At 39.2% G+C, this 1,153,433-nt stretch overlaps 23 protein-coding genes and 11 long non-coding RNA genes across 93 annotated transcripts in view; 19 read left to right on the plus strand and 15 right to left on the minus strand.

Annotated features, from left to right (window-relative positions):
• Positions 1-5,759: 5,759 nt before the first annotated feature.
• Positions 5,760-11,797, plus strand: HRH1 (histamine receptor H1). The gene is made up of 3 exons (XM_015874835.2): positions 5,760-5,869; positions 6,268-6,318; positions 7,627-11,797. Exon 3 carries the CDS (start codon positions 7,749-7,751, stop codon positions 9,147-9,149), a length of 1,401 nt encoding a protein of 466 aa, XP_015730321.1. The 5' UTR covers positions 5,760-5,869; positions 6,268-6,318; positions 7,627-7,748; the 3' UTR covers positions 9,150-11,797.
• A 1,425-nt stretch (positions 11,798-13,222) lies between these two features.
• On the plus strand, positions 13,223-86,399 carry ATG7 (autophagy related 7). Of its 5 annotated transcripts, none has more exons than XM_015874778.1 (19): positions 13,223-13,343; positions 13,991-14,180; positions 14,412-14,466; positions 15,100-15,217; positions 16,792-16,869; positions 17,212-17,328; positions 19,079-19,228; positions 20,065-20,153; positions 20,656-20,777; positions 21,372-21,462; positions 22,278-22,422; positions 22,931-23,089; positions 24,079-24,273; positions 25,268-25,471; positions 25,735-25,850; positions 26,575-26,650; positions 27,209-27,289; positions 39,850-39,972; positions 80,809-86,399. In XM_015874778.1, the coding sequence occupies exons 2-19, from the start codon at positions 14,003-14,005 to the stop codon at positions 80,839-80,841; spliced, it is 2,130 nt and encodes a 709-aa protein (XP_015730264.1). In that variant the 5' UTR covers positions 13,223-13,343; positions 13,991-14,002; the 3' UTR covers positions 80,842-86,399. The 5 variants fall into 5 exon arrangements, with proteins under 5 accessions (XP_015730264.1, XP_015730267.1, XP_015730265.1 ...); XM_015874781.1 differs by lacking the exon at positions 80,809-86,399 and adding an exon at positions 58,106-59,142; XM_015874779.2 differs by having other exon boundaries at positions 13,246-13,343; positions 13,964-14,180.
• A 9,238-nt stretch (positions 86,400-95,637) lies between these two features.
• VGLL4 (vestigial like family member 4) lies at positions 95,638-165,116 on the minus strand. Of its 6 annotated transcripts, none has more exons than XM_015874785.2 (6): positions 163,890-163,911; positions 160,501-160,577; positions 116,736-116,925; positions 101,522-101,744; positions 99,816-99,936; positions 95,638-98,280 (listed from the first exon to the last, which is right to left on the minus strand). In XM_015874785.2, exons 2-6 carry the CDS (start codon positions 160,562-160,564, stop codon positions 98,012-98,014), a joined length of 867 nt encoding a protein of 288 aa, XP_015730271.1. In that variant the 5' UTR covers positions 160,565-160,577; positions 163,890-163,911; the 3' UTR covers positions 95,638-98,011. The 6 variants fall into 6 exon arrangements, with proteins under 6 accessions (XP_015730271.1, XP_032303180.1, XP_015730272.1 ...); XM_015874787.2 differs by lacking the exon at positions 163,890-163,911 and adding an exon at positions 165,002-165,116 and having other exon boundaries at positions 95,786-98,280; XM_032447289.1 differs by lacking the exons at positions 160,501-160,577; positions 163,890-163,911 and adding an exon at positions 148,104-148,199.
• On the plus strand, positions 99,918-100,475 carry LOC116654018. The gene is made up of 2 exons (XR_004308827.1): positions 99,918-100,015; positions 100,102-100,475. It is a non-coding gene; the product is annotated as an uncharacterized LOC116654018 (long non-coding RNA).
• LOC107319704 lies at positions 165,107-168,907 on the plus strand. Of its 2 annotated transcripts, XR_004308826.1 has the most exons (3): positions 165,107-165,216; positions 165,307-165,404; positions 168,142-168,907. It is a non-coding gene; the product is annotated as an uncharacterized LOC107319704 (long non-coding RNA). The 2 variants fall into 2 exon arrangements; XR_001557891.2 differs by lacking the exon at positions 168,142-168,907 and having other exon boundaries at positions 165,307-166,507.
• A 7,229-nt stretch (positions 168,908-176,136) lies between these two features.
• Positions 176,137-193,608, minus strand: TAMM41 (TAM41 mitochondrial translocator assembly and maintenance homolog). 2 transcript variants are annotated; one of them, XR_004308825.1, is made up of 9 exons: positions 193,418-193,608; positions 193,031-193,210; positions 192,025-192,117; positions 188,350-188,500; positions 187,224-187,369; positions 185,011-185,176; positions 183,894-183,956; positions 176,838-177,142; positions 176,137-176,803 (listed from the first exon to the last, which is right to left on the minus strand). XR_004308825.1 is itself a non-coding variant. In XM_015874784.2 (8 exons), exons 1-8 carry the CDS (start codon positions 193,553-193,555, stop codon positions 177,066-177,068), a joined length of 1,014 nt encoding a protein of 337 aa, XP_015730270.1. In that variant the 5' UTR covers positions 193,556-193,608; the 3' UTR covers positions 176,137-177,065. The 2 variants fall into 2 exon arrangements, 1 of the variants encoding a protein (XP_015730270.1); XM_015874784.2 differs by having other exon boundaries at positions 176,137-177,142.
• A 38,432-nt stretch (positions 193,609-232,040) lies between these two features.
• SYN2 (synapsin II) lies at positions 232,041-335,341 on the plus strand. The gene is made up of 13 exons (XM_015874777.2): positions 232,041-232,586; positions 267,367-267,424; positions 269,684-269,775; positions 270,888-271,044; positions 277,824-277,913; positions 303,547-303,609; positions 305,867-306,009; positions 308,278-308,352; positions 312,207-312,309; positions 316,903-317,052; positions 328,028-328,088; positions 331,776-332,073; positions 334,436-335,341. The coding sequence occupies exons 1-13, from the start codon at positions 232,222-232,224 to the stop codon at positions 334,569-334,571; spliced, it is 1,791 nt and encodes a 596-aa protein (XP_015730263.1). The 5' UTR covers positions 232,041-232,221; the 3' UTR covers positions 334,572-335,341.
• TIMP4 (TIMP metallopeptidase inhibitor 4) lies at positions 278,748-334,499 on the minus strand. Of its 3 annotated transcripts, XM_015874776.2 has the most exons (7): positions 334,409-334,499; positions 332,820-332,913; positions 295,601-295,696; positions 285,545-285,642; positions 282,917-283,031; positions 282,462-282,586; positions 278,748-282,319 (listed from the first exon to the last, which is right to left on the minus strand). In XM_015874776.2, coding segments are annotated over exons 2-7 (633 nt in total). In that variant the 5' UTR covers positions 332,821-332,913; positions 334,409-334,499; the 3' UTR covers positions 278,748-282,121. The 3 variants fall into 3 exon arrangements, with proteins under 3 accessions (XP_015730262.1, XP_015730261.1, XP_015730260.1); XM_015874775.1 differs by lacking the exons at positions 332,820-332,913; positions 334,409-334,499 and adding an exon at positions 312,181-312,263; XM_015874774.2 differs by lacking the exons at positions 332,820-332,913; positions 334,409-334,499 and having other exon boundaries at positions 295,601-296,004.
• An 8,326-nt stretch (positions 335,342-343,667) lies between the features above and the next one.
• On the plus strand, positions 343,668-344,780 carry LOC116654017. Its single transcript, XR_004308824.1, has 2 exons — positions 343,668-343,803; positions 344,697-344,780. It is a non-coding gene; the product is annotated as an uncharacterized LOC116654017 (long non-coding RNA).
• Positions 344,781-359,910: 15,130 nt separating this feature from the next.
• On the minus strand, positions 359,911-362,730 carry LOC116654016. The gene is made up of 2 exons (XR_004308823.1): positions 362,328-362,730; positions 359,911-360,569 (listed from the first exon to the last, which is right to left on the minus strand). It is a non-coding gene; the product is annotated as an uncharacterized LOC116654016 (long non-coding RNA).
• A 93-nt stretch (positions 362,731-362,823) lies between these two features.
• PPARG (peroxisome proliferator activated receptor gamma) lies at positions 362,824-407,605 on the plus strand. 3 transcript variants are annotated; one of them, XM_015874772.2, is made up of 7 exons: positions 362,824-362,935; positions 387,650-387,877; positions 389,445-389,614; positions 390,351-390,489; positions 396,005-396,204; positions 397,683-398,133; positions 404,661-407,346. In XM_015874772.2, exons 2-7 carry the CDS (start codon positions 387,658-387,660, stop codon positions 404,906-404,908), a joined length of 1,428 nt encoding a protein of 475 aa, XP_015730258.1. In that variant the 5' UTR covers positions 362,824-362,935; positions 387,650-387,657; the 3' UTR covers positions 404,909-407,346. The 3 variants fall into 3 exon arrangements, with proteins under 3 accessions (XP_015730258.1, XP_015730259.1, XP_032303177.1); XM_015874773.2 differs by lacking the exon at positions 362,824-362,935 and adding an exon at positions 379,055-379,131 and having other exon boundaries at positions 404,661-407,605; XM_032447286.1 differs by lacking the exon at positions 362,824-362,935 and adding an exon at positions 379,115-379,136 and having other exon boundaries at positions 404,661-407,605.
• Positions 407,606-412,350: 4,745 nt separating this feature from the next.
• On the plus strand, positions 412,351-434,409 carry LOC116654030. The gene is made up of 4 exons (XR_004308853.1): positions 412,351-412,825; positions 416,296-416,383; positions 430,691-430,773; positions 432,853-434,409. It is a non-coding gene; the product is annotated as an uncharacterized LOC116654030 (long non-coding RNA).
• A 1,391-nt stretch (positions 434,410-435,800) lies between these two features.
• On the minus strand, positions 435,801-437,959 carry LOC107319688. Of its 2 annotated transcripts, XR_004308852.1 has the most exons (4): positions 437,195-437,959; positions 437,021-437,095; positions 436,822-436,939; positions 435,801-436,188 (listed from the first exon to the last, which is right to left on the minus strand). It is a non-coding gene; the product is annotated as an uncharacterized LOC107319688 (long non-coding RNA). The 2 variants fall into 2 exon arrangements; XR_004308851.1 differs by having other exon boundaries at positions 437,021-437,959.
• A 305-nt stretch (positions 437,960-438,264) lies between these two features.
• TSEN2 (tRNA splicing endonuclease subunit 2) lies at positions 438,265-445,796 on the plus strand. The gene is given in 12 exon segments (XM_015874731.2): positions 438,265-438,463; positions 438,561-438,753; positions 439,437-439,518; positions 440,217-440,253; positions 440,671-441,220; positions 441,331-441,408; positions 441,702-441,752; positions 442,363-442,501; positions 443,538-443,574; positions 444,007-444,118; positions 444,715-444,804; positions 445,339-445,796. Coding segments are annotated over 12 exon segments (1,608 nt in total). The 5' UTR covers positions 438,265-438,284; the 3' UTR covers positions 445,399-445,796.
• A 667-nt stretch (positions 445,797-446,463) lies between these two features.
• Positions 446,464-449,834, minus strand: MKRN2OS (MKRN2 opposite strand). The gene is made up of 4 exons (XM_015874740.2): positions 449,383-449,834; positions 449,261-449,310; positions 448,297-448,459; positions 446,464-447,181 (listed from the first exon to the last, which is right to left on the minus strand). Exons 1-4 carry the CDS (start codon positions 449,817-449,819, stop codon positions 446,962-446,964), a joined length of 870 nt encoding a protein of 289 aa, XP_015730226.2. The 5' UTR covers positions 449,820-449,834; the 3' UTR covers positions 446,464-446,961.
• On the plus strand, positions 449,629-477,059 carry MKRN2 (makorin ring finger protein 2). Of its 2 annotated transcripts, XM_015874733.2 has the most exons (9): positions 449,629-449,740; positions 449,912-450,040; positions 451,310-451,488; positions 451,759-452,063; positions 452,816-453,030; positions 454,566-454,676; positions 456,839-456,983; positions 457,580-457,735; positions 476,411-477,059. In XM_015874733.2, exons 1-8 carry the CDS (start codon positions 449,715-449,717, stop codon positions 457,721-457,723), a joined length of 1,254 nt encoding a protein of 417 aa, XP_015730219.1. In that variant the 5' UTR covers positions 449,629-449,714; the 3' UTR covers positions 457,724-457,735; positions 476,411-477,059. The 2 variants fall into 2 exon arrangements, with proteins under 2 accessions (XP_015730219.1, XP_015730218.1); XM_015874732.2 differs by lacking the exon at positions 476,411-477,059 and having other exon boundaries at positions 457,580-457,751.
• RAF1 (Raf-1 proto-oncogene, serine/threonine kinase) lies at positions 460,895-520,422 on the minus strand. 6 transcript variants are annotated; one of them, XM_015874718.2, is made up of 19 exons: positions 520,222-520,422; positions 485,296-485,351; positions 480,565-480,780; positions 479,606-479,718; positions 478,487-478,589; positions 476,804-476,961; positions 475,743-475,841; positions 474,175-474,328; positions 472,640-472,699; positions 470,734-470,761; positions 470,517-470,644; positions 469,679-469,796; positions 466,565-466,649; positions 465,647-465,823; positions 465,146-465,192; positions 464,339-464,457; positions 463,381-463,512; positions 462,882-463,016; positions 460,895-462,043 (listed from the first exon to the last, which is right to left on the minus strand). In XM_015874718.2, the coding sequence occupies exons 3-19, from the start codon at positions 480,769-480,771 to the stop codon at positions 461,903-461,905; spliced, it is 2,004 nt and encodes a 667-aa protein (XP_015730204.1). In that variant the 5' UTR covers positions 480,772-480,780; positions 485,296-485,351; positions 520,222-520,422; the 3' UTR covers positions 460,895-461,902. The 6 variants fall into 6 exon arrangements, with proteins under 6 accessions (XP_015730204.1, XP_015730203.1, XP_015730205.1 ...); XM_015874717.2 differs by lacking the exon at positions 520,222-520,422 and adding an exon at positions 493,818-494,010; XM_015874719.2 differs by lacking the exons at positions 485,296-485,351; positions 520,222-520,422 and adding an exon at positions 493,818-494,010.
• On the plus strand, positions 492,307-528,643 carry LOC107319686. Its single transcript, XR_004308850.1, has 3 exons — positions 492,307-493,769; positions 498,267-498,345; positions 528,561-528,643. It is a non-coding gene; the product is annotated as an uncharacterized LOC107319686 (long non-coding RNA).
• Positions 528,644-543,013: 14,370 nt separating this feature from the next.
• CNBP (CCHC-type zinc finger nucleic acid binding protein) lies at positions 543,014-552,405 on the plus strand. Of its 6 annotated transcripts, none has more exons than XM_032447352.1 (5): positions 543,014-543,034; positions 550,089-550,208; positions 550,496-550,591; positions 550,773-550,974; positions 551,343-552,405. In XM_032447352.1, the coding sequence occupies exons 2-5, from the start codon at positions 550,106-550,108 to the stop codon at positions 551,458-551,460; spliced, it is 519 nt and encodes a 172-aa protein (XP_032303243.1). In that variant the 5' UTR covers positions 543,014-543,034; positions 550,089-550,105; the 3' UTR covers positions 551,461-552,405. The 6 variants fall into 6 exon arrangements, with proteins under 6 accessions (XP_032303243.1, XP_015730228.1, XP_015730230.1 ...); XM_015874742.2 differs by lacking the exon at positions 543,014-543,034 and adding an exon at positions 543,315-543,431; XM_015874744.2 differs by lacking the exon at positions 543,014-543,034 and adding an exon at positions 543,315-543,431 and having other exon boundaries at positions 550,776-550,974.
• A 482-nt stretch (positions 552,406-552,887) lies between these two features.
• Positions 552,888-559,339, plus strand: ISY1 (ISY1 splicing factor homolog). Its single transcript, XM_015874736.2, has 12 exons — positions 552,888-553,098; positions 553,205-553,227; positions 554,025-554,076; positions 555,328-555,393; positions 556,107-556,149; positions 556,316-556,428; positions 556,982-557,099; positions 557,282-557,404; positions 558,280-558,386; positions 558,531-558,617; positions 558,800-558,917; positions 559,073-559,339. Exons 1-11 carry the CDS (start codon positions 553,096-553,098, stop codon positions 558,905-558,907), a joined length of 843 nt encoding a protein of 280 aa, XP_015730222.1. The 5' UTR covers positions 552,888-553,095; the 3' UTR covers positions 558,908-558,917; positions 559,073-559,339.
• A 49-nt stretch (positions 559,340-559,388) lies between these two features.
• LOC107319677 (haloacid dehalogenase-like hydrolase domain-containing 5) lies at positions 559,389-572,555 on the plus strand. Of its 3 annotated transcripts, none has more exons than XM_015874729.2 (9): positions 559,389-559,471; positions 560,208-560,339; positions 560,621-560,830; positions 561,251-561,363; positions 562,012-562,105; positions 562,667-562,700; positions 563,418-563,592; positions 563,752-563,940; positions 564,696-566,951. In XM_015874729.2, exons 2-9 carry the CDS (start codon positions 560,337-560,339, stop codon positions 565,093-565,095), a joined length of 1,218 nt encoding a protein of 405 aa, XP_015730215.1. In that variant the 5' UTR covers positions 559,389-559,471; positions 560,208-560,336; the 3' UTR covers positions 565,096-566,951. The 3 variants fall into 3 exon arrangements, with proteins under 3 accessions (XP_015730215.1, XP_015730214.1, XP_015730213.2); XM_015874728.2 differs by lacking the exons at positions 559,389-559,471; positions 560,208-560,339 and adding an exon at positions 559,492-560,001 and having other exon boundaries at positions 564,696-564,805; positions 565,683-566,954; XM_015874727.2 differs by lacking the exons at positions 559,389-559,471; positions 560,208-560,339 and adding an exon at positions 559,494-560,001 and having other exon boundaries at positions 564,696-572,555.
• CFAP92 (cilia and flagella associated protein 92 (putative)) lies at positions 567,240-643,654 on the plus strand. 7 transcript variants are annotated; one of them, XM_015874714.2, is made up of 21 exons: positions 567,240-567,329; positions 575,934-576,049; positions 586,561-586,673; positions 625,119-625,425; positions 626,109-626,226; positions 627,865-628,049; positions 629,322-629,526; positions 629,879-630,010; positions 630,707-630,785; positions 631,212-631,393; positions 632,552-632,641; positions 633,305-633,489; positions 634,488-635,365; positions 635,899-636,093; positions 637,212-637,503; positions 638,617-638,781; positions 639,508-639,717; positions 640,200-640,329; positions 641,158-641,273; positions 642,469-642,655; positions 643,405-643,654. In XM_015874714.2, exons 6-20 carry the CDS (start codon positions 627,993-627,995, stop codon positions 642,619-642,621), a joined length of 3,069 nt encoding a protein of 1,022 aa, XP_015730200.1. In that variant the 5' UTR covers positions 567,240-567,329; positions 575,934-576,049; positions 586,561-586,673; positions 625,119-625,425; positions 626,109-626,226; positions 627,865-627,992; the 3' UTR covers positions 642,622-642,655; positions 643,405-643,654. The 7 variants fall into 7 exon arrangements, with proteins under 7 accessions (XP_015730200.1, XP_015730195.1, XP_015730196.1 ...); XM_015874709.2 differs by lacking the exons at positions 567,240-567,329; positions 575,934-576,049; positions 586,561-586,673; positions 625,119-625,425; positions 626,109-626,226 and adding an exon at positions 626,860-627,111; XM_015874710.2 differs by lacking the exons at positions 567,240-567,329; positions 575,934-576,049; positions 586,561-586,673; positions 625,119-625,425; positions 626,109-626,226 and adding an exon at positions 626,860-627,111 and having other exon boundaries at positions 641,161-641,273.
• RAB43 (RAB43, member RAS oncogene family) lies at positions 572,630-580,443 on the minus strand. Of its 2 annotated transcripts, none has more exons than XM_015874739.2 (3): positions 580,155-580,443; positions 575,406-575,583; positions 572,630-574,590 (listed from the first exon to the last, which is right to left on the minus strand). In XM_015874739.2, exons 1-3 carry the CDS (start codon positions 580,356-580,358, stop codon positions 574,337-574,339), a joined length of 636 nt encoding a protein of 211 aa, XP_015730225.1. In that variant the 5' UTR covers positions 580,359-580,443; the 3' UTR covers positions 572,630-574,336. The 2 variants fall into 2 exon arrangements, with proteins under 2 accessions (XP_015730225.1, XP_015730224.1); XM_015874738.2 differs by having other exon boundaries at positions 575,406-575,589; positions 580,155-580,441.
• GP9 (glycoprotein IX platelet) lies at positions 583,874-584,500 on the minus strand. The gene has a single exon (XM_032447295.1). The coding sequence runs from the start codon at positions 584,498-584,500 to the stop codon at positions 583,874-583,876; it is 627 nt and encodes a 208-aa protein (XP_032303186.1).
• On the minus strand, positions 590,996-622,484 carry EFCC1 (EF-hand and coiled-coil domain containing 1). 5 transcript variants are annotated; one of them, XR_001557880.2, is made up of 8 exons: positions 621,762-622,484; positions 620,235-620,641; positions 600,056-600,198; positions 598,430-598,565; positions 597,931-598,100; positions 596,322-596,480; positions 594,934-595,003; positions 590,996-593,496 (listed from the first exon to the last, which is right to left on the minus strand). XR_001557880.2 is itself a non-coding variant. In XM_015874723.2 (8 exons), the coding sequence occupies exons 1-8, from the start codon at positions 622,425-622,427 to the stop codon at positions 593,363-593,365; spliced, it is 1,875 nt and encodes a 624-aa protein (XP_015730209.1). In that variant the 5' UTR covers positions 622,428-622,481; the 3' UTR covers positions 590,996-593,362. The 5 variants fall into 5 exon arrangements, 4 of the variants coding, with proteins under 4 accessions (XP_015730209.1, XP_015730208.1, XP_015730210.1 ...); XM_015874723.2 differs by having other exon boundaries at positions 597,938-598,100; positions 598,430-598,562; positions 621,762-622,481; XM_015874722.2 differs by having other exon boundaries at positions 597,938-598,100; positions 621,762-622,481.
• Positions 643,655-643,848: 194 nt separating the features above from the next.
• Positions 643,849-660,149, minus strand: ACAD9 (acyl-CoA dehydrogenase family member 9). The gene is made up of 18 exons (XM_015874726.2): positions 659,905-660,149; positions 658,764-658,857; positions 656,636-656,737; positions 653,814-653,920; positions 653,173-653,273; positions 652,069-652,147; positions 651,257-651,431; positions 650,725-650,798; positions 649,818-649,893; positions 649,188-649,258; positions 648,743-648,862; positions 647,727-647,855; positions 647,214-647,293; positions 646,579-646,708; positions 645,973-646,050; positions 645,732-645,860; positions 644,631-644,703; positions 643,849-644,200 (listed from the first exon to the last, which is right to left on the minus strand). Exons 1-18 carry the CDS (start codon positions 660,028-660,030, stop codon positions 644,100-644,102), a joined length of 1,845 nt encoding a protein of 614 aa, XP_015730212.1. The 5' UTR covers positions 660,031-660,149; the 3' UTR covers positions 643,849-644,099.
• A 104-nt stretch (positions 660,150-660,253) lies between these two features.
• On the plus strand, positions 660,254-666,211 carry LOC116654031. The gene is made up of 2 exons (XR_004308854.1): positions 660,254-660,506; positions 660,617-666,211. It is a non-coding gene; the product is annotated as an uncharacterized LOC116654031 (long non-coding RNA).
• On the minus strand, positions 663,955-912,290 carry IQSEC1 (IQ motif and Sec7 domain ArfGEF 1). 15 transcript variants are annotated; one of them, XM_015874690.2, is made up of 17 exons: positions 911,895-912,290; positions 871,343-871,372; positions 809,948-810,034; positions 789,949-789,993; positions 701,165-701,447; positions 696,832-698,093; positions 688,260-688,421; positions 686,071-686,193; positions 685,182-685,348; positions 684,071-684,210; positions 683,287-683,316; positions 682,340-682,465; positions 680,764-680,863; positions 678,207-678,368; positions 676,805-676,981; positions 669,938-669,987; positions 663,955-668,618 (listed from the first exon to the last, which is right to left on the minus strand). In XM_015874690.2, exons 1-17 carry the CDS (start codon positions 912,158-912,160, stop codon positions 668,013-668,015), a joined length of 3,816 nt encoding a protein of 1,271 aa, XP_015730176.1. In that variant the 5' UTR covers positions 912,161-912,290; the 3' UTR covers positions 663,955-668,012. The 15 variants fall into 15 exon arrangements, with proteins under 15 accessions (XP_015730176.1, XP_015730191.1, XP_015730175.1 ...); XM_015874705.2 differs by having other exon boundaries at positions 663,955-666,519; positions 678,195-678,368; XM_015874689.1 differs by having other exon boundaries at positions 678,195-678,368; positions 911,895-912,160.
• Positions 803,125-805,352, minus strand: LOC107319687. Its single transcript, XR_001557883.1, has 2 exons — positions 804,118-805,352; positions 803,125-803,495 (listed from the first exon to the last, which is right to left on the minus strand). It is a non-coding gene; the product is annotated as an uncharacterized LOC107319687 (long non-coding RNA).
• Positions 912,291-948,474: 36,184 nt separating the features above from the next.
• On the minus strand, positions 948,475-1,000,125 carry NUP210 (nucleoporin 210). Its single transcript, XM_015874797.2, has 40 exons — positions 999,907-1,000,125; positions 995,316-995,452; positions 994,606-994,737; positions 992,697-992,793; positions 990,657-990,807; positions 987,934-988,066; positions 986,929-987,087; positions 986,409-986,477; positions 986,011-986,117; positions 984,951-985,091; positions 983,609-983,746; positions 982,092-982,247; positions 979,485-979,683; positions 978,161-978,306; positions 976,937-977,158; positions 975,493-975,666; positions 974,294-974,486; positions 973,892-973,998; positions 972,656-972,760; positions 972,410-972,511; positions 969,349-969,477; positions 968,506-968,633; positions 967,700-967,835; positions 967,312-967,374; positions 966,774-966,953; positions 966,173-966,253; positions 965,705-965,836; positions 965,352-965,510; positions 964,407-964,498; positions 962,963-963,137; positions 959,029-959,204; positions 957,451-957,668; positions 956,830-956,966; positions 956,071-956,194; positions 954,911-955,057; positions 953,081-953,331; positions 952,291-952,510; positions 951,677-951,772; positions 951,464-951,547; positions 948,475-950,423 (listed from the first exon to the last, which is right to left on the minus strand). Exons 1-40 carry the CDS (start codon positions 1,000,065-1,000,067, stop codon positions 950,323-950,325), a joined length of 5,658 nt encoding a protein of 1,885 aa, XP_015730283.1. The 5' UTR covers positions 1,000,068-1,000,125; the 3' UTR covers positions 948,475-950,322.
• Positions 1,000,126-1,000,581: 456 nt separating this feature from the next.
• On the plus strand, positions 1,000,582-1,033,176 carry HDAC11 (histone deacetylase 11). Of its 2 annotated transcripts, none has more exons than XM_015874799.1 (10): positions 1,000,582-1,000,716; positions 1,014,565-1,014,713; positions 1,017,687-1,017,787; positions 1,020,052-1,020,168; positions 1,022,909-1,022,951; positions 1,023,967-1,024,043; positions 1,025,378-1,025,440; positions 1,027,548-1,027,644; positions 1,028,648-1,028,826; positions 1,031,242-1,033,176. In XM_015874799.1, exons 2-10 carry the CDS (start codon positions 1,014,647-1,014,649, stop codon positions 1,031,482-1,031,484), a joined length of 987 nt encoding a protein of 328 aa, XP_015730285.1. In that variant the 5' UTR covers positions 1,000,582-1,000,716; positions 1,014,565-1,014,646; the 3' UTR covers positions 1,031,485-1,033,176. The 2 variants fall into 2 exon arrangements, with proteins under 2 accessions (XP_015730285.1, XP_015730284.1); XM_015874798.1 differs by lacking the exon at positions 1,000,582-1,000,716 and adding an exon at positions 1,013,777-1,013,926.
• Positions 1,033,177-1,041,512: 8,336 nt separating this feature from the next.
• On the plus strand, positions 1,041,513-1,060,102 carry LOC107319728. Its single transcript, XR_004308769.1, has 4 exons — positions 1,041,513-1,043,111; positions 1,050,535-1,050,740; positions 1,057,785-1,057,846; positions 1,058,460-1,060,102. It is a non-coding gene; the product is annotated as an uncharacterized LOC107319728 (long non-coding RNA).
• A 13,482-nt stretch (positions 1,060,103-1,073,584) lies between these two features.
• On the minus strand, positions 1,073,585-1,078,533 carry LOC116654011. Its single transcript, XR_004308770.1, has 2 exons — positions 1,078,445-1,078,533; positions 1,073,585-1,073,920 (listed from the first exon to the last, which is right to left on the minus strand). It is a non-coding gene; the product is annotated as an uncharacterized LOC116654011 (long non-coding RNA).
• Positions 1,078,534-1,083,765: 5,232 nt separating this feature from the next.
• Positions 1,083,766-1,153,433, plus strand: part of FBLN2 (fibulin 2) — a 77,119-nt gene continuing 7,451 nt past the window's right edge. The window contains exons 1-13 of one of the 5 annotated variants that reach the window (XM_015874804.2): positions 1,083,766-1,083,920; positions 1,102,057-1,103,522; positions 1,133,301-1,133,412; positions 1,135,468-1,135,597; positions 1,139,044-1,139,230; positions 1,140,773-1,140,979; positions 1,143,225-1,143,341; positions 1,143,788-1,143,889; positions 1,148,454-1,148,588; positions 1,150,272-1,150,409; positions 1,150,738-1,150,881; positions 1,152,523-1,152,651; positions 1,153,172-1,153,297. In XM_015874804.2, coding sequence (XP_015730290.1) covers positions 1,102,184-1,103,522; positions 1,133,301-1,133,412; positions 1,135,468-1,135,597; positions 1,139,044-1,139,230; positions 1,140,773-1,140,979; positions 1,143,225-1,143,341; positions 1,143,788-1,143,889; positions 1,148,454-1,148,588; positions 1,150,272-1,150,409; positions 1,150,738-1,150,881; positions 1,152,523-1,152,651; positions 1,153,172-1,153,297 — 2,866 coding nt within the window. In that variant the 5' untranslated portion in view covers positions 1,083,766-1,083,920; positions 1,102,057-1,102,183. Of the gene's footprint in view, positions 1,083,921-1,088,477; positions 1,088,691-1,089,422; positions 1,089,447-1,097,187; positions 1,097,445-1,099,650; positions 1,099,676-1,102,056; positions 1,103,523-1,133,300; positions 1,133,413-1,135,467; positions 1,135,598-1,139,043; positions 1,139,231-1,140,772; positions 1,140,980-1,143,224; positions 1,143,342-1,143,787; positions 1,143,890-1,148,453; positions 1,148,589-1,150,271; positions 1,150,410-1,150,737; positions 1,150,882-1,152,522; positions 1,152,652-1,153,171; positions 1,153,298-1,153,433 lie in introns of those variants that run through there. The other 4 variants (XM_015874801.2, XM_015874803.2, XM_015874805.2 and 1 more) reach the window with 4 other exon arrangements.

Genomic DNA, 1,153,433 nt, shown 5'->3' on the forward strand with positions numbered 1-1,153,433 from the left:
GCAACTGGCAAGTGTTCTTAAAACTTACCTAGTATTACCTCTTTTTAATAAAAGCTACAGTACAGAAATGAGAATAAAATGTATGTGGCCAGTTATGCAAATGTGAAAACAACATTCAATTGATATTCATCAGAAATAAAAAAATACATTAGGAAACCGTGTTTGAAGCCGAGCACAGAATTTCTGGCCCCTGCAGAGCCATCAGCTCAAAGCTCAAAAGCAGAGATACAAATTGCTTCCTGCCAATATGCTGAAACTGTTCTTAGAAGAAGCATTTAAGACTAATTTATCCATAGGAACATCAGAAAGCACAAAAAGAAGAAATCTAACATTCTCTGATTAAAAAAAAAAAAGAGAGAGAGAGAGAGCTAAGATACAAATGGAATAGTTGCAGACTTAAACACATAAAGGAACACTAACATCAGCATCTCACTTTGTATTTTCTCCTTTCAAAAACTTCCAGAATGCTGATTCAGTCTGAAAAATAAATAATGTTTTCTCTATTGCAGAAATTTTAATACAAATATGTGTACATCTATGCATACATTTCTGGAAAAAAAGGAAATACTTCAATTAGGAATTATCATCAGAAATTGTGTTAGAAAATTGTATTGTGGTTAATTTCTTCATAATTAATTATAGATGTTATCTTTTAGTTTGTTGTTTCTTAACCATCAAGATAATGGATCTGGAAGTAGGATTTTCTTCTGCACTACAGATTGATTCTATATTTTATATCCTTAAGTGTTCCTTGTGGCAAAGTTAAGATTGACTTGAAAGACAGTCAAAGTAATGACAGTAAAATTTCATTCCTTATTCTAAAACTGGTTTGCTCCTTATTCAATTACAAATCAACACAGCATCACAACATATAAGATAACAATGTTTCCTCGCTCACAGTTGCCCCTAAACTGCAATACTGATTCTCAATCAGTCTAACAGAAGTATAACTTACTTGCCACACAAAAACTCAGTTATTCATATTTCAATTTAATAGCATTAATATATTTTAAAGCAATATGAAATGACACTTATCCGTTTCCGTGTGGTAAAATACGCATGTCTTGTTAAATACATACATTGCTTTTCAGACTTGGCTAACAAAGCCATGACCCAACACACCAAGGACTGGAATTAGCCCCACTCTGATCAGAAAGCTTGACTATGTGACCTCCCTGGGCTCTTTCCATTGCAACTGTGCAGAGCACAGAAAGCAAGCTTGATGCTACCAGTCTGATTCTTACTAGCAAAAGTTGCTATTGAGACTAGGGTGCAATATCATACTTCAGTCAACTTCTACTATCACTTGAAGATGAATGATGGAGTAAAGGGTACAGACTTTTGTGCCTCTAGAATGCTTTGGATTCCTGTAACTATTCTTGCTGGATGATTTCTTGTAACCTTTGCCTTCAATAGCATCTTCCCCTATTCCAGACTTCAAAGATCATTGGAGTCCCGCCCCCTTTCCCCCCCCCCTTTTTTTTTTCTGTTTATGTCTGACATTTATTCAACTCCTTTGACATAATATAGCCTTTTCTAGGACTAGAAGCCTGTCTTTAATCTAGATTGATTTATCTCTACTGCACAGTTTCTTTAACAACTTTGTTTTATCCAGATCCAGAACAAATCATCCATCATAAACATGAAGGAAAATTGAACTTATTTATAGAACAGAACTCATTTGCCCCATCATGAGATGCGTATTTTAAAGATACTGAATCTACAAGTGATAAATCAAGCAGTTTCGAGGATCTGCCAAGTTCTCAAGTGCTTTACGAAGAAGACTATTTTGAGATTTCCAGGGAAATGTCTTCACTACAAAGCTTGAAGACTGTAAACATCACTATTAGAATTATTTTTCAGGTACTTGAAACTGTCTTTCTGATGAAAATGTGCTTGGCCTATGGATGAAATAAGCTGATCATCCAAATGGACAGGTAGGACTTGCTTTGCCTATATCATTTTCCCTCAGCAATGAGCAAGTGATGGAAAACAGATATGAGTAGACCCACAAGTTTTCATGGAGAAGCATCTGTAGCTCCAATACAGGCCACACAGATGTTTCTGAAACTCAGATTTCTCTTGTTTCAGAGATGACTAGCAAATAAATGGAACTAAACAAAAACAGCCCATGCAAGTGTCTCGAATTTTTCCAAGACACATTTACACCTCTGCTTTGCTATGCAACAGATGCTGCATTTAAATCTAGGAAATACAGGCTTAATTGTCCATACCTGGAATGGAAACTCACTGCACAGGCACAGTGATTCATGTTTATTGTGCTTTGTGAGGAGTAGCTTCACAACATAGAATCTTAAACATAACCCATTTGGTTTACTTGAAATTCTATCCATTTATTTGAAAGGCTGCCTCTAAAAAGTCTTTGACCAAAGTACTCTGAGAAGTGTGTAATAATAGGAAGCTGGAAAAGCCTGCCAATCTTTGTAAATTGTAGAGTCTTTACATATATTTTATGAAATTCTTCTTTTAAATATCCTTTCACTCCTGCCAACTTATTGGTAGACATATATTACTTATAGCTTTTCCTAGCAAGAGAAGAGTTACAGTTTCAAAAGAAGTACAGAAATATGTAGCATAATGCAGTCAGTACTTTAAGGCTCCCCCAGGTTATCTGTGTAGGGGGAAAATAATGTATAGCAGAGGTCAAAAGTATAATAATCACAGAGAAGAAGTGCAACTGGATATTAAAAGGAATTATAAACATTTCTGACTTTTAGTGTTTTTCCAAAGGGAACAGCATAAAACCTATTTGCATATAGCAGATTGATCAAAACAACAGCAACGGGGAATGCATGTGAATTGCTGCAGAAGGAAAACTAAATAGGTTATGTGTAGCACATAAGTTGGTAGTGCGGAAACTGCTCTTTAACTGCAGTTTATGAATATGAAATATTCATAATATCCAGAATATGAAAGGGCCTTTGTCTCCTGAATTTTTTTTTCCAATGGCTGGCCTCTCAGAATGTTCAGGTGCTGTCTGACACTAATGAGACAATTCTTGCACAGGATTGCTCTGACCACTTGAAGGACTAAATTTCTACATGAGAGGAAAAGGCATAAGGATACACTTGTCAGGAAATTGTTTTTATTGTAATGGGATTGGAAAAAGATTCCTTTAGTAGCATCAAAAGGTAACTTACGCTTTGCCTCTCACTGAGGTGTGCTTTTTATCCTCCTAGACTTTGCACAGGAACATGGGTATTTCTTGCTGTTTTACTGGTAGTTGGTGGGGACTGCAAAATTTACAGCAGTTGTCAACAGTTCTACAGACAAAACAGTTACTAAGTGCCTAACAATGCTGTTTGCAAAAACATCATTGCATGAATTCTTTATGCCTTACACAAGATATAACAAAATATTCCTTTTGAATAGTTGTGAGTTTTTTGGGTTTTTGTGTGTGTGTGTGTGTGTGTGTGTGTGTGCAATGCAATCCTAAAGAGGAAAATAAAAAAGTGAGGAAAAATAGCACATTTTTAGAGAAGACTGGAAATGGATAAGTTGCCTTCCCTGAGTTGAGAGTGCGGAAAAAAAGAAAGATGATGTGTATTATTAATACAAAACAGATGTAGTAGACACATGAAAGTCGCAAAAAAGTCAGTTCAGCTATGATATGCAATAATGTGTTCTAAATTTGAGATTTTTCAGGTCTTCAACTGTTCCAACTGTTCCACTCCCAGCAGACTATCCCATAGTGAGATGCTTAACACACACTCATTCTCAGAGGGGGAGCGATGGCTTAATCAAGCACGAGGGTGACTGCAAAGATTTCTGTTGCTCCAGTGCTGGCTTTACTTCAGATAAATGAATCTCTTCACCTCCAAGAGCAGCTTTTCTTCCCACTGTAGACCACCGTAGACAACATGCCTCTCAATCTCCGCTTGTACTTTGGGATTCACACCTACCAGCAAGGATCTTCTGAGACTAACATCTCCAGAGCAGCTTCGTCTGCCCCTTCTCGGATGGGGTACACCGATCCCACCGAGGTCCCGCTGTCCGCCTTGAGCAAGGCTTTCCTCGTATTTTCATCGTCCAGAAAGACACGGTGAACTAGAATCAATTTGCTCTCGGTATGGTGCGAATTCCTGGTAACGACGCCTCACCGCCCGCTCCCGGCTGGGCGGACCCTACGCCGGGCTATTTCTCGGGGTACCAGCGCCCTCGGCCGGCACTGATCCGTGGAGGTAAATGTAGCGAGCAGAGTTGCAGCGCTGGAGCGCGACCCTTCGCAGAGGGGGCGGGCAGAACCAAGCTCTTCCTCGGGATGGACCGGTACTGAGTAAGGGCGAACCTCGCTCCGCAGTAGGAAGGACTGCTGCCAGCTCCGCAGCTCCGAGGAGGGACAGAGCATCCCACCCAAGGGGTGCAGCAAGGAAAAAGAGGGTCCCTCTCCCCGTATCGTCCTGCGGTGAGTGAACCAGGGCAGGGCGGCGGGCGGGGGAGAAGGGAGCGGCTGCACTTTGAGCTCGGGGGGCCGAGAGGAAGGCATTGCAAAGTCCCGGGTCCTCAGCCACCAAAGCACTGTATCTTTAACTACCCTTCTCGAGGCACTTCGGCTACTCCTTATCCGAGCATCCCAGCCGGCAGCTGATTGCATTCCCCCCTCAGCACTGCAGCCTAGACAGCCCAGAGTCCCCAAGCAGCGGAGGGCTTCCCGTACGAGCAAATATTCATGGCTTTTCGTTTGCCATCAGCTGCCAGCCAGATGAAGAGCAGTTTGTTCCTGAGTGTTAACATCCCACAACTTTCTAACAGAAATCAAACTTTTTCAGGGAAAAAAAATCTAGATACATAATTCTGTGATTCTGTGATTTTGTAACCAGAGCATCCTGGGGAGGACAGTTGAGAGGGGGTTGGGGGGGTATATTGGGGCCATAACTTACTCCAAAACTGTACTGTAAGCAGTTGTTCATTTTGTTTCCCCAGCCCTTCTTGTGCAGACACTGAGCGGGAATGATGAAGAGGAATTGGGCTTCTTAATTGAGCTGCTCCTCATTTATTACGTTTATTTGCAAGACGCCAGGCTCTCTAGCATTAAGAGACACTGATCTCTGCCAGTTCATTTTAACTGTGTGAGATCTAACAAGCAAATTATGACTGGAGAAGAGTGGGAGGTAGCTTAAAGGATCTGGTTCCAGTAAATATCTCCTTGTTGCTTTAGTGGCTTCCTCTGTAAAACAGTAAGTTTTCCCCTCCTTTCCCGCATTTCCTCTGAACTCAGAGAAATTATTCATAGATGTCTATCAGTCTTCACAAGAGGCTGACATTCTGTATCAGACAGTAAAGCTTCCTTTATACAAACCCAATTCAGTTAATTGAGTTAGCTCTTCTGGTTTCAATGTTCACAATGAAATATAGGCCCACTGCTAAAGAGGATTGATCAAGAATGCTGTAAGTACATAAGTAGTTGAGTAGACTACTGAATGCATGTATACTGTGACAAATTCTATTTAGGAAAGTTCAGTTTTAGTACATAAAAATGAATGGTTAGTCATCAGAAGACGGCAGCATTATGGAGCTGGGAGTGGTATAAAATAATAAGACTTCCAATGGGTTTCCAAGTCTTACTTCATGCAACCAGCATTTGAAAGACACTGAAGTTACATGTTCATAATATCTGCATTTAGGTTGCACTGGTAGCAATTCAGAATGGGATGTCTGAGATCCTCATTTAATAATATTGACTGTGCTGAGTATATTGTACATAAAAAATTACTTCAGTTCTGTATTCTTCAGAACAGATTTCAGCTGTCCATGACAAACATTAATGAAGACCCTAAATAAAAGAAAGAAAGAAGGAAATGCACTGACAAGTGGATAGGACTACACAGTTTTGCTGAGGACTCTCCAGGTGGGCTTCATTTTAAACTTAATATGTCAAAGACAAAAATGTTGACTTCTGCCTTTGGTTGAAGACTCCAGTAGTAACCTAGCTGCACATAGCAAGATATTGATTGATATCAGGTTAGATGAGATTTTTAGGCTGCTGACTGGGTGTTTGCTCATATGCTTAACTTACTGCATCAGAGGACATGAATATTTTAGATGTTTGATTATAATATTTTTTTAAAAAACTGATTTCTTTCAATTTTATATGCTATGCACAGAATTCACCATTTCATTTGTCAATTCAGGAGCCATTCTCTGAAAAACAATAGCGGTGTGCTTGAGTTTCCCCACTTCCTTTTGTTCAGTTAAGCATCTCCAAGGTTGATTTCTTTGTTTTTTTCTTTTTTAAATTGTTTTCAGAATGTTCCTATGTCAACAGCACAGAAGCCACTGCATTCACTGGTTCTGCTGGTAAGTAATGAGCCTGCAACTGTTTTCCTGCAAATTAAGGGTCTCCAGATTATGAACCACATCCAGACATTTTTTCTCTTTGAATAAGTAATGTTTCCCTAGCCAAGTTTCTGTCAGTAATTGAATGCCAGGAGATGTTTAGCAATTAGTTCCTGATACTATTCCTGTAGCTCTCATTAATTGTGTAGGCCAGTATTACTTATTTTCCCTTCCCCTAAAAAGCAAGTGAGGATTGGGAAAGACTACTGAAGCTCAGGGAAGCTATGGTGAAAAAGGAGAATATAGTGGCTTTGTCACTAAGGTGTATAGAAATGCACAGAAAAATACACTCCTGAACATGTCCTTTGTTTTCAACTATTAAAATATATTTCTAGGCATTACAATATATGGTTTTATATGCATCAGTACTGAACAAAATGAGAATTCAGATAAGCAGAATGTATTTTGGAGTATACCAACTCCAGAGATAGCAAAGACATATATGCTCTGTCCTTAATTATGCATGGAGAAATAATGCTTTCAGAAAGTCAATCCTAAGTTAAATCAAAGAATCCAAAACAAAGTTAAGAGCCCAGAACAAGGTAATGAATTAAAAGACACTGGGTAAGCCTCTGTAAAAACTGTAATAATTCATGTGGGCTTTCAACACTCTGAATTTTTAAGAGAAAGAAAAGATGTGAGTTGCAATTAAGTATATACCATGAGTACACCAGGGAAAAAATTTAAGGGCCTTATACATGAATAGTGTGTGAAAGCCACTATAAGCCATTTATAGACATGAGTATTTACAGAATAAGACTTGTATGCTAGAAATTGTAACCATTCTTTACAGAATAAACTACTGTTTACAAAAAAAAATCTTTGTCCCTTCACTATTACTCATTAACTTTTGAGCAGCTATAGAAGTTTAGAAGAGCATTTTGAGCCATTCTATATAAGCCAAACCAGACTTCACAGGTCTGGATTTGGTTTTGTTTTCTAGTTTCTATTCTGGTATGGTCTCCTCATATTTCAGGTACTGATTAGTATAAAATTATATGCTCATCTATGGAAATTAGTTAGGAAATACATCCATTTTATGTGTGTACAACTGAATACAACTTTTATCAGTATTTTCTGTTCACACCAGGATTTCTCCACACAAGAAAGCTTTTTAGATGTACGCTAAGCTTCAGTAGTTTTCATAGGAAATTAACATCTTAAGTTACTCATTACGTAAAATATTGTAGAAACATGTTGTGTAGGGAAGACCTAAAAAGGAAAATGACAAGAACTACAGAGATTGAGCATATTTCTTTTCTTTTCCAGAGTTCCAGAATTAAAAATTACAAAGCAGTCCAACACATTTTCATCCAGGAGTGTAAATCAAGATTGAATTTCCAAGTCTGGGTCATCTTCTCTGATTTTCATTCTCTGTTCTTGTATAAAAGATGTCAAAAAACACAACAGAGAATTCAAATTACACTCACTCAGCTCTTCTAGGTTTTTTCCTGTCTAGCATTTCACTGATCACTGTTGTAATGAATATATTAGTATTATGTGCTGTGAAAACTGAAAAGAAGCTACAAACAGTTGGCAATTTATACATTGTTAGCCTCTCTATTGCAGATCTTATAGTTGGTGCAGCTGTTATGCCCCTTAATATTGTTTATCTCTTAAACCATGCGTGGACTCTGGGCTTAACAGCATGTTTGTTTTGGCTGTCAATGGATTACGTGGCCAGTACTGCATCTATTTTCAGTCTCTTCATTTTATGCTTAGACCGTTATCGTTCAGTTCAACAACCGCTGAAATATCTCCAGTATAGAACAAAAATGAGAGCATCGCTGGTGATTTTGGGAGCGTGGTTGCTCTCTTCCTTGTGGGTCATCCCAATCCTATGGTGGCGTGATTCTGCTAATGATGAGAAAAGTAAAGGAAAAGCAAACTGTGAAACTGAATTCTCTCATGTCACTTGGTTCAAAGTGTTGACAGCCATTGTCAATTTCTATCTGCCTTCTATCATAATGTTATGGCTTTACTATAAAATATTCAGGGCTGTTCGAAAGCACTACCAACAACGAGAAGTTGTCAATGGATCACACTGCTCTTTCTCTGAAAACAAAAATGTAATTCACAGAAAGACAAAGGACACAAAAATCTTACATGAAAATGCACCTCATAAAGACAAGCAAATGTCTGAGTGTGAAAGTACAGCAGCAAAACTTCAGTTGACTAATTCTGGCAAGTCTTCAGTGGCTTTTGTTAGCAGCAGTGACAGCAAAGTGTTTAAATGTAGTTGTTTGCCTCTCACCACTGCCCAGTCTGAGCCAGATCTGGATAAAACAGGAAAGAAGAGTGTGTGTGTAAAAAAGGACAATAACGATGAAGAGGACCCTCACTCACAGGACAGTGACTTAAGTGCAGCATCAGACAGTGACACTTTCTCAGAGAACACACCCTCTGGAGAGCAATCCAATCCTAATCCTGATAGAGAGTGCATTCCTCAGGAAAATACAGAGAACAGGGATTTCAGAGGACTGACTTGCCTGAGGAAAACCTGGCAAACTCTGCATACTCGTTCCAAAAGTCATCTTCGAAAACAGCATGTGAGCAGGGAGTGGAAAGCAGCCAAGCAGTTAGGGGTCATAATGGCAGCCTTTATCCTGTGCTGGATTCCCTATTTTGTGTTATACATGGTAACTGTTTTCCAGCACCGTGAACAATTTTACAAATTACATATGTTCACCATATGGCTTGGCTATCTGAATTCCACCTTAAATCCATTCCTGTATCCTCTTTGTAATGAGAATTTCAAGAAGACATTCAAAAAGATCCTTCACATTCAGTAATATCAGACTGGCTTTTTTCTGAGCTAAAAGGCAACACATAAAAATCAATCAAAGGAAATGTTCCAGTTTCGAAGGCGAATATTATGGATAAATTAGAAGGCTTTGGAAAACTACTTATAAACAAGTGTTAGTAACAGTGGGATGTGTGCATACAACAGCTTCAACATGTTTGAAGAACTAATTCTTATCAGGAATCTAAAAAGCTCAGTAGACAGTCTCAGAACTATTACACTGTTGCAAATATTTTATGATTTGAGATTCTCTCTTTCATCATATAGAAGAAAACTGAATGTACGAAAAGAGATCATCAGGGATTATAAGTTATTCAGCTATAGAAAAGGCAGAAAGGAAGTACTGTTTCTGTGACCAGTCGAATGTCTTTTTCTCTTTTAACTTACTGCTTTAAACAGGGAACACACTGCTTGTGAAGAGAGATCTTCTGCAGAAGGAGGTACTTAGCATAGTTAAAGAAGAAGCTTCTACTGTTTGAAAAAAAATCTACCCCATCTATTTATAACTTTGTCCAAATCATACACTTTTTTGAAAGTCATATTTTAACCGACAGTATCTAGTTAATATCATGCCTTCTTCATTTGTGCCAGTACATTTTAACTTCACTGAAAAAAGTAGTATTGTTATGTTGTACACATTTTGCTAAGACATTCAGAACTCAAGATAGGGTTTCTGAACTTAGAGAATGTAGCTGATTGTGGCCTATATGTAATTTATTCTTCCTATGACTTGGCGAACAGCCTAAGCGTGCAGCAGCAATGCTAATGCATATCTTTATGACAGGCAAACTCTTCTTGCTACAGTGAGACAAAATGCTAAGCAGTAACTCAAGCTTCTAAAATAGGAAATAAAATACACAAAGTATTTTTACCTTTCCTGTCCTTTACTTATATAAGTTGTGCTTTAAACTGTTAAATATTTAAGAAGAAACAGAATGATAGAATACTTATGGTTGGAAGGGGTCTCTAGAAGCCACTTAAATACAGCCTATAACTCAAAGCTGTGCTTTCACAGTATCCTCATGGACTCATTTAGAATTTCACCAATATACACGTGGAAAAAGGCTTCCTTTGAAAAAGCTAGAAGTCAGCTTTGACAGGGAGATTTGCAGGTAAGTTTCACCCTAGGAGCTCAAGTCATTCCCTTGTTAAGCCATCAATTTGACTGTTTCTAAGTATGAACAGTGCAGTGAAGTAAACCTTACTTTCCAATCAAAGGAAGAAAACAATTCCTTAGCAAGAGAGTGCATAGTCACCTACATTACATGAGCTAACTTACCAGGCAGCTGATGATTAACAGCACAGTAACATCAACATAAACCAAAGTCTGCAGATTGGGAAGGAAGATGGAGAATTTAGACCAAGGAGATCTCTGGTCCCGTGTGATCCAAATATGTCAAGACAGTACATTTGTGGTACACAAGTGAAACATCCATTTCTAGACTGTGATGGAACCAAGTGAAAGAAACATTTTGAGCAAACACTAAATCTGACCTCTGGTGCAGAATTGCTATGGGACTGCCATTACACTGTCAGTTTTAAGAAGACCAGAACAAGATAACTTTGCCTGTTGCAGGGGCCTGCTTTGCAGGGGGACTGGATTCAATGATCTCTAGAGGTCCCTTCCAGCCCCTACAATTCTGTGATTCTGAGATTCTGTGATATCTTTAGCAGCAGACGTTGTATTTGTATATAATGACGAACTTCATTTATTGGTAAATTTTCCATATGTTTTAGGAAGGGTGACTAGTGAAGCATCCTGAAAGTTCAGTGTGGAAAGAATATATTCTCATTGTCATTTTGCTGTGTTGATGAATTTACCACTTTTAGAATGTTTGTTTGCTTCTGAAATAGCCGCTAGTTAACTTAACAACAAAGGTCTGACAGAACTGGAGCTGTTTTACCAGAGTGCTGTCATGAGTTTGGTGGGTAAAGTTAAATGGATTTTATGGATGATATCTTTATTACATCAAAAGAGAAAAATTGTGATAGTTGCAGGAGTAATTATCAATGTCTGTGTTTCACTGATCTTGAGATACTTAGAGTCTTTCTAAGTCTTTCTTTTTCGCCCATTTTGTAAGTGAGCGTGACAAGACTTAGAAGAACAATTAACACCAAAGACATTTGCATCATGCTTATTCTTTTTTGATACAATACACTAAATAAATGCAAAGTATTATTATCCTTTCTGTTTTATATCTGTTAATTAAATGCCTGAATGTCAATAGGTGTTTTAAAAGTAAATGAAGGCCTAGTATCTCTGTAGTTTTCTAAGTGGTTAGCTTGGTATTTGGAAAAATGCACTAAATTAATTAGCATAGTCTAGTGTATCAAACAAGGTTCAGAGATTGGTTAAATTTGATCTTAAGTAGTATTTAGGAATGGCTGCAATCAGACAACCCCACTGTAGAAAAAAAACTATGCCAAAATATACAGATAGATAGAATATACAACTAGTAACATTCATTCAGAAATTATGGCAATGTTTGCACTGCAGGAACAGTGTCTGTGCAAGTAACAAAACAAACCTTCTTTTAGACTGCAGAGCAGCAAATATTGAAACACACAGTTATTCTGGTATGATTAAAAACTATTCAAGTACAAAAGAGCTGAAAATAAATAAATAACCTGCCTGGATGTGTTGGTTTTGTTTTGTTTTGTTTCTATGTCCTGTCAGTTTTATCCATAACCTAAATGTGACAATTACAAAGATGGGGAAAGTTGTCATAATAGACCTGTGTGATGTGGTAAATAGAATCGGTAATAACAAAACAGGAAAATTGGAGACTTCCTGTCTTAAGCTTCCAGTTAGCAAAGTACGTGGCAGGATTTATCGGTTTCTTCTACTAAGAAGCAGAGAATAGCAAATCAGGGTAAGGAATGAAGAAACCTACTGCCATGTGGGGCCAAGCCCTCAGGCGTGGTTTCCTGCAAACATGTTCAACATTTCCCAGTTAATAAACAAGGTCAGAGGACTCACACTTTTAAGTGAACATAATGAATTTCTTGGACTGAAATTCGACTTTGTTGAGGATGTGGTTAGAGCAGCCAACTTTAAGAAGCAGAAAAGTGTACTCACCCTTCCATGTTTCTTTGTGCCAATAAGGACATCTAGTGGGAAATGAGAAGAATTGTGGGATCCTGTATTGAGTATGATATAGCTTGCAAGTTTATTAAAGAAGGGCTGCAGTTTGGAAGTGGATTGTGCCATTTGGTCTATGTTTCATTCTCATATTATTTAACCCCTGCAGAGCTGCCATCCAGGGAGTCCCCAGCCTACAGTGATGCAGCAGGTGACGTGCAGGGTGTCTTCCAGGTACAGCTTTCCCATTTGATGTGGCTTTGCTGGCCTTGGTGAGGCTCCTCTCAGACACAGCCGGGTGTTGAGGCTCCTTATGGAGCACAGTCCTGCCCATTTCAGCTGCTGTGGTGTCATCCAGAGGTCTGAGCAGGGTTCCCTCATCCAGCCCGGTGATAGGGGTATTAAACATTACCAGCACAGGTCTCAGCCTGCTTGGAAAACTCCCATAACGTGCTGGTGGCTGTTTTTTTGTTTTTTGTTTTTTTTTCACCTGTTGAGCATGGCTTTCTGTGCCCAAAAGCTGGGTTTTAAAACATCCTGCTGACCGCCCATTAAATCCACGTCTTGTTCAGATTACTTCTCATGCCAGGTCACACTGAAGGTAAAGAAATATTGTGTTAGGGACTGCATATATTGGCAGCAGCTGTGGTACCAAGTGTCATGGGGAAGCATAAACAGGCCGAGGACATTTGCTGACATAAAGATAGGAATGTCTCCAGCATTCAGCCACCGTGCATTTATATGATCACCCGCAGAGTTTTAGCTCACTAAACATGCTTGATCAACCTATAACACTTTGCTATAGCACCATACTCAACGCAGAGCATCCTCGCGCAGGTTCGATCTAGCAGCCACAACCACAGAGAAGGAGAGGCTGGTTTTTAGTCCTCATTACTTCGCGAGTAATGCCGTAAGATGAGTGTACTTCACTCAGGACGGCACAGAAAAGAACCACAAGGGGGCAATGCGCTGACTGACGTTCCCTCTCCTCAGGCGGAGCCAAAGGACGGGCGTGTGAGTGCACTCCCCTTCCCGCCCTCCTCGGTCAAGTGACCGCGTCACGTCAGCCGGCAATGGCGGAAGTGCTGCGCGGTGGAGCCGGTGAGCGGCCGTGGGCGGTCGGGGGCTGAGGGGCATGAAGGGCGTCTGCTGTGGTGGTGTCCCCATTGCGGGGCTGTGCGGTGCTGGCTGTGCTGCCCAGAGCTGTGAGTGCCATCCCTGGAGCTGCCCCAGGCTCTGGACGGGCCCTGAGCAGTCTGAGCTGGGGGCAGCCAGCCCACAGATGGGGGCTGCGAGGTCACTTCCATCCCAACACTGCTGTGATCCCTAGAAATAAGGAGAGGTTTCTTTATGTTGGTAGAAGTGATACAAGGTGTTTTTAAGCTGTGGAAAAAAATTATGATACTGCAGATTCCTGTTATTAAAAATTAAAAAGGAAGGAAAAATAAAGTGAAGTTAAGCAGGATGTAATATCATGTGTGCCAGTTAAAGCAAGACATTGTGACAGAACCTTATATTTGTCATTGATGGAAAACAAACCTATCCAAAATCTCGTAGAAAATCCGTGAAAAGTGTTTTCATTGCATTAAGTTCCTTAAATTTTCAGAGGAATGAGGTTTTCTGTACTTCACATAACAAGACGTATTTAAAAGAAACTTTAAGTAGTTATGTATAATGTGGTCATTGGGGTGTGTACTTATACAGCTCATCTGCTTTTATAGAATTCTCTTTGCTTGTGTGTTTAATAGTGAACTACAATCATGGCAGCAGTCAGTAATGAGCCCCACCATGCTGTGGATCCTGGAAGTTCGAAGCTGCAGTTTGCTCCCTTCAGTAGTGCCTTGAACGTAGGGTTCTGGCATGAACTAACCCAGAAGAAGCTCAATGAGTACCGACTAGATGAGACTCCAAAAGTTATCAAAGGATACTACTACAATGGTAGGTAGAAACTGAACATCTTTCTTTGCACTTTGGCTTGTTCCTCTAAATATTCATTTAACATGTTTCAGGTATTTTGCTGAAACATTGCTAGGATTAGGAGCGCTGCTGAATGAGATGGGAATTCTGGTGTGTCTGTGGGTGTCTTATAACCCTAGATTAGTTTCTCTAATTTTAGAATACATGTATTGTAGTTTAAAAGATGCATGTTGCTTTTTGTTTTTTGGCCAGGCGATCCATCAGGTTTCCCAGCTCGTTTGACGTTGGAATTTAGTGCTTTTGATATGTAAGTATGTATTATGGTTTACCTTAATTTATATATGGAGAAACTTTCCTTGCATAACAGTAACTTGGTGAGAGAGTATCACTTGGAAAAAATCTGTGAAAGATCAATTCACATTCTCATGAACTTTATAACTGCAGTGAGTGTTTTGTGACTCAGTACTAACCTGTTTTTGAAGCAGCGTATTCATCTGAAGGGCCAAGCTTAAAATACACTGACAAGTCTCAGTTTCACTTACTGTTTATATGTGTTTATATAATACTCTTTTCTCACATTTCATAGGCTCTTTTGTATAAATAATTATTTCAGTTATTATTTCTGATTAAAGCTTTCTTAATATCTTTATAAACTAAATATTCTTCCTTAGAATGAAGATCTCAAAATAGCTTTTACAACCTCTGGTTGTTACGTTGCAATATTTTTGAAAGTAGTATTTAACCTTTGACTGAAATTTTTTAATAAAGCAGTATGATCATGTTTTCAGGATAGCTCTCACTAGCTTCTATTACTATGCCTCATTGTTTTTCAGTTTCTGGACAATTTTACCCCATAGGAGAGCAATTGCTGCTAGTACTGATCCTGTTGAAGATGTTAGTACACAATTCCCAGTGTTCTCTTGTTTTTTTCTTAATTCAGGAATGCTTCAATACCAGCACGTTGCTGTCCTGCTTTTGGAACGTTGCATAATACCAACACTTTTGAGACTTTCAAGTCCTGTGATAAAAAATCACTTTTGGAAAAAGAAGCAAATGAGGTAAGGTTTAAAATCAAATCAGCTGGTTGAATGGTAACTGTTCAGTCATGGCCTGAACCACTAATTGAGCACCTGGGGAAAGGATCTGATCAGCCCTGGGAGCACAGGTGAAGGCAATTCAGCTGTGTGATAGGAAGAGCCAGGTGGAGCCTGGCTGCACCTATTTAAGACCTTGTTGAACGGCTGACTGCCCATGGGCAAGAATCTCTGGTTGGAGATCCTTTCCTTGTGAGCCCAGATCTTCAGAGATGGGTGAGCACTTTTCCTTTGTAATGCATTGCTATTCATGCTGGTCCCTTTGTCATTACACCTGCTGTATCAGTATTCCACTGTGCTGATCTGTTTGATCACTTTTAAAGAGATGGTTTGAAAATAGCCAGCAGATTGTTTTATAGTCTCTGATCCAAATATTAGTGACTGCCCAAACTCGCCCATACAGTTTTATTTAACTTATTATGGTGAGGGAAGTTTAATATTTGCTTTTTTATTGCTCTTTGCAAGAGATTAGCAAGTTGATGATTATGCTTGGGGATCTTTTTTTTCAGGGTGCTACAAAGCCATGTTTTAAATTCAGTGGTTACTGGAGCTGCCAGTGACTTGCATCCTATAGATCATGTTTATAATTTGATACAACATCCAGAAATCAGGAAGTGTTTATTTTAAACTGAATTACTGCAGTCCATCTATCCATGTGACAAAGTGATGGGAAACAGAAATTTGAGATAAAGCAAGAGAAAAGTGGCAGCCAAAGGAAGGGGCTTATCTGCTTGTACTGTAACCAACTAATTTAAATGTCATGGTTTAGGGAGAAAGGCAAGTCTAACAAAGGCAGCCTTTTTATTTTTGAGATCTTACACTTTGACCAGTGTTTGATTCCTTCAGTTAGCTTTATTGGCTGCCTGCTGTCTGTAGGTAACAGGGTTTTCATGTGTATCTTCTTTCGAGGCCTGTTGTGGCATAGTACTTCCAGTAAATGACAGACACAGTGTAGTTAAATTAAGTTCAGAGGGTTGAGGTAGGTCAGAAAGCTTTATTTGCTCTTGCAGGTTGTTTATTTGTTTATTGTTTTCTTAAGACAAAGAACACACACTTCTTCCTTATATGTATTTTAGCTTCTTGTCTCACAAGTGTGTGCAGTGCATTGCCTTCTTGAATGTCTCAACTGTTTTAGTCAAATTTCATAGTAGTTTATTCAAATATCTACTATGTGTAGCTCTTGTAAGTGGAAAAGAAGAGAGAATAATAACAGGCTATATTAGTAATATAGTATGTTCTGTACTGTGATAGTAGTTCACATGACTGCTGAAGTTGTTTTTGTTGCATTTAATGTTCCCCAGCATTTGTAGCTGCTGTGTTAGTGCATGTCTGTATTGCCTTTTGTTCTTTTAGTATTGGTAATGGTTTGGATGAGATTAGACATGAAAAGATCACAGTGGATTCCTGCGAACGTTGATGTCGATATTTCTTCTATAGCTGGAAGAGCTAAAAATTTGTATAGCTGTTCTTATACTTAATTTTTTTTCTTTTGTTTCTCAGTTCTTTCTCTTCTTTCTTGCCTCAACTGTCAATTACAGATATGGGAATCAATAAAATCTGGAGCTGCACTTGAAAACCCTATGCTCTTGAACAGGTTCCTGCTGTTGACATTTGCAGTGAGTAAAGATAATGTATCTTAGAGCATTGAAATGTAGTAGTAGTTTCTCCTGAGGAGAACTCGTGTATCTGTATTACCATATTCATGTTATGAGGATCATTCTCAGTCATAACAGACTGAAGTATTGTATGCACCTTACTTGCTGAACTCTGGATTAGAAGTCTATATAGAGAAAAGAAGTCATCTAGTATGTTTAGTTTATTTACAACTCAGGACTGTGACTTGTCAAATAAGAACTATAGTAAGTATAAACTGAAATTGTCTTCAATTTATATATTTAATGTCTAATCTTGGTTGTTTGTTTGCTATTTTTTTGTTGTGTTTTTTTTTTTTCCCCCAGGATTTGAAAAAATATCATTTCTATTATTGGTTTTGCTACCCTGCTCTCTGCTTCCCTGATGGAATACATATAATTCAGAAACCAGTCTGTCTTAGTGACAGGTTCTCTTTAAATCAGGTATTCTAAATTACCAAATATTATGAACTACATAGCACTGAATAGATTTATTGTCATAAAGCTTAACATTTTTGTTAGCATATACTGGATTTTCAAGTCTAACTCCTTTTACAATTTTCACTTTTCTATTCTCATTTTTTTTGGGGGGGGGGAGGAGGGGTTTACCCCCTTTTACTTCTGTACAAAATCTCTCACCTTAACATCACTTCAGCTTTAAGTTAGATGCAGGCATGGCAGCCAGTTCTTGAAGGGAGGTCGTTAATAGCTGTGTGCATGGGAACTGCTGCATCATGGCCTGAACCACTGATTGAGCACCTGGGCAAAAGGCCCTGGTAGCACAGGTGAAGGTAATTCAGCTATGTGACTGGAGGGGATGGAGCCTGGCTGCACCTCTCTTAGACCTCATTGAAGGGCTAACTGCCATTGGGAAAGGATCTCCTCCTGGAGATCCCTCGTTGGTGAAGCTTTTCCCTGTGAACCTGGAATCTTCTGATATGGGGCGAGCAATCTTCTTCCCATCCTTCATAGGAATACCTTTCTATTACACTGGTCCTTTGGACATTGTACTTTTGTTGTAGTGCCTTTCCCATCGTATTGATCTGTCCAATTGACCTAGGGGTCCTGATAGATGAGAAACTTAACATGAGCCAGCAGTGCGCTCTGGCAGCCCGGAAAGCAAATGGGATCCTGGGCTCCATCAGGAGAGGGGTGGTCAGCAGGGATAGGGAGGTGATCGTCCCTCTCTACTCTGCTCTTGTGAGGCCCCATCTGGAGTACTGTGTCCAGGTGTGGAGCCCTCAGTACAAAAAAGATATGGAGATTTTGGAAAGGGTCCAGAGGAGGGCCACAAAGATGATCAGGGGGCTGGAGCACCTCCCCTATGAGGACAGGCTGAGGGAGTTGGGTTTGTTCAGCCTGGAGAAGAGAAGGTTGCGAGGTGACCTCATTGCAGCCTTTCAATACCTGAAGGGAACTTACTCCCAGGAGGGGAGTAAACTCTTTGAAAGGGCTGATAATAGCAGGACTAGGGGAAATGGTTTTAAGTTGAAGGAGGGAAGATTTAGGTTGGATGTTAGGGGAAAGTTCTTTACTAGAAGGGTGGTTAGGTCCTGTAACAGGCTGCCCAGTGAGGTTGTGGATGCCCCGTCCTTGGAGGTGTTCAAGACCAGGTTGGATGGGGCCCTGGGCAACCTGATCTAGTAAATGTGTATGTTTGGTGGCCCTGCTAGGCAGGGGGGTTGGAACTACATGATCCTTGAGGTCTCTTCCAACCCGGGTAATTCTGTGATTCTGTGATTGCTATGCAGTGTTTTTGAAGCTTACAATTATTTAATGAAAGGTTTTAAAAGGAACATACCCTGTGAGTGATCAGGAGAAATGACAAAATTCTTAATAAAATGTATGATTTGACAAGAAAAATGTTAATAGGGAGTAATTTTTTAGAGCATCTGACAATGTTTTGTAGTTTGTTTCCTATTCCAATGTGCAAGGACAAAAAGACAAGTTTTCTGGGCACCTTTTTTCACAGTGACAGAAGCTGATGTGGAACTTGGAGTAGTTTTTTGATGTTCTTGAGAAACAGTATCCTACAGTAGCTTGAGTGAGATAGCATCCCTAAATTCTGAAATGATTTCACAGAATCATAGAATGCTCCAGCCTGGCCTGAATTCTTCTAGGGAGGAAGCATAAGGATACATTGCAGTATTTCTTTATAGGTGCATTACAGTTTCAATTGTCTTTACCCTTTCAGATTCAAGCACTTCAGAAAGCCTATGATGAACTTTGCCAGACAGAAGGGGTTACAGCCCTTCCTTATTTTTTAATCAAGTATCACGACAATTCTGTGGTTGTATCTCCACTCAAAAAGTGGGATGGTTTCTTCCAAGACCAAGGGGGAAAGGTAATGAGTATTTTACATCTTTTTGTAACTTGCACATACTTAATTCACAAGTGATTTGAAACATGTATGTAGTACTGAATTGGGCACGTTTGTTGGCCAATAAATAGACTGGGTAAATAACTGATGACAGGTATCTTGGATTGACACCCGTGACAAGAGTTTGGTGTCTACATCCTTATCCAGAAGCCAAGTTGCATCAGATTAATAGGCAGTCTTAAATTTGAGTTCTGCATGCTCTTTTTTATTTTTTTAGAATCTCAGTTTTTAGTAAAGTAGTATAAATGCAGTAGTGGGTCTCAGGCAAGAGAGCATTAATTAACATAGGGATATTTTAATGCAAGAGGAATCTTATCATTTGGAATAAGTTTCTTTGTTAATGTTCTTTTTTGAAGGGATCTGCCAAAGAGCTGTCAGATGCAGTTTCTTGAATGAGCTGACTCTGAAACTTGTTTCAGTATTTCCAGGAGGCAGTTGAAATTCTTCCAGTAGAAGAAAATTGTATTTGGTGTTCGTATTTCATTTTTGGATCATCTCAAAATCAATGCAGAATTTTGCTTAAAGAACAAGGCTTCTGTTTTTGGGCTTTCCTCACAATGCCTTGTTTAAAGAAAGCAAGGAAGGCTCATATACTATAGTGAAATGTGAATGCCCTTGAAGCTGAAGTAAAAGCTCTGAAAGCTTAGCAAATGTTTTACTAAAATTTAGTGTGACCATGCAGAAAATGTATGTAAAAATGTCAACTATGTATGTGGTCATTTTGTGTCCAAATATTTTACATTAAAAATGATATCAGTTAAAATTTGATAGATGACTTCTCAGAGCAATTTTATTTGCAGGTGACAGTTGGAGTTTATGATCCGTGTAATTTATCTCACTATCCAGGATGGCCACTACGAAATTTCCTGATATTGGCATCGCATAAATGGTATCTCTTTTATTATTTCCCACAGAGAAATATGCTATTGATTGGTATCAAATAAAGCATTTTTTCATCCATGGCAATTTGCTTTTATTATGTACCTGAAGCTTAACTTCTTGGAAATATGAAAAAAAATATATATATATGTAAAAGGAAAAAAAAAAAAGGATATTACATCAAAAAATATAAAAATCTTACTTGTGCTCTGGGGAAGTGCAGGTGTATGTCATGTCACAATATATTTTCTGATACAGTTTGTTCAGCAGCACTGAATAAATGACAGAGGACATACTGTTAGTGTTATTTCATTGGAGTTGTCTCAGCCAAGTGCTAAACAACTATGTTTATAGCCAGTGAGAGCAATAGTGTTCCACTGCTAACAGAAAAAAATTGTTTTCAGAATCTATAAAAGACTGAAACTGTGTAGTACTGTTAAAATAAGTTCCTTTTACAGAAAAGAAAGAAAAAAGATGCATGTCTCTATGTATGTTTTCTTTTTAATTGCCAGGGGCAATATTATCCAGTCCATTGAAGTGCTCTGCTTCAGAGACAGGACCATGCAAGGGGTGAGAGACATAACGCACAGCATTATCTTTGAAATAAAACTTCCACAAGGAGCACTTGGCCCAGGTAATCCATTTAAAAGAAGAAAATAAATGCCTTTTCTGTTTCTTCTTCCTCAATCACTGTAAAGATAGGAAAAATAACACCAAAATCACTGCTATCACTGCTTACGTGAGTTATTTCAAATGAATTGAAAATTATTTGAATGTTCTTTTAAAAAAGTAGGCTTTCTCAATTACTAACGTAATTTGCAGGGTTTAAGGAGAACATCTGAAGAACAGGTTACTGTGGAGATACAGAAATCAGGTAGCAGATGATTGAACTTGGCAAAACTTAGTAGTGAATTCTGAATTTACTGCCTGCTAAGTACACTGATCTGTTTGATGTTCAGGATCACTGGGCTTGGTGAGGAGTGATGATATTTCCACCTTAGCTGCTTTATACCTAAGCAGGCAAAAGCAGCACACCAGGCATCCAGTATGAAAAGCAGCAAAACTCATGTAGCTGCATAAACTAGATTAAGATGCAGCTTGTTTGCTTGCCGGTTTTTTTTGTTTTTTTTTTTTCCCAGTGAGCTTAAATTGAACAGTACTTTCTTTTCCTGTGATATTGAGTCTTTCATTTTTTCTTTTTTTTTTCCCTTCTTTCTTCGTGAAACAGATTGTCCAAAAGCTGTTGGATGGGAGAAAAACCAAAAGGGCGGCATGGGTCCAAGGATGGTCAATCTCAGTGAGTGTATGGATCCAAAAAGGTTTGGTTTTCATCTTCCAAATTTCTGTCGTTTCTTTTTTTGGGTTTTAGTAATATGTTGAAATATGAAATGCAACGATTCTGTCTCAATCAAGGCAGTAGCACATACACTAAATGTCTTGAAGATTGTGCAGTAATATCATTACTGTGTAGTCTTTGGTCCTATTGTGGATATGCACCTTATTAGAGCAGAGTGCACTGTTAACAGCAGATGTTTCTGCAGTTTGTGACTCTAGCATAAAATATCAAAAACTTATTTAAAATTTAATGCAGTGTTATAGGCCTGTTTTCATTGAATTCAGTTCTGTGACTAGTGGTGTGGGGGGTGCACACATCCCATGAATGGGAGAAAGGGGTAAAAAAAAAAGGGTAGGGAGATGGGCCTAAAAAGCAGCAGCAATGAACTGAGGAGAAACAAAATAATTTACTAAAGTATATGAATATTATATTATATGAATGCCTTCATATAATGGGAAGATTGGTAGAACAGTAGATCCCAGACCTACTGAGTTTGACCTGAATAAGAAAGAGAGATCCAGAATAATAATTTAGGAGACCAAATGAAATCAGGAACAACAAAACTGTGAGAGAGGCAAAAGGCAGCTGAGATCAAGGTGAGAAGGAAAAGGTGTTATGAGAACTACTGGCACATGCCTTGAGGGAGACATAAGGAGTTGTCTATTCCAATTCTTTCTCTCTCTTGGGGAAAAAAAAAAACCCAAGCAGTTGAAATAAGTCTTTGTTTTGTTTGGAAAAAAGCAAAAACAAAACAAACCCAGAATATTCATCAGTGTTACCATTTATTTTGTGGTATAGGTTAGCAGAATCGTCAGTGGATCTTAATTTGAAATTGATGTGCTGGCGGTTGGTCCCTACTCTTGATTTGGAAAAAATTGTGTCTGCCAAGTGTCTGCTGCTGGGAGCTGGTACTCTGGGCTGTAGTGTGGCAAGGACTTTGATGGTAAGTCAAAGTTAATTATAAAAATCTGCTGTTTCTCAATAATTCTACCACTTTTTTTTTTTTTTTTTTTTTTTGAGCAGCTGCTGTGGTACATAAGGAAGAAGTTGTATTCCTCTATTAACGTATGCATTATAATTTACATTATAAATTGCAGGGAAGAGATGAGATCTGTAGGGAATGGAAATGACTTGGGAGTCATAAGCGTGATAAGGATAGTTGTTGAATTTACATTAAAGGACTGGAAAACTCTGGAGCAAATTAACAAGCTTATAAATTCAAATTCACAATGAAGTTTTGAGGGGGTTACTGCTGAAAAATAAATGTGGACAGGTGAAGGAAGTTACCTGTTCTCTTAAGTGCAAGTACGGAGCTATTGCTGTGAATAGCTTCAAAAGCTGACTTTTCTAGAAAAACTGAGCTAAGTGCCTCTTAAGTTTCTGTCACTGGAGAGTTGAAATTGTTTGTCTAAGCCCATTGTATTGAATATATTAATTACATTGTTGCTTAGGGCTGGGGAGTCAGGAAGATTACATTTGTTGACAATGCAAAGATTTCATACTCCAACCCAGTAAGACAGCCCCTGTATGAATTTGAAGACTGTCTCAGTGGTGGGAAGCCTAAGGCTCTTGCAGCAGCGGAGAGACTTCAGAAAATCTTTCCAGGAGTGGTAAGATCTTTGTTTAAAACCTTCTAATAAATCACTTAAGAGAGTAATAATGACTTTAAATAAGTATGTAGAGCTCTAGTGTCTTTTATTCATTATTAAAACCTTCATCTTGATGTGGTAGAAGACCTATCAGCTGTTCATATTTATTTATTTTTGCTTTGGAATTGAGATTGCCTTTCTGTGCTATTGTTACTTGGTGATACTCAGTTATGGAAATATTTAATGGGGGAACAAGTATGGAATAGTGTGCATCTGTACAGTGTCAAATTGTGCACTAAGATAAAGCTCTGATTGAATTGTCATATGATTTTTTGTTTTTTCTAAATGGAGAAGAAAATTGAAAAAATAAAAACGGGTGTATTAGGAAAGACTAATGGAATTAGAAGAAATAAAGCTTGTTTGTGAAATCCCAAATAATAATATAGAAAGCATGATTTTGCACATCAGAAACATCGGAAACTTGTATTGTGAGTTTTCTTGTTTGAAAACAAACAGGAAAGCAAAATACCAGGCTAAGCTGTGGAGTTGTGAGGTTGTGATGAGGCTCACAAAAGCGTAAGTGTCGACTGGAGAGTTACTTGTAGTAATAAGAAGTAACAGTTGTCATTGCATTGGTTCCCTTTGGGACTAGAAACGGTTCAGCTGTCCTCTGGAGCTGCTTTGCTAGACCTAATAAGCCTTCTGAGAGAGCTGGGCTGTTTAGTTGAGGCACAAAGCTACTTGAATGTTTTTTGTCTGCTCTTGTAATCCAAACCAGTGTGTTTGCATTGAGCTGTTCTGTTCTGGATAAATGCAGCCTCTGAGACTGCCATTCACTCAAACTTTTGCACTGTACTTTAGTTTACATTACCTGTATACAAAGGGATGATAAGAGTTCAGTTGCCTTTCTGCCAAGCAGCAGCCCTACAATTTGTGTTGCACTTCAGAATAATTCTATTAACCCAAAAGTTTGTTTCTATATGCTGTTGTTTTTCTCTACCTCCATGCAGAATTCAGAAGGCTATAACATGAGCATCCCTATGCCAGGCCATCCAGTGAATTTTTCAGAAGTAACAATGGCACAGGCTCGGAAGGATGTGGCTACACTTGAAGAGCTTATTGATGCTCATGATGTTGTTTTCCTACTAATGGACACTAGAGAGAGTCGATGGCTTCCTGCTGTTATTGCAGCCAGCAAGAGGAAGGTATTGTAGTGCATCTTGTTAATAATCCCGTTACTGCATTTCAGCTTTTGCATATATCATAAAGTCATCCTTAAACAAAACTTTCTCTATCTGCTTATTTTTCATATGGAACTTCAGATTACTCTCAACACTTGTCACACTGAAAAGAGAAGGGGAAATGATGACAAAGTAATTTTGTATCATAGCTGCTTTTAGTCCGCATGTGACTAAACAGATGCATATGAAGACCATAAGTAATAATTACATGCTTTCCTCACTGAGAAAATATATATATTTTATTTTTGGATAGCAGATGTGCTGTGCTTTGTCACATAGGAGTTATTTCAGACAGTTAAAAGAATACTTTTGGTATCTCAAATGACATGAAAAGTTATTCTTGATCACCACTGTTGTACTTAAGTGGTATTTGGTGTATTTTAACACTCGAAGTTTCAATGTTTGGTTCAGAATATGTAGCAAACTTAAGAATAAACTCCGAGGTGGAACTAACATAAATTATTCCAATAGCAGTACTAATTACTATATGAGTATTAGGCCATAATATGGGGATGTTGATCCATATCAGCACATAGCAATTCCAGTCACTTCAGTGAGATGCAGTGTATTGGTTTGAAGTTGTCTTCAAATGCAAACTAGAATGTGCTTATGGACTTTGCGTTGCAGGGTTGTCTACAAGTGTGCCTAAATTTCTGCAACAAAAAAAAGTCGTTTTTTGTATCAAACTTCCCAGAAAGTCAAAGGAAAAAGATGTTTTCAGGACTTCTGAAACATTTTTGTATTTCTTTTGATGTTTGGCAGCTAGGAATTAGCACATATTAGAAAATCTGAGTTTTTTTATGGCTAGGATGTTAAATAGGTAGGTGTTAGGTTATCATCTGATTAGAGATTGTGTAGGTTTTTTTGTTTGATACATACAGTGAATGAAACCTGGAGGTCTTTTTTACCCTCCCCTTTTGGCTCACTTCAGGTTTGTTGTTCTCTCTGTTGTTTGTAGCTGGTCATCAATGCTGCCCTGGGGTTTGACACGTTTGTTGTTATGAGACATGGACTAAAGAAACCCAAACAGCAAGAAACTGGCAATGCATGTTTCAACACAGCCCCTGGTCCTTCTGACCTTTTGGGTTCATCGCTCTTTTCAAATATCCCTGGCTACAAACTGGGTTGCTATTTCTGCAATGACGTCGTGGCACCAGGGGATGTGAGTACAGTGTTATGCAAATGGTGACAAATATGTATCTCTCCTGTTGAACTGAATTTTTATTTCCTTTAAATGGGATTTCATTAGGGATTCCTCTTATATTGATATTCATTGGATTAAGAAACAGTTTGTCTTTTACTTGGATGATTGGTGGGGGGGAAAATGAATTGCAAGTCACTGAAGATATATTGTTTAGAAGAACAACTAAATTACTTTTGCATTACTTTTTTTTTTTTTTTTTTTTAATTTATCTATCATTCTAGTCTACCAGGGATAGGACATTGGATCAGCAGTGTACAGTGAGTCGACCTGGATTAGCCATGATAGCTGGAGCTCTTGCAGTGGAATTAATGGTTTCTGTTTTACAGCATCCAGAAGGGTGAGTCATTTCTGAGAGGAGTGGTGTTTAAAGAGATGTTCCCTGAGAAATCAGAGTTATTATATATAATCTACTGGGAGAAGGAGGAGGAGGTACACATTAAGAAGGGAAGTTCTGTAATGCATTATGTTGCCTACAAAATTAATATAAAGTATGGATCATGTAATATCTGTGTTACTGTAGTGTACCATTATTTCACAGAGAACCAAATGATCAAAGCAAAGTTTTGTCTTGGAGTTTGGCAATTTTTTTTCTGTGACTTTAAAAGTATCAAAGTACTGAGAACATTTCAAAAGAGAAAGTGATTTCTGTTAATAGATCCTTTACACAAGAGAGCTTTTGAGTGTAATGATGAGCTGACATAACTACTTTTGTCACAAGAAAGGCTTTAAGATAAGCCGAATGCTTCAAAATCCTAATTAAAATTAACTGCATGTGAGACACAAATGTCTCTGGAATTTTCTAATGTGACATTTAGGTTTATTTTCTCTTTAAAATCCGTGAAAGGAGTTGTAGGTTCCTTGCATTCGAATTCTAAGTCTCTGGTTCTGAAGATTTTGGTATTCCCATGCTAGAGCTTAGTTACTATGAAGCAAACTTTCCAGATAACTTACTTTCCAGATTCTAAACTGCAGGCTGCAGTTAAGTGCCTTGTAGCTTACTGGAAACTTTGACTGTTCAGTATGTTGTCTTGTTCTAACTTTCCTTCTTGGTTTTTTGTCAGTGGTTATGCTGTGGCCAGCAGTAGTGATGATAGAATGAATGAGCCACCTACTTCTCTTGGACTTGTTCCTCATCAGGTAAGAAATCTGTGAGAAAATGCTTTCATTTAAAACCTTGGTACTGATGTACCTCCTTAAAATGTACTCTATGCTGATCCGATTCCATTCCCAGAAGGGACTGAGTCTCCATGTTTGGATTAAAAAATAATTAAGTAAGGATAATGCAAGCCAAGGCTATAGTGTTGGCTGGCAGTACTTCTATCCCAACACTACCTGTAGTGTATAGTACGTATACTTACCAGGAACTTATTTGGAGATAGAGTCACTAGTGGGCAGCATGAAAATAATGTTGTTAACTTAGTTTTGCAATCTGATAGCTCAAACTCCAGGTGGTGCTGTGCCACTATCTTTAAATAATCTGGTGCTCTGATAGTTGTGTTGTTATTTGTATATAGAAATGACTGTAATATATGCAGGTATAAATTTAATACAGCTCTTAATGGTGGTCATCACTGTATTAAACTGTATTAGACTAGCTATAGCTGTTCTTTATTTTTTTTTCTACTTTATGTGTATGTCCAACTCTTGATATTTTGGAAACCTGTTTCTTATAGTTGTAATTTTTTCATCTTCCAGATCCGTGGTTTTTTATCAAGATTTGATAATGTTCTTCCAGTCAGTTTGGCGTTTGATAAATGCACAGCCTGTTCCCCCAAAGTAAGTCGGAGTTCTTGTTGTATTTCCTTTTCTTAAGACTTGGAATCTGTGTTCTCACTTTAGTTTAAGTTCTGTTACCCTTGTATTCTTTTTTAGCTGCTTTCTGATTATTTTGTTTGACATGACCTATTAGCATGTTATCTCAATGAAGATTTTGCTCACAACTGGAAAAAAAAAATCAACAAAATAACCACCTGACAGATTAGGGGCAACACATTTCTGAAATGTTTTGTTGTGCAAATACTGGTAGATGTTTCTGGTTTCATAGCAGGGAATAAAATTGGTATTGTTGTTTTTTTTTAAGAAGTTATTTTTTGTGCCAGTGAATAAACTTAAATTTACCTGTCTTGAATTTAATATCATTACAAATATATTGTCTAAATTTGTATTTTGTGGTATGAAGCAATGTATAAAGAAAATAAAGAACAACCTCAGTTACATTTCTTTGAGAAAACTGCTTCATTTTGATACTAGTGTTGACAGTCCTTAGTCACCTAATGGATTTACAGCTGTTGCTTGAATCTGACCTATGTCTTGCCAGAACACTAGGGCAGCTCACTAAATGTGTCTGTGTGAGGCCTCCTCTTCAGTCCTGGATTGTTTTCCTCTATTGTGGCCTTGAGAAGTTTTTCTGGCAAGTTTTCTATGGCCATGTAGCGCAAGGCTCGAGAAGCTTTGGGATAACTCAATATGAAGATTCAGAAGTTTTGACTCATTATTTGGCCTGCTTGCGAGTGCCATTAATTTAGTTAGTTTTTATGCACCTAGAGACATAATGCAATAATTTCTTTTCATTGTTTCCACTGTGCTTATCCTTCCTGTTTCAAACAGCTATCAAAAACTCGAGGGACTGTATTTTTATTTTTTTTTCAAGATCTTAAGATGTTTTGCAGAAACTATTTTTGTACAGTATTCCTGTTATTCCTCCAGGCTCTCTTGGTATGTTTGACAAGTTTTGATGGAATCTGGGTCCATTTTCTCCTCAAAAGTTCAAGCACAAAACTTAAAACTGCTGTTATTTTTAGGAACGTGTTTACTGTCTTAAGTAGTTGAAAGCATAGCGGTAGTTAGAAATGAGTATTTTCTCTCTCTTTTTTTTTTCATCAGAAGTTTGATTGGCAGAATTTCTGTTGCTTTTAGTATTTTTCATTAAAAAAGTATTTATATGTAGAAATGGGAAAAAACGTGTGATGTTGGAGCCCGTGAAGATTAAGTTCTAGAAAAAGCTTTCTCTTTTTTTCCTCTTTATCTCTGACCCAGGACATTGATTTATCATAACATACATTGATGTAGATAAATTAAATGCAGGTATCAATTTTTTTTGTTAGCAAATCATTTCCTCTTGGAGGTCATTTTAAGAGAGCTCTGTTTTACATAAACAGACTTGATGATTTAATAAAAACTGACTTGGATTTTAGCAGCTGTGCTATTCCCAGAGAGATCACTTTTCATGTGGTTTGAGTATTAAATTACTTTTGTGCTGAAAAAGTTGCTTCATTGGCGCACGTATTTCCTTACAGTAGAAACACAGCATTTGTTTACTTTGCTAACTTTCTATTTATTAGTATAAGCGTATGTCACCCTGTATTATCTGGACATCTGATGCTAATACTTAGAAATGCCAAATCCAGTTTAATTATAGCCTGTATGTTGTTTTTTGTTTGTTTAAATGTGTTTATGCCAGTTTTACTGTAAATTCAAATTTTGAGTATGGAGCTTGGTTCCTTTCTGATGCAATTGATTATGCTGGTAACTCATTTATTTTATTCATTCTTATCTCAGCTTTCTTATTCTCGAGGACTTATCACTCTTCAAACACAAACCTAATGACTAAGGAGCTCTTAATAAAAAAAATAAAATGTAGTAGTACAGGTGGATGACTTAGGAGAAGCTGCTAATGATCTGCATGTTTAGAGATTACATTCCACTTCGTTTGGACGCGCAGTTATGACTTAGTTTTTCTGTTTCTGAAACTGAAGAACTCAGACACCCTAGCAGCCAGCAGTTCTTTACCCAGAATTGTCCTAACCAGGCTGCATGCCAGAGGAGCTTCCCACAGGCGATTGTTGAGGAATTTTGGGATGGTCACAGCATCTGGGCCACATTTTCTGTGTATGATTTTTCCCCTCTCTTTTTTTCTTGCTTCTGCACAATTGTGTTCTTGAAAGTATCTTCTTTCAAACTAACAGCACTGCAATTAGCCTGTTTAGTAGTAGGTCTGGGGAGTAGTGTAAGCTTTCCTATTGCACTTCACTCTGGTTAACTTGTTATTTCTTTTAGGGGAGAGAATCCAATATTCTTTGGTTATATTCTTGAGTTTACTAATGGCTCTCTTAAACAATGAAGATCTTTGACTTATTAGTTAATGTGCTAATTAAGCTGCCCCTTTACCCATTGGGAGCAAAATAAGGTTACTTTCTCATAATATTATGGTGAAAAGCATTACAATTCCATATGAAAATATGATCCTTGCAGGCATCTGGCTAATGCCTTGAAACATGGATGTTAAAATATTTATTTTACTTTACTAACATTAGCAGCTTATTTTTTTTATTGAGGATGATGAAAATTTGCCTGTTTGTGCTCCTCCTTGTGCATCCTGGAATGAGCCATAGATTCACAAGTTTTCTTCACGAATTCACAGAGTTTAATGTCAGAAAAGAATGTTCATGCTGTCCGATTTGGATATACTTATCGCCTCTGTTCTCTTGTGTAGCTTACAGATATCATTTCCTCTCAAGTTCAGATTTATAGTCCATGTTTTGAAAAGCGTTCTAATTTTCCTCAGTTATTTTTCTCATTCACTTACTGATTTTTAGCCGCTCAGCAATGTTACTGACTCTACCTTTATGGGATTTCCCAGTTTCATGCATTTCATGAAGGGATAGGCACCAGGATCAGCGATGGCATACCAGGCACTGGTACTGTTTGTTTTCAATCAAGATGCTTCCCTGCCCTTGCAGATGTTTTCCTTTTTTAACATCCTCTGCATAGATTAAATGCTATTGCTGTGACATTTACTTAGCGCTTGCATTGCGTAAGTTATTTATGTGTGTCTCAGTTTTGAAAGCCACTCTGATGTAGACATAATAATGTGTTTGTTTTCATCTAACTGCTTTGCATGCATTTTAACTTCACAAGGTTCAGATCAGTTATGGCAGTAACCTGCATCTTCAGAGACTGTTCTTTGAATTGACCTAATTTTCATTTCAGCAATGCCATTGATACTTGCTCTAACTGCTTTCAGAAGATTTTTTTTCTTTCTCCCAGTAATAACCTATGTATTTTTCAATTAAAGGATTGCTTTGATGTGTAAGTCCCAGGGGGGAAAAAAGGTTTTCTTTTTTCTTAAAAAAAAGCCAGCTCTTGCATGGCTTGCAGAAATGATGGAGGAAGCAGGGAGAAATTCTTGTCATTCAAGAATGAACACTGCAAAAACTTATAAGAATGTAAGGAGTTATTTCTATCACTGTGCTGTAACACTGTAATTGAGTCTATTTATAACTTATTTCCTGAACTTACATATGTTAACATTTGACACTTCTACGTGTGGTGCAGCCTGAGTATTAATATTGGATAGATTACATTCAGACTTAAAGAATGCATCATTAATGTATCTACATGTGTTTTAGTATACTGATTTAAATGTAATACCTTTTTTACTCTTAAGGTAGCATAGAAAATTGCTATTTGATAGGTGACATACAGAAATGTATCAAGTCCTTTTATCCTGCTCCTCAAAAGAAGTCAGCAATAGACAGGAGCTGAAATGAGAAGGGTTGAGGAATCAGATGTGATCTTTTGTACATGGGGTGGGTGGGGGAGGTGTCTCTACAGATAGGATGGGTGAGAATTAAAAAATGGATCTTAGAGGAACACTGAGATCTGGTGGGTTTGGAGACTGAGCTCCTTATCTCTGTCATATACCTGAAACAATACATGATATTATGAAATGTGCAGGTCTACTTAATATATATGACCACAGTGCCAAAGAAACCTTGCACATAATGATGCCACAGTAAATGGCGTTGGGAAAGGCAGAAAATATTTCTGTTCAATCTTAAACCATACCATTTATAAAAGCTCAAAGCGGACTGAGATTCTCAAGTGTTATCGCTGTCATGGCTAGAATGTAAGAGTTAAAAGTGATTTATATTTTGTACTGTTTTTTGGAGTTTTGAGGCGCAGGCTGATAGGCATTTAGGGATAAGATAGATCTTGACACCCAAATGAGTGACTCCCAAAGTCAACAGAAGAGAAAGGATTGAAACAAAAATCTTGTTGATGTATGATGTGGTACTAAATAGAAAAGAGGCTGATTGAAAATTCAATCAGGTCACAGGAAGGATGGTTCAAACTTTAATGGATACTGCTGCTGGCAGCGGCTCACTTGTTGCCTTCTCCCTACCCCCAGGCACCATGATGCTAGTAGTCTTTAATGAGCCATTGCTCTTAGCCCTTCTGTTATGTCTTCCTTGTAACTTTTAGTATGTCTGCTAAAGAAAAAGTTTCCTTAATCAATTTGTTCCTGTATGTTTTCTTCAACTAAGACAAATATAACAAGCATATAATAACTGAGGAGATGTTTCAAATTAAAAGCTCTAGTTGGAGAGTTGTTTTTCAAAAGCTAACAATGTTTAGTAAAACTTGCTCACTTTTTTCTTCTGGATTTATCCTCTCATAGTCTGTTGTAACTAATTTAGAGTTACAGCAGAGACTGGTTTGTTTCTGTTATTACTTATATTTGGAGGAGAAACCTAGTGTCCCTCTTTACAAATCAGTAAGACATTATCTTAGCTTATGTTGTTAGGGTATTAAGAACTGTATTATGAACTGTATTAAGAACTGACATGGCTTATAGCAAGTTAAAATTGGTGTTTTGAGACTAAACCACTCATCCAAATATTTTCATGTGGGTGAGGGCTTGTTTTGGGCTCGGGCCTCTCAGTGCTGAGAGGAGGATGCATTTTCAAAACTTCTGACTTCAGGACAAGTAAATCTTAGTATCTCAGAGTCTAGAAGCTGTATGTGCAGTGCCAAAACGTTTGACATGTGTGTGGGTGTTTGCAACTGTGTTTAAATGTTGAGAACTGGAGATTTGCGACTTTTATGTTTGCTGAGTAGAAGCAGCTTTTATTGCCCAGTCCGCTGTCCTAAGTTGTGTTTTTTTTCATAGCAAGTCCATTTGTCTTCATCATACAAAACTTTTGCTCCCTGGGTGGCAGATGCAACCATTAGATAACTTAGGGAGTTTAAATGCAACATGGCATAAGATAAATGTTTAAACAACAACGTAAAACAACATTCCTTCCCACTTTATTATGGTTTGGGATCTTGTCTTCAGGGAACAAGGGAGAAAAGAGCTAAGGCCTATTGCAGACTGTGTTTAGGAGCTGCTCTCTTGTATTGTGTTCTTTGCAAACTGAAGTTTTGTTTGAATGATTATAATGGTTTCTCCAGGGAAAAGGAGAAAAAAGAACAAAAAGAGAACATAAAACTCGGACTTGTCTTATTCCCTCTTTCTTCTGCTCCAGGAAATCAGTAATTATACTGTTAGTACTATTAGTTTAGGAGGAGTAGAGCTGCTGGATTAAGAATCCCTTTCTAGCAATAAGTAACACACTTCTACTCTTCAGTGAAGAAAACAAATAATTATATTACCCTCTGTTTCTTTTATTTGGAGAATTTAAGTGGTTCCTGATGTTTAAGTGAAATAGCATGTTGATTGTATATGGACCTAGCAATGTAATACACTGGATAGAAGAAACAGTAGTGTTGCAAAGAAACACAGAATTTACCCTAAGAAGCGGCTGATGTGGTTGAATGTTTCATGGAGTTCACCAGCTTCTTTGTTTCCACCTTAAATAATATGATAATGTTATTTGAATAAATGTTTTCAGTGATCCAAAATGGATGCAAAATATCATTCTAAGCAGTCATAACTGGATTTCATTAACCATTTTCTCTGCTGTCAAAATAGGGATCTTTGTCATCTGAACTAAAGATAAAGATGAAGTTTTCCTTTTTAAATGTTAATTCACATTAAAATAGTGTCTTGAAGAGGAGGAAGAAACCTGTCAGTATTAAAATAATTGATTTCTGCTTCTGGCTGGTTGTTTCTGTTGTGTTCCAAGTAAATTCTGTGGGTCTTTAGGTGCTTCTCTAGCATCCTTCTTATACACTTTGACAGGAGGCTGTCTACATCTCTTCCTATTTTCTGTTGTTAAACAAGTCATGAGGCTCATTTTATAGGGCAACTGTTGCTTTGTTTGTGAATGCTCACTTAGGCATGTTTCAACAGTTTAAAATTATACCTTTATTAAGTTTTGCACACTTTTTTTTATCTTTGCTTCAATTTACGACTTTGCCAAAATACTTCCAAGGTGCATTTTTGTATTTTCTTTGGAACTGGAAAAGAGTGAAGAAAATTGAATTTTGAATAATGGTAGTAAAATGACTGAAACTGAAGAAATCCAGTGAGTTTGGTCTAAATGCTGTCCTTCTTCTGAGGCTGTGTTGGTTGTATAGGTATTGTCGCACATCCAGATTAAAAATAATAATAAATGTGTTCTTTATTAGTCTGTAAGATTCTGATTTTTAAGTTAGAGATCTGGTTTTAGAAGCCACTGAGAAGATGCAAGTTTTGCAAGTAACAGCTTTTGGTCCTTGGTGTCTGACAGGTCAGGCCTTACTACTGGGCTGCTGATGGCGAGGGAAAGCTGGATGAAATAACTTGATTTGTATGACCCAGTCAGCATTGACTTCTTGCTTGCTTTTGTAAACGCTTCTGAGATGAACTGTCTGATCTTTATAAGATGTTATTGTATGGAGAGCCAAAACAGTATTCAGTGGAAGTGAATTTGCTTTTCTGTCAGAATTTTTAGTCCATCTGGGGAAGTGCCCTTTTTTCAGTTCTAGCTTCAGGTCTTGTCTGAGGAAAATGGATACAATTTCAGAACTGTTTCTTAAAATTAACAATTAGAATTGTGCTATTCATGTCTCTTCTGACATATAGATGGCAAGAATACATTAACCTGCCATGGTTCGTCAGTAACCTCAGGTGTAACAGGGGAAAAATGAGGACATTGTGCAGTTTCTGTGCACAAGACAGTGACTAATGCTAGTATGGACTGGAACCAAACATGTTCTTAAGTGCGGATGAGCTGATCAGCATAAATTTTAAACAGGAAGCCGAATGGAGATAAATAAAACTGTAAGTATGCATCATCAAGTATAAAATGTGGAGGAAGCAGGAGGTACTTATTAGGTGACTGAGTAACATACACATTAATTTGAACAGATCAAGACAGGTGATCTAATTATATTGTCTACTTGAAAAAAATCTTGGTTTTGTTCTCATTCTCTAAATTGATAGTGTTTTCTTCTACTTTTCACCCCTACTACTGTCTTTTCACTTGCATTTGCTATTGCATCCAGACAGGAGATGTCTTAAATTTCTACATTATTCAGTAGAAAGGGTTTAGAAGGTGTCATTGTTTCAAACAGTTTGCAAGAAATATTTTAGAAAACAAAAGTAAATGGCTAGAATAAAATTCTAACTGTTTTTCTCAATTATATTAGTCTTTCAACTGGTGTCAGGAAAATGATATATGTATGTTGCTCTGAAAGTTATTCCTCCCATTTACATCTATGGAAACTATAACAGAGCACACTGACACTACTTGTTAGAGCTAATTCTCAGCTTAAAAACACTGTTTTTCAGCATAGATGCTACCGCTAGCTGTGCATTTTCACTAGCAATGAACAAGAGCCTGCATGCTTGTAAAATCTGCAGTAGCAGAGGTGATCACTGCTGGTGCTCCACTGAAATACACCATACACTGCCTCACTGTGCTCCACATCCAAGTTTGGTTGCCATAGAAACCTTCAGCAGGTGTGGGTTAATGTCAATGAGTGCCTTTTTTTTTTCCCCTCGAATGGAGAAATTGAAGGGCACCCCTTTGCTCTGTACACACTTCTGTGTCAGATACCATTCTGCCCCTCTGCTGCTGTCTGTCACGCAGCAACAGTACGTGACTATAGCGGTGGGAAGGTTCAACCTCTACTGCTATCCCACCAACATCTGCTTCTGTCATCGTGGGCTATCATAATAAAATAGGAAGCATTACTTTCAGATCAGCCCTTTTATAAAACATGACAAGGTTACTGCAGAAAATCTTGAAACACATGTAATTTCAGGTGTTTAATGTGGACAAAATTGAGTTTAAACTGAGATCCTATTGCATTTTAATGAAATCTTCTTTCTACTTCATCATTTGAAAGAATAAAGTGAAAATCCAAGGTTAGAAAATCCTGTCAAGGCCTTTTGGTTCTGCCTGTTTTTCAGTAAGTGAATGCTCCCATCTTCCATTAGTTGCAGTTCAAATCAGTGCAGGTTACAGCAATGGACAAAACACATCTGTGTCATTGTGTCTTAATTCTAACTTAAATCAGCAATTTCTTAAGTTTTCAACTTAAAATTGCACTTGAATTACTGCTAAGGTTTTCTACTGATATGCTTTCATTTTCAGTAGTGATTATGAGAAGGTAAGGGGAAAATTCTATATGCAGAAAGTGTTTTAATTACTTGAACATCAGCCAAAAATGATGTCATCTTTGCCTTGAGGTTTATAACCTTCCAGTATTTCCAGAATACCCTTCTTCAGCTTGCACCTGGAATAAAGCTTTTTCTCAGAACTTTGTTTTATGAGCTGGATTTTAAAAGTTGTTATTTTTGAGGTATGTTATCCATGTGTGTATGTATATTTGCTGTAAATATATTAGTCTGCAAATTCTTTTCTGGAAGCTAGACAACACTCGGGCTCTAGATATGCTCAATATTTAAATAATGGTTAAAAAAAAACTCTTAAATATTTGTGACAGAAATGAGTCATAAGGTGTGAGCCAGCATTACAGGAGTTGTTAAGCTGTTGTGATTGGGAGTTTTTGTATGCTTGTTTAGTTCTTTAGCTGTATAGTAATGTTCATCCTACAAAGCAATCCTGGAGCCAGATTCTCTTTTTTGAATGCCTTTTTACCGAGCAATTCTTTGTAAAGAATGCTATTAAAAAGAATATAACACCAAAGCTGTACATCTGTTTCTCATTTCTGAAGAAGTTCTTTTCCTCTCAGGCCTTCTGTTTCATTCTCCTTCCATGAGTTTCTCTTTTTTTCCTTTTCTTTCTTTCCCCTATTGATAAACAGACAAGAATAAAATGACTGCTAAGAAGATGTAAAGGATACACATCAACTCATGGGAAGTTGTTAGGAATGCACTGATTTGCCCATGTTGCAAAGAAATGTGTCCACACCTATTCCAGTGCCATTGCATATGAAATAATAATAATTGTAGGCCTGTTAAATGAATGGAGACTGGAACCAAGGCTGTGGTGTCAACACGGGAGGAGATTTGAATGTGTTAGAGAAGAATGTGAAGTTAACATTTGTTGGATTCTCTTGACAGTAGTTTTCACTGACGTAGCACGCATAAGGTTTGCTACTGTCTAATTCTCCTCTTGATCTCTGAAAAGTGACTTGCAAGTGAGAAAAAGATGAAGGTTCTGTAATAAATCTGTATTGCTCCAGCTGGCCTTGCTCAGCAGAAGAATTATTACTTCTGATTCTTTTTGTTGCTGCTTTGCAGTTTTTTCTGCTTGAGAAAATTTATTGTTCTATAGTGACACATCAGTGTTATGACAGGATAGTGGTATGTTTATTCCCAGAAAAAAAGTCCTGAGGGTTTATATATATATAAATATATATATCTGCTGTCAGAGAGTCACTACATTGAGATCAATAATAATAAAAATGACATCTCTCAGTACCTGTCCTTCTGCAAAGCAGTTATTCACAATGATCGTAACTTGTACTAAGTATGCTGTTAGCAGTGAAGAGAATTGTAGAGAACTGGAAAGCAAATTCATGCTAACCATGGGCCTTTGGGTTCCGCTGGACATGATTAAAGAGGAGAAATTTTCCTTTCCACACAGCACCAAATTGGGCAGCGATTAAGTCTGGAAATGCTTTAAAAAAAATTTTTTTTTGGCTACTTGATGTCTAGACTGGCTTTATTCCTGATGACCTGCAGAGTGTGCCTGTGTGGTCTTCTGGCACATGAATTTGAGTTTTATTTTACTTTTTTTTTTTGTTTGTTTCCTTTTGAGGTATGTTTCGTGACTATTGAACAAACCAGTGCTGTGTTACGTGTATTAGATGACAGGTGTCGCCCAACTTGTTTAGTAAAGGCTCGAGATGGGAAAGTTAATGGTATTTATTCCTTTTGTGATGTTTATTGTAAAGTTTTAATCATTTGATTTCAGAAATAAAGTCCCTGAAGGTGACAAAAATGTTGCTTCAATTGCTGCCTACATTAATACCACTCCATTACAGTGTATGCTACCTTTAGTAGTACCGCCCCTGTTCAGGTAACGCACTGAGTGATGCTGCCAGGTCATTCTTTGGCTCCCTGATAGCTTTTTCTCTGAGTCATGTGGCTGGAATTTTTATTTTAAAGCTAATTAGCTGTTGTTCAATTCAGCAGCAATTCACCATTCCCACTGTAAAAATGTTTAACAGCAAGTGCATTTTTTAATAAAGTTTTTCAGGCTTCTCCAGGTGCTAATAGAAGAAAAATGCTCTTTGTTATCATAGGCTTAGAGTTTTAAGATAGCATCTTTCCGTAGACAGTCTTGTTAGCTTAACCCAAATTTGCTGTCTTAATGCTATGGGAAGTCTAGAACGTGATATAGTGAAGGGGAGAGTAAGTAAATTTTCAAGTAAATTTGGGTGTAAAATGTAAATGTCAAATGTTTCTGTATAACTTCTTAAATAAACAAAACAAAACCATCCCAAAGCGTAGTCATGCAGCTTGCTTTATTTGAGTATGTGAGAATTCATCTACAGCTGTGACAAGGTATACAGAAAGGTTATGCATATTTATGCAATAAACCAGAGCAGTTTATATGGAGGACCCTGGCAGACTGAAGCAGTGTACTCACTGAGGAAGCAATACCTGGAAATTTGCGCTTCAGGCTTGAGTCACAGTTCTTTGGAATTGAGGATCAAGGCATGTTTAGCTGAGTAACAATAAACTAGATTTGAAGGCTACTCAATAGGCATGTTTAATTGTACGTTGTATGGTTGCGCTCAGTTTCCTGTTCCATTCCTTTTATTTGCATGTCACAGCAGTGTATGCACTTTGTAGGTTTTACCTCTGGGAAGAGCCAGTTATGTGCTATAATGTTTTAGAACATGACCATGACTTCATTGTCTGTAGGCTGTGTATTGTTTTAATATGCCGTTAACTGTAACCTGGCCAACATCACTAAAAAGATGTCTCATAAGTTCTGTATTCTGGTTCCAACAAATGCAAGTAATAGCAACACATTTGATAATGCTGATAGCTTCACAGATTACAAACAGGTAAGACTGTGAACATAAAGTTTTATGAGCTGAGGTGTGTGTGCGGTGTTTCACAAAGGGCCAGATGCAAGAGACCTCTGCACATCTGGTATTACAGAGTTTTGGAATGTGGAATAGTCATCAAAATGTATATACATACCTACACTGTAATTTCACAATGTGTATAATGGATAATATTAGGAGGACACATACCAAATGGATACCGAAGTGTTTCAGATCTTTGAATTGCATCATGCACAGTTTGTCTTACTGTGTTTGTCTCAGGAAAAAAAAAATGCAGTCCCATGAAATGCAGCTAAGTGATCTTTTCTCTGCTTATAATATTTTCACTTCTGGTCACATGTGTTGGTCGTTACACAAATGCACCAAAAAGCTGTCTAGATTGAAATGAATTCTTAAAGTATAAGGAGCAGTTTCTCCAGATGTGGTACAAGAACACGAAGTGCAGTTTTATTGTAATATTTTTTTCATATATGTATGTCTTGTTTAAGAACATGCCAAACATTTTCATAGTCACTTACCTCTGACTTCTTTCACTTTATACTCGTTTCTGTTGATTCTATTTGTGGATTTCAAAACCTAAGTATGGAGTAGGTATGGGACTGCTCTTAGGTGGACGTCTTGTGTGATTAATTGAATGTGGATCCCACTCTTTTTCACCAGTAGGATGAAAATTCTATCAGCTAGATAGAAATGTTTTTTTGAGAGAAGCCTGAATTCCTGTAGGACTTGGGGAAGAGCTCACTGGACCTGTTTTTCTGAGGAATGCTGTTGACTGTGCAAGTTCCCACAGTTTTAAGATTATCTGAGGCCTTCAGGAGTTGTTAAATTACAAAAGAGTGAGATAGTTGAGTGTAAGTTGTAATTTTGGTTGAGATAAATGAATACATACCAAAACAATTTTCTTGTCCTCCACCATCCCCCTCAATCTTTTTACTTATTGTCTGAAGAATAAATGATTTGGGGCCCAGGAGGACAGGGATTGCCTGTTTGTTTCAAACCTTGAAATAAAGCTTATTCGGTTGTGTGTTAGAATGAAACCGCAGTGATATATATTTTGTGATGAAAACAAGATGATTAATCATTTATTTTAAATCCTTTTCTGTTCGTCTATTTATTTATTTATTTATTTTTGACAGGTCCTCGATCAATATGAACGTGAAGGATTTAATTTCCTAGCTAAAGTTTTCAATTCCTCGCATTCCTTCTTGGAAGACTTGACGGGTCTTACTTTATTACATCAAGAGACACAAGCTGCTGAGGTAAGAAAATATGGTTTGGATATTAAAGGAAAATCAGGTGGTTATTTTCAGCTGTGTAACAATATGAGTAAATGAACCATTTGTAGCATCAAGCATTAGTGTTAGATTTACAGCATGATTTACGTGAGCCATGTGTGTATTCCATACAGTGTGCTAGGAAGCATCCTCTTACTGTTATGGAATAAGAAAATATAAAAAATCCTTTTTTTATTAGGGGCAGGTGATGTGCAGTATGGGGTGCATGTTAAGAGCCATTTAAAATGTGCAGTGCTGTTCATAAAGTATACAGGTACCAACAACAGGTAGCCACGATAGCACACTTTGAACTTACAGGCACCACATTTACACAAGGTGCCAGGTGGCTTTTGCTGCTGGTTATGACTGCAGATTAGACATTTTTGAAAAGTAATCATAGCTTTTTTATGTCAGAATTTATGTGTTTATTTTAAAGAAAAAAAAAAAAGATTTGTAGTATGTGGTGTAAGAAAATCAGTTATCATTTTAACTCAGTCTAAATTACAATACTTATGCTCCTTCATGGGTGGCAGTATGAGGAAAACAATGCTGTTCATTTATTCATTTAGGGGCAAAAGTTGTAATGTGGAATGAAATGTGTGTTTTGCTTTCATGAGAGATATGCCATGTCTAAAACATTGTGATATTGAGTCTGTTCAGTCAAAAAGTATCTGTCCTAAAGTTGTATTTAATAATGATTTATAATCCTTTCTCCATCTGCAAATGTCTGTACTTCTCAACATAATTTAATTGTGGTGCAACAGTATCACATGGATGTTTCCAAAGTTGGCTTTCATAAGTGATTATTTAGTTACTGTAGCCTGTGCAAATGGTATAGCTGTTTTTTCAGCTGCAATTGACTCAACACTTTTACTTAATAAGGTTTGCAGGAATAATAGTGACTTGACTCTCTGTTTCATGTTTTAACCTTTTTAAATAATTGGAGCAGATGCTGGAGACGTTAAACCATAAAATACTTGATGCACTCTTAAATCAGACTAGTGATGCCTACAAAAACTTAGCATATATGATGGGGATCCAGCAAAGCAAAACAAATACTCTTTACCAGGTGCTACCCATTAGCAATGAGAGTGATTGTAGTCTGATGGCCATACATGACTTTTAGGATGCTTAGAAGTCGTTAGTCAGCTAATGACAGCATTAGAAATAATTATTTCAGCCCTAGTTAGTAATAAATCGTTTTGCAGGTAAAGTTTTAGCCACTCTTTACAGAACGTAGAGTCCTTTGCAAGTTTGTTGATCCTGTGCTTCAGCAAATTGCATCTAAATTTATATCATTAGCATTTTATTTACCTAAGCAAAGCTGCTTTCATGATGTTGTTTTTGTATAAATGCTTTAATGCTTCAGGCTTCTGCTTTTTCCACGTCTGACTTTAATTGAGGTTCTGTGGAACATTTTTTATCTTTTCATGCCAGTTAGATATTTATGTACAGCTTCATCAAGAGATGCTGATGACACACATGGCCTTGAAAGCCAAAAGAAGCTGTGTGAAACCACATCAGCACTTAGGCCTTGTTTTCACAGAATGCAGTTCTTGATGGGAGCTACCCAAGCTCACTTAAAAATTGCACTCCTGCTTTCCAGATCACTTAGTTTCCTTGATTCAAACCTGAATTTGCAAATTTAAGTGTTAATACTTTGAGAGAGAGAAAAAAAAACTGACAAAGATCAGTAAAAGGAATGGAATAGCTGATGATTGACTCATACTGATATGTGGGTTAGCAACAGCTGGTAATTCATCTTGTTTACTCATGGATTTTACAATGTGAATTACTGTCATAGTGCCAAAACATTGATAGAGTTTAAATCTCTCTCTATATAAATTTTCACCATAAGTCTTGATTACCTATAAAATGGAAAATACTGTTCTGGGTAAACTTAGTCTCATTGGTTTTCATAAAAGGGGGAAGAGGCTATGCGACAAATAGCAGTCACTGCCTCATTTTATGAGGTGTAATAAAAATTAGCTGTTGTAATATAGCATCATTCAACGTGCTATGAAGCTGCCGTATTATTAGTATATAGTCTATGTTCCTCATAATACATGCATAGCTTTTGAGGACAAATGAGCATAAATAGCATTGATAAGTATGATAAATATCCCATCCCAGCTTTTCTTTGGCTTTGGACTAGAAGTGAAAAATAGATGTTACATAGAAAAAAACTTCTTTCTTTGAAAACTTGTAGTGCTTGACTGAATCAAAAATGTTGCACATCTCTGTTGCATGGTGTCTTGTTTCCATTTTCTTTATCAGTTTTACCTACCTGGTACTTCGTTGAGGAAATACTGACCTGCTTGTTTTGACTCCTTTTTAGCAGTTGTAGGAAAAAAAAAAAAAAAANAAAAAAAAAAAAAAAAAGAAATCTACAAATCCAGACATAAAATATAATCCCATAAAACAGGCAGGCGAAGGAATCAAAAACTCAACTAGATTTCCTGTAGAGGTAGACTTTGGAAAGTGCTTTTGCTCCGTATTCCTAGAGATTCTTAGGATAAAATGGTTATCAACACCATGCCTAAAAACTGGTATGGAATCATATCAGTGATGTCTCACTTCAAACATCAAGTTATGTGCATGAATTCTCTTTAAATTCTCATTTGCTACGTCTGGCAACTTGCAGTTTATGGGAAGTTGCACACTGAGATTGTAAAATCTTTCTCCTTAATTGAATCCAGATGTTTTTGGCTTATTCATTCTCTCCTTATACTGTTTCCACTTCTCCCTGTTGAGAAGAGCACTAGTGCCTCACAACAGTAATCGTGTTTGAGAGAGAAACTTATGTGGCTAGGAAGAGACACTGATAACTTTAAACTCGTGATAGATCTTATACTCTATCTTCTTATTCTGCTTAAAATGGTAAAATTCTGCATGTTGTCAGATTGCAAGTGTGCAAATCTACGTTTCCCTACTCGTTCAATACTCTGCATTTACAACAGAGAGTTTAGGCAATGACAAGCTGATGGACGTGTACATAATGTCATGTACCTAGACCTTTTGTGTTGTGTTTGCAAAGATTCAGTTAGCCTCTGATTCCTGTCAGTACTTGCTTTGCTAGATTTATAATGAAGATCTGACAGCAGTCCTGATGAGATTTAATGAAATTAAATGCCACTGAGGTCACACTGTTCAGTGAAGACAGTAACAACAACATAGAAATGAAAAATGAAAACCCAGGCAGCATCAAAGTAATCTTTGTGTCATGATAATTGGGTTCAGAAATCCCTGGCGTAATCTTTTAGGGAATAACCTTTTAACATGTTGATAATCTGCAGTAAATAGATGTTCATTTTGTGCTTTTACAATTACTATTTATTTTTTTCTACTACCCTAACTTTTCTTCCTGTCTTGCTATGAGGAAGCCCAGATGCCCCTCTTGAGTCCCAAGAGATAAATAGTGTTCATAATTCTTGAAGTAACCTCAGAAAGTTGTATCTGTTTTAAGAACACTGTTCCTCTGCTGGAATTCTAGTGAAGGTAGCATAGTCACAATGAGCAAGAAACTGAAGTAGTGAGACAGAAGTGAGTGTGTAACAGGATAGGTGGCCATGATCCTGTAGGTGCGGTGCTTTCAGCCTCCTTCCTTTCCCTTCTCAGGATGCTGACTTTTCTTGGCTCATGCTGAAATCAGCTTTCCTTCCTTGTGAGTTTGGGAATTAGATCTTGGCAATGACAAGAAAAATTGCATTTTCCAAAATATCCAGCCAGGTTTTTGCAGAGGTGGTTTTATGAAAACAACACTTTCTTTTGGGCTAGACTACAATTTTGAGCTAGGTATATCATTGCTAAAATAATAGTTGGCCAAAGAGAATTATAATCTGTTTGGTTCCTGTCTGGGGGGTGGAGGTGTAGGGAGTGGGGATGATTATCCCTGAAAGATTTTTTTAATTCTGTTGATTCCTTTTTCTCTACAAGAAAAATCTCCAGTAAATAAGGGAGAAGTGATATAATTTAGGAATTAAATATCTTCCATTCCAATATGTTTTGCTATAATGAGGAATGAATAGACTGTTCATGATGCATTCTGTTATTCTCATGCGAAGAATAAAAAATTACACAACACAGACAAACATGCTGATAAACTTTGTTTTATAATTAAGAACATAAATTATACAATGTGCATCTTAGTGCAAATGAACAGTTGCTGAGTATATGGGCCCCTCTAGATTACTTGAGTGAAAAACAGAAAAAAGTTTGCTGCTGGACAAATTACTACCAGATGCAGATTTCAATAAACACAGACTGTTGTAGACTTACCCAAAGGTGCTGTGAATTTCTTGAGGCAAGTTTGCCTCTGCATTCACTAAACTGTTGAATGTTTGAATGTTAATGGAGTTACTGAATTATATATGAATTCACCCATTCCCCAGTTTTTAATGTACTTTGTTTGTCTTGTAGACCTTTAAATTCCTGAAAGTATATAATCATTAACTATGTTTGCATTCTTTTGACAACGTATGTATTCTCTGTCTCTCAACCTTCTCTTATGACATTTGTTTTAAGAGAGTTGTTCAAGAGAAATCGTGCACTTACCTGTATACAAATTAATTGTACAAAATGCAAATTAACATATCACATATACAAAGTGCATTATTCACTTTGTGGCACACTTATTTTGTATTTATGGAGCTGGCTGGAGTCCCGGAGAGGCCATCTGATAGCTTTGTAGTGACAGCAGATGACCAATTTCATAGTTAGAACTCAGATTTAATTCCAAGGTTAGTCAATTTGTGCCTGCAAAGATATGGATCCACTTAAGTGATCATGTTTTTCTTAGCAGATTTTCTTAATCACTGTGCTTCAGTCAGCAATGAGTTGTAGCACTCCCTAGATTCTGAGTGAGCATTGGACACTGAAGGAGTTATATCAAGTAGACGCACTTGTCAGTGTTGTCTTCATTTAAAGCACTGTGTGCTGATTGATATTTCAGTCATTCTGTAAGCACAGGGGACTGGAAGGCTGTGCATAACTGATATCCTGAAGCCTTTCTTTATGAAGGTATATGTGCAGATCTTGTCTTAAATGTTGCAAAAACGTTATTGAAAGACTCATGGTTATTTTATAGTGAATTAAGATGACAAGTGAATTGATTTTGTTCCAGTTAATGCAAAAGCAGGCATAATAATAGTAGTCTGATTGGAATTTAATGAAAGCAATATGATTATAGAAATTGTTTTAGAGAAATATTCAAAGTTGCAAGCATATTAGCACTTTGTCATCTTACTATAATGAGCACTGTCTCAGGCTTGCCTGACAATGAATTTGATCCTCTGCTAATTGTGAAATCATGTAGATTAATCTGGAAACACAACAAATACATAATCAAGGAAATGATACAACCTGTTACTTAAAGATAACATCTAAGATACTTACTTACTTTGCTATAACTATTGCAACAAGTCACAGAAATAGAGAAGGGATGCACAAATAAACTTGTGAAGGATTTAATTGTTGTTTTCCAGCATGTCGAGGGATGGAAATTAAAGGATTCAGTTTTAAAAGGGTCTGTGTTGTTGAAAAATGTATTTAGCATCTACTGAAATAGTGTGCCAACAATAGCAAATCCAAAATGAAAGTTGAGAGAAAACCACTACTAGAAGAGAATATGAAGGCATAGCAGAGCTATTTAAAATTATTACAGTGCAACAGCTGTTTTTGCTAATGTTTCTTGGTTATTAAAAAAATATCTTGTAAGTTCTAATTCCCTTTGTCTTCTCACTTTGAGTAACTATAGTATACGAAGTTTGCTCTGACTCATTCTTCCCACAAATACTGCTTCTTTAAATAGCCCTTGTAAAAACATGCATTTCACATTAATTATCTTAGCTGGCAAATGCATAGCCTTCTTTTCTTCCTGGGTGAGTGATTTATATGTCCTAATCTGTGGATCTGCCTCTGCTACACATGGTGCATACCAAACTGGTGCTAATACTATGCTGTATGCTACCTATGATAACTGTACATATGTTATGGAAGAATGGAGTTGGCTGGTAGAGTATGTCAATCATTAGTTTCATCTCTTTCTCAACAGGCAAATAACTTTATATGTAATACATTTTTATTATTGTTAATGTTGTATTTATTTTTGGAGAATGACAGTCGTTACATTTAGGCTTCATTTTAATTCTAACTAATATTCACTAACATTCTCACAAAGATGGGGCAGCTGGAAAGTAAGATACTATTTCCAGTCTCCAAAAGAAACCCTAATTGCATGAGTTTTGCTCACTATAAGAAGTACTGAAAATATGTGGAAGTTAAGAGATGGAAGTTCAAATTGCTCATAGATTAGACTGCCTTTTTAGAAGGATAGTTTAAATCTGAAGGGATAAATTAGCAAAACAGTACCCAGAAAGTTACAATCTGATTCCAGTATCAAAAACAACTTGTCTAGATCATTGTATTTTCTTCTTAATTTTGTGTGAGGCTCTGATTAGCTGATCTGCTTCAGAAAAAGTATCAGGAGTACTCTAATTTCATGTTTCATATGGGATGTGATTAATACTTCAGGCATGCGAGGGAGCTATAACATGAATACCATTGCTACTATAATGAGATGCTATTACAGACATCACAGGACTTGTTATACTTGGAAACGTGATCACTTTGGATTAAAGAAGTTGGCAAAGTCTGGCGGGATCTTAGAGGTGTTGGTACTTTTAGTTGTATGTAGTTTCATTATTTTGTTCAAAACGTTTAAATCTAGAATTAATGAAGCATAATAAATGAATGAAATATGAAATGAATCAGTAGATTTGACAGACTTTAGCTGACGTTGAGCTGGTAATGAATTTTAGTGAGGTATTTTTAAGCCTCCAAATTACTGGGTACTTAAAGAAAGTAATAAATTAAGCATTTACATGGAGAAACCGGTATTCCTTATAGCTGGAATGATTGTCTGATAAGACACAAGGAGATGACCAGGGGGCATTTAGATTGGATATCAGTAAGAATTTCTTCATGGAGAGAGTGGTCAAGCATTGGAATGGGCTGCAAAGAGAGGTGATGGAATCCGCTTTGCTGGAGGTGTTCAAGGGACATGGCACCAAGGGACATGGCTGCATGGAAGACTTGGCAGTGCTTGGTTGTTGGTTGGACATGGTGATCTTAAAGGTCTTTTCTAGCCTAGATTCTATTTTTCTGTGACATAGGTGAGAATTAAAGCATATGTCATAAAGAATATATTGTTCCAATGTGTGTGAGGGAGGAACTCTCCTTCCTGGAGGAGGTGTCTGCAGTTTGAGTCTTGGAGGGCAAAGATGCAGAGAGCAGTCAGGAAGAAAAGTTATGAGAGGACAGTGTCAGTGCTTTGTGTGTCTAAGCAAGACAAGCATTGAGTGCCCTTGAAAATCTTGTCCTGGAGGCAGAGAAAGGAATTGGCCGCTGTTGTAGTTTGGAAGGAATCTGGAGCTTGTTGAAATACTAGGTAGGTCAAGTGAGTTAGCTATAAATGTTCTGCAATTAAGAAGGACACAAAGAGCATTAAATATAGTTTTCAAACATAAGGTAATAAGAAAGTAGGAAAACATGGGTTTAGAAACCAAAGAACTGAACTCTGACATTTTTCTGTATTATCTCTAAAATTTAGTCACAGCGTTAGTGTAATTAGGACGATGAAGCAGAAATTCCAAACAGCCGTGTGGTGTGTTGGATTGCTTTAAGGTCCTTTTTTTATGTGAATTAAGCATTCCTGTCAATTTAATCACTCCATTAATCTTAGCTGTATAAAATTTACTGTATTTTCAAACTGCTTCATTAACACAGCTTGGAGACTGGTGTGACATACAGTAACTTGCTGCAGAAAGTTGCATCCCATTGCATTATATGAAGCCTGTAGTACTGTGGAGATGTTACAAAACAATTATTGTTTTAACATCTGGTTGATTTCAGAATACTCATTGGGATATTGGATTTAGTTAAGCAGTCATCTTTTGCTCATTGCCATGATGCAGAATTAGTGTTGCATGTCTTAATGTCAGTGTTAAGTAAGTCTAAATGAGAAACTAGCAGTAACTGATGATGAAAGGGTTTTCAATTTTGAAATGGTCTTGCTGCTTTTGTTACAGGCTGGACTAGAAAAGCAAAATATTTAATGACAGAAATTGTTCTTTAGTTTCAGTTGACATTTGCTCTGTAATGTGAATCAGGAATTTACTTCTGTAAAAATATTACTAAATCCCTTTTGCCTTTGAGCTATAGACCTGGATGAAATCCAGTATGTGATTGGATTTCAGCAAATTGGAAAAGTCCTTTCTCAGTCCTTTTAATTTTGCACTTAGGTCAAAACTACATCAAAAATCAGAGTAGATATAGATATAACTGTTCCATGACCGAGTTGGGTTTTTTTTCCCCCCTTCATGCAGAGTCTCATTACTAAATTAAGCTTTCAGCATTAATATAATATTCCCCTGTAGAATAAAGCCTATAATTTTTCTTATATGTTATCATCTGTTCCTTTTGAAGTATTCAGTTTTATGGCATTGAAGTGCTTTGCTGGATAGATGCAGCAAAGAGGGAGGAAAAAAAAAAGAATCCAGGTGCATGTTGTAGAGCTTCTTAGGGTGACATGCTTAACATATTCCAGAGTGTTTGATAGTGATGCATCAACTCCTGCTTACAGTAGCTTATATGTGGGTGGGTTTTTTTAATGTTATGAACAGATAGTATGTTCTCTGTCATCATCTGCCCAAGTGACTGCTTTCAGAAGTCTAGTACAGCATGTGGTGTAATACATTTGAGACACACCAGTGCGTTGTGTGTTTTCATACTGACAGTAAGTAGGAAGAGAAGTGTGGAGAGGATCGTTCTGTACTACATGAGCTCTGTTCAAAGCAAACCAGCCAACTCGGCTGACTGGCCCTGACCACTTTGGCCTTATAACTTTGAGAATAAAGGAACATCTGTAGAGCCAGCCACGTGGAGAACATTTTCTGGAATGAAATTTTGTATACTCACTAGCAGAACCTATGTTCCATATTGCATTGGAATAAATTAACTTTTCATTTCTTACTTAATTCAGTACAAGATATCGTGGATTGAAAATCTCAAAGACATTCTGTTTTGTTTATATTTATTTAGAGATGGAGGCATAGAAATTGTCTCTTGCCAATGTTATATATGCTAGTGGCAAGCAGGAAAAATCTGTTAGTCCACAAAGAACAACAGCTGGAATTTATCTGGTCTTGCAAGCTTTCAGCTCATTTTTCTTAGAGTGTCCTGCCCAAAGGTATTTTTCAAACTGTTTGGACTAAACTTTTTCTCTCTTGTGCTTATATAGACATAGTCACACATTGTTACTATGCAAGCCACTATTATTATTTTTTTCTTAAATATTTTCCTTTTTTTTTTCTTAAATATTTTCTGATTTCCCTTTTACTGTGACAATTTTGTTGCTGTTGGGTGATGGAGCTGTTTCATTCATGGGCCACAAGTGTTTTAAGTATTCGGAGCGTCTCATCCTTTTGTTGTGTTTTTCCATTTTACTATGAAACACCAAAGTCTTACTCCAATACAGTTTTGTTGAAGCCTTCCATTCCATTTTTTCTGTATTGCTTTTAGTTTTTTGAGCTGTGTCTTCACTGTCGTTTTCGTGGTGAAATTCCACTTTCTCATTCACTTTAATCCCATCTGTTGCTAACTGTCTGACTGGCTCATATCACTTTTCCTCATGTCCTTTCATACATAATTTCTCTATTTACACTTCTCAGCATTATCTTCAAATTTCTGCTATATATCATCTGTATGTTTTATTTTAAGTAGTAGCTGCATGATTTGAAACTAAATTATAAATGTTTCAGCTTCCAGATTTACAGAATTGCTTGATGTACTTTATGGTAAACTCAGAAAAAAAACAATTCTAGACTTGTATTGTTATTACAATGCAGTGTATTGACACAGGAATGCTTCTCAATGGCAGATTTGATTTTCTGTTGGAATCACATACAGAAAATTTGTTCCAGTTCAATTTATGATCACGAATGTTTTGCATTTCAACAACTGCTTTATTAATTAAATGAATTGCATTAGTAGTGACTGTGAAGCTGTTGACTGGTTTATCATTAAATTTATTTCTATTTTCAATTTTGCTTTCTGAAGACAAATACTTAAGATTAGGATCAAGTACTATGTTGGTATTTCATGTATTTTCTTGATCTGCAGTGTTTGGGATGCCAAGTATGCTATTTTTTGGATTCACAGCAAACTTACCTTGCCTCATTATTATTATTATTATTATTTTACTTGAACCTATAAAGTCAATTTAGTGCTCTGAAACACAGATTGATTTCCCTTTCTTCTTGTACAAACATGCGTCTTCCAATAATTATATTCTCATTGAGCAATCAGAAATTGCAGGTACCAGTTTTTCATGTTTGTTAAGTATCAGGTATAACTCAATAGTCACTTTGGAGAAGTATTTGTCAAGCCCCTTGCTCCATGTCAGCAACCTTCCTCACCTGTGCAACAGCTTGTGCCTAGAGTAGTATTCTAATACCTATTGCTAAGACTTATTACTTCATAGGTTCAGACTTAAAAATTTACATTTTAAAGACTAATGTTCATAGAGAAAAAGCTTGAAGAAGCTTTCTTCCTCTTGCGTGTTTGTTTAATTAGCCAACCCTTGGTTCTCCCTTTCTGAGACTAGTTTTTGATCTAATGTAATCTCATGGGTTTCTAGAGGAAGAGGGTGGCTATATGTGTAAGGATGTGATGCTCCAGATGCAGAGCAACCTCTGTCTTTTCCATTAAGTGTTAAGTATGCATGGTCAGAAATACTTTGCCATCAAATTTGGACTAGTAGTGAGTTCTGACATGAGGCAGTCCTTCCATTTTGGCTCATACATTTTCTTTTAGTCTTTTCTAGTAGGATTCTCAATACTTTTTATTAGAATTTTTAAAATTATTTGTTATTTTTTATTTCTCTCACGCTTAATGATATAATTCCTCCAGAATCCTGGAAAAAGAGGGCAGGATTGAATCTGTTGTGTTGCTGTTACATGTTCTTTTTTATTGAAACTATTGTTGGCCTGGTAGGTCACATTTAGTTCATTTAGGAGCCTGAGGATGTTGAGTCTCCATAGAATTCCCATGTATGCTTTCACTTCCATACATACAAGCAGGAAAGAGGAGCCCCTTCTGTTATTGAATATTCACAAGTTCAACTGCGATCTCTGTGCATCTTTATTTACCGAACGGAATAGCCAAGTAAGTGAATTATGAGAGAGAAGTTTGTCAATGTTGTTCTCACCATTCATTTTAAGACTAGCTTTTATCTCTGGCAAGTGAGTGTCTATTCACAGAAGAATACTGGAAGTTCTTGGAATTACAGAGATACCGAGTTGCTAGCCAAATTTTCCCTGGCTAAGCAGTGACAAAAGCTGCCAGTTGATCTGAGTTTTATGTGCTGCTTTTTTTCTGTCAAGAACTACTGTTCTGTCTGAGATCATCAGTACCAGCATTCAATGTTGGGTTAGAATTGCTGTTTCCAGAGTTAGAATGTGAATTTACAGTTACGGAACAGCGATCAGATTATAACTGAAGTTGTTCTCCATAAAATTTTGTAATTAAATAAGATCTCAGTATATTAGTAATTTTAGCAGAATGTTCTAATCCAAAATGAAAATCAGATGTTCTTCATGGAAATAAGGAAGTCCAGACAATGGGCATTGTATTTAGGTTACAAGACTTGTGGTCTTTATTTTTTCTAATTTTCATTGTTTATGTTTGAGGCAAGTTTTTGCTCAGTTTAAGGAATAAAACTATTAATTTTAAATCTTTTTTTTTTTTTTTTAATTGTATCTGAAAATATTTCTCTTGAATTGCATAAAAAATCAGATCCTCTGGAAGTTCATTGCCCTCATGAATGGAGGCCTGGTGAGTGTGGAATTTTTATGACTCCCTTAAAAAACAATTGCAGGCATTCCACAAATAAACAATGCAGTGATTTGAGACAACATTTTAATGTTTATTTTACAATCATTTGTTCTCCAGTGTTTATTTCAGTATGGAATTTTTTAACTTGTAACTATACTAAGATTTCTTCTGTAGCAGTACAGAGAGAATAGGACTTTGGACATGAGTAAGTGCAGTTCCAACAGCAACTGCAGATGCAGAACCAAGTGTGCTATTGGTTCAAAGTTTCCACAGGTTCTGGAAGGAGAGCCAGAATAGTCCTGTTACACAGGCCAGCTGCTTTCTAGTTCTTTGTGCGTTTTGCAGTTATTTTAGCTAGTTTAATCCTTTGTTTCTCTCTGTTAGTTTTTCTTTCTGTATTTTGCATTAATAAATTTCACATGTGATTTTGTGGGATTTTTTTTCCCCCTCTTCTATCTGGGGTGTTTTTGTTAAATGGTTAACTGTAGTAATAGTTATGTCAGTGTTGGCTTTTCCAGCTCTCTGTATAAGCTCCTACAAGCTATAGTTAATATTTTACTGCCAAAATTAACGAGTGCACTATGTGCCAGAAGCAGTTCTTGGTATAGCAGAAATCCTGACATTGTTGGTGCTGCAGAAGAGTTTTATTTGAAAAATATTGGAGAGGCAGAGGAATCAACATCATTGGGTTGCTCATTGCCCGAGAGATAGCAGTCATGTGCCTTTAAAAGCTCTCATTGTTGCTTTTGGACAAGATTTACTTTCTACTGCACAATCTGCAAACAATCCAAAAGATTCCATTATCACCAGAAGTTCCATTTGAATTCAGAACATGTTCAGCTGCTGCAATATATTTTTCTGATTTTGATTCATGTCAATAACATTAGACTAACCCTGAGTGAGCTCACAGGGGAAATTACAGCATTTAGAAATGAGAAGATGTTATGCAGCCAGTATTAACCTGTTGCCTGGGGCTTCAGACAGACACTTCAGCCTTAATTTTCACTCTTCTGTCAAGCTTGTGTATCCCCTAAGTTCACAGCTCCTTTAACCTGTCAGGTAGGGGAGAAAACAAGTGGACATTGTTCTGTAGCTGGGAGCAGGAGATGAGTTAACTGAGATAACCAAAGCCCTCTGTATTGGCATTTGAACTACAAAACTGTAAAGCATAACTGTGGGGATCAATACAGCAGAGACTTAAATTGATCTGATTTGCAGGATCTTTTTCATTTAAGAGAGGCTGGCAGACTTTCAGAGGTTACTCCTGTCAGAAAATCATACAGTAGGAGAATACAAATCAAAGATGCAGTGATCTCCTTCCAACTAAAACTGTCTTAATTAAGAAAGTGCAAGAAGTCAGACTGTTGAAAACCAGATACTTTGTAGTTTTGCAGAATAGCACAGGGATAGTATCAGAGTGCAGCAGTGACAGCTTATGGTCTGCTGGTTGATGCTCACGGACTTAGGAAGGGAACAAGATGCTTTGAAGCAGTTTTACAATGTAGACTCTGGGATTTCCACAGTGCCTTATTTTCTTGTCTGAATCAGTATTCTTGACTTGTAACTGTGATGGACTAATTTACATCACTATCCCTGGAGACTTTCAAGGCGAGGCTGGATCAGGCTCTGGGCAACCTGATCTAGCTGTGGTGCCCCTGTTCTTTGCAGGGGAGTTGGACTAGATGACCTTCAGAGGTCCCTTCCAACTCTAAGAATTCTATGATATCATGGTTCAGCACTGGCTTGACCTCAGCAAAAATATGGAAGAAGTGTGTATAAGCTCCAAATATATGAACTGGGTTCTCAGCTGGGTGATGTTAGGTGGTAAAAATGTTGCTGGTTTTGTGTAACTTCAGGCTTGATTGGATTGTGTGATTTCTAGTTAATTAACAAATATGACAGATTTTCCTTCAACAGCATAAGAAGTCTTTGTGGAAGGTATGAATTTTTATTAGAGAGGATCTGTGAAATCATCTTCTGTGTTTAATTCTGTACTATGGTGTTGATATGGAACTCATAGAAGCTGAAAAAATGCCATTAAAAAAAAAATTCTTCTTGCTGTATTGCTGTGTAAGAAAGTGACATTTTTATTTCTTAGTTACTGAAGGATAGTTTTATCTGTAGGGATTTAGAAATGCTCAGCAACTCGCTGACTCTGAATGCTCTCAATCTTGAGTGATACCGTCCGACTCACAGAATGAATGGCCCTCAGCAGCCATATGGAAAGTGGCCTGTACAGACAGACAGTGACAAGTCTGTGATGATGAACATCCCTTTAGAGTGGGGTTTATGCAAAATAGGAAAATTCACATCCTCTCTGCTGACTGGAAGATGAGTCTGGGACATCTGATGTTACTATTGTGTCAGCAGTTACAGTCATCTGTAGTACTAGCGCAATAATGAAACTGTGTTTAAGCCAAAGAGCTCTTCAGGTTGCTTTTGCAGCAGCTTTAGCTTGCTCAGCAGTGCCTGTACATCTGAAATACTTTGTAATTCATCCTGCAGACTCCTTTAAAATTTTGTTATGAGGCTGCTCAATTAATTCCCCAAATCACAGATTCGTAGAAGCATAGAACCTTCCACCAAGGTTGGAAAAGGCCTCCAAGATCATCTAGTCCAACTGCCCACCTTACTGCCAATATTTCCACACTAAGCCATGTCCTTCAGTGCAGCATCTGATTGTTTCTTTAACACCTCCAGATTCAGTGTCTCAACCACCTCCCTAGGTAGCCCATTCCAGCATCCAGGGAGTGCAGGATAATGAATTATGTTGAAATAAATAGCAACAAGTAGATTTCATGGCAGTAGAAAGGTTAGTAGATAAGTGAATTATCACAGAGGAAGCAACACACTGATACTGTATTTTCCTCAAAATTCTTTACATGAAATGAATGTGCACCCTCTTACATAATTAGCAGTTGCTTACCAAGGGGAATTTTGGTACTTTCATGTGTTCTTGCTTTTGATCAAAATTTGCCTGCTCTGCCTTGTTCATTTCTGTTCTGTTCATGTGGATTAAAAGGCTCACTTAATCTTGAATACAGATTATAATTCTTTCTTTTTGAGTGTGCTGCCATAAAATTGTGGCAAGTTTCCAGATTTCTTTCATTAAAGCTTTCTTTATTATGGCTTTTTTGGCCATTAGATGGTTGTTATGTGCAATGGGTACTTGATTATAATTTGCTGAAACTGGGAATCAGTTACAACAGTAATCCAGTTCTGTAATTAAAAGAGAACATGTTTATACCTGCTAGGATCTTCAGAGAGCTACTGTGGGAGAGGAAAAAACAAATAGTTGAAAGGCAGCAATTTATGCTAACAAAACATCTATGCTTTTTCATCTGTCTGTATTTTGTACTGTGTTGTGGAAGTGTGACTGTTGGCATCACAATTAATTTTGAACCAATATCTGGGTTTGTGACAGAGATAAAATGACGGTTTCATTTGTCATAAGCCGCACATAATTCGTTTTTGTTTTGGATTTGGACTGGAATTGGCATTTCTAGCAGGAAAGGAGTGATTGCGGCAGTCCTTGAATCTAATCCAGGTTTTGTTTCTGCTCTTGTCTGCTTTTGTCAAGTAGTTCAACTTTGCTTTCTGTATTTCTCCACCTGTTAAGTTTTGAAAAATCATGAGAAAATGACCAACATTTTAAAATAGCATATTTCATAGATATATTCCTCTTTACTTTTGACTGTTGTGGAGCCAAAAAAAAAGGTTAACTTGTCTAAGCTGCATAGCTGAACTTCTGGATAAGGAATAGCACAAAATAGCTGATTGTGGAGTTATATCTGATTCTGAGTGCATTACAGATAAAGTATATGCATGATGAACATAATACATTTTAGAGAATATTTTTAAAAACACTGTAATTATGTAGCAGGTTTATATTACTTTTTCTCTTCAAACTGTGTCTGCATTCTCTCCTTGCACTCCATTGTTGATATCCCTTTGGAAAAGCTGCACATGGAGAACTTTTGTAGGATTTGAATCTGCAGAAGTTTTTTGAGGTGAAGCTACTGAATTCAATCATTGAATCTTAGAGTAGTTTAGGTAGGAAGGGACCTTTAAGATCATGTAGTTCCAACCCTCTGCTGTAGGCAGGGACACCTCCCTCTAGCCCAGGTTGCTCACAGTGCCCTCCAGCCATGTGTTGAGTGCTTCCAAAGAGGGGGAATTTGGCAGAAAACAAGTTTGTATCACAACTGACCAATGCGAGCACTGTATGTGCAACAAATTCTTCTCTTAAACTACCTATCAGTCTGTGGTGATCTCTCAAATTAAGGAAATACAATGTTCATTTTTGACTAAAATGGATTCTATTTTAGTCTACAGACAAAACAAGACATTAACAAAAGATGCAGATTTCAAGAGCTCATTCAACAAAAACTTAATGGAAATGTTGATGGTGTAATTAGAAGTTTACAGTCTTACCAAACAAGTGAGAATTAATGTGTTGAGTTTATCAAATGAGATTTGAATAAAAACGGTAATTGATAATTTTATGTCTTTATTCATTGTAGTCAACCATAGTGTTCTGGTCAAGATAAATGTGCGAGTCTTTTGAGGATAATTTAAATAACTTGGAAACAGAGTTACCTGAGAAATCCTTCCTCTTTCAAACAATCTTTTTATTCTCTTTTTGGCTTTTTTTTTTTTTTTAAACAATTTTGTTGGTTTTGGAAAAAGGAAAATGCGTTTCTTGTGAATCTGATCTTGTAGATGGCAAGTACTCGTACTTCCCTTGCCAATAATTTATTTCATATGTATTCAGTCCAGTTTTCTTTTCACATATGTGAAATAGCAGTTTGGCATATGGTAAACAAAATATATACGGTGAAGAAGAAATAATTGTTCAGTTTTTTTAATGAAAGTATTTATTTCATGAAATAATCCTTTCATTGAAGTAAATAATTAAAGTTAAAATAAATAAGATCTTATAAGAGATTGCACGGTAATTATATAACTTTCAAGAAACAAGAGTTCATGGTAATGAAATACTTTCATTTTACTAGGTTTTTCTTGGAAAAGTACATTATCATGTGATGATATACCACAGTGTGTGAGAGTAGTTTGCTGGTACAAAATCCAAACATCACAAAGTAATTTCCAAAGACCAGATGTTTATCAGTTCCCTTTTATGGAAGAGAACAGCAAGGTTCTTATTTAAAGTTTGTCTACTGGAACTTTCACAGTCAGCTTTCTTGCAGTGTGACTGAGCTCTCGTGTATGGTCCATAAACTGTGTACTTCAGAGGAAAGAAAATAGCTTTTATGGCCGCATCATCAATAACCAGAACATTAACTTTCATAAATGTGAGAAAAACTGGTTAGAGATATTTCTGTGTTAAGTAAATATTTGGCATGGCTTTGGTTCAGTGTGGCCCATGCAAGGCTTTTTCAGATCTCATAGAACGAGGATGAATTCGTTTCTCTCCTGACTTTGTGCACTTAAGAGAATTTTTAAGAGTAGTGGGATAAAGGACAGAGAGTGATTCTTTTAGTTTTAGGCAATTGCTAAAATACAGTAAAGACACATGAATTGTATTTTTCCAGGAAAAAAAGCACGTAGACAGCATAATCGTAGTTCTGCTTATGCTCTGACACTGGGCAAATTAACCTCTGTCTCTCATGCCTTCCTGCTTTGTGTCTGTGTGTCTGTTAGCTAAGTTCTTGGGCACAGCTGTTGTATTTCAGTTCATTTTTGTTCTGTGCAAGGAGGAGTGAGACTGGAGTCTTTCTAACGCAAGACTTAGGATGCAACCAAGCTGACTAAAAATACCACAGCTTCTTCTCAGTACTTATTCCCTTGAGTAAAACTCTGTAAGAAGCAAAAGATCTCACAGAATAACAAGGAAGCTGCTTGCTAGAAGGATGTAAAAACAGGCTGTTGTTGAGGAAAGAAAGCAGTTTCTGTGATGAACCTCAGCTAGCACAACCCTGAAAAACACAGCAGTGTGAAACAAGAATTGCTTTGAATTCAGGTTATGAGTACCTTTAATGAGAGTGCTTTGTTTCATGCATACACCATTTATTACAGGTAGGTATTGATTAAATGGCTTTGACATATAAACAAGCTGTTTTAGCATAAGTAATGAGCATCCATTTCATAATGCTTCTTTTTCTTTTTTTTTTTTTTTTTTTTTTTTTTTTCTTTCAATCCTAATTGTTTTTTTTTTTTTTTTTTTTTTTTTTTTTTCTTTCAATCCTAATTGATGCATGCACAGCCAGGAGTAAAGTGAAAAACAGCAATTCCCAATGTGAGATGAAGACATGAGAAACAAGTCAGCCATATTGTTGTGTTACAGCAAGTTTTTCAAATAGTCATTGTACGTAATCACTTCCACTTTACAGGGAGGTCACAAAGCTGTGTGTCCTGAAAGCAACATGTAAAGCTACAATTACCACTGGGAGCCAACCCTAAAGACTTGAGGAAAAAAAAATTCTTGGCTGCTGAATAACCAAGATCATGCAAGAGCAATTGTAGTTGGGAACTTAATCTTTAGCCTGCAAAACTGTAATAATATTTCCCCAAGCAACCCAGCTAGTCATCTTACCCAAAATAAGGTCTGTTGATTCAAGTTCTTCCCCGACTGAGCAGCATTACATTAATTGACTCTGGTTTATCTCTGAGTACCTGTTTTCTTTTTTCAATTACTGGCATTTATTTTTCATATGAGATGTAATTGAATGCTGTAAATATAAAGAAACAAAATTGACTGCCACATCTTAATATTCACTTGTTTAACCAGTTATAATATTTAATAATTTTTAATGCTTAATCATACAAAAAATTAAATTTAATTCACTTTTTTCCATTTCTTCTTTTTTTCCTGTGCATTGATTCTTGCATGCTCACTACTTACAAACAGCAAAGCAAGCATAAAGGATGCAGCTTAAACAGCTTAAAGCTTTGCTTTTATTTTTTTGATGGTTTTACTTCGTTTACATCTGCCTTTCTGATTGGCTGTCTAGAACTTAGAATGTGCATTTGTTCTTTTTGTTCTTCATTGTTCACTGTACATTATTCAGACTTTTCTACCCATATGCTTTTTGGCTATTCTTCAGTAGATTAGGATTTGAAAAATAAAATGTTTTGCTTGTCTTACCTAGTTCAGTAGCGTGATTAACAGGAATAAATGTAAAGTTCACTGCAGTGTTGAATTTTTTATCGTTTTGAGCCTCATTAGAATCTGACCCCACGCTCTGAAAACTCATTATTTTTTTTCCTATTATGTTCAACATAAACTGAATTAAATCGTAAGTAATGTATCCAGAGTAATTGTTTGACACCCACACATGTTCTCAGGTGGTGAATGTTACAGTAGGTATGGCTGTTATGTGCTATTGAGCAGTGACAACATGGTACTTGCCAACATTTTTGATGCAATGGCATTGCTCTTGTGCTTATTTTCATTAAGATTGCATTAGGACTCACTGAACCATGTCTGCCTGGAGTTCTGCATTAAGAATGATTTTAATCCAGCTCACACCAAAACTGTATTCTTACTAATTAGGAAATGGATTATGGCATAATTGAAGAGCAGTTTAAAGCAAAAAAAAATTGACTGAAGCTTATATCTCCTCATCCTGTTTGCATGCTGATGTCTGATTCTTTGCTGTCACACAGAGTTCTTTGATTCTCTGTTATGGTTTCCTAGGGTACCACAATATACTGCTGCAAAGATTAAATCACTTAGTCCTTCCTTTTAAACTGTTCTAACTAGAGGATATAGTTAAGAATACTTTAATCATGTATTGCCAGAGCACTGTCACAGAATATCTGATAGACTCATGTCTAGATAGCTAATGTTACCAGCTTATGTAGATAACTGGAGGCATAGAGAAGAAAGCTAGACAGAAAGCAGAACTGTCCTCTGATTGTTCTACTTAGAAAACAGAAAGCTTATGACATTAAAACTGCATATTTGTTGATAGGCATGCCTTCTTCTCTGATTTATTTGTGTAGTCCAACACAAAGAGATGTATTTTTCCAGTGAGTTTATTTTCTATTTCATCACTGATTATAAATGCATGTGAACTTGATTTAAAACAGTCTTGACAATAATGTTACAAAAAATATATAGTCAAATGATAATTTGGCTCTGAAATGTACATATCAATCCATAATTTTAGCAAAGTGAAGTCTTGTTACTAACCAAATAGTATTAACATCCCTGTTACACAGATGCCATGTGTTTTTATGAATATGAGTAGGTTACATCTGTAGTATTTCTATGCTGCCTACAACGCTACTGTGTGAAGCCCATGGGGAATTTCTCAGCAACTATCAGAATGTTCATGTGCAGTGATCTATTCTTGGGATCTTAAATTCCTTGAAGTTGCTCAATACCAGTCAACATCTTCAGGTTATAAATTGCTTTGTAATTAACATAATTGAATTTGAAAGAAGATCCCATATACCCTTCTTGAAAGCTGTTGCTTGCGTAGCAGATTTTTCTCAGGTATCCCAAGTAACTTTTCCTTGGGAAAACAAGAGAAAATATAATAAAAAGGAATGTGGGTTTAACAAAATTGAATTCCTAATTACGCTGTCTTACACTTGGCACTTCGTCAGTTAGCATGTCTCAAAGATTTTATAGTTCTCATGTGTTCCCCCCTTCACAGGTATAATAAACAATTAATTAAATTGTACCTTCAGCAAATGTGGCCCCTGTATTGCCACTTCACCTTTAGGCCACTGATTAATGCAGTTTGTTATGGAATGCTGACACATAGAGATGACTAGCAGAAAAAAAAGAAGAAGCTTAAGCAATGAAGATGTAGGTAATAAATTAGCTTTGTATTTATGCTTTGTTGTTTTATGTTGCTAAGGAAGGGATTTAAAAGATCAGAATATGAAAGTTGTATTGGAAGTAGCTTTGATTTATTTTTTTCCACAGTTCACCAGTCAAATTTTGTGCCAGTGTACTATAGTGCTCATCTACGGATACTTGAACTGAGGGATAAAAATAACACTAAGTGCAAATTTGGACAGTGGCTTTTGTATGCACTTAGCTCCTGCACTATGTGAATCTGTAGGGCCGCCTCTGACAGTTTTTGCTGGCAATTGCTTGAAAGGAGTTTCCATTGTTGATACTTCAGCCAAACTGGTATGACTTCATGTTTGTAGAGTGTTGCCTCATGATTTAAAGAATGTATTGTGATTCTTTGAATATGTTAGGCAGAAAAACAAAACCTGAAAGAAGCAGGTTATCTTGCCCTTTGAGTCATTAGCTGGTACTTTTTTTATGAGTACTGATAGTATTATTCATCAAATATTTGAATAAGAGAAAAAAGAGGAGGTCTTTGGCTTGAATTTCATATGTTTATGCCTTCACAAATGTCTTCCAGCTCTTCAAGAGAACAGTAGCCCTTGCTTGTCTTTATTTCTCTGGGTGTATCATAAGAAAGCAATTTTAAAAATTAAACAAATTAGGACATACACTTGCAAGTCGTATCATTGAGTGATGAAATTTTTTTTATGGATGTGTCTTACTTGTGTTCCCAGAGAAGCAGTGGTGTTGAAAAGACACCCCAGCCAATGCCTCCCTCCTTCCTCCACTTTCTTTTTCACAGTGTGTTTCTAGGCCTGCAATTTTACAGTTCCAGGATGTGACCAAGGCCTGCTCTGTTTTGGTTTTTGGTTAATTGGCTAACTGTTGGCTGTGGCACTATGGTCCTTCTGAAATGGGTGTAAAGATGGAATTATTTTTTGGAGAGTGTGGCTTTGTTTTGCATCCAGACAGCTGTGGAGGTACTTGCAATCCCTTCAGTTATGTAAGATGCTGACTGAAATCCAGCATAACAGACTATATTTGCATGTGCAATCTCACAACTCAGTTTTACATGCAGTGTTTTGAAAACTAAGAAAGAGGTAAAACCTTCTTTAAAAAGCCTCAGTAACTGCTTTGTTATTTGTTATATATTATTATTTGTGCTTTCATGCTGCTTTTGGTTCAATTGTCTTAAATATAAAAATATTTAGCAGCCAGGGTAGTTGTTGACTGTGTGCAGGTTGTCTTTTGGGGGATTTTTTTCTAATTAAATGTACAAAAAAATTAAGTGTTGTTTGGCTTTAAATGCACTTTCTCCTACTTGAAGGAAAATAACCTTAAATTGAACTTGTGTCTTTTCTTGTTTGGACATGGTCTTAACTAAATAAAACAAGTTCTTGAGTGCTTGTTTTGACTGATTTTACCCAGTAACCAAAAAGGTAATATTATACCTGTCCATTGTTCTGTTCACTGTCTATGAATAGATATTGAAAGCTGGTTTCTAACTGAGAGCAATGTTTACTTACAAAAAAGGGGAATGTTGTATAAGAGCTCTCATTACCTAAGTGATGCAGGATTCATTTGTATGAAGGGGAACAAAAATCCTGCTATTGAATACCTTTGGCTGCAAACATTTGTAATTTTACAGAAAAATAGTCCAGACTGTAGCCAGCAAAACAAAAACATGGTGAAGCATCAAGAGTTTTATATCAAAGTAACTATGCAAGTAGGAGCGATCTTCATTCTAGAAAAGGTTTTCATTGTATTTGGAGGAATTGGTTTTGTTTTACAAGTAGTTACTTTCCTTACTTTACACATATCTAATCCAATAGCTTGTGTAGATTTGCCCTTTTTTCTTTTTTTTTAATAATTCCTCAAACCTAATAAGGGCTCTACACTTGGAAAAAGATATTCTGTCTTCCAGAGCGTGTGATGCTGACAAATGTGGGAAGAAAAGGGGTGAATTTAAGCAGTGGGACAAATCATTAATTTCTGGCTTATAATTTATGCATATAATATTGAATTCCGCATTAGTAAAGTGGTCAGTCAGACTGCCAGGGGTGTGAAATGTTACAGCTAGCATCTGATTATTATCTTTTCTTTATTCTTGAGATGTGAGAGTCACACAGCTTGCAGCTGGTTCCTTACAAGTGGGAGCAATTCTCTGTGGAGTGAGGGCAGTGTCGTTACACACTGCAGCCTGAGGAGGAGGTATAAAAATGGCTTTCCTTTACAGTTGCTTGCAAACTATCTTTGCAGCACTGAAGTAAATGAGAGCCCAAGAGAAAATCTTATATTTCAGTAGACACCACTCAGATACTCAGGAGACTTGGTGCTGTTTGGGCCTGATTAGAGGAGAGTCAGGCCCAGTGCAGCAGAGGTTGTAGGGAGTATGACTGAGATATGCCATAACGGCTTGTGGGAAGAGGCATGTGGCATGTGAGATGTTGAAACAACTGGGTTGGTTCCGCTTTGCAAGCAGATGGGTGAGGGGAGATCCTTCTTCACTCTTCACATACCTGAGGGGAGTGTACAGAGAAACTCCTGGAAACACACAGTGACAGAACAGTTGCAGGATGAGGAATTCTCGCTTCATATAAGGAACAAGGTGGTTAATTTTGTTTGTTTTTATCGTGAGAGTGGTCAAATGCTGGACCAAGGATGGAGAGACATTGAGCATCTTAAAGATGCTCTGAATGTGACTGAACAAAGCCTGAGCAGCCTGATGTAGTTGGCTCTGCTTGGTATGGGGGTTACAGTAAATGGGCTCCAGATGTCCCTAAACTAATTTGTTACAGGAATCTCAGCAAAAGTATAGAAATTCTTAGAGAAGAACACACAGGCATTGTAATTCATGCATAAATCTATCGCTGTTTTTAGCTCTGGAGTTTCAGTGAGCAAGTTTTGTTCACTCCAAAACTTTAAGCTATGCTAAAATCTCATATTGAGGTTTCCTGTTTAATACCTAATACTGGTAATAATCCTTTGTTTAACCATGCCCCTTAGTTAGCACTGGTAAGAGCTGTCCTTAGTTGCATCAATTAATAAATATATATATATATTTTAAATATAATCTTCATCAAAATCATTTGAATGTAAGTTTTAATTCATGGGTTGTTCACAGTTGATGGCATGGAAACATAAATGGTTTTGCAGCAGTAGAAATACGTACTAATTTTCCAGATAGCTGCACATTCTCAGGAACTTTTCAGCTCGGTTGATATTAAATATAGGAGTTGCTGTTAGAGCCAAAGAACTACCATCCAAGGCAATTATTTATGAATACTAATTCTGAAATTGGGAAGTATGTTGACATACATGCAGAAAAAAAAAAAAAAGAGAGAGACTTCAGTTTTAAGTCTCTTGTGCTAGACTTCAGATTGATAGTAATTAAAGCTTTCTCTGGTGTAAAAGACTACTAATTTCCCCTTTAGCAAAGCTTCTGTTTCTGTTTAGTCGAAACAAACAGTTTGAGAAAGAATTGCTGTTCCAAATTAAAAAGGAGTATCCTACTAGACAGTGTTGTTTCCATCTCTGTCTTGCTTTCTTTAAGCAATGTATGCTCATAATTCTAGTGGTTTCTTCTGCTAGGAAGTGACCAAGATCTTTTATAACTCTTGCATATATAACTCTTTACTCACTGATATAGAATGTCATGTATTGCATTGAGGTCTGCATTTGGGCATGGTAGCACTACCCAGAGCATAAAACTCTGGAAGCAGAGTTGACTATGTCCCTTCTGTTTGTGCTTGCCATCAATTTTTATGTTAGTTAATAAGTATCTAGCGTAAGTCTTTTTCCTTTAAAAGTAATTCGGATAAATGATATTTGGATTTAGACAGTTTCTTCACTATACACTACACATGATCTTAGCCAAAAGGCCGAGAAGTCTTCACATGTCTTCTTTCTATAGTTGACACGGTGCATCTTTTAATTGTGAACATGTCTAAACTAAGTTGAAACTATGGTTAGTAATAAGCATACAAAACCAGTTTTGAAAAGGTGGAAATCTTTTAGGAGCCAAAATAAGTTTTGCTTTTGACTTATATAGAGAGAAATAAGCTTATTGCCTTCTGTGATCAGTTTGAAAACCAAGTAATTTCTGTGATTCATGGCGTAAATTAAGGAGAGTATCCAGACTGAGCACCCTGCTTTTCATACAAACCATGAACAAGAAAAAGTATCTACTTCAAAACAAGTCTTAAGCTGTTGTGAAACTTCTTAATTTAGTGTTTACAGCTACAGGAAAAAAAATCAGCAACTTACAGTATACACTTCTCTCTATTTTGTGAAAGGGCACTTGGTGTTCTAGTACAATATATTCTAAGAGTAGATTTCAAAGAGCGCATTTTTGAATTAGTAGTGATAGTTGGTGCACTGATTAAAAACAGGACAGTTTACATTTATTGCCTAAGTTGTTAATGTACAGCATCATTTGTTCAGTAAGAAGCTCTGCAGTATTGAACAATCAGTTTAGTTTATGAGTGCTTTGGGAACATTTTTGAGTTTCCATTTCTCAGTCTTACAATGTGAGTAAATGAAAATTGATTCTAGAAAAGGCTGCTGTAAATAGAATATAAATTGGATTAGTTGTTCTAGATAAACTGGGAGTAAGGTTTTAAAATTATAATTGGGAATAAAGTATGCAAAGCCTGTTTAAGTTGTAGTTCTCTGTGTAAAAAAGCAGTAACAAAAAGCATGGGTAATGTGTCTTACCACATTGGGTTTTTGTGTTTAAGTATGAAATGGCTTTCAGTTTACTTGCAGTCTGTGTATCTATATGTAGTATGCATATATATGCTAATTTAAGTCCTGTAGCTTTAAACACACAAAATGGTAGAAGAGTTTTAATTTCTGAAGTAATCTTCAGAAGGTTTTTGCAGTACTACACTGTGCACTCTTGCAATATCTAAATCTTAAAAGTCATCTAGGTTTTCTTTGCTCTTGCTTAGGTTAAGCAATGGACGTACTATTTTGTAGAAACAATTATAATTGACTTCAGCTACTTTTAACTATTTGCCTCAGGCTATTAACTTAACTTTTCCATTCTCTGAATAGTAACCCTGACAAGAAGTCTCTCTGTTTCCTGTTCTTAATTTCTGCCTGACTCTGTGGACTGAACTATGCGACTTAACTTTAAAATGAGGTGGTGTGTGTGTTCCTTCCCAGTCATAAGACGTATCGCCCTATTCCAGGAAACACCACCCACTATTGTTTCCAAGCTTTGCAGATCTTATGTACATTAGGTAATTTAATTGTGATACAGTAATTAAAACCAGAAGTTCTTTTGCTCCCCACAAAAATTGTATTATGTTTTTTCTAATGTATTTTTTTAAAGATTAAAGCATTCATATTTTTAGCATAATTAGAAGTAGACAGAAACATATTTAAAAGCTAAGTAGAACTTTTAATGCAACTATACTGTTGATACCTCAACACAGAATGCTTGGTTCTTCTAGCTGTACAACTGGCCATTGATAATATGTGTTCTTAGAATTAGCACACAGTTGTTATTTGAAGCTAGTAGTCTCTATCCCCTTTTTCAAGAGCCATCCCTGCCGTTGTTCAGAATGTTGACTGTTACTCACTGATTTCTTACTAACCATCAACTTACAGATGGTAAGACAACATTTTTTCACAATAGTTTATATCTCAGACAACTTTTTGGATTTCTCATTTGAAGCAAATTCAGAAAGCCCTGCCATAGTGGTAAGAAAATGTTAATACTGCTGTAATATTAAGAACGGAAAATATGTGCTAATCTTTGTTGTTGCAGAGACAACAAAACATGGAAGAATACATTTGTAAAGTACCCTCAGCATTCATAAGGCTGTTGAATGTTTAGAGAATCCATGCATGTAAATAGTCCAGCAAGATGTGAACAAGATTACTTCTATTAACCTTTTAAAAACATGTTCAGAATAGAACGAAACAGGAACTGTAAAGTGTTAGCACTGAGTCTGCTTTCAGTTGACCTGTGCGCTCTGGAAATGCATCCGACTAATTCTGTCTAATTCTGTCTGTCATTCTAAAAGATCTTTGAAAATAGCAAATTATAATACACTGTTATGTACTGCAAGAGTAAGAGCATGTTGATAATAAGCCACAATGGGGAAAAAAAAAAAGTCATATCTCCAGCTTTATTTTTTACTTAGTACTTTTAGATAGTAGTAAATAGTAATACACACAAGGGGTTTTTTTTGTTTGTTTGTTTTTTTGGTTTTTTTTATTTGATTCTCATTGAAACAATATAATTAATTTCTGTAAAAGAAATATTACAACTTATCTTAAAGTAGAAAAGGATTCTTTACTTAAGGGGAAAATCTTGGTGAGTTCATGAACTTTTTTCAACAGTAGGACTAAGGCCTTGATGTGCCAAACTTATCAAAGACATTATTCTGTTAGCAAAGATGAGAAAGAATAATGTGAGTGGTGTTTTAGTACTGCTAAGTCCTTACAAGCTTTTCATTCAAATGTTTGCATTAACAAGAGTATTGTATAATGAAATCTGTAGAACATGTTGCAGCATTGTATTACCTCCGCCAAGCAACATCAGTGTGCATTTCAGCTGAAGAGACATGCTGAACACTGAAACGAGTCTGAAGATAAATATTTTGATTGGCTGCATCTTTAAAATGTTTTAATTGATTTTATTAAGGCTGGCATTCTTCCAGAGCTGCTGCGCAAATACATTTGGATCTGATCCTTCGTCATTTAAATAAATGCCAAAATTCCCACTGACTTCAAAGGGACCAAAATTAAGATCTTAGTCACTGGAAGACATGTTCTGATTTTATCTCTTGAACAGAGGAGTCATGCATCATAGTTTTTTTTGAAAGACAGAAACAAGTATCTGAAGGGAAGTGGCGACTGAGTGAGTTGTCTTCATTTGAATTAACACTGAAAGTGTTTATTAGTTTACTCTCTGAAGACAGCCTAACATTAAAGATGTTGACTCTCATTAGATATACTGTTAAGCCATCAGATACCAGAAGTTTGCTCGTAACAAGCCAAGTTCTGTACGTGTTTCAGCTGTCCAAATTATCTCTTGACCAACCTTTAAAAATTGTCGCAGTGATGCTCTCTTAAGTTTGTTGCCTGGATCCATTAGCTATGGCTGTGGTAGTCTGAGGAATAAACTCAGAAATGCTTGTTGAGAATTTTGTTAGACTTACTAACACCACTGGAAAAGCAAGTTTCTCTGTTTCACTGTTACCATTTTCCCACTTTTTTTCTTTTTTTCTTTTTTCTTTCTTTCTTTTTTTTTTTAAATCTGTTTTGCTTCAAAGATAGGTCAGTTTCCTAAGTCATCTCACAGTGCAGATTCATGAAAGGTTGTATGGGCCATCCCCAAAAGTATGATAATCTGCAGCAGCATGCAAGAGTGAGCAAGCAGAAGGCTTGTTAGGCTGATTTCTCTGCCAGAGCTTACTGCTGGAGTCTTAATTGGTTGAATTTATCAGATGATTGGAGAGAATTAAAGAGGTCAGGACTAGATGTGGAATGTGTGCTCAGAGATTATTTGAGTTTATGGAATAAGATGGGTGAATTTATGAAAACTGTTTGGTTGTTGATAGCTGGATATCAACAAATAGTTTTGTTGTGCTTTTCACTGGAATATTGGCTCCAGAAAATTGTTTTCTGGAACTTTCTAACAGAAAAAAAACCTACCTGCTTAATTATAGCTCTTTGTTATCTTCCTCCCTCAGAATTCTGTGTCTGTCCCCATCACTCTCTGGATCCATGATGGCAGCAATATGCTCTTAGATTTTTTAGTTAAAACACAGTTCTCCTGCTCTATCCCAACTGCACTGGTTGGTTTATTTGTTTTGTTTTTATTTTCAGTTCTGCTGGTTTCTAGCATGATAATTTTTCTTCCTTTGTATCACTATTCACAAGTCAAGCTATTATATGGTATCCATAAGAAATAGTTAAGAATTTTGGCTTGAAGAGGAAATTGCAAGTAGTTGTCCCTTTATTGGTTGATACTTGATTCTGAATATTTTGAATGTAGAAATGCATTTATAAATAAGCCAGAATATCCTGCTTGCAGGAAGACAGTAACGGGCATGAGCAGTGATGAGATAGATGGTTTATGAGTCACACTGATCCCTGCAATGGGGTACAGTGGCCTTCAAGTAGCAACATTATGGTTAGTTAGAACTTGTCTTAGGGAATCACGACATCATGACAGGAGTCCTGGAGTGCTACTGTGACATGGTTACTTAATAGCAATGTGTTCTGAAGAAAAATAGTTACAAGTCATGCCAGCTTTAATTATTTGACTCTCCAGTGATGGTTCGTGTGGAGTTATTTAATGGTTAGATACAGCACTGAAGAGGGGAGTGGGAGCAGTGTGTTTTGAAGACAGTCCAATATTTGCAATAACATGTAACTTGAAACAGCCTGAAGTTTAAGGTTACGAGGTACTAATGAAGGCTGCACTCACAGTTGGCTACTGTGTTTCAGCTAACAGATGGTAAGGTCTCGCTGTGACAAGCAATAGTCAGGGTGTAAGAACATTTCTGCATTTTTTTCATTATTAATTTTTACAGAAACCTTGGCACAGATACTATTTGCATAACGGAAGTTAGCTCCGTTGTAACTAGCTCTTGTTGTTGCAAGATGTTTAGGAGGAGGCCCTCATGTTAGAAAGCACAGTTAAGACATATGAAAAACTTCATAATAGACATTTTTGTTTCCAAGTCAGGGTATACAAATTTGTGCGGGCAGAAGAATGTTCTTAGTATTCCAAAACCAGACTACAGGTAAGAATTTCTGTTGATGATGGGTTTCTTGCTGGTTAAACAGAAAAAGGTTTTCTCTTTGAGCCGGAGAAGGGAATTTCATTCAGCTGTGAAGACAGCTGATTTGCCTTGGGGAAAAATGTGTGAAGAAACAGATGTCCAAAAAAGGAGACGCACTAGGGAACAGAATAATAGGAACTGCCAAATAAGAGTTTATAAATGAAGCATGTGAAAGCTTACTGTACATAAAGTGCAATCGAATTTAAGATTACTACATGCCATGAAGTACCTTAATGGACTTATCAAACTAACATTACTTTTCTATTCACAGTATTTATTCAAGCTTTGATTGCTGAAAGTCTTTGTTGTTTTATCAGTAAGAGTACATGCATCATATAAATGTGAAGTTCAAATTCTTGTAATGAATGTTGCCTGGATAATTCTTTAGGATATTTTGACTATATTCCTTAGAACATGCTGTGTTCATTAAAAAATTAACAGCAGGAGTTCAAACATGAAAATTCAGACTGCAGCGTCATAAACTCGCATTTGTGTTTTGCATATTCCCAAAACATGCTCTCTATAGATCTCATAATGTCTTCAGTTGTAAATATTTCTTTTTCTTCAAGGTTTTAAGTAAATTACTATTTGGAGTTTCTGTTCTGGCTTTTTGTGAATATTTATGTGCATCTTGGCAATTATTTTACACATTTTATTTGAGAAGACATATTTGTGTGTAGTAAATGTATGAGACGTACTCTGATAAGCCACTTCAGCCTTTTGGAATTAGATAAAGTAAATCTGTTCCTATTTCACATTTGCATGTATTTGTATTCTGCTGCTGAAGCTGAACATTTGCTTGCTATAACTTTGCAGGGGGAAAAAATCTCATTACCATATATATGTAGGTCAGCATAAAACATAGGATTTGGATTTTGTCTCAAGAAATTCTCTTCATTTCTTTGTGGCTTGTTTGTTTTGACTGTTTCTGAAGAAAGGAAATGCTGTGATTAAATAAGCATGATTGTATATCAAAGACATAGAATTGTTTCCAGTGATGTTTCTTCATCTTTAAGTTGCAAGACCATTTTAATGAATTTGATTCATAATTACTGCCAGAGCAGCAATTCTGAGTCTTGTCACCATACAGAAGGTAAAAAAAAATACAGTAGGGTAAGTACAGGCTTCCACAGGAGAGAAAAAATTATGTTCCTGCTTGCCTAGTGTTAACTCCAGAGCCTTCCCCATTGCCCCCCCATTTCTGATTCCTCCCCCCCAACTCCTATAGCCATAAGCACTTTGTTGTGTTGACACTGGCAATCGAACTGTCTTATTTTGAGTATGAAAGAACTACTTTTATCATTTCTAATATGCAGCCTAGGGCCAAAACAGACAAAGCAATTTAAAAGGACTGGGTTCAGAAAGAGGCTGGAATTCCCGTTTTACAGCCCTTGAAAATATGAGTTCAGTAACCAATTCTAAAGCAGTTATTTATCGTAATGACAACTGCTGATCTGTCTGTACTTGGTCAGCTGAGTTTCACAGTTTGATTAGAACTAGCTCTTTGCCATCCTTCCGTTAAAAATAAAATAAAATTGAGATACCTGTATTGTTTAGTCCATTTTTTTTTTAACATTATAAAATCATTTTATTGTCTATTAATTGAAGAACTTAGACTAGAAGACACTTCCAAAGAATAACCTAGTTCTTGAGGCAAATATAATGTCAGTACTGAGGCCTGCTTGTTATCAGGGAGCATCTTAGTGTGGCACACACTTTTTCTGTCCAGGATAATCTCTTCTATTAAGTTCCTTGTGGTTCATTCCCTTCAGACTGTGTCCCCTTTTTACTGCCTTTTACCTGTGTCTTATCTATAGGAATTTTATGTTCTGGTAGCTCTTTGTTCTTTATTATTGTCAGGCTCTGTGTACTTTTTGATGTGCACCCAGCCATGCATCTTGTGACCTAACTTTCAGTTTGTTTTAAAAAACATTTCACTTTAGATCATTCCCCTTTTGATCTGTCATCACCACTGCTGTCAGCTGACACTTTTCTTCTACTGCAAAAGGCTCCCCATCTGAAGTGGTATTAAAGCCCTACATAATACCTTTTTAATCTCTGTTTCTATGAAGCACTTCTGATAATCTCCTAAAGCCAAGGAATGTAGCTGTATCACTGCTGCTACTTCAACCTGCTCATCTGATATTCTCTGAGTCTAGTTCAGGAGCATGGAGAAATGCAGTAGTTATCTAATTCCCCACTGACTCACCACATAATTTTCCATAAGTTTTTGTTGTCCTTCTAAATTTTGTGCATGAACTTTAATAGCTGGAATAACTAGTAAGCAAAGAAAACAATTTGAATTCATCTACCAGTTTCATTTGCTGCCTGTTTGTCACACTGTGGTTCACTGTGTATTTTAAATATATTGTTGCTGTCCTCAGTGGGCACCAAAACTTTGAACGTTTGTGTTTCGAAATTTCACCAGGACATACTTAGACTCTTACAAAATCCCTCACAGACATCAGTGTGTGTTGGCGCTGCGTGTCTGTTAGGACTCGGAGATTCCTTGATTGCTCATTCATGAGCTTCTATAAAAAGATTACTTGCCTTTTGGCCAGGTGTATGGCCAACCTGTGTTATGGCGTCTGAATGTATAGTGTACTTGCTGGCTTAAAAACAAGCTTCAAGAACTGATTGACCTATGTGGAAACAGACTGCACAGATGTGTTGTAATATCCTTCCCACTTCAGCAGACATGACTAAACAGACTTTGTCTGCTCTGAACAATTAAGATGTTTGCCAGTGTGAGCAGGGCCTCATGCAAGTTCCAGCTTGTTTCTGACTGGTAAGGAGTTTTTTGATTTGTGCAGAAATATTTCAGCTCTTTGTGCTCTCTCCATTTTGCAGTGTACTCGGTAACTTTTAACTTTGCAAGAAGCACCTTAGGCTCTGCGTAAATAAAAATACTTCCTCTCTTCTGACTTTTCTAGTTTCTCTCATTCCCTAGAAGCAGTAGTTACATGGCCATAAAAGCAAACCTTGCTTTGTATTAAAACAAAGCAATAAAACCCAGTGATGTTTATTGGTGACAACAGTTTTCCTGTCACTATGACTCAGAATGAATTTGAGAATCTCTGCTCAGAATTTTGCCTTGTTATGAAGGTTCTTGAGTGTAAGAGTAGAGCTGTTGCGTGATATCCACAGGATGCAAATGAAACAGAGCTGATGCTGTGTAACTGGTTTCAGTAGGAACGTTTTGCTGTCAAATAAGGCAAGGAGTATGAAACATACTTATCCAAACCTGGGGTTTGATTGTTAATGCATCAGTATTATTGGCTAATATTATGAAGCATTTTTTGTTCTTGAGATTTGATTTAGCTGTATTATTGCATAGGTAGATAGAAAAGTTTCTATGAGCAGCTACTTCCCTTACATCACCAAAATCACCCAGAGCAACAATACTTAAATATCAGACTGCCAAGAAATGACTATATCTGACTACAGGAGTTAATCGTTCCATCTCTTAGAAACCCTTTAAACTAGAAAATAATGACTTTCAAAAGAATAATTGCAAAGCATGTATTTGTTAATAAATATAGGTCTTTTATTCTGTATTAAAAAGAATAGACTGTATTTGGCTAAAGTTTCACTACCTAGAGTTTTCAGCCAAGAATAATTCCTCCACAATACACACTGAACAGCAAATGGAAGAGAAATACAATGCTAATCCCTTTCCCTGAACTACAGATAGACCTTTAAAGTAAGTAAGATGTAGTTAAGAGGCTAAACCCACTAGAGGATTTAATTAATCGTGGTGTATGTAACTTAGTCATCTGAGTAACATCATAATTGATACAACATAAATTGTAACACCTGACTACCAGTTATTCAATATTCTTGAATGTGTTGAATTTAATTTTGAGGATTATAAGTGAAGAAGTTATAAATGTGTTATCATACGATCATGGTTGAGGATGAATCCCTTGTGGATAGATCACTGTGGGAAAAAGTCTCATTATAACTGGTGAAAAAGATGAGTGACAACTGATGCACTTCTTAATGGCAGAATGATAGAATGACAGGTAGTCTGTAATTTAAGATAGGAGATGGCTTGGGCTATCCACGGAAATAACATACAGTCAAAGAAAAGGCATTTGTGATATGAGAATATAGTGCCAGTATAGAGCTAGAGAAGTTAAAAATATATGTATTTGTAGTTGGACTAACAGATCTGAATGATAGATCAGTGCTTTGAATTGGACAGAAGCCATCAGCATAGCCCACAGAACACTGAGAATATCACAGGGATTTAAACATAAGATGTTGTGAACTTTGCCAAGGACCTCTGGGCAGACAGGGCAATGATAAATGTGTTTTAAAATCATCAGGATGTATATCTCAAAGAAAGGTAGAATTTAATCTAATATCCAGGATGACTGGAATTAGTGAGAGGAAAAAAAAAGGAGAGGATTTCAAAGCATAATTGACTGCTTAATTAATACTTACAGTTAGGAAAAAAAAACATTTCTTTTGAAACTCCTTTGCTCCAATGTTGTTAATTTTGTAGATTTAGACCTATAACATGAATTAACATTCTGACAGTGTTCCTCAGAATTTTTTTCACTTTTAAAGAGGGTTTGCAAGTGATAGCTCAATGTTTTTCTAATCTGTAAGAGTAACTTTTGTCTGTTGGTTCGTGTCAAGTCATCTTTGGAGAATGAGGAGCAGCTGAGGGAGCTGGGATTGTTTAGTCTGGAAAAGAGGAGACTCAGGGGAGTCATAATTGCTCTCTGTAATTCCCTGGAAGGAGGTTGTTATGAGGTGGGGGTTGGTCTCTTCCAGGTAACTTGTGATAGGATGAGAGGAAATCATTGTAAGTTGAGCCAGGGGAGGTTCTGAGTAGATTTTAGGAAGAATTTATTCTCGAAAAGAGAGGGCAGGAATTGAAATTGGCTGCCTGGAGTGGTGGTGGAGTCGCTATCTCTGGTGTTCAAGAAACCATTTAGGGACATGGTTTGTGGGCATGGTAGTCATAGTTGGACTAGATAATCTTAGAGATCTTCTCCAGCCTTAATGATTTCTGTGATTCTGTTTACACCTGTGCAATATCTGTGATCATTTATGCCTTTTAATTCCTGCTTATTACGTTCTGTAAGGAATTTTAGAGCTTCATAAATTGAGCGAAAAATAAGGAACATTCACAACTTGAAAGATCTTTTTCCTTTGAACGTAACATGATCTTAAGTGTTTACAAATGAGTTTGACCTTGGTTTTGGATGTATATGAAGAGAAAGCACATTATCAAACTGTTGCTTGAGCCTGGTCTGCTTTACACGAAAGGAAAAGCATGGTCTGCTTTCAGCCGCAATTTGCTGTTCTGGAGATGTCTGAGCTGAATTCTATTGTAGCCAAACTTCCCTTGGCAGCTGGCTGGAAATCACAGCATGAGAATATCTCCCTGTAGGCCCTGCCATATTTAAAAATTTTTGTGTTTAAATTAAAACGATTAATTGTTCAAAGTTATGCAGACCAACCTCTTAAGGATATTCCAGTATTTTTCCTTGTGGGAGGAGGTGGTGTTGAAATGAAAAAAGAAAGAAAGAAAGAAAATGTTAATTTAGTGCCACAGAGAGGTAAAGTACACTTCTGTAGGGCAGGGGTGACCTGTTGTGTGCTTTAAGATGAATCTTCTAGAGAAATTCATTGAGCAGTCTTGGTTTGTATTCCCATTTTGAAAGCACACAAAATATATTTGCTGCCCCGAAAACAGACTTTTTAAAGTAACTTCTTATTCTTATCACTAGCAATTGGATTAACGCGTTCTTTCTGTGGTCCCTGTTGATCCAATAAACTCAGTGTAATTGCATTTATATAGTAGGCAAAAAGATCAAAGTCATCCCATATGGGGGGAAAAGACCATTTTAAGCCAAAACAAGCTGTTTGGCTTGCAAACAGTTGGAAACCTTTGCTATAGCACATCTGCAGTGTACTCTGCATTGCAGAACTCCATAGCGTGGTGTGCTGCATCATTCGACTTGCTGCGGTGAACAAGAGAACTTGTAACTAAGAGTTGTAGAATCCAAAGTCATGCAAGATTCTCCTAGCTAAAAAACTTGTAATCACTATAACCAAAATTCTTATGGGCATTTTTTTTTTTTCTTAGCTACCTTGTGGAAATGTACTGAGAAAACAGAGGTGCAGAATGAAAGGATGAGAGGCAATGGGCACAGGATGCAACATCACACATCCCAGTTAGATAGGAAGGGGGGAAAAAAAATCAGCATATTAAACATAGCTGGCCCAGACCCTGAGCCTCATCTAGTTGGTCGTGCTCTGAGTGGAGGACAGGACAGAATGATCTCCATGAGTATCCTCCAGCCTGTATTCCTGTGACGATATTGCGGCGCCGAGTGTACTTTAAGTATTATGTTTTATAACCTCTTTGTTGCTGTCTGGATTGTTTACCTCTGAGGGTCACTTGAATAGCTCTTATCATAAAACTGCTGCTCTTTTTTTAATCAGTAACTGTGAAATGTTTGATTTTGTGTGACCTGCAGACTCACTCACATGTCTTAATATCAGTTACACATTGCTGTGAATTCTACCGATTTACAGTAAAACAAAGTCTGTGTAGTGGGAATTGAATATTCAGATGTGTTGCTGCTGGAAATTATTTGGGCATCCATTTATGTGTATGATTGAGACCTCTTATACAAGATCACGAAACTTTAAAGTGAATTTGCATTTGCGTATTGTGAATTTTTTGCAGGATTCAGAAATTAAATGAGTATAAACTTACACATCTTTGTATATTAAAAAATATAACATCTTGGCTCATCAGAAAAGGGAGATGATAAAAAAATTTGAATGTATACTTTTATATACATCAGCATTTTTATCTTCATTTCAGTCCAAGGATTTATATCAGAGATAATAATTGCTGTGAAAATACTTAATTTACTCGTGGCTTCATTGAAACTCTTGTTGTGTTTGGATAGTTGCTTTTTGGTGGTAGTAAAATGATGTTTCAAATCCCACACCAAAATACACTAATGGAAATTATCACATCTTCTTGATGGGGGGTGGTCATTTATTTTGCTCTGCTTTGTTCTCGGACTTTAAGAGCCTGGGGAAAAGATTTCATTATAGAATATATCCTCATAGGTAGACATCATTCCAGCAGCTCAGGTGCTGTGCCCTGAACAATGGCCTTTGCAGCTCCAAAGCACTTGAAGAGGTTACCTTACTTTGGAGGAGGAAAGAAATCAGCTTTGTGTTTGTTTGCTTCTCTGCTTTGTTTCTTCCTGGAACAAAGGGAGACAATGGAAGGAAATGTGTCAAAGGCATTTTAACAGCAATGTTAAACAGTATGCTTTTTTTTTTTTTTTTTAATTGGATGGTTATAGAAAGTTTTAGTCATGTAAAGAGCAAACAAACAGATAGAATAGAGGGCATGAGAGAAAGTCAATCCTGAAAGGTGATCAGACGGCTCTTAAACAGATCACAGTTGCCAAGATGGAAATCAATGGGCTAATGTTTGCAGTTCATATGAAAAGTGGGGCCACGCATGCAAGAGAAACACAGAATAATTATTGGTGTTGGTTGTGATCAAAATGAGGACGCCTTGTGACCTTGAGCTAGATTTTAAGCTGTGTCTGTGAACTGAAAATACAGAATTTTGCAATGTCTGTGAAGGGAAAACACGTGTCAGACACCAACGACAAAAGCACAAAGTTGGTGTAGTTGAATATTATTGCGAGGTATGAAACCATCTGAACAGGAAAGACTGTGAAGTTTCTAGCCAAGACACAAAAAAGAAAACTTATGTTGTTAGCATGTGTGCCAGAAATTAGTCATCAGTGTGAACTAAGTAGCATTGTGAACAGGGATCTGAACGGTTCTTGTGGGGGAACCACTGCAAGTAATGCTGTTTCTACTGGGAGCACAGGGAATGCTTACTTAGGTGCATTGCCTTCGTTTCTTAGATAGCAAAGAAAACTATGTGGTGTGCTATGCAAGGTCTGTCATGCAGCTAGGTCTGAGTTCTGAGCAAAGCTGAACACTGTCCCTGCTGAAGAATGCTGTGTCTGTGTTGATAGTGCATTTATGTTGGTTTTTTTTCCCCCTCATGCAGAAGGGGATGGTTAAGGAATTGTTTAATATGCGGAATGCCTGAAGTTTGTTTTCAGTTTCAGTAAGATGAAGGGTAGTGCTTACTGTGCATCAGGTATCTGAGATGAAAGGAGAGTGCTGAACTTTATAATTAGCATCCCTCAGTCCATACCGAAAAGCTTGAAAAAGCTGCATGTCAGAACTTGTATCCATATAATGAATTTCAAGTTGCAGTTTTATTTCTGTTACTCCTGAAAGATGCAGTCTCTGAACCAGGAAGAATATTGAAGGAGTCACACAAGGACTGTTGATGTGGCCTGCTGTGCTTAGTTCATTGAATTATGCTGTATAGGTTCACAAATACTTTGCAGAAGTAGATTGTCAGAAGTTTGGATGTATTTTCTCTTTGGTTGAGCGTAGAATAAAAGCATCATCTTTAACCTAGGGCCTATGACGAAGATCGTGTTGAATAGACATAAAATAATTTACTTTCAAGTTAAACATAGGTTTGAATGTATTCTTTTGTCGTTTGTTTCACTTCCCTGAGTAAGGGTACATTTCTAAATCGAGATGTGAGATGTGATAAGATGCAATTGATGTGGGAAGCTGCATGTTCTCATATGATACCCAGGGGTGCTGTTTGTTACATGTAACATCTAATTTTCAGCTTCATCTCTGCCAGTAGAATTTTCCTTCCTCTAAACCATATTCGGAGCATTTATAGCACAGTAAATATTGAGGTTTGTATAAAGATATTCCAAGGTTTTCTAAGCAGTGTGTATTTGATGCACACGTATGTAAATTTATCTTAGTTCAGTGTGGAAAGCGGTGTGTGGGGGTGGTGTGTTTGTTTGCTTTGTCTCTCTTAATGAGGTGGACTTTCTGTGCTATTGCTGCTGGATCGCTGCTGGCAAGAAACTTAGAAATCTTCTCAGAATGCACTGATATTCTTGCAGGTTTGTTTATAAGATAAACAGAGGTTACCTATTTGAATGACTTATGTTAATTCTAGGATGCCAAGCCTTCTTTCCATGTGTGAATGCTAATTTTGGAACCATGGCCATGGAGGTTGAATTTCAGGTACCAGCTGTTATTGCTGCAGGAAGGAAATGCAAAACCCTTTCTCTGTGCAGTAGGATTATTGAAAATGCCACCTGGAACTGTGTACAGTCATTGGGAACTTACGAACAGTTGAATTAATGTACAGAGTTTTTTCCCCGTTCTTCCTATGATGTAAGATAATTATACTTGTCATTTTAAGAAAACTACTTCTGGAATTATTTTATCCTGAATAGACATAATTTGCATCTGACATTTAGGAACCTCTACGAAGAAGTTCAGATATGAAAACATGTGCTTGAAAAAAGCAGGTGCTTTGAGGTAGTCTGTCCAGGCTATTTATTTATTTATATAAGGGGTTGGATGGAGGTTGACTTTGACAGCTGGTTTATTATCTTCCTATTTTATGACTTCTCCTGTCATCACATGTAGCTGCATTTAGATTGACTAACCCAGGTGTGCTGTAGGACAGAAGAGAAGTGAAAACAAAATCCGAATTCGTGGCTTGAATTGGGGAATCAGATTCTTGGCACTACACTCATTTTAAACGTTATCTTTCATTGCTTTCTGTAATTCACCATTTCTGTTCTGCAGAAATTTCACTGTTTTGAAGTAACAGCCAAAATTTGCATAGCCATGTAGTCTCCTTATGATCCTGCTGTTATTAGTAATGCTGTATTTCAGGGGTCTTAGTTTTTCAATGTCCATGACTAGCTTATATTATTCAGGTAGCAGAATACATTTCATGGGTAAGGCTTCTCCCACAGCCCTGCATTACCTAGGAGGCACTGTTGGCTGTGCTGTGTGCTGGAGCTCAGGAGCTGAGCTTGGACTGTACGTCTTCAAGTTGTTAGAGGCCCTCACAAGAGTCCTTAGTATTAAGGACAAAAAAACATCAACAAACTGGCGTTCTTCCCCTTGGTTTCAACCAAGAGAAATGACTGTGTAGTCAGAACTGCTCTTTGTGCCTTATGGACTGTTGCAGTAATGCAGGCATTGCACATGACGTGCGTTGAGCCAAAAGGCTTTCTGAGCTTTATAGAAACTATGGAACAGCAAGAGAGTTTCAGGATGGAAGTATTTTCATATCACAAAATTACTCATGTCACTGGCACCCTTACCAGCCTTTCTTAGTGAAAAACAAACAAACCAGCGAGTACTTGCCTTCTCACCCACACTGTTCAGATCAGAACTGATGATGGGAAAGCACAGAGCAGAGAAGCTGGCACTGCTCCCAGTGCATCTGCTTAGTAGATAAAGACTTTTAGGGATCTCAGTCCGCTTTTTTTTCACTTTTGCCTTTGTTTCACCTCATGGTATTTATTAAAGTATTTATTGCCTTTCTTGGGGAGTGATTTTGAGAGTTAAAATATATGGGATTTGTTTTCAAAAATTAGGCTCAACAAAGATGGACTATCAGTCTGAACTTTGAATTTCTTACTTATTGCCAGTTTGAATCATACCATAAACACTATTTAAAGATTTTGTTTTTCATATTTCTTTTCCACATCCTTGACCCTGACTGGTAAGCTGGACATTTGTGTTTGCCTTGGCAAGCTGCGAGCTGCTCATCTAGGGCAGGATGAAAACTCTTTTTTCCTTTTGTAAACAAACTGTTCCTTCAGTATTTTCCATAAGGATTTACACCACCATTTTGCAACGCTTCTAGGAATTGAGAAAATCCTGCCATTCAGAGTTTTCATTTTATGGTTTGTAACATTGCAGAAAAGTATTTGAGCAATTGCTTTCTGGGGTTGGATTTTAAGAGTTTTTTTCAGAATGTTTTCAAATTCCAGAAACATTACATTTTGTTTTATTAAAATTATAGTTATTTTTTTCTGTTATTCAATATTGCTGTGTTGAACTCAGAATTTTTTAGAAGGATTTGAAAGATACTGAAGGAATATCTTCCTATTGGTGGCAGGTTTTGCTGGCAGAGGTCATTCTTTCTGTTCAAGTGATCAGAACCAAGTAGTTCAGATCCAGATCTAGCTCAGAGCTTTGTATCCATGTCCTTCCTGATCACAGGCTACTGCAAGCCTTTACCAAGCAGAAGGAGAATATTTGCCATGAACTAAACCTCCAAAAAATCTTTAAGAACATTGGTTCTAGTCAGTAGTCCATAAATGTTATTTACTCTTTCTTTTAAATAGTAATACTTGTTTTATAAAGGTATATTAAAAGTGTATTTGAACTCCACAAACTAAAATTACACTTCCTTTTTTGTTGCAGATCTGGGACATGAGCGATGATGAAACAGTCTGAAAATCAGCTGAATAAGGTGGAAGATGACCTACTTTGAATTGCATTGGCTGCCAAATCTGTTACTCGACAAGTTAATGATTGCTTACCCATTCTGACTGCAATGAATATGGACAATTGTAAACCACATACTGGCATGAATATCTTCACTGTAAAAGCAGTATTTTCTGGATAGAACTCTTCATATTTTCATTTTTATTATGTAAATAACAAAAGTAATGTGATTATGTTTAGATATTATTCCTTTTTTTTTTTTTCCTTCATCCATTTTCTTAATAAGACATATATAACATTTGCTGCTTTAGTAAACTTTGCTATTTCATTTGTTCCATCTTTTAATTTTGCTTGTCAGCAGACATGTCTAAGCAGCATGTCTGAATGTTTTTTCTTCATCTTTCCAACACTTGGGCACCTTTAATTGGAGTTTGTTATTAAGATTGAGAATATTCTGTTGGGAAATAAACTGCATCTTTATTTACAGAGGAGCAGGAGTAGGTTAAAAACCTACACTTGCAGTGTATTTCACATTGCTTTCTATTGCAAAGTAAATATTTATAGTGCAATTTGATTCCCTTTTCTTTATTGTAGTAGATTGTCATTACCTGTGTCAACAGAGAAGTTATTCTCTGTAAAGATTTCATTATTTCATACTATGGAAGAAATGTGGTTTGACTTATACAGGAAAGACTAAAATGGATCTGTATCATACTTATGCTTCTCTGAAGTTTAGAGAATGTTTTATTATGTAGTAAAAATTGCTTTCAGGATGAATCATTGATTCATTAAAAACTTGTAGTTAAATGTATTACTACAATAAGACATTGATTTTCTAACTGTGCCAGACATCTTTACAGGTGTTAAACAACAATTCTGGTCTTCATTTTGGCTGGAGTTTATTTCAGTTTCTGCAGCATCAGGAATGTCTTCAGATATTGTGGCTGATACTGTGAGAATCTTTGATGGGTTCTCAAGAATTTGTAAGAATGAATTTGTAAAATATCAAAGTAACTTACTACAAAACTGAAAGCCAATCTATTGGGTTTTATCTTGCAATAGGATTTAGAAGTATAATTGAAATTCATTTTAAGGCTTTATATTGTGGAGACTGTGGACTAACTTGCTCAGAAAAGAAGGCAGAACTGCTTTATGAGGCAAATGGTCTTTATTTCTATTATACATTATGAAAATTAATTGACCATCTAGTCAATCCAATTAATTTAGCTTGGTTTATGTCCTTTAACACAAGCTCTGAATATCTGGTGCAGATAATTTCACAGCTTCTGTCTTAGGCCACATCAGAGGATGTTCTGTCAAATTCACCAACAAAACAAGGACATCTGCAGCTCCTATATTCCCATGATAAAGGAAGACTCACAGAAACATGTTGAGGTTATCATTAGTTGTTACATGTATTTCTTTTTGTGATCACTAAAGTAGCTTTGAGCTCTAATGTCCTGTTTACCTAACTTCATTGTAATATATATATATATATACATATATATATATATCTGAATTAAATATATTTTTGATAGGAAACTGATCTTTTGGTGGTCAGGTAGTGATCAGTAAGATTGATAACATGTGATATGCATATTTAAGTAGTTGATCAACATACAGAATTACCTATGAGCTGTACGATTGGCATTCTGTAGTTCTGAAATCATGTATTGGTACTGGGTAGTTAAAAGGGAAAGACCTGCGTTTTTATCTTTTGGAATTGCTGAGTGTAAAAGTCTTAACTGCAGTCTTTGATTACCTGAAACTTTAAAACTGGACATCTTTCTAAGAATCTGATAAACATTAATAGTTACTTTAAATATCTAAAACTTTGATTACCTGTTAAAGTTACTTTCAATTTAAAGATGCAGTGTATCTGTTTAATTGCGACAGTATGCAAGATCTAAAGGTTTGGAATTCAGGGTTAATATGATGTTTCCTTACCTCTCTAACTTCAGTAACATGCAGTTCTGAGGCTGAGCTGCTTGTTGTACATATGCTCCCCAGATGTCCCTGATGTTCTGAAGCACTTCAGTGTGTCTCGGAATAACTTCCGTTGTCTAACTTGAATGTTGCCTTCTTCCCCCTTGTGGAACAAAATGGTTCTTATTCTGTTTTTATTCAATTTCTAGGCATTAATTGAGTGAGAAATCATAAGAATAAATAGAAATGAATTGCTGTTAACATTTCCATTACTGATCAAGTTCAAATAACATTATCAGATAAGCACATTTATTCACTGGCCTGTAGGTATTTAACGGAAGGTTTTTGGCACTGCCCTTTCAACTCATAGAATTGTTTTGGATATTCTTTGACAACACTGTCAGTGCTCCCAGCAACTGTTTGTCTGAGCTTCACGTACCAAGTGTATTTTAGTCTGTTTAGTCAGGCCAGGCCTCATCTGCAGTTGTACCTTCTTACAGGCACTTCCTTCAATTTGGGAATAGAAAGGGGCTGTCAAGATTTCTGAACGAGTTTCCTGGCTGGCAGGGAGTATACACTGTGTTAGCATTTGCTATAGAAGTCTAAATGCCTGCTCCAACTTGCTTTTTGAATAGATACTTAGATAGGATGTTGATATGAAGTACAATGGACTTTGCCTCTGTAACTGAAGGTCACATGCATAGAGTGTTTTACTGCTGCAGATAAAAAGTATGATTTTTTATTCAGTCATTCCGTTTAACTTCCCTGCTGTCCCATGCAGTTACTTTCTGCTGTTCTTCAGCAGCCTCGGAGCACCCAGTAATTCAGGCTTATTTGTTTTTCAGCATCAGACACTTGATTTTTGTATGATCTCACCAGAATAATTCCTTTTTCTTTTTTTTTTTCCTAATTTATTTGTGAAATGATTTTATCCACTACATAGAAAACAAACAGGAGGCGTTATTCTTTCTCACAGAGGAGGCCACTAATGTTTTCCTCACTTGGTTTTTTGGTGTAGTGCTTGTACTCTTAAAAACCTTCAGTTTGGCGTCCCTGCCGAGATGAGGCAGTGCTGAAGGAGGTTGGTGCATTTGAAATGAAAGCTGGCTTCTCATTTCTGGAATAATTCTACTTGCTAAATCAAACCAGTGTGGGCTAAAACTATGTGGAGAAATGCTGCTGAAATTGTTTCCATGTCTTGTCAAACATGGACCTGGAAGAACTGATGGGCACTGAAGGCTCCAAGTCTTCCTTGTCTTCTCTGAGTGTCTTTGGACCTCTGGTATTTGACAGCCAGGAAATCACTGTCTTCTTCCCACATCCTCCCAACCCCTGTGAATATCTCCTCCCCAGTCTTCCCCTCCCGGGTAGCAGAGGATGTGGATGGACAAGCAAATTAATTTCTAGTCACAGATTTCTTTGCAGTTTGTGTGAGAGTGAGAGAAAATCCGTAAAGCAGTTGTGATTTTGCTTGAGGGTTTTGCTTTGTCTTTAAATGTCTCTGTTTTCATTTCACGCTTGGAAGTCTGACTTTCATACAGCATTTCTGTAGGTGTTCCCACTTCCTCAGGAACCTGTGACTCAGGCAGCGTATAAATGAAATGACATCACTGGCAACTTTTGTTTGAATTGCCTATTTCCTAAATAGGGACTGTTGTGGGTTTTTTTTTTTTTTTCTTTTAATACTTGCATCATTGTTTTCTGTTTTGTTTTGTTTTATGAGAGAGGAAGGGGAAATGGGGGGGTTTTGATTGTCTAGGGCTATTACAAGTAACCAACTGAATGTGTTTTATCCTTCTGAATTGAAATCAACAGTGCTGAAGTTTACTTAAAGCAGGAGATTAGCATTTCTACGCATAGTATTTTATGAATGAAATCTTTGTAATTACTGTGTTAGCAGAGCTTCTGTTGGTAAAAAGCATTCTCAATTTACTGCTGATGTGCTGAGAGAGGGATAGGGGGCAAACAAGCAAAACCTGAGCATATTTCCCAAGTATTGTTTTGGAAGTAATGCAAACAAAGGAGCTGTTTTTGTACTACTGGTTAAGCTTCCATTTTAAGGACCTCCCTTGCTGCTCCCTCACTACTGTGTACGCTACAGGAGACTCTTGGTATGTTTCAGGCTTTCCTTCCCTGCAACAGATATTTTTCAATGATATCACTCTATAAATATGTAGTTAAAATGTGAAGACCTGGAGGAAAATGTACTTGTTAGCAGAGTGTCTCTGAAGCAGGCAGCAGTGTTGGATATAGCAGGCGTGGTACAGGGAAACCTTCAGCAGCTGTGTTTCTTCTTTGGACAAAATTCCCCATGACGTCACTTCAGGAGTTGGCTGTTAAACCGTGAAGAGTAATGTCAGGAATTATTGTCATCAGAGGAACGTGAAGAGTTGGATGTCTGTCTAGATCATTTATTCATAGTGCTGCGGGACAGGCTATAAAAGCATTGCATTCATTTATTATTGTCATGTGCAAAGGATCACTGTCCTTTTGTTTAAATAGCAACAGCTTTGGGACTTCATGAGACATGAATGTAACAGAACATTAAAAGCACAGCAGAGTCCTTTTGGCTATGCTTTGATTTTATCAGTTCTTACCAAGTGGACAGTCACTTTGTGGTTGTGCCTTAAGGGAAAACTGAGATAAGGTCTGTGTATTTGGGGAGGTGGAGTCAGTGGCTACTACCATAGGTTGTGGTTTTCCTTCTGACTGTGTGAGTTCAAGTCAAACTTCAGCATAATTAAGAGCCACATCATTAAAGTTATTGCACTAAAGGAAAGCACTAAACCAAAGACCTGGGAGGGGAGATAAGGGAGATGGGGGGGTGAAGGATGAGTTTTGTTTTTTTCTTAGTAATATAGATGGCCTGGTAATTTCTTGTGGGTTTTTTTTGTGTGTGTATGTACATGAGCTTTTTTCCTTCTTTACTTAATATTTCAGCCTTCCTTCCCAAAGTTTCTGTTCAGCCTCCTTTGCCCCCTTTATATTCTAAATGACCTTTGTGCAGGCATCCTGTATGCTACTAATGAAAACTCTTACTGAAGTTCCACCCGATGTCTATTGGAGCAATGATTACATGTTATTATTGATACTAAGTCAGAAACGCTTTGAGATGATAGATGCTCTAAATGTAACAGCATTCCAGTTATTTGGTCACATAGACAAAAAACTATACCTATTTTTTCCCCACTTTAATTAAAGTATTTACTGTTGAATGTCTCTTGCTTGCCAAATTAGGTAGTAGTTGTGGTTTTATCTGCTGCAGTAGTTTGGAATGAGTGAGCTATGCATACCCTGCCTTGTGACCCACGCAGGGTAGGAGCTGATGTATGGAACAATGTTGGACCAACATTTGAGTTAACTAGGCAATAGAACAGCAGGTGAGTAACAGATCATACAGGTAGATCTCTAACATTGTCTATGAATGCCTTTTAATTTAATCAGTTTGGTCATGGAGTTGGTGAAGTTCATTTGTCTCCATTTTTGGATGCCCAGAGCCAGACATCAGTGATGTCTTAAACTGGGTTGCAGAATTCTGAAGGGATTTCCCATGTAAAGGTAACCTTTCACTATTAAGCATGTATTTTGAAAATTTTATGTGTGTAGAGGAGAAATAAATAAACCAGTTGCTAACTTTTAAATGACTGCTCTGTCAGTTTTATTCTTTCTTGTGTAGATACTCTAAAAAAGGTGTTTACCAGAGCAAACATAATGTTTTGTGTAGCAACTAAAACATTGAGGAGTTGCAGTAGAATGTTTTTATTCTTGTGTAAAAGAAGAAAGGAAAAGGAAAAGGAAAAGGAAAAGGAAAAGGAAAAGGAAAAGGAAAAGGAAGAAGTAGCTGGGTGCGCTTTTTACAAATGAGTTTCTGGTTTTGAGGCCTGTGTTTTTTGTTGCTGGTCTGACTGCTAGAAGCTTTAACTGGCTGTTTTGCAGCAAGTGCATTCTGTTCGCAAATGGAATCAAATCCACATTATGCCTTGGTTGTTAGCATAGTTGGAAAGCAGAGTAACATAAATTAGCAATCCAGGCTAAGAGTGGTTAGAAATAACATCTGTTCTGTTTTCCTAGCTCTGCACTCCCATTTTAAGTTTCTGTGCCCTAGAATTAGAGGTTTGGGTTCTTTTGCAAAAGGAAGGTGCGGGTTGACTTTGGTAATGGAACAGAAGAATTAAGGAGCAAGAATAAGTTGTGAAATGGAAGACTGAGGTAAGAATTAAACCTGTTCTTTTTTATTATTATTTTCTGTTTTAACAAACATTTCTTGTTGAGTTTTGATCATTTATTTAGTGGAGAGGGAAACATTTTCATACATTTTCTGGGTGAAATACAGAGAACAACCATTCATGAACCAAGGACAAGGTGTGAGTAAGTAACCATCAACTGCAGACGGTTGGGCTGCCTCATGGTGTTAATGACATGTTTGCATTTTGCTAAATTTTCAGTGTAGACATTGGCTCTTTTCCCCAGATAGGCTTTTCACAAGTGAAGTTCAAAATATATCAAGCCTTACATATAAAATCACTTACTTCACAGAAGAGCAAATAAACTGAAATCCTTTGAGGTGGTTCCCCACTGCCCCACATCTCTGTTGTAATGAAGCTCCATGCATTCTTTTTGTCCTACTGTGTTAATATTTCCTTTTCCTCCCCTGTTTCCATTGTAGCTGGGAGATAGGAAGGGCAGAAGAAAAGCACAAGTGCCAGAAGAAGAGGAACCTGGAGGAGAGCCAGGAAACAGAGCTATAAAAAGATTTGCTATCTGTTTGAGGCTTTAGGAGCAATGGATCAAGGATGACCCAGTTTAGGAGCTTTCCCATCAGAGGTATTGTCATTGGCTTTGAGTAATTTACATTCCTCCCAAGAGTTTTAGTTCATTTTCTGGTCAGGGCCTGTCTATCGGAAATTCTCTAGGGGCTTAGCATCAATTTTCATCTATTTTGGGGCTTCCCCTTGGGTTGCACTAACTATAAGGTTTCAAAGATTTACAAGGAGCACAGGTTGGGCAGTCGTTTCTCTTTTGCTCTGTTACAAAAATGAAGTGCTACTTAAAAGTACCCTGGTTTTTCTAGAACTCTCAGGGACATTCTTAATTTGTGCCTTAAGATGTGCTCTAGAAAACTGCTTCCTAATACCCTAACAAAGGGTCTTTATGTCTGAAAGCTTCGTTTTACGATCCCACACCTTAATAAATGCTCCGTATGCTCTCTAAACACCATCCTATGTGGAAACTTTTGAAGTGTTTTGGTTTGAGGTTGTAGTGAGGCTCATTCACACGTCAGGCTTGCTAAGCTAAGCAGTGGAATTTTCCCAAGGAGAGAATCTCTACTTTTCGTCAGTCTGACAGGTTGGGTAGATGGGAGTTTTCTCAGCTCTCAAAATGTTGTTGCTGGTCTCCCAACCCTATTTCTGTTTCTGTTTTGTTTTTCCTGGGTGTGGGGCAGGGAAATTGTAGGAGGGTGATTTTTATATTCCTTCAAGTCCCGGGAATCTCTTTAATTTAAAAATGAACACATCTGTTTTGTGAGTGTGTAGAAAGACTTCAAAAGGTGGAACTGAATGGCTCAAGAATGGAATTAACTCCAAATGCATTTACTTATAATATCCTGATTTTTACTTTAATTTTACTTTTAACTGAAGTGTCCTCCCATGCAGTGATTTCAGTAAGTCCTATGAATAAATAACACAGTTGTGGTGAGATATCAGTGTTACTACATTACAGTTTCTCACTTAAGTTACATCCAAAGTAACTGCATGGCAAGAATGCTTTGTAGTCACTGAAATACCCGGATATTGCTCCGTTTGTTGTGCCTTGGTATCTGTGCAGGACAAACACCCCACAAAACAACTGAGATTTGTACAAGTAATACAAAAGCAATTATCTACCTGTATCTTTTCCTTTAATGTGTTAAAATAGAAAGCCATTTTTGTAACTGCTGTGGAGTAGTGTAAAGAAGTCCTGAAGTTTAAATCCTGCCAATTCTCTATAAGTAAGATCACATATTTGCTGATGTTTTATATTCCAAATGTTGAATTCTGCCAGCTAATCAAATTGGATACACTCGTTTTCTTTCTGGAGCTCTGGAGATCAGCACTCTGTGTATAGAGTGCTATTAATAGCCCACAGGAAGAAATTCTTATTTTATGGTTTAAAAAAGTCAGTTCAAAGAACTGCCTGCAGTGTCTGACTTTGAAGCCTTGGGCAGATTTTATATTCATGGTCATTGGCAAGTTAATATGGCTATTGTTGTAGATACCTATCTGTACCAGCCAGAAGAGCTGTATGTGGAAGGGAGTCCAGGGCCCCACCTGGGAGCTGTGCTTTCCCTGTTAGTGGAGTCAAGAGAAGCACAAGGTAGAATACACAAAGAGAGTGAGACAGTGGATTGATATGTGAGCTACAGTTACCTGTGCTGGTAGAATTACCTCTTTTCCTAGTGGAAAATGCATAAACTTTGCTCATCCTTGCCAAAGAAAGACAGAATGTTGAGAAGATGGGATCTGTCATTAAACAGCTGTTCAAAGGAACAAACCCTTCTTATAGAAAAAAAAGGAGCATATTTTCTTTCTTTCATTAGCTTCTCTTTCTCTAATGATGTATTGGGGTGGATGTGCTATTGACTTTAATCGGCCTTTGCCCAGGCATTTCCTGTGAGAATTGGTAGGACCAAAGCTGCCTCCAGAGTTCAGCTACAACAGGGCAGAGCAGGAGAATCCCACTCCTCTTTCCTGTATTTCCAGGCAGAAATTGTTTATTTGTCAGATTAATCTCTAAAGTTACAGACATGTCAGCAAAGTCACCCCTTGATTTATTACTGCTGATTTTGCATCATCCTGAAAGGTCACAGCCTGACTCACAGGGTGCGTTTGTGAGGCTGGAAACAACAAAAGCGGCGCTGCTTGTTGTGAGAAGAACCCATGGACGTTTTCAGGAGAGCCCCAGAACCTCGCCATGTTCCATGTGGGGATGGTTCTGCATGGCTGGTTTTGTTCTATTATTGTTTTCTTGTTCCAACAAATCAACGTCTGTAAACTGCATCACACTGCGTGCTGTGGGCAGTGCCAGAGGGGAGTGAATTTCTGACATGGCAGAGGAGTGGTTCAGAATGAAGGCATCTGAAATAGCATCTTTTAGATGACTGCAGTGCAGTCTTTAAAACTGGACGCTCGTTTGACATTTCTGTGGTTGATTATTCTGAACCCTGTTCTTAGCCTATATTCAGACAGCCACATCTGTATTACAGCAAAGGAAACTGCATGCTCTTCTGTGTTATTTTCCCCTGGACTATTCTGCTTTCTTGGTTTATGGGGAAGGTTTCCTCAAAGCAAAAGGGAAATTATGTATTTGAGTGTGTTGAAGGGCTCTGCTGGGGAATCTCCTGCCAGCAATGGGCGACCAGTGGCTGCTGAGTGTGCTGGCTTTGATGCTGAGCAGTGATGCTGGTGGCTGCTCCTGTGCCAGGAGATGATAAAAGTCCTACTTTACGTTTTCTTAGCTCTGTAGTTCTACTACTCTGGTTTTGTTTTCAAATTCAGTCTTTTAATGTCAGTGTATAAACAGAATAACAAGCCCCAGCAGCAAGAACAAGGAGCCCTTTTGGAAGGAAAAGGAAAAGGAAAAAGGCCCTTGCTTTAATCTCCAAGCATTGTTTGCTCTTTCCATTCTTCCCATCCTCACTGCTCGCTGTGCGCTCTGCCCACCGCCTCCGCTCCACCCCCACAGGAAGAAACGAGCAGTTTTGGATACTGCAGAGGATCGGTGGAGAACAAAGGTTTGACTTCAGGCTGAGAACTTTTTGACCACTCACTTAAAGCTTTTTCTTTTCTTTTTCTCAGAAAGCCAAAACCCTGTTTTTTTATATACTTTCTTTTAACGAATGAGAAGGATTAGAACTGGAATAGTTTCTCGTTGGTGTGTTTTAAATGTAACGCACAAACTGTATGTTGTTAACCCCTTATCTTAACGTCTCAGGAAGCAGGAGATTGGAGCTTTGTGTTTTCCTGCTTTAGAAAACGTGTCATTGATTCCACCTTGAATAGCAGGACACTATCAGCAGGACTCTGCTTGCACAGTATTTGCTCGAACTGAGTAAACAGTTTAAAGATAAGCAGCTTTTTGACTATTAGATGTAGCAGGCGCGTGGCTGACACAGCTTCATGCTGGCAGATGCCTTTGTAACAGAGCACACAGATGTTCTCCTTGACATTAAAAAAAAACCTGCTGCTTAGCGAAATAAGATGTAAAATTAGAAGGAAGGGTGCAGCAGCAAATGGTGTAACTGGTTACCCTACCCAGCAATAGGGCTGCCTCATGTCAGTGTAACCAAGTGTGTTCTTACTGGTACTCGGTCACTGCTTTGTCATTATTTAAAAATAGCCTATGGAAAAAGAAAGAAATTCTCCTTTTCTGCCTCTGTTACAATATAAATGGCTGCTAATCTGAATATCCATGTCTGGCTAATTCTGTGCCAACCATTTTTAGCAGGGAGCCACGTCGGTCAGATGTAAATGCTGAAGTGGTCCCCCAGTTCGCAGCTGTAAAAACTCCTAAGAGAGCGTTCTGCTGTCTCATGAACTGGGCTCCTTTGTGATTTCCTTTGTCACAAAGGAAAATATGAGAAATCCGTATTTAATGTTTCTTATAGATGCTGCTGTCACACGGATGGAGGCCGCCTGCACTGCAGTGTCCTCTGCTTCTGGCAGCAGAGTACAGAGCACATGGGAGGAGTTTGGACTGCAAATAGCTGGGCACTCCGGCACCGTGCCCTGGGCATCTCTTCAGGGTGTGTGTCCTGCTCTCAGCCAGCAGCAGATTAGCTGGAAAGCTGCTGCTCTTCTTTCCTTTAGAATGAGTGTTGTCCACATTAAGCACAAAGCTTGTAAAGAGGCCTCAACAAGAGACCAAAAGCATCATCCCAGGTGGGGGTGTTTCCCTGTCACAGCCCAGGGCAGCCTGCAGAATCAGCCTGCAGGGGTCCCAGCCTGGCACCAGCAGAAGTGTTGGGGGGCTGCTCTGCCTTTCTATACTGGTGAGATGACCACGTTTGCCAAGAATTAAACATTTCTGTAAGTGATAATGCAACCTGATATCAAACCAATCCATGGGCGAACACAAAGTCACTGTTTCTGCACTGGCTGTTCTACACTGGGCCTACCCTTTTGCACCTTCCTTTCAGCCTGTGCTGAGTTATTGTGAGACCTGAGTTTGCTGTAAACTGTTAAATGTTTCGGGGGAAACCTCAGATTAGAGCAGTGGAGAAAGGAGGGATGTCAGCGGCTTCAGATCCAGGACGACCAGATCTGCTGCTCTTTGTTTTTTCTACAGCAATGGACGGTAGTTGGGCAGGATTAAGCCTGAATACACTAAGGAAATTCGCTGCAACCAAGAGGCTGAAGGATGAGCAGCAGTGGGCAGGACTGTACTGAGATGAATCTGGAACTGGACTGATGCTCGTGGGACTGAGGCTACAATCCTTACAGAGGTAAGTCGTACAGATCCAGTTTTGCTGACTCCCTGGAACTTAGTCCTCCTCCATCATTAAAGTTCAGATAATTGAGTCTCTTTTCATTCAGGGCTTGTGCCCTGCTGAAAACACGTGCATTAAATGTCACTGTTGGTGTGTAGCACCACCCCTGTGAGCCTCCCAGCACCTCTCCCACAGGAGCAGAGCATACTGCACTGAGTGTGTGTTTGCAGCATCACTCCCCTTGTGCTGCCGGTGTCGTTGCCTTGTGAGGTGTCAGGAGAGGAGAGCACCGAGTGAAACCAGGACAGCTTTGCCTGAAGAACAAGGCAGCTGCTGTGGAGCTGACACATAGTTTCAAAATAAGCAAGTAAAGTACTTACCTTGACTGTCTTATCTCCAAGAAAAGCACTTGGGAATAGTTGTTCCTCAGAGAGGGGCAGAACGTTCCCATCACTGGAGAGGTTAAAAAGTTCTGTTATTATATTGGTGTGTTTTCTGGTGCAGGCCTTTAAGGGATAAAGTGTGCTTCAACCCATAATACGGTCCAGCTTTGCAGTAATTTTGTCTGCTATGGAAAATGAGATGGGGACATCCTTATGATGCTTGGATCTGTATCTGTGCCAGATGAAACGGGAGCTTCCGTGTATCAGGAAGATGCAGACAAGTTTCTTATTTCACCGTTCCTCAAGAAGGATCTAAAGATAGTGGTGAATGCTCTCAGCCAAGCAGCAGCGTGCCAGCTCTGGTGAGTAGAGCTCTTACACAGCATTTAAAATACTCCTCATCCTTTTGGCCAGGATCACATTAAGCAACGTTACATGTTGGTATGGTGTTTGGATACTGGAGACATCTTCATTCACGTGGCCATTGTGGCTCATCTGTTTTATAATGTAAGCAGTTGTTACAACGTGTGCAGTGGGTTCTAACCTGGCTGTTGCCCAGAGGCTTCTGAGAGAGCCTGAAAAACAATTTTGCATCTTTTCTCTCTTGACTGATTTGGCTTCTTAGGAACAGCTGGATTTGTTCCCACTCTTAGCGGTCCCCCGCACCCCTCTGCGAGCATTCAGCCCAGCTGCAATGGCAGTTCAGCTGCTTAGGAAGCAGCTTCTGAACTGGTGATTACAGCTCCAAGCACAGCGATGAACTGGTTACAATTTTGAGTTTTGTGCATGTGCCAGTTTTAAAGTCGAGCAGTTCAGTTACACTGCGTAGCAGCGGAGCTGCTTTATGAGCAGCTGAGCAGTTGCAGCAGTTCCCCGCTGAGCTCCCTGCAGCAGTGGCAGGAGTCTCTTCATCCATCTGACTCCAATCTGCCCGTATTCCGCACAAACCATGCAGGGATCAGCACTTGAGCTCGGTACTGTTTTTAAACTCCATTTGCTGCTTCACTTGTTCTTGGTTGTAAAAGAATAAACGTTCTGGTAGGTCCTTTCTGCCCTGCTGGCTAAGCACAATCTGCTGGATAGGCTCAGCTGTCATTTTCCAGTGACTGTTAGCACAGGTTTGTCAAGACAAGTTATACACACCTCTTTTACTGTTGTTGTGTCAAGCTATCCTTATCAATTGACTCTCATTTTCACAGCTAAGGCAGCTTGAGATGCATAGAAATTGTATTCCAGAAAGGTGACTGACCGAACTATATGGAAAGATCTGAGCTCAGTCCCTCGTGTATCTGTTTTGTGAGAGGAAAAGTCTGGATTCAGTTCAGGGCGGCAGCACAGCTGGACGCTGCTTTTCATTTTGCTCACAGAGAAAGATAAGCTGTTCCATATCATACAGGACGTGCTTCATACAAAGCATATATGAACAGACCAGATTTCTGGGCCGTGGAGCTTTGCTTTTGCATCAAATTACTACATGCTACTAATTAGAAAAATAACGTGATAAGGAAATGAATTAATCCGTTTTCCCTTTTGCTGTGTAGAAAATAGAACACACTTAAGCTACTGACCTGAAAGATATCAATGCTGCTTGTCCTGCTTCATGCAGTCCCCAAACTGTTGATGTAGGGATAAGTTCTTTCCTAAAAGGAAACCAGCTCCCTTCAGAACGCAGACTGAGAGGCGTATGAGGCCTGTTGTGGTTGGCCTCTCTCCCAACAACTCTTAACGCGTGTACTTAGGCTTCTTTCCATGGATATTTAGAGGGATGCTTTTTAGATGTGTTAAACTAAACTAATCATTCTTCATGTGTTCTTATGCAATCATCCCCCACTCCCCCAAAGTCATTTAGTTTAACACGGTGTACATCCACACAGTGGCCTGCTTTGCCTTTCAAGCCATTTAGACTTTTTGAATACAACAGACACTTTTTATCTCATCTCGTTATTTTTAGGGGATCCTTTTGGAAATTCAGTGGCACCTCTGCTACATTCAGAGCTGAGGGACCCCTGCCTGATTCACATCGTTCACCTGCACGTTCCCAAAGTCAGGTACGTAGAACGTTTTGCTTTTAAGGTTTGAGAGTCTCTTTTCAAATGAATGATCTTCTACTGAACTGTTGCTTATCCAGATGGGAGTTCATGGCTGTATCTGCATTTACAATACAGCTGTTGGCTTTAGGAAATCATTTCCACTGCTAAGATAAGGCCTGGATTTGAGACAAAACAAAATGAAAGGAAGACGTTGGTCTTTTCACAAACGGTACAGAAACGTTTGACCAGCTGCTGTTCTCTGAACCCTTCAGGAGCTGCTGCTGCTGCTGACCTACACAGGAACATGAGCAGCTACCTCAGCCCTGTAGGGAAAGCACTACTGGGCAACAGTCAAGGACGTGATCAGAGGGAACTGGGCCAGCCGTGCATTCAGTGCCGGAGCTGAGCTCCCACAAGCTGCTGGTATTCCTGTCCATCGCTGCAGAGGCAGCAGCAGGTTCTCTTTGTAACTGCAAGGAGCATTTCTAGGCAGACTCTGTAACTGGGGAGGGATAAAGAATGCAGCCCTCCTTCCATTGAACTGCAGGGCAAAAGGATCCCAAATGAGACGAGTTTCCTTAGGAGAAGAACAGCAGTTTGTTTCTGGTTCCAGCTCACGAAGTACAGAAATCAGTTTAGTTTCTTAGCAGACAATACAGGAGAGGAAGGTCTGTACACAGCTGTGATTTAAGAGCACTTTATTGTTCTTTAAGGCTACTTTTAAGTACAAAAAAAAAAAAAAAAAAAAAAAAAAGATGGCCTGCCAACCCTTTTTTTTTTTTTTTTTTTTCCTGCAGGTGAAACAAGGCCACAGAATGACAGAACGGTATCTTACACATTTACACACAGAGGATCTTCCAAATGAACTGTAGTTAACCTGACTCTGTGAAGAAACTTCACCACGTCACAGCGGTGAGTTCAGTTTAGTTTCCTTCCACCTCCCCCCAACCCTTTGGCTTTCATGGCGCTGTCGTCTTTAATACGTGTTTTACTGGACACATCGCATTAAATCTTTATTGCCCTCAAATCCATTTACCTATCTCAGATAAGTAAATGTAACCTTGTAAAACAGCTATTATTGAAAATATTAGCTTTAAAAACATTATTCGTGTTTACAAAGAAATATAGGAGTCACATTTTCCACAGAGTCCATCTACAGTATTAGTATTTTACTGTTATAATGCTCAGTAGCCTGTAGCAGTAACAAACTAGTGGCTATTAATGCTAATGCAGTGTTCTCATAGAATAACTGTGTTCCTGCACTTTTACCGTATTACAGACAAATCTACAACAACAAAAAAGATCAACTTTTTTCTCCAAACAAAACAGAACAAAAAAAAAAATATGAATGATTACAATAAAGGAAAGGGAAAAATTAAATAGCTACATATCATTAACAAATTAATTGTTCCTCAAAAAATACCTACAAATTTCTCTGTACATTCTTTACGCACAGCGTAACGATGGTCTTAAAGTTACCTATATAAAAAAGTGTTTTCAACAATCTTCCTACAGAGAGTAGGGTACTGAATGCCAAAGCAAGGAAGCGTTGACTACCCAGTAAGATGGAAGTGAAATGTGTAAAACTGGGGGCTTGGGGGGGTTGTGTTTTTTTTGTGGGGTTTTTTTTTTTTTTCCTTTTTTTTTATTTAAAAAAAACCTGTTTCAAAGAGAATTGAGCAGCCACCTCTCAACCAAATAAGAGCCCATCTCCACAGATAAGAGCCCATCTCTGCAGATAAGAGCCCATCTCTGCAGCGTCCCACCCTGCACCTCTTCCACGTTAAATAGCTTGACTTGAAAAAAAAACAACAAAGCCAAAAAACCAAACAACACCCGACATAAAGCCACGATGGACCCAATACTGTAACACAGTCCATAATACATCACGTGTAGTTCAACGTCCAACCAGTTCTAACTTTTTACACCGGACCAATCCTTTCAGGTCACCCGGTGTAAAAACGAAGGTCTAGTTGCAACTGTCCTGGGAAGATGGAATGTATGGGGAGAGAAGTTATACGTAACAAGGAGAAGCTTGTACTAGCACAGCTGTGGGATTTATGCCTGCCTCTATTGCCTAATTTCTAGTTAGTAGCTATTAATACAATAAATGCGGTAATACCTGTATAAAGTTTTCTAATGGAGGAATGTATGCTGCAACTTGGCATAGGTTTAGGAATAAGCTTACAACAATTAAAGATCATATTTCACAAACTGTAACAATCTGTTGTCCAGCCAAGATACGCAACGGTAGCAGTTTCTGCAGCTACTCAAAGGTGGATTACACAGACTTAGTTGTAGGAAGCAAGTTCTGCTAAGCAGACGGTGCTGCAGACAGAAACAACGACTCAGCCGTGCGCAAAGCTTTAGCATCCTGTACCACGCATCATTTATTTCTAACCTGCGTCGTTTTGAGGCCTGTCCTGAGGCTGTCCTCTTTTGCTGGCTGCTACTAAAGTGAATATCAAATACAAATATCATAAAGTACAACTGTACCAGCAGTAAGTATATCTAGGATTGTTACTGACAAAAATAAACTAATTCTGAAGAAAAGCTAATAAGTATTATGATTCTTACTGTCTATACATTAATAGATACCAGCTATTTTTCATAAAACATGCATCGTTAAGCACTATGGAACCCTCCAACCTCAGCTCTATTCTAACAAACTGCAGTGTTTAGGAAAAAATGCCCGTGTTCTGTAAATTATGCAGTCCAGTTGCAAGCACTAAAGCACCTGAAATCTAAAGAGAGAAAGACCTATAACCTGTATGAGACTTCCCCTTCCAAAGCTGTTTTGCTTTAAGAAAAATCAAACTGATAGAAATGTCAGCCTTAAACCTTTTCTTTTTTTTTTTCAGCAGTTTGCCCTCAAAATATTAGCATCTTTCCAGAAAGTTGCTATGCAACTTCAGTCCTCCTCCAATAGTGCAAATCATACATGACAGTTCTTTTCAAGTATATACATACAAAATTACTTCACAGAGGGAAAAAAAAAAAAATAATAAAAATAAAAGGTAATGTAAGCAAACCAGACAAATTCTAGTCTCAAGAAGCTGGTAAAAGCAAAAAGCATTTGGGTCAACCAACTACGTGTAATGGCTTCTGTGGATTAGCGTGCGTTTTTTTTTAAGGGGCAGCAGATTTGCATCAGAGGTTTCTTTGGTAATTGAGGCAGGAAAAAGGATGCTACATCATACGAATCTTTATGAAATAGTTCCTGCTATCATCTTTAAGGGCACCCTTTTACAAATAAAAAGTGAGTACACAAAACACGTGTGTTGAAAACTAATCTCCCCTCCCCCAACACTATTGTAAGCACTGTTCCAAGCTCAGTCAAACCATGCAAATTCACAAACGTAACGGTCCTCTCTTCACGAGACTACAGAGGGCGAGTGATTATGATTGACCATGTGGGAGGATGGGGAAGACTGGCCCCGCCGTGAAGCAGACTCGGGACTGCTCGACACTCCGTCCTTCGCAGCTTTAATCTGAAGCCATGTATCCCCAAGTGCTTTGGCAAAGTGGTCATCGACTGATCCTGTGATGGACACAGAGTTTGCCACCGGCTCAGGCTCCTTGTAATTCTTGCCAAGGCTTCGGCGGAAGTGCTCTTCCACCACTGGGTCACAGGCAGTGGTAGCTAGAGAGGGAAACAAGGCAGAAAATGCGTTGTGTCAGTGCAGAATGCTGGCACCCGTTACTGCATGCAGGATCCTTATTTTCTTCCCATTTTCACATTGTGTCAGCATAAAGCGAGAGCTCTTCACATCCTTACAGAACTGGTAATGAATGGAGCGGGACAGATGATGGAAGGATTTAAAATAGAAAAGAAGTGGAACAAAGTATTTTGCCTGTGACCCGCACTGTTTCTTTTCTATAGAATTACAGATTTCCCTTCAGTTAGAACTTCTACATAGCTACAGTTCTCATTCTGCTCTGGGAGAGGGCTTACACAGTGCCACATAGGCTTAAATGGAATTAAAGGTGAGAACAGTTAATTACAATCGGCTCCCAAATCCTCTAATGTCAGCCAGTTGTGCAGAGGACCCTGTTCTACATTACCATGGCATGGACTCTATGCCACAGTTCTTTGTGCTGCAGAACAGATTTTACTGATCCTATAGTAAAGGTGAGGGCTGTGCACAAAGACCTCTTCAATGACAGCTGAGAAAAATTGTTTGAAAACATGACTATTTCCAAACTGCTCCAAACCTGGTATCAATACAGCTGGGTTCCCAATGAAGCAGCCCTTCTAGAAAACCTCTTGACATCTTAGATCTCGTAATTACTGATTTCTTCAGGAACATGAAGTTCAGCCTCCAGGGTTTTACTTCAGCTTCCAATTCCAGATTTCAATAATACAGTTAAAAACAGAATAAGTCCTTCTGGGGCTTTTAGGTCGCCCCGTATATCAGACCAGTATCGTTACACTGACACTGGCTGATGGAACTGCCATGGACTTGAAACAAAACTCACTTTTTGAAATGCTGTGCACTCAATCAAGACATCAGCAGGTAAATGACGACATAGGAAAAAAGCTGTGCTTTCCCCAGCTACACAGTAAGAGAAAGCAAAGAGAAATAGCCCACGGTTTCTTAGTAATCACTGTATGAAAAGATTTCATGAAAAGTACTAATTGCACAGAGGGTAGAAAGCTCCTTCTCTGGGTTGCTATAGCAGCTGCCCTCCAAAGCTGCCCTTCACGCCATCCCTGCAGAGAAAGGTGGAGGGTTTGTGCTTTGGGAGAGGATTTGCATCTACAGCAAAAGATTTTGTTGCTGCAGCTGAATCATGGATGGTGACTGACGACTGAAAGGCTGGGAAGTACGGCACATGCAGTGAGAGCATGGCTGGATTTGCTGCTCACTTCTGCTTGCTGTTTGTTAGTTAGACTGCAATAAATGTAATGACTTACTTGTCAATACTTCTCAAAATAAGAGAAAAGGACAACTCTCTAGTTTTGAAGTGGTATCTTCTATCCTGGCACAGCACTGACAGTGAGAAGACGCGCAGTTGCATGTGTGCCTCTGGTAGAAAGGATACAGAATGGGGTGCCTGTTGTTTCACCTCACTTTATTCTTAGTAATACACCAAAGCCTACACAGCTGAAGTTAGTGAGGAAATGTTCTCCAGCTCTTATCAGGCAGTTAGTGAGAGTGCTGAGATGTGACTTACTGCTAGAGGGTCTTCTGTAGGCAGGCACTGCTGAACCGCAGCCACTGTGAGCAATGGGGCAGTGAGAGAGGTTGCAGTTCCGGTTGTTGGCAGACGCACACGTAATGACGGACGGTCGGTTCTAATGGGGAGAGAAAAGGCAGCCTTCAATCAGTCTGAATGCCATTCACATCCTACTGCATGGACAGCAAAGTCAAAAGGTAAATAAAGAAAAGGGGTTATTTATTTGCATTTTTCTGTAAGCAGTTCACATGTGGCACTTCTTAATTTTTTTAACTTCCTTAAGGGCAAACATTATGTGCATCTGTGGAGCAGTGCAAGGAATGTGTGCATGCTTCTTTAGACATGCAAGATATGAGAAGCAGAGAGAAGTAGTAGGAGAGCTGGTCTCAGGAATGTGTTCACCACTGCCAAAAACAAGAGGCGTCGCACAGATCCCGCTGGCATGATGCTGCCTGTGCAGGTGCACCGAGCAGACTGTGCCAATGTATATAAAAAACACTGGGATGAGGAGATGAGAATGTAAAAACAGCAGCTACTGCAACTGAATACCTGCACACCACCTAAAACAAAAGCTATTGTATTCTCCTCTCTGTCAGCAACATACAGTAAGATAAAATCCCATTCAATGTGCAACATGAAAAATAAATTGTGCTTTCATTCAATACGCTGTTTTTCCTTTGTACCATTTCTACTCTGCGATCTTAGCCACTTCTTACCTCAACATCCTATTTCCTCAAGAAAGAAGACTGCAATGTAGCTCAAAGTTATCAAAGATGATAAAATAGAAGGGAATCTGCTGATGGGTAATAGGAATCAGCCCAAGCCAAATGCTATAATAGAAGAGTGTCAGCGCTGTTAGCTGCCAAGCTGAGAAGCAGCAGTCATGCTATCAAAGGGCAGCAGTGGCGTCATTGGCAGCCTGTCCCTTCCTCCTCTGTCATCACTGAACGCTGAGGGCAAAGAAAAGCTGTTCTGCACAGAACGATAACTGTGTGAGCTGTGCTGAATGATGCAAGAGACTGACACTGGTGTAGAGCCAGGCATCTTGGCGTGGCAAAACGTAGACCAGTGTATGTAGCCAACTGTGGTAAAAATGTACACAGCAGGTAAAGCACACGCTCCAGGGGAAAAAAAGCTTTCAACAAATTGCATATAAAAAATCTGAGCCTCGGAGAGATCATCCATTCCAAGTGTTTACCCTTTGCAGTGCATCACTGGAGGGGCAAAAGGAAGGAAGGAAGGAAGAGCTTGGGTATACAGGCCAGTCTTAAGTTCTCAACACTGCAGTTCATCATAGTCCAAGCACTCACTGATTGCCAGTGGGAGCACATATAAATGCCCTCTACGTATGCACTGCATCAGTTACTGCCTGACAGGTACCAGAGCCTCACTTAGCTGCAGCAACACCGACTCTGTATTCCCAATTCAAACACGTGTTCACAAGCTTAGCAAAGCGTCAGAAGAAGCAGCATGGCTAAGAAGTCTGACAGATGCATCTGAACACCAGGAATTTAATTCACATTAAATACACTGCTCAGTGTGCTTAATTCATGCGTTTTTTAAAATACAATTTGCCTAAAGAATGGTATCGCCAACCTACTGTAACTCACAATATGTTCTGCTTATGTCTGGGAAGTCCTCACTGTGTCTACAGCAAGGATTTCTACAGCCCCCCACTTCCTTGTCGACCCAGAAGCCAATACCTGCTGCCGTTCCACAGAAGTCAGTGTAGGTGTGATGCCAACTGTTCGGGTTGCATCCATACTGTTTTTGGTCAGTGCGAGAGGTTGATCCATGGTCAGACTTGGGATTGAGGCATACATGTGATTGGCATGAAGGCTCATGGTTGGGGCAGCAGCCCTCTCTATCGGGCTGCGACTCCTCTCTCTGTGCTCCTTTCGATAATCTCCATTGGCAGTCTTGTTTCTAATAGAAGAAAAAGAAAAAAAGTTGAAGAACTTACTGGTTTTTAGAAGCTACAGTGAGATACGCTACATTCAATCCCTTTAAGAAATGTGAGGTGGTGCATTTTGCTTGGGAGGGGTACAGCATCCCTTGGTGAGGTACCCTGCTCTATCCAGCCACCTCCCAACAAAGGCAAGAAAATGATTCACACCTGCAAACTCTGGCAACCAACATTGATTTTCAGAACTCTTCAGAATTTCTGGAATGTCTTAAGAAGCTTTTCTAAATGCACTGAGTTAAAGTAACAACTGATAATAACTGGTCTCTGTTATGATCAGACACCTCCTTATTTGTTATACTATAAATGGGACTCTGCCCCCTGACACTGCAATATTCCCTAAGCACTGCTGAAGCCCAAAAATATATATAGCCAAAGGACAGGGGATGGTAACAGCAAAATTCAGTGATTCAGAGCAGGAAGCACAATTTTCAGAGCAGAAAATGAAAGAGAAGCAAACTACACATCTCAGAACCATTTAATTACCATGAATCTTCAAAAGAATGATTTCAAATCACTGCTGAACAGCAGCTCTCAGCGGACACGCTCACACAATCAAGTTTTCATTCACTGCAACTAAAGCAATGCTGATTTTGTACTCATGTATGAGATATTTCACTTTACACCACACTTGGTGTATGGGCAGTACTCACATCTTCATTACAGGAAGGCAGTGAAGCAAGCAAAGGAGCTTCACCCACACGTCACTCCCAGCCACCTGCCAACCACTGGCTCACAGTGAGCTGCACCACCAATTATTCTTGCTTCTCTCAACTATTTTTTCTCCAGGGAACTACTTAATTTTCCTCAGAACTCTTCCCATACCTGTGGTCCCTCTACACAAGAACCAGGAAAGCCATCACATGCTCAGAATGAGGGTTTAGATCTCTCCTGTATTCAGGAACAGAACCTTTGCTGGATAATTCCATCTTTAGCCCAATAGAAGGGAACAGCCAAGGGACAAATCGTACTATTTCTTAACTGTTCAGATCCCTGCCCTGCTGGAAAGCACGTATCCCTTCTAATTAATTACAAAGTAGTAGTTGTAGATGATTGAAATCAACCACAAAGCCTAACCTGTATGGTTCCACAGCCAGTGCTCAAGATGACCTCTGAAAACCAAGTGTTTCTTGAATACTCCTTTACAGGCCGGATTTAGATCTGACAAAGCAGCCACACACCACCAGGAAATACATTCTCCCAGTGTTACATCTCGGTCCCATGCCAGCTCTGCTACCATTTCAGCTCACAACCTACTCCACAGATTGGCATTCAGAAGGAAGCAAGTTTAGGATTGCACTGCTCTGAGCCAGTGACATGCAAATGTGTGACTTAATGGCTGTATAACAGATTCTATATTTAAAGCACAGTAGCCTCATCTTAAATTACAGTACAGAAAACATTAACTGAACATAAGCTTTTAAGCAAGTATGGAAGTTCATGAATAGCACACCTTGATGGGCTGCTTCTGTACCTGAACAAAATCTCACTGGTCAACTAAATATCCCTCGTCTATTGCAATTTAAACCATTTGGAGATTAAGAAAACGAACACAGCTGCAGTAGATTCCTACTTTTCACTACTGCTTCAAATTTAAACTAAATAAATAAATCCCTGTTCAGGAAAAAAATGCAGCTACACCAGGTTTGGGGGATTGGCTGCTTGTTCTGGTTTGTTGGGTTTTTTTCCTCTCTCTTAGAACTGGGATTTCAACTTCATGCTGCATTTGTGGTGGGGGGAGGGGAGAGCTGTCAGGTGCTGGTGATGAACAAACCTACTGGAATTTCCAAGCTTATTACATTGACCATTTTGCACAGATTTCACTCCCCGCATTACACAAGCAGTCACAATGGCCACACTAAATGTTGGCCAACGGGTAGTTTTGCCAAAAGAAATGAACCTTCCTGCAAAGATTTTTTAAAGAGGAAGGGATGAAGAAACTGGGAAAGGAGTCTGAAGGCAGGAAGTAGAGCACAGCTTCCCAAAGACACCTAAAACTACCGAGTTATCTCAGTACCCTCTGCAGACCCAGCCCTTTCTGTAGGCCAATAACTTCCTTTTCCTAAATTAGAACTAAAGCTCTTCCGACAGCAAACAATTTATATGCAGCACTTCAAAACTCCTCTCAATTCATCCACCTTAAAGCAAACAGTTCTGGCACACACAAAAAAAAGTGGAAAATAACTGCAGCATCGACTTTCACATCAGGCATTAATTTTTGTGAGCCTCACTCACCATTTTACAGCACTGCGCAGTAACTCGATAGCTCTGCCCTTGTGAAAATAGCCCAGCACTTCTGAGTCCCTCCTATTTCAATATAAATAGCAAATCCTGCAGACATCTGACTCCACTTGTAAAACAATTGTACATAAAAATACATACACACAGAGTATTCATTAATTCAACAGCTAGGTCATGCAAGTTTAAAATAAACTTTGTGTTAGAAATGCCTTCGTGCAATTGAAAGTTTTCCCTCTTTTTATTATGGAGGGAAGTAATCTGAAAAATGAACTTCAATTTGCACTTCCTATCTGTCCAAGACGCAGGCAATTTGTAAATTAGAAATAGTTCTGTTCTTGCTGTAAAGCCAGGCCACAGAGCAGTATGAACACTATTATTTTATTAACGTCTGTGAACACAGAACGCAATGTAAATATCTCATTAAGATATTTTGTCTATTTTCCTTCCAAGTACAGCAATGAAAATTCTGTTTTGGAAAACTGTTCTGTTCTTGTTCTGCTATTAGATGCTTTGTCTGAGGGGGCAATCCAAGCTGCATGCGCTTCAAGATGGTTATAAGAGTGAATCAGTTTAAAGATGCCACATGTGCTGAGCAAGTATAGAGATGCATCTCCTATTTGAAGGTAAGAATATAGAATTCCACAGGTGGATCCATGTTTTAATTATAAAGTATACGCTAGAAGCTAATCCAGCTGTCTAAACTGTGGTATCATCCCCCAAGTCCATTATGTCTTAAACACTGCCACAGGTAAAACTCTGCAGTCCATCTTTGGAGGAGAATAAACCAGAACATCTCCAATAGCTTAAAGAACAGCCACTGGCATCAGTGAGAGCCTGAGCACCCCCAGCCCTCTGCTGAGGCCTCACATCCCCCTTTGAACAGTTTTTCAAGCTACTTGCAGGTTTGTTTGAGCAAAATTATACATGACTCCAATCTTAAATTCATTTCTCCAGCACTTAAAAAACAGACATTGTTTTCCATGTTTCTCCCCAGTGAATCATAACCGAGGCTCCGGCACTTACCAAGCATCATGTGCTCAGATGGATGTCATACCAAAACCACACACATCCTGACTGTTAGCTGGAAGTCTGCTGCAGTTTGGTTCTCACTGTTTGTTAATTGAAAGCAATGTTTCAGCCTTCAGCAGGAAGTCGTTCAAAGGTAGCTAAAATGCGCCGTTCTTACAGTCTTTTGTACAACCTTTAAATGCAGCTGTTCTGTTCACTGGCACAAAGCGCTGGTAATTCACACTCATCCTACAGGAACCGTCTCACGCTGCCAATTGCTTCAGGAAAAGGAAAAAAAGAGGCCCACCGAAAGGGGACAGTTTTGCTTACACTCACTTCCAGCCCTTAGATTCTAAAGGAACGGATGCCAGAAGTATTACTGTACCTCCAAGTGAAGAAATCACAGACGTTTCACACTCCCTTTGGCAGCAGCAGAGCTCTAACTTGAAATGGTTGTACTGCAGGAGAGTTTTACTCGCAGAAAGAACAAGCGTCCACTTAGAGTGCACGTGAGATGGTTTTCCTTCCACTAACACAATGTATAATATTGGCGACTGTAAGTCATTTCATTTGTGTAACTGAGCTCTAACTAATATTTTCAGCATCCTTTATTATACTCATTTTTTGACATCTCCCATTGCACTCATTCACAAATACTTCAGCTTGAAAGTTGACAGCTGCTTTCCTTCAAGACTACTTCAGGATTTGTAACCCACTGACAGCAAGTGTCCTCTTCACACCACACGGATCACTCCCAATAAAGCTCTGTTTACATGCATTAACTCTGTTATTGTGAGGTAGCAACACAAGAATATAACAAGACTTTTGAAAGGCAATGAATGACCCTAAGTGGTCCTTACTTGGGATTTTAAAGCAATCTGAATCCCCTAAAAACAAATAAAACCTGAAGGTCTGAACTAGCAGTTTGCTCACTGAGCATCAGCCAATTATCTGAAGCATTCATAACATGAACAAATAGCCCACACAACCCAAAACGCTCTTCAAGACTACTGTGAAAGGCTGCCACCTAACCACATAGCCCGATTCCATCCCGTTCTCTCAGTAGCCTTTTCCTTTTATGGCTTAGCACTCCATCCCCAAAGGCATCCAAGTAGGCATTTTGCAAGAGATTATTGTTTTGCAAGAACCGTTTCCTCTGCAGAATCTGGATGGCTGATACAGTTTCCTGACAAAGATGGAGAACATTCCCTTTTTGGCCACTGCTGTTCTTTAAATGCTGTGTCTGTACAGTGTATCCCCAACTTCAGGGCTCCCTGAAAATCTTGTTCTGCCCAATGCACTGATAACGCAGACAGGCCTAGGACATCCTATTGTTGCCCTTCAAGTACCTGCAGCAGACCTGTAAGCAAGGCCTGCATCCAGCAAACCCTCAGCTCTTTCACTGTCCAGGTGTGTATAACCAAAGGAAGAAGCAGGTCACTGCAGGTCGCTACGTTTTCACCTTCTACCCCAGGCTACAAACAACTCAGCAAAGGCATCCAGGATTTCAAGCCTTGCCTCGAAGCTTCTCCATCCATCTATAATTTAACATCGCTCTTCAAAAACGAGAGCTTTTGTTGTGCTGAATTTTTCAACTTGAGCATCATGCTCAGTTTGGAGAGTTAAGCATCCCATTGACACAAGGTCTGTACGAGTATGAGAAGTATGCATGCACCAAGCCCAGCTGCCTTTCCCCTGCTCTCTCCACCTCCTGCAGTCAGCATTCTGCAGTTCCCTGCCATTAAAAAAAAAAATCAATTCACTGCTTTTTCCAGCTTAGTGCTGGAGCCAGTGGAAAACCCTCTGAGAATTTACAGTAAAACCACTGAAATCATATTCACGAGAAATAGGATAACCTCACATATAACAGATAGGTCATACTTTCTAAATTTATCCTTGCTAAAACAAGACTTTAAGAGTTAAAACTCTGGGCTGAATAGTTACTGCCAAGTGTAATCAACCAGGAGAAGAAATTTCAGAGTAAAAGAAAGAAATTAATAATAAGCCGTGCCGTTACCGCCTGCCTGCAGCATGCAAAGCATTCAGATACAGAAGAGCTTCCCTTCCTGATGGTTTAATGTTCACAAGGATGAAAGAATGCAGAACCGCATGATGTAAGACCTCAGTCAAAAGCCAAACCCACAGAACTGAAGCTGAGATCTAATGTACAGTACAATCAATTAAATACAACCTCAGATCCTATTTTTCTCACAGGATTATTTATTAGTTGGCATTTGGTCAGCGTTGCCCCATCACACAGACAGTCGCTGTGAAAGGTGCCGCTGCTTTACACTGCAAACCATTCCTTACATCCACAAGCCAAACTCTGGGATTTATTAAACAAAAAATGATGTCACTGAGTACATGTGTGCACATCCAAGGTTATCTGTTTCCTTAATTCAATACTTAGTTTCCTCACCTGCAAACCCTCAGCTCTGCCTGCACGTCTCCCCTCCCACACCCCTGACATAAGCTCCTGATGTCACACACAATTTCTAGTTTTGAAGAATCTCAGTTTTTGAAGAGGTTTTACGTGAGGTTTTACCTGCAATGCTATTAGCAAATTGTAATGCACAATAAATATCTGCTAAAGGTCTAAACTGGTGAGTGATCTCATTCATACTCTGAAGTAACAATAAGCATGAACTGCACTAATAGGAAAAAGAAAAAAAGAACACCACAAAACTGCCTGATAAAGTGGAACAATAGAAGAAACTTCCAGCATTTCATTATTACCACAATAACAAGTGTCCAAGTATAACAGAACACTGCAGTAATTGTAGAAACGTTTCCTAAAATGCACCATTGTGGCTCTGATTCCAGGAGTGCAAACATAAGCTCATTTCATCTCCTCAACATTCTGTTAAACTTTGGCATTTAGGTGGAAACCAACCGCTGATGAAAGCTCTTATCAGCTCTGAGTTTTTGGCGACTGGAGGCAAAGAGCATCCAGCCAACTCAACAGGCAGGAGAGAAAAAACATGCTGGTCCTTTAACCTGAGCAGCACATCCCTGTGCTCCTGTTCTGAGTGACAGCATCACAGGAACCACACGGTTCTTGGGAGGGAGAAAAAAAGGAACCAAAGCTTCAGGATTTACCTGATTCCACCACATTCCCACAGCTGACAGAACGGCAGAGCAGCTCCAACAAGCTGCACAAGGCTACCAGAAAAACGTGACGGGAAGAACTATTTCTGCCAACTGTGAAAGCCAAAAGGCAGAAGATGTGAATGATGCAGAAGCTGAAAAAGGCCCCGCTGAGGATCGGTCTGTGTTTAGAAGACACAGCTACTACAGAGCACTGGGTTTTTTTGTTTGTTTAAAGCTAGTTGCAGAAGAACTGCAAATCTCATACAGATCAATACTGAAGCTTAATGCTAGGGTTGCCAGTCACGTCCAAGAACTAAGGTTTCATTGCTGGCTCAAAAGCAAATGATGCAGAGGTACCGCAGTACGTGGGTGCTTGAAGGCACAATAATCACTTTCAAAGAGCCAAATGAAGCTGGTGAAAGAGAGGGGAGCCAAACACAGTTCACATCTGGAGTGCAAGCTGGGCTACTGCATATACAGAGATGAGTACACCATGAGCAAGAAAGGGAAGTCACTGCTGGAAGGAAAAGCAGAAGGATCTGCATAGAAGCCTGAATTGTTTTATGTTCATAAGGAACTCCAAATTGCTTGGAGAGGAAAAGCATCCAGAAAAGCAAAAGATAAAACACGAGGCTGTAGAGACACTCCAAATTTTCCTGAAGTTTCTAACAAGCAGGAAGGAATATCTGATAGGAAAAGGAAGAGTGAAAAGGCTTCCAGGAACACAGAGGGCTTGCTGCAACAAACTCAGAGAGAGCTATAAAACGATTAATTGGTACCCAACTGCAGTGCCCACCACCCAAGAACTTTTGGCAGGCAATTCCTCTTACATTCTACCCATTCATATGCTGGGTCACGTGCAGCTTTTACAATTCAGCCATGTTAACATCCTTTTGAAGTCAAACTTGGCACATGCAACAAACCTTTTGTACTGAGTCACTGGAAAATACTGTAAAAACTATTTATGATCACATAGAGAAAACCGTGGGCCAATGTCAGGAGAAAGCTTGCATATCAAATACACACGGCAGCGGGTCATGCCCTAGTGCAACAAGATTAGCCACATACATGTGTGCTCAGTGTTGCCAGGGTACATCAGTCTGTTCTGCAGGCTCTGGGAAAACTTGGTGGTGTTGAAACTCAATGGTGAAACTGCAGAACTGTTAGAGGAGATAAAAAAGGGCAGTTACATTTTCTTACGGCATTTTCTGGAAGTTCCTTACAATATTTTCTGCTTTTTGATTTGAACTTTCATTGCTTACCACGTGTCATGCAACTTTTTTTTGCTAAGGTTAGGAAAAAAACAGCTTAAATCAATCCAAGAACCCCAAATCTGCAGAAGTTGATGGGATATTATTTAGTTCAATCACATAAAAGACTGCAACAGGCATGATCAGCATAGAGGGACAGACATTAATCGTTTCCTTTAAGTAGATTCTCTGCAGAGTAAAAGATGTCAACAGCACGAGAACGGAAAATTTATTTAGGAAGAGCTTGAACAACAAAAGCCACTGTGGAAATAAAGTCACACTGCTGGAATTAACCGTGTCAGATCAGCAGGAGGTGGGATGACAGAGATTTGTTTCCCAGCTTTAACAACCCTGAAAGACAGAAAAAAAAGGGCCTGGGATCATTAACGCCTAGGAATGATGGTCCCTATCCATCAGATAGGCAATGTAATGTTAGCTGATGCAAAGCAGGGGAAGCTGGAAAAGTGCATTCATTCACTTTGAGAAACTAAAGAAATACTCACAGAACAGTCTTTGCACCCCTACAGTAAGAACAGTGTTTAGAATTATTATTTTTAAATGTTTTTCACTGGCTGTCTTATAAAAGCGACACACATACTGCATTAAAACTTTATTGAAACTGTTTATAATTGCTAATAAAATCTGAATTATGACAATCTCTAGAAGCACTATAAAGATGCCAGCAGCTTCATTGCTCACAGCAATACAGTAAGAGGCTGATAAGCAAACCAACACCTAGCAATGTCAGGTGCCCTGCAGTCGAGTTAAAGGCATCATAACCTACAATCAACAGCAACATCTAAAGCCTCCCTTAAGCCAGAATCGAGTTACAATGTAAATGTCAAGGAAATGCATTCAGGGTTTGTGTTCACACCCTGCTTACAAGACTGATTCACGGACTCGGGCTGGTGATGGCCAGACCAGGCTGCGATGGGAGCACAGGCACGACCTGCACTGAGCGATGGGACTGCAATATGATGTACAATGCCGGTACATCTGCACCACGTTACAGACTCCACGGAGCGGCAATTAGCGCTCTGAGGCTTCTCCCACATGTTTTGGAAAGTTTTTCTCATGGCTGCGGAGAGGCGCCCACCCCCAGCTCACAGTAGGGCCGGGAAACACAGCACAGCACAGCTCAGTGAGCAGCACGGCACTATTTACATCATGAATGAGAAATCCTGGAGAGCTCACCGCCTGTTTACAGCGCCGGATGGGTTATGTCAGAACCGTAAAGCACGGCTGCGAGCAGCGCTTTGCACATGGCCGAGCTTTCTCTCCTCTCCCTCCGTCTCCCCCTGACCGACGGGGGCCGCCACGGGGGCGGGAGGCGGCGGCTCGGGGCCGCCATGCGAGGCCCGCTACTAACCTCAGGGTAATCATTGCCAGGGAGAGCGAAGGCGGCCGCGTCCTCCCTCAGCCCGCCCGGGGCCTCACGAACTTGGCGAGCGGCTGCGGCGCCCCGTCACGATAAAAGTCCCCGCCGGGAGCCGGGACAGAGCGGCCGAACCGCACCGAGAGCTGCTCCGGAGCACGGGGGGGATGCGGGAGGGAGTCGGCAGCGCCGCGAGAACGGGTTAAAGCTGGGAGCGTCTTTTTGTGTAGTAAAGAAGAGGGAGAGAAAATGAAAGGAGACCGGCCGGGCCGCCGCTTTCAGTACGGGAAAAAAAGAAAAAAAAAAACACAAAAAACAAAAAAAACACGCACTTATTCAACTAGAAATTAATGTAACGTTCCAGTCCAAGTCTTACCCTTACAGAGTCATTGTCTATAGCAACTGTGTCCATAACACTCTAATTCTCAAGAGCGCAACTTTCTAGTAAATGGCACATCTGTCAAACTGCAGGAAACATCTGGGAAAATGGTTAAATAAAAGAGGTGAGATTAAGCCCTTGTTTCCATATGGGCTGGGATACACAGCTCGGGTATGTTTGTCAGTGGTACAGGCTCTTTTCTACCTCTTGTGGTATCGGGCTGTTGGACCAGCACTGATTTTCACCCCTGTGTAGTTATATAACTTCTGCAATGCAGAATTTCCCATCAGTGAGAATGAAGCAGGGCCCCCTGGGATGGCAGGGCAGCAGCAGGGCTCTGTGCTATGCACAGCACTGCACACCCAGCAGAAGGCTTCATGGCACATCCACATCCATGGAGGTTTTGTGCCACTTTACCAAAAGAAGGGAAGTCAGGAACAAGTCTGGACCTAGCTCACAAAACCTTCCTATTTGCAAGTGGACAGCCCTCACACTGCCTGGTTTTTCCAAGTACTTACACACACAACCAAATTTTGGCAGATCAGATCTTTCTGTGCACAATCCAAATGCCCTTAATCCAATTCCAAGCCCAAAACTGCCCATAACAAGCACTGCACGTGTGCTAGGCTATCGCCTCCTGGGCTGAACGGGATTTGACTCTTCTGAAATTCCCCCTTAAGAACGTTTGTGAACCTCAGTGTTAAATATTAACTCAGACCGAGACTCACTAAAGGCTCCATTTAATGTCCATTTGTTGGAAGCAATTTAATAAGCATGAATGGACTGATCTCCATTAGTAGTTAAGAAAAATCTGACTAATTTTGGTTTATTGTTCAAGGAGAAGAAGGAAAAAAAAAAAAAAAAAAAAAAGACAAAACCTGGAAAAGCAATTTGAAACCTGCTAAGCAATCCTTTGTCTGCTGTAACCAACCGGAGCCACAGTGTGCCAATGGCACGAGGAGTGCAGAGACCTTCAGCTTCAGCAGAATCTCTCGGCAAACACCAGGTTAACTGCAAATACTTCAAAGGCACATTCATGTTAGAAGAACTGCAAGCAAATGTGAGGCACTGGGTGTTCAGAGTTGTGTGTAGGTTGTTTCTTTCTATTCTCATTTGTCACAATACAATGACAGTGTAAGCACATGTCTTAATATCCCATAAAGCCCGTTATGGAAAAAGGCAGTTAAGAGCAAAAAACTTTTCTGAAACTCCCACTCTACCTCTACAGCCCAGTTCTAAATCTTTAAGCCTGGCTTGGATCCACAGCCAGCCTCTGCCACAACAGGGATCTGATTCTCTACACAGCATTTCAACCTTGTACCCTCTGCCCGAGGATGCCAGAGAATAGCAGGGAAGGAGGTGATGGGGCCCCTTCCTCTAATAATGAACATGGTTTATTGATTGCTTCAGATCTCACTCAATTCCTTGCCTTGAGCTACTGCAGGCTTGAAGAGGACACAGCTGACCCTGCCTGGAGCAGGGGGTCATTGAAATGATTTCCCTGGGCCTAATCTAAATTGTACTGGACTTTCAAATGCAGATAAAAAAGAGTCTTTAAAGAAGTAGCGCCAGTGTAACTCCTACTGCATCACTAACTAAAGCGAGCAAACTCCACTGGATAGCTCAGATAGATGGGAGTCTCAAAGATCATCAGAACCTCTGTTCTATCACTTTTTATCTATCATTTTTTTACTACAAGAGAAACCCGAACCATGTATCATGCAAACCAAGAGATCGTTATTCTTATACATCTACCTAACGTATGCTAATCTTTGTAGTGTAATAGTTTTCATACAGAAATTAACATTTGTTGCAATCCTGATGCCACCAAGCCATACGGGAATTGCTGCCAAGAGACAAAGAGGAAAGTGCTCCATTCACAGCACTGTATCTCTGTACAGCCTCAAACCACAATGCTGCCTTTCAGCCTGATACAGTCTACAAGCAAAGAGAAAATACCAGCTGTCTTCCAAAAGAAATCCAAACAGGCAGTTTCGTGTACCACTAACTCAAAATCTGAATGCTTTCGAAGATGTCCATGTCATAAATTCTCTCTAACTGTAAACACAGCGATGTGGCACCACCATTTGCTAGCATGCAAACTGCTTTTAAAATCACCACAGCTAGAAAGTATTACCCATAACTGCCCCATTCCAAACACAGTTTTGTTCCCTCTCATTCCTAGTAAAATCAGAGCAGCAGCAACAGCCCAGTGGCAATCCTCATAAAAAACAAACAAACAGTTAAAAAAAAAGAAGGAAAAAAAGGAGTATTTCTGTGCTCTTGGCATTTACGGATTTGATTTGCTCTTTGGCAAACAAAATGCCATGAGAAGAAACTGCTATCGGACTTCTCAGTTCCCTGCAAGGACTCTTAAGGCAGAAATGATGCCTGCTGGGAAAAGGCTGATGTCAGCTCTTAAGAGCTCCCTGCAAGGATAAGGAGGCCTTTGTTTTCAGCTGAACTGTGAAAATGAGAAAATGCCTCCAGCCTGACAAACAAGAAACCCACATAACATAGGTCAGGCCTGAGACCTTTACTTAAAGGTACAACACGCTTCATTCGCACTCCACCTACATAACAATGCCCAGATACAGATCATTTCATACAGGAATTGCCATGAAGTGCTAAATACACCTTGGAATGGCAATAAAGAGACCTCATTTGCTAAGAAAGCCTGCTATAGCTCCAACCCCTTACCAATCAAATTCCTAATGACTCTCCTCTAAATCGAGGTGAATTTAGAGAAGTCACAGGAGAACAAAGGCATGTTCCAACGTGAGGCTTAAAATAAACTCACTGCTGCTTTACAGAGCATCAGAAAACTCAGTACACAAAGCACATTTTACTTAAGTACGACTATGCTTCAGTGAGTGCATTTTGAGTAAAGCATTTGAGAGACGTACAAGGAAGCGTGAAATGCACACAAAGGGATTTTGTACCCCAGTGCCTAGGTTTTAACGGGAGGTGGAAGTATGGTTTTTATCAAGTGAGAAGTTTGTGGGTGTCATTTCCACAACAAAGCTGTACAAATACAGTCAGCAAGCTGCGATGAAGGACAGATCTAACAATCTTTCTGCAAGGTTTCAGGTATATTTTTCTTTTTATCCTTAAGCTGAGAATTATCTCCCCTGAAAAACAAAAGTCTTCCCTAAATTTCTTCTTGGCACAGGAATTTTAGAAGCACAATAGAATTGCCAGGGCATACAATTCACTGTACTTCAAGCTCTCTACTCCACTAGTTGTATTTTGTCACGATAAAAGAAAACATACCTGAGTACAGCCCGGAATGAACTTCATCTGAAAGATACATTTGGGAACTACAGCTGAGCAAGGATTATCTCCAAGCATTCTATTCCAGAACAAAAGGCTGGAATTGCTTAATTTTTAACAGAATATCCAAAGCACGGATGTGGATTCATTCCCATCGATGCACAGTGCTTCTAAGAGTTAACATCACACTGCTAACAAAAGTTCTGCTCTTTGTAATGAACCACAGTGCCCAATTCTCATCTTATTGAATTACATTTCCACTCACAATATGCTGCTGGTAAGAGGATGAATATTCAATTGCTTCACAGTTCTACCAAGATGATCACAAAGACCCAGATGTCTGAACAAGAGATGCTTGTGGTTGTAAACCTACTGCTTTCCAAGCACAGACTTCCAGATGAACAAGATCTGTCCGTTCTGGACAGTTAGAATAACTGAAGACATTTAGCCAGAGGAGCAGAGATTTAAACACTGCTGTGTGTCGAAGATGTGTGTGATATTGACTGAACAATTTCTGTATCACCAGCAACCTCCTCCCGTGTGTTCAGGGCACTGAAACCTGAAAAGCTCAAACTACAAACACTAAACCTCACCCTTATAGTCCAAGTCACAAGTATGTATTTGCTGTCACACTGTATCAGTAACAAGGACAATTCTCATGAATTTACTTCTTCAAATTGAATATTATCAAAACTGAACTTCTAGAAGCTCCAAGTCAGTACTAATGGAAACACCGTTACCATGCTCCATAAAATACTACTTCCTCCACATTTACTGCCTTTTCGTCAGTGCAAACAAATCAAGTTTCTACAGGTCGTTTCTCATACCCAAAATATTTTAGGACAGTTCTGTAAAGTTTGAATAATCCACTTGAACTGTTACATTAGAATGAAAAAGTATTATGTTAGATCATGATTCATATCCAGTAGAAACTTTAACTGAAACAGATTAAGTCCCTAAGTCTCTAGGCAGACACAACCAGTGATTTTCACTAGCAGAAGATTTGCCTTTCACATACAAAAAGAATGCATTGAATAAAAATGTACCATAATAGGAAAGACTGTATCTGTAGGATCACGTGGAGTAACTGCCTGCATCTTTCATTTTGAATGCTGGTTGCATATGAGCCTGTTGGTTCAGACTTCATTATTTTTATAGTCTCCACTGTATAAAGTGTTATAACGTACGTAACTGCCAGCTGTGTTTTATTTCATCACTAGCATATGAATTTTTACAAATCGCACCTTTTCCCACAAAGTTACATAATAATTCAAAAATGCCATAAAATTCTTCAGATGTGTCATGTATGTATGCCACAGAAGCAGAGCATGCAGTTCTTTCCAGTACCACCATTTTCAGCGCCAGGGAAAGGCTATAAATAGTTAAGTTTTTAGGAGTGAGAAGGTATGTTGTAAATGAGAAGTCTCCCTCTGCCTGTGAGCTTTTATTGTTTTGCATTACTTCAGTGCTGGATTCCTGATTCGTAACAAATTCCAAGACTGCAGACTACAGGCCCAGCCTCTGACTAACACTATGGTGATTTATTTGAGGATAAATACCTCAGTCCGCATCTTACGACTGAACACAACAGTCCACAGCAGAGTGGAATGCAAGGAATGCAGAGGCTGCAAGAGCTGAGGCAGCAGGGAACGGCACTCAGCTATCAGGCTGCCCTGGACTGCTGAACTGCTCCAAACACTTCCTCCAGTCAAGAATGAAAGGAATTCTCTAAGCCTGTACTTCATGCCAACCAGACCTGCATTGCTAGGAATGCACACAGCAAGAATGGCATTTGATAATTACCCAACACGTGCACCTAACTTATCAGCACCTTACCTGTATGAAAAATTCCACATCTGACTGTCAGAGCTGGAGTGCAATCACCCAAGTAATGTTTAGCAACAACTGCAGCTTGCCCAGTTGTCAAGGCAGACTACAGAGCAGCTGGCTCACAGTCTCCTGGCCTCTGAAAAATGCAAACCACTTCTGTTTCTCCTCCTCCTGCTACCCCACCCCCAGAGTACAGATAGCTCAGAATCCGGGGAAGTGAAACAGAGCAAATTACAAAGAACACATGAACAGTGCTTTAGAGACTGCAAGGTTAGTGTATGCATTTTGTTACAAAGTTAAGCTAATTCCTGTTGCTTTGTTGTACGCAAACCAAACAGGTCATCGCTCATCTAATCGCATCAGCTTTTGTGCAGAATTTCCATGCAATCTGGAACAAAGGCAAGATCTACCAGGAAGATTTAGACACAGTATGATTTTAGCACACATAGAGATGAAGAGGACAGCACTACATTCTGTGAAACAGGAATAATAAAAGCAAGACACTTACAGATGTGGATTGAACATTCGACTCATTTTAGAAACATGTTCATTTTCACAGTCTATCTCATCATCCCCTTGGTCCATGCTGAGCTTTCTCTTATTGGGGCTGATCGGAGGAGGGCCTGTCCGATGGTTGGTTAGAGCAGAGGATACTGGGAGAGACTGCATTCTGGGCTCACCTCTTAAAGCTGCTTCACCTATAGGAAAAAGACAAGTGATGAACACAACAGGGAAAATAAGATAGAACACAGTGTTTTTTAAAAAAAATAAAAAGCTTGCAAACAAAATTCCCAAACAGATGTCAGGTGTGCAAAGGCACATTTAAACATGGTTATAAGATAAACAAGGTATTAGAAGCCATACCTTAGTGTTTCATGCATGAACAAAGCAACAGTTGAGAAAAGGTAATATAAGAGGGGTCAGCTCACCCCAGATGATCTGAAAGGTTGAACTAACAAGTCTTTCTAACAGCATTTATATTCAGAAGCATTCCTTCGTACAAGCTGCCATTCCAGCATTGAACTTTCATTACCTCATCCTGCAAAGCATGACTATTTGCAATGGAATAGGCTTTGTTCCTTTCCTTATGGTTGTGGTATAAATTCCAGGTACACATTTATGCCAAATATTCAAGATGTAAAGCTGAATAAACATTGAAATTCTCAAGTTATTCTCTTTATGAAAAGCTGTCCAAAACAAGCTTGTCTGGTATATAACTATGTGAGGTAAAAATTAGGGACAACTATACTTTCAAACTACATTATACAACAGAACATACATTTTCAATGGAAGAATCATACAACTTCAATTCTAAGAAAGGCATTTTTTTCCCCACAATACAGACCGGTGGTACTCAGTACTTGGTAAATTCTATATATTTTCTGATAGCACAGAAAATGCCACTCAGAATGTGGCAGTTACGTATAAACAATTCCAGAAGCGATACAATCAGCTTGCATAGAAACACACTCATGCAATGTTACTATGCATACATTAAAATGTGACCACAGTGCTCTTCCCCTTTCAATTAACTGTCTCACTGAACACAGGGCCTGAAGCACAGCGCTGCATTCTGCCTACGGTTACAGACTGTACTGGAACTCACCATCCTTACAGCCATGGGTTGTATTTAGATCTCATAGGGACTTAAAGACATTTGAAAAAGCACTTGAGGCTTTGAAAGGGGTTTGAGGAGGAGCTAAATTAATCAGGGTCACCTATTCTGGCAATACCCCTATATACAGCTACTCTTGCTAGAGTTTCAAAGTTGTATTTTTCCTACACTGCCAGAAGTGTTTTGTTTTCTACGCGGCCGTAATTTCCAAAACTAAAATTAGGATAAAGTTAACTTCATCTGCAGTCCCAAAGTAGCTGAGAATAGAAATCTTTGTGTGCCACCACACATTTTCACATCATCGCTGAGGCAGACGATTTATAAAACGTTGACCTAATTCCACACAAAACAAACACTATTTTGTTGGAAAAAGGAGGAGTGAGGAGAAAACCTCCTGAATGTTTACCAGTAAAAATAAGCATTTTGCCAATTTTGTCAGCATAATATAAACTAGCAAATATACACTGACCTATAATACACCACAAGTCATGATTTCTATAAAAGACTCTGGCACCAGATTTAAATTGGAACTTTCCATCTCAGCTCTAAATAGTAAAAACTGTCCTACTGCAGATGCTCTGAGACAGAAATCCAAACCCCTCCTCTATGAAAGGACCAAAGCACCCTTTGGGAAGCACCCCTCCCCCTGCCACTGTAATGTCACACAGAGCTGTTATCAAAAGACCTCTCATCTGAAATAATCTTCCCCTCAGTTCCTGTATTTGCAGTTCAGCCCTTATGTTTTGAGTAGGTATCGATCATGTTCTGACACAAACTTTAGAAGTAAACCACATCATACTTGGTTTCTCTTAAAGAGGAATCTCTCACTTCTCTTTGATAAAAAGTTTTATACTACGTCAAAAGACAGATCTGATCAATTCAGTCACCTATGATCACCTTCAGTCTGCAGGACAGGTAGGAAGACACCAAGCATCTCCTCCAGGCTGAGCCACGTGGCCAGCACCCAACAGGCACAAGGCAAGCAGGGAACAATGCCAGGCAGAAGTCCAGATAGCAGGGTAAGATTAAGAGAAAAAATATCCCTCCATTGTATATAGGGATAAATTGCATGCTCATGGCTTATAATTTTGATTAGGGTTAAAACTGCTTTATATTTAAATAGAAGGTGTCTTCTTTCCCCACCACTTTACTCCTTCCCAAATCTGAATTTAAACCAGAGAGGGAGAAACCACAGCAGTGCCTATGACACAAGGCGCTGGTTTGCTGACTGCATTTGTCTCCCCCAGCTGACCACACTCCATGGTAACCAGACTCACACCACACAACTGGCAAGAAAACACTCTGATAAAACAACTCTGTTTTATAAAATTCCTCAAGAATAAGCTCCAGTCTTCAAAATTCATTACTGTGAAGGCTTGTGTCTGCACTGCGATTGAAAGCATGGACAGCAAACACATTTATTGTGCCTCCCATAATACTTCCCTTTGTTTCAGTAAGCAGCTGGTGCGAGACACTCTTGATCTGCTGCTTTCTGATAGATCTATGTACAACTGTTCATACCAGTCTTAGTCTTTTTTTTTTTTTTTTAATTAAAACTGTTAGGCAACACGATAAAACACAGACAAGCAAAACTCAGATAACAATGTGACGTAGCGTCTGCCTATATGCCAGCACTGCAGTAGCACACTCACTCAACAAAAGTTAATGCAGTCAGCAAGAACGTTCTTTATGTTAACCACTTAGCAGCCTAAACTGCAAGTGATTCAAACTAACACAAGCAAAGGAAACATTTGTAAAAACAGCATGTCTCTTTTTGGACATAAGCACCACCACGATCGTTGGATCTTTAACATGATTTTTGTTTCTCTTGCAGTTCAGTCAGCAGTATCTGAGTCCCTACCGAAACGCTCATGCAATACAAACATCACAACAGCAAAAGCCATGTTTTCACAAGTGTGGATTTGACAGCGAGACACCAGAGGAGTCTTAAAATATGCCTGAGAACTCCAGGAGTTACCAACGATTGGATAAAAACAAAAAGATATACCCTATTTTGGCAGCTAACTTCCTTCCTCTCTGACCTGGCAGCTCTGCACTAAGACATGGCTATCACATCCTATCCCCCCTCCCAGTTTCCTCTTCCCGCTGGCTACTGTTAATCCATAAAATCTGTGCATTAATTACGATCCAGAAATGAAAGGCTTCATCTCTCCAGCTGAAGACTGACATGACACAGACCTTACTCCTTGACAGAAAATCTAAGCGCTGCCTTTGCCCGTTTCACTTTTCTGTTCTGCATCTGAGACACAGATTTGTTCACAAGGATACATTGCTGACACACTTGCTAACTTCAGAAAAAAGCCTTCCGTTCTGTATCAACAAGTCTTCACCTTTAAGAGCTTGAACTGAATTACCATGACCTCAGGCCACTCTAGTAATTAATAAAATCATGGGCATGAGTGTTTAACAGACTTTAATTAACGTGCATTACACCTTTAATTAATTTTTCCAATATCTTCATGCAGACAAACTCATTAACAAAAGGAGCTGGTTCATGTTCCCAGGGTCAGACATTCCCAGGAATCAATACTACATGAAGGTCTTCAGGGCCAGTTTTACCTTCTGGTCCAAAATCTAGCCCTCATCACACATGAAATATTTCAGCTGAAGTGCCAGGACATTCACAAAAACTATGTGTATGTGAAGGCAAAGCTACAGAAGATGAAGTTTAAACTGAAAACCAACAGGAATGGATTTATAAACTGTCGCATGTTTCCTTCTACTACCTCTAACACAAATGTCCGTGTCAACATGAATTGAGACAAATGACATTACAATTCCAAACCGTGGCCAAAAACCACTGATTTGAGATACTAAATGTCAAGCGGTGAAGTCACTGCAGTATTGCTCAATTTAATCAGTTATCAAAACAAGTTATCAAAACCACTAAGAATCAACACGTTGTGCCAGCAAATTAACATGCTGATGCTGTCAAGTGCCTACATTAGGTATTACTTATACACTGCATACAATGTGGTATCTTTGAAATGATGAAGTTCCCCAAAAATTTAATCTGTGCAAAATATTCAGACTAAGCTCTTAAAAGATCATAACTTAAGGCAAAGTTCCTTCACATGCATGGCCACAGAAAAACCAATTAAAACATTCAGACATCTCAGCAGTAGATCTTTGTTTTATGATAGAAGATAATATCATTTGTGACTGCTTAGGTTATTTATTTAACCGCTGGACATTTCTACAACCTGATGTAAACAAGAAAGTCTTTGTATCACTACTTCTGGATGGCTAAGTCATAGCTTGATACAATGACTTAGCTTAAATAAGAATTAATAAGGAGAAGCACACTGTCAAAGGCTGCAAAAGAAGTTATAGTAGCATTCACTTGCTTTGCAGTATATAAAACCAGGCCCACCTGAGAGCACAATGAAATAACAAACTACAAGAACAACAAGAAAATTAAATATTAATGAGAACAACTGAATCATAAAACACTGTTATGAAGCCATATCTTGGAAATATTCCTTATTACAGCTGACAGATTTCTTTCAGCAGCAAACTTACTAATTCACATCTCTGACACACATTTTACTGACTTTCTTGCAGGATGACAAAAAGCTTATTTAGGAAACAAAAGAATCACATACACATTTACAGAAAAATTGGCAAAAGCCTGCGCTCATCAGCTTACAAAACATATGAAAAGCACTTACTCCTGGAACTGCGCTCTGGCTACCACTGTGCAGAGATACATATGCCAGAAAACCCATGGCCAAAAACAGAATACAGAGATTAAACTGACTGTTCTGTTCTGGCTCCTCTATCTGACCATGCCTGCCAATGAGGGACACGTTACATTTGACGTCGCAAGTAAGAACATAAAACAGTGACCTCTGCATTCAATCACCTCCACCCACTTTTTCCTCCTCTCTCATCCAAAAGACTGCACTGGGAAAGGAGCCAGAGTTCAGGTACAGCAAGATCACTTGTGGAGCACGGGAATGATTGCTTGAGGATCCTTTGTTCATCACAGCTGAGCAGCACAGGCTAACGCAGATTTCAACTTAACAGAGCTTCCAAATGCTGCACTATATAAAACAATAAATACAAAACAACCAGTTGTGCCAGAATGGCAGAACAGACCCCAAAACCTGTCGCTGTGCCTTCAAACATACTGTGAGAAACTGATTACACCAACTTACATTCTTGTGATACTGTAACAGCGCAGCTATATGAAATAGCACAGACATACTCTCTGCTCATAAAGACCTATATGGACAGTTGATTCAGTTCTACAAACTAATTCATAAATACAAGTAAAGAAAAAGCACTTTGCTGACCACAGAAACTAAGGCTGTAACATTCTCTTCGCTCTGCTAACCAGGTACTGACTGCGAGCAGCTCCTTCTAATACACTTCTAGTTGTAAGTAAAAACAAAAATTAACTGTAAAAATGTATCTTTGTAAGTCAGTAGTAAATTGATGGAATGGAAAAGGGGAAGGACAGCAGATAAGCCAGAAAGAAGGCAGGCTGGAGCAGATTTTAGTGCTTCAGTCTGGCAGAGCTCTGTAGTGTCATATCAGCAAACCTCAAGCATGCTATTTCCTCTGTCAAATTTCAATTTTCACACCTCAGCAACTGTGACTGTGGGACTGCATTGAGTTCCAACACAACAATGAATTCAGGTTTATATCTGATTGTAGAGCACAAGACTATTTGAGAACTCTGAAGATCTCCCTTTTGGATAATGGCCCAACAGTAAACTCCTGCAGCACCTCTCTCAGCTGGCTGCTTGTAAGATCTTCCTTTCCTCTGCTTGGAGTGCTCGAATTCATGTAAGCTATGGCTAAAAAAAGGATTTTAATTATCTGCTAGGCAAGATTTAAAGGAAATCAACGCATTACACCCATCTCCAAATAAACAGTACCAATAAGGTCTTGTTTCCATCAATGTCAAAATAAGATTTCCCTTGGTTTGACTCTTTTTTGTTGTTTTTATTTTTGAGCTCAGAAAGCAATGCTGATCCCAAAGAAAACTCCTTCCTTGGCTTTTCTGCCAGCTCTCCTGGGAAAAAGCTCTATCAAACATTTAAAGACAATTAGAGAGGCACTAAAAGTTAACACAAGTTATCATTTTATGTTTGCTCAATGCATTACAGGGGCTCATACATAAAAGAATGATAAGCTGCCTTGCTAACTAGAACCACCAAGTAAGACCAAGCTCATGCCTTTGCATGGCACTGTACTTGAGCCACCCGGCCGTACTGAACAGCACTGACCTCAGTATGAAAGCAAGAGCAAACAAGGGAGAGAATAAAAGAGAGAGGAAGACAAAAGGGAAATGCATCATTTAAATTTTCACCTCCTGTACACGTATAGAAAATGTTTAGTATTTACTGGTCAGCAGAAAGATGCACAATCCATTTAATTCCCCAGAAAAACACAGAGCATCATAAGCACTGTAAGAGGCTTTGGTGTATCCCTACAACACACTCATGTAAAATAATACTGAAATTCACTCATTCAGGTTACTTCCCATGCTTAACAATGTTTTCTCCTCCTGGAGTTTATAATTCTAATGATTACGGGTCAGGGAGGTGAACAGCCTTGGTGGCTGTAGGTAGGACACAGTTATTTTCACTGTGTACCCTCACTGCAGCACTTACTGGGGCAAATACACCTGTGAACATGAGAAACAGCCAGTCCTGACAGGCACAGTAATTCCTAACATAAAACAAGTCCAGATTATGAAATTAAAGCTACTACCACATACAGTTCAAATAGTAAACCAATCATCAGAATTCAGTTTCTTTTAGTTGGTTTGAAAAACTGTTACAGAGCATTCTCTCACATATTTTTGATACACATTTTAAAAGTTGCCTGATGAAAAGACTTTTGTTCAAGTATGATTTTAATAAAAGAGTAATGTAAAATACTGTCAGTAAAAAATTGTGAATGAAATAGAACCGTATATCAACATGTTGAAGACGCTGCTTGCCAATATAATGGTTAGCTTCCAGATCTAGGTGTTCTTTCTTTCGTCACTCAGCTCAATGACTTATTGTATAATATAAAAGACAGGAACGCTAAACAGATCAAAGACTAGTCTGTCTTTCAGCAGAAACAATCAAAGCTAAAAGATCTGCTATCTATTTCAAATGCAAATTGAAGTCACAGCAAGATCACAACAGAAAAAAAAAATGTTAGATCAGATACTTAAGCAGTATTTCAACATTCTAAATTATACCTCATAGCAATGTATTTGCACACACACTGGCAAAGAAAGATAAAGAAAGCACAGATTTAAATAGCTCTTCTTGAGCAGACAGAAAACATTTGTTAACCTCCCACCCCAGTGCACATCTTTTATTTTCTTAGATGCTGCCTATTCTAGCAGACAGCAAGATAGATACTCAGGTCTGAAGCAAAACAGTTTCCTCAGCATATTTCAGTCTGGCATAGCTAGGAGGGCTGCTCCAAAAGTGATGCCTCCTATTTTATGATGATGGCCCACAACAACCTCCCCCCCCCCAGTATTCCATGATATTTTGTTCCCATGAGACAGATAAAAACATAGAGCTAATGGTGATGACTATGTTCAAAACTGCAATTTGAAGCTGAGAATTTGCTTTATCAGATAGTGTTACTGTGCTCTTTGTAATCTCTGTGGAAATAAATAGGAGGCACAACTTTCAGGTAGACCTACAGATAGATAGACTCTGCTTGCACATACAAACTTTCCCACTATTCTGCCCTACTTAAAATATGTTGATTGACTGAATACATTTCAGAACAGAATACAAGAATTCGATATGGTTTCTCAACAGATTGTGCACTTTGGTTTTCACAAAACTCCTCAGCAATGCTAAGACAGACATGACCCTCTAACAAAAACTGAACTCCAGACTATTGGGCATCTCTTATGGATACAAACACAGTCAATATATTCCACAGCAAACATTTTGCAGGTATGAATGTTTACTTGTAACATAGGCATATTGCATCCAATAACTCATACACTGTTTCTTTCATGACTCTTTGAGACAAAAGCTATTCAGCAAAAGTAAAAAATATGAACATACTTCCCATGTATTAAAATTGAAGAGTAGATATACCCTCTAGGCACACTGCGAGATTGTGTAGTAGCTTATTACAAGCATACTCCAAACACATTTTCTCATGTTCTTCTTTGCTAACTGGAAGGTAGAATAACGTAAAAAAGAGGGCATATTGTATCTATACAATAAAAACACATGAGCAAATACATTCAAAATATGCTAATAAAAGGCATGCATCACGTATGGATGGCTCCCTCCAGAAAAAATTTAGAGAAAAGCAAGGTTACGGCTTATGTGCAACACCCTCAAGTGATAAGTTCCCAGACTGGATTCCCATTTGTAACATACAAGTGACCTTGGAATGGAAAGAAAAGAAAAAAAGCCATAAAAATCAAAGAAGTCTGGGCAACTGCATTTTTCTCATATGGCAAGTGGCCAAACAACCAAATGCCAGAAGCTGCTGCTGCCACAGGACAGGAGATGGGACTGGAGGAGATGCCATATTCACATGTATGTGGACAGACACATGACTAGGAGCTGCTTCTGCCCTCATGGTCACCAACAAGGTAATCCCTTCCTAACTAATGTGACACCCTTAGTGAGAGAAACTAAAACTTCAGTTTCTGTTTTGGTTTTCTGCTAGGTTATTGTAGCCTGTCTGAAACAGGCTTGCATATTCAAGGAACACAGAGCCCCTTCAAATAAGCTGGATAGAATACTGCAGACTGTAATCTACAGAATCAGAACAATTCCAACCCATCCCCACAAAGAATCCACTGTATGGAACAATATCTCTTTGTCTTTCAAAATGGACTCCAAAATCCCTTCTACAAAGGGAAAGAGAGAAAAGACAACTGGACTGGGCAGTTAAGCATTCTGAATCCAGCTGCAAACTATATGAGCCATTGGGATAAAAAAAGATACAGCCTTCTGATATGCTAAGAAAAAAAAAGAGGAACATGTCAGTTTGCCAGTTTCCTGTGTTCAGAGTTTTACTGCAATGAGTGGTAGTTGCTCAGTAGGCTGAGCTATGCCACAGCCAGCGTCTCTGCTGTTAGAAGACAAGGGATTTATCATATTCATCATAAGCTGACAAATATAGATCTTCAACTCATTGGCTTTGTGTTATTCTGAGACATAATGCAGTAGTTTTACTTAAATGTGGCTCATATGCAGTTTTAATAACTGAAGACTTGCAAAGGCTTCATCTTCTAGAGGAGCCTGGAGCGCAGAGTGACTCATGGGATGGAGAAAAAAGGATGCCATATAGTTTCTCTGAAAGTAGTCGAGCTGTTATAAAGAAAAGCTCATACAAAATCCCACCCATTACTGCTCTTTCTTTGCGGATATCCCTCTGAAACAAGCAAATCCACATGGTTCACTATTAGGGAAAATGATACAATATCTTCTGACAGAACAGTTTTTAATCTTGTGTCCATGACATGTAATTAAGGTAAGTAATTTAATGGAAAAATAAAACAAAACAAAACTGCACCCCAAAATGAAGAGCTCCACAGAAACATTTTAGGTAACCACAGAGTACCACAGCTTGAAAACTTTTCTTCCCATAGAAGAGTCAGTTGTTAAAAACGTGGTACCAGAGAACACAATTATTTCATTTACTTCTCAAAAGGACATAGGAAACAGGATCTGAAGCACTGCTCTGCTCCTACCCACTACAATAGTCAGTACTACTAGATGGTGACTGAGGTCAATAGAGGTGGTCATGCTCAGAGAGCCAAAAGGGAAGACAATCCTCTGACACCAAGGAACAGAAAGGAACACAATCTAAATCGGAGCTGACCTGTTTATTTCAAAAAAAGGATCATCGATGGAGCCGAGCTGCAGGGTTACTCATAATAAATGTTCTCTCCAAGGGAAAGCTAAGATGGAGGCAGGGATTGCATTTGCTGCCCAGCAATTACATGCTGACTGGACAGCCTTTCTCACAGACTTCTAGGCACTGAAGGCTGGTATTCCAGGACACTTGGAGCAGCAGGACATGCACAAAGTCATGTTTTTTAAGTTATCTTTACACTTGAGAGACTGGAATGGGTGGCAAGTACTGAAGTTACACACTACTTCACAAATATCTATAAGCAGGGCTTCATCTTTCTCTCTGTAAATGTACACATGTCTCTCTGAAGGTAATGCCTTCCATTCAATTCCATACACATTACAACAGATACAAAGAGCACAGTAACGCTATCTGTCAGAACAAAATCTCAGCTACAAAATGCCATTTTTCAATGCAGTCACCTTCCACATCAGATGTCAGTTTATCAGACTGCTCCTCTGCTCCATCTGTCTCACAGCAACAAAATGTTGTGGATTAGTGGCAGGAAGGCTCCCTCTCTACTGCTATCCAACATCCACCTGCACCAACATCCACCTTTGAAGTTGTGGGCCAGCATCATAAAATTGGAGTCATTACTTTTGGAGCAGCCCTTGTCTTTAGCTGAGTCTCCCTTTTGATTAATTTAACTACAGGCTCCTCATTTATTTATTTCAAGCTGCAGAAGGCAATTATAATTCCTGACAAAATACTGGAAAAAAAAATCACATAGATGGGCTGATAAAAAGAAGGTAACAAGACCATCAGTTGTCAAGTTTGCACCCCATCACTCATATGATGCTACCTACACCAGATCCAGACATTAAATTTCTCAGTATATTAATATGAGTATCATTCCCTAGTTAATTATCTAATAAATCCTTCCCTATTTACCTGAATTATGTACATGCTGAACATTTCCATACATCACTACCTTCCATCTCACATTAGAGAAGTCCTGCCCATAATTAAGTATACACTCTATTAAATGCAACGGTGACCATATTAAATGGAACCAAGCAGCCACTTCAGGGGTAGCAAGACAGTGTATTAATTTAAAGGTTTGGAAGGTCACAAATGGTCATCAGCCTGTCTTCTGCTGAGCCTTGTGTTGCATAGCCACAGTTAACTGAAGTTTCTTATCCCCTGCTCACCTTGTGAAGACGATATAAAACTGATATAATATAATCCAGCATCAGTGGAGCCATTACTAACAAGGAAGTATTTAGTATTGAAAGGAAGAGAACTTTATTTTTAACTGATAAGCTAAATTTGTTACAAAAAACACAGAAAATAGAAGCTTTTTTCTTAGAGACAGAAACGAGTCAATAATCAGGAAGTATCATTGCCAATGCTGGAATTCCTATTTTTGACACCTTTGGTAAATAGCTCAGTATGGTGCCTACAGCAAGACAAGAGCCAAGTGTTCACCTCTTTAACTGCAGCCACCAGTTTTAGAGCATTCAGCAGGAAAAGTGTGCACGTCAGCATCCTCCCAGCTGCCTCTGTGAGATTTAATTTATGCCGACCACAGAGTGACTGCGATAGCTCTCTGAGATGCCACAGCATGAAAACTGAAGGGTGGGGGTTAAACAAGCAGCAATGCACACCAGATGTCTGAGGAGGACATCTAAAAGATCTTGAGCACAAGGAAGAATATTAAAAAAAAAATAAATCCCCTTCAATGCCATAAATATTTATACTAAATCCAAGAAACTGGCTGAGTTTGAACTTGTCCTACATGAGTCACACTGCACTTCCCTTACCCCATCTCCATTTAATGCGTTCTGTATAAAACCACAATAAAGGAGGTGTCATAGTTATGTCAACTCTTTTTAGATATATATATATACACACACTAAGAGTAGTTTTTGCAAAGCTTCTGCTTTTGAACAGATTGCTTTCCAAAGCACATAAAAAGAACAACTAAATAGCCTTATTTTACTTGGCCAGCACTTGTGTGGTACTTACTGGTCCTCCTGGCTAATTTAGATTCATAGAAATAGTCTCCTTTTGACTAGACAACTCTAATTTTCTCCATATGGGCACATAATTGCAATTAGGAATACGACACACAGAAGGCAATTCCAACTAAGTAATCTGGAACCAAGAAACGATCGTTTTCTGAAAGGATGTGTCTTAAAAGTGTCAACATCTGCTTATTTAAACAAATGTCTAAATCTACTTTCAGAAGTGATATATCCTAAACATTAAGAACGAGGTAACCAAATGAGAAGTAATGGTATCATCTCTATAATGCACTAGTGTCATTTTAATATGAGTAGATACTCATTCCCAAAAACACATTGGTTATTTAAAAAACTCCAACAATTTAGCAGCTTCTATTATCACTTCTATTGCGCAAAGGATTGCTGGGCTGGACATTTAGTAGATGGTAACTACAAAGACTAAAACCTATCTGTGGTTCTGTGATTTCTGGTTAAATGAAGCAAAATTTCCATATGGGCTCGTATTCCACTACTTCAATACCATTTCAGTTCTGGTGGGCAAAAAGACTGATCTACTACTAAAGCCTCTCTTATTTCTAAACACACTTCAGACCAAAGACCAAAAAATCTATATTTTTGCATGCTGAAGAATAAATGTTAAGCCTTGTAAACCTGGGAAGTGGTTTCCATGCCTGCCTTGTCAGATGGGTTTCCAGGAAAAACTACTGTTTTCTAAACACAACTAGTTCCAAACTTTTCCTGGGAGAGCAGTGATATTTCCTGGAACATGCTCGTAATGTTTGGAAGAATAGGAGGAAAGTTACACACTGCAGTGCTCAGTTCTCACAGTTGACAAGGAATATGCCATCATGATGAGGAGTACAAATAATTATTTTAAAATAATCAAAGATAGGCTCTTGTAACAACAAGTTTCCTAATAGGCAGGAGTCACCTTTTCTGTGAAGGAACAGTCATTACTTATCTATTGCGAAAGAATAACTTTTCCCCTTCTACTCTGCCACAAAAGCTGTATCAACTTTATCCTGAATATTATCTACCACAATCACTGTGTACTACATTGTGGATGTTCTTGTCCCTCAGATACAAATTAGGCATCATCACATAAAATTTCTGGAGGGAACAGCTGTGCTTCATCATAAAATATGTTTAACAGGTTCTTTTCTCATACTAGAAATGACAAAAAGACATTAAAATCATCTGGAATTAACTTAAAAAATCTGATGCCAAACGGTACCATAAAATCAAGGTAGAGCAAGCGTTCTAAAATTCATTTCCCACTTTTCCCCACTGCACACTCATGTTACTCTTTACCACCAGATTTTCAGGAGCTAAATTCCTATTAAAATGAGATACCTCAATATCTCTTATGAAGACTCATCAGCTCATTAAAGTTTCTGGACAACTTTTCTTTAGCTAGAATCTGTACTGTTGTGGCCCCAGGAACACAACTGCTTTGACTTCACCAAAGCGATAAAAGAAATGCTGTATGGGGGTCTTTTCTAACAAATCAAATGCTTCAAGCTTGTCTCATCTTAGAATCAATGACAAACTATTACCAATGTTAAAAATAAAATTTGCCTAGTTCCATCCATCTGTAACATGAACTTGACAAGTTGACAGAGATATGCTTAATATACTTTAATTGCCTGTTCAAGATTGCACTTATACTAGTTGATCCATAGCCTCTTTCCTTCACACCAAGGCCAGGGATGTTCAGGTTGAAAATCAGGAAACATTTCTTCTCTGACAGAGTCAGAACAGGCTGCCCAGGGAAGTGGTGGAGTCACCATTCCTGCAAGTTTTCAAGAAAAGGGTAGATGTAGCACTTGGGGATATGGTTTGGTGGCCATAGTGGTGATAGGTTGATGGTTGGACTAGATGACCTTACTGTTTTTTTCCAGTTATTGATTCTATGACAAAATACATGCCACCACACCAAGCTATGCACACCGTTACACCAACTTGCAGTGACAGGCATGAGAACATTGGCTCGTTCTTTAAAAAAACTGTTAGATGAAGCACCAAGGGAAGTCTGCCTGCAGGAAATAAAAACTGCATCGTGGCACTTGTGGTGCGTATGCGTTACTGCACACACAATCTTGGCATAGTGCTTATGCAACAACATCTAGCAGCACTTTATCACACAGTCAATTATCTTCCAAAGTGCATGGCTTTTACTGAAAGGGAAAGGAAACAATGACTCTTTGTGTGTCAAGCAATGGTTCCATGCACAACTGCAAAGTAATTTTGAGGCAGATGATACAGACTGCACGACGATGAAAAAAAATGGCTGGCGTTAAGCGAATACTAAAAACAACGGCACTCTTTAACACTGAAAAAGTATAACACAATTTTTGTAAACACTCCTCCATAAACTTGTATTCATCGTTACCTTGTGCTATTATCAGTGAAGAATTACAGGCTCTGTCCTGCTGGATTACTGTTAGTGTAAACAACTTGGCTAAATAGCTTGGCACTCTGTCTGCATGCAGCATGTTAAAACTCTGTAGTCTATTCAGCCAAAATCAAATATAAAAGCCCATCTGTATTAATTCTAGGAAGAAATTAATAGACAACTATTTTCATGCAAATCAGAGATTTAAAAAAAGGCAAAACCAATACATATGGATGAACTTTTTCATTCATAATTTTAGATGCCACACAATGAAGACTGTTGTTTAAGCTTTTAGTTTTTCTCTAACAGTTCTCCATACAATACAGCGCGTTGTTCAAACTCTGGAGCAATTTAAGCTTTTTCAGTGTCTCCTGAAATCCCTGGATTTATTTCCAAAGAGACCTGGCGCTGTAACAAATTTGACTTGTGAGTAACAAGTTACAGCCTTTAAGCAAATTGCTCATTAACAGAGAAATTAACTTACTGCTACAAATTTCACTACCTTTTATCTCAGAAAGAAAAAAACCCAACAAACCCAAAAGGTACAAGCTGCCTATCTTAGCTGCTTGAAAGTTGTGGGATAAGGCTATTATTTGGTTTCCTAACTTCCTTGTTTGGATTATCGGTACACATGCTGAACTAGCGACAAGGATGAGGAGAACAATAGAATCCTAGGGATAAAAAAAAAATGAAATGCTTAAGTACAACTTAAATCTATCTTACCTTGGCTGAACAAGGAAAATAAACTGAATTTATATGTCAGTACTGAAAAGGATATTACCAACTTCATGTTCGAAGGAAATGAGTAAGAAAGGCCCAACTGTTAAGTCAGAGTTTTTTGGGTTTTCCTAAAGATAAAAGACACCAGGAAAGAAAACAACAAAAAAACCTCACAGGATGTTCCACAAACCCGGGACAGTTGGTAGGTGCATCTTAATTTACATGACTATGAACAGAAATTTTACAACTGATTACAAAAAATACCAACCCAAAAAACAAAGAACCAAAAAATCACTGAGAGAGAGCTTCCTAGCCCATTTATTGTTTTAGTAATCCTTAACAGAAGGATAGTATTAAAGTAATTTTATATATTTAGAAACTAAACCCAACTTTGGAGTTAATAGCAGAAACTGATGTTACAATACCAGGGTAAAATGCAAGGTCAGCAAAGAAAACTGATGGAAACTATTCTTTAGAACTTAAGAAAGCAGGTTATGTTTCATTAAAAAGCAAATGAAGCTAGCAGAAACCTTTTCAGGCTCCACACTGGGCATCAAACATCTACACGGACCCTTCTGGGAAGATGTACATATATCCAAAATGGCTTGCAGTGCCCTAAGACAATACATAGCTATGCAAGTTCAATGTTGTAGCCAACTAATGGTTCATTGTAACAGGAAGTCAGAGAAATAATTATGTAATACGCCACTAACTAATGTAAGCTGTCCTGAAACCAGAAAAGGGTGGGTTTTTTTGTTGTCTTTTTTTTGCTTTTTGTTTTTTTTTAAATAAATCTGGATCCAATTTTCTTCATTAAAAAACTCCAGTCTTCTGGACTGTCCAGAGAACCCTCTATAACTATTTCAAGTGCTCCAAGTCTCATAACATGCCTGGGGGATTTCTTAGCATCTTATTGCATTTCTTTATACCTTTCCCAGCACAGCCGTTCAAGCCTTGAGAATGTAGTAATAACACAAAGCATTTGAAAATGCAAGAGAGGAAGGAAGACAGAAATCTGCCTTCCAACATACAACCATCTGTACAGTCCCTCAGATAAACAACAAAATGAAACAAATCTTTTACTTGGAGACTGCACCTTCTCATACATACTCTATTTGAAACAGGGAGCCAGAACTGGCTACAGTGCCCCCGGATTAGTCAAAGAGCACAATCACCTGTGATTTGTTTTTGTTTAACCCAAAGCCCTCTTGCCATTACCTCACACACAAGGCTTTCAGAGAAAGAATATTAAGCTATAGTTAAGTGAGTTTCCATTGCAAAACAAGATACAGATGTTCTACCTCTGAATACATGCCCAGATCAAGTGCTTGTTATTCGATATGAAGCACTGGGAATGCCAGACTGGTACAGAACGGCTCTGCTTCATGGCCTCTTCACCTCAGCGAGGACAACAGTCTCCCAAGAGTTTTCTGATGTCTCTAAGCTCATTAGGAAGAAAACAGTGATCTGAAAGCACTACTCATTAAGCTGGTCATTGCTGGTAACTGGCAGCAAATGTTTCGGAGGATGTCAGATGTATTCCCACTAAAAATCAGAATTAAGACGCTGAGCCAACAAGCCTCTAATTATTTCTTCCTTTCTACTGCACAATTACAGTAAGTTTCTTGAAGTGCTAATAGTATTATCACCTTTCAATCATTGAAAACTAAACTGTCTCAACTGGAATTTTAGCTTTCACTGGTGAAAACTCAAAAGTTCATTTTGTTTTTTAATGCAACTCGTTAAAAAGGCCATGTCATTAAAATTGAGGCTTTTCTCCCAAAAGCATCACTTAAAATGAGACTTAATCACAGAACATCATAAGAACCTCAAAAGTAGTAATAATATTGAGAGAATGCCCAAAAGGACACAAGTTAGCAGCATGAAACTAACCACCCTGAGGAAAGGAAATGACTTATTCTGTGGTTCTAAGTTATGAACTCCTATTCAAAAACTCTCACCTCATCCTCTGTTATAATTTTTATGCTGGCTGGGATTGTCTTAATTACACACATGTGCAAAGCTTTCCATCATATTAGAGAATCAAAGAGAGCTGAGGCTGGAAGTCATGTCTGGAGATCATCAAGTCCAAACCTCCTGCACAAAACCAGGGTCAACTAGGACAGGTTGCTGAGGGCTGTGAACAGATGAGTTTGAGTTACCTCCAAAGAAAGACTGCACAACTCTCAGAACAACATGTGACAGTGTTTGAGCACTGTCACAGTTGGAAGAAATGTATTATAAATAAATAAACTTAAAAATATATCTTATGTTTGAAAAAACTGTCAACTCCAGCTAGGAGCACAAAATGCTCCTACCGAAACCTCATCTCCTTTGGGGCTAGCAGTAGAATTTCTAGATCTGCCATCTTCCCCCATCTCACAAAGCCAGCGTTCTGTCCATAAAGCAGATCCCATCAATATTAGTCATCATTATGCCCTCTTCCAGTAAGCCTCAACTGAGTAAGGCGAAATGAGAAATATCTTTTATGAACTGAATGGCACTCTGTGAATAAATGGTCTCATACTCACTGGAGTGTGATCATGACAATATTTCTTACCAGCATAACGAAACTGAGACAAATCTGAGGTTTCCTGTAGCTATCAAAGAAGACTGACCAAATGCTGACATTAATTCAGTAACCTAAAACTTGCAGGCTACATATTGCTATCTGCAACTCTTGCAGGACAAAACCAAGGAGGACTCCTCATGCAAACTACGCACTTCTATTCCATACTGAACTAAGGAACTGTCAAAGGCACCCAATGGAAGAACTTTTCCCATTCCTTAAACATCAGAACATTTCTTACGTACAAGCTACAGCTACAAATCAATGGCACATAGTTCCAATGGCTTGTGACTGGAGGTGGAAGTTTAAAATAGAGTAAACATTATAAAACGACAACAGTATGTTTCATCAACAAACATATTCTCTCAATAAGTAACAGTGAGAGCTGCAGGAAAGAATATAAAGGAATAAGGAAGTCATCTCACTTACTTCCTGTAGGATATAGGTCCATACATATAATATGAATCCAGATAAGACACATAATTCTTTCCACTGAAATTTCAATCCTATTTTCACAGAATATATTTGTGTCTACATCTGCAAAAGTACAAAGTACTTTTTAGGAAGACAACTACTTAGAAGTAGTTCAAGTATGACCTTCAATAAATCCTAATTAATTGAGTCTGAAAGGGCACTTTGTTCTCAGTCTACTTACTACTACAGCAGCGTCCTTGAAAAGACAAGATCCATCACAGCTGATACAGCTCTTAGAAAATAAATACTCCGGCAGAGGAAGATCTGTAGGCATCTCTAAAACACCCTTACAGTTCAGTGCAGATGTTGTCAGTGACTGTTTATACTTTTTAAACCACTGGGATATAAACACCTCACTATAAACACCACCGAATTTTTGCTTTTTTTTTTCTCATTTTTTTGTATGTTTACTTTAGTGTTAAAAATGTTAACTTCCATAATAAGGAAAATAGCAACAGATGTTTAAGCTAAACAAAGACTGCTATAGTAGAGTACTCTGAGCAGCTTTTAACTTCTAAAGCAAAGATCTATTCAAATAACAATTAATGGAGAAAAGGGTGGAAAAGGAGATCTGGAAAGAATCACCCATTAAAATTAGGCATAATTCTAATGAATTGAAGTAGTGAGCCAAAGCTACAGTTTTTCTGCTTCAGTCAACAAAACACTCATGAACATGTACTACGTAAGCAGAATTTTAAGCAAACTTCATGGTCTTCATCAGAAGTTGTTATTTGACTCCAAACAAAGCACTGCTTACTACGAGAGAAACAAAAAGTTAAAGGATCCTTCAAGTTGTCTTTTCTTAATTAGTCCTCTAGCTATAATGGAGAAAACACAGGTAGGAAAGAACCAGAAAATTCAACTAGTCTTGCACTATCTCAGTTCTGGATTACTCAGTCCTGATATGAAAACTCAAACTTCTTTAAAACAGCTTTATTCAAGCAAGTTATCTCCATATTTGAGCAGGAAAGGAAAAGAAAGAACAACGACAACAAAAGAATCAAATATTAACAGTTCTATAAGAAACTCCTCCATTTCCCAAAGGAAGGAAATGTGTCCATTCTGATTTAATGGTAGAAAAGATGTTATTTTCCAAAGAGAAGCTCAGCTCTGGCCTAGTCCTTTTTTTGAACATATGAATAGGCATTTTCTATTCCTATGTGTACTCCTTATTGTTTCTTCCCTAACAACTACAGCAAGTTTATTTTCCAAATGAACACGGAAAATGTTCCTGCTGAATCAGAAGAAAGATTTCTGCAAGGCTTGTGTGTGGCTACAGCAAAAACAGTTCTACTGCCAAGCCGAATTAGCTCTGTGGTGCCTTTCTTTCCAGTCAAAGCCAAGCCATAACCACTTCTTCAAACTGCACGTAGATAAAACTCCACTAAGATTAAGAAACTTATTTTACTCTATTACCTCAGGCAACTTCAAAACAGGACTATTAATGCTTACAAAATGGAGAGCAAATGCCAACCTACATTAGCTGGAGACAACATAGGTAAAATTCAGAGTCCAGCAGAGAGAAAAAATTACATTTTCCAACTAGTTGTGTAATTCTTTCCACAGGGGACGGGAGCGTGGGGTGGTTCTTGGGAAAGGAGGGGTGTGCGCGATGGAGGAGGGGGAGGCATCTCGCAGCCAGGGCTTTCTCTGAGCTGTGCAGGAAATGAGAAGTCAAACAATGGGCTACTCTGTGCTCTGCAGCACGGCGCCTCTGTGAGCCCCACGGCTGTGCACTCAAACTCTTCATTGTTCGCGACCCAACTGCTGAATTGATGTAAAAATTATTTCGAGCTACACTGTATAAAAGCGTCTCCCCCACCTAAAAGCGGCGGTGCCCGACTGCTAGGTACGGTTACAAGCAGAAATGTAAATTAATACCTACACCCATATTACAAACTATTTCCTTCACAGCTGCAGACATTACCAACAAACAATCTGCCTGGCAGACACAGAAGCAACACAGTCCTTTAAACAAATCTAACGTGAAAAAGAAAAAAAAAAAAATGTCCTTCCCTTAAACAAAGCCGTATTAACAACCCAGACTGTGAGCTATCTTAAAACCAACCATAGAGATCTTCTTTCAGGAAGAAAATCCACGCTTACAAATAACATAAAACACACCCGACAAAAGAGCTTTGTGAAATGAAAGCGTTACCTTCGTAGCACAGAATGCCAATATTGTTGTTCATCTTGTCCAAGTATTGGTAGTTCAACAGGTCCATCTTCATAAATAGCATTTATTGGGCTAGCAAAAAAGACCAGCTTGTTTGCTTTCACCCAGATTCAGGGAGATGGAAGCCAGGCGAATGGTGCTGAGGACGCTCCCGGCCCCCGAAACTTCACTAGCACAAGGCCCAGCCTTCACTAATCAAAACAAAGTATATTAAAGAAAAGTTGGAAGGATTAAAACACACACGACCCCTTCCAAACTTTTACAAACTAAAAGTATATTGCGTCCTTCAGTACAAAGAAAACTGTCTGAAAACTTTTCAAGTCTTTCTCCAAAAAAAAAAAAAAAAAAAAAGAAAGAAAGAAAGAAAGAAAAAGCAAACAGAAACAAGGGAAATTTCCTAGGACAAAGACACACTAGTTCTCCTCACAGCCCGCTGCAAGTTAACTGCACTGACATGCAGGCTATGCTTGGTATGACTCGTATGTAAACCAGCTTCCTCTCTCTATCAGGCGGGGAGGACTGAGCATGCTCAGTGAATCCCTGGAGCTCTTCAAATGTCAGGGATATTTTCTGTACAAGATCAGGCTCTAAATGCACTAAGTGTTTGAAAGAAAGAGCAGGAGGAGGTGGAGAGCCTGCACAGAAGGGGCCTGTGCAGCAGGGGCCATGTCAGAGCCGCCCTGACAGGAAGCAGCGCTGCCACCGCGAGCGGGAAGCGAAGGCGGCACGGCTGCTGGGAGGCCTCCATGCGGGCAGCGGCCTGACTGCTGCACCACCACAGCACGGCGCAGCCATCTCTGAACAGTCCTTAGCTCTGTTCTTTTGCTGTATTTCCCAGCACGACCTCAGGCACTGCCATGTACTATTGCAGTGATATAAGAGTGGCAGAGCAGAACAGCAGCTGGTTAGGGAAACGTGACACTGATGGTTTACCTCTGTGCATAGGTACTGTGCGCTCACACGCACTGCTGCCAATCAGTTCGTCACTACATTTGATTCTTTTCAGGTATATTAGTTAACAGAAATTCTGTTTGGATCGTTAGCAATTGGTACAGCTCCACATGAAGTGCCGCAGATGATGGAGGTTTCCACAGCAGTTGGTCTCATCCCAGGATGCGGTCAGCCCTTCTGCAGTTCAAGCCTTGACCACAAAGGCTGGCGCTGCTTGTACAGATGTGTGTGACTCATCTGGAGAGGGCAGAACATCTGTATAGAGGAAGGCATGTGCTAACCTAGCAGGCATCGGCTTGAACTTCCCGTGGCTAATCAACACCTGAAGGCTGATTTGACAGAAACAGAGAAATAAACCCCGGAGAACTTTGTTCTAGGACAAACAATAAGGCTAATGGAGTCCTAATCTTGCCTCTACCTCTCTTTCCTCTTCAAATTGGATGGCAATTCTTCCCTGTCTTCCTGGGAAGGAGAATTCTAATGGTACACAGGAGAGCAGATAGTCAGTGAGAATCAGTAAGAAATTTTAATTTCCACTTTGGGAATCCTTCTGCTTTGTTACTGCACTACTGAGGCACTTTGCCACAGCATTTTGAAAAGTACTACTTAAACTACCAACTAGTCTGTTCCATCTGCCGTTCTTCACACGCTTCACTAATCTGAGATACCTTCCACTGAGCTGAAATCAATCAGTGCATCAACAGGTTAGATGTGGCATGCATAGTTATTAACATCACCCCAGGATAGTTCTTACTTCTTTTTCCATACACTGATAGTTGCTACCACAACTAGTGGTGTGCCATACTATCTCTATGTTATCTCTGATATTATCTCAAGTACTTCTCTTAGCATTGCACACACTTTTCTTCCATAAGGCAGATATATATCCAAAGCTGTATATAATGTATTTAGTACACTGGAACTTTTAACACAACAGCATCCCCTAGAGGTAACTGAAAATCCACATAACATCTTTCTGAATCACTGTAGACTTCACATCTAAGTAAATCAAATTTGACTCTAATTAGCCCACTTAAACAGATGAGATAGTTCAACCTCTTTGTGATCTTCAAATTCACTTTTAATAGAGAAAGCAAAGACAGTCTTCACACAGGAATGCATTTCCATGGTAGTATTCTGAGGCAAGGAAAGCAAAACCAAAGCGGTTCTATTAATTAGATAAATCACAGTTGTCAAAACCGAGGGATCAAATACATACTTTGACAGCTAGCGTCCGCATTAAGGTGGAGTTAGACAAAATTGCCTTTTCTACAAGAAAACAAAACTTTCCCTCTTGCAGAATACAGTGTATATCCACAGAAGTTGTGAGAAGCAACTGGCACAGCAGACTTAGCATCTAAACTCCATATACCTTCTCGGGATTAGCTTATGTTTGGTTAAATGGACTGATGCCCCTTAGCAGCTGGAGATACTTTTTGAACCTCCATCAGCTTCTCATCTGAACAGAATCTAGTTTACAGCCAAGACCGCTCCAACACAGACCAAACGAGGACAATGAGAAGATACATTGTGAAAGCAAATGCTCGACCCAGCAAGAACACTGTTACTGTGATATAACCAGGGTGACTAATAGCTGAAGAGCAAAAGAGAGCATTTTTCAGATTTAACAAAAATCTTCTCAAACACGCCCTTTCAACAACATACACAGCACATAATATTATTGAGTCACTTAATGCTTCCTAAATACTGGTGGAACTCTTCTACTATAAAAAGATATAGAAGTCATTTATTTAAGTAATTAGGGGAATCTTATTAAAAACTTAAGCTATACTTGTGCATTGATTACCTGAACGTAGGAAAAGCTGGCAATTCCTGCATACGTCACATCCATAATAATAGATACTAGTAAGAGTTTATACTATTTTTACAGCATTTAAAAATATAGAGCTGCTTCAGAACAAACAGTTCCAAGAAGCTACCTACAATGGAGCATTCTCTCTGAAGACCAGTCTTCCACCTCTCTCCCATGGTTCTCTCACCCTGCCTGCCTCCTTACTCTCTTCTCTCATTCTTGCACAGTGGGGCCTGCAGAACAAGGAATGCTTGGGAGGCTCAGCCTCAGACGTGGTATTACCCCATTTGGCTCACTTCTGCACAGACAACAATAGATGTTACAGCTCCTGAGGCTGGGAAGGCTTTTATGATCTATCACCTGGTTGATATGTTAACATCCTTCATGAAAAAGGTTGGAGGAGTAAAACAAGTGTACTTCAGGTACAGGTTCTACCTTTTCCCTTCAACTAAAAGAGATTCTAGTTAGCAGCTAGGTGGCGATGTGCCTGAGGGAAAAAAATACTATTCTTTTTCCTGATATTCAGTTGCAGAGTTCCTGCGCTCATGATCAACATATTTTTTTAACTGTAGTTATGATATATTAAACGAAAAAATAAAAATTCTCCTCTAAGCAAGATGGAGTGTGTGCTTTTGAATACTCTCAGATACAATAATAAGATAGAGCTAACACACATGAAACATGCAGGAAATTTGGAGCTAGATGACAAGGAAGCTGCTTGCAGAAAGCATTATTTATCTCCTGCCCCGGGATAAACTCAGTTTACTGTTGTTACAGTGAAGTAAGGCAAAGGTTTGAGGACTGAAGTGGGGGGTAAATACAGGCAGGTGACCATTCATAACAAATCTCACTTTATTTCCTAGCAGCACATAGCTCTATGGATAAAATGGAAGATGGGCACAGGAGGCAGTACATGATGCCACTGGCAGCAGCTGCTGCTTCAGCAGGTACCTCTCATATCCAGAAAAAAGCAGTTAGCAATTCAGGAAACAACACACTTTGCTTCCATCAGTTGGATCACACCCACCCAGGACTTCAGCCAGCTACACTTCTGTGACCTGTTCTCTTACTGCAGCACAAAATCTATTTCTGCTTTTTTTCCAAAGCTTATAGTTTTGGTGTTTTTTCGCAGGGTTTCAGTGAATGGTAAGTAGCAGCACACTAAGTACACATTCTGCTGACCGTTCTAAAACCAAATATCTATTTTACAGTTGTAGAGAACTGCAGGGCAATGGAGCAATGAATTAGGTGATTGGTTCCATGGTCTGCATGGATTCACTACTACCTGACTTCATTCTTTGACTACTTGTTCTAACAGAACAGCAGAGATCAGATTTACCAAAAAATATTATTCTTTTCCACATGCTACCTTACCACTGACAATTTACTGGTGTTTTTCTTTAATTCTTCTAAACTGGATTAAAAATACTTTAAAATGCAGATAGAAAACATAACAGATAAATCTTGTTTATCTAGGTTGGAAAATTCTTAGTTGCTAATTAAAATCTTGATAATCTTTCCTGCTATTTGCATACTAATTTAAATTTCTGAAGGGTTGATGATAATCAGAAACATAATTTATCTTGAGCTACAAAGAATCTCATACGCCATCAGAGTCTCCAGATGCACATGAGTGTTAAATTTGCCATGCCCTAAAAGTTAAAACATAAATTGGTGGAGAGGAGAAGGAAAAAATTGGAACGAGTGCACTAAAGAAAAATGCCAGTCCTAAGTCAGCTTGATGTGAAATGCTCAGGCATCTAAAGCACTTTTTACTTAGGAAAGTTAGGAGCCAGACCATGTTTAAAGGCTAGATTTCAAAATTACTGTGCATAGCCCTCATCTTTGGGAAGAAGCAAATCCAGTTTCCAGAAACCACTAATTACAGGGTTTGAAATAAAGCAAAGGGCTCTAAGATTGCTACAGTCTTTGAAAAGATTTCCCCTTTATTGCTAGCTTGGCGAGAGATCAGATATACTCAGTGCTTAACTCAACTTACATGTCAATGTATGTAAATCTCCTTAAGTGTATGCAGTTGACCTTGTTTGCACAAAGACTGAATTTATTATAGGCAACACAGGTAATAATCTTATAAGTCACATTTTAGAAAATGAATTCCAGTGCTATCTTGTTAAGAACCGTGCAGGACAATCAATTACAACTTTTGTCACAAAACAAATTAATTTTGGCTTTTAAACATTCCAGTAATTACTTATCCTAGACATCAGAATGAGAATGTTAATAAGCATTTATTACAGGATCCAATTATATAACTCTCAAGCTATTGTTTCATTAAGTTAAAAAGAAATTTCATTCAACTTTTAAGACTACATTTTTCCATTTGATATATACCTAATTTAGTATGATATGCACCTAATTTATCCTCAAATTCACTTTTAATAGAGAAAGCTTGATATGGACATGGAAAATGTTGAAAAAAAAATGCATGGTCAGCATCTGCCTGTCACCAGACCAAGGTGTCATGGGCAGATGCAAAGCTGAAACTAAAAGATTGTGTTAACTCCAGTTCCCTTTCAAAAAGTGCTTTAAAATTGCAAATACCTTCTTCCCCCTTTCAGAAACAAAAGGTTTTGTTTCAGTGATTCTAATTCACACAGTTTCCCTCAAACTCACATCCACCACTCCTTCAATTCCTGAAATTCAGTGCTTTTCAAACAACAAAAATATTCCCAGATGTCCCCAAAATCTCCTCAGCTTCTGAAGCATTTCCCATCTTAACATCCCTTCTCACTTAACTCTCTTCCCTTCCAGCTCTTCTGAACACTCTCTCAGGCCATGCTCTCCAACTGCTCTGAGTTCCATCCCTTTATTCCTGCACTGAAGTACCTCCTTGTCTCATCAGCCTCAACTCTGCAGTTATCTCAGAGCCTCTTATCCTCACTCACATCTCAGCACATCTTAATCGAAGTGTCATATCCCAAATTAGGCCTTAAAATTCACTCTGACTTTTCACCTCTATAGCAGCTACAGCTGTGAGGCTTCACTAGTTTTGTGTGCTAACAACATGTATGTAGTGCAAGGCCAGGGCGCACACAGAGCCAAAAGACATACGAGGCACTAATATCCCAAAAATGAAATAGCAGATCCTGCTGTCAGTTTTGTACTGCCTTTTCTCTCTGTCTTGGTCAAAGGCCTCCTGACCTTTTGCTGCCTTTCTCTGAGCTACAGGTCCTGTCAGCTACAGCAATAGTCTTAAGATAGATAAAACTTGCTTCTGTTAACCTGGTAAAGCATCACCTTCTTCCCAGAGTGTTAGAGGCCTGCAGAGTCATCCTGAGCATAACAGAATCTACCTACTCCTCCTTCAAGAGGACAGGGTAATAGAAACATTATTTTGCAACAGGACTGATGGCTAAGAGGGAAGGAGCCCTAACAGGCTCAACATCTCCTAATAAGACTCCACTGTAGAGAAAATTTCCTTTTAAGATAGATCCTAGTTCTCAAGAAAGAAAAAAAACAACTGTAGAAATTGACCTGAGTGAGGCAGAGAACAACTGTCAATGAAGCCCATCAAGTCTTTGTGCATTTCTTGCACAGTAGTCTGAATATGACGATGTATGTTTTGGTTTGGGGATCATGAATCCAAACAGTTAAGTCCCAATCCTAAAAGAGGATCCTAATACCACTGATGCTGCTACACTGTATATTAGCAAAATGTAAAGAAGAGCATGAACTAATTAATTAAAAGCTAGGAAATTACCATATGATAGTACAGAGTTAGAATTAAATAGTCCAGATATCCACTGCAAAGAACTTTACTTCACTCTGTCCTTTCACCAACCTGGACTCTGGCAGAAGGAACACTACTTAACTCTTGAGTTTAGCCTTCCACCCACAGCATAAAATTATGGCTCGCACTTACTATATCAAGTTCCATTCAGGGACATTGTTAGAAACAAAAACAATCCAATCTCATTGTGAAATAAGGCAGTGGAGAATTACTAATCTTTAAAATAAGGCTGAACTATTGCAAGACTGTATTTCAGAAGACTCATCCTGCTAGTATGTTACCATTAAATACAGCAAGCATACGTAAGAATATGCGAACTAATTTACTATACAAAGTACAACCTCCTACAGTTATTGGAAAAAGAAAGCATAATAGCATCACAGAATACCTCAGGTTGGAAGGTACAAGCACTGTCGAGTCCTGGCTCCACACAAGATCACCCCAAATTAAACCATACTTCTGAGAGCACTGTTCAAATGCTCCTTGAACTCCAGCAGCTTGGGGCCATGACCACTGCCCTGGGGAGCCTCTGTCAGTACCCAGCCATCCTCTTCAGTAAAGAACCTTTTACTCATGTCCAGTTTCAAGCCAAGCTTTTTATCAACTCATCTAAAGATTTCCAATATTATAGTTCTCAACTTAAGAATGCCATTTACTTACCCTTAAATAATACAAAGAAAACCATCGGAAGGGCTTTGCACATCTAGAAGGACACAAGTCTTTTCCTGAACTGATTTTTATCCGGCAGGATAGAAAATCTCACTTAAGCAAGATTGGTGCAGCTTCAAGACAGACTACATTTCCAATTACGTACAAGTAGATTTTTTTCAGAGAGAAATGCCAGGGCAAAAACTTAATTACATAAGTCATATTATTGCCAAAAAGTCCGGGCTTGCTGCTAACAGAAGTCAGAGAAATTGAACAGTCACATGGAAACGATTGCTCAGGCTGGGTAAGAACAATTAAATAAGGAATCATTTCATTGGTCTGAATTACTGATTTGTTGAAACGATGACAAATCAAGAGATGAAGACACAACATGTACAAACGAAAGCATCTAAACCACGCATGAAAGTATGCTTTATATCCCCAAAATCAAAGGCCCTCAGTTTAGAACCTTAATATTCAGCATAACTGAGTTTATGTCAGCCTTGGTAATTGGTTTGGAAGTGGGAGTCCAGCAAGTGCAATCAGCCCTGACTAGAAGCTGCACTATGAGCTACATGGAACTGAAATGCATACATGCATACCAGAGCCAAGTCTGGTTTTGCCAGTATTGTTAGCTTTGCAGGTTTTCCCTGCTTTTGTTTTTAGAGACAGAAGTAATATAAAGGTTATTAAACATAATGAATAAAAAAGTAAAAAAAAACTCTGAGCTAGAGATGTTGTGTTCTTTCCATTGCGTATCTTAGAAAGCGGTTTTCGGGATAAATAATGTTATATATATTTTTAACACAGAGAACCATTTGAAGAGTCTTACGATGACTGAAAATCAAACACATGCAAGTTTTAAAAATGCCAAGAACAGGATTTTTGGGGGTAACCCCCATTTGCCAACCTTCCACAGTTTTACTGGATAATCACATCTGATGATCTCACTGGCTACTTATTTCCACAGGACCTCACTTTATTTTGTGTAAAGAAAGATTTGCTGGCTCCGGTCCTGAATAATGATTGAATTGAATCATATCAAAGGGGTGTTGTAAAGGTTAATTAAAGGTTTATGAAGCTTTGTGACTGTACAGCGGTAAGTGCCATACAAAAACCTACAAGGAATTGAATAATCCTGCCTGTTGAGCCTTGTTTGATTAGTGGGTAGAAAATAAAGTTTTGGCTCCACACCAAGCAATTCAGGAAAAAATACCAAATAGCTTTTGCAGTGGCACTGTTCCTCTCACGAAATGAGACCATGCTCTTTATATAAAAAGTAGCCTATGATACAGAGTGATCTGCAACATACATTCTGAAAATGGAAGCAGAATTGAACCGCCATCTTCAAAAGGTCCTTCCAACACAGGGCAAGCGAAAAACAAAATGGACCCCCACATCCTGTCCTCTTTTTTCCACAACATCAGAACCCACAAGAATCAACACAGAGGCTGAAATACTCAAATCTGCCAAACAGGCAAAATGCTTTTGTCTTATCCCCTTTCCATCTTACCATATGGCCTGGTACGTGACCTATGCCAGTCTCACTCTCCTTCTGTAGCTATTATCTGAGTCTCAGACTCCCATGTTCGTTCCCAACAATCCTTTCCTACCAGTACCTACTTGTCCCAAACGGTTGCCCAGCCAGTCCCAATTCCCATATTCTCCTGCCAAAATCCATTCCTGTTTTCCAAACCACGCCTTCCTTCTCAGACACCTTACCTCAGTCTGCTTTTTCCACTCTCTGCTTCAGCTCTCACACTTGAAGACTTTAGAACTGGAGACATCCAAGCCCGGCAGCTTCCTCTTCTGCATTGCCAGGGTCTGGGACTGAAGCAACACTGCCAGTCCTCCCCATGCCTTACACACCAGCAGATCAGACAGCTCCACTTACTACCATAAGTACTGTATTCAGCATAGGCAAAAAGCAGTGAAATACATAGGTGCTACATCTCTGAGTTTCTTGTTACCTTACTGTATAAGATCAAAACCTTCCTCTGGAAGAGCAGCTCAGCAGAACTGATGTTCTTCTCAACATATTGAGAAGGAAAAACATCAACTCATTCTCTTTTATTCTTCTTTTCCATTTCTGATCTAAATATCCATTAATCAAGTCCACCATTAAATGACGCTACAATCCTTTATCAAAGAAAGCAAAAGCAAACATTGCCACCAAAATTAATCCTACAGGCTACAGTGGGAGAGGATTAGGGAAACAATTCACTGCATCCCTTGTAAGTCAGGTTGCATTTGTCATGGCAGGTAATTAAACACTGTGGTGCCTGTGCCTACAAAGTACAATGACAGCTATGCACAAGAGAGAAATGCAACAAATCCAGTAAACACAGTTATTTCCCAGTATTCTGAGTCCTTCCTGGCTGTGCATTTACACATCTAAAGGGTGAAATGGTTTCTAGAAGGCAAAAAAGCAAAATAAAAACCTCTGTACAAACTGTGGTTCAGCTTTCCTCTGCTCAGATGCATAACCAGCCCAAACTTCAACTCCCAACACGTTTTCATCGGCTCGTATGTTGCTCTGCCAAGACTAATTGACAGCATGCACTTACCAAACAACCTTTAGGGCAGGGCGAGAGAGCTTCTCTACAGCTGGAGAAAGCAGTTAAACCGTTCTCCTCTAAGGTGATATCACACACTCTTGTTCACACTTGCAGTCACATGAAATGCAAATCACAAGATATGTGGATGCATAACTAACTATTTAAACCCACGGCACTGAAACTGAAGGATAGAGCCCAGAACAGAAAGCATTTCCAACTATTTAATATATGTCTCAAGAAAAAATTAATTATGGCAGAGAACAACAGCGCTGGAGTCAACACAACAAAATCCTGATGTGCTGCAACAGTATTTACGTTTTATATTTCCAACTATGATCACAGACTTCTTAAAGTAAATAAAATAAGGAGAGACTGGTTCTGAAAAATTAGAACTTAGCAGTGACCTTGCCCCTTTTCCCACATGTTCTTTATGTTGCAACTCCATCATGTCGCGAAGTTTTGCAATACTTGTATTTTTCTTAAGGCTCCATTTCTCCCCAGGGTATCTGGAGAAGTTACACACAACTTACTTTTTACCTTTTAAGCTCTTAATAAAATAAAAATTGGAAATTATATCTCAGAGTCCAATGGCTCAAAACCAGAAAGCAGTGAAAACTTTTCAGCTGAAAAATTGTGAAGGTCAGTCCTAAAGTTCTAAAACTTTTGGAGCACAAAACTTGGAAGAGAATTTATTCATCTGCGCTGCTTTTAAACTTTTTTTTTTATGTGTGTTATTCATCAAGTGCCCTCCATCTTTTAGGTATCATCTGCTGCGGGACAAGTTCACTATCTCAAGCTTTCTATGAAGTCAGATATACAGGAACCTCGTAACACAAAACTGAAGAAATTATCATATGGAAATACTTGCAGCAGACATCCGAAGAGGAAGTTTTCCAGTTATTTTCCACAAAGAGGAGAACTCAGCTCACCCAACCCGAAGCCGTGTGATCAGCGTTCTTATTAAAACGCTTATTAAAAATGCTTAATTTTCTGAAATGTTATGTGAGTAACAATTTCTGTCTCTAAGGAACCCAGCAAACAGGAATATATTCAGTTTCCTCCTAAGGCAAATATCACACCTATATCACAGCTGGAGAAATCAAGGCAGGAAGATGAGATTTACCTGGAGGCACAGAAGCTAGTCAATTCCTGACTCTCTGTGCTGGGCCAAAGACCACACCTTGCTTTCATCCACTCCAGTAATTAAAAATAAAAGAATTCTTGGTCTGTGTATTCTTTTCAGGCAGAACCTGTCTGACCTGCTAATTTACTGACAATGTATATGAAAAGTCACAGGACAGACAGCCAGTAGTGAATCCTGATTAAAAGAATCCTGGCCCTATACATTTCTTGTAGCATACCTACCTCCTTTTCCTTCCTTTGAACTGTGTTGGTTCTGCGTACCACCTTCTGCAAAACCTTCAGTTGTAGATGATGCAGGATATAAATTCTATCAAGATTCTAAGGAGGAAATGCCTTCTCATTAGTTAATTCAGTCATAAAGAAAAAGGCAAATAAATATGGTACTGTCTTCCTATTTTTTCAGATCAAGGCAGAGCAAAACATCTAAAAAGAAACTGCAAGCTGGTGGAGCTCAGATTCTTACAGGGACCATGAGAGAGATGAGCTGATATTCTCACAGGCACGTGCAGCATGCATTTATCCTCTGCAGTCAGCTGCTTTCATAAAAGGGAGCTAACTCTTGCCTGTAAATCCTACTTTGCAAGCCTAGCATTGCATTAACTGTAACGTTGCTGTGGACAGCCCTTGGGTAACTGGTTGAATTGCACATCATCCAACACACTTAGATTCTTCTTGCAAACTTATGCACATCCATGTGAGCACAACCTAATTCCTAACTTTAACTAAGAAAACACAGCTTTAGCTTTGGTGTGAGAAAGAATTCCTTTCAGAGCTTCCTTGCATTTAAATTAGAATATGATTGACTCCTCCAAATGCACAAAACCTACTCAAAATAAGGACTCAAAATAATATCCACATAAATTACAATGAATAGAATTTCACAATACTGTTCATGGAAACAAGTACTGGAAATATAGTCTTGGTAAAGAAAAAAAAATCTGCAGTACAGATGATCCCAAGATCAAAATACACTTTATGAACTTATCTGCAGAGTTCAGCTACAAAGGGAAACATACCTTCAGATTTATATCACATAGCCATACCAACACAGCTCTCCATGTGTACCCATCATTTCCTTAGGGAAAAGTACTTTGCTGGGATGGCCTGAAGAATGTGAACAGGTAAATTCCCTTAAATGAATAATCCTTCCCAACTCCAAAGCCAATAGGTCTTAATATTTTGTTCAACTGGAACAGTTATACAACAATTAAAAGAGCATCATGAATACCACAGTAGAGCAACTGAGCTGCCGGCATAAAACAACACATACATTATTCTCTGTCAAAAAAGGCTGTGTGACTTTTATTTCTATTGCAAACTATGCTGCCAAGAAAATCAAGTCTCAGAAGAGCCATATACCTTCGTTACACTTACCCATACACAAAACGTATACATGGATCGTGGAAGTTTAGCACAATTTTTACAGGCCAGTAATTACACCCTACTTGCACTGCAGTCACTAATCTCCTATCATTATTTACTGGTAGGTAGTAACACTTTCCTTTTACACACCACTTTCTCTTACCATATTCTGCACACTTACTGAAAACTTCTGTGACTTCAGAAGCTTCTGAACTACTTACGATGACTGAAATTTCTCTCCAGTTGGACTAACACCAGAGAAAGCCACCCCATTACACTTGAGTGTCAGCATTATGCAAGTTGTAATATCACTAGACAGGATAACCATCTTGGATTTAAAGCCTACCCGATTAAAGCTCTCTTTGCCTGCCAGAAGATAGAATTTTTGTCAGAAATGCGTGCAGAGGAGACAATCCTAGAGAAACCAATCAGCCACACCAGCAGTACAGCAATTGGCTTGGGATTAAATATAAAGAATGGTGTCTGGGGATGATTAGAGATTATTACATATTAGATAATTTGTTACACTTAGAATTAAAAATGACTATCAAAACAGAATGACACAATTCAGTGAAGTGTAATGCATGACAATCAAAGTTAACTCTGCATCTTTGGATGTCACGGCAAAAACTTGGGTAATATCATTTACCATAAACTCAGCAAGACAGTGATTGCAGATAAACAGCTGGAATTGCAGAATGTCAGTAGATGACAGCGAGACCTCCCAAGTGAAACAACCGCATGCAAAATTAATAGAAACATCAAGTTCTTGCCTTCACACACTGACATGTTCCCACCAATACACACATTCCAATTAAAAAGTCTGTTCTTTAACTTATTTGGTTGAGCTGCAGTAAACTCTGCAAAGACTTGAATCAATTTGAATGGTTGTAAATTGATGCAGTGTGTGTTAATTGTAAGAATAAACTCTGAACTGACACTATTTGGTCATCATGAAGGTTTGTAACAGTACCACTAAGGTTGGCCTTTGTGTTTGTTTCCAAGCTCACAAAACACAGGATAAACAAACAGTTCTGCGCATAAACTCTCACCTGAAACAAAATATCTTCACATTATTTCTTGCTATTTCAGCAAAAGGCTGAAGAAACTCACACTCTAAATAAATAAATAGAAAAAAAACCCCACGAGAGTGGCATATTACTTAATTATTGGGTAAAAGCATCTAATATTTAAAACATTAGACTGCGTTAGAACAAATAATTTCAGTGCAGTTTCTCAGAATTAAAACAATCTGTTATTTTACAAATGCTATTAAGTGGATTTACTCACATTTACACCAAAAGCACGAGGACACCAGTTCACAATTAACATTTAATTAAATAGTCATCCCATTAACTTAATTCCAACAATGTATGTTCATTTTGGGCCTGCAATCTATTGCCTGTATACACAAACCAAACAACTACAGAACAGTGACACAATGCTGCCTCCACAATGGCAGGTATAAAGCTAATTCAAGGAAAGACTTCAGAGAGTCTGAGAGAGACACACTTATCACAAGCACCAGAACTCATTTGCATGCTGTGGAGGGCATAAAAAAATTGTATGGATTAGGAATGAACGCAGATCTCACATGTGCCAACCTCATGTGGAGAATTATGCAAAAATTACCCAAATGCGTGCAACCTTTAACACGTGGCTGCCTTCTGCAGCTGCCAGGACACAGGGTTATCAGCAGCTGAGCTCATGTCCAGCTTGTGATCCTAAGGTATCTTATGGTAATTATATATATATATGTATATAGATAGATAGATATAGATATGTATACATATATATATCCATCCATCCTTTCAGGATTTAGACTGTTATAAGCCATTTATTAACACTGATTCATTCTTCTGTATTTGCAATGACTCCAATCTTATAACAGCAGCCAGTTGGCCCTAAATGCAAGGTTTCACCTATTAATTTTTCACAATCTCAGTCAATGCACTTGCACAGCTGACTCTATCATTTACACACAGACAAGTACTCAGTAAAAGCTGTTCATGGGTTATAAACAAGAAGCCTTTTTAGCTGTTTTATCTTTTCTTTGTTTTAAATGAATGCATGTGTGTAACTATTTTCCTTTGAAATCTTTGAAATCTTACCAGTACCACTGGACAACACGACCTCATGTGAGTGCATATGATTCTAACTCCACACTTACAGTTATTACAGAGGTTCATCACTGCGGCCTAACATCTACCACCTCATATCTTGCTGGCACATCACTTTCTGGCTTCTCATCACCATCAAAAACTAGCACAGGACAGCTAAATAAGATCCAAGTTATTACTTCAACATGACACTGTGGTTATCAAGTGGATACAGCAATTTGTTTGGTGCTCCTCTACCTAAAGAAATGGAGACGTTAAGATTTTAAGGGAGAACTATGCACAAGAAACGTAAGTTTTCCCTCTCCAGAATGCAGGAAAATTCCTGGAACCTTTCAGCAAAGCTGCTGGCTGAGAACCCAACACTGTGCATGATTATTAATGAAAAATATTTCATTAGTAGTGGTAAAATAATGGAATTTTCATACAACAGACTGACAAAACATACGCACGTATGCCAGACAATGTTGTAAGTTACATCACAGAGTAAAATGTTATGTTACTGAGCACCATAATAAGCACAGTAATAACTCACATATGTAAATCTGCTGCGTGTTCTTTCCCATAATCCACAGCCAGCCTATGAAATAAAGTCACAAAACACTTGCAGGAATCCCAACACAGACTCAACACCCATATTACATTCCAGCACAGTTACGTGAGGCAGGCTGAACTGACATGCTTCGGGTGCGAGCCAACATGTAACTGTCCATGGCTGAGAAACAACCTCCTTTCAATACCTGCTGCAGACTGTCACAGGATGTACAGCTCTCATATAGTAAAACATCACCTATTTGAACAGAGAAGCAAATTATGATTCTCCCTAAAAATATATTAGGATACAATTGCTTCTAATTTTAAAGGCTAGAAGTTTATTATACGTTCTCCCTGCTGAGAGCTTATAGCTCACTTAAACTTCATTCCTTTCTCCTACCTTCTGTGGGCCAGCTTCTTGCCACTTCCAATTTCAAGAAGATACCATTAATTGTCTGGGTTTCCATGGGTGGTTTTTGTTGTTATTGCTGTTGTTGTCCTGGGGTTTTAATTTTTTTTCTAGTATCATACATAAAGAAGCACAGCATATGTTTTAGATGGGAATTTAATTATACATACTTCTCGATACCCAGCACAACCATGCTGTAATACAAGTACACGTTATGAAAATACACTGCTTTGAACCTGAAAGATTCTGCATTAAGACTATGTAACAACTTGCTCTAATCATTCATAGAATCTTCTTCTGACACTATTCTCCTTCTGAAATACACTCGGTGGTTATTATAACAGGGGTTATCACGTGACATTTGGGTGAGTAACTAAAGAAGTTAAAAAAAAAAAAATTCAGGAAATTTCATTCCTGATGTCAAACTACATTCCAATTCTTAACTGCGCTGGCATGCTCTGGGAAGCAAGGAGCTGGTCTGTTCAGAAAGTTAGACTGACCTTTAAAGGCAAAACATCTGTTGGGAGTCATGAGAAGTTCAGTCCAAGGATTAAGGCAGCTGACGAGACATTAATGTAACCAGTTATTGCTGTTACACTGGATGGAGTCTACAGAGTGCTATAGCCAGGAAGCAGCAGATAGTTCAGAGGTTTCCATTGAGATTAGATAACTACCCACTTTAAAAAAAAAAAAAAGTAGATTTTTATTGAAAGGGTGGAATAAAAATTTGTAAATTGTTTCCTTTTTCTTTACACTGAAAAAGCAAAAAAAAATCCGTTACATTCTTTCATATTCCAACCGTGAAATAATTGACATTCTTTAGTGTTTTCTTTCCTAATTTATCAATTCAAAACAACTTTCTTAAGGAACACTATTGATGTTAATACAAGTTTAAAGCTGATTAACTATTCAACTACACTAATAACTGAGCTCACAATTTTGGTATATAGGAATAGTTGTTAGGCAGACATGGCCGAACAAAACAGTCTACATTGTGCCAGCATTATGCAACACGTGTTCTGAAATTGACTCAAAGACTGAGGGCTTCACACAGCAAGCTCAGGGATTTCAATCAGAAGGCCAAAATTGCTGAATTTTAACATATCTGAAATCTGGACCACTGTTGGAATGACACTGTCTACTGACAAGATAATTCTAAAGGCAACAACTGGAGAGGAGAACAGAGGTTCTCCATTTATATCATAATTAGGAGGTAAATTCAGATTTATTTTCTTTCCAGGTCAGGATAAGCATAATGGACATTAGTGTTTAAAATATATATATGTATACGTATATACATATAAGAGGGGAGACAGATGGAGCCATAGATGAACTGTTGCTCTTTTCCTATTACGGGCCAGATATATCCTGGTTCTGAGGAAAGCAAATAAAAGCCAGGGATTTATCACAGTAAAGTTACAGCTGTAATACACAGATGTTCCCACACGAACCAAACAGACAAAAGGGGCATAACCCAGAAAACAAAAGCCGTTACTACTGCCACAGTTACAGGAAAATTAAGCCTGGTGCATGGGATAAAATGAATCAGTTTTAAAATGAGAGCACAAGAACACACAAAAGCCTTTCTGTCCAGCTACCCATTAGAATTTCTCTTACAAAACAATAAATGCATGCAAAGCAAGTTTAATTCCTTCATTATCGAGGTATTATCATCAGATACAACACTGTCGTAGCAGATGGACAAGAATGCTTGGAAATACAGTTATGGATTTTATTTTATTTTTTTTTAGACAAATTTTAATTAATGTGTCATTAAGTTTAAAATCAGAGCAGATGTAAAAACAAAAACAACAACAAAGGGTAATAAATCACATCACAACTTGCTAAATCAGAATCATTTTTCCTTTCAGGATTATGGACGATAGACATTTCTGTAATGGCATTGTTTGTAACTACATTAAGGGTTTGTCCTAAGAATTATACAACTAAGTTCATCTTTGGTTTGACAGCAAAAAAGGGACATTTATAAGTAAATCATTTGGGGTTTGCTTCTTGGGGAGGAATACATTCTTTTTAGCCTGAAACAAAATTATCATTTTTTGGTGTTTTTTAATAACAACAAAAGAATCAGTAAAATATCCCACGGGCTCAATTCTCCTTTTATTTCATTAGCCATTAACTAGGACACTCATATGGGACTGGGAAAACCCATGTTCAGATCCCTCATCTTTCAAGTCAGAATCTCAATGGCAAACCATAAATAAAGTCCAGGTTATCAGCAAGGGAAGAGAAAATACCAAACATATGCTCATTAAGAACTTAGATCTTTATCTATTTACAACAGGACTCCAAACACTCTGCAATCATTTCACTGAAGATGCAGAACAGAAAAAGGAGTCGGTGACCTCAATTCTAACACCACAGTCCTTGTAAAGAAATTAACTTCACAACTGTAATGCTGTTTTCACATATTTTATGTATAAAGCCAAGTTATTTAAATAAAGTCATCCTTTGATTCAGCATAAGGTCTTTAAATCAAAAATGAACATAATGCTTTCCTCCTGTCTTAAACACAGGCTTTTAATTTGCTTACAGAAAAATGTACTTCCTTATTTGCCTGCTTGCGTAAACAACATGAAGAGCTGTTACAATGCACCAAAGACATTCTATTTCCCAAAAAGTCCTGCTTTGCCATCTGGAAAATGAGTAACAGTCACTCCAGAATGTATGGCATCTGGTGGATAGAACCTGAGCAACGGGAGGGACAGCATGCCTATTGGCAAGAGCCAACCAGGAAGTTGTAAAGCATTCCTACTTCTTACCTTTTCAGCCTCAAGGATGAGATGTTGCAATAACTACAAACACAAGTAAGAGAGAAAGGACAGACAACAGAAAACAGCCCAAATCTGAAGTATTTCTGAATCATTCTAACTCCTTTCTCTCTAATTCTGCCCTAAATGAGTGCGCTAGATTTTCATGTGTGACACAGCATGTGTCCAAGCACGCCCTGATTCTCTGTGTTCCTAAGGATGTGGAAAGAATATCCTGGGAAAGCAGCCCATACTTCACGAGTCAGCCTGCAGCACTCCCAGCTAAGAAACAACTTGGTTAGTTTCTTAATGAAATAAAACAATCCACTGCATTAAAAACGGCCAGGTTCTCACAAGCTACTGTATTCTGCCTAGTGTACAACCCCCCCCTTTGGGTATTCCCAATCACCCACCAAAAAACAGAAAAACCCCCCAATGACTGGATAATTTCCCCCATATTTTTCGCCAAATGCAGACAATAACAAATATTTAGCTCTGCAGAACAGTCCAAACCGAGCACAAAGTCCCAGATATCCTGTTTCAGACTACAATCATTTGAAGCATGTGCATTGACAAGTTCCACATGGTTGTGTATGTGCTATCATGCTTAACAATATGGTATTCACTCGGCTGCAGTTTTCAGAGCAGTGGTTGGTATCTGATGACAAATTCCATTCTAGCAAGAAGATTCTTTTCCCTCTCTGTGCCAGACAACATTTAAAGAGATAGTGTTTCAGCAAACATAATTTCCTTGGAGGTAATGCCACCAATCACTGCAAACACTGTATCACCAATTAGGTAGAAGGGATTGAGAAAGAAAAGACTTATTGTCTGGCTGACACGGCTCAGAACTCGGAGCAGCCGGTTTCTGCCCAAGCCACACTGGCTCAGAAAACATCTGCTATGCTGAAGGATGCTAGGGCATGTTTATCAACTGGAGCCAGATAACGCCTTCCAAATGTTTTAAAATTAATTTAAAAACATATTTAAACACTTTGTTCCTGAAGGCATTAACCATCACTCCACTGAGTATGCTAATGGTGTTCTACTGCCATTTAAATACATCTAGGCACCAAGCAGACAACAGCTCCATTTTCCAGCCTATTTAACAAGTTGAAAACGTAGCGCTACTCATTCTTTATTTCCTTGCCACAATAAACTTAGAGGGACAATAAAGGCTGAAGTTTGGTGGAGATAAGAGTGTGGGGGGTTGGAGGGAAGCACATCAAGGAACAAGTTCTCCTTTTTCATACTCCTTATTTCAACAATATCCTAAAACGGATGAGATGGCCCTGAGATCATTTCACACAGAGCTCCTCTCTGAACATATTAAGGTCGGCTATAAAGTGTTTTTGGAGAACAAAGAGCAGAAGGTCAGGGATTCAGCCATGAGTATTTTGTGGAAAAAAAAGGAAGAAAAAGAAAAAGAAAAAAAAAAAGATGAACTGATACTCAATATACAGAAATACTAACACTTCCCTAATCTGTGTGGTTCATAAACCTAAAAGCAGAATACTACGCATGTCATTACTCACAGCATTTTATTATTTAAGGCTTTTGGTATTCATGCAGCAACAACAGATGACTCAGGCTGCATTTCAATGATCGAACCACATATGTTTTTCCATCACACTGCTACCAAACAGAAACATCACACTTCCATACTTCTCTTCCTTTCAGTACTAACAGATGAGTTATGCCACAAATTCTGCTCCAAAACTAACAGGACTCCGTCTCTCCCCATCACTGATTAAATAAATGACTAACTGACAAATCTAGTTTTAACACCTTCAATAGCCACCAAGGGATTACAAACATAAATACTACTGCTTAGGAATCAGATTCTCCTCCAGAAAGCTTAAGTTTCTGTTTTGCTCAACACAACAGATAAGCTCTGACCATGAGAACAGTTTTAATTCATAAAACCTATCCATCTCTTCATTGCAAAATACATAAGGGCTGGGATTTTAAAGCATGATGTTTCTGTACTAGACATGCCAACTACACAGGCTAGCTTAAATATTTGAAATTGATTAAACTAAGCCACATAAAAGGAACTACTGCCAAAGAATAATAATCATCACAGGCAAGAAGTGCAGAATGGCAATTCCAGGCTTACATGTAGAAAAAGGATATCACATGCAACTCCTCCACATGTTCAAGAACAGCTTGATCAAAGATCATCCTTCTTTTAAATGAAGCCCACTGTAGCAGGGTTTCAAAATGCAAACCAAGACTCGGTTGTTATGGAATCGGTACAACGTACTAGAATGCAAAGCTTTACCCCAGACTTTCTTGTGCTGTTTATTAGCTGTTTCCCAATCTTTCATTTCCTTGTGGAAGTATATTGCCTTCTATTTGCCAAAAACAGACATTTCACTATGCTATCCTGAGAGAGTAAGAAACAGGATGGTTTTTCTCTCCTCCATTCCCATGAACTGGAATTGCTCCCTGGAAGGAGGTATAAACAACACGTTACAGGACAAATAGTGTTGGCAATGTGTTCTGTGTGTGCAAGCTCTCATTAGCTTCTTCCCTCAGTATTTTTTCTCAGTAACAACATTATGCTTTCATATCACTGCTTATAATTGAAAGACAAATTCTCAAAACCCTTATTTTTACACAAGGATAAATACAAAATAATATTTCCCAGTGTCTGAACATCTGCAGTCTGACACAGTTATGGGGGGAAAAACTGCATTTCCACTAATGAGTTACTAAAATATAACCATCTGAAAGCGTGGTCTTCTCAAATTAACCACCATGAGTACTGAAAATATGAAAGATCAATACAATTCCAGTAAGAGTGGTTTAGGGAAAGAAGAATAGCATCAAAAATCTCATAGTAAACTTGACTTTGCATCTCTGCAGTAATCAGTGTTTGGTCAGGTTCCTAGCTCTGATAACATTTAAAAGACAACATCCATACGTACACAGGCCTTAGAAATGTTGACTGATAAAGCCCACTGAACAAAGCTAGGAGGTGGAGGGGGGGTGAAAAGAACCACACAGCAACACCTTACAAATGCCACTTAAAGATGAAGAACTGGAAGAGCTGCTCATAAACAGTTCCAACTTCCTACATCCTCTCCCTCCTCTACTGGCAGTCCAGTGATTAGTGACAAGTCTTCAAGTGACAAATTAGCTCCGTGCAAATCTTATATTGTTTTTTAACTTACATGCCCATAAGCAGATTTACAAGAAGATTTACTGATCCATTGGAACCTAACCACTCGTCTCTTCAGAGTATCCTCACGTCAGGAAAGCACATCGCTTCAGTTGTTTGTTCTCCATTCAACAAACAAAACAGTGTCAAGTATGAAATGTATAAAGAACATCAGGAATTGTCTTTCAGACAAACTTCTGTTCCAGCACAAAAATAAAAGACTTTGGGTCAAACACAATGTTTCTGTTACTCCGTGCTGTGACTGGGATATTATCAACTATGTAGAATTCAAGATGGGATATAGAAATACAGAGAAGAACCACTGCTAAACCCGCAGGAGAGGAACGCTGGGCATTTCAGTGGAAAGCTCAAGGATGTCTGCCCAATTCAGGCCTAGGAATAACTTCAGCCTCTTTGTATCCAATCTGCAACACAAAGTGAGCAACACTTGCTGGTACAATTTCCACAGGCCAGCACACAAAAAAAGCTGAAGTTCAGCAACTGGTCCAGGCTATAATTTGTTCCTCTTAGCAGCTTTTCATACAATAGTACGATGGGTGCACAGTGCAGTGTGCACAACAGGACAAACTCAGAGACCATCTGAGTCAGAAGTTGCAGAGTGGTACAAATCTAATTAAGTCTAAGTAGTAAAACTAAAGGAATGTAAATTAGAACCAGACACACATCAGCTTCCTCACATGCAAGTTGCACTGAATCAGATTTCCTCTGGATTCTCTAAAGCCAGCCCAAAATTTGTACCCCATGGAACTCAAAATCAAATTCAAACTACATAGACAGCAGGCAACGACAACAAAAAAGCACCTCAAACTTAAGAAAAGTGATAACAAATGCTAAAAATATGTGAGGACTACTCCAAAAGTAATGCCTCTAATTTTATGTAGTAAAAAAATGTAGTCAAAGGAAAACAGGCCAAGCTTTTGTCCTCCCTGCAAACTTGCAAGTTAGTTTACAAGAGAAATTCCCCAAGCCAAAATCACAGAGAAATTTCCTTGAGGGCTTTTCAGTGCTGTTCATTTCACTCGTAACAGTCAACAACTGTGGCATTAAACTCAATCATCCCACTGCGGTAGGATCAGCACAGATTTGGTTCTTATCTAGCAGAGAGGTGAACATGAAAGAACAACAGCAATACTCATCATAAAGCTTAGAGACAATAACAGAGAAGAGTTCATGAGAGAATAAAGCCATCACTTCTCAGTGAGCTGCTGTTATCTTGAATATTTGAACAGACAAACATGATGAAACTTCATCTTCAAACACAGTGTTTGTTTACTACTGCAAGTCCTTCATAGGCTGATTAGCAGCAATAGCAAAGGAATTCTTTTATAAAACATTCGAGACTTTCAATTTTCAAAAAAAAATGTACATGGAATAAAAGAGCAAAGATTAAAAAGAAAAGCAGAATTCATCTTAAGAGGTGACAGTGTACAGGAGCTACACACAGAAGCAGTTTAAAAGCCAGAATACCATTTTTCTAGTTAGCATCACTTCAGGTTGATAGCCAAGAAACATAAGCCAATCCGAAATAAACCGAACAACGAAGTTATTGCTAATACTCCATTCTATAAGGCACAACTGCAATTTGCCAGAAATGAAAACGTTTTGCTGACATTGGCTAACACACCTTAGACATTCAATGGGAACGTGAAGAGAAGTGAAAATGTGACCCATATGATTGGCAGCACGTTCCTCCATTGCTGCAATTGACATTTACCAAGCTAACATCCTGTGCTCATCATTCATGAGCACTGAAAGGAAAATGAAACTCTCATTACTAATTCTAACAGTCTGTCTTCTAGTTTTTGTGAGCTGGCAAGGAATCTTTGCCCATCCATCCCCTCACACTCAGTTATGTGCTCTTACAAGAGAAAAGGCCTAACTGAAAACACTGAGGAGTGTGAGTTCTCAGATCCCTCTTAGTTGGACAGCAGCTCTGCTACACTTTTTTTTTGTCTATTAACAATGGGAAAGTAATTAAGAAAAGTTGGGCACCTTTCTAAAGATGGCTAAGCACATTTTAAAAATGACAGGAATTACTGTTTGCATACTAAGCAATTTACATGCAATAAAATTGTTCTTGCATTTGAGGAAGACCATGTTTTACGGGCTTCTGAAGACATCTTCCAACATATCAGACTGAAAAAGCTGCACAAATGAGCAAAGCCTGGTCCTAGGCTAACACCCACTGCAGACATGAATATCTGGATCCAACAAATAGAGAACTAAGTTTCAGACTTACGCTTCTCGTCATCAGCATGTACTAGAGAGGCTGCTCTTGATAAAACATCCAATGGAGTCTCCATTCCTCTCTGGATCCTGGAAAATTCAGAGAGGAGGTCTTACATTTTACAATGCTTTATCAGTACACAGTAATTTAGTACACTAAATTACAAGTGCTAGAAATCCTATCATCTTGCCTGCCACACATTTTAAGGTTTTCTTCCTTTCCACATGCCTTCCTTCCATGCAGCTACATGAGACAATATCCAAAGACATGACTCTCCTGAAGTGGACAGCTGGCCCAATAACCCACATCAGCTTAAGACTGCTTTAGACCCAGAATCTTCAATAGATTTACACCCCATATCCTCCTATGCCCAAAGTGAAATTATCTGAAGCTTGTAAGCTATTAAAGCCACTTTCTTACTCATGACTCTGTATACCACAGACAGCAAACTGTGAGTTATGTAATCATCATCACACCTCAGTAACTTCTTGCACCTGTTCTTTTCCTATACTGAAAAAATTAACCCCATCCCATAATAATGTGCATTTTAGGAGCTTACTAAGCCACTCTCTCACATACACACATGCACAAAGTTAACAAAGTTTATATAAGTGCCACATAAAACGGCTTCAAAACTGAAAAGTTTTCTATGTAAGTAGATATGAAAGTGAAAGTAAAGAGGAGAGCAGCACACTGACAAGATGCTTTCACTGAAAGGCCAGCAACTTGTATCTGCCTTAGAATAAGATAACAGCAGGCAGAGCTGTTAGGAAAACAGAGGAAGAGAGGCAGCCCTGGACTACTAACAACATCTTTGCTGGTTTTTAATTCCTTCCCAAAGCTTGTACGATAGATACTGTCATAAAAACTGCTGACTGTAATTTTCTCTTTTATTTCCAAATCACACTGAAAAGTAGGAAGAGGAAAGGAGGAAAGAAAGGAAACCTCCAACAGAGAAATCTCAAACACATGTATGTGGGTTTAACAACAAGCACATGTTTGAGAAGCCATTTCTTTGACCTTGCACTACGAAGAATAAACCTCCACTATCCTCTTCCTAAGTCAAAGACTCTAAAATTAATCAAAGATTTTAAAGCATAAAGGATTCTTAAGTACATTTAAGTTTCCACATATTTCTTCACAAAAAGAGCTAAAATCAGTCTTGTTTCCACAGAACTGCCAAGAAGAATGGAGTAACTTGCAATAACTAAGAACCACGCTCAAGGACTGAGATGTTCTTCCTTGCTGTCAGAAGCAGCTTCTGCTCGAGAGCGGTACATGAACTCAGACAGTCCGGCCAGCTCTTTTCTTTAAAGGCAACACAGGTAGGCAACACGTTTTAGAAAATAAGATCTTAGACTCTGATTTTACGTGGTCTGCCTTAACCAAATATTTCCTTGCATCACTTTCAACTTCTCCCCCATCCAAATGCAAACAGTGTTCATTCAGTAAGGAAACCTCCATCACTGCACTCTGGTCTCTCAGCCCCTGATGCTTGATTCTTTTCTCCCTTTTGTTTTCCGAGGACTTTAAAATAGCACCACTTTATTTCCCTATGGCCGTTGATTACTGACCTTCTCACACAGACTCTTCTAACAAAGCAAAAGCTCGGCTGGAAACAAAGATGACAACGCTTCTGATCAGATGAGGCAGCTACACCAAAGGGACGGCTATCTGGTGATTTAGCACTAACGTCTTTGTCCTAAATTACAAAAGAATGCTGAGGTTTTGGGTCAGTTCTTTAGAAAAACTCTTGGTAAAGAATAACGCAAAGGGTATTATCATGTCTTTGACTGAACACAAAATCTTTATTTGCTGCTTTCCTCGAGTGTTTCAGTAATTTTGGAAGGAGACACAGAACACACCCGTAGTAAGAGAGTGAGCTGGTGACACAAGTTTGCCCTGAGAGAAGGAAACAGGAACCAAGATGAATTCTGTGCAGGAAATCAGACACTTTAAGAACAACTTCAGCACAACTGTCCTCAATATGGTTTTGGAGCTTTGAATACCCTTGAAAGTTTACACCGTGGAGAGTTGCAGAAGTGTTTTGCTAACAGTTTATGCCCTATGAAGAATGTTGTGCCTGTTCCAGAGCTTCCCTGAAGGGATGCTGCCTATACACCTGCAAACGCCACAGTGTGATTCCACATATGCTGTGATTTATCAAAGATGCTACGCACAGTTACAGTTGAAGAAAGTTACCTTCAAGGAGCTAAAAACCCCCAGGCTATAATGCAAACTATACAAAATATCCCTATATATCCCTAATATTAGACAAAATCCTAAACCTGCCTGTTTGAAACTTAAATAAACAAGCAGTAGGGAAACCAAAGACAAACTGCAGGCTGGACAACATTCAATCCCACAGCAGTTATTATTCACAGCAGGGTATGCCAGGAAAGACTTCCAGTAAGAGACAAACTTCATATCTGATTAAACAAAAAGGGATAAACAAAAAAGAATAGCTGGACCGCAGGTCTGACTGACATACAGAACAGAGCAGTCGACGGCTCTTGCAAACAAGTTAATAAAAAACTTCTGAAAGCAGACAATGCTGTGAGGTCTCTTTCAAACTTGCTGAGTGCGAACTAGAGAAAGACATCTGCGTGGTGCCAAGGAGAGTGAAAGGCTGAACTTCTCAGTGATGGAGAGAAAAATCTGGGACTTCAATTCATGTGTCTGGGGAAATCACAGAGATGAAGTTGGATGAAGTGGATTAATAAATAAAGTTCTTTATGACAATGAAAATGTGAGACAAAAAATAAACACGACACTCCAGAAACAATGAGGGAGAGAGGATGAAAGCGAAGGAAGTGTAAATAATCACAAGTATAAGGAAAACACAATTAAATGAAGAGCGCAGGGAAACAGGGCAAAAATACCCAACACATAGAAAGATGCAGGCAAAGTGACTGCTAGTCAAGTGCCATGATCCCAAGCCAGTAGAGAAAGAGGGGTATTTCAGTTAGTTTCAATGGAAGAAAGTGCAATGGAAGAGGAAATCTGGACACAACTTGTCAGCACAAATGAAAAGACTGCAGAGGAAAGGAATATAATGAAATATGTTGCTGAAAACCAAGTCAAGAGCTTTTATTTTTTCAGCTAGGAGAGTGTAAAGCATATCTGCACTGAGGATGAGGCTAATGATAAGCATGCTGGAATCAACATGTGTCCTCAAAATGCTTAAATTCCTATGACTGCACCTACACCGCAGCTTCTATGGCAGGATATATAAATTCCATGTTGAGATACCACACAAAATGTTAAGTGTTCAGCTTAGATAGATCATATTTCTCATCTACAACAGTAAAACCTTCACAGTGAGTTTCAGCTACTTGATCAGAGGAATCATCAAAGTACCACTTATCTCTATGCGTTTGTTTAGTATCTTGGGTTCTTACCGTGCTTGTTTTGGTATGTGGAAAGCATGAAGAGCCACATCTCCAAACAGAAACAACTTAACTGAGCATGGATGAGGAAGGCCAGCAATGCAGCATCCTGCACCAAAACGCCCCATTCCCCACAGCTGAGCCATCCTGCCCAGCAGCTTGTTGAAAAACCCCAACCCAATACAGGTGTGGATGGGCCAAGATGGGCCTAATCCGATGGCCAGCTGTGACTTGCAGTCACAAATAAATACAATAAACAGTCTGACATCAAATACCACAATGGTAACTGTGATATCGACCAGAAGAAAGAGAAATATAAGGGACAAACCCAAAGCAAAATCTTGTGTCAGTGGAACCGGCTGTTAAACTCCCACTTTCAGAAGAGAGGTGCACAGGTGTCAGCCTGGCTCTGAAGATTAATTACTTCTGATTCTATCTGGGAAACATAAACTCAGCCTGACTGAGGAGACCGAATCTGCACCGCTAAGACTAAAAAACGCTCTATAAACAGAATATAGCAGAACTAGAGTGAAAAGGCTTTCACAGCGCCCTCAGGACTCATTCGACAAGATTTACACCGCAGGACCGTCTGTTGCTGCTGGGATTCCGACAGAAAAATACACTCATTTAAAACCAAGGTGTGAATTAAGATGGCAGTCGAAACGCTGCTTTGTCGGTCCCGCGGGCAGGCAGGGGGCAGCGTTACCGGGACACAACGTTACCGGGACACAGCGTTACCGGGACACAGCGTTACCGGGACACAGCGTTACCGGGACACAGCGTTACCGGGGCTCCTCGTCCCGCCGAGTCTCAGTGCCGCGGCCGCTCCTCACAGCCCTCAGCCCCGCCATCCCCTCGTGCTGCCCCGCCGCTCCCACACCCGCTCGGGCTCCCGGCCCAGCCCAGGAAAAGTCCCTTAGCGCCGGGATTTCCCCGCTCCGACACGGGCCGACAGGGCGGCGGCAGCTCCGCCTGGCAGCGGCCGCGGGGTCGCGCTCTCCGCCCGCCGGCGCTGCCCTTCCCTCCCCTTCTCTCCCCTTCCGTCCCCTCGTTGTCCCGGGGCCACCTGTCCCCCCTTCCTCCCGCCTCCCCTTCCGCCCCGCCGCGGCCCCGGGCTCACTCACCAGCGTTGCTCTCGGGCGGAGCGGGAGGCGGCGTGGCCGGGGGGAAGGAGGAGGGGAGGACGGCAGGACGAGGACAGGACGAGGCGGCTTGTTTACTCCCGGGCCGGGGCGGCGAGCCCGGGAGCGGAGCGGAGCAAGCGCCGCTGGCCCCGGCGCCGCTCACTGCACGGGCCCGGGGAGGAATCCCAGGAATGATGGAATTGCGCTGCTAGCAGGTGGGGAGAGCGGGGCGGCCCCATTGGCCGGGCCGGGCTATGAGGTCAGAATAATTAGGGTAATGAGGAGCTGACATCACATCCTCGCAGGTACGAGAACGCGGCGAGGAGGAAGCGGAGACGCGGACAAGCCCCGCCCGCCCGGAGCGCGGCTCGGCCCCCACGGGAGGAGCGGGGCGGGTTGGCAGGTAGTGAGGGATAGAGGGAGCACGGCACTGCTGTGGGGAAACGGCCTTACTACGGAGAACAAAGCAAAGCGATCTGAAAAGCAAACCCCTTTAGAATTAAAATTCCATCGCGGGAGGTTTGTTTGTAGGAGTTTGGTTTTGTTTCCAAAGTCCCTTCTTACAGTTGCTGTGACTCATTCAGCCCGCTGCGGAAGTAGCCAGAAATCAATGTATGAGATGAAAGCTGAGTGAGTGCCTCGGTCCACATGGAACTCTCCTACAGCTCCATGCTCCCAGAGCCAGATCCTCTTGAGTTCCATGAAGCCCACATTAGTCATGAACACCCCCCACCATCCACTCACAGCATTCCCACAAGGAACACTCATTCCAAACCCCAAGTTTTTAAGACCTGAGCCCTTCAGGAGCACACCACGTAACACACTGAGCCCACCTTAAGGCCTTGTACAAAATGAAGCTGTCGGACTCATACATGTGAAAGAACCATTTATCAGAAGCAAAGATCGTATGACTTACAAAGGATCACAGAGAGCATAAGCACACTAATGAGAGACCTTACCTGATAAAACAACAACTAAGATAAGGAAATCACCAGGAAGTACCCTCAGCCATCATCGTAGGACCCTACACAGCCACATCACACCAAACTGTGCTACAGAACTTTGCCACACAGTTTTCTTGCATATATAAATACACAGGGAAGAGACATGATAAAGGAATACACGTATGGTCCATGGTCTGTTGCCCATTGTGAGCATCAAACCTCTCTTCAGGAACTAGGTCCAATACTCTGCTACATCTTTTGCCTTTACAAATGCTGGGAGGAACTGAGGTTTCTTCAGAGGGCTCTTGGAGTCCAAAGCAAATGGAAACCAAAGGGCAACTAACCAACCCCAGTCCCATCACAGGAGTCAGGGCTGTAGAGATGTAGTGGGACCTCAAAAGGACACTGGGCAGCAGCAATACAAAACATCTCAGTACAGATATGCTCATATTTCTCTTGGTCAGCTCTCTCAATGTGACAGACATTTATTCCAACACATGCATAAACTGATTAAAAAAAAAACAGCACAGCACAGCTGCCTTCCTTCACTGAAGGAAAAAAAGCATCAAGACACAGGAAGGTTTATTTTAGCTTCTGAAAATGGGACTTACGTACAAAGGAGGGGAAGAAGCACAGCTCCCACGTTCACACCGCACAGCCACCAACACAGAAGCCCCACCAAGTGGTGCGGGGAGGCTGCATGGGAGGGAAGGGTCAGAGGCAAACCCTGCACCCTGATCCTGCAGGAGTCACAGTCTGTGATGGGTCTGTGCTCACCGACTGTAATTTTGAAATCTATCAAAATCATGCAACTGATACTGAAGTATTTTCGTATCCTTGCAAGGACAGGTCATGAGATCGCAGGGCCGTCAAAAGCTGGCCAGAAATGCATTCCAAACACGAAATGAACTCCAGATTCACACTCGACACTTAGCGGATCCAGTGGACTGATTTCAGTGGCTAAAAAAGTGAAAGGCAGGAAGATGTCTTTAAACTGCTAACCTATGACATTTATAACAATATAGGATAATAGTTACAGGTTGTTCCTTGTTGTTTTATTATTCTCATTTTTTTGTACTGGAAAGTATTTTCATCACCAGGAAAAACAGGAATTTGATGATTTATTTTTTGGGAAAATGGTAGTTAAAATAGCAATGTAGAAATTACCGGAGAAAAACAATCTTTAAAGTACCAAACAAGAAATAATACTTTGAATTAGAGAAAACAAAACCGCAAGCACTGGGAAAAGATCTCAGACACTGGTAAGTATCATGAGGATGAACTGCTGTAGACTAATTACAAACCTTTTGAATATGTATCTGCAAGGAAAAAAGTACAGCACCTCCTGTTTACAACTGCTGGAGGGGAAGAAGGAGGAAAGGTTTCTTCGTTAAGGAGACAGCCTTGGGATGAGGAGGAGACTGAAAGACAGAGGTCAAAACAGCTTTTGATCCTCGCATACGCTATTACAGCCCCCAGCAGAAGTTTTAGAAGAGTATTTATTAAACCATCTGAGGAGTCTGAGGAAACATCAGCCTCTGGGAAAGATGACCCTACGTGTTCCTGCACAAACACTGCTGGTACAGACAGACCTCACCACTGAAGTCAGGCAGCAGCATTTGTTGAAACAACAACAATTAAAAAAAAATCCTGTTAATTGTCAAGGCTGGAAATCACCAAAAACAAATCGTAACAGCTATCAAACTGTAAGAGAAGCTCGTTCAAGGCACTGAACTCAACACATGCTAATATTTAGCCAAGCTGTTTAAAGGCAAATTCACAGATTAGTAAAGCAAAAACAATCTTGTTTGATGAACGATATTTTGGCTTGCTTGGGTGTTACAATTTGTTTTTCATTTTGCACATACTTTGCAAGTGAATGGTATCAAAGACTCTTTGCTGACTGAATGCCAGGAGGAGCCATACTTTGCTGAAACACAAAAACTGACCGAGATAGTAGACTATTTGTATCTGAACTAAAACGAAAGATTTCAGCCCAAATTTGGGCACCCAACACAGAGCTTAAGGTGTGACTCAAATCCCAGAACAGACCACAGTTGAATGGACACCTGTTCTTCCATGTGTATTAATCACTGAAAAGTGATAAGTGGGAAGGGGGTGGGGTGAGGAGGGTAGTGAAATTCCAGTGGAATGACACACAGTGTTACTTCTACTCTCCATATGCCAACACAACAGAAGACTTATCCAGTACCTGAGGGATCCAGAACAGCAAATGAGGACTGGAAGCAGGCAGCTGAGGAACAACACTACAATACACCTGCGGACCAGGAGGAACCAGCAGACAAGAGTCAAGAGCTATAAGTGCGCATCCAGTTGCAGTAGTATTGCCTAGATTTTCTGCTAAGGAGAATGCTTGTCAGCCAAAGACTTGCTGCCCTGAACTTGTGTCAGCCCACTGAACAGGTAGAATCAGCTCCATTTGACAAGACACTACTATTTCATAACCTGCTTTCTATGTACACTAAGAAATTTCCTGGAACAGTTACCATTGCTTCATAGCTTGTTTTAAGGTTCCCTTCCTCCCCCCAAAAAAAAGCAGAGGAGAAAAAGGGAAATATATCAAACAGATGCAGTCATACACAGGGAGATGTGATGTCTTCCCTCTGCAGGCTCCACTCTTTCATTAATCTTGTAATTATTATTTAAATTAAGCATAACATCTGTTCCACAACCGACTGAGAAAATAAAACATTTCCACTGTAATAACAGTTGGTTAAAAATGCCTTGGGCAAGTACTTCCTTACATGTGGACCACAGCAGTGATACGCCTTACTGCAGTCAGCGACATTAGCGTTAACTAGACAGGGATACTCAGTGTGGAACCAGGCTCAAACCTGTTTTGTTAAACCATTTTCAAGTGATTTCAGCTTGTAATAGTACTAGCAGGGGGTACATGTTGTGTTGTTTACTGAAGTAACACCCAACTCTGAAGAGATGGAGCTTTTTCCTCTAGGTGCCTGTAGCATGCATTAATTTGCCAGCAGGCATTCACTGCATGCTAAAAAGGAATTACCTGACTTTTTCCAGCTCCTTGCCCCAATTTCAGTTTCGCTTTTTTGAGCAGCAGTAAGAGTACTTCTCTACCACATACAGAAATACATGAAGCTACCTCCAGTCTAAACAGAAGAGGAAGATGTACTTGTAGAAACACAGCACGAAGATAATTAAGTCTGTGCCCACCAAGCAAACACTTTTTCCAAAGCTATCACCAAACACCACTATACATAGATCTCTCTGAAATTACTTTCACCACCCATTAATTTCAATCAATAGATACAAAGAGTGTGTGTTACATGGTAACAAAACGTAATGAAACACAGGTGGGAAGGTTCAGCCTCTACTGCCAAATCACCATCATCCACCTCTGAAGTGGTGGGCCAACATAAAATGGAAGGTGCTACTTTCAGAGCAAGCCTATAGGTATCACAGGCTATATAAGGTATGTTAATCATTCATAGTATCTGTCAGTATGGTTATAATGCATGCATCTATTTATACCTTCTTTAAATAAAATATTTTTATGAATGACAGCATCCTTTAAAACCATGTCAAAATACATTTTTATCAAGACCAAATTACACAGCCTCACAAGCAAACAGACCTTCTTCAATGCCAGGACTGCTAAACTTTGAATCTGAAACTCTGCTCTGTAAAAATCCAGATTTGTTTGCGTTGCATCTCAAAGCCACCTTACATACAAACACATCCAAATTCAAAACACACCACATGAGATTTTAAAAGACGCTAATTTTTTTTTGAAGATAGTTTATTATTTCATTAGATCATAATGTGTTCATAATCTATGTGTTAAAGCAGTAATTCCAGACAGACAAGTCAATCCAAACTGCTAGCTGATGGAGTTGGTTATTTATTACCTGCTTCAAGACAAAGCTTGCCCTCTTCATTATTGTCTGCCCCATTATCCAAAGGAAGATTAAAAGAGACTCTATAATTTCAGTTGGAGCAGGGTCAGAACAGAAGCATAATCTCAAAGCAAACAGTAAAATACTTCCAGAACTGAAGTGAAATATGAACACCACTAACCCTGTTGTCTCAGAACATTTAACCACAGGTACTTTTGCTTGCTTTGTTCCAGGAAAGAAGATTGTACCCTATGGTGATTCCCATAAAATGAAAAAAAGATGAGATACCTCAGAAGAAATAGGAGTGTCAGATTAACAGATTAAAAGCACATTTCAGCATTAACCCACTGGTTTTAATTTGTAGAAGTTTTGTTCAAGTTCATTAACAATAATAAAATGGATGCAAACGGTTCACTGCAAAACCCTGAGTGATAAACTCAGTGTAAAAGAAGGGTCAGTATAATCAGTGATACACAGATATAGTTACATACTCAGAATAATGTTATATACATTTCCCCTTGATTTTACTCCCCTTCTCATGCAGTTATCGCATCCATCTAATAGATTTCACTTCCTATTAGGTTCTTACTTTAATTTCCTTGTGTGAAAAAGCGAGTTTTAGTGTAACTGGAATCGTTGAAATAACAAACAAGCTGTATTTGATGATCAGATGCAAAATTACTTTGAGTATACGTACCAAATCAGTGTAAACTACGTAGTTTACATACATGTCAAAGCTGCAAAGTTTTCAGTCAACAGAACTGTTTCTAAACCAAAGACACTACCAGTAAATTACTAGATAGAAATAACCTGCTATTGGAAAGATTCCTACTGAAATTACTAGAAAGGGAACAGAGGAGATGCATCTTTAAATGATTAAACCAAGGATGAGGGTAAGAGTTTGCCATGAGCATTCAGAACATCCTCATCTGTGTGTAAGCACCTCAACGCCAGACTTGTGAGGCAATTAAAGAAACAAGATTAAAGAGATCAACAGGACTTCAGTATGAAAATAGCTCAATTTTAAAAAGCCTTGCCTCAGAACGTAGTGCACTCAACAGGGTCACGAGATGAGACACTGGGAGAGATGAGACACTGGAAGGATTCTTTAATCAGCTCTTCCCCCCCCTCTCCTGCACCCCTTCTCAAGGCATTCAAAGCTGCTGACTTGTTGGCTCTCAGTCTTGTCTTCTACATGGACCGAGCCAGACATTTCATCACTGCTAAGAGCGAGATAATTTGAGGATGGCAGCATTAAGGAAAAAAAACCACCACCACACACTGAATGTCTCCTTCTCATGTTTCACTACTGATTTTAAAATAGGAGGTTTAGAGAAACTTTGGCAGGAGACAGATTTAAAAAAATCCACTCTGTGGGAACACAACCTTCCACATTTACCAAGTAAAACAGAGGAGCTAAATAGACTCAATGTAAGGAAAGTAACATAAATTAATTCGGTAAAACTAAAACGACACATTTAACTAAACAATTAACTCAGTTCAATGAATGGATGAGCTATTTTAAACATGAGATTCAAGTCTTTCAAAGAAGGCTTGATGGTACAAAAAAGGTAAGCGAGGGAAGCAGGAGACAGAATGTTGTGCACAACCCATGTATTTTTAACAACAACCCCTTATGGCTGCAGCTGCTAAGAACCAAATTCTATTCAAATTTAGAACCAGGAAGAAGCCTCGATAGCCATTAACATTTGCATGAAGTTTCAGACATATCAGAATATTGGTCCTTCCAGCTGCATGACCTTCATTTTCTCACAAAAATATGCATAACTGCCAAAATAGCTATCTACCACTGATGGAAAGGTCATGGCCGAGCACTGGATCGTGAAGGTAAAAGGGACACCCAGTTCTTAAACGATGCAACTGAAATATTTCTTTAGACATCAACAAAGTAACAGTGTAACTTCACCCATTTCTTTTCTAATTTAAGAAGTCTGAATAAGATGTTGAAACATGCAGGAATAAAACACAGACTCTTCCCTAAAGCAGCCACGATCAGTTAACAGCCGTGCTGTAGATTTTTATCTAGGGGAAAAAAAAGGTAAATGAGGTCACTCAATACTTTGGTTTCATACCAAAAAGAAGGATCAGCTGTTTACCCAAACTAGAAAGATACCAAAAAACTGCTACACAAAGGTAATGTCTCTTCTTCCTGCAGTCGATAATACAATTAATTGTCCACACACACACACAATATATATGGCCAACAGAAGTGACATCAAAAAATGAAGAATGTTTTGTTCTCTGTAAACACCTTACCCATTAAAAACTATCAGACGTACGCTGACCTGACATTCTGACCTTTAGAGCATATTTCAATTTCAATTCTATTTTTAAATTAATTGCTGGGAAAAGGCATGAGTCATAACCCTGGTTGGATCCCCCTCTACTGGATACTCACCAAGTGCTATGTTTGTTCTAAAGTTTCCCGAGGCAGAACAGGCTCCAGCGTTATCTCTTCAACCAATTTAAAAAAGACCTTAGGGTTCAGCTCCCTAAACCACCTGGGAATACTGGCCTCCGTATCCACCTGCATCTTCCCAGTTGGACAAAGATGTTTGCTGCAAACATCAGAAAGCTATGGGATACTACAGAGGTCAGGTCTCTAAAAGAAAGAAGTCACACTTGTTCAGCTGTGTGTCACCTACAGGCACCTTGTTTATGATAAGGCTGCAGCTGTTGAACTCCATCTGTCAGTCAGGTTAGCCAACAAGCAAGCTGAACCAAATGTAAAGAGATCACCCTGAAGTGCAGATAAGAAATATAGCATCTACAGTATTGAAACAAAGTTAAATGCATTCAATATAGCCAACATTTGAAGGGTCATACAGCCAGCCTCACTACTTAAATGCTTGGGAAAAGGAGAAATAAATTGATTGAGAACACCTCTTATAAACACTTAGAGAAGAAATCAGCACCTTGTGTGGCACAGTTTTAAGCACTCATCAGATAAGGAACAGCCAAACATCACAGTGCTAGTCAAATGGGTAGCTCAGAACTAAAGACAATAAAAAGGCTCAACATCAAGATGAAAGACTGTAAGAAGTAGAAACAAATCTATGGATTATGTATATTTTTATTCCCCATTCATCCTAAGTCGCGTAGTTTATTTCCTCTGAAGCATGAGATGAGGTTACACTCCACTGGCACTGTCTATCTCAGAGCCAGGCAGCCCCCAGTGCTGACTCACCTACGGAAATCCTTACTACTTTGATTGGGCCCAGGCTCTTCAGTACAAAGAAGCCTTTTAAACACCAAGAAATAAATCATGTCCTCGGTTGCCTTTAATAAAAGCACTGTTACACAGAAAAAAAAAGAAGATGGAGCATGAAACAACATCCACAGCAGAATGGCCAAACCAGAAAAGAGGGGCGCCTGAAGAACAGAACAAAAGACTTGTGAATTAATTCAAGAAGAGGAAAAAATAAAGCAATATGGAAATAGAGCAGGGAGGTACAAACAGGAAAGTTACAAATGGAACGAAAAGCTGGTGTGACTATTTTCACACAAGAACAAACACACTTCACTGCGACAGAGTCGGTGACATTCTCATGCACTAACTTCCCATGCAACTAGTTATTTTAGTGAATTACAGCTGTATGACCATAAGAAATCATTTCCACATACTGCTGGGAAACTTCAAAAGCAACTGGCATGTCTGAAATCAATCTCTCTTCTCTTAAAAGTTTTACATAGCATAACGTTGTAACAACCGCACGAAGCATTTTATATTAACAATAGAGAGGAGTTCAGACTGTGAGCTGCTCTGGGCTATGATTCATTCGTGGCTCTCTGCCAAAAAAATAAATACATTCAAGACCAATGGCCTCAAGGGGAAAGGTAGGCCACTTCTTAAAAAGCACACAGATAAATGATTTACAGAACAGAATACAGTTTAAGATTTCAGCCTATATGGATTATGAGGAAGAACTTCAAGTTTCCCAAAGATTTACTACACAGAGTTGAATACTGGCAGTGTATCAACAGATGGAGTAAACTAGGAACTATTAAACTGGGATTTGCAAAACTCTCCCTAAAGAGCATGAAATGACCAATTATATTGCCGTACACAAAGCAAGTTCACAAAGCCAAATCAAGATAGGCAATGGGTATTTCGTCCATGCAAGACAAACACAGCCAGTTCAGATTACAGGCAAACTCTGCAGTAAAGAGACACCTGTACAGTGAAAGACCAATCCACCAGCCACACAACAAACAGTTTAAAGGCTGTAAGCTATACAACATCTGCTGCATACAATGTTTAATTAGCTGCTAACAGCAAGCAGTACATTCCTACTTTTATCAAAAGAGCATCATTACTTGACTAAGTGCCCTTGTTAGCTAGCAATGTTCAGAATTAAGATACCTCTGCTGTACAACAGGAGCTAAGGTCAATTCATTCTTACATGTCAGACTGACGTGTAATTGATGTGTAATTTTCAGTACCACCACTTTGTTAGCGAGCATCTTCTAAGACATCAAAACAACTTATAAATTTCTTACTTCAATATGCAGAACTTCATGTTTCACTGGTTAATTTTAATTACAATATATTTATATGTATTAATATAATAATCATATTTAATTGGCCACAAGCTCAAGGTAACAAGTAAAATAAAATAAGAGCACCAAAGAGAACAACTTATTACTATCCAGCCATCTCCCAATGGATCCTGAACGTCCAACAACATTCATACAGCACACATTTTATTTTACATTTTTAGACTCCTGTAAATTCAAGCCCAATCCATACATCTGTTAGTCCCAGAAGGGAATTAAATACTTATTTAAGCAATGGTAAGTATGCATGCACTTCAAGTCAGGCGTGTGACTAAATGCTCTGCTTGTAAGAATTCTCAACCAGATGTTGAGCAATCTTATGACACATGATCTCTTTCAACCAGAGCTTGAAGCAACAGTAATTTACGAGCTAGTGGTTTTGCATCCCATGGTACTGTTATTTAACCAAGCTTTAAAAGCCCCATCTTTACCTTAACACAAGAAAAAGGTATAAAAGTAAAGATGCAGGTTGTCAGGAAGGTTTTGTCCTATGATATTACTTCCTAGTATGGCTCAAGACCTAAAACTTCACATAACTGCATTACTACAGGGAAGGGAGCTCTTTAAAATGGAAGGGCATTTAGTTTTGCCACTGATAACTTCTTAATTGGGCCATACTGCTTGTTCACTCTGTGGGTCAGTTACTGCTTCACCTGTGGACTACAGATGATTTTTTTTCCTCCTTCAGTTTGTAGGTTTTTGTATTGCACCACGAAAATTTGGGATTCTAGGTGGAATAATAATTACAGAAATGTAACAGTTACATTTTCAGTTATAAAGGAGATAAATGAGGCAGAACTTTAGCTTTTAGCCTTAATTATCTAGGCACCGAATAAATTCCTAGCAATTGCAGTAACTGGAATGTCTAGAAACAAAGTTAACTGTTATTCAACTTCTAGCCATTTTTTTCAAAAGCTGACTACAAGAACAGAATTCATACACACAGGAGAACACAATGTCACTAGAAGTCATCTCATCGAGTCTGTCAGGGACAATGGTGAGAAGATGATGTATTAAACACTATTAAATGCAGGTTTTATTTCCATGGGTTTTTTGCTTACTAAGCCCTCCAAGTAGATGGTGGCTCTCTTCCCCCTAATAATAGAGAGGGCCATATTAAAAATCCACAAACTGCTGGTGTAAAATCTGGTCTTGGCTCACAGACCTTCCCATACACAATTTTCCCTATTGCATACTTCCTTTGGAACAAAAAATAAAAAGCTGTTACTTCATTAGATGAATGTATCAGGCAGTTTTGACAACGCTGCACTTCTCACTTGGCAACCAGCTCATTCAAAAAGCCATGGCTCCCTTCTGAATTCTTTCTCGCACTGTTCCTATATCCAAAAGCCTCCTATCTGTCAGGGTGCATTTCTACCAGCAGTATCCATATTCGTTGTTCTTAAGAATTCTCCAACATACACCTAAGTAAGTCATTATCTGATTTCAGATTTCTTTTAACTATGGCTTATGTGAGAAGTACAAGAAATTGTTTGACAATTCACGGCATATGAGTTCCCCCACAACTGATGCAAGACTTAGTCAGTCATATTAAATAAAATAGTGCAGTTTTTCCACATTTTCTGTACATTTCTGCATTGAACTGATCCCTGAAAACTGCAGTCAACTTCATTCCCACAATGTTTTTTAAAGATCATTAAATCAAGCATACCTTGAGAGATGGCCCTACCACACATATGATACACAAGAAAGAAGAACAACCACATGCTAAGAAGGTAAGATATTTACACTTTTTACTTAAAAAATAAAAAAGCCATTTTCACAATCAGAATGAAAATGTTGAAGTTATTCTTATATAACACCCGAAGTTTGCAAACCCACCTAAATCAGTGCCAAAGAGATTCCATTTACAACAGATGCTTCAGATTTATCACGTCACATGTGAACACTGCCATAAACTTCAATTCTTTAATGTGACATAAGAATTCATGTGATGGTCCAACTTCTTCAACACAGCTCATTTAATTAAGCAAATGTGAACAAGTTTTTATCTTCACGGCCATGACTTTCAAGAACCAAAAAAAAAGCCAATAAATTATACAATAGGTACTTTTTTTCCCCGTAAAATTCATGACTTTCAAGCATTTTGATAAAATCTCTTGCTAAAAACATTCCATAAATGTACAAGTAAATGCTGAAAGTCAACAAAACTATGGCCTTCCTTACAACCATGACACCTCTAACAATGCTTAGCTATGAGTTTGGCAGTTGTCACCTGAACAACACAGATATACCTACCTAGTATGGCTTTACGGGCTCTTCAGTTGTCTCTGAAAGAACTAAAATCAAGACCCTTGGTGACATTTTCAAAAATAGAACTATCAAAACATACAAAATAAATGGCTTTGGTTTTTATTCTATGTACAATTCACCACCTTCACTCAAGGTTTCTGAAAATTCTTTGAAAACCCAATGCATATAGGCAGTAAAATTTATTTCAGTATTTACACAGTAAATCCTCTGCCCTACTGCCATCAAATCTTCCCCTCTAATAAAAAGTTCCACTGCAGTAGTAAAAATGGACAGGAAAGGTATTCAAACTGGCTTCTTATGTAGACTTTCATCTTTGCAAGTAGGCCCAGAAACACCTGCAAAACATCTGGAGAAAAGGTACCACTTGTTTACCCATGTCAAGACTCAAGATGTCGTCTTTAACCATCCTTTCGTCATCTTATACAATTTCTTCATACTGTAAGTTACAGATTTCTTTGCCCCTTAAAAAAGAAAAAAAAAAAAAAGGAAAAGACATCAGAAGATATCAAAACTCTGGAAAGTTAAAACACATAACAGATATTCAGTAAATTAACTAAAATATAGAGGATGACAATAACCTAAAACATCATGCCAACATGCAATAACCTTGCAATAAACCTGTCAGTCATAACATGGTAAATAACAGCACAAAAAACCCACTTTAATACCATCAAAGCATGCAAAAACTAGGATCGTTCTGAAGGCCTGAAAACATTGCTAAAAAACACATACAACGAACAGGTGTAGCATCTGTATAGATACGTTACAGAACTCCCAACTCTATCTGTACTGATGCAAACTTCTAAAACACAACAATGATCTAAAACGTTCAACACCTAAAGGCTTTTAAACCATCTTTTCCTGCTGCACACCCTCACCAGCACGTCATACTTTTCAAGCCCTCCCTAATCTATTACCAGATAACACATCCAGCTGAATAAGATCATATTCCAGACTAGTAACAGACACCAGCAACTCGGTAGCCTTCAATTATGCAGCTGGACACAGAAGCAGGACTATTTTAAAGGCATCCAGACCATTATGCATGCAGGTTAATTAGCAGAGCACATCTGTGATAGACATTTATTCATTGAAGCATGTCACTGGAGACCACCACCACACTCTGCAGATCAGATTAGGGCTAATCCTCAAGAACCAGAGCTATACCCAAAGCTGAGCAGCCAAAGGTGTGCTGAAGAGGTAATGAGAAAGAAGAGGACAAGAGGTGAACCAGAAGTTAGGCAGGACAAAAGAACAGTCTAATCAAGCAAGACAAGAGCACACAACTGGCTGACAACAAGTTTCATGCATCTAAATGCTATTTCACCAGTTTTTCTAACAAGATTTCAGTTAGCCTTGCCTGATGCTGCACTCCAAGACTGAGAGGCTCTCCGTTCTCATGCTGTAACGTTTTAAGTACAACCTCATAACCCTGCAGCTAGAATTTAGTAGCATCACACTGATGCCCATCTTGATTAGACAAACCGTGCACACCACACAAAGCTTCCCGAACGTCATTTCAGCCCCTAAGGTGAAGCAGCCCCAGAGCACTGCTACTGAGAGCCTTGCAAACAAGTGGAAAAGAATATTGTTTCTTCATAGGAAATGTGCTTCCAACTTTTGGGGTGGAAATCTGTTCTGGTTTCAACAAGTTGTAAAGTACACGATAACTTTCTTGAATATTTTGTTATTGCTTCATCCTAAGTAATGGCAGCTACCATTGCATAACTGAGGGAATAATGCATCTGCAAGAAATCAAATCTACTCAGCTTGCACAATGAAGGACACATCTGTGTCCTTAGGTAAAAGCAACAACCCTGAAATGATGATGGCTCTGGAAAACCAGGTTAATAAGGCACGTACCCAGATGAACTGAAGTCTCATAAAATGAAAAGCAAAAATAACTGTAAGATGATGACAGATGGCAACAATTTAGCAACACTGCACATACCTACAGTGCTATGGACTTCAATACGGGCAGTCTGGCACAGGGATCTTATCTGGAACAACTTTGCTTCAGAGTAACTTGCCTAACACTTGTTTATAATACCTCATATTAAGCCAGTGTATCTGTAACATTCTAATATCAGCCTGCAGTTCCCCACAAACTTTGGTAAACAACATGCCCTTACTCTAGGCCTACAAAGGCCTTTCTCAATTTCCTCAATGCATTGCATTCTGCATTTTAGGTGAAAGATGCTTTCATTATCAATAGTCTAGAGTCCCAAAAACCAAATGAGCACACAGGAATACAGAAAAACACTAGCTCTACTCCAGAACAACTCCTTTAAAAGCCCATCATAAATCATTCTGTATATTCTGTGTATAATCAATTGTACTTTCAGTTTATCTAAGTGCAATTTAAACAAACTCAAGTCGAGCTTCTGCAAAAAGTCATCCATAAGTATATTTCAATTTACACATGGGATGCACATAATTCTGTAAGCTCAAGTTTTTCTACTTTAAATAGGCTTTCATTAAAAGTAAATGCACCAATGAAGTCAATGTTATTCCTTTGCAGCATCCCAAATAACAAAAAAATAATCTTCTGAGTTCCACAACACCTCACACATCTGCATTAAAGCTGCATGCAGTGTAAGAATTCCAGCTGCAGAACAAGGCCAGACTTGAGTTCAGGCATAGCATATAAATGAAGTAAGTGGCTCCCATCTCAAAAGTTTAAACTACGTCACTGCATAGCTCTGACAGTTACTGTCCAACCTCCTTGGTACTACACTCCCAGCACACAACCCCTCCAAAGTTGAAACTGCTTTGCCAGGATTGATGTTCTGTGATTCCAAAGAAGTCAGTGTAGTTCTGGAAGCACAGTATAGCATGTGGCAAACCAAGAGTAACGCAGCTGCTCCAGCCCTGCAGGACTGTAATTAACTGAGCTGGCACAGCAGCCTGTAAGTCAGCTTGCTCTATCAGCTTGCCAACCTATTCTGCCTCTTGCAGCAGCTCAGCATTAAGAGCTTTTTCTTCATATTTTCCCCCTGCAGGGAGAACTCTGCTGAACTCCACCCACTCCAGCCATGAACCCAGCATCTTATGTAGTAAGATGCTTACATTTCTGCCCCAGCACATCACGCTACAAAGCGAAATACAGGTTTATACATACAGCTGGTTTCTTAAAGCAGCCCTCAGGGTGATGAGTCACATCTGTAGTAAAAGTTAATGGCTGTAATTATGGCTCAGTCTCCGAATCCAAAGCAGTTGGACCACATGAAAATGTCTTTCTGCTTTAGCTATGAACCTACAACTTGGCGGTTCCACACCCCCTTTAGATTTTTCCACTACATGATAGAGAACAAAGACCTTACGCACATGGAATCAAGACCACAAAACTTCAGTGTAAACATAAGCTGTATCTGGTTTTGCTTAACAGTCCCATGGAAGTGTTACTGTTACATTATAGCCAAATTACTATCTTACAGGTCCCCTAAAGTTTCCCCATAGATATAACTGTATGCTGCATTCTTTATTTCCTTTTGAAATAAAGGATTACTGAATATACTGTCATGCTATACAGGGAATGTGAACATTTGTTAGCACACGGGCACATACAACTTTACACAAATATACAGTGAATTGCAGTGTAATGCAGTATTTGCTCAGGCAGTTACTATGAAACTACGGAACATTTATATAGGCTGTTCCCTCGAGTTCACAGCAAATATTTCCATGCAGACATAGTACACTAACAGCACAAATCTAAGGAAAATGTTATTCAGAGCATCTAACAAGCATTTGTGTTAACTTTAAAGGATCTTCAACAATTGATTCTTGAACAATTCACCCACTATGTATCCCCAACATTTTATTTATAAGACATTTCCAAGGCTTGCAGCATTCCTCTATTAAGACATAAAGAAGAAATTTAAGCTAAGTCTCAGCGTCTCTTTCAGAGGAGCAAAACAACAACAAAAAAACCCCTTCAGAGTTATTTCCCAAAGACTTTGCAGACTCTGACTATGTGGGAAAATCAATCTAATGATGGTGCCATCTCTAATGGGAAACAGAGAGGCAATCTCACCACAGACGCAGAAAAAAAATACACAGGCACATTTTCAAGAACTAAACAGGGCACTTAAAAACAAACAAAACCAGCGCTTGAGCTCAACTTCAAAACCACACTGGCAGAGAAAGATAAAAATTCTCTTAAATGGGCTGAAATCCTTTATTTTGCCCATGCTGTTTGCCAGCACTGTTAATACACAGCATGCCATCCCAGCAATGACTATTCCCAGTTTAACATTTAATTCAGAAGCACGCCCTACACTGCACTACCCTGTCACAGATCAGCACGCGGGCATTTCGTATTTTGCTATTATTATTAAGATAAAAGAATCAACTACAGACATCACTTTGTGTCCCTCATTACAAAGTGATGGTCACGCAATGAGAATTAATTCTTTCATAAGCAGACATGGGACAGAAGTACTTATACTGTTACCAGGGACAGGATGGAAAAAGCCAGAGCTTATTTAATAGGGTTATTGATTTCAGGATCCTTCCATCATTTTCTTATACCTCCACTAGTATTCTTACTGTAAGCACTGCAGAAGAACAGAGTAGATGAAAAAGAATTGGAGAACCATCACACTTGTCTTAAAGTCTCTACTAGGATGTGTAAAAATAGTTCTTAGGGGAACAGAGCATTACACAAAGTTTGGTTAAAGAACTAAGAAAGAAATGCAGCATCCCTAAAGATTAAATCTAACAGCTGAAGACCTTCCTGTAACACACATTTATTCCATGAGTCAAATAGATCCTTTCTATGTAGAAGCAACAATGTTTTGTCTGTGTACTGTAGCACCCTATAGAAGTCCTGGCTGATAAAGCCCTGATAAGCAGCAAAGCAATGTGACCAGCATTAACGCCTGCCCCCTAGTGACAACTGTTTCAAATTAAGAAACAATGGTTGGGAGATCTTTGTTAGAAGGCAGAAAAAGCCTTCAGACAAACTGAATTACAATAAATAATAAAAAATAAAACAAAAAAACACCACAACAAACAAAAAAGCACTTAAAGGCAAAAGGCTCATAAAAAAAAAATACTTAAATCAGAAAATGTGGGCTTGCATCCCTGGCCAGGCAAAATTAATTCTTCATTAACACTCACTGAAATTTCAGTGTTTATTTACACAATTACTGCTTCTGTCCACCTTCAGTGGGTGAAACTGCTGGGGTCCTGTAAAGTCAGCAGGAGGTGAGTGAGGAAGCAGCACCAGGCAGTGGGCAAGGAAAGCCATGCATTTCCAACATTAAAAATAGTGGAAGAAAATACATAGAATTAATGCTTAGATTTCTAAAATATAACTAGATGGTCAGAAGACAACTAAAGTCTATTTTAAAGAAAAGACAAATCACCACAGGAATCAAGAAGTTGTTAAGAGAAAGGGTAAATGGAAAGCACAAAAATTAAAAGTCCTACTAAGACTTGCATTAGGACCTCCCAGCAGCCTCAGTACGAACACTGGCTGAGAGCGATTTGCTGAATGACACAAAAGCAGCTCACAAATCCCAGAGGTGATTTTGTCTATCAGGATTTCAGCAGTGGAGAATAAAAACAATCTGACAAAGCTTAACCGCTTTTACTCCTATTCTTGAAGCTGCACACAACAACTGTGTCCACAGCTCAGTCAGGCTGCTAACTTTCACAAGTGCTGCATTCACACACAATAGCTCTACCTTATGTACCTCTTCCCTCTGAATATTTTGCTCTACAAAATCACTGTGTATTTAGAACAAGAGAGGTTACAAGTTGCTATTTCTAAAAGGGACACGTTGTGACCCAAGGCTTGACCATTAGCAAGTCACTTTAACAACAAACCCTAAAAGGAATGCTTCACTTTTTAATTGGAAACCTTCCATTAGAAACCAGCACATGCAGTACGTCTAGCTTATAAAATACAAGTGAAGTTTCTCAGATGCAGTTAAGGTTCTTACTCTCCTTGAGCTACTAAAGAAAGCTTGGCAAAAAATTAGAAGTACAACAAAACCACTAACGAAAGTATATAAAAAGATGTAAAACAAGCACAACTATCCCTGTTTACTTTCCTCAGCAAACCACTAATGGTTCTGAACACTGCAACCTGCGTTTTCTCACAAGGAGGCATGAAGTGCAACATGGGGCCACCAGCTTTAATAGCAAATGGGAAGCAAACAGCAGCTGTAGAAATCTGGATAAGGATCGCTTAATAGGAAAATGGATAGCTGCTTTTGAAACCAGTAATGATGTTGATGTATGTAACTGCTTTTGAGGAAAACAGAGGAATCAGTATGAATGAGTTCAGACAATGGTAGGAGCAATTTCAAGCAAGGAGCAAGGATTTCTCATTTTGCAGGAATTAAGACAATCTCCTGATCTCCATTTTGCTCATGTTAATGCTGACTCAGATCTTAAGCTTTTATTTTAAACTGAGCTGCAGTCCATCCAGCTTTTAAGATGGCCCTGATTTTTACATTTAAAAAGTACACTGGTTCTAGAACCAGTAATGACAGGATGATGCTTCAGCTACACAACTGGCAGTTAATTTTGTGCAGTTTGGAAGAATTCAGTGGCTTAAAAACATCCCTACATCTTCCCATGTTTCTACTCAGGAAGTCCTTTTTTTTGCTGTCCACAGATATCTCACTGACTTTGTAATACACTCAGCTCTTCTTCTAAAGTACTTCATTGTGGAATATGAGAGTTACAGCCATAACTAATGCTTATCAAGTATATAGGCTCTATATACCCTATAAGGAATCCAGTTATCTGAACACACACCTGTATTCTGAACTTGGACAGAAACTTCAGACCCTAAGCTCTCTCCCTCTAAACTCATCCTCTCCTTTATTTTACCATAAACCAACCTGAGAGCCTACACAACATCAACACAACACGTGGATCTCTCCCATGTAGAAAGTCAAAAGGAATTATCACATAATTCTTTTTCTTTTTTTTTTTTTTAAATACAATTAGAGTAAAATCAGTGTGCAACAGCTAATTCTGGCCCACATCAAAAAGAAAACTGAAGTTAAAAAGTTTTTGGTTTTGTTTTGTCATTAGGTCATGTAGTCTCTGCTCTCACATCCCACAGCCTTTCAATATCTTCATTAGACACTTAGAAATCTTATTCTCTGAAGTCTCTTGCAAGACAGTTGTGGAGCCCTATAATTTTTACGCTGTAAAAGCAGAAAGCTTAGAAATCACACACATTCTTACCAGCTGTTAGTATGGTTTTAGCACTCTGTGCTATACTGGAAGATCTCACAATGCCTGAGATGCCTGCAGATAGAAAAGCACACAGATGTTACCCATCTCAGTAGCAGTTTCATGGGATTTTTTTTTCTTAATCCTCTAACAGAAAAAAACAAGTTAAATATTCTACAGTTACATAATTAGCCAGCTTGAAAGTATAAACCATACTTAAGTTGAGAAAGTACATTTTACCTTCCACTTTGACCAACCAATTGAAAATATAAACTCTTCATATTTCTTCCTTATTTAAGAGGCAAAAAGGTCAATTTTAAAACACGCAACAAGTATGAATTGATGACATTCATTCAGTTAGTGACCAGACTAAGACCTCCAAGATAAGAAATGAAAAATGATTCAGTTATTTTCCACATAAACATGGTTTAGATCAGAATTACACTCACTGTTCATTTCAAGCTGACATGGGCATTTGGCACTTCTCTTGCCAGGTTGGGTTGTTTATATTGTGCAGCTTTTTATACTGTGCAGGCTGACTTGGTTAAAAGATCAGCTTCAAAACACTGCTTGTTCACCACTTCACAGTGCAGCAAGCTCAGTTCCTATCATACGTTCTTAGGTGTAAATGGAACCTACCTAAATACAACTGCTAAAGTAAGTGGCTCAGGGTGGACAACCAAAAGCACTAGTGCTATATGCAATTAACAACCATTGTACTGAAATCAATGTAAGAGCTCCCTCTGCAGCTGACTCGTGTTTTGTTGCTCACAGGCATCTTTTCATGGAGCTTGCAAAACAAACCACCTGGAAGTAAGATGCATCAAGTACCTGAAAGGAATGTTCTAGTATTAAATGTATCTGTTTATCAGCAGAATAATGAAATATTGATGTCTTCAGAATAAACTTTAACTTGCTTGTATTCAATCTTGCCTCAGAGAAGCTATCTGAGATAAGAAGCACCTCAGTCCTCTTCTTCAAAGCCTCCACTCTGTCAGAGCATCACATCTGTGTGAACTAATGGAACTGGGAAGGGTAATGCCAGCAAGCTATAAAATTAATGTATATGGCCATATAACATAAATCTATTATGTCTTAAGGGTGATTAAAGATATTGGTTTAGGCTCACCTTGATGCACCACGAATCCACAATCAGGGTCATGGGCAACTTGTAGTAAAATTTCTTCCACATCTCTGTTTTTTCCAGGAGGGTCTACCAGAGAAGTTATCTTTTGCTGCAGACTCCTTGGCAAAGCCATCAGTTGTGTGAATTGACCTTCTGGACTTTTATCGATCTGAACATCACAAAAAATAAAATGGGGGGGAAACCAACTTGTGTTAATGGAGTAAATTCTATTTCCAAAGAAGTCACAAAAGTCTTCCAGATAACTCTGGCATGTGACAAATACCTCAAAAAACTGTTTTCATTTCACACATAAAAGCCACTGACAACACTAATGAGATCTCCCCATGCAAAATCTCAGTTCTGAACCTGAAGAATAACTGGAAAAATGTTCATTTTTATTCAAGGGAAAACTAATTGCATACACACAACCTTGTTGCTCCTACAAGTAAGTTCTCATTAAAACTGTACCACTTTTGCATCACCCCATTTCCTCTGGAAACAAATACGCTGCAATGAAAGAAAACGTTCCCAAAAAACATCCATCTCTGTGTCTTCTGCTGAATCTAATCAAACTACACACACACACACAGTTTACTTTGAAAAATATTTTCTCTGCTTTAAACTCAACCCACATTTGGCCTGAATAATTGGAAGACATTTCATTTCACATTTTTCAACCTACATCAGAAACACCCATGACCTTTTGTTGAATCCAATGACACCAACACGCAGGGCTGTACACGTTTATACAAAATGTGAGAACAAATACTGAAAAGTGTACAGCAGAGCAGGTCTCTCCAAAATCGGAGGAAAAAATTAAGAGCCTGAGTACTCCCACACGTTTTCTTCCACATTTTTGGAGACATCAGACAGGAGTCTAGTTGTCCTATACTCCCTCTTGTCAATGGAAAGAAAATGATATCCAGATGAATCACCCACTGACTACAGATGGAGTCAATAATAAGCAGGCTTTTAACGTTATGTGGGAAGAACCCTTGTCTGAACCAGAACTATAAGAACTAGTGTCTGCTTTTAATTGTTTCTGAGGAATCTTTTATGGAAGATTTTTCTTTGTAATTTCAAATATGTGTCCTTGGAGAGAGGGTTTCTATTTTCTGTTAAGTAGTACTCCAGATAGCAATTACCTTCTTCGGTCTTGGGAATAATGACAAACATCCAACTCAAGGTGTGGGCAAATGAAGTATTAATCTCAAAATAAACAGTAATGCGACAACAATTGATTCACTGCTTCAAGGACTACTAAGGAATACCAAAAAGACTTATTATCTAACACACTTGTTAAATAAAACCACAAGGTTTTAGGTTGGATGTTAGGGGGAAGTTCTTTACTAGGAGAGTGGTTAGGCCCTGGAACAGGCTGCCCAGGGAGGTTGTGGATGCCCCGTCCTTGGAAGTGTTCAAGGCCAGGCTGGATGGGGCCCTGGGAAACCTGATCTAGTAAACATGCAAGTTTGGTGGCCCTGTCAGGCAGGGGGGTTGGAGCTTCATGGTCCTTGAGGTCCCTTCCAGTCCGGGTCATTCTGTGAGTCTGTGAAGGTTTTGCTCAAAAGTAATACAGAAATAGATGCCATTGTAACTAGATATCTTCTTGGAAAATGGAGTATTGGTTCTATTAAAAATACATTTAAATATTCCCTGTGTTCAAAATCACACTGGTAAGAAAACAGAGAATGCTGCCATAACAGACTTGCCCACGTAGCACTCAAAAGCACTGCAGTAAAAGCTTTTACTGAACTCAGGGTTGCTTGTGTATGCAACAATTTGCTTCAGTTTCTAACAGACACATCCTAAAAGGGAGCATTAGTTAGTAACCTCAGTAACTTGAGGATTAAGCAGTAACTCGCATCCATGCTAACTACTCATGCTAACGCTGAAATGGAGCATGAACATCCTTGTATGAATCTTCAAGTGTGATATACAAGAGAAAAAATTGCTACCAGTCCCTTGACTGTGGCATCCCACTTCTCATTGCAGAGTCTCACTTGTACCTTAAGCCAAACATGGAGTTCAGTACACTATTCTTCATAATTAGCACACAAGCACTGTTGTTTTTTTGAGATGAATGTTTTGATTGCAGGAAGTTGCACCTCTAAGTTATTTTTGCTTAAACAAAAGCCATGCATTTATTAATCTGTCAATGTGATAAAGTACTTCCACTTGTTTGTTTTAAAAATATCTTGAAGAAAAACACTTGCCTCCAGCCTTCCCAGATGGTGCTTATATACCACTTGAGGGCAGTCCTGTAATATGTTACTGTACAGCTTCTGAAAATAGGGTACATTAGGTTTCACTATATTCTGCACCTTCGATCTGTCTTCTCCTATTATCATTCTGAAGTCACCTAGTCAAGGAAAAAAAAAGTTAGTTTTCTTGGATGAAACTGAAGTCAAATAAGGAAAATATAACAAAAAAAATAATACAAAAGGTGTTATTTAATATTTATTCTTCAATTCTATCCATATCTACATAATCCATAATTAGGTTTTCTCTTCTAACAGTCAAAAATACTATCCAAATAACTTCAACCACAGAAAATAAGGTTCAGAACCATGATGCAGCCTCTGGTATGCAATATCATCAACTCTTGTATCCACTTTTGCACTTGGACAACAAAAAAAATTCCAGTTGTCAAGTCCAGGCTCTAAGTCAGCAGAAACTATATTCTTTCCAATCAGACACCAGCTTCAGTGGCTCACTAAACAGTACCAGAGAGCAGCCTCTGTACCTTGTATTCAAAAATCAAATAACCTTTATTTTTCCATTACTAAAATAACTTACACTGCCTCCACACTTCAAGGGCAATATGTGAAATACAGCTATTAACACATGCTCAGACCACAACTTTCCTTTGAGCCAAGTACTATCTTAGTAGATTATAAGAAAGCAAATCCCTTCAACACCACCGCTATTTCTGACTTCATTTTGAGACACTGTTCAGTAATTGTAATAAGAGGGCTGTATTAGAGTGTTCATCTACCTCTGGTACATACAACCCTGGTAGCTTCTGACATTACCAACCAGGAGTTTAAAACTCAGTTCAAATCAATAAACAAAATCCTCAATCAATTCATTTTCTCTCCATCCTACTGTCAGAATAAAGATGAATAAACACCATGCATTGAGAGCACAGTTTTCCAATCGTTATGTACACAGCTATAAAATACAGTTACTGGAGCATGCAAAAGCCTGAAGAAAGCAAAACCAAAAGCAGAAGAGATGACTTGTAACATGAGGCTCACTACTACTCACACAATGTATGCGTAGTACAACAGCTCCAATTACACCGTTTCTCCTCAGAGACTTCAGAGACCATATACTAACCAGAATAGGAGAGTCCTGCAATCTGCATATAGAGGTCTTCTTCAGAGAAACTTTCTGGTAACATGAGAAAGGCTGCTGTGACTGCACTCTTCAGATTGCTAACAAGGGCAGCTTGTAGCTTGCCATTCTCATTCTGTGTCAGGATTTTCACCTGAAAAAATCAGAGTCATTGGGAGCAAGGCTTCAGGAAAGTGCTACTGAAGATGGAGCTAAAAATAATGTAACTCAATCCAACATTGAAAATAATACATTTGAGATTAGATCCTACTACAGTTGTACAATAAATGCTTCAGTATCATCTTATGCTTCCACTGCGGGTAAGGGGAACATCTTTTTATGTATTAACAGCCTACTATAAAAGGCTGTTTTTACAAACGCTTTTGGAATCAATCTAAGCAACAGCCATCAACTAATCTCTGAAGAGCTGTTCACCTTTTCGTTCTCACAAAATTAAGATTCATAAAACAATAAGTGTGAAAATACCAGAAATATCTCACATAGCATTAATGATACGGTAAGAAAAAAAAGACAGATCACTCACCACACTGAAAGAGCATGGAACAATGGAACAACAGAAAAGAGAAGTTTTCCTCTTTCCCTTCACACTGTTCTTATTCCCAAGAGGGGACTCAGAGGACTCCTCACTGCTGCTCTATTGTACACCTGAAGCAGTTCCTTAACTATCAGTTCTCCCCCTAGAAGGAGCAGGTATTTTTTACCTTGTATGAGGAAAATGTCAAACATTAGATAAGAATCAGCCCGGTTTACAAGGCGGCTGACAATGCCCTTTCAAAAATGACTCTTCCAAGAACATATTCTGTTGAGAGTTTGTCATTCTTATAAAGGGCAGATGCTTAATATCTGCTTACTCTAGAATATCTACAAATCCATGGGCAGTAAACAAATTCATCCAACTTGCTGCTTCTCCCCAGAAATGAACACACACACGAATGAGTTGCAATATTCCTTGAAATTCTGCTCCCAGAATGTAACAAAACGTAACCAGAAAGAGGTAAGGTATCATTTCAAGTAAATATTTTCCTTTAGACTCCATAACAGAGAAAGAGAAAACAATATAACTGCTACAGAAAATTCTCCTTACAGGAAGGACATCTAGTGTTTGCTCCAGCCATAAGCAACACTGCCACAGCACAGGGCTGGAAACGAAGTTATCTTCAAGATCCCTTCCAACATAAGCTGTTCTATGATATCAACAGAGCAATGCCAGGGCTGGCTGATATTCAGAGCTTCATTCTTATCCACTACAAAGCCTCTAGGAGTGTCAAACTAGAACAGTCTCACTTTGATACGGCAGTGAACGTAACAGCATACAGACCGCTTGCTTCAATCCTTCTACACTAAGGTATAAGTTTGCCTAACATCAAGTATATACAGTAGTGTGGAATCGAGCCACGGTAATTATTGAAATAGGAGGGTTTTTTTCCCCTCTAATTTTTAAAATAAAAACAAGAGTTCACTGTTAAAGCAAACGTTTAAGAATTCCTCCTAACTTCTCCTGCAAATCACTTTTGTATTTCCTAGCAATAAAATGAAGGATGATGACAGAACAAGCTACCTCAAATCCATCTGCTAGGGAATCCAGAATAAATGTGATTTCCTTGAAAACTATGGAGTCTATTGAACGCACACAGACTTTTAGATATACCCAATATATAATGCAGGCCAGTCACAAGGTCAACTCATATTTAAAATCTCATCAACTAGTCTGGTTACATGCCCTTCCATAGCTCACTCCTATAATGAAACAATAAAGAACACAGCAGCCTGTGGTGCTGCTATTCCCCAAGGAAGACCACAGGCTCACTTGCGTGAAAAGAATAAACTCCTTCACTAAAAATACTCCTTAAGATGCATCAGATCTTTTTTCTAAGGGAAACAATATGCTGGGCTTCAAACTTCAAATGCATGGAAAGTTGCAGTGGTTATGGCATTTGTGAAAGACTTCTCTTAATTTCAGTGACAATAGTAAATACAAATGCTTATTCTACTCTCACTCTATGTTTAAAAACAATCAATGACATTTCAGATGCTCTAAAAACATCTGAGAAAGCAAAGTCAGCTGTGACTGGTGCTTGCTTATTTTTTAGTTACAGAAGCTTTTTTTTCCAAGAAACTCACCAGTTATTAAGAAATCAAAACCAAGTTCAGATTTCCAGTGCAGTTCAGTGGAAATTTAGTGAATCAATATCATGGCTTTTATTTTCAGATGAAAAGCAAATTAACTTTTAACACAAAGAAGCCTATGAAGAAAGTCAGCATTTTTAAACTGCGACTCCAAATTCCATCTACTCAGCAGAACATTGTAGAATTATTTGATCAAGGCAACTAATTTATAATAGAAACAAGATCTCCAGTGAAAATTACACCAAGATTTCTAAGCCAGAGCAAATGTTTCAGTTCACATGCTAGAGTAGTTTGGATAGCTTTTACTCAGTGACAGCTTTGTAATGGAACATCAGAAAGGCCCTGAGCAATTTCACATCGAGTGAGAATAAAACTCCCAAACTTAAACAATATTCCTCTGCCTGCCCAGAAGTAGCGCAAATGGCAAAGAGCATGCAAGAGATTACAGTGAAACAGACACAGAAACAGACCCAACCCTGCCTGCTTCCCAAGAGAGGCCTGCTGTACATTTTAAGGAGGAAAACAACCTTGCTACCTCTACCACTTAAAATATAAACAGCAAAACATCAATCAGAGGTGAAACCAGAACCAGCAGACACCTGAAATCTGTACAACAGATCTAAAAAAAAAAAACTGGGGCATGTCTGCAAGTACAGTGCAACATCTGAAAATCCAGCCTAGAGATTTTACTGATTCTACAAGAAGAAAATCTAAACATCCACCAAGTAATTCTTCAGTCAAATTCTACTTTAAATCCTTCATACTTCATTCAATGCAAATTCCTCTAAGTTTTATGAACGTAACTTGGTCCTATGCAGCAGGATCTCTGGCTGTCTCATTAGTGACTGAAAATACCAAATTCTGCCTCACTGTGCAAGGACACCATCAGAAGACAAGAAGCATAATTTACAAGAATAATTTACCAAGAAGAAACTCTAAAATGAATCAAAGCAGCAGCAATTGTAGTCGCATTGAAAATAAAAGTTCAGTATTCACAGTTAATGACTAAAATAACAAAGGTAGTTTTCCTTATTGCATTTAGGTTTATTCTTTACAAAGATAACAGCTGTTCTAACCTGATGTAGATCAGGGGAGGTAAGGAAAGTTAGATTGTTTCAGTGCTACTATTTAAAGTTACACCTCAGAATTTTTAGGAGCATAATTAACTTCTGTTCTATGACTTGATCAGAGCTCTCTCCTCACCCCCAGTCCAAGGAAATTAAACTCAGCACTGTCACCCCATCTGCTGAAGGTGAACTGAATCAGGCACCCATGGGAATCACAACCAACACACTTTACACGTTACAGTTAATTACAGATATTTAAACAAGAGAATGAAGCAGACAGTAGGCACACAGGAGCACAGCTTTCATCTTTCAGACTGCAATTATTTTACTGCATTAAATGATGGTGACTCCTGTAATTTGTCAGGGATGGTAGGTGGACTATTTTACCTCATATGGGACTTTTGCATTAATACAGTAAATTTTGAATAACTGGACTAAAGGCAGAAAGCTATTCCATGGTTACCGGTTTGTGCAGGCGTCCAGCAACATAGAGGGTCTTCCAGTGAAGTAAGTCATCAATCAGGGCATCAGTGCTAATCACACCATACTTTATCATCTGAAATAAAAGCATAGTAAAGGTTTCTGAATAACAATATAACTGCACTGTTTTCGTTATATGAAACTTAATACTACTAACTACTTATACTAATACTTAATAGTACTTAACTATCATTAATTCTAAGAAACACACACCAACAATAAAGAGCTGTGTGCATTAAATTAAAACATTTTAACATCCACAACTTTTTTCTTTAAGTTTTTGCTCCTACGTGTTTGCAGATTTTCTTCCAACACACCTTGACTATAAAAGCTTCCCTTTGATAACACTCAGAGAACTGCTCTGCAAGAAGATGATTGTACACACAAGTGCCACACAAATGGCACAGCTCTGTAATAGGTTTGGAGCTTTTTTTTAATTCACTAGAAAAACAATATTAATAGCAATATTGATAGCAGCATTGCCTAATAAAACCATGAACGAACTCTTCTTACCCTGCACTCCTTTTTACCAGATACATTCTGCACATAGTCCTTATGTAGGAGCAATGCTGGACAAGTAAATGCTTACCTAGAATTATTAAATACAACCAAACTTCCAAAACCAGGATGTTAGCCATTAGACAACAATTATGTCATTTACAACTTCCTATGTTAAATATACTCTTATGTCAAACAGTAAAAATTCAGTTCACCATCACTATGTAGTCAGCTGCTAAATTTAAGCCTGTGTTTCGCCATACATACAACAGTGATACACTTCACAGTCACTGGCAAACTGCAAGTGATACAGAATGTAAACCCAGCTTCACAAATCTGGTGTTTGTGAAATAGTTTGAGATCTCAATATTGAAAATATCACCAGTGAAGCTGCAATCCCTCCGATGTGTTCCCTGCATGAAAATCTGCCGTACGCTGATCATTTCAATACTCCACACACAAATATTTGGCTTTCCTTAAGTCATACTCACCCTGCCATTGCACGGCACTAAAGTATTGTAGTAAATCCCTGCTCCGTAGCTCTGTATGTTACTTATCTGTTTTGGCCCAAACACTTTGAGGAAAGAATAATGATTCTTATTCTTTAACAAGTTCATCATGTGCCAGGTCACAGAATCATCAACTGCAAAAACGAAGTCCAGCATGTTGTTCTGTGGACACAGAGAAAAGGACTGGTTTTTCAATGTCAGCAAGCAATGCTAATCATATTAATCCAACAGATGCATAATATATAGATAGGAGGTAATTATCGTACACATGAACAAGAAATAGAACACACACACCTTGAGGTTGGACACGGTTTAAAGGCACAACACAGCACTAGACACAGCGGCCTGCACCCACCCCGCCGCGCTCACCTCGCTGTGCCCGGCCGAGGCCCCGTCCTGCTGGAAGACACCGGAGCCATAAGCGAACGCCAGGCTGAGCTCCTGAGGGAAATGAGCCAGGACCTGACGGAATTTCACGGCCGAGCTGGACAGCACGGGCACCGCCATGCCGGCTCTACGGCCCCGCCTTCCTGCCGTCCTTCCCCGCCCTCGGTTGAGGCCTAGGCCGCCGCCTCCTGGCTGCGTCGCGCAGTGCCGGGGCGCCCCATAGCGGCACATAAAGGAATATTATAGGGAGACTGTTTGATATTTGTCATCCTAGTATAGTTGTATATATCCTAATATAATTGGAAATTATACTAGGTGATAGTTCACCCTATTAAGTACTGGTTTTATATGGGTTTTTAGCTGTAGCAACATAGCAAATCATTAACCACCAGTGGAAACAAGCGTATTAAGTGCTCTATTTTCCTGTACATTTTCTGAATCTAAGAGGAGTCATTCTTAAACCATGTTTAAATCATGTTTGTTGCATGCTGTTATAAGTGGTACCTCCTGGCTGGTTAGTAAACAGCTTAATTAAGAGCTTAAATGAGCTAGCAGAGAAAAGTGGTACTAGTTATTGACATTGCTCAAACAGATCCTAAAGCACGCAGAAAACTTAAAGAGAAAGCATTCAAATATTGACATTCATTTATTGGCCAGGCTTACTTTCTAATCTCAGCTCCCATTCTTTATAGCTACCTGTAAACTCTGGAAAAGATCCATCATTCTCCATCCGTGATCCTGTTTAAATAAAAGGATCAGAAGAGAGCAGGACACAACAGCTTATTAGAATAACCTAGAAGGAAGGAAAGAAAACGTATAAAAATGTTTAATTCTGATAAAGCATCACAAATGAAAATGATTTGGTAATGAAGACCACCCACCCAAACCAGGCTTCAGGGTGCGCTCAGGAACTTAAATAAATCCATAATAACTGAGAAAAGGATTCATGTTGTGCCATAATATGATGGAAAGTAAAGCAATAATAGCAGAGCAGCACAACGCTTAGCTACAGTAAATAAGAACAAGCCCAAATAGGCGTTTGCATGGCTGCCTATCAGAACAGGCTGGAAAACTGATGTGGGTTAAAACCAGCTTTTTTTATTTTAAATTAGTCTCGCTTTAACCGGGTCACCAATGTTGTGCTTTACCACATGTTTGTGCTGATGGATATGAGAGACAAATCGTCTCCTGTTGACAGCACGAGTTTGAAAGATACAAGTACTTGTGGTGGTGTGTGTTTTTTTAAGCTTTCTCACTTCAAATCTTGACTGTGATTGATTCCACGCACTGAAGTAGTGTAAGGAAGGACGTGATATATCGTGTCACAGTTGTCTTTTGCTTTTATTCCTTCTTTTTCAGTTAAGCAAGTTCTGATCTTGCAGTTTGTTTCTCATGAGAAGGTATGACAGTCGGAGCTTCCTTTTCAGCTTTTGCCACTGGCAATAAAACACATATAGCCCCCACATGACTAGAAAACCTATTTGTAACTGTAGGCTTTCATTCTGATTGTACTGTTGTGTTCCCCAGTTCCTTAGAGTAAAGGAGCCTCACAGAGGTTGACTCTGTTCAGTGTCTGAATTCCAAGTGGTATATGCTGTTCAACACATGCTAAGCCTATACTGTAGAATGTTTCAGTGTTAGCCCTTCACAGACTTACCTTAATACCAGAATCCTCATTGTTGATTTAAAGTGAACTGTCCCTATGAACTTCATACGAGATTCTAAATGCATCCTATCAATTCATGAGTTGATCTGATAGCTTGGAACTGGATTCATCAAATCATCTTCTCCACAGTGTCAGAAATGCTGCTTTAGGTGAAATTAAGTACTTCACCTGTGATGGTGCTGCTTACTAAGAAAAAGCTGTCTGTTCATCTTCTGATTTCGTCTCCATGGATGTTATGAAAACTATTAAATATCTAAAGGACGGGTACCAGTAGGGTAGGACCAGGCTCTCTTCAGTCTTCTTCAAACAAGGACAGAGATGTAGCTCAAAATTTCTTGGTGTCTCTTTCAGACCTGTTGCTGAAACCAGCTTAGTCATCAGCATCACCAAAATGGGAGATTATTATGAAGAATATGTAAAATCAGTAAACTGATTACTACCTGGCAATGATAATAGTGAGGATAATGAAAACAAATAATAGTTAAGAATTGAAATGTTGGCACTCCTGACTCCAGTTCTTGCTTATTCTAGTCAGGAAGTTCAGCAGCAGACTGGCAACGTAAGGAAAATTTTATTTCACACATCAGCACTAACTTTTATGGAACACAGTGAAACAGCAGCAGACAAATACTGTGTTCTTTTCTTGCAGGTGGTGTGCTGCAGGCAGTCACACTCCAAGCTATGTAATTACTTCAACCACAGCAATATTTAATTTTGAGGAACTGACTTCCATATAAAACCAAATGTTGCTTATTACCAGCTAAGTTCCCGTGGTAGCTGAGAGTCGCTGTTTTGCACATAAAAATCAATAGCACTCACTTTTTAACTGGGTGCCTTAAACCACCTTCCCATTTGATTACTTTAAGGGGAGTTTCTTTATTTTCTGTAGTTGGATAAGAGCAGTAGGGAAAGTCAACAGACACATCTCATTTTTCTTACACTTTTTCTCCTCTGTGGAGTCATCAGACAGTAACAAGCCAAGGTGTTTCCTTCTGCCATTATCATGTGGAACAATTAGGAGCCATAGGTTATCCCAAGTTCACTGCTTCCTATCTAAGCACTCCTGAATTATTAACAACCCTGGCTCTGGAAAGGTAACAGAGCTCTAACTGTACTTTCAGTGATGCAAAATGAGAGTAATACCAGCTGGTGACTTGTTGGCAGTAGTAAGGTAAATAATAACACACCTCCTGGAAGTGATGGTAACAATTACAGTGGTAACTGTGCTTCCAGGGGCACTGACAATAATAGGATACTTCCCAATCATCTTTATTTTTAATCTGTTTTGTCAGTAATTCCAATTGAAAGAGTATATTTCATAATTAACCATAATGTTTATTAAAGACTTGGTTTTCCTGTTAGATGCATAATGGCCAAGTCTATTAGTCTGAGGGTGTAACGAGCTGAGGTTCTGGATGTCCACCATGTATTCTACAGTATTTCCTTAGTGTGTCGCTGAATTTGAGTTGATCAAGATTGGATTAATTCAGCTACTGTTCATTAGGTAATAGTTTTTGAGTGTGAGATCTTGTAATTTGCAGGTAATGTGTTGGAGGAACTTCATTTTACAACAACTTACATAGTGGAAAAACACTTGTATTTTGCTGTTACCAATATACTAGTATTTTGAATCCATTAATAACCAAGGCACTTCTACCTTCAAGGCAGTAGATTATTTATTAGCCTAATAATTGTAGCTGCTTTAAGACATTTATTCTCATAATTGTCTATTACTAAAGCAGCACTGAAATTCTGTGTAAAAAAAATTAAAAAAAAAAAGGGAAGGATCATTAAGCTGAATAAACAACTAACGATGCTGAAAAATACACTGCAGTGATATTTTAAGCTAATGCTTGTGTGGGCTGCGTAGAATCACGATGAGTTTATCTCCCACAATCCTTTTTGCAGCCTTATTACTAAACAAGTAGTTTACTGCTGCTTTCCTTTACCTGGCCAGCCCTTCAGGTCCCAAAGTAAAGATGGTGGAGAGCAAGGTGACAGGAGTGCATAATAGTATGAGTGAAGGTGTGGATGTAGAAAGTGACTGACACAAATCAGCAGCCTTCAAAGTCCATTTTTGGGCAGCTTATTTAATTTTTTACAAAACAGTTCAGCCTTAGTCAGTAGAACACTTTTGTTCTTCATAGTTCCAAGTGCATTTTCCTTTCTGGGTTCTAGTCCAGGGTTGTCACACACCAGATTACTTTGCCCTGGGCCCCATCCAGCCTGGCCTTGAGCATCTCCAGGGATGGGGTACTCACAGCTTCTCTAGGCAGGCTCTGCCAGTGCCTCATCGCCCTCTGAGTAAGGAGTTTCTTATATGTAATCTGAATCTGCGCTCTTTAATATTACAGTCTCGTCTTATCACTACTCTCTCTAAAAAAAAGTGTCCCTCTCTTTTCTTGTAGGCCCATCCAGGTGATGATCTTGACCTCTTACAACAGGTCCATGTCCTTGCTGTGTTGGGGGACCCCAAACCTGAGTGTAGTATTGCAGGTGGAGACTGATAAAAGCAGAGAGATACATCTTTACCTGAAAGCCAGGAATGATTTTTATTTAAGTAAAAAACATTTGCAATGAAGAACCTTGAATATAGATGAGAAATCAGTCCTTTCTGGATGTTTTAAGTTTTGGATAAATTGCTCTGTTTGCTGAATTCTTAAATGACCTAAGCAATTATCCATCTTTTTAGGAGAAGGGGAAAAAATTTTTATTCAACCTAATTATCCATCTTATTTTGGGAGGAAAAAGTAGTTCTTGTACATGACTGTTCATGGAAAAGCAGACATTAAAAGCAGTTCTGTTAGTCACTGCTTCTAAGTTGGCACAGAAGGTTCTCAAGTTGAAACAAGAAGGTGTCAGCTGCATGTCTGGGTATTTTTAGTGCCTTTCTTAGGCTCTAATTAGCCATGTCTTAAAGCACAGTTAAAATTCAGATGATTCCTGGACTGTTTATTTTATGTCTTCATAGTAGATGAGAATAACAAATTGTTCTAGATAGAAAAAAAAATCATGCATTCATCTTTCATACTAGAATCTGTAAGTTCTCCTAAGGGCATGGGTTGACTTTTGTAAAGCTTGAAAGGCTTATGGCAGCACCTCTAGAAAGGGTCACTCTGTGCTGTCAGGATTTAGGTGTCTACTGATCTTTGAGGAAACTGAGGCTGCTTCTGTAGGGTTGGGCAGAGTTGTACAGCTCTGTCAAACCTTCACCAAGGAAATCAAATGTATGGGACTTCATTAACATTGCATGGATTCTATGCATACGTGGGCCAGAAATCCTTGATATGCAGCTTTGAGTCCTTCCTACAGAGCAAGCTGCTGTAACCCTTGTTTTCCAGTTAAGTGATGATACCAGTAAAAGAACAGAATTTAGTATAGCTACTTCGTGCCTCCTGTCACTGGTCTCTGGCTGTGTAGGCGGCTTAGTGCTCAGGTCTGTCTTGCTGCTGTCTTCCAAGAGAACTGAAATGCTATCACTTAAAACACATATTTTCAGAGTAAAATGCACAGTTTCCCAAAATACTGCATTGACTGAGTAGTTCACCCACTTTAAGCCAAATTTGTGAAGAATTCGAGCCAATTAAGCTGGCTCAGATCTTGCTTCTTTAAGACTGCTCCATTCCAGAGCTAGAATCAATGTCAAGTGTTTCTATTGACATTTTGGGAACTATATATACATTTATAAAAATATATATAATCCTTTATTAAAGGCAAAGACATTGATGTTTATGAATATCTTTAGAGTTGGGTTTTAAAGCCCTGTATGCCTGGTGGAGATTTAGCTTTCACAATAATTAGCTTAAATAATCAAATAACAAAAGTTAATTGGCAATGAAGGATACGTCTCAGCTTGGCACTGAGTGTTTTTTTTCTTTTACATGATATGCATAGATTCTCAGACAAAAATGGATCGCGAGGTAAATGATTTTGCTCATTTACAAAGAGCGCTGGGGGAAAAACAGAGCTACAGAATACCAAAATGTTTCCACAGAACAAATGGAGGAAAGTATATTAGAGTGGTCTTCAGCAGAAGACTCTTTACTGTGCTGTGAAATCTTAGGTCTCATTTGAGCAGACGCAGGCCATCCATTCCATGAGTTTGTTTTGCCTGTAATAACAAGCTGTGGAGCAGAGAGTAAAAGCTGATGGCTTCTGGTTATACAAAACAAATTTTCTTGCCTGTGACAGACCCCAGAACATACAGTTAAAAAAAAAAACCTAACTTGCTAGAAAATTACCAAAATAAGCTGATTATGGTAATACTGTGAGCAGTAGCTCCTTCTCAAGTCAGACATATCCTCAAAGCAGCTCTAGAATGAAGTATGCTAAAGCAATGCATAAAAAAGAATGCTTGTGTTATGCTGAAGTGAAAGGGAATTAGTCAAACGCCAGGGAACATCTTAAGTATCTGCAGCATAGCTTCAATTTAAAATAGTCACAGATTGACTTTCTATTCAAGCATTGAAAATGCTGGTATTGTGTATTCTGCAGGTTGCAAAGATTAATTCTGGATTCAGACAAACACTGTTCCTGTCTGAAATTTACTCAGAGGAATGTCCACCTCTAATTTAATCAAGTGTATGAGACTTCTCATGTACGTATCTTTCTTGGGGTACTTTTCATTTCATGAGGCTGCTCGTGTTTTATTTCAGTACTGTTCTTCCCATTTTTCATCATTCTTTCTTATTCTCCTTCTTCAGTTCACTGTAACCTGCCCTTTCATCTGTCCACTTCACTGTAAACTTCTCTTTTCCCCCTCAGAATTTAATGGCCTGAAACAGACCGATGTTCCCCTGGAAGCAGCATCACGTCTGTCTGTCAGACAAGTGCTTTCTTGGCTCTGTCCTCACTGACCAGTGCGTGAATACAGGAGGGAGAGCAAAAGAAACACTGAGCTGCAGCTCTAAGCAGATAAACAATAATTAACTCTTCTCCACATTCTCTTCCAGCCATGGAAACCTTTCAGAAAGGTGAGGTATGAAGTCCAGGTGGAATATTCCTTAGGATGGTTGTCAGGAATTGAGTTCAGGTATGACTATAGGGGGAACCATTTTACATAAGCTTCCTAGTGAGCTGTTCCTGCATACATGAATGCACTATACAAAAATACTGAGATCCAAAAATATAACAGAAATATACCAGAGTATTATCTAGATGCACTGCTGAGAACAGACTCTCAGATGTGTGAGGGCAGTGTAGTGGTTATGGTCACAGTGTGTTACGTTTTGCAAAAACAGCCTTACTTGTGAGTTGGGCTTTTTCAGTCACAGGTTTTAGTCTCAACTTCATAGGTTTTGTTTACAAAAAAGCATCTATAGTCTTTCACATAAAAAAATAAACCTCTGGAGGGTGATTTACTCATCTACTGTGAAATTCTCCTTAGGATTCCAGATTATTCCATGGTCAGAATATTACAGCAATGATGGCAATTCTCTCCCCTGCCCCATGGCACTTTATTTGTACAATATCAGATACAATGGCTTCCAGAAGCTGCTTTTTGTTGTTGTTAGCTGCAACAGAAGTATCATTTTAGCCATTTTCCTTGTGGTCAGTCCAGGTAAGCCTTGTTACAGCACATGATTTAATAATTAAAATGGTTCTTCTATAGTTACATTTCCTCATTTAATTTTAAAAGAAAATTGGTGGTGATCAAATATATAGAGCATTAAGAAACTATAAGACATGCATTTTCTCTTGGTCTATGTTGCATATAGACAGTCATAATTTTTTCTTAAATAAAAACCTTCAGATTCATAATCTGATGCTTCTCTGTATCTAATTTGTTTTTGATTTATTCAAAAGCAGATTGAATAGCTTCATTAGAACTTTCTCTTTACTAAGATTGTTTTCCATTGTAACCCACATGGAGGTGGCTTTGTGGCTATGGGCTTGGTGTGGGTTGTGTTTTTCTTGCATTGCAAAACATCCTCACAACTTAAATATATGCTTTCACTTCACACTGTCTTGAGTGACAAGAAAACAGACCATTTCTTCTCATGCTTATATATCAAGGTTTTTTTGCGTTTTTTTTTTTTTTAACAAAAATTCTGTGTATTTCAAATGCAAAATAAAATCTTGTCCTGTAAGATTCTTTTCCAGTGAAAAATCACTTCAGTAATGTCAGTTAATACTTCAGATATTAGTTAATACTGGGTGCCAAGGAGATTTCAATATCCGGTGAACGTGACATAATTTATTTATGGTATCTTTTGAGACGTCCAGTGAAGTTGTATTCAGAGAGTAAAGATCGATTCAGATTTTATTTTTACCTTCAGCTGACAAATGTCTTGTTGGTTCACTTCTGCTAAAGCTTGGTTTGCTCAACATGAACCCAAAAAGAGTAATGAGTTTTGTGATTGTTGATTGTCCATCTACTCAATATCTCTATTTAAGAGTGCTGTGGAAGCTGTGTAAGTGAAATAAACAGTGTTCCCATAGCAACACATACAGACCAGAAGAACTTCCAGATTATGTAGAATCCTTAAACACAATACATTAAAAACAAGAAGTAAGGTAGTTCTTCAGTAGTGAATGTGAAGACTGACAGTCCATATTTAAATAAGATGCTGTTTCCATTTGATCTTTGCCCTTGTGTGATTTTTCTTGGCAACAGTAAAGCCCAAGGACAAGTTCATGAAGACACTGCCCAGTGAATTTCAGTTATGAGGTGTTTAAACAAAGTCCAGAAATGCTTATATTATAACGAAAGAGATATGAATGTAAAAATGTTTGAAGATAAGCACATTAAGGTTCTTCTAGTAAGCAGAAAACTTAATAAAAATGATTTCTTTTGCATAGGTGATATAAATTTTAGATTAATACCATAGTTTCTTCCCAGAAGAGCAGAATATACTCAAGAAAATCCAGTAGCTGAGAGAAATATGAAATTGGTATCTGTCAAGTCAAACCATCAAACACAATTATAATTTTTATGCGGGAATGAAACCTGTATTAGATCCAAAGATAGGCAGGCATTATGATTGAAGGTAATTTATTAGTATAATATGACTAGTTGTGTATTGGTTTGTTCGGGAATATCTTTAATTCTTATTTAATATTGCTTATTGCCTTCAGGGTTGTGGGTTTCTCATTACAGTATATATGGATATGAGCTAACAAAACTCTTACATTCATATCATCACAAAGTTGACATATCAAGAGTTGGCTACAAAAGCACTTTTATTCTATTAAAATTTCAAGGGGGGGAAATTCAAGGGCCTGCCCTCTTGTTTCTGTTGACAAGTGCAGTGCAAGGCAAAATTGAGGCACCAAATTCTCTTTTCAAACAGGCTATTCAGAGTTCTTGCAAGTTCTTGAGCAAGCTGTCTGCCTGCAGCCACTGCTGCCATTTTATGACCTGCAGTGTAGGTAGCTCATCTCACATGTACTTCTTATGTATAGTTTCCAGTAATGGTAAACATAGATATGCAGACATTGAATATTTTTCTTTATGTGGAATAGCTGGAACTTCTTAATGTGCAAAGTATTTTTTTCTTTACTAATGTGTGCATTTTGCTGTTGAAGAATTTAGATGTTCTGTAGAGTTCTTGAGGAATGTTTGTAATTAACAGTATGACTTTAAATCTCAGTGTGTTGGGCATGATAATTAGCATTCGTTATTTCTGTATCATTAAAAATAGAAGACAAAACTAAATATTTTGAATGCTTTTAGCACTGAACCCCCTGGTTTAGAGAACTGAAATCTTGCCTTTTGCCTGGATAACTGGTCTGTGCTAGAGATGTGCGTGTAAGCATCTGCAGTTCTGTAGCAATGCGTCCTGTAGAAACACCTTACATGCTGCAGAACAGTAAGTTAGTACTTTCTTGATAGCTTTTCATTAAAGGAGAGTCTAAATAAATCAGTATATTTTCCTGCTCAAGCGGTGGATATAATCAGGTCAAAATGTAGAGAAAATGGAAATCATCTTGATTGTGAATAGTTAATCTCTTTTACCATGCTTTCCAGAGAAAATGAGATAAGAGTAATAATATTAAGCATCATTTGTTTGAGGCACAAGAAGTAGTACTAAATAGCAAAAAGATATCTTGGTCTGGATATTTAAGATCAATTTACCAGAAAAAAAACTCGTGGAGGGCTGGGTGGATGGCCTATCCTTGCTTGACCTGCATGTGCTGTAGATTAGTACCCCAAACTCAGCACTTCTATTAACATATTCCTTTTTTCATCTAAAAAACAATAGATGGGAGCTTGGTTTGCTCTTACAGAATCTCTTCATGTTCAGATCTCTTTTGCTTACTTACTGGGCTGTCCAGAAGCACTGTGAAAATGAAGCCATATCTACATTTGAATCAGTAGATATAACTTAAATATTCCAGTATTTTCAGAGCTATTCCTAATACCTACTGCTTTTTGCTTCAAGGCATAAACTGATTACTGCAGAAATCAGAAAAGTTCTCTTCAGAATCTCTGCCTATTGCTGAAGGGAAATGAACTGGACAGACATAACATGGCAGATAATTTTTCTATTCTAATTTTTCTGTTAATGTAAAGTTTATTCTGAATGCAATTACAAATTGGCAAGTACACGTTCATTCTAATTGCATTTCATGGGACTATTTAATCTTCATAAAGACATTGAGTCTGCACAATGTCTGTGTCGTAAGCAGTGACTCATCAAGAGGAGGAAAAGACAGATCTTTCTGGTGCTCTGCAAGAGAGTAAGTGGGTCTAATGAGGTAGTGGATCTTTAATTTTAAAATTAGTCTCCTTTGCAGAGTACCATTAAAAACTGCTGCTTCATTCTGACATTAGATTGGAAATAATATCTAATAATTTATTACCAAAATATTGGGAAAAGGTCTGTTTGTCATATAGCTGAACTTCAGGGCTTTCTGAACTACAAATAAGGCTGGGATGTTTGTACAAGTTTTGCAGAATTTTTTACAGCTGTTATTTTGTAATAGATAAGTCCCTGATGTTCTTAATTTGAAGGAACCAGACACAGTTTTGAAAGAAAGCATTACAAACTGACTTTGTGAAGGTTTTAGGTGCACAGGGAAAGCATGTATTTGGTTTTAAGGGTATTTGGAACACTATAATGCATCATGCAATTAAATCTTAATTAAAATAAATTTAAATTACATAGATACAAAGTTATATAAAAATTTAAAGCAAAACAAGCTAGTGTGGTGTGTGTAGCAATAATTTTGTATGCCAAAGTCTTGCATCCCTGCAACCTCTGCTATCAGTACAAGCTGGGGGATGAAAGGACTAAATACAGGCCATGCCAAAAAGGTCTTGATGATGCTGGTGAGTAGTAAACTGGACATGAGCCAGCAATGTGCCCTCACAGCCCAGAAAGCCAACTGTACCCTGGGCTGCATCAAAAGCAGTGTGTATGGCAGAATGAGAGAGGTGATCTTGCCCCTCTGCTCTGTGCTGTCAGACCTCCCCTGGAGTACTATGTCCAGATGTGGAGTCCTCAGTGTGGGAGAGACATGGATCTGTTGCAGTGCATCCAGAGGAAGGCCACAAAAGTTATCCAAGTGATAGAACATCTCTCCTGTGAAGTCAGGCTGAGAGCTGGGGCTGTTCAGCCTGAAGAAGGCTCCGGTTAGACCTGAGAGTGTCCTGTCAGTATCTAAAGTGAGAATGTAAGAAAGAGAGGAACACTTTTTAGCAGGGTCTGTTGTGACAGGATAAGAGAAAATGGCCTCCAGCTAAGTGAGGGAAGATTTATACTGGATATAAAGAAAAAGTTTTTTGGTGATGCCCCTTCCTCAGAAATTGTACATGCACATCACAGAGGAGTTGGACTAGGGAACCCTTAAATGTCCCTTTAAACTGAAATGATCCTATGATTTTGATTCTGTATTCTGAAATGTGCTTGGAGGCAGGACTATGCAAAGATGCAGAATGAGTATTTTGCTTCCTAAGTGCTACTTTTCTTATTTTGTGTATGTCTCTTATGAAGTACCAATTAGAATGTCAGCACATGGTTCTGCTCTTTAAACAAAGAAAACACAGCAGTTAACACTGGGGATTTAAGATCTCAGTTCATCTCCCTGTTACGTATACTTTAGAGTGCCGTCTATAGTGACAGGATCATGTTTGCTTCCTTCTGCACTCACGCTCTTCCCTTTTCCCTCACCTTCCTGCTTCCTCCAGAATTCCTTCACCCTGTTGACAGCGTAGATAATTTGGACAAAATGAGCCAGAGCTGTTCAGTAAATAGACTATTAAATTTCCTCTTCCTATGCTTGAAATAAATAAATAAATGGTGGCAACTATCTCTAAATAGACATTTTCTTGTATTTGTAGAAATGGATTTCAAAAGGATCTTTAGCCAGAGGAGTTGCTGGAAAATGCTGAGTTTAAAAAATGACTGTCCAGAGACTGGTTAAAATCACGAGGCCATCGATTTAAAAACTTATATATTATTGAGACACAATTGCCTCTGGATAGAGAGAAAGCTAAAACTATTTCTTAAATGTTGAAGTAAATATTGGTGAAAAGTGACAGGGAGAAAAATACAATTATAGGTGTTGTGATGTAAAACAGGATGAAAATATTTGTTTAATCTAAACACATATATGACACGTTACCTTTAAAAATGCTTGAGTCTTTTTGGCGTGCTTTTACAACAGCATATGGAGTGATAAATGTGCCACAGTTTCTCAATTCTGCCCTTTACATTCTAATTAAAGGAGAAACAACCCACTTATCTGACTGTTTTCCAGAAGGATAGATGATTAAATTTATGGTAGTTTGTGAGTTGGAACCTTCTCTCACTTCCCCAGCACAAGACCTTAGAGAACAGTATCTATTTCATAACTATCTGGTATGGGTAGGAAGATTTTAATGAGAAAAATCTTGACAGAAAAATATCACAGTTTACTTCGTATCCTGAGTCAGGGCAAACAATGGAAGATTTATGTTCTCTAGTAATGGTGGTGTTTTGGATGAGCAAAAATTTAATCTGGATTAGCGAAGAATTTATTACTCTCTGTAACTACTTGAAAGGAGTTTGTGGCAAGGTGAGGGTCAGTCTCTTCTCCCATTTAACCAGTGATAGGGCTAGAGGGGATGGACTCAGTTTGTGCCAGGGGAGATTCAGGATCAATGAAGGGAAAACCTTCTCTGAGAGAGTGTGGTTCAGTTCTGGAACAGGCTGCCCAGGGAGGTGGTGCATTTGCCATCCCTGGAGGTGTTCAAGAAACATTTCAATGTTGTATTGAGGGATGTTTAGTGGGAAATACTGGTGGAAGGTCAATAGTTGGGCTGGATGGTCTTGGAGGCCTTTCCCGACCTTGGTGACTCTATGCAGGTCCCAAGCTTGAAACTGTGACTGCTGCCCCCTTTTTAACAGCCTTTCAGATTTTGGCCAACAGTGTTTTACAGCTGCTCAACCATAAGCTTTTATCAGATGTTGCTTCAGCCTTTCCTTGTTGATCTCATGTTTTTCAAGAACTATCAGAATATTTTTCACACGTTGCCTGAGAGACAGCACCTAATTTAAAATGTGTAATTGGATAAGCAAAGCCATTTTTCCTGAGCATGAGTTGCTTTGGTCTTGCTGACACTGTATCCCATTTTGTCCTCCAGTCACACACAGAGATCCTCAAACTGTGCTTTAGATTTTACTACTCTGAAATACTTGTGGCTTTTATTGTATTACTGAATATTTCTGCAAGCACTGAACAGAGCCAGTTCCACAAAGCATGCTTGGTGACCTCGTTATTCATATTTCTTCTTTGTGAAAACTTCCCACTTACTGCTAATGGTTTTTTATGTTCATTTGTTAGAAGGCTTTTTTTTGTTCTAGATTTTTTTCTTGAAGAGCCTTTGGTGACCTGTGAGAGATTTGAAAACTCTCGTTGATATAATATATTTAATTAACTTCAACAAAAACAGTGATTGAATTCTTTAAACAGCTCTGAAAAATTGTACTTAGCTTTTGTCTGTTGGCGGTATTTTTCCGTAAGTACAGGGAACGTGAGTGTATTTAAAATTACTACTTGCATTAATACTTGTGTAAGTATCACATTGACTTTTTCTGCATCCTGAACAAAGGGATTATTCAGGAGCTCTCTGCTTTAACTTATTGTGTTCTGGGGGAATTCTGCACACTCCTTAAGTATGTGTCCTCATCTGTTTTTTGTCTGCCTTGGGTCTTGCATGCCTAGTGATGTGGCTTAGATTACTTGAAGAATATAAGAAATGCACAGGATGAGCTAAATAGTTGAAACAAAGGATCCGTAACTGTGGTACCTGAGAAGAAGTCAATTAAAAAATACAGCTCCTGAAACAAAATCCTAATGCAGGTTTTGGTCTGACATTGAATAGAAGAAATAAGCTCTCTTAATGTTTATATACACTGTAAATATATAGTCTTACAGATGTGGTGGGGATTTTTTTCACAGTTGCATCCATTCTTTTGTAGCTGTATCTATTGTTATGTAATCCACTTTCTCACAGCAAGGATGGGATTTTTGTGCAAGGGCAATGAAAAGGCCAGTCACTGTGCAGAGCTTTCTCATCTCTCTTTGAGTTAAGAGAGCAGGAGCTACAACATGGGGGATGTTATTTCTAATTTCAGCCTCTTTTTTATTATTTTCTTCAGCAACATGAGAGGTGAGAAGGATCAGGCTTCTTGTGGCAAGCCCAGAATTTGCTCAATCATTTCAAATCACTGCAGACCTGGAGGGAGGGCCTTTTCTGCAAAGCATTTACCTCTATTTATGATCCCTCACAATTGTTAAATGAAATCGTTTTTAGGGGATGTATGTGTTACAACAAGGGGAATGTGGGAAAATCTAATAGACAGGAGGCATGAAGGGCAAGAGTGATCACGTGCAATGGTAACCTGTGCCTGGAGGAAGGCAAGATGTTCTGTGCAGCAGATGTTTACCTCTAGCAGATGTAAAGTAGATCTGCATGTTCCAGTCAGTTTAATTGTCACTTGCTTGTTTTGACAAAAAAAAAAAAAAGACTACTACTATGTACTACTATGTATATACATAGTTATGTCCAATCAGAAATACAGAATGTAACTAATTTTAGTTTCAAGTGCATATTTTTAAATAAATGACAGAGTTGGGTAAATAGCCTCTAAATTAGCAATCTCTGATCAATTCATCTGTAGTCAGCAGAAACTTGACTGACAAGTTATGTGGCTTATAGGTACACATCACTTTAATGCATAATCTCCCTTACCAGAAGGTTCCTAAGTGTCTTTTTTTTTATGAACAAAGCCTAATACAAAAACACTCTCCAAGTGGAATGCAGTGGGAGGGAAACTAGAGAAGCAACGTGGATCAGAATATAACTGATGGCAAAATATTCCAAAAAACATTAAATGTCAGTGGAGTCCTATAGATGTAGTTTAGTACTCGTATTTATCAAGGAAAGCTTACAAGTGAATACACTGTTAACCAAGTCTGTCTTCATGGCAACAGCCTACTTTTGAAAAATAGGCTGGAGGTATAAAGTAATGAGTTATATTGGGACATGCATGAGATTTTAATCTTAAAATGTATCCCAACCTCTTGGTAACCTGCTTTTTCCACAAGTTCAAGCAAACATCTCTTTTATCCTACCTGCCAATCATCCCTCCCCAGATATTTCTTCTTCAGTAGAATCCTACGTTATTGCTGCAGCAAGAGGCAGTGGGCACAGACTGGAAGCCCAGTATGGAGGAGATGCAAGCAGACAATAATTGTCTGCACAACAAGCTTTGGTTTGTGAAGAGATGTAGTCTTATTTTTTTTGTGACATACCAGGTTTATTGTTGGTGTAATTATTGTTGGTCTGCATATACCTGTATGTTTTCAGTCAGCAAGTCACAGAAAGAGACATGACAGCTCCTGTCAGGTGAATTAGCCTGTGTTGTGGATTCTTAATTTTATAAATATTATCATTCAGGACATGTTGTGAAGGTGGTTTTGTTGTTTCTTTTTTTCCTGAGAAACTGAATAATGAGAGCTTAGCAAGAGCACAGTCTGCTGCTTTCTGCTATCTAACCATCCACTCAGGAGGCCAATGATTAGAAGGCAGTTAAAAGTATTTTTCTTCTGATTAAAGATTCAGACCAAATTCCAAAACAGCTGAGGTGTTTCTGTTGCTGTACTTTGTGTGTATTGCAGAGAAAAGCAGGATTTGAAGGACAACAAATCACAGCAGTCTAAAATTGCCAGCAGAGGCTGCTTGTGTAATCTGGCTTCTGTATATCAGGTTACAGACAAAACACAGGGTAACTGAAACACCTGCTGATATCTTCTGTGTTTACATCTCTGATATAAGCCTGGTTGCAGAATAAGTGTGTTTCCATAGTACTTAGCTGAATAGTGGGTTTCTCTTGCCTAGCATTTGTGTGTCTGTGATACTAATATAGCTCTAATTCTGTAAAATTAGTGGTGGTTCCATGATGCTTTAATAAGAACTGAGTCTGTCTCCAAGTGTTGTTGCGTCTTACTGTTGGGAAGAAAGAATATATTTATTCTTGGAGATAAAAAAAATAAAATTAGAAACAGTCTTCATTTTTAGGATGTTCCATCTCCTTTTGCTTGAAAAGTCAAGTACTGTTCAAAGCTGTTGTTTGAAAAGGCATTAGCTACTAAGATGTTTCTCTGTGTGGTCTTGTCTTACAGGATTTTCTAATAGTATTATATAGGAACCTCTAGGACTGTCTTTTAGCTAAGAAATTCAAGGTGTCATAGCTTGTCTTAATAGGATGACTTCTGTGCACTTAATTTTTTTTTTTAACCTAGCAATTTCCCTCTCTAATAGGAAAATTGGGTAGGGAGAAGGAAGTTGGAAAGGATACTGATTTCATTAGTATAAATGGAGTGAAACTGAAGAAATACTGTCCAAAACAGACGATTGAGTGTGTTTAAATATATTTTACTGCTACCCTCGCTGAACTCTTGAAAACAGAGCAAAACAATGAGGAATATATTTGTTTTGAGGGCAGAGAGATTTGGCTGAGTAAATCTTATTGGTAATACATAAACTGCATCTATCTTCTAGTTCTGTAGCACTGACAGCAGCTATTTTCTTTCTCAGAAGTGCCTACTCTTATCATTGTTTAGAATTTATGTTGATGAAGTGCTTTTGCTCACCCGGCACTAATATATGAGGATAACCTTAATCTTCTTAAAGACTTATGTTGCAATATAATGTGACTCAAGTAAGAATCCTGGGATGACAGAGTAATAAGCACTGAGGGGAAATGAAGGTGGTAGCTATCAGCAGTATTTGTTTCATGACTATTGTAATTGAATATATGAATAGCTTTTGGACATGTCTTATTATTCCACTTTTAAAAGTGCTGGCTACCAAGGTGCAAGCATTGTTAATGTTTTGATTTGTAACTTCACTGGCTGAGCACCAGATATTCTGGAGCTTTTCACTGCTGTGAGTAAAGAAACCTTACCTGCACAGCATGCTCTGTACTACTGCTTAATGACTGTCGTATCGACCAGAGCTGCCTCTTCTCTGTTATACCTATCATCATTTGGTCTAATTCCGCACAAAACAATGTTCTGCTACATCATCTTTCACTAAAGGATGTGAAAAATATTCAGAATAATAAATGAAATCTGTAATAAAATGAAAATTTAGTTTAGTAAATACTAAACTGAATGAGACAGTGAATGGTTATGAGCGGTGGGAATCAATCTTGCCGACAAAGAGAAAATGGCAGTAGTGAGCTTTCTGCTTAGTGCAGTATGTGCTCAGGTCAAATTACCTCTTGTTTAGATAAAATGAAAGTACAGCTGTTAGCCTTCAATAGAATATATACAATAGAATGCTAGGACACCGTGCTGCTCCTTTAGAGAATGTCTTCCTCCTTTCTGACATGCGTATTAAGAACTGAGAGTAAATATTCAGACATTTTGATCATCTTGTAGATTAGGCTTCTCTACTATATCAGCTTGTTTTTTATAAGAGTCAGTCAGACGCAATGTCTCCTTTTTTTCCTTCCTAGAAACTAAATAGCATTCATTTCTGAGAATGTAGAATGGCCAGAAGTCTGGTTCCTGTGTGGTTAGCTTTTGGTAATACCAGCACTGTGCAGCATAGATATGTAGTACTTGCAGCATTCATTTATAGCTAGGTAAGCATGCACCTCTTTAAGAGGTTCATCTAACCTTGAAAATAGGTTAAAATGGGGAATGGTTTTAAAATGAGATGGGGAGGTTTAGGTTGGATATTAGGAAGAACTTTTTCACCTAGAGGGTGGTGACACACTGGAACAGGTTGCCCAAGGAGGCTGTGGATGCTCCATCCCTGCAAGCATTCAAGGCCAGGCTGGATGTGGCTCTGGGCATCCTGGTCTGGTGTTTGGTGACCCTGCACATAGCAGGGGGTTGGAACTGGATGATCACTGGAGTCCTTTTCAACCCAGACCATTCTATGATTCAGTGATTCACTCTTACGTAGCCTTTCAAAACAAAAAGAAAACAAAATAAAAATGTATAGCAAGCCTGTAATGACTTGCTTGTGTGGTATTTCATAAAGTACTAATTTCTGAAGATTTCAATAATGATCTGAAGTTAAATCAATTTAAGATGAGAAATATAATGATATAAGAACGTGGTGGTTGTGTTTGACAGGTTTCATTTGCTACAATTCCTTAAATTACTGCAATTTTTTACTTTATATTGATTGAACTTCATTTTACTTGCAGCAAAATACAGTCAAATTTGCCTTATGTGGGAAACAACTTGAGAAGAAAACCATCAATTGAAACATGATGCCCTCTTTAATTTTGTGCCACCAATCATGCTGAATTTTGTACATATCTCCAAAATCAGGATTGTAATGCATCTCAAGAGGTCACATAGACAAGCAAAATTCCCTTCATTTCATGATATTAAAAGCTAAAAATTCAACATAGATGAAAAGCAGTTCATATATTTCCTTTACTACATCATGACCATATCAGATATACCAGAGCAACCTTCCTTGGTACTCTTTATCCCTTTGTTTCTTCTTTAAAGTCAGGAATTTTACAGAAATGATGCTAAAGGTGAAAGAGAAGTGAAAAAGATGACAGAAAGACAGCATTCCAAACAGCCTTTCTATTGGTCTGGAGTTATACTGAAATCTGGTAAGAAGAATATCAAATATCTAAACAAGCTTGTTGGTCCTTGCTATTCCCTTTCTACAAAGCTCATGTGATTCTGTGCATTTAGTGATAAAGATATAAAACAGTTGTCTGTTTTGGGTACTGAACCCTACATTTACAATTAAGCAGCCATTTAGTTTTCAGTATAATAGTTTTGCTTTACCAGAAAAGACAGACTTGTTTTGGTGATGACAGATATCTTTGTTTGTCGTCTTAATAGTCAACAATGGGACTGAAAGGAGACTGGTTCATTTGGGATCAGATACACCTAAATCACTGCTCTTTAATCCATTTACATCTGCAGAAGGAAGAAGAATTTTCTGAGCTTTCCTAATCTTTTCTATTGGTAGCATGTTTTGCTATAGCATTTACATCTAGAGCATTCTAAGACCATCTGCAGCATAATGTGTGCAAAAGAAAAAAGTCATTACAAACTCCATGTTCTTTTTATAAATCTATTCTGTGAGCCCCTCCTATCATCGAGGCAGGTTTTTATCTTGTTTTTTTTTCCTTACATGATGGATGTAATACTGCTGCTTATGTAACAATGCAATGAGTTGTTTTTTTTTTCTGTTGGAGGAAAAAACAAGGTAACCAAGCAACAAAAATCCTTTTTTGCTTTTAATGAAATTGCTTTCCTACAGTTAGGATACTAACACCAATGCTTTTAGGAGCTGAAGAGTGAAAGCCTTTAGTGATAGCCTTCCTATTCTCCGCATACTTTCTTTTAGTAATGATCGAACCTTCTATTTGTAGAGAGAAGTTTTGGTGAAGCATTGCATTCAAACACACCCTCCTTCCAAAAACATGCACTCATTTTCACTAGGATCCTGTCTTGGAATGCTTTCCTGCATGTGAAGGTCAAACTATGGGATCACAGCACTTTCTTTTCTTTCAGTGATGTTCTCCTCATTAATGCAGATTTTGCTATAGGTGTCAGTGTTTAGGAACTTCAGTTAGAACATGATACATCATCTAAATTATAAGATGCTTAAGCTAATGATTACTTTTGTCCTCTACTTCTTTGTATATATTGTTGTAGTCAACGCAATGTGACCTTAGCTTTTGCTTGAGGTCACTAGGTCCTCATGCAATCAAAATTATTGTGAATCTTATAATTTATAAGCAGTCAAATATTAGCACTTTATTCTGCATGGTCAAGGGGCCATGTAAAATGCCTCAGATTCAATTACGTCTGCCTGCTGTTGATTTTCTTTCTTTGCAACAGTAGGAAGTCTGGAATACAGCTCCTTAAAAATAAGCACCTGTATCTGCATAGGTGCATCACAAACTGGTCACAAAACTGGAATAACAGAACTATGTGAAGAGAAGCTTTTATATCCATGTTAATGAAGTTTCCCCCTCTCTGACTGCCCAATCCCCCGCTGGCCACTACAGGAAGAATGGAGTAAAGGTTTGGATTTCTACTGCTGCTGCAGTGATGCATTTCCTTCACTGTAGCTAATGAAATGAGGTGTAAGTGTGAACTGAGATAGGACTGTGTTGATTTGTCAATGCTTCCATACTCTAAAGGTGTTTCCAGTCTTCCCCAGGCCATGTGTCTGTGTGTGACTTCCCCTCCTGAGCTGCTCCCTGGCTCTTCAGTCAGTCACAGTTCTTTGCTGCACCTTTCCCTCAGCTGTGAACTATTTTTAGAGATTTTCTCTCATTAACTTTTTATTAAAAAATCACAAAAAAGCCTTTAAAAGTTAAACACTTATTGAGTAGAAGATTGTTATAGAATAGATGAGGAGTGAAACTGGTTGGTATTGAATAGGATCTAATGGAAATAAAATATTTACAGAACTGTGACTCAAGAGCTGTACAGATTTTTAGGTGGGCAGAAGTGATCTCCTGGATGGCTTTGATCCAGCAAAGCACTTAAGGCACAGGATAGTTTCATTGAGATAATTGAGAAAATGTATGTGTGTGTGTGAGTGCTTTGCTGGACCTCAGCCTTGAAAACATTATGCCGTCATCTGAGTTCCATTTTTAGTTTTTATTTTTATGTAAGGACACGCATCTTAACTGGTTCATTGCCTTGATACTGTGAGACCAGCAAGAGATTATATCAGTCTGTAGGTGTCAATCAATACCTACAAATTGAAGTCAAGCATGATTATAAAAAACCCTAAATATTTAATAATTACCTTCAGAGGTACTAAATCTATCCCATTTGTAATAAATGACTTACAGAAACAAATCTACTTCTGAACTGAAGTGTACTAGTATGTTCTGTTCTATGATGATCGTCTTTAGAAAACCCACAAGTATTAAAAGCCTTCTTGAGTCCCTTTCAACTATGTGAGTTTATGGATGTGCTTCAAGGGGAATTATTTCTGAGATGTGCAATTTTGTTTAAATTCTTCTGCTTAGAAAAGGTGTGGGGTATGGATTGAAGATGTACGTATCGCTCTCTGCTTTTACAGATTTCAATAGTTTTAGAAAAACATGATTTGTCTTTCACAATATATTTCCTGGTCTGGGGTTGTTGGTTGGTTTTGTTTTGTTTTTCCTATGGGGTGGGGTAGAGTTCTGCCTTAATTCAAGAAGACTTATTGGATCATCATATTTTTAAACAACTAGCCCAAAATATATTCCCGTTAGGAAATATGAGCTGTTGACTTCTCTTCAGAGGAGTCACCATGCCTGGAGGAAGAGCAAACTTGAAGCTTCTTGTTACACTAGGAATAAAATCCTAATGCTAATCCCAAATAGTTTTGACTTGGTTTCATATCCCTAATTGTTTGTTGTTTGAGGTTTTTTGTTTGTTTGTTTGTTTGTTTGTTTGTTTGTTTGTTGTTGTTCAACAGCGTATTGGTGGATGCCACATATTACCCACCTTTTAGGAAAATGTTCAAAATGTATGTGGACAGTTGGAATAGATGACCTTAGACGTCTTCTCTGTGATTGATTCTATGAAAATACCATCATTGCTTAAAACCTGGATAAATCTTTTTCCCCTGCTTTACACCATCTATATCAAAATAAGTATGCTTAATGAAGCAACCACATGAGACTTTTAACCGGAGAGTCATAAAAAGGTAGTGAAATAATGTAATTGGAATAGTGTTTCCCTTAGGGGAGTTATAAGATGTTGTGAAAAGATAGAATTAGTCCCTCTTGAAAGGGTGAATTGAGTGGGGAAAAAAATGTGTGAATACCGAGGTTACCATTTTTTTTTATGCTTTGATGGATTGCATGATGCTTATAAAAAAGATTATACAATCTGCCAAACCAGTAAATGCACAAAGACCCAGTATTGAGTGGTATCCTTAGGATATCAACGTTTAATAATGTCAGTTGTCTTTGACTGGAAATAAATTAGGGCTTGGGGATTATTATTATTTTTTTCAGAAGCTTTTCTTTGTTTGTTGCATGGCTGTTTGAGAGCAAATTTTACCTCCTTGTTTTTCATAAATATTAGCATTCAATTTGCATTAAAAAGACAAGATTATGAGCTCTTTCAGCTGAATCTATTAATCTTAGTGGTAGGAAGTCTGCCAGGCTATCTTGTTTGGATGTTTTAAAGTGATTGAGCATATAGTAAGGTTATCTGCTTTTTTTTAATTATTTTTTTTTCTTTTACTGGCATTACCTGTGCAGGAGGATGTGCAGTATGAACAGCTCTATGTCAGAGTTACAAAGCATGCTGCTATATCTTGCAACTCCCACAATGGCATCTTTGGTTTCACCTCAGTCAGTCCATTCTATCTTCACTGTACGATGTACTTTGCATTCCTTTTCACTGAGCTTAATAACCTAAAACTTCCTCACTGGCTGGTTTTATTTGTATAATATAAATAATAAGCTGATACAGAATTTCACATTTCGTCATCATGACAATATGTGAGATGTGAGAACTTAGTGCTTTATTATTGAGCGTAAGTAGCATCTGTAGGTTATTACTGCTTTATGTGGCACACAGCTCTCTGAGTTCTGGCTTGTTTTTAGCAAGCTGTTTTGACTTGCAAACAAATCAGTCAGTGCCATGTAAACTGTGCAAATCCTTCCTGAAGAGCCAAAGCTTCCTGACATGTTTGTCAACAATCCTGAATGAATAATGTTAAGTGTGCTGCTGCACAGATATTCAGCAAAAGACAGGGGTTGCTGGGGTTATTGTTTTTGTTTTTGTTTTTTTTTTCCAGGTTTACAGATTATAATTCTTCATGCATAAAAATAGTTTCAGATTATACTGAATACTTAATCCATAGTTGCTTATCAGGGTTCCTTGAAACTAGCCAATATACAGAACTTTTGGCATGCTCTCTGATTCCTGCAGCCTTTGGAACAGTGACCCACTGCAGTCAGCTGACAATTAGGAGCCTGCAGCTGTGCCCTTAGAGATGTCATTCATAATCATGACCGAACTGTTAATACACAGATTTCTGATAAAATCTGTAGCAGCTATGAAGGTTACTAAAGATAACAAAGCAATTAAGTTTTGAAAAACATCCATCTAGCACACTGTATGATTCTACACATGGTAAACATTTTGCTATTTTCTGACTTATGACTTTGTTTAGAATGACTGAAGAGTACAGACTAAATAGTCAAGTACAAATGAAATTGTTTGGGAGGACAGATGTAATTCCATTAACTTTATGAAAGCGTTATTTCATTAAATCTCATCCTTGTAAGTATACCAGTTCCATTAAATTAAATGAATATTTTGTGATGGAAAGCATTGGGAATACCCAGAGCACGTATGGAGGCTCTCTTAACTTGTTGAGTACCAAAGAATAGGAAAAGGCTTTTAGAACTCATTGGCTGAGGAGTAACTGAAATGCATAAGGAGCCCCTTATACAGCTACTACTGTGAATGCTTACATGAACCTCTTGATCTATCTGCCTTCTGATGAGATGTTTCTCTCACTGATAATTTTCTTGTGCTGTGGATAGCATGGTAGGGCAATCTTTTCTTGATTGTTTCGCTTATTTCAGTGAGTTCTGTTTTAGAATAAGATGCATTCATCCAAAACAAAATGACCATTTAATTACTTTGGCCTACTGTGAATGGAATGACTGATCCAGCAAAACACTGAAGATTCTGCTTTAAGGATGCAGTTAAAGGTTTTACTGTCTCAGGCACCTATGTCCTGAAAATTCACTAAGTCTTTGGAATATGGAACTTGGTTTGCAATCCATTTCTTTTTTGGCACTGCTAAGCTGTTAAGAATGATAAACTTCTTCTACATGTAAGAAATGCTGATTTATGCACATACCCTCAGGCAGGACTTGAGGTGATGGGACAAGGAGAAGGTCCCACTGTCTTGTGACCTGCTATGAAGATTGGTGGGGAGCATCACCTTGAGATGCCCGAGATGTATGCTACATGCACAGCTTAAAATTAAACAGATGAGGTTTTAGCGTAGTCTCTGACACAAGCAGATCTCTCCACTGTGTTAATTTTTACCTACTGTGTGATGCAAATTAAGTCTCGCACCTACCTCATTGTCTTGTAAATAATGCATAGGCTCAATGATGTGTCTATATAAAACCATTGTCTTCTAAAAGTTTTCCTACATAACAGCTGATATGCATTTCCATAAATACTTCTGAAAATGACAGCGTGTAGTTTCTACAGTAGTTTTACTGTGGAGCTCCGTCTGCCTTTCAGAGACTTAACAGACATTGTCAACGCAGCTGAAAATTCGGCTGAGGAAGAAAGTATCATTTTCATTTTGTGTCACTGGAGCAGGCGTACTTCAAGTATGTTGCAGCTTTTAGCATTGCTGCTGGGATTCTGTTCCTTTATTTCAGCTAGTGACTCATACTGCAGTGCAACCAGAGGCATCACATTCACATCACCTATCAGCTTATTATTCAGGGCAAAGCGATTGTTAGCATGGTAAAATATTCCACTGAATACTTTGTGCTTCATTTATGAAATATTTGGTTTAAAGGAAAATTCTAATCTCTTCAGCCTAAATCATCTTAATATGTCTCTGATATCCCCCAGACCTCCTACTGATACGTTATTTCACGTTTTGTTTTTGAAGCAGCTAGCAGTGTGCTTGCAATCACAAATCTTATCTGCAGCCCTGCTTCTATAACAGCACAAGTTAAACACCAATGGAACGTTGCAGAACTTCTCACTCTGCTTTCAAACTGAGATTTGCTAATGGGATACATTGCCAGAAGAAAAAAGTTTTCAGCAAGGCTGATTAGTTCAGAACAGAAGCTGAGATATTTGGACAAAGCATAATAGTGAGTTCCACAGCTAAGTTAGAAAATGCTGTTTTTTCCTTCTTTATTGGATTTTCTCTGTGAAGTTCATCCTTTATATTTAAACTTTTTTACTTCTGTTTTCACTTGAAAACCAGGATTCTGGGATCTTCTGTTCTCCACAACTATTACATAATTTTCTTACATGTATTTTTAAAAGATGCCTTATCCCTGTTTTTGGCAAAGCAAAGCTCTAACTGGTCCTACCAACAGACCACTGGATGACTTTTATTTTGCTAGTATCTGCAGGCTCTAAAGGGATTTAAAACTAATCATTTCCTAAGTATTTCCCTTTCTTAGAGGAGACCGTTACAGTAGGAAAAGGCCAGAAAATTGGAGCAAGTAAGATGCTGAGTAGACACTGTAGCTCATCTCATGATGTGTTCTCACCAATACTAATTTCCAGTGTGCTTGCACAACATTTCAGAAATATTCTGCATCCAAAAACATTAATTCATCAACACTCAATTAAATTAAATGTCTTGGGACGTGCTGCTGTTTTGCAGGTATTCATTTTCATAATATACAGCTTAATTACAGTAAGATTAAGCTGAGGTATCTTTATTTTTTCATTAACTGCCACTAAACCGCAGTGGCTGGCCTAATAATATCATCCGTCTGCTTGTTTCTACCAAGCATGTTTTATTTCATTATCTCTTAAATCCTTTTTAATTCTTCTGGAACTATTGCCATAGGATCCATTGATGCTTTCATTTTAATGAAGCAAATTGGAGCTGGTTTTAATGTGTTTCTGCCATAAATTAAGCTTTGTGACTGGAGAGACCTGTGAAGGTTTCAGTTCAAATCCAGTGAATTAGCTTGTTTAACAAATTAATAGCAATGAAATGGCCAGGAAACAAAACAAAACAAAACAAACAAAAAAACTCCAACTTTTTAATCTTGTGGTTTTTTGTTTTTGGTTTTGTTTTTTTTTTTTTAAATGTCACCTTCTTGCACAAGATGTTCAGGCAACAACATTGGTTTAACTGTGAATGAAGGACTTTCAAAGATCATCATGTCCAACTATTTGACCCTAGCACTGTTTACAAAAAGTTTAAGCATATTATTGTGTATACTATTCAAATGCCTCTTCAATACTGACAGGGGAAGAGGCGTATGGGTAATCAATTATCAGTAATTACTGATGACATTAATTATCTGTAATTCATGTCAGGTGTAGTTATTTGTAATAACCTTTATGTATTTCTTGTTAGAATTTTGTCTTTGCTTTCTCCACTACTCACTTTGACCCAGAAATATAGCAGCTATGGATCAGAAAATGAAGATAAGGGAAAGTTAATGGAACCTGATGAAAGTTGGCTGGAAAGCAGCCATGTGGAATAATCCACAATTAGAGCTGAGCGCTGTATTGGCTGCTAATTTGTCTCTTCATTTGTGAATTGTAAAAAAGATTGATGTTTGCTTTTCTGTTTACTTTCTATCAGTATTTCAACAACCAATGTGAAAATTCAGCGTGATCCTCCTGTTTCATATCTGAATAAAAACAGCTATTCTCAGAACATGCTTAATAAGCTGAGCCATCAGGTTGTTTGCAATTTCAGTGGACATTTCTGGTATTTCTGGATATTCTAAGTTTTTGTAGGTACACTGGATACACTATCCTTTCTACTACAATTTCTGGGTAAAACAGTACTTGTGTCTTGAGAAACATACGAAATAGGTGACTGAAAGCCTAAGCATTAATGCAGTTATGTTGGACACAGCATTTACCAGCCATGAAAAGCTCAAGCCAACTGACTGCAGTAACCTGAGTAAAGACCTACCCATGTACATACTCTCAAAATTAGAACAAATTATTGATGTTAACAGGGAAAGTACCAGAGCTTACCTCTAAGTAATGTCTATGGAAGTATTCCTAGAAGTGTTTGATCCTGTTTTTCTGAAAACTAAAGCACAGCTATCAGCACTTCTTCTTCTTCTTCTTTTTTTTTTTTCCTTCAAATTACTACATAATGTCTTGCAGAGTTCTCCATCATCTTATCAACTTGCAGGACTTGCTTTGAATGAAGGAAAGCCTGGACTCTAGAGGATTATTAAGGAATGCCTGCATTCCACCTCACAGCTAACACTTTTTCACTCATATCTCAAAATATCACAGAATCCAAACTGGACCATCAGTGTTGTTAGTAAAGGAACATTTTGTCTCAGACCTTAAAATCACTAACTTAATTTTCCCATGTGGATGCAAATCTGAATGATGAACAAAAGAGAATTGAAAGAGTAAGCAAGAGAGGCAAACTCCTTTCTTATCCCTCCATTACACTGACTTTCCTTAGAGAGTGACAGTAACATTGAAATGATCCTTTTTCTTGTGATTGCCATCTTCCCTCAAAAATATGCAAAAAATATTTGCAAAGATTTGATTACAGTACAAATAGGAGTGTATTTGCTCATTTGTTGAGCTTATGCAGTAAGGAAACCAATGTGCTGCTGATCCACAATGGTGCAAATGTATGGTGTCTGTCTGTCAGTATCTGTCAGCAAAGGAAACAAACAAAAAATAAATATAATAGTAATTACTGTACTTTGATACATTTCTCCCCAGGGTCCCTACACAGCTTAACCTTCATAACAATCAGTGATAGTTGACTTGGATTTTCATTCCCTTCACTGCTGTTTGAATTGTATTCCTGAAAACATTTTGGAACTCAAGGGAATCCAGCTTTTTGTGGTATGAGTGAAGGAAAAACACTTCACTCTAGGATGACTCAGGACACGAGATCTGTTTCTCCTACTAATTTACCACAGAAAAATTTGCTAGAATTCTGGAAATGTGAACAGTGTTTAAGAGGCCCTTTTGTGCATTTGTCATCCATTTACCATAATAGAGAGCTACTTGACTGGGAGATATTGCAGGTGTTGTGTATTACAGAGCATTCAAAGCACTCCCTACGTGTTACAGCTGATACACAAAAGATCATTTCAAATGCTTGAAAACGAAGCAGTTCTATAGTAATGTGACCATATAAATGCAAGTGAAAAGACAATACGTTGTCAGAGATCCAATTCTCTGTTTAAAAAATGTGAAGAAAACATAGTCAACAGCTGCTCAAGAAAAAAAATACTGTTTAATACTACAGCTTGAGTGATTATTCCTGTAGTAGTTGTATATGAAACCTTAGAACCACTGCACCCTGCAAGATGCTGTCACTGAAAACAGACAACTCAAGACCAAATTCATCACCCTATTTTCATTTCTGTGTTTTTCTCTAAGGACTGAGAATTATTTGTGAGCTGTCAGACTCAGTGCTGGATAAAAGTGCTAAGCTGTTCCATTAATAAACTGAGCACTGTAAAGAATATGTTAGTAAAGGATTCCTGGACACATAGAGCCATTGGTTTTAAGGGTTAATTTTGGTGTGAATACAGCAGTGACAAACTCTTACACTGTGCACCATTCAGACTCTTTTTTGACTTAACCTTTACTGATCTGCACCTATTAATCAGCTCTTTGCAGTTTTTATTTATGTTTAGAATGACATAAAGAATGTCCTTGGTACTAATGATGCAATGCTTTTTGGGTTCTGTTTTTAACCATATCCCTTTTTGGTGATGTCTGTATCTCTTGGACAAGTCGAGCTAATTTATTTGCTTCCTCCTAAGGGCTGCTGCAGCAATACAGTGACTCAGCTAATCTAAATTGTTATCTGTTCTGGCTGAATTGAAATATTTTCCTTGTATATGGAACCAAGAAGATCCTCAGTTTCAGAAGAAAATTTATATTAATTACATATAAAACTGGGTAACTGATTTCAATTATTTGTCAAATTCCATGATAAAGTTAAATTTCTTGCAAAATACAAGTATCTGACCGTTACTGTACATTGCATTATTGTTAACATTTTTGCCTGGATTTTGGTATGGGAAAAAGAAGCTGAATGGAAAGCACAATGAATCTTTGACATAAAATGAACATTGCTGTGCCAATAGGACAAATGCTAAATATTTTTTCTATAAATGAAATGGTAGGCATTGAAATAAAAATCTCCCCTATAGATCTTATAACTGGCAAAAGTGATCCTGTCTTGCAATGAAGGATCATTTTAGGATTCCCGCCTTAGAGGAAAACCCATTTATGTTAGCACTGAATTCTCCTTTATATTCTCTTGCAAAATAGCTGGTGTGGGCAGAGGCATTCCCTATACTATGATATTCTCTTGGAAAAAATGTCCTGTCAGCTATCAAAACTGTTTATTTATCTGAAGGCACAAATTAGTATAACTTGAGTGTCTCTCCTTGTCATAACAGATAGCACAGAACAAGGTACACCCCTGCAGGGATGCCCACTTTCTAGATCAGAGGTAACATCAGTGAAAGGAGTCAAGCTCTATTTGTTTTAAGTAAGACCTTATGTCTTGCTTTAGGGAAGTATTTCTCTAAGAGTTCTTGAGTTTTAATTTCCCACCTCATGACACTTCACACTTCTTCCTTCCATGCTCTGTTTGATTTTCACTCACAAGCTGTAAAAATTGTTCTGCTAAGGGATTGGAGATTAGGTTTTTCACACTATGCCATTGCTAAATACTAATTATTCAAATCTAAATGTAAGGCCTTTAAGTCTTTTAGAGCCAAGAAAAGGTCAAGGGGGCTGACTCAGTAACTACATGCTATATAATATTTATGGAATTCCATAATCTATTACTTTACTAAGAAAAACCTTCCAGTATGATCCTTGATAAGGGGCAAAGTATTGTATAAGCAAGAACAACATAACCTAAAGTGCATGCTTCCTATTGATTTGATTTCACACTGAAAAATACAGAAACAAGATTATTGTAACATAGCACTTCTATGAGGAAAGGGAAGGAAGATTATTACATACCTCTTAGTTGCTGTTAAATCTTGTAGCATCTCTGAGTGTCAAATGTCAGATTATGGATCTGAAACAGAGCAAGAGATAAATGAGGAAAAATTAATCTCTCAAATAACCTGGGAGTGATTTTAAGAATGGTTTCTTAATTGTACTTAAAGCACAATTACCTTCAGAGTGATTAAAACATACTATTAGTGAAATGCAGCTGACTCACAGAAGAGCTATTAAGTATCAGAAGTTAAAAAGTCATTATTTGTTAAGGCTTTCAAATCCTGCTCAAGACTGAATCTGTTGTTCTGTCTAGCACCAACCTCTCTTCTGTTTGTTTCAAAGGGAGAAAAGGAGTTTTTGTTTTTTCTTTTTCTTTTTACTCATTTGTGGTCTCTGAAGAGAGTGTAACTCTTAGCAGATAAATATAAAAATTGATATGACCATTTTAAGAGCAGTTACAGCACATCAACAACCATTACTTCAAGAGTTTAATTCACAGTATCCCATAAACACTGTCACTGTGACTTACTATTCTTCTCGACAGTAAAAAATATAGAGGTAGGTTGATAGTTGCATTTTGTACTGCTGTGAACGTCATAAAGGTTTGCTTTTAGAAAGCACTTAGACATCCATTTTAAGTGCAATTGATTATTCATGGGTTCTTAAGCATTTGTGTTTCTTTAAATGGCCAAAATATTTATAGAGAGGTATACCATAAGAACAGTAAAAGGCATAATGATTGTTATGTAAACAATGGAAGAGTGTTTCCATGAATACAGCACTTACTAAATCATGATTTTGCAATGTTAGCATTAACTAAGGGAATTCAAAACTATACTCTGGCTCCCTCTGAGAAACCATCAGGAACAGGTTGAGAGCTGGTGGGTTAAGATTACGAATGGAACCAATAAAGGACAGATGGTGATCAAGGTCTGCTATAAGCAACCTGATCAAGGCGAGTCTGTTGTCAAGGCTTTTTTGCTTCAGCTGCAAAAACTGACCTCCTCGCATTCTGAAGGGGGAATTTCAACCATTTGGATGTCTGCTGGGAAAACAACACAGTGAGCTGCAAGTGATACAGGAGACTTCTGTAGTTCATACATGATAACTTTCTGGTTGAGGTATTGGACAGACCTATCAGAGGTGAAGAGTGCCTGGGCCTGATTCTCACCAAAGCAGAGGAGACCATCAAAGACATTAAGACTGAAGGCAGCCTGAGCTGCAGTGACTGTGCTCTGATTAAGTTCATGATCTTGAAGAACACGGGCCTTTAGAAACATATTTAATCTTCTGACTCCATCAAATGCCAATGATACAGTCACTGTGAATATATATGTTAATCATAGTTCCTATTACTTATTTCTTTTTGTAATGGTGACTTTCCTCCACACTGAAAAATTTCCAGATTTTCCTGATAGAATTATCCCAACATTGTATATATAGTCTGTAAGCAGTTTGTTTGGAAAGACTGGTATTTACTCATGTGCAAAACAGTAAAAGGGTCTTAGCATTTGAAATTGTTATATGTTACACAAAACCAGAAGGTGAACTGTTTCTAAATCAGTCTTCTGGATTGTATGAGGAAACATCTGTCACTGAGACACAACTAAGTTACCTGTTTCTGAGATCAGCAGTATAACAAAGGCTATGCTTTCGAAATTAAAAGAGTAGAAAGCACAAGAAAGACAAGTCACATAGGCATATTGCATTATTGATACACTCCTCTAGAAATGCAAGTAAACTATATTTGATATATGCTTTATTTATAATATATGTATGTCTTAAACATGTCCTTTAACATACATTGAATTTGTCAGTCAATTCATGCAGTTGTTCAATTTTTGCTGTAAGCTCTCTTTAAACATTAACTATTTAGATTTCTGTGGCTTGAATACTGAAAAATTTGAAAAACTGCCTTCGATTCTAATAGAAGTTTAGTCTGAGTAAGGCTAGCGTTATTTGACCCTTAAGCAACTGCACAGTAAAAAGCACTTGAGGTTTCTTTGTAGTTGCATTAATGTATTAAAAAATAAATAAGAACCTTAACATATGGGATATAGTGAGCCTAAACATCAGGTATTTATTATTGGGAAATGGAACACAAGACTGCTACTAGTATTGTAGCTTCCAATTTTGGAATAAATCATGGGACAAACTATTTTAATAGACTGCCTATTCCATAATCATTTATTTGTTCTATAGTTATTAATCTTATACACTGTAACCTGTCTTTGTCTATCACAGTTTGTCCTCATGCTCTAAACAGAATTTTCCAAGATTCCACTTCTCAGCAAGTGTTACTCCTGAAATAAAAAAAGCTCTTTTCTGCCCTACTACTTCATACATGTTCAAAGCTTGCAAAGGTAAAAGTACTGATTTATATATATAGATAGATGGATATATAGATAGATATAATAAATTAAATCATGTCATGGTTTTTCTGTATAGAAGTTACTGGACTGCAGAGCATGGTGGGTGTGTAATACAGTACTTTGTTTTTTACTTTTTTTTTCTTTTTTTCCAAGAATTCTACGTGGGTTTATGTTCAAGGAAATACTGCCAGATGATCATTTGCTTTTGTACTGTCAAGGAGACAAAATGTTCCTTTTGACATCAGTACAAGTTAAGTCAGTTAGGTCATTGAGCCCTATGGAGATTACAGCATCTTCTTCCATGCTCCTGCTGCCCTCTCTTTGGGATTGTTATGGGTGAAGGAAGAAGCTCCTGTCCTGGCAGCAGAGAGGCTGCTCTCCTGGGACAGAAGTGGGAGAAATGTAGAGTGCTTTTTATTGCCTCTTTATATACTGCTATAGCCATTGAGTTCTTTCTGACTGCTAGAATTGTAGAGTTATTTGGGTTGGAAAAGACACTTAGGTTCATCACCTTCAACCATCATCCTAACACAACCCAATCCATCACTAAACCATGTCCCTGGTGATTCTGAGTAGATGGCACATCTTACTGTATTATTCTTTAAACCTGAAATTTCAAGATATTTACAAAAAATAATAAACTAAGCATTTACACAGAGAAACAAAAACAATCTTTTCTGTAATGGGAATGACCCTGTCCCTGATAGAATGTGAGGAAATGGCCTCAAGTTGCACCAGGAGAGGTTTAGACTGGATATTAGGAAGAATTTATTCATGGAAAGGTTGGCCAGACATTGGAATGGTCTGCCCGGGGCAGTGGTCCAATTGCCTTCCCTGGAGATATTTAAGAACAACTTGTACAGTGTATTTCTTGCCAATGCAGAACTGTGTAAATTGGTACGCTTATAAAATGTGAAATTGGCCAGGTAAATATTTACTAACCTGACATAAATAAAAGAGAGCTCTTGTGCCTTAATTTACATTGATACATTTGAGAGTAACTTAACCTGAAAATTTTTAAATGGGATTGCAGCCAGATATTCAACTTAAAAAATAGAACACCTCTTCACCAGACTTTTATATGCCCTATCTGAGCAGAGAGAAATATCCCTTGTGTTACAGTCATGCCTTACTCATTTTACCACTTTTTTGGTAGTTATGTACCTTTGTGAACAGCTATTTTCAAGGATGAAACATGGGAAAAATAAAACTTCATCAATAATCTCTGACAAACACCTTGAGAAGTTACTAAAGGTTGAAGCCAATGCCCTTGAATGCATTAGCTTCACAAATGCAAGGTCAATTTTTCCTCTAATTTTGTGGTTTTGTTGCCCTCCTCTTTATGTTTTAATTAAAAAAAAAAAAAAAAAAGTGAAAAATTAAAATATGTTGTTACTTATATATGTTGAGTATATTATGTATTTTATGAGGGCTGTTCCAAAGGTAATGCCCTCTATTTTATTATGTTAGCCCATGATGTCATAGGTGGATGTCGGTGGGATGGCGTAGAGGTTGAATCTTCCTGCCAGTATTCCACGATGTTCTGTTGCTGTCTGACAGAGGGGCAAGCTGACAAAACGGCATCGGACATGGAAGTGTGTATGAAGCAAAGGTGTGGAACTGAATTCCTCTGTGTAGGAAACATGGCACCTGTTGACATTCATCAGCACTTATGAATGTTTATGGAGATGAAACAGTGGATATGAGCATGCTGAGGTGGTGGGTGGTGCATTTCAGTAGTGACAGCAGTGACTGTGGGTCACCTGCTCCAGTGCAGGTTTTTAGCAGTGCAGCCTGCAGGCTCTTGTTCATTGCTGATGAAAATGCATAGCTAATGGTGGTGCCTGTGTTGAAAAACAGTGTTTTGTAGTTGAGGATTTGATCTATCAGTTTCTGTGCTCATTGTATCTGTTGTAGTTTCTACGGAAACTACACAATGTACAATGTAGCCATATGCAGCCCAAGACAATTCCTCCTAACTCAGTGCATCCCAGGCAAGCAGAAGGTTGGACTCTCATGGTCTAGGTAATAAAAAACTTAGGTGTTTAAATGATCTCCGGACAAAAAGAAAAAACAGTTTGGTTAATTTGTGCTCTCTCTTGGCGATTTGTTCTCTGTGCGTTCTCTAAGTCAAAATATAGGATTTTGGAAATATAGAAGCTGATTTTGTGTCCTTTCTAATGCAATGACTTAAACAGTTACTCCCTGGAGTGCCTATTTTTGCCATATCTTCATATGGCTTAGCTGTACTTCTGCCACCTTGGACAACAAAACACAAGGAAGATCAGAAATAGAAAACTGACATGTTTTTGCTTCAGGGACATGATAGCAGCAGGTGTTCTGGGAGAATTCAGTGAGTCTGTCTACTGAAAGAAAGGGAAAATGGGACTGCTGGAGGTCAGACACCTCTGGTGAGGCAAGTTGTCATGATGTATATGGGAAATTGCATATTGGGCATTTGGAAATGTTCAATAGAAATAACACAAGTGTTAGAATATACATGTGGACGAGGCATGTAAGAAGTGCATCACAGGTAAAATGAATTTGAAATTTTAGTCTTTTAGAATAAGTAATATTTCAAATTCAGCAAATCCATTATACAAATGTTGCTCTCATACTAACAATCAGCATTCACAGAAGTGACTAAAATTTGTGTTTATGAAGAACAATATATAACTATCCTGCTGTCTTTAAAGGAGAAAAATATTTAAAGAAAAACCAGCTATTAGTAAAGTACAGGAAGGGGTGTATTGTAGTAGGATCAAATTTGTTTAGCAATTCCTGTAATTAGAGATATTGTATGTCACATTTATACACTGCATTATATCCTTGTCAGGAAAGGATAATGAAACATCCACATTAGCCCTCATTTTCTGTTTCCTTTATATGTACGTTCTTTATCAATCACAACTATTATCTGCCATGTTTCTATGGAAAATATATGACAATTTTTGATGACCTACTGGTTTAAATAAATTATGATGCTTTTAACAAGGCTGCATCTCTGCAAGGATTGCCAGGAGATGTGCTACGTTCTAGACGGGTACATTCCTTGTTTGCCTTATTTTCAGCACAGAGATTGTCCAGCACTTACTGAGTGCCTACTGTTCCAAACTCCATTACGCTGTCAGCTATCAGAATTCCTTCCCTTGGCTCTGTCTCTGTTCCTGCCCTCACCTGGCTGGCAGGCAGGAGATGTGTACACTGCTTTACTACTGCAGGCTTTGCACCGCAGGCAGTGAGCAGCCCTGCACCCTGCTGGTGTGGGCAGCCAGCTTTTGCCTGCTTGCAGGCTGAGCTGTATGTGCACAGCTGGACATAAACACAGCTAGAAGCGTGCTATTAACTGACACATGTGAAATGTAATTCACAAAAATAATGGAACGTGTTGGGTTTTTTTTTCTAACCATGTGGTGCACAGAAGCCCATGTGGCTCATAGTACAGACTAGCACATAATTCAAAGAAAATACCTCCTAGATTCTTCCCATTTCTGTTTACTATTATTATATGCAATATACAATGTACAGAATAATGGTTGAGAAGATGAGTAATTTTTGTCCATTGAATGAAATTACGCGGGTTTACAAAAATATGTGTGTCAATGAATAACGGGTGGAGAGAGATGTTGTCATTCAAAATGTACTTGAATTCAGCCTGCTCAAGTGTTAAGTATCCCTGATTTTTAGCACGTATGACTTGGCTGACTCTTTCATTTACAAGACATACAGTTACCTGAAAGTTGCTTCTCTCTAAAATGGTAATGTAATATTAGGAGGCATTTGACCAGCCTACAGTTTAACTTGACATGATAATAGCAAAAGCATATAAATTCAGATCATACTGCTCCTAAGCTGCATCTATGTAGGTCACTCTGAAAGTAATGCCTCCTCTTTATATCCATGGAAACTACAAAAGATGTAAACAGCACAATAACTATTTGATAGAGAGAATTCTCAGCTATAAAACACTATCTTTCAAAACAGTCACCACCAATAGCAGAGCATTTTTGCCAGTGATGAATAAGAACCTACAGGACATAAAAATCTGCACCAGCAGAGGTGACCCACTGTTTCACAGCTGCTATGATAGCATCACTGCTAGGAAAATGTTGCCCATGAAGCCTGTCTTTCATTGGCCTGAACAGATGGAAGTCAGAAGGTGCTAAATCTGACCTATGTAGTGGAAATGATGGGATAGTCCAGCCAAGACTGGAAACATGCCCCAAGGTCTTCAGACTGATACAGCACTACCTTCAGAGGAGCCCTCAGTTTTGAACTTTTTTAGTTGTTTCTTTGTTAATACCACTGTTTAGATGTGAATAGTCATTATAGAGTGTACTGATCCGGATACTTCATTCTTGGCCAACACAATGAATCTCCAGTGATTTGATCTTTTCTGTAGTGTGATTTCTGTGTTAGGAAACAAGACTGAAAATTTCCACTGTACTCTCTGCTTTGATGTTGACCCAATTTATGATTTTTGTCTCTCAACATACCTGTGATTCATTATTCTCACTTCTTAAGAGATATAATCAATGTCAAAATAACTCACAAATGTGTAGTGAGGTGTTGAAGTGTCATGAATAGCGAGTTGGGCAAAACCAGCCATTATTAGTTCTTTCAGGCAGTGTTTTATATAATATTAAATTTAGCAGGTGCTCTGTCATTCTACTGATACACTTGGAACAAAATTTTCTATGTACAGTTAAAGCCACAGGAAGAGCTCTGCTTTTTGTTTTGGACTGCCCGAGGGACCAAGTTCATTGAGGTTTTAGCCAAGCTCAGTTGCCAGTTACCATAGTGCAGTGTTGGATTTCTAATGTCATTACAGTAGTTCAGGGTTGCTGTGAATGGCAGTAATCTAACAGATGTTTGAAAAAGCTTTGGTGTCTACAACTGGAGAATGATTCTAAATTTTTTAAATTGTAGTCAATGTAATGGAAGAAGTAGAAAAAATGCATGTCCTAATTGCAGGGGAGATGCTAATAGAGTAGTACATAGTGAATACAAACAGAATATGTAAAGCTGGACATACCTGTTCTGCCCAGTCGTACGCCTCCAGAGTGCACAGGGTGTGAATGGGGTTCTGCTGTTCCATCAAACATCCAGCAGCCGAGCTGAGGCTGTTGGCCATGATTACAGTTAGGATCAGTCTGTATAATCTTAATGCAATTACTGAGCTGCACTGAGAATGTACAAGAAAGTACCGCAGATAACAATCAGATTTCATCAATCAGAAAACAAAAGTTTGCCAGGCAGATATGTTAACAAGGATACAGATCTTCCAGCCCACAAACGGGAGCCACCTAACTGCTTGATGTTTAATCATTTGTTAATCCATTTTACACTAATGGATCCTGACACTGAAACTGCTCCCAATCATATTCACTGCCTGCACATACCTTGCCTTCATACAAGAGTGCAGCTGACACTGCAGGTAGGTTTTGGCCTGCAATAGAGCCAAGCTTAATACTTTTGTTAATGTGCAGAGTGGAATGGACTGTAGTTCATTCTGTCGTGCTTAATTTTGCTTTGCAAGACTGGCTGCTTGTTGTCAGCGATACCAACACTTCTGGTGGAGCATAGGAAGCAATCTGGCCAAAAGGGGCTGTTTTTCTCCTATCACTCTTCTACCTAGAACAGCACTTACAAAAATATCTATCATTTTTGAGGGAATCGGGCTGATTGAGTGTTTTTAGTAATATCTTCAGCCGGCAGCAAAGCAGTTGGTGCTCCATAAAAACCCTTTTGAGTTTGTCTTTAATTTGGTCGGTAGCCTTTTAGAAGGGAAGGTAGGAGGGATTGTTGCTGCAGCTGTTAAAAGTGGGGAGGAACAAACAGCTTCTCAGCCTTGTGCTTTTCCCATCTGTGCGCATGTAATACCAGTGGAAATGATGCATTTGCCACAGCAAAGTGCAGTATTCCACTGTCTGCTAATGACTTGCTTCTGTGCTGCGTTGTAGGTCATCTAGCTGTGTAATTGTGTTTATAACTGGGTTTTTGGACAGCCTGATGCTACTAAGAGCAGTTTATTCTCTCCAGGTCCCAGCAGCCCTGCCTTGCTCCTGATCCAAGCACGGCTCCACAGCTGCTCTGGAAGCACTGGCTGAGGAAAGGATGGGAGCACTCCAACTGCACTTCTGCCCTCAGCTCTTCTCACTTGTTTAAGCACTTGTGATCTCACAGCAAAAAGCTGTATGCGAGCTACGCTGTGGCCCAGCAGCATGAACGGCCTCCCCTCCTCTCCGTTTCTACGGCATTTAGAACGCAGAGGATTTTCATAGCGTTTTTACTGTATGAATTAGATTTCCTTGTCCGTAAGAGTCAGGGCGGCTCAGCCCGGCATCAGGCGCGCTGTGGTAACGGCTGCGCTGCGTCGCGTTGCCGCTGCTGCCCCCTGCAGGCGGGCGGGCGGGCGGCGCGCGATCCGCAGCAGCTGTGGTGAAGGCAGCGCCTCCCCGCCCCGGCCGGCAGTTGAGGCGGCGACCGAGCCCGGCTGCGGATCTCAGTGCCCGCTGCGGCGCCCGCCGCCCTCCAGCCCGGCTCCGAGCCTTCGTCCAGCCGCCCTCCAGAGCCTCGCCTTTCTCCCGCCCGGCCAGATGATGAACTTTCTGCGGCGCAGGCTCTCGGACAGCAGCTTCATCGCCAACCTGCCCAATGGCTACATGATGGACTTGCAGCGTCCCGACCCGCAGCAGCCGCCGCCTCCCTCAGCTTCTTCTGCGCCCGCGTCGGGCTCCCCGGCCGCGGAGCGTCGGCAGCCGCCGCAGTCGGCGCCCCCTCAGCAGCAGCAGCCGCCGCAGCCGCAGCAGTCGGCGGGCAGCAGCTTCTTCAGCTCCCTGTCCAACGCAGTGAAGCAGACGGCGGCCTCGGCCGGGCTGGTGGATCCCACCTCAACCTCCTCCTCGGCCGCCGGCAGAAAGTTCAAGCTGCTGCTGGTCATCGACGAGCCGCACACGGACTGGTAGGTGCCCGCGGCTCCGCGTTCCCCTTCCATTCCATTCCCCGTCCCTCGCAGCCCCGCTCCCCTTCCCCTGGGATCCCGGGGGGTGCTGAGGCGCGGGGCGGGAGGAGCTGCCTGCAGCCGGGCTGGAAGATGGAGCCCGGAGCGCCAGCAGCAGGGATCGGGAGCCGGGTCCGTCGGCACGCTCAAATAAAGCTTAAATACCGCACCGAAACGGCGTTATCCTGTGTTTAGTGCAATAAAGAACGCGTGCGATTTGCTGGGGGCACGAATTTGTTTTGGATGCCCTGTGGTTGTGGCGCAACGTGCGCTAATTCATATTGATGAGCTCGCTTGTTTTCGTGCAGAGCTGGTGCAGCTGCTGAGATGCTCCTTCGGGAGAGCGGTGGCGAGTCCGCAGTTGTGCCTTAGCTCTGTGCATGCGTGTGATGATTAGGGTCATTAACAGCTGGGCTTTGCTTTGGGGTGTGTGTGTGGGGGGGGGGGTTTGCTTCCACGATAAACACAGATATGTGTGATTTACCAAAGCCAAACTTGTACCGCAACTCGTTCTTGCTGCCCATGGAATAGGTGACAGCTTCAGACCCGCTTGTCGTGAATGACTGTGCTGAATGTTGTCGTTTACAGACAGATGCCCGTTCATTAATCGTTATCATCTTTCCCTGCGATGTGTTTACGTGTCAAGCTGTGATTCCCCTCACTCGGTGTCTCCAGTTGCGGTGTATAATATCTGAGTGGTGCCTAAAAATAATGCAGAGTAAAACAAGTGTGTTGTTATAGCACTGACATCATTTGGTAATGGATTGTGGCTCTGTGATTTTTACTGTCAGCTTCTCGAATTTGTATCCCCACTGCCCAGACGTTCTGATTTCAGACCATTTACTTTGGAATGGTACTTTAATATAATACTCGATACAGAAATTCAAGCATAATAAAAGTGGGGTTATCCATAGCAAAGATGGTACAATAATGTTACCCGTTATGTCTCCCTTTAAAAACAAACAAATCCGACGAGGTTGTTGTATCTGCCAGACTACAGAGAAGCCTCAGTGCCTACGTCATGGAGATGCATCCATGGACACTGCTCACTGCCGTGCAGATTCATCTGTTTGTCTGACATTCTACAGTGCACACAGTGCTTGGTAAATTAAATAACTACCCGTGTTCATGAAGTTTGTTTCTGGTAGCGTCTTTCTGGTACTGAAGCCAACCTGTGTTTTGTAACCACGGAATGTTTTACATATTTGAAAAATGCATCCAGTGTGAGCACAATATTTCAGCAAAACTGAAGCTCTTAAAGGTCTGTTTTGTGAATGCCACTAACTGCAGTTCAGGTGGGAGACCAGATGCAATCTCCAATGTACACAAGGTCATCCTTGCCTGCTTTTTCTCTATTATTTTTCCTTCCCATGGTATGTGCTATGGGTACATAGTAGTTGTATCAAGAACAGTTACTTGTTACTGTGCTGTTACTGTCTCTTTTCCCTCCAAAAGGCAAATCATGCTGCAATTGGGGTTTTAAAAATAAGTATTGAAATATAAATGTGTGTATTCTGATAAGATATGCAGAAAACTTTGTTCCATACCTTTGGAATTGTGGACACCCATATTGTAATGTAATGGACTGCAATGGGATTTGACTGTATCACACTTCTGAGCAGGCTTGGGCTGCGCTATTAGTGATAATTATATTGAAAGCTGGAAGTGGCAATAGATAAATGACAACGATCTGATGGCTCTCCCTGCAGTTCCCTGCCTGGTCTGATGCACTGGCGTACGATACAGTGAGATGAGGAATGTAGAGCTGCTGTCATGTGATACATGGAAAAAGCACCATATATAACAACAACAAAAAACCCCAATACCAAGTAAACCTCTTACAATGAATGTAGATTCCCGAGAAACAATTTCAGTTCATGTATTTAATCCTGAGATGAAGATTATGCGCTGGGAATTTTGAGCTGCATTGTGTTTTCATTATATTGAAAGTGTATCTATTGCCATTGGGTTGCAGTCTCAATAGAAATCAAAGAATTTCAATCTGGTTCATAACAATCTGGTTTCCTACTAATTCCGTATCCTCTTTTGGTAAGCTCTAGAATATGTACTAAACACCTTTTGTGAGCTAGACATACTGCCCCTTAATTTTAGCACCAGAAGTACATTGTGTTTCAGTCGTGTTTAATTTCTATTAGAAATTAATTCATGCTTAAAGTCTGAGATTTAATAACCTTTCCAATGTTGTTGTAACTGTATGGGTTATTTTACAAATAAATGAATGTCCAGTTGTTGTTTGCATTTTTAATCTTGATCTTGGCGCCTTCTATAATTTTCTTGTCTTAAAAAGTTTTTCCTTTCACAGGTTTTGAAATTATTCTTTTACTGTTTCTTTTATGGCATGGGGAAGTTAACTGATCTGTGTTGATTTGCATATTTTGCCATGTTAACTTGTCTGAGCCTTTAAGGAAAGAAAGCAAGTATAGTCATCTTGTCAAATCATGCTCCTTACTCCACTGACACTCAATCAACTCCATGTTGGAACTGTGAAAGAAGGTTATTTTTGTACAGGATCTTCAGAAACTTGCAGCTGCATAAATGAGAGAGACCTTCAAGGACTTCCAGTAAAGACAAGGCTGCAAAATAAGCTGATGTCAGAGGCTTTGTATCAGTTAATACTGTTACCCCTGACTCCGTGACAAGTGAAGGAAAAAAGGAAAACAGGATAAAGCTTTCAGCCAGCTTGCAGAGACAAACCCAAGACAAGCAATACTCATTACTTCTGGTTCTGACAGTGTACTTTCTCCTGGTCTCCTACATCAAATGATCCTTTGGTCCAAAGGTGGAAGAAAACAAGAGTCATTTTTGTCAGTTGTCTTTGAAGCTTTCTCTCATTCTAGACTATCACTATAAAGAAGGGATGACTGGTAATTCCAACACTCCTTCAGATGAAACAGTGCTATTCATTTCTATAAAAGCAGTGGGAAAGTTTTTCTTACTTTTTGGATCATTCTTAATGCATTTCAGTGTCATGTTCTTTTCCTCTGCAGCTGCATACTGAACAGGTATTTTAATACCTTTGTTGATGTTCCTGAGTTACCACATCCAGTTGAGAACCTTGCAATGTATTTAAGAGGTAAAGTTATTTTGGTGGAAAAACATATGATTGCCAGTCACTTCATGGATTTGGTAGGGAGGGGAAAGCTGCAAAGAACCACTTTTTACTTTTAGGCTTTATTTAATAGGCTTCAGTTTGATTATTTTACAGGTTTAGGTATCTGTGTTGCTATTTTTACAAATGGAAGAAGCTAAGAAGTAAAATAATTTGTACAAGGTCATCCAAGAGCCTGGTGACAGAGCTGAAATAAAACCTAGATATTTTGCTTAATCTTTTAAGTCTCCTTTTCTAGCTGTTCTGTTGTAAGTGTCCAGGATTTTCAGCTACATATGTTTATTTTACAGTGTATTGAATTTCTTCAGGAAATAACCATTGTGTTCTGCGTGCAAAATGTGCTGAATATTCAGTTCTGTGTGAGCGATTGATTAGAGGGTGTGAATCGGTGGCAAGGTGCCAAAATGCTGCGTATGTAAATCACTGTCTGTATTGAAAGCTTATGTGTATTTAGAAAGTTGTTTCCAAGCTGAAAAGTTACTGTTGCTTGGCTGGTCTCGTGCTTTAAAGATTGACTCATTGGCCATAGTGATGAAAGAAGCAGATGGAGAAAGCTCAAATCTTGTAAGTATCAGTGCAATTCCCTTCTTTTACGTTTCTCCCCACCCCAATAATTACACATTTCTTGTAATGTTTGCTGCTTTAGTAGTTACCTGTCTTTTGACAGGTCCAAAAAATCATTTCCAAAACTCTTGTGCTATCTATGGTCTAATATGACTCACCATGATGTTTTTAGTCTCACTGGCATTGTCTCAGTGTGGAAAGACACTGATTTATGATACAGAAATTTACTTCAGGTTGTTTTTCATTTGTTTGTTTGCATTTGTCCATGAAACTAGAAGGTGAAAACAGCTTCTGTTGAAGATACTTAAGATGTTATGTGTAACTGCAAAATAACTTGCCTACTACAACAAGATTTTATTGCGTTATTCCTATAGGGATAGTTCAATTGTGCATAACCAATTCAGCTCTGAGTATTTCCAAACCAAAGTTAAACTAGAATCAGAATTGTTTTATTAGATAGCAACATATTTTAATAATCGCACCATTCATGGCAAGTCTACTGTTTGCAAGTTTTCCAATCTTAGAAGGTGTCACTTAGATTTTAGTAATGCATACATCAGGGCACATGCTTTGCCAGAGCTCTTGATAATCTTCTGGTTAACAGTAGGATAACAGTCTCTGGAAGGTCAGTGTTCTTACCTGTCTTCTGGCATTACAAAGCACGCTGCTACTCATAGAAAGAATACAACCGCAGTATAATGGGAAGGAAAGTCCAAAATGGGGACAAGTTGTATAAGCAGAGGTGGGAAAATACAGTATATGATAGAGATTGCGTTTTGACAAGATATTTATAAAAAGTAAAAGTAGAAAACTCTTAGTTAAAAGGACTTTTATCCTCAGGATCATGAGTTTCTCTATTTAAATGGTTTATTACATCCTGTGATGTAGTTTCAGGCAGCTTAGTGTGCATAAGATGCTCGTTAGGAATTTGAACATTCTGTATCTATTCATTTTGGATTTTGGCTGTCACCTGCTCCGTCATGCTCAGAATGGTAGTGAATCTTGCAGTCTACTTAGTTGAAAAGTGAAGTGTCTCCAAAGGACTTTCTGTATTTTGAGCTGTTTCTGTTTTAAACAGATGCATTAATCTCTGTTCTGTAAAAACTGCAGGACGCAGCAAGCTGTACTTGTTTTTATTAAAACTTATTTGCTTCTCCAAAAGACCAATGCTAAATAAATATTCTTGCAGTATATTCTTCATATAACACTTCAGTATTTGCATTTTTAGTACCCAGTTCTTAATAGTACAGTGAGATGGTTCATATGTGGAATTTTATTACCTTCAGTATTCATCCAGCTTGCTCCCAGCAACTGCTCTAAACTACAGAAATCTCTTTAATATTTTATGTTTGTAGATAAAATGCACTTGGAATATAAAAATACTATGGTAAGACCTTTAGTGTTTGTGTATAAAGTTGCGTCTGAAGAAGGGAACAAGAACTACACAAAGTTGTATTTGGATACAGAACCTCTGAAGAAGAATTCTAGGCCAGACTGGATGAAAAGTGCCAGATGAAAGGGTATGAGTAGGTGGAAAAGCTGTAAGGAAAGGGCAAGGAGAGCCACGAGCTATGAAGTAAATATTGCCTGAAATAATGATATCTGTCCCAAAAATGAGGCTATTTACAATGTAGAGTGGAAGAAAAAGTGTAAGAAAGTGATAAGACTATAAAAGTGCCATGGGTGGGAGGACATAATAGCTTGGTCTAGCATGTAAAATATTTGCTTGAATGCACTGCTGCTTTTGCTAATTAAACAGCTCTGTCTGTGCTAAGTCAGACTGACTTCTGAGAAGGAAGCTAGTGCACTTTTAGACAGCCAGATGGAGCAGAATAAGGATGGGTATTCGTGGCAACATAACTGCAGACTGTGAGTAATTGCAGGTTTGCAAGAAAGTGGAAGAAGTGTTTTGTTTGTCTATTTTCCAATATCCTTTTCACCACAAGTGTATATCCGCACATCCACCTGGCTGAAACAGAAATATTCACAAATGCTGACAAATACTCTAATTAAAAAAAAAAAAAAAAAAAAAAAAGCTGTTGACCAATGTAAATCTGTTTGTATATTTGCAAGCAAAAGTCATACAAATGGTAATTCATAAGACACAGTCTTTAATCTAAAGAGGCTCTTGCTGGTTTTCTTGTAGACAGACCTTTGGTCTTTTCCATCAAATTCTGCTGCTGCTTGAACATGGCTTGTAAAGATAGTATTATATTTGCTAACTTGTTGCTTTTAGCAATAAGCTGCTGCACTTACAAATCAGCTACTTCTATCTCATTCAATCATCGTTTTGTAATTCTGCATCAGTAGAAATTGCAGCATGTTCCTTTGAATATTGCTCTAGAGGGGACTGATTTTCAGGGCAGAACAATGTCTAAAGCAGAGCAGCACCAGCCCTCAAGCTGTACCTAAAGTGGGCTGTTTTCTGTTTTGGCACTGTCAGGCAATAGCATGGGACATCTGCTTTTCTCACTGATTGTGGCTGCCTCTCAGCAAGTGTGCTGCCTGGGCTGCTTAGCTGATGAAGGCCACCAGAGGATGTCTGCTTACTCTGCTTCTTTCTGAACTGCAAACATCAGCAGAGGTGGGATTCAGTTAATGGGTGAATCCAGTAGATTGTAATGAAGAAGATGGGACTTCAGCTTTTGGGTTTTTTCTTTCTTTCCTTTTTTTTCTTTTTACCTTCATACAGCAGCTGTCTCATCCCTCATCCTGTGTACCAGTTACTAAGTGAGCAGAAGACACATAGGATGTCACTTAAGTTGTTGAATGGGAACAGTGTTCTCTTAAAGCTTTCACCCCTGAACACCTGTTTGGACTCAGAGTGTTTTTTGTAGTTATTAAGCTCTCATACAAAAGGGGCAGGAGAGTTCAAGCTTTTTCTGCCTTGTGTGGGCATGAGGGCATAGTCTCACCTTGTGCAGACAGAAGTGTAAATGTACTTTCCCTGTTTTTGTAAAAAGCACTGTGGGATGCACGGTGTCTAATGAAGTGTGATCACCTCTTTTTTTCATCCCTTACCAACTAGAGAATTAAAATGGCACGTAGCACCATCAGCCAGTGTGGTGCAAAAAGCTGCAACTGAGGGCAGTTTGGGTGCAGTGTTTGCAGAGGAACAAATTCCCTAATACTGACCCTCAGATTGGGACCCACTTCTTGAGAAGAGATTCTGCATGAGCAGAATTCTAAGTCCTTAGAATCTGTGTGGAAATTCTTGAGCTCTGTGTGCCATGCTCCTGAAGAGGAGAATGTTTTTAGTTTTAAGAATTTAGGAATTAACATTCATAGTGAAAAATAGGATTATGTGCAATATATAAATCAAAGTAAATAATGTTAATCAGTAAAAGCAGCTTGTTTGAATGCATGGTTGATCAAAGTCAACATCTCTGCTGGATCTGCATTTGGCTCGTGTTGTAACAGACAGCAGTTAGCATGTAAAATGGATTTCATCTTATGCACCATGAACAGTGGGATTATTGTAGACCCGTATGAAGATATACATAAGTATTTCTCTTCCTGCAGTAAACCAGGGGTGTTTTCCTGAATGCCCTGATCAAGGTTGTTCTTCGTGGTAAGGGCAAAGTATTTTGTTTTGCCTGGAAATTCAGGGTAAAAATCCTTGCATATGAAACTGGTAGCAGTTGTGTAAGGATGTAAATGGGGGAAAAAAAAAAAAAGTTAGAAACAGCTTTGATCAGGTGGTTAAAGTTATAAAAGTACATTTGTTATCCATATCCTTTAAAAGAAAATTAGGTGCCAGGACGCTGACCCAGCCTATATACTTTTATTCTCTTCAAATGGGATAGTTGTATCTCTGTTCATGCTTAAATTAAACTGTTAGTAATGCAGTTACTGTCTTCTACAATTCTCTTTATCAGCTGTCTCCATTAATACTGCTAAGTGCATTCTGAGGACTGTGTGCAGTCATTTATCTAAACTATGTTAAAAAGTAATACAACGAACTTCTAGAATTATTCAAAAACTGAAATCTTTCTTTAATAATATGTCAGAATTGGGTGGTTTTTTTTGTTGTTGTTGAATTGAGCCTTATTGCAGTTGTCTAGATAGGATGAGGAGAAAAGCTCAATCCGCATTTTCCATTTAGTTGTCTTTTTTTAACTAACAAGTCCTTATTTGACCTTTCTGCTGAAACCAAAATGGAATATTTAGCATGAAAGTACCGTGGGGTTTAACAAATGACAATGAAAGGTATAAAATACTTACTAGCTATGGAATGTCTCATCACTTGTTTATTTGCTCTTGCAGTTTTTCCATGTGGGCAGTTAAGTACTTGCATATGCTGTCACTGGATTTTTGGGGAAGTTGTAGGTTCGTCACAAGTTTGATTCTAGTTGATGATATTCAAAGAGCAATTTCAAACCACTTCTTCAGGATCACTTGGTTATTTTGGAAAGTTTCCTCCTGATTTTAATTCGTCACCCTTTATTTGAAAGAAGAAAAATGTATGACATGCTGGTTATAGATTTCTAGCTACAAACTAGAATAAATATGCAAGAACAAGTTTGTCTTGTTTCTTTAAATCTACATTTATTGTTTTAAAGAAGGCACACTCAGTTTTTCCAGTAGTAGCAATAATTGAAGATTAACCCCCATAAGTACTTGGTTGTGAGAATTAGAGAACTCCCTGAATATTCAGGATTTTTAACATTGTGCTGAATAAATATCACGTTAAAGAAAGAAAGTTCATAAATTGAATCATATGGATTTAAGGCCTCACCCGGTCTACATGCATAATTGATCCATGTTGCCCAGGATGTACAGCAGAAGAAATAGTAACAGGACAGATAAGTGTATGTCTGCTAGTTTCAAGTAGAAACTGTACTGAATGAGCAGGACTGGAAATTAGAAACCAGAGCACATGCCACAGTTAAGATGGAGCCTTGATGTAAACATGCTGAGTTGTGCTCTGTTGTTGCCTGGCTAGATAGATTAAAGCCAGCATGTGTGTACCTCCCTGTGCCATAAGACATTCAATTTGTCTTTGCGTGCTCATTGGCTCTGTTTTTTATACCACAGAGTATGTGCAATAGGGAGGCTGATAACTTTTGCTCAGCAGTAGTAATAAAGTGGGGAGAGGAATCTGAAAATCCGTTTCTGCACAGAATTACTGTTTACCATTATTTCTGTACTGCCTTTCACATAGTTCTGTAATGAGTAGTGAAACATATTTATCCCTCTGAGGACTTAGAATTAAATTAATAAGTACTAACATAGAATGTTGAGCTGAGTACTTGCAGGGTGGTCTCAGCCTGGCAATCCATATGTTGACTGTTTTGAAATCTTGAGAGTCTTTGAGTAACACAGCATACTTTGCTCATCTGACTGTTTTATAAATAATTCTGCCCCATTCCTTTGATAATAATTCCCATAGTTCTGAAACTTGCCCTTCTAGTCTTTTCAGACACTTTCTGTGTCATTTGAGAAACATTTCAGAAAAGGTGGCATTGACCTCCTGGCATCTGATGGTCAGCAAAGAATAAAAGCATTCAGTTGTAGCAAAAATTGGAACAAATTTCCTACATTCCTCAATTAGGTGCCAGTAGTGTGAGCAATTATGTCATAAAAGGTTCAGCATTTGGGTGTCTTCTGAATGTCCAGGACAGCTAAAGATTGTGATTAATATAATATTGTGCATATTTGCACTTTATTAAACAACTTAAATACAATGCATATGCCTCATATTTAAAATAAATATAATTGTTTGTATACAAGGGATGGATCTGGAAGTTTCCAGCCAATTTTTATAGAAATACTTTTGTAAATGCTTCATCCATGGACTTCAGTGAAATTCTTACAAGAGATACGGGAATGGAAAAGGGAGAATAGCACTAACCATTGAAATGGGAGTAAGGGTTTGTTTTTATTAATTCCTAAAGTAGATGTTGAAATGCTGGAAATTCAGTCCTATGAAAATTAGTCGTGACTGAAATGTATTTCAGCTTAGAGAAAATCCCTCTTCTGGGCAGAAGTCAGCACCATGACTCAGCTGCTGCTCTTTTCTGATAAAATGTATGTGGGTGGTTATGCTGCAGTAATCTCTGTAGCCTTCCCTTCTGTTAGTGCCTACAGACATTTTTCTTACACCCACGCATGTTCTCTGGTTCCATACAGCAGATTAATAGTTTCTTTGTGACAGTTGGAAGATGTATATAGCAGATTCTGTGCTGTATGTGTACAAGAGATGTACGTCTATTGTTTTAATAAAAGCACTTCTATAGTAAAACATATGGAGTCAGAAATATGGGAAATATGTTTAAATAAAATTATAAATCTTACGTGTGAACACTGGGGCATCCCTGTTTTCTGAACACAAGGAATTTATCTTATTTCCAGTGTGAGTTGCATTTGTGTTTTTTCAGCAGAGATTTGTTGCTTTTTAGTCAGGAGAAATCACTAGAACAAACACTATGAAAGATGTACTAAAATATCTTGCGGTATATTTAAAAGCTGTTAGGTGTTTTCTTATTTTTCTTTAAAGCTCTCAGGTGCTGGACAGGTGTTGCAGCCTTCAGCAGGTGAAGGCAGAGAATTTAATAAGATCAGGATTGCTTGTGTTTTTCGGAAGACAAGTTACACAGTATGGGGTCCTACAATGCTGTGACTTTCCAAATGAAGAGGAAAAATGATTACAACTTCTATTACATAATATGTGTATATATTTTTTTCTTGGCTTTCTTTTCTAGAGTGTTTTTTTTTTAAATTTAGAGATAAATTATATTACAGTCCACGTATAGATAGGATGACAAAGGTTGTTTACTGACTGTCTAACATGGTTTAGAAGTCACTGAGGACACGTTTTCCTTCATGCATTCTCATCCATTCAGAGCATTCAAAGAGCACGTTACCGTAGCACATGCATTACATCTTTACTGTGAACCTAACCTATCTAATCTTGTTTTAGTTTATATTTTTTAATCAGTATGAATTCATTATAGTCTAAATCTCCTTTTTTTTTTTTTTTTTTTTTTTTTCTTCTTCCTTTCAAAGATTTTTAGATTTTGTAGTATTTTAAAAAAACTGTGCATAATTTATAGGGTATGTTGTGTGGGACCATTACTGGAAATGAAACTAAATTACAAAAGGAAGTAAGAGATTTATAGCTCTGTCAACTCTCAGATGAGTGGGAATCTTTACCATTAGCTCACACTAACAGAACATTTTGTCAAAGCACCATTCGCTGAAATGGCCCATATCTCTCCTGTCAGCTGCCCTGTCTTGAAGTCAGTTGTTGCCACAACTCATTGTAGTTTTCCTTGTGATAGTCAGGCACTTTGAGAACGGCCTGCTGCATCTCTGTTAAAGAATAACAGTGAGTGAATAACCAAAATGGATGAGGTTATCCTTGTCTGAAAGTATCTTTTGTCATAACTATCAGGTTTTATTATTTTTTAAATAAAAGCGCCCAGTTATGTTTGTTCAGGTGGATTTACAATAAGCAGGACAATTTCATTTTAAACTGCAAACAACATTCAGGACGATCGAGAAATTGACAGAGTAAGTTTCTAATATATTAAGCATTACTGAGAGGTACTAAATTGGCATTGACTCAGAATTTGCTTTTTCTCTGTTTATAGCTTATGTAGCATAGAAAGCATTGCTTAAGGGTCTGGGGACAGTATCTTCCATTTGTATGTATCTCCCCAAGTCTGATTATGTCTTGGTTTGTGTAAGTAACTCATGCTCCCTTCAGGCTCTGTACCAGCCAAAGTAAAGGTTATCTGAAATAAGGAGGCTTTGTGCATTGACCTACATAGTGCATGTATGACTCACCAATCTTGTAGACAGTTTGTTTAGGGCTTACTGTTGGAATAAAATCTCACTATAGCCCAAATCTTAAGTTTTTGTTTGTTTAGTTTTGTTTTTTGTTTTGTTCTTATTGCTGTATTTCCACACATAATCACAATGTCCTCGTGCCAAAAGTCATATGAAGTTTAATACATTGCCTGACTATTTATGAGGTATCGTAGTACATAACAATTTTGTGTATCCCTACAAAAGAGAAGGAGGAACCTAGGAAGAAGAACCTGGCCTCTGATCAGCCATCTTGCTATTTTTCTCTAATTAATGGCTGTGACATTCAAAGAGTCATTTTAATAATGTGAGCAATAATTGGAAGTAAGGTGCTCTGTCAGTGATTGCACTTGATAACAGCCTTGGACAAAACAAAAATGAATCTCCAGCTATGACAATTATGTTAATGTTGATAAGTCCTCTTTTCTGCAGGGGCTGTATTTTCTTTTCCTATTGTGGATACATCTATTTCTCACCATCTACTCCTTACTGTTTTCACTTTCTTTACTATTAAGCTGACAAAACAGGACATGGGAAGCAGACTTCAGTACTATCAAAGATTAATTCTGCATAACACAAGATAGGTAGAATTTAGGCAATTATCAACTGTGTCAATGCTTAGAATTCTAAGCATTACTGCAAGACAGTAGAAATTATTCATCTCTGAAGAATCTGGATTGTGTGTCAGCCTGTATGTGATAGTCTGTGTGATGGTTTTATAGCAAAGTATTATGATAAAGCTGCTAGCTTTATTCTCTGGGCCTGTCAGAGGAGGGAGTGTCCTTTGTGACCTCATTCATAAATATCTCTTCCCCATGAATGTCAGGTGAAATGCATTTCCATGAAAATCATAAGGGACAGAATATGAAAATAATACCATACATTCCTGTTTGGATTGCTTTTATTTTAAACATTAAGAGCTTTCTTAAGGCTCCGCTTTTGATAAAGGTGTTTATAGACAGTAAGCTCTTCTGTTTTCTGCTCTGTTCATCATCCACAGTCTTAACTTAGTCATCTTATCCCAGGCTTATCTTGTAGCACAGGAAATATGCTGTACTTACCTGTTGTTTAAACATACACATTTTTTTGTATTTATCTTAAACTATTTTCAAGGTTAATTTTGGTGAAAGTTATATGTATATTTCCACTTCCCCAAGCTGAAAAATGGCAATAGCAATGTGTGCGATGTTCTTGCCAGTTTTTCTTGAAATAACTGTAAGTAAAAGAAAAAATTTACAGAAACAATATGGAAAATACATTAACTTTAAAAAGACATTCTCTTATTTTATACATTGATTTAGAAAAATCACTATTGTGAGGGTATTGTTCCAGCATAAAATCCTAATGGAACATTTTAATATTTTCAGCTATGCTGTTTCTGCCTAACTTAATGGGTCTAATTAATGAAGAGTGATTAAAATAGGACCAAGCCTGTGTCAGAGTGATCTGATACTGAAAGACATTTAAAACTGTGTTTTAACACTATAGAAAGGGACCTGCTCAGGCACTTCTCAGGTTTAAATTTCTTATATTAAATATCTATTATTAATGTAAATTTTGATGCCTTTGCCCATAATAATATCTCTAGTATCTTTTAGTAGGGAAATCTTTAGTATTCTGTTTCAGGCAGTTCTGACTCTGGTGAAAGTTATATAGTTGTAAAGTATATCTAAAATTGTATGATGTGGACTTTTGCACTAATTGCATATTTTATTTCTCTAAGTTTAACCTGGGAACTGGAGGAGAAGTCATTCAGTTCCACCGAGGTATTTACTTAGTTACTGCTGTGTATCCTTGGTGATAGTTTTGTGTAATTGTGGAAGATGATGGGAAATATTGTTTTGTAGAAGGCTGAGGCAAGAGGGAGTAAGATCACAATTGCAGATCTTTACTTAAATTCACTCTCCAGTCTGTTTATAGAGCTGGTACATTTTCTGAATCTCAAAATGGTTAAGTTCCATATCATAGCAAAAGATTTTGTAGATGAGGAGCTAATCCACCCTGAGTGGCAACCAGGAGATTGGCAAAGGAGTTTCCAGCATCTGTAAGATCCAATTACTGTGTTATGACTGGTGTGTGCCAGCAAGGGGGCAATTGCAGGTGTTGTTTAGTTTTTTTTTCAATGCCTACAACAATGGAATTTAATAAATACTTTCCTTAAAATAGGTCTTGATACCCAGGAGCTTGCAGAAAGTCTTAACTGTCAAACAGTAATTGTGCTTTATGCACAAATGTATTTCCCAAGTGTGGGTATACGGATGACATTTAAATTGGTTCCACTCATACAAAATACTGTCTTCTGACTTGCAGATTTTGTCTGAGGTTGAGGAGATAATAGGCTGACTCCTGTCTTATCTATGTAATATTTCTTTTAGACAGAATTGCTAATACTGAGTTTGTTTAATGCAAAAAAAATATGTTCTCTTTTGGAAAGCAAATGGAAAGATAAGGGATGGAAAAGAACAGATATGTAAACTTGGCTCTATATTTTACCTAAAGGCTTTATATAAGCTATGTAAAGAGATTAAAATTGAAATCATACACTTCTATCTAATGTATGAAATAATTTGCAAAGAAATATTCTGTCTTTCCAGCTGGTGGAAAACTTCAGCTTCTTACAGAGTAAACACTACAGATATAGATAGCAGGGACACAGCACAACAGGTGGCTTTTAATAATTTAATGAACTTTCTTTTCCTAAAACCACATGATAGAATATGCAGGCTTATGCACGTACAGTTTTTCTTTTAAAAAGTGAAAGCTAAAATGTTTATGTGGAATCTGAGTATACAAACAGCCTCAAAATTCCAATCCATTTTGTGATTGCTTTTTGTTTCTTTATTAGAGAAATTTGTTGAATTTGTTGAATTTTGTTGATTTCAACGATATTATCTAGATGTGATGTAGGAATATAAATGTTTCATTTATATACTGCATGATTTCAAAATATCTTCTAGTAAATGCCTTTCCTTACTTAGCAAAATTTATTCCAGGGGCTGGGAATCTAATTTCAGCAATGAGCAGTTGAATGCAACAGGTATCTTCAGTTACAGGAAGAACAATGTGATATCTGATTTTCTATGACTTATGGTTTTCTTTGGAGCAGTATTTTGCTAATACTAGCTAACCCAATAATAATCTATTAATTTATTTCAAATGAGAATAAGTAATTAGGTCAGATGTAATTTCCATGCCTTGTTCTCAAGGGAACTTGTAACATGACTTTCCACCTCTGCTGCGTGGAAGCTCAGGTCCAACGTTTCCAAAGCATTCAAAACACAGGGTTGAAGGCTTTTGCATCTGGCCATTCTGCACTGCTACCAGTTAGTCAGAAGAAGGTATGAGATGTTCTAGTCTCCAGCATTTTCTGTCTTTGTTGTGTTCCTCAAGCATAGAAAAGCAGCTCAGAAACATAAATAAAAAGACCTACCAGTGTTAGCTGTAAGTCTGGTAATGCTGTGAATACTAACAACTGGCTTTGCTGATGTTTCCATGGAAAAAAAAAGAAATCTCAGAATTTTATGTCAGCACATAATATATTTGCATATGTTTTCCACACACAGCATATGGCAATTACTCAGATTTCAGCAGCCAAGTGTTAGGCGCTTATGTTACTTATTTCTAAGTTTATCTGAAACATACATTGCTGTTCTGATCGGATTTATGAAGATTTTCATGTTGTCAGTCCTTAACATGGAGCTGAGTCCTTCAGTTACCTTTATTTGTTATGGTTCCCATTAGTACTTACATACTAAACAACAGAAATAAAATACAAGAAAATTGCCGCATTTCTTTCATAACTAAATAAAGCTGTATCATTGAGATGCCGTGGTAGGGTGCTCAATTTATACCAAAGTGTACCTTTGGGAGCTGCTTTGACAAATGAAAGTAATTACTAATTCTGGAGTAGTGTACAAAAATGAAAGTTTGCAATCATTTTAATAAAACTTTTTATTAATTTCTGTGGTAGTCAGCGGAATTGAAAAAGTCTCATTCAGTGTTCATCTACCAACTTCAAAGAAGGAATATTCAGTTTAGATTTAATTAGAGCATATGAGTCAGCTCACCAACAAGTAACCTGTTTCTAAGCCTTGTTGGACAGAAATTTTAGTATTTATTCAGAGCTGTTTTCACCAGAAGCCTTAATTCTTCTAAATGGGTTTCTGAGCCAAACATGTGCTTAAGAACCCTTGCCATGATGATTGAGTACAATAAGCTCTAATTAGACAGTTAAAATATTTTCTCAGATTTCTTCAGTTGGGTCAGTAGAAGCAATATTCTATTCTTCTTCATTCCATTCCACTTTGGAATTATTGCTCATCAAGCCTGTTGTATTTACAGGATCTGTTTCTATGTCTGATTTCTTCCTGGTGTCACATAAGGTGAAGCTGACTAAAGATTTGGTGCAGGGCAATTTTAACTTGTGATATGGTTTAATATAGCCCAGCAGACTGGCAGCTGTGTTAATTCATTTGGATGGGATAATGTCAGAGGTGCCTGTGTAAAGTTTGCCGTCACTGTCATTTTGAATACAAACTTGCAAATGTTAAGACTGCAAAGACTGCTTACCCTTCAGCGGGGTACGCACACGTACCCTTCATAATTCTTCCAGCAGGATGTCATGCCAGATGATAAATTAACTTAATGAGTAGAACTAATCCCATCTGTCATGTCTCTGTGCTGAAAAGCTACCAATTTCTTAAATCTTAGCTTAATATCTGAAGAATTTGTGTTTTATGCTATGAAATCTTTGATGACTCTTACTGGTAGATATATGTTGCAGATACTTTCAGGTCCTAACAATTGTCAGCAATGAAAATAGTGAAGAGAGTTCTAAGATAGTGATGATATTTCATGTCAGTGTGGATCTGCTTTTAGGTAATCTCCAGAAAGTAACGCATTCTGCTAGAGTGCAAAATCAAAAAAATTTTGTAGAAAATAATGTACGTTATCTTCTAACTTAAAAGAGAGCATTCATTACACTCTTTTAGTAATTTTATTACTGTTTGGGTTCCCTCTTCTCCAATAGTCTAAACAGTATATCCTGACAGTTTTACAGGGACCTTAATCAGTCTTACTGTAGGCAGAGTACTCAAAGTTTTGATTTGATAAATATAGCTGGCTTACCCAGTGAAAGTTAAGAATATTAAATATACAGATACGCTTTTAAGAGACAGATCATGTTTTTATGTGGGCTATGGAGCAGAAATCAAATTCTCTGTGTTGGTTAAGTGAAAAAGGTACTGTTTTGACATGGAGTTTTGGAGCTGCGGATGATCTAATTATTTCAGTTAGTTGGGATTGTTAATGTTCTGTTCTCAATGCATAATCCGCAAAGCTCCATTTTCTTTTTTTTTCATGACAGTTAGTGATAGCCTAGTGCTCATTGTAAAGTAAAATACAGCTTATAGTTGACAAGTCTCTTCAATCGATCTGTTAAAGGCAAACTTGAGACTTTTGTTGGAAAGTACACTTTTTATTTCCTCTAAATAAATTTCTTATAGAATACTTGTTCAATTTTCTTCAAAAGAAAACAAAAAAAAACACACTTTTTTCCCCCAATTACACGCTCAGTGGTAGAAAATGAATGCTTAATATTTTTGGGAGGAAGAAAAAAAACAACCAGCAGCAGATTTTTACAGGTCAGGCTAATAATTTCTTTTTGTTGGTGCTAAAATTGGAGTTGGAGCGTTAAAAACAAACTAGAAAGCACAGCCAGTTTTCAGATATATTCAGAATGTTCTGTTACAAATGATGTGGCTTGCTAATTGCTCTTAAATTAGGGTATTTGTGCCTGTGATGATCATTGCAAAGCGTCATTAGTGTCTAACAACTGGAGTAGTGTCCTAATTGGAGTCTGAATTTTTTCAAAAGTACTTGAGGATTTGGTGCTGTGGGCTTGCAGTCTTATTTTAAAGCATCCTTATCTATGTTTATTACCATGCCATCCTCCCAAGAGATGTAAAATATTGGATGATGGCACTACATAAACTGGATATGTTTATGGGAGGGAGGGAGTTCAGTAAGCATACTGATATATGCACTAGGTACTGCTGCTTCATCATCTTTTCCTCTTGGGTTGTTATCAGCTTTTGGTGACCATGCAGCTCTCTGCCTCCAGTGGCAAGGTTGCTGCCCAAATGAATGAGTGACTATAGCTGCTGAGATAGTAAGCAAGTGGAGAGAAAGTGAAAACAAACTCCTAAAAAGCATTTCTAATTCACAAGTCATTGAACAGTGAAAGGGAGGAGAAATTATTTTCTGTTATATGTTTACCTGCATATAAAATTCAGGGTAGGAAGCTGTGAAATACTTCAATGGAAGGAGATCCATAGGAAAGTCTGCAGCTGGTAGATGAGGTGTTTTTTTGAGGTTCCAATGGGGTTTTCATTATCTGTTGATCACAAGAACAGTTTTTCCCTAGGGATGGAGCTGCCTCCTGTTTTGAATTTGAACAGAGTGGCTGTATGTAATTTTTACAAGCCATAATATGAATTAGTCAAATCAACACCATGTGTGCAATTGCTTGACATCTGTTTGTATTTCCATTTCAGCATTATTAGACCTATAGCTGCCACTAACACAGAAAGCTTACCTTTTAACTTTCCATACTAGAAAATAATGGTTGTTTATTTACTCCAGTAATTTCAATAAAGCAGCACTGTAGGAAAAAACGTATCAAACTCATTTGCAAACAATAGAAAAGGGGTAGAACTTCCTGCTTCTGTCCTGTCTAAACTGTAATACACTCTTCTTTAATACATACATTGCTACAACTACTGCAGATTTGTTTATTATTAATGCATTCTGTACAATATTATGCTGGTTTTTTGTCTGTGTTTGTTTTTTTCTCTGTTAAAATTCAAACATGCATCTTTTTAATCCATTCCCAGCAAGAGATTAGCAATAGCATTTCTTCCATCAGCTGAGGAATCTTCCTTGAAATACTTTGTTTTGTTTTGCCTTTTTTCTGATTCAAAATTGGAGAAAAAAAGATTGCTTAGAATGTTTTAAAATGAAACTTCTCCTTAGATCTCTAATATTACCTTTTTGGCCTTGTTGACACATTTGTATTACTCATGCCTGTCAATACTGACTCGGGGTATTCAGTTTTGGAGAATTCTTTTACTGTTTGCACATGTAATCTATATTGACTTTCTTCTGTTAAAATATCTATCCAGTGCTTCTGCAGCTGCACTCCATTGGCTAAGTGTGTGTGTTCCAGCATCTATACATAACAGTCTAATACACACTTTGTGATCTGCACTGAGATTTCATTTTGTCAGCCTGAAGGTGACAGGAAGGTGATCATTGCTGCAGTGCTCTCTGTCCTTTCTTTAGAAGCCAGTGAGTAAGCAGCTGGATTTTTTTTTTTTATTTTTTTATTTTTCAGGCATTTTGCCACGACTGGAGAGCCGAGGCAGAGACTCTGTGGGAAAAGGTGTTTGAGAAGTGGTGAATGTCACTAAAATTTCTTCAAGGCTTTTGACAGTTGGAATTTTATGTATAGATGAAGCAAGTGAGGGAGATCAAGTAGTCCTGTCTTTAATAGTCAGATATCTGAGAAAGGAGTATTTTGGTGTCCTTGTTGACAGAAATGGAGTACATTTTAACCATGACCTATCAAGTAGATTATCTGTGTTACAAACTGAAATGTAACTTATGATACTGAAACAATCTAAATGTCTCAAAAAAGATCAAATGCTTTAAGGTTTGTCGCAGAGAAGCATGCTAAGTGTTGGTGTATCGTGCCTTCTTGTTTGATGGGTTAAAGGAGTCTGTAGCAGGTGGCCAAGGAAATTATACCTCTGACAAAAGCTGTGAGACTTCTAGATGGCCACAGAATTAATCTAAGGGTGTGGAGATCTGCCTTTCAGAGCAGTGCACCACACAGTTTTCCATCCTTCTAAGGCTATTGCTGTGCTGTAGCATTCTGCCTAAACCAGCTGGTAAACTGTTAAATGTTTCTCTTCCCCACTGAACAACATAGCATGTGATATAGTGGTATGTAATGCTGCCAGCAGCAACAGGACTGCAGGGCAGCAGGTGCACTCAGCTGAACACTTGGATGGAAAATAGGAACGGCTCAGCATGGAACTGGCAGCAGGGTTTTAGGGTGTACCATATGCATATGGAGATGCTTGCAAGGAAACAGCAAACTTAGATTTATACCACATTAGAGTGGTGTCCCTTTCAGATATTGTTAATCGTTGTTCAATAAGTAGTGAAGAGCCAACTGGGTCCTGTCCAAACACAAAATGCTTCTTCCTGAAAAGATCTCATAGTAGTTTCATAATAAATTGTTTTTTATAACAATAAAGGTGGTTTTTTGGTTTTTTTTTTTAAGTTGTAAAATGATTAGATGAAATAATCAGTGAGTATGTATTTCCCTTTGAAGTCAACTGTCTCTAAGCATTTTTCTATGGTTTTTTAATTTTCATAGGGCTAAATGGATTATAAGATTCCATTCCTGCCTCATTTGTGTTGTAAGTGCTCAGGGGGGATTGGGATGACAGACCAAGCCTTGCTTTTATCAGAAGTTGAACTAAGTTGTTTTTTGTTGTTGTTTGTTTGTTTTCAGTAAAATCAGTATGCATATGTATGAGATTCATCAGCTAAATAGATCTGCTGGCTTTCCTAATCTTATCTGTTGTTTTTTCCCCCCTGTATCCTTAAGAAATGCATACAAATAAGTTGGTTTTTTTTTGCACGTGGTTTAGCAAGATATCAAGTATTGCATAGGTGTTATCAGGTATTATTAGGTGCTAGGTGCAGTTAATGAGACTGGGAAATGATCACATTATCAGCCAGAATTTGTAATGCTATAACAATCCAGTGTCAGAATGTGATATAGAATGTGTAATACCTTGTCTTAACTGTTTCATATTTTTCAATGCAACTACTTTGCTTCTATGAGGCAGATGAGCTATATGAATAAGATTGTAGCCTTTCTTTAATAAAGCAAGACCTTATTACTTCTACTTATCATGATCACGGCGATTATATGCATAAGATATTTTAGTTACGTTTGACAAATATTATTCTGTATTTCTTGCATGTGTGTTAATAGCTTTTCTTGTGTTTAATAGTGGTTGCTGCTAATAGTGTTTTGTGAACAGGTGCTGGCAATAGCTAGTAGCACAATTCCAAGTAGGTGTTCTCAACATAGCTCATCAGGTGGGAGCTGAATTTGATGTGGAAGTATGTTGTGCAAAGTACTAAGCAATGTTTCAAAAGCATTGAGATTAATTTTGGAAATTCTGTTCAATGTAGCAGCCACTAAGTTTCCAACAGAAATGTTGGAGCAAAATTCTACCAGTTACTATCTATAGGTTTATGTCACCTAAGCGGAAATTGTAATTAATTCCTGAATAAAGGCTACGTGGGTCTAGTTAGACTGGTATGCTATCTCATTTGTTGTGTTGCCTCTGCTTCAAATTTGAAGCACATGTGATGGCATTACTTATAATTTTGGATGGTGTTGCAATTTGTCTTGGGTCATAACAAAGTAATAAAGGAGAGCAAGTGGACAAGTGCTCTTTGCTTGCTGTGTTACTTTTCTATTTCCTGTGCCAGCAGTCAGCATGGGTCTTATGACTTCTTTAGCTCAGATGAGTAGGCACATGCCTAGGATCAGTATTTATGTGTAGTTAAATTGTGATGGTTATGAGAGGTACAGAAATGCTGCTTTGATCAGTTTCTGTAGCAGTCACGTATTTAAATTTAGATGATAGAGTTGTGATTCTAAGTTTCAGACAGACTGTTCACAAAATAATTATTACAACATCTTTGCTTTCTGTGTGGCATTTGAGCAAAATCAGTCTTAACAGGGTGCCAAACACTTGAGCCAGCTGAGCACCAGGGCAGTCCATTCTGTTGTGTACCACTTGATAGAGGGAGATCCCAGGGTTGGAGCTGGTCACATTACCATCTGTTAGAGAATAAATTTGAGTCAGCAAAGTAATGAAGTTGATGTACATTTTATACTGAATTCAGCCCGAAGTGTCTTATGATGACAATTACAGGGGAATATTTTGATACAAATATAAAATTGTATTTGTGTCTGAGGGCAATAATATGTATGTTACTTATGAGTCTTATTTTTCATATGAAAATAGACACTTGTGACTGTTCCTCAAGGGACTTTCCTAGTTACAAGTAGGCTTATGTACAAATAACTGATGATAGATCTCTATTGGTGTGATGTAGCAACTTTTGGGCAACACTGAGTAGAATGAAATGCTTTGCACATTTATAAACATCCCCCATACTAAGTGTGTGCATGTGTAGGCTTTCCTTTTAGATGTGTGTATAAAACAATTCCACCATTCCAATTTTGTCAACTTGTGTAGCTGCTATCGATCCTGCTTGGAATGAGGGAAAACTGTTATTTAGCAAACTTTTTCTGTGTCTAACAAACATTTAAAACACGTTATGAGATACCTTACATAATTCATCAGGTTAGAAAATATATGCTTCTGTAAAGGACTGTTTAAGATGCTTTTAAAAATGACTTGATGTAAGTAAAGTTTTCTAGAGGATGGATTTCTTTCTTGTAATTCCGTATTGAGCTGTCACCTTTATTAAGGCTGTAAAAGAAAGCGGCATAATGTGTAACTGGATCCTTTTATGTTCACAGAGGAAAGAAAAACAGCTGTTCTTTCTTAAAATTGAATACATTTACTGATTACGAACACATGCCACTATGAAACTGTCCTCTTAGATTTTAATGCTGTTGCAGATTGGTTATTGAGGTATCTGGTGTGTTTCATTGCAGTGGACCTTTTGGTATGTTCTTGCTTTTATCTGTTCTATTAATCAACTCGAACTATAGTCATCTTGAAAGTAACGGGGATGTAACAGTGTAGATGCAATAATAAAAATGAAGAAGAGTTGAGAAATATCATAGTAGACAGAACAGAAAGAGAAGGTATGAATCATCCCCTTTTATAGAATTCCTGGCAATCTTTTATGTTTATATTCAAAATGAATTGGCACTGTATTGGGCTCCTTTCATTAGTCCCCCTTTTAACTCCCCTTTCAGTACAAACAGACTTTGTCATTCAACTCACTCTCTTCTTTTTGGTTTGTTGAACCTTTGAGGTTTTCCTTCTCTGCAGGCTTTTTTATACTGCTACCTGTTCTGACTTGTTTCTAATTAAAACTGTGAAATTTAGGTGTGACATGAGCATTCAATCACATGCAAATGCTTATATAAAAGCAAGGAGACTCTTGTAATTGAGTTGATTTCACAAGCTTTGAAATTCTTATGTGTGCCGTGCTATGAAGTTGTGTAGACCAAATGAGATTTTACTTCTGATAATTTTCATTTCGGACATCCTCTAGGGACTGTTTCGTATTTTTAAGCATGCTAAAGACACTCGTGTATTTGTGAAAGGCGATGAAATAATAATTTCATATTTAAAATTAAGCAAAAGGCTGAAGGAATTTAGAAGATCTCACTGTGGCATTAGAAAAGAACGAAAAGCGACAGCTAATTGCTCACTTAAAACTCTAGTTTTAAAGACAGTTGTTATGTGAATTATACTCATGGCTTGCTAGAAGTATATTAAGGCTATGTTCTGGTTTGTAGGGAGCAAGTTGTTAAGAAGAAAGGAACTGGTTGAAATGGGTACTCTGAAATCAGAGACCTCAGAAGCCTCAGAGACCTACAAAGGCCAAGTATGGTCTCTGAAATATTTGGAGGGTAATTGTCTGTCTTATTCAGATTAATACATAACTGTCTTTTATTCAAATTAATGTAGCATGAACATTTGTTAAAAATGACATTCATAAGCTGCCATAAATTATTCTGTATGTATATACTTAAATCCTTCTTGGAACTGGGTAGTAGTGATCTACTATTGCTATGTAATGTTAAATTCTGAGTCATTTGTGTTTGATAAATGTATCCTTCCCCAAGGCACGAGTAGTATGCAAGTGACTTGAGCATGTGGTATTAACTTCTGCCCATGAGTCATGGAGTGAAACGAGAGCAAGAATAATTTTGGTTTAGGATAATTTTACATAATCAAAACCTTGTTTTTTTGTTTTTTTTTTTAATCCTTTCTGAAATAATATCATAATATCTTTTCTGGCTTTGTTCTCCTCTTCCATGTGGAGGCATATGGAAAAAAACTCAAGTTGCACTGGTTGAGGTTTAGGTGAGATATCAGAAATCATTCATTGTGGAAGAGGTAGTTTGGCCCTGGAGTGGGCTGCACAAGGGAGGTGGTAGGATTCCCACACCTGGAAGTCTGGAATTAATTTGATTGTATACGGAATGGCAGAAATGTGAAGGCTGGGAAAAACATAATTAAGCTTTGTGCAGAAAACCATAAATCATTGACACTGTTTAAAAAAGAAGAGGAGAGAGAGAGAAAAACAACAACCTAGTTATATTTAGCATATTTTTGCTGTGCTTTCACTAGGAGGTTAGGCAACAGATGACAGATTAGTTGTTGATATGTGTTTCACTGTGTTAATTTACCTTCTGTCATCCTGGTGATGGTTTGCAAAATACTGTGAAGTTAGTAATTCTTGAGTCTGATACAATACTTGAATGCTTAGAAAGAAAGACTGTATTTTATAGAGTTGAAGGAAATATAACAAGCTGATATCTGCAGACATCTATCTACACACATGTATGCGTATACGTATATATAGGCATATACAGACATAACTTCAGTTTCAATTTCAGGTAAGGTTTCTGTTGTCAAAATAGCCAATTAAACCTGAAATGGAAATACTGCAAGTAAAGTTAAAACTGTACAGAATGATCAACAAAATTGTTGACAAATTTTTTTAAAATTTAAAGTGTAGTACTGCATATACAAGGATGAAACCCAAACCATCTCAAAGCAGATTGAAAAAATAAAGGAAGAAGAACCTGATAAAGGAAACTTCTTTAAAATCTTGATGTGGAAAAGGAAGGGTTGGAACAATGTTTTGTGTGACCAGCAGGAAAGCAGAAAGCATGAAGGAAACCTTGGCTGAAACCAGTTCAGAGAAGAAAGATAGTTGTTTTGTTTTTTTTTAATCTTTATAGTTTGTGAATTTAATGACTTTCCTGTTTTTTTCAATCTGTGACTATTAATTTCAGTTTCATCAGGTAAGTCTGTGTCAGTCAAAACGGTTTGCCTCAGAAAGCTTGAAAATGGAAGCCAACATTCCCATGTTATGGAGAAGGCTTTAACAGTTAATGAATGTAACAGTATGTTCTTTGGGTCTGATTTGCATCCTTAGTGTTTTTAAATGAGTTAGCACTGATATTTAATTAGAACTGAACACTAGTCATGGCACAGCAGCTGCTCAAGTCACAGCGAAGTTCGTCTGACAGTTGCTTTTCCATGTCTTCAAAGAAACCAACACAGTTTAATAACTGTCCAACTGTTGTAAGCACTCAGTTTTCTTGTGAGCATCCTTCTTTCCCATTCTTTTTTCCTTCCCCTTTTTTTATTATTACAGCTTTTGGAACTGAGTAAGAATCTCAGGTATATTTTCAAATAAATAAAAGGTTGATACTTCACTTGAAGAGAATCGAGAATTTACAAAATCATGCATCCTGTTTTTCTTAAAGTTAAATGTATATCTTAAGTTTAGGAATCTCTTACTCTAAGCTTGTGATTTTTGTCAGGCCCGTGACTCAGAAATTTATTTATTTTTTCATGTTCTATGTTCTTGCTCTGACAGATTTTGCCTTCCCACAGACTACTCCCATCTGTTCAGGGTGATGGGTTTTCTGTCTGTACTCAGGAGGAAACATATTGTGGAGTTTGAGTGAGAATTTTACCTAAAGAAACCACTAGTTCTTGAAGTCTGGTTCAACTTGGTTGCCAGGACTACTGCATCGTAGGCAAATAGAATAAAAATGTTGCAGTCCTCTTGCATAAAATTGAGAATTATAGCCTCCTGAGTGAAAGGGAGGAGAAAAGTGTGTGATAATGAAATACAGATTCTGTATAAACATTGTGATTGTGGCATGTTCCATCTCTCTAGTCTTAAACATATGTAGGTGGATGGGTGGGGAAGAAGGGAACAGGAACAAGAGTGTGAATCTAGGAATGGAACGAAGAGTTATAACAAATGTTGTTGTGGTACTACAAAAAAAAGTAAAATCTAAATAAGAGATCTCATTAGAATTGATGACTTTTCAAAATGCTACAAATGCCTGTCATTTTGGAATATTTTCTAGCTGACAAGTCTGATAAAAATTCTCAGAATACAGTGTTTTTGTGTGTATAAAATGATTGTTTTAAAGGCTGCTGTTGTTGTTTTGTGTGTGAATGCTTTTGGGTTTTTTGTTTGATCTGTTTTATTTCTTTTTAAATCAACAATTTAGGAGCTTTCATACTTGTTTCTGCTGCAAAGCCTGTACTGGAACATCATCAGTTTAATGTCTTCCCAGCAGATGGCGATGTTCAACCGAATTTAGATGGAAGCCTGCTCTGTTTCGTTTCTTTTAGATGGCAATTCCTGTAGGAAGTCTGGTTCAGTTACATAAACGTAGGCATTGTAGAAATTCACCTTGTTTTGCTTTGCTTTCCTTTCACAGCTGAGTGGTGAAATTGGGCAGCTTGTTAAGTTTAATTAAAATGTAAGAGATACGAAATAAGATAAGGGGATGTCAAATGTTTTGTCTTAAATAATTGTTATTGAGTGGACAACTTGAAAGGTAACTCGAAGGAATATCTGTAATCACTGCTTTATTAAAAATCTCAGAGTGCTTTTGGTCGCTCTTAAATCTTAATGGATGAATCTGATCTTACTGGCTCTGCATCACTGCTGCATATTATGGCAGTATATTTTTTTTAAAAGGGATCTACTAAGAGTTTTGGTGAGAATTCCTTACCAAAAACAGAACATAAGATTCAGTTTTCAGCTCAACTGTGTGAATTTATTTGGATTTAACTTATGGGTTAGAAAAATAATAATAAACTGAAAAAAGCTGCATTTACAGAAAACAAAGTTATAAAATTGCATTTCTCAAGTGGCACACACAGGACCAAAGACAGAAATTGCTGTTCTTATTTGTAGTCAGAAATTTTATTTGCTGGTTACATTTAAAAAAACAAATGTCTACAAATCCTTGTGGCATTTTGTGTATATCGGGCCATTATGAATTCAGTGATTACTTTCTCGTGTTGCATTTTTTTTTTAGTTGTTTTTGTCTTACTTTCCTATTTCACAACTGGAATAAAGAAAATGGCAGGCAGGCAGTTATTATATATGAATTCGATATGAGAGCTGTCTAAAAGCAATCACTGATGTAACTGAAGACTAGTTTGTCTTGATGCAATAGTAAGTTAGAATGAGCATAGCAGCATTTCTTTCTTTAGCAAACTAAACTTGCAATGTGAATACCATGATTCTCTCATTCTGAAAGGTTTTCAACACATCCTGAGCTTTTGTCCCAACAGGCCTTATTGTAGAATAACCAAAAAAACATTCTTCTTCTGAATGCTGTTATTTGTTCATGTTTTGTTTACTCACTGGAGTGATCATCCTTGCCCAGAGTCATAAATTCACTAGCAAAAATATTTACCAGTAACTAGCTGCAGATTTGGGATGTTACGTAACAAGGACTTGCACACGCCTGCTGTTTCCATCTTTGCCAAGTGGCAATATCTTCATGGGAAAAGTACTCCTGTCTTTTTCTGTAACAGCTCCTCATCCAAATGAAACAGTGCCATAATCTGCAGACTTCTGGTTGCCCAAGGATCCATTAGTGGAGAGGTGACTAGTAGCATAAGTGAGCCACTTCTCATTAGGGACTGAAGTGGGTAGGCAAGGCCCATAAAATGATGTGGAACTGGATTCAGTTCATCTCTTGGACATCCCTCACTAACATGATACATGTTGCCAACTAAATTTAAAGTGAACTTTCCACAGAATGCTACTAGAGGGAAGATCTGCTCAAATCTCCTAGAACTTGGAACCACCTTTGTTATTGTATGCAAAAGCGAACAGGTCCTGTTCTCACCCCTGTAGGCCCTGAGGAATTAATCACGTAGATGTGAATTGTTCAATTATGAAACTGTTATAGATATTGCTATGTGTTCTCTTATATGTTAAAAGAGAATATTTATGTCTTAGTTGTTTTGTGTTAGTTACACTGCCATTTTTGGCAGTGATTCTCTTAACCATATGATAATTAACAGCTTTTAGTTGTGCAAAAAGTAGAAGTAAAGCTCAGCTGGGAGGGTGAAGAGATGTTGGAATACAATTCTGTGTTCAGCAGATGCTTCTGCTCATCACAGCTGTAATGTACTGCCAGTCAGCTCGGCTCTGGGCTCCTGGGGGACTTGCAACACAGGCCTGTTGGGGGACTTCTGCTGAAAAGGTTGGCATGCTGCTGAATTTCAAAATCTGGGATTTGTGGAACAGTTTACATTAGATTTTGCCCCACTTTCAGGGCTGAATGTGACCTTGGTGTAATACAGGCAGACCTTGGATAGAGTGGCTGGTACAGTTGCATAGCAGGCACTTGGGACAGTGTGGGACTTGCTTTATTCCAGCACTAAAAACTCAGATCAAATTTGTTTAACAAATAAATGAGCTGTGGGCAATTGTGGGATTTTATATTAATGAAATATATAGTTTGACTAAAGTGAATGTATTGTTCATGAAGATTTTTTTTAGTTTATTATTAATTTTGGCTTCCAATGTGGTGAACAGTAAACAAATAAAGTGGTCACACATCTGCTTACAAAATTCCAAACACAAGACAGTACTTTCATGAAACTTGATGTCATATCTTCACTTTAAATCTCATATTTTATAACTTCCCATTTGTCTCTATATCCTTGAGGCTCATGATATGTTTTCTGTTAGATTCTGCTGGGCTTCACCTCACTTCTAGTTTCATGGACAATAATTCATTTAGTGTATTAACTGCAGTGCCAGATTATCCTAGAGAAAAAAATTATTTGCTAACTTCAGCAGTACCAGAAAATTCTGTTATTCTCCAGTTCACAATGGGAAGCTGGAAGTCTTTAAGAACACAGGCTCTTTTTTGACTTTTTAGAGAATGTTAAAAATCAAGAAAACAAACTGTATTTTAAGTACAGACAAAATTATGTCTGATTATACTTTTAAATTTAGTATTAAAATTAGCTTAGTTTTATAATGTACTTGGAAAGTTTAGCTCTGAATAGAAGAGACAATTCCATTCGGTGAGGGAAATTTCCAGTGATAAAACAAAAGTCCTGGTATGTCTGAACATATAGACAGAAAGTGATACCCTGGAAGTGTCAATTAAAGAAGTGTCAGCTAAATACTCACTGGAATAGAAGGTCAAGATAAGCCAATATTCTGTATTATAGAGCTCTGTATTATCATCTTATCACATTATCATCATTTTTAAATCCTGGATGTTTCACATACACAGCTCAGCAGTTACAAGAAGATGGAGCAGTTCTTGGAATCTGCCACATCATTCTGTGCACTTCCCTGCAGAATATGGCATAAGATTTGATTTAAAAAAAAAAAAAAAAAAAAAAAAAAAAAAAAAAAAAAAAAAAAGTTAAAATAAAGCACTAATATGGAAAGAATGAGCATCTGATGCCAAAAATGCATTTTGGGTCTTATAGCATTAGGAGCCATTGAAACATTCAGCAGCATTTAGAACAGTAATGTTTCATAATTGGGTTAGTGATGTTTTTCTATATAAAAGCTTGGAGTTTTTATTCAGAATACAAATTTAACCATGGAAAAGCATAGTGGTAGTTTGTTCTAATGAGTCTAACAGATTTGGAAAAGGTTATATAACACATTGCATTAAGTAAGAGGTCTTCTAGTGATGAGGGAATGAACATTTAAAAACTCCTTAATTTGTCATCTTACTTGCAGAAATAACCAACAACACAGAAATTACACTGTGACCATAAATCTAGCAATGTACTAGTGGTAAATATTACATAATTGTAGATGTGGGATTTAGAGACATAAACAGAAAGGCAGTCTAGCATCTGGTCATGAAGTTCATTTTTGGTAAAGCATGCTGTTCAAAAAATCCAGCAAGTTTAAGTCCAAATTAGATATTCAAGAGTAGGAGGCATATTCCTCCTGTTCAAAGCTCTATTGGAAGTACTGCTTTCAGGCACAAAATAGTGTGGCAAATAGAAGGGATCCTGACTAAAACAACAGAGGTGGTTCTTGGGCTGGAATATCTGTACTGTGTAAGAACAAATAGCCCTATTTTGTTTAAACAAGCAAGGATGATAACTTTATATGTCAAGGGGATAGGATAACTTTTTTGTTTTTAAAAGTGCTATTAATAAATCCTGTGATAAAAACTGGGATTGAGTCAGACTGTGGAAACCTACAAAGGTGCCACATACATACAAAGCTGTTCTGGAGAAAACAAACAAACAAAAGAAAAAACACTTTAGCAAGAGGGATATGTAGCATAGGAAGGGAAGTGGAATGATTGCCACTTAATCAGCTTGCATTCTTTATTTCTCAATAGTTCATTATTTATCAAAAACATTTTTGGAGTTTTAAATTCTTTGGGCAATTTCTGAATTGACTGGACAGGAAAATCTTTTACTGAAAAATACCTTTTCATGAGCCATCACCTGTAAAGGGAATGGTAAAACAGTTCTTAGACACAGTTTAGTGGTCAGTGTTGGTGGCAGGTGGACGGTTGGATGATCTTAGAGGTCTTTTCCAACATCAGTGATTCTATGATTCATGCCTCTGTGGAGGAAGGACTGCATGAAGGAGTGAAGTCTGTTTTTTATCATATATTTAAGAGAAAGTTCTTTACTTCAGTCAGGGAAGAAAAGCTCTACACCAGAGGATCATTGTTTCCTACAGATGTCTTGTTCTTCCCTGTTTGATCTATTCAGGTAAATGTACTTCAATAAAACTGGACAGATCAGCAATGAATAATCAAATTAGCTTTATAGAATAATCTGTGTGATAGATTCTAATATCATTAGTCTATCTGGGGTGACTCCATCATGTCATCATATACATTAGGATGCAAGTGCTTGGTTTTGTTCCCAGTAATTCTCTTCCCATATGATGTGATGGGCAAGTTTGGCACTGGAGTATCAGAGACAGTGATTTCAGGTTAAGATGTACAGTGGAGACTGAGACCAGTGGAAACATTGCAGTATCAAAAAAATATGGCAGTGTTGTATTACTGGGCACAGTGTGTGTTCAGGAAACATTTCTACTGTGACCTTGATAGATTAAAGAGAGGCCAACCTGCAGTTGTGAATGTTGCATTACTGGCAGGAGCTAGTGCTTGAACAGTGTTTTTCTCCCTTGAGAAGTCAAGGCCATGACTTAATCTGAAGCAATGCAGTAATTGTAAGGCAATAATCATGCATGTCATGCTGTTTTTATGAAATTAATCAAGTTTCTGTGACTTCTCAGATCACACTGTGAATAACTGGAAAGAACAACACTTGTATCCTTTCCATTTCAATGTCTATATTGAATATAACACTTTATCAAACTCAGTGATTAATGACAGGACTTAACTAACTTGGTGCAAGGTTGAACTATGGAATCTGATAACATAAGCTGTGCTTTTTACTTCAGAGCTGATAGAACATGCTGCTCTTCAAATTCACAGGCTCCTGGTAATGGAGATTAATGGTAATGTAATTAACCCCACCTTAACAGGGAGCACTACCAATGATAGGAGTCATGCATAAGTTGGTACATTCTGTGCTGATTTTGTGGTGGTGGTCTGCTTCTTTTAAGACAATTTATGAGGTAATGGCTTAAGAAAACATGTTTTGCATTAGTAAAATACTGATTAGGTCATGTGCAGAAGTGTAACTTTACTATGAATCTACTTTAAAGAAATGAATTCAGTAGTCATTTCTAACTAGGTTTGAACTTGAAGACTAGATTTATGATTTTTTATTTTTTTTTGTTGAACATTTTCTATTCTCTCACTGAAGCTTGTGATCCACACGTGTCAGAGTTTGCCAAAATATTTATATGCATGTGGAGATTCCTGTGAACCATTTATGTGAGACCGTATGTGTATGTATAAGTAACCTGGCTTGAAGTGAATTATGCTGTTTAGATGCATCGATGGGCTGCAATTTGTGTACTCTAGGGGGTGCTACTGTTCTAATTGGTGAACAAACTTTTACCCTGGTTGTAAACTGGCACTACAATTATTTTTGAGCATACAAAGCTCTTATTGAAGTGAACAGAAATTGGATCCCACTGTTCTGGCATGACTAGAAACCTACTGCTTAAGCTGATCTAAATCTTGTGCACATTGTACAGAAATCATACTACCAGTGCTTCTCTAAATTGACAAGAAGGGTAAATTGTAGTATTTAGGTATGTGAGGTGCTGTGCAAATAGGAGACTTACATGAGTAGGAGCTTGCAGGACTGGAACCCATGTTTTTAGAGGATGTGTGCTGTTTAATAAAGGCTCTTGCTGGTAAACTCTGCACTGCTGTTAAAGAATGCAAACCGAGTAAGCATGTCTGTTATATGGTGGGAAATAATTTTCCTGTTGTTTTTGTTGCCAGCTGATTATAGTGTAGTGTTAATGCTTTGTTCACTTATTGATTTCATGGCATAGTAAGGTAATGTGGAAATGTATAAAGCTGCTCAGTGATTTGAGGGAAATGTTTCAGTTTTTATTTAAGATATGTTTTAAACATTTTTACTACTCGCTGCTTCATTGTCTTTGCCAAAACTGAATAGCATGAGATCGTATTTGGCTGTATCTGTAGCAATTCTATATTTCATAGTAGCTTAAGTGTGAAAGATTTTTGTCCAGGAAATTAATTGTGAAGCAAGAAATTCAAAATATGTGAAATATTTATGCATAGATTCTGACTACAAGAAATTCATGCTAATAACTGTAATAAGGAGCAGTAAGTGCCAATAAGGCATTCAGGTGCCTTGACTAGAAGTCCCAGTGTTGAAAGCATTACTCCCTTTCTGCTGAGGTGCAGAATGAGAATTGATGTACAAATATTCTGTGCTTGGGGTGGAGAAGAATAAGGTGTAACTGGAATTTCAAATTACATTTCAATGAAATTCTGTAAATTAATAACACCGTATTTTATTCCCCATTTTCCCTTAGGAAAAATAAGGTAATTATTTAAGTAATGTCTTTATTAGAGGATTGCAAATAGAATAATCAAATAAGGCATGACAGTATTTCCTGAGCATGGTAAACAAGACACAAACTAAGTACTATTTCACAGCATACTAGTATGAGTACCTCAGAGTTTATTCTGGAATGAGAATCTTAGAATGATTAAAACTGGAGAAGACCTCTAAGATCATGAAGTCCAGCCATCAAGCTCTCATCACCATGCCCACTAAACCCTGTCGCTCAGTGCTACATCTCAATATTTCTTGAACTCCGGGGATGGTGACTCCACCACTTCCCTTGGCAGCTCATTCCAGTACTTCACGACCCTCTGTGAAGAAATTTTCCCCAGTATTCAACCTGAACCTCCACTGGTGTGACTTACAGCCAATATCTCTCTTCCTACCACTGTTACCTGGGAAAAGAGACAGACTTGCACCTCACCAACACCTCCTGTCAGGTAACTGTAGAGCACCATATTGTCTCTCCTGAGCCTCCTCTTTTTCAGACTGAACAATCCCAGTTCCCTCAGACACTTCCCACAACGCTTGTGCTCCAGACCATTCACCTGCTTTGTTTCTTTGCGTATGCTCCAGCGTGTGTCTTACTCTTTGCATTGTAAGCTCTTTATAAAAAAAGAGATACAGATAAAGTCCAGCTGTTTGTGGATCAACATTTGGAGGATATTGAATATTACACATTTTTATCTAGCTAATGTTGGTTGATGCTAATTCGAAATTAAAGTTCTTTTAATGTTAGTCATGCTTGTTTTCAAGCCCTAGATGACATAATTTCAGTACTTACTATGCTGTTTATTTTCAAAGCTGAAGTCATTTGTTGAAACATGAATCGTGCCAAAGCATAGTTGTTTAAAGGTTGCATCATCTCTAAATGATGCTGAAATAGAAAAAGTAAATTTAAAGGGGTAGCATTTACCTTAACTAATGTGTGGAGCACATTCTAATAAATGCAATGAATTTAATGCTAAGGAACAGTGGAGCCTCTCATTGGCTCTTTGTGGTTTCTTAGTTCTATTTCCTGTCATGAAGAAGTAATCAGCTGCTGACATTTGTTAAGGTACATGCTCCAATTGGCTTATTGTGTCTATGATCAAGTTACCATTCATCTCTGAAGAAACAGTGGTACTTTAAGATTGTTTTACAGTGTTAAAAGGGCAGCTACACTATAAATTCACTGAGATATGCAGCCAACATAATTCCACTTTAATTTGTTTTATATGATGTCCAATAATCTATTTATTGTATGTATTGTAAATAAAAGCATACTTCCATTATTATCTTCTTACTAATAGCATATTCATACAGAACTCATTACTGAACAGTATTTTAGTATCACATTACTGCACAAGCAATTTCTTTGCTTATTATCATCAGTTATCCAAAAAAATTGGAGATGTTTAAGCAATATGTTGCCAAGGGCAGCATTTGCCATTGACCATTAAGATATTTGATTCTTCCAATGTTGGGTCTCCTTGGGAAAAGGATTTTCCAAAAGCAATAGTGAGTTGTTTTATTACATTGTTTACATTACTTCCACTTGCTGAGATAATTTTAGTTTAACATAACAAATAGAATTTTGTCCAGTATGAAAATGAATAAAGTAACGTTTGGTTGAAACTCTGTGTTCTGTTTTATTTTTATTTTGTGTGGCAGATTTTTTCTGTACTTTTTCTTGTAAAAGTACCTTAAGCATTGGCATGAATGAGGAAGAGAAAGGGATACAGTACCCTTTTTCTTAACTACAGGGTACTTTTTCAGCAAGTTGTTTTGTTTGTTTGCTTATTTTCATTGTTATATATTACAAAGCATGTAATTGCTAGATTAGAGATGAAACTTGCAAAAGGCTAGAAAGCTGTCTGCTTCTTAGGCATGAGAGATTGGACCATTGTGTTTTATAACAACAACTGCAGTTCATACCAGCTCATAATCTCTCTTTCAGATTGATTACAATGACACTTCAATGTTGAAAATCACATTGGGTGATCTTAAGGAGAATCAAAAAACAGTATGAGATGGGATATTAGATGATATGTAAAATAATTTTTGCATAAAGTAAATAAATGAATCTTTATGTATTACTCATTGCAGATATATATCCTTGATTTTTATCTACCTTTTTTTCCTGCAGGGCCAAGGCTTTTCGTGGAAAAAAGGTTCATGGAGAATATGACATCAAGGTTGAACAGGTAATTAAATGACTCAACCATTCAGACTGGGTTTTTTGATTGCATAGATATACACATGTATGTAGTGTATATATAGCATGCACACTATATATACATGTATAAAGGCTGCTCCAAAAGTAATGCTTCCTATTTTATTATGTTGGCCCACAACATCAGAGGTGAATGTTGGTGATGTGGTAGTAGAGGCTGAACTTTTCCATCAGTATTCCATTACATTTTGTTGCTATGTGGCAGATGACAGAAGAGAGGAAGTCTAACAAAATGATGTATAACATTGATGCGCATATGAAGAAAAAGGATGTAATAGCATTTCTCTGTGTGGAGAAAAAATAGCACCCACTGACATTCATCACTGCTTGCTGAAAGTTTATGGAGACCAAACAGCAGATGTGAGCAGAGTGAGGCTGTGGGTGTTGTGCTTTGGCAGTGGCAATAGCAACAGTGAGCCACCTCCGCTGGTGCAGCTTGTTATGAGTGTGGCATGCAGACTTTTGCTCATCACTGTCAAAAAAAAAAGTAGAGCTAATGGTGGTGACTATTTTGGAAAATATTATTTTATACCTGAGAATTGTTTCTATTAAACAGTGTTATCGTGTTCTTCGTATTCATTGTGGTTTCCACGGAAATTACTAGGAGGCATTACGTTTGGAGCAACCTGCAGACATATATATGTGTACCTGTAGTCCTCTGTACTTTAGCCAAAACTCTCAAGTCAAAATGTGGACCCAGCTCACCTAAATTCACTTTAATAGTATCACATCTAGCTTGGCTCTTCTTTATAACGCTAATTATCTGCCTCGTGTTCTTGGCTTGGAACAGCTTTGCAAGGATATTCAACAGTATTGGTGGACAGAGGGGAAAAAATAAATGCTATTTTGTCTCTAGATACTATTCACAAATATCAGACTGCAGGTGATATCATGCGCATTCTTTACTATTAACAAAAGCTCTGTGTGACTGGGATTTCCCTCATGTGATCTCTCTTAGTTCCAGGTCTACCTTAAATCAGTGTGAATGTGAAGGTTTCTGAACCCTCTTAATTGCTTTGTAATACATCAACACATTAAATTGTGTACAAATATTACTAACTTTAGTGTTCTTTTCTTGTTACCAAATAGTGTTACCTTATTTTTGTGCTGCTTACAGCATCTAACATATTATCTACAGTACTTTCTGTCAAGTGCTTTTGGAGTACAAAACCTATGCTATAGATATTTTTAATCGTATAACATTATCAATGAATGGGAGAGATTATTTGTCAATCTCAGATTTAAAAAAAAAAAAAAAAGATTTTACAATATACAAATACGTCAGTGTCTCACCTTTTGCATTGTTTTCACAGTAATCATAAATGTTCCCCTTGTGTTTAGAGAATCATTATAATGATTCAAGGAAGTATTTTAGCATTTGGAAGTTAATGATGATACATCTGCGCTTGAAGTCAAGAACATACTTTAAGCCACTGAGTTGGGACGGTGGCTAGAGGAGTCAATACCTGCTTAAACTGACTGCTAAATTCTTGAAGTCTTACCCTGATTTCACTCAAAAACCTTCAATTATACAATTTTTCACGAGTAGGCTAATGAGAATTCTGACAGTCTCTATCCTCGATTAGTGTCTGGGATAGCACAGACACTTTTGTTTATCCTCCAGGAGACACTTGGCCGCATTTCAATTATTCTGCTGTGTAATGTTATTGTAAAGTGCTTTGAGAGTCTAAGCTGATGAAAGACTGGATAAATGGAAAAACATCCTGTTCGCTTATTTCAAATAACTGTAGGTTTAAAGTATGGATTTGGTTCCTTTCAAATGCCAGGTTTCCAGCATGAGAATGTAGAGAAAATTATTTACTTGTGAGTTTTGCAAGTAAATTGTTTGGTAGCACCACGTATTTTTGAAAAACGTGTAAAAGCACAAAAAAGAAAGTAGTAAAAGTATCTGAAGGAAATGGGAGAAAAATCAAAATGCACTTAGTGCATTGTTCTGCCTATGTTAATCTATATTGTACTCCATACCAATCAAATATATAATCCCTACTACATCACAGCCCTTCTTTATACAGCTTTCTACTTTTTAGTTTATACTACATTTTATCCAAGTGTGTTGTGCCATTACCCATACTGTGACCCTCACTGTTGGTTTAATATTCTTTCAGTGCTCCTTGTGTTCCTAATATATACTGTTAGCAGTTCAGATACACAAAGGGCTTTGGGGAAATAAAATAATACAAATCAGCTAATGCGAATCCTCTTTTCATAGGCAGAATTTTCTGAAATCAACTTGATAGCCCATGCTGATGGCAATTATGCAGTAGATATCCAAGTATTTCGAAATGGCACTAAAGTTGTCAGGTAAGAAAAAGAAAATAAGATAACAGCAGAAAGCAATAAGTGGCATAATTTACTCGTGTTAGATGTACTAAGTAATTTTATATGTGGTGGGGATTTTGACAAATACAACACAACTTGATCACTGTGCATGACAGTAGAGTAGATCCTGAGACAGGAATTAATCTCTCAACATTTAAATCACATGGGAAATGGAGCAGGTCACCTTTGGGCTGTCTGCAGCTGGTTCTTACCTGACTTCAGCTGCTGACGTTTTTCTCACAGAGGCCACCCATGCAGCTCCCCACTACCAAAATTTTGCCAATACAAAAGGTAATTAAGTCTGGTATAAATACATGCTTGGGAATCAGTTATCAATTTGAGTATTACCTTTCTGTCAGATTTATGGCAGTCCTGGTGGTTTAGTACATGCCAGACCTTTATAGATGAGTAACAGTTGTTTCTAGCATTGAGTATTTTCTATTCATTGAATCATAGAATAGCTCAGGGCAGAAGGGATCTTAAAGATTATCCGTTCTGTTGTGCTGTTGGGCAGAGTTGCCAACCACTAGACCAAGCTGCTCAGGGCAAGATGGGACTTCACAGGGGCTGAGCTGGCAGTTACCTCCCTTGCCCTTCTGGCAACAACTCCTTGGCAGGGCTGCTCTCACAAGTTGTTTCTCCAAGCTACAAATATCTGGGATTGCCCTAACCAAGGTGCAGCACCTTTGCCCTGTTGAACCCTGTAAGTTTTACATAGGTCTACTTTTTAAGTCTGTCCAGGCCCCTCTGGATGATGGTATCCATTCCTTCTACTGTATGAACTGCACCACTCAGCTTGGTGTCATCAGCAAACTTGCTAAGTGTACGCTCAGCCCCACTGTCTGTCACTGATAAAAATGTTGAAGAATACTGGTCCCAAGATGCACCCATGAGGATACCACTCATGGACAGCTTCCACCTGGGCACAGATCCATTTCCCACAACACAGTGGCTGCTGGCAGAGGCATTTGCCTGCTTCATTTATCAGTTCTTGAGCAATGACATAAAAGAATCCTGAGAACACATTCAGAGTGCTGATATCTTCAAAAACAATTCTACTATTGATTAATACCAACATATCTCTTCCTTGCTAGGTCATTCAGACCTGATTTTGTTCTTGTTCGGCAACATTCCTTCAGTATGGCAGAAAATGAAGATTTCCGAAACTTGATCATTGGGCTGCAGTACGCGGGCATCCCCAGCGTCAATTCCTTGGAATCAATCTATAACTTCTGTGACAAACCGTGGGTGGTAAGTGATGTACTGAAAAGTTCTCTTGGTGCAAACTGAGGAACTTACTTCTGTTTGCTTATTTAGTTCTTGCTCATGAACACTGAGTGACCAACCGTAAAGTCACAGAGCAGTGAAATATTTGTGAGAGGAATAAAAAGCAAACTAAGGTATTTAAAGCATCTTTTTTTCCCCCAAATATGACAGCGTAGGCAGTGTGGAGATTGAGAAAAATATTTGTGGTATAAATACTGAAAGAAGTGAGGAAACTAATGGAAAGCCTATCCACTACTAACATCCTTCCTCAAGTGAGGAAAGTATTTATTCACAATTTGTGTGTGAAAAGCGAGCTGAGAATATTTTTCATATTTGTGGTTTTGAACATAATTTAAAGACTTTTAGCCAGTGTTTTCCTCATGCCTGCAAAATTTTTGGGGCTATGCTTCAGCGAGGAAACCTAAAGCTATTAGTTTCATCATTTGAAAGCTCTTTTCATAATCTTGGGCACATTGGTTAGGAGTTGACCTTTTTACAGTTACACCTGGAGTAGTGAGGCACATTGGAGAATCTCTGATGCAGTTTTAGTGTAGAAGCTTATTCTGCTTCTCACTGTGTATTTTGTAGTGAAGGAGGTAGACTTGAATGATATTTTCATTCATAGAGAAATAATTAGCAGGAACAAGTTAAATATGATGCTGTAAAAGATGATTATGGATGGTACTATTATTTCCTTTCATAGATGTGTTCAGTTGCCAAGACCTAATGAAGCTTTAAAGAATACTACTTGCTATAAGTAACCAGCAAGTCCTGTTTGTTTTTTCTCGTCTTGATGCTTAAGCAAGAAAATAACTTAATGAAAGTATTTTTCACACTAAAGGAAAGTCTTATTGTAATAAAATAAACATTTTTGAGGCCATGAATTATTTTACATTTAGTTTGAAAACCACTACAGAGTATTGTCAGGATGTTGAAACATAAATATTTTGCAGTTAACTTTATTATACTTTTGTGTTGCACTAAACTACAGCAGGTTCAATGTCCATAGCTGCTATAAATAGAATATGTTGATTAAACCTTGGCTATGATATAGCAGTTACTTTCATTACAGAAACTGAATTGCTGTTTCTAGTTTCAGGTACTGATAAGAATTTAACAGAGCATAGATGACAATTCCTGCAATTGTCTGTACTAATAATTTTTGAAGAGAAAGAAAATCCTTGTGTAATCAGCCAGATTCTGTGATGGCTGTTAATGACTCTTCTACTGAAGAGGAAAAGCATAGCAGCATCTGTGTCTGTCTGTAAATCTGTTTTTTCATTAGTGTGCCTTGGGAAGCTGGTTGGTTTAGAAAGATTTGAGGATCTACTTAGACATTAATTACTCATTCGTGCTGGTGAAGAAGATGGCAGTACCTACAGAAGACATGTGAGCATTATGACCTTAGATGGCTGCTGCCAAGCTGGTGGAAGCGATTGAAATGCTGACTTGTTATAATCACAGAAGGGATGCCGGGGCTCACTGTAGCGTGTCAAGCTGCTGCATAGACATAACAACTTGTGAAGGGTGTCTGTCGCTGCATGGATGGGAAGTCTGGATGCTGAGCAGGCTCAGCCTCTAGTGAAGGAAACTGTTGGCATAGTGACAAAGTGCTACATCATTCTCCTGTTCAGCAGTGTGGGGAATAAAGGGAGAAAAATAGGAATTCTTTTTTGGTCAACAGCTGGAAGAGTGGAATCTGAAAACAGACAGATCCTGAAATCAGACTTATCTGTATTTTTAGGACACCTGAAAGATTCTGGCATTTTTATTATGCAGTGTTCCAGATGTAAGCCCGTATTCAGAAGATCACTGTGACTATACTTCATTGTAGGAATTCATTGCTATTAAAGAAGTGTGATAATATGCTCTTTTATGCCAAAGTGATTTCCTTGCTCTTCTGCACTCATTCTGAGGCTGATTATGATTTTTCCTTTTATCAGACTCCATTGTATTATAAATATCAGTTACTCTTTGTGTCTTTTCCTGCAATTCATGAGTGGGCACTCAAGTGAGCTTTGGGCAAGTTTGAAATTTTTTCCATCTTGCTCCTTTTGCCAAACTTACGTAACTCCATGACTTCATGTGTTAAATTTCAGTTCATGTTGTTTTTGCACATTTTTCCCCTTATTTATCTTCATCTTTCTCTTACAGAACACTTTGTTTCTCTGTTCAACTTCCTATTCTGGAAGGTTGTTTTTGTCTGTCCTTTGTTGCTTTCTGACAGTATCACAGTATTTTCCCTGGGCTTATTTTCTCCTTTTGTTGCTATAAGAAGTTGCACTTCTGTGCTTTCTCATTCTTAAAGGTATATTTTCATATTCTGAGCTGCAGACTGGGGCACTGGCATGAAAGTTACAGGCGCTCTGCAGGGAGAAGCATATAAAAGAAATGAGCTCTGTTCATTCCAGCTTCCTGTTGACAGAAATTATTAAAGCTCTGCCAGCAGGCAGACATAGGCACATAGATAAGTCTCAATATTGTGTCATAGTATTTTATAGAGAATGAATAATAGATAAAATGAATGTCCATAAGAAGAAAAGTCTTTTTCAAAGTCTGTTTACTGTAAACATACTTTCATAAGTCAGCCTTCAGTGTTGTTTTGTCTTAATGAGATAAAATGAGTTTCTCATCAAATAAATTGTATTTTCAACCACTCTAGCAAGATTGATCTACATGATAGGGAATACTGAGGACAGTGAGCAGCCAAAATATGGGAGTATGTGGATCTCACCTACTCATGCTGTTTAGTATCCTTTTTCAACTCTTACGCTTCAGGAAGCCGTGGTAGCAAAAGCAGTTTCTTCATTTCAGGAATGGAGGCCAAGGGCTGCACCTCTCTTCCTCATTGGCTTTGAAACATTGAAGATTTACTTTCTTAGGTACTGGATGTCATTGTGTGACTGACAATGTCTGACCAGGTTCATATCACAATGTGTGGCAGTCCCCTCAACAAATTCTATTGGCCTCTTTGAAAGCAATTACACTAAGAGAAAGTTTTTCCTATAAAAAACAAAGCAGAACTGGGACCTCTTGACTGTTTCCAGAGGCAAAATTTTGAATCAGATCTTTACTAATTGCTTAACTTCTACTGAAAAGAAACTATTTAAATAAAGTCTAGAAACTTCCATACCTATCACTGACATTCCCATTCTATGAAGTGCTTCTTCTCTAGTTTACAGTTGAGTTTATATCACTATAGTGTACAGCACAAGTTGGATGCTGGCCACCTCAGAAAAGTCCTGGGACTTTCTGTGCTGGATTTGAAAGAGCATGTTTGCTGATTCTGTTCTGGGGGGTTGCATTCGACCACTGAGCTTTCCCAACAGATAATATGGATTTTTTTTTCTGTTTTCCTCATTTTGTAACAAGAAGATTGGAAAAATCCATGTAGGTATGAAGCCCGTATTGGCCAAGTTTGAATTTTGTGAGCAAATTTGTATATGCACATGATTGTGTCTGTACACTTTGAGAGTAAAAAGATATAACAAGATATTTTGGCAGTTTTAAAATAACAGTTTATGTACGGAACTGTTCAAAAGAAAATAATGCATTGTTTCTGACAACAATTTCATGTTGAGACATCTAAGCACCTGCAAAAAGTTTCATTAACTTACGAGGGTCCTTAACAATGACACAGGAGGGCAATATCTGCCAAAATACTGTTTTCATTGTTGGGCTGACTCTTCCCATCTTACTGTGAATCTTCATTGAATTAAATTTTACTGTTTTCTCAAAATAAACATTTTAACTGGAGGATTTCATACTGGGGGAGGGGAGCAACAAATGGAAAACCCATGACACAATAAAATCTCTTTATTGTAGTGAGACTGAAATTCACCTGAGAAGTGCCTAAGCACACACCCAAGTCTCATTAAAGTAAACAGGTGCACAAATGTTTCCTTGAACAGGACACTGAACTCAATGTTCCCATAACAGTGGAATCAACTGCACATTCTTATTGCTGCCAAGTGAACCCAAGAAAGAGGTTTTATTTCAATGACTCAGTTCATAAAATTTTGTTTCCTTTTCTATCTTTTTGTTCTAAAATAAGAAGTTCCAAAAGTCATCTTGATCTTGGCCACATGGTATGACTAGTTCTCTTCTGACAAACACCACTTTATCTGCTTCTATGCTTTATGCTTATAACTATTTTTAATTCTCTTAGTTAGTCCCTTACTAATGGGCAGAGCAGTAGGACTTGAATAAAAACTAGTGAGGAAGGGCAGCTTAACTTGGTGATCAGCACCAATATCTTGTGTGAGGCTGGACCCCAAAAGGTTGGGGAACAATTCAGTTTGTGTTGTAAAATTACTGCAAGTTCCCTGTAACTTATTTTTCCATTCACAGTCCAAGTGTGTTACTTGAATCACAGCAAAGAACCAGCACTATGAAGAGCACAAAAAGAGTAACACAGATACAGTTCAGGTAGTAGTAGAAGTAAAAAAAAACCCAAAACAGTACCAGCAAATACAAACGCAGAAATTGTAACAAAAAACAAAGGATGATGAAAAATCTTGGTTAAGTTCACTCCCACCCAGTGTATGTATCAAATATACCCTTCCACACAATCACTTCTTTTCCCACTGAAGGGGGCCTAAAAGTGTTTGTCACTCAGTTTGCTGGCTTCCAGGGACCTGCTTTCTGTGCCAATGGTACTGAGTGTTTGTGCTTTTGAATGTTTCTTACTGTTATGAGGCAGCCATGTTTTCCTTGAAGGAACAGACTTACAAGCCACAGCCTAAAAATGGTTTTACTTCATCAGGATGCTGTTCAGGGTGGGACCAGAAAGGGGTTAAAAAAATGAAGTCTGTGTTTTGCAATGTTTGATTAACATAGTCTGATCTTCCCACTGTTGTTCATTATCTGCTTTTAAGAAATGTATGTTCAAAGAAAGCTCTCAGGAATACTGAATACCAAAATTGTTAGAAACTTTAACAATTTTACTTCAGAAATTTGACCCACAAACACTGATACAGATTTAATTTATTTGGAAAAGGATAAATTTTCATGTGAGAATACAGGAGTAAAACGTTCCCATCTCAGCAGCTTTTTTTGGCAACATAGTGATCACCTTTTTTTTTTTTTCCTTGTTTCTCTACTACAGGGAAATGTGTATATATGCAGCTTTTATACAGCTTTCTTATGTCTTGAATGAATGTCCTTATCTCCATAAAGAGAGTCATTTTTCTCTCCATCTTTTAGTAAAAATGGGGGAAAAAATCAGGAAAGAATCACAGGATATTCTATGAATAATTTTTTTAAAAGGAATGTTTTGTAAGGGTAGATTTATTACTAAGTGCATTATTTTAACGTAATGGTTTGGCTAAAATAATGTATTTAATAGGCAGTATTTCATCATGGAATTTTAAATTTGGGTCTTGGATAAGGACAGGAATAAATGGTAAGTTGTCAGGAATTCTATTCGCAAACCACCTTATTTTGGTAGCTGTGATAATATTTCCTTTCCTTGAGGTCTGTTTTCTACAGCACACATCCAGCTAGAGTTTTTTAGGCTTCTGGTGAAAACTATTCATCGTTAAGGTATTTTCCACTGGCCTTCTAAATTTAAATACGTGTTTTACCAAACTTAAGTAAACACCACTAAATTAAACAAATTTTCTATGCCAGCTGGATAGGCAGTACAGAGCTTTTATCATTATTTTTTTTCCCTTTAAATGGTCTTTACTATCCCTTCACCCTCAATTGCATTAACAGAGCATTTGATCATACCGCATCACAGACAGACTTGTATTGTTCTCTGCTTTTTTCCTGTTTGTAACCAGCAAATCCCACTATTCAAACTGTTGTGCTAATTTGTTTATGTCTCATGTTGGCATAATGACAACTAAACACATCATGGGCATGTACAAGCCAGAGCTTTGGAGTCTTGAGACAATAGTGGTCTTCTGACTGCCAAAGTCATCTTGCTCCCTGGAAACCTCATTTGCTAAACTGTAATTTGAAAAGAGATTTTGGTTTTTGAACTGCTAGAGCAGAAGAGCTGATCTGCTCACTAAAGAGAACAGCCCTTAAATATATTTCTATTTAATAGAAGATTACAGTTTTGTGTTTAAATATTGCTCGGCTTTTTATGTTCTTGTTACCATTGACATTATAGGTAGAGAGGATATGCATTGAGGAAAGGGCTCAGAGAATAAATGTTAGTAGAGTAGCCAATAGCGCGTAACTGTTTAAATGATCAACATCGCTGTTGATTGAAGACAGTGGAAAAATGGCTGTGTGGCTAAGGTACATGGCTAGAGCCTAGGAAATTAAAATTCTCTTCTTTCCTCTTCATCTGACTTGTATATGACACACAGTTATTGCTCTTCTCTGTTTTCCAATTTTGCAAAATTGCCTTTCAATGTCACTGAAGTGCCAGAAGGTAAATTAATGTGAAATTTATTTGATCTTTGAATTGAAGATGGTAGGAAATTCAGTATTATAATGACTTCATCACAAAATGATCTTAAATATGCAGAATATGAGGTGTCTGAAAATCAGTATTCATATTTATTTTATTTCATGTAGGTGTGAGGGTTAACTCTTAGAGATACTGTTCTTTTTTCCTCTGTATAAGATGTCATAGCTTGAGTGGATTAAAAAGATGTGTAGAAGAGAGAGGAGAGAAACTAGATGATGTTTGTGTATCTTACGCTGAGCTTATGAAACACAGAAGACCAAAAGCAGGGTGATGATATAACAACCCTTCAGCAGAATGTGATTGGTCTCCTGAGATTTTCTTTTGCCTTGTTTTTCAGTTTGCCCAGCTGGTGTCTGTCTACAAAACTCTGGGTCCGGAGAAGTTCCCGTTAATTGAGCAAACGTTCTATCCAAACCACAAGGAAATGGTATGTGCAAGTACTGCTACTACACTGGTTAACTGGCTCTTTTAAATAGTAACTATAAACACACATGATCCATTTCTCACTTACTGTCTGTTTTAAAAGCTATTCTGGTAGTTTTCAGAGGGATGAGATGTGGTGACCACTTGAAAGCATTGTGGTAGTTAAATGAAGATTTTCAGAACTTAAGGCTGACGTTTTTTCAACTAATCAGCCTCAGTCTTTCAAGAGATTAAATGGTTGTAAAGACACAGAACAACTATTAGAGCACAAGGGTTACTTTTATGTTTTGCTTCAAACTAATTCTTCAAGACATGTTCGAAGACTTCATTATTTACCTAGATGACATGCTCATGTTCATACATGTTCATGTACTTGAGCTGGCACTGTTTGATTTCCAGTCTTTTACACATGTAAAAGTATTCATTAAAGTGACACTCATGATCTTCACTAAACCTTTTTTCTCAAAATAAAATGACACTACAGATTTTTGATCTTTAGGTGGAAGAAGTTTCCTTCATCCTCAGGTTGTTCTTGAAAATAGATTGGAAGAGGCTACATCAGTGTGGCTTTTTCCTTGAAACTGGCCTGGCAGGATGTAAACACAGTTTCCAACTTGCTGATGCTTCTCTTTTATTGCTCAGATAACAGATACCAAGTGCACAATATCACTATTTGATGGAGGCAATTCATACTGTTTTTCAATGATTGATTACATTGCCATACATCATTCAAATATGCTGTAATATATGATTATGCTGAAGATAATTTGTGCGGTTTTGCCTTCTGATGAAATTCTGGGGGACTTTGTGACTTGAAAAATAATCAGGCAGCATCACATTAGGTAGCATTTTTATTTGAATTTCTAGAATAGGTGGTAAAATTATTTCGATGTCAGCATTTTCTTAGTTAATAAATTGAAATAATATGCTGTTTGAATTTTCACTTTTAAATGCTATTTACGGCCTGCCTTATTTGAATTTACTTTTACAGAATTTGATTTTTACTGTTTCACCTTTTGTAGCTCCTCTTGTGCTCATGCATTCATGTCTTATTCCCCAAATCACAACCTAGAGTTCCTTTCATCCAGTTCAACCCAGTGAGGGGTAAGGGGAGGAGAGCAGGGGTAAACTTCAGATCTGTGGATGGAGTTTTTGGCTGAGCATGCCAGTTGTGCTTCTGGGTTTTTGTTTCTTTCATACTCTGGTGATCGTTTGTACTGAGTCTTCAGGCAGCAGTAAAAGGTAAATAAACAAAGATGCCATTCTTTTGTGTAAAACTGGAGCTGCTTTAAAGAAACACTTCTTGAAACAGAAACATTCATCCATCTCAAATTGATTAGAACTATACAAAATGCTGTAAAGCTTTCTAAACTCATTGCTAGTTGAGTCATATTTACAGCCTTTCCCTCAGTAATTAGTTCCCTTTATTTCGCTGCATTTCTACCTCCTATGTTATATCAGGGAAAAAAAATATACTTACTATAATTGCTGGGCATTTTAATAAAACTTGAATAAAGCATTGTGTCAAAAGAAAAAAACCCAGCAATATTTAAGGATTTCATTTCTCCAGCATTCACCTGTACCGTTTCCATTCTCTGATCTTTTCTCTAATTGTAAGTCACATTAATCATTTTCAAGTTAAAATAGAATGTTGTACCAGGTTGTGTTTCTGCTCTGACCATCCTGACAACATGCATGTGGTGTCAGGAAGCAGAAATAAAGTTAACCTGCTTTTAATAATGTACCAATGCCACTGCTGTCAGAAACAAATCTGTATATAGGAAAGTAACAGCCAGAAATCAGCACTACTTCATCTTTTTCATAATCTTTGTTGGTTTTTCAGGAAAATTAAGAAATCATTCTGAGAGGGTTTGGTTTTCTTAAAATCTTTTCTGGAAATATTTATTTATATGGAAAAAAACCACCCCATATCTTCTTATCAACCATAATGGGAAGTTTTGGCAAGATTTTTTCAGACAGAAATCAAACTGGATGGCCAAGAATTTTGAAACATTTCATATTGGATATTTTATGGCAGATCAAATATAAAACATTTTAAAAACTCATTATAACATACAATTCATGTTATAGTTTGTTCATAAATACTGAAGAAAACATTTATTTTTACAATGTCTACAAAGAAGGCAATGAGAGTTTGGTTAGTTCTGTTTAAGGTCTACTTTGAAAAAGAAACATAACTGTGTTTAATTTAAAAGCAGAAAATATCTGTTTTCTGCTGAGTGATATTCAAAATGCACCATTACATCAAAATACTTTAGGAAACAAATGCTATTCTTTCCGTGTGTGAAATACTAACCAGCCTTGTGCTTGATTTGGACCTTGTATCGTCATTAAGCTTTTGCAGACTTTGTCTATGAATTGTTTCTGTTTGACAGTAGGAAATTATGCCTGGTTTTCTTGCTGTTGTTTTTTTTCCTTTTTTTTATAATGTGTCTGTGAACCGTTAATATATATACACAGCACTAGCAACGATTAGCACTGCCAGTGTTCTCTTTGCAATATCAGTTCCTTATTGGAAGAAAAGTGGCCTTCATATTTCCCTTACGTAAGTAGATGTGTGCACACATGTATGTCAATGGCTGAAACTGGCCAACTGGTGATCTTTTGTTTGTCTACAGCAAAACAGAAAACCAAATGGGCATTATATTTGGCAGCACAGGTGTGTGATGTTTTAATTTAGGACTGTAAATAGAAATTGACAGGCAATGTTTACATCCCTCCTAAGGGACATAGGTGACTCTCCCTCAAAGGAATAGTGCTGAGTGTTCCTGTCATTTTTGCAATGTTTGCAGTCTTAAATTCCTATGTGAGTAATATGAGAGTAATCCTCAGGCAAAATTGGAAAGATTTTCAAGAAACCCAATAAAGAAAACTAGATTAAAATGTAGGATCCATAACATGTATTGTGGTTCTCATCCAGTTTCTAGAACACAAGCACTTCTTGAACAGCTGTCTAAACTCTTAATGAGATAAATTCTGCAGTTTTAGCACTGTGAATTGAGATGCTTTTGTAAACTTATGTTTGTGTGAGACTGGCTACTGACCACAGTAATCAATACTTAAAAGCCTAAAAATAATTGAAGGCAAACTGTTGTAACTCTAGAGTAAGTTCATGAGTTGCCAAACTCATTATGACAAATTACCCAAATGCCCATCATGAATGGGCATTCATGAATGAAAAGTGATTAATATAAATTTAATTTACTATTAAATATGATCAAATGTTTGAGAGCTTTTTAGAAATCTTGCAGTGTAAGTTATTAAATATCTTGCACGTATACTTTTATATGAGTTTATGAAACCACGGCTTTAACATTGCTGAAATAAAATGTCACATAATTAGAATGGCACTATTAAGTACTACAGCTGCAGTGATGATGGGTGTGGTTTCTGTAAACATGTAAGCAGTTTTTACCTGGTGTCATTTGTGTTGATTCCACAAAATGCTGAAGCATTAGATCTTTAGATTCCTATGGACTAGCTATACCTTGTAGAATATTGAGTTAGATATTGGGGTTTTGATTATCAACTTTGTGTTTTAACTTAATTATCAACAAATGTTACAACTCTGTAGTTAAAGAAACCTGTGACATAATTACGAAACAAAATGTGGGGCATAGATTGTTTTGATCTATGTGTCCAACTGGTTTCAAAAGGTAAGGAAAAAACAGGGATTTTTTGAATATTTTATAGCAGATTGTTAAAATACTTTACATATACACTGTACAATAATTCTTTTGTATCAGAAGACTTTCACATGGGGAAAAATAGTTCTATAAAACATTCATTAGTTCATCAGAATGATTTGAAATAAAACGTGGAGCTCTTTCGATGTGTAGGTTAGCAGAAGTAGGGGACAGATTTCTGATCATTCTTATGTTCTCATACATTCATATTGGTGAAAAAAACAAACAACAACAACAAAAAAAACTTGTTATGCCTTATAAAACCCAGAGCAGCATTCTCAGTTTGAGCCTCTCTGTACAAAGCACGACTTAAGGAGTAGCTACCTTCGGGAGATTTGTTCCTCTTCTTGTCTGAGTGCCAATTCCAAAGACTCATACTTTAGCTTTACAGGACAATTTGTTTTTGTTTCTAAGCAATGGATACATTAGATGATAGCAGTTCAAAGCTGTGAGCGTGCAATTTTTGATGGAATTAGACTCAAAGGCTTTTCAGGAAGTGATCACTTTAAGGTTCACTGATGTCAATAAACTCTTTCTCTGGGGGAGGGCCACCTCGGTACCAGCTGCAAGTGCCATCACTTCTCTTGATACAGGCGTAATGCTTGGCCTGGTGCCCGTATAGCTTTCTTTCTATCAGCCAGTCTGTCCAGAGGCACTCGTTTGGTGAAGTGATTGAGCAGGGCACCATGTAGCAGGTAGTAATCTAAAAGTGAAACAGTACATTAATTCAGTAAATTGAACGTCTCTAAAAGAGCAATAAAATACATGGTGTATTTCACCAGTGAAAAATGCTGTTTCCTGAAAGGTGAGTTCCACTAGTGAAGAGTATTTTGTTGCATACTTACTTTGCAGCCACAGCCCATTTGATATCTCTGGTTAAGACTCTTCTTTTGAGACAAGGATAAATCATCCCATGGTTCAATGTAGTTGCATAAATGGATGAGGACTTTACCATCATTTAAAATCTGGCCTAGAGCATGGGAAATAAGGAAAATAAGGCAAGCAAATGAAATACTGAACTAAATTGAAGTCAAAAGTTTGTAACTAATTGCACCAAATTTGTCATAATTCACAGTTTTTTCGGTGAATTTTATTTAAAATGTCAGAACTATCCTTTGAGATAGTTGCAAAGATTGCACATTAACTGTAGCATTATACAACTTGTTCATTTAATTCTGTTTGTATTAATTAAACAGCACAGAAATATATAGAGGGGGTTTTAATAAAAAAGTGAAATTTGACATTGAGCAGTAAGTTTTTTGTTTTGTTTTGTTTTTTAATAGGTTTTGTTGTGTTTTACCTGTCAAAAGGTACTGTTTTTTGTTGTTTGCTTCTAGTTTCACTCCACAGAGTGATGAATCAAAGGGAGTATAGACATACTGCACATCCTTCAGCTTTTCAAATCCTTTAAACATCTGAAAATTATCAGAAAGTGAAAGTCAGAGGGGGAAAAGAAACATGAAAAAGCATTGTAAACAAGAACTGAAATAAGTACATGGTGCGTCTTCTGGAAAAAAGGGCTCTGAAGTTTGAACTTCTATGAAAAAATACCAACCATTAGGCTCCATCTCTTCATAAAATGAATTGTCTGTTATTTTATAAGAATATTAGGCTTTTTTTAAAAAAAAATCATTTTAAAATCTGATTTTTAACTGTTTTTAATGGCTCTCTAAAGCTTTCTCTTTGCATTACATTCTACTCGTGTCTCCCATTTAAAGAATAAAACAGACCCAGCACTCATCTTAAAGAAGGTGCTACAGTGTTGAATCTTTAATGATGAAAAAATTACCAATATATTTGCATGTAAATGATCTTGATCAGTGTAATGGTGTGCAACTCCTAGAACATAAAACATGCTAGGAAGTGGAGCACTGTTCCTATGTTCTGTCAGTAAAGCATACTGTTTTTACACATCCAGTTGATAATTTTGCCCAACACAACCTTCTCTAACAACTCTTAGAAAATGGGAGCTAGCTCTTACAATTTCTCTCCTGCAGCACCAAAATGAATAGGTTCACAACCAAAGCCCATGCAGCCTTCAGATTATCTGCTCTCTAACCAACACTTCCAGCTATGGCTAAGCGAGCCATTAAAAGACAGAAACAAAATTAGTTATATTCAAATGTGAGAAGGAACCGTAAGATGCTAATCAACTTCAGAACGCCTGTCATCACCTAATATGACATAACTGAAGCCCCAGCACTCGGGGGGCCCCATTTCGTTACATCATGCTGTGTGTTGACAGCTGTGGACAATTGCAAGGTTCACAGCTCTCATGGGCAAGCTCTCTCTGTTGCAGCTGGTGTCCCTGGAAAATATGTTCATATTACTCAATTTCTCTCAGGAGATTTAAATAGTACAGCGTGCAACAAAATACACAGTAATATGTTAGGTTTTTTTGAAGCCTTATTTATAGAATTACAAAAATAGTTAAAGGTGTTGTCATTGCTCTTCCCATCCAAAAACATTAGGCACTCATTTGAAATACTTAGTAAAAGAAAAAAAAAAATTCAGAATAGCAACTAAGAAGAAAAACAAAATTAAAAAAATACCCAGCATCCTGTACAGAGCTATGGTGAAACAGAATAGTGTAATTGAAAATGCATGTAATGATGATGGACAGTGTGTCTACTTTTATTAGATAGAAGCCAAATGTAAATGATCTTCTCAAGAAGATGAAGATGCAGAAGCAGGTCATGTGTGCTGCAGAGAATTTGCCTCATAGCTGAAGCAGAGCTCCAACTGGAAGGAGCCAGCGCCTTCCTTACTTCCCATAAAAGTCTCTGATTCCTGTCACCTTTGGAACTGGAATCTCTTGCTTCTGTGACACTTAAGTCCACCTTATTTGGGGTAGGTTAGGCACAGAAGTTTAGTACAGAGTTAACTGTATGAACTCTGCAAGCATCCCGTGTGTTCACTTTCAGAAACCTCAGATAGGACTACATTCTATAGTAGGGTGCAACTTTATGTGAGTAACCTACTACTTGATCTGAATTAGCTTAAGAGCCATACATAGACTACATACATTTATGTAATATATGCATATATGCTTATATATACATGAATAAATAGTAACAAATATTGGAGATCTGATCAATATTTAAAATGAGCATTTTCAGTTTCATTGGAGGTAGAGTTTGGTATTAGTTGAACAAAACTCTATGATAAGTGTGGAGCACCCTAAAGCCCTCATCAGGCTGCTGTTTGTTTATTTGGTCTATGATATTCCAGCTCTGATTTATCTCTGGTTTTGAGATGAATATTTGTTAAACCATTTCTTAGATCTGTTCAGTTCAGTAAATTGTATTTGATCTTCTCTGTCATTTTCCCCCAACACCTGAAAGTGTGGGTGCTTTCTGAATAAACACCAGGATGGCCTGACCCAGTTCTACCTTCTGATATAATGCATTTACATCTTATATATGCATGACTATAAAGTATACATATTGTTTAATTATCAGCTTGAGCATCATCTCATACTCCCACTGTGCACAGACCCTGAACAGAACATTAATGAATGCGTCCCCTTATGGGAGCTGAAAAAATAAATGGAAAAATCCTATGAGATCCTTAATCTTTTATTTTGTGCACTCCTATTTACTCTCCTAGCAGCATTCACACAAATTGATTTTTCTTAGCAGGGAAGGAATTCTGCTTCTGCATATGTCCATATTCACTTGTGAAAAGCTCTCTCTATTGCAGCTGGATAGATGCTGCAGATGCTTCTCTGATATCCAGAGTTCTCTCTTCTTTTTTTTCCTTCTTTTCCTTTTTTCAACCCTACTCTTAATTCAGTGTAGTTCGCCTATGTCTAACCTTGAAACCAGATGGATCCTTTTCCAGCTTTAAGCATCTGGAGCTAAACTGTGTAGCAATATACAGAGGTTATCAGTATTGAACTTCAAATTAGCTGAGTGATTCCATGTACCTTTATTTGTTTGATTTCATACCGGATCATTTTGTGGGTATCAAGAGGATTGTCACTGGCAGGAACCACCTTTTCACTGGATATTTTTGCTCGAATCACTGTAATAGAGGGGAAAAAAAAGTTTAAAAGCAAGTAAGCATATACCTGATTTCACGAGTAATAGCTATCACTATTTCCTATTCTTAAAACAAGGAAAGGAAGACATTTCTATGACAGAAAAATAGTTTATTCTCTTTCCTACGCTTGTTTTGTGTCCCTCATCTATATTTTTAAAAATATATCAAGAATATTTGGCACAAGCAATAAAATCATACTAATAATATGGTATATTTCATTGAGCCCAAAGATTTTCTAGGAACTTCCACCACCCCAAAATTGTTTGTAGTCCAGTTTTGGCTTGGTTCTTGATCACTGTTATCGTGTCTCCTCTGCAGATGTGCTACTTGTTAGAACAAGCTGTATCTCCATGAAGAGAGTGGCAAAGGCCTTAGGTTACGCCTCTTCATGCAGGTATCACAGAGACCAGAAATTCTTCTTCAGCATTAGAGCTAATGCATTAGAGCATTAATTCCAAACTCCCTGAAATGCTGTTCTAGATTTTGTCCATTCATATAGTGAAATTCTCATACTTATTGTTCTCTTCAGAAAATCAAGTTGATGTTGAGGAAATATACATATATACACACACATATATACATACATATATTGATATATATATTTTTCTGACATTCTCCCTTCCATCCCCAGCAAATTTGTTCAATAAATTAGCTAAATAAAAGGAATAGGAAATCCAAAATGCCATTTTTCTTTTAGCCAAATAGAGGTCAGTTTCATATAAAAGTGTGCAATTCTCATTTCCTCACTTATTAGCAGAGCAAATTAGATGTAAAAATCAACATGGTGCATATGCCTGCAGCTTCAAAGCTGGAGTCGTCCATTTTTGGCATGGGGCTCCCTCCTCCCAAGCCATTCAGGCTCTTTTAAAGACCTTTAGACTTTCTGATTGGATTGAAAGGAAAGAGTTCTTTAAAGTATGAGCAGCAAATTCTTCATTTCAAATAGTAAGTGGCAGCATCTCTTTAATCATCTGCAGATGTGTCATGTTCCCACAAATTAACAGTACTTCTAAGTGCTTTGATCTACTTCCAGACAAAAAGTGTTGTGGCCTGTTTGTGCTATGTTGATGGAAAGGTCAGATTAGAATCGTGTTCTGTTTTTGTTGTTTTCCTTTATAGCAATACTTTGTAAGGAAAGGTTTCAGCATGAAAAAGTCCATTCAGTAGAAAGTAAAAGTTGAGAAAACAACTTAGACCCATAATTTCCTCAGTATCACAACATGTTTTATATGAAGGGAATATTTTCTTTCATATTCAATACAAATATATGTAGGATAATTAAAACTACTTTTCCCCTTTTGCTTAAGATTGAAATATTATTAATTTTCATATTTGTATTAAATTCTTGTTACCGTCTGACAGGAGCGTGACAGGTTACCTACAATAGCTCAAAGAGTCTCCATGGAATGCTGTAAGGCAGTTTGTCATTATGAGATCTTCTTGTGGGTGTGTAGAGAGGAAAAAAATAAAAAAGGAAGAAGGAAACTTATTTGTTTAAGAGAGAGTTTCCAGATGGTGGAATTAGTCCAAACTGAGATGTGTTTTTTTCTAAATGACAAGAAAGTTTTTACATTAAAGGATGTCTAAATCTTCAGTTATTTCGGTTTACATTTCTCCTGAAATCAGATTCATGCACACACAGATTTTTGGGGTCTCTTAATCCTCCTCATTTTTTTCTGTTCTTTGATTTCCTTTTTTTTTTTTCAATCAGTTATTTCGCTGTCTCCTAAAACCTCTGATTCATGTGGTTGCTTCTGTTTTTAACCACAAGCACTTCCTGATTTAGCATTCTTGGGCCCAACCATCTCCTTTTCACTCATGGTTCAGAGGGTGGTTATAACTTAAGATTCCTCCATGTCTGTACTTCTTTTCAATAAAAGGTTTCAACTGTGCCATTGCTGGGTTGGCTTCTCTGCTTGGCTGAGAATAACCTCTGCATGTTTAGGGCAATAATTTCAGTTTATCTCTCAGACAGTTGTTGGTTCCACATGAGAAATTCCACATGAAATGCATACGCATAGGTTTTATCTTCTAATGCCAGTAATTCAGTCTGCCTCAAATTTGTTCCACATTAAAAATATAGGATGCATTTCATGCTAATATTTCAGCAGTGGGAGGCTGCATTTATGCAGTGCTCCCACATTTTGTAACTCTTGGTATTTGAAGAAATATTTTGTGTTTTGTAGCCGAAAACTGTGTTGAGTAGCTGAAATAGGAAGAAATGAATGTGATCAAAGCTATGCAAGTGGTCAGTTAGAGCCTCAAAACAAAAATCCTAATGGCAGCTATTGGCTCCCACTATGGTGTTGAGTCCACACTGTTAAGTTGCTGCCCCTCTAAGCAACTGCACGAGGGTCACAATCACATTGCACTTATAGGAGGGCACTGTTCTGTTTAGTAAATCAGCTTGGCAATTGCACGTTTATTATTAGATTATCCATTAAGAATATTTTTCTTCCTCCTTTCCTTAAGAATATTATCTCCCAACCATTTCTACATCAATGAAAGGTAATTTTGAACTGCACGAAAGGACACAACTTACTTATATTACTTATCAGCTATATTTCTGTTGAAACAATATGGAAACACGTGTTAGATTTTCTATAATGCAGACGTATTCAAAGCTAAAAGGTTAGGCATTAGCCATGTATTTTCTAGTAGTGTGTGGTTTCTCTCTGAAATCAGATCCAGCAGCTGTTTACAGGTACACAAATGTTACTACCACCTCATCTACTAGAAGGCATTTTATGTGCACTGACTTTTAAAGATATAAGCCTAGAAATAAATTTAAAATAATGCAGTAGCTGAACTACCTGGACAAAGTTATCAAGACTGTGAAGATCACATTAATATGAGAAATATACACTAATATTTAGTTATCTTATTAATTTGGGCTTAGTTTGTTAATTTTGTTTCTGGAGTATAATTTCCAGACGACTGAAGTATTTTTCTTCTGATTAAAAATAATAATTGTAAGGGCGATTGGAATAGGAATAGATGTACTTCCTTTAATTACAGAAGTATCCACAGAGTGAGGAAAATATGTAGCTACACCCTTCTCAGATGTGTTAAGACAAGAAAAGTGACATGAGCTGCAACTAAAAAAATGCAATTTAGAAAAACATAGGGGAAAATGACAGTGAGGTGTGGAAGGGGTTGTTATGTACACAAATATTCAGAGCTTGTGGTAAAAAATAATTTACAACGAAAAGGAGAGAAAAGGGTGTGGGAGGTGGAGAGAAAAGAGAGAGGGAAGTGAAAGAGCTCTACCCAATGGCCAGACAAGAAGGGAAATGACAATCTCTGAAATAAATGTAAGTAAGGCAGTAAGTCCTTTTACCAAAGTGGAGGGGGAAAGCTTCTTATGAAACATTAGTAAAGTAGTTATGTTTTGTATTTATACCCTTTTTGTAATCCCCACTAAGAACTGAGGGTTATCTTCCCTCTTAGTTGGGTATATCAAAATAGAAATTCCTGATTAATCCTCAGTTTACCTGATATTAATTCTTACTGGTGCCAATACAAATTTGGACTACCTGGTAAAGGTACATCTGACTGTTTTTAAGAATGTGGACTCCTCACTGAAATTAACCTTAAAAGCATGTACCATAATGGAATGGCTTAATATGTTGCCCTTATTCTGAAATGTTTAAGGCCTTTTAAAAGTGAGTCCTTTAACAATGAATATTCTGGTTTCTTGGTTCATGCTGAAGGATTTGCCAAGTAGTGTCTCATAAAAATGCCATTTTTATCCTGTTTCCATTTATAATTTCCTTCATTTCTCTCTGCTCTTAGTCCAAGAGCCCTAATCCTAGCACTGAGTTCATTTCGCATGTTTTCATGGGAAATGAAAGATGACTCCTATATTATAACAGTTGTGCTACCAAATCAATGACAGTAATACCAGTTTGAGATATAACTATACACCATTCTGAGAAAATCTAACACATCTGATATCTGGTGCTGTCACAGGCAAACAGTGCATGTTCCACATAGTTTTTGCCTTTCATTCTTACAATGTAGAGGTGACTGAAACAGTTGTTTTGCAGCATTGATTTTTGAGCTATTATGCAAGCCTTTAGTTGTTGCAGACTTCAACAGAGAGTAGAATAATTACCTTGAATAATCTTTAAAAAGCTGGAAAGAGAGCAAAGGTGTTTAGCAAACAGCTGATCTATTAATGTAGATTTCAACAAGGCTGATTGGCAAACAGCAATTTCATTCCAAACAGAGACCTAATTGAAACTGTTGTACTGGTTCAATTGTAAAAAGAGTGCTGTGGCAGCAAAACTTGTCCAGTACTGAGTGAAACTCAAAACATCTTTTCCTCTGTTTGTAGGATGCATTTCTTAAATGTAAGTATGCATTGTTAATAATCCCTTTCTCCGCAGTTCCTAGAACAAAAGCCAAGGAATCTATATTTCAGAAGATGCCTATGTTAGATAGGATATGAACACGGCCTTTGCCTGCTTTATGTTTTAGTTTTCTTATATTCCATTAATAACTGTTCACAACTGTCTGTAAAATAACTAAATCAGTGGCACCATAATTGACTGTCTTTTTGAACATCACAAGAATAAAAACAGAACTTGTCAGGCTGTTGGGACACAGAGGCTTTGGATCTGTACCCACAGATCTTGTTGAATAATATAATTATAACATTTTTTGTCCTCTACTCTATAGAAACACTCTAGAGGAGCATTGCCTTGTTTGTGTTGCATGAGAAGGCAAGTGTGGTGAGATAACAGTATTATAAGAACAGAAAAATCAAATCCTTCTACTAAAATTTTATTGCTTGGTCTGAAGGAACCCCAGGGAGATTTTTGAAAGGGAAGTTTAATTTAAAACTCAAGAACTGAGCCAAACCTAAGTTGTATTAATCCAATGTAAAATAGAAAACAAAGAGTAGATGATGGATAAACCTATATTTTGCACATTGAGAACAAAGATTACATGATCTAACTTAATATTAGCAATAATAATATTGCTAACAAGTTTAATATTGCTAACAGGCTAATACTGCTGCTGTGTAAATGTTTTGGTTACATCTTTCTTCTCTCTATGATGAACTGCAATTTTTTAATGTCATTCACTGTTATTCGTGGTGTTTCTGTTCAATAAAAACAGAGCATTCCAAAATTCACCTTCTTGGAAAAAGAATGCATACACTTCTGAAGTCTACGAAGCAGAAACAAATAATTGTTTTATCACTATTTGATACATACATTAATTTGCACTGATTATCAACTTTTTCAACATAAATGCTTTGCAGACTTTGATTCTGCTGTTGCGTTTTATTATTGGTTGTCTGCATCTGAAATGTATTTCTGTTGAAGCTCATTAGGACTTTCTGGTAGGTCAGGATTTTGTGAGTCCCTGTGTGTTTTTGGCTTGGGATGCAAAAATTCCTTGTGTTGAAGGGAAGAGTTGATTTAGTTTGGCTTCCTTGTTAAACCAGATTATGCAGTCCTTTTATTATTATCAGATGAAGAATATATTCAGTTTGTAAGGGGGAGGTTTTTATACACGTTCAAATGGAAGAGGTGATTTTCTTAACAGATATGTACTAGTCTTAACTTATTTATTACATGAAAAACATCATGATTTCCTAACGTTGTTCAAGGTCACTTTTATTTTTCTGCACTGTTTTTACAGCTGCTACTCATGTTACCAGAAATATTTCTCTCTACTTCACAAGCCTCAAATACCACATCATTTGACTAGTAATCAACATCTGCCTAATTTCAGCTGAAGAATAACACTCTCTTTATACTCTGAAGTCTGTAGAACAACATACATCATGTTATTGTAGATTTCCATTCATGGCTGCATACCTCTTCCTCCATGCGGAAGAAACCCCGTACTGTTGAAATACTTTTTAATGAGAAAGTTAGGGATTAAAATTGCTAGATTAATAGAATTAAGAATCTGGCAGTATTTTACCGTCTGTTTTATATTATTTAGTCATTGTTCATAAGCTTGCATTTTGTTTTCCACACAGCGTATGCAGAATGATTTTGAAACCACGGGTTTTCATTTCTTATCCCTATAATGTACAGTTTTAAATAAAAGTAACATAGTTGCTGAATTATCCTATCTTGCACATAAGTCACCAGTAAGTTGATATTACTGAGTTACTTTTAAATCAGTGAACTGCAATAATTGTGAGTTTTTCTCTCACAACAATGAACTCAGTTGGATTTTTTTCCACCAAAGTATGATTTTTTTATAGTCATCACTGATCTAATTGACCAGAGTTTTGTGCTCTGTGCATACATCTCTAAAATTCTGTCCTGTTGCTCACTATTTCATGATGCCACCTCATTATACAGCTTCAGCTTTAAAGCTGCCAGGAATGCTGCCATGAAAACATTCAGTGAGTAAAGGAGAAGAAAGTGACAGTATTTTTCCAGACTGAGCCTCAATTTCATGGTTAAATGGCAGGATTCTGAAGAACATTTACAGCAGATTTGAAATTCTTAAAGTTGCACGACATTGACGATGCAGTCTTACACTGTGATTTGAAAAGAGAATAAGGAAATCGGTTAGGCCTCAAATTCTTTTCCTCTAATACTTCTTAACAGCAGCATGCACAGGTGCTGTGTTTTTCCCATCATTTGTATGTATATTTTTCAAGGAAGAGAGAGAATTAGAATAGAGTCCAGTATGTAATTTCTCTTATCAAACTTACAATACCTTGAACAGAAATTTAGCTTTCATTTCTTTCATTTTTGCTACTTCTTTCCAGTCAGTGCTGATCTGTCCTAGAAATATACCTGTGCATTGTTGTCACTGATTTTCACTCTAGAGGCAGAACATTCACACTCTGCAAGTTTGCTGATGATGCAGAATTGTGGGGAGTGGCTGTTACACCGAAAGGTTGTGCTACCATTCAGTAAGACCTGGACAGATGGGAGTGTTGTGCAGGGAGGAATCTGATGAAGTTTAATGTGAGCAAGTATCAAGTCTTGCACCTGGGGAAGAATAACTGCATGCACCAGTACAGGTTAGAGGCTGAGCTGCTGGAGGTGAGCTTTGCAGGGAAGGACCTTGGAAGGTCTGGTGGACAACAGGTTGGATGTCAGCCAGTGTGTGGCCAGGAAGGTGAATTAAAAAGAGTGTGGTCAGCAGGTTGAGTGGTGTGATCCTCCCCCTCTGCTCTGCACTGGTGAGGCCGCATTTAGAATACTGTGTCCAGCTCTGGGCTCCCCAGTTGAAAATAGAAAGGTATCTCCTGGAAGGAGTCCAGCAGAGGGCCACATTGATGCTAAAGGGCCTGAAGTATCTCCTGTATGAGGAAAGGCTGAGCAACCTGAGTCTGTTCAGCCTGGGGAAAAGAAGATTGAGAGGGGATCTGACTAATGTTTATAAATATCTAGTTCTGTGATTCTGTGATTGCTATCAAGCAAATAAGATCTGTCTCCATTTGGTAGGACAATAATATAAATATATAAATACAATACAATAAGTACAGCAATATAAAATATAAGTGCGTATTATATGCCAAGTACTACAATCTTTCCATACTATGGAGAAGTCCAAAGGTTTTTTTTTTAGACAGCTCCAAGATGCAAACGGTGTGGAGCCCATCTCTGATGGTGAGGTGTATTTTACACTGAGTATTTACTAAGAGTGTGAAGCCACAAAATCCTCACAGGTTTTTATTCTGCTAGGAAATACTTGAATGTGTCTATGGGTACACAGATGAATGAACTAAATAAATGACAAAGATGGAATAGTCTCAGTAAGAAGCTGGATTGATGATCAGTTACTAATGATTTTGGTAGGTGAAGAGCTGATCTCTTTGTTTATTGATATTTTGGAAGGACAGATATGTTGAAATTAAGGCACAAATCTTGAAGTACATGTTTTAATCTTCTTAAATCTTGGAAAGTGTAGGTATAAAATTCTTCATACTACTAGCAGGAGAAATTTGATGTGTACAATTGCACAGGATACTTAATAGCATGGCCATTCCGGTTTAAGAACTGAGTGGTGCAAAAAGGATGCAGGTGTGGCTTCAAACCTGCTTTGCTTCAGAAAGGAAGAACAGCTGTAGAGGCATTGCCCTGATTCCCATTGGAGCAGCGCTGTGTGGGAAAACTCAGCCTCGTGCTGCCCACTTCCCCAGGACAGCCCCAGCCCTGGCACAGGAGCTGGAGAAACTGCCTTTGCCAAAGTGGTTAGTGGAGGTTTCTCTTATGCAGGGCAAACTGCACCACAGGTCTTCTGCAGATCCTTTGAAGCCATTTTGATCTGCTTACAAGATGTACTGTATCCAAAAGAAATCGAGGAATTCATCCCTAAATGCTTAGGTCAGGCTTTAAGTGTTACATATATGCAAATACATATGTATGCATATCCAAAATATGTTTACAAATATTGATTTGATAGATGTACATTATGTATTATGTACAATCTGTCAATCTTTTTTTTTTTAAAAAAAAAAAAATATATATTGAAACATGGGTGATAAACAAAGAAATCCATGATGGAAGTATTCCTTAGGTATAAAGTACAATTGACTTTTAAAAGAAAACTCATGTAAGTGAGAGCTTAAGCACCAAGTCTTATGCTACCAATATAAAGTAGCATTATTTTACAATTTCTTATTTCAACCTAATTAAAAGTATATATCTACCATTTATTATATATGTACATATAGATATAAAGGACCTTGTCTTAATTAGAGTGGCCAGAATGAATTCCCTGAAGTATGTACATCTCGTAACAAGTATTTTGAGTTTCCTCTATACTGTGGAATTATTTACTTTGAAAACTCTCAAATCTGCTGAAAAACTTATTTTGTTATGCCTAGGAGTGCAGCAGATTAACATAATTAACTGTATGCATATTTAGTTAAGCTTCTGGAAGTGCAACTTTATTTTCTTTTACACCTGAACCCCAAGTTTGTAATGCCTGGTGTAGGTAACTCAGTGAAAGAGTGCTTAACACAACCAGATTAAACAACAATTTAACTGATGGCCACAAATAGAGCTTGGAGTTTGTCATGGCTACAAAGATTTTCTGTCAGAGTATAAAAGCAATTAATCAGTATGCAGAAGGTATTGCCTGCCCCATAGAGATGCTAATTTTGTGACACTTTGGAAACTCATGTTCTACATTTACTGTTCACACTAGATGGAAGCTAACCAGCCTCAGCTTGAGCTAATGAAATCAAAAGACTGCAAAATGACACATTTTCCTATCCCCATGCAGTATAATTTTGAGATCTTTAGTTTCTTTCTAAAAGTATTTTGACAGCCGCAGATCTGATTAAACGTCATGAAATACAGCCATCCTAAAGACTGGAAAATCCTATTTGTGTAGAAACTCTATAGCCAGATTCAAACAAGTGAAGGCATATCAGTTTCCTGCTCAAGTATTTTTGGAAAATAAAGTCAGATACTGGAGCGCAGCAGAACAAAGATCAAATATTTCAACATGTCATTGGGGACTTCATTTTGTTTCCCAGAGCGCTGTAACAACTGTTGATATGCACAGTTAGAGTGGATCTGTATTTAGATGGAATAGTCTAGTATAGATACAGTGAGCAGTAAACATTTAGACGTCCACATATTCTTTGCTGCTTGCTCTAGGTTAGGAGCTAACATAGATGTTGTTTTTATGAAGGAAAAAAAGAAAGCCCACTAAAATAGTGCAGTAATTTCAACAATCTGTAACCACAAAATGTTCTGGAAAAGAAAAAACAGAAAAAAAAAATCAAGAAAAACAGATCAGCTACTGCCACATTTTTCTTCCCATAGCCGTATGTTTAAAAGGGCTGTCTGCAGTCATTTTGTTCCAAAATGCTCTAAGAGTCGAAGCCACATGGTTAAAAATATTTCTCTACAGCTGTACAGAAAAGAATGCGGCAGTTAGATTAGCTCCACTCGATTTCCTACCAGCAGTTCAAAGCACGTCGTTATTAATGACTCACCTAAAGCAGAATCGCAGATGAGCTGCTGCGGATGAGCAGGGGCACAGCTGCACGCCTCCACCAGCTCCTGAATTCTGTGGGTCAGCAGCAGAAGCACTGAAAACAACAAGGTACTAAGTACAGGATTCATGCTGCCTTAAGCACAGCTAATCGGTCTGCCAAGAGAAAATGCTTTCTTACTGTTGATTTTATATCTAAACTTCCTACAAACTATCTGATTTCTTCTGCGTCTTCAATTTCAGCAGACTTGGGTGGTTTAGTAAAGCCCTCTAATGCTCAGTCTGCTTATGTTAACTGACTTCTAATTTCCCTGACATAGGAACCTCTTATTTATGGCCCAGACACTAACTGGTAACTCCGCCTTCCTTTAAGGAAAAAGCACATCATTGGTGAAAGTTATTGTACCAGAAGTGAGATTACCTTAGTAAGCACTGCAGTGTTGCTGTTATGAGTCAGTATAACTATTAATAATCAAAAGCCTTTACAAAAACAGCTTTTACAATTTTCTGCAGTTAATTTAATCATCTGTAGCAGAACAAAGATTTTTTTTATCTTTTTCTAGTAAATTTTCTTCCAGCCTGAATTTACAAAATAAATCTGCCGCCTTCTCTATTCTGGTCAAGTGAACAGCTGTCCTTCATTAAACCCTGTTTTCATTTGCAGTCCTTGGTCTTCCCCTGCACTTCTGTGCATTTTCTTGAGATGACATTCCTGTTTGCAGGCTGGACAGAACTTCATGAAAAAGGGACGTTTCAATGCTCTATTTGTAAGGCTACAACAATTAGCAGTAACAAGGAATAATGAGTTAAAAATAAAAGCTGCAATAAAGGGCTTTTTTATTATTTTATCAAATATTTAATGTAGGTTTAATGTATGTTGGAGGCACAGCTTTTTCTCCGTATTCTTTTTCAATATTAATCCTGATCTACACAGATCTGTATCTGCATTTTCTGGCTACTGTTATGCATGGAACACACACATAAATTCCAAAGTTAGGAACTATTTTTTCAGCTTCAGATCTTTTAATATCAGAGTCTGGATATGTGTTACAAATGTTACAAAGTAGTAAAACAGTAGTAATATAAGACATAGGTTGACATGGACAACAGAACTTAAAGAATTGTATTTTTTGTCACAATTCAAGTTTGAGAACTGAAAATTCAGTAATATAATATAAACCATTTGAATCAAGGCTTATGAAAAGCTGTTTTGTCGAGAGTTAGGTGTACACAAAGTAGTTTATTATCTTTATAGAAATATGTGCAGGTTCCACAGCAGAAGGTTGATTTTATTGTTAAACTGTAAGAGGTCATTTTGGCAGCAAACAATTTGCTTTGATTCGTTTCAGTCCTCCCCAGGTAGACACTCGAGTGAAAAATAAATAATACACGGATACTCAGAATTATTAGAACTGGGTCTTATGTTTAGATTCAAAACTGGACTGGGAATATTCTACATGATATCCTGATTTAACTCAAGCAGTCATACTTTGAACTTTATTTTTTCAGTCTGAAGTTTTGCTTCAAGTCATAGGGATAGATCCAAGTCCAGGCCTAACAGCAGCAAATAATTCAGACTTGTTGATATCTTCATTCTTACCTGGAGGACACTTAATTTTTCAGGAAGTATTTTCATATGAATAAAAAGTTGTGAGATTGAAACCTTCTCCAGGATGTTCAAGCCCATTTAAAACAAACAAACAAAACAAGCAGGTATTTTAATGGCATCTGTGATTTATCATCTGTAGTTGTAGGGCTGTTGACATTCAGATCTCACTTGGGGTGGCAGAACTGGAAAGTGTTGAAGGAATTAATTCAGACCCATTGACTGGTTTCCCAATAACACCACATGCTTGCTGTCATAAACCATCCAAATAAGTCAATTTGATTTTTGTTTCAGTAAAATACAAGTAACAGATAAGTATGCTGGGCTAAGCCTTCTCATTGCGTTGATAATGCAGTTCTTCCTATTGGTAGTTGTCCAAGGAAGGTATCCCGTAAGGTTGTACAGAATGGCACATTAAGACTGTATGCTCTCCATGCTTAGAGGAATGACCTTTAGATGAATGAAATCTAGTGCAATCAAAGTAATTGTACAGCCAAACTAAAATCATTATCCTTATAAAATAAATACATTTAAAAATAATTATGACAAGTTAAAATTTAATTCACAACTGCCTATAGACATAGCTGGAAATTTAGTATTTACATTTGACTGTGCAGAAATGTAAACATGCTAAAACCAAATCTTGTGTGGTAATTGTACAAATGCCATAAAAAACACATTTCTTGTGATCTTATATGGTATTGCCTGCAGCTGTTTTTGTAACAAGTCAGTTAGACTTCTAAGTGTATATCAAATCTTTTTGTATATATGCAGAATACCTGGAGAATGGTTACACTTAGAGAAGCAAATGGCCAGGAAGGGGCTTCTTATTCAACATACACATCCACTGTTGGTCTCTCTGGAACTAGTCAATGCTGTAAGAGAGATACTTGGAACATGCTGTCAGCAGCAAGACCTGTCAGTGGTAGTATGACCTTCAGTGAAACTTATGGCTGTAACATTTCTGAGCCATAGCATGGAACAACTGGCTACCAGCAGCCAAAGGCAGACATGTGCACCACACTAATGAGCAGCTCTATGATAGGAATATCTTCCAGATATTCATGGAAATGTCAATACAGTGTTGATATTAAAATGTAAAAGGGAAACAATTTTGGAGACTTCAGTAGAACTGTTTTCTGATAAATCTTCATTCTCAAGCAAGAAGTTTTGTCAACTATTTTTAATTCCAAAACCAAGGCAAGATAGCTGAGGAGTATCCTTCATAGTGGTACCTCATTTATCCAAGGAGCCAAAGATGATCTGTAGCTCCTGCTGATACTAGTACGACAATTGAGAACCAGCTGCCTCTGAACAGTATCAGTAAGCATTAGATCTTATCTTGAAGATGCACTGTGCTTTTTAATATTGCGTATTCTTTTCATCGTATCAATCTAATTAATTTTAGATCTAACTATGTCAGTTAGATTTTGACCTTGCAAAGCACAAAGATTGCTTCCAGAAGACACAGAAATATTCCTTGACAAATCTGTAAGCAAAGCTTTTATCACAAGCAATAGTAAAGAAAAGATAGCCAACATAAACAAAAAAATACTCAGTCTTTCTCCTATCTGTAAAAACAGACTAACTGTACAGGGCCTCTTTGACTGCACTGTTATGTTGATTTTCCTTTGGTTTGATATGTAAACCATGATATCATAGCAAATTGTGTCATAACACTAATGAAGCATGAAGCAGGACTTAGCAGCGCCCACTCCCTGCTTATCATCTGCTATAACTAATGCTTGCTAATTAGAGGCAGAAAACTATTTCTCCAGGGGCACAGTCACTGACTGCGTCAGCTCACAATTGACGTGATAGGAAGAACACTTGGCAGCTTCTCTTTTTTTGTCTAGCTAGATAAACTTAATGCTTAATAATTCATTTCTATTTTCTAGTAAAATGCAATGAAATAATGAAGATTGTGGATCATTCACGGTATTTGTTGATGTATATGACAGAGAAAGAAAGCAGGAAACTTGACTACAGTCAAAGTTATGATCAGCTTTGTCTCTTCTCAATGGAAACACTAATTTTGCCTAGGTCTTACAATTCTCATTGGGGTTCTTGGACAGTGGGTTACCTTGTTCCTTATTAATTTTTACTATCCATCACTAGTTTCTATCATCAGCATTCTGGTAAAAGCTTAAAAGTCACTAATAGCCAAATTTATTTCTTTTTTTATCTAATGTCCTCTAGTAACCTGTATTAAGAACACCAGACTGCCATCCATTGAACTTTCTCAATGCGGGCTTCAATGGACAGAACTGCTGCTTCTCCTGAGCTCCAGAACAAACTCATTGCTCTTATGATGTTCTCATTTCTTCCCTGGGAATCCATCTCTTAACTATCTGCCCTCTGTATTTAATTGTTCATATGATGCAGCATTGTGAAGTCAGTTTATTGTTTCCAAGAGACTGATCTGGAGCATTCCTGTGGGCAGACTTGATTTTGATATTTGAGTTATGTCAGGTTGCTCTGAACTCTGTTGCTTAGGGACTGTCCAAGCAGCTTTTTCACAGGTTTTTAAACTATGAAGGACTATCCAACAGAGAGCTTGCTGCCTGTTCTTGCTGTAGAGCAGTTTGAACCTACATGATGCATTTGTCTGGGCTGCCTGCTCTGCACATTAGTTCCTGACTGTGCACAGAATATAGTTTTATACCTATATCTACTTTATTCCCTCTCTATTGTGGGAAATTAATCTTACTTTAGAATGATTGTAGGCAGGATTCTCCACAATCATAGTTTATCTGATGCCTTTCTGTTGCTTTGCTAGAGTACTTTTCTCCCTAGTTTTCTTTTGGCATTGCATTTATTTTTCCTAAAAACTACCTTGTTTAATCACAGCACATATCCCATACAAAAAAGTAATTATATTTAAAAGATCCAAATTAGAATAGTGTTTCACAAAATAGATGGGTTTTCATGGATTTTAATCCCTAATATCTACACATGTACTACAGCCCACTTAAGAAGGCATGGTACTTATAGCTGTCTCTTCCTGAATGCTATAGAAATAATACACATTAATTTTACATTCACAACAATTTGGATCATTTTATTATGAAGTTGCGGAATGAAAATGTTTTAGGGGCAGCAGTCTGCAAAATAGTTCTGAGAATAATTGGAATGGAATGAAATACTGACATTCCAGAATCAAAATATAATAAATCTCTGCCAAGACTTTGTCTTCTCTAGAATTTCTATTAGAAACCTGTGAGAGCTGCTCTTGTTGTTTCATTAAAACAAGGTAGAATCCAGTATGCTCTGTATTGCTTCTTGTGTAAAGGGAATATGGGATGTTTCTCTCTACAGATTTTACACTTCCTTTTTCTAGAAGGGCACAAGATAGTAGAAACTCTGATTTAACATCTCTGAATTGATCTCTGTTGACAAACAGTAGCTGCTGAGGTGTGGAGTTCCTGCAGTTCCAAGTGATGAGGGGAATAAGTTGAGCTACCCCTGCTGGTGACAGAGAACTTCTGCATGTTCAAACCCTCACTTGTCTTAGGTTTGTTTGCCTTAAACCAAAGAGACTACAGAAAATACTGTTTGTTTATTGATTTAGGAGCCTTCCTGCCAGTTTCTGAGAAAGAAAAAAAATAAAAAAATGAATAAAAGAACACCTTAGATTTAGTCTGATGCATGTTCCATAAATAAATTACATGGAAGTAGATTGGCTGAGTGAACTTTGCTTGGGGATTGTTGGAAAGACAAATATTTAAACAAGGTAAGTCATGTTTATGAAGTTTTTGTGTGTTTCTACTTTATTCCCCCCCCCCCCCCTTTTTTTTTTTCTTCTATCGTGGCTTTCTTAGTCAACACAACCATAAGGAAATTAAATATGGAGTGAATCCTGCCTCCAAAAAACTGTTTTCTGCATTGTTTCCAGCAGAGGGCTTTTGCCTAGTTTATTGTTATATACAGCATTGGGTATATTTTGTATTATGTCTTAACATAAATAAAAGTGAATTCACAAGTATTCCAATCATATCTCTTGGAAATAAAATATTTGCAATACATAACCAGGCATTGTTTAAAAGCGAAGAACTTACAAACTATTCAGCATTTTAGTGATCAAAGCTTAACGTTTATGAATTTATATTAAATCAATAGACTTACACTGCAGCAAACCACTCTCATTAAGCTTCAGAATATTTCTGAAGTAGGGAAGGGTGGTTATTATTCCCATTACATACAGTGTATGTATACAGTTCCACAGTTTCAAAGCCAGTTTCTTATTAGACAGTTCTTTCCAGTTTCATTATGGTCAAACTGTGTCACCTTTATCAACCAGCTTAAATTCCACTGAGGGGGGAAAAAAAAAGATTTTCAGCTTTAGGGTTTTTTTTAGAAGAGAATAACAAAGCAAAAATAAGTTGTCAGAGAGGGATGTCAAATCTTTGATCACTGCACTCATCCCAAAAAGTGAAGGTACACTCATCAGGCTAATAATAGCGCTGTGGCTGCCTCTAGTTGCAGTGTAAGTTTTGTTTCCTTTTAAAACACCAGTTGTGTTTATTTTGTCCGGTTCACTGGGAGGACACGACTCTTGTTGATAAGTTCAGGATTTTTTTTTTCTCCTGCTGCTGCCCTGGAACTGCAGGCAAAGGGCAAAAATTTGGTTTGAAAGAAATCCTAATGATGAATTCAAGAGGAAGAGAATCACTGATGGTTTCTTACGAAGTACTTTCTTTTCTTAATCTAAAAGCAGTGAATATGCAGGTAGCATTAGAGTGTGGGAATATCACTGTTCTTCATGAACACAACATTAACCAGATCAGTGTTTGTGAGCTTTATAACTCTGTTAATTAGCTACTTGGAGCTGGCAGATATAGCACCTTTTTTGAGACCTTCCTTTACGCAGAGCAGTTTTTGCATTGTTCTTTAAGCTTCCCAATCTTAAATCTTTTACATAGACAATATATGTAGCACATCAGAAATATCTTGGAATTTCAGAAGAGCATTATGATATTTCATAGATTTTCAGAGTTTAGAAGAGGTTCTGACCAGTAACTAATGAACCTTTCGACTTCTTTTATGAGACCATGTCAAATTCAACAATGTAATTTCTGTTGTTGGTCTTCCAGTTTTCTATTCTGATTTGTTGCCTCTATTTCTAATTGTCATAGAACTTACACTATCGTGAATTTAAGAAAAGCTTTGAAAAATAAGCTTTGAAAACTTGCACACCTGCAAGACCTTCTCACAAGATAACTTACTACCAAGTAACTGTAATGGGGATTTAAAGGAAACCCATGGAGCTGGTACACTTTCAGTGTCAGTAGCACAGCTACATCATACATAATGTTAATCCAAATATATGAAAGGTCTTGAGGCTGCCTGTTAAGACATAGTAACAAAAAAGAAGGGACTGGAAAGAGGTGAGGAAAGGACTAAGATCAAGTTATTGCTTGATAGAACAGTACCACACAATCTTGGAATCTAGTTATTGTTAGCAAAGTGACTGCATGATGTCACAGTCTCCTTATACAATGGGAGGACTGTGGCAATTAAAGCAAGGCCAGGAATAAAGAAAACACTGCTAGAAGAGCAAAATCACTACGGCTTCATCAGCCCCAGGTTCATGGGACTGTCACAGTGATAGAAGAGGAAAAGCCCTGGGAAAACTTAGTATTTCACTGTCTTTTATGCTACCTGATTTTTGTCTGTATATTTGAATTGCAATACTCAGCACCTTTTTCTGCTGCAACAACCTCTTCACTTTGTCTAAACTGGGACGTGGTATACCACCAAAATCTTGATACTGGACTCCAGAGCCAAATGAATTGTCATTCCTTAAGTGATGTTAGCACACTTTCACATTTTGCTCTGGGAGAAAGCAGAGTTGGTTTTGTGGTTTTTTGGGGTTTTGTCTTGAATTAGCGTTTATTCCTATGGTCCTCAGAGGATTCCACAGCTATGGAATCACAGGAAAATACATGGTCTTCTTAATTACAGGAGTGCCATTTGTAGTGCTATACTTAGATGTCTGCCTGCATTTCCATTACCAGCCCTGTGTCAGTGGTTTATAGTTCACTCATAAGAATGTGCTGCTGCCCTTCTGAGTTCAGGCAATGATTTGTTCCCTCCCTCTTCAAAACTGAGAAAAGAAACATCAAGTAGCTGTTTTTAAAATATGAGAGCAGTAACTGGATGCTGATTGACTACACAGGCCTTTGCATTCCTACAGTTCACAAGAAGTCTAATTTGACATTCAGAGCAGAATAGAAATGCCCACTAATCAGACTATTAAAATCATTTTCATAAATGATGCAGCTCAATCATATAACTCACAGCTGACTGCTCTAACGTTTCCTTTCTGTTCTCCCTCTCAGCTAACAATGCCGACATTTCCTGTTGTTGTGAAGATTGGACATGCTCATTCAGGCATGGGAAAGGTGCAGATGCTACTTACTGCATGTTAGGAGGCTGGGTGTTCATCTCAAATAATATGCATGCTCTTTTGTTTCCTGGATATTTTATCTCTTTGCTGTCCAAACGCTGTCTTTGATCCTCACCCTTGCAAATCTCTGCTTGTCTATTATTCAAGAAAGCACCTCTCTTTAGGAAAAGAAAACCCAAAAAAAAACTAATTAATATTTTCATATTGACACCTTCTAATTCAGTTTATGTTTTGCTCTTCTCAGAACACTTTTAAAACATACTGAGATGCTTTCCTGAAGCAGAATCTTGCTAATGGATTTAGTTGACTGTGGTGAAACTATTTAAGAGTCAATGTCTGTTTGCACAATCCAACTTTTTGGACCTGGGATTCTAGGATGGTTTTGCCTTGGTTCTCTACTAGTTACAGCCTGATCCAGGTTCTTTTTTCATTTCCTGTCTTAATGTATTCCCTGTGATTGTTTCATACTGCTATGTAACTGCTGCTTTCTTTCTCCAAAGTAATTGCATTTAATGGGTGAGTACTGTCGTTTTGATACCACTTCTCTCAGAACGATGGTTCAAGTGATACAATTTAAACACACTTTTGTTGGTGTCAGTGAACATTTATAGTCATCACAGATTATGTTTCTCTCATTGAAAACACTTGTGTACTGTGTTTTATATTTTAAAACAAATCATCAGAGAATAGTTACATTTATCCTGTTTAATCTCCAAATGCTCTATGAACACATTTGCCACAAGAAACAGAAAGCTGATGTATTTGTAGTCATTCAAAAATTGTTCAGTTTGAATAGTGTGCTATGATCTTTTGCCTACAACTGTTTTGCTTTATTTTTTACTTAGTAAGTAAGAAGAAATCTGGCAGCCAAATTAACCGGGCGCAGAATTAAACACTAATTACTTAAACTGTAGTTTCTGTGGATTGCATACATGAAGTATTACAATGTTTATATCATACTTTGAATATTCACTTCTCATTTATAGAAAACAGTTCTGTTGGACAAAAATATCCAGCATATCAAATGTCTATAAACACAAATCTAGCTTATTATTATTTAGCTATAAAGTATTTTAAGTCCTTAAAGACTTAAGGTGCCAGCCTTTTGTAGTGAAATGCTTACTATCAGAGCTCAAGTAATGGTTCCTCTTGTACCCCAGTTCTCCCAAAAGGCATTGCTAGGAGTAGTGTTTTCACTTATAATTAGATTCATACACAGTATTCAATTATCAGAAATGGAGTTGAGACCAGGAATTGTATTTGTTTTGTTGGTTCTCAGATGACAAATCATTCTGAATCCAAGAGCTGAGAGTAAATACTTAGGCCTTTTGGCCTCAGTATTTGGCCTGACTCCTCCCTTCACTGGACACCATTCAATACACAATTCCTGTCTCACAGCCATGGGTACTCTAGACTACGAGTGCTCTATTAAGTACCATTTGACAGTGGAAGCAAAAGGGATGCTGGGCTCCAAGAAGTTGGAACCTCTTCTAATATTAGATAGTATGATCATAGGAATCCCTGCACCGTTTCCTCACCTTGCTGAAATGCACTTTGGGTAAAGAATTATTGTCATTCCAGTTTCCCTCTCCTATTTTCTCCTAAGACTTCTCATTCATGTTTTCTCCCTACTTCAGCTAGCTTCCTTTGAACTCAACTGTAGAGATAAAATCTCCCTGTTAAAAAGTAATACTTCTGTCTCCTATCTAAAGTTTGTTTGCAAAGAAGTAGGACAAATGGGAAAAGTGATTCCATCATCTTGAGACCACTTCTGTGTTCCATGTGAATGGGCCCTCGTCAGAATGTCATGAGCCTTCATGTCCTCCCTCCTGGGAGATGCGTGACCCAAATGTGATAGTACGTGGTGGGCACCGCAGACATGCAGTTACATGAGCAGTTTAGAAAATCATGAGCAATTGCATAAAATCAGTGTTACCGCACCTTTAAACATTCTCCTGATCTAAAAATTATCAATCAAAACTATTAAAAGATAATTGAAAATAGAAGTCCACTATCTGCAAGTTGCTTTCTATGGATGAGCAGGTAATATTTTGCATAGAAAATTAGATATCTTAATGCAGGACTGTTACAGAATCCAGAAATCAGGTCAAATATCAAATACCCTTTATAAACTGATGCTATCAAGAACCATATTTCTCATGAATGCCGTTTGAAACTGAAGTCTACATTTTATTTCTAATTGCTGTTTTTTCTTTTGCATTTGCCGTTTACTTGTGGCATGATGACTACAGATCAAGGTAGACAACCACTACGATTTTCAGGACATAGCCAGCGTGGTAGCACTTACTCAGACCTACGCCACTACTGAACCCTTCATAGACTCCAAATATGACATCAGGATCCAAAAGATAGGCAGTAACTACAAAGCATACATGTGAGCCAAAAACTTTTCATCATTTGTTTGAAAATTGATAAGCACCAGTAAGTTTAAGACTGTTGGATGAGACTCTGAGTAGAAATGTGGTGTCTCCATGCCTTCATTGTCATACTCTTCACAGAGACAGTGTTTTAGACTTTCTGGATTTATCAGCACTTTTTTCTTTAAGTTGATTGTCATTGGGAGGAGGGGAGTAACATAACAGGTGAGCCTGCAAGAGCAGCGTTCTGACAACTTTTAATTGCTTTTGCATGTCATCTGTAGTTAGATGGCATTCATTCACAGCAATTTGAGTGGCGAAACTTTAATGGGAGGGAGTACTCTCCTTTTAACACAAAATAATGAGAAAAATTCTTATCTTATGATGGGCTTTGTATATATGGGTAAAAATCTCTTCTAATTTCATAGAGATATGTTTAGAGATCATGACTATATGCGGGATTAAAGTGTTGTTTCAGTTTTAGAGCAGCAAAACAGATTAAGAGGTATTAATTGATCTATTTGACATTCAATCATTTCGTCCATGTTGTTCAGATAAGTTAATTCATCTCATGCATTTGTTCCCTCATGCTTACAATTCTGAGGCAGGAAAAAAATACTTGGATGAAAACACACATGTCCTTAACTCTTACGTCCTAATCTTTGTTTTTCCTTGCCTTGGTCAATTTACAAACATACTCTCCTTCCACTTCCAGTCACCATTCAGATTTCTTTCTTTATCTCATACCTTTTCATGCAGCCACTTCAGCTTCTTCAAGGCTGGGATTGTGCTTCTCTCTCTCACGGGTGTTTGATACAAATTTCTTGTACTCCACTACACATCTATTTCATTTCCTCTGTTGTTTGTAATACACAGAGTTGATTTATCTCTGTTTTACAGTTCCCAAGTGGCACAGCCTTAGCAGTAAAGCCCAGCCATTAATGGTTGGGACACACCTCTGGGTACCAGTAATCAGATGCAGTGTTAGTAATTTGATGGTTCATTCTCTGTGGTAGAACTACTACATTTCATAGGAAGGAGTTCTACCTTTTTTTTTCCTTGACTTTCAATTAAAATTCTGTTTAGCCTCTATAATAATTATGGTAGCAGTCAGCCAAATGTATAATTTTTTAACAAGAATGTTTCTTCTTCACAAAAGAAGCAGTTGGTCTGAGGATCAGAGAGGAGAAAATAAAGAAAACACAATTAGAATGACAGCCTGTTTCTGCTAACTGTTCCCTCAGAAACTATGGGTTCATCCAGATGCTAAGAGCCCAGCCATCATTTTTTCGCTACTTACTTTCATGTGGTTCAATCACAATAAATGAAATACTGATTCATTTTTACAAAGCATTTTGAAAGGAGATTTACCAAATGTCTATAAAATTCTTCATATGCATACACATGCATTATGTCAGTAGTATATTGTTTTACAGCTGGTTCTCATTTTGTTCTCTCACACAGGAACAGAGTACTTAGAGAGCAACCACAAAAATACAAGCTGAGCAATTGTTTTTCTAGTTTAAAGAGTTATGAAGAGTTTCATTTTTATAATTCTGTGGGAAATTGTGGTTTAAGTGGATTCATGACTCACAAAACACTGCTGCTTATCATCTGTCTGTAGAGATTATGGCCAAGATGCAACACTGGATCTCTCTAGATACCACAGCTCCCCAAAACACTGTGATGCAAGCTTAAACAGCACTTGGTACCATTATGGAATTCATCTGACTTAAAGGAAACAGAACTTAAATATTTCTTGCAGATTAAATAAAAGGTAGCCTTGAAATACAATGCTTAGATTATACTCACAAACTAGCAAAGAGTGAAAACTGGAGGAAAAACCAAAATCAAGCACTAAAACAGAATGGAGACATTCAAAACCAACATCTTGACTGTCAAGTATTGGGACCTAAATCTGCAGTGGTATGGATCTGAAATGAGAAGCTGAAGCCTCATTTCCTTGACTGTTGTGTTATTGGTATGCTACAGGTTATTCAGTCAATTCATAACTGATAAAATCTTGTTGTTAACACTTGCACTTAGTCATAGTAGTTTTTAAATTTTTCCTCAGTGATCTAATGGGGAACAGAAATGTCATTGTCATCCATCATAACATTGTGAAGCCTGTTAAAATCCATCATGTTTTAGATACTGTATTGTAAGCTGCCAAATACAAGAAATATGTAAGTACTGCGTCAGTATCCATGTGAAAATCAGAATAATTTAGGAGGTTGGAAAATACAGAACTACCGGCTCCCTTTGTAATATCTTTCCCCTTTCAGGAGGACGTCTATCTCTGGAAACTGGAAGGCAAACACAGGTTCTGCAATGCTGGAACAAATTGCAATGACAGAGAGGTAAGTCTCATGCAAAAGGTAATTAAAAAAGAAAATAGTTTTATTTTAAGTCCTTTTTTTTTTTTTAAATCACACTGGTGTGCAATTTGCAGTATATGAAAATCCTCTGTTCATTTTGGCACTAGATGAAAAAACATGAGAGAAGTGTTTCCCTATGAGTTGTCACAGTTAAGTATCCAAGCTAACTACCAGGCTTACAAGCTTACAGGCACTTTTGAGCTCCTGAATATACATTTGCACCTAGAAAGCTACTGGAAATCCCTTCTAAGTGTGCCCTTTTCAGATTCAACCTACCAGTGATTTCATCTGGTTCATTTGATCTCTGTTACTTTACCCCATCTCACAGCATTTAAACTTTTTCTCCTATATTACAGAATGTAATAAAGTGATTTGGTCTTAACTTCACCTATTTAAATTGTATTTCTCTCTTCTACTAAATTGCTTATTTGTCATTATTGAATCTTCCGGTCAACTGCACTGTGAGTCTTATTGCTGAGATATAACAAAGCTTTTCTCCCCTCATGTTTTCATTCCTGCTCTGTACTTTGTTTTATTGTGCTTTTCTCTCCCATCCTTGTACTGGTCACCTCTTAGCAATTTGGTTAATCAGTCTGCAGTACGTTTGGAAGCCTCACTCTGCTACTGCTCAATACTGCTCATTTTCTCCGATCACAAAACATAGGCCTCTTTTACATGCAAAGAAAAGCTTACAGGCACTTTTTATGGCTAAGAATTTTATTTTGTTCACCTTCTGCAAAGGTTTCTCTTTCACATTGCAGCTTTATTTTCCCTAAATTTACTCCAGTCGGTCAATGTGACTACAAATGTTGAAAGCTCTGTACAGGAGAAACGTAATTTAAATGGTGCTTTAAAGTTCAGTGGCAGCCTTTCTCTGTTGGTTGGTTGGTTGGTTGGTTGGTTTTGTGTTGTTTTTTTGTTGTTTTTTTTTTTAAATCTGGGCCTACAATTACTTGTAGCTGAGAGAAACTGAAGTGAACCATTGCCTGCCCTAAGAAAGGTGAAAGCAAATAAGACGGGAATTACAACTCCCTGCTGTCCAACCCCTGTCTAGACTGTGTCCTCACTGATCTCCCCTCTGGGGATGGAGTGGAGCCACATTATTTTCTCATTCTCACTCCCCTCCCACCTTCCTTTCGACCGTGAGGTTATGCCTTCACTACGAGGGAAAGAGTGTGCTTTACTCTGCGTAATTACAGTCCGTGAACTACTTCTCTGTAAAAAACAAGCACTTTAATTTGGCCATAAGGAAAACTAAATAGTATCAAGCATGGGCAATGAGTACAAAATGCTAACCTTGCACAGGCTCCTCACTGTAAATGCGCTGTGCTGCTTTGGTTCTGCTTCTACTTTTGAATGTAACAAAATTAAATCATATAGGTATGTTCACTTTAAAAAACACTGGCAACAAACCAGAACTTTTATGCTGATGAAGACAAAAGCATAGAAAAGAGGGTTGTGTTCTCATAACAGCAAGGGTACGCCACAATTTTAGTCTGATTACATACAAAGCAGAGAAAGGAAGTAAGAGAAAATTGATGTTTTCTGAAGAGCTGAAGCACTTCAAAGGCACACCAAAAGCAATCAAATCTGATGCATGTGCACTTCAGGGCATTTATAATACATCTCTTGACTTAGAAAGAAGTGTTTTGAAAGTGGTGCCTGAGTCAACATTGCTGACTGAACGCAAATGTTAGTCTAAAATTTAGTAAAGAGTGATGTGGAGCAGTAAGGGATGATGATGAAGCAGGGAACAAGCAAATTTCAACATTATATATTCTTACTGAGCACTTCATTTCAGAGAGGCACTGCTCCCCAGCTGGGCCAGAAGAATACTGACCTATTGTGGTTGTGCACACCTCACACTTCATGTCAGACAGCACTCTGTTATCTGTCAGTTCAGAGGATGCTGCATGCTACATTGATTCTGGGAAGATAAGGACCACGGCCTCTGGACAAACCTGCTGTGCAAGCCTTGGGTTTACAGCACTACAGGGTAGTCTACTCGAGACCTCTCTTTCCAAATGCAGTTGTCTTTCTCCAGTTGTGTTTGTTGGAAGAAGACTGACTACTAAATGTGTTCTTATTTAAATCTGATTAATTTTTCAATTTCTTAAAGAAAATATCTTCCTTTTTTTTCATAGAAACTTTAATTATGTGCTGTTAAAGACAAGTTTTACTGTCCTCGTGGCTTGCTAAGATACACAGTGATATTTCAGAGCAGAACTAAAGGTTGTTTATAAACACAGGTGTGCAAGCAGTCGAACCAATCAGTGCACCTACAGATGCTGACATTGTCAGGACTCCAACAAAACTTCTCATTTTGGATGAAACATTTTTCTCACAGGATTAAAGAAAAAAAAAAAAAAAAGCAAAAATATTCCCGTGAGCATTTTTATTTTTTTTTTTTAACAGCTGTATCGATTCCTTCTGCTTAAAAGATTTCTTTTTTCCATGAGAACAGAAAATACAGAGTGTGATCTAATCAGTTTACTTGGGAAGGGGACCATTACTAAAGATATTTTTATGTGAATCAGACTCACGGCCCAGCAAGGAGTTTCTTTTCATCCTATAATGAAGTCAAACGCTATGTTTATAATATCAATTATTTTATTTTTGCAATGGAAAATAATATGATGCGGAATATTTATCATCATGGATTAAAGGCGGGATCAGGGGAGAGTCTATAAAAGGAAATAGCCCTTACTTATACCAGCCAGTGAAAGAGAAAAAAAGCCCATGATAAATGAATGCTTTAAATCCGCTCTTTTTTGGGGGTGGGTGTAGGGGGGAGTAAAACATGTTCTTCAGTTGGTGGAATGGTGATATCTGCCTGTATAAACCTTCAAGATCATATAATCACTTAGTGATGCCCAGACACAGCTATGTTATTAGGTAATTGAAGTTCTCAATGCTGCTTTGTGTCGTAGCAGTCAATCCTTGCCATTTAGCAAACACACACAACTTACATCACCTCGGAGCCCTCTCAACAAAGTATTATGGCTCCCAGTATACGCTACTAACTGTTCTGTACTTGATCTCAGGAATTGCATCACTCCTTTTCTCGTAAGTCCCCTTTCATTCTCTTGTTAGTCAGATAACTTCTCTATTGATAGGATGGATTAAGCTCTTCAGGCAACAAAAATAAATCATATTACTACATGTAGAATGGGTTAACTGTCCATTCATCAGACCGAATTTCTTACTGTGAGGTTGGAAATGCAGTGTAAAGTTCAGTACTGTATGAAGAACTATGTTTCTTGATAGAGTTATAACCATGATTCAAAATTTTCTACATTTCTACATTGCATTTTCCTGTAATTATCTGTAACCCTACATGAAGACGTTGTTTGTCTGCATGCTGCATAACTTTTGCATAGTGCCATCTTCCTCTCCTCTTGCCTTAAGGCCTGCTGTTTCTTGATTTTTCTTTTGCCTTGTTCAGTATAAAGAAAAGCTGCTACTTAGGAATACAGTTTGGTCAGTAATTTAAGACAGTCTCTCATCCTGGTTTCCCCAGTCAAAGAATAAATCCCATCCATAATTAAGTTACCAAGAGAGACAGGCAGGATGATGGTCACACTTGCATCTGTTGCAGGTGTGCCAGTTGAATTTCACAGAATAACAGAAGCCCCATTCCCTGCCTTATAAAATCCTTGGCATAATATAACTACACCAGCTGCTATTCTAGGAAAAATAAATTCAGTAAAGCTGAAAAATGGTAAAAATTCAGTGTTTCAAACAAACTTTATATAAAATACAGTATTAGATTAAGGCTATAGAGTAACAAGAGCCTAATAAGATACTTACAGAAAAAACATTGTTTCATAAAACAGGTACAAGCTTTGGGTTGACACCTGTTCTGAAATATTTGGTGGTTTGGACATCTGTGCTGTTAAAGCTGTACATGGAAAGGATGGAAAAGATTATATTTTTGAGGTAAGCAATCCCGCGTTTTTCAATATACGCTTTATATATTACAAATATGGAAATGAAGAACATTTGTGATAGTTAAGCATTGGCTTATTTGTGTTTCTGGAAATACCATATTTTTGAGCAATGTTTAAATCATACTACAAAGCCACAAGTCCAAGTTAGTGGCAGCATTGCTGGAAAATGTAACCATCTCATACGGTAATGCTTTTTAGTGCTTGAGGAAACGTACACAAACTGCTGAACAAAACCAAATGGAGACGTCATATTTTCCCAGCCCTTGTGACTGCTTTCCTGATCAGGCTTAACAGTTTTTCCTGGAAGGTTTATAGATAGCATTTTCCCAGGGGAACCCCAACAAAATTATATCTTTACATAGAAAGGCAAATTAAGAACGAAGTGGAAACAATTTTATTCTTTTCTGTCCTAAATGTTACTTTCAAGATCTGATTCCTCATGAAACTCCAATGCTAGATGTTGCTGTTTTGAAAAGTTTTTTCATTTACCTTAATTGCTGTTGGCTTCTCGTAGATGCCTCCCTGGTGGGATGTGCATGTTCCTTTGACCAAGTAATGTAATAACAAATAAATTTGTTATTTGTACGCCTTCTCACATTTTTAGCTATTGGTTCTTAATTTGGATGCATTTTATAGATCTGAATCTGTTTTCTTGGTGCTACTTTGTGCACTGGCATCTCAGTACTTTTTAAGCTACTCTAGATATCTTACTGAGTTCAAGCCAATCGTACCATTATTTTCCAAACATTATAAAACAAAAACATTTCCAGTGTCCATTCATCCTTCCACGCTGCTGTAAATGCAACACCCATGGGAATTCTGAAGTGTCCATCTGAGCCTTCTTGTTATGCAGATGAGGGATAACTTATGCATCCCCAAGAAAAAAATCCAGACTGACCTGCCAGAAGACAGCAAGGACAAAATGCTGGAGTCACAGATCATTCCAATGTAATACAGCCTCTCTTTTTCTGTGAAGCTGCAAGTTCCCCACAGTTTTCTTAGATGGGGGCTGTAAGAAGTAACTTTGACTTTTAAAAGAACAAGGTCTTAAGCATTGTCCCGAGAGAAAAATTATCTTCTCTGAGCAACCTCGTGGGGTCTGGGGTGCTGTTGTTTGGTTGTATGGTTTGTTGTAGAGTTGCTTGTTTGGGGTTTTTTTTTTTTGCCTTTTACTTCTGTGCTCCAAAGAACCGTCTCCAAACCCTTTCAAATGAATTAACTGAAAGGGCTGTCAGGTTGCTCAGGAGGAAGCCCAAGTCATTTCTGTGTGTAACAATCATAGCTATTCGTACAGTTCCTATTCTTTTTACTTCAGTTTGAATACTCAGCTGCAAAGCATCATTAAAACAGAGACAAATTGTAGAAATTAGAATTCTATGAACACATCGTTTCAGCATACAAAGTTTTAACCGCTTTATCAATTCTTGATAACACAGGATCAAATTAAGGTCCATTAAGCTTCAAAATCTTAAATGGGAGAAAGACATTTAATCTTTCACTTTTACAATTAATACTGCTGTAGTTTAATAATAGAAGGAACACAAAATGGAGTGTTTCTTATTCCTGAGCACCGAATAAGACCTTTTTCATTACTCGTTTCTGGAAAACCAGGCCTCTGGGAAACAAAACAGAAAGCTCATATAGAGATGATGAATGCAGTAAGAAAACAACAGCAGGAAAAACAAGGAACAGAATCCTTTAATGTGGCCTCATGGATAGTTACCAATTTTGCTGAAAACTGAATGGGGGAGTGGGTGAGGAGGGCTGCTGCAAGTGTCTTCTTTCTGCTTATTTTTATCTTAAGCTGTATTAAAATTAGCTTCTAAGTGGTTTATAACCCAGCAAGATGCACAACATTTGGATTTCCTAAGGGATACTTTCAGTAACTGTAAAACAATTTAAGAAATTAAAAAATGAGATTTTTTTTTGAAGTCCCAGTATAACAGACACCATTTCTGAATGTGCTGCAATTGTTTGAACTACCAGAAAACGTACCACTAGCTTTTATAAATCATATCTGTCTTACAAGATCTAATAATACTGCACCAGTATTAAGTATGCTGTCTTTTGAAGACTTGCATATCTCCATATTCACTGTCCTGAATAATATTGGCTAAAGTACACAAAAGAACACATGAGCAGGGAGTAAAGGTGATGAAACCTCTTAACCTCATGCAATGTTCATGTTCAGTTTTACTTATGGTTGTAATGCCTTTGAAATGTTATCCATACTATTCAGTTGCAATTCATTCTGAGCTATGTCCCAATGACACAAGTTTAAGGAGCCTGAGACTGTAACACTGTACATCCAAGTGCTCAGAAGCTAAGCTTACTTATTCTATCTAAGTCATATCCAGTTCCAAAATTCAACACCAAATACTGGACATGAAAATATATACTTGTAGTATTATTTCATGGTATTATTGTGAGAGGTGTCTCATAAATCATAAACAGACATTTAGAATGGAAGGGAGACCAGGACATCAGTTGCTCAAAGCACATCTAACTCTCAAGTTATTCAGGACCTACCCTTAAAGACACAGGAGAGGGGAATTTTTCTGTTTCCTTTCATTATAGATTGAAATGCAGTTACATACGTTCGTCTTCAGGCTGTTGGGTCCCTCACTGAGGGATGTTTGATTCACCTTCCCAGCCATCGTTATTCTTCTTCTGCAAATCTTCTTATTCCCTCACTGCAGGAGGGACCATAAAAACTTTCCTAGCTGCCAGCGTGTCCCTCCAGTACGATCCCTGCCAACTTCTCAGGTGTGGTTACATTTCCAATTACAAATAATTCCTGCATCTGCTGTAGAGACCTCTGGGAAAGCCCCATGATTACTTCATATCCAGTCACTTCCTTACTTCTCAGAAATTACACCACCTTCTCTTACATCCCACTCAATCTTAAATGACCTTCTCAAACTATTACTTGTTCTTAAGTCAGTTAATGTCAGTTACTTTCCCCATACTTAGAACTCTTCATTAAAATCTCTTTCAGCCTCTGCCTTTCTGGTCAAAGTTTTCACCACAACTGCAGACATTCAGGTCCCATAAAAAAACAGGGAAGATGAAAACACTCGTACAATGGCAACAGTACAGTCCAGCTTCTCTTATTCACAGACCAAAATAAATGTTTTGGGTTGGTTTTTGTTGTTGTTGTTGTTGTTCTTTTTCCTCAGTCCTCACACTCTCAAGAATAAACCTTCAAAATTCCTCTGATTTGTGGTGAAATTAATTCCTGCTCCCTCTGCACTTACCTTCTCTTGAAACTCCCCGGTCTTTTTACATATGAAATCCATGTGTTGTTCTCCTGTCAGACTCCCTCAACTCTTCTGACTTGCAAGCCTTCTATCTGTTCATTCTTATTCCACTCAGCATCCTGACAAACAACTTTTTCTCTCACCATCTCAGAGTTCTTTACATTTGCTCTTCCTCTCAGCTCTTCAGCTCCATTTTTCCCAGCACCATCTGAGCTGGGTCTTCTTAAAGCTGTAGAAAAGAGATCTTTCATAGTTCTCTGGTGGTAAATATTTTATGTTCTGGGGAAGTATGTCTAGACAATGGCAGTTAGTGCAGTTTCTGCTTCAAAATGGTGATTCTTTTGCATTTCTGATGTCTTATATTTGCACTGACTCCCTTATTAGTCCCACCCCATTTCCTTTGATGGTCATCACAGATAAACAGCATATCTCTTCTTTCTTATCAGTCTCAGTTTTGCAGTGAACAGTGAAGTTCACTTCTGGAAGTATTAAAATACTTCCATGTAGTTCACTGACCTAGATCACCTTCTAGATCTGGGCAAAATCCATGAAGATTCCTTCTAAATGATGCTTTCCTTCCTCATCCACCACCATCCTATCTCTTACCAGCACAGCTTACTACTGCATCAACTGCAAGATCTGTTTACACTAGTGAGAAATTGTGTGTGACATTTTTCATCCGGCACAGACTGGAGATTAGATGGGCACAATTCGGTTAGTACAAATAATCTAACTGGGTCAGACGTAATAACATCCATAGAGTATATTACCGCACATGAAATTCAACTGCTTTATCCTTTACAGTCATTAGTTATTTCCTAATATTATTGGTTGTGGTGTAGGCTTCAGTCACTTGTGATCCACATCCACGAGAAACACCATAATGCAGAGCTGCAGATGACACACTGCCACCTTTTTCTGAATTGAATGAAAGACTGCAATTTCTCAAAAGCAAATTAAATCCTTTGTTACTGCAGAAATAAGAACGTCTATTGCCATTGTGAATAGTAGTCAGGGTCACTTATTATCCTATTATTTCTCATGAAACACCGGAGATACACATCAAAAATAGGTTCACTTTGGAACTAACAATTCCTCTGTAGAAATTACAAGTACTTATAGCCCACTGAAGTGAACCAAATTCAGTGTTAGTTTTATCTATTAGAATAGCTGAATGAAATGATGACACTGTAAAACTGCTGTTCTCCCACTCTGCTGATCCACATCCTGCACTTACTTTCTTTCTTTTTTTTTTAAAGATGACCTTATGTTGTACACAGATGTGGAATAAGTTTACTTTGGTGCTGTGTTTTATTTTACAGGTAATGGACTGTGCAATGCCTCTGATCGGTGAGCATCAGATCGAGGACAGGCAACATATAACTGAATTAGTTGTAAGCAAAATGAACCAAATGTTGTCCAAAACTCCTGTACCATCTCCTCAGAGACCCACTGCCACTCAGCAGCCTCAGGTAGGAAATCCTGGTCTTTAAAATAGAGTAACTTTTTCTATAATATTACACTCAACATTTTCCTTCAAGGATTTGGCTGGACAGCTATGCAGATGTGCCCTCAGCTACAGCAACTCGAGAGCTTTCCAATATGTGTTATAGATGTGTTGTATTTGAATGAGGTGGGTGGATGTAATTGAGTAGTGTGGGGTTTTTTTTATGGTTTTGTTGATATGGTTCTACAAGAAAACCAACATCTCTGGATTCCATGCATTACTGGGTTTTGTATTATTTTTATTCAGTTTTGTCTACATAAAATGTTATGGAAGTTTAAATATCACAACAGTCTTTGCCCTGAGGGTATCAGTAAGAATGCTAAGATAATAATTCCTGCTCACGTGCTTTTCTGAGACCTTAATTAAATGATCATCTTTTTCTGAGCTACAATTCAGGACAATACCTCTGAAATCTAGGAAACTCCTGAAATCCCTTTAGCATGCTCTCCAACTAGTTTCAAAGACTGAAAAGGGATGATTTTCAGTTGTTTTATTTCACATTGTCTGATAATTAAAGCTTGTTGACCACAGAATTCTGCCCTTCGCTTTGCTACCAGCTGTCTTTCAGACTTTGGACATTATCCTCATTTCCATTTCTGTGTGTACAAAGTCTCTTCTATTGACACTTTAGAAAACTTCTATGGGTGCCCTTAATTTGTACAAGATTTTAAGAGCATAAAGGGGCCACCTAAATGCTGAACAGCAGCTCTTATCAGGTCATAGGCTCGGCAGTGTTATCAGCTTCAACTTTCATGTACTTCTTTTAATATACTAAAGGAATAAACCATGACAATAAACTACTAAGGACTGTACTACTGCTTTGTATCAGCATAGCTCCATGGTGATCAGTTGATTAACAAAGTAATCCAAACTATAGTATGGAAATAGCCAAGCCCAAATCCAGAATCTATTTTTACTGCCAGAAGGCTCCATACCAGGTAAACAATTTGAAAACAATTTTGTGGCACACCTCAGACAGACAAGTTCTTGAGGTAGGGTGACTAATCTGTTCTTCAAATATATCATCATGTTTTAAGTTATAAAAATACACCATCCCACATAAAAAAATTGGTGTGGCTTCTATTTCTATTGCAGCCACTCAAACCTAAGCACAAATGGCTGAACCACACACAATGGAGACATTTCCATCCAGTATGACTCAAGTTTATTGTATGGAGCACTGAAAAAGAGGGACAATAAAAGGAGAAAATAAATCACCCTATACCAACATGTGATTTCTTCCAGGACTGTAAAATCAGTCATATATACAACTGAAGCAAAGTGTCAAATCCGGAGTTGCCCAAAGTGTATGTATCAACATTAATCAAGATTTGTACCAAAAATAGACAGATTCACAGTGACTCAGATGCTTACAATCACTAAATCACTAAAGGTGATGTCCTTTATACACTTCCCTGGACTTCAAAGAAGGCGATGGTGCAAAAACGTTTGTGGTTACTGGTGTCACACAGTTACCTGTTACCTGCTGTATGTAAATACAGGTTTTACTAATTTCCACATAAAACTGCCTACATAAAACCAGGTCTAGAAGGAAAACAGGACAGGCAATATTTTTAGAAAGTTTTAAATTCCTATGTTTAGTTGTTTTTTTTTAATTACTTCTATCTATGGCATTGGGTTTGTCATGTACAAAACAGTGTTTCAGTTTATAAGTGCCCTCAGTGGTCACTACTGTTCCAATTAAATAGTAATCCATCAGGAAACAATGATTAGGAAAACAAGCCTTTGTTTAGAGCTATGCAGCCAAGTCTTGATGGAGGCGATTGGCCTTGGAATATGTTCTGAAGGCCAACAAAGTTCCTTCTGTCAGGGTGCCAGAAGTAGCAAATTCCAGAAATACGAACCTCAGACAACTCTGTTGTTCATGTTGAAACCTCAGAAGTGCAGATCCTGTGATCCTTAAACCTGTTTAATTTGAGATATCAACTTATTTTCCTATTTGTTTATTTATAAACCCTGTACAAAAAGATACGCTGAAAAGGAGTAATCAGTGAAGGTGAAAGCACCTCTGTACAGTTCTTTCTGTTGTTAGAGCTCCTAACACTAAACCTACTCACATTAGCCAGGCTATACTCATAGCACCAATCAGCCCCACCTCCAAGAACAGGTAGCATATCTGTGTAGCTGCTAAGTTCTGTGATCTACAAGCTCTTTTTATTGTGTGTGGATACTTCAGACAGTTTCTTTGCACGTTGACAGCCATCAGTGACTACAAACAAAATGCTGCTACTTACTCTTTACTACTTGCTCTCTGCATTTGCCTAGAAGTTCTTTTAAATCATAGTTCCCAGGCAGCAAACTGCTTGTTACATTATGATGTTTATTGACTTATTGTGACTCCATGGAAAAGCAGTCAGGCAGCAGCAAGATGCCCAAAATGTCAGATAATCTGACTGACATCGAGACTCATTAAGAACGGGAAAAAGCACTGCTGAGCCATTTACACACAACAAAACACTAAAAATACGTTTCAAAGGCCAAATTGTAATGTTAGAACAGTTCTCACAAGTTCTTTGTTAAACTGAAGGTTCGCTCCGGTCACTGCGGTGTTTTCTGGTTCCTTGAATCCCAGCGACACCTCGTGGCCTTCCTTGTCTTTGTGGCAGCTGATCTGAGCTGCCTTTGGTACCGCAGCTGCTGCAGCTCACTGCAGAAACTGCACCGCCTGAAGCTACAGCTTGGGAGTACATTTTACCCGTGCAAAATGATCTCTCTCCTGCCGTTTCTGATAACTCCATTATAATGCACTTACACCATTTAATTGCAGTGTTTTTATACATAATGTATGTTCTTACTTAATAGGTACATATATATAACTGTACATTTATATGCGTGCAATATTTAGCTTTGTGTATTTGAACAAGAGAAGATCATTTTAACAAAAGGTTTTTTTTAACCTTTTAGTTATTTTACTTGTGTGAAAATGCAAGGAAAACAGTTGTTGTGATTTTAGATCCTAATTTAATGCATGGAATTAAGAAAAACAGAAGAAAATAGACTTGTTATGGACTCACAAGAGCTGAGTGCTTCTTGTTAACAGGCATGAGGAAGGCACACTTCATTCCACCTATATTTACAACAGCCAAGTTTAATTATCACACACAAATAATGATAGCATTGATTTTACTACACTAATTTTGTCCATCTTTCATTATGACACCTTTGTCTATGTTCTTTACAGAAATGATAGGGATCACAGCAGACTTAACTGATGGATTAAGGGTACTTTTAAAGAGTTCTGGCTGAGTATTTAAAAACACAACTTCATTACACAATTGATTTATTTTAATTATTTAAGCTTGACTTTCAGAGAGTGAGATACTATAACCAAAGTTCACGCAGGAAAATAAATCTTATGCTTTTTGACAGCAGTAGGACACAATACACAGATGCTGAGCAGAGATTTCATTAAAAATACTGCAAAGTTTAAGATAACCTATTTTAAAATGTTTGTTAAGATCCTGTACCAGTAGATGGAGTAATCACTACGGAGGTAAGTACGTATTGCTCAGTTCTTCTACCAGTGATGTGTACACAGTTGGTTTTGGTGGCTGTGAATGTACAGTGTACAATGTAGATGATTAAATCAAAATACCAGTAAGTGCTCATCTTCCATAGCTTGTTTTGAATTAGTGCGCCACAAGTAAACAAGTGTGCCTTTAGAATGCCCTTTTTAAAGTGATCTAGTGATAATTCAGTAATAAGAGAAAATACACTGAAGGGCATATATTAGAATGTGAGAATTACTGGGTTAAAATTTTTACTAATATTAAGAGAAACTAGTGAAAGCTGAAGGTTTCAGGATGTTGCCTTGGTTTTGTGGGTTGTATTTCTGTTTGTTTGTCTCTAGATTCGTGTGCTTGTGCATTTTTTGAATTAGTATTATTAGTATTGTTTTGAGTTCTGACTATATTGGATGTTTATTGTCACCTGGGAAGAAACATGCATGATAGCCCTGAGCTGAGTAAAGCTTGATAACAGAAATAATTGCCCACAAAAATACTTCATAGAAGAGAAAAACAAAGGGAAAGATCCCATAAGCAATATGACAGACTCCAGCATCAGGACCAGGATGATGGCAATGACTTGTATGTAGGATAGGTAAGTAAGGCAATAGCCTTACTGCTGCTAATTGTTGTAGTACATGAAACAACAAAATGCTGGATAAAACTGGAAAAAAACGAAACAAGCATATTAAAATTACCACTAATTAATAACGTTTTAAAATATGTTAATAATGCTTTTGGTCAACACCAAACAACAAAATAATGTTTTTCTTAACTTTCTGACCATCTGTCTTTGAATCTGCCTGTTATGTTGGCAGAAGCAGATGAGGTCTATAAGAATTCTGAGACTCCATGGTGCCTAACCTCAAGAACACAGAAGATGTTTCATTCTTAAGTAATCCATGTATTCCAATACAGAGTGCATGTTCTCAGCAGATTTTTGGGAGAAACAGCTCTCGTGTCCCACAGACATTTCTGGGAGACCTTAAGGTGTCTTCAATCTGTTGTGTAGCAAAACTCAGTCTTTTCAAAATTTAAATGAGGAAAACAATGATACTGTCACTATGGAACACGCAATTGTTGCCACATAGAGATACACAGGGTCTAAGTTAGATCTCTTTGTTTGGTGTTAGTGCTGTAATTACTATCATATAAAATCCTCTTGGGTTTTTTTCTATTATATCATATTTTTCATCTCTTTCTACTATTTTGCTTATTTAAGCTGAACCTGATAGAATTATCTTTTTTTGGAGTTTTTTCCTTTGCCTCCTTTCCTTTCCCCACTGTGCTGGGTGTTTCCCTTCTACTTTTTGTTATCATTCTCTGTCGGCACTTGACTTTCTTAATTTGATTTCTCTGAATTTTAAGTCATAACCTCTTAGGCAAAGCCATTTGGCTTTATTCCATGTTCAACTTACAAGGATTCTGTCCCTCTCCCCAGTAGATATTGCCATAGTTTATTTTGAATAAGGACCACGTGGTAAATAAGCATTACAGTTTTTGAACATGGATAACTACCAAGAGAAATTACAGAAAAATCCAAAACAGTGCAGCTCATTTTCAAATATTCTTGAATGATCAACTGGGAAAAAGTAAGCAGCCTCCCTGTTCCTCCACCACTCACCCAGTGGTGGATCAGTGCTCCATCTGCCCAGCTGCCAAACTGAAATTTCTTTTCACCTGTTCAGACTGCTCTTCAGTGTCTCCTAGCTCATAAAAGAGACTTAAGAAGGTTCTCAGGTTCCAGCAGGTCACCAGTGATGCCTACATATGGCTGTGTGCTTGTACTGTATCAGACAAAGCAAGGAAAGAAGCCAACGCAACCATTGGCAAACAGGTCTTGCATTCTGTTTGAGCCCTGAACTTTACCCTTCTTTGGGGTATGGCTCTTAGCTCAGCGACTAGTCCTTTCCCAGGCCTTTTCCTGCTCCACCATTCTGTAACACTGATTCGATGTTCTGATAAACCACTCATTGTAAGACCAGACTGGAGTTAGCTCCATCTTTTTTCAGACCTTCTGTTTGAAAGCACAGGTTTCAGTTCTGAATGGATCCAGTAATGATGGATCAGTGTGACTCCAGGTTTTCACTCTTCCTGTTCTTGAAAGGATCCCTTGTCATCCCATATTAAGACCAGAGGAACTGATACAGCATAGCATCAGCCAGCGTCCCTGGGTACCAGGGTTAAAACATTCCTTACCATTTCAAACAAGAGCACAGGATTTCGACACTATCAAGCTCTAAGCTAGAAATATCTATGTACACTGAAAAACATGGAAGGAACATTAACTTTCCAGTAAGTAGATAGCCTCCTAGATATGCCGTACCACTTTCATTTTCCTGCCCATCTATCTTACAGTTCTCTTTCTCTGGTATAAATATGCACACTCATTACATTTCAGTTCCAGCTGCTTTAGCACACAGGGAGCTCTCTCCTATCACATAGTCCACATTCCTTCCTTGTCTGTGGGGAACAATTTTTTACTGGGAAGAACTGCCTGAAAGCTGCTTTGCAACAGCGTAGTTTAATCTTCCCTTTTCAAAAACTGAAGTTGAAATCTGGCTTCATTAAGCAAGAGCTGCAATAAAATCAGATTGCATCCTTGTCCATTAGAATTACCATCTGCCTCTGGAATGGGACCAGTTAACTTCAACAAGTGCTGCTACTTGTTAAGACACACTGTTATCTGATAAGTCAACATCCCATATTTTCTATAGGAATTTCATGTTTTGTGGTAGTGAGTGGGATATTTCTTTTTCTCAGCAAAATAATAGAAAATAGATCTGGCATAGGCAACGTGATGTCACCTGTTTCATTATCTAAGGGAAAATACTGAAGTGTGTCACTACATAGCAGTGAATCTACACTAAGATATTCGTTTTTCAGAGTGTGTGTAAAAATATTCCGGAAGAAAACTCCTCTCTAGGAAGAAATTAGTTATCTAACAATGGAAAGCACTCTGTATACAAAACATAAGCTATAGTACTTTCTGATGTTTAAAACCAAAACTTCTTCAGTGTATGATGTAAATACTGTTCCACGTAAAAATTAAGCTGCATAGCTTGTTTTCTCCTCTTAGCCGTCATTTCCCTTCTCATTCAGAGGAAGCCTTCAGTCTAGCTTGCTCGCTGTCTAGTGCTTTACCACTACAATGTTATCCTAAAAGGAACTCTACTGCCTTCAAGCCTCTTTGGCTAAAGTAAGCTTGCTGAGTTCTTCCATGTGTTCTAGGTACAGACTCTTCCATCTGCCTGATCAGTTTAACAGTGCTTTTCTGCGTCTGATAGGCTTATATTCATCTTTCTTTACCAGGGGTGATGTTCCTCCATTGTAAGGACTAAGTACTTATATCTGAGACTTTTCATGCAATCATTCACAATTGACGCCCTACTTAAATAATCTAAATTATCTCCCTGCTTTGCAATCACATTTCTTCTTAGTCCTTTTGTTAACTTAATTGTTTTACTATTAATTCTTGTTTCCTTTATGCAATCTACCTCAGCTTGTACTTGGGCAATTCTCAGTTGATCCTGTTTCTTGATCTAAAAAATATGGCTTTCTTTTCAAATACTGAAATACCTACAGAAACTTCTATCACTGCATTACAAAGAAAACCAAATGAAACCCAAAAACAACAATGCATGCTCCAACTTTAGTTCACAAAGTCTTCAAACACAGCCAAATCAATATCAGTTTTAGCTGGGACTCAGTTTAGCATCTCTCTTGCCTAGGGGCTATTTTCCTGCCAGCCTGCTGCTTTTGCTTCCACCCTTTTGCATTCTTCTGATTATTCAAAATTCAAATATGTATGAATCTAATCTGCATTTACATAAACAGATAGAAAAATAAATAGTACGACTGATCAAATTCTAGTACAGCATGCTTTAAGAACTCTGTTTTACTCCGGCTTTACCTAAAAAATTCTAAGGAGATTGTTTCAAGTGAAGAGGGAAGTTCTACAGAGATATCTGTGGGCACTTATATTTTAGACAGTAGCGAGGTTTTTTGCTCTGGCTGTATTCTAAAGACTAAATATTCTAAAGACCATTATGCAGCCAAAGCAAATCAGCAAAGCACTGATTATTATACTCAGATCTGAGAAGTCAGTTTTGCATTCCTGAAGTATTCTTGGGACTTCTTGCTTCCACAAGTACAGTTGTATTTCTTCTAATAGTTCTGTAAACAATAATTTCCCTTTGAACAGGAGAGATTCTGTGGCCATTACCACCAATATCAGCAATCCTCTCTCTTCTGGGAATTTTGATGTGATATGAAAGCTGTATTCCCGAAATGAAAGCAAAAAGGGCACCTTACCACTGCAATTACTGGACTTCACTTAGGGAATTTTAAGCCATACTGAACGCTGTCATTTCCCATCTCTGCACTACTAATTGCTGTACAGTATGGTACTACTAACTGGCAAGTCTTGAGCATCCAAATAAGAATCTGTTCAGGGGCATTTTCCACTATATAGTCCACATTCTAATCCTTGATTCTTGTAGTGTTTGAATTAAGCAGTCAGCAAGTTTGTAGATGAGAACTGCAGTGCATGAAAACATGTTTGTACTGAAAGAAACCGGTAGGAGGGTGAGCTTCAAGGCTGGGCAACAAAGGGGAAAAAAACAACAGAAAAACAGGAGGGGTGAAAACATCTGCAGGACAGGTCTAGTCCAGCATCTCTGTTCACAGGGGCTGTGCTGCTTACATGGAGTTAGCAGCTCTAACAATTACATTGGCACACCATGTTGGAGAGGTGAGGAGTAACAGACTGCAGTCAATTTGCCAACAAGTGGTGTTTAGAAGAAGCCTGGATTTTATTAAAGACCTTGGCTCAGGACAGCAAACAAGAGTGGTTCAAAGCCTGTGTTTAATATCAAGTATCAAGGCTTCTGACTGTCTGGGGAAAAAAAACAACAAAAAACCCTCTTGAAAAAGGCTGGATTACTACAGACCATTGAAAAACCATGAGTAAGATTTCTCAAATAGGAATGTAGTGCTAATTAGTCTTTTTGGGTCAGCCTGGGTGGGTTGGCTAATTAGCAAAAGTAATATACCTGTGTGATTGGCCTGGAGTGTGGGTGAGGTTCCTGGAAGCACCAGGTGATATCTGGTGAAAAAAAGGATGTGTGGGTGGTAAAATCAAGACAGCTGCAGTCAATGACTGGAGTGGGGAAAATACATCTCCAACAGAAAATGCACAAAGGCTTTAAACTTCCAGAACAGTTGAGGTGAGGATTAGCAAGCTTCTATAAGGTTTATTGAAAGCCTAATTTAGGATAAAATAATTTCTTGGTAAGATAGAAAGATATGTGGATTGCATAAGTGCTGATGTTGTCAAGTCAGTTAAATAGTGTGTGTGATAAAACCTGAGACCATTTCAGTGCAAGAACAAATGGCAGACTTGCTTCAGCCTCAAGGCACAGAGGAAATGGGGGCCCTACAGATGTTGTTTTAATATTAAAGCAATGTGAATTTAAAGCATCAGCTTCTTTTCAGTTTCTAAATAAAATATGAGTCTTCCCTATGTAATCTTTTAGTAGAAAATCAGCAATGTGTATATTCTCTCTGGTCTCTGTCACTGCACAGTGCTCCTCAGTGTATTTTATTACCTTCTGCAGGGCTTAAGTCTATTACATGCTAACGGTAGTAATATTCTTTACAAAACGCTATGCGTGCTTTTTAACCAAGTCATGCGGTCAGTTCAGTCCTCCAGAAAGCTTTTGAAAGTCCTTAAAGCCAAGTACTCCCACTTTCCCTTTAAGGGCACACTCCACGTGTCATACTTCAACACCAAAGGAAACAGAAGCTCTCTGTAATGCAGAACACCCAAATGCCCTACGGGTGTGTAGAGGAAGGTGCCAGGTGCATCAGAACAATGGTGCTGGAATATGAAAGGAGTTGGCTCCTCTAGGGCAGCTTTTCAAGGTTTCCATTCTCTGTGCTAATTTCCCCAGTATCCAAGGAGTTACTGATGAGCTGAAAATTATTATATAGAGTGGATACCACAAATGCTTAATGTGTTATTAAAACAGGAATAGGATAGAAATTCAACTTTTATGCGTGGTTCAGAAAGCGAGAAGAAGAGAAATAAAACAGGGGAGTCTTTAAGTCACACTAAAGCATTTTAAAACTATCTGGTGGCAGTGCATCCTCATCTCTACAGCGATGTTTACTGAGAGCTACACAACTGGATCAGTTAACACGGGGATCAGATTTTGCCTCATTCATTTTGTATGCATCATTTTTACACCTCAGCTGTTCTCCTGAAGGTTGGTAACTATCACAACTTTTGGACTGTCTTCTGTCCTTTCATTTATGTAGCTAAAGCAGACAAAGCAATTTGGAACAGCAGTATACAATAGAATGTTGTTGTAGCACTTAGGAAGTACAGTTTCTAGATTGCTGTGCTGGAATTTGGATCACTTGAGTAATATTTATTGCCACAGTTCTGAGATCAAATACAAAACTATCAGAAAAAAAATAAGATTTGCAAAACACCATGTTACATTAATTTCACATTGACTGTTTAATGTGTTCTGGATTTTCCCTCTTGACAGATGGCAGCTTAGTTCTAAATTCTAAAATTGTGTCCAATTATTTGACATAATTCACTTTTTAAATATGAGAAATGAGTCCAAGACGAAGCTTGGATTCGAGTGCTAACATTCTCAAAGGGTTTTCTGCTCCAAGGTTTTGGTTCAGGCCCATCTTTTCCTCTGGACAAGTATATATTCAAAAATGATACCGCTGAATAAATTTACTGTTTTGAAAATGTAAGCATTACATGTGTTTCTAATAGCATGGCAGATGGAGCAGCATGAAGTAATTTTAATTATTTTCATTATTTATCTGTGGTTTTTGCTTCCTTCTTTCATTTTGCTTAGCAAAGTAGTTAACCTAGAGTAGAACATCTCTCTTCCCATTTACAGTCAGAAAATCAAAGTGAAACTACCACTGCTGTGCTACTGCTTCCAGAAACAAATGTTAGAAAAATACATTCTTTCCCGAATCACACAAAGGTGTCTGTTGAAGTTCTGTTCAGTGTACTCTAGAAAAGACTGCAGAAGTGATGAGATACAGAAAAGTGGTTCAAGGTGCTGGGAACTGAAGAAGGAAGACCATACGCAAATAGCGGTAAGATCTGAGAAGGCACTGCTTACATCCCAACCACGTGCTGCAAAGGGAAAACAAGTTGTTGTTTGGCTTTTTAACTCCGTTTTGGTTTAGTCTGGGATTTCTGTGTCATGACAGGCGCCAAATAAAGTTGAGAACGTTTTCTGGGATAAATTAAAATTGTACGTTCAGCCCCCAGCCAATAAAGAGATTTCAACTGAAAGTAATGGTAAATTAGTGAAAAACTGGAACTACACTACTCTAATTTTCCTCTCTTCTGTTTTCAAATATATTTTCCAGAGTGGATCACTAAAGGAGCCAGAGCCAAACAAAATCCCACCTCAGCGACCACCACCTCAAGGTTGTTTACAGTACATTCTCGACTGTAATGGCGTTGCAGTAGGACCAAAACAAGTCCAGGCTACTTAGATAATTGAGACTAAAAGCAAGAGTTAAAACAAAAACAAAAATATATAAAAAATAATAATAATAAAGAAACAAAAACACGATCTTTAAAGCAAACATACCAGTTTTGTTCAATTTTGCATTGTTCAGTGCTGACCTGGACTGTGTTTTTTCTATGCAGTGTCAACTATACCGTCTGGTTGTTTACTTGTTCATGTCTGTGCGTGTAACGCTTACCTGCCTTTCTCTGTAAAACTTGTGATTTCAGGGCTGTTGTCAACAGTGTACAAAGAATGTGCCTCTTTAGAGCCCAGTGCAACTGTATGGATGGTTAGACAGTATTTCTTAAGTATTATATATCTGTCAGTGAAATACCACCAAGGTTCAAATCTAAATTCTTGGCTTACTCTGTGAGTGTGTGCACACTATGCTCATCGCCTCTGTGTGTGCGTGTGTGTGCGTGTGTGCATGACTAATAGGTAGGTGATCCAGAAATATTTTTTACAGCCTAGGTTAGAATTTGCTAGTGAGGCTTTTTATTTATGGTTTTGTAAAGTTTGTTAACATTTGAGTTTTACTTATATGCAAGTGGAAGTCTAATATTTCAGAGACTCTTTAAGTGCGATACAGTTCTTCCCAAGGAATATTTAAAATAGCTTCTATTTTACATACTGGTATTCATATTTTTAGTACTTCTGCATTAAATTATTGGCTACAAAGCTATGTAAATGGGCCACCTATGTGCAATATCTCAGTGAAAGTGTGAGTACTTAATGTATCTTATTTCAGTTACGTAGTTCCTTTTGTTGTAGTTCTGAATTAGTAACATCTATGGAGATTTTTAAGTAAAAAATCAATGCAAGTATTTTAAAAATCTTACGCTCACCTAAGAGTTAAATCCCAGGTTATTTGGTGAGAAGTACCTCAAGGACTGTTAAACTTCCTGTAAGAGCTCATTTTGTTTTCCTAAAACTGAGAAGTATGGACATGGCAGACCAAAGTACCTTTAACCAGCTACAGGTCTCGCAAGGCAAAAATATTGGTGGTTTTCTGCACCAACTCAGGTCTATGATTTTAAGCCTAGAAATCTCAAGACAGCTATAAAGAAAATTTAGTGCCAGTGTTATCCACGTCAACAGGGTTTAAAACAATTGCTTAAAATCAAACGTGCAACAAGACTTGAGATGCCTAACAACGGTAAGGTTTTCTGTGGGTAAATTAGTTAGGATTTTTTCAAACCAATTTATAGTGTAGTATTACAGGAAATATACAAGTGGGCAGTTAATCTGCTCTGAGAACTCTAGCCAAGAGTCTCAAGCTGCACAATGCTAGCATACCATAAAACTTTGTTCTGAATGAGCCACGGAGCTCTAATTTGAATTGAGAATACGTACAAAGATGAGCAGCCGTTAGCTTAGTGTGAACAATTCTGCTTAAAGGCAGAACAGCTTTATGTTTTACTGCTCTTTTTTCCTGCAAACACCGGGGAGGGGGAGAAAATCAGTGAAAATCATCATTTTTAGCATTTGTTTTCTTTGTATGATCTGTCTGGTAAGATGAGAATTAAGGTATGCATTATTAGCTATTTCAGTGTGTGTAGTAAGTGCTACTGTTTACTACCTATCAGTAATTCACATGAATATTTTGCTTTAGTGATCGGCATTCGTCTGGGTCAGTGATCATTCCCATGATGGCATTGACTATTCTGTTCTATATTAAGAAAATTCCACATAGAGTCAGGTTCAAAAATCCTTACCTCCAGACACCATAAAAGTGAACCAACTATACTGCCCTGGGGTGAAGAAATGAATCTGATGATTGATTTTATTTCAAGCAGCTGGTATTTTTTTGCATGTAGTAGTACAATTATTCACAAGTGCTTTTCACACGACATTTGTGAGCTCTGTGTGCAAAGAAGAGCTGAGTGTTTCAGAGAGGATTTCAGCTTGTTGACTGTAAAGGATTTACAAGGGCACACACTACTGCTACATACTACAGACAAGAAGCAAGCCAAAATGTCTCTGCATGTAAGCATGCTTAGGTGCAATATTGTGGTAACAGGGAACAGATGTTTTACAGTGTAGGCTTAATGTTCAGTTTTGTTATTTTTGGTAAAAATTTCTTTCATGATTGTTGCCTTTTGTACAAACCAGCTGCAAGAAAGTGAGCAAATGCTGGAAGTGTGACAGCAGTATATCTTTTATGTGAAATCTCTTGTACAGCTTAATGTGCAATAAAAGAAAGTTATATCTGTCTTCAGTGTAAAGTTTCTGGCATTCAAGCCTGTATATACAAGTGGGGGAAAGAAACCTTTCTGTTTTTCAGAATTGAGTGAAAGGAGACTAATAAGAAAATGATCTTTATTAAGATGTTGCAAGGCCATGTTATCACCTTCAAATATTTCCTACAAAAGTGGTTAAAATTAACAAACGATGAAGGCACATTCCTTAACATACAGTACGTGCTATTTATCTTTCTACACCACAAAACACTGCTGTAACTGTACTGAGACTTCTTGAAGCATTAGGACGTGCTGTTCTCAGACAAACACACTGGAATCTCATAGAGTAAGTGGAAAACTATCTATAATAGCAATTTCTTTTTTTTAATCACAAATCGCAACGTTATTTCCAGATATGAAGATTTTCTCCATAGAGACTCAAGTATGCACTAAATGTATGTGTAAGAGTAAAAATTGCACTAAATGTATGTGTAAGAGTAAAAATGCTCAAATATTGAGCACACTGTACAGTATTTACTGTTCAGCAAAGCTTTTTCCCTGACTGAAGCATTATACAAACCAGTCTCTGAGAATTTCATCCTGTCCCTTCCTCCCTTAACTCTCGTGTCCCACGTGCTTAGTCATGTGCAAGAATAAAGCTTTTCTGACAACTGTCAGCCAAGAAAACCACATTCAGACGTCTGAAATGAGATAAAAGCAGCACAAGCACCAATATCTGACACAGCACTATTTCAGTCAGAAAGCAGTAAAAAGAAAAGCCCTCACTGATGATGTAGCATCTTTCAGCCACAGATTTCACAACTTAACTCTCTACCACAAGTGGTAGTTTCACACTTGCTGCAGTATTTTTTCAGCCTAGTTCCTTCTCAGTGCGAAGATCTCCTTTTGTTTCTTGCAATGTTCTTCATGTATTTCATGAAGGGGTTGAGTTATCGGACAATTTTAAATTAGTTTTGTCGATATAAGAATGAATTTAAGAGGAATATTACAAAAATAACTTCTGTACTTTGGAGGAATAAAATTGTAATAGCTACATAGAAAATAGGAGCTGTATTGCTGAACTAGATGCTGTTGGTATATGCAGTTCTCTCGCAGCCTTTTCTTTAGCTGGGCCAAGATTATACTGGCTGTAACTCCACTGACTAATCTGAAGGCAGTAGGGTTACCGCTGGGATAAATCTGGGACTTAGCAATTTTATGGATGCTCCAAGCAAGCTTCTAATGTACCAACTGTAGATTGTAGAATTGACTACGTTAAGCTGCAGTGCATAGAATTCCATAGAATTTTGCCTCAAAAGTATAACTATCACATTCGAGGATTATTTTAAAGTGTTGGATATGAATCTAATAAGAGCTCTTTGATACTATAACATTATGAAGTTTTTCTTGTGCTGAACCTAGGGGGCCCAGTGCAACCCCAAGGGATGCAATCACAAAGCCAGGAGCCATTGCAGCCACAGCGCATGTACCCCCCTGGGCAGTCAGCAAAGCCCTCCACTTCCCAGCCACAGCGTCCACCCGGACCTACGACCCAGCAGCCACGTGCCCAGGCTCAAGGTCCTTCCAGCACCCGATTACAAAAGGAGGCAGAGGCACAGCCTGCACCACAACCACAACCTGCTCCACAGCCACAGCCTGCGCCTCAGCCCGCCCCGCAGCCCGCGCCGCAGCAGAAGCCTCAGTCTCACCCACAGCTTAAGTAAGATTTGCTTTATCAGTTTTCTAGTCTCCTCATTATAGTTACATTTTGTTGTTGGAACTGTAACTTGAGAGCTGGTCTGACATTCATATAAAGATGGACACACATTCCCCAGTCTAAAATGAGGTTTCAAAGAGCTTACTATTGGTTTGTCATTAGAGTAGCATTAGTTACATCCTGTGCTATACAAGATTTCATTAGTTGTGCAACTTATGCCCCAGCTCGATCTGATGTGAAAAATCTTGATCGTTCTCTTTTCTTTCCCCTCCTTTTTATGTCACTGACTCATGATCTGGGTGTGCTATTCGCCTGCACGGAAAAGAGGAAGTCTTATCTGTTTCAACTTTTAACCTTGCAGTCACTCAAAGGAACAGATTCCAGTTTCAAAAGGCCTATCTCAGAAACAACCCAAATGAACAAGCCGTCCAACTGTTTACAGTAGTGCTCTGGTCATGGTGCACATTGCTACTGTCTGTACAGCATGAGTAACTCAGATCCTTTCTAGACACATCAGCAGGACTGGCACAGGCACCTGCCTGTAGCACTGCTGGAAGGCTGTTGCTCTACAGAGCCAGCTACACGCTGCAGTAACAAATGTGAACAGGATCAGTACCGTACATCCTCATAGAGCTTTAAATGAGTGATTGGAAAACATGGAGAGGGTATTAGCAGCAATTTGTTGTTTCTCAGCATGTTGACCCTGACGCACACTGCCGCCAGTAGAGTAGCAGATACGTTGCACTTACTTTGATGAGGAAGAAGCCATCGTATTTTTCAGTAGTGCAGATTCCCCCTTTCCTCTCATGCTTGTACTGGTGTGAAGCAATTCTGTGTCCCTGCCTGAACACAATTCAGCCAAACAGCCTTGTTAGGTGAGAAGATGCACAGATTAAAACAACAGTCAAAAAAAGCTTAAGCATATTTCCTTCTAAGAAAGTGTTTTCTTGCATTCCTGGGGCAGTATATTTCTTTATTTTGCTTTATAAACATAAAACTCCAATTGATTCATCTATTATTTATCTCGACAATAGACAGCTCCATTTTCTTAAACAAGATGAAAGACCCCAAACCAGTTTGAAACTTAATTTGTTCATTTCTGATATGAAAAAGACCCTACTACATACACTGCCCCAGCTTTCCGCTTTTCCTCAAATGGAAAAGTAGACTCTGTATAAAAGCAGACGGAATGAATGCAAAGTTTAAGATGCAAACTGGAGAAGTGTAGTTTTTCTAACTTTCAAGAACTTTTAGGTCTGCACCAAGACTCAGATCTCCTGCCTGTAGGATTAACTCTATTTGCATGTGCATACTTTGTATTCACCCACATGCTGTTGCCTAACCTGTATGTACATGTTATTAATCTGTGAATAAATATTTAATTAGGCTACTTATTGTGTTACTAATCAAGTCAAGTGCTGCTTCCCACCCTCCCTCTTTCAGTGAGTACAAACAAACATTTATCAGTCTATTCTCATTAACACAACTATAATTTACAAAAAACCTAAAATGCCTGCAGCACTGTTTGCTGTACAGACGTGGAGAAGTTGAAAACCATGGGGAGTATAAAACAACCTGAATAAGGAGAAGTTTAACTGTAGCCAAAACTGAAATCGTATTATTGTACTGAGAGAAAAATGAAATCAATTAATGCATCAGTGCATGAATATTTTCATAAAAAGATTGTAACTTGTTATTGTTCTGGATTTCAATTCAAACCCACCTTTTAAATGTTATTTTACCTGATTTAGTTCTAAGCTTCAGACATTTTCTTTCTTGTATGCTATTTTATTCATGCTTGCAGAAACGTGAACCACGTGTACATGACAGCACTAAAAACAGCACAGGATTACTAGACTACCTGCTACCAGGGAAGCGCAGTGATACGTGATTTGGGGAGTTTGTTCAAAGATGAAAACTGTTGTTAAACCACCACTGAGTCTGAACATTATCTAACACACAGCAGTGGACCACATTACAACTTTAGGTCTCATTCTTCAAGATCTTGTCATGTGGTGTTGGGTAGTGATTTGGATTTAGTTGGCAGGCTAAATTCTAATTCTAATTCTGAAGTTCTAATTTATGTCATCCAATTTACAGATATATTATGTTTCAGATATGTAAAAAAGCTGTGTGTTCTCTAAATAAAACTTGTCCTACTTCCCAAATCAAAGTACAGAAGGAATGTGCTTTATTGCAGCAACTCTGTATGCTGTATCTAACCGTAGTACTTGTGTTGAATATTCATTCTGCCCAAATGGAAACTTTTGATACCTCCTTTTCTTCTGATTTATACAAGCTATATGTGGATGGAAGTGGGTAGACAATATGACCATACCAAACATGTTGCATTTTTGTCTTGCAGCAAGTCGCAGTCCTTGACAAATGCCTTCAGTTTCACAGAATCCTCCTTCTTCCGATCATCTGTGAATGAAGATGAAGCAAAAGCTGAAACGATTCGAAACTTGAGGAAATCCTTTGCTAGTCTTTTTTCTGATTAGCCAGCTTCATCTAAACGCACATAGCATATAGTCTAAAAACCACGTGAATGTTACATAGGTTTTGTTTTCCCTGTGACAGTACCTTTCTCTCCTGTGCTAACTGTTGTATTAAGCAATATGTTAAACTCACAAAAAGAAAAAGAAAGCAAACAAAAAAACCCACAGAAGAAGGACTTTGATGAAATACCATTTGGGAACATGTATAGTGATAAACAAGGTAGAGCTCTATTATGGAAACAGAATGCCAAATTCTGAAGTCCTTATCTATTGTAATATTGTGGCCTTACTGTGACTATATTATCCTAATTGAGACTTCTTTGTAGATCTGTGTTAATAAAGCATTGGGTTATGGGTTTCTTCTTGCTTTACCCATTTCCAATGCATTGCAATGCATGTGTATTTTGTGTGTAAATGTTTTGTACTGCAAGAGTAGTCCTGATCTGTTCTTGCCTCCCAAGTTTAGGAGGTAGTTCACACTGACGTTCTTGTCAAGCCGCATAAATAGCGTGAGAAACTGAAGCACTTTCTTCCTCCTTATACAATCTTGCCATCAGTTGACTGTAGATTTCTGATGTATTGCTGAGTTATCATTACACTAAATTAATGTCATAAATAGAGTGTATATGTACTACTGTACTTCATGTGTCTATTTCAATTTATTTCCAAATTGTAAGCAGAACTGATTTCAGTTGCAAAGAGGATGCATGATGTTACCCTTATTTTTGTGAGCACCTTCTAATAAATGTAAAGTCCCACGCCGGTTTAAAAGATGTCTTTGACAAAGCTTGTTTCAACAGCAGCATATATTGTCTGTTTTAACTGATATCAAAAGGGTACTTCTGTCATTATTAAATGTTTGGACTCGAACTACAACTCTAAGAAAACAGACTAAAAAACAATTCCCTTTTAGACTGGTATTATTAAAAAATATAACTGTTAGGAAACACGTTCGCATTTTCTAAGAAGGGCTGTATTGGTTAAGTACTTCTCTAACTTGCAGAAACAGAACTGATCCCAGACTTTGAGATAACAGCAGTATTTTAATACTCAAAACTGAAATTAATCGGTAATCGCTTGACCATCACTTTCCAAATGAATATCATGTCATTCTGCTTATCCTGAACTGCGTGCAGCAGTGTTCTATGCGAGGAAACAGTGCGAGCAGTGGAAACATGAGAAAATAATATATTTATATATATTTATTTATACTAGTATATCTGAGGTAGAAACAAGTTACACAAGGTTAACTGCTAAATCCTATGGAATTTATAATACGTTTGTAGAAACACATCTATTTGCCTCTGAAATTTTACCTTCTGTTCTAGCTCATAGACAAGTGTTAGTTTATGAAGTACAGAGAAATCACAGTAACTTTGACTATGCACCTTCTCTCAGCAGATTTGGATTCTTTTGGACAAGGAGTCTGTCTTGGGCCAAGAGTCTGGCAAGAAAGCATGGAAACTTTCTACTCAAGTGATGTCACAGTTAAGTTCATACACTGGCATCTGATACTTGCTGTAGATCAATGCTGTCCTCCAGATTAAGACTGAAATCTAGGGGCAGGTTTGCACTGCAGCGTTACAAACTATAAATACAAGGCACTGCCCTCTGAAGGATGGAATCTCAGTCTCTGTGATGGGCACATTATCTTTGTTGAAACAGCACTCACAGAAGCTCTCTTACTAAATTAAAGGTGATACTCTATTATTTTTTTACTCCCCAGAAAGAAACCTACAGTTCAGAGTATGAATTCTGTGGCAAAACAGCACTCCTTAAATACTGATGTTCCTATTAATTCATAAACACCATCAAAAGTGATTTTAGTTTTGTCCCTTTCCTGCTCCCCTCTGGGTTGAAACACCCTTCACTAGCAGCAATAACAACCCTGAGCAGTTCTATAGCCTTTTATGTCTGAGAAGCACTTTACTTTTAGATTAGAAAGATTAATCGAAGTTGCTAACGCAAATTAATTACTGCTACAGAGAAAGCATGGTAATTATGCATAGTTTGGCATGGTTCGTGATTAGTACATGCCTAGTTTCAGCAATATAGTACAATATGAACTACAGGTAGTTCATTAGTCCAGACCCCAGGTTTTGACTTGAGGCAAAGTTTCTTGCTCATATAAAATTCCCTCCCACCTTTTCCTGGGAGAAAACGGGTTTCACTGCAGTCTTTGTTTTACCATCTGGAACAAAAAAAAAAAAAAAAAAAAAAAAAAAAAAGAGAGAGAGAGAGAGAAAGAAAAGAAAAAAGAAAAGAAAATCAAAAAGAGAGCAAGATGATGCAATCAGATCTGCATGGCGTATCCTCCCACACAGTGTACATAACACACTGCCTCCCCGCAATGCCAAAAGTTCTTTATATCTCCAAGCGTGCTAAAGCGTGTCACATGGCAAGCTCATGCATGCAGTTGTTCCTTATGTACTTATTCACAGTTAAAAAGTTTTAAGCAATCTATAGCACATGTTCAGAATACCTATCAGAAAAAAATAGTGAAAAATCTATTCAAACACTTATTCTCCAGTTTGTATAATTTTCATTAAATACTCTTTTAAATACACGTGCGTGCTCAAAGTACGCAGTTATCCAATACAGTGCTATCTAGGTTCGCATAAATGGTAACACAGAAATAACGTGAGTGTCTGAGGTTTAGCTTTGGGCACATTTGTCTAGACATGTGAGATGTGTACATCGTATGTACCTTTTGCATGGAGATGCAGATTATGATGCCATAGGTCACTATGCACAGTACTCCATCCTTTTTGTCATCTTCCACTTATAGATCAGTATAATATGAAGTCTATAATGCTACTTTATCAAGTTTAAAGATTGAGATGGAGTCATTTTCTGACCAGTAGGGCTGCAGCCATTCAAAACACAAGCAAATATCAAAGGATTGTGATTATGGATGAATATGGATGCTAAACTGGCTTTGCAACCACCACTAACTCTTCAATAAAAATTAGACAAATAGCACTAAGGTACTTTGTAAATATTGAGTGTAATTTGTATCCTTCCTCCTCCAGAAGAACAAAGTTGTTTATCTCAGCCAGTGTTGTCTCAATTAATACATAACATACAATGAAACTTATTTACAAAATTGAAGAAGTCATTGTACAATATCTGCGCGTTGACGTGGCTGTTGCCATTATTTGGATGAATACTACAAATATATTTCCTAGCGAGTTGTTCATTAACAACAGTTTCCGGTGATGTTGGGTAGGATGTAAGTGGCTGAATGTACCAAACAAATCTACCTTTCCAGACATCCATCTTATTAAACAGGATCACCACAAGGCTGGGAGTCGGGGGGGAGGGACGGCAACAATACAGGATCTGTGGGAGACCAGGGCTGTTCTAAATTGTCAGTACAAGGCCAAGCAATACATATAAACTGACCTAACGTGGCAGTAGGCATTACTGAGCTTCCTCTCAGATCAGGTTTTTCAGTAATCATCTTTTTTTAATCATTCAGGCATGGAGTAAGAAGCAACTTGAGTGAGCTCTGCATTTCATCTTCTCTGACTAAATAAAGGTACCTTGTAAGTCAGTGCTGCAAACAGTGATTTGCAAATTTTTATCACTAATAGAGTTTATTTCTCATAGCAAAAATAACCAGAAGTGATTATCGACTCAGAGGAGATTACAAAAGATTATCTAAAGTGTCACGAATGCCAGCACAAATGAAATTAAGTCCTGATGAGAATACATCTCCAATGTGGAAATGCTTTTTATTAGACATATGTAAAATTCTTAAGATGGTTCTAAAATCTTGTGTGATAAGTTTCAAAATAGGTGGCTAAAATTAGTTCTCCAAATCTCTATTCTAAATTTGTAAAATGATGCTTTCCTCACTTCCTTTCATTCCTCCTCATCCTCTAAGGAAGGTTATACCTCAAGATAAGGATTTATAAACTTCTAGCGTACAGAGAAGGCAACTGTCTTCCACTGCTAAACCTGTGCTCTGTATAAGCAACGATAACAGAAACTAAATGAAAAGTATAATAATCTGACAAGACTGAGAATGGATTGAGAGCTTCATTATTTACAAGTGAACGTCATTAGCATTTGTCTCCTAATTATTCTCATTTTACTCACATGTGCCTCCTCTTCTCACCAATCCCCATCAGCCAAATTCCTCTTCAAGGATTTATAAGAACTGAGGAGAAACTACATTTTTGTTTGAGGGCAAATCTTTGAATTGTTTCCATCACCTGCTATTGCTCTACACCTCCTTATGCTATGAAGAGTAAGTAATAACTTCTTGCTTCCTTAACTAAAAGAGAAATGTAGGTAAAGATCATGTAGGCTTTTAAAGTATATAGACAGTCACTACAAAAGAACATTTTTCTACCTGGATAAGAGACAAGGAAGAGAACAAACAAAACCAGAAGTGAAAGCAGGTCACCATTTTTTAGTTTAGGAGTTACTTATCAAATGTCTGTTACAAAAGTTACTACAACAACTCTTCCTCCCCCCACCCAAAATAGTCTAGTATAGGGACTTAAAATTGCACTGTTAAGTCCCTTCCATTAAGTACATGATAACTGAAGTAATGAAGAAGCATTAGCCATATTAACAGGAGTTCTGCTTTATTAGTATTCTGTGCCCCATTTCAAGGCTATAATGAAATCTAAAGTACGTTTTCATAAAACTCTCCCACTTATGTCTCCCTTGCTTAGTGACTAGTGATAGTTAGACACTATAATAGTGTCATAAACATGAATATATCTTTAGGCATGTTTTTCTCTATTTCTTTTAGTCATAAAGAGTTTGAGACCACATGTCCCACTGGCCTCATGTATTAAGAAATGTGGCATGCTGCTGGCGAGTCTGCCACCAGAATTGGCCTGCAAACAAACCTTACTGTCAAGATGCTGTGTCAGATGCAGTCTTTGTAAGATTTGTCTCTTCAGATCAACAAATAGCTCTAAGTGCCAGATATTACAGCTTAAGATAGAGGGAATGCTCCTTTCCTCCCCCCTTCTCATTGGGAAATGGAGATTAGTCACTCTTTGTCCACTAGCTGAGCCAGGCCTAATTACTACACAGAAATGAAGGCAAATCAGAACTGTGATGAACTGCATTAGTTAACCATCTTGGTGACAATTTAAGTATATTAATTAGCAGTAAGTGCTGCATGATTCATCTTAAGACTCCTAGGAAATTGGGTTCTGTTCCCATATAGAACAGATTCTACCTCAAACACTGTTAATACACAATCCCAACCAAACATCTGTCATTTAAAGATCTAGAAAATGGGTGCTGCTAGCTACATCCACTGCTATTTACTGCAAAGGCATCTTTTCTCATTGCTTGATGGAATTGTAACAAATTTGGGTATATGGAGGAGACCTGCAATTTAAATGCCTCTGCCCCACCTGTTATGGGAATGTCTCTGAACTGGGATCAAGGAAGCATTCTTTTTCTTATTTAGATGTTTTCTGTCTGTTTGCAAGCCATGACTTAATCTATTAAAAAGTGAAATTATTTTTTTAAAGTACAGTGTCTCAATCTCTTCTAACCTTAAGCTCAAGTTCACTTTCAGGTGATCATCATATTAATATAAATTCATTTACTCAGCTTTGTTTTACAGCAGATTTTTGAAGACATTGACTTTTTTTCACACTTTTTTTTTTTTTTACTAGAAAGGGAAAGCGTGTACATTGACTGTGAGGCATAGAGAGCTGATGTAATTTCATGGCAAGAAGACTCCTGCTGCCCTTAAGAATGTTAGTACAAGTTCTGAACTGACTTACCCTCCTCTGGAATAATTATGCATTCCACTCTGGCACATTTTATCATGCAGTTCTCCTGCTTTGTAGATTACATGTCTTGAGGAGGTACAAAAGGGAAGAGCAAAGACTGTTTTATTTCTATACATGCATCTAACAATTATATACACACACACCTCAAATAGTACTTTTAAATGTAAAATTATGTGAGAATTTACAGGCGTATTTAATATGTACATTAAATACAGGTATCCTTTCATGCATCAAGGAGATGCAAGCATCCCTTGGGAGTAACACAAAGTATGGGGAAAATATATTGTTAAATTATAATTGAACAAGCTAGAACTTGCTCAGGTTAAACAGCCCACCCTCAAACTGAAAAAGCCAAATTACGCCCTCAGCAACTTCTGAAAAGCAAAGTGCCTTCAGTGGATTTCTGCAAATTTAACTGTCTAGAGCCTACAGCCACATCAGAATAAGTCTCAATGATCTCAGAGATTAAGCAGTCCCTGGACGAGTAAGTATTTGGACGAGACCACTTGGCAGATGTGCACGGTGTTAGACATCAGCACAGGATGCATTTATAATTGAGTGCCTGGGTGTGAGGGAGTGTTCACAACATCAGACTAACAGATATCGTAAATGTACCTTCCAAAAAGGTTTTAGGAGGGATTTATTAGCTTACCTCTGTCTGACTATAGGAGCCTAAAATAGGTTCAAATATATATATATACAGATATACATATATATATACATGGACGCTTAAGTGGCCTGAGTTCTTTCTGCAACTAGCAGATAGTAAAATCTGAATGAAGGTAAAGACTGAACACAGTTATGTGTTTTGAAAATGGAGAATAAAATATGACTGCCTTTAAAGGCTAAAAAGTCATGTCTTCTACTGAAAGGCAAAAATACGTCTATTACTAGGGATAGCAGAAGCACACTGCAATACAGCTCTTCAGAATAAAGCCAGGCAGAGATTTTACTGTCCTTACAGTATCTCCTTCAGGTAACTCTTAGTGTATATCCTTGATATTTAGGTATTTGAAATAATTATTTTTTACCTTCAGGAGGTTATGGGAAACTTTGAAGACAAGCAAGTGCAAGGAACTGCTTTTATGCAATGACACATAAGAAATCTAGTGTTTCATTTTGAATGCTCCTGAAAGTCTATGAAAACTCTCTTCCTTATTCTACTAACCAGATAATATCATGCGCTGGAAACTTCTGTGAACTGACTGGTCAATATTACTGAGTTGCAAAGTCTCTGTGCTTCTATAAGATATGGAAAACAAACCTAAAAAGGTTACAGAAAGACTGAACAGTATCTTCACTTCTCATCAAACTCATGACTTCAGGAAATCTAACAAGCCAAAAGAGTAGCAGAATGGTTAAATAGGACTTCTGGACCTATCTATATCTGAAATGCTGTGTTTAAAGCTTACAATCCTTACTATTCTCTGCACATACCTGGCTTCCCATTCTAACTAAAAGCCACTTTTCTACAAATGAATCAGGTTTATAATGAGAGAGAATCTACAGAGCATCACACAGACCACATTGGCAAAATGCAGCTATTCATTATTTCTATGCCTGTTCTCCCCACTAACACATTAAAACCTTTCTTTCCTCATTTATTTCAGAAGTCAAATTTTCCATGAAGTACAAAAATAACATGTGAAGTTGCTAAATAATTCTGATGCTTTTCATGCTCCCTCACACATATGGCTACTGAGAATACACAGCAAGTCCAAGCTTGAAATGAATCTTTTTTTTAAGCAACCAGTATATAACACTAAACATGATTTAATAATGGAAAGACTGGCACAGCCTTAAAGGAATATCATCAAGAAGGCAAGGTATGCTTGTGACTTATTATAAAACAGTTAAATCAGGTAGGAAGCATAATCCAGATTCTTTACATAATTATGGCAGGAGGGTGTGGAAAAAGGAGTATCAATTACTTTTTAAATTGGAGAACTTCTAACTGTAACAGATGCAATAGATTGATCTCCTATTTCTCCCATTTCCCTTGAAAACATCTGTAATTTTTCATTTATTCTTAGTGTTACTGCCAAGTTCAATGCCAGCTTAATATTTTGCTAGCACTGAGCTTATTCTTTTGACATAGGAGGTAGTAAGTTTTTTTTTCAAGTTTTAACATGTAAATCTTAACCTTCTTGGGACTGTATCATCTCCATGTAATCAAACCGGTCACAGAAAGAAAATGAAACAATTTCTTGTCCTTGTTCCACGAGTAACAAAGCCTTGTTAAATTCAAATTAGCCACAGAGAGAAATTGCTTAGTTATAATAATGAAACAGTGTGATCCAATATTATGGCAGCACAGAATTGATTTAAAACACTGAGGACAATTCTATTTATGAAGAACTTGTTATTTTACAGGGCTTGCATTTTAGTTAAAGCACAAATCATTTCTGCTGCAATTAAAAACAGATTGCTGTGTCAGATGGTGCACAATGGAGACTTGTAATTAATTTTAAGAATGAAATATCCATCAAAATGGTATTCTTACATTTGTTATTTTAAAGTACTTTTGTTCTGGATTTCTGTGTAAACCAAGCAGTAGTTCCATGGTAAAGGACTGGAACTTCCTTAGAAGTCCTGTTCTTTGCAGCCTCTTATTTTTAATCTCATTCTTCTAAAGAGACTGAGACTAGAAAACAGAAATGTGATTTGTACACACTGGGTTAGGTCTGAGGAATCAACAGTTCTTTACCAACGCTATTGAAATAAGAGGTGTGTCTGTGATTACCAGAGATCTTCCGGTGATAAAAGAAGGATTGCATCAGCTTTTGGCTCAGCGTGTCAGAGTGACTCAGCAGAATGCATTTCCATTTTCTTTCCGGTTGGAAGATGTTGAACCTTCATTTGTGCTTTCTCTTAAAACACCATGAAACAGGCAAAAGTGGGATGTTATTGGCTTTCTCATCAGAATAGGCTGACCATCTTTATCAATAGTAGCATAAGAGCCACACAGAGTTTTCTGATGCCATTCTACCATATATATATATATATATATATATATATATATATATATATATATATATATTTATATTTTTTTAGCAAAAAGAAAATATAGAGGTTTGTTTCAGAAGCTCTGCAGCTGCTCCATAGTTAAGTTACCATATCATCCCTCCAAGTTTGTACAATGCATAACACAAGAAATTCTGATTTGGAATTAAAGCTAAATTGTGAGAGGTAACATTTCAGGTACTTCTAGTGATTCTGTAGTCCCTTCTTTTATGATTTTGACCCTCAAAGCATCATTTTCTCCTTTCCTTAGAAATTTAGAGAAAAATAAAACATCTAAGGACATTTGAAAGCTGAGTAAAAATCTATCTGGGTGTTTGATTTTAGTCTGCGCTGGATCACTCAGTCTGAGTTAGAATCAAGACACTACCTGTTCCTGGAGAATTCTTCTGCTTTGAGTATATCTGCTGCCATCACTGAGAGTTAACGTCTAACTACAGGTAGTTCACATTTGTGTGTGGCCTTTTATCTGCACTTCTTCCTCTGCATTCAGCATGAGCTGAGGTCAGCATCAACTCATTTAAACTAAGACCACCACATCTTACTTTCTGTTCTGCCCTGCTCTCTGATATTTTGATCACTTCCTTGACCACAGTCAGGAATCAATTTCAATCTGTACATACTTTAACAAGATGTTTAAATAAGATATCTTGAGACTATACTAACTACATTTCATCATCAGTGACAGACACTGTACTTCCTTTAGGCTATGCCGTGCTTAAAAAGTAATCTTCAAGAACTGGGAAAATCTAAAAGCTACATTTCCAGTTAGCCGTGTTCTTAGAAAATGAGTCTGTAAAGATCACAATTATAAACATATGGGAATAAAACTGACAGTCGAGAAAAAGAACAGCTATTTAAATCAATCAGTCATTGTCAGATGCGATACGGTGTTCCAGAAAGTCTGTTCATTCTCCTGAAATAGGACCGTGCACATTCTAGTTACAATCGTGAAATTTGAAAGGAAGTTTAAAAACATTTTTTGAGGCCTGTCATTTCCTTTGCATCAAGTTCAATAAGTCTGAAATAGGTGATGAAATAAAGATGAAGTCCAGACTAACTTTTGTGCACAATTTGCACAATACAGTTCTAAAATACAATCCATCATCTAATTGAGAAATGTACCTCAATGCCAACTGCGGTTTTCAGCACTGTGCCCTTCTGAATCAGCACTGAAAGTGATTTAACAGCACAACAAATCAAGCCCCCCAGTCACTTAGGTTCTGACAAATGCAAAAAGGCTGAGAGATTTTCTGCTTATTTAGTTGATCTCGCTGCAACAGTGTTGAAAGTTGTTTTACAGTAATTGAACTAATTTATTTCATTTTTGCAGGATTTGGTCACATTCTTGGAACAGACTGAACTTTGAGGGACTGGTTTTCTATGTGAAATATTGGCACCCAATCTGCTGTTATGGTAAGCATCCTCTGTTCACAAAACACACACCAAAAGGAGCCCAGTGTATTTACAAGCTAATTACACTTGTCAGTGAAGGTTAAAAATCAGGTGTGCGCTATCATAAGTGAGAGAAGTCCTTGAACTTATAAAATTGATAACTACCAAGTACAACAATCATTTACATTTTAGAGAACTGGAAAGGTGGTTTATTATGTGTATCAGAATTAACATGGCATATTCTTAAGGGAGTAAAGATTTCAGTGATAAAGATACCAGTAAAACTTTCATAACTCAGGAGGACAAACACATTGCTTACAAAATTAGAAGCCTCCTTTTTGTCCAAAGCATCAGTCACCTCCTCAGAGTGTTATTTTACCAAAAAATCCTGCAAAGCAGGTAACTGCCAGCTATGACCAATTACGCTGCCTTACAAGAAAAGTGGGAGTGAAATGAGCGGCATACCAGAAGACAAATACAGTTGTTCTACTGTGAAAGATAAACCGCAGGAACAAAAGATTAGTTGACAGAAATCAATAGTCCAGGACCCTTCTGAGTGCAGAGCAACAGCACAGCTGTGCCATGATAGAACCCACAGATACTGCAGGTTGTGCAGAGCCAGCTGCAGTGACAAGGCCCAGATGGGCCTGAAATGCTTCTCAATTACTAAGAGAAGATTGTTCCCATCAGTCTCTTGCTTTACACTGTATGTAATCTGTGTGTGGCTTGGTGACCTGTATTATTTCATACTCTGAGGACATCAGTTTTTTAACAGTGTACTAAAAATGTGTGTCAAAGACTCACCTCATTGTGAAAGGCCTACTTTCTCTCTTCCATTCAGTAGATTTAGTTAGAATTGATCTTCCAAGTCTACCATCTTCTCACTAGAAATGCTAGGCAACTGTTCTTTGCTTGTTGGCTCCCTTAGACTAATATTAAAAATTATCTCACAGTGAACATTTGAGTACTAGAAATCTTCAATGTAGATATTGGTTCACTTAAAATATTAGCAAACCATGCAAAAAGAAGGAAAATTAGTAGGATACTTTAATTCCATCTTATCCCTTCTGCTATGCACAGGGATCCTGGGTGGTACTGAATTAATGATTTGTCACTCGATGACTGTTGGCTTAATTGCTGTTAATGCAATGTTCATATGCCGTAAATTCTCTGCTTTTACACTAATCATTAGAAACTAGGGCATTACACCAGCTCAATAACTGCAACCGCACCCAGTTCCCCCAGTGTCAGATAAACACCGGGTAGAATTTGTCCGATGCAAGCATGTGTGCAATCAATCTTATTGATTTTATGAGAAGTTTTACACCTTTACAGCTAGGTTTTGAATTTGAACTTATCTGAAAGAGAAGGTAATAGAATGAACGCTTATTATTACACTGAAATGTAAAGTATTAAACAAAAGAACAAACAGATGCATTTTGGAAGAGCAACAGTGATGATTACAGCAAACAAATGTGGGTAAAGCAGCTTTCAGTTCTCCTTTGGTTCTGAAATAAAGCTCCCACTGTCTTAATACCACAGCAGCATTAGAGAAATTGTTATTCAATTAAGTTCAGTTCCAGTTTGGATGGAAGAACATGCCTAGCATGACATAATTCCCGAGTAACTGAGAAAAAGAAGAGATAGCTCTGAAGTGTTATTCTTAGGAGAAATAATTAGTATTCCACACGCCTTCCAGCAGGGGGCAATGCCACATATAACTGCTTCATCACATGCTGGGAGCCCGGCGGGGGGAGTCACCCCTCATCGTGTAATGGAATTGGACACTTTTTGGTTAGACAAATTCTCCTGCCAGAAAGCAACCAGGAAATTTCAGGTTATTACTGAATGTAGTGAAACAACCAACTTGTATTACTTTTCCTTCCAAAATAGCTAAATGGCAGTTAGGAGCCCCAGTGCTATTAAAACTGAAAGCTTGGTAACATTCAAATATATTTAATCATTTCCTCATTTTTAATTCTTTTTAAATTCAGCTCGGGCAGCATTAGCTTGGAAACTTCCACCTGAAGTGAAACATATGAAAAGGGCTTGAAAAAAGAGGAAATAAATAATACAGCTTAACAGAGGGACAGAAGGCTACAAATAACTGAATGAGCTACAGGAATATAACCAAATTATGTCCTATATTTTACCTCTGATAACAAAATCCTTTTGACAGTGAATGTATGATTTTGAAAGCCTGCTAGAAAAGAAAAACTTCAGTGCTCTAAAAATAACACCAAACAAAACAAGCAAATAACAAAAATTCCACCCCTACAATTAAAATTTTCCTGTTAAGTTGTTTGGCTGAGTGAATGCAAGCACGAAATTTCACTTTCTTGTTTATTACAGCTGCTGGAAGGAGGCTTTTGGGGTTGTTTCTCTGGCCCCATCCCAAGTGCATGTACACACAACCACACTGCCAAATTCCCCCAGTTGACAACACAGAGATGGGAGGGAAATGAGGGAGCAGAAAAAGAAGAGAAATAAGTCCTATTTTTCTACCTCTAGGCTCTGAAACAGGTCTTGGCTGCACTACTTATAGGAAAGATACAATTGCAATTAAACTCCTAACAATGTAGCATACCTGTTAAAAACAAATGAACAAACACACATTTCCATAACTTTTATTGTCCTGTATCTAGGATCTAGGACTCTCTAAGTCCTACTTTAAAATGGTTAACTGCTTCTGTGCTGAGCCTAGTATTAGAAGAATACTTCCTGCCCTTGGGAAGCAAGACAATTCAGACATAATATGACAGATCAGTCCTGGGATTATCTTCCACAGGCACTCACCTCTCTTCCTCTTCCCCAATTCCCAACCCAAATTCTTCCAACAGCGTCACACTGTGCTGATCAAATACCAGTAAACTGCTGTTCATTGAGGACTGGGCTTATAATGTGAACACCACAGAACTGCATGTTTTTCATTTTAAATGAAGATCCAGATTTAGGTTCTTCTGAGCATTTAGAGCTTAATCATCATGATATGCTTAACTCTTCCTTTCACTATTGGCACATAGTTGTAAGATACTTTCATCTCCCATGTCTTATAAAGCATAACCAAGTAAATCTCATCACTAATGCAGAAAGCATTAAGCAAAAATTTACTTTGCTCACATTAAGCAAAGTTTCTCTTTGTCCTGAAGGAAATTACTTTTCTTCTGTACTTCAGTGGGCACCAGGTTGCTAGAAACCCCATAACCAATCCAATCTATAGCATGAAACAGCAACTCCATGTAAAGACAAAAATATTTACTGCTATTCATGAACAAAGAATAAAACAGCAGAATCCATTCCTGATATTTTCCCCTGCAAGCTTATATACGTAAAAAATCAGATATAAAGGTTCAAAATCTGGTATTCCTTCCCTTATCCCTTCAAATAGTCAGGAGTGGAAGTGATCATCAGAAGCAGAAAAGTATTTTGATCTTTGTTACATTGGGACTATGGAATCTAAGCAACTATTTTACAAGACATTGTAATTGTTTGTACTTGCAAAACTGGATTAAGAAATCACTGCTATTCTTAAAACACATTTATCACATACATACAAAAGTCAGCATATTTTTACTTCGAGCTGATCCTTCAGCCAACCACAGTGAGTTACCATGTACCGCCCACACTCATTCTCGCATCCTCCCCTTCCCCAGAGCAATCACTGCATCTGGCTAATATAGCACAAAAGAGTTTCCAAAATGCCTTTACCGGGGTACACCTGCCCTATGGATGACCCACGTATATCTCACCTATACTCTACTGATGGTGTCACAGTTTCTAGCAATCTCAGTGCAATTACTGAAACACAGACATTAGAAGTGCTGAACAAAAAAGGTGAGACTATGGGAAGAGTTAAGGGCAGGATTTTATTTGTTTATTTTGTATTGTTTTGGTTAAGATACAAGCCATATTTTATTCAAAATGAATTGAGAATTAAAGCGGTAGCATCAGAGTCCTTCACAGTGTAGGACTCACATAAGCAAATGAGGCAGCCATAGAATGTTAAGTTTCATCAGACCTCTAGAGTTCCCAAGTACAGCACCTTGCTGATATTTTTGATATGTAAGACTGCCTAATTCTGTTGTAAATGCTTAGAAAAACCCAACTCACTAACACTATAATTGAAAAATAACCTCAAGCATATATCACAGCCACAATCAGGCTAATGTGTGAGTTAGCAAAATCAAAACCAGCATCCACACTGCTAAGGTTTGTAACAGTCTGTAAGGAAATTATAATGATGAGGGACCCAGAAGCCAAAGTTTCTCTACATGTTTATTTTCTCTATTACCTTCTTTATTAAATGTCTCACTTTAACAAAAATAAATAAATTCTCTTTTAGATTAGATTTTATCTTTCTACCTCTTTACTGATGCATTCTCCTTTCTAATACAACCTGAAAAGCATATACAGTTCCTTAGCACCATTATCTCTTCAATATTGCTTCTAAAAGGAGGTATGGTTGATCTCCATCCCCTGTGGCAGGTACAGCACTCTGTCTACAACCTTCACAGTAGATAAGAAAAAAGCAGACTGGATTTCTTCTTTCTTTCTTACCTCACCTTCTCTCTCTTTTGCCTAAACAGGAAAAAAAATCACACTTTTTGGAAACTAGATGAAGTATGTAGCAGTTTACATGGTAAGAAGTAGTAGCTGTCTCCATTCTGGTTCATTCTGTCCCTGAAGTCCCAGAAACCTCTCATGAATACTCATGATATCCCTGTACATTACTCATTATAATTTCTCTTAAAGACATTAAGTAAGTAGTTGTGACACAGAGACTATAAACAAGATATCCTAATACTTTTCATAGATAATCTTGGCACTCTCTATTTTAAATTGTGTTTCCTTCCACTTATGGACAATAGCAGATGGCGAATTACAAGACCTCCATAGTTTCCTTCAATATACCCTCCTTCCCTCTGTCCTCTATATGCAATCTTTCTTGACAAGGAAAGTTAAATTCCCCTTCTCTAAGAAAAACAAAACAGTTTCTGAAAGGAAACTTAGGAAACTTCATTTAAGTTATTTGAGTCAAAATATATTGTTATGCCCTCTTGCTGGCTACAAATGCCGCTTAGCCTTACCTAAATTTGACCACTGCCAAAGAAGGAAGTCTATTTTTTTTCCCCCTTGGCAACTCTATTGGAGGTACACTATTGTGTTCCCAGAGTACTCGTTCTCAAAGGCTATTGTGAATACTGTAGTAAACAGAACGCTCAGCATCAGGATGCAAGAAACAGGATCCAAGGCTGAAAATATTTGCCAAGAGTGGATGTGACCGCTGCCCCATTCAATCCTGGATGGTACAACAGTTCATCTTAGCTGCTAGATATAGCACATTCTGTAATGAGGAGGACAAAGGTAGCAATTACTGACAAACCGTGTTGTTGGAGAAAACAGCATCAGGATGTTAAAAAAATTTCCTTTCCATCAGGCAACTAAACAACGGATCTCAATTCCAGATAGTAGGGTATAGTCTCAATTTGTATCAGCATATTTCCACATGCTGTTGTGGAGCTGCATGATTACGACAACTGAGCTGATGACAACTGTGAATTTGGCCCAAAGATTGAAACTGAAATACTCAGAGTATTTCAATTAGCTCCTTGGCTTTTTGGCAGAACATACGTGATTCAGACTTGCCAAATGATTCACGTTTCATAAAACTAGAAAAGAACCAGAAAGTGGTAAATCTAAACATTTAAGAAGCTATTATTAAATACAGAATATCACAGATTTAAACTATAAAGCAAGAGTAGTGTTACATAGGAAACAAAGTACTGTGAATAGCTATGGAGGAACTGATATTCTTTCATTCAGATTGTGGAAAGAACAGGCGAAATGCACAGAGGAATAAAAACAGAGTAGATGATAAATTTGATATTAAGAGAAATATTTAATGGATTTTACTATTAATTAGTGTGTTTACCATAGTGGAAAGAATGTATCAGGGCAACTCAGCATCAACTGCTTGATACTATCAATAATCAAAATTCAGGCACATCAAGAAAGATACTGTTGATGTTAAAGACTGGAAAGATTGTTATCTGATTTTATCCCCTGCATAATACAAACCATAGAAACTTCCTTATAAATTGTTCCACCAAACTTGTAGCTAATTCTTTATAATTCAAATGAATCTCTAGAGATGCATTCAAACTCAGAGTGAAGGTTCTGAGTTATAACACATCACTTTCCAGATTATTTGTTTCAGTTACATTTTTTAATTTGAATGTATGCAGTTATTGCATCTTCTACCTCTTTCTCTACTTTCAGCTGTTAGAAAAACAGTATAGATAGTTACTGAGTCAACTGACCCTTTAACTTCTATAGGTGGGCCAAGACCCTGACATCACCAAGTCATGCTATGACTTTCTGTACAGCTCTGTCACCTATTCTAGAACAGCTTCCCACACATTATTACACTCAAATCACATCAACAGTCTTTCAAGGGTCTTTGCAATATATAACCCCATTTAAATTCTGAAGGAATTTAGGAAAATATTACCAATTTTCATTAACAAACCATCAATACTAATTTGTAGGGAACTTCTTCAGTATGGGGTCATTAAACAAAAAGATGATTCTTGCTATGTCTGTACACCCATTCTGTCCAAGTAGTCACTATATCAATGAAGAAATTTCTGATAACGCAAAATCTCTGTGCATAAAGACATCAGGACTTGTTCTCAGTCTTAACACATCATCATGAGACAGCAACAAAGTGGCAAAAATATCTGACATTCAGTTCAGGAGAAGAGATAAATGAACACCTGTGTGCACAGAAAAGATTTGGGGAAAAGTTGTCCATGAAGAACACAACTGAGTCTTTTGCAGGCACAAATAATGCTTGAGCAAAGCAGGTGTTTATAGAATGTCCTACAGAACTGACTATCTTTACAGATGCTGTTTCTCTCACATTTGCCATTTCTAATGTCTTCTTTTTTTACAGTTAGGAAGCATGTGTTTAGAAGTCCAAACAAGAGCTGTCAGATAGTTTCCATTTATGAAAGGTTTTGTTTTGTTTTCTCTGTAGGAGAAGTAGGTTTGGGGTTTATTTGTTGAGGTTGATGTTTGTTTGTTTATATGAACAAATATTTCTGTCTGCTTACCAGCTTTCATCTATGCAACTACAGGAATCTGAAGCTGCTTTTAACAGTCATAAAAAACGTATGTGTTTTATTCTTCAGATCTCAAATGGCTGTTTTTCATTAGGATTGCAGACCATGAACCTAAAAACAAGGATCTGAGGCAAAGAATCCTCTCAGAAAATACCCCAAAGTAGGAGGAAAGCAGCTAGATATTATATTTCACCTATCTTAAAGTCAGACATTAGTTGAATCTTGATTCCTGCAGCCACAAGCATACACATAACATTAAAATAAGTAGTTCTGTTGAAGTGACAGTAGATGTGTGTAAACGTGGTACTGTGATATAAGTCCAAACACCAATACTACAGTGCTGCTTTTAAAACAGAGTATGCAAGATTTTGAATGACACAGAAACCCCTCCTAAATTTTGAATCATTCGAGGTCCTGTTCAATCCTTCAGTTCCAGAAGGATGTCCATAAGCAGATTACATCGCCTCACTGGTGTAAGCAGCCAAAACAGCATTGAGAAGTAATAACTTATGAAAATATTTTTATTCACTTGTATTCCAGAAACAGCTAAAGCCTCTTTTAAAAAAGAACAGTCTGGAAACTATCACTAGAGCAATGCTTTAAAAATTACTCACAGCCTAATTAACATCTGCTTTAAGAGTTTAAGTTATTACAGTCATTTATCTACTCAGAGCATCTTGTACAGATTTTTTAATGTTTAACATTTCTCCCCATAAACTCCTACTGAAAGACATCCACCTAAGTGAATACAGCAGGTCATTCTCACCTAATGTAATGTTTCCTAATCCCAGGATAGGTAAGAAACATAGAAATGTAGTCCTTTTTAGAAAGCAGGTATAAAATTCTAGCATCAGAAGAGAAAATAACAACAAAAAAAGGCTACATTAAAAAAAAATTATCAAGCAAGAAATAGAGATTCTGTATCTGGAAAGACAAACAAATGGAAAAAAAAATTAGTCTTCAAATGTTCTAATATTTCTAATATAATAATTATAAGTGTTCTTTATATTATGAAACATAAACATACGGATCTTGGAAAGGTTCTCTCTCAGTTGCAGCTGGTCTTTTCTGAAACACAGCTGGCTAGAAGTTTGATTAACCAAACTGCAACTGTCCTCCTACCAACTGCTGTCCTAACCTTCTAGGGGAATTATTCTGTTGAATTTCATTTCCCACTGTTAGATTAGGTTGTTGTCTTACTGGGGCAAATGAGATGGATGCTGGGGAGCATACATAATGATAGAATCACTACGGAAAAGATGAGTAAGATCATCTAGTCCAACTGGCAGCCCATCCCCACCATGCCCACTAAACAAATCTTTCTTCTATTCTTCAGGTCTCCACCACCTCTGTAGGCAGCCTGTTCCAATGCCTCACCACTTTTTAGGAAAGAAACTTTCCCTTATATCTAACTCTAATCTCCCCTGGTGCAACTTAAGGCCATCAACTTTCATCCTATCACTAGTTACCTGGGAGAAGAGGCCAGTGCACCATTCAGGCAAGGAAGAAAGTTTCAGCACTGAAATGATTTCCATCATCTCAGACAAACTGTATCCTCTGGCACGTGCATAGGAGTGTTTCTATTGTGTCTCTAGGACTGTATTTAAACACAGTAGAATGGATATCTAGGAATTTAACCCTTCCTAACCTCCTTTTCCCTTAATGTTGATTATTATATGAACTGATCTAAAGGCTCTGGAAAGTCTTTCTGATCATGATTCTCACAGTTGTTTTAAGTTGGTGTGACATTTGGGATTCTAGTTGTTGTCACTGTTGTGCCCTACACAATAAGCAACAAATGAAGTATTTCTTTGGACTAGTTCATGTTAGTCTTTAATCCCTTTTAGCAGCATTCAGCATCAGCTGAGAACAGAAAAGGCATCTAATTGAAACAGCAGAGATAATCAGAAGAAGAAAAAGGCAAGTGATGTTCATTAATGCCATTTTTAGTAAAAGACGTGTTCTGAAGTGTACACCTGGTGTCAGTGCTGTAAAGCACCCAAGGCAGTGTTTGGATGAGCCCTTCTAGTTCCTTGCTTCCCCAGGCACAAAAAGAAAATCAAGGCAGTGTCTCAGTTATTGCAATAATGAGGTCAGAAGAACACAGAAAATCTGCTCCTAATTATAAGAAACCTCAGAAAGCTTTCTTTCCTTTTGTCTGTGACCCCACCCCTACCATATACATAATTTATCAACTAAGTTAAGTTTCCTTGCTTCCCTTTTCCTTGCTTTCCCTTTTCTCACTTTCCCATTAGGAAGCAAATGCTCTGAGGGCCCCACTCAGACCCCTGGGACCCTGACTGCAAATCATGATGCAGTCTTTCCTTTTTTGGAAATTGGGTGCTCTTTACTACTGCACAAAATAAAAAGAGGATGCTAACACAGGCTGTATACGCACTGGACCAAATTCTGATCTTGGACACCCACACAATTCCTGTTGTAAGTCACATGTGTGCACATTTCTGGCAGCAGGATATGCCCACTTGTGCTGTGTCTTAATGCATAAGCAAGAGTGGCGTGCCTCCCTTTTTAATAGAAACAGAAGTGTAAAAGGATGATTTTTCAAAGCTTAAGGGCTCAGGCAGACTGATAATGATCCTTGAACTGAAACTGAATGGGTAGAAAAAGACAAGTAATCAAACCAAGGATAGAAAAACAATTTTCTCACTTAAAAGGGATTTTACAAGACTGGCAAGCATCCATGGCAACTCTGCTTTTAATGCGGGTTGAGGGACATATTTCAATTTTAAGTTAATTAAGGAAAAAAAAATAATTTATTCAAATCATCATATGAAAGAGCTTCAGCAACAGCTTCACTGTTATTATTTAAGCTTAATGAACAGGGTAGGTAATAGATAATTGGCATACAGAAAAGCCGTATGTTATTACAACTAAAAGCATAGCTGGAAGTGAACACTACTAAAAATGTCGAGAATAAATACCTACAGAACTATTTATTTCACACGTCTGAGGGAAAATACAAAGTATGCTCTTTTAAGTATCTTTACTAGATCTTATGGAATATTCTAATAATCTTTCTTAAAACAGGAAAATAATGCAATCAGAAACAGCTGAATTTATCCTCTGGAAACTTTGGTTTGCTGTCATATCTGCAAATCTTGGAGCAGGTTGGTTTACTTTGTCCTCTGTTCCACCTGGCTACCAGAAACCACTGTCTGTCCTTCCCAATATAAGTGGATTCAGAATACTGGGGAAGCACATTAACATACCTGGAAACAAGAGATATTGTCCTCTATTTCTGAAAAAAACCTGCCAGTAATAGAAATGCATATAGAATCACAAGGAAGGTTTCTCAAAAGTATAAACATAAATTTGAAGAAAGGGTTGATAAAACATAAAATCTCAAGCTGGTGCACAGATCAGGCTGTAAGAAATCACATCCACAATTTAAAAAAAGAATAGGAATATTCCATAACATAAAAAGAAGTTTAAAAAAAAAGAAAAAACAACCAGCAACAAAACAATCTGTACAAACAGAGCTGAGGTTTCTAACCAATAAATGTTAAAAGGTACAGTCATGAATAAAGAACTCCAGACCAGATCTGTGTGATGAGTAAACAGGAAACTGGAGACAAAAAGATAGAATGGAAGGAGTTTGCTACCATATGCAAAAACAGTTACCATAAAATACTTGTTTGTTCTGAGCTAAGACTGGAGGTATCAGTGGATTAATGCTGAGGAATAGGCTGAATTCTTGAAACCAGTAACCATTTTTCCATTCTGTTTTGCTATCTTTTCTCTCCCTTTTGCATACTTCATATCCACTTTGTGGATGCTTTATAACTAAACATACTTGAGCTGTAAGAAACAAAATACAACTAAACTTCAAGCATAATTTCCAAATTTAATCAGATTTTCTTCCATATCGCTCCACTTTTATTTTGGTAACTTATTACTTTTAGTTCTGTATGCAGTAAAATGACAGGCAGGCAAGCAAATAAACATTAGAAGTTTTCAAATGCAAGTAGGATAGTTCAGAGAAAGTTTACATGCAATAGTCTGTCACCAAGTTATAGTCTGCAGTCGACTAACCTGCTATGTTTTGTTCTTTTATTAGTACATATAATTTCCACTAATATGTATATTAGTACATATAAGACTCAGATAATCAAATTGTTCCTGACCCAATGTTATTTTTCCTCCATTTCTGATCCAACTTGCTATTTAAACTCACCAGGATGTTTGCTCATGTTAGCTAGGACATTTTTATTATTATTACTATTATTTGGCATTCCACACTTCATATTAAAAAGCAAATTCTATCCTGTAAATGTTGAGTCATCCCTGCTCAGGAGAATGCTTATTGCCATTTCACAAAACGGCAAATAATCTCCACAGAAGTTATTTAATATCCTTCCATGAGAGAGATTACAATACAACACAAATGAGAAAGCTTCTGTATTGATAACGAAGGGTTTCAAGAACACAGTGGGCAGAAGTCCTAACATACTTGAAAAATATTTAACTGAACAATAATGGAGCAATGCCAAACACTAAAAGTTACCAAAGATAATTTTAATTGTTGTAGATATAATAGTGTTCAATGACAGCTGTTTTGGAACAAAAAGGTTATTTCCTGCAAATTATTATAATATTTTTTTCTCCCAAAATAGCCCCTGATTCACTGCTAAAGTTACCTGGCATCCTCTAATGGTTAGCACAGAGTAAGAACCAGTTACTAACTTCATTTTTTGAGAGTCAAGATTTTATAACAGCAATTTATTAAAAAGTCTAACAAGAGTCAATTCAGAAGAGCAGCTAACAAACTGACAGAATAAATGAAACATTTACAACTTTAATACAACAGCTATTTCAACCTGTGTTACCTGACCATATTTCATTTTCTTGGACTTCTGCAAAACAAAACTCAGAGATGAGTAAGGATTAAAGGCACTGCCGCGCTACCCATCAAAATTCCGTGCGTGTTGGCAGCACATTTTTCTGATGAAGATTTAATCAGAACAAGCAGATGCCGATTACACAGTAGTAACCAACTCATCTGAGGCCTTTGAGTTTAGCACCTGTGTACGTTTACACAAAACAAGAATTGAAAAACACTGTGTCCTAGGACTGTGAGTATTTATGGACTTCTTCACTATGCTACTGTCAGTATTCTCACAGTGCTTGTGAATCCATGTTTTAAGGTTAGCAGTTGGAGATTTGTATGAACTAATTTTGTTGATGCATACCTTGCTGGTCACATCTTTAGTGGAATAAGAAAAAAGAAGCCTATGCAAAACATGGTGTCAGATGCAAGAAAATAATGTTTACATTTTATCGTCTTGCTGCTCCTTGTGGTGATTCTTTCAGAAATAACTAATAAAATCATATAATTTTAGGATGCTATATCAGTATAGTAAATACTTAGTATACTAATATTTACTAAGTATACTATATATAATTATATATGCAACTCTATATCTAACTAGTATATATAAGCTATAAAGATGAAAAAGAAACTTCTTTTTTAGCCTTTGGTTGTATTATTGCAAGATACCCTACTGCCATAAAAACTGAGGAAAGTATTTCATGGAAATATATTGTTAAGGGGTCAACTGTTAAAATAAAATAAAATTATGAGCAAATAAATACCCCTTCCTCACACTCTTAAAAAGTAAATCTATATAATTGTCCAAATGGCTCTAATTCTTTTTTAGACTTTATGATCTATATCTGTCCTGAAGAACTGCAAAATGTTTATATGTATCTAAGTATGTTAAACTAATTTATTAGACAATTGAAAAAACAAACAGATCTACTTAAATATCCTCGCTTTAAAATCTTCTATCACTTGTCTCAGCAATGCAAATCAAAGTTGTGATATCAAATTGAGAACCACCCCACAGTGATTGAAATGCCAAGAAACTTTTCCTTATGGTTCATTAATATACTAGGAGATGCTCGTGATTCAATGACTTCCACTGGGATTTAGTGGTAGCAGTGTATACTGCGTTTTTACAGAATCATCACTTAGCTGAGCAACAGTATTTCTAACAGCTATCTGGAGCACCCTGGAGACTAGGGTAAAATATGTAAAAAGCAGGGACTTTAAAAATAGTATTTCAAATCAATTCCATCACAAGAATGTATAAAAACTATAAAAGAGGACAAAGGTTATAGGAAATGGAAGTATCGAATGATCCTCATACAATCTTCCAAAAGAAACAATGGGAGGACGGAGTTAACTTAAAAAAAGAAAGAAAAAAAAGAAGTTATTAGGGAATAAATACCCTTTCCTCACACTCTTAAGAAGAAAATTAAATTCTCTTTGTGAAGAAACACTGATTTTGAACCTGGAAGCAAAGTTCTCTAGATATTTTCAGTTATACTTTGTACTTACGAGTTTCTGGTCTATACTGGAATCGATGAATTGTTGTGTGAGAAAGAAATAGCAAACTACAAGAAATTAATACGGTTTTTCACCTGCTGATACAACTGTATACCCAGTCCATCAATGAGCATGAAGCAACTGTATAAATACTAATGACTGCAGTCTCACACCATTTTAGTAATAAAAGTATTACTTCCACTTCATATATGAGTAAAATGAGCCACAGCTAAGTGACTTAGCCAGTGACCCACAGGAAGTCAGTGACACAACCAGGAATAGAACATAGACCTCTCAGCAGCTAGTCCCATGCTTTAACCACAAGACAGGCCACCCTCTTCCCATACTATATTAGCACAACTCTAAATCTTGGTTGCATCAGCTGCTACTTTATGATGTCTAACTATGTACACTTGTAGAAATCTCATTTTCAAACACTGGATCACTTACATTCATAAATCTGTCTTAACTACAGAATGAATTAGGATAAAATGTTTTTAAATGAAACTCAAAATGACTACAAACTTTTTGTAGCTTTAAAATGATTCCTTCAGAAACCAATTTCTGATCTACTAGCAGATCTGGTGGTTGTAGTGTATGCTTGATTTTTATGCTTTATTACTGTATATTGTCTTGCTTGAGATCTGTTTGAGACACAGTTTAGACCCATCTGATCAGAATGGGATTACGTGAAGATAATATCCTTGCACAGAAAAATCAGACAATCCTAAAAAGAAAGCTATACTCATCAAGAGCAAAAGAAATCAGAGAAGTTGAGTTGGGGAAAGACCAAAGATAATGAACAACTATTATAATTCGAGGTACACAGCCTGATGTGATCTCTTTAAAGCAGGTACGATTTGGATTTTGATCTCTTTTTTATCTAAGCCTCAAAGTTCAGGAAAATAAGGATCATTTTTAGTTAAAAGGGTTCTTGTTTTGACCCGCTCTACAGTTATCTATGAAAAATCTGCATTATGCCTAATCCTATCACTTTTGCTGGATCCAAGGCATTGCGTTCTGAGTGCAGTATAACAATAGCGTAGTGCGATCTCCAAAGAGAGCTGGAATCACACCAAGGGAGCAATCTTCTGCCATCACACAAAGAACTGTGTTTCATACGATAGGTTTTGCTGTATTTCCACACTAAGCTCCACCGATCATAATTTAAACTCCCGATTCCCTTCAAATAAAACAGTATGTAGAAAGAATGTGAAAATTGAAGATAGGCGTGTGGCAGAATATTATGAAATGCTTCTTACAAAAATATCCTCCCAGAAGACCAAAAACTGCCAGTAAAGACAGAATAAGATATGCTAATACAAAGTTCTTGTTATCAGTAAAAGAACAGCAGATATATAAATTAAAAATTACATAAATTAGATAAAGTAGACACAGTAACTTTAAGAAACAGAGCAATAGAATAGCTCCTCAGCTTACTTGAATCCTTTTGCTTTAAAACAATGCAATTTACACAGCCAGAACTATTCTTCTGACTGCTAGATTTATAGTCATGCTGCTAGAGTATGAGATTGCCCTCTAGATGTTAAGCTTGGCTAAATAGTTTTTCATTCTTTCCTATGTACCGAGATGGGACACATTGTGTGATTTGTAATTTTAAACTTCTGTAATGTACCTGGAGCCTTAAAGCACAGACATAAAGGAAACATCACAATAAGTAAATTTGGAAGTAGTTTATTTGCAGAGACTAAAAACATTTCTCACCTCAGTAGCCTTAAAAGATTTGTACCCTTTTCAGCCAATAGTAAAAATCACTGTGTCATAGACAGAGTCTCTTTAATACATTCCGTGTTGTGATCTAAGATCAAGCTTTCAAGACCTATCTGAAGACCTATTGTGCAGCAGAATTAGCTGCACAAAAATTCCATCATTAATACGGGAAGAAAAAATAAAATTGTTTAAGGGAGGCTATTGGGGTTGCACTCTTACCCATTCTGAGATTCCACACAGTACTTTCTCATTTCAGTGGGATTATTTTTGCCATGGTTCAAGTCAATCTGCTTCAAAGTTTGTTGATACATAAGTTATTTGTAATGTGCACACGGTACAAAAACAAGATTTTTTTTTTTAGATGTATTAAATTTCAGATGCATTTATTTAAAAACATAATTGATCTTTTGTGAAGACAAGTTATCATCTGATTTTAAAACAAGAACTGACGCTGAGGCCCTTTTCTGCTTTTCTTTGAACTTAGGGAAGAACTGACCCAGGAAGGCCTGAGCTTGACAATTCATTCTTATTTCATAAGGCTTAAATGCCCCAGCCAAGCTTAGGAATTCATTCAGATGCTAAGGCACAGAGACCCCATCATCAAAAACTGTGAAGAAAAATGATGCAAACAAAACCTGTTAGAGAATTTCATTTTAATGGCCATTTCATTATTGTAAAAAATAATATCTAGAATTAATTTTAGAAGAGATAGCTCTTAGTAACCCACTTTCGTTACCAAAACCAAAATTAGAAGGTAGAAACCTTCTACAAGTGAAAAAAAAAAAAGGTCTTTGTTGATAAAGAAAGCCCATTAATTCAAATTATAAATGAGGTGTATTTTTGACTGCCAAAGATAATTTATGGATTCTTCATCCTTTGATTCTTCAAATGAAGATCAACTGTCATTCTAAAACATACAAAGCACCGTATACTACTACATAGAAATCCATGTTAAGCAGGAAATCAGATGAAGTAATTTATTTTTTCTTTCCTGTCTCAATCTGCTAAAATACATATTTGCAAAACCTAAGCAATTTGTACATAAATAAAATGGGATAGAATTTGTAATAATTCTCTGGAAGCTCTGGTTGGTTGCTTTCTTTGGGCTAAGTTAGCTATGTCTTTATTTCATCCAAGTAATTTAATTTGAAGTATTATTTATGCAAGCAGATTTATTAAGATTAATGGTAAAATATACAGTATGCTACGTTTTTTCCTCCTTTAATTATGAACTTATTAGAAGTCTAGCCTCAAATATGAGTTTTATATTCAAGATCATACATTCATTATTGCTTGCCAGTTGTAGGAATGCTCAGTTTTATGGAGTTTTAAAAAATGTGCATGTTAAAAGCACGGATTTTCTGTAGAGCTCCTCTGTTATTCAGACCTTTAAATCAGATGAGCATATTCCCCACTATTTTGCAGACAACAGCATTCTTCCTATTGTCAGCAGAGCTAAATGTTAGTGCTGTAGAAGTGTCCAGCTAAGATCCTTCCTCTTTAAATACACTATTGAAATTGTACATGAGATGTTGGGAAGTGGTTAGAAATAGTATCCCGTATTTATACCTCTTTTACTGGTGTAATATTTTTTACTCACATTTGCCTGTTTATTCACCCGTGACATCTTGAACTAATACTGAGGTTTTGTTTTACTTGTTTTCAGCCCCTGGCTTCCAGTTCTGAGTCAGTGCACTACCGAATAGGTATTACTGCAGTATGTTAAATAAAAACCCAGAAGAAAACAAAGTATTTCCACTTTTCCAAACCTAAAACTTACAGACAGTAGGAAATGCATACACTGAAAATAATCCCCTGATGTGCCAAGGCAGAAGTAAGACTTCAAGCCCATACAAATAGATAATTCTCATAAGATTTAACACAAGGCTTCCAGTCTCTGCAGAGATTGTTCTCATAAACAAAACGCCGCAGGCAGTTTTTATCTGTGAGGAGACCAGGTAATTTGATGTATTCAACTCTAATCTATAAATTGCCTTCAGTATACAAATGGAGACTTTCAAAACGCTGGATGACTAAGAACCGTGAGGCAAATTTGGGATCTTCTAAATCTCCTAATGATGACCAAGTGATCAGGAGTTCTTAAAGATAAACTGCTGCGTGCTGGGGCACCTGGGCTTACAGTGACTCTCTAAAAGCTGTTGATCTTATGACTGACTTACAGCATCGAACTTTTTAATAAAAGAATCTCGGGATGAAATAGGAGGTGACATGCTTGTTTGAACTTGCTCTGTCTTGAGACTTACCGAGCACAGCCTATACCACTGCTTAGTGCATTCCTGGGAGGGAAAGGGGATAAAAAAAACGAAAAAAAAAAGAAGTAGGGGTGAAAAAGAATTTCATTTACCTCCGTCACCGCTAAGAATCTGTTCAGAAAAGCATTTACTTCTGTCACAGCGGGACACAAACTGACGTGAGGTGAGCGACTACACGGCGCAGAGAGGAGCTGGAGAAGGGGAATGCAAAAGAGAAAGCAGTCAGCAGTCAGTCAGCAGCCGGAAAGAACTGAGTTCTCAGCTACAGGAGATTGCAGAGAGCAGAGATCAAATTCCAGATCCACTGCAGGGCCCGCGCTCTGTCCTCACACGAGGTGCCCGCGTGTGATCGCGCTTAACGGGCACGGACGAGAGGGAACCGGCTCGGGGTGAACGGAGCGGGTCTAAAGGGGAAAGGAAGGAGAAGCGGCGGCTCCTCCTCACTGACCCGTTCTCTGTCCGCTCGCCCCGTTCAGTTACTTCAGTCCCGGCTCCCGCCCCCAACCCGCTCCCGCCAACGGCCGCTGTAGCGCGAGCCCCGACCCGCGCGGCGCCCGCAGCCCCGGGCACAGCTCGCCCCAAGGCGGCGGGAGGCGGCGCCCGGCCGGGAGGCGGTGCCTGGCCGGTAGGATGGGCCGGCACCGGGAGTTTATCCCACCAGAAGGGAACAGTTTCTCCGGCTGAGACTTGACAGCGCCAGGTCAGTGCGGGCGACCGGGGGATCTTCCCCCCCGCGGTGAGGGGACGGCGGAGCATTGAGGGGGACTGGCGGTGTGGGGGCTCCTGAGGGAAGCGGGGCGGCTGAGGAGCCGCTGTCGGGGTGAGGGAGCTGCGCCCGGCGTGGGCAGGGGGCTCGGCACCGGGCCTGGGCACGAGGCCACGCCGGCGGGATGCTGAGAGTGGCGGGGAGGGAAGGTGGCTCTGAGGGAGCGGGAGGCGGGGAGGGGGATTCTCCTGGACGAGCGGTGGGGCTGAGGGAGAGCGGGACACGGCCCGGGTCGGGGGTGGAGGAGAGCAGCCGGGACACAGCGCCGTGGGGCCGCGTGGGCGGGCGGACGGGATGGGGTTGTATTGTAGTGGACGAGGAGGAGAAGCGAGGGGGCGGGAGGACCCCGCGGGACGGCTCCAGGTGCGCTGCCGGTGCTCGGGGGCGTCGTGCCCGGCGGTGAGCGGCGGCTGCGGCCTGTGGGAGGAGGGAGAGAGAAGGGGGGAGGTAGGGGTAAGTTTGGGGGCGGCTGGAGTTAAGGGGAAGGGTCTCCTCCCCGCGGAGCTGCTGCGGTCTGGGCGCATCCCACGGGGTGACGGGCAGAGCGCCGGGTCTCATGTGGCACCGCGTTACAAGGGAAAGGAGCCGGGAGCTCGCTGGTGGTGCTCACCTGGTCCATGAGCTTAATGAATGAAAAGAGGTTTGGGTTGTTTTTTTTTTTTCTTTTTCCTTTTTTGTTTGATTTCTCAACCGCAGCGAGTCAGGGAGCCCTTATGAGCCTGCAACAAGTGAGATGCCGTGTTGAAATATGCAGTGTCTTGATGGTATGCCTCAGGTTTGCAGGGGCGTTTTGTAATCTTCCTGGTGTCATTTCTCTCCAGGGTATTCTACAACTGGAGAGTGCAAGTTCCTGTGGTGTTGTAACTTCACGGCAGTGTGTACACACGAGCATACAATGCTGACTTAACAGTGATGTATTTATTAATAATCAGTGACGTAAGGCTTGTATTCACTCTGAAGAGCTCAGGAAATGCTCAGTTTCTCCCTTTGCTGTAGGTGCCTTTAAATTGGAGGGATGGATTACAGTTATCCTGGCTATAACTGGGGCTGTGGGCTGGCATTCCATCTGCAACCTGCTCCCCCATCTCTGAACAGGCTTTTACCATGGAACATGATTGCAGTGTTCCATTAAAACACGAGTATCTAAAGCAAAAATATGTGTATTTCTGGTAGCAATTAATCAGTAATTTAGCTTTTAATACGTGACTATAATTTGTTACTAGTTAACTAAAAAATTCTAGTGTACATCAGCTGTGTATGTCGTGGCACTCAGTGCTGTCCTTGGGAAAGGAGTTTCGTATGTTTTGCTTGCGTTAATAGCAGGGTTTATTGCGTGAAATAGTGTTTGACATCATTATTCTCTGTGGCTGTTACAAAAAATAGCTGCAAAAATGCTCAGAGATTTAATTAAAAGTCTGTAAGAAATCTCAGTGTGTTAAGGCACGTGATGCAATGTTAGCATGAACTTGACAGGAGGGAGAGAGAACTGGAAAAATAATTGGCATGGACTTTGATAACCAATGATATAAATACATATAATTTCAAGGGATTTTTACATAGCGTTTGGGTATTCTTGGACATCAGTTTTGTAGGATATACCATTAACTCTTAGTAGTTCAGCGGCCATTTGTCTGTAAATTGCTTATTTTAGCAATGTCTGTGTCAGAGTCCTGGATATCACAATGTATTGAACAGTATTGCTCAGTGAAACTTCAATTACTATGTGATTATTAAACAGATAATGATCATTCTCCTCTGATTTAAATAGTTTGTATAAGGAAATATCTCAAAAAGTAGGTGGCAGGATATTAGAGTTCAGTTGAATATAGGAGCAATGCCTTTCAGCTTTTCATATGATATCAATTAGAAACCCGCTACTGATGCTGTTTCTGACTCTTCGGTGAATTTTTGGAGGTACCTGTGTCCATTTAGAAATCAATACAATGTAGGTCAACCTTCAATTATTATCAGTATATAATTTTCTACTTCTAACAATGACTAATAGGAACCAATTTTGCAGGAAGTTATATTGTAGGAATAGGGGAAAGTTTACAAGTAGAAAGAAAAATCTGTATTATACTAGACTGGAATACGTAATTGAAAGTATACTCTGGGATTTTGTTTTCCATCTTCCATTTCTGGAGCCTCCTTTTTCACTTAGTACCATCCTGAACAGTTCATGTATTTACTAGCCATGGTTTGGAGCCTAATAGTGCATCACTAGATATTTGCATTTGATATTCAGAACTTGAGCTTCTTTCACTCGCTTTTATCGCAGGAGTTTTTCAAGTACTGTCCTCTGCCATACAGTAAAACAGTTTCCAGAGCAGTTACTCAAAAGAAATTAAAATGCAATTATTAATTCTCCACGCTGGGTTCTCTTGAAGTCAGGGATACAATACTCTCCACTGGTAGTTGTTACTGGTTTCATCTTATTAGTCACTGGTAGACGTGTTTAATAACAGACTCTGTCCCAACTTAGCATGATATTAGAGGATTCCTAATTACTCTCAACTGTATTACCATAACCATAATTATTTTTTTTTATTTTAGGGGTCTGTTTTTCAGGCCCTTTATACAGATGTTCTCTGTGTGTCAATTAACTGTTTGTCAACTGTAAAAGGAGAAAGTTAGAAATAATACAAGGAAAGAGAATGTTGTTATACTCAACTCCTATGTCCCCATGCCACAAGCAAATTGTGGGGTTTCCCAATAGCAGGTCAGTTCTTAGGGATTACCTGCTATAGAGCATTTTGATTTGTATTGGTTGCTTTTTTTAATACATAAGGCAAATATAAACCTAATTTTTGCAGGCTGTTGGTTTGTTTTCCCTGCTGGCTTAAGGAAAATGGGGGAAGCGAGGCCTATCTGCAGACTTTATGCCTCAAAACTTTCACAGAACTTGAGCCAATTTGCTCACACTCCACTATTTCTCCCTCTCCAACCTCACCTCCCAGCATTTATTTGGTCTCTTTGTCCCTCCTAAACCACTCAGGAATTGAGTGATTGCACTCAGATGAACTAAAGAATTGCATCATTCTCTGATTATAATTCATGATACGTGAACAATCTAGGTGCGTTTAATTACCTATACTGAAGTAATGCCTAACAGCCCAGTCGAGATTCAAGCCATCTTCCTTCTCATTCACATGAAACGTTTTTCCCTGTCTCTGACACCATATGATCTGTATCCTGAGAATGCAAATAATTACAGATCTGCAATGGAGGCAGGATGTTATAGTGAGATTGATGCAAAACTTTTAATTCACATTTCCAATGATTTGATTTATGCTGGCAGCAGTGATAGATTCTTACAAAGGTAATAGTTCCTGACCTGTGACTGCAAATAACAAAACAAACAAACAAAAGAAAAAGGTAAGGTTTATTTTTTGTAATGTTTTTCCAAACTTACAGCAAAAAAAACCCAAAAACCCGAGTTCTAAGCAGCACCGTACTGTCTGTTGCTGTTTTACTGACTTGTGCTGTAAATAGGAGAAAATGAATCCTGCTTAGGAAGGAGGAAGATTTGTAACTACCTCAAAAACCAGGTTGTATGGAATCAGCTACCAGGGGATGCTTGGTGAACTTGCATTAGTCACCTCATTCCCTCATGACTAAGCAGATCACCATCATGCCATGCTGTCTGCACATTCAGGACAAAGTCTATGAATTCAAGTCTATGAATCCCAAAGTCTACTCTGCTGGTTGATAATTAGCAATTTAAAAAACACAAGGCTTACGTTGCTTTGTGTGTGTATGTTCAAGCACAGGTGTGTTTGATGGACACTGAATGCGTATGTATGTTTATGCCTGTATTTCTCAGGCGTGTGTGTAGGTAATGCATTAATCCTATGTTATGGAAAGACTTTCTGCTTATCTCAGTAATGTAGAAAAGCTATATATAACTTCAGATAACACGCTGTGATAAATATTGGATAATATCCAAACAGAGAAATACAGAGAACATTCCACTGTACCAAAAAAAGTTGATGCTGCTTTATTGTAAGATGTGTAGTCTAGGGAAAAAAAAGTCCCAGCTTCACTGAAGTCAGTGGAGATCCTGGTATTTGGGTAGAGCCAGGTTTGCAGTCTGAATGCAGTGTTGTGACTGTTGTTCTTTGTACCAATTGTTTCCACTATTAAAATCAGGTGGTGGTTTTAGTATAGAGAAAATACTGAGCCTAACTCGAAATGAGCTGTTGTTTGCCCAGTGAGGCTGGATGTCTGAAATTAAATGACCATGAATATGTATGATAACAAAAGCTATAATTCTTTAATTGTTTAGGACATTAAGAGAGACGGGAGCAATATTTCTCTTCCTTTAGTTCTGGAATTTGTGTGATCAATTTTGCCATATACTTTAAGTGAAATAGTTGTGTTTTGTTACAGACCTAGCAGTTGGGATTAGTGTACCGCCGGCCTTCAAAGCCAGCAAGTGTTCCAGTTTTGGGTCTTGTAACAGCAGCTGTAAGAGGAAAAAATATACTTGGTGCTGTTTTACGGATCATTGGTGACAGTAATTTCATGGCTCCATGGAGGAATCACATCTTTCCTCTTTATCACAAATCTGACTGTAACATGTTTCAGATTCCCTTCTACCTGAACCCTATACTTTTTTTTTCTCTAATATATAGGGAACTTCCAGCTATGGTGCATCTGATTTACCTGAATGTGTTTATAGCGTTCTAGACATGTTATTTTGTAATACAGACACTTCTAACTCTCATGGAATACATGTGTGGAGTAAACAAGAGTGGTGGAAGTTTCTGTATTGAGTCTTGTGTTTTTCCACTGAGGAGAGGCACGTTACTTTTCAGACAATTTCATATTTGCACAAAGTAGCCCTGCCCAATTACGATCTGGTCTTAAACTTTTTACACAATATGTGATTACAGTTCATTGCATAAAAGAAGATTTTATTTTATAATGTTGCATTGTAGGTCCATAGTACTTGTGTGTTTGTTTTAGATTTATTGAGTAGAGATGTTGTGTAATTTCTGTAACTATTCACAGTTGTGCAGCAGCAGTTTTGAAGTTTGGGAAGCTTTGGACTTAGGTTGCTATGCATACACAAATGGAGTGATACACCTTCTCAGTATTTATGCGAGGGGAATATTTTAATATTGCTTGATATAATGTCTGGTTTGAAGCATATGTTAGACTACCAAAAGTGTCAGTCTGTTGCACTAGAAAAAGGAACTATGAAAAGAAAAATGTTAATTACAGGCTTTAACGCTCACACCAAGATCTTCTAGTAGGGGTGGTCAGAAAAACAGGTTTTACTACCTAGGCCTGGTGCTTTGTGGTGCTATCTAATGTGGGGGCTTGTGGAAAAATGCAGCCACTTCTATTTACTGTCTCTCAGAACATACATATTTCCTCATGATAGGCTCTGACTTTTTTTTTAATGCCTACAGTAAATAAAACTGAAGAGCTTATCATTTCATCTTGAATGTATTTTACCTTGAGTTAGTGTTCACTGTTCCCTACAATGGCACTTCAGCTACAATATATTATGTGGAATCTCAGCTTTTAAGCTTGTTATAGTGTGAAATATTGCTGAACTGATTACTAATCCTACCTAAGAATTAACATATATAAAGCAAAATTCTATTTTAAGCTGCAACCAGAGTTATCTGTAGATCAGTGAGTACAAAAGCGTGTGAAGGCAGAAATTGTCTTATGTGCCCAGAATTTTATCTTCTTTCTCTAACCTTATCCAGGACCATATTTGATTGAATCGTGAGAGATTCTGAAGAGGCCAAGGCTGAGATGCTCGTTCCTTCCAGAACAATGAGAAAATCTGCTATTTACTTTGTTCCTTGCGGGATATCTGAACCTAAGTTCAGAACCAAAGATTTACTTCATGGAGTTAGTAACATCTTCTAGATGCCATCATTTGCACTTGAATTATGAATATCTAACATGCCTGATCTGTGCATGTTAGACATATTAGCATGTTTAATTTTTAAAAGTACTAGAAGCATTGAGAAAAGCAGTCTAATGTTGTATTTATTTTAAGTATCCCAAAGTAATTTTCAACATGACTAGTTTGGCAGATGGCTGCATATTACACAACTCTCATGTAGCAGTGTAGGTTTTTATAGGTTTTGCCTAGAACATGATTAAAACAAAACATGATGAAAACAAAAGTTCTGCAGATAGGCTTTCACTTTCAGAATTTCCAGCTGCTGCTGAAGATGGTTTGAGATGATAAACAAGATGAAAGTAAGCTGAATTTAGAACAAAGGAATTAAACAGTTTTCTGAATGAAATGGGCTCTATGAGAAGTGTGAGGGTCTCTTTTTTTTTTCCCTTTTTTTTTTTTTTTCTGGACTTCTTCCTACTTTTAAAATTTTTATTTATTTTATACTAGAGGCATTGCCAGAACTGCTACATTGGCCTGGAGCGGTGAAGTAGAGATCTCAGCTAAGTATCAGTTGTTATAATTAACTATAAATAAGTTTCAAGATCAGTATTACAAAAGGTTACTGCGCCTGGGTTCTGAGTTTAAAAAAGGGAATAAAAAAAGCAAAGGTTGAAAAAATCAGGTTTCAGGTTTTTAATGATGGTTTTGAAGCGTTTCCCATTACCAAGACAATGCAAAATAACTTCCAAAAAAAAAGCCTTTGGAAGCTTCATTAGTTGTTTTTATTTTGCTTTTTTGATATTGGGGTATGTGCACTTAAGAGATGCAAGCAAATTCAGCAGTTGTTTTCCATTATTAGCATCCCAGGTGACCTTGTTTCTGTTTTGCAACTTGGTGCAATAGTTAGATCACAGTCTGCCTGTTGTCCTGAACTGGTTAATAGTTTTAGAGACGTGGATAAGAGCATTATGGCATGATGAATAAGAGACCCAAGAGAGTTCTTTGCACAGTTTCCTTTGGGTACTGCCCAAAGACTTGTTCTTTGGGTCTGCCTCGTGATTAGGCTGGCTAACTTTACCCAGTTACATTGGGTGCGGTGGGTATTCATTTTGTTCACAATTTCTTATTTAGTTTGTTGGTGTTTTGTTTTCTCACTGTAGTCCAGTACCTTGCATAAAGTACACGTCTGAAATCATTGTGTGAGTTTCGGCTGTTTCTCAGGCTATATCTAGATAGGGTAGAACATAGGGTTATGCAAGTTACTTTCTGACATAGATAATTGCATTTGAGGAATCATTTTCTTAAATCAGGTTTACTAGTTTCAAAAGAAACGTCCATTTCAGCCCAGTTGACATAGGAAAGAATTCTTGACAAATGGTCATAGTCGTACTGGTAAACACTTCAGTTCAGAAAACACCTTTTTTCCTCTGGGAAATATATTTTCCTGTAGACATATCTTGAAAATTTTGAGGAATGAAAATCTTAATCCAAAAAAAATATTTTTCTCAAAAGCAAACCTTCAGGTTTGTTACATTAAAAAAGAAAGTAATTAAGCATGCTAATGTCACAGTGCATGGTACCTGCCTCCTTGTGAAATGAATCTGTGTCTATCGCTCTGTCATTGTTTGTATTGTTCTGTGCATTGAAATGTGGCATCTGTTAGATTTTTAATGCACCAGTTTTGTTAGGAAAGGAATTTTTTTTATGCAAGAAAATAGTTGCACTTTGTGCAGCAGCCCTGCTGTGTGCTGCTTCATCTCTTGGGCTGTTATACCGAGGGTGTGCAAGTCCTGTGCTTTTCTTTCCATTCTCTTTTGGGTCGTCAGGATGCTGCTTTTGAGTAGGTGAGAGATGAAATGGAAACCCAGAAAAATACTTTCTTTATCTTTTATCAATATTGTTTTGAAAAGAGAACAAAAGTATTACCAGCCAGTTGTTCTTCTTTGCCAACAAAAATATCCACAGCAACATTTGTGCAGAATAGGTGATGTGTGAGATAAAGGCTTCAGCTTTGTGGAATGGCTGGATGGTCTGTAATAAGGGCTGTGGTGTTCGGTACGATTAGTAGAAGTGATGAAGTGGGTTAAGACAGAGACCTCAGGTCAGTGTGGGACTGTAGAGGCCTCACAGAGAGGAGAGTTGAGAAAAAAGTGAAAAAGGTGTCTATAATGAGTGTTAGGAAAGGAAATGAATGTATTAGTTGAGGGAAATTCAAAGGCAGGCAAGGGGAAGATTGGCTATGACTGTTTCGCTTTATTTATTTATTTAGGCCTTTTGAAGTTTGCCAAAGATGTTAAAAAGAAGAGAAACACAGATGCTTCAATTTCTTTCTCAAAGTTTAAAATTTATTTTTCTCTCTGGTCTCCTATGAGATTTTCATCTTTTCTCGATTTAAGATATGCTGACAGTGCCATAAACTGATCTTTTACTGTATTTTGGCATTAATACTCATTGTTCTTTTTCTGCCCAAGTTTGTTCTGTTTTTTAAATCTAGCCTTATTTATTACTCCTTTGAGAATAGGAACTGTACGATATGCTAACAACAAGTGACAGCTTTCCTGTCAGTAAGGACGGGAGAACAGGCAGTGAGTATTGCTGAAGTCTGAGGTAAGTTTAGAATAACAATGACTTGTACATACGCTGTATTTGATATACTGTAGTGTGACTGCATTCTCTGACGCAGGCTGTGCAACAGATTCCTGTCTCCTCCCCCATCCCCAACAGGAAGGCATAGCAAAATGTTGTACGGCATGTGACAGAATTGAATGTCCTCTGATGCTTGACCCTTAGGCAGGAGGGTATCTTTTATTCTGTCACTGCTGAAAGAACCGTATTGCAATTCTCTTAATAATGTCAGAATGAATAGATACAACTAAATAATTAAAAATTAATAGATGAATAGACATGAAAACAGTGAGAGATATATAGTAGGGCCATCTACCCTTTTCCTCCCCAAATCTGCATTTTGAAAGGAAGAATAAAGGGAGGAAGAGGTTTGAGGTCAATAACACGAGAGTCCCAGTGTAAGAGAGAAAGACAAATGAGAGAGAAACACCCATTGTCCTTGAAGGAAAGCAGAAAAAAAAGCAAGGAGGAAGAAGAAATTGATGCACATATGGTTGCCACTTCCCTGACAATTACTCCAGGAAGGACTAATGAATGTGGTGATTATACCTGGCAGTGACTCCATTGGAAAAAGGAATTCTTTGTAGCTGAAGACTTTGAGAGTTGTAGAGCCCTCATTTAGCAATGAATATGGAAAGTAGAGCTGTTTTCTGATTGCTGTGTGCCATATAAAGTGCTTTATAGCTTCTCAAGTGGTGCACCTTAGACTTTCTGGAGTTAGAGGGGAAAAAATGGAAAATCTACTACAATCCTGAGTCTTATATTGGGAAGAGATACTGACAGATCTCACAGATGTTTCTGCCTTCATCTTCCACTTACTAACAGATCTCCTTATACACTTTGAGGCTGTACAGTGCATCTGAAGAACAGTCAGTTTTCTTCTGCAGTTACAGGAGTTTTTAGTCCTTCATATATAGGATTATTTTTGCTCATAAAAGATAGGTTTGATTTTTGGGGTGGCGATTGTGTCCAGTGTATATTGTTACCTATATTCAGAGCAGGAGAATCTAATGACATGAACAAAGTGATTTCCAGCTGCCTGTAATACTAACATTTTTATGTAGTGTATTTTTTAAGCAGCAAAATATTTATTCTGTTTTCATGTGACATGAAGAGATGTAGGTAAATGTTAGAAGGTAATTTAGAGCTAAACTATAATTTCACTCATTCTGCCTGTATAAGGATCAAGAGACAAACTTCTGTATTTTTTTCTCTCTACTGTTTCCTTCTGGCATAGATACAGTGTTTCACTGGAATGAAGTGCCAGTTTGGGAAAAATAGTTCAATATGTTTTATGCTAGTGCTCAATAAAAGTGTGTACAAAGGAAATGCACGTTTGGTGAGATGTATGAGATTTATAGAGAGATATTTATATTCACACTGATGCTGAGTGCCTTCACGTTTTCATGCATCTCCTTCCTGAAAGCTGAGACTCGTACATGTGTTGTCAGCTTACAGGCAGAAAGTGGACCCACATTTAGGGAAAAAAGTGAAACTGGTACAAAATTAAATTGCCAAGTGAAATCGGGCAGGGGGAGTGTATAAGAAGAAAAAGGTGTTTATACTCCGTAGTCTCACAGAAGTCTATTTGAACTCAAGGCTTGATCCATATTATTAAATTAACAAGTACTGTAACCTGGGCCCAAGCTCTTTTTAACTCAGTCATTTAATTTACCTGGATAGTTTAATGGTTACATTCTTAGAATTGTCCCTGTCCATGTTTTATATATATTTAATTTTAATGTCCTACTGTCCGTTCCAGGAATTACAGATAATTAACATTGTAACTCACCCTTAGAGAATACATTACAACTTGTTTGATCTGAAAATTCCTTTTGGCTCAAGTGAAAGTACACAGTGCAAACAAACTTATGAAATGTGTACACAGGGTGTGAGAATAGGTAGTTATACTTGTGTATCACTTTATGGTTCTGATCCTTCAGGCGAGTCAATGCAACCTAAGCCTTGTGCTCGCCATCTAATTGATTTGAATTAGATTAGGACTGAATCAGGCTGGTTTATTTTCCCCTTTATTACTAATAAATAATAACCAAAGATTATTGCTATTATTACTATCAAATAGAAAGCACGCAAAGTTCCTTTCAATCATTTCCTGTTTTCTGAAACTTGAAAGCACAAGTTTTTTTTTTTGTTGTTGTTTGTTTGTTTTCAATTACTCCACTTTTGAAAGTTGTAGTGAAAACAAACCGGGGAAAAAAACCATGTCTGGTGGGTTTCTATCAATTCAAATTTCTCATATGATTTATAGTAAGAGTAGCACAGAAAGAAGGAGGAAATAGTATGTGTGTTGTCCTGGCTGTTAAAAGGTATCATTCTGTCCTTACACAAATGGTTCCTTGATCAATAGAACTGATGAAATTGGCTTCCTATGAGTATGGGGGTTTTTTATAGAGATTTTTTTTTGGGGATTTTCTGATCCTCGTAGGGTGAACTCATACTGATGATCTTTAAGTCATGATGCTAATGACAGTTTGGGCATATTTTGATCAAACTGTTCTAACTTGTACTTAAGTGTGGCTGAAATAAACTAGTGTTTTCAAAAGGGCCTGAATAAAGAAAGACTTACAAAGACGTTTAGTTGGAAACAGCAAAAAATTTTTGGCATTTATGCTTTGTGGGATTACCTTTATCAAATGAGGTCTGTCAAGGAGTCTCTCTGTGCTCCTTGTTTGAGTCCATGTGTGAAGTAGATTGATATTTTCATACTGTGGTTCAAATTGCACTTCAATCTGAATTTAAAATATTCAGAGTACTGCTGGGATTCGTCTTCTGGAATGACTGAAGTATCTTAGTTAATATTACCTCAAGGAACTAACTGAAAGCACCAGAAATCCCGTAGTCAGATATGTTGCCTTTTGGTAAATAAATCATGACTTCCAGAAAAGAGGAGGCAGAAAAGCATGCAGACATTTTCAGTTTATTCTTAATTACCTTGCCACTCTTTTTTCTTTTTTATATGAACCACCAATTGTTGTTCAAAATTGTTTTGAATCATAAATTCATGCTTGAAACTTTTAAAGAGGACAACAAAGCTGCAGATTGTGGCCTCTGGGAGAGTAAATTCCAGGGTTAATTTATAACTAAAGCAAATGTATCTGTAAAAAGAAGAAAAGCTCCATAAGAAATATGTTAATGACAAGAAAAAAAGAGGCTTGATAAAAGATATCAGAACTTGTTTGGCACCAGTGATTTTATGACTGAGGAATTCAATGATAGGTGTGTTGGGAGTACCAAATCACAATTCTTTAAATTGCTAATGGGAGACAAAGCTCTTTATCGTGCTCTGAATGTGTTCACATGAAATGTTCAGTCCTGCCCTCTGTAAATAAACTTCTGGTGCCTACACTATGCATATGCATTGGAAGTCTGACACTGAAATGGAGAAAGATGCCTGATGTCTGTTGTATGACCTCCCAAACATGTCTGCTTCTATACTCTTCCATTAGAAATGAGGTTAACGAACAGATATCATCCTGTGCGTTTGTACTATCCAGCTTGTAATTTTTTCCTTCTGTGTTCTTAGCATAGAAACTCTGTGTTTGCAGAAAAGTTTTATCGATGTGTCCTGCAGCTCTGTGCAGTAAATCTCATCAGTTTGGGTTTGTTTACTCCTTAATCAGATACATAAGTTTCATAGTAGTCTTTAACCAGTAAGGTACATAATGACATTGTACTTAACCAAGAGAGACAGATTAGCCTTGGATCAATTGTGAATTAACTCCTACTGACCAGGTATAGGCTAAATTATTTTTAAGGCTCTATACTTGCTTGTTGCAGTAGTAAACCAGTACCTTTCATCAGTCATTGAAAGACAAATGTGTGTTTCTGGAAATGCAAATTTAAGTAGTGGGGACATGATCTTGTCAGTAGTTGTTGCAAGAAAACTAAAGGATTAGGTTTTATATCATATACCCAAGTTACAGCAAAAAATGTGCATTGCTACTGTGAGAAGCATTGCAGACAGTATAGAAAGCTTTTTCCAAATGAATTTTCTCTAATAAGAACTTCCTTACCGATTAAAACACTTAGGACCAATTTGAATCTTTTTATTGTTTGGTGGCCCTATCGTTGCTATTGCTTTTAAATATGATCATAGTGAACTGATGTTATACTGAATTACATTATAATGTGTCATCAGTATAAGAACATTACATGCACAATGCCTAGCAGAAGTACCAAGTCAGCAGACCTAGTATTTAAAAAGCTAAAGAAATTTTCTTTTTCATCAACAGTTTCTTTACTTGTTATAATACCTGCATCTGAGCAAAAATGTTTGTGTAGCAAATGCTTAATGCTCAGAAGTGTTACACTGGATATTGAAGGAACAAAATATTCATTTTGGCTATCCCTTTTCTTGACACACTGATTTGACTTTTGATGAGCAAGTTATTCTCATCTGATGCAAAAATTATCATTTTAAGTATTTTTTTTTTAAGTCTTGACCACTTGTTCAATTTCTGATCAGTTATCTAATTATCTCTAAGTTATCTCTGTGGGTCTCATCAACATAGGCATTGGCTTAGGAACATTGAATGTATCTGTCATACATGTAGTGAACATTTTTAGTAGTTCAAGTATTTAAACAGTGTTACTGGTGCCTGGTAATCTGCCCATATTGCAGATTAATGGGGGGAGAAAGAGAGAGATCTCCTCTATAGATCAACTCAGAGCTGGAGTCTGTTTGACTATTTTAGATATTCTGAGTCACCCTGTAGTGGAACCTGTCTCACTGACTACCAGGGAACAACAGAGGGATTATTCTTTCTGACTACCTGCCACAAAGGAAATTTTTTTGAGAACTGACTTTCCAGCCTCCTGTTTTTATTTCAGCTTCATAAGGATTTGGGGGGTGGAAGGGAGCTAATATTAATAAGGATGGAAATGCTGAAGTGTGTGTGAATTTGTGATTCAAGATCTGTATTGTGAAGAAAAAAAAGAATGCTGTAGAGGTAGTAATTTATCATCCAAAGGAATACGAACGTGTTCCAAAAACAAACCGCTATCTCACCGTCAGTGCTACCCAGATTCTCTGAATGCAGGGAGTCCTTAGAAAAATTCCTCAAAGCTTTATCTTGAATGACACTGCAGGAAAAAAAAAAATGTGGGTGAAAGATTCAGGGAAATACCTTTGTTATGTTCCTGAGGTTTTTTTTAGTTAACGTACCGCATGACTTTCCTCTCAACCTCTAGGAATGCATTGGATGTTTGTCAAGACCACAAAATTGTCCGTACTGTAGAATTGTATGAAAGCCCTCTGTATTTGGAGTTGCCATTGCTCTTTTCCTTATCTGTGAAGGAAACACAGCAACTCCCACTGGGGAAATTTCATGTTAACTTGATCTTAAAATAAAAAATCAAGGGAAAGGTCATATCCTAATAAGCTGTGCAAATCTAAATTCCCAGGGAGCTTCAGAATGACATTGTATGACTAGAGCATTAACAATTTTCCAACAATGTATTTTTGAATTGCTTCCAATAGAGTGTTTTTAACATCTGAGAACAAATAGTAAAATAAAGATACAACTGGTGAGATAAAAGATTCAATTGAACTCTGAGATTCACAATACATCCCCCATTGATAATCTGGGGGCTTTTTTCTCACAAACAATGGAGTCAGCAACTTTTTCTGCCTTCATTCAGATGTGAATCTTGTGAGGAAGCTTTTTGTTGATTAATGTACATATTGCTCTGATCTCTATATCAGCAGTTCCTAGGATTGGTTGAGAGAATACCTAGTAGGTTATGTATAGCTGCGTTGTAAAGGAGATTTGATTGATATTATGCTCGGATGTTGACCAAGAGGTACAGAATTCCTACTCAGTAACGTGCTCCCTCCACTGACACCCTAAAAAAGAAAATGGGGAATTTTTAAAAGAGCTGGTATGTTACCAACTTTTTTTTGTCTCTCACTCAGCATAAGTGGTAGAATTGAACCAAATATTCCATAGTCCCAAACTGTGAACTGAGTCCTATACCAAGTTACATTTGAAAAAGAGTGTTCTAGAATTTAGGCTTTTTCAAAACATGGACAAAAATGTCATCACAATGTAGTAGCTTTACATTGTATGCTGAGTACACTTTACAAGCCCATCATTTACATAGGACAGGTATGTCTAAGTAAAGCTATGGAGAGAATGTTGTCTTATTATGACCCAAACAATCCCAACAGTTTCTACATCATATTCCAGATAATTAGCTAATGGCTATTTTTCTGTATGATAACTTATCCCATCTCAATACACATTCTAGAAAGCTGTACAAGTTCTTTACAGAGAGCAATATTTAAATAGATATTTTTGCCTTGAATCAGAATATACATGTTTGTGTGCATGTAAGCACAGCTGAAAGGTTTGCTGATAGTCATCCTCTTAGAATACTCACAGAAGGAATTTTTTAACTACTTTAAACATAGGGAAAAAAAACAAGATGATGACAAGAACACATGACAGAGAAGGGAACTGAAATTTTCTCTTTCTTCCCCTCTTTTTAATGCTGTTAGTATTTAGTGTAGCTGCTCTGCTTATACTGCTCTAGTTACTGTTGCACAACTCTGGAATTATTAGAACTACTGCTTCAGAGTTAACTTAAATGAGGAGGGAAGTGTATAATCAAAACTAACAAATGCTGTCAAAGATGGAAATGGTGCTTACTTGTTCTCTTTATGAAAATTAAGTGTATACAAATTGAGATCCCTACAGGCAGTTGTCAATCTCATGTACAGAGTTGGAATCCATATGAACATAGGTGACTGGGACACAGTGACAACTTACTTCATTAGACACTGTGTACTCTCCCCAATATTTCTATGTAAAAAAGGTTTGTATTAGACACTGAGTACTCCAGATGTACAAAATTCTCAGTTTAATTAGTCCTTAATGGTTCACTCAAGCATTGGTAAATCTCTATAACAGAAAACAAAGGCATTTGAAAAATCACTGCTTATCATCAATTAAAGTTACACAATTCTGAAAGTAAACATTAATGCATTTTTTTCTTAACAGTGAACTATTCTTAGCTGTGGATACTCTGCTTTCTGTTTGTTTGCTTTTTCTTAAAATGATGTCATTGTAACTCTTGAAAGCTCCATGACAAAAGTAGGAACACTACTTAGTATCTTCCTTTAATAGAAGGAATTGTACAATCATACATTCACTATGTAGAATTATAGGGTAGATTAAGCTGGAATGGACCCCTAAAGGCTACCTAATCCAGCTACCTTGTGATGATCAAGGTGCTCAGAGCCCATCCAGCCTGACCTTGAATGTCTCCAGCATCCACCAGCTTCACTTCCGTATTGTTTAAAAAATGAAAAATCACCTTTTTCCTTATATCCAGTCTGAGTCTCCCCTCGTTTAGTTTAAAATCATTTCCCCTTGTCCTGTCACAACAGACCCTGCCAAAGAGTCTTTATAGCCCCTCTTTAAACTTCTGAAAGGCTGCTCACAGGTCTCCCCAAAGTCTTCTCCAGGCTGACCACTCCCAGCTCTCTCAGTCTGTCCTCATAAGGGAAATATTCCATCTCTTGCATCATTTTTGTGGCCCTCCTCTGGATGCATTCCAACAGGTCCATGTCTCTCCTGTGCTGAGGACTCTGCATCTGGACATGGTACTCCAAGTGAGGTCTGACTGCACACAGTAGAAGGGGCTCCTTGACATGCTGACCACGCTGCTTTTGATAGAGCCCAAGTTACAGTTCTGGGCTGCGAGGGCAGGTTACTGCTCCATGTACAGCTGCCATCCACCAGTACACCAAGGTCATTTTCAGCAGGGCTGTGCTTCGTTCTTATATTGCCCAGCATGTATTGATAGTGTGGGATTGTCACGACCCAGGTGTAAGACCTTACCCTTGGATTTGTTGAACCTCATGAGGTTCACAAGGCCCACTGCTGGAGCCTGTCTAGATCTCTCTGTATGGCATCCTGTACCTCGTGTGTCATCTGCAGACTTTCTGAGGCTTCTGTCAGTATCACTGATAAAGCTATTAAAAAACACTGACCACTGAGGGCCACCACTTGTCACTGATCTCCATCCAGTTAGAAGTCTGTTGCCTGTGTATGTTAGTGTGATAAGAATGAGACTTGTTATGTGTGGACACTGTTCACACATCACATAAGATATTGAACAAAATGTTGAGTCTTTTTTCCCTTTGAAAACTGCATTTAGAATGCAATTAAATGTCTGTCAAATTCAATCCCATTCCAACAGTTCATCAGATTCTCAGAAAAGCTTGTGACAAGGAGGCCTTTACTTAGAAACCTAATGAGGAATGTGTGACATAAGGCTTAAATAGCTGTGGATAATGGCTGAGCACGTACCCTGAATGCATGTATTGCAATATTTTCTTTTTGATTTGCAAAGGGAGTTTTGTTTATTAACATCAGAGGGTAAGAATAGAAATAACGTAATCAAGATCATTTGATTTTTTCAGTGGGTTGGTTGAACTCCAGAACTTAGAGATTGATAGAAAAAATTGTTACCCCATCAACTTACATTTTACTCTCATTTATTTCAGAACTCAAGGTAATGCAGGTAATAATAATTCTAGTGTTTCTGGGTATTATCCATCCCCCAGTTACTTTGATTCTGGGTTCTGGTGTATTTTTTATCCTCTGTTCTATAATAGAGTTCTAAGTTCCAGTCTGTAAGAATACCAATGAGAAAACTTCTAACCAAATTCCTATGATTTCTGTAGGAATTAAGGAATGCAATGATATGAAAGGAAATAAGTAGGTATTAATTTAATGGCAGCTCAGTTTTTATAGTTGCTGTGTTAATATTCTTTTTCAGCTTGCTATTACTTAATCTTAGACTAGATTTGAAGTTAACATTTTATGTCTGTGTCCTGTGTTAGTCATTTTTCAGTGCTGAATTTTGTTTTGAAAGTTTCCACCTACTTTTCTTCTGGGATAAAATATGGGGTACGTTGTCATATTTTGTTGTTTTTCATACTGACCCTAAAATACAAGAATGTGAAACATGCGCGCGATGCTCCTCCCATGTAGTGCAATAGAAGATTCACAAGTGAAACAGTTAAAAATAACTTAAATTTGGAGCACAGTTCATTATTAATTTACTGACATTCATTAAATATGTCTTACGAAGTTGCAATTTCAGTTACGAAAGCAAGCTTACCCTACTTATGACCTTATTTTACACTCCTGCGTAGACAGTCTGAAGTCACCCTGATATGGGATAATTTTAAAGCTATGTCAAAGCATCAATATGTAGAAAGTTGGAGTACACAAGATGCAAAGAGCATTGATCTAAATGTGTGATTAGCATCATGCAGTATTGAGAGCAGTAATTATTGAATTACATGTAAAAACATGTCAACATGTCTTGGGACTATTTCGGAGGGTCAAAAGTACAGCAGTCAGATGACAGCAGATTGCTGTATTACTGAAAAGTGGCAGAGCAGGTTTTATGCTTAGTTGGTACAGTTGGGAAGGTTAATTTTTCTGCTAATTTAAAAGATCAAAGAGAGATATTTGTGCAACAGATGATGGATGTACAGAAGTTCATGTCTATCTATTACTGAATTATTCTAGGCGAGTGCTTTTACTGCGGGCTGTTTCAAAGCCTGCTGGCATATGAAATTGAAATGGAGTACCTGGTTTTATTTTGCCTGCAGATTAACTTGTCAAAATAGTGGCAATAATTGCAGTGGAATGAAGAGTAGCATCCTTCAGCGCTGCACTGGGCAACACAGCACTGCAGAGGGGTATGTCAGTACTAGTGGTACCCCTCCATGTTTAGAATTGCCTGACAGAAGAGTTTCAGCAGCTAATGAAGATGCACTTGTATAGCAATGTGTGAATTACTGTACTCCAGACAAAACATGAACTCATTCTTGTGTTAGACTGCTTTAAGGGACATCTAGAAGAGCAAAGATGCGGTGTGTTATGTCACCTCTGGTTCATTTCATGCATTTCCCCAAGTTTTCGGCAGTGTTTGAACTACTTACCTCCAGAGTTTAGTGACCGTACATGAGCAATTATTGGTTATCTTACTCTTGATATAAGTCAGAAAACAGGTATGTTTTTTTTTTGTAGGTATGTACAGGTAAATGTGCTCCCAGCCATGCTGAGGAACTTGTACTTCACTCACAAATAGCGTTAAGCGTGTTTGTTAGTGAATAACTTATGCAACATGGTGCTTTTTAAATAGCTGTAGGTTAGAATATTTTAAATTGTAGCAAATAAAAAAGTGCTTCATCAGAATATATGGGGGTTATGTTAAAATACACTTTGCATTTTTAGTATTTTAGAAAATGACAGATTTGTGAGGAAACAGCTCTTCCTGATATGAGAGAAATGTTTTTATGGATAATTTGCAGCATATCTGACTGCCAGGAAAAACTTTAAAAGTGGGATTTAATTCAAGGAATGAGTTTCAACTCATGTTGCATTTGTTCCTCCTCCTTCTCTTCCTGTGGGAGTATTCAGTATTCTGCCATGGCAGGGAACAGAGTTTGGGATATTAATGAGTATATTTTACTCCATTAAAGCTGTGTGTCTTATTATCTCATCTCTTGGAAACAGAGATGTGAACGTTATAAAACACTGACTTGATGAAGTCTGAGGAAAGAAAGAATCCCAGGCTACTTACCAACAGTCTCATGCGCCTGTAAAAATATCTCAATAAACTCTCTGCTACTACTATGTGAGATGAGAACGTTTTGTTTGGTTATTTGGGTATTTATGTTATAAAAATGCATCAGTGCATACATGATATTTATTTCACCTACGATGTCATATAGAACAAAATTAACTGGATATTGTGAACAGAACTTCAGTAGTAAATGTTGAATGTTGTTAATATTTCAAAAGGAAATTCAAACACTGTATTCAGATTTGAACTCTGTAGTGAAGTGCATCTATTGTAAATATCCTTCTTAAATTCATATCCTAGCTGATAAACACTGACCAAGAATGATTTTTAAAGAACAAAGTCCATGATTAGTATATTAAAATACATTGAAAGACATAATGATAATAACCTAATGAAATGAAATCAACAATGAAGTCTGAGATTGTCTCATAAATAGCTGCAGTGGTTATGCTTCTGTGGAATATTTTGTTCTACTGACTGTCTAAATCTTTTCTAATTTGGCAAAGGCTTAAGAACCCATTGAGGAATTCACGGATATTCACAAAATGGATTGTGTGTGAACACAACATAGATTCAGCAGATCACACTATACTTAAATATTCAGGGCCTGTTGTCCCTTAACTGAATATTCAGTGGGCAGCTGACTGACTGATGCTGTTTCGTGGTAGCTGTGAGCTGATTTGATCACTTTGGGCACAGTGCTGTCACTGCAGTTAGTGAGAAAAGGGAGTTTTTTCATAGAAAATGTATGTATAGTTCATATATGTGTTTTATGCATATGAAATGTATATTTTACGCTAATTAATTTCTTATTGATCAGTATTACATCATACGTGGATAGAATTGTGCATATAGTTTAGCAATACACCCTAACTAAAGAAATCACTGAATTGTTTGAATTATTTGATTTTTCCAGTAGTTAGTAAAACTTTTACTAGATCTGAGTAATACAGAGTCTATGCAGTGTAATAAACAAATGCCAGCAATAAAATGTGTCTTAAAATGAGTCTTTAAGCCAAGTACAGTTCTGAGAACGCTCATGTACTTGTCAATTGTTCTGTGCAACTTTCTAGTTGATAAAACTTGCATGTCTCTGTATTTTAAAATCAATGACTTAATTCAGTCTTATGAGGCCATGTATATGACAAGAGAAGGCCTACTCCTTACTGCCTTGGCACACTTAGTTATTATATTTTTCCAAAGGGGGCAAAGGTCTCCCTTAAGAAGCCAGCTTTTTCTGATTACAAAATTGAATGTGATTCATCGCCAATCTATCAGTATCCTTTATAAAATCACAATGATTCATAGAGAGTAACGCCTACATTTTATGTCATGAGATAGTTTTACAATATTGCCGGTGCAAGTTAGGGGCATGTTGTTGTTTCTGATTTCATCAAATCCCTCAAAACCAAAATTACTCAAATCTGAGCCCTAGGAATGCCATTAGGCGTGTGATAAGCGCTGGTTTGTTGGTTTTACCCTTCAGAATTTTATAGGCATTTATTTAGACTTTGAGCAGAAGAATTTTTCTATTTTTCACATTTTTGTGTTTCTGTTTTCTGTGGTGGTGGTGTTCAACAAATGAAATAACCATTTATATTTCGAAGACTATGAAATGATTTTAAGGTATTTTCAAACAAAAAGCATTAGAAGACATCAGGGTGGCATCTGTAACAAGAAAATGGTCACTTTTCTGTTCAAGCATTTCTTAAGAGCAATTTGAGGGTCCATTCCCGCAGATGCTGAATCTGAGTTAACAGAACAGCGATCAGCTCAACAGCTCAGTGTACTGCCATGGCTGTGATTGTAGCAGAACATTTTGATATCCATTGTAAGCAGTCTTTTTTCACTGGGGGCCCAATGCTGCATCACCTCCAGGACTTTGTGGTTGTGTTCTCAGTGATTTTTTGTAGTGCTCTTCCTCCTAAATCTGAGATATCTATACAGTTTTTCAAAGATACAAACCAGTATTTCTGACACCAGTTATCATCCCTTGTCCAGTGCTCTCAGTTTCTATTTAACCTACTAGTTGAGCACAGCCTTGCCATTAGTTTTTTTATATCCTAAGAATTTGTTTTGAGGCAGCCTGTGGTGTTCTTATGATTGTTTCTCATTTGCATTTGTATTTACAGTTGTTTCTATTGCTGCAAAAGTATGAAATGTTGCTAATTGAAGTGAGAAGCCAGGGCAGTGTGCCACTTGCTGCGAACTACAGGCACAGAATAGAATATATATGTTAAATTTAACAGATCTATTATTCTCAAATGGAACTTTTTTGTTTCAGAATCCTTTCTGTTAGCAGCTCCGTGCTAAACATTGTAGTAAATGTTATGGACTGTGCTTTGAAGTTATTACCGTGTGTAGTTGTGAATCAGTAACAGCAATAAAATACATTTCCTACTGATTTATGAGTTGCTTGCTTTTGTCGTTCTCTCATGTTTGCACTTCTACCATTTCTGGTGTTTTATTGTGCAGCCTTGGTGAGAGGGTGAATGCACCACAACAATCCTTAATTTGGCTTTTTGTAGGATCTCATTGTCTGTTCTCTGCAGCCCTTGGACAGAGCAGCATTGGGATCCCTGAGCTTGGTTGTGAAGACAACCAATCTGGCACTCCATGGCTTATGTTGTGTGACAGAAATGGCATCTTGTGGCAGGTTTCGAGGTGTTCCTGGCAGTATTGTTTCTTGTTGTTGATTTGTTGTTTTCTGTTTTGTTTTGTTTCCTTTCTGTTGCATCTTTAACACTCTGCTCAGTTCCAACTCTTCGCTGTCCGGGCTTTGGCCCCGTTCTTGTTTTGCTGTCGACTTCATCCTGTGCTTAGAGTTAGGGCTGTGTTAATAGTAAGGAACTAAATCACCTGAGGACTCACTTCTTCACTAAGTCACTCGCTGTTGTGGAGCTAATTTCTGATGCAAATTATTGCTGGAAGACACAAGGTATTTCCTTCTTAAAGGAAACTTAAAGAGGTAGGATGAAACACGCTTCTGTTACTCCTAAATAAATTCTGGCTTTAGTTTATCTTTCTCTAGTTGCATTAAGTTCATGTAAGTCTTGCTCTTTTGTTTTCCAGTGAGCTTAGTTTCCATTCCTTTAAATGGTTTTGGTAAGTTCATGCTTAAATTAAGAATTGGAGGTCAGGTGATATGACAGTAGAAGCAGGAATGATGTCCAAAGGTTCAAGCCAAGGAGTTTCCATTGCTGCTACAATACACAGTTCTCAGGTGGGAACTCTGGGGGTAGTGCTGATTTTTCAAACAAGACTGAACATGCAATATTAAAATTAGATCTAAATGAGTTTTCTAACTAAGCTGGTGTCCAATTTCCACAATTGTAGCCATTTCTCACTTGTAATTTTCCTGGAAAAATACTTTTTGACTAAGCCTGGTAAGCATCTTGTAGTTCTTGCAGAGATCATGACATAGAACACTGGACAGAAATCTATTTACAGGCAATCATGGATGAAAATAAGTTCTACTTCTTGATTACAGTAACACAGCATTACAAGACTCTACAGTGGAACTTTTAAATGAAATCCTTACATCTTTTTGCTGCAGTTTTTCTTATCACCATTTGAAGCTTCCTGAGCTTGGCAAAACATCCTTTGGGGTTTTGTCAAATACTGAATTGGTTGTATCAGCCACCACAGCTCTTTTCATGTCCTTTTTGCTTGTTTCTTTGTTTGAGAGTGTCACCGATTGTGTCAGCAGAGTTCCTGGAAAGAGCTTTTTTAGTTATGTTGTGCTCCCTCTGCTGACTCTGCAGCAACAGAACACAATGGAGTTCTGGTCCTACACTATGGAGTGGTATGCTGGATTTGAGAACCTGGAGACCATACCAGCATCATTGTTTTAATGAATTAAATGGAATCTGGCCAAGAGCATTAAGTCATTGCTTATAATATAGAAAAAACGTACATGTTTTGGCTTATCCAGAACCATTTAGATAAATAGTGCCTTTGCTTTATGCAGATTTTCTTATTAGGTAAAGTCTGCTGTACAGACTTAACTTCAAACAAACAAACAAACAAAAAACCTTAAAAATAGCATTATATGTATCTGCATTCATGTTTACATTTGTACCTGTAGTATTATGCCACTGCCTTGGTTTTAGTTCCTTCTCAAAGCTGGGATGCTGTAGCTTTTCTCTTTTTTGTTCTTGATTTTCTGTGTCTCGTGTTGTTCTCGGATGTTTTGTTTGCTTCACTAAATACCTACAGAGTCACATTTTGGTAGTTTTGTCTGGAAAAAGTGTGCCTAGAATGCAGTGCAACAGGCCTTTCAGGTTAACTGAGCATAGGTAGTCTTTATGGCAAAGAGTAGGTTGCAATCCAGGATGCTTTTCATACCGTGATGGTCTCTGACATTGTATTCTGTGCTTTCCTATTAAAAAAAATGCACTGAAGAGCTTCCTTGCAAATTGGAAATCAGTGCAACTTACAGTGTCTGCCAAGTGATATAATTCTCACAGTCAGCACTGTGATAAGGTTAAGCCGTCATAGTGGCTGATAGTTAATACAAATACTAGCTAAGTTCGCGTGCCTGCCTTTACTTCCTTGTAGACAGTAGTTCGCTGTTGGTTGTGTGATTTTAAGTGCATGTGAAATTATGTTTTTCATTCCTCTAGTATTTATAATACAAATCAGACAATATTGGTAAAACTCATTTTGCTTCCACTGTAATAGTAAATTGTATTCAGTTTGCAGGATATTTATGAGATCAGTCATATGTAAAGATTATATCTTTAAATCCATGCTGAAATGTTCTGATTTTATATCCAAAACCGAATTCTTATAATTCTGAAGTGCTTATGAACATCATTGATTTGGGGTCATTATTGCCTGGCTGTTTTGTTGTACGAAGAAATTACATATTGTGTGTGTTGTGATCCAGAAATAGGCAAACAGATTTACAACATAGCTGAGGTTAATAGTTTTCAGTGGAAGGAAAGCAGTTAATAATGTACATGCAAACTTCTTTGTGTAAATTAAATCTCATTTATTTCAGTCAATTAGAAGCTAAAGCTGCTGTTAAAAGTTGCTTATTTGATGGATCTGAAGTCCAAATTGAGAAGCCAAAGTGACCAAATTATTTTAGTTCCATAATTTCTATTCTATTTTTAGATAAAAATGTCATTTTTATGAATCATAGAAAACTAAATATGAACACTTGTTATGAGTCAGTTTGTGAACTTTTTCATAGTTGAAGTTTAAGTCAATGATTTTTGGTTCATCTGACTGTCAGATATGCATCTGACTCAGATTAACATTTTATTACTCAGTCTAAATTTATTCAGTTTGCCAAAGATTTTCACAGGCTGAAGCTTTTTGTTTACAGCATAAACATACATGAGATTTAAAAGGCTATAAAATAACTTTCCTCGAGCCTTGCATTTAAGATTCTGATATTAACACTTTGCATCTCGGTCCTTTGGGCAGTAGACAATTAGGCCTCAACTTTGGCTCAAACACATTACAGAAATAAGTAGCATCTTTAAAAAGCCTGTTTCTTCTTTTGTTTTCAGAGATTACAATGGTTGACACAGAAATGCCGTTTTGGCCCGTTAATTTTGGAATTAGCCCAGTGGATCTGTCTACGATGGATGATCATATGCATTCCTTTGACATAAAGCCATTTACCACTGTTGACTTCTCAAGCATTTCTTCACCACACTATGAAGATATACCTCTTGGAAGAGCTGATCAAACGAGCATGGATTATAAGTATGATATCAAGCTCCAGGATTGCCAAAGTATGTTTTTTATTTTTCAGTGTTTCTTCGTGCTCACATTTGCTTTGTTCTCCAGAAATTGTACCACCAGCAAAAGAACTGGATGGATTCAAATGCCTAAATGCAGAGACTGTGAATCCAAAAATCAACAGAGATATCCACGTGATATCCTGATAGGACAGCCTTCACTCAAGTAGCCTCTAGTGATTAGACAAGGCGTCATATAGTAACACGCAGCATACATAGAAAATAATAATACACAGAGCTTTTGAATTCCATACAGGCTAAGAAACTGATGGAATAGAAATATTGGCTGCATCTATGTTGGTAAAACAGTGTTCCTTGAAGCTTTGTGACCTAGTATTATTTATATGGTACAAAAAACCATTGCCTTTCCCCAGTTATGTAAAGACAGTACACAGAATTCTCCTTCTAAGGAGGAAAAAGTAAAAAATAAAAAAATAGTAGTCTACTCTGAAATAAATTGCTATTGCATTCCTGCTCATAGTAAGAAGTCAGGTTGCTGTGCCTGGAACTTTTTTAAAGATCCTCTGAGTCTATTCAAATCTGACATCACTTTTGTAGGAATTTTTCATGAAGATTATACTATTTAGTTTTGTAGTAGAGTGAACCAGGTGCTGTGTGCTTCTGAGTTATTTATGAAGTGAATTAAAATACACTTTACTGCTAATAATTTATTTCTCTTTTGCTTGATTAGAAAATTCCATAATATTTTCATAACAAACTAAAGAGTTGATTAGCTAAATCATTAGGCATGCTAAATCCTCTTGGTCTTTTCTCAGCTAATTTTCTGCTTCCTTTTTTCCTGTAGTTTCTGTAGGAAAGAAAACTTCCCGGTTTATTTAGTGTAGCCAAACAGAAAACAAAACATTCACGTTATGGTAATACTGCATCTGCCATGTAATTCCTGAAGTATGATTTGATGTAATGTTATATATGGTGTCAATTGTCACAATTGCCTTCTTTGATCAGCAGTGATTGATTTAAATATGTCATACTTATAATATCGAATAAGCTCAAGCAACCACAGTGTGCTCTCAATACTTAGAAAATTTGGGAATATTCATCTCTAAACTGCATCCAAAGTTGAGCAGTCCTGGGAGAGAGTTAAATTTCATTAAATACACAAATTATTCACTGTAGGTTAATTAGATGCTTAGGTGTTTTTCATGGGATCAGTGTGTCCAGTTCAACTCTCTGCAGTAGTCTGAACACCTTAAAGTCACCTAATTAGATATTAATAAAAGGAATAAGACCTTTTAAGTAGGAGGTCTCTGTATGCAAATTTTACATGTCTGTATTAAAGTCATTCTGCACTACAGAGCTGGAAAGTGAATTTGTGACATGATTCCTATATGCCTCTTCAAGGTTTTCAGCCTACATACTACCAGTGAAATATCTGCATACAGCTTATACTCCCTAACATCCTTTGTTTGCTACCATCATTTTGTGTTACAAAGCATACCTATGAATCTGGCTATGTTTACTGTGATTGTTTCTGATTCTTCCTTCTACCATATTTTTACTCATACTTTGAATTACTCATTTAAATCTTCTCTATATGCAGGTGCAATCAAAATGGAGCCTCCTTCTCCACCCTATTTTTCTGAAAAAGTGCAGTTATACAATAAACCACATGAGGAGTCTTCCAACTCACTTATGGCTATTGAATGTCGTGTGTGTGGGGACAAGGCCTCTGGATTTCATTATGGAGTTCATGCATGTGAAGGCTGTAAGGTAAGTCATTGCAAATCTGTTTTCTCTGAATATTTGGTATTATTTTCATTTAAATAAGCTTTAAGTCTTTTAAATTGTTTCTTTATTAATCACTTATTATTGATTTCAGAAAGTACATTTAGACTGTCAAAAGACAGACCTGTGAATTTCCATAATGATGTCCGTCCTTACAGGACCTCATAAGATTTCTGTTTAATAATTACCAAGAGTTTGGTATCAAGTTTCTGAATTTTTTCATGTGCCAGTGTACTTTGCAAACTTGTAAAATCCTAACAACAGGAATAAACTAGAAAATAAAACATCAAAGATAGAACCCGGAAATATACATTGTGAAATTAGGTTAGCACAGTGCAAACAGAAAGAAATAGAGTGACTGCTTGTCCCATGAGCCCTAAAAGCCCTATTTCCGTTTCTTGGGCTCACAGTTTCTGTAGTACTGTTAATTTATGTTCATAGCATCCTTCCAACCCCATTCATTCCCATTAGTTTTTATAGATTTTTTATTTTTTATTTTTTAGACTTTTACCCGTATCAAGCTGGCAGAAAATGGCTTTAGAATGGGAGCATGCTGCTGTGCAGATATGATGACACAAGCATTGCTTTCTTCAGAAATCTGTCTAATACAAAGTTAGACTGTGTACATGCAGAACTGTGCTTTGCGTGTCTATACAGAATTGAGACAGTGACACTGGCAGTGCTTATTCTACCTTTTTACATGCTTTTATGTTTATTACAGGGCTTTTTTCGAAGAACAATCAGATTAAAGCTCATTTATGACAGGTGTGATCTTAACTGTCGCATCCATAAGAAAAGCAGAAATAAATGTCAATACTGCAGGTTTCAGAAATGTCTTGCAGTTGGAATGTCACATAATGGTAAGTGTACATGGCATATTATAAAACTCTAGTGTTTGTTTTCAAAAATAACATGAAGCGTGTATCTGTTTACTGAGTTTGATGCTCTAATGCTTTGAGCCTTCTGTTTCTTTACACCAGGCAGTGTAGAAATACGTATCAGAGAGATTGCCCATGTAGCCTATGTATTCAGTTGGAGATTAATTAACATATAAATCAGATAGGTGAAGATTTGCATTTGTCACTGTATACACAACGTATCCAGTGAGTTAGTTTTACCCTCCATCATTCTTGCACATTGCACTATTGGTTATTTTTCAAGAACATACTCCTAGTGTAATTTTTGTTTCAGGTCATGGTCAAGCTGGTAAGGCATGTTCCATACCATAGCTCAGTAGCTATGAAAAATGAACTTAGTTATGAATTATGGAGTAGAGAGTTTATCAAAAGTTTGTGAATAACAGCAACTGAAATTTGATGCACCATCAGCATCGCTGAGTTAACTTTTCCTGATATTAGAACACAGCATACTTTGAAGGAATGGGCCATATGCTGTACTGTTCAAAAAAAAACAACTGTCCTCCTCCTCCCTTAGGATACCCACATGTGGGCATAGATTCCAATGTGTGGTAAGTAGGAGTGTAGTGTTTCATAGCATGCTCATTCAGCTGTTGGCCTCTCATCATATAGTGTGTATAGCTGTTACTCCTCTGTTCTATGCATTGTCTGACCTCTCCATCATCCAGAGGTAAACATCCTCTCCCATCTGTGATCTGTAAGCAGCATTTCCATTTTGTATATGTTCTAGTCTTTGCTTGCAAAGCTGTATGCAGTTGTGTATGGTTCTGTCATTGCCTTCATTACAGCAGGTAAAACTGTTAGCATTAAGCATATCACTGTGCTGCTGTCTTGTATACAGTCCAGAATAAAATCTCTCTGAATTTTAAAATTAACGCATCAATTCATTTAGAAATACTTATTTATGAATGTTTGGACAGAAAGACGTAAATGATGAAGATTCTTTGCTGCCTTGCATTGGCAAAGTTTAGTAGAAACAGGAATTAAATGTCATAACATGGAGACTTATGTAATTCAAGGGGTAAAGAATTGCAAACATGACTGGGAAAATAATTTCTGTGGTTTTTTGGTTTTTGGTTTTTTTTTCTTTTTAACTTCCATTATTTTCAATATTAAAAAAAAAAAATGAGTGTGCTGTCCCCAGGAGGAAGGTTTAACTGTGGTTTGTGTAGTTAGTACACACAGGGAATGTAAATAGGGATGGGAAATGTTTTGCTAATAGAAAATACGGTTTTCCATTCCTGGGATGCAACAGTAGCTCTTAAAAATAAAACTAATTTTGAAATGCTACTGTGGGTATTTTTATAGTCATTCAAGACTGGGGTTTTTTTGGGTTTTTTTGGTTTTTTTGGTTTTTTTGTTTTTTTTTCAAGGTGCATACCAAATTCTCTCATAAACCAACAACATGGTTTCCATTTATATATCAATGTGAACCATGTGCAGCCCTATCAAAAAGGGGAACGCTTGAGATCATGATCTCTGGCTTAGCAATATGAAGGGCTCAGGAAAAATTTCCCAGCAAGGATGAAGCTGTAGCACCAGCATAGACCATGGTTGTGTGGAGCAGGAGTGGGGAAGGGCTTTGCTCTTTTTCCCAGGGCTCGAAAGAATGCTTTCACTGACTTTTACCATGAATTCACTTACCAAGGAGTTAGTAGTGCTTATATTCAAGTGTTAGCTTCTACATTTGGGCTTTTGGCTGCTCCAGTAACATCAGATTGTATGAAGCAACACCCTCCTCCTCCATCAATTATAAACAAACACATGTCTTAAAAATAACTAAGATTTGCCTTTGAAGACAGAAGTCTACATAAAGAGACATGCAGAAGCACAACACTGAAAGTTGTGAATGGCACCGAGACAGATTCTAATGTTACATTTACAGCTTAAAGTTGGACAACTTGGATTGTGAAACTATCTGAATTTTAAATGCTTGGAATCAAAAATGTGGATTCCTCGTTTCTGAGGGTTCCACTCTATGGCTGTCTTTGCACAGATACATTATTACAGAATGAATAGTTAGGGCACTTAAAAAAGGGGGGATGGAGGGGTGGGGGAATGCAAGGAGACACTTAGCAGCTAACAGCCACATTTTTTCATGTATAAATGCTGCATACCACTTAGCTGAAGGTTAAGAAAGACAGTAGTGTTCTCATGCTTTGGATATTGTTTTCCTTCCCTTCTCTAACCACAGTGCTGCTCTGTGTTTAACCCTCAGTTGCTCAGATTGTATTCTGAAATACCACTCAGCAGAAATTTTGTTCCTTTTATTTTAGAAATGTTACTAGTTTTTGGTGTTTTTTTCCTCTGGCATTAAAATTTTATTTACATGGAGCCACACGGTGTACTAAGAGACAACACATGTGACAGTGTGTCTTTATTATCACTCCTGGGAGTAAAGAAATGGAAGGTAAAACCATTCACAGGAGGGAGAGAGAAGCAGAAAAGAGGGAAGGTCCTGTCGCTCACTCTGCAGAACCCTGAAGTTTGCCTCAGCAACCAGAAGTGCTGTGAACTCCTCTTACCCACTCTGTCAGTTTCCCTTTTTCTGCCATAACTTCCACAAGTATTACCAATCCTTCCTACTTCTCATCCCAACCCAAATTCCACTGCTGTTTCCCACATTCCCTCTGTAAACCCACTGACCACTCCTTGACTTTATCTTAGTCCCCTGAAAGCGACAACTTCTCCAAAACAAAACTACTAGGCTAGTACCACAGGATTGAATTTTGACCCAGTTTTTGCCTGCTACAATAATAAAGACTGGACAATCTACTCTAACTAGTATAATAGTTATAAAATATACGTTAAATGTTAAAGAACATACTTATATTTTAAAATTTTATTTTTGCCTGTTAAATTGTAACTTAGGAATTTTTGATTCACAACTTTGTTTTTGTTGTTAACAAATCGTTACATTTAAAATACGCTTTTGGCCTTTTGTTTAGGAAAATTTTATGAATTTTATCATTATCACATATTTTTATGACAGAGGGACAGCATCTAAAGGTGAATCACTTCTGTTATTCCATCTTAAAAATACACATTTAGAAAAAAACATGGAAATGACAGATTGCTAAGAAACATCAGATCCACCGCCTAAAAACCTGTATATATATATTTTTAAAAGTCGCACAACATACTTTATTCCAAGTTTGTTTTTCACATGCTAAACACAACAAAGTATGAGATATTCCTGAGGAATTTAATTATTGCTCAATTATTTTTTATGTGTAAGTCTGATATGATGACAAGCAATAAACTAGACCCTAAAGGTGAATTAGTACGGAAAACCATAAGAGCCTGTTGCCCTTCTATGGGAAGTAAATTCACTATTTAAAAAGACTTGATCAGTTAAATGTAACTGTACTGATTTTAGTGGCTGTTTTGTTGAACTGATAGACAATGCTGCTCAAGTGCACTGTTAACCAACGATGGATGAGATGGTCTCCCTATACCATTTTGATTAGCTATTAAAAAAAACCAAAACCAAGGAAGAGTATTATGGATTAACATTTGGCACAATAGATATGTGTGTGTGTGCTCTCTTTTACCACTGAAATTTACTGGGCTGTTTACCAGCATATGTAAAAATAGATAGACAGTAGATAGTAGTAGATAGACACAGTTATGTGAAAGAATTTTTTAGTGAAGTTTTAACTCATTTAATTAAAAGAGAAGGAAAGAAAAAGGTGGGGGGAAAAAAAAGCCTATTGTTTTCAATGCCTTGGGGAAGTATAAAAACAATTTTAGAGCTGAGTTAATATTAAAACATAGGAAGGGGAAGCAAAATGCCATCTTTTTTTTTTTTTTTAATCCCTTGTTTTATTCCCTTCCTTGTACAAAATAACCTTGGTGAGAGGGGACCTTATGCCAGGGAGATTCTACATTATGAGCTTGCTTCTGCAAACCATAAATTTCCAGAACAGTTCTTGCACCAGAATCATGTCTCATACTGTTTAGTCAAGCACCATTTCTATAGTATTTTAAGAGTTACTGTGCTTACAGTGTGAGTTCATAGTACTCATATCAGACTGTTGAGTATGCATGATTTATTATAAACATAGAGGTTTTATATATAATGCCCGACGCTTATTTCATATGAAATATCAGAACACCCTATCATAGTTTGTCATACCAAAGCACCCAGCTCCTGGTAGAATTATGAAATCTTTCAATGGACATGTTTTTTCAGAGTTGTTAACTGTTTCTTATGACCTGAGGACTTATTAACACATACTGCATGTGTTTCAGGGAGTGATGAACAAAAAACAAAACTGGAAAAAAAAATCATTGATATATGAGAACTGATCAATAAATACAGTAAATATATATTTATTTTAAAACATAATTATTTATTCTTGAAAAAAGTGTCATTTTTTTCATCAGTGCACTGCAAGCATCCTGCAAGCAGGAAAGTGGCTGACAGTTTCCAAAACAAACATCCCTAGTGTAATCATATGTATGACCTTAGGAACAATTTGTTCTTATCTAGGGAAGGCATTAACCATTGAAAAAAACATTAGTAATATTTCTCTTTCTTCCTACCGCTAAAAATGCAAACCTTCATTTCTTCCTTCTGGTGTTGTAGTTTTGATGCTCTGTTTCTGTTTTGTTTTAATACTGTAAAATAAGTCCTGTTTACTGAAATACTGTATGATAAATCAGTCTTGATCTTGCTGGTTCATGTGAATTATTTACTAAGCCCATCTCTGTAAGGATAAATAGTGACTTGGCTATTAAGTACGTAGGGTAAAACTGAGAAGTTTACAGCCAACCCTATAGATATGTAGAGCAATTGAGATCATACAACTAGGTGGGACCCTTTCCTGTTCTTATGATATAACAATCACATACAGTTGCGATGAAGAACTCAGGCTTTTTGTAGTTTTTATTCTCTGTACTTACATCTTTTTCATTCTTTAACTATTTTGGTAATATTTTAAATCACTTGATATGTTAATGTCTGTTGAACTGTTTAGGAATTCATTCCTGCAAGGCAAGTGAGTGTTTTGTTTCTAAACAAATGAAGAAGCTGAGATCCATATGGTGATTAGCCCAAAACAATACAAAGCTGAATGGTGGTTCCTACCCTAAGTAAACTGAATTTTAATATCTTTAAGACTCTTTATATTTGATTTATGTTGGAGGTAGAATCAGTGGTTTTCACTAACTCCAGTTGTCAGATGTAGTAGTTCTTAGATTTCAGAGCAGGATAATGTAATAGGACTATGTGCACACATAGGTTATTTTCTTTTTGAGATTGGATTGTTTACATATCTTTGAAGTGCTTTAGTAGTTTGCCTATATTAGTGGAGAGAAACATCTTCCTCTTATTTGCCTACGTACTGTTTTAAGAAAAAAATTGAATAACTTATAATAAAAGGTGTCAGAAAAATAAAAATATGCCTTTGTGGGTGCAGCTGTAGCTATGGTAATTACTTGTCATCTTCTTCAGCCATCAGGTTTGGGCGAATGCCACAAGCGGAGAAGGAGAAGCTCTTGGCAGAGATTTCCAGCGACATCGACCAGTTAAATCCTGAATCTGCTGATCTGCGAGCGCTTGCCAAGCATTTGTATGACTCATATATAAAGTCCTTCCCTCTGACCAAAGCCAAGGCAAGGGCGATCTTGACAGGAAAGACGACAGACAAATCAGTTAGTTCCCTCTGTTTTCTTTTTTTTTTTTTTTCTTTTGAGTAAATGATTTACCACACTGACAACACATCTTTAAAAAGAAAAAAAGAAAAAAAAATACTTTGCTGTGGCAGTTTCATGTTTCAAGCTGTGTCTGAAACACAGGAAATGTTTTTAGATAGGATAAGTAAACATCATTTGAAAAAACTCCAAGTTCACCTAATAAAATACTTGAAACCAGTACAAGAATTTGAAGGTCATCTTAACCTTTTTGTATTCTCTGATCCATTCTTCCCGTTTTTCTTCTCCTTTACCAGAGGTTATCTTCCACACTATCTGTTTTAAGTGGCTATCTAGCTGTCACCAATTGGTTGCTGTGTTATTCAAGAATACATATTGTAGCATGTTATCATAGAGTATGATCACTGCTGGCAATATTCTTTCTCATAAGTGTCAAATGATTCTCAGTGTGAACAGCATCACAGGCTTTAACTATGATGTTTATTCTTATGATGCTCTGATGACTTCCTGCATTTAACTAGATTATCATGGATCAGTATTCTATGCTGGTACAAGTAGGATTTTAGGAGAATGCACAAGAAAATCTTTGACATAGAGATTATTTATGGGTTCCTTTGGAAGCTTCACTGTCAGTACTTAACAGCCTTCTGTGTCAGTAGGAAGAAGGATGAATAAGATCTGATGATTGTGGTAGTTTGTTTTTTTTTTCCAATACTTTCACAGTTGTGGTAACTAAAGATCAAAATAACATTTCCCAAACTAGTAGCGCTTAGTTTGATGTATTTTCTAAAGCGATACGCAGAAATTTTATTGCCAGGGTTTCAACAGACTGTACTTAATTTTCTTCATAAATTTCAAAGGTAGGAAAAAGTATTTCATTTTGTCCTTCACGAGGTTACATTTATCAGAGGATTAATGCCCATAATTCTGTATTGCTTCAAGTTTTATCCTTCTTTGACTGCAGAAGAACATAACAGCATATGAAGTAATTAAAATGTTAGCATACAGTGTCTCTCCACAAAAACAGTCTGTATTATCAGAAGTGCAGACATTTTGCTGTACACTTACTAGTTACATTTGATATAAACCAGTTGAATTCAGGTAAGAGGAGTAAGTATTCGGAGCTTTGAATTGTAGTCTTACAGAACTTCTGTGAAATGGGAGAGAAAAAAAGAGGGCAAAAAATCATGAATATGTTCCTACCTTGTACCTCCCCAGCCCCTGATTAAGAAAAGTTTCACCCAATGTCCTGTTTTCAGCGTGTTGATTCACAGAACATGTGAAATCCTAAGAATTACTTATCCTTTCTGTAAGTCATTTTAACATTATGAAGAAGTTTGCTTTTCTAAAGATTTAACCCAAAACTGGCTACCCTTGATGGGCAGGCATTTCTAAGTGCTTTCTGATGAGTTGTACCTCGTTATGTTACTCATTCATAGAAAATGTGAAAGTAACTTGTGTTCTCCTTTCCCTTTTAGCCATTTGTTATCTACGACATGAACTCTTTAAGGATGGGAGAAGATCAGATCAAGTGTAAGCATGCATCGCCACTGCAGGAACAGAACAAAGAAGTAGCAATTCGCATTTTCCAGCGATGTCAGTTTCGCTCTGTGGAGGCAGTGCAGGAGATCACAGAATTTGCGAAGAACATTCCAGGTTTTGTGAATCTTGACCTGAATGATCAGGTAACTCTCCTGAAATATGGTGTCCATGAGATCATATATACTCTCCTGGCTTCTCTGATGAATAAAGATGGAGTTCTTATATCTGATGGACAAGGATTCATGACACGGGAGTTTCTGAAGAGCCTGAGAAAACCTTTTTGTGACTTTATGGAGCCCAAGTTTGAGTTTGCTGTGAAGTTCAATGCACTGGAATTAGATGACAGTGACCTGGCAATATTTATAGCTGTCATTATACTAAGTGGAGGTAAGTGCTGTCTTTTGCTTATGATACCATGTAATAGAGTTGACACTTTTAATTCCTGTCCAAACAGGAAAGTGCTCAGCAGTAAGAGACAGGAGTTTATTTACAGGTAGTTTTTGAGCAGCTTTCAGCTTTCTTGGTATCGTTTGCCACTTTTTCAGTTTCATGCAGAACCTGAAAATGTAAATGATCTGATATTAGTGATGGAGCTGGAAATGTCTGCTGAATCAGTGGGTCATGTGATTAACTACATCACAGCCATCTTTTGGGGGAAAAGAAGGACGGGTGGAATTTCACTGGCAAAACTTTCTGAAATGAGACTTCTGCATGAGGATTTTTTAAACCTGCAGTTAATTGAACGCAAATAACTTTGACTCTATAAAATTTTCATAATATATGTTGCATTTGGCTTACAGGATGGGTTTATATTGGTTTTGGGTTTTTAATTCACACCAGATTTTGTGCACCGGTAGGTTTATTAGGAAAGTGCTCTACAAATGCCTGAGAAAAACAGGCATTTGTGTGTCTGCTCTGTTCATTTTTCTGGAGCTGCTGTTTGTGTTAGTGTTACACTTTGAGCAAATGTGAATCTGAGAGCACAGGTACTGTGCTACGTTCATTCTAGCACTTAATTATAAAGACACTGGATTTTCAGCTTGTATTGGAGACAGTCTACTGAAGATTTTAACTATTATATTTTGCAAATTAACAACCCAAATATAGTTCGCTTGGAATCCTTTCTACCAATAATTTGTTATATCAGATATACATTTCAGATGAGGTTGTGGTTCTTTTGCTTTGGCCAGTGCTATCAACTTCGTGATGTTGCACAAAGTATAACCAGCTGATCTGTGTGTATTTTGGGTTAGATTGCTGGTGCAGATATCAATAGGAGGAATGTGCTGAATGTTCTGAATTTGGATCCTCCACAGAGCGATGCAGAGTATTATTGAATTATGTTTAGGCAATCAAACACAACAACCACATGCTTTTGTTCTAAAGTCAAACATTCTGTTCATATTGCATTGCTTGTTTTGCACAGCTTCTTATATATTCAAATTCACCTAAAATTTCTTCTGCTGTTTCGTTTCATTCAATAAAAATGTGGTATTGTAATATGGTTTATTAAACAACTAAAGGCATTTCAAATAAGCACAGTTCCCAGAAGATGTTTTCTTGAGGAAACCTTTGAACACAGTGATCCCTGATGACTCTGAATTAATTCAGTACAGAAAAATATGTTACTGGTATATTTTTGGTTGAATTTGATGGGGGAGGAGAAATTACACTAGTCTATTAGGGCACAACACAAAGCATGCTAGTATCTTGCATTTTCTAATACAATGAAATTTAACAGATGAAAAACAGACCTCTCAAAATGCCTGATTGAAAAAGGGAACTTGCAATCTGTGAAACTAGTTCTGCTATATTTCAATGATGTTTGGTTTGCATTAGAGGAAACAGGTATGATGTAACTAATGATATGTTTTAGATCTCAGGAGAACAGTGATCCACAGGAAAACAATAATTGAGTGCTCTGAACCAGATTTCTCAACACGTCTTTGTTATTTTAAGGCTAATTTGAAAACAGAGATCCATAAAAAACTACCTGAATTTTACTGCTTAGTGTGTAAAGCCATTCCCTAAATGTGAATTTGCCCTCTTGAGAAAAACACACTAATTTATATTTATAGAAGATTTCCCACTATCTTTGTTCAGAACTTTTCTTTCTAAAAAAGACTATAGTTACTTATGCAAACTGAGATTACATTTCAAAAATGATTAAGATTTGCTGACAATTAGAGAATGGCTTTATCGTGTAGTTTAGAATTAAATACTGCACGTACTGAACCGTATCTACTGTGTGACATAGAACAGGAAACCTGTTTCTCAGATGTCTTAGATGCTCTTGATTCTGCAAGAACCTAATTTCTATAAGAACTGTTTTGAATATCAAACCAGGTCAATTTCACTGAGAACAGAATTTCAAAACCAGCACACAGTAGCTCAGAAACTTCAGTAGCTCCAGGAATACTGCGATGTTTCACTTCACAAAATCCAGTGTATAGGTATCGTATAAAGATATCTTAAAAACTTTGTGAGACAAAAGATGATCTTAGCTGAATCCTCTCAGTAAATTTGTTGTAGCAAACTAATGCTAGTGCTGCTGTCTACCTGAATGTCATCTCCTATGCAGCTCCAAAGAGAAAGATAATACCAGCTGGAGAATCACACATAAAGTGTTTTGCCACGAATCTTACATAACTGTTCAACTTTTTGATACTAAAATAGTTGACTTTGCATTATATGTGACAGTAACAAGAAACTGACAAATTAGCTGTTATGACAACAAAATGAAAGTACTCCCACAATCATTTTAATGTTCCTGAGGTTCTCAATGCAGCCACGCTTTGTCTCCGTGATTCCAGACATTACTGTGAGCTCATTATTACAAAGCTGAAAATTGTTCTTCATGTCTGAATATTTTGCTTTAAAATATTGCTGTGCATGGCAAAAAGATCCTAATATTCTGAATTTAATGCTGATGAAATGGTGATACTCTGAGCAGTAGGATATTACCTTGTTCTTATGAAGGAAATACTTCATGCCATTAACAACAATTATAAAATTTCACTTCTTTTACTTTTACTACTATACTTCTTTTACTCACAGTAACTTTGAAAAATATACTTAGGTAAAGAGAAGGTCTCCTTTTTTCAAGGTGACATTCTTCTTCCCATTTCATAACTCTGTGTGTGAGTACTGAGTACCTTGGTGAACACATTAAAGCATCTTAACTCAGAACTCAGTCAAAGCACTTGTTGCAAATAAAGAAAAGCTCCAAAGGTAATTTCATAACGTATTTATGTATTATGGATGGACCTAAACTCCTGTAAATTATTCCATGCCATGTTTAGGATATAGTGGTGGTAGAGAGGTGTGGTAGGGCACACCTGTAAAGAAGCAGATGCTGTTAGTCAACACACAGGGTAATATTTGTATTCAGAAAGGTTGCTGTATTCACTTTTATTGGTCTCTTAGTGGTTTTCTTTACATACTTAAGCTGTGAATAACAGCTTCTTGTTTAATCACTGTAATTTTTCCTACAATCTGAGATAAAAAAAGAAAAAAAATTGAAGATTTTTCATGGAATGATACCAAGAAATGGTCCGTATTTGACTCCTACACAGATCCTTAGCAAACCCGTTAGAATAAAAAACTGCTTCCTAACCAAAGCAGGAACTGCAGATAATCACCGTGGGCTTTGAACCAAAGTTCTGATGACTCCAGTACATGTGACAGTCTCAGAAGAGGAACTCGATCTGCTGAATCATTTGTGCCTCAGCAAAAGCAGTGGTACAGTTATTCAGTCAGATATTTGCCTGCTTTATCATATTAAGTATTTAGAATGTGTATTTCAGCACAAAATATACTTTGTCAAAGATAGTAAAATATGAAGGCATGGACAAAAGTATGCAGATTGCATTTTCCTCTGTGAGGAATAGGAAAAGTTGCTGTTAATGTTAGGAACATGACAGAAGAATGTATAAGTAAATAAAATCTTCTTCCCTGAGATTGTATAGGACATGAGTTTACACAAAGTGTAAGTTGACACAATACTAAGGGGTTATTAGTCTTTTCCAGCCAATATGAACATTTTTCTTAGTTTTAAACAGTTTCCTGCAGAATTATCAAATGAAACATCAACACAACAATGAATTAAAACCTAACAAAAAACTGGATAAAGAAAAGTAATAATAAGAAATGAGTTGTGGTGCTCTGAATGGATTAAAGACAGGCAGCAAGTAGCAGACAGTGAAAAAGCCTTAAACTTCAATCAACAATCTTCTTTATCAGATAGGCTTAAAAGTAGTTTCCAGTGCTATCCTCTCTCACTTTAATCATTTCAAGTCCTTGTCCTTTGGCATTCTTTAACCTAATTTCATTTTATCATAAGAATGTCCTGCTATGGCTCATTTGTTTTTGTCTTCCACATCCCTCATTGGTTCACTTTGCAGCCTTCTCTGTGAGCTTTCAAACAGCATATTAGATTCTGTCTTGGCCTCTTCAAAGGCCTCCACCATCCTGTCTCATCTAGTTTCTTCTCATTTTTGTTTCTGCCTACTCCAATCTGATTGTTTTTCAGGGCTCACTGTTAATCATTTCCTTTGTATTTTTTCCAAAAGCCACATTTACCCGTAGTTTCTTACATTTGTGCGCTCTCTCCTGCACAAAATACATCTTTCTTATTGTAACCCAGTGACTGTGGAGCATATACAAGTAAAAGCATCCGAACAACTTGAACTATTTGATAATGTTTTGAAATAAAGCCTCTTAGTTCCTTATTTTTATTTTTTTCACATTTATATATGCATCTTGGAACAGAAACAGCATTTTCCTCTGCAAGAAATTTGTACTGAGAAAGTATGGCAAACTGTCAACACCCAAAAATAATGTCCATATCCTGAAGTTCTCATTCATGAAAAAAATCTCCCTTGTCTTCAATGGAAATTTTCTTTCCTACTGAATCGGCCTATTTAAAAATAACTTCTTACTATTTCCTAAGCTTTTGTCATAGTCATCTTTTCTGACCGTGGTTCAGTTCAGTCACTACAAAACCATTTATCCGTTTTTTTCAAAAGAACTTAAGGAAGTTATGTGCTTAAATCTCACTGCACTCCACTTTACCAGGGATGCATCTTAAGTTCCTGTCTCAGCACTGATCTCCTGTTTTCCTCCTGGACTCTGAAATTTGCACTAGGGAGCATGGGGTCTGAATTGAATTTCACTTCTGAAATACTTGCACTCTAAAAATTCCCACTACAAAAGAAGCAGGGGGCAAACAGATGAATCACAGAGGAAATTGAGGCCGTAGTCCTTGTGCTTCTTGATTTTTGCACTGAACACTGAGTCATACTCAGCCAGTTCAGAGTTGATTTACAACATATAAGTAAAATTGAAAGCTATTGCAACCCAAAGCTAAAATTATCAAACAGCTTTCAAGTATTCCAAGCTTGGAATTTTCTGAAAGATATGAAGGAACGAGGTAGTTTTGTTTTGTTGCATCATAGAACCGCAGTCAAATAAATATCAAACTTGCTATTATTCCTACTTCTGAAAAATGATTCCCAAACTTCGCCTCTTTGAGAGTTAGCTGCCTGTTCCTAATCAGTGCAGTATTCATGGCTTGTGTATATTCATTTGTTTCCATGCCAGTTCTGCCTTTTAGTTTACACTGCATTTTTTTTCCTCATTTAAGTAAGATCCCAAATTATTTCCAAAGATGTTTTTCCCCAGCCTTTTTTTCTAGTATACAACACAGCTGCAGTTAGACAGAAATGGATGCACAGAAAGGTTACTAAGATCATATTTTGAAAATCTCAAATATAGATCAAACACTTGCCTATTCTGAAAGGGAAAGATTTCCTTTGGAAAAGTAACTCAAGGCTACCTATAGCCATTACTTGTCAGTGATACATCTGAAATTAATTCCGTGGCTACACAGAAAATGTTATTGAAATTGTTGGCTTTTTTTTCCACAGTGTATTTCTGATAATTGGGATATTTACCCAGTAGATGTGAGGATTTGAGTAAGCAACTTAATTTGATTTCATGGCTGTAGAATCAAATATTACTCCAAGTTAGGGGGAAAAAAAATAAAGGATTATGTTAAATAATGGCAAGTACTTAAAGATTGTTGGAGGGAGGCAGACAGAAATAACAGAGCAACTGTCATTATGAAGGATAATAACAATGACCAATGAGGAAAGATTTATTTCTTTTTAAATAATAAGATATACCAAAGATAATCCTGGGGTCTTGCAGCCATCGCAGTGCATGTAGCTGATTTCTGTTGTAAACATCAATACCAGATTCCTCCTTATGAACGATAAGTGTCTGTTGGCAGGAGCCCAGAAAAGGTATTTTCCCTACAAGCCATATCTATCAGTTCTTACTACTACAAGCATATGTGGCTAAGCTGGTGCTAAAAGCAGTCATGAGATTTTTTTAACAGCAGCTGGAACTCGGATATGAAGAAGAACTGAGCCTGAATTTTTCAGATCTCTCAGATTAGTGTGACTGCATCAGTCCAGTTCTGTTCTCCGTCATGGAAAATGTCTCTCTCAGAAGCTGAATTTATTCCTTCTTTCCTTTGATAGTTTAGCATGCATCTTCGCAGGAAATATTTTTAATGGTAGCAGCTGCATGCAAATTCACCTGAGTATTTTATCCTCCAGTTCATTGTTCATTTCTATAGACATTCCAAGATTACTGTGAAAAATGCATTGCAATACTGTATAAACCAAATTATATGCTTGAACTTCTTCCAAGACTAATTCTAAAACTTCTTGTAGCAGATTATAGTAATGTCTTACAAATAAGTTTATTAATAGTTTGTCAAACAGTTGCCAGTAAGTGCTGTATGTAAATACTTAATATAGACTAATAAATTAATACATTAGATTGTGGTTTCCATTTTCTTCATAAAAATAACCTTCCCTCCTCTCCCCCCCTCCTTTTTTTCCTAGATCGCCCAGGGTTGTTAAATGTGAAGCCCATTGAAGATATACAAGATAATCTGTTGCAAGCTTTGGAGCTCCAGCTAAAGCTCAATCATCCAGAGTCGTCACAGCTGTTTGCAAAATTGCTTCAGAAAATGACGGACCTCAGACAAATTGTAACAGAACACGTGCAGCTGTTGCAAATAATAAAGAAAACGGAAACAGATATGAGTCTTCATCCACTCCTACAAGAAATCTATAAAGACTTATATTAATGGCGATAGTAGTTCTTATCCTCTGACATAATGTATGTTCTTCAGATTGCACTATTTCTTTGAGAGAAAACTTTGCATACTTAAGAAATTACTGTGAAACAGCATTTAAAGAAGAGAGAGCTTAGTATAGTAGATCTATTTTATGCATATTGTTTATAAAGACACATTTACAATTTACTTTTAATATTAAAAATATCTATATCATGAAATTGTTGGCAGTATTTTCAGAATTAATTTTTTTAACTATCTTATTTCTTAAAATTGCTTGTCCAGTATGATTGGTGCTTGCTTCACTGAGGTTGGTTAAGCATGCAGTTAAATTTTCAACTTAAAAATAAAAATCTTTCTCCTTAAACATTTCTAGGGAAACATTTTAAGTATTATGTTTGATTCTGTGCTCCCAAGGCAGCGGCAAAATAACAATGAAGTTGAATCATGGATTAGTATAACTTCACACAAGAACTCAAAAGGTAAAAGTTAGACATGTCAGGTCTAGTAGTTGTTCCTACCATAATAAATTTCCACGTTGATAGAGTTCTGTAACGAAGACTTTGTATGAGTTAGGCCCATCATTTATGGGAAAACTCCAAAACTTGACTCCGTTTCAAGCATTAATTGAGGAATATGCACTGCTCATTGCTCTTAGGAAGCAGCGTTATCAGTTGCTCTGCTCACACAGTAACAAGACAGGTGGAGAAGCAGTCTGCATGAAGATGCAGTGCAGCTGCCTCTCTGCCATGATCTGCAATGCACATGCCACACCAGATAGTGCTAATGCAGCCTTCAGCTACACTGGGAAGTCTGTTGTTGGAATGGGTTCACGTAATACCACAGTTATTTGATGAACTCTTACTGAAAAATATACTCAATCAAAACACTATGGAAAATTGGAATAGGATGACACCTCTTAAATAAAAACAAGATTTGAATTCATTCTTGAAAACATAAACCTGTAATGGAAACCTTCGTGTTTTAAGATATCATTATCACTGGGAATGAGAATGCTTTTGAGAGGTTCAATGCTTTAAGATTGCTAATTTTATTTTATACGTTACCCTATAGTGTCAAACAAGATTTCCACAGGGAGCAAAGCATAGGAGAACGCGTAAATTAATTAAAAGATAAAGTTAGTTACACTATCTCCTTTTGATATTCTCAGTACAATTGTGAGGTTCTTTTAAATTCACATGTATTGTGGCCACATTTACTTAGACACTTTCAGTGGTCATATGTAAGTGGACCAAAAGGGAGTAGAATTGGGAATAGGTGAGCAGGCTCAATTTTCAGTGAGTCTAAATTGGCCTTCCTACCAATGTGGCCCTTGGAAATCTTAGTTGGTACAAAAAAGAGGCTGTCAGAATTAAAATAAATCCTTGTGCTTATGTCTTACATAGCTGAAAATATTTCCTACTGCTTATTTCAGACAACCTCTGGGCCTATGGTCAATAGTGAGCATTATGCTTACCAGGAAGTGATTGGAGAATTGGATCATTCAGCATCAAGGTTTAAAATCCAGAGATGAGATTTCAGTGAGATGAAGTCAGTGTGAGGCTAAACAGCTTTGATCTTCACTAAGTTTCAGGTAACTTAGAAAAACTGCCCTAAAACAAATGGTGTGTTCTGTGTTAATGCTCCAAAGTCATGTTTTCCTGCACTTTAGATTAAGGCACATTGCATGAACTGAGCATTAGATTCTGACAGGGATTACATGCACACTATTTTGTGGTTGTGACCATTCAGAAGAAGTTCTTTCACGAACTTGTTTTCCACTGGGCACTGGCCATTTGAAGTTTTGCCATCTAGCACTTATTGGAGAACCTCTGTTTAATTACAGAGTTCATCCCTCTAGGTGGACATATCAAAGACTAACTGGTACCAAGATAGACCACAGTTCCAAAACCAAATTCCTATTACAGTAACACACTGTCAAAACTATTAATCTGAGACTGCATTTCCCATACAACCCAATTTCATATTCGTATCACTGGAAATGAGATACCAGAATTAGATTTAAATAAAGAGTAATGCTGGGGCATATTCATACATGATTATCATTAAACGTTATTTGAAAAGGACGGTGGAAAAGATGCATTTAAAATGAAATTAAATTAATGACTTTGTCACGGCAAGAACTTCTCTGTAACTAAGAAGCACGTTAACTCAGAGATTAATCTGCATCATTACAAGTGGTAGTATTTTCATATCAGTTTAGCAGTTGCACTGCTTGAGGATTGCAGCCTAACGCAGACGTATACAATGCATATGTTTTGAGAGTGGTAATGTAATGGTGGTCATAATGCTCTAAAGATGAAAGAGAAGACAGATTTGCAGGACCGGGTGTTAACCTTTTTTATTTTGGGGGGACTAACGCCCCAAAAGCCTATACTTTTAATTCAACTGTATAAGCTGCTTTAATAAAATATATCATTCTCCCTACATCCTGGCTTCTCTTACATTTTGATAATTATTTATCATGTTTTCCTCAAGCCATGGAAAATGTTAATTTTTATGTGAATTACTAATCACAGAAATGTTCTAATTCTAAACGGTTACATCATGGTTGGGAAGTTTTGCCTAAAATACTTTTCTACAAGAATAGGTCTTAAGGGAAAAATGTTTATTTAATGGACAATTGCTGTGTACTAATTTAGAACAAATGACTGTTATGAGGATATGAAAACATTTTCTCAAAAAACAGTGTTTTCTCTTGTGAATTATGTTCAGAATTTTGATCTAACTGTAAATACTTCTTGTTTCTATGGGATTTTATTTATTAAAAAAACAACAACAACAAAAAACTTGCTAATGGGAGTTTAAAAGTAGGTTGTAATACTTTCAGACTCTGGGGTTTTGGTTGGTATGGGCCATGCCATAAATGAACCATTTGGTTTTTGATCTTCAGTGCTACTATTAACATTTAGCAACTCAAAAATAGAAACAGCTGGTAAATGCCTTACTTTGAAGAACTTCACTTTGCTTACGTTTTTACTGTTCTTCCTTAGTCATCTATTGAATATATTATAACATCTTAGAGATGATGTGCCAGGTGAGATACTGGTACATTTCCACAGGTTTTAAACCTTTTGAGCTGTTACTCTGCCTTGCATTTTACACTGATCTGCTACTGCATAAGAGAAAAAGCTCAAGGCAAATAACATGCAGAGAAATTCATTAAGTATACCTGCACATATCTAGCAACTATCTTTCTGTTTCCCTCACTGTGTCAAACATCAGCTAGTCAATGAAGTGTTTCTTGCAGAAGCAAGAAGTTCTTTATCTAGATATCTTTATATCTAATAGGTAATAGGAACTTCTTCAGACAGTGCTCACTGGTGACCGTTTTTCTAGAAAATGCTTATGTGAATGCCTTAAAATGAAAGTTTAACTGAGACAAATACACATTTCCAGCAAGACCATTATTACAGCAAAGGCAGTTGAGAGCATTTTAATCACTACTTCTGTAACATCAGTGAAAAGTCGTGGAATCGTCGATTATCCTAAGTTGGAAGGGGCCCACAAGGATCACCAAGTCCAACTCCCAGCTCCACAGAGCACCACCCAAAATCCAAACCCAGTGTCTGAGAGTGGTGCCCAAATGCTCCTTGAACTCCAGCAGCTTGGAGCTCTGCCCATTGCCCCAGGAAACCATGCCCAGGAACAGGCCCTTTAGTGCAGAACCTTTTCCTAACACCTTTCCGACCCTCCCCTGATGCAGCCCTGTGATTTTCCCTGTCACCAGAGAGCAGAGCTCAGCACAGTCGCTTTGCTCCCAGTGAGGAGCTGTACTCCTTCCCTCAGTCTTCTCTAGAAGTAACCTCAGCCATTCCCCATGCATCTTGTCCTCCAGACCCTTCACCGTTTTCACAGCCCTCCTTTGGATGACCTCCAGCAGTTTTATGTCCTTTTTATACAGTGGTGCCCAAGCCTGAACACTCTGCTTGAGGTGAGGCTGTGCCAGCACAGAGCAGAGTGTGACAGTCCCTTCTGCTGGCAGTGCTGGGCCTCATGCACTCCAGGGCACAGTGCTGACTAGATTCAACTTGCCATCAACCAGAACCCCCAGATCCCTTTCTGTGGGGCTGCTCTCCAGCCTCTCGTCCCACAGTCTGCACATAGCTGGGGTTGCCCTATGCCAAGTGCAGAATCCTGTCTTTGGTCTTGTTGAACTTCATGCAATTGGCAATTGTTCAGCCCTACAATTTGTTGAGATCTCAGCCTTTCGGTACTGCATAAAAGGAGGCAGTGAGTTGTGTGTTTCTAACAGTCTTTTCCTATGGTAGGCAGCCCTTCAGTGGTCTGAAATACTGAAGCCTAGAAAACAGATTTCCTGGTAACTGTTGCCATGACTTGTGTTTCAAAACTAAAGAAGTTTTGATAGGCCTGCCCTGCCCTTTCACTTTAGTGTGCGCGCTCTTATTCTCAGTTCACCATTGGTACAGTTAAGCCTTGAGGGATCAGGATTCAATATTTGATTTGCAATTGTAAACTGTCCTGGAGTACATTTTAATGGGACTTTTTCAATGATATATGGTATCTCTCACTTAAATGAAGGTAACATCAACGTTGTAAACAAAGCAACACAAAGCTGCAGCTTGAGATTTATGGAAGGAAGAAAATATAAATGATGGCCAAAAAAAAAAGCAACAGCCTCCTGAATCAGCAGCTCGGTCACACACCTGTCAGTTGTTTCAGCTTCTGTTTCAAGCATGGGAAGAAATTACGTGCCTGATCTTACATCCCATTGCAACTTCCTTGCCAGTGGTGTTTAAATATCAGCTACATAAATGTGTCTCCAGCTACATAAATACAGCAATATCCTTTCATCAGCACTAACTAGCTCTCAATGAGCTGGTGATTGTAGCAAAAACAATTTCTGAGTTTCTGTTTATGCATTTTCATATCAGATATAGATACAAAATTAGACTGCAGAAGCAGCACATGATAAAAAAAAAAAAAAATGTCATGAAAATCAGTAGCCAGTGACTGACCCAAGAAGAAAAGAAAGTCACGGTTAGGGAAAGATTTCAAGACTTCACTTGCAATATTATTATATTTTCATATATGCGGGTGTTCGCATAAGCAAGGACGTATATACATAACGTGCATGTAGAGCTCCTAACCAGCAACCATTAATTACTAGTAATTAGTAACCTGTGGGTGGAAGAATTCCAGGTGGAAAAAAATTGCTGCTTCTTACATTTTTGCTTGTACACGCTGTGAGTTGTCTCAAAATCTATGCCACTTATTTTTTATATTTTTATTTCTGCTCAGTCTTTCGTTACCTGACCCTCTATTTCACCAGTCCTCTTCTGTCGCACACTTTCAAAGGCATATAAATTCAGATGTATTTCTGCTCAGCATGGGAGCTCTTGTTTGCAATATATTTGCTCAGGTCTCAGCATAGAGCTGGAAACTGGAATCAGCAACAGCAGCTCAGGATATGGATGGAGACAGTGTAATTTCACTGGGCATTCTCATTCATCAGACCTGACAAATTTGGTCAAACAGGCAAATAGTCTTTCTCAAAGACTATAGAGTAGATCCCTGTTGATGGAACCCTAGTATCTGGACCTTTTTTTTTATAAAAGCTGCACACTTGTGAAGATACCAATACATACAGTATGTAATCTTTGAAAAGGACCTGAATCATAATTGTTTGTATGCAAGGCACCTAAAGTACCTAAATGAAATAGAGAGCCCTGCTACACTTGGCCTTGCAGAGACCAGCACTGTTTCAAGTTCCTTGCACACCAAGACAAGGAAAGTAAAGGAAGGAAGCAGTAAGGAAATTTTATGCTGTCCTATTCCAGATCTGCAGACGAGAAACAACATTCAGATCTGTACCCAGTCCAATTGCTTAGGCTGTCTCTTACAGATATCTACATTCACACTTTGCAGCAGCCAATTGCATTATGAGACTTTGTAACAGCAAGAAGTTAAACAAAGACAGAAAACAGTATATACTTTGATAGGCTCCCAAAATATGAATAGTTGCTTCATTTCACGCTCTCTTTCCATGACACAGGTTTTTGTTGTGTCAAATCCTATGCTAGGTTAATGCAAGAACGTAGTCTGCCCTGAAATTCATATGGGTAATACAGCAGGAACTCTCTGGGCCCTATCATTAGAACCTCACTTGAAACAGTAACTGTAGATCTTCAGGGTTGAATTGATGGGTACTTCTTTTAAATATGAGGCTGATTTACTTCAATAGATTTTTGCAAATGGCTAAAATCAGTTTTCAACTCTGGAAAGGGACAAGTTTCTAACAATGATATTGCTAACTGAATATCACTTTCAGCTCTGTTTTAGAAAAGGGCATTCATGGTAAGCAGAAAAGCCTTAGCTGCAAATATAGCCCTTTTAGATGGCTTAAGGACCTTCTTTTTAATTACTGAGCTTCCTTATTGTGCTGGAAACATCCAGCATTTTCATAACAGCATTGGCCAAGAGGAATATCCATTGCTCATATTATATGCTCTTACCCAACAAGGTTTTTTTAGTTCAGTAGAAACAGCAAGGGAAAACTGTACTCTCTAGAGGCAGGGGAGGGAAGGAGAAATACGCGGTACCATTGGTTCTCACACTGGGAAGAGCTGGCAGTGCAGGAGAAGATCTTGTCCTGCTTGCTGCAATGATGATTAAAGCATTCTGTTGTGTCAGCATATCCTCAGTTTGTTAGTGCTAACTCTCAGCTGGCCATATCCTGCCAGATTTGCAAGCAAAGCCTGCCAAGCCATCTCAACAAAAATGTAGCTTTAAATATTATAAATGATGCTGCATTTTACTGTGGAAATGTTTCCTGAAAAGGCTGTTCCAAAACATCCTTTATTGTTGGGGGAGGGGAGCAGAAGGGGCCTGGGAGAGGGAGGAGGGAGGAAAAAGAGCTACTTTTAATAGATTTTTTTTTTCTTTTGAGGCCAGAGATTCATTTCACATCATTCTGCAAGACCAAATGGATATATATATATATATATACATATATATATATACTTTTTTTTAATTTCTTTTTTTTTTTTTTCTCAGTGACTATAAAACATTAGAGTAATAATTTTGTATGTAAGTTTTGGCAACTAAGCTTGGGGTGGGAGGAAGGACATAGGGCATCTTATTTTATAAGGGATTGCAGTGAGGGATTTTGCAACTGATCAGTTAGTAAAAACGTTTTGGTGGACATCTGCTTACTGGCAAGGGAAATCTTTCTTCTTCCCATTATACTAAATAAAAAATTACTGCAGAGTGAAGGGGGTTGCTCTCATAGCAAGGGCAAGGTTTGGAATCTAGACCAAAATTAAAAAAAAAAAAAAAAAAAAAAAAGATTTTGGCCTGCATTTGATAACAAAATAGTGGTGTGGAGTGCTCAATGAATCTCAGCAAATTGGCTGTTCTTATGAGAATTTGGTTCCTATGTTTCCTTTTTTTTTGTTAGGTGTATGAGCTGGAGCTAAATCCGTGGGAGCTGATCTGCACTTAACGTTCCAAACATTTGTGCTGACAGTCACAGAAATTGAAAACTATAGAAATTCAAAATTCCAAATTTTGACCCATCTGCACAGCAAGGCTCTATTACAGACAAAATTGTCTCACAAAATTCCTCACTGTTCATCCTTGAAATAGAATAAAAGTACAAAGAATTGTCTAGTTAGGTGAGTCTGAATGCAAGTTATTCTTACTACTTCTTAGCTGAGCTTTAATCAAAAGATGCAATAAGTACTTAGCTGAACAATTCTCCATGTCTTTCATATTTCCTCTTTCTTTAGACTTCACACTTTTACTGCATTTTCACCAGATTAATTCCAGACTGACAGTCAATCAAACCTGCAGTAGCTGTGCTCAGGCAAGATGTCACAGTATACAAACTTTTCTGCGTACATCTCTTTAATTCCAGACTCAGACTCTTTGCATATCCACACTCAGGTACAAATTTAAAGTATTTGTAGTATATGATTTTTTGTAATAGAATGATAACAAGAATAATAAAGCCAGCCTTCAAGGAGAACTGGATTTTCAAGGTGCTTTTCCCAGGATCAATTTATGGAATAAGATTTCCTGAGGGTTACTTTTAAGCCTACACTTGCAGCCCAGTGGTAAAAGATACTGCAAGTGACTATTAGTAATGGTTTAAAAATTACTAAATTTAAATACAGTAAATGGTTATTAAATAAATCTCTTCTTGATTGTGCAGCTGCTACTGAGAAAAATGCAAATTTAAGAGGATGATGGAGAATTTAGTCAGAGGGAGTTCTCTACTTTCATTGTAGCATGAACTCTATGAAGAGTGATAACTGCAATTATAATTGCGAAGGTCCAGAGTCTGCTTGCAATTATAATTCAGAGCTGGTATAATGTTGTTAAAGGCAGTGGTATTATAACAGAATGAAATAGCATTGGGTGAAATCACACTCAAATATGGATTTCGAAAACAATACAGAGGTGCAAAGGTGATATGTAGCAGTTATTTAGATTGTCTAGGTTGGCACCCAGCAATAAAAATCCTGTATTCATGGAGTGAATGCATTCTGATGTGAGCTATTTTTTGATCCCCATAAACACAACCTTTACTTTTCTCTGCGTGGAAGATTGTGAGGCACTTACTTGCAAGGTGTCATGGAAGTTTAGTGTATTTCTAGCTTCTACTACCACAATAAATTGTAATTACCAGAGATTATACAACTTAATACATATATAGCGGGGGAGGAGAAAATAGGCTGTAAAGTATCCACTTACAACGTTTATTGGTGATCTTACACAAATGTTCTCTCTTCGTTTCGGTTTGTGCATAGTAAAACAGTATACGTTAACTAATAGGAAGCCAGAAATGTAAGTAAGCAAGTTACATAGAGTTTGGTCCAAAACCTCCTGAATCCAGAGAAACATATCCAAAACTGTGATCAAGCCTAGAACATGATAGTAGTTCTTGTTTAGAGAAAAATCATACATGATATGAAAAATCATGTTATTTATTACATAAGTGCTTATGTTTTGGATACTGGCAGCTCTCAATCTGCCAAGAATTGAAGCTTAGTGGAATGAACATGGGTTATTCTGTGTCAGTTGATCTGAATGCTCTAAGAGTAAGAATCCTCTAATTTCCACTTGTAGGAATATGAGAATTCAGTACTAGGCGTTACTCAGACAAGAGAGAGGTGATCTTGTACAACAGAGCGTGTCTGTTGGTTTTTCATAGATTGTACCTTTTCATATAGAAGTAAATGCAAGACGCTGACTTGATGCAGACTAGAGGACAGCTTGTGGCTGCTGCTGCACCCCAGATTCTTCCCATTGTCCCCAGTTCCTGTTCCTTGCATCCGGCCTGTGCCCTTGCTGGGTGTGAGTGTCTGTCTTGCTCAGAGTTATGATAGTTTGGTTAGCAGCCAAGGGTCTGAGGATACAAATTATAATAGCATTTCCTTCCCCACAAACCATTGTGCCAGGGGATGAGAGCTATGCAGACCCAGCTGTTCCTGCCTTCTGCAGCTATCCTGAGGTCAATGGCAGCCTTAAGGCATCTCAGGAAGGAGCATCTTGCCAATTCCATAAGGCAGCAAACCTTGTCTCCAACAGCTCTGACTGAACGAAAACTGAGTGAGAACTTACAGGCAGTTTTACTGCTGAGCATGAATGTACGATCAAGATTTTTTAAAATGTTCATAGTGGGGCAGAGAACAAAGGTGGATTTCTGCAAAAGCAAATACAAATGTAATCCACGAAATGAGATTCCAGTCTGTACTGGGACAACTATGAAACTGTTTAAAACTTACATGACTGTATCAAGAAATATTTCCTTGTGTGAAAGCTTGTTTGGCATGCATGAAAACTCTGGTTCAGGTTTATTTTCCTTGAGCTGCAATATTGGAATCTACTTTTCCTCAGCTGTGGCAGGTATCTTAGCCATTGCAGCATTTCTCTTCCAGTTGTTTTCTGACAGACCCCTACTTCTTTGCAGAAATCCATCACTGAAAGTTACTGTACTCATCTGGAGGGCAGTGCAGGGTCTTGAAACTTTTGTTCCTCACACTACTGGTGGGCATTTTAGCTCACCAATCAATCCTTGTCAGCTGTTTGATCTTTCTCCCTCTTTACTCTGTATTTTGTCAGATGAATAATACAAGGTCTGGTATTCAGAAGCGCTGAGCAACTTGACTCTAAATACTTGCATGTAGATTTAAGAACCTAACTTCAGGCAGTGGTTTTGAAATACTTGTGCAATTCATATTGTGAGATAGTGTAGGGACCACACCGTGTCCAGGAGACACAACAAACATTCTCCTTTACATTATAAACAAGCCTTAAATAAGTACTAGATGGAGCTATTACCCAATCTGTTTTGTTGTTATCATTATAAAAAAAAATACAACAAAGAAAACATTCCAAAGTACCCTACAGATTTTTGGAAAAATATCTTGTGAACAATTTTTTTTTCTTTTCAGTAAAACGACAATAACAGAATGAATGAGTCCCATGTTACAGATCAGACAATGTTTCTTAATATGGTTTTAAAGCTTGTTGTTACACAAATGCAGTTCCCATTGCCAAGAGTAAGCTAATATATTCTTGGCATGATTGGTAAGTCTTAAATCACAGACAGTGGCTACATTCTGCTTGCTGTCCAGAACACAAAATTTCACTTTGATAGCTGCATGATAAGAAACTTCTTACTTGAAATAAACCTTACTCCACAGTGCTCGCACATTAGGAGTAGACCTCCTCAAGCACAATAGGTATTTTGCAAGTTTTAGTGCTGCAGGTCACAAGAATGTTGATGTATATCTTCTGATTTTCTTAGAAATTACCCCACCTACATTTTAATGCTGCTGCTATAATTTGGAATGGATAATTGCACAATAGATTAAGAATCCAGCTTCTTTTATTGGGCATTTTTGTATGTCTTTCAAATGTGGTTTTAAAGAAAATTCTTGAAGTCCAATTTGCACCTTTACCAAAGAAAACATGTTGCTGAACCCAGACTATTCTCAGCTCTCTGGTTCTACAACTGTATGCTTGACCCATCCAATACAGAACATTTTTATAGAAGTGGGTTTTTTGCAGACAGCCAAAAATGCCTTGCAACAATCAATCAGATTTGTTTCACTGAGTGGAGGAAGCTGGTGCTTTGAGGTTGTAGGTAAGAGATTAGCCTGAGATCATCTAGAGAACCAGCTGCATGCTAAGCTTCATTATCAGTTCCCCCTATTAAAAGCATCTTCAGCAGTATTCCTCAGAAGTTTTCTTTTTCAGAGGAAAAATCCACTGGCTATCCTCTAAATCATGATTAGATTTTAATTTATGAAGAAGAAAACTAAGTAGGACTATGACTTTAAAATTTCACTTCCCTATTTGTGTGTCTGCCTGAAAGTGAACCACTCTTTTTTCTGTTTTTTTCCTAGTGGTTTTGTATGCTGCTTTCTCATGCCTAGTTGAAAAGCAGGAGTGGCTGGATGACATGTGAAGAAGCAGTACTGTAGTTTACAACAGGTCAGTGTAGCTGTTTAATTAGCATGAAACCAAAATGAAACTGTTTAATGATATGTTCTCTAACCAGTGTAATGCATCCAGGCAGTGGGTCTAGAGCATACTGTCTTTGGTAGGACAGAATTACCAAGAGAAGAGGGGTGAAAAAAGAAAAAGACAAAGAACAAATTAATTGTTCATTTTCTTCTTTGCCAATGTCTTCACAGCAAAAGGTTTGTTTCTAACAGAGGCTTAGATTAATTAAAACTAGCAACAAGCTGGAGTGTGGAGAGTAAGAAAAGAATAGGTTAAATTTATGTTTGGCTGGGCTAGATATATTCAAATTAGCAAGCTGTAAGGAAATCTACTCTGGAGTATTTAAGGAAATAGCTAAAACAATCTGAACCATTAAACGTTTATCATTAAGAACTCGTGAATCATGGAAAACAAGTGAGGTCTCAAAGGGCTTAAGAAGGACAATTTTATTCTTCCATTTTTTTCCCCTCCTCTTAAAGAAAAAAGAAGACAATCATTATAGATTTGCCTAGCTTCAAATACCCAGCTGGTGTCTGATTTGTTTGAACTTTTACTATTCAATCTGTCTTAGAGCATCTGGTCAATAGCAAGATAATAAGCATTCCACATTTTTGTGCAGAGTAAAATCATGCCACATTAATTTAATTTCATCTTTTGAGAGAATAACTTCCTTGTTATCTTCTGAATAACAAGGAAGCAGTAGATGTGCTATAGCGTGACTTTGCACAACTGAATGTAGACAAGCTAGTGAAGCTCTGCAATGTGAACCTATTATGAGTGCAAAAATGGAAGAAAACGTATTTCTCAATAGTTTGCTGTGAAAAAGATAAATCACACCATCTGGATCATGTGGGAGTTTTTCTGAGCAGCATCTGCTTAAAAGTTTTCCTTAATTATTGGAATAACAGAATATACAGTGCACGTAGAACATTTTAAAACCATGTCACAGTGAAAAGGGGACTTATGTGTTCCAGAGCATAAGATTTTAACTTAGCCTGATCTTGAGCTATTAGAAGTTCCTTAAATCAGTACAGCGATATTCAGGAAACAAGTTTTACCTGTACAAGAGAAAATGTAATGTGCCATTTAAAACCGTGGAATAGTTGGCAATGTAACAGTGCAAGGCGGCATGAATATCTGTGTAAAGCAAATTGCAATCCCAATACACAACAGTATTATGTTGCTGTTGCTAAAAAAAAAAGCAGGCAGAGCTTGGTAGCCAAAACATCTGTTTGGCTGACAACTGATTATTACCACCATTACCCGTGGCTGTCTAGCCTTTGTCTTGAGTTTGATGGTGCAGTCCTCTGGTGACTGCAAAGGACATAGGAAAGGGTGAGTGGGAAATAAAAGGAGTGACAAAAACCAAACAGCCTTATTTCATTTCTCATGTAGGATATGGAATTCTTTTTAAAGGAAGAGGTGAGGAAAGTCATTCTCCCAAGTCAGTGGCAAACAAAGCTCTAATACAATCACTGTAGTCATTTCTCGATGGCATTTCAAACATATTTATGTCAACACTGGCTGACAATGCATGCTTCAAATCCAGAGTGTACTTTAGAGACAGCAACGCTCTTTCGAAAGACGTTTTGAAACCAGATGATTGTATTAATCTGTCTCTCCCTTTCTAATGGATGCTTAAACTAACCAATCTCTCACGCGTAGTCTAGTGTTCCCACGAATTGCTGGAGAGAAAGGACTTGATGTTCCCCAGTTCAAGAAAAAGCCTCAGGAAATTGCAAAAAGTCCTAAAAAGCCACAGTTTGTTTTCATAACATTCTTTTCCTTTTAGAGAAGTAATAGATAGTTTTTAACATTCTCTCTGATATTTCAGGAGTTAATGGACAGTAACAATCTAAAAACTGCAGGAATAAAATTGTAAGGCACAAGGCACTGGAAAAGTGGATTGAGTAATTATCAGGATTTCATTTATGTAGGAAAAAACTGATGTATAAATTAATGTTGTAAATTAGACCAAAGGGTCTCAGATACTTTTTTATTTTGCCAGCATCTGTTTCTGTCTAAAAGACAGACATCCATGTCCATTCTACAAAGATGGGAGTTCAGCATAGCACAGATCTCCTGCAAAGATCAATGTCTCAGTATGGAGTATGGCTCACATCTAGGAGATGCTGTCCCTTCTACAGGCTAAGGGTGTAACTTTTAGATGGATAAATAAAAGCAAGATGAGTCATAGCCAAAAATAGTATTGTGATAATCTATGTCTTCTTTTCAGTCAAATAAAGGAGGTTCCTTTCTCTCACATAATATATGAAATTATAAAGGAGTCCACTACAATAAATAATATCAAATACCTAGCAATGCTAGGTTCCTATTAGTTCACTCTTTTCTTTTTTTTCTTCCTCCTCTGATCTTTTTTCATTTGCACTTTAATGTGTGTGATACTTCTCAAATAATTGGGACAAAATTATTTTGTGTCAAGCAAAAAAAAAAAAAACAACAAAAAACAAACAAACAACAAAACTTGAGGCACAAAAAAACTATGAGTCTGCTTAAAAATCTTATGATTTTACTCTAATTCCCTCCACTTGCTGTGATTGTGTATTCTTCATGTACTGGGATGTGGTTACCAAGGCTGTTTCCAAGTCTTCGCAGTGCTCAAGTGCTGCAGTTATTTCACTTCACTGAAGACAGCCATCACTGGATTTTCCTAGGAGCCTTGACACAGCCTTGCTGAAAGAGTTGTGAGATTTGCTCTGTATGCTCAGTCCAGTGCTGAGTTTCCTATGAGATGGATCTATGTCATTCATTTCTACTCTATTCACATGAAGATGTTAGAGGGAGGGTATTCAGTGTCTTTCAGAAGACCATCCTAAGTGTGAATGTAGAGCTCTCTGTGTTAATCCATCCATCTGGAAATGATCATAAGAACGTTTGAAAACATTTCAGTTTGTAGTACAGGTGCTATAATATTTCTCTTAAGATTCAAGAAAAAGAGTTCAAATTCACCTTTCCAGAAAACCTATTTCAGAATGCACTGTGCATGTTGCTGGAGTCCCTAACAAAATACTGGGTGCTTAGAACTAGCTGTTCCAGCTGACAGTTGTTCTCTTAGTCTTAAGCTGTTGCATTTATTATTAGAGTAGAAGCAATACATTAAATACTTTCTTAATGTTTGCTCCTATTAGGCAATTGTATTTGCCATGGGGATAATATGCAACCAGGGCTGGAAGAAGCAGCAATGTTTGCAAGCTATGCAAGAGTGAGGTGAAGATTTTGAGTAGGCACATCCAAGAACAATAGGAGAAGGGTCTGCAAGGCAGGCTTTCCATTTGAGTGTGATCCAAGTATTTAAATGTGAGGAATTGCTCCTGAAGCACAAAGTACAAAATGCTTTAAACAGACTGAATTGAGCAACAGATTATCCTGTGATTGGCTCCCACTCCTAGCAGAATTAGTGCTACTATGCTTATCCCTATAAACAAGATGGTTATTTATAAATTACTTTCAAAGAGGGAATGCTCATTCTCTATGTACGTCCACACTGTTCTCATTAACAAGGGTTTATCCACCGATAGAAACAGCTTACTAAGTAAATGTCCTTACCAATGTCCTGTGATAACAGGAGTTGTAAGTAAATTGTGTTTCATCACAGTATTTCCTTCATTTAGCTGAAATGTGTTGTTGTTTCTTTCATTTCACTGGCAATAACATTTTTCAGGTGCTTTCACTTTGTGGTGCTGCCAGCAAAGCCTGCAAAACCCTACCTTAGAGACACTAAATAGACTATCTGTGTTTAACTGTGTGCACGAATGTGCAGCTCAAAGATTTGCTTATTAAAAGGAAAAGATTTTGCAGGAGCACAGACAACACCTGCTACCATACAGCAGCATCTGCTGCACAGAGTTTTATACATATGACCTCAGATAAATGTGATCCATAAAGAGGGAAACTATACAGAAATGCTCCTTTACAGCAGTCACTCTTTCATATACTTCTGCTGTCTATCTCTACGTATTTTTCTTCACACTGTCAGGAATAGTTAAAACTCTCAGTTCCTACCTTAGAACAGGAGAATGGATTAGAAGTTCTTTTGATCCCTTCAAGCACTACTGTTCTGTTTGTGTTTCAAGTCTTTCAGGTCCTTCTCCAGACCTTAAATTTGCTTTCCTTAAATTTCAACAGCTGACATTGAGACCCCACATGTTCTTTATTGCCTCTTTGAATGCCAGTTCTTTGGAGCTTGCAAAAACTCGATAATTGATTTTGTCTGAAGTAAACCAGGTGAAATACAGTCTTCACTCAAATCCCTTATTTTTCTGAGCTTCCTCTGTCATTTTGTGCTTTAATGTAACAGAAAACAAGACAAAAGCACTGGACTAGTTTAGCAGAGGCTGAAGATTTAAACATACAAATCACCATAGATTTTATTCAATTTAGATTATATAATTCAGCAATTAAGAGAAAAAAGAGAATTCTTTTAAAAAAACAACAAAAACATTCTTCTGGTTAGATGCTGTCAGAAATCTATTCGTTAAGTAATTCAAGTAAATCAGTGTTTATCTATTTTCCAGCTTAGTTGTTTCTCCTGCTATGAGCAGGCTGAAATAAGTGTGCAGTAACCTATAGCTGAAGTGAGTCCACGGTCTTAACAGTCAGCTTTTGCAGTTGCTCCCAGAAAACATAATGATGTTTCATTATTGCTCCCTCATTGCCGTGGGGCCTGTTATGGAATTTACTAAGACTACACCATTCGCCAAGGTATAATAGAAAGAAGCAGGTGGAAAAATAAAATACGATTTTAATTTCCTGCCATGTACTAACCTTTTACTATACCCAAAGCAAAGAATGATTTAAAACAAGATCTTTCTTTTTGTGTGTCACTTGATTGATGAACTGTTTCAGTAATTCTCACTAAATGTATTTAAAACATATTTTTCCCTGCCACAACATGCTCTTGGATTTCTTCTCTGGGAACTTGTGTTTACAGAGCTTTGCAAAGCATAAGTACTGTAGCTGAGTTAGCAAAATTCCTTGGCTTGCTTGTGTAGGATTGGGCATATAGACAAAATACCGGAGTGACAAACTGTAAGCAGAATACCGCTGCTTCAGTTCTGCCAGATTGATAGCAGGGGTTCACTGCCAGATGATAAAGAAATGACGAAATTATCAGCAGGAGAACTTGGTGACTTACAGACTGTACTGGTGTCTGATTATTTCACCCATCGGGGAATACAGAATTGGGTAAATGTCTAACTACAGCAGAATCAAACCAAACCACTTGGCACTGACCTAGAGAATCAAGACATATAGAAGAAGTCGGTGACTGATTAACTGAAGAGCAAATGTCATGCTGAAGTAGACAGCATAGAGTGAATAGAATGACCTCTTCCTATGTGTGTTCTTTTTTTGACTGCACCATACTGCTCTGTATTAAACTAAGGTCAGCCATGGTCCCATTCTAGTTCTGAAATAAGCAGTGCAGAAATGAGCACTGCCCCTCCATCCCCAGAAACTAATTGATGGTCCAACAGGCAAACCCTCATCCACTGTGTGCACAGTCCTGTCACTCACATGGCAATATACCTTCTTTCATAAGCAGTTCTGCAGGAAACAAGGTGAACACTCAGAACAAAATACTACTTGGACCTTGTATCCACATATGAGCATTTCATCCCTGGATAACTGACTGCCATTATCTCAAAGTAAATAGTCTCCCTATAAAATCTAGTTTGGGCACTTCCCAGTCATTTATTCCAGAATACAAATGAGTGAGTTTTTCTTCTTTTTCTGACCCTGTTTTACAATGGAATATCAGCCCATCCAGATCTACTCTAAAGAATCTCCATCCTACTGCTTTTTTCACTTTGTTCAGAAGTGCGAAGTGCCTACAGCTTTCCACAGGCACTACATTCTATCTCTTACTAGCTGGAGTGAGAGCACACATTGCTTCCTTAAGCAAAACTCAGGGGGGGAATTGCTCTGTCTCAAACTATGAGTGTTCTTAGAATAAAATAAATAAATAAATAATAAAGTTAGTGAAACAGAAGCACTTCTATCAAAAACAAACACTACTTTCATTCCTTGATAGAAAAATTTCTTCTTGCTGAAGGATGAAGTGCTTCGTGGCAAATGTGCTCATTCCTCTTTTATTTTTAATCCAAATTCCTGGTTGTAATTGGCCTCTGGTCACTTGATATTAGATCTGCCTGAACATCCTCAGGTGTTAGCAGAATTCATTGTAAGTCATTTTCTCAGAAAGTGGGGCTATGTTGAGTGCTGTCTCTAAGCCAGTCACAATAGAGAAAAAACTCACAAATGCAGCAACACAAGAGAATTCCCTTGATGCTCTCTGTGCACAGGGAGGTAGTTTTCACACCTCCTTTCCCCACGCATTAGTCAGCTACGATTAATGGGGCAGAGGCCTTGAGAGAAAAGGCTGTTCTGACATCAGAGGAAGGGGCAACAGAGCCAGAGCTCACACACAGGAGAGGCCTCCAGTGAGAGACAACTGGAAATCAGTTGTACACGAGTGGTTTAAGATGGATCTGTAAGCAGAATTACAGTGTGGATAATTATCTCCATCCTTTTGAAATCTCAACAGCATCTGGATGAGCTGACTTTAACAACTCTGAATAAATGTTTGGGCTCAAACTTCAAACCATTTCTCTGCAGCTACCTATCATGACTTTTGACTGATCATTCTCTTACTCAGTTGTTTCAGCAAGCAGCTGGATACACCCAAAATCTTAAACTGTCTAATCTACTCTGTTCTGTGGGCTTCTATTCCTGCTTCTTCATCTTGGTAGCAGGTGGCACAAATTTTTGATGGCTGATCAATTCTCATTGAGTCCCATTGAATTTATGTGAACAGTATTATGAGAACAGTATTATTTATTTCATGAGAACAGTATTATTTATTTCATGGAATGTTTGATATTTTTTTCTAACTCAACAAAATTATGATTAATTTACTGCTCAAAGGTAGGAGGGAAGAGTCCTTCCTCATGTCAAAGAATTTGCCTGTTGGCCCTTAGTGTGAGCCACTATTGATGTGGAAGCTTTGCTGTTCCATAGAGGAGGCATGGCGTATGATTTCAGGTTAGTCCTGGTAACAGCCACACAGACATTCCCACAGCAGACACATAGAGTTCTCTTGTTTCCCTTTTTCACCCAGCAGACAAATCTTTTACAGAGAGACTCCAGGTATCTAATGTACCAGATTTAATACCCTGTCTTGAACTTACAGTCCCCCAGTGGCTCAGGATATTCAATAAAAAGAATTTTTATTTTCACAGGTAACAGCTCTATGAAATTTAATGAATAGATCTAACTAAATGACAAATCTATTTCCTTTACATTTTAATTTACATTTAATTTAATTACATTTCTTAATCTGCTAAACAACACAGGCAAAGAAATTGCTGTATTCTGACTAGACATAGAAAGCAGTTATCTTTTATGGCTGTTCTATGTTAAGTAGTGTACCTACAAATTGGAATGAATCTTTCACAAGCTCTTCTGTAAGTGAAACCTATTTACTAAAAATATGCTGTATATTGTCACCACATGGATGTCTCAGCATGGCATCATCTTCCAGTATCAGTATGAAAAAAGAGGAAACACTGGGAGCAAAAGCAATACGGACATCAGATGACATACTTCTGCAGAAAAAGAATGCTTTGGGTCACACAAAGTGTGCAGATCAGCAACTGCATAAGCGTTTATAAGAAAAGGATGCTGCTGGCATGCTGACTTTTTTCAGTGCCATGACTTGCACCAGAATATGACAGAGTTTGTTTTAATACCAAATTGTTCTGGAGGAACTTGAAGAATTCACACAGTAAATTTTAAGATACCAATGCAGATTTTAAAAAGGAGTAAATTTCAGAAGAGATTGTGCATTAAGTAATATTCCATTTATGTGTTATCTGTATAGGGCAAAGTGAAAAAACTTGCTGCGAATGATTTGTTTCTTTGTCTCTGTGCCCCTCTGGGAGAATGGAGCAGATACTGACAGCAGTGTGTTCTGTGGAGGAGCAGAGGGGAGCAAAGAGATCATGTGCTCCTGCTGCATTTAGTGTCATTTGAATTTGGAGGCCCCATTTGCATCATTTTGCAAGCTCTGACTTCTGCTGCAACCTTTAATCCAAGTTCCTGGTGAATACTGGTCTCAGTAGCCAGAAAAACACCAGGAACACCCTTTAATAAATCTTCAGGCTGTAGAATACTGAAGGATAACTCTTGTCAGTGTGCTACTGTATTTTAACAGTACCTTTCCAATACGCATGGCCTACTAAAGACGGTGAAAGAGATACCTATTCATCTTCCTTCAATCAATATACCCTCACATCTCTGTATAGCAATTCTCTTGTTCCCACAGTGATGAGACTGTCACATAAATTACACATATACAACAAATACAATTAATTATAGCTCCAGAAATAAGCTTGCCCGCATTCCCATTCCTCCAGAGACCGCAAACCCCTGTGGCAATTAAAATATTCAGATTATGGGTTGCTTCCTTAGGGTCACTGGAATGCTAAGGACAGATATCTTGAATCTTCTTGCTTTCTTAGCCATTAGGACCAAGCAACAACAACAAAAAGACAAATAAATAAATAATCTAGGGCCAAGTTAGTTTTACTATGTTTTGAAACCTTATGTTGATGTAACACAATCTTGCAGTGCTGCAATAGGCCTGTGTTTGAAAAAGGCAAAAAAAGTTTCACCTCACCTCAGTACCAGACAAAACCACATGACGTTTGTGAATAGCAGAGGATTGGTGTAACACCAAAATTTGAAGAGCAGCCTGTGGTTTATTTGCCCTAGTGCCCTTTAATTGCCTTCACAGTGGTGGGATTTAAGTATGATAATCAAATATTATATATTAAGATGTTAGTCCCTGATACTTCACTGAAAGGAAAGAGAGCACTTATATGAGCAGGAATACAAGGCAGTGTGCTTGCAAAATGCAACTGGAAATAATGAAATGCAGTTAAGAGAACTTTGGTTAAACAATGAAGGAAAACTGAAATAACTGAATAGAAGAAAATTTCTTGCATGGCAAGTTCCATTTCTTAGGACCCCAGTTTTTACCCTAGTTTTTAGGCTCGGACTTAGAGTTGCCATAAAATTACCTTTATCTTCCTGTGACATCTCTTTCTCACTTACATGAGTTTTTAAAAACTAGGAAAGATCCTAGTGTAGGAATAAAGAGTATATCCTGTACTACTGTGACAAAGTGCACTCAAGTCCTGACTTCTGTCTCTCTTCCCTCTGAAAATTCTCCCCTTTCTGGCAGCGATGTGGAGAGTGAATCAACATCTCTGGGCCAGTGAGGGTAAAGGAGACCAAAGGCTGCAAGCTTAGACAATACACAGCATAGTTGGGACTGGCTGGCATGGTCATATTATTACAAGAAAGAAGGGAACAAGAAGTGAACAAGAAGGGAACAAAATGTAAAAATCTAAATCTCTGATTGTCTCTTTATGATAGGAGGAGTTCTAAGAATTATTTAACAGGTTTATGCTTCATGGACAATTCAACAACTAGAATAAAAGAAATAAGCTGCTCTGTGCTTTCTAGAACTGAAAGAAATTTAAAACTATTGATCAAAAGCAGAATAGGAGATGGCTTGGAGGAGTTTGCTTTAAAATCCAAAGCTTGGTATGATTTTCTCAACTTTAACAGATATTAGAAACCAAATAAAAGGATTTACTTTAGGATCAGCAGAAGGTTTAGGTTGAGAACGTACTTATTACTGATCAGTAATGGCCTGCAGATTGATTCAACAAAAAGCTGGCAGTTTTACTGTTGACAGCAATTTTGTGTTGATGAACAGTCCATTTCTCCCCCTTTCACTTCATCCTGTGGTTGTTAACACTGCAATACAAGATTCAGGCCACTCTTGTGAAAGAAAACTCACAGAATTAAAGCTATGAACAAGATTCCTAACCAGTTTTAAAATATTCTTTCTACTGTCCCTGACTTTACTTGCCATTATTATTGGTGAACTCACGTTTTCCCTCTTCCTAGAAGACTTTCTTTGTTTAATTGTCCATATGAATTAAGTGCTACTGAAAATTCTTCTCCCTAAATTGGTTGCAAATGGGTAGTAAATTATAACCCCCCTTGGCTTCCACAATTACACATTCAGATAATGTCACCGAAATAACGTGTACCACAGTCAGACTCAAATGACATTGGATCCTTTCATTCAATGGCACTAGACAGATAGCAGTGAAGTATCTCTAAAGAAAGCTAGTGCTTTGGTATCTCCTTTTTGTTATGGCTGTACAATGATAAGATGTAGCAGACTCAAGTTTTTCTTATAAAATGAGATTATATCCACTACGTTTTTTTTTCTTCACTGATTGAATCTTCTAATTTCGAGTACATGGTGCTTCACAGAAATGTTAAACAGAACACACCTCTTATCTGTTTTCTTACTAGCAGTTAGCAGCTTAAATGTAGATATGTTGTGGTGTATATAGAAGTTATTACGTCATAGGTAGTACATATGTTTAAGTTATTTATATACATTGACCTTATTTAACTTTCCAGCAAAGAAGGAGAGACTAAACAGTTGAGTTTGCCTTGAAATTCTGATATGTGGATGAAACACTGGTGAGATTATCTATGTGGATATTCTAGGCAGAAATCTAAGTTACAGTGATGAACTCCAGGTCCTTCGTAATCCTAAACCTTTTATTTAAAAATAAAAATAAAAATGATAGAAATAACCTAAATAATGTCTAGCCTTTCAGTAGGTGTCATGCATGTGCTTATTTTGCACATCTCTGAAATGATGGCACACGTGTGACTATCAGAGAAGCAGCAGGGCTGGCACTGGTGGTCTAGGATCACAGATTCAAAAACCATCTTACTTTGTACACCATCATCAGAAAGGAAACCACCGTACTGCTGTGTCTGTGGCTTCAGAGCTGGTACCAAGGGAAGGGTTTCTTTTCTCTGAAACTCGATATACCATAGCTATTTCAGTTGCATTCTGAGAAAGAGATTATCTCTTGAAAATTACTTCATATCCATGAAGCTGAGATCTTAAATGAGTATAGCACACTTTTATTTATTTTTTACAAAATGTGTTCTCTTTTTATACTTTCCTTTGAAGCAGGAGAAAAGGTCTCATCTGAACTCAAAATACTAGATTAGAATGAAATGAGATCTGTTACAGCTTAGCAACTGCTATATGATTTTTCTGGCCTATTAGGGGATATTTATATGGGAAGATTTTAATTAAAAGAGCATGAGAGATTTTATGTCTCCCCTCTTTTCAGTGTCATTTGAGTTTTGTCAGGAGTTGAAGGCAGAAACAAGGAATTCATAATGTATCAATATTTGCCATGTTTTATTGGTACAGAAATTCTGCACTGAGGTAAATAATTGATGGTACTCACTCTCCAGAATTTATGTGATATGAACAAATGCCAGATCTCCATTTTATCAGGTGTCACAGTGTGGCCATTTCTGTGTTTCAGAATCTGGACTTCTGCCATTGCTGCTGGTTCAGAGCTGCAGGGGTGAATGAACAGTTACATTCTCTCCTTACCATCAGTTTTACTTTAATCCATATTTTTGGTATCTTTTCGATTTGCTACCACTTCCCTACAGAACCTGAGCGTGCTTTAGAAAGCATTCTCAAATTCCTACTGCCTCCCTAGGAGACCAGAATATTCCTTATGGAGTAAGAAAGTTGATGGAGATTTTAAATATGCATTATAGGTACTTAATGGGATGAAGGAGTAAATTTGCATTTAGATAGATATTACTGCTTCCATGAATACATAATCATTTTAGAATGATTTTTAAAGGAATTATGAGAAATTATCTGTCTTAAATGGCAGTTCTTTATTAACATTAAAGTAAGTATGTAAATTCATTCGTTCTGTTTTGCAAATAAGGACAGTGAGTGACTGAGATGTTATTTCCCAGCTGTGTGCCAGAATGTGGAATAGGACCCAGTACTCAAATGTGTAGTCTAGCGTCTTGTCCCGCTTAGACCATGGAGCCTCTAAGCCTGCTGGAAAGGTGTCAGAAATGTGGCATCTTTGTGAAAGTCCATGGGGAAGGTATATAGGCCTTGCATAATAGTCTGTTGCTGTTTTATTTATTCCAAGTATTCAAATCCAACCACAAGTCATTTTTTAATCAGACAGTGTTGACTCAAGGGATTCATACACCCATTGCAAGAATTGATGCAATCACGCTACAGTCTTGCAATGAGTTGAGTTAATAGTTTGTAGTCCCAAGACTTTCCATTAATACACATTGCTGACATTGGGCTGTCATTGGAGAATCTTTCCATTAATATATGTAGTATCCAGCATTATCAAATCCTAAGATTTTTACAAGAATCCGTAAGTATTTGTATGATTTTCATAGCAAGGAAAAAATGTGAAAGGGCTGATGCATAGATGCAACTTTTCATGTCATGTCTTTGGTGGCAACAGGCACATAGAATTATGTGCGTATGAAATCACACCAACTATTCCTAGGACTGGGGATATCACAGAATTTTTTTTTTTTGCCAACTCTACAGGCCTGGACAATTTAGCCTGGTTTCTGGAACACGAGATTCTTATCAGAATTCCTGCATACGTTCAAAAGTGTAGAGTACTGGAGGTCAAATTAGGTCCTCAAATTAATCCACATTCTGCTCCATATCAACAAACAACAGCCTCAGTGACCCAGCTGTCACTTACAGTAACTTTGTGTAGATGTAATTGATTGAAACCTAATAGAAATTTCTTTTGGAAGTTTCAGGAGGTGGACAATAGTCAGCAGTTCATTCATTGGACTTGTGTTAATTCTCCTGGAGGAAGAGATGTAAAAAAATATATATATATAAATAAATAAAAATGATTTTTTAATTGGTCAGCTGATATGAGCAAAGTACAACTCTGTGCTGAAGAAGAAGAACTGTGTGCAGTCTGTGTTTAGAGTTGCCATTAGTTTAAACCAAACAGTATATTTAGTAAAGATTGTGCATGGATCTCAGGGAATTTCTCAAGCATTAACCAATATAGTCTTTCAACACTTCTGAGAGCTAGATAGTATTCTGTTCTTTAATAATGCAGTGAACACTTTACACTGATTATATCAGAATTATTTTCTCTGTTGATTCATTGATTCAACAATCTGGAACAATGGAAGGGAAAAGTATTAACTCAGCACAGTAAACAGCACTGGTGGAAACAAATACCTTCAGGAGCAAAGCAAATCATTCTTTTAAAAAGCAGATCTCCTGGGTGTCTTAATTTGTAATTGAGTGATAACTTAAATAGAAATATTGCATGAATAGACCAGGAGACATCTAAAAAATATAACTATTGTATTCAATTGTTATCAGGTTGCCATCTGGTGATGTCAAACATTTGATAAGACAGGTTAGTTTTGTATCTTTTACATACTGCGATTGATAGCTCTGCTTTAGAAGTGCACTGTTGTTGTAGTGCTCACCACCCATCTGTCTTCAAAAGGGAATAATAACAGTTGCAGTCCTGATTTTGGATTGACATATAAACTTATAGACAAGAAGATGAAATTCCAACTCCACTCTGAGTCTCAATGTGCTGCAGAATTCAATCCCACTAAAGTTATAAGGCATGAAGCTGTAACTGAAAGATGCTTTCATTAAGATAAGAGGGACTCGAATAGTCTTGTCAGGTGACTACTGGAAAGTTGTTTCTAACAGAAAAGTAAGCTGAGTCCCAGTGAGTTGAATGAGCTGACACCAAGAAGCCGTGTGTGGTGCTTTGTTTAGCATGCAGACGCCTTGATTTTCGGTCTGCTGTCTTTATGCTGTTCTTGTGTCTAAAAATAAACCTCTTCCCACAGTAATGAAAATCATTTACTGGCAGTTGGGCCTGATATAAGAATCAAAAAAGAAGAAAACATTTGTTGTTTTTCTCCAGAAAGAACTTAATCAGCAATTATGAGTTCCTTTAAAACCTCAGTACGTTTAATTCTCCTTCCTTTTACTAAGCAGTCTTCCCCTTCAAGCTTCAATAATTTGTTTCTGGACAAAAGACAGAAATAGTTTTAGAACAGCTTTTACTAATGTTTACTGTGCCATATCATGCTTATAAAATCTTTTTTAATATGTAACCATTTAACTTCTCTTGGCAAGATAAATTCACGGTGATACAGATATTTTGTAAATACCATACTCGCTTAGCATCTGAGTCAGAACAGATTATAAAAGAAAATGGCATTTGAAATAGACTTGTTTTTGCAGTGCAGTAAGGTATATTAAGCAAAAATTTTCAGGTGAACTACAGCCAAGAGTTCAGTATGTTCTTTACATTACAGATGGCAGCTCTGTGCCCTGAACTTCTGTGAGGGCATTTCTGAGGTCATCAGCGGTCCCATGGGGGAAATGAGTCAGCAAAAGCGTAAGTGATTTCAACACCTTTGTTATAAACTCTATGGATTAGTAATAGGAACTTTACAAAACTTTTGCTAATTTAAGGCCTGCGAGACTTTCCACTGAGTAACTTCTGCTCCAAAGAATGCTGTAATATTTGCATTAAAGCAGTGCTAGGGATTGAATGAGGATCAGGATTTCCCTTTGCTGCTGTAGCAATCCCTGCCTTAGAAAATGATAAACCTTACCCAAGACAAGACTCAGCTAGCTATTATAAACTCAGTGACTGATGAATATTAAGGTTCTGAGGATATTACTGTGACAGAAAAAGATAGGTGTTTCTGCCACAATTTAGAAGTTAACAGAACTTGTTTGTCAAGAGGTAGATAAACCTTGGTTGGTTGTACCATTAAGCAATAATAGGAAAAGTAAACTAAAGAAGCATTTTTCACTCTCACACACACGTAAAGAAAGGTATCACAAGCCTCTAGAATGTGATAAAATAATAAGGAAAAGCATGCGTGCCTTAAACTATAACATTCTTCAGAAGTAAAAATCTGTATGTGATCAAAAGGGAAGGAGTGTGTCACATGGGCATATCAGTGGACAGGAAAACTGGCCTAGTAAACCAGGTGACTGCCAGGATAGCTAAAGAGCATTCCGTATGCAATCATCAGTAATTCAGGTAGTAAAGTTCAGATGTCATTCCATGGCTGTGGTGTGTAAAACATAACAAATCTGTCCTCTTATGGTTCTAGAATTAGGCTCCCAAATTGCAGCTACACCCTGACAATGACTTGCAGGTAATACAAATATAAGCAAAATGCAAATATGAAATACACATCTTGGAGTCTGTTCCTGCACGAAATTTTCTCTAATCATTCCCCAAATGACTAAATTCTGTGTAACAGCACACAATGATTCTGTGTCCACCAGAGTGGACAATAATGCAGCAAACTGGGAAGTTTTATCCCATTGTTCCAGGCATCCTATATATTAAATTCATGTAATTGTATCTGGAATATATAAGATGTTACAGACTTTGACTACTTTAGGAAGCCCACACGTGAGCCCTCTCATGGGCATAATCATCAGTGTGCTCTCTGGTTACAAGTGATTTTCCCAGTCCAAGATGCAGCGCCCTAAAAGCATTTTGCAGAATTGTGATTCTCCTAGGGGGACTTTGTGGGTACAATACAATGAATGGAACATGTTCATCAATACGTGGAGCTTTCCATCTGTGACAGGTTGGAAGTGCTGAGCAATTCATATCTCTCATTTTTCTCTAATGTTTCAGGGGATAATGGAATAGAAATCATGTATGTTAAATACAAAAAATTTTGAAAGCCGGTACATTTTAGATTAGTGGATTACACATGCAGTTTATTGCCTGCTTTTGTCAGGGAAAAGGTGTAGGGAATGCTGTGGGGAACAAGCTTTAACACACTTTATGTGTAGGTTTTGTGCTGTGTTGTAGGGACAAAATTGTTGCTGTTCAAATGCAGCCACCTATATTGCTTTGGCTGCTTGCATCTGTTCTGGATTTACATAAGAACGACAGCAAAAGAACTGTAGCTTGGTGTAAATTTTATTTGAAAATTACCTTATAGAAGCATACAGTAAAGGCTTAATTAGGTTACTGAAAATGCTACAATTTTTACTTCATGCTAAGTTTACATGCAAGAGCAATCATGAGGTAATAGCACAGTGAAGACCAAGCACTTCAGTTTTGCCTTGAGTTAAATACACCAAGGTTAGCATTCAGTGTGGGCTTGGATAATAGCTCAGTTACATAATGGTAAAATTAAAGTGCTTGATCTCCTTTTTTTACTTTGGAATAGTTCTAACAGTTACTAATTGTGTTTATTCCAAGGTGAAAAACCTACATTTTGAGCAATGAAAACTAATTCTGTAATATCACAGCTTCTGTATTAGTTCATCCACCTACATCTCAAATGTAACATAAAACACTCTTTCAAAAAGTTAGCATTCTAATGTACATTCTCTGAGATTTCTGTTCAGAAAAAGCCTGACTAGCCAGTTCTGTCCTGTTCTTGCCTCTAAATTTGCTCATGTTGTTAATATAATCTTACTACTATGTTCCTAGTAACACAGTCACCTATTTCAATGGCCATGGTCACAATCATGCAGCACGTGCAAGACAACCAGGGGATCAGGACCAGCCAAAGGCAGGTACTGCTGAACCAACCTGATCTCCTCCTATGACTATGACTATAGATTTCATACTCTACTGTGCCCACAGTTGTCATCCTAGAAAGTCCAGCTGTTTGTTCCTTGCTTGTTGTTTGCATGAGTCTACCTGGGTAGACTATCTTGGTATAGCTTTGTCTGTACTGCAGCAGCAGAAATATCCTGTTTCTTAACATAGTTAGGCCAAAATTTGCTTTGTAGCTGCTTCAGTTGCTGCCACATGCCATCATAGAACAGGCAAGGCAAAAATAGACTGAAGTACTTCCATAAGAAATCTAGAGATACTTGAAAGCTATTTGCCATGCTTTCTTCCAGAGTCCCATCTAAAAGCAGTGTACTTTAAAAGCATCCCCTTAGCTTTTTGTTTCACTTCATGCTTGTGACAAGCCCTGGCCTGTGGATCCTGTAACAGCTATATGATAAAACTTTAGCCCAATGTTCCTTATGGCTGAGACACCAAAGAAGCAGAGCCCAGCAGGTAATGGGGAAATAAAAAAAACAGGTTTTAATCTACACTTGAGTTCAAAAGGTACAGGGAGAGGTAATGAGCAGAACACAGGAAGGGCAGGGACAAATGAGCCAAGGAACCATACAAAGAAGTACAAATGAGATACTAAGCCATTATAAGTTGCTCACTCAGTTTATGATAGGCAATTGTTTGCCTTTGTGTGCTCATAAATGCATCTAAAATAAACAGAACGTTTCCCAGTATAGGCCATGGCACTGTTTTTTTTTCCTGGTAAATGTTTTAAGAATACCATAGGTATTTGAAGATGCTGACATGAAAAACTCAACAAAAGAGCTACAAACCTTTTCCTGTTATTAAACAAACGGAAAGTAAACATTCAGGATTGGGATATATTCCATAAGAGGATGTTCTGTCATTTTGTATTTAAAAACATAAATACTCCTGGCAACAAATTGATTTATTTGGTTTATTTCAATTCTTAAAAATGTGATGATTTAGGAATTTCTCCTGATTTACTTGTTGTTTTGTCCTTTTTTCAGTTATGACATAGGAACCTAGACAGCATTTAGGATAAGCTTTGAGACACACTTCAGATAATCTCTGAATCCCAATAGGATTATTTGTGCAATTAGAGGCAGACAGCCACGTTAGAGCCTGCTGCTGGGTCAGAGAGTGTTGAGATTAGGAGTGACACCAAATTTTGTCATACAATAAAAAATTTAGGATGAACTTTGAGACACATTTCACATTCCTAAATATTGTAAATGAAGTAGAAGTGTTAGAAACAAATTTAGTTTTTTAAATTATACCCACATCTACATCAACTGTGAATTTTTAGTGCCAGCTTTGCAGCTGGTTCTGAGAGTTCAGTCTTTGAATGGTGTGATACTCAGCATTCTCTAAAGTCCATTCTATCCTTGTGTTTAATATTACTGAAAATAGAGGGGGAAAAAATAACTGAAAAGGGGAAATGGTTTTGAGTTGTAGGAGGGAAGATTTACGTTGGATATCAGGGGAAGTTCTTTACTCTGAGAGTGGTGAGATGCTGGAACAGCTGCCCATAGATCTTGTGGATGCCCCATCTTTGGAGGTGTTCAAGGCCAGGTTGGATGGGGCCCTGGGCAGCCTTGACTGGTATTAAATGTTGAGTTTGGTGGCCCTTCATGATCCTTGAGGTCCCTTCCAACCCAGGCCATTCTATGATTCTGATTCTCTATTATTGTTAATGAATGGGCATACCAAACACAACGACATTACAGAGGATATAAACAGGTACCTATGTTTGCAGTAATGCAAGTAATCTGGGAAGTGAGTAAAAATGTTACCAGTTTGGCACAAGGCAACTCTCCAAATACACTGAGACTGATGACAGAGATGCTGTCTGCCAGTTCATGCAAATAGATGTTTGGAGCTGTAGCCTGGCACTTTCCATGAGCACTGCACTAACTGCTTTGGCAGGAGATGAGCACACACTGAAGTGCAGGTGATGCCATTCACAGTTGCCATAACGGTCCCTTGACCAGCCAGAGCAGTGATAAGCATCTCCAGTAAATTAATACCAAGGCCAAAAGCTTGTTCACATACAGTTGGTTTTAAATTGTAAGCATAAAAAAGAGCACGTTCTCAGTTACCAAATGCATGTCCACACAGGCACAGCATCCATTAGAGAAGTAGGTAAATACTGGATATCAATATTTAAGATAAATGTTATGAGCAAAGTAATATTTTAACAATTACTCAGGCATAGCTAAAAACCTGAGCCACTGGTTTGGGTATCTGCATGCATCTAAATGTTAAATGCAACATAGAACTGTGTATTGAAAAACTAGAAGCCAAGATGGGGGGTAAAAAACACAGTTTCACTAGCATGAAAGTCTATCTTGTCTTTATATCTTTTAGTGGAGCACAGCACTTTATTTTGCATGAGACAACTGTATTCATTGAAGTTATGACTCAAAAAATTGCTGAAATATGGACATCTAGTGGAGACATCTAATTATTGCAGTTTTCCTTCCTATGGAAATACAGAAAATGAAATGGCCTTTTACTGATTGTCTTGCTGGAGCCTGGAGTTCTCTTGCCTTTCACTGCCTGGCCAATTGCTCAGTTGCAGGAGGCAAAAAGTGTCACAGCCAGAACTTGGCAAAATAGAAGCTGTGCGTCATTTAACTCACCTGGGTGACTGATGAAACAGGAAAACTAATGACCCATGAAGGAACAAATGTTTCTCAAACAAGAGGTAAATAAATGTGATACTGAAGCTCAAGGGATGGGTGAAAATCAGAGGTTCTAAGTGCCCTGAAACACTCTTGAAATTGCAAGCTCAGACCATTTGCGTTAATTTCTATGGGGAGAAGGAAAGCAATAACTTTGGGGGTGCTTAAAGCCTTGATGCAGAGAAAATTTAATGTTTACATCATTTCAAATGCATAAAGTTTGTAATACAAACCAAGAGCCAGCTACGAGGACAAAAAGTGCCCCTGCACACTGCAGTGTCTGCAGAGAGCCCTCAGGCCATACGCTGATTAAATGGAATGTCAGCAGGATCAGATGGTTCTGCAGGACTTCAACACTAAAGGGTGTTCAAATCTCCACAAACACAAAATCATGAAGCTACACATTCACTTTTAGCATTCTCTTTTCTCATGCTGTCCACTTATTGCTGTCCACGCTGGGATTTCTGCTGCTGTGGGATTTCTGACTGGGTTGATGCGTGGCCAGTATTTGTCTGACTTCTCTTTTTTTGTCTCCTGTGAAAACCATCTGAAACGAAGCAGAAACTAACCTTGATTTATTTCTTTAATTAAAAAAAAAGAAAGAAAGATATTACATATTAGTAAAAAATGAGAAGTACTCCCTTGCTGGTTTTTATTTTTTATTATTATTATTTTTTTTAAAGTTTCCAAAAACAGTCCCATATCTCTGTCAAAGTTAATGTAACCAGAATTTCCATGGGAATTTCTGCAGATCCAGGGAAACTGGAACTGCAAATATAAATAGCCGCCCATCTTCCCAGCTACTGTTCAGATCACCTTGTGAGAAAGAAATGGGCTTTTTGTAAGAACACATGTCAAAACATTCCAATTGAATACAACTAGAACGGGCTAAGAAAATTCTGTAGGAACATCCTGCTGAAACCAGAGAGAGAAATGAACCCAATGACAAACTATGATTTAGTTTTTGTGAGATTCTATACAGAACTGGTTTTTGTTTCATATGGAATCCAAAATTGACTGAAGGCATTACTAGAATATGTCATTCTTTCACAATTTTATTATTAACTTCCTTGAGAAAACACAAGAAAATGCTACATAGGCAAATAGTTTTACAGGCTGATATTTCTATTTCTTCTAATAAGCCTAAGATTGTAAAATATGTATTTAAAAAGCACCTCACCTGCTTTGGCTGAGATGGGGCTTGGAACTAACTACCCAACTCCTTCCAAAAGTCTCCAGGCACCCCCAAAAAAACCTTTTTGTTAGCAGAACTCTCCAGCACTTTCCTGCATATGGAACTTAGTTTTATTGGCAGTAAAGTCTGCATAGCATGAAAATTAATTAATATTATACTTAGAATATTAGTAAGTATCGCATACATGGAATGTACTTTGTCTGATGATTCCAGACAAACTCGCAGTATGACTTCTCAGAAAGCTGCCATCAGTTTGGACCTTAGAATAAAGTCAACAGGGTAATTAAACTCAATATTAAGAAGTAGTAAGTAACAGAGTGCCCTGCATCGTCAGATGCAATGAATCAGCCACACGCACCATGAGACAGTCTATTCTCATCATCACTAAACCAAAACACCACATAACAGAAGGAATTCTGAGAGATGATGTAACAAGAGGTGCAGCTTCCAGCCCCTGCAGGGCAGTGCGGGGTATTGCAGTTTCTATGGCACTGCAGAGATCAAAAAACAGAGAGGATAAATCCTGAAAACTGCCACAAAAATCATCTTTGGTCCTTTTAGTTGCGGTGCCTTGTCTCAAGGCAGGATCAACTTTAATTGCTTCTGAAATATATTTATCTAGCATGCTGTTAAAATTTCCTCTGATGGAAATGAAAGCATCTCCCTCACTATATTGGCCAATTTTGTCCATTTTATGTTTTCTAGACTGAGTCATTTCAGTCTTTCCTCACATCACTCTTGTCACTCTCTTACTGTCCAATTGCTTTACATTTATCATGACCTGTTCTTCTAATTGCACACACTTCAGTTCAGGTTTCTGATAAAGGAAATGCTCATTTACTTCATGCCATGGATATGGCACTCTGCATATAAGCACCACTATGATGCCCCTTTTGCACATTCAGGCCTATTTCCAACTTGTGATTCTCTATCATCCTCAGTATCTGCTTTCCAGAGCTGCTGCCCAGTCATTGTGCTGCTGCTGTGTCATTGCTGTCTCATCATAGAAAGGGAAATCCAGACATCTGTGAAAGCGTCTGTGCAAATGTTGATATTCTAAAATAACACGTGCATATGTTTTAATGACTCAACTCACAGTGATCTTGTCCTTCACACAGCAACTTTTCTGCTCGAAGAACAATCTGGACTTATAATCAGAGAAAGGAATGGGCACAGACATGTATCCTGCACGCTCACTTGACGAAATGAGTGTGGTTTAGTTCACTGGATGGCGTGTGCTGTGGTTTCCTTTCAAGGCTGAGCGGAGATAAGGAGATGTGGAAGAACTGACCCACCGCCTGCTGCTGTTTTGTCTGCTTCTCCCTGTAACCTACATCTCATAGCACTGTGTCTGCACAGTGCGAGAACACAGGCTTATCTATCCCAGATAAACTCTAATTTCAATGAAAAGCAACTTGATTTGATGTCGAGAATTGTGAGGCCAGGTGATGCGAGGATACAGCGGCCCCAAGCGACAGACCGGCACCAGCTGCACGGCAACACGCGGCCGCCAGCACAGCACATGCGCGGCCTCATGGAGCCGGAGTGACGCGGTGCTGGTGCTGCTGCGGGTTCGGGTGCGTGTGTTCGGAGCGACGGGCGGTGCTGGGCCGGGCTGGGTTACCGGGTAATGGGGGCAGCGCTGAGACGGGGCGGGTGAACCTTAGTGAACGTTATCGAGCGTTATCGAGCATTGAGAACGTCTTGTTTCCGCTGTTGAGCAGGAGGCGTTGCCGTAGGGAGATGGCCGAAGCAGCTTTCCATCCACCGAGGAGGAAAAGAAGGGTGTTTGAGTGCTACCAGGCGCCCTTCCCTGTGGGTGCCGACGGGGGGGATTTCAGGATGTGCCGGGCTGACTTGGTTAATAACAACGTCGTGGTGAGGAGCCCCGAGGACATGGATCAGCTGTACAATAAGGTGCTGACCGCCCTGTGCTGTGCTCATTGCTCCCCCTGTGTCTTAACTCCTGAAACAAGCACAAAACACATCCAGTATCAAACCGACTGAAGTATTGCATTCTTACCCCAGAAAATAAGTGTTGAAGTGACACAAGGGAAAAAAACAAGCATAAAGTTTACTAAGATATTATCTTGTACTGTGACTGTTACCTTTACTTATATTATCAAAGTTGTGTGCAGCCCTGTGGAAGCATTTTCTTGTTTTTCGGGTCAGGAGGTTGGAACATTGAGATTTTATTGATACTTAAAAAATTCTTGTGAGTCTGGAGTTAATTAAAAAAACTTTCTGAGTAAAATAAACTGCTTTAGGCCTTTTATGGCTGAGGACCACTTCATCCTCCTTCTTATGCAATTACTGTATCATCCCTGTTTTCCTTATACATGGTCACTTAATACACAGGTGCTTCTTCTGCCTCTGCTTTCAGAGGCTCTGGAAAGTAGTCTGACAAATATTTAAAACCGAGGATAAAGACCCAACATTCCCCAAATTAAATTTTCAAGTGCAAACGTTCATTTAATTATCAGAAGTTAAACAACAAGTTTTGGGCCGAGATTAAAAGCTGCAGGATTTCAGTGATGAAGCAGTAAAAGTTTTGTAGTTTGGATGTCAGTTTTCTTAAGGATTTTTGCTTTTCTTTGAAGGGCTATTTTGGAAAAGGCATTCTTTCAAGAAGTCGGCCAGTGTACAGCATTTCCGATCCTTCGCTGGTTTCCAAGTGGCAAGGTAAGCTGTGCCCACTTGTACTTCTTTTCATTGTTCTAATAACATTATGATGTCACTTGTGGAATATATATGTATATAGATCACTCACAAAGTAGTCTGCTGTGCTGTGTTACAGTTCAGCCTGTTTCCATATCTTGTCTCTGATAATGCCCAGTACAAGACTCCTAGGAAAACCAGGTGTGTGGTTATACATCCTTCTGGACTCCAGTGAGTTGTTGTTCAGGAGCTCTGCTAAGTAAAGGTGTCATCCTTGGAATTTTCTGCCTATAACTATCAAGCTTCTCTTGGCTTTAAACTCCAGTTATTACGATTCATGACATCACAAGGCAAGGATATGTGGATTTTTTAATATGCTGATGGCTGGTTACATCTGGTGTGCTTTTGGTTCATTAAGGAGAGACTGTCATGCTTTATCCATATTGTTCACAATGGTTAAATCCCATAGACATCACTGGATTTTGCAGTATCCTTATGTACCCGTCTCTGTAAAGGCTGGATAAGAGCGGTGTGTTTAGCTGATCTTCCGCAGACTGCTTTACTTATGGTTACCTCTGTGCCATTTCTAGTTCTCCCACTTAACCAATGCAAATAGGACCAAGATGGCATGGATTATTGAAAGCATGAGTAATTATCTGAGTGATCAAAATGACATGCAAACCTTGTTGATGATACAGTGTATGATTTTCTCTTAATAACAGGTGCCAACCTAAAAATGCCTATAATCACATCAAAAAAGTAAGTCAGCTTATGTTACTTTTTTCTTTTAGGAGGCAGGAGGATTTAGTTCATGTTTTATCTTGCTTTCAGTCTGTGGACTATGTCAGTAATGGTGACTTCTCTTCCTTTTTATTTCATTTATAAATTGTGTTCAGAAAACTGTTCTACATTACCTGATTTTTAACTTTGTTAAAGTTATGGGAAATAATGAATATACTACTAGAATTGCCCAGCTTTGATTAAGAACAACTGCACTCAGCTACTAAATTCCTGCTCCTTGAAACTGCATTGCAGCAGTCCTCTAGGTGTGGTTCTTGCATAGCATTCTGTGAGTGCTTGTGGCCACAGAAATTAACAAAGCTTTATGTGTGTGTTTTTAATGTGTTAGAGGGTGTAAAGCCCTGGAATTTCTCGTTTATTTTGCTTGTTCTGTAGGTACCAGCAGCGTGTTCAGTGGGCCAAAAGCGCTTTGCAAGAGCAAGGATTTGACAGCAGCTCCGTGACCAAAATTCTTGATAACTACACTAGGCCTCTTGAGCTTCCGTTATTGGAAAAGGGTGGAGCTGAGCAAACTGGTGATAGCTGTGACACAATGGGCCCAAACACAGAAAATACAGAACTTTCCAGGCAGTCTTCTACAGATACTGGAAACATCGTGACTTCAAGTTCTGAGCATCAGAAGGAATTCTGCCAGAAACCCTATGCAGAAGGAGATCCAGCTTCTGATGCTGTGCTTGCTCTTGGCTCTAAAGAACAGGAGCCTGCTGACATGGAAGAGACAGCCCAAGTGTCCTGCCAGAAGCATGGTTCTCATGTGCATTGTGGCTGCAAGGATAAGGGGGGCACTGAGCAAGAATCATGCAACATGGCCAAGTTAAGGGAACGTGCCCCAGAGTATGTGCTTGTGCAAGAGGAAGAAGAAAGTAGCTTATGCCCTGAAGAGGGCTCTGCTGATGAAGAGGGCTCTGCTCATGAGCAAGAAAATGTAAGGCTCTTTGTTTGTTTAATGGCTATTATCACTGAAAGCTCAAGAATTCGGTATTATTTCCAGTTTAACATCTTAGTAATGTAGTAAATTTTTTCCTGTTGTTGTAGTTTGTCAAGAAGGAAAAACTGGTCTGCAGAAAAAATCCATTTAGGATTTTTGAATATTTACAACTCAGCTTGGAAGAGGTATGTTTCAAATATTAAATAACATATTAATGCCTGTCTCTGAAACATAAATCCTGCTTCTGTTGTGCTCTTTTCTGAGTATATTCACAGTTTTAATACAGTGCCCTCAGGAGTCAACAGCACGTGCATAATTTTTGTGGCACACTATTGAAATGCAAAGGTCATAAGTAGAAACTTCTGAAGAAGCTCATGAGCAACTTGTCTGTCTTGATGTGAGCCTTTGTTCTTGCCTAGAAAATGAACTCCTAGAAGAGTCTAGATACCAGTTAAAGCTATTCTTTTTGTTTTTTCAGGCTTTTTTCTTGGTGTACGCTTTGGGATGTTTAACTGTTTATTATGGTGAGGTAAGAGCTTTGATTAATGGGGGTACCGTTGTAATTTGGGGTAATTTGAGCCTCTTTTGATAGGAACTTTTAACCAAATGTAACAGCACTGTATGCTCTTAATCCTGAAGGAGGGAATACCAAGCAGAGTAATTTTTTTTTTTAACAAGTAATAACATTTCTGCTTATAACAAATTGGTCTGAAAGTTTTGTTTGTCATGGCAAACACAGCTGCCAAAATACAGGCAAGCAGGATCTTCATGTAGAGGAAGGTTGTTTGTTGCAGATTGGGTAATAGATATATGGGGGAAGGCAGCATAGGAAGAATATGGTGCATAATCATATATACAGATTGTTCTTTAATCTTCCTGTGGTTCAAGTTTAAGATCTGTTAGATTGCTTATTATACAAGAGCCTTATGGGACTAATTGTGAAATGATCAAAAAACCAAATGGAAGCTGCAGTTTTCTCTTACATTTAGGGCTTTTGCATTCTGTTCTCTGAAGTTCATTTTCATCATGTTGGGACTGTGATGTCTGATACTTTGCTTTTACTCCGTACTACACACAGTATTCTGCATGAGCTGTAATATTAATGTATTGATTTTAATGCCTTCTTCTGTGACTTTTAGGAGCCCTTGACTATTTTGAAGCTATGGTAAATTTTCAGCAAAATTTAGCCTAGTTTTAAAACTACTTACATGGCATATCATTACTTCCGCAGCAAGGGCTGGGTCCCCAAGGTTGGACTGAAGTATGGAACTGATCTCTGTGAGTAGCTTTCTTTGAACAAACAATCTCTTGCAATTGCTTGTTTGCGAATGGTAGAATTTTTTTGTCATATGGAAGTAATGAGAAGTGTCCATAATGCCTTGCTAAGTAATTCAAGGACTGCATTCAGCTCACATCGGCATAAACCATCCAGTTCTGCCTGTTGTTACATGAAGATGTGTGTGAAGAAAGATATCTTCTATGAATTGTATACAAATCAGCAAAGTTCTGATATTGACCACCTGATTTATTCATTAGATATTAGGTTGGTCATTGTACCTTTGGCCTGAGTTTGTTGTTCAGCATATCGCTGCATCATCTTGTGCCAGATGAAGTTGATTAGTTTAAGGCTAGTAAGGATTCAGCCCTGCCCTCTAGGTTCTTGTTCTTGTGCTGTGGTTTTATCAAATTGATGCTACTAATGTTGCTTTTAGTGGATAACATGCAAATCATGATTGCTACTGGAATAAGGTGCTACTCATGCTTTTCCTGAGAGTCAGCTGAATAAGAAAACCCGTTCTAGTTAAAGTAATCTCTTGCAAACTCATGACAGGGGGAAGGCAGGAAATGTGAGCACAGAGATAGAACTTTAGGTGGGTCTATAGACAGGACTGTAGCAGTACTTAGGAACTTGTGGAAAGTGATTGCTTCCAACAGGAATTCAGTGTCTTACTGTGATCTTCCCCTTGTACTCCAGCAGCTCTACTTGTGTTGCAAATATGGTATTAAAAGAATGAATCTGATGCAGAAAAATTCCAAGCTCTTTTTCCCCATGGCAATTAATGATTTCTTTTGGCTTTTCTGCATTTTTACCTGCTGCTTCCTACTTGGCCCTGCTGCTCCCGTATTAATTGTCTGTCTGTCCTCCCCTTCATTTACTGGGACAACTTAATTCTGAGCAAAATTCAGAAGTGCTGAAATTTTTTGTCTAGTGTAATTAAGATTAATGAAGCATGTAGAAGTATTTATGGAGCTGCTTGTTAAACTCAGGCAGTAACTGTGATTGCCTAACTCGGGTGTTTCTCTTCCTTTACAGTGCTGTATCGAAAGGGCCCTCCCTTCTATCACGCAAGGTTTGAAGCTTATGTTCTTAGTTAACTTCTTAACTTTAAATTAGGAAGTTTCTCTCATGCTAATTTAGTGCCTTCACTGGTTAAGCACATACTCCTAACCCAAAATACTTTGCCAGAGGTATTCAGATTGGGCATGCAAAAGTGCCTCTTTTAACAGAGGTACTAAGTAACACAGTTTTATTGTATTCTTGTGACAGTAGTAAAATACTACAAGTTAAAAGTTGAAATGAGCATATTTAGCACTCATGATGAATGTAGTTGGGAATATCATTTAGTAATACTGAGTTTTGAAGGTATATAGTATGGATAATTTACGTAATTTGGAAGGAAAAAAATGTGATTCTAAGGGATTTTCGCTCAAATTGTTAAGCTATACAATCTTCTTAAAACAATTTTCTTTCTGTGAATATTCCCATCTCCTTTGTTTTCCAGTTACTCTGTCATTGCTGAATTAGTTGATGACAATTTTGAAGGTTCTCTTCGCAGACCACTGAGCTGGATGTCCTTGTCTGGTTTGAACAGAACAACTGTTAATGCTTCTAAGGTAATGGCGGAAGCTACTCATTTTAACATAGCCTTGAAATGATAAATACACAGTTTAGTTCCAAAATACATGGAATTGGGCATGAGGCTGGAAAGGGAGTTCTGTTTCAAGTGTGCAGAAGAACACACTGAGTTGCTAGTGGGCAAACAAGTTAATATCCTCTTGATGTCTGGAAGAAGGTTATTAAATTCTCTCCTCTGCAGGGACTTTAAATGTTGTGTGAAGAACTGTAGAAAGACACAAGGGATGCTTCTTTCCTAGTTACCAGTTCTGTCTTTAAATCCTTCTCTGTACAAGGATTTTGTTTTCAACTAAAGAATCGAAAATTTCCGGAAACTTTTCTGTGATAGAGCCTCATACGTGATGTTATTCTCATAATCATGCTGCTCAGTTGTTGTGTTGTGAGTATAGTTTATCTCAACACAGGATTCTGCTTTGATAAAGGGAAATGAGATATGCAGATTATACAGCTCTTCTCTGATTTGATTTGCAGAAGACATCTTCTCTCAACATCCTCATTAACATTTCTAATTAATCAAAACCTGTATAGAAAGAAATCAGTTGAAATTAATTTCCTGTTTTCTGTTTACCAACAGGAGCTTATGTTATGCTATTTGATTAAACCATCTGATATGACTGAAGAAGAGATGGCCACACCAGAATGTTTGAAAAGAATTAAGGTTCAGGTGGGTAATTACTTCTTTCCTTTGCCTGTATTTATTTTCCCTTGGGGCAGCTGGACACATAACCTACCAGAAGAGAGCCCTCTTGAACTGTTGCTTGATTTTTAGCTGGCTTTTGTTTTTACATGCATGGCTGCAATAAAATAGCTAGATTTATTTGTGCCCTAAGATATGGAGCACTTTACATTCTGTTTAAATACTTCAGGTTTTCTGATCTAAATTTGAATGTTGCTACAACTCTGTTATATTTTCATGGGTGGGGAACCTATGGAAAGTGTGTGGTTTATGGATGTTTAAAAACAAAGAAAAACAGAATCATGACTGGGGTTTTAAGTAGCTTTGATCATTAAGTACCACCCCTCTGCTGTGGGCAGGGTGGCCAAAAACCTAAGAGACCAGCTTGCTAAAGGAATGACTGTAGTCATCTGTTTGCAGGGGTTACATCATGTAAGTCAGTCTGCTCAATGCTTGAAAACAATCTCAATGCAATGCTCTTTATCTTTTCACTTCCGTAATGGTAACTATTTTTAATTTCAGGAACTGATTGTAACTCGTTGGGTGTCTTCCCGTGAGCGCAGTGAGCAAGATGATCTTTAGCTGAATGTACAGGAAGAATCTAATTCTTTTTATAAACATTTTGTTGTTTTTTCACCTGATCCCTGAGACAATGGCTCATCATCAGTTTCTCTCAGCATTTTCAGTTGGTATGTATAAATGCTGCCTAAAATCCAAGCATATCCTGTTCATTTAATAGAAAGATGTAAAATGGAAATATCAATAGAGTGATTGCTTTTTTCAAGCTGAACATCTGCGTGTGTGTTGATTTTATGTGGCACAGTGCTGTACTTGTAACTAGAGATGACTCTACTTCATGTTTTGGTACGATTATAACTAATTCTTCATAGCAGATAGTTCTACCAGGACACTGCTACTTTGCCATGTATTTATATTTCATCAGTTGAAATTAAAACCTTAAAATGAGGTATGGATTCTGATATACTCAGAAATAGCATGCTGTCATTTATTTCTGCAAGCCAAACCTTAGCTAAAGAATTTGGAGTTGCTCTAAAGGTTTCTGGACAGGAGGGCTCTTAGCAGCAGCAGAATTGAGCATTTCAAAATGGTTGTCTCTATCACGTTGTGTTTCTGAATATGCTTTTAAGGGAAATACGAATTAGAATTCAGCAAGAAGTGAAAGAAGATGGGGGTAAAAAATTATAAACTGGTTATGGACAGCCCATGGTGGTTTGATTGTTTCTCTATAGTTGAGGAAATGGGACTTAAATCTAGCTCAGGGCTACACTTACTTTGTAGAAGCCAGTAGAAGAGAAGATATATATGTTTTCTTAAGCTAGAATATATGTAAATAAAAGTGTGCAGAATTATGAACTGTAGAATCGTGTCCTCAGCATACACTTCTCTGTAATGCACAATAGGTAGAAGTACTGTTGGAGCATCTTTCTATTTCTTTAAACATATATTGCTTTTGGATAAATTCTTAACTTTCCTCTCTGAGATGGATCCAGATGAGTCTGTTGTTCATTACAGATAGGACACTGTACAGCTATCTTTTAACACTACGGATCCCTCTTGGTTTGAGGAATAAACCTGTAAAGCGTAAAGAAGGACTGGAAAAGAAATGTATCTATCAATGAGACTGGATTTGTTATAAATCTGTTTGCTTTACTAGTAGTTGAAGTAAAAGAAAATGACTTTGCTTTGTCACAGACTTTAGATTTGGGCAACATGCAAGCACAAATTTTTATTTATTTATTTATTTACTTTTTTTTTAATGATGGGGAAAATGGTTTTAAGGAGCTTATTTCAACAGTTGATTTATTTAAAACCCTTAATTATACAGCCATTACAATTTCTGATATTGAATGTCTCAACAGAACACAACATATAGTGACTGAATAGGAATGCATTTTGTCACATGGGTTATCCCCACAGCAGTTTTGCATGTGTATATTGCAGGAATTTTATTTCATCCAAATATGCGTAGTTTCTTGATCCCTCCATGATGCACAGGTTAACATACATAAAGTTAATTGTCTTTATAAGTACATCAGGCAGATTGTGTATCTTAATGAGGCCTGGTATCTTACTGCTTCTTTTTCCTGTAGTATTTTGTAGATTCTTTCATGTTGCAATTTACTTTCAGCACTGTTTTTCTTGATCAGGAAGGGGTACAATGTAAAAGTCCTTAGTGGTTAGCTCCTGATGAAGGGTAATGTACTTGGAAGCATTCTTTGTCTGTGGAATCACAAACTTCTCTGTAAATTCACTTTTACTCATTTGCTGCTTTCCTTGTGCAGTCAGTACACTGTTAATGAATGCCAGTGCATACGTGTAGCAGTTGTGGTCATGTTCTTCATACCTAGGAAAAAGATTGCATTAGTAGGAGTCAGCACTGACTACTTCTAAGTATTTAAAAAATACTTCTTTGGTTTTTACCTTGTCAGCCTTTGCTCTTCTGTGTTGTTACTGTGTTATCTTGAAAATATCCTCCTGCAGTGGTAACCTTGTGATGGTTTTTCCACTGGCCTTGAATAACTACCTGCCATCTGCCTAATCCTCAAGCTTGTTCTATAATCACCTCATCCTGTGTCACTTACCCCTTGTTCTTTCTATCCCTGTGAGGCATTCCTTGTCTCATACACCTCATTTTTTGGAAAGCATGTATTTGTCTTGTCAAGGAAAATTAATAACTCAGTAATTTAAGATGTTGGTCATGTCTGCAGCCACTGCTCTTTGTTGGTCTCTTACACCATCCTTGCATTAAATGGAAAGTAAACAAGAAAATTAGAATTTGTTACAGGATTAGTTTAGCACAGTCCCAATCCACTGGAAAAATAAGTGTTACGGTTTAACATCTACAAGTCCAGTGTTCAGCAGCTGAAGTGGTCGCTGGTCTTATTTTTTGAAAACTAGGTGGCTTTGTCAGGTGTCTGACAGGGAAAACAGAAGAAACCCTTGTCGAAGAGATGCATAATCTACTCACTTTCTACCATTGCTTGTTTAACATCAAGTTAATTTCAGCAATAACTTTAATGCACCAGGAAATGAAGAAATGTGAAAGATGCTTGTAAAACCAATAGGTTTGTGGTTTATATACACCTTCAATCTGGGTCAAACTTTCATCTCCTTATATTACTGTAATTGCTGAAACCTCTTTAGACTTGTTCTTACATACTGTGATGTCTGCAGCCACGTGGTTAAACACTTAAAAGATACCCAGCAGTGTAGTTTAAAGGTAGCATTCCAGTGTTCTTTTTCATGCAGTTCTTCTGTTGCTGAAGAAAACTTTTTGTAGTTGACATCCTTAAAAACGACCACTGAGTTTCAAGACAATCTTAAAGATTTCAGACTGGTTTCTTATTAATGTGTGTTCCATGGAAGCTGAATGAACCACAGACCTCACAGATCCAAAACAGAATGGCCTAATTTGTCATCCTAAATATTCCTATTGCATTCACCTGTTCAGCTACATACCTGTGAGGAAGCCACTCCTCTCCCATAGAAAATTCCTCCAGGATTTGATCCCACTGCTGAAGAAGCTCAAACATGTCTGGCTGTACTAGTGGGACACTAATGCACTGCTCCCATCCGCTTTCATCTCTGTGAACGCCCTCTTCATTGTAATGATACACCACTCCTGGAAATAAAGAGCAACAGGTTGGCAGGTAGTACAGAGGAAATGGATTCGTGTGCATTTTTAAGTGTTGAAAGCTACTGGTCTTTTTCTTAATGCCACTCTTTTAACTAGGCCATAGCTTCCCCTCAGAGGCCTAGAGCTAGAGCAGGAAGTGCAATGTTTACTTGTATCAAAGAACTGTTGTCATTGTTACAGGGTAATTTCCGATCTCTTAACAAGGACTGCCAGGTTTCTTTTTGACACTTCCTATTCAAACCACTTTTCTATTAATGCAGTATCTCACTCGAAACATCCATTTGATGGGCTGCTGTGCTCTGGGAACCTGTAATGACTGCTAACGTAGTGTTTGCTTGCTTGTTTTAGTTAGGGATGACTTCAGAATTAGCAATATCAGTTTAATAAGCCAAACTGTTTGCTGCCTGGCTGTTATTTGTTTGTCACGAATACAGGTCACCTGTCAGCTCTGTCCTGTGCAGCTCCTCAGCACTGAGTGGAACTGGGAGAAGAGCAGCACATGGCTGTGACTCGCTCAGCGTGCGGATGTCTGCAAGGCAAGCTCACTAATGGGACGTGGGTGTTGATGTGGGTGTTGATGTGGGTGTTGATATCTATGTGCTCCTGCAGGCAGCAGCTCCCAGCTCTTACTGCTGTGTTACTTGGCCCTGCCGGGCAGGGGGGTTGGAACTACATGATCCTTGTGGTCCCTTCCAACCCGGGTCATTCTGTGATGCTGTGTGTGCAGCACTGTGTGTGTGAGGCAGCATTGCCAGCAGGTTGTCAGCCATATTCAATGCGTTTTACCCCGAGCGCTGGATATTCCCACGTGCAGATCCGAGTTCCCGTCGTATTCTCTGAAAGAGAAACATGGCCCGTGACACACGAGCCGTGCGCGTCCCGCTGTTCAGCCCCGTCCCGTCCCGTACCGCAGGAAGCTGCCGGCCGTGGGCCGCAGCAGGAAGGCGCGGTGCTGCCGGTGTCCGTGCACGAAGGGACATTGGAGGCTCACGGGGGCGCTGAGCAGCCCGGCATCGCGCAGGGGGCGGCCGCACACGGGGCACAGCGGGGGAACGCGGCGGCAGAAGATGGCGGCGGCGCAGTGCCGCACGTACAGGATGGCGGCCGCCTCCATGGCCGACGCTCTATCCCGCCGTGCGGCGTCTCTGTGGTGCGGAGCGTCGGGTAATTGTGGCCGTGTCGGCCCCGCCCCTTCCCCGCGGCGCAGCGGAACCGGCCGGGCGGGGAGAACGGAGCGAGGATGAGCACCAGGCAGGTGACGTGCAGGTGGGTGAGCGCCGGGCACGGCCGGGACCGATCCGACACGGACGGGCCGAACCGGCGGGGGGTCCCGGGAGAACAACATGCGGGGGGCCGGGATGGGCCGTGTGGGGCGGCGCTGTGCGCGGGAAGGCGCCTCCCAGAGAGGAGCCATTTATACCGGGTGCTTCTCCACAGGTACTACGTGCAGGGGGTGTGCCGGGAGGGGAACAAGTGTCTGTTCTCGCACGACCTGTCCAGCAGCAAGTCCTCCACCATCTGCAAGTACTACCAGAAGGGACAGTGCGCCTATGGAGCCCGCTGCAGGTGAGAGCCGGGCCGTGTGCTCTGAGGAGCTGGGGGGACGCGAAGCTCGAGGAGAGATGAGGTGTTTGAGTGGCAAAACGACAGAGTAATAAATCAGCAGCGAGCTTTGCTGCCCCTCCTGAAGCCAGCGTACATGGGCATAGTGTTATGGTTTGACTGGGCCTTGTCCTGTGGAAAAGAGGCATCGGGTTTTATGTGCTTTCACCTCGTCTGAGGAGCGTTGGGTGCTAAAAGCAGAATGCCATGTGGCAGTGCCAGGCTGTGAGGTGTGCTATGGGCTGTACAAGGCACAGTAGTGTTCCAGCAGTGCTTTGCTGCTTTTGTTCCTGCACATCCCGGTGCTGAGGTTAGAGGAGTTAGAGTTCTGTCTTAAAGTGAAGCGGGTGTTCTTTGTGCTCCTCTCAGCTCTGTGGGCAATGGTTCCATGCCTTATGCTACAGCCTTTTGGTTCAAACTCCTGCACAGGTGCTCTGGTAAATGCTGTGTGCCATCAGCAGTGTGCTGCAGAGCTGGGGCAGATGGAGTCCTGTGTCTGTGGCACTCAGCAGCAGCCAGAGGTGTCAGGGTGTCGTGTGGCTGCAGTTCTGCATTATGTTCCTTCCCTGGGCTCTGCCTGTGCTGTCAGACCTGCATCCAGCTGCACTTAGAGTTCTGCAGCTCTCATAGGTTGCTCAGATGGAATTAACACTGTATGCAGCTGCAGAGTGCTGATGTGCTGCTCCAGCAGTGTTGGGACAGCTGAGGGCTCTGGATGCGGATGGGCTGCTGATGTTTGTGGCTTTGCAAGAGAAACTTTGTACTGTACTGGTAGCTTCTGTTCTGCTGCTGAGAGCATGTTTCCATAGTCATTTGGAACCTTTCCTGTCCTGTGTGCAGACACGACATCATGGTGGTATGGGAGCAGGAAGTTTTTATGTCCCTGCTTGGACAGGGAGAATGAGATCACATCAATCCTTACTGCACGGCTTTTTAATTTTGCTTCTCAGAGAAATGTCAACAAAGCTCTTTGCGTGAGGATGACAAAGACCTGATCTAATGTGCACGTGAATGATGCTCTTTCAGCTGTGATAGGCCTCTCTAAAGAGGAAGATCTTGACATGCTTTCATTTTGCTGAGTCTGAGAAGTCTTTCAGTCTGGCTTTGAAAGAGACTGAACATTTCAGACAACTCATTAAAACAACCCTTTGTGTAAATAAATACATTCAAAGTAGCCGTCCTTCCACTGTGCCCTGAGCTGAGCTTTTCCAGCGCTTACTGTGCTTCTTACAGGTACGACCACATCAGGCTCCCTGCCTCTGGGGGTGCAGCAGCTCCTGTGCCTCCTGCTATGGCATCAGCAGCGCTGCTCAGCCCTCGCCCTGCACCTGAGCACAGCACACCTGCAACCAAGAGCAAGCTGCGGGAGAGTGGCAAACGGGAGAAGAAAACGCTTGTGCTCAGGGACAGAAGTGAGTAGGAGGCGACTGTGCTTATCCTTGATGTTGTCCTCTGGTTCTGGGTCATTTTTCATGTTTTTTTTTTAACTTGAGTTCAAGGACAGTGGGAAAGAGGTGCTGGAGATCTTGTAACATAGGAGTGAAAGAGGCTTAGGGCTGAGAAGATTTGATTTAGGAGACATTTGTAAAGCTAAAAACTGGTATTAATTGAAAAGAAAATATAGGGAGCATCTTATGTAGGTTTTGTGGTGTGTTGTTAATATTACATTTTTCTTTCTTAAGATCTGTGTGGCTTGAATGAAGAGAAGGAAAAAGCCAGTGCCGCAAATGATGTGGTGTGTTGCAGTGACAAAAGTGATAATGTGGAAATGAAGCCTCATTCGTATTTGGAAGCTATTTGCAGTGGGCTGGAAGATCCAGTAGCTGGAAGTTCCTTTGGTGATGGAGAGCAGCTGTGTCCTTACGCTGCAGCAGGAGCGTGTCACTTCGGGGAGCGCTGCCTTTACCTGCACGGGGACGTGTGTGAAATATGCGGGCTGCAAGTGCTTCACCCTTTTGACCAAGAACAGAGGAAGGCTCATGAGATGGTAATGTTAACATGAAATCAGTGTGAGATGCGTGTGCTTAGTGCTACATTTGGTTTATTTTTTAAAAATAGAAAGGTGTGTTTTGTTGTAGTTTGTCTATCTGTGGAATGACAAGCATCCAGGGCCCCAGTGGTAACATTGATGCTGACAGCACTTTACAGTGACTTCCCCTTTCTTATGGGAAACTTGCCTTCTTCCCAAATACTCTAGGACTCTTTTAGGAAGATGTCTTTTGTAGCCGACGGGAGGTCTCAGTTGTAGTGCTGTAAAAGGAATTGGTACATCACTGAGTACGGTGTGAGAACTGCTGTAGGGAAGCCCATCATAAGAAACCAGTTCCTTATCTAGGGTAAAACTTAGAGTCTGATGACTGAGGCCTTACTGATAAACAGAGTAACATCCTGAGTGCAGCATCCATACTGGACCCTGAATTAGATGGGACTTAGGGATATCTGAAGCACTGCCTTGCTTAACTGCTGCTCTGTAACAGATGCAGACAGGTGTAAATGAAGTGTTCAGGCAGCCCTACCTCTGATACTTAGAAAGCTGCAGAGAACGTGGGAGGGTGGAATTATGTGATCACTGTTAAAGTTCTTAAGATTATATGATGATGATGAAGGATATAGTAGGGATGCTCTCCATCAGTGTATCATGTTTTTCCTGTAATAGATTCATGCCATAGACACTTTGGCTTTATAAAGAACGGCCCAATATGTAGACAACAATAATCAGTGACATCTCTCCTGTGACAGATGTGCATGGCAACATTTGAGCATGAGATGGAGAAGGCCTTTGCCTTTCAGGCGAGTCAGGACAAAGTATGCAGCATCTGCATGGAAGTGGTGTATGAAAAGCCATCAGCCTCAGAGAGGAGATTTGGGATCCTCTCCAACTGCAACCACACTTACTGCTTGTCCTGCATCCGGCAGTGGAGGTGTGCCAAGCAGTTTGAGAATCCAATCATAAAGTAAGTTCACATTAACCGGACCATTGTGTCTGTGACCTGTGTCAGCGGGGTGGGCATTCTGCTGTATTTTGACTTGATAAGAGAAATAAATGTGGTTGTAAGAAATCTCGTAGCTGAAAATATTAGTACCGCCATTAGTAAAATACGAGCTCAGAAAATCTTAGTCCAAGTGCTAGAAATGTGCACAGTAGTACAAGTCCAGGTAGGGTGCATCAGGTATCTTTTGTAAATGGTTCTTATGTGCTGCAGACCAGTATGTTGGCCTCTGTCATTGCATTGACAACGGGGCAAAGTGGAAATGTGGACTGCAGAGTACTGAGTTAACTTGTGCCTCTGCTTCACTGACAGGAACTCATTTGCACAAACAGCAACTCTTTCCTTTCTGTGTATGTGCTTAATTACTGCATTTTTCTGTAAACTATAGTTTACTCAAGCTAGATCTCCCATCAGTCGCACATCTGTATCTGAGTAAATTCCTTTGTCTGTGTATGTAGTGTATTCCAAACGTACTCTTCCTTAGGAAGAATTCTAAACAATCAGCTGGGGCAGTTTCCTTTTTCAGAATCTCTTTGAAAGCTCTTCCAACTTACAAGCACACTGAGGGAGAGGTAGGAAATACTGTCATTCCTCTGCCAAGATAAACTCTTCTGCAAAACTTCCCTTGATGGTTGCCTCAAAATGAAAGTTACCTCAGTGCAGTGTAGCCTCTGTTGGAGCAAAGCTTTCTGATGGACAGGTACTGAGATACTGTGTCTACAGCAGGGACTGTGGCTTTCTTATCGAAACAGTGCTCTGGTACCAGGTTTGTGTATGGAGTAGATACAATTGCTCAAATGTGTTTTTTATATTTATTCGTAGTAGTGAGCATGCTGGATCCTCTGAAAGAGGGACTTGGTTTAGTTTGAAAAGCACTGCCTGCAGAGACACCATGTGTTCCATGTGGCTTGTGTGGCACGGGTAGTAATGCTTCTAGGCTTTTCAGGGCACCAAAAGGTGCATATTTGATTCTTGATCTTAAATCCTGATGAAGAAATCCATCTCATAAAGCCACTGAATTACCAACTCGTCAGTTCTGGCAGATTGCAGGTCAGGCTTAGGAAAATTTTTTTTTGTTATGCATCTGGTTTGGCTTTTTGCTGTACGTGAGCTGAAGTACTTGTTTAGCAGGTACTTTATTTCTGTGCACTGGAACTTTAGCCACGTTTCTTCAGAAAACATCTATTTATTTTGTTCAAGTCTTGAAATAAATGCAAAGCAGCACAAGGCTTACTGCATTTGGCAACCCTGCCTGTGGCAGCGGGTTGGAACTAAATGATCTTTGAGGTCCTTTCCAAGCCAAGTCATTCTATGAGTCAGCCAGATTATTTCAGCTGGTGCTAGTAACAAACGTGCCCATGTGTGCTGTGCATTTGTCTGGTGCATCAGCCTGGCAGACTGTCTCCCTTCCACTCAGGGACCTGCAGTTCCTGGCTGATACACCGAGCGCTGCTTTCAGAAAGTAACAAAGCGCTGTTTCTCTGTCTTGATCCATTCAGGTCTTGCCCAGAGTGTCGTGTGATATCAGAGTTCGTCATTCCCAGCGCTTATTGGGTAGAAGACCAGGAGAAGAAAAACGAGCTGATTGAAGCATTTAAGCAGGGAGTGGGGTAAGTTCATCAACCAAAGTACTCCTTGTGTTGTCCTTGAGATTCACCAACACTTAATCAAAAGTGCCTCTATTTTTAAACTTTGTGTAATTACGATCTATTCTACAGATAACTCTTACTCACTGGTAACAGCACGCCGTTATTTATAAGCTGAACTTTGTGACTGCTATCAAAGGGTCTGTTGTAATTATAGTTCAGGAGGTACTTGAACTCGTGCTCTGAAATACTGAGGTTGTTTCAGTTCACTTGTCAAAACTGAATATACGTGCATTGTGTTGGTTATCACACACAGAGGAAAACAAATGAGGAAGGAAAACTTAATTTTTACGATACAGGATACAAATTTACAGGTCTTATGTAACGGCTACTGGAAACGTAAAATACTGCATCGCTCCATTCCCTTTATTGTCTAATAAAGATTTTCCTGGTGATTGGAGCGCTGGGGAGGTCTGTGAAAGCATTGTGTTACAACAGCTTTGCAAAGCTGTGTTTGCATGGAGATATAAGGGTCACTTTATTCAGAGAACAATGAGGAACCATTACTTACCTCACTCTGTAAAGGGAAACAAGCAGGATTATGCCTGACACAAATGAGTCATGGCTGTCTTGCAATATGGTGCACAGATTAACTGTGACGTGCACCAGCTTCTAAAACTTGCCTTATGGAGTCAGCATAGCTATTACTTCAATCTGTGCACAGCTGTCCTACCAGCTCTTCAGCTTCTTGGGGAGTTTTCTCTTACAGCTTAGCAGCAGAATTGCTGAAAGTGGTACTACTCCATTCAATGTTCAAACCAGCTTCTTACTATTTATTTATTGTTGGACAAAGTATTTGAATAAAATCACTTTAGAGGGTTGGAAGGGATCTTTGGAGATCATCAGTCCAACCTCCAGCTAAAGCAGGCTCCCCGCTGCAGATTGCACAGGTGGAATCCAGATGGGTTTTGAGTATCTTGTGGAGTGTCCTTCTCCTCTTTGGGCAGCTGAGGAGCTTTTTGTTTTCAATACCCTGTTGCCATTGTGGTTTCATATTTTAATTCTAAACGAGTTTGTATTGAGGGTAATAAGTTGTGCTAAAAATCTTGGCTTAGTGGTTTGTAAATGACCACGTTCTACGTAAGTAGACTTGTTTTGTTGGAAAAGTGGTGTCAGGTAGCATTGTTACAAGTTGGGTTTTGACTTTGTTATTTTGAGAACAGAAAGGGGCTTTTGCTTTAAATGCCCAGCTAAGAGTAACACGTTGCATTATAATTTCTGTACCAGAGGGTTTTATGAATGATCTCTTGGCAGTTAAATTAACTTGAGGGTGTGTTGTTTCATAGAAAAAATGCCAGTAATGTGTTTGTTAAAGGAAAGTCTAAGAGCAGGGGTGCTCACCGTGCAAATCCATTCTGCAAGAGAAGTCCTGACTGAGTTAGGTTAGAACCAAGTGCTCTGTGACTTCAGGTTTCCAGGACAGCGCAATTCCACTTTTGAATGCACTGCCTGCTTTCTGGGGCAGTGTTTTTTTTCTTTTGTTGGGGTTTCTTCCCCATGTATTTGTTGTTTTATAGGCTGTGTTTAGGTTATAGGGAACAGTTTTGTAGCTGTTTGCACATTGTTTGGAAGTTTAATAGCAATTTCCCTGTAGTTCCCTCCAGATACTTCTCATTAGAGAACAGCCCATCACAACACCCCCTCCCCAATAACACCTTTATAGAAAGTGGCTACACAGCTCCAGCGAATTAGCTGACCAGCAAAGCTGATGGAAACTTAATTCTGTTATTATTATCGCAGAACTTCCAAAGAAAATTATGAGAAGAACTCAACTCGTTCATAAAAACAAAGTGATCAAGACACTGGGGAGGAGTGCTAACAAATAGCACTGGGTTTGTTCAGTGTGATAGAAATGCATCCGTGCTGGATAGATGGCATTCTTTGAACATCATTCCATTTCACTGGCTTAAGATATTTTTTCTTTATAAACTTATGATGGTGTTCGTTTGTGTATTCCTTTGTCCACCCTTAGATTTCTTTCCAATCTGCTTTAGCTGTTAACAGTTAAGGAGTAGGACACCAGAACTCTTGTATGTTAGTGGTACGAGCAGACTACAGTTGTAATAGTACAAAGTGATCTGCTTCCTCGCTAGCTGAAGGCAACAACTCTTTTCTCATTGAAACAGGAAAAAACCCTGCAAGTACTTTGAACAAGGGAAAGGAACTTGTCCATTTGGAGGCAAGTGTCTTTACCTTCACGCCTATCCAGATGGGACACGAGCTGAGCCTGAGAAACCAAGGAAACAGCTCAGCTCTGAGGGAACCGTGCGGGTAAGGAAATGTTACAGTCAGTTGTAATTGAAGACATTTCTTGAACGTGAAGTGCACTACTTAAAGGTGTGTCATACAATGAATGGCCTCAGAAAAGTTAAGTATCAATCAGCTTTCCTTGAGGCAGAGGTTTGTTATTAGGAAGAGAAGCCACCTTTCATTTAATAACAATAATTCATCTTGTTTTACCAGTGCTGCTCATAGGCTGTCTTTTTCTCAAGGAGATTCTACAGTTAAAGCTTCCACTTACAGTGGTATTAATATTGCTTGCCTAGGCCTAGCAGGTCCAGTTCACAGCTAAAATGGTTAAAGCCTTCTCAAGAGTCTCATTTTAGCTCAGCCAGCATCCGGAATGGTTGACAGGCCTTCTAGTTTAACAGTATTTAGATACAACTCGTTACTACTGGCTAGTTAGACACCAGCTATTTCTTATGTTGTAACTGTCTCAGCAAATATTGCTGTAACAATTAATAAATGCCAACTTTTCAGTCTCAACTTCTTTAAATAAAGAAGTTCATGAGTAAAAGATGACTGAGAAAGGAAACAAACTTCTAATGGACGTGGGCCAAGCTAAATCAGGTTCCCTTCTGTTGCAGTTCTTCAATTCTGTTCGCCTGTGGGACTTTATTGAAGACAGGGAAAGTAGGACGGTGAGCAGCACAGACGATCAAGTAACAGAACTCGGAGAACTTTTCATGCACCTTTCTGGGGCTGAGGAGGATTCTGCTACTTCTCAATAAAGGCAAGCGAAGGTGATTTCTTCTGTAACAATCTAGCTATTTATTTAGCAGTGGTTTTACTTCTTACAGCACAGCTGGACTGACTGAATGTGCCCTGTGGTCTACTCGTGCAGTCCTGGTGAAGTTTTCAGATAGTTGTTGTTGTATGACGACAAGAGTACTAAATTATATTTAAAAAGTTAAATTGATTGCATGGAAAAAAATCCCTCGATCCCAAGAGGGTCCTCTTCCTCTTGGCCTGACATAAGCTGTCTTGTAAATTGAATGGTAGTGTTACATACAGCTCCTCTCTTGCCTTTTAAAGCATAATATGTTAAAAACCTTTGCTCTATCAGCATAAGGTGCATATTTCCCCCTAAATTAACTGAATGTATATCTGCAGAAACACAGTAGGATCCGTGCAGCTTTTCCTTTTTTAAAAACAACAACAGTGCTAATACATCATGTCAAAGCATGGAGTTCTGAGTAAGGCTCAGTGTACTCCTACCGTGAGTGCTTTAGTAGTCAGGGCACTGCCAGGCCAGAAACGGTACAAATCAGGTTCCTACCATTGCTCTAAAATAATGAGGTGTATAGTTGCAGGAAAGGTTTCCTAATTTCTTACAGCACCTGCTGTAAAGCAAATGCAATTTAGAACCTCCAGGCAGAGCTGGAGTTCCAATACTGGAGTCAAAAATGCACAGGTAAATAATACTTGCAGCACTAAGATGGTACTGGGCACTGCATAAGAAGTCAGAAACTTTCAATATTGAAACAGCAGTAGATTATTTTTTCTGTTTTAACAAGATCAAATGTATTTAATTCAAAGGGAAACCCTCATTTGGGTTAAAGTAAAAATTAAATGAGGTAACTAAATAATGTTCTGATCCCCCCCTATCAGTGATCTTATGGTTTGCGTCTGCACCATGTTGAATCATTTCAGTCAAAAAAAAAAACCAGTGGCCACTGCTCACCCTACCTGTGGGGGCAGCAGATAATTCAGGCTTTTCCACTGCCCTGTATTTCTAGCATACTGAGTCACATCCTTCTGTAATGTATTCTCAGGGCAGCCCTACTTCCAGGTACCTCACAGCCCCAGCTGGCAGTTATGGTTATTTAAAGGGCAGGTGAAGTTCCAGGTGTCTCCCTGCAGGACCTTGTGCTCATTAGAAGGAAGCACTGGTCGAGGTCCAGGAAATCAGGTATTGAAGCAATGTTAGCAAATTCTTTCTTTAAATTGTAAGTCATATTTGAGCTGCTGAAGCTTTGAGAATCATTAAGTTCTGTTTTAATTATACTTCTAGCAAAAGCAATTCATGATATGACAGTTGAATTTGTAAAAGTTATTTTTGCTGAGTCATTTGTATCAACTCTGCAGTTCAACGACTGAAAAAGCTACTGGGTACTTAGTACAAGCAAAGATTTTTTTCCATGCAAATACAGCATGTAATCTTGAAAGTCAAGTGGAGGGCCAACACTTCTGCTGCCCTATGAACACACTGTAAGGTTGCTCACCGTTTCAGGACTCCAGCATTTGAGAAAGCTGGATTGTTGAGATGGCAGAAATTGTTGTGAAGCAAAGTGAATTTAGAGGCATTTGTGTAAAACAGCCCTTTGTCCTTCTGGTTTGTTACACAGCTTCCATCTCTGCTGGGTAACAAACTGGGTCCCAAGAGGGAACGTGCAAACTTTGCTCTCTGTTCTGATCTAGGAGATGTAGTGATGTTTGCAGGACTATTTCAACACTAGAATTAATTCTGCGCAGTGCTTACTCCACTCTTTAGTCAGTCCTTAGCTCATAAGCACCTATAACCACTTACTGCTCCACTTTTTAAAACTGGCATTTGAAGGCACAAGTCATGGTCCTAATGCAGTAAATCCTATCGCAGTGCAGCTCGTATCACTCACTGTGAAGGTGAAGGAAGGTAAGTACAGCTGAGAGGTGCAGTTCTGTCAGATGGATGCTCTTTCTTGCGTACTTTCTACTCAATACATACTTACATCCCTCAGCCTCTCCCCACTGAAGCTTTTTTTAGCTGTTCCTACACTTTTTTCACATAAATATTTTCAGCAATGAAAAATACATATTAAAAAACAGTAAATGGAGAGAAGAGTCTTCACCTTCGACAGGGCATTCCTGGAGCAAAGTAACAAGAACACCAAGCAGGAAACAAAAACCTGGTGTACAGAAGGTGACTTGTTTTTCAGAGCTGCCCAGCAATTACCTGAAGACAAGCTCTAACGTGAAAGCAGTGAGATGGACTCAGACCTTCTACCTTCTTCATTTTACAGCTTTCAAACTCTAGATTGACATCAAATACTAATGAAAATAATACTCCTGCTTTCATACAAAGAATCTGTTTTTAAATAAGAGTGAACCATTGCTTTCCTTTTGGGGGTTCAGTGCTAAAGAAAGCAGCTTTTCATAGAATCATAGAACCATAAATGTTGGAAGAGATCAGTATTGCCCACTAACCACGTCCTGCTGTGCCACATCTGCCTCCTTCTTGAACACCTCCAGGGACGGTGACTCCATCACCTCCCTTTTCCTTTCTTCCTTCTTTCTCAACACTAATTAAAATGAAGGTAAAATGAGAGAGAAAGGGCTGCAATTAAGCTAACAACAACACCATTGAAAAGCATGCTGATCTGTATACAGCACTGTTTCCACCAATGCCAAATGCACATTTATGGCAATGCTCAATTACAAGGATGAAATGCTGATCCCTGGGTGATGTTCTGAGGACAGTCAAGCTATTAAACCAGTACATTTCTGGCTTATGTATTTTAAATTCTCCTCTACTTGAACAGAACACTGATCTAAAAAGTAATTCCACCTATTTCTTGTCACCTGCTGCCTAATCAACCAATACAAAACACGTCACCCAAGGGGAAAAAACAGGCTCACAGAAGATACAACGCAGAGCAGAAGTGGTGCAGGTGACTCACCTGATTGTGTATCAGTGTACGTATCTAGTAGATGCTGCTGAAAGATTGTTACAGTAACACCAAAACCATCTTAAAAGTAAAGTGAATGGGAACTGGTAGGTTGTCACATCTAGTATTTTATCTATTTTTACTGGTGCAGTTAATATTTATCCTAAAAATTATTCCAAATGTTATTTCCTGAACTTTTCAAATGTAAATGTGTGTCAAAATATGAATTACTACATTAAATGATGACATTGAATCTTAAACCTAAAATTTAATTTATTTTATTAAAATAAGATAATCAGAGGAACCTTGGCTTACAATAAATGCATTTTCTCAGGAGCAATAAAAACAAAATTAAAACCCAAATCAGCAAGAAAAACTGTATATGCTCAGTTTCCTCTTGATAGTGCATCTCTTGGACGACAGCTTCAGATGGGATGAAAACTATGCTCGTTTTGCAGAAGTTTACTGATACTGTTAATTAGCCTTTTATCAGCCACAAAAGCCCGTCTTTCTGCACTTACCACCTCATTGGGCTGCAAGAAACAAGTCCATAGTACCAAAATAAGCCGCTTAAGTTACCGAAGATGACTGTAGCAAGACTGGCTAGCTTCCTTCTCTGAGCAGTACAGTTTAGAATATACTCCATTCCTTTGCAAGAGTTTTTCTTCTATGTGCAAAACTATTGCAAAACTATTTTGTGTTGAATTAGCATTTTAACTTATTTCATTGGCTTGATGAAAGCTCTTAGGCAGGAGCTGATTTCCAGAAAGTTTTTTTCTTCTTCCCTCAGTCTTGTTTGCAGATTTCCCATTTCCAGCAAAACTCCCCTGACGTGAAGCGGCATGGGGCAATCAGAGAGCACCAGATGCATCATCTTGCTTTCCTCAAATGCCAGGGCAGGTCATCCCTGCTGTACAAAATACCAGTTTATCAGCAGATTCAAATCAACCCAGAAACACTGCCAAAGAAACATCCATCTCTTCGGTGTATGGGAAAAATAAGGCTCAAGTGCATCTATTAAAAAAATAGTAATAGACCTCTTGATTTGTAGTCTGTTAACTATCCCAGTAGAAGAAACTGTAGAAAAAGGCAATGTGGAGCTGTGTCCCTGCAGGGTAAGGACTGCAAACATCCTTAGCAGCTTGTTCTTAAATGGGGATGCGGATGATCCTGCTGGCACTGATCCTGTACACTGAGGCATTAAAAGCACAACTTCTGTTCCTTTCCCATCAATGGAGAGATTAAAGGAAGGGGAGCACAATCCTAAAAAACAGGCAGTCTTGTGGATGTTAATGTGCAAGAATTTATGTCCTCTGTATGGGATGCGCGGTGCAGAGATGGTTCGGAAGCACTCCGGTTGATTTTGGGTAAAGAATGTTGCAGCAGTTCAATGGAAGACAGTATCTGAGTGAAAGACATAAAATGAGAAGATGACATGTTAGAAAGAGCCATTTCTTTTCACCTAAGTCTTCAACATTCATTTCTTAGGGCTTTACCAGTATCCATAAGGGAGCAATGTACTACGTGGAGACTGAAAACAATAGGATTGTCCCAGTTTGAAGAATCCAACTCTGCCACAGAGTTTCATTGCTGGGAGGACATTCACTGGGCTTCAGGGGATAGACAAGTACTTCTCAGTTAAGAGTTCATCAATAAGGCAATCAAGAAGCAAGCATCTATGTACTCTGCAACAGCGCAGCAGGGAAAGAATGGCATCTTCCTCCTAATGGTCTCTTTAGAACCAAATTTAGAAAGAAGCCATCAAATAACAGCAGTTGTACTTAAATGTAACAGTAACATCTTAAAAAGTGCTGCAATTCAATTCCAGGTATTTTAACAGAAAAGGTCAAGTATCCTTTGTGGGGAAAAAAAATAGATAAAAATTTGCTACAAGAATTTAAATCCCCTCCCTGAATTTTGCTTGCTTGTACAAAGTTGTGGAAAAAAATAAGGAATGGTCTTGACAGCAAAGTGCTCTGAGAGCAGCGTGGTGTCCAACAATGCTTCAGTCAGGATGGATGTTATTTTAAAGTACTTTGAACCTGAATCCTCTATATCAGCATTAGGATCCGCTCAAGGGAGCTGGGTTATTAAAGGTGGACTTATGACCAAACAACACCAGGAAGCATGCTACACTTAATTCCTGCATCTACTCCCAGTTTCTAGACCTGTGTCCACTTAAGGTGTTCTGTGTGGTAATGGCTATTTATCAAATACTTACATGATGAAAAAAGCCACTTACTTGTGGAAACAAGGGTCTTTCTTCCCTAACTTTCTTCAAACAATCTGCTACGAGCCTCTTCATTGCTTTGGGGCAGTTCTTGTACAACTTGCTGAGATCTGGGGAAGCATATCCTCGGCCAACCATGAAAATAATCTAAAGAAGAACAGCCAGTAAGTAGCAGAGAACTCAAACCACAGGAGCTGTGTCACTCATTCAAAGCTCTGATGTCCCAAAGTCACTAAACATCAGTGAGTGCCAAAGCCCAGCACAGCAGCAGAGCCTTGTGCATTTGTCCAGATCAGTTAACGGAAACAACTGCCTTGCTTTTGTGTAACGTAGAACCTAATTAAATCAGAGCGACACAGTGGTTTATAATACTCCCAAGATGCAAACATTACTATAGTCTGAAAAGAACAGTTTTAAGTTCATGCTCTACAGAAGAAAGCTTTAAATAATGAATTAACTCTGCCCTAACATTTAATACTGCAACATGCAGCATGAAGTGGCTGTTTCTTACCTGGTCGCGGTTGTTTATGTGGGAGTAGGGCAGCTCTCCTGTCATGAGCTCATACAGTACGATTCCATAGGAGTAGACATCTGACTGAAAACTGAACGGATTACTGTCCTGCATCCGTATCACCTCTGGTGCCTTTACAAGGAGAAAAGCAATAAGCGAAAAGTGGTATTAACAAGCTAGGAAACAGAAAAGCAAACAGGAAAATGGAAAGCCAAGAGGAGTCAATCATTACTTAACAAAGGATGGGAACCTCAGGTTCCATCAGTGCTTTTCTACATCTTTCTTACTAAATGAGCAAGTGCACATACAGCGTATATGTAGATAGACATACAATAGCACTTCCAAAGAACCCTCAGAAACTTTCCTGTATGACTTGAGAACTTCCATAAAATGGAATATAAATGCAACATAAAATGACATCAATCTGCAGCAGTTCTGAGCTGCCTCAAAGCTTGCCAGATCAGCAAGCCTGCATGAAGAGATGCTGCCAGATCCTGAGCAGGGAGCAGAGGAGGAAGAGACAATGATGAAGACAGCCAGTGAAGACAGGGCTCACTCATCCCACAAAGCCTGTTGAGCAGATTCAAGGCAGCTGCTTCCCTTCCAGCTGAGAAGAGCCCTTCTGGGGAAAGGTGGGATGGCTACAGGAGAAAGGCTCTGCCCTTGGAACAGTTCCTTGCAGTTCTTCTGACAGCTCTTGTCAGCCTTTGCCATGTATGTTAGAACTCAAAAACTCAGGAGGAAACACTGCAGAACAGTGTCTACTTTGGGGCAGTTAAGTGCTCCATTCTTCAATTTTAACTTATCCTATAATTGGACTAAATGTCTGCATAGTGCTAACAACGTAGGTTGTCATTTAGATGTAAAGATCTGTTAATAATACTGAATTCAACCAACAAAACATGTATTAACTGAGTGAAAGCAAACTGTTTACACTGCAGTAAAATACTCTGCTCACCATCCACAAAATGGAACCAGTGGGTTGCTCCACCTGCTGCGATCCACTCCACCTGGATTTTACAGTTGCTAGACCAAAGTCTCCTATTTTCACTGTGAGGCCTTCATGAAGAAATATATCTAAAGGATTGTTAAGGAAATTCTATAGAGAATTTAAATGAACACATCTGAATTTTCTGACATGATTACAAAGTGACCAGTTAGGGTTATCAGGAATCCAAGTCAGCCATCCAGTATTGCTGGATACAACTTGGGATACAAGTTGTATCTCAGAGAAGTAATTTCATGGCATCCATACGTACAGAGCTCACAAAATGTAGGTATACAGTCTGTCTGCTTAATACTCTATGTTCCTTCTCAGGTTTAAATTAACATTTATGGCTTTATTTATGCCAGTCATCTCAGGATGTTTTATATTTATTAAAATCATAAGGGATACAGCATCGGACACATATGCACACATATCCCTCATCGAACAGAAAGCTTTTCTCCAATACACTACTTGGATAATAGAGACATTATAACATCACTACTAACACTATTCTAATTCACTAAGTCACATTTGGAAAATGACTGCAGCTTCTCTTATTGTCATCTTCATAACATCAGGTTGGTAGGTAAGCATATGCCTTTTTACGAAAGACCTTGTTAAAAGTAACTTCATATTCATCAAAAGAAATTACTTATTTTTGTTACATGCATTTAAAACAGCTACTTCACACACAGCCCCCACCCTCTCCCAGAAAAAGCTCCAAGTGAACAACAAATCACTGTCACATCACAGTGAGATTAAGTTAGGAAAGGATACTATTGGATTTCATGTCTCTGTGGATGATATTCTTTGCATGTAAATAGCTGTGAAAGAAGCAGCAGAAAAGTGACATGAATGGGTGCTGTTCATGCAGATTAAGCCTTCTGATATCAGATTACCACATGGCTAGTGGCCTAGTATTAATTAAGACAAGATTCTATATGGGAAAAATACAAAAAGAACATAACCATGCTTGTTTAAAGATGTTAAAATCTTTGTCACTTGAGTGCTTAACGTTGCAGTCTTTAACATAATACAGATACTGAGGTTTACATCTACGTGACAAAGACTTAAACAGAGTTTAAGAGGTTCTGAAATATTAGGCAGATTCATCCCCAGACATCATTCACATCATCTGCACTCAACTCCTGACTCAGTAAACCAGTTCGACCTACTGCAGTGTTACAGCAATAGCACACAGTAGGGTTTGGGGAAGAAAAAGGGAACATCATTCCAACAGACGAAACAGACACAGACACTGTTGCTTATCCTACTCACTCCATTCCCTGTGCTGTCTGCCGAGCAATGTCAATGAGCTGGAACATTTGGAACTTGGTCTCTTGAACGTGCAGGTGTTTATACAGACTGCTGCCCTCACACCACTGAGTAACAATGGCCAGGTTATCTTTAGTCATGTAGCCCATGAAGAGCAAAATATTCACATGCCGAGTCTTCCTAATAGAAGTAGCAGAAAAAGAAATTAATATCTTTATAATAATGTGCTCTTGTCTGAAGGAACAAAGCAAACAAAAATCTTGCAAAATGAATTCACTGCTCTTGAGAGTAGCCAAGTCGTACTTGCAGGTGATATTAACAGAAGCAACTGGAGTAACAGAAAGGACCCTGAAAGCTGAGAAAGTGACAGCTTAAAATATAAGACTGAATCCCAATTGGAAACCAAAGAATCATTATAAACCATAAGGGAATGAAAAAAATAGTTCTTATCGTTTCAACTACAGGATTCTGTTTTAAAGTTACAGTTACTTAATTGGACATCACAAAACCAGTATCTGAAAATAAAATATGCGGATCAGAGAATATATTGAAGAAAGGGAATTATGTTGCAAATTTCAGAAGATGTACAGCTCAAGAACTCTGCCCAGCAATGGGAACTACAGCAGCATTTACTGATCTGCACTTTCTCCCGTTTTCCACACATGGCCTGAGGGACTGTGGATCTTAGTATCAGTTATGTGAAAAAGCTTTCAGAACCAGTGAAGAACCACTGAATTCTCGCTGCTGTCTCACAGCTCTACAACAGCATTTAGAAATATCACTGTGTGCTCTTTTCTTTTTTTCTCTGGAAATCTGCTTTTGCTGCCTATTAAGTGTACACTATTGAGCAAGGCAGTTTAGTCTGCAAGCAATTACTGTGGCTTCAAATAACAGAATTAAGCAAAGAAATTACAAACTCACCTTAATACGGCCACTTCGTTTCTGAAGGCCTGAAACTGTTCTGGGGTTGGATCTACAACCTTTAATATTTTCACTGCTACATCCCCTGAAAATGCATTTACAGTTGAAGTTACCAGAAGTGCAGGTATTTTCCAAAAATAACGTTTACATAGTACAGGTAAAATCCCTAATTTGTGCACAGAACACCCCTAGAAATCTGAGAACAGACTAAGACCAGAAACTTCTGCAGGACCACACAATTCATGTACCTGAATTTGAGAACAGTAAGAGTCATTTATTGTTCACCATGCTCCCCTATCTAGAAAACAGCAGAACTGAACCAGTTATAAAAGGTGTGATAGTAGAGTGAAGCTGACTGTTCTCAAAGTGAGCACCAACAGCCTGACCCTCCAATTCCTCGGTGAAAGAGGTAAACAATAAATTCACATTTACTTTTCAACAAGTGTTTTATAAACTTGCCCTGACAGTGCCACAGGAAGGTAAAAGGAGCTTAAGTAAATCAAAACCTAATTGTAGTCTGCATAAAAGAGAGATTTCAGATTTTCCACTCCCAAGTGCACTTATCCCACAATGTAAAGGCTGCTGCCACTTTGCATTACAGAACCAGCACTTACAATAAGATAAAAATCCCTATCAGGACAGATTTACCTGCTATTACAATCACTCCATCTTCTTAACATCATCTCTTTTCAGAAAGACTTGAAAAACGTTAGCACATCTCTAGAATATCACCATCAACTACATCCATTAGGAACACTGACAGCTCGATTAAAAACCATGTTGCAAAGTGTGGAAAGGATGTATAAATGGTACTTGAAAGTTTCAGAGAAAGTACTGTGACAGACTGCAGCACCTTACACTAAATCATACCGCTGGTTTGAAGTCACAAACTTACACTAACACACAATTATACATTAATATTTTCCTTTCACTTCAGTGAATGCAAAACATTTCCTACTTCATCCTTCAGCATCTCCCTAAAGAGAACCATCTCACATTTTCACTATACAAAGGTCTGGTGGGTTTTTTGTTGGTTTTTCTTTTTTTTTCCCCTCCATTTTTGGTGATGATTTTTTTTGTTTTTGTAACTCAAGAGATCTCTGCTCACACATCAGAGCAGTACAACAGAAGAGGTAGAAAGATTACCAGTTTCACATGACGACCAAATCAGGCTTAAAAGGAGCCAGTTCCTACTGCAACTACTGTTTATGTACAATGCAAGACCAGTAAAAGGTTTATCAATATTAGAAGTATTTTGCTAGGAGCTATACCGAGACAAGGATGCAGCATACACTGATTGTAAGCCAAATGTTTTCAGACTGTTTTTCAGTATATCCTCCATTATGATCCTTGTTCCACTGATTAAGGCATGTTTTTAACCTTAACAGTTTTTATTGATCACGTGCCACACTTTTTTTTAAGCTCAATGGCATTCTCCAAGCAGTTTGCTCTACAGAAAGAAATAAACAACAGCACTCGTTCTGTTCAGCAGCAATCTGAAGACAATCAGCTTCCACCACCCCCCAACCATCAAAAACCTAGAGCTGATTACCAGGGCCAAAGGGGAAATGTGAGTGTTTATGATAGGTAGTCTTCCAACCCATTTAAACTGCCTTGGTTTTCTTTCCTCCTTTTAAATTTAGAAGCATGCTACAGGACACTACAGGATCCAAATGAGGTCTGTAACAGAAGTGGTGCAAATAATTAAAATTAGTACTTAACCATCAGAACAATCTGGAAAAATATGGAAGTGCAAGATACCCATTGAACAAGACACGCACTCCTCGTAGCAAGACCATCCCTGACACTATCAATTTCATGTTTGTTTTGGAAGACTAAGTCAAGGAAGTTTACTGGAAACCTAATCCAGGTTATACACAGTAGTAAACATCCTCTAGCAGCCCTTACAGGTACACTCCAAAGGTACAAACAGCCCTTCAGCACGGGGCATATTAGGAAATCTGACACCTCCATTCTAATCCAGAAATTTTAGTTTGCAGCAATCTGCCCCACTTCAATTGATTTTCTTCAACTCCACCAAGACATCTGAATTGCTGCATTTATACTATTACAACAGCTTACTACCAAAAAAAAAGCGTGCACTCTGAGCTCCCCGTATCCTCAGTTCTAAGCAGAAAAAAAACCAAGAAATACTTTCCAGTCTTTTAAGATACACTGCAAGTGTTGGCTACAAAACAGATCCAAATAAAACAAAAAGCTCTCCCACTATTTCTCCATTAATGGAAGATTAGTGCCATTAAAAAAAAGTGTCAATTATTTGCTGACATCAATTAAGTTTATAAAATCACATCAGGCTGCCGTTATCTGGCAATTTAACCTCAGCTTTCCCCAGAAATCAGGACAAATCTGTCCAGTTACTTTGAATGTGATACTGAATCCTATTTATGCTGAATTCTTTGATATCATACAGTCCTTCTGTGTGCACAACTAAGGGTTATTTGTTAGCACATAGCTCCATGCATTTCTTCTTTAAAACATCAAAGTTCTTGATACATGAAGAGTAGTTGCAAACATTTTGGTGAAACAATATTAATATAAGAAATTCACATTTCTTTTTAGATGAGGGCCTGAAGGGGGTCGTGTTTCTGTTTAAAACTGGACACCCTGAATTTGGAACCTCATTCTGCAGTTCTACAACGTGCCTATTTTCAAAGTCCTCCAGCAGCTTTTTCCCATTAACTCTCACATCTACCATTTCTTTCATAAGAAATACACCATAAAAACAATTCATACTTACTTCCTCTCCCTGCCACCTCAAGCACAAGTGTGCTAATTGAAATACAGTGGTAATTTAAAACAATGTAAATTCAATTTAACATAATGCTGTGAAAATTTACAACATGGACTTAATGGTGCTGGATTCAGAGTATGGATGGAGACAGAATTAGCAGTTGTGAGATTCAGATTTCAGCACTGGCAACGTGCCTTTGTTTTCTCAGTGCAAAAACAAAGAAATCTGTATTTCACACTCAGTTCTTGTGCTGGTAGATAATCACACAGCCCCATTAAAACACTTCCATTCTTCTTTCTGCATTAGTGTCCTCCTATAGGACTAACATTTTGAGAAGGCAGTAACAGCTGTGAGGAACTTACCATGCCATTTGCCTTTGTAAACAGTTCCAAAAGAACCTGACCCTATCCTGGTAGAAAGCATGACTTCACTTGCTTCTATTTCCCAGTAATAACTAGAATCTCTTTGTCCACGAGGCCTCTGCAACAAAAATTGACATAGCTTGACATTAGTACTTAATCAAATGCATTACATGCATATACGCTGACATATATGCCAAGAAGGAGATATCTTTTTTCCACAGAAAAATGAGATGCATCAAAACCCTGAGGGTTCTGTTCTGCAGTCTGAGCTTTTGTTTTTCACCTGAATCCTGAGGGGAGGAAGGGGCACCTCACAACACCGGGAGGTGTAAGAAAAACTCGATTTCATTATTTCCCAAACTTTAAGTAGTTATAAAGACATCATTAAATTCTGCTCTAAGATATAGACTCTGATCTGAGATCATAACGAGTAATTAGGGATTCTTTATTTATTTGCAGGTACCTTAAATATTTTAAAAAATTAAAAAGAAAAAATCTCAATAATGAAATTCCAGCACTCCAACATATTTGAAAACAATCAACAAAAAATACGAGAGCAGAATTTTCCAACATCCACAGTTTATAACTGGGAGCCTCACTGAGCAACTGCGCTTATAAAAAGTCAAATAACTTCCATGTACTTAAAGCATAAGGCAGTAGTGCTCCCATTCCCAAGTTAGATTTCTATCACTGTGACACACTCAGTGCAGAGCAGTCAAAGAAGATTTCCACCAGCTTGCATTGTCTTTGAAGTACAATATTTACCCCAACACTCCATTATTTTCATAGAATTTAACATACTGGATGTATTTACATACAGTAGTTCAAAAATACTTACAATTTTGTTTTTTTCTTGTGTATTGGTTCCGGGTGCTCGCTCTCTCTGGGCTGGGACTGGGGTTTTGGGCTGAGACCAGCCAGTCGGGCTCATATTGTTAGGACTCCCAGACAGAGCAGAGGGTGAAGCTTACGTGTGAAAGCAAAAGAAAACGAAGTTACAAACCATAAAACAAACACAAAATATGATTATAATACTTTATTTTTGGAAGCCATACCTGATTCACTATGGTTTCGAATTGCATCCTAGAACAGAGAAAATATCAACAGAGTTAATAAAGTATATGACAGTATGTAAATGAACAAATAGAAATAAATGTGTTGAAATAGTTCTTCACAGTTTAGACCAAGTGCTGTACACTACTGACCAAGTCCCTTTAAAAGATGGCAGCTTGGTTATTTTCTAGTTACAAGAATCCTATTTACTTAGGAAAAAAAGACAAAAGAAAACCAAAACAACCCATGCAACTGGCAAATACTTACAGCACATTAAAAATGTTCACAGCATATTGAAAGGTATTACTACCAAAAAAAAACCAACAGAGGGGGGAGAAGACATGGAACAAGAATAAACGTGAGAAATACTGTCTCTGTTCCCACCCCTCCATTGCTGTTCATGCTCGTATGATCTGAACACTCCTGTGATGGCCCTGTGTCTCCAGGGGACAATTACTTAAAAAGGTTCTGGATTGTAAATAGGAAAACTTTAAATCCCCTGAAATATTCCAGGTCAATAAGCATTTAGAAATAGCATGGTAGAGGTATTTCAACACATAATTGACTACACCTTCTGCTCTAACACAAAAACATCTCCATTTCAAAACAAGTGTTTTCCACAGAAGTTTGATGATGGTTGAAAAGCACGTTCTTACACAGCTCACTACTTGGTACAGTGCGACAACTCTCACCTCATGCCACAGGCACTTTACAACACAACTCTACAGCCATGCACAAGATAAACTAAGCTCTGACAAACATGACTATACAACTTTTCTCACCTGCTATGCATTATCCCAAAGTACAAACAGGAAACGTAAAATATCCAGGTACTGTATAAGTACAAAGCAAGAACATGCACTACAGAAATGTTAAATACTGTAGAAGTTAATAGAAGTCAATTCAAACTTTCTAACTAATTAGTAGAATAATAAATGTAAGACTTCATAGGAGGACAGAACAAGCCTATATTCCACTGTATGGCTTTCAAATTAGCCCAGAATTTCCTTACTAATGATTCATTTATGGAACACATCATTGTTGCCAGTTAGCCGTGTTCTCCCAGGCTTGAATTCTAAATAGCACATTCTTGTAGAGCTCCTCTACTCTATGCCTGAGTGAATTAAAATCTACATAAACTACCAGAGAACTCCTACAAATTACTACCTTTGTCCGGTCTGAGGACTGAAAGTCTTTTTCAGAATCTACATTAATAACAAGTGGTGGTTTTTCTGCTCTGGCCTGAGAATGTAATTTCTTTCAAGCAAGCTGGTAAAGAACCACTAAATAATCATCAATTGCTCTCATAGTTAATTCTTAAGGAATTGTTACCTGAGGGGGGGGGCGGGGGGGGAAGTATCTTTGCTGACCTTCAGTTCTGGCTTGAATAATATTTTCCTTTTTCTTATTGATCCTATGGCAAATACACCCCAAAAAGTGTTTTGGTTTTTTTTGGTTTTTTTTTTTTTTCAACACAAATGACACTACACAGCAGTGCTGCAGTCTGCCACCTTTGCTCTGATATGAAGTACATCAGATTCTTCATCTACACTTCTGCACAGTTAAATTTAACAAAATAGTTTCCAGTGGGAACCTGTCACACAAGAGATGTATCTGAGAATGTTTTATACCTCAAAAGCTGTGTGACCAAGCAGATCTCTAATCCAAGCCTGTTCAAGTGCATAACAATTATCACAGCAGTACGGCTCTATCCATCTCAACTAAAAATGAACCCTATCAATTTGCCTCTTCCAGGTGTTGTCCTCGATATTTATGTACACACATGCTATAAAGATTTTCATTAAATCAGCTCCAGATTAAACACTTCATGTGGACACTGCCATGGCTTACAAGTTACAGCAATTCTGTTAATCACAAGAAAACAAAATGCACCAAGAAAATACCTACTCTTCCCCTCAAACAAAATCGTCTGCACCAGGAACTGGGAGAAGCATTCAGGCTGTTATTCTATGCCAACAGGGTAAGAGATAACAGAAAGAGGAAGTATAAAAAAAATTAAGAATGAATTGTTAGGATAAAGGAAAGAAAAAGTAACCGAAGTTGTCTGGCACATCATAATTAAGTGCAGGGAATATATAAATAACTATTCCTGTTCAAGAAAAACATTACACGAGTATTCAGGCTGATTAATCACCTTACTGAGGTGACTTTTCTCATATCATCCCTTAATGTACTTGCTATCTGTGTTGCTGGTTGCTTTTTTTAAAGCCTACTGGAAAAGCAGCTACTGCCTCTAAGCCAGGGCAGCTATTTTATTCAGTGCACTATGATAGGCAGAATAGAAAGCATTTCCTTCTCTACTGCTATGCATTAAGAATAAGGAAAGAAATATCTCAAACACTTATCACACTACCAAGTTTATTAATTCATATTCTCTTTCTGTAAGGCTTCATTTTGGTTTTCTGCCATAGAAGACAGTAGTTCAAACCTCTGTGGTAGGGGGGCAGGAGCAGACAATCTTAGCCTGTAAGGAGGTACCTCTCCCCATAAAATCCAGCTACCACAATGCTTCTAATCAAATAACGGTCACAGGGTTGCAGTGCACTTCATTTCACCTCACTGAAGATGCAGAGCAATTCTCTGGCACATTTAGGAGAGCCTTTACATTTCATAGAAGCCTACAGGCTACCAGCTGAAGGAATAAGCCAGTAAACTCAGAAGTCAAAGGATTTTGTTTGGCCAAGGACTTCTTAAACTTATTTCAGGAGGGGCAGAGGGCAGTACACATTGCTCTCTGAAATCCTGCTGCTCATCACTTACTTTCTGCAAGCCTTTCCTGCAAATCACTCCCTTACACAAACAAACAGGATTCTCTAGCCCTTACTTCCAAAAACTCTCACTGTTTCCAGTGTAAGGACCCAAGCTAAGGGAAACAAACAAACAATAAAGGGATTACTGCAATCAAGTAACAGCAGAAGTATTTTCAGATAGAGGTGGCTTTCCCATGAGCCACCAGTTCTATAAGGGTATAGTGCTACTGTGCTACAGTCAGCTTTCACTTGAACATTCAGGCTCTGAGAACTGCAACCAGACTTACAACTCCTGCCTCATTTTAAACAGCCATCAGCCCCCCGCCCCAATCCTAAAATGTAAATTTCAAAGAACATTTTGCAATATCTCAAGTAACACATGTTCCGAAAAGCTGAGCTTGTTCCCTTTTCAGATCTGTGGAACTTACTTATTAAGCCTCCCTCATGACTTCAAAGACACTGAAATCTACCTAGAACTTTAGTGAAGTTGATAAAGATTGCAAGAATGAACTACTAACTTTCCAGGCAGATGTGCCACCTATATATCCTTATCACAGCCTGTTAAGGAAAAGAGTACATGAAATACAGAAAAAGAAAAAACACCAACCAGTGACTATTAGATAGTCACAAATTCAGTGTAACTGAATGATAATCCATCCTCACCAATATTACCTCAATTATCCGGCTGTCGACTGGCATTGTAGTGCTAACCATGTGGACATTTGGTGTGGAAGTAGATCGCTGTCTTTGGGAAAGGGTGCCCTCAGAGGAAGGATTTGATGTGTTGAACGTAAAGACATGAGGTGTAGAATATCTGTGCTGGGAGCTAAGAAGAAAGAAAGAGAGAAACTTGTGGTTATTTTTTTCCCCTCCTCTAGCAGTCAAGAAAATACTCTTCAGTGTAATCTACCAAAAGCAGGAATATACATGAAACTTCACACATGGGGAACGTTGGGATTTACATGCTAACTAAACTATCTGGTCAGCCAAACCACTCACACTTTAACTTAGGAAATAAACTGAAAAACTTGGCATACTGATCTAACACATTTAAGCCTACTTCTGCCATTATGCAATGTGCCACAGTTCGCCTCAGTCCCCATTAAATCACATTTAATATATTGATAAATTACTGGCTCTGTTGGATTAATTAATTCAGGCAGTTAAATTTAAACCTCTCATTTCAAGCTTATTAAGTGAACAGCCTGAAAGGTACTTTTTTATTGCTTAGCCCTGAGTTTTTGAAGCTTGCAAGACTGTTCAAATTCTCACACAGAACAGCCAGCAAGGAAGTCATGAATCCCAACAGCTGTCAGGAGGCCAACAGTGAAATCCAGCTCAGGGAAGAATTACAAATTACAGCTAACGTTAATCAAACCTCACTTATCCCAAATAACACAAATAGCTCAACCAAAACCAGACAGCCTTCACAAAAACAACCAGCTACCTAATCAGGAAGTCACTGCGCAGTAACACTAGAAACAGACTAACATGGCAAAGAGAACGTAAGATTAATTATTGATGTAGTTCCCAGTCAAACAAATAAATAAATAAATAGAACCATTTGCAATCAGCTACGTGCTCTGTGCCTCATTCCTGAACAGGTCAACGTTTTTCAAAGGGATGTGGAAAAAACAAAACCTGGCCTGCCCTCTGCAGCCTCTAGGATTTCAAGGAAAAGAATACAGGCACAAATTATCATCAGAGACAGGCTGCTTTGGAAAGAAACCGATTTATATTCTAGCAGTAAAACTACAGGGATGTTCTTACTAATCAGGTCTCAGAACTTTCTGTAACGTGAGCCTATTTTCCATTTCTGCTGCTCTCTTTAATCTCTTCCCTACAGCCATAACGCAGGACGTTATTTTAGTTAATGCATGTGACTCACACACAAGAAATAAGCTATAAAGCCTTACATGTATGCTACGTGATCAGATGAAATAAAATTCACACAATACCAAATCTTCTTAGGCAGGTAAACAAAGGTCTCCACAAAACGTTTAATACCCTCACTTAAAATCTTAAGACTAAACTTTAAAAACATAAATTCCACAGTTGATGCTTTGTTTGATGCTGTAAGAATTGACACTAGGTATTTTCTGTGATGAAGTGCTGTTGCCTTCTTGCACGTTTATGTCCTTCTATATTCTTCTATTTTCAAGGAGTTGGGAGCGTGGCTTTTTTTGTTTTTTAAACAAGTGTATTTCCCAAAAGAGAAATGACAGGAAATACTAGCTTACCTAACAGGTATCCGGGAGACAGACTCCCGCATCCGTCTCATTGTCAAGGGAGGTAGTGCAGGGACACCACTGTCACTGATATTTGAATTTGGGAACAATCTGAAATATCAACAAAAACAATTACAATTTCAACTGCTACACTACCTCCTGTACAATGCTCTTAAAACTGAGGATCTGAAGGGCTGTTGCTCGGCACAAACACATCCCCAGTTCCTGTATTTCCACAACGTTTTTTCTCTGTATGGTACAACTAAAAGCTGCATCATCAGATCCTCACAGAGAATTTTCATGTGTTCTTACTAAACTTAAGACTTCAGAAACAACTCTGCAAAACTTCAGACTTTCTCAACAGGATCTATGAGACTAACATTTAACTTCTATTAAACTCTGGTAGCATCAAGTGATGCAATCATCCTAAATTCTGGTTGCTCATCTCATCACCTACGTGACCAAGTTCAGTTATTAAAAAAAAATAATACAGTCACTAATAACGATACAAACACATTCACAGGTTTCATCTGTTTTGCATGCAAGAACTTCTAACAGCAATTTTCAACTTTCTCTAATCAGTATTTTTTAAGTATTACCCTTCATCAGTTTTCTCAACTTTCTATTCATTTTCAGTGGCCTATCAAGAGCACTGATACAAACATTCATCTTTCCAACAGGTAAAAATCGATTAAGTCATCAATTCTTTTTCTTCTAACTGAAGTATTGTAATAAAGAGGAATTAGGATGCCTTCCCATGCTGAATCAGAAGGGCATTACAGCACCTGCCTGATCATTCAGTACATTTGTTGGTTTGTCTGAGAATACTGAAATCCACAGCAATAACAAAATGCATTTGATCGGCCTTCTTCGCCTGGGAACAGACAGTCATTGCTGGCTGTTTCATGAAATCAATACACGTGTTCTGTAAACTGATGAACAGCACTACACCTCCCAAAGATCCACATACATCTCTATGGTAAGATTTTAAGAACAAAGGAAAACAACCAGAGCCCAAGATGGTTGTCTGTCACGGGGAACAATTGTTGCTATTAGAAAGGAATGGTCCTTACAAGAGTTGCCTGATATTGCTCCAGTCGACGCACATGGTTGGAACTTTAGTGCTGCAGTGCTCATGGAATTTATAACCGCACGTCTGACACCGAAACCCATTTAGGAGGAACTTCTGGCAGATGTCACAGAAAGCAAGCTTTAGAAACGTCTTCCGAGCCTAGAAAATGCATTTAATGATTAATCCAAGATTCTCTTACTTAGCCAGGATGAACATCTTCAGAGCTTGACATAAATAAAAACAATGGTAAAATATTATCAGTGCCCTCAAAATGTTACTGAACGTAAAGTTACACAAGGAAACTTGTGTGTATTTCTTGTTCGGCTGGAAACCTGGAAAAGCTCACTAATAATTGGGGCACAGCTTACCCAAAGAAAATACAGCGTAAAATTATCTGCTCCATCAGACTGAAAAGCAACATCTTGTACTTTGCAAGGTGACAGAGCTGAGTGGGAACTGGGTTTTTTTGGTCTAGTTTGTATCATCACAAGTGAAGGAGGAGCAGATCATAAGAACCACCTCTTCCTTACTCATCACAATATTTGTTTTGAGCCCATAGATAACCAATAACCCGGATGTAAGAAATCATTTTCTTAGGATATAAAAAAATTTATGGAAATTCTATTTTTCAAAATGGTGTCTTACATTTTTAAAGCTGAAACATGAAAATAAGACATGGAAATGGACGAAAGGCTTTCCTCCTCCAAAGGAACGCTACCATACACAACACCTGCAAGTCTGAATTTCCTTCAGTTCTGGAGCAAAATATTAGGCTTTGTAAGAAATTGCAAATGATTTTATTTGTAGTTCTCTAATACTGCTAAGTATAAGCAGAGCTATTTTCAGTCACTGCAAATTAATCCCAGGCTTTCTAACTGATGTAAGTGATAATCACTTTGCACAATATACTTCTGGATCAAAACAGTGAAACAGGCTAGAATGCAGAGAGTTCATTCACATGGAAAATAAAATAACAGAAGGTGAAACTCTTACAGTTGGACACTATCTCTGTTTAAATGAACAAACAAATACCAGCCTTCATCATCTACTTATCTGTAATCTTGATTGCTTCTTCCTCTACATGCATGAAGGCCTAAAACTATTTATTAACTATATTAATTTGCTTTGCTTTCAGCAAATCTTATATTTCCCACCCAAAAAATACTGTAAAATTATCAGGCAGCATCAGCTCTCAAAGCAACCTCAAGACCCTGCAGAATTAACAACACCTCTACATATTCAGTGCAATTGCCAACAGAACCATAAGGCTGCTGAGCTTATCCAGGGTTTTTTTTTATTCAATCAGATAAACACTGAAAATGCAAATCACCTCCCAATTCTGAACTCTGAAGATTTGATATTTTCAGGTAAAAGTTACAGAAATATATATTTATACAGTCACAACTAATAAAAATGTCGATCAAGGTGTTGATGGGGTAAAGGTGAGCTTCAGGCCTGTGACACCTAGGAACCATGAAATATTCTGACACTTCACTGTCACCTGGTATTTAGCCAACTTAATTCATGGGGAGCAGCAGGGAGGAAAAGACAAATCATCACTTCTGAAGTTCCAACCCTCATGTTTACAGAGCTAGAAAGCCCCTCGGGGTTAAGCCATTCCTTGACTGAATATGTAGTTCAACTAATAACATTCATTTCAAAATACACAAGAGGAGAAGCTTACAAAATTGTGTGTAGTGAGCGGAACATGATCAAGAAAGTCCACCTGCAGTTCCTCACCAATCAAGGAGGCAGCATCGGTGTTCCAATCCAAACGCACTTTTTTACTGAAAGAAAGAAGTGGGGAGGACAAATTTACTTAGGAGGCAAGAAGTTACATCTAATCAGTGATCCATGCTTTGTGAGCTTTCTTGAGTAAACTGAAAACAAACAAAAAAGCACAGCTAACCTCTTATAGTGATCTGTAGTTCAATATCTTAAACTTAGAAAAATAAGGAGTGACTTTAAGCCATAGCAATTCAACTCTTGTTGTTTGTTTTAAACAAGTCATTTGAATATGTGGATTATTTGAAATAATCAACCTAGGAGCTACAAAAACAAAACAAAAAATTATGAATCATGACTTAGTGACATGAAAGCTGTATTACGTGCTCCAGTACTGAAGTTACTTGTGACCTCAGAATGGACTTCAGTTTTACAGAGCTGTGAAACCTTAAATGATTGCCTTGTGACTGAGGCTTAAAGGAGCATTAAGCCCACGCCTTCCGAGGTGTGAAGTTAAGTGTATTAACTCCATGAGATACCTTCACTCCCTCAGCTTGTAAAAGAACCATTTGGTATTTAATAGCAGCATCCCCGGTCCTACAAAGAATAAGGAATATCTGAAGTGAGATTTTAAATCCAACTGTTGAAAATTTGTAGAGGAATGCAGAGCCTTAAAACTGAGCACAGAGGAGTTCTTCACTTAACATGGCCAAGAATCACTAGAACTGAAGTTTATAAACTACAAATGCAGAATTAGAACTGCATCTCATATTTGAAGGCATATCACATCATTTCAATGAGAGTATGAGAAAAACTTACAGATGCAACAAGCACTTGCATGGACCCCTCATTCTGAACACATTTAGTACTTACAAAACGTTAAAGAAAAGTAATACCCAAGAACCTTAAGGATTTGCCCAAGCAGAGTGTAAAGACAGCAACATGGAATTGTTCACAATCTGTATGTTCAAAAGAAATTAACAAATAAGGGAAAGAAAACACTACTGCCACTACTCTACAAATAAGATTTTTAAATTCTGTAGCTGACAGTTTCACGTGTAACGTTATGGACTCTTACCCTTTTGGTTCAGAAACAAGACGAAAAACTGCACAGCATTCTGGCTGCAGACCTCTCACTTTAAGTGCCTTCATGAGACAATCATGTAAGGTCATCCCATTTCGCACATTTACCTGTGTCCAAAGGAAAAAAAAAAAAGTACTGCGTGATGGTTTCATTCATTTACGCTTCTTTGAGGAAAAGAGTATCCAGCCCTCTCCTTTTCTGCAACTGGTGACTTTTAAACAAATAAATAAGTGTCTGAATTATGTAATGACAAAATTCTGTGCCCTCCAGTTTAACTCACTGCACATTAAGCCAATCTGTCAGGCAGGCATTTTCTGCTACCGTGCACTCAGGCAAAGGAAGTTTGAAGGCCATTTTATTACTTTCATTTCTTACAACTACTAAACTTCTGTGAACCAAATTTGTACAATGCTTTTACACACAGGTAGGCTATAAAAACAATAGAAATGCAGGCAAATGGAAACACTAAGTCTAAAAAAAGACTGAATTTAGATTCTAGAGAGCTCGGGTCAAGATTTTAGTTAATACTGGCGTATTCAGCTCTTGGAAATCTCACAGCAGTGAAGCTTCTTGAGGAACACTAATTACCAGGCTTCCCTGCAGACAGACTTCTACTGAGTAAAACGGTAATAGAAATGACTGTGATACAAAACATAGGCATCACTGTTCACATCAGCCAACCGCTGTCTTTTAATCTTGAATATACACATCGACGTATCTTACTCCAGTATATTGGGAAAAATACAGCAGCAAGGTGGAGAAATACTAGGTCCCAAAATACAGCCATACAGCTCACAACTTGAGTCCCCAAGAACTGGAAAATCGATGGCAACATATTCAAAAACACAGGACAGGTTTTGTGAAGCTTGGCATTTTGATAGTAAAAATAAACATCATAGTATTGGCAGTGGAAACAATACCACTTTTCTTCCATCAAGGTAACACAGACTTACCACTGTACGTTGCTTGTTGGGCAAGAAAACTCGAATGGTATTACTGGTTTTGGAAGTATCTGATATCTTGCCATCATCAGATGCTCGGCGCTGATAACCAAACTGCTGGACAATGGTCGGTGAAATGCAGTTTGGGCCATCAAAGACAGAATCCTTGAGTCCAAAACCATTACTGATAGTCTTCCAAGCTCCCTGAATGTGCTCCATGGATGCAGTCTAGGGAAACAACAAAATTAGAGGAATGAGGGAAAATCACAGCATCCTTCACCATGAAGAGCTATTCAATCTTCCTGACACAGCAGACCTCCTCACCATTTGTTCTCAGACATATCTGAGGACTGCATTGCCTCTTCCCTTGTGAGATGTTCAACCCACACGTACACAGTACAGTTTACCCACATCTGTGAAGTACTCCACAAACTCAATGCTCACAACTGTCCAGTGCAAGTGCCAAGTTTACAGATTAACTTCAGATTCACCATTAGTGACTTCTGAACACTGCCTACGTTCCTGGTCACCTCTGTGAAAGGGAAACTCATATAAGCCTGATAAGTCAAGAAATGCCAAAATAAAGGTCTCCCAAACAACTGCAAGGACTGACAGACCTACACTATTCCCCAGAAATTCAGTTCATAGCACCAAAAGCTCTTTTACTAAGCACCTATCAGTTTCTAATACATCTCACTTCATGCTGTTCTTTCTCTGTTGTAAATTATTTGAATGCTCCCATCCATTTCCTCACATCCTTGCTGTTTTCTACGACTGAAGAGATAAAGCAATGGAATTCATGGAAAAATATCTCACTGGTATTAAGTGCCCATTTGGGGATTCCCAAAAGGATAAACGTGAATTTCAAAGCATTACACTCAAAGCACAACTCCAAAAAGCCTTCACTAGATTCATAAGCACTCAACACTGGTGAAGATTTGAACCCAGATGTGACAAACGTTTAAAAAGGAAACATAACCAATAACTGTAAATAACAAAGGCTTGGTTCATGTGAAGCACACACCATTGCACACAGACTTTGCAATAGAAGCAAGAAGAAAAAAATAATCCTCAGCCACTCTCTGCTGCCTACCTCATTCTTTAGGCATCTTTCAACTTATGTAACAAATCTACTCTATGTGATACTGCTAAAAATATTAATGGGAATATCAGGTTTCTGTTTCATATTTCAGAGAAACACTATCAGGCAGAAAGGAATGTCATCATTTTGGTGCTATTTTCCAGCAACTCTTCATCAGAATTACTACGGCCTGTCTTCAAGTGCAGAACTGCAACAGCAGCACTCAAGTAATATTTTAAGATATAAAAGTATGAGCAAATTGATCTCCTTCTAGGTCCGCTACTGTGACAATACTGATAGTGATAAACCTCATCTTTTACACGCTTATAGAAAAAAAATCTCCTATTATTCCTCTACCTCCCACAGATATATTATAGACTGTGAGAGACATTTGTACACGCACTAAAATGAAATGCAATAAACTGCTGTGCCATGCACATACCTGGCAGTAACAAATTCCTACAAATGACCGACTGAATAGTCCCAAGGATTCACTTCTAAAACCAGATTAGGCAGAAAACTCTCATCAGCGATAAGAGCTCTGAAGTCATAAACACTTATGAAGCTTTTTTCTTCCCTCATGCAGAATGCAATTACAGAGCAGTGCATCTACTTCTACCTAAGCTTTACCAATACTCCCCACAAACATCACTAGAAAGTTCTAATCCCATCCTAAACACAACCTGAACAAACCTGTGGTTCCATTACTGCAATGTCACATTTTCTCAAATCTGTTTGCCTGTTGAAGCAACCAAGAATAAAAATTGTACCAAAGATCAACTAATATAGACAATGTACCTGCATAACATAATGGCAGAATAAAAAGAAAGATATCCTTCCATCAGGAAATCTAAGAGAATCAACAAACATCAACAGTTAAATGTATTTCACCAGCACAAAGTCAACTCAAAATCCCGTCTATTACCACCTACAAAGCAAAACCCCAAAATACTTTAAAGTTACTTTAACTTCTTCCACAACCACCAGAAGTGTTTAGTCTGAACTGTCCAGAATTTGGGTCTGTCTCCCTGAGAAGACGGCTACGAAATGCTGAAAGCTCACAGAGACAAAGCAAACCCCGTCTGTACACGAAGAGAAGTGCCTTGCCCTTTATTTCTGGAAGAGACACCGAGAGCTTTTAAAGACAACATAAACCCAGTCCTCCCTCCCAACAAACACACACAACTTTGCCTGTTTTTCCCATGTGAACAATTAATGGTTATGTTCACATTTAGCAAAATATGCATACAAAGGCAAGACACCTTCCTTACAAAATCCAGATTCCCCTGTTAGAACCAGAACCATTGAACACTCTTTCTGTACCAAACAGAACATCACACACAGCAACAACCTCAGGTAAAGAAAAGCAAAGCTGGTGTTTAGAAGCACTCAACTGTAACTTTTAGTCATTTCTGTTAAGTACAACTGCTGACTTGAGATTCCCCCTCCAAAAAAACCAAAAACCAGCAACAACAAAAAAACATTAAACTGTTATTAGAACAGCCATGGAAGAACGGGACAACCTGGGACCAAAACTCTACAGCATAAAACCCCCATTCATTTTTCATCGGCACTACAAAGAATCCTAAACTGAGTTAGCAGCCCCTGCCTGAAGTGTAATGACCTGTAACATTTACCTCATAATAAAATCTGATAAATAGTGAGAGGGGCTCACCCAGTGCTTTAAGGCGTTCTTTCAGCATCATGAAGATTACTGCAGCCAAAGTCATATTTAAGACTTTATTTTTTAAATGTGGTCAATTCAGATGCATTACTAGAAATAAAAAGCACACTGACCAATGCTTTACTTCACCTGACTGTATCAGAATCACACGACACTCGTGTCACACTCAGATTGGCTTTTCACCAGATGTTACCTTCTTCACAGCAGAGTTCATCAGAAAAGGATGTAGAGAAGATATCCAGATAGATATCCAGACAGATATCCAGGAGAGCCCTGCTTGTGCAGCACAAGGTCATGTGTCCGCAGGGCTATTTGCATTACACAGGCAAGTCAGACTTCGGACAAGCATTTTTTTTTCCCCACAAGTCTTGCTATCAACTGTACACACATTCTCAGACATGTGCCTATTTGCATTTTGAGCTTTCTCATGCTTGAATTGTTTCAAGTACGGATGAAAGCCCCAAACTGTGTTAAGAGTTCCCTGGAACTCATCCACTTTACAGAAAAAACGAAAAAGTTACTCAAATGTCAGCAATCCAGCACATGCCCTTCCCACACAAGTTCTTGAGAACCGAACAAAAGTGACGGAGAATTTCAGCACAAAGAATTATCGGCTTTCTCCTTCTTCAGCCACATGTAGCAAATGAATTAACACTGAGGATGCCACCACTGCTCTTTAAATAAATATCAGTTTTCTGAAAAGACAGCCACCCTAAGGATGAGGCGAACTAAATAACTGCTGACAGGTGATAGATATGCAGGCTACGTGTCTGAATTGTTACACTGAGACTGTTAAAAATGGCTACAAAACAGCAGAGAGTTGGAGGAGGACACAGAGATCCAACTGACAAGATTCCAATCTCCTCAGACCAGTTTTAAATGTGAAGCATATTTCACTGAACATGGGACCTGTGCCAGAACCAGCAGCGCCACAGGCAGGTCCATGCAGCAATTTTATGGAACTGAGCATAGAAACTACGAAGGAACCTGCCATGAGTTTGGGATTTCCTAACCCATCCCACCTGGGACTGTGAGGGAGCGGCTGCGCACCCCACAGCAGGGTACAGGCCTGTGGGACAGAGAGGAGCAGGGGCAGCAGGAGCCAAGAAAAGACTGAAAGGAACCTTCATCTTCTGTGAGCTTACGACACAAGAACAAATGATTCCTCCTTGTACTTGTGAGCCAGTAAATGCACCTGGGAATACTTTAATGTATGTTTCTGCAATGTGAACCAAAGCTAACGTGATAATACTTGACTATTTAAGTTGCAACATGCCTGGACAGCTCGTCTTGTTTCCAATACACAGATAGCTGCAAAGAAACCTGCATGAATTGGCAAACAAAAATTGAACCTAAATAGAAATTACAGACTATACACAAGCAAAATTACTTAGAACATGTCAAACAGTGCCATGAGTGCCTGCAAAGGAAAATTACGTTACGTTCAGCTCTATCTTATATCATCTTACTAAATACTTATATGAATTTACAGTTCTTTGTGTGGGTTTTTACTTGTCAAAGTGTTTGAGGTACAATCTCAGGAAAAAAAACAAAAATAAAAACCCAACCAAACAAACAAACCCACGAGTTGGAAGATAACGCCACAGACCTGACTTACGTGAGGTCTGGATCACTCACAAAAGATCTGTAGTTGTGTGGAAAGGTAAATGGTATCTAGAGGAAAATATCAATAAAGTTCCAAAGAGAGAAAGAGCTTTGCCCTGCAAAGTAAATACCCATCGAGACTGACTAAAGAAAGAGCTTAATTTAAACACACACTTCTGATAAAGCAAACACTGAAACAACTGTAGACATCATATCTATGCTATGGAATTTTTCAGAACACAAAACACAAGTTCTGTAATGGTCAAGGAATACAAGCACAGAAATCATTTGTACTGTGTCCCTTCTCTTGAGAATAACCCATGGAACGTGGAAGGAAGGATTAGGCAGGGTAAGGAGCATGTCAGATTTGTACCTTTAGTTTTCCTTTATGTCAATGAAGTCCTATGACAAAATGATGAAGTGCATCATCTGTGGAAGACAAGACAAAAAACACTTTATTAGCAAACTCTAGCACATATGCAACACAGCGAATCAACAGCCAACCAATTATTTCATGAATTGCAACATTAGAGTTACCTTACCTTCTATCTACCAGTAGTGTTCATGTCCCTCTACTGTTTTTGTTTGTATTTTAATACAACTATCAATGTAAGGAGATGCACTGTATGAGGCCAGACTGCACAACCACCACAATAACTCACCATCATCTCACTGTTATTCAGAAATCACCACAAAAGCCTTTTACAGCTGAAACTCACTGAAGTACACACTGAACACTTCTCTGACATCAGGCCCTTAGTTACACATGCAGCCACCTCGCTGACCCACAAATGTCCCATCAAATCTTGAATCCAAAAAAAGGTAACAAGCTAAGCCTCAAAGGTTATTGCTATCTTGCATACAATTGTAAAAGGAAGAATTCTTAGGGAATCTTGCTTAAAAGATTCTACAGAGACTGTAGATAAGGCATGGAACGCTGTCCTCTGCACACCAAAGGAAAAGGTGAGCTGTACAGTTCTAACAGAAGACGGGTGAGCAATAATGACATACTTAGGAAGTAATCCATGCTGAAACAAAAGCCGATTTCTTCTTTTCCTCAATTACATTACTAAGGGATACAGTGTGTAGAAAATACGACCAGAGAGTACATGTGGGTCAGAAACAGAACAACAGGGCAGATCAGAGGACCAGAGAGACGCATCCTCAAAACAACTACAAAACAACTACCTTGTAAGTGGCTATCTGGGCAATCAGCAGACTGACAAAAACAGGGGTACAGTTACAATCCTCACATTTAGTTGGAAGTCTGGGACAGACTTTGAGAAAAGAAAACCAATCTGTGTGACAGATAATGTCAGACAAAAAAACAGGAGATAAAACTGACAGGCAAGGATTGAGTTCTTGAAGATTTGTATTGCAAAATGAGTGAGAAGAAACCCAATATACCAATCGAGAAAACAGCGTAAAATTCATGCGATGGGTTAAAGAAGGAGCAGGTACAGCACTTCTACCTGCACCCAAAGCAACAGCCATAAGGGAGTAAAGCTGTGTGCTTCTCTTGACAGATAAGAAAAACATGGAAAATGAAAACCACAGTAGAACCATCTGCTAGCAGAACTGCCAAGAATCAAAGTTTAAGTAGTGAGCGAGTTGACAAGAATATCAGCTGTTATTGCAGATGTGAGATTCAATTAAATGTGAGAAGTAGAATTGTTTACCTAAGACAATGGCAAAACTAAGGAAGAAAAAAATGGCTGCAATGCAGGAGGATGCGTGCCTGCTTGTAGGATTCCCACCTGAGACAATGCAGGACAAGAGGAGCAAGGGAAGCAGGTGTTCTGTACAGGAACATGGAACTTGCACAAGTTCATCACGGACCATCCATTGGTATCAAAATACTGTATTGGAAATATTAAGAATCCTGCTACAGAAGTACACCTCATTTCACAAACAGGGAGAACAAGAATTTGGCACAAACAGAACTGCAATACAATAGGTTGCATTTCATTGTTTTCAGGTCACTTGTTTTTGCTGAAAGTTTTACAACATACACCTGGACAATATGTAAGGTTAGAAAAACAGCAGTTCAACTGATTGTGATTCAGGCAGTCCTACACTTGCACAGGTGATGTTCTCTATGTGATGCTTCCACAGCCAAACCACAGCATTACACTGTGCTGCCACTCCTGCTGCTTACTCCAGCTCGTTACCATTGGGCAGGTACAGCAATCTGCCACCAGCAGCGCTGCACATCTCTAACAAGAAACAGTCTGAACTCCTTTACTGCTGTGTGAGAACTGACAGCTTCAAGTTTAGCCAACATCAGGTGGGGTCATGGAAGTTATGACAGAAAAACTCCAACCCACTTATTCCTGGGCTACATGTTTCATTCTTGTCTTTTACATCACATTGCTTACTTAAAGCTTGCACGTGAGAGATGAGGTAGACAAAACACTGTACAAAGGGAACCAAAACAGAAAAACAAAACACAACCTCTGGCTGCCATAAAATACACAAACAGAAGTGAAAGAATCACAATTACAGCAGAGAGGTTATTTGTGATGAGAGGAGAAACAGTATTTTCAAACGTGAGAATCTTAGTCTTGATCTGCCTGATCATGTTATTAAAAATGCTCTTCAGAGCTTGTAGCGCTTCTGTAAAACAGAATAATTCCAGGTAACGTCCTGTAATTTAACATCACAAGGGCAGATCTTACTGGAATGGGTAAAAATAGCACTCGTGGACATGCCAAAGGAGAGACTTTCCACTCTATGGCCACTGCTTGGATTGCAACATCAGCTGGCTCTCTTTTTATAACCACTTGATTGCCAGTGAACAACTTACCGAGAGAGCTCAGAAGGTTGGAGAGACAGGAGAGCAAGGCCAGAATTCACTTTCAGATGAAATCAATGCACTGTATCACTGACACGGCCACTTGGGTCCACCATGTTATTATTGCCTCTATAAGCTTTAAACTTGCTTCTAAAAGCATTTAACACAAATGAATCATGCAATTCAGAATACAGCTTATTTGCTGTTAAACGTCAGCATAAAATCAGAGCCTTGCACACTGTTTCTTTTGGCTGCAGCCCACTCTGGAAGCCACCTTATGCTGCCCAGGTTGCCATTCTCCAATAACCTCATTTTGGTCAATTTCTGGGAACACAACTCCTAATTCCAGCCAGCTCGGAGCAACTACTTTGTAGCACCTGAACCCCACAGATTGCTTTTCCGGCTTGAAAGTAAAGGTAACAATCCAGGGCAACAGTAACGATTAGAACTGCCAGACCAGGGATCAAACAGACAGAAAAGATATTTTGTTCCAAAATGTTCTTGTCAGCTCCCACTGGACTTGTCCAGCTGTCTGACCTCTGCAAGGGAAGCCAGCATCCTCCAATCTCCAGCAACACCTACAGGATTCTCCCTGTCCATACCTACATATTGGAACTGACTGGATGGGGCTGACACACCTTATTGAAATAGTTTAGACCTGAAGGGATTCATATTCAACCAGGCATTATTAAAATAAGGAATATTTACCTGACAGTAACTTGCCATTAACAACTGCCAGGTAAATTCGGGTCCTCTGGAATTCTGAAAGAAGGTTTTACAGGACATGAAGCTGAAGCTGCATCCTACAGATACGATCCTCTTTCAGAGCAACTCGATGTTTCTACAACAAATCTTGAAAAACATCAGATTTTACTGTGTACCAAAATACATCTCCTGCAGCTGGAAGCTGGTCCAGAGGTTATCACTGGTCCTTTCACATTAAGCTTTTTATTTTACAATATATTTACAAAACTAGCAATTCTGGTTGCAGCTTTGGTAGCAGTGAGTTAGGAACACATACATATATATTTAATAATTAAAACAAAAACCAGCCTTTTTTTTCCTCCAGCAGCTCTGCTACCATTGAAGCTTCCAACCCAGCAGTCCTCCCTCCGTGTGCTGTGCTGCTTTGCAGGACCATCGCTCTGTGCTCCTGCAAATCTCACTTCCACAACCATTCCATGCAACTGGATGGGAGGATCCACAGCCCACGTGTTACACTGCGCTTTGTTCACATTCACCACGAAGTTCTCATGTCAAATATCACAAGTAATTTATCCTAAACAGGGGAAATTGTGGACTAAAGCAAAAAGGATGGTAATTTAGGTGCATGTCCAACAAGCAGGCAGTGTTTGGGGGGGGGATGTGGGGCAAAGACACTTAGTTTTTTTCCATAGGTAGGAAGAGAATGCAGGAAGTGAATGGGCAGCGCATTTAGAGGATTTCTCACAGATGGAAAGATCGCTCCAGAAAATACTCAGAGCACGAGCAGATTCAGCAAACATGGTGAAATGACTGAGAACAGAACAAGAGAGTGGAACACACAGAAATAAGTCTGAATTATTGATGGAGTCAACAGAGAAAGGCACTGGAGCAAATGACAACCATAACATACTACAGCAAAACAGAACGGCAGAGCAGTCTCATGTTGAAGTGTCTCAGTAAGTGCTTCGATATTAGCCCTGCAAAGGTTCCATCAAAGACACCTTCCTGCAGCACAGCTCTACCTTGCAGCTCACTCACGTCTCTCCATGCTCCCAAAACACCCGTTTTGAGAACTCCAGTTTGTTCTCTAGTGAAAGAAATTATATAACCAAGTGCCCTATTGGGGGCTCGGAGCCATTTTTCATAGTCTAAAGCTCTGAGCCAGCTTTAATTAACATGGTTAACCCCACGCCACACCCAGCTCCAAGTTAGTGAGGCCACCTCCCTCCAGCTTGTGAGCTAAAAATACGCGCTGCCCCACTGCTCCTAACCGATACTAAGTGTTTCTGCTGGAAGGCAATATTAATTAACACCTTTTTGACAGCTGTTTGTTGGAAATGAATATTTTAGTTTCAGCAGCATAAACTGCATGTGAAATGAAGCAATGTCCTACAGGGGTAAGAGAGAACAGGCAGTGCTACAGCAATCGGTGCAACATCTGCAAAGAGCCACAGTGCAGCACGCAGCGTGCAACAGGGAACAATAAAACAACCTTCTATCCATAAACCTGGAAATACAGGTCCCATCTGCAGGGTTCTCAGCGAAGTGCAAAGAAAACAAAGCAGAGACACACACTCATCGCACACAAAGATGGCTGTGAGGCAACTCCAGAACTCTTTTGCCTCAAGTTAAAACCAATTGGCTTTGGTTTAACCACGCGAGAGCTGTGCTGCACGTAGCCTGGTGAGCAGGATGCATTGAACACAGGCACACCTGCAAATGCAAACAAATGCACTGACCGGGATTCACCGCTGCACCGTCCCATTGAACCCAGAGGTTCTTCTACACCACAACCTTAGCTCTAATTCTTGACATTCCCCACCAGCAGGCAAAAACCTTTGGAAAACAAATAATCGCATCCCACTGTGTCCATTAAAAGCCTTTAAAGAAAAAAAGCTCACTTCTGTAAACACTGTTTACTATCGCTTACAGCTCTTAGCTCTGAAGCCTACCAAGAAAACGCTTTACTCATTTACAAATGACTTGAGAAGGGTTTTGTATATCCCCATCTACTACACACACTGCAGCATCTCAGTACACAAGATGACCATACTCTATTAAACTGCAAAAGGTCAGCACACAGCGCTGCCATCAAATCAGCTCTGTGTGAAATAGACGGCATTTCTAATACAAACACAATCTCCGAGTCACCAAAGGAATCCACGTATGCCAGCTGCTTTTCAAAGCAAAACTGTTGTTTACAGAAAAACAGTGTACGCAGCAGGAGCCAGCAGAGCACTGGGAATTATTCACACGAGTCTGGCCCAAACAGACTTTCTTTTCAGAAAGGCGATGAACATCACCAAACACAGATCTGGACTGCCAGCATGACAGCCATGCAAAGTGAGGTGGACTTCAAAACCAAGAGAAAAAGGAAAAAGCTGTTATTTGCCACAAAGGTGGCAGCATTTGGACACAGTTTCCGAGTGTTACATCAACTCTTCTTACCATTAATTTCTAGAGCGGGCAAAACGTTTGCACAACCCTACTCAAAACAGCCCATTTCTAATTGAGAAGCTGCTTTCAATGACTGTATTTCAAATCAGAAAATACCGAAGGTTTTTGTGTAAGCAGTTACGTATCAAACTGGTACCATGTTGATATAAGCCAGCTGCTCATTTACAAGCGTGTTTATCTTACACTTACTGAAGTCATGCTTAAAACGCTGCTTCAATCACAAGTTTGAATCTTGCTTTACGTATTTTTGTTACTTCCTCAAAGAAAGATAATTTGGACTTATGTAGTTTGGTATTTTAAGAGAAACCGAAGCTCTATTTCTTATCACACAGCCCTTAGATTTCTGCATCTTTAAGCTGGAATACAGTCCATGAACTTACCGCCCTTTCCCATTATTCACCTTTTTCAAGCTGTATTTACATGGAAGTTTTGGAAATCAAACTGCAGTTTGTTCACTCATTTCCTCAGCAACTGGCCCTATGTCACCATGCCATCCACTGTCCTTCCCCCTCACTTCCAAATGTTCTTGAGCTTATTTGTTTATTTCAGCAAAGCAGGCAGGTAAAGGCATTGGGAATACAGAGCTCCCACGGGCTATGGGAACAGGAGGCCAGATTATGGAGGAACCTCTTGCTTCCCCCAGCACTACTGCAGCCCCAGGTGCAGCACATCCCACGTGGCAGAAGCCAAGCAGGGAACCTGCCGGCAGCCAGGAGGGAGGCAGGACACAAAGGAGCAAAGGAGAGGTTCCAGCACAGCAGTATTGGAAAGGGCAAGGGATGCCAGGTGTAACGCAAAGCAGTGGTGAAGGGCAGAACTGAAGGTATCATGGAAGGGAACACTGGCAGAGCGCAGAGGTGACACAGACCCGCACAGAAATAAGTCTATTAAACACAGATATTTAATAGACTTAGCACATCTGCTCCAGTCATTTAAACATTCTGTGTACGTAACACAAAAATGAATTTATTAGCACAACTCCTCCACCTGAAACTCACTGCTTAAGGACTTCTTTAGTCACAGCAATTTCACATAACAGCTTTTTGGTTTCCAGCTCCTGCAACAGCTGAAGAACTACAACAGTTTATTGTATCACCTTCATTTGTTCCTAAAGGCAGAAAACTGGGAAAACTTGTTTTTTTTTCCCTCAGCTCCTGGTTTCTCAACAGCAAATGCGACAAATACCTGAAGTGAGGGGCACGTGTGTCCCAGCAGAAACCAGTGCTGATCCAGCACACCAAGAAGTGCTGACCAACCATTCCCGTAGGTCATGTCTGTGGTTTATAAAATACAAGTTATTTTAATAAGCTGTAGTAAGTTTAGGCCCTGAGACAGCAGTCAAACCCTTAAGTTAGTCAAATAGGATTTGCTGCTATTAAAAAAAAAAAAAAAAAAAAAAAAAAGGCTAATTTTTAAGTGCACAGCAAAAAAAAACAGATTTATATCTTCTTTGGAAAAAAAGAGACTTTCCCTGTCGCTTCCAGCTTTTCCTTCAGAACAGGTCTGTCAGCAGTGTTGCACAATACATTGTCCAGTCCTGAAGATATTAAGCACGGCAACAAACCACATGAAAACACATTCCAGATTTCTGGAAGCACTGCTGCTCCAGCCCAAATAAGCCAGTCCACTGCTGATTTAATGATCTAAGATTGAACTGCTTACCGTATTCATCAGTCATCCGCTACATAAGCATAAAATACAGATCCACACTTATTTTTCTGATTAACTGTAGCCTTAGGGCTTGCCTATGGAAAATATTTATAAGACAAACTAAATGAAAGTCACTTCCATTCTTAATGAACAGATTTAACCAAACTGCTTGGAACTGAACTCTCCCATTCATCACCGCAATCTTTTCTTTCACACCTACACTGCAGGCAAGAGCTAAAGGACAGCAACATCCATTCCAGTTATAACCTACTGTTACCCAACAAAGAAATCTTAGGCAGTGCTTGGATCGGGGTTTTTCAGAAGCTTTAATAGGTAGACAGATTTCAAAAGCTCTAAAGGTCTCTTGTACATCATTACTTCCAAGTATCTTGGCTTAAGTTTAAGGCTTAGTGCACCATAGTCCTTTCTTGGTCTGTGTACCTGCAGCACCCACAGCAGCATCCAGATGGAAACATGTCGTGCCACAGCAATTCTATTACAGAGCTTGAGGCCTCACAGTCCCAGGTGAGCTCCCTTCACCTGCAGACAGGACTTAGAGGTTAAGAAGCAAAGCCTGCTCATGCTGCTGTCCCTGACACGGGCAGGAGGAGCTGCTGCTGGCGAGTTATTTCTGTGTACATTTGAACCGTAGATAAAAGAACAGAGCAGTCCGGGAGCAGCAGCACATCTGCACGGCAACAGCGGGGCGACTCGAAGGAATCGGGAACCTAAACACCCATACTCCAGTCTTTACATACATCTTTTTAGACTGAACCCAAGGCAGCAGCTCACACACACCGCTCTCAGTCACGCTACTACGATACAGTCCCATTTTTTCGGTCACAACCCCACAGGAAGCGCCGCGCGGTGGTGGGACAAGGATCCCGAACAGGAGCCGGAACGGCCCCAGCAGCGGGGCAGCCCCACACACAGCGCCGGGCGCTGACAGACAGAGGCCGCACCGCGCCCAACACACACAGCGGCTGAGGGACCCCGCGCCGCTTCGCCTCCCGTCCCCTCCCCCCGTCCTCGAGCCTTTTGGCACCATCCCCGCTGCCAGGCCCGGGCTCAGCCGCAGCTCTCGGGGCAGAGCCCCCCCGGCCCCACCGTACGGGCACAGCCGAGGCCCCGTTGTCCCCCGGGCCCTGTCAGGGCCGAGAGGCCGCCTCCCCCCGCGACGCCCGAGGCTCCGCTCCAGGCGGCGGCGACATCGAGGAAGAGCCGGGAGAAAGGGCAGAACGGTAAGAAGCGAGTCCCGTATCGAGCCCCGCAGCCCCGCGCCGCCCTACCTATGTCACTCCCTCCCGTCCGCCGCCTCCGGGCTCATCGCCCCTCGTAGCCGTTCGTTTCGTTCCTCATCTAAAATGGCGGCCCCGCACCCAGCGAGACATTTATCCGCCGCCCATCGACCCGCCGGCGCTCGGCTCCTTCCCCGCTCCTGGCTCCTTCCTCCTCGCACCGCCCTCCTCCTCTCGGGCCGCCGAGCACCGAGCAGCCGATGTCAGCGCTCCTCCCCGCTCCTCCCCGCCCCCTCCAGGCGCCGCCATTTGGGAGCGGTGGAAAACGGGCAGGCCGAGCTTCTTTCTCCTCAGCGGAGGAAGGCTCTGAAGGCATCAAGTGCCTACGTTAAATGGCATCAGTGTCCTAAGAACTTTGAAGGATAGACACTGCAATATCAAACATTGCTCCTGTTGCTTATTATTAGTATTTAAGAACATTCACGTTTCCAGTCGTTAGATTAATTAGTATTCAAACAAGCATTTGTCTAAAGAGAGCCTCCTGTAAAGCTCTCTCGGCCTTATTTGGGGCTCCTCTGCCCCAATGTTATGCTGTGTAATCCAGCTCAGCTGAAGTCGCATCAACAGCAAGAGCAAAGGAAAAGCAGCACTGCTGGGCAGCCTGTCCTGAACACCAAGTAAGAAAAGAACAACATACAAAGGCTGCAGCTACTGATGCCCTCCAGGGAGAGGTGTGTAATTGCCATCCCCATTTCAGTCTGCTATGAGGAGCCCTAGAAGGCTGAAACAAATCTTGGTGTCCTCAGAAAACCACAATTCAGTACGTGATTTATGGACATGAATCGCGCCTTTCAGATTCTCAGAGTAGCCTTTCCCACATGTGTCACATTTAAACCAAGAGCCCTCGGATGCACGCACAGTTTACGTGACTTTAACAGGATTCAGAGCCAGACTGTTGGCCCAGGAGAAGCAGAAGGTGAATTCACAGCTGTGTGTACAGTGAATATTTGCATTGCTCAAGACCAAGCGTGTCTGTGTAATGTTGTAGACAGCAGCACAGATCTTGGTAAAAGGAGAACCTTAAAGTACAATAATGTAAAATGAATAAAAACATGACATGAGAAGCTTGAATTTAACATCTTAAGCTTTCAAAAAGGGTAGAAAGATCAAGATTCGTAGTCATAGATCAAACCACTTCAGATAGGGATCTCAAGCTGAGTTTCAGGTAGTTAAACATATCATTTAGAGTTTGTTGGGTTTTTTTTGTATAGTTTTTTGTGGGTTTTTTTATCCTTCATTGTAGAACTTGAATTGCATATGTTTTTATAACAATAGACCATCTTATATATGAAGCTCACAAAGCAGTATACTTGTTTTGCTGGAAAGGAGACTAACACAGTCTGTTCTTAGGAGTTATTTTTGTTATTTTGTTCAGAACAGACTCTATATTTTATCCATATCCAACTACACGTGGATGCTGTTGGGCTGACAACATTGCATGCTGTCACTGTTCAGACACATACCTTTCCTCCAGTCTAATCAGCATCTTTTCAGCCACATACTGAAGCAAAGTCTTGGAATCTTGTCTTTTCCTGTTCATAACTTAGAACGCTTCCTCCCAAAGGTTTCAGTCTCTATCACTATAGATAAGTGCGCAGTGATCTCAGTCGCCCTGGAAAGCATCGAGTCTGGAACAACCTGCGCTATCCAAGAACTCAGCAGAAGTTGTTGAGACTGAGATGGGGTTGGGTAGAGCTGTGTGCCTGCAGGTTCTAACCCACAGGGATTTGCAGTAATACATCTTTTAGGTCCAATTTGGTTTGGTATGTAGAATGGACAGTCCAATACAAAGCTTGTATATGAGTATCGATAAATTCATGTTATTTATTTTCAGGGTCAAGCTAACCTAAAAACTTGAGGGTTAACAGAAGAAACTTTGCATAATAGTTTAGTATGTGTTACAGAATCAGTTCATCTCTAATACTTTATTCCACCTATTAAGCATACATATGACTGTTATTCTTATGTTGCCCTTATATAAACATAACAATAAAAATATTTGACAGAAATGCCAATTGTGGAAGGTTTTAGATGCAAATTTATGTGGAAACACTTAAAAGTAAAACTGAAATAGTTTTTCATTAAACATTGCAGAAATAAATAATTTATTCTGATAATAAGCAGTAACCAACGGTCTTTTAATGAAAAAAATATCACTGATAGTCTTACATGAAAAATATTCTTCAGATTTTCAACAAGCTCCCTACCAGATCTCTATCCTCCATATGCTCTCTCTGCAATTTGTGGTATTAGAGATATCCAGTATCTCAGGCTTATTATATGTAGAGCAGCAGAAAATTTCAGCTCCAATTTCAATGCAATGCAACTTGCTTCTAGGAAAATTCAGAGGTCCTGCTCTGCCCCATCCAGTTCTCTCAGACTCCTCTCCAGACAGGAGATATTAAGTTGCTTTCTTGCATTTTAGCTACTCATTTGCAGTACCTATTACCAAGACTTATCTTCTAACATGAAATGGAACAGTGACATATGAGAGCGCTGGTCAGAACTTTGGAACTTGAGAATTTAAACAAATGTGCTGGTTATGAAGCATTGTCCCTGCTGTGAGACTCAGCCCGAGTCAGTTGGCTCAGTTTGTTATACACACTGTGACTGCCCCTCCATTTGCAAAAGGGGCACAACCTGACCCAAAAATAAATCAACCAACCAACCCAGCCCCCTCACCACCAAAGCCATTTGGTTTAAAAGTGACCTCCACCAAGTTGTATGTGACATAACTATATTTTATTAGGTAATCATCACTGTAACTGTCTCCATCTCCAGTTAGAAATAGATTTGAGAGAGAGCAGGTTCTCAGCATAGGGACTGACTGATGTACCTTTGGTCAGAAACATAACTTGGGAGGCTTGAAAGAAGCGAGAAAGAGTCAATGAGTAACCATTGTATGCTGAGAATATCAAAGCAAGAAAGTAACAGAGCGGGGATGCTGAAGTGATCTGTGCCACCTGCAGAGTGAATAAATGCCCAATTTGAATAAGCAGTAGATGAGCTCCAGCAGGGGAAAAATAATTAATAATAAATACAAATCAAGGCTTTCATTTGTTTGCTGCCTGAATAATCCTTGTTACTTCATAGACAACAAACACAGTAGTTTGATATATACACGTAGTCTATTTTAGAAACCTAACCAAGCTGGTTTATTGGGTTTATTTTGACTTTCTGAAGAAGCCTAACAACAACAGGATCTACTCACAGCAAGGTGCTGCTGTTTAAAAATAACAACCGTAAATAAATAGCTCCTTCCTGACAACATTCTGAAAGATTTGTATTATTATTATTGTTCAAGTACGTGACACAGAGCTGCAGAAATAGTCTGGTGTCTGACTTGGCATTACCTCAAGATGTGCGTTATTTTTCCTGCATATGGACAGTTTGTTGTGTGCAGTATTTGAACTGCATTCTGTACTTAGTTTGGAAACTGGCTGTTGTGGTGATGCACACAGGATGACAGCATTTCAGCTTCATGTGAAGAACAATGGGCATTGAATCAGTAGCAGTGGAATAAGAAAGGGAAGATGTATGTGTGTGCACACGTGTATGTGATTATTTCTGAGTATACATGTTCAAAATACACTGAGGGATGACGGGCAGCAGAACTAAAAATTGTCAGTTTCCCTTTATCTTCTCACAGATTGTAGATGTTGTGATTCTTCAGAAAACAGCCTCTTTTTTTTTTAATAGATTTGAAGAGGATCCTGTTCTTGTAGACACACACTTCTGTTGTACGCAGAAACACTGGCTTACATTCTTTTTGACATCACACAGCGTTTATCAAAGGTAGATTCTAAGAGACAAGAATCAAAAGCAGTCTAGCCAGCCTATCTGACAGCTCGCAAGCTGTGCTCCAGCACTGTTATTCCCAGATAAAGCCAAACTAATTATAATATAGATATGAAGTTACAAATACCTGACATCATTCAAGGGTTTGATATATTTCTGCTTAGCAGGAAGACAAAAGTCTCTTCCAGTCCATACACATAAGTTCATGTATTAGGAGAAGTAGATCCTTCATGTACTGAATTTATTTTTTTTAAGTATGTGGCTTTCAGCATAAATCTTTATCCGCTGTGTTTCAAGTTCATCTTAAACATTCAAATGAGCAAAGATAGGCGATCAAAGGCATACATTAGCTTTGGCAAGTGTACCCGTTTTAGCCACCCTTTGATACTTGGTCTATCAGTGTGATATACAGCAAATTGTGCTTACAAGGACATGACAGATGTGCTTACACCATAACTTTAAATTTTCATTATTCTATTTCTGAAGTTATGACAATGAAGGATTTCTGAGTTGATTGAGCTGAGCTGGTAACGGAGCTGTGAAGCATAAAGCAGGCTGGTACACTGTATTTCAGGTATTTCTAGGCTAAAATGCATTGGTGAAGGTTTTGGTGTATGCTCATGGGCCACATCTCTGTTACAGGTACCAGCACCAGCATTCTTGCCAGCAGCAGAACGTATTGCCAGCCTGCAGCACGTGAAACCCCATTGGATGATCCAGTGTATGTATTCTAGTTCAAAAAAGTATATGCATGATTCATGTAGTGTCGAGATTCTCAGTATTTCCGTCAGATGTTTGATGTCATTTGTTAATTTTTGGTTGCTTTGTTACAAATTCATTTCTCTTACACTCATCTATAGTAACCACATAGATTACATGCATCAGAACATGCTTTTCCTCCAATAGAAAAGTCAAAATACTTCTAAAACTGCTAGTACACAATGGTGTTCATTTTGCTCATATTTTTTTAAGGCTTTTTTTGTTGTTGTTGTTGTTTTCCAAGATAAAAAACAATGCTATGAACAAAACAACCAAATTACTTGAGCAGTAATTAGCAAAGACATCAGGTCAAAGGAATGCAAACATACAAGTCTTCTGCTATGCCTTACTTCTAAACTGAGCTATGCTGTGTTAGTAGATTTGTTAAATCTTTCAGCAGTTACTGGGAAATGAGTACCAACATGCCTGGTCATACCCGAGTATTTTTAATACTTTCAAGATGGATATCTAATACTCAGATGTTGTCAGACCTAGTTATTCAGCCTTTCCTTTACTTCAGATTTTCCTAGTAGAGACAGAAGCTTTGTATTAGCAACAAAACAGGTTAAATGCAGAAGAAAGTCTTACATGAGTGGAACAGTGACATAAGAGCTTAATTATCTGCTGAAACATTAGTGCTGAGACATCAGTTCTGTTCAGTTGTAGGGCTGCATAAGAAAAGCAAAATTTTTGTAGGGGAAAGTTATGCACTGCTAAAATCTTTGTGAGCTCAAGTGTTCCAGTTCTGTGCTCAGACACCAACTTTCAGACAGGACATCAAAGGCCTTCCCCCACCACACCCCTCCATATATTTTATAGTTGAAGGGAAGAACAGGAGCAGCAAATTCATGTCACCAGTACATAATACATATTTTTATATCATTCCAATTTGGGGGTTGATGATTTCAACATATCACTGCTTTAATTTGCCTATAAGTACCACACCAGTACTTTAATCCTAAATGGAATATCACTTACGGTATTACTGGGCTATGGGAGCTTCACGAGTGTTCTGACAGAATAATTGAAAGTCAAGTTAAATCTCTCCTGAGGCAAGTAGTGTGAAACTCAAAAGCACTATTGCTATCTGAGGGGAATCAATGCTGAGACATCTCCCCAGGACACTCTTGTCAGATATGTATCTTTTAAACCTATATTTTCAAAATAAACTGAGGTGGATTTCTACCCCTCTCTTGCGAAGGCTGTGAAGTTAATAAGAAATACTGTGACCAGAGTTATCTTACACTGATGCGTGCAGTCCACTTGACACCAAAGCAGCTTGTGCTTGCTTCACCCAGCCACACTCTGGGTAGATGCTCTGCCTTCTTATAGCTTGCAGGAGCAGAGTTCAAAATTAGCTGTTTAACTAAATAATTGGATAAAACTTCCAGTGTAGAGCAACAGTGTTTTTCCTTCATAGTTATATGGGTTTCGATTTACTGAGTTTAAAGTGAGATTATGCTCTTAGCTGACAAAAATGCAAGCAAAATTATTATCTGTTGGTTGGTTTGTTTGTTTTTGCTGGATTCTATTTAGTGTTTGATGACATAAAGTCAGTTAAGTTCATTGTTAAAGGTGTTTGTGTCCATCAGCAGTTTTGTTTGAAATAAGCAATGCTTATTTGTATAAGCCAGTTTTCAGATTATTTGAAATAATAATATTAAGTAAATAACATTTAGTAAAATTTAGTAAATTTCTTATTAGTAAGTTGCATAAAAAATAGATTAGCTCTTCCAGATGTACCTGGCATTCTGATTTGCTTCTCTCCAAGGCAGGTCATTCCTTCTAAATGTACAAATACATGCCAAGCCTTAGCGAAATTATGTTTTAATTTGTACACAGCTTAGATCAGACTGGAGCATTTAAACGTGTTCAGTGTAAAGCATTGGCATCATGCACTACGGAAAATGCCACATTCAGTGTGGTGAAATTTGGTATTACCATATATCCGAAGCCCTCCAGTAGCCAGAGCAATACTAACTAGTTAAGCATTATCATAGCAAACTAAGTTTCAGGTGTCATACAGATATATTAGCCTGTATTTTATACTTAAAGCATGAGATTTTAGAAGCTTTGTTGGGCTGACAGCTACTTATGCATTTGAAAAACAGTGAGATCTCACATCTAAGTGAACAAAGGGAAAAGCAAGCCTGTTCAAGAATAATTCCAATTTCTGTAGCAACTACAGGAAATCTTTGAGAATGGGTAGGAAACGGGATCTGTTCTCATATTTGACAGTATACTTCATATTAAATAGTACAGCATAGATTTCTTTCTTTTAATATAGGCCACGCAATTCACTGGAATATTTGACTTAAACACGCAGAAAATCCAACTTTCTCCTAGGCACAGAAAATAGACTCAAGTGATTAAAAAACTTCTGGTTATTTTTCCTGGTAGCTTTCTGTTGCTTGTTTTTATAGGAAGTTAAGAATTCTCTGAGGAAAGTGCCAAGATGTTTGTGTGGCTTTATGAGTAATGGAAAGAATTTACAACAAAATATGCTACTGCTGAGTAGTGATATGGAACAATAAATAATAAAACAGTTATTTGTTAAGGATAGCTGAGATTCCTGTTCTGCAAAATAGCTTTTCCTTGAGGGATGTGGAACTCCTATAGAGCAACTTATATGAAACATCAGAGAGGATACTTGCCAAGGAAGCCTTTATTTGGAATTTGACAAAAAGCCAAAACGTTTTAATTACCTTTACTTTGTAGTTGAACTTCTTGGTAAGAAAGTACTACTTGGAAAAATAGTGCTACTGCTGTAAAATTTGATTACCCTGAGTAAATTCAATGGTTCCACTGGGCCGGAAACCTAAGCAGCCTTTCAAAGAGTGGACTGAAAGAAATGTTTTATTAAAAAAAAGTCTTGATAAGGAAATAAAAGCCCAGGTCACCAAAGTTAAGCAAAATTTTAAATACTAATGTAGGTTATTAAAATGGAAATCTTCTTATGGAAACAGGTAGTTTTCACGTGGAATACTGCATTTCTCATTTAAGGGAATAAAAGAACAGCAGCTTCAAGAAGGCTTTCATCACAGAAGGACAGAATATAGTTATTCTTTTGCAGTAATGTAATAGGGAGAAAATCTTTCCAGGCAGTAAGCAGTATGAGTGCTACTCTTGCATACCACTGTTTACTATGAGGGATAACACCGCTGGCCTTCATTAGCATTTTAGAATAAGTGAATGTAATTATGAATGCCATTATAGTGCCAGTATGTCATACTTAACCAGCTGTTGGTATGCAGTATGTATGCTAATGTTCCTGAAAGCAGCTATCTTCAAACAGTCTGAACTGCTTTATTTTTAAGTTTAACCTGAACTTGTTACTTTGATTTCCCACTGACAATACAAGAGTAAACAAATAGCATAAAGAGCACTGTTAATCATGGAGCCTTAATAGCTCTCTGCTTTTGTCCTTAGTTCTTTCTTCCCGTCTTCACAATTGCAATCACTTCTGAAGTTGTTGCATCACTTGCATGGCATTAGATCCATGCCACCCAGTCTGCTTTCCCAGCATGAATGCCAACTGCATTTATCTATTTTTATTTATATAAGGCTACAGTGGGCTTTCTGATTCATAGAAGCAGGCTAAAAATTAAAGTTTTGCAAGTCATTCTAATTGGAACTAGACACTGCCAAACAGATTGGACTGAATTGATCTTATTTAATTAGAGAACTTCACTTTTTGACTTAATTTTGTGGCACAGGTTTTTACTTTCTGTATAAGCAATCTGAGTTCTGACCAGTGTAACAAATGCAGATGTGCCCAAAGCAAATACCAGGTCGAATAGTGTGGACAGCCATTAATCTTTTTGTCTGAGATTAGAACTACGCACTGAATCAGAACATTTGGGCTACATTCCTTTAATGTCCTGGGCTGGGAGTGGGGATATTCTGGATTTTGATGATTTTTTAGTACAGGTTTGTCCTCTGTAAAGAAGTAGGAGCACCACTATGCTTTATAGCTTAAATGCAATTTCACAATACGTTTAACACAATCTAATTATAGACTATTCCCAAAAGAACACTTCTTGCCCCCCCCTTTCAGCCCAGCTGCGTGTTTCCTGTCCTCTCACTTGTATTGGATTTAGTCCATAAGTCCACATGGTGACTCAGATTTTTATGTTTTCATGACTAATCCTACAGTCCCAGGACTTCTTGATCAGTGCAAGGAAAGGAGCAGAACGGCACAGCTAGTGGATAGTGTGTAGAGAACCTGGAATCTCCCCACTTAACAACAACCTACACATCCAACTATTTGGTGTGTGAAACTGCAGTCTAAGTAGTTAGAAACTCAGGATCACAGGAATAGTATCTTTTTTCATATGCAAAATGTATCTCAAAGGCCATAACTTCTCACTCATCTGTTTATCACACTGATAAAAGAAGTAATGTTATATACAATCACAGTTGAAATTATTACAAATATGCAGACTAATTTAACAAGTTCCATTTGCTATAATTTATTTAGCTCTTACTTTATAGGTCCTGCTTGGAAAAAAAAAAAAAAAAGAAAGAAAAAAGCAGAACTTCTTCAAAAAGTTGGAAAAAAAAGAAAAACAATAGGAGAGATATAAAGGTAAAATAATTTGCTGATAAACAGAGCTTTAAAGACAGTTGAGACAAATGCAGACATTGGAAAAAAGCAGTATTAAATTATGAAATAGATTAAATCTTTTGCAAATTCAGTAGACTGGGAAAATAAAATCTACATCATACGCTGGGTTTTCTGGTTCAGCTCTTGTCAACTAGATAATGAGATGTGGGATTACTGTGAATACCTCCCAAAAGTGCCAGCTCAGTGCTCAGCATTGGCTAAGACAACAAAAAATGTCAGGAATTTAGGATGAGAGCTGAGAACAACAACAGAAAAATAGGAAAAGTAAACTTATTTTATGGTATAAGTCAAGGGCGTACCCACATTTTGACTACAGAATGCATGCTGGTCTGCACTATGAAAGAGGAACAGAAGAGGACAAAATGGATTGTTAAAGATACAGAACAGCTTCCACAAGATAAGCAACTAAACAGATTAGAACTTTCCGGTTGGAAAAGTAAAGCTATTGTTTATAAGACAAGCACTTGTCACATGTCCATTTATTAAAATCTTTCCTTATCCCCTACAAGATAATTAACAATTCAGCAATTGCAGAAAGTAGATACTCTGGGATGCATTTGTAGGCATTTCCTATCCTAGGTTCTGAATCCATGGCTAGATTGTTAAGAAGTCTGCTACAAACAGAACAAAGAAACAAAAGTACTTTTCCTGACAGTGCCCTCCCAATCAAAGTAAGATTTTCTAGAAATGAAGGCTGATTTTCCTTGCATTTGAAAACATCTTCTGGAGTTTTATGCTTTCTTTAAGTTATCTTTTGCACTTTGTGTCTGCCTTACTATAATTTTATATTTAAAATACCAGATAACTTAGTGCTTTTGACAAATGACTTCTTGCATCTGATAGCACTTTCTCTTCAGCAGATTCTCCTTTAGGTTTGCAGGGAAAGATCCTTCCTGGTATTTTTGTTTGTTTTGTTTTTTAAGGTCAGTAGACTACGCTGGGTCTCTAGAAAAGTATATTTAAAAGTCTAACACCTACAAGTATTGTACTGTTCTAGGTGTTACTTCAAAATGAAAACTGACTACACATTGTGTCAATGAGAGGTGGTGTCCTCAACGAAATCCATCTACTTGCAAACTTGGTAGGAGAGTTAGCTTTGTGTATACCCGATAAAGGAGGAAGTTGTATGGTATAATACCAATAAATCTAATGTAAGAGCAACTATCATCACTTCTTGGCAACAGTTCCACCATACAGCCTGTCACAGTTACCCGAGATATGCTAGGAGTCAAACAGCACTGAAATATCCCTTTACATCAAGATTTCACTTTTGTTTTATCTCAGTACAAGGCCACAGTGAGTCAGTTAAATGATTCTACAAGTAACTTAACAAAGAAAGCGCCTTCCATCCTTATCACGTTAAGACAACAACAAAGACGTATCTGAATTCAGTTATCAGGTTTCAATTTAGGTTCATCTATGATTCTATGTATGTAACAAGTACATGTAGTATGATAGTTACACAGCAGATTTGCACCAAACAGGTATATGCAGCTGTTCTGAAATTAATTTCTACTTTTACAAAATACAACCATATTAAATAGATTTCATTTACATTAAGAAAAAAAAAACCACACACCTTGTTTTGGGTGGAGAAAACAAAGATTGTTTATTATCAGTTTTTCACTCTTTAAATGGCAGCTTCTCAGTCAAATCATTTCAAGCCATTTTCAGCCCTTAAAAAAGAAGCAAAATGAGGAACTCTGCAGTCCAAAGAAATACAGAAGTTCAGAAATAAATTAACATTCACTGTTAAAATTTATCATAGGGATTCTAGGAACTAAGTGATATGACCATAGGCTACAAAAATAGCAACAGGAGGAGTCACATGGAGTGACGTAATGTTCATGTGGAAGAAAACCTCGCTTTTTTAAATTGAAGGAAAATTATATTCAGTGAAACTCCAGGAAAAACATGAACCAGCGAAAAGTTTAGTCCTAGTGCCATGAATCATGTCAAGGGCAGAGTTCATCTGTATGCATTCACTGCTTACATCAGTGTCCCATAGTAGAAAAAATCTGATACTAACCTTGGCATATGAGTGCGAAGCACTGCACAGTAGTAATGGATAAGACCTTCATTTCTGGATATGTTACTCTGTATTAAAGGCATCCTCGTGCAGCCACTTAATTTCTTCTGCCCAAGGACAGAAGGAGATATAGGAATTTAAAGTACTCCATTATGAGGCTCATGTCGTGTATGGAGGATTTTTGATCTGTTGCTTTTCTACTGTATGTTCTTTTAAAGAGGCGTGCTCAGGAAATTTGAGATGCAGCAAAGGGCAATGCATTGCATTTCAATTTTGCCAGCCTGTGCTCCCACTCCTGTATTAATAGGCTTCAGGATAAAGTTTTCCAAAGCCTGAAATATTTTGGAAACTTCATTGGGAAGCATTGTTCCAAAACATGACTAGGCTAATCGGAAAGAGAAAATGAAACAACTTTCAATGTTTCTATTAACTTAGATTTGAAAACACACAGACTGCAGTACTGAGCTGTAAATAGTTAAAAAAATAAATAAAAGGCGGTATGCAATGTGCTAATATGCTAATGGAAGCAAGAGCTTCATTCCATATGCCCTGGTACATGAGATCATTGGCCAAGTGGCTGGATATTTCAAACCACATGAGAAGCACTGCTCTTTCCAGCTTGGAATACAGCCACACACCATTTTAGAATCTCCTTTAAAAGAAAGGAAAACAAAAAATAAGTGATCCTGCTACAAGTTGCATGACTTGCTAGATCCATCTTTTAGAACTGGTCTTGAATTTCAGCTAGGCAGTAAATATATTTGTTGCCTTCTCTTTCTATCACATTATAATACAGTTCAGCAGCAGACTCTTTTGGCTTTGAATGCTGTCATAGCTCCTGGTTGTTAGGGGTACTCTTGTTATTCAGCTTCATTAATTCCTGTTCACTTTTATTCTAGAGTGCTTGAATGTTCAAGTGCAATGTTTTGTACAGTTTAATTCTCTTTGTAGAGCAAGGTGTTAATGAGCAAGTAATGTGTCTATAAGGTAAAATGTGGAATAAAAATATACATTGTAATATCACAGCAACAACTGCAAAGGCATTCTTTAAAGAGATGGGCTCAACTTGTGGCTCTGCCAGGAACTAGCCAAGTCAGTTAGGTGAGTAATTGGAATGGGCTTAGGCAGATGTTAAGCATTCTGCTGGTCCCAAAAGTCCCAGAATGACTTTGTTAGTGAAAGTACATGTAAGGAAAAATTGTCAAGTATCAAGGCAGTAACAGGGAATATCTGTGGTTTGCCACACCTATAGCTGCTGCCTCTTCAGCAAACAAACCCCAAACAAACAAACATAAAACCCACAACCATTGAAATAAAACCATGAAGTTATACCATGAAGAAAGAAAAAAATCCCGTTTAAGGATTAGATTTGTCCCATGGAGGAGAGGAAGAGGGGGAAATGTTCGTTGGTTGTTTCTACTCCTTCAGCTATCCCCAAAGGATAAGAGGGTAGTACACATCATTTCATTGCCACCATGCTCACATTTATTTGACCCCAGATTCAGGAGCTCTTTCTCACACTCACATTTTGGTCTCCTTGCTAGCAGTAAGTTAGTTCCACTTTCTCTTCTGGCCTTACCTACTGCTAGATGCAGCAGCAGCAGTAAAAAGGCTACTTCTAGCAGTACAGCAAGGAAAGCAGATTTTCAGAAGAGTTTTGTTCTCACGGAAGGCTGCAAGCCACAATAGGGCTAGAATTTCTCATATCCTCATAAGATTAATGCCAGTCCTCACCTTATTTGCTCGATTCAAAGAAGTCACAGAACTTGGCAACACTGAACTAGGGGCTAAGGCGGAAACCTTAGCCCAAGTAACATACATGTGCAAAACTCCCAGCAAAGCTACATCTAAAAGGGTCTAGAAGGACCATTTCCAGAGCAGATATCAGCACAATGCTCCTAAGCACCTCTTAGCTGTTACACTTCTGCAGGCTGCTAATGTACTGAATGCTTGTGAGGTGTCACGTTGTCCCCAGAATATGCCACAGCTATGCCCAAAGAAGTACCAACAGGTTCAAAGCCTTAATGGAAGAGAGGTCATGTCACAAAGGCAATCTGTGAGGTCATCTCTGTGAGACATAGAGAAAGTTTTAGTCTTCAGTTTTCAGTCTTGTTTTATTCTTGTTTTAAATTTCATTCCTCAGCAAGGAAGGATGAGGTGATGGATGGCAAACTTCTTTGCATACTCATTATTATAGTATATGAAGATTACACTTGCATGGCTAGCAACAATGTTGTCTTTATGGCCTGCGAAAGAAGGAAGAAAATCACACAACTCAAGGTGCAGTAGCTGGAGATGCTACATAGTCCTTCTGACAATATTTTATGGCAGCTAAATTGGTCCAAATTTGTAAATGTCTGAGAAGTATCAAACATAAATGCCATCATTAATCAGCAAGTTCCATAAATAATAAAGCTGATTACCACTTTGTTTCCAAGCAGTCACGTAGCATACAGTTTTTTCCTCACTTTGACTCATCTGATCTTTAATGGGATGTACAATTAAATACTGTTGAGGTATTCCATATCAGGGTTCTGGAGAATACAAAGGAGTTTGGATTACAGATCTCTTTGGAAAGAGCATACAGGCTTTCAGTAGCAAGTTTAAAAATTTATGTGGCAACAACTTATCTTAAGTTCTCTGGCTAAATTCAAGTTTTTGTTAGCAGTAAGGTCTGGTCTTCTGAAGCCAGCTGTATATCAGCAACTCTGTGTTTAGCCCTGAAATTCTGTTGCATATCAGAAGTGATATAACTCATCCATGAGAGAGGCTGTTCCTCAAGCCAAACCAAAATTACGGTCCTTGACCAATTCCTTTGAACTGTGACAGTAGCGTTGCTAATTCTCATGATTCTACTGCAAGTAGATCCTGTCCTGCATTCCGGCCAGACTTTTGGCAACCCAGCAGCTCAGCTCTCATCTCATTTCCGGCCCCATCTGTGGAAATTCTCTTTGACTATCTGATACTTCTGTTTCCTGTATTAGAGCATCTAGGCCATTACTTCACAAAGCAGATGGAGCCTTCTTTCTCTCCTTCAGGATCCAATATGACTTTTTCCAGCTCAGGTTATACAGGTATGAGAATAATTAATGCCATCCTCGTAGGAGGAAAGGAAGCAGAAAATATCCACAAGTGTGGTCCAGCAGTCATCCCTTCTTCCTGTTCACTCCCACAGTGACCCAGTGGGGTTCTGCTCTCCCTCTCAACTTGGAGGACAGAAGAATGGGGTTTCCTGTATTTGTTCAGGTCTGAGTAGAGAACTCCATTCTAGTAGCTGTCTCAAGTCTGTAGTAAGAGCAGGTGCACACTGCAATCCGCAAGGAGCAGAGATGTAAATAAGAGCATCAAAGCCATGATTAAATGAAAGCTGGCTACTGTAAGTATTGATGAGGGATGTTGTTTTCGGGTGCATCACTAACTCACATCAACAGATAGACCAGTGGAACAGAATGTGAAGCATTGCTGGAAGCATTTATCAGGCAATTTCAAAAGTTCCTGTGCCCTAAAGGCAAACTGCATTCCACCCATTTAGGGCAATTGGCAACATTACAGAGTCAAGTTCAGAGTGCTCAGGAGAATCTCAATAAATAAAACACACATTCCCTCCATATGTTTTTCTTGTTGTTGCTGCTGCTGCTGTTGTGAAAGCTTTCTTCCTCAGGATATTTCAGCATCCAGCCTTTGCTTTTTGAGGTTAATTCTGTAATACCCACTAAACTTATAGTTGAAGACATTCTGCAGTTACTCAATACCGAAAGCCTATGCATAATACTAAAGCACGTTACCTGCGGATTAACTAGTAGAAGCACACAGAGGCATGAAGTCATAGTCTAACATCTGACTTTTATGTTTATAGGAAATGAATTCAAGAAACAATATACGTTAAATATATGTTCTAAAAAGAAGTGAGGTTTAATCTGTCCTTTTTTCTTGTTATGTCTCCAAGACTGGACCATGAAGGGTCAAAGAGAAAATGAATTATCATTCATTTGTTTTCCTATCACATACTGGGGAAATACTGGTATTTTAGATTATACTTAGTATGAAAGCAGATGGTGCTAGGAGAGAAAGAGGCAGTTGAAAACTAAGGGAAAGGAATGCTGTGTTATTGTGCACAAAAGGCTCGAGTGGAGCACATTCTGCTTTAAAGAAAGAATAAGGTAAAGCTATGACCATTTTTGAAACTGGTCAGTAAAACAAAAAGTTAGGGATATGTCTTTCAGTCTATCCAGATGGAGCTATTTTGCTTCAAGTAGCACATATGAATAGGAGCAAAATCCTGCAACTTATTTTGTCCCGAGCAACTGGCCTATTGACTACATTAGTTGCTAATCTGGAACAAAGGGCTGTCTCATTTAAACCAGAAATCTGGTCTTGAAAATTAATCTGTTTTGGTGAACCTTCTGTCAGAAGTGTTCCATGTGTGGCTTTTGCCACTCAATGACAGTTGCCAGTTTCCTCTGAAAAAGCTTTTTTTTCCCTTTTTTTTTTGAAAGATTCTTGATGAACTCTTTCTAAAGCAAAATACATTTTGAGCAATCACTGCATAAAACAAAGAAACGTTTGAAAAGTCCTGAGCCTTATCAGTGTCATCCAACAGATGCACTTTGCATAAGTAATTAACTTGTAAGAAATAAACATTCTGTACCGGTTTACAGTTATTTTCAGGATATAAGTAATCTAACACTGCATGCATTCGAAAACAGCTGCAATTTATAGATGAGTAATTTTTGCATATGAATGGATTTTGTTCTATGTATGACTAATTTCTGTTTCTTCTGATAGAAATGAAGCATCCTTTCCTTCCTGCTAGTAAGCAATTATAATCTACATGGACAATTTATTATTATTATTATTTTTTCTTGAAGGAAGTATTGCATTTGCCTGTATTGATGAAATTAGAGTTAATTAATCTAGCGGCGTATTCTGGTGAACAAAGTTGTTACAAGAAGCCCCTCCTGTATATTTCCATACATACCAAAAGCATCATCTACCATTCAGAGTATAGAGATGGGTATCTTTGATGGGTAAGGGTGATGAGCAGAGGATAATAAAATAGCACTGCTCATCCCTTAGTTTGTGAACTAACTGCAGTGGTTTTATACATTTCTGTGTTCTAGTTGCTTGATTCAGTTTGCCATATAGAACTCAAGATGTTCATTCATATGTAGCATTTCTAAGTGCTTATTTAAGGTTTGAGCTGAATACACATGAAGAAAATACAGAACTGTCATAAAGAACTGTTACCTTCTTCATGGAAACTTAAAACTGAAGCTGTCTCCAGTCCTTATGTAAAATTAGTTATGGTATTCAAATGCTTTACTCAACCAACAGAGTACCAGTTTATTAAATGCAACACATTTATCCCTCCCTAGACAGCAGCTATATATTTTTGTACTTAGTGGGCAACATAGCATGTACTGTTCAGACTAAGACTATCCACACAGGCAACTTGAACTCCTTGCTCATGACAAAACAAGATTTATAAACACATAACCAACATTAATATGTAATCTGAAGAAGACCAGAGCTGTTTCTACACTTTGAAAACATTATCCTTGATTAAACAGTGATTACCATCTTCCCTCAGATAATACATGTAGTATATATATATTTATGTATGTAATTTTAAAATCAAAGCCTTGTACTTACTGCATCTTCTTCTGCACATCATCTGATGGCACTGGGAACAGATCCCAGCATCCCAGAATGCAGCTTGGCAGGTATTAGTCTCCTGCTTATAATGGGCTCTCTAATTGCAATGCATTTTTTTTCCCTTTTGAACTAGGTAGCTAACCTGTAATTTTTCTTGTTATCTGCCCAAAGCTAAATGAAGTATCTGATACACCCAAGGAATTCCTCACCTGCTACAGGTGACTTCAGACTGGGAGTTGCCGTCACCAAATAAGTATGAATCTACATGTAACCAGGTTTTAATAATAACCCCAGGCAAGGCAGATCGCTCGTGCTTCCATTTTTATACTGTTTATTCTTATGAGAGTAGCAAAGCCCTCAGCATACAAGTCTCCTCCCCTGAGCACCAATGCAAGATTGAAGCTGAGAGATTCTGATCATTAAGCATGTATTGACTTGATATAATAAGGCAAGGAGAACCTCAATGAGCAATTGCAACTGCTTCTGCTACCCATTAGCTTCAGGTGCTTAGCAATTCAGCAGATCAGCAAGGAGTGTGCTTAAGCTTGACCCACTTTCTCATCCTCATTTTGCAAAATCAGTATTATTCTTGTTATTTTGCATTTAGCACTTTGCATTTAAGCAAATGCACTGCAATAAAAAATCATCTACTGTTATAATTTGAGAAGAATCTGTTATTAATATTCTTAGATGTAAAAACCAATGCAAATGCAAAAGTGAGGGAGAAGCAGCAGAATTAATTTCAGATTAGTGTGCTGTGTTGATGCAACAGCAGTGGAAGGAAGGAAGGAAGGAAGGAAGGAAGGAAGGAAGGAAGGAAGGAAGGAAGGAAGGAAGGAAGGAAAATATGTTCCATATACACTGTCATTTAACAGCAATGAATCATACAAGTGGTTTACCAGAATAAGTAGTGCTCAGTGTTTTTTAAAATGTGATATTGGTCAGTTATACCAGACCTTTCAATGGGATTGTAACAGACATCGTTGATATAGTACAGGTGGATAGTATATAGTCTGTATGTTATTTTACTTCGGGAAAATAAATGCCATTTATTTATTCATTCGTTTATTTTCCCAGATAAACTATAAGAAAAGTAGTTTAAATGTTGTTCATTTCAAGCTGAGTGACATGGCCTTCTAATTCTTGTGGGTGCTCAATCACATTAACAGTAATTTATTGAAAGTGCTTCCACAACTAAAGGACATGTGCATAAAATAATCTCAAGCATATATAAAGACAGTTTAGTACCACTATGCTCTAATATGTGAAGTGAAACCACATTGTTTGATTTACTAGGAATAACTAAAGGAACACATAGGAATGGTAAAAAATAGCTAATCAGAAATGTGGCATGGAAATTTACGTATTTTCAGAAGTAATGTTTCCATTTTCTTATTCAGAAGTTGTTCAAGTTTTTGCGTGAAAATCAAGTAAATGACAGAGGTTTATTTGTTTACTTGCATGTTTAATTTCCTCTTAAGGAATGGTAATAAATTGCAATAGGAAGCACTTATCATTCCATAGAGCATGAAATGCCTATCATTTACCAGCTTTTTATGTAAAACATTTTTGTATCATGCTTCAAAAGCAACTCACAAAATTGTATAATTGAAAATTCTTTGTCTGAGTAATTTAGTTCTTTAAATATATATTTATACATATTTATATTTATATATGTCTGAGTAGTAGCTACACTGAAACTATTATAAGAGAGAATTAAGCCATAAATGAGTGCAAGAATCATTAATTTTGGAGCACAAAAAATTAGATGACCAGAAATGTACATAGTCTGGAAAATAGTTGAAGGAAGTATCACTGCAAACTTGTTCTGCTTTTATACTTTTCCCTAGACATCCTTCATGGATTACTGTCAGATAAAATTCTAGTCTACACAAATTTATCCTTCAACTCAATCTGAGGATTCTTAAAAAACAATGTTACTGATCTGTGGAGGTGAAAATATAGTGAGTATTAATTTGTACATAGCTATTTCAAGAAAGATTTCAAAACAACTTGCAAAAATAATGCAAAATAAGAAATAATGTGTATCAGTTTAGGACAGACAACAACTGCTACTCAGCAGAAAGAAAAATTGGCAGTTTTCCATATTCTTTCTGTGCTATTATAAACACATTTGTTGCTTTATGTTTGTTAATGAATTTGAAATAGGTCATCAAACCACTTGCTTATCAGAATTCTAAATAAGTCTAAATAAATCTAAATCATTCTAAATAAGTCAAAGACTTATTCTGTCATTAACTGATAACTTTGGACATGAAGAATGGATCACAATGTTGGGAGAGAAGAGCAAAGTTGAAGCATGTAGCCAAATGGAGAGCTTTAGAATTGTAATTTCAGATCACAGACTTCTAAATTATGTTTTAGTATTACTTTTGTTGCAGAATTTCATATCAAAATACCTGGCAGGAGACTGCAGTAAAGTAAGAATTTATGCTGTTATTTATCACTTCTATTGAATGTGTAGTTGAAGGCTAATCATCCATTTCACCTATAAGGAAAAAAAAAAAAAAAAAAAAAAAAAGGAATAAATTCTATGAAAAGTGAGATCAAATGCTTCATAGATATAGATACAAAAATAGAATAAATTGCATNAGGAAGGAAGGAAGGAAGGAAGGAAGGAAGGAAGGAAGGAAGGAAGGAAGGAAGGAAGGAAGGAAGGGAAAGAAGAAAGGAAAGAAGGAAAGAAGGAAAGAAGGAAAGAAGGAGAAAAGGGGGCCTGATCTAGAACACTAAGTTTTCTTCTTTTCAGTTGTTCAGTCTTTTGTTCCTTCAGCTATTCCTTTCCCCTACCATCCTTAGTAGCAGTTAACAGACTTACTGTCCTTACCAGTTGCCTCTGGGTTCCACATTAATATAGGGTGGTAATAGGCTGGGCTACATGTCTGTCAGTGGACAAAAGTACGTGCTTTCACTTAGTTGGTAAATATAAATACGCAGCTTCTCTAGGAGTGGAACTGCTGTGACCAGTATAGTGCATTTTCTTTAGCTCTTTTCTCTGCTGAAGATAAAAGTTTTGCAGCACAGCAATTTTATGGACTTTCTTCAAAAGCGTGGCGTCAGGGAAAAGAGTTTGCTTGCTTTTGTTGTTGCTGCGTTGTCATTTCTTTCACTGTGGTATCTATCTTGATGGATTTGTGAGAAGATAGACAAGAATCTTAGTAATAACATAAGGAGAGGACAAAGCAGGTTCCTTATTCAACATGTGTGAGCTCTGAGAAGGAAGAAAGCAAATTCACTTGCAGGAAGATGTAATGTTTCCCTGCTGTATTTCCTATATGACCTACTGGTCAAGGCAACGTTGTGCTAAAAATGCACACCATCCCCCCAGTATGTATTGTGTGTAAGCGAAATGCAAAAAGCCTGTAGTTAAGAAACTAGATTTGAAAATCAAACACACAACCTCGACAATGCAGAATGAATGTTGCAAAACATGGTAAAACAACAGCTGCTTCTATCATTGCCCTTCCCTGAAGCTCAAAGCCACACTTGTGCAATTTTTCTCTTACATTTTGGTGAAACATTCACCTTCCTAACTACAAACCTAAGCAAGAGATCAGTTACTTTTACTAATGTCTTTATGTATACTGGGGGGGGGGGGGAGAAGAGAGTCTGAGTTGGACACTTAGCAGAGAAATAATAAATCACATGTACTTGAAGTTTGGCTTTTGGAACAAAAGGTGTAAGTTTTATAATAGAAATCCTTGGGTAGCCTTCATTGCTTTCTCTGCCTGTAGTTACAAGCTTTTGTGTCCAGAACTGTTTCATGTGACTACCAGGTTTGTTTGAAATCCACTGCAGGTTTCCTAACAAAAAAAAAGAGGTTGAGTAATTTTCCAAATGAAGGTTTGCAGAAGGCGCTCAGTTTTAACCAGCTTTTTATGCACCTGTGAATAGGTAGACAAACAGATTCAACTAGAATTATCCCCATGTACGCGATAAGAAGAGAAATAACTAGTAAAAGGTTGTTAAAAAAATAAAAGGTAGTGGTTAGGCCTGATTTCAGCTCAGCTTAAGAAAATGCCGTCTGTAAAAATGCATGGTTTTAGTTCAAGCACTTTTTTTGTGTTTTAGCTCACACTTGGACTGCAAATGATGCACAACATGTGAGCAGGGGGGGAAGCAGGACGTGGTTCTGTAACTGTCTCTAATGTACCATTACAAACTTGGAAGGGGTTTTGACACTAATGAATGTGTTTGTTCATTCAAATGTTTTTGGCTTCTACTTAGGAGCAGTTTAAGTCCTGTGTCGTTCACCTGAGAAAGGACACTTTAAGTCTTGTGCATCTTATTTAGCAGAATCATCTGTTTCAGATAGCTTGCTGGCAAGGATCTCTGTGAGGTGACTCTTTGCATGTACAGTGCTGCTTTGATCAGCATGTTGATACAGTGGGAAAGATTTTAGGTATGTGAGTAGATACTTTATAAAGGAAAAGCAATCTACAGGTGCAGCTAAAAATATGTCAGTCAGCTTGCTAAAAATGCAAATAAAGCACCTGTGTCAGAGGGTTTGAATCTATCATCATTTAACAACAACAAAAAAGTTTCCTTTAATGCAATGACTCCAAGCTATTCACTGGTTGAATGAAGACATACTGCAAAAATGCACTCTGGAAGCCTGGCTTCTATAGTGTGGTCCGGCTTTTAGATATTTTCTTCCAGACTTCTGTGTACAGAGTTTTATTTGTATGCAGTCGATATTGTGCAGGTGTCTGACCGGTGTTTGGTGCATACAAGGCCAGGGCTTGCCAAAAACTTGATATTTTTTTCATAACCAAACAATCATTTCACATACCAAAACGTGTGGGCACCAGAGGGATGCGTTCTTCCATGTCAAGAAAAGAATTCATTCTCTATGCAACTATTTATGCTTTCTTGTGCTGCAAATTAATAACGGTACAGGATACTGGAGAGAAAAATATTGAGTAAGAATTCTAGTATCGTTCCCTATTGCCTTAGTACTAAGAAGGTATTTCTGTATTAACTCCCTGCAACCCAATATATTCCATAGGAACAAAAGGAGAGTCTCCCAAATTTGAACTGGCGATAAGAGCAGTCCCTGGTTGGAAACATCCAAAGGAGGGAAAAAGTTAACGAGCCTCAGATATCTTCTTTAAGCAGGGACTTCTGCATTCCTTCTGGAGTCAAAGTGAGCAAGTACTAAATTTGAGTATCAAATTGAATATACTTGTATTCAATTGACTGTCAGATTCAATAATCTCCCAAGTGAGAGAGATGAAATGAACAGGTATTCAATTCAACTTCCACTGCATGTTTAAAAACAAAATAAAACCAGACGTGATTTTATTTTTTGTAGGAGTACTGCCTTAATGTAGTTGGGTTTTGCAAAGGGATCAGTTCAATGGCAAAGGGAGCATAGTTCATTTTCTTGCAAATGCTGGTCCGTTCTTCAGCTTTGCACACAACCAGAGCATGAGTACTGGTCTGGTTTATGTGTATGGCATCACTGCCTTCATTTGGCGTGTGCACTGAGAGTGACCGTGCTTTGAGCATCTTTAGGGGAAAAAGGTACAGTCCATATTCTTTTGTTCCCCCAACTATGAAGATGCTCTGGAAGAAGCATAGAGGCCTCCAGCAGATGACACCACTTATTCTATAGGAATATAAGTACACAAAACAAAAGCATGCAGACTTTAAAAGTTAAGCAGGTAGCGTCCGTGTCAACTGTAACATAATCCAGACTAGTTTGCTGCTGACTTAATCGTGGTATGCAGAATAGACAGTCAACAGTATTAATCTAATGAATACCCAAAATACTCATCCCTTTATTTTTACTTCAAATATTGAAGAAGTGTGGGACATCTGCCAATGATGTGAAATGGAGAATAACTTAGCAGCTTCGATGGAACCTAAGCAAAGTAACCTAACATTCTGGAATAAAATCTGACTAACATTTCATTTTATTATACCTATCCTTTTTTCTACAGCCTGATTAATGGTAGTCTAGTAATGATTTTGGTTCAATTCAATTTAAGTTGGAAATGTGGCTTGACATTAATATGAAGATCTCGTAAGTGCCTTCCTCGAAGCAGATGCCAAACAATATGTGCTTCGGTCTGAAACACAAGCACATGTCACTGCCAAGAAAAAGGACACCGGGCTGAGGGATTCTGATGGTTATTGTTTGGCTTGGGTCTGTGTTTGTGAAGTAAATGCACTTCCAGTCATTTGGGTGTGGGGATTTCATGGAACAATCTTGATTAGCTTGCTTTCCTAAGGAAAGGAAGCTTATGTAATGGTTCAGTTTATCTCTCGCTCCAAATTTCGTACATATTTGACACATGAGCCAAGGTCTTAAAAATAATTACATTTCTACAAGTTTCTTGGAAGTCAGCAACTGCAGGCAGTAAAAGGAACCATACTAATTCCCTAACTGAGGGAAAAAAAACAACTCAGAAACCAACCATTGTACATCATACTGTTGGCCAGGCATTATTAAAGCTGGAATAGCCACAGCTTTTGAGATGTTTGCCCTGTGAGATGACACTGTAATAGGAAACACAGATATCCTTGGATATTCTTACCATTTACAACATAGTTGAGGCACCAAATAATTAAAATATGGTGTGGAAGTATGTGCAACATTTTGACCCATGGCTAGAGAATCATATTTATTTAATGTAGCTCTTGAATGGGTGATGGTGGGCAATGACTTTAGATCAATCGCTTCAAGATAATTTTCCTTTACCCAGACGGCCAGAGAGTGAGAATCTGAATGCAGCTGCTGTTAGCAGTACGTTGACTTGGGTTTTCTCAGTAATAAAAGCCATGCAGTGATATAACTGTACTGGAAACTTTGTCCCAAATCATGAGCCTTTCTTTCAGCTACAGTACAGCCATATCTGTGTCATTCCTTTTTCATTTGTTCTCAGCCTGAATTCCTTAGATAACTTTGCTAGAGATTTGAGCTTTATTGGAGATATGGAAAGCTGCCTAAAACTTTCGCTCCTTGGTTGTTCTGGCTGGTTTCCTGCCTCACCAATATTGGGATGCAACATATTCTTGCTTCAGCAATCATTATTTAAAACAAGGCCCCAGAAAATTGACGCTGTACAAAATGAGCTCTGCTGCTACGACAGTGACTCCAGAAACCTGCAAAAGTGAGTTGTGAACTGGAACTTGAGAGAACTAGTCCTAATTCCATCACACTGGTTATATGGGCTTGAAATACAGCAACAGGTAAAGGTGGCAGCGTTAGCATAGAAGTCACTGAACACTGCTCAACACTGCAGATCTCAGATTACTGGTGTTTCTATGACCATCCAAGGACCAAAGAATTTTGCCCAGTTGGGGCAGGCATTTGAATTGTTCTCAGCGCTGGTTTGGCTGGTACCTGCTGCAGACAGCAGTGCAAACACATGCAAAGACACCTGGGGGATGTTAGGCAACACGGTGAACAAAAGATTAACTAACTTCTGTGAAATGTTTATGGCTGCGTACAACAACAGCAGTGTAGAATAATAGGTGGAGTTACGTGAAGACAATAAGCTAGATTTTAATGCTATCTGAGAAAATGACACGTAACATACACTACACATCTGAGCGGTACAGATAACCATGCCTGCTGGATGTTTCCAAGCATAAAATTCTGATCTCTAGTGCTTGTTAGCTTGCTAACAGATTGCTCGTGCTGTACATATTTATGCTGGTTCTCTGCTTTAAGGTGATTTTGTGGGTGTGGGTGTCCACATAAAATAGCGACAATCAATTTCTCAAGGAAAAAAAACCAAACTTTAATATGTTAAGTATTTTCCACCCATTTATTTGAAGCTGCAGTATGCCCAGTCTTTTAAGCAAGTGTTTCAAATGTAATGAGTCGATTGATTTGGTTAAGGATGTGTCTGTTGATATCCTGAAGAATGATAAAAGTTCCCCTTGCTGGATATCCACCAGATTTACATAGAGGCTGAGGCACTTGTTCATTTGCAGCCCATAGCGAACTAATATCTAGCATCACCTTCTGCATCACACGCAGGGGGCCAATGTTGTGCCTGTTGTCCTTTCTCATAGTGAGGGTTTAAATGTTCAATCCCTGATCCTTAAAACATCGCCATGGAACCATTCAAGGAACTTTTGCTTGTTGCCCAGAGCATACCCTGGTTTAAATACCTGCCTGATGGTTCCATTACCTTTTCCTCTGCTGCAAATTAAAATACACAGTTCCAAATTTGTTCTACAAAGCTAACAAGGGAAATGAAGAAATTAATACATTAGTGGCACCATTTTAAAATACTTGAACTGTGTCTGCTAAATTATTATATGCTATTATCAAATTTTGATTTAGCTATACTATTAAAAAACTGTTAGCTGTTAAAATGCTGCATGTGAGGTACCTTCAAGTCACACAGTTGAGATGACAGAGGTCCTGTCTAAAAATTCCAGAAGGAGCCCCAACAAAAATGCAGTTTTAAACACCCACTTAATAATGGTAGCAGAAGATCACCTCTAGGTTTCTTTAGAAAGCACATGAGCTCCCATACTTGAGACAAATCAAGAACCAAGGCATGTCCTAAAATTGCATAACATACAAGTCCAAGAAAGCAAGGTATACAATCCCATTGCTTCACCAACTGCAATATAATTAATTGCAGCAATGCATTGAGAAATAGAATTGAGAGCTAAAATGAGACAGGGTAGCATCACATCAGCAGGGAACAGGGCTGGATGAGGTACACAGGGCTAAACTTTCTTTTGTTCAGTACGAAGGAGCAGAACTTCAGAGCTTTCATGAATGCTAATGAGTCCCATGACTTTACTGTGGCATACTTGGAGACTGCAATCCATAATGCATATAATCTCAATCATCATTTGGAAACTTCTGACCTATTTGCAAACTTCCAAGGAGCTACCACTGCAGATACATTATCGCTGCAATTATGGGTAGCCATGGAGCTCTAGTACTGTGTATATATAATACACTGTTTTGCAAACACACATCTACTTTTAAACCTCAGCTTCACAGTCATCGTGGTTTTAATTTCAAAGCATTAAAAAGGAGTCAAAAATAAAGTCTTTTGCAAATAGATCTTGATTATACCTAGGAAGAATTTTTGCAAACAATTCAGAAGCAGGTGGTCTGAAAATCCAAAAATGGAACTGTGCTGGACAGGAAAGGACAGACATGGCAAATGTTACCATCAAAAACGGAGCTGTATAATAAAAATTAATTCTCATGCTGGTTTAGTGTTTAAACAGGAAAAGATAAATTCAAAGATAATTGAATTTTCCCTCTGAACATAAGGAAACTCTTTTTTTTAAATTGAGATTCATAAAATGCCCAGTAGAAATAGCACTCATCTCTTCCTATCTGAACTCTATCTAATTATTTCAACCTTGTGAAGCAATATTTTATCCTGCAAGCATTTAATCCTGACCATTTAGCCTGGACAACTCACAGATTAATTCCTCTTCTGTATATCACTGTACAAATAAAAGCTCTGCGAGAGCAGTGACAATAATATTCCCCATCCATTCCCCCTGAGACTCACCAGAGCCTGAAAATTCTTCCCACACCCGGCAGCCCACTGGCTCCATCAGCAGCGGTTTTGATCCAAAGGAGAAATCCAAGGACTGAAAAAGGATCCCATCTGCAGGGATGTGCGTAAACAGAAACAAAGTGTACCTGGGGTTAACAGTTCTTGGGGAGAGCAAAGGGAATAAGCTGAGACAGTCAGAATGATGCGCCTTTCCAAAAGGCTGTAATGAATTCTTTGTGTTGGCAGAAATACCTGGACCCACATGCTGAACTCTTGAGTGTCACATGGGTGACGAAGCTAAAAAAAGGCAAACCTATAGGCTTCATTTAAACTGCCCCCAACGTGTTAGTGTTTCCCCCTGAGAAAGCTAACGTGTCTCATCCAAACGTTTCTACAGTTTTATTGGGATTTTAATATTCCTCTCTCTTTGGTTTCATACTTTTAAACTCTTTTATTTTTAGATTCAGTATTTCACAGTGGTCTGTAGAGTCTGCTTGACGCCAGCAAATGTAACTGGATCCCAAGCCCCTGCAAGCCAGGAATTGCAGCCACGATCAGCATGCTGCCGAGAGCGCAAACCTTGGCACTGGCCAAAACCAAATACTCTGAATCCTCTATTTATCTTATGGCAGGGCTTGGGAAAGGAGGAAAGAGGAGTTCATCAAAATGTGAAAAAGAATGGCTGGGAAAGGGTAAGAGTAAGTAAATAGAAATGCAAGATGCAAATAAGTCAGTTCTGCAACAGATTTATGAGACCGGACTTCCAAAACCTAGAACAGGGGTTTGCAAAAAAGAAATATTTCGTTCTCCAGTAACCTAGTAACAGGACAGGCACGCACAAAGCAGATCGCCTTTATAAAAAGCTTGTGTCAGCAAGGTTGACTTTAGTGGAATAAATAAGAATAAGCTGCTTGGCAGCAGATCACTGCTGACAATAATCTCACAGGTCAGATTTTCCAAGTTCATTTCATAGCTCATTCAGTACACACATAACTCCATTTCTGTCTAGGAGTTATACGGGGCACCATCTTCCACACAGCATTTGATGAGGTGTTGGGTTTTTACCTTAATTCTACATGGTGTGCAGATGAAATAAATCTGGTCTCTGACACTAAGGAGCTGAGTTACTTTGCCTGAAAGTCTTTTTTCCCGTCACTTACATCCCTTTCTTCTGTAGAAAAGAACAAACTGAAGGATTGATGGTTTGACTAAGAAGTTGTTCGTCCCAACTATTCTAGGATTTCTAACTTGGGTAACTTGTGCCTACAACAGTGTGAGCATTTCACAGAAGAAAAAACAAGTGTATCAAGGCAGTTATTTGCCAAAGGTGACATGATGAGTCAGCAGCAGAGCCAAGATTAGAGTACAGCATTCAGACTGCCCATCCCACATGGGGCTCACTAAACCACTGCTCCTCCTGCAGCCTCCAGGGAATAAAGTTCATTTAGTTAGGTGGTAAATGCTCAACTCCTGCCCTTGCACTTCACCTTGTTATTTATCTGAGTTTTGGCAGACATAATTGTTTGTTGCCAAGAAAGACTACAGCTCAAGAGAAACAACAAAAAGCATTGATCTTATCTGTGGACAGTGCAACAGCAAAGTTTGAGAGAACAAGGCCAGCAGTCTGCACTGGGAATATAGGTTGTTTGCAACTCTGAAATTGCTTGAAATGATTTTTGACAAGTCACCTTCTTTGCCTTTTCATCAGTAAGAAACACAGAGTAAAAAACCTGTAAAGCAAAGGTCTTGAGCACAGCAACCGATTTTATATGTCGCTTTTCTTCAGTGTGTAAAGAAAGTTCTGTATATTTTTAAAATCCATTTAGCAAATGATGTAGCACTAGTGTATTTTCTTCTCCTGGCATAGATGTATTTGGTATTCACATTTGCTCAGCTAACAAGAAGCTTGGAAGGCCAGTTCCAAGTAGTGCTGCCAACAGTAAGTGATGCTGCATTACATAGAGGCAGAAAGAGTTCTGCCTTCACTGGGCTGTTGTAGTGTGGCACTGAATATCACAGTTTAGGAGTCGTTGTTGTCACTGTGGTGCTTCAGTGTCTTGTCATTTTAAGTATAATCATATAATTCATAGAATAGCCTGGTTTGAAAAGGACCACAGTGATCATCCAGCTCCAACCCCCTGCTGTGTGCAGGGTCACCAGCCACCAGCCCAGGCTGCCCAGAGCCACATCCAGCCTGGCCTTGGATGCAATCAGGGATGGGGCATCCACAGCCTCCTTGGGCAACCTGTTCCAGTGCGTCAAATCTTTCTAGTTTCCCATATTGCTGCAGCTTTTCTTTAGAGTTTTTCTTATGAAGAATATTCTGTAAATGATCCCAAACTATAACTTTATCTTCCTGCTCCTGGCTAGCAGCAGCCTGATACACTTCCTTGAAAAAGCTTCAGATGCTTAATGATGAGTCAGAGATTTTTGTAATTTGCACATTGGCAGTTTGTCCACTGAGTTACTTTTTATTTTTTAAAGGAATTGCTAAAACTTTGCTAATTGTTTTAGTAAAAGAGTTTCTGATCTAGAGTATCTATCTATCTATCTATCTATCTATCTATCTATCTATCTATCTATCTATCTATCTATCTATCTCTTTCTTCCCATGAGAAAGCATGGATGGCTGCAGTACATTCTAATAATACTGAGAGCCAAACTAATTTGGTTGTACATATTGCATCCTATTTAATAAGTTATCTGGCTAAAAATGGTTTTAAGTGTGGTATCTGTTTCTCCATGGATTTGAATGCACACGGCAGTGCTTTTTCTGTGATGAAAGATGCAGAAATGCTCGTGCTGGGCAGGGAATGCAGCCAGATATTCTAGGAAGCTCCATGTTAGCCCAAGGCAGCTATAAAAAGAAAATGGGGTGCTGCTTAGATGGCTTAGTGGTAAGGGCTGAGATACCATTACTGGTCATGTTTCATCAACTTTTTGCATTTCTATCACCAAGAAATATAAAGGATTCCATGAGAGCAGGACACACAAGAAGCCTTAAGCCCTTAGAATGTAAATATTTGTAAAGCAGATGGCGAGCTCTGAGTATTAGGGTAAACATACATTTTTCTGTTTTATTCTCTTATGCAAGTGTATTTTATTCTGACCTTAATCTTTGTGCTGTGTAACGGCCATTAAATAAACAGTTTCTTTTCAACTAATCTCTAGAGAAAGATTGCTTCCTACCTACCCCTGCCTTCCTTCACTGACTGACTCCTTTTATTTGGGCAGAGTGAAAGAAAGGCTAATCTACGTGTCTGTGGAGAAAGTAGATTTTTAAACTAATGATACAGAGATATGATGTGGGAGGTGTAGATCATTTAAGTTCAGATCTCAAGGTTTTTATTCAGTTCTGTAGCTGTAAGGAGAGCAACTGTAATTATGCCTTTGAGAGAGGATGGCAGTATCCACACAGTCTCGAGACCCTCGATATCTCCGTGTCATATATAGATGGAGACAGAGAAAACCAGGAACTGAATGGGAACAGGGGAATGAACTCCCATGTGACTATAACATCGCATGGTCTGTGTATATCACCAGTCTCTCTCCTCATGGTATTACTAAGTAACAACTCGAATTTTTGTACATTTGGGACAGGGCTGAGTCTAAAAATGACAATGTAAGATATTGCACAAGTTAAATCATTTCGGAGGGAAAAAACTGTTTTGTTTATCTCAGAAAAATGATGGTCAGAATAGTTCTTCAGGGTGAGCTGGGCTGCAGTACACAGCAGGAAGCATTAAGGTGCTGGGTTTCATAATCTGCCCTATGAGTAATTTGGCATCTCAGTAGAGGCAAAAACAGGGAAAGTCCCCCATGTCAACAGACACAGCCATGTTACTGTAAGGACAGAGCTCTGGGTTTCATTCTCAGACCTGTCACCCACATGTGACTATGGACAAATTCTCTGTGGTGCCATTAATAACATAACTGAGTGGTACAGTCTCGGATGTTATACTATCAGCATAATCAACATGCCATCTAAACTGCCTGGAGCAGAACTCAGTATTCATAGATAATAAGGATTTTGAAAAATGTGTACTTGCTGAGTAAGTATTGTTCAAAAATTACCACTATAGCTGCTTTCAAGTAAGTAGAAATTTCATTAAATATATTGTTGCATGCAGAATAATATATGTACTTTTATTATGCCAAGATTTCAACTGAAATTGTTGGAACAAGATCTTCAGACTTCCATTGCTGTTCCCGTGCAGCATACATACACAGGAATAGCAAGCACAAAGCATATTTATCTTCCTGGGTCAAGAGCCAGGATGGGAATAAAGACACTCCTTGGTGTTGATAACAACTGCTTTGTGGCTGAAACTGGATCCTTGATGTTCAGTGCCTTGTTTTATGTGGCGAGGTGGGAGGAGTCCTTAGGCTCCATATTTCTCTGTTATCAGCTGGGAAGCAAGTGCTTGAGTTTCTTTCCTGGGGGAGACTAACTCCTGACAAGGCTCTCTCTCATTTTAACAAAGAGCCAAGACAGCTTTTTAAGTAAGTGTGCTTTGTGAAGTTTGGAGCCAGTGTCCTCATCTTAGGAAAAAAATAAAAGCAACAATTAAAGTCAAATCAATGAAAGCAGCTTTTTGTTTTATATATAGACAGGGAGATATTTATATCCATATAATTTTTTTGCAAACTAAACAGGTATTAGAAAGTGAAACTCAGTAAATGCAACTTCTATTCATCGATCTGTTTTCCCTTCCTGGACAGAAAGTGAGATTATGGAAACTGTAGTCCAAAATAAAATAGAAATTAAATTTCAAATCTAATCGTTTAACTACACAGTCACAATGAGAACTTCGTTTTTCACAGTCATCCATTCTAACTGTAACTGCTCAATCCTTGCTGTTTACTGTATAAAAAGTAGAAGATCCTGGAAAATAATGCAAGAATTTTTTTCTTTCTCTAAGCTCCAAGAAGATGAACATGTCTCTTGGCCTGACTGTGATGCTTTGAATCTCTGTGTGGTTTTGATTAATTCACCTCAAATCAGGTAGCTGAATTAGAGCTAGGAAACAGCTGCACGTGTGTTCAGCCATGGTAAATGCTTTTCAGTAAAAGTGCTGTTGAGATAATAGTTTTCATCAAGAGTTAAATGAGTTTCACTTGGATGTTTTCAATTGCTGTCTATGAAGCATGAATCAGGAGGAACCCTGCTTGGCTCCAGGCTCCTCGGGGAACAGGCAGACTTGGCAGTTCAAGGAAAACCTTGCTCATAAAATGAACAAAAGACAGATTGAGACAGCCACAACGTCACTTTTAGAGTCGCTTTTAAGATTAGAAATGCACTTTAGCTGAGCCTGTCACCTGCTCTCAAGCCTGTTTACTGTACACATTACTAAGTGCAGTTATTATTGCTTGCTCTCTTTCTCAGATCTGGGCGTACCTTTTCAAAAGACATTATGGAAAATGCCTAATGTAAACCTAGCTTGCTCCTCTGGAAGCCCGTCAGCTTTCTATCTATTGTTCAGCAGAGTACTGGTTATCTGACACTGCATACCGGGGAGGTTAAGTGAATGTCAGCTCCTTTAAAGGCACAGGTACCTGAAGCATTGAAGTTTCTGTCTGTCCTTTATATGTGGTTACACGCGGTCTTTTTCAAAGTCATTATCTATCATTCATTATATTGCCTAAATGGTTTTGGCCGTATCAGGCTGAGTCTAAATTCCAAATGACACCTACCCCTAAGGCTTTTTATATAAAGGTAACTGGTCTCTTGCATATGTTGTAAAACATGCTGATCTGCTTTGCATACTTTTCTGCTCTTCAGCCCGTCTGTCTAACAAGGCCCAAGGCATGTTGCTGACTCAGGCACAGCATCTCTTACAGTCTGCAGTTCTGTGTCTCCAGCCAAGTACCCAGAGAGACACTGCAGTTCATTAGTGAAAGAGGCACTGCAAGTACTGGGGGAAACTACCAAACCAGGAGTGAAATGTTAGAATTAATTCAGTATTCAACTGGAAAATTTAATTTTGAAGTATTCCTACATCTCTGAATCTTCCATGTTTCATATCCTGTATACTTTATGTTGTATGCAATGAGCAAATAGCAGTGACAGCTGGGGTTTACCTCACAAAGGGAAATATGTAACCAAAGCCAAGTTAGCGTGTGAACAACGTGACCTTTAGAAATCACCAACTTTTGTATGCTCAGACTCTTGATTTTAGGGGTCATTTATATTTCTCTTATACTCTCTTTCACTCTCTTATACTCTTCTCCACACAAATGTGGAGTTACTCAGATGGGAAAGCTTTTGCACCACCTTGAGGAAGGAGCTATTTGATGGGTATATACAGATTCTCTTTTGTGCAGATGGGCATAGTGCAGGAGTGCTGCCTGTGGGGATTGTCGTGCCCAGTTCTTGCACCAGCCCCAGTTCAGCTCTGAGAATCTCTGAGGAGTTTCTCCCAAAGCAATATTAACCCACTGGACTGAACCCATCACTGAGAACTGATTCTCTGAGTCCAAAGAGAGGATGACTTAAGGTGACTGGAAATTTAGACTAGCCAGAGGGCAACACTTTGTATCACGACATTGAAGTCTCTTCCCTAGCTACTCTCATTTTTGAATAATTCACGTCTGAAAACTCATTTCATTTGCTCTTTCAAACATGAAAGTTGGTTGGTCTCTGGTTGGGAACCAAACACAGTGTGAGCTTTGAGCCAAGAGGAATGTACTGATTAAAACAAGAAACAATAGAAGCAAAGGTCTTAAACTGACAACCGACACTACATTTTTAAAGGCTACTTTATGAGTTTGCTAAGGTTGTGTATAAAGATTCAACTTACAGATATAGTATAAAGTATTATGTTTATTGGAGTTCTTCCTTCTGTGCAATTCTTCCCAAACCAGCAGTTAGGTATTCTGATAGTTTTCATTTATTTACAGCAATACAGTATCAATGCCCTGGTCCCTCAGTAGCAAAGGCTCCTGGCCTCACTCCATGCCAGACATTGTAGGGCTGTGTACATGCACTGCTCACCTCTGCTGCTGATTCTGGATCAATCAGAAATGAGTTTTAATTCATTTGTATGCAGCTGCAGCAGAGATGATGCTTTTCTAGTCAAGATTAGTTCAGCTGTGTGTGATCCTTTAAAGCAACAAGCTCGAGTAGTGGTACAATGTGATGAACAGAGCCTCCTGTACGTCTGATCTGAGATGCAGCAGAGGATGATGATTAAATGAATGGGGATGACGTACTGTATTGAGAATACGCTATGTAGTTTTGGAAATTGTATTCCTTGTTTGACTTCAGACATGCACTGTGCCTGGACTTAAGTGGTACAAATTGAGACTTGAGCCCTACAAGAGGAGCAGTGAGAGTAAATCCTCCCTCTCACCTCCAAGCAGATGACAACTTCCCATTTATTCTTATGTTGAAACTCAGAATACCAAGAGCTTTGTCAGCTGCTTGCTTTAGGCCATTCAGCCTTTGTGGGTTGTGTGAGCTCCTGAACAAAACACTGCCATTCATGTACCAACCCTGTATTTCTGTCTCACTTTCACATTACAGATTGACCTGGAGAATGTTAAAAATAATTTCCCTGTTGTCCTGTAACATGACTTCCTTCCAGCAGAATAGCTGCAGGTAGCTAGAAACAAGTTCCTACTGTGATATAGGAGCAAAGGGTACTGAGAACCTTTCCTTCTGCAGCCAACAGACAAGCAGTAATGAGCATTTCTTCTAATGGCTAAACATTAAGTTACTAATAGTTGTTGCAGTGTGGGATGGAGGCTATTGATTAAAGGTTTGAATATCTGCAGATATTTCAGATGATTTTATTCAAATCCTGAATCACAAAGATTTGTTGATGCTTATGTTGTTCGCAGAAAGATTGTGGATTTTGTGTTCACTGCCAGTTTGGGAGTGCTGGAATTAGCACGTCATGGCTGTAGAGTAAAAAGTTCCAACTACAAGGATATAAAGAACATGTAGAAGCTTCTGCAGCCAAGTGCTTGCAATCCGTAAACCACAAACTGTATCCGTGCTTGTGCAGATGGCAGGCACTGTAATTCATTAGTGAGTACAGCTGCACATGTGGAGGACTCTGTATTTTAAGATGTGTTTGGAGCCTGTATGGCTGTATCATGTATAAGCTGTTGCTGTGGTACAATGGCTAAGCTGTTCTGAAGGACATAGCTGGTATTCAAAGACAACGTCACAATTCTTATGCTGTAGAGTCCATGACTCAGTTATATGAATCTTTGTAAGAAACTGTGAGACAAGGCCTGGGAAATGAGCGAGAAGGTTTATAACTTTATACCTGTGCTTCTATGTTGAAGAAATTAAAAAAGAACCGTGGTAAAAAATGAGCTGCATTTTCTATTTTTCTTCTCAGCTCTGGAGAGTCAAAGCCTGAAAGGCCCATGAGCTCATCTGGCTGTCAAAGTGAACACCTGGTCAAAACAAAACTAGTACCAGTAAGTAGTTAATGTCTATTGCTAAATTAGACTTTCACTTCTTGGAAGTCATCTATGAGCTGTCCCCTAAACAGAGGATTACAATGTGCATGTAGGTGATGTAATTATTCTGGCACTAACAACCTGCTGTGAACTAATTTTGCTGTGATTATTTCATTCACAATAACCAAGTAACTGAATTAATCTATATTGTTGTCCAAATTAGGGCATAGAACTGGGAACCTCAGGTCCAATCCTCCTCATCACAGAGAAATTGCTTGTTATCAATTGAGTGATGACCTGCCACCTTGTATTCATTTGCTTTTTGAGTCTTACCTGGCCCAGCACAGAAGCCTGAAGGAGCATAACCCAGGCCTGGTTGTATGAACAATGCTAACATCATTTTCTCTGTGTCAGACGATGAAAGATTTGTTTGTGCCTGGAAACTAACTATTCGAAAATACAAAATTTACTGTTTTTTAGGCTATTCTTTTTAGTATTCAGATGACAATACATTAATTCTGCTGGTGGTGTGTAGAACAGAGAACAGTGAATATGCAGATTGCAGCCAAGCTGTAGTGACACTGCTGTGAATTACACAAGTAGTGGTGAGTAGTTGATAACAAAAGCTTGATGTATTTTGTAATAGATCCTCCATGAAGTATATGCTGAATGTGACAGTTCTAGTACCTGAAGTTCTAACTTTTGTCAGCTTACATTTTCTGTCGCTCGATGTGTTCCAATGAGTCATAACACGTTTAGAGTTATAGTAAATGCCAGCAATCGTGACCACTTGCTATTTATAGAATGGAGAAGTGCTAACTAGTATTTTCAGTGTAGGAATTTAAGCTTGCTGAACTCTTTCCATCAAGGACAGTTTTCCACCTGAAAATGTTGATTGAATGGAAACTCACTGAGCTATCTATGGTTGGTTCTTAATCTCAGCATCTCTCTGCTGACACTGAGATGCATCTTGCTTAGCTGATACTGTGAACGATCCCTTCTGCTCATTTTATTCTTCAGCTCAGACCCAGTAAAACTCTGGGGCTGCCTTTGCACTCCAGTACTGTATTTTACACAAAATAAACACACAGCTACTAACATGTGGCTGTCACTGCAAGGTCCCTTCTCATTTTAGATCATTTTCCTCCATGTACTTTCAGCTGATGTAGCCCATGTTGCTTAAGTTGGATATAAACACTTGCATCACTCGAGTCTGCCACTGTCAAGCCATTCCTGTGCATTCTAGGAATACCGTTATCCATCTTGTGGCTCCATACAACCTCCATCTGTATTTTGCATTGATCAGTATAATTCCTAAATGGGATGAATACCGCTGCCTCGCTTCTTGTGAATCTGAGGGAGGTCATGTCCCTCTAGTCTTCAGAGCTTTCTACCTTCTCTGTCTGTTTAATGCTACAGTAAAATTTTCCCTTCTTACTTTTAAAACTGACCATCCTTATGCTTGCTTTGGTCTGTCTTAGACTTTGCTCTACTATCTACTTATGCGGCAGTGCTAATTGCTTTTGTCTCTATAATCACATCATATTGGATACAATAGCTTCCTCCTGTGCAGCTTTCCTGGGTCTCATTAACTCATGCTGAAGTTTCATATTTCAGATGCCAGTTTAAAGCTTTGGTCATAATCTTCAAAGTAGTTAATGGATCAAGCCATAGCTACATTAAAGGCTGAATTTTGATCTGTGATCCATCATGACAGCTGCATTTCCTTGGGGCAATGTAGATTACAAAGCCTAGAAGGAACTATATGAAAGGGAGGAACGAGGCAGTCTTAACTGAGAGAAACAAGTGATGGAAAAAAATATCTGGAAGATATTCTACAGATCCAGACCTTTCAAAGCTGAACAATGCCTTTCCTTTTGAACCACTAAGAACATTGATTTCCCTCGCTATCCTAGAAGAATCCTACCAAACAAATGAACTAACAATACCTCAGCACTGTCCTTAAAATAAATTCTACGGTGACAAAGCTTGGAAGCTGCCAAAAGACATTTCAGCACAAATTGGGCTTAAATGCAAAGTTCTGAAATATCCAAGAGATGAAATCTTTTCTCTGTTTCTTCAGTTGCATTGCTGCCTGCATTATGAGATTGTGTGAAGCAGAATTAACAACAAAAATCAGTGAGAAGTATTAAAAGAAGCAGATGCGGAGGAGTCTTTCTTCAAGATGATTCTCTCCTTCAAGAGAGACTCTGTGAATTTTATGATGAATATAGTACACAGTTTACTTTTGAAGTTAAACTAGACTTTTTCTTTTCAGTTCTAAGCTGAATTAGTGTATTTCAGGCTTAGTGTGTATGCAAACACAAAAGTCCCAATGGTTAATCTTCTGTAGAGGTTTAACCTATTCAGTTAAATTGGTATAAACACTTCTGTAAAGACTCTTAGTTTAGTTTATGTCAGCTTGGAATCTGTTTATGGCAACCCAAAATAAGCTACTTTTAAACTTGACTACAAATGTCAGCCAACTTCTTGCACCAATTTTGACTAAACTGATTTAAAATAGAATCTTAACATAAACTGGTGTAACTTTCCTGTAAACTGGAAATGACTTTGGTAAATTTCAGCATACTACAAGTCACGTCCTCCCTCTTGTGGCTGACCCAAAGATTCACAGTTGGAAGAATGCAGATTGAAGCCCTAAAATGGATTAGGCCATCCTTAGCCATGATCTGGCAACAGAGCCAGAAAACCAACAGTAATTGTAGTATTTGAATATACATAAGGCAAAGCTTTATAACAACAGAATAACAAAATGCTTGAAATTGTTGATTTGGAAAGGAGAAATTAGAATTATTTGTGAATAAAGTGATTTGGAATAAAGTTACATCATCAGTAAACATTTCTGTTAAAACTATTGGTGTTAGCATAGCTTGTACTGAGAGAACACAAGACAATTAGAGTTGACAGGGATGGATAACCAGGAATTGGAGTGGCTTGAATTAGGGACAAGGAGAAAAGCTCCATAGGACAGCCAAGCAAAATAAGGCTTGCAGATTAGAGAAACAGACTGGAAACTACATTTTCCAACTAAGTCCCCTTTGCATTCTCCAGTGGTAGAAAAATTGCTGCAGAGCAGGGTACAAAGGAGATTCTGAGCACCTGCATCTTTTCCTGACTGCACTGGTGCAGCATTTGTTTGCAGCGTCAGGCCATGCTGGCCTTCCTAATCTGCTCTGCCCATTCAAATACTAAAGATGGAAAGAGAAAACTGCGACTGGTGGATAGGGTAAGCTGTGCTTCTCCCAGACACAAAATAGATGCCCAGGGATTCAACAGAACCATAACTAAATTAGATTCCTGCCTTTATTTGGCTCCTGCCTGATTGATTACCTAATATAACTAAGCAACCATGAGGTGCTTTTAAACATGCTCAAGGGAGGCTTGAAGTTACTGCATGGATCTCAATCCTGGACACCCAGATTTATTTAATTCTACTGACACCATTTTAAGGTTCACTTCTTTGGAACTGGGCTTTAAAAGTTTTGGTGCCAGACAAATACTACATTTTCTTGCTCTACCCTGATAGGATAAAGCTGTTTTACATTCAAGCACAGCATTTGCCTATTGCATATTAGGTATTTCAGAGTGTAAGCTGAAATCTGGAAGTCGTTTTGGATCTGCAGAATCCTTTATTTCTGTCCATACTGTGATTGATCTCTATGCTGCCAGCACCAGAGCTTCCCAAGGCCCTTCTAGCCTTTTCAGTGACCTATTCAAGTCTGTCTGTAAGTCCTTTTACTGCCTCACTACCTAAATCACCAGACTGGGTAACGGAAGAAGATTTTCCAGTCCATTCTGAGAAGCAAACAACACTTCTGAAGGGAAAGACGATCCTGAGAAGACAATAACACACATCATTTGTAAAATCTAAAATTGATTGAGAAACATTTCCTTGCTGAAGGCATAACTTTCAAAAAGCATTGGGAAGCTGCATGTTAACACATGAAGTATCCACACTCCTCGGCACTGTATCCACATCCTTGCTCCCCACTGTTTGCACAACAGATTCCCCTGCCCAGCTCTCTCTTGCTGCTCTGTGCTGTCCTTACTATAGCTCTGTCCCACATAGTTCTTTGCACTAAGCATCTCTCAGTAACAATCCAACCTCGTTAGTATTAACCTCTTCCATGAGAGCACCAAGACTGAAAACTGTGAATAAGTCTGAATATCAGGTCATCCACAAAATGTTTTTCTGAGAAAAGAGGATGGTGGTGGCACAGGAAGTGCCATAAGAACTTAGGCTGTGCCTGCTATTCCCAAAGGGCAGGATACCAGCTGCTGAGCTACTAACACTGCCAGAGACCAGCAACTTGGTACCCAAGCAAGGAGAGCAGACAAAGCCAAGATGGTGGCAAGATTCAACCATGAGTCTGGATCACCCCACAAGTTCACAGTGATGAGACAGTGCCAAGGTCAAGCTAAGAAGTCAGTCCACAAGCCAGGGCCAGGTTCAGGTCTCCTGAGAGTATATAGTTCAGTGATTGCCGGGCAGTTCCCTAGTTAAAAAATAGATCCAAAGTCAAACTGGGAGATCAGATCAGAGTCTATGGGCAGGTACAGCTGTGGTTGAGCAGCTAGGCCAAGGATAAGTACCTCTTTCATACTGATGATAATAAACCCTTACTGACATCCAGCAACAAGGAAGAAAAAGTCATTTGGCTATTTAGCTTTATTCTGGAGTTGTACATCTAGCCTAATAATTTGGGTTCTGATCTTGTGTTCACACACAATAAAATGGCAACTGTAAGGAAAGGAAAGATAACAATGTATAAGCTATCCTTGCTGAAGAGCAAGTGCATAATGCACAATGCATAATTGGCTGGGCACAATGAAAACTGGACAAAATACTGCAAAGTTACTTTTTTTTATTCAACCCACAGACATTTTGACATCCTGCTCACATGTTTTGCATTAAAGCATTATGAAATCCCAAATTCTGGTACCAGATGGTTTGGGATAACTTTGCTTGTATAAAGGGTTTGGTTTGGGTGCATGGAAAATGTAAAATACTCTGGTAATAACTTTAGCAGGACTACATAGACTGCATTTGCTTTATTCTTCACCTATGCTATCTGTCTTCTACACATTATATTCTGAGTCATGATAAAACTGTGAAGCATGTATTGAAATTTACTGACTTCCCAGAACAGAGTATGTTCTGTAAAATGCTTAAAGGGACTGACGTGAAAGGAAATTTTTTTCTTAAGATCTGCTATGCTGAGAAACCACACGATGAATTAAAATAACCTTCTCCTTCTGAATACATGCCTCCTAAAATGCATTCAGCCCAGTCCTGAATGTGAAGCTAAAAAAGAAAAGTGAGTAAAAGTCAAGCATACATCTTTTGTTCCTGCCTGTAATTATTTTGCTTGCTTTACTTGCTGAGCTGAATGAGCTGTTTACCTACTATTAGCAGGGATTACATTTTTCTGATGAGCTTTTCTTGGCGCAGCACATGAGCATGAGAAGTATAAATATGGAGTTAACTTGAAATTAGATCTGCTGGAATTCACACGTCCTGTTCTACATAGTATGAATAGGGTGAAATGGCTCTTGTACTTTCTGAATTTCATCCTGCATGGACCACTGTCATGTCACGTACTGAGTGGCTTCTGCCTTGTCATTATCCAAATATAGAATTACTTCTCAGATCCAGTCACACTCCCAAGTGCAAGTGGAAAACATTGACCTGGTTAAACCAGTAGCTTTCTAGGATATAGTAATAAAAGTAAGCTGTGTTGTATAATAGAAAATTTTCAAGTGGCTTCTATAACTGGGTGTGATTTTATCTGGTTTATTTAAACTCCCTGAGACTTTCTAGAAGAATCCTCTTTCCCAATTTTTGGAAATAATTTGCTTGTTTTCAAAGGTAGCTCAAAAATAAGGGTATGACATATGAACAATGATCTCTCTCTCAGAGGCATAAAGAGAAGCAAGCTGGTGTCTCCAGGGGAATTCCACTGGTTCTGCTCAACCTCTTCTAGCAGTTTTCACTTTCCCAATTTGCACAAGTATCGTTTTCCTGAGTTTCAGTCTAAAGACCAGAGAGGCATTAAAAATAGATAAAAAGGAAGGAAGAAAGAGAGAGAGAGAAAGAAAGAGAGAAAGGAAGAAGGAAAGAAAGAAAAAAGGGGTTTCACATTTGATTTTGATGCATACAGTATTGCCAAAGAGTCTGTGTTTCCAGTTGTACTGTGTTAAACAGACTGCAGATCACTGACTCACACTGCATTTGATCAGTCTCCAAGTATTCTAGAATTATTTGCAAGTAATTCTGTCAAGTTATTCTATAAAAATAAAGTGAAACAACGCAAAGATAAGGAGTCTTGCAAGCTGTCTTGCAACCCTATCTCTAGCACATCCGGTTTTGGAGTGCTTAATCTGTAACCTATTGCACGTGTTCTAATAGCTCATTTTCTGGATGAATTTTGTCTAGAATTATCAACACTATCAACATTCTGCAGTTACTGTTTATGTAGTAACTGGACGTGCCAAAAGGCACTTTACTGTGTTAGTAGGGGAGGTTTCATTTCATTAAATCAAAATTTAATGAGAGAACCAAGTCAGACCTTCCTTTGATGGATGTGCAAGGGAAAGAGCTTTCTGCTTCCACCAGAAGAGGATACCAGAGCTGTTTGGTGTATGTGACTCCCTGTTCCTCCTTCAAAATTGGAAACTTGTCCAGACTTGTGGAAATCATCACCTTTAGGGAGTGAAAATTCTCAGCTCCATGCAGACACTGCCTGTCTATTGGTCATGGCATTGCTAGGCAGATTCCAGCCGTGAGAACCACCTACAGCACAACCTGCAGCTGTACAAAGAGTAAGAAATGGAGGTCAATGGATTTCAATACAATGGAGGTCCTGGATTTCAAGTCTCTATTTCAAATCAAATGGATAAAGCTTTTAATTACGCATGTAGGCTGGAAGGAGTTTCATGATCATAAACCTGTTTATCAAGTTGACTAATTGACATATTTGTTTCTGAACGTTCCGATGTCAATGTTAGTCACCATATGAACGTTTTTAACAATAGTGGGGTCAGGCAACACCCAACGTCATTCCAAAGTATGACAATCATTCTTGATGTACTTTCCATTTGATATCACTTCTCTCTCTCTCTTCCCACTTGGAATCTGAGTGAGAAGTGCTTCCAGGAAAGCCCTCATGACCCCAACAGCAGATGATGTGTATTTTCTGGTGTACACTAACAGACAAAAATGTGTTAAGTTTTGAAAATTAACATCTTGTTTTGAAGGAAGGAATCAGTTCACTCTGTTTATTCTTCAGTTTTCAGGGGTTTCTGATTTTTCTTGTAATTTCACATACAACTTCATTTTGCCTGTCATTCACTAGAAATCAGCATTGTGTCATTTTCAAGCTCATATGGATAAAGTGTTCTAGGTGACTCATTTTATTAGTATGACCAACCCTAGCTATAGTTGTTAGTGATACAATTGTGCCTAGACTTTCAGTTGTCAGGATCTTAAATACAATTAAGAAAAAACCCTTAAGATCTTAATGTGAAGTGTTCCCATTAGAGCTGGTGATAAAACTAATAATCTGAAGCTAGAGTGAGTTATTGTGTATTCAATTACTACAGTATGGTATTAAGAAGAAATTCAGTGAGGGAAAACAAACCATTCCTTTGAGCAAAGAGAGATTCTTGTCTCCATTTTACTTGAATAACAAACGCTGTAAACACGTAATTTCTGTACCATCCTCTGATTCTTCTCTATGTGCTTTTATAGAGTTTATATAAGAAACAGCCTTTTATAGAGTTTGTATAAGAATCAGCCTTTGTACATAGTGTTTGTTGTCCCGTCAGCCTGGAATTAGAGATGCCCTCAAAACCAAGTGTCTGCAGTTCTGAAATCCATATGCACCATTTGATATAAGTTACCAAATAGACAAGTGGTGATTAAATCACTCAAGTAGCTCATTTGGAATCCTCATTTGGAGTATAAATAAACACTCTATTTTGCCCATCAGCATCTGACACTGAAGAAAGAAACTTTGCTGACAGATCTTTTCAAAACTATATTATAATTGTTGTATTCCTACTATTTTATTTTATTTTATTTTATTTTAATTCTTGAAAGAAATATAACCTAAAACACTGGCCAAATTGAATCAACAGAGCCTTTCAGCACATCCTGTGTTCTACCTGGGAAACTACTTCAGCAACAATCCTGTTTATCTTCTTTCATTCCCAACATTTTGTAAAGTTTCATTAATAGTTGTGAACCATGGGGGGGAAAAAAGCCTTAAAGCCGTGAGGTCTCATTGCTTATGTAGTAAGCAAGAAACAAGCAATTCAGACAGCATTTCCAAGTGTTCTGGAAGACCTGGATTTCTTCTTACTCCTCCATCACTCTTAACTTTAAGGCTAAAATCTTCAAAAAATCACTTCTTGTTTTGCTTTAAAAAGCCAGCTAGTATTTAATGCATACTTTAGGCAGAGTTGTTGCAAACAGGTGTGCCTTTCTATTGGGCTCTATTTCTTTCTCTCAGTGTGAATGAGGATTAAGCAGCAGAGTGGCTAATGACTCTTCTGTTCCTTTCAGTGCAGCTTAGTCAAGCTAGAGAATATGCAAGAATGAGCATCTTTATTCCTTCGTGCCATTTTTTGGATATAAAAGTGCTTAATCCTGTAATTTTCATAATAGAATCTTTTGTTTTTTCTTGTTTTCATTTATTTATGTAGCCATGTAAGCCACTTTTCTTTAATGGCTAAAAGCAAGGTAGGTGTTTAGTTACATACCATAACCTATGTGCAGCATTTGTGCAGTCTGTGTAAGTCTGAATCCATGCAGAACCTGCAAGTGGGTTTTCCAGCCACTCCAGAGAAACCAGATGGGAAGAAAAAAACTCAAGGGAAACAAAATATCACTGCATAAAACAGTACAAAACAGAATTGACCAGAAATATTCAGCTTCTCTGTGGGACAGATGTTGGAAACACCAGCTTCCACTGAGTCAACATTTAAGGAATGCCAGTGTTAGGTGTGAATATAACGGAGGCTGATGAGATAAACCAATGAAAATCAAGGACTGTGCTTCTCAAAGGAGCATGCTGATGCAGTCTCAAAAACTGCATGCTAGCTTCACAGAGTTGTGTTGATTCTGTTAGCTGTTCATGCATGTAGATAGACACCTAAGAGATGTCCAAACACTTGGAGATGATCAAAGTTCCAGATGATGGCAGCACATGGTCTTAATTCACTTGCAACTTGTGTGTCTGGCAGTAACAGAACTCAAGTCGTTCAATGAGCTGTGGATACGCTCTGCCTGGAGGCACCCAGGGCCATGTATGAAGCAGCCCATGTGGGCAGCCTGAGCTGGTGGGTGGCGACCAGCCCATGGCAGGGGGTTGGAACTGGCTGGGCTTTAAAGTCCCTTCCAACACAAGCCATTCTGTGATTCTGTGATTTCCAGGACCATTCCTAGGAGGAATTATTATCTAAATCATATGAAATTGTCATGGAAAGTGTGCAAGTCAGGACTAATGATGAGCATTTTTACCTGGCAACCTTCACCTTTAACAATTCCAACCACAATGTGTCTGCACTGCTGGTGAACCAGATCTGGGATTTGTTTTTGCCTTTTAACACTGCCCCACTGCTCCAACTCCTTATGATGTCATTTAGCCAACTCTCAGATCAGGTCCGTAGAACACTTAACATACGAGTCTTTATGGTAACTTTTCGTTCTCATTTGTCTGCTCCAATACTTTTTTTCACCTTCAAGCCATGCACCTTTTTATGACCTTTTACTCATCCTCAGCTTTTAGTTTCTCATGCAGTTAAAATGAGACGCTCCTATTTTTAGCACATAAAAATATTCCAGGAACTACAAAACTGTTTGTCATCTCTGTTGGTAGGGGCTGATAGTTTTCATTTGTTCGCTGGTTGAAAATAACATGGAATTCAATTATCTTTCTGTTGTTGATAAGGTTTACATGTTTTAGATAATTTCAGCCTTGACTTCACGCAGCTCCTTCCCAACAGACATATCCCCAATCCCTGCTGTCCACAGAGAGTGAGCATCTTTTTTAATCATCCTTTGGTTACCAGAACAGTATTTTTTATAATTATACTTGTACTTCTACTTAATATTTAATGAAGTTGAAAGGGCGCTGCCATTTTTATATCCACATTTGATAAGAGGTAGATAACTTCACTTAGCTCACTTTGTACTATTTCAGGTAAAGCAGCACACTGGGGAAACAAACAAACAAACACTGATAGATCTCTGTAACACAAGCACATTTTTTTCTCCCATTAAATGTCTATCTTTCCACATAGAATTTATGTCTGAAAGGAATGCAGCTGTAGCATTTTCCATTCAAGTTTTGTGCTGCTAAACCATTCTTGGCAAAGATTATGATATGGTAAAGAAAACTCAATTGCGTGCTTGACAGATTGTTCCAATAATAATGTAGAGGGGGAAAAAAGTTGCTAATTATTTCAGTAATGAGATCTAGGGGGAAACGAAATTGTAATCCCTTTTGCTTTGACAGGCTGCAAACAGGACACCAAATGGGATATATTTAATAAATAAACATTGCAGTCTCTGATCCAGCTATAGCCAAGTCCTTACTCAGCCTTCTCCTTCTGAAGTCATTTGGAATCTAGTCAAGTAGAGATAAAGAGCTTGTTTCATTTTTAGATGCAAGCTGAGCATTGGTGCATCCAAACTGAGTGAGGAATCTGATAGTGGGGAGAGGTGGGAGTGTGAAGGGACAAAGGAGCTTTGTTTTGGTAATTCTGGTCTAGGCTTTAGCTGTCTTGTAATCAAGTCAAGTTAGAACGCCCAGTGTTTACCTACAGTTGTCTCGATAGCTTAAAAACGCTGTTCTAGAGTCTGCGTGTATCTGGGCTGCAGTTGTATTATTAATACATTACTTTTTTTTTCCCTAAGAATCTTTTCCCCAGAGTTAACTGGAATAGCTGCACGGGGAGCCCTTAAACAAAGTAAAACCTCTGCTGTCCATATTATGACTTGGCAGAAAATCATGTGATGATACAGCATGGGTTGGTTATGAATCTCAGCTGTAGACTATACAATCCACCCTACACAGTTCAGTACAATTGCTTCAGCAATAGGATCGGATACTCTTCTGGAGTCACAGATCAGGAATCAGCCCGTAAATGGAACTGTGTAAGCATTCAACTGATATCTAAATCACGGACAACTTGGACTCATACAGTCTAATCACATTAAATGAATATTTTTAATTGTATTTGGAATAAAACAATGTGTACAGATCTTTTGTCACTAGTTTCTAGTCAGCAACATTTAAGTTTTAGAATCACTTGTGTTAATATCTGGGTGAGTGAGAAAAGCGTCTGAAAGCAAGTGAGCACCCACCCAGCATTACAGATTGACTGCAGCAGATGCCTAAGGATCAGACAGCTGATAATACTCTTTAGCGTGCTTCAATGCATTTGCTGGTACAATCAAGGGTACCTCCTGACCTTGATTTTACAATGTAATGTTTTAACCTTAGAGCACTGCGCGAAAATAGAAGAAGCAGCACTACAAATCCTGACCTTTTAGTTGAATGTCCTGTTTTAGAATGATACCAGAACTCTATCAAGACCATGAACACATAAATGTCTGCTATTATTATCACAGTATAGCGCCTAAGTTACTTTACACTCTATGTTATGTAGGTTATTCTTCAACCTTTTTATGTGAATGGTCTCTCTGGTGTACTTCAGCAAGGACTGCTCCATCATGCACTAAACATTCACTTTACATGCTGTACAGGCCACATATTAGTGCATTTTTAAACATGTTTATCATCTCGGACAACAGGCATTAGCAATTGACTTGGTGGTACAGCTGCCTCAGTGACAGAATGAGGTGACAGCTTGAAAATGGAAATAGCACAAGATCTTTTATTGGGCAGTTTGGAACTAACAGATTATTTAAAAAATAAATAGATATTATAGATATTTTATTGTTGTCACCAGACCTGACCTCAATCTGCAAATTGACTTTGAGGTGTCACCTCATCCCTGCCTCCTCATTACGAGCCTGTGGGATGAGCTGGGCTGCTGGCTGACCCCAGCTGCCACCCTGGACCTGCCCTGCTTGCATGCTGCAGGGTTTGGCCCTGCCTTGATACCCACTAATCATGCCTGGTTCCTGCCTCCCTGCACCTTGGGGAGGAGCTGGCCTGCTGCATGTATTTGTATCTCTCTAAAATACAGTGTGTAGCAGTTTTTCAGACTTACTTAAGAGTTTTCTTTAGAGAAATGGAAAGATGATCGTGTTGCTGGACTCCTTAGTTAGCAAAGGAAGTTCTTTCTGTCTCTGGGTTAACATGGGTTATCTGTCGTCGCAACAGCCACGAGCTAACTACTCATTGTGTTTTATTATAAACATTAAGTAATTATTGGAAATCTCATCGGCTAATCATAATAAATCACTTCTTTCAGCAACACGTGATTCTTTTTGGAGTCTTTGTGGATGTTGCTGACCCATTGGGCTTAAACCAGGCAAAACATGTTTCTCTGAGGTATCTGACTTATAAGACAGAATGTCACAAGGAATCTACTGATCACAGAGAGAAAATGTCACTTACCAGTCTTTAAAAACAAATACTTTCTCCCTCTGCTGTTCTCCTAACACTGTATTGTCTGCAGAGGCTAAGCACAAAACACAGGGGTAGAACTGCGTAAAGATAAATGTCTATTCCTGCTCTGCTCTGTCTTCCTGCCATGAAAAATGAATGGCTGGGGCTGAAAGGGGGGAAGGAACAGGCAACAGCTACTACTTGCTCTGAAACTGCTGCTGACAAGCTGCTTTCAACTAAGCCACAGTTCGGGTGATGTTTCTCTTTTAAACACAATTCCTAATCATTATTTTAGGTATCTTTGGCTTTGAAAAATCCCTCGTGCAAAATGAAGTAATATTTACTTTAAAAATAAAAATACATGGCAGAGAAGCAATGGCAATTGCTCAGCAACAAGAACAGTTTTCCACCAACGTGTCCAACTATGTGGGGGAAAACAACGCAAGAACACTGGCTTCAAGATGTGATTTAACATGATTTGGCTCTTCGTCCAACACTTCTAAGAACTGCCTGCATTAAGAAAGATATATTGCTGAAACAGCAGGTTTACCATCCACTCTTACTGTACGTGAGCTCCTTTGAACACTGTTACTCACCAGTTGTTGAGGTTTGGAATGTTTGGACAGAGCAAACACAGTGGAGGAATCCTGAGCTGACATAAACTTTTCTTTGTACCTAAGAAAGTTGAAGACTTTGCATTTCTAACTTCTTCGCTGTCTACCTTGTTTTCTGTAGGAAATACTGACTGCACCAGGGAACAGCTGTCATGCTTTTCGCTTTTGTAATTGAGCTGCAAGACTATCCCTGCCTAAATATGAAAGAGAAACCTGCAGAACAAGAATTGCAAGCTTCACTGAGATATAACACGCCAAATTAATTCTGGAGGTAAGTACACAGAACAAAACACTGATCTGCTGGGGGAAGATTTCATTCATTACAGTGAAGAATAGCCTAACCTATTTTATATTATAACATCAGTGGAGTTGTATTTGAGGCAATACACTTTCAGTGGACGTTCATTTGTCACCAGCAGTAACTCCTCAGTAATGCACTTTCACTCACAGCTGCTCCCTACTTTCATGTCAGCTCACAGACATTATATGATTTGAAGTTGCTCCAAATCAAAGAGTTTTGATTCCTTCAAGGGAATGTACAGACTGTATCACTCACAGAACTTCGTATGGCACAGTCTGCAGGTTACAACTGATGTAAGTGTGGGATTTCCTGCCCTCACAGACAGTACAACCAGCAGAATGCTGGAGTTAGAGAAGTTCTTACAATCGTTTTGTCAACCTGAAGTTCTTGGGTCAACAAAGCGATGTGAAGGACACACGTTGTCCTTCCTATTAAAACAAACCGAACCACAGCGCTGTCAGAGGAGGCGCACAGCCTGAGGTGATGGTACTGAACTAGTCGGTAATACTATCACAGCGATGCGTTTATCTGAGTAAACGTGCTTTAATCATTCATTGTTTCACAGCAAATCCTTCATGTATCTGCCGGTTTGAATGTGGGAACCCATCACAGTCTCCGTTTATCCCTATCTCAGCAGCCCGGCCGCGTCCACCATTTCATCGCGCTGCCGCCAGCCCCGTCAAGATGGCGGCCGCCGCTCCGCGCGTTCCCGCCTCGCCACGACCCCGCGCTCTCCACAGCGGCCAGCCCCGCTCCGGAGCACCGCAGGGAGGCGGGAGCGTGCGGGGACACGGAGGGGCTGAGGCAGCACAACGGGAGAAACCCCCGAGGCTTTTTGCTGCGTCACCGGGATGGGGGAAGGGAGAGGAGAAACCGGAGCTGCTTGTGTGGTGAGTCACAGTGCGAGCGGCAGGGACGGGATGGGACGGGAGGTGCCGCAGTGCCCAGCAGCAGCACGGCTACACACGGCTGCGCCCGCTACCCCTCACAGCCCCACACTGAGCAGCCGCCAGCGGGAGGGGGTTCCTTCCCGCCTTCCGGCAGCCATGATTGGCCGTCCACATTCTCGACTCCGATTGGCCACCCGGAAAAGCGTTTTCGCTCTCATTGGCCGAGAGGCGGACTCCAGCGAGCCGTGTGCAGAGTTGTAGGGCCGGGCGGGGCCATCTAGGGGAGAGTGCGCGGGGCCGTGTGCAAACCGCGTGTGGCGCAGCCAGAAGGAGCCGGAGCAGCGGGACATTGAGACGGGACCGAGCGGAGCTGCCGCAGCGGGAACGGAGACTGCGGGTATAAAGCGCCGTGTGGGGCGGGGGGAGCCGGGAGGAGCCGGGCGGCGGGACGGGAGCGGGGGATGGCGGCACAGGAAGGCGGGATGATGGCGGTGGCGCACTACGGCCTAGTGCGCGGGAAAGTGGGGACGGCCGCGATCGGGCGGACACGGAGCGGGTGGGGGGAGGAAGGGGACGGGGGGAGACGGGACGGAGCGGGCCGGGCCGGCTGGGGGCTGTGTGATGGGACGGCTGGGGGCTGCGGGACGGGACTGGCTGGGTGCTGCTGGACGCTGCTGGGCGGCGGCGCTGAGTCGAGCGCTGGCGGCTGCGGCTCCGTGTCGTTCTGGGGGATGGGAGGCCCGGTCGGGGGGGCCGTCCCGCTCCTCTCCTGCTCGAGGTGGCGGCGCCTTCCCTTGGGGTGTATCGCTGTTCCTCTCGGCCTTGGTCCATCGGCGGCTCGTTCTGCTCTACGGGCCTGGTGCGGGCACCGCATGGCGGATGCGGGCCGGGAGCGGCGCCGCGTTACAGGGGAAGGAGAAGGAGAAGGCCGGGACCGGGGTGGAATGAAACCGCTTCTGCTTTTTAACCATTTTTCTGTGTCTTTAAGTCTCTCCCTCAGTCCGCTCCGCCGCACGGACGGGGCTCGCTGCCGGAGGTAGCGCGGTGTCGGCCCGTCACCACGTGGCTCCCCACGTGCTGGGCCGCCGCGGGCTGAGGGTCGAGGTGTTGCAACTGTGGGGTTCAGACGACGGGCGCGGCCGGTGCCCTGCAGTACATCCAATGTGACCTATAAATGGATAGGAAAAACACGCTGTCACATCCACAGCACCGACCTGCTGAGCTGCTTTTTTTTTTTTTTCTTTTTAAAGTTCCTGTCAGACATAGTTTTCAAGTAGCTGCTGTTACTCATTCAATATCCGGAACGGTCCTAAGGAATCATTACATGTAATAGTATGTTTTGCTTTAATTTCAGCACTTAATTAGATCCCTTCACTATCGTGTTTTCTTCCTTAGTGCAGAGTGGCATAGAGAGCCGCCCTGTGCCCATCCTGCAGGTGGGATGCCAGGGCTCCATAATAGCCATGTTAGTGCCATGTCTAACCTGTCCTTGGGCTTTTTCCCATTAACTAATTTTATTAATACAACCTTTGTGCATTACTAACATTGCTCACTTCAGTTTGAAACTGTGTCCAAATAGCAATAACAATTAAAAGGGAAAGAAGAAATAAATATATTTGGCAAACTGTATGTCATACCTGTACAACTAACCAGTAGAGATGGGCAGGAAGGGCTCTTCTTCTGCAGGTTGGCTTGAACTTCCAAGCTGCCTCCTTTGAGTAATGAAGTATTGTTATTTGGAGGTCAGAATACTTAATTTTATAAGTTAAGTAAAACCTGGAGGCCCAGGCATGGGCCTGTAGCATGTTTTCAGGTTACAGGTGGGGAAGTTCAACTAAAGATATACTGAGTAGTTTCCATGGCAGTACTGTGTCCTGGACTTCGGAATTCCCAAACGTTTTTCCTAGGGAAATAATAAAACCCTCCTTGAATAGCTATTATTTTAAATGAGTGGTATTTTAACTACTCCACTGAAACTGGATGCTCGTACTTTGCTAGTATTGCTTTATATTTCTTCTGAAAAAGCAGAGGTCTGCTTGGTATTGCATAGGATTTGTAACATTTCAAGTGGGCTCTGTCTGGTGTATCGCATTGAGTATAGTATGGTAGATGGGTCACCACAGCCTGCATGGAAGTGGGTGGTGTATAACAGCATTTGCCCAAGGGGTCTCAAGTACACAGGGTTAGTGATTTCTCTCTAGTCTGTCCCTTGGAGGGTGAAGTCCTGTTAATATCAGATTGATGCTTGTAGCTCAAAGAGAGCATTTGGTAAGTATAATGACTATAGTTGCCTCTGCATTCAGCTTGAACTGTTAGCAAGCTGTTGAATTTGAAGGAACTGCCAGCATTGAGAGGAATCTTGAGTAATACATCACTTGTAGTTGCAACAGTTCTGTGTTGCTCCAAAGCATTAATGTTGCTCACAGTATATTCCTTCCTATTTTAGTCCATCCCTTACACAAACCAGTGCTTGTACAGAAGAAAGGACTGCTCATTCATTTCTAAGAGATGTTACAGTACTGGACAGGAGTTGCTATTCAGTGTTTGTGGCTTTTCATGCTACGAAATATGATCTGAAGTGTGTGTAAAGGACAGAGAAGTTATTAACTGGCAATACTTAAGTAAGTAATGTTAAATTGCTTCCTAAACTAGGCAAAGGGAAACGTGTTTAGGGTGGGAGACATTAGTTTTATGGACCTGATCTTTCCTCCTTTGGAGCTTCCCACATTACAATTCTATTGCCTCTGCGTGGAGCAGAGCGGGGTCTGGTAAAGAAAAATACATTACTGCTGCCTCTGTTACACAAAACTTGCAGTGTTTTTTCTGTGTGGCAAAAGGCAATATCAAAAGGTGGAACTTCTGCTACGTGTTGCATTGCTCAGGGTTGTTCTGAATAAATTCTAGCTTCAACATGTCAATTAATTCTGGAGGTTGTAGTCAAACGTCTTTCAGATAACTGGAGTAAGTGTTCAGCACTGGAGTGTTGCCAGAATGCTTGGCTTCCCTAATTGGAACAGGGTGAGGTTAGTGGGAAATTCAGCTTCCTCATTACCAGAGGAGCTCAAGTTAGTTCTACTTTGATCTGCTGCAGCAGACTCCTAGGTGCTGTCTGAGAAAGTAGTAGCCATAGAACAAGGAACATCCCAGAGGAGCTTAGTGGGAGTTGTTTCCATTTTCTTCTCTAGTTGGGCTGCTGACTCAGACTGGGAAAGCTGAATGTGTCTGTGAAGACTGGAAGTTTAGAGCACCTCTAGAGAAAGTGTTCTGAGAAGCCACAGAAGAATGTGATTCATACTGCACTTGGGCAGAAGCATCTTGAGTTCGTCATGTCAAAGTTAGGTGCTAAAGCTGCAGTCAGAAGAGTCTCAAATCTGATTAGGAAACCATTGCAGTAATGCTGCTTTAGATGTGTGAGCTGCTCAGCTCTTCAACTTCAGTAGTAGGGTGGTTATCCAGAAGCAGGTCTGATGTAAATAGGATTCACTGAATAGCTGCAAGGTGATGATTTCAGCTTTGAACTACAGCTAAGAGTGTCTGTACAGTGAGATCTGGTAAATATCTGCATTCTCTCCTCCTCCTCAGGGGGATGTTATTTGAGGCAACTACGTTTGTTGTGTTTTAAAGTTCTGGAATTTTAACTGAACCACTGACTTGTTTTGACCAGGTTCAGATAAGCAAGATGAGCCTGCAGTTCTCCATTTTTCTTGTTGAGATTCTGGTGAGGTGAAAGGGGGGTAAAATTGTTGTGGAATGTAAGCAGAGGGGTGAGCTGACTTGTGTAACAATTTAAGAGCTACAGAAATCATTGGTAGATGTGACTGAGTGGAAACAACCTGAGCCTTGGTGCAGGAGGCTCAGTGAAGGTGGCCTTGGTAGATAAAAGGGGCTGCTGAGAACTAATCTGTAATGACTCCATGAAGAAGTAGCAGCAAATAGAGGAGAACTTAAACTACTTTAATTTTTGTCTTGTAAGCAACTGAATGATGAAGCTGTGTCCAAACTGTTTGTAGGGTATCCATTTAAGGACTTGTCTTCTGAACAGGCCTTTGCTGGATCCTGTTCATAAAAAGTGTGGCTTAATCTGAAAACTAAATTCTTACTCTTCTGACAGAGTTTACATTGTTGAGGAACTTTGCCCTGATTCTTAGAACGCGGGGTAAATTAAACTAGTATCAGTTAAATCAGTTAATCTAGTGAGTGAACTTGGATCCAGTTTCAGATCTTCAAGAAAAGCACAAACATTGAACATTAAAATACTGGTGAGGTCCAGGCAAACTGTGAGGTGCTTTCATGTGTTTAAAGTACCTGAGCATGGTGTAGTGTGCTTTGTAATGGTGTCGATTGCAGCTGTATCCTTCAGAGATCTCTGAGTTCAGGGAAAAAAGCAGATCATTGAAGAGTATGGTTGGGAGGTGAATCTGTCTTGTTCAAGCTGTTTTCTGTCTTTCTCTGGATTTCTCACTGTTTGCCTCATCTTACTTAGCCACTTTGATAAATACCAGAAGATTTAATAAGAGTTTTTCTCTTGGAGTATTTAAAAAGTTCGGCTCGGATGTAGAAGTGCTTCTCAGATTCCTCTGGAGCAGTGAGTGCTGTGCTTTGTGCACCTCATGCCTATGGTTACTGTTAGAGGAGATGTGGGCTGGCAGCAAATCCTGTTTGAAAAACTTGCACTGTGTTTCTAAAGGAGATGCAGTTCACCTATAGAACTCAGTGCACATCAGCTTGACTGTGTGTATTAGATATGCAGGTAACTGCTGGGGATGGTTCCCCATCACTTGTGTTGAAGTGTCAAGTGCATGGTTTGAATGAGACCCTGGGAATGGATCTAAAGATGTATTCCTGTTCAGTTCAAACTGTTCTTGAGAAGCACAGAATGTTGTGCCAGCTCCTGTTGTGCAGTGTTTTAATGCGGTGACTTGTGAGGACTGCAAGCTGAGTGAGGAGTTTGTCTTGACACACAAATGGGAGGCTCCATTTTGTCCCTCTCGAAATGAGAAGCAGCATCAAGTATTGAGGTGCCTGAGCTCCTGCAGCTGGCTTTGCCTGTGTTTTCTGCTGTGTCAACATGGTTGCTATGAAAACAAGCATAAACAATGGCACAGAATGCCAGCTGCTGCCACCATAAGAGAGCTCTTCACCTCTGGGTGTCCTAATAAGTTTGAAACTTTGAACACTGACATGGAGCAGTAAATACCTGTTAGCATGTGAAGAGAGATATTAAAAAAGTACTTACTGTATCTCAGGCACTCATGCAGCCAGTTGTTTTATTCTTAGCATCTGCTTGCATCCTTTTACTGCAGAATTTCATTGTGAAGAGCAGCTGGAAGGTAGATGTGGGATTACAGAAGTAGTGCGTGAAACTTCTTATCTCTGGGATTTTGATTTCTCCTGCTTTTACTGTGGTGGGAGAGATAGATGGTTATTATGTAGGTGACTGAGGAGGAACGAACTGTTCTGAGAGAGGAGTGGCTGAAAAGCCACAGAAATCCATTCTGCATTCAAATACCTTAAAAATAACTGAATAAAAACTCATGTTTATATCTTAGATGGATATAGTATATTATGAATATAGTATATCCCAGCGCTGGAGTGCTAGTTCTGGTTCCTTCTTGAGATCGTGTCTTCCTGCTGCTTTTGTAGGGACTTTCTTTGCAATGCTGTGTATTCATGTTCCTGCTGATTTGGGATGTTGGACAGTTTTGTTTTTTAAAGATCGGTATTTCTGCTCATAAGACTAAGTGCTCACTTCTTACTTAAAAGTATCCCTATGGGAACATACAGATAATGTTTCTGTTCTGGTATCAGACTTGATCTAAAAACAGATTCCATAACGTGGAGAAACTGTAGGAAAAATAGTCTGGAGGTAAGATAAGGTAGCAGACATACTGCTAATAATTGTACTGCCATTAAGCTGAGAGTAATGAATTGGGAGAGGCCTTAGCAGCATTCAGGCAGTTTGAGTTTCATGAAAGCAAAGCTTAATGTGCACATTTCTAAATCATTGTACTTTAAACTTAAATATTTGACTGAAGCCTAATTTAACTTGTTCTTTTGTTTCTAGTAGTCTTGCCTTGTTTTACACCTTGGGGGGGGGGGAGGTGAAAGTCCTGTGACTGCAATCTGTTTTAACATTCCCCATCCTGAATGCTTCTCAGTGTCTGTGGCAGGCTGACTTTTCTGCTCAATGAACCACCTTCCTCCATTCCCCAATATGGGCAAAAGTGGTTTGTACTGTCATGGACAGACATGCCTATCTGATGTTTCCCGAGCATTCTAAGGATGTTTTCCAAGTTAGCCTTGTTGATATCTGGCCAGTGTCTGGTGTCTCTTAAGGAGCCAGATGTCTTAAACATTTTCTTCTGTGTAAACTGAGTGAATAGTGAAGTATGTACCCTGAACTGTGAGTTAATGTATTGAAATAAACTGAGAAATGGTGGTCCCTCAGGTCAGGTATAACTGCTCCTTCAGTTGTAGAGGAACTGTAGTCTTCCATATAACTGCATTGTAGCTTACTCTTACAGGACACTTCTAGAATGTGTTACATAGGATATATATATCTCAATGTAGAATTGATTAGTGAATAAACTGTATGTAGCTGCCATCCATGTATTCCCATGAGAAATGTAATGGCTACCAGGAAGAAATAATTCATAGGTAGAAATAGCTGCCTTTGAGCTTAACCAAGTGATAAGGAAGAGGCAGTTGCTAAAGGTGAGAATGACAGTGCAGTTAAAACAGTAGTGAAGAAATGCACTTCTGCCCATTTTTGAGTACTTTGTAAACATTCAGGGTGAAGACTGGCTGCAAACGCCGATGAAAGTGAAGGTTGTGTCTAGTGCATTGTGGTTTAGAGCTTCTAGAAGCTGTCTCTTATCATGACTTAAATACTATTGCAGTGGTTATGTCTGAGAAAATTCAAGTCATAAGTTCTGCTTTGTTTTCCATCCCTACACTAGAAGGGCATGAAACCTCTTAAGTTTCTTGCTTTAATGTTTGGTTGAGGGACAATGTTCTGAAAGTGTGTTTTTGTTGTTGTTTTTTTTCTCCTCAGGCAGGTGATCTGCAGCCATGAGCAGCAACGAATGCTTCAAGTGCGGACGCACTGGCCATTGGGCCCGGGAGTGCCCAACTGGGATTGGCCGTGGTCGTGGGATGAGAACCCGTGGCAGAGGTAACTGCTGGGCTGGGTGTTGTGTTGTTGTACAGCGAGGCCACTCGCTATTCAAAGCTGGCTGCTTTCAGCAGTGTGTAAAATAGCCTCTGGTCTGCCAAGAAGTAGTACTGAATTTGTTAATGAAGTTACCTGGTTCATAACTCTATAGGAGATAATTCTTTTCCATGGTTTCTGAGACTAAACCTAATTTGTCAGTAGTTCAGGTGGCAGAGTCCTTGATTAACACTCAGAGATGAAGTTAAGAACATTCTTAAGCTTTTTTTCCTCTTGTTACTCATATCAAGCAGGCTTCCAGTTCATGTCTTCATCTCTCCCGGACATCTGTTACCGCTGTGGTGAGTCTGGCCATCTTGCCAAGGACTGTGATCTTCAGGAGGATGGTAAGTATCAATAAATATTCTCTCTCTTCAATTACATGGATGGAGGCCTGTGGTTGAAGAGAAGGATGTTGTATGCTCATCATAATTAGTTGGAACAGACAAAAGTCCTTCATTAAGAGCATGCTATGCTTCACTTAACCAAGGTTTTATAGTCTTGTTTGGTATGTTTTTCTTATTGTGGAAGCCTGCTATAACTGCGGTAGAGGTGGCCATATTGCTAAGGACTGCAAGGAGCCGAAGAGAGAGAGAGAGCAGTGCTGCTACAACTGTGGCAAACCTGGCCACCTGGCTCGTGACTGTGACCATGCGGACGAGCAGAAATGCTACTCGTGTGGAGAGTTTGGACACATTCAAAAAGACTGCACCAAAGTGAAATGCTATAGGTAAGAGCTGAGGGAAAAGGTGGAAGTGTGAACTGCATTCTTCCTCTTACTTGGAGGAGATTAAGCTTCAAACCTTGGGTGTAGCTTACTTTGAGAAACAGCTATCCACTGATACTCAAAGCCGAGAGCTGTTAAATCAGTTTGAAAAGCCAGCTTCAAAATCCTGCTTGTTCTGTAAACCCAGGCCTGTACCAGCTGCAGATCTTCTAGCATGTACAGTAATGACGGAGTGGATCAGCTGGGGAATGGTTCTTTGCTATTGTTAAAGACCATAACAGTAGATAACTTGCTTGGCAGAGTAGATTTGCTTTTCTGTGCAACTAATGAATGGTTTAATTAAAGTATTGTTCTTTTTACCCCTTTCCCAGGTGTGGTGAAACTGGCCATGTAGCCATCAACTGCAGCAAGACCAGTGAAGTCAACTGCTATCGCTGCGGCGAGTCAGGGCACCTTGCACGGGAATGCACAATTGAAGCTTCAGCCTAATTATTTTCCTTTGTCGCCCCTCCTTTTTCTGATTGATGGTTGTATTATTTTTCTCTGAATCCTCTTCACTGGCCAAAGGTTGGCAGATAGAGGCTACTCCCAGGCCAGTGAGCTTTACTTGCCGTGTAAAAGGAGGAAAGGGGTGGAAAAATCAACTTTCTGCATTTAACTACAAAAATGTTTATGTTTAGTTTGGTAGAGGTGTTATGTATAATGCTTTGTTAAAGAACCCCCTTTCCGTGCCACTGGTGAATAGGGATTGATGAGTGGGAAGAGTTGAGTCAGACCAGCAAAAAACCCTCTCTGGGTTCCATGGAAGCGATCCTATGCAGGAGAAAAGATATTCTGGAAGTGTCTGAACTTCCTCATAACTTTAATTTTATTGCAATGGCCTTGGATTGTCTGACCTCAGTAGCTGTTAACACCAAGTAATATCTGTATCAGGCCCTACCTAGAGCATATAGCTGAGTGGGAGTAAATACACAAGATGCACATGCCTGTTGATGGCCACGAGAGAGAGAGAAATCAGGAATAAACCTTAAAATAACAGTAAATCCAGTCAGTGAATGTCCATGTTGGAGAAACAGAACGTAATGGGAAGTTTTGAATCAATACTTCAAAGTAAATCCGAAACCCAGACATCAGTGCTCACAGCATCTAAAATTGGAGCTATTCAGGAGTTGCAAATAAATGCATTTTCACAGAAATCAAGATGTTATTTTTGTATACTATATCACTTAGACAACTGAGTTTCATTTGCTTGTAATCAGTTTTTAAAGTAAGATGGTAAAAGCAATTGAAGTCCTAGAACATAGAAAATGTAATTTTAAACTATCAATAAAGCTGGAGGAGGAAGGGGAGTTTGGCTAAAATTCTTTGTTTATTTTTGGTTTCCATGTACACGGTGCAAAATGACATTAAAAGGGGTATGTGGAGGTGTGAAAAGCTCCGTTTGGACTTATTTTGTTCTGCCTTACACCGAGTTTGGTCCCATAGCATCACACTGTCCATGTGCAGCCCTTGTTCAGGCTGCTCAGCTGCCTGTGCCCTGTGTGTGCTGTGGGCATCGGCTGCTTTGGTGCGGATAAAGTGTTCCTTCCATTCTGACACTGTTGGAGGCACAAGGTGCTTTAGATGTAACCTGCAGTGCTTTCATGGTGTGCTGTCAGCACAGACTGCTTTATAAAAGGCTGAGCAGTGTAAGGACACGCTGCTTGTGTACTTTGTCCTATGGACTAACTCATTATGAATTTACACCTGTGGAACTGGCAGTAAAAACGTGATGTTTCCATATGGTGTGAACGCAGGCAGCCTGGCTGGCTGTAAGGAGGTTGTAAGGCAGCTGCAGGAGGAGCCGGGCTGTACTGCTGGCTTTGTGGTGGCTGTACAGCTGCCTTTATACCGGGCTGTCCCCTTTATGCCTTCCCCTCTCCACGCTGTGCCGGCTCCTGCCCTTGTTTCATACCGTCGCTCCCGTCCTGGTTCTGATCCCCCGGGTCGCGCATGCGCGGATGGAGCGGCCCTCCGAGCGGAAGTCGTAACTCCATTCCACCCTCTGAGTCGTAGTTCCGCTTCCGTTGTGTCGGCACATCTTCCGGCCCTTCCTGAGGTGGCGGTGCGCGCTCAGTTGCAGCCATGGTGAGAGCGGCCCGGCCCCTCGTTGTCCTGCGGTGTCCGGGGGTGATGGGAGCAGGGCGGTGTCCGCGGAGGCCGCCTGGAATAACGCTTCTGTTTTCCCTTCCAGGCTCGGAACGCGGAGAAAGCCATGTGAGTACGGGGGGTGCCGGCTGGTCGGGCCTGTGCTCGCTCCCCGCAGCTCGGGGGCTGGAGCAGCTCCCCTATGAGGACCGGCTGAGGGAGTTGGGTTTGTTCAGCCTGGAGAAGAGAAGGTTGCGGGGTGACCTCATTGCAGCCTTTCAGTACCTGAAGGGAACTTACTGCCAGGAGCAGAGTAAACTCTTGAAAAGGGCTGATAAAACCATTTCCTCGTGTCATGTTATTAAGTTAAAAGAGGGAAGATTTAGGTTGGATGTTAGGGGGAAGGTCTTTACTAGGAGAGTGGTTAGGCCCTGGAACAGGCTGCCCAGGGAGGTTGTGGATGCCCCGTCCTTGGAGGTGTTCAAGGCCAGGTTGGACGGGGCCCTGGGCAACCTGATCTAGTAAAGGTGTATGTTTGGTGGCCCTGCCAGGCAGGGGGGTTGGAACTACATGATCCTTGAGGTCCCTTCCAACCCGGGTCATCCTGAGATTCTGTTTTGTTTCCCATTGGTGCTGGGTGTATTTTGATGCCTATAACCTGTTGGTGCCCTTTGCTGTTAAAAATCGAACGTGCTGAAATTTGCTAAATAGAAAAATAGAGTTTGTTTGTCCAATAAATAAAGCAGCGAGGATTGCTAGAGTTGAAGCAGTTGCTGCTGAGAAGAGGTGGTAAATGGATGCTCAATTCTTGGTTTTCTACCAGCTGCTCTAAAGTCAATGGCAAAAGGTGCAGCAGAACTTGTTACAGCTGGAGTGTAGATGTGTAGAAGGAAATGTTACTTTCTTTGTTTTTCTGCAATTCTCAGGACAGCCTTGGCAAGGTTTCGTCAAGCTCAGCTGGAAGAAGGAAAAGTGAAGGTACGTTGTGAAACAAACAAACAGAAAGCCTTATGTACAGCTTTGTTAGCTCTGAGCAGGAGTGGCTGGTGTGCAAACCATATACGTACCTGTGTGACAGCTTCCAGAAGGTCTGTATGGACGCAGGTGTTGTATAGGAGGTGGATGTTGGCCATCTGGGAAGTGGTTCGTGTAGGAGCTGTGTTTCACAGTGTGACCAGAGAAAAATGCTGAAGAGAAGTTTCTTAAATAACCTGATTGGAAGCTCGTGTATTTGTATGTTTGAGAGGTACATTGGCTGGGCTGGTAATGGGGGAAAAATTGGACACCTTTTACATTTTATGTAATATTTTAGGAAGAATATCAAGTAGTGTAAAAAGCTGTAGTAGCAATTAACTGGAGGCAGTGTGCTGGATAGAAGATATCTATATATCTTTTTGAGATCTATCTTCTGCAGCTGTTACAGAATTTGATGCGCATGAGCCTGTTTTTACTGATTGTAATCACAGGGTTTGCTTGGATATTTTCCCAGAGAAGGTTGAAAAGTCCTTCTCATAATCTTCCCATTTGTTGCTATAACAATAATCTTGAAACAGGACCTTCAGGATCATTCTGAACTCGAGGTTTGCACATGACCCAACATTGGCGTGTCACTAAACCAACATGTGATGTCTGCAGCTGTACACAACTGCCTGATGTTTAAGGATAAACTTGTGGATGCACTGTAGGGAAAGAGTCAAAGTTCTTGCACACAGTCCTGGAAATAAGCTGAAATGTTACCTTGTGTGTGCAAGTCAGTGGATTGTGATGGTTAGGAAAATGGTGTTCTGGATGAATGATAGTTGGGAGGTGCTAAAATGAAGGGATCTTGGAGGAAAGTTACAGCATTTAGAAAGTAGCAATTGAGAAAGAAAGGCTTGAAATTAATAGCGGTGGAAAACAGTGAGTTTATTTAGATGGTGGTATACAAAAAACCACGTGAATTGCAGCTGTCTTAAACAGGACGTTGTTTTTGTACAACAGTATTATGGGATGATATGAATAAACATATGACAAGTTCTGCTTTGGATAACATTAAATTAAGGATATTGTAATATTCTTGATGGTTTAGTTTGGCAGGTCTGTAAATAGTCATTTTTTCCACTTATAAAAAATCAGTGGGAGCAGAAGGTACTGGAGGCTGGTACTGTAGTTTGGGACTAATTGAGAGGGAAATGCTGTGAATGTGTTGCTAGATTAAAGCTTTGCTGAGTCTGGCTTTTTATCAAATAGGAACGAAGACCTTTCCTTGCATCAGAGTGTAATGAATTGCCGAAAGCTGAGAAATGGAGACGGCAGGTAATGTGAAACTGTTGGCTTTTCTATTTCTATAACGGGTTGAACTCCTGTAAGCAGGCTGTCTGCAACAGAAGTGCTGAGTGTTTCTTCTTGAGTGTACTGGCAGTTAAATCACAGAATGCTTTACACTGGAGCGTGATATCATTCACCACACTTGTTCAGAGCTGATCCAGGCACATTTAACTACCTAGGGCCATATCCAATTTAGTTTTGTCTTATGGGACTGGGATTTCCTAGCTTTTTTTGGACCCCCGTGCAAGTCATTGAATCCATTCTTAATGAAGGTTGGTAAAATCCCTTGGCAAATCCTATATTGGGTTCTCCTAGTCACCACCTGAGTTTCTTTCTTCATTGGGAGCATTTTCTGGGTGGATTTGCTCTGTAACCTTTGGGAGCTGTGGTCAGGCTGACCAGCCTGTCAGACAGTTCTTTGTGCCCTTCTTTGCCTGAAAAATCAAAGGTGAAGTTGTTGGAAATATTTAGTAGGAATTTGGTTCTAATTACTGCTGTAAAATAATTCCATGTATTTTAAATCTTGAAGGTACTGGATTTGTCTGAATAAAATGTTGATATTTGAAATCATTAAGCTCAGATCTACTTTCTGGATCAGAACAACTTGTAGAAGGATCATTTTGGGTTTTCCGGTTGATTAGGAGTGGATTTTTTCTTCTTTCTTAATGGAGAAATTGACTTCTGTGCTGTTGTTCCATTAGATCATCGGGGAAATTTCCAAGAAAGTGGCACAGATTCAAAATGGTAAGTTTGTTCTAATAAAGTTTTGTTTTGAATCTGTAGTACTAACCAATTAGATTAAAAGTAATGGTAGTCTATGTGAGTTATATACCTAGAGTTGGATTAATTCTGAAGTGTTCCGGAGCTTCTTGTGAACTGCTTAATTTATTGCCTCTTTTCCCTCTGATAGCTGGATTGGGTGAATTCAGAATTCGGGACCTGAACGATGAAATAAACAAACTTCTGAGGGAAAAAGGGCACTGGGAAGTCCGAATAAGGGAGCTGGGAGGTCCTGATTATGCTGTAAGTGTGGATTATTTTGTACTGTGTGGTTCTTCTTACAAGTGACTGATAAGAAAAATCTGTTCAGTGTTTATTATTCATCCAGTTTACACTGGAGAGGAGTTTAATCCAGTCCCTGATTATTCTTTGTGGCATGATCTGACATCATTAGTGTGTAGGAAGATTTTAACTTGGGTCACCTTGTTACTGCTAAAAGTGAAGTAATGAGACTCTCACTTGCCAGAGCACTGAGTGTGTGTTTGTTGTCAGACATAGTGGGGCTTATTTGTGGGATAGCAAAACATAGTGGTACAGGGAATAAAAGAGCTTTAGATGTTTCATCAAGGTGAATCAGGTATGGACCCTTCATGGTTTACATTGTTGTTCTAACTGTGTGATTTCTAGTGTAAATAGATAGTATGTAACGAGGTATGGGGGCCTTTTACTTGTTGTCTATCAGTTCATACCACCCTACATCTGTTTTCTCAATCATTTATCCCATTATGATGCCCGGGAAAGCAGGACATAGAAGATGGAAGAGGAATAAAACAGTGACTGACTGTTTATTTTTCAGAGGATTGGACCGAGGATGTTGGATCACGAGGGAAAGGAAGTTCCGGGAAACAGAGGTTACAAATACTTTGGAGCTGCAAAGGATTTACCAGGAGTTAGAGAACTTTTTGAGAAGGAGCGTAAGTAAATATAAACTCTTCCTGAGTGTGGATCTACGTAGCAGTATCTCTTGAGAAGAATGTCTCCTGTAGTACACAGAAAATGCTAGTAACTGTATCTTGTCAGAAATGAGTGAGTTGCTTGGCAGGCTGAGTCAGGGCTTCTTATTTGCCATCTGAAAAATGAAATCATGTTCTTCCAGCCCTCCCACCACCCCGGAAAACTCGTGCAGAACTGATGAAATCCATTGATGCAGAGTACTATGGCTACAGGGATGAAGATGATGGTATTCTAGAGCCCCTGGAACAAGAACATGAGAAGAAAGGTATGCGAGATTCAAAACCCAACATGAATAATCAGTGAGTTTTGTTTGAAATAAGATGTATAGACATGGGTGTATCATTGTAACTTCAGTGTAGAGAAGAGTTGCTCTTAACTCTTCTTGAAGCAAAAACATTTTTTACTTGGCTTGTATGTTACTTCATGGTGATGTTCTGTGGTAATTCTGATTCTGGATCTCGCACCCTCTTTCCTGGGGAGACCTAATTCCAAACAGAGGGGCGCAGTTCTAAAATGAACGGTTAACTTTGTTTTCTATCTTGTTAAATAACAAGATGTAACATTCCTTTTCATGTCCCATGCCGTCAGTCCCAACTAAATACATCTTTTGAATGAGAGGCTCTTTTTTTTTCTCCCTACTGTCCTGTAGTGTTTTGGAACAAAGTAATGCTCTTGTCAGGCAAGTTCTTTGATCCTTCTACATCCTCGAGTTAATTCTCCCACTTGTAGCTGGCAGTGATTCCAACCTTACCTCTGAAATACTCTGCTTTGCCCAAATCCAGTGCATCTTAGTATCCATAAATATTAGGGTGGGCTCCTCAGCAGAAGAGGGAGAAATTTGCAGATACGAAAGGAGTGGAAAACAGCAGAAATAAGCTTTGGACTACTAGACAGTACCTGCAGGCAATACTGGACTAGATAAACCTGATTCTGACCCAGCACGTCAGCCCTAGGAAAAGCAATGAAGGAATTGGACATTTTCATGTTTTGGTTCTGCTCAAACCAAAGCCTTGGCTTGAGTTAATGTGGCTAATGTAACCTTGAATTTGTGTTTCTGTGCATGTTGCAAGGGATGTCTCATTTGATGGGGATGTCTCTTGATGAGTCAAGATATGCTTTCCATTTTCTTTTGCTAAACAGTTATAGCAGAAGCAGTGGAGAAATGGAAAATGGAGAGAGAAGCACGACTTGCGAGAGGTGATGAGGAGGAGGAGGAGGAAGTAAATATCTACGCTGTTGATGATGAGGTATGTGGTGGTTAAGGGGACAACTTGTAGTTGCTTGATCCTACACGCCTCCATCCTGCATTTGTGTATCCCCACTCTTTTTCTGTTTGGTTCCTTCTGGCAGAACTGTTTGACTTCGGCTTTTTTATTATTATTATTTTTCAGTCTGATGAGGAAGGTGGCAAAGAAAAAGAAGGTGAAGAAGGCCAACAGAAATTTATTGCACATGTTCCAGTGCCGTCCCAGCAGGAGGTAAGGCATAGAAAGCCGGACTGCACAGATGTGCTCCTTCTGTGATTTTATTCTGTAGCTGTTCAGTGCTCTTGTAAATGCTGTGAAATTGTTCAGAAATAAGGTACCACCACTATATCCATATATATCTTCATCATGATTTCAGCATTTCAATTAAGCTGAATGTGTTTTTATATTTGCAGATTGAGGAAGCTCTCGTGCGGAGAAAGAAGATGGAACTTCTTCAGAAATATGCTAGTGAAACTCTGATGGCACAGAGCGAAGAGGCAAAAAGACTTCTAGGATTATAACACCACACTAGTATGTCCTGTTGTTCCATGATCTATCCTAAAGCAACAGTTTCTTGTGTTCTGGTAGCAACAAATTTAAGCACTGAAAGTCCTGAAAGAGTAAATTGTGATTAAGTTGGTGTTTTTCTACAGAAGGAAAAACGCCCTTTTTGTTTTATCTGCTAGGATGACTTGAATTCTGGTGCTGAAAAAGATGGAGTCTACTTTAGATTCCTGCTTTGAAACAACTCGATGGGCACATGTTACGATTGGCTTTGAAGGTGATTTGCTTCTTTATACAATGTGTAACACGTCTAAATTTGTTGCCATCCTTATGGTTTTTAGCCGTGTCTGTGTGGATTGCCTGAATGCTGGATATTTCAGCAGCTGTTGTAAATACTTGCACCCTTACAATACTTTGTTCATTTTTAGTAAAATTTTTGTACGGACCAATGTCTTGTTTCTTTCTGGCTTAAAGGATCATTTTCTCCTTAATCACAGTGAAAGGATGGGATCATAAACAGCCAGACATGCAGTGATCTGTGAAGCTGTGCATCCCCTGCTGCTCACAGCCTGTGTATAGTGGTAAGAGACAGCACAGCACAGGGTCTGCTGAGGGGCTTCCAGTGACCCACGTTGTCATTTGGGTCTGAATGCAGGGAACTTTAAATTATACAGCTCAGGTTGTTGTGTTCTCTGCAGCTCTGCACATGCTGTTGTGTTTCAGAAGTGCCCTGGCTTTGTTTCATTCCTGCTCGGTGCTGCTGGTTGGAGGCAGCCCCCACCCACTGCATAAAAGCCCCGGGGTCCATTTCAACCCTCCGTCTGGGGTTGGTGGGCAGAACAGCTCAGTTCCACCCGCATTATCCAGCATCACTGCGGGTACCCGGCGTCCTGGCGGGGCGGGGCGTTCCGCAGGGCTGGCTCGGGGGCGGTGCCATGGTTTGAAGCCGTGGTGGCGGTGTCGGCGTTGCTGCCGTCCGGGTGGTTCCGCCATGCGCCGGGTGCTGCCGCTCCGGGCGCTGCTCGGGGGCGGCACGGCGGGGCGGCGTGTCCGGCTGTCGGAGCTCGGAGGGCAGCGCTGCGGAACGGCGGCTGCGGGGAGCGGAGGGAAGGTGGGCGAGAGCTGGGGCGGAACAAGACGGAACGAAACCGAAACGGGCGTGGGAGGAGGTTGCGGAACTGCTGGGCGCTGTGCGGAGCGCGGTGCGGGCTGTGCTGGGCGTGGGGATGGGTGTTTGTGCTGCCTGCAGCAAAGGGCTGCGCTTGTGCGTAACGCCGGACATTATAATGATCTCGGTGACACCGCGCTGCTTTTAAGGCGCCGGCTCCGTTGGTTTGGGCTCTGTGGGAGAACTCGTGGTTTGGGGAAAGTGCTCATCGAGGAGAGGAGCAGCAGCCGCGGCGGCGTCAGTCCCAGCGCTGTGGAAATGCATCAGATGAATAATTGATGGTGAGCAAAGTGCTGCTCCACAAGGCGAAGGTGCCTTTGGTGCCGGGGGTGGGTTCTGTCAGCCTGTCCCTTCAGGGAGCCTCAACATAAAAGGCTGCCCCGGCTCCACGGACCGGAGTTCCACCCCTGTGCTCTCTGTCATGCTTAACTTAGTCCTTGTTTATCAAATGCTGACAGAGGAGGTGGTGAACCTAAAGCCCTGGGCTCGGTTTCAGGGCTGGGAGAGGAATTTATCAGATATGTGTGTCAATGTATTCTTGCTTCTCAATTCATTTTCGCAGCTGAACGTACTGCCATCCTTTGGGTTTCTTGTTGACATTGATGGTGTGCTGGTACGAGGAAAGACTCCGATTCCTGCTGCAAGAACAGCCTTTCAGAAGCTGGTTAACTCTCAGGGGCAGTTCTTGGTGCCCGTAGTGTTTGTCACCAATGCAGGGGATTGCCTGCGCCAGAAGAAAGCAGATCAGTTGTCCCATATACTGGGAGTTCCAGTGAGTAGCCTGAATCTTACATATTGAATTACTTACTTGTGGTGAATGTGTCTAATGCACGACCTTCCATTACACGCTCAGTGAGTTTCTGTTTGAGCACCGTAGTTAAAGTTAAAGCAGTTCTGAGTTTTCTGTTCCCATCTGTTTTCTAAATGAACTTAGAGAGCATTGTGTTTGTGCTGAGTACAGGAACTGTGGAAATTGGAAGGGTTATGCATTAGTAGCGTAGTTATGTCTTTTTTCTGGGACATTGTCATTCAGGCTGTGAAATTGAGGAAGGAAATGATCCAGCGGGGCTTTATGTGGATATGTGTGATTGCTTTGTAACTCACAGAATCTGCACACCTGTTAATTATGTCTGTGCAGAAATAACTTCTCTGAAAAGCAATGTGCGCCTATTTGTTCTTGAATTCCAAACAGGTTTCACAGGACCAAGTGATGATGTCACACAGCCCGCTGCGGATCTTCAAACGTTATCATCCCAAATGTGTTCTGGTATCTGGACAAGGGCCGCTTCTGGACATTGCTCAGGAGTATCTTTAAAAGAACACAAAGACTTTCCATTCAAGTGTTTTCCTTAATCAAGTTCAGAAGGCCAAACGTTTCAACGCTAGGAATGCAGTACTGAGAGTTCACTAATTAGCTATGGTAGTTCTTGTTGTTTTGAAAGTGGTTGATTTGTTTTTTGGTTGTATTTTTTTTTTGCTTCAATTTGTTCTACACTTTTTCACCTTATTCTTATGTCCTTAAGGAGGAAGGGAAAATGACTGTTATTTCTTTAGTTCATATATATGTAGTGAGCCTTTGGCACAAGGGTTTGTGTTCTCTTCCTATAATATAACTTAGGCAGTTGACTTTTTATGTCTGTGTAAAGATAATCTTGGGAGTATTGCAGGTGTTGAGTATCGCCTTCCACTTCGTCTTGTATTTTGAGCCGGCTTTTTGAGCCATTTTGAGCCATTTCTGTCTTAAGACTTCAGACATAGAGGACTCTGTAAATGAAGCAGTGATCATTTATCTCATGCATGAAAAAGTCTTAGATATATTGCTTTCATTTCTAAATAGTCTGTTTTATCAGATGATAAGCAGCACATGGTAACACTAATCATCTAAACTGAGTTACAGAGCTGTAAAGTATTTTGATATAAGCCATTCTGTGTCCTTAACTGGGGTTCTGCCAGCCTGGGGTTCAGCCAGCCTGTCACCATTGAGATGCTGCGGGAGCGGTACCCGCTGCTGGATGTCGTTGACCATGACAGAGCACCTGACGTGTTGGTGAGCCTGTGTTTTAAATGTTTGGTCATTAGATAACATTCAGCACTGGAGGTCAATATTTGAACTGTAGAGCTGGTGGTGTTGTCTCATGTTTCATTGTGACTTTGCTTTTATTTCCTGCTTCTCTATTTGTTTTATTGCGACATTTTCCAAGGACAACTGTGCAGAGTTTTTCTCCTGCTAGTGGTAATTCCTTAACGAGTGTTTGCATTTTGTAACTCACTGCTGTGCGATCATTACAGATATCTAATTCAAAATCTGTTTTGGAAGCATTATTGACTTCCTTGGATGCACGGAAGATGAAGTAAGCTGGACCTTCTGAATATAATAGGCGATAACTTGCCTGCTGTCCATTTGCTGCTAGGCTTCAGTTTAGAACTTGAAATGCAGGTTTCAGAGTAAACTGGCCTTGGTTGCTGGAGCAGTAGCCACACTAAAATAGTGCGTTTCCTTTCAGTGTTGCAAAAGGCAACTGTGGGAACTGTACTTGAATTTATTCTCTTAAAAATAGTAGCAGATGTTTAATCTTGTAGAAAACATTCACTTTTTTTCTTATTTCAGTTCTCCTCTGCTGTGGAGCTTCCCAAGATCGAGGGTCAGTTATGTTTACTTCATTTGCAACTATCCCTTAATAGATGGAATATCTTTGTTGTACTTTTCATTATCATTAGAATTTATTCTCAGATTGCTGGTCAAATTGGGAAGTTGGGTATGACAATTCCAAAACTTCCTCATTGGTGACATCTGTTATTAACACAGAATGTATAAGGTGTGGTAAAACCAGCCATGTGTTTTTGAATATGGGAATAGGAAGGGGAGGTCTGTGTTCCTCTTTTATCTTCCTTTAGGAGGCTGCTATTGAATTCCATTTAAGTATTAAGAATGAACTGACATGTTCAAAAATGACTGGTCTTGACTTCTCAGTATTCAGGAGGGTCACCTCAGAGCTGTAGTGTAAGAAGTGTCTTCTTTCAGCATACCGAGCAAAGGGACATGACTGATGGGTTATTTCAATACTGTACATGAACTTCAAGAGTTCACAGAGGTACAGAGAACTTAGAAGTATCATTTATAAGTTAATATTTTGTGCTGTGGAACTATTTGGCCATTGCAAAGAATCAAAGAATTTCTTAATCTTATAGGTTTTGCATTGGGAGCTATGTTACTTCTGATGTTCTTCTATGAATGAGCAGGAAACATTAAAACATTATATCATTTTGTCACCTTTAAATCAATTTAATGGTTAGCCTCGTTTGTAGCAGAGGTGGTATGGTGCCCTGTTAACTCTGTTATGTATTTCTTGATTTTATAGCTGTTGTTTTGTTTGGGGAGCCCGTCAGGTGGGAAACCAACCTTCAGCTGATAATTGATGTTTTGCTGACGAGTGGCTATCCTGGAAATCCGTATCACCATGAGAATTACCCTCATATACCTGTACTCGCTTGTAATATGGATCTAATGTGGGTAGCTGAAGCACAGTCTCCAAGGTAAGTGCAACTATAATACCATGTGGGTATGGCATGTGGCATCTTAGGTTTTTCCTCACTTCTTCAGTACAATTAATGGTCAGTATTTCCACACAAAATGTTTATATGGCTTTATGGTACTTGATACAGTTTGATCTGTCATGTCTTTCCATCTTTTAGGTTTGGGCATGGGACATTCATGGTGTGTTTGGAAAACATTTACAAGAAGATTACTGGCAAAGATCTGAAATACGAGGCCTTAATGGGCAAGCCTAGTGAACTGACCTACCAGTATGCAGATTACCTTATCAGGGCTCAAGCAGCAGAAAGGCAATGGAAGCAACCCATTCGAACTCTTTATGCTGTTGGGTAAGAAATTATAGGTTTAATGAGTACACCAAGAAATTACTTGCAAGGTAAATACTGAAACATAGAAACACACAACTCTTTGTACGGTTGGGCCCGTTATGTCACGACTGAAAATGGTTAGTGCTGTGTTGTCCTCGTGATGTTTTCGTGCCTTGTTGTTTCTAACCTTCAACTTAATTCTTAGATGTTTCTTTGTCCCATTTCTGTGTAAGTATGAAAGGGAAGTTTTATGTCTCTTCTTAAGCCTTTAACAAAGAGTTTGTGAGGGGGTTGTTTTGTTTTCTTAACACCCACAAGCTTTGAGTAGTACGTGACATTTTAAGGAATACAGAGCTAGAGTTGATTTGAAGTATAATTGAACTTGCTCATATACTCCTATGTGTGCAGTGACATTGTAGAATCATTTTAATAGAATGAGATAAAGCTCTGTTCTATTAAGGATTGTTCCAGAGTCTCCCAGATGCTTGGAAAAATAACCTCATTAATGGACTACTAATACCTGTTCTTGCTTTCCCCTTTGCCCTATCCCAGTCTGGAAGTTTCAGTATGGAGCACTTTCACTTCTATTAAATGTCAGGGTTAGTGAAATAGCATAATAAAATTGCTATATAAGTGGATTTTCTCCTGTGTAAATAACTCCAACGGAAGTTATGGAAAACGCAAAATATGTAGTTAAAACCTTGATGTCTTCTCATATACTTGAAACTGGAGAACTAAAACTGTGCTGCTGACTGAAGTACTATTTGTATTTCCAGGGATAATCTCATGACTGATGTTTATGGTGCTAACCTGTACAATCGCTATCTTGAAGAGAAGAATTCCAGAAAAGGCTCAAAAACGTGGATTCAGGCCAAAGTTGCTGGAGGTAGAGGGTCTGCTGCTCTCTCTCAGGGTGATGAGATAGATAACAGCTGGGAGAATGAACTGGCATCCTCGGCTGCTACCCACTGTAGGTCTGTTCTTGTTTGTACTGGGGTTTACAACCCACTCACGGAGGTGCCCTTGGATACCACGGAGAGCAGAACTGAAATGGTATTCCATGGCCACAGAGATTTTAGGTTTGATCCTGGTTTAGTAGAACCGGATCATGTGGTACCAGACGTTAATGCTGCTGTAGACCTGATCTTCCAGTTGGAGAACTTTACTCCTAATTGAGGTGACTTGATTTCTTCAGGACTGCTTGGTGTTATGCTGTTCTTCCCCTAAACTGTGCTTTAAAATCATGCCACAAACTCCTTTCTATTTATTTATTTTTATTTTTTAATTTACATAATATATAAATATGAAAGTAGATTAATGTGCTTAATATACTTACTATAAGACTATATAAATTCAAAAAATCTGTTTAAAATACTTGATTTAAGATTATTTAAGTATAAATAATACTTTTTAAGTATTTCAAACTGTACTTTCTTGCTTTAGCTGTCTTTTATTTGTATCTTACTCATTATTTTAGGTATTCCAGTAGTAATTTATCATCATTGCTTATGTTTTATTGGTACTTAAATTCCTGTGTGACCATTCATTCTTTCCTTTCTTGAAAGACTTACTTTCCAGTTCTTGAAGGTCTTTGGTCATTCACATGATTACAGACTGATACAGAGCACAGTAGCTATTCTGCAAATAACAAGCACTCTTTCAAGTGTGTTGCTTCACATAAGGGTTGAATTTGATGTTCTATCTCTGTACTCGCTCAGATAATTGTGCAGCCTTCCTTTTTACCTGCTTTCCAATTTTTCCAGCATATCTGGACCTGCATTGCTGCTGCACTCTGACACAAAGCCTTAAAAGAAATGCCAGTATAAGCTGATGAAGGCTGCGCTGTTAACACAAATTTTGGAGCTCCTGCTAACTGAACAGTCATAAAGGGAAAGCAGCGAATAGTGAGTGTCCTGTGTGGTGTAACTCCTGGGCTCTTGTTGTTGCCTTTTTATTTGCATTTCTGTGGGGAATTTTGGAAAGCTTTAGACACTGTTTTGGGCATTCCAGCTGGATTTCTCCACTGATGAGTGACTGCTATCTGGGCAAAAAGTGCCTACTGGTTTACTTGAAGCTTTGTACCACCGTGGTAGCTGACTGTCCTTGAGTGTAATGTGTTTTGTTGTGTGTCAGTGTTATGTGTTTGGCTCATGGATTTTTATAACTTCATTTCTAAAAAGAAAAAAACCTTATTTTTATAAAATACTTCTAGCAATTTTAATCCAAAAGATGTATTTGAAAATGTCCTCTGTGTTGGTTATAGCACAGTGAGATAACACTTGTGAGATAAGCTGTGTGTCTGTCCTTTAACGCTTGGAAAACTTGAGTCAATTAAAAGCTTAAAAATGAAGTCAACTTACACAGAAGTATCATGTAAAATCACCTCAGGAGGTGTGGGATCTGTTAGGTTCACAAATAAGAAATGGTACAAACAAATCTGGGGGTCTTCTATTTCATGGATTTCTTGCAGAAGTAGCAGAATGCTGCCTTGCAAACACTCACAGCTGGTGGCGTAAGGAGAAATGCCTTCCTGGCCAACTTCTACGCTGCTTATTATCCTGAAATCAAAATCTAAGTCCTCTTCATGTCACCATTAAGTCAGGCTTTTGTTGTGTTTTCTGTTTGCATACCACTCCAGTCACTTCTACTACTGCCAGGTTTGTTGATTAACTCACTCACATTTTGTAAGTAGTTTTCAACATCCCTTGCTGGATGCAGGGTTCTTAGTTTAAGGACACTGCTCCAAGTATTGTATTTTATTTTTATTCACTGGGAAGCTATTTCAGCAGTCCTTTCTTACTGTTACAGCAAGTGAATACATGTCTGTTTCTTTGTCTCTTTTCTGTAATGCACCAACTACTTATGAAGCATGCCAAATGTTTTTAGTAAGGAATGTTGTTAAGGCTTTGCAGGACATGGGGTAACCAAAGTTGTGTTGTTTCAGTACTGAAGCATGTTGCTGAATCCTTTCTTACTGGAAACTGTTTCAGACTTTCAGTGATGCAGGGAATAAAAACATAGAAGTTAATGAAGAATTCACTTTTCAATTTTTCCTCCCTTTTTTTTCCCCCATTGTGATTTAAAATAAAACTATGTCACATCTTGGAACTCTTAAACGTCAAAAAAGCAACGACCGCTCTGTAGCAGGCCCTACGTTTTTGGGCCTGGTGCCGTACCCCTGTCGGTACCTGAAGGCGGCCCGTGGGGGGCGCTGCCCGCCATGTTGGCTGCCCGCCATGTTGGGTTACCTCAGCGGGGACAGGGCGCCGCAGGGACTGAGGGGCTCATCTCCATGCTTTGTTTATTCACATGTATTGTAGAAGTAATAGTCGAAGTCGATATCCCTACACTGTTCTTTGAGTCCCAGGGTATTTCATGTTCTTCATCCTCGTGGACAAAACCCCGCATTGGTAAGTAAGTAAGTTGGTAAAATGCTTCAAAAATGGCAGGTGCTGGGATGCAGTCAGATTCTCATTCCATCCTCTTTTGGTTTCAAATAAATGCTGAGCACTCAGTCCTTCCTCGGTCAGTGTTTGTCAGCCCCGTTCTGCCCTGGCAGTGATGCACCTGAAATCAACAGACGTTGCTCCCCAAGTTTGTCTGTAGGTGACTGCAAACATATCAGAAATATGCCAGCTTAGCATAAGTTATATTTAGAGTTGATATGTTTTTCTAAATCTAAGAATTGTTTGGGCTTCTTGAACGAGGAAATAAACAGGGGCAATAAGTGACATTTGTTTATTTTTCCTGTGAAATGTGAAAAGGCAGCAGCAGCTGAAAGGCCCTGCAGCATCTGGGCTTTGTTTTGTGGGTGCATTTGCAGAGATCAGAACTGGAGTTTGCCAGCTCTGTGTCAGCTCTTCCTTGTTCAGAACATGCTTCAGAGTGATGCATAGAAAGGAAAGCTAACAAATGATTCACACAAACGCTTTTCTAAGCTTTGATTTTGCCACTGGAAGTGACTTCTGTTCCCAGTGCCTACATTTGAATCTCAATAGGGTAAATTACTTCCTAGAAGCAATTATTTTCAATGTAGTTTACCAGGCTCACAGTGTCAGCACATGGTGACACTGAGACATCATCCCTCTGTTGTAATGACTGAATTTGGTGTCGTAAACTAATGTGCAGAAACATCTGAAAGTAATGCACCTACGTGTTGTTTTCAGTTACATTGGTTGCACAGACAGCTGGAAGTGTGAACTTGCTGAGGCCGATGGTTCTGATCATTGACTAACACAGTCTGTATTCAGGTATTTCGTATATACAAGTATGGATTTGGGGGTGATGGGATAAATCCTGCCCTCAGCATTCAAGCAGCTGAACATCAGAAGTTTCTGAAAGGAGTGTGTGGTCAGTTCTGTGAGTAACAGATCAGCGTGTATTCAAAATGGCAAAGATGGCAGAAAACTTCCTTAGGGAAGGTGCAGTTTTAACCACATTGTTTACATTTAATTGTAAACACTGAGGAGAAGTTATCTGCACCTCTCTAATGTGGAAGACTGAATCCATTTTATGTGCGTGCCTTTATGTAGGTGATGGGCAGTTGTAAGTATGTATAAGAGGAAGAGTCAAGTACTGCTTGTTTAACGGAATACATTGAACTATCTTCTCTAAAATTAAGAGAACATACAGCACTGTAGAACAGGATACAGAATTTCCTAATCTTGTTTGTTTTTGTCTTTGATAATCAGCTACAGCAAATTACATGGATTGAAATTACCACAAAAGATATTAATTGCCAAATGTTTACTTTTAATTAAATCTTTTGAACGATATACAGTACAATGTATCTACTAGACTACAGTTCACAACATAAAGCAGGTTTCATATCTGCTTAAAAATATTCTTCATAATAAATTCATAAATAGATGAAGGTAAAGTATAAAAAATTACTGTAGTATGCAAGCCTGCTTCCTTGTCTCCTCATATTCCAAGTGACCCAGTCAGTATTGTAATAAGAGAAGTAGCTAGTGAAGATTACAAACATACAGCCTGCATCTCTCGAGGAAACCTTGGAAAAACAGCTACAGATTTGTCCTAGGAAATGCAGAATATTTTTAACACTGTTATCCTCTAAACCCTTCAAATCGTTTCAGAATGTAGTGAATGAATTCAATATGAATTAGAGATCTGTTTTTTCTCCCTGGCAGGTGTATGAGCCAAACTCACTTGAATGCTGTTGAGTCTCTAGAGTTGTGCATCCTCAGGGACTGGGTGTCACAGCCGTCAGGTATCAGTGAGCGAGGCACAAAAGAGGGAAAAGTTTGTTGAAAGCACTGAGTGCGTCTGACTATCAGAAATCTTCACATTTCTGCACAAAAACAACATAAAATCTTAAAACAGTTACAAATAACTGAATTCACCTTCTGCTCAGTACCTGTACTATGCCATACCTGGGAAGTGAAGCAGTGCCTGATCTCATGCATTGGCTTCCAAGGTTTTGAAATGGTAGTTTCACATAGTGCCATTTCAGCACTTAACTCTACCGACTGAATCCTCCTGTTACACCACCAGGCTGTTCTAGCAGTTACTCATCAGTACGTCGCTCTTTTAAAAAGACACACATAGAGTTTTCTTTTGTCAAGTACCAAAACACTTTTCATACCTATCTATTTTTATACCACTTACAAAGGGGAAAATCCTTATCTATGCATAGCATTGAATTAGGGAATTAACATGAAAAACAAAGAATGAGTATGCTCTGCCTTTTCCATGAATGATATTATAACCATTTCCCTTTATTGAGCTTGCTCCAGTGTTGTTCATACGTAAGGTACTTCACCTAAGTCAAAATCTACAGAAACTTGGATCTCTTCACCTAGTTCTTACATTTGAATAATGTGTCCTTTCAGATGTCTTGGAGACTGTGGGGGCCTAAGACTGAAGCTCCTACAGTGCAGCCAACTATGCTCTAGTTTGAGTAAGAATAAACTTAGTAGGGGAACTTTTGTTCCTAGTATCATAATCCAGAATTTAAACATCAGAAATATAAAAGCAGGAAAACCTGTAACTGTTGTTATGGTGTATTACTTGAACTACGAGAAGGAAATTACCTGCTTTAAACTGAGTAATCATTGACTAAACTGCCCAGATTTAATGAGATAATGGCTGGCTGACGCAGGTGCAGGCTTTACTTTTCTTGTTCTTAGGAACTTAGTGCTAACTTGTTTTCCATTGGCCTCATATAAATCAGTATGTCAAAACAAAGCAACTGTTGACACAATCTGCCTTCAGTCACACCTAAAGGTACAGAGGTAATCAGGGTACCTGCCATTATCAGTATTAGTGTGACAGAAATCCTTGTTGAAAAAAGTCAATAAGAGCAAAGGAAATTAAATAATAATAATAATAAAATGCTTTTATGTTCTTCAGACTAAAATGACATGATAAAAAGGGGCACAAAGGGCTAAACAGGTGCTGGGAATCAGAATGTCTTGTTGTGGAATAGCTCTTTTTTTTTTCTAAAGTATGTGGTGGGGGCTGCATTTAAGTGCTCACATCTGAGATTTTTGCTGCTTTGAATAGTTCTGTGACTATGTTCAGTAGAGTTGAAAGAAAACTAATGTGACCTGCCCAACAAAACTAATGTATGCAGGAGGCTTGTTTTCAGACCAAAATCTCAGCGGGCTGGTCAGCACTAAAAATACTACAATGTTAAAACTGAGATAATATTTCCCAGATCTTTACATCTCTTCCTCTAGGGAGAAAAAGAACTATTGGATCTGAGAAGAGTTCCCACTTCCCTCAGGACTGACATGAGATGGCGAAAGGCATTCAAAGAGTGAACCCGATGCTGGCTGGCTATGAGATTAAGTGATAGAGGTGTAAATCTCAGTAGAGTAATATGGCAGGGAAGCACTAGGGAAAGGCTTTGAGGTTATTTGAGCGTCATACTGCTCAGATGTATGAAGAATGTGAAGGGTTACTGAAGTAATGCATTTAAATACATATGACAATCTGTTCTTCATATAAATCTGGTTTTCCTCTGAAGTCAAAGAAAAAAATGGAGTAAGAGCTCCAGTTTTCATGAAGCTCTAAGAAATCTCTGCAGTGTAAAGAGGGCTTCATTTGGTTTAGTTACTCCCTCACCTGCACTTTGAGTGCACGTTATACTGAGAATAGTAAAATCATGAGGACTTTTCTGTTCTCAAATGTTTTAATTTATATATAAAACTTGTTTTGCAAAACAAATATTAGCAGGTTTCTAGGTTTACATTTATTTGAAACAATGTTTACCTAATTATAAATATTACTTAAAATATCCATCCATAATGATGGACTGGATGGCTAATGGGAGGTAAAATGAGGTTAAATAAAAAATCAGTGCAGAGAATAACACTGCCCACACTCCTGGGAACCACATTCTGCTGATGATTGCAGTTCAGTATTTCCCTCTGCATTCCATTCTTAATTGTTATAGGGCAGGGATCAATGTTCCCTTCTGTGTTGATGTAATATTTTGCACACTTTGGGCACTGCCAAAACAAAATGATAAATACATGGTCAGCCAAGGAGATCTGCTTAAAGGCAGTGTGCCATAGTCTTGTTAATGATCAGCTGCCAGTAAACAGGGCTCTTGGCAGAAGTTTATGCTGTGAACTCTAATCATGTGCTACTGAATTATTCACTTGATGTACATCAGTGCACATTTGTAACCTGAGAGTTGAAACAATTTCTTTTACCTGTAAATCTCAGGTTTATTGCTACTCGCCTTCTTCATCCAGGCAGCCTTTAGAGTTGGAGGACAAAGCTGACATGAAGCCATAGTCTATTTACAAAAATCAAATCTGAACCAGTGGGGGTCGGCATTGGAAAATGCAGCGAACAAATCACTGGATGTATCTCCTGTCTTCTGACTGAGACAAACTCGACCTGCAGAGTCACAGCCTTCAGCCATAGCATAAAGGAGAAATGGGAGCTGATACTAAGGAAAGGTCAGCTCCTTGCTCTATGGCTGCTCATTTACTAGATGGGACTTTAAACTAAGCAAGTGGATTTCTCCATTTAGTGCACTGGAAGATCTGTGTTACTTTTGTGTCTTGTTCCAGTTTTGAGTTACTGTGTAAATGGCTGATTTGAGTAGTAGCAATACTGTCCTTAAATGCACGTGAAATTTTATCCACATGGATTAAATAATTTGGCACTAACCCTGCAGATACTGGAGGCTGAGCTTTGTGGATGCTGACCTGCAGGACTGTAACCTACAAGCTGTAAACTATACAAAGTTATGACAAGTCCAATGCTTGCCAGTATTCTGTAGCTTAAGGACTATCAAACCAGGAGGAAAAACAGTAACCAGAACTGAATTTTAGCTTGGACTGTCTGCATAAGTTTTCCTGGGAGTGGAATGCAAGACTTCTAGAGTTTGGACAGTTCTAATTTTTGGTTTTTAGCTCCCAGTGGGAACTCACTGCCTGCTATCTTGGGATGTAGGAGAGCTGGATATGTCCTGGAAATGCTACTGGGTATGTCTCCAAAATGCTACTGAATACTGTGGCTTAATCTGCCCTTCCATATAAAACATTACGGTTGTGAAAACAATGCTAAGTGAAAAATGCAAAGCCCTTCCAGTCTTAGAACTATAAAACTTGAAATCTAGTCCCTTAGAATAGAAGCAAACAGGATACAAAGCTTAAGCAATTCTTCAATAATCCTAATACTTAAAAAAAAAAAACCAACCAAAAAACAAAACAACAAAAACCCACAGACAGAAAGACCAAGGAATGATTTAATAATTTCTGTATGAAAATGAATAACACTGAAATTAGGATCTATTAGCCCTTTCTTCAGTCTTCCAGACTTTCATGATACTGGATGTGCTGAATGGCTAAAAACAGGTGTAGCCCCAGTAACAAACCAATCCACCTGGTCTTTTGACCCAAGATTTTCAAAAGGAACAAAGTGACTTCACTTCATGTGGGAACTTTGTGTAAATGAGCTACTTTAAAGTATCTGGATTGGAAAAATCACTTGTCACTTCTGTATGCCTTCGCTTTAAGCGCAGATTTAAAGATAAGCCTGCGTCTGCTCCTTCTTCTAATCAGAGTTTGTAAGGTGCTTCAGTATGTAAATCCAGGGAGGACTGCTGCCATCAGTACCAACTGTATCTACAACGTGCAGTACAGAGCTGAATCTGAAAGACAACTCTATGATTATGAAATCTATTTTACTTAATGTGAGTTTTGATCAACATTAAAAGATCTTCCCTGCTAACTGTTTTTAAGAAATAAACAGCAATTAGTGACAGGGAAAGAAGCAGAGCAGTACAAAGGTGGGAGGCAATCCCTCATGAAGATGCTAGACTCATAAAACCAAAAGGTTCAATGCATGCAGTCTCAGCTACTATGAGGAGGTCTTCTTTCTAATTACATGCCCAGATTAGATTTAAAAAAAGATAGTTAAAAATCAACCGAATCCTACTTATACCACTTAACAATAAACACTCTGGTAACATTCTGTCAAATGTATGACTAGAATTAACCCTGTATATGACCGTGAGGCACATGGCAAGGGATCATGGCAAACCAATCAGTTCAAGGTTTCTCCACTTCCCGTTCCAGTGGTGCAGGTCTTGAGTTTCAAATGAAATTAACAGACTTGAGGGCAAAACCACGATGCTCACTTGCAAAAGGGAGCTGTCACTGCGAACAGTAACAAATGCAATACGTTTAACCTCTCCTCAAGACTGTGTTTAAAATTACTAAACTGGTCCAACCTTGCCTGACAGCAAGTCATGCGATATCGCTCAGGGTGGTTTTGCTATCTGTTAAGAGGATAACTTAAGAAAATGAAAAAAAACCTAAAACAACCTGAGAGAAGGCTGCCCTTCCTGGGCCTGCTCCTTTACTAGCTAGCAATGCATGTGTCCTTGGACAGATGACTGCTATTTGGTCCTGTAGTTGTGGGTATTTTGAAGATTGGAATGCTTGTATCAAAGACACTCCCTGTCACTTCTAGGCTTTCTGGCCATTGGTGGAGCGCTGAGGATTTGAAGAGATGCTGTCAAGCATTGTCTATTCTAAAAGTAACCTCCTTTGCCAACAATCCCATGCTAAGTGCTTCAGTACCTTGGATGTGAGGCAGTCTTTTCCAGCCATCTGTCTCCTACCCTGCATCACCGCTTTGAAGGTTTATTTCCCACTTTCGTACCTGGCATGATGGTTACAGAAAAGGAAACGGCAGGGAAAGATGCTGATTAAATTTTTCAATAGGCTTAACTTTAGGACTGTCTGTCAGCAGTCCCCTTATTTAAAAAAAAACAAACAAAAACAAGACACCAAAGCAACCAGGATTGTGTCTAACTTCTACAGAATGGCTGGTTTCACAGAAGGAGGACAATATGGCTACTGTGCTACTCAGCATTAGGGTAAAGCACCATCTAAATTCCAGTAAAGTCAGGGATTTCACCTAGCTCATATCAGCAACCACACCCCCAGCCTTCTACAACGTCTTTGCTGTCAAGCTTGATGCTGTCAGTATTCTTCTCACTGAACATGGGGCCTCCATGCCTCATCATGAGCTCGGTAGCCATCTTCACAAAAGCCTCCTCCACGTTGCTGGAGTCTTTTGCAGAGGTCTCTATGGCACAGATGATATTATCATAGTGATCAGCCAGATTCTGAGCTTCTTCCAGCTGAACCTCTCGAAGGTCACTTAGGTCAGACTTGTTTCCTGGAAATAAGAAAGGGAAATTTATGATGACTATTAATGCCAGAGCTAACATTTGGTAGAAGGTTGTCATGGCACTGGGAGGAGCTGTAGAATTTCCAGTTTTGAAGATCTTCAAAATTCAACTGAAAAGGCCCTGACCAACCTGACATCAGCCTTGCTATCAGCAGGAGGTTGATCATCTCCATGGGACCCTTCCAACCTGTATTTCTCTGTGACTCATACATAGAACAGAAAAAGTCAGTACCCAAAGAGATAGGATTGAAGAGCGATGGCTGGAGACTATAAAGAAAGAAAAGTGGGGTAGAAATCAGAGCTGAAGACATTTTGTGAGAAAAAAGGCAGAGAAGAAAACAGAGAACTGACGGGTTCTGATTTCACTCAAGTTCTGAAATCCTCTGAAGGATGTGGGTGCACCGGTCCATCAAAACATGTCTGCTTAATATGATGGAACTTCTTGCCCTAGAAACCTTACAGTTGTAATCATCAGAATAGCTACATAACAGCTCTGCCTCAGAACCTGGGTATCTTGGGTACTCACTTCACCACTAAGACACAAGGGTTTAAAAGCTGGCTTCTGATACAAAGCTGCCTAATGCTTAAAAGAACTTAATCAAAGCAGACGGGCTTCTTAAGCATATTTGTCAGATGAATCAGCACTTTCTGATTTAATAAATAAATGAATTCCAGTCAGCTCTATTACATGCATTTTGACTTCAAGCGGAGCCAAAACTTTTAACTATCAATAGGTACTATTACGCTGCCCGGTATCCTGTAGTACTGAGCATTAATATTTTTGTTCTGTGATTTTAACTCACCAATCAGTAACTGTACTATGTTGGAACCAGCATACTTTCTCACATCCTCGATCCAGCGAGGAATGGACAGGAAAGAGCCTCTCTTGCTGATGTCATAGGCTAGGATTGCTCCATTGGCGCTGCGGTAATAACTCTGTGTGATAGTTCGGAATCTCTCCTGGCCAGCTGTGTCCCAGATCTGCAACTAAATAAAACAAAGCATGCAATGACACACTGGCTAGTAAAGGTTTTAAAATATGTTAAGTTTTCCTGAGTCAAAAGATGGGACTTGATTCAGTAGCCCTGTCATAAATCTCCCTTGTATGTAACACATTGTGGCATTACACTTTTCATGTCCTTTGAACATGATTTAAGGATAACAATATTCGCACTGAGGTGCTTTGAGTTCCACTTGGTGATCTGCGATGCAATCTGCTGTAGCAGACTATTATCACTTTGGTGTGTTTAGACCTACGCAGTGACATCAGGAAGCTCTTACATCACTCCCAGACATTTTTTACTCAAGTGTTTATGTCTGTGCGTTCACAGAACTAAATGTTTGAAGTTGCTGAAACCCTGAATCTCTGCTGGGAATAGCACAGACTAGAGGCTTGATCTTCTGAGGAGCTCAAACAGCAATCTTCCTCCCAGCACATGCGCTCCAGGTAGGTTCTTTCTCATAGAATTTTGATGTTTATGCTTCCCTAATTATAATTTCTTTTTTAAGTAAAGACAGAATCGTTCCGGTTTTTTGCGAGATCTTATTTATTGTGTTTTTTTCCAATGCTGAAACTACAGTATGTGTTAGCTCTATCTGTGACATAACCCATAAGCACACATACCACCTGACAGGCCTGTTTGCCACTGCTCCCATCACTTCTTGCAGAAGGAGCCAGGTGAGCGATCACTCTGTTTCAAAGTCTGTCAAATAAGGACATAATTTGCTTAAGCTGTACTGAGGCTACACTGTCATCAAAGACTTGCCCTCCCGGCTGCACATCCTTGCCCTCTCTGTGCTGAAACTGGCAGCTGTTAATCTGATTCACTATATGGCTTCACTCACAGATGTAACTGAAAAATAAGGATTTTTCTTTTGTTTGAAGAGTCAACACTTTGCAGTCAAAATCCCTGCAGATTTTCAAGACCAGACCAGCGTAGGCCCTGAACAACCTGGTATTTTCTCAAAGCTGGCTAGTTTGAGCAGGAGGCTGGATGAAAGACATGAAGTTCTTTCAACCTGAAATACTCTTGATTCTATTTTTTTTTAGATTGAAAAATGCATATATATCTGCATGAAAATAAATGATGGCAGGCAATCAATGTTTAATAAAGCAAATAGAAAGAGACATGCTCTGCACTTAGAAGAGTAGATCACCCTAATACACAAGGTTGTACAGTCAACTTCTGTGATCTGACAGCACGTGCACAAGGGACTCTTGTGGTTCTGCTAAGAAAACACTGGGCAAAAATACAGGGAAACATTCCATAGCTTTGCATGCACTCACGCTCCTTGGATGGTAAGATAAGCCAGAAGCCTCGTAAGCACTTCATATTTTCTGCAGATGTTTCAGATTTATAGTATTTGTACTGTTTATTTGATCTATCAGTGTGCACGAGTCTGATATATCTAAACCAGATCTGCGTGGTCTTATGGAACTGTACATAAACAGCTGTTTTAATGAGAGTCATGGAGTTACTTGTAGGTCTTTTCCAACGTTGGTGCTTCTGTGATTGTCTGATTAGGCTCAAAGAAAGCAGAGTTTCAACCACAGAAACTGACCATGATGAAAATCATGGCTGATAGACTGACCGAAGAGCACAGTAATTTAGTGTTATCAAATGGTTTAACGTGCACTCATCTTGCATTGATAAACATAGTGTTTATCAAAGGTTAATGCTTAACAACTGGTGTCAGGACTCTTAAAGAGTAAATAAATTCCCCTTCCCTTATTTCCTACATAATTTATTAATTACTTTCCCAATTCCTTTAAAGTATCACAGGAATCCAGGTTTACCTTTGTAAAGTTAAAGATTTGTGAAGCAGCATTAATAAGTAGGTATATCCTGCAGTCAATAACTTCTATTGCACAGATAGAAATGCCACTTTATGCTATTAATTCTTCAAAACATAGCAACTTCCTTAAAGTTTTCCAGCACTGAAATGGTGGATTCAAAGACTACGCTAGAGGATTCTAAACCAACAGTGTGTCTAGCAAATCACAATACTCCTCCTTCAGTCTTATTGAAACAATCTTACAATTTAATTTATACAGTCTTTGACAAAAGCAAAAAAAGTCAGCTCTGTATAGCATTGTATTTAAAGTAACATTCACACATGCAACAATGTTACAATAAACTGATCCCTTTGATTATTTTCACTACAACATTTTCGAAGACCAAAGAGTCACCATTTGCTAAGCATTCTGCATTCCTGTTTGCTATAGTGTTAGGAGTGTCCAAGTATTTGAGAAGGGAGGTGCATTTTCCTTTGGATATCAGAGATTACTGCTTCCATGTAATAACCAATTGAATTATTTGTTTAGCAATGTTAGTAAATACAGCTCTTTCTTCCTTTTGTCTTCATTCCTATCCTTTTTCGTCTTTTTTTTTCCCCAATATTATGCTTTTCCCATTTTCTTCTTTCTACTATATATGATACCATTGAACAATAAATTTGGGATTTGTTTGGAGTTGACTGTCCCATCAGTCAGGAGACAATACAGCTAAAATATTACTTGCAAGTTGGCCAGGTAGTTACACATTTTGTACAGAATATATGTAAGTTGCTCTGAAAGTACAGAAACTACAACAGATACAAGGAGCACAATACTGCCATCTCACAGAGTCAGGTCTCAGCTACAAAATGCTCCTTCTCAACACAGGCACCACCATTAGCTGTGCATTTTTGCTAGTGATGAATGAGAGTTTGCATGCCATGCTCACAAAAATAATCTTAAAGAAACTACAAGAAGAGAAACAGACTTGATGGCACAGAGAATTTACTTGTTCTTCCTCTATGGAAGTGGTAAATCTCTGCAAATCTGTGTTAGCACATATTGGGGATTCTTACACTACCAGTTCTTTATGTTTTGTTACTACAGAGAAAGCTTAAGTTCCCAGGACTGTCTGTGAATGGCTTCTATCTCAGGCACTAGCATCTCTTTATGTAGCATGCTTAGTCAGCTTCAAGCTGCTGAAGCACTGGTGTATGAGATGTCATTTGAGACATTTGTAAGAATACAGCTTTAAGAGAAAAGTCTTATTTGAGTTAGGAAAAAAAAAACAAGTTATCTGCAGGTCCTTCAGCTTTACTCCCCCAACGTGTTTCTTTTCCTCTGTCCAACAAAAATGCATCTAAATTAAACTAGACTTAAAATCCTTGGGCTCCAGCTATTTCAGGCACATATAACTGTAGTGAAAACATTCAAGGTTTTAAACAGAAAGGGACAGTAACACAATTAACTTTAAAATGCTTGTTTGAATCTCAAAATAAGTGTCTGATTCATACGCACTCAGCTGTGTTGAAATACTATCCTTAGCCCAACTGACAATGAAGCGTGGGCCACTGGGCATGTGGAGGAGATGGTGTCTAAATGCTCCTTGGGGCTTTTTTGGACACACTGTTGTTCTGAAAGAACTTCTAAAGATGATCCAGTTACAAAAATGGATTTTTCTCGTTTGTGCACCATTTGCTAAACACAAAACAAGCCTTCTCATTCCTATGGAAGATTCTGCCTTGAGTAGCATAAATCTACAGTGAAGTAGACTGGACTTAGCTTTATTTCCAGTGCTAGTCCTGCAGTCCCTATGTGAGACCCCTGGCACCAGGGACAGACACATCTGTCAGTCTGTGTGTGCCTGGCATTTAAAGTCAGCAGGTTTCAGAGTGAGAGGACAAGGCTCACTACCAGCTGCTCACTTCCTGGAAGGGCACAAGCTGAAAATCTGTGTTTCCTGTTCAGCTGCAAACCTCATATATAATAGGAAAAGTGGAAACACCACAAAGAAAAGAAATACCTTTGCTAGGTGTTGAACTTATCTTCTTTTTGTAAAAGTTGACCCTTCACTTCTTCCATTTTCTACAACTTTGCTTAATATTCTGCTCACCAAAGTTAATGTGTAAGAAAGAGACAACAGAAAACTTTCACCCCTACTTCCTCAAACACAGAGCAAAATTCAGCTGCAATTATTGTATTTCTTTACCATGTTTCATCTCGAAAGCTTGACGATCATTTTCTGGGCAATGACTGAGTTAGTTCTTTTTAGTCCCACTGGGAGTTAGCAGAGATAGCTATATGACCTCATTCTGGAGGGGAACGGTGAGGGTTTTAGTACTGCAGCCCCCCACACGTTGCTGTGTGCTTCAGCCTCTTTCCTACTGCCTGACCACACTCCTGCACCCACAGGTCACATCTGTTGTGTGGAGTTTGTGCCACGGAGTGAGGAGAACTTCACTGGGAGAAAATCGGGTCATGTTTCTCACCCAAACAATTGGCTGATTTCCTATTGCACGAGAGGAGCCAGAGGCAGGGCTGATTTTCTTTTGGGATTTCAGAACTACAGAAGCTGCACTTTCTGGGACACCCCACGAACGGTGCCTTAAGACAGGTCTTACATAGAGCTGATGTAAAAAGCGTTGCCCACCCCTTCGGATGCTGCCAGTTCCACATCCCGCTCTGCAAACACAACAGCCGAGCTTCTTTCTGCTTTGTAAACAAACCACCGGCCGCCCGGCTGGGAAAAGCGGCCCCGCAGTGCCCCGCCGCTCACCTTCACCCTCTTGCCCTGGATCTCCAGGCTCTTCATGGTGAAGTCCACCCCGATGGTGCTGCCCTGGCGCTCAGCGAAGGCCCCGGTTTTGAAGCGCTGGACGAGGCAGGTTTTACCCACGCTGGCGTCCCCGATGAGCACCAGCTTGAAGAGGAAGTCGTAGCTCTCCTCGGGGTCGGGGCTCGGCACTGCCGGGCCGGGCATGGCGCTGCGGCCCTCGGCCTTGTGCCCGCCGCCGCCGAGGGGAGCCGGGCTCTGCGCAGCGCCCGCCGCCCCCCGCAGCGCCGCCCGGGCCTCCATAGGGCCCGCCTTCCTCCCGCCCCGTGCCCGCCTTCCTCCGCCCGCCGCCTCCGGCCACGTCCATGTCCGGCTGTACCGGTGGCGATGGGCGTCGCTCCCGGCTCCGCCGCCGCCTTTTCTCGCTCGGTCACCGCTCAGCCGCTTCTGGGGCCGCGGTGCCACGATGGCTGGTGGGATGGGTCGCGGTCCCACTGATGAGAGGCACGAAAACGTTCGTGTCAGCTGTCAAGTCTGCTGGTCGGGGCCACTGGAGAAGCTACACTTACAAGTGTGTGTCCCCATTTCTTTGGAGTGGCGTTTTCCTGATATATTATTTCTGGCCCATTTTACAGTTACATATGCGCTGAATTAAGCAGGTGCAGTTGCTCCATTAAGTCATCCAGGAAGTGCAGCCAATTTACTTCATTTTGCTTTTCATTTTTCGGTCTGAGCTGGGGTGTGGTTTGTTTCCAGAGTCCAAGGCTCGGGGCAATAGTTTTTCCTTGCACAGTGTTGTGCCTCTCAGCCATCTTTCAGTCAGTTAACATCATGCTGTGCATCTGACCTATGCACCGGTGTCTGTGTGATTGCCTATTGCCTCCTAAACTGGTTGTGCACTAAGAGAAATTGTCTCAGTCTGGTGTTGTATTTTAACTGCTACGCAGCTCATCTGCAAAACAAGCTGCTGCTTAATAGATACTCCCTTTTAAATTGTGTGATGAGTTAAGATGCTAATAAAAAGCAGCTTTAGTCATAATTTGGCACAGCACTTCTTGCTAGTGCATTCTTTATTAAAAAAAAATAAAAAAAAGCCAAATTTCCATCTCAGTTCGAATGGACGGAATTGTGAAATGGAGTATATTGATGGTGGCATTGCTGAATGAGAGCTGCATTTATCCATAGATAGCTGTGCAGGACAGCTAGCCACAGCCGGCTTTGTGACTGAGCTAACACAGGCCAGATTGGAGTGCTCTGAGTCAATGGATTTTTTGGTAGCTTCATGGTTATTCCTTTTCAAGTTCCCATATGGATTTTTGGCAATCTGTAGTAACCTTCTAGCATGAGCAGACATGCAGGTACTTGGTTGGGCTTTGTTTCAGGTACTCTGCAACTGTGAATTCAACAGGTCACTGAATTCTATCCTATTGATCAGCCAGGACAAAGTGACAGAAGAAAGACGTCACTCTCACATTAATTAACACTTCTTATGTTTTCAGAGTCTGAGGAAAGCACTTCAAAGTATTTTGATTTAGAAAGATATATTCATGGAGATATTAATTCTTAATACTTAGAATTAATTGTATAGTCTCATTTTAGTGCAAATAATGATACTACTCCCACAAAGATAATTACATGACCAGATATTTCTCTGTCTTTGCTATGGATCATATGTATTATTTTGCAAAGCCTTTGTTGCAGGTGCAAGATTGCTTGTACATTTCTATATTTGATAATGGAATTTGGTTGGTAGAACTGTATTATATTTCAGAGCCACTGCTTGAGATTTTAAGTTACAGAGCAAATTAATTAAGTTCTGACCTTCTAAATAAATGCATACAGTGACTTTATATGAAATGCTATGGAAAAAAAAGCCTTCATGAGGTTTTTGAAGTTTCTGTTTTGAGTATTAGAAGCCACAAACTTTAACATGACTCAGTTGTGGATACTGGATTCTTTGTCATTTAAAATTTCAAATGCATTTGCAAGACTTAATTATCTGCATGAATGCAGTGCAGATTCTCCTGTTAAGTTTCTGAAGGCTTTTATCTGTCTTAGTCACCCATCCATTTTCCTTGCCTGTTTTTGAGAGTGTACAAGAGGACGTCCTGCTTCAGAAACCTTTCCTGTTACCAGAACAGATTTCTTAAGCACAGCTGTTAATCACAGTTTCATACACCGAAGAGTGGCTGATGAAACTGAAAACCGTGGTACCCCTCAGTCAGATCTGGCAACTCATCACAGACCTGACCCTAAGTCCTGGCATCTTTGTGTGGTTCCTTAAGTTGAATATTGACCTCCACCATCTTGTCACTGCAGACTGGAGGTGCCACCTCAGGACTGTGCTGTAAGGGGAATAGCTGAAATCCCTTTGAACAGTGTATGCTCCCATTAGTGTTCCCAGTTTTTTTCCAGCTCCAACCCAAATCCTATGGAGCAGCAGTGTGTTCATGTATAGGTGCTACCAGTTGGCCCATGTGTGTATGTTGGCAGAATGTTGAAGTGCTCAGTAAAGAAACTCTGCATTTATTCCCCCTTTATTTTATTGTACATTGATAGAATGATATTACAGCGGCAAAGTGATTATTCAAATCATTATTTGCATTTAAGCTCTTCAAGACTTTGCAAGTTTGGAAGAAAGAAAACGTGGGATGTTTTAATGTAAGCTTTTAATGTAATGGAGCTGTGACTTTGGGTTGTAGTAGCAGAAAACCTGAAGTGGGCCTAAAATTTATTAACCACAGTGTGTAAAATAAACGGAGAGTGTATTGCCCAATGTCCAGACATATACTAACTTTAGGTTTCTGTCGGGAGAAAGCAATTTTTTCTGTAACATCTGAAATTTCATTTCAGAAAACCTATAGTAATGCTTTAGAAAGAGCTCACAGCAGCTTGTGAGGAAAATCACTATCTCAGCCCGTTACTGAGATGCTGAAAGGATGGAGAGATGCAGGGAGCCATTGGGTGGCGATGTTGATCCAGTTCCAGAGCAATCTGAGTCTGACGATGCTGCTACGAAGTTAAAAGAACCCCTTCAGGACTTCCGTTTGTGATCCATTTCGTAAGGGCTCAAATCGCTGCTGATTCAGTTTTAATCTTTCCAGTAACGCAGCTTTTAATAGGTGTATCTGCAAACTGAGTGGTCAGGTTTTGCACTTGTTTTCTAAGGTCAGGGAATAGAAAGACACTTTTGCTTCTAAGTGCTCCCATGTGCTGAGATGTCTGTCATGGAGCAGACTGACCCCAGGAAGGAGATTGGTACAAAATAAGCAGCCACGTGGCCGTTATGCAACTAAAGCAATTTGTTGTCATGCTCTCATTATTGAGTGTCATCTAAATGTAATTGGTATCGATGTAATAGCAAAATATTTACATGGATTTTAGCAACGGACTAAGCACTTTTGAAACTGTTCTGTGTATTGCTCTGAAAAAAGCAATACAATAAGCTTAAAGCAATATTAGACAGGCGGTGTTATTTTTTTCAGTGTAAGGGTAAAAAGAATAAAATATTACTTTGTGTATGAGTAGGTCGTGGCAGACTGAAACTTGCCATTTATTCCAAGCTTGTTTTTGAGAGGAAGTGAAACTTGCTTATCTGAGGACCCAGGCTTTGTGTCCTGGGATCTGTTAGTAGCATCTTATTGTTACAGCTGGCATTGTCTGCACATCCATATTTCCTGTGGCCAAATGGTTTGATGGTTCTGTTCAAGTTAGTGAAGAGCTCATTGCAGCTTGTAGCTTTTAGAGATACGTCTCCGCAACAGTGAACGCCTGGAAGCGTATTGACTTAGTTTTATTTGGCACACCAGCTTTTTTGAGGATTTCAGAGCCCATCCTAGTAAAATAAGTGTAAAGATTGCTGCACCAATTAAAACGAGGTCTCTCCAAAAGAACTGAAGGCTTCTGATTGGGAGAAGCCTCTTGCAGATCCCCAGCTCATTCCCTGTCAGCTGCTTCAAGGGCTTCATCCTCACAGGGGCAGGGGTTGCACATCTGATGTTTGCAAGAGAGGATTCGGAGAAATCTTCCATCCAGAGTTTTAAATACAGAATATGACGGTCACAGTTCCACGGGTTGTCAGATACTTTTATTTCCTCCAGGCTGAGAACGCTGTCAAAGGCACCAGGAGAAACTGTGGTCAGGCTGTTATTCTGCAGATAAAGCCTCTTGGTGTTAATGGGTAAGGCAGGCACTTCCTTCAGCTTCCTTGAACTGCAGTCTATCTGCAAGCCCTTCATTTCCTCCAGGGGCTTACAGTTGCAGGGAGGAGGACAGACTTCAGTTTGGATCACGTGGAACAGCAATGATAAGGCAAATCCTGCAGCAGTGATGAATTCTGCCTTGTTCATGCTTTAGCTACCCAGAGAGCAATAACAATACTGGCAATAAGTATTATTAATTAATTAGCTATGTCTAATTGCAGAACTAGAACACAGTTGTTTCTTTCTCAGGATTACTCGTGAGCTGTAGGTTTTTGGAGGATAGTTTTCATTTCCTATGAGCCATTCTTTATCACACTAAGTATCTCAGAATTGTAGAAAAGCCGGAGTTGGAAAGGATCTACAAGGACTATTGAGTCCAACTCCTCAGTACAGTTAATACAACTGACGTCTGAACCTACATCCTTATCCAATATTCTTCAAGATTCTATTAGAGCTGTTTTCTTTAATACTTAAATATAACTGAAAAGTAATATCTTAAAAGTAATAAAAGTAAAAATCTCTTCAGATTTAATATGTAAGAATGAGATACTTTACATCAGATAAAATTAATAACTGGCAAAAATGCAGAAAAGAAAAAAGAAAGAGCTGATGAGAAGGCGGATGCTAATTCTTACCTTTATTTTTCCCCTCTTGCTTCCTTTCCTCTGCTTGGCTAAGAGCTGGAGTGAATATAGCAACCAGAACTGGCTTTTTAAAGAGTCAGTAAGGAAATGGGATAAAGTTGATGAGCTTTTTTCTACGCACAAATAGGAAACCATTCTCAATGGAGATTGTCCTGTCAAATGGTTGACATCTGTCATGGCAGACGGGAGGAAATACTTTGCAGTTATTTTTATTGCTATTTTTTTTTCCCCAGTAAACCTGAACATTTTAATTTCATAACAATTTAAAATCACTCATCTGATAAATTTCCTAATTTCCTTGAAAATTCCTACATTTTCTAAAATTCCTTTTATTATTTTTATTTTTATTTTTATTTTTATTTTTATTTTTATTTTTATTTTTATTTTTATTTTTATTTTTATTTTTATTTTTATTTTTATTTTTTTTTCTGACTTGTCAAGTATCACCATCAAAACCCAATGCTTGGAAATACTTGTTCAAGAAGCATCTTGTTTTGGCTGTGATTAATGGTGGAAATAAAAGAACATACAGAGCAGTGAGCAGTTTTACTTGGGGCAAAGTTCTTAGTGGACGTAAATTGAACATCTGAGAAAAGAAGCAGAGGAACTAATTCTCAATTCAGCAAAGACTGAGATTTTCTCAGCCTGCAGGACATTGGATACAACTAATACACAGTGCAGATGGCACCTTATTTTTAGGCTTCTATTATTTGCAGAGAAGTCTGTAAACTGAAATTCAATACCTGTCTTTTTTGCTCCGAGCCAGCACGTAAACGAATGTCTTGAAGAGGGTGAAAATACTTGTGACTCTGAACAAATGTTCTTGATATTCATCTCTGAGAGGTTTCAAAGGTGATGGCGTGAAGGGAATTTTCATGAGTCCAGAGTTGCTAACAGCATTTTTCGTTTATACGTGGAAAAGCCCCATGGGCTGAATGCTTAAAATACAATGAATGGTCTGGGTGCTACCTGATACAGTACAAAAATAACAGCAATATCATTGTACAGCCGCTGCGGAGAAACAGATGAGTGTATAAATCTGCTTGTGCAATCTGACCATGAGAAAGGCTTTTGTGATCATCTTTGCAGTGTGAAAAAGAGGACCCACAAGTGAACAGCTGTTGCTACATTCTTCACAAGGCAGCCTTGCAGGTGCATCATGGTGTTCAGCACATGCCAATAGCCAAGGAATCACTCAAACTCAATTTAAAGTCTTAAGATTATAGTGATAGTAGGGATATATCTTTCCTCTTTAGAGAACCAGAGTAGATGCATCATGTAGGTCTCATTTGCTCATCAGCCTCTTCAGAAACAGGTACTCATGATAAATTCATGATGGTCACTGCTGCAGAAACTGTCAGTTTCCTTTACTTTAATCCAAAAACATTTGTCAAAACTGAAGAAGAAAATGGCATCTTATTCCAAAACAATATCCACACACAGTAATAGTTACAACTTACAAATCAGCACAACTTATTTTTAATTAATAGGTGGTAAACTTGCTTTGGATGTGTAACATAAAGAATTGTTCTTCATTTCAACAAACTTTTTCTTTTTTTTTAGGCTATGGGCTGCATCATTTCACTCCAACCATCTCCAAACAGCGTTCTTAAAACTCCAAGATATTTAAAGCAAAAAAAGACTGATCTGATGACAGATTTCTGCAGATTTTATATGTAAGTAACGGTGTCATCATTTTACCAAGGGAAGACAGGTATGTGCTTGCTGTCTTTCTCTGGCTGTTACACTTACAGTTTCTGCTCATGGTATGAAGAGAAATATTTTCTTATTCTTGCATATCCAATATTTATTTCATTCAGAGAAATATGTGAATATCAACTGATGAAACATGGTAAGGTGTGAGTATTTCCCTCCTGAGGAGAGCTTTCCATGTAACATTGTGAAGTTGGTGGGAGTTCTGTGGACTGGTTCAGAATAAATAATCCACGTGTTTTAGAGCACAAAGACAAATGAGAATTGTTAGAAGTGAGCAGGGAATATAAAGCACTGACACAAGCAGTTGTCCTTGACCAGACAATGTAGAAGTTGGTTGTTGGAAAATATCTCTTATCTGCTTTTGGGCAGACAAAGGGCCATTTGTTCTTCTGAGACAAAATCTAAGGTCAAAGGAAACAGTGAATACTGGAGGATCTGAAACTGGGGAAGGGTGGATTTCAGTGATTGGTCATGTGCTCCAGATGTAGCCAAATAGCAATTTATCATTTCATTGTCATTGCTGATCAAACAAAGCAAACATGACATGCACAAATTGTTTGAGTAGCAAAATTACCTTGTGTTTAGTTAGGATGAGGTGTTGTGTAAACAGCATAGTGATTGCTGAAGGTATTTTCTGAAGCATTCTTGTAAGTTATTTCTAGGAAATAAATCTGAATGACTTTTCTATTATAGTTCATTTTTCTCCTTATCACTGTGAAAAATCTTTCCAAAGACCTCTGCTGAACACACTTGCAAGGTAACATAGCCATTGTAGGGCCACAATGTGACTTTTCAGCACTCCTGAGTCTGTAGCTGCAGGACTTTGTGTGAAAGTGAAAAAATAAGGGAAAATGTGACTTGTAGTTGCTCTTTATTTGTCTGACAATTTATGAGCCAGTCCAACTGCAGTTCCACTATCCTTCAAAGATCTCCAGCTGTTAATTTTCAACAGAAGTTCTAACCAGGTCTCCATAATGTTATCATTCAATAGCAGATGCAGCTTTAAAATTATTTACAGAGTTTATTCATCTATGCAGGAACGAATTGAATCTGGAGTCTGTAACAAGCAAATTCCAACAGTTACATACAAATAGCTGGATTTGGTTCTTTCTACTTTTAGTAGTGGTAGCACACGAGCCTGATAATATATAAGCTGATTTTTGTTGCTAAATCTGTTTCTGCCTGTACGGCCCATCTTGCACAGGCTGAGCAGCCCTAGCTTTCTCAGCATCTCTTTGCCTGTCAGCTTCTCCAGTCTCTTGATCATCTTTGTGGCCACTCACTAGACTCCTATTTACATAACAGGATAACAATAACAATAATAAATTGTTATCAGTAAAAAATATAGATGTCTATCTTGAGGCTTTATAGCTGTTGAAATGGAGGGCTATAGGCATAAGCTAGAAATCTTGCAACACATTTTTGTTACAGTTATCACTGCAGAAATAAAATGTTCACATTTATCAATATAATACAAAAACCTTATTTCTCTTTATTAGTAAGTTTGCTTTCCAAATTCCATGCAAAAGACACTTCCTTCATATATCTGACATCTTGATTCCATACATCAAATAATTAGGTCAGAGCGTTCACTGAGATTCACTGCAAAAAGCTCAGATTCTCCCATCTGCATCAGTAAATCTTTGGTGTTCTCTGAATAGAAAAGCATCTGATATGCAATTATTTCTTATTTCTCACGTCCTGGGATAGTTCTGTGTTTCAGGATTTGAAATGCTTCACGTTTCTTTTCTGTCTCTACTCCCTGGATTTGTTGTTCAGTTCAGTGGCTCCTTAAATCTGATTTGTGACTCAAATTATTGGTTCTGTCACTTTTATTTATATGTAACTTCAGCCAGATGCATAAAAGCAGCTCCAGTTATGTTTTCCTTCTTGATAGGTTCTCTCCAGCATTAATGATTCTCTCTAAAGCATTAGTTTAACAAGGGCTGTTGTATGTCTTGAGTTACAAAATGGATGCATGGGATCAGGCATTTTGCTTCTCTCCCTGTGAGACTAGAAGTATAACAGCAGAGAGAACACCTCACGCATAGTATGTAGCTTCCCATTTTTATACTGGGGAGAGTAGAGCTTTTTATTTGCGGAATATTATGTGTGGTTACAGTAAAAGTTAAGCTGTTTACTGCATTCTTCATTGGAAAGAAGTGTGCTGTAATGGTGGAGTTGGTGATGTTTTCTCTGTGCTGTTATGTAAAGGTGACCTAGAAGTGGTTTCCATGGTATTAGCATGTGCTACACACTACCCATGGCAGGTCTCAGGGGGGCCTGGCAGGCTGTTGTGTTTAAAATCTGAGCACATTGAAGAGTCTTTCAAATGTCTCTCAAAACCTGGTGACATTTTTGGGTGACTGTCAGTTCTTCGGTAGATGAGTCAGCAGTGTGTCTCAGCCCAGCACATGACAGATGTTTGTTCATCAGCAATTAGCAGCAGCACTGACTTCTTTGCGTGTCCCCAGAGCTGATCCCTGCTGGTCAGAGGTACAGTGCTTGTCAAGAAAGAAAGCAGGACTGCTGCATATGCTGGACTAATCCTGTGAATGTATAATGAGTTTTATTTTCCAGATCAGTTTAAAAACAAAATGACTTTCTCTTTGCTATTGCTTTTTTCTGAGGGGGGAGGGGTTTAAATATGGTTAGGGCAAGTTGTCTCCTTGTGTTTTCAGCTTTCATGTGGCCCTCCATGAATTTTCTGTTTTTGCTTTTTTCTTCTGTTTTTTCTTTTTCTATCTTTCAGACAGAAAATTCCTGACAATATACTGAACATTTACTTTATCAGAGTAATTTTTTCCACTTGTACTTGCAAAAAAAATCAAGTCAGCAAAACCAGAACTATAAAACAATGAAACTTTGTTAAAGAACAAAAGTGGTCTCCAACTACATACACTTAGATCTTGTGACCTTTTTGCTTTGCAGCGGTTAAAAACACCTGAATGGTGATATTTTTCAATGTCATCCTACAGTCTTTGCTTACTCCTCGACAGAGATAAATTAGCTCATAGTTCTTTGAGGCAGAATCATAAAATGGTAATTTTGTAAGGTAATTGTGTCGTGGTCTCAAAAGTACCATTCATGCAAAAACAAACCCACAGAGAATGTAGCATTTGAGTGTAGTTTGGAAGCCTATCTGCCCTCACCTGGATACATCTGCCTGGTGGGCAGAATTTTTGCTTCTTGTTCTGACCATCTGAACTAAACCTGTAGTGAAGATATACCATCAATAAGAACACAGCTCAAATGCCTTGTCTCATTAATATGTAAAGGTGTGTTTCTATATGCTGTGGGTAGTTAAATTAAATATTTCACAACCTGAGTTATGCTGAACTCAGTGAGTAAGTTGGGATCTGAAAGCTATTGTAGCCAAGTTAGATAGATGTGTTGGCACAGACCGTCCACTGGTAGGACCAGCGCCATTCTGCTTTCAGCCTTGTACACCTTGTGCTGCTTCTTCAGAAATGGCATCATTTCTGTTCTTCTCTCAGCGTGGGACTTGTATAGTTCATCTTCCTCTACAAAGGAGTCAGGAAAGCAGAATAGAATCCTAACAGAAACACCATCATGGCCATTTGAAAGTGAAGTGTAAATCAGGAAATAAGGATGATTTACAACTGAATTTAACACTAAGAAACACATTGCTATGCTTTTGCATTATGCAGAATTATGAATAAAATTATTAAACAAATAAGATAATGTATGTATTAAAGGTTTGATTGTCTTTAAATTCCATGAAATTATAAACCTAAGAGAAACCCTTTGGCTGGTAATGTAATAAGTCACACATGCTGGGAATGTTTATTGTCTTTCTATCATACCTAGCAATTCTATTTCATGCAGCACTGTTTAAAAGTGTTCTTCTTAGCAGTAAGATGAATACAAAGATCGAAGTCTGAACAGTCTTTTATGATGAAATGTGCCATCTGTGAAATTAATTGACCCTATCATAAAGGTGAGGAGATTCAATGTCAGCAAATTCAGCAAACAAACATGCTAGTGCCAGGGATTTTTTTCTTCCCAAAGTGTGTACAAACCTTTTGGAGCAGCTCTGGCTGGAGACTTCCACATTGATTTGGTGCTAAAATTCTTTAAATCCAATAGGTTGACAGGAGGTCACTTTCAGCTACTTCTGGGAGGAGTTCAATGAAAACAAATGGCAGTGCAGGTCATAAATGCTCCCACATTAATGTTTGGAATGGTTTGAAGATAATAATGAGACATGATCAGGTATTTCTGTTTATTTGGTAAAGATTCAAACACTACAAAAGGCAAGATGTATTTATTTATTTTATTTTTTAATGAAAAGTAGCTGAAATCTGCTGAGGTAACGACTGAAGGAGGGCTCCAGAAAACCTAAGGCTTTGGGTTTTGCTTCCCAGAATTATTATACAATCTCTTTTGAATGAGATCCAAATAATAAATTAAGCTGTGGAAGCCTACCTGCTTTTGAGGCAGAGCTGGAAATTTCTGAGTTACACTGATGTAAAGTCACAGATTTATGCAGCTTCGTATTAAATATTAATCAGCCCCAGCTGAGGTTGACAGACAGTATAAAACATTGAGGTAAAAGTATTTCAGAAAATAATCAATTTTAAGGTCAATAAAGAAAGTCTTTTAGAAGTACAATGCCTCTGATTTACAGGATTTGAGGGCTGCCCCATAAATTGCCTTTTGAAGTTAAAATAATCAGCTTCTTTTGTAGGCACCTGAATTGCTGCAGCAATGAAACATTCTCTCCAGTTACATTCAATATAACAAAGGGAAGTCCAACTCAAAAGATTAATCAGGATATGCTGATGTATCAAAATTCATTTTGATAGAGTCGTTTTGTAAGAAAATAAGGATGTCGTTATTTGAAGCTAACTTAACAAGATGTGATTTAGGTGTTTCTTATGTAAGTTAAGTGGTGTTTGTGCAGAAAGTCTTCCATTTATCTCAGCTGTTTGCTACTCCCTTAACACCAGCTTAAGTGTTAAGTGACATTTTCCAGTTTCTGTTCACGTCTCAGCTGCTGCTTGGATAAGCCAGGCAGTACTCGGACTGTATTGCTCCTCCCCTCTTTTGTCATCAGCACATCAGTCTGGTTATATCTAGGTTTCTAGAAATAGATGAGAAGGTTAAGTAGAAACTCAGTGGTGAAAAAGATAGAAAAAATATATAATTAACACAGTACTATGAAGACATTGCTAAGTATATATAATACAAGTATACATGCAGATGTATCTCTAGAGTGGATACAGTAAATATTACTAATTTGGATGCTGATGGAATCCTGCAATAATGAAGGTAGCCATAATCAGGCATGTATGTGCATTATAAACCTATTTCTGATGTAATTTCATGACATTTTCTCTCTTCCTGGGAAAGTCCTAGGCATCTATAAGCAACAGAGTGCATTATGAATAAAAGAAATAGAAATCCTCTTAATCCCCAAATTGGATTGTGGCACAGATCTTTTTTTTTTTTTCCACATGAAATCAATTTTCATGGAAAAAAAACTCATATATGCACAGTTCTGAGCTGAATGGTCTTATTTCATCTCTGGCACTAACTCAGGCAAATGAGATCATATTCTTAAAAGATCTCCAGCACACTTTAAAATAACGTAAGTTCAACTGAATGGTTTAAGGACTCTGCTTCTTTAGTTTCTGTGTTTGAGAGTTGAATGAAACAGTGAAAGTATTATGGGAACTATATGTGTATATATATATATATATACATATTCCAATTCTGCCCCCAGGAATTATTCAGTTGCTGATTAAAATGACACCATGGTTAGACACAGCATTTTAATGTAGTTTGTTTGCTAGTGGGGCCTATCTTTGTGTAAGTTCACATGCACTGAGGGAAATTAAATGAGAAAACAAGGTCGGATACTGCAGGTGGCATTTGCTTGTGCAACAGTGGCAGCTGCTGCAAAGCGAATGTTTTGTCCTTCCCTTTATATTATATGTTTTCCAAGAACTAAAATGGAAATTTTAATATAAAATCTAAGCCTTTTGTCAGCAAAGGCTATTCCAGAGATCTGTGTAATTGCAAATATAAAATTCAGCATGGCAATAACTGATCTATCTTTAGCATTAAATAAGGCGAATAACTGAATCACATATACAGATGCACACAACTGTATTTTAAACACGAGTCCTTAAGACTTGCACTACTGGCTACACTTCAGTGTATTCTTTTAATATAGTCTTTTGGCTACTTGTATGTTGTAGAAACAGTTTACTTGCCTCTGAATACATAGGCAGACTTTTGCTTTTGAACTGAGTTATCACAAAAGCTAGAATTTGTGTTCAGGCAGAGTGTAACCAGGGCTGTAAATCTAAAAGGGTCAGGTTGATGTATTTGGAATTCTTTTTATTTGGTTAACCACTTCAGCTCCAGGGCCATTGTGCAAGGATGGCTGGGCTGCTAAGTAAGGTAATGCTCTTTAACTTAAGGGAGGACGTGATGTTAGCAGAGAAACTGACGTTCTTCCCAGAAATAGCAGGTGTTTGATGTCATGGCTTCATCATTCTAGTACTCTTCTCCTTTACTGAGTTACTTTGAATTTGGCAGATCATAATGACTCATCCCATGTTTGAATGAATGAGAGCTGTTGCTCAGTTGGTCGTGTGGCTGAAGCTGGCACTGCTGCTCAGCAGGAGATGACCAGTGGGTTAGTCAAGGACTGGCGACTCTGAGCCTTCTCCAGAGGCTGGCTTTGTAAGATTTCACAGGCTGTCAACTCATGGTAAAGAGTATCTAGGACTTCAAACAGGTGGGCTTTTCCTTTAAAAAGAAAATTGCAAACATTGTTATTTGAACAAAGACAGAAATTTGCACTTTCTTCTTAACAGGTACCGGTACAAGTAATTAACAAAACATATCTACATTCTGAGATAAAATGAATTCCCATTTCTATAAAGAGTCTGTTTTCTTTATTATTTCTCTTGCTTTACTCACTGCTTATTGAGTTCTCATGTATAAAAATTACTATTTCCTATCACAGTAAAAGGTCGCTCATTCAACTGTCTGCTTACTTAGTCTTGTCCAATGCATAGAAAATGTTTGATTCAGAGACTTAGGAAAGCTGCTTAAGTCACATTAAGTGCACAGTCAGAAAACGGAAAGCAGAGAAGGTGAAGAGCTTATGGCAGTGGTGATGCAGAATATACAGAGAGCTTCACAAGGCTACTTCACTATTTAACTCATTTTAGGAAGCTGAACTGTGCTGCAGTTACAGAGGGAGGTAATTTGTTTCAGAAGCATCATTTGGAGTCAGCATTCCCCTGCAGCAAAAATGGTAGAACCCTTTGGACACATGTAGTGTGGATTCTCCCAGTCTCCTCTTGTGTTTGACAAGGCAGTACCTGATCTATAGGTCAGATATAGTTTCTTTCTGTGTGGGTGTCTTGGAGCCAGTTGGTGCACTATAATAAACAGCGAGGCTTTGGAACAGAAAAACCCAGGATGTTTTGTATGTTGTTCTTCCTAAATCACTGTTATTAATATTCTCCAAAACCAGACCCTCGGGCTGCATCTGCTTTTCTATGATCTCGTCTTTGACAACCGTCTCCCTGTTAAAAGCCCTTACAAACCATGTTCTTAGGCTTGGTACAGAATGTTCCTTTTTTGAATGTAAGTACCAATGCTCTGCTAATAGGAACAAAGTAATCAAGCCTAAACCTCTGGGCTGTGATCCCTGTATACTTCCTAAAAAGGCAGCTCTGGTACATTGGACCATTGTCCAGGGAGATGATATTGCAAGTTGCACTTTCATAAGGGGGACATGAAAGATTGTTAGAGGAGTTCTACGTTGAAGCAGTTTCATTATGAAAATATTTTTTTAATCCCTCATTGCTGCAGAACAAGAATACAACATGCACCCAGATGGGAACCTAATAAATAGCTGGCTTACATATTCAGCATCATGTTTTGAATGAAGCCCTGACGACATTAGTGGAATACTGAATTGTTCCCCTACTGCCAAATTCCAATTGCAATCTAGCTAAAATCAGCCCTGGATGCTGTTCTGTTTCTGAAGTGTAGTAGACTAGAAAGCATCACTGTCTCCTGGTTATCTGCCTGTGTAGTGTTTCTTTCTCCCCACCCTGTCCCCCAGCATTTGAGGTGTTTTTTTCATACTTGGTTCTTCATTATCTAGTGTTGTTTCTGAGAGGAATATTTTCATCCTTCTTGGTCTTCATGCATGATTTACTTTCTTACCATGTTGGGGGTCATGACAGGATTCCAAAGTGCTCAGCAAGATTTTCCCCAAGGCTCGCTTAGATATGTTCTTTAAAAAAAACAAGATAATATTATGGCACAATTATGTTCTTCACCAGTTTAAATGTGTGCAGTAAAATTTATGCACGGTGTATTTACATTTGAAAAATCAAACCAAACTGAAGCTGAAGCACAGGAAAGTGTCCAGGCAGGTTTTGAATATCTCCAGAGAAGGAGACTTTTGTGGCAGGCTGGGCTTACACAGGACCTCTGCAACACACTGTGTGCTTTTAATACTCCTGACACATTGTGTTTGCCTTTGGAAAGTCATTGCTTTCTAGTAGATTCTGTTGCAAATGTAATACTGGGGTATTTGTAACATGAAGGAATATGTAATAGGCTGGGAAAGTGTTACTGATAGTTACTGATGAATAAGGTTTCTTTTGCTTGAAGTGTAACCCATTAGAGGTTTAGGGGATCCTTGCTAAATTCTACTGGGAATGCTGTAAATCTCCTCGTTCACATTGACAGCATCATTGCCTGTACTTGTGCTATGGAAGCTGGCAGCATGCATTGGTGTATTTCCAGCTATGATTAGAATTAAGTGCTATTATCACCAATACATGGCACCCTGGGTGATGGATTGTCTCCTAAGCAGAAATGATTTGCAGTAATACAGCTGACCAGTGAATGACACATTGAAGTCTTGACACAAAAGGTTATTATGCTGGCTGCCACTCATAATTGTTACTAGTGTAATCCTCCACTGGACTTTTATCAATACATATGTCAGACTAACAATATGAAAAGAGAATTTCCTTGTCAAGTGCTAGAATAAGTTACCCACATTATGAGATATTGCACTTGTTCCCTGGAGTCATCAGTGGAACATGAACGTGCTTCTACCAGAGCACAGTGCTCATCTGAGGAAGCATTCTCATCTCACACAGATTAGACAAAGCTTTGCTGAAAATTGAGGAGAATTCTGAATCATTATCAAAGAAATTAGCTCCCAGCAGTACAGTATGGCTCCCAACATACCCCATGTTCTGCAGATTATCCAATTTGCCTGTCTTTTGGCTGGCCGTTATCAGTCCCCAAGCAAGAGACTGAGATTTCTTTTCTAAGGGCTTACCACACTGGCCATGTACTTCTGCGATGTCCTTGTGTTCACCTTTATAAATCCATGTTTGGATTATTAATCAGATAAGAAACTTCTCACAGAAAAATACAATGTTGGTATATGAGAAGGGGTATTATTGCTTTAATACTGAATCAGTGCTACTGCAGGATTTTGTGCTGAATGGAATAAATGAACATCATTTTTTGGTTTGAAAATAATACTGTCATAAACATTTTTAAGTTACTGGCCTACTTTCTTGCCATACCAAGTCTCGCAGCTGTTGAAGAAGCTGTAAAACATCCATGAGCTTTTCTTCCACCAGTGACAGCCTAACTCTCTCAGTCTCCAACATCTGTAGCTCCATCTTCAACATTTCGGTTTCCTCCACCTTTTGCTGCAGTTCAGATAGCAACGGGCCTTTCATCTGGATAATGACACAGGAATTAAAAGCACTGGAGCTTTTAACTTTCTTGCATAACAATTGCAAAGCTAAGGTTTCCCCTTTATCTGGTAAATGTCAGTTCACTCAAGAAGACTACCTTGAAAAGTACATTTCTTTAATGTACTATGTAAAGAATCAATATTTGCTAGGAAATGCATGCTTCACACTTGCAGGTACTGGCAATTCACTCAAGATTGGATGCTAGCAGATCATTCAGAAATTTTAGGTACTGGCATTCCTGCTTCAGCCTTCTAACACTTTGTATTCCTGTAGTCCTCTATAAAACATAACTGATTTGTGTTCCCTCACTGGAACAAACTGGTGCTCATTTATCCTGGTTCTGCACCCTGCCAGGTCCCTGTGCCCATACCATCACATAGCTGCTTCTTCAGTTACATTGGCTTGTAGGAAGCCTCTTTTCTTAGTTGTTATAGCATAACAATCTTCTTGTCCTATGTAAGCACGCTAGTTTCTGGATACTTTTATATTTATGTACATTTGTATGTATGTTTATGTTGGGGTTTTTCTCTTATTGTGCTTCCAGACAGTGGCTCAGTGTAGCATTAAAACATTCTGACTGCTTTCCCTAGATAGGTTACCTCTAATACCTGTTCATACCTTAACACTTGAAAATAAGAAAATGATGATTTTAGAGCACAAGCTGTTTTTAAAACTTAGATAATGAGGAGGGATGGTGAATAGTTGGGTTGCAGGGCTTAGAGGAGTGGGTTGCGTCCTTGGTTCTGCCCAAGTCCCTTAGCACAGCCTGATTTTGGATCTGTGCCTTGGTTGTGAAATGGAAATACTACCTTGCCAAATGTCCATTTTGAGAATAAGGCAGTTTCTGATAGGCAGTACCCTTACAAAAGAGAGAGAGTGCTACAGGAATAACCTGAGCTCTGGAGTACAGCACCCAAATGAAGCCAGGATAATGAATAAAAAGGACGTGGAGCTCTTTGAATGGGTCCAAAGGAGAACCACTAAGATGACCAGAGGGCTGGAGCACCTCTCCTGAGAAGAAGGGTTGAGGGAACTGGGCTTGATCAGCTTGAAGAAGAGAAGGCTGTGGGGTGACCTCACTGTGGCCTTCCAGTACTTGAAGAGAGCTTATAAACAGGAGGGAGAGTGACTGTTTATGAGGGTGGATAGACATAACAAGGAGGAATGGTTTTAAACTGAGACAGAAGATGCATAGCCAAAATGTAACTGCTACAGGACAGTAGTGCAGGTGGCTCGTGCTGTGGACTCACAGTGGTTAAAAGTTGGGGTTTGAGCACAGAATGGCAGACCCAGACTGAAAGGTCAGCATTCATAGGGAAGGCTCTCACAAAGATCTGGCAACACCAAGGATAGAAAGTAGAATGGCTACAACAAAATGTAAAAGCACGTGGATAAAGGTACATAAACAACTGCTTCACCATATGCTTGGCACCTGTTACCTCCTCCATATTTGTTTCCAGTTTCTTCACTTCGTGCCCTTTAAGCTCCAGCTGCTCACTGAGCTGGCTGATTCGCTCCTCTAGCTCCACAGCAGCTTCATAGCCATCAGCACTGCTGGTCTCCAAGTAAGTCATGAGCTTTTTCGTTTTTTTTTCATCACATCTATATGTACATATACGAACAAAAAAGCAAGTGAAAACTTATGATGATGATCTGTGTTTGTAAAAATAAATACATCGATAAAACAACATTAAAAGCACACACACACAAAAAAACCCAAACCAACCTTCCCACAAATCTTTGAGCAGAGCAGGTCCCAGCTGATGCTGATTAGGATCAGGTGTCAGTATTGAGATCATTATTTGCCCCATGCACAGAGCCCTTCTGATTTTGGCTCTGCAGGATTAATACCTCTTACTGAAGCCAGAGCGCCCACAGATCATGAGGTAATATTCTCAAAGGGCTCAGGTAAAATAAATCTCAGAACATACCCACTGCCACAGCAAGGGAGCTTAGCCAGTATCTCCTTTATGTGGGCTGTCTCAGGTTGCTGGTCTCCTGCCCACTTCTCCTCCTCTTCATCAGAGGCCGCCTGGCCCTCCACTGCCCGGAACAGCTGCTCGTCTGCTGAGAAATCAACAGTTGCTCAGCTACAAAACGACCCCAGGGTACCACAGCTGTGACAATTTAAACCGGTGAGATAGAAGTTTAAACTGCACAAGTGAGGCTCAGCACAGGGTCTTCTATCAGCCATGGAGAGAGGCTTAAAGCTGGGGTGGTGTCGTCTCAGCAGAGATTATTATTTTAAGAACATTCAATGCTTCAGCATCCTCTTGCAGGTAACCTACAGCTCTTTATTTTCATTTTAGTGTGACTAGATAATGTATTATTAAGGGGTCACAATTACCTTTTGCATCTGAAACTGTTGTAGTATTTGTTAGGGTGGGCTTTTTGTTCTTTTTTTTTTCACCATCCAAGTGTGTATTTAGAGTGCAAGAGTTTGAATTAATTTTCCTCTGTTTTGTTGTCATACTGTGTTTTGTAGAGAGAGTGATTTACATATGTAGCTAACATCTGACTGGTAGGCTTCAACCTTATGTATATCTGCTTAATGTCATCCTATCACCTCCCCATGTGCCAGGTAATGATGTGTCTTAAATATGTGTGTATTTTGTACGTGCACTTGTACACAAGGCGTCTACTGCTCCAGAAATATTTTGGCATTTTTATACTGCACGTTAGAAAAGCTGTAGTATTTCCATGCTGCTGGCCGGAGCCCCGCCAGGGGGCAGCCGCGTGCCGCGCTGCTTTGCCTTCGATAAAATCACGGAGCTCTTTATTAAGACGCTTAGGCGGTAATTTGTAACTTTGCTCTACCTTGTTTTTCTTTTCTGGCTAATTTGTTTGAGAAACTTTTGTTCACAAGCTCCTTGAACTTGATCTGTGATGTATCAAATGTGGAATCTCTCTTTGAGTTGGAAAAGTGCCTGATTTAGTAACGTATTAGTGAAAGCAGGTTCATTGTATAAGTCTGAAGAACGTGCTGCAGTGCTGTGTTTATTATTATCTTTTGCCTCCATGAGCATCTGCTTGCCAGCTCCATTACAGACACAAGGCCTAATTTTATGCATTACAAATAGGTTTCTTAAGCTTGCAGTGAAGATGTGTTATTACTTGTAGTTGATCACAAGTAACTGTTTTTGTCATCTTTGAGGTATGTCAAAAAGCATTGAAGGTAGGCTGGATTTACTTTGCAGCTGCTGCCTACTTGGCACTGTGCAGAGATGCTGGGAGATGTTTGGTGTCATCATAAATGCCTCTAATGATTATGGCAGTTCAGTGATCCACTTAAAGCTGTCCTCTCTTTGAAAGCCCTGGTACCAGTAAATCCTAGTCTAAGTCACTTTTAGCAAAAGCCAGTCTTAGACAAAACTGAGGATCTTTAGAATGTTCAGTCTTGCATGAAGCAAAACTATGTTGGGAGGGAGAAGTAGAAAGCTGTGATATTATATATTTCTAAATCTAGGCTTTCAAGCTCTATTGATATTTGTGGCCTTGGTGGATTAATATCTAATTAGTTCTCTGCTGTGGAAATAGTTGAGTACTGGGCTTGGTACCGTTTTCAGTAATCCCAGCTCTGCCAGTGGGAGATGTTCGGTCTTGTTGCACAACAGAAAAGCAGAATCCATCTGATAAGGCTGTTGCATCTTTCTGCTCTGGGCTGCTTCTGGAAGTAAGCTGGAATTTCACAATTTCTGATCTGGAAAAGAAAGACAAAGTAAGGTGGAATTGTAGGAAATATCTAGAAACCAAGATGAATGTCCACTGTGTGGCACACAAATGATGAATGAAAAACACTGCTCAAGCTTGAAATAAAGGAGTAGGGTCATCATCCTTCAGTGCCTGTGAAATCAAACTGCCAAGCACTGCGCTGAGTCCTTTTCTGCTGGAATCAGAGGAAGGTGCATTTCAACTTTTCTTATGTTTAGGTAATAAAAACTAAATATTGCCTTTAGCTTTTAGTTCACATCAAGGACATCTGGAAAATATGCATGGAAACAGTCTATTCTGGCCATAAAGTCTCCCTTCTCCACTGACAGTGACAGAGTACATGCTTCGTTTTTAACATGAACACATAGCTAGGGTAGCAAGTCTTGCATCTAGTCACTTAGACTGGTATTCTGGCTTATAAATGTCAGGCTACGGCAGTGAACCAAGACTCAGTTCAGTCTACAGACGAGTAATAGAAAGTGGCTCTGCAAGAGTATCATCTTAATGCTAATATTAAAGGCTTTTTGTGGGTCCCTCAAATGAAACTGCAGGGAATGAGGTGCCACGTGGATAGCAGTAGTAGCCAGCAGTGCTGTATTTCACAGGTTCAAATGCTTTATGCGTACACAAAATTGGTTTTCATGCTGCACTTGTGAGGCATTTCAGTACATCTTACATATAAAAATATGTACTGATAGTTTCTGAAGAACCAAAGCAGGACTGGATCTCATGGTGTTAGTGGGTCTATGCGCACGGGGCGAATAGCCATGAGTTTAACACAACAAAAAGCCTGTATTTCAGAAATCTATAGGGTAGAAACTCAAGGCAAACCATGTTAGAAAACATTGCTTCTTTTTCACTCCCTCCAATAGAGCTGACTGCATAAAAATTAATGATGTGTTTTGTTTACAGTTTATGGTATTAGCTTAGCAACAATCAGATTTCCTGCAAAGTCAAGGGAAATAGCAGCCTCCACAATGAAGCCTGGCTGGTCATTTAGCATTCATTAGTTCAGGGAGTGGAAGAAGGGGGGAAATCATTACATAGCCTGCAAACAGCAAGTCTGGGAATTCAAAATGGAGGCTTCTGCTATCATCGCTGCAGGGTTTTGCTGTGAGTTTAGTGCTGTGGTAACTCTGAAATACAGTAATATTTCCTTTAGCAAGGATGTTACGCTTCATTTTTTTCTGAATTATGCTTATTTCCTTTGTTTCTAAAGAAACATAAGTTGAGGTCTGATACTCAACAGGGAACGCTGACAGTCTTCTGATGGCTGTCTGGTATTTGTAGGTGGTACTTTTAATTCTGAGCTCCAGTGTAATTTAGATATGTTTGGAGAATTCTGGAGATAGAGGTAGTGAGATCTCACTATTAACTGTAGTGTCAAAGTTGGTTGAGATTTTTTAACCCGTAAAAAACTCAGAATATTGAAGTATTGTGAAAATCTTATACATTAAAGTGGGTAAGTGCTGTAATGTTTAATGGGAAAACTGTTGATTGTAATAATGGGTTGAATCTGGCAACCTCGTTTCAGTTTAGCTTGCTGTCCAAAGAACATTGAGAAATTGATTTATTTTTTTATTTTTAAAAATAAAGAAAAAACAATTTAAAAACCTTTCCCATAAAATTCAGTGCCTTTGGTGAGGACTTTGCTAATAGGCTACATCCACTTTGGCCAGTTTCAGCATAGACATAAATAACACCTTTCACCTCTCTGCAGTTCTTATAAAGGATCTTAAGATTAGCTGATGTAATACAATCTCTGTAGTAATTCTCCCGAGATGTTGTCATCAGCTCTCTGTAATAGCTGAGAAAGACAGAGAGCCATACAGATGGTGTGTTAGGTCTTCCTGCTCAGTGCATGATGAAAGACAGCCATATTATTCTTCTCTGGAGATATTCGTCTGGGGAGCCTGAAAAACATGTGAACTTTGAGCAAGGACCCTCAGACTCAGGTTATTCAGAATCAAGATTTAGATCTGGCTCAGGCTCTGTTAATTATGCCTCAGTTTTTTCAGCAGAAATGTAGCAATGCTAGAATTTCTTATGCCCTAGATAGAACAGCAGTGAAAATTAGTAAAACTAAGCATAGCAAGTGCAACTATTTCAAGGAATTTTAAATGGAGTAGATTTTAAATGTGTGTGAAGGAACATGTGGCCAGACACTGGAAATTGTGGCTGGATTTTCTCAGTTTTTCTGAGCTTAATAGTAGGTACAAATAAACCAACAGAATTTTTCTTCACACTCGACACTACTGGAGTACACAATATTGTCATCCTGAATGGAGGTGGTGGAGCCACCTATGGAGGCACGGTGATGGTTTTTGGTTGTGGAAACACCATGATCTCCCGATTTCTTATTGCATGATTATATATATATATATTTTCTTACTTTGGGGCTTTTTATTGTCCAAAAGAGATGGATCCAGACAATTTTGAGCCGAGGGAGATCTAAAGAACACGCATAATGAAACAGGCCAAGCAGTCTGCATTCACTGTCATGGCAAATGCATAAAAGTGCAATCTCCACTCATTCTTTAGCAAAGATTAAATTCTTTTCTCATTAGTATTCATGCAGCATCTAATGGGTCTTCATAAATGAGAAGCAATGTGAATAAACAGCACGTTTGTTTAGGGCAGAGATCAGAGGGGCAAGTAGTTCTGGAGGTGCCTGGGAAGCGTTTGTGTTGGGTGCGACGAGGTTTCCCTGGTGACATGCACACAGTGTACATGCATGTTGGCTCTTTGTGGTGAGAATAATGGGCAGCTCCAGAGAAGGGAAATTGAAGAGTGGAGAGCTGGAAAGAACTGGACCTTAAAGTAATATCCATGACTAATTGGCTTTTAATTGGCACTCCGCTTATTGTTATGGAAACTTCTAACTGCACCTGCTTCTGGTGCTAAACAAGTCTCTGACTTAAATAATTCCTCACTAACCATAAAGTAACTCTAAAGAATTGTTTGAGCCTGTGGGGTATGAGAAATGCATTTGAAACATGGAATCACAAAAGCTATAATTTGTGTTTTACTCTAAATTATTAGGTACTGTGAACATTAATGTAAGCCAGAGTGAGCACCTGAAAGTGGCAGCGGATTTTGATGGTAGCCTTTCTTGTCTATTATGTTATACTGTGAGATTAACTAATCATTTATATTCAGACTAACACGTAAGGCCGCTTTCATTATATTAAGAACCATCTTTGTACACAATAGATGCCTTTACACATGGATGCACACACCCATACACTTAAATCTGTTACAGATATATGAAAAAGAAAGCTAAACTGAAATGGCATGGCCAGGTTTCTTCCTGTGACTTGCAGAATGCATGACTTTCAGCTCTGTAATGCAGGTCAAGATCTAAGCATTGCTATTTGATGCTTTCCTAAGCGTGCTTGTCTTTGAAATTTTAATTTACTATTAATAAACTTGTTAGTCATTTGGACTGCTTAATGGGAGGTGGAAGATAATTAGGCTAAACAGATGAAGTATTACAGTGCTTTTATAAATCCTATATCTAGTGAGGGATTATATTGCCTAGTGGTAGCTCTGCATATATACAATATGTATGAAATCGCTCTATGTGGGGTATTTTGTGTTTAACAGTCACTGATTTATCTAGCAGAAACATGCCTCACTTTGGCATTATGTCACTCAATGCTTCTACCCCATTAAGGAATTGTTTTGTAGCAAAAGAAAGGAAATGATTTCCAGATGTTGCTCCACTGGAATGAAGATCTGTCACCACACCCTTATGATGAGACATTCAGCAGAATTATCTGGATTTCTAGAGTTTGTGTGCATGCAATTCAGATTTAAAGTCAGAAAAATACATATCACTAATGATAATAACGATATAATGATAGCCTAATGAATTTGGAGAGGCAGAAAAGGAAGGTGGCTCACATAACTGTGCTTTAAATTGCATGCGAATTATTTCTGAATAGTCTGTACTAGGTATTTTGGAAGATAGGACGTTGATATTAGCAGGAGAGGCAGTAGCCATTAATGCCTTAAGTCAGGTACTTAAATTCTCCCAGGAAAGTCACATAAGTGCCTGACTGTTCTTCCAGGAGAGCTTTCCTGCTGTGAAAGATGAGTCTGGGAGCTCATAGTGAAAGAGTGAGGGACTGCTTTGAGACCTGAGCCTGAGGTGTCAGTGCCAGCCACTTTCTGTTGTGAACATGGGGAGGTTACACCTTTTATGTTCCTCAGATCCTGTATCAGGAAACAAGAATAACAATTACCTCATCATGTTGTGTGTTCTGTTTCACTAATGTTTGCAAAACACCCTCAGATCTTTAAAGATGGCTATGCAATTATTAGATACTGTTCAATTCTCCAACCTCCTTTATGTTTAAGCTCTTTGCCTACTATTCCAGTGTTTGTTTTGAAGTAGTTTTAAGCTTCCTGAAAGCAGCACATCCATTGTTTTCAAGTTTTACGTTCTGGTGGGTGATTTGCAAAACAGAACGGTGCCTTTACAGTAATCCCCAAATAATTAGTTTCCTTCCTCATAAGTTATTTACCAGTTCATAGAGATCTGAAAAGTTTGCCTATTATTAGGTAGACTTTGACAGCGACTATAGCAGCTTCTGTTTAGCCATTTATTGGCCTTATAGCTGAATAAGAAATGTAATTAGGAGGTAGAAAAGCTGATGACAGAAATGTAACATAATCATATGTAGCTGCTCCCTCTCATGTAATAACTTATTTCTAACATTGTGTGCTAAGCCTCATCTGGCCTCCACAGGGGTAGATTTTTGCTTACCTCAGCAGTACTGCAACTGACTTCTGCTTTATCTTCTGCTTTATCTAATGAACCTCAGTTTTAATGAAGCTTGTCAAGAATACAAGATATATTTTCCTACAGCAGCAAAGTACTTGGAGAAGGTGTGTAACTTTTAGTAAGTGTAGCCTCATGACCACAAAAGAGTTAAATGACATTTTAGTTTCACTAAGGTGCGTTATTTAGGTAGGATCTTTGACTCAGTGCTACAGAACCAAACTTGCTGAGAAATGGCTGATTATGTGTGGACAGCACAGACAGGCCACAGAGTGGCCCTGCAGCTCTTTTCAAGTGAGAGAGCTAACAAGTGGTGAAGGGGGCAGATGGACCTCCTGCCATGCAGTGGCCCCACTGCATCACTGAGATGCAGTCTGCTTACATGGGCTCACAGCTGCCTCCATGGGGCGCAGTGCTGCTCACATCAACAGGAGCCTTGGAGGGGGCAAAGACTGCTCTTTTGGACAGCATTACATGTATTTGGAAGCAGATACTTCCTATTGTTTTCATAAAGTTTCCTCAATAGATTTCCACAGGAAAAGAGGGAAATCTGTATGAAAAACAGGAAGCAGTTCTCAGAAGCAGAAAACTGTAACCGAGCACTAGGAGGAAGACTTAAAATAAATGAGGTTGTTTAGAACAGTAGGTGATACTACTTGTATTATCTTACTGCAAAAACAGTGGTTTAAATTTAACATCACAGAACTATAGTGAAACTTTTTAAAGAAAGTATTTATAAAAATAGCTTTAGCCCTTCAACTTAGCTCATAGTAGGTGTCTGATATCTAAACTGCTACAGCCAGATTTTTTAAGCCATCTTTTCCATTCCTGATTTCTTACCTTGGACAAGTCTCTTGGAAAATTTCTCTCATGCCTCAGCCTTGGATGAGATCCCAAGCTTCCTAATGCTGATCCATCCCTCTTGCATCTGAGACTTAATTTTTTCCCTCAACTCTTTCTGCGTTCCACAATAAAATGTCAAATCCTAGGATCCATGGGTGTGTTATGAAAAGGAAGTAAGGTTAGCGTAAAATGTCATGCAGAAAAACCTGCTAAACAAAATCTTCTATAGATTTCACATCAGAGCCCCTTCCTGATCCATTCTCCTTGGAGTCCCATGAAGCACCAATTGCCTTGGAGAAATTACAGTTTTTGTTGCAAGCACTGAGAAAGGATGAGAAAGGTTGTTTGCAGCTCTCAACCTTAAAAACAAGTGTAGTCACATAAGGAAACTGCTGGCTGCAAAGGGAACTTAGTAGCCTACATAGATCTGAGGAAATTGGAGGAGAAATTGGAGCTTAATCTTACTTTCGTTTTGTATATTTAAATCAATAGTAGAAATCAATATAGTGCAAATGCAATATGTGTATTGTTTAGCCTGAAATTAAGGTTAGAGACCCCTTTTCACTCCAAAGCATCAGTTACAGTTATTAGAATGTTCTTGATTGTACTTATTACTTGAAGGGATTTGCAACAGTCTGTCATTGTATGATGTTTCCATGCTGTCCGCTGTGCCATGTTGTTCAGTAACAGAGAGATGATAATAATCATCTAACAGTGGATTTTTATGCACTATAGTGATTAGGCCAGCAATAACAGCTAAGGGTGGAATTTAACTGCTTTGCCTGGACTCCTGGTTATAAATTCCTTGAAACAGGGCATGAGCACCTAAACATCGAATAGCTGGCGGGTCATTTAAAACAACAATAAAGATACTAGCAGTAAACAAAGCCAGCTGTGCATTTATGTCCTTAAGGGATTAATGACCACATCCCATGAGCATGCAGAAGTCTGGATTGCATTAGAAAAGGCTCACTGAATTGTATTAATCCTGGCCAGACCTGGAACATTTAGGATAAATATGGCTTCATTTCAAGCTTCTGTCCTACTGGAAATAGAAATGACTTTAGTTTCAGATGTAAGGACAACTATTAATGCTTTTTTGAGAAGTGATAGGCTCCAGATTTGATGAATGGTCTAGGCTGGTTATTAAAAACTAAATAAATAAAAAATAAATTTCATTTTGTAGACAAAGTGTTTGCTTAAAAGTGAAAAGCCAAGCCCCTTATCTCCAGATTTCTAGTTAAAACCCAAGCACGGCATTAATAAGAGAAAGAAAGGGTATACCACACTCAAACCTATTTCAGAGGGCTTCAAAATTGCATCACACATGACAGACTCAAGCAACCTTTAGGTGCCTATTCTGATGGATATCGAATGGTGTGAACTCTGGCAGCTGTTTTAAAAACTATTATTTAAGCACCCACATCAAAATAACAGAAATCTAGGTATTTGGGCTTATAGCAGTGTGGGAAAGATACAGTGGCAGACATACAAGCTCCCAGCATCCCTTAAGACCACTGCTTACTTCAGTTCTTAGGCCCTGCTGCATCAAAGGTTGCTTCAGAGCATATTGCTACTGTTTGGCAAAGGGTTTAGCAAAGTCTTGACAAATGGCAGAAAATGTCCCATTATTACATGACATTTGTGATGGTTGATTTTCTCGTGAAGGCTTGTAAAGAGAAATAATTTTGTGAGGGACTGAATTGAATTTTAGAAGTGGCTTGAAGCAGAGATGGCTTATAATGTTGATTAAAGACCCAGTTGTGTTTTAATTGGTATGTAAAAAACATATCCTCAGTGATATGTAAAAGCTTATTGAGGTATCTAAACAGCTCCACAGTTCCCCAGAACCATATCATTAATTTTGGCTATATTATTCCCCTCTATTGGGAAGGAGGTTGGTTAAATAGTGCGGAGTGCCCTTTCTGTCTGCATGCTGGCTCTCTTTGCACAGTAAAACAAGCCAAGCATGGGTCAGAGCCTATTACTTTAAGGTACTTTGCAACAGTAGAAACGCATAGGACAGTAATTCCTGCTGAGCAGGCAGACCACTTCTTGCAGTGCAATAAAACCAGGTTGTGCTTATGTACAGTGGATTGGAAGGCTTCAAAGGTCTAACAGAGGACTTAAGAAATCACATTTACTCCTTTCAAAGCTCTGTTTATTTCTGTCATCCCACTGAATTTTAAAGGCTGCATCTCAGCAAAGTTGTGATAGCAGAATAGTCTTTCTTTTATCCCTAAGGGTGGAATTAGTTGATGGGTTTTGACAGTTTCCATTAGGAAAATTGGATTTTGAACTGTAGTTACAGTGCTGCCCCGTTTAGTGCTCTTCCTGTTATTGAATTCTCTTGTTACTGCATTATTACAGAAAAAACATAAGCTGATAAATCTTAACACATTAATGAGATGCCAGCTTGAAAGATACTCATTTTCTACTCTTCAAAAACCTTCCAAAGATTTTCATTTATTTATTTATTTTTTTTAAATTTATGTTAAAGTAATAAGCATAATAATCATACTCTCTAGCAGCTGCATCTTTTTCTGCAAGTGTTTGGATGGCCTCCCATAGCTGATATGTCTGCCTCAGCCAGCTGCTCCTTCCTGCCATCAGTGGGCTGCAGGAACTCAGGGCAATTAGCACCTCTTCAAATTATACCTGGTGTTCTTGAGCTCCTCTAATCCCATATAATAAATGCTGAAGTCCAAGTAAGAGCATTCTGAGGCAACATATTTATTTCTTCTACAAGATGTATAAAATGTTGTGTGTAATGCTAATGCAGATCTCAAAGTGCTATCAAATCAATCTCACCTAGTGCATGGTTCATTTCATAGTTACATGCGTTTTCTTTTCCTGTGCATATGTTGCCAATTGCAAAGTACTTTGGAGTTCAGTTTTGTATATTTCTTATCTCAGGACTACCTAGACTAGAAGAGATGAAAAGCCCTCTTTCAGAGCTATGGAGCACCATTTTTTCTCCCTGACGTTCACTGGCAGCACAGGAGAAACTAATTTAGACATGCATTTTTGGCAGGTACAGACACTTGAAAACACACTGTGAATGTGACGTATCGTTAAGTTCTTTAAATCATCAAATGGAACCACTAATACCACATGCATATGCATGTAATAAGCAATGGACACTTAAATGAGAAAATTTGAACAGAATAATACCAACATGTCAATGTCAGGCAGCTGCAAACAGCATGAAAGCCAAGTAAATGTAAGTATTTTATTTCTGATAAACATACAGTATGTTTAAAAATATCTGCTTGCCACCACGTCATTAACTATGATTATAATCATTGGTCCAACACTCATACAACTGATCTTTTTCAGTTATTTGGCTTCACATAGGAAATATTTGCTATGCCAGCATGTCAGAAACTCTAAGCCTTGATTTTCAGATTAAATTTTGCTTTATGCATGAGCGGATCAAAAGGATCTTTGCAATATTGGTATGGTTGTCTTTTACACAAAAAACTGACAACTACATTGAACAGTACATGCTCGTTTCCAGCTCGGCAGGGAACTTCTGAATTTGAATGGAAATGAATTAAGTAATCTGAGTCTGGACAATAGACATCCGTCAAGCTGGGTCTAGGATGTGAAAGCATGACTTGAAGGCAGGGGCTTCTGCTGGGTTTTGTCATATTCAATTTTGGTTAGGCTCTTCAGCTATCTAATCCTACATCCTATTCATTATGTCCCATGAACAGCTGCTTATGAGGAGTGTGCAAGGCGTCCCATGGTAGGTTGTTAGTAGGGGAAAGTTAATGCAGTAAAATAGAGGGGTTGGAGATTTTTCTGAAAATCTAGCCAGTGTTTATTACTACAACTTGGAAATTCTTCTTACTGGAGTAATAGGTTATTTGTTTTAAACTCTGGTAATCTCCAGGTATCGGTCATACTTTGTAGCAACAGTACTTCAAATATATCCTTGAAAACAGCTCTTGTTTAGTTGCACAAAGAATTAAAGGGCATCTGTAAATTTGTAGTTCATCTTTTCCATGCTAAAGGTGATGTTAGAAGCATTAAATACTGTGAGCAACAGCACTCTATGTCTGTGCTCGTTATAATCTTAACTTTTTAGGCTTTCTGCATCCTGAATTGTAAGGTAATTCAAGAAGCAAATTTTAGAAGCAATTCAGTATGTAGATATCTTTCTGTGTTTCAGCAGCTCTCCCAGTTCATGTTCGTCTTGCCTCTTGTGAACTGTTACATCATCCTCCTTGCAATGCAGAACTTGGGTAACATCAGCCATTTTTTGTTACTAAAATTCTATTTTGACCATTTCTGAGATCCCACTAATCCTGTTCCCTCCGACCACAAAATAAGCATCTCAGCCTCACAGTGTATTTTATGCATGCGGGAACCATACAGACTGTGCTTATAGATAGAAAGTGAAAGGGGGTTCATCTTCCCACCAGGGCTGTTCAAACACCAGCTTCTGTCATAATGAAACTGAGGAAACAAACAGCTGAGTGTTGTCTATCTCCTTTGCATGGGGCCCCCTTTTTTACCACCCTCCGCAGCCTCCTTTTTTGTTTAGTACAAACCGTGCAGTTTCATCATTCATTCTGACTGTTTGATTTAAGCTTCCATTCCCTGGGTCAAGAAAAGGCTGGCAAAGCAGGAAGGATGAAAGAAGGTGACACTTTGACAGCTCCTTTTTCACGATAATGAGCAAAAGTGCTTTTTCTTCCCCTGCTCCTGCTCACCGTGGCCTTTTCTTTATAGAGCCACATGAAGGAAAAATTGCCAGTTGAGCTCTGCCTTCCAGGGACTGGCTAGATAAACTGGAGGGATCCGTGTGTCTTTCGTGGGCTCTGCTTATACAGTCGCTGCTTTGTTCGGGAACTATTTTCTGTGTGTATCCTGTATATAATCACAGGTAAATGCAAATTAATAGAATTAGACTTGAGTAGGTGGAGCACCAATGCCCATGGCTTTTTGTATCTTCTCACAGTGTGGTTTGAACCACGCAAGAATATTTTCTCTTGTGTTATATGAGTGACCAAAGAAAGTACTTGACATAATGGGTAGCTGACAACCATGATTTCTGTTGCAGAACATCAAACTTAAAATGGCATTTCTAATCCAAGTATCATATTATTTGCCCTTTGAATAATTATTATACTGTGTAATATTCATCTAAAAAGCTTTAAGTTTATGATATTTTTTTTTTAATTTTAATTTTTTTTTTTTTTTTACTTTAAAAATGCATCTGTAACCACTTGGAAACTGAAAATGATAATGAGCAAAAAATAAAAGATCAGATTGAAGCTGAGACGTAGTGAAAGGGAGGCAGGAGTACATAGCACACAAATGATAGGAAGGGCACTATAATGGAGCTTCTTTGTTTCAACAGGGGACAAAGTGGCAAGTGTAAGACTTGCAGCCCCAGAATAAAGCAAGTATATAATTCTGCTGTAGGGAGATTAATCATAACCATTCTGACAGATATCAGCCCTCTGGCTACCCTGAAAGGTCTTTGGTTCAAAGGTGGTGTGTTCACCCAGGAATATTACCTCGGTGGTAATATTTCACAGCCGGAGGACCTTCCCTGTTGCAAAGGCTGATCACAGCCAGGGCTTTGTCAGTACTGGCTCTGAGCTCAATGGAAACAGTCATTGTTGGAGAGGTCCAGTTGGTCCGGTTACTACGTTTTGCCAGTTCTGTCACCAAGTCAAATCACTACAAACACCTCCCTTGTTTTCTCTTTGCTTTTCAGTACAGAGTACCTGTTGGAATTGGGCTTTTTAGGGTAGAGACTGTGCTGTACAATGTAAAAATCTCATAAACTAATTGTGGTGAGCTGGTGTTGGTGTGTCTGTGCCATGGAGCTTTGAGGGGCTGAGAATGCTGTGCTGATGCCACTTTGTTGTGCTCAGCTCTGGAGGAGATGCAGTGGGTGTCAACACCTTGACGCATCACAAAATATAGGTGTACCTCCAGCTGTGTGTGTAGTGCTGGACATCCCATCTTGGATATTTGCTGACACACATAACCTGGTGTTCTGTGCTTTTCATGAGCACTAGCTTGGATTGCTCATTTTCAGCCTTGTGTCATTTTCTGCTAATCATAGTTCTGATTATGCACAGAAGCTCCAGGAGTGTGAACGTATCACATTCAGAGCTCCACTTAAACCTGACCAAGTTGTGCTCTCAACTTGGCTGACCTCACCATATGCAGAATGAGATGCTTTTACGTCACATGGACTAATGCCAAGGACATGCGATGGGGTCAAGTACAGAGAATAAAAGCAGAGCAGATGTGCTGTGTGTACCAGATTTTTCAGTGTTATGATTAATGTGACACTATGAACCTACAATGGAACATTATACTATGAAAAGAAATGTAGCACAGGGCCTGATTTTATTCTGTGCATCTACTGAAAGGTTTGAGAGTTTTCCAACATAATCCAATTCTTAATACTTGGCACCTCTTTTCTTGAAATGGATGATGTGTAATGTGATGCAATTAGAACTTGAAACTCAGACACCAACCCTTGAGAGAACTTTTCTCCACAAAGGTGGAGGGAAAAGACCTGCAGCCAGGCACTAGAAAGGCAATATCAGTCTAGACTTTAATCACACTGCATGGCATGCAGACAAGATGATGATAAAGCTGAAAAAAATGGGAACAATTTTTCCCAAACAAAGGGAAGAGAGTAGCAGAGTAAACATAGCTGATGGTCCAACAGAAATTATGACTGCAGTGAGAAGATGGACAAACAGACCAGGGCACTCCAGCAAATATTTGCAGTACTTCTAAATAATGGTCTTGCATCACCGCAAGCTGCTTCTTACAAGTCAGAGAAGTTTGCTTTTTTCCTCCAGCATTTCCAGTTTTCAGAACTCTGTGCTTTTTCCTGGCACATGAATTAAAAAAAGATTTTAATTTTTAACTTGTATGTGCAAATCTCTCTTGAACTATTCTAGGGTGACTTCATATCTCGTCAGATCATTGTCATTTTTGGGATGTGCTCAAGATGGTGCCTCCTCCCCTGCAGGCTATTAACCTTCCATGTTCTGAGAGGAGTTTGGCAGAATGAGTTAGTTGAACTTGTTTGAAAACTTGGGCGATCAGTATCTGTTTACAAAAACTATCTTATATATCCTGAAAGAGAGATGAGGAGCAAGGAATAAATAATTGCTTCTAATTACATTAATAGAATTCCTCCTCTCGTTTTAATGAAGAAATTTTCAAGTTTTATGTAGGGAAGAGAACAAAAAATTACATTTTCCTTTCCTTTTGTACCTCCAGTGGAGTAAAATGCTAAAAGAAACGCAGAGCTCTTTGCTTGTTCCTGAGAGTAGATTATCAGCACTGTTTGATTTTTCTAAGTACTTTATGTGAATTAACAGCAGAACTGACAAGCACTAAAACCACTTGAAATAAGGCCAGTGTGTTTGCTTTAGCCTGGCCTCTGGAAGGGCCAGGTGGAGTCACTAAGTATTTGATGCTACACATAATTTTGAGTGCCTGACTACAGTACTGTCAGCAGTCTGGTCCTCCCAGCATCTAGACCCTGGTATTTTCACTTCACATTTTTGTTGGACTTTGATGTCCAGGGAGGCAGACTTAAAGGACCCAAACTGAACACGAACATTTACTTTAAGATATAGTATTACTTTGTCTTACTTAACTGAAGAAATGGAACCTGAAGACAAAGCAACTTTTTGAACTATGGCTGGCTCCTTAAAGTATCTTTCAGGGAGATTTGGAAGACTTTCAGTCTGTTACAGATTTATCTCTTGGTTATGGTCTTGTTTGTCCTATAAGCAGAGGAATGCCTCCAGTGAATCCAGCAGGTCTGACTATGTGAGAGTATGAGCCATGAGAAACGCAGTGTGACCCAGTCACACAGAGCTGTGTTAGTGAGACAGGGAAAACTGAAATGCTTAGGTAGACTTCCCTATCTGCAGATGTTCTTTTGCATAGAAGTGGTTAGAACATGCCAGGTTTGTGTAAGAAGCAAGGTAGAGGCTAACGGGGGATCCTTGTAGCTGGATCAGGGGGTTTCTAATGAGCTATAACACATTGTGGTAGGAGGCTTCATGCTACCAGCTCATTGATGCATTCTGCTTGGTAACACGTATTGGTTCTTTTTACACAGCTCTCATAAACTAATGTTAGTTGGTTCTCAGCAAGAAGGATGCATAAATCCCAGTCTTGTCAAACTGACAACTCCATTCCCAGAATAACTGTGATGCAAGCTTCAGTTTTCTTTGCCTGTATCTGTATGCAGAGGGATCTGATGCATCAGTACTGCGAGCCCAGTCATATCAAGCTTAATGCAGTTCTGAGGTCTGTAAGTTGAGCACACCAGCAGTGCACATGGTGAAGTCCTATCACTGCCCAGCTGGGCACCAAGGAAGCCCTGTGGCACATCACCCATGTTTGGTACAGGAGGGGTCAGGCAGCAGTCCATCCAATAGCAATGCAGTTGAGAACTATTTATAATCTGTGTGTGTTTCTCTTGAATATTTGTTCTTGCAATAACAGGAGGTGACTGTTCCAAGCAGAGCACAGCCTCCAGCAGGGAGTGCATTTTTACAAAATGATGTGGAAGGTGAACATCAGAGAGCAGTTTGTTTTAGTTAAGGAGTTGCCTTAGTGTATGAAATTGATCTTTGCCTTTTGCTGGCATAATCCCAATTGGATGATACACAGCAGCACCTGGAAAGTTTTGGCAGTAGAAGGCATCTCTTCTTCTGGATGAGGAATTGTAAAAGCCCAGGGTGCAGCCAGCAGAGGGAGGGCGGCGCAGGGCTGTCCTGCAGGGCTGGTGGGAGCTGCAGTAATGCCACCTGCACACTCCTTGGCAAACAGTAATCTTTGTGGGGCAGGAGGGGTTAGAATAATTTACATGATGCACAGAAGTGCAGAGAATGGCTTTAACAGGCAGCTGTGTGTGTCAGATACCGCAGATGACAAAGGAACAAAGTTAATTCCTTTGGCTCAGGCTGCCTTTTTGTTGCTGTTGACTACAGCAAGGCTGGCAGTCCACTTTTAACATCCCAGTTGCTAGGAAGGGCTGTACAGTGGGGGCTGCTGTGTGACAGCTCCAGCCCATTCCACAAATGGCTCCTCCTTAGATCTGCAGAGAAGCCTTGGATCCAGTGAAAGCATGTCCAGCCCAATGAGTGGTCGGGTGCCACAGATGTGCCGCTGCTATTGTGCTCAGTGAATGACTCCAAACACAGCAAACAAGGCAGGCCAGATAAAAAGGCAGGTTTAGTGAGGAACCAGGGGACAGTTTTCCCTGTGTAGTTATGATTGCAGCACTGAAGAAGGCCAGAATCTTCTGTGTATAATTATTTCTCCCGTATAAAAAAAATACATTCCATTATCCTGTTCTATAAAATCAAAGACTTTTGTTAAGTTGTTCCTAATGAGAGTAGTGATTGATTTGATTGTTTGGCTTATGATTCTTCTGTTGCTAGAGACATGCAAGTAGCCTACGGCTCATATGACAGGAACATCATAATCTGCTACTGTTAGATTCTTGGAAAACTTCTGAAATTCTGACATTTTTGGCAGTCCACTACATAATATATAACTTCTCTCAGTCTTAGGTAGAAGAAAGTATTAGATATAAGCAAAATTAGAAAATAGATTATCATGAGTTCATATGAAGTCTGAATGTTCTTAGAGCTGAGGGCTCTATAAAGAAAGTTTGTTTAATGTTTCTGATCTTCATGAGTTCAGCTTCCTGTCTTTGTTCTTACTGACTGTCACCGTTGTTCCCTGACTGTCACTGCTCTAGTCCAAGGATGTACTTATCATCTGTGGTTCTATGCAGTCTTTCGTGTCCAGCAAGTATACGCTCACAAGCTCCATTTAAATTGTGCCATCTCATCAATTCCCAAAATGCACATCAGCTTACAGTCAGCAGGTAGTTGATATTGATGATGCTACTCAAGTAGAAAGTTGTCCAGTCTTTTTATTCAAGGTCTAATTTTCTAAATATAAGGACAGAATGCCTAGGTGTAAAATGTGCATTATCATTCAGATTGGAAATAACCTACTATTTACACACTATTCTCTGGATCAGGTTTCCTTCCTAGAGCTTTGCGTTCTTCAATGAAGAGAGCTGATGCTATATTGGTTAGGAATATTTCCATATTCCTCTCCTTTTCTTGGATGATTGATTTGGATTTGTTTGGTCCATCTTGCCATGTTTTAGAGATAAGAATAATCAGAGGAGTTAGAGAAAATATCAGGACACTTTCTCCTAAAAGAGATGAAAAAATGGAACTACTTCTGCTGTAGGAATAATATGAAGAGTGACTATTTAGAAAGATTAACATTGACAACTTAATTGGATAAAAAGATGGGGGAGATGATGATAGAGAGGCCTCCGTTTTCACATTTATAAGAGACTAGGAGGAAAAGAAACAAGCCACGCTGCATTCCAAGCAAAAAATGATTCCTACTCATTAACACATAAAAATGCTGATGGATAATTAAGTAATTTGGGAGACAGACCATGCATATGGGAAGCATTTTTGGTATTTTATGGCCCCTTTCACTGACCTATATAATTACTGTCCTGCTGGCCAGCACAGCAACATAAAACTTGTGTGAACATCTCTATTATGAAGTCTGTGTAAATTCTAAATGACCCTTTTATTTCTTACATGAGGATGAAAAAAAAGGGAAAAGAAAGAAAGAAGGCTGTTAAATCCTATTATTCCCTCCAGTGCTATTAAGGAGGAAAAAATGGTAACCTTTATTTAGCGATCAATTTTTAAGCCACCTACAATGTAGTATAGAAAACAGAGCCAATTTATATCTGGCAAGAGCAATTCATGTCAAACCAATCTTATTTCCTTCTCTGACAGGGAAAATGGCTGAATGGAAAACTAGAAGTAGTAGCTGTGACGCTTTTGTGTGACATTCCAATATGTATCATAGGACTATATTGGAATATATAGGTGGTGTCACCTTGAGCTTGGAATAGAATTTACAGGGAAAAAAAATAGATTTCAAGGAATAGATGTAGGTGATTTGTTCTCAGATTAAGAGAATCTATCAAGCAGAGGTAGCCAGAGTCTGTCCTGACACCACATTCAAGTATGGTCTTTTATGCTTCTAACCTGCAAATGTACAACTGGCACCAAACTGGGAGGGAATGGCAGCATCTGGAAGCTGAGCTTCTGTAATAACAAATGACAAGCCCTATACCTAGGAAAATGGAATCAGGTGTACCAATTCAAAATAAGACTCTGTGAATACCTGCATAACCTCCTAAACTCTTCTGTATACTGACATAATTTACATATTTTTATTACAATACCACATGAGAAGACGTAACATTTCTCATTACTTCTCTCTTTGCTCTGAAATGAATTTAACAAATGCTTTTCAGCAAGGAATTTTCTCACAGTTTACCTTTGAATTGTCTCAGCTGACTTATTAAATTAGTAGGAATTAAACAATAATTAACAGAAATTTCTAACAGCGGAGAAAATGGGACTAAAACCAGATATGTGCATCCACTGTAGGAAGAATGTAGTGTGCATTCTAGGGCAAGAAAAGTCTTTGGTCTACTAGGTTGGTTTAGGAATATAGCAATGTGATTAGAAAAATTCATGCATCAAACTGTAAAATGACAAATTTGTTTTTAATTCATAGATCCATTAGTTAGCAAATATTTAACAGACACCTTGGTAGAAACTTTTGTCGTACAATGTGCAGAAATGTGAATCTGTGGACAGAAAAATCCAATTGTTTTCAGGTACTCCAATTCAGGAAAATATTTAATCACTCGCAGGTACTTAAATGCTTTCCTGAATAGATGCAAACTTTTTCCATGCTGAAATTGTTTCCTGAATTAGGGTTTATAACTTAAGGTTATTGTGATTCCAGGACTAACTGATGGCCAGATAATGTAAAATGAAACTATAGATGTGGGATTTAGGTGCTTACAGAGCTTTGAAAGCTGGAACCTGAAGAGGAAATCATTTCCTTCTTTACCTTGGAAATATTGAAGAGGAGAGCAGAATGAACCCATAGACTAGTCTCATTAATGAATATGGTCCTCTCTGAAGGAAATTGGGCTTTTCCTGAGCTAAAATAGTGGTCATACCAAGCCAGTTGAGGTAAATTCTCAGGAGAGAAATCTGTAGCCTTAAATGCTTTCTATAATATACACAAATCCCCACTCACCTTCTATCTGCTACTACCTTGCAGCATTTGTTCATGCCAAACCTAGATCCTGCTTGTATGCTTACAAACTTTGTGGCATATGGAAACAGAACTGCAATCTGGAGTAGTAATGTACTTAAATACATACCAATTTAAACAAAATTACCATCAACTGTCTGGACTAAGAAACCTGCAGGATGTAGCAGCTGTTTTTCCATCTTCACGCTTTGGCCAACTCATTGTCTTTCCTTCAGCATAAGCTTCTTTGCATCTCTGCTAAGCTGCGCCCAAGGGTTTTTTGGCTTCTGCACAACAAAATGCTGGTTTCTGTGAGCAGAATTAGGTTATGACATCTGTACCACATCTGCAAGCAAGTAAATTGAGTGGGAGAAGCTATGATGTCAGTGGCTGCATAGGGTAGACAACCAAGCTGGTGTTAAGCTCTATGATCACAGCTCTGTATTGCTTTATTTACTGTTTCTCTTGTTCTTTGGGCATCTCTGTACCGTTCTATGGAATATGTGGAACTATAGCATTCCACATATTGTGGACTGTGACCACAGGCACGCAAGTCGTAGCCATCATTAAGTGGTTCCGTTGTTAGGCTGTTTATGCCAAGAGCTGTACTGCATAGAGATGAAAATGCTTGATGGCTGATATGGAATTGAGACCCATTAAAAAGGTCTTGCATGTGGATGCTGCTCTGGTCCTGGGGTCAATAAGTATGTGGTCAGTCCAGCATCTTTCCTAAAATTTATAGTCACTTTAAATTACCATTCAGTTTTACAATAAATTACTGCAAACGAAGACATCTTAAGAAGGACATATAATTTTGGTTTTGTAACTCCCACTGTTTGTTTTGGTGTAACCCATAAAAGTTCTTGCTCTGCAAGGCCCGGTTAGATTTTCTTATTGTCTTTAAGTAGTTAATCTCCTCCTATTCAATAGTGATTTTTAATGACTCTTAATAGTTAGGAGAATTAATGCTGCAGCACAAGAACTCATCTTAAGTCTGTTCTGCACATGGCTGGGAGAACTTGATAGATTAGAAAGTATTGTGATCTACCTCAGGAACTAGGATTCTTTCATCCAAACTCTCCTGTGAATGACAGTCACCTGGAACACTACGTGACCCAGTGGTGTTTTAAAAATCCTATAGACTTCAAAATAAATGCTTTTATCTTCTGCAGACACGCAGATGTTAACATACACAATGCTTATAGACACCGGATAAAATCATTATTTTTAGAATTTCCTTACTTCATAAAGCAGTACAATAGCTATGATGCTACAAATAACTCAGTATGAACTCTTCTTATAAGCAAACAGAGGAAGTATCAGCTTAGGAAGTGACAAGGAGTTCAGAATAGACAACATATCAGAATGCTAGTTTTAGTACTCTTAGAAGTATTGCCTTACTTCAGATCAATAAAAATACAAACATTTCATCCAACAAGTCATTTGAAACTTGGGCAGAATCATCTGCCTAGCAATAAAAAACCATCCAGGTTTTAACTAACCAAGTTTATCTGAGATAAAAAGCAACAAAACCAGCGTACCACTAAGTCTGTGACCGACTCTTAGTTTTGGAGACGTATTTATGCTATCAAAAACTGGTTTCTTGTTAGATGATGTATCTTTTGCTTGAGACTCTCCATGTATTATAATGGGGTTTTAATGGAAGTGTTTTAACTTCTTCTTTCTTGAGTATTCCAGATTCTGCTGTGACATTATCACTTCTTTGCTGACAGTATTTAAATCATCTGGCCAGAGGTTGGCCTTGAGTTTTTTTCTCCAATTCATATGACAAGCTGAAAAGCTTTAGTAGCAAACGGAGCATCATCCAGCTGATTACAGCTGGTTTTGTATGTGTAGCGTAACCAGCAGAAAATTACTGAATTTATTCTAGTCAGTAAAGGTGAAAAAGCAAGTGTTTTGGAAACAGACTGAAAGACTGCTAAGAACTGCTTTTGAGGTTTTCTCAAAGTATGACAGTGTTGAGCCCTACTGCCCTGTGTTTGAGGAGTAATTTCAGCTCTCTGTAGATCATATTTTGGCTTCTACTGAATGTGCCGGGTTCACTTTCAGATTCCTACCTTGCTAAGTAGCTCCTGATTTCCTTCTGCCTGTATTTTGGATGTATTTGAGGATACGTCAAGCTACAAGCGGTGATTTTCAAGTTAAATTGTGTTTACATACTGTGATTCTATGGTGGTTTTTGACGGACTCAAACTTACCTGTAGTGCTGCAGTTCAGATTCTAGCTGCTGAATGTATACTTGCAAATGTGGCACTTCGTTAGCTTTCACTTCTAGCTCCTTCACTTTGCCAAGGCTGTTACGGACTGCCTGTCTCGCCTCTTCTACCTTTTTCCTCATTTCTGCTTGCTCCCTTTTCAGGTTACGGTTGCAGTCTTCCAGACTGACTAGTGCTTCCTGAGAGCTCTTCAGCTCTCGTTCCAGTTCTTGATTGAATCTAATTGCTTCTTCGATTTGCCCATCCCTGGAGCTCCGGATGAGTTCTACTTCTTTCAGGACACTTTGAAGGCACTTGGTCTGGGAGTGGTTCTGTGTTAACAGTTTCTTACTCCCTATAAAACAGGTTCCTTCTTCCTTATGGTTAGCGTGGCTTTTCCGCAGTCCTACCTATGTTGAACAGGAGCATAAAGCAGGCACAAATTTATGTATTTTAAAACAACTGCCATTTTAATCAAGACTGAAAATGATTGATTTGTTTGTTTACTTCAATCACATACAGTAACAATGAGTAGATCAATAAGTAACAAACTGCCTGCTTTTGCACAATACAGAGACAAGGAAATCTCTAGAAGAAGGTTTAAAAATATGTATCTACAAATCTAATTTTTAAATGATGCAAGGGGAAAATGACTTCCTCGCAGCAGTTCCTACTTAGCTTTAATGTCATCACGTTGGTCTGTGCTCAAAAGGCAAATATTCTGGAAAAATGTTTCTGATTACTTTGTTTTTTAAGCCGTGTTCAGCAGTGGACCAAGAGTCCACTGCTAGTGGTGCTCATTTGAAAACAGTAAAACTATCCTTTGCCTTCGTACTGGATGCTATGAAGGTGGGCAGCCAGCTAATGCCAAGTGGCAGATATGGAGCAGAACTCCATGGGTGCTGTGATGGTATTAAATCCATCCTGATTTGAGTCACCAGAAATGGGAAACAGCCCTTGAGTGCTCAGTCTGTTCTGTGCTATTTCATGCCAGAGTAGTTTAACTGCTGTTAAGTACGTGCTGGTTTCACTGGAGCCAGTACAGCAGGAACAGGCCATGACTTCTGGGGCCCTGCACAGCAGCCAGTGGCTGTTCATCAGTCCCCGAGCAGAACTGTCTTTAGCCCTGAGCTCTGATGGCTGTGCTCTGAAGACAACATGCTGCTGAGGTTTCTGAGATCAAGTATTTATGAACAAGTAGCTGCTTATGCAGGTAAAAGGGTCCCAAAGCTGTTTCTATGAGCAGCACACAACCCTATATCAGCACACAGCAGTGTGTAAAAGCTATAGATCTGACTGACCGCTGCACAGCTATAAAAAAGCAGCATCATACATACAGGTTTGTTTAACCTTAGATGTTAAACGTCTAGGTGATGCGCTGCAGTTTTAGCAGGGCGGTTTGCAGTGATGTAACGCTGTCACAGCTGTGAGCCTACGGCATTTCTGCCTTAAGAGCCAAAGTGGAAAGCAAACGAAACTTGGCTCGAAGTTGACACTGAGGACGCACGGGGCGCTCCCGGCCGTACGTACCTGCAGCGCCAGGCATCGCGCATCGCTGCTCTGCAGGGCGGCCCGCATGTCCTCCACCAGCTCCCGCAGGCTGCCGTTCTCCTCCTCCAGCTTAGCGATGCGGTCCTCGGCCCGCTCCAGCGCCACGATCTCCTCGTAGCACTCAGCAGAGCAGGTCCCTGCCGCCCGCCGCTCCGCCGCCTCCCCGCCCCGCCGCCCCGAGCCCGGCCCGGCCGCGTCCCTCCGGCGGCGGCGGGGGCTGCGCAGCCGGATCTGGGTCTCGATGTGTTCGCTCTCCCGGCCCAGCGGCAGCCGTGGCACGGCGCTGCCCGCCTTGGTGCTGAAGTAGCCGCAGAGCCGAGCGTGGAACTGGCGGAAGGTGAGCTCGGCCGACAGCCCGTCCCAAAGCGCCGCGCACTCCTCGGGATCGGCCGCCGTCTCCGCCGCCTCTTCCAGCCCCAGCACCTGGCACAGCGTGCGGAAATCCTCACCGGGGATCCTGCCCTCCCCGGCGCAGTCCAGGTGGTGGAAGATCTCCTGCAGGTACTGGTCCAGGCCGGTGGCCAGCACGACGATCTCGTTCTCCACGCCGCGGTCCAGTCCGTAATGATAAGCCAGGGCGCTGACCAGCCACTGCGTGCGCCGGGCCGGCCGCCCGTACGGGTCCCAGCCCTCAGGCGGCTCCATCGCACCCGCCGACCATCCTGCCCGGCCGGCAGATGCAGCGGCTGCCCCCGCTCCTCCCCCCGTCCTGTCCCGCCCCTCTGGGCTCTGCCCATGGCCGCTCCCCCAGACCCGAGCCCTGATTTCTCAGCTGGAGACTTTCTGTCTTCTCTTGGCATGGGTAAAAAGACAACTCTGTGGAATGCAGTTTGACAGGTAGCACTTGTGAACAGTCCGACTAAATTAGTGCAACCGATGTGCTTACAAGTTGGGAGTCTCTCCATTTATTCACTCAGTTTAGTTCACCTCCGCAGATGTAGCGTCTGTGTGGCATTCGTTTGTATTCAGGTTGTTATTTGTATTAGAAGTGAATTAATGGGAAGTTAAACTGGTTGAAATGGAACTTCCATAGAATCACAGAATGGCTTGGGTTAGAAAGGACCCCAAGGATCATTGAGTTCCCAACCACCTGCTGCAGGCAGGGCCACCAGCTCCAAATCTGGTACCTTCAGGTTGTGTAGAGCTCCATCCAGCCTGGGCTTGAACACCTCCTGGGATGGAGCATCCTACTTTCCAAAGGAGGGACAACTGTTGTTTTCCAGCTATGGAGAAGGGTCTTGCTAAGTGTGATGAAAGGGGTGTACCTTGTCTCACCCAGTTCCATTCAAGTGCTAGAAAATCTTTTCTGTATGGTGACCTGCATTAGCAACCACCGGGGGTAGGGGAGGCTGAGAGTAGCACCCGGCCGGTTGGTCTGTCACAGGTGGAGCATCTGGACAAAAAAGTCTTCTTTACAAAAAATCACATTTTACATCATTTAGATTGATAGGCCGGCAGCATACAAAGTTGTTTCACTGAAGATCTCCTGGTTTTTATGTTACAAGACCCATTCATTATCATTATCAAACATATGTATACCAAGAAAACTTTTTTTTAAGTTTGATGATTATTTTATTACATTTAATTGATTTAAGGTCCACCAAATGTTCAGTGCTGGAAAGAAAGAGACAGGAAAGACAGAACATAAACAGTGAGTGTTTTTAGCAGATTATGTAAATCCACATCTGTTATACATACACAGCAAATGGGCTGATCCCAAACACCTCCTAAAGCATCAAGGCCCTGGAGCTAAGACAGTGCTGTAATTTCAGCTTGTTTTGGCCTAGCTAGCTTCAGTTGTAAAAATATTTGTCAGGTTGAAATAATTGCTTTAAAGGCTGACAGACTCCCTATGAAGCTATTAAGATGTCAGCATAAATTTTCCTTCAGCACCAGTTTCCAGTTGGGTTTCTTGGTGGTATCTCTGGGTAGAGGAGAGGCATTGTTAGCAGCACTGGGGAACATTTGGGCTTTAATTGAATTTCTCATTGCCCATCTGCTATTCTTCTGTTTTAAAACAACAAAGGGTGTAAATGGCACAATGAATCTTTGGCTTTTTGTTTTACCACTGATTCAGCAAAATGAGTTTGTTAGAATGATGTCAACAGAGTTTCACCTCTGAAAGCAAGCAGATATTATTAGATAATATCTAGTAATAATAATAAGGGCCAGAGAAATGACCTTCCTGTAACCAGGGCTTTGGATTCAGTAGAACTGAACTTTCTTGTTGCAACGTTTTAAAAGCAAACAACCAAACCAATTAACAAATAAACAAAAAACATACCAAAAACCCACCACCACCAAAAAACCAGCTTCAACATGCAACTGCAGCATGAATTCCTACACAGCCTTTTTTCCAGTGCACCATTACTGATATCAGCAGTACAAAAAGCTTACTCTAAGTGTAATGATGACTGCTGTATTTTCTGCTGGCCTCAGCAAGACTCTGATTTTACCCAGCCCTGGCAAGATTTGCTTGATCCCCCACTTATTCTCTGAACTTGCCCTGATGTCAACATTTTACTCAGTGCTCAAGGACTTTCTGTTTCCAGTTCTGATTGTGCTCTTCAGCATGGTAGGATGTGAGAAGAGTCCAAACTGCAGATAAGAGCTGATTGCAAAGCATGGTTTGGGTGGAATGGCTGTTTCTGCAGCGTTGTGATAACAGTTAAAAGTTAGAAGTATATTAAAACACAGTGTTTGGATTTAATTAACTGGAGATTCTTATTTTAAGAGGTTTATTGGTGCCACAAGCAGACTTAAGTCTGCCAACATCATTGTTGAATAGCTGTTCTAAATTGTATGAGGTAGCAGTGGGATGAGGAAAGGCATATAAACCGTGTTTACAGAGAAAAATGTTTTGCACCTAATTTAACTGTGCTCATACTTCATTTCACAGTTTATATATGCAGCAGGGCCAAGGATCAGCCCAGTGTGCTTTTGTGTCTCCTGCCCCAGGGTATCAGTAAGCCCAGCACTTGTATGGGCTGTCATTGAGTCATGTTGCACACAGCCAGCACAGTTTGGCTGTGGAGGTGCTCATCCTGCAGCAGAAATCACTTCATTACTGTAAAAATAATTTTATTTTGTACAGATTTCCTCTTGTCAAGGAGAAAAGTGAACATTTAGTGCTTTTTCTGACCCATTCCAATGAAGTCATACTATGATACTACAGATCATTTTTTAATTGTTTGGTGTTTATGGAGCAGTTGTTTTTACAAGGAACTTCAGAGATGAGCAAAAATAATATTAGTGATGTGTTGTTGTTCTTGGCGTGTTCTTCCAATTTCTTTTAACTCCTAAGATGTTGGTGTTGTCGTCTTCTTTGTTTTGCAGTGTATTTGGAACAACCCTGTGAACGCAACACAGTAAGAGAAAGAAGGAAACCATAATGGAATGTCCCAATCTGTCATGTAGGTCTGTTCCTGATTGCAGATCTTATTCATCTAATACAAGTGTGAGTAATTCTGATAACCTGTGTCATAAGATGTTCTGCACGTTCAGCTACGTGTGAACAGGAAGGAGTTTCACTAATTTAGGAAATCTCAGTGAGCTTCTGAACATAAGAAAAATGTATATACTGCAAGTGGACAAGGACTGATGTCTGGAGACTCTTGTGTGGAGCTAATTGGAAACCACTGAGGTTAGTGAAAGACCTGAGGTAGCTGACTGCACTTTGTTTTTTGTCTGAGATAATACCATTGCTAATTACATTCTGGTCATTCTCTTGGTGTAATCCACTTGGAAGAAGAAACAACATTACGTAGTCCTACAGAGGAAACAGCTGCAGCTCTGAACAACCAGATGTGTTGACATTTCTTAGCTATTCAGCATCTGGAGCAGTTTTAAGGATCTTCTACATTAATTAAAGCAAAAGAAGTCTGCTGCTTTCAACTTTTATTTAGTGGTGCTCGTGAGATAAATGTTTCTATTTTATGAACAAATCTCAGAGTAAATGGAGGGGGGAAATTGCAATAATTTGCTCTAGCATGAGTGAGACCAGAGCATGGCTTGTAGTGCTTCAGTCCTGGTGTCTCTGCTGGCTTTGTGCTCCTGCAGCTAGTGAGCCAGTCTGTGGTTCTTGTGGAGGCTGCAGGTAACAGAGATGTGATCTGAGCCTCTGCCATGAGCTTGTGTGTCCTGTTCAGAGTATGTATCTAAATCACTTCAGAAAAGTATTTTCCTCCTAAAATATTGATGCTGTCCTTATTTCTGCTGTAAATGAGATTGTACATTCTCAGAACACACATGCATTGTTTAGATACAGCCTATTTAGAGCACATTTACTCCTGGATATTCCTAAATATCAGATTACTGTTTTTACAGGTGAAGAGTGACAGTAAGGAGCAGATGCAAGGAGAGCAATGGAAGCTTCAGCATCAGCGCTGGGACCCCTGACTGTTGTCTTGAAGAATCCCTGGAGGATCAGGATCATTTAGCAGTGGTAAGCTGGATGCCAGAGCATGCAGTGCCCCTAAATAGCATTCAGTGCTTTTTGAGACTGCCTGCACTTTCACTGAGCCACGATGGAGCTTAGGACTCTTTTTCCTATTGAGCTCAGCATATCTTGAACTCCTTTGGTGGTATAGCTTTAGCAGAAAGAGGGGAAGATGCCCCTGTGCTCCGCATAAGCTGCAGCTCTGGTGGTTGGCTGGGCTGTGTTTGGTGGTCAGAAGAGCTGATCCCGTCGTGCTTTTGCTTTTCTGAGCAACGCAGACAGCCCTCCTGTGGACGCCCGAGGGTTGGCCATGCTGTACTGAGCAGGGGGCGAGCCAAGAGCAGCCCGGTGCCAAACCTGCTCTGTTGGGTCTCTGCTCCGGAGCAATCCGTGTTTTTCCGGTGGCAGTAACACGGGGTTAAATCCATCTCTGATCCTATCCGCCAGGTTTGTCGTTGTGCGGAGCGTTGTTCGGCTCCTGGCTACGAAGCGTTGCTTGGACCCGACCCGCGGTAACGAGGGCGACGACGGAGCGCACCGCCCGACCTTCTCCGCCCTCCGTTGGCACGGCTGTCGGGCGGGGAGGCTCGCGGGCAGGTGCCGGTGTTAACGGTGGGGTGGGGGCTGTCCACGAGCATTATGTGAGCCAGCCGTGTGGCTGCGCAATGGGCGGAGCAGGAGGGTAAGGATTAAAGAAGTTAGTGGGGGAGGAGGAGATGGAGGAGGGCGGCGGACAGGAGCTGGCGGAGCTGGGCACGGCCCGTGCTGAGAGCAGCTGCGGGAGCTCGGAACGTGGCAGCAGCCCTTCAGCAGGAGAGAGGCAGCTGAGCAGCCCCCACGTCGTGCCCTGCGTGCTCACCGTGTCGCTCGCTATCCCCACCTTGGCCTCAAGTGAGTTCTTGGCACAGAGAGCCCTTTACTTATTGCTTTATGAACTCGTGTAGTGGAGTCTTCAGGGGGTTGAGATAGTGTTAGAAAAGGTGTTAGCTGATTTAGGTTTTTCTAAGTAGAAAAATTGTTCAGGAGACTGTCAGTGTGACATGGGAGCCTTATATCTTAGGATCATTGCAGCCAGTACCTGAAAATCTCTCCCCAACAGCCACTTGGCAGACAGTTGCTCAAGTTGGCAACTCAGCTCTTATTAATCCATCACCGCCTACTGGTGAAAATAAAGGTGTTCTTTGACATAAGCGCTCAATGTGGGTAGTTAAGGGTAGGAGCATCATGTTAAGAGAAGGGAGCAGCTATTCAGGAGGTGAGGTGTGGATCTCCTGAGGCACGGAGGCTTTGGGTGTAGCAGGAAGAAGTACAGGCAGCCTTCCCCCAGTTAGCTGTGCTTTATGCCTGTTGTGTGGGTGACAGGACATGTGCCTTGGGAGCTGCAGGCATGGGGTCATGCTTCAGGAAGAGTAGGTGGGGGGAGGAGTTCCTGGTATTTTGTAGGCCCTTATTGCAGTTAAACCCTAATAAGAACTGTGTGGTTGGTCAAGCTCTGGGGTAAGGGTTTCACGTTCTGCAGTTGTTCATTTTTCTGCTGTCACTTTTAAACTCTTGTTTCCATTTGATCAATGCAGAGAGCATTTCCCATGAAGCTTTCATATTTGATCGTGTTTGACACTTCCAGATGATTCTCATTTTCTCCAGAGCAAAAGCAGACAACAACCAACCCTCCTGATAGGCGAGGAAAGGGAGCTCCAGCTGATGACCTAAAAACGAAGCGTTGCTATCACATTGAGATTTTCCTCTTACCAGATGATCTCGAGCCTAGAAAAATGGATTTGATGGTGGTTGGGATGGTTGCAAAGCTATTTGCAGAGTCTGCTTCCAAGGTAAAGGGGGATGATAAGACTGGGTAATTCCAAACATCACGTATGGGATGCAGGAGGATGTTTTCAGAGCACATTGTTCTAGCTGTATGTTGTAACAACTGCTTAGCCCCTACTTGTGCACATAGATTTGGAAACAAATATTGAGGGTAGAAATTTATACTCCTAATCCAATTCACCAAGCACTCCTTAGGTTTGTGATCAGAGGTTGCTGTTTTCAGGGTGTTCTTATAATCTGCTAGAAATTGCTTTTCGTGTTGATTATTGGAATTGTGTGTTTGTACTTTAAAGATAGCAATTTGAAAGCAAATACACATTCCATTCCAAGATGGAAAAATGGAAGTTATGCTTCTGATCTTTGCTGGGAGGAAAAAGATTTTTTTTTTTTTTTTTTTTTTTTAATTTAAGATGCTTGAAGAATGTTGCAGACTTCTTGTTCAGGCACATCTGGGTGAGCCATCTGCATTCAAATCCATGAATCTGAATGTTGGATGTGTTGTTCTGAATTATCTTAGTTTTTTGAGTAATTATTCCTAAAAAGTCAGTGCTAAAATCATCTGAAAAAATTAGAATACTTGCTTTTAAAGTATGATATACAATTCTCAGCCTGTATCCGGAGAATCCTATTCAAGACAGCTTAGGTGACTCAGGAGTTAATTCTGTTTACCTAAGTCACCATAACCTATTATTCACTTGAAAGCCTGTTGCATTTTTCTCGTTGATTAATACTAAGTAACAAATTTATAGCTGTCTTTTACCATTTGCACTATAGTCTATCCACACTGTTTGGCTTGTTACATAAGCACAAGAAAGATGTTGAGCTGTTGGAAAGGGTCCAGAGAGTGACGTATTCATACAGTAAACCTGTGTGTTTACTCTTTGTAGTACAGTTACATTAACTATGTAGCTAATGTTGCTGAAAGATGAATAACTTGTAAAAAAGACATAGGAAATGCTATGTAGTGTAGTCCTCATGTTTTCCTTTGTTAATACCTATTTTAAAGTGTCTGTGTTAGCTTTTGTAGTATTCCATTATGCCACTGGTGCTCAGTGTCTTGCTGAACATCAGCTTAATTGCTGGTCTTCATATCAGACATGGCTTGGTAAGAATGGTTTGTCTGAATCCAGCAGAGTGTGCTGACACAACAAGGGGGTTCATGTGAGATCTAGCATGAGTTGAAGACACTTTGAGAGCCGTGATGGTGGTTTGCATGTGAATTTATTTTCTTCTATTCTGATGAACTCCCATAAAGGCTTTCATCTTTGTTTTAATAGACTATTACACCATGGCTTGAAGATGACCAGATATGGATCTCATGGAACCATAATACAAGTGTCAATGTCACTAATGAGTTTCTGATAAAATTAAGAGATCATAAAATAACTTTTAAACTTTGGGACACCAAGGACAAAGTTTTATCAGACGCAAAGCCTAATAAACCTGATGGGTCTTCAACAGAAAGAGAAGCAGAGGCTGCTGGTAAGTCTAATGCAAACAGGTATGTTATCAAATGTACCTTATAACTGTGACTGTATCTATTAGTAAGTTACTGATGAGGTTATCTGATACTCGTATGTCATTCCCATAAAAATAATTCTAGCAGAAAAATAATTGAATTGTAAAATGGCCTGGGTTGAAAAGGACCATAATGACCATATAGTTTCAACCCCCCTGCCATGTGCAGGGCTGCCAACCACTAGACCAGGCTGCCCAGAGCCACATACAGTCTGGCCTTGAATGCATCCAGTGATGGGGTATCTATGACCTCCCTGGGCAACCTGTTCCAGTGAAAATCAAGGTGCTTTTTTTTTTTTTTTCCTTCTCCTGATAGATGAAGTAGAACACACAGTGCTGCTGCAGAGAAAATTGTTTGAAGGGAGTCAGCCAGCACCCAGCTGTACTAAAATTAGAGAAGCAAAGGAATCCAAGGCACAGAAAGGATCTAAAGCCCTTCCAATCAAAGGTACAGTATGACTACTGGAAATGATTTGTGGGCTGAAAGGGAGAGAAAAAGCATAACTGGCAATTTGAGTAATGGGCAAGCAGGAGCAGGACTGAAGGATTCTGCAGCACCTTGTTCCCTCAGTAGGACGGCTGAATATATTACAGTTGGAGCAGTTTTCTTGTAGCTTTGATATAGATTTGGGGTACAAAGAAGATCTGGCTGACTCATGGAAGGCCTTTAAGGGACACTAGAAAAAAGTATTTTGGTTCTGCTGCTTCTTCATGTTTGGAAGTGATTACATTAACGTCCTGACCAAAGTTCTGTATAAATGTCTGGATTCTTACTATTTCTCAGTTGTTGGTAGCTATCTGAAGTCCAGTAGCAGGATGTTTTGTTTTCCATTGAACTGCTAGTGCAGGGAGAAGTATGAAAGCTTATTCCTGACATTGGCAGGATGTTGATTTTATGGAGTTTATGGTGTTGCCTTGTGTCAGCTGAGAAACTGCTGCAGAGCTGCAGGAGGTTAAAAAGTCTGGTGGTGTGTTCCGCTGAGGCAGCACTTGTTAAGCAAAGAAGGGAAAATGTTCTCCATCTAGTGGCAGTGTTGTTTGTAGCCCCATCTTAAAAACTTGTTACAGATGCACTTTCTTGGTCTTATGAGACTTGTCAGAAGTTGACATGGTAACAAATTTAGGACTTGTTTTGCTTCCACAGAAGAAACTGATGAGAGTGGACTAGGAACTTCTAGTGATGATGTACTGGATCCTTCAAAGGCGGATGACCTTACAGTAAGGTAATGATGCTACACTTCCTTTGGAAAGTGTTTGTGTGCTAAAAACGTAGTTGGAGATGCATGTTTTGTAGTATCTGTGTTTCTTTTAAGCTTGTTATACTGTGGTTTCAGAGATGACTGACTGTTGCAGTAACAATTTCTGCAGTCATGCCTGCTAATCACAGGGCAGGAGCAAAAGCATTGATGTCCTCTTTGCTGTACGTCAAGCTTGTTACAGTATACTTGCAGTGAAGTAGCTTTTTATTAAAAAAAATATATAAACAGCAAACATTGCTTAACTGACTTATTTCCTCATGTTTTTCTTCCTTTCATTTATGCTTGGTGACTTCTGATCTGTGGGATAAGATAATGTCACTGAGACCAGGAGGACCTGGGAATGTGTTAGTTAGTGGGTGGCAAAAAAACCCCACGTATAATTCTCTTTAGTTTTGATTGTTTGTTTGTTTGTGTGATATTTGCAAGAGACGGATGTGAGGGTGAGGCCCAGCTTCTGAAACAGAAAGCAGTTGCTGATCCTTCGCGTAATACAACTTCACAAGAAACTGTGAAAACAACCAGCAATGTGGGAATTGTGATGCGTCAAACAGACAAGGCAGCTGCCTCTACTGGTAAGTTCTGGATGGAGTTATGGTATAAGGCTTATTAAAGCTAGATTTTAAAAGATAAGGGGTTCTGTTTGTGTATTATTTTTTAAAAAGAATTCAAGATTAGAGAAGTGTGTGTTACCAGATCTGCATATTTTAGTCTCTGGGTTTCTTCAGAAGCAAGTTTGTACTCTGTTTTCTTAGCCAGTAGAATAAAGCAGGGATTATGATGATCCTTTTCCACCACTTTAAGTGTTCCAGGGCTGAAATGATGGATATTTGCAAGGACTATAAGTGTGCAGTGATAAATTTTGTAAAACATTTAAAAATTAATGATGTAGCTGAAACAACTATTACAACTGTGAGACTATCAGACTTGTTATTCCATTTTGCTTGTGTTGCTGTTGCCACTAGAGGCCAGGTTTTCATCTGCAGTTTATAGTCCATGTTTATTTCCAGTGCTTGTTCGTGCTATTAGATGAAGAAACACGGCCCCACTGACAGATATTTTGCTCTCTCGTCTGTAGCTTATGATTGACTAAGGTTCTGTGAAAGATGGTAACTACAGCAGCAGTGAGTGCTGTGGTAGATATTTAATCACCCATGTTAAATATTATGCTTGTCTGACCAAAAAACTGGCATGGTGTCCCTGGGTTCCTGCTCATGTTACCACATACACTTTATAAAAAGGACATTTGCTTATCAACAATCATCAATGAGCATGAATGATAACATTCAGTTGTAGTTAATTCAAATTGAGTGAATGCATCAGTGTTGTCAGCCAAGTCCTTACCTGACAACTATTTTCTTGTTGGGCAGAGCATCTGAAGGTAGGAATTACATAGGTGGAGGCTGGGACTAGTTCTGCTTGTACTGTTTAGGTAAAGATTGAATGTGGGTGAAAGGGATGTTGGGAATAATTACTCATCATCTGAATAAATTGTGGATATTGGTTAGTTTGTGTTGATTATATACTTGGGCTTTAAAGGAATGACAGTACTCCTGTTTTACGGGCATGAAGTTAGAAGATGGAGGTTTCTGGAAACAGTGGATTATATGTCACAAAGAATATCGTATGTGCATCATAATACATATGTGAAAGGGAAGAACTTTAAATCATTTCTTTAGTTGCAATAGGATATTTCCTCTTCCAACTTGTCTAACCCTGCCTTCCATCCACAGGTGGAAGAGGTTCTGGTGCTAAAAAAGACATGGATACTACTGGGGCAGATGTTGCTTCGCTGCAGTTGGATCTCATGCCTCTCCTCTCAGGTATTATTCTGTAAGGAAGAGGCAGGGAGGGAGCAGCATGTTCGATGTATTGTGTGCTTCTGAAGCACTGGTGCTGGTTGGTCTGCCTGGTGGAAAACAAGCAGTTTAGTTCTAAGTTCTTATATCTATTGAGACTGTGTTGGAAATAGGATATCAGTCAGAAGAAAGTGGATTAGTTCTGTGGATTTTTGTTTGTAACTAGATTAACATTATGCTGTCCTATTTCTGTGTGTAGTGACTTGAATCCTTCTGTGCTCATAGACAGAATTGCCAAGATGTCATAGAGGGTGAAATTCAGCTGCTGGGTGTATATAGCAGAGTTTGCCATCCAAAAACATTTAAACATGCTTCTGTACTTCTAACAGAGACTTTAATTATGTTGAAAAGTCTCTAAACTGTTTTAGTATTTATGTGAACTGCATATTTGCATATTCAAAGTGACAGAAAACTTCAGCGTGCTTTTAGCTGTTAGCCCAAATGAGACTGCTGGCTCTGTTCTGGATACTGTTTTCTTCCTCACTGCAAAAGTTAAATAATATATGAAGCAATTACTATTACTTTTATTTCAATACAAATTCAGTGGAGGTTTTTAACTAATTTAATCAAATAGTGATGCCTCTATGAGACAATTCCTCTAACAGTCTTTCATCTTGTTTTTTAAAGGAGAAGATTCAGTGATCAGTCGACTGGAAGAAAACAGCCCTGTTCTTTTAGATGCTTACGTGTCTTTCGCTGTAGAAACACCTCTTCTGTCTGAAAGACAAAGACATGAATTGAATCCACTGGTTATTAAGATTTATTCAGCTACCAGACTCCCAAACACACCTGTACCAATAGAAGAGCTACAGGTAATGCATGCACTGCTCCTTTCTGAAGGAATTCCCTTGGTACAATGAAGTAATGTTGCTTAAAATATGGGCATGTTTTTAAAAAGAAGTTCCCTTGTTGGTGGGTATTTGGCTCAGAGCAGTGCCTGACAACAAAACTGCAGTCCTTGCATTTTCTGGGGGCAACAATTTACATGAAGTCAGCATATTTTTGTTTTTGAGCAGTGGATCTTGATTTAGTTCAGTCACTGTGTTGTATGGTTTGAAACCATTTGCTGACCAGTCAGTATCTGTTGATCGGCTCATTTAGGAACAGCTTCTGTGTTGAAGGTATTATTGAACTTTGCAATGCAGTGTGCAGAATGATCACTAAGTTTTGGGTTTTGTTTCCTTTGATAAATGTGATGAAATAACGCATTGTTGAAATGTAAGAATGGTCAGGATAGTCCTTGGCAACCAGCTTTCCTCTTTGTGCTGATTGCATTAATGCTGATGAACACTTGTACAGAAGAACCACAGTTATTGCAGAATGGATCTTGCTATTTAGCCCCAAAAGTGTAACCAAGTGGCTCATAATGGAGATGATACAGTCCATTCCCTATGGTATCTCTGGGTAATTGTTGAATTTTGTAACTACCTACAGGCCTTGAATCCTACATATATATGAAGATTAAACAAAACAGATATCAGGGAGTCATCGCAGTCCCCTGCCTGCATGCTTCTTTAATAATCTAGAAAGAAGAGATGTGGTTTTTTAAATTTTTTTTTTAAATTTTCTTAAATACATATGGAAAATCAACAAATTTGAGGACAGACAAATGAAGGGGACAGTGACTCCCTGAAACCCAGGATCCAGGCATGCAGAATGGCCTCCTTGTTGCCTTGAAAGACATAGCTTGTACCATGAAGTGCATCCGCTTTTTGCCCTCTACAATAAAAGCCAATTGTTCTGTGATATGAAAAATGAAGAGGGAAGAAATTAACACTTCAATCATCTGTTTCTCTCTTTATTTTTATAGAGAATGTGTGTTCCTACCTACTGCAAATACAAATTCCACGATTTTCCAGCTCATCAGACTCATGGACAAATCCATGGGACTCACGTCTACTTTAAGGATGTTAATGTATTTCTAACAGGAAGAATGAAACCTGGGGAATTGCAGAGATGTCTTCAAGGGCCACCTCTGGAGATTGAAGTTCATGATCGGGATAGGAAGATTGAAGATGACAAGAAAAAGTCATATTTATTTGGGGAGGATCGAGCTGATGAAAACCTAGGAGAGGTGAGGCCCCCCACTTGCAGATCTGTTATCTCTAATTCTTCTACAGACGATGAAGTGTGGCATCCACATGGAGTAGCCAAAGTCAGTCTAACTGATCTATTGTTGGGTAAAAAGTACTTGACTATTAGTGCACCCATTCGTAGCTGTTCAACTCCAAATACAGTTGCTTTCAATAAAGAGAATAAAAGAAAGAAGAAGAATCCACAGATTCTATTACCTATGGGACATTATCTACAATCAGATTCGCTTTTGAAATTAAGAGTGGAGATAGCAGTGCCATTGAGAATACATCCAGAAATTGATGATGCTCAAGTGCCAGATAGCCCATACGGTTATATAATCTACATTTTTAACTACAGAAATTCATCTTTACTACATGATTTGGTGGAAGAGATTACGGAAATGAATGCTAAAGCCCTTCAGCTGGACTGTTATCCTCCAGATTTGACTAGGATGTCTCTTGCTAACTTAAAACTGGAAAGCACGCTTGAGAATATTACTGAGTTAGACATTGTTACTGGCTTTCACTTACTGGATGGAGCTATTCATCTCTTTGTCTTGGAGGGATTAAAAGACAAAGCCATCAAGAGACTCTGGGATAAGCACTTTGAAAGGTAAGAGTGAAGTTTTTTATCAATTATTTCCATAGGCAGCTGGATGTTGTTGCTTCTCAAAGTGAATTCTGCAGTTTTATACGTGTGTAAGTGGAAGAGAGGGCAAAGAGAGCGACTGACTGGAAAAAAGAAATGTTTAAAGCTCTGTTTCTGGAATGAGACAGTATTACTTCATATCTTGAGGATGCATTTGCACAGTAAAGGCAGTATAGTTTAGCAGAGATATTCAGAGAGAGCTCTTGAGTAGTGCTGTTAATATAGATAAAACTGAGGTGAGCTTCTTTTGAGGTGACTGCAATGTGGTTTAAAAAGAAAATGTGTTTGACTCATGACATAAAGGTTTTGATATTTTCTTTCTTTGTCTGTAATGACTTTTTCAGAACAGTTCACGTGAAAGCTGTAGAATAAGACATTCCATTTAAAGGACAAAAATCAGTTGGTTTTGTGAGAGATAGTAATTGTATGGCAGAGCTGAGGAAACCTGAGATATGGGCTGATGGTTTTGACCCTGTCATTGCTGTGCTCTGTTACAGAACTTACAGGCATGAAGATAAACGACTGGAAATACTATATAATTCACAACTGTCTTTCAGTCAGCGCCTCTATACAGACCTGGAAGCAATTTTTTATCATTTCCACCTCTGCAAGCCCCTCTTCAGAATAGTGAAACAACCTCTGCTTTATGTCAGGGGAGCAGTTCCTTGGGCATGTTTCCAAGCCTTGTCCAGGTATGACTCTTCTACATTTGTAGTCAAGAAATTAAGGAATATTATGAAGAAAGAGTGAATATTTGATTTTGAAAGTAATATTCTTTGATCTTTTCCGTGATGAAAGCAATCTGTGGGCATGATGAGTGGTTCAGATTTCAGATGACTTACAGGCGGGCCTGTTTTACTAACGACTGCTGTAACAGTAACTGGATATTGGTGAGCTCACTCGTTCTGTGGGCAGAAATTCATACATTTTTATTTTAAAGAAGAGTGTCTATAGATTAGCGTATTGGAATGTGCCTGAATATAATACAAATAGAAAAAAGAGAATTCTGGTGTCAGAAGCATCAGCTGGGAAGGATTTAATTCTCTGCTCTATTCTATATCACCTCTCTAAGAGAAGTGAGTAAAGGTACTTGATAGAATCAGAAAGTCACTTGAACTGAGTACTTTTATAAACAGTTTTCCTGAGGTAACTATAGTAAGGACGGGTTCTGTGCGAGTTGGGGAGACACAGTTTCCTTTCCATAGCTTTTTCTTTTAAGTTCTGTTGTGGGATTTGTTGCTGAGTCTGTCACTTTGCTCACTTTGTTTGCATGCAACAGCTGTCAGCCTTAAAACACCCAGGCGTATTCTGAAAGGATGAAAAAAGAAATGGATAAAATTGCACTTTATATAATTTATGCAACTATGAAAAGTATTCTGTTTATATCTTTGTGTATTTGTCACAAGTAGCTCATAGGATGAAAGTTGATCAAAACAAGAAGTAAAATAAAGGTGAAGCAGAGGTGATTTTAGTAAAGTTTGTCATAAATATGAGTCATGCGATAGAACCAGCGTGAATGAAGGAAGTTTGCTTTATTGGTCCACCAGCCAGGGAACAGGAACTTGTCAGCTAATAATTAATCTTACAGTTAATTCTAATGACAATGACATTCCTAAGTTATACCTGGTAGTTTTAATGATCTGCTGTCCTACTGTATCACTGCCAAATAGTTGCAAATCTGAGCTGACCTGAACTTCTTAATAAATAGGTAGTTAGAGTTGTGCAGCTTTTTCCCCAGTAATTTTAGTGGTAATGCTTTGATTGCCATAAAGCTTTTGTAAACTAATAATGTGTTGATGTTTGTTTGTAGGCTCAGTTTCCTCTGTCACAGTAAGAGGCTGAGGGATGTTATTCAGGGGGATCTGCTGCCCTCGGCAGAAATGATCACAGCATTGAGTCGAATGTATGGAGTTCCAATAACTGATGAGGATCTCTTCATTCAGAAACCTCCTTTACTTTCATTTTCCTCTGATTATACACCAGAAGGAGATGTTAGCAGAGAGAAAAAGGCAGGATATTCTTTAATAGATAACTACAATGAAAAATACGTGCAGTGGAAGAAAGAAAGAGACAAAAAGTCTTTCAAGAGAAACCATATTAGGGTGAGTTGTTGGTTATGTGAAAGAGGCAAACCTAATAACTGTGACATTTCTCATCCTGATTAATATCCCCTTCTCTTCAAATGTTAGGAAAGTTTTTAAGTCTAATGTATTTGTAGGTATTGTACAAACATTCCTAAAGCATTGGGTAGTTTTATGTTGCAGACAACTGTTTCTTAAGGGGAAGCAAGCAGTTGTACTGCGTGCAAGTAAGTAGAGGAGGTGCTGTGTGAGTGGGAAGGAAACTGATGGATTATGTAAAGGATTTGCCAGTTTCTTCTTGGGGTTGGTTCCTATTTTTGTGTAGTGTCAGTTTTTAGTTTCTTTGAAGTTTGCAGTTTTCTGAGTGTACGTGCTTTAACCAGTTCTTGTTTTATAAATGCTTTGAATCGAGAGGACAACAGAGGGACTGAAATCCCTACAGGTTTGATTGAAATATATCTATCTTTTGAGCTGAAACGTTTGAATGTATTAGGAAGCTTTTAAACATTGTCAGAAGGAAGTGATATCCAAAATGCAGTGTTACTCTTTTGCTGCAGTAACCTATTGTGGCATGGTCTGAATTCAAAGCCTTCATTACAATAAACAAAGTTTGATAGTGTTGGCAAGTGAATTGAAAGATGTGAGGTTTTAATTACACTGTGTCAGCAGAGAAATGTGAGGAGTCATAATATTGTTACTCACGTATGTAACTGTAATTGCTGGGGTTTTAATGGAGTGACGTAAATGAAAAAACTTACCTTATTTCACTTGATAAAGACCAGCATCAGCTCTCCAGAACAGTGATTCCTGTCTGTAAGCAGAAGTCATTCTCTGCTGAGTCCTTGTCTCCAGTGCGCTCACTGCCTTTAGTTCCACCGTGTCATACGCAAGGATGAAATGAGGCTCTAAGCTGTATGAAATTAAATGGTGCTCTATCTTTTTAATACAGCCTTTTTGAGGAGAGTTGTATTAATGAAGAACTGTTATGCACCTTGTGTATAAATATTTATTTCTACTTGTGTATCTTCTAAAAGCTTTTTAATGTTTTCAATATCATTTGGTTGTTTGAAATATTTTTGTTGCACTCTTAAGTTCCCAATTCAGATGGAATTCACACAGATTCTCTCCTTGCAGGCTAACATCGATGCTGTGTCCCAGCTTAAGGGAAAGATGGAAAAGCAGAAGTTTCAATCTTTAAGGATTTTTCCTGCTGATGGCAAATCTGTTTATAACTATAGTTGTCAGCGCCTGAATTCTGCAGAACTTGCAAAGAAGCTTCTTTGCCAGGAAATGGCGAAGGTAAACTGAGGTACAGAAATGGAAGAGCTTGGGTTGCCTTATGTAGGGCTTAAAACAAGAGAAGAAATTAGATAGGTCCACAAGATGACTTCCATGTTAGTACATAGAATTGGGAGTTGGTACCCAAGAAGCGGTGCTCCTTCTTGCTGTGTAAAATTCCATTCTCCCTGTTGTCCATTGTAGCCAATGCCTCTTCTTCATGACTTGGGCTCTGAGTTTGACTGTGGACTTCGGTAACTTGGAGGTCACAGTTCTGAGTTCCACGCATCTGTAAGCAGTGATGGGGCTGCTTACAGATGGGCTGCAATGCTGATGTGGTATGAAGTGGTTTGAAGAAGGTGTTTGAGAACGTACTTGAAGAATAGCTTTTATCTGCTGTTCTCAGAATTGCTGGCTTCAATCTTGATAACAAATGCTATTCTCCTGTCCACTGGAGGAAATTATTGTAGCTCTGTGAGAAGTGTTGATGGCACCCATGAACACAATATAACCTAAAGTTACCTTTCCATAACCAAAAGTAAACAATATTAAAGATATTTGTTCCATCCTTGGATCATAAAGTAATGAAATTCAAAAACAAATTGTGATTACTTAATGACACTTCTTTGTATAATTTTTATCTACAATTACTTCAAGCCTTAAGAAATGTTCCTGGTTCTGTACTTTTGATTGTTTTCTTCTCCCAGCAAAAAGGGAAGTTCACATTATTATTATTATTTTTTGTAGGTGCCAAAAAGATTCAATTATAACCACAAGTATCTTTTAGCCATGTTTGACCCAGTTGATGTGGCTGCTGCCAGTAAGGAGTCCTTTGCAAAATCCAAGAGTAGGTGGCTGTCACCAGATGGATTTGTATTTCTTGGATATAAGAGCAGCATTGAAAGCAACCGGCACCCTCTTACGCCTCACGAAGCACGTGTGGAGGAGTTACGAGAGGTAACGGAGTACTTAAATGAAACAAGAGAATAGAAGCATTTTAGCAGACTTGAAAGAGGATGACTGTGTTAGTGTTTGGAGTTCTCTCTTGTGGGGTCCGAGGATCTGTCTGTGTTTGCAATTGGTGTAGATCAGAGCCCAGCTCACCCAGACCTTCCTGTATTTTTCCAGATTCCCCACTAGTTATTTTTCCTCCATCTTTTATTTGTGGTTTGTAGTTCCAGTTTTACTAGAGGTTTTCTATCAGTTTCTTGCTGTTCTGTGTCCTCCCTTTCTGTTTATTCTTTACTATTTAATTTTTTTTTTCTTTAACTATTCAAGAGTAACAGAAGCAAGAGTGTACAGTATTATTTCTGTTGCCTTTTGCTGAAGATAGCAGCGAGGAGGAGAGCTTAGCAGTACAGGATGAAGAACTTGACAAGCTGAAAAAGGGGCAGCAAAAGGGATAGCATTGTACTTAAAGGGGTTCAAATTAAATTTAGAAATGGCAGGAGAATGCCAACATGGAGTCAACGCTGTCACGAGGCAGATGGAGGTGGGACAAACGGCACATTGACTTCGAGCTCTACAAGAAGCCACCTGAACTCCCTGTGGCAACAGCCTCACTGACAGGTAAGGTGTTGTTAATTAGCTACTAACAAGGCTTTTAACTTGATGCTGTGATATACAGTCCTGAAGCTTGCTCAGCTCTGCCATCAAGGGAAGGGAATGTAAATGTGAAGAGGTTTATCATACAAAGCATTAGAGGATGTAAGAAAGACCTTGACCTTGCTTCAGTTTTACCCTCCACTTCCTTAACTTCTTAGCTTTAGTTTCTTTGTGTGCAGTATGACAGGAAGGCATAGAGCCTTGGCTTACTCTTCTGTAAAGCTATCCCTGCCGGCTGCCTGTTCTTACTTTGTGTGGACTGGTAACAATCAATCAGCTTTTGTTGCTAGGAGGTCAGACTGCAAGTAATACCAGCAAATGAATTCAGAAGGGGCCCAAGATGAGCAGTTAAATCCATGTGCTGTTATCACAGCAGCCAATAATGTGTGCCTTGGTGAGGTGGTCAGTGAATTGCGAGACATGTGAGTAGTGCAGCTCTTCTCCGTTGCTTCACACAGAGAAATGCTGCTGGAATTCAACAGGATGAATTTATGTATTCATGGAATCTACAGGACTAAGAATTGCCTTTGCTGTGAGGCACCAGCCATTATTGTAGTACCAATATGATTTGTTTGCTTCGCTTCTTTATGGGAAAGGATGTTTGCTGCCATAGCAGACTTTTAGCATCCCTTTTCCAAGTCAAAATCTTATCATTCCCATTTAAAACCATCTGCTCTTTTTGTCTTTGTTTTTTTTCTCTCTTCAATCTGTTTTGGCCATGTGAATATAATGCTCATTTTGTGCAAAATGCAGTTGGTAATATCGAGCTGAAAGTTCACTATTGCTCCACAGCAGCTGAGTTGCACACAGATGGGCCAGGAGCCAGTTCTCAAGTACAGAAGCCCCAAGGACTTCGGAAAGATGAGCCTCTGAAATTCTCACTCAGGAAGCCAGGAGTAGTTTTGAAGGTAAGGGTTAAATAACTAACTGCTGTCCCTGGGTACTGATCTTGGCACCCACCTTTGTACAGCAACGCCAGTCTTGTACTTCATGGCAAGCAGATAATGACACTTAATGGAGCACAACACTTTCTGAAGTAAAAATATGTGGTAAATTGATGCTCAAGTTTATGAAAGTCTTAACAGAAATCAAACTGCACAACATTATTGGTAGTATTTATTATTTATTTCCTTGCTTTGGGTGTTCAGACACACACAGAGGAGTATGGGTGAGGATTTCAGTTAACTCACTTGCCTGTCGGTGTGCAAGGGGAGAGAAAGGAAGAGTGATTTTTGGCCAGCTGTCTTAGCAGCTTTAAAAGGGATTGAATTGTCCCCTATTGAAATCTGGGGCTTGTTGGTGCCGAAATCACAGCAGACACCTCAGTTTTGGAAGACAAAAGGATCTGTGCTCATTAATATGGAAAGCTGCATGGGTGGCCTGCATCCAACAGTCCTTTTGTTGGCTGAAGAACAGTCAGTGCTTGCGTGTAAATGAGTGACCCAAACACAGCTTGCTTTTAAAGCTGATTTTGATCTAGGGGAATGAAATGCTCTGGCTGTAAATGCTCTAGAAAAACAAATACAGGAATGATGAAAATGCTAATTACAAAGGCAGAGATGAGGCTTGTGAGCCTACACCCTCTTCCCACCCTCTCCCCCCTTTTTAAGGTAATATTCTGCATGGCAGTTTTTGTATGAAATGGATGTTTAGCAGCAAAATGCCTGTCCTTAGTTTAGTGTCAGGCTTTGAAATTAATGCCACTTCATGCTCTGCTTTCTGGTTTGATTTGGCTCCTCAAACTATTAAACTTGTCCATCTTGGACTCTGCTTGTTTTCTGTACTTTTAATACATGGCCTTTTTTTTCAGTTGGATTTCACGTAAGTAATATTAACTTACTTATTATATACTGAATTACTTGCACTTTTTGATGTTCTACTTGACTATCAGTCATCACTTAACTTGGGCTACAGCAATCTCTTAAATGTATTTCAAGGCTTCCTGCTGAAGATATTTATGCCTTGTGTTGCAAACTTGTTGCCTCATTTATGAGTCTGCAGCACCTACCCAGTAGTCTGCTTTGTGAGAAACAAGATGGAGGTAGAGGGCAAGAAGGAAGAGGAGAGAGGCTTTCCATAACAAAGTGTGTCTTCTTGTCCTAGCCTATCCCAGCCCCATCAGCGTTGGGCTCTCAGAACAGCTCAGATGTCCTGCCAGGAAAGAAAAGTGTCTGTAGTAGCTTTGTACCAGGCCTGCAAGAGAACCACAGCCGGAAGTGGGAGGACGACTTTATCCCATCACAGCAGAGAGCATGAGAAGGTTGAAAGACTCAAAGTTGGAGATTTCAAGGTAACCTAATGGCTGGAAATAACTCCCAAAAGTATTTGTATCGGATGCATCAGGAGTTACAGTGTGCAGGTGTTGTAATAATGAATTACAGTACAATTAGAGGCAGTGGCACTTCAGCTGTATGTTTCATCTTATGTTGAAGGATTTAATCTGCTGCCTTTCTGATGCAAGAAATACACAAATTATGCTGTTACTGCAGAACAGTTTTACCTTTACAGTTTTCTTCAGATTCCTTTAAATGTCCTGATGTTTGAACTTCCTAAACTGCATCATGAGACACCACATCTAGCAGCAGAAAGAAACTTTAAGTTCCCATCTCACCTGCAGTATGGAACATGAAGTGGCTCAACAGAAGTCATGTTTCTTATTGCGGGAGTTGGCTTCTGCTCTTAATTTCACAATCAAACAGTCAGAGCTACTGATGTTTCATTTCCTTGTTCAGTCTGTGCAGAACTGTACTCTTCCAGACTGCCTCAATTGCCCTAAGTCATGCTTAACGAGATCAGATTTCGGCCTGTTCCATTTGTGAAATGATTCATTAGCTGTTATGTCTAACCTGATGTTCCAGCTGGTTGAACTGTCAACTTAAAAGTTGAGTAACAAGAATGAAGACGTGGTCATCGCAAGGTCATTTAAGACAGTAGCAATTAGTAAACCTCTTAATATTATGTTGTTGCAATTATTCTTTCAGAAAGTTGTGCATCAAGGAGATGCAGCTTAATCTCACAGGACTTCTTTTCTCATTCCAGTTTACTTGTCTCTAAGCAATCAGTTTACAAGAGTGACCAAGCAGCGAGCAGACACACTGCCACCTGTACACAACAGGAAGACCCTCTGCAGCATGATAGTCTGGATACAGGTAACTCTGGTAACTCAGCTGGTACCAGAGAACATGCCACAGGACAGAACTGCTGAGCTGAGGGGTAACTGAATTATACTTGGGGTTACCAAGAGAATAAAAGTAAAATGTGTCACTTGTCACCAGATCTGAATAATGTTCATGAAATATCTGTTGTCTGTGACATCAACACGCCTGGATAAGGCAAGGACAATTGTGGTGGGCCCTACTGACTGCAGTGCTTCAAACAAGATCATCTCCTGAGGCGCCTTCCCAAACTGAAGGGTCCTGATCGCAAATGGTGGATTTCAGCTTAAAGAACCACATCCTCTTCCTGGGAAAACACAACTCAGTCTGAATCTCAATTGATTTTTATTTGGCATCAAAGGTAATGGACGTATATCTAAAAATATAACTTGAAGAGGATATCAATTTCTTTCTTTATCCTCTTTATATGAAGTTGGTTTTAGTCCTATTTTACACAGATACAGCTAATTACAACTTGTAAACTCATGAAAGTTATTTTTTAAGGTGTCAAACACCGAACTGCAGAAAAATAGTTGCTGTTCATGTTACATTCATCAAGGTTAGCCGTCAATGAAGTAATTAGAATGTCCTGTCCAGTGGGTGTGAAGAGATATAGGATCTCTTCTCCAGAACCTGCTTTGCAGCCTTTTTAATGAAGTCATCCAGATTTTCATCTGCATCTGTCGAAAAGCAAAAGCAAAGAGCATTTCTTTCACAAAGGATTTCAGGATACAAATTCAAGGATCTAAGCATCACTGGTAGGAAATTCGCAACAAGATGCTGATTACGGCCCATTGAATCATTCACAGAGCAAACACTCTGTTGGTTAGTATTGAGATGAACGAGTCAAATACCCACTTGTTACTTAATATTTTCTTCACAGAAGTATTTACTACTAATAAATTTTCTTCCCCACAGTGGAGAAAACAGTTTATCCCCACGCTGGATTCATCTATAAGTAAAGAGCAGAGACTGTTCTGCTCACCAGTTCTGTTCTTCATCCTAATTAAAGGCAGAGCAGAACAGTTCCTTTGGTTGTATCCAATGTACCTACTTTAGTTGAGAGACTGCAAAAGCCACTGAGTGCAAAACTTATTTTACAGAACTTACGTTTCTGCAGTTGAGCCATAGCGTAATTATTCTTGAAATACGCTTCGCTGCAGAAGATATTTGTAAGAAGCACCTGCAAAGAGAGTATTAATTTACTGGGTTTTTTTTGTCTGTAAACAAAATAATGTAGGGAAAATACATTGGTTTAAGCTTCTGAATGTGTGGTTTGTGTCTTAAATAGATAAGGAGGCCCATAAGAGTGATGTGTGCTGCAAGCTCAGCTGTTAATTCCAACAGCTACTGCATCACAGCACTGGGATGAACCCCCCCCCACTGGACAGTGACCAGAAGACATTTGAGCTACTAAGTTCAGAAGGACTTGCACACAAAATCTGAAATCTCAAGACCATTAAAATTCATCAGTTTGGATTTGTCTCAATTAACTGTAGCAAACTTAATTGTTATGTAGCATAATTGTAACTATGGGACCTCACGTGAGCTACTCCATCATCTCCTGCACATCAAGGTCTCTCACTTTACTGTCAAGACATTTAGTGGGAAAAAGTTACAATCATAATTAACAACTGGTAATGGGGAAAGTTTGGGAAGAACAGGCTGATGGTAGAAGGTTTAAGAGAGCATGTGAATTCCTAATTCATTCATAAATGTATGTTTAAGTATTTTAAATACTTGGATAAATATTGCAGCTCGTGTGTTCAGGAAACTGGAGAGGTAAGTGCTGTGGTTACTGTACCCAGGCATGGAAATTGGTGCAGTTTCATTTGAGTTTCATGGGAGTTTGCTGCAGTAGCTACATATTCATAACAAATACAGAGAGCAGCTGTAGTGCAATGAGAGCTGTTTGTCACTGAGGTTTTACCCAGTGCGAGACACAAGCATGCAGTGCCTCATAGCTTAGCACGCTTTCTAGAACCACATGATGCTTGTGAGGCAAAGAATGCAGCAACTGCACTTCAGAGCTGGGTGGGAAGTTGGCCAGTCAAGTCCAAGTCCCAGGTTATCCAGGTTGACATCTCAAGGAAAAGTGTAAGCATAGAATGTATCTTTCTTATACAACCTAACCACTGATTTCACTGATTTGTTAGGAACATCATTCACAGAGATGTGAGGTGGCTCTGACTGATGCTGAAGTACACTTACATCATGGTCGTGGTTTCTCAGGCCAATGCTGATGGAGCGACTTGCTCTGGAAATAGCTGCTGTCATCGCATACAAATTAATAACTATGTCTGACACTCTCTTCAGAGCCAGCTGCTCATCCACTATTGTCTAGGAGAATAAAAATGCTCAGGTTAGAGACTTCAATCCCATTCAAGACTCCCTAGTGAGACCAGTGTGGTTAAGTTCAAAGATAAAAGTCAAACGATGGTATTTTTGTTACCTTGCCAAACCTGGTGAGCAGCCCTCTCACTGTAGAGCCAAAATAATGAATATTTTCTTCAAGTTTCTTGGCACTGTCCTAAAAAATAAAATACATGAATCAAATACACAAATACATACTTAAAATAGTCAGTACATGAAGACAATTTGAACAGTCTCCAAAGGTAAATGAAAACCTTTTCAAAAGCCCCTCCCAGAAACAGGACGTTTAGATGATAACCAACACTGGGATGTGTGTGCCACTGCTCTGCTGCCCAGCACATAAACCAGATGGATGGGGCAGTTCTGCCTGTGGGAGGGCAGCAGTTCCAGCTGTTAGACAGAAATCAAACTACAATTCTCAGCCACAGCACACAAAATTAATAGTCATAACCACGTTACCATTACACAGGAAAGTAACGAGTTCTATGGCTGAGCACGTTATGCACTGCTTAGATTTGATATAAACCTGGATTTGTTGTAAGCAAAGACTTGTAACATGGGTCCTTGCTCCTGAAATAATACAAACACCTGCTTAGATTTGTGCATCTCCCCATTCCTAATCGTACTTCATTCAGCAAAAAAGGTACAAAGGGAATCAAACATCAAAGCAGTGCCTGGTTCTCACCTGGAGGCTGGGATGCACCAATCCACCACGTGCTTCCATTATCCCGTAATCCACTTTTCTGCCCGTTGTGTCCCGTACTTTGTTGACCAGCTCCTGCAGTGCCAGTCCTACGTTTCCTTTCTTGATTTCTCTAGAAGTAAAGGACAATGGGATGCATTGGCTGGTATGCGAGGGAAGTTTCAGGGTAAGCGCATTATCGAGATATCTGCAGTGTTTGGAGCCTTTTGGTCCATTTTACTATGAAGTCTGGAGGACCACCCAGCCTTAGGAGCATTCAGCACAGCCCACACTCCATTCCTGCTCTAAATGCAATGAACTGCAGACACCAGCCTACGTATGCACTGCAGATGCTACAGCTGGCTGACCAGCAACACTTGGTATAAAATCTGAGGTCACTAGGCCTTATTATAATTATACACAAGCTGCAAATACAAGGTAAGATACAGTCAGGCAGGAGTCCCAAACATAGAAAATACAGCCAACTAAAAAGAAAAGACAGCTGTACGTTGAACTGCCCGTCAGACAATATATTGGGAAATGCAGCAGTTTTCCAACCATTTCCCCCTTGCATACAGTTAAAATTATCACTGTTTATTTAGTTCATTAAAAACTAATAGCAATAAATAAGAACATACTTAAGTTTGTCAGTTAAGATTTTGCCTGCGTGCTGCATACCCGTCAGAGCAATGTACATCCGCAGGATCTCGTTTGTTCCCTGCAAACAAACACACTGCAGTCACTGCCGAGTACAAAGTATGTTCAGTATCCCCAAGGCCTGGCTGTGCTGATATGGATTTTGTTGTAGCTTCAACACTATTCACTGCCTACATAAATGACGTACTCTGCTTTTCCTGGCAATATTCTACGGTGCATTTGTGCTTGTGAGGTACCATTGTTTTGAGACAGCAGCAGAACAAGATAACCATCACATGTAGGTTAATCAATAAAACCCATCAACTCCAAGTTTATTATAGGACAAATACTACCTATATCACCAAAGAAAGCAAGATTAGTTCTTCAGGCTTATTCCAACTATTACAGACTTCAGATCTAACCAGATCAAGGCCGATTTAAACGTCCTGCACACTTCAGGTTTACAGAAGCTGCGTGTGGTGGTGAAAACAAACAGCACATTCATTCATACTTGCCTCAAAAATGAGCAGTATCCTGGAGTCTCTGAGATAGCGCTCATAGGGGTATTCCTTCATGTAGCCGAGGCCTCCAAGAATTTGCAGAGCTTCGCTTACACAAGTCCACAAACCTTCAGAACTGAACACCTGCCATTAACAGCATTCAGTCACCATGGTTCACACAGTAAGAGCAGACGACATAGCTCTGTTACTATACTGCAAGTTCAAACAGGATGTAACACTGAATTTGGAGGGATTCTATCTGTGCCATTGCTGTAACACTTCGTATCGCTTCCACAGCAGCCCTGCATAAAGTTTTCATGAAATAATGTTCTTGTGCCTCAGGGTGTCAAAGTGAAAAGTTACTTGAACAATGAACACCTCCTCTACTTGCAGTCCACGTAAACTGCCTAATAAGGCCACATTTCCATAGGGCTCAGAGCCACAAGCTGAAAGAACAAACACAGCTGGTGTTTCTGAGTACCTGACACTGGCCCATTTCACACACGTTCTGAACTCAGCACACAGCAAAGAGCAGCACAAGGGCTGAATTTCCAGCTTCTCTTCAGGCTGCACTGCCAGCCAACAGCACCCACCTGTGTGCTGCAGGGACGCCTCAAAAGGTCGAACTCCTGAGTGGGCCTGGCTCTCACTGAGTGAAATCTGCAACTGATTCTGTGTCCAAGCCAGAATTAGGAGCTCCCTAATCAGGTCTGCAGCTGGAAATAAAACTTAAACACTTTCTTTGTGTGTGAAATTGCATAAAAGAGAATTCAAGAGGACCCTGACACTCCAAGTGTGCTGTATGCGGCCTGTCTTTTGTGTGGGGATACAAGCCTGAATGTACAGTAATCTGTAATGTATGGGAAACAAAAAAAGTCTTCTAATTTTTAAATCAAGCTGATGTTTTTGTATGTACATCCAAAAGTATCACCTGAGCCTCTACGCAGTTTGTAACATAGACTGAAGATCAAGGAAGGCGTCTGTCTTTATTAGCTCAGTGCTGACAGCAAGTCCTTCCTAAGATGAATTACCTTGACCATGGCTGCCTCCACAGAGCAGTCTGGGATGCCCGGCCTGTCCATCATTCCTGCTGTGAGATAAGCCATGCTCTCCATTACATACGCCTTCACGGCCATTAAGCAAAACTTCTCCTGCCAGATAGGAATGAAAGCAGTCACACGCTGATGCAGAACACGTAGCCAAGTGTGCAACAATGCTGAAACTGAGGAGTTTTTCTTCCTATGCTTTGACATATTATCCAATAATATCTAATAAAAGCAGTACTGCAAAGCACTCATGAAAACTCTTCAAGTACTTTTGCTTCTCAAAATTACAAAGATCAATGTACAGAAATCTGCCCTGAATTGACACAAATTGAACACCTCTTGTGTTTGATCTGTTACACACAGCACCGTCTGTCACAGCACTCAGCAAAACAAAGCACGGAGGTGAAGGGTTTCCATTTTTTTTAGTTACCTGAATTAATCCGAATTCGCTCAGATTCTTGTTGAATTGCTTCCTGGTGCAGGCGTGCTCCGCTGTCATTTCTTAAAAACAAACAAAAAAGCCACAAAGCAATAATATCAGCATAGCACAACACTCATTGCTGTGGTGTATCATCCCTACTGTATGGAAACAGTGCTTTTCTATTGACTGAACAACCCCCACTGCTTCCTTGACAGCACACACTGAAAATCCCCCTAAGAACGACTGTGTGATTGAGTCTGGAATGCCTGCCAAAGGCTTTTAACCAAGACCCACCCTCCATACCTGCATGTAGAGGAAGCCCGTTTTAATGCTAATTAATTACTTTTTTTGACAGATGCCCGTTAGCACTTTGGGTAACTATTGGTAGAAGCCAATTTTAGTGCCTGAAAACTTTGAACCTGATTGTGTTCATAAGAGGAGGCAGAATCTTCAGCGTTCTACAAGTTTTTAAATCAAAATTCAAAGTAAAATTAGTGTAAAATTATACATCAAGGTATATAATGACTGACATTAGTGATGTTCTGATCAAGACTAATGTTACTGATAAATATACCTTACACAGATCAATTTTTTTCCCCCCCATGGCATCTAGTAATCCAGCACACCTCATTCACTCACCTATCAACTTTTTAATCACTCCAGCAGATGCACTACCCATGCTGAACCTTCCACTGTTCAGGATATTCATGGCAACCTGTGGAAATAAAAAAGGGCGACATTTCTCTACTGAAAAATGACAAGAAAACGTGCTGGATTTCAGAGGAATGAGCTGGAGGAAACAGCCCAGAAAAAGCCCCCAGACACAGAGAAATATCTGTCCTGTACAGCACAGGAGAAAGGCATACGTGTTTATACTGGTGCTGCAGCTCGTCTCTGCTGTTACAGAGGAGGAAGGCAAAAATTCTACCTGGAAGCACAAATATTGATTTGATTTTTCTTTTAAATTTTCAGTCTATACCCAACAGTCTCATCTTAGTGAACACTATTACCCTCACAGGGTACCACGCTGCTCGGATGCAATGAAGAGAAGCCATGTCTGCAGCAGCACTGCTGTGCCCTCCCAGCACCTTGTGCTACGTAACCTGGGCCTGGGAAACCTCCTGGCCATTCTCTGGGACTCTGGGCACGGTCTGGCCAGACTTTCCTTGAACGTTTCCTGTTAGACTCATTTCTGTCCTTCCCTTTCCACAACCACAATTCTGGCTGCAGAAAAGGATGACAGCTCAGTTTGTAAGTTCTGTTCATGGTTCCTCACTCTTCAGAAGAGAACACTGTGTTTCCTATACTAAAAAAAGCAAACAAAAGCAGAACCTGCTCTAGGATATTAATGATACACAGCTCAGAGCTGATGGCACATTCATGCACTGCACTGGTGAAACCAACTGACATTGAGCACATCAGCCCAACTGACAATTCCATTCTTCAGTTTGGGAGTGTTGAACCAATAAAGAAACTGCAGAACAGTTTAACAAATAAGAACAGATCTCCAGACTTGAAAAAGTTGTTACTGCTGGTTCCTGCTTACCTTAAATCCTCCTCCTATTTCTCCAATCACGTTCTCTACAGGCACTTTAGTGTTTTCAAAATGCACTTCACAGGCTGTAACACAGAGTTACTTTGTTAACCACTGCTGAATGAGAATGCAAAAATATTTAAAGTGAAGTTTTCCTAACGTGTTTTATTTGATTTTATTTTATGGAATTGATACCTCAATAAAGTCCAAATGATGGATTGTGAAAACATGCAGCCATCAGTAAGCTGAAGAAAAACCTATGAAAACTTATTTCTAGCTTAAAGTTACTTGTCTACTGAATCCTCTCAGTTATTTCACTGCAAGAAAGCGCAGCTTTTTTTACAGTGTGCAGAAAAGAACTGTACAATATGGATTTCTTATTTCAGAGTCTGCGTGAGGAAGGACTCAGAAGAAAAGCTTGGTAAAGAAACATGAAACTTACACTGATACGTAGAAAAGAGATTGAGTTGCCTTTGAATTCAGATGATGTAAACAAACAGAAGTACTACAACAATTTCTGTTAACAATTCTAAATGATTCTTACTATTGGAGCCTCGAATGCCCAACTTATCCTCAGGTTTCCCATGTGTGACTCCACCAAAATCTCGCTCTACGATGAACGCAGTAATTTTGTCTTTTATTTGTCCATCCTTCTCCTCAATCTTTGTCCTGGCAAACACTGTGAAAATATCGGCAAGGCCACCGTTCGATATCCAAACCTGTTTTGAGAGGGGAAAGAAATAGATTCGAGTTTATTACCACTGTTCTTAATTATTTGTGACAGATGTCAGCAATGAATGGAGCAAAACCAAATTACTTCTTCCCTTGAATGAGTGCTCTGCTACTGATTTTGCCTCTTGTGAAACTGTTTCCAAGGGCAGTCGATCAGAGCATGGTAAGTTTGGAGCAACTATGAAAATAATCTGTAATATGGAATTGAATTAAACAGTGCATTTTCCCAAAAGCTTGTACAGCCTCTTACTGATGGCACCTGAGGGGTGCAGGAGCAACACAGACCCCAAACCCACCCTGCCCAATACAGTTTTACCTTTGATGAAAAACACTAAGTATTAGGGCCCATATTTATGAGTCCAAGAACTCCAATTTCTAATTCACTGTTGATTTTTCTTTCAAAAACAACTACAAAATCTGGCATGATGAAGAACGTAAAAAGGTTTCAGGTTTCCCTTCACCTGTGGTGTCACAGGAGAGATAAAAAACCCACCCTATAAACCCAGCCCAATGCAGTTGCCCAGCTAGAATCTTACTTGGTAAAACAAATGCCAACACTGCAAAAGATGAGTGTTTTCTACAAGCTTTTAACAAAAAACGCATTTCCAGTCTGTGAGTGGATACCTTGGAGCCATTCAGTACGAAGTGCTTCCCATCTTCACTGAGGGTTGCTCTTGATTGGATGGATGCAGCATCACTTCCACTAAAAGCAAAACAAGTTCCTTGTTGGTGTTTAAAGACATAAACACGTTATTAGGAAACAGAACTACTTCCCCCCCGTCTTCCCCCCAGCACCTTTGCTGGGCTGCACTATCAGCTAACAGACCTCAAGCTGAATCTGTTATACTAAAACACAACCAAGTTTATAACATCTAAGTTACTCCTCAAGAGCTTATAACCTAGTTGGATACCCTAATGGAAAAAGGCTCAGCAGAAATGAAAAACAGACGACATGTGACAGGACTCCATCCACAAACATTTGGGCTCAATACAGGAGTAAAACTGCAGGCCAGCTACCACAAAGACATTGAGAATTGCTGTTCTTGTCATTAAACGTTTAAGCACCCCCTTCAATCATCACCTTATTACATAGGGGAGTGAGAAGCACATCATTTCCCCCTTGAAACAAATTCAAGCACAGCAATGTCTCACACTGGGCTTTCAGCTGCAGACAAGTTCCTGGAACACCAAGATCTCAGCTGATGCTTTAATAGGATCAGAGTTCTAAAACTCAGCTGTAAAAATGACTGTCCTGTGTGCTAGAACAGAAATACCAGCAGAGGCTGGAGCTGCACTTACAAGGACCAGCAATTTTCAAAAATCATACAAGGCTAAATAAAGTTGTTAGAGGACTTTCCGAACAAAGTCAGCCCTTGTTTCCTTCCTGCAAGTCATTTCAAAGTCCCTTGCATGGATTACTTTGTTAAAAGTTTAAGTGATCAGCCATCCCACAGCAAACCACCTGCCAGCATGATTTTAATGGAGCCGCCTCATTTGCACTGACAGAACTTGCTGGTTTGATCAAGGATTAAACTCAAATACAACCCTGGCTTCAAAAGGAGGTTGCTGCTACAAAGATACCTTTTATAAACACCCCCAGGTGTCTATATAAGGACCAAAAGTCCTTCCTATTATTTTTATACAGTGACAAAGCAATCAGACAGTAAAGGAAGCATCATCTTGGTGTTCTGGTGCTTTCTGAAGATTTCCTAGTTACAAGAGCAGTACCTTCCAGGTTCAGTGAGACAGAAGGCTGCAATGTGCTCCCCAGACGCCAGCTTAGGCAGGTACTTGGCCTTCTGCTGCTCAGTGCCAGCAATCAGGATTCCCTGCACACAGAATTAAAACTTTTCAGCATCAAACGATGTCAGCAGAACTGAAGCAAACTGCACCAATGTTAATCTGCAAATTATATGGCATAACAAGGCAGTACTAAGAACAAGTTCAATAAACAAAGGACTTTATTACTGATCAGGCATTAAAAGATGCCAAAGTAACAGCTGTTCAGAGGCCCCCAAGAAGCAGCTCGCTGTTAAGGCTGCCTTCTCAGGGAGGTTCCTGGATCCTAATGCTGGAAGCAAGGATGTAATTGTTGCTGTGAAAGGCACAGACACAGCCCTCCCTTCATAACTCATCATACCTTCATTATGATTTTATTAAGTAACTCAAAAAGGATCGACTCTAGAAGCTCCTAATCAGAGAACAGAACGTGATTTACTTAATTTCCAAACTATTTCACTACAAAGCATAATGTTACTTTAATTATTATTGTAGAGAGTCGTATTTATTTTCTATACGGGGGTTCTTATGATTAAGCAGATAAAATATCAGTACCAACAAATGAGGAAGGATTTGTGTCAGCTTCATACCTTCAGCCCAATAGCCTGGTGAGCTGCCAGAGTAACCGCGATCGATCCATCCAAGGAGATGATTTCTCCCAGCCGTGCGTACATGATGTGTGACAGTCCGAGACCACCTGGAACAAACACTGTGCTTTATTCCAAGCAGGTACCTCACAGTTTAACTCACTCACTCCTACTCAAAAATTCCCTTTTAAATACAGCCATATTTTAATAGTGGTGCTTGCTGGGGAACACCTCAGTATGGACAGCCCACAAACAGCTGCCACGTGCTGCAGGTGTGACATTAGAGCTCATCTAAAGCACAACAAAAGGCTTTTTTAAATAAACACGAGTTGTGCTAAGCGTAGTTCTATTGAAAAAACAGACCTGTGTATGCATGCATGCACCCAATGGTACAACAAGCCTATAAAAAGGGAGAAATCAGTAAAAGATTTGGTATAAAAATGTCTCGATTCTGGATTTCTGTGCATCCAGGATAAAATTACTGTCCTGACCTTGCAGAAGGGAAGGAAGCCCAGCAGAGCTCTGCAGCTGAGCAGGCAGCAGAGGGAGCAGCGCTGCACGGGGCACACAGGGCGCTCAGCCAGGAAACAAAGTGGAAGTGACATGGAGCAGATCCACAGTCAGAGCTGCACTAAGAATGAAACGTTGCACTTCCACGTCACAGACGCACCCGTCCGAGGGCAGCGTTCAAGGACACGATGTTTTCAGCACTGCAAGTCCCACTCGCCAGCACTTAAGACTACAATGAGTATTACTGAATAAACAGTTTTATCTGAGCAAGAGAATCTTTTGCCCAGGTTTATGGGTTTATAATTCTTTACAAGAGACAGTGACAGAAGTCAGGATGACAAGCGCCTTAATTTCAGCAGACATCTCAATAGTGCAGCTGTTTTCTGCACATGAAATAACAAGTCCCCTCAATGCCATCCATTCCAATCACTGCTCCTCACACCCCATTCCTTCACAGCTTCTAATGAAGTCAGAATCCCATCCAGCTACAGCTCTTTCTTTTCCCACCCTGAGGAGCACTGAGCTCAGAGACCACTGATGTGTGCACCCTGACTGCAGTGATGACAAGACAAAGAGCACTTCTACACCACGAGCATCAGCTCCATCTTCCCATTAAAGTTCTGCATTTGAAACACAAATACACCACGACTACAAACCACTACAAAAAACACCATGCACTGAGCAAGGCACCAAATATATTAGACTGAAGAATTTTCAAGTACAACAAGCACTTCTAGCACAAATATAGCAGGTTTAAACAACAAAAATGGGAAATAAGCTCATCATAAGTGTATTAGTCATGGTGTGGTGAAAAAAGTAACCTGCTGATAGCAATCTGATTTTCATCCAGCATATATGAATACAGGACAGCAGGACTATGGTTTTATACAAGTACCATGAATGGGCTGCAAGCTTCTAAAAACCAGAACTGACAGTATTATATGGCAATGCAAAAAGTAATAATAATTTGTTAAGGATTTTAAGTCAGATACTCATTTCTAATTAACAGTAAATTACATTTTCAATGTCATGATGTTTTCTTATCATCTGCTTTGAGTTGTTTCCTTTGTCCTCTGCTTCCAACACCTCCTTTCATTGGATATTAACTTCCTGCCGTCTCAGTATGTTTCTTAATTCCTAATTACCCCCCCTCCCCATGTGAGTTAAGGTGCTCTGTCCAAAGCACCATCCTGGAAATAAAACCTTGATGGTGCTTGCAGATCTGTTCTCCATCCTACTCCCGCATTGCCTTGCTGTGCTCTAAATACCCATTGAAAAACACTTTACAGCATTTCTAAGGCATTCCAAAAGCATTAACAACATTAAACAGAGATCACATAATGATACTTTACATGCAGGTTGTCCAAAATACTCTAATTTGGGAAAAACCTCTAAGGAAGTGAAATCAGTGGAGCTTAGCAACACCACTTATGTTAATACAATAAAACAACAAACAGAACAAAACCCTTTATGGAAATAAGGGTATTACCTCAACAGCAAACTAACACTGAGGTACATCTCCAGCTCTATCCAGCATTCTTACAAATACTGGAACAAATGTGCTGTTTCACACTATTGTGAAGTGTCCTCCCCACTGAAATTAATTACTACAGACTGTCAAACCCAGTTCCACCTTCCTTTGAATCCTCCTCTTCCAGTCGCTCTCCTGTTCTACACTAGAAAGCAGACAATGCATCTCTTTCCTTATTTTATATATTTCAAGTTATGAACCAGTTTCAATCCCATTTTCAAAACACATCAGAATATGACTGTAATTTTCTTGCTGTTGCAAGTTTAAGAGTTAATCCACTGAGTAAGTAATGTCTGATCCCAGCTTACTCTGTAACCCCCTTTAAGACACAAGCTTTGTGTTCAAATATGTTTTACAACAAAGGCCACATTGTGTATCACAAGGCACTGCACTTCTCTAACTCTGTGCAGTCAAACACATTCCTGTCAGTGAATGACAGCTCTGACAGATCCATCAGACACTGCTGTCTGTACCTGGTCTAATTTTAGCAATCATCATCTTGTCCTTCATGTCCCACAGAACATCACGCTACTCCACTGCAGCCAAACATTGGACTAAAAGGAAAACTCTGTGCCAGGGGCAATGTACACCTGGTAAATGCAATTACCCAACTTGGGTACCTTTAAGCCAGGAGAGTGCACAGCACCGCACTGACACCTTCAGTGCCCACACCTCTGTGTTAACTGGACAGCCACAACAATACACAGGAATCACAGACACATGATGTGACAGCCAAGTATCTTACCACAGGTCACCAGGTTATTCTTTTTGATCACTTACTCACCATATTCCTCTGGAATCATCATGCCAAAGAGACCCAGATCCCTCAGTCCTTTCAAAGTTTCAGGTGGGATTTTTGCATCAAGATCAATCTTCCTGGAGTCCACTACAAATACAGAAAGTTTAATAATTTAAAGCCTTGATTTTCATCACAGAGAAAAACGTGAGATCACCGCGCTCTGAAATCAGAGCTAAGGTCACTGCGTCCATGAGTCACCAGCACTGTGCCCTCTAACCTAAATACCAGCTTGAGAAGAACTGAAATAGCCTGCAGAAAAAATGGCTGCGGGAACAGCACGCCTCCCCTGCTCTAATTACCCGGTGGATTTCTGAAGCAGCTTAGTAATATTGTGCTTGTTGCACCACATACCTACATACATCTCATCCCTACTGTCACAAGACTTATTTATTCTAGGTTTAGCCTGATCTTATGAGCCATCCTGTTTGCCTCTGTCCCCTCATGGCTGGAAATCTCAAACCCTAAGCTGGCTCCTGTAAGACTAATGGTCTCAGCCTCCTTCCCCAACCAGTCTCCTCCCAGCAGAGCAAAACACTCTTCCTACACACTCCTTCCAGAAGTCCAACTTTGTTTCCAGAAGGCTTTGTCCTTCAGGAGAGATGTGATACATTAACTTGAGCAATTGCTTTTCCAAAGGCAATTTCCTGGTTTTCCGGAAGCACCAACTTTACTCATGAAATGAGCTGAAAGCATTAAGAAGAACCTGATCTGCCATGGAGCCAACACTCCACCTGATCACCCCACCTTATTACACACACCATTAAGGCCTAAACACCAGAAGATCCCAGAACACTGACTATGACACTCAGATCATGACAGACCTGAGGAAAGGACTTGGAAGTGGGGAAAAAAATCTCATTTTTGTTTCATTGCCTTGAATGTGTGCTCCAGTGGACTCAGTGACTGGAGTAAGTCAGGCATTTCTTACCAAACTATACCATGGCCATCATTTTTTTTCCAAGTCCTTAATCATGGAATCATAGAACAGCATATAATTGGGAAATGGGCTCATTACACAACTCTGGTTCTTATGAGGCATTTAAATTCTTAGGGGACGACCACAGCGGTTCTGCACAGTGACAGGGAAAATACACCAGCATCACAGCAGGCAGCTGAGGAAGGGTGGAGGATACAGCAAAAGGGATGACAGCCACCTTGCCAGAGAGCACTCAGAAAAGTCACTGTAAAAGCAGCAGTGTGTTCCTAAAGGAACTTCCCACCCAGAGCTCTACACCACAGACTGCCAGGCTTTAGAACCATGGCTGAACTGAACTTCTTTGGTTACCCGGTGCCAGCCATACGTATCAGGTTTCCAAGCACCTACGGCTGCTCCCCTTATCTGTTTTATATCGCAGCCCACAGACTGGCCTAATCATTAGGCAGAAACAGCCATTAATGCAAACAAAGACAATCAATTCCTACCTTCTGTCCAGACTTTATAATCTGATAGTTTTATTTCTCCCTTAAATATCCACTTTTTTACTCAACAAATGTTATTTCCCAACAAAGCAAAGAACTATAATGCATAACCTGCATAAATTAATTTATTGTTGCTGTGCAACGTTGCAGCTTTATTGTTAAAACTGCCTGTATCTCATAAATCATCACATATAACATTGCAGCTTCTTCAAGCTCCAGCAATCCAGGCCTCTATCTTTGCCAGCAGATCTCAGACGACACTTTCAGGTACCTCAGAGCTGTTTTTAAGAACCAATTTTCTACAGCTGTTCTAGAACTGCATCAATCTACTGCATCAATAAGAGAAGGAACACCTGTGCCCCTATGTGGATTGCATACAGCTAATGGGGCTTTTCCAAACAGAATTACTACTCCAACTCTGAAAATAAGAGTGTACATAAATACTTTTTATTTTCCATTGCTTCTCAAAGAGGCACCATTTATGAATATCTACAGTGAAATCTGCTGACAGTAGGTTTAGTACAGAACAAGTAAAGCGTCCATACACAGAAGCCATAAATTAACATGCCTGTATCACCAGCAGCACTGTGCTGCATAAAGTAACTTATATATTAACAATCTTATTTAACTGCTACAGTTAAACCACTCTGTAACCACTAAAGCACTTACACGAGTAAGAAACTAATAACGATACCTTCTTCAGCAAAGAATTTTTCTACAGGTCCCACAAACTGGTTGATCTCCTGCAGTTCTTCATTGCTGATTTCTGGGTAAGGGAAAACTTCTTCCTAAAACAATAGACATCAAAAACAAAAAGCATCACTAACGCAACTGAAAGAAAAGCTGAACGAGTCCTTAAATACCAGGCTCTAAAAGCTGTGAAAATCCAGGACTGTGGAAAGCATTGAGGGATTTTATCTGATGCAGCAAATGGGACTTGACTAAGCTTCATAGCAAAGTGTATCAGGGACACTGAGCAGAAACAAGAACCTTCAAGGATTCTAAGGATACAAAAACCTGTTGTTAACCACACAGCGCTCAGGGCCTGCCCCAGCCTGACCTTGAACATCCCCAGGGACAGGGCACCGCTGCCTCTGCTCCGTGCCAGCGCCTCAGTTGAAGCACTCAGAAGTGAAAAACTTCTTCCTTATATCCAATCCAAATCTGTCCTTTGATTTGAAACCATTCGCTCTCATCCTGTCACACAGATCCTGCTACAGAGTCAGCTCCCTTTCTTCTTGCAGTGGTTGCTGTGCCATGGAGCAGGCCTCAGCTGTGTTGCAGCTCATCAGGATCACCTGTGCCGGCTGCTGTAACCCATTTGGATCTCCCTGGATCTGGTAAATGCTACCATTTCCCAGAAGCGCTCTATTAAAACTCGAGGGGAAAACAGGCACCAACAGGCACTAAACGGGATGGAGTCTGACCACGACTCACCCAACTCCCTGCTCCACGAGCTCTCAGTACTTTGTTGTTAAACTCATCTCGGTAGACTATTAGTTGTTACACTCACACAGGAGCTGACACAGGAGCTCACACACACACACTGGAGCTCACACACACACACACACACACACTGGCAGGAGACACACACACACACACACACACTGGAGCACACACACACACACACGCACACACACACGCACACACACACGCACACACACACGCACACACACACGCACACACACACGCACACGCGCGGACCGAGGGCCGCTCGGCCCAGTACCCCGAGGAGCCCTATGGAGCCCAACGGAGCCGCCCAGCACCGACCCACCCGCCTGTCGGTGCCGACCCCGCCCGTCTCCATGCTCCGGAGGCCGCAGCCCCGCGCTCACCTTGCGCAGCTCCCCGAGGAACAGCTCCTTGGCATAGGCCGCTCGTGGCGTTGCGGTTCTCAGGCGGCGGACGGCGGCGGGTCCGGGCAGCGCAGCGCGCAGGGCGCGCACCAAGAGCCCGTTCATGGCAGCACGGACCGAACCGGGGCGGCTGTGAGTGAACGGGGCGGAACCGGCCTGACCCGGAAGGCGCTGAGACGCAACGAGAACGAGGGGCGGGACCTGCTGTGTCACACCGCCATCTAATGCCGGCTCCCAGGCTGCTGTTCATCGCACCGCCTTCCTATAAGGGCCGCCCCGCTGCCAGCTGTACAGTGACCGCGCAGCGATGTCAATTTCAGCCTATTCCACATAGAACTGCTCTCATAAGAAGGAATTAATACAACAGATATTTGGATCAGCAAACGACTATCATAACGTTACCCTACAGCTGGTTCGTTTGTTCTTTTTCCCTTTTTATTCTATCTTTCAGTAACTGCTTAACAACTGCTATTCAATCATATAACTCATCGAGGGATGCGTACTTTACTCACTGAAGAAGAATCACTCCTGACTCTGAATATGTTAAAGAAAGTTGGTTTACAATTCAAATCCTGTGAAAGGTGAGAGCAGAATCTGGTGTTCCCACTTCTGTTCCCAGTGAATTGCTGTGGAAGCAATGTCACACTGGAAACACAGACATGAACAGTGGCATTGTAATGTGTTTGTCCAGGTAATCCTGCATCCTGAATATTGGACTGTGGCTACCATAAGTACCTGAGGAAAAGAAGTAAATGCACAGCGTTAGTGGAAGGGATTGCCCACGTCTTACAGGCAAATCAACAATTAACTCTATCAATCCTCATTCTAGAAGCTCTACATTATCTCAGCGCTTTACTTTCTAAAGTATTCTAATACAAACAAGGAACAACTTATGCGATGTATTCATTAAAAGGGTTTCACCAACTTAATTTGCTCTGTTGTTGGGGAAGAAATAGTAGCCAGTAAAGTGAAAGTAATAATGGATGAAGAGCATTTGGTGACCTTATGGAGGAGGTGGATGCTCACAGGAGTCCTGTCAAGGTCAGGCATTCAGCACAAGTCACGCTCCTCTGCTCCTTTCTCCTGCCCCCCCAGTGCAGCATTCCTTTCCTACTGGCACAAACGGTACCATGCTCTCATCTCCTGCTCCCTTGCCTGACCTACAGCACAGCTGTGCCAGGCACATGGGGAAACTGTGAGGGACAGGGACTGCTGGTTTGTATGGCTGCAGGAAGGACAGGTCAGTCCAACAATCATGTGCATAGGAAGGGCTGCACGTCTTTAGCACTGCTGGATCCAAATACATTGCAAATCCATGTCTGAAAGTCGAATAAAAACAATTTCACAGTGCTAATTATGAAATGAATTTCCAGCCGTGAGTAACTGTGATACCATTGCTGAATAACGTAACCTCCTAACTCAGAGCACTCGCACAGCACTTTCACTTTCTATTCCCCTTGGCCAAAGAAAGAAGAAAAAGAGAAAAAAAAAGTCCCATTTCTTTGCCAAACACCTGTTAATCTTTTATTTTGTAGCAGAAATGAGAAGTTGTAAAGACAAAGTATTTTCCACTGTGCATGCATGACATTTAATTTCAGTCAGTAAGAATTTACCCCGTTCATCTTATTAAAGGTGTGTTGTTTTTCCTCGCTCATTATACGTCTCTATTTATATCTCTCTGTTTTTCTGCGAAGAAATAAATGAAAACAGAAGCACTGTATGTCATTTTACTACAGAGCTGATAACCTGTGTGCTCGTGTGATTTATTTGAGCTGCCTCTGTCTTGCCAACCATGATGCTATTTCACACCTCAGTTATTACAAACTGCTAAGTAAAGAGGATATTTTCCACAACATTTTATCATAGAAATAAGCATTTCTGCATCACACTGTATTCTTCTCTTGGAATTTTACATCAACAGAACATAGCAGCAGCAATCACTAAGAGGCCAGTAAGTCAGCTGGAGATGCAGTGTGCTCCCTTTTGAAACAGGTGTGTGTAATACAGCCATAGCACTACTCCAGATTTACTGTTGCATTCCACTGTAAGTACACTGTTCATCTGCTTCAAACATGTACATCAGTGCCCATAGCATTTATCGCACAATCCTAACAGCATCGTAATTCGGCCAGTTGTTTTCATACTTGCAGAAAAACTCACTAGCACGAAAATGAATGTACTGACATACACACACAAACACCTGAAGGAGACAAACACGACACAGTTTTGAGGACAAGTTTTCAAACCTTAGACTTCTGTGTTTCCTGGTTACATCTCGTAACAGAAAACCTTGGCCTCTTCCTTAGCATTAGGGTTAAGCTGCCTATCCCCAGTATGAAGGCAAAAGCTTCCTGTCTGAAGGCATTTCTCATCAGGTAGGCACACACAGTTTTATCACAGCTTTAGGAATGCAGTTCCAATAAGACGCGCACCTTGAACAAACAAGGATATTAAAATAATTTTAAAACCTTCAATAACGGAGCATTAGACCATCATATGCTTAACCTACGTTTATTTTTTAAGTGGTTGCTGAGCATTATTGCAGCTGGTGCAAATCTGTCACGCAGATGGCAATTGGCACTGATGTTTTCTTTGGCTGTTTGTTTTTCTGCAGTTACACCAGATTATAGGTGCTTTCATTATAGTTTCAGTTTAGTTAAGAAAGCATTTAGAGAGATGTAGTTCAGGTCCTACTTTTAAGATGGAACAATTAAAAAACACAGATTATTTGTAATAGCAATATTTCTATTTCTGAATTCTCTCAAATTAGAGAATTCAGACTATTTGGCTTCTCCAAAGGCAGAGATATACCGAAGTTCTTAAAATCACAGTTTCTAAAGTAGGCAAAGAAGAACCAATGAAGAACAGCACTGTAAATTCTTCTATTTCCAGTAACAGAACGTTTGTATAACATCAGCTGTACTCTAATGTGTCACACAGCTCCAAGAGATAACACACTGGTAGTATGTAGTGATAGATAGTGATAGTAATAGATTACTTACCCATAAAAAAATCACTGATCAAGATGTACTTTCTAAAAAAACAGCCATTCAGAAATAGGTCCTCGCTGACTATTCCTTCAGAACAATTCAAGAATCTCCTAAAATTCATTGTAAAAAAACCCAAAGCAATGCAACGCTTAAATTGACAGCTAAGCATGAGTTTTAACTGAGACATTAGATGCACTGCAATTCTTTTGAAGCATAGGAAATGAATAAACATAAAAACAATTGAACGTGCTAAAGTTTATCATCTAAGTAACTGCAAAAGTACAACATTAAGTATTGTGAAGGATACGTGAGGCAAATATGCCTCCTTAGTGGTGTAAATGCCATGGTGTACATTGAGGCACAGCAAACAAGCACAACAGGTACAAATACAGGTACAAGTAGATAGAACTTACCTCATTACATCACTTACTGAAATACAATGTTCTCTGCCAGCGGGTGCACAGAAGCAATGAATGATCTCTATATTTGACCTCAAGATTGTAGGTTACAGTTACGAAATGAAGGACACACCCCTGGGAAGGACAAACTTGAAACACGAATCAGGGCTATGCAATCATTCGACTCATGATCTGAATCATGGACTCCTATGGAAATGTGATCGCCAAAAGGTTAACGGGATCAGTCCAACATGCTGGACCGTTCACGCTTAAGAAACTTCAACATTTGGTTATTATTTTTTCACAGTTAGAGTACTTCTAAAAATATTACACAAGAACCTTTTCAGTGTTGCCTGCAGATCTGGGTGTTTTCTTTATTGCCCCGTATTTTACTTTGGGACTAAATATATTCACAGTACCACCAAAAACACCTAAGGCCTACTGAGAAGCGGCCACACTCTTCACAGCACCAGCCATCATTTCCAACAGCTTATCTTGAATTTGAAATGAAGACAGAAACCACTGAAGAGAGAAGCAGAATTCAAATTAACTCAGCGGGGCCAGGACAGCACCTGAAGGAACTTCCTACATTTCATATCTGAACAATTAAAGTTCTTGGATTACACAAGATGAGAAACAAAGAGTTTTAAATGATTTATTTGATTTCTCCACATGATCACAGTTATAGTTTTACATCAATAGGGTCTGTTACTACTTACAAACAGAATGCATATTAAAATGAAAGCACTCCTTTCTTCCCCATAGTTACAAAAGGGGTCTCGAGCCTCCCCAGAACAGAAGCTTCTTGTAAGTGTAATGATTTTTGAAGTCTTTAACAGTCTGCATTCAACACCTAATTCTAACAGTTTAGTACAACTCAAAGCTGATTGAAGTTCCTAGCAGGAGACAGGTATTGTAGGCAACCTCCAAGTGACTGCAGACTTAGAGTAATACTAATTTACACACTATGTACAATTTAGAGAATTGTCTACTCCCCCTACTTGGTCCCATTTTCACCACCCCCTTTTCTATTGTCCAAATTTAATCTTGTTATTGGTTCCACTTTTCTTTTAAATATATACACAATAATCCATTTTGCAGGCAAAGAAGTGCGATGGTATTTTACAACGGAACAGCAAAATGCATGCTTAACTGCAGAAAACACACAGCTTCATATGGAACAGCAAGTCAACATCTAGAGATTCATTTTTTAAATAACTGCTGACTGTCTTTCAGCTCATTTTATCAAGAAACAAGAGGCTTCTGCTGCATGCAGTACATGATGGGAAAATCATTCTACACTGTATGTTAGACTCTTTTCTTTTTAGCGATACAAGACGTACATTATATTAGGATGAACTCTGTTTTCTGTTTTTACATTGTTGTACATTTCCATTTTTTTTAACTTAAAAGAAAATTAAAAACCCCAAATATATATTTAATTGTTGTCCCAGAAAAGATTTTTGTCGCCACATCTTCATTCTTTAGGCTTCCCTTTCATTTTTTCAAATCAGCAATACCACTTTGCCACATTTTTTAAATGGGAATAGAGAAACGCGGTCACTCCACACAGTTCTGTACCAGTGTTTGTTTGGCAACGGCACTTGGGAAAAAAAGCCTCAATTTTATACCTGCCTGCAGGCTAAAAAATATATATATTAATTTTTTTTTGACTGCACAGTGTTTAAAATATGATCATTTTCCCATTCTAGACATGCCTCACACTGTTCTAAGCAATTGTTAACCAAGAATGGAATCAGAGAGGTTAGACTAAAAACCCTAAATATAGTTAAAAAACAATTGAGTGCACTGTTTCTCCCTGCTGTTTAGAAATAATGCTTACAGTTACTGTGCTCCTACACGACCGTCCTGTTTTATTAAACTACTGTCAAAATAGTCTGTGATTTTATACATGCAACTTAATGCACCTTACAAGGTAGGCACAAACTCTACCAGATGAAATCATGTGCAAATGTTTCTTGCATGCACAGCTGTGGTTCTTCTGAACATTCAGTTGATTGCCCATGGAAAACCAGTGATCGAGCATTAAGATGTGGCTTACAGTGTAAGTACAGAATATTTATATTTGACTAATTTAAATGAATGAAAGGGGTTTTGAAACAAAGCAAATGCAGATCTGGGAGTTTTAGGGTCTTCACTGTTAACTAAGTAACACAGCTTGAGTCACATTCTCCTCTCAGCTGTTACTGAACATTCTGCATTTACATGGTATACAGTGAATTTTACTGATATTAAAAATCTGCATCTGAAACAAGTACGGTCTCTGCTACTCAGTGAAGAGGAGCACTCTTACCTCCATTCCAATCAAAAGAAGCAGTTTGTGGAAGATATTTGTAACCAAATGACCCCGTATCTTTTCTGGAACAACCTATAAATTACAATTAGACTCTACTATTGGTACAGATGTATGAAGAAAAGTCTACATATTGAAATATGTTATCACTTTACTTCAACTAATATCAACAGTTAACACTGATATATTTCGCAAATATACAATATGTAGAGTGTAGCCTCACACTAATAACATTAGATGACATGCAGACAGTTCTACTTTCCCCTATAAGAACAGTATATATCTTTTTGAAACTGCAAGGAACAGAGCCTCAGGGGACCTGTAGGAGCCCTCTTAAGGTTAGCCGCAGAATTTCGACTAGTATGAGCGATACTTTAAAATTATAATGCAATCACTTGTTTCCTTTTAATGAAGATAATTCAGAGAAGGAGGAGAATGGAACAACATTGCACATGTGGGAAACAAACGTGGACGGCTTTAAACAAAAGGCTAAACTCTAGATTGCTGTATTTGCTCTCTGTGGAGGTTAACAAAGTGCTGAGTTTGCAATTTTGCTGGTATTGCGATATCAATGGTATGAAAGGGAAAAAAAAATTACAACCCCAGACATTATAGATGCCATGAGCAAGCCAATATGAAGGTGACTCTCTTATTCTCACTTCAGTCTCATTTTAACTTCTTTCCACTTTAACTGATTTCTTCATTATTCCTGAAAAAATAGTATTAAATATAAAATTGACTACAATTTTTACTTTTACCCATTTCACACTGGAATTTTTTTTTGCTCATCCTCTTCAAGGTTTGCTTTTAGGCTGGTACGGTTTCGCAGTTCTGATTCCTCTGCCTCTACTGTTTAGGTGTAAAGTTCTTGCAGTGGCTCAAATTGCTGAAACTACAAAGTAGGTGCCATGTGTAACTGTACAGGATTTAGGGATAAAATTTTATATCAATTTGCAAATGGTTTGATTACAACACATAAGCAACAACAGCACAGCCTGTTTTTATGTGATGTCTTGCAACTAACTGGACTACGAAAGTGAGGGTTTGAGCATAAACTCAGCCTGCTGAGTGCTGGTTACTTTCAAACTAACAAATGTGATGAGTAAAAATGGTGAAGCCACTTCATTGCTAGTGCATGGCTACATGGAATTACAGACTTTTTTCTTTAGTATATATAAAAACCCTACATTAAATTCTAAAACAAACCAAGTTTTAGAGCACTTCCACGTGGAAATGCTCTCAGACTAGAATTCAGCTTAACTGGGGGGTAAAAATAAGAAATTATGGTAAACGGGAAACAAAGTAGCTGAGAAAGATGGAAGTTTGCAATTTTCATGTTTGAGATGAATGTTTTTGCAGTGTATACATGCACCTGTTATAACTCTTCATGTGTGTTCATTAAAACATATGCGTACAAAAAAAAGTGGATCATGTAAATTCACAGTTATCACAGCCTTTAAAGTGTCTAAATTTGTGTGACCAATGCTTGAAGATGACCACTGGTAAAGGGCCATCCCTTACATTGCTACCATATAATTACTGCATCTTAACAAGTTTGCTTACCTGAAATAGAAGAGCAGTTATAATACTGATTACGTTTGATATCATGTTAATAAAATAAGGATTTATACAAAGCAGTATTTGACTACAACAATTAAATGCTATGTTACTTGGCACATTTAATAATGATTGCTTAGAAATCTTAGCAAGTCCAGAGGACTGACTTCTAATGAAAATATTGAAATGTCTGAAATTTATTTCTAACATTTAGTGTTTTTGGTCTACTCTTTCATATGCTATTCATCTATAATACTGTCCTAACAAGTAAGTGGAATTCCTTGTAAAGTCTATATTGCTAGCTTTGTGGACTGAAAAAAATTTCTTTCCAAGCACAAATGTTAACTATACAGTATATATATATATTTATATGTATATATTTATATTATATAAAGTTTACTTACGTACTTTCATCAACCATATCAGGTCTACTTATTTTTTGCCCATTGACAATAAAAGAGCAAGAATGCAACACTTGGTTCTGTATCACTTTTTTCCTTTTATCATAGACTATGTTTTTATTCTGCATGTAAAATTGTCAAGGGATTTGGTGTAAAAGGTAATTTTACTCATATTCAGCAAGCAGCATGTTTTCAAGGCAGTCTGGAAATAAGAGCTAACCAGATGGTAAGCATCTATAGAGTAGATAAGTTAAACCAGTATCGATTGCACTAACTTGACTTATTTTTAGTATCAGCAAGCCTTTAAGCTCACATGACTCAGTTAAATTGCTTGTCTAGGTAAAAACTGACAATATTATTTGTTGCTTCCTGTAAGTGCTTTTGTAATTGTGTTTAAAACTATAGTTATTAGGAGGGTCGATACGTTCTAGACTATTGTGCTGATGCCGCTGTGTTTGGGCTTAGTGCTGGCTGAAGTGGACGGCGGTGGTGGCGGTCCATGGTGATGCTGAGTGTGTTGGGGATGAGAAGAGTGCCCTGGATGTGGAGGGGGCAGTGGTGGATGAGGAGAGTGGGTATGCTGTGCGTGGGAGTGCTGCATGTAAGGAGTATGCTGGGAGTGTGCCACATGCTGGGAATGCGGCACATGTTGGTGATACTGATGTGGGTGCTGGATGTGCTGGGGAGGGTGATAGTGGTGGTGGTGGTGATAAGGTGGGGGGTTCTGCTGCATATGACAGTACTGCGAATGGTGAGAGTGTACTTGTGCCTGGGTCTGTCCCTCAGCTGGCCCTGCATGATGCATGGCAGAAGGATGCTGGGAGTGTTGCTGATGTGGGATTACTGGAGGGTGTGGAGGTTGCTGTGATGAGCCAGATGGCGGATGGCCTTGGGAAGGTGGCTTTCCCCTTTTACTACCAAATAAGGAACCTAGGAGTGAGGAGGAGTTAGGCATAGTCTGGTGAGGGCGAGATGGACACTCTCGGGTTGATGTAGCTCTTCGGCGCATGTGAGGACTGCTAATGATGGACCCCTAAAAAGAAATTAATAGAAATAAAAATTAAAAAAATCTTTAAAATGTTTAAAAGAAAAAGTTCACACTGACCCACAAACTCCTCCTTCAGTGCTCACATGGATGGAATATGTTAAAGGGTTCTAGGAAAATTTTATTTCCAGCTTCTCTTAGTTGCCAGTGAGGCAATCATGCCCTTCTTGGGACTTTTATAGGCATTAACACTTTAGTAGAGAAAGCTATTGCTTTAAGTAAGAAAAATGTCACAGGAAAGTAGCATGACAAAATACCTGGGAGTGTGTATTTAAATGAAAAATACATTTTAAAATACTTAAAAATTACCATACTTGCTTTTTTAAAAACAAACAACAAAAAAATGTTAACTCAACCTAAAAGGTTAAACACATAGCAGCAAACATTAGGATTCAGATTTCAAAAACAGTACTTAAAACTTATTTAAATAGTAGTGTTTTACTATTATACACCACAATGCTGCTTCTTAAGCCTACTTCTAAATTATGTGTTAAATGGAACCACATCACTTTTGCCACTAAGTTTTCTATGTGATTGTTTCTTTCTGTGCTGTGGTCCAATGTTTTCTATTATTTAGCTTGGAATGGTCTATTTAGTTTCTGGAAGTTTGGGGTTTGTATTTCATAAAGAGAGATATGGGACACAACATTTACTGTGCAAAGGGTGCTAGACTTAAACTGCATCCTACCTAAAGCAAATGAAAATAAAAAAAAAATAAAAAAAAAAAGGAAAAAAAAATCTGCAAGCTGAATTCAGACATGAACAGTATATATAAATGGTTTGAAGATGAATGAAATCTCATGAAATCCACATTGAATTAACCTGTCTTTTCTTTTTTTTTTTTTTTCCTCCCATGCCCTATCTGTGCAATTCCATGGCGTCATGACTGCATACACTGAGCAATTTAACTAGAAAATAAGCAATGGGAATGGTTGAGCATGAAAATCAATAGTTTTAGCTAAATATCAAACAGCAAGAACAGTGTACTTTGTAACAAAGAGCAAGTGGGCTTTTAAGCTGGGACTAGACTGAAATGGTGGCAAAAGGACACATCATATTCATTTAACCATGCTTGCAGGAACAAAGGGAACAAGGTTAGCTCAAACCAAAAATGGTGTTGGTCTAAAACAAGCTGTCAGTGCTTTTTAAGCTGGAAGAATACAAAGTGAGTAGCCTAGGCATGCATTTTACTTGAGGCAGGCAGGTTATATGTTAGAAGAAAAAAGAGCAAAAAAATATGTATATAAAAGAAAGGTTTGAAATGCACATCATCACATCCAGCTAGACATCAGTAACTTCCTACTTACTTCCATATTGCTGTCTAGCGATCCTGCACTGCTGCGTCGCCCACGCTTGCCTGCCCAGGACATGCAACACCATAGATTAGAGACTGAGACAAGACCCGGGTGAAAAACAGCCGCTTTCCCTCAATCACTAGAGGAGTCTCTAAATGCTACTAGGGGGCTGCAGGGGAATTAACATTGCACTGGACTGGTACAACAGCTACTAAGGCAGAAACTTAGATTTTTAAGGCCATTAGTTAAATTAAGTTTCTGTGTTTGACATTAACTTAGAAGGCACTTCTGCAGTGAATCAACTGTAAGTACTGGGGTGTGATACTGCAATTTGTACAACTCCTAAAACACATGTAACTCAACATCTACATTTAGCAGTGAGGTCATGATGTTGACCAGCAACAATTTTAAGTTGTTCAATTTCCTGGTATCTAATTCTTTATGAAGTTTTCTTTAAAGACCTGCTGATATATATTCGTGGGGTGGCATTATCTTAAATGTATGATCTAACATTGGCATATTCTGAACTTCATTGTGGGGGAATGCCAGTGGCATCAGTTTAGCATTTCAATTTTGAACCTCAGTGGATTTCATATAATCTGCTTTCATGATGCTTTAAAAGAAACTAAACTTAATTTTTTAATTTTTTTTTAATTAATAAATAAAACTGGAATCTGTCTTGACATTATGGCAGGATTTTGTTTGTTTAGCTGTGCAGTGCTTTAAGTTTGATAGACTTGTTTGCTTCAACGCTCACGGATTGCCCAAGTCATTAGCCTACAGCTACACGTGAAATTCCAGGCTGTTTGCCTAAAGAGCCAGAATACCTCAGTGCTTATACATAGGATACAAGATCCCAGATTTTATGTCTCATTTCAAAGGAGAGATAATAGCCCATGGCTGCAGGGGAACTGAGCATTGCTTAGGAAAGTTTCAATATACTTTACTGTAAAGGTGTACAAACAATGCTAATCTTTGAAGAATAGCCAGGTTCTCAAAGCTGCTGTAAAATTTGTATCTTTTTAGAAACATACGTTCTCTCAGTACAGCCATTTTCCTGCAATACCAAGTATCAGTGAATCTCCACTCTGTGCTGGCAGATCTCTGACTCCAGAATTTCCTACACTAACAGGTGATTTTGGAGAGGAATGTGAGAATTTCAGAATCACTGACCCTATGAGCCACACATCCTCACCTTTAGAAGCCCCAAAGCCCCCCAATATCTGTCATGTATCGCAGATAGTTCAGGAGAAGAACTTTGGGACTGGTTTGGTAGTGGTGCCTGGGAGGTTTGCCTTTGCTTTTTGACAAGTCCTCTCAGATACAAGTTTAGAACATCCACAACTCATATGGATCAGTATGATCTAGGATTATAACCTAAGACTACTATCTTATCTATGATATCTATGATCTATGCACACAACTTTGACATACTTGGTCATGGGATGCAGCCCTGCAATACAACTTTCTTTTAAGAGCTACTGTTCTCTCTGGGCTACAGCAACATTTAATCCTCTTGTTATCACTGAGAGTTACTCACAAGCACAACCTCCTGCACTGACATTAAATTCAGGGAAAAGTGTTTGTGGTCAAAGTGTCTCGGTCACCTTTTGAGTCTGTTGGAATTTTGAGCAGCTCCCTCTAGACAGACTGTCATACAACTCTTGCTGCAAGTTTGAGTCTCATCAAAATCACAACTGATCCTCTCAGGGTTATGACAACACTTTACTTTCACTTCTAGGCTTTGATCTTCTGCTGCTCTGCTAGTGGGATTAGTACTGATTAACATTCAAATAACTATTGCTTGTTTACACAAAAACAGAAAGATAGCCATCTCTTAACTTAGTGAATATTGCAAGTAAGACTGACAGTTGCCATAAGTCATTAGGTATGGCCAAAAATAAAAGAAAACAGGGAAATCTTGTGGAAATACTGTGGGAGTGAAAGTACTTAAACGAAATAACCATGAATGCAGCATATATGGACAGAAAGAGACAGATGGATTTTTGCTTAGAATAACTTCAAGGCAAAGAAGTACGAGCCAAGAACAAATGGAAAATCCTATTTTAAATGCCTGTAATTTCCCACAGATAGGCACTATCCCTACATAGAAAACTTGATTTATTTTCTTGAAAACAAATTGAACCAATTCTGCATTGGCCTATGGCGCAACATGAAAGATATTAACTAAATCCTCCAGAGCACTCTCCTGTCAGTCTGTGTTTATACAAGACTGTACTCCGGCCTTTGTATTGGCAAACCATCTAAAAAATGTCTTTCTAAAGCAGCAGTTCAAATTGCATTTCAGGAAGAAGGTGACTGTGCTAGAATTGTGTGTAAGAGTAACTCAGCTAGCTTAATAGCTTAGCACTGTGATACAAAACGAGGCGGTGCTTATCAAATCTGAAGATCACTTTTGCTTAATATATTCTGTTCCACTGATTTTTTTAAGATTGTTATTTAGTGTGGGTTTTAATTTATTTCAGTAATTCTGATTCATTCAAACAACTCACTGATGGTAGACACGAGGGTTCTTTAGCTAATGCAGTACAGTGATATAACGAAAATATACAATTTGGCTTTGTAGGTCTTGAAAAATAGTTTGGAAAATAAGTTTTAAAATGTCTTTTCAATAAAGCAAACTAATTTAGCAGCTCTTGTAACAATGAGTCATTGCACCAATCTACAGAGGCTATGAAATTATATTCACAGCAGCAGCAGCAGAATCTGCAACCACCCAGCTATGGACAGAATGGATGCCACCAACATAACTGGCTCAAAATTCTCTGAACAATATACTCTGTGATAATCTACAGAGCCCACTTCTCAGGAAGAAATGTCTCTTTGTAACATTAATGTTTTCATCTTGTTTTCTGTGTGAGGCAGTGATAATCCTGAGATCTCAGACCAACTGTGAAAACAGTTGCTTGGTTTCTTCAAAAAGATTATCCTCAAAATACTGATTAAGTTCCAGAACGTGAGGAGACAACGCAACTACATGTGACCTTACTGACCTCCTTCACTTGAAAAGCAAACGGTGTCTTTTCCAGAAGACAGGAATGGTATTGATACAAAGGTGGCCATACACAGCGCAAAGTGTTTTTATACAATATATCTAGAGAATAATTTGGTGCTGACATAGACTAACCACAAAAAACTTTAATAAAAATTATTAAAGTGTATAGTGACCATTACTGTTGCTATTCCATTGAAGAAAAGGAAATTGAACAACAAAAACACGGGAAGACAAAGGGAAAACCTCTCCCTGATCAGAAAACTCTTCTGGTAAGGGAGGAAAAGAATGCTGGTATCCTATGTTCTATAAGGTGCAGCAAAATCCATGGGGGAGGAAGAAGATAACCTAGTAACCTTGCCTGCATCAGATGAGGAAAGAGCCAAGGGAATGCGCCAGCTCATCACAGACTGAGTCAACAGATTAAGGGATTCTGTAATTGCATGAAGCCAGAGCTTCTTTAAGGGGATTAAAATGCAGAAAAGTTTTGCAATCATTTTTATAATTATAATTTACAATAAACTGTTCTGGAAATAAATAAACGAAACTGAATGTTTGTGGGGGAGAGATGGAGAAACTTTTTCCCCTGAATGTAGGAAGAAATATTTCAAAAAGTTAATAGTCAACAAATGAGACTAAACGGAGTATATAGATGGAATTACTTTAATGCTGGGACTGCTTTACTGCAAATGCTTTTAAAAGTGATCTCTACTGGTCTGTGATTGTTTTGAGACTGCTCAGGAGATTATGAGACACACACTATTTATATTCATAGTAACCACTGCACCACCCTGCGCTTCTGTGCTGATTTCAGTACACTGTAACTTTTTAACCAATGCAATAAATACGATCCCCACCTCAAATATTGAGGGTGAGGGGCATAAAGCTTGATTTCCACAACTGCTCACTGCTGTAAGCCTGATGTGAAAGAACTAGCTCGTACAGGAACAGAAATCTGGCATTCAGATTGATAAGCCCGAAGTCATCCAAGAAACCTGAGTGGCATACAGCATTGGAAACTCCCATAGCTTAATCCATGCTCTGCTTTGGCAAACAAATCAATCTTCCCATGTACTTAATGGCTACACTTTCTACATCTTCCTCTAAATCTCCTAATGAAATAACTGTATATTGCATAAATGGTGAAAAGGTCGTAATTCTACCAGACTTCACAAAGCTCAGCTACGACTGCATTAGAATTTATTGTTTAATATTTTTATGTAAATTAAGAACTCCAAATTATTAAACAAAATCTCAGTCCTTCCTCAACTGTAGTTCAAGAACATCTAGTAAAAACAACTCTCTTCTTTTGAGAAAGAATAAAGCACAAACGCTTCTGCCACATTCACACCTTCGAGCAGTTGGTTGCCACATTATGCTTTTTAGTCCTTGGCAGTAACTGTCAATCCACAGCAATCAATACTATCCACAAAATCAGGACGTCATTCACATCGTTTTCACAACTACCATCTAAACTATCACGGCAAATACACAGAAGACTGACCTCAGAAAGTGTCTCCTGACATTCACTTTCTGACAGAGAAATCTTGTTTTGCCTTGCGGTTTACAGCTTAAGGGTCAGAATCATTCTGGTATTGACATTTATTAGATCTACGTTTATCCATTCACACAGTTTTCCAAGGCAGAAATGTAAAGTCTGTTTCTACAGTCACCATTCACTACTGTGACATCTGGTTGACAGTAATGGACTGTTTTGTGTTGTTTTATTAAATATAGTTTTGAAAATTCACTTCCATCCTACAGAAAGACACAGACCCTAAATAGTCCCACTCCTCATTTCTTCTTGTTGATCACACGTTCCATACCACAAAAAGACCTGAGGCAACCTAACTGAGCAGCTCTTTACAAAAATACTCTCAAGTGACATTATCTGCTAACTGAAAGTGATGCATTTGTTACTCTGTGAATCATCTTTCCCATATCAAAACCAAGTCAGCCTCACATATAAGCTAGTCACTGAGAAAAGGTAGAAACTGTTGGTATAACTCCAGTAAAATTATGATATGAAGTAACAAAGCCAGTAACATGTCATTTTTCAAGTCAGTTGCACTGCACAAGACCAAACAGAAACTCTCCATAATTCTCAACTCGTTAAAATTAAGTTTAGTTGGGTTTAACAAACTCATTGATAAACCCTACTGTCTGTGTATGATTTCTATATTTTATCATGGAAAAGAAGTTATCTTCAGTAATAAGCATGCCAAATGTATGCATGTCCTGTTGAAAGGTGATGTTTTCATGATTATGAATACTTGTTTGTTGCATAACACCCAGAACATTAATTTAAATTTATGGCAACGTTTGAATGACTGGGATGAAAAATTCCTTTGTGATGAAAAAAAATCGATAAGGATTTACATTTATGTGTGAACATACCTACTGAACTCACATATTTAACAATATGGCAGTTCTCATTCTAGTGAAATAAAAACAAAACAACAAAAAGGGATGATGAAAGTATCCTCAGATCTGAGATACAGTAGTGGTGAAGACTTAGTGGCTTGATCAAAAATCCATTGAAGCCAATCAGGCAAAAAAATTCAATTTCATTTTGGATCAAGGCCCTAGGTCTTTCGTATGAAGCAAATGAGCATGAGTATGGAAGTCTAAATGGAGAATAAAACAATTGAAAGAGCTTACTCTCTATATACTTGTATGCACATACATAGACCCACAAAACATTGCCTATAGTTTTAGTTTACAGTGATTCTATTCATTGCACTGTAGCCAGAATCGATTCTTCAGTTTAAAAAGAAAAAGACAAATAGCATCTACTACCGAAGATAGACACAGTTCTGAAATTATGACTATACTGAAAACCATCACTGCGATTAAAAGAACAAGTCAGATTAGGCAACACAGACTATGAACTAAAGAAAATAAAAAATATAGTTGCTACTGTTTCCAGAAGCACTTTCTGAATACTGGGCAGAGTGTTCAGATGTGACTTCTTGCAATGACAGGAATCACACTTAACACTGAAACACAAGCTTACTACCTGCAGTAGCCTGTATTACCATGGGTATGGCAGTTGTGCACTACACACACGAATCACAAAATAACACATACCAAACTTTCCCCTGATTCTTCTTTAGCTACTAAGTCCCACCACCACTCCTTACCAGTCCTTAGCTATATTAATCAGCTAATGCATGTTAGAAACACGAGTGGTTTTGTGGGATATCAGTATTCTTTTCCAGAATGGTTTCTTTCATTATATTGGCAATAAAATTTCACAACCACCTCTTTTACAAGAATTAGGAACTTTATCTTGAGTTGCAAGATAATAAAATAGGATTGGGGACACTGTATAACTGAATTACATAGCTCTGAAAAGAATTTAGTAGGGCTTCACTCAATTTCATTCATCAATGTGGTAACACAGGTACATTTGAGCACAAAATACACAGAAAGCAATTATTACACAGAGACCAGTGTCTTTTTTTCTAAGCCTACTTTATCAAGGGAAGAAGCAAAGCAGAAGAAAAAGAGAAAGGTAAACTAAGTGGGTTACTCTTAGCGCAAGTCAACCGTTTTTTCTATAGAACACTTACAATTTTTCCACTGTCTTCACTCTCCTTTTAAAGTATATATAGCAATCTACAATGGTTTAAATGTTTTCAAATAATTGTGGCTCAACAGAACAAGGGTAAAAAAAAAACAATAGAAATTAAACACAAAGTATGAAAGCGGAGCTATTAAAAATGTCTGAAGTTTTGGTGTTATTTTAAGTTACTCAAGTTTCAGTGTTCAGTTCTTAAAACCTACTGTGAGCTGAGACTTATGCATAAATCACACATCATTGCATGCAGTAGCCAGAGCAAGGAGATAATGGCAGTGCATACCTGCTTCAGACAGGTCTCTAAGGGAGCTGCTCAGTGCACTTCTTTTCAGCCCTTCCCCTGTAGCGTAGCTGTCATCCAGGCAAGCTCTGTTCAGCGTCCCATTGCCAGAATCTTTTTTCAGACTGGAGCACTGAGACATGCTTGGACGCACCACCCCCTTCTGTTTTTCTAGCTCAGCTGAAAGAAAAGAGAATAATTTTTCAATTCATAGTTACTGGCTATAATGAAGCACATAGTAACATCACAATTCCTGTATGTGGTCACATATATACTCTGGATAACAGCTAAGTGTTCATTTTGGCAGATGATGATAAATACAAGAGAGGTACTTCAGCTCTGTACCAGCAGCCTTAAGGCACAATGTACAGGATGAAAGGCTATTGTTCTGTTGGAAAAACTGAAGATAAAATTCTGTGATTAGACAGTCACATGAAATCCAGCAAAATATGTGGATTTGTATGAAAGCTACCTACTCATGAGCATACAGGAATGTAAATGTAGAAGTGCAGGAAAAAAAAGCAGAATCACAGGATGGTTTGGATTTGAAGGGACCTTAAAGATAACTTAGTTCTAATACCCTGCTCTCTTTAATATATTGAAAGGCCACAAGGTCTTCCCGGAGACTTCTCCAGGCTGACCAACCCCAATTCTCTTTATCGTCTCTTCATAGGAGAGGTGCTCCAGTCCTCTGGAGATGCTTGAGGTTTCTTCTGGACCTGCTCCAACAGATCCATATCCTTCTTATGCTGGAGGGCTCCAAAAGTGGGTGCAGCACTATGGGCGGTGTCTGACAAGGGAGAGTCACCTTCCTTGCCCGGCTGGCTGTGCTACTTTTGATGCAGCCCAGGATATGGTTGGCTTTTGGGCTGCAAGCGCACTTTGTTGACTCACATTGAGTTTTTCCACAAACTAACATCCCCAAGTCCTTCTCAGGGCTGCTTCTCCAACCAGCCTGTATTTGTGCAGAACCTTGCACTTGGCCTTGTTGAATTTCCTGAAATTCGCATGGCTCCACCTCTTTAGTTTCTCAGGGTTTCTCTGGATGGCCTCTTTTCCCTCCAGCATGTCGAAAAATGCAGTGAAAATTATCTGAAGGTCCATCATGAAAAATTTCAGTCACATAATTTACTCTTTAATTTTTTACTGTAATTTATACTACAAATTATAAATCCTTTGCAATTTACAGTTTGTCCAAGATAACTCTCCACTGCATCTATACTGTTTTAAATAACTGTAGACGAACCTAGATGAAGTTTAAGGGATCATTGGGTTTTTCATCTTTTAGGAATAAAAGCCATGTTATTTTGAACTCGTGATGAGTTCTGAAGGGCTATACAGACAATAAAGACTTCCTTACTTTGGTTAGTTTGAAAAGCTCTACTATATGTACCTTTGTACTTACACTCTATTCTGTGCTTTTCCATTTCTTGAACCTCCGCAATTGACTCCCTCAAATCATCTGTAAACTTCTTCCTGTCCTGAGGATTTGGTGCATTGAAATTTATTAGTACTTTGATGTCTGCTCCTGGAACAGCTGATGTGAGCCGTATGCCATTGGGATAATCTAGAAGAAAGAGTGAAGATATAAATACCAAAGCAAATTAACCTAGGTGGCAAAATCAGAGAAATAAAAGTCAAAAGGTACAGAAAAACAAAAATCTCTAAGACATTATGGAACTGCCAAACTGTCGAGATACAGATTAAATATTGGAAGGCAATCTTTATGCAGCTATTATCCTTAAGGTATCATATACGATATAAAAGAAGAATTACAGAAAGAAAGAAAAATGTATTGGGGTTGACAATTTTTACTTCATGGAATAGATCCCATTACCTAGCTTAATCAGTTTAAGTTTTGCCGAGTAAAGACTACTCAAATATTTTTCAAGGACTTGAAATGGACTCATCCTTCTAATTTAACATTACCAGGAATACAGACACACACTAGAATGTAATGTAGCTTTTAATATTCCCTAGTAGGTTTGCATCCTGGGCATCCTACTTAGTTGATTTAAAAAAAAAAAAAAAAAAAAAAGTTAAATGACCTGTGAAATTACATATTGAGAAAGTAACATGGTCCATACCATGGGCACCATCATATAAAAAGCAGAACTTTCAGTAAACCCTCCTTGTCTCATCAGCTGTATTAGATGACAAATTTTAACAGCTACTCAATAATGTAATAATAATTCATGCCTATAACACATATTATACAAACAAAATGTCTTATTTCCAAGTGATACTTTCCTACAACACATTAATTAAGCATCAGGAAGCACTGGCATAAGTTTTAGATTAGAGATCTACTCTCTCTAAAAAGATTTACTTGTCTTGAGTATTTTCAGTGATTTTGACTGAAAATGGAAAACACATTCCCTGTAGTCTACTTTTTTACTAGAGATAAATGACATAATTTCTCTTTTTGGATCTCATTCACTCATCAACATAGCTGATTTCTACTATTAACCCAAATCATTTTGTTCAACCTCACTAGTATCCAAACCAAACAAATATTTTTGTTTCTTCTCCCTTAATTACGCTAGATTTTATTCATTTAAAATCAGCTGATCCTGACAGCCACTACATAGGTTTAATGAATGGCACAATGGCTCCGGCCAAGATACCCTAAATCTTGACTGGACCAGGGAAAACAGAAATTATCAATTTTATGACTCAGACAAGAACAATACTTCTCTTTCCCAAGTGAAAAATCACTACATCCTACCCAAGAGACAGCAGAAGTAGAAGTACAATCAGCTCACTCGTTCATCATCTTCTGGAATGTCTTACCTGAGAAACCCAAATACGTCTACTGAAGTGACTCAGTGAAATGCCTACAGCTTGCCAGCAAGAATTAAATCCTTTTCTCCAGGTTTCACTATAGATATAAGTTTACTTGAATAAAGTGTTCCTACTTGGTATGCTTACGGGATTTTTATTTTCGTTTTTATTTGTTAACTGAATTCAGATCAAATAAATATTATTCTACTTATAATAGAATCCAGTGCAGAAATATTTGCTGTTCCTCTCTAAAAATGATTTTTATATTATATAAAATGTGCATTAGAAAGAAAGAACACGTTTGCATAAAAATAATTCACAGGCTACATCACTGCTATGAGGCCTTCACATTCAAAATCTCCAGATGCTTTGACTCACAAAAACCAGTAATTTCTTTTGAGTGAGATGAGCATTGGAGCACATTTTCAAGGACAAATGAATACAAGAGCTTTTCACAAGAGAAAAGCACAGGAACTACTGAATGTCAAACTGAAATGTATCCAATTTATCATGAAAGTCGAGGTTTCATCAAACAGACTGCCTCCCTGTGAACCATGCAAACAACTGTGCTTAGCCACATTATTACTGATACTGCCTCTGGCTTTAAAATCTGCAGGAGTGTGAGCAAAACACTACCTTTCTGTTGGGCTGTTGACTGCTAAGAATGAGAAAGCATTAGGGAATACTGAATTGATGCAGATTTCAGCTGACATAAACAAAAAGGTGGCAGAAAATACAAACTTTAATCCAGAATCTCTGCCTAATTCTGTCTGGATTTATATTTGAGTATCTAATAAACAAAGGTAAGACCAAATCAGGAAAATATATGAAAAAGTGTCTTAAATTATAAAAAGCTGTGTAATCGTCTTTATTATTATATACTGAGTTCCAACTAATTGTACAATCGATTCAGCAACATTTACAATGTATTCGCTTCTTTACAACCATTCCATTATTTACAAGTGTTCACAAAACATTTTTGCTAGATCTAGGTTCTGACAACTATCAGTTGTCTTCATATGCTGACACCAGGCTGTAATCTTCAGGCCTAAACTCAACTCACAGCAAATTTATTCCTGAATTTAGAATCAAGTCCTGTCCATCCCTTTGTTTCATACCATTTTTATTTTTATTTTTAATAAATAGAAGGATCATCTAAAAAGAGAGAAAAGACTTACACTGGTTCTCAAAAAGAAGAACTTGCATGCCATAGAGGGAAAAGGACTGTCGAAAGCTGTATGTAACAGAGTTCTTCTTCTTTTGAAATATCTTGGTCACCTAAAAGTTATCAAACAAATAAAGTGAAATATCCATTTTATCACTCATTCATAACCTGCGAGCAAAAATTAACTTGCTTTTTCGTTCTTCTTTCATAATTCAACTTATGTATTTAATCTGCTGCTTTATTGTACACTATGCATGTTAGGAAAAACATCTATCTTTAAATCATCCTTTTAAAAAAATAAATTGCTACCACACTTTCCTTCATGCTTTCTTACATTTTGTCTTCAGACAGTCCATTGGTATGGACTTCTCCACCCAAGTTTAATTCTTAGCCCTTCCTCTCACCTGCAGTGTGATCTTCCAAGCCTGTTCCACTTCTGTACACCTACAAATACTGTCTCACACCATCTCATCCAAAGAAGCCACGTTTTCCCCTATCAGTCCTTAACTGAACAAAAGCTCCAAGTTCTGCAGATACCTTTACTTTTTGCTACAACACAAGTAATATAACCCTATTTACATCAGTTCTGGTGTTCTCCTAGGTAGTGAATGGAATTGCTCTCCAGTATCAAGAGATTATTTTTAATAGTTCTTTCTAATTTTTGCTTTTTCTGTAGCATTTTACTAAAACTAACAAATTACCTCTACACTAATTACAGAAAATTCTGATAAAATTACAGGCATCTAAGTAGATGATAAAAATGAACAAGAAGTTGGCAGCCTGAAGGTGACAGCACTTTACCAATTTACATCCAAACTCACATTTACACATCCTATTCCCTTTTCAGTGAATAAACATGCTTGGCTTATACAACATCCATGACAACCACAGTGATACATGATCTTGTTTTTCTGCAAGTAACTGGAATTCATTATTTATTGAAGGGAGACATTCCTTAGAGATATAGTTAAGCTAGGGTTTATTTCTGTTTTTATAAGAAGAGCTATTGTATTTAAGTACTTTCTTATGCTCAAGTGCAATAACCAGTAAAAGGCTTCCATTTAAAAATAGTTTATATATAGTGAAGAAAACTAAGAAAATTAAAATATTAATCATTCTGAGATTGCTGGAGTTCAGAATAAAAGATATTTATTTCCAGGAATGTGCATGCACTTATTGCTGCTGACTTCATAGAGGCAGGCATTTCTGAATACCACACTAGAAGTCTTTCCAACCCCAGAGGTAGTTATAGCATAGGCTGAAAAGGAGAAAAAAGCCATTTGTCCCCCAAAGTTCTCCAGAAAAAAAATCTGTTAGTTTTTATAAGCAATAGGTAAAAATGCTATGAACAACCCGGTGATAGTTCAGTAGAGGCCTCCCACATCATAGTCCTTACTCCTACACTCCTATGAGAATAACAGGCAAAAGTTTGTTTCCGTGTTAAGCACGTGAACGGAATAAGTCTTGTAATACAATCAGGTTTAATGGTGAGTAAAAAGGAAAACCAGTCCTCTCTGAATCTTTTCATTTGCAAAGGTAATCTTACAAAACAAAACAAAACAAGACCCCCTGAAACTGAAAATACATACCACAAGAAGGTCATTAAATAAAAATATTTCTCGCTGGTGCAACCCAAGCTTCTGAGGTTTATTCGGATCAGGTACTTCAAAGAGTCTACAGTAGCAAACGAGCCTTCGGTGGGGTAGGGAGAGGACCTATGGTAATACAAAAGTTCATGGTTACTATAGCAATATTAGGTCAATAAAGATGACCTTTCATACCCGGAGTCTTTTATGAATAAATCAAATGTCTTTTACCTCTAGGATCATTACACTTTTTTTAGCAAAGTAGGAACAAAACAACAACAACAAAAAATTATATCCTACAAACTTTGACAATATTCTTGTATCAATTCTAACAGCCTGCATTTGGATGCCAGTGGCTGGCTTGTTAGGGGAAGAGTCTTACTTTGTGAAACAATAAAACTTTAACAAAACTCAAGATAAAGCTCATAGCAAATTATATTTGCTTTCCTGATCATTTTTACATATCAATATGTAAAACGAACTTTTGTGAGATGACAAATTCAGTAACACTGTAGATTACTTTCTGTCAGCCACTGAGGTCAGTTTTTTCATTCTCTGATACCAAGGAAAAGGTGACATGAGGATATTAAATGCATTTTCAGGATGGTTCATTTTCTCATGCCAGCAACAAAACCAAGAATTATATTCCATTTTTTATTGGAAATGCCTGCTGAACCTGTCTCCAAAGGAGATAGTGAGTGAGATATGCTTCTTTCAAATGCAAAAGATTATGCTTTGTTAACAATATTAAAAGTAACCCTTTAAACTTTCAAGTAGAGAATATTCTTTGGTAACTGGACATATTTCACATTTATATCTTATATATATACAACAACAGGAAAATATTTGCTTGGTAGAAGCCCAATTTTTGAAAATGCTAAAATGTAAGAGTGCATCACCACCACTTAAAACAACTACAAACTTTGAATGAATGCAAGAAAAATACCTACACAACCAAGTCCATGATGCAGAGATCCAATCTACAGTAGAAAGACATATACAAGTTCATTAAACTTCAGAGAAACACAGTACTGTATCATATCAAGTAAGTATGTCACGGTCTTACTATGACTAAATGCCTATAAAGTAAAAACAAATATTTCTATCAATAAAGACTACTGGCTATTTCCTATGTTTTCTTTCACACAGTTAAAAAAGAATCTCAGTAGAAGATCCTTGATCCTTGGACTTCCTTGTAGCATTGTTTCTCCTCTCAGCAAAGCATGAGGTATCTCAGGATATTCAAAACCAGCATTAGAATTCCTTGGACCCCATTTCCAGATTAAGTTCTCTGACAAAATGACATGATCTCCTTTTACAAATACCAGCTCACTGAGCTAGCTGCAAAGCTCAGAAAAACATGGATATGAATAGAAGTTCTCTGCTACCCTTTGTAAATTCTGGAGTCATAACTGACAGCATAAATGTTGTAATATGATTCTCTATAACATCACATTTTATTGAGAGAAAATGTTGGAAAAATATCTTAAATCATATTTATGATTTGGAATATCATTATTCACAAGTATCAGACTAAAACAGATTCATCTGCACTGTGAATACTCTAAAATAAAAGACAATCTTATAATAATTTATTATTTTGACAGTTTCAGCTTTCTGCTTTTTAATAACCAAATTATACATCTGAGCAATGTAATTACGTATTCTCCTATGCTGTGCATTGCCCTGCATCTCCTTAATATGTAGTAATTTACATTCTGGGCAAAGACTTACAGGTTTCTTTCCTACTATGAGCTTTTCAACCTTCTGGACTTGGGACACATGGTCCTCATTTGTCTTCAGTTCCCGCTTGCGGATCCGCTCATAAATCCCAATCAGCATTTCTCGAGGGATATCTTCACCATCATCCACACCTACAGAAACCAACAGTTTTATGATCAGTTGGTTTTGATTCATAGCTGTTGGACATTTCCCATGCTGTTCTTGGGCCCACCTTACCCACATGGCCTCAGTCATGTAGTTGTGTAGTGAAGCACTGAGTTTTGCTCATATGCTTGCTATCTCCATACAACAAGGCATTGATCAAAATCAAACTATTAGGTTTATTTTTCTATTTTTCAATAATTAATCTAAAACTAATCCCTAAAAAGTCTAATTTTCAATGCAAATTATTTTTTCTCTTTAAAGAAATACTGCCCCAGTATTAGCCAACATTGCTCACAGATTCATTTCTACAAGACAACCTTATGAATAACATGTAAAATTAATTTAACCAGCATTTCCTGTATAATTGTAAAAGTAATTAATTTAGCCTGGAAAAAACAGATCAACAGAACAGCCTATTTACAATGCCACTGTTCAGTACAGCGTGACTGTCATCAGCATACAAGCATCCCAACAAATGCCTGGAAGTTGAAAGCTTGGTCAAGCATTTTTAACAGCATTGGAAAGAGTCTGATTTCAGTAAGTGACTGAAAGCTACCATCTTTGGGACAGGGACATGCATATTTATTTTTTCACACTAGTTTTAAAGCAGTAACCTATTACTTCACAGTCAGAAGTGTGCACAGAAGTTGCTATCTTTATGGGTTGTCCTTGGACTTTGTGAAGGGTTTAAGTGTGGCAAACTTCAATTGCATTTAAAAGTTTGAGGCACCGGATAGTTCTGGATACATGGTAACAGTAACTTTTCAGCTACACTGAAAGAAATAACAATAAAAGGGCTGCCAATACATCTCCTCAAGAAAGACAAAAGTGACAAAATGCTGTATGTTTTGTTCTGCTTTCAGTACTGCAAAAATATCTAAAACCTTCACAAGCGATGGGGATTTTAGAAGGCAGGAGATATCAGCAGGAACAAGCCCCATGGTCAGAGCTGGCTTACCCCTGAGGTTCTTGACAAAATCTTCTAGCTTCATTTTCCGTTCCGGTTTCACATTTGGGCTGTACATATCTGTGTTCAGCAGTATAATGGCAAAAGCTAGAATGAAGATGGTGTCAGGATTCCTGAACTGCCTCACAACTCCTGGATTGCAGATGCAGTAACGTTGGCTATAAAAAAGGAGAGAGAGGAAAGCTTTCAGTGCTATGAATTAATATAATTTCACCACATAAACCAATTGCTATGTTCCAGAGGCTGTGCAATTACTCACGTTCTATACAAACATTTTGTTTTTCATTCCCACATTTTTATACTCCTGTCCTAGAATAACGGAAGGCTTTTGGCTTTTACTGCCTTTTTAACTTCTCAGTATGGATCCTGAGCTCCACTAACTTCAGCTTTTTTTATTTTCACTGATACCAGTTTAGAACACAGCACTGATTTTAGCTTGCTGCTGGTTTGCATCTGCCCAGCATTAATAAATTAATGCTCTTTATTCTGCTCTTATTAAAATGCTTAACAAAAGGATAAAAGCAAATAGACTCTAAAAAGTAAACAAACATATAATTTTACTCATATAAAATGCAAATATTATATGCAATTATATTGATAGAGATATTAAAAAATAACTTGCATTTCTTTTTAACTGATGCAGAGCCTTCTTCATTACTGCAAATAAGTTACATGAACAGCAGTAGCATATAGAACTTCTTATTTTCATACTTACTGAAACTACCACAAGCAATATGCTGTATTTGAGACTGTACTTGGCTCACAAGGACAGTGCAAATAAGCAGGAAAATAACTTAGACTCAATTTCCCCAGTTCTCCAGTCTGACAGTTAGACAATAGCAAGTTCCACGTGACTGAATAATTTATTTCAGTGTTATACCTAAAAGCTTCAATGAGCCGTTCTACTTTCTGGGCTTCTCCTTGAACACGGATATGAGCCTGAAATTTCCTGAGTGCTTCATCCAGTTCCATTGTTGAGAAGTCCATCTCGTCCACAACACAACTGGGATAAAAACAAAAGCCACTGGGTTATTTAATTTCCAGCAGTACAGCACTGTAGGTAAGATTTTGAGACCAAAAAGCCTTTTCACATTTTATGGAGTTGTTTGAAACCCCTCAGCAGCAACTGCAATAACTGTAGGTGAATTATGAAGGAAGGATTGCAAAGAACAGATCAATAAGAAAGTGTATGTGTAAGGAGGCTCTTATTTGTGGTTGGGTATTTTTTATTTTATTTTATCTTTTTTTATTTAGCAGTAGAGTTTCTAGAGTGACAAATGTCTGACTAATCAAAGCAACATGTCATTCTCAGGAATATCAGGAATTATTATTGGGTTTATGCTTCCTGGTCAACCAATTATTATTACCCAGTGCCTACAACAAGGAGTTTATATTTTTCGAAGTATCAAATTTTGCAGCTAGTGCAATCATCTGTACCAAATGGTTATGTCTAGGAATGTTCTTGTATACTGAGAAAAAAAACTAATCTTAATACACATCTACTATTGCTTTAATTCTCATCTCCCCATCATTTTCCATGTCTTTCAGGTAACATTTACAGAAAAATAATTACTTCCTTGCTCTGAAAATACAGTGCTGACAACAAATAAAAAAGAACCAGTTAATCAACAGTGTGAACTGTGTCATTCCAACACTTTGTTTAAAGACTGCTATAAAATCACAGGCTTATGAATTTCCTTTGGTTAAACTTTGCTTTTAGTTTTTAAATAACCAGACATGAATCACTGCAAGTAATAGCACTGTAGTGCAGGAACCACAGAAAGCAATCACAAGCTGTTTTTAAAAGCCTTTTCTTAAATGTATAGCTATACAGTGACAAATTAGAGTAGCTCACATTGTTTTTTCTAATAATATTGTAGCTACTGTAGATTCATACTAAAACAATTTATTCACTTCATATTTTTTCTTTTACGCTGAAGCACAGGGAAGCAAACAAGCCTGGTATTTCTCACACCCCTTGCAATCCACACCTAAAAACCTCTTATCAATTCTGCAGTAATGTTCACATTTTTTCCCACCTATTGTAAGCTCTCTAACACCTAAAAACCTCTTTTCTCCACCAAAGATGAATGGCACACGTGCAGGCAAGCTGGAGTCCAACTGTAGTAATTAGAACAGACAAGAACCTCCAGAAAAATGCTGGCCAGCAGCGTAACAGGAAGGGGACTTAATCTTAGTAATATGAACTACAGAGACAGCAGGTACACCATTCTTAACTGGAATCAGTTAAGATTCTGTAAATATTTCAAAATAGCAAACAAGACTTTTCTAGTCCCCATGGAATGCCAAAAAGAAGGGGAGGGGTAACAAATTATTTGTTTACATCCACAGCAAGTGAAATAGTAGAGGTAATAAGTCTTGGTGCGCTTGTCAAATCTGATGAATTTTTGTTAACAGTAGTTAACAAAATGATACCCTTTGATATCAATATCATAATAATGGTGATGAAGAGAATGTGATCAAAAGGACTTTAGACACTGCGGGACATCTTGGCCATGTAGGCTTTCCAGGTAAGAATATACATTTTAAATGAACACTCTTCAAATAAGTCAACTTTTAAAATTCTTTTTTAATTATTATTTTCACTCTACTCTGTATATACAGATGGAAATTAATGACCAAACTGCTCAAGCTTAGTTTTCTCATTCAGCTTTTCTTTTTTTAAACAATACAAACAGATTTTGTTTATCTAATCTTTTGAAAATGAACAGTTTGCACAGAACTTGTCAGCGTATGTCTGCGCACACTAAAATCCCGGTTAATCTAACACTTAGGCCATTTGTCTGTAATAATTATTTTTATCTTCTGTTACTGATGCAGCCTTATGTAGCATACAGTATTATTTTGTTTTGTTCAGTACATTATTATCATTCTATGCTCTAGAGGGAGGTGTCACTGTCTAAACCTTAGAATCTGGTTTCCTCCTCCCTCCCTCAGAACAACATCCAGAGAGATGTAGAAACATGCAGCACAAAACTTCCTCTACCCTGATGAAACATCTTATTGTGGACTAAAATATGTTCAGTCCTCCCTACATACAATACTCACTCCAACACATCTCGGTTGAACTGTTTTTGTCGATTTCCCAGAAATTCTCCAATCATTTGTCTGCTGAGACCTTTTCTCTGCAGGAGAAAGTGAGCAACTCCAACTGGAGTGTCAGGCACGAAACCTCGCTCAATTAGGTACTGGACTCCTTTTTCAGGTTTTCTGAGGAGAGAAATGAGAAGACAAAACAATGTTTATTATTTTTTTTTATACTGAAGGCACCTGACTAAAACTTTGTAGCAGTTTTACTATCACTTCTCACAAACATTGCTATGGGCTCATATAGATTCAGGGTAAATGTAAATGCCACAGAGCACACTGTTTGCTGTTAATAGCTTACTAACTTTGAAACAGACCTTTACATGCTTTTACACATTTCCTCTTCCATTCCCTTTTCCAAAGAGAAGCTTTACATGTTAGCTTCAGGAGTGAAAGTCACAGCACTTGTCAGAGCAAAAGACAAGCCCCCAAAAACTCGGAAAGTAACAGAAGAACGTTAAACTGTTTGTTGGGGAGGAGAGTTGGGAAATGAAGCGATTTCTGGCAATAAATATAATTCTTATAAAGACAAATTCTGCTTACAAAGTGATGCAAGACTCCCCTCACAGCATGCATTATGCAGTGCACTTTCCAGCAGCATGGAACAACACATAAACATAAGTTCTCTTCAAGACAGTAAAGGAATGTCTTTACAGAATCAGTAATTCTACCACCATCTTTATTTTGCAAGGAATTATAATATAGTGTCCACCCTCAGGAGTGAATGACATGAACCACTTCTGACCAATGAGAACTGAGAGTATATCCTTCTATATGGTTACTGCTAAGAGTCTTTCATGATTAAGAAACTATGCCTGAAAGAACAACTCAACGAAACCACTGTGCAAAGGTGTATAAAGCCTTCCTTATTTTTGACTTGTAAAATACATAAGCTTAGAAGCATCCCAAACCACACTAAATCTTTCATTTCCTTTTAAACACTCAGAGAACAGAGCTGCAAACTGGAAGCATTAAGAAACAAATGAGCACAGAAAACAACTTGCCCAAGTCTAACTACCTAATATCTAGCAATGCCAAAAGTACCTTCCGAGGTAAACTAAGTTTTTATTCACACAGTGGAAATAACCACAGACATACTGATCAGCCACTGTTCAATCTTTTCATGCTGCAGGGAGAGAATTTAATGCAGCTTCAATGGCAGCCCTCTGTTAGGGAAAAAAAAAAAGAAAAAAAAAATCTTCCTCGTCTTTAATGCTGGTTTAATACTAGAGACACTGTCCTGAAGATACTTAAAGTTCTCAAATACTAAGCATTAGCTTCTAACTAAAATCCAAGGATGGCTCTTTCAATGGATAGAATCTAAGGCTTTTTTTGGTTACATTTAATAAATCAGTGCTTTTTTAAATTTGCAGCTGTGGGAGTAACAAGCTGACTGAACATCCTCCTGCTTAGCAGACATTTTGTTCCCATGGCTCTATTTCTTCACTTGTGTTGAATGCTCTACTGCTGCTGCAGTGACTAAGAGAAGCACTGAGCCCATCTCACACCTTCTGAGAGAGAAGAAAAACTATGTACTTAAAATACTACCAACATTAATACCAAGACAATTTCTCAAAGTTCACTCAACCATGCAGCAAAGCAAAAATGAGATCAATAGGAAAAAAACTAGAGAAATGGATGGAGTCTTCCTCACATTACACAACTGGCCAATGAAGAGAAAGAGGAATCAGATGTATCCTGCATCTTCTGGTTACCTTAAGAAGAGTCTGTTGGTCAAAAAGTAAATAAAGAACTGTACTTTTCTCATAGCTTCTCTTTTTTTCCTTCATGAAATCAGAAAGGCAGTTATCCACATTACTTGGGCAGGAACCCTACAGGTTCTCCCGTACTGTAAAAGATTTCTCCCCATCAAATTATGAAATATTACTCTTCTCAATCACTTCACCTCTTTCATTCAAGACCAAACCAAAAAACTACCAGCAGACAGGTACAGATTACACCGAATTACCTGGACTAACATACATTCAGTGAAAGCTAATTTGTACTCCTGACAATAACAAAATAATTCCCTAGGAAGTGATCTCAGTGACCACTTTGATTTCATTTGGGAGCAGAATAAAGACAGGAAACTTAGTGAATGTTTGTTTTCAGAAAATAAGTAGTTAAACAATTCTACAATTACTTTCCATCTGATGGTTTCTTTATGTGACCATTTCCTAGCAAAGTGCTAGGAACTGAGACATTTCACATCATTACTTTTACTGAATGTTTAGGCTTGTCTGAAAATTATCACCTGAATTAGAATTGATTACAAATCTGTACAAAGTGCAGGGTATATGAAAGTCAGCTAAAGGGTCCAAGCAGATTAAGTCTGGGTTATTCCAATGAAGGGAAAGACTAGAATTTAAAACTATTGGAGAAATAGGGTTTTCCCATATGAGAAGCATCAGTCTCAAGGAGCAAAGCAGTTTGCACAGTGAAGAGAACCACAGGCACATCCCAGGCAGTTGCAGTGCAGTAGCTGGACAAGCCCTGGCTAGCAATAACAATCCTGAGTCATCACACTACAGCAGATTCTCTGGCTCCTCATTATTCCTTCTCTTGGCAGTGCCACGTCTGTTTTGTTTTGCTTTGCTTTTTTACTTTTCCTTTCCTCACAAGAAGGAGGGAAATATTTTAGAGAAATAAAAGAACCAGAAACACCACATGAGGATTTTCTCACCACGTCTGAACCCGCTGCATCTCTGCATTTCCCAAAGCGTAGGGAAAAGTTTCCAGCAGCCAGAACAAAACACACTCTGCTTTGAAACACGGCAGATGAAAAACCTGCTGGTTCTCTTAATACTCTGCCAGGATTGAGTATTGCTTTTGTGTTTATGCAACTGTGAAATGAGACATCAAGGAATGAGACATTACAATGACTGCACCCTTGAAATTGAGGAACAGCCCCTGCCTTAATGTTTCCAGTGTCCCTGCCCTAAATTCTCTTTCTGTACCCTCACACCCCAGCTACGTGTAACACAAGAACTTCAGCACTGATTTTTGTAGTTCTGTTGACTGCAAACAGGAAACATTAAGTCACCTTTATTTTTAAAAGGCTGCCTTTTAAATTGGCAATGCAGAAACACAGTTCAGAGAATTTTCAGCTTTTTATTGTGCAGATGCAAACTGCATATCAGAAGGCAGTCGTGCATCGTTAGAAAGGAGGTAAGAGTTTGCCCCCCTTCTCTATTTCTTAGACCTCTTTCCAAAGGTTCCTATATGCAGTTTGCTATTCCAGCTGCCTCTGTGTGCCTGCGCAAGCAGCTGCCCGCATTTTTCATTCTCAAAATGTGTTCACTTGGGATTTGGGCGAGGGGAAGAATGAATTAAAATTCTGGCATGCAGAGTCACCTCAGACGCTCAGCTGGGAGCAGTTCACCAATCGAGCTCCCCCAGGCACAGGGTCATTTTTTAATACAGGGCGGCATCCCGAGCACGCAGGCAGGCATTGTGTTCAGCAAACTGGTTAGCGATTCCTGGCACGTAGCAGCAGCAGGGAGATGTGTGCCCAGAATGTTTAAGGGCAGGCGGAGCTGGTGGAAGATGAGGTAATGGCTCTTTCACTGTTCCAGGGACATTTGCACAGTTACTACTGCTCTTAATGTAGCATTTCAAAAGACAGATTTGTTTTCAGCATCTGGTAAAGGTTATACTCCTTTCAAATGACAATAAATGGGAATTATCCTTATGCCCATATGTGAAACTAGTGTGCTTAAGTATACTATTGGTTCAATTCTTAGTTACACATTTCAGCTGTTTTTTTGGGCATGATGCTGTATGCTAATCAAAGCACCCATCGTGGAACAAAAGGAGGGGAAAAATAACCATCCTCAGGGACAGAAGATAAATCACACAGAGAGCAAAACAACACAGCTTTTTTTTTCTTTGGGTGTTCCCACTTAGGGCTAAACATTTTTAGAAATAATGGGAGTCATTCTAAAAACATTCTTTTCTTCTTACTGAGCCCTCAGCATGGCAGAGGACAAGCGACACGCAGAGCTTTGATTTTAATTTTTGTTGGAATTGTTTGTGGCTGAATAATCTGCAGCCCAGATGTCACAACAACAGGAAAGTCCCTTTCAGCATATACAAGAGGATGGCAAATAGCTCTGTTGCAAAGTCCTAAACAATCCTCCCGTCTCCGTTTTTCTACAGAATCTTTCCAAAATAACCACAGAAAGATAAATTTTGCAAAGATGTTATAAATCAGCTGGCTAAATGAAATAGTTCTAAGGAAAAAGAATATCAAGTCAGTTTCATTCAACCTTCCTCCTCTCACTTAATCTTTATTAACAAATTCTAACATCATTAAAAATACTTCCAAGTAACCCTACAGCTTATAATGCACAGGGGGACAAGTCCGACAATACGTGTTTTCAGGTCAGACATCAGAAAGCTGAATGGTATCTTAAGTGAAATTCATTAGATGTGCTTTCCATACAAAGAGATGCACAACTATTAGTAGAGTTACTACAATGTTTAAATTGATAGCTTATTGTAGAGCTTTTTCTATATTTTCCTCCTAATAAAATCTGACATTTTTTAAGGATTTTAAATGGAGAAAAGGTTTGCAGTACTTTCTGAATGTCACAGTACTTAAGATACCAAAATAACATTCCACCTCTACCTACATGTAAATGACACACAACTCCATTCAACAAATACAGATCTACAGAGAAGTAAATGACAGATGTGCCTCCTCACTAAGGCCACATATTTGTATCTCAGATTTTCAGCAGGAATTTCCCTGCAATCCAGAATTTGCCATTTCTTTGGGTGGTATCATGCTGCCAACACTTAACAAAATCTTCTTGGATCTGCCTAGTAAAATAAATACTTCAGTAAATATTCCAAGGAATCTAGACGTTCTTAAAAGCGACTACTCCTGGAATTAATATTCAAATCACATTCATAACGTTTTAATTTTAAATAAAATCACCCCCAATCAAGTAAAAAACAAAGCCAGTAGGGCTGTCAAGGATTACAGCTCCAAAGGTGATCACCCGTGATACAAACACTCACACCATTTTATAAATCCTTTGAAAGAACAGAGGAGGAGCGGCATCTTGATATTAGCATGTTCCAAAGGAAGCTGCAGAAAACTTCAGAACAGTGAGCTGTAATGCACTGGAGGCACAAAGGGAGCAGTTTTCCATCTGTGGACATAGACAACTGGCAGGGAGCCGGGTAGTGACACCGTAATGGCGGCACAAGGGAAGAGAATCTTCTAGCAATACACTGCTTCCTACATGTGCATAGCATCTGCTAACTACTGACTGCAAAGTTGACCCAAAGGTAGGATGTGTTTCCTGACACTGCTGAGGTTAAACCATGCTGCCCCTATTTTAATGTTAGAACCATCAGTGCACTAGAGTAGCAGAATGGAACCTGAGTATCCTACCAGATTGGGCTGCAATAACTGGCAAATCTGGCATTCCCAGACTGCAGTCAAAACAAGCATGAGAATAAAATCACAGCTTTTTTTTTTTTTTTTAAGCAGCAGTCAAAAGCCTTCTTGAAGTCTTATTTATAAGCAAATCAGTCTCAAAGGCTGAATTTGCATAGCCTGGGTTTGGAGACTGCAAAATAAACCTTTCTAGGTAGTGTTTTCCTTCTGCCCACAAGTGAGGGATGTTTTCCAGCATAATTTCTCCCAGACTGCATCCCTCTTAGACTGTGTTGAAGAAAAGGCCTAATTCAACACAGCTGGCCTCGCCAAGCTTCCCCAGAGCCCCTGCACTCTGAGCATGCACCTGCAATCCTTCCTTTAGGAACTCAATGAATGGCAACACACAATTGGACACTCTATTGACTGGGTCAAATCACTACCACCATTCACAAATACCAGGACTTACAGAAGCTGCATTTTAGTTGCAGATTCTTTGACAGAAATTTTTCTATTTTAGGGATACCATATATTCTAGTATAGTGAATACAACAGACCTTCTTTTAAATATGCCCATTTCCTTAACACAAAGTTTCCAAGTTAAGATCCAAGTTCTTGCTTGGAATTAATTCTATCATCGAGTGATAGAATTCCCGGAATAAATGTTTGAATCACCTATGTTTCTTTTCTCCTCTGTCCATGGTTCTCCATTCTCCAGAAGTCTTTCTGCCTCTAAGTCTTCATATAAACCAGTGATCACGTGAACCAGTTGTGCTCAACATTTATTCTGCACATAATTGGCTACTCTGATAATGAGTAAAAATCAGCACTTTGTTGTCTGAAAACATTACTGTGATAGGAAAGCCAGAAAAAAATATAAAGCAACTGTTAAAGTTTGAGGCAAGGAGAGTGACTTTTCATGGGTTATAAATCTCCACTCTTATAACATTCCTAGTGAACAAGGCAGAAGTCTTTATTACAATTTAGGCACTTAAAAGTTTCTAAATTTTTGGCATTTCAGTTAAGTAAGTAGCAAAAAAAAATTAAAAAAATCACAGGATTATTTGTTAACAAAGGTTTGGGAATCTTAATTTGCAGCTTTCAAGGATGCAACAAAATTAACACAAACCTGTTGGAAAATACATCCCTCAAATTTCCTCTGGTACATGCAGACAATTGGAAAAATCTTGCCTCCTTGTACTATGTGGCCTGGAAGCTGCTTTCAGTTCTGTGCACAGCCCTTCCGCCCGGGTGGAGCACACCCAGCACATCCTCTCAGATCTCATCACCAAGACTTGCAATCCTCCCTCACTTAATAATCACAAATGTGTCATGAATGAGGAATGATCAAGAGATATCCACATGGTTATGCAGCACTGACATGAGCACCAGAGAATATACTAAGGCAGGTATCCCATTTCATTGCAGGTGTGCATGTAGGCATGACAGGAACAGAAGCAGTTGGCAACACAAGACAGAGTGCACAGGCACGTCCCCCCCTTCTCACATGAAATGTGGGGTAGCTGCCAGGTTGCCAAGTGCTTGAACACAATCTCTGTCCCTTCAATTTACCTCAAAATATGCAACTTGCAAATCCCACTGATTCTTGAGAGCATCCTTCTGAGCATTTTCAAGAATAAAGCTTTGGAAGTTTCCCAATTACCTTTTCAGAAGAGTTTAAGGACTCTCTCTCCATTATACTCTATGATGGTTTAATACCTGACATTGGACACAGGGAAAATAAGGCTATAAATGAAACGTCACAATCTCTGTGGACCTGAAGAGCCGTAATTAAAAACAAGTTATGTGGGATACCTGGGGACTGTCTGAGCTATCAACAGAATCAAAGTGACTCAGCATAAGGTAATGAGGCTCTTCAGTTCGTTATCAATATGAGAGACAACAGGGTAAGGGAGTGCAACAACCACACAGCAAAATACCACGCACTGAGGTGCTGCCTGGAGTTCTGCACATTGCTCTGTTTTAGAACTCATTTCTATGAATTTCAAGTCATCTCTCAGACAGTCAGTATTTATATATAAATGTGTTTCTTCTTCCTGTTCAAGTCTGTACAGCAAGATCACTTAGCTCAAGAGGTATTTCAAAGAATAGTTTCTATTCTTCCCTATTCTTGAAATTTATTTTCCTCTTCCAGCCTCCTACTGATACAGTATGATATGCGACACCTGACAATTCCCAATGCTCTCATTCATCTCCACATGCTGTTTGAGCACTTTTTCCATTCACTTTTCTTTTCCTTACATCATTTTGCAATTGACTCAAAAGACTACGTTATCAAGTCTGCAGCTCACTGATCATTGACTACTTAAGGTTTAATTACTGTTTTGGTTGGGTTTTTTTTTGCACAAACAAACAAACCCCAAATATTTTAAAGGTCAGCCAACCAGTTCCAGAACCTACATCCCCATCCCACCTGCTGCTAAGAGCGTACATGTTTTTAAACCTTCTGAAAAAGCCTACATGGCCTATTTCAAAAGCGCTAAAAACTGCCAAGATCTTTGACCGCTTCCAAAAGATTAAAAGCTCTTGCAAAGAAAGGCCTATTAACTTTTAACAAAAAAAGAAATTTAAAAGAAAGCTTTCACAGCCAAACCTGACTTATCCATACTTAATAATAACCTTTGGTGATGGCATCAAAAGACTTAATTACCTGCAATGTTATAGCATATTATTACACAATGAGCCACTGATCTATTAAATCAAACAACACAAATCTCAGCACTGCTAGCCACAAGGAGGGTTGAACTCACTCAGGCTGTCATAAACTGTGAACTGTGGCCTGTGGCAGCACACTGAAATACTTCCTACTTCTTCAGAAGTTACAGTATTTTCACAGAGAAATCCTGAAGTACGATGAAGATGTCAGCTTGTACTCTAACACAAACAGCTAACATGAGCAGAGAAATTAGTTATTTGGACTAGGTAGTCTGTAATAACAACTACCTACTCTGATTTTTAGAGATATATGTGTATGCATACGAAGTATGTTACTACTTTTAGCACCTCTATGAATACACTGGGCTTATTTTTTCCAGCCAGTATCAGGCTACATTTTTACTTATCTGATTCAAGTAAAACATCCCTTGTTCCTTGGCCATGAAGAGGAAGAAACACTGTACTTACTTGTTAAAAAGGTTTAGTCCGATTCTATAATGACGTTTCCTGATAATATCGTTACTGAAGGCAGGGGAATCCCAGCTGTTACGAGTTTCTTTGTGGTACGTTTGTTTGCTTAAGGTTTGCTCCCTTAGGCTGTCTCTAGAAGAAGACTCTGAGCTGCAATTTATTGTATCATTAGAGTTGGAAGTGCTGTTGATGCTGTCATTGTCTCCATCAGAATAATCAGACTCTGATTTGCTTTGTCTGTTTGCTGTGCCATTAATAGCTAAATGACTATCTATAGGCCTAGGCCTGTGTCTTGCCTCCTGTTCCTCTCGGGATATAATCTTGGCAGGAATACTGTGAGGGATATGTTTAGGGCTTCCTTGTTGACTAGTGATTCCTCGATCATATGCATTTTGTCTCTTTAATGAACCTCTCTCTGAGCGATCGCTCAAGTCCACTGAGCTGTCACTGGGTGGCTCAATAGTTAGCAATGGTAGGTGATCCATCCTTATCCTCTGTTCCTGACATTCCAGTGAAGGGGTGCTCCTGCAGCTCGTATCAGTGTCTATCTTATCATCTTTGTGGGTCATGGACCAATACTCTTGTGAAGAGTTCACTGACCGGAGCCTCAAATCAGATTCCGTGCTGGATGGTCTGTCCACTGACTGGGAAAGTGGAAGGGGTGGAGATAACTCTTCCTCATCAATATACAATGTAACATCACTATATGAAGCTGTCATCTCATCAAGCTTCCTGTGATCCACGTTGTGTATTGGTTTAGTTTGAGCACAACTATCCCTTTCCATTTCGCGACTTCTGACTTGATCTGGAGTCTGGACTTCATCAGAATGTAGGCTGCGACAATTCAGTGCATCATCGATAGACTCTGCGAGGGATTTCACTTGCCTGGAGAAAGCATCCTCCAGCTCTGTTATAGCATCAGCAAAGTCAGTAGACGTTGCTGGAGACTTCATTGTAGCTGACTCTCCAAGGTCACTGCATTCAGATTGCACTAGGGATCCCAGCTTTGACCCATCATTTGTAACAGAAACTTGTTTTCCTTCAAAATAAGAGCTGTGGACTTTCTCAGGTCCTTCAAAGGAAAACTGCATTCTCATATTGGACAGTACAATGCGCCTTGACATACGATTTTCAGACATAGAACTTCTAAGACGCTCAAAATTTTTGTTCATCTGATACTGGCGAAAAGCCGTTTGGATGGTCCGAGCAGCATGTCTAGTTATGAGACGGCCTCCATATTTCCGTTCTAGCATTTCCACCTATGGAAGAGTGAACAGTTAGTACCCACACAAAGACCAGTTTTCTGACAGTGCTTTCATGCAATTTTCATACTACTTCAATTCTTCAAAAGTCGTTTCTTCTCTCTCATAAATCCAGGTACCCTTTTATCATTAGACATACAACACTTTAATTACTCATGTACATGCTTATGCACTCAACACCTCTCCCTGCCAGAGACCTCTGCAAGTAATTGTTAAGTTTAGATGTTGATGTGCAGAGAGGTGTCATCCCCACACACTGAGGAAGGAACTAAATGCTCATAGAAATATTCTCTGGTCCATTGTGTCTGCCATTGAGGAACAGTTGAAGAAGTATTTCTTTTGGTACTATTGGCAGCTTCAGCAGTACCTGATTCCTTGCCACATAAAGATGATCTTTCCAGCTAGGCTGTTTTTAAATGCAAATCACTGACATTTTGGTTTGTTTTTAAATACAAACCACCGATGTTTTGTCTAGTTTTGTTCTAGATGCAAAAAACCATAACATTTAGTTATCAGCATAACTGAGGAGGACAAGTGCTCAGATGTGCTCAGGTCAGGATGACTGCTAAGGAACTGCTCTTCTGACCATATTTACACTTCTTTTTAACTAAATTCACAAAGCTGTGACTGATCTCTGAGACAGGATTATGAGCACCTCTCAAAATTTATCCTTATTTGCTTTCAAAATACATTTGGCCTTTCACCTACAGAGAAAGCTATGTTACTTGTTGAACATTATGAGGCTGTGAAGTTACCTGTACAGAACTCTGAAAGTAAAAACATGACCACGACCTTCTACCACAATCCTGCTACTGTTGTCACACATTCATTACCATTTCTACCCATAGAATAGGTCACGTGTTTAAATAAGTTGTAAGAAACTGTTTTCCTGAACTAATTGCAAGACAAATGATGGGGACCTGATTTTCTATTAAATAAATAACCTGGACTTCATTCTTGCAAATAGGCTGCTGTCATTCAGTTTTACACAGAAAACGATATCATAACTGATTATCATAAATCAGGGAGTTTTGGTGGGAATTTTAATTGAGAGTATTTTGGGGCTTGCCTCGATGATTTACTAAACTTATGACTGATACTTCTAATATATTTCAATGCATATTTAACACACCTTTCAAAGCACATTTAAATTTATGTTGCCTTCAGGTATCACTTTGGACATTTTCCTAAATAATTTAAGTATCTTCTGAGATTTCACTGAGAGCTTTTTAAGAGCATTAAACAGCTCTTAGGTATCAAGCTTTCTTTATATACTGCTGTCACTTTTTACTGCGTAGTAGTCCCTGAACAAATACAAAATAACATCTGCAGTCCTCATTCTCTGTCAAACTGACATAAAAGAACACACAGAATTACCCTCTGTGGAATATCTTCAGTGCAGGACACCTCTTTAGTGAGCCTAATGCTCTGCATCAACCTCTTACGCAACACCTAACAAACGACTGCCGAGGGTGGAAAAGGCAGTAATGTTTCAGATCTCACAAGGTCTAATTTAATGGCACACCTGTCATAAGACAGATCAAGAATTAAGCACTTGATATTTCCTCAACATTTACAGGATTTGGTGAGCGTAAAAGCAAACCCAAACTTCTACTTATCTAAAACATTGGCTTCATCTTTAAGTCAGAGCTCAAGTTCTGCTCTTCCAGGGCACTCTGGAAAAACATTATATGCTTCTCCAACTTGAAATTTTAGAACAACAAACAGATGGTACATGAGACTTAGCCCCCATTATTTCACTGACTATCCACAGGCAGTCCAAAATCAAGAGTAGTTCTGTATGTTTCTTACGTATGGAATTATTCTGAATTTCATATTGCCCATGTTAACATACAATTTGGAGTGACTATGCACTATACCACAATGATCCACAGTACATAAACTTTGTGTGACAAGAGATCTCTAACAGAAAAATCAAATAAATTGAGATATGGTCTACTGGTCATTAATCACTAGTGCAATCCAGTGCATCTTACATATTTGCTTACCGTCAGCTATTTCAGGCTTGATTTGAAATGCTAAATAAGGAAATTATATGGCAATAAATATCTTTGAAATAGAACTACATTTAGAATAAGGCTTAAAAGGAAAGTTTGAGACTGACTGTCTTAGAACAACGCCTTTTTCAAGAGCAAAGATTTTGAATGACAGAATCACAGAACAGAATCATAGAATCCTTAGAGTTGGAAGGGACCTTTAAAGGTCAACTAGTCCAACTCCCCTACAATGAAAAGGGACATACACAGCTAGATCAGGTTGTTCAGGGCCTGCACCAGCCTCACCCGGCAATCTGTTCCAATGCCTCTTTACTCTCACTGTAAAAGACTTTTTCCTTGTACCCAACCTAAATCTACCCTCTTAAAGCTAGAAGCCATTTCCCTTTGTTCTGCCACTACAGACCCTGCTAAAGAACCTGTCTCCATCTTTCCTGTAGTCCCCCTTCAGATACTGATAGGCTGCTATGAGGTCACCTCACAACCTTTTCTTCTTCAGTCTGCACAGCCCCAGCTCTTTCAGCCTGTCCGCAAAGGAGAGATGTCCCATCCCTTGGATCATTTTTGTGGCTCTCCCATAGCCTCTGTGTAGTTCTTGGTAAAGCATATGGGAGTATATGGCTGAGTAAAAACTAGGGAAGACCTCAAATTTACCTCACCTCATAGTCTTGACAGAATACCAGCAAGTAACAGGCTCTTCCTTTCCTTCAGGAACAACAAAGATATCCAGACTTCAAAATCTCTGATTTTCTTCGAGAACCATCTTGCACTGTTACATCCTTCCAAATAGTATTAATCTCAAGCATCAAATCACCATTCCAGGCAGTTTTTACTTTACATTTATTTTACTTTACAGTATTAACACATCCTTTAGGTGTTTCTTTGAAGGGCATAACACAATTTAAAAAGAATTCAGAAACATTCACTTTGAACAAAGTTGGTTGCAGGAAAAAAAACAAACTGTTTTCAGCATCCTAACGGAAGTTGAAAAAAGATTTTTTCCAGCTTACAGACATGTCATTGTCATAAATGAGGTAAAAAAAGCTCAAATACCTGCTTATCCTGTAGGTCTGAAGAGAGTTCATAGCTCTCAGAAAGTGATCTTGACCTTTTAATAGCTTCTTCCTCTGCTTGTTTTCGCAGTATTGATGTTGAGTGCTGAAGTTTTGGCCTCCGAGTTCTTTGTTGTCCAGGGGAGACAGAATACAGCCCGTAAGCTGAATGATCGTAATGGTCTGGACTTATAGCTGAACTGTGTGTTATAGGTCCTTGGTGGTAAGCGGATGGGCTGTCCAAAGATGTGCCAGTTTCACTACTTGGAGCTTCACCCTCAACACTAGAGAGACATTAAGAAGACAGGAAAATTCTATGGTGAGTATTGGGTACAAAAATCCTCAGTAACAGCATAGTTTTGCTTAGTATAATTCTACAGCCATTCAGCACATTTAATTTAAAATTCAGATGCAGATATTACAAGGTAATGTGGACATTATGTTGATTATCACAGTTTTGACCGTAATCTAAACAAGTTCTGTTTTTGTTATGGAGGTGAGTCAAGCAGGAGAATGGAGATTTCAAGCATTATTTAACTTCACAGAGTAATTATTAGTAGCATCCGAAGTAACTTAGCAATTGTAATGCAAACAAAAACTTCATTTCATAGAAGATTTTGTTATGATCTTTTTCAAATTATTCTACTTCAAAATGACAGATGCTTATTTTTATCTCTTTCCTTGCTTTGACAAATAAAACCAATACTTTCTCACCACTGCATTAGAGTTCAGCATAAAAGGATTACTTTCACTTTCCTCAAAGGAGAGTTGATAGGATCTTGTGTGCTATAGTGTTTCTTGAAACTAAAGTTGGGAAAAAATATCTCTAGGAGAAATTTCATTTATTTCTCTGTAGTGAAAGATTGCTCCCATGAGATACTTTTGGCATGCTTTCTATTAAAGTATCCCAGAGGATGGTGTTTTGAGATAATAAAAGTAAAATATTTTCAGGTAGGGAATACACAATAGGAGCTACCCAGCAAATAAAACACTTTGTTTTCACATGAATGTTGTCACTGCTGTGTGATAATGAAAAAAAACCACACCAGAGCCAAACACCCCTGCATTAAAGAATTGCACAAAAGGAAATATTTTAAAACCGAATCCTAGTCGGGTTTTATACTGATGCAGTGATGACTATTTAATGGTAATTTTGATTTGCTTCATACCTACATTAGGACATTCTCACATTACAACAGCATTTCACATAAATATTTACTCTTTTTCTCATACAATGTACAGAGAGTATTGATAGAAAATAAAATTCTATTTAACATATATGTATATTTTTAATCAGAGACACAGTAAATGCTCCTTCACATACACACACACTAACGTGAGCACTCACAACACTTCCCCTACCTTTTGTTTTAGAAACTGGTACCTCCAGACTCTAAAGGAATACAATTCCACATGCTCCATACAGTATGCTCTGGTACATATACTGCTTTCATTCACATGTACACGAACATAAAACACAAAGCCCTTCTGTAGCCTCTTGGCAATGAAACACTGCTATCCTCGCTACACACACATACCACAGCAGTCCCTGCAGCAGTTCAAAGTACAGAGCGACTTCTGAAAGAACATTCTCCACTGGTCTGCAGTGCCAGAAGAGATCAAGGTTAACACTGTCAAAACTCTCCTAGCTTGAACACTGCGTACTTTTTAAAGCACGGGGAAAAACAAGTCCCTTAGATGTCTCAAAATGTTTCTATAAACATGTGGAACTGAAGTTTCTCTTTCTTTGCAAATCCTCTTCCTTTGCCCATCAAAATATGACTCTACCCAAAAGGTATTTTCAAACATACTTCACTCAAGCTGGAAATATTTTCAGTCTACACACATCACTTTTTCCAAAAAGGAAGCTGACAGGAAACTAAATCCCCTTCCCTCAATGACACAGATGGCTTTCAACTTAAAAATGATAAACGACCTGGAGTTTTGAGGGTGACATTGAAACTGTGTAACCGCCCATTAAAAGCAACAAATTATTCTCTCTAAAGCAGCCTTTCAGTACATTTGTACTGCTCTAAACCCTTCACGTTCTCTCTTTAAATACTAAAATATAATTCTCTGCACTGTTGAACTAAGAAACTATCACAGGCTACTAATTTAAATCTTATTTGTAAGTACTTTTCTTACACATACAGTAAATTTGTTTTAAAAGCCAGTCAAAATAAACATGAATTCAATAATTCTCACTATTTCCCCCTATTTAGGTTCTGTGGCATTTTTGCTTTTCTCTTCCCTTAATTCTAAACTATTTACAAACCCTTCCACATTGATAACCATCTCATGTTGACACCTTAATAAAAATATCCACAGTGGATCACTTCATCTTTTCTCAACAGAAATATTACTGCCCTGGTTAGGAAGAAATTAGAAGCAGATCTACCCAAGGCTCTGACTAAAGCTTGAGGTTTCTTCTTTACTTTCAGTTTTTCTTTCATACCTTTTCCAGACTCAAACGTGAGCCCTGAATGAGATGGAATGCTTGACCTCACTTTGCTCACAGGCCTAATTCCCCACTATCACACGTCAGGCTTTTGAAGCAGTAAAGTAATTACCCTTTACAACATCCAGCCTCCTGCACAACAGCACAGCAGCCCTTTAAAGCGACAGAGCACGCACAGCTAATACTGCATATTTGAAAGCTTTCTCCCATTCATTTCTTCCTTGTTAACTGAAGAGGAGTTGAGCCTTCAGGCAAATTATTTCAAACCAATGAAAATTCCACTGACAAAAGCAGTTTGATTTCTTCTTATTGCTACTTTACGTGTTTGGAAACAAAAAATATTTCAATATATACAACTTGTATGAAGTTTTAATGACAACAAAAATTACTGCTCTGCTATGGAGGAATCACACACAGAGAACCGTGCAAGGAGCACACAGTTGAGAATGATCATATCCATGTCCACTCTGAAAAGCCATGTGCTCAGAATGGTACCTTTGCTTCAAACAGCCTCTGCAGGGTTAGAAGGTTCTTCCAGTTGTTCCCCTTACTAAAAATGCAACAGACAAAAACCTCGGGGGCTCTGTTCCAAGTTTGCAGCAACAGCTAGCAGAAGTTTTCTGTGACAACAGGAACAGGTGGGCACTTGGAGCATCACTTCCCTCAGTATTCACCTAGAACACACTTTCTTACATAGATAAGAAATCAAGTACCTTGAGTGCACTGCAAAAACAGACAACACAACACTACCTAGACCCAGTCAAAAATCAGAAAGAAATTCCTGCTTAGGGCCTTTGATACCCGCTACCTACCCACGTCAAGTAGAATTACTGCTAATTCCGGGACATGAACCCACAGATGAGGTCGGTTTATCTCCCTGCAATTTACCAGAGTATATTACTTGGGAAAAGAGCACGGCATCAAGCCTTCCAATTCAGGAGAATGCAGAACAGTTGAGACACGAACCTTTCATTTCTAGGACTTTAATTGTAGTATCACACTCCTGCCCTGGGGAGTAAATAGAGACTGATAATCTGCCAAGACACAAAACGAGAACAGTTGCTCGCCAGTATTTTACTGAGGAGCAGAGAGTGGAGCAGCTGAACAGCACTAAACTGAAAATGGAAACTAAATATTTAAAAATATTTAATACTATTAACATGGTGTTGCATGAATAGAACTTTAGAATAGAGCCATGGAAAATCTTTGCTATTTGAATATCTAAAATAGTTTCCTGAAAGAATGGGCAGCAATGGCTGAATCGGCATTTTATCAGAAGTAGTCACTGGAAGCATCTTCCTGCATAGAGCTCAGCTTGCACTGCTGCTAAGAAACACACTGAATCGAGGAACAATGTGAAGATGAAAAGCTTAGAGAACAATGGACAAAGTAGAGTACGGGACTTTTGACAGGTATGTGAAACTACTGGCAAAAAAATCAGATGAACTCTGCTTTTTCCAACTAATACAAACCAGTTTAACACCAAAGATAGAGAGACCTGGGCATTTTCTTCTCTTTTGTGTGTTTGGCTCTAGAATTCCTGCAAAAGCTAAGCAATGCACTCAGCAAATACTTTTAAATTAAAATACATCAACCGAAGCGACATTTGTGCACACAAGCAGGATCTGTTCTTTCCATCAGCAGGGCAGTGAGCTAAGGGTCAATCCTGCAGTGCAGCTAACCCTGCACTCACCCACCATGTGCACTGAGCTCCAACAGCAGCAGAAACAAAGCCCACTGCTCTCTGAATGAAAGACTCACAACAGTGCACAGGCAGTGCTGCCAAGGAGCTGCTTTTCTAACTCATTTCCCTAGATATCAAACCCGAATAGCACAGTGCATTAGCAAATTAGCAATAGCAAAGGCATCTCTACCTTTGGACTAAGGTAGTATACAATAGATTCAAGCTGACAAAATACAAAGCAGAGGCTGCTGCTAACTAGGACAAGGGCTGTTGGACTTTTATTTCCGTTTTATACATCTGCTTCCCACTATTCAGGTGACAGGCTCAGCTCAGGAATAACCTACTAAGAAAAAGCTCTGCCATCCTCCTTCTTCCCTCTGTCCAGTGCCAAACGCGGTGACGTGGTGAGCCACAAGGGAAGCTAATTGCTCCTCTCCAGGCATTCTAGTTGCATGAACCTGGCACATCCTCTCTTCCCTGTATCTCATTTTACACATTCACACCAGAAATTATGACAGGCTGTGCTTGGTTGGTGAGTACACTAAATGCCTTACCATCTTTTATAACAACATATTAATTGAGATTTTTGAATATCTACTACACTCTTTGATGTGTTTTTTTTCCCACTTTTCAAAGAACTGTGGGGGTTTAACATTCATTCATACCTTCCTTTTCCTTCAAACCGTATCAACTATAATTTTAACAAAGGCAAATATAAGAACAATAAGGGGAAAAAAATCTGCAAAATAAGAAAGCTTCAACATCTGAGCTTAAAATAGAAACTGGGAAGAGTCCCAAAGACCTGAATTTCAGTGAAGAGCAAACTCCGGGCTTTTCCACAAGCACCAATTTGCACATTGAACTCACAATAACAGCAAAAAGATTGGTTTGGATGACAGCGGACAACCAGAAAAAGTAGAAATTCACTTTTTTTCTGAGGCCCGCTACCTTATCTTTAAAACTGCACAATGGGAAGAGGAAGAACTGAGCTCACTAGTATCAGATGCAAGGAAACATTTAGCATTTCCCATTTGCCCCAGAAACTTCATGGTCTGCAGCTTGCAGAGTGTCCCAGCTCACTCATAGGACTGCAGTACAAAGACAATGTAAATACATGCCTACAGAAAACTTCCAAATGTTGAAACCAGTACATTGTAGCCTTTGTTTGGAACCAAAAGCAACAAGGAAACTCAACATGCTTCCAAGTAACGTAAGTGCCAAACCAAAACTGCACGCAGCATTTTAAAATAGAACTAAAAAGCCCTATGAGTAAATATTTAAAAAATGACTTAACCAATGAACATCCTCTGAAATCACCAGTAATTTTCATCATTCATTTACAATGGGCTTTCAACAGCGCAATATAAAGACACAAAATTGAAAACAGGCCCCAACAACGGGATGGTACATTCACAGGAACCAATTTGCATTACACCCATGCTGTAAGAAGAAGTTGGCTTAGACGTAAAAATGAGAGTATAATGCCTTTGTGCTGTTCCATCTTGGATTTTTCCGTAGTATTTTATTACTCCATAATATATTACTAAAAGAATGAACACTAATTCAAAGGTACACACAATAAATCAACTTTCATCTGAATTGTGGAAGGTAAATACAAGCACTATGAATACTCTGAAAATCACTGCCAACTTATCACCCTGGTTAGCCCCAGAGGATAAAGGCAGCACAGCCTTGCCATGATGGGACACACTTTGCTCTTCAGGAAGCAGGTGATTTCTAAAGCACGGCTGCTGTAGAGTATAGCAGGCCCAAAATAGCAGAAATAGTCAAAAATCCAGGCAGCCTGCATAACCTGGCTGAGCTTAATGCAGTATTTATACATTTATTTGTTGCAGTGGTGGAGCATTTGCACAAGTAGTTTTTCATTAAATTCTTCAGTCAAATTTGTCCTTTCTCTAACTTGCTTGTTCCCCAAATCCACAACATTTACCTTTAAATTGTCTCTACAATGAATAATTCAACAAGATATTTTCTTCTTTGTCTTTCTTCTCCTGACCCAAACAATGGCTGTCCTGAAATTTTACCAACATAGCTACAGTTGAAGTATTGAGATACCTAAGGACTGAAACATGCTATGTACAGCATGGATTTAAATGCAAAACAAAACGAATGAAGCTTTTCATATGAAAAGTTCATTTCATAAATTCAATGCCTAGTAAACCTATTCCATTCAAAAATATATGTCCTATATAAATAGGCCCGATGCTCAGGAAGAAAGAAGTGCTCACGCATCTGTTTTACACCAACCATCTCTTTTTAAAACTTGGAGGTTAAAAAGTCAAACTCTGATCATAACTCCTAAGTATAAATACCCACTTGAAATCTAAATTCTCTACCTAGCTCAAAGAATGCAGACCAGAAGTCGCCTGTGGAAGTGTGTAACAGAGAGAAGCTCAATGGCAGCTGCTAGAGCAGCTGGTCTGACCACACATTTCCATCATGAATGCTGAAAAAAGCCCTACATTTAAATGGCAAAAATATTGAGGGCAAACTTAGCATACCACATACAAACAAACCTATATGATAGTTTATTTCTTGCATAAAACTTCGTCTTAACAACGAAGTCCTAATTTAAATGTGAGATTTAAAATTGCAGTGAGGAACAAAACACAGCAGACTGAAACTATATGGCTTTCTATAGGCAACTCAGTCTGAGCACAATGATTCATTTGACACAAGGGTGCACCCCACTGCTTCAAAGCTGGCTTGCATTTCTTTACCTGTGGTGCTTTTTACTATAAACTTGGAGGTGTACTTACTTAAAGCTCTGATGTATGCACTGCATTATCTCAAATTACTCTTTGAGAAAAGTTCTTAATGTAACCTCTTAAAAAACACAACTAGCCATATGTAGTTCATACAAGCTGTTTTTTTAATCTTTTCTTTCCTACTCCACAATAAAACATTCCCCAATGGGGTGAGAACGTTTGAACAGAAGTATATTATTTGGAACAGATTAGAATCTAGTTCTTATTCACAGTTCTGTTTTGTACTGCTCCAGTACACAAAAGTCAATTTTATGAAGAACTTGCACAAATCCCCAAATTCAATAAATGCAATAACATTAACAAACCAATCTACCTTCAAATACACACTGTCAAAAGTTCAAAGCCATTATGATGGGCAACAGTATTCACAAGCATTGACAAAAGCTTTGATCCAGGAAAGAAATATCGACCAACTTGTTTTACTTAGAATGCACTCTCACCAATTCAGCTGTTTTTGTTAAAAACAAATGAAACCTTTGACTGTACATCAAAGTAAAGTCCCAGGTAATTCATCTTACTGAACTTATATGTCACTGCAAGAAAAATCCAGTCAAAATTTGCATGTTCTCAGAAGCAAACACTAACAACTAATAAACCAACCACTTTGCTCTGTAACGTTCTGTGTAACAGACCGCCAACAGCAGCCAGTTAAAACACAGTTTGAGGACCATTGACAGCCTGACCAGATCCGCAGACAAAACACCACTATGTGCCTTGCAAACTTCCATTTGCTTTGTAGTCCAAGCCCTGGATTCAAACATAGAGAAAATCCCCAACATCTGTTCACTTGGACACTACTGAACTTTAATTCCCACTGAATACACTCATGAAAGGCATTTAAAAAAAATATTTATCTTTCAGGCTCTTTAACCCACAACCTTACGTGCTACTAACAGCAGCAGAGAGCAGGGGAAGATGACAGATCATATTCTCTTCTCTGAAGCAATTAGGAATTAACGTGCTCTTTCTTCTGAAGCAGAGATGGACACAAGCAAGTTCAAAAAAGAACAGAACAGAAATCTACCCTACTTCATTTAAGGGAACAACCTTTATAATAGATTTAAGAACTAAGAATGTGTGTTGGAGAAGAGCTTACTTGAGATTATCTTCAGCTTCTGAGGAGGGGAAGGAAGGTTAAATGCCTCATGTATCACCTTTGTCTATGTCAAACAGGGCAGCACATTGTCAAGCAGACAGAAGTTTCTGCTGCAAAAGGGTTAAAATCAACAACAACAAAAAAATCAACCCTCACACAGCTCCTATTTAATGCCTGATGAATCTTCTCTGCTAAAAGCAAAGCTGTGCTTTATTTTCATGGTTTAGCAGCTGGAAAGTAACAAAAGAGACTGACAGCATCAACTGAACTTAAGCACAGCTTGCTTACAGAAGTTACCTTCTATCTCAGGTAAAGAAGGTACGTCATTCTCTACTTATCTGCGTTAATCATCACCCGACATATGGTCATTTGGCAGTGGCCATATTCCATACTTTAAACTGCTTTTACAAAGTGGACTAAATAATAGTGAAACAAGGCTATGTAGTAATTTGAGGCTTGTGGCTAGAAGAGTTCTCAAAATTATCAGCCTGATTTCTAGAATTTTTAGAGGTTTGTTGTTAAGGTCAGCCCCTCTCTGCATGCCAACACAAAACACACCTATCAGAATATTCTTCAGAAGGATGTTTACCTTCTTTAGTGAACTAGAGCTAAATATTCTCAAGTTTAACTGTGCCACCCACCATTAACAGCATCTGTGAAGGTCTCTATCTACCCCTACAGACTTTGCCCTGTTCCTCTTAAGTGAACAATCAGAAGTTTTATAAACCTGTGCAGTTCCTCGGTGTAAGCATATAACCCCAACCATTAATTATTGATTCAGATATAACGTTCAGCACCTCAAATCCTCTTATTTACTAGACATATGCTACATATGACACGTATTTAAAATAGTAAAATATTAAAATATTCTACCATTTATAACATCATGACATGACCTTTATTCAATGCTAATTTTAAAAGAGGAAGATTTAGTTTCTGCATCTGAGAAAAAAATTCATTTGTATGCACAGCTGAAGCAGCATTTGATATAATACAAAAATCCTTGGCATCGTATCTCAGCTATCGTCGTATTTCACCTCTGCTGTGGCTTCAGCTGTTGTGTCAAGGCAGCCAGAGGTGATGCTGAGTGACATGGCTGAGAAATCATCTTGCAGGCAATGAAGTTCTGTAACGAACTATATACTGGTTTGCTCTACCCGTTCAGGTCTTGATGGATAATAATATTCTTTTGTCTCACATGGACTGTGTTCATCACATGTGTGAATTAGTCTGAAGTTCCTTAAGGAAAAAGTTTCAGGCATTTAGATTTCATACCTGAAACAAAACCGTATCATGTTTTAGATATTACTTAGATTCAAGGCAATGCATCCAAGACAGAAAGTACTTAAGACACACTGAGTTGTACTACACGCGGATCTTAACTCTGAGGACAAACAAGATATCAGAAGATTACCTACAGTCCCTAATCAGCTGAAAAGCTGACATGTTTTTTCTCATTCACAAACTTCCTTCCTTTTACATTTCCTTTCCATTATGCTGAGCTCATACATCTTACAGTTCATTTTCTGTTAGTGAAGAATTAAATGAAGGCTCTCAGTAGGACTTCTGACCCATGTCACTGACCAGAACAAATCAACACAGGTCTTGGGAATCTATTGGTGCTATTTCAAAGCTTACTATGAGAATGTTGCTCTACAAAGCCTACCCACTGTTATATTTTAAAATCTGCTCTATGTTCTAACTGTTACCTTGAATCAATACTGAAAAACAGAGGAACTATGGTACACACACAGCACTGGAGAGTAGCTGTCCGGCCTCAAGGCAGCTTGCAGCAGCTTCTCACCCAGGGCAGCTCCGCAACTTCTGGGAGCATCAGGAACTTGCACTGACTTAGACATAAGGTCTAAAACACAAAACCTGGATCATTCTAGAATTTACAGGCTATTTTCTATGACTTAATCCATAGATTCTTCCTCAATGAAAAACGGTCTTTAGGATGAGGACAAAAGCCCAGTTCCTAAAAACAAGGTCACCTTTTTGTGAATCAAAAATAAAATGCTTACAACAAATTCTTTGCCAAAAGAGATCTGGAAAATTTCAAGACTGTCAGAAAAGATCTCATGCAACACATTGGGCTATGGCAGCCCAGGAAAACTCTACTACTGTTCTTCTAGGCTGACTGAGGTGTTTCTGATTCAGCTAAGTTTTAACAATGAAAGAATCCAAAACTGCAACAGTTTGTTACCATTTGAGCCAATCTCCAATAAATTCCTGGGCAATCCTCTCTCCTCTGTCTCACAGGGGCTGCCCAGGGGCACTAACAGGAATACTCACTACACAGTCCAACCCTCCCCAACTTGAAGCATTAGAATCAACTCCTTCCTGAGAACAGTCTGTAGTCAATGCCTCACAGCACTGATTATCTCCTACACAATTTTAACAAAATAAAGAATATATGAACAGCAATAACAAACTGCCTTTTGAGAATCTAAGAACAGCTGAAAACATTACCTAACGTTCAACACCCTGTGAAACGTCATTAACTTCAAAGCATGTGAATCACCCCAGACACCTCTATAATGGAAACAAAGCAGCTGTTTACCCACACATTACAATAAAGCAGAACCATGCAAGAACAATAAAGATAATTTTTATTCCCAGTTGAGAGCGCAGAGAGAAAAGCTATAATTAAATAGAAACACAACCAGAAAGTCAGGGGGTCACACAGGCCTGCTCTGTCAGAACAACTGTTAGACCTCTCAGAACAGCAACTGGATCAGAAATGCTGCTGTCCACCTCGTTTGAATGATGACCTCCTCAACACAACCTCCCAAGCAAAGAGGGGAAACACTCTCCTCAGTGTTATCTTTAAAGGCTGGGGTGCTTCCAACTAAATGGTCCATTCCTCCCTAATGATTTATCCTCAGAGTTCTGTGCCACGCTGATGCGGTCTGCCCATCTCGACTCACGAAACTGACAGGATCACAGATCACACTATCATCATCATGGCTGTAGGCCACACTCCAAAGAATACGCTAAACTCCAGTTACATCCAGCCCAACATACAGATGTCTGAGCTTCAGCGCCCATGGCTGCTGCTCTATTTAACTCTCCACATGATCTGAGATCAAGTCTGGTCCACTCTACCATGAAGGCCAGGAGTGAAAAATAAATGAAAGTAAATCTGTGAACTTTTTGTAGTACATGTGTAGGAACAGCAGTAAATACACCCGGTGACAGAAAACACATCAGGTTTGTATCCACACCAGGTCATAAAGATGACCTGAGGGGCCACATACACTTACCAACAAACAAGGAAGTTAGCTCTCTTTTTCTCAGCTCTTACCACAGCATTTAAACTCCTGACACGTCCATCCTTGTTAAACTGGAAGATCTCTAAAGCGGAAACTGAAATTTGTTTGGCCCAAAGAATGGAAGTACCCCTCCAAACAGGACTGACAGACCTTGCAGTCACTACGTGAATGGAAACCAAGCCATAAACGCTGCATTTTCTTTGTTGGCACAATGCAGAGCAACAGGGAACTAACTGAGTCCTTTGTTTTTAAGCACAAGTTCAACTCAAATGACACTGAACTACTGAAAGAACCTGATTACCAGATACACTACCTCAATTTCCTGAATTAAAGGCTCCCAGAGCCATCATTTCAATATTCCATTTATCCCACAAAGATAAAAGAGTTGCATTTTTTTGTCATGTCAAAACTTGGCTTTTTTTTTTAAAAAAAAAACAACTTTATTTGTATTAATTGCAATTGAAAATATTATAATTTAAAATTATTCATGATAATGTTATGAAAATGCCTTTGCCTCGGGTAAAGAAGCAAAAGAAGATTTATTTAGCTAAATTTGCAGCCCTCTTTAACGTAATACTGGGGCTTTGTGCTACAGTGGATTAAAGCAGCATCTGTTCTTCTCTGGAAACCTGGAGTCAAATCACAGCAGTGCAGTACATTTGCCATCTCTATCTGTACCCTAATTACAATTGCCCTTACCCAAAAGAAAATTCAATTCCTGCAAGACACAAGAAGGTCTGTATTTATGTAACTGAAGTGTTTTTGGTTAGTGAGTGTTACTAAAAGCCCATGGTTACTATTTTCTGGAAAATAAAGATGCAAAAATTAAACAAAATCAATATTTACATAAATATTGGTGCAAAATAGCAACATACAAGATGCTAAAAAACAAACAAACAAAAAAAAACTTAAATGCTCAGGGCTTGATTCTATTCTTGTAACACAACAGTCTTGTTAGACCACAGAAAAATAGAAGTGTAATTGGGAAGGTGAATTTGGCTTGTGCCTACACTATACTGAAATATAAATGAATGCTAAACAAAGCACTTACCAAACACAACACACTAAAATGCTTCTCCTCAAACCCTGCTCTTACACTCGAGTGTTCTGTTGATCAGGCAATATGTAGGTTAAAGGCACATCCTTGTACATCTAATGTAATAACTAGGGCAATCAGAGCTCCATCTTGAATACAGTTTCTGAGACCTCCTGCAGTTCTGTTATTAAATAAACATAAAAGCTATAATTGATTGACAGCTGCTGTGATTGAAATATGCCCAGCTCTGAAATTAACAATAAAATTCCCACTGATAAAAAAATAACTATGTGAAAGGTTAAGAAAGTTGCATCCTTCCTGAATGACAGTAAACCCTTGCAATGAAGAGGCACATCCCAGTTATTCTACATCCATGTATTATGATGCTCAAATCAAATAACTTTTTTTTCTCATCAAATTCTGGTGCTCCATAGTTTTTTTGAATGCAAGCAGCGACACCATGTAACTTGAACCATCCTTTGCATCTGTCAGAAGTAGGCAGAAACTGGGAGCTGTGTGGGTTTACAACAAAGGGCACATTAGTTTGAATCCATGAGATCCTATGGAAGTGTGGTGGATTAATTCCAGGACAGCTCTATGCCATTAATATTCCAAAACAATGATACTCTGAGAGCAGGCTAAATACAGTGTTACTCACTGAGAGAAGCACAGCTGAAGCTATCAAATTAAGGCAATACAGTGCCTTGAATTCCAAGAGGAGCACCACACAGTGTGCAAGAGGACACGTTTCAGCAGTAAAGCAGCATCTCACTTGCAGCACACGTGTTTCCCAATGCTCTGCTAGATGCCTGATGTCCAGGTTGGAAGGGTGTTAAAAAAAAAAAAAAATATATATATATATATATATAGTGATATATATATATATCACAAAGCACAGGTGAAACAAGAGATATTAAATACCACATCTGGAAAACTGCTGGCTTGGGTCCAGGATGACAACCTGTATCCACCACCAGGGGATGGGGCTACCACCAGGATACCCTTCCTCATTCACAGCTACTAACCTTGCTGTTCAGAGCAAACACTTTTCAAGGGTAAGTTATTAATCACTCAAAATCAACTATGTAATTCTGAGATCTTCCTCTCTGTTCAGAAAGTTTGATCCCTGAATTGACATCTTTGCACCTAGAAGAAAACATGATCAATACACAGAAAAGCTCTGTTTCAGAGTTGTTGCTGCACCCGAAATCCTAGCACCCAACCTTCAGATCCTCACAGGTTTGAAACAATTCCAATCTGGAAGTGATGGAAGACTGTCCTCATGATGGTAAATACTTGGAGGAACACTTTCAATAGCCCTACAAACATGAATATATTTCTCTTCAGCAAATTTTAGCTTTGCAATTGTGCAATGCGGTCACAAGGTGAGAAGTACTACATAAAGCCCTTCATTTCTTACTTGAGAATAAACCACATCTCAGGTCTCAAGAGAAGCACCCAGCCCAGTGCCACTGAACACACCTCCTCCAGCAGGGAGGGCCCTGGCACTGCCTGGGCTCCTAGCAACCTTCCATACACACTTCTAAAGCAGAGCAACAAACCAGTTACTGTTCTGCTCTGTACGTGCACCTTTCAGGTGTAAAACAGAACACTCCGAGCTTCCTTACCTGCATTCAAAGTATTGAATTACAGCTTTTTAAAGGACTGAAATCATAAATTGCTTTTAACCGTGGCAGAATTCCAGGAGAGCATCTGAAGGGATGAAGAAAGAACTAAAAGCTGTTGATATAGTGAGTGCTATAACTTTCACTGGTTAGTTCCATCTCTCGTATTAGAACTGGTAACTTTGACTACATCAAATTAGTAGAAATGTTGAGGGGGTTGAAGCTGACTTCCCATACAAAACCTCAGCAAGGACTAGGCCATCCATTTAACTAACTGAAAAAAGACAGCAGAAACTACGTGGCACTACCCTCAATAGCTGAAATTTCATAACTAGGAGAACACAACAACAAAGCAAACCGGATATAAAAGTAGATGCAAAATGAGAAATGGATCATTTTATTCAGCAGGGCTTGAGTTCCCTGAAAGCACTGTAGAGATGAACTCCTATTAGACACGCGTATCTGCCACAAGAACTGAAACAGTTAAACACAACCACCCAAACTAAGTACTCAGCAATTCCTCTTTCAGCACACCAGGCAGAATAATCAAGTTGAACTGAAAGGAAGTGCCAATATAGCAATGTGCAAACATAGGAAAAAAGCACTGAAACAATGACTGAATGGCAAAATATTACTGTGTGAATACAGGCAACGTGTAACCGAGGGAACGTTTAGGAATTATGTTACGAGCAAGCCATGCAAATGTAATGTGCTTTATGCAGATACTGCCAACTGCACACAGAACGCTTAACAGCTCAACTTTGTGCTCCTTAAGGATAAAAACAGGCTCAAATGTATGACTGTAAACTATATTATCAAGCGTTTTCCTTACAGAAACAACAGCAACAAAACCGCCCTTCTTCTTTCTTTCACAGGAAAGACACTGTAGCAAGTCACAAGCAGTTACATTGAATCCGGTCACTTCCTCCTTTTATGTTTCCACACAAAAGCACACACCCAATTTAATACAGGGCCTATCTTCCCTCACTTGGGGATTGCTGTAACAGTCCATCAGCGCTGACTGTCATCAAGTTATTATTTGGAACATCCCGAGCTGGATGGGACCCATCAGAATCACCGCGTCCAACTCCTGGCTCGGCACAGGACCACCCAAAGCCCAGACTGCTGTCTGAGCGCGGCGTCCAGGCTCTGATTTGTACATGTAGTTCTCAAGCAGCTCCGAACTGCGGTTTTGTAGCTTTGACACATTACCGGCTAACAGCATCACAGCGATACGCGTTAACACAAGCCCAGCTTTCCTTTCTTCCCGCAGCAGCCGCTCTCTGTGCACTCTGCAGCGGCCTTCCAGCCCCGCGCCCACCCAGCCCGGGGGTCCCTGCGCATCCCCCAGCTCGTTGCAGGACGCCGCCAGCCATTGAGTTCTCAGAAGCACAAAGTTACGGAGCGAAGATCAGCTCCTGTTAAAGCTCCGTGCAGCCGCACACCTCGCGTACGGCAGCGAGGGGAGCTCGGACGGCGGCGGCCCCGCACAGCCACGGCTCCTCCGAGCGGCCGGGCCCCAATCCCCGCCCGCTTTCGGAGCAGGAGGAAGCCGGGCGGCGAGCGGAGCCCTTTGTGTGTCGGGACCCATTGCACGGCTTACCAGCTGTCAAGCTCCAGCTCCAGCAGCGACTGTGTCCTCTCGGAGCTGCAGTGCAGGCACCACATGGCTGGGCCGAAGTCGCGGACGGAACGCTCCGCTCTGCCACCACCATAGCCGCCCCTCGGCGCTCCGCCCCCGCCCGCTCCCCTCGGCGGCCGCTGTCGGGGCGGGCGGGGAAGGGGGGGGGGGTGGAGGGGACGGGCTGCCGGGTGTTACCGGGTTATTACCGGGTTATTACCGGGTATGACCGGGCCCCGAGAGCCAGCGGTGCCCGCTGGAGCCGGCCCTGAACCAGGCGACGCGCAGGTGCCTCTCGGCAGCCCGGGAGGGGTTTTGCTGAGCGCTACGCGGGTATAATTAACGCCTGGAGACTGTTAATTACACCTACAGCGAGCTTCAGGAGGAGATCGGGGCCTCCTCGGGAATGCCCTCTTGTTTGGAGCACAGCACAAAGGGCTTTTCCAATAGATCCCTTACAGCAAAGCGGTTTGCTAACATCCAGATTATTATCACTTTTTATTTTTCTTCCTTTTCTTCCCCCACCGGCATCCAGCTGTTGCCATGTGCCTCACTTCTGTCTCCCTCCATCTGCTAAAAATAATTCTTCCAGTTTCTTAGTAATTATTTAAAGTCCAACGTGAAAGCGTGTGCAGGACTGAGGAACGCCAAGGCCCTGCCCAGGGCTGTGCTGAGCCTCTGCTGCAACCCAAGGAGCATCCCTGGAAAGCACAGCACACAATAGCCAAGCTAAAAGTATTTCAGATCCGCCAGAATAAGAGCATAAAATAGGAGTGCAGCCTGTTTCAAATCCCAGCTCAAGGCAACGGCAGCAGCTGTGCTGGTGGCACATATCCCACCCATTTATTCTGAGGCGTGCAGCTAGGCAAGGAAATGGAGCAGTGTTGTCAACTTCACAGACATTCAAAACAGAATCTAAGCTTCCCTGTTGTTGTTTTGAACGTTAGCACAACAGTCCCAATCCTATTTCTTTTCATTGAAGCATCTTTTATACACTGCATTAGAATGAGACGGGCTGAGGTTCTCAATTACAAGGCAGAACGCAAACTCATCCGGCAGAGCGCACACAAAGCAGCGTCTAAAGGACGATGGCACATGAAGGGCTGTGGAGGCCTGGGGACAGAACAACCCTTTTGTGAGGAGTGTTTGGTTTATAATAGGAAAAATATATATACATCTGTCAGAGCCAGATTTTTGGATTAAAATGAATAACTAAAATAAATATATTAAGGTCCCATTAGCTCTCATTGCTTCACTGAATCCTGACCCAGAAAGCTTCTAGTTTTTGCTGTATCATGCCCTCTGTATTCTGCATTTCTAAGTGGGGAACTTCCACTGCTTCAGAAAGCACAGCAGCTCCGGAGTGAAGCAAGTTCTGGCAGGCAATAGCTCCTCACCAGGATCATAAAGAATAGCCCAATTTTATCATCACTATTTGACACATGAGTAAGAATCTCTCCCATTTTTATTTATTTATTTATTTTAAGTGGATCCACAACGCAGGGATTAAAGTAATGGAAAAAAATTAAGTCTAAACAGAGTTAATTAAAGCTTGGTCATTTATAAATAAAAACCATTTTATCTCCTACAGTTCTGGAAAAGGTGCTTTAACTTTCATAACCTTACACACTCACACACCTCTTCTGTAGAAACCACACGGTTCTGCAAAATATTAACACTGAAATTGCATGATTTTTTTCCATGTAACATTTAACACTTCTTTTCCTAATCAAACATGAGTTTGATTCATGAGGCTTCCCAAGCCATCCTCCCTCAAAGCCTGGACAAAAGAGAGGGCTTGCAGTGCATCTGGAAGGTTAACCCAAGCTCCAAAGAGATAAGGAACCAGCCAGTTCTGGAACCTGTTGCTGCCAGGGAACAGTGCCTTACAGCTGCCTGCAGTGCTCAGAATGCTTCCTGAGCTCCTCTGCTGACCTACAGCACCAATAACTGAAGCCTACTCGCTCTTTGCTGTTCACAAAGACCGATCCCAAAGCATTTTTAGCTTTACAGGTCAAAAAGAACAGCTGAAACTGCACTACAAAGCCAGTGACAAATATTGCTGCCTACAGGTACACAGAAATGAGCGTTTCAAAAAACTGCAAGGCCCGTATGATTAATATCCTGTAATAATACAAGAAAGCAAGATGAATTCCGAGTTTCCTGTGAAAACATTTCGTAGAACCATCAAAACAACTTGCTTTCCAAATTAAGTTTCCCTTCATCAAAATAAGCATCATGTCTGTGTAAGCTGGGGAAACTGTCTAACCACAGCCACTCCTTGTCTTCGTTTGGATGCCAGGGTACTGCACAACTGGAAAGTCATTAAGAAAACAAGAACCATTCTTGGCTGAGTTTTTTGTTCATTTTTCAGGGGTAGGAGGGGATGTTGGGGGACACATGGCCAGTGAGCTGACTGCTAAAGGCTTCGTTCCTCATCATCTGCACAGCTTTGTACTGAAGTTTTTCTTTGTACTGTACTTTTTAGTAATGAAAACATTCCAGCACATAAAAACAGCCCAGATCCCTGTAGTTTGGAGAATTCTCAGAAGTTTAGTCAGAAGCTAAAAACACTGCTTAAAGAAATCAGGTTCAAGAAAGAGCACAATAAAAGGCTCAGCTGTGTCCTTGTATTGTGTATACAACATACTTCTTATTTACAGTATATACCATGAGAACTGATCGTATCTTTCTGATGATAAAAGAATCAAAATGACTTAAGCCCAGTTAAACACCTGGATCGAATACGCGTTTTGCAGTTTCCTCAGGAGGCATTAGGCATGGATTCCAATGAGACTGGGTCTAACCAGCTTTCAGTGAAACTCAAATATGTTAAGGAAGGACACACCTACACTAACTGTTTTGATAGTGATGTTACTGCACGCCTATAAACCAGAGACTATTTACATTGCAGTGCCTGCTTTCAAGATCTCACAGTTATCCAGGCAGACTCTTCACACAGAACTCTTTGACATCGTAGACAGACGCTACAACCATTCCATGTTTTTCTGGTCCTGACTCAATGCCCTTCTGCTCCAAGCTTTGTCTCTATGTGTAACCAGGCACAAATCCAAAGCAGACATAAGCAGTCCACAAGTCAGCTGCTAAATGGAAACTGGTTTCCAGAGGAGAAACCAAGTGCAGACAGTTTGAATGTAGGCTGGATATAAACCAGAAAGGGCAGCTCAGACACTCTGATCTCAAAAGCAGACACACCATTTTCTGAAAATGTTTCCTATTTCAGAACCTGTTGCAGTTTTCCTTCAGCAGACACAAGCACTAGATAAGCAAAATAACCAACCAGTGCTAACAAACCTCATTTCAAACACGACACGGATAATGGTTATAGCTTCCCCCACCCCCAACTTCAACGACTCCGAATTCTCAGTTTGCTTTGACCACTCTCCTGTAAAATTTCCATTAAATTACTTTAAATCTCTTTTAGTCTTTAAAACCTGAAGCAGAGATTAAATGACGAAGTATTCTATAAGCACAAGATCTCACATGTACTCTGACACGGGAAATTAAACACAGAAAAACAAATTATTGATGCACTACACAGATGGCATCGTGGCTTCTGTGTCAGGGCAGCCTGGCGCAGTTATTTATGGAAGAATCTCCTGTTTATGTTTAAGCATTCCAAACCCATCTCTGCTGGACCATGAGCCATCATGTAACAGGCAGGTTGTGATTTTTTATGGACAGGTGGGGCTTGAGTTTTTAGGACAGTCTTTTTAGTGGCACATAGCTACAGATTTTTTTTTCCTAACAACACAGGAACAGTATGTCATGCTTTGTACCAAACACAGAGGTGATGTTTTAGGCCTCAGAAGAGGGTGACCAGGAGGGGATTGAACAGAGCTCATGTGGACTTCTACTCCACTTTATCTGAACCTTCTAGGAGGCTTTGGCAGAACCAATATGACACACAGAGGCTGTTTGTCCCTTGTTCCCCAGCTGCCATTTTGACATGTAGCTGGCACTGGAGCTGCCACCAGGACACTGTAGAACACAGAGCAGGGTAAGAAGACAAGAAAGTAAATTTTCCTATCTTAGTACCCTTGCTCCTAGCAAACTGTTGGAGCACAACTAATAGTATGATACCAAGTTATCTCTGTTCATAAAAAAAGATTCAGCTGACATAAGAAGAAATTAAGGAACTAGGAAATCTGTGCGCAAGAGGAAGTAAGCCAAGATTTCACGCTATGAACTCACCCTCACTAGGTCAGAAATTAGGGGTAAATAATTCCAAAGCAAGCAGGAAAAGCTTACAATTACAAAGCTGGTTAACTCACTGGAGGTGTTGGCGCACCCACTGCATGTCACTCCAGTTTTCGGTCAGTGTGACCAATAAATACTAAAGAGCAACTCACAAATGCAGCTTCTATTTTGCTGTCATTCTTATATTTAACTCTTCAGTAGTGAACGTTAAACTATTCAGTCTTCCTTGCTAAAGCTGACTGTTTTATTTCTAGTGCAGAAACATCATTAAACCTTAAATTAAGCACAGCACTGAAATGTTGGTATACTCAGTAATCTACATAAATCATTGTTATTTAATACGTTAATAGCTAAGATAAAGTTTATAAACCCCAGAGTGCAACAAACTCAATTTGGAATTACAAGCACACAGCAATTTGTAAAACATGTCATCTAAATCTACAGTAATTATGACCCTGCTTAAGGGTAATTCCCAACTTAATCACATTAAATACACTATTATTTCCAAGACTTAAAAGGCTAAAATGGGCATTTATCTTGTGTTTTGCTTGAATAAAAGCAAAGTGCTGCCCAAGGAAGGAAAAAAAGTAAAAAAGAAAAAAATCCCAGGGTTCTCAGGTTCTCACTCTATATACAGAGCATGAACATTCAAAGTCTTGTACAATAAAACACGTACGTGGGCCTAAATATGTCACTTCTTTCTCAGTCAGGTTTTGGGGGTTATTAATCCAACTCACTGCTTGAAAAAGTCACACTAACATATAAGGATCCCTCTCCCCATGCTGAGTTCTCAGCTTCTCATGCTCCTCCCCTCCATGGTTACCTGTACATGTCAGGAAAATAACCTGCTTTAAAAAAACCAACCCAAACATTGGGATATATTGATTTCCAGGTTACAGCCCAACGCCTTCCCACAATATTCTGTTCAGGTGTCACATGACAGTCATTAATAAACATTAACTGATTCCACGTGCAGACATAGCACACCATGGTAACTTCCCCACAGGACCTGGAATAACCTAGAAATTCTCATATATGCCAGGTAACTCTTCACAAGCCAATACTGCACTGTACTTATCCTGCTTTTGTATCCCCAGAATGGATTTTGTATCTTCTCTCACAAGCTCATTCATTTCCTATGACTGTGTCCTACTTCACTGTTTTGTTTTGTTTTTAAATGCCAGTAACACAAAAATTGGAATTAAAACGATAATTACAACTTCATTTTTTAAACTGAACTTAAAAGGCCTTTAAATAAACACATCTGGGAAAAGGCCTTATGGCGTCGGTTGCCATGGAGCAGGCAAAACAATGAATCTTTGTAGTCATTCTGCTCTTCTAAGAACAGCTCCAAAGGCTATTTAAGGCAATGGAAATCTTCTCTGACCTGGGGAGGTTGTGGACTGCATACTGTAATTTGCAGCTACCTATCTCAAAAAAGAAAAGCACACCACAGCTTTACAAAATATAAGATAGCTTTATCCCCGTGTGAAAGATAGCGATACTGAAGCACAAAGACCATAAACCCTCACAGAGGAAAACCACAATAACTATTCAAAGTGACCTTGCAGATCTCTAGGAGAGCTAAAAGTGAAGCAGATCTACGCATTCAGCTTCTTTATTCCATTCCATAAAACAAGACACTCAGCTCTTGAGAGTGAGGAAAGAAAAGGGTCTGCCTTTTGCTCCCAAAAGGAAACCTTGCCAGTGAAAGTCTGCAGCAAACTCTCTCCTTAGGCCTGGTTAGAGGATTGGAATCAACATTCTGATTTTGACTGGGAGGGGGACTGGAAAGTGGGAGGGAATTTCCAAGGAGATAAAAACGTTATTAAATGTTAAGATTCGTCTCGTAAAGTAGCATATGCAAACCAGACAGCCCAGAAAGCCACAGCGAGTTGTAAAACACACAAAATTTCAGAGATGGAAAAAGCAAAGCATAAAGAGGATTAGATCACAGTCACAGCAGTAGCCCAAAGCCGGGATTCCTGACTCAAAATTCTCTGCTGTCAGTGCTCTGACCTGATTTTGAGGCTCAAAGTCAGCAGTTGATCCTCCAAACCCACACTTGTGTGGAAAGCTATTGTAAATGATATTATGTACTCTGCAACACTGATTATTTACACCTATAGGAACAGCATCCAAAGAAATAATACTAGAGAGCATTTTTATTTAGTACAGCATGTCGAGTTTTCTCTCAAAGGCCTATGAAAAACTGACCATGCTGCTTCTGAGAGGATCTTTTATTCTCTCGTTCTGCCTAGTGCCGCTTCTTTGTGCTGCTCACAGCAAGACACATTTCTGGTGTTCAAAAGCATTCAGCAGTTATTAGATAACTACATTTCATCACAATATTACTAAGCAACTTAAAACCTCTTTCAACAGATCCATAAGCCGGTGTGATTATTAATTTTTGTTTGAATTAAATGCAACTCTCCTTTCAAAAAAGCACAACCAAGAGACCCTCAGCATCCATGGATGGTGCCGTGACTCACCCCAGCAGCGGAGCTGTGCCTGAGCAGTACAAGCTGTGAGCTCATTTACCAACAGCGAGCAGTGGTTCTTCAAGAGAAAACACCTTCTTTGTATAAAGCCATCATCTAAAGGGTAGCAGATGCTTGGAAATCCCCCCAAGAAGAAGTGCAGACACCGACAAGGAGCCAGAGAGCAGCACTGGAAAGGAGTTCATCTGTAAGCTAAGAAGGCCACTCTACTACTGCCAGGAATTGTATATCAAAATGGAATAAAAAGGAGAGGAAGACCTTTGGTCGGCATTCTTAGGGGCAATAAACCAGGACTCTGTACTGCAAATACAAGGTGATTGCAGTTCGCAAGTCTGGCGATACTGTGGTATATCTAATAGTCCTTTGTCTCTGAAGAGTGAAATATGTATGACAGGCTCCACCTTTTTCTCAACTGGAGCACCATATCCTTCAGTGAACCCAGAGTTCTCACAGCACAGCAGACACTGGAAGGTGGATGCTGCCAACACAAAGTCCCCAGTGCAGGATCTCACTGGCTGTGCCTGCAGTGCCACTGCTGAGCATGGGTGATACCAGCAGGTCTGTGCTGATATACACCGATGCTCTAAAGCAGCACATCTCACAGAGATCTGAAACTAAGTGCTCTGTTTCTGAAGTGTTCCTTAGTCAGCACAAATGACTAACGTGAAGTATTTCTCCATATAGGAGGAGTGCAGAGGAAGTTCTTCATTCAGAGGGTGGTGATGCACTGAACAGGCTGCCCAAGGAGGCTGTGGATGCCCCATCCTTGGAGGCATTCAAGGCCAGGCTGGATGAATCAATAAGACCCACTTAAGGCACAAAAGAAAAGCAATGCAAATTTTCATTGTTGTTCTTTACCTTCAGGTATTATCTCCAAATGAGACTGCAATGAAAACATTATTATGATTTGGGGCATTTTAGCATGACTGAATACCATTGCTAAAAAGCCCTAAGGAAACCCGCAGACACAGGGTGATGGCAAGGTTCACAGCCAGCCCACACAGCAGTTAGCAAACTTGTCACTGAATGAGAAGCCCTCAAATGAGGTTGGACAAAATAAGACCATTGAGATGATTCCTACAATCCAGGCAGCTATTACACAGAGCATGAATGCTCTTGAAGCACCTAGGGGATGTCAAGCTCTCTCTAAAAAATACACCACACAAGAAGGTTCCCTGCAGCTTCCCCTTTTTTTCCACTTTCATTCTATGTCAGTAATAACGTGCTGTCTGTGCAAAGCATTTATTTGAGCTTAGCAGACAGCTGAGATTAACAACACTTTGTTATGCTTCGTGTCATCGGCATCATCTCAAAAGCTCTCAATCTGCAAGAGAAGCAGTTTTGTTTGCTTAGAATGTTTTCTTGTTTAAGCTATTCACAATTTCAGTAAGATGAGTGAACTTGTGTGTGCCCATTGTGTTTTGTACCTACACAAAAGCCAAATGGAACAATAAACGACTACTTTTAACACAGCTTTATGAATACTGGCTAATTCTGGAAAACACAACTGTGTGCCTTTGAAAAAAGAATGGGAAAGAATTTCAAACTCCACCAATGCTGTCTGAAGGCTATGAAAGTAATTATCAGCCAGGATTAAAGCAAATATCTGAACGTTGCTAATTTATGTCCTGTATAGAAGTGCCTTTCCATACAAGCATTAGTGACACCTGGCTAAATAACGTGCTATATTGAGAAATCACGTGTACAGCACGCAGTGTGGAGAAATGCTTATTTTCCATGCCCTTCTGCAAGTAGCATTCTAAAACCAGTATTTTTTCTGCTTGAAGCTCCAATTGCATTACAGTTGTTTATCATGATAGCAACCACTAAGTTCAAATGGTTTCTTCGATGACAAGCATCACTGAAATGTCCCACACATATAAAATATGTATGGATACATAAATATCCCATATATTCCATATTTATATATACATATAAAACAGTTGATAGAAATCCAATTTTAAGGTAAATAAATGACTTTGATTACCAACTGCTTATTTAAACAAATGGATAAATAAGACTGTTACAGAGGAAGTCTCATCATGCACCTAATGTTGTATTTAGAAGTGTTTTGGTAAAGTATCTTCATGGCTTCAGCACCAGTTCACCCCTACACAATGCGGAACACAGGAAGGGTTTTTGTCTGCTTTTAAATGTCTCACCACAAAGATGCACTGTATCACTCAGAAGCCTAAATTAAAAGCCAGGGATATTTACAGACACGCCACTTTGTAGCTGTTGCACACTCTTATGCTCATCGCCCCATACTGCAAACCACTCTGTTGGCACCACAGAGCCTCCTCACACTAAATTCCCTGCAAGTCTGATGCTTACAGTTTTATTTAGGATGCAGCAAAGGGTGATTGCTAAGGGAAAAAAAAACAACACAAAACCACATTCACCAACAGCGATCACATTGCAAAACGAGCTACTGTACTAAGGTCACCCTCTATATATACATAACCTAGGAAACAGCTGTGGTGTTGACAATAGCACTGTGTGTGGTAGCAAAGTATAAACCTCCACTAATTGACTTAAGTCCCTGAACTCGATTCAGTAGCCATAAAAGCCCTCATGTGGGCCAGCTGCAAGAAGGGGAATGGAGGAAATGGCATTCAGTCCTAGGGTAAATTATGCAAACAAATATTGACTTTCTCCATGGTAACTTTTATAGTTAATAGAAACTTTGAATGGTATTTTGAGCCAGATATAAATAAGCAGAAATACAAGAGAAACCAATAAACACACACCTCAGAAGAGAAACATTCCATCCCCAAACACAATAAATAGCATAATACATAATGTTGCAACAGGAATATTTTTATTCTTCTGTTTCCTGAGAACAGATGGCAGCATTTTATCCTCCTCCCTATGGAGTCTGGATGAGCTCTCAGAAAAAAGACTGGGCCACACTGCTCAGTTCTATAGGGCGGCCTGGCAGGTTGCCTGAGCTCCACGCACTGACCTGCCGTGGCACAGCAGAGCAGGACAGAGCTGGGTGTCAGAGATGGGACACGTGCTTTCCTCACTGACCTGCCAGCAGGCACCACTTACCTCCCTGCTCTCAGCTCCAGCACTACCTCAAAACACATCCACCATGTGCCTCCTTTTGACTTGAGGAGGCAACATGCCAGAGTAGGATGGCTTAACATTACCTTTCTAAATATTATTAAACAAGAAGTAAACTTACTGTCATCGTTTTGAAACTACGTTTAAAAGAAAGTCCAAAAAGAATGGCAGCACAACATATACCAGAGCTGCCATGTCCCAGTGAAGAGCCAGCCAGGGCTGTCTGACCACAGCCTCCTGCCAGCAGCCCTCCACTGTCTGAAGGAAAATTCCTGCAGAACTTGAGCTGCCATTCACCCCACAAGGTCTCAGGTTTGCATTAGGAGACCTTCTGCCATAAGCAAAAGTGTATTTTGATCACTCTCTTCAAAATGCAAAGAATACTGTGGTTTCGTCACTCACAACAATAAGATTACTTTTCAGTACTTTCCATTACTGAAGGCACTTTTGAGTTTTGATTAACCCCGTCATGGCAAATATTAATAAATTAAGACTCATCTACAACTTAGACATAAATGGAAATGGAGAATGGAAAACTATTACGCTAATTAATGACATGGTATAGACAACAATCAGTACCTACAAGGAATTTCAAAGGCAGACACTTGATTTACGGTAAGAATCACCCCCAGGTGTCTTAGGAGAAGCTGCTAAGCAACCTGGAGATCAGAAACAGGAAGTCATTTCAACGTAAGTTCATTTTCTCTGCCACCATAAGGAGGTAAAATCTCCCTTTTTCCCCTCTAATGCATGTGTCCATGCTATGAAGTGCAGTAATTTGACAAATAAAAATGAGCTAGAAGAAATAGAAGGAATAATATAGAATGTGCTGTACATGGGTGATCTCTGGTACTTGATGTATGAATTTTCAGTGAACTGGTTTGTATCAGCATTACATTTCCTCACTAATAAGAAGGAAAAATGCTTTGGATGTGAAGAACTCCACAGTTTTTCCTCCTCAGCTCAACACACACAGGACTACAAAGCACTGGCACTTCAATCACTTGGTATCCTTTCATGTTAACTGACTAGGGAGATTTCCTCCTACTCCAGGGTAGAATTTTTCTCAGCATGTTTAAAGCTCTGCTGGTCAAGAATCCAGAAGACTAAATTACAAGAAACGTTTTAATTTGTGGACAGGATTGCCCAGTGGTAATTGAGGGCAGAGCACGGCTGGCAACATGCAGCTGGAATTCAATACAGCTGGCACAGGGTGAGAGAGGATCCAGTTCCAGCCAATGTCATTGTATGGAAACCTGCCCACAGCTTTTCTGTCTAATGGTCCTGACAGGTATGACAAATACAGATGATGACAAAATGGTCTCTTTCATAGGCTGAAAGTCACTGCTGACCACAGAAAGCTTCTAGTATGAATGCTATTTTACCAACTGGACAGCTGATCTCTTACTCTAAATCAAATGGAAAGCTAAGCTTAAGGTGCAAACCCACCATGCACATGCACAGGAGGCTGCAGCACATTGTCAGAGGAACCAAAAAAGGTGAAGCTAAAGAGTTGACAATTAACACTTTTTTTTTTCTGGAAACCCATTTTCAGGTATTGCAGGTATTTTACTAGAGGTAAAAGCCTGAGATGAAGTGATATGACACCCACTGTGCCTTTGTGGTTCCCAAGTGGCAGCTGAGAACATCACCAGCCATGCTGTACAGGAACCTCTGAAATCCCCCTCTATAATCCCAGAGGGACATTTGTAATACGCACTACTGTCCAAACAACCCATTATGTTCACCATGAGCAGGCTGCTTTGGGCCTGTCAAACAAAGGCAGCCTGCTGAGCTAGCAGTCCAACTTCCAACATGCTCCTTAAATAACCCACGGAGTACAGAAGTGCAGTGAGAACATCCACTGTTACCTACAGCTATTCTGGTAACCTCAAGTTATTTGTGTACATGCATAATGCCATGGTTATTCCTGTTTTCCATCCCACGGAAAAGAATGAAATAACTGGAGGACAAGCACTTCTATTCAGTCATCAACAGAGAAAAGTGGTACATAAGCACAGCAAGAGACTTCTACCTTCCTAGAGTTGGGGGGAAAACGAATATCAATGTAGCTAGAAAAAAGGTTAGAAACCTTTTGCATTTACTTGATTGGATCACCAGTTTGTATATCATGCCATCTCTCGTTTAAATTATGAACTGCAAAGTAATTGAAACGTGAAGTATTGCTCAATCAGATTACATTATTTCAGTCATACTTGACTTCAAGTAATGACGTTTTTCTTCCTACAGAAAAAAAAAGGATTCAGAATTTTTGATTGTGCTGCTCTGTATTGTTTTAATAACTGTTCTCTACTGACAACATAATGAATGCTTCTTATCTAAACAGTTATGAAAAACTCTAGCAAGTAAGGCTTTCTGGAAGGCTATAACCACAGTTGGTGCTTCAAACCAATGTGCTGGCAGGGAAGGGTTTGGCAGAATCCCAGACAGGGGACAAATGCCTGAAGCAAGTTAGTTTCTGCTACAGGAAACATCCGGAAATACACCGCATGTTCAAAGTCTGTATCATTCAAAACCTAATTTAATCAATTTACCAGAGCCATTAAAATGCTCCCCTCCAGGGGAAAGGCAAAGGCACAAAAAAAGCATCTGATCTTGGTTCATTTCTACAAAGTGCGGTCAGACACATTCTAAACACAGGGCCAGACAAAAACATCACGATGCTGAAATCAGGGCATTTTGCTGCCTTAGTATGAGAATGGAAGATGTCTTGGGTTTGCTGTTTTTTAAAGACTATTTTATTTTACATATACCCCGCTGATTGGTGCACATGGCCATGCTCTGACAGCAGGTAAAGCTTGTAATTCGTGATAAACGGCTCAATATGGATTTACAGCTTTGTAGAATGAATAGGTCAATGTATGAAGAACTCAAGCAGCCTTTCAGGTAAACCCAGCAGTGCAAGGAAGCACAACAGCCATACAGACAGGTGCTAAAAAAAGAGTTGGAACAAAGGCTCTGCTGAAATAGCTTGGTTCTGTATTTATAGCCAGCTTTTACAAGAACACCACAAGAGAGAAAACTCTGCTGGCTTTGTTTGCTGAAAACAGAAACAAACATGGCTTAGAGAAATATATACGTCCCCGCCTGGCATTTCAGACTAAAACATCCTGGGCACTCTTACCTGACACTGCTAACAAACACTAAGGGCAGTGCAGGCAGCCAGGGCTCTCCTGGTGTTGGCCTGCTGGTGCTGCTCACCTTTCCACAGCTTCTTGTCCTACCCTGATTAAGTTGTCATTTGTACGTATGGAAGCATTAAGGATCAGGTGACATACTGTACATTTTGCTTAAGTTTTGATGCGGGTAAGTAAAAGCCTATCAATAAAGATTTACTTTGGAAAACATCTTTCCTCCAGCCTCTCAGACACATCTTGCTGCTCCTGCCTGGCAGGAGAGCAATTTACGATCACTGTCAGAATGATAAAGCAAGGTGCCTTCTCTTGCACTTCAAAATTTGCATTGAAATCATCCTGTTGCAGCATGGAGAAACAGCACAGCAGCTTTGTGTAATGCCTGCCCTGAACAAAAGCTTTAAACACCTTAAGGTGCTTTGCTTCTCAGATGAAGAGAGCATTCGGAATGTAAATATACACATGTGGATAGTCAAGAGAGGGAATCTGTAGAGCATCAAATATCACAGGTTATTATTAGCAGTATTATTCATCTGAGTTCTCCAATACAGCCTGTTTCAAAGTTGCTCTTGATGTACAGATGAATAATGAAAGCAGCATGCATCTTAGTGAAGCAAAAGAGCACACAAAATGAAGGGAAAAGTAGCAGTGAATGAAAAAAAAGCAGTAAATATCTTCAGCAGTGCCCAACCCTGGCACTGGAACTGGAGTGGTTACGTTCTCTAACACCTGGTACAGCTGATCAGAAGCCTGAACATGGAATAACTGCATTTCTTTGTTCATGTTTTCCAAGCCACAGAACTCACACTTTAATTAATCTATTTCCTCTATGTGCAGTAAAAGCTGACTTTTTTTACTTCATGCTTTACTTCAGATTACGCATTTGTTATATTAAGATGGAAATAGCAACATCTACATTAATGCCTTGAATGCCAGTGCATTTTGTACAAGAATTTATAAATATTAACAAGATAAATTTTTTAAAGGCAAAATACACCATTAGCCACTATAAATGTTTAATTTTGAACGAATGGGAATCATACTTTCATATTAATGCAAGTCAAATTATATTAAAATAATTGTAACATTCCAAGTGTTAAAATGAAGAGGGCAGGCCATCATCTGATACTACTCCAAGGGCTTTCTGCTCTCTTGTACAGTCACAATTCTGTGTATGAGTTTTATAACCTAAATACCTGTTTGGTATTAACAGTGACTGGTAGAAATCTAGAAAGTGCAAGTCTGAAAAATAGTATCTGTTTTAACAAGTCAGTGTAACCTTACCTGGCAGCTTTTGCCTATGTTATGTGTAAAACTAAGCTGGCTTTCATGGAGCACCTTTTATAAGCAGACAACAGAAGGCACAGTTCATCAAGGTCCCCCTTGGACCTATCGTATTTGCAACCTTCCTACTGAAGATGCTCCCTGTGTGGAGTAGGAGATGAAGGCAAAGCATTACAGGAGGCTTGGGGTTTTCTATCCTGAACTAGGAACTTGAGCTCTCTTATTTCATGAAGACCAATGAAGGCCAATACCACAGCTCTGTTATGAGGTGGTGATCAGGAAATAATCCGAGTCATTTCATTTTTCATTTCTAGCAGCAGCAAAACATTTGGGAAATAAGAAATGGAAAAAAACAAACCTCCTGAGGATCAGATTTCTACAGCTAAAGATCTCAGCTGGAGTGCTGCTCCTGCTGCCCACAGTGGCTGCAGCAACCATTCAGATGGGGCTGTAACAGCTCTGCTTTTATGCTCACTGCAGTTTAACTCACAGCAATAATTTACTATTCTCATTTTCACTTCTAAGATCCAGGCAAAGATATTAACTTAATAGGAATAAGGAATCTCATTTACGAATTTCCATACCCATACATCATACAAAACACAGTTCTGCAATATCCTGCCATGAGTCAAAGCAGAACAGAATCAGCAAAGCAACAACAGTTGGGGGTAGGAAGATCCTCTGTTCATAGAGCTACAGAGAAGGCAGACTATCAGCTGAGCATAAGGGTATGCTGCATGAAAGTACTAAAACTATAACTCATTAAGAGGAATACTTTCAACACTGAAGGAATAACCAGAGTAACCTGTAATCACCTTAGAAGGACAACCCAATCCTTCATTCTAACTAACACTGGGTGTTATTTTTCTCCTTGCATGAGGAGGAACGCAATATAGGAGGCAGGTTCTGAAGGCTGTGATACAAAGCAGACATCACAGAAAGCAAAGCAGTAAACGCGACACTGGACTAAAGAAAATAGTTCCACACAACCTGATGTTCTCAGCTTAGGCCAACTCCTGCATCATCAGCAGTAAGTAGCTGCTGATTTGACAGTTAATCACACCATCACATCACTTTCATCGACATATTTTCTCAAGATACTGTCCAAAACAATAAAAATAAACAACATAACCTAATTCTCAAGTATAAACATGCAGGCAAACTGAAGATGAACCACACATTTAACCATTTATGTTAATTGTCCTTCATAGCAGAAAAAAAAGAATTCCCCACAGCCAAGTCCATGCTAGCTTCCAAAAGCCTCAGCTGCTTACACAGACTGGGCTCTGAAGCTAACAGGAACCCCAAGCACTACATTTTCAAAGAGACTTTGCAGTTAACAACTCCAAAAGGCAGGTTACACTTGTTATTTCATAACCGTAACAACTGAGATGGGATTGGTATTGTAACAGGTATATTCATAGTAGAATCTTAAGGCTGTCCTTCTGAGATGTTGCACAGTTCACACACCCCAGGATCCAGCCAGTTTTGCTCTAGCTGCTGGATCACAACACAAAGCCACAGGGGGTCCTGGACTCTGGGGTCTGTAAGCTGCTGGAGCTGCATGGAGCCATCCTGGCTCTGAATTGCTCACAGCATTTGGTTTATGTCTTTAAAGACTGAATAACCCCTTACTGATTAAGATCCTTCTGAAAACAGTATTTCAGTTCCCCGATTTTCTGTGTGTACATAGTGTTTTGCAGATAGGCATAATATTTATATATATATATATTTAGCTGTATAGACTATAGTACTTAAACTCCAAGGGCAAGGAAAATGAGACAGCAGTGCAGAGTGGATGGGATGCAAACATATTTTAATTATGCCACCAGTGAAGTGAAAGCAGAGCATTAAAAAGTGTCCCTGCAACAGCTGAAAAGTCCTTAGTGAATTCCAAAGGAAAAACATTTACTTCTGAATTTTCACTTAAGCAAGTGCCCGAAATGCTACCATGTACAATATGCCCACTGCAAACATTTATGTTCTATGGAAGACAGTAGAGGAATATAAATCATCTACCAGAAAGCCAACGTGCCATGTTGTTAATCTTCCTGCTCAGAACCCACACACAGGGGAATAGCTATTTTTAGACATGTACTTATGGTAACTATTTTATCCAATGTATACATATACAAGCAGCTCCCAGCTCTTCACCTGTATCAGTATCAGCTGTTCCTCTTCCATATCCTATAAGGCTGCCATTATTTCAGGTCAGGCTTCTTATGGCAGTAAGTACAACCCACTTTCCACAGTATTTTTATAACAAGCTGTAGTTTTAAAACAAGCTGTAAAAATATATTTAAAAGCCTCCATCTCAACTATATTTACAAGGTGTGGATGTATATACAGGCTGGAATAAAAAAAGGATGAATTCTCTTCTCACTTGCCCTCTGAAATGAATAACAGAACTTCCCAGCCCCCAAGGTAATACTATTAATTTCCCTTGAGACAGCCTACGAGGTAGTCCCAACCTTACATATAGCTGGTAAGCACCAGATGGCTTCAGACACTGGCATTGCCATGTGTCAGATCAGTCAAAAAAGAAACAATTTGACTAAAACTGCAATTTCCCATTCTTTACCATGTTTCTCCTCTATGAAAAAGCTCTGTGGGAATCAACTCAAGATGCAGAGGGAGGAAGGTTATATCTTGACTTAGAAAGTCTCTTTGGCCTCTCCATAGCTACTCAGCATTGTGCCCCACCAAGGAAGGGTAAGAGAAATAGTTTAGCCATTTGTAGTGAGCTAAGATAGCAATTTCTGACAAACTGCGGCCATTTCACTCCCACACCAATGGCTACTTCCCTCTCAGTAGGAGTGACTGAATGTGGTGGTACGAGAGAGCTGCTCCACCTTTGTGTAGCTGGAAAAGTACCGGTTATTCCATAGGGATGGCAGCTGCAGAAGTTTACCTCCACCCAACAGATCCTGCAGTAATTTCAGAAACTGGGAACAAGAATTTGAATGTCTTCTCCACTGAAGCAATAACCTGAACAATCAAATTCATATCACCTGGAAGATACAGAACACACACTGCGTCCACTGTGGCACCCTTGAACTTTATCATGTGAGTGCTTATGAACCACTCTATTTAACCAACTCAAGAGGCTGCCTGCAGTGCTGGGCTGTTACAGCAGCTTTTGAAAAGTATTTTTAAAGGGCTCCTTCAAGCCAGGCAGCCTTCCTGAACTTGTTTTGCAAGAGGTCTATGCACAGTTCATTCAGAACAGCCCTGAGGATTAGTCCTGTTGGACCCTCTGTGCTTAATCTTCGCCAAGCAACAGCGTGGTGGAGGCATTCCTCAGATGTGCTGACGGGAAGAATCTGCTGCCAAAAGTCAACCAAATATGCAATCCTTCGGAATGGAGTATTTCCTTAGACACTCGACGTGTCTATTCTCCATTATCCCTCATAGTAATTACATCAGGCAACCTCACATTCAGTTGTCACGAAATGCCAACTTACTGTATGAGAAACATGTAAGGTAGCATTTTAGCACTATTGTAAATGACAGTTTAGGGTCAGCAGCCGGCCACAGCTAAAGCAAACTGTATAGAGGAGAATTTTCACAGTGCTAGCAATAGAAAGGGCTCTGCCGCTAAAGTTAGTAACAGTTTTCTCTGAAATAAAGCTATAGTTAAGACCTCAGTGGGTAAGAAGGGTGTTGTCTTGAATGTCTGTCCATTTATGTACACTCATGTAGGCTCACAAAAGAACTGATTATGTATCAATTATGTATTAATCTAAAATCCCTCTCTCCTTTCTTTACTTTGCTGAAAAATAGAAGCACAAACTATTGTATATTCATCCTTAGGAGGGCTGAGAGAGACTCAGAAGCTCAGAGGTGAAGCCTGGCCAGGACAATGTTGTTCACACCCATCAGGGAATTGTAACTGCAGGCATTTTGCACAGGCTAATAAGGAATCAGTGGGATGAGACTGCGAGGAAAAAAAAAAAAGAATACTCTGAGAATCCACAGAATTAAAAAAAAAAAAGAACATTAAATTAGGATTACATCATCTCTGGAATACACAGTCAACAGGTCACAGCTCTTCATAGGGCTGATCTCAGCCACAGAACTCACTGCTCCACCCTGTTTTGGCCCTTGCTTGGAACGTTTTATGCATATTGAAAAATTACTTCCTCAAACTCTGGCCTCTTTCTGATAAAAAGTTACAACAAAAAGACCTTCAGTAATCAGAAGAACACATTCCAGGTCCTCTAAGTATGTGGGAAAAGCTTCTGGAACCTCATTGATAGAGATAAAACCTGCTTTTGTAATGTTTTCCTTCAGAAGAGCTCCATATTACAATATACATATTTGTTACTATAGCCAAATTTCCTCCCTCTTAATTTAAAGGTTGGGAAATGTGCAGTGCTCTGGTAGCCAAATAACTTGGATATTTTTGCTTGAAGAAACCCCTGTTAACTGTAGTAGAATGCGTTCTGGCAAACAGCTATAGCAAAGCATATTAGGAGCTACAATTCCTACTGCACATAACGGAAACTGCCTGATGGCCCCTCCACGCTGACGATGCAACTTTGTCATTTGGGGTGGATGGTAAACTGCTTTAAATTAATTTTTTAGTGTAGGAGTCAACTCAGTTAATGAAGTCAGATGGTTTGCCCTCATGTAAAACATGTGTCATGTCCTCATTGACTGTCAGCAGCTCCCTCTCTCTTGGGGGAGGCCTTTGCTGTTCTCACTGACCATGCTCTGAGTAAGTCTCAGAGCTTCTATGCTTTAGCTGAATAGCTGTGTGCTTCACGGGGAAAATCACTGAAGTGTTTCAATTTGAAAGACAAACATCCACAGCATTTAAGAAACTGTTCAAGATAAAGCAGCCTTTGTGGTTTCCGGTCCCTAAGGACTCCACACAACTCTCTGGTCCCACAGCTGCACCTGATTTAAAAGCTGCACTGCTGTGGATGTACTGCTTCCCAAAGTGCTTCTGCACAGCCCCACAGGCTGCCTGGGGGAGGAAACTGCCAGGTTTCAGAAGTCACTGTATCAGGTCTCTCAACTGGCCAGGCCTCATCTCACACAGGCTTAGGGAAGGGTTTCTCAAACTGGGATTGTCAGGGTTTGGCAGGTGAAGGTCACATCCAGAGAAGGGAGATAGATACTGCACAGGCAATTAATGTCTCAGAAGTGTCTTCCAGAGCTGTCCCACCATCCTTCAGCTCATAGGATGGCTATTAAAAGAAAGCAGGCTTTTTGCAGTGACCCAATCACTTTGAACAGGACTGCTGTGTGACCAGCTCTGGTCACAGCCTTTTCTATTCTTATTTAGGAAGCAGAGGCCATCCAGTTATTTCTGCAGAACTGAATAGATCAATTGAAATATTAATTTCCATTACTTCTAATTCTCTAAAACACTTCCAGACAGAGCACCCATCAGACTTAACCCAAAGGTATCACAATGCTCAGGAAGTGCTGAGGAGTTTAATATTAAATCTTTTGAACATTTTCATTTCAGTTCACGCCACAAACCTTTGTTTCTTTTATACTGCGGTAGGAGGGAGGGAGTCTCTGCTCTGTGCAGCCAGGACAGATGCAGAGGGAAGCATCTCTTCCAGTAGTGAAATGGTGCTTTGACAAGAACAGTCAGACCAGGCACACCTCTTCATTAGGTGCCCCAGGTGCACAAAAAACAAGAAAACATTATTTTCTTTAGGAGCTGAGGACTTAAAGCAGTAGATTTTAGCTGTGAAACATCGTATTAGCACACGCAGGATCTGGATAAGTGTGGAAGCAGATGTCCACAGTGTGTCTCAGTAATTCAGTGGTGTAAGTACTTATTGAAGTTACTCACAAGATTCACAAGGGTGCACACCACAAAGTATTGCACAGCATGTCCCTGTCATGCAGAAATGGTAACTTCTGCATTTCCTAGTAGACTTTACGTTAGATCAGCTCATTATTCATTGCCTGTGGATCCTGGATCCCTGTTCTAGATCAAATACACACAATCTATCCTCCTCTCCCTAACAGTATGAGTATGCCCTAGAAGTAGACCTTCTCTTTACACAGGAAGCAGAAGGAAATGTTTTTCAGACTCGTAATTCCCTGCACACAGGCTGAGCACACAGCTCACCCACAGCACACAGCACTGTTTGCAGCAAGATTCAGTAAATGATGACACTAGCAGCCAGAAGGTTGTGCCCTGTTGGTCAGCAGTTTGCATGGAGTGAAGAATCGAGATTGCTGGCTGGCTAACAACAATAAAAGAAAATCCTACTATAACTTTACACACCACAAAATATGATCATTATCACTGTGATAAACTTCCTTGTTTTCTGTACTGCTTTGTGCTGCAGAGCTCATGCAGCAGCCTCATTTTTCATCTCCTGCTTCCCAAATTCAATAGTGGTTGTATGAGAAACAAGTGGGTACTTGGCTATCATTCCAATCTGAACAACAGAGATCAGTGGAATCCTTTACCTAAGGAACTTGGTGCTGTAGCTATGCCTTTATGTACCCAGGAAACAGTGATACATGTGCTCAGACACGGAAGGATGAACATTCAGCTACCTCACTGCAACCATTTTAACACAGCAGGAGGGACAAAATCCAAGCCAGCATTAGAGATAAACTTCTTATCACCATTCTTTTTGCTTTTCCCCTGCATTGCCATCTGTTGTTACATGAACCTATCCTTGCCACCAAAAGAAATTACATCTTCAGGAGATAAATTGGGCACACAGAACTTGGTTCTACATTGAGAGAAGTCATGAAACAGTCAGAAGAAACAGCTCCAACCCAGCTTCCAACAGAGGAAGAAACACCTTTCAGGCCCAGGAACTGACTGACTAAAGCTTCAGGCCACTGCCCTGAAGTCTGTGTAGGCAGCTACATGGAAAGTCACTCCTCTAAGTTACATGCTGGGATAGAATTTTGCTCTGATGTACCTCAATAAGGTCATCATTGCCCCCTAAAAATCAGTAGCTACACACAATAGTTTCTGCTTGCGTTTTCTGGAGTGATTACAAGGAATGTCATTCAGCTGCAGTATGAAGAGAGCAGATCACAGCATTCCCCTGGAGCTGACATTCTGCAAGAGAACCAAGACCAACAGAGGGCTTCCAAAAAGACCAGAAAGCATGTATGCAAATGGCTCCTAAATCATATCTGCTGCATTTTGAGGTTTCTGGAGATTTCAGAATGAACTTTTGTTGCACACCAAGTGCTTTTCATCCAATAAAGAATGTAAACATAAGAAAAAAGGCTTATTCTTCCAATATCCTAAATCATGGAAGAAGAATAAAGACAAGATTGCCTATATTTTATACATACACCATATAAAAAAAACCAACCTGTGCGGAAGCAGTTAGTATCTGATTTTCCATGTCTGGCCTACAATTTGGAATGTATTGTTCCAAGTAACCAGGCTCCATTAGATATGAGCCTATAATAATACAGAACACCCAGGCAGTCATTAGACAATCCTTAAGTCTGAAATAAAGAATTTACTCAATTTCATTTTGATGTCTATTGTGCAGCAAAATGCTTAGAGTGGGGGACTTGCTAAAAGATGACAGAATATCACTTTATAGTAATTCAGATGCTTTAAAGGCTAAGAAACCTCCACTGAAATGACAGGTGTTGTGAAGCACTTAGAAACGTTGTTTCATCCATTCTAGACAGGTTTAGAATAAGAAAATCCCTACATTCACAACACAGGATAACCTGCTAAACTGTTTCTACAATCACATTATCCAAGAATCTGGTAAGACTTGCAACATTAATATCAAATAGTTTTTCTGAGCTGAGATCTTTTCAGCTCGAGAGAACCAGAATATCTGGGAGGACATTCTTACAGAATGGGATTGTTCTTTTTAACTGCAGTCCCTCCATCAAGTTATCTGAAATTCTGTAGCAGGACTGAACATCAGCTTCCTTTGAAAGCACTGAGTTCAGGAAAGAGGAAACAGCTTAACTCAGTGCTTTTGTGCCAAAACAAATAAAAACGTCAGAGGAAGTGAATATTTTAGAAGACTGGGTAAACATATCCTGAGAGTGTGGCTCTCTTTTCCTAGATTGCTCAAATAACCACACTTTCTCTTTTTCTGTAAGAAAACCACCTGAAATGGCCCTCAGTGATACAATTCTCCTGCAGACATGAGCAGGAAGAAGAAAACAGCCTCTGTCCAACATCATATATTCAGTCAGAACACATTTGACTATGAGCAGATACCACATCTTTTTATTGGAGTTTGGATCTCTGTTTCTAGGATTGTTTTCTTATCACACCATGAGTAGCACGCGGTGACTTCTTCGTATATTCCTAAGCAACACTAAACTGAAAATGTGATTTAGCCCCATTTTCCTCTGAAAGACAATCCGCTATGGTTCTGCCAACGTTTCAGTCCATTCAGGCAGCAAACGTTATCTGAAATTTTATCTATTGAAGTCTGAGCAACAGATAGGGGAGACGGAATGATAAAACAAAGTGTGCAGATCTCCAGTGTTTCTCTTCAACACAGTCTGTCCTGGTCTAATAGGCTCAGTCCTGAAGGACCTTATGACACTCACTGGGGGATATCCTTCAAAATCTTGTTTATCCGTACTGTGCCAAACTCAGTTTTCAATGCTGCTTCTCCTTTGGTAGGCAAATACTTTTCAGACAGTCATTTGTGAGCTCTCCTAGAACAAATAAAAGTCAACTTTCTGCGTGCATCTCCACTGTCATACTCCCACTATACCTGGCAGTTTATAATCCAGAGTGATGACGCAGACACTTTGCCCAAGCTCTGAAAGCGGTTAATAATGACAGTCTTGAAAGCACGGACACAAATTCACTAGATAAAGAAACAAACATGGCTGCTTGCAATCTGAATAAAATCCAAGGCTTCATAGCAGAAATCTCTCCTCACTTTGGTGATCTGGTTCACAAACTGGATTTTTATAGGAATTACTGTTTTTCTTCCTGGGGGCTGTTTATCTTAAAGGAATCATGCTGGAAATTTTCACTAGGCAGACTGGCAGACACTGAATTTTTTGCAGTGGGCAAAAGTTATTCAGATCAAATATTCTGAGCAGGAACACACTCAAGAGGATGATGCAACAGTACACAGAATACACAGCATTCAGAGAAACAACTGGAATTTGCAAGAGAACAAAGCCTGCAAAGCCAACATAAGGACTAACTGCATGTACAAGTGTTCCAAGCTCTGATATTATTCCTGACCTCAAGCACCAGTTATGCTATGTGTCAGATGCAAACTAGAAAACACTTCTGGTATTGATATGCAAACATGCACACCAGGCATCCTGCTTTATTTCAGACTTCCTAGATCTGACACTGCTGTAGCAAACAGCTTGTACTTGATGCAGAAACCTCAGCAGCAATGTGAATTGTTTGGTATTAGCTCCTTTTGCATACTAATGCTTTGCATTCTCCTACAGCTGACAGCTATTTCATTCACTTCTGCTGATTTTGAGCTCTGGGGCATAGCACAAGATGCATACAAATCTCTTCTGCAGGTTTCCTTGTCTTTTCAAAAACAAGGAAGGAGCAAAGGCTAACATAGAAAGCTACAAGTGGGCTTGGGGTAAGACTCTTGCAGAAATGAGGACAAAAAGAAATAAGAGCTCTAGACCTACCTCACCTCCATAAAGGCTGAGGCTGTGGGTGTTGGGTCTAGGTCTGCTTCTAATCCGAAGTCTGGTGTAAATGCCTGGACTGAATGGACCTGTCTCCTCTGGAAGCTGAGAGAACACATCAACTCCAGTCCAAATTCAGGGCTGCTGAATGCATCAGCAAGCACTGGAGAAGGAAAGAACTTATCTGCATTTATGTTCCTTTTCTGACCCACTTTGTACTTCAGAAAAATGTTTGGAATGTGGGTTTTGTGCTCATAAAGGTTGCTGGACTGACAGTTAAACAGGGCATGGTCAGTGGCATGAAACATTACCCTTGTGAGCTCCACACTCTGCAGCTTCATGCTTTGCAGCAGCCAATCCTGCCTGAAAAGCTGGCTCCGGCCTCAGAGCCTTCAGAACAACACATCTGCTTGGGGGTTCTGCCACTGCTGCACAAAGCCTGTCCTCCCCTGAAAGCCACGGCGCTCCTCACAAGGCATTTCTGTCTTGGTCCCTTTGCTGAGCTTACCAGCCAGGATGCCTTGTGGTGCAAAGGTTGTGCTAAGAACTGGATCAGGATAAGCAGTTGTGTTACTTGGGCAGTGTGGACTTGCAGACTGAGCTGTTTGGAATGTTTTGCTGAGTAAAGGGAATAAGAATTTCTGAAGCGCGGTGTAGTGTGAAGAGATTAACAGAGCAGCCAAGCAAGTAATGCTGGTAAGCTATAAAGTTCAGAGCAAGCACTGGGGTGGGATGAAACAGCAAACCAAACTGTATTACAGAGGAGTCGCATGACAACAGGACTCAAAGTGACACGCAGACAGGAAGGGAAGGAAGGAGGAAAGGATCGCCGAGTGAAATTTAACCATGCAATTATTTTCTTTGGCTTATTTCCTTTCCATACAGCCTTTTATGCTTCTCTGAGCAGGGTAATGTTTCTGTCACTCCCGTCCCCAAGCAATACTCTTGAAATTCATGTGTGCCACTGATGCAACAGCATAAAAACACAGATAAGCTGCTCTATGGCAAACAAATGCCTCATGCTCAGAGCGGTGTCACCCTGCCCTCCCCATTTCCTATCACATCAGTTCTGCTACTGATAACATGCTGCAGTTTTATTTTCCCTTTAGTCTAATAATGCTAAAACAAAAAACATCACAGTTAAAGTAACATCTCCTACAGACAGTATCCAACTAGTAAACTCTGACTAGCAGGAAATATTTTCCTATGGCCCTTCACTGGAAAGAAAACAGATCTGAGGCCAGCTTGCTCTAGCAGCAGCTAGCAAGCAGAGAATAAGAGAGCAGTGTCTGAGGGGTAATGTTTTCTTTCTCTTCCCGTTTGGGACTGAATCCAAGAATATCCTCTGGATGGAGCTCTGTGCAGGGGGCACGCAGCTGAGCCAACACCCGGCACTGCGCTCCAAGCTGCAGAACAAGCACAGCAGCACCATGGGCTGCTCCTCCAGCTGCTTTCTGTGGGTCCGATGTTCTCTGCTGACTGCTGCCTTCAAGGCTGTCTCAACGCACTCTATTCATCTTCCAAGCAGACCTCAGCATTGCACAATTACTTGGGAAAACAGGAGAGACGAGGAAATCTATTTTCATAAGTTCCCTTATTCTGTAGATAAGGGTTATTTCCACTGTTTTAACTGTCGGTTGTGTTCATTATCAAAAGTTCAGAGATGGTCCAGCCTTGTTTACCTGGTGATTTAGTAACACACTGAAGTAAGAAGTGAGGTGCAGTAAGCTGTATTCTGATACACAGCATACAATGACATACATTTAAATAATACTGTCAATCCAGTATTGTCTGCAAGACATATCTGAGACATGGAGATTCCCTTGCACGATCTAGAAACACCTGCCAAATACTGCATTCTGCAGGCACCACATACACAACATCCACACATAAATCACACATCATTATTTCTCTCCCTCATTTTTAGCACGTATGAAGTTCTTGCTGTCTAACACTCCTAGGCAGCTGCATGAGTACAGCATGAGGAACCAAGGGTTTCTGGACTCAGCTCTAACTCCCATGTCAGCTTTCCTCTGCAGCTGAACAAACGCTGCTCGCCCTCCCTCTCCTTTGGTCTTTCCATCTGGAAAAATGAAGACATTTGCGTCTGTCCTGTGGGTGCCTGTGCTATGCATATAAATCAGGAAATGCTTAAAGGAATGATTTCAGGATGAAAAGTTATACATTCCTGATTTAATGCATTTATTTATGTTTAACCCAAACCAGAAAAAAAAACCCTTTTACATTAAAGATCCAATCCAGAGTCCATGAAGCTGTTCCCTACATTGCAGCATGGGCACGTCCTGCCTGATACTAAATGCAAAGGAGTTCTCATCACAACCTCAGATGGACTTCTAGTGGTACAACAATGACACAGAAAGGAGAGGGCGCTGCTCACCTCCCTGTTTCTCCAAACCACATTCAGGTGCCTCTGCATCACGGAGCAGCTGCTGGCACTCACAGGAGCAAGGCTGCACCCAGCGCCCACTCCTTTGGGCACACTGCCACTGCTCACACCAGAAAACCAAACTCAGTTTTCTATCGGAAGCTGACGTTGCCCAAAAGTGCAGACTGCTCCCTCTTCACATACATCAGGCCATTTTTTCCAGACTTCTGAATGAGGAGCATAGACTGAACTGGATTTTCCATTTTGGTAAATCCATCCTCTTGAGGAGGCGGGCGGTGATGTGATCTACAAGGGGCATAAATGAGTTGCTTTCAGGAGAACCAAGTACTTGCCTAAAAGTTTATTTCTTCCCTCTAACTCCCTCCTTTTTGTTCTTCAGGAGGTAATTGAACTGATAGCCCTCAGCACTTGGGCAAATATGAACTTCCTCCTTCTGAACGAGACCCCTCCAAGAAATGCTGGGCCTTTGGCTGGGCAAAGTCACAGAGCAGGAATGAACTCGCCTGCAGTCAATAATTTCCTTAACAACAATTATTTCCTGGAAAATATGAATTTCTTCTGGAAGCTTTCAGATACTCTGAAGATGAAGCAATGGGGAAGCATCAGCATCAAAATACTGAGAGGTCAACACTGCAGTAAACAAAATGAATTCCGACCTGTCTCTGCTCAGGATGCTGCTGTGACAGCACCGTCATTGACAGGTAAGAGTGGCAAGAAGGCACAGCTGCCACACAGCCCTCAGTGGCCCTTCCTGCTCCATCGCAGCACTGCCCAGCACATTGCTGCCTTTGTGGGCAGCTTGAGCACAGTAGAGAACACGGGTGGTTCTGATCAGCCCAGCACACCACTGGTGCTGTAGCAATATCCTGCCTGTGTGTTCAAGTAAACCTGATATTATTTACACAAAAAACATCTAAGACTGGTAATGGAAAAATGTTCCAGCTTCCCGTAGTTGCTGATGCAGTGTTTGCCCTTCACAAACACTGTCTCAACCTGGCAATGGTGCATATGTAAATGAGGGATTTTATTGCTTTACTGCTGTTCAGCATGGGGACCATTCACTTTTTACTAGAGTTCCTTTGGCATAAGGAGCATGACTTGCCTAGCAATAATATGAGACTTGCCTTGTCTCTTCCCACTACAAAAACAATGTTTTCATTAAGCAGGACTTCAGGCCCGCAGGCTCCCACCTCAATTCCTGTACTGAGTAAGAAACTTCTACATTCACCATGAACCACCGTTACTACCCAGACTTCAGTGAAACCAAAAATACACACAGAAAAGTCTCCAGATCTCCAACCATATAATTGTAACTACAAGCACAAATTCTTTTACGCTAATGAAGCATTTATAGATTTAAGGCCTATATATATTTTTTTAAGCTGCAAAATAGTATATTTTATTCTTCTTTAATTTAGAAAAAACATTGATTAAAAAAAAAAAAAAAGAATTAGGAAATATGGTAGAACAATTTAAACCTAAAGAGTAATTTAGTAAAAGAGAAAGTCACTCTTCGTAATACTTAATTGCTTTTTTTGATTAATCAAATATTTCTAAAGAACAGAAGTCCTCCTTTGGAGCTGGCCCCACAGGTGTGGGGCATTGACCGGCACTCAGATCAGCACTGCGTTGCTCAGGAGCTCAACACAGGCACTGGCCAACACTTTCCAAAACACACCATGGCAGAGAGAGAAGAGCACACACCCCTGTTGGGTTGGCAGAGCTGTGCACATAGCAAGGCCCTGGGAGTAACAGGAGAGTTCATATTTACAGGAAACCAAGCTGAGTTTCTCTGCCTGTGACCTTCTCAAAGTGACAAACATTCTCACCCCTAAATAACCTTTAATCCACTGATGCAACGGTATGGACACCTCTCTGTTGGGTGAAAGAAGTTCCGTATTTAGATGTCAGCCTCATTCAGCCCCCCCAAACCTGATGACCAAGGCACCTTCATAGCACACAAAACTCAGCCCCAGTTTATGAACACATATGATAAGTCAAAGCTCGCAAAAATGGCCAACAGCAGCAATCTGGCAATGAATACTAAGTTTAACTAGCTATGCTAGGCTTATGATTCAAGGAACTTTATCACCACTTTACTTCTAACTGTATGCAGACATGACAAGATCCGCTGGCAGACCATCTCCAGAATGCCTCGCCAAGCAGCACGTAGGAGACGTTTTGTTATTAGATGGGAATCTCTCAGCTTCCTGTCCTGTGAGCTGGCTGTGGTGGCTGGGCAGATTTCTGGTTCATTGGCTATTCATCGGCTTTGACAGAACGCAGTCAAACCAAATTGAAAGCAATTTAAAGTAAGTTACTTCAAAAAACAAACAAGAAAGCAAACCAAAACAACAACAACAAAAAAGAAAGACTAATATCACACTGAAAGTTAGTTGAAAAGATATTAACCTAATGACATTGATAGTAATTAACAAATCTGTTTCACAAATCTATTAAGAAATATGTTATGTTCTAAGATGTGAAAAAAATAAACTCTCAGCTCCTCCATCCACAAGTTCCAGCTCTCTGTTACACAACCACAACACACCCATGCACACAGGCCAGGCTTAGATGCAGTGTGGGATCTATCTGAAGAATCAGTCCTATGGATCCACATGTTCCTGAGTATGAGACAGGCATAGGAGTGCTTAAAAAAAAAAAACACCAAAAAACACTAAAACCAAAAAAATACCCCCAAAAACACAAACCCCAAACATACTCACAGTTGACATTAAAAGCACTCTTTTAACAACCGCACAGATTGCATGTGATTCTACAGAAAGATTTCGGCTCCTGAAGCGCTCTGCTACGTCTGCTGTAGGTTCACTGATCATTCTGGTGATTTATTTTAAAGCAGATGCACAGAGAAGAATAAATACATTGAGCAACAAAATCATCAGAAATTCACCAGAAGGGACGCAGGGTTGGCACAGACTTGATTGACTAAATGCAAATAAGAAACCTGAACCTACAGTCTGGAATCAATGCTCGCAATCTGCATAACACAGTACATCAGCTACGATGATTAACAGGCTGATTTTTTTTTCTGAGAACTTGATATGCATTTATAAGAATTAAACACGACATTCTGTTAATTCTAGGAGGCTAAATGGATAGCTTTGCTCCAAAACGACTGTCTTTCTGCAACGTTAAGGAAAACAAAACCCTCGTACATCACTACTTCATATATAACAGAAAGCTATTCAATTAGAAGATGTCACCCATTGCACTTAGAAAGCCTTACCCCCTTCCCAATACATGCAAGAACAGGATCCATTAATATTTTCCTCTACCGTTTGCCCGATACATTAAATCATCATCTCTGTAGTAGAGCTACTGCTGCAGCAACTTCCTGCACTGCATCATTCACCTACCTCTGACTTCATTGTTCCGTGGGGCATGGATAAATAAAATCAAACATCCAGGTGGAGCTGTCACAGTTTCCCTTTGCAGCGACTGCGCTGAAATAATATAAAAAGAGCTGGTGGGTCCTACAGGAGGAGAAAGCTGGGTCAGTGCCTCGTTATGGAGCAGGGAAGCGCAGGGCTGCGAGCCGACTGATGCGCTGTGCTGATCAGCACATTTACCTAACGGCGTGGGATGGGCCGGACCCGGCAGCTTCTCTCAGCAGCTTTCAGACCGAACGGACCCTGTGAAGTACCACATGGCTACAGCAATTCTGGCTCGTAAGCAATCTCACAGCAAGGCCGGTGCCTCTTGCAGCCTTACAAGATGAAGCAGGCAGCTTCGGCAGCAGATGCTGAACTGTATCAATATGATGACGCCATGTGTGCTTCCCCTGAACTAAATCACTTTCTAAATCTGCTACTGGTTCTCAGGTAATATTCAATTCCTATGCTTCTCAGCCCCAAACTGGGTATATTACTGACCTACAATGCAAAATTGGGAACTGCACCATTTATTTATAAGCACAGAAATGTATGAGCCTACATTTAATACCTAAGCAGAAAGCAGCTTTTTCCTTTCATCATTTTATTTTTTCCTGTGCCGTCTTTTTAAACATCACTGAAGCAGAGAGGACATCTACCAGCCTCACTGCTCCTGCAGCACATCCCGAGTTCTGCCCATGGCCTCCATCAGACCTTTGCATATTCCTGGCTGTGCTGAATGCCTGCAGCTCCTTCCATGTGTACCAACACAGACTGTGCTCAGCACCTTGCACTGAAGAGCATATTGCCCATTCTTCTCTGCTAGCCAAAGGAAACGAGGTTTCACATCGCTCCTTTGCAGCAGAACTATCTCCTTTTAACACTTTTAACACTTATCTGCATATTCTTACTGTGGCATTTTAATATACCTTGAAGTAAAATGTGCATTGCTGGTATTTCTCTGTGAAGGGCAGCCCAAGTAGTTTAGGGTCTAAAATCATAAATAACACATAAAAATGACAGCATTTACACGACATCCACTTAGCCTATGAAATTAGAACAAATTATTGACTTATCTCGCTCATTGCTGTGGTTTATAGAACAGCAAATCTTAAGACAGCTAATGAAAAGAATAGATCAGGATCTATTCACTCAAATGCCAAATCTTTTCCTCTGTTTTGGCATAGAGGCTTCCATATCCCTTGAAAAGGTAAAATAAAAACAAATTTCTTGACTGCTTTCTTGAAGTCTTGCATACCTCTGCAGCAGTGCAGATGAGGAGCTTCAGGTAAGGAAGCATTCCTGTTTCCTTCGGATGGAACTGCAGTGAGTTCAGCTGGACTCAGCATGGAACCCACAGGTTTTTCCAGCCCTTTTCCCAACCCCAAGGAAGAAGTACTGTGTACTGCTTTAATTCCTCTCTTATTTACCAAATTTCTCCCATAATCAAATAGCTTTATTTCAGTCAGGTCTATTGGTTTTCTGGGGCAGCGTTGTCAATTTATTACTCTCAAAAACAGTCTGCCAACAGAAAAGGACTGACAGTTCTTTCAAGAAGCAAATATGACAAAAGTTAAGCACAACTGAGGGTAGGCAGGCAAGGTTTTTCCCTTCTAATCACCTACACTTTGTGAACCTTGGTGCGCTATCTGACAGCCAGGCTGTCACGTCCTGACCTGTCATAGGTTGCTGCCACAGGGGCTCCCTCCTCCCCTCATGCTCCCTCCTTTCCCAACCTTTCCATCCACCTCTGCAGGGCCACATGAGGCAGATGCTTTTAAGAGACAGAAATAGCGTGTTCAAAGGCCTAGAGTGCTGACACGCAATTTTGGGCAAATTCCTGATGCAGCCAAGTGAGCTCACTGTGCAGTGATGGCTGTGAGTAGTCAGTACGTTTCCAAACTGCAAACACAGCCACACAAAACCCTTAAAAATATAACCTGAATAGCACAGGAAATACAAAAGGGCTACAAGAATGCACAAGCACACCTTGTGCTGCTCTCCCATCACAATCACACTCTCCATCACTCCCGTGTATTCCTTCAGCAGCAACCAAGGTCTTCAAGGCAGCCAGGCCCTCCCTACCCCTTGTCACGAGGAGACCCTGTGTCCAGTGGGACCCATCTCAGCAGGAAAGTCACCTGGGTCAGTTTTCGTGCTATATGACTCCTTCATCAACTCTGTTATATAACTTGTAACCAAATAAGAGAAAGCTGTCTTCCAGAGTTCAAGGTCAAAATAAAGACACACCAAAATATTAAACAGAGCTTCATAGTTAAAAGAGGAAATTGCTGCTGGGGCAGCCTCTTGCTCCCAGGCCTTGTATCATCTGCCTCTGGAACCTTCCAGTGCAAAGGTAAAATAAAAAATAAATAAATGAAAGGAAAAAAAACACCCAAAAATGTCTAAATTCAAAGCCTGCATGTGCTACCTCTCCAAAATATATGAGTGGTCCTTAACAGCTTGCTTCAGTTTTCCCTGCAGAAAAATAGGACGTAATTTTCTCTCTTCCGTTACACACATATGAGATTTTCAATGCAAAGATGCTGAATAAGTACAAAACAGTCTAAGAAGACATGCTGTCAAGAGTAGTTCATATTGCTCTCTCAATGACAAAGTCATGGAGACTGCTTGCATGCTTCAAGAGCAGCTGGAGCTGGGAAGAAATGTGGCCTGAGGCAGTTGGTGAGCTGGCTGCAGGAGGGCACTCATCCTTCCACTATACGAGGCCCCATCAAATGCTAGTCTGATAAGTTTTATGTTCTGGGAATAGTTTCTTTGTGTTATTTCCCTGTATTGCTGAAGTTGCTTTGCAAGATGGAAGAGGCAATCATTTCAAAATGGTAGATCTAATTTTCCTGCTAGTTTTCTACTTGAAACTTCCTAATAGCTCGAGTGACCTCAGCCTCATTTAAAGCAAGTTGGTTGGGATGCCAACAGTGAGATTGGCTTCTCATGATTCTCACTAAAAGACAAAGCAAAAAAAGCTCAAGAACATAACAGTGATTCTACTTTTATTAACTTCTGTGAAGTCAGGAAGATACCCATTTGCATCCACCAGTTTGCAATCTACATCTGAAATGCACCTTCAACATACTATTGTTTCTTTTCTCTCTTGGTCTTGTACAACTTGTGTGCAGTTTACTGTCTGTGTGTTTGCCACCCCCAGTTCTGAAAGGTGCCAGATGGACACTTGGTTCTGTTTAGCCACCAAACAAAATTCATGTACAACCCCTCTTAACACCTCACCATGCATGTGGGCATAAACAAAACACTGTATGTTATTTCACATTTTAATACATGTTCAGGCAACAATTCCAAGTTCTTCCCCAATGAGAATGCATCTTACAAAAGCTCTGCTTTGTCTACGTGCCATTTTGCAATCATGCAAGCAAACATATGTGCTGCACTACCAGCAGCCATCCCTGCAATCTGCCATGGCTCACACTGTAAGACAGAGGCTAAAGGAGACCAAGCAATTCAGCACTCAGTAAAACACATGGGTTTTCTTGGGAAAACTTAATCTTGAACAACAGATCATAGCTAGATGTCATCATGGTTCTCTGGTACAACTCACGGCATTCCTGAGCCAGAGCATGCCAGTTCAGCTCATCTAATTTATCGGTACAAGTCTTAGCACTTGTAGTGTCTGGCCTAAAACGTACCATGGGTGGGATGGATTTAATAGTCTAACTGCAAAAATCTTGGCACCTCTGTAAATTCACAAAATCTTTCCTATGTAAGGCATTTGCATGCTCATTAAAGCAGGCAAGATCTGTGCCAACACTCCCTGCTGGGTGCAACACTTATGGCCTCTAAGAGTTATAAGAGAAAAACTAATTAGCTCTCAAAGAATAGTTTATTCTAATGATCATTTCACCATAATATCACCAGAATCTCTTATGATTTAAGATAGTTAAGATCAAATTTATTCTGTTCTGGATTACTGACCATAAAGCAGGGAACCTGCATGTGCCATCACATACAGTGCAAATTCAATCCCTCTAGAATTACACCAAGTCCAGTGCTAAGAAATTACTACATGGAAGGTTTGAAATTAGCTGGTAGACAGATCTGTTTCAGCTTTACTGTTGGCAGCAATTTAGTACTAACAACGCAGATAGAAAAGGACATCACATAAGATGAGTTCACTGCTGCTTTCTATGAGAACAGTAATGAGCACAGTACCCTCAACCAGGAGAATCTGCTGAGAAATAAAACAGAGCTGTCTCACAGCTGTGCTGCATGTAAGCTTATGTCCCAGGGAACAGAGGCAGATGCACACAGGCTGCAGGGGCCTGGCAATCAGCTGCATGGTGCTGCAGAGGCTGCTGCGCTGTGAAGACCTCGCTCTGCCTGCCTGAGGTTTGAGGTCAGCCCTCAGCAGAAACTGCACTGCAGACAAGTACTGTTGCAGCACCGCTGTGTCCGAAATCAAACAGAGCGTGTGACATGTTGCTGAACCAAGACCAAGCTGCTGATCATTACTGCAGCCAAATGAAAGTGGTGGTGGTGGCGACACTGAGGCGAAAAGCCGTCAGTGGCAAGAATAAGTGGCAAGTGGTTTTAAATGGAGAATTGCTGCACACACCTTTCCTTTGCTAAGAATAAACTACAAACAAGCAACATTCCTCTAACTACTAAAAAATCCCATCCTTACCAGTTTGACAGCAGAGTAGTCCTGATGCCCACTGAAGTTTATACATTGATCTCTTTATGACCATCAATAACTAAATTTTTAAAGACACTATTTCCTACAGTGTATGGTAGGGGAGATGCTGGGCATTTCTTATGTATGGAAATGATCATTATCTCCTTTTCTTGGAATGATCTCCCCTTTTTAAAGAAAGAATTCGATTTGCCCATTTATGGATAAAGGTATTTGCTTCTTTTATTTGGAGACTGTCATGGTCACTTGTAACATTATCACTGCTGGCTTTACAGAGAGAGTTTTCATCCTTTTGATGGAGTTTATTTCATAATGATCATTTCTTTAATACTGCAGTCGCAACCTCATTCTCCTTATTTCCCATTTGGAAGTCTAATTGCTGGCAGGGTATACAATAAGGAAAGAGTAAGAAGCAGTGAAGGCAAGCCTGACTCTATGACATCATACTGTATGATCAGAGCAATCATAAATAAAACAAACTGCTTGAAATTAATAGAAAAATGATCACGATTGTAGGCAAAATGTAATTTGAAAGATGATACAGATTTAGATATAGATATACTTAGAGAAATGCGTCAAACAATCTGATAAGATTTTCACTGAAGCATAGCTTAAATTGGCATCCAACAACTACGTGCTTACATCTAACTTACTGCAAGTAGACCGTGGTTTTAAATAGCTAACTCTTGCAAGAAAAACAGGATTTATCCTCTCTATTTGATCGATTTCCAAGATTTTGACCATTTTCTTTTAAGGATCTTCAGTCCTGAACTCCACAACATTTTGGTAGCACATAAGAAACACTTGAGAAAATTATGATGAACTGGCTGTATGACTGGCTAGCATGAAACTGACTAACTTTAGTTCACACCCAAAAACTGCAGACAGGAAGAAATAAATACCATCAAACATGTAAATGTAAAATGCAGGCAACAGTAATTCCTATGTTGGTGAGCAATTTACAATGAAAAAAAATCCCTCTTTTGATAAAAATTCTGTGGATCCTTGTGCAACCGTGTAATTGAGGTCTGCACATCCTACTCTCACCCTGCACATAGCTAACTTTCACCCTGCATACAGCTAATTTTTTTATTAGTTCTTATTATCAGTAAACCACTTCTCCCAGCTGATCCACACTCCAGCACTGCCCCGAGGATGGGAGTTCCAAGAACTCTGTCCACCTCTGGGAGCACGGTGGATTTTGTGGTTCTCATTCAATGCTTGCCTATTGGAGAACTTCCCATCTTTCACTTTATTGCACTGCAGAGCTCATTCACACTATGCCCCATAGGAATTTTCTCTGCCACTTCTCACTATTGCCTTTGCCCACTTTTGCTCCCTCTGTCTCCTCAGGGGGTGCTTCTCTGTCATGTTTCATTTGGTCCCCACTCCTCATTTCTTCTCCCCAGGGTGCTCTGAAGATTTTCATCATCATTTCTACAAGGTACTGCACCTCAAGTGCTTCCCAAGAATTAAAGTTACTCTACTGCTGTTGTCTTCCTTTGGGATTTCCTTTCATTCGAACTATCTGTCTGTTGTAACTCTGTCTGGAACAGAGCGAAAGTTATTATCTTCCTCTTTATAATGAAACAAAAAATAAAGTGTGGGAATTACTATTTTGGCTACATTATGAGATGCTTAGGTCTTGCTTAGAGAAATATGCCAATAGAACTACTCACTGAAGAGAATTAGGTTAATTCTTTCCCTTTCCCTGCCTCCACTCATTTTCATCCTTTCTTTCTTCCACATCTACAGCAACAGAAGAAGAAAAACTAGATTTAATTTTCAAGATGTCTACATGTATAATGACAGCTTGTGAATGTTTCCAGCACAGGTTTTTTTTTGTCTTCTAAGAACTGATCCAAAGACCTAGTTATAGAACATTGTCTGTAGAACCTCTATCCCGTGAATACAGAGTCATGGTTGACATAATACATTGATAGTCAAATGTGACTAAATGAGATAAGCTAAAGAATGAGGCTCATCATAAGTCAGTATTCAAGGACCAATTCACAGAAAGCAGCTAATTACTTTCACGCAGTGAACATCACAATGGCACTCACAAGGCAACTCTTCTGGCTGAAGAAATAAATCCCTATTTTCCAACACCACCTTTTTGCTTTTTGTTTCCTTTTCCTTTGGCTGGATCAGTCCGGTTCATGGCTCTGCCTCATACACTGGCACTACAGTTTGTGCAGCACAGCACAGGACCAAGAATTGCTTGTTTTAGGAGGCAGAACCCATTTAAATGTGCGTCACATTCTGACCTCTGTTGCCAAAGAGCAATTATAAGCCTGCCACACAGCTAGAAATAGAACTCACATCTCTTGACTTTCAATCCTTTGTATAATTGTTTTTTATTCACTTTAAATAACCCTTCCTATCCCTCTATTTCATAAAGAAGAGATTGTCTCTTTCCATTTTATCAAAATGAAAAGCTGTGGAAAGAATGAAATAAATCCAGAACAAGTACCAGTACTTGAATAGTAGTTAAACTTCTAGTTCCTCCATCCCACACATTCAGACTACTCACTGTCTTCTCTTGCCTTTCAGGAATAGACCTTCAAAGCTTTGATTACATGTACAGGTTATGATACATAAGTTATTTGGGAAGGATGCAAGTTTCAGTGCATTGCAATTAAAAACTTTCACTTCTATCAAGACCAAAATTGCCTAAAGGGGTATGCGAACCACATCACTTAAGTGTTCCCTGTTACACCAGAACCCTTTATGTTCTCTGACTGATGAGATTTTAACAGTAGCCTCCTCTACTTCCTTCCTCCCTTCCAAAATTTAGGAATTTGATTAATTTTTAAGTGATTGCATTACATGGAATTATTTTATGCATTATATTTGAATATAATTATGTGCTAAAGGTCACAATCTATGAAATAAAAGATTACATAGCAAATTAAATCATGTCTCTGGAAGCAGAATGTATGTTTACAGATGTAAAGATGACACTTCTACAAACACACAGCATCTCTATGAACTCTTATGGAAACTTCACAGCCACAGGTTGTACCTAAATGCATTTGCATGTAAAACAAAATAACAATGCAAAACATAGGCTCGATTTATCTGCAGATTAAAAAAGGTGCTTCATTTCCTTAAGAAATTATTCAGAAGGGCATTTTGTCATTCATATTATTTACCAGCACAGACAGTGAACCAGCCTTCTATTTCCATGAGCACCCTCATAAACAGGGTCTTGCAGTCCAGTCACTCATATCTACACCCTTGATCCAAATGTGAAGGCTTGGCTAATATAACAGGCACAAACGGGCGACCATTAAAACACAAGTGGTGTTTGACTTTCTGGTACTCAAAGTCATCAAGATCAATCATAGAATTACTCTGACATCTGCCTCTGCTATAGAAGAGTCAAGAAGCAGATTTTCTAATCACAGTTTTCCCTGCTGTTGCTTGCTAATGCTGGTACTGGCATTTCTTTTAAGTGTTCCTCTCTGTTAAAAAAAGTCACAAGGATTGTGTACATCTGCAGGAACTCTTTCAAATGAAACTACATCAACTCAGAGAGTTGTCGTGTGCGTTCTGCACTAATGCTATGCACCATCTGAGAGAAAAGGAGATGCTTCGGAGCAAAAGGTCAAATTGATTTCCAACATTATTCAAGACTTCATTTCTTAGAATTTCAAGTGAAGAAACAAGGTTTTTACATACATGTATGTACAGTTCCTGATGTTACTATGGTTTATTATGTGGGTTTGTTTTTCTTCCCTGCCATATATCCTGTGGTACTAAAAATGTGTGAGAGAGATGGAGCTGGTGAATGTTACTGTGTGAATTTCCAGGTGCATTTTTTGGTACCTTCATTGGGTAGTAGCTGTAAAAATTGAATGCCATGGGAATGGATTTGTTTCTGTTTCCAGTTTAACTATCAGTCCAAGATGCAGGGATATAAGGAAATGCCCACAGGTTAAAGAAATCCTGAGTATATTCATGTCAGACTGCCAAAAGGCAGGATGGCAAGAAACCATTTTTCTGGAAGCCACAGCAAACAGTGCAGGCAGTCAGCTACTCCATCGACTGCATCCAGTTCTCAAGCAAGATATTTGTATCAAGTTGCTTCACTTTGGGAATGCTGACTGCTCTTGCTGCTTTCAGATTTCAACTTAATTACCACATCTGTTACACAGTAACATCCATTTCAATACAAAGGGGAGACCTATACTGGAATAACTGTATTAGTCTTCCGATCTATACAATCTAAGAGAAAGTAAATCAGACTTTGCACTGGGTACATAGAAGATCTCTTTGGATGACTGAAGAAAAGAGAACCTTCCCTGACAAACATGGACTGCAAAAGATTGGCTTTTAAAATCTGACAAACAAAACAAAACAAAAAAAAACCCTGAAAACAGACATATTGTTTTTTCAGTGTGTGCTGATGGGGTGAGCATATGGGCTAGAAATGAAAAAATATTCTTGGCACAAGAAGATGTGTGCACGAGTTGGAACTGAATTAGGATAGAAATAAAAAGCTTTCTAGCTCTGTGAGCAGCAAAACTGCGGAGCATGACTGGATTATGAGAAGAAAACATACAACATTCTTGCCTGAGGTAATAGGAATTAAAATTGATAGTCCAGAAACTCCCATTTAGTCCTCCTTCCTCTAACTGTTGCTACTTTCAATGCTTATTAATCACTCCCTGGTATCTCTAGCTATGGCTTACTTTTCACAGGCATAAGTTTGATTTCATCAAGAGCATCTATCAGTCTCCTGTCAATGGATGGAAGTGCTGGACACCAGGCTCCAGCAAGTTTCCCAGACCTTCAACTAACTATCCATTTAGCATACATACTATTGTTTCCCTTTTTGCACTACACATATGCACATTTTAGCATAAATTTACTTATTCTCTTTCATCAGGATGTTCAGGATGTTTCTTCAGGAATGATGGTTTACAGCCTCTTAGCTTCAGCTATGAAACCACAGCAGTACTTAGCTCTTTCATCTGGAAATGCTACTCTCACCTTTAAAACACTGTCTTTGAACTGCGTAGGAATGATAATTCCAATTTTAGAAATGCAAACACTAAAAGGGCAGAGGGTTGGATTCTCAGCATGAGATGGGACTTCAACAAGGAGCTTTAACTGAGCTTCTGCCAAAGATTAAATATTTTTCAGGATGAGGAAAAATCAGTTGAGATTATAGTCTGAAGGTTTCTGCTCAACCTCTCACTTAAGCCTGCATCTCCATTGGGGATGGACTCTGTAAAATCATCACTGTGCAAAACAAACTGCAGTATTCCCTGTCACTTAGATACTGGCAATAAAAACAGTCACTCTCCTGTATAAGCTCAGTGTCTATAACCTCTGCATGCTACTCTGAATGTGTTTAAATAACATTGTTCAGATGACAAGAGCTCTGCCCTGCTTTAGAGCAGGCAGATGTCAGCCACCTCCATATTAGCAATGATGCAGCAGTACAATATCACTCCTACTCCTGGGTGCCTCTGTAGGACTGACAGGAGACAGAACATGCCCAGCCTACAGCATGTGAAAGCTACACCCTTCAACCATGCCAGACAGCGTCTCTGAAAGTTGTTATAACCAAGAGTTCTCTCCCTCTTCTTCCATTCTGCAACATAGCTCTAGCAAAGCCTTGTTTATATTTTCCATCCATGCCTAACAATTCAGACAAAATAAACTTCTGGTCTATTAGTGATGAAAGTACATTTCAGCTTTGTAGAAGGCAAACATATAAACGGACTGAAAATCAAAACAACAAAGCAGTAACATGTCCGGATTTTGAGGCAATTGCAGATAGTGCCCCATTAAAGTTTTAATTAAATAACAAACGTTGTGTCTCAGTGTCATGCATTGCCTATGTCATGGGACTTCATGAAGTGTATTTGTCTACCAGGAAGACAGACTGGAAACAAATAGAGGATGGGGATGTTGATTAAAAAACAAAACAAAAACAGACAACAATATATTTTGAAAAGAAAACAAACAATTATGACTTTTAAATTGTTGCACTCCTTCCACAGGAATAAACGCTCTTTAGAAATATAAACCAGCAAGAAAGACAGACTAGCAATACAAGGGCAAGACCTATTCCATTACCCTCTTGATGAGTCCATTTCATAATCCAAACCAACACACATTCATCTCCTTCCTGGTCATTCTGATTAAGAAGATCAATTACTACCTCATTAGAGAAAATATTTTCCATACTTTCTTCCTAAAATTGCTTTTAAACTTGATGTTATACACTAATCCAGTAAGCTACTCAAGAGAGCACCTGACTTTTCTTCATCTCTACCATTCATTTATTTATGCTTCATTCTATGTACATACTCAGCACTCAGCTGAATCACAGAAAGGAGCTACATCACATCAAATGTTAGAGATGTACAGCAAATAGAAATTTAAACATGCCAAGTAATTGATTGAAAGCTGGAAATACAGGAAGAACTACACTAGATGTATGCGTATTTAAGAAAAGGTATTTAAGTTAACAAGGTAAGGGTAAAATTGGTCTGGAGTCACACCATTAACTCCTTATCCATTGCTACTGATACATTTTCTAAATCCCATAAGAGATCACTTGAGATAACCAGCCCTCAGCCTCATGCAGTCTATGAGGGACAGAAATCAAAGCTATTCAAAAAAAACCACCCAGACTGAAATGAACATTAGGGCATCCTTTCTATTTTTGCTCTCAAATGGTGATCTTTACATAGGCAATGGCAGTAATTCAGTTCCCAATTAACTCTGCGTGACCTGTAACTTCATTTTATGAGTCTTCTTACAGAAAGTATCAAGTATGTCAATAGAAAGCAAAATTAAAGTTCACTTACAACATGCACGGAGAAAAGTGAAAAGGCTGCACTAAAAAATAAATATTGACTGGCTTTCTGTCTGTGCATACACACACATGTATGTATAAACAATTATTTCCGCAGTGATTTCTAACACACTTTCTATCTTCAAAACCATTTTAAGGTAATTTGTAGAGAAATGAACACTGAGAGTATCTGACCAAATATTTTGTGCTGATGGGGTGTCTGATCAAATTAAAGATTTGGAGACCTCTGACTTGGGTGTAGAAAATCTACCATAATTACATTCCATACGGTCTGTTTCATGATTCCATCAGAAATCAGCAGCAGGCTCACATATGCTATTAACTGTTAAATGATTTTCTTCTCAAACCTGGATATTGCACTGACTGGCTCCTGTTCTCCCCATCCACACTGAATGCTGCGCGTTGGAGGGAACTTATTGGCCAACTCTCCTCAGAGCTTTTGGACGCAGTTAATCCAGATGTGCTGCTCTGACAGGTGTTCTTCATCTTCTTGAAATACAGACTAGAAAATATTACTTCATAAGATGTGAAAACGTTTCCTAATTTGGTTCCAAAACCACAGTGAATATGTCGGATTAACTCTTTCTGCCCTAATTGACTAATCCACTAACTCTAATTAATACCACTGCAATTTTTGGGCTCAATACACAAAACGTCTCCTCTCTGTGTCTGTATGGCTGTAAACCAGCATTCTTTTGCTCCACTCATGATTCAGAACAGTGTCTTACTTGTATTTATACTTGCTCCAGTTTCTGGTGCTGTGGTGCCCTCGGGCAGAACCAACTTCTGCTTGATCAGACATTGTCATACCTTAATAATATAACTTTATCATAGCATTCACAGAGCCAATGGCGGCAGCGGGGCGATGGCACCACCTGCAGGCGAAGCGGACAAACGCGGCTCCCCGCGGTCCCTATGATGGCAGCTGTTTGTTTCATATGCACTTCCACATCAGACAGCATCCTCTGCTGCCATCTGTCACATGGCAACGAAACACAACAGAATACCGGTGGGAAGGTTCAACCTCTAATGCCACATCACTGCCTTTGACACTGCGGGCCATTGTTATAAAATAGGAAGCGTTACTTTCAGATCAGTCCTCATACTTCATACACACCGTATTTGAAGAACTGAAATTATTGTGTCACTAGATCTTCAAGTCCGAGGCCTCCTGAGAGCAAGAAATATGCTTTTCACCATAGAATTCCAGTAGCCTGGGATCTGTAGGACACTGTACTGTGGGTAGAAGTGCTGTCTATTTGAATGATAAGTTGAGCTGTGGCATTTCACACTTCATAGTCATGCTAAATAAATAATTTTCTCTTTGGATGTGTCATCATCTTCCTCTCCTTCACAGCTGATCCCCACCCTAACACTGCCAGCTAGAAGCAAGTCTGACCCAAACCCAGCCCCTCTCAAAGCTCCAGTATGGTCCCTATCTAAAAGCCCTGAGCTAATCCAGAAAGCCTTAAAAAGATATTGCTTTGCTTTATAAGTTTAGGCCTAACCAAACACTTTCTGCTTCAATGCAGCCCAAAATTGTTTAAAAAACAAAGCAAAAAGCAATTTAAAACCCACAAAACTCAATGAAGACCAGAGGTTGTTGAGAAAGTACCAGCATCCCAGGTTCCCACTGCAAACTTGACTACATGAACATTTTGAAAGCTCAACTCACCATGTCACAAATCATTTAGTAGCCACAGCAAGCACTTAAAGCATCAAATTATTCCAGTATTGCTAAGCCATAAACATGATCCTACAGATTCTACAGCCTCTGGATGAAATATGTGCAATAAGATAAACATTTTCAACATGCTGCATCCTTATACCATCTGTAGCTGCAGCAGAGAAGGAACTTATGTGCCACTCTGTAATAGTACCTGACCTTTAAATATTGCCTTGATAGAATTTCCAAACAATTATTTGACATTCAATCTGTGCTTGGAAATACTGAAGGAGAAAGAAGGAATACTCTGAAGAGGAAAACAGATACAAAAGCTATGGAAGTTCATGCAAGTGCTGGAAAAAGTGATCATCTCAACGCCTGTGTATTTACCAGAAAGTCTTTTTTAGGTGCTGCGTGGGCTGAAAACTGGTTCTATTAAATAGGACAAATGAACACAAAAGCAAGGAAGGAACCTCTCCTGCAGCGTTACCCCACGGCACTGTGACATACAGACCTTCAGGCAGCTGACACAGTGCAGTACTGGGCAGAGGAGCCACCAAGGAAGGGTGGCAATGCTACAGGCTGAGAGGCTCATGTCAAGCACCTTTTGTAGCTCAGCAATGATGGTGGTTTACAGCACTTCACCGTGTGTAATTTTTAGAAAACAATTGTTCTTTTCTGAATCACAGAACACAAAATAATAGGATGCACGTCCTTCTGCCTTCCTACACTCTTTGTTCTCCGCAGTTCCTTGCACTGTCTAATTGTACAGCTAATCGTATGCTAAAACTGCTTTTAATTCAGTCCATGAGGACAGATTGCTGTATGTGGACCACAGACTGGGAGCAGAGTTTAGCTTATATTACAATGATGAAGTGGGTCTACCAGCTGCCTGGGCAGCCTGTTTGCCCCAGAGTGGTAGCACAAGCAATCAGAAAGTCAAACACACGCATGGCTGGGCTTTTGTTTTCATTGCCAAGTTAAAAAAAATTAAAAAACAAAGGCCAGGAGGCATCATCTGCAGAACAGCCAGCTGATCAACTACAGCATGAGAGCCACTTGGAAAGGATATTAACTGAGTACATAGGTCTCTTCACCTGCTAACAGGGCTGATCATGGTAAAAACAACTAATCAAGCCACAGGAACATGCCAAATAGACGGAGCTGCTTAGTTTTAAGAAAGCAAAGCAAGGATGGATGAGTAACAACAGCAGAAAATGTGAGAAAAACAAAAAAAGCAAGATTTCAAAGCTCTTCTTTAGGTTTTCTCTGTAGTCCAGCAGACATCAAAATGCTTCTATGAGAATTCTTATTCATGCTTTATTTCTGTACAGAGTTTTAATACACTCAGGATTAGATTTTATTTTTTTCCACATTCTTCCCTCAAAGTCAATTTTGAGTAAATAATTTAGAAGCTTGTGAGCTGCAGACTGTATGAGTACAGAAGGGTTTGGAAGCCAGCATGGAAATCTCTTTGAAACTGCCTGTCAGCTTTCACATTGCTTTTATAATCAGACACGTTAGCTGTAATTAAAACAGATTAGCAGCACCTCTGCTTGTAGCCTTAGCAAGTTGTTTGGCCATGGCACAAGTTGCATTAGAACCAACACATGAGCTAGCTGTTGTTCAGAGAAAGCTTGTTGTATGGAGGTGAAATCGGATGGGCAGCATTCACAGAAACACTGCAGAGCTCAGTCTGCAAAGTACACTGACTTTGTAGTGCAACTGTGCCTGGAGGGAAGAAAGCAGCAGCAGTATTATTTACATGTGTAAATGGCACGTCAGACTCAGGTTTACTGCTGAGGAATTAACATACACACAGATAAAGAACCCCCTAAAGAGACAATAAATTATCTATTTTTCTGGCCTAATGTTTCTTAATCTCAACTTTGGACTTAGTATGTCTTCAGACACATTCTTTTTACAGCCAGCTGATGTTTTTACTAAGACAGAGGTAATGCAAAATTACCTTTGCACTACAAGCCCAGACGACAGTTTGTAGAGACAGTTCTAGCACAAGATGGCTTCAGTGAGTGACATATTTGCTGCCATGTGTGAGACAGTCTGCTCAAAGCTCCTAAGCTAAGGAAACTAAGGAACACTGCACAAAATGAGCTTTGCCTCCTTATTAAGGAGTTTAGCTCTGAGGTCTGCTGTGGAGTTCAGCGCATGACTTCTGAAGTACTTTATGTGGGAACACACCTCCGACAGTAACTGTATTTTTATCCCTGACATACAGGAAACACACAAATGGACACAGTGCTTTTTGCATTACCTAGGCTGTTTTACAGTGACACAATCCAAAACAAATCCAAAGGTGGGCACAATATTGCTATATTTGCACACAGCTGATGGTGAAAGTGAGCTTTACAGTCCAATCTGCTCTCCATCAGGGGCAACCATCGCAATTACTTTACATTTGTAATTGATAATTCTGTAGCAGCAAATAGACTTTAACCATCCACAGAAACAGTAGAAGTAAACAACACCATTACCCTTCTTCCCTCTCTACTGACACTTTCATGTGCCTTTTATTCCAGCCCTTTCTTAGGGCACCTTCAGAAACTCCTTTGACATTAGAAATTAATGGGAAGGGAGTATTGAACAAAATACCTCTCAAGAAATAGCGCATATCCTCTGGGGAATCTTTTCCTCCTACCTAGATAATTTTTCACAGAAGTCAACATAAAACAGTATAAATATTTGATAGTAGTATAACAAATTGCCTTAATATTGGCAGAGTGAGAGAAGAATAATAAAAGAAAATGCAGTGGAACCCATCTGGTAGCTAAGTCACATATAGATATTGACCATCTGGGATCTGAACTATATACTTGACCCTCAGCTGGACAGCATTTGTTGCCATAGTTGTTTAATTAGAAGGATCTCTAGCATGGAGAAGAGGAAACACTTGGAAAATATTTGTAAAAAATCAATATGCCTCAATCTGAGGCTTTTCCAGTGCCTTCCTTCCATTCAAGAGCTAAATGCAGTTACAATTATCTGCATGTTGATTCATGATGTTAGGCCTTCTGCAGCTTTTGTTAGGAATTACTTTGTGACAGGTAGGTTGGAAAAAAACCTCTTAATCACCAGCAAATTCCCAAGATACGCTACTGATTCATTCAACAGAAGTAATTACTTTAGCAAATGTTTGAGTATTTTAACACCAAGGGGAAGATTTCAGGTATTTCTAAGCTTTTAAAAGTGAGGCTGCCTGGTTGATATCCAGAAACTTCCAGCTATCACAATGCAAAGATGAACACATCACTTAATCAGAAAAATGCAACGTTTCTCTGATGAAAAGACTTAAATGTTACTTCTTGTTTCTATTAATATATTCAGACCCGACATCACGTGGTCACTGGGTTTCCCCTGGGGGCAGAGATTTTAAAAATCCAGAGGGAACTGGTAATTCCACGCACTGACTTACTGACATATGAGCTCTGAAATTACCATAGGAAAAAACACCGAGGTCTGCAATGATTATTTCACAATCTCAAGTGCATCCTCACCCTCGGCTTAGGAGTTTTAAAAGCTTTTTGAAGGGAAAGTGATGAAGTACGAACACAGATCAGGGACAGTAATTTTTTAAAGCACTGTCACAAAGTCATCTCCCTTTTAATGAACACTAACTACTTGTACAAAATGTTTCCTTCCCTTCTCTCTCAGTAGATTCAGACTCAGTGGGATCCATCTTTCGTACTTTGCTACATGTGGAAAATTAGAGACACATACAGAAAAGGCTGAATCTACCATCACAAGTCTTGTTTTCTTATTACTGCCCCATCTGTTCCAGACGTATCTATGGGTACCCTTGGGGCTTTGATATATGTATTTTTTCTGTTTATTTGATGGAGAGTTAGGTAAATAGCTCCTCTTATTAACAGCATCACTAGCCACAAAGATGGAGGAGGTAAGGACCATGTATCCGACCTCATCACTTAGAAAATGAAAGACAGAATAGCCCCAGTGAGCTTAATGGTTCTGAGCAGGCACTGATAGATAGCAGCAGGTCAGCACCTCACAGCTGAGTGCTTGTGGAAGGTTGGACATGTGTGTATGTGAGGTAAGGAGTGATAATGGTCCTTTTTTATTCTTTAAAAGTGTAAGAAAGCCACACAGGGATTTCTTCCCCACTCCTGAACTTGCATCTTTCAACAAGAGTATGATTTTCTTTTTGGCTATCTTTGTACAAACAGCTCCTTCCATTTTTGCTTTGAAATGACACATACAGCATATGCACTCAAAGGAGCCAACTTACAGTTTTTCTTTAGAAATGTCATTGTTTCACTATAATGGAGGAAATGGGCCCGCTAGTGTGGTCATGCCTTTGTTTGCAGAACATTTCCTCCAGAAGCAACAATGGCATAAGAAGCACTGATCACACTAACCCATTAGCCCTGACCTGTTTTTTGCTGCCCATTTTTGTCAGAGGTTCTTTTCCTTATGTATCACCACACAGCATAACAAACTGCTGTACCCCCAAACCCAACGTGTCAGAACAATCAGACGAGATGAAGCAGAACAAGAACAGCACTGGCACAAGAAGTACATGCAAACTATCATTCCTACCCTTTCCAGCATAATTTCTTACTATTCATTCCCATCTAAGAAACTCCAAGGCTATGCCTGCCCTTGCAACATCAACATTAAGTGTAATAGTCTCACAAGATGCAAATATGAACAGTTGTAGGAGCCTCTACAACTCAAGTAGCAAATCTGCTCAAGTAACTGAAATAAGCAGGTAGAATAAGCAGTAAAAAGCAATGGGTTCAGAACCTGAAAGAGGATAAATGACCTAGGACAAAGCTTTCTTGACGCTGACTTTAAACTACAGGTTCCTCTCCATGTGTTTATTTTTAAAGAATTAATACTAGTCACTTGGAAGGAATTCAGGAATTTATCTTAGTCTCATTGGCCTGATTCCTACACAAGTGTTTGTTAAATTAACTTGAAAATATACAGCTGAAGTGAAATTCTATCATCAGTTCTTTGAACACTTGTCCAGAAAAATCACAGTAGAGTAAGTACCCTGCAGGGTAGAAATCTCAAATATTCCTATCTGTGTTAAATTGTTATGTGCCTATCAATAATACTTGAATTAAGCTCTTCCAAACAGGCTAAAAAGTATGGTTTTCACAGTCACAAATCATAGGGGTTGGATGAACCTTTGCAGATCCCCCAGTTCTCTCTACTAAAGCAGTTTCTCTGAAATAGGTTACACAGAAAAGTGCCCATGTAGGTTTTGAATATCTACAGAAGAAACTTCGCAGCCTTTCTGGGCAGCTTGCTCCACTGCTCTGTTACCCTCAAAGAAAAGAAGTTTTTATCATGTCTGTATGGAATTTCCTACATTCTAGCTTGTGCCCATTGCTCCTCGTTCTGTCAATGGGCACAAGGAAAAAGAGCCTGGCTGTCATCCATTAGATATTTACAAGCATTGATAAGAACCCCTCTCAGCCTACTCTTCTCCAGGCTGAACAGCCCCAGGTCTCACAATCTTTCCTATAGGTGATGCTCCAGGTTCCTCATCATCTTTGCTGTGCTCTTCTGGACTCTCTCAAGAGTTTCTCTGTCTTTCTTGAACTGAGAAGCCCAGAACTAGACACGGTACTTCAGATATGGACTCACCAGACCACAGTAGAGGGGCATGATCACCTCCCTCAGTTTGCTGGTAAAGCTCTTTTTAATGCACTGAGGATACAATTGGCCTTCTTGGTTATTCCTCCCCAGGTACAGGACACTCTGCACCTGCTGAACATCTTTAGGTTCTGCCCTACCCAGCTCTCCAGCCTGCCCGGGTCTCACTGAATGGCAGCACAGCCTTCTGTTGTGTCAACAACTACTCTCAGCTCTGTATCATCAGTAAATTTGCTGAGGGTGCACTCTATCCCTTCATCCAGGTCATTGACAAAGATATTGAACAAGACTGGATCCAGTACCAACCCCTTGGGAACACTGCTAGTGCCTATTTCACAGTCACTAGCAAGTATCTGAAGATAATTTCAGATGGATAATAAGCTATTCAAAAGATCAATCTGTCCCTATTTCATTGATGTGGCAGTATAGTAAATTCTTACTGATTTTAGCATAAAAGACAATTAGACTATACAAACATCTGCTAATACAAATGTCTGCCTATACAGTATTTAAAGCTAGTATACATGTCTGCGGGCATTTTGTGGACATCCAATAACTCTAAGTAAATTGCAAGTGAGCTCTGAATTTAAGCAGAACGACTACAAATAAAAATGTGCACTTTAACTCACAGTTACTGCTAATTTGGTTCTCCAACTTTTGTCATAACAACTTCAATTTCCATAGGACATTTAAAAAAAAAAAAAAAAAAAAAGGAATAACAGAATTGAAGATGCTTTTCTGACTCTTACAGGATGTTTTTTATAACTGTCAATAATAGCTATTATTTCTATTTAGCTGTTCCAAAGAAAACAAGACTCATTTCTGAATGAGAAAATCTAAGGCAAAGGTAGAAACTTGCCTTTTATGTTCCAGAAGGCGTCAGAAGCTCAGCATCTTTTTCTCCACCTTTCTCTGAGGCTGCCCAGCTGCCATATGTTCAGGACTGCAGCAGCTGTCTTCCCAACTGGGCTACCAAGAAGTGGTCAATAAACACTTTTTTGATGAGGAAGAACTGACCACAGTCACACATTTTCCCTGACAGCTACTAAGAGAGGAGGAGCAGCCAGAGAGTCACTGAAAAGTCAAGAGGTGGAAAAAACCTTCAGAAAATATGAGCCAAAGTCATGATCCTCCAAAGCCTGTGGGAAACACAAGCTTACAGCATTCCAAAGGGCTGAGATTGCAACCCAACTGTCGTTTTAGAAGAAGGTGTAATCTGTACATCTATATATTCTGAAGGCTCCTAAGCATCAAAAAGGTCATATTTCCTTTTACATCAGCCTATGCTGGGCTTTGCCACCTGCCTTTTTGACAGAGCTATTTATAACGTGCTCAGATTTTTGGAAATATCTGTTGTTCTAATATAAAAAACATGCAGGCTGCAGGTGATTTTGTACCATCAGACTGCTGTTAAAGGTCACAGTGGAGCACTTAGCTAGGAAGTGACAGCACATGCAGCTAATGCTAACTGTGCAGTGGAGCTGTCTCCTGCTAAGAGCTGACTGAATGCGGGACACTGCTCACTGCATAAATTCATGCTGTTTTTATAATTATTGTCAAAGAAAATGATTAATAAGCAGATACGGCATGGAAACAGGAAAGAGATGTTCAAAACACCTACTGCAAATGAGAAATTACATATGGATATTAAGATACATTTCTATCAGAAAAGAAATAAAAACTTTACTGTTTTTTATAGACCAGACTTTTTTTCCCTTTAAAACCACTTTTTTTTCATTAATTTCACTATAAATTCACAATCAATATATAGTTCCCACATGATTCGTAAGCACTACTCACCAATTACTAACAAGTCATCTGACTCCTTCTGGAAAATGCAAAATCTCATTAACACCAGATTAGCTCAGAGCTCCATTTTCTCCCACCTAATTTGCTCTACAACACAGCAGAAAACGATCCTCTTCAAACATAAGAGTAGATAATGCTTCCATGTAGTTTGTTTCCCCTTTTTTTTCCATGATCAAGTCAAACAGAAAAGCTGAAAGGCTGCTTCAGAAGTTCTGCAATTATGATTAAAAAAACCAGCCCACAAATCAAACAACTGGGTGATCTGTAACCAGAACCAAAAGCAGAATTCCTTCAAAACAAATCCTAAAAGATAATTTCTAGGTGGGTCAGAGCAGACATCACAAACAGTGGAAGCATTATCAGCATCAAGCAGAAATCCTGCTCTAGAAGTTTCCATGTACATTTTTACTGTGTGCATCATCTACCATAAGCATTAGAATGCAAGAATTACCTTAAGTATCACCGAACCCCTCACATCTAGAAGAGCAGTGTTACCAGTTCGGTAACCACGGTTCTACGTCAACAAGCTCCTCTCAGAGCTCCACGTAACTAAATAATAAAACAGTCTGTTAACTTCTCTGTAGGCCGCCTTGGATTAGGTTTCTGACTTCTGGGGTTTCAGTGTTTATCATTATTCTGTGCCACAAAAAGAGCTTCAGCAGAGTTTCAGCCTGGGCCAGCCTTCAGATCTCACTCTGCTCCATCACCCACTTTTAGCAATTACTTGACCCCTTTCCAAAAAACAAAACACACTTTTAAGTTGTAAAGAACCTTAATTCTTTGTTCAAGAAAGCAAACAAGCAGTGCTAATGCAAGACTGATATATGTTATATACTTCCATATACAACCTAACCTGTAATTTTTTATGTGAAAGTGGGCTCAATTATGCATAATTAATTGGTAGTTCTGTAACACTGAATGTACACCAGGGATTACCTGGAAGTCATCTACTACCAGCCCCTGCTTGTATGTTTTCACCTTTTAGCCATAACACTGCAGATGGTGCACAAAGAGCCCATGGAAACATTAAACAGCAGCATTTTAACATGTGCTCACAGCAAAAAGAGAACAGGACTGATGAGGGCCTTGTCCTGCACCAACAGACCTGGGACCTGTTAATACTCACTGTGACTTTCCTGAACTCGTCACAGCCACTAATTTGAACTAATGCTCAGGTTGAAATAATTCAGCTGTGTAAACAGACACATCCTGGTTGAAAAGAAGCAACATTTAAATGGAATTAAAAACTTTTCAATCCAAACAAAACCAAAGCTATATGTAGTTCAGCCCCTGAGCAAGTCTGCTGTAGGCAGAGCAACTGGGCTCAGGTGTATTAACACCACAATCATTTCCTCTCCAGATTACTATGCATAGACCAGAGCCAATGGGAAACGCAAGGTATACTTAACCAAATAATATATTTCATTGCGCCAAATGCAAAAGGACACACTGATACACTGCAAACACTGGATTGTAAAGACACCAACTTCATCCCAACTTCATGTTGATTTGTTATACTGGCATCAAGAGCTTATTACAAATTCATTACGCGCAGCAGAGCTGTTGGCACTGTCATTCTGAAGAGATCTTTTAACCCAAAGGAAGGTTTGCACTTGGATAATTACAGTTGTACTGTATTAAAATAGAAGACTAATGGCTATGAGAGACATGCACTATGTGAAGATTAAAGCATACAGACTGTTAATGATGATAAGCATTCAGTTCTGTCTCACAACTTCTCAAATGCAGTATTTTGCAGATTTCAAGATGACAAAAAAAAAACCCACCAAACAACCCCATACAGCACTGAATATAAACACCAATACATTCTGAAGATGCAGGAGCCAACATGGAAGGCTTCAGAATTTGTATTACACTTTTTTAGTCTTAGAAATGAATATATGCATTAGTATTTCTTGTCTGTGCTTAAGCCCTATAACTAGAGATAAATTGCTTAGTTCACATCTGACCTCTGCAAAAGGTGCCAGCACTATTGCTTACTGCTATCATAAAACAACACATCTCCCTTCTCTGAGAAGTTCTACAGATATTAACCCTGTAGCTGCTAGGAGGAACACCTGAGGTGGGTACTCCCGTTTCCATTTTAGAAGGAAATCGAAATGCATAGATGAAAGATCTGATTATATACCCCGTTATCACTGGTTACATGAGACCATAACAAGAGGAAGGTGCCTTCTGTGGATATTTGCTTACAAACTTCAGAACAGACCACCCCCAGCCTTGTCTCTTAGCTCTGTCCTTTCACCCATCCCATCTCCAATGCTGAGGGTGGTCGTGCTGAGGCTGTGAGAGCACTGTGTCTCCTGGCTCTCCTATTACAGCTCTTGCCCAACGCCAGCACAAGCTGTTGTGTACCCCAGTGCTGAACCCAGCCTCTGCCTGGGTGGAAACAGGACTTTTCTTGCCAGCTGACTTTCCTTCACAGCTGTTCAACGCTGGTGCCAGCACCATGTGTGGACATTGTGGAGGCAGGAACAAGGAGCTGTGATGCATGGGCAGTATCATCACACTGAACCTGAGCTGTGCAATAATATTCCTTACATTATTCCTTTACATTGAGCTCCGTTTAATGTATTATTGTGTAGAGCAGCTTACATTCTCATAGTATAGATACTCAGAAACATAATGAATAAACCCTTGCTATGAGATGCTCCAAACTGCCTTTATGCACTCACACTTCCCAGCAACCTCTTCCTTACACAGTCACAGTTGATCATGAGGCCCAAAACGCAATTAAAGCTCAAGCGAGACCCTTTTGCTTGTCACGGTGCTGTTTTTTCTTGGTGAAAAAGCAGCACTGTTCTGTCAGTCTTCAGAAAAAAACAAAGCAAATGACTAAAAATAAAGTGTGACTGAACTAAGATGGAAAATGTTTGTAGCAGAAGGAAAATAAGCGAAGAAACTCCATGACAACTCATACTGAAGCCTACTTCTTACTTTTTTCCAGATGTGTACAGCACTAAGAAGTAACTATTGACTATTTTCCTCCGTTACTTGCAAATGGAACTTCAAGATGCAAGCTGAAAACTATGCATTACATTATTACAAACCCTTTAATTTATTCTCTGCGGGCTGTGGATCTGCTGATTCAGATGGCTCCAGTCTGCTCTGCTAACCACTAACCCATCCTGAGGGCTGACTGGCATGTGGCACAGTACTGAGAGCACAAGCAATTCCCATGCAGCTGATCTGCTCCCAGGCTACGTGCAACGTGTTCCTCTGCTTTCAGACTGACACGACCCTATAAATACAAGAGCTAATCCAAATATGCTGACAAACAATTTTACACCTAAATATTTGCCTATTCCCCATCTATGATATATTACTAAAATGCAGTGTCACAAGAAGTAATTGCCTACTGATTCTTTAACCCCAGTGATGCCTTCATGCTTTGCCAACTCTGACTTTGGAGGCTCTTCCACCCGCAAATATCCTAACAAGCAGACATTCACCAGTAGAGCCAAGTCCAGAAAGGGCACTGTTTGCCCTCTGTGCTCTGACAGGAAGGGGCTCAGTAATAAGAGAAAGTAACCGGGCAGAGTCCACAGTGATAGCACAGCCAGAAGTACTGCTCAGGTCTCATTCACCAACGTGTCTGTGACAAACACCACTGCTCCATTCATCGGAGATATCAGTGACAATTTACAGCACTTCTGGGCAGGAGAACTTAACACCTGGCAGGGAATGCTGCAGCCAAGGAGAGTGACAAACACCACAGCAGGCAGCCCAGCCCAGCCCTGTGGATCATGGTCTGCCCCAGTGCTGATGTACCACACATGCCTTCCTGACCATGCAGGGACAGAGACCAACAAAATCAGAGACCAAGCACTGTAACAGGACAGAAGTTTCCTGTTCTGTGGCACAAATGCAGCTCTGTCATTCTGATGAAGAAATCCCTTCACCTTTACTGTTTTTCTAGTTCTGCTGTAGGAGCAGGCAAACACTCCACACAAACAAACAAAAGTCATGGCAAACTTAAGCATGCACACACAGACATGGATCATCTCTCTCCCTGAGGCACACAGTCTAATTAGGACAGAGAATAAAGACTCAGTCAATTTTGTAAGCAGGAAGATTCCAATGAAAACAAGACCAACCCCAAAACCAAGCAGTAATAATTTTCTTTTTGGAGTGGGACTGTTCCCTGAAGCACAGACCCCTCGTTCAGGTTCTGCATGTTCATTAGGAGCTGTAGCACAACCAGCCCAGTGTAGTCTGGGCCATGTAGGGCTGTGTGCTGCAGTGGCATGGAGGGTGTGCAGGAATGCCTTCAGCAGGGCGGCTTACACTGAGGAAACAAACAAGCTCACTGACTACATAAGATGCATTTAAACTGACAGAAATCTCCAGCAGGGGCTGCGTGGGTTGCACAGTTTTCCAGAAATGGGAGGAGGCAGGAGAAAGACTGGAATAGCCTCATACTTGGTCAATAGAGACATGAGCCAGAATGGTTGGTGACAGCTCCTATAATGAAGGGAGAAGTTCAGGATTCCTGAAGGACAACTGAAAAGCACATTTAAGGTGGTAGAGATCTTTTTCCACAAAGGAAACATTTTCTTTATGCTCTCAAGCTCATTGATTTTGCTTACAATGAAATTATCATGTATTAGAACAGCCCAAAACTAATTGAAAATACTCATTGCACTGCAACAAAGGAGAACTTCATTTTGCATTATGCTAGCTGTGGGAGCCAGCAAGCTGCTCTAGAAATAAGCAACTGCTGTGAGCAATTAAGCTAATGTTGAACCTACATGCTCTGAACAGTGGTAATTTCACTGATAAAAGATGTGTCTCTTTACAGGTGAGCACAACTTGCATGTTTAACATTAGAAAAATAGCCACACCCAAATGGCTACTGGAACCTTTAAAGCTCTCTCTTACTAGGAATGTGTACTTTGATCACTTGACTTTTGCACTGGACTTTCCTCTGAGGTCTCTAGCAGTACTGAAGTCAGGACGATATCTGCGCTGTAAAGACCGTTCCACTGTATTTAAGCACCAGTTCAGTTTGTTTCAGGCTTTCCTTCTGTTTCTGGTTCTAAAATCAGATCACAAATGACTTTTATGTTAACTGAATCCTCTCTCAGGGATTATTTCCTGTTTCTGCTGTATTGATTCACTGTGCTGAGAATGAGGAGACATTTTAGTGTTATTTCAGCATCCTGATGATAAAAGCTCTCCACAGTCTCATTCTGGTTGTCATGAACATCCATGCAGGAGCTCAGGCTCACTAAACTCTTTCCTTGGCACAAAATAATTGTGGAGTGTGAAAAGCAGTAATTATTCACGTTGCGTGATTTCTCAAGGGAAGCTCGCGTGACAAAATCACATTATGGGGTTATATGCTTTGAGTGGTACAAAACTATAGCATGCTATTTTTAAATATATCCAATTGCAGTGAGAACACACCATCACCAAGCGTCTCGCTTAATAGCTCCATTCCTGGAATAAACTCTACTGCAATCTACAGCAACTGTGCTTGGCAGGGAGCACACAGCTTGTCAAACACCAGCGCTCCAGGAATGTGCCCAGCAATGCACGGCAGCCCCAGCCTGTCATCTCGTTCGTGTCGGCTGTGATTTAACACAAGGTAAGCAGGTAGGCTCCTAGCATTGCACCAGCTTAGAGACGTTTGAAACTTGAGAGACTTTTCTGCCATAAAAGCCTCCGCCTTTTCTCCCTGCTTCTCGTCTGCCTGAAGCAAACGATGCTCACGATGTGCTAAACACAGACCCTGCATCATCAGATTTGGGGGATACAACAAATTAAAGATAATGATAGGCAAATATTCATGAAGGCATTGGTGCTTTTCTTTTTTTATATCCCAGATTCTGTCTGCATGCAAATGAGACAGAAGCATTTTCAAAACTGAAACCATGAGAACCCCGCTTTCCTTGAAGATCGCTTTCAATAACCCTGCTTTTTCCTTTCAGAACTTTACTGTAAGGACAAACAAAAACCACCCCAGCAATCACCTCAGACTGTGCAGAGTTAACTGCACAGGGCAAATAATACAAGCAGGGGAGAGACCATCTTTAATGCATGCAGCTCTCAGAAACTTACCACAAAGTTTTAAATATTCCTACTGTACCTGATTGTCCTGACAGAAATGCAGTATTTCCACATCAGATTCCACATTGCACTGCCATCTCCCTTCATGACCTTCTCTGAAGTGTTTGCAAAGTTAAAAGGATTCCAAGTAACGTAAGAAAGAAGTTTAGCAGCACACGACAAAGTTAGTCCAAGGTTCACGCAGCAGCCAAGCTCTGATTCACGATTTCCAAGTGATTCCTCTGACTTCCACTCAGATGAACTCAGAGAGAAGCCAGCTCTCCTCATCTGAAGTCTCGAGTTACTCCTTTCTTCATGATTTACAAGACTCCTTGTTTACATTATTTGAAAGCCAGAGACGATTATTAGAGGCTGTTCAGAAAGCTACATATAGTGTTGCTCCAAGTTGGCAAGAAAGCAAAATCTACCTATGAAGCATCTACACAAAGTTATTTTAAATTATTCCACTTGAAAAAAGAAAAAACAAAAATGAAACCAGTCCGGCACCAGGCCCTTAGCAAGTCACTTACTGGAGCTGTAAGACACACCAAACACACACTACATCACATTGCTGAGGCTGAATAAATTCCCAACTGTTTGCAAGATTTCTTGGGCGCTGTAAACTTTGGAGCGCCAAAAGAAGTAATGAGTCATTTTCCAAAGTTGTGTTAGAACAGTTATGATTTCAGTGGTTAATGTCAGCTGTGACATGAATGACCTAGACTACAAATTACATCAAAAATAAAATGACAAAATCTGATTTAAAAGCCCCAAACTTCTTCACTGCGTACGTAGTGTGGTCTAACTGCATTGAAACCTCACAGATAGGTACATGGCAATTGGATTTTCTTTTTGTGTCAGTATATAGTCCTCAGAAAGATTCCAAATCCCACACTTGGCACAGCACAATTTCTCAGTGATGGCAGGGATTTACAAGCAATATTAAATATCCAGCTTAAATAAAAAGTACCAGCACTAACTTTGCTCTTGGTTTTTGGAGGATTATGTTGAAGTGAGCTTCATTTATCACCAACAGTTTCAACTGAATTTAAACCTCAACAGACACATTTGGAATCCCCCTTAGAGAATTATTATTTTTGTTGTTAGCATTGCTATCGTTTACTCACTGAAGGATGAGCCCTTGAAATTCTGCCCTGGTTTCTTCAAGACCACCCAGACAGTCAGTGTTGTTGTTATGACATTACAGCTTCCTGAGCCTTAGCTCAGCCCACCAGACTGCAATTCTCTCAGAGGTCAATAGCACAGTTATCAGGGCTTCTTCTGGATCAAAGACATTAAATGCGTGTTTATATTATAAAACTTAATTAAGCAAGAAACTATGTTCATGTTCCTTCTTGATAGAACCGGACACTTTTGCAATTAAATGCCTCTTTTCTGCCGCGTAACTCCATTCTGTATAAGACCATTTTATCTCGGATCTCATGGCCAGTACCACTAGGCTCAGATAGGCTCCATTTCAGTGATTTTCTGACAACGACTTCAGGAATAAATTACTGACAGCTCATAAAAAAGTTAGAAAAAGTTCCATGGCATGCTGCACATTCTACATCAGTAGAATTAATAGAGAAAATATTACATTAGGAAACTTACAGATCTGTTCTTGCCATAATCTGTGAGATACACTTTAATGATGGAAAAAAGCCACGCAAGTTCTGGCAGACCAGCTGAACTCAATCACTTTAACTTGCAAATATGAGAGAAAAAGTGCAAGGAAAAGTATTTCTTACCTTTGTAGGAGGCACTCTCGAAGTACTTGGTTTACTATAAACAAGCCCATTATATCTGAAGTATTAAACTAACAGTGGTTTATTTTCAAGGTAGCATAAAAGTACCACACATGCTAGTTGTGCCAACTATACCTACTTCAGCATCTATTTCATACATCAGAGTAATTGCTGTTCCTGCACTACACATTCATTGATTCATAGTCAACTGTAATATTTTGACTCTACCAGCATCCACAGAAACATGATTTTATCTTTCTCTAAGAAATAAATAAGGGCAAATATCACACTAAGATCTACAAAAGCTTTTTAAATACAGGACTATTCATCACCAGCTTCATTTAAGTTTCTAGCATTTATGCACATCTAATGACCAAATGAATCAAAGTGATTGTAGAGCATCATCAGATAAAGCTGAGATGCAGCTGTTTTTTTTGCTTTCTTTGCTCTTTTATATGAGCTGCAGCTCTTGATAGCATGGATAGATCCATGGAACAGCAAACACTGTTTCAACTGAGTTTGTTCACTAATTCACAACATTGACCTAGGCAAATCAAGCTAGTCCGCCTCCAAGCAAGCATTTACTCTGCAGGGAATAGGAAGCTCAAAGCTGGAATAATTTAGAACTGATAGGCAACCCGCAAAGACAAAATAATGTACATCCAGAAAACACTGAATGCTGTGCAAACCATATAACGAGCTGACAAATCTAGTGTTTTGGTTCTACAATTAGTACTTGGGTGTAGATTAATGCTATTTATCCTGGTGTAAACATGAGGAATAGGCTACTCTGAAATGCTGCTGGAAATGACAAGGCACATTGTAAGGCTTCATGACAGCAAGGAAAGCAGTGCTAGATTTGACCAGCTGCAGGTGTAATGTTATCAGCCACAGCAGATGATTTCTGTATGTGCACAGATGTGAAGAATGAGTGATTAACTAAAGCCTATGGTTCATTCTGTCTCTCTGATGGGCTGCCTTTTCTGAAAAGATCCCTTTCACAGTACGATTACCACAGAGGTAACAGAACAGATACGAAAGAGGAAATCGACTAATAACTATTTCTTACTCTTAAGGACAGTCTTATTTGGGAATGGAAGAACTTTGCCAGGAGCAGTAAGACAGAACATCCCTTTTGTCTGAGCTGTTTACGTTCTTTTCCTTTGTTCACAGTGACATTACTGTGCCTGAAACAAGACACAGATTAGCATATCAAATGATTTCACTTTTTTGAAGCCTTGTTTGCTTTCACTGTAGGACAAGTCAAGATGAGCCCCAGCACCGCAGGGGTGTTTTGGCATCATGTCTGCTTTTGACACAGATTTTCCATTTTGTACAACAATCATAATCTATTGTAATGATTCCAGCTACAATTTTCTCCCATACTCACACATTTGGCCAAGCAATCACAGCCAATGCAGACTGTGGGCTGGTAACAAGGGCTATTTGGAGACAGATGCTGCCTGGCTGGTTTATTATCCCTCTTTGGGTGTGGCAATAAAAACTTCAGTTATCTCTTCCCCTTGAAATGAAACAACAGATTCCATTCGTAGGACATCACTGCACCCACCCAGTTACACTGTGCATGGAACCATGCTTTGTATGAAGCAGAACTCCCCAAACAAATATGCTTAGTTTGATTCTTTGTTTTCCCTTCCCATGATATTCCCTGGAAACCTTTACTCAATTAGTCTTGCTTGCAAGTCATCCACAGCACAACCCTCCCCCACAGTGGTGTCCTGCTATCAGTGTCTGCTCTCAGCTGTCTCCATACTACGAAGTTGCCACAGGAAGCTGTAATGAGTGGCTCTGCCGCATTCCCACTTTAGTACATTGGCTTTTCCAAGGCCACTCATCACTTTAAGTGTTTTATTTTCAGTGGATTAATGAAGTGCTGTCCTCTGCATCAGATGATCATGGTGAGCCTAGGTTTTCCCACAAGTTTACTTCCATATTTATGCACTGAATGGGCACACCAACCCTCTTAGAGCTGTATTTCATGGTTTATAACAGGTAAAATAATTCCAAACTTTATAAAAAAAACCCACATCTTCTAAGGAAGAGACCTATAATTCTGACAACTGGTCATTCAGATAAAAGCAGTGCTATGATACCAGCTTTCCCAGGTGGCTTATAAGGGCTCACTCAGCAGCCTAGGCAGCCAAAATGTGTCTGTCTGCACTGGGCTATCCCTGCCCCTCCCACAGGCAGTTCTGCCTCTTGCAAAGCCAGCATGAAGGGCTGCCTACTTCACTGTCCCAGCTGCTATGTGAGCAGGAGCTGAAACTGCTGATGCAGGTGAGCTTGCACCACGACCACCTGAAAGAGCTGAGACAGACACACTGGCTTTGCATTGTTGAGTGCCCACAGCTGGAGCACGGGAATCAAAGCGATTGTTTTGGGATTGTTGTCCTTCCTACTGGAAATAAACTTGCCAGAAGTTCTCACAACTTGGCACTTAAAAGCACCTACCAAATGTTTTAGTAACAATACTATGATACTTCCAATGGTTTTTATTGCTAAAAAGAACCCAGAGTCACTTTAATCTGTAAAAAGGCAATGTTTTCTTTAATAGAGGAAAGGATTTAGATATAATACAATGACTATATTTCTTCTTTTGCCTCCACTGGATTTTCTCTCCTTGCATTTAAACCTTCTTTTTCTAACTTCTCAGACATTCCTAAGGGCATACAGAACACAACGTTTTCTGGGAGCTCACAGCAGTGTCAGACACGTACGTCAGTCAGCACGGTTTTGGCATTTTGCTAAAGGGCATCTTGGCCCCACAAGCTGGCAGGCCTGTGCTGCTCAGGAGCCCTCCAGCACCCTTCTAGCTGAATCTACAGATAGATTCTCTTGTGCCCAGGCCTCCACCATACTCCCAGAGCCCTTTTCTGTGACTTAATCTTGGAAGACTATCAAAGGAAGCTCAGAAAGCTTCCAATTCATGTAGGCTCATAGCCAGATGCACAATTAAAATGTGACAGCCCCAGGGTCTGCCTATCCATCAGATGCATCTAAACACAGTAGAGACCAGACACTGAAAGAGTAAAGCCTGGCACACAGCGGGCTCTCAAGGGGCGCAGCTCAATGGCAGACATCGCCAACTACACATCTGCAGGAGTCCCAGAACACACACCAAGGTTCTTCAAAGTCCTAACACAAACCTCACATTGTGGAAGGTAGAAATCTGCACAAATGTAAAGAATGCAGAACGTGATCACACCGAGTTGGTTCCTGGGTGAGAAATGCTTTGGAAAGTACTGACACTCCACTTACCACAGAGGCAGAGAAAGGGCACATATGCAAGGAACCACCTCCATTCAGAAATGCAGATTATCAGTTACAGCAGTGGTGACAGAAGACACCACACAGCCCTTTATATCTGCAATGGATTTTTGGCAGTTGGCAGTACCAAAGTCCCACAGCAGACTTCAGTGAAGTCAGGGCATGGAAATGTAAGGGATCCTGAAAGATGGCTGCCCACTGCATTGGAAAGAAGAACATCCCAGAGAGCTAAGAAAAATTAGGAGTGTGAATAGAAAGCGTATGGACAAAACAGCTTGAACACTTATGAACTCTCTCAGATAGGTGGTAGCATTAATTACATTAAAATGAAGGCTATAACCAGAATAAAAAGTATTGGGGTGTTTTAATTTATTGGCTTGAAATCACTGCTTCCCTGAGTGTAGGCAAGGCATTTGTATATGTCAAACATATATACAAATATATATTTTTTTAAAATTTATTCAATGGCTTCCTTTTCATCATTTTTATGCTGAATATGGGAATGCTGCAATCTGCCATTTTTGCTGGCTGCCCTTCAGGAGGATGTTGGATTTGGGGGATAAGGAGGAGGAGAGAATTGTGTGCTCTCAGCTGCTCTGTGTTTGCATAAACACTGCCAGCATCAGCCTCCTGGGAGAGCCGTGCTATAGGCACTGTGACTCAGCCCTGCTCTGGATGAAGTCACTGTCAAGTGGAAGCAAACTATTTGTTTCTAACAACATATATGGTGAACTCCAAATGCAAGTTCAAGACAACTTCAGTTACTTATCCCACACACTCTGCTATTATTTTGTTCAAGACAGATTGCAAAGGAGCTCATAGTTCAAATGAGAGCCAGAAGTAAAGCAAACCAGCTGACATCACTGTCAGTGTGAGGAAAAGAAATCCTTGCTCTCATGAACAAGAACACAAAGATTTATTTTTCTTGCTTGCTGTTGGTGAGATTTGTTACCACTGTACAGGTATTGTTTCTGGGGATCTTAAGATCACAAAAGGTAAATAACGTATTGTCAGCCTTCATTAACTGTTATTTCAAATAATGGATTTAAAAATTGTGTTCTCTTTACATAAGAAGTAGCACACGATGACTGAGACCTGTATCTGTAGCTTATGCTGTGCTTTACTTAAAGGAAGCAGCCTGCTCCTTGCCTGCCAGCAGCTGTGTTGTCTGACACATCTGAAGCCACCCCACATCATCTGCAGGCAAAGTCCGTGCTGTCAACACCAGAGGCAAGGAACAGAGACTATCAAAGTACTTTTTTTAAAGGAATTCTTTTTGACAAAGAGCTTAGAAGACAATCCTGACATAGATCACTTAAAGCACATATGCTATCGTTGAAACTGCATTTAAATCAGAGCTGGCGATTCATTTAATAGCTTCAAACGCTACAAATTTGTCTTGGATAACAGAGTAGCAAAAAGGATGAGCTGAGAGATGCAGGTGCCCCACAGAGATTGATATTAGAGGGGCTTAACCAGCTTCTGAGACTCAGTTCCTTTGTGACATTCTGGTATAGCAGCAATAAGCTGTTCCTGCACCGGAAATTTATGAAAGTGTTTTCACTTATTATCATCACTGAAACATCCAAGTGGGACTGAATCATACACCAAAATATAGACCTGCTCTTGCCTGGAGATGGGCTTAAGCACATGATTCAGTCTATCCTGAATCACAGTGCTGGAATTGCCAGTCCCAACTAAAGACCAGCAGAGAATTCCAGCCAATCCCTCTTCAAACAGCCTGCCATCCCTCTCTATCTGACTCCATTGGGGTGGCTGGAATCAGAGGCTTGCTGGAAACACCCAACTGCTCTGTAAGGGACTCCTGCCTCCTATAGAGTGAGCAAACTGTAAAAAGGGAAAATGGAAATGGAGAGGTCATTTGTAAAAAAAATGACTCGTTAAAATAAATAAATAAGTAAAAATGTTCTCATCTTTTAAAAGCATTGCAAGAAATTAGAGGAAAATCCTGGAAGAAAAAAATCCCCCTCTCAGAGTACAAGTTACGATCGCCTTCACTTTCAAACACAATTCTTCTCACCTTATTGCTTTCTCTTTAATGCAGTACTAGCAGTAACAGTTTCCCACATGGACCATTACACACCAGCTGGCAGAAGCACAGCACGATGCATCTCCCAGCTAGAGAAATCTTCACTTCCACACGTTAAATCCAAAGTCACATGATTTTATAATAATTCGCCAATTAAGCATGAGACATTCATCCTCAAAATCACACAGAAACCCTACAGTGATTTGCTCATCTTACATTTAATCTACTATAGAAATTCATCTCCACGCTTCTGGTATTTGTATTCAAAGGATACCAAAACCCAGCACATGAGGGGCTATAGCACTGACCAACACACAGCCACTGCTGTGTGTTGATTTCCATAAATTAATGAATTACCAAACACATCATACAGTTTCTGTAATAGTTCTTCCTCAGTGTCCCCAGACCCTGCACTGGTGTCCACTGTCTGGTTCAGGCAACAGGCACGATCCCATAAGGCATCCCTGAGTAACAAAATCCAAAACCACAGCTTGACTTCTGAAATACAGCAGCATGCCACAGAGCTTCTGAACTGACAAGAAGCATTTACTGTAGTTCTCACCATTGAGTACAACTGAAATTTGAAGTCATGTTCTGCTCAGACAGCCCACAAAAGGGAACAGAAGAGCAGTCCCATTGCTTGCTATGCCGGCTGTCTGTGCCCCACTGGGCTGGGTGAGTGCACGAGTAGCAGGCAGAGCTCACAGGGCAGAGACAACCCATAGCAGCAGCAACACACCTTGAGTGGGGTTTTGTACATCCTCCCCACACCTGCCCTGCAGTCACCTGCTGTCATACCACCACTTGCACATTGGGAAGGCCTTTGAGCTCAGTACTGCTTCCCTGGCACTGCACCTCTGCACACGTGGCTGCAGCCAATTCTGGGTGACATTGGTAGCAGAAGGAGCATCATGCAGAAGTGTCTGAATTCTGCTCCTGTCTCCACTCTCGGACACTTGTTCTCCCCCTCATCCAGGTGGAACAGAGGGCAGGCAAGAACACTAATTCATATGAACAATTCATCAAGTAAGCCTCACATGAAGGAACTCTTCATTGAGTCCTATTTTGGTTATCTTATTTCATACATAAAAGAGGAAAATGCATACACACAAGACAATTTTGGCTCTTGTCCAAGAGTGTCAGCTTACAACAATTACTGACAGAAACTCATTCAATCTAAAGAAAGTGTTTTTTCTTCTTTCCATTTTAAGTGCTCTTTCTTGAGTTTTGTTTCTTTATTCATTCGATACCATTTGCTTTTCACACTCGTTAGTCACTCTGCCTTTAATCAAGAAGTTATTCTGCCTAAAATCTAAGAAAGTTGAAACTTTAATTCTCCTTTTCTCAGAATGACGAGAATAAAGCGTTTCTATCTGATATTTAAGTGCTTTGACTCTTCTTACTTCTGTCCATACAAACGCACTCCAGGAGGAGAGTTCAAATACATGCAAGGTTTGATGATAAACAAATTAACTGTCTGGAAGGATGCAAATGGAAAGTCCTTAGGTACTGCAGGGATTTCCATTAGGAGATGCAGAATAACCCTAGGGTAATTCATTTGCAACAAAGCTGGGAGGTTGCCAGGAATCCGAAACATAAAGCTTGAGTTTAGTTGTATTTACTCACACCAGAACAGTCTGCCTATATTTCGTATTTCACATGGATTCTCAGCAAGGAGGATACGACAACAGGCTGGGAATAGGTTGGAACTTTTTTTTTTTTTGGCCTAAAAATGAAACTTGTGAAAAGCTGTAATAGTATAAAGCTATCTTTTGAAACTTCAGCAGCCAATGGTCACAGATGAGGGTCCTATATTACTCAATGCCAGAAAGTGGGGGCACCCCTTAAACCTTGAAAAAGATTGGAACGGTTCCCTTCTCCAGCCTCCAGTCACTGCATGAAAAATTCAACTGCAATTAGCATTTAGTACAAAGCACTTTCTGTAGGCTGACAATAGATAGTCAGACCACAAAGTGTACATAGCAAGAACAGAATCCTATTTTAAATCGCATGGGTTTTGTTAGCAATGAAAATATCTCCACTTTTCCCCCAGAAAATTCAGAGACCCACAATCGCCATAAGTAGCGTAAATCAAGAGCAAGAAAACAGAAACTTAGATTAAAAAACATTGAGCTAAGTTCAGGGACATGTTAAATGGAATTGCTTATTTTGCTGTTCCATTAAATAGGCAAAGCTCAATGCATCTGACACCCAGCACTATTCTTTACGATCCCCTTTCACCATCAATCATTTAAGCTGTACGTCAGGCCTGCCTCACTGAAGTGCCCATTGCTCTGAATGACTGTGATGTGCGCTTTACACCAGGAGGGAAATGAAAGATAAACTATTATATTACTAAATATCCCTGAAAGAAAAGAAGGACCTTTACGTTATGTAAATTTCCATGACATTTCAATTAATCTCAGTGCTATCTGCAGTCTGTAAACTACACAATACAAACTACTGTGCCCATGGATGAAGTATCAGAGATCAAAGTACCAATCAAGTCTAAACTGAGGTGATGTGACTCAAAGTAAATGGTAAAACCAAACAGCATCCTCACCTTTCGCATCTGCATGCACAGAGACAAAAGTGGTTGATAATGAAAACAATAAAAAAGGACCTTTACAACCTTTGTCACAAGTTCTGATTAATTCCCTACCACTCCCTTTTCCTGTGTATATTTGCCTTTCAGCAGCAGAACAGCGTAGTGAGTAAAAGCACTGAGGGCATCATGTGCAGCAACACAGTCCCGAAAAGAATGTCTGAGTTAACGTTTTCTTACCTTTTATAGAAGCCGTGGAGAGGCTGCAGACACAGGAACTGCCAGTAATCCAAGCAGAAGGCCTTTAACTTCAGCATTTTCAAAGAACCGTACTGCAGCAAGCGGATTCTGCAGCTAGATTTTAGCACCACGAGATTGCTTTTGTTTTTGATGGGAATGACTTCAACCCAACTCTCCCCTTATTGCCGCACACGAGTGTTTCTAAGTGCTGGCGGTGCAGCAGCCCGCGCACATGGCACAGCACCTGCACACCGCAGCACCCACTTCCATACAAAGAGGCAGCGCACAAAGGCTACGGCTCACAGACGCTCTTTGATCCTCACTGCAGTTTATCTTCCCCAAAGTGTCCGATGCCACCGGATAGCTGTTATTACACACAAATCCCGCTTCTCCTTTTGGCTATTTTAGGCCACTCGGATGGCCCTCCGGACAAATAACGTGTCTGCGTTCCAGCTAAGGCTGCAGAAAGAGCTTTGCAAACCATCCTGAGAGCTTGCAGAACTTATGAGAAGACAAGCAATTATCTCAATCAACCTCACAACTGCCTGTAATCACAGCAGCGCTATGATCCCATCACACTGGAACGGCGGTCCCCCCCGCTCCTTTTTTTTGTTGTTGTTGTTGTTGGTCAAATAAAGCAGCACACAACTCCGCTCATCAGCTCCCCCCGTGCAAATCACACCAGCCCCATTGTCTGCCAGCACCTATGAGAACTGTGGGCTCCTTATGACGGGGAAATAAAAAAAAAAAGACCAAAACCAGCCCCCAAACCCGAAGCGCAGACCCTCCTCCCCCACCCCTCCCCACCGCGCTGCTCTCAGCTTGCAGCAGCGCTCGGCGCAGTCAGCCCGGCGGGGCGCGTTGCCGGGCAGCGGCAGCCACAGCGCTCCCCCAGCAGCGGGCAGCCCCGGCACAGCGGGCATTTGGCGGCGTCTGCCGTCGGCTACGGCCCGGCTTTAGAATCTCCGGCCAGACGTGCTAAAAGCAGAAGGCTTTTGGTTCTGAAAGAACATCAGTTTGAACTGCTGTCTTATCTTTAATAGAAGATACCCAGCCGATTCTCCCACCCCTCCGTTTTTCCCTCAGTCCCATAGCGAAGGCTCTCACCCCGTGGGGTGCCCGGGCAGGAGCTCACGCTGTGAGCCTCATATGGGATGGCTTTAGAAGCAAAGCAAAGCACACGAGCTCTGCTGGACACTGACCATGTCATATGCCCACTGTGCTGCCAGATTCACCTTTCCCAAAAGTACAGTTTGTGTGTTTGCACTTGGGTGAGGTTTGAAAGTCATCCATAGGAGCCACTGGTGGTATTGCTTGCTATCAGTAGAGGGAAAGAAATCTACACAAATAACAACAGAACCAAGGTCACAACCCAAGGAAACATCTGAAACAATACAAAACACCTTTTTTGTTTTGCTTTTTTACCATCTTTATGCTGTTTATAAAGAAGAAAACCAAACTTAACCAGAGCCCCTCAGGAGTTCAGGCACATCCAAACCCCACAGACCTATTGCAGGGCAGTAGTTTGGGACCCTTTGGATCTGATCTTACTCATAGTCACCATTTAGTGCCACAGGCACCTTGCAACGCCCTGTGCAATACAGCTGTGGAAGGTGAGTTGAAAAGAAATTCTAAGTTGCTGATTCTTTGCTTCCTTAAAGAACCTGTCGATCCTTACTCAGGCATATTTATACTTAGGCAACAACCTTCAAACATTTTCATGTCACAGTTCCTTGTACTTCCCTAGAAACAGATTGTACAGCCCAGGATGAGTGGTGGGAATGAACCGATCACAAAGAAACACCTTGCAGGAAAAGCCAAAGAGTGCATTTCATTTACATCTTTAAAAAAAAACCGTCCTTAAAGAAAATTCCCTTAGAAACAATCCCTGGCCCTGCCCAGTGCCTGCACTCGCTCCCTGGGATTTCTTTCATGCCAGCAGCAGAACACTGTTGAAGTGATTCCCAAGAAAACAATTGCTCACATTTAATAAGCCAGCCCGCTAACAGTATGACACACACCATGGGATTTCCAGCCTACTTTTCTCCCTGCTCTTTCATTCTCCAGGGCTTCAGTAGCCTGGCAGTTTTCCAGGAGGTGATACCATCAAGCTAAATGTTACATTTTCATATCAAAATCTTCCAGCCCAATGCTCCATCCTTGATATCGGCCTCTGCTTTAAAGGGACAGTTTTACTTGAAGGGGAACTGAGCAAAAGCCCTTTGGGAATCTGTGCCTGTGGGAGAGCACCAGCCTCCCCCAGTCTCCCTGCTGCTGAACTCTGACTTTGGCTGAGATGCTGCTTTCCCATTTTGGTGGTGTTTGATGGCAGTTACTGATTGTAATGGACCAAGAACAAGGAAACCTCATCCTCTTTTAGAACAAAACGGATGGGCCATAAAGTGTTTACCTTTGAGGTTTTCCCTATCTGAACTTCTTGAGATTCCTCAAGAAACACCTCAAAGCCGCAAGGAAGGACTTGCTCCATAACCAAAACCAGTTACTCTCAGGACCAAGGAAGAAGGGGAAAGGCACACAGAGACAGTTAACCTCGTGAGACATCATCCAAAGTTTTGATCCCCAAACGAGACTTCCTAGAAAACACATCTTTGACTACTCACATTGCAAAGCCATTTCTTTTCGTCCATCATACAGTTTACCAGAAAAAAAAACAAAACAAAAAAACCCTATTCATCACCTTAATTGCTTCTATATACTGGACTTCTTGTGAGATAAAGCCACATACCCATGGATTTTCTGACAGCAACCAGCACTGATTATACTGCACTGCATGCAGACAAAATGCTAATTAGGGCTTTTGCAAATGAAAAGCACCATGTTCTCAACACAGTCTTCATTTTCACTCGTCTTCTGTAGGAAACCAAGAAAGAAAATTAAGCTTCATCTCACACTTACACCACCATAAAACTAGTTCTTTCAGAAAGGCGTTTACTGCTACCCTTGACTTAGAATTCCCAGGCCTAATAGGGCAGTAATTTCTGGCTGAGCTGCAGCTTCGGCATGGTACCATAAGTGAGCAGCATGCTGGAAATGTTTGTAGTCTAGCGGAGGCAGCACTGGCATCAGTGTACTGAAGGCTCTGACAACCCTTTCAAAATGAGCCATTTAAATAAAAAAGGCAAGATAAAACATACAGTATAAGCCCCAGTTGTAGGGTGGCTGCCTTGGCAACCTGGGAGGCTGAAGTGAAGCTGTCCACTGATGAGGAAGAATGTTGTATAAAATAAACCCACTATATGGTCAGTGCAGGAAAATCAACTTGTCTATCAAGAATTAAAGATTATGTAGCTGTAGTGCATACATTCAATGTTATACATCTTTACTTACATACACTCTTTATCATGATATGACAGGAAGAATCCTGAAAAATATTTCACTTGTGTGGAAAAATATTGTTTCTGTCTACTTAGAGAGTACAGAAACAGGAAGCCTACAGCAAGAGATCATCTTTCCATAAGTCCTTCCTGACTGCAGGATGGGATAATTCTGTAGCCACAGACAAGATCTTCAAGCTAATGATTCATAGGCTGTGGAGCTCAAGCATGTCATAAGAATAAGATCATGCAGTTCCCATACTTATTCCATTACATTCACTGTGCACACCACATTAAGGAGTAAGGATTGTACAAAGTAGAGATAATATCAGATTTTGTGCAAATGAATAGACCCTGAAGAAGCTGCTGGTATGCTTGAAGAATACAGCAGCATGTACAGCCTCTGTATGCTGCAGCCCTTTCTTGATAGTGGAAAACAAATACTGTCCATGTGCAAGTGAATGGGAAAGTTTCCTAGGTTGTTCCTAAAAAAAAATAAATAAGGGATGTTTTCATGTTAAAGGCTCTGCAAAGCCAGACCTCTCTTTCAGGACCTTTGATGCAGATCTGGGTGCCACATCAGCAAGGATTCCTTCCTGACTGGGGAAAATGGAAAGAGAAACATGAACAGAGCTCTTGGGCTCTGCTGCACCACTGTAACACCCACATGTGATGGGATTATCTTTATATTATTATTATATTACGCTATCTGCCTTATCTTTACCCAAGAGGAAGCTTGGCTGATAAGTTCTCTGCTTCAAAGAGATCTCCAATTTATTCAGCTTCCCCACAAATTATTAATTGCCACTTGATATTATTCTTCAGTCTTGGTTACCAAACCTTTTGAAATTGCCAAAGTTTCATGAGAATAGTAAGAAATTTGTTGTTACGTTTCTGAATGTCTGCTCTCTAAACAGATCAACGCGAGTTAATCATTCTGTAACAGAAGATGATATAAAATGTGAACATCTAAAAGTAGGTGTGATACTACAGAAGACTCTCATTGGTTCAGGAATCAAAATCTATTTGGACACCAGCTGAAAGCTGAGAGAGGACCACTCGAAATACCCTGAAAGTCTACTGTGTGCAGCATGGAGATGTTTGTGCAAAACCCAGCACACATATATAGCATGCCAGTTTGTACAGGTTTTTCTCTTCTTAACGGGCACAAGCCCTTTTCCACATTAGCCTTTATTCTTTATAATACTGGACTCCTTTCTCATCTTCCAACTGCATAACATCCCAACTGACAGAATACAAGTGCAGCCTTCAGGGATCTAGGGGAGATACGTGATCTGTTGGGTGGGGAATCTATGCAGCGTTGAAATGAGACAAAATTAGTTATCCAGGTTACAACGTTCTGGATAATCCAAGATCTAGAAAAGTGGTTTTAATTGGGAAAAACTTACCTTGCCGATGAAGACTGGAAGTTGATGAGCACGACACAAGTACAAGAAAAGTAGCCTAGAAAATATTATTTGCTTGATAGGACAGTAGATGGATTCGTATTAATATGGTACCTTCTGTTTCATGGGTCATTCAAAGAAAAATTTGCTCAGTTTTGTTACATTCAGCATAAAGAAGTCTGTAATTTTGCTTAAAAGTAATTCCCCTTTAATATTGCCTAATCACAGCTTCAGAACAGGCTTATTCCTACTTGACCTACTGAAGTCAGCTAGGTTTCACATCTAGGTTTCATGTGCTGTTTCTTCAGTTATTTGACCCTAACAAAAAAACCACTGTTTCAGTAGATGACATCTGGAAAGTTCTTTAATGTCTCCTCTGTGGCTGTTTAATTTGAAAGTTTGTACATGTCCTAACATTTTTTTATTCATAGTTAAAAAGCAGCACTTTCACACCCTTATTTGGTAACAAGATTTCTTCCCTGTTCTCAAAATGTTAAAGGCCTTTTCATATGCAAATACATCTATGGCCAAATTAATTTTTATGAAGACAGTTCTGCAAAACAACTTGTATGCTCAGAATCATTTATTTGCATTAGCATACGAGCATATAGGTCTTATGGAAGTGCATGGGATAAAGAGGGAAGTCTCGAAACCTCTGCTAACTTGCAGATTTTCTTTTTTCAGAAGGTAGAATATAAGCTAGAATAATAAACTTTTGTTTGAAATATAAAGAAGTGCAATCAAGGATTCCATACCAGTTTGCATCAATCCACTGCAGGCTTAAGAGTGCAGCCCACTGAATGCATACTAATGAGACCATTGACATTAGCAGCGTGCATGAAACTTTGTTTATGGGGCTGCGCAGCAAGGCCAGTGGCCATATTGGTACCTACTAAGTGTTGCAGTTTCCTTTTCAGGAAAATAAGAGGGAAAAAAGGAAAATATTCACAGGTCTGAACAGAGCTTAGCAACTTAGCAACAATTAAATCACTACATTTTCTAGGTTAACACATATTTGCACTCAAACTAAAGCTACGCACTTCTTCACTGAATTTAACCTCTTATGTCTCCTCAGTTGTTCCTCATCTCCCTCACTGACATCCTCCCACAGAAAAATAAAATCGTTATTAAGAGAGGTAGTGTCATAAAACCTGCTTTTCTCACAGAGATTTGTGTAGCCTGGAATAAAGATGGCAGCAATGCTTTTCCTTGGGATAAGGTTCTCAGAACCAGGTAAGTCAAAGCAGCTACATGGTTCTTGCTCAAGTAAGATTTCAGAAAGGTGGAGGGGAGGGGAAAGCTGACCACTTCCTGCATTGTCCTGCCACACAAAGGAACAGTATGCTGTCAAACTGGGTGCTGGGAACAACACTGCAGTCAAATCTGTATATTGTCCCCTGTGATTACGCTGAGCTGAAGATAATATTTCTCACAGGAACCTGTGAGTGTTTTTTAGGAAATGACAGTAAGGTTCACACTTCACCTTCGGAATATCATACACTGGGAGATGAAGATAGAGAGAAGGGCCACACATTTGTATAAGCGTAAACAAAATAGTTCCCAATATTGTGGTGTCCAAGCAAACTTAAAACCACACAGTGTGGAAAAGTTTACATCCCTAAAACTTGGAAAAGGAAGACATCTACCCAACAGGTGTCAGTTCAGGAGAAAAGGACTTTGCCTCTAATTAATCAAAGGAAGCTCACGAGTGATGCACACTTTAATGTGCAGCTATAACAATAAAACATGCAAAGTGCCCATTTGATATGCAGTGTTAACAATACTAGCATTTTTTTTCTTAACTCAGTGATCAAAGTCAAATTTCAGTCACTGTGATGACTCATGTGGCAGTAATTTCTTAACTCTTACATGTGGTTGTATGATGACATTGAGCAATTTAAAAACCAGTAGCATTTAAACAAAATGAGGACTGCTACAGAACTACCAGGAATGATCAGATCTTTTTAGCACAACTTAGGTTCATAAAACCTTGAGAGATGGTTTTGCCATGTGCACACACTAGTATGCCCTCCCTGTCCTTCAGGGTCCTTTGAGAGCAAAACCACCAGAACTGAATTTAAGTTGGAAACCCTGGAAGAAAGAGTTATCCCCACTTAAAAACAGAAAAACCTGAATGCTTGGTCAATACACCTTCACTGTCTACATAGTATGATAAAGTTATGTGATGTATAGCTAATGCAGACTGGAATTCACTACTATTATTTCAAACCTAGCATTAACAGTTGCATTACCACAGTACCTGAGCGGGTCGGTGGAGATGCTGCTTCCTGTTTCCAGTGAGGTCCTGAGATGATAGCAAAAGAATAAAATTATAAAGTATTAAAGCAATTTTTTAAATTGTCTATAAAAGTAACTTTGTTATCTTCATTGTTTACAGCCATTTAATAGTACCTAGCATGACATTAAATATAGTTGCAAAAAAACAACAAACAAACAAACACAGAAAAAACAGCAGCTATTTCTTACTCATTAGTGAAAGAGGAATTAAAGAAGCATCTTTAGGCAAAGAGTGATCAAATGTGACTGACAGCATTTGGCTACATGAATACCTGACCACGTTGTACTGCACGCACCGTTACAGTAAACACTCTCAGAACCTGCCTTCTGTTTTCAATCTTGCACTGTGTGCACTGGCAACACAATTTCAGCTCAATCCACCAGTTTCAGTACAGCAGAACCTTACAATAAACCAACATAAGCAAGTAGTACAGCCTTCAAACATCTAAAAGCTTTTCATTGTTGAAATCTTCACACCATGCAAACATCCTTGGAGCTGTGAGCTCATTCCCCAACAGATACACCTGCATGTGGTTCACTGGAACAGTAGTGCAGCTTACAGGCTTACAGTACATGCTCACGACTACACTGCTTTCATCCTCAGTACATCTGCTGAGCAAAATTAGCAGTGGCATACAACAGGGAGCTGCATGAAGCTCTCCTGTGAGACTCGTATTTGATTTTGTTCTCGTATTCTGCTCTCCTGGTGGCTTCTCTCACACCAAGCAACAGATTTCCTGCATGCATTTATTAATAGAACGGTCAGCCTGCAAATCCTTGGGCTTCTTCTCTCCCCAGAAATGCAACTACAGTTGCAATGATTCCCAAAGAATTATTGCAGCAGAAAGTTTTAAGATACAAAGTACAGAGGTGACTGCAACTACACTGCTATTTAAGTAGCAACAACGTGAAGCGTGGCATTACTAACTAAACTTGCTCTCAGTGTGCATGACATCAGATTTATGATAAATTTTCACATGACAAAACCGAATTTTTAGAGTAAAAAGAAAACAGCATTTCCAAAGGCCACAAGAAGATGTCAGCCAAATGAACACATTCACAATCAACTCTCCACCATTATATTAGGTACCATTTTAAATTGTCATTTGTACTTATACATTTGCACCCCTTACCCAAGCTGCCATTGGCCAACTTCTCCTCTTACAATCATTAATGTGTACAGTTAAGGATGTTCATACAATTAGCATTAGAACTGTCTTCATTATATTTACAGAGGTTATTTGTAAATCAATTGCAAACCTTCACTTTTAATACCAAGATTATGAGTACAGTTACACGCAGCAAGAGGGATATGTGAGATGAGATGGCCATGGGCACAGCCAATGCAAGGATCAGATGCACAGGAATGGAAACAAACCATGATGCCTAAATAACTGCAGTGCAGGCAGGGATCTAAAATAGACACGAGGAGCTTTTCTCACTCAGTAATTTGTTTGCTCTCAGAGTTAGGATCTGTGAATAGCGATTCACTTTGATGGGTCGGTTTACATGTGCCAGCTTTGTGGCTCACTGTTCATTTAACAATTGGAAATTGCGAACCTAATTTCCTTATAATTAAGTTTACTGCTTAACGATCTGCTGTCCAAGTGCCAACACACTCACCGGTTGGACTTTCTGTCTCGCTGTTAGCACAGATTCAGAATCTTCTCTGAGCATTTCTGTTACTATAAATAAATCCTGACGAGACTCTGTGCGCGGTGACAATGCACCATGCATAACGAAGAGATGGAAATGACACAAGGCCCTGCTGATTAGCCTCCACCCACACAGCTTTGATTGTGCCAAGTGACACCAAGCACGTCGTGACCTCGGGGACTCCTCACACAATCACAAGGAGCAGGATTACAGCTTCATTAGGAATACCTTGTTTTTCATCAGGAATAGGCCCCCTGCGGTAAGGCTCCCCAACAAATGCATGCTTTGGTGTCAGGAGATGCAGATCTTTCTGAACACACAGGAAGAAAGCTCAGTTTCCACAGCAAAAATATCCATCTTGAGGCCGCCCCTAAACACAGCTAAAAGTGTCTGAATTTACTGAGAGTTTTCCAGATTTTTTTCCTGCTGCTGCTAACAGTGTTATGCTGTGCCGTGCCATTAGTAACTGTGTTTTTGCACCTGGTAACTGCAGTTAGGAATACATAATGCCACAGATCTAATCGATTTGGCAGCTGGCAACAGAGCCATGATAGCTGATGACACACTCAGGCCCAGCAGGTCTGGTGGGTGCTGGGCAGTGCCACACCATGCAGGGCTCTGGGCTGCTGCAGGGCAAACAGGCAGAGCGCTGCCCAGCCTGGTAAAATCTCTGTGCTAGAGAACTCCCATCCACATATAGTTTGCTTCTTCAGACAGATTATAAGCAGCCCAATGGGAAAAGGCTTATGACTGGCTTTCTGATGTGAATAAAATCAATATCAAACATGGGAAATGTTACTTAAACTGGGTGGAAGTCACCAGAATGGAACAACCAAAAGAATCACTGTTGCAGCACAAGAAAGAAACCAATAATTACGCTGTGGTAAGCTGCACACCCAGGCAAAGCTGCAGCAGAACCCTTAACCTGGTCACCTGCACCAACAGCCCAGCTCATCTTTGCGGGAAGCCTCAGGAGCAGGCTGATGGCACGTGGGACAAAGCTTTGTGGCCAAGAAAAAGGAGCAGCAGAGATGGGAAAAATCAGGTGTAAAATCCATCCAGACATTTAAATTTTGGGGTACATAAAGCCAGTTAATTTCCAACAAATTTACAAAATATCCTTAGTGCAATCACACAGCCACTCCTTTCTGTAAGCAACTCTGTAAGCAGTTTTGCATTTGTTTCTATGGAGTCTGATAAGCTCTTCTGGTTAGGGGCACAAGACATCTGTACCAGTACCACTGATGAGTCAGTTGAATGACATCTTCATACAAGTACTTAACATTTCAAAGAAAAGGCAGAGGAATCTTTGCATGAACTGGAACTAAAGCTAGCACACAGGGCTACAAATTCAGCTGGATAATTTGGAACTGATATGGTCAGCATGAAACTTGAAGAATGGGCGTAATTGCTGGTAGCAACCACTTCTTTGAAGGCTGAAAGTTACATGAAATACAGATACGTATGGCTCCTGAATTGAAGCTGCAAACTCTAAGCAAATACAAGTCGTAAAATAGCTACTTCTGCAGAGTATTATGAGAGACAAAACAAATATTCACAAGGAATCATCGGTCTAAAATTCAAACAATTGCTGTCTCACCCAATAGAATTTAGCTTTCCAAAGTCACAAATATTAAATACAGTCCTGAGAATTCTGCCCTGAAGCAAAAAAAAACCCAAGGCCACAGGCTATCACACCTGCTATTAGCACTATATATTGACTGTTAAAGTTGTGAAGTGAGCTAACCTGAATATAAAAGATGCCTAGCATCTATTTAAAAGACCATTTTCTCAATACCTTGAGCCATGACAAGATCTGGGTTCTGTGTATGCATGTATGTGGGGGGAGGTTCTTTTCCTCTTCATTTTCTTTCTTTTTGTTCTTTTGATGAAAGAGACTGTTGATTTCTGATAGGTACAAAGTCACACTTAGTGAAGATTATGTAACCTCATAGCATGGATTTCCTGACACCACACAGACAGAGAAAAAGTAGGAAATGAATATCTAGAAGAATCAATAATCTGAAATCTTGCTTTCTTCAGCTCAGATAATAAACAAGGAGTGCTATTGATCTAAGACACAGCATTAGAAAGGCTTTAAACTATTCCGTATCTCAGTGTGGAACAGTGACAGTGTAAATCATTATGATATTTCTAAGATGTCAATGTGAACGCAGCAAGCACCAATGTAACAGAACTACACAGCAACTGCTCTTGCTGAGACTGGATAAGTAAAATATAGGAACTGCAGTAGTCCGGCACTGTGCCTGTGCTATAAGCCTTCTGCAGAGAATTTGTTAAACAATCTTGACTGAGCACAGAGTTATATGGAAGCTCTTACCAAGCTGTGCGGGTCATATTGTGCCAGTCTCTGTGCTGTGACAGCTCAGTATGCCTGCTTCTCTTCCCATGGGCAGTCTCTGGTCCTTCAGGTTCAATTCTAAGCTCAGGCAGGCACAGTCCATTTCCATGACTGGAGGTGGCTACAACTGCTTCAGTCTCAGTTAACCAGAGAATAAATGAGATCATGCTATTACCTACCTCAACGGTGTCATAGACTACAAATAACTACTTATAGTGATCAGGCATAGTGTAAACAGTCAGGAAAATTTCAAATTTAAGCCAAGATGTTCCAGCATGAATATATATAATAATGATGGATTAAATAGCTGTAGTTGAAAAATCCACAGCTTGATCCCAAATAAAAATTGCTTAAATGTGTCATCTTTTTGGCTAAAAAGTGAAATGTATTTGAAGCATCCCAGTACGTGCAAAGATATGCTGCCAGCTGATAACTCTGGGTGGTGTGCATAAGGAGGAAAAGATGGTTCTGAGCTCTATCAAATCCCTAGTGCTAGAAGTAGCATGGCATTGCCTCTTTCCAATGCTGAGAAAAGGAAGGCAGAACAGCATATTAAAAATTTAAGACACTGCTACATATTGCTCAATGAATAACTGCAGCTTGTCACAGTTTCTTTGTACAAGACACAAAAGAAAAGCAAATCCTTACATTGCAGCCTGGTAATGTGATATTCCACATATAAAGAACGACTGAATTGTTTGTACTCCCTAACTCAACTTCATTACATAAAAATATTTACACCTTCTTGAAGACATTCATGATGAACACTTTGTACCCCGGTACTCACTTTAGTAGGTACAGCCAAAGCATCTAACCACAGGGGCCAGAAGAAGGTAACAAAAGGAACACTATTGGCCAGAACACACTTCTACAGATATCAAACTGAAAACTGCAGCCATAACTTTAGTCATCAAATAACCTACTGCCAAAAGCATCCCTTCATAATCTGTTTTTATTGTTGCTTTAAAATTATTTTTAATCAATTTAGTCTAAACTTTTTTCTTTTTATCCCACTGACAGTGTCTAGGAAACAAAGCCTGTCCACCATGAACATACAAACCATGAAGAAACAGATCAAGAAGCTCAGCTAGTTTTATTCATTTGAGAAGACTTCGTGAAGGTAAAAATATATTTTCTATAGAGAAGAAAATATTATAATAAATAAAACTTACTTTGTACTTACAGACAAAACTGGGGCCTACGTTCGTACAGCAACTTGAAAGTCTAAGAATGGGGTGACTTGGGGAAGCTTCCTTTTCAATAAATGCTTTAGTTTTGTGGTAATACATTACACAGTGAAAGACAGTAGTAAAAAACAGTGATTTCTAAAAACTCCATCAGCTAGATTTGCTCCTCCAATAGCATATAAAAGTTAGTGGCCCTCATGCTGAAGGCTCTTCACCTGTCTTGCGATACAGTTGGAGTGATGCCTTGCATTTAGGCAACCCAGCTGCAATGACTGAGTACACGTTCTAAAGGAGCTACAAAAATTCCCTTCCTTCTTGTCCTTAAAACAAGCATTTGATCACCACATTTCCCTTTGCAAGGGATATTGTTACTACAGCCTTTCTAGAACTACTAGCGAGAGCTCTGCACAACTGATGCAGTGAAGTAAAAACCAAACAAAAATTGAATATGACAGTGAATCAGCAAGAGTACATCATATGCTGAGAACACAGACTTCATCCTTTAAAGCACAGAGACCAGTTCTGCTGGGTGTGTTTTCACATATACTTAGGACATTTATTACTACAGACAGTTCAAAGTATAGGAGATCTTTTAGCATGGAGCAGTAATACAGATACATCACAGGAATAGAGCAATGACTTCCCATTTCATACAGTTTTATACAGTAAGAATTTGTTTTTCCACCTCACATCAGCAGATTTTAATTCCCTGGTTCAGAATGAGTTCTCTGAGAGAAGCTTGAAGCTCAAGTATTTCCTGTGCACTATAACAAGCTGCAGGTACCTCCCTGCACCTGCTTACATGCACATGGAAACACAGAAGGCTCAAAGAGCCCTCTTCCCTTGTACAGATCTGCAGGCAGCATGAGCCAAAGCCCACACTGCCTGGAGCTAATTCATCATTGCACCATTGCCTATGGCAAAACCTATTCGTTCCTATCCAGAAACATCAACTACAGCTGAAGAATTCATATGACTTCCAATGTACTTTGATACATTCACTTGCAATCAATGATTGTTTTTACACATATTGGTGATTTTTTTCTTAGATTACTCAGCATTTGACAGGCAGCAGCAGATTACCAAAAGATGCCACGTATCAGTGTGCAGGAGCCTTTTGTTTCCCAGGAAATGGAAGACAATTGCACTAGCAGTTCGGTGGATTCAAGGGCCTACAGTCAATGCGCTGTTTCCCTACCAATCAGTAAAACTGCATCTATTATATTTTTTATCATTTCTGAAAAAGAAAACTGCCAGATAAATCCATATAAGCACAGTCAACAACTTAAATTGCAGCGCACTGCTTTATCAGTCTGCCAGAGGTCAGAATATTTCCTTTAAATATGGAAAATAACCTTTTTATCACTACAGACACAGAGTAAACATTTCAGTAATTTTGCTGCTGTTGGCTACAAACGTACTGAATCCAAAATGGAGTTAGATCATTTTAAAAGAATAATGGTTTTCTGGAAGAAAAAGCTTACAAATGTAAGTGAAATAACACGAAAGCAGCAAACTCCTGCAGAATCTGAAAAGAAGCACAACTGGAGCTACATCACCAGCATGTCTGTGGAAAAACAAGAGAGGTTGGTGGTGTGACTGCTGGAACCAGAATTCACAGAAGCACAATGAAAATTAAATGTGACTAAGAAATGGAGAGGCACCTCCCTGACAGAACCAGCTGGAACCAAACCCTGCAGCTCTGGTACTGTGGATCTGAGGGGCTGATGGGCAGTGGTTGTGAACCCCAACCTGAGGAAGTTATGCAAGTATCATATTTTATATAACAAATTTTATGCAAATTATATAAAACCTTGTACAAAAATTAAATTTGTTGCAATAATAATGTAAGAATAATTTTCATTACCTCAAATTTCATAAGATGAGACAGATAAACCACAACAAGATGACTACTTGTTTTGCACAAATTCAGAGTTCTAAAGAGATTGTCACATTCAGTCTATGCTCCAAATGGTATTTACTGTAGATGTGTTCAGGACACCTTTGTACCATCTGTGGGAACTAGAACAGCTTCAATGTAAACCAAGAAATCAGAACTGTTCAATGCCAGATGTATCTGAGAGGGCCAAAAGTTCTTATTGCCAAGTGGATGCAGCTGGGTATACTTTGGAGCAAAACCACACTTGGGATGCTGCTATATACATATATACAGTTATACACATATGTAACTGCTACACACATATACATATGATACTGTGAAACTTTAGAAAAAGCCCTCAAAACACCAAAATCATAGAACAGAGTCATAATACCTAAAAAGAAACCTTTAAATGAATCTTTCCCATTCATTTCCATATGATTTACCCAGATAGTAATACACCATTTACCTTTTCAGCACTATAAAATCAGATGAAACAAATGACTGGTGGAAACATATATTAGGCATTTACCCAGGAACATTTGGCTATGGCAGCCACCATTTTATTACTAGCTCCCATTTTAACCATTCCAAGAGAAGGCACGTTGCATGCAAATTAATAAAAACTGCCTGTCATATTTTCCTGTTCATGGGTAAGCTATCTCTGGACTAAGTTTTGTAGTGGAGAACTTTACCCTCATCTGTAGTAAAGCAAGGGCTATTGTCCCTCTTTGCCCCTGTGAGATTCCTCCTAGAGCAGCACACCCTGCCAGGGGGCTCCCAGCACAAGAGAGATGTGGAGGCACTGATTTCCAGTGAGTCCCACAAAATTAAAAATAAATATAAAAAATATTGTCAGTAATTAAGTCGGATCATAAAACAGAAAGTGTATTATTATGGGCTTCACAAGAGCACAACGCACGCAGAGAGCACCTCAAATTAATAGTGAATCCTAGAGACAACAAAGGCAATTGTGCAGCTTCCACAGTCAGCTGACAGCAGCAGGCACAGCTGAGAGCTCACTCATTAACAAGGCCCAGAGCCCAGGGAAACTGCTGTCATCAGGCACCTCGTGGCCAGCGAGCAAACAAAGTTGTTTGTCAGAAACATCTGCTGCCTCTATGGGACAGAGCAGTGGGCTGCTCACCCATTCTTTCCAGTATCAGGATACTTGTCATGTGATTAATAATAATATGGCTTTTTGAATCACAAAATAAAATTAAGTAACATTGCCCGACTGAGATTAATGATCTCTACTATAGCAGCCTCTGGCAAAGTCTTGTCATAAAATATCAATTACAATTAACTGAATTCACTATTAAGATGAGTTTAACTGAGAAAGAGAGCAAGACAGATTTTCAATACTATCCAATGTTCAGGTGTGTCGTGCTCCAGTGATGGGCTAGAAGAAATTCAGAGGTTAATGAAGCATGACATAATTTCTTTAGGAAAAAATACTTAGATTAATAGGTTATAAATTGGGTTTATTTCATGCATTTGCCCTATGAATGCATAGCCCAAAAGCACTGAAGGCTACAACGCACACAAAATTAAGATCAGAAAAGTAAAGAACTAGGAAACAGAAAAGTCAGCACACCTTTGCAGAGCGACGTAAAAGCCAGGGTACAGCTCTCTCTTTTTGTGTTGAAAATCCATATCCTCTGTGTACCATTTTTTTTCACTTCGAATATGGCAAAAGCAGCTGATACATGTTTGAGGATGAAATGTCTTTGGGTAACCAGTTAACCCACCTGGTTTAGTAAACACAGCCTTTCAAATATTCTGAAATCTTACTGCCAGCTCTAAAGGAAAGCAGCGTAACACCCATATTTACTAGCAACAATCAGGGGCGAAATCCTATTGACTGCACAGAACAAAGAGGCCATACTACGGATCTTTGAACTTTCCCCCTTTCTAAGGCCATCCGTATGTAATCAGTCCCTTAATGAGTACCCAAAATCTTTTTGCTATCTATGTTTATATGCAAAGAATACTAGCGTTTACGGATAGTTGATCCTTTCCAGATCTATAATTTCACTTCTATTGTGAAAAAAAAACAACAACAAAATGACCCTCTCTCCAGGACAGCCCCTCTAACACCGCCCAGGAGGTCTCCAAAGTCTCTTTTAAGAATCAGCAAATGAACCCAGTTCTCTACATTACTGGGTGGAAACTGGATGGCAGCAGGACTGAGTCACTTGATAGCCAAGAGCAGGAGGCTGACTTTCCTCTTAGCACAGCCAGGCAAAACTTACTCAGTTCATTAGATGTTGTTTCTCCTTGCAGACTGACTCAGTTCGTGTCTCCTCTTTATCTATCCATTTTTGACAACTCAACAAACATGGGGTGCCCCCTGACCACAGCTAGGAACCAGTCCCTGCAACCACCAAGCCCACTACCTGCTACATTCTGGCAATCCTGCAACTGCCTTTTGGCAAGGAAGCCCAGTGTCCTTCAGCAAGCTGGGGAGAACAGAAATCAGGTAATCAGGTTCACAGCAGGTGAGTCACATCAAGCTGTTAATGTTGTAGGCAACTGAAACCTGTGCAGCTGTGCTGCCTTACACATTCCCCTGCCCAGTACCGAGCAACTGCTGTGCACATTTTGTGAAGAGAAAACACAAAACAGACCTACACATAGAAGGGAAAAACCCAAATGTCCTTTAAATATGATCATGGTACTCCTAACTGAATTGCTACAATTAATTTGGTAGAGTTAGAACTAGTGAAACTAGAGTTTCTGCTGCTTTGATACCAGAAATCTCTCCAGTAGTTCTGAGTTATTCAAGCTTTTTAGTTGCCATTATTTTTTTTTTCACTTGAAAACCAACTCATTAACAACTCTGGATTAGCTTCTTACCAAAATGTTTCTTAGCCTTGGAGAAGTACTACTGTGCATTTGTCCTGTTCTCCTTAACTCCTTTCTCTTTAACTGTCATCCATCCAACAAGTAGGACTGAAAGATCCCTTCCATCCTACCCCATACACATACAGCTACACACATGCACTTCCCTGGAACACATTCTGCATTGCAGCTTGAGAATGGCAAAGGCAGACTATGTTATACAAGCAGACTCTATGTACATATGACAATAGATAAACAAAACTGACTGTAGGGCATGCTGTCATACATATCCAATGTGTAATTCCACATGATCAAACACTCCTCCACCTTCAGTGTTAACAGACTTGAAAAATAAATGTAAATTAATCTAAGTTGCTTTCCTTCTCTTTATCTACAGCTTCGTGTAATAAAATAGGCCTTATCCATAATGATTTACTTGCTGAGAAACAGATTACATTGGAGCTCCCTCTAGCCACCACCTTAGGAATTATTCATTTACTATAAAAGATGCAAATTTTTGTACTATTCAGTTCTGCCACCAACACAGTGATACCCCTTCATGCTTCCAGACATTTGTGTAGATACTTTTGGTATTTTTTTAGTTTTTAGATAACAAGAATTCTTAGTTTGTGCTTGAGATGAAGAAGGATTTCATGTTGCACAACAAAGCGTTTAGTCTGGCAAATCAATATTATATAATACGAATGTCATCCTTTCAAAATGATGGATCAGGAGGTTTCAGAGGGACTCAGCCAAGTCCCTGACACTGGTCAAAGACCTCGATGAGTCACCTTAAATGCTATTTTAATGCTGCTTCATTTTGAACAGCAGATTAAACTTTTCCATTCCTGGACTCCTGATCAAAGAGGTTTATGACTAAGGAGCTTCCTTAGCCATAGAGTGTGCATAATTCTAATTCATTATGAATCTTGAGTTACTTGAAATAGTGGCAATCCATAACATATTACACAGCTGGTCGAATAGCTAAGGGAAATTTTTGAAAGCTTAATTTGATTCATGGTGAAGATCTACACCCCATTACATTTTTCAGGGGATTATTCCTTCTCCTCGTGTCATAAAATATTTTGCTTCAGCTAGTTAGAGTTACTTTTAATACTACTTTGGGAGATAAGACTTGAATTTATCACAGTCGAACTGTGCTCTGCTCCATCTAGTGGTGCATAAATATCCATGCCTTTCAAGCATGAAGCAACTGCATAATCTGCTCAGAGCTATGGAACAACTTCCCACAATCAGAGGCACAGAGAGGAAGCAATGCATGTGCAGGAAACAAAGGCAAATCAGTAGTAACTGTGCATGATGTATGATGCGTGTTACCCACCTATTTTCAACAAATACAATCAAAAGAATGTAAGAATGGAGTGCATTTGCGCTTGCACATTGCATTTGCAAAGGAGAAATCCACATTGCAGAAGAAAAACAACAGCAACTGATCCTAATAGATGTGAGTGCCTAAAAGGGCCAGAAGAAAAACTTCCAAACAGAATTTCTATAAAGCAGCAGCTTTAGTTCAACCCTTCAAGGTCATGACTGAAAAGATTTGGTGCATGAAGACAAGAAAAATGCGACTCCTCTCCACCTTCCAAACTAGAATGCACAATAAGACAGTGTTAACTATTCACAAAAGCAGCTGATAAATCATCAAAGAATCGGGAGGAAAAGGGAATTTTTCCACTGCAGCCTGTGTTTTGTAACGCTGCGCAGCATTCAGGTTCAACTCAGCCTAGCTAAAAAGGAATCCCTCCTGGGTTCCAGTACTAAATCCTGAAATTCGCTGCATGTTTTATTAAGCCAGCCATGACTTATTTAAATTGGAACGTGTTTACTTGCACATTTCTGACTTCCCAGCACGATAGAAGGTCACTTCTCTCTGCTCCACGCAGAGTAAATGCCAGGATTTGATAATACTGTGGATACCAACTTAAATTGTTTCAAATGCCAGCAAATTACAATGCTGCCGTCTTCCCTTAACTGGAAAACTACCAGATAGAAAACAACTAATGATAACATCCTGCTACAGCTAATAACACTGATCACTTATCTACCTCATTTCTCCTGAGACCCATCATTAACCACAACCACATTCAAGGAAAAAGAGCTGGCACCACCTACAGCTGGTGGCTTTAATTTTCTTATTTAAACAGTAGTCTTTCTTCTTTCTTTTCCTTTATACAAATATACAAAAGATACTTATTAAAAGATTGGACAAATCCCACCCTATGGAAGAAAACAATTACAGTGCTCCAGTTCTGAGCATCAAGGAGAGAGAGTTAATTACAGTTTACATCTGAGAGGAAGATAAGCAAATCAAAATATCAGAAATTCCTACTGTTACCATCTCTGGGTAGCAGCCCTGAGAAACTCCTCATCATAGCAGTTAAAGGGCAAAATGTTCAGCAGCACTTAGACGTGTAGTTCCCTGCCCATAAAATGTAAGAACACTTCCAATAACATATAAAACTGCAGTGGTTCTGTAATTCACACATTTTACAATGGGAATGAAAGATCTTCATGTTTATCTGACAGCAAGAGATAGGAAAACATGAAGCTACAGTGCATTCAACACCAAATAATGGGAAAAGCCATATCTTTTCTAGTTGGCACAGTCAGAATAAGAGACATGGGCAAACCATCATAAAATCATGAAGGCAGATAAGCTTTCTGCGAGGAAGTTCTTCTGTAGGCTTCAGACACTTCACGATCATGCCTATCTACCTGGAGTTACAGGGCCATTCAGTTATTTCACTTTGTGCACAGCATGGAGAAAAACATTTTCATCAGTTAAGTACCTGAAGTATGTAAGACATGATCTTGTACTTGTGCTAATGCTTCTTATGAGACTTTGACAAACACAGGATAGCAAACAGACTGCAAAAAGCTAAGAAATGTAATGATTCATAGACTACTTATCTGTGTAATAACCTAGATGTTCTGGTTATTCATAACAATCCAAACTCAAAGAAACAATAGTTACACAATCTCTATAGAATAACATGCATAAAATGTCATATTGGTGGTTTCCCAGCCTTGAAGCAAACTTCTAGGATCAACAGCAGAAAAATCTTGGCCTAATGAAGATTGTAACGAACAGCTCGCCCCTCTTCCTATCCTACTAGGGGAGAAGAAATCACATTAGTTTGTACCTTTCACACCACATGACCACATACAACAACAAAACGCACAGTACACTTAAAGACTTACGATACTGTTTATTTTACTTCAAAATAAATTGTGCATTTTATGTGTTTGTTTACAGTTTTCAATTGTTTTAAATACTGGACACATGGAGGAGAGCTGTAGAAGAGCATGGAGAAGAGATTACCAAGATGGCAAAAATTTATGGCTGTGACATTCTGAATAACTCAAACTTGTTATGAACAAGAATCCTATGGCATCCATGCAAGTTTCAGTCCCATACACACCAGTAAGAGAGGAGAGATGGACTACACAGATGTAGCACTGACTGCACACTTAGCGACCCCGAGCTTCTCTGTTATCTTGAAGATGGACTACTAGACCCCGAAGGCGGACAGCAGAACTGGTGCAGAACATTATCTTCCCTGCCAAGGAAGAGGAGGGCAAGAAAGAAAAGAGACAGAGGAACAGAATCATAGGGAACAGCATTAGGAAAATTAAGCTTGAGTTGTTCTTTTTGTTTGCTTTTAAATCCACAAATAGTGCAATTTACTGGTAAATACCAGCTGGCAGCCCATTTCATGTCAGCAACTGGACTTTCAGCGCAATGATTAACAATGCTAAAGGAGCACAGGCTAATGCTTAACAGTTAAACTCTGACCCAAGGACTATTTTAAAAGGGCAATTTCTATTTTTACCATACAAAATAATTACATTAAGTAGTTATATACCATACTCTGTCTACTATGTCCACAGAGTTTTTATTTTAAAATGTTAAAGAGAAACATGGTGATTTTCACTTCTTGATTTCACTGCAAATGCCGAACAGATGCATTCCCCTTCTGCTGGAGATTTACACACAGAAGTATTGATGATTGATAGAGCTCTACTTGACCCTCTACACCTTCTCCCCCCCACCTCCAAACCCCCCTCCCCCTTCTTATTAAATTAGAGAGAACTGTTGCCATGCAGCGTTGCCAGCATCATGAATGGCGCTACTAACCAGAAGGCACAAAGGCTTTTAAAGAAGCAGTTTGGAATACCTACATCTGTAATGCTACAACGTGCTTTATGGCAGGTGGAAGAGGGGATGCAGGCAGAGCAGGAAGCTTGGATGAGGTCACTTCTTTACCAGTAACACAACCATGGATGATTGTTTCCTTTAAACAAAATAACAAGCTAAAGAAGAAGGGTGGAAAGGAACACAAGGAAGAAAAAAAACCAACAAGAAAATCCAAAACCAATTCATAAATCTCAGAAATTCTGCCACCTTCTGATTGTTTTCAATTAATTTGCTGTGTATGAACACAATTCACCCCTTTTCCATCACTGGATCACGTAGGAACCAAGTGGAAAATTACAAGTATTACTATAATTATTCCAGCTTTCCTACGCCATAGGGTATGAACATGGATGGCTTATGTAATCATCTGAACCTCACACAGACTGTATTTGGATTTGTTTTGCTTTGTTCATCTTGAAAATCGGGATAACTAGAAGCAAGCTGGCTGGGCTGAGTGACATAGTTTTCACTCCTTTGCTTAATGTGAAAAAACACTGTCAAGCTTTTAAAACCCCACATATTACAAAGAAGAGAGTGCTTGTGTACACTAGGTAATACAGATAGGCAATTGCTATTCAGCTTGGAATAAAATCTCTATTCAACCTTTTATTATTTTCATAGAAATCTTCAATAAACAGCCAAACAAACAGTAGAAAGGACTCTGAAGGACTCCGAGCTCCTGCTGCTAGTTTTGTCTGTGACTAATCATTAATTGGGAAGGTTCCACGTGACTGAGGCATCTATTTGGTAGTGTGGGATGCCTTTATAAATGCTCATATGACAGACATGAGAAATGTTTACTATTTGTCTAAGCCTGGCAAACAGCACAAAGCTTATCAGCAGAAAATGTTAACAACTGTGATGAACAAAATTTACCTAAAAAACAGATCTTTTCCTATGTCAAGAATTTGAGCAAGAAGTTCCCAATTTACCCTGCCTAGTGTGCAAGAATTCCCTCACTACTCCTGAAAAGAAGATACAAACCAAAGCACACTGATAGAAAAGCATCTGCCAGCCAGGCATCGTTACAGTTAAGCTTCTGCATTAGCCAGTTAGGTTAAGAAAATAGGCATAATGCCTTCCACTGGTCCAGGGAAAAGAAATAGCACCATTAATCCTTATATCATCTTCTATAAAATGGTTTGTTGCACATAAGCCAACATTATCTGGTGAAACAACGCTTTCACATTAAAATTTTAAAGAAGTGAAGTATTTTCAGAACAATATTTTTACCTCCCAGAGGTGCTGATTAAACATTAAGCAGGTAGACACTGCAAGAAAATGATGTGATTTCTTTGGTACTATAACATCCTTTGCATTATCTGTTTGTTTTCACAGGTATCACTGGGGAAAAAAAAAAAAAAAAAGAAAAATCTCTAGTTTCAAGATGCCTTTGGACACGGTAAGGGCATCTAATTAAATATTAGAAGCATGGAAGGTAAAGCAGATGGGGAAAGCAATGAGTGACAGTCAAAACTGCATGCAAAACAAAACAAGGAAATCACAGAATCAAGAACAAACACATCACATCAGAAGATTCTTAGATATTAGTGGTAAGCAAATCTGTTTGCAGTTATAGCTGCCTGTAATATATCCATATACTCTCACAATTAAGAATATTCTCAAGCACAAGCACTCTGTTATAATTTCTTGTCTGGAGCTATTCCTGCAGCAGCTTGCCTCACAAAAGTGCACTAAAAACAAAACAGCCCACATCTCCCCACCTCCAATTTCAGCAGATTAGGAAGCCTTCTAAAAAAGGGCTGCTAGCTGGCAAGCTACCTTCAACCTACAGTATTAAGGTATCAATAGACAAGTAACTGGGAAGTTCACGTGAAAGTGGTGCACAATCTATGAATTGCACAGTGAGTGCACTCCGTTAGTATAAGATAGCTAGCATGTGTACAGATAGACTAAAGTACTATCTAAACCTTGTTGTCACAGAAAAAATGTGTTTGGAAAACACTGGAAAAAGATTCTTCTCCAGTTCTCCAACAAGACACAGATAGGATTGAATGTACTCTCTCTAAATGCCATTATATCTCTGGGATTTGTTTTCACATGTTCTAGCTGCAAGGCCACTAAATTATCTGGGCCATATCATGGAAAAGGCTCCGCAACAGATATACAGAAAACACTACATGGATCCACAACTGTTTTGTTTTTCTTTTGGAAGCCTCTGGTTCCAGCCATCATCTCCTTTCCTTTGCCCTCACACCAGACATAAAATCTGTATTCATGTGGTCACTAACAAAGATGGAGCTCCTCATGGAATCTGCAGCCCTGAGCTGAGTATGTTACTTCTAAGACAATACACTGCAAAGCAGGAATAGAAAGGGACTCCAAAAAGCCAAGCTACAGACATTTTTTGCTTTGTTTTCTCAATTTCCAAGCAAGAACAAATAAAAAAGAGCAGACACAGAAGGCATATGGGCAAACTGGAACCCAGACAGATAAATAACTAGCTGGAAGCACGTTATATGCTTAGGCTTCCTATAAGTTTCCTTAGAATAGGAAAAAGGCAAGATAACTCATTTTATTTCTATTCTGAACATTGTAAAATGGGCGACCAAGGGATTACTGCAAGAGCTGCAGCTATTAAAAATGCATTATTTCTCTATTAACAATTCAAAACAGATGCCAAAAATCATCTTGACTAGAAATAAAACTGCTGGAGTGAATAAAACATCCAGCAATTAGCTACCAGCAAATCAGAGATGCTCCAGATTTCACCGTAGTGCATTCATTAATTGCTTCTTTCAGAGCAAATTTAATTTTTAATTCTGGACTAGAAAATTAATCCCTCTGTGTATTTTCTAAATAAAGCCTCAAATCTGAAGTTAGAATGAAGCATCCATTCTTGTTTGCATGGCCTCTACCAATTTCTATTTATAAATTGATAAATGGGAAGACTAAGAGCTAATTTTAATACTATTGAATGTATGTGCAAATTAAAAGCCTAATTGTGCTAGTATTGTAGTAGCTGATGTTCATTCAGAACAATAGGATTCCTGCTTACAGATTATTTATGAAAACATGCTGAATTAGTACTTGACAGAGATCAGGGATGTCAAATTGTTACAAACACTTAGGTTCCTGCAGCTGTTGTATCCAAACTCATGGGTCATCCAAACTGTTGAAAGGAGGAAAGATACAAGGGTGACTAATGCATCACCACTATTATGAGTGTGGTAGTGTGTGGGACAGACATCCCCAAATATTATGAAACCAAAATTCTTCAGTCCAGTGAAGAACAAACTCGCTGTTTGTTTTTCTTCTCCAAGGAGGAGTGCTTCAGGATCACAGGATGCTTTACGCTAGAAGAGACTTCTGCAAGTGTCTGGTCTAGTCTTCTGCTCAAAGCAGAGCCAGCTACATAAGGTTGATCAGGGCTACACCCATCTGAAATGAGTACTGTTGAAAACAGAGCTTCCATCTCCTTATCTGGTCTCTGATCCAGTGTTTGACTACCCCCATGCTGAAATCCACTCCTCAGCTTTCTTTGTATCTAGCTGGAATTTGTCTCACTGTAATCTGACTGTTGCCACTTGGGCCATCATTGTGCATCTTCTAGATGAGGCTTGCTGCACCTTCTGCATATGCACCCACTGAGGAGTTGAAGGCAGCAAGAACCCTTATCCTTCTCTTCTTCACACCAAGCAGCCCCTTTCTCCCAGCTGCTTCACACCTATCACACATTCTGGCCTCCAACCACCTAGGAGGCCCTTTGCAAGACATGCTCCAGTATCCTGATGTCTTTTAAAAGTCAGATGACTGATAGAAGGGGAAAGAGGCTTCTGCCTGCTGCTCACACTCTTGCTTACACTGCCCTGAGCGCAGTTGGTTGCTTTTGTCATATGCTGCTGACTCAGTATCACCCTTTGCAAAAGTCATCACCCAGGCAACTTGTGTGTTGGGGAGAAGATGTAAGAGAAGAACAAGGCCATATCTAAATCTTGACAGCTCTTCTTCAGTAACTCATAATAAAAATGGAAGGTTAGCACAGATCATCTGCTGCTGATACATACAGGCAGGAAACAATGAGGGAGGAAGGAAGGGAGGAGCAAAGCACGTTAATTTTCCTAGCAGCCTGTGACTGACCTACTGTTTGCTCCATTACTGCTGTATGAACACAGGCAGGGCTGCTACAGTTATATAGTCAATTGTTGGGAGCTCTCATCTCCACAGATTCTAGCCAAGTTCTCTTTACACATAACTCACAGTTGCAGAGTTTGAGAACTCGAGTTCCCTGAGAGTAAGTAAGGTTAGTGATGAGTTCCTTCACATACCCCAATTCTTAAATAAAAGCTTGCAGACTTACAGCAAGTTTGTGCACTATAAAACTGTTATGCTGTGCATTTTGCACATTAACATTCTCTATAACAAATTTGTATGTGCTTCGCAGATCCAGCCACACTCATGGCATTTATTATTTTACTGCACAAAGAAACACAGCAGTAAGCCAAAGATGGATGGCGTTTTTTTTCAATGACAAGGCTATGCTGCTAAAAAGTTTTCTTTCCAAAAGATATGTTACAGACACAACTTCCATGGTGTAAGATATTGAAACATTCAAGAAACTACTGGTTTTGCCATCAACATCTCTATGGGAAAATCCCTAAAAGAACATGAAAATGAAGCATTATAATCTAAGAACAAAGGAAAAATAGAATACTCGTTAAAAAGCAAGTGGGGAATCTAATTGCACTGAAGTCACACTCCTCAGTGAAGAAATACTAAATTTTTTTACAATTGGGCTACAGATTCACTACCACCAAATAAAACAAAGAGCTTTAATGAGAGGAAAAAGGCAGACAAAGTGACACTGCAATGTAAAATAACAGGATGGATCCAAACATGCGTGCTGATACATAACTAAGACATGAAAGATAAAAAACAAATATTTAAGCATTCACAGATTTAGGATTCATTGTTTTTGTCTTTCCTTATTACTAGTGCAAAGCAAGCTGAATATTCAGCACCAGGTTTCCAATATTTTGATATTAATATTGTTCATGAGCTGGCAATCATGACTAAGTTAATCACTTACAGTTAAAGACAAGTTTCTTCATGCCATGCGTGCACAGTTTCTTAACAGTTTTCACATTTCTGGTAACTTTGGTTACCTGTACTTAGATGTTTCTATAAGCTGACTGCTAAGCTCTCTGGCGCTGATAATTGTATTAAGATGTATAATTACTGCTGTCCAGATTTAATTGAAGATTTGAAAACAGACGTGTTAAATTACTAGCTGGAAATAATTATTTTTGATAGATGTAGGGTAGGCCACTCAGCACTGAGGACCTGCATCTTTTTAAAAAACCCTACTTCCACTCAATTCAAAAGGCAGCACTGAGCCTTCTGCAGGTCCATGCATATAGCATATAGACTCACCTACCATACTGTTGTGAAATACTCAGGGGGCTTCAAAACAGGTTTTGCTTGGAAAACTTCAGTCTACACAAACTATGTGAAAATCTCAGTGCCTTGAGATGTTAGTTTTGTGAGAAATAAACCTATAATTATCTTGCTCCCGTCTTTCAAAAAGTCTGTATCTTTCCAAGAGTCTAGGGAGACATGCCTCTTAAAAGCGCATGAAACCCATTTTACAATCTAATTAAATGTGCTTAAGATAAGCAAATAGCCCTATCCCTTGAGATGTCAAAAATTTGTTTGAGATATTTTCTTAGTACTCAATTCTTAATTTATTCATTTTATGCTTTCAAACAAACTGCCATTCCTCTCCTTTTGTCAAATCGTACCATTGGATCTCTCTTCCAAAGAAGCAGGTGGGTGGATCATATCTACTCTTACCTGTACTCTGAGTGTGTGGCAGGGACTGCTAGCTGGGTATGGTACAATGGAGCTGGACAGCAAAACTGGTGCAGAGTATTTAAAGACCTACGACACAAGGAAAAACACAAAGTCAAAACACCAAGTGTTTAGAAAGGGGCTTTTTAGGGAAAAACAGGTGCTAATAAGTATAATTGAAAATCCTGTTAAGTTTGAATGAAATTTGAAATACAGCTGTCAATTTTGAATCCCAGGAAATGAAGAGGGAAATAGTCCCCTACTTTAAATACAGACATTGAGAATGATAGGGATGAACTGTTGCAATGAAGAATCAAAGTTTTGTCGCAACACAAAAATAAAATGCCAATTTAAGACTTAATTTTTTGCCTTGCTGTACAGAACAGAGGCAAAAGATAAACACTGAGGGTTAAAATTCAAATGGAAATGGAACTTCAGACTTGCATGTTACTCTGCACCAGTCAAGCTGTTTCTTTGTTAATGGCATTTCAAGCACAATGCTTAAGCATGAGGAGGTACAATGAGATGAGTAAGGACGAAAGCTTTCTTCAGGCCCAGCAATTATACGCACATTGCAATACATCACTTACAAATTTGAAAGAATTTCAGCTTCACCCAAGTTTTAAGCAATATTCTGAAAGGCGCAATACAATTTAAGTGATGTCATGTCATGTCAAAACATGAGAAGAAACACAAAGAAATATCCTACACCCGAGATAATTGGCATGCTTCGAATTAATGCAGAGCTGCAAAATGATACAAGGCATCACATCTGAAGTAAGGCTTAGACAGTCTTTAAGCAACACAGTACACTTAGCATTGTTGATGTTTTTGCTCAGAAGCATTAAACAAGGTTTAGCACAGTAGGTCATCCATGATAAAACCACCTAATCAAGTTTCTTAAGACACAGCACTCTTCTATGAAATCATACAATTTAGATCATTATTTCCTAACTCCTGCAGTGCCAACATGTGGACGAAATAACCTTTAAACTGAAAATCCTCATTTAGAGTCAAAAGAATCCAAACACCATTTAACAGAGAATGTGTGCGTGGCACATGCATTTCCATCCTGCCTTGTTTTTTTGCCTGGCATCTTGACAAATGTTTCAGAAGATTGATTTTGATTGTTCTGGATCCCTGAGGCTTAAAGCAAAGTCCTGTGAGATCACTCTTTCATCAGATCAAGCAGCACGGTTATGCAAAAGAAGTGAGCCCTTTCGAGAAAGGCATTAGTTACTAATCCTTTCATAAAAAAAGAAACCCCATAAGGTCAACCAGTTCTGATTCTATTGCCTATGTTGTGTCAGCAATTGCAAGGCCAAGATGAGCTGGATTTTCTGTTTAAAGATGACAACTGATGGGAACTCCTATAAAGTATCTGAGCTTTTGGAAAAGTGGCAACTGAATTCAGTCATTAGGCAGACTACCATCATGGGACATACCCTGCTAACACCTGGCAAGCGCAATGGTGGCACCCTCACGCCACTTGGAAAGAAGACCTTAATAATTCTAAAAGAAGATAGACAATGCTGTCAAAAACATTGATGGACCATGATAGAAGCAGTTCAAACATGGAAGAGTAACATTTTCTGACAAGAAAAACATGATATTCACACAAGCAGCTCCACACAAGTCACAGAACCAGGTTAGTACATTATCATCGCGCCTTGTATGATAAAGCCTCACATTGGGTAGAGAAACTGATCACACTGATGAAATTGCTGCTCCCTGCTTTGGGAATACCTAAGGTTTTTGGTAGAGATCAACATGAAGATGCCCCAGACCTCTCTTCCCTCCCCACCCACCCCCTTTCTTTTTTTTTTTTTTCATCCCTAGACCAAACTTTCCATTTCCATCAGTATTATCTCCTCCTTCAGAGAATAAACCAGTCAAGACATGAATGAATCAATCTGTATTCAGCTCCATGCAATGAAATATTTTGAACTTACTGGCTATCCCAGTAAGATTCTGTCCAGAAGGGTGTCCTGCTCTCACTTTCTAGGTTCAAAAATAGAAGTTCTCTCTGGAATCTGAGCTTCCTCATTTGCAGTTAAGGTTAATACTCACCCAGTGCACAAGACTGCTTAGGAGCTCAACTGCTTTGAGTTTCTTTTCGAAGGTGCAGTGGAAATGCAAAAGTCCAGTCACCTTGACAGCAAATGAGAAGTGCTATAGGTTTGTCAGATAGTAACTACACTGGCACTCCGCTGCCTTACAGATGAAGGTATAGAACAGAAAAAACAGATGACAAAACATTCAACTGCAGACTTGTAATTAAGTTACCACATACTGCTTTCTTCCAACAAGAATACCCCAGATGTTAAAGACATATGTTCAGTATGTGAAGTTAGATTTCAGCCATTTCTCAGTGTGTTCAGAGATAGACTCTTATCCAGCCAGTTACAGAAGCAGACATGAGGTTTGGACTGTAAAATTCAGGAGTTATCATGACCCAGCATTTTGGTTCTCAGTCCTACTGACTGATGCCCAGGCAGTCTGATAACAGACAAGGCTCAGGCTTACAGCCCCGTCAGCATACTAATTTTACCCAAAGCAAACCTACTCTCTGCTGGCACATGATAATATCTGCATGTGGCATTTTGTATCTTTAGTCACATGCTAAAAATACATTCATTTATTTTCTCCTCTGGACTGTATCAGTTCAGTTTCAACTTAGCTTTTGTAAGAAAGAGAACCTCTAAAAACTTATAAAAGATTGATGTTTCAATCAGCCTTCAACACAAGTTTGCACTCAAAATAGAATTGATTTAAGTCATAACACCTGAAAACATCATAAGAAATAAATGTAAATAGTTTGGAGAAGTGATTACCATCACATCACTGCTGGCAGTCTCAGAGACGCTTGCTTTTACATCTAAAAAGGTGATTTAAAATTAGAAATAGAGGAGAGATGCTTCAGAAGTGACACAAGACAAATGACTAAATTGATGAACGCTGTTTCTGGTGATTTCAGTTTCTAAAACATCACTGCAACATCCCATGGAAGATTTTCCATTTCCCATTTGCAGGCAGTTTCCTCCAGCTCTCCCCACATTCTCATGGACAGATAACCTCTTGTCAGTTTAAAAGTTCATTTCTTAGTTCTATTGAGAACACACTACTGACACAGTAAAAACAGAACTAATTCCAAAATAACTTCTATTATAGCATGATTAAATCCTGAAATCACATTTTCTTCAAGATACCAACATTAAACAAGTCCAATCTACAATGTTAGCATGCAGACCCAAAGGAGGTTTACCTGTTCCTTTATCTCCTTTATAAATTATTGTACTTGCCATTGGAAGCTGCTCATTTTAAGATCACTTTTGTATTCATCAGCTGAACAAAAACATCCTTTTCTATTTTTGGCACTACAGTCTTGTTTAGACACACAAATTAAAATGACCTCAATCAAGTAAAGCTATAACTACATGGCAACAGATTTTCATTTTCTGCTACAATCACTAACGACCCTCCTAAACACGGTAGAGGTATTTCTAAGTATTGGCTTTACAACAACCAAGGAAAACAGAAAATCCAGCTGTGAACTTAGAAACCCTTCTGCTTTAACAATCTTTTTTCCAAGGGAGCTCTTTGCAGGACAAAAACACTGCTGCCATGCCACTGGTAGCAGCAATCATTGCATCAACCCAGTGAAGCACCAGGATCCCAGAGAAGGCTCCTCCTTCTGACTCTCACTTGCATATGGTACTTACTGCAGGATAGGATATCCTACCCTTTCTGTTTTACTGCTGCTTTATTCTAACTGCATATAACATCTGAAAATTTTGATAGAATTATTACACTGTTACTATCATGGAACTTCTTCCTAACAGTATTTTCAGCTTTCAAACTTATTTTCTTAGGTGGTACATGTACATAGACATTAGGATACAGTTGTGCCACCAATAATTAGAGAAGCTGTATTAAGAAAAACATTTCTTCCTAATACAGTCCTATGTTAAGCTGACAATCTGACACAGTACCAGTAGGTATGTTTGGTCATCTTAACTACTGTAATTTTCTGTAGCCCTATTACTCCACATGCTATTCCTCTTCTTTTTATGATACAACAATCTGTCACCTCCATCTGCCAATATTCTTCCCTTTCTTCTGGTATATCTTTACACCAAGTGCTGCATGTTAATGACTATGTATAAATACCACCTAAAATTCACACCAGAACAGCCTCTCGTGCTGCCTAATGCAATCTGTATACCTGGCGCTAGGTAACACACAGCCATTTTTAAATTAGCTTGCAAACAGCAGATCTGCTGTATAGGGCCATTTGCTCCAGTGCCATCTGAGGCAGCTCACAGTACAATGATTTATTTGATTGGATTCATGCCTACACAGCAATATAAGAAATGCTTTCATTTTAATTCCATTTTAAGCTGATGAAGAATAACTTTCCATTACAATCTGATAATATTCTTTACCACTTCAATCCAGAGTTAAGGTTACAGCTGAGATTAGAAAAGATCACATTTATAAGATAGTAAAGTCTGTCCTGCTCCTCTATGATGAACCTGATAATTTCTGTGGCAAAAAATAATATTTGAAATATAGTAACTGACTTCCAAAAGTACAGTCAAAAACCAAAAGCACAGTAATAAGGGCTCATATCAACTCTACCTAAGTATTTTTTAATTAACATTTGGTTAATCACTCTGGAAATGCTTTCAGTGTGTTAATTGTTCCCACATGACAATTTTTTTTATTTTTTTTTTTCCCCTTCAGAAATTCATTGTGCAGAGAAAACAGCCGATAGTTTTATATAGCAGCTCATCTCATCTCCTCAGTCTGAGTTAGATCTCAGCTGTCTGCAGACACATCCACTAAGATGCAACTTAAGATGCATATCTCACCGGAAGGTAACAAGATCCATGCCCAATGAATGCCAACATAACAGCACAACCATATGCTCTAGGTCTGCAGTATTGGCATCTCCCTCCTTCCCTCCCTGCTCACCATGCGGTTGTCACGTAAACTAATTGAAGCAATACAGGATAGGATTTTCTTAATAAAAAGCAGAGATAGTTTTACTTGGCATCAATAACATTCAAAAAAATCTATAGCTGTAAGAGTTTAGTACATGTAGGTTAGAGTACAAACTGCTGAATTTTGCATAAGAATACATAAAATCAATTGTCATCAAAATGATGAAATATCATCATTTGTACAAGTTACAATATAAATATAAATGGAGAGGTTCTTGTTTGGAGCAATGTCACTCCTTACCTATTTCCAACTTGAATGTCCACATTTGGATTTAAAAAATAAAAAATTAAGTATGCTTTCACTGACCTCTCATCCATCACAAGGGCCTGAAAATAATCATCTCTTCAGAGAACAAGGGTTGTCTCATTTCTACCTCATCCTTATGCTTATTAAAATTACAGATAATTATCTTATAAACAATAATTAATTTCTGGTTTCATGAAAATGAAGTATTAGCCTATACAACCCAATAAACAGGCATTAGGTGACTCTTTTACATCCTGGCCAATACACAATTTATAGGCAGTCTCCAATAGTAGGTTAGCTGTATCTAGGGTGAACTTAATTAAGACTGTTAATCTATAGACAAATACAATTAAGATCATTTATTTTCCTTTTCACTAACTCTTAATGCAAGAAATCTGTTCTGAGCAGTGATGTGCAGACTTTGACATTCCAAATAAAATGCACCTGTACAAGTTTTGCTTACTGGTCACATTTAAAATTTGGAGAAAAAAAAAATCATACAATCCAAAACATGAAATGAAACAGAACAAAGATACATGAAGCTGCATATGATGGAAAGATGATAATATTTTAAATGAAATTAGAAGATTGCATCTTTTCCACACCTTTTGCTTCATTGTAAGTAAAAAGGTTCAAGATTTTCTGACGAAACTGCAACTCACACTACAAAACAGAACCCCATCTATAATTTCAGAGTAAAACCAAACATGAAATCACATCTATAAACAATGAACCTCATACTCACAAAAAAATGGAAAACCAATGTGCAAAGAATGAAATTAAATAGATACAGCATAAGAATTTTACAGCAATGCAAATCCCTTTACTTGTACCAGTGGCACAATGGCACGTTCTACTCTGCATAGCATCTGAAAAGTATTATTTTTGCTAATCCCAGTAGTTTGACATTATTGCTGGTCTAAAAAAAGCCAAACAGCAATTTAGATATTTTTTCCCTGTATTTTATATCTGAAGCATAAAAAGACGCATCTTACATTTTAAATTGCAAAAGCCACTAGTTTATATTAGCATGTCAACAGATTTATCTAAGGTTTCATCTCAAAACTAACCCACATATTAAAGAGCTGTTGAAGCCAACCTCGTTAGCATATTTCATTTCAGTTTGGAACTGATCAGTTTTAAAGAACATGAAGCATTTATGCACCGATGCACAGACACTATGGTGTCAGTTCTACAACAGACCTAAAAGTCTAATCAGTCATCAACATTTATTTTCTAATGGAGGAGTTGTGATACAGAATAAGACATAATTCATGCCTTGTTTTCTACAAGGCAAGTATAAGATACCAAACATAAACAGTAACAGAGGAACTATAGCACAAAGTGGTTCTACAAATGTGTGGAATGTTACTACAGAGCTGAAATATTCTTTAGCAACACGTGATAAACGCTTTAAGAAATTCTGTTTCAAAACCCCCAAATACCAGAAGCCATAGAATAACGGAGTCTAATACAAATTACTTCTCCTTTGTATAAACACGTGGCATTATTTTCAAAGCTGATCTGTACACATTGTGAAGACTACAACCTGTTTTCCAACTTCACTTTTCTTGTTTGGATTTCCAGTGTAGGGCTCCAAGTTTACCCTCATTTTCAAGCATTTCAACACAACCATTCATGCCACCTCTGTAAAACAACAGGCTAAAGAACATGTAAGAACAAATTTCAATACTCTTTCAGTACTCATTTCAAGCAGTTTACTCATGAATGGCTGAATTTACTATGACTGCATGTGGACAGGGCTACTGAATGTGAAATAGATTTACTCAGTTCGGACCCTCAGCTGCTACCCCAAAACAGACAGCAGCTACAGATGACAGCTGCATCTGCTTTGTGCACGATCCCTGGGAAACACTACATGTAACCCTCTATGCAGAGGATCAACTAGAGTTCATAAGCGCAAATAACACCTACGGCCATTTCAAAACAGTGGATTAATAGTGAAGCACTGATAGTAGTGAGGGTGGGTGGCAAAGAACAACTTAACTGCACACTTCCACAATTTCTATCAGAATTAGGACAACATTGCAGCATGTTTTGAGAGCCCAGAGAGCCATGTGGAGTCACCAGAATTCAGCCAAGCAAAACTACCCCTTGTGATTTCTGTATGTAGCCTGACGCTGACACCACAAGCACGATCCAACTTCAGCATCGCCCTTCCTCTGCCTACAAGTGGATAAGCTCTGAGCTATTCTGCCAAACGTGACAGCTCATGTGAAGAGCTGCTGCGCTGCATTAAATGAACAAAACATTAAACTCCTGCTCTGCTGATTGCAATGCTTGTGAAACTGCTCAAGTAAATAATAAGCAAATGATGCACCTTTAAGATATAAGCAAGCACGCATAGCAACAAAACCAAACCAGTATATTGCTTTATTGATAGGATATTGCTCAAGGCTGTAATACATTCCTTTTCATTACTATCTATATATTTAAAAGACAGATTACACTTTTATATGACAAAGCATTAAAGCAAAATGGAAGAGATTCTCGACTCATCCTATCATCCTACGTTGTTTTTATGCAAAGTATTGTTTTTTTCCTTTTCATCTTTGCTTTTCCCACTGCTAAATATCAGCTGATTCACTCTCATTAGGTTAAATTTTTAAATATCTATATACATAAACACAGACTGTGTATTTCTAAAATACAGATCATTCATCTGCTAAAAAAGGTAACACCCTAAAAATGGTTCATGGAAAGAAACCTACCAAACAATAAACTGATCACTACTCCCACTTCTGGAATCCTCAACACAGATATCAGAGACGTGATGACAGATGAAGAAGGAAAAGGTACTCACAAATAACACCTTCTGCAAGCCATCCTTGAATGTGTTGTGGATTTGGTATTTATATTTTCTTTCAGGCAATCTGAGGTAGAAAAGCTTTCTTAAGGAAAAAAAAAAAATTACATTCACAGTTTTGCACGCTCATTCATGATCAGCCATGGTGGAACATCACAGATAAGTAAGCTGGTGATGTAACCAGCCCCAAACACCGCATCAGATAAACCCAAAGGCTCTACAGGGTTATATTTTGCAAAGCCAAAAGGTTTTTCCCAGAGAGGAGGTTCAGCAAGCACAAACCAGCCACATTGTTTTCACATTCCTGATAGACTTGTTTTCTGCTTCTGAAAAAAGTCCCAGATCTGTATTTATTATTTAACTTCATCACCAAGAAAAAACAATATGCTTCCTCATTTGATATTCAGACTGAAATTTGAAAGCACCAAATGGTGCATTTTCGAATGCACCGTCTCTGTATGAACACTGTAGTACAGTCCAAACCAAGAAAAGGCCATTGGTCCTTTTATCTCCATGGTAACAGCAGCATCTGTGAAGACGAAGCGAATTCCCTCCTCACTGCAAAGTCAATTTATAGTCACATACTATGACATAAACCGATAAGACAGCAAAGCTAATCAGCAACAGGGAGAAACAGGAACCAAAATACGAGATTAAACTCCTGCTCAGGAGAATGCTCTTCTGTGTATGCTATTTCTCATGTGGAAATTACAAGATGAAGAACTAAATCAAGCTATTCCTTTGAGCGGATGCAAGCTGGGAATTTGTGAACTTACTAGGTTAGCTAACAAGGGAAGTTGTTGAATACTTTATAGAATTAGCTTGATTAAATCCAGTTATACCACATTTAATGGGATGACAAGCAAAGTAGTTGTTTGCAAAAATCACTCAATGACTACTTAAATGACATTTTCCCTGCAATATTTCATCAAAAGACTTGTCACTATTAGCAGTGGCAGAGTGAGAAGGTTAACAACTCTATAAGATATTGTTCCTCCCCACTGTTTTTTTCATTTAATTTTTTAAAAGCAACATCAATGATGCAAGAATTTCAGCAGCAGTGTTCCTGTGCACTAGCAGCAGCTATCTGCAGATAAGAGATGTACAGACTTGAGGAGTCACATTCTTGCCTTTATTTAATTGCTGTATGTGGTTGTCCTGTGTCCATCAGATAAGCAAAGAAATTACTCTTTTTCCTTCCCTTGCTTATTGCCCCACTCCGATGCTTACATTATCAAGACAGCCACGCTGTCTCCCTTGCTTCATGAATCAATATAATGACCATCTGCTCACATTATTAAGTTAAATATATACCAGAACACACTGATGAGGGCAGCTGATTTGCCATGGTCAAATGATCAGTTCATAGTTGTTCCATAGCCAATTGTAATATTTCCAGAATAAGAGAGAGCAGGTGGTCGACCAAATGCTACTTATCATAGCATTACCTACAACATTCCCCAGGCTAAAGAGAAGCAAGAATTGTCAGAGATGCTGCTAATTCATGCAACAAACATAATAAAATGGTAAAGCATTTCTGACGGTCTGTGTTCAAAAGTGATTTAAAAGAGACTGCAAATGTGCATGCTGCACCAACAGGTACTCTCTATGGTATTCAGGTTAAGCCACATTTATCTAACCATAGATTCGATGTGACACTGCCCCATACAGCAGAGAAACATGGCAAATTCCAAAACAGATTTATGTTGCTCACAAAACCTTCACTTTGGGCCTAATCCTGTAACTAACTCACACAGGCTCATGGCTTGGATCAGGTCCCCTAGAAAAATGCCCCGTTCCACAACGTAAGCCTGATTTAAAGCAGCCAGACCTTGATACACACATGGACAGCACTGCAAGAGAGTAATATGACTGCTTGCAATGGGCTAACTTTGCAAGTTAACAATCATTTCCACAGATTAAGGCAAATGTTTTTGCCTATTGCACAGAGAATAGCTGAAGGTATTTTACAATTTTCCAGAAATCTCTTTGGGATTTGAGTACTACCTTATTTTTAGCAGATCCTAAATACAAAGTACTGAAGAAACTGAACAATTTTAAGAGGTGCTTAAGTACTGTGAAATTGTATGTCAGAGCTAATGCCCTTTAACAGCAACCAATACATCACAAAAATAAATGTCTTTTAGGAAAATACAACCTCTGCATAAAGAGTCCCATAAAATGGCTTCCCAGCATAGTCTAATATTGAGCAGCTTAATCACCGCTATCATGCAAGGTGGAGGATATACAGACTTCTCAGCTTGGACTTGGACAAAGCCTTATAAAACCTGATTTTGATCTCTAGATTCTAATCATTAGAGTGATTAGAAGCAGCTGTGTTGCCTATTACCATATTCTACCTTGTTTGCTTTACAATAGTATTTTTATCAGACTCCGGTTCTTTGTTTTTAAGATCCCTTCCCACTTCTTCTTCCAGAAATACTTCTCAGCAAATTAAATACAGACCTTTTCCTGTTAGTCTTCATTATCATGGTCCCAAACGCTACCTTACATTTTTAAGACTAATCAGTATTCTGGACATCAGGGACATTATCTAAACATCTCCACCAAGAAATACTGCTGTGGCTTCAGAAAAATACAGACTGCACACAGACTGGACAAAGTTCAGTGCCTCCTTTTTAAGCTTCAGTGTTCCTGTGAATGCTCAAATGGGGGCCTGCAACAGAGCTCCCCAGCAGCAGGGAGGCTCAGGAGTCCCCATTTCTCTCTGCTTGCCAAGTCACACAGCTCTATGATTCACTGAGGGTCAACACCATTATGTAAGTGACCGCTTTACTGCATGCTGTCCTGCCAGGCCAGCACCAGCCCGCTGTGTGCCCGGAGGTGGCGGTGAACTGCTTCTCGCCAAGTGCTCCTGGCAGCATCCACATCCTGGCCTGCTCCTGGAGCAGGGAAAGGTGCACTTCCAGATCCCGAAACAGAGTGCTAACAAGTGCCTCATTACAACACGTTAAAGAGATATTTCCTATGCCTTACCTTAAAAATCTTTAATATTAGGCTGCACGATGGTAGAACTACCTCAGCATGCTGAGGGGACAGCGCTGACTTACTGCTCCTCTGAGGGATGAAAGCCAAAGTGGGGCTATCCCTGCTAGTGTTTGCTTCTTTGCTTCAGAGACAAGTAAAAGAAGCATTAAGCTGCGCAACCAAAATTATTTCCATAGTAAAAGATAAAGCAGCCCCCTTTTCCATACTGTACGGTGTACACCTGTCCCACTTTAGACGCTGAGCTGCTCAGTCCCAGACATAGTCTACTGAATTTCTCCAACCTGCTTCTGCCGTTTCACCCCCTTGCCCCCAGCAACCAGCCCTCTCCCCTCTCCCAGCAACCAGCATTGCCTGCAGGCTGCCCTCGGGACCCAGCTGCCCACAACGCCCTTTCTGCTGGATGCAGCCCAGCCCAGTGAGGCAGCAGCTCAGCAGCTGTGGAACTAATCCACTAACTCACTGCTGGGAGCTGCAGGTGTCACCATTGCTGGCAGCACAGACGAGTTATGAAAGTTTTAATCGTAAATTCTCCCTCTATCCAAGCTCTGATTTTCCCAGTAGAAGTATCTTTTGTTACTGGTAGACAACACAGACTCTAAGTCAAGAAACAACTTTCCTTTAAGTTGTGTGTAAGAACTCTGCAAGCTATTCAAACTGCCTTGCACCTCTAACGACTAAAAAGAACCCTTTTCTCCCTAAAGGAACTCAAGCTCTTATTTAATAAACAGTATTTATATGGAAGTATCAAAATATCAAGTTCAGCAGACACAGGGATTACAAGTAACACCGTTACAGGTGCACCAGTTTTCTGCTTACTTTTCCAAGGATTTTTCTTGTTTGCTAACTTGGAAAGAAAAGCAGAGTGGTGCAAATATGCTTGATACCTGTGTATTCACACACATTTGATATGCTTTCAACTATACGATTCCATTTCTTTCACTGTAGCAAATACAATTATGTGTGAGAGTGTTAGTGGGATGCAGGAAAAGCCACGTGTATCAGCAACATCCTCCCCTGAGATACAACACCAGAGAAGAACTTCCTGCTGCATGCTGTGCAAAGTAAACATTTTTTTCCTAGTAATCCTTCAACACTGAAAGGACATCAGTCCAGTTGGCAGCAACACACTTCTCAGTCTGAGAGTATCACACATGTTTTCCACTAGAGCACACTAGCAGGCAGAGGGGCAATACACTGAAGTGTTTGCTTAATTTAGAGCACATACTTTGTGTGAACATTCTACAACAGGCTCAGCAGACCCCACTGGCAGTGTTGTGCTATCAACCAGGATGCACATATGGCTTGTTAGATTAACCATTTTCCTTGAAATATTATCTAGGGCAAGGCAAAATTCTGAACTAAGTAATAAAGTGTAACTTTATTCACTACTTAAGCTACAGCTCAGTGTACGTTTCCCATTCAAGAATATTTGTGACATAAAATACCTGCTGAATAGCAAGAGATGGCATAGGATCTGCAAATGCTGATGTGCCAGAAGTATTGCAAAAGACCTCTGCTGCTTCTGTATGCTGCTGACAACAAATCCAATCAATTTGAACATTGACTTCCAAGAAATCCAACCGCAAAGATTTGTGATGGTAAAAGGATTCTTATCTAGACACACTTTGCTCTGGTACTTTACCAGCAATTTTACTAGCAATTGCTTTTAGATTCAACTAAGATATATGTATTCTGATCATCACATCAGAATTTACATAGTCTTCACAAGAGATGACCTGAAGACAGCTTATTCAAGTAACATTGCTTTGTCAAATAATCATCAGTTGTTTTCTTCTGACACCTGAAGAGAACTGTTTTTGCATATCTACAAGTACCACAGAATATAAATGCACAAACCGCAATTATCAATTCAGTACAGCTCTTTAAGTGACAAATATTTAAGCCACAAAGAATTACTTCTGAGTTTTGTCTCTTTTGGAGGCATCTTAAGCTTAACACCTCTCTCAACAGCATTATGCATTATTAACAGAAATGCCATTGGCTCTGGAAGAAAAATTAAAATTAAAGAAAATATTTTTAATCCCACAGTAAATATTTGTGAGACATGTTAGTTATGCTAAACAGTACTTTATACCGTGCTGCAGACTTCTTTACTCCCCGAACATAGAATAGGAGACTAATTTTAGGTATAGGAGAACAAATACAGATCAAAATCTATAAAGCTGCAGGTTTGAGCATAGCTCATAACAGATCATAACGCATAGAAACAATTCAAGACAGAAATATTCCTGCACAAAATCTAAGCGGTAGCAGGGCTACCTGGAATACAGCCTAGAAACAGTTGTGGGCAAAGAGTAAGAGCTGTAATTTTGGCCTGAGTCACTCTTCTGGGCTTCCTGATATCAGGTCACAGCTGCTGTCCTCTTCAATAAAAGCATACGTTGCTAATGAATCACATTGTAATAGGTATTTAGAAAGCAATTAAGTTTCTCCAGGGTTGGGATGGCTTCTTAATTGCTACTTTTAATTTCACATATAGCATGTAGTTAATAACAGAAGGAATAGAAGTAGAAAATATTTGTTCAGATTCATTCCATCATGCTTTGGACAACTGAACTGAAAACACAAAAACAAAAGACAAATCTGCTGCACACACCTTTCAGTATTTAGGATGGTATAAAATTGCACATAAATGTCAGCAGAAGAATGAATACCAATGAGCAGAATGTAATTAATGCCTGCACGTCTCCTGGTCTAAGTAAAGCATATCTGTCACCATAAAATATTTCACTAACATTAACAAACTAATGGGCAATGTAATAAGTCATTTGAGAAGAGATGAAGAAGTGGCTGTCTATAGCTCAGGATGCCACATTTCATGGTGCAGATGTTTTTCCTCCTTTGATGTGTATTTCTGCTCTAACCCAGATTTCAGAAGTCACGGATCCAACAATTAGTTAATCCAGAGCGTCTTCTCAGAAAATCATTCAAATGGGCTTGAAAAAAATAAAATTCCAAAAAGAATCAAAGTTTGGAAGTATTTCCTGCATCTTTTATTCATATTCATCATGTACTTTATTTATGTCTTTACATTTTGTTGAGTTCAGCTGCTAGTCAATGGACCTTATGTAATGCTGACATTTCCATCATTTGTTTTATTTTTGCTACATAAAAATAAGATTCCACTTGATTATTTTTTTCTTGGCATTCCTTCACTGTGAAGGCTTCTTTAATATTTTGTCCCTGGTTGTTTTAATAAAAAGCCATCACAAAAGATATTTTAGATGAAGGGAAAAAAAATGCAAGTTAACAGTCATGGAATTACTTTTCCAGCTAGTCCCGTGAAAGATTTCACAATAAGGAGCATAAACTCAATTTTAATAACGAGATTAGTTGGAATATTTGCCACAAAATTATTATCTAGATGTTCAGCAGATCAATTATATTAATTAAACAGACAAGACTGAAGACAACTGTTGTCAATAGAGAAGTCAATATGTTAATAAAGACACCAATGCCACCTCTCTCCCCACGGTAAATACAAACAAAAATCTAGTTGGAGATTTCATGGGTCCATTGCTGATAGAGGTACTGTTAACACAGTTACAGCAATTAACATTCTCCATGAGCTTGTAGAAGATCCTGAGCACAAAGTAAAGAAGTCACAGCTGAGATCCTGATCATAGGTGTTTATGGCTGTGCTAATCCCACCCCCTGGAAATGCTTGGGAAGTACCTGAGTGGCTGGGCTGAACGGAGCACCCACAGTGTCAGGAGCAGGATGAGCTGGCTGAATTGATCTACTTGTACATCCACAAGGAGTCATAAACTGCTCCAGCCTATTCATGGGGCAAAAAAAAAATTGCCAAATTTATCGCAGGGCCAATTGCCTGCATTTATATGACAGTCATCCACAGCAACTTGTGGCACTGGTCTTGACAGACTGCATGAGGAGATAACAGCTTGTGGCAAAAAACATGGGAAGTGCAAAGGAGCCCTGCCCTGGTGTTGGGCAAAGGGCAGGGTCACCATCTAATGCTAGAAACCTGCCAGCATCAAGCTCCAGTTGATAGCTTCCTACATCAGAAAGCAACTCATTATCCTAGACAGCCCAAAATCACACATAGTATTCACTAGGTTTTAAAACACATTTTCAATATAGAGAAAGGCCAAAGGAATTCTCAAAAACATTCAGTAGTTCTGAGAATGTGGAAGCAAACACCAATTTGATGCTGTTCGATGTTGCAGGGGCCATCAACTCCAACAGCATATAAGTAAAGGCCTCAAAGAAAATAATGGAAATGATCAGTGCTGGGAAAAAGGGGGGAATAGTCAGTTGATGGCAAGCCTGTACTTGAAGTTAGGACACAGGAGGAAAGCAAGGCAAAGAAGATTTCACCGGAGAGAAAACCCTAGAAATCAGCACAGTGGGCATGTAAAATTAGTGCAGCAGGCCATTCAGTACAATTCAGTACTTCGATGAACAGTTGATGACAACTTTTGTCTAAGAGCCAATCCCACACTCAACAAGTAATGCTTCCTTCATTTCCCCTGCACCACCATTGTCTTAGCATTTGCTTTTCTGTTCTTCTTACCTTGCCTAAGCTTAGAATGGCAGAGAGGTAACTAGATGAACTCCCAGCACTGCCTTGAATCACTATTGTATTTCCACAATTCTACAGTTTACAGTCAGATCAGTTTTAGAAGGAACAGCTCTCAGAAGTGCACAGTACAGTCTAAAACTCCCAGAGGAAATCTAATTCCCCTGTATTTTTATCTAGTGTTTCTAATATGCCTACAGACAAAGACTGTTTATAGTACATTCCTTGGTGAATTAACATTAAATGAAAAAGAATAAAAAAAATCAAGTACCCATCCTCTCAAGGCCCTCCCACAAAAGCCTTAAGAAATAAAATAGCTCTACATGTGGTGTTCAGGTCTTAAAGACAACTCTATTTGAGCTTGTACACAGAAAAGTCATTTTCTCACAAGAACCACATAATACACACTTGTAAGCACAAAAATTCCTCTTGAGTACCATTTGCCAGTTCCTTTTCCTGGCAAGAGACTCAGTGAACTTGGCCAGCACTACTCAATGCAGCAGAGGCATCAGGCTGGTGAAACAGCTGCTTGCGCAGGCAGCCTGAGTTGGAGTGGCTGGCCAGCTTCTCTGAGAGGTTTTTGGAAGCCAGCCACCATCTGAGCCAGCCTGTTTGAGAGCAACTATATTGGATACTAATGACCTTGGCAGAACACATCATTGAAGTTGAGCTCCTCTAGAAGAATCCTAAAAACCTCTACACAAAGTTCTTTCAAAGGGTAATCTGCTGCTTCCTTCCTATGCAGTGATAAGATATTGACAGCAAATACTTAAGCAATTTGAATGACCTTTCCAAGCAATGCAAACAAATAACACAGCTCCTAGCAAACATCTGCTGTTAAATCCACATAAATGGGTCATTTTTGCAGGAATGCTTCAGCAGACATTTGCATTTCAAGTTGAAATTTGACATACTGAGCAATTCAACCTAGGGGCAACACATCTGAAAGTTTGATGGAACAGGGATGAGTCATGGACCTATTATTATTATTTTATATGCAGAAATGGTTTGAAACAACTTCATAAACTCTGATATCAGCATTTAGAATGATAAATACATTAAAAAACCTTGTAAGTTTATGCCATTTTAATTCTCCTTCACATGACCCCTACCCACACTTGAATAGTACAACTGTATTAGAAAGAACAAGATACTGCCCTTCTTGCAGTTACTGATCAGATAGACCAAAAGATCTTGTCCTTGGAAGCAAAAAAGGAATTAGATGTTAGCTCTCTGGTGTAAGACCCGCCATTAATCCTTGAGCCCAATGTGGCCCTAACACACACACATACCAGATGAAATGCATCCGTTTTTAAGAGGTCTAGACTGGTGCTGATATTTGCGGAGCCAAGCACTGAATCAGAAGGGTAGCCTGAGAAAATAACATCAGTGCTACCCCTCAATGCACAGCCAATTTTAAAAGCTTTTCTTTATAATGTTACTTAAGTGACTTACGAAAAGAAAGCATTTAACATGTCTTTAGTTCAGTATTTGTGTATCATAGCTGTATACATCCCTATTTCCACGCTATTATGATATAATAAAACAATTACAATATATTACTATTGAGTAGTTTACTCAGGCTTTCCTGAGATTCAAAACATAACTAATTTCAAATGGATTTTCTACATACAATATGCAATTCTATGAGAGTATAACCCACAGAAATAGCATAATGAATTCTAACCATAAGCCTTTTGAACATAAGGTTGTCTAAACCCATTAGTCTCTATTCTATGCAAACATCTGAAAAGAGAGCAGCACTCAACAAAATAAATTCATCCTAGATTGGTACAACCATTGCAGATTGTTAGCAAACACTGTCAAAAGGAACCACACCAATGACGTTTTCCTTGGATGTTCTGAAAATCCAAGGATCTTTATGCCATATTGTATGTATTAAAAAAATTCATTAAAATGGGAAAAAAAGAATGAACACAATTTACACAATTTTCACAAACTTTTTTTCCTGATGTGGTCTGAGAAAGAATTAATGTTTTGATGAACAGGAAGTGAAAGAGATCCCAGGAGACGTTTACTACTGTTGTGCATAGCCAGACCAAAGGACCATTTTGTCCAGGAGCCCACAGTTATCACCAACCAATAACGAATATACAAAAGATGGGTACAAAGAAAATATTCATTTATTAGCGAAGAGACAAGAAAATCTGAGGGAACTGAGAGCAGATTCCCAGTACCTTCAAGGAGGCTACCAAGACTGATGGAGTCAAGCCCTGCACTGCAGTGCACAGCTGGGGAAGAAGACGCCCAGCCAATGCAGGTGAGTACAGACTGAACAAGGCAAGGGCTTTATCTATAAGGATAACTAAGTACTCAAAGAAGTTCCCAAACAGTTATGAATTCTTTGAAGGCTCAAGACCTGGCCAGACAATCCCTCAGCATACCGGTCTGATTTCAGTGTTGATGCTGCTCTGGGCAGGTTGATGGAGCAGATGACCTCCAAGGTCACTTAAACTTGAACAGTTCTGTGATTCAATCAGACTCTGGTGCTTGCCCAGTTTCCAAGAACTTCCAGTTCAGTGATTCTCTAACCACATGAGTGTTTTAGAGGTTAATAACATACGGTGAATTTTTTTTCTATGACTGTGTCTTCTGAATCTAAATGAACTCAAACTTCAACTACACCCTGTGGGAGAACACTGGAACTTTTTTATTATGCTTTACAGGGAAATATACTTCTATTTTCTTAATCATCCTTCATTTTCTGTTCAGTAGCTATGATTACAGGAAAGGCTGAATGATTACTCTCACTCTCTCTATAAAACTCTAAGTCCTATTGACCTTTTGCATTCCCTCCCTCCCTCCATCCCACTAGTCACACCTTGTCAGGCTGAAGGCCAGCGCACTTAATCATTCTTTGTACAGAAGCTACTCCTTTGATCAAAATGACTTCATAAAAAATGGGATTTTTCAGCTATTTTCAGTAAATAGCAGGAGCAGCTGTCTTGCCCAGCACAGCCATCCTTCTGAGAAAAAGTTTTTCACAGCAGGGCCAACTCTTTTCTTCCTCGTAGGATCAGGATCATCGACAGCTCATTATTAAACTTTCCTCACCTGGTAATTAGGTTGCAACTTGCAGATACAACTATCTGCAGTGTTTTGTATCACTGCTATGACCATAAAGGACATGGATGAGGACTGAGGCAATATGTCACCTGAACTAGTTGGACAAATGACAGATGGAGCTGGAGGCAGCGATCAAAGCTATCGCAGGTAAATCCATTCTGTTTTCATAATTATGGAGGATGCTTCAGATGCTAGATTAATTTCAGAAAGTCATGCCTACTGGTTCAGGCTTTTGCAGGCCTCAATGGCATAGTGTATTTTTGTTCTTTACAAAAAAATATTGAAGAGATCTTTAAAGTATGAACACATCCATGTTTTTCTTTCTGGAACAAAAATAATTGGCATCCATTTAACTTGGATAGGACGCTAGGCATTTCTAATCACATATGCTCCAGAAAATAATAGTTTTAAGCTAAGCTAAAATGGAACCAAGCACTCAATTGCAGAACTTAAATACATCAGGAAAAAAAAAGTTTAGTGGGTGCTGTTTTCAGACAATGTTAAGATGAACAATGTAGCTTTTTATTGGACATCTGACTACTCATCCCCCAGGAGGCACTATTTTTCCTTTACGCCAGGATTTTCTCTTTTTTGGGGTTATATTAAAGATAATAACATGGATCAGAGGCATGTGGCATACATTCCATGCTTTCTTCTAGAAGCATATTCTGCTTTGTCCAGGCAGAGAACCAGCGCAGTTCAGAATGTGAACATTCAACAAAAACAACTTAAAATCTCTAAAAGTCCTCATGTCTTTCAATGTAGAGGATCATAAGCATATATAGAAATTACTTATACAGGACAAAGTCAACACTTGCTAAGACTTCTTAAAGTCCATAGAAAGAACAAAAGCAGCAGGCTGTCCAGCAAAGCTTGCTTCCCTGCTGGGGATGTAGGGTCTGGTCCTGGCTCAGGTCAAATCTCCTGCTGCTGTTTGGTTTCTGTAGGTCACTGCGCTCTGCGGAAAAGGGCCCTGAAAGCACTTCATTCTCAAGCCTACCTATTTCATGTGAAAGATACAACAGAACTACTTTTAACACAGAAATAAAAAAGAAACCCAAAAGGCCAGGTTTTCTTGTTTTGGGAGATTTCCATAGTGACTGAACAGTATAACCTCCTAATACAACAGCACGAGCTACCCAGGCAGAAAGGTTTCTGCTTTTTTGAGAAGCAGCCAGAATTTTTGGTATCTCATCTGAATTAGCTCAACCAGCAAACCTTTTTTTTTTTAAATTTTATTTTATATCTTTGTGTGGCTGACAACTCAGCTGAGCTTAAAAACAGTATAAATTCTACAGAACAGAGCTGTGATGTGACAGATCACCTCAGAGTACAAATCATTTCAATTCCTTAACAGAACAGATAAGCCTGTGTTTTTAGTGGAATGAGAGCATGGACATTACCTGGATGCACCAACCCCGTGGTCCTTTTGCTGGACAAGAGATAAAGCAGTCACAGAGTCCAAGGGGCTGGCAGAAAATCAGGAGGTACCCTCAGCTTTGGCAAATACAGAAGGATCAGTGCAAGGCTGTGCACTGTTCTTGTCTCATTTTTGTTTTAGTTCTGAAGAAGGATGTGACAATTACTGTTCCTACGTACTGATACTATTACAGGGAAATGAGGACAGTTTTTCCAAGAAAGCAGTTACAACTTAGAGAGTAACAGTCTACTTCTCACTAATAGAAGAGTGAATCTTAATCAGTAATAAAAGCCTTATAATCCTACTTTCAGTTCACTCAGGGTTGAGACTGAAACAAAGGAAATCCTCCTCTTCAAGGTTCTTGTTCTATAAAAACTCCTCCGATGTTGAAACTTCCTCATTTTAGGATGCAGCACCAATTCAGGCATTAGTACAGAGTGCACATCATTCCCAACAATACCCTCCCAGATTTTTCTCTGCGAAACACATCAGGATCAGCAAAAGAATCTCACCTTGGACAAACTAAGAAACAGCCTCAGAAACTCCACTGAGCATAGTTGTTTCCCAACTCCATAGAGCAAGGAGCCTGAGAAATCCTGGGAGCTCAGCTCCAGTGATCCTGAGCCCTCTCACTTCCCAGCTGAGGAGCTGAAACCTATGGGTTTGCTCCAGACCCTCTAGAATCCCTCTGTTCCACAGCCTAAAACAGGGCTTTTACAACAGTGCACAGCTGGCTTAATTTGGGGGAGAAAAGCAATAGGAAAAACAAGAAGCAAGGGTAAGAAGCTTGACATAGGTAGTGAATGTTCTAGATACCTAAGGTCCGGCAAGAATGCTTTTGGCAAGTGGAGAAACTTCAATGCCAAGAGCAAGTCACCTATAGAACATGAGCAGATCTGCCGACAGCTCTGAGCTGATCTCTGCTTTCCAGGTATCTGTGAATACTAGTTTACTAGTTACTGATGTGTGCAGCTACTCTGGAGGGCATAATTATGTACAGGAATTGATACAAGGGGGGGCTTTTAAGGCTGAAAAAAGTACATCAGCTCATCACTGCAGGTGGTTCAGACTTGAACTTAAATTCAAGGTTAGCATATGTAGAAAATAATTCCTAGCACTCCTTGAAGTGCTATTATTGTTCTATGCCAATAGCACAAAAAGAAACACCAGAAGACTGTTTCTCTTATCCCAGGCAACTGGTGTTCTGATAACTGACATGTTACTACACTGGATATTGAAGTGCAGTTAACATATGTTGAGTGAATGTGTCTGCACAAGATATCAAAATGGCTCAAAGCAAAATAGCTTTGCTTCTTACACAGTCCATATATGAATTACCTTGTTGCTATAACAACACAAATTGCCTAGGTGGAAAAACATCTGCTGGTGGCTCCTTCGTGTAAGTCAGCCCCTGTTCTATTGTATGCCAGACAACGCATTTCCGTGCTGTAGGCACTGCAGTAGCCAAATGAAGCTGAAGGTTTCCCCTCTTGAGAAGATTCATTTCAATGTTAGCTTTTTCCTTAACAGGTGAGAGGAGTAAGCTACTGCCTCATGGATGGCCAGATGGCTATGAAATATGGGCTACTCACCATGAAAGAAATTAATATGCTCAAACATGATCTCTAGAACATACCTAGAACATACAAGCCAAATATCTTTTGCTTCTCTGATCAGTACAACACATCTCATACAAACTGTGTTCAGAAACACAATTATAAGTAGATTTTATAATGTAGAGAATAACACTAGGTCTCTAACATGAGATGAGTCACTGAAATGACTCAGCTCTCACTTGCTCTTGTTATTCAGACACTGATACAATATGGCACTAGTCTGCCTTATTTAAGTCATATTTATAGAAGCTTGAGTCACTGACTAATGAAAACCACCTTTTTGAAATGAAACGAAACATTCATTAACGAGTCAGCTCACACATTATTCTAGCTTGAGCGTACTGCCAGAGACACTATGAGGATATTACTATTCACATCTGAATCCACACTTACAATATTAAACATATTCAGCACTTCTTATTTGATGTCTTTTTCTTCCCCAGCATCTCTACATGTGATGTTCATTAGGTCTTAAAAGGTTTTATTAGTTTTCACTACTCCACAACCCTGCAGACACTCAGCCATCACACAGACCCTGTTTCAGGAAGAGCATCTATTAGCACCATACCTACCTCGGGATTCATCTCCATGCAAACTATCCTGATGTCTTGGAGGCAGGAAAGGTGCCTCCTGGTCAAAATGGTTAAAACCAGAATTTTACTACTAAACAGGAAATATGAAAATGTTGGATATTTTCAACCGAAGTGATGCAAACCAGTGAAATCCTATTGCATCAGAAGCTTTCAGAAGTGGAACAAGGGATACAGAAGGAAAAAAAGAAAGCCCAGAGAACAGGTGCAGCTTTTCTGGAGATAGAGGGAACTTGCTGAGGTGGGGTTTTCATTGTTGTTGTTGAGGTGTTTTTGTTTTCATTAGAGAAAGATGCTGTTTAAGCAGTTACTTCTTTCAGCTGAATACTGAAGGCCATTTGATCTAATTCACATCCTTCCAAGTTAAACAACTTGACAGATTTCAATAACAGATGTTCCAGAGAATTATCTCCTTTATATCTCAAGCACTGTTCTTAAGTAATGCAGTTTATCTTCTGATCTACAGGAAGATTATCTTAATGTGGTCTATGTCAAATATTTTAGTCCAAAACTTATAGGTGTCATACTTAAAGCAAACCAGACATTCAGCAAAATATCCAAGGATGAAGATTCAGAAACAAGTCTGTATGGAAGAGGACTATTTACGGTGCACTTCTTCTGCTTGTGAAATGTAGGTACCATATTAAATGTTTTATGACGTGATCATTCTCTAACAGGAAGCACCTGCTGGAAGAAGGCAGATGAGCAGATTTTTGAACATTAAAGACAATGTTACTTGAAGCACCAAGATGTTCTAAAAGATCCTTTGATGAGTCAGCAGATGAGTCCCTTGTTGGCGTTTTGATAAAGCAATGCTTGGAATAAAATAACTTCAGCACTCAAATGGCGATTCTCTCACTGTACTCGTTCTGTTATGTCTTTACCATAGCTTGAAAGGGACTGAATCACCTGGTGCAAAGGAATTAGAGCAGCAAGGAGGCCGACAGGCTGCAGCCGGCATCCCAGCTTTGCTCCAGTAGAAGTCCCGGGGTTTCTGAGGGCGGCTCATTCACACAGCGCCCGGCAGAGGGCAATGCTTCGCTTTGGAAAGCATTTTGTAGCCCATTCACTTTTCTCACGCATGCAGAAAAGGAAACTGCATGCAAGCAAGAAGAAATAGTTATGTTATTAGCAAAATCACAAGCAAATATTCTGAAAGGAAGCTAAAAGTGCATGATTCAGTTTATTTCTGCTCATTTCCAGCCAGTACTGGAGGCTACCCAGAATAGCTGCACTTTAACTTTCTAGTACAAGAGATGAACGGACTGAATTCACCCAGTGAGAAAGCAACTTGTTCCCTCCACTTAGGTGAGCAGAAAAGCCTTTAACAAGCACTTCCAAATCCAACCATTAGTTACCTTGATGCAAACCATTCTGGAAGCAGGAGAAGCAGTACCCCAGCACCTGGGCTGCCTTGCTGGTAGTTTGAGGCTCTCACTGACATGCAGAGAAACACAAAGAAATTTTTCTTCCTTTTCATTAGAGACTAATAGAGAGTGATCAGTGATAACTGTTGTAAAACTCATGTCATTGTACAGCTGAAGTCCTACAGCTCCTGATGGCCAAGTGGAATAAGCCCAGAAAATCAACTCAAGTCTCACTTAATTTAAGGTCAGTTTGGACCATCTCAAAAAAAAACACAAAAAACAAAAACCAAACAGGAACAGTCATCAGTAAACCTACCCTGAAGATTAAAATCAAGAAAACAGAGAGTAAAAAAGCCTCCTCTTTTCAATCAGAACCAACGTGAGATCCATGGAAAGCCACCTAAATTTTTAGCAAAAGAAATTATTACAGCAGACTGAGTTTTGACCTGAAACAACTGACGGATGAGTCTAATCTAAACTCTACAGAACATTCACATTGTCTTCTCTTTTTGGCCAGAATAGTTGAAGGCTATTTTGTCAACCAGGGTATCTGATTTTGTCAACCAGGGTTGGGGTGTTGTAGGTGGTGGTGGTTTGCTTTGGTTTTCTTCCTCCTCCTTCAAAAAGTATCAGAAAACTACCAACATTCTCATATGTGTGACTGCAATAAAGAGTGCTGATAGCTGCCTTGAGACATCATGATTGCTGTAAGTACATTATAAAGATTGATCACTTCTCACAGCACAATAAATCACCACAGTGGTGCCTTTGGTGCATTTCAAAGTCTGAACAAGTGCTCTTGTAAAGAGTGATGAACTTCAATTTCTTGAGGTAATAACTTTTTAAATAAAGCTGTGAAGTCCTAAAAAGCAGAAAATCTTGATTCCTCAGACGTGTAAACTACACACATATGAACTACCCATCTTTATCATCAGTCATTTATTTGCAATTCTCTTGAGTTCAGTGATTCACTGTTATTAAAAAAAACAACATACTTCTTCCCAGAGACAAAGAACTATTTCAGTTGAGAAGCTCCAACTGGATTAGAAGAAATTCTATGAAACAGCTAAGAAAAGTAAGGATCAAATGGAAATGGGAGAGTTTTAAGTTCTAATCCACTCCTGGCATAGGCTGGATGCCTGGAGAGAGGCCTGACCAGGCTTAGGAAAGAGTTCACAGGACAGCTTTCCAGGGAGAACAGGAGAATGAACAGCTGAGCATTAGGTTGACTTAATAGCCATGAAATAATCAGAATAAGCAACACCTTTTTACTTTCTTTGGAAAATGCCCCTTAATGCATCCCTGAGGACAGAATTGCCTAAAGACACGCTGCAGCTGCAGTAAAAGTAGCAGGTACCAATAAGCCACCAGAGAATATTTATTCACTGGAATTTAGAGTCAATATTCCCTGAAGTTCAGCAGGTAGCAGGACCTCCCACATTTCTACTGCATTAATATTTGAAGTATACTGTTCTTTTATTGGGTTCTTATTTTATTGCATCTGTACAGATCAGTGTTTCTGCTCCAGTAAAGGGAAACAGCATTATTTTTTGTGCAGTTGAAAGTCCTTCTAACCTGTGAGTTGCCTCCAAACACCACTGGGAAGCCATTGCTTCTCTTCCATAAATATCCCCTGGTAATTACTCTGCTGACTGAAGCAATTGAGTCCCGGGAAGTGTGATCGTATCTCAAATGCTGGTTTCAGCAAAGTGCATGCAACCACCCTGTTAAACATTCAAAGTACAAAACTTGGAGACAGAGATGCTACATGCAGCAGGTGGACAGGAGCTTGTCCTTGCTTTCTGCTGCCCAGTTCACAAACATCTGTCAGCTTTATTGCATGGTTAGTATTAGTTAATACACAGATTGGATGCAAGATCAAAACTAAAGCAGCAGTGCTCTGGAGATAGTTTTTTTTGTTTGTTTGTTTTTTTGTTTTGAGTGTGCATATATAAAAGCATATGCATAAATTCAGGTAACAGCAACAATAGAAGTATTTATGCCTTGTGTCCCCATGTTCTGAAATCACAGGGTAACATTTTAAACTCTATACTGCTACTTAAAGCTAAAAGCAGAACAGTATCATCACAACTCGATTTGGTGCTTATATTTAAAAAGATGCCTGTGCAGGTATTTCAAGAAGCAATGGAAGATTATTGCACTGACAGCCTTAGGTCTGCATCTGGATCCTGCCCACATGCAGACACCACTACCAGAGCTGGGGCCTGAAGATCTGCAGAGATGGCCCCATGACAGTGGGTACTTGTGAGCACCCAGACTGTTCCCATTGCTGTCAGCTACTGTTACAAAAGAAGAAGGGGCTGCTTTTATTCCATTCAGACCACGAGAGCCTAATGAAATCCTACCTCCATGTTTATCAAGGGCTGCCAGCAGCCACTTTTCACAGAAACTGTACCAGTAAGCTGGTGGGAAATGAGGAAAAAATCCAAACAAACAACATTAACTCCACAGGGCCAAAAGTAATTGCACTGTTTTGTATGCATTCTGCTGTTTTTTAAGCAGGAATTGCACTGTTTTTGATGCACAGGAAACTTATATCAATCCATTATAAAACTGCTATCCAATGCAGGATATGATCTTCCATACTTAAGGTTATTTGTAAAACATATTGTGCAGTTAAAGTTTAAGAAAAATATAAAACTTTCTAGTTGGGCAGTTTCATTGGTTGGCTGCTGATACAAACCTGTTCTCATTTTCCTATAAGAATACAACACTAGTCAGTCACTACTATGTTCAGTATTTTATTCAATTACTCTGATAATTATCATGAAAACAGAAGAAACAGAAGACATGTTATTAGTATTATTTTTAAATACAGATGGGTAGTTGGTATTTTGTGGATAATTATTTGCTTACAATCTGCAAAAATATTCAAAGTTTATGGAGGAACATATGATATCATTCATAAAACATAGCTGTGAGGAAGGTAAGTACCAACGCCTTTTTAAGGTGAGGGAACAGATGCATTGGGATTCTGACCATCTTGCACAAAGGAACAACAAAGCAGATTCAAAAATAGAATTTAAGTTTCTCAGCTTCCAAATCACAAGGTACAAACAGAAGGGTACAGCCTCTCCCACAATCAGTCCCCTTGCAAGGTCAGTATTATTCTGCAGACTGCCAAGCAAAAGTTAATCTGCCTGCGTATCTACAAATCTAACCTCTATTCTGCACTGAAACTTAAAACATTTTAAATACACTTTTGTACATTATATTTTCCATTGTTGATTAAGATGTTATTGATCAAAGGAAACTACTTCACTGCAGTACATTATTCATTTTTTTCACATTGTGAACAGTCTTACATAATAGAGATCAATACTGAAGTCCAAAGAACACAATGATACCTTTGGTATTCTGCTAGAAATCATGTAAGGCTTTCCCTACAAGCAGAAAATTACAATCAGATTCCAGGTTTGATTGAACACTTCTTACAAGAGCTCTACAATAGCTAAAATAAGTGAAAAGCACCATATTAGCTTATGAGTCTAAGGTAAAGCTGTCTAAGCAAAACTTAAATGTTAGAAATGTAACACCCTGAAGAGATACACAAGTGATTTGATATTTGAGTTAATTATCATACAAAAGCTTCCTGTGTTTTTGAAGTGTGCTGGCAGAATGGCTCAGAATTTAGTATTGTTGTATGATGATACAAAGGAGAATGGCATTACTGCATTTATGCAGTGCATTATTTTACATTATTAACTTTTACACAAAATAGGTGCTAGAGGTCTAGAAATTGATGTACAGAATGAGTTTTGTCACGGTCACAGGCAGAAATGAATCCTGTTTTATGCAAACCTTTGCAGCAATGAGGACATTTCCCTAGGGCTACAAGTTCGGCCTAACGCATGTGGGTTAAGCAGTTGGACTTCCAAGGTAAGGCACAAAAAGGCAAAGGGAAGCTTCCTGGCTTACTGCTTCCAACATCAGGCACATTTCATTTTATGTTATAATTATTTACATGACATTCTTTCCACATGGTCTAATTTTTTTCTGTTTCACAAGTGTTTGCAACAGATTCTACATTTGTTACAGCGATCAAACTTAAATTGAAAAGATACTTGGATCTTCAAGTTTTACTGTTCTGAAGCCTAGCTAACATCTTTGTTTTATCTAAGCAATAGGCATACAAATTATAGATGTGGAAAACGTGGAATCAGCTGTCATGCTTGCCATAGTACAATGTTTAAGAAGCATAAAAGAGAGCTTCAAGAAACAAGGAAAACCTGTTTAGCTTTATGACTTAAAAGCAGATAAAGAAAACTGGAATAAACACACAAAATTGAGAGAGGAGGTGGAGAAAGTGAAAAGAATCACACATGGGGAGGAGAGAAATCTTTAGCTTTTCTCCCCTCCTAGGATATTACAAAAACAAGTCTGTGAAAGTTTGAGCATATTTCATGTCCACTGAAAACTATTCTGCCTGATACTAAGCACAGTAGATTTTACTTTCAAAAGACTATCTTTTCCATTCATTCCTTTCATAACGGTTAAATACACAAATGATGGTACAAGAGAAGTCTGCAAATGTTTAAACCCGAGACTGGGATCACAGCTGCAATTCTTAGGTAGGTGTACTGAGCCTGGCCATCCCTCCAGTTTAGTATATACAGACCAGCATAGAACAAAAACTCGAGGGCACGCAGCACTGAGACCACACTTATTATGCAGGGCAGCATACACAAACAGACAAAAAACGCTGCTATTTTGATGCATCTTGAAAGTAAACCAACAGCCTCTGAAAAACAGACGTGGAAGCACAGAGAGAATGTGACTTTTCCCCAGGCAACCATCTTTAGTCCAGGAAAAAACCTGATGAGACTGACACCTTGCATTTAGAAACAATCAAGCCTACCAACAGGCCTTGAGGAAGGAAGGGGGGAAAGAAGGATAAAAAAGGAAAATGAATTGCTTTTGAATTAAACTCCCTATCATTCTCCTATTTCCAATCATGTTGGAACCCTTCCTCAGTTCCAGAAAGAGGGGAACTAAATTCCACTAGCACATGCAAAGGACTAAAGTAAATTAACTCTCCCATACTGGAACATGGAAGGAAGATTATCAAAAGGCCAATTTCACTAAATAAATAGGACACAATCTGTAATTATTATTACTGTAACGAATATATATATTTAACCTTGATGGAAACTGATGGAAGTTAATTCTCTATCTTCCAAAGCATCACCTTTAATACCTCTAATGAAACAGCACCCTTCAGGTTTATCATTCATCAAATGCTTTTCTCCTGAGCATAGCAGTACTTGTACTCTTAGGTAGCAACTGCCCTTCACTCTTCATTAGTACTGCGGCTGTTCTGTAATCCCTGCTGAGCAGCCTCCAAGCCTACAACACCCATCTAAGTCATTCTCCGCTCATTTTGCTCCTTACTCCTGTTACAGCTTCACAGCTTCATTTCTTCTCTCAGCTCAGGTAGTTCCCTGAACACACATACATTTCTCATCTTTATTTGGTAAAGGAGAAGCCACCATTTTTGTCTGGAATAATATGACTTAATGCAGGGCAAGGACACAGGGGAAAAATCTCACTAGAAAATATGCTATAGTCTTCTTAACTTGGCCAATGTGATCCAGTCCTTTGAAAAGCACGTAGATAAAATATTGAAAAAATACATCACTTGGCAGCTGAAAACAAACACTCATGAAAAATGTAGAGCCATGCAGCTATCGTAAAGCTGGAAGAAACCTCTGAAAGCAAGAACACTCTAACACTCTGCACATTTCTTTAATACCTCTGCCTGTGAATGAATTTAAGCACAGGGGACATCAATCTTGAAAAGGAAGGCATTTGGGAAGGAAACAGTAGCTGCAATAGTTTTTTAATACTAAAACCACTGTGCAACTACACACAGAGTACCAAACCTAATATCTGTTTCACTTGCAGTGACCCCTGTCACGATGTAATCTGTACACCCCCAAAGTGTGAGAGCCACAACCATTATTGGCCACCCCAACTATTGTTTTGTTTCATGATATTCCCAGTTCTCAGCTTCACACTGCCCAGGAAAATATTAAGATTTTAATTACAGACTGCTCAAAGAGTCATAAATTCACTCTTGCATTCTTACATTAGCTATAGATTTCTCCACAAGACAGAAATGTACACAAGCAGCAGATTGCTAATGCAGCACGGTTCTGCGGTACGTGCCTCCCTACCCATGTGCTCTGCACTCAGCTTGTCTCTGTTCTATGCCTTTACACAAGCAGGGGTCACTGTTCTCCCGATAGCTCAAAAGCATTAAGTAGTTTAATGCATCTTTTCTCAAAGTAAATATTTCTGTATTTTGGGCATTTTCAGTAACTGTAGTTACCACACAGAATTACAAACGTTTCTATTGAAATACTGCTCACAAATCTGTACTATTGCTTACAAGTCACTTACACGATCCACTGTAAGTATTAATGCTAGCAATTTTGTACTCAATACAAAACAAAAATGTTATTTGCCATTTAAAAAGTAGTTTATTAAATGAATTCATTGTAGTTGAATGATTTCACTTTAACAAACTGCCCCTGAAGTGTGTGAAGTACCTTTTCTCAACATAAATCTCCCTGCCCCAACTGGCTCTATGCAAAGAGCATATAACTCTCTCCTACCTCTCTAACAACAGACAAGTGGTTTGCATTTCATCGATATTATCAGCTCTCCATTAAGGGAATCTAATAGCTACTTCCAGTCATTTTTTTCTCCCCCGTACAGAAATTGATCTTCTCAGTGGCTTAGAACTTCTTGGAAAGGGTACAACAGTTCTTTCCATTTTCACATGCACAGATGAAGCAGTTCATGTTTATCTTAGCATTATTTATATTGACAATTCGTAGTTCAGCAAATTATTTTCATTTCCAAAATTTGTATTTGTCATATTACACACAGCAGTAGAGGCTGTCCTCCCCAGATGCATCACAGATCTTTTCGAAACATATTCATAAAAGTTCATCTGGATCAACACCTAAGACAATGCTGGGCCTGCTTTTTGATCATTTGGGCACAGTGATGAAGTGAATACATGTTGTAGCACCCAAAGGCCACCACTTACACAAACTATGTCACACAGTGCAGGCTGTCATTGATTTTTTGCTTTGCTAGTAAACAAAGTTATTTTTCAGCCTTCACAGCAACACATGATTGTAATCTCACCTATGGTATAACCTTCAGAGTGTCTTCAAATTCCCATGACAGCTCTTTGTTTTTTGTTCCTTAATAGCATGTACCTTTACCTCTCTTCAATATCTGACCTTTAAAGTTCCCTTTCTCCAGCACTGTAAACACCTGGAAATCAGAGAACACTAAGGTGATCCTTTGTTAGATATTGAGAGGCTGAAGGAAGGAAAAATGCTTTAGGGTCCCTTGGTTTTGCAGTGCAAAGGCTCACGTGCCTTCTGGAAAGCACCACCAAACATTATGCAGCAGTGCTGCTCTACGCCTATGAGACAGGAAGGCTGAGGGAGAGTTGGTATGGAAAAACAAAAAGGAAGTGATAATATTTTGAGGTGAAAAAGCATTTCTTAAAGCAGGATACTAAAAATAGGAAGTAGTGATGGTTCATCACCAAAAAACCAACAGAAAAAAACCCTAATATCAGAACTGAATCCAGTGACACATAATTGAAACATGGAAGTGCAAGTAAAACATCAAAATGGAACAGAAATAGCCAAGCCTCAAGCCTGAAACTTGGAAGTCACTCAGATGCAGAAGGTGTTCAGATCAGTAACTTTTGCTACACTTCCAGACTCAGAAGTCATGGAAATACTCTCAGTGTTGTATCTGCACAGCTTTCCCGTTTGATTGAGTCATCTTAGGATGCAGCATCCAAAAGAGCTGATCCCTCACTTAGCAGTGCTGCTTGTGAGCATGCCTTTAAAGACCAAAGCAGTAACAAGGAACTACAGCAGAGGCTGTCAGCATGGGTAAGTAACTAAAAGGAACAAAGATCTAAACTAAAATTTGCTCTACAGCATTTCATATTACAGTTTCTGATACTGCTCTGTTTACTGCATTACAATCCTTGGCAGCACAAATGGGACTGTTAGGTTATTGCAATTCCTGTTATTTGTGCACACTGCAATCTCTCCACCAGAAAAAGATCTCTGAAAGCATCAAGCTATAAAATGGTGATAAAAATATTTTTTTTATCTACATCTATATTTCAGAATACATATGATAGAATTAAATACAGGTATAATTTTTGAGATGCACTAATGGCACTGAGCCTGTGTGTACTGTGATCACAGCAGTATAGGACAACAGCCTTTACAGCAAGGAACTCAGAGCACTGATGACTATCTGTATCCACACGTATAAACATACACTTGTGCACACAGATTAGTTAGATACTTCTGAGTCTGGGTTTCAAATTAGAAACATGAGCTGCAACACACAGCACACTTCTCATACTGTTCATCTCCCTCCTAGAAGGGAACAGTGAAAGGGTTCTGAACAAGGTTTGTCCTGGGGAGGGCAGCTCTAAACCTCAGTGCTGGGATTCACATATTAGCCTATTATTCTCTGCATGCAGTGAATGGGATAAAGCACAGGTTAAGCAGAAAAGAGGAATGAATGTAAGGGCAAGAAAATAGATTACATTTATTAGAGAAGTGTTCCTAGGAAAGAGGGTGGGCTAAAACATTCTGGATTTGAAAGCCTAAATTCAGGCTTCTTGAGGTGCCTTACTTTTCAGAGCAGCTCTATCACAGATCTAGCAGAGTACTTTTTACTTGTATTTATTTTTAGCATACTGTTTTCTTACTTATTGCCTTCTTCACTTCTATGAAGCTAGTTATGTAAATCAGTGTGACAGGTCACATTCTTCTCTTGGCAATCATTGCATGATCGGACTTCAAACATTTTATAGTCTGAAGAGTTATGTGTCCAGTTAACATCAGCAGTGCTTCTCTCCTAGCACTGTCTCCTACGCTGTGTTGCCAGAGCTCAGTACTGAACTGCATCCATGTTAATTAATTCTAATTTTAGTTCCATCTCTTTTTGACCACCAATAAATCCATGAGGCTTTGTAATCCAGAACTGGGATGTGTTCCAGCATTACAGAGCTTGGCACTTTAAAACCATTTCTGTACCTACCCCATTTGGCAGTAATCTTCATGTTTGGCACATTACAAAATATAAGTACCTGCTTTCAGGTCAAATAAAGCCTATGGGATGTAATTCCCGGGACTACACACAACAAAGAACAGCAGTGCTATTTAGTATGGAAATGCTTCCTTGCAGAAAGAACATGATCTATCAGTCATCAAAACATGGAGCTCTTCCAGTGCATCAGCTACTAGAGACTGCAATTCTGTAGCAAAACTAAACTTTTTTTTCCTCTGAGAATCCTTTACAGTCCCCTCATGTATCTATTATATCAAGACAAAACTTTGAATAAATGTGAAAAAAACATCCTTTCTTGGGGTTCTCAGAGAGCTTTTTAAACATAAATGGTTACAAAAAGATGCTTTCATTAGTCCCAAGACTGTTGCTCAACAACTCATCAGATATTTTATAAACCAAGTAACAACTCCAGGAACTCACTCACAACCCCACAAAACAAAAAAAAAAAACCAAAAAACCAAAAAAACAAAAAAAAAAAAAAGATTTTCCTTATAGCATAGGGCTACTTATTTAATACTGTGTCTTTCAGAGAATCCTTGTGTGATGAAAGCACAGAAGGCAGTGCTTTTACCAGGCTTTATTACCAAGGAAATTAATGGTTACAACTGGTGTCCAACCAACTTTACAGAGTTTCAGCACTGTGCTAAGCCCCATATCCTCAGGCACCTTCCAATTATGCTCAGAAAGACTTCCACATAATTAAAATACAAGACAATAAATAATTTGGTTCTAACTGAATGGGGGAACAAGGATAATAGTCCATTTACAATGAAGAGCACTTGTTATGCCTGATCGAAGTAATAGCTGTACAGCTTCATGCTCTTCCCTCTCAGGGACAGCATGAGAATCCCAGTAAGAATATATTCCTCTGGTTCCATGGGATCTCTGAAGTAAAGGAGAAGATGGCAACTGACATCTTGGAAGCAAACAAAAGAACCTGATAAGCCAATACAGAACACAGTAAAAGCACCGACTGTGTTGGATGGGCTGAGGAGTGTTGGAAGACGAGTTCTCGGCGTGGGTATTTGTGATTATGCTTGTCGTTCCAGGTGGACAAGGACGTTTCCACGTTCTAACCAGTGTTCCCTCTACAACTTGCAAACAGAACTTTGATTAATCCCATTGAGCATTCCCTTCGCAGTATGATACTCCACATTAGTGACAAACATTCAGAAGTACTGCATTTAGAGAAAAACTTACCCATTAAATGTACTCAGCCTACTTAACGATGAATGGAAACCCAAAATATCCTAAGCTATAGAAACATCTTTGATACACAGTTTCCAGAGCCACTTCTCCAACTTGTGTCTGACTGTCCAGAATGATGACTGTGAGATTCTCTCTATTTTGTCCCCAGACTTCAGCCACGTGTCACCCCCATGACAGCGGGAAGACTGTAAATGTTGCCAACAACTGGCACAGGAATTGCAACAAGATATTTGGTTTGGAAGAACTCCAGTCTACTTTGTTGGTCCATGCTACACTGAGGAGTAGCTGGAGTCAGGCAGTCGATGTTCACACAGTCAAACATTTGGTTACAACATTTCAGTGGTTGCCAGCATTTTCTTCTAGCACTCAAAGATACAATGCTCTTTAATAGTTGAAACAGAACAAACTCATTGAACAAAAAATTAGGTAATTCCCCAGCCCCATCCTGTTAGACTTAGTAATGCAACACAAAGGCTGCTACCCTCTCTCCATACAGTTGCCTGTTTCCAATGGCATTCCATGATTGCCACTGATTAAATTCAGCTTCCAAACAGAACTGAAATGCAGAGCTGGGGATATTCCCTGCGACTCACATATCAGTCTAGACACATTGAGATATCAGTATACAGTCACCCCATTGTGTTTACAGTGCAGGTGTACATCCAGAGGTGGTAAAATACAGAGTGGTCAGTTACTCTGCAAACAGATCTGAAAATAGAATGAACTGACCCAGAGCCACCAGTCCCATTGGGTTAGGAGTGCCCTTCCAACTATGCCAATGGATCAACTGCAAGGAATAAGTACATCTCAGTACATCTTTGCCCACTATCTCCTGTATTGACTCAAAGAAACAGTCCCACAGGAAGGCAAACTAAATAAAAAATGTACTATAAGTTTTATTTATAGTCAGATATCGTGGATAAAGTATTAGCTGCTTCTAAGTAAACAACTTTTCATTTGGCATTAAATCTAAAGGTCGATACTCCCCACAGAATAGAACAGTTACAAAAGAAGAGTTGTAGGGGAAAAAAAAGACAGTGAAAATTCTTCATAGCTGAGTAACCTACCCAAATATTGGAAAGGAAAAATTGAGATATGAGAGCAAAGCAGGTTGCGAAGCAAGTTACGCTTTCAGATAACTCCAGTCAAGTAATCAACATATTCACACTGCTACACTGACACAGACCTGCTCTAAAGACAGTAAGATTTATATCTTATCGTAAGTCTTTGACTTGCTACAATAATTTAAAACATAATCTCTAGAATTTTATGTTTTAACAAGCCCACTATAACGTATGGATGTGACTTCAAATGCAGGTGTCAGTACACCCACATCTTTCAGTTACTGATTTATTCCATTCTTTAAAAAAGCAACACTGACAGCTTCAGACATTTAACATCCAGCACCAACACTCAAACACTGGTATATTGCTATAGAAATAATTTCTAGAAGGATCTCCCACCTCATATAGCCAATAGATCTATTGAAAAATAGATCCTATGTGTCTATCTTTACTCCACCACTTCCACTTTAAAGAAGTTCACACTAGCACTGCTTGCTTTTACTTTCAATATTAGGTTGCATTCTACAGAACTCTTTCTCAGCCAATGAAAACAATCAGAAATCTGTTTGTCTCAACTATTTGCACTTCAATGTGCAATTTGTATGACTCAGACAGGGAAGCTCATTGAATCCAACTTAGAAAAATGCGAATATAATTTTCCCTCTTTTCACATGCAAAATCACACACATGCTCTATTATTGCACCAGCATTAAGGAGAATCTCTGTCTTTAGTATTTTAAACAAAGTTTCACATCTATAAATTAATAAATGCTTCAACGACTACTCGTTTAACCACCAGGCGCAGAGATGTCATCAGCTTCCCACTTAAGGAAGGTTTCACAGGCAGGCCTCATTAAGGTGGAAATGGAACCTTGCAACATCGCCTCTTGAATTCAGCTGTTTATTGCCTGAAAGCCCTTCCTCTCAGAATGCTGGGCAAGGAATTTTCTTTGAACTTGCAGCTTCCTTCTGTAAACTGAGCAGAATCCAAGCCCTGGTAAGTCTCTCTTGATAAATAACAGAATTCCTTGCCGTGATGCAGGTGGAGGGGATCAGATTTAACAAATACATGGGTGGCAGAATAACATAATTCAGGGGCATATCTAATAAATCTAATAAGAGATCTGATCCTACTTGAACACCACCAACATAATTACTTTAAGTTGTTTGTTTCAGACAAATTTACCCAGCAATGCTCAGTATTTATTTATTTCTTTTTTTCTGTGAGTCAGAAGAGGTGCTGGACCACAATTTCAGAAAGCTAAATTGAGGCAAGCATTTTAACTCATGCTGCTTCTGGGATAGAACTGCAGTCTGTGGTATAACCTGCACTGCTAACTATTACCCAGAGGATGCTTCCTGCAAATCTAGCACAATTCCCATTCCCCCCTCCCGCCACCACCAAAAAAAGAGATTTTTTCTATTAAATATTGCTTTAGAAAACTACTCAACAAGACTCATACAGAATTTACAGAGGAGGAAGCCCCAAGCACATTATTTTTTCTTGGTTCAGGTATCCTGAGCAGATACTAATCTCTGCTGTGTGCTATAGAATATCAGGAAGTCTGTCCTTGAGAGATTTTTCTTCCCTGTTAAGACATGAAGAAGTAATTCAGCTGATACAGACAGTATTAGTAATGTCAGAAACAACGCATACAAAGATGTCTCAGTGCTGTCATTAAATAACTTGTCGGAAGAAGGATCATGGTAGGTATGCCCATATTATCTCAAAGAACCTTAAATATATATATATACATTCTTTGCCCTCTGAATGGAAATGCCCTGATCACTTTGTCCAGCAGATTGGGGCCTTACAGGGACCTATTCCAGGGACTGGTTTATGTGAAGCACATGGACAAGGAACATCTTACTGCACTGAGCTAAACCTGCCCTAGTCTTGAAAATACCAGCAACCCTTTGGGCCAGGGAGATCCCCACAGCAGCAGGAATGTATTGCCAGCAGAAAGAAGCTACAGTGAGGATCTCAGCTCTTGCAGCTATTTCAGCATGCAAAGAAAATGCCATAGATACTTTAAAAATATTAATATTTTGCAAGCAGATACCTATAAGCATCTAATGTTAAAGAAAATGTTCATATTCTGACAATATTATTGAAGACTAAATATTTGTGTCAATTTTGGAAGTAATATGGTGACATTAAGTATTTTCTATTACAACTGTGAGCTGACCCACTTTCAGACTTTCAAAGCAAAAACCGCTTGGCAAAGTGGCAAAAGTGTGTGCAGACATTTCCTGGAATAAAGAAACAGCAACCCTATTAAAAAATAAAAATTAAGAAATCCAAGGGACAGCAGAAAGCAACCTGGAAGGCATGGATGGCAGAGGGACGTCATCCATCAGCACAAAGTCAGGCAGTGTTTGTGTTATGGAGGCAGGATGCAAAGGGGCCATCAGGCCCATGACTCCATCACAAGCAGCTGCACAGGGCAGAAGGTCCCACAGCATGATCAACCTCACAGTACTCGACTGAAAGCTGCCGAATGCCATTGCAAGATCTTAAGAGCTTCAGGAGAGACACTGGTCATCACGAAACTGGGCCCTGACAGCAGCAAATTCCCTGTTGGACAAAAGCACAGAAGTCCTCTTCAGAAAGTTACTCCCAAGTTCTTTGCCTTTTGTTTGTCAGTGTTTTAAAGCAAAAAGATGTGCCCAGTGTTGCACAGTCACACAGAGAATCCCACACCATGGGACAGTGTTGATACATTGCTCTTCCCACGCTCAGTAATACTAGAAAAAGCACAAGTGTTCAGAAGTAACCATTTGTGCTTGATCACATCAGGGTACTTCAGCTTGCACCAGTATGAGGTTTCTAGGCCAAGGCATTGAAGCTGCAATGTGGAAAAGCAGCAGGGACTGATCCTCCAAGAAATCAGTTAAAAAAAAAAAAAAAAAAAAAGAAAAGAAAAAACTAAAAGGAGAGAAAAAGGAGAGCAATTCCACTGCCTTGTATCAACTGCAGCTGTGACACACCAAGTAGCATCCAGCACAAGTACACACAAACCCCACTGCACCTTCCCCTCCTCTCCTATCCTGTAGTCTGTCTCACATGGATTACTGATAGCTCACATCAAAGAATGGTTCTTCAACTACACAGCAAATACAACTAGGAGCCCGTATGTAGGAGGCAGTATGTGGCTTCTATGATACCTAACTCAAACAAAATGGCAAATGAGATTCTGCCCAGGGCTCTCATTGAAGAGATCTCATTAGAGATCATTAGTTATTATGCCAGGAAATAATTATCATGGATAAGAAATACAGCCAAATACTGCAAGTGGGAGAAGAGTTAGACGTGAAAAAAAGACCGTAGAGTTAAACACACCACATCTGCTGAACAGGGCACCCACGAGAGATGAAACAAAACTTCTCCCAGCACAAAGTCCTCCTCAGCCCTGGCAATTATTGGACCCTGTAAACTGACCCGACTGAGCCTAGGACGATGCAATGGCAGCCTAGCAGCAGGTACTGGTGCAGGTGGGGTGGCAATGGCATCATCAGCAAAACAAAGGGAGAGGCACCTCAAGGCTATTCCTTAACTATCTGCATCTGGGTAGAATTTGATCACAATAGCAAAGAAACATTAGATTTGTGATATCCAGTAATAAATTACTAACTGTGAATAATTTGAGCAAGAGTCATTAATGTACCCTGTGAGGTTTAATGCTAGGATTACAGTGGGGCTCAGAACAACAGAAGGCACCATCAATCACCAGGCTGCTCCTGATTTTGGCTGCTCACCCACTGGGGCTGCCAGAAATGAACCCTGTGAGCACAGAGCAAGAGCAGAAGTGGAGGGAGGAGCAACAGATATTACTGGGTCCCCAACATCAGAGCTTTCATTTTATATTCACTTTGCTGAGCTCTTCCTTCTCTCTGTGAATACTTAATCCACTAAGTATCCTGTGAATGTGTGTTTAGAGCCTAATGACTTTTCTTGATCTTGTCTCTTCTCTGGCTAAAGTTGAAAATTAATGAACAGAAACCTCTGCCACCATTGCAGCACACTGTATCTTAAAGGAGCACATCCCAGGCACACAAACCTGAAAAAAGACTTCTATAGAACAATTCAGTGCCTCGCATCTGTGGCTGGGCTATTTCAGCAGGCAGAAGGGATGGAAATATTAGTGCAATAAGAATACTCCTTCCATGGATGATGTTGATGAGAAAGCAACAGCACGTGATGAGCACAGCAAGTTCTTAAGGTCCAAAAAGCACTCATTAAGGTTAAGAAAAAGCTGATTTCTTGACAGAATTTTACTTCTTTTCCCTCTCTTTGTGCCATAGGTCGTGACAAACTTTTACAAATGGATTTTATGAATTTCAATTTCGATACTTCTAAAATGTTTCTTAAAGCAAAGATTATATGAACTTTCTGGATCCTTCAGAGCAGGGCTGGCTGGCAGGCTAAGCATTCAGTAGGGTTACATTTAGCAGGGCAAGTGGGACACACAAGATGACTTAATCACTTCTCCCTACATAAAATACAAGTCTGTCTGCATTTCAGTTCGCTAAAATAGCACCTAGCTCTTTGTATGGCTTTCCATCAAAGCACTTAAACATTACTGAGTTAATTTTTGGTGTGAGGCAGACAAGTTTCTAGCAGTTAACTACGATCCAATTTTGGAGATCAAGAAGCAGATTAAAACATTTGTGAACCAGCCGCACATCCTGAGCTTCATAGGCACATCCACAGAAGGTTGGATGGCTGGGATTTTTTTTTTTAAGACTATGAGAAGGAACACTGATAAAAAACAGTAGATAGAAATGATGAATTAAACGAGTTCACAAAATTCCCTTACCTACATTTTACCTCAATCTGAAGAAAACAACAAAACCACCCAAACATTTGAATACTGGGAAGCTCCAGAATTGCACATAGCATTCTGATCAGTTGTTTAAGACACCATTAAAGCACACTCCCAGGCTTTGATCCCACTGCTCACAGTAGCATACTTTGCTTCCATGAAGAACACCACCAGGTCAGTGAGCAGTTGAAGCAAGTGCCAATGTAGGAAAAGAGGTGGAAAAGAATCTGTCTGAATTCCCTTCATGGACAAGCAGAACTCCTGGAACTTTTCACACCATAAAATACAATGTTTTAAGTTCCTCCAGGATTTTAGAGCCATGAAGAAAAAGCATGGTAAAATTTCAAAGTAATAATTCAGTTTCAGCAATTCAGTTCAGAGCAAAAATAATTTATCAACTTCTGAAGCTTTTATCTGAGGACTATCATTATTTCCCGTCTTAATTTTTAACTTTATCATCATTTCATCAATTTACAGACGTCTACCAAAACTCATTATTCCTTCTCCTCACTACCGACATAATTCTCGAGAAAGACTTTTGTACATACTTATAATAACAGAGCTCTGTTCAGAGTCAGGGCAGCTGAAATCAGGCTGCATCTCAAGACAGATCCTCTTCACCTCCTGTTTTTCACATCTATGTACTTGAGGTGGAAAGAGTAAAAATCCACCACCACAACACCAAACAAACCCCAAACCCACCCTTTTTCTCCAAGGATTTCAACAATGTATTCAAATGGTTCATCATATTTTGAGAAGTTCCTAGGAAAAGGCTTTCAGAAAGCACTGACTTTCAGCTAAAAATAACACTGCCTTGAAATGTGAAATACCTATTTCTTAACTGCTTCCTGAAGACCAAATTTCAGTGAAAATTAGATGCTACCATCAAGGGTTACACTGAGAAAAAAACCATAATGTTTAGATATCATGTTTAACACCAGGATGAAATCCAGCTGTTCACACTGATTAGGTTTTCATCATCTTTAAAAACACTGATTTTTCTTTGTTTTTCCCAAATGCTGAATTGGTTTTAAGAACAGAATAGTGAATGTTTTAGACTGTAAAATTTCAAGCTCAGGAAGATGAAATATTGCTGACCTCACTAAGGAAACAGCCGTCCTTCCTCCACCAGTCGCTAAGTCATTCAGGTTTGAGAGAAGAGCAAAACCAGAAAGGCAAATAGTGAGACTGTGAGGAAGACAACTCATGTTTCACCTAAAGCTGTTCAGCTTCTTTTAAAAAGCATCCATGCTGGAGAGTTCTCAGAAGGGTTTTCTAACAGGTGGTGGACAAATGCAGGCTTTAATTCAGGTAATTTGCTGCCAACAAAGCAAAGGCAGTTAAGGCTTCAATGCACTCCTGTAGGTGATCATTTGTTCACAAGCAGAAAGTGCTAATGAGATACTTACAAGAAAAAAAAAGTGGAGGAAGGGGACACTTACAGAAGGGGGCAATATCTTTTAATTCAGGCAGAGCGGGAGAAAGGTGCATACTCCACTCAGAGAAAAGCAGATGGGAAGAACCAAGTCTCCCTGCACCGAGGAGGCAGCTGTTGTGTGCCTCAGCCATCTGATTCAGCTGGGGCTGAGAGGCTCTCCCACCTAGCCATGTTTTGGGAGAGGTAGACTAGCAGAGGAAGTTTTCGCTTTCTTGACGATCACCAATACACACTCATTTTCCCCTCAGTGTGACACTGTAAATATCAGTTGATTTTTTTTTTGTTCCCAAGATTTCAACAACATTTTTCACAGTAGCTTTTCATAAACATTTTAGACTATTTTCTCTCACCTATGCTGGGCTCACTTAAAAGTTCAAGAGGAGTCCGTATTGGCTTTTATGAAATTACCAGAAGTAAAGTCAGTACAATGAGTTCAGGGCTCACGACTGATTTCACACCATGCACATTTTCTTTTCAGAGCATACTGGAAAGGCACAGTTCACTCAGAATCATGGCTCTGCAGCTGTTTCTCATAGGGATAAGGAGCAAGGGTCAGTAGTTCTGAGCTGTACCACGTCCTTGACTCCCACCACCTGCTGATACCAGCTAGAGCAGCCCAAACAAAGCCAAGGGAACCCTCTGGCTCCCAGCAGTATCAGAAACACTTGAGCAAATCTTATTCCATAGCAAACAGTCCCAAATCAGGCAGGGCTGTGCTCATGACCTCTCCAGGCTGCCTGCCTGAGGCTCAGGCCATTCCAGCATGGTGTAGTTTCCTAATTCAACACCAGCGTCCCTCCACCTTACAGATTTTCCATATTTACATTCATGTTGCACAGCAGCAGCACTGCTGCCTGCACAACTTCCAATCGATAAGGAACATGAATAAAGAACTGCAGAGTCCAAGTATAATTTCCACTTCCATTGAGGCCTTTATTAGTATCCCATCAGCAAGCATTCATACCACAGCCATGGTAATTGACTGTCCAACCTTTAGTCTTGTGTAAATCTCAGATCAGTGCTGTACTTTATGCATATCAAACTTTAATGCACTGAAGAAAGCACACAGAGCCTAACAAAAGCAAGAGCGATTTGTGCCTCGCTACAAACTGCAATAATCGTCTTAAAAACATTCTGTCTATCTTCACTAGGTGAAAAATCACTCATACCAGGGCAAGCAGCAGACTGCTTATGCATAATTTAAAAGCCTCATCTAGTTTCCACCAGGTCAATGAAAAATCTCCTGCAAACCTTAATGTCAACTGAATTGTGCCACAGGGACTGAACTGCTTAACTCAGAGCTCCCACACCAGCGTCTGTAGCTCAGCTGCTCTTTCATTTGTTTCTCCGTCATCTTTGCTCTTCAGTTAGATAAAAGAATACGTGAATTTAAAGCAAAAGTAGGAAAACAAGCAAATCTAATTCTATGGAGAAAACAACAACAATCACTTCAGAGGAGCACAGATTAATGTTTGAAGCACTCTGGTGCTCTGCATTACATCAAAGCATGGCTTCTGAAAGGGCCGGTTAAAACTGACCAGAGCACGGTGGCTGCTCAGCACAGGACCGGCAGCTTCTCCAGGGAACTGGGCACAAAGCAGAGATAACAGACCACATTACAGCAAACACAGACAAGGCCATCAGGGATTCCTGTGTGGTTTTGTTTGCTGTATTTTTCTTTTTTTAAACCATTGTTTTTAGAAAAGTGATTGATAAAAGGAAAAACTAAATCAGAACCTTTCTTTTGTCACCATTATGTTCTTAATTCCCGTGAGAAGGAAGAAAAGCTGAAATGGCACATTTTTGAGGTATGTGCCTCACTGTGCAGTCTCCCTTCAAAATGAGATGCTAAGAGCGTGACCAGTTAGGACTGTGACAACCAAACCCATTAGAGAGCTGGGGGCAAGGCTCAAACCAGCTTTACTGTGCTTACAGTTTGTAAAGCAATCTTTGTCACAGTCTGGAGCCTGCCCAGTTACAAGAGCTCCTCTCTGACACTCACACAAAGTACAGTCAGGTACAATCAGCTGAGCATGATGTTTAACAGATGTGTCCTGATCATCACTACATCACTGTGACACTCTTGTATCTAAAAGCTGCAGGTTTGGTGTCCACCAGCTACTAACAACACTATGAGAGATGTAACAATGATTTTCCCCAAATCCAGCAATTTAGGATGTGAAGCTTTATGGTTAAAGTGCCACTAAATTTTTTCCACTTTCTGTTCCACAAATCTTCATGGATTTTATTTTTACTTTTAAGCCTCAGCACCCTCTCCTACCATTACAAACACAAATTCTGCTTGTTAAATATCTAACATTTTAAGGCATGTTAGTAAGATGTTAATTAAGTTTCTTCTCCCTTCTGTTTTAAGGTAGAGCGACACTTTGCAGAGGATATTCTCTGCCAAGAGACACTCTGTTCCCCTGCTATGATACTCAGCAGTGCCTCACGACTTTCTGCTCTGCAGCTTGGACTCTAACATTTGCCAAGGTTCAGTCACTTTTACAGATGAAACTTCCTATTGAGCTGACAGCTTTGATAACATATTTTTAGAGGCATTCACTTAAAAAAAGAGAAAAAATGGTCACTTGTCCTTATTCTTAATGGACCTCACCAGCCCTGTGCACCAGCAGAAACTCCTCAGAGCCTTGCTATTAAGAACAGCTCTCACAGAGGGGCTTTTGTAGAAGGACCAGCTCAGTTCTATCCACGGAATAACCTCAGTGTAAATCCACACTAGCTTGAACAAATCAGCCCCAAGTTTCCTCAGGTATTTCAGACCATTCTTGGGTTTGGATATTCAAAGTCTAAGGAAACAAAATCCTCCACTAACACTTCAGCTCTGCCTTTCTTCAGCAGGGAGCATGTGAAGCAAGATAAGATTCTCTTGGTAAACAACTGAAGTGGCCATTCCACTTCTTGTAACATTCTTTCCCACACCTCATTTTGTAAATATCTCAGCAGTGTTTTAAAAATACAAAAAAATATTTGCAGTATTTCACATTATTTTCCAATAAGCAGTTAAAGTGGAAAACGAAACCATTTCCACCTCCTAACATTTATATACCTTGACTTATGCAATGCTACTGATCAGCTACATTCTTGTTCCCAAAAGCAGCAGCATGTCTGCCCTACCATCTTTCAGCCTTTGAAGTGCTTTAGCCTCACAAATGCAACCACTGCCATAGATGTAACATCCAACTCACTTTTATGATGTCGCAGTGTTTTTAAAAGTAAGTTCATTTCAAGTACATCAGTATTATGAGGTGCTTTCATACTGCATTAAAAATTGAAGGATACATCAGCTTTGGATCTCTGCATTCTCAGAAGGATTCCTCAAACGTGCAGATTGCAGCTTCCCTGTTCTAGGAGACAGCTTATCACTGCTGGCACTGCTAGGTGCCCAGTGCTTTAAAAGGTGTAAGTCAGCTGGTCCAAATCACATCAGCTTCTCCATAATGAAGAGAAACTAGTATGAACACTCTCCTATCACTCCTCCATTTGAACTTGGGGCAATAATCTGTGGCTTTATTTGTGAGTAAATCTACATGAAAAGTAAATATGCCTTACAAGGTTCAATTCACACCTTCTAAAGAGTTCTATAGAAGGCTGATGCTTCTGCCCATTTGTTCCTATGGCAGGAATTTATGCCCTTCAATAAGACTATGCTTTAGCAAAGGGGTTCTTTGCTGGGGTCAGACACGTTGTCCCCTTAATTTGTCTTTATCTTCATATATTCACATCCCTTTCTTCTACATTACTCAACAGGAGAAGCAGCTGCCTTTGAGATCTGCCTGTGAGCCAGGATTAACAAATATTTTCGTTTACTGTCTTGCTCTTCCATTATGTGAAAAGAGCAGCAAGTTCCACTGTCTGGTGGATTTTCTTTTGTTGTTTTTTAGTTTTTTGTCAGTGCCAGGTGAGTTACCTGGACAAGTCTCCCTTTTCTCCCTAGCACTCTGCTTGTGGCCTGAGAACAGCCAGTACACCACCTTCTGCTTCTTCCACTTCCCCAGAACCTCATTTCATGAGGATAAATCAGTTTAGAAGTGGCCCGGGAAGCAATGAGGGAAAGACTGAACAAGCTCCCTGTGCACCCAGCTAAGACATCCAATAAATTCTGTCCCTGCCCTGCAGTCACTGGCTGCTGGTGATACACAGCTTCGGTGGAGTGTAAGAGACTGCAGGTCAGATCCAGTTTTTAAATTCAAAACTGCAGACATATTGAAAGATGCATTACTCATATCAAGAAATGGCATGCACCTTCTTATTATCGTTTTGTCCAGGACTGATGATGTGAAGTCAGTAGGCTTACTAGGACCATACCAGTTTTTTTTACACCATACTGGGCAAATCAGCATGTAAGCATTTCCCCTTCCCTCCTTCCTATTAGAATCACAGCACAGAGTAGTCCAGAAAAAAAACTCTGTACGACTTGTCCCAGAGACATCAACTCTTCCCAAAGCAAGCCATGAAAAGACAAAAACCTCAGTCTAGAACAACAGGACTTTCACAGCTACTATGTATAAGCATAGTAGGAACATCACTCTGACCTCTTAATTGCATTTTCAGTGCTTATGGTGGAATGGCTGTTGCGACAGGAACACCATGAAAACAAATGATTTCCATCAGTCCTTTCAAAAAGCATAAACTCAAAAAACTGGTATCACTGGATCAATGTAAAATTAAAAACTGGCATTTATAAACTGAAGATTCAAGTATGAGACACGTTTTATACTGCTTTATACCATGCCTGTAAGATTCATGCCAACCACTTCAGAATTGTTTAAGCTGTAAATGAGGTTTCAGATTGCAAATTTTCCCGTGGAATTACAGCAATTCCTTCGCTTCAAAATAGGATCTCCAGATACAGACTAGAGCATCACTAATAATCTGGTAACAATAAGATATTAAACCTGCTTTCTTCTATTTTCCTACACTGCAAGTAGCTTTCTACACTCTGTATGTATCACCGTAAGTTCTGTGCATTTTCTGCAAGTTACTCAGCATCAGGGTCACGAATAACATTTCTTGGGAAGAAAAAATGCAATGCACGTTACTCCAAAAATAATAATAATAAAATCACTAATAAGTCTGAATCTTAAAGAAAAACTTGAGCATGGGATTAGGAAACTGAGTTTCCATGAGGAACAAGAATCTCACCTCATCCATTAGGATTTTACTACTTAGTGAGTTCAGATGATACCAGAAGCACTGAAAGCAGCTGACCCTCCAGTTCTCACAGGACTGAAAACATGAATCATTCTGAAATGTTGTCACCCGTGCATCAGCTTTCAGCTTCCTTGACATCTCGTTACAGTGTGCCCTGGGCTCTAGCTCCCTTCTTGTGGCTACAAGAGTAATTCTCTTTGCCTTTCACAAAATGGAATAAAGTAATGTATGACTCCTAGTAAAGCAATGGTACAAAACTGCACTAAAAATCCATTTAACGTTTTTCAGCTTCAGCATTGGTGCCTTCCACTATTCAAAATGAATCCATTCAGAATGCTTCTTTCTTTGAAATGCTGTTTTGACATTTTTAGAATGCATTTTTCAAAGCTGTAGGATACTTTTTACAAGCAGAGCAGCTCAGGAAATAACCAGCAAGTAATGTCTATTTTACCTGACCATCAAAGGGTTAATTTTAATTCTCAATCTCTGATATTTTATGACTGCCAGCATCATCATCTGTGATTACTCACTAGAAACTATTAAATAAAATCAGGTATCTACATGGAAACAAGCGCAGATTCAAGTGTTTGGTTAAAAACATTATTTCTGTAAAACATTCATTGTTTCATAATTCATCAGAAGGCATCGACAGAATACGGTGTGTTATTTGATCGGGGCTGTGAGCTGTAGGCTTTCTAAAAATATTCTCAGTTCTATTTATTGAGAAGTTGATTCTATTTTTTTCTTGGCGTAAACCAATTTCACGGCAAGCTGAAGCACAAGCAATCAGCCAGCGTTGTAAATAAGCCAACAAATAAGAGAAAACTTAGAAGCCATATTTCATTCATCTAAGCTGCAGAAATTCTACAACATGAAATAGGGTAAACAACCTTCATTCAAACAACATCTCCCCCAGGATTAAGAAATATCCCCCTTTACCCTCCCACTACATCCATCACAAAACTTCCTGAAGTTCTTGGCCACAGTTTGTCATGCTCTAGAAGAACATGTCACAGAAAAATGAGATAATCAATGTCATAAATTAGCACAAACACAGAATAAGCTTCTAAAGCCACGCATCTCTCTCAGTAGTTTAATGCAACCACTTTCTAGCCTAGGACAAGCATTTTTTCAAGTTATGCTTTGTCAGTGTGAATTGGACACTGAGACTGCAGTGGTTCTTACACAGGTATTAACGTGAGAAGGAAAGTCAGTCTTAGTTGCCATTACATGCATTATGACAGCACTTCAAGATGCAAGTTGATGAATTCCTCCCGTAACAAAGGGGATGGTGAAGGCATGGGAAAGATAGAAAGGCAGTTTCCACTATTGAAAGTGGGAGTAAATCAGGCAGTTCTAAATCAGAGAACCTGCCTGTCTCTTCCAGTAACACAGGATTTGCATCAGATCTTTGAGACAGGTTCCTAAAACCTTCAAAGCAATAGCAGCACAGCAGCTGAATAAGACAGAAGTGCATGTGCTTATATTGTACTCCGGTTTACTTCTCAAATTAAAAATGCCTATTTCTGATAAATTATTCTGCAACACCTCAACAGCATTGCTATGTTTGGTAACAAACAATCCAAAGGAACTGTAGTGATGTGGTGATGTACATTCAAGAGCTTACAGAGAGCAGTCAGAAGTATTTATGAAGTTATGAGTCTTAAGGAACAAAACCAACAAAAATAAAATTAACAAAAGTAGTCCCCAGAACAAGTCAGACTACTGACATGTCGTATCAGTTGGATCTTTTTTGTTGTTTTATATAAACCATCAGAAAAATCAGACCATTTAAATGCAGAGGGAGCAGCCAGCCAAGCAAGATTTTCAGCCTGTATACCCAGATGATATCTTGGAACTAATCACAGAAACAGCAGCATGCTGAAGCTGAAACAGGACAATAACCTTATAATCAGTATAGAACAAGAAGGGTTGGAAGAAAAACACCACATAAAGGTATTACAGTTATATAAAACAATGAAGTAGATATCTTAAATATATTAAACCATTTTCCCAGCTAAAACTGTACACTTTAAAGATGAAACACAGAAATACTTAATGCCCTTAAGAAATCACAAGCACTCTCTCCTTTCTACAGGCTTGTACCATGCCCCACTTTTGCTTGTCAGAAGAGTGAGGACACATACGGTAGCCTGCTGCCTGCAAGAACAGCCATGGCTATCTGAGCATGGGATGGCAGCAGTATTTATTCTTTGGAGATGATTCTATTTTATGTTCACATCTAACAAATCAATCAGGAAAAGGAAGTATAGAAAGAATACAGTACTTGAAACAAATTCTGGCTTGTTTTTTTAACTTCTAAATTCCTTAGAGGATTCTTAAAGAAGTTGTTTACGTGTGAGTTTAAACTAGATGATTAAGTCACAATGAATGAATTTTTGCTGCATAGTGCCTTTGGAAAAAAATAAAGAACATCCATTATGAAACTATAAAAAGCAGTGGCAAACTGTATCGTGTTTATCTTGTCACTCGACATATCAAAATACCCACTTAGTGTCAGCAAAACAGACAAAAGAGTCTACGAAAGCAGAATTTTGCACTATGTTTGGAATTCTTGCCCTTATTTCAATGACAAGCCTGACAAATACAAGAGATTCTTAATTACATGCTGTTTCTCAGTATTTATGAAACTGTAGACCAGCAATTGTGTAGTTAGAAGAAAGGCGTGATCTGTGAGAGTGACTTCAAGTCAGAGGCTGGTAAATATTTGGAGACAGGCTGGTTTTAGTAGGTAGTAACACTGCTGGATGTATTAAGCATCATAAATCCACACTGCACAATCCCTGAGCAGACTGTATCTGGCCAGGACTGTAGATGTACACACTTCAAGAAAGGAATTCCTACATAGCAACCACATTTCATCTTTCACATCACATCTGCTTTCATTAACCTTACAAAAGAAATGATTTATTCATTATAAAGATATTAAAATGCACTAAACCTTCTATTATCTCAAGAGATTTGTCATTATTTTGTACAGAAAATGGCACTTAGGAAGTTATTTGAAGTAACTGTCACTTCTTTTTAATTACTTTTTGCAATTGATTGTCTTCTTTATACACACCAGCCGAATCACAGATGCACAGCAGCAACCTCATAACGTTCCAGAAGCAGAAAGCTGCCACAAAGCCAACTGATCGAGCTACACACATTTCCCTGGAATGGTTTTCCTGGCAGCACTCCAGAAGCACAAGCACTCCCTGGCTGTACAAATTTCATACACCTTCTACCTGAAAGCCTCACTTCCATTTGAGGACTTGACCACAGAACCACTTGTCTCCAAACCAAGGCAGCTAAAAGTTACCCTTGCACACAAACCATTCTCTTTGGTTGCAATTGCTTGTAGGCACAGCTGTAATACTGCACACATCTGAGTTGCTTCCACATACAAACATTAATCTATATATGCCCAGCAGATCAGTTATGACTCCTTAATAGATTATTCTCAGTTTAAGTCCTTCGCTCTGCAGCAGCCTGCAAAACACATACTTCATTTCTGGTTGGCAACTTTCCTATGGCTCATTGCTTTGGAGCACAGTGCATGATTCAATCTTCCTTCTCAGGATGAATACTGGATTTTGGCCCTCCCCTATATTTATAGGATCTGTACAATGGCACATGACATGACTTTCCCTGGAAAATAATAAGTTTGATTGTGGGAAGGATGAACAAGAACTGCAGTGAACATCTTAGAACACATAATAGACATCTGTATTTCTCTGCAGATTTACTTATTTGGCCAAGCTACTTCATTTCCTGTAGAAACCCCTCTGAATGTTCTAACTGCTCAGTTATTTCCCCATGATGAGGGACACCTGTACTTACCTATCCAAAAGTACTCCAAGCTTAAACTGCTAGTTGTGATCCATTCTTTTATGCTTAAGTTACAGTTATGCCTAACGGAATGGTGAACAGAACAGACTTGGACAAAATCCTGCTGCTAGATAAATAGAAAAACTGGACAAGCTTGTGTCCTCCACTTGTGCAAGGCAAAACATGGCAGAAAAGCTGAGCTATCTTGCCTTGCATAGAATTATTATTTCAGTATAAAATTTCCTGAATTCTTTGATTATGATTCAGCCTCAAGCCATTGGTAAAAACAAAGAAACAACTGAAAAACAACAACAGTAAACCTATGGTTGTCTCTTCCAGGCTGAAGATTTTAACTCATAAGCAGAAATCGCAGGGATCAAAATCAACAACCATTTTATTTCATACTTCAGAGATGTTGAGCTCTATTTCCACTCTAGACTATAAGCCTCACTATTGCATTCAACTTATTACAGCCTGAAATCCATCTTAGTAAAATGATCTCAGTCTTTCAAATGTATATACCCTCCACTTCCTTCAGTTTTCAAGCCTTTTACCTCATTCGGAGCACGAATATTCTACTGACAATTCCAGCAATTTCACTGGAAAGTTTACATGATGTAACCTTAACTACTGCATAGTGCAAAAAAAGATTTTGTACTAAACATATAGCCTACCACTAGTAATTAGAGAAACAGGAATTTCAATGAAGACTAAGAGATTATTTTCTCTCAACCTAAATATCCTTGCACAGCAAAGCACTTGGTCATTTGGGGGCCTGGTACAGCAGTGGTTGCTTCTGGTACAGTCAAGTTCTGCAGGAATAAAACTAGTTGAAATGCAGCTTCAGTATATCTCTGTCCAAGAGAGCTAATAGGTTTAGACCCATGCCTGGCACTTTACGAGTGTCCAACACCTACTCTATAATGCAGTATTAGAGCCATTTAAACTCCCTAAAGTGGGTCACAGCACTTGGCTGTTGCTCTACGGTCTCTGCCCGGAGTCTCAGCTTCTACAAGGTGCCAAAAGCCATCTTTACAGATGAATGGAAGAGAAGCAGTGATTAACTGAAAAGGCAAAGCTGTGGCAAACATACCTGCTGTAGCAGTGGGGGGCAGCCTGTGCTGTTCCAACATCCTGCTTGTGTCATTTAAATAAGCAAGAAAGTTTGCTTTTGTTTGTTTCCAATTAATACATGCTACATTTGGGCTAGCAACACAGCAAGCACAGGGAAATACTTCAGAAATCAAAGTAAAAGATTCCTAGTTAAATCTAGCAAGTTTACTCAAAACCAGCTTATGAAAATTTGGTGTGTGATACTCAGTGATTAAGCTCATGTGGCAGATAAGCATTGTCTTCTTATTGTCCAAGGTCTTCTGCAATTTCACTTATTTCTTAGCACTTTAAGAATTTGTACTACTTCATGTTCTACTTAATCCTTCTTTAAAGTAGAGGTGGCTTTCATTATTAAAGACACTAAGGCAACAGAGTGTTACTGTTCTACTGTATCTTCTCACTAATGATAATATGTTAAAGTAACTAACCTGGGTAGTAGTTCTAAATTTGTATTCATTTGGTATGCACACATTGTTTTTTGCAGCTGACAGTGTTTCCTGTTTTGCACAATCAGTTTTTCGGCTAAGGCCCTGGCTGATCGCACTGTTGTTAAATTCAACCTCATTTTGCAGCACAGTTCCTTACAAGAGTGAAGTCTTAGTATCCAAACAAATCCTTCGCAGATACTGTTAATAGTTCCCTGTGAGAACTGGCCTACAGGTTCAGAAACAAAGAAGAATTTGGAAAGAATATGGAGCTCCTGTACCAGTGACAGTGTCAAGCAGTTTGTGTCCCTGCTCTTAACAGTGCTTCACCAGCTCTTTGTCCTAGATTTGTACCCTCATTTCATCTTACCCACCAACCACAAAGAATACCAACAAGAGCATACAAACTGTATGGAATTCTACTGCTTTGCACACAGTCACCCATAACCAAAAGCCAGTTAAGCATCTTCAAGATACTGTTTTGATAGCAAGAAGTTATCCTAACCATGTACTTAGAACTGCTTTTTAATATACATATTTTTTAAATTAGCTGTGCCCTAATACATAACCTTGGAGGAATCTCCTGGAAAAGGAAGAGTCTTGCTCTGACACACTGCTCCTAGCCTCAGGTTCCTTTAGGTAGCTTTAAGACCAGGCAAAACTTAATACCCAGTGTCTCTCCTTTGGAGGCCTACTGAGCACTCAGTGGGTAATACTGCTGGCCTTGGTTTTGTTTGATTGTTTTTCTGTTTCAGTACATGTCTGATTCTATATTATGAATTTTAGAAGTGCACACACCCCTGATATGCAGAATAGCACTTGACTCTTCCCCCTCCCCATTTGTCTTATGTCACTTTTTGTAATCAATGGGCCTAGTTTACATAAATCACTCCTGCTGATCTCTCATAATATACAGCTATTCCCAACTCCATTAACATTAGTTCAAGGTCTTTCCTGAGCTTTTTGCAGCAATACAAGTTATTTTTCTTTCCATTTTAATGACTTCCATGAATAAACATTTTCTTCCATGTAAAACATAGGTGTTTAGGTCCTAGGCAGTCAGCTACATCAGCACAAATGGAACACTGGCCACAGGGTTACTTTCATTTCTTCCACTGACTCACAATTAGAAGGGCTTGCACATGTGGCAGCAAGCAACGGGAACAAGGCCTAAATAAGAGCTACTATAACAAAGCCATGAATAAGCAGGTATAATATCATATTGAACTAAACCTGGAAATCTTAAATCTTTCCATTGTAACAAATCTTAACATTCCAAGAACTCTTGCTTTTATTACTGACTCTAAAGAAAGCAAATCCACACTACGCCAACGCTCACAACACCAGGTTTAATCTGGATTTGTACCAAGCTATCATTTGAGGATCAGGTAAGAACACTTAAGGTTTTAGGCTAGAGGAATTACGTGCCAGCTCCATCTGCTGCAATTCAGTTGATAAGCAATAGACACTGCTCATTTCTTCTAACTATGCAGACTACTAACTCAATTTCTCCAAAAATAAAATAAAATGAACACCAGTGACTAATTTGTTGTGCAATAACAATTATTTACAGTTGCCCAAAACTCACAGCTCAGACTGATGTCTGTCTATTCTTTGCCATTCAGACAGAATGGACCTCCTGTTACTTTAAGAACACAGCACAAAATGACAATGCTTAAGGGAGAAATCTACCTTTGCTTTGAGTAGCGAATAAAAAGCAGTTCAATTGGAAATAAATTAAGATCAGTCCTGTCTCTTTAATTTTGATACTTCAGGTGAAATGTGCTGCTCATCATCACATTACTTTTCACTATTGCTACTGTTAGGAGAACATATGAAAAAACAATAGCCTAAGTTTTAAATCTATTGAAGTCAGAACAGAGATCAAAACTCCACAGATTTGGTTAAGTACATCTTTTCTACTTTTATCATTTTATTAGCTAACACTTTTAACTTGTACAAGGACCTGAGAAGATACAGGCTTTAAGAATCATGTCTATCTTTCAGAAAGAGGAACTAGTACTTGGTTTTTATACAACCCTTCCCATCCCTCCCCTATTATATCTCCATTGTCTAATAACACTCTACATCCTTTCTAAGAGTAGATATCAGTTCTGCCACTAAACATCCTCCCAAAGATCAGCTTGCATTATACTCTAATACTAAACTTTTTGCATTGCCTTATTTTAGTTAAGAAATAGAGAATTATATTTGTCCTCAGAGTGATAATTAAAATGCTCATTAATGAACTGCATTTGAAAAATCTCCATAAGAGCCTCCAACTGGTAATGATTGAGGTTAGATGTGCACAGTGAAAGGTGGACAGTCTTGAAGAAAATAAAGATCTATTACTATACATCTTCATAGAGCAGATATAAAGACAAATATAGAAATCCTGCTATAAAATCAGGATGTCTGCACCCACCAATGATATCCAAAGAGTTTGTAAGTTTTCTTTTGGAGGTGTGAGGGGTTATTGAAACTACAGTTTTAAAGGTGTAATGTAATTTGCAAGCAAGGTCACTTCTAGCAAGAGAAAAGTACCTGCTGAGCACAGTCTGAGAAAAAATGTTCAAGAGTCATTAGTACTTAAATGGAAACACAGGCATATGGAATACACACACATTCAAGAACTGATATAATGAATAGGATGAGGGTTTGGAGCACAGTGCTGTATCTTTTACATGGTCTGTAATTCAGCCTGCATTTCCCTAAAACGCAGTTGAGGTTTACTTCTAGCTTCAGCTTTCCTTGCTTAGCAAGCATTCATACTGCTTTTACTACAACAATAATTCAGACAAAAAGGAAAGGAAAATCCATTAAACTCCCACGCCTTTTGCCTACACAGCTCCAGCAACACAAACACATTTTAATATCTACAATGGAGCTAAAACAGGAAATTAAAAGACTGTTTACAAGGCGATTAAGCACTGTGGATTATCATATATTGAAATACTTTACCAAAATACATATAAAGAAACTCATGTATGCTTTATTGCCACAGTACTTTTAAAAAAAGATTATACTTCTCTAATCAAGTATTTTGGTAATCTCAGAATTCTGACATTCATTAAAATACTTAAGTTATTACATACTTAATGTTGTTACAGGACTGCTTCTCTGAAGCTGTTTTCCATCTGAACATCTATACACACAAATACATACACTAATTCAAAATACTTTCCTCAATTAAATCTTGAATATTTAACACCCAGCCTAACACAGTATATTCCATTGTCTCAGACTTTCTATGTTAATAGAACACACTTCCACAAGATCAAAGAAGGATTACATTTGGAAACAGCAGAAACCACATACTGTTATAAGAAAGTTCCATTTCATTCTGATTCGTTCAAAGATTGTTCAGTAAATTTTGTAGCCACTATCAAACATATCCTAGGAAAGAACAAGGTCATAAGCCATGATTATGCAAACCCTATGAAACAGTGAAGCAGCGCTACGAAGACAGAGGTAGATTCTAAGGAACCCGGCTTTTTGCTAACAAAACAAGGTTGGCAAGGCACTTGCAAAAGGCTGCCCAGAGAAGCTGGGGATGCCAAGTTCCCAAAAGTGTTCTGGGCCAGCTTGGATGGGGCAACCTGGTCTAAAGGGAAGCATGCCTGGCCTTCCTCCCTCCCCCCCCCAAACTGTCGAATCGTAAGTCATCTTAATTCATACACATTACTGGTCTGCAATAGGCAAGCATTTTATTGAGTTCAAAATTCACTTTATTCTAATCAGTGTGTTCAAGTATTTACCAGTCCTAAAGTGTTGAAGATCAAATTGCCTTCAGCTATATGAGAAACAAAAGCACTTAAAGAAATTGAAAGACTGAAGATTTCTAGAGAGCATTCTGTAAGTGTGCTGTTATAAATCTTCATAACACAGCTCCTGAATATGACTCATCACATCTGCACCATACACCACACATTAGAACTGCAGTAAACATAAAACCAGGAGCAAGTCGCTTTATCTTCAAAATAAGATTTCTCTACTTGTTGTACAGTGAGTGTAACTAGTATTTCATACAGCTCACTTTGTTTCAGCTCCACTCTCTAGTTCTGCATACAGAGATTGCTTCTTTCATTAAAATTCAGAGGAAGAATATTATTCCCCTGATAAAGTTAACTATTCTAAACAAATTATAGGGGCATCCCAACTAATGTACTTGATTTAATCAACAAGAAGTTAATGGGACCAAATTGATGGCAGAAATTAGTCAAGAGTAGTTGGGATTTATTAACAGATATGTTCAGAAGAAGACTGTGCAGTCAATATGGGGTTTCAGCAAGTGAGGTCATCCATTATAGAAACAAGTTAAAGTACTTTGCTTTCTCCTCTTAATCTGAACAGAAGACATCCAATGATAGAGCAAGGCAGAGGCACAAAAGGTTAGAGCTTTCAGTTAATCATTTTTACCATAAGAAGTCACAGAACGTTACACAGTCTTCACTATGCATAAAATACAAAGTATGCATGAAAAAGTATGCAAGAGGGACTACTTCCTTACTACTTTCTCTGCACCCACTAGATTAAAGCTTCATTTCCAAACAACATAAAAGTATAATTTGAAATCAGTTGATGTAACATTTGTTTTCTGCCCAATCCCTGAAGGCATTCAAGACCAGGCTGGATGTGGCTCTGGGCAGCCCGGTTTGGTGGTTGACAACTCTGCACACAAGATGATTTTGAGGTCATTTTCAACCCAGCTCTAAAATATTACATAAACGATCTTGGAATATTCCAAGTTCCATAAGGCCATAAAAGACTAACTGCTATAAATAGATAAGCTAAGCTGACTTAAGAACATACCCAGTTCTTCTCTGGATCTTTCACAACTACAGCAGATGTGAGGTTCTGTTTGGACTCGCTGTTAGTTCTTCCCTAAAACAGATGTGCAGCAGGGCCAGCTTTGTATCAAAAGAGTACACCACATTCAGTTCTTCTGAAAAAACACAAGCAAAAGGAAGCTGGAAAGCAACATCACTCAGTGGAAGCTGCATAGCAGGATCTCTTCAGCATGCCAAAAAAACCAGTCAACTTACTGACAGTTCTCCTTGTCCCATCAAACAGCTAATACGTGCACTAAGTTCTAGTCAAAATACAAACTGCTTCTATTTGCCTTATCAAGGGTGACAGTGAAGAAATGAACTGAGTAATTACAAGCACTTCAGCAGGTGCTGCAGAATCAAAACTGTCCAAAGCCTGTGAAAAATATTATGGTGCACACAGCAAGTCTAAGAGAGCCTATTTTCTTTTCTTTATTCTCATATTCTATCCCCCAGATTTAAGCCAGCTTTTCATGTGAATTCTAATAGAAAAGAACAAAAGCAACTCAACATTTACTGTGGAACAGTGAAATCATGAAAGAAATTTAAACTACTTTATCTACACAGAAGTTAAATCCTGTGGCATTACAAGTGCTCAACTTATTGAATTAAGTTGTGCACACATGTTGCTCATTAGGCAGGCCTTATCTTACACTGTAACCAGTGGGACTACTTGTGAACAAGGAACAACTCCTTCCAGAATTGACTATAAAAAGTAGCTGCATTGAATTAATGTGAAACCACTTAAAGCTTTGTCTTTTCTTCAAGATTGCAAATTTGACAACTGCCAGTCTGTCAAGAGAATTCTATTGAGCACAAACAGCACTTTGAAACTTACATGAATTACAGCTGTCTATTTCCAGTGGAAATAATTTCAAGCAAACTACTTGCATATGCTATAGTTTATCCACCTGGATGGTATCTGAATTTAGGAAGACCTGATTCTACTATTTGGTGCAAAATAGTATTCTCAGTAATTTGTAAGTCAAAATATTCATATGATACTGAAATAAAAATTAAACCACAAACATATGCCTACCTACTGACACAATTATTGCCAAAGCAAATCATTCCTTTTCTAAATTAATTCACCTTTCAGCTCCATGCTATTTCTTTTCCAACTGAGACCAAGGAAATATCATTTAAGGGAGTTAGGAGGAGTCAAAACAAACAAACAAAAGAAGTTGCATAGCTTAAGTTTTGTTCCCCAAATACAATTTGGGCCATGGCCATGATTGCTTAAAATCACTTACACTGCTTGAAGCTTCTGAGTCACCAAACACCGAGTTCCCTAATGTTTATTCCTTCACTGAAAAACAGTCCATGGAAAAATAGGCTTACAATTTGAAGGACAGAATAATAGACTGTCAGGTTAAAAAGCTCCATTCACGCATTTTCCTCCTACTAGCTAATGACATGCAGTTACTGGTTATTCTTTGAGAGAATAATACGATTTCGTCTGTATCACCTGAGAAGTAGAACACAACTCACTCCCTTAAGTGAACTGTCTCAAGAATGGTATCCTTTGTCTTCTTCCAGCAGAGGATAAATAAAACCAAATGAAGGTCTATAAAGTGGGGTATATGCTTCTCAATCACATGATGATAACTTTCCAAAATTCAACTACTTAATTCATCTACTATTTCAGTCACTAAAAGGTAAGGTATTCTGATTAAGCATCCATGGTTGACTGGCAAGGCTTTGTTGGAGTTTTGGTTTTTTGCTTTTTAAGATATAGATCATCCTGAAAGTAATGTCCCCTGTTTATTTCCATGGAAACTGCAACAGACACAAGGAGCATAACAATACTGTTTAATGTAGCAAATAATCAGCTACAAAACAGTATTTTTCCATGTTGTCACCAACATTAACACTGCATTTTTGCCAGCAATTAAAAAGATCCTATATGCTATACTCATAAATGTCTGCACTAGCAGAGGTGACACAGTTTCACAGCTGCTATGATGACATCATTGCTGAAACACAACAACCAGCACCTCACTCTGCTCACATCCACAGTTTGGTCTCCATAAACATTCAGCAAATGTCAGTGAATGTCAACGGGTGCCATATTTTCCCTCATGGAGGAATTCAACAGCAACCCTTTGCTTTGCACACACTTCCATGCCGGACACGGGCAGTCTCACAAAGTATTCTGCTGAAAACTGTTGCACAAACACAACAAGTAACAAAATATTAGCAGGAAGGTTCAATCTCTTCTGCCATACCACCAGCATCCATCTGTTACGACACGAGTCATAATAAAATAGGAGGCATTACTTTTGGAGCAGGCCCCATATTAGTAATTCTGCTTGTCAAGTCAGTATGGAATTTAGAACTCTTACACCAACTGCTGAGACACACACTCAACCTTTTTGAAAATCAGAAAGTTTTTGAACACCTCAAACTGAGCACTCAAAAAAAAAAAAACCAACACAACACAAAACACAACAAATTTAAGGCACTCAGTATTCCTGGGAAATCAAAGTCTAGTTGCAGTTGACAATCCATTTTCATAATGTCTTTCCTAAAACTCAAGTGTCTAAAATGCCACTAATGACACTGTGAAGTTATTTTGTTATACTAAATACAATTGCTTGCTCTTGAGCAAAGAGCTTCGCTACTCTAAGTGTATACCACTTAGAGTAAAGTGAATGGAAAAAAATTGTGAGCACTTTACGGTTCAGAGTCTCTGATGACATCAGTGCACAGTACACCAAGAAGAGCAGGGTAAAAATGTGTAGACCAGACAGTGGTTTCAGATGCTATTGCACTAGAAATAATGAAATGCTGGGCAACTGACTGCGTGAAGCAGTATCACCCTCATCTCTCCCAGCTTGGCAGCTTGCAATCATCACATCTCCATTTGCCCATCCATCCTCATGCCTGGAAACTGCTCTCTTCCCTCAGAAGGATGATGGAGAAGACTGACACTGACGTGCAGCTGCATCACTGAATTAAAGCAATTGTGCAAAGAGTAACTTCTAGGTGGTTATGCTGTTTGGCACACTAGTAGTTGCCCTCCCAGCACATCTTACAGAGACAAGCCTTACCAATGCAATGGGGAAGAGTGAAAAATCCTATTTAATCTCAAACTATAAGCTGATCACCATTAATACAGTTTGTTTGTACTGCAAAGTCACTTTGTATTGTTAAGGCATTTGTATTCCATCCAAGTCAAGTACCACCTCACAATGCACATTTTATTGTGTTACCAACTCATTTCAATATAACTTTCACCAGTGGAGAAATAGCATTTGAAATAAATAATTCATGGGAGTTTTCCTATTTTTTACTCACTTATTTAATTGTTTCAGTATTTTATCTCTAAACACATTGCTTTACTGCATCAACCTTGCTCTTGCATAACCAGATTCGGCATTTGCAGAATTTTAGGGCACTTCAAAATATCTTTTATATAAATCTACATTCTTACAACAAGTTATAAAGCTACTGAAAACAAATCTAGAGAAGCAATAACTTTTGCAACTGATCAACAGTATGAAATCCTACTGCATCACTGACAGTGGGTAGTCCAGTCAAATGTGAAAAGAGCTGGGTATTCCAAAGCCAGTCCCTCAGGTCTGGAATCAGCTTATACTCACTCAGCTCTGTAAGCAACCTGAGCTGAACCTAAGGTCTCCAAGTGACAGGTAAATCACATTTGGCTTCAGACTTCTGCGGCCTGACAGCTGCTTATCACAGGTTGGGAAGGTGGGGAAAACACAAAGCCCCCCAGGGAGAAATGCTTCTTTCTTTGGCAATCTTAATACTTCTCTTTATAGCTCAGAGGCACAACAACTGGTAAAAAGATCCCAGTAGAGTTAACAAGTTCAATGATCCTGACAATACTGAACATTTTAAAGGAAGGAGGAAAGAGAGATCTAATTAACTGTAAAGATCTAATTTACACAAGACTTTCAGATGCAAGCCCATGGGCTTGTAGTTTTAGTTACTTGTAGGACACTGCACAAAGTTCCACAAGTTTGACTAAAACAGCTACTTTTCTTCAAAATGTACCACCTTTGAGATAACATTTGAAAAACACTAACTGAATGAGTTGATGTAGGTGATAGCAACATTAAATTCTCTAAATTATCTGAATCTTCCAAGTGCACAGTAAGTATCATAGCAACTAGTCAATGAAGATTCTCTGTCAGGTAAAGAAATGAAGGCTGCCAAGAAAGCCAGAAGACCATAACAAGTATGTGCCCTTTCCCTAGTACAGATGTCACACCAGCAAATGAAAGCTGCAGCACTCCTTTGTTAGCACAAGCGAGCATTTAGTATGCTATTTTTTTTCCAGTTTAAATACTGTAAATCAACTAGAAACAATATTTTGCAGTTACCAAAATTAAGATGCAAGTCTTAATTAAACCATACTGTAACTAGAAGCGTTCAAGAATATCATATTATCCATTACTGCATTTATCCAATATAGAAGTTTCATTATTGAAAATACAAATGGCACGCTAGGTAGTACTAATAACAAAACACTTGTACATCTGTTTCCATTCTACACTTAAAATTGTGCTTTTTAAATAAAAGTATTTTCTAAGAAAAAAGTTAATGCAACATGACTGAAAGAGGAGGATATGCACATACCTGACACTTCTTGAACTGTCACCTTCAGACCTGAAAAATAAGATATGAACAGTTAGGATGACAGTCTTCCCACACGTTCTCTTTATGTTTCAGCAAGTTTTTCTAAGGCTTTCTCTACTATTTAGGCATTAAATAAGAAAAGTTATTCTTAAATTTAAAATAAATTTATTAGAAGTTAAAAAGTCTAACATTTAAAGCCAATAAAAGGAATACTACCTAAAATATGTGCTACCAGTCCCTGAAACATCAGTGACAACCAGCACACATGCAAGTCTTTTGCTGTTTTAAGCTTTTCTTCAGTCTTAGCTATGACATTCATAATCACTGGACTCATCAGATACTACCCAGTAAGTGCTACTGTTTGTAAAAAAACAGTTCATAAAACTCTAAAACCACACATTTGTCTGTTTCTCAGAGTTGTGAAGAAATAAATGATAAAATACATCAAGTTATAGAAGCTCTTGAAGATCATATTTTTCTCAAGATGGGATCATTTTATCAGTCAAAACAGGAACAAAACTGACCCCACCTTTTCCGCGCTCCTTACACCCAGGCTCCATCTTTTTCTTCCCAATAAGGAAATTTCATTTAACGTCACACATACTGACAAGTTTTCTGTCTCTTAAGATGATTAGAAACATAAAACTCACAGCATTTTAGGGAAAAATAAATAAATAAATCCAGTGCAAAATATTAATCTATTTGCCCTGTTCTGTTTCTTCCTCATGCCAAAGCAATCCAGCTTTATTGCTAATGAACCCGTAACTAGCTTTCAGCCTCGTAAGGTAAAGCTGAGAATTCAGAATCAAAAATAATCAATGTAGGAGATTCCAGAGCAAAATCAAGCTTTAAAAGAACCTTTTCCATATCTAAATCTTCAGAGAGATCCAAATAATCTGCAGAATCACTGGACATTTCTTAGTACAGTGTGACAAAAGGTAGAATGAGAATTCTTCAGTGATCAGTGAAAGAAATAATACAATGAACCAATTCTGATCATTGGGTAAAGATTTGTTTCAGTATCTTTATCCGGGTAAGGATGAAAGACTGACGTGAAGTTAATTAGCGATCACTTCTGCATCCTGGGCAGCTTGTTAGAAACCCATAGTAAAAGCAGCCCTCGGTTCATTAAGATTATTGGTTCATGTGACGCTGCAAAATAAATAAATAAATAAATAAATAAATAAATAAATAGCCAAGTCTGCCTTTCTGTCTTTCTTCAACTTAGAGCCTGCACAGTGCTGCATGCCAGGAAACCTCTCCAGCATCAGATGGAGCATCAATGCACCAGCATAAGGCAGTCACAGGAGTGCAGCTATGCTGGACATCAGCCAGCATCTTTGCTGTAAGCCTTGAAGACAGGCAAACATCTCAGCCAGAGCCGAGCAGGGTGCCCAACACAGCTTACAATAACTCCAGCCATTGCTGGGGTTTTCCATTCTTGCTCTCTGTTGCAAGTCAAATTACCATTAGATTTTTATTTTTAAAGCAGAAGCTACACAAAATAACTTCCCTTTTATTTAAAAAAAAAAAAACAACCAAACTATTTTTCAAGATCTACTGTAGGAATAAGTGTCAAAACTGCTCTCTTCTTCCTCCCTCTATTACATATTCAGTACTATTTGGTTGTTTTTTTTTTTTCCCCTCTTGAAATTTAATGAAATCTGTCAGGAAATTTCCACCCCCAACAAAAAGACTGTTACAAATTCGAGCTTTCTTGGATTTTTATTTTATCCCACTGAGCCTGAATGACATTATTTGCCCCCATGGATCACAAAAGATCTGCAATACTCCATTAGAAACACACCATGAGTCTTACAGCAGCCTTGCTTTCTGGACATAGTAATCAGATATCTAAAACCTCCCTAAGCCCCAAAACAAGCACATTCTCTGTTTTTCCCTTGCTAAGTAGGCCTAGGTCAGCATCAGCACATTGCCAGCACTGTGCAGAACAGCATGTCCAGGAACACAAACATATGGAATGGAGATTTTACAAAAAAAGAGCTAGTTTGCAAGAATTCATATATTTTAGACAGCTATACAGAAAACTCTACCGTGCTGAAGATTATTAAAAGAACCGATAAAATATTTAGTAAGACCTGTGCAGCTGGCAGTACTTTAAACAAGGTATGTTCCAGGATGAGAAAAATATTATTTCTACCACTAATTATGACTGTTCCAGCAAGATTCTTTTATCACACACAACTGAAGGAAGGAATGAGCACCCACTGCTAAGACGTTCTCTTGGGCCTGCCCATCACAAAACTGAAAGGTCAGTTACAGAATTACAATTACTACATTGCATTTTGATTTAATAGGCAGAAAAATAACTGTTCTGCACACTAGGAAAAATCAAGTTGTTTTTTTTTTTTTTTAAATAACTTAGGTAATATTGTCATAGTTTTGCTCTTTTCCAAATATGAGAACTTAGTGGCCACAGGATCTCTAAAAACTTTCAGCGAGATAAAGTTTCTTTCATAATGTGACACCTAACAGTCAGATACAATGCACACAGGCCAGATGTACACACTGCAGAAGACTGCTTCCAGTCCCTCAAGCTAGATGCATTGCCTTCAGATGCTGACCTTAAAGCACAGTGGTCACAAGCATTCTTCATGCACATTAGGATTGGGAACAGATATGATACAACTGGTAACAATTAATCCTTAGGAAGGTCTGTGAAGTCAGAATATGGGTAAGCTCAAAGACAAAAGAGATGGAGATGACCCCCAACACATGAGGCCTTCCATTCCAGCTCTTGACAGACATTGCTCATTCTAGTGGTGACTGTCAAAACTTCTTTAGGCCTTACAAAGGCATTACACACACACACACACAGAGGGAAAGAGAGAGAGAGAGACAAACTTTCAGCATCCATACCAAAAAATGAGCTTAAAAAAAATAAATCAGTTTGCTATTCCTGTCCATGCTTGCTCTTAGAAAATAGGCACTTCCTTAGGTAGCAGATGCAATTTTTTTTCTTCTGAAGCTTAATTGTTAAGCTCAGACATCTATCAATCCAGGAGAAGCAGCAAAACAGTAACTTCCATAAATAGCTCATATTCAATTACCATACCACTGAAGTGTAGCTACTAGTATATGGTTTCCACAAAGAGCTTGTTATCTCTATTCCTGGACTGTCGTCAGCCGCTACTGCCTGAAAATTGTTTTCCAAACACTCCCAACATGGATTTCTGATAGGAAAAAAAGATCACCTTGATTTTATTGCTCAGCTTTCACTGCTGCATACACTACTGAGCTTAAGGCTAGATAGCATTTGGGCTGAACTCATTCTCTCTGCACTCACTCAGTTCATCTATCTCACATTTCATAGTAACCTAAGTTCTCTTTTTTTTCCTAGTGTTTGGAAATACTTTGAAGCAATGGTTGGAATACATATTTCCACATATTTCCACAAAAAGCAACATCCTCCAGTCCATGCCATGTACTTCATATCAAGGTTATTGATACCATCTGCCTGCTCAGTGAGAGGCAGAGGAACATACTTGCTCCAGCATGCAAATAAAAAGCGGCACTGGGCAAATGATGCATCCTACCACCACCTGGATAACCTGGAACCATCTTCAGTACACAAATATTTAACAAAAACACTTCAATACACATAATACAGACATTCAGAACAGAGGTGCAAACTTCCTCAGGGCAATTCCAGTTGCCTGGAAAAACATTGTTACCTTCTACATACAGTTGTCCAGGTTATTTGTGGGAAGGAGGAGGAGAAGCAAATTAATTTTTTTAGCGTGCACATTACTGAAGCTGTGCACAGATGGAAGTAACAGTGATCTAAGCACAAAACTACTGAGACGTATTTTTACATTTCTCTATCAAAGGGTTCTCTGTCCATCCCAGGAAGGGGAAGCTATTAAGCAGAAGGATAAATTATACAAAGCAGCCTTACCCATCCACCCCCTAGGAAGCTTGGCATATGTCACAAAAAAACAATTTCTAGACAGTTACGGTTCAAGTCAACAGGCTATTTCAGAATGCAGTCCCCTTAGGTATGCTACATAGTGCGGCAGACAAAATGATCTGCAGAATAGCAAATACAGCCAAGCAGAAAACAAGTCAAAGGAGGAGGAGCATGGAGTTTTGTTTACAAAAGTTTTCTATTATCCTTCCCAGCAGCAAGTAGTTTCACAAAACACTTACAGCTAATCCTCTAGAACAACATTTCACTCTGCTAAAAAGGCCCTACAGTTTCCACTTGCTTTACCTGAAGACCATTTTCAATACCCATCTCATGAGATTAACTGATTAGATGTCTGTAGAGACATCAGTTTATGTTACAGGTTAGTATTGCATCAAGTAGGCATATGGAAGAAAACTAAGTATTTTGCTTTGATAAACCAGGGGTGCTCTTAATATCAGCATCAGGCAATTAAAAAATGGACCTGGAAGAGAAAATTGCTTAAAATACTTTGGCTTAATGATCTGCCAAAATAATTTGACCAGTTTGGGTTTTTTTCCTCCATTGCTGTTCAGTTATTTGTAGTTCAGATTTTCTCACAAGGAAATAACTGATACTACAAAAACTGAATTGGGTCTGATCCCACTGCTTGAAAAATCACATGGTTATTACATTAATCATTTTACAAGTGAAGTAATTGCATTTTCCCCTGCAGCTCACAACTTACAAAGCCATTTTACCTCTAAATTGTAGAGTTGTCCTCATTCCACCCAGAAGGCAGGAAATATTAAATTTACTCAATTAGATGCAGGCCACATTTTTTGTTTTAAACATTTGAATAAAGTTCAACGCAGTGATTTCAGTAACTTTTTGATATAACCACACATCAGAAATCTTTAAGGAAGTTTAATGATGTCGTGATAGTCTGTTTCACAACCAAGAAAAGTCCTGAAACTTTTTTTTTGCATATGTACAAAGAACTATTAAGTAGCACTGTGTCCTTATGTATCAAATATACCCACAAAAGGCACCATTTCAGTATATATATGTCAAACTACTGGACAGGTTTCTTTCTGATTTTGAGGGTAAGATCTTGCAAAGAATGAAATCATGGATTCTGAAGAATCCTTTGATTTACAGAGTTCATCCTGAAACATTACATTAAAAGTAACAGTTAAGATACAAGCATGACTTTCCAACATTTATGGTTCTGATTAAAATAACTCACTTCTAAAGATCCTTTTCCCTCATAGCTAAGAAATGCTTTTCCACTGTGAATAAAGCTAGAGCAAAATACAGTTTACAGTTACTTTAACATATAAAAAGAGCAATAATCAGAAGCCAAGCATTTAAAAAATGGTCAAATCAAGCTTGGTCTCTCATTTGTATCAAATATTTATATATTCCCTTTAATTTAGTTATCCATCTGCCAAGGGTTACTTTCAACATGGACTGGGAAGTACTTGTGGAGTCAGAATGAATAGCCAAAAATCTTTCATCAAGAATGAGCCATATTCTTCATACAGAATTTAATCCTCAAGCTTTGGATACCACTACATCTACACAGTTATCTTACATATAACAAAAAGGTCTCAATATTTATTATCTAAGAAAGAACGAACAATAAAACTTATTGAGACAAAAAAGTTTCAGCCTTCCATCCCAGGAATCAGTTTTCAATTCAATAATAATAAATCAAAATCCACCATCTGAAATATCCTTATGCAATTTAACGCAAAAAGGCATAATACTTTCAGGATAATTTTCTCAATTTAAGTTGCACTTCTATTTTATTTCAAAGCAGCCATCTGAACATTAAATTCTACACACAGTTTGCTGGTAGTCCGAGAGATTCATCGCTGAAAATCTTAAAAACAAAAACTAACATAACTGTGCTTTTAGAGCACTAACTAAATTTCATACTAAAGATGCAGAAGTAGTATTAAAACCTGAACTTCCTTAAATCTGTAGATTAAATTTGTAGTCTATACTAACAGTATTCGGGATAATCCCAAATACAAAGACCATCAGAAACATCTGAAGACAAAAATCTGTTCCCAGTGGAACAGTGGCTTTCACAAGAAAGAAACACTTCACCTATCAGTATGAAAGTTTAACTTCCCAGACCAGGATGGAACACTCAAGCCCTGACACTGTACCCTATTCTTTAATAGCTAGTAATGTTAAATTTCCCCAGAAATAAGCCTGCTTTCAGTGTACCTATGCATGTTTCTAATGCAACCCTAGTTTTAGCTGCCATTGATGCAACTCTTTTCTCCAATTAATTTATAGAATTTGAAAAAATAAAAACATAAACCAGTGTATGTTCCATCATCAGACTCAGGGCAAGAAATTGATCTAGAAGCATTATAATTTGTAGCTATTAAGTCTCTGCATGCAGAAAGGAAGAAATGTCCTACTATAAGAGCATATCCCATAGTCAAGATTCTTGGCTTCTTTTTTTAGGTGCCTGGAGGCATCAGTTTTAATTATAACGGCTGTACTTAGAGTTAATGGTTTTCTTGTTATTAGTCAGATTCCATCTGTCCTAAAACCAGCAGTGGTTACTGAATGAGCCATCCCCAAAACAAAGTGCCCTTCTTTCAACAGTCTTGAGGTTAGACTGCCCTGAAGTGATTTTGGCAAGGAATAGAATAATATGGCCTAGTTCTTCTGAAAAATACAATACTACTTTTATTTAATTATTTATTTAAAATTAGTTGCCTTCCCCTCTCTCAAATCCCCCAACTTCAATCTTTAGAACCATTACAAAACTTTCAGGAAGAATTTTAATGACTTCCCCACTCATTTTCCAAGCATTACTTCAATTATATTATGTACACACGTATATATATTACACACGTACCTTACATAAACATTACTCAAATAGTTCCCTCAGAAATCCCTCTATCACCTGTACTTGTTATTGTCCTCTCAGTTTACTGTTATCTATTTTCCATTTTCTTGTCATTGATACACTTTTTTTCACTTTATTTTTTTTTTTTTTAAGACCTAAGCACTCTACAAGAACAGGTACTGATCTTAATACATGTGAAGCCTTCAGGCTTCTGGATTCCCTTTGCCTTCACAAAGCTAAAAAATAAATTAAAAATTAAAAACAAAACAAAAAAAAAAACAAAAAAACCCACATTTTGTGCTAATGTTCACAGTAAAGCATTTTCAGTCTTAATTTTATTAGCATCTACCTTATGTGAAAGCACTTCATTTTTTTTCCAATTAAATCTTTCCAGGAAACAAAAAATGACTACATTATTCTAAAGTCCCCTTTCCCCTCTTCCCTCCACTCCCACCAAAAAACATCAAAAAAGCAAGTGCCTTTAAAGAACTTCAGTGGTGTTACTATCTCAAGTTGAGTCACATGGATATTTGTTCATTTATTTCATTATAGATACAAGAATTTGGATCAGACAACCTAGTCCACAGTCCCCACTTGCACTGCTACCTGCAAGCTATTTATTCACTTGATATGGCAAGCAGATGGCAAGATTCAGAGGTTAACGCACAGTCATCTGCTAGCTTGTACAATAACTTTATGTTTTCTATCTGTTCCCTTATACAGAAAGAGCTTTTAGAACAAGTAAAACTACTCTCACAATTACATTCACAGTATTTTTACAGCCAATTAAGTCTCAGTATTTTCCGCTTTTTAAAAGCATTCATTCTGGAGCACTGCAGCTAGAGTATATTAAAGCCATAGTACTGTACAATTGGAGATATCACCAGACATCATTTGCCCTCACTATCTTTTTCTTTCCCTGTCCTTTTGCCCTTTCTTGACCCTCTGAAAAGATGTGAAGAATCATACAGCTCCCTTCCTTCCAGGAAGTCCAGGTCACCTCTAGACCATTATTTAACTTGTCAAAATTTAAGGCAACAAAGTAAGAACACATCCAGCATTTCCACATTCTCAGCCTCAATTCTTTTGACTGAAGGCTATGAATACACACTCAGGGCTTGTGCAGGAATCACAGGGCAAAACAGTCATTAACAGCCCCTGTAGTGTTTTTCCTCTCTAATGTGCACCATTCACACAAAAGGGGACCTACTGTTTTCTCTAAAAAGTTACAGTTTAGCTAACAGAACTTTTGTATAAAAAAGGTCCCCAAATATCTAATTACTATAAATTTGTAAACGAGCACATCTTTATGTGCAGAGAACTGAGGAAACAGCATCCTTTTGATGTTCATCCATCAAAAACACTCTTATAATATGCTGACATTAAACAAAGCTAAGTTCAAAGATCAAACATTGATGATACTCCAGAGATTTCTTCACATATATACAGAAATCTAAGATTCCTTTTACTATGAATCAACTCTTCCCACTTGAACAGTCACTTCAGTTTATGAAATGATTTAGAATGATCGGTGTTACCTGGCACAATGAGTTCCCAAACTAATCTCAGCTCACAGAATGCAGCCCTTCAAGATAACAATGCCAAGGTACTAAGCCCAGTATCCATCTATGATTATTTTAGACACGGTCTTCAAACACTACCGGACAAAGGCCAAGGCCAGCAGAGGCGATATAAGTATTTCATTGCTTGAAAACAGATCTGTAAATTTGCAAGCTGTACAAATGTTTTCACAGAAAATGTTGCTGTCTCTCAAGACCATTAAAATTCCAGAACAACTGAAGGGTCACAAAATTGAAATACTTTCAGCAGAATTCCTTTTCCAGATTGTCACTTGCTTCTTGGACTTTAGCAAAGATTAGGTATCCATGCATTTGTATGACAAAAGATTCTCTGACTCTAGAAGGAGACAAGTGGGGTACATGAGTTGGATCATTCTGATGTGCTGCCAGGGTGTCATGCTCATTAAACAGAGAAGTTAGGTCACTCGTGAGGTATCATTCATACAGAACTACAGCAATACTTACTTAGACTAGCATAAGAGACAGCAGTAGCAAAGAAATGGCAACATCAGAACAAATGCATCAGTTCCACTAAAAACTTTTTCTGTTGCATCTTTCTTGTAATTATTTGAACTATAAAAGAATGTAAAATAATGAAAGGTATTCCTATTGATGGCAGAAGGGCATTGGAAAGTACTCCTAATCAACTATATTACCTGAAACAGGCAGCTTTGAAAGAATTACAAATATCCAAATACAATTAAAGTTAATGTAATATCTTTAATATTGAGAGCACTTCTATTTAGGAATATGAACAGTATATAGATTTCAACTTTTACTAGATTGATCTGTCATCTTATTAACACTGCTTGCTTCTGATGAGGAAGGAGACATTTGTTCTTCAAGCTTAGTTCAAAAACAGCTGTTGAATTTAACACAGACTTGGCTCTGTATGCTGCATCAAGTCTACAAGCCAATATTTTTAATGAATGTGTCTTGAACAGCTGAGATAGTTTTGCCTTCCTGCAAACATCCCTTCAGCATTTGTCGTGATGTGCTCCCTGGGAAGGCAAAAGGGATAGAGTGATCTGCACTGCGATCTTTGTTCTGCCACACAGCAATTCCTCTGTATAAGGAGCTGGGCTGCAGCTGTGAGACAGCAGTCAACCCATCCTGCCTGAGAAAACAAACAAGCAATCCATCTGATTTGTCACTGGGATATTTCTGTTTCAGCTATTTCCACTCTGTTAGCCTATGGTACTTCTAACTAGCCTACAATTTTGTTCCTGATATTTAGGGTGGACTAAATAGTTAATACAATGATGCACCTATAAATACAGCACTAAGCTGTAGACAATATTAATGCTACATTTCTACAAGTCATTTTATTCCATACTTCCATCACCAAAGCCTCTTATTTTATGAAAACTCCAAGAAAACCCACAGAAAGAGAATCTACTAATGAACAAACAGAACTCTCTTCTGAAAGCTCCTATTGCATTAAATATTGGCACCCCCCTTCACAGACCAACTCTCACTGGAAAGATTATTTCCCTTCCAGAAACCATTGCAGATTCAGTTTGTGGCAAGGTTACACAGTGATTTTCATTCATTCATTTTCACTCATTTTAATAAGATAAATGTATTATGTATTAGAAGGAGAAAGGGCAGGAAATAACATTATCATTAAAAATTCAACTTGAATAGAATAAGTTAACATTATATTTTACTCAAACAGTACCATGAATTCCTTGTTACATCACTTACTAGATATTGTTTACTTTCCAGAATATTAATAATAGAAATGTCCATTTGGAAGAGAGTATTAAAGTCCATTCACACGGCCTCTTTCTTAGAGCTGGAACTGAAACTAATTATGTCTGGTAATTACTAAGAGAACACTATATTTGCAGAGAATAAACTGCAGTATATCAGACATAATAAATTTCTCAAATTTTGTACAGTTTTAGGCAATGCAGCCCAGCTAGACTGACCCAGTATGAGCTCTGCCAAGGTTCCCATCCATTTACACAGACAGCTTTAACATACTGGATTGTACTTTCTCATCTAGGGTGCTCCCAAGAGATAGCAAAACCAAGACTGAGCAATCTCCAGATGCATCTCAAAGAACTAAGGCAATAGTGCATTTCTAGAGATAAATGGCAAAGCTATCCTTATTCATACATCTTCTGATTTGCCCCGATATTATTTACTCCAAAAAACAAAACAAAACCACCAGCACTTCAGAGTTCCATCTGGGCACTTTAGTATCCAAACAAACCATCATCAGTTTGGGATAAATGTTCATCTATCCTGTGCTCCCAAAGAGGAGTGCAAAGAGAAAAGTTCTGAATTTGGCAGATAAACCATAGACTTCACAGATCACAGATACATGATCTACTGCGCAATTTTAAAACACATTTGGAGTGTGGCCAGTTTAATCTCACATTCTTTAAATATTAGTTTGGGACCAATCATCACACTTAACAAGATGTTACAGCAAAATTTCATCATGGGCATTTTTGCTCGCACACCTGTTACACTATCAGCAGACTAGGGCAGTAAACCAGAGAATAATTCTACAAACTGGAAATCTGACAAAGAGAAACAGGATTTGTATTCCTTGCACATGATTGAAAAGCACACCTGAAAACTGAAGAATTCAGTCTCAAATTTTCAAGTTCGTGAAAGGTCAGAGCCAAGGTTTGTTTCCAGCCCAACTCCAATTCAAGTTTTCTTCAAAAGGATTTAGAACAACCTTTGTAAAAATGCTACTCAAGTCACTCTGGAGTCACTTTTGCTGAAGCAGCAACCTCTGAACTTCTGCAGGAGTGCCAAAGAAAAGTTTAGGAGAATGTTTTAAGAACCACTGATGAATGCCTGCATCTTCATAACTGTAACTAAGTGTAATTTCACATATGCAAAGCAACCCAAATTAAAAAGGGGTCAGCAGCTACCCAGGGCTCAGAACTTCTGACAAAGTTGACTCAAAAACTGTATCAAGTATACAAAATGCTTCTCACTCCTCCTTTTTGTACTGACCTTGATTTTGCTGCTATAATTAAGCAACATCAGGTACGAAATAGCAAAGATCTTTAGTTATGTTGACAACAATATGTAAATGCAGATAAGTAGGATCAGATTTAACAGCTGCTGCTGTGTTTAAGAGCTACCAGGAATTCAAAGGTCTTTGCTCTGCACGTCCCTAAAATTCTTTCCTACCATATCTTGCTAAGTGCTCACAAGTTTCAGTAGCATTTGCTATCAGGACTACTTAATATTAAGTGGTAACATAAGATATTAAATGATTACTTCCTATCATCAAATTAATAGTTAGGTTAATTTCTAATCCATAACTTAGAAATTATCAGGCTTATCCTGAGTAGCACAGAAATCTCCTTCAGCTGAATTTGTCTATTCCTGCTTCAATTCACTGACATATACACATATATCATAGGAAGTGTACATAAGGGTTTTTTATATAAAGTTTTATATTTTAGTGTGATAGTACAGCCACTTTGTGACATTTAAAGACACTTTATTTAAAAATTGCACACCGGGAAAATAGGAAAGCTGCTAATAGAATTGTCATTGCCAACACAGTGAATTATGAACAGTGGGAGCAAGTTTGAGGCTTAATTTATTGGTTTGTGTTCACGCTATTTCAAGAAACATTAATCTACCCTTCAAAAGCAATCCATCCACTAACACTACATGCAAAACAGCTTATAAATTACACAGAGTACTCTCAGTTTACTAGATTTTCAGATTCCATGCTCTAAAACATCTTTATAAAATCATCTGAACTGTTTAGAATAGCTCAGATCACCAGCACACAAACCCAAATGCTCACATTAGCCAAGATTTAAATACTATTTGCTTAAAAGCATAATTGGAACTCCACAGACACATTTAGTCTTCACATGCTAACTGACTTCTACATGTTCAGGACACCCAGCCATGGGCAGCCCCCAGGTAAGGCAGAAGCACCAGCTGCCAGGCCTGGGATTGCCATCTAGTTTGTTCATAAACTGAGAAAAAGGCTTAAATAGACTTCCACATATACAGGAATGGGCTCATTACAGAAATCTTGCTCTGATTTCACAGGGATGGCCCATTTACTCTTCACGGCAAAGAGAAAAGACTGCATCTGTAAAAGCTGAGAAGTACCAGAGACCAGCTTTTTAGAACAAAACTACTTTACATAACCCATTTGCTTCACTGCATTGTAGACTCCTTAACAAAATCTTATTAACCACATAATTTATGTCTAAACAGAGCACTGATTGAGAAAGACTATTATAATCAAAAACAATTCAAGAAAAGCAGTCATGACCATAACATTCATCTTTGCTTTAGCAAGTTACTACCAGCAAATCAGTTACTATACAGAGCATGTACAATCTGGTACTAACTAGAGGCTTTGCTGAAGATTCATGGTTCAGGTGACTGTAGCTACAAACAACTATGAACACAGAAGAACAGGAAATTAAGAGGCAACTTCTCCACATATTTTGAAGCTTCAGACCATACTGCATGTTGGAGCCATGACAGAAGGCCGATCAATGCTGCTATTGAATCCAAGGACTAAATGCAATCAATATCATTTAAGAACAGATTCATTTGAGTATTTGCGTATAAATGCTTGCCATGCTTCATTTGGAGGTACTATACATTATTCTTATAAAGGTTAATACGACTTAATTCACTAGCAATGCAGTTTTACCATTTGTGATAAGGAAAGGGGAGTGGAGGAAGAACACAAATTTGGTGAGGGTTTGTAGTAGTAACATAGTAGTCCAACAGCATTCCTCTTTAATTCACATTAAACTTGCACTTAACTACCACATCACTTTCAAACTTGCACTGAGAAAAACAAAATCCAGCAAACTGAGAAGCAACATTGAACTCTCTATCCACAGCAATAGAACCTTTATCATCAATTTGATATTCATGTAAAGCAAAGCACAGAATTATTTGTCCCTTTTTTGTTGTTGTTATTTGAGGATTAATTTATCCTCTGGGCCACTGCATGAAGCTGAGATTCAGCAGTGCACAGATCTAACTAGTGGCATTCCTTACAGCTCTGTGTCTTACATGACTGAAGTTAACAACAGATGCTTAAGTACCTCACAGAATTACATCCTAAACATTTTTTACCCACCACAGGAAATGTAGCTACCAGCCAGAACTAAACAATTCCTACACATAAAAGATAATTTATTGCAATAGAATTTATTATGCGCTTTAACATTTCCCAGAATGAGTCACAGACTGAAAAATGAAATCCAAATTTTCCACTTACACAGCTTAAGTTATACAGGATATTCAGGATAATTGCCTTTTTTGGACACTTATGACAAATTTCACACAAAATGCCATTGCACTGAAGTTCCCAGAACTAACTAGTCTTCGTGACAGGCTAAAGCCTTGTGATATTTGAAAACAAATTTCATATACTTGCATTTGAAAATAGCTTTTCAGAAGATGTAGGATGTTTTCTAGCAGCACTAGACACTGAACTGCCTTCTATATTGAATTGTATTGCAGCTCCTCAGGAGCAGAGATGTACACTTGAAATGGAAAAGCAGATCAAGAGTGAAGTTTAACCTTATGATTAAGGTTCAAAGGGTGTGATGGCTGCACATTGCATGCTGCCCAACTCATCCAGTAACGCTGCTTTTCCAGCCCCTTGCAAGAGAAGAGTCAATTTTCACCCATCACTCATGATCAGTGTTCCTTCCTACAAGGATATGTATGTATACAGCTCCCTCTGCATCATGACATACCCCGCCTTACAGACCTATGACCCAAACTGTCATCTCAATATTGATGCTGTCACCCCAGTGGCAGACAGAACTTCCCCAAGCTCTCCCCTCAGGGACCAAAGAGAACTGTTAAGGAGTTCTTATAAAGAGTGGCTTCATATTTTTAATAGAGACCATTAGTTGTTATGCAATAGAGGTCATTAGTCACTCAGACATCAGTAAATCAAAGCACTTTCCCCATACCTCCAGCAAGGAGAATGCTGTCCCTTCTACAGCAAGGTCTCTAGGGAACAGAAGGTGCAGAGAGGTGTCCTGCTTGATAAATTTTCATTAAATTTTCTTATTTTCATCATGGTCACAGAAAACGTTTATTTTTTAAATAATAAATACTTATTACTTAAAATTTCTTATTTAATAAATTACATCAAGGATGCTTACTCAGGCTCCAAAGACAGATTCAACATAGCACATAGTCTTGACATCTTATAAGTCAAACTGAGCCAGACATTCCCTTTAGTCTCACTCTCTAAAATGATCATGAAAGCATTCTTTCTGCTAGGGCCCTTACATATGAATAAAGTCCTTGTCTTTGAAACAGTATGAAAAGACCTATGCACAACATACTCCAGTAGTATTAAATTCAATAACTTTCCCTTAAGATGTTCCAGGTCTGCTTCATTTTACACACCTAGGAGGTGAGGTGGCAGGAATACGATACTACCATATGTCCCCAGCTGACCCTCCAACCAGTCACTAGAAGAATGTTAAGCTCATGTAACTTCGCACTAATACAAAAGGTCAGCTTCAGTCAAAGTGAAGTCTGACTGGGAAAGCACAGGAGAAAACCTTCTGATTAGGGCAAAAAAACAACTTATAACATGGTTAGAAATCAATTCTTTCCAAGAATCCATGCAAGCCTGCTGGTATGAAATTTCTGTATTTTTTTTTAACTCTAAAAACAGAATAGGACATTTTATTAATTGGTGGAGTTCTGTCAAGATGCAAAATGCAAACATGAAGAATTCCTACTTCCTGTTTGAAGAACTTTTAATGGAAGCAAGAGTAGTGTTCTGTAGAAACCTCAAACATTTTTCTCCTGTTATATTTTTCTTTAAAAACAATTGATATTAACACATCAAAGATATTAGGTTCTCTCCCAGAGTGCTTTTGCCCCACTGCAGGCCTCACTTACACAGACGAAAAAGCCTTTTGCTCCATACAGTTGTAATTTAATCAGCTACCTGTAACTGGAATGATGTCTTAGAATAAATCACTGCACAGCACAGTAAGTGATTTAAATCCATCTGTAGAAGCAAGTCATATACTGTTTGCTTTGTCTTTTAATCCTCAGTCATTTGATGCAATTAAGAAAAAATACAGCAGCTTCAGGTTGACTCGTTTCCTGTTGAAATAGACTGCATACCAAGTCAACTATATCCAAGGCATTAGCAGTTTCATATATGAATTTTCACCTCTAATCTGGGTGTCCTGCATACCTAATTAACTCAACATTTCCAGCAGTTTAGATTTACAACAGTCAGAAGTCAGTACCTATTTTAGGTAAGTACTTAGGAGATGTTTGCTGCAGCTGAGCAATGTTCTCTCAACTCCTACAGCAGAGCAATTTTCTGGTGTTCTACCTCTGTATCATAACTAAGCCTTGCAGTAAAGAGGCAGTTTGGAAATTATCACAGTACAAAACATTTCAAGTCAGACAGTTTGCATTTACACTTAAAGCCATTTGAAATGCCAAATGGATTTTATTTTTTTTTTTGAAGAGACAGAATTCAATTTTATTATTCCTTCATGTTTCTCTAACAGACCTCTATAGGATGAGTTTTTAAAAGAAATGTGTTTTTTTCCCCCTCCCAATACTTGAATTATTTCTGGTATGTACTGCAAAGTCCCTAAGTTCTTAAGCCTTTACGTAGGAGCACTAGAAAAAACATATGAACAGGTGCGCAATCCAGATGGATATCCACAGCTGGCAGGTGCTCTCGAGAAGCAGAGAATGAGATGGCAAAGTTAATGAGGAGGAATATCGATCACAACATAAACAACCTGGAATCTCTACACTGTGCTGTGAAAACAGAGGATTAAACAAAAACAGCTATAAATAGTAAACAGCTTCCCACACCTTAGTCACCACAGCAATGATTTACCAGTAGGAAGGCAAGAAGAACTGATATGAAGATGGATGCTAAACTGAAGTTTTTAGAACTATGTAGAACAGTGCCCAAACAGACTTCAAATCATGCAGTTCAGTGGTCTTCAAAGGTAAAGATTAGCAACATTTCAATGAAACTCATAAGGGGTTTAATTACAACTTGAAAGAATTGAAAATGAGAAGCAGTGCAGTTCCTATCATGCTGAATCCAAGGGACAAATCTGAATTTCAGAAGTAAAATATAGATTCAGTGTCAGATTTCATATTTTCAGTTTAACCATTTAGATTTATATACACACAGATATAAATATACTCATCTTCAAACAACCTGCTGTGATGGTATATAATGTTTACGGCAAGAATTACATTAACTACTGACTGAGATTCTCAACATTTTGTTCCAGGCAGAACTTCTCTTGTGGTAAGACAAAAAGCAGCAGCAAGCAACAGGAAGCAGCAAGACAACCACAGTTAATCACTATAAAAAAAAAAGCAGCCCTGAAGTCAGTTGTATTGCTTGCAGTTACATTTTAGAACAAATAACTTAGATTATTTGATCTCAGATATATCAATCAGTGGAAAACATTCTAGAACATTCCTGCTGCACTTGGTAATCATGCTCCTTACATTCATTTTCCACAGCTAACACTGCATACAGTACCTCTTCTAGTAGCTACTTTGTTCAAGCGTTGTCAGTATTTTGGTTTTTGCCCTCACAACTATCTCTAGGTGGAATACTCTTGGGAGAATTTCACATATACTTCATCTATCAGAAAATCTCAGCTTCATCTTCAAGCTCGTTGTCACACTTCATTCTTCAGTCTAATACTTATGAATCATACTTAAGAGTATTTGCTACTTACAGTCACGAGCTGTTGTTGACGAAAAAAAAAGTTCATGTAATCAATGCTTCTCTATGGATAACATTGAGAATGTCATTCTCAGATACATTTAAAAAAAATCTGAAAAGAAATTATTTTAACTACTCCAAGTACAAGATCATGCATTGGGTCAAGGCAACCCCCACTACCAATACAAACTGGAGGATGAAAGGATTGAGTGCAGCCCTGCTGAAAAAGACCTGGGGGTACTGGTGACTGGGAAGCTGGACATGAGCCAGCAGTGTGCCCTCACAGCCCCAGACTGATATTTGCAATGTCTGATGTATCAAGTCTCCTCTAAAGAAAAGTCTCTGTTATCCATTTAATACACAGTAGCGTAACTTTAAGTGTAACTAAATAAGCCATTTCCAAGATTACAAAACCTCCTTACAACTTCAGTACAGAACAGCATATACTAAGTAGTCAATAAGCAGGCCAGTATCTAGCAGTTAGTTCAATATTAATGATGAATTGGTATTATCTTACTTGTCACAAGACAGCATTATCAGGTTTCAGTTACCAATGTAACTTCCATGGATACATACATATATATTTTTAAAAGATTGACTAGGTCAGCTAACAGGGAAAGGCAATAAGCTCACTGAACAACTGGGGATAGAGCAGCTATAAGAAAATACATTGCCCTACAAAGCCTAACTCCTGCTTGTAGCTGCACTCTTTGGTTGCGTCACGCATAGTAGTCCTGACAGTGCTAAAAAGTTTTGCAGTAGTAATACTCAAAAACTGGATTTTAGTATTATCATTTTTGTTTCCTCAGACATAAAATGTCAGGGGGAAAAAAAGCATGACAAAATACTGTCTACCCATAGGTATGCTTAAGTTTGCAATGACTTATGGCAATTATTTCTTCCAGCAGACAGCAGGGTGCTGTCACAGCACTTGTCTCTACAGGTTAGTGGCTGTTCCAACCCCCATTAACAGAAAATATATTTCAGAGTTCTTGGTTCTTTGTTGAAGCATTCCTGTACGCTCAGTATAGCAGTTCCTTTCACAGATTCCAGCAGCATCAGGTCCCAACCAGCATAGAAAGAACAAGGACCTTCCAGACTGCTGATAGCAACATTTGATTTTTCAAATGCAAAGTTCACAAAAGTGCACATCATCGTTGATAAGGATAGTGATTGAACCATTAAAACGGCCCCTCTACAATTTAGGACATTATAAGATAAAGTCCAGTTTAATTCTATGCATAAAGATCAACTTCATTTCTTTTCACTACTAATGATTCTTCACATGCTCTTCAACACCTCTGTTGTTCTTCATGTTACCAAAAGTCTTCCTAGATGCCAGTTTTAATTGCTGTGGTGTGACAAGTAATAATCTGTTTTTCAAGTCAGCAAAGCCTTAGTATTTACACTACTGTCACACATTTCTTTTTTGATAGCACAGATAATTCTCAATTGGTTTCCTCTATAGATCCTAGAAATAAAAGCAAAGCCTCCAGGGTATAAATTGTTGGTTTATTCCATTCATGCATTATAGTATAGCTTAATAAGCAACTCTAAGCACCAATTCAGTACAACTGAGTACCCATGAAGTATATTTGTATTCTGTTCCTAGTTTACTGACAAAAAGCATAAAGCATAATACTACCTAAGAACTCCATTTTGTATCATCATAGATAATAATCAGTAGAAGAAATACTGCTGAAAAACTGACACTGCCAGAAACACTAAGCTAGACTTCCGCTACCACTGTAGAAGTTAATGGAGAAAGAGTCAGTTAACCTCATTTGAGAAAATTAATATTTCTTCCTACTACATGTCAGTGAAAACAGACCTGGAACAGCCTGCAAAGGTCCAGAAGCTGCTGAACATTACCAGATCCATACCAGAGGTCAGCAATGACCAGCTATACAGGTGTTATTGCAAATGTTGAGGTGTAACAGAATGATTGAAGCGAGAAGAATAATTCAAGCTATTCACAATAATCCAGATGCTGCAACATCAGGACATTACTACCTCTCAGTTGCCACCTTTAGAAACAGCATTTAGAAGCAGAATTTCTTGTAGAGTTTCTTTTTATGATAATCAGATTTAAAAATTCCTTTGCCATGTGTTATGCTTTATCACTGCTGCAGAATTATCAGCTATTCAAAGCATACAGCAGCACTGGGCTCTACTGGGTAGCCAGTTTTCCTCAAGACTCCACAAAGAAGACAGTACAGATTAGTTTTTTCCCCCACATGTCCTCCCTTTGGAATACATGATTTACTAGAGAAAAAAAGCATCTTCTGTTTTGATGGCTTGCAAGCTATTTTTAGTCGTTTGAAGTTAATCCAGCTCTGAGCTGCTAACAGCGATCTTCTCTCAGCCTCAGCACTGGCATGCTGGCCAGAATGCTATTGCAGGAATTCTCTCCAGGTATTAGGAAAATCAAGCTACCATTTTTAACACACGAGACTGCTTAATTACTTATGTTCCTGCCCAGGTATTAACACAGACAAATGCCTGCTCACATAGACTTTCCCCAGACTGGATTTCATGGTGGTCCAACTTATATAAGGCAAATTTTATTTTTCTTACTTACATCTCATTCTCAGCAAAGACCAGTTTTAAAGTCACATTTCCTTCAGCTTGACAGTGATATTTACACAAACCAATTATTCTGACAAACAGCATAAGGAGTTAGCTGGTAGTCATTGCTAGCAATGGCGTAAGTACAGCAATACCGCTGAAGATAAAGGTAAATCTTAGGGAAAAAAAAAGCAATATGGAAAATAGAGGCAGTGGATTGTTATACATCTCATCTACAGCCAAGTTGCGAAACAACTTGGCATAGCAGTGAGCTGGCATCAGCTGTCAAATGAAGATGCCTCAAAGAAGGAATGCAACAATATTTCTGACTTCAAGGATAATGTGAAGTGCAGGCTTCCCAGATAGCCCCAAAAACTGCACAAAATTGCCAAATTAGATTTTTAGTTAACAACCAACTCTGGGACATGTAGTTCACTGGCATATTATATTCTGCAAGTCATACACAGGAGTGGAAAGATGAATGCTCAGTATATGTCTAAACTTAAACCAGATGCTAACTTATTCCTTTTGCACCCAGCTACACACCTACAACTCACTGTGAATTTCATAATCACAATCCTACATGCATTTCACTTCCTACTTCCAAAGGACACGCAGAACTTCTGGAGGCACAGCTGAAGGAGAATGAATCTAATTTTGCACATCATTCAAGACAGACGATCATCTGAGGCAGTTGTCTGTGCCTACCAAAGACAACAAAACTTATAACATCGGGCATGCAAAGCTTATTTGTGATCACAGCCCTTATAAATCCCACAGATGAAATCAAAATGGATATGAAGCTGCAGTTTAGACCCATACACTGAAGATGTTATATTGCTCACCCTCTTCCACAGCTCAGTTCAAACCAGCAGCTGAATGAAGAGCTGGTAGAGTACACCACAAGCAACTTGTATTTTTAAGTGCACTCTGCAAACACTAAATACACTCTGCAGGCTTGGGTTTCCTTAACTACTCAGTACCAGCAAACAGGGATGGAGGACACACAGGCTTTTACTGACAGAAGAAAAAAAAAAAGCCTCAATTTCTGTCAGAATACACAGGTTAATTGTTACAGATGTGTTCATTCCTCTCAGACAATTTCAGAAGCCCTGCATGGTTCAACTTTTGTACCCTACAGGAAAGGAAAATTAGACCTAGGGAAGGATCCAAAGATCATGATAGGTGCATTACCCTTTGCTGCAGGAAGAACACACGCAATAGTTGCATCAGAGTAATTCAGCTGTCATACAAAGAACTACATCCTGTGAACACAGATGGCTTTCAGACCAACTGAAATAAAGCAAAATTCACCCAAGAATAAGAACAAGCCACAAAACCAGTGACTTTCAGAATTTAACAGCAAACTCTCATCTTCAGCTCCTTTCTAAATTATTTCTCAACGCCTCCTGCCATCAGGCATTGTACATTCACGTACAATGAAGCAAAACAAATCAAGCAGTGTCTCCCAAACACTAACAGCAGACATGTTACTGTAAGATGTCTTTTTCTTTCAGAAAAAATATTTCAAAGCCATTCTGTTCCCATGGAGATGGGGTCCTACATAGATAAAGAAAACCACTTCCTAAGAAAATGCCACACAAGATCTGAACTGGAAGGGAGTATCAGCACATTCTGGATGCAGATTTCCCATTTGTTCATAAAACCAGTGCCACTGGAGGTGGTTGATTTTCCTCCCTCTCTCTATATATATATATTTAGATATATATATGACATAAAGGTGTATAGGAGTTACAGCATGTATAGTTATTTCAACTGCCATTGTCTCCTCAGTACGTTTTCTTAATAGTCTCCACCTCAGTCCTTCACTTCCATTTTAACAAGTGACAATTCCCTACCTTCCACATAATTTGTTTTTCTTTTCCTTAGAAGAACAATGCACTGAAATGATAAGTATGGCTAGGAAAAGTCTATGAGAGCTTTTATGCAACGCTCCCCACACAATTATTTTAGAACGCATCATTCAGTTGCCAGCTTCTCCTCTTAACAGCTGGCTTTGCCTTCTCTCCTGGCCAAAGACTGGCTTCTCTCCATGGCTAAAACTAAGTTCCAGCCAGAGGCTGGCAAGAATGTGTGGAGCTAAACATAAATATTTGAAGTCCTTTAAAATTTTATTTATTAATTACCCTAATCCCAGAGTGCGGGCTTTTGAGTGGCACTGCCTTGCTTCATATCTGCTGAGAGCTTGAGAGTAGTCTTTATATAAACCCTTAGGCATGTGCACAAACAGTGATAACACCAGCATTTCTTGGTTATCCCTGCATAGTAGATCAGCTGAATCCTTACATTTATTGCTACTGATAGTCCCACTGGCTTCATTAACAACTTCTGTGCTGGAAGTTAGCACATTTTGAAGGATTAGCCAGGCTTAGTCCTGCTTGATGCTAAGCTTCTTCAACTGAATTTATTAAGAGAGAAACTGAGCACCACTAAGAATCTGTTAAAGTAACCACACAAAAGTATTTATTCTGAACAAGGCTACAAGCTCAAGTGCAGGTGTCTTCATAAGTATCAGCTAAAAGCTGATAGCTAAAGTTTTAATCAGTTTTAAAATAAAGGCAGACTAGTTGTAAGCTCATACACAGTATGAGTATTTTACTCCACGTGACACCAATTCCAGTAGAACAGCCCCAAATTTAATAACTTAATATATGCTAAAATGGATAAGTACCATCTCCATTTTAAAAATGAAGCAGGTTACTACATGTTTTTCATGTGCAAGTTTTAATACTGGATCACTCAAACATCTACTGGGAGATTCTAGTACAGCTAGATGTACTTCTATAAATGCCTGCTATATTAACAAACAACTCTTTTCAGTTCCCCACCTGCAGTTCTCACAATAAGTGACAAATGAGTCAATCACAACACTACTCTTAAAATGTCCCTCCAAGAAAAAACTATGCATTTCCAATTTCTATTAAGAACAAATAACTTCAGATCTCCAAGATTTACTTACTGTTTCTGAATCTTCATAACTATTTTTTGATGCTACCTCTCAGATTGTTGATCTACACAGGAAATTCAAATAACACCATCTCATACTACATAACAATTATCTCTAACACGAGTGACAAATCCAATAAAATCATTTGCAAAGGGTGATGGTTAGAAGCTTGCCAGGACTAAGTCATTTAGCATTATTAAATTTGAAATCTATTATCATTGTGTGTCTTCCAAGCTAGACTACAGTTAAACTAATTTACCATGACAGGTTATATGACACGGCTGCAAAACACACGATTTTGAAACAGGAAGCTTATCTATAAACAGACATGTAAAATCATGAGTTCATAATCTACTGGAACAAACAAGAGGAGAAAAATCATCAGTACAGTATCAAAATTGTATTTTGATTTTATGAGATAAAGTAACCAGAAACAGTTCTGGATAAAATTAAGCGAACTTCTGTACAAACTCAAGCTGCTGCATGAATTTCTTCTTTTTATGTACAATTAGGCATCCAGTGTACAATTTTTGAGACCATACAAGCCCAAAGTTGCACTAATACATGCATCAGTGTCAACAAAGCATCAGACACTGAGCTACAGCGCTGATAATTAAAGGATGAGGAATAAAGACTAATAAGGGCGCCACAGCTATACACAAAGGCAAAGCTTAAAATTCATTCTTGCAAGTTTGCATAATGACCATTTAATTCTTCTCTACAGTGTGCATATGTACCTTTGTGTGTGCACAAAAATACACTTATGTAATATTCATTTGCTTGCATTCTGTAGAAGTAACAAACAAGCAGAGACACTGTTCAGAGAAAGGTGAACTGGAAACTGGGAGAAGTATTTTTCCCCCTAGAGAAGAAAAATCACAATTAACTTGATAGAAACACCCAGCAACGTGCATGAGATGCAATTACATACAATTTATCCTCAGGAAATAAACAGAGTTCTGGAAGTCATAATGCATGGATTAATATTCCAGACAACAGCTTTAGTATTTATACTACTTGTTTAGGTATTCTCAATGTGCCAGTCCTCATTATGTAAGCAGAAAACAACAACAACAAAAAAAAAAAGGAAAAAAAGTTAGGAATTCTGAAAAGCTTCTGATAACTACTGCCTAACTCCAAACTCAGCATGAAATTATCAGAATAATAAAATCACATTTGGAAAGTCATTAAAGCTGACTGAATTGCAAATTGCTCCTTTATTTTATCTTTCAATTAAGATTTTATTTTTATTTCTACCAAGAAAAAGGCCATATTTCATGAACAGCTGAATTTTGTCTACTGTAAAGAACTTCCGAGTTGAAAAGCTACATCTAGATAAGGCTTAAGTTATCTCACTAGCTTGCTTGTAAAGTTGGAGTTCACACGGGAGAAACAGAATACCCAACAATGGCTTTGAAGTCACAGCCCAGGCAAAGTAACATCAGTAAGTGAGGAAAAGTCCACATACTTGGAAATTTTGAGTCACATTGTTTATGCTTACTCACTTCTGCTGAGCCTGTTTTCCATCACTGAAGTATTCCACACAGCAATGGAGATATAAAAGCATTCTCACTCAGAGTATTCCTCGCTCTTCGAGGGCTCCAGTTACTCTATCATCTCTGGTCTGAACTCCATACTCTCTTCTCCCCTGCTCAGCTCTCAACTCAACTAGGCAAGGTTTTAACTCATTTGGAAAAGAAGTCTTACATTTTCTGAAATACCAATCCTTCCCTTTCAGTTTATAGTTCTTATAAAACATTATAAATTCTAGATATTCATCCCAAGACTCTTCCACTACTTATTATATAACTACTAAGGATAGAAGAGTAGTGTTCACTGGAACACTTGCTGTACCAGTTGGCCAGGAAAGAAAAAGCACTTTTAGACAAGCCGACTTCACAAATTCCAAGAGGGGTGAAGTTTTACCAACACCCTCAGATTTTACTGAGGTGGATACAAAATAAGATTTGCATCCCTCAGAGTCTGTAAAGGTCAGGAGCTACTCCTGAAATAACTGTAGATAGACCATCTGATCTTAAATCCTCTCTTGAAACCTACTTTTCAGTATTGAAATCAGTAGTGATTTCTGACTTTGGTTTAAAAATATCAGCAATTACTTTATAAGCAAGATGAGACATTTAGATGCCTTTTAATTGCATTTCATGCAGTATTTCTGGTTAGATTCTCTGAACATTTCTCAGGAGGAGGAAAAAGTGAAATCTTGTATTTCATAGGTTGATTCTTCTGGAAGGATTTTCTTTTTTCTCTTAAGATCTTTTTTCATTAATGCCAAAGATCCGACACCAGATGGTTTCAAAAAAAGACACTAACATCATATCTAGGCATTCTGTGCATACCCTTACAAAGTTTGAATTCTGTGAACACTTGACAGATAAATGGCACTTCTCCATCTGAAGCTGCATCAAGACCCTACTAGCCGTATTTACATGCATTCATGATTAAATCCATTACCACCTGAGGCTTCAATCTCCAACAAACACACTGGAAAACAGGTGCAAAAAGTACACAGCATAGCAAGCACTAAGTCAGAATGTTGGTTGTTTTATTTCAATTATTTTAATTCAAAAAAGTCCAAATAACAGCAAACTTCTTACTATACCTTTTTCTACTACAGCACTACCAGTGTAATTGCGAACTTAAGTTTATCATGTGCTTCAAATGTCCCGTTGTGACAGAATACTTCTGAACTGGGACACAGCTTCATGGTTATCTACAACATTATGCAGCTTCAACTCAGATCAGCCCAACTGTCATATTTCTTGATTTGAATCTGGAAAATCTGATTCTAAGAATATACAGTAGATCATTAGTGTAGCTGAAGCCAGTTTATAGAAAAGTGAAATCACTCTCAAAAAGTGAAAGGGCTGCCTTCATCTCCTTCAGCTTGTAGGGAGTGAGGTGTAAAAGTTTTGGACAGTCCAAAACCAAAAGAAAATCCAACTTATGAAAAAGCATCTGACTAAGATACAAAGAATATTTCAAGCACTAGGGCAAACTGAATCCAGATGTAGCAATGATGAACAAAACAGGGTACAGCAGAATGCTTACTCAAACACACTGCAGATAGTACATTAAAAGATCTTTTAAAATGAAAATATAGATCTCAACATTAAATCTCACAATGTCTTTTTTACTACCTCCACTTAGAAGCTACGCCATTTCAATTTTATTTGTAAGCCTCTAAAAATATATTTTGAGGGAGGGAAAATTGCTGTTTTTTCAAATGGCAGACGGGAAAAGTCAGTCTCTCTCCACTCCCTATAGTTACTATACTTAGCAACAGCTACATGATCACTGCTGATCAAGTCGGTGTTTTGCAGTGCATGAAGGCAGGATGGAAATAACATCTTTTTCTTCTGTATAGTGAGAAACATCAGATTTAAAATAACGATACATTTTAAGCTCATTTTAAGAGGTAACAGAAAGACAGACTAATTTCTCCACATTTTCGTCACCCAGCAGTTTCATTCAATGAGCCTCTTCCTGAGCAAGCAGATAAGTTATATTAAGTGCAAAGGGTGGTAAGATGGGAAAAAGAAATGCTCTTTGAAAACAGAGAGGGGGCAGAGGTATCATGAGAGAATGAGGTCTTACTTTTTCATCAGCTTCATTTAGTATTTTGAATATGCAACAGCCACAGAATATTTTCATTGGGTGGAGAAGGACAACAGGAAATCAGTGGCTGCCTTACCATGTTTGCTTGGGTAAGGCAGAATAAAGCATATTGTGTAAATTCCACTGGAACTAGACAGAAAAGGTTTTGTTCGGTTGTTGGATTTGGAGTCTTTTAGTTGTTTTTGTGGTTTTTTGTGATTTTTTTTTTAATTTATTTATTGATTGAGAAAGTAAGTAGAATTGTTCTAAAGAATAATTAACTTGATTTATGGTTCACTGTTTTTATGTAGGGAAATATCAAATTTTTCATGCTATCAAGGGCAAATTAGTAAATACGACTACATTTTTCAGTCTACATTCTTACTGCAATGACATTTTAATTCAGTTCAAAGTCACCATTATGAAGAATTACTTTGTCAAAATTGCAGAAGATAACCACTTCAAGTGGGAGCTCTTTTCTCAAAGCTACTAAAAGAGCAAACCCAAAAGCAACTACCGTACAATGAAATAATTGTTAATAATTCTGTACTGTGTAATTACCTTTTGATGTTCATAATCCGTTTTACCAATAGAAAAATCTTCAACACTTTGATGCCTGCCAGTGGTCACATCCAGATAAAAATACCTGCAGCTCTCTGGGTTGTACAACATCAAAGGATTGGATACATGCATTAAGTTTAAACTAAGCAGCTGATATCCACACAAAGAAAATCAGAAACATGTTTGTATAAAATTGCATGCAAGGCCAAGATAACAGAGGGACCCCAGATATAAACTCCTGGGAATTTAGGAAAGCTACAGAAATTCAGAAAGTTACTATTGAGGAGGGAAGCTGCTGTGCTTTTAGAAGGGCTAAATAGAGTAAGCACAGTAGCAAGCTCCTTAGAAGCACTGCTTTCAATGCAGCATGAAAAATAAGCTTTCCTCTTTTCTAATGAGGAATTATGCTTCAAAAAAACACAAGGATTTAAAAGAAATAGCCTTCAACTTCCAAATGAGACAGAGGTTGGCCAATAGAAAGCAAAACAAGATAATGATGTCACTTGTTGTCTAAATATAGCAGTCACAGAAGGGATAATAACATAAACTGATAAATAATTAAGTCTCCTACCTGCTCAGTGTGTGGAGCTGGTATTTTCAAACACTTTTTTATAAATGCTGAGGAAAATCAGAAAAGTCTGCTGTCACTATGTATAAATATGCCAAGGATTTTCAACTACTGCATAAATAAGTGTCTAACCCCTCCTCTTATTTTGACAGATAAACACATGGCAGGGTATATGCAAGACAAAAGGCAGCTTGTTCGCCTACTCCATCCTATTTCAGTAAAGATAATTGCAGAACTTCATTAGTGCTTAGGTGTTTATTAGAACTACACTGAACTTACAGAACTTACTTTCCTCACTGATACACTAAAGACCAGCCTTGGAAAGATCAAACAACAAATACCAGAACTGGTATTTGCTAAGCTAAACATGCTAAATCCTAGCATGTTATCAGAACATGCTAGCATAGAAAGGGGGGAAATTTTTCCTCCTTACAGTCACCAAAACAACAAACACCAAATCTTCAAGTATAAGATATCAAACCTTGCATGAGGGTATTTTATTCCTCATATGGATACCTGAAACATCAGGCAATGGCAGTGCTAGGTATGTTGATAAAACATCTCTAGTAGAAGGCCTGATTAATACTTAGCTTCCCATCGCTAGGACACAAGTAGCATAAGAACAGCACAAGTATTTCAAGTACCTCATGCCTTCTCAGGAAACCAGCTAGACAGGTTACATAAGCATGTACCAAGAAGAAGTCATCCTGCTACCATGATTCCCAGTTTGTTAAAACTATATGGTTTTTCATACACACTTGTCTTGACTAGTAAGTAGTATTTCCATCATTAAAATATATTTATATATTTTACAAAATATTTTAGCCCAATTCATTCAGCTGTGTCTAGAAAATAACAATAGAATTTATCAACTATAAAAGAACATTTTCAATTTAAGTGAAAAATTATCACATAGGATGTCTTAAACTCCAAAGCTGCAGCTAACGTGCACAGCTATTCTTCATTATATTTTCTCAAGTGTACTGGGAGAAGGAGCAACAGTACCTCTGCACATTATGTCTAAACAAGCAAGTGGGAAATTAGTCAAGAGAGGAGAGAACCAGTTATCTGCTTTGACAGCATCACAAGCTTCATAATCCTCAAGGCATTATGGTTTATTTTGGCTATTATCGCCACATCCCAGGCATTAGTACTTATTATAACTTAGCTTTCTATGCCAAAGAAGTGAGACTTCTAGCTAGAAATCAAAAGTTTTTCTATATTCCCCTACACTGTCCTTACTCTTTAGAAGCAGAACCAGCCTGTCCAAGGAAAAAAAAATAATAGTAGTTTTAATTGGTGATGATAGCATATTATAAGGACATCAATTATTAACATAGATGTCTTGAATGAAACCCATTGCTTAGAAGAAAAGCAGATCCATAATAATTAAGGGATCACTACTAGCAATGATTTATACCTAAATGAGAATTTTATTCAGTTATTTCTCCAACAATAGAAATAACTGTCCAACTAAGCACAAGAAGTAAAAGAAAAATCCTGTACTTAGCTGAGCAGGTGGCAAATCTGAGACATCACATTGGCATTTCAGCTACCACAGAGCATGATAACTTACAAATTGCCTACATGTCTCTAAACGGCCTTTTTAGCTCCTTTCATAAAAGAATTTTGAAAGGAAATTCTCAAGCTTTCACATTTTGCACTGGCAACCAAATCTAACAAAAGAGAAATGAGCTGTTTCATAAAGTTTCCTGGAGTCTGAACCAAACAATAAACTCAGCCACCCAGATGTACATTTCTGGAGTCTAGGTTCAAAAAGTATTTAATATTAACATAGCTACAGTTTAAACTCAGAGGAAACAGATAAGGAGAGAAGACACTCCATTAGGTTAGGTAATTCCTCTGTCCTCTACACATTCTAGGTTAGCCACCAGAATTAGAAAGCATATCAGACCTGTTTTACTTAAGATTTCATACTAAAACAGCAAGCTGTTGAACAGACTCTTTCACACAACGTATCCATTCAGCCAGGATACAAAGTTTTACTCCACCACAACATATGGAGATGGACCAAATCAAAAATCAGAACAAGCTATGAAATTAAATAAAGATTCAGTGACCTCTGGGAATATCAGTTACCTTCGTAAAGTTAATTAAATGCGTCAGTAAGAATATTTAAATATCAAGGTTCATTGCATAGCTTATCGCAAGTGAAGTATATCTTCAATTAAATAACATTTTCCAAGGGGAAACCTTCATCTAGCCTAAAGAGGCTTAATTTCCTTCACTCACAGCAAGATGACTCATGAAAGAGCTAAAAGTCATGTCATGCCACATTCTCAATAAAAGCATTTCTAAGGATTCCATTAAAAAAAGAACAAATTCCTTTTAAAGTATGTTTACACAGCAGAAAATTGCTTGAAACAAAAACAGTCTTGAAAGCAAAAATACAACTCCAAAAGACATACTTGTCAGTTAGCAGACAAACCAGTTTGGTACCTGATCTACTAGCACCATTTCCCTTACTCTAAGTAAAATGCTTGAACTCTTTCCTACCAGTTTCTAATAACGCACCTACTTAGACACACTCCGCTCATAGAGGTAAATAAAGTCAAAGTAGCAATAATGTTTTTCATGAACAAATAAACACAAATGTCAAAAGTTTATTCCAGCAAACTCTGGTGATATATCACATGCAGCAAAGGGACACAACTATACTGCTTTCTACTAAGATACAACCACGCATATAGAGGTATTCATCAAGGAGCAGCTCAGAAGACTACACAGAGAAAAACATCTTACCTTTTTGAATGGTTGATGAAGTCTCCAGCTCTCCTAATAGAAACCACACTCCCTCATCTGCTAACCGTTAAGCAAGAGTGAGGAGGGGTGGGCCCAGAGTCCACATTTTCTAGTCTCCTGGGTGCATTGCTTGCACCTGTGCGCCCTGGGTTAGCCACACCTTCTCACCTGGTACTCAATCACTGGTTCAGGCCATGACCTAGCAATCCCCATGTAACACAGCAAGTAAAACTCAGTTCTAGAGTTCTCAGTTCTCTTCTAGGGAGAAAATTTTACTTGACTGTAACATGTTAAAAAAGGGGTTTTTTTTCTTTGCTTTCACAGGGGGAAAAAGCAGGCAGGCAGGCAGGAAGGCAGGCAGGCATCTCTCAGTCCTATGATTAGGGGCAGCTCTTATCTGGTATGTTTAGATAAATGTAAGACATGGGATGGCTGAGGAAATGCTGGCCCTGACCAGCACATAAAACCTTCTGAGATGAAAGCCTGATACCTATCTTTAAGCGAAAATATCAGCAGCACTTGATCAGTGATAAGTTCTGAGACAGGCCAATTTATACCATTTTAAAGGAATTGACACTGTATTGAAATAGAGAATGTGGAAAAGAAGACATGAAATTTATTCTCCTTTTATGTTATAAGACTTCTTTATTTTCTTTAAGATTTGAGATCTGACTGAAGATACTTCTGCCATTTAGCCTCTTATACAGTCTACTGCTCAGAACAGACTTCAATACAAGGAATTCAACTCAAAAAATTGTTTTCAAGCACATTTGAACTGCCATTTGACTTGATGTATATAATGTTTCAACTCTCAGAGGACAACGTTTCTGCCTTAGGTACAATTAGAGGTTGAAGTGGGACCTCATTAGAGAATACAACATAACTAAGAATTGTTCCATGTTAACATGAGATTTCACATACTGCTTAATACAACACAGATGACTGTACTGTTTGAACACTTGTGTGCAACTGAACTCTGTTCCACTACAACCATCCCCTTTAATCATACCATTGTGAAGATATTTCAGCACAGAACTTGCCTTTTGGAGAACTAAAGCTGCCTGTACTGAATAATAGAAAATCTACATTTAAATCCGCCTGTCCCTTTCATTAAGCAGCAGTGACCAGAAAAACTAGAGGATGTCACATAAGCAATTAGGGAAAACAGCTTAGTTAGTTTGCAAGTATTTCAAATTAGAATATGCAACTGGTGCATACTGATTCAACACCAGCAGCCAGTAAGTTGGCTAGGCATTCATTTACCATGCAGCATCACCTCAGGAGAAGTAGTTAATGCTTGTTAGAAATACTGTAAAACTTCATCCACCTATTAAAAGTAGTATTGCAAATTCTAAACAGAGGTTGACAATATCAAACCATGGAATTTCAGACTCCAAAAATGATTGTTTCAAATGGTAGTGCAAAAACCTAAGTACAGAGTTCAGAAAGTGGGTCAAATCTCACCTTGTTCAATACAATTTCAACATCAATTTCATCATGCATAGACCTTATGTTCCTAAAATTTACAACTAAATTTTAGATATGACCAATAAAACATTATGTTAATGCTGTTAAGTAGGTCTTCCAGGCCAGTACCCTCCATAATTTAGACTGTGTCCCTTTCAGAATGATTATATTGTACTATTTGAAAGTCCAACTTAGTTGTCAGCTAAAGTCCTCTTCTAGCAGAAATCAGTTTTTCAGAGGTGGGCATGACTAGTTCCCTCAGCCTGGGAAAAGAGCTCATTATTTGGTAAGCTCAGGTTTGTAATAGAGCTTGCAGTTTATACACCATACAGCTGTATGTTTCAATACCCCCAAAATTCAAAGCTTCAAACCAAAGTAGTACACACAATCCGCACTTTTTTTTCATCTAATTGAAATCTAGCAAAGTTAAGGTTCAGACAAACCTTAACTCCAAAGTATACCTTAAATTTTTGGAAAAGGACAGGAGCATGGCATCCCACCTTCCTTTCTCCATTGCATTTGTCCAATTATTCAGAATAAAGAACTCTTTGCAGATCTGAACTACAGGTGCTGTCTGGGTCTTTTTTATGTAGCACTACAGTATGTGTGTGTTTCAATCATACTTGTCAGGAAAACATGGCTGGAAATGTTATTGTCATTCAAATAATGCATTAGATTTTAATGAATTGCTGTAGACAGCTATTCAACAGCAGTATTTTTCTTATCCAGCATAGCAGTGAGAACAACCCAGACTTCTCAGAGAAGACACTAATATCTGTCTATATGATCATAACAGTACTTTAAAGGTTTGCCTCTGCACTTCAAGACACTAGAATAAAAAACTTGAGAAATCTTTTCTCACATTTGTAAGGCTTTCCAGCAGAGATGCAAAAGTAGTAGAGATGCTACCATTCAAAAGAAGATTCTACACTACACACTTGCATATCCATACATATCCATACATATCCATACATATCCATACATACACTTCCAAAACTAGCGAACATTGAACTATTACCAAGAGCCCAGCAGAGGGAGCACAAGTCACTGAGACTCCGAAATGCTGGGTATTTTAGGATCGGGAGAGGTGTTAGTCCATCCAGAACTGTACAACTTGGGAAACAACTAGAAGAGATGCATTTATAGAATTTGCCATTTGAAGAACTGAGTATTGGGATTCAACATTCTACTGTGAAAACTGTTATATTTTACAGCATTTACCCTGTTTAAGCATTCAGCTACTTTACAGCAGTAGTTTTCCATTACTCTAACTATACAAACAACAATTAAAACCAAATAAGTCAACATCTGGCCATTAAGGAACACGAGATTAAAACAATAATAATGATAATAATAATTTATGCCATAATTTTACACCTAAATCTGAACAAATTATTAAGAGATGACTCTAACGTTGGCATCTTCATTTGTGTAATAACAATCATTATCTGTGCTAAGTTTTGCTAAGGGCAAACAACAGGAAATAAAGAAATACATATTTTCTCACTTCTGTCCTTAATCACAACACCATGGTAATGACTGTGAAAAGGCAACAAATTCTTATCTAGATTTCTGGATTGCACAAACCAACATTTCTTCCACTGCCTGTAGTGCAGTAAACTACAACAAATGAGAAATTTCAAAGAAATACTGTTAGAAATCTGCAGAGGAACCCCATAGCAAGAGGTGGTGGTGTAAGCAAGCAGCCCGCATCACCTAAAACCTGGCCAGAATGTTTATCAGACACTATTCCTTCAAACCATGCTGCCCTGTTTTATCAAAGCCTGTTCAGACTGTTCAAATATCTAATTCAACAATTCTGCAGAGAAAAATAGTACAATTAGGCAAGGATGCGGGCAGAATGAAATGATGACAACCTCATTCACAGTCTCACTGAGCTAAGATGAAAGAAATAAGCATTGGCAAAAACAGCCTGAAAGTACCCACAGACTGCAAAACATACGCAGAAAAAAAGATAGAATTAACACAGCAGAGAAGGTATGAGTAGGAGTGATAGGATCAAACTAGAATAATGCAAGTGTGGGCTGCACATCAGGAAGTACTTCAGGTCCACGAAATCCACTTACCTAAGCAGCTTCCCATACACCCTCATTGAGTAGCATGAGATGACCTCCTTGCCACCTGCATGTGGAGGACAGGAGCCCTCAGACAAACAGGGTACAAACACAAACAGTTCTCTTGGTATAGGCTGCCTAGTTCATAAACAACTCTTTCCACACCAGGGACTGGAATCCTAGTTGAGCCATAAACTCAGGGGAACTTCAGCATGTTGCAGTGTTTTGAAGTTCTGCACAATTGTGTTGTTCAGGTGCCCACAAAATTAAATAGTGTCAGAACTGGAAGTGTGGAGGAAGCAGCTACGATGGCTATTCCCAAACACTCTCATGCTCTTTAAAGAAGTCCTGAGGGAACACACATACTTCTGTAACCATTCTAGGCAGAAACTGTGTGTAGAGGCCATGGTCTGACATACAACATTGAATCTTGCACAGTGGTTTCAGTTCAGTACATTGACCTGCACATAAGACCCAGCTCATTTCATTTTTAGACCCAGTAAAACTAAGATTTTTGAGATGCTATTTGCAAGAAGCATCTAATAATTCACTGCCCCAATCAGCGTGCTGCAAGAAAATACCTTGAAATACCTTGTTCTTTCCTCATAGCTTCTACAATCTGCCAGTAAAAAGCTCTTGCTACAGATACTCCTTTGAGCATTATATATTTTGCTTCAAACAAGCTGCAACTCACACTCTTGCAGAAGACACCTTCCCAGAGGTTTTATGGAGATTTATCTTCCTATGCAAATAACCAGGCCAACAAGACTGCAAAACAGATTCTAAAATGGGTAAGTCAGTCCTTCACATTCTCCCACAAGTGTATTATTTTAAGTGGAAAAGGACGAAGTTTAACATCCCTCACTCAGCAGGAAGTTAAGTTCTTCACAGAAAAGCTCTGTTTCTGCTCCCCCATCCTTTGCATTCTTATGTAACTGCTCAGTGCTTAATCTCCCTAATATCTTTTAAAATATTAAAATCTACTTTGCTGATGAGTAAGAATTACTACACTGGAGATCAAGGTATTTTTTAAGATTCATCCAAAAGCCATTGCCTGCCATTGTAGGATAACAATGCACAGCTCTCAGCTCACCAGCTTTGCAGAGTTAAAGTAATTCAAGTAATAGGGCCCTTAAGTGCCTCTCTTATACACTTATTGTACCCAGCCATTTTTTGGTAGGAACTAGAAGACCAAGTATTGGGTCTTCCACCTCATGCCTCACTTTAGAAATCCAGAGTAATCAGTATGGTGCTGGTATACATAGTTAGTTGTACATGTACACACAGATACATACGCATGTTTGTATGGCTTGTTTTGGAATCATGAATTCTGGAAGAGTGCGAAGAGCCTCTTGATTTTATTTTATTGTACTTTACCTGCAGTAGTTACAGCAGCTCTCCTTTGCTTGCTGAAAACATAGGATCCATGACCATGCCCAAATATTTTCCACAAATACACATTCAGAAAAGCATTTCTAATTCCTTGGCAATGAATTCTTATAGGAAGAATATCAAAGCTTTAACCAGCATGAAACAAGTTGAAGTTTCAAATAGAAGAATACTGAAATTAGAAAGCTCACAAGATGCGTGTCAGCAGGAAAGGAGGGTTCATTAGAAAATATTTTCAGATTCACTGGGAATGGCTTGTTTAGGTCTGATCTGCTTTAAGCAAGACAATTCGCTTCAAGTTTTGAAACCATATTTAAACTCAGGACTCAGTAGGGTGTGTTACCTTCTGCTGCCTTTGTCAAAGTAGAATTTGCTCTGTCAATACAGCATGCATTTCTGCTGTTTTCTCCACACACCATATTTTCACTCTTTCCTCTGATTTCCAAGAATTTTCTTGATACCAGCACACTGTTTTGTCATCACTGTTATTTTTGCTCCCATCCCCCCCCTCCCCACTTTTAACTTGTTTTATTATTCATATGGTACAACACATCTGCAGACAATTTTTTTTATTGTTCTCACCATTTAGCAGATGTTAAGTAAAAGAATTGGATGATTTTTCTGCAGAAGCAAAATAATTTAGTTGAGTTATGTTAGCAAGTTCTTGTCTTATTACACACCTTCACAGTATCGATTTCCCACTGTCTGCCAGAACAACAAATGCCTGTTTTAAGAGATGCTCACTCATCTGCTGGGTACAAATAGCACTGAAGTTGAAACACGTGCTTCAGGAGAAAAGTCACTGCCTTCAGCATCAAAGCCTTATTCTCATAACTTAGTGGTCTGTTCAGTTATATACCAAAGATAAAATGAACAAAATGGTTTTTGATTATTTGAAAGTGTAAGTTTAAGTTCTGCCCAGCCCATCTTACAGCATCCCTGTCTGACATAAGGAGTGATAAAGAATATATAGCATTTAGTCACAGTGAAGTGTTTGTTTTGGATACAGACTGTGCTTTCCACTTAAAAGTAAGATAATTTCATGAGCAAAATAAGCTGAACAGGTAGAAGTGAGATTTCTAGTAATAATTTGCACCTCTACTGTAGGCTTCTTTCAGTGAGACTATCAGTCACAGATCACACTTCCCTCAGCTGATTGAAAAAGAGCTGAACAAAAGTATCTCGTGTACATTTCCTTCTGACAAGAAGGCAGAGAAAGCAAGATCTTGCCCAAACATGAGCACACTTTAACAGATGTCAGATACTTCTACTTTAATTAAGGCAAACAAAAATGAGCTTCCATCCAAAAGCAGCACAAATCCTGAAACATGATTTACGTCATATGAACAGTCTGTCTCAGCAGAGAACATCTCTGGAGGCAAAAAAGTCAGGCTGGTCTCTACACTAATGCAATCTTTGGCTTCCTGCTGAGACTGTGTGCAGGGGTAGCACTCACTGCCAACAGCGACATGCAAAGTCACAAGCTCATTTTATGTAAGCCACAAAGCAGCCTTCACAAAGCGCCACAAAGACAGTGCCACTCACTGTGCACACCTCAGCTCAGACTGAGAGCATCTTCTAAATGCTGGAGACTTCTTAATGCTCTGGATTGTGACTATTTCTCCCCAGAGAACAAAACCAGTTTTAAATTCATTTAAAAATAAATCAGTCAGGACAGGTACAGAATTTAGACTGAGCTGCAAATAACACAACTCTGAGATTGTTCCACCTTAACAAACAATTCCTCCTATATCTTCTCCCCAAACAAAGAGAGATTTCTCACGGTAAAAGGCAGGAAAGAATTTTAGCAAAAACATCACTCCCCAAGCTGGTAACACGCTGCCTGGTTTGCCCATATTTACATTATGAGGTGCTTTACTAAAGTTGGTGGATTGAACATTTCTTCCTTACACTGAGTATCTGAATTTTAGAGGATTTTGGTGTTTTATCAACTATTAAGTGAAATGAACTAATTGCAAGTTAGGCTTATGCAATTTAATTAGTTAAGTATCTACTGTTATATTTAACATGCTGATTCACTACATTTAACAAAGCTTTGCAATCAACTAATTATCCTCAATTATACTTGTAGATTTTAAGGTCGCTTCACACTCAGCAAATTAGCACAAAATTAAGTGAAACACCACCCAAACATTTTTTGGTGCACTGTCCTCCTTACAAGACAGTGAGTGCACCTGCCAACCCACCCCACGCATTTGCCTTCTGCAGCCAGCAACCCACACAACAGAAGCATCCTTTCTACCCTGGCTCTTTTTTGGAGGTACAACTGTCTATTTTTACTTTCTTTTTTGGACTTTTTTTCCTTGCAGAAATCTATTACTGTTCTCAGTAACAGAAATTACTCCTCCATAAGATCAAGGTAAAAAGTTTCTACAAATGTGCCAACTTCTCCAAATTATTTAATCGGCCTTCAGCTCTATTCTTCCTACTGATAAAAATGGGAAGTTTCAGGGCTTGTGAAACATTTCTGTGCTGTTGCAAGTAAGCTGCCATTTGGTAATATGAAGGTCCTGTTTTGACACTGCAGTGTCAGTGAGCAACACCTGCTTTACACAAGTTGAACCCTGCAGACAGGAGTCTAAATGCTTTAGGAAAAAGTACTTAAGCCCTAAGGTACAAATTCTATAGATGACTTCCCAGAAGTGTGGATTTCTTTCTAAAAGTACTGATTTTGTGGAGCATTTGGCAAAGAGAATCACAATTTCCTTTACAAAGGGTTCTAGTCGCTCTTGTTTTGAAGCACTGATCACTGACACCACCAGTGCACAAAGCTACCTGGCTGCATTGGGGATGAAGTTGAGTCTGTACATGAGGTAATGAGGAGGACACGCCACCTCACATGCTGCCTCCCTCCTGACACCACAGATATCCAAAGCAAGCATTATCCACATCTGATACTGAACTGTTACAGAACTTCTGCAAAGTAGGGATCATTATTCCCCAATTAAATGTATGCAAGGAGCACACAACATTCAACTCTGAAAAAACTCAGATTTTTCTTCCTTGAATGGGAAGCTACAGACAGCCATAACATTCAGGTTAAGTTTTCAGAAAGCAAAAGTAACCACAGGACTGGAAGAAGGCCTTAAAACAGGGACACGATCTATTTTCTGAGTTGGAGATTTCCTCCAGTTTCTGCATCTAGTCATTAAACTGACCTGAAGCTGGTTTGTTGTTGCACCTGCTCCCAGGTAGCTGGAGCCACAGCAGCTACTGCCACAGCTCCAGCCTACACATCTGGGGTGCCCACAGCTGTGATCCTCTGATACAGCGATGATGCATGGTGAGCTGGAGAAGGGGCCAGGCTTGTTCCATATGAAATAAAGAGGTAAGATGACAAATCAGGGGGAAGAAGGGACAGGACTTTTTATGTGACAGAGGCCCTGAAAATCTGACTCTCCTGGATGTACACATAGGCCAAAGAGCCCAGGACCAGACACAGTGGGCTGTCTCCCAGCTTCCCCACTAAGCCCCGCAGGGTATGCCTCACAGCAATACATCTCTGCCATAAATATCCCAGATTAATTCTGATCCCAGCATCAAATCCACTTAAGAGACTTAAAAGCCTCCAAGTCCTCAGAGCTGCCTGCCCAAAAAGGGCTCTGCAAATGAGTCTTGGGCTGGTGGAGATGAGATGTTATCAAACAAGGCAAGCCATTTGTACAATTTTAGTAATGTCGTTTGCAAGAGACAAATGGGACCAGATAGCTGAGTTGACATCTTGTACTAACTGCACGGCCACAGGAAATCCTCGATACTGGGAATGAGTTCATGGGGTAGGATTTGTGTAAATACTGTCTGTACGTTTCCATGAATTTATGTTCTGTAAATTTGTACTCCATATGTATTTCCTGGAAATAGCTCTTCCTGCTTATAATGAGTTCTGGTTGTTAAACGACAGCGTATGCTCTCTAGCGCGTTTAAGGAGCTATTTGCTTAGCTTGCCTGGGGACAACTCTACAAAAAAGAAGTCTGAAAAGACCACTCCAGCACCGCTAGAACGATCCGCGCTGGGAGCACAGACAGCAGGAAGGGAGCTGGGGGTGGAGTTGCTTCCCTCCCTCTCTATCACGCCCAGGGGGTGAAAGGCATTTGGGAACAGGATCACGCTGAGGGGGCAGTGAGTGACCAGCGACCCTTTCCCCACTTCCTTCCACTCCCCCAGCAGTGCAATAAGAAACCAGGGCACTCGATTTCGGGATTCTACGCAGCGACACTTCCTCCCAAATCAAAACAGGCACACGCGAAGCAAGCAAACCACACGCGGGTTTGGGGCAGCTCCTGGACTCTCCGAGAGGCTCCTCGGAGAGGCGCTGCGGGGCGGCTCAGGCACAACCCCGGCCTGTACCCAAGAGCTTATTTGTAAACACGGGGAACTCGAGTGTACCAGAGCACAAGTAGCTCTTTGTGCTGTATCAGAGAAGTGAAGTGGGCTTTTAATATGATGCATGCTTTTCCCACTCAATTCAAGTAAAACTAAGTCTTAAATTACTTTTCCATCAGTAGAAACGAGGCGAGTAAACGCTGCGACTTCGGCTATTGCTATTCTCGAATTCCTGTTACTTAAGAATCGTGCATAATTAAGCAGCTTTCTGCGCACTATAAAGGAGCCACGATTAATTACAGATTAATGAGTCCGCAAGTAGACGCAAAGGTTTGGAGCAAACGTGTCTCTGAAAGCGGCGAGCCCGCGTTTGGATGAGTCAGTTCACGCTGTGGCGAGCTGCCAGGGTCTGCTGACCCCTTCTCTGGGTCACTTTCGTTAGCGGCGAGAGCGCGGCCGCTGCGCGCTGCCCGGAGCGCTGGGAGGCGCGGCGGCTCCGTGGCCGGCAGGCAGGGAGCTGGCACCGCCCGCACGGGGAGCGCGGGCGGCTCCGGGGGCTCCAGCCCGTAACCCTGGGGGGGCAGCGGCTTCCCGAGGGGCCGCGATGCGGGAACGGCAGGGAACAGGCCCTAGGGAGAAGGGCAGGCTCGTCCCGTTTCTCCCAGCGCCCCGTTAGCGCTGCGAAGGTGCAGTGCCCAGGGGCATCCCTAGAAGCGCGCGGGGCTGCCGGAGCCCCGGCAAGCGGAGATAGCCGTAGAGAAAGCTACAGGCGTAGGAGGCAGAGAAACCAGCCTGGGGGAGCCCCAGGAATGCTAACGCAGCTTAGACCCTGGGGAGAAGCTCTCCTCGGAATCCCGATCGGAGCGCCAGTGAAGCGCAGGCATCCAGATGGGAGAGGAGTCGGGGGACCGGGCTGAGGCCGCCCCTGCCTGGTGAGGACCCCCTCCTTCGCGGCGAGCTGCCCGCTGAGCCGAGCCGCCCAGGGCTCCCTCCTAGGCGCACGCTGTAGGGGAGTTGCGCTCTTCTCAGAGCTTGTACGCGGGATGGCCTTAGGAAACCGAAGGCAGGAGACGAACGAGAAGGAAAGCCCCACCAGAGAAACACCCTCCTCGAAAAGGGCACGCAAACCCGGGAGCCGCTTACTTTTCGTGCTTTGCGTTTTCCTGGATGGCGCTCAGCACCCCCGGGTACGCGGGGGGGACGCCCTGCTGGAGCCTGCATGTGGCCAGGTGCCGGTGATGCTCATCCTGGAGACAGGCATTTTCATGGTACAACTTGGCCACTTGCTGCTCTAGCTCGTCTATCCTCCGCTTCTGCTTCTCCAGCAGCTCCTGCTGCGTCTCAATAATCTTGTTCAGCTCCTTCAGGTACTCCGCCGCCTTGCTAGGGTTCTCCGCCGGGCTCTCCATGGCCTCCCCACACCTCTCACCCTCGGAGAAGCAGGTGGGGGGCGCAGGTACCGACCAGCCCGCTCCGCCGGGAACTTAAGCGAGAGGGAAGAAATAAATAACCCGCCGGAAACCAGCCCCCCTGCCAGCTCTGCTCTTCCCCTCCTAGAGCAGTCGCTGCCCAGGCGAGCGTAGGAGCGGCGCGCAGCGGCTCCTAGTCCGAGCCGCCATTGCTGGTGTTCGGCTTTCCGCTACCGAGCGAGGGCAGAGCCGGCGGGGATCGCGGACACCGAGCTGCCGGCGAGAGCCACCGCCGGAGATGCGCGGAGCCCCGCCGCCGCCGCGCTGATGCTGGCGCACGGGCGCTGTCCCGCCCCGCCGGAGCCGCAGCCGGGTCAGCCCGTCGCCTGGCAGCGCCCGCGCCCCCGCGGAGCTCGCAGCCGGGCATGGGAGCCCGCAACCCGCTCGGCGCTGCAGCTCCCCGCCGGCTCCGGTCGCTTTCGAGCCGAAACCCACCGCCCACCCGCGGGGGCCGCCGCTGTCGGGGATGCGCTTTAAGTAGCCGAGCTGCCTCCTGCGGGGGACCGGCGGCTGAGCGACTCCGCGGAGGGGCGCATCCCTGGGCGGCCCGCTGCGCTGGGCGCCGCCACCCGTCCCCGCGTTGTTGGAGCCGATGCCGGAGATCGGTAGGGGAGCGCTCCAGGAACGGTGCGGGCGCAGCCCCACGGGCAGGGGAGCCTTTAGCCCCTTCCACCCTGCTCTAAGGGCTCGCTTTGCCTCCTGGGCTCGGGAAGAAGCGCGCTGTGTGGGGTGGCAGGTGGGGTAGGGCGGCCGTGCGGGCAATCCGCTGTGCGAGACCTGATGTAAGAGCAAAGATTTTCCCTGGCACAACTGGGAAACGGCAATGTGTTGCGGAAGTGGCATCGGGGTGTCGGCTCCCTCAGAGCCAGGAGCTCTCCAGCACTACGTACGGAGCCACACTCGTGCTAATTGCTGCGTAGCGGAGACCGCTGCCGCTCCGTCAGCAGCCCTGACATCTGAGACCTCTGTCGGTGAGATGCTGCTTCCCGTTAAGGTTGCATCAGGCCAAGAAAAGTTGCTGAGATTGGGGTCCTATATCATCCACACACGTACAGATGGGAACACTTAAGAAAACAGGGAATAGGAAAGGGAAACAGAAGGAGATACTGCAGGAAGAAGATAAGGAGGTGAATAAGTGCTTTTCTCCCCCCTTCCTCTCCTTATCTCCTTAATATTTTTCTTGTTTTCTCTTTTCTCCACCTTTAAAGTTTTCAGGCTTTCCATTAGTATGATTTCCTCACAGCAGTTGTTGCTGCTGTCACAAATGCACTGATACTCTCTTGGAAAGTCAGTCCCTCCCAGCATAGCCAGGATGTGTTGCTGTGGGAGCTGGTGCAGGAGGCTGAAGGAGTGGAGGAACCACAGCAGCCTACTGGGAGGTTGGAGACTGGGCTCTCCCCATCCCTCCTTGGAGGGAGGAGCTGAAGTTCTTGGAATGGAATTCTAGAAGAAGATATTTGTCACAGTCCCTACCCCAACAGCTTGTTGAAGAGGAGAGGATAAGCCTAGGGGTGAGGAGATGCATGTGGCCATTTCCATGTGTGTTCTGCTCTTAAAGTAGAAAGAAGTTTTCCTCGGAACTGTTACTTTCATTCTGGCCATACACGCAACCAAGGCCTGCTGTCTCTATCAACGTGACTGAAGCACAAAGGGCTAATTACACTCCTGCTGGGGACTGCAAATTCACAGAGAAGTCTTTAGCTACTCTTTTAAGAGGCCAAGCTTCTTTTTGATCAATCACATCAGAATTTTTCATTAGAATTGTTGAATATAGGAGTAATTACTTCTTCAGAATGTAACTGAAGAATGGCCTGCTCTTTCTGGAAGGAAAAGCTTATTATGACATCTTACTGAGGCACCCTGCATCATTTTCTTTGTGCAAACCGGGATGCTTGTCAGATGTAAATAAGAAGAGCAAGGGAACTTATTTTTTATATGCAAAATAAAATGCAAAGTAAGACACTCAAAACTGATTAATGTACACAAAAAGCTTAGAAAGCATTTCACAAAAAGGAATGCTGAAGTGAGCAGCAGTAAGTACAAGTAGCTTCTCTTTGAAGGACATCTTGGGTAGATAAGCCCGAGTTCGTGGGAATCATGGAACACTGCTGAAGAGGCATGAGCTGGTTCAAGTTATTGCTTTCCTTCTTTTTCAGATTTAAAGTAAATACCTCAGTTCCCACATGGCACAATTGTATCTTGTTCAGCGGCTTATAGTGTTGCTAGATGAGCTAACTGAGAAATAATACAAGGGGTGCTCTTAAAGCAATGCCTGCTTTGTTATTTTAGCCCACAATGTCTGAGGCGGATGTTGGTTGCATGGCAGTACAGGTTAAACCTTCCCACCAGCATTCCATCGCATTTTGTTGCCATGTGACAGATGGCAGCAGAGAGCAGTCTGACAAAATGTCATCTGACGTGGAAGTGCCTATGAAGCAAAGAGGCGCAACTGAATCTCACTGTGTGAGAAAAGATGCACCCACGGTCATTCATCAATGTTTCCTAAACATTTATAGGGACCGAACAGCAGATGTTGGCACAGTGAGATGGTAGCTGGTAGATTTCAGCAGTGATCACAGTAGGTTGCCTCTGCTGGTGCAGATATTTGCAAACATTGCATTCAGGCTCTTGGTCATCACTGGCAAACGTAGAGCTTATGGTGATGACTATGTTGAAAAACAGTGGTTTTTACCCAATAATCTGCTCTATCAAATAGCATTATGGTACTATTGTCTCTGTGAGCCTCCAAACACATACATGTTTCATCACACTTCATAAATGAGCAAGAAGATTGTAAACTTAGAAAACAGGCGTATTCATAAAATCAATGATATGTTCAATTTCTATCTGTGAGACAGATTAAAAAAACAGATTTAACTTGTTCAGATTTACTCAGAAAACTGATACCAAGCCAATACCATTCTTTTTTCAGTAGGATATTACTGAAATAGTGTTTTATTAATTGCTAACACCTTATATGAGACCATCTAATTTTATAAGGTAAATAATACATGGTTAATTTTTGCCAGAGAAAGTGTCAAGGAAGATTTAAAGGAAATGTTGCTCATTCAGTAAGTAGAATCCTCTTACTGATTTATTATTAGCAATAAATAAATATTCCATCCCACTTCAGAGAATCCTTAAGATGATCATAATTTTAGACTGTCTCAGGTCCTACTGCCTGGTGAAGTGATACCCTGCAGAGTACAATTTGTGAATGTTGGACCATTAGTTCCAGTGTATGCTCCAAAGTCTGATTGCAGTTCAAAGAGAACCTTACCGACAGGTTACCTTACAAGGTGCCTGGCTTAATGTTCTCGATATGTCTTAGAACAGGTATGTCTGTTTGCCTATCCACTTTAAAAAAAGTNTGGCTCTTATTGACACTTGCTACATGTCTAAATTAGATGTTTTGTCAGTTCCAGGCTTATTGTACTGTGTTAAAATTAAGATACGTTGTTATTATTTCAAAAGTCTTTTGGTACAGCTAATAATGTGATCAGTGAACACAAAGCCAGATAACTTAATTTCTTCAAAGTAAGATATTTCCAGCAAAAAGCATTTCAAATATATTTTTCATGTAAAATTAATTAGGCCAGTGTAATACAAAAGACATGGACCCAGAAGTCATGCAGTTATTTGCACTTGATCTTAACTCTCTCTTTGATCTTTCTTAAAAAATTCTATTGGAAACTGCTTGTTTCTTGTTCCTTCTTTTACTGTGTCACTTCCCTCACTCCTTCCTTGTTTTTTCTGTGTTGTATTTGGAAATCTATCATAATGTCAGTGTTTGTAGGGCTATTATACTTTAAATGTAGGTCCAGACCTCATTCCTACTATGCCCCTAACATCTACCCTCTTTTCATTTGTCCTAACACCACAGGACATATCTATTCCTTATCACATAACGGCATACTCACCACATAACCAGAAGTGCTTGTTCATGCTCTGTGGGCTGACAGTGGGAAATCATCTGAGTGATGTGAGAAAAATCAGCGTTGTTTGTAGCCTGTTTGCTGCACGCTCCAGGTTCCCTAGAGAAAGAAAGCAATAAAAATCACACTGCTGACTTCTACTGTTGTCCCAGTAGGCCAAATGTTTGCTGTGGGACAGCTATCTGACTCTAAGGTATATATATATATATATATATAAGTGCATCATTAAAGACTTGAAGTCTTTTAGGAACTGTGGTGTTTTGGACTTGTTCTCTTCCTTTCCCTAGCAGGGTGTAACCCACTTTTAAAAATGACATTTTATTATCTGTATATCTGATTTCCAAGCACTAAACTTCTTTACACCTTTCCCTAACATATTTTGCTGGCAATAATCTCCTGAAAATCTGACCAAGTTGCCTTTTAACTGTTCCATAGACAAACTGCGTGCATTGAGACTCACATTTATGCAATTCAACCACTCTTCTGGAAGAACGAACGGTCAATCCAGAAGTATTCTGTACTTTATTCTAGCATACTTCTGGCATTGCCATTTGGAATTTGTACAGCTATGCCATGAAAGCATTTGAACAATTAGTCTGTGTTTCTACCCAGATAAGCCAAGCACGACGAAATGAAAATTAAACTTATTTCATAAATTGGGCAGAAAAATAAATAAATAAATAAAAATCTATGTACTTAAGTTGAGATTCAAGCCAAATCAGAGCTGGAATGAGGGACACCTTTCATTAAAGAATAATACTTTCAGTTAAAGAATAAACTGTGACTGAAGGAGAAAAAAATACACTGCAGTATCAAATATCTAGTGCCAATAGCAGGTAAGTGCCAGACAAAAATGCTTCACGTTAAAGATGAACATCACAGGCAGATTGGCAGGGACAAAAACCTTAGAAATCAGATTAGGAAGCTGGAAGCTAAAAGAGGAAAACAAATAAACACTCTCTAAATTACAACCCATGAATTCACTGAAAGAAAGAAGAAATGCCAAGTGCTAAGTTGCGATGTCATGAATTTATTGCAACATTTTTCTGTTTCAAGGATATAAAGCCATAAAGTATCCTATACAGTACAATATGAATATTTCAATAAAATAGTATAATAAAGTTTTCTTGAAGTCAACTCTAAATAAGAACTTAACTAACACTTTCTCCTATGGAGGGCTTTTATTTGCTAACTTCTACCTAAAGGAATAATTATCTATGCTACTAAAATTAACTTGACACATAGCTTTCTGTGTTAAAATGTTGCATTCCATTTTGATTATCTACATGTACATTTTAATGTACATTTTTATGTTTCTGTACTTGAATTGTTTCAACTAAATTTTTCTGTTCTTATTACATTTCTCACACTTAATGGTCCTGGAGACTTTCTGAAAATAGAAAAACCTCTGACTAAAATATGAGATCATTAGAAATATTTATTTGTCCTGGGCATTTTCAATTAGATGAAAACCCCGGTGATCCTTAGTGTTAGTTCCTTGTTCTCATCTCACATCTTTAGCTGGCACAATAGGCTTTTGCTCTCTTGGATTCTATAAACAGGAACTCAGATAACACTGTAATATTTTTTGTGTTAGGAAAATATTTCTGTCTTCAAAATGATGTTGATAAAATGAAATAAATAAAAATGAGGCAATGTCCCGACTGATCAATATTAAATGGTGTTTTCAGTTTGTGTGTTTTCTATTCTATCTGAATCCATTGGATAAATTTGCAAATAGTTTGTATGTACTCTATATCATCATGTGTATATGATCAAAACTAATGGATAACTCTTGTTTTGGCATTTAATACACTTTGAAAGCTAGAAAATTCACCCATGATAATTCTTTTAAGTAATATACATCTCTTGCTGCTATTAATATTTCATGATGAAAAACAATTATGCGTTTGCTATACTTCAGATTTCAAATAGATTCCTTTTTTTCTCTATTAAGTACACAGTTAATTTTTGCTGTATGAATGGCAGCAAGAGAAGGGGCACTTTTACTGCAGGGGAAGAGGCATACTACAGTGTTTATTCAGAGTGTACCTTGCCCTCTCTCTTCCCCCTACCACTGATGTAAAGATGACTTAGAGACTGGTGAAGAACCATGTAAAAATACAATATATGTATGTAAAGAAATGGAGAAATATGTTTTCATTTATAAAAAAGGTGTAGAAATCATGTTTTAGTTGTATCACTGAGAACAGCTGAGAGGAATTTAAGTTCTTTATTTTTATTTGCAATGACATTTAAAAGTAAATTTGCAAATTCAAACCGGAACCTTTTTCAAAAACTAAAATACATCACAACCCGGATAAGGCAATTTCCATTGCTTTTTATATAGAGCTAACCCTCCAAATGTCTTCGGTAAAGATTCAAAACCAGGAAATGAAAAGCTGAACAATAAAATACTAAGGTCAAACAGGATCAATCTTTTCTTATCCCTTCCCTTTCAGACCGTTGTGGAGCATATAGGAGCAGTGTGAATTGTGTTGACGCTGGACTGTATCATTAGTAACAGTCTGTTATTTACAATTTCAAACTAAAAGGCTCAGAAAGTATTTTATCACTTCATCTTCAAACTGGAGCTGGCCTCTCTCCATATTATGAGTATTTGAACTGTAACTGCATTGAGAAGCCCTACAGCAATGTAGTTAAGCTCTATTGAACTCTATGGTGGTGTAAAGATAAGGGAATTATTTCTGTCAAAGCTAACATGAAAAAAAGAAAAAAAAAATAAAAGAAAGATGCTTCATAGTTGACAAATAGTAGCAAAGAAGCTTTGCTTTTATTATTTGCTTTTTTCTACTCTTGATTTTGGAATGTATTCTTGTATAAGCAAACAAAGCACAAGCCTTGGGATTCCAGTCTCAAGGGTATTTTGTCCTTTACGGAGTATGTGGCTTTGGCTGTACATTTTCTGTCATCACTAATAACTAACAATTAAAATGCTTCACATGAACACAGTGCATCCCCAGTCTTTTAACCTGTCATATAAGCAAGGCTCTCCATATGCTGGTGGGTGTGAACTATTAGTGTAAAGACTTCACTTGGACCAGTCCAACTGAAATCATCCATCCTGCTGTCTCTTTAAAGGCCTGAGAAAAGGGCAACAATTTCTGTAATATTCTTTCCAGTTTGTATTTAAAAGAGGAAGAGAGTGATGTACTTGCTTTTGGAAGGGAAATCTTTCTTATCTGAACCATCTCTCAAGAGGAGACTCCATCACAGACCAAAAATCTGTAATTTGGAATGACAAAATATTGTGGCAGTAAAATGTTCCGTGAGCGCTTATGTGGAGGATTACAGACTGGTAAAGAGAACAGTTTTTCTGGGGCAAAGGAACTTCCAAAGCTGACCCTGCCAGTGACAATCTGAAGGCAAAAGTAACTTGATTCAGTCTGAAGTTGAATTGCAATTGTAACAGAAAGGAAAAGTATGAAGTATTAAAACTATGCTTCTCCAAATAATAATAATAATAATAATAATAATAATAATAATAATAATTATTATTATTATTATTATTATTATGGAGACTTAAATTTTATAAATGCAAAATAAAAAACCAGCCAATTTTTCTTGAAGTGCCTGCTTTTGCATTTTACTTTGTTAAAATTATACTGGTTATTATCTCAAGAGGAGAATAGTAATCTGGATAATCTCTGAGATCTCCATCAAAGGATCTGTTAATCAGATCTTTAGAGATTTCCCACTGGGAAGGTTCTTAGAACACAAGGAGAAACATCACATAAAAAGCAGTTAACAGTACAGATGACAAATGTAGTTTATTCCCAGTCTCTCACGTAGAATTGAAAACTTAAACTTCAGAATATGGAATGGACTAATAGGGAGTTTGTGACAAACTCCTGGGACAAGCCTTTGGGTTTCTCTGAACTCAGATACCCTCTGAAGTAACTTGCTTCATTTTCAAAAGGACAGCAGCTATCCAAAGTTGAATTGCAGTTCTCAGGCTCCTCAGCCACCAGGTTCTGTGAGGTCTGTGAGGAAAGGGCAGGTGCATTGGTTTCACTCCTCAGCAGCCTTGGGGAGATTATGGTTTGGCTGGGTTTTTGGTAGGGAAGAAACAATCTGGTCTGTTTCCCACATGAAAAAGCAAAGATTTCTGTATAAAGCTTTTAAATGCACGGAGCTCTGTACTTCACGGCCCCATTTAACCAAGAGCAGTCCTCTCTATCTTGGATACATTCTAACACTCTTACAACCATGTAGGTACAACTGAGAGCAGTCTTTTTTAGCTTCGCAGTTCTTCTGTCTCAATTTCTTTTCTATGTTAGCCTATATATGTACTAAAAGTCCTTAACTTTTAAAGTAGATTCAGAAGCTTTATTTATTATTATTATTTCAGAGAATCCCTGACAGAAAGGGATTTACTTCCATGATATTCAATGTCAAAACCTGAGGTAGACAGACAAAACCTTTGGTCTGCTTGCAGCAACCACGTCTGTAAACTGATTTTTTTCTTCTTTTCTTTTTTCCTTTTTCTCTTCTTTTTCTTTTTTTTTTTTTTTTTCTCTTCATTTTTTTTTCTCTCCCCACCCATTTTTACTTCATCCCCCTACATTTATTTCTCCTTCCTCCCCTCCCCATCCTCCCATTTATTTTATTTTTAATTTCTTCAGAAAGATGCTGATGAAATCACTTATCAACCAGATTCCACTTCAGAGCATTTATAGCATCCCTTGGGAACTCAAGGTCACCAAAAGTGTAAATCAGACACTCTGCTTTTCGTCTTACTTCAATTTGTTGCAAAACTATGAAGAATTCTTAACAAGGTTTGTACAAATACTATCAGTTCCTACAAAATCCAAGAGGCAAAGGATCCAGTCCCATGTTATGCAAAATCCTTGCTTATAAACAGTGTTCTGTCTTTAAATTGATTTAATGCTTTGACTTAGAATGCAGTAGAAAATGCACTTATTTTCCCAATATAAACCCACTACAAGTGCCATCTGCTGGCAGAACTAAATTAAATCTGCACAAAATATTGTATGGAATTATTAAAGGGTAAACTTTCAGCAGAATGTGAAGGGATATGACTATGCAAATTGCATTAGGAGATATATGCAACTGAGCCCACACTGTGAAGCACAGTGGATACACTTCAGACAAGGTTTTAAAAATTCCCACAAAGGCTGAATAACTTGGAGTTAACATCTGATTTAGTCCATGATAGCCTGCCATACCAGGATGAAAGTCATTGTTGTACTGACATTAGGCTGTAATAATTCCCACCTCATCCCCCACAAAAGAAAAAAGAAAGGAAAAGGAAAGGAAAAGGAAAAGGGAAAGGGAAAGGGAAAGGGAAAGGGAAAGGGAAAGGGAAAGGGAAAGGGAAAGAGAAAGGGAAAGGGAAAGGGAAAGGAAAGGAAAAAGGCAGAAGCTTGTCATGTACCTGAGCTATTAGCTTCCAATCTGGGAATTGTCACTAATGCACTCAGTACCTTATTTTAAATGTCTTTACTTCATTAAAGAGAAATTAGTTCCACATTGAAAAGATCTTTACACCTGTGTATATGATTACTTTTGGAATACATGATTTATTACAGTTACTCTAAATCTTTAGCTTTGCTAGTCTGGTCTCTAATAGATTTCATGCTTGAACTATTATCACTAAGACTTTTATGCAAAGGTGAAAATCCTTCAGAAAACTATTTGAGATTCATTCATTCAAGGTAAGTTTATGGAGTCCTTTCTATGGGAAAATTTTCTTCGGGTATTTTGTCCTGTCATAAAAATATTCATTTCTGGAAATACAGTTCTCTACAGTGATGTATATTTTCATCAGGATTACCCATATGGATCTTAATCACAGGCTCCATGTTCTTTTCTTACTATACAGGGAAATGTTCAGTCTTCGGAAGACAGATGCTGTGTGGCAGCATTGCATCTGTTACAAATTCCATCTGAGAAGGGAGAACTGAATAATAAGGTGGATTTTCTTTTTATCCTTGTCTCTAGATGTTCTTAAAGTTGAGAATAATGTTCTTAAAGCTGACTAAGAATCAGCTCAGTGTTAAAGTTTCAGGTTAAAGTTTTCAAATTTTCTTCTTGAATGCCTATGTAAACCTCAGTTGCTACATGCCTGTATGAATGATCCCTACAGTGTCTAACTTCAGGTCAGTAGACTATCCCCCACTAGTAAGTCAATCTGACTTTGAAATGAAATAGTCCCATTCCAGCTGCAATCATCTCAGTCTTTGCCCTGAATATGGGTGAAAGCCAGGCAGCTGGTTCTCTTAAACCGCCTGTATTTCTAGTGCTGCGTGTCTGAGCACAACTTTTTCTGCTGTTGTGCCATAGCAGAGAAAATCATTCCTCAGTTGCAACTTTACCAATGCAGTTTGTCTCTCTCTAGTTGCTGCCTACATAAGACCATGCATAGCTTGCACCCTCTTTTGTTCAGCTGTATGGTGGTCCTCATTCCTATGCGATATTATCTCCTGACTTCACAGACAGTGACACAGTGTCTGCAAAAGCACTTGGTGCTCTGATATCTGGCCCAATGACATGAAAGAGAGTGCCAGAGAAGGGACCTCCAGAATTCGGTGGAAAAGTAGGACACAAAACTATTCCTTAGACTCATACTTCTGAGAGTTGAAAACATCCAGAATAGGATTGCTTGTGGACATGTATGAAATAAAGGATAAAATATCTCTGTGAAGGGTCATAAACTCTTTCCAGATAAAGCTTCTTTCTGTTGCTGAGACAACATGAGATGAAGTCATCAATAGATGCCAGCAACAATTGCTCGTTATACTCCTCTGTGAATCACCCTTTAAATGCAGCTCACAGTAACCTGTAATTTTCATATGCAGAATGTCCAATTTGAATGCGGTGATAAACGAGAGGGAGGAGAACACATTCAGTTGAATCATTTGTATACATGAGTGTCAGCAGGTACTGTCAAGCAAAAAGGATGTGAGTCAACTATACAACAGAGCTATGTTTGAAGAGGGTCTTTTGATAGAACACCCAGGACAGAAAACAGCCAGTGGCCTGCACTGCTCTACTCGCTGTTGTTTGGTACCACTGACTTAGCCAAACAGGGTGTGCTATTAGAGGGCTGTCAGGCTGGCAACCATCCCCTCAGAGGTCACCATGTAACAGCAGAAAATGCAGTCTGAGTCAGAGAGAGAGGTGACAGATAGAGCTATGATCTGTCACACCCTATCTGCTGTATCTACAGTGCTTTAACAGTCCTGGTGCCTGGCAACAGCTTCAACAACTCAAATCCAAATGCCACCGCTTCTATAGGAAGAGGGTTCATGAGGGCTAAGAAGAATGGCACGGAAGCAGATTTGAGCTTGGTTTAAACTGGCTGTGTGCCACCATGGCTCAGAAACTGTGATCCACAAGCCACTGATATAAAAAGGAGCCTTTTTCTGCTCAGCCACTGAATGAAAGAAAGTGACAAAGATTTTAAAGGGAAGCATTAAAAAGGTGGAAAAGCAAACACTAATTATGTTAGTAAGATGAAGAAATCTCCAAGAAGGCTCATTGCTGTCTGTTTCTTTGGTGTGGTCAGGCCAGAAAAGTTGTCTAAGCTGTGAGAGAAAAGCAATATCATGAAACAGGAAACTGACAGAGAGCTCTTAAGTGAAGAACTGCAAGATGACTCCCCAGCTGTCCAAGTGAAAATAAACATTTTCCAAACAGGATAGGAATAAAATAAAAATACAGTCAGTACCAATTAGCAAAATACTTAAAATGATCCCACATATAGATTCAGAAGTTAAATGAGAAATAAAAATGGGAGAGGGAAAAAAAAACAGACTGGAGGGTAAATTCATCCGTGTAGTTCTCCCTTTCTCATTCTTATTGCTTCCCCTGTTTAGTGGTAATGAAGTAAAGCAATAGCTCATTTGCAATGTTGTACTGATTTTCTAAGTTAAGAAAGTAAAAAAGCTGCTATACAAACAGGAAGTACAGAATTTGCATTGTTCTAGTGAGACTGTCTACAAACAGCAACACAAGCAATAATGTTGAGGGAAGGAGAGAAGCAGGGAGCAAAACCCCCAACCCACAGAAAAGAATAGGATGCAGTTCCCAGGACAACACATGGAAATTTCAGTGTAGTTCCTTGAGATTTTCTGCAGAAAATTTAGCTTTGAACAGGGGAAAATAAGGAGCCTGAGATACAACATTCTAGTGGACCACTGCGGTGCAAACCTGTCTGTCTGGATACAGTTCACTGTCTGCTCAATGTGTGTTCGTGTCCCATTCTGACACAAGCACACAGATGGAAGTATTGTGTCTATAAAGTGCGCTGTGGAGGTCTTACAGATGATCATTGCTCCTGTGTTTCTTTAGCAGTAACTACTGAAAACATAAGGAAAAGTCTTTTGTGAGCATGTCAAGAGCCTGAGGTTACATGCACCTTAGAGTTCAGCCTAGAACTGAAGCAAATGTGGCACTGACACATGGGCAGCCTAAACCCATTTTGATCACAGAATAACAGAATGACCTGAGCTGGAAGGGACCTCAAGGATCATGAAGCTCCAACCCCTCTGCCTGGCAGAGCCACCAAACTTCCATGTAGATCAGGTTGCCTAGGGTCCCATCCAACCTGGTCTTAAACACCTCCAGGGATGGGGCATCCACAACCTGGGCAGCCTGTTCCAGGATGCCTGAGAAAAGTGAACTAAGAGTATGATTCCAGCACCTGAATAAAGGCTTTACAGTTTCTATTGTTTTTCAGCTCTTGCCTACTATTAGGAGGGACACCTCACCAATTAATTCTGAAGTAGTTCCCTGGGAGTACTTTAACCACTGAGCGGAACTGTTGATACAGAGAGTTTAACAACCACATCTGTTTAGACACATCCTGAGCACATTTCAGACTGATTAGAGTCTAAGGGTCCAAGTTACTTTCCATTCAGCTTCCCCTGTTAATCTTCAGCATCTTAGTATACTGCAAATCCCTTTCTCTCTCTCACATACAAACAAACAAACAAACAACAACAAAAAACAACACAAAATTGGTGATCTTTGCTGTAATGAAATAGAGTTTGTTTTTAATTTGACATTGTGATTTTGTAACTTCAGACCCTGAAGCTGTTGAGTCCCAAAGAGTCACAAATCTTGTCATGACGTTCTTCCTTCAAGATATATCTATTTATGTCAGTATTAACATAATTTGTCATTCATCTTTTCAATTCAGGCTGCAGTTGTTGCTCTGTAAGCAGCCACAGCTGCCTTTATAAAGTGCTTTTCAACACTTGGGCCAACTCATAATTTCTCAGTTCTGTATAAATATTTTAAAAACTGACCTTAAACTCCTTCCGGCATCAATACGTGCGGTATGGATGAACTGCTATGTCCATAACATTTGCAATTGTATGTTAATTTAGCTCTTCATTCTTATTCTTACATTATTTAGAAGGAGCTCTTGCACTTTGAAAAAGCATGAAAATGTGGCTTCCTGCAGAACAATTCCTTCACCTGCTGCATGCAGTAAACATCTTAAAGTGGGGAACGTACTCTTTCTGTGTGTTAGCAGGGAAACATGCGAGGTTATGAAATTCATTAAATTTTGTGTGAATGAGTAATTAGATATGGCTCACCACTGGCATATGGACTCATAGCAAAAGAACATGTTGCATTGTGCAGCTTCATATGAAGGTAAAAGTATTTCCACCTAAACAGCCTTTTTAGAATTTCATGAAGCAGGAATTATTTAACAATGGATGTTTCTTTCAGTTGAATTTTTTCATGGGTTCAACTGTGATGGGAAATGCTGATGTCACAGGTTGATACATACTAATACTACTCGGGTAATATGCTTTTCAAAATATAATAAAACACAATGGAAATTTGATACAAAGAAATTATTTTTCAAGAAAGCCTGATAATCTATTTAAACTGAACGCACACCAGCTCATTCACCAATTCGTAATGCAAACTTCTATTTACAGTGCAGATGGCAAAATTGATACAACGCAAAGCTACGCAGCTACCTCTGTTGCAGCAGCAAGTAAAAACAGTGTAAAGATTATTAATTGTTTGCAGATGAATGCACAATGCAGCATCCGACCCAATTATACATAATATATGTTATTATATGCAAACCGATTCCATTTACTGCCACAGCTGGTAGTGAAAAATTGAAAACTGTGGCCTACCCAGATCAGCACTTCAGGTTTTAGTTAGAAAATCAGTTAATTATACATTGATTTTACCACGCGAGCTTGCTCAAATAGTGCACCTGTGAATTTGAACCCCAAATTCAAAAGCATCTATTGAATATTTGCATCCAGCTTCCGAATCTGAGCTAATCCATTTCTTTCTGGCTCAAATCATGGCAAGGAAATTAATATCTGTTTGCAACAAGCCACACAGTCATATTGTATCCTGCAAAGTACATTCAGTTACAGAATGGCCTAAGGGAGAGAAGATGCCTTGTTACCCTGCAATTAGACAAGAATCACTGTAAATGCACGTAATGGCTGCCCATTGTTTTTGTAAAACAAAATAAAGAGAAGGAAAAGCTGTTTCTTCATAAATGAACAGTGTGCTCTGCTGACTAAGGCAGAAAATGGTGGAGATTCTTTTTCTTTCTATTTTTTTTTCCTAATTTCTACAGGAAAATCTGTGAGCATACTTACCCAGACAGAAACCCAGACAAACATGTATTTGAATATGAGATTCTAAGAAAGAGAATCCCACTTTTGCACTGAATACATCCTCGCTGTGTGTGGAATCTCTAAAACTTGATTGATTAAAGAATGTGATTTAAAGAATGTGATTTCAGTGTGAGTGTAGAAGTGTTAAAAGAAGTATCTTATATGTTGCTAAAGCAAAGGGAACAAACTAAAAACATTAAATTGAAGGGACTGTATTTTGGCAAGTGATGATGAAATAGGAAAAAGTGGCAAATTTAAAGCTGTTCTGGTGTTTAATTTTTTTTTTCCTTTAATCGGATTCAGACATCTATTACACAGAGCTTTAATGGAGTTTATGCCCTTGCAGTGCTAGATGAATCTAGAGAAGAAGAGAAATTTAATCCCATTAAATATTTGTCAGGGATTTAATGCAGCAGATGATACAACAAGTGCTATTGAACTTGGCATTACAATTATCCATTTTTACCAAACACTGATGTCCATGAATTCAAAAGGAATTTCACTTAGGACTCAGTGATTGAACTTCGTGTTTCATATTGTTTATCATGGTCAGATGTTAGAGCTACTATTGTTTTCTGAGCTCTTTTGTCTATTAACTGTAAAGTTGGCTTTTATTTTTCCTTATTATAAATGTGTTCACTGAAAATGCTCTAACAGGGCTATTTCTAAAACCTTCATTCCAACAGAAAGATGGCAATTTGACCTACTGATCCTCTATGTTTTTCCTATTAAGGAGCAGAACACAATCATCAATCTCTGTATAGTTAATGGACTGCTGCCAAAACCAACTTTCTTTGCTAAGGTAATGACACATCCTGATATCTGCAGTCCATTTCAATCAAAATGTCCAAACTGTTCGTATAAAGAATGCCTGGCTTCCAGGTTGCTTATACACAGTATTTTCTTCTGTTATCCCAACTTACAAGCTTGGCTGAAAAAATGTAATATAAATAAAAGAGTTCTGAGTGCAAAAAATATGGGAAGTTTTACTTTACACCCAAGAACTCAATGTAAAGCATTACGTGGTTTCTTCATGATTTATACGTATTAATATGATTTATACATATGAATTCCTACTTTTTGTTGGTTTCTGAGGATTTTTCTCTGCAATTCTGAAACAAAATAGTGAATGGAAAGTATTTCTTTCGAACATCCTGCTGCTCTGTCCTCAGATGTTTAAAGCCTCAGTGTTACCATCCATATCCCTATGGCAATTAAAATGCTGAGAATTTTGATACTTCTTTTGCTGTGGGGCTTTTTACATTTTTCTTCTTTTTTTTTAATACAGTGAGGTGCTCCAGATTAATTTAAATGGCATTACTTTGTTAATTCCTCACCTTTTATTCTCTTTTTTAAATTAGAACTCTTCAGGTGTCAAAGCAAGGAACTGAAAGAGCACACAGTGATTTTTGGTTCCTAAGCGCCCCTAATATATGTACACCGAGTTGCTGAAGTGTGAATACACTGCTACCTATCTGATAAATATAATTATATTGAACTTCTGCATAACTAAAAGCTATTTCTGAGAATTGTTAGTGAGTGATGTGTTTTGTAGCCACTCATCAGATCACCCTTTCTGTACAACAATGGAAGGAAGTAAAATAGGGGGGGAAAAAAAAAAGAAAAAAAAAAAAGAAAAAAAAAAAAAAGAAAAAGTAGAGTTATTATGGACTAGAAGTGTTTTAGAAATTCATGCCAGGCTCCATATGGAGATAATTCAGATCCTGACTGCCAAAGCATACGTTTTCCGCTGATAGTCTATCTGTATCCCCCGAAACAGTGAAACTACTCCTATCTGTTAAAAGTGAGCCCAGCTGTTTATCTGTTCTTTCTGTATAGGTTTAGGGCAGCTTTTACAGGATTTCCGGCTGTATTATGAGGAGATGAAATAAAACCAACACAGAAAAACTAACACAGAGTATAACAAAGTATGACATAGGGAAGCCTATGGTTCCTGTTTTTTAAAGAAGGTGGAATTTTGATTTCCTCCCTGTCTTTAGCACCACATTTGAACTGCATAATCTGGAGAGGAAGGATGTTCTGAATCTCAGGATGCCTGCATTCAAGTCTCCTGAGTGATGAGTATATGAATAAAGTGCTTACTTTCTCTCTGGAGAGGGGCACTTGGAAACATAGAAGTTATAGCTAAATAGAGATCATCTGGTGGGGCCAAGTCTTCACAATGTGTCCACAGCTGCAATAATGCCAAACTCTGTCTTGCTCCCTGACACAAAGCAATGATGTTCCTGGATAGCTGTCTCCGGGGAGCTCCACATGTAAAGAGCAATAACACTAAGACTTGATTAGAAATTCTGGAAACGTTCTAGATCTATGGTTGCTGTGTTTATGGGATGCAGCTCTTCTATAATAGCCGATGCATTCTTCACTGTGTATCTTGGCTTTCCCTAGAGGTCACTTAAACTTTTTACTTAGGTGACTGCTATCTGAATTCTATGTGGGACTGATGACAATTGTTCACCCTACAAATTCACTACTTTTCTCCTGTCCTAAAACCTCCTTTTTCATAACAGGATGAAGTAGAAACTTTGAATATATTTATGGTAAATAGAGTGGAAGAGAATGGGAAATTTCCCAATAAATGTCATCGTATTTAGGCCATTCCTTAAAAAAATAAATAAAAATTCAACTTTAATCTACACTCCGTGCTGTAGCAGGATCTTTTACATGGCTGTAACTAGTATATATTTATATATACATATAGTTTCCTTGCTTCAGTTAAAGTTGTGGATTAACTGCGCAATGAACATTTCTTTATCTTCTCATTGCAAAGGACAGTAATTTACTCAAGAACTGCACATAAGATCTTGTCTTGGAATCTCTAGCGTGAATTCATGGATCATATCATTTTAGAAATCACAGAAGATTAAAGTCTCCATATTCTGATTTTTAATAATATCTCATTTTTCTTCTTGGCCAGGAATTTAGATGATGAGCTAGTATAAAATACCAGTTTTTCTAAGCACATGCCTCTCCCAGGAAGTGCAAGTAAAGCTGCTAGAGAAGACTGGTGAAGAAACAAGAAACTAACAGCTGGGCAGTGGCTGCTATCTTTATTTTTCCTTATTTTTCTTACCATGTGCCTGGGAACCCTGCTCACAAATCAGATGCCATTGTGCATCATGCTGTACAAACAGTACAAAATGAAGGCTTTCTGTCACAGAGGACAATATTAAGCTTAAATAAAACTAAAGAGACAGAATGATGCCTTCTAGAAAGGAATCTGACAGACAACATTATTGCAACATTCAAAATACAGTTAAATAGAGATACAAACCTCGAAGGGTTAGGAAGTATTCTCAAATTCTTTCTTTTGGTTCAAAAAACAAAAACAAAAAACCAAACCAAACAAAACTGTCCCACTAATCAGAACTGGGGGATGCACAGAAATCTTCATATTTAGAGATTTTTATTGGTAAGATGAGTCATCATGTATCTTTTTATAAAGATTTTTATAATGAATTATGATAGTAGCAAGCACAATCCATCATAAAGGTAATAGCAATACATTAACACATTAACCAAAGTCATTTGGTAAAAATGCTACAAAGGTTTTGCTATCCGTGACTTCAAGGACCAAAACTGTAAATCTCCACTCCTTATACACCCAACAATCACAAAGCATTTATCATAAGCTTTGCATATACAAGAACAGATTTATAATTTTTATCCCAAGGCACAAAAAGAAACAAAAGTACATAACCTTGGCACAACAGAATAAAAGTGACTATGCCCTGTGGAGAACAGGAAACACTGGGAGAGGGTTTAATCAGGATGTGAAGACCTTTGTTTCTCATACCATTAACCTTTGCACGTCTTATGACCTTAGGCAGAAAAAGCCTGTTAAATTAATTTTCATTTAAATTTTAAATCCCTGTATGTACCTGAGTTATTAAATGCAACTCAGTTTCACATTAAGCACTTGAGTAAAAATAATGTTTCAATCAAACATGAATTTTACACCGTTGGCTTCTCAAAAAATCCAAAAAGAAGAGGGAACTTTCCATTTCCTTTAATAACATCCAGGAATATATTCCTCATAGTTTGTCTTGCTTATCAACTGTTCTTTTGCTTTGTGCCTCTTATGCAAGAGTTGCACTTCTATGAATAGATGTCAGAGCAAAAAGTTTGTCTCAAAATAGCCTCTAATAAGTACAGGAAGCACGTACATGTTTGAACACTCCTACCACTTAGTCTCTCAAATTAAACGTGAGATTTGTGCCACTTTTACTCATGCTGTGGTTCATAACACACTAAATGATCATCCATGGAATGACGGCCTCTGTTTGGATTTTTTTTTTTTTTCTTTTTGGACTGTTCTCTTTCTTTCCTTGGTCATTGCCCACTAGCAAGCACAGCCAAAAACTGCCTGTCAGCAACTACCACTAGAACACCTGCTGAGACTCCTTCCATCCTAAATTCTCTTTGAATTCTGCCTACTGTCTATTGTACTGTAGCCAGGCCTCTTCCTTTCTGAGAGGGGAAGGTCTGTGAAACCACTGACGGACACAGAAAAACTTGACACTAAATTCTAGTGACAGAAAGGATTTAACACCATTGTCATGCCCTTATGTGTAGTTCAGATATCTTGCACTCACCATTCTGTCTTTTGTGAGGCAGAACTCTCCCAATACCTGAAAAAGAATGCCAACATTTTGTTCTGTGGAGACAATAACTAGGAATTTGACAGTGCAACTCTGAGCATCACAATGTCTGGATTAATTTGTAGCTCCAGTTGTTATTTATAGCCTTTTTTTCTAAAGCAACTCTCCCCTACACCACCCTATCAAAGCTCACGGTCACATCAGTGCAATGCAGACTGACTATCAGCATTGTAACCTCTGCAAAACCTAGATTTGAAGGAACTATTTGAAATCCCTATTTTATACTTTCCATTCTCCAATCCTTTAATAGAGCACTGCATCAAAGCATGAACATCTAAAAAAAAAATCTATAATAGTAATTGTTGAAGAAACAATTCTCAGTAAAGCTCTGAAAATCTTTTACAGATCCTCAAAGTATTAAGCCTGACTACCTTGCCACAGCTTCCTTAAAGTACCACTATACAATTTATTTATATAACATATATTTACATCTGCAGTTTGCCAGGTCGAACTAGTATCTGCATGTGCAACTGTTTGAAAAGAGACTGATGGTTTTTTTCCTAGGAGTATAAAGTAGGCAGGGGCAGACCCTCTGACAGATGTTTGTTACTTGGCCTACAATAAGAAGTTACTGAATCATTCTCAAGTTGAAAATCTCACTTTAGAGCAAGAAAGGAGCATAAAGATGGCATGTTTTAATTTTTTTTTTCTTTATCTCCTAGGGTACCAGTGTATCCAACATGAACATATGTTTGTTCCCACTGAACGCAAACATAAACTGCAGCCCACCTGAATCTCCTTCTGTCATATTTACAGTCCCATGAGATATCTATAGTGCCACCTGGCTTCTCTGCACTGCAGGTAGTTTTGTTAGGCTTGTGTGAAGCGATTCTTTTCAAGGTAGGCTCGCCCTTGCAGGCCTGCAGCATAGAATGAGTCTCAGGGATTGGAGAAGACAAGCTCCATATCAAGCACTCATATGATTGAGGGTTTAGGACAAGGCATTCTGTTTGTGAAATGCTTTGGATCTTTTTACATAAACATGGCTATTCTGAATGCTTGTGTTCAGAAGCAGGTGTTCAGGATAATCTCCATAACTCTGGCATATTTTTATATACAATACAAAGATGGCTTAAAATAAGCTTAGCCCAGCACTTGAAGAGGAAAAAAAAAACAACAAACAACAAAAACAACAACACAAAAGAAAAACAGGAACTGGCACAGTTTCAGATTTCTCTCTTGGCTCTTTACAGTATGAGAGCAGTGTGGCCAGCTGCCAGTTCTCTCAGCACAAAACAACACACAAAAACCCCTGAACTCTTCTTCATTATGGGCAGACATTTTCATCACAGCAAAATTCTCAAGCTGCAAATCAGATGTCGCAGTCACAGATACAAATAAACCAGAGACAATGTTTTTTAAAATGTAGGTCCCTGTTTTGTCCTAATTTTTACAAGTTGTTCCTCGCCTATTCACAACCCCTTTTGGCAAGTGACTGGTAGTTGTTACTGCCTCCTATTTTCAGAAGCAACTTGCAAATGAGCAGCACAAGACAGGAACTATCATTTTAGAAGGACACACAGTAAATTAGGTCAGGAATTTATAGAATCATTTCAAGTGTCCTTGGACCTTCTGATGTTTGTGGGACAGCAGAGCAGGTCAGAAAGGCTATATCCTCATGTTCTCCCAAACACAGATTTCTCTATATATTCTCCTTTATAATAGGAATCTTTTCTTCAGTTTGTTCTTGAAGATTCAGTTCCTAAAGAACCTGAATATCTCATGGTAAACTTGCTTTATAAAACCTTTCACCAACCTCACACTTGAAGGCAGAAGAATGTAACACTTTTCTCTGTTATTCTATTTCTGCTCACAGTAGTTTGAAAGAATTCTTCCTGACACCATGTTTTCACTGTCATGACCCCGTACTCAATGATACTTGCTTTTTAGATTTGGTTATTCCTAATATTAACAAGTCATATTTGAAAAACTGACCTTTGGCTCACAATCTTTTTTGATGCTTTTGGAAAGTGTATCTTTTGTACACTGTAGGGTTATGTGAAGTTCCACTGAATTTAGGAAGGATGCAAAACAAACATTATGGATGTTTTCTAGTAAGGTTTGTTCTTAGCAAGAACATTAAGCTCACTTTATTAACAAAGTGACTGTGCTTTGAAAAGAAACAGATTATCAGCTAGCAAGACGTCTACCTTCACTGAAAAAGGTTCAATAGACAAAACAGTTTGCAACAGCTGCATATTTTGGCCCTTGCAAGAAATACTACTTGATCAGCTTCTTTCCTTCTCTTGAAGGAAATCAGTCTCTATGACTGATTCTCACTTGAGATTCAATACTCAGAACAACATGTTTACCTCCTCTTTTGCTTCTAAAGAAAGCTAAGAATCATGGAAACATGTAAAAAAGTAATAAGTCTCTGTGTCTGTGTTGCATTTTAAACCTTTTTAAAGAGCTAAGAGTACAAAAACAGAAGTGTAAAATAAAATGTGCTTTGGTAGTTATCCTCGGCTTGTTAGAGGGGATCTGGAGGGAAACACAACTAGTCTTGGGATGCAGCCTCAGATTCCATATTTTACGAATAGTCTCTCTTCCAAAATAAGAAAAAAAAAGAAAAAAGTGCATTTTAAGGTACTATAGAACCCTGCTCATCTGTCCTGCTCTTTCCCTAGTTCTGATTTCTCCCTAGAGATTAAAAGTTATACTTCTTTCTGAACAGAATATTCAAGTTGTCCAGTGAGTCCCTGATGCCTGGGCATTTGTTACTTTGTGCCAAGTCTACTCCACAGGCAATGAGCATCAGCTGAAGAATGATTAACAGCTGGTAAGATCCAATGTCCTAAAACTTCACAGTTGTCTGCTCAGTGAATGTGAATCAGCAGTTTTCATTAAGGAAGATTCTACCAGTCAGAATGGATTTCCCATCCTCCTAATATTTTCTGTCTGAACTGCTATATTGAAGAATTCTATTTAAATTCCTTTTGGCTATTTATTTCACAATAGATTGTTTGACTTGCAAAGGAACAGCATTGTGGCACTATTTTTAAACTAAAGAACACTGACACCCCAAAATGAAACTTAGGAATTGTAAGACACTTCCCCTCCTGAACTATACTAAGGAAATGTCAGGGTAAATACCTGCTAATGCGCGTGGAATAGACTACACTTCTATTTAGAGTGACTAAGTCTGAATCAGTGAATGCATATTCATTTCTTTCAACAAGAGCTAGGATAGAACTCCAGCAAATTTGTTCAGAAGTACAGGTAATTCAGGCCAATTTGTTAACACCCTGTGCAGAAGCATGTACAATTATGCATTAGATAGATAATTATTATATAGGGCTTTATATTCAATATCAAAGTGCATATGAAAACAGGAAATCCACTTCCAGCTCAGAAAAAACTACTGAATTCTACAGTGCATGATGTACTAGGAGAGAGCTGAAAGAACTGGATAAGTGTTTCCCGGGGTATGAGCCTCATTTCACCAAAACCTCTTCATAAGATTAAATTAAGAAGGAACTTAATTACCTGGTCGATAGCACCGATTGTATCAATTTTTACTAAAACCTACCACTCTTCTTCCACCTGCCTAAACCAAGACATATGCAGAGCTGAGGATGCTTCAAGAATTCAGGGAAACCCGAAACATTGTGCAGCATGCCCAGTGAATTCTGACTCACTGCATGCATTACACAGTGTGCTACATGGTAGCAAGCAAATGCACAGTTTGTGAAACACCTGGGATTCACCCTTCAAACTAGTCTTAATTTTATACCTAGTTTATCCACAATTACAATTTTGGAACACCTTATAGAAATTCATCATTCTTAAAAAGGAAGATAAAAGCAAATCAAGTAGAAAAAAGAAATAAAATGAAGGTTCTATTATAATAACAATCCCAGATAAATAGAGGAAATGCCACTTAAAATGAAAATTTGATGTAGCAGCACAGTGAAGACCAGGGACTGTCAACATTGGCTTTAAGATTCTGAAGAAGACACAAACCCTTCCTGCAATGTAATTAAAAGATATCATGTAGAGTCTACATGCAATAAGCAACACCTGGCTTTTACAGCACTTAGATATTTGCACTGCAGATACATCTGCAGTCTGAACTTAAAAAAAAGAGAGCGTATATTGTTTATCAGAGTAATTCTAAAGTAGAAGAAAAGCAAATACCAACCCATTTCCCTAGCTTTCTAAATACATTGTTATTAGAATGATTTGTTCTTTGCATGCTTACATGGTTAATCTGAACTCTAATCAGGAAGAAGCAAGGGATACTTTCTGCGCACTATGCAAAGCTGATTAACACAAGCACCAGATTTTACTGCCATGAGCCATACCATAGCAATAATGAATGTTTCCTTGCATAGATGATTGTCACCACGTGTTTAAATGGCATTGCATTAAATGTCCACATTATGAGTAACTCACCACAAGCCTAAGGAAAGTCATCACCGAGGGCCTGTACATTTTCAGGTGGAACAACAACAACAAAAAAGCAAAGTTACACTGCAGTTCAACAGCCCCATAGATAACATACTAATTTATTTGTTGTCTTGCTAATGGAATTGAATAAGGGGAGAAAAAATGTATTCCTGTGGATTACCAAAAGGTAGCGCCACCTGGAAATAAGATAATCTCACCATATTTCAGATGATGTTTTTAAATAAAGCTGGTTAACACCATTCCTTCCCTGTTTCCAGTGAGTACCCCAGCTATCATCATACAGGAAAACAAGATAGACATGTCAGACACCTTTGCATTACTTGCCTAAGACTGTATAACAACATCCACATCAGTGTGTACATGGATTCAATCTTTTAACTACTATAAAGCACTCTTATACCCCACCCATTTGCCAAATTCAATATTTAGAATGCCACATTTTCTAGAACACAGGCCATGGCCTATATTTCCCATTAACCGCTACAGAAATGTTGTTATTTATGTCTTCATATTATCTTTTTACACAACTATCAAAGGCCTATATAGTAAGATTAAAACCTGAAAGTTTTATCACTACATAACCATGAGACAGAATTTTACCCTTCATTTAAGGTGACTTTATCTGTGCATGTGCATTTACAGTTTCCACATTGGAAGCAAATAACTTCTGTCAGGGTCCTTTTGAACAGCTCTCCCTACTGCTGGAATTATTTTCAATGTCAACAGAGATGTAACAATTCCAGGTAAGAACTGTTCACAGCGACTATATGGGTAAGTAGGACTATATGGGTAAGTCCTACTTAACCACAGTTTTACTCATACATATCCACAATGTCCTTTTCTGTACGCAGAATGCCATATACAACAGATTTATGTGTGAGAAGGATAATGAGAAATCTAACGTGTCACATGTCACCACGCACGATACATGTGTGCTGCACAATCAGACATCTAGATTTCTGTTCAGGATCTGTCAGCAGGAATTACCTTCAAAGATACAATTTTCGCCTCAGTGGATCAGAACCAAGTGTCCTACAGGCACCCAGGTACTCTCACTGGAACATAATTCTGACATTCAGGCCGATAAATTTATATACTCTTTGGTACTACAGCCTATCTATGAACATAGCATGCAGTTGTTCTGCTTGTAGAGGGTTGTCTAATCAAGCAGCTTTTAGTTATGTTTTTGTAGACAGTTCAAGGAGAATATGAATATCCATTCTTGAATAAAGCTATGGGTGTTTGCCATACTTTGGGAAGGAAGTTGCATTTCCATTTAACCTCCATAACCAGATTAACTTCCATGAGAATTTTACCAAAGTAGAGCTAAAGTGAGATTACTATCCAGTAATAAACACTGTCCTCCTCAGGAGTAAATTCAGAGCCAAATTTCTGTAACCCCTTCTCTTACTTTTCCATAAAGTCACCATCGTTCAGGCAAGAAAGCTGTGCACTACTGACACCAGACTGCACTTAATGGATATTTAATTCTGCTGACAATGCTGCTGAAGTCTTTATGTTGGTAACATTTCTAGGTTTAAATAAATATCTTAATGTTCTTTTGTTAATGTTTCATCCAAGTAGGAGAAAAAAAAAAACAAACCCACAAGCAAAACAAGAATCCACACACTTCATCCTTTCTAGATCACTGCAACAATAAAATAATGTTAGGCCAAGGAACTGTTATATAACTGCAGTGCTTTGCAGTGCTTGTTCTGATTTTCTGGGCCACACAGTGGCCCGAAGTAATCTCCATCTGGAAGGCTTCCTCATTCTCCTGACGTATGTGTATACACACACACACCCTGAATGCATTGTGGTACAAACACGATGTGTAATTGAGAGGGAACACTCCTGAAAGAGTCTGCACTAGGACCTTCTAGACAGCATCTTCCCAACCAGAGAAACAGCATTAGAGGCAAACTACTGCACAGACTCACTTTGCAGATCACTGCTAACTTAACTTGTCCACTGCCTCATTACCGAGCAATAGCACTTCACTATTTACAGACAGAATACACTAAAAATAAGATGAATAAAAAACTGCCAATTAAATAAAACATTTCACTGTCTAAATCTAACGGAAAATATTTTAGGTAATGATGTCTATACTAGCTAAATGCTGGGCATTTTAGTGCAAGTCAGGAAGTAGCTCTGCTCCTCTCATTAGTTAGCTGCGTTGCTTTATTCTTGTCTAGCTATAATTGCCTGCATTTTTCAAATAGTAAATATTTGTTGTGCTTTGTCCCTGTTGTCCACCAGATAGTAATTTTCTGCAGGATTAAACAACTTAAACTCCTTCAGGAATGTGTGCATCCCAACTAATTATTTCAAAGAGCTCGGTTGTTTGGCTTTGAACATAGCAGGAGGCTTCTGAATTACAGACAAAAATTTTATGCAGTTAAATAATTTCCATACAGATTTCTTCCTCTGCTCAAAGCCCCGATCTAGTAATGTAACAGTAGTATGCTAAAAAGTTGATGAATTTGAGTAGAACAGCCTTAAATGCAACTAATTAACTAGGTCTAATTTTAGTTACATATTTAAGTACTTTGATGAATCAAACTTTTTTGTTTTTCTCTGAAAAAAGCTGAAGAACTTTACTGACAGTAAAATATTTCTAAATGAGATGCAAACCAAAACTTCTCTTTCAAAACACTGACTTCCAGTTTCAACTCCAAGAGGTTGGCTTCAGTAATATCAGCTTTTTATTTGGTTGGTTGGTTTTGTTTTTCTTTTGTTTTTGTTATAAAAACAAATTACCACAATGCAAATTCAGCAGCTGCAGGCAAACAATTCACTAGTACTGTGCCAGGAACGCAACAGTGTTTTTGCACATGTAAATCCATATAATGAAATATAACCAACAAAATATATCTACAGATTTGCATAGTCATACTGATTAAAACATACAGATAAAACTGAATAAAATGTTAACTCAAAATAAATTGTATATGACTATTTGTAAAGATAAAGCTGGAGGATGTAGAAGGCCTCACTCCTTCTGTTGGAGTCACAAGTTGATTAACTACTCCAAATACAGCTCTTCTTGCAGTTCCGTTGCTCATAAATACAGTACAGAGTCCTTGATGTGCCTTAGCAATAGTTTTGAACACCGGAGCTCCAATTCCACTCCCTAGAAAAACACTGGAAAATTGCTACTAAAAATTTTGTGTGGCAGCTAGTGACTGAAAAATACAGGTGCAACATTACCATGCTAAAATCTCATCTGAACCCAATAGCATTAAGTCAGCTGAAATATATGCTGAATTAAAAACTCGAGCAGTGCATGAATAAGGCAGACAGACAAATTAATTCACATAAATAGGTGGTTGATTAGTCACTTGCAAGAAGCTTTGCAACCTATGCTGCCACTTTGTGAAAGAGCAGGTGACAGGAAAACAGCTAACTATCCTACACTGATGCGTAGTTCTAATTTAGGAATACTCTCAAGAGACTGGAGCTATGTTTGAAGCATGAAAGTTTCGGAATTGTAAACTTCAGTTTTTCCTGGGTTCTCAGGAAACAATTTAGATGTTGCAATAGGCAGCTAAAAGAAAGCTATTTTAGAACTTCCCATCATTCTGGGGATACTGTTTAAAATACAGTAAAAGATGTAATCCAGTTATAGTGATGTACTGAGACTCAAGAGACTTCAGCTCTCTTCCTTGATCTACCCTGAATTTGCTTTCTGGATTTGCAGCATCTTGTGCACAGCTTAATTTCCATTCTTTTTACTGAGGGAGAATAATATTCCTTTTCCTTGCAGTGGTATTCTGTGGCACACTAACAGACCTAAGAAATTGCATTTAGCTAAGGAAGATAAGATTCAATTAATAGCTGTTGAAAATCATGCCGTTTAAAAAAAGAAATCACAGACTGGTTGATCTAGGAGAGAAAACACAAGAGGAAAGTAAGAGAGTGAGAGAAGTAGGCTTTCAGCATGTGAGAGCGATAAAACATAGCAACTCTTCTCCAAGGGCTGGACAGTAATAAAATTAGCTTAATTTGCTTGCAGGATAGATTTGAGGTTAGATAGCATGTTGAAAAGCAAGAAAATTAGAAATGAGCTCAGGAACAGGTTACCTTGAAACACAGTAACATTTTCATAATTAAATGTTCTCAAGAACAGTTCCCAGAAATGAACTGCTCTCAAGAACATTTCCTTATGTCTCAAGATATTTCCTCTTGCTCCTTTCTAAAAATGAAAAGAGAAATTGCATAGCAATGTAACCACTTTAGAAGGAAGTCATTTTAGAAAAGTTTAAGCAAGTAGGCTGCGTAATTTATACTGGCATCCAGCTGAAACAAACATAACACACACCTTTTTAAAGAAAAGCATTAATCCATCTTGAGTATCTCCTTGTGCGAGAAAACCGTGACATCTCTTTCACCGCACTAGGACATGAAGCTGGTACTAAAGGAAAGCATAATTAAGTTTCTGATAATTTACATAGCAATTATTTATTTATTTTTGTATGCAGAAAGAAACAGTACTGCAATAAATGACTTTAGGCTTTACAGATCTATTAGGAAGTTAATGTGTTATGTTACTCAGTATTTAAATATGCCCTGAAAAGAAAATGCGATGCTTAATAACCTCACTAATACCAATTTACAGAGATCTGAACTTGCCTAATTATGAATGGGTTTAGAGTTATTTAACTTGACGAGCTGATAGATCACAATTTGATGTTATTCATGCATATGCCTGGGCTAGAAATAAGATTATTTAAAACAACAATTCTTTACTAGCACACAAAGCTTTGTGTTTATTCTTGCTATAATTGATATATTTGTAAAGCCATGTTCACTTTATGAAGACTGACACATAAATTAAATAAACATATTTAGGGGAAGATACTAATGAAATTGTTACTGTATTTATTACAAATGTATGCATGGCTGGAATTAAAACTCTGGAACTTTAAGGAATCAGCTATCTTGGTACATAGCTAGAGTATCCTTTTTTGGGTGCATCAGGCCCAGTCATGCCAGCTGGGCAAGGGAATAGATTGTCCTGCTTGGCTCTGTGCTGGGGCAGCCTCACCTTGAGCACAGGGTGCAGTTGTGCACACAGTATTAGAAAGACATAAAACTATTAGAGAGCTGACTTCCATTTATAAAACTGTACAACTAGACCTTCATGTTTTACATTCTAGCTTCTCAAATCCTATGAAGCTATTGGTTCACCAACGTCAAAAATTTCAACCTCGAGACCACTGTTTTTAAAAATCCCAAGACTTAAATTTATGTACGAGCTCAGCAGGTGGTACATTTGCAACACGTGAGTCAAGTCATTTACCACAGGGTTTCCTGTCAGCCTGGAACAGCAGTTGTTATTGCTTGCCACTGGGACCACCACAAAGCTCATCATAGTAAGTAATAACTATAATAGTAATAGTATAATAGTAATTATATTTTAAAGTCAAAGAGTTGCAGTAAATTTTTTGCTTACGCAAGTAACATTAATTACTCACTAGCTTCTACTGACTTCCATTTGTAAAACCATAACTGCCTGAAGACCTGGGGTTGACTGCTGGAGTTGTTTCATTAGAAGAAAGGCTTCACCTTGAAGATCATTTCACAAGAGGAACAGGAAATAAATATTTAAAGGTCCTACTCAGTGGTGGGTTCGATATATATAAACTGATTTATTTTCTTGCTGAAACCAAAGAGACTTTATTCACGATAGCAATCGCTAATCATAACAGCAGGATACTGTTCAAAGATAAGCCTACATTCAAAAGCTAGAATAAATTCTGACACTTTCACAATAGTGTACTGAAAAGCCACACTGCTCTATAATTCTGCCTGCTTTGTTGCAGAGCGTGCTTAATGACTTGAAAATGACATTTGACAGATTTCCTGAAAATATGTGTACAGAGTATACGGTCCAACTATATCAAAATAATGATACTTAAACATAATGGGTGAATCAGCGAAAAGGCAACAGCCAAATCAAACGGAAAACTCCCTCTGACAAAATGTTATACTCATTCACTGGTGTCTAAATGACAAGATGTTGGAGAACAAGGTTGCAGAGTATTTGAGTAAGTCTGAGGAACACAAAGCCACCATTCTTGGTCTGTAAGAGTATTATTACCCAAATTAAATGTTACTTGTCATAAAACCCTGAATTTACAGGGTTGGGAGTGAGGTACTTTTATATCATCAGATCAGCTCACAGGTAAAGTCAGAGGGAAAAGTGCTGCTGACAGACATATCAAGAGCAGTGAGGCATATTTGCATATACAAAGATGTTATGGCTATCATGAATGTACACACAGACCTTGTCAGAGACCAGCCCATTCCTCCTCCTGCTTTCTACAGTGCCAGCCAGTGTACAAATACAGAAATGAGAATCACATCAGGGGATTGGTGGCTAAATAAAGAACAAACATCTGAACGGTGACGCATGCTTCAGCCTGGAAATCTGTAATAAAGGTTGATATAGCACTCCAATATTTTGGTTCTTTAACGAGTTCATCAATTACAGCCATGCTGCTTCTACTGTGCCAGATCCTTAGGAAAGAGAAGTTTGTAAATGACTGTTCTCTCAGAGCAGTCATGGCGAGTGTACAGATATACTGGACTAGCCATCTGATAAACAAGGGAATTTCATTTAATAAACATCTATTCATGAGAAATGTCAGAGAAAAATCTGCAGATTGAAGAACTCCCATATTCAGAAATGCAGGATAGGTGCTATAATGCATTATTTACCACTGAGGAGCAACACCAATCAAAACGATTGTTTCTGTGTATTAACATCATGGTTTCTTCCACAAATAATTGCTTTTTTTTCCTCCTCTAGCTCAAACTTGTTTTCAGTTACTTGGTTTATTTTGTTTTCCTACTTATTTTGTTCAAGTTCATTCTTTCCCACTTGATATTAGATTTGTTCCTGCTATTATTGCAGATTTTACTATTAATAATGAGCAAGCACTCAAAGAAACAATGAAGCCCATTCAATAATGCAGAACAACAGCAAGATGCAAATTACTGACTCAATTCTCTGTTGGTTAAACATGTACCATTCACAGAGCTTTTTTTTTTTGTCTCATCGAATCTTCAGTTTTCCTCAACTTACTCTATTCCTGTGCATGGTTGCTGTCACAAAGGATATTGTTGCTTTATTCTGCCATGCTGCTCCTTTCCCATTTCTTTGTTTTTTTTTCTTTTAGGATTCAAGTATTCACAAACTTAGAAGAGAATTTGACTGCATAGCATTTCTGCCACATAACCAAATTCTATATTCTCTTCTAGGGATGAAGAAGAATTCTACTGATTCCTGTTTTCCTACAGATTCGATTCCCACAGAGAGCTGAAAGCTCTCACTAACATTGGACATTCACACAAATCTGTGTATTGGGGAGTTACCTGTAAGTTAGCAAAGTATAAGCCCACGTTACTAAAAGTACAACTATAAAGTTTCCTTTATGTAAGAATTAACTTTTGCAAAATTCATGAGGACTTAATTATTGTTTAGATGTCCCTTCTATTATCTGATTTGGTAGGAATCAGGGTAAAAATTAAGACATTTAAGTGGGAGCAAAGAGACACAGGAACAGTGCAGCTGAGAACACCTCCTTTCTTTAGAGATGAAGGCTAAAAATATCACTGCTATTATTCTGAAGTTTTCAGCTCCCCCCTACATCCCCCATCTAATTTATCCCCACACCTGGGCAAAGCTCCATCATAAATAGAAACTATCACAAAATACTGAAACTAAACTAATGTTAACAGCTACATTTGGGCTCATGGTGACTTGAATCAAAATCAAGAGTGCAGAGGTGGCTGATTGTCATTCTCTACTGGCAGAAGTCAGATCATAGTATAGAAAATCAAGGCTTCTGAGTATTTCTGTAGTTACAAAGTTGATTCTACTTCCATTAAGGGCAGTTTAATTGGTTCTTTCAGGAACAAACGTGAAGTGAAATCAGCCTTTACACCTCATTTATAAAACTTCATAAAAAAAAGCACTCTTAAGGAATAAATTTAATTAAACATTTAAACTCAGTTTTGCTGCAGTCTATTCAATGGATTGTTATCTTGTTATCAACATTTCTTCAGAGGTAATTTCTTTGTTACCTTGAAACATTTTGAAAAATAACTTTTTTAGTGCCTCTTATTTATGACTCACTCATAATAACACAAATGACGCATGCTGTCAAATTACAAGCTATTACTTTACAAAATGAGTTTTTCCCCCTTCCTTTTGGTTAAAATACGACTATTTGCACTATCTTGTTTTTTGGGGGGCAGTTTTTAACTTAGCAGAAAACAGAATTCTGAGAACCTAAGTAAAACATATGCCACAAAACATCTCCCACCTCTTGTCTCTTTCAAAGAGGAACAAATTTGATAAGAATTATTTTAAGCTGTTGATAGAACTTCAGAGGTTGTTTACCAGTAGCTGTATTTCAGTTATTGGACTTTATCCTGACAATTCACTTATTTTCCCTCTTTTTAAAGCCATCACTGGAAGCCATTAACACTCACTGGCTTAAAAAAATTAGTTACTATACATGCCACTGTTACAGCCAAAGTCTGAAGCCCCATTCAAGCACCATTAGCCATGACTATGGGCCTGCCTCTCTGCTAATGTTACGCGCTGCTTCCATACACAAAAATGAAAATAATGTTCTTATACAGCACTTACCTTGAGGAAGTGGGAATAGAATATTCATTGGGTCAGAAAACACTGTGAAGTTTTTTGTTTCCTGATAGCTCAGACAATTCTTCAGATTTTCTCCTCCCCCACAACTTCATTTTTTACATGATGAAATCATGGAAAAGTACACAGAAAAGTACCTAAATGGTATCTGTACTACCGTGCATACTGTAATGTTACATTACTCTTTTATTGCAGATATGTTTTACTGATATTCTAAGTTCTGAAAGTCCACCTAACTTCGCTTTCACGTCTCTGATGTCACCTTATGTTCATAGAGAACACAGTCAATTCTACTGTTCGGTTGTTCTAAAAATGTTTTAATATTTCTTAGCAATTTTTTTTTGTATTCATCTTCAGTGGAAACAAGCAACTCAGAATTCAAGCAAACGTACTATTTTTTCTTCACAGACTTATTTTCCATATTCCGTTTCTGCCATGTTCAACCCATTTGATTTTCCTTCATTCATTCTATTTGCCCCAGAAAATCCAAAGTGTTGCTCAATAAGTGCAACTAAAATTTATTGTGCTGCTCCCAACTCCATTTCATACTTGGTCATTACTGGCCAGGTTCCAAAACAGACTCAGTCTGATGACACTGTAGCAGAAGCTGAACAGCTGCTAAATGACATCAGTGATGTGAGCTCAATAGCACATATAAAGAAACTCCAGACCATCTCTGATGAAGTTTTTACCATTCTTCACAAAGGAAAAGAGACATTAGAAACGTCTCCTAAAACCCCAGGCATTTATTAAGGGTTTGATACCTGGTGCACATAAAGCAGCCTCTCACTACATTATCTACAGGAATATCTGAATTGGGACAATCTATATTTAGAAATAAGCATCTTAATGTTACTTAGCTTTAACATTTTATCAATGCTCAAGTGGAAGATGGTTGTTTTACCTCAACAGCAATGGGAGTGACTCCTAGAAATAACAGTTGTAACATTAAGTGTGCAGGATTGTGGCTACAACTTCAAATCTTGGCCTTTAATCATGTTACCTTATTTTTACTCAGTGAGAATGTATTCCTTACGATAAATTGAAGAAAAATGAATAAATTTGCCATAACAATAACACATTTTTATATACAAGTCTTTGAAAATACACTTGTTTCTGCTAAATGCAAAAGTAAGCGGTGCAAAATAGTAATTTGAACTATGCAACATGGAAACAGCACTTTAAACGTGATGTAGTAACTAAGAAGAGAACTTGGATGACTGGGTGAATAATGAACACATACACTACGTCTGTAAATGGAAAACAGCAACCGCATCTTGCAATCCATTTAGCAATTATGGCGAAACAGACCCTTAAGGTTTGAAATAGAGTTTAGTGCACTATACAGAGAAACAAGATACCATGCTGAATTGTGAAGACATAAATTGCAGGAAATGGTTTATTAATACAAAGAGCTCTGGAGCAAGGCACCTGCAGTTGTAAACAGAGTAGCTGTGATAAAAATAGCTCTGAAGACAGAGAGGACAAGTGATATGAGGGGAAAATATGGAATATGGCATTAGACTTCCTGTTTAGTAAAGTCACAGCTCAAACACAGTGATGATAAATATGAATCAAGGAGAACTTAATTCTGCAAGCTCCAAGAGAAGAATCTATGAAATGATGCACCCAACTGTTGTGCCCAGTTACACCAGGAAGTTTTCCTGTTGAAGTTAACAGCTGAGAATTGAACCCAGATTCACCTGAACTAAAAATAACACTCATGTTTTTGAAGTATGGGTAGGAAACCAATAAAATATAACACAGAATATCTAATGTTGCATAAAGATCTTGAGCCAGATAATTGTTCCTTACGGAGTGACCTTTCCTTCCAGTTTAAATTTGATACAGTTCTTATGAAGTAAAAGTAGATTATCTGTGTCATGGAGAAAGTGTGACTGGCTTTTCAAGCCAGCTAAAACCTTAAACTTGTAACTGAGATAATGAGGAAAGAGCTGAAAAGGAATGGTTTTAACCACATTACAAATGTTACACAGACTAACTTAGCTACATAAAGTTAATATATCAATTAAAGGTCTAGTTGCCTTCCCAAGAAAAACAAACACTTAAAACAAGCAGAATTCATCTGTATTCACATACCTTGCCTGTCAACTGAATGTCACATCAAGGGCTTTCCCACTTACAGCTGATCAATCAGGGTGCTTCTGTACCATTACAGGGTAATGACGAGACACAGCATAACATTGATGGAAGGAAGCAAGTTGCAGAAAGTTACTGGTGAACATCACAACTTCAAAGCCTCTCAGGTAGGCAGCTATAACAAAGCTGTATTGCTGGCAGAGGATCTCTTGTATGGAGATGTCCTGCAAGGAAAGGCCAGGGTGTTTAGGAAAACCAGGGGAACACACATTCTGATTTTTTTGTGATCTTTTGGCATGATCCTTGGACTGTTAATTTAACTACTTTCCTAGTACTTTTTTCCTTCCAAGCACTTGAATGTTTGCCAGCAGCAATACAGCCAGCACTGCCTGCTTTGCTAGCATGGCTTTTCCTTCCCTCCATGCAGATAGCACAACTTGACCAGGATTTCAACTGCTTTCAAACAAAGTGAACTCCTCCTTTTCCCTATACCCCATGAATGTTAATCACTGAGTGCACAACTATACCTTCCAGATGACTTTTCATATCCACTCCAATTCTTCAACTAACAGGAAAAAAAGTATATAGCAAGGCTCCCAACTAGAACTTCAGAAAAAAAACAAACAAAAAGAGAAGCATGTAAAAGGACTGAGAGAAGCTTCTGTGTGGCGGCCATTGCTTCTCCTCAGCACAGGCCACGTCCTTGCAGCACCATCTGTTACGGCTGCTGTGATTGGCTGGGAGCTTGCTGTGGCGGAAAGGCGAGGCACAGCGCCTACAAAATGGCGCCCAGCTGCTGCAAGTGCTTCACTGCTGTTGTCTGCATTGGCAGCAACAGGCTCAGAGAACCTGACCTCACCAGATCCCACCCTCTGGGACTGCATGGCAAATCACATTTCATAACAATGTATACCAGGAGACTGCAACTTCTTGCCCAAAGAGTCTAAATAAACTGTGGGCATTTACCAAAGTATCCTCACCCCTTGAAGCAACGTGCTTCAGGATATTCAGTACTGAACTGGTAGGCTGAGTGGGAAGTGAAAGGAAGAGGGGGAATAAAGGCTTTCTTGGGAGCATCTCTGAGAAGTTCATCACAATAGCATTAAGATGTTCATAGCTCTTTCCTTTCTGAGAGGGATGAGAACTGCTTCCTCAGCCACCAGCACTGACTTCAGTAGGAAATGACACCACTTAACTAAACTAAAAAGCTCCCAACAAGAAATAGTAGATTAAAAAATTCAAACCATGATTTTTTAGAAGATTTAAGATGAGACAACTAGCTTCTACTCACCTTCCTTTTTCATTAAGGGCATATATTCAAAAGCTTTATCTCATTCATTCTCCAGCTACACTGTATAAGCATTTTACCTCTACAGACCATACAACATGCACAATAACACATTAACAAGACTACTCTGTTAATCAGTGCAGTTACCATAATAACACAACAGTAACAGTGTAAGAGCAGCACTTCTTCCAGTGATCCACATTAATGCAAAAGTTGTTTCGATGTTATCTTCTATGATCTATTCAATCATCTCCCCTTTTAGCCATTAAGATATACTCTTGGATTCAAAGCTAGACGTCATCTCATACCAGGAACAGAGAAAAATATGTTGTAAAACAAAACCAATGTGAAAACTTTCACATGAAAAAAATGGCTTATTGTTGCACTGATGGTGTGGAAGGAGAGGTATACTCACAAAGGCTGGGCATGAAACATAGGAGAGGAAGTACAGCTAATAGGATTACATGCTAAATTCTGACTAGCCACAAAAAGGAAAGTTTGACAGCAGTATACTGAAGGATTCTTACAAACCTTTATTAAATAATACAGATACAAATGATTATTTACAACCAAATTGTCCATTTTTAGTAGTAGCATGTAAGGCACACTTTTTCCAAAACTAGAAAATAAATTATACAAGACTCAGAATAATATGTAACAGTGTCACTTCTTCTGTAACATTATATGAAACCAAAAATGTATACCATACACTGTTTGCCATACATTCCTTCAAATCTTTTTTCTGCATAATTCTTCACACTTTGCAGGAGATCACTGTCATTATGGTCCTTAGGGGAGTCTATACACCCAGAATATTATTCAAAATTAAAACAGTGATACTACTTACATGTAAACAATCCCTCATCTGTCAGCTATGAAATACTGTTTGCATATTAAAGTTACTGTGATTATGATTATAATTTTGCAAATGAAGACGTCCACCTGAGTTACTATTTTCTGTCCTCAGGGAAGTATCTAAGGACCAAGAAACATAACAAGCCCCATCCAATCAGTTTCAAAATCAATTTGGAAAGAAGTTCAAGTCACCACACCTCACTGCCATCTTGTTTAGAAGGCAAAAATATATATGAACATACAGTGATCAGCTGCCTGATAGAGCAGAATACTTTCTGATGTTCTCTGAATTGTGCATTTTAACTCTGTGCGTCCTTGCAGACAGGGAAAAAAAGCTATAATAAACCAATTAAAAAAATAATAATAATTCTTATGCAGCAAAACGTTGCACTGTATTTAAAAGGCTTACAAATGTGCTCTTGATAATAGGACATTCAAGTACAAATATTCCTCAGTCTGGCCATATCAGTCACATTTTTCTGTATAGTTTAATTCTGGATGTGACTGTATTATTATGCACACAAACAAAGAGCTAAGCAGATTGAACCAACTGAAAAGGTCACCCATTCTAAGTATGAAATAAGCCACTTACTTTCCAGTGCATCAGGTAACTAGTGGTAACAAGAGGTGGCTCAGTTTTTATTGAGGTACTTCTAGGTGTAAAATAACCAATACAAAACATATTTTTTAATCAGCATCAGGTAAAATAATTGCCTTCAATTAAAACCATTTACTATGAGAAGAAAATCCTCTTAGAAGGCACATGCTTTCACATTCTCAATCCACAAAAGTGCTTACACAGTAACAAGACAGGAAATTGCAGCTGTACCCAGCGGAAGCCACACTTGTAAGACATTAAGTTTCTTTTTTTGGTTTTGGGGTTTTTTTTGGTTAAAAAAGCAAAAAAAAAAAAAAATCCACCAAAACAAAACAAAAAACCCAAAACACATCAAAATCTATTCACAGTTGTTCCAGCATTCCTGATGTTTAAACAGCAAATTAAGATGATGAATCACATTGTAAGGCTAAACATAAGAATACTCATCAGTGCAGTACGTTCCTGAGTCCAACTCAAAATTAAGTATTTTGAAACACACAATCCTTCACATTTTTGGCTCATATTTAACCTGTTTTTCTATTTCCCTTTTTCAAAATTCTAGTGAAAAGAAAGTCTTTTTGCAAGAGTAAATAAACTTGGGTCGCTGTCACTTAGACAATCTCTAACTGCATGAAGTGCAAGAAAGCAAGCTTAGCATGAACTCTGCTTTTTGCCTATTCATCCTCATCAACTTTGCATAAAGCAGCAGGTAAAATAAATTGTAGAGAACTGAAGTACATAAAAAAAATGCAAAGAGCTCTAAATATTAGAAAAAAGAAGCTGGTTATTTTCAGGAGATTATATAAGTTGCATTAAAACAGCAAAAGCTCTGAAATTTATCCTTCAAGGCACTATTTTCCCCACTCCATCTCAGTCCAAGCTCATGCTGAAGAGTGCTGTTATCTCTAACGGGAACCATAATCAGTGCTCCAGAGCGTGGACGATGGAGTTGTTTTCCTGCTTGAGGACTGAGGGCTGAAGGAAAGCACAGGTGATACAGAGAAACCTAAAACAAAGGGGAAAACAAGAAAAAACATCATACTTAGGATTGGTGGAGGAAGTAGGAAAAAAATAACTGCCGTCTAACCATCTATTCTGAGTTGAAGAAGCCCTTTAACTTACTGGCTGTTGAAAAGAGATCCCATACGTATCAAAACCTTGTAGGCTTTTCATTAAGAACTTTGATTAAAGAATTAGTGAAGCTTTCTGAGGTGGACACAACACATTTCACTTCAGCAAATAGCTTTCAGGTTGAACTTCCCATATTTAATCTGAAGTGTCAGACATTTTTACAAATAGGACTGTAAGTCTCTAACACCTTTAGCTATGTTTGTAATAACGTGTACATTATTTGCTACTGTTCATCATGGAGTTCTGCAATAAACAGACATTATTTATATACGTCTGAAAGAGTTTGATTCTACAATATTGCAATAAGTAAAACAGGAATTAATTACAATATCGAGCAATAAAGGTAAATCCAAGTGCAAGACAAAAAGCAATAAAGTAACAAATTATTTCCCGAGCAACATAATTAAGCCTTCCATAGATCTGTGCTCTTCATCCCCCTAATATTTGCCCTTCCCTGCTTCTTAAAGGAGCCCCAGTTCCCAGAACCTCACAGCTTGTTGATAGAACAAGAAAAGCAGCCATGCTGCAGCTCAGCTGATGTCACACAAACTGACCAACCAGCCAGCTGCTGCCAAGCACATTGTATCAGTAACCGAGACTGCTTTACTTCCCCTTGGATCCTTGTGGATCTCCCCTCTGCCCTCCTGGTGATTTTCATAAATTCTCAGACTTCCAGCACACTCATTTCCAATGCTGCCACATCTGACAGGAGTTTCAAAAGAATTAATGATGGAGAAGAGGACAGTTGGGGGAACATGGAGGAGAGATCAACAAGAAATTTTCCAGGAACTGGCACAAAGCCTGTTGTCATTTAACTCAGAATAGAGACAATTAGAGACGCATCCCTCATTCAATTCAAATGCAGTACATAGATTAATCAATTACTTCATTTGTAACTGGGTAACATCTGCTTACTGTTATGGCTGTGTTGAGGAGGCGTCCTTGGGGTAAACGCCGGATGAGCGTGCTGTTCTTTTTGTGTGAAAACTGCATGATAGGCTGCAAGACATTGTTAAAAAAACATGACTTAGTACTGACATTTTTCATTTGTATCTCACTACTAAAGCACTGCATGAAGTTATATATATATAAAAAAAAAAAAGTTACAGTGACGTTTTATTCTCTTACCTATGATCATAACAGCTGTCCCTGCTAGTAGTGCAAAAAGCGTGAAGAACATTACTTGATAGGAATCTAGAAAGTGGTGGAATAGACTTGCTCCATCTGTAGAACCAATTAAGAAAGGACAATATTAAGTAATGAGCACACCTTGTCTCTGCAATTTGCTTTAGTAGTTATTTCTTCAGTCTTTTGGCTCCTTCAGTTTGAGTAGTTATCCTAAATAAATTTAATCAACTTAGTGTGATTTCAATACTAATGACTATAACGCACTCTTCAAAATTTACCACTGACAAATTAAGACACCGACATGCAGCATTCTTTATTCTCCTCAGGCCCAATTTGCTAATCATTTTTGTTCTAAGAGTAAACAGCAGCAAAGCAAATAAATACTGTTGGATACTCTAGCACTGGGACATTTATGCCAACTTCAAGTATTTTGGGCTGGCCCAAAAGGAAAATATATTCTGCTTTGGTTTTAATGAGCAATAGCACAGTGAGCTGTTTGAATGTCAATGATACTGTGAGCTGTCAGTTCAGATTTTAACACACCAGACTGTATCATCTCAAACACTAATGTAATTTATACTTTTATTCTGGCACAAGTCTAGAGATAAACTTACGTCTCACTGGTGCACCGGTTCTGTCAGTCAAATAAATTACTGTCACTGGAATAGTGATAGTCTGGTCAGTCATAGGACTAGAGACAGTTAGAGTAGTTGATAAGGATCCCTGGCTTGAAACTCTTGGATCAGATAGACTAATGGTGTAGACTATGTAACTAGGCAGCCCATAGGATTTCTCCTTCTCAAATGCCTTCACCGTTGGTGATCCACATTTTACCTGCCAAGGAAAAAAATAAATAAATAAATAAATAAATAAATAAATAAAATAAAATAAAATAAAATCACATGAGAAAACACAGCACACATCCAAATCCTAGGCCATACTTTAGAAAAATGTTGTTCCACAAAACCGAGGGCAACTCACCTCTCAGCAGGAGCTACACTTGATTGTAATATTACACTCATACTTGAATCACTTCACTCCTGTTTTTTAAGGTTGCCCTACTAACTGCTGCTTCTGTGGGTCTCAGCCAAACACATGAAAGCATCTTCTATTGGGTTCGTGAACGGTGGGCAAATAACTACCCCTGCCATGGAGACCAAGCAGATTTCCTACTCCCCGGTCTGTGCTAGTTAACACATCCCAGCTAGCATAAAGGTGAGCCTAACACACTTCCACCTTGAAGCAGAAGTAAAAACTGGGAAGAATGTATTAAAGATGAACATTTCCAAATAAAAAACAATCTTGAGATGGTAAATGTGGCAGAGTCTATTTGGTTAGAAAGTTGCACGTTACAGTTCAAAATCCTTTCTAACAGTGATTAATATTTTCCAGTAATACACTCACCTCCAGGGTATCAAGAATTTCAGTGGCACCAAATATTTTCACATCAGCGCTTGTGTAATGATTACTTAAAAGCATTTCTGTTTGGTCAGCATAAAAGCCAGGATTGAATGGCACCTCAGTGCCAATCTGTTCTCCGGAGAACTGACTGCCTTGGATTGAAGCTGTAACTCTGAGCGCTGTTTTACTCATACTGAGATGCTTCAGTTGCTTGTCAGTAAGCCTGTGCATTGTGATGGAACACGTGTAATGTCCTACAAATACAAAAGAAGTTGGACTGGTAATTGCTCTTTTAGGTGATTTGGGGTTGCTGTTTGTTTGTTTGTTTGTTTGTTTTCCCCCCTCCCTTCATGCAGAATGGGATCTTTGTGACATCTCTGGAGAAGAACTGACAGATTCAAATGGAATCAGGAGTAGGTGGGTGAACTGGACACAGTATATCACTCACCCAAGCATCATAGTCCTGGCACTAAGGCAGCATAATTTTTGCCCCAAACTAAACACTGCAATAAGTGCAGCAAAAAAACCCTCCTGCAGCAAGGAAGATTCAAAGCATAACTAACCAAGCTCTGCTTGTTACTTAACAGTTTTATCCTTATTTTCTTCCCCTAACAAAGTACCAGAGGCAGCCGCTGTTATGCAATTTGCAGCAGTGTTTTAAATGATGGGTGTAAGGACTAACTCAGTGGACAATTTGTCATTTCCATACAATTCATGGTACTGTGGCTCTTCTAAAAATCATCCTGTAGTTATGAATCAAACATTGTAGACAACTTTCACAATATTAATTCTGTTTTCACAGTATCTGGTAATTTTCTCCCTTTTCAAGTCTCAGTTCATGATGCTTTGCAATTATGTAAGAATTCCAGCTTCCATTAAAAAAAAAAAACCACCAAACTTACAGCACTTAGGTGGCAAAGAAGCATCAAAGCTCGGTAAGTTCTAGACATGTTTAAACTGCAGAATCCAAAGAATTGAATCCAAAATGTATCATTTTCAGCAGATTTTTCACTTTCAAACTGTTTTTTTCCTCATTTTAATTATTAAGGTTAGTTATACTTCAATAACGACAGTGGCAGCACTTCTAAAAGGTCAACATCCAGTACAAAAGGTTTTTGACTCTGAACAGGAAAATTCAATTAATTTTAATGGTCCTCAATATCCAGATGATAAAATTCATAATTTCTTTTCTTATCCCAGTCTTCTACTGCACTTAAGTATATAGCAAAGGTATTGATGATGTCTACTAAGTACACACCTACAAGCATTTAGCAACAAGCTCTTTACTACTGCAAAGGTTTTCATTTTTGGAATGTTTGTCACTGGAGTGGTGGTTTGAAGCAGCTGAAGAAGGAAGCATTTTGCTTAGTTTAAGAGACCAAGCAAGGATACTTAAACTAAACTTTGTATCACTTAATAAAAATGGGGCCTGACATTCTTGTCTGAGTTAAGCCACATACAAGGTACTTATTTTTATTCTTGAACTACTCAGCTGAAGTACAGTATCACAGCTATCTATATTGTTGCCCCTCTCCACTGAGTACTTCTTCAGCATTGTATAAAGCAGAGATTTTCAGACTTACAGCAGTAAGTCAGGAACAAACACAAGGAATGGGCTGCCATTGATTTCTAGAGAACATATCATTGTCATTATCAAATGCAGAAAACCCTTGAACTAAACAAGATGAGCATACATTAGGGACTCACTGAAGCTGAGATGCAAGACAACAAAGCTCAGAGGCTTCAGCAGAAAATCTGTTAGGGCATTTGGAATACACTGCAGCAGAATTCAAAGTGTCTGCCTACAGCACATGGCATCTTCTTTTATCTTACCTGAAACTGCATCAAATCCAGGTTCTGCTGTAAATATATCACGTGCTGGAAAGTCAAATGCATCACTGTCAAATTTTAGATGACAACTGATAATGGATTGTGGTTGTAATTCAGCAATGGCTTCAATCTGAGCAGGCAAACATTCCCCTAAGGGAAAGGAAAAAAATAAAAGTAACTGCAGGGCTCCCCCATAAAAGCAAAAGCATAGTTTGAAATAGCAAGTTATTCTCCTGCCTCCCACAAAAGAACTGCTGTCTTTTTTTCCAGCTAGTTTCACAAAATTATGATAACCTTAAAACATATTTCACCTAATCTAAATAGAGTAAATGAAAAGTTCACATTTATATATATGTGTGTGTGTGTGTGTGTGTATAACATATATATATAAAACATACATACATACATATAAAACATATGTATTCATACACATGTGATAGGAGTAATTTGGTTACAGGAAAGAATGAAGTAGAGTTAACTTTCAGCTCAGACGTGCCTGCTGGATAACTTATGTGATCATTCAGTCTTGATTTATATTTCAGTTTCTGGCAAGATGTTTGTAAGTGGGATAATAATTTAGGTAAGATACAATAAAATACTGCTCAGTGAGTGTTAAGTGTTGAGGGAATGACAGAAGGAAACTATGATCAAGCAAAATACATCTTATTCATTAAGCACGTGAGAACATGATACATTCTCTTATTTCTTTACTACAGGGTTTTAATTGATGAAAGTATTCATTAAAAAAAAATAAAAACATTAAAGCAGTTGTCAACCTTACTGAGCATGCTTAACTTCCTGAGAAGGCAAATGCAATTAAATGTAGAAGCTAGTATTCAGCTGATTGGCTCTTAACTATTTTTTTAATATGATCAAAACCAACCCTTCCATTATCTACTTATTGTGTTAGTTGTGAGATTGTAACAGGCTCAGAACATGGCCCTGTGCTTCCCAAAGCTCCTGGGAGTGTGGATATGCACTACAGATTAATGGAGAAATTTCTACACCAGCTTCACAAACCCTTCAAAAACACATCTATCATGAATATACAAACATATTTTGCAATAAATAGTCAGTGTGTATACATACATACATATATATATACACATACATATATATATGTGTGTATATATACATATATATATAGTTTTCCTCAAACATACCTTGCAAATTTTTATTTCTTTCCCCAATCAAAACTATTACTTTCGAGGCTGCAACTCCTTGTACGCTGGTTTTCACTCCACTTATGTGCATTGCTGTAGTCCTCTGAGGTGTGTTAATCGATACCTGAATAAAAGATGAAGTACATTTGTAACAAAAAGTGTATTAATAAACAAAATGAATTATCAGCAGAAAAAACTGAGGCAAAATGTGATTGGATTGATTGCTTATGTTAGGATGATGCAGTGAATTGCATCAAAAGTACAACTGCAATGTAGAAAAAAAAACCCAAACACTTAAATAGTTCCGATCAATGGTAATTTGTAACATAGTACAGTACTTAAAACTTCCTGACGACATTTCTGCCCAAGCTTACTTAAAAACTTGTTTAGCATCTGGAAACACCATAGCCAAGCAATCAAACGTACAGTATAGGAACAGTATGAGCACAAACCATGAACCATCAATGTCAGATTATACTAACACAGGTGATTAAAAAAGGAAGAACAAGGTAACTTTTGACATATCAAATGTTCCTGCCTTGTGGTTAGAAAGCACACTTAAGCATTTCTAAGGTTTTCTCCTTCAAAATCATTTAGATTTCTATATTTATTTTTCATTTACCTAGATAAACTATGTAACTAATAAACTGTATAGATATATGTAGTGTACTTATTGCTAAATATAATTAAAATCCCACTGGACGTATTTTTACTGAATTTTACTACCAACAGTTCTGGTAGGATTTATACCTTACCTACCTCTCTATATGTTTTAAGTAATCCAGGAATCTCATAATAGACAGTGGCAACACCAGAATCCCTTGCAACAGCTACACCAGTCTTGGAGTCAATTTGAAGAACGCTATTTGAAGAAGAGCTCCATATGCCTGGCAGGCCTGTAAAGACACACCATTTGTACACTGCATAACAAAGAGAGAAATGCCCCAGTGACATAAATTTGCATGGTGTCTTTATGCGTACAGCCATTGTATAGGCAGCATTGATTGCCACCCATGCACACAGGCTGACTTGCAGTTACCCAGACAAAAGCCTGTTAATACTAAGAATAAAAACAGAAAGTGAAGTGATACCATCACAGTAATTTCTTTGCACGACTCCCATTAAAAAATCAAACAGCCTTTCAAGCCAAGAGAATGGAAAACTCTGAAGTCTGATGCTCACGAATTCCATATGAGCAACATATTGCATGGTACAATTAAAATTAGAAGAGCTGATCAAAGCTATTTTTATCATTAACAAGAACAGTGACATTTGATTCTGAGAAAACATCATAAATTATGCATCTAGTTTTCCTGAGAAAGAGTCAGACTGATGTCAGTTATATAGCTGCACAAACAGAATGACTGACACGCCACTTACCTTCTTGGTTTATGAGCAAAGTACTCAAGCAGAGGACATCACCTACAACCACATCAGTGAGTTCAGGAAAAATGGCATGTTGCACAGGAAGGGGGATGTAGTCTGCAATTCCACTGTGTTCTGCATCCCAGACTTTAAGCAAGGTCAAGCCTACGTTTACAGTCCGGATCACAAATGTGTTGTTTGTGGCTCCTTTCCCAATCTGTACAAAGTCATCTCTACACACACACAAACACACACACAAAAAAGAAGTGTGCCTCTTTTAAGACAAGTTTGCTAATGTCTTCATTTCTACAATAGATAGCATGCACAAACACTGTTTTCAGATGCTGGATATCTGGTTTTCTCTGATTGTTACCTTCTATCAAACAGTGACAAAATAAGGAAAATGAATGTGATTTAGGTGTTGCTGAGGTAAATTTCAGTTCCTATATTGTTATGCTGAAGAAATACTGAGGTTATAACGCTGTATGGAAACTCTCCCTGAATTGTAAGAAAAGCAGAGTTTTAAAAATTAGGCTGTTTCTTTTCTTTTTTCTCAGGGAGCTAATAAGGAAATATGCCAGCAAGATGCAGCTTTCCAACCATGTCTTTACCAAGTTAAATTGAAATTGATTACAAGTTCTGATATTTCCTAACATTCAGCACTCCCAAATGCACTAACAAAGCGCGTAAGCATACACAGCACGAAGACTGGCAGCACCACAGAGACAGCAGTCAAAGTCTTGAGAGAAATAGAGCTGGGTCACCGGAGTGCTGCACCTGAGGTTAACGAGCGATGCTTCCATGTTTGGGGCTAATTACCAGCCCTGTGCCAATGCAGCTCTGGCATGTCCAGCTTGGAAGCTATAGTATTGTTATCTCATGGACCTCTGTAAGCTTCAGAAACTGCAAATCATTTAGGTAGAAGGACAGAAAATCTTGAATTCAACTTCTTTCCCCTCCCTGACCACAACCCCATTGTTTTGAATCAAGATCTGAGTTGCAACCAGGATGTGCACAAAACACACTATGTTATAGTAATGGAATTAATGATAGTTTACTAATGACTGAAGAGGGTTGTTTTCGGATATTTATTAGTTTTTGAGGCAAAAAGCAGAAGTTTGTGTGAGGCTTGGCTTTGCCATACAAAGACTGTACAAGCTTATCTGAAGAGACAGCCCAGAAAATCTTATATAAGATATGAGTCAGTGTAGCAAGGCTCTAGAAGAAAAGGAGAGGCAAGATGAAGCAAATGTTAATAAGATCAATTGTTTATATAGGCTGCTAATGTATGCAATCAGATGATTGAGTCACTTAGAGCAGAAATGTATCCCAGCAGGCCCCACTAGGGATCATGTTTATCTGAGCAACTTTCCATTTGCTAGAGAATATCGATTATATGAACTGGAACTCCTTTTTCCACACTGCCTCTGAAGTCCTCAGAGATGAAACTGTTTCTTACCTAATCCCAATCCAAGCTATATCTTCAACTGGTATCTTTATAGCAATTTTTGTTCCTTGCCTACATGCATTGGCCTACATGCATTCAGCATTGTGTGTTCTCTGTAATTACATCCTGCAGCAGATACCACCTACCTGTTCGTTGCAAAGTTGAGCACAGAGTTATGTGAATGGAAAGTATCTCCAGAATTATCATGAAAATGGACTGTGAACATCAGTGTCACACCCAGGGGTAGAGCCACTAATGCCTCTTTGTTTTGTGTACGCAGAATAGGACTCATGGAGATTCTTAGGTATGAGATGGGGTAGACCTGTAAAACATCACAAGTTAAAAAAAATTACTTTTTTTTTTTTTTTTTTTTTTAAATGCTTTATAAAAAACAGTTATCTAAAAACATCCTTGCTATGCAAGCCTCCTACAAAAAATCACTACCTGTATGTTTAACCATATGACAGTACTGAGACAAGTAGCTTTTATCACTCATACACATATTTCACATTGGGAACTGAAGAAGGGAATACTGATGCAGACCTCAGAAAACACATTGTTATCATATAAGAAAAAACTGTTAAGCCTTCCTGGGCATGCATGAGTACAAGATTTCACAAGACTTCTCTCCAAGTAGTTCTCCAATAATTCATTCCTTGGTTACTAGAACAGGAGTAACCTGCGGTGTTTGTGAGAGTAAGGGGATGAAACGATGGCTGCTTGCCCAAATCCCTTGTGCCAGGTGAGACAACTGAGATGATGTGGGCAGATTCTAATAGCCTTGGCTCTGCCAAGAAGAAGGTTTGCTCAGAGAACACAGGAGCTATAACTGTAAAGCTGCTTCCTGGTAATCCCGGTTAAATAACATCAGAGACTACGCACCGCTGCCCCTCAACCAGGACTGCTGTGGTCCAACACTGCTATCCAACACAGGCTGATAGGAGTATAAGAGATGAGAGCAGTCAGGGCTAGCATTTGACAAATCCTAGCTGGTCAGCAGGCTGCATTTTGCTGCCTCTCCTCAACCAAGACAGAAGTTAAGGACTTGTATTCTAAATTCTTTGGAGAAATCTGACAGAACATCCCCACATGCACCCCCCCCTGCATTTTTGTACTATCACTCCTCTGAAGGAAGTATATCTCCAGATAAACACTTTACAACCTTTTATTCATTTAATAATTGTTTTATAATAATTTATAATTAATTATAAGTAATTTATAATAATATTAAAATTCTTGATTAACTTAGCTGAGTTAACTAACAAAAATACACAATGAAAGAGAGAAAATTACCTATTCTTTATGTTACAGCTTTTGGAAAATAAGTAATGGAAGGAAAGAGAAAGCCAAAATCCTCCCCCCCCCAAAAAAAAAAAAAAAAAATTATATATATATATAGCTACTTTAAATGAAGCCCTCAAGCTTATCTTGTAGGAAATTCCCTTTATTCCAAACTAAGAGGCTCAAGCTAAAACGTACAACTCTGCAATTTGAAAATGTACATGTCAAAACTTAAAAGGGAAAGAACAAATTTGGCCTCAAGCAAACAGCATCTTTGGTGCATTTGGAAAAAAAAAAAAAAAAAAAAAAAAGGGGCTAAAATATCAGTATATGCAACTGTCTACTCCACAAACCAATATATTAAGTTAAAATATCAGTGCACAGTCAGCTGCCCAACTAGAGCTGAAGCAATGAGCTAACAAAAATGCTATTTCCCTGACAGATTTTCAGTCTGGCTTTACTTTGAGATTTCAGAAACTGGCCCATGAGGGACAACTTCTAAATTTAATATTGATGAAAACAGCTATTTACTGTTAAAACATCTAAGTTTTTAAAGTACTTGCTATTTAAATATAAATACATATATTCAACTGAGCACTACCAGTAAAGCTTCCATGCTAAGGTTTTGTATACTATCACTCTTTACTTCCACTGTCCTCCATGACTTATATAAGCTTGCTTTTGAGTGAAGTGGAATGTCTAAGCATTAAGTGATGCTGCTACAGCAGCTTGGTTCTTAATTGCAGTCAGTTGTAAACAGACAAAACAAGAACTTATGGTAAGAAAGGACAGAATGAAGGAGAAAACTCTGCCTTACAATGACACAACAAGATTCACACTCATCTGCTGCTCTGTCACAAGTTTTTATATGTGACCTTCAGCAAAACCTCTCAAACCACACAAGTCCTTCATATATAAGTAGATGGCAACAGTAATTTCTGAACTTAGAGGGTTTTTTTTGGTGGTAAAAAATGCTATTTCCATAAAACTAGTATGGTCCTAATAAGTACAGAAAAGCAAATCTGTTATAGAGGACGCTGAACAGAGATGGTTTTTACTAGAAAGATTTTGAAGACTTAAAACCGTACTGCACTGGCTGCAAATCTGCAATAACATAACTTCATATGGAAAGAATGCACAAAGGGAGAATTTATCTTCAGCTCCTCCGTATGCTGACTAAATGTCATTTGAGCCATCTCCCAAGTCATTAGATGTCTTTCACTGGCTAGATCCAGCCGTGAAGGGAGGAAACAAGGTCATCTGTTACAGAGCTGTATGAATTTATTCCCTACCACCTAGCAGCAGGAGTAGCATTAGTGAAACCAAGCCATCATTTCTTCTTTCATTCTCTTCCCAGGATGAAAAATCTATGTGCTATTCTACAGTCAAATCTGAACATTGTGGTAAAAGAAGATTAATAATAAAAAACACAATCAAGCCATTTCCCAGTGATTATGATAAGTAACTCACAAATAATTTAAAGTCAGCACTTTGATTGTGTTTCCCTTTTAGCTTGGACATACTAGAAACATGCTGACAGAGTATAAAGGGATATGAGGAAGTAGAGCAGTGGGTATCTCAAGGCTCATGCTGCCAGATGAACAAAGTTCCTGTGACAAGGACTTTCAAACAGAAATAAAGGATCACAGAATTGCAGAGGTTGGAAGGGACTTCAAGAGATCAGGGAGTTCAACCCCCCTGTTACAGCAGGTGCCTCACAGCAAGTCACACAAGTAGGCATCCAGATAGGCACTGAATAACCCCACAGGAGACTCCCCAACGTCTCTAGGCAGCCTGTTCCAGTGCTCCATCATCCTTACCATAAAGAAGTTCTTCAGCATTTTAGAATGGAACTTCCTATGTTCAAGTTTTAGGCCATTGCTCCTTGTCCTATTGCTATGCAGCACTGAGAAGACTCTGGCCTCCTCCATTTGTCCCCCACCTCCCTTTAGATATTTATTAACATTTTTTAGATCCTCCCTCAGTCTTCATTTTCTCAGGATAAACAGACCCAGGCTACTCATTCTTTCAATATGTTCCCTAAAGGACTTAAGTGTCCCATCAGTAAGATGCAGCGTACTTAGCCTAACAACATTCAGTTTAAGAGATGAAGTTTTGGATAAGACGTTTAATTTGCCTGAAACTAAAATGTTGAAGTTTTGCTATGCATCTGTATTGCCCCAAGGCACTCATATTTCAGGGCAATCTGGACACGCTCCTTGCCAGCTTACCAAACACAGGGAACATCAGCTAACTTGTGGCATCTGATGGGGTATGTCTTCTCATGCAGAGACTCTCAGTGTGTAAAATCTGAATTGCTGGGAAGCAGCAGAAAAAGCCATGTTTTGGATCTGTACAGCTACATCCGATGTCCAGAAAATCTAGGTATTCCATGTTTTGTAAGACATGCCGTATTCATAACCATCACCCAGATATCCACCTTTTTTGTGTCATACCAAATGCACGCTTATGACAGTAGCATTTTTTCTTTTAAAAAAATCTTCTATAGTGACCAACCTTCCAAGATAAATGTTATGTATTTTTAAAGACAAACCTTTAAAGGCATATGGACGCAAAGGCCTACTTGTAACCTATATTGTATTTAAGAATTTGTTGGGATTCAATCTTTACTTATCTAGCTTGTAAACTCTTTTCAGAGCCTACAGCTGACTATTAGTTTCTCTTCTTTATATTTTTCAGAATTGAAATCTAAAGTATACAGTTTACTGACTGCTGCAGTAACAAAAATTGTAATAGAAAACTAAATCAGTTTGACTCTAGCCAAGAGAAAAATAGTACCTTAACGGCAGCTACAATGGTCTGATTAATCCCAAATGATTCTTGTGAAATTACTTCAATTGTTGATGAACCTATTAAAGACCCAGAGTTCAGGAAACCTCTCTCATCAATTTTTACAACAGGCACTTTATCTGGACCATCCAGGACACGGTAACTCAGTGAAGCCACTCGATCCCTTAAGGAGAAGAAAATACAAATTAATCAAACTTTCAAGGACGCAAAAGAGAAAACAACAAGAAAAACAGAGAACTTCCATGAGTAAGCAAAACCCCAAATTACAGCAATATGTGACACAAACCTAAGGCAGTCCTAATTGATACCCACTTTTCCATATCTTTGCAATAAGAGCTGAGAATACCGAGATCTAATCAAAGAGAGAAAACTTCCAGCTCTAATTCAAGCTCAGCTGGTCGAAGACTCATCTGGGTTTAGGAATGTAATCTAATTGCTGTCCACTGCCATGCAGTATTATTGTCACCCCTGATGCAAACATGATTCCAAATAGTATTGGCCAGGGCTGCTGCATGCAGCTCCAGTGGTCGTCATCTGCAAACAATATTCAGAGGCAGGGTCAGTGCTGGTATTAGAGATAAAGTCAGGGACATGATTAAGGAGATCTCATCAGCTTCCAGGACACGGTTTTGACAACAAGGTTAATTTCTGAAATAACTCCACATGGTATTTGCATATCAGTAAGTGAGCATATACAAAAGCTCAGTGGTTGGCACTGAGGCATTGGCTGCTTTTGAGTATAACATCACAAGTTCTGAAACGCTGTAATAATTATGTTCATTTTACTCCCAAGCTCCTCCATTGCGATAGAAATGCTCTGTCCTAGGAAGGACAGCATTCAAACTGTATTTCGGTTGCCCTTTTCTTAGCAAAAATGCAACTCTATTTGACTGCAGAATTTAGACGTAGAGACTGTAACAGTAGATAATAAAGATAACCAGGAAAAATTTAAGAACTGCTGTCTAGCAACTTAATCATGAATTAATAAGAAAATTGCTTCAAAAAGTAACCAAATAATAAGCCCGAAACGAGCCTGAAAATGAACTATAAAAATGGCATCTCATTTGAAAATGACATTTTCATCTCAAAAATCCAATCACAGCCTGAGTGCAAGAAATACATAAAACTATTTTCCATAAAGCCTTGATTGCCCATAAAAACTCTAGTGGAAGAACGCTACTGCTTCCTGGCTCAGCATCTTTTACAATAAGCATCTAGAAGTCCCAAATACTGAACAAAATCAAACTACAATCTAGTGAGTACAAGATTTGACAAGAGTATAGAAATATTTCCTTCATCATCAGATAAGTTGTGTATTACATGGATGCAATGCAGTACCTTCTTTAATAGATTGAAAGAGCAGAAGTGATTTTGAACAGAACTGCTAGTTTTGATAAACTGATAGATCAGAGTATGAAAAATGGTCTTTTACCTGTTTGTCTGAAGTTTAATAAAGGAATTTGGTGACATTAAGATCTGTTCTGTTTCTACATCTGGAGTGACTAGATGAAGTTTTTCAAATACCTGGAAAATAAAAAGCACTTTAGCCTACTGCTGTGCACAGCAAGTCATTAGTTCCATTTATTTCATCTTCAGAACAACAAAAATACAACACAAAAACTCAACAACCTCTATAGCCTTACACATAGCATGAATATTTGAGAACGGGATACTCAGTGTCTTTTGCACATTATTCTGAAGAGCATTCATTTCTATGGTCCTATTGACACTATCAAAAGCAGTGTGAACAATGAAGTATATCTATCAAGTGAAGCAGCGTCTGACGCTCCACATTCACCCAGACTACTTGAGACTACCATAAGCTGATCCCAATGCGATGCCCACAGAGGTACAAGGCCTCCTCAAACACATCCTCCAGCTTCTCTAAAGCAATCCACTTCACATACTCAAACTGCTCTTCAAAGCATCTTAAATGGGAACAACCAGGAGATTCATTGCAGGAAATGATTCCTGATTCAAATTAACATTCTCTCACAGACATACAAGTAAACACTATACACAAACATTACGAACATGCAGAGAGGTACTACAGAACCAAACATTTCATACAACTCTAATAACACCACTTAAGTGCAAAACCCAAATCATCTCAATATCAGGTGTTCAACTCTAGAAACCAACTTGTGAATTTCATTCAGGCAATTCAGGTCAGTACGTAGCAGTTCAGTGCAGAAATGTGCCAGAGGTTGGGGAACTTGTAGTTTTCCAAATAGAGGCAAAGTGTAAAACAACAGTAAGGGCTCAATGATAAAACAAAGTCAAAACTACATCTCTGTATTTCAGATTCCTGGCTTCAAATACAGACTTCATTTCAGCTCTGAAATATACATTAGAGACTTGTATCACATGATCATACCTGAATTTGGATTTCATCAGACAGTTCTCTTGCCATGTTGTAAAACTGATTGGCTGCAGGGTCGAGGACTTTTACAACAACTTTCAGGCCTGTTCTTCCCTTTACTTTGCCATAAACATCCATTGCAAAGTTATATTTTGCAGGAAGCTGAAAAGACGCCTTGGACAGGAGAAAGTGATTAAAATTTTACTCATGGAAAGAGTTGATGTTGATACAGAGGAAGGATCACACCCAGTACCGACAACGGCCCTTTGTTTCAAGCAGCGATATTTTCTCAGTCCCCATTGTGTAGCAGTTTCCTTTCCCCAAGATACACATACATTCAACTGTGGACAGATGCACGCACACATTACCTCACTGTGTCTTGTCTTTATGTCCAGAGTATCCCTCTTTGTGACAGACCAGTGGAACGTTAATCCTGGTACTGCATTGCCAAATGAAAAAGGAGTCTGACTACTGGTGATGCCCATCACATAAACTGGCATCTAGAAACAGAGAGACCACTTTGTTAGGTAATTTTAAGATGATAATTAAACCTGCACAGAGAAAACCATTAAGCTTAAAATTAATTGATCAAGATATGGTACTTCTTATAAAGAAAATTTCTTGGCTATATATACATTGCAAGCATGTACCACGCAGAAAATTTGAACGACCACCATCTTGTAAGAAGTATGTTCTGATTCTCTCATTTGCTACCTGATCTACAAAACACAAGCCACTCAAAGCTTTGGTGATATACCAGATGGTGTAATCACGAACAGTCACAACCTGCAAGTCAAATTTTTAAGGCAATACAAACTAATCATAAAGCAACTGACCTGTGTTCCAGTTTTCATACGTGTGATTGGCGCTCGAATTCTAACAGCTGTCAATTGCACTACTTCAACTTCCACTTTGTCCTAAAAAGGAAGAAGAGAGGCATTTTAAGCATTTATTATACATGAACTTGCTGGTTTGTTATTATCTAATCACCTTTGCCATTTGAGCTTAAGAGACAACAGATTCCTTAGGAAACAGCTACCGTCTGACATCTACTAACAAGATGCAGCTAAAATATAAGGTAATGCAGGGAAGGACAGCATTCTGCTGTTTTAGAAACGTTTCTTTAAATGAGTTTTCAAGTCCACGCATATAAAACATACCACTGATAACACCTCCTTGGGATATTGGTAGAACTTAGATTTAAAGTACAGGAAGACTTAGCCCTTAGCTAACTGTTCAAGGTATCCCTTGTGTCAGCAAATGCATAAGTTCTTGCGCCAGGTAGTAAGAAACAGTAATTTCCTTAGGAGATGAAAACTCAATAAAAAACAGAAGATAACAAAACTAATGTAAAAAGACCATTTGCCCCTTTTCAACCAAACTAATGAGTTACACACTTTTCCAGCCCTGAACAGTGTCAGAAAACAAATAAATCACCTGGGACACAACAACAAGCTTCCCCGTCTCCGCATCAACAGCTTGCACAACTCCTGTTACTGTCCCATTCCCTATTGCCAGTCCTCTGACGAGCCCAGTGCTGTTCACTGATGCAATCTTCTCATCAGTGATGGAGAAAATGATGTTGGATTGAGGTTGAGGGCCTCCTTCTGAAGTGATCTAGAAATAAAAACACAAGCCAACAAAATTCATTCATCAGATATTCAGATAAACATCACTATCCCTCTATGCTTCATTTCATGCTGGTGATAGATTTACTAACACCCTCTTGGGATCCAACACTAAAAGAGCTCACACTCTCAACGCAAACAAAACTCAACACAAAACTTTCAATCCAGTAATACAATCAAGTGGGTGGCAGCTCACAAATAAAACTGTTTTCTGCTTGGGAACAACACTCAATGTAGCACAATGTACATTGCAAAATTAAATGGCTACTCCTGGTTAAATAAATGGTAAACATTTATTTTAAAATAAAAATGACAAAGGAAAGAAAATACACTAGAAGAAGCTTTACCTGAATCACAGCTCCAATAATTAGGGTCACTTGCCTTGGCAGTAATCTAAATGGTGGAAAGACCTCAAAAAGGGAAAGAAAAAAAATAAATGAAATAATGAATACACATGTTCATGCTATTTTGATCAAATTATTTCACAAAACATTATATATCCACTAGTGTAAAACTGTCTTTCTATTTGCTTAATTAGAGTAAATTGAGCATGCAGAAACTAAACTCTTCACTTGCAAAAGAAAAGCACCAAAATCAGAAACAGACTAGAAAGTAATTTCTGGGTAGAATTATTCTGGCAAAATAATCATTATACAATGTATCAATGACAATACTCCAGTGCTTACATAGGTTTTGTTTTGTTTTTGTAACAATATTTAATCTAAAATTATTTACTTCAATCTGTTGTGGAGCAGAATTGATTCTTTGTCCTCTTTTGTCAGCAACAGATGCAGTAAGACTAGTCTGACCTATGGCTATCCCATGCACCAGGAAAGCAGCAGTATGGTCATCAAGGGCTTCACCGAGTGGGCTGTAGCAAAGAAATATTAAAATAGAGAAGTCCACGAAATAAACTACATGAATAAAAAATACAAGAGACTTATTTACTACATACCAGATTTATCATAAGAATTATGATGTGATTACATGTTAGGCAAAATTATGCATCATCTACAACTGTCACAGTTACAAGAAACAGCTCTTTATAGCCTGTATTTCTTTTTAAAATGAAATACTTGAAATTAAAGTGAAACAAGATCATTAGATGGAAAGGCCAAAACTGTCAGGGGACCCACTAACAATTTGACAGGTATAGACAATAGTGGCACAGGCTTCAAAAACATACTTTGATGCTCTTTAAGGGAGTGAGATGGATGCAGCCATACAGTGCTGCACAATGGATACACACACACCTCCCTCCCCATACTAAGTGGAAAGCTTGTTTTACTAATTTGAACATCAAAATTCAACTGTCCAAGAAAACTTTTATCCGTGATTTTTATCACTGAGTTGTAAGCTTGAAAAGGAGCTCCCAGGCAATGAGGATTTAACCCACCTGTTCATAACAAACATTATCAAAATACCAATAAGTAACTGTATGCTACTGGACATCCAAGACAGTATCGTTATTAATTTTCAGCTTATTCTTCCTGTAAACATGTGCAGATTAATAGGGAAAAAAAGAACAACCATGAACTTACACAAGTGAAACAATCTGGGATGCTGCTCTTAGTTTTAGATCCATGACAGCAAAGTATTTAGCCAGAAAAGGTTTCTTAGAGTCATCCAGAACTCTGATGAAAGCCTTAACTGTTTTTCCAATCTCCACCTGAAATACAGGCAAATCCAGTCATTCCTCATTCTAACTACTTTAAAAATAATTCTTATTTATAGGCATACATGTTCTTTTCTTTCATATTACGCTTTTAATAGAGCATTAGAGACAAGACCCAAAGGTCAGATTCCTGCTGATTTTAAAGAATAATTCCTGTCAGCTATGCTTACTGTCAAATTAAATAAATGAATTCAGGTCTTTCAGTTGGCAAGGATGTAATTAAAACATCCAGAAATATCAGCACTTATTTTGTATAAGACCCACTGAAGCTGGCAAGGAAAGTGAGGTGGACATTTTTTCTTGGTGTTCATTTTCAAAACCTGACATACAGAAAATGATCTTGGGGCAAAATATACTCCTAAAAGAACAGCTCTCATGCATTTCAAACAACAGGAAATGTAAATTAGCGTGTTCATATAAATGATGAATTAACATTGATGTCTAAAGGCAAAAGTTGAGATTGTAGTTGCACTGAATATGAAGCAGGAGATGCAAGATATTCTGAAAGGCTTATAAAATAATAAATTTGGAGGGAGAAGTAGGTACAGCAAGGTAAAACTATTTCTCTAAGCTCATACAGTTGTAGTAGAAGACTACACCAGACACCGCACTGTATCATCTTGTACACTTCTTAACTTTATGCTCATGATCTGCACAAAGAATCACAGCAATCAGGATCAGCTTTTAGCACTGCTTCAAAGATACTAACCTTGTCAACCACTCGGACGTACAGTTCCTGTATATCAGAGACATAAACTTCAGCTTTGGCTGGTTCAGGAAAAGCCAAACACAAATCATGAACCATTACAGTCACTGACCCTGGAAGCAGAGGATGCACCTACAACCAAAAGAAAATTCTGTTATAGCAGTTCTTATTTTCATTAGCCTGCCTTTTATAGAACAAATTTATCTCCCTTTTAGGGCAGAATCAATTTGATGCAAAACTCTCCAAGCCTTCAACAAAGAATTCTTCAGCTAAAGAACTAAAACATATTTAACCAGTATCAAACTACAGAGCTAGTATAAATGCGCTCTGGGCAGCAATTGAATTAAAGAATTTTCATCTAGAAACATGTCTGGCATCCTGTTATTGTCCTTCCGCCATCAGAAGAACACAACAAATCAATCAATGCAACTTTCATCCCAAAGAACTGAGAAACAAAATGATTCGAAAAAGACTCAGGGTTAGAGACTATCCTTGTACAGCACTAATACTGCATCCTAAGAGACTCATTCAGACTCTAGGTTTTCGGGGTTTTTTAATTTTAAGACTACTAGAAAGTGAGGTTCTCTCTCCGTATCTTACAAATCAATCTCAGTTTGCACTTCACAAAGCCTATCTTGCCAGAACCATTCCCTTACTTAAGCTCAGAAGCTTTGTTCTGAGGTTACCATACACACATCAGTTCAAGCACTGCTTAAAGCACAACCTCCCTATGAGAGAGAGGTAACTGAAAAAGTACTGAGAATTTAAACATTGCATAAAACACAGAAGAATAAGTTTATCTCATCTACTTTTCCACATCAGTATGACAGGAAGACTTCTGAAAATACTCCCATATTAAACCAGAGCCAAAATACTTTGATAATATATTTCACACTCTCAAACAATGAAAAAAATCCCCCTTATTATCACTTCACACCTAATTTATCTGGTGAAGTACAAATTTATTTGTTATTGATAAATTTATGAACAATTCTTTCAAATAATCTGCACCATTTTCATTTCTTGTCTAATGAATTCTACAATCCAAGTAGACAGTTTTATTGTTGTTCACTTTACAACGCATCTCATATCCTGGGCTGAGGTTAAGTCAAGCATAACTGTATTTTAATTGCATCTTCTAGCACAGAAGTTCATAAAAAACAAAACAGGGAGATCAGAATGTAACAAATAGATATTACAAAATCAGAATGACACACTGTGATAACAAATCACCCTGAACAGGACAGAAGGCTGGCATTAATTTGAAGGGTTCAGAAGCATTGCCCTACAGCACATGCTTGAATCAGTATCACTGTAGATGTGATTTACCTTTTCAGATAACAGTCCTAGATAATTCTGTCCTATAATTATCCTTTCTGAGTTTATGCAATCAGGAATGTCTAATTGCAGTATTGCAATGGGTAAAGAACAATTTGATACTGCTTTTCATCTTGTAAACACGAAGCATATATATATATATAAATATATATAAATATATATAAAACACTAATATACCAAAACAATTTCCCATAGCTGCAACTGTTAGTGCAAAGATTCCTGTCTGAATCTTGGCTGTGGCAGATCCATACCCTAGATTCATCCACCACCTTCCTAAGCCATAAGGACTTGAAAATGACCAATAATGAGGAAGGTGCAGAACTGGAGAATAATGAGAACTGGAATAACAAAGGACTTCGTATGTTCTGTATCATCATTCTGCTGCTTCTAAACACAGCATGGTATGCTTACATCACACACTCCAGCAACTACTTTTAATGAAACCAGGATACTGAATTCTGTAAAACAAATGTATAACTAAAATGCAGTGTGTAACTTGAGTCTATAGTTCATGCTACCCTAGCCCATTATTCTTCTCTTAGATCTCTTTTTGAGCATTGTTTATGAAACTATCTGACACAGACAAACTTCATGTCAGATAATTGTCAAACGTATATATGTACAGGGATGACATCTGTATGTAGGTTGCTCCAAAAGCAACACCTGTTATTTATTTCAATGGAAGCTGCAACAGACACAAGAGCACAGCAACATGATTTCACACAGCACACTCCCAGCTACTAAAACCCTATTCTTCAAACATTAAAGTTTACACAAGCTTGATTGATAGATTCTAATCGCACTTCCACAACAATGGATCTCGATTTCTTTCAGTTTCCAGTATTACTTTGAAATATTTGAGGTCAAACTCATATTAAGGCGAATTTTTTGTGAGTATGTGTCAGTTTGGATTCTCCCAGATATCTCACTACTCCTTACATAAGGCAGTAAAACAGAAAAGGCAGTTAATTAGTTCTTCAAAACTGCCAGACACACACTATCTGTATCACAAATCAAATTCATTTTACCAGAGCAGCAAGATGTGACAAGAGAAGCATATTACACTTCATACAAACATGTAGTTCAACTGGAACTGATAAGGAGCTCAAGTAGTATGTGTATATATATGTATATACACACACACAAACTATATATACACAAACTATTACATACTATGTATACACACAGAGCTCATAAAGCCACAATAGTACTGAATCATAACCATTATTTTATATACTTATGGAAAACAAGTATAGCTGAACTGGACAGAGAGATGTGAAAGATTGTGTAAGTTACCAGTGTCTATCGTGCAGCTGTTCTTACTGTTGGGATAAAAGCTAACTCTGTGATCACATATTTTTGTTCATGCCATACACAGGTCTCCCTTCTGCACCACTGTAGTATTTTACTGAAGTTAATCACATTTTCTCCTTAAGAAAAATTGGATACATTTTAAAAAAAAGAAATCAAACCCCAGCTTATTTGCCTCAAGTGACATCTCTACTGAAAGAAAAAGATCATGTCAATATAAAAAGAATGAAACCAATATACTTGTGCAAGCATCAGACAGACATGGTTAGCTTTGTAGAAGATCTGTAATCCTGTTCAGTTCCTGTAATCTCTTTATTATCGGTTAGAGGTTATTCCTTCCAGTATCAAAAAGGACATGGAAAAGATATTTTCATCAGATATTCAGACTGCCAAAAAGAAATGTTATTTCACTCACCAAAGCAATACCTTGAGTTTCCTCAAGGGCCACGCTGACAACATTTGCAACACTTGTATTGATGAAAAAATATCCTGAACCTTCTTTGATAAAGAGTTCTGCCTGCAAAAAAATGAAAATAAAAAAAAAATAGAGAAGCACCCAAAATAAGGCTGTGCATCTTCCCAGCACTGTGCTAAAACTTACAGATCATAATGCTTGATGTTTTCCTCCCTCAATTAAATAAGCAGTAGAGTAACTCCTTACTTGAATGTCAGGATGATTGTAAATGGAGACTTCAGTAGGGCTGACTCTTACATCTTCCACTAATATCAGTTCAATAGTGGCAGACACTGGTAGTAGAGATTCATACTGAAAGAAACAATTCCATTTACCACGTATTAAAGCAAACATTAAAGATTAAAAAACAATGCAAGCATCTTGTACATGAGAGACAGGATGCTTAAAGCAGATGAACAAAGAGCCGGATCTGGAAAATTTTCTGTTAATAGAATGCCCAACAGATCAGGTAATTTTTTCAGCTGCTAACTTTCCTCTCAGCTAGAAGATTTCTTCTACATCTCAACTCATTTATAGGACATGCTGTCAAATTCTGCATCTTTGACCATGCCAACAAATGAAGGCCTATGCATTCTAGACATAGCAGGTTCAATTAACCATGTCTGACATGAACTGATAGAGTATTAACTCAGAGACACACTGTAAGTTCATAGAGGACAATCAAGTACAAAGAAATAACATCTTCTTCTATTTAAACATCATTTTGGGATTCTTTCTAGCAAGCAACCAAAATAAATTCTCTCATATATAAGTACATAAACACTGGACCAGATGCAAATCCAATCATTCATTCATAACAACATTAGCTTAGAAAAGGAAAATGCTTTTTAGAGGAAGTTAGTATTGTGTACCCATTTCACCTTATTAGTACAATTGTTTCCTTGATGTAGAAAGGATGTTATCTTCCCCTAATGAGATGATGACTGTTCCACTTAAACAGGGAATGGTGATTAAGACATCTTAATATACCATCTATTAGATTTTTGAGTTTTTCTAAGAAAAAGCATGGATTTGAGCTTTGAGAGCAGAATATAGCAGACTGCCTCTAATACATCTGAAAAACCAGCAGTCATCTAATTTACACAAACACTACATAAGCCCACAGCAACAGTACAGAAGTAGAAAGTACAGAAAATTTCAAAATGACTGAACCCTTACTGTAACTTCTTAAGAGAAAAGACATGAAATCAAGTATCTCAGGTGGGAAAGTATGATCCCTATAGAACAGAATGGAGAGGAAAAAGACCCAAAAAAATAATCAAGAAAAGCCATGAATGTTATGAGATCTAGTGCTATTAGTCTGTCTTCAGAGCTATTTACGGTGCCGTCCTATTTTCATATGACTATGCACTGAGGAAATAAATGGACAAAAACACTACATTAAGCACTGTGGGGAAATAGTGACAAAAACATTCTGAGTACCGGTGTTTTCACTTTAGCCGCCTTGAGATGAGACTGTTGGTATCCTGTTGCAGTTGCAGAGATAGCAGTAGTTCCAGACTTGTGATGAACCAGAATAGTTTGTAAGCCTGGAACCAAATGGAAAGTGAAAGAAATCTAATTATGAGGGAAGAAATATACAAAGTGTAAACTGTTAATCTCTTCCACTGCCATTCCAAAAGACAAGGAATTTCTTCATTAATGTCACACTTGGACTTGTTTGCTGGCTTTTGTTAATTAAAGCACACTTAAAAATGCATGTTCAGAAAAAGCTGAAATATTATTTCAGATTACATTAATCATTTATATCAAGATAACATTGCCATATAGATTTAATCCTGGCCTGCTTCAAATAATGAAATGCTCACTTAAACTAATTTGTACCATGCATTTTCCTTTGACCACTTCCATCATCCTTCAGGGTTAGTTCCATTGGCATATCAGGCTCAATATTAGCTAAAGATGATTTTGTAGATTCCCAGACAACACTAAGAGAACTGAAGTTGTCAAATTTACTGCCATGCTGGTCATAAGCAGCCAAATCCAATACTGGATTGCGATAATTTGAAACAGGAACCTGGAAAAGAACAAATATTTTCATCTGAAAAGATGCAAGAGGATTTTTAATCACTAAAAGAAAACAAAACAACTATACTTTGAGCCTCATTAAATTTATTACGTCACTTGGTACATGATGTATGTTCACTAAAATGAATCATAACTGTTAAGTCTTTAAGCTGTACTTCAACTACAAGGTAATTTTTGTATATTTTTTTCAAATAAAACCAAACTACACCCCTCAAATTTATATTGCCTTTGGAATTCAAAAGAATGAGAAATGTTGCCATTAGTCAGAAGACAGAGATTCTAGTTGTTTATCTTGTGAAATGGGTTCGCAATAGCAGCACTCTGAAGTAGTTCAACTCCTGACATACAGAGAGCTAGAAAAACAAGTAAACATCTCTACTACGTAGAACAAAAAACAAAATGATTCATCAGCTCTATATTCACTGCAGCTTCATCAAACTAGGATGAGTTGCATGTACACTTAGCAATATGAATATGATGAAACAGTTTACATGGCAGAGAAATGACAGCATCGTTTGGACACAGGAGAAAAAATGTCATGCTTGATAAACCACACATGTTGTCCATGTACTGCAACCTGGATTTTCAAAGCTAAATAATACACTCCTGATGCCATCAAACAATATACACTGCACATGCTATATAGATATTTTCATATCAGTGTTTGCCCCTCTACTAACAGAGCACCCAAAAACATACTTGTAGTAACACATGCATCATAAAACCTGCCTCTACATATTCAATAGGATATTCAGATTAGAATGAAATAATACAATGAAAAAGACTGATAATCATCTGGTAGAAACATGCATACCCCTATCCATTTCTGTTGCTGTTATAAAGTTCAACCCGTTTTCCTTCCCTCATTCCCATTCTGCTGAGCCCACATTTTCAGACAGGTCAGAAAGGCTTCTCGCAGCAATTCCTTTGTGAGAAGCCATTATCCATATGCTTCTGCATATACTCCTATTTTCTGATATCTTTCTCAGACTTACCAGTTGCTTGTTTTGTTGCAGCAAAGGACAGGAGTGATCGAGCTGAGGACTTCCGTAAATAGGAGTCAAAGTAAGTCGTGAAGGGACAGCACAGATAAATTTCACAACAGCAGGCTCAACTGCTGGAAAAGGATTGGTCATAGTGGGGTGGTTTCCAACTGTTAAAGCAATAACCTACAAAATAACGAAGACAGATATGTGAAGAGAGAGAAGACAAGCACTAGGTTTAGGCATATTCTATTTCATGTATGTTGGTTATACTCTGGTATCAGAACAAGCAAGGAAAATGTGATCCTTGCAGATTTTCAGTACCAGTGAAGGTACAATAATATGCAAAAGCATGCACACATTTCAAGGAGAATTCAATATCATAATCAATACATTGTTCCTGGAAACATTTCCTAGGAATTAATATTCACTACTGCTTTATTTGATGCAGAAAAATCTTACATAACTTAAAAACCCAACCAACTGGGTTGTTTTTTTTTCTTGTTGATGTGGGACTACAACAGCAAAAAGATGGTATGTATGGCCAGTTAAATAAAAAGTATTTGGGGAATATTTTACATGCCCTCTTTAGCTCTCAGAAACACAAGCTGTAAGCACAGAGAAGGCTATCCCAGCAGGCTGATGCAGCTCAGGTTACCTGTCTTATCCACCTCTGTGCTAACACTGACCAAAGTCATACAGATGTGATCTCTTCTGGACAACACTGAGGACTGACAACCAATGCAGCCAGTATCATAGGCAACAAAATGTTTGTACCTTCCTGAATTTGCACGTACCAAAATAGCTACGCTTTACACACTGTGTGCTGAGGACAACATTTAGTCAGTTTGGCAGCCACACTGAAATGCTTAGGTCTTGCAAAATTACAGGAGGAAAAAAAAATGGAATCAAACCCAAATGCTTTATAAACTGGCCAATGTAAGCAAAGCAGAACAAAGTACTTCTGCACGATGGAGAAAAGACCAGGTGCAACATGACTGTATCCATTCTCATGACTGCTATTGGTCTGAATAAACAGAATTACACTGGCAGGTAACCAGGTTCATGTGAGCAGGTCAGACTGAACAGTCAATCTACTGTCTTCTGCTATGCTCCTGTTTATGTGAACTGAAATAAGCTGTGGTAATTAGGATCTACCTGTTCGAAAGCATTCTAAAACATAAGGTTACTGTAGCTTGGCTTTATACTAGAATAAACTCATCATAAACCACTTTATAATATAACATTATGAAATACTCTAAAACCTGTATCAGCATCACAATGAACAAAACACAAACCATGTACTTACATGAGGTTTTTTACTGGCTTTTTATAAAAACTACAACTACACAGTATTTCAAAGCTGTATTGTATCATAAATCTGCTTGAAGCCTGTTCTCAGCTGCTTTAGCTCCACGTCTGATGAAGGATGATGCAAACACCTTCTAGTACTTACTTGCTCTCCCAGGCTTCTGCAGGATACTTGAACCCAATGCTGGATGTTATTTCGAGGTGTAGGAGGTGCAAATAAAGACAGACCAATACTTTCTGGATCTTCAGCCGTGATGTTCCTAAAGAACTTTGAAGGCTCTTGGACCCACGGCCTCGGTCCACCCTCAAATAAGATATCTTTAGAGGAACCCAAAGTCACTAAAGCAACAGATGGAGGATCAATAGTCTGGAATGAATGAAAGTTCAAGATTAATGATTCTTTTGTTGAATATTTCAATTGTTCTCTGCAAAAGAAACATTTCTAGTCAAAGTGCCATGTTTACTTGTCATTTTGATTAAGCTATGATTTTTCTATGCAATGGGTAGTAAACCTGATTATTTAAGAACCAAGTTGCACCAAAACAATCAGTGATCACCTACTTGAACTTTCTGCAGTCAGATTCTATTCAATGAAGTTGATGGATGCAGAGAGAAGTTATCTACATTCTAATCTTATCTCTTTCACGAAGAGCTACCACAAGGGTAAGACCCTGAATATACTTCTCTGAGCACAGAGATAATCCTTATTTTTTTTCTAGATAGATGGTACTTGAACAAATGAAGTAGTGTCAAGTTGCATTCTTCCAAAACCTCCTCCCAGCTGACAATGCTCTCTTTAGCAGAGTTATGTGCATATTTTTCTACAGAACTTTTACTTCAAACCTCTACAATAAATTTCTGATTAATTTGTATCACCAGGACAGTCTGCGCTGTTTATCATCACAGAAATTAACTTCATGTGTTAATACACAATACTCATTTCTAGTTTGTGTTCCATAACCTCATAGCTAACAAAGAATGGTTCAATTCTTCCCACAGGTGCCTTTAGAAATAAAGAGAGAAGAGGCATGGGAAGAGCTGACAAATGTATCTCTTTTCTCCCATTTACACCCTGGCTGTATTTGCAATGCAAAGGCAAAAGCCCAACGGAAAACTAAGATTCAGACTTAATTGTCTGCCTGTTGTCTGACTCCTGATTATTTTACCCTGGCTTTTTACACTATAAATTCTTTTATGATACATATGATCATGAGATGATGATGATTCAAAACAAACCATATGATTTTTTCCTGCTAATCAACCATTCACCACTTCTGTTTTTTGTTAAATGTACTACTTACATAACATCAAGTTGTAGTTCATCACTTAAAGGTATGGGTTGATTTAGAAACAAATAAATCAGACTTACCTTTAATGGAAGATAAGCAGCAATGGTGATGCTAGCACTGAGGTGGACGTGAGCGTGAGTGTAACTAACCACAAGAGTTGTATATCCTTGAGTTTCAGCTTTCACTCTGACTCCACTACAGAAATCAGCAGTTGGCTTAAGTCTTCCTATCAAGCAAATTAAAACCACAAATATACATTTAGAGAAAAACACCTGGACACTTTAACCTTAGCTCTATGTGGTTTTTCTAAGCAAAAGCATTTCTACCAGAAGTGAACTAGAGATGAGTTTTCTGTCTGAATTAGAAAAATGCTCACTTCTGTCTTCCATCTCAAACTTACTTATTTATCCATTGTCCAAAGAAGGTAATGAGACTTTCCTCTGGTGTAAACTAATGTGACTTTCTATTACAGCAGTACTTTGACTCTGCTGTTTTAAGATGAGCCTGGTGTTTAAGCACAAACAAGCTTTCCAAGCTTTCCTGCACAAAACATGATGTCTATAGATCCAGTTTTCTCTGGCTGAGATAAAGTTACTTTCACACTTACTCAGAGAACACTTCTGAGCGTGGGGGTCATTTTTCCCCTTTTTTGACAAACAGAACAATGTGCAGTACAACAGCACACCATGCACTCATATTTTAAATAGCTGCCTCTCAGACAGATGGTACAACACACACTGGTTTTACTGGGTTGGTGGCAAAGGAAAGAGCTTCCATAAAGGTGATACTTGCAAAAATCTGATGGCATATCTGAATTAAGCAGTTGCAGGAACAATTATGTTGCTCAATGCCCACTTAGCCCAGAAATACTAGTAGCATTCTCTGAAAATAACAAGTATATTCTCTATATACACTGCACTTTTTTTTTTTTAAAGTAATGAGCTTAACAAACAACTCTGGCAAAATTTATCAGCTGATCTACTTGGTTCTTTGCAAGCAAACAAAAGTGCCTTTATAGAGCAGAAAGCACTCCTGAACAAACAGGGCAAAACAATGTTTAATTTCAGCATCGTGGCAAATCTTCTCATGTATCTCAAACACTATCAGCTTTGTTACAGAAGCATATTAAAAATTCTGCATCAGTGCAGAGATAACAGACAGCACACTCCCTAATAAATCAGTTGCCGAAATGATCTCAGAGTCTCTCGATGTCAAAAAATATCAAAGAGAAGCTCTATATAAGAATAAAAACATTTTCCAAACAAAACTGTGTATCTACTCTGATCCACACCTCCTAGTTGAAGTATGTATCTAGGAACACGCAGCAGCTGAAACACTTATATAAAAGAGATACAGAAACATCTGAATTTAACTTAACAAAACAGGGAAAGAGGGTTAAATCACCTTGAAGTGGTCGGAACACACCACGATTTTCTACTTCCACAACTAGATCAAAGTGCGAACAGTCGCTTAGTGGGACTATCTCGCCTGTTTCAACATTGGTTAGACCATTAATCCTCAGAGGCAGCTCCAACACTTGGCCAACACGTGCCTCAACTTGACATGGTATGAACTCCATCCCACTAGGTTCAGTTACATACACCTGAACAGGAAAGAAACAGGAGAGAGACATATGAAATCCACAAAAAGGCATAAGATGAAACAAGATTCCAACACACTTCTCCTTTATTTTAATCTCTTGTAGACATCTTCCAACCACTGAATTCCCACTGATGGGAACTAAAGGCCCATTCTTCCAAAAGAATATTTACTTTTTCATTTCCATGCATTTCTAAACTAGAAATTAGAAAATAAATTTCTAAACATTTCTAAAGGTCTCTAGGGCTTTAAGTTCCCTCTACTAAGGGCAGGAATCTAAAATAAGTAACTGGATTTCTAATGCCTAACCATACAATGTTCTGCTTCTGCAAGTGATCCTTATGTTAGAGATACTTTTGAAATTAAAAGGATTACTTCCTAAACTAAGACTGGCAGAAATTGATCCTCATGTTCATATCTGATGCTGACGAATCAGTTTTAACTATGTTATTTGTTATTCTGATTTGCTAGTTCTTCCATTAATGTTAGAGAATACATCATTGATTGACTGCATGTTTCATAACAATCACTATGATCAAAGTGTTCCATTCACAATGCCTTAGCCCCCTAACCAACTGTGAACAGCTTGAAAGATGGAAAACTGCATCAGATGGTAAAACTGTAACCTTTGCAGAACACAGCTAAATATTCCTAAAATTTGCTTGCTGAAATTGGTAAATACAATTCTTCCGAGTAAATTCTATGAAGAATGTAATTCCTAGCACAAGGACAAAGGCATTCAAAAATAACCTATTCATGTTATGCAATACACTGCTCTGAAAGCTCACATAGAAGTATTTTTTTCATGTCTCTCTGACTTTGACTTACGCTTGAGGATAAGAAGTTGCAGCTGAAAACCCTGATTCCTGCATTTCTTGCTGATAACTGTCACACTGCTAACAAACTGCACTGCTGAAGCCTGGGTTGCACAGGGAGCAAGCTTGTAAGAATAAGTTTTAAAGACCAGAGTCATTATTTTAAGCATGAAGTACAATCCCTACTAGAAATCCACCTTTTAGAATTGACATGATTAATCCAAGCAAATTTGCCTAGTAACAACAAAAACAGCACTGGTAGCTGTAGTAGTTCCGGGTAAAACTTAGATAGAAATACATTTCCTAAAACATGCATATTAAGAAAAAATACCTGCCTAAATACCCTTCTTTTCATTATGGGACAAATTTGGCAGTCCTGACCAAAAACATTAAACACTGTCTGAAAGAAGCTCTGATAAAAGAGAAGCACAATATAACAGTTACAGCAGTGCTGCACACAGGAACACACAACAGCTATGAAGCATTTAGTATGGCCAATATTTAATGCGATCAGTTTGTTCCCACCAGTTGCTAAATGATGCACACGTATCCTGGAAGGAAAGTGCACTGCATCAGGGCTTGCAAGATGTGCTTCCTAAATGAACTGCTGCGCTCCATCACAAACAAAGATGGCACTTTTGTAAAGCCTTGGCCAGATGGAGGTTGTTTGCTGGCCTCAACGGTGTCCACTTGGCATAAACAAACCTATTTCACTTATGACTGCACAGTTAGACAAAGTGCCTCTGGATCCCCGATGAATCTCACACACTCAGAACACTAACTCTTAGTTTCACAGAGGTCAGGAACAAAGTTCCTCTTTTCAGTCCAATTTCCATTCCAATGCTTAGATCTTTGCAAAAGGTAAACATTTAAAGCACAAATTAAAATGCCTGAATGTATGAAGGTAGCATCGCAGTACTTCACAGCAGTAATTATCAAACACAGTGGTAATTTTAGCTTTTATATTGCCATTTTAAGTGTCTGACAGCTCTAAACAGCTAGATGGGAGTAAGCATTGACAAAGTTTCATTACTGAAAATGACTTGTATCCAAAGGACACACTGAAATATTTCCCAAGTGTTATTTCTCAGAAACATTCTAGAGAAAAAAGTTATTTAAAATCAGAGATTTAGAATAATGGGTAGCAAGAGCAGCTTCTTCACCTATCCCTGAACACACAAGTAGATGACATATACCATCCTTGTATTTTCCTTACATCATACCCTTATCACATCTGATTAGCATTTTGTCATGGTGTTACACCCAGAGATAGCAAAATCCATCTCAGAATGGGCATTTTTCATTCTTATTCTCTCCTACGCATCTAAAAGAATATTTTTTCTTGGCCAGTTTTGGTAGCTGTGATCTGTGTTATTATGTGGTGTTGCAAAGCATTCCAGCTGCTTTTCCAGGCACGAATTTCCTTGCAAACCTTGATGATACCCATCATCATTTTCTATTAAAGGACTTCCTACACCAACAGACTCCAGTTAAGTCAACCTCTTATCCTGCAAAATGCATTTTTTGTTTGGCTTGTCTGCTTAGATTGCTTTTCAAAAGCTGTATTCAAGAGCAACAAGCAAAAATAAAGTTGTACCTTCATTTCTCCATAATGCAATGGATTCTGAACGTCAATTGCCTGAATAATACTGATGCCAATATCACTTCCAGTTGTCATTACTCCTTTGACTGTCACTGTAGCAACTGCCTGGTTAGAGCAGGTCCAGCTGAAATTTCCACTTCCACCATGAGCCTAGAAAACAAAGAGAAAATCTGGCTTTCAAGGCTTTGACTGTGCAGCAGGAGAAGCCAGGAACATGCTGAACAACAATGCTATTGCTCAAGATATAAGTGAAATAACACCTCAGAACTTACAAATAAGCACCATCAAGTACAAGATGAAAATACTACTACTCTTATCCAATTTACCTCTGCTTTCTTAGCACACAGCCTGTGTGCTCACCAGCATGGCTAACCCAAATATCTCTCTCAGCTGCAGAAATCTGATGCTGTCAGCCCTCAGTAACTGATCCTGCTTGGACTCAGCACATCATTTCACAAGCTGCCACACCAGAGGCCTGGCAAGTGAGATTACTGTCCTTCTCAATACGCCACTATTTTCCTGCTGCTGACAGCCGAAGTGCCAACCAACAATTCAGGATCTCAGAGCTGCTAACCTGATACATTGTACTGACTAGCTTCTGCCAATAGGAACTGTTAAGTGATCTAAAGGGAAGAGAAAAGAAGAGGGGTAATGGAACAATGAGGAAAAAAGCTTCCTTTGCTCTAACCCACTTCATAAATAAATGAACTTGAAATAAATGAATCAAAACAAAAAGATTAAACCTGGCTTAGAAGTAAGGTGTGGAAACCATATCTAATTAGGAACAGCCTGGCTAATAGCTTCCACCTGGAAGAAGGGGAAAGTCCTTTTCCCTTTTCCTCTCCATGAGCACACGCCCAACCTCATTACAGAAAGAGCCTGACAAAAACTATCGAGTAGAAGGCAAAAGCTAATCTACAAGCTGGAACAACAGTCAAGCTGCACACTACTGTAAACAACCATGAGTACAGTTGAATGCAGAATGAAAACGCATTCTCAGTTTTGGTAAATACAAACCAATTCAAATGTTGGGAGGGAAAAGAAAGATCTTTTAAAATGGAAAACATCACAGGAAAGTAAGACTATTCACACAGCTTATTTGAATTACATGAACTAGTGCTCTCCAGTCAGATACTTGATTATATATAGATACAGTGAGAAGAGTATTGTAAAGGAGATAGAAAACAGAAAAAGCACATTTGCTTTCACCCAACTGGGCTCTAGTACAAGTTATAACGTATTGAAAATGTATATTTGTACTAAGAATTTTTAACACACTCTACTGGCGTGGTTGGGTATAACATGAATGAAGCAAAACTGATCCCACAAAATAAAATGCAGATGAGAAGAATGTTCAATCAAATGCCAACAGAATTCTACCAAATAAAATATTGGATACCACTGTTCATGAAGGATCCAAAGTCAGTTCTACATAAGTAGTTACAGTGACAACAGGCCTCACTGCATCTGCTTCGGCAGTGCCTCCTGCATTTGGATGTTCTTTGGCATACCTGTATGGTATACTGGTAGACTCCTGCTTTTGGCTGCCAAGGAAATGTCAAAATGCTGGGTGAAAGAACTATTGGAACATAAATTTCAACATCTTGCTGGTTTCGCACTGGAACTGGTAATGTATGAACACCTCCATCCTACAAAACAAAGGAACAGCACAAAATCACAAATGACATCATAGCACATCCTACAAATAACCTTCAATTTTGTCATTTAAAACATCTCAGACAGAAAGGAATGCAATTGTTAAGGATTCTTCAAGAACAGCTTTTGTGAGCAGTCAGTCAGCTCATTTCAGTGATGTGATGAGTAATATTACTATGAAGATTCAGATGTCCACACTCACTTAAAGGCAAAGTGCAATAAGAAACACACTTGTACTACTCCTGCTTTTTGAGGCATCATCTAGAAAACTAATCTGTTAAACCCACAATTCCATTTACTTCTTGCTCACTCCTCTCTGCAAAGATGAAGAAGAATCTCAGTCTAAGCTACCCAGCCCATCTTGAATCTCAGCCCATCCTGAAATACTGGCCATTGTAACTTCATAACTTCGCTATAACTGTGACCCTTATAACGTCCTTGCACAACATACTGTTTCTGGCTGGAATACTTAATGAAAATTTTAGAAGCTCTTACTGGACCACTCTGACACAGTAAATGAGCACGGCCCATCATACACAAGGACCAACCAAGTCCTACTCAATGATAAAGATTTCAGAGCAAATGGGTTGAAGTGTTCAGTCTTTCCAAGTTTCAAGCAAAAGCAAATCACTTCCACACCACATGCCCTAAGTTAGCCATACATTTAGCAGCCTGCACAACTAGCAGAAAGTTAATGAGTATTAATTTGAGGAAATTTTTAGGCTAATGTGTTGGTCAGATTTTCATTCCAGCATTTAACATCACTTACCAAATGAGTGAAAACTTCCCAAATGTAACTGAATGAAGAACAAGGCCAGGGTTTGACACTGATGATGTAAAATTCACTCAGAGAATGTGAGAAGACCTTTGCACCTACACAAGGATATGGTATGTGCCCATGTAAAGTATCTGCCATGAAAAAATACATCAGTGCTTTGCACTGCTAGTGTAACAGGAGTTTGCCATGCATTCAGTAAGAAAATCCCACAGTCTTTATTCAAGCAAATCCTGTTGACAGTTTTCCTAAGTGAGGACTTTAGAATTTGAAATTTAATCTGTTTAAATAACAATGGCTTTCACCCATGAAATTCTTAGCTTTTCTTCCACTAGGTCTGCCGTCTTCTAAGTCTCTACTGTGCAAGTAAATAATTTTTAAGCCTACTGGAAACAGCAGTACAGTTTTTTGTAGAGACATACCTGATCTACCACTGATGTCAATGCAGCATCAATAACGGTCTGACCCTTCTTTATTGCTTTCACATAATGATATGATCCATTCAGAGAGGACTTCAGGACCTCGAAATACTCTTCAGACAGCTTTGTATTAATTCGGATATTCTAAAATCAGAAGATTAAATAAATATTGCCATGTGAAATTAGCACTAATGCTGCACAGAGAGCCATAAAAATAACACAAACATAATGAGGAAAATCACTTAGTAACACAGTTTGAAGAAGCTCATATGGAACTAAGAACTTTTCCATAGGAAAATGAGGCTACACCTTTCAGACACAGCACTAACCCCACAGAAAATAATTACTTTTTATGATAATGACAAAATGTAAGTAGAAATAGTTAGCACTAAAAATTTATATTTAAAAATAATTTCTTAATATTGCCATGAAAATCAGACCTCCATCTGAAGAAGCATATAAGTACAAACAATCACAGAAACTCAATATTCTGATCACTTAATTATTTTGCTTGTTAATGAACTATTTCAGTATTTTTGTTATAGTTTTTAAGGAGAGCCATATATTTGGTACCTAATACCTACAATTTATCTCCTTGACTACCTAAACAATGAATGCTAGCCAGTCGTCAAAGCTTTTCCCATAATCAATTGCAAGGAAACTGCAAGTTCCTCAAGAGTGCTATAAGCCTATCTTACATCTTTTCCATTAAGAATAGGAAAGATTGTCTCTGCAAGGGAGGAAATCATTTTGGGCTGTAATCAAGTACAGCATTAGTACCGCTCTCCACAAATTTAATTTCCAGTGCACAGCCTATATTACGTATTTGAAGCACATTTCTTCCAGTTTTTCTACACTACTTAAACTCTAATGGTCACTTTCACATGAATCACTCGGTACACTTCAATTAAAAAAAAAAAAAGAGAGAGAGAGAGAGAGAAAAGAAAGGAAAAGCAAGAAACAAAAAGATTTGAAAGTCAAAGTTCTGTGTGAAGAAGATGCTTAGAGCATTTTAAAGAGAGGATTTAGGAGACACTCAGAAGTATATCAACATCTCACTTACATCAGACAAATACACCTTATTGCTTGATTTATCATACACTTCAATTGTAATTTCATAAAATCTGCCCGTTTCTAGGACCCATCTGTCACCTGGATGAACTGCAAAGCCTACAAAACAGGAGATATTGAACAGCACAAACTTTATGTAATGAATAAAAACACTAAAATTCCAGTTGTCCACATTTTAAGATGTCCTTTAATTGTTTGAAGCTGCTTATTACAGATGAAAGAAAAACATTTACTGTTGAATCCATTTCACACAGAGCTTATTTTCTGAATAAAAACACTTTTCTAAGATAAAGTCAGACAAGAAACAAAAGGGTGCATATACAGAGAAAAACAACGGAGGAATAAAAGCAAATTATATTAAGCAATCAGGAAAATGGTGCCAGTACCAACCTAAATAACCAGGATTTACAACATAGATAGTGCTGTTTGGTAGCCTGGAAACACCCTGCATGCGAATACCTGAAATCTCAGTAAAGGAATACAAAAGTTCCAACAACGTCAAGTCAAGATCAGCATCATCCTGTGGTTCCTTGTACCTCTTGGGAGATTTAGAGCTACTTCTACACTAACAACAAACATTACCCAATCCACCCAGAAAAGACAGTGAGCATTTTAGAGACTGCACTAGAGAATCTAAAGTCCCATCACGTTCCCACACTGACTGAGGAGAACAGCCATGATTTCATTATCTTATTGCAGCCTAATTTCTTAGAAAAATTTAAGGAATTAGGCTGCTCTTTTAAGACGGAATTCACAGCTGTTCTGCTCTCTATGGCCCCACCAGGTGCTCCTGATTTTCAAGGCTACTGGTACACATACGCATCATTTTATCTTTCTGTGCTACAAAGAGAACAAAGTTTGTCCCCTGTCACAAAGACCTGGATGGAAAAGCATAACCTCAGAAGGATACTCTTGTGTCCAAGTATGAGATTAGTTTGTCCCTGTTGCATTGCAGTTACAATGGATGTTTCCTGGTCCAACCTGGCAACTGGCCAGGATGGGTCTCCCTCAGGACCAAGCACGTTGTTCTGGAGCTGCAGCTCGTACTGATCAGATGGCATCATTAATTCTGGACATAAAACAAGACAACATGTGAAACAATAAAAGCAAATATGTCAGTGTTTGGATGCTGATAATTACAGCTGATTAATTTTTAATTGATGTCTAAAGCACGCATTAAATTAGTATTTTTAATGGCTTGTAGAAATAGTGCTTCTGTGATCAACACATGCACACACATAAAAACTGAGCTGCCTGCCTCATTTGCATTTATTTGAAGTCTAATTTCCAACTAGTATCACCCTACTGCTCAGACCTAACATCTAATTCTTTCCCAGCTTCAAAAGTGGTGACATTATTATTTTTAACAAGTTACTGATAATTTCTGCTGCTTCATCCCATGCTACAAGCTGATGACAGGCCTAGTAAAATACTTCATATCTAGCTGTTAGAGTTTTCTTTGTTTAAAATAAGTTATTAACAGCACAGGCTCCTTCTAACAATGGATGCAATTACGAACTTCCACACCTGTAAGTGCAGGTAAAGCCAGTTGACTGCTGCTGCAAATTCAGTTGTCAAGAAAACAATCTCCATAAGCAAAGGCACTAACCTATGTTCAGTTTAACTAAGAAAGTCAGACACAATTTCTTTGTCAATGTGGAATCAGAATTACAGCACTAACTCTTCAGTTGCCCTCAGCATTGTGTCCTCAACAAACCTATGAGAGTACAGCTTTTAAAGGTGTAATTAATTTCTGTGAGAGAAATTCTAAATGGCTGCATCACTGGGGCTTAGAAAAACAACGTTAAATATTAGCAAAGCTATCTACCCCTATTTAAAAAATTTCCTTGCAGTGAAAAATCCATACCTAATCTCAAAGAAAAGAAAGAATGAAAGAAATAAAAACAGAGCAAACCTGTAATCTTCCCTTGTCTTATTTTCTGAACTTTGTACTTTATTGATGTTCCTACTAGAAGATAAACATCATATGCTGGATTTAAAAGGATGTTTTCCAGAATAAGCAATCTGACTTCTGCCGGAGGTACATGCTATTGATTGAGGGGAAAAAAAAAATAAAAATAAAAGAAAAAATAAATCAGTTCATCCATATGAAACATACCAGGCTGCAGTAACTTAAAACTCATAAATTCAAAGCATTGCTTTCTTTAATTAGCTCTTTATTATCATCATCTTAATATCTGCAGGGAGAGGGAAATGCGGAAGACAATGAATTGTACACAGATCCACTTTGTGTGTTAACCACAAAAAATAAGTTAATGAAAAATAGACAAGAAAGCTTATTCAAATCTATGCAAGCCCTTAAAAGTAAATGAATTAATAATTTAACATGTAAATGACAAAAGAAAGATATCTAGGAGAGTGGGATGGAGGGGAGGGAGGGATGTATTTTTCTTGTTAAAGAAAGGGAAAATTGTTAAAGCACTCAAAGAAAAGCTGGCTTTGGCTACTCAATTATTTTAGTGATGAAAATCCACAACATTAAGTGAACACAAACTGGAAACCCAATTGCATCATGCCAGGAGGATGGCAGAGAGTTCTCATTCCTCACATGCACCAGGGATCATCCTTGAGCCCCAGACAGGTACCTGCAGAGTAATGCCTGACCACTCCCTGCTTGGCAGAAGCCAGCAGTGTTGATATCTTCCCAGTATCTGCATTGACACTGCTGTGAAAACTTATCCTACGTGGCATTAAGCAGCTGCTTCAGCACTACTGTGTTAGCTGTATTCATCTACTGCTACAGTTTTAAGCACAAGTTTTCAAGTTAGTCTTTTTTATTTTTTTCCCCTCTAACTCCTGGTTCAGCATCAGGAGCTGGTTGATAACTTAGAACAATGCACCATTAAGAAGCTATGGGTCTCAGAAGTATCTATAGACATTAACGCACCATGTCCTATACTTCAAATATTCACTATCACTACTCACTTTCAAAGAGAGAAATGGAGACAGAGGAGGAATCAACTGGACATGGTTCAAAAAGGAAAGTGAAATGAAAGTCTTCTGGACACATTCCAGAAACAATTTCTTTTACTTTATTCTCTTCTTACTGCCAGTCTCCACAGCAACTAAAAGAGGGAAACAATTCCCATCTACTCATGGTTCAGTAACGTTATGCAAAGTGGAAGGAAAACAAGTCTATGTTGGACATCATTTTGGTTTAGTTTTTGGGAGGATACAGAAATACTTGGGACAGATGCACAGCAGCACAGATACTATTCAGACACTGAAATTTACTTTCCCTACTGTAAAAAAAAGATGCCTCCATAGAACACTATTTATAATTTCATCACATAGACTGAATCAAATTCACTGGTTTACTACATTAGAAATATGACAGACAACTGTATAAATTCTACTGCAGTTCTTTGAGGGATACTCCCTGAAAACATGCAGTCTGACAGCAGTGAAAGGTTTAAATGAACCACCAGCCACAAGCAAAGAACCATAAATGCAAGTAATGGTATTCCAATTACACTTACTGTATCAGCTCAAATCTCATTCAGAAAAACGTAAGGGAAAAACCAACCAAGCTACAAGCATTCATGAAAGAGTATTAATAAGGAGTTCATCTCTAATACTGCATAATTTTAGGGCAAGTACATTCAGCTGACTTACTTATCAAGGGCAGCAATGGAACATAGAACATTTTCATAGAACAATTTTTATAGGTATGGGCTAAGTAACTCCAGCTTAAACAGAATCATTAAACATGTATATGTGATGTAACACAAAAACCTCTGAATCAGACTGCAGATATGAGACAGACTTCAGGAAAAAAAGCAGTGTTTTATACAAAGATTTCTTAAGGTTGCTAACAGCAAAATGCCAAGTATTCCTGTTAAAATTAACAGGCAACTGAGATGGTTTTACTTTGTTGCTAAGGAAAGACAACTCTGCTACCAGAGTTAAATGAAAAACTGTCACACTATTACAAAGAAAGAACTATCGTGCTTCTATAACTGCTGGGAAAGCTGCCAGCACAGCGGTTGAGCTCTCCTGTAGCACGGATATCTCGATTCCAAAGACCTTCCTTAGAAACCAAGATCTAACAAAGTAGAATAAAATACAAACCGAGAAGTTGCATAACAGGCATCACATGCACAACGGGAAATAAATGTATATCCAAGACAGCAATTCTCACTCCAGTTATTTATTAATTCAGAAAAGACCTAAAAAGTTCTCGTTTAAACAAACAAAAAAAACCCCTAATAAAACAGAAAGACATAAAAGGCCAATGTACTACTGGATGTACTACCATAAGCATGATTCTTATTGGATATGTAAGACAAATGGCTGTCAGGAGTAATAAAATCTCATAGAAGCATTTGAATAGTGCTCCTCAGCCACAGGGCCTTTGTCAGTCAGAGTCAGGTTTAGGAACAATTTCTGGCACTTGTGCTGGGTAAGACAGCTAAACCAAGGTAATTGCATCGAGCTCCAATAAAACGAGCACCTTCTGTGACATGGACTACAAAATCAGCCCAGGAAGACTGAGATGCAGCACTGATATCCACAACAGCATCAGATGTTACTAGAATCAATATAGCAGTGTGTTCCTGTAACAGAGAGCTGTAAGACTAAATTAAAGAAATAGAATGATGCATGCAAGTTACTTACCTTATAGACACTCTCATGTATTCTTGCTTTTAATTTAGAACTCCCTGTTTTCATTCCAGACACCAAAATTGTATCTCCCTGCTTGGCAACTTTTTCCATCTCTGATATGTAAGAGGGTGGGATATAAGTTGATTCTAAGAACTTGAGTATACTGGAAAGCAAAAAGTGAGCATAAAAATTAACCAGTCTTTATAAGCCTGTACAGAAACACCACCATCTATTCCCACCTATTTCCATGTTTTTTGCAAATTTAAGATGCCTGTCTGGGACCAGATATCCAAATTTTACTTATTCTTGAACATATCTGCAGCTAATTTGCATGACTGATAAAATATTGTTTGAAGCTTGTTTGCCAGCTTTCTAAAGGTATCAGAAAGCTGCACATTTTCTGTAACGATTCCCCAGTTTTTACAGTAGGTGTGGACTGCAAAAAAACTCTGCATTGCTGTGGAACAGCAGATGTGAAAGACCCTACAGCTTATGTTCATAAAAGCAATAGCTTAACAAACCAGAACGCAACTTTGACTTGTATAAAGAAGCTTGGATTAATTTAATAAATTAAGAAGAAAATAAAATAAAATAAAATAAAATAAAATAAAATAAAATAAAATAAAATAAAATAAAATAAAATAAAATAAAATAAATTCCACTCTTACAGAGCTGATTTCCCCACATTTTATATATATGTATATATATTATCTTGTAAATAAGCCAGATTTGTCAAAGGAAGATATAACTTCCCACGTTAACTTATGTCCCTCACAATCTACAAACATTTTGTTGGAACCTGTTTGTGAAGTAACTGAATTCTCTATTGCTTGAGTTTGAACTTATTTAATCTTACAAGTACATTAGAGAAGATTTGAATAATGCTGAAGGACTCTATAAACTGCTCTGTGAGAAAAATCTGTGTCTCGCATATAGAGCCTGGTCAAATTCAACAACATATGAGAGGCGCTTTTACTTCACGTGAGTGTTCTTAGTAAAGTCCAAGTTCCCCACAGTATTTAAGACAATGAATACGAGCACATCATTAGACAACGGGATCCCAGCATGCTGACTGTTTTATTTCCATTCTGTTGGTGTCAGTGTAAAGATAAAACTTTCAGACTACAACAAGAAAATCCTAAGCAGTCCCCAAATTAAGTTATCTTAATGGAGTCTGACATTTCTGTTTGGAGCCATTTTAGTTCCATTACTCTAAGCTGAAAACTGGAAAAATAAAACCAACGCTATTAAAGGACAGAATGCATAAATAAAAAGTCAAAAACAAAACAAGGCATGAAGTGATCTGGCAAGAAACATAGGAGCAAAGAAAATCATACAGCTCAACCTCTATTCCTGCTCCTGCCACAGGTGACTCTCTGACTTCTGAGCAAAAACTCTACCTCCTTTAAATGGACAGATCAGCAATTCCCAACTACATAAGAACACTGGAAAACACTAAACTCATTAATGAGTTGGGAAGGAAGAAAAAAAGAAAAGCACTTCTAAATTCCAATCAATCTATTTTCAGAGCCAGTACTGGTAATGAACCAAGCACCATGACTTCGTCAGTTGAGCGCTTTCTACTCATTGCCTTGACAGATAGAATTCAGTTATTTCACTGGCCTTAAGAGCCATACCAAGCATACAAGCAGCCTCCTGGTCCTTTCTCATTTAAAGGTTAGTTACTTCGAAAGCTATTTCAGCATTAGAACTGGGTGTTGGCTGACACCTGAAGCAACCTGAGTTGAGAGAGCCCCTTTCTGGATGTTTTTCGCACAATACTAGTTCTTGAGTTACTAGAATAGAGAAACCTGGACTGCTCATTAGCACTATCAGTTGTTAAACTAAATAGAGCTGAAAGTGCCCAGGCTGTTGAGTAGATAGTTAAAACAAACAACAAAAACACATATACACATACTTCAACCAACATTTGAGCATTATCTTAGGTGCCCACAGGGTAAACTAGAAATGGAGAAATATTTACATAGCAACTTACAGTACAGGAGATTTACCTTTTCTTTTTTAATTTGAGAACAACATAAATCAACTTACCGCAGTGCGTTGTGGGAATCTGAGAAGCCATCAGCCTCTGTGTCTTTTACAATCGTCCAGTCAAACACTAACCCTGCCAATGTGCTGAAAGTGTTTCCTACAAAGCAAACAATTAGATTAAAACAAAACTACCAACACCCATAGAGCCTTCCTGGAACAAAACTTTTCTTTCCAAAGTGATTCTCTCTTATCCCCAAGAAGAACACTATCAGTAACTACAGAATTTATAATCTATTTTGCTTTACTGACGTGCAAATTCAAGATCATTCTGTTTATCACAGAAGCTGAACAATGGAGGATAGGTGGAGACAGCTGCACCTAAGATACCCTTGGCACCAGCCTTGACTAAAACAAACCCAGCACCTTTCATTTAAAAATATAGATCTGAGACACCTTTTGGGGAACATGAGATCACAGCACTGATGTACTACAATTTCTACATATATTGCTGAATTTTTTGAACACCTTTTTTCTAGAAAGCTCAACTAAAAGACTGAAAAATAGTAATATTAGAAAGGAGCAAATTGGAATAAACTGGCTGAAAGCAAGGATATTTCATGATTACAGTTAAGTATGGATTGAGATTATTCAGATTATAAAATCTGAAGGATTTTATACTTTCGGTGTGGGTCTTGCTGAGAATTGCAGTTCATTGGGACAAATGAATTTACTGTATTTTAAAGGCTGTTTTCAATTGTGTTCTCCCAGGTGCAAACCAAGTATTTTTGATTAAAAGAAACTGATTTTCAAAGCTTTGAGTGTTCTCCAATCTCTGAATCTTAGACTGGGATGTTTAGTCCTAAAGCTCGTAACAAACAGCTTCTTTCAGTCACTCAAATTAAAGGCTCATTCTGGTTGCTAAACTTCTGCTCCTGCTCAAACTCTAACTCAGATGGTGTCCAAGGGAAATCTGTCCATCAAGCATGCTTGAGTGGTTACAGAAATATCAAACCAATGATCTGATATTACACATAATATAAAAAGAAATTTACTTCTCACTATCTGATATTGCCACACATAGCCTGGTAACATTGGTTTTACAAATAAACTGATGCACGATGGGCTCATTAACTACCCTAAATGAACAACTCAAGCTTTTAGAGCTGTTTATATCCTATCATTTCCTTCCGACTAGCTGTCCTAAATATCATTTAGTTTGCAAGAGTGTTCATGCATGTCTGAAAACAGACTGTAGAAAAAAGCTTCTTTTTCTTTTAAACCAGTAGCACGGTTCTTTCTGACAGAACAGACAGAACGAAAAGCAGAAGCTTCATGCTCTTAATAAATATATATTTAATCCACATACACTGATGTTTATGAGCCTAAACCACACTTCCTAAGAACGAGTCCTTCTGTAATGATTAAGGGATTGGTGAATGGTCCTTAACATCATCTCTGAACATCCTGATAGATGTTTGGTTAGACTAAAAATGTTCCTACACAAAATTCGTTAGATTATCACATTTGAAAGGAAAAAAGAGAAGAAGAAAGAAAGTAAAACTAGCTTCCTTGTAATCCTCAGCCTATAGCTAAATCCTAACATGACATTTCAACAGAACAAGTACTGCAACTTCTTACATTATATTCTTACTCCTGACCTGAAGGTACAGTTGCTAACAGCTGACATCTTTATTTTACTGGCTTTAAATACTGATTTTCAAAACTGCTCCTAGCACTAGCTTGAATTGTCCTGAGCAAGTAAGGAAAAAAGGCAGGGAAAAGACATTAGAAATCAAGTAGCATTTGATTTCCATATTCAGATAGTTGAGTACATAGGTTTTATACCTAAACAAAATCAATAGATTACTGAATATTAATATCCAGAGCACTTCTGTTAGATTACCCAGCATGGTTTTTAATATTCAATATATTAGACAATTAAGTGTTTCAGCAATAATAGATTGCTTACCTTCTGAATCTAAAGCTTGAATTTTTAGCTCTAGAGGTGAGTCTTCAAGATAGAGCTCTCTTGTTGTGGATACGATTTGTATGCCATGAATTATATCAACAATAGCATCACAACGAAGAACCTGTCCAGTCACTTCAAGAGAAATCACACAAAATCAGTAGCACTGGACGCGCTCATCATCCAAACAACATCAGTAACAAGACAAAACACACTTCAAATTTAAGCTGATGGTGCAAGACGCTGGCATGGAAGGAAGTTAAATTAGGTCATGACCTTGGCTAAGAAACATTCGGTCAAATGGTGATTCTGGCTAAACAAGAGAAGCAGTTCCCTCCTTCACAGTTCCCTTCCTCACTGAGAAAAAATATTAGACTTTTTTCATCTCCAACTACACTAACAATAACAGACATTTTCTCTGAATATATACTAAGTGTTTGTACAGCACAATTGCCAGACACAGCTCACAACCTAAAGAACTTAATGGCTGCTACCCAGAGACCGTAAAATTCTATGTCACTGTGATTTAGTGACTGAAAGATAATAATTCAACCATCTGTTTTTGCATATCTATCATTCTAAAAACTAAGCATGTACATTGTCTGACGGACATAAAGGCAATTTCCAGCCTTCTAAAGGACAAACTGTTTTCAACTATCACCTCAATTTATTATTATTTTTTAATTAATTACTTAACAAAAGTTAGAACTTACTTGTATCTTCAGCAAAGATGATACTTGTCAGACGTGTGGGCTGGGAGGACCGTGCCTGCACAACAGCTTTCTGTGAACACTGACGCTCACCTTGATCTGCAGGTTCTATGCTTGCGACCTCTGGCCTGGTAGAGGACCTACAAGATTACAGAGTTGTATTAGTAGTATTTAAACTACAGCTATAAAGTAATCAGATGGCTAATTGGAGGCACACAGGTTCATTAGACACCATAAAGCATTATCATATGCTTATCTTGGGCAAGATTCATTAATTCAATGTATTATTAATTCATAATATTGGTGTGCCTCCACAAAGTTTTGCTTACAGAAAGACCAGCCTTAAAGGATTTTAAAACAACAACCAAAACTGAATTGTCAAAATGTTTTATTTGTTAGATTTGAGATGCTTAAACAATGCACGCAAATATAAATATATTTTTATACTGGCTTAACACTGGCTCTAAAATAATACAGTGTTTGTATATTACCAGCACATTTACATTTGCTATAAAGTTACTTCTTTCAAAATCACCAATTTTCCTGATACTCTGTAGCTTCCTAAGCAAGCAAGAAACAGCTTGCCAACATTTAGCAAGTTCCTTAACAAGATTAGTATTCACAACCAGGCAACCTTTTCTTCTGAAGGTTTTATAAGCTGAGCTTGCAGATCTGACTTAATGAGCATTCAGGCAGTCTAAAATAAGCATGTACCTACGGAATTGACTTTTATTATTAAGTTCTTCACACTGTTTAATATTCTCTGCCATGAGAATTTTTGATTAATTGGAGATTTGGCTTTTTTACAGTCTGAAATTGATTGTTTACAACACAACAGGGGTTTCAATGTATTTTCTATTTGTTCTTTTAACATATCATTAAGTAACGTAGTACATAACTACAGTTAGCACTAATAGTGGTATTATAGAACTAAACTGAATGACAGAATAATTTTCACATTAGAAAAAGGAAGAAATAAACTAATAGTTTGAATGAAATTTTGTCTGTAAACTTAGATAAAGTCTAGAATTCTAAAGAAAAGTCCAAGCTTTTATGGCTGGATATGGGATAACTCTTGGCTGACACTACATTTTTAATTTTATTACTGACAGGATGCCTGCTTATCTGATGCAGCTACCTGAACTGGGTAGGTGACACTGGGCCTACCGAGATTTACATCACAAAGCAATCTGCATGATGTCTGGTTTGTTTGTTTGCTTGGCTTTTTTTTTTAAACATCAAAACTACAAAATATTTGTTGATCCCTCTATATCATTTGTCAACATCAAAAAACAAAAAAACCAAACCACTTTCTCAGACTCTGTCTGAGTCAGGGTCAAGCACAGAAAGGATAAGTCAAAATCAAATAGGCTATATATTATAATGGCATTACTCTGCTGCAGGATACAGAGGGCTCGCACTTGTGTCCTAGACAGACAAGTAACTTCTACTTTAAAATGACACCAAAGAGTGCAAATTATATCATCTTCCACTTACAGCAGGTCTTCAGCAGCACGTCAGTGTGATATATATTGAAAGCTAGGCTTGTCAGGGGTCAAAATTAGATCCTGAGAAGCAAGCAATGGGAAGCATGTCTGGCACTAGCTCTCAATCTCATATCAGCCTCTAAGAGAAAGAGCAAGGCAGGGAGGAGGGGGATAATAGAAAGGAGGAGGAGGTGGAAAAAAGCTGAGAGAAGTGCCAATATTTATTTCCTCATGAATAAAACCCTACTTACAGGGAAACTGACTGAAGTTGCAATACAACAGCCAGCCCTCTCGCTCATTTCCATTTCACTCTTAAGCTTTTCTCCCTTGGACACAGAACTGAGTGGCAAGATTATGTCCATGGATCTATCCAGCTTCATTCCTGTATTTTTATTTACTGTTTTGTGATATCATATATGAATACTTCAAGGATTACATTTAATCTCCTTATCAGCTGGTTTAAAGATAAAGCAAACATTATTTCCCTACATCCAACAATACACTACTAATTTGTATTGCTTCCACATATTACGTTGCTTTGTCAGCTCTTTGGACCAAATGTAGCTGATTAAATGAGCAAAAATCCACCTTTGCAGAAATGTACTGTAACTGAATTGATTATCTCAGAATATTCAGGTATGGAGGCAGATGTACAAGAAAAAAGGAAAGCAGTAAAAGTTTTAAAGAGTTTCATAGGGCTGGAGTGACCAATACATTAGGTGCCTTCTGCTCATTTTGAATGCCAGTAGTGTTAGCCACTGCTGGCATAAAATGAACGTGAGGCAGAACAGCATGCAGACAACTGTAGCTGTCCGATCAAAAGTATGTTCCTAGAGAACTGAGAGAATTGGGTAGAGTTGCCTGAAATCTCAAGGATTTGTAGCTATCCAGTGGGAGATTATCTCTATTGCTCATATCATCAATGGTGCAGAGCCACAGCAGCACAGCCTGCCTCTGTACCCAACCTCAGGCTGATCCTGATCTGCTTCTACATCCAGAGGAGCTCCCAGTGGAGCTGAGAAAGCACCCACTGAAGTGTGGGCACCCCCCAGAGGAGAGGGAGCGCTCTGCCAATACTCGACTGTGTCCCTACTAGGGTGAAATGCAGCACAGGTGAAAACCAAAGGAAGGAGTAAGAATAGCAGGCAGTAACAATCTCTACATAATGAGTATTTTTATAGCAAGGGAAGTGATAGTCAGAGTCTCGCACTAGAATTTTTCAGTTAGAAACTAAGACAAGGCTTTTGTAGACTCCTGCTAACACAGGTATCCAGGAAACAACAGCAGTGATGGAAAAGCAGAATATCTTTAGATTGTCAGCAGCAAAACAAGGTTACAGACTTGGTCAGCAGCCCTGCTGTGTTATTACAGAATGCTGCAAGCCATCAGATATATCTCATGGACTGATAAGACTAATTTACAAACCAATAACAGAAATGCAAGATAAGGAGTCAGAGAACGAGCTTTGCTGGCCATCTATTGCAACAGCAGCTTTGCACACAGGCTTTGGTTTCTCAGAATGTACCACCCATGACAGCCCAAACAGCACCGAGCCATTGCAGCTTAAAATAAAATAAATCAAAAAGCATCCAAGGAATTTTGAAGCATCACAATGATCATTTTGAAAACCAGCTTTCAGAGGTAAACATGGACAGATAAGCTCCAAAGAGAAACTGGAAGATATTAAGTCACCAAATGTCATGGACAAGAAATTAGTCATGTCAAGCATCCAGGATCCATGCCCAATGTGGTGCTTCAAATACTCAAATGATAGCTTTGGGAGACAGATGCTGATAACATGAGGGCAGCATTAATTTGCTACCTCCCACCCTACAATCACCTGCATTAGGCAACCTCAGTGCCTTCCTCAGACACACCAACAGCCCCAAACGTGCAATTCCTGCTCTCACACACGGAAGCCTAACACTTATTTTACAGACAGTCATTACTTCTGAGCTCATTATAATTTGGTACTTCCAAACTTCTGCAGTTAATGGCCTCTCTCCATTAGCAGCCACTACCAACAGCCTTTTCAAGAAAGCACAGGAAACTTGTCAACAAGTCAACATAGACTTGCCCCTGCAAAGTCTGTATCTCTTTCTAACACCCTACAGCTCAAGGCCCATTAAGGCAAGGATGCAGAAAGAGAGATGCAGATGCAGTCTAGCAAACACGCTCAGAGCATGACAAGCATTGCTGCTTCTGCTCAGTCCCACACACAGCTACTGCTTCCTTCTGACGGTTTTGCAAGCACATGTTGAGTTTTACCACCCACATCCTGCCAGCCCCTGCAAAGCAGAAGTGAGCAAATACACATTCACAGCCCCAGTACAGAAAATGATGGCATCCTGTATGAAGCTGGTACGGGTTCCTTAATTCTCAACCAGAATTCATCTCTAAAGACATACAGAGGATGGAAACTGATGAAACTTATGGCAAACTGACAGTGTAACGTGCTCCGAAATGCCTATGGATCACACCCTAGAGTCTTACCCTTCCTTAGACCTTAGTGTGATGTACAGATGCTCACATACTTCTGACAGGGACTGGCACATGAAGGAAGGGCAGCAGCCAGCCCAGCATAAGCCTGTAAGGGACTCAGTTACTCAGTTACCTCCAGAGACTACAGAAAGGAAAAAGCAGCCCATGTAAGTTAATTACATCACCACCACATGCAGCTGGATCTAACTTGCTCCCAGCCAACTTCGGATGCTTCAATAACTGAGCCTCCTTCAACACCTGAGTTGCCATAGACCTAAACTGCAGAACTACACAGGGATGGGAAGGGTAGCAACATGAATAAACTAATACAGTGAAAGCAGACCCAAAACAACGTGTTTCAGAACTGCTCTGTTCAGTCCCTCGTTCACCTTGGTAACCAAACCCCGGACCCTCGTTACACAGCGAGGAAGGGGCATTTCTATAGCGGTTACTCCGAAGCAACGTGAGGCCGCGTGGCCGGGCGGCCTGACAGCACAGCGGATCCCACAGCGGCACCGGGAGGTCGGGGAGAGCGCTCCCCCCCTGGGAGGAGGGAGGGAACGAGGGAACGGCGCAGGTGCAGCCGGGAGAAGCGGCGGACAAAGAGCGGCGGCACCTGCACTCACCATCGGTAGCAGCCCTCGCTGGCTTCCAGCGTGAAGTTGACGCGGGTGCTGCGGGTGAAGGGCAGCAGCACTTTGGGGATGTTGAGCTTGGAGGAGGAGGAGGCGGCGAGGCGGTGGAGAAGGAGCAGGAGGAGCAACGCCCGGGGTGCGGGGGGAGCCATGCTCCGCCACAGGGAGCGACGCCGCTGGGGGAGGGAAAGGGCGGCAGTGCGCTGCGGGAGGAGGGACGTCAGCGGCGGGGCAGGGCGGGACGGCAACCCGGGGGGGCGGAGGGGTGAAGAGAGGAGAGGGGCCGGGCCTGCCCTGCCCTGCTGGAGCTCGATAAGAGGCTCGTCGAGCGCCTTGGCGCCCAGGCAGCTCTTCTCAAAGCATGGAGGTTTGTAGCAAGTTGGTTACTATAAGCTTTACCGGTTAAAAACGCAACCTGAATCCTTCCCCATCTCCCTCCCCGCAGTCCAAAACCACCACTGAGGAGATGTGTGTCGCCTTTCAACTTTTACATTATGTATCATTATATGTTACACTGTCACTGTGCTGGTTGTGCTACTTATAGTGTTGCTAAACAGTGCTTCTGTAACAAAAGCATCAGTTTGTTATATCTTTCAAATACATCCTGTATCCTTTCTGTGTGGTTCAAGTAAGACTTATTTACCTATGATCAGCACAGGAAAAGAAGTGGCGTGCAGACCAAAGTGCAGAAAGAGGTTAAGGAAGCCAGAAAGGGAACTCTGTGGGACGTGAACTCTGCAAGCCAGGTGAATGCAGTGGTGATTGTGGTCTGAGCAGCTTGGAGCCCCTCCAAGGAGCACAGTAAGTAGGTGGATTTTATCAGCTGGCCTTATGCTGCCTTGACCTTTGCCTGTAGTGCTCAGAAGTGTGGTAGGATGACATGGAAGCAAAAATGAGAGAGGGATATAGCTGACATGTTGCCTACTTACAATTTACATTGTCAAGTTCACTGGTTCTCATCTATTCTAAGCAAGTAAACTTACACAGGGCTTTCTATTTATCTGGGAGCATACTTTCTTCCAGTATTTATTCAGCTACAGTGTGTTAGTTATCAGACTATTCCTTGTTCTGTCCTAGGAACTGTGTTGTGCTGGACAGTTCAGTTCTGACTGTTGCTTCTGTTTGTATATTCTCATTTTCTGAATGCACATAATGAAATGCCATGACTTTAGAGAAGGGTTGAACAGCTGCAATGTAAGTCACTGGGAACCGGGCCCAGAAATATTTACAATATTAAAAGTTCTGGCAAATCAAGGCACGACACACTAAATTGCTTCCCCAAAAACAGACACTTCTTTGTGTACTCTGTCACACAGTTTGTAACCTTCTTTCATAGTTGTGTTCTGGAGAGAAGTTCAGAAAAGATTTGGATATTAGGGAAGAATGGGATGAAATATCCCATGATCAAATCAATACCTTACATTTACAGTCAGTTGCAGTGTGATTATGGCAGAGTAATATTAGACAACAAGAACAGTAAAGATATATTTATAAAGTGAGATGTTTATACATTGATATGTGTGTAAAAGTAAGCCTGATGAGGAGCAAAAATGGGAATTCTTCAGTCGCAAAGAATGCAGTTATTGAACGATAATGGGAAGTTCTTTAATGAGCTGCTTAGATGTGAGAAGGATAAAGGCAAACAATAAATGGTTATTCAGAGCTGAGACTGAGTAGAACAGTGATTTAAAGAAATGTGAGAGGCAATCAAAATACACTCAGTAAGTAACAAAACACCAGGTGCTGATGCAGCTTTTTCACTTGTCTTCTCATAGAATTGCCTCAGCTCTTCCCCTGCCTCAGATCTCAAGGGTATACAATACAAGTCCTGTTTTAGCAGTACAACTGCTTGCAGGGCTTATGTTTTGGAAGGTTGAACCAACTTACTGTGGATACTAGGCATGTATCCATATGCATTCCTGGATTGAGGCCTGAGCATCTGCCAAATTCTGACCAAAGGAAACATCAGCTTCAGAAGAAAAGGCTTACTTAACAAACAAACATAACAACAACCAAAAAGTAGCCAAAGAGCTCCTGCCTTTAATTTCAGGCATTTCATATTTTAAAATGTCTGAATAATTTTAAATCTTCAAAAGTAGTTCTAAACAAAACAAACAAGATACCAAGTGTGAACAATTAAAACTTGGAAGGTTAAATTCCAGCCAATTAACACCATGAGTCCTAGAAGATTCTATTGAAGTATACTTGTTCAAGCTTAGTATTACTGATAGAGCAGTTTCAACTGTATCCTACACGGATGCATCTATATGTGTTAATAGTATAGGGCTCTGCGTTGTATGAGCAGATAAATGCATTGTGTACAGTCCAACTGCATGGACAGTTTGATGGAACTGGAAAAATCAGAGTTCACACAGTAGATCAATGGAAAAAAAAAAAAGAAAGAAATCTGCACCATTGCCCTTATAGACCTTTCAAATAAATTAAAGTGTGAAGAGAGGCACCCAAGTAATTGTACTTGTGTGGTTAATGAAAAGACTGTTCTTTTAAGGATGTGGATTCCGTGGTTGAGAATCCAAGGAAGGCACACCAAGCTGAGTAGGAAATGAGAAGGGCAGGTTAATAGAGTTGGAGAAAGAAAGAGGTCTGTTAGTAATATATTTGTGTGGAAATATCAGAACCTTTTTTTTTCCTAGTGTTCTTTGTTTAAGGAGAATAAAATTATATCCCGCAAAAGAGCTGGGGAAGATGGTCAATTTCCTTCTTATCAGGCCACATCTGATAACACTTGAGCTGCCCTCATTNCAGACTATTCCTTGTTCTGTCCTAGGAACTGTGTTGTGCTGGACAGTTCACTTCTGACTGCTGCTTCTGTTTGTATATTCTCATTTTCTGAATGCTCTCTATGCTCTCAAAGTACAGTGCTTTATGTGTATTTCCTGGCTGACTATTTCTATAGCTTTCATGCTTTGCTTTCTTCCTGCTTAGTTTGCTGTTTGGTTCCATCCTCTCATCTGCAGACCCCTGTAAAATATCTCCATCAAAGAAGCACCAGCCATGAAAGTGAAGTCGTCCTATATGTGAAAATGTACTTAAACAGTCAAGAGAAGAAAAATAGATTGTAACATGCATCCCTTGTTATGACAAGAGTGGTGGGAATTATTAGTTTGTAGATCACTGTATTTGAGTGTTTGGTTATAACCATCCATTATTTCAAAACTATATGAAAGATCTTACCAATGTGCAAACATTACACAGCTGCTAAGCCTGACTGGCAGAACTCTCACTGAGCACACATCAGTCCTGCTGTTAGAGGTGCGTGGCTTAGGTCCTGCCTTTGTTAGGTCTCTGATCTGCTGCTACAGAGATTGAACTGCAAGAGAGTGCATTGCATTTCATTACTTTAAAATAGATATCATAGACACAGAGAATATAAAGCAACATTCATTTTTCAATTATTTCTTTATTGCTTTCTCTACTAGTAGAGTTATCATGTTCAATTTACTGTATTAGACTTTTTGTGTCTTCATACGCATATTGAAGATTTTATGAGCACACTCTCAGCCTTAAAACTATTCTCCACAAAACTAATGATGGATTTATAGCAACTATAAAACTGAACACTTTGGTTATGTCTGCCAGTGTTTTCTTTCCAAGCTGCATCATGAGAAGATGTTTGGCCAAAGGAAGGTATAAATTCCAGAAATTACTAAAATCAAGGCAGCCAGTTAATGGTAATAAGGAAAGAGTGTTAAGTTGCTGCAAAGTTGATTTCTTTCAAATAATTTGGAGGGATCACTTTTGTTTAGAGACATCAGTTAAATCACAGCCAAATCTGCCATTCATTGCTTTATCTAGTCTGCCCTGGATGCCATTGGTAGTTTCTAAATGTGCACCAGGTAAGCGTGATGGAGTCTCAGAAGAGAAATGTAGCTCTTTATAAATCTATTCCTATTGTATAAACCCATTTGATATGCAAGACTTTCCCAGATAGTATACAGCACCAAGAGCTTACTCAATTATTCAGGATGTGTCTGATAACACTGAGATTATGAAACAGTAACATCAGATAAAAATAAACGTTTTTAAACATCAGAGTTTATCTACCTTTCTAATGTAAATTTATGGTTATTAAAGAAGCCTATTTATAGCTCTTTTCAAAGTGTTACATAATAGTGGTTTTTTTCAGTGTGCCTTTATACAGAGCTTGGAATCATATTAATGAGCTATTCACTGAACAACTGAATGAATGCATGAGTGATGAGAATTCACAAGAAATAGATGAGTAACAAACAAACAAACATCCCAACCTTTGTTTCTCCTTAAATACATCAGGGAAATTTAGGAAATCACAGAAGTCTTACTTGAAAACAATTAGTCAAATGTATAAATAGGCTTATGAATATGTTTAATGACTTAGGTAATGGCAATGAGGAAAATGAATTATGATCTTTTCAAGGTTACTTGGTTTCATATTATGGTATGTGCACCTCAGAAATGTTAAATGGGCAATCAAGTACAATCGTTCTACATCTTTCTAAATGTTAACACTGTTCTGAATTGTTTTCTTATTTTCTACACTTTAAACACCAACATGGGACAATTTATTATGCTCCAGCATCTCTTCTATCTTCCAGCAGAAGTATTTTGAGCAGAAGTCTTTTGACTTTGCTTATCCTAGCACTGGTAATACCTTATCGAAATGCCTCTCAAACACTAACATGTATAGGGAACAAATCTATTCTGGGAAGCAATGTTTGACCACACTTATGGTGAAGAAATTTTTCCTTTTGTCCAATCTGACAGCCTCTAGACACCTAGGACATGACTTCCAGCCCTTTCATCGCCTTTGTTGCCCTCCTCTCAATGTATTGATGTATCTTAAAATCCTTTTTATATTGTTGACCCACAACTGCACACAATGTTCAAAGTGAGGCCACACCTCTAGAAGGCTTCTGTACCTACCTACTCAGCAAGGTACCTCTGTATTTTTCCATGCATGCAGTATATAACGTGCTTTTCAAATGTAAAATTAGAATTTACTTTCCACTCTAAGATCGCTTAAGTACCAAAAAAATCAGGGACTCCTGCTGACCTTGAAGAAACATAACACAATTTTTGCTATTTCAGTAATGAGTTCTTCCAAAGAAGATTTAACTTACTGCAGTGCAGCAATAGTAGAACATACAGGAGGTGCTGCAGTACACACCAGAATACAATGTTATGTATGTATTAAAATCTACCATACAGATTTAAGTATGAAGATCAACTGCACCATCTTGTTCAAATTAGCTCTTAAGATACAGACTGTCCTTCCTGAATCTCTGGCTGTACGATATACCCAAGTAAGTTTTGGGGTTGCAAGCATATTTCTGCCAAAGTACTTCTAACAAATTTGCAGGTTGTTTTTAATGTTTTTTATCCCCCTCCCTCTTCTTCAGGTTAGAAGCAGAACTCATTCTGATTTCCTATCGCAGCACCATTCTTACGTGGAGAATTTAATTCATTAGGCTGTCAGTTTTCAATTCAGCAGGAGGTTAATATTAGTATGTCCCAAGGATCTGTGTTATAGTTAGTACTTAATATATTCATTAATTATCTGGAAAGGCAGAAATGAAGGGTAGAAGAAAAAAAATGAGGTCAGCAGGATTTGCAGATGACAAAATTGTTTAACGTAAGTCTTTATAAGAGGAGGCTTTGAGGAGCTTCATGGAAACAGAAGTAGACAAATTGGCAGCATAATGCTTGATGACAGTCAGACATTGACAAATGTAGCCTAGTGCACATAAGAATGAAAATTCTGAACTGCTTGTATGCGTGGTTCTGTTCTAACTTATCACACTAATTCCAAAAGGCAAAAGGAACATCCAGCACAGTATAGAAATTCTTCCCAGTGCTCAGTAGCAGTTAAAATCTCCATAAAATGAGATGTGATATGGGGGGGGGGGGGGGGGGGGGAAAGCATAAAAATGATACAATATGATAATTGGGAAGTCCATCTTGAAGTCTGTTTTGTTTCCAATGCAAGAAGCTTGAAACCCTTCATTATAACACATGCTGGGTAAAGCTGGAATCTGAAGAGTGTTTCTCTTCCTTTGCTTCTATTTAATCAAGCATAGTGCCATTTAGTGATATTCTCTTGAACAGATTTCTGTTGCTCTATGAAGATCTGATCTCTACAAGATCTCATCTGTTCACTTTTATTCCTATGTGATTACCCTGCACACCATCATTCTTCCATTTTATTTCTCCTAACTGGCTGGCATCTCGGTGATGCTGTTTTTTAAGTTCTCTCTGAATGTTCTCTCTTTGGACCCCAGTGACACATTTGCTTTATCCTTTTTTCCCCCCGACTTGCTATTTTTATTGGCTTTGATTCCTTCTGAGGAAGTTTTCGCTGTCTCAGACCAGCTTTTTACATAACAAGTGTATTAACAAGAGGATAAAGGGACGGGAACTTATGAGTTTATTAGCATTACACATGTTTAGGTTAGTTATGATATAAGCAACAGTAATTCTACGAGACCAGATGCTTTTGTGAGTTGAACTTCATGGAACACTTGTTACTTCTCTGTTGTAAAAAAAGTGGATGAACTAGGATGAAACAAACAAATACTAACTTACCTTACCACTATGGTGTTACACTTAAAACTTGTAGAACCCTTGGAGAGTCTCAGCTAAGAGCCCCAGAAATGCCATGCCATCGTAAACTCTATAGCATCACTGTTCTAAATTAGTTACAAGGATAGGAAGTTTAGCTTTTGTGTTTGCCAAATGAAATTACCAATAGGTTCCCAGTTTTAAATTAATGAAAGAATTATTTTTCATTTCACGAAGATGATGCCCAGGAAGGCTGTGGATGCCCCATCCCTGGAGGCATTGAAGCCCAGGCTGGATGTGGCTCTCGGCAGCCCAGTCTGGTGGTTGGCAATACTGCACATAGCAGGGGGGTTGAAACTGGATAATCATTGTGGTTCTTCTCAACTCAAGCCGTTCTATGATCATCTTTGCCCATAACTGACTGTTTAAATTGGTAATATTCAGACTCACAGCTGTTATTTGAGTAAAGAAAGATTTGTTATTATGAGAATATTCGAACTGTTTGGTTCTAAATAATTAGTAGGACAGGACAGCAGAGAAAGGTACTAAATTATTCACTAACATTTGGCTAAATTGGAATGAAGTGACCCTTTCAAATTGAAAAACACTTGGTAAAAAACAGACAAGAGAGAAGATTTTTCTGTATAAATAATGAAGGACGTTTTTTTTTAATTTAGAATTCAAATAAGTAAATAAACAACCCAATGCTTCCTTAGCTTTGTCAAACTATGTACTTTGTTTTACTGAGTTCTGAATACATTTGACCCTCAAGGAATTTCCTTTCAGATCTGATCTTGCATCTGCTTAGTTTTAAGGATTGTAATGCAAATCTACTGAGAAAAATTACACTGGAAGCCCCATAACCATTTTTTTTTCCTTCCAATTTATGTCCGAGTTTCATTTTACAATGAACTAAGGAGATTAGTTATGCTGCAGAACTATGTGCTTGTGCAAGTCCTATATTTGCAAAAATAACATACGCTTCATAATTCAAATATTAAGCAATATCTCAGTCTCTTAACTGTGCCCTTTTCTTAATCCTATATCTTCTTGTAAAGGACATAATTTAATTAAAAGCAACTAAACAGAGCTCAAAATATTCCTTCAGTGCAATAACCATCTGTAACGGAACTAAATATTTTATTGACTTCCTAAATTCTTTTTATAAAATTGCATCATTATAATCACAGGCAATTTGCCCCTCAGCAGATTTATGCATACATTTATTTTGTGCCCTGTGAGCTCTGTGAATTGTTATACTTAAATTACGTATTTTGCTTTAAATTGATCCAGAGATGTGAAATAAATGTACCTGAAAAGTGAAAATAGAGTCTGGAATTCATGACTGATCGCATTTGCTATAGCAAAACGTTGGCATTTTGCATATAGTGACCTGAGTCTTACTACAGACTGCACTCTTTTCCACTGGTACTGGGTTGGCACACATTCAGACTAAGGTTAGGGATAAAAAAGCTAACAAAAAGACCCCAAGTTTTTCCCCTTAAAAAGACAAGAAAGGCATCTTTTGAACCAGATAGACCTACTTTTGTTTCAGATGGGAATGTAAGGAATTGTAAAGCAAAGCAGAAGTTTTAAACATTTTCAGTGCTCAAATGAAAAATTAGAAAATAAAGTCAGTTTTCTTAACACGTTAGAGACTATCAGAGACAAAACGTCACGCCCCAAAACAGCTTATCTGACCCACAGGCCTACTTCAGCCTAGTGCCCTAAAATTATATCTGGCTATTGACTATAGCTGGTTATGTGTTTGCATGTGTTATACATTTCAATTTTGTGGCAACTTGTTACCCTTTTGCCTAATAAAGAAGCAAATCCTTGCTGTACTAGCTTACATCAATAATAAATTAATTGCATTTCAGTTACATTATTACAAATAGATCACAGATCATTTAATAGCGCAGTCAAATGGACAGATTCACTTTGCAAACAACTGAAACTTAGCTATTGGTATTATGTAATCATTTGGGTTTTGGGATTCATTTTGGGAATCATTTGGGATTCATGACCCAACAGCTTATATATCTGATACTGAAAAGCAGAAGTTGTCCAAAGCTTTGTCTCTACATTAAGCTGATCTTCACACCCCACCCCCCCCTCCATCCCTCTGGCTATGTCTTCCTTCCTTATTTATCTAAACAATAGGGAAATGTGGCTGTCTAATAATTAACAAGGTGGGTAAACAGTTCAGTGTTCCACGGCAGACAACCAGGAAGTAGGATCCTTTTCTAGACAGGTCAAATTAGCATCTATTGTGCCAGAATTAGAAAGGGATAAACAGTATTTATCTTTGACTACATCACAACTAGTCAATCGGCTCTTCATGTGCTCCAGGAATAGGAAAGATGAAGCACTGTCCAACACAAAGCATATCACAATTCAGGCATCAATGTTAGTAAAAATTATGTAGAGTTTATTTCATGCTGAGAACAACTCGATCTTCTCTTTCTGAAATTAGACATTCTCTGGGGAGATTTCTAATTATCTATAACTTGAAACATCTGCCAGCTCACCTCAAGTCCAAAATGTGCTATGAGGTTTTATGGTCATCTCAGGTCTTCGGTATCATGATGATGATTGGAGCAGTTATAGTGGAGTAAAAGCCATCAGCAATGACATGCTTTGCCTCTGCCCATCAGGTTACGTGCATTTGAAGACACAAAGAAGGTATATCCTCATAGGCTTACATGTCTTGACAGTTTAAATGAATCAGATGTACTGCAACTCTACAGCTATGCTTACAGGGAAGATAGTTTCTAATCTGGATAAATTCCACAGTGAGGTTAACCTGTTCAAGAGGAAAAAAAACCAAACAGCAATGAATTTTGCTTTCTCCCTCCTGTTTCATTGTGCATACATTCAAATAAACCAATAGCTTACCAGAAGACAGGCTGTTACAAAACATACAGACAAGTTCAAATAAAAATATGCTAGAAATTAAAAAAACAAACAAACAAACAAAAAAAACCCACAACAGCTACACACAGAAAACATATGAAGTAAGACTGAGTGGGAAGAAGAAATGGAAACCTACAGCGTGTGGTGGGTCAGGGAGCTGAACTGCCTCAGCCATTGTCTTGCTTTGCTTTTCTGGTGGTGAAGGAAGTAAGAAAAGTCGCCACCGCTGCCCCCTGCTGCTACATTTAATCACCACGTGCCACAAATCAAGATGGTATAAGCTGCAATTAATGCCGTCCTAATATAAGAATGGGTGTAATCACAGTAGCTAAATGAGAAGGCTGCTAATTGCTGGTCATTGACATGCTTCAACAGATGAGCAGCCTATTAGTGTCAGAAATGAGGGAGGTTTGTTACTATTATGTTATGTGATCAGCACGTCTTTGTCAAAATAACTTCCTGCGGAATAAAAGTAAGAAATGAGTTGCTCCCTACTCAGTAAGAAAGATTTTGTTGAGATAGTTAAAAAAAACATGGGTTTGTTTCACATCAGTTATGATAATTAGTCAGATGGTGTGGAAAACAGAAGAGGATTGTCTTTACTCTGAATTTCTCTCTCTCTTTGTGAATGCTATGAAGGATCCCTCACTTTGACGCTTTCCAAAAAGCAAGTGTTGCTTAAATGAGGACTGGAGCAGGATGAGCTAAGTCTGTATTTGTCCCCAAGATGCTTCTATTATCACTTTATATACGTGAGTAATACATATATATAAAACCCCAGAATCATGCCCTACATGCAGAGCTAATGTGGGTGCTCCTCTGGTTCTTTATCTCCTTGCTAGTAGGGCTTATCTTTGCTTCAAAGATTTCTGGCTTCCTTTAGGAGTTAAGCTGTTGCAGAGCCTTGTCTGCTTGCTCTAATTTCTGTGAGCAGTATATCCAGTTCTGGATCAATACCAGTGAATTTCACTTTATAAAAATGTTACTTGAAGACTGGAAAAGGGAATTTAAGAATCCTGTTGGGAAGTCTTATAAGGATTGTTATCAGTGTGACAGGAATGTTCTTCACCTTTTTAAAAATTAAAGTGAATATCCCTACCGTTCACCTGTATTTACCGCTTTGCTTTTGAAACACTTCGTGTAACAGTTTGGTTCTCTCTTTCAATGACCACAGTTTAGCTGGATGGTGTGTTGTGGGACAATTGGCTCAAAAGCTGCTTTGCCTTATTCAAATATGTTTTAACATTCCTATGTTCTTAGGATCATTGCATCATAAACACTCAGCAACTGAAACATCTGTTTTCTCCTACCGGTCTTAATGTGCTGGACTATATTAGCTACATATTTATTAAAACAAGTCCTTCAAAATGTAGATAGTAATTTATGACGCCTAATACGGTTTGAGTCTGAATATATGTTAATTAATCTTTAAGTCACACAGTGATATTAAAAACGTTCAGTCTACTTATGGCAAGACATTCTTATCCAAACGTGTAAACTTTTCTTGGTGCCTGTGGGAGACTTTATTTTAAGGCCTTTGGCTCTGAAATAGAATTTCTGAATAGGCTGGAGCTAATAAAACCTTTAAGGCCTGGAACAAGGCTAAGGTATCTAGTGAGGCTGTTGTGTGCTCTTTCTTAGTTCTGTTGTTCCTTTGCTTTTGTTGTTTGTGCTCAAGCAAATGTTGATGTTGAAATTCCTTCAGGATATCTCATGGCATTACTCCATTGCAATTTATGAATCTAAAGCTAGCACAGAAGTAAGAAAATATTGAAGTGGTTAATGGGTTTGGAAATTGTAGGGGGACTATTATGTCAAGGCTGAACTGGTGATAGAGCACTTGGTGAAGGGGGAAAAAATATCAACTAAATGTGCTTAGTTGAATGTGTTAATTATTATTCAGAGACAATAGACAGTGCATTATTAACTTCATCATGTTTCTCTTCCATGTATCTGCTCACCCTGCTAAGTACTTTGCTGCACCTCTCAAGGGGCCTATGATTTCTTCTTTGAAAACATTTGTTGCTTTAGAAAGCACCTCATTGTACTCAATACAGCTTTCTTTATTTTGGTACTGATTTGTCAATGTTTACACTGCATGAAAGTGACTTAAGCCTCGGGCTTCTTTCAGTGGTTCGTTTAAGGCTCTAAGCTGAGCCACTCCCGTGAATTTGAAAATGCAATTTAAGGCCTTCTTGGAATAAATCTTTGCTGGGATTTGTATCATCTGAATTCTATTGAGATAGTCTGTCTCTCTCATCATGGAGATATGATTCTGAAGGCACAAAGTGGTTTCTAGTGGTATCATACTCTATTGTTTTAAAACCAGAGTATTTCAGTTAGGTGTAATTCAGCAAGGGAGAAGGACTTATACTAGTAATAGAAAAGATAAGAATGTGAGAAGAATAACAGTGTCTTTAAGGAGCTTTCAGGCCTTGCATTTCCAGCTGTTTGGTACCACAGTGAGGAAAGAGAATGGTATCAGTTTATGAGCTATAAAAAGCACAGGCCTTTTTCTGCTCTGCTGGATTATACAAATCAATAATTCCACATTTTTTTGCACACTGTGGAAGTAAATGTCTGATCTCAGTCATGTCATCGTGTGGCAGATCAAAGCCCTTGGGATCAAAGGGATTAAAGCAGCACAGGTTCTCAAAATACTGTTTTCCAGTTGGAAAACATTAGATGAGTTTCTACAGAAATTTTAATTAATAAATTTCTATTAAAAAAAAAAAAAACAAACCAAAATTCCCAGTAAGTAACAGGATAGTTTGAGGTTACAAAAACACTATAAGGTGAAGTAATTTGGAAGTGACCCAAAGGATTAATCATGTGCAGATTATGGAGAACTGAATCTATAGACCCAATTCTCATATTAACGTGGATTTGCTGACACTCTTGTCTCTAAATTCATTGTTTTTTAATCTGGAAAAAAATCCTTATGTTTCACCATTTATCAAATATTAGTCATTTCAGCAAAATGAAACACTGTAAATAAAGTCAATTTCTATTTTGTGTGAGGTTGAGAAACTGATGTACAGCTTTTGCCATCACTTCAAAAATAAGCTCGTTTGCCAATTTCCCTCATTCTCCTGAATATGAAACAAATTATATAAGCAGATGTAATAAACATACAGTTACAGGTGGCCTGACCAGGCAGTCTCTTTCCTACAGGACTCTATTCAGACACATCTTTCTATTTGCCAAAATAAGGCTCTGCTAGTAAATTAGACTCCAGCACCATTCTTCAAATGAATCTGTGCGGGTAGATCCTTTCAAAGAGGCCAAATCACACCAACAGCCTGAAAAGAGTTTCTGAGAAGGCCAGGGTTGTCATCTGGAGGGGGGGAAAAATCAATCAATCTGAAGCCATATTATATAGTATTTCCCTTTGCAAAGGAATCTTCCCCTCCCAAAGGTGTTTTTTATGGTTTTCAACATGAAATGAATGATTTCCTGGATGATAAAGAGCAAACTAAATAGGCCAACCTTGGGAGTTAATAAGTTGCTGGTTATTTGTTATAACAATGATATGTCTGTGCTTTCGAGTATGCAGCAATTAATAAAGTCCCTTAGCACAGAGCACCACTGTTATCCATAATATTGTCAAAACCTTTTAAGTTGTACTTTGTTTCTAAAGAAGTAGAAATGAAAAGGGGTAAAACTTTCCCTTTGTCTTGCAAAAATAGAGCTATCAGTCTGAAAATAACATGGATGCACTGTACAAGCTGGACTGTAATTAATTTTCTTACTTTTATATGAACGCTAAATGGCAGAATGCACCTGAAGAGCAATTTACCATACCGACAAATGAGGAAGCCTGTCTGCAAATGTGATTTTTTAATTTAAGTTCAGGAGTTAGTTTAAATGAAAATGAAATAACATACTTGGAACTAATGAATCAAACAACACTAGGACTCTAATTAAGCATCCAGCATTAGATGGTTAGAAACAAAGATTAAAGGTGGGGATGCTTGAACTAACACTGAGGCACATGCACAAAGGGCTGGAACAAAAAGCTTAATTAAAAGATAATGTCAAAGGGATGGGATGTTTTGTTGGGATAATGGGCTCCTGCTGCACTATTAATGACATCCAGGAATCCATCAAAACGAAGGCCAGCCTAAACTGGCATATTTAGAACGGTGAGATATTTATCTGCAGCTTTCACAAAGGGGCGGTGTGCTTCCTGAGTGCTTCTGTGCCTTGTGTGCACAGCTACTATATATTGCTGCTATAGATGGGCAGTTTCTCGTGATGGTGCTATTGATTTAGCTGTACAGTTGCATAAGAAATGCTGTTTGTGGACGTTCAAGCAGGGTTTTTCAAGTACTCTCGGTGCCTTTTGCCTTAGAGCTCAGCTCCCTCCTGGGCAGTGCCAGCCCAACACGAATCCACCCACCTCCCCGCCCGCCTGGGCCCGGCCCCTCCGTGTCTCCGCCCGCGGCGGGCGGGCCTTGGGGCTGGCGGTGCCTGGCCGCGGGGCGACCCTTCCCCCTGCGCGGCTTCACGGGTCGCCCCAGCCCGGCGTGGGGATGTGAGTATGGCCGGGGGCTGCGGGTGGGCTGAGCCCGGTGCTGTAGTGGGGGCTGTGCCGGCAGCGGGCCGCAATGAGGGTTGGGCCGCGCTCAGGCCCGGCGGAGGCCTGCTCGGCTGCGGGGCCCGGCGGTGGGTGGGTGTAGGGTGCCGGGAGCCCTGGCACTGCAGAGCCTGGGTGTGAGCGTCGTGTCCCAGTCGGGGTTACCTCTGGGCTTGGCCTGACTGGCCAAAAGTGTTTGCACATGAGCCTGGAAACACCTCTATTCAAAGTTATGTTCTAAGGCAGGGCTTAGTGATCATGGAAGACTATGAGAGAGAAGCAAATGTTTCCATTAATTCATGTCTGCAGTAAAGTACATGTGCATAATGCGCTCACAGTACATTCCTTAGTCCTTTCTTTCTTTTCCTTCTTGCTAATTATTTTAAGAGTTTTGACTGTGCTGCTGGGAACTGAGGACTGTGATGCAACAAACAGGTGCTCCTGTCTGTAACTAAGGGGATTGGGATGCTCGGGAGCTGTTCCTGATGTAAAGCTGTGATTGCTAAGGACTTGTAGCTTGGGAATCCAGTGAAAAATATTCAGGTGCATAAGCAATTGACTAAAGATGGTAATTAGTTTGGCTTTTGCTTTTCAAGGCCTCACAGAACCGAGTTATATGAAGGTGTTCCACCAACTTGCTGGCCTATCGTGTATTCTCCAGACTATAACATCACGTTCATGGGACTGGAGAAACTACACCCGTTTGATGCAGGGAAATGGGGAAAAGTGATCAACTTCTTGAAAGGTAAAACAAACAAAAACACCCCACCACGTAGACCAACATTCGAATGAACCAATGTTATTAATGCTAATAATTAATTACATCATTACTGCTCCTTGTATAGACTTAAATTATGCACTTTAATCATTGGAGTGCTTTAATATGTTTAAGTATGTGTAGACTTAAATCCAAAGAAGTTAAATTGATGGCAGAATTTGTTTGGTGGGTTGAATGCTGTATTGTACTTTGTTGAAGATGTTGCACATTAAACAGATGAAATTGTTGGAGCAAGCATCCTACACCAGGGCACTGTAATACAAAGGTTTATTTCACAGTCCTTTGGAAATGTAGGTTCTTGCTCGCTCCACTGAACAAAGCCCAGTTTTGTCTCAGTCATGGTGTCTGTGCAGAGTGAAACTCATGAAATGTGACTGAAAATTCAAGCTCATTATACAACTTACTCTTCCCAGCGGCGTGAATAATACTAGTCAGAGTAACCAGCTTGGTGGACTCCATTCTGGCCTAGAACTTTTACTGGGCTGAATAAAAAGGATTAAGGAGAAACGTGAGCATAGCAATGTGTTAGACAATCTTAAAATATTTCTGGGCTTTGGGATTTGAAGACAAGCATGAACTGTGCAGAATTTCATAGTTTGACCTTTACAAGAAAGATGCATGTAGAATAAGAAAAATTTCTACCCCTAAAGTGAGCACCAGAGTCTTGACTTAAATCACAGCCTGAGTCAGGTGCCGTATGTGCATAGTTCAGTGCTGTGTTTTGACTTCAGCAGAGTTATGATGATTCTTGCCTTTTCTTGCAGTGTACGTACAAATGTATGAGAACATTTCCATTAAGTTTCCTCTTGAAGACAGATGCTGTTTTCAATTCCAGTTTCTTCCTTCTTTTTGAGGACTAAGCATCCAAAATGAAATGCAGACTTTAGTTTTCTGACCAAAATTGCAAATCCTTCCTGTGTTAGCTTCAAGCTTTCAGTTTGGCTTGCAAAACCTGCCGTGCAGTTTGAGAGTACCATGGTACCATGTACACTTTTCTCTAGCCAATGTGCTAGAGCATGTCTGACTTGGGAAACCTCTGCTGTTGATGACTGCCTTGCTGTGGGCTGTAATGTAGTTTACTCATGAGACTGCAGGTAGTCTACTGGTAAATGGCACTTTTTAAGCGTGTATCAGCGCAGCCTATCTCAATCTTTCTCAACCTCATGATACTATTTAGATAATATCTCTGGGGGAGCTTTGAAACCCCTCTTGTGGCAAGAACTTTGTGTTGATGCTCATTATTACTTCTTAAATAAATCTGAAAATGTAGACAAATACCTCAAGGAAATACAAATGTGAGGACTAAGATTAGGATCAGAGCCTTTAAAGCCTTTATCTAAAATGTGAGTTTTCTCATCAAATTGGACGGGGGGAAAAAATGACAAAAAACCCCCCAAACACTTGCCAAAACAAAGGCTGTCCAAGAGTCAGGCCTGTGCAGCTCATGTGGGTCTAGGGACTAATTCAGCTGATGATCTTTCTCAGTAAAATGTTGCCCTTCCTACTTTAGGCTCCCTTGTATTCATTTAACTGAGGTTAAATGACTTCCAACACCATTTATTAGCAATGTTTTCGATCTGACCTCTGATGATCTTTACTATCAGAACCTTTGCCTCTCTGCTCCTGCCCCATGTAGCCTTTTTTTTCCAGTTCTGTGTGAAATTTCTACTCTTCACACTTGTCTTTCACGAAAAACTAGTTTTCCCAAACATTTAACCCTCATTTCACTGTAAAAGAGAAAAGCCACGGGGTACCTTATGACGTTCCCGGTTTTCTATAGCTCTATAGCAACTCCTGATCTGTGCTGTTTCCTATTATCTTCTAGAAAAGTCACCAATGAAAATCCTCATATGCTTACTTTCTCCTTCAAGAATAAAGCTGTTAGCGTGTTGGCTTTATGTCTGATGTGAATGAATGAAATGCTGCTCAAGTGCAGTCCAGGGAACTGTAAGCTTGCCAAAATAAATATTGTTGCAGGTGCTGTGCTTGTTTAACACTAAGAACAAAATCTTTTCCATTTGAGTTGTTCCCTCCCGCCAAGTTTAAAATTGAAGAAAAGGTCCAGTCTTGGAAATCTGCAGCCCTGCAGCAGTTAAATATTAAAACTTGTCTGGGAAGATCAGCATTGATGCTTGGTATTTGTTATTTGTAGTGATCCTGTGCAAAGTAATGTTGTTTTCCTGCACTACTTGGCTTTCTTAGTCAGTATAGGCTGGAACTGAACTTTCTGGCAAGTATACCCAGATGCAAACATTCACATTGTTCACATCCAGAAATCTTGGAGTAAGTTACAAAACATCACTCCTGTAAAAACAGTTTTAAAATGAACTATCTCTTGCTCTCTAAGGGAAAGAATTAATAGCTGTTCATTGGTATTTCTTGGAATTAAATGAAGGTAAGGATGTGACAGAAATATTACAATTAACAGTAAGTGCTCATGTCCATAAACATCCAAGAAATTGAGTTGGTTTTGGTCTTGATTTTGTGTGTGTGTGTGTGTGCACCATTCTACTTTAGAGTGTTTGATACTATTATCAACCGTAGAATATTTAAAATCACATTGCAGGAGTATTTGATGGTATGAACACTGAGACTCCCCAAGCATATCAAGTCTTAGACTATAATGAACCTTGTAAGTTTTCTTGCCTGTCCATCATCTGTTGCTACTTATTTATTCTTTCAGTTGAAACGCGAGGTTACCATGAACACACTGTGAAAACTAGCTGGAAAACAATAATCGATAAGTTCTAATTTAAGAGCTTATATGTGTAGAGATTATGTATTTGGAGAACTTATAAACACTGAGTAAGCAACAATGATTGCAGTGATTCCCATTGCAGATGTAGGAATTAAGCTCACAGTAGTTTATTTGACCAGGTGGAGTATGGGAATGCTCTATGGTATACAGTGACAATTATAATTTTTCTCCTGTTGTTTCAGAAGAAAAACTAATTGGAGATGACTTGATTGTGCAAGCACGGGAGGCTACTGATGAAGACCTTTTGGTTGTTCACACACGGCGCTACCTTAATAAATTAAAGGTGCTGTATTTAAAGTAATGTGCTTTTCGAACAAAGTGCCTAGAATTAGTGCCAAGCACAACAGATATCCCACTTGATTCAATATAGAATCAACTTTTACAGAGTAGTGACAAATGTTGATTTTAGCGTTGTCATTGTGAATACTGAGAGAGAATAGTGAAAATATTAGGCAAGCCAAAGTGTAGGAGTGGGATGGGAGAGAGTCTCTACCATCTTACGTAGGCATGTTTCAGTAAAGTTTAATGAATCTTCTGATACGGGTGAGCCATCTTCTTCCCTCCCGTTATAGCACCTTTCTATCATGCTGATCCTTCTGTCGTTACACTTATAGTGAGCCATGTTGATCATGTTGATCTGTTCAATTGCTACCAAAATAATCTTACATTTTGTAATCCAGAATAAGTTACTTTGAGTCATATTTGCCCTTCTACAGTGTAAAATCACTTATATTGTTATTTCTGAGTTGATGTTTTTTTTCTGTGTAAAGAATCTATGATTTGTCTGACTTTTTTTGCTTTTATTTCTTTGCTGTGTTCACTTAGGCCTCTTCATTCATAGCTATGAAGTTGTAATTTCATACATCATTAGATTTGTTCTTATTGCTGCTATTCTCGATATTGAGCTTTTAATTCTACTGAGCCACCCACCTCTTTTTACTGAGTCACCTCTTTGGAGCAGAGTGTAATGTGCGTAGCTCAGTTTGAAATACAATCGTATTTTTAGTACCTGTAGGATGTCTTCACTGAAAATTGGCTGATAACTTGTTTCCTGGTGTTCAAAACCAATACTGTCTTATACTTTCAGATGTTCTTAATTGTTTCTCTTTTGTTCTCCTTTATTTGAGACCATAGTTCCTACAACTGTAGCAATTAGAAGGTTTGGCAGCTTGCCTTTCTAGGGAGTAGCACCTTGATACCATAATGTTTTACCAGTGCAGTATCTTAAACCAGCAGAGGTTGGTTTTAGTTGTATTTGTCCAGGATGAACAACATAAAGTAACTATTTTAGCTTTATCATCCAAGTAATTTCCATGCTAATTTTTAGTGCTTGAATAGTTATTGCCACACATTCAAATAACTTGGAATTTTCTTTATCTCTCTTAGGAATGGAAGTTTTTAGAGCAAATACTACAATTAGTGAATAATAATGAATGTGTTTGTATGTTTACTTATAGTAATATTCAAACGAATTAAGAAAACAGTGCCTGTGAACATGATGATAATGCCTCTGCCTCCCCAAAACCAAAGCACAAATAGTTTTCACCAGTTAAAATGGTAACTATGAAGTCACAGTAATTTTATTGGATACCAGAATACCCTGAGGTTGGCGTTCAGTTGTTTTTCATCTAAATTGGCCAATTGTGTATCCTGTCATTTGCTGACCAGCAGCTATCCTGCAGAATGTGATCTGTTTATATTTATTAATGTTAACAAAAACGGGATCTATTTGAAATATTTGGACAGGGTTCGAAACTTCCAGTTCTCAGTACTTGAATGTCTTAGTGCTGATTGAAAAGATACAAACTTACCTGTGACTTTGGCTGTGAAATGTATTTAGAAGTTTTATCACTGGTAGCAATGTCACTAGTTCTCCTAATTAATCCTTTTATTGTTTTGTTTTTTCCATTGGAAACATTTACGTATTGCAGATATTTGTTCTAACCTTCAAGTGACATTCTTGCTGATATGACTTGAAATGTGTTTTAGAAGTGTGTAATGTGCTAAACAAACTTTAATTGATTCTCTATGCAAAAATTTGCACTGCGTGCACCAAAGTATTTGAACATCTTAGCCAAAGTTGTTTGGTTTTGGGTTTCTTTTCTGTCCTTTCTCCTCGGTATATTCCATTGAATTGACGTGAGAAATATTGTAGAGCTGAACAATTTATTAACTGTAGGTCGCTATTAATTCTGTTGGAAGACATTTGGGGATTGTTTCCCCCAACCCCAGGCACACAGATTTATTTTTCTTAAGTACTGCCTGGCTGAAAACTTCTTGACTTAGTGCCATTTGATATTAAAGTATGGTGAAAAACAATGGGGGTGTTTAATTGATATTTATAATTGTTAACAGTGTAATAGGAAGAAACTATTTGGAGGTTGCCAATAGACACTGTTGTGGTTACCTTCATCTGGAAAAAAAAACCCCTCTTAAAATCTTACTTAGGCCTTATGGGTTCCTTTTCAGTGAATAGCAATTTATGAGAGACCTAAAGGACGTCATTAAGACAGGTTATGTTAATTACAATGTTTTTTCTCCGCATAGTGGTCATTCGTTGTGGCTACAATCACAGAAATCCCACCAGTCCTCTTTCTTCCCAACTTCCTTGTTCAGAGAAAAGTTTTGAAACCTCTGCGAACCCAGACGGGAGGAACGATCATGGTAAGGTGCTCTTGGTTTGCTTTTATCGTAGCTATACAACCTGGTGAGTTGTAATGCCTTTTGTAACTTAAAGCCTCGAGCCCCAAAGTCCTGTTAAGGAAAGCAGGTTAGTGTACAGTCCTAAATGCAAGAAGAGTCTGGCACTTAGCAAATGAAAATATGAAGGATGAACCTGATTTTTATTGTCTGCAATTTGCAGAAGCAAAAGATGTAGTAAGGGGCAGCCTGTGCAGGGAATGAGAGAGATGACAGGAATTATGGCAAGTGCAAAAACTGTGTTCAAATATAAGTACTTTCTTGGAATGGGTAGTTGTGAAATTGATAGTACAGAAGATACTTCAAAGCACATATTTACCAAGGGGCTGTAGTTCGGTTACTGTTGGTATTAAGTGTTCATACCTTAAAAATGAGAATGGAGATGTGGGTTTTTTTAATACTTTGTGTCTAATTTGAATAATGAAGGTTAGTTTATTTGTTCAATTGTATATGCTGCATAAGCAGCTCAGCTGAACTGAAGTGAGATACAGCCTGTTTTACCTTGGCAGGATTGTTTTCTGATCAGTTATATGAGTGCTCCGAGAAGGAGAGATGTGCAAGTCACCATACATCTAATTTTGCTTGACAAACTTCCATTGGAGATGTTGAAGATGTAGAAAGAAAACAGTTATTAGCTGTAGCCAGGGATGCCTTGAGGAAAAGATGCCTTCGTGTTTTTGAACCACTAAGTAATGGGACCCTATTTTTCCTTTGTTCATTCCCTGTCTTGGATAAGGTGATAACAGTACCAGTCTTTTCATGGGTAACTGTCACAGTTATGTAAATGGAAAAAAATCCTGTCTGAAATCCTTAGTGTTATGATACACCTGGATCTTTGCTACATTTTAGCTTCTCTTTCTGAAGGAAGCTGCTAGAGTGGATGCGTGTGAAAAGAACAGAAGCAGATATTGCTTCTTTTATATCCATTTGAAGCCAGTTATTGAAGAACATTGTTCTGCGGGTTGGCAAACCTCTCAGTATGTTTATATCAGATATAAGCGTATGATTTATTGCAACCACTAGATATTTAAGGTGAGCAAGACTGGGAAGCCGTAATACAGTGATAAAGAAACGACATTATTTTCAGAAATAGCCTACTAGGTAGCTTCCCATTTCTGTCAACAGTAATATAGGTACGTAGCAATTTAACTGCACACTGGAATCGTGATTTCCTATTTTTAAACATGTGCCTTCACAAATGCATGAAGAATTCCTTAAGGATATATTAAAAAAAAAGAGAGATCTTCTCTGAGTGCTGAATAAAAGATGGTGCTGTGCCTTTATCAAAGTGTAGAATGTTGGGGTCTGACCTGAGAAAGTGATGGGAGAGAACCCAAAACCTTGGTGAAGCAGTTTTCCAAGTACATAATGGGGCTTGTGAGAGACATACATGGGGCAGTATTATGTTTGAGTCCTCTGTTATTTTTCTATGTGAAATGATTGTAGAAATCCAGTTAGGATCAGATAAAAGCAGAGTGAAATAGATGGCTTTTCTGTTGTTTTTGCATTTTTAATGGTAGAACAACTCAGTGTCTTGATCAGAAATAAATGGCTTTTTCTTTCAGTAATTTGTTAAATGTGTATCCTGTCTAACTGCTGGATCTGTAAAAGTAACTGGAAGCTTTAATGTTGTATACGTTCTTATATTTCAAAGCTTAATGGTCATGCTGTGAATTACACAAGAATTTGCATCACAGTTGCCAAAAATATGTTTATTTATTGACTAACATTGTGTAGCAGCATAATTTATATGGGAAAACAAAATTATTTTAACTTAAATGCTAAAGGATGAAATCACAAAGTTAAATGTTAAGCATCTATCTGTACTTCAAGAAGTGTTGTATCAGCAGTAACCAGAATTGTGTATAGTAAAATATCTTATCCTGGATGTTTGTATGTGTATAGGAATGCTGTCAGTAGGGAATAAACCTTCTCTAGGCAGCACCAAGTGGGCTTTTGTATAATGATGAACACGTTCTTGAGCAATCTGTGTTTGTGATTCCTAGGTGCACTTGAAGCCAAGGAGTGTAACAAAATGTTAGGACTGGTATTACTTTTCTGTAACCCCCCCTTTTTTTTTCCCAATTAAATTTATCCCCATGTATCTTTTCTCTGTCAGTACTTTTCATTTCCTTGATGTCATTTGAGTTCATAGGGGAGTAAAAGGCACAGATTTCATTTTGTATCAGAAGGCAAAAATTGGTCAAGTTTTATATGGGGCATGTAAAACAGGGAACTTAATGCTTGGCATTTTCCTGTTCCCACCTACAGCTGAAGCTATGTTGTTAATCATTATTTTCAGAATTTCAAGCTGAAGTTCCTCTTATTGCATGAGAAGGAAGAATATTGGAAGATTTCTGCTCACTTTTCATTCCTACCAATACTTGTACCTTCAGTTTATCATTTGTCTGCTAGGGGTCAGTGTTCATCTCCACAAAGCCCAGTTAGTTCCAAATCTGCTCAGCTGCAGGGGAGTAAAATACAGATGTGAAATTAAATATTTTTTTCCAACTAATTTTACTGCATATCGTTTTGTATGGCTTGTGATGAGAGATCTGATTCAGTGTGAGTTCCATTGGTAAAGCATCTGACAATGCAGTGGGTGCATTAGAATGCCAAGAGCCACGTTTGGGGTGGGAGCACACAGTGAGTGCTCAGTGGTTCCCTCATTCATTTGTTATGTTCTTATTGTCATTTCCTCTAGGCAGGAAAACTTGCTATTGATAGAGGCTGGGCAATCAATGTAGGTGAGTACAAAGGGAAATTGGTAGTAAATGATACTTAATAATATGTTTTTAAAGTCATTATTTTCATTCAGTATGATGTATATTCTGCTTATAATAAAGTGACTGGATTGTGTTTAACTGAAAGAAACTTTAAACAGAAAAAAAAAAGAGGATTAAGTACTGGATTTGTTCTCATAGCCACTATCATCCATGTTGCAGTTTTATAACGAAATAAAATGTTTGCTGATAGGAAGAAGATAACCAGGTAAAGATATGATATTTATACACAGTGTGTGGATTGTAGAAGTGAGAACGAAATGAGGAAAAAGGTGATCAGAGTATATGGGAATATTTCAGTAAAATATTCCTTTAAATTATGCATAAGTTTGAATAGATCTTGTTAGCTGTGCTGTATGCATATAACACCAGACCAAGGGATTGGTTGACATGCTGTACAGTTGACTTTACCAGTTGGTCTATTTTTGGCTGTGCAGTTCTTTCTGAAAAAGGCTTAAGTGAAGAAATGGTGAAGAATATAAATCTGCACCCTTACTCATGTCAAAATAGTGATGCAAAAACAGTAAGCTATTGAACTAATGGTTTGTCATTGACCCAATGTTCAGCATGTAAAAGACTTTCAGTGTATCAGGCAAATGCAGAGGACGTGCTAATTGACTTCATTAGAATTTGCTGCCTGGAGATACATGATCCAAGTGCACTTCTGGGAGGACGTGAACTTTCAAAACAATGTGCTTTGTCACATAGGTACCACATCATGTCTGTCCTTCTCTGCTGCTGGTGTAGTTGCTAGATGACCATTGCTTTCAAACTGTGCATGTGCTGGTCCTTTACATGGTGGCCTGATTCATACAGGAACTCCATGAGATGTTTAGAGTTGCTTGGTGAGGGATCGGTGGCTCTAAATGAGATATTTCATAAAGGGGGAAAAAAATGCCTGCTGTAACCGAACTCTTAGTAAAGACTATGGGAGTTCCCTGGTATCTAGCTTTTTACCCATCAAAATTTTTATGTTTAGGGGGTGGTTTTCATCATTGTTCAAGTGATAAAGGTGGCGGATTTTGTGCGTATGCTGATATCACACTGGCTATTAAGGTAAGAAATACTATTTTGAGAGTATTTTCTACTGTTTGTGCAAATGGAAGAATGTTCCAGAAATTCATGAGTACTAATTTTATCACAGTGAGAAAAAATGAAACATCTGGAGATGGGTAGGAATAGGAAAATGATGCGGTATTTAATGTTACAAAGCACAGTGCATAAGCAGCTATTAAGTGGAAGGAAAGAGATACGGGGTCAGAGTTATGAATGGAAATACAAACTGGTACAATTGCATTAATAACATATTCCTGCAGGTTGAAAAAAAGCAAGCTAAAGCAGACTGTCTTGTAGTATCTGCATTGATACTTAGCCCAGTCTCGCAATTGAACCTGCAAATTCCATGTGAGTTTTGGTGCTTATAATGGAGATTTACACAGAGAAGGAAATCTTATCTTCAAATCAAGCTGCTCTATGCAGTCCTCAGAGTGGTTCAAATTCATGAATAAAAATGTGAATGTGTCCAAAAGAATCACTGAATTTGAATGAATGCATGTGCTATTTAGCTGTTGAAAGGCTGAAGCAGGAGCTTTCTGCAATTAGAGCTTATTTTTATCAAGTGCCCTGTGGTGTATTTGTATACTAGAATATTTATAAAATATCAGTGATAATCAAAACATAAGTCCTAATGATTGCAGCACACCAAATGACAGAACACCCTAATTTCTGTATACTGTAATTTGCAGAAAGCAATCCACACTGTTCTGATTTCTCTATCGTTAAAATACAGATCGAGAAATTATAGCGGGTAGCAGTTGATACAAAACCTTTACATTTTTTATGACATCTATATTAAAATAGTAATTTGGCAAAGTCGTAAGATCAAAAGAATGAAGAAAGCATGTTTTCTATTTGCAGACATGGAATAACAGATGAATTCTCTTAGTAGTTTTATAGAGCTGGATGCCATCAGTGGAGTAGTTCTGCCTTCCTGCTGTTAAGCCTCGCCTGTGCTATCATTTGTGTCTCAGGAAATGAGCTCCTCACCATTTCAGGGTCTATGCATCTCTTGCTTCACCCTGTCCTAACACATGAACACATGGTCATTGCTGTTGCTGTCTCTGACAGCACCAGTGCCACAATCAGCTTTATAATCCCTAGCTGAACCAGTCCCATGCCTGGTTGGAGTGGGATGCAGAGACTTGCTACCTGTGCATAGGTTTTTATTATATAGTTACAGTATTTGAAATCACTTAGCCCTTTATTTGGTGAATGAGATTACGTGCATGACATTAAAAGTGAAACAATAATACACTGTGCAAGCTTCAAGCCTTCAGTTTATCTATCACCTAACTTCATAGCTGACTCTCTTTGTTTGTTTACCTCTCCAGTTCTTATTTGAAAGAGTACCAGGGGTGTCTAAAGCCACAATTATTGATCTGGATGCTCACCAGGTGAGTAACTTTGCTGTATTTAGTACTGTTTTGATAGAACTACAAGCGTGTGATGCAGACCACCTTTTTAGTCGTGGTAACATGAAATATTAACTCATGGGATCCAAAGTTAATCATAGGGGGTAAAACTGATAACATTTTAGTTGTTTTATTACTTTATGTTCCAATGGGCTGTTAAGCCAGTTCAATAAAATTAAACTGAGTTGCAGCTCCATCATGTGGCTAGATATAAAAATAGTTTTCAATTGCTACTGATCTGTAGCATAACAGTCTGAAGAGCAGTTTGGGTTCCCAGAAGAAAGAAAAATCACTTATAAGGAAACGACAATTGGTTCAGCTGCCTGGTCATTGCAGCAGCCTTCTCAGGAGGTGAATTTGACCTTCAGTGTTGGAATGGAAAGATTGTCTTCAAGCTAGTGATGTAAATAATGCATCTCTCTTCCCTGGTAGACTGAGAGCAAATCTTGTCTTTAGGAGGATTTCCAAAATAAATCCCAAAAGGAAGGAAATAGTATTTTTAGAAAAGCAGCTAATGTGCTGAAATTACATCCAATCTAAAGCATTGAAGATTTTTGTGAATAAACCACTGCAGAGAGGAAGCCTGATGGCTGCAGAAGTGTTCCGTCTTCTCTCAGTTCTCTTTTCTGCAAGTTAAGGCGTCCTAAAATAGCCAAAAAACAAAGGCATATCTTATGCAGCAAAAAGATGCTTCAAGTTTCCCATTCTGTCTGGGTACTTCCATCAAATAGATGCCTCAGGTTTTGTCATTTTTTTTGTTTGTTTCTTCAGTGTTAAATTTTTGTTCTTTCTTTTTAAAAGATTTCTTGGAATGCATTTGTGTATTTGGCTGTCATGCCTATGACCTCAGCCAACATGTTAAATTGCCCCTTTCTGTAATTGTTTCTTTCCTTGGGAAATAGGAGGTGTGTGGAGTTCTAGCTCAGCAGGTGCTTCTTAAGCGTGCAGACATTCTCATCCTGTGAGTGTCCCAGTTCTTGGCATGTTTGAGTTTTACTGTTTATAAGAAAATGGTTTACCCAGAGGCTCTTGTGTTCCTAGATTTATATCAGTAACAGTTTCTTTGTGGACCAAGTGGGCTGAAGAAGTAAGTAGGCGTTGCCTAAAGAAATAAGTATTGTAGTATCCTATTCCCCTTATTGCTTGTATTGACTAGCTTTAGCCCATTGTTTCTGTGTGTGTTTTTCTTGTGTTGTTTCCAGTGGAGGAAGTCATAACAGAAATATAGGTTAAGTACTTGCTGGGAAAGATTACAAAATGAACATAAATGTCTGAAGTATTGAGAATATATCTGGAATTCTGTTTCTGTGGTTTAAATGAAATCACTCATGAATATATTGAGAGTGAGGGAATGGGTCCTCTATGATGCACTGATTTAGATGAAATCATCTCGGGGATTATTGTGAAAGGATAATTGTACTAGTTGAAAAAAGTCTACATGAGAGACAAAAGAATGCTATTCAGAGATGGGGGAAGGAGGAAGTACTCAGAATCTGTTTTCTTTTGAGAATCTACCTTTTCACCTGACACGACTTAGTAGGGAATTTGTGGTGTTAAACAGTAGAATGTTAAACTATTACATTGCTTATTTAGTGTTTGTAATGTTTCCAGTGACTGCTTATATATATCACCAAGACTTGAGTTATCAGGAAAACTGCAGCCTGTTATTTTATCCTTATACAAGTCTGTAAGTATCCTTGCAGCAGAATTCTATTCTGAGCACTGGAATTTATCTTTCCAGTTGTATAAAAATGTATCTGTTCTGCAGTCTTGGCCACAATTGCATTTGTGATGCTGCTAAAAGCAATTATCTTCTAATTTTCACTTCGTATTTCACATACAAGAGAAAAAATATATTGTAATTACCTTCACAGAGATAGTAGGATGTTGATTTTGATAATACCTGCAGTCTTCGGGCTCATGCTGTCAAAGCCCACAAGATTCTATACCTGAAAATAGCCTTCAAGACCATAAATAAGGGATGTCGTGGGAGTTTTGAATAGTCTTTGTAGTCTTGATTATGTTAGAATCTGCATATTATGGTTCTGTGTGAGTGTGCTAGAAAGAACTAACTCTAAATTTCCTTCAGGGAAATGGCCATGAGAGGGACTTCATGAATGATCAGAGAGTGTATATCATGGATGCGTACAATAGGTATATTTATCCAGGAGATGGATTTGCTAAACGTAAGTATAATTGAGGTTCATGTTCTGAATGTGAAAGAATGACTATTATTTAGTAACTTTTTCACTTACTGATAAGTTTTCTTGCAACAGTGTTATCTTTTCTTTCCTTCATGTAGAACGTAATACTTTCAATGGTTTTTCTGTGTGTCAGAATAGTGTTTTGCCTTGCTTTGAGAATGAAGTGCCTTCCTTCATTTCTACACTGAATGCAAGATGTGGGATTGGGTAGACTGGGCAGTGGGAGAAGCATAAACATACCTTTATTTCACTGATGTTAAACAAGGAAAGCATTAAAAAAAAAGTACTCAGCACTCACTAGGCAATAAGTATCATCATGTGTTGGATTACTCATGCACACTGTGATTAGTTCAGATTTAGAGTTAAGCATAACTGCCTGAAAGCAAACAGAACTAGAATTTATAAGCTTCTGTTTCTTTCTACTGCCTCCCCAACTCCCCCTTTCTATTTTTAATGCCTTATTGTGAGTGTTTAAAATAATTTGATTTAAATTAAGAATAGATGTTTGCTCCTACAGGGTAAGAACATTAAATTGAAGATGCTTGGGGCAAAGCTATATCTTGTTATACATAAAGCAATTCACATGAATTCATGATATCTTGCTGTTAAATTTCTAATGTTGAGATAAAAGTAAAACATCTTAATTTCTTAGTAATATTTATATTGTGGATTTCTTTTTCTCTGCAGTAGCGATTTGGTGTTCTCTTTTCATTATGTTTTATTTAGGTTCCTTCTTAAATTTATTCTTTTTATGATTTCTTTGCTGATCTCTGAATGGTCCTGTAGATAAGTTGTTTTTCATCAATGTTTTGCAATTGTGATTTAGGGAGACTTTTTTTTTCTTCTGCTTTGAATTCTGTCTTCAGTGGAATTTTTTTCAAGGTCGCTGTGCTTACATTTGATACAAAAACAAGTATTTGAAAAATGTTCTTTAACTGAAGCAAATGCACTGCATTTACTTTGTTCAATAACACAAACATTTCAGGTGCCATAAAACGGAAGGTGGAGTTGGAGTGGGGTACAGAGGATACAGAATACCTTCAGAAGGTACATACTCACGTGGAAGGAGCATTAAATGAATTAAAACCTGACATTATTGTTTATAACGCTGGAACTGATATTCTGGATGGCGATCCATTGGGAGGACTTGCTATTTCACCTCAGGTTTGTATAACACTAAAATACATTGAGACTTTCACTATTCACCAAATACTGGGGTTGGTGCTAAGAGTGAATTGCTTGTGGTAGTTTGTTAGATGAAAGTAAGGCATGTACTTCACAGTAAACCTGAACATTCTTCTGTTGTATATATATGCATCCATTGCTCAACATATGTTTTTTTATACATCAGTTCTTGATTCAGTTTCTTCATGTGCCTGTTTAAGTATCATTCACTTTCTCTCTAAAATATACCCATACTGAACATACAGATAGTGTTCAGGCAGATGTATATATCACACTGCACCTAGATTGTTTTTTCCCTGTATGGTCATTCTCTTGCATCTGGTTCTTTCTATTTCCTTTGCCCCTGATACTCATGCAATCCATTTAACATTTTTGTCATTTGTGCTTGGTATGCATCTTAGCACTTAATTTCCTCTGTAGCACTTCTGACTGTTTTAAATGTCTCTTTTGATGTCTCCCATGTCTAGCAGTCTTGTGCAACCTATTTGTTATTTTTAACAAATGAAGAGTTTGTGGGGTTTTTTTTCACGGTTTCCCTATTCTTTTTTATAGAACGATCACATCCTTTTTCAGCTCAGTTTAGCTTTTCCCCCGGCTTAGTTTAGATTTAAGTTTTCATTTGTCCTGTGTAGCTGCATAGAGGTCTTCACCTTCTCAATATCATAACAGATATGCTTTTCTCAAAATATGAAATTCTATAGCTCTCACGTTTCCTCTTTTTTTTAATGATGCTTTCCCTGTCAGTTCTTCAGTTCTTTGTCCCATTTTTCACATTTGATTCTCTTTCATTGTCTACCAGTTTGATACAGACTTTCTTGAACTCATGGAACCCCTTCTAATGAAGCAAGCCCTCAGTCTGTTCTGTTTTTCAGTACTTTAGTTCTCAAACAGTCTTCCACAAAACTAGTTTCTTGTTAGTTTATTTCCTTTCTGATTCAGCTCCTCATTCTTATTGTCTCCATCACCAGGTGGTCTATTCTTGCTCTCCAATTGCCTCCAGATACCTTAGTGAGCCTGGGACAGAAGGATTTAGGAACTCGTTGGTATTTCCAGGTTTTCCTTTGACTGTGTGAAAGTTCCTCTGACAAAGGGAAGGAGCTTTGGGAGGAAACTGCCGCCAAGTGATAAATGAAAAACACTTTGACATGCCCTTTAAATTTTTTCTCTGCCATATGTTCTTTGTCAAGAACAGTGAGTTGTTGTACCTGTTGGTTGCTGTTTATATGAAATGTCACTAAAATAATCATTTCACCTTCCCTCCATCTTTGCAAGAAGAGGTGAAAGGCAATGTGTGCCATTTCTTTGTGTGACCGCTGTTTCAGACATGTGATGGAGAACATTTTCTGAACTGAGGGCAGGGTTTCTTTTCTCTCTGATCTTGTTGGCTTAGGAATGATTAATATGTTTCACCAAGTTTGAAATCCTAGCCTAGTGGAACTGCCAAAACTGAAGACATTGAGCATGGATAGTTCATCTCTTCAAGGCTAAACAATCCAGTTGTCAGTTGTGGATGCTGTTTCTGTTTTAAAGTCTTGCTGCGGTGTTAGTTGTATTCAAAATGTGCCTCCGCACTATAGCCAGAAAATGTGATGCATAGCAGGTCTCTCTCTTAGCTTTGTTCATAAATTGCAAGTGTAGTAGGCTGTCATCTTCAGTTCTTATGTTCTTTTCTGGTACCATGCAGATGCTGGGAGTAAACCCATGTCTTTTTCTCAGAGCACCCAGTGGAGATTTTGGAGGATTTGCTGAGGCAGTTCTGCTCCCATGAGCAGTGACTGCTCCCAGTTCTCCTTCAGGACAGCATTTTCTGCATCCACTGCTTGCTCCCTAGACATGTACAGCACGTTCTGTAACTCCGTTACTTGCTCTTAGGATCTGTTCCCAATATATTTCTTTAGTTTTCTATGTCTTGGTTTTCATTTGTTAGTGCTTGTGCCCATTATTATTTTACTGGGCTGTGTCAAACTAACAAAATTAGTATTTCATGGTTTTGCAAAATGTTTTTCAGCTACACTTTTGAATTTTCCATTTGTTTGTGGATGTTTTTTTGTAACTTCCTAATATCTCATGGGCAAGAATTCTTATAAGAATTTATAGTAGGCAACTTCTGTCTGTTGGATCCTCTAAAATTAAGACAAAGTTTTAGGATTTGCTGTTTTTGTTGTGTTTCTGTCTTTTGTGTTTGTTTGTTTGTTTGTTTTTTTAAAGGCTTACAAGTGTAATGTCTCTAACAGAGGCTTTTAAAGTAATTTGATGTTCCTGGTATAAAATATAAGGCTGAATTACTTGTTAAGCATCTCATACTGCAAATCCATAAGCCAGCGACTAGGTCTGTTAGAATTAAAATACCATATTGTATCTCTTCAGTTTTTTGTAACTGTTGTAACCATGCAGGGAATCGTGAAGAGAGATGAAGTTGTGTTCAGGGCTGCCAGAAGCCGTGGAATCCCAATCTTGATGGTAACGTCTGGAGGCTACCAGAAGAGGACTGCCCGGATTATTGCTGATTCTATCCTCAATTTGCACAACCTGGGGCTTATTGACAAGGAGCTAGCAACCAGTGCAGCTGAAAATCCCAAAGTAGAACAGATGATTAGGGACTCTGTAACAGACTTAACCAATTTATCACTGCAGTGATGGTTAATAAGTTTTTTCCTTAGATTCAGAAGTTTAGGAGCAGGAAGTTTCCACATTATCAGAGTTAATATAAGAAATTCACAAAGGACTCAACTTGCCTGTAAAAATAACCTAGTACAGACAACAGACGGTTGCGGATTCTGTGTTTAACTTCTGAAGCTGTCTTGAGCAAAGGCAATAAATCCTTTTAAGCTAATTGAGATGTACTCAAGAGTACCTTATTTCAGTTTATAATGTTACTGTAGAAAGCTTTAATTGCTTCCTATTGTTGTAGATTGTCCACTATGTTGAAAGAACTATATGGTTGGACTGTTCGAGGCCTGTTTGGTGGTATGGTTCAGACAGTGGCTGGAGTAATCTGCACTAAACTTATCGGTATTGTTCTTAGATACTGTTCTTAGATACTGCATTCTATTTATTGCTTTTTTAAAAGGTTGTTATAACAGTTCTGTGTGGTCTTCTACTGTCGATTTAACACTCAAGTGCAATAATATGGAGAATAGCCCAGTTGCTTGGCTTTTGAGCCATAGCCTATTAGAATGAACATTTGTTAGTATATATTTTATTCCTATTTACCACAGTGACGTAGATCCTGCTTTTGAATACACTGAAAATAGAATATGAATTGACTTTGGCTTAGTATGCCAATGGGCAGTAAGGGATCAGCAGTAAGTGTGGCTTTTGCCTCTCTTGAAACGAGGCCTGCATTGAAAGGCAGTAGTTCCTATGCATTGTAGTTTGTTTACTCTGACTTCCTATAAAATTAAACCTAACTGTAGTGTTCTGAGAACTATTACAGAAAATGTCATGTAGAACTAGAAATACTTTTTATCACCAACTTGTCATATGTAAGCCTTGAAGAGTAAATTTCAGTATTTTTTTCCAGCCAGTGCTGTTTTTCACTTGCTTGAAGATTACTGGTAGTCATAGCTACAGTCATAGTTGGTAACCACATTGTTCATATTTAGAAATAAAATACTTCTACATTAAGCTAATGTAATAGCCTATATAGGAGGCTCTAGGAGGTACTATGGTATGAGAACAAAATAGTGCATTCAGAATGCAAATTTTTGGTGCATTGACTGTAATGTTTGTTTTTGTTGGTTTATTATGCATTAATTACTGTTTGTAGCACTGGGTCTTAAATATAAATATATATAAATATATAAATATACTAAACTGTATATTTGACAAGAGCTTTCTTAACTTCCAAGTATTCACTGATGTCATGTTCAGGTTTGAGACTTTCTGTGAAGGGACCCTGATGTTTTCCAGCCAGTGGAATTGGTGTATAAGCTATTTAAGGAATGTTTCATTCTAATTAGAATACTTACCTCAGTAATGTCATTTTTAAGTTTATGGTGTTTATTAATTGTTGGAATTTGCACAATTGCTATAAATAGCTGCTTTAAACCAGATTTGGCATATTGCACTAAGCTTGATTTGCAACACGGTTGTTAAAAGGCACTTTTAAATTTCTTACTTTTAGGTGGTCAGAGTACGACTAATGTTGAGATTTATTTTTTCTATACAGTCTGTGTTACTGGAAGATGTTGGTATTCTTTCATATAATTTTTATAGAATTATAAAGGAAATTTCTATGAACTAAAACACTGTAACGGTACATACTGTTTGTGTTAACTTGTTTATTTTACTTTGACTCAGTAAAGATTAAAATAACGTTGAATAATACTGACTGATGTTGCTTTTCACTTATTTTGTCTGTAAACATTTTGGATCAAACACTATTAAAAATGTGCTTTTATTGGTAGTTAAAATGTAGCTGAAACTGTAACTGGTCTCAAGGATGAACAGTACAGTGTTTGTCAACAGCAGAGGACTTCTCTAGCCATTAACATGTTGGCCTCTCAAGTGAAGTTGTAAAGTTGGAGTTTCTATGTCCATAAATGTTATAAGAATCATAAGGTCATCATAAGGTGTTAAAGTTGCTTTTTAATTCCATATTGCATTCTAGAAGTGATGAAACTTTTCAGTTGAATTTAGACTTAGTACTATATGATTAATACAAAATCTCGATACCAGTAGGCAAGGTGCACCAAATAATTTGTTGTGGAAACATCTGCAGGTACCTCAACCATCACAATTCTTAGCTTCTGAGGAAGTGTTTGTGGAACATGAACTAAGTGAGGCTGCTGGAAAGCTGGATAGTAGCAGCTGATGCTGGGAGAAGATGTGGGACTTCTTTTAGTCTGGGGTTTTCTTTTTGCTCGGTTTTCTTGCAATGCATTTTTGACTATAAATTTTCCCATAATAGGGAGGAATATTTCAGAACTGCTGCCTTAATGTATAACAAAATACTTATCCTGAAGAAGGCTGCTCATCTTTCCTAATGAGATGTCAGTTTTGACTCAGATTCTTTAATTAAGAATAGACTTTTCTGATAGCTTATAGAATGAAGGATTTTTTTTTTCAGTCAGCCACGTGTGAAATGTGTTGAAAAACCTGAGGGGTTGATGCTGTTGCCTCTTATCTAACATTTGGCATGGTGAGTTTCACCCCCATCCCCTCACCTCTCTGTTTTACAGTCAATATATAGTGTAGAAGTTGGCAATAAAAGCACTGTGCATTATGTTAAGGCTCACAATGACTGCATTTTGGATATAAATGGTAATATCAATCTCTTTCGCCCTGACTGTGAGTGTATTTTTTGTTTGGATTTTTGGTTTCTTTTTTTGAATACCCTGGATTCTGAAGTTGCAGACTTTTGTCATAAATACAAGGAAGAATTTGAGAAATGCTGTTGTCAGCTATAATAATGCTATGGAGTTAAAGAAAATGAATTGGTAGTCAGCTTATTGTGTGCAGGGCAGGTTCATTGTACAATGAATAATAGCTGTTTGGGCACACAGGTTCCCTACTCCTTGCTGATCCTCACAGCTTGAAGAACCCAATGGTTCTGAAACCTGACCTTTCCCTGCTACTGGAGGAAGCTGCACACCAGTATCTCAGCCCTCTCTTATGCATACAGTGCTTACAATTCTTTTCAGTGCTGGCTGCATACTTTCTGGTGGGCTGTAAAGTGACTCATTTCTTGTACTTCACAAAATATGCTACATAATTGTGTCCTACATACAGCACAGTCACTTTGGGGAGGGCGCTTTGATAAATCCCAATGTTAATAAGTTGATAATCTTGGAAATAGTGATAAGACAAATTAACTGGATTGACAATATTGAACAGGAGGTCACTGTGGTGGGACTGTGGCTCTGTTTTATTTACCTGCTGCAGTTCTGACTTTCCCAACATCTGAGACCAAACTTCTGCCCAGGGATGGAATCAACGCAAAACTTCTGAGGAAAGTGTCAGTGCTGTGATGAGGTTCTCCTTGTTTTATCAGTCCTGCAGTGTTGTGTTTGACCAGCACCATGGTCTGTGGCACACATTTCCTTCTCTTTTCCTCCCTTCAGGATGAGCATTGCAGGTAAATATATACGTTGTCAGATATAGAGCTAGTTACGCATCTCATTAATCAGATCCAGACTTCTGCATCTTGCAGTTGAATGTAACTTTCTTTGAGCTTGACTGGAACAGATTATCTTTATTTTGGAAATCCATGTCTGAGTTATATAAAAATGAGGGAAACAAATCCGAGGCCAGCATAGAAGGATGCTGCTTATCTATACAGCATCTTCAAGTTAGTCCTTAGTAGAGTTGTAACAGATGTGATGCTTTGTAAGAGAGGAAAGATGTCTTTTCTTTCAACTTTTGACATCCTAAGAAAAATTACTATTAATCCTGTTAGCCAAATGTAACTTGTTGTTTTGTCTTTGCTTTTGCCCTTGTATTTACTTAAGCACAGAAGAGATTAAGAAGGATTTAGGGTAATTGCAGAGAGGAGACAAGGAAACTGAAAATTTCCTGAGTAAAAAGCCACAGTGTGCTTTCTTTACACATGATGTTACACTGAGAGCTGTTTTTTGTGTGAATCAGGTAGAATTTTTGTTGTTATCAGATATCAGTATATTTTATTTCACTTTTTTCACATCTTCCATGGTTTCTCTTTGCATTCTTTACTAGTCTTTCCTGAGACTACCACCCATCAACGTTGTAGCTGAGAACATTCAACTACATTTCACAGAGGTAAACATAAAGGCTAAGTAGAATTTGGGTTTAACTGTCTTGGTCCTTAGTAAGTGGCTGCTGGTCACTTACTGAATGGATTCTCAGCAGCAGATAGTATGCAGATATGCTCAGTATATGTGCCTGAGTAAGTGGCATGGATGCACAGCGACTTCTGTTGATAATGCTTTCTGTTTCTGGTTAAGCAGCTTGGTAGGGAATTAGATGTTTACTTCTTGAATAGAAATAATTCATTATAGCTTGTTCAGCAATTGAAAGAGGATTCCATTTTAACTTGATTCCTTTGAGAAGCAAAACAAGTTGACAAACATCAGAAGTAAATGGAGATGTTCTTCCTATGGTACTTCCAAAAACTAGAACGTCTTGGAGTACCACTGTAAATTAGGTTAGTTAGTCTTTGCCAAGACTGCATCCTGTGATAATCAGAGAAGTGCAGATTGATGGAAAGCAGAGAGAAAAAGGAATAGCTGCAGGTGACATGATGCAACTGCATTCTCAAGTTGATATGATAATGCTATGGGTTTAGTAGAAGGAATGGTATAAAATGCAGCCCTGCTCATTGCTTGTAGGCATAAAAAGTGGGCACAGGCTGGATGGTAACATCTCTGAACACTGGGCATCTGATTCTGGTCTCTCTGGTTTCCTACTGTAATGTCGGAATACCTTGCAATTGACACTGCAATAGAGAAATCATTATGGTTATTAATAACCATTCAGATAGTACTGTAAGAAATAGTGAACTCTCTGAATTAGCAAGTAAGATACTGTATTTGATTTGCAAAAAGAGCCTTATTGTGTGGATATTCTTGATATACAGAGGAAGAGGTAACACAAATGATCATTGTAAGCCTTTTCATTTTGGAGCTTGTTGTTTAGTATGTGCAAATTGCTTTCTTTCTATGCTGTTTGCCCAAATGAACAGCGTACACAAGCAGGAATGTGCGAGGCAAGAGTGTAGCCTTCCATGGCAGCATGCTGATTGAATTAAAGAATTTCATGAAGTGTGGCAGCAGGAGTGCTGATGAACTGCAGACATGTTTTTAGAGCTGGCTGTGTTTGCTTGAGAATAATATTAAAGAACTCAAAAAGTTTACCTTATTTTGACCTTGGAAAAGTAAACGTGACTATATGAAGGTTAACAGACTATAGTGGTTATGTTCTCAACAGTATAGTTGCACTAATTCTATCTTATTTGCAAAGACCCGAGGTTTTTGATGTAATGGGTCTACATTGAGAAATAAAGCTGAGTCAGCAAATGAATACAATGAGCTGCATTCAAAACAATTGCCATCTGTGAGGTTTTTTTTGTATCCTTTCCTGTTAAAACTGGAAGGCTGATTTTTCCAAATGCTACAACAGAAATTAGGCATTCCTGCGTTTTAATGTGGCTGCTTTTATGTTGTTCACAACTGCACATGCTGTCTCCCTTTCATACTCTAAAGCTTCCTTAGATTATTTGCTGAAATGAAATATTTTCAGGATACAGGCAAGACTGAGCTTTTATTCTTCCTTAGGGGTAAGCAGTCATTACTTAGGCCTTACTTAATGTTGTCTTAAGTAACTACGTATGTTGTACTTCTATTTGAATGATTTGTTACTAAGGTCAATTTTACCAAGGAGAAAAAGGAGAGGGATGGCAAGGGATAACAGTTATTGCTTGATGAAAAAGAAAAGAAGTAAAGGGGGTGGGGAAAAAAAGCTTCTAAGCTTTAATTCACACAATCTCTTTCCAGATAAGGACAAGGAAAACTTCAGCACCTATGAAGCATTGGCAAGGTCAGTGCTTAGAAAGTTGGGCCTGATTTATTGTGCATTTCTACAACAAGGGCAGTGTTTGGAGGGTTGGATTTGATTTAGTTTTTATCACTGAAGTACTGCCAGGAGAGGAAAAATAAAACTACCGTGCTGTGGATGAGCTGAAATCAATAGTGGTCACACACAAGAGGTATAGTTCTCGTATTTTTAGTTTGTTTTTATTTTGAGGCATGCTCAAAGACCTTGAGATTTTACAGGGCATGGAAAATATAGCAGTAAAATACCATCTTTGAGGTGCAGTGAGTCGATGAGGGTCTGCTTGCTTCCACACTGGACAACAAAATGTATGTACACCTTCAGTCTACTTAGTGTAATCACAGCGTGTTAGAAGCCTGTGTTCTGGAGGTGCATGGCATCCTGCTGGTGACCTACAGTATGGTTGATGGGGGGCACTTGAAAATGTTAATATGCTTTTTTGTTTGTTTTTTGAGCTTTAGCAATGGCTTAAAGAGTGTACAGGGACTCATAGGTTTACTTTAGTTTGCAAATTCACTGTGGGGAGAATAATACCTTTGCTCACTCTTGAGCAGCCACTCAAAAGCTAAAGCTATCTGAAGGCAAAAGTGAGCAGTGCTTTAGGGCACAGACATAGAGAAGACCCAGAGGCCATCAGAGAATGGCAGCTAGTGAAGGTCATTTTAGAATTGAAGTTGATTGTTCTGATGCTTAGAAATGTTCTGGGTTGTTTTTTTGTTGTTGTTTTTCATCTTTCCCTTCCCTTGTTGGCAGCAGCTCAGGTTCACCAAACTGGACTCCTCGTGTATCTGATACTTATGGCTCTGGTTGCATTTCATCTTTCTTCAACTGCTGTAACTGTTTTGCAGTTAACTGCTTGAGTTGGAAGGTTTCCTTACTGGCCATCTAGACCAACTCCCCTGCAATGAGTGGGGACACCTACAGCTCCATCAGATGCTCAGTTGTCTCCAGGAAAGGGGCAACCACTGCCTCTCTGGGCAACCTGTGTCAGTGCCTCATTGCCCTTACTGTAAAAATCTTCCTTATATCCAATCTAAATTTCCTTTAGTTTGAAACCATTTCTCCTTGTCCTGTCACAGGAGACCCTGCTAAGGAGTCTTTGCTATTGGTCTATGTGAGCATATAATTATTTGGCACTGTGTGGTGACTGTTCAGCCAGTTTTTACTGCAAACAAGGATTGTATTTTGTCACCAAGGCGATTTCCTTTACAGCAGTCCCAGGTCCAGCTTATGTCCATAAATCACTGATGTGTAACCAAACCACTGAATTTAGGGAAAAATACAGGCTTTTTTTCCCCCCAGATTTCAAGAGCTCTCCTTGTGTCTGATGAGTTCCAGGACCCGTGTCTGAAAATGATGGCCATCACTCACTCTCTGATTTTATCTTTGTGACAATATTTGATAGGGATAGGGCTCCAAATTAAGCATGGGATGGCTTGTGCTGTGGCTAATTATCTTTTCCATTTGTTACCTAGTAGAATTTTGTAATGCTGGGATTTGAAGTTTGTCAGTTTTCGCTATCTTTCTTCCTAAACTTGGACATTTCTGCCAAGGCCAACAGTGAAATGAGCACATTAAAATAATAAATCTCCAGTGAACAGACTAAGTTATTTACTTTGGATGAACAAGACTACATGTAAAACTGGGGAGTGTTTTGGGTTGATTGGTTACTGGAGGTGGGAGTGCTTTAAGAGTTGAATGCTTTTACAACAAGCTTTAGTTGTGGGAACATTTGAGTCTGAAACGTGAAAGAATGCAGACCTTTCAAAATATGGTATGTGAGAAAAATGTAAGATTTAGTGTTTCCATTTCCATAGAGGAAATAGCGGTACTTTGTTTCAACCAACTGATACGTTTCCTTCAGTCATATGATGAGGGAAATAAATACCCTCTAATTTTTGTCATAGCAGTAAAGAGAAAAGTTTAGGTATCTAAAAAATAACCTGCTATATAGAAGGATGCATCTGGGTACTTCTTAGAGTTCTATGTGTAGGACTGAAAATTGATAGAACTAAGAAGGGCTTTTGTATGTCTTGGGAAAAGCTGCACGAGATGTTAAAACTTTGTAGGGAGGAAGCAAGCTGAATTTGTAGGTTACTGAGCTACCTGGTGCTTAAGATGGCTAAGTCTTAATGTACTGCTCAAGAGTGGGATGTACAGTGCTGATTTCCTCAGAAATGGAAATCGTTGATTGAGAATTGAAAGAAGATTCATACTTGTTGTGACCGTCTGGAATGAACGTGGCTGACTTCTGGCGGCTTTCTCTCATGGCATTGCATAAGGGAAGGCTCAGTTCAGTTTGAGTTTGAGAGACTTAATTATGTGATGTTGAAGCAGTTGTACTATTTCCAGTGACACAATTTAGAACCTGCTTCCACAAAATTATACATCAGTGGGATGATCATTGCAATTAGAGTCAAAAATGTCCTTGTATGTGTTGTGGCATAGTCAGAATTCAATTTGATGGAGTCTGACAGAGGCATGTGGCCTTGAATTAGTATCCATCCATAACAAGTATGTTGTAGGCCTCTTAAACATGCAGAAAAACATGAGGTGTATAATTGGAATTTAAACCTTTATTGCATTTATAAATAAGCATTCTTCAGTCATAATATTATTTTTAAAATATGCAGATTAACAAGCTTTGAGCTGCTGCCTAAATCTCTTCATGAGCTGCTTCTTGGTCTACCTCTCATTACGTACCATAATTGTGTGGCAGCAAATTGCCTCTCTGACCCTCTGTCAGTCTTTCCACCATCTCTTATTCTACCTCTCTTCACAGGAAGAGTCCAGAAAAACATGGTGAGGGGAGAGATGACCAGTGGTTATCATATACTCATAGGGAACCCAGCTGCTTAGATAGGTTGCATAGTCCTGGAGAGGAAAATCCTTTGCCCTGAAGAAAACAGAGTTACCTCCTTTGGTAACTCTGTTAAAAGATGTCTTTTCACATGCACACAGTTATATTTTAACCCTTCAGTCTATCTTTGCTAAGTTACTTGCTTGCTGCAGGAGGCCTAGTGGTTTTGCATTTTAACTGGAAGAAATATCTATCAAATGTGTGTTGAATTTGGAAATCTGATTTGGCTCAATTAAAATGTGATTAAGCTTTCTGTCTCCATTGTAGAAGCTGTTAGTGCTCTGGAGAAACATTTAATGTTGAAGGCTGGCCTGCTGGTTTTGGCTGAAATAGAGAGAAATGTGCAATGCTCTGAGAAATTCCAGGACTCCCACTAGGTCAAAAATTTTCACTCAACTATAGCATTTCGAGTTCCCCTAGTAACATGTCTCAGTGTATCACAATCGTGATTGCTTGGAAATCCACCAACTCTGCATTGAGCTGAGAATAGTTATTGCAAGTGCTAGATGGCATTCTTTTAGCAGAGCTATCTGGTTAGTTGTTTCCATAAGTCTCAGTTTCAGAGCGACATTGTTTTATTACTCTTACTGTGTGTTATGTGTTTTGGATTAGACAAATTCAGTTATATGAGTATTTATCCGGTGTAATTATATTAATTATATTATTATTAATCAACCAATCTGGTCATTTAAATCCAAGCTAAATCTCAAGCTAACAATACTTTGAAAAGTTCTTAGCAGAATTCAAAACATTATGTGCAGATCTCCAAAACCTCTGTGTAAGTCACCTCGTTATAGCCAGACTAATTGGGAACTCTGTGATACCGGCTTGTTTCAGTATATTGAATTTTTACAAGACCCATTTCAAGCTGATCTTTTTATGGAATGTGATTTTTATTTTTTTTTTCCCAGGTAAAAATAAAGAAAGCTTCACTTGAGGTTTGTGGTGCACCTGTTCTCTGCTCTTAAACTGGCTGACAGTGTAGCTGAAATCTCACAGCAGACGTTTCCTGGCTTTGGTACAGTGTTTTCCAGCAAGCTGTTGAAAGTGGTCTAGCAAGTTGTTATTTCAGGAATCATTTTCAACTGAAGGACCAATATGATTTGCATAAAGAACCAGGAAAGAACCAAGAAACCCTCCTTTTGATACCACTCTGGTCTAAAGATGTTGATAATATAGTAATTCTATAGTAAAATGAGCCAGTTATTTTCCATGGAGTCAAAGTACGCTTAGTATTTTTGACTCTGTGATGTGCTGGGTCTCCTGGACCCCTTATTCTAGGATGCACGTTTCAAGACCATTTCACGAGTCTTCACAGTGACCTGATGTGCTGTTTCTTCATCATAGGTGGTGTATTCCACACTGTGGGCATCCCAGCATAATCTCCATGTGGTCCCATGTGGTAAAGGGTTATCAGTCTTCTTTTCAATACCCTGCCTACTCTGTCCTCATAGAAGCACTTACAATGACGGTCAGAAATGGCTTTTGACTTCATGACTTCTTAACAAATAAAAATATAAATGGTCCTAAACATTGCTAATAGGGCATCAATAAACATCAGCTGGGACCTAATTTCTGAGAACATTTGGGCATCTTGGGCCTATTTAGTTCCTGGGTGCTGTTCAAACACACGTAAGGCACCATAGTGGTGTTGTGGAACTCATGCAAAGGGAACTGCTAGAGGTTGTGCCATGAGGACCTGTGAGACAAGGAGTGAACTGCTGGGCTCACGGCTCTGTCCAGTGCTATAACCACTAGAGGACACTGCCTCATTGTTACTGGGGAAATTAATCATTGCACGTTTAAAACTGCCAAATTGCAGAGGTCTTCCTTCTGCTGGCTTAACTTACTCTCAGCAACTATTTATTTATTTGTTTTGTGCCCTGGCTATTTACAGTGCTCCCATATGGTCTGGTTCTACTTTAAGAGCTGAATCAATGCCCAGAGAAAGGCAGCTCTGCTGTTCTTCCCCAGGTGAAAACAAATGCAATGAGACAACTTATTGCTCAGTGTCTCTGAGAAAGCAGGGCCATGCAACAGACTGATTTGCTGAGCCCACTCATCTATGAGCAGTCAGATCCTACTTCTTGTTTTGATCCATTCTGGGTTCCCTAAGCCTTGGCCTTTGTTATGAGGGCTGCCATCAAGGCCTGAGTGGGAAGGTGGGCTGCTGCTCAGACCCTGCCTCATAGGCAGCTCTGTGGCATCACCTCCATGCAGTGTGTGAGAGGGAATAGGAAGGACATGCACGTGTGGGATTCCCCGTGAAGATCAGGCTGGGGATGGCAGAGATGGGATGATGGCTTCACACTTTATCAGCACATGGTGTTGGTGTCTGGCAGAGATGCAGCACCACCATGTGTGTGACGCCTGGCCTTGTGTGTGTGTCCAGCTTGTGGAGGCACTGGGGGCACAGCTTTACATCCTTTGGGAAGGAAGAAGGTGCAATTTTTTTTCTCCTGTTTTCACCTCAGATAACTTTAACAGCTTCCAAAGTTGGCTGTCTGGCAAACAGCATTTTTTTTTCCCCCTGTATTTGGAGCCAAATGGGAATACAGAGACATTTCAGGGAAAACTGACAGAATTTGCTGCTCCTTTCATTGACTCCAGTAATTATAAACTGATCCCATGGTAGCAGCAGGACTGCATCTAGACTTTAAATACCATGATTACATTCACAGAACTGCTCCAACAATGAGGAATATCTCAAAAAGCAGTAAATATTCTTGTGCTCAATCCTACAGCTCATTCCCGTTGTACCGCAAACTTACCGAGTTCGTTCATCTTTCCTCATGAATCAGAGAAATGCATCTCCTCCAAGAGCTGCCTATTTTCTTGTATACTGTGCATCACTTCTCCTGCAGATTGGAAAGAGGTAATTTGCTGGTTAAATTACAGAGCTGGCTCCGTTATGTCGTCATGAATCACTGAGATGTCTAAGATTGAATTCAGCTCTGATAAAGTGGTGTTATAGCAGCGAGGAAATATGATAGTCTGGAAGTATTCATCAGTCAATTCCTATGCTGTGTCAATACTGGCATGCCCATGTGCATTGTATAGAAACTGCTTACATTTATCTGCAATGCATCTTGCTGATTTCCAGCATCTCCCTCTGTTCAAGATATCCATAATGTTCTCTTTATGTGGAAAATCTTGTATTTTATTAATAATCGTGATGCAAATAACCTAAAATAAGAGCCTAGAAGGAAAAAAATAGAATTTTCTCCTCTATAAATGACTCCTACAGTCCAGATGTGCATACAGAGCTTGATCAGTTCTATACAGCTGGAGGCCCAAACCAGCTGCATAAGCAATGAAAAATGTAAATAGTTTGTGCTTACATTATTAGGAGAGCACTTGGGTTTGTCTCTAAGACTTGCTATAGGACTGCATCAAATTCTCTTCTGTGTTGCATCAAATAACATGGTTTCTTTTTGCTGTGAGGTCAGTATTCTCTGCAGTTTGACCTCTAGTTGTACCTCCCAGGCCTGTTGCTCACTCAAACTGGTATTTTTGTCTTGAATCTGCTTATGGTGATTGATTTTCTGTATCACTTGGAGGGAACTTCTTCCCCTTTAGGTCAAGGACAACTGTGCCTGGATTCACGGCCCTCGGTTCTCCATAAGCACTGGGCCAGTAATGAGCATGAAACCTCACCATGAGTCACATGAGAGACTCAGGTTTAGGTGTACACTACTGGATTCTGCTTAAACTTTGCTCTCTGTCAAATAAACAGTGCTGGCAGCCAAGCCTCCTGCTATGTGTGCTGCCTGCCCTTGGTGGTGCCACGCTGCATCCTCAGCTTCTAGCACTGCTACTGACTCCTCTTGTTTTGTCCTGAGATCAATAAGAGCTCCCTCTCGTGAGGGACTTGGGCCTCAATGAGTGAATAGATGCAAACTGGCCAAACCCATGGGTCAAGCTTTTTGTCTCTCTCTAGCAGTAGGACAGCACGTTGGACGTGCTTGGCCTCAACCCCAATGGCTGTAGGTGCTTGGGGAGCTCAGCAGGGGAGCAGGGTGGGCAAAGTAGCAGGAGCTGAGCCAGGTGCTTCAGAAGAGCTGTTGGAGAAAGTGCTGACATTTCTCTCCTGACAGCTTCGTACCTGGAGCCAGATCTTAGCATGGTGTAAGCTCCGCTGCCAAGAATTTTGGCATCGATCTGGTGTATGGGAGTAATTCAGAGTAGGTGGAGATGGTGAGAGGAATGAACCCAGATGAATTTTAAAATGCCTTTCAGTGAAATTTTGCTATAGAGCCAGATGATCTAGAGTGATCAAGCTCTGATGATTAAATTCCACGTTTAAATAAATAAACATATTGGAATCCTTTAGCACTAAATCACAGTGATGTTATAGTAGGCCCTGAAAAGACAGTTGAAAAATTACTCATTTACCGTTATTCTAGAAGTTATTTTATGTGCCTGCCTTTAATATCCTCTGACATGCACTTTTTACATGATTTATCCATGCATTCATAGACATCGTCTTTGCTTGGAATACAGCAGGACCAGGTCTTTGATATTTAGATCCACATAATTATTCTTGGAATTTTTCTCTGGATGAAGCTTTTGGCACTGATGATACTTTATGTGAAACAACCCTGTATCTGGATCTCATTCATTGCAGATCTTGAAAAGTAATGTCTTGGCTTTCAGATAGGGACATGGAACTCTTTAAGTGATGAATCTGAACTATAAATGTGCATGTACATTTCAATATACATTCCTTAAACACACAGAGCTTATGTAAGGATCAGATTTGTATATTATAGGGAAGTGTAAATTCTAATATGTTGCAGGCAATGGAATATGCACCTTTATATTAAGCTGGGTTTGTATAGGGTAATATTTGACCAATAAGTATATTTCCTTGAATTCTGTTTTGGTTATGAATAGAGATCAAAAGTGTTCCTGTACATTTGGTTCTGTCAGCTTGTTTCTGCTGCTTGTCGTGCTTTATTCTGGGGGTGATCAGTGGTTGTCCTACAGGGATTGCTGGGCTCCTACAGCTGGGATCCTTGGGATCCTGGCACCTGAGCTAAGAGCTGTGCAGATGCAAAGTACAGCAGCCTCTGTGCCTGTTCACAAATTACTACAATGCAGCAGCAATGTAATAGCTTTTCTGTCTCTGATCTGGATGCTTTTAATTCAGAAAAGGTGTTTATGAGCTATGACTCATCCCAGTGCACAGCAGCATAACTACTAGTAGTGTGTAGCGTTTAACTCATCCATCTATCAGTTCAGGTTCAGGTTTATCTCTGCAGTGGGAGGGTGGTTCCTGCAGCTGACACTGTGAATGTGCAGCTGAGTGGATGGAGTGCAGTACTGAGCTGTATTAAAACAATGCAGTTTATATGAGCAGACCCTGGCAGTTTCAACTCAGAACCTTTTTTGTAGGCTTTTGTCTCAGTCTGACCTACGGCTTCAGCACTTGGGGACAAGAAGTGAATTTAGTCTCATCTCTGTGCTTGCCTAATGCCTGGCCTCTGCTGAGCGTACCATGACTGAAGCCAGCGATGGTCATGTGTTTGCTTCAGACTATCATAAATTGCCTTTATTAATGGCAGATTATATAAATCTCAGCCAAGTCTTTATCAGTGCTTAGGCCAGACACCAGATAAACAGTTGGCCTCAATCCTGGCCTCTAATAAAACTGTATATGAAACTGGATCTCAGTTTTGCTCTTTGAGCACATGCTTAAGCAGTGAGCTGGTTGTTCAGTGCTGTAAGCTGGCAGAGCTCCTCAGCCTCACTGCCCTGGCTCTCCTGAGCACTACAGTTGGGGTTGCACCACATTTCTTTACACCCCCAGGGCCTGGCTGTGCCCCTCATTGCACGTTTTGAGGCAAGCTTCTCTCAGCATCTGTTCTTTGAGATCTCTGCATGTGACCAGAGGCACCAGGAGAAATCTCCAACAGTGGGGAAGCAATTCCCAGCTGTGCTGTGGTCATTCCAGTGGAGCTTTGCCCAGCTACATGTGCCAGCATTGGGGTCTGGCAGCCAGAGCCCTGATGGCACATGTGGCACGGTGCTGTGGGGCTGCACTGCAGAGCTCTGAGCTCTTTTCTTTATATATATATATATATATATAAATGCTTTCAAATGCTTTTTGACATCTGCTCTTTATTACACAACAATATAGCTGTCCTTTTAGGAAAAGAGATATTTTTCATTATCCATTTTGAAGTTAACAAATGTGTTTCCAAATGCCCACAATAGCCAGGAGGGATTTGTTTCCCTCGTGATTTGGGCATGTGGTTGAGTCCAACTACAGTGTTGTTTTCTGTTCCATGTCTATGTTTTACCTTGGTTGCAAGTAAGCAGGTTTCTATCAGAGTTCCTGTGAGTCAGTCCATGAGAAGGTAACACAGGATTTTCTGTACCTGATGCCTTGCAGAGGCAAGGTGAGCCTTCTGAAAACTGGTGTTAAATATACACAGCTGACTCAGCTCCGTTACTGAAAACACTTGACTAGTTTGATCCCTCTTGTCCTTTCCAGTGTACAGAACACGTCTGAGGAACAAAGAGGAAGCTGTTACCCTCATAGACAGGGGCACTTTGGTTGCAAAGAATGCGACTTCTTCATCCCTGTCCAACATATTTTGATAAGATGGGAGACAGTGTGTCCCTGGGCTTCATGCTGCTCTGGGTTGCCACTCAGTGCTCTCAAAGTACCCTGAGGTTATCTCCCAACATAAGGAGCTTTGTATTCTGCTCAGAGCTGGGCTACCGCCCTCTGCTTGCTCTGATCTGCTCCCATAAGAGTTCTGGTGTCACAACCCTAGCACCTTGGATGGAGAGAATAAGAGCACTTTGTACTCTAAATTTACAACACATCAGGGTGCAGCCAACTTTAAGCAGGACAGGGACCAGAACAGCAAGGCCACAAGGCAGCTGAGTTTGACCTGTTCTTGATGGCCAAATGTACTTGCTGTATTTAACCATTGTTACTGCTGCAGGCGTGGAACAAAGCAGCAGCTCTGCATGAGTCCCAGCCCACCAGCAGCACTCCTGGCTCCAACTGGCAGTGCCTCACTGTGAGGCACATTCTTGTTCAGCCTGAAATGGCACGGGAGCTCACTGCCCTCCTTGTGCCTTACCAGGTGTTATTTCTGATCCCTGTGTGCACACAGCTCTGTTGCAGGGTGGTACAGCTATCCTAGATGTGGTTACCTGCAGCAAGGGCCCTCCTTCAAGCTGCTTTTATCCATCAGTAGAATCCCCATTCAGATTGAGACCATTTTGCTGTAGTTGGCTCTGAATGCCAGGCACGCAGCAATAGCAGTTTAGACCTAATCAAAAATCTTAAAAATGAGAGTTATCCTGTGGCTTTGCGTGGCTCCAGAGTGATATCTACAGGCTGCTGTGTTGTATCTTGCTGCCTTTAAAGATTATAGTGCTTCTCCTCTTTCAAGGGATGGCAGTTCACGAAAATCCTTCAGATAGTGGTGCAATCTGAGGAAACAGTTCCACAATCCGAGTTATTAGCATGTTTTTATTGAGTAACTCATTCTTATGACGATGAGAACATACAGTGCATTTGCTTTTTCTCCAGGGTAAAAGCATAGTTTCATTTCTGGAGAACAGAACTCTGTCAGACCTGCTGATTGCAAGCTGTGGAAAGAAGGGAGTGAGGAAGATTTGCCATTGACTAATTTAAGGGGTCTCCTAATTGTCTCCAACATTTAAACAAGCTTCTTTTCATACATCTATTAGGCCCTTTTCTGTTAAATGGCTCCATTAAATGGTTTTTACAGGTCTTTTGCTGGCCAGACAGCTATTAAAGTCAATGGGAGTTTAGCCTCTGAAAGAAATGGAGCATCAGTTCTTCTGCCAGGTGAAATATATCATTCAACAAAAGCTAAACTTTTATTCAAAGAATCTAACAAGCTAACGTAAACAAGGGCATAAAGCTTCCCAAATCCTGCTGAGCTGTTTTTTGCAGAAGTAATGTCTTTTACAGCACTAAAGTTCCATGGGAAAGCAAGCTGGGAAGTGCATGTGGGCAGCTGCCTCCTCAGGGAGGTAGGGCTGGGCCTGCCACAGCCTGGGTAGCTTTAATGCATGTTGTGTTGGAAATCCATCCCAAGAGACTGGAGCGTTACCTGGGCAGAAATACACAACGGGTGAAGGGTATTTGCACACACACCAATGACAAATATCCTCAGAAATATCCTTCAAAGTCACTCCAAATGTCAAGACTGTAACTTCCTTGGTTGTGACCAGGTGCAAATTTCCAGCAGGTTAATTCTCACTATTGTGTCTGAGTGTGTCCTGCAGTAGAAATTATGAATTGGATGCCTTAGGGTGAATGTGCCCCTTCAGCTCGTGTCTTCTTGCTGGTATGATGGTTCACATCATTGCTCAACCACAGGCTTACTGAGCTTCACAGAACGTTTGCTATTTAAGATGGATGAAAGGCTGAATGAAAAGCTGAATCAGGATTTGAAGAAGGAAGTATACACGTTCTCCTTTGCTTTATCACCTATGGATTTGTCAGAAAGTGAGTTTCTCAAGCACAAAGGTTTCTACTGCTCTCCAGGAAAAGCTTAATACACTGTACCAGAAAGATATTCACTTGAAACGCAGCTGATATTCTCACACTGCCATTCATTAGTAGGTTTCTTGCTATTTATATTTGATTTTTATTTGGAAACAGTAAGAGGAAAAATGTGCCCACTGTGAACATTTGGTTCACACAGGTCTGTGTATTATTTCAGCTGGAAAAGTGCATTATGAATTCACAGTGGCTCTCCCAGCTGAAAATCGGCACTGCTCTCTGTTCGCCATGAATCAGGAGCTGGCATCCTTTCTGCAGGAAGCACCACATCGAGTTGCTGGGCATATTGTGTTTGTTTGCTGATTTTTTTTTTTACTGGCTGCAATAGGAGCGGCCACCCAGTGTGCTGGGCAGGCTCAGCAAGCTTTTAAAAACGTGTGAAACAGATTTGCTTATTCCTTGAATCAAATCAAACAAAGCGGTGATCACATAACCACGCTGCTGTAAAAGCTTATAAGTGGTGTTTAGAGATGGGCACTCTGAAGAGATCAGTGCTGTTAGCCTACAAGGCTCCAGCTGCCTTCTGGCCACAGTGTGGGTGGTGAGTGGGCACCATCCTTCCTTCCTGAGAACCTCCCTGAGCCCTACATCCACTGAGAAGTCCTATGAGGGTTTGGTTTTGGGCCTCAGCCCTTGCTTCTTCTTCCTGCTCTCTTTTTGGGGTCTGATGCATGCGGCGTGTGTTAACTTCAGTATTATCAGGTGGATATTTTGGGTATGGATATTTTGCTCATGAAGTCTGGGTCTGTATCAGAACTTCCTGAGTGGGGAAGAGTAATAACCCCTTTAATCTTTCCTGCTACTGATGAGAGAGCAAAGAACTGGGTCACAGCTATAGCTTGTGAAGAATGACCAGGTAGTTATAGAGAGACTCAGGAAATAATAAGCATCATGGATTTGTCACCCGGCCTCAGAGCAGGGCACCTGGAAAATGCTGCAACACGAACATCAGGGAGCTCATACACATAGCAAAAGATTTCCTGACCTTATATACTCACCACACCTCTTCATGTGAAAGCCATCACGGCAGCACTCTGCCCGTGCTGGGAGGTCTGTTTGTCCCCTGCTAATGCTCTACGAGAGCACACTCTCTGTTTGCTGCTAGACTGCATTCTCTTGGGTCCCTACCACCGAAGGAAAACAAATCTGTTTACAAGAAACAAACAGCTTTGCGTAAACTACAGCTATGAGCTGCCAAGTGCATGTTCTTCCAGCACAGAAATGCATACTTCCCCATAAAGGGCTCAGTACAGCTCCAGGGGTGTGTGGCTATGAGATCATGTCACTCGGGAGTAGGAAGCACCAGACTGTGCCCTGCGTCTTATAAATTCAGATGTGTGATGATTGTCTTGTGATAACCATCAGAATTCCTGCTGTATTTATACTTCTGATCATGCATCCTCCTGAAGTTTCTCAGTTGGGATCACATCGTGCTTGGAGCTGGAGCAAACTGCTGTGCTCAGTGCCTGCTCTGCTCAGCAGTGACCAGGATCCTGCACGTGCCGTGGGAAGAAGTGGCTGTGATGTGTTCCTGAGCTCCAGCAATGTGTGGAACCAGGAAGTCAGATAATTTCCAGTTGGGATGATAGATAGTAGTGCTTAAACCACTAACAACACTAAATATGGTTGCAAAAGATTAGATAAGAATACCCTCATTGTCAGCCACATTCCTTTTCCTATTACCAGATGATTACTGTTCTTTCTGTGTGTTTCTTCTTTATATATGTTCATCGTTTAGAGTCTAGGAAGGCTGCAGCTGCTGCTGAAGTGGAAGCACATGGGAAAATGACTCACCTCCCAGGGGCTAGACATGGATTTTCAACCCAGCAAAGCACAGGAAAAATGACATGAAGGTGGAGCGTCCCACTACTCGAGGAACAAGATGTCATGGCAAATAAGTGCTTCAAGTCTGGTCTATTCTTTAACAGAGTGGTAGGCTGTGAAGTAAGTGAAGAAAATGTGTTTATTGTTTCATTATAAAAGGTCAAGTGTACTAAACACTTTAAACAGCAAATGGTCCACAGGCTACTGTGGTTAGAGTTGATCTGTGTCCTGTTCTGCAGGAAGTTTTAAGAGGTTGCTAGTGAGTCACTTTTCCCTTCCCATCTTAGAAACTCCTATGTTCTCCCCACTGAGATGAAAGAAATCCCATGCAAACCCACCAGCTCTTCTTGCAGTGCCAGCACAGGAATTGCAGTGTCCTGCAGGAAGGACCTCTGCCAAGTGGCTTTGCACTCTATGGCTGTATGTCTCAGGTCCTGGTGACATGAAGGCATTTTAACTCTGCAGTTTGAGTAGCATTCGGGTGGTATATCCAAACTCGTTTGCAACAAAGCTTGCTTCAAGGATTGCTTCAATCCATCTCAAGTATTTTTAGGCTTCCAAAAAGTCCCCAGTGTGACACTGGTTTGTGATGCGGCCTCTGAAGCTTCCCTATGCCCTTGTAGTTTTAGTCTGTGCTTGGGAAACAAGCATCTCTCAGCTGAGGGCTCCTGCAGCCAGCAAATGGGCTGCATTCTGCCCTTTGTTTGCAGAGGTGGAAGGAAGGAAGCAGTGGCAGTGGTTTTAGTCTCCATCGACTTTCCAGGCCCTGTCCCATGGGAGCTTTGCAGCTTCTCCCTGTGGAAATCACACACAAAACCCTGTGCACCTGCACAGCTCAGAAATACTGCAAAATTTCTGCCCGCTTCCCAGAAATCTGGCTGTGTCTGCATGCCTGTGTGTGCCAAGTTCCAGCTCAAAGTGAGTTTTTACACCTAACTTACAGCCCCCTGAAATAATTTTATTGAGGAAGCAGTGACATAACTGCCCAGCAGTGTAAACACATCGCTATCATGTGAGCGGTCTGTGATGCTTTTACAAGGTGTGTGTCCCCAGGGCCGTGGTGCCTGATGAGACCCTGCTGGCAGGTGGCTGAGGGACGGAGGGGCTGATGGAGACAAAGCAGAATGGTTGGACTAGATGAGCTTAGAGCCCTTTTCCAACCTCAATGATTCTGTGATTCTATTACAATATTCTCTGCTATTGAGAAGCTTTGGATAAGCTCTAGTCAGAGCTCTTACCTTCCAAAGACAGCCTTTAGCAAAGGGAGAGGGGAGAATGCCCTGTTCAGTGCACAGGCCTCTGGCTTCAGAGTGCAGCAATTGCACACTGCAGCTACAAAATGTTCCTGGACTGGCTCAGGTGTGTTTAGGGGAACCTGAGAGCCATTTAAGCAGCCAGGTACTGCTGGAGCACCCCCAGGTACCATAGATTTTAATTAAAATGTAAAACTGGGCCTCTTGCAATCTTGCATTGTTACTATCAAGAGGAGAAAATCTTTCATTAACATACGATTTCTAAATGTGCAGTTGTAGTTAAAGATGGGTTCTCCACAAGAAAGTGTTTTTTGGCTAATTGGTTGCTAATTGATATATAGATGGCATTCAGCAACCAATTTGCATTGTAGAATTTATAAGGATGAGGTGCTATTTCAAAGCAGAAATGCCTTTGAGCATTGAGTAATTCTGAAATTATCCAAGAATATATGTGCCTTTTTAAAAGCGTTTTGTTGTTCCTATTGCACTTATCACTGGCGTGTTGGAAGGTGAGCTGTTTTACAGTGGTTTTTTACTTACTCAGTGTTCTGAACTGATTGATGTGGAAACCCTGAACCAAGCATCGCTTCTGTGCTCTATCGCTACACTAACTGTTGCCTCCACAAACACACATAAACATATTACAAGTCCAGTGGAGTGATTTATCTGCAGCAAACATCTAATTTAGTACAAAAAAAAATGTGAACAAAGTAATTAAAACGTTTATTTGAGGATACTCTCAAGAAAGAGTTGTCTCAGAACAGCGAGAGTAAATGGTCATCATAACAAATCCAAACTCTGGAATCATAGGATGGTTTGAGTTGGAAATATCCTCAAAGCCCATCCACCCCCAACCCCTGCCATGGGCTGGCTGCCCGCACCAACTTGGGCTGCACAGGGCCCAACCCAGCCTGGCATTCAGTACCTCCAGGGATGGGGCACCCACAGCTCTCTGGGCAGCTGTGCCAGTGCCTCACCTCCCTTAGTAAAGAACAAAGTGTTGTCCATCCATTAGATCCATTTATCTCCAGTTCAGAGACAAATATGTTAACAAATGCCATCCCACATGGATTCTTTGTAATTCTTCTCAATTCCTGCTTTGCCTTTAAGATCAGATGTACAACCAGTGGTTGATGGGTGGGAAAGGGACAGCAACAACCCCCACAATGTTCTGGCCTTGGCTATCACCATTTAACTACTATAGTGCTTTAATATTAAAGACAAGGAACACCTGTAAACTTGGTTTAAAAGTTTCACATTAACTGAGACGGGAGTACTGCCTGAATCCAATTTATTATTTTCTAATTGCTGCTGTTAATTAGAATGGCAGGGTATAAAATTGCCTGAATAGGTTCATGAATAATGTATTACTTTTTATTAATTCAATTTTTTTTTTTTCAAGCTGAAATTTGCAAATTGAATGCAAGCAGCTAATTAGAGAAAGGTGCTGGTGCCAGCCAGAGCTTGATGGGGTTCTGAACATACCTGCTTTCACCCTAATACAGGACTGAGATTTGAGTGGGGATGTTGATCCTGCCTTAAGTTGCTCAGTTGAGGTGATTAATCCTGTGCTGCAGCACTTTTCTGTGTGGTGCTTTTGCTGCTGTGGGCACTTATGTGGGCACAAAACTCTGTGTTTAAGAACAGCTGTACTTGAAACAAGCTTTGCATCTTTTATTGCAGATCTTAAGACTTGTTTACTTAAGTCTCACCATATGGGAAATTCAAAATACTGGGCAGGTGTATTTACTGTGTACACGTTATTACATTTGCTCCTTTACCTCCATTTCCCTTATGGCTTCACTATCTGTAGTTCTGCTAGCAGTTCATGGGGCTTTTTTTCCAGTATAACGCTGTATATTTGGTCTGGACAGAGGATACCTAAGTTATATCATAGTGCTCAGATGGGTGCTTGTGGTTGCTCTGTTTGGCCACCCACCTCCTTGCTGCTCTCCCCAAACACAGGATTTTAGCACCCAAGAGTCTGTGCTTGTCTTGCTGGCATACATAAATCAGGGTCCTAAAGATCAGCTCCCTGTGACAGGGAATTTGCAGTTCTCTTCCTTCACGCTCTTTTGGCAGTACAATAGGTAATAACAGTAGAGATAGATGTCAAAGTCTGGCTTTGTCATTTCTCATAAGGCTAGAATGAAAATAATGAGGAATAGTTTTATTTCTCAACATGTGAATAGGGAGTATTTTATAATACCACGTGATTAATTTACTTAAAGAAAATGAAATATATTAATTTAACATATGTAGTACTTCTTTCCCCAGATCATTATTTAACCAGATAGATATGCAAATCAACAATTAGAGCATCATTTCCACTGTTGATAATGATGTTTTCTTCTGCACTGAACCTTGGCCTGGTTAGCCAAAGGCTGGTTTGTGCTACAGCTGAGCACACAAAACAAAGCCTTTAGCAGTGTCGTGGAATGATAAAGCACCATCAGTGAAAGCTTGGCCACCTCGAGCCAAAAGGAATTTTGCCAAAAGCATTTTGATTTGGACTGAATTTTCTAACAAACTGGTGTTGGTCACTTCCATGACCTTCCCTTAGTGGCTCTTAAACGTTGTCCAGAGGATGATGTTAAAATGTTGTTATCTGATTTGTTCTGGCTTGGTTCTTGAGTGGCATTCCACTAAATGATCTTGTGAAGTCTTCACTATTGCTTAATTTAGTTTTTTCAACCATTAACATGAGAGTGGGTTAATTACTGTCTTATGCTTTTGCTCTTGACAGTTTAGGGGCAAAATGCTATTTGGACACAAGATGACCCTTTCTTGGCTTCAGGGTGCCAATGGAAATGTTCTCCCTTCTGTTTCTATTGTTTTGGTGACTGTCCTGTCCTGCAGAATCCCATCCTCCCTGCATTACCCATGGGGCAGTTTGCACACAGCGAGGCAGCAATGCCTGTTCCAGTCCCACATGATCAGTGCCAGGCTGCTCCGATGCTGGTGATGTTCCACAGCTCAGCTGAGCAATCTGTAGGCAAAGGCCCACATAGGAATTCATGTTTTCAGAGGGAAGTTTATTTTCCTGTAAAATCTGAATGCACTTTATTGGCAACAGATGGGGCCTCAGCTCATCAGAGGCACTCTTGGCATTGACTGAACTTCCACAGTCACGTTGTAGCTGTTGAAAAGTTTTCAGAGAAGCTGCTCGATGTTTTCTTAGTAGCTGTTTTGAATTCTATGGTAAATAATGAGCAGAGGTCTGCTGCGCTGCCATTTTTTATTCTTTTTTTTCATGGGGTTTTAAATGGTTTTTGTGCTAAGATGAATTTTAATAATTTCTGCAGTATGCCATTAGTCAAAATGAAGCAGAAAAAACCCCAGTTATTGAACTAGACCGCTGTGATTGGAATCTATAGCTGATATATTAAAGCCCTGCTGTCATGCTTAATAATTGACTCAACCCGCTGGCAATTCTGGAAAAGAAAATGAGCATTAATAATGAGTTAACTGATCATTATTTCCTTTCACCCTTTACTATTTGAACAATATCCTGTAGTAAATCAAGTAAAAAATACAATAATTTTATATTGTGCATACTCTGTGCTTTTCTACCTCTTCTATTCCCAACACTACTTCTATACAATTACTTCTCTTGTGAAAGCCTCCATTTGCTGCCTTGGTGTGCATAGGCATGAAGGGAACCTTTATGGGATGCAAATATTATTTAAAACATCTTTGTTTTCACCTGAATCTGGGAACGATCTACATTCAGACAGGCACAACTTGAAAGCACTTTCTGTGCTCTCAGTGTCTTCTAATTTTTGCTTTGGCAAAAAGATGGTGATAACAGAAACATCCAAGTGAGGTGGTAGATGTATTGCAACACATGAGTCTCCCAGACGAGGATCCCAGCAATTGGATTGATAGGCTTTGGTAGAATATCACCTCCAGTTGCACATCTATTGGAGCTCCCTCAAAGGAGCCATTTTAGTTTGTAACTTATATTCCCTATCTGTGCCAAACTATCTTGCAGTCCTTGCAAAGAAAACAAAACAAAACATTTTTGTCCTTAACTTACTAATATTTTTGAGAATTGAGTGAAGATGGCTGGCAGCTGGGGAGAGCTGCCCTCTGCAACACACAGAGCTCACCCAGGGCCTGGAGTAAGCTGGATTCCTTTGTACATTTACCTCTTCTGTTTGGTTTGGCTTTTATTCGAGGAGAAGACAGATCTGCTCAAACAGAAACCTGGGCTTAGTGACGTCAATAAGAGCTTATCAAACACTGGGTGATGCCCACAGCTGATGGTTTGCCTGCAGCAATCTGATCTTTTTGTTGTTATTCATAACTAAGATGCTAAATTTACAGATACACCTGTGTTTGAGGAATGGCTGAGCCTCAAAGCCATACTTGTTTGTGTCCTATGAAAGGTGATGTGTGTCTGGATAACAGTGGTCCCTGGGCACAATTTGCCTTCATTATTTCCTGGTCTTCTCCCCCAGCCCCAGCTGTGCTTTGTAAGAGGTGTGGGCCGGGACTGGCTTTCCATGGTGTTTTCTGAGACATGATGCTGCAGCCCTTGCATAGACTAATGCTTTAGTCCATGGTGGGTATACAGGTGGGACTTGTAAACAGCATTTTCTGTATGACAGGAAAATTGTTCTAGGGTTTACTTTTAAGAAGCTATTTATGGTGTGCACTAAAAATACCATGGTTTTAGTACGAGAACTGCTCCAAAAATGTTGCCTTGCATTTTATTGTGTTCGCCCACAACATCAGAGGCAGGTGCTGGAGCTATGACAGGGGAAGTTTAACCTTCCCACCAGTTCTCCATTACATTTTGTTGCTGACACAGCAGTGTCTGATAGGGAAGTGCAGGTGAAGCAAAAGCATGGAATTGAAATGATACCCACTGACATTCATCAATGCTTGCTGAACATTTATGAAGACCAAACAGTGGATATGAGTACAGTGAGGTGGTGGGCAGTGTTTTGGTGTTAGCAATAGTGCTATTAGCACAGGTTATTAAAAGTACAGCATACAGGCTCTTCTTCATTGCTGGCAACAGTGCAAAGCTAACACTGGTGACTATATTGAAAAATAGTGTTTTGTAGCCAGGAAAACCCACTGAAAAGCATTTGGTTGTTGTTAATAGTCTCACATGGGATGCTCTGAGCCCCTTGGGCACAGATGTCCTACTCCCAGGGAGATTTCTTTGGCCATGCTTTGCTGGTGGAGCCATTGGACTCTTTCTGTCACCATTCAAGGACCTGAGAACCTTTCCCTTCTGCATTCAGGTCTCCTGTGCAAGGACATGCTGAGGTTGCTATACAGAAATGCAGTGCAGGGTTTGCAGCTTCAGGAGGGACAAGCAGAGCATTCTCCCAGAGCAACAGCCCCTGCTCTGCAGACATCAGTAAAGGGGGTGAGTTCATCGGTTCTCTGAAGGGCATTGAGCTGTAGCTCAGTTTCAGATTTTCCCAAGGAAATTTTTCTCCATGAGAGGCTGCCCTGGGGTCAGCTTCCTGTTAGCACAAGGGCAACAGGAAAAGTCTTCCAGCGCTCACCTTCCATGCCTGTGATAAATGGAGTGATGAAATCCAAGGAAAACCCCTATGGAAGTCATTGTCCCACAACTTGAGAAAGGAAGGACAAAAGAACTCCCTGAATTTACTGACTAGTTGCAGGGCTGACAGAAGAATGTGTGGATGGATGTGGGCGATGTGCAGAGGTGTGAAGAAGATTTCAAGGTATCTTTAGAAGGACCAGAATAAGTGTTACTTTTCTGTACAAATCCCTTTATACTGAAGCTAGTTATATTAATATCACTAACAGTTCGAAGCAAGTAAATGACTCAGTGCATTGGAGGGTATTTACTCACTAAAGATGCTTTAGATAAACCCCCCTGATACTACGTTATCTGACACTTATTACTTTTCTATATTTACAGGATCCAAAGTACAAGCCCTTTACTCTGGGAACCATTGCCAAGGAGATGATTATTCATTAACGGTGGGTAAGGAAAAATGGGCTTAGAAAAATCTCACATCTCTGGGGGAGTCTCTGTGTTAATTTTCTGTCAAACTCCTCTTGGTGTCTGTGTAAGCATTACTCCAAATTAATAATGCAAAATAACTAGAAAGTCACAGAAACCCCAAGGAGAACACTGCATTACTTTTTTTTTTAAGCCAGAATGAGCTTTAATTGATACTGTTTGATGCATCCATTTACCCCTGAAATCTGCTGAACTATTTCTGGCACAGGTACCTGAATAACTGCTTCACTGTGCGCTTTATAGACAAAAATATAGCTAAAGGACATTTTATCTCTCGATTAGAGTTGGTGGAATAGTAATTGCAAATAGGGTGTTTGATTAATTTTCGCTATCATTACCGAGTATGTTTCCTATGAATAAATGCCTTCATTAATAAATCAATTTTATAGAATATAAATACACTTTTGGGGGATACTTCCGCCACTTGCTGAAGTAATTGTTCCTGAATATTTCTACTCCTTAAGCCAGCTGTATTCTATTAAGAAAGATATGAACCATAGTTTAGGGAAAGACTGTATATTTTTAAAGCCCACGGGGAATACTTCTCTCATATCAATATTTTTTCTATAGATATAATCTTTGACCTGGAAGCCCTGTGCTTTGAGCACAGTCTGTGAAGCAATAGGGCCCTGGGGACAACCACATGCGTGTTTGAAGCCCAGCACCGCAGGGAGGTGAGGGGTGCTGACACCAGGTTTTGAATAGGATGATTGGTTTAAGGTAAGTGTCCTGATCTGCAGGGCCATATTAAAGTACCTTCAAGTGTAGCAGAACTTGAACGCATCCCTTTCTGAGGGGGGAACCTGGGATGTGCAGAAACATGTAAGGGCTGGTGCTGTGGTTCTTGCCTATCCCAGGGCTAGATTTCATCTTGCTCTTGTATTCACATTCATGGTAGTAACTGTACAAATTAATGACTCTTTAGCAATAAGGATTGGAAGCAGTGCCTCCTCATAGCTTGAGTCTTAGAAGAATGACTCATTCTAGAAGGAGACTGATAATATCTGTCAGCATTGCAGCCTTTTCCTGCAATGAAGCAGGTTCATATTTGAACATTTGGCGTGGTCTCTAAATTTTTCACTTCTCAGAAAAAGGATCCAATCTAATTTTGATGTTTTTATACAGTAGCAATCCTCTGTTCATTTCAAGAATCTGCTCTTTTTATTCCCGTGACTAATTGTTCATCCACTCCCTGTTGACAAATGCTGGTTAGTGTGGTTGGTGGGAGGAATTCAAGGAAACTATGAATTGTGGCTTGTCTCTTGTTGGCTCTTCACTCTGTAGTCCATCTGGTAGACAAAATTCCTCAGTGTAGTGTGCAAGAGATGAGAATGCCTTTGTCCTGGGCAGCACCACAACCACTTCAAGGCATGCACATGGCATGTGGGTCTCCCTGCTGCAGACACCACAGGAGAGAAGGGCTGAAGACCATTTGTAGAACAAAAGCATTTGCCTGCACTGTAATCTGAATTCAGTTTGATAGGTAGCTTGGTTGGAGGTGACTGAAAAGAAGTAAGAGTGCTCCTAAAGATACTAAGCCTCTTGTCCCGTACTGGGGCCATGCTGATAATCAGGAATGCAACAAACAAAGCTTCTTCCCCTGGCGTTTTTCTGTATCCTTTGCCTGTTTTCCCACCACTGGAAAAAAACCTGTGAAAGCCTTCTAATTGTTACAAACACAACACCAACAGCTCCCTTGTGCACTGGTAAAATGTGTTGATACCACCTGATTCACTGGGAGTTGCTTGGAATGAACTTGGGATCTTGGGATTTCTAATGGCTGTGTGGGGTGTTAGCTTCATGGACTTCCAGCTTCATACCACAACATTGAAGTAGAAGCCTTGCAGGCATTTCATGAGCTACTAACTCTAAAGAAAGTATATCATTTTATTTTTTTTTTTAATCATAAGGGCTTTTCTCTCATATGTTTCTCTTCCCCCAGGTACAATGTATTTAATATAAAACTAGATGACAACATGTAGCCCAAAGGTTGGTGCTGAATGCTGTCCTGTATTCTGGCAGACCTTCTGTGTACCCATACATGTGCAGGTCAGGCTGGTACACTTGCACATGATATCCTTTGAAAAACTGTTGTGCTGTGCTTTTGCTCTTTCTAGTGGATCCCACCATAGTATTAAATATGAGAGACACGAATCCCACCATTATGTCAACATTACCAATCAATGAGAAAATCAATGGCACATATTGCATCTGTCTCTGTGTTCATCTTGGGTCACTGTTTTTTTTTTGTGACCTCTACTTGTATTGACACATCAGTGAAAAGAGCAGCCAACCATTGAAGAAAGAGTGGATAACTCTCTCTGCCTACCTGCTTTAGTGAGGACACGTTTACCAGGTCCCTCATGAGGGACCATTAATTAATGTTTTTGGTTCTTTTCCCTTCAAGTTTTTATAAGTGAAAATAAAAGTGCTTCTGCTAGATTTACCAAATTAGAATCAAAACTTCAGCTCTGAACGCTGGGAGAAAGAAAACCCCATTCTGTCATCACTGAAGGTGTGATCGCTGTGCAAAGAGCCCTGTAATCCAGGAACAACTTGTGAATGTGGGAGAGGAAACGACCACTCAGCCATCCGTGCTGTACTTACATGGCATATCTTTGAGATGCGAAAGATATTGAGGACTATCTGCTGAATAAAAAGAAATAAATTGAAAACAAAGCTCTTACGTTGTATGGAATGCAGAGAAGCTGCATAGCCCACCCTTTTCAAGGAGTTCAGAGGATTAGGAGGCAATGTGTCTACAGCACCCAACCTGTTCTGCATGCTGTGAATTAAATCTTTTGGTAAGAGAATGGGGAGAAAAATAAGCCTGTAAGATACTGTGGGTTAGGCTGTCCCTGTTCTGATAGCAGTACTATGGCTCGGGCCTTTTGACGTCAATCCTGCCTTCTCTTCATCCCTTGTCTGGAGGACTCACAGCAGGAGGAGGGGGGATTTCAGACAAGTGCTGTCCTTATGCTGCAATCCTCGGTGCTTTTTGGGTAACATCTAAAGGAGGACCTTGCTGACATGTTAACTTGATGAAAACCCTGAGACGAGTTTCCCAGGCAACAAGGAAATGGTTGTGCTGATTTCCACTCACTAAAGGCAAACCAGCTATTTAATGGATGACTAAAATGGAACAAATATTTTAAATTCTTAAATACCACTGAGAAGAAACTAATTATGTAAAGTAAAAAGGCAAATTAGCATAAAATTTAGAAAAGCAGATATTTACATTTTGTATCAGAAACACAGTCGCAGGCCGACATATAGGGCTGTGACTAAAACTGATCACAAGTCAGCACTTCCTCTGCAGGGGAAGCTGCAGAGCCTGAAATTCAGTTTTAGCTCAATTAGCAGATCTTTTTTTAATCCCTGCGTTGGCAGGAAAATACCAGAGACACCCAACTCATTTCATTTTGAAAACTGTGAAGGAAGATGGTAGTTTTAGGTACCAGGAATGGGCTCTCATTGAAATACAGTCCCAGCATTTCTCAGCTGGAAGTTTCCTGCTCATCCCGCACAGTCTGTGGGAAGCAGAGCACAGGGGCAATGTAATGTTGGAGCTGGAGATGCAGGGCCTGCAGCTGCCCTTGCTCAGGGTCAGCCCACAGCACACAGCTGCCTCATTGCCCCCAGGAGACCCAGGAAGCCCCAGGTGCAAATGTGTTTGAATTACACAGCTCGGATTCAGGGCACACAGAATGACCCCATGCCCACAACATGGCAGCAGCTGTTGCTCCATGCCCACAACATGTCAATAGTGGTTGCCCCAAGTCCACAACATGGCGGCCGCAGTCTCCCTGTGCCCACAACATGGCGGCAGGAGCTGCCCTGCTCCCCTCTGGATCAAGTTGACTGCTGATGGAGCTCATCAAAAACACTGCAAGATAACCATGCTGTCAACACAGCCATCACAGCAGCTCTCTCCTCCCACAGGTGACAGATGGGATGACTACATTTCTTCAAGGCCTGAGCACACCTGGGCTCACTGCTCATTTTGAGGCCTGGTGCTGAGTGCTCCTGAACAGCATCTTTCAGAACAGAGCTCTCGGATTTCAGGTAGGTGATGTGCTGGATGGGTTGTCACACACCAACATCTGACAGTACAGGGGATTTGGAAGAGAAGCTGGAGTTATACCCTCAGCCCCACTGTAGTGATGGAGTGAATGGACTCTTAGTGAATTTTAGAGAGCGTAAAAGTGGGAGGAAAACTAGCTTGTGAAAAGTAATGGTTGGCAATTAATGAAAACCAGCTTTGCTCTTTGAAGACTTCACAGATGCAGGGATGGGACAAACGCTTTTTGGTCGAGGTTCAGCAGGTTCAGGGGGGGTCACGTAGTTCACAGCACAGCCTTGGCCCCAGCTGCCGGGTACGAGCCGACAGCTTTGATCTCCTGTGCTCCTCCCAGTTGGCTGCTGCTGTGTCAGAAATGCCTCTGTTGTTTGTGGGGATGGGAACGTGATAAGGAATTTCAGAGCACACTGAATGCAAAGCCTCAGCTCTTTCCTGCTTCCAAAAGCCAATATGGCTCCAGAACCGGCTGCATGGTAAATCTTTTTCTGTAGCCAACCCCATTCCGAGACATCACGCTCCTCCTAGCTCTCTCTTCCCATATACCACATGAAGAAATAAGCAGGAACAAGCCCAGTGACCTCAGTCAAGCTGTGCTAAATCTTTTGCAGCCACAAAACATTTCCTCCGGCTGCCTGAACTGTAAGCAGACACCTGTAAGTTATGACTCTTTGTGGCTCAACTGAAGGATAGACAAGGAGACCACTACTGACACATGGGAAAACCCATTGGCATTTACGGGAACGCAGAAAGACATTCCAACAGTAACATGGGTGGGAGGAGAGCCTTTGAATCTAAGCCCCAGCAGGAGCTTTTCGGCCCAGCAGGAGCATGAAGATTTCTGACACCAGAAGCTGATGCAAATGGCTGCAGGGCTTCACATTCCCACTGTAGCGGAGCCTCCCAGTATGATTTTTGCCTATGGAGAGCAGGCCTGTAGCATGGCTATCCACATCTCCATGCCACATTCCTGCTTAACAAATCTCCCAGTTCTTGGCATCCGAGTGAAAAGTAAATTTGGGGAGCGTGTGTTTGGGTGATGAGATACAGTATGTGTTGCCTATGCAAAGCATCCCCATCTATGAAGTCAGTAGAGACTTGGGGACATGCAAACTATTCTTTGTTTCCTGTGTAGGGGCAGCAAAAGGCATGAAGGGAAAAACCCAACATTTCTGAAATCCATTTCTAGGTTTATACTTGGCTGAAATTTCTTTCTGTTGCACAACAGCACAGTGAGCTGTGCTGGTAGAGATGGGACAGAGATGGAGCAATTTCTTACTTAGCTCTACAGGAGCAGAATAAACTACATATACTTTCCCTATCGCATGTGGATTTATGTGATATATTGACATGGTTATGTCTGTCTGTCAAGGTGACAGCTGCAGATTCAGCATATTTTGGACACACCATTTTAAAACACAACTGTTTACTGATTTATCATCTTTTCTCTTAGAATAAGGGAGGGATAGTCTTGCTTTTTCACCTCAGGGAGCTATTTAAGTAATCTCATCCCCTTCTTGATGAATACAATGAGGTGTGATTTTCATACATACATACTCAGAACTACCAGAGTGGCCTGCATCCTATGGGAGCAATGTCACCATCTGACATGTTGGGCTACTGAAGCATCTTCTGCCCTTCTCCTAGTAACAACCTTCAGGTTGTAAGGGATTTGCATATGCTGTAACCCAACTACAGTTAACGTTTTGGTGAGAGGCTGCGCAGAGCTGACAAAAGCTACTGGGTGACTCAAAAAGAATCAGCTTGCAGAAGCAAGACAAAACATGCAATTCATTAAGCCACACCATATGATCATTTGAGTTCCAAGAACTCTTCAACTCCAGAAAGCACCAGTTAGGAGGAATCTAGCAGAAATCCTGTGGTTGTCAGCAGAAGAAAGCAAGGCTGCAGCCTTTCTGCTTCGTGCTGCTATCAGCTGGTGCCTGGGGTTTGCTGCAGGCACAATGCAAGCAGGATGGTGCACGACTTTCTGGCTGCCTCATGGGGAGTGTTTCCTTGCAAACTCCACATTAATGCAAATAACTTTTTCCAGCGTCTTTCAGAAGCCTGCAGCAAGTGTGTGTGTGTGTGTGTGTGTGTGTGTGTGTGTATGAAAGGTGCCCCATCAGCCCCCCTCTCTGCACCTTGGTGATCCCAGGGCTGCAGCGGGTGGCTACCGGTTGCTTCCAGTGCTCTGTGGGCAGTTTGTGAAATTAGGTGTTTGGAAAAACTCGATAATATGAAAGTATACTGGAACATTTCTTGGATCAGACTTCAGCATTACTCATGCATCATTAATTCTCAAAATATTAAGGGAACATTTCTTCGTATTGGGCCCTATTCCTTTAAAGAGATACAAAGCATCTCACTTGATCTGAGCCATGATGCAACACACAACAAACCAGTCCCACACATAAAGATAGGCAGGAAACCAAAGCTGGGGCAGAAAAGAGTTGTGGGACCTAAATTCATGGGGAAATGTGGGTTTTTTGCTACGCACTGTGGTGTGTACATGTTTTATTACTGTTTTATCCAGAACTTCTAGATCTCATCGTGATTTCTTGTATTGCTTAACTTTTACATAGTCTTTTCTGTTCTCACAGCAGACCAATTTCAGCTTCATTTGGCATTCCTTTAATAGCTAAGACCACTACTAACGTTGCCTGCACGTCCGAGTGTGACGAGAGCACAGCCTCAGTACTGATGGTATTGGGACTGCAGCTGCATTCATTAAATCTGTTTTTCAGTTTCTGCCATTCCAGCAGATTCTTCTCTGTTCCAGACTTAGCATTGCCCTGGCATTTTTGCTGCATTTGTTACTGCCGTGCCAGAAATACAAACAAAATGTTGAGTGAGCCTTGTTTCCGCCCTTCTCTCCACTGGTATATAATCACTGTACCTACTACTTAACTGCTTGTATCCCAGCTCCTGTGAAACCAACAGTTGTGCACAAGTCTTTGCAACTGGAAAAATTTGCAGCATGTCAGCAACAAACTTCTAAACTGAATAATTTTTCCAGACAGGTGATGCTGTTCCCTGCATTTTAAGGTTGGCTTTGGGGCTGAGCGTGATGTTGGCAGGATAGATGAGTAGCTCAGAGACTGCACCTGCCTTTTTATTGCTTTCCAGTCCCTCCATCCTGTTACATCCTGAGCTCTTTATCTCCACTGGGTGACCTGGCTGCCAGGGTGACATTTTTGATGACAGGCTGACTTACAGCAACTGGCTCACTCTCTTACTTAACTATATATTAAGTGCTGTAGTTCATGGCTTTCTCCACTAATGATCCTTTACAGATGGTTTGTAAGTATACATATACACTGTTTGAAATTGCAGCCCAAGTGGACACAGATGGCTGCAGAAATGGCAATGGCCATGTGTGCAATTAGAGGAAGTCAGGTAACGATGGGAAGCATGATGCCCAGGCTGGCAGGAGGAGGAGTCTTGTGGTACACGTATCCTGCCCAGCACTGCCTGGCTCCCAGTACACCTCGCAGAGAGCAGAGCACTTCTGCCTCTGGGATCCCTTTAGGACCATTGATTTATGCAAAACCAAAATCCCTCTAAAGAAATGTTTGGATTTCTGCTTTATCTTTGGCAGCTAAATAGAATTTGCTCTCTCAGCATCCTCCTAATTTCCATGGGACAGCTCAGAAGGGGTTGGACACAAGCTTCTGCCAGCTCCAACTCCCTGAGCTCCAACGGGGCCTCTGGTTTGGAAGATGCAGAGGCAGGAGGAAGTGAGAAGCAAGGCTAGGTGGATAAGCCAGGTAATCCCTGGGCCTTGGGGACATTCATTCTCCAGCAGAGAGAATTTGCATGTAAGAGTGGACCAGCTTCCCCTTCTCTTGCATACAGAGTGGTTTATCTTGGAAAGAATTTTTTTTCTGTTTTAATGGAATTATTTTAGATATTCATACTGGCTGTACACATAAATTTGAAATGAAACACTCTATTTGCTTTTAGAAGGTGATTATTCTTCATCACAGAATCGATTTCTTGAAGCGATGCCATTTTTTATTTAATCCTTCTCACATGTTGTTTCTCTTTCTACAACGTGAAAAGTAGTTCACAGAAATTAGACCCTTGTGTATAACACAAAAGGCAGGCTTTAAATAAGAAACTACTTTTGATAGACCGTAGGGTGAAATTTGCTAAGGTGAGCTCTGAGGAGATGCAGCTCTGGGAAGCAGAATGGAGGCAGGTGAGCTGAGCTGGCTGATTTCCAGTGCTGGGGTCTTCCTGAGCTTGAAAACAAGCCCTATATCACTGCTACCTGCTTTGCTTTTAAAGCTGGTCAGTGTCGGAGATGAAGCTCAGAACCTGAATGCTACAAGTTCCTCAGGCATCTTTATGAGGTACTTCCAACTTGCTGTCCTTGCTGGCCGTCTTTATCCAAGGTTTCTGCTTACAGCATCTTACCAGAAAAACTGAAAATCAAGATATCACCTTCACTTTTCTTGGGTATTTATCTAAGATCAGTGATTTCCTATGATATGGAAACAAATGAATATGAACAGAGTTCACCTATCCCCCTACTGCAGTTAGAAGTTTAAAAAGTGCCAGCAAGTGGATGAAAAATAAATAAGCTTACCATTAAGCTAATGAGTCCCATATGTTTTTATAGTCAAATAAAAGTGAACTGAATGTACTGAAGAGCCAAAAAGCAGATGAATGAACCACGACAGACATCCCAAGATCATGTTTAAAATGCAAATATTGATATTTCTCACACGTCTTTCCCTTATGTAAATCATATCTAAAGAAAGCATCTGGTAGAAGAAGAAGAAGCATTTTTGCCTTTGAGCTCATACTCAGATGAATGCAGCAAACTCAACCTGAGAAAATACCTACTGGCTGCTGTAGTTACTGGAGGCTGCAGACAGTTGGGGAGTTGCAGAACAGATTTGCCATCACGTAGGAAGCTGAGCCTTAATTTATATCCAGATCTACAAAGATTCATCTGAGAAGCTTTTTCTAAAAATGCAAGACACACATTTTTCTCCTGGTATAAAACTAAAAATGTGGGGTTTGGGGAACCTAGAAATAATTGTAGTCAGAAAGCACTTCAATATCAGAGAAATTATACTGCTTCCAGGTTACTTAGAAGAAGAAAAAAAGGAAACCTCATTTTCTTATGAGATTTACGTTCATTCTGCTGAAAAGGTATATTTGATACATAGAATATATAACACAGAAATAGATTTTTTTTAACTTAATTCTTCTTCGGGGAAGAATTTTGGTTCCTTTGCTAAAGGTTTGGGCTGCTTAGCTGCACTGTTGCAGTTCTAGCTGCTGCTGCTGTCACTAACAGTTATTGCTTTGCAGGTCTAACAGATTAGCCCGTCTTTCTCCACCAGTGATGTCATTTAATTGGGCAAATTACATCTTATAAATGCTTCTGACTGAGGGCTATGAGTTTCAGGCTTCTCTCCAACAAAAAGTATGCCAAAATTCCCCTCTTTCCCCTTGAAGGTGTCACTTTGAATTAATGAAGCTACAAACTCAATTTGTGTGAGATGGACCAGCCTTCCTATCCCTTACCCCAAATCGTGCCTCTCATCAGGCCTCAGTGCCCTGTTCCAGCTGAGATGCAAGAATGGAGGTTGCAGTTATGCTGAGTGCAGTTATTACAGTGTATTCTCCCGCCTGCTAATATGTACTATTAGGAACAAAGTAACTCAGTGCTAAGTTTTGACCCATTGCAAAAGGAGACATGGGAAGAAGGTGTTTGGGCTGAGGAAAAGGGCTCTTAGTCAATGTTATATTCACATATTTCTGCAGTAGATTTCATCTTCCCCATTGATATTGGGAAATGATCTGGGAAGCAGCATGTGTCTACATTCCAACAGTTTTCTTGTGATACCCCTTACACATAGTGATATATATGTATATATATACACAACATATCAGGCACTAAATAATGCTTGGCTGAATGGCAGTCAGGTGTGTTTTGTTATCTGTTTGTCTTTTCAGATATATTTGTCACAATATTTCTTGCCTTTTTCAAATATTCTTAGTTTCTGATCTTTTTAGGGAGAACAAAGAGGAAAAGTGCCCTTTTCTTCCTTACCTGCCTTCTGTTCTCTCACTCCTTGAGTAGGACACGCTTCAGTACCTTATCAGGTTCGTGCTCTGCTTTCCATGCCTGGATCATTGCAAATATCCCTTTGCCCAGCAGCAGCAAAGCACTGAGCTGCAACACTTTGTCAATGCATTGATTCAGTCCATGGGGTTTCATGTAGGGCACTTAAAATCACCCGTGAGATGCCTTGGAAAATTCATGGTTGCTAGAACTTCACTTTCCTTATCACTGCCACAGTAATTCTCATTAGCTTGACTTCCTTTTCAACTACCTTCCTGAAAGCCTAAGAGCTGCGAATATTCATCACATTTATTTCATTAGTAGTGCCCTCTCAGACTGAAGGCTTAAACAGCCAGCAGGTGATTTCCCCTCAGGAAAGGACACTTTGCCATCCCAAGCTGTGTATTCCCACTTGATGCACACTTGAGGCTCCAGCCCAGGATAGATTTTCACAAAACGTCTTTTTAAAACTTGTAGCACAAACATTTGAGTCTATTTTTTCCCCTGCACTTTGAAGTGAGATTACAGATCTTAGCAACTATGGAACAAGAACTGGGCCCTGAATGGAGATAAGTGGGTAATGATGTACTTGAGCTGTGCAGGTCTTTGATGCCAGCTGAAGGTTTGTCTTTCACCTTCTGTATACTATCTGATTACTGATGTGTTTGCTGTCGTTTTGCAATTGTTTTCTTGTCTGTTTGTTTTTAATTTCCAGGCCTGCTGTTCTGGGATCAGATTGCATTCTTTCAAGCCTGTGAGACAGCCAGCTGATCAAGGTTTGTTTGTGGTCCACATTACACCCATAACATCACTGATAAGCAACCTAGCACAGGGGAGGGTGCCTTAAGTGCAGTGTAGGGGTTATGTGACACTCCTTTGGCTGCAGCATGGCGCTGTCATGTGCTGACATCAGTTGCCAGACTGCTACAAGCCACTAATGACAACTTCCTTCCCTCATATCCGATTGTAAAGGCACTAATAGATCCAAACTGGAGATCATATCTTGCTCACCAGATGAAAGGAAATCATTCTCCTCCAGATTGGCAGAGTTAAAATGGGAATGCCATTCCTGCTTCACCACAACTAAAGCTCATTTTATGATTCAACACTGGGGAGAATAGCTGCATTTTCTTGTTTCTTCTCAGTAGCCAAAAAAAGTTCTGTCTGGGAGATCACACTATCCATCCTTATGAGGTGCACCATATGTTTTCATCTTTTTTAATTACCGTAGCCTTTACAGTCTCTGATAAATGCCATACTTAGTGCTTTACTTTACAATTAATTCTCTCCTGCGGGGAGATTTTAAGTCTCTGTCTCTCATCATATGTGAAGTGTAAAGGAGAACTGCAAATTTACATTCTTATGGGCAAACAACGGCTCTGTTTAGAAAACAAACTTTAAACTACTATTACATCAGGTTGCTTTTCAGCAAATGCTGTGTTAATGCCACATAACAGCAAATGCTGGAGATGAAAGCCATTCTCTACAGCATTGTGTTGCATAAGGCAAAGCATTGGTTTATTTGAAGATAAAGGTCTACATAAATTAAAAAAAAAAAGACATCAGTTCAGGTCTCTGCGTGTTTCTAAGACAACCTGCACTGAGGACTAAGTGTGAATCTACGTCTCAAGCAGGATTTTGGTAACCAGTGAAGAACTGAATCTATTTGCAGTTCTCTCCCACTCCTCAAACCCACATGCACTTTGCACACAGATCTCTCTCTCCCTCTCTTAAAAATATATATATATATATAAGAAAGAAAGGAAAGAAAAGAAAGAAAAAAAGTGTGGTAAATAACAGCTTGCAAGCTTAAATATAGCCCTGCCAAATCTTGTGCAGAGATGACTAAAGTTCTGCTGGGAAACTTCTAAATGGCAGGCAGCACTTAGGTGAGGGGTTGGCAGCGTGACCCAGTGCTGGGGCCTGCAGGCTGCTGAAATGTCACAGCTCCCCGTCAGACACAGGAGGGACTGTCTGCACGCAGCACACACCTCGGGGTGAAATTCAACAGCAGTGTGCTGGGAGTTGAGCCATGGCTGCGACTGGGTCCTGCAGGCAGCTGCTCGCCTTGGGCTGGCTTCATAGAACCCCATCCACACACAGGGCTTGTGCTGAAAACAGGGGCAGCCTGGGTCCTTCCCTGTTTCCCTGGTGAAAGAAGGTGGCACAGACTGGAATTCACATGGGCTCCAGGTTTCCTCTCTTCTATTCCTCATGCAAGAGTAAAGCCTGGGCTAGATGTAGCTTTTCTGAAAAAGCCCAGAGCACCAGAATGTAAAACATAGGTGAGTGGGGCTGTTCTGATGAGCCTTTGCCATAGTAATACCAGTTCTCTCAGAAATCATATTCAGATTTCATCTTGAATATGCACATACACATATATAGAGAGAAAAGTCCCTCTGTGACCCTTCATTTTTGCATTCCTTTGAAGGCACTTGGCTTACTCCGGAGACCACCAGAATAGGATCTGTGCACAGCTGAGGATCTGCCCATTGCTGCCTGAAAACTTCTTCAGAGCAATATTTCCCCAGGAACTGCACTGTAAGACAGACCCATCTGCTGCAGGTCAGACCTCACTGTAGAGATTTTTTTCCCTGATGGCTGTAAAACTAACGGGCTACATTTTCATTCTCGCTGGTATTGTTAAGGAAAAGCGGGGATATCCCTAAATAGTTTACATCTGTGCTCTGAACCTCGAAGTAAACACTCAGCCAATTTTCAGGAGAGAAACTGGAGACAGCTGTGAAGGGGGTGTTGCTGCTGTCTGTCCTAAAGGGTCATCTATTCCCTTCAGTAGTAACAGGAGAACTACATCTAAGGCAGTTGCGAGTTGACCTTTGGTTGTGAACTGACTTGAGCCACATAGTATTATAGTCTTGTTGCTTCACTACACAGCAGCATCCATAAATTCAGCACAGAAACACATGCTGTAAAAGGGATGCCTGTTGTATGGATTCAGCTCTGAAGTTGCAGTTTTAGCTATGTAGGAAAAAAGAACAGGAAAAACCTCAGTTGGATTTTCCAGAGCAGGTAATTTTCAGGCTACTTAACCTTTAACTGAGCTGATTTTGTGTGAACTATGTGTATTTATGCAGGATGACATCTCCAAGCAGTCCTTGTGGGTCTCATGAGGCAGTTTTGCTAAGAACTTGGCTAGCAGTGTGTCTGTGCTGCCCAACAACAGTGAGGATGTTTTGCCTCACTAGATGATAACTTTTGCATGCTGTAAGAGATGCATCATGCTAGAAGTCAGTACTCACTGGCTCACATGGCCGTCAACTTTCCAAGGCTGAATCATCAGGTCTCCAGACTGATTGAAGGTTTTATTAGTTCTACACCTTATTCAGTTCTGGAAGCCTCCAATGTGAGGCCTTGGTCCTGGGTGGAGAAGAGACATGATATACCAGACCTTAGTGACAGTTGCCCATGTCCACACAGCTGTCGAAATGCAATTTTACTTATTGCTTTGGATCATTTGTACATTGAAGCAAGCAAGAAAATCAGCAATAACAATTGTGTGTTAAATAAGGGTGGAGTTGGTTCTCAATGCAGTGAGTTTAAGTCAACGTAATGCTCATTTTTTTTGTGCAAAAAGTGCTGTGGCTGTTAATAGGTAATTGCTTTGGGGAAAAATAATGATTGCTTTGGTGATACCCACCATCTGCTGGTGGGATCAGAAGGCAGCAGTAAAACCAGCAGCCTGAGCCACATCCATTTCCACATTTGTCTATTGTTGGTGAGCAGAGCCAGGTGGTGAGATGCAGCTCTGCCAGCCTCAAGGCTGGATCACTCCTGGACTAGGGTGGACTAGAGCTGATAATGATAATAGCTTGCAATAGTTAACAAAAGTGTTATGGTAAGGAATTGCCTGTTATGCCCCCTTCCAAAAGGTAACAAGCTCTGTGCAAGGTAACAAGTGAAGTGATGGAAAGCGCTGCTGGGATTTGAGATCCTGATGGAGGGTGAAGAGCTGGGGAGGGCTTGAACAGTGTTTCACTTTGTGTTTCTGAACGTTAAAGATGAGGCAGAGGTAGTTGATTTGTGATTCTGCTTGGTTGTGAAGACTCACATGTTTCTAGAAGTTTTATGGAGACTTGAGGAGTGTAAAAAAGGTGGTGGGCAACTCCATGTGGGAAAACAATAACCTGGTGAATGGTAAAATGGTACTTCAGTGATGTGGAACACAGAATATCAGATGGAATTATTGCTTTGGCTCAGGGTTGAGGATACAATCTTCCCTGCACTGTTAATAAAGTGTGTGATGGGGGTAAAAAAGAGCTTGTGATTGGGAATATTTACGACCACAATTAGACATTTAGAAAAATAATATATTCTTAGGAAATAAGGGAATCTTACAGAGGATGCTACATGTGAAATGCCCACAGATAACTAACATTGTGTACATGGGAGTTAACCACAGGTATTTCAAGAGCAGAAATAAGGTTTGTGGTCCTGTACACAGCAGCTCCCTCAAGTAGTCAGAGGGTACTGCAGCAGGAGGTGCATGCATGCTCATCTTGGAAGCAAATGGAAAAAAGATTTACTTGAAGGTGGCCATACAAATAGGAGCCCTGACACTGATGAGAGCAGAAATGCTGCCATGAAGAGAAAAGCCCCTGGTTGCTGAAGTTGAAAAGGTAGAAGTCGGTAATTGGCAAGTATGTAAACTAAGTATGCGAGAAAAGGAATGACAGAAGATTCAATTTACTTTGGGTTGAAAGCTTGACAAGTCCTCACTTGTGCTGAAACTGAGCATTTCAGCCCTGCTCATGGTTCAGCTGCCAGGCTTCTCATTTACTTTCCTCTTGCAACCTGCAGCCATCTTGGCTTTCACACTGACTGCTCTCCTGCATCCTACCTACTTCTATATCCAGAAAGGCTGGGTGCAGTGATGACAGGTCTCTGCACCCACAGAGAGTCCCTCTGACGTTTGCAGGGCTGGATGTGGGTGCAGAAACCCACATCAAAAGAGCCCACACAGGAGGAGCCCGTGGGCTCTGGGTCCTAGCAGGGAGCCTTCAATATTTGTAATGTTCTGCTGACATTTCAATACTGTTACCCCTTCTTAATTTAAGAGTGTTTTTCAGAAACCACTCAGAGGGTAACTGCACGTGATGCAGCATGTTGACGGTCATTCTTATCTTGGATATTTGCTTTGTTTGGTTTACAACCTGCACATAACTCAGTGCAGCAAATCTGAAGAGGATTTAAACAACGAGCATTAGTCATCTCATCCACCACCAAAGGAGATAAAGCTTCATCTTCTTTATTCCATGACTTTCAAGGTCAATACTGAAACGCTTTCAGAAAAGAAAGCAGGAGCTCATTGTTTCAATTTTATCCTCAATTTCTTCACTGTCAAAATGTTCAGGAGATCCTCTGAGAAGAATGAAGATTGCCAGGAAGAAATGGGAGAGGCCAATAGGGGTAACTGGGGAAAATGCCAATCTGCCTGCTCTCCGCATGCCTGTATTGTCAGATTTAAGTCACTACTGCATAATGGGAAATCAGTCCAAACTGAAGCGTATCTGATGCACTCAGCCAGGGTTTCTTGGGATCTTTATTATAGATGATGAAAATGAAGGCTATGAGCCCTGGAAGAGAGCACGCCAAACCTGCCTCTGTGGTCACAGGGCAAAGGAGGAGGCTGATCTCAGCAGAGGGTTTGTCTCTGTAGCATTCATAGTCCAAAAGTTCATGGACTGGGTGATGTTTGCAGGTGTTAGGGTGCTCCTTCAGGGAGGGGCTCTGCTTGCTGGCACAGTAGCTGTAGACATGCTTTCTTCTGAAAACTGTTAGCAGTGTCTGTAGTCATGTCTGCCATGAGAGCCGTGGCTTCTTTTGTGGATTAACTGGTGGTGAAGAAGCCTGAGAACAAAGAATAGCTTCAAGTCAAGACAAAGATTGTTTTCCTGCCATTTTTCCTGAAGAGCCATTTTTTGTTTGGTTTATGTACAACTTTTAGATACTTGCTTTAATCTGAACACCTTCCTGAGTGCTGCACGTAAGTGCTCTTGGTTTATTGCTATATTAAATTAACAGCATGTCACAGTAGGGCACATTTGCCCTCAAAGAATTACACTTCATTGTTCCATTTCACATGTGCAGCTTCCTCCAAGGGCACCAAATAAGTGTAAGAGAGTGAAGAGTTTGGCCAAACAGCTGTAGAGAAAACAGGTTGTGATAAACTGTTAGAGTAAACAATTCTCACACTGTGTTCGCCCAGTACAGTGGGAATCCTCTCATCAGCCATTTCTTTAGCTTTCTACTGTAAGAGTTCAACCATGCAGGTCATGGCAAGACTTGGCAACAGTATGAGACTTTCTCCACTGGGATGTTCAGAGCAGATGTACATTGGATTTGTTTAGATGGGGCTGGTTTTAAAATGGCACAGTTTTCTTCTGATTTGAAATGTGTTAGAATACAGATGCACTGATGTATCAAAGCAGCCGCATCTGCTTAAAGCTATTCCTATGTGAGGAGTTTCCCAACTGTATGTTGCAAGAAAAGGCAGGCTGCTGGATGGCTGACTTAGGCCAAGTAGGCATTGTTTTTCTGTTGCTTTATGACATCTTTCTGAACTCTAAATTAAAACTGGTTGGATGAGAACATGTGAGAAAATATTTCACTCTGAGTCTGCCCACACTTGACAGTTTTTCAGCCCTGCTCTGTGGTTATCCAGAGTAGCACTACTTTACAGTGGGAATGCAATAAGAGATAGTTATGGGGTAGGTGTGGTAAAATAGCTCTTATTATGTACAGTAGCAGGAAAAAAGGGCAGAGGATGCTGCTGGTGGGGTCCCCACTTGTCTGCAATAAGGAAATCATTGCTTATGGCTTTTTGTGTTTGTAAGCTCTGGGATTCTGAAATATAGCACCTTGTGTCAGAGGAGAGAATTCCTCTTCTTTGGAGCTTTCATTTGGAAAAGCTCTGTTTAGTTGTTATCAGGTCAAGTTCTATATGCCCACCTATGTCACATGTAGAGGCTTCTCTGTGTCCACATTTCCTGGCTGTTTCCTGGAAGGAGAATGCAACACCAGCTCTCTCCTGTTTGGTGCCCTGTGCAGAAAGAGCTGCAGGATTGCTGAGGATGTGAAAAATGGACAAATGAAAGTCCAAAAGAACATTTTTCCTCCCTGAGTCAGACTTCCAAAGAGCTAGCTTGGCTTTCCAAAGCTAGTCCCTAAGTGGGTATGTGCTAATCCCACCCATGGCGATGGCCGCTCTGTATCCTGTGTGGATTCACACGGCCTGCCTTACCCTTTAGGTCCCTGAACGTTGCCTTTTGTCAGCTTTCTTTCATTCAGAGATGATGGATATTTCCTTTTAGCTTCATTTTATTAAGTCCTGGCTGTATTAGCTCCTCAGTGTCACTTGAATATAAAGCAGAATATTTGAAAAGATCTGATGATGTTAGAAAAAATAAGTACTCTGTTTCTGAGGCATATTTTTACTCTAAGAAGATGGAGCGATGGCAGTGCCTAAAGATGGACCGCAGCACAGGACTCTTAGATCTGAGGAAGAATCTGTGTGCCTCAAAGCTTGCTGAGTATTTTCCATAGGTATGAATCAGTCTGATTATACATGTTAGTCCTAGACTATGTCTTGCTGTAACCATCAGGGCCTTAACAGCAAAAGTGATTCCAGGAATCCCCTTAATTCTTGTTCTAGACTCTCACAGCCACAGGGTGGACTTCTGTAGTCTTTCCCAAACCAGTGTGACTCAGACCCTGGCATACAGTGCCAGCAGATATGGGTTTCTCCCATCCACCTCAGCCACAAATCTCCAGTGCCATGAACAGATGAAATAGCTGACTCTGCTGCTTCCCATCTGCTCATGACACAGCGGGGTGGCAGCAAGTGGCACTCATAGACTATCACCAAAAGATTTAAGGATGCTGTAAATGCCACCTTCAGAGCAGCAGTGCTCACAGTGCATTTTTGCTGAGGTGCAGAGAAATGCAAGTCCTCCAGCAAGTTATTCATCTGTTCGTCCTCTGCTTCCTTCTTCAGTCAGATGAAATTCAAGACAGTGTAGGACCATGTTTGGAGGGTTGATTGTTTCCTCACAAAGTAAAGAGCATTTTTTCTTTAGCTAAAGTTGCACAACAGTTTTGTGCAGTTGTTCTTGCCTTGAGGGTGTCCAGCAGTGACTGGCAGCAACCCCTCTCCCCATATTGCTGCATTGCACAATGAGGCAGTCCCACTTTCCCAAGCTTTGGCCGTGTCAGAGGCAGGATACCACATTATTCAGAAATGGAAATTCTTACCCTGCTACTTTTCCATAATTGTACACACATTTTGTCGGTGCAGATCTCAAACTTGCCTGTGAATGGGAGCTGCTGAGGGCCGGAGGCAGCCCAAGTTTCTCCAATTGCTAGGTAAAGTTCTGTTTTTTCTGTCAGTGAGAGTGGGCTGGGCTGTGTTTGCTAGAAGGAGAGGGGAGGGCATGCTGAGGCATTTCTCCTGCTGTGGCAGAGATGGGGGAAGCAACATAGTACTGCCGAGAGCCAGCAAAGCTGCTGCTGCATCTCTTGGTCACCAGGAACACAGAAGCCAGCAGCCAGGCTGTGGATGCTCAGCTACACGTATCTGCAGGTAGCTGTTGCTGTTACCTGTGCTGGGGCCAGGCTGCTGGGATAGAGCCCTTTCTGAACTGACAGTCCTGGTGCGGCACTGAGTGCTGGGTTTCTCTAGCCCTGTCTGTGCGGGATTGAGCAGAGCAGTGGGCTGCCAACCTTTCAAGCAGGAAGATGGGTGAGGTCTGGATGTGTCGGGGTGTTTGGGCAGTCCCTTTTTCTCATAACTAAATGCTGGAGATGGATGAGCTCTGCACTATGATACCAGCCTGTCTGTGTCCCTCTGCTGCCTGCCCCAGTGCCCTCACACAGGAGCTTGGGCTCAGCCATAGAGCCAGGCCAAGGCTGGCGATGGCTTGTGCTGCAGGGGCAGAAGGGCAGGGGGGCTGAGCCCGGTGAGCCATGCAGGGTGGGGTGGGCTACCTGTGGCTGAGCCATGGTGCTTCTGGGAGCCCTGCAGGCACAGCCCTGCTGTTTGGTGAGGGAAAGGCACCAGGATTATCCTTACAACTCTCAGAGGGATATTTTCTCATTGACATAGTGCTTCAGTGAGTTGGTTCTTCCCAAAATCTGGTCTCTAATTTGTACCAGGACAGGTCTCCGCATCTAGTCTCTATCATCATAAAATATGACAACTGGGCCCTCCTGATGGAAAAAAAAATGGCTCAAAATGACCTAAATGCTCCCCTGACAGGTTACAGCGAGGTAAGTGAGGGGTGGCTAAGATCTCAGTCAGTGGCAGTGGGACAGAAAGGAAATGCAAAGCCCTCCTTAGCACAATTTCGAAGCCGACTTTGATTGAGTGAGCGGCCTTAACGTGGGCAAACCCAGGTGGCAAGACACCTCTGCCCCCTCGGCAGGCGCGGGGCTCGGCTTTCACTCCCCTCTCAGTTTTAATTTCTTTTAATGGAAGCCCAGGAAATGGGATGCAGACCTTTTTTTTTCCTCACGTGAGCCTTACAAAACAACTTCCCTCATTGTTTCGGGCTGCCCAGCCCCGCTCCTCGGGCTCCCGGGGCTGGGGCTGGCCGCGCTGCGGAGCGGCTCCGCTCCCCGGTGAGAGGGGCAGCCCTGCCGCAGCTTTCCGGCCCCTCCCTCCGCCTCCCGGGGTCCCCTCACCCCTTCCCCGGCGGAGCGGAGCGGAGCAGCACGGTAAGTGCGGTGCGTTGCCGTCCCGGACGGAGCGGAGCCGGCTGCAGCCCCTCGGAACAGGGGGACGAGATCCAAATCCGTTTCCTGGCTACCGGGACAAATATGCAAATATTTCCTTGTGCTGTTTCTCTTCTCTCCCGTCTTTTCTTTCTCTGTTGTTCTGAAAGTGGCAAATTGTCAAACAACGACAACAACAACAAAGTTGCTGTAGATGTTTCGGAGCTGTTGCTTTATGGAAAACAACTCCCTGGGTGGAGGCGAGAGCAGCCTGCGGTTGGGTGGGAGCGTTTGCAAATCAGATGTCACTTGGAGGTAGGGGAAATCTGGCAAAATTACCCTGTGAACGCGGTCTCCAAGTCGTGCAGGCTCGCTCGCTTCATGCGAGCTTAACGAAAACCAACGGGAAGTTTGCAAGGAAGAGGAGAAAAAATGCATGGGATAACTAAGGGAAGTGCTCGCTGCCTGGTTTTTGCTGGTGTTTTTTGATTCCTGAAGCAAGCAGTGCTGGGTGCGAGCACCCATTGGCTGCCTTCTAAGGAAAGCGGAGTGTGGGGTCAAGATGTGGGGAGCAGACCTGAAGCTCTGATGCAATCAAGCCCCAGGCTGTAGGCTCTTGAAACCTGAGTGAGAGCCTGCTCTGTGCCCCATGTTTCCCCTCACCTCATCGCTCTCCTGTTGCACGAAGCCTCGTGCTGGAGCCCGTTGTCCACCCTGAGCGGGGCCGAGGAGGTCAGGTTGGGCGCGTGCTTTGTGCTGCTTGCAGGAAGGTCCCTCGAGATCACTGGTGCCATAGCAGGACCGGCTTCTTCCTTTGGTACCAAAGGAAAAGATGTTATTACAGATGAGTTCTTGGGTTTTTTTGAGCCCAGAGGTGATGAGCGGGGAGGTGGTGGGGATGGGGGGGCGTGTCTGTTCATATAGCTTTGTAAGGGATCATTAGCACCTGAATACACCTCCTCATGGAAGGCTTTGTTAAAACAAAGGCGTCCTTGCCCTGATGCTTGTGGGGGGGTGATGGATACAGCTTTACTCAGCTTTACTTTTAGCTTGGCTCAACTGTGATGTAACAACAGTAGAAGCTACAGATTATGGCATATGATTAGCAGGTATGAAAGTATTTGGGAAGGATACAGCTTTATAGATGTAAATCACCTTTGTTATTCGGGTGAATGAAACTGATTTCAGTACAAACGATTTTTCCTGGAGTGGCAAAATGGGGCCTGTAGAGGCCAAGGAAGGTTTGCCCACTTTTTAAACTGCTTATTTTCCCAAGGGCTCTCAATTGAACCTGAGAAGTCGTTTTGAAGGCACAGCTACTCTAGCATCAATAGAGCTGGTGTTGACATAAAAATACCATCCAAAAATCACACCTTTGGTTGGCATTAGTGTGTTGGCAAACTTTTTCCAGTGGTGCCTTATCCTTCAACAGCCATATTATTGTAACTGTATCATGTGTTGTGTCTCATGGGCAAAGGCTCTGAGCATGATTTGTTGAAGTCAATGTGATGCCTGGAACTGTAGAATCATAGAGCGGTTTGGGTTGGAAGACATGTTAAAGATCCCCTGGTTTGAACTCCACTTCCCTTTCACCTTCTCCTGTGAAGTCAAGAAGCCAGTGGCAAAGGATCTGAGTTGCATTAAGTGGTTATAAGTAATTGTAGTCTTATAAATTTATCTGGTCTACATAAAGCTGGCAGAAGCTGTCTTTATTTGAATTGGTGCACTGAGTGGTAGGTGGCCTCACAAGGGTGATGATGGGCAGCAAGTCTCATGGTATCTAACGGCTGCAGGAATTACATTCCAGTGTCATCTGTAACTTATGTCCTGGTCAGACCTGCAGCATCAGAGGGCAACATTAACTTGTGTATGTGAGAGCTGGTTGGGTGTGCATAGCTGAGAACCCACATGGACCCACTGGAAAAGACCCATGACCCTGCATGAGTCTGCACTGGAGTGCTCATGGGCATGGCTTTACTCTGTATGTGGGCAACACAAAGCCCTCCAGGCACCCCGGGCTGGCTTTTGACTCTAATGACAGATAACTCTAGAGCAGCAGTGCAAGGAGATGGCATCTTCCCACCTGCTGTGGCTCTGGTTGGTATCCAATCCTGTTATTATGGTTTATTTGTTAGTTTTTAAAATATTTTTTTTTTCTGGATAGCTCTCCTATAATGGAAAAGGAGGTTCTTGGGCACTTCCATGTGGCCAGAACTGCTCTAGTCCTGGAGATGCCCATCCATCAGGATCTGCAAAAGCATAAAGTAGATCCATGCCAAATCCATGCTGTGACCTGCTTTCTCTGTTTTGGAAATACTGCTTTTTGCACTTTACCTTTAAAGGCTTCCATAGTTCTCGCTGCTGTAGTGTTTGGTATCTGCTCGCAGTTCTCAAAGCCTACATGGAGGCTTTTGGGTATGAAGAATAACCTGATTGTCATCCTCATGCCCTTAGATTTTATATCCCTTGTGAACCAAACAGAGCCTTGCCCTTCACAGCTGCTTGCTTTCTTTTATTCTGGGGCATGACAAATATTTACACTGTTGGCTTCTTTCAAACTGCTCTTTGGGAATTATCCCACGCCTTGGAGTTTCTTCACCTGGTCTGCTGGTAAAAGCTGAAATTGAACTGCTTCTGGCATAACCAGCACAGTCCCTTATGTTATCTGGAGATTTTTGTGGTTGTTGAAAACTTCACTGGGCACAAGCTTTCCTACAGCTGCCTTCTGGCTTTTCAGCATCATATCCTGAGGGAACTAGTGTGGCTATCCGGCTCCAAGGTGTTTTGGGATTGCTTGACTCCTTTCTGAGCCAGCAGCCTTGGAGAATGCTCCTGTCCTTTCTAGAGGTGGCCATGGTCACAGGTGTCTTAAACTACCCTGGAACAGGGCTATGCCTGCTGGGATCTCCCCTTCCTCCCCTGTCCCAGGGCTCAACTGTACCAAAGTGTTTCTTTTTTTAAGTTCTATGCAGATCCCTGGTGGCAGAAAGAACCTTGACCCTTAATTATTCTTATCTCTTCTTAGAGGTACCAGCAGCTCATATGTTTAGAATAAGGCTCTGATATAGGTTTATGGTCTCACGTATTCACTTTTGTTTAGCTTTTCCCCTCATTCTCCTGCATAAGAAATTTGGATTTCCTGCCAGCTCATTGGCATAATATTAACCTTTCTTTTTGCTGGATGTGACACATTGCCTTCAATAACAGGGGCCTGGATTTAATGTCCCAGGGGTCCTTTCCAGTTCTGTGTTCACATTGATTAAGAGCTGAAAGAGTTTTATGAGAGGGGCTTTCCAAAGACTGGTTTGTTTTCTCTTGCTTACATTACTTTGGTCTTCCTTTAAGAAATCAAACAAACGTATACCCTATGTAAATATGAAATTGGTCTATGAAATTGCAGTTCATTCAAGGCTCATTTGTGCTCCTTCTTCTGAACATGCTTTTAGAGCAAGATCAGACCCTCTGACTTACATTTCAATTCTTACAAACCTACTATATTATTCATGAAAATTAAGTTGTGCTAATTACATCTCCTGTTCTGCTTTACATGAGACATACATTCCTGTCTGACTTGCTTGCTAATGAACATTGTGGACTGAATCCAAACCCAGGCAGAAGTTAAAGTGCAGTCACGATCCACACATGCAGCTCGCCCTCATGTCCTTGTTCAGATGTGACCTCTAGGTATCCTACAGTGGCCAGGAGATGTCACTGACATTTACTGCTGAGTGCTCTACATCCTGTGGCTCTCCTCAGTGTGGTATCATTTTTATGAATGAAGGCAGGCAATGACTGCCAAGCTGTTCAGACTGGTGCCAGGAGCCTGGTGTTGTGAAGACTGGGTGGAGGCTCCCCGGTCCCACCATGGGATGGCTGTGTGTGGCTGCACTGCTTCTGTGGGGTGGGCTGGGCTCAGGGATTGTTGGGGAGAGAAAGCTATGGAGAAGTATAAATCACACTCTTTAGCAAAGTGAAGGTTTAATAATTGTACCTGCTCATTTCAGAGACTTCTTCCCTGCTGATTTCGGTAGGATTTTTTTTTTCTTGGATCTTTAGCATGAGGCTTCCTTCAATTCATTTCTGGTCTTTACTCTTGATGTTATTTGGTGAACAAACCTTGGAGACAAGGAGCTCATTTTTTCCTATATCAGCAAAACTTTTTAGTAACTGCTAACCTCTTACACCTGTACATGTCTGGCAAAAGAAGGGTCTTAGCCTGTTTTTGTCTAGACTGGTGATGGAAGGAGAGAGGAAAAAGCAATTCCTGGGGCATGGATACATGACTTTTTGGAAACAGAAAATATAACCAGCAAAAGTTATATCCCCAACAGAGCTGGCAGGAGGGGTCTTCTGGGTGTTCTTAATCTACCTTGCTGTGAAGTCAGCCAGGTTAGCTCAAACCACCTTTGTTTTGACTTAAATTAGCTGAGTCTGCAGTAGTGCTGTGAATGTTCCCTCTGTCCCTCCTGCCAGACGTGTGGTGGGGAACTACCAGCCAACTGCTGGTCCTTGGCCAACTCCTGCTGCAGCCACATCCAGGAGAAGCCGTCTGTGTCCCCTGGGCTTTGCTTAAATCAGAGCTGAGCCATTTGCCCAGCATCAGTTTAAAACGTTTGTCAGGCAGAATTAGCTTAAGGTGTGCCACTTGCATTCATGCTGCCCTTCACCTTCAGCTCAGCACATATCCCCTGGTCCTAGTTCAGGTCTCATTAACTGCCCTTTCTGGGAAATTTCACAGATCACCAGAGCTATGTGGCAGCCATCAGGATGGGGTCACTCCTTAAGGGTGTCTGCATGGTGCAGATTGAATAGTTTGGTGTTTAATTTGCTGATTTACCCCCTGGAAGGACAGGCCTGCTTAGTTACCTGATGATCTGTGAATCATTTAAGATGATACTGGATATGCACGTGTAGAGTGATTTAGAGGATGCCTATGAGATTTGAATTGCTGTTTAAATTAAATGCAATTTGTTGTATATGTTTCTGTAACGATCCCATTCTAAGCATTTATAGAAGCAACTTCTATGACTTCTGCTTTTCCTTATGGCTCACTGGACTTTGGAGGCCAGGTTACTACTAATATATAAGATGGGAGCTAGTAAAGTAGTTTTGCTAGTCTCGCAAGTACTTAAGATACAAGGGAGACAGAATGTATTTAGAAGCTTGAAGTGCTGCATAACCTAAAGCCTTTCCCCAGATGAATGCTGCTTTAAATACGTCACTGGAATGGGGAAAAAAACCCGACAGTGACAACAACAAAAAACCCAAATGTTTCTGCCAATGATGATTTTTTTTTTTTTAAGAATTAAAAACAACTGTTTAGAAATGATTAATTATCGTAACATGTGAGCACGGGAAGGTTTCATCCATTCACAGTAGTAGTATTTCAAATGATTTAAAGTTGTTTGTTCAGGGTTTGCTTTTACTATGTCACTAGATGTCATGGATTTGTTCCAGCTGTCCTCCACACATGTATTGCTCATGATGGATTTTGCGTGAGAACAGGCTGCCAGATTTTAGTTTTGATACCGAAGCCCAATTTTGTTTCAGTTTTAAAACAGTTTTGCTTTGCAGAATATACTGCTGGCCTTTAATGGAGTTGGTAGAGAAGATGCTGGTTACTCTTCTTGTGCTGAGGCTGGTTACCACATCTGAAAGGCTTTGAAGCCGAGAGCTTGTATGGGCATGTGAGCAGTGTGATCTTACCTGTCCCCTCTGAGTACAGCCACATCAACCCTGGCAGCAGCTGTGCCTGCTCACTGCCTCCCATTGCTGTCACTGCCTCTTGGCAGGAGGCAGCAGCCTTCTATCTGCTGGCTGTGTTCTTCCAGTGAGCTCTGCCTAATTTGCTTTAGGCAAAATCAAGTGGATTATCTCAAGCCACTAATTAGACTATTGAAGGTAATCCTGTTGGCTTTTGGGTTTGTCTTTTTCCTTCCTGATGTACTGTGGGGAGGATGGTGAGAGCTGCTGGGCAGCCACATGAGAAGGGAGCAGTGCAGTGCAGGGCTCTGCACCAGCACAGCTGCAGCTGAGGGGCAGCGGGCACCATGGCCTCAGCTGAGGACATTCAGGAACTCATTCATCTACAGAGATCTTTCTTCCTGAGATGCCAAGGCTCACCCGCTGGTTCTGCCAGGTCCATTAAGGCTTTTTTCCCCCCTTATTCAATTCTTGTTACTGGAACACTTATATCTGGTAGTATGTCATCTTATTTCTATTTCCCTTTCTAGCTTCCTAAACTAATCTAACTCAAGCGTGGAACTCTGTTGAATAATCAGTATAATGCACTGTCTGATTATCTTGAAAGACTGAGTATGATTAACGCATTAAGCTTGGATGGCCACTTGGAAAGGATATTATCTGATATCATAGAGAGCAGATTGATTTGGGGGAATAGCACAGATAGATCCATGTGCTCAGAGGATCTGCAGATCTGCAGTATGCTCTGAAACATTGCAGCTTGCTTTTAGAGGAAACCAAAACTGCACTCTGCTCTCTGACATGCTGTTTGGTTTTTGGCATGGTTGCTTGCTCTCAGCCAGAAGGATGTGCTCTGTGGAAAGTGTCTGAAATAATCTGTGGGCTTTTGGAAAATGCAATCATGAACAGCAGGAGTGCACGAGAAGCGATCTCTCTTTTTATTAAGATTTTTGCATTCTTCTTGAAGTGTCAATTTAGTACTCTATGCCCTGAGTTACTGCAAGCGTCTGAGCATTTAGGATGTGTAAAGGAACACGACTGTGCAATAATATCTCAGTCTGGGCAAGCAGGTAACCTCAGAGCATTGCTTTTATTCTTACATACAAATAAAATGAGCTGAGATGCTAGCAGTCAAAAAGGATATTTACTGATACTTATGCTTACAAAAATCCTCATGTAAACAGGAATAAAAATAAGATAGCAGGTAATCATGATGCTGAAGCACACCTTGTGACTAGACAGTGTCACAGTGAATTACAATTCCTGGTTTTGCTGCTGTGGTCTACGGTTGCCTGTGTCTGAGCCTGGAAATGCCTTTTTGTTCTTTGCTTGTGTGCTATTGGCTACTGAGATGGCCTAATGTGCAGCTAAGGTTCCAGGTGCTGTTAAGTAGGATACATCTCTGCATTGGAAAAAACCACTCAAACAGGCTGCAAAGTGTGTGTCAGGCAAGCATGTGTGTGTTTTAAATAAAGCGGTCTCCGCTGGGTATAAAATGAAATGTTTCCATTTCTTTTTAAGCCTGCTTCTCTAAAACTCATTTAAAGAGACTAAGTAACATCTGCCGTGGGTGACATCCTTGGGCCCTCACGCTCCAAGCACAAAGCCTATGATATTTGGGTTGGTCACCAGGATGGGGTGCAGGGTTGGGTGTTCCTGGCAAGCACCTGAGTGGCAGCATTTGTGTAATAATGCTTACTAACATTTTCTAGCTGGTTTTCAGTGAGATTTCCTGACATGCAAATGAGGTTCTTCTTATTTATTCAAACAAGGAAAAACAAATTTAAAATACTTTTTTTAATTATTATTTTTCCTTTCCAATTCACATCCTGTTCTTACCCTTCAATGAGCATGGATTTTAAGTTACAGAGTGGCCGTAGTCCTTCTGACCTGCTTCCCCTCCCCTCCTTATTTACACTGATATTGGAACTATGGGAAAACTTACAGTGCTGGCAAAATGGGTGGAAAATCAAACGTTAAATGTTTTGCTTGAACATTTTGTGGTTTCTCCTGAAATTCTTTGTCTGAAACAAAGGCTGTTCTTTGTTCTTATCTGGGGGGGTTGAGGGGGGAGAATGTGGAAAAAAATCTGCAGTGTCATTGCAGATCACTGGGGTTTCTAGAGAAAAGGCATGAGTTCTCCACAATGTCCTGGAGGTTGTTGGGTTTTTTCCTGTACCTGAAACAGAGAAAGTCATTTACAAACTGCCCAGAAAGTTGCCTGATGTGATGATGAAGAATTGCTTGTTGGCAGGTTCTTCTAAATGCACTCAGAATCAAAACGTTAGTGATTTGGAAAAATCTTGAAATACAGTAATTTCACATGACCCCCTCTTGGAAGCTTCTGCGTTTTGCATTCTTTGCTCCAGCACAATTCCCACTGAAGAAATGCTTTAAAAAAAAAAAAAGAAAGAAAGAAAAAAGAAAAAGATTACAGCTTGTTTTAAAAATGTCTTTCCTTGTGTCTTTAGTACTGCATTAAGTTATGTTTATGTGTCTTAGTCTTATCCTGATTTATGTGATCAGAACTAAGCTTTCTTGGATTTGTCTGGAGTCTGCAAAGATAGGAACTGGGCCACCAGATGCCAGTGATGCCCCCATGGGCTTGTAGGCTGTGGATGTGCTGTGCTGCTCAGGGCTCCGCTGCCCTTTCCCTGGCCCTGTCCTCCACCTACAGATGTGAAGAACAGTGATGGGCACAGGGACTAGAGTGAGTAGGCGGCTGGAGCTGAAGCTAGAAAGGGATGTCTGCAGTCTGGGTTGCAGGAAGAGTAAAGCCTTGGGAGGAAGCAGCAGCAGCGGCGGGGACATAGGGGTAACCCACAAGTGGCATTGAGTGTCTGCATGTCACTCAGAACAGGCATCAGGGCTTGAAGGCACTCTCAGAGGCAGAAGAAAAATGGTGGCCTGGAGACATGTGGGTACAAGGACCTTCTAATGATGTATCTACAGCCCGTTCAGCCAGACGTGGTTAACAACACAAGATAGCATCGCGGTAAAATAGCTGCTAGTTGTCACTTCTGAGAGTATCCTTCTGTTATTTCAGAATTACTGAGACACTTAATTGCCTGTTCATTAACTGCCTCAGACAAAAAGAAGTTTTGATTAATTGTCATTTCAGCAAATTAGAGCCTGTTGCACAGACTAACGGAATGAAGCAGCAAAGAGCTGGCTTTCTGCAGTTAGCTGTGATCTGCCCTGCCTGCACAGAGCCCGCCACCCATCACTGGCACTGAGGCCTTTGTCTGTATAGAAACTGGAGGGGCCACTGGATTCAGTCCAGACTTTTCATGGGGTGAGGACCAGAGAGTGCTGCCCATGGCACAGTGGAGATTACACCAGTGCTTGGCAGAGGTACATGTGAACACAAATGCAGACAGATGGCAAAAAAAGAGTGCGTTGGTCGTAATTCCCGACTTTTGAGATCACTTCCTTTTTGTTGTTTTCCTTTCTTTTTTTTTTCCTGTAAGCAATAGTCATTGTAACTGATTAAGATCAAATTTCCAAGCTGATTGAGATCTTGAATCTGTCTTTGATGACTGCATATTGTTCTCTAAGGTAGTCCAATAAGGCATGTGATTTCTAACTAATATACATTCTAATTTTGAAAATAACTGATTTTAGTCACATTATTCAACAGGGAAGATGGAATTTGCACCTTTGCTGTAGAATAAGCTGGTTTATCTAATTGTCTCGGGTTTGAAGAAAGGAAAACTGCAGATTCATTGTAGGAGCATTGAAAATCCCACACAAGGTATTTGCAGGTGTTAGTCACAAGGCCAAGCACTTAAAAAGCAGATTCCTTGCCTGACATTGTTTTGCATTCTTCTGCCCAAAAGTTAAAGGTCCCTGAGAGCTTTTCTTCTTTTGAGCCATCCTTCTGTCTTAGATTCTTCCCTTTTCCAAGGTCTGTGATTGTTACTCCCCTTAAATGTTTTCTAAGGGCTCTTTCTCACCTGTTTGAATGCAGCTATATCTTCTCCCTTCATCTGCCCAAGCTTGGCCAAGAAAGTCAGTAGAAACCTCTCATTTCTTTGGCAAGCCCTTGCCTAGTGAGGCTGGATGCTCTTTCAACTTCCCAGTGTAATTTGACTTAGAAATGTTTGAAACTTTGACAGTGTTGACATTGGGATTACAAAGAATTTGCTTTCAAGAAAGTTGGGGATTAACACAGCCATTGACTGCTTGTGCTTTATCCTTTTCAAGATGTAAACACTGAAGAAAAATCTACACCAGGTTGGTGTCTTTGTAAACCACCTGGGTTTTAGGACCTGACACTGTGGTTGGGTGTGGATGAGTGGGAGTGATGAGACTCACAGAGTACTGTACCTCCTCTGTACCACACTACTGTTTCACCACTGGTTTAACTCCTCCCAGTGCAGCATATGGGATGAAGAGACATTTCATCCTATGCAGTGCAGGTTTGAAGGTGATGATGACTGCAGACATGGAACAAAAGTAGATCAATAAAAATAGAAGAACATTAATGAGAGAATTAAAAGAAGAAAGTTTTTAGTGTGGTTTGTGTGTGTGTGTCTGTGATAGAAAGCTTTCTTCCATTAACAGAAGAAAATGAGATGGCTTCCTACTTAGTTGGTGGCCATGCTGGAGTGGAGTGGTTGGGGTTTTGCTGTATGCCCAGTTTAATGTCCTCACTGCCATAGGTTCCAGACCTGAGCTTCACTGGGGCTCACCGACCTCATTGGGCTCTCAGTGCAGTGCTTTGTGTTGGCAGTGGCCAAAGCACTGTGGTGTTGGTCTTGGGCAGGGGGCTGGCTCCTTCAGGTAGTCGCTGTGCCACCACTGTACCCTGCACCCTGGGGAAAGGGAGCTGTGGTTCTTAGCAGCCGAGCAAGTCCCCATCCCAGGGTCTGGTGTTTGGAAACAAGCTGCTTATCAGCCCCATCTGGGTGGAGGAGGCAGCCCTGGTGTGCTCCGGCCATACCTGGGTCAGGCGGTCACACAGCTTTGAAATGTGAAGCAGCTTCCTAAGCATTGCAGGGGGTAAAACGTGAATTGACCATATCATAGGCACATGGTACTTCCCTGCTCAGATTACACTACAAAATCTGGGCAGTTCCTAAGATAGAGCTGGAAAAGGGGATTTGGGAGTGTGAGCAGCACTTGGAGCAGAGCACAGCTGACATGGCTGGGAACAAAAGGTGATAGGAAAACTCTCTGCATCTACAGTGCTGCACATCCACAGGTCAGCAGAATTTTTTCCTAACTGGATGTTTGTTGCAGATTTGTTGGGAGAAGCATGAAATAACTTTGTCTGAGTGCTGGCTTTGCTTTATGCCTTATGTTCTGCTAGTTGCTAAGATTGTGTCTGGCTGTTTACTCTCTGATTTAGTACTTTGTTTTCCAGATTTACTTTCTATCTGCTCACGAAACTCTAAAACTCTTGATTAATACCTTCCGTTTAACTCAGTTTAAAGACTTAAGTAGGTAGAGGTGGGTTTGCTTTGTTAGTTAAGGCTGCTAAAGCTGCGCCTACTCTGCTCAGGGACAAAGCTTTTTACAGTACGGTTTTCTGCAGAATACTCCATAAGCACCACATGTGTGTGAGTGCTATTAGTCAGATCTTCCCAGGCTTTTCTTGCCTCTCTTCAGAAAGGAGCTTCTTACAAAAACAGTTATTTTTAATGTTGCTTCTGGCCTTTTGACTGCGAATTCAGAGAGCATTTTTACCTCACATACTGAAGCGAAAGTTCGGTTTGTTTTTGTTAATGTAAGTCAAGAAGTAGCAGTGATTCGGTGTGACAGGCTGAATGTGAGCCATATGAGCCGAGCTGCACAAGCATAAAGGATGATTGTGCTGCAAAATATCTCCAAGTAATTCAAATTTTGACACACTTACCACTTCTCAAGTTGCGTTTCCCCCCTTCCCACCACTTCTGCCCTTCCCCCACCGTCAGGGATCTGGTGGGATACAAATATATGTGCATTGTCTCTGGAAATGGTGAGGCTTGGGTTAAAAAGTACTTTCTTTCTGTGAATTTGATTATACCACAGTGAGAGCTTCACAAAGGGATGGCAATAATTGTATATGCTTACTTATATATTCTGAACTAATGACTGCAGGCAAATAGCTCAAGCTTCAGCTGCTAACTTTTACCCCTTAGAGTGTGTAAGGGTCACTGGTTTCTCCATTTCACTAACAAGCTTTGAAACGTACTGATACATCGTGGCTCTGTGGTTTAAGAAGAGCAACTTGTGCCTTGAGCCCGGGGAGCACAGTTGGCACACAGCTCCTGGCGTGGGGTGAGGGTTGCATGCTCGGGAGGACGCTGTGTCCCCAGGAACCCGCAGCACTGGGCAGGGTGCCACTGAGCCCCTCTTGGGCGGAGGACCTCGTAGGGCCATTTTTTTTTTTAATTAAGCACTATTGATTTCTTTTGCGTGTTTTATTTTCTGGGTTATTGACTTCTATTTAATCTGTCATTTCTCTGTATGGATGGCAAAATGATGCATATTCATAACAGGATTTTATGTCCAGCCCTTCTATTGATGAAAATTCTGTATCTCTTTGCATTTAGATGTAGATAGGAATAAGAAGTAATGGTTAATTTCTGACTAGCATTTCTTACAAGTAAGTAAAAAGATGTATGTATGTGTTTGTAAGTGTATCATATTAGTGCAACATCTATAAAATAAGACATATTTTACAAACTCTTGAACTCCAGGATTGAATTGTATGCTCTTGGGGAGTTCATCATGCACATGGAACAGACACATCCCAGGGTAAATGAGAACAGAATGTGGATTTGCAGTGAAGTTGTTCTAACCCAATGGATCAGCGCAACCCCCCTGGAGTCATTAGAAAGGACCCTGCTGACCCTGATGAAAGTGGAGATAAAGTTAAGAATTAAGGTGGTCTAGGTTGTGACACGCTTTTGCTGCTTGATGTTGTGTGCAATGTTTTTAAAGAACCAAACACAGCGCAATACATTGGATATTATTTTTAAAGCAAAATCCCAGATAAATAAATAGCTGTCATCAGGTTCTAAATGATTCCTTGCTTCACTTTAACAATGAGCTATCCATTATATAGTCTTAATTTATGGAATGTTAAACAGTTTCTGGCATTGCTGTGCCCCTGCAGGAAGAACAGATGGTACACTGAATGAGTTTTGCTATGGGATAAAACGTTTCAGGTCTTCAATGGATCATATCCATCTGTAAGAAAGGAATAACATTTGTGTAAAATAAACAGGGTACAGTCAAACATCTTGAAATCCTCTGATGAATGAAAAAAAACTGTGTGTAGTCTAAAATGGTAGTATGCATTGGGAGGTAACATGGAAAACTACTGCGTAATGTTAGTTTAAAGGTGAACACTTACTTCACTTACATATCCCAACTGGGAAATCATATATATGAAGATCTGGAGGGCAGTGCTAAGTACAGAACATGGTCAATATATACTGACAGTGGTCTCTTGATAAAAAGAACATTACACTTATAATCAGATAGATTGGCTGTGTCTTCATCTTGTCTCCATGCAATGAAGTTATCTCTTATTGGATTTATAGAGCTTTGGCTGCACACTGAGAATACTGTTGAAGTGATGAAAAATGGAATACTGACAGTCTGTATCATATTGGTGTATAACATAGATATCCCAGTAGAACTGAGCAGAACATCTCTGTCATGATTCACATCTTGCAGCTCGTGCAAAAAGGATAATTAAAATGGATAATTAGTGATATTAATTGCTCTCTATAGTTCTACTCATGTCTTCACAGACTAGAAGAAGCTTCATCAGTGAAGTAACTTCTAGAAAACTGAAGTTAAACTAAAGCATTGATCTGTAGAGACCTTAGACTAATGGATCCATCTGATCTTCGTGCTTTTTGTACCTAAGACAGCATCATCAACTTGTGTTTCAAAAATGATTCTGTAGCACTCTAACAACGATTGGCTATTTGATGAAAATCCTCCCACTCCCAGCCTCCCCAGGCAGTCAGATGGTTGTGAACGTCTGACTGGGCTGCCAAAGTGTTTAAAATCGTTGTGGGGAGCAGCAGGGTCGTGCTGCAGGAAGGCTCTCTGCAGGTGCCTTTTCTGCCGGATGGCTGCACGTTACCGCGGGCTCAGAGCTGGCGTTCGTGGAACACCAGCATTGGAATTTGAGGGAAGGCAGGACAGCTGGATTACCTCTCCTCGCACTGTGAAGAATATGGTGCAGCCCTATTCACAAGTGATTTTTTTTTTCTTTTTAACCAAGTGTTCTGTGATTCTGGGAGACTTTATTTTGTCTTGTATATACTAGCCACTTTTCTATCTTAATCCTTCTTGCCACTCTAGTTCTGGCTTATGCATAATGAGCTTGGAGACGGAATGATTATCTTCTCATTCTTCTTCCCCTGTGTTAATAGTTTCTTTCCCCATACATAAATCATGTTAGAGCTGTAGGCTTTCTTCAGTTGGAAAATAAAATACTTTCCTCCTCTCACAGGAGAAACATTGACCAAAGTACACATATGTATCTTAATGTACCAAGAACAACAACAGCAACAAAAATGTTGTCAAAGGAAAAGAAGTATTCCTGTTATTTAAATCATACGCACATCTACCAAGTAATATATATTTAAAAATATTCAGTTTGCATTTGACTTTTTTGCATAAATATTATAATAAGGCTGCTTAGTTCTTTCAGTAATGAGACCTGTTCTCTTCTGGGCAGCAGCTGAAGTTGACTCTCCTTGTTGTTAAATGTCTTTTAAAATGTAGCATGTTCCTCACTGGAATGAAACCAGGCTTCACAGTGTCAGCATTTCTGAATTGCCAACATTTTCAGTTTTGAACATTCTGCCTTTAGTTGCAAGTTATCATGGGCTTACTTGTATTTGTTGATGATAAATATTCAGGCCTATGGGTTGCTTACTTACACAGCAAACTAATACTAACTTCCTGTGGTAATAGAAAATGTAATTTATAACTTACAAAGTAAACAACACTTGCTCTTCTAATATCGTTCTGGTCTGTAGGGTAAATAGTGTACAGAACCACAAATCATTGTGAACACAAGAACTGAATAGGTGCATCCGGGGGCAGAAATTGACTAAACGTGTTTAGATGCAGAACAAATTATCTGCGGTGGCTGAGCATGTCTGCATGAAATTCTGTATAGTCTGCTGAAAAAAGCACTGCTCTTCTCAACAGGAAAGCATCCCCACATGTGAGGGGAATACAAGAACTATGTGTATTTATTTGTGCACATGTTTACATGTTGGCACCTTTCAGACTGAAATAATACCAGATATTCTGCTTACGTGAGTTTCGAAGTACTGGTCATTGTTTTTATTTTGTGTCAGCCCCTGAAAAGCTTTAACTCTGTGTCAGGTTGGTTGTAAGTGAGTTTTAATGAGGCTATTTCATCCAGAACACTTCTCTATATCTTAATCTTCAGTGAATGAGGTGGTATTACTGGCGTTGGTGCCTTACAGAGGATTAGCAGGGCTCAGGGCATTGCCCACCCAGATCCCCTCTAGCAAGGTGCTAGATTGCTGTGTCTGTAAGAAGTGGACGCCTTGTGGGCAACGTCCAGTTTGTTTCCCATCACTGTGCGCTGCAGAAGATACCATAAGAGGTCTTGAGCATTGTACGTGAGTTGGGTGCCTCGGCCCCAAACCTGCTTGTTGTGTCACCTTGAGGATTTTTTGACCTCTGAGAAGCAAAACTTCCCATCCCTCTTGCTCAGCCCATGTATCCGTGGTTCACTTCCCAACACCAGGAGTCATACAGCAGTCCTCAACTTCTCTTATGCAACTCTTTGCAGTTTTAGAGGATTAGCAAAGAACAAACATAGGGTTAAAGGTGGGTGACATTGTGAGATCTGTTGGTTACATATGGCTTTATTGTTGTCTCTAAACGAGGGACTCCAAGATGATATAACAGAGTGGGCACTTTTTTCACATTTTGCTATCCAACAAAGCAAATTAATTCCATTATCTTCTACGGAAAGTTTGCACAGGAATGGTTTTGATGGATTACATCTGTGGCTGCTGACTGATTAGCAGCATGACAGATGTAGGCTTCATTTACAGGGATTTGCTTTCATTCATGAGGAAAAATTGAAGGTTTCTTTCAAGCACTTTTTTTGCATTAAAACTTTGAAAAGTACTCATCAAATGGTAGACTTTGATTTCCGTTTGCTTAATGCCTGTGGTAATTAACATTTCTGTGAGAACATCTTAACCAAATGTTCCAGTTTTTCCTACATTACAATGATTTCTTTTTCTCTAGCAAAAGAATTTAATTGGCGTATATATAATAACTGACTTGGGATTTGTTTTGTCACCATATGATAGGAAACTGTTGCTGAAAGATTGATCATTGTTTCTTTTTCTGGACTTTATTAATTTTATGATAGGCAATATGGCTCACGGTACAAGCACTCACCACAGATGCGCTCTGTCTGCAGTCCATTGTCTCATATGTGGGTGGAGAGATGGTATGTTTGTAAGTGCAGTAATAAACCCCATTTATCTTTGTCATACCAAGGGATTTGTGCAGCGTGTCGTGTTGTGGAGCTTGTGGTTCATCCTGGGCTCGATCCTGGTAAGTCTTGGTCATAGAGGTGATGGTGAGGGCTATTGTTTCTTCTTCTGTTGCTTATTCTTGTCCATTCTCAGTTCTGAATAGAGCGCAGCAAACTCTCAGGATCAATGTTAAGAGCAGAACTAGCAAATCTGTGGTGATTGCAGCTGTAAGAATGTGCTCAGGGCTGTTCCGGGGTTGTGAAGATGTGGAAAATGAAGAATTCTGATAAAATTTACTCTAATCTCAATGACTTGACACAAAGACGTTTCCTTGAAATGTGAGGTGAAGAGGACAGCAGTATTTAAGAGTAATGCCTCCAAAACCTGCCAGAGATCTCTTACTACTGTGCACTTTCATTGAGTAAATTTGAGCAAGCTTTTCATCTGCTCCCAGTCCCAGTTTTTCTCCCACAGCTGGTATCCAGAGTAAAAGGACAGATATTGCCCTGTCTGTATGGAACAAAAGCGGTGATGGCCTCCTGTGCTGTCCTTAAGTGTTATTAATTTAAGAGCTGGAGCATGGGCAGGACAGTGGGTGTGCAGAAGTTCACCTTGTGTCCTGTGAGGCTCAGCTAGGTGCGTTTTGCAGCTGGGAGAGCAGGAGTATTTTCTCAGCTGTGGAGCAGAATGTAGATAATGAAAAGAGTTGGTTTGTTGCTGCAGTTGTTGCTGAGAGCCCGTTTGCTCTCTGGAGGGACAGATTTGGATCCTGTTTAGTCACCAGAGGAAGGGGTTTGATCTCAGGCCCTTCTGGGGGACTTCAGTACAATGTGAAAGATCATTGTGCATTTTGTCAGGAAAATGTCATGCATGGCCTTCTCTTAGGGGAATCCCGATTACAGACAGCAACTGCATGTGCTAATGACCAAAAGATGTACGTTGACAGAACTCCATATAGACGATGTGGAGAAACTGTGAACTTCAAATAGTAGGAGACTATGAAATGCTCACTCTACAATCAGGGTTATTTTCAACTCAGCAGATAGGGTTTCACTATTAATCATGTCAATGACAAGGCCAAGACACATACTGAAAAATTATGTACTACAAAATTATACTATTAACATTTTGTTTTGACATTCATTTGAAATTAATTTGAAGATGAAGTAAAGCCGTCTGTGTTACTTTGGAGAGCTTCAAACCAAACTCTTCAGTTAAAGTTCAGGCTGGTGAGCAGTTCTTCCTTACAGATAGAATGTGGAAAATAGTTTTGCCATTCTTTTCACTCTTCCCTCAATAAAACAGTTGTTAATTATTTCTAAATTGGTACATGTGAAGAAACACTGCTGTTGCTTAAATAGTAGGTTCTCTTTTGACTAATTTATGTTTTAGGGTGGGGAAACATTTTGGCTCCTCCAGATAGAAGATCTGTACTGGCTCTCACTGCAAAGGCCCGTGAGGTTCAAAGTGCTGGCTGGGCTCCCACAGAGCAGAAGACCGGATTAAGGAAACAAACCCAAAGCTTGAATTTGTTTCTTAAAGGAAGTTCTAAGTAGCATCACATGCTACTGTTGGATATAGTGAGAGGGGACAGAGATGTGTGTGAAAACAAGGTGCTCAGATTTTGCATGCTACTGCCGTTGAGATTGCAGCTGGGTTTTCCTAGGACATGGAAAGGGCTGCCCATGGAGGTGGTGGAGGCATCATCCCAAAAGGGGTAGATGTGGCACTGAGTGACGTGGTTAGTGGGCATGGTGAGGATAGGTTGGCAGTTGGACTAGATGATCTTGCTGGTCTTTTCTAGCCATAACATGTCTGTGATTCCTTGGTAATAGTGAGCAACAGCCCTGAAAATATGTGTTGTGTGCTGGGAAGTAGAGGGAAGGGGCAGAGGGCTGGATTAACCAGGAGAAAGTCAGGGAAATGAAGAAGTTTATCTCATGACATGAAGGGATTATTTGTGAGGAGCCAGGTTCTGAGACCAAACACAGGCACAAGTTCTGCTTTGGTTACGTATGGCTTCCAGCAGAATGCCCTCAGTAACAGGGAGTACTGTGGAAAAATAGGGACATGAGTGGAAACTGAGGAGTGTCACTCATTAGGTAAACGTTAAAAATTTCTTTCCTTCTCTCATCAGAGCAGCTGCCAGTAGTTACAATGCTCACCTGAACCTGGAGCACTGAGGCAGTGCTGGTGACGCCCCAGGGGCAGAGATGTGTCTGCATGTGTGGCTGCTCCTGGTGCTGGGGAACCCAGGGACATGCTCTGCCTGCATGCTGCCAGAAGAGCTCTCCCTGTGCTAATTAGTTCATAACTTATGAGCTTTGACACGTTTTTGTTGGCTGTGCCTTGGGAAATGTTTTTGAATGGCTGTTGTTGGCTTTGCTTTAATCCGTTCCCAGATTTTTTTGGCTGCTGTGGAAATAGATGGATTATTTGATTGTGTTCTGGAGGTTTGTATACAGTCACCTGAAACCTGGTGATGTTAAAATAATGTTAAAGAAAAAAAAAGTATATTGATATTAAACACGTTTATTTGCATTAAAAATAAATAGGCTCCTTCTGCTGCAGAGCTGCAAGTGCATGCTGAGCATCCTGTGCACAGACATTGTGTTTACATTGTCCTTAAGGAAACCAAATCTTCACTGGTCCAACAGAGACTCAGTCCCTTCCGCATTAGGATGTCCTGCAGCCCCACAATAGGGAAACAGGTTTAAAAAACTTGGTGGGTAGGGCTGGCTTAAGAGCTTGTGCCTCTCTGCCTGTCTGTGCTGCTCCAGGACCCATGATCCTCTCCTCCATATGTTGCAGGCTCCTTGCAGCCATAGCAGCACACTCCATGTGTTTTGGCTGCTCCAGCCCCCCGTCCACACTCAGCCCCTTGCTGAGCAATCCATAGCCAGTGTGTCAGAGCTGGGACGAGGACCAGCTCCTCCACGTGTGCTGGGCGGGATGCTGTTGCCGTTCTGCTTCTTTCCCCCATGTGAGTCGTTTCTCTATCACTCCATGCAGCTGCCATCCTCCCACTGAGTCACTTTGGATCTACTGCAGTGGAGACTCCCAATGACACAGAATTTTGCTGTTCAGTGAGCCAAATACCTGCCCTGTTGTTTTGGGCTAGGCTGGAGCAAGGGGGAGCATTGAAACGCTACACCCAAGACATGACGCTCCCTTCCACAGCTTTGTCCCGTCATTCACTTGGAACAAGGCTGCCTTTAGTCTCCAGTTCTTCAAAAATGGATTTGAAATCTTCACATTCTGGAGGAATACGTCCCAGAGCTGCCTGGTCGCTATTCCTAATGCTTGGCTGCTTCAGCTGAAATACCTTGGTTGATACTTTTCCATTACTTTGGCGTGTTGGGTTCCTGTTTGGATTTGAGCACGGGCAACATCCTGGAGAGCATCAGGCGCATCTCTGCAGGGCGCCTGTGCTGGGCAGGGAGGTCTTGTCGGAACCGCTCTCAGGAATCCACGTGAGTTATGATCTTGTGCTGCTCACTCCTTGTTTGTCCCACTCTTGAGTTCTCTGTTGAATTAAGTAATGATCCTCTGGGCTCCCAAATGTCCATTTTTTTAAGCTTTTCCATGAAAAGGAGGTTTACAGTAACTTATTTCTTATTGAAAATAAAGCTAAGAAAAACCACCTGCAAAAGCTATGACTCTTGAAAACTGTCTGATTTTGCCAAGAACTGGAGCGCTGACAACTCTGAAGTGACTAAGTATCTTGTGCTTTGCTTTCAATAAGAAAAGGGCAGCTCCTTCGAATTGAATTTTCACTGGGGTTTATTGTACTTCTCTTTTCACCCAGCCCAGCTGTCCCAAATGAGGAGGTTGGCTCCAGCTCATCTCAGGTTTCATTAGTTAGGCAGAAGGGAACGGCTCTACACACTGTATGGTGCATGAGAGCAGTAAAGGAAATCTTTCTCTGCTTTTCATTCATCCATCTGGTTAATAGCACTGTAGTTACCTCTGCTAGTGAGATGGGCTGGGAGCAGCAAGCAGCAATCACTTCCAGTGACTGGTGAGATCACAAGTTTCCGGATTGAAAGGGTGTGAAAGGAAGAGCTAATCCATGGGCTGGCACAGCCCAGCCAGGAGTTACTGGGCTTAGAGTTTTTTATTTTTCATATAAGAAAAACCTCTCACAAATTTCCATTTGTCTCTTGCATTTTAAAGGGATTGTTTTAAAATTGATACTTCCTTCCATCCCCTCCCTTCTTCCACTCATAGTCTATGCTATGTCCGTAGCCATTTAAGAGCTGCTGGCAGCTGTAGCAGAGCAGTGATGTCTGGCTGGGGCGAGGTGCTAAATACACAGGCAAAATGCCATTGTCTGTATGGTATGGATGTACATTTGTGCTTCAGCCTCTCCTGTACCTATTGCAATGCTCTTGCCATTGTGATAGGGAAGATATTCAGCATCAGAGAACAGGGCTGTGTTTGGTCCTGGCTTTGTGCAGCTTGAGCCAAATTTTACTGGGAGACCAGGAGAATCCTTGATAGAATTGATGTCTTGATTCGTGCACAGGTGATAAGTGCCACTACTGCATTTCCTTCTTGCTGTCCGACCATATTTGCGCATATGTGGGCTTCCTTCTTTATATGCATGAGACCTGGCTGTATAGATGGACAGACAAACAAACAGAGCAGCTCGCTCACAGTTCCTCCCTGCAGGTCCTGTGCTCCCTGGCACAGTGCAGGACAGGTCGTGCAGTTGTCTGCCACCTTCTGCCTTCATCTGGCTGCATCTGGCCCTCTATGCTGCTCAAAATGAGAAAATGCATAGCACAACTTTATTGCTGGTTTTACTATTCCAGCAAAGACCCATTTGGTGAGGAACATAGAGTAAGGATAGAGAGAAGAGTAACTCTGTGCGCACTGTTTGGAAAGCTCTATGTCTGGCTAAATTACATATGCTTCTTCAAAGCTGGACATCAGTGGTATCTCACGCAGGTGTTCTCTGCAGTGGGCTGAATTTATTCTGCTTATTGCTTTTTGTTTATAAACTACTGTCTTTTTTACTTCCATGAACATTTGAAAGAATGCTCTTGATCCTGCAGTATCTCTTCCACACGTGCACACCTTCTGCAGTTGTTCTGCTGTCTCCAGAACAACCTTTATCATGAGAGATCATGTTCCTGTGAAGGCTTTGAAGCAAAGCGCCTCTTGTCACCTCTGCTTACCTACAATGAGCCTTATGGTTTAGCACTGAAATGAAACCATCTGGGAAAAAATCTCCCAGTAAAGTACTCCTCATAATTTAAAGATGTTGCACATTTGAAATGTCTGTGTGGAACACGTTGGTTTCATCAGCGTTTTCAAGTAACACTGAACTGTTTTAATCAAGTCAACATTCTTCATTTTGACTTTATGTTATGACTTTGATTCAAGAAAATAACTTTCATAGTGTATCGTTTTGCAGAAATCTCAGCATTTGTAATTTTGTGTCCCCTTTTCCATGAAGGCGCATGCTTGTCCTTCACGTTCATCTGAACTCTCACTTCTTTAAAGCTGCTATAAAGTGTATTGCTTTGCCTTTCCTAGGTATCATGTGGAAAGAAGGAGCTGAGGAGTATGATGCTGTGATTTCACAGCTCCAGCTTTTGATGCCATTAGCTGCTGTCCCCAGAGCCCCTTCCTGCTGCAGGGATCCAGAGGGTGCCCCACATCTGCTGTGTGGGTTGGGCAGGGCTCTCTCGCTCAGGTGGGAGTGTTTTCTCAGAGGGGCTTAATAGTTGTGTCTGCCTGCTTTGCTCCAGTCTTTTTCTCTATGCCTGACATAGAGGCTGCTTCTATGATATGCAAGTTTATGGGTTGGCAGAGGGGAGCCATGGGTGTGGGGAACAGATGGAGAAAGTACAGGGAAAATGCAGTGCTTTAAAGGAATAAAAAGAGATGCTTTTGTTGGAGTTAGAAACAAGAAGTCTCTGATGAAAGAAAATGAGCCTGAGGATAAGGAATACTGTGATGTTACCAACAGAATAAGGCTTTGTAAGGATTTGGGACTTATCAGTTTGAGATTGGTAGCTTGAAAACCGAATATTCAGGTTATCAAACAAAAAAGGATACAGGGTGACTGAGTGACTGAACAAGGCATTGAGCAGTAAGTGTGGAAGGTGCGGCATCCAAAGCACCTGGGAAAAATTGGGATGGGAGAGGAGAAGAGGGCAGGGCTGGGCACAGCTGCACCAGCAGTGATCCCACAGGCATAGAACTGTCCAAATGACTTCCATGTGCCAAAGCATTAACACCAGGAGGTACCGATGGGAGGGAACAATGACAAAATGCTGCTGTGGGAACCTTACTGAGGGAGCTTATCTTTAACTGTCCTTCCATTCTTTGTTTCCTGGCTAAAGCAAGGTAATAATTATACGCTTTGGTTACCCACAGAAGCTGCTGGAAGTAGGATAAATTATTAATTCCCAGACTGCACTCTGAAAAAATTAATTTCAGCACCACCTATTGCAAAATACTCCCTTGGACCAAATATCCAACTGCTGGGAGCAGATCTGAAAAAGTGAGCTTCTTCCAAACCCATTAGCATACATTCTGAAGCTTTTATTTCTCATTGTTGGTATCCGTTAGCATGCTGAACTAATATACTCAAATAGTAGTAAAAACCTTTCATTTACAAGAACTCTATCTCTGTACGACGTACTGAAGTAATTCAGATTCCAGGACGGAGCTGTGGAAATTCTCAGCACAGTTTGTCCGTATCTTATCAGAACAGGCACGCTTTTCCCACGGCCTGGCTGCTTTCCAGCAGTGCCTAAGCAGACTTGTTGGAAGCCCGCTTTGAATGGAAGAAGTAATCTTTCTGAATGGATTTTCTGGCAGGATTCCTGTTGCGTGTGTGGTTTATTGTTCTTGGTGATGTGTCTACATTTAACCCGCTAGATAAAAGTTTTAGGGTCTTTTTTTTTTTTTTCCTTCTTTTTTGGGGTGGGGAGTGGTTCAGGAAAAACAATCAGATTGTGAATTCTATAGAATCTTATACACAAACTTTTTTTTTTCTGTTTTATCTACTCTTCCATGCTAGTTGTATAGCGTTTTGAGCAGGCTTTTGATGTAAAAGCCAACAGATTATTTCCTCGGACTTTTCTACGGTCAAAAGACTGAATGATTAAAAAACAAATAACTTTCTTCTCCTCGACCAATTTTAGCAAAGTTTTATTGTGCCAATTCATTTCATTTTTAAACAGCCATTCTATTCACAGTGCTGTAGTTCTGCATAAAGGAACAGTCGTGCTGTCAAAAAGAAAAGAAGTGTGTCCCACTGGTGGCGTATCCTGAACTGGAGTGAATGCCTGTTGGTTGTGCATCAGTTGTAACTCCAGTGTATGCAATCAGTCCCTTGTGTACTGCAGGCCTGCTGTGGAGCTGAGCCAACTTCTGAGCTGAGGATCTGGCCTCTAATATGTGTTACAGGATAGCTAATATGATGTTTAACCACTCGGTAATGGCAGTATACAAAGAAGTTCTATTTTAGCACCTCTGGGGCAAGAAAATAACTGTTAATGCTGAAAACTGAAGTGCAAATGATTGCTAAATGGAAGAAGGAGGCAGAACAAAACTCCTGTTATTTCAAGTTAACACGTGTTAACAGACAAATATTCAGGTTGAGTTTTGGCCATGAAAGATCCTTAAGATTTGGATCTTTGTAGCTGAAACAAAACGATCACATATCTTAAATTTGCATCTACGGAGGAGGATCTGCATCTGTTTATTATCTGCCAAAAGAATCTCTTCCTTTTTTTTCTAGAAAGATTGATTTAACAAAAGGACACGAAGCATAAAGACCTTATTTTTATATTAATATACAAATATATTCTGAGCAGATTAAAAATAGAATAGTAAAAGCCTTTTTTCTGTTTAGAAATAGGCATTGGAGTAGTGGGGAGGGGAGGGGAGGAGGGGAGCTTGTAACTCCATACTTAGTGCCTACAATGCTTGGAAGACTTTATGATTAATTTCATACTTAGGTTTCCAGATGTTGGATTTCGTCCCAACTTTTAAAGACCTCTAATGTTTAACAGGATATGTGCTGAGTGTAGTCTTTAACAGAGTTTTCTTTCATAATTCTAGGGTCTATGAGAAAAGGTAACTCGGGAAAACGCTGCAGAATTGGAGCTGAATATACAGCCTTCTAGGAAAGGAACCAGCAACCCTTAAAAGTGCACCTTTGGACTGGAGCTGTGTTTTTGGGAAGACTATGGATAAGCACCAGAGCTGGCAGCGGAGCTGTCTGAATGCTGCCTTCTTCATGCTGCTGTGGAGCAGTGTTTCCCACGCACAGAGGGACTGCACAGGCGTGGAGTGCCAGCCCCTGGACAACTGCATCGAGGATGTGCTGGAGCCTGGTGAGTGCTGCGCCACGTGTCTGCAGCATGGCTGCACGTGTGAAGGCTACCAGTACTATGACTGTGTCAATGTGGGCTTCGTCAATGGCAAAGTACCCGAAGGGCAGTCTTACTTTGTGGACTTTGGAAGCACTGAGTGTTCTTGCCCCAAGGGAGGGGGTAAGATCAGCTGCCAGTTCATGCTGTGCCCAGAGTTGCCCCCAAACTGCATTGATGCAGTGGTGCCAGCGGATGGCTGCCCTCAGTGTGGAAGAATAGGCTGCCTCCACGAGGGCCAGAAATATGTAGCAGGACACACCTTCCATATGCCGCCGTGCAAGGTCTGCCACTGTCCAAATGCTGGTGGCGAGCTGATGTGCTACCAGCTTCCCGACTGCAACACGTTCGCCTTAAACACAGTGAGTCCCATGGATGCTGATGACAATGAACCAGAAAGGCACTATGATGATCCATACAGCTATGACCAGGAGGCACCAGAAGGAGACAACACCCAGGTGGAATCTCCAAAAAAATACAGGAGCTATTCTTCCCATCTCGAGCAGGAAAGCATAAGCCAGGAGCAAAGCGAGGATTATGACTACCTACCAGCCAGCATTGCTCCTTCAAGTTCAGCTGTGGCTGATACATACACTGAGGAAACAACCACTCCACCCACCACACCAGCACCGAAGCTCCTCTCTGAAATTCGCAGTGCCACTGAAGGAACTGAGCGAAAGAGGGTACCCAGCCCCACTGCAGCACCCCCACAGCTAACAACGCATAAGGAAGCCCCAGTAACAACCAGTGCTCCTCTGGAGCACACCACAGCCACCACTGAGACACCCAAACAGCTGGGGAAACTGGACAGGAGGCCAAAGGGGAAGCAGGGGGACAAGGAAAGGAATGAGCAAGACAGAGCACCCCACTCTAAAATGAAAAAGCACGTCAGAAAAGAGGACCCAGGGAACAGTATTCATCTAGACTTGAAAGAGGTGAATTTAACAGAGCCGAGTTCAGCAAAATCTTCCCAGGAAACACATGAGGGAAATGCCTTTCCCAAGGTGAAGTTCAGTGCAACAACCTCTCCCCCTGTTGCTCTAAAGGAAGACCGTAGTCAGTCATCCCAAAAGCAGTCACAGACACTGTATCGTTACCACCCTGAGGAAGATGGGGACCCCAACTCTATTCATGCTAACCCCAGATTACCAGAAGGTAAGAACTATTTGTAGTGTGGATGCCTATGTAACATTTACTTATAATGGCATTTCTCTTTCATTATTTTCACTCCACGCAGACACGAAGTGAAGCAAACTTCCAGTTACCTTCTTTTAGCTCTTTCAGGAGGTGGTTTGTCTTTCATGTGACTCAACAGCTACTGTTGCATAATTGCTCGTCTTGTTTTGATTTTGCAGACGGTGGATGGTTTTTTCTTGTGTTTTAACTTTATTTCAGATAATGATTTTTCCTTTCATTATTTTCTCTTCTTCATTTCTAATGCAATGTCAGAGAAACATTTTACTGTACAGGAAAGGAATTGGATTTAATTATTTATCTGTTTGGATTCTCCATTTACCAGCTGAATGTAATCATACTTGTAGCTTTCATATTTTACTAGAGGAAGGAGTGAGATGGTTATGCTTCTAGGACACAGTGTGCATCCTACACAAACATTTGCAGCACTTGTAATGTTTATCCTATGGCTGAAAGGCTTCTGAGCTCATTAGTACAAGAACTTGGTAGATACATTCAAACACCACTGAGGACTAGTACAGAGAAAGGACTGCCTCCTGCTTTGAGTTTTTTGGGGGGCTGGAAGTTGATGATGTTTATGATCAACTGTGGCAAGTGTATGTATTTCCTCTCTGCCTCTGGATTCCTCTTGACATCTTCAGTGAATGTTGATTATACGCTTTATGCAGGGCTCATTACAGTAATGAATGCAAACTTCATCGCTATAAATTAGCATGTATACAGCTCATATTTCCAATTCATTTTTCATCAAATCAAGAGTAATATCTCCATTTTCAAGATGTGGCACAAAATGTTCTCATGAGAACTCAAATTTATAATACTTGAAGTCTGAGTCAAGAATACCGATTACTCCCTATACAGTGATATTTCTTCTTTGGTTACCTAGGTAGCCCTTATATGTGTTAGTCTGTCTACTCAAGAAGTTTAAGGGAGATAGGAGGTGGTAGATTTGAGGAGGAGCCGAGGTTTTATGTGCCCATGTAAGCAGCATGCCTTATTTACCAAATAAAAGGGGCATGAGGTCCATGCATGGAGATGAGAGCCTCTTCTTTCTCTCCTGTGTTATGTTCTTACTGTAAATGTTGACTTCTTAGCCAGTGATAGCAGCCATAATCCGACCTTGATTTCACCAGCACAATGCTCTGCAAATCAGGTCTACCTGAGGAACTTCACTGCATTACAGCTGTAAGCCAGACAGCTTCCAAGGAGGCAGTTTGAACCCAGTGCCTTGAAATGAGAAAACACTGGTTGAACACACATACCACGAAGAGGGATGTCATTAACAGATGGAGGCTGTCAAATGTGATGTGATGGATAGTTTCTGTGCTCCAAGCCTTACCTCTGTGCTACCTTCTCTCCATAGATGCCTGTTTTATTTCACGTCTAGATAAATTTGTTCTGTGAAAGATGAATCTCCTAGGCCTGGTTGACTGATGATCCAAGGAGTAAACTGGTTCCAACCTTCCAGTTTGTCTAACCTGAATGAGAGAATAAGACCTGTGCCTGCTCTGTGAAATGTGAGCTGTACTATAGAGCTAGCTGCCACATTTTGGAGTCTCCTTGGGATGCTTTCAGTCTGTCATCCATTTGAACTGCTTGGCTGGCACAGGACTGACTGAGGTTGGTTAGATCAGGCTTCTTGCCGGATAGCAACAAAAAATGATGCCTGTGTGCTGTGAGGGAGCTGCAGAACCTTTCCCCAAACCAGGAGTCTCCCTGGACATGACTAGTCACAGTGCTCATGCCTAGGGACTGATGGATTTTCACTTGTGGTGGTGGTGTTCTTTTAATTGATGTGGTTGTGACTCATGCGAGTTGATCCATATGTTCCATGTAATAAAACACATACATCTTCTGTCTCTTTGGTGATTCCTGAGCTGGTGATAGAGGGCAAGTGGAGACATTAGTCAGCCTTGAAAGGAAGATTAATTCTGCCTGCAGATGTAGAATGAAAGCATAAATTTTGTGCGTGTTATTTCTAACTATGAAATGGTGTGATCTGCTCGAATTGCCAAATACCTTCTCCTCTCATCATCCTCTTCAGCTTCACTCCCCTTGGAGGCTGCACGAAGTCAGCCTTACAAGGGATATGGGTAGGCCCAGCTCTCTGGGCTGCAGTGTGAACCAGCCCCATTGCCTGCATCTCTGGGCAGGATCTTCTCAGTGGGGAGTGCAGCATGGCTGCATGGGGATGCAGGAGCCCCCAGGCTGTGTGTGCCCAGCAGTGGCTGCCCTGGAAAACAGGCTGGCCTAGGGGATTACTTGGGTTCTATTTGCACTTAATTGATTTCTCCTGCTTTTCTCATCAGTCTGCATGTGGGGGTGGATTTGCTTTATTTTAGGTTGTCCTTCCTTGAAATCTTCAGTACATTTACTAAAATTTCATCTTAATTGCTTTTTTCCCCTTGTGTTTATTTGGGTTCCCAAGTCCCCGAGTGATACATTTGTTTTGTGGCTCTGGGGACACTCTTTATTATTTATTCTAATATTTCTTTCTCCCTGGAGCTTAGAGTAGTACAAGGGTCTTCACAGAAACATTTGCTGCCACTAAAAATTCCTCCTGTTGCATCTTTTTTTCCTTCCTATCAGCTGTGTCCTGGCATTAGATCTCAGTGGTTGGATCGCTGGTGCCTCTGGTTAAACACTGGTGGCTCTGGGGAGCTGAGCCCAGCAGATGGTACCTGCCCTTGCAGGGTTGGTGGCTGCTGCTGCACAGGGGTTCACCATCCTCTGCTCTGTGCCAACCCACACCACTCTGCTGTGGAAATGCTTCTGTCTTTAAACTGAGTGCACTTGTCATAGATCCCAGTAGTAGACTGAAGAGTTCTCCAGCCACATGCAGACCTATTGAAGCTGCTGTGGCAAATCCTAATTAATCCACTCCTAAAGGAATAGTAAGTGTAAAGTAGAGGTAATTATTCAGCTGAGAAAGTGTAAATTAAATACTGTTACCAAGGGAAAGGATGAGATTGATAGAGACTATAGTCTTTATACAGTCTCTTTCCAAACATTGATCTTCTCCTGTCATTTACTGTAGGAGCAACAGAGGGAGTTTTAATTTCTGTATTTCTTATTTCCTCATAATAAAAATGCCCTGAACAGGGAAGGGCTTAATAAAACATATTTAAAGATCTTACCATCAAGTTTTTATTATTTTTTTCCTACTTGTTTCCATTTCCCCATGCAGTGCCAGAGCAGCGCTGTTCCTTGGATAAATGTAGCTCAGGTAGTGAGCAGCCTCGTTCTGAATGTTTTATGATTTGCCTTCTGCTTTTGGCAGCCTGAATAGCAATTTGTGTCTAGCTGGAACCACTGTGTTCCAGAATAGAGGTATTTTTCCACTTAAAAACAATTGCCAGTTCTGGATGAGTTTATCATGGTCATTTTCAGAGATAAGGATAATTGCTCTCCAACTGAAGTAAATTCGTGAGACAAGATCAGTGGATTGGAAAATAGCACTCACTGCAAGTGAATCCTTATCAGGAAGGAGGCACTGGGAGGCTCCTGTGCAGCTCCTGAGGATGTAGGCAGGTTTTCAGCCATCCCATCTACTGTGTGTTTGCTCAGGGACTGAGGTTTATAAAGAAAGACCTCACTGTTAGTAACTGATGACAGATGGGAAACAAGCAATCCATGGAACAGGCCTGCACTGAGGGCTTCCCTGAGCATGCCAACCCTTCAGCCCTTCGTCCTGCCGCTGCTGTAAAAGGCACAGAGGGTGGTAAATGCTGTGAGTGAAGCTTTGGAAACACAATCTCAAACTGCAGTTACTTTGTGTTTTTAAATATTAGGTGATGTGTTCTTTCATGTTTACTTGCACTACCTCAGGCTTCAGTCTGTATTGTATACTTGGTCCCAGCTCTTTCTACAGTAGGAAGAAATCAGCTCTGAGCCCTCAAACTAAGATCACTGCAGAATAAAAATAAACCTGGGAGAGTGGGATGTAGGGAGAAAAAGCCTTCAGGCCAGCAGTATGAATTGGGCTGAGTTACAGCCCCAGGCAAGTGTTCAGCTGTCTCTTGGGAGGCACAGCTTTCAGAGGGATAATGGAGGAAGATAGCGTGAATGAGTGTAGGGCAGGTGAGGGGACTTGCAGAAAGAGAGGGATGAGAATACAATAAAATAGAAAAGCATTTTAAAAGAAAACCACAAAATAGATGTTCTGCCCAAAATGTCAGTCTGACCTTACCAGGTGCTATCTGGATGCTGCCGTGTATCAGGGAATCCCAGCCCCCTCCCTTTGCATATCTCTTGCTACTTCCTATGTTAATGAGACCAGTAAGTTCAGGCTGGTGTGCACTAAACACTGCTTGTGGCACAAGGCTGTGAACACAGGGCACGAGGACAAACCAAACCCTGCCCCAGCCATGTAAAGGAGCACATTGATGGCTAGCTGTTTGCAGACTTTGAAATAAGCAGTAGCTAAAGGTATCAGATCTCCAGGTGCTGCTCTGCCAGATGTGACTGAGCTCTTGCTTTCAGTGGATGCACCACAGAGCCCATGTCAAATGCTCTCAACAGTCCCTCTTAAGGAATTTGAGCACAAACCAGGAGCTGACCTAACCTGCCGGCCTGGGCATGTCAGTAGCAGCTGAATTGTGAATATCCAGACTTGCCCTAGCCAGGGGCACGCTTTCTAGGTCAGTGTTGATGTTTTTGTGTTTTGTGTTGATTTCTCTGGACAAGTTGCTGCATGACTGCTGCTCACCTGTGTGTGTTTTGGGAGCTGCTGCAGGTCAGGCTGTTGCTGGCTTTCCAACTGTCAAGGCTTCCATGTGATGCATAGAGCTCTGAGTTTAGTGCATTCTTCTTTTTGCTTTTTTCTTTTTTTCTTTCTTTTTTCCCCCCTCATGAGCTTCAGCCCAAGCCTTTATCACCACAGACCTTGTTCCAGTCATTATGGAATGGAGATGACAAGCAAAGGACATAAGGTCCTTGCAAGTTGAGCTTTTGGAGAAGATGGGTTTCTGTTTTCTTCTGTTCTTCACAAAGTTGAACAGAACAGCTGTTCACTTCAGTGTGATCTGTACCTATTTTGTAGGGGTAAACATCATCCATCTTCTGTGATAAGTTAGCTTCATCTCTAGTTTGCAAAAGCATTTGATCTCAATTATGAAATTAAAATGTGCTGGGGACAAACTGTGGAATTGAGATGGAGGTCGTCTTGTGCCACTTAATTAAGCTCTTGAAAAGACAAGACCCCCAAGCTCCTGGGTTTCACAGATGATGGTACCTACTCTTTATTTATAGTATGTATCTGAGAGTTCTTCTTTTAAGAAACATAATTTAAATGTGACTTATTTGGAGTAGTGTTTGTGTTGTTATAATCAATCACTGAGGTATTGACACAGTATAGCTCATTAGAGGGAAGCAAATAGTAATTTTTGTTTCAAATTTTGTCAGACAATAACCTTTTGAACAGTTTCAAATATGTGGGCCAAAGGAATGCAGCTTTCTAGCCTATGCTTACTCATGAAAGGATTTGTAATTTCATTACCCCAGGCCTCTCAGCGAGCCATATCTCTTACCTCTCAGGGATTCTTAAGTAACAAGCCAGCAGTAATTGGGATTTTACAAAGATCTCCTTATGTGTGAGTGGGTTTTATGTTTTATTGACTATTCCCAATCTGTCTGTGCTGAGTCTGAGATGACTGATTGTCTTCCAAAGCCATCAGAAAGTCCAAAACTCCTACCCCAGAGTTGGTGTTGCAGACACCAAGCCCATGTCTGAGAGAAGGACAGGGAAAAAGCAGTCATGCTATCACCTGGATCATGTTGGAGGGGACCATAATGGCCATCCAGTTCCAACTGGGTTGTCATACACTAGATCAGGCTGCCCATGGCCTCATCCAATTTGGCCCTGAATGCCTCCAGAGATGGGGCTCCCCCAGCCTCTCTGGGCAGCCTCACTGTCCTCTGGGTAAAAAACATCCTCCTAACATCTTACCTAAATCTCCCCTTTTGCTATTACCAATCCTACAGCAAGCTACTGCTTGCATCTTGGGCAGCCTGTATTGCAAAACAGTCAGGTTTGTTTACACTGTTATATACCTTTCCACTAAGGTGATTTAAGTTGAGCATGTGAGTGTGTCTCACAGATAAATAAGTTTTAAGGATGAACTTTATTTTTTCACTACGTAAAAATTTAATATCAAAAAAATGTGCACCTTTTCCCTTATGTTGGTGAGAACCTGTGGTGCATCTTTACCTTCCATGCTCTGGGAACTCACAAGTTGGTGGCTGTTTCTCTGCAATGCACAAGCAGGCGCAATTGCAGTTTTTCACATAGCTCTATAAAACATCTTGTTTATGGCCTATAAGCTGCTCTGGATTAGTATAATTTTCCCTTATCCAAGAATTTTCCTCTGCAATTTGCATTAAGTTTTCTTGTGTTGGAATTGCTTATTTCATGAAACTACCAGCAGTTTTCATTTCCAGGTTCAAAACTACAGTGTTCTAGCCAAGGGATTTTGTAAGATATTTACTCTGAGTAACTGGTTTTGTTGAAGATAACATACATTTAAGTAATGTCTCATGTATTAATGATAAAACTTTTACTGGCCCTCAATCAAAGCTGATAAGCATTGTCTTAACTTATGGCAGTGAAATCAAAAGAATTCGGTACAAAGTCTGTTTTACATTACCAGGTTACATAAATATTTAATTTCAATTGGTTTGGATTGAATGTAGTCACAAGCAAGTTGTGGTTTTGCTTGTATCTTCAAGTGGGATTGGAGATAAATATGTAGGCTTTCCAAAATCTTGTCTCAGGACTTTGAGTTGTTGCTTTAAACTAATTAACATGCTTTAAATGTATTCTTGAAATACAGACATAGGCCTTGCCCAGATATGTCCCTGGGCAGCAATCCTCTCAAGACTGCATGTGCCCCTTCCCCTTTGTGCTTGGCCCCAGGCACAACAGGAGACAACTTGTGCTGCTGTGTGCCTGGAATCCACAGTGGGATGGGCAGAGGCTTCCACTGCCTTGGCTTTAGGTAAAAGTTGACCAATCTAGATGAAAAAGAATTAAACAACTTGTTTCTTTATTGTTTGTGTTGGTATGACCAACTAATTCAAGTGAATGGAGTCTTTTAGAGTCAACCAATATTTGTCTTTCAGTGTGAGTAGTCTCATATCCTGGTATGGTGCAGCAGATGCCAGTTTAAGTTTACTATTTATTCTCACACTCAAATGCGAAGGTTAAATGAATTAAACATTTTGGTGCAGAAACTGATCCACCTTTAACCTTCAGCGCTGCGTTGCTGTTCTCACTTGGGTGAGTGCCGACCTCCCAGCATGCCAGCACAGCCTGGCAGGGCACACAGCTCATCTGCAGCAGGATGGTTGGGATGCTTCACCTGCACTGCTGTTTGTCTGCACCACTATAAGCTATGGGATCTGACCTTTATTAGGTAACGCTGAAGTCCCTTTGTAGTATGGTGAAGCAGATTTATGCAGTCTTGAAATCTGACCCTGATATTTCAGGGAGTTTACTTGTTCAGCTTCTAAATGGAGTCAGTAATGTTCCTTGTAATAAGACTTTGAAGGTCAAATCCTGTTCTGTCAGTGCTATATTAACCCCATTACTTCCAGTAAGATATACACTCATTTCAGCTGTATTACTTCTTCCTATATTACTGCAAAATGGTATAGGGCAACTGTTAACCATTAGAAATCCTAAAAACAAAATACCCTCGTTAAAGAAGACCTCCTTACATTTCATAGTGTGCAATGGTGAAGTGAGCTGGTCTCACTTCACAAGGCTTTTTTTTGCAGCAAAAAACCTTTATTTGTTTCTGTCTGTTATATTTCCTGTCAGGCTCAAATTCCTCTCCCAGATCTTACAGTTAATTTATAGCAAGCGAATACCTCGTGAAATGTATGATCATTATACAAATACATTATTAGAGCCATTTGTCTTTTTGTTTGTAAATTCCCCAAATTGAATGTCTGGGTAATGGATGTTTATGGAGATGCAGTCAATAGCATTGAGAGCACACAGCGCAACATGGCACTGAGGTCACAAGTGAGCCACCTTATTATGTATGGTGGGCAGGAGGGGCTCAATGCCTCTCATCTGGCACTGCAAGCATAGTTCCTCTAGGAAAAAAAAGTACTGGTGTTGATGGATGAGCAGACTTTTCCCATCCGTGCTGGTGCAACAGAACTGATGTTCACACTGCTTTGTTTTATGCTTGGTGTGGAAAAGCCCATGCTCCCCCATGGAGTTAATCATGTGCCTGACCACAAGCATATGGATTAAAGTCAGTTTTTCAGATGACTGTAGCTCTGTTTTTCCATTTAGAGAGAGACCAATTTATTATTATACTTGATAAGCCTAGAGTACCTGTGTTATCTCATAAATAAATTAGTGTGAGGATCGTCCTTGTGAACTGCCTTCATACTTGGTCGGAATACTGTTGTTCCTGGAGCAGATCCTGTCCTACTTTGATGCAGTCACAACACAAGTAGGCATTTCTACTAGTGCAGAAACCTTCACAGCACTTTTAGATTTTATGTTCTTTAATGTCGAGAAAGAAAAATATATGTATGCTACAAAATAAAGGAATTAGCCCCATATCCTGGAAGGCCAGAGGGCCACAATGCTGAAGTGGTGCTTGATTCTATTTTCTGAGATGAAGTAGAGAGGCTTTCTAGCTCTGCCTTGTTTGTTTTGGCTGGCTGTTTGCTGCCACCTTGCTGAGGTTTTCTTTGGCAGCTTGAATCTGCTCCAGAGTCATCAGAACCTGGAAGCTGCCAAAGCCGGTGTTGAATACAAGGGAGAGAGCATTGCTGCAGCACAAGGAAAATGCAAGTTAGCCATGGAGTAAAGAGCACGGATAACTCTGGCACTGTAGCCTGTACTGTAACCTGCTTAGTGCTGTGGGTACGTGTTGCCGTTCTCCCAAGAATGCAAAGCAGATTATCTGCTCTCATGCTCTTCCTTCTGGTAGAGCTGGTGATACAGAGCAGGTTTATCAGCATTGTCTCACATGGGACTGAAAGGGTGAAGCTGAGGCTTTATCTGTGTCGTATCTTGATCTAATTAGGAGAAGATGCAGCGCACAGGCTCCTGCAGACCAGCTTTGGGGTGGCACTGTGTGTGCAGCCAGTAAGAAGAGGAGGCACAGCTGTACCTGCATGCAGAGGGATGCAGGCTGAGCTGGAGCCTAGAATTTCAAACTGGTGTTCATTCCAGAAGTTACACAACATGTGGGATGAATGTGCAAACACAGCCAGTGCTGGTGTATGGGTTGCAAAAACCAAACCAAACCAAACCCCCTCTCTTCCTGACACTGAAGAACTTCCAATCGTGTTACCTGTGTCAGGCTGTCCCAAATGGAGAGGTCAGCTCTGTGGTGGTGGCGGCCAATGCCACCATTTATGTAACTGAGAGTCGGTGTTTTAGAAGCAGCAGTGTTTAACTGGCAATGTTACCCATGGGTTCACACGGTGCCACAGGAATGCTTGCTAGCTGAATGAAAAGACTTAAGATACAAACACATGGAAAATCCAATCTTGTTCCGAAAAAGTGTAGTGTTGCAGATGTCCCCATAGGTTTGGCAACTGGAGGTCAAGCCACAGCATGAGGCATCCCTAAGGATGCAGGAAACTGTTTGTTCTGTAACTCTTTTGAGCCCAAAGACTCAGAAAATCCTCACAGTCGTGCAAAATAGGTCCTGGTTTGCAAAACCAGCACAACGTGTGGGGCTCTGCATTTCTAACTGCAGCTTGCAAACAGCAGTGACTGCATAGACCAGCTTCACTTGGCACTGTGTTTCAGGGCACCATTGCTCACAGCTTGTTCTTGCCTGGATTTTTCTTCCATAACTGCCCATTATGCAAACTGATGGATTTAGCAAAATTCTGCCTTTTGTAGCAAGTATTGCATAGAACAAGGACAAAGTGAAATTTTAGCATGTGGCTAAGTTGCTTATCAAGCATTGTGCCCAAAGTGTAGAGGAGACAAATTAACACCATTTTCTACTCCAGCATAGAGCTGCACACCTGGGTTGTGCCTGGAACGGTGGGGTGGCTGGGAGTGGGGGGAAACTGTCTTTATGAGGGACCTCAATGATGCACCTGGTTATCCTCAAGCTGAGGAGCACAGGAAGCCGAGGAGCCGAGGAAGGCAAAGAACTGCAGAGGAGCCAGGTACATGGGAGCATGAAAGCCAAATGAAGGCATTTCTTTTGCTCAGACCCACAAAAGAGGGTAAACAGAGTGCTGCTGAAGTTATCAGTAAGATAAATCAGCAGGCAGGTGTGTCCTATGTTGTCATCACACACTATGAGCTGTCAGAGGGATGGGTGACAGGGTGGGCTTGGTCGTTTTTCTATTTTACTTTCAACCTGGAGGCGGCTAAATAGGAATGGTTTAAAATAGTATCATAGTTGCCATGGTTACTCATCTAAATTGAAAATAAAGGTCTGGACTAAGCTTATAGTCTGTCCGCCAAAGCAAAACTTGGACCTGAGTGATGAAACCTGAGTGGGTTTGAGGAGTCAGGCCGAAGCTTGGGCTGCTGCAGTCAGTGATTCAGAGCACACGGGTGTGCTTGACGTCACCAAGCAGCTCCAGCATGGGTTTGCATGGGCTTGGAGGCATTGCAAAGGGAAAAATCCTCAAAGCTTCAAACGTTTTCCTCTTTTTTTTTTTTTTTTTTTTTTTTTGTTCTTGCCCCAGGAGGTCTGGAAAGCTCAGAAAAATGCCATAATGCTGCTCTGCTGTGAATGATTTTTATTTTGCAGATGTTACTGTGCAAGAAAGCGGCAGCAAATTTAAAGTAGTTCACATAGATAAAAGCATCCCATTAAGGTAAATTCAGTGTATTTGTCCCAGGAATGTGTGGCAAATGTGTGTCTAATTACAGATAAGGCCTCTAAGCCTTTCATCTTCTTTCAGTGAAAAAGAATCTGCAAGTAAAGTGGAAACAAAACGTGTTTTGGTGAAATGAGATGAAGGTCTTTTCAAGGATCTGGCTATTGCAAATGAGTCCCACTCAAGGGAATGGAAGTGTTTCCTCCTGTCCTCCTGCTTTGTGGGTGGCACTGGAAGTATCCGGAGAACTTACTGCAGTTTGCACTGGAAATCTCTCACTTTGAGATAAAAGTCTGTGGTTCTGCCTTTGGAGATTTCTAGTTCCATCTGTTCATTTTTCAGATGGGAGGGCAAATCAGTACCAGTCGAGTGAAGATGCTGGAGATGCACAGAAGACATCAGCTGAGCCTGGCCTGAAAAGTGCATCCTTAAGATTGTGTCATATTTCCTCTCCAATTTCTTCCTCAGTAGGTGGTAGAGAATTAGTGCTTAATTACTTGCAGGCTGTGGACAACAACCAGCCCCCTTGAACTGTTTACATTTGTGGATAAGGCTGGAACTGAGTGTTCTTTGTGGGTTGGTCTTTCAAACTCTATGGAAGACTTTATATCACTTTTTTTTAAATTAATCTTTTATAACATACATTTGCTTTTATTTATCTATTTAAAAAAAAAAAAAGAAAGAAAGAAAGAAAAAATACAAACACAAAAAAGGTGGCAAACACCAAACCCTCAGCCAAACCATATACATTGTGTATGATACATTCAGTGTATTTTGTGCAGCTTTCCTCCTTGTCAGGAGGCACAGTCTGTTGTTGGTGAGTTTGTGCAACTCTGGAAGACCACGATAGAGCAGAAAGTCAGATTGAAGCCTTAAAGGTGGAGCTGGAGTTCTAGACGTGCTTGGATACAAGGAATTACATCTAGCAAACATCACTTGAATAAAACATTAATTTCCCATTAAGCAACATTATGTTGCTGTGATAATTGTTCCTGTTTTGAGTGATCTTCATTTCCTGCATCCCTCTGGTGACTCATCACAGCAGAGATCTCGTCCATTCTGCTTTGCAGATGCTCTCAAGATGTCAATTCCCAATCTGAGTCAGCTTCTTTATCATCAGCCTCCCCTCTCAAAGCTATTGTGCTGTGAGAATGTATGCCTTGCTAAGGACTTCATTCTCCTTCTAGCATACAAGTGACAGACAGCTCTGGCTGCACTTTCAAATTTAAATCAAGTTTTAAGAAAGCTGTGGGTTAAAAATTCGCATTTTGTGTTTTCACATCTTGAATCTGTTGTGCAGCACAGCCTCCTGTAACGCTCACATGTGCCTGGGGCTGAAGGAATGATGCACAGGTGCCTTAAGGGCACAATACATGTGAGAGATAGCTGGAAGGGTGCTCTTCTTGGGGTCTAATGCTACATTTAATGTTTGTGAAACACCACCAGAGTCCTGTTGGTAGCCCAACACTCTCAGCCTTTGGTGGAATCTGATGTCTGACACAGGGCAGTGCCATGAATAAACTACTTGTTTTGGTTTGTTGAGCCCTCACTGCTTGAGCCAAGCACTCCAAACTGGCCCTGCAGTTGCGCTCCTTTGAGTTGTGCTGTTATTAGTTGTATAGCAGTGTGACTCCTGGGCTGTATATTTGTGTGATTCTCTATAGCAGATCTTTTGTTTTAATTGTCTTTCCCACTCCTCATATTGTTGGCAGGTATTTAAGCTTCATGCATTGTGTTTGGGTAAAGATTTTGTTCCCGTACTGAGGGGAAATCCAAGAAGTAAAGCTGCATGCTGATAATAGCACTCCCTCCATGAATGAGGAGCTGTGGCACAGTGCCATGGCTCAGACAGCTCTGAGATATATCTGTCACTTGAGGTGGTTACCTCAGTTGTCAGTCTGTTAAAATTACGTACATTTATAAATTATCTCCTCTTTATATAGCCAAAAAATGATTCAGTCCTCTTGCTTATTGTATTACCTCAAGCTCCTGGTATGTATTGCATATGTAATCAAGAAATTAAAGAGTCTGAGGCTGCAAGATTTATTTAGTGGCATTAATGACTGTTTGCTAGTAATTCCATTCAACAAGATGAGAAATTTATTTTTGAATTGTCTTTTAATGAGCAGATGAGTGGCTTTCTGTATCGCTCCAGAACGTCAGTCTGTCACTTCACATCTGTGTTTTTTAGATCTAATGGGTTTGTTCTCTAGGCTATCTCTAGGCTAGGTAGCAGGCAGCTGTGGCACCTTTTGGTTTTAAGAGTACATTTTAAATACCTCTGTTAGCTAACAGAAACTTTCTTGTTTTATTTCAGAGGTGTTTCTTTTACTGTAGTTTTGATACCTGAAGGAAGCAGAATGAACTATGAGTGGTTCCCCACTCTGTGAATGTTCGTACATTGTTTTTGTGCCTTGTGATTTTGTGTGATCAGGATTGCTGTGATTGGAACAGGATGAGCAACACTGTGAGTGAGGGGCGCCAGGGGGAGTAAAAATAGTTTTAATTAACTAACAGACTTACATAATGCTCCAACAGTTCATATTTCAGCTGAATTTTCTGGGTGGAAGGAAGGAAGAGAAGCAAGGTACAGACAGCACCTGGGGGTGGTGTGCCTGAGCTCACCAAGCAGGAAATCAACACCAGACACTGGTGGGCTCTGCAGAACCAGGGACAGGATGGCCCCTGTTCCATCAGCCCAACCAGCTCAGCCCAAACACGTCTTCCTCCAGAGCTCTGAGACGGCTCTGTGGGAGGAGGAATCTCACAGGCAGTTTTCATCTTGCAGTCTCTGCACTGAAAACTATTTGCGTAAGAAGATGTAGTTCTACCCACTTAAAAAATAGCAAAATTTGTTTTTTCACTTAAATATGGTCTTAGTTGTCCTAAATACTGGTTATGCAAGCAGAGTTTTGAGAGTGTAGATATTTCAAAAGAAGTCTTCCAGAGATGAATTTCAATTTAGTTAATTTATTGCTTATTCATAAGTACAAACCTTGGCAATGTTATTCAAAAGCCATGTACTATAAGACGCAGCAGATCTACACCCTTCTGATTTTTTTTAAAGTCAGATTAAGCTGTAGAAAGGGCCATACACGAGATCTAATGAGAACATGTGGCTGGTCTTGTTGCTTTGTTTGGCTGGTTTTTTTGCCTGCTGAAATAAACTTGCAGCTACGCAATTTGTTTCTCTTCTATGTAAGTAAATCATAACTACTGTAATGCTCATACCTGTGAGCTAGAGCTACTCCAGCCAACTCTGCCTGGGGGATTTGGGAGCGTGTTGCAGATATAGTAAATCAAGTGAACAATGCACACAGTTTGCATGAACTTCTCAGTGTTAGCAGAGGTGGGGATCATTCTAAGGATAATTTCTGCCTGGAGAGGACAATCTTCTGGCTCCTTCACAGAAGAAGGAGTGATGTGGGCTGCTTCAGGCAGAGCTGCAACCCTGGACGCTGCCACTGGGCACCAGTAGTGGGGCCCTGCCTCATGTGAGCAGCACCTGGGGATCCCCTCGGTGCCATGGGGTCATTCCAGCACCCAGGTGTTCTGATTGTTCATTTGACTAAAGGGAATTTGCTGGGACCTTGCATGCAGCAGCCATGCTGCACCTCCTCTCCCTTTGGCTCAGCAGCCAGAATGATTTGGCAGCAGCGAAGGCTTTGGCATGAGAGCTGGCAGCCTTCACTTGGGAGAGTGACATGGATCAGGAGCTTGGCTTAAATGTTTTGCCTTCTTGTTAGAGGAGTCTTGTTGGAGGAGCTGCTGCCAGGAGAACTGGGAGATATTAACCTCTCTTACTGTGTTATCTTTTATCATGATCCCTTTAACGTAGCTTCCTTAAACTCTGTGAGTTATAAGAAGAAAATGAATGTGTTTTTTTCGTTTAAAAAAATAAATAAATTAGATGATCTTTTCTTTATGAGTGGAAGGTAGGAGGGGGATTTGTATTGCTGTAGCTCTGGGAAGTGGAGACTACCACTATTAAAAGAAAAAGACCTCCTTAAGATGGTAAAAACAGAACAAAATAAAGCTGTTAGCTGGGATTCTGCATCTTAAAAAAAAACAACCAAGAACATTGTGGGAATGTGATGTGTGATGGACCTATTTGTAACAAAAGAAGGAAAGAGTCATGTGAGCAATGAAGACAAAATTAAGATGACCTCAGCAATGCTACATACAACTTCATGAATGGGAGCAGTGCCTCATTCTAGCAGACAAAGCCATTCTTAAGGCATTGAGAAGAATTTCAAGATTATGGACAAAGAGTGATTATTGTGGGTTAGACTGATAGGATTCAAATTTATGGCTTTATTGAAGGGAAATATCCTCAGCTGGAAGTCATTCTAGTTGGTGTCAGGTCAGGCCGACCTTAGAAGTTAAATACAAATAGTTGCTGAGAACATGGACAGATTGCAGTGGGAACACTTGCTGGGTTATGACTGTAGTTCTAATCTGGAATCATTTTTAAATTGCTGATTGCAGGTATAGCCTTGACAAGTTTTGGATCACTTACTTCCTGCAACAGTTGAGTAGACAGTGCTGGCAATATGGTTCACAAACTCAGCTTATAACTTGTTTTCATATGTTGGCCTGGATTGTGAAAACATTACCTCAAGAGTTAAAAATGTTAAATCTTTCTTTTTAGCAAATATCACTGGATGTCAAGAAAGCATATCAAATTTAATTGGCTTCTTAAACATGAAGTGCTTTGGAACTATTCCATGGAAATAGCATTTAGAAAGTCTTACCTGCCGGCACCATTACTGTTTGAGATGGATCTGTAAGTTGCTGGCAGAGAATTGGGCAATTTGGGCTCTTGCTGCTCTTGGGCTGAGGTTGTTTGAAGCCAGATGTTGGCTCTTGAGAATTAATGTAATCTTTGGGGTTTGAATGTCAACGCATTGTTCTCATTTGCTTTTGTTTTTTGTTTGTTTGCTTGTTTGCTTTATGTGCCAATCTCATTGTACAGATGTTTGTAAATCTTTTCTTAATCACTGATTCCCAGTGACAGCTGATGTCATCCAACTTTTTGTCTTAGATGTAGATTGACACAAAGCCTTGGGAAGCTGTGAGATGAAAGCTTCCCTCATCCTAGGCAATTCAGCAACAGTAATATAGGAGAATTTTGAAAGAGGAAGAGAAGGTAGAAAGCAAAATTGTATTCAGAAGGCTTCTTTTCACTTCTTTCAATGTTTAAGATTGCTTCCCCTCTGGATAACTATAATCTGCAAATCGAGTGCATAGAGTTGCACTAATTATTAGTTTAACAGAGGATGGTGTGGGGAATTAGCCTTAAATAACAAATTGTCATGCCATGTCAGATGGTTTTGCTTTATACTTCATATGCTGCAAATGTAAGTAATCTTAAAATCGTTATGAATGCATGAAAGCTGTTAACTCAGTCTTCCATGTTCTTTCAACTTCTTGAAATGTTATTCACTTGTGCCAGTCAGTTCATGTGCACACTGTGGAGATTAGAAGTGGTATTAAATCAGTGAACTGCTGCACCGGAATAAAATCTTTTCCAATTGTGTGGATTCAGTGCAAGTATCACATCACTTTCGTTTTATCCATTGGTTTGAGGCTGCTGTGCACAGCAGTGGTGCAGAGGGGCACAGTGCATGCTGGTGATGCCAGCAGTGTAATGGATCACCTCTTCCCATACCTTCCCCTCCATACCTGCTAGAAATGAGCTCAGGGCTAAGGGCACATTGAGCACTCCAAGCACTGGGAACCTTGACTGAAATCAACAGCTTTGCTGAGTCAGGGAGTGAATGTGCGAAAGGATATAAGAGTGACTAAGGGCAGAGGGGGGCAGATGGATCATGTAAGCAGTGTGGTGCCCCATCAACATAATGTCAGTAATTGAGGGTTTGCTAGGTGTTTTTTTGTTTTGGGTCCTGACATAGAAGGGGAGAGATTTTATTTTATTTTATTTTCTGTTGTAGTGTTTCCAAAAAGACACTGAAAAAGCGATAGCATTTTCAGGGAGATAAGCAAAGAGGATCCAATAAAATAGGAAGTATGTATGCAGTCAGCAAAGACTAAGGATCTCAGAGATGAAAACCAGTAGTGAAAGGTAGAAACCTTCCAGGGTAAGAGCTAAAGGAAATCAGCTGGGCTCAGATGGCATTGCTTAGTGTTTTGGGGGACTGGTGCTGTAGTTACATGTGTCTGTTCCTGCAGCTGGGCTGCCAGTGCTCTTATGTGCTTGGTACCATGCCATGTGAGTGGCACTCAGCTCGTGGTTACAGCTGGCTGCACATTACTGCCTTTGCCAGTGTAATGTGGGTGAGGTGAGAAGGTTGGAGAGAGCACAGCTAACCTGGAAGTGTGGATGGTGCTTTTCTGTTAACAGAAACTGAATTTGTAACAATGTGCCTAGAAAACTGATGTTCCCAAGAGCTTTCTTCTTGCCTTTTGCCTCATAGCCAATCTTTCATTATAATGTGGTTGCAATGCATTTAACTTGAATTTTAAAACAAACAACGCCTCCAAGGAAGCAGCCTTGCCAATAAACTCTGTTGGTGGTCCTAACCTTGCTGAAGCTGAAAGTCCCATCTTCTTTCCACACCTCTTAGTGGAAGGTTTACCCACACTGGCAAATCCACACCAGAAGTCTGAATTTGACCCTGTATTTCCAACTGCATGGCCAGGGGGAACAATTCACCTCCTCTCATCCCTGCTTGGTGCTTGTAATATGTCCAAGCTGATGTCTCCCAGTGATTAGGAAACAGCTGGCAGCTAATGAGTGCTTGTCCACTGGGAGAAGAAGCAAGTTCAAAGCTGAACTTCTCCCTTGATGAAGAAAAGATACATTCCTTGCTGGGGGAGGGATCTGGCTGGTGACCAGCCACTGCCAAGAACATGCTGTCCCATTCTGCACTGTGGTGTGTGTTGCTCCCATTGGTGCTCCCTGCTGAGCTCTGTACAAGAGGATTTCTGCTCACACAAGTTAGTCAGGTATTGGGCTTATTGATTTACTGAGTTTTAATGTGAGCTGGGGTCTTCTGAAGATGAGGAGGGTCCTTGCCACAGGATCTCACCTCCTTTCCTGCTACCAGGATCCCCTCTGGGATGTGCGGGGTGTGCTGCTTGGTTCCTCATAAGCCTTTCTGAGGATGAGAAGTTGGTGGGAAATTGCATCTCCCAAGGAAGATGAGAGAACATGAGGGGATGCTGCTGGCACCTTCCTGAGTGCTATGGATTTCCTTTGGATACTCTGTAGTGTTGTATTTGGCTTTTAAGCTTTATTTCACATCCATTTGAGACTGCAGACACAGCATATAAAGGTGTAATTGGCAAATGCAAGGAAAAGCAGATTAGACCTCAGAGAGAAGTCATCATTTACAAGTGTCTGAGAAACCTGCTATTATGTGCAGAGCACTTCTTCTATGGGGTAGTTTGTAAAAGAGCTATTTTTTGCTGAGTACCTTCATGTACATAACTAACAAAATAAATCAGGTTGTCAGCTACAGAATTAAAAATCTGCGTTATAGTGCTTCACACAGAATGATGTCAGTGTGTATAAATAGTACAGCCAGTGTGCCTAGACAGCATATGAGAACTCAGCACTAAGATGTTTCTCTTCTTGTCCCGGTTCTATTAAAAGAATGGGAGGGGGTGAGTTTATCTTTCATTCGTCTTCTGGTGCTCTGACCTTGTTTAGAGAATCTGTTTTGCAGGAAGTGTATTGATGCAGGAACTAAAAGCACTGAAGAAAATACCTGCTTAGTGCTTTTTGGTTTCTGTGCGGGTTATAAATACATCCCTTTGATTCCAAGGGTGGTAATGCAGCTGGATGACTGAAGCACAGTCAAGGTGGTAACCACACACTTGAGACCAAGCTCAGGCTGCGGAGCCACCATTAGAGTGAAGGCAGACTATATAACTTGCTTTTAGTGATGTCAGTGGTTACCGTGATCACGCTTGTAGCTCCTCAGCATATAAGAAGCTTTGTATGAAGTAATTACTGGGATTACATGAAGATATTACTTACGTTTTATTGGGCTGTGAGTATATTTTTCCTTCATCCAGAAAAAATGGGCTTCTAAGTGAAGATGTAAGGATTGTACTCATTTTCCTTAGAAATTATTTGGCCACCGAGAACTCTAGAGAAGTGAGAGAAAGCCTTTTATTTTAAACACGTGCAAATGCCACAAAGCTTGACTCTGCATCAACATCATGCAGCCTGAGACTATAAATGAGCTTTGTCTCCTTTGGATCTATTGGCTAATTCAGCTAATGGAGCACAGTTGTTAAGCTAACAAGCACCAGAATTCATTGAATATTATAAGGGATCCATATCTTCTTCAGCATTGTGCTTGTCTATGTGGACTTGTCTGATTTGGTGGTGCTCCACGATCTCTCAGCCACAAGGAGCCTGATGTTTCAACCTCTTGGATCCCAGTTTCTTGGGTTATGACTCAGCAAGTTATTTTCCATTTGCAACTATGTCCAGATTTTTCTGGCTTTCAGTTTACAGACACTTAGTTCCTTTCTTACATGCTCCCATAGGAGGTTTCTATCACCACTAAGTGCTTTGTATAGATTGCATAGCCAACAGCCTCTGGTACAGAACTAAGACTGTACACCTACTGCTACCTATTAGTAGGCTGAATCAAACAAGAAACACGGACAATAGTTTTCAAAATTGAACCATCCTAATGTTATCATTCAGTTGTAATTTCATCTTTGAACAGACCATTAAGAATACTCCCCTGCTCTGATTTTGAGCTACTTCTGTTCTCCATTATCTCCTCCCTTATCTAGCTTGTGTTTTGTCAGCCTGAACTATTGCTGTCTGTACACAGATGTTGCTTTCTCAGCTTTGGTTTGAATATTAGAAAGGAAAGAAAATGAACACTTGACTCGTTACTTCTGTGTGTACAAGTAACAGACCCTGTAGTTTGGAAATGTATAGATGAAGCAGTATGTGAAATTCTGCCTTTTTATTAATACTCTCTTTTTCTCTCTGTTCTGGATGTCTCTTACAATAACTATAAAGAGTGTTTGTGGGAGAGATGAGGAGACTCCTCCACCCTTCATTAGAATTAGAATGTTCCAAAACACATTTAAATCACAGAGCTCTTCACAAGTCAGTCCCATTTCTCTCTCTTCATCTCTGGTTCCAAAGTAAAGTATGTTCTGGAATGTAAATTCCTTTAAAATTGGCTGCAGTCCATAGTTTCCAAGTAGGAAGTGTAGCCAGAGTCCATTGCAGGAGATGGAGTTCCAGCTGAGAGTTAACTTGCAGCCACCTCAGGTGCTGTGTGCAGGGTGCTGAGCCTGCCCCAATACTGCTGCAGCACCCAGCCCTGCTTGGCTGGCCAGGATCTCAGCTCTGTACTGGCTGTGTGGCCAAGCTAGAGCCTTTCCAGCTGTGTTTGTGCTTGTTTAAATCGATGTGCATGTAAAATCTCCAGAAGGAAAAGCATTGCAACTATCTCTACAGCTCACAGAATACATAAAATGCTGAGTCTGCTGAAGAAATAGTTTCTGGAGGGACAGATAGAAGCTGTCAGCTAATGAAATGCTAATCAATTCACAGCATTCTTATGATTATTTCATGCTTTGAAGGAGACAGATGTTAACTTGTTGGATGTTCCCTGTAGGAAGCACTGTCATACTTGTTCCCACTGTGCCTTGTACAGGACTTGAGTCAGCAAAGGGCTTCACTCACCATGTGGATAAGCTGTATCAGTGCTATAGAACTAAGGACTTGATATAAAATAGGCATGATTATAGTTGTGCTGCGTATTCAAGGATGTTGTGCTCTCCTTTTAATAAAGATCGGATATGTCCTGTAGGCTGCCGTAGGTGCTGGTCAAAACCCTATAGAGTTAAGTGAAAACATCCACCTTTGCCACAGCTTGCAGTAATAGTGACTTTATTTCAAGGTGATTTCATGAGCAGTTCATGAGCACAACTTGCTCATTTTAATCAGCAAAATGGAGGTGAAACAAAAAATGTGAGTTTTGTGTGTGATCTGAGAGGCATTACCTTTTGACTAGAGGGTCTTAAACTGTCTGTGTCACTGCATTTCTTTTGGTATGTGATGGCCAAAGGCTCCAGTGAGGACACACAGGTCTGCACCAGGGAGAGGAAGGAGGTCACTTAGGCTGGAGATGATCAAAATGAGTCACTCAGTAACTCCTCTATAAATTCATAATAGCAATATCAAATAAGGTGCTTCATTTATAACTTGAAAACCCCATATCTTTAATGTCTAAAAGTCTTGCTTCTGACTGTCTCTGGTTCTGACACATATTGCACGGCAAAAGAGAAATTTCCCAATGCACTTCCTGCTGGAGGCTGCTGAATTCCCATGAAAGATTCCAAACATCATTATTCACCCATCCAAATTAATACTTCCTCCTCCATTTGTGGGGGATAAAAGGAAGTTTGTTATGTTGTTGACAAAAATATCCTGCTGAATTTCCATTGCAATAACCGCTCTGGCACAGAATGCTTCCTGGAGAATTTAAACCTCCTTGGGGTTAATGGATCAAGGCAGAACCGTGGGCCATCAGCTCTTTCAGCCCATCATTAATCCAGGAAATGCCCTGGGCTGCCATCATTATTGCTGAAATTCTTGCACAAACACTGATTGCAGAACTTCATAAAGAAAAGCCAAAGGAAATGAGGGAGCTCTTCAGAACACCATAAAATAAATAAACAATCTGATTTATAATTATAAACCTGACAAGGACTAGCAAGGAGTACAGCAGGATACCCAAATAAGGAAGGCTGGAGCCCTATGACTCTTCTTAGTCTAAGGATCCCTATGCAGTAATTAGAAACTCAGTGGTTTCCTTACTTCTACGTTCTGAGTTTTTTGGTGAGCAATCCTCAGCCGTGTTCAAAGAGAGATGGAGGGGGGATGTGTTTCATGGGGAGCAGGCAGGTTCTTGAAGCATGTAATCACACTATTTCTAACCTTAGCAAGGTGTGCAAGGCTGCTTGGCTGGGCCTGCTGCATCTGCTGTTTATGTACTTTATTAAGTTACTTTCAAAGTTGTATTGAAAAATGTAGCAGAGAAAATGAGCTGACACCAGCAGCTGGTGATGAGTCAGTGAATGCATCTCCCCGGTTTGTTTCAGTGTGGTTCTTAATAGAGATGAACATTCAATTCACAGTGAATGGCTTCAATGATAGACTTCATTTTTTTTTCCTTCTTCACTTGAGTTGGTTGTGAAGAGAGAAAATTTTGGCCTTGTTTCCACAAAATAACATTAAGAGTGCTTATGGTGAACAGTTTCTGCACAGGGTCTCCTACAATGCAGCTCAGTGAGTCCATGCTTTACTGGTCAAAACTGATAAAGCAGTGGTTATTTGCTTGGGATGTTGGTTTGCTTTCCAGAACACAACTACCTGATGGCTTACAACTGCATCACGAAAGATGAGTGCCTGTGGGTTTGGCCTGGTGTGACTCTTTGTAATGAGTTCCCTTGGACAATCTGTAACTAATGCACTTTCAAATGTGTTCTTTGTTACTTAATGCGGGAGTTGCAGCAGATTGAATTATCCTACCCAAGTTTCCCAAGTGCTCTGGCAGTCTGTCCCTGACTTCATCCCCTGATTACACCCCTTCATTTTAAATTTAAGCTGGTGGAAATGCTGGCTTTGAAGGGAGGAGCCTACCTAGCTACCAAAAGGAACATGCTTAGCCCCAGGATAAAATTCGCTATATAGGAATTGCAAGAATAATCAGGACCAGGCTTTCCATAGCTCCATCTCTTTTGAAGGCCAACAGACAGCACAGATACACTGTGCAATATCTGGGGAAAAAACGTTGAGGAGGTAAATACAGCCAAGGCTGTGCCGAAGGGCAAGATACATTATGACTCCTTTGAGTTATTGTAGTAGCTAATAGAAGGATGATTGCGTATGAGCTGCTGTACTTTAAATTCAATGACAGAAGGACAGATCCAAATAAGTCAGATTTTTAAAGGCAGAAAGAAATTGTTTTAAGTTTTTAACTGATGAGGAAAGGTTAAAGAATGCATTTAGCTGGGATTTTTTTGGGACCACTCCCCCCTTTCAACCTGGAGCTAATAAAGTGTGCTGTCATGGAAACTTTAAGGACCAAACATAGTCTAAATTATCTGACCTCTGGCACAGGTAATGCAAGTTTTGACTTACTGGGATTATCCAGAACTAAAGCCAGAGGGAATATAAGGTTGCTATTCATTCACACTTCGAACAAAATCTGCCAAACAATCCTGGCTGAGGTTATGTTGATGTATGTCTGTATTGTACAGCGCGTAGTAAAATGAGAACATTCAGTTTGTTTTATGCAGTTTTTCATTGTGCCTTTGGGCAGACACAACTCTTCGTATTTTGCCAAGTAAGCCAGCATAAGGAATTTATGAAAAAAGAATAATGTTGGAAACAGAGCATTTTCAGATTGAAATGGAAAGCAGATGCCTCCCAGGGAGTGAAGGTGATATAACGGGAACATGAGTGGATGGTGGGAAGGATTTCTAAAGAGACACAGGTGACTGAAGAGGAAGTAGGAAAAGGCAGAAAAATGCTTTGCTGTATGAAGTTCAAAATGAAGGCAGGTTGCTGCAAGTGTGGCGAGCATCACTTGCATTGCTGTGGTGATGGCATGGCAAATTGAGCCCAGTAGGAATGGAAGAGGGTGTTGGAAAAGAGGAGGGAGGGATTAAGTACCAGACTGATGCCATGAGATATGTGTTGAACTCTTGGCTCAGCCTATATTTTTCTTGCAATTGGCTTTATTCATTATTTGCAGTGAGAGGAGCCTGAAAGCCTAATGAGCACAGGTGGGTTAAACCTCCTCCCCAGCAATGAGCTAATGGAGGGTTTGGTCATGGAAACGCTCAGGAGCAACTTTCATTTCAGTAAAATTTAGGGTCACTTTAAGGAGCCTGCAGTAACCTGCACAGAATGGCCCATATGCTAATGTATCTGGGAACGGGTCCTGAAGAAAGCTTAACCAGTACTCATGATGTAAGTGATAGTTCAGCGTCAAGTGAAAGCAGCTGGATTTGGGGCTGTGTTATCACCCTTCCCTCCCTCCCCTATTTTTTGCCAAGATAAATGTTCTTCTCCACTTTACCTTTCCTCATTAAAACGTCTTCTTAGCTGTCTCAGATAAATCAAGAGAAGAACGTGTTGCATCGCACAACCAAATGGTGAAATTCAATGAGGGAATTTAATGAAGTCTCTCAAACTATTGATAAGATAAGAAATGACAACCTATTAGGAGGTGAAGTTTAGAATACATTTCTTTATTTATTTAATCTTTAAATGAGGAAGAAGTTGGAGCAGATAAAAGTCCCACTGCAAACAGGTATTTTTCAGTATTTGAAAAGCTGTTGAAGTTAATCATTGTTGTCTGAAGTTCTTCATTATTTGCTGTAATACATGGTCTTATGTTTCTCAGAAAACTATTTGGTAAGGTAATACTATGCCTTATTTCTCCCATGCAAGCAAATAATTCTTGTGATATGTATGCATAGGTCTATAGATATCCTTTCCTTTAAAAGGGAAGATAGACATAAAGCTATAAAAATCACTGCACTTTTCTCTTTTAATGTTAGTAATGAAGAGGGAAGCAAGCCTTGAGCATTAGCTGGGCAGAAAAAGCAGCACTGTGCTTTGATTCCCTCCTCAGCCATGTGTGCTGGTGTAAAGGTGGTGGAAACCACTCCTGTTGTGAGCTAATGATATTTCAGTTCTTTCTGCACTCATTTCTGGTTAGTGACAATGATTAGAGGCAATCTATCCCACCAGATGAGCTTTTACACCAAATAAGATGTTAATAAATGCTGGTGTTGTACTCCAGTGAATAAGGAGCCAGCCTTCGTGCCTTGCCACTTGGGAAGCCATGGACGTCACTGGACAGACCCACTGCCTGCACCCAGCAGCTGGGCTGTTCCCTTGGCCTGCTGCAGGTGATGCAGCTGGGGCTGGTTTATGCTCTCTTTGCACATGGGCAGTTTGTGCAGTTGCTTCTTTGACAGTACTTTTCAGCCTGAGAGCTGTGGCTGTCAGCTTCCCGTCTGGATGATCAATGAGGTCCTTCAAAATGAAGACATGTTCTCATTGAGTGCCTTATTTTCTGGAAGGCTCTACATCAAAATTAATCCTTGTGCACAAACTGATTTCCTTATCTCATTTGTTTCTTGTTTGGTTTTGGATTACTTTTTTTGGGTGTTTTTCTTTTCCCCACAAAAAAACTAAGTACTGTAATTTTAAGGAATATTCTTTTCCTCTGCTATAGCAGATGAACAGCATGATTCATTATAAGAACAAGTGCTCAGCTCAGTTGTGATTGTTGCCTCTTTCACACATGAGTACCTGAGTCCAGCAATTAACAGCATAAATTAAAGCTAGCATTAAGGAGAGAACTGCTTGGGGTCATGGCCCACCATGTTGCTCAGCCCCTGAAATGCTGCTTGTCTCAGTGATTTGTGTTTCATTTGGAACGTGGTTCAGTGTCTTTATGTAATAGAAAACTTTATTTGTGAGCAACACTAGCACTGAACTTGAGCTGTGTCTTGGATCAAATGGATGTACCCAAGCCCCTGCAATATGTATGATTATCTGGGTCTCTCTGTTGACAAAAAATATTATCTAAGGCTCTTTAATGTGTTATGGTTCCTACAGTTGTTTTTAGTAGAGAGGGAAATCATTGCTTATTTTAAATGAATGAAATCTGGGTTATGTTAAAAGCTGATAGCCAAAATGTAATGTGTGTACTGCTTTTGAGGGGAGAGATGGATGAATTGGTTGGTGTGATTGTGAGGAAAAGCTACAAAGGTTCATCTGCCATGGGGAAAAGCAGAAGACCTAAGGTTCATCTGCCTTGTGCTGAGTATACAAAAAGGGCACCATTTTGAGTAGGGAAATGGTGAATAAGAATGTAGTAATAGCTCAGCCAGTGAGTCTATGCATTTCTGAAAGAATAGGTATCTGTGTGTCTGGAGTCACTCATTGGTGCAAATGTTCTGTGAAACCCAAGTGAGAATGGAAGAAATCAGAGGTGTTAAATTGTGTTAATGCTCTAAGTGGAAATTCAGGTGAAGCTGAAATCAATGAAACTTTGATTTAAGGTCAAAAAAGCTCTGGAGAAAAAAAAAAAGCTGAAATATTCTTGTCCTGCTTGATCAGCCATACAGCTGGCTGATGTTTCACAGTTCATGGAGCATGGTTTGTTAATACTGGGGAATAAAATTTGGTGGGGAATGTCTCTTGAAACTCTCTTTTGTCTGCTTTACTATTCTAACAAATTTATGGTTCACCATGTGAGGAAAAAAATACCTTTAACTGTGTGTTTTCCTCAGTGTAATGTTTGAGCTTTGGTGAAACTTCTTTAAAAAGCACATATGCCAGATTTTTTTCTGAATTGAAGATGTGCTTCCTTGGAAGCAGCACAGAAAAGCTGTGTATGGAAAACCTTAATATGACCCCAAGTCAATAGGAAGCCATCCCACTTCTTATCAGGTTGGGGCCAGGGGCTGGGACGGCATGACGTTTTAAGGCACAGAGATGGATGAGTTAAAATTCTTTGGAGGGAGAAACGTTTCTGTAAATATTTGCATTAAATTATAAATGTCTCTAAAAGGCAATGCACAGTGTTTTGAGATTAGGCCAAAATGTGCTTTAGTCTCATATCTTTAAAGTGATGTAGAATGATAATTGCAGAAGATAAGTTAGTAAATTGAAAACGAGTGAGGAGACACGATGCCATGTTGCAGTGCGGCCTGAAATAAATTACTTTTTTTTTTTCCAGTGAAGAAATTCATAAATAGTAAATTGTCTGTTAAGGGGTATTTTCTTAAATGACTTGAAAATGCACACAGTATAGCAAATATTCAGAATTATGCTTTTCTCAAATGAATTTGCTTTGCATGAGAGATGTGAATCTACTTCTAAATCATGAAAGCCCCAAATAAATAAAGCTCCCATAGAACTTTTAGGTATAACTATACCTAAAAGTTATAACTATAACTATAAGTCTGTTATACATACAGCTGAGAGGTTCCAACCAGCGTTTGTGATCTTCAGTCTTGTGTGTATCTAGTTGTATATATTTGTTCTGACTACTGTACAATCAAAATCTCATAAATCCATGCTAATGACTGCAAGATCTATTATGAATCATTCGGTTTTTTAAATTCTTGATTGAGATGAAATGCAATAGCTTGTTCATTTTATGATAACTGCATTCTAGATTTAATTATTTGCAAGATCATAACAAGAGGCAATATATTTTGTAAATATGACTGCTTAATAGTATGGCACTTCAATGAGGCAATCTGATATTGAATCTTTAGTGAGGAATGAGTAGCTCATTTTTATTTGAATTATAAATCAAGTAGAATACTGCAGTATTAGTAATTCTGCTGTGTTCTTAAACTAGCAACACTGTAGCTATGAATGTGTTTCAACACTTGGTAAAATTAATGTTGTTTCCTCCAGGGATTGAATTAAAATTGTGTTGAAAAACTGTTCTGTAGTAACATTTTGTAATTATCTGGTACCAGCTGTATTTTCTGCCTACTCTGAGTGCAGATACCATCCTTCTCATGTCATATAGCTCCTCGTACATGTAACACAGCTTTCAAGACTCTCAGGGACAGCATTGCGTCTGCTTTGGGTTGTCTCTCACCCTAAAACTTCTAGAAAACAAGGTAAAACTTAGAAAAATTTGAGGCACAGCCTCATTTCCCCCTCAAGAAGACTCAGGATCTGTGTACAGGAATTATTTTGTGCCTCCTCACTTCTCCTTGTAAGCACATGGAATGTCATGATGGGAGTTTGTGGGAACAAAAAAAACACTGTTTCTTCTTCCTGGAAGAACAACCCTGCCTCTTGTCCATTGTTCACACTGATAAGTACTTTTCTGGAGTTTCTGTTGGTTGATTTACTGCCAAAACATACTGAAGGGTTAGGCATTAGGTGGTACAATGTTTGCTGCTCCAGGCCATGAGACTACTGCTGTTCCATCCATTGGAGTTAGTGACAAACAGTTATTTTCCACAGACCATTTTCCTTTCTCATTGGAAACTGTAATTAAAAAATGCAAATATTTCTATCCCAAACCCAAGAAGTTCAGATTGGGATCACTTACTGTCCCCATCTGCACACTAGTGGGCTCCTTGTTGGAAGGGAGGTTCTTGGGCCCCACTGCTCAGCAGAAGCAGAGCACCAAGCAACAGACATGCAGAGTCCCTCACTTCCACAGGCAGCTCAGGTTCAGCCCTGAGCTCCTCTCACCCTGCTCATCCTTGGTACTGTGGCATAGGAATATGGTGAGATCATCCCCAATGGGCTCCATCTGGCAACTGTCTCCTAACTTACAAAGAAATAGTTTTTCATTGAGGAGGTTTCTATTATTTGCAGAAGTACCAGATTTCTTAAGGAGATAAAACTACACATCATCTGAACCCCTTAATCTTGATATCCAGTGGCCAGTCTGTAGCAGGGGCATTTTTCCCCAAACCCTTGTAAGCAAAGAGGCCTGCTCTGCCACTGTAGGCAGAACTGATTTGGGAGAGATTTACTTCAAAGAGGCTGAGGGATGACCTTGGAATTACGCTATTCTGCAGTGTGGGTTGCTGGGTGTTGGTCAGGGAGCGATGTGGATCTACACAAGGTCCGTTGTGCCCACACATCTACATCTCAACTTCAGGCACAGCTTCAGGGTGCTTTTATCTTGGTTCTTCTTCATGGTAACAATCCATGCCAGAGACAGGCCTGGGAGGGTTAATAGCATGCACAAAATGCTTCTTGTCTCTATATAAATGGATTTTAAAGGAATTAGAGCACTTTAGATGGAAGGGTGCAGGCAGTGCTCCAACTCGTCAGCACGATACCACTGCCCATGAATCTGAAGCACTGTCATTATTATGTGTGCTGACATGTATATCAATACTGTGAAATCACAGCCCTGAAGCATTTATAGCATGGCTCCTGTCTCTCTGAAAGGAATCACTTTACTGTATTCATACCCAACAGTGCATGACTGCTCCCAAAGTTTGGGATGTGGGAAGTGGGGCCATGTACTCTGGGTTGGAGATGGCCAAACAACATTTTTCAGTTTATTTTTTCAAATGCATCAGGGATTGACTTGTCTACAGGACAGTTATGTCTTTTCTTCTGTTTAAAACTCTGTCTTGTTTTTCCAATGCTACACTGAAAGACATGAACAGGTGATCATTCTACCAAGGTACTGCTGGTATCAATGTTGTCTTTCTATCTATTTGTCTATCTATTTCTATTTGTCATGTTTCTGGGGCAGAGGGCTGGTGATTCCATATCTGCCACTAGTAGAATGAATCTACAAGGTATAATATATAGCTAAGTATTCCACCCACTACTAAAAATATCTCTTACAGTAGTAAGCATACAATTCCAGCATGTTAAGAATTATGTTATGATAATGGCCATTGGCCAAGTTATTCTTCTGTAGTGAGGAGGGATACACTGCTGTAAAACTGAAGATTAAAATCCATTCCAGTGAACTTTAGTGTAAATAATATTAATGATACACTTCCACGTAAGAATGAATGCAAGTTTCTATGTTAAATAGCTTGGATTTCTGTCTTCTGAGAACACAGCTGAGTACAGTTTGGCTTGAGCTTGGATACTCCAAGGTTGATTAAGGCCAAATTCAGTTGATTCAAATGGAGGCAGTGAGCAGACAGCCACTTGCTGAGAACTCTGTTTCCTTTCCTCACTAACATCATACAATTCTCTGATATTATATATATATATATATATATATATATATAAAAGAAATTATTTTGCATAGGATTAAATAAAATGTATAAAAATCCTGACCAGTTGTTATTTAAAATATCTTCTCAAGTAAGAAAGCAGAGCCAAACGCGGTACATTCCACACCAAATGTTCGCTGTGTATGTTTTGTACAGGTTCTACAAAGGAACTGATTGAGAGCTGCTGTGGAGCTGGACAGCAGTGGGCTATAGACAACGGGGAGTGCACAGAAACTCCTATCAGTGGAGTGGATGGTGATATTTGCAGGTACGTAAGTCAAAAACAATCATATAATATGAATGTGGAGAGCAGCCCTTTAGAATAAATTAGGTAGTGGTCCAGTTAATGGAATGTCCAACAGACTGGGAACTGGGAACTGTTTTATTTTGATGTAAGTTATTGGTAGACTGCAACATACCATGGTAAAATAGGATGAAGGTTTTCCTTCTCCCTTTCCTCTAAATTCAATCAGAGCAAAAGCCTTTTAATAAGGTTTCTCCTTCCTCTCACATATTGCTGTTTCTAAGTTGCAAATAAATAGAAAAGTATCTAAATGTGTTTTTATTCCATTTGGCAGTCCATTTGGATTCACATGTCCCTGTGAATCCCCGGGATTTAAAAGAATGTGTGAGCAAAAGTTCATTTATTATACTTCAGAATTTCTGTTCTGTCCCAGTTTTAACAATTTAAGGAACACCTCTATATATCCCATTTAAAGGTACATTTAATATAGAGAAGTATTTGAAAAACCTAAAAGCACGGAAGAATCTTGCTGCTCTCATTAGAAGCTGTGCCAGCATGTGGAGCTGCTCATCAGATACTGTATGCCCAGATACATAAAGATGAATGTGGAGTCTTCACATGGCAAAAGTGTAACTGTTGAAGCTACTTGTTGATGTATCTCGATGGCTCTGGATATTTTCTACTCATATCCTGACTTCGCCCATCTCTGCATAGTGAACAGCACTAACTACAGGGTGGGAAATGTGTTAATTGGAATTGAAGTTGATGCTTTAGAAGTGTTCAGGCCAAGATTAGCTTGAAAGCAGATGGGTAGGAGCAAGTGATATGTAAAGTGCAATTCTTCACTTCCCTTGAGCAGAAGAATGTGAGGTGTTTCTCAGTCATGGACATGATGGACATGCTGATATTTTTTTATCTGCATGAAGGTTTTATATGAAACCCCATTGCATAGTGGTGTGAATTTTATGATTTTTCTGTTTTATCCAGAACTCTTAAATGTCATGCAGTAAAACAAACATTTCTTATCTGTGAAATCTTTATTTAATGTGATTTGTCTGTTTTCATTGATGGTACAGACAACACTGGTATTGTTAAACAGTGGGAAGTAATTACATAGGAATGTAGGAGATGTTTGTTGTAACTGGGATTACAAGGAAAGAGTCAAATGAGTAGAAATTCATCTAGATGAATGAACTTAAAATAGGCAAGTTACAGGAAACCCTGGGACACTGATAGCCAGATCTAAAATTACTCACAAGACTGTGCACCACTGGTTGTATTAAGGACAGGATGTCAGTCTGGATGAAATGTCATCTGACCCCATTTAGTTGTTTTTATCTCGTGACTGCAGTGTGTTATCAGAGCAGAGAAATGTTTGTTTGTGTGGTACTAGCATCAGCTGTATGGGTCATGACTTTGCTGACCCCCTGCATTACAGTGGATACTCATGTCAGTTTAATACAGTGGCACTGCTGCGCTGGTAAGCTGTAATGGGTAAGTTACTTGTTCTTGAATGTATTTGGGTAATAACCATTCCTAGCTCAAATATGTACATATATTTCTCTAGCTGGCAATTAGTACTAGCTTAGAAAGCAAAGCATGTGGTGGTATTAATCCCCTTCCTGTAATCAAACTCAAACCACCACTTCCTGGTTATACTTCTTTTATGGAATCCAGAATAAACATATGGACGTAAAGCAGACATATGAACCACTGGCATTTTGAAGGTAGCCAAGTGGCTGTCACCAGTTGGTTCCAACTGGAATAAAAGATACGGCTTTCTTTTTTATTATTTTTTAATATATATATATATATATATTATTGAACCATTAGTTTGAAAGCTCTGAATTGGAAGCGCTTAGAAAAGAACAGCTTTTGTTTCCAAGGATGACAGTATTTTGTAGCAGTGATAATAGTATCTGACCTATAAAAATTGTTTGCATATAAATATTTCTCTGATTCTCAGAGACATTGAAAGTGTGGAATGTATTGTGAATCCAGTAGCTCTGGGCTTTTTTGTATCCCATCCTGAAGTCCTCTGCATGTCAGTGAACATTTGCCCTCTGTGATCCTTTGCAGAATTGCTCAGAAGCAGTGTTGTATCTCCACTGTCAAGGAGAATAGCTGCCTGGCTGGCATGATTGCTGCAAAGGAGGGAGATGCGTGTGGACCAGAGGAAAGTGATACCTGTGGAGGATCATCTTATAAGGTGAGCTGCAGTGCTGCTTGTGGAGGTTTTGTTCTGAATATGAGTTGACTTCATTTCATGCATTTAGCAGTAACTTCTTTATGAGTTATTATGGAGCTCAGTAGCCTATAAAGTCGCAGGAGTAAGGCAGGGGAATTATGCAGAACAACAGGTTTTTGGCTGGTAGTGTTCAGGTTTCAATTGCCTGATGATGCAGCCCCTTGTAGAACTTTGTGGTAATGTTGTTATGAACTACATTCATCTCTATTTTTAAGGTTTAACTTGCTGTATTACTTGTGCCTCCTTTCTTTGCAAATAGCTGAAAAGATCATTTTGGTTTTTATGGTGGTGGAAGTCTTCAGAAAATGACAATGCAAAATTCAATTGAAGACCTAATGGGAAAACCCATTATTGAACAGTTTGCTTGGATATAATATTGAATTGCAGCCTCATTTCTCATTTAAACAAAATGATGGACTGGATGAACAAGTGTTTTAGATGATGATGGAAGCTTTTGTTCATTAGCAATGGCAGACCATTAGCCGGCGATTCAAATCACAAACCACAAGCCACAGCCTCAGCTTGTATAAATGAAATTTGCTCTATGAGAATCACTGGAGCCAAACCAATTTAAACCAGTTTGAAGATTCAGCATCTTGCTTGTCTTGTTTTTACCAGAAGGTTACATTTCAGAATTCATTTCACTCTGATAATAATTTACATAGCTATATCTAAGTTTAAGTGCAGCTTCTGTTGTCTCAGCAGGAAACTCATTAGTTCTGTCTGTTCTTATACGCTGGTGATTCTTGTGGATAACTGTTCACTGGAAAAGCAAAATGCATGAGCATCTACTCCAGAGTTTAAAGTTTAATTAGGTTTGCCAATTTGTCATTTTCAGAACTACTGTCTACTTGAGCTCAGAGTCTACCATTAGCATGCAAAGAGAATTTCTGCATTTGGAAGCAGACAAAATAATTCTGAAGTGTGATAGAATTATTAGGTTTTCACCAAGGGTCTTCAGCATGCCAGGCAGGGCGTACAGTAAGTCTTATTGCACGTGCCATTCCTCAGGAGTGAATGGGGAGAGAAAACTTTGTTGTTCTTGTTGTAGCTGAAGCAAGTCACAAAATATTCTCATGGAAGAGCCCCTTGTTCCAGTCCCAATGTAATGTCTTCAGGGCTTTTACTCCCAGGTAATAAACATGAGGGAGCCAAGCAAGTTGGAATAAAACAACACTTCTCAAGATATGATTCTCAATGTCAGTGAACAAATAGTTGTATTTGTTGTTAAGTGAGTTGCAGAATTCTGGCTAAATTCCCAACCTGGATAACAGAAAGTCAATGCTGCTCAAATTTTTGTGTTTTGGGAGGAACTTTTTGGTGCATATATTTTTCTACTGGAAAATGAGACATCTGGAAAATATGTGAACCCAAAAGTGTATGACTGATTTAGTACCCTCTGTGATGCCTGCACATGGGGTAACTCTGAATCAAAACTGTCTGAAAAAAACATACATTTTTCATGGCAAAAAAATTACAACATCTTACAGCACTTTCTTGAAATATGTATTGTATGTAACTCCTTTAATCTTGAATATGGAAGTTGAAATACATGTATGAAAACTTAAGTATGTTTACAGAAAGTAGGATTTCGAATTGAGTCAAATGTGGGGACTCTGGATGAAAACAGGGTTTTTCTTAATTTCTAGCATGACCATAGCTTATGATAGTTAGATTTTTTTAAGTGATTAATTTGGACATATGATTTACTCCCTTTAGTGTCAAAAAGTAATTTAACATGTTTGGGAGCGGTGCTGTAAGCTTCTCACAAACACATTTGAGTGCAGATGTCAGTCTGATCTTGGGGAAGAACACCAAATCTTCAGGGGAGTGCAAGTCTGCAAACATGAACAATGAGTAACTTCTGCTATCTGCAATGTTTGGGGAGCTTTCAGAAAAAAAAGTAATGGTCATAAAGCATGAGCTGTTTTCAAGGGACACACAGTGTGTGCGAAATACCCGTGAAACTCTAAAGTTGCAGTGCTTGACTCTTGAAGAAAGTGACTCAGCAGAAGAGTTTCTGCAGATCACGCTGCTGGCAAGCAAGTTTTCCTGTCTCCTTGGTGGAGACAGACTTTGTTTTAATGTGGATGCCAATCTAGGATTGTTAATCATGAAACATGATTCTTTTCCATTCCCATACTGTGCCCAACCCTTACAACAGCGCTTTTCTTACTCACTCTCCTCAAGTCAGAGATCTCTCTCTTGGGAAGGGAACTTAGTTCAGTTTCTTCTGTTCAGCCCTTGGACTTTCCGTTGACATAACTAACTGGTGCCAGTTTGAGTTATGGCCTTCATTTTATGTGTCTGACGCCTGCTCAGAGACTGGATATTTGAACAGGCTGAAATCAGTTCTCTTGGTTCATAGAGGCTCTTGGAGTTTAGCTGCAAACTATAAATGAGCACTGCTGAGCTGGGTGTGTTGATTAGCAGAAGTGCTGCAGAGGGAAATAGCCTGAACTTTATAACTATTCAATCAGAGTAAAGGCATCTTAAATCTCTGCGTTAGGGATGTCAGGACACTTCTATTTAAATCCAGACAAACATCTTCAATTCACGTATGACCTCTGTATGTCTCTGTAGCAGACAATCCCTCAGCTTCCTTGCTTGCTTAAGGATCCACTGTGCATACAGTATTGATATAGTTTGATATAATTTGTGTAACCCATTTCTGGCCTAAATGTGCAGTAGGCTTATATATGCTGGAATAAAGCACAAGGCTGTTTTTGTCTGCAGCCTGCAGCAGCAGAAGCCGCAGGAGAAACTGTATTTAAGGGGTGCCTCATTGCATCAGCCTTGCAGTGAAGCTGCTGCTTTGGATTCACTCAGGAAAGAAATGAAAGGCAAATAGGTCATAAAATACTTCATGGCCTTTCTCTGGGTGTTGCTTCAGTGGGATGGGGTCCATGACAGTCAGGTAATTAAAGGTCACAGTGGGTCTGCTGGGCATTGCCCTGTAGAGGAAATAGTGTCACTGACAGAGCTCAGGGGCTGCTGCTGCTCCTCGTGTCTATTCAAGGTGTTTACAGTTCTTTCACATTGCTTCAAGCAGCAGGCCTTATTTCAAGATCTATTACAAAGATGCATGGATCTGTATTATTTTGCTTCCAATATACTGCAAACAAAGCAATGGCTACATGCAAGAGCTGGAAAAAGGCAATCTGTAGTGCTGCTACATCCTGAAATTGATGTAACAGCAAGATTTTGTATCTTAATTGTGGCTGACCCACGTCTACAAGAATAGCAAAAACAAGCAGAAGTAAAGCTTTGATGTTTGCAACCTAAGTGCTTTCCCAGATGTTCCACTGTTAAAGAAAGTGAAGATCAGTTCCAGGTGTGTGTGTGGGCTCTTCCCTGAAGCAGACTTTATGAAACCCTTGTTACTAATGATCTCTTTCTTTTTTCAGCAATGCTGTGATTGTTGCAGTCTGGGCCTGCGATTAAGGAGTGAGGGGAAAACCTGTGAGTCCAACATAAATCTGGGCTATCCCTGCAGCCACGTGATGTTGTCCTGCTGTGAAGGCGGAGATCACTTCATCCATCCAGAAATAAAAAAGCATCCTGAACCTTCGCCAACTGCAACACCTGAGAAGAGTAAGTGTCCAGTTTTAATTTGAACACATTGCAAATACAGGCTCCATCTCATGCTGCCATGTGGGGAGGTGCTGGAAATAGTAATGCTATAGCAGCACAGTTGCCTTTCCTCTCAGACTGAGTACAGAGTGACTTGTTCTTAAAAATTGTTCTGAAGTAGGAAAGGATATGTAGGTGTTTCTGATCCTCAAAACATACCTTCCCTTTAGTGATTTATTCCCCCAGAACCGCACAGTGCAGAGACCTGCTGCACATCAAACAAAGTGGTGCTTCTTGTGGGTGATGTGCATAGTGGAACATGAAGGCCAGCGGGGTGCAACCTGTATGGTAGCTTTTTCTTTTCTTTCTTGTTTTCTTTTTTAATCTGTTTTTAGACCACTGGTGGACATGAAGCCACCAATCCTTTGTAAGAAGCAAAGCTGAAGTTTGTCATTGCCTTTTTGCAGAAGCTGTCCTGAAAGCTTTTGTGTGAAATGAACTACGAGTGTTTTCCAGACAAAGTAGTCCCATCCATTATGATAGCAATGAAACCTCTGGGGAACAGTTTTCTTACTGTGCTACTGAACAGCACAGGAGCTGTCCTGGTGCACACACTGGAGAAGTCCCAAAGCACTGCAAGTTTTGTTTGTTCTTTCAACATGTGAAGTTAGCAGTGCTGAAGAACTAAGTCAAATCCCCTCAGCAAACGAGGTGTGACAAAGGAAGCATGACAAATGTGGAGCTGAAACAGCTATGCTTCCACTCTGAGCCCAAGGTCGTGCTCCTTCCAGCATCACTCTGCAGCTACCTGTCATGCATGAATTGCTTTGTAACCTCCTGGGTAGGTTAGGGTTCACATTTTGTCCATTCTCTTCTCATGAGATAAATGGTGCAGTTCTTTTTTTTTCTCTTATCAAAATAAGTAATGGTTTATTTCAGTGTAACGGAGATTCCACTGAGCGACAAAATTCACATGTATGTGTTTAAGACAAGACGACTGTGAAACTCACTGAAGAACTCATTTTAATATCACAAAGTCTTGCCAAACTTGGTCAAGAGATGAAAGATGGCGAGTGCTTTTACCAGTGTTCAAAAACAGTAGATAAGTGGGCTGCAGAATATTGTAATGTTAGCTGCACAATTAGCTAATAAATCAATAGATATTGGTGTTGAAAAGTTTCCAAACTAACTGGTTAACCTTTGCTCCTGAAATTAAAAAAATATCAGTGTGGTTCTGCAGTGGAGGTAGTTCAGATGGGGCTTCAGTGTGGTACAGTATTACAGATGGTGATAGCAGTGGTGTTTGTTAGGGTGAAAGGGGAGCTCCCAACATCAGTCTTTTACTCCATGGCTTCTGTGAAATGTCTGTCCGTACATCTCTACTGAAAGACGCAGTAGATATTAAACACTGGGCTTATCTTCAGGATGGATGAATTTTCTCCTGTCCTTGAAGATTTTGGGTAGATTTTACTGTATCTGGAGTTTGCATGAACAAACACTCCATACTGAATACCTCATGCCAGAGCACTTGTTGAAGAACCAGCATGTTTTGTTCTGTTTTAGTTTCAGAGACGGAAGATCACAATGAAGCGTTGTCCATCAGTAACGAAGCCGAAATGTCAAATAACTTGCCTGGAGACGATCTGGATGAATGTCTTCTGTATGGTGGGGAACTCTGTCAGCATTTGTGTATAAACACTGTGGGGTCCTACAAGTGTTCATGTTTCCCAGAATTTACTTTGCAAGAGGATGGGACCAGCTGCGCTCCAGGTGAGGAACGTGAGCAGGAAACACTGTGGTTAATGGTGGCTTTCTGCTGCATTTACTGATCTACCAAGCTTTTCTTTCTTTATCTTCTTTGTAGATGGTGAAGTTTTTAACAGGGATGTTATTCCTGAAAATTGTGCTGGTTAAAAAAATCAAGAAAAACAACACCCTAGGAAACTTAGATTGTGTTTCATTTTTTGTCTATCTGTGGCATAATATCAGGATAACACTTAATGTGTTTAAAGCAAGACTGTTTCCACTTTTCAGACAAGGAATTGTGAAGATTGTTAGTAGAATATCTTTCCTCCTTAGAGTTATGTTCTATTTCACAGTTAGCTTTCCTTTAGACAAACTTCATTTGCTTCAGACACACAGCATTACTTCCTGAACTTCAATTTTTATCTTAAATCAATAAAATCTTTCAGTGATACAAAATCCAAATATGGCAATTGTAGAGGAAGTCATGAAAAGAGCATTTATTGTGTAGTAATTGAATTGATGTCTGGATTTCTCCAATGGCAAGATTTCAAATCAGATAACCCAAGAAGTTGAAACCTTAGATTACTTACAAGTGTTTTCAATTACTTAACAAGCAAAAAAAGTGTTGCTATCCCATGACAAAATTCCTCAGACTTCAAATTCTTTCTGCCCAAGCCAAATAATGAGCATTCATTATGTCATTCTTCTCAACATGATGTTACAGTGCTTACATCAATAATGTGTTTGACAGCGTTTCTGCAGCAGCTGGCTGCTCTGTTATGTGTATTAAAATTCTGGGGAAAGAGCCTGATCCAAAAGAGGTAAAGAAAGTGATTCTTATTTTAGTTCTGCAAAATTTGGCTTGATCATCCACCTGGAGCATATCTGTGTTTTTTTGTTTTGCTTTGCTTTGCTTCTCTCATTACTAACTCCATTGAAATGCAGATTTGGGTTAAGCTGTATCTGAGGAGTCAGTATTCTTGGCAGACCTGCAAGACTGCAGTGCTTATGGCTGTGCCAAGAGGTGTAGAGGGTTTTACAGAGCTCCGTTGAGACAGAGAGTTGAGACACAAGGGTAGAGGACTGCAAATGGCACAGCTGAGATGCATAGGAAGAGTAAAGCATGGAAGGGCTGCTACTGTCATCATGTCATGCTGAGTCTAGTTTTTAATCGGCTGGACAATGGCGATGGCAGGGCACTTCCCTCACTAGCCATATCTAAAGCATACGTGCTCTTCCTGGCAATGTGGCATTCTGGCTTTTTGCTCCTCATCACTCCCCTGCATTTGTGCACATCTGTCATGTTCTGAGTGTAGAGAACTTCACCAGACATCTTTAAATCTCACACTGCTGTCCTGTGGGTAGATACCATGTTTTGTGTTCCTACCTGTCTCAGTGCCTTGTGGCATTTGGATATGCCATAAATGTGTGTCTTTCATTGGCATTTCTTGTATTGTGGCCCATGGCTTGTCTGTGGTTTGTTTTATCTGTGATGAAATCACTCTTCCCTACCCAAAACTTGTATTGCAATTGCACTTATTTGCTTCCTGTTGTCACTGTTTGTTGGGTCATGCTTTTCTCTGGGTGATGAGAAGTATGGATTTAAATTTACATTTTGATGCTATTTAGAAACTGGATTATTCTTAGCAGTGTAACAAAGCTGCTTTAAAATAATAATTAAAAAAATGAACAAACAAACCAAAATCCCATTCTGATACCTTTGAAGTTACTGTTTGCTGGAAATCTTGATGACAGCAGCTGTCATGTTTCCCATTTGGCTTTGTAAAAGTCATTGCAGAGTATCCTGTGCTTTTAAAGGTGAGCATCTGCTTTCCATTTGTATTGAAATACATGAAAAGTTTGAACTTGTTTTGGGTTCTGCTTTTTTTCCTTCTTACTCCAAATTAAAAACAGCCACAATCCTTAAATCATCATTTGATAAAATTAACATTTTGATTCATTAGATGTTGATGTATTTTACTCTGTGGAAGTTATCCAACCAAACTCCCTAATCCATATCCATGACATTTGTGAGCATCTCCATTAAATTGCAGCACTCTGCATGTGTGCACTGTTACACTTGCTCACATCAAACACATGGCATCCTGAGAAACAGTTTAGCTCCATTCATAGACAGCTGTCCATGGCATCAAAATGTTTTCACCTACAAACCATGATTAAATGGGACGAATGCAACAGGTGCCCTTACTGCAGGGTTCCAGGAGGATGCAATGCCACCCTAACCCACATCTGCCTCCCTTCCTTACAGATCCTGACCGAGGACAGGTGACAAGGCTGGAAGTAGAAGCCACTATCCCCCCAGCAGCCTCTCCTTCTCAGCCTCTTCTCATCGTGTCCTTACAAGAGGAGCAGGATAAGTGTAAAGGTATGTCAGAGGGATAAATTGCAGATGCAAATTGATGAGGAACCTTTGAAGAGCCAGAATAAAATTCCACACATCCCTTTACTGATCTGATTTCAGAGCACATCCTTAGTTATTTACCTCTGGTATAAGCCTGAGGAATTATCAAGGGAAACCTGAGGAGGTAATTGGAGGCTGTTCTCTGATTTCAGGTTTATTACACACCTGCTATTTAGTTTAAAGTAACCACCACAGCTGTGTGGTGTAATTTAAACAATAGAGGTGGCACAGGTGTGTTTTTGTGTAATAGGAGGATTGTAAGTAGTGATTAGGCATTCCTGGACAGGTTGTTTACGAACTGCACTCCCCATTGTTTAAGGTGGGAGTATATTTTGATGACCCAGACATTTGTAACTTCATCTGATCTGTGTTGTGAGTACTAATGTATTTTGCAATTTTGTTTCGTATAGATAACGGCCCCTGCAAGCACATATGCAGTGTTGTTGAAGGAAATGTTGTATGCTCATGTTTGTCTGGATATACTATCATGGCTGATGGGATTTCTTGCGAAGGTAAGTGGTTAAGGTTCAACACAGAGACATAGATAAAATGTTTTTAAATTATAGAATCATAGAATGGCTTAGGTTGGAAGAGACTTTAAAGATCATCTAGTTTCAACCCCTGTCATGGGCAGGGTTGTCCTCCAGCAGATTAGGCTGCCCAGGAACCCATTTATCTTTGTCTTGAAGACCTCCAGGGATGACGCATCCAAAGCTTCTGTGGACAAGCTGTGCCAGTGCCTCACCACCTTGAATGGAGGATTTCCACCTACCATCCAACCCAAATCTTCTCTCTTTTGGTTTAAATCCATTTCCACTGTCTGTGTAATTGATAAAGATATTGAAGAGCACCAGTCCCAAGATGGACCCCTGGGGGACACCACTTGTGACAGGGCTCCACTTTGGACATAGATGGACCACAACCCTGAATTCCATCCTTCACATCCATCCATCTCTAGTTTAGTGATAGGGATGTGGTATGGGACCGTGTCAGAAGCCTTGCACAAGGCCAGGTAGAAGGCACCAGTTGCCCTTTGTCCACCAATGTTGTCATTAGATCCCACTGGTCTTTGACTTCGAGATATTTCCTTAAGCAGTCTTTATTTTCAGTATTGTGAATTGCAATACAGAGAAAACTACATCCTTTGAGAGCATTTGGTAGAAGGAATACCAGGACAGCTTCTCAACTAACTTCTGAAGCATGTCTATCCAGTCTGTGTGTTTTAAGATGAAGACAAGCCTGGTTTTGTACTCTTTTCCCCCAGCGTCTTAGACTTCTTCTGAGCCCTCTCAGGTGTCTCTTCCTACTGCCTCTTCTCCCCAGGCTGTCTGTTCAGCTAAAGATGTGCAGCTTCTCTTCTTGGGAACAGTAGCTGGTAAAGTGTGGGCATGTTTGCTTCATTGAGGAACCCTCCCAGAGCTACAGATCTGCTGAGTTACCTGTTTTTACTGTTGGGTTTTCTGTTGTTGTTGTTTTTGCTTGCATTCCTTGAAAACTTGAGGCTTCACTGGTGGGATGAATGTGCTGTTGTGAGCTGGTACAGCTCCCTGGGTTTCACCTGACACTGTCATTCAGGCATCCACATGATGAACAGTGAATTTCAAAGCTGCATCGTGATAATTTACAGTATATCAATTTTAAATTGACATGTTTGTGTAGTCACAAAGGATGTCTCTGCACCAGAAAGATTTTGGGGTTAGAAAGAATGCCCTGTGATGTACCTTTATTATAAATCTGTAAGTGCAAGAACAGTAACAGCTGGCAGTGAAATGCAAGTAGAAGTTTCTGAACTCAGAATTGCTCACAAGTGATCCACATCCCTCTTAATCTCATATCTTATTGAATAACAAATCATTTTGAAGGAATTCCAGATAGCCTGTGAAGAAAATGGGAATTTAATATTGCCAGATAAATATTCACTGTGCATTGCTTACTCAAGTGCGGTGGAAGCTAATTTGATTAATTAATGTCAGAATCAAAAGGGACATTTCAAGGCAGTCACTTTCCTGCAGGAGGTGAAGAAATTCTGGAATGTCACTGGAAGTAATGAGTTTAAATTTTAGCAAGAGACATTCAGAATCTACATTAAAAAAAGGTATTTGGTGTTAAGGGTGGAATAGGTTACCTGGGAAGTGGGTGTGTTACATCTGTGCCTACTTTTAAGAAGGACAAGGGTGCAGAGGCAAGAACAAGTGCTAGATGATCTCTGAGGGTTTATTCCAGTTTTATGTTCAGTGTAGCACTGTTTTTTATAGCAAGTGTCGATGTGGTAGCTCCAAGACACTTCATTTAGAGATCTCCAGTGTGAAAGTAATGTTGTTTCATTTCAGAAATCGTTCTAATAGAATTCTATTTCTCCCTTTTGGTTGCAACATGTTGATATAGATTTGGATGAGTGCCTCGCAGGTGCTCACGCTTGTTCCAGAGGACAATTATGTGTGAACACATTGGGATCATTCTACTGTGTCAACCACAGAGTGATCTGTTCAGAGGGCTTTATACTCAACAGGCATAGAGAATGTGCTGGTAAGATGATAGGCATAAACGGTTCAGCACAGCATCATAATTCTCCATGCTCTGCAATGCATTTAAACCATTTGTACTAAATTTTTCTCTAGCCATCTTTGCATATGACATTTCAATATGAGTTAGTAAAAACACATGTTCACCGCTTGCTCAGCCACTTAACACTGTGAGTTGTACGCTGTTCAGCTTTTTACTTAGCACTGCATTCTCAGGATGCAAACAACTTTGCTTGAAAATCAGAACAGTTCATACCCTTGATGAGCACGGCTGTACTGATGACTGTTAAAGTGAACTGACTGCATAGCAGTTGATCTCCCTGCACAGTGTCCGTGTTGCCAAACTCTCAGACACAGGAAACAGCAAAACTTCATAAATAAAGCTAAAGAAGTCTGCGTAGGCCCAGGCAGTGGAAAAGATCTGTTCAAGTATGTTGGAATTCTAAAGTGTGGATTAGTCCTCTGATAATTTTGGCAAAAATTTCTTTGTATAAAAGTCAAAGATGCATCATATTTTTGCTATATCATACCTGCTACTAATGTTCTTGTGGGGAACTAATCTATTTTTAAAAGCACATTTGGGAGATTTTCATTTTCTTTAAGAAGGCAGGGCCTGTGCTTATGAAAGAATTCCTGTTTGGGGTACTTTTCCACAGGCCTGAGCTGCTCTAGTGTTATATGGTAATGCCTGGAAAAACAGAGCACTTGGAGACCTGTCACTAATGAAAGCAGTGGTGTCTATAGCTACAATATCATGGGTGAATGCGTTCACCTTCTTCCATCTATGTCCTTCTCCCAATGTTTTTAACATTCTTTTTATCACCATCACGGTCACACAGTGTCACAGCTTCAGTTGCTTTCCTATCCTTTAAAGCTCTATGATCTGTGTAGTAATGAGCATCATACGGCATGATGATGCAAGTGGTGAAGTTCATACAGATTCACAGTTTAGAGATTTGACTTACTAGCTTCTGGGTTTCAGGTTGTATTTCAAACATGCTTTCCTCCTTGCTGTAATTTTGACATCTTACCGAAGTGATATAAGTTTGTGAATGCAGCACTGTGCTGACAGTGTATTTATGTGGGACTTTTTGTGGCTGGCAAGAAAAGGTCTGTTGTAAAGCCATTTTAAATCAGTGTCAAGACTTGCACCAGTGCATGGTATTGAGTGGCTCTTCACAGATATTTTTGTCCTCTTTTAATTTCAAGTTTATTTGAGAACTAAGCCTAGTTAGGTGGGAAAGATCCACACAGCTGATGTTCTTCTCTCAGCATGGGAGTTTCTTTTATTTTGGTGTTAACATACTGGTCTTACAAATCTCAGTGCATATCACCCGTTAGCTGACTTCAGCAGGATCAGAAATGTGGTGCTCCTCTTCACTTGCTTGGCAGAGAACAAGCTGACATGTTTTTGAAGACAAAAGTCTCTAACGGGGCTTTTCCTGTTTTCGTGCTTCTCACGGGGAAGTAATATCTTTGATGTTGTACTTATCTGGGAATGATGTTCTACAGCCAAAGCAAAAATCTTATTTAAACAATGCTTGCTTTATTGTGTGGTGTGTAAACAGCTCTGTGTGCAGATGACTGGTAGTAGCTTTGGTCGTGTTTGGCATCTTTCTTTGTTCTGGGAATACATCTTAGCTGTATGGAGATCTGTGAATGTGTCTGATTGTGTGTGGAATGGGAAGAAAGTTTCTCTCCTAAGATCCCACTTCTCTTTGTTGCCTTTATTTGCTCATCTTGACATCCCTCACTTTCACTATTAAAACAAGCAAAACCTGAATTGCAAATTATTTTATGGGAGATAGCACAACATGTGGCATATTTTTTCCAAATTGTATCCTACATTCCACAATCTGGTCTTTAAGGGATTCTTTAAATAACTTTTCCAGCGCTCTACCTGCTGAGATCAGATCTTTTAAAGGATGTAAATACAAACTTGTGAGGTTGATTTAGCCTTTGGGGTTCCTCCATCCGTGTTTTCATGTTTATCCAGTTACAATTACGTTATTCCTTGGGAAGTGAATCAATTCCATGACCCCACCTGCAGCAAGGCGGGAGGTTTCAGTACCTATCTCTCACAGCAGTTCCACACCAGCAGCTCCTCTATGTGGCAAGTAGCAGCAGGACTGATGCGTAGTCATAGCTGTGAAAACATGGTAATGAGCAGTCAGCGCTTTCACACTCAATTATCCAGGTGGTTTCTATCCAGTTATTTTGGAAGCCCTCTGCCTATCGTTGTATTTCATCAGTTCTGTCATAGAATCATACAATGGCTTAGGTTGAAGGAAAGCTCATCCCGCCCCAGCCCCCCTGCCATGGGCTGACTGCCTTCACCAGCTCAGGCTGCGCAGTATCTCTTAATGTTACTCTGTATTAGCAAAAGGTGCCGAAACAAAACATCCTTCATCAGTACGCTGTGGCAGCATCCGCACTGAATATCTTTGGCAATAAATGATTTGACTTGAGCTTCTGACTCCTTCCAAACAAGAGCAGGAAGAGGCAAACTTCTTCATAAACATGAGGCACTGACTTGTTTAACCATTTCTTGTAGACATCAACGAATGCGTAACGGATGCGCACACCTGCCAGCGGAGGGAACACTGCGTCAACACGATGGGATCATTTAAATGTCTGCAGGAATTGAGCTGTCAGCCAGGTTATGAACTTAAGGATGGGGAATGTGTTGGTAAGACAAGTGTTTTTCCACTAAAGCAATTGCTTTTATCAGGAAGGGAAAGAAAGGGTTTACAAAGCATTTTATTGCTGCTGGTCTGTGATATCAGGATTGAACTAAAAAAGGCAGAACATCATGGAAATGTTTGGCTTTTTAAGTCTATTCAGTACATTCACTCATTTGAAGCAATTTCCAACAATAACTATAAATAATTTGGAAAATATAGGAAACCTTGTGAAGTAGGATTTGCGCTGTTTTCAGGGGGTTAGAGTGAGATCTCAGTAATGGAGGAATTCATACTGTGCTACTCTGGAAAGCTCTGCTCTTCCCTGAAGAGGCTGATGCTGTTTGCTTTCAGACTGAATCACAGCCTGAACGGATCATGGGGCTGGCTCAGTGCAGGCCTTCCTGTGTTTAGGATGTCTGTCTGCATTTATTTACACTGTGAATGGTCATGGGGTTAAGAAGTTATTCTATGCTCCCCTCCCCACCCCTCCACCCCCCCTTCTTGGCCTGTATGTGCATCTAATGGAGGAGCAAAGCTCAGCAGCAGTAGCCTAGCAGAAGTTGCTCTGCAGTATGTGAGTGTGCATAAGACACGTGTGCCCTCCTTTCCAGGACAAAATCAGAGTTTTAATTATTTTCACACAAGAGCTTCCTGACAACTGGAATAGGAGGTACCTGAGGAAAGAACTTAGCTCCTGGCATGTAGCTCAACACTGACAAAATAGAAATAGTATGAAGTCTTGCTTTATATATAGCCCTCATAAGTAAACTTTGGATTTCTTAGGCTGTCACTATTATATTCCATCAGATTCTGTGACATATCAAACATTCATTACCAATATGGCATATCTAACATTTATTACCATTCTAAATTGTTCTCTAATCCTAAAGTTAGGTTGCAACAAGCTACAAAATTTACAATCGGTTATTGTAAGTAGCCTTAAAACTAATAACTTACAAGGAAGATTGCAATTCCTGATCTACTCAGTGTAAAACTGCCCACACGTAACTGTTTGTTTTGCAGTTTTATGAAAACATGAATTCCACTTTTTTTTTTTATCTCAGTCTATACATTCAGGGTAAAGAGTTATTAATGTCATTATCTTCTGAGAGGCTGGGGATGTTCTCTTGTGACCTTAATGTTTGACTGAGGAGTTGGAATGGAAAGAGAGGGGGCCCGTGGTTCTCCCCTTGTCTGCTTGGAGGACTAGGATTTCCTCATGTGTGCCTGTGTACAAAATGAAATCCCAAACCTGTTCAAGTGAGGTTCTCTTTTATTACCAAAATAAGTGGAAACTTGTTTGTATCTAGAATTCTTGAGGTATGTAAACTGTACGAGACTATTTTGCTTTTGAAATAGTGTTGTTTATGTTTTATTCACACTCAGTTTTAATTTGAGCCTTCAGGATTGAAATCTGCAGATCTTTCAGAATTCGTGGTTTGAAAGAGATGCTGTGAACACAGCAGCAGGGACCTGCAGCAAACCATGGCACAACCTGCCAAGTTCTGAAGCTTGTGCTGAAGTGGTTGCAGAGCAAACATTGCAAACCCTCGATTCTCCCAAAGGCACTTTTGGATGTTTCATTCAAATGATGCCTCCTAACTTCCTTTCTGAGTAAAGTTATAAACTATCCAGGAAGTCTATTGAAAATGAGTAGTCACAATTGGGTGTTGGGATCTGCTTAACAGATATTGATGAATGCGAGAGAGGAACTCACAGCTGCAAAGTCAACTTCGTTTGTCAGAATACTGAAGGGTCATTCTACTGTGAGTCAAAGCAACGTTGCATGGATGGATTTTTACAAGATCCTGAGGGAAACTGTGTTGGTAAGTTTGACCAATAACAGATAAAGCAGCACTGCCAAATTCCTCTCCCTTTTAGCCTGTCCAAGGGGTATGCATTGACTGCATGTAATTTTCTTTATATCCTGCTGTGTACTTAAACATTGCTGCTGTTTTAGAGATATGCACACTTGCGTATTGAATTTGAAACTGCTATCATATAGCAGACCTTCTTCAGCTTTTATCTTCAGAAAATAATAAATTGAAATGAAGGAAAAGATGTGACAGCTGGAAGAAAACAGACCTGAAAGGTTAAATAGCTTCACTCACTATTCTAATTCTTTTTTCTTTTTTCTTTTTTTTTCCCCACTAGATATTAATGAATGCACATCTCTTCCTGAGCCCTGTAAGCCGGGATTCAACTGTATCAACACTGTTGGGTCTTATACCTGCCAGAGGAACATGCTGACATGCAGCAGAGGCTACCACTCCAATGAGGATGGAACTCGATGTGTTGGTAAGCGCAAACTCCATACAAGACCAAATCTCCTCTTTGTCATTTTTTCTTTTTATTATCCTTCATGATTTTTCCCCCAGGGCCATCCAAGCTAAAATGCTAAAAGTTATTTTCCTCAAGGCATTACAGTGGTTAACTAGATTCCCAGGTCAGATTTAACTGAAAAATGCTGTAACTTTCATGAACTACATCATACTTCTGGTGGGATGATATATGAGAACTAGTTAAAGGTTGAATGCAGTGGGATGATATATAGTTTGGACAAACTAATGGAATTGTTGCACTCAAATTCATTGCAAATAAAACAATTTACAAATGTTTCTCCCCAACCAAAAACTTCTTTGTTGTGATACTACCTTTGATCTTAGAAAAAAATGAGAAAGCAGCATTTCAGCAGAAATGAGCCGATCAGGAATCCCTTGCTGTGAGAGTGGCATTCCTGCCATCACCAGCCCCAGTGCAGGCAGGGTCTGCGATGGTAGGAATCTCTGCTGAAGCTTGGAAGGAAGTATTTGCACCTCTGACCATGGTTGGCACAGCTCCCACTTATCCAGATCCAAGCTTTTGTGATAAGGAGCTTACTCCCATTTCCCTGTCTTACAGCACATGACTGCTTTGCAGAGGTGAAGGCTGTTGCCTGGTGAAGAACTGACCAGGAACCCTTTGAAATGAAATAGTGCTTGAATTTATGAGTTGAAATAGGGCAGCGACTGAAAGCACTGCAGTAAGGAGATCCTCCTACCTTAGACTGCTATCCTAATTAATTTTACATGAACAGTGACTTGGATTGTCAAAGTAGCTGAAGATGTGGATAATAGGAAGGAAGCAGGATTTGATGGCTTAGGAAAAGGCAATACTCAGAATACTTGAAGAAATACAAGTTTCTGTGGGCTAATCACACTTTCTGATGCATCTTGTCACAGATGGTTACAGAGAATTGTTAAATACTGATGAGCTATTTAGCCGTGTTGCGAGTCTTGTAAATCAGCCTGTATTGAAAACTCTCATCTCCATCTGCGAGTTTTTAAAATGAGGTTGGAAGTGATGCATGTGAGTGCAGAAGCAGCTAATTTGTCGGTGTTGGATTTCTGATGAGAAACTATGAGGGGTATAAAAATGTGAATTGACTGGGAAAAGAAGAAAGATCAACAGTGGGAAAGAGCAAAAGGTACAGAACAGAAGCAGGATTGGAAGGACAACTGGAGTCAAAAACAGCAATTGCTTTAGTTCAAGGGAGGAGCAGAATTTCTCAGTACTCAGTTTGCTTTAAGAGGCTCGCAGTGATTCACACAATGGCAGAGCATCAGAACAGGGTGTTTAAATGGTACGGTGTGAGCAGAATTAAAAGAATTAAAATTAAAAATGCTGAAAATGCTGAAAAGCTCCATTGCATTGAAAGTTGCCACTTTCGCTTTTAAAATAACATTGCTTTTCAAAAGTTTGGCTTATATGTGATATATATGGCGGATATGTGTGTCTGGGAGGAACGGAGTGGGCAAAGCAATATTCACTCTGCTCTGTCGATCAGAAGAATCATATACTTTCTGCCCTTGTTATTTACTTCTGACTTTATTTTCTTTCCATAAACTGTGACATTCAGCAAACTTTATTTAAAACTAATTGCTTTCTCTGGTTCTGCAGATGTGGATGAATGTCAGACTGGCGTACACCGCTGTGGCGAAGGACAGATTTGTCATAATCTTCCTGGGACTTATCGCTGTGACTGCAAGATGGGCTATCAGTATGATGCATTCAGCAGGAGCTGCATTGGTATGTAAGGTGCAAGCTGAGATGAAACAACTGATTGATTGAGCCTTGGACCTCAAGGCGGTATTTAGCACCATTGTAGTGTGCAGTTATTAGTTCTGCATTGCAGTGCCTCAGAAGATAATGGATTCAACTCCAAAGCAGCCGTCGCTCAGTCAACCAGCTATTTAGAGCTCTGCCCCTCTGCAATGAGTATGGACGAGGTGTCCTTGGTTTAGTTTGGCTGCAGGTTATCAGTTAAAGTCATCTGCAAAGTATTTTCCTGCAGGTTATGCTTCTCTTGATGAGGAAATTTGTCTTTCTAAAGTCTTCACAACTTTCTTCGTAAGAGACCATGATAGAGCATTTTGTATTTTATCACTACTATACACCAATTAAAGCATAAAGGCAAACAGAAAAAAAATCTGAGGTTGCAGCATTTTATGCTCTGCAAATCAATCTCTGACACTTAAAAAAACATCCTGCATCTCTTTTAATGCTTTTGTTTCTAAGTCGGTTGTATATTTGCTTGTTATCTTGTCAGATATAAATGAATGCTGGAATTACCCTGGACGCCTGTGTCAGCACACGTGTGAGAACACCCCCGGCTCCTACCATTGCACTTGTACTTCTGGTTTCCACTTGTCTTATGATGGAAAGCATTGCGAAGGTATGAGACTTGTTCTCCATGAGGCTAAATATGCAGTGTGAATTAAGGAACTCTAGAGAACTTGAGGTGAAGTATAAATACAGGAAGCCTATGATGTATGCATGCTGAAATTTTAGGTACTGAATTAAACATTCAA

Source organism: Coturnix japonica, chromosome 12 (assembly GCF_001577835.2).
Source record: "Coturnix japonica isolate 7356 chromosome 12, Coturnix japonica 2.1, whole genome shotgun sequence".
Classification (NCBI taxonomy): domain Eukaryota; kingdom Metazoa; phylum Chordata; class Aves; order Galliformes; family Phasianidae; genus Coturnix; species Coturnix japonica.

Bases quoted from the DNA above. Each gene is read 5' to 3' on its own strand.
- HDAC11 (XM_015874798.1), top strand. The intron at 1,022,952-1,023,966 runs GTGAGTACAAAG...TTTTATGTTTAG, and splicing joins AGGCTGGGCAATCAATGTAG to GGGGTGGTTTTCATCATTGT. The intron at 1,027,645-1,028,647 runs GTAAGTATAATT...CAAACATTTCAG, and splicing joins AGGAGATGGATTTGCTAAAC to GTGCCATAAAACGGAAGGTG.
- MKRN2 (XM_015874733.2), top strand. From the start codon at position 449,715: ATGAGCACCAGGCAGGTGACGTGCAG. The intron at 450,041-451,309 runs GTGAGAGCCGGG...TGCTTCTTACAG, and splicing joins GCCTATGGAGCCCGCTGCAG to GTACGACCACATCAGGCTCC. The intron at 456,984-457,579 runs GTAAGGAAATGT...CTTCTGTTGCAG, and splicing joins GCTCTGAGGGAACCGTGCGG to TTCTTCAATTCTGTTCGCCT.
- RAB43 (XM_015874738.2), bottom strand. From the start codon at position 580,358: ATGCCCGGCCCGGCAGTGCCGAGCCCCGACCCCGAGGAGAGCTACGAC. The intron at 575,590-580,154 runs GTGAGCGGCGGG...TGTTTTATTTAG, and splicing joins TCCAGGGCAAGAGGGTGAAG to TTGCAGATCTGGGACACAGC. The intron at 574,591-575,405 runs GTGAGTTAAAAT...TCTTATTTCCAG, and splicing joins CATAGTACAGTTACTGATTG to GAAACAAGTCTGACCTAAGT.
- ACAD9 (XM_015874726.2), bottom strand. From the start codon at position 660,030: ATGAACGGGCTCTTGGTGCGCGCCCTGCGCGCTGCGCTGCCCGGACCC. The intron at 653,274-653,813 runs GTATGAAGCTGA...TTCTGTGTGCAG, and splicing joins ACCAGGCTATTGGGCTGAAG to GGAATCCTGATTGCTGGCAC. The intron at 650,799-651,256 runs GTAAGAATCATT...TCTGTGTTACAG, and splicing joins GGGCATTCGAGGCTCCAATA to CCTGTGAAGTGCATTTTGAA.
- PPARG (XM_015874772.2), top strand. From the start codon at position 387,658: ATGGTTGACACAGAAATGCCGTTTTGGCCCGTTAATTTTGGAATTAGC. The intron at 390,490-396,004 runs GTAAGTGTACAT...CATCTTCTTCAG, and splicing joins AGTTGGAATGTCACATAATG to CCATCAGGTTTGGGCGAATG. The intron at 396,205-397,682 runs GTTAGTTCCCTC...TTTCCCTTTTAG, and splicing joins GAAAGACGACAGACAAATCA to CCATTTGTTATCTACGACAT.
- ATG7 (XM_015874778.1), top strand. From the start codon at position 14,003: ATGGCAGCAGTCAGTAATGAGCCCCACCATGCTGTGGATCCTGGAAGT. The intron at 20,154-20,655 runs GTATCTCTTTTA...TTTAATTGCCAG, and splicing joins ATATTGGCATCGCATAAATG to GGGCAATATTATCCAGTCCA. The intron at 23,090-24,078 runs GTAAGATCTTTG...ACCTCCATGCAG, and splicing joins AGAAAATCTTTCCAGGAGTG to AATTCAGAAGGCTATAACAT.
- IQSEC1 (XM_015874689.1), bottom strand. From the start codon at position 912,160: ATGGAGAGCCCGGCGGAGAACCCTAGCAAGGCGGCGGAGTACCTGAAG. The intron at 701,448-789,948 runs GTACTGTGGTAA...ATGTCTCTCTAG, and splicing joins ATCTCCACCGACCCGCTCAG to TGTTGAGGGTGAAGCTCCAA. The intron at 684,211-685,181 runs GTAAGCCAGCTC...TGGTTTCTGTAG, and splicing joins TTTTGTCAAGAACCTCAGGG to GTGTGGATGATGGTGAAGAT.
- HRH1 (XM_015874835.2), top strand. From the start codon at position 7,749: ATGTCAAAAAACACAACAGAGAATTCAAATTACACTCACTCAGCTCTT.
- EFCC1 (XM_015874722.2), bottom strand. From the start codon at position 622,427: ATGGAGCCGCCTGAGGGCTGGGACCCGTACGGGCGGCCGGCCCGGCGC. The intron at 598,566-600,055 runs GTACCAAGCCCA...TTGATTTCTCAG, and splicing joins AGCTGGGATTACTGAAAACG to CAGACGAGCAGCTGTTCCGG. The intron at 598,101-598,429 runs GTATGTTCTGAG...ATGTACATATAG, and splicing joins CTCCCTTGCTGTGGCAGTGG to ATGTGATGAAAAAAAAACGA.
- MKRN2OS (XM_015874740.2), bottom strand. From the start codon at position 449,819: ATGTTGTTCTCCCGGGACCCCCCGCCGGTTCGGCCCGTCCGTGTCGGA. The intron at 449,311-449,382 runs GTACGGGACGGG...TTTCTCTTTCAG, and splicing joins ACGGCCGGCAGCTTCCTGCG to AGAATACGACGGGAACTCGG. The intron at 448,460-449,260 runs GTAAAACGCATT...CTTTATTTCCAG, and splicing joins GGGAATATCCAGCGCTCGGG to GAGTGGTGTATCATTACAAT.
- ISY1 (XM_015874736.2), top strand. The intron at 553,228-554,024 runs GTGAGTACGGGG...TGCAATTCTCAG, and splicing joins CGGAACGCGGAGAAAGCCAT to GACAGCCTTGGCAAGGTTTC. The intron at 558,387-558,530 runs GTATGTGGTGGT...ATTATTTTTCAG, and splicing joins TCTACGCTGTTGATGATGAG to TCTGATGAGGAAGGTGGCAA.
- NUP210 (XM_015874797.2), bottom strand. From the start codon at position 1,000,067: ATGGCTCCCCCCGCACCCCGGGCGTTGCTCCTCCTGCTCCTTCTCCAC. The intron at 988,067-990,656 runs GTAAGTAACTTG...CTCAATCAATAG, and splicing joins TACATGAGAGTGTCTATAAG to CATGTACCTCCGGCAGAAGT. The intron at 952,511-953,080 runs GTGAGTGTATTA...TTTCCTTGGCAG, and splicing joins AAATTCTTGATACCCTGGAG to GTAAAATGTGGATCACCAAC.
- TAMM41 (XM_015874784.2), bottom strand. From the start codon at position 193,555: ATGGCGGTGCCCGTGCTGTCCAGCTCGGCCGTGAAATTCCGTCAGGTC. The intron at 188,501-192,024 runs GTAACCATGGAA...TGATTTTTTCAG, and splicing joins CTGGACGCCTGCACAAACCG to GTGAAAATCCTGACACAGAA. The intron at 177,143-183,893 runs GTAAGAATGTGT...TTCTTTTTTAAG, and splicing joins TAAAACCATACTAACAGCTG to GGGCAAAGAAATCTGTAACT.
- GP9 (XM_032447295.1), bottom strand. From the start codon at position 584,500: ATGAACAAGGCAGAATTCATCACTGCTGCAGGATTTGCCTTATCATTG.
- VGLL4 (XM_015874786.2), bottom strand. From the start codon at position 137,081: ATGCTATTTATGAAGATGGACCTGTTGAACTACCAATACTTGGACAAG. The intron at 101,745-116,735 runs GTAAGTGTCTTG...TTCTTCTATTAG, and splicing joins CGAATGTTCAATCCACATCT to AAACAAGACTGCCAATGGAG. The intron at 99,937-101,521 runs GTATTGGCTTCT...TCTCCCCATTAG, and splicing joins CTTCTGTGGAACGGCAGCAG to AACCGACCGTCCGTCATTAC.
- CFAP92 (XM_015874709.2), top strand. From the start codon at position 626,937: ATGGAGGAGGGCGGCGGACAGGAGCTGGCGGAGCTGGGCACGGCCCGT. The intron at 631,394-632,551 runs GTAAGTTCTGGA...TTCCATCCACAG, and splicing joins CAAGGCAGCTGCCTCTACTG to GTGGAAGAGGTTCTGGTGCT. The intron at 638,782-639,507 runs GTAAACTGAGGT...TATTTTTTGTAG, and splicing joins TTTGCCAGGAAATGGCGAAG to GTGCCAAAAAGATTCAATTA.
- LOC107319677 (XM_015874727.2), top strand. From the start codon at position 559,540: ATGCAGGGAACTTTAAATTATACAGCTCAGGTTGTTGTGTTCTCTGCA. The intron at 561,364-562,011 runs GTATCTTTAAAA...GGGTTCTGCCAG, and splicing joins CTTCTGGACATTGCTCAGGA to CCTGGGGTTCAGCCAGCCTG. The intron at 562,106-562,666 runs GTGAGCCTGTGT...TTCTTATTTCAG, and splicing joins ACAGAGCACCTGACGTGTTG to TTCTCCTCTGCTGTGGAGCT.
- TIMP4 (XM_015874774.2), bottom strand. From the start codon at position 295,730: ATGAATCCTGTACTTAGTACCTTGTTGTTTTCAGTGCTTCTGCTGCTG. The intron at 285,643-295,600 runs GTGAGTCATTAA...CCTCTATTACAG, and splicing joins CATCTGCGATTCTGCTTTAG to TGATTCGAGCAAAAATATCC. The intron at 282,587-282,916 runs GTAAAACACAAC...CCCATGCTCTAG, and splicing joins AAAACAGTACCTTTTGACAG to GCCAGATTTTAAATGATGGT.
- CNBP (XM_032447352.1), top strand. From the start codon at position 550,106: ATGAGCAGCAACGAATGCTTCAAGTGCGGACGCACTGGCCATTGGGCC. The intron at 550,209-550,495 runs GTAACTGCTGGG...ACTCATATCAAG, and splicing joins GATGAGAACCCGTGGCAGAG to CAGGCTTCCAGTTCATGTCT. The intron at 550,592-550,772 runs GTAAGTATCAAT...TTCTTATTGTGG, and splicing joins CTGTGATCTTCAGGAGGATG to AAGCCTGCTATAACTGCGGT.
- SYN2 (XM_015874777.2), top strand. From the start codon at position 232,222: ATGATGAACTTTCTGCGGCGCAGGCTCTCGGACAGCAGCTTCATCGCC. The intron at 303,610-305,866 runs GTGCAGATGCTA...TGATGACTACAG, and splicing joins CTCATTCAGGCATGGGAAAG to ATCAAGGTAGACAACCACTA. The intron at 328,089-331,775 runs GTTGTTTACAGT...TGCTGAACCTAG, and splicing joins TCAGCGACCACCACCTCAAG to GGGGCCCAGTGCAACCCCAA.
- RAF1 (XM_015874718.2), bottom strand. From the start codon at position 480,771: ATGGAGCACATTCAGGGAGCTTGGAAGACTATCAGTAATGGTTTTGGA. The intron at 474,329-475,742 runs GTAAGCTAGTAT...CTTTCTTCTTAG, and splicing joins GTCTCCCGGATACCTGTTAG to CTCCCAGCACAGATATTCTA. The intron at 463,017-463,380 runs GTAAGAAACAGC...GTTCTTCTTTAG, and splicing joins ACATAAACAACCGCGACCAG to ATTATTTTCATGGTTGGCCG.